Source organism: Trachypithecus francoisi, unplaced genomic scaffold (genome assembly GCF_009764315.1).
Source record: "Trachypithecus francoisi isolate TF-2019V2 unplaced genomic scaffold, Tfra_2.0 Lachesis_group9, whole genome shotgun sequence".
NCBI lineage: Eukaryota > Metazoa > Chordata > Mammalia > Primates > Cercopithecidae > Trachypithecus > Trachypithecus francoisi.
The window spans coordinates 21337107-22155197 of NW_022681474.1; the positions used below are offsets into that span (position 1 = coordinate 21337107).

The window sequence follows — 818091 nt, forward strand, 5'->3', positions numbered from 1 at the left end:
AGGCTGGAGTGCAGTGGTGTGATCTCAGCTCACTGCAAGCTCCGCCTCCCGGGTTTATGCCATTCTCCTGCCTCGGCCTCCCAAGGAGGTGGGACTACAGGCACCTGCCACCCTGCCCGGCTAGTTTTTTGTATTTTTTAGTAGAGACGGGGTTTCACCGTATTAGCCAGGATGGTTTCCATCTCCTGACCTTGTGATCCGCCCATCTCAGCCTCCCAAAGTGCTGGGATTACAGGCTTGAGCCACCGCACTCTGCTGCATTCAATCTTATGAGTATATGGCAATTTGTCATTCCATTCTTCCAATGATAGTTATTTGCGATTGTTTTATGGCCCAACACATTCTAGCTAGCATTCTAACTGAATGCTTCATGGGCAGTTGAAAGTAATGTTTTTGGCTGTTGATCAAAAGTTGTTAAATATATATATATACACACGCACATATATATATAATTGTGCAAGTCTCTTTTTTGAACATATGTTTTCATTTCTCGTAGATAGATAATTAGGAGTAGCATTGTTAGACCAAGGTGTTGATGTATGATTAACTGTACAACAAATGCCAAATATATCTACAGAGTAGTTGTAGCACTCTACTTTTTTATTAGTAATGTTTTATACTTTTAATTTGCATTTCCCCAATGGCAAATGATATTGAACATTTTTTCATGTGCCACTAGTTATTTATTTGATGTGTCTATTGTAAGAGGTTTTTGTATATTCTGGATATAAGACCTTAGTCAGCTATATGTTTTGTGATTATTTCCTCCTAGTCTGTGGTTTGCTATTAATTTTTTAAGTGATGTCTTGATAAGCAATTTTTAATTTTGAGAAAGTGCAATTTATCATTTATTTTTCTGTGAATTTTTTTCTGCTTTCTGTATAAGAAGTTTTGCCTACAGGGACATTTTTCTGTTTCCTTTTAAAAGTGTTATGATGGCCAGGTGCAGTGGCTCACGCCTGTAATCCCAGCACTTTGGGAGGCTGAGGTGGGCAGATCACAAGATCAGGAGATCAAGACCATCCTGGCTAACACAGTGAAACCCCGTCTCTACTAAAAATACAAAAAATTAGCCAGGCATGGTGGCGGGCGCCTGTAGTCCCAGCTACTGGGGAGGCTGAGGCAGGAGAATGGCGTGAACCCGGGAGGTGGAGCTTGCAGTGAACTGAGATAGTGCCGCTGCACTCCAGCCTGGGTGACAGAGCGAGACTTAGTCTCAAAAAAAAAAAAAAAAGAAAGTGTTATGATGATGTTGTCTTTAACATTTAGAACTCTGCTTCATTGCAGCATGATTTTTGTATATGGTGTGAAAGATGGAGGTTATTTATTGATTTTTTTATTTAGATGTCCAGTTGTCCCAACATCATTTGTTGAAAAGATTTTCCTTTCTGCTTTGAATTGCTTTGGAATCTGTAAAATGTCAATTAACTGTGGTAAGTGTGAGTCTATTTCTGGGCTCTGTACTGTATTCCAATAACCTATTTGTCTATTTGTATTCCAAGTCCAGATGGATTTGTATAGCTTTATAATAAATCTTGTAGTCAAATGGTATATGTTTTTTGACTTTGTTTTTCTTTTGAAAGATTGTTTTAGGTATTCTAGTTCCTTCGTATTTCCATATAAATTTTAGAAATACCTTATTAATTTCTATAAAAATTTCTCACTGGGATTCTGATTCATATTGTTTTATGGCTCAACATATGGTCTATTTAGCTGAATGTCAGCATGCACTTGAAAAGCAATGTATTCTACAGTTTGAGAATATAGTGCATATAATGTTAACAGTTTCAAGATGGTTGATAGTCTAGTAGTTTTGGCCATTATCAAGGAGTGGTACAAAAATTTCCCTTTGGTTCTGATGCTTGTTCTGTTGCTTCGACCTTTTTATTTATTTATTTATTTTTTACTTTTAGCAGGCGTTGAATTTTTGTTTGGAAAGGCAGACAATGCCATGGTATTGGCCTCTTTGTGCATTGGGCAGCAAGCCCATTGACTGTTATAACACTTGCTATTAATGTATTGGATGAAAGGAACTGCAGGAGTAAGCCTTTTGCAGTGTAGTTGTAAGGTGTTGGGTAAGATGTGTCCTGTGGTCCTATGGTTAGGTCTTAGTGTTTTTGTGTGCCTAAGCCCTCCAGCTGTGAGCTTCACAAGTGCTTCTCAATTCTTATTTTCTTCACCCCCTTTGGTGGAATAGGCTGGCTACAGGAGGCTGAAGTTGGGTATTTTCCTAAACCCAAGTCAGTTAGGTTTTAATCACACCCTCATCTTTCAGATTGTGGTAAAATAGTTTCTCTTGATGACAGGTCTTGAGATTCTCTATATCCACCTGTCTCTCCAAGCAGTTTGTCCTGTGACATCATTTCTCTGATAAATTGAAGAAGAACTGCTGATTTTTCAGCTCATTCAGTTTTTTACTCATTGTTAAGATGGACCGATGACTTCTAAAATCCTTACACATCAGACTGGAAATTGGAAGTCACCATTATTTTTCAAATACTTTTTTTCTGTCTCATTCTCTTTCCTGTCTTTTTGGGACTTCAGTTGCATATAGGTTGGATTACTTTGTATTGTGTACATGTCTCTTAGTTTTCTGTCCATCTTTTTTTTTTTCCTCAATCTTTTTTTTTCTATTCTGAAGATTAGATAATTATTATTGATATATTCTCAAGTTGATTGAATCTTCAGCTACCATGGATCTTATGGTTAGCCCACCCAGGGAATTTTTTATTGTATTAACAGTTATTACAATTCCTGGTTCTATAATTTTTTAAATTTGGTTGTGTATTAGAGTTTCAGTTTCTTTGCTGAGATAGCCCATGTGATTGTTCAAAATGATTGCTCACTCACCATAAGCAAATCTTTCTTGAATGTGTTTAAAATAGTTGCTTTAAAGTCTTTGCTAATTCCAGTATCTGATTCATCTTAGGGTGGTTTTTGTTGACTGGTTTTTACCTTGAGTATGGGCACCTTTCCTTATTTTTTTGTAAATGAAGTAATTTTTAATTGGATTTAACATAAATAATACAGTGTAGGTACTCTACATACTATTATTATTTTCTCCTGAGGCATGTTTTTGTTGTTGCCGTTGTTGTTGTTATTGAGTTAGTTAATTAGGCTGGATTGTACTCTCAATTCTGTCTCTTTTGTCTGGGGAACTAGCTCTGTTTTTTCAGCTCCAAGCTGCTGTTATTGTTTTTGTTGTTTTGTTTTATTTATTGCTAAGTTTCCTGGATCCTCCCTGCCATCTTCTTAAGCATATCTAGATTAAAAGTTAGCCCAGGATTAAGATGAATTTTATCTTTGGGGCTGAGCACCTGAGTGGCTCCTCTTCCTCCTTTTCTGGATTCAATTCCCGCCCCAAATTTATGGTTGTTTTGTCAGCCCCTAACTCTTCTTTGACACCTCAAGCCAGTACATCTGTGGTACAAATCTGTGGTACATCTGAGCAGTGGACAGTCTGAGAAGTTCATTCAAGAAAAATACCGGAAAATTACATATCTTACCCTTGCTCCTCAGCTTTTCAGGACAGACTCTTTTTCAGTTTCTACCTGGTTTCTCTAGTGCATTCATATATACATACACACACAGTAGTCCCTCCTTACCCAGGATTTTGCTTTCTGTGGTTTCAGTTACTTACAGTCAGCTACAGTCTGAAAATATTGAGTGAAAAATTCCAGAAATAAACCATTCATACATTTTGAATTGCATGCTGTTCTGAATAGCATGATGAAATCTCGTGCCATTCTATGTCCTCCCTGGGATGTAAATCATCCCTTTAGGCAGAGTGTCCACACTGTATACACTATTTACACGTTAGTCATTGACATGTCTGCTTCTGACATCCAGCCATTGACATCATCATGGCTTGCTGTTCCAGGACTCCCTGAAGTGGATGATCCTTCTGATGTATAGTCAGAAAATCAGCAGTAGCCTAATAATTACATCACAATATCTGTGTCATTTGCCTCACTTCATCTCATCACACAGACATTTTATCTCACATTGTCACACAAAGAAGAGGGACTACAATAATATATTTTGAGAAAGAGAGAGACCACACCACATAACTTTTGTTACTGTATATTATGATTGTTCTGTGTTATTGTTAATCTCTTACTGTACTGAATTTATAAATTAAACTTTATCATACGTATGTATGTATAGCAACAACATAGTATCCATAGGGTTTAGTACTGTTTGTGTTTTCAGGCATCCAGTAGAGGTCTTGGAATGTACCCCCCATGGTTGGGGGGACTACTGTATCTGGGAATGGGATCATTGCAGGTGTAATTAGTTCAGATGAGGTCATACTGGAGTAAGATGGAGTTGGACCTTAATCCAATATGAGGGAAATCCAATCCAAGAAGACAGAATTGTTACTCAAAGAAGAGGAAAATTTAGACACAGACACAGAGGGAAGGAGGCCATGTGAAGACAGAGGGAGAGATTAGAGTTACACAGCCACAATATAGGGAATGCCTGGGGCTATCAGCAGTGGGAAGAAGCAGAGAATCCTCCCTTTCTAGAGGCTTTAGAGGGAGCATAGCCCTGCCAACACCTTGATTTTGAACTTCCAGCCTCCAGAATGGTGAGACAATGTATTTCTGTTACTTAAGCCATGCAGTTTATGGCACATAGTTAAAGCATCCCTAGGACATTTATACACACACACACACACACACACACACAGGCAGACACACATGCACATACACACACAAACACGTACACACAAACACACATATACCAACACACACACATGCATATTTATACTGCATAAATATATGTAAGCTTTATTCCAGATTCTAAAATATATAGGAAGATTAATCTGACCAATTTATTCTCCACTACCCCATGGTTATTTGAAGTGAGCTTTCAGATACCATAATACTTTCTAATAGAATCCTAGTATTTATAATCTGTATTAGAAACATAGTTGTACTGCTGCTTGTATCAGAACCTTAGAAGTTTATTAATCTGTGGTGACCTTGGGAACAAGTACATGTCTCATCAAATTGTGACATTCCCAGTTGATTAAGAAAACTTGTAGCAAACTCACCCTGTCATTATTTAGTATTGCTTTCCAATTGGCAAAATATCTATTTGCCTTTTCCTAAGAATGAATTTTGTCTGATACATTGTGAATATACACCAAATAATAAAGTTGAGAGAAATGATATGAACCAACGCCATATTTCTTGATTCACCTGAGTAACATTAAATAACATGTATAACATAATGTCACAGTTTTGGGAAAAATAGTAGTACTATGAGATTATATCCAAGTAGGGGGAGTGTGCTATGATTTGAATGTTTTTGTCACCTCCAAAGATGCATGTTGAAACTTAATCCCTAGTGTAACTGAATTGAGAGGTGTGGCCTTTTGGAAGGTGTTTAGGTCATGAGGGCTCCAGTCTCGCAAATAGATTGATGCTATTATAAAAGGACATATGGAGGGAATTTGGCCCCCTTTTGACTCTTCTTTCCTTTCCACCATGTGAAGACACAGCCTTGCTGTCTTCTGCAGGACGTAGCATTTCAAAGTACCATCTCAGAAGCAGAGAGCCACCCACACTGGATGATGGTACCTTGCTCTCGAAATTCCCTGTGTCCAGAGCCCTGAGAAATAAATTTCTGTTCTTCATTAATGACCCAGTTTGTGGTACTCTGTTATACCAGCAAAAACAGACTGAGGCAGAGAGATAGACAATAACAAATAAAAAATAAAAACAAAAAATACCATGTTGTAGTAAGTGATGTAATTATAATAAAACAAGAGAATGTGCAAGAGAGTGATGGTGGGGATTTAATCTATGTCTGAATGGGTGTGTGTTGGAGAACCCCAGGATGTCATCCACATAGGCTTTGGTGTCAGAGGCACCCCAGAGTTGTGCAACGCAGCAGCCTTAGCTGGGTGGCCACTTTCTATTGTGTGGTCAGAGAAGATAGCTCTGAATGGTAACATTATTCTGTAACTTTAATGAGATGAAGGCGCTAGCTTTGCAAAGCTTAATGAGAATAGACTATACAGAATTAGGAAAAGCTGGTACACGTTCTCATTGTGGCTGAAATGGAATGAGGGAAGGAAGGGAATCTACACCAGGACTAGATTATGTAGGAGTTTAGATTTTATTCCAAGTATGATTAAAAGCCCTTTGAAGGCTTAATGCAAAAGTTATTGTATCTGATTTATAGTTTTAAAAGATTCTTCTTTTTGCCTAGGATTATCTTGACTATTCGGGCTCTTTTTTGGTTCCATATGAAATTTAAAGTAGTTTTTTTCTAACTCTGTGAAGAAAGTCAATGGTAGCTTGATGGGGATAGCATTGAATACACACTGTAGAATACTATGCAGCCATAAAAAAGGATGAGTTCATGTCCTTTGCAGGGACATGGATGAAGCTGGAAACCATCATTCTCAGTAAACTAATACAAGAACAGAAAACCAAACAGCACATATTCTCACTCATAAGTGAGAGTTGAACAATGAGGACACATGGACACAGGGAGGGGAACATCACACACTGGGGCCTGTTGGAGAATTGGGGGCTAGGGGAGGGATAGCATTAGGAGAAATACCTAATGTAGGTGAAGGATTGATGGGTGCAGCAAGCTATCATGGCATGCGTATACCTGTGTAACAAACTTGCATATTCTGCACATGTATCCCAGAACTTAAAGTATAATAAAAAAAATTTATAAAACAGATTATTCTTTTTAAGATTCCATATGTAAGTGAGATCATGCAGTATCTGTCTTTCTGTGATTGGCTTATTTCAATGAGCATAATGTCCTCCAGGTTCATCTAGAAAGCTGAACTCATAAAAGCAGAGAATTAGAATGGTGATTTCCAGAGGCTAGTGGTTACGTCGGGGGAATGAGGAAAGAGGAGATATTGGTCAAGGGGTACAAAGTTTTGGTTAGACAGGGGTAAGTTTTATGATCTGTTATTGCATAGCATAGTGACTAGAGTTAACAGCAATGTGCATTTCAAAATTGCTAAAAGAGTAGATTTTAAATCTCACCACAAAAATATGACAATTAAGGTGAGGAACATGTTAATTAGGTTGATTTAATTATCCTACTGTATATATATTGAAAAATTACATTATACCTAATAAATATATACAATCTTTTTTCAATTTAGGAAAAAGGATTCTTCTGACCAGTTTGTGGACAGGAATGCAGTGTAGCTGGCGGGACAAACATAGACATGGGGGTGGGGAGATGAGCTAGAAGGATATTGCCGTCATGCCAATGAGTGTTGATGTGATCTGAGAGCTGGTTTTGCAGCTAGTCTTTATCTTGAAAACAGCCTAAAAGATTTCCAAAAGCAAAAGGAACAAATTCTAGGTTATTCAGTGGTCTCTGAGGCAATAGATCATTGACTCCAATCTAAGTCCCCAGAATAAATATTGCATGCCAGAAAGCAGTGCCTTTATATTTAGCTTTATTTTCATCAATTCCATAGTCCAGCTAAAATAATTATTTGTCACTTCCTAAACTTGTATCATATTTCCCAGTTCTGTACTTCTGCACATGACGCTTCTTCCTGTTTGAAATGTATTTCCTTTATCACTGAAACATTTATTTTTTTTTTGAGATCTTAATCAAATGCTATCAAAGTCGTTTTTTCTTCCTCTCATTTCTGATGCAGTTTTATCTATTATATGTTTCAAGGTGTATATTGTATGTTAGTTTACACTGTAATTACTATTTATTTGTTGGCAAGTACTATGAATAGCCTGGGAGTTTATCCTAATTGCAAGGTATTAATAACAACAAGTTACAGTTTCGTGGACACTCTTCTGCAACTCCATGGACCCAGGAGACATGAGACTCCTGGGTCAGAGACAAATGACCTAAATACAGATGGCATTGCAGACAACATGGACTTCGTGTTTTGTTGATTCTTCTTGTTCCTCAAGTCCATTGTGATTAACAAAGAGAAGCCCAGTTGGATATTGTGCACTCTGGGGCTTTGTGTTACAGTTGAGAAGCCCCAAATTTAGGAGATCTGAATCTTATATAAGATGCTGTAAATAAGCCTTTCAGCTTGTTTTGCTCCAGAGGGAGACAGTATATTTATTATACTGAACAATCAGCACACTTGACTTCTGGGCTCTGCATCTTCCAATTGTTGTTCACTCTACAAACATCCTTGAAAAGATAGTCTGAGACGAAAAGGTGGTTAGTGCTTCTGCTAGCACAATATATAGAATCATGAACAAGCTGTGGAAAATTGTCTCCCAGTAGTTTTAATGAAAGGATCGAGACCTATATATGCTTATACCACCCGGGTCCCTAGTCCAATGCCTATATGATTAGAGGAGCAATACAATACATATGGAGTAAATGAAATGCCTGATAAATTACCTATTCCTATGTCTCCATCTTCTCAAATCCTGTTAATATAGATTAATACCAATTTAGTATATTATAAAAGCTTGTTTTTTAAAAAATTTAAATCCTGTACTGCTGTCAGTTAAACTACTTTTGGGACTCTAGATTGTGAAAAATTTGATTTTCAGATATTCACTAAAATATTGCAGACTTAAAGCACAAGATAGACAACTGAGAGATTTACCTTAATCGGAAGTGAGGAATTCTAGGACAAGACAGTTCAGAAATTGTTTCTGGGATAAGGGTAAATGTGGGAGCAGAGAGAAGAGTATTCGTTAGCTAGGGAGCAAGCAGGGACAGTTGTTCAAAAGAGAAACCCCACATTTTCGGGTTCCCAGCCTTGACAGCTGAGAAACTCTGAAGCTTAACTCTGCACTGTCTCTACTCTAAAGGGAATTTTGTTCAGGGCAATCATTCATTGTGAGAGATTGTCTAATGCATTGCAGGACACATGGCATTCCTCATTCTCAGGCCCTCTGTGCCAGCAGAACTCCCCGGGTAGTATTCGTTGCATGTATTTATCAAAAAAATACCTCCCAGTCAAAACAAAATAAAATGAGACAATATGCTGTAAGGGGGTAATATTGTCCCTGGTCAAGAACTATAGGTGAGATGAAAAGATGTCAAGTTGATGGACTGTGTGTCAAGATCAAGGTAAATTCTAATGTTATATGGGCACAGCTACTGAACTTGTGGGCACTGGTTTCCTGGACAGAATATTATTCTCCGTGAGGGGAGCCTCACAAATACTATCAAGATTTCACATAGATGCCAATTTCCCCATGAAACCATTGCATTCTGTATATCTGATTTATAATTTTTAATCTAATGGCATTTATTTATTTATTAAAAATGTTTGTTGAGTCACTACTGTGTACTAGATACTCATTCTAGGTGTTGGGATGGGGCATTAGATAAGAAAATGTAGGAGATCTGAATCTTATATAAGATGCTGTAAATAAGCCTTTCAGCTTGTTTTGCTCCAGAGGGAGACAGTATATTTTTTATACTGGACAATCAGCACACTTGACTTCTGGTCTCTGCATCTTCCAATTGTTGTTTACTCTACAAACATCCTTGAAAAGATAGTCTGAGAAACTCTAGTTTCATGGAATTTGCCTTGTTAGGCGCAGATAAATAACACAATTACACAATTAAAACAGGTAGTTGGATATAGTGACAAGTCTTTATACGGCTGAGATAGTACCATTAAGGAGAGGGTAGTACCATTAAAGACAGGAAGGGGTCTCATAGGAGGTGATAATAAAATAAAATCTGAAAGATGAGAAGAGGTTGGACCTGGGAAGAGATAGTGGGAGCCTGATCCAGAGAGAAGGAAGAACAAAGGTGCTGAAGACAAAAACAAGCATGTTATTAAAATACTAAGTAGTCATTAATTGGGATGGTGATGGTTATCATTTCTCAAGCCTTTACGGGGACTCCATTACCTCATTCAATCCTCACAGCAACTCTACGAGATATGTATACTTACTAATTTAGAGATGTGAAATGTGGAGAGGTTCAGTCACTTTACTGAGGGATTTGGATCCCAAAACAAGTCATTTTGATAGCAGACAGTACTCTTCACTGGATCCAGTTCAGCCCATTTTTGACTTACTAATGTGTTTTGCAGTTCTATCTTGCCTTCTAGGTATATTCTGAGTTTTATGGTATATTTATCAACCATAACAAAATACCATAAACTGGGAGACTTAGATGACAGAAATTTATTTCTCACAGTTCTGGCGCCTGAAAAGTCCAAGATCAAGGTGCAGGTCCATTTGGTTCCTGGTGATGATCCTCTTTCTGGCTTGTTGATGGCTGCCTTTTTGCTGTGTCTCACATGGTGGAGAAACAGGGAGAGCTCTGATCTCTTCCTCTTCTCATATGCTCACTAATACCACCACGAGGACACTACCCTCCTGTCCTCATCTAAACCTAATTACCTTCCAAATACTCTTCCTCCAAATATCATCACACTGGGATAAGGGCTTCAGCATAAGAATTTTGGAGAGACACAGTCAGTCCATAACAGATAGGAACCACACATTGTATACGTTGGATATTCCTTAAAATACTTATCAACCAATGCTGAAGCAATGCTACTTGAATGAACAAATGATGTCAATTTCATTCAAATACAGACCTACATCTTGAAGTCTATTAAATCCTGGCTTTAAATACATTCCATTTTTTTCTCTTCTGGAAGCTAACCCATTTTGTCTAGCTAATTCCCAGTTAGTTTTCAGGTTTCAGCTTAGCAGTCAGCTTTCGAAGAAGCCCTAGGTTCACTGCCCCTCTCAGGTGCTTCCATAGCCCACTGTATATTTACTTCTTATCCATTTTCTTATCTTTTTTTTTTTCCCCTGAGTTTGTAAGCTCCCTGAAAACCATCACTATCACATTACTAATGTGTGGTGGCACAGTATGTGGCACACAGTAATTGTTTAATAATTGTTCAATTAAATTGATAGATGATCTGTGGCAAGTTACCTGCTCTCTGAACTTTAGTTTCCTCATCTGTAACCTGTGAATAATTAACTTCACACAGTTAAGAGAGTTCAGTGAACTGATAGATACATGTGTACTGCTGTTTCCTTTTTCCCATTTGTTCATCATCCACCGTTTATTCTCTTCTGAAGTTCTTTACCTTACTTTCAACACATTTTACGATTTAGCTATCCAAAACGGGTAAGTAAACTGTGGCAGGTGATTTCAAAATGGATCTTTCTAGAACATAGCTGGAATTCTTTAAATACCAAGGTCAAAACAGGACAGTGACTTTTTTTTTTTTTGTCTGAAGATGACCTTTTATCACACTAAAGATAGAGGCAATAGATTTTTCCATATCTTGTGTAAAATTTACAACTGCACTAACATTAAATTATTTGATATGCCTAAGTTGAATTAGCAAAAGTTAAAGATATGGTTAGAGTAACAATAATTTTTAATCAGAAAACCAGATCACCTTGTCTGACAAGCATAAGCATATTTATTGGGATAGTTGTATATAATCTTTGAAAATATGACTATTGCAGAAAATCTTAAGTGATATGAATAGGTGAGCACGAATCTACAGGATTTCAAGGTTCATCATTATTTCCATTCCACGTTTATTTATTTATTTTACCAAGCTCCTTGAAGAAAATGCAATGTATCTATAGATACAAATGTATGTAAAATATGTTTTACTATTAAATAATAGAATATATATGGAGTACTTGATCATATTTTAATTTTTAAATTTTTAGTTTTATCAAGGTAATATAATACATAGTATTAAAACACCAAGCTTACTCGAAATAACATCTCCCTCCCCACAACCCTTGGTCTCTTTCTACAAAGGCAAAAACTTTCAACTTTCTTGCTGTTGCTTCTGATATTTACGTTCATGATAAACAACATGCAAATGTTATTATTTATTGATTATCGATTTTAGATTTCATTTGCTTCCTGTTATGGTGGCCAATGATATGCCTCTCGTATACCACCTCATTCCTTTACCGACTCCCTCCTTATTGTCTTGATGTAACTGTAATACAGTTTTCATTTACACCATTAGTCAATTTCATATGACCATTATTATGTGAATATCATTGATAGGTTTCTTCATGGCACAGCCTTTTGTTGTTTTCTGAAATTAATGGCTTTCTCTCTCTCTCCTCATTTGCTTAGTTTTCTGTTTATCTATCTATTTTCGCCGCCAAATACTTAACAGGCCAATAATTTTCCAAGTATTTAAACAAACCCATTAACCCACAATCTTTTGCTTTCCCTGGAAACCTCCTGCTGTGGCCCTATTCCCCGGCTCCTGCCTGGGATGCTTGCTCCTGATGTTGCTGCACAGCTGTTGTTCTGGGACTTCCCACTCTCTAGCCCCAGTGTTCGAAATCATTGGGCTTAAATCCTAGGTTGTCCTCTCTTGGTTTTCTACCTCCTTTTGCTATAGCACATCTTATTGTAGCTTCATAAGGAAGGGATCATCGATGATACATTTCTTTTCATCATTATATGTCTCAAAATGTCTTCATTTTACACTTGAAACTTGATTGACAGTGGAGTAGGTTCAAAATTCTAGGTCAAAAATAATTTTCTCTCAACATTTTGACATTATTGATCCATTGCTTCTGTTGAGAATTCTGTCTAGTGCCACTCTGATCTTTGCAGATAATGTTTGTTTTAACTAAAATACATATATCAAAATAAATTTGTATGTATAACATATGTATGCACATATATATCATATATGTAAACTTTTCATTTTGAAATAATGTAAACTTATGAAAAAGATGCCAAAATAGTAAAAATAATTTTTCCATATATGTCATCCAGATTCTCTGAATGTTACCAATTTAAAAAATACATTTGTAATTAGTGTATTTGTCAGTGTGTCTTTCTATCGATATGCATATTATTATTCATTTTGAACCATTTGAGAGTAAATTGCAGGTATGATGCCCCTTTTCTCTTAAATGCTTCAGTTTGTATTTTCTAAAAACAAGGGCATTCTTTCACCACAGTTGCATTTTCTAGATGAGGAAAAGAATTTTGAGATAATACTCTTATCTAATCTACAGATTCTTTATTTTGTAGAAAAAAAAAAAAAATTCCTGATCCAGGATGTGTCCAAGATGAGACACAGCCTTATTGCTTCATACCCAGAATTCAGCATCAGTTTTCTTTTCTCCTGTTTGTTTAGTCTGGAAAAGTTCCATGTGCTGAAATTTCACAATGATGTGCTGGACAGTCTGTGGGCCCTTTTGTTTTGAAGATTTGTGCTCTTCAGTTGGGTTTTTTTTTTTCTTAAATTAAATTTCAAAAATTATTTTCTTAATTTCTCTGCCTTTGTTTTCTCTGCTCTCTCTCTTTCTGGAACATCTAGTAGTGGGATGTTGGATGTTCTGATCTGATGCTCAAGTTTTCTTATTACTTCTCTCCCCATTTTTCGTTTTGGTCTTTTTCTTCTAGTTTCTGGTGGATTCTGTTTGCTCTATCTTCTGTCATCTCTATTTTTAAAAATTTCAGTTGATTGAATTTTTAATTTCCGAGAGTTTTATTCTTTTTCTGATTATTTCTTTTCTCCAGCAGTCTGTTCTTGCTAATGTTTGTTAGATGTAATATCTTAATATCTTTTCTTTTTTCTCTGATGTTATTTTTTATATCTCTTCTTCCAACCTATAGCTATTTGTTTTACAAAAAAGTCTCTTTTTCTGCTGGTTTGATTTGGTCTGTATCTTTCAAGTCAGAGGCTCTGTCAGGATCCTGGTAGGTAATAGTTGTCACTCTCAGGCAAGGTGATGGAAAGGCTTCTTTAAAGGGTTTGTTTGCAGAGTTTAGGGTAAACAACCCATAGATGGTGAAACAAAACAAACAAAACAAAACAAAAAAACAGAGGTTAGCAGTAGTGAGGCCCTCTTACTGCTGTAGGCCTAAATGGTAAAAGAAGGGAGAAATTAATGGGACTTAGAACACTATGGTTGCCACTGGAGAAGAAAGCTGCCTGAAAGTAGCTACAGTTATTTTTAAACAATATTAGTATATTGTTTAACAAAGTAATATGACTATAGCCAAAATGGCTCGGCAGGGAGAGAGACTTCACTCTTCTCTTGCAATCCCTGGCTGGGGCCTTTCCTTAACGCAATCTACCTGGGAGCCAGGACTCCAGGACTTGGCTCCTGCATTCTCTAGGGCTCAGCCTCCTGGGTCATGGTACAGGGTAGAGAAGGAAGTGGGGGTTCTGTAGAGAGACAAATAGAGAATATTCAGCACAAAGCCTTTTAAAAATAGTAGTCATCTTTGGCTGGCTACTCATTTGTGAATGATGCAATTAAAAGCTAATTGGAGAGTCTAGGATTTCTTGGAGGCCAATCTTTGGGAGAATAGAGGGAGAAAGGGTTAGAATCAAGTACATTGGCCTGGGTGTGCTGAGTTAGGAAGAGGTCTGAGAGAATCTGATATTTGTATATAGGCTTTTTATAAAGTCCTACTTCTTAAAGTCTTCTTTTATTTTAGAGACCAGGTCTCTCTCTGTTGCCCAGACTAGAGTGAAGTAGTACAATCAGAGCTCACTGCAGCCTTTAACTCCTGGTGTCAAGTGATCCTCTTGCCTCAGCCTCCTGAGTAGGTGGGATTACAAGCATGTGCTAACATACCTAACTAATTAAAATTTTTTTTTGTAGAGATGAGGTCGTGCTATGTTGCCCAGGCTGGCCTCAAACTCCTGGCCTCAAGCAATCCTCCCAACTTGATCTCCCAACATGGTGGGATTATAGGCATGAGCCACTGTGCCTAACCTGAAGTCCAAATTTTTGTTCCTGCAACTCAACTCTGCTTTCCAAGGTACTGTGGCCTCCAGTTATTGGAATGCTCAGGATTTCCATGAGACAAATATCTTTTTATCCTCCTCTTCTCTGCTAAACTATTTACAATTTTTTCCATCAACTTTCACAATTTCATTGGGACATATTTTATGCTATCTTATTTCCTAATCTCTGTACTTTTCATTTATATCTTTTTTTGTCTCTTATCCTCAGAGGCTTAAGAATCAAAGAAAATATCTTCAATTTAACTAAAATTCTTAGGAATTTTGTAAGTCAACCCAGGAGAATATAAATTTTATAAATTGACTTAGAATTGAATAAATTAAGAAACAGTGATTATTAACAATTTCATCACAAAATATGTCTTTAAGTAAAAAGTCACTAATCTGAAAACTATATGGTACAATGAAAAATACCGTTTTGTAGTTATCAGATAGAGGACTTATTATTATATACAATTTTGGTCATTTTCTTGTTATTTGAAAAGAAGCTCAAACAATGTGTAGTGTTACTGTTTCTAACACTGGAGTCAATCATTGGCAGGAATGGATGTAGGTTCCTTATCTCTCATTTTGCCCTTTCTCTGGCAAAAGTTGCTAATACACTAAAAGCACAAAGGTGCAGGAGAAAGAAGCAAAGGGTCCGAATTACCCATCCTTAAATGATTGAGAATTTGCTGCACCAGATGCTACAAAAAAAAAAAAAAAAAAATCTGCCCAAGGTCCATTTTAATGAAACATATTTATAACTCAGTCCTTACATTTGTAATTTAACAATTGAGTTAGTTTCATTTAACTGGCAGCAGATGGTGTGTGATTATTGCCTTCTTAATAAAAAAGTGCCTGTCAATACTTGTTAAATATAGATTCAGTCAAGGGTTCCTGCAACTGCTTGGGTTTTCATTAATATCGTTTATTTAAGTTGAATTTGGCAATTAAAATGTGTAGGAATTCCATAAATTACATATGCATTATGCATCTTGGCACCTCAGCTGCGAAATGAAGTTTGATAGTGAATTCTTCTGGAAATAAAACTTATTTTTGCTAGTTTAAATTCAAAAATAAAATGGTCCCTGTGTAAACACAGGCAGAAGCTTGCATATTTAAAAACTGATGATGTTTGTGAAATGCTGCCCTTAAGCATGGAGCCTAGACAGACTTTGCAGCCTGCACGTCGACTCTGGTGTGCTCTCCAATTAGATGGAACACAAATGTAGAGACACGGCAAGCACAGGCTTCCTTACCACTGAAGCAGCAGATGGAACTGCAATGCTATTTTCACTCTTCAGAAACTGTAACTACGTTTTTTTAAAAGGTAAAGTATCATCCATCAAGTACCTAAGGCTGTTCAGAGGAATTTAGGTTCATTTTTAATGGACTCCTTTGGTGGGAACTGGAGTAACTGCAGTATCATTTGGAAGGTTGCAGGATGGAGTGAATGTTTGGGTAGAATGCATTGCATTATGTATTGCAGGAAAAACAATGCAAGTCATTTTGTCTCAGTTTCTTCCTTTTTTTAAAATGAGCATTGAGTGTTTTAGAGGTTTTTGTTTATTTGTTCATTTTCAGGCCTTTGCCTCTCCCCTGGTTCATTGTTCATCTTCGTGATATTTTTCAGGGAAATCTCAGGCATGGGCCTGGGGTGGTCCCTGCTGAAGTTTCCTTTCCTCCCTCCAGGGCTCAATTGATTTTCTCTGTAGATCCATTACTTTCCTTTAGGCTTCCGAGAGCTCATCGCTCATTCTTCTCATAACTTAGATGCCTCTTTCTTCAATTTAGAAAAATAGTTTTCGCTGTGATTTGTTTTTAAAGAGAGTTTTTAGAAGATTTTTTTTTTTTTGGTGCTGTGTATAGATGTCATTAAGTTCTAGAATCAAATAGGAATAGACATAGAAAAATATATGGGAAAGTTGTAAAGACAGTTTTATCTTAGCTAAAACAACTTGCCAGTAAAGCACTGCGTAAATCTTGTAGTCTGCTAGAGCTTGGGTCCCTCCATAAGTGTTGGTCTGACACAAATTAGGACACTAAATAGGTCTACTTGTATATAGCTTTTGTAGAAAACTAACAATTGAATATCGGCAATTTTATATAATTTGATGTGACATTTGAGTTTTATTTTAATTAGAATTAACAGGACTTGATAACTTATTAGTGACAAAAGAAGAAAGAGCTAAGTGACTTTGATAAATGTTGATCTTTGGTGTTTCTCTTGAATTTGAGTTCATGGCCACTAATGTTAATATAGACAATAGTCGGCCGGGCGCGGTGGCTCAAGCCTGTAATCCCAGCACTTTGGGAGGCCGAGACGGGCGGATCACAAGGTCAGGAGATCGAGACCATCCTGGCTAACACGGTGAAACCCCGTCTCTACTAAAAAATACAAAAACTAGCCGGGCGAGGTAGCGGGCGCCTGTAGTCCCAGCTACTCCGGGAGGCTGAGGCAGGAGAATGGCGTGAACCCGGGAGGCGGAGCTTGCAGTGAGCTGAGATCCGGCCACTGCACTCCAGCCTGGGGGACAGAGCGAGACTCCGTCTCAAAAAAAAAAAAAAAAAAATATAGACAATAGTCATCACATATAATCTTTGTTTCAGGCACAATTCCATATATAATATATATGTATATAAGAACAATATATGCTTTATATGTGTATATATATAAACAATATATATTTTATATACTTATATATACCATTATGTAAGTATATAAATATGTATTATATATACTTATATATACCATTATGTAAGTATATAAATATGTATTATATATACTTATATATTATACATTATATATACACCTATAATATATTTATATATACCTATATATAATATACTTATATATAATATGTATAATATATTTACAATATATAAACACATATACAAACAATATTATATATACTTATAGATAAACAATAGATAACATATGCTCATATAATATATAAACAACATATATACTAAAATATGGATTGTATATATATTATAACAATATATGTATATTAATATATACTAACAATACATAGTATACATATATAAATATATAAACCACATATATGTATATAACATATATGAACCATATATATATTTTATATATTCTCCTAATACTCAATATGGAATGTATTATTATGGAGCAGGAAAGGGCAGATCAGAGAGGTTCATTCACTTTCCCAGTTCACTTAGCTAAAAGCTGGTGGAAATTTCATGATCAGGTTGTCTGTCTGCTCCAGAGTCAGTTCTGTCAGCCCTGCATCATTCCTCTGGGGGCTCTTAATGTTGTCTTACTATTATCCAGTTTTCTCTACTGAATTTACTCCCCCTCTTCTTCTGTAGACCCATTATATACATATCCTTTCTCCTCGAACCTCTAGTACCTCCTCTCCAATACTCACACTCAGCTTATGACTTTGCTTTCTGTATCTCTAAGAACAGAACAGAATCCTCAGAAATAATACCACACATCTACAGCCATCTTATCTTTGACAAACCTGACAAAAACAAGAAATGGGGAAAGGATTCCCTATTTAATGAATGGTGCTAGGAAAATTGGCTAGCCATAAGTAGAAAGCTGAAACTGGATCCTTTCCTTACTCGTAATATGAAAATTAATTCAAGATGGATTAGAGACTTAAATGTTAGACCTAAAACCATAAAAACCCTAGAAGAAAACCTAGGTAATACCATTCAGGACATAGGCGTGGGTAAGGACTTCATGACTAAAACACCAAAAGCAATGACAAGAAAAGCCCAAATTGACAAATGGGATCTAATTAAACTAAAGAGCTTCTGCACAGCAAAAGAAACTACCATCAGAGTGAACAGGCAACCTACAGAATGGGAGAAAATTTTTACAATCTACTCATCTGACAAAGGGCTAATACCCAGAACCTACAAAGAACTTGAACAAATTTACAAGAAAAAAACAACCCCATCAAAAAGTGGGCAAAGGATATGAACAGACACTTCTCAAAAGAAGACATTCACACAGCCAACAGACACATGAAAAAATGTTCGTCATCACTGGCCGTCAGAGAAATGCAAATCAAAACCACAATGAGATACCATCTCACACCAGTTAGAATGGCAATCATTAAAAAGTCAGGAAACAACAGGTATTGGAGAGGATGTGGAGAAATAGGAACACTTTTACACTGTTAGTGGGACTGTAAACTAGTTCAACCATTATGGAAAACAGTGTGGCGATCCCTCAAGGATCTAGAGCTAGAAATACCATTTCACCCAGCTATCCCATTACTGGGTATATACCCAAAGGATTATAAATCATGCTGCTATAAAGACACATGCACACATATGTTTATTGCAGCACTATTCATAATAGCAAAGACTTGGAATCAACCCAGATGTCCATCAGTGACAGACTGGATTAAGAAAATGTGGCACATATGCATCATGGAATACTATGCAGCCATAAAAAAGGATGAATTCGTGTCCTTTGTAGGGACATGGATGCAGCTGGAAACCATCATTCTCAGCAAACTATCGCAAGGACAGAAAACCAAACACCACATGTTCTCACTCATAGGTGGGAATTGAACAATGAGATCACTTGGACACAGGAAGGGGAACATCACACACTAGGACCTATTGTGGGGAGGGGGGAGGGGGGAGGGGGGAGCAGGGAGGGATAGCATTAGGAGATATACCTAATGTAATTGATGAGTTAATGGGTGCAGCACACCAACATGGCACAAGTATACATATGTAACAAACCTGCACGTTCTGCACATGTACCCTAGAACTTAAAGTATAATAAAAATAAAATAAAAATAAAAAATAAATAAAAGAGAAATTAAAGGAATGCAGGCCGGGCGCAGTGGCTCACGCCTGTAATCCTAGCACTTCGGGAGACTGAGGCAGGCAGATCACTTGAGGTCAGGAGTTCGAGACCATCGTGGCCAACATGATGAAACCTTGTCTCTACTAAAAATACAAAAATTAGCTGGGCATGGTAGTGCATGCTTATAATCCCAGCTACTTGGGAGGCTGAGGCAGGAGAATGACTTGAACCCGGGAGGCGGAAGTTGCAGCGAGAAAAGATTGTGCCAATGTACTCCAGCCTGGGCCACAGAGCGTGACTCCATCAGAAAAAAAGAAAAGAGAGAGAGAATGTCCTTAATCACCACCACCATTACCTACTCATCTGTCTAAATCTGTGTTCCTATGCTTTGCCTCATCTTCAGTGAATATGGATAAACTGCCCTGTACCTCCTCACTGTGGGCACTAGAGTACATCTCCTTTCACCCACTCAAGGATAATCCTTCAGCAGTTTTCTCCTGTTTTGCATTCTCAATTTTTACCATTCTTCTGGGTTATTCCCGTAGCCATCTTGTAATTACTTTACTCTTAAAAGAAGCAGCACCTTCAACCCACTTTCTTTTCAGCTACTCTTCCACTTTTTTCTCCTACTGTGATGAAACTCTTGAGTTGTTGAGTGAAATAAGCCAGGCACAGAAAGATACATTTCGCATGTTCTCACTCATATGTGGAAGCTAAAACAGTAGATTTCATAAAAGTAGACAATAGGGTAGTGATTACTAGAGGTGGGGATGGATTGGGGAAGGGGGAATAGCGAGAGGCTGGTGAAGGGATACAGAAGTACAGCTAGACAGGAGAAAGTTCTAGTGTTCCATAGCACTGCAGGGTGACTATAATTTACAACAATTTATTGTATATTTTCAAATAGCTAGAAGAGCGAATTTTGAATGTTTTCAACAAAAAAGTTGTTTGAGCTGATGGATATGCTAATTGCCCTGATTTGATCATTACACATTGTATACATGTATTGAAATATCACATCTTATTCCATAAATATGTACAATGATTATGTGTTGATTAAAAATATTATCAGAGCAATAAAAAAACTGTTTGGGAAGAGTTACCTATGATAATTTCCCCAAATTCCTCTCTTCCCATTTAATCTACTCCAAGTAGGCTCTTGCAGCTGCTCTTGACAAAGTCACTGATAACCTTCACATCATTGCTATATGCAATGGCTGGCTAGTTTCTTAGTTAATCTCTTGGTTGCATTTGCCATGACATAGTTGATCACTGTCTCCCTTCCTTCCCCTCCCCCCTGCTTCCCTTCCCGTCCCCCTTCCCCTTTCCCCTTCTACTTTCCCTTCCCTGCTCTTTCTGTCTCTCTCTGTCTTTATTTCTTTCCTTTTTTTGTACAGGGTCTCACCCTCTTATCCAGGCTGAAGTGCAGTGGTGTGATCATTGCTCACTGCAGCCTTGAACTCCTGAGCTCACATGATCCTCCCGCTTCAGCCTCCCTAGTAGCTATGACTATAGGCATGCGGCACCATATGTGGCTAATTAAAAACATTTTTTTTCTTTTTTTGTAGAGACAGGATCTCATTGTGTTGTCCAGACTGGTCTCAAATTCCTGGCCTCAAGTGGTCCTCCTGCCTTGGTCTCCCAAAGTGCTAGGGTTACAGGCGTGAGCCACCTTGCCCGCTGAATTCCTTTCTTAATTTAGTTTCTAGAACCCCACACTCTCCTGGCTTTCATCCTACTTCCCCAACCTCTCTACCACTTTTGCTTTTTGTCTTTCTGGCCTCTAAACACTGGATTAACCCATGAATGCAGTTTCTATCTCCTCTCACTGCATTGGTGCTCTTAATCCTGTATCATGGCTTTCAATTCTGTTGGTATCCACTGTCTTTGTGTACCTCTTGTGTATCCTCTTTTTCTGTGTACCATTTCAGATCCTCACTGTCTTTTGTTGCAGCTCTGTGCCTCTTGTTTGCCTGTTTTTGCCTCCTGTCTCTATTTATGTCACCTGGGAACCTTTCTGCTTATGCCACACGGCCACACTTGTGCAGCCTAGCAGGGAAGTTAACACTAATAGAAGGTGAGACCTGGTGGATAAATTTCTTCCTCTTTCTCACATTTTGTCTCTCCCATTACAGGCATTTTCACTTTTCCATGCCCTGGTGCTTCGTGTTTTTTACTCCTTCACAATTGTTCTGAGAATGGGAGTGAGCAAAGAAGGCCATTCCTATGTTCCTGTAAAATACTACAAATACAGCTTTAAGCAAAGTATTACATATCTTACCATTAGATTCCGGAATTGTCAACAACAATCTTATTTTTCTGGTTAGATGCTGTATCTAAATATCTTTTATGTTACGTTCCATGAGCTGTACACTTTTGTATTGTTTCATAAGCAACTTCTCTATATTTCTATAACAAGTCCACACATAATAAATGATGGCATTTTTTTCTTTTCTAAGTCCACTTTCTTCTTTCTAGTTAAACCCTTACAGATATAGTGTCTCTAATAGGTGGAATTCCAACTTCTTTTGGTGATTTATCTAATCTTTATTTATTGAATTATTCTGGTCTTTCTCCCATTTCTGCTTGTTTTTGTGAATTATCTGCCTTAAACTTACCTTTCAATGGCTTGTGAGTGTCTCTGACCCACGCTTTGTCATCTCAAGCTCATGGCATACACATCATATATTCTCTGACTTGAGGTTTTATTCAACTGTAACTCTAAGGACTCCAAACAGATCTGGGCCTTTAAATGATGGAAACAAAAGTAACTTAGGGGAAAATAGAATGGTGAATAGACTGAGAAAGACCAGACATGTCTTTGTTTATCACTAAAGGGCAAAATAAAAATAAAAATAAAATTTTATTTACTTGAACATCTTGCTGTTCTCTTTCAAGCTTTTGAAACTCAATTTTATGAAGTTTTGCAATAACAATAAGCAGCTTATCCTGTCCTCCCTTCCCCTCAATTCTGCCTCTTCACTTCAGCCAGAGGATGAGGGTGAAAGGCCAAGTACAAAAGCAAATGTCAAGGCATTGCACATCACCAAGATTTAATCACAACATTTGGCATATTCCATGTCTGATTTATTTGTCTAGCTTCTGTCTTTAAGCCTACCATGCCAGGTCCTCCATATGTCGTGTGGAGGGATAAGAGTTTTAGACATTTGTTAGATAACAGAAGACACATAATTCCACTTCTCTTTTTTTCTAAACACATACCTACGTGGACGCACAATTTATTTCATTTATTCATCCTCACGTATTTCTTGAATGAATCACCTTAACATTAGAGTGTCACTCTTGTGATGTTGCCAGGTTGTTCAGACCTTACAACTTTTATGTTTCCTTATATGTCAATTTTTTTTCTTTCTCTGTGTAATCATTGTTTTTTGGTGCCACTTTTCCCTCAATGCCTTTGTCAAAAATGGACTCTCCAAACATTACCAATGAAACCTAATGAGAAGACTAAGCTGATTGTGTGCTTATTATGGAAAGGGAGAATGCTAAGTCATGAAGCTTTGGCAGTGTGTCACAGGAGGAAGGATAAGGTCAGATATATCAAGAATTAGACATTTGAGTTAAGGCAGGTCTTTCAGTGCAAGGACTTGAGTAGAATTGGAACTGATATAACAGTTCAGAATTTATAGAAACAGCCAGATGAGGATTTTGAGGCAAAATTCAAAGTATTTTAGAATGCAAACCCAAGGACAGTCCTGGAAGAGTAAGGAAATGCTGATGAAGATGCAACATGTGGCTTTGGTTTCAATATCTAGGCCAAATGTTGAAGTTGACAATCTTGGTCTCATCTTCTATTTTATGCACATCCTTGAAGAACTAAAATGTCTAAAAATGTACATTTTTTGGCATCCTTATCATGAACAAGGAGATCATAATTTTCTATCCACTGATGGGTATTTCCTAGTATGGAGTTTCAAAACACTGGTCTCATTGATTGATTTTTTTGTGTTGTCAAGATACCCCTCGTATGTGGAACTATTTTACCTTTTAGCCTATTGCTATTTTTACAATGCCATTTATGGCTGCCATTTAAAAGTTAGCACACTCAATTCCCTTGAATTAGTGTTCTAGTCTTCAGTTTTTAATTTGTATTTTACTTTAATTTCTGGGATACATGTGCAGAATGTGCAGGTTTGTCACATAGGTATACATGTGCCATGGTGGTTTGCTGCACCTATCAACCCGTCATCTAGGTTTTAAGCCCCACATGCATTAGGTGTTTGTCCTAATGCTCTCCCTGCTCTTTCCCTCAACCCCCCAACAGGCCCCAGTGTGTGATGTTCCCCTCCCTGTGTCCATGTGTTCTCATTGTTCAGCTCACACTTATGAGTGAGAACATGTGGTGTTTGGTTTTCTGTTCCCAAAGGATTATAAATCATTCTTCTGTAAAGACACATGCCCACACATATGTTTACTGCAGCACTATCTACAATAGCAGAGACTTGGAACCAACCCGAATGCTCATCAATGATAGACTGGATAAAGAAAACATAGCACATATACACCACGGAATACTATGCAGCCATAAAAAAGACTGAGATCATGTCGTTTTCAGGGACATGGATGAAGCTAGAAGTCATCATTCTCAGCAATGTAATCCAGTCTTCATTTTTATGCTTTTGGGAAGTTTCATACCAGTTAAGTGAATAGTCCATTTCTTGTGCTATAGGCATTAAAAAATACCTTCTTACATGTGCAAGGGTGAGAGGGAATTCTATGTGACTTATACCTAATAGTCCTATTTCTGCTCTTTGGAACAACAGAGAACAAGGCTTCGCCTTCCTTTATAACTGTTTCCTTAATTCATCTCCTCTTCTGCTTAACTTTTAGTTTATCTTAGAACAAACATTTGGGTAACTGTGCCATCTTGATTGTCCCCTTGTTCTCTTTTTGAAATGCTTCACAATGTCAATGTTTCTCCCCAAGCAGAATCCTCAGAACTGAACACAATTCTCAAAGTATTCTTGGTCACTCTCCATGAGGAGCAAAACAGCAGCTTCCTTGGTCCTGGATACTATTTGTGAAACCAAAGATTGATTTACAGGCCGGCGCAGTGGCTCGTGCCTGCAATCCCAGCACTTTGGGAGGTTGAGGTGGGCAGATCAGGAGTTTGAGACCAGCCTGGCCAATATGGTAAAACCCTGTCTCTACTAAAAATACAAAAATTAGCCAGGCATGGTGGCGCACACCACCCAGCTACTCAGGAGGCTGAGGTAGGAGAATTGCTTGAACCCAAGAGGTGGAGGTTGCAATGAGTCGAGTTCATGCCACTGCACTCCAGCGTAGGTGGCAAAGTGAGACTTTCTCAAAAAAAACAAAAAATTGATTTGCTTTTTCCTAGATACCATATCACACATTAAATGATATAATGTTAATATCAAAAAAGACCCAGGAGTTTTGCCCAGGTGTTGCTGTGAAGCCGCATGTCTTTCATACGTGGTGATGTAGTCTAGGGGTTAAACACGTAGTCTTTGGATTGTTGAGATTTGGACCTTGGCTGTGTTCACTACCAGTTGTGCAAGTATAGACAACGAATGAAGTCTTTGATCCTTAGTTTTTGAAATTTTAAAATAAAATGAAAAATCTACCTATTTCTTTGGATATTGTGAGGATTCATGCATGATAAGTCCTGAGACTATTTGTGCCAGTGCCTGGCACAGAATAGAAGCCTGATAAAAGTATTAGCATTTATTATATTTTAGGTAGCTCTATTTTTCAAAATGAAAATAGCGTTTTATTATAAAGATGATAAATGTAAGTTACTTTAAACACCAATCTATAATGAAAAGAATAAAGTATTCCCCAGAGATTACCACTCTCAGAATTGTGCTCATGATGTTTCAGACGTTTCTACATGTCTACAGACATACATTTGCAAAATTGTATAAAAGTAAATACTACACATGATGTCTTGTGTACTATTTATTTTATGAATACTTTTCACGTCAATTTGTACTGATGTATCACAGAAGTCAGTAACTTTTTTCTAACAACATAGATAGCAAATACTTTATTTAGCCTTGTGAGCCGCATGCAGCCTATATTGTATATAGTCCTTTTGTTTTGTTGTTGTTCTTGTTTGTTTTACAGTACTTTAAATATATAAAAACTATTTCTTAGCTTGCATGCTATATAGAAACAGGCCACAGGCCAAATTTGGACTGCAGCCCATAGCATGGCAATCCCTGATCTATATTATGATTTTTCAATAACTAAATTGGATACATGTATCATATTCATAAACTTTTCAGCTATTTATATTTTCCCTATTTTAAGAAACTCTGGGGTAAAAATTTTATATGATTTTTTGAACAATTTTGCTTTGTCTTTAGAGAAAATTTTAGAAGTGGAATTACTGGATTAAATTTTGATACATATTGAAACTATCTTTGAAGCTAAGTATAATACATTAAAGTAATAGCCTGATTCTGTCATCGAAATTATTATTCGTTGTCCATAGCTTCTAGTTATTGGAGAATATCTTCAGAAGTTCTGTATCTAATCTTTTTGTGAGGGCAGCAGAATAGTGTCCACTTTTACTTTTACAGCATAATTTCAGAATTGTTTGAAACTTTTTAAACAAGCACTGGATTCTAAATAACTGTAGTTACACCAAACATACATTTAAAAAAATCTAAATCTTGGCTAGGTGCGGTGGCTCCCACCTGTAATCCCAGCACTTTGGGAGGCCAAGGTGGGCGGATCACGAGATCAAGAGATCGAGACCATCCTGGCTAACACGGTGAAACCCCGTCTCTACTAAAAATACAAAAAATTAGCCTGGCATGGTGGTGGTCACCTGTAGTCCCAGCTACTCGGGAGGCTGGGGCAGGAGAATGGCATGAACCCGGGAGGCGGAGCTTGCAGTGAGCTGAGATCGCGCCACCGTGCTCCAGCCTGGGCGACACAGTGAGACTCCATCTCAAAAAAAAAAAAAAAAAAAGTCTAAATCCTAATAATGTCAGAAATCATCAAAAGATGAGCTGCAAACAGTCTTAAATGTACTAATGTATTAAATTTTTTTCTTTTTTTAAATACCCACATTCTTTGAACTATTATGAAATATTTTCCTGGTCTGCAGTTTGTGAAGTCTCCTTGGTTTATTTGTTGGGAGTACTTCCTCTTTGGGTCCACCCTGTCATGCCATGGGGATACACTGATGTAGAAGATCTCACCCTTGTCCTCAATTCTAGTGGAGAGCAGCCAAGCAGGTCAATATAACTCATTATGATAATTAGCAGGAGATTCATACAAGCCAAGACTTTATTTGTATGGCAAACATATTCAAGCCCCTATCAGCTTCAAGATTCTGCATATATGCCTGACTGAAATCTTTTCCGTAGGTTATCTTAATGCCCAGGAAGGTCTGAACTGATTTGGAGGCACTAATTATGACACTGCCATCTACCCAATGGATACAGACAGAGCTAACTTTATAGATAAATTAAAGTCTTAAACTTGTACGGATTGAACAGAAAACAAAATGTAGACTGATCCATTTCAATTAAGTAAGCTCCCAGCAATAGTGGCTCTGAATTCTGAGACCAGACTACGAATTTTCTGTTTAACAATTAAAATGAACAGGAAGGATAAACAAAATTGGCCTATTTTGATATTGAGAGAAGTTTTCAAAAGTGATATTTCAAGAACATTGTGAAAGCATCGTTACCTTAAGAAACTCTATGATGGCCAGGTGCCATGGCTCCCGCCTGTAATCCCCGCACTTTGGGAGGCCAAGGCGGGTGGATCATGGGGTCATCGTGACCAACATAGTGAAACCCTGTCTTTACTAAAAATACAAAAATTAGCTGGGCATGGTGACACATAACTGTAATCCCAACTACTCAGGAGGCCAAGGCAGGAAAATCGCTTGAACCAGGGAGGAGGAGGTTGCAGTGAACCGAGATCTTGCCACTGTACTCCAGCCTGGCAACAGAGGGAGACTCTGTCTGAAAACAAAAAACAACAACAAAAAAACCTCTATAATTATTTTATTTTGGTTTGGTGAATTTCTGGTTTCAAGGGCTGGCTGCATTTTGTGTACAGAATAACATGTCACTCAGTGGAAATAAATCTTTCAGAAGTTTTTGAAAATACTGTTCTAGGTGTGTTGTTATCACTGAATATGTCAACTTCCATATCAAACAGACAAAATGAGTTCTGGTCTTAAACAGATGGGTATTGTAGGAGCTGTGATGGGGGGTTGAAATCAGACTTTCTTCCTGTGATCTATTTCAGCCTTTGAGACTGTATTTCATCACTTGAAAGTAAGTCTGGTGCCATCTAAGTGTCTCCCCTGAGCCAGAAGCCACATTCTTACTGTTAACTCTGACTTTCTTTGTTACTATGTGAAATTAGATTTCATACTGTGCTATCTTGTAATGTAAAATTTTAAACATTTTCTTTATATTTTAATTGAAATTATATTTGTTAATATTTGACAAAAATATGCATTATGTGAAAATTATCTGTAAGCCTACAATTTGGGGGACATTTTGGAAGATAGTAATGAGAGCATCTTCTGCTTCTGGAATTGCACCTGCAGAGGTGACAGATTTTTATAGTGTTGTTGATTTTTTCTAAATAAAGTATTCTCTGTATCTTCAACAGAGTTTCAGATAATTTTTTAGTATAGGTTGAACCTATTAAAGCACATATTTTATAGAACTAACTCATATGCAGCTCTTTAAAGTTTACTGTTATTTCCTTGAAGTAGGGGCAAGATTGTAATTAGGTCTATATGCCCAGCACCCCCTGAATGCCTGATAAATAATGTATATTTAATAACTCTTATTTGGAACAATGGAGCTATATTAGAGCTGCATATGTGATTTAACTATAAAAATGAAACAATTGCAAGAAGACCAGAGTGAGATTCTTTTCAATTATTTAGAACGCGTTTTCAACATTTCATGCACTTACATGAATTTCACTTTAAGTAGGATTCCTTTTCTAAACAGAGCGTCAGTCATTGCCAAGGTTAAAGATTTCCTAAACTGCCAGCTTTCTTTGGTATAGAGTTTTACCTGGGAATATCTGTCATACTAAATCAGAGAGTGTTCTTTCCCTGTGTGCCTTTCATAATTTGATACAGAATTAAATAAGTGAGGTAAACTCAGATAAAGTAATCTTGTAGGTGGCTGCTTTCTCCTGTTTCCCATCCTTGTTGCATCCCAGCAGTTATACAGGTGTGTAGTCTCACTTAGATTGTGGGAACTGTGGGATGTCTTTCATTTAAGCTTCCTTGCTGTTTTGGCATGAGATCCCAATGCTTACATTTGAATATCATGTATGCTAATTTCTCCTCTTCTGTGATCTGTGGGTTGATGAGCACTGGCTGGTTGCTCAGCCTCAATTGCGTGATCCCCACTCATCCTTGCCCCAACCCTGTTCACAATGAGAACAACTATTACACAGAATGCACACCCTAAATGGAGAAGAACCTATTTCTTCCTTCTTGCATTTGTTATATTTTTTAGGTTCTCTACCATCTTATTCTACTAAAGAGCCACTTTTAAATTCCAACACAGACGTTTTATTTCCAACAATGAGAGTAGGATTTCCTATGACTTTCCAACAATACCATAAGGCTGCTGTCAGCATTCTCATTATAACTTGCTGAAAATTTTTCTTACACAAAACATTCTTTTAAGTAGCTTTGTATTAAAAATCATGAGGTAGTTGGTGGTTTGATTATAATTTTTAGAAAATATGTCTTTAAATTTAATAATTATAGAATAAAGCTTTCTTAAAACAAGTTGAGTAGATGTTAGAAAAGATCTGTGTTAAAATATAGCTTTTCCCCCTTAAGTTCAAAATTAATATTTTATTTTTTAAATTCAAAATAAACATTAAATATAATAAAATGAAATAAACCATATGTATTAGTTCAGACATTTTTGGTTCACAGGAAGAGGCACTCAATCAGGTCACAAAATCAGCTTGTGTTATTGAAGAATCTCAGGTATAATTCAGCCTTAGGCATAGCTGTATATAGTGGCTTATGCAGGGTCAACAGGAATTTTTTCATCTTCATGTCTTGACTCAGCTAGCATCTGTGTTTGCCTCACTCTCAGAGACAGTCTTCCCAAATGGTGCTAAAGAGGGCCATTGGACGATGTGGCCACATTGTCTTAGTTTAGCCAGGTCAGCAGGGGAGAGCACCTCTTCCATGACAGTTTCTGACACCTGGGGACTGCTCCTCCTTCGCCTCCCTTCGTTATATCTGAACCAATCACCATAGCCAGGAAGATGCACAGACCTGACTGCTCTTGACTAAGACTCGTGCTAACACCTCCAACTCCTGTGAAACCACATAGGGGCTTAAAACGAGTTTGGGTGGTTTCTCAAAGAAGAACATCAGTGTGTTATTGCCGAAAGGAGAAATGTGCGCTGGAGAGGTACTCACATAAACAAATAAACAACCCCACTGAGAATTAGAGGCAATCATTTTTATAATATAACATTTATTCATTTGCATGTACCTTCAATGAATATTTATTGGGCACCAATATGTGGTGAATAATATATACTTAGTAGTGGAGATAAAAAGATAAAACATAATGTAAAATCCTTGTAGGTTCCTCACAGCACTATTGACAAGAGCAAAGACAGGGAATCACCCTATGTGCTCATCAACAGCAGACTGGTTAAAGAAAATGTACATATACACCATGGAATAGTATGCAGCCATTAAAAAGAAGGAATTCATGTCATTTGTAACAATATGGATGCAGCTGGAGGCCATTATCCCTAAGCAAATTAAGGCAGAAACAGAAAATCAAATACTGCATGTTCTCACTTATTAGTGGGAGCTAAACATTGGGTATTCATGGACATAAAGATGGTGGGGACTACCATAGGAGGGAGGGAGGGGGCAGGGCTGGAAAACTATTAGGTATTATGCCCATTACCTGGGTGATAAAATCATTCGCACCCCAAACCTCAGTGTCATGCAATACACCCATGTAACAAATCTGCACATGCACTCCCAAGCCTAAAATAAGATTGGAAATTATAAAAAATACAATAAATAAAGCTCTACAGAGGTCATGGTTTTGAGGTAGGGACTGGACGTTGAAGCCAACCATCAAGATGCAGTCTATAGCAGAAAGGTAAGTGGGCTGTTATGGAAACAGACAGACAACGTGGGAGGTAGCAGAAGTCAGGAATGGTTTTCTGAGGATGTTATGACGGTTGCGTCTTGAGGGATGAACGGGAGTTATTCAGGCAGATAACTTAGAAGAAGATATAGAAGGCAATACAAGTAGCATCCACAATATTAAAATGCTTCGATTAGTGACTCCTGGGCAGTTTCATAGTAATTATTGTGATATTGGCCCAATGCAACTTCCTTTTGCTTTATGCCAGTGGTAACTCAGTGCTAATTCAATATTCAAATTATTTATGGGTATTTCTGAAGATATTTGCCCTGTTTTTAAAGAAGGTGTTTAGCTTCATAAGCCCCTCAAATTTTTTTCTTTCCAGTGACCTAAATAATTAAATGGATAAAAAAGGGATAAATTGAAAAGTGAACTTGGAGCCAAAAATAAAGGGTATTCTGACCCCTTTTGTCTTGACGATAGCCTCTGCTCTCACAAAGGTCATGCTTTTGACTAGAGAAGGATTCGTCTCTTGAGACAGCTCAACAGAGGGCCACAGAGGAATCCTCACACCAGACCCACCCCTGTATGGGATAGCCAGTGACAGAGCACACGGGGCTGGCATGCCAAGCGAGGCACTGATTTATTCATATACTGGCCTGATTCGTCACATTTTAGTGCCCAGTGAAGAAGAACTAGGCCATTCCTGGGCCATTCCATTGTTAACATTTTGGTTAATCAATATAGGGATGGAGTGAATTAAAAAAAAATCTAGGGAGGCAGAGGTGGGCAGATCACAAGGTCAGGAATTTGAGACCAGCCTGGCCAATATGGTGAAAAGCTGTCTCTACAAAAAATACAAAAATTAGCCAGGGGTGGTGGCACGCACCTGTAGTCCCAGTCTCTTGGGAGGCTGAGGCAGTAGAATCACTTGAACCTGGGAGGCGGAGGTTGAAGTGAGCTGAGATTGTGCCACTCCACTCCAGCCAGGGCGACAGAGTGAGACTCCGTCTCAAAAAAAAAAAATATATATATATATATATATATATTTTTTTTTATTTTTATATATAAATATAAATAAATAACCCCCTAAAACTGAAAGCTCCTGACAACTAGAGAGGGGTCAGAGAAGGTTTGGGAAGGGTTAGCATCAAGCCACAGTTGAACAGTTGGGGAAGCAGAAGTCTGGCATATGCTGCTGATGTTCCCAGTAGTATGAGATGCAACAAATCATCTTACTTTGAGAGTTATCTTCATTCCCAGTAAATTCATGAAAGTATCAGAACCCTATATATCCACAGGTTTTCTATATTCCTCTTATGTATGGCTTCCACCAATTTAGAGAACCTGCTAATCCATGCTTAGGTATTTAGAGAACCTGCTAATCCATGCTTACTAGAGGCTGTTATAAAAATTCCATGTCTGTAGAGGAAGAGTAGATGCCCTCTCCCACAGGTGAGGCACTGCAAGAACTGCAAACTACATGTGACTCAGAGGAGGTGAGCTGCTAGCACTCTGAATTAAGATAGTGAAGATATATTGATGTCTTCTTGACTGAAAAAATATGTCTAGAGTTCTCTGCTTATTGGAATAAATGAGTCAATAGATCTTCCATATTGATAACTGTACGGGGGCTTTGCCAATATATTCAGTAAAGAAACTATGAATGGAAGAGCAGCTGTTTTCAGAGTCACAATCTGATTATGCTTTCAATAATCCTCCATTATTTTCCAAGACCCATTCAAGTTTTGGAGCAAGGCCAGCAAATAGTTGTTCTCTTGAGAAATAGCTATTGGATTCAGATAGAGACTAAACTCCTCACCATGAGGCACTAATGATCTTGCAACTTGAGCTGCTCAAAATAAATGGAATGTAATAAGATACACCAAGCTATAAATTTGAGTGTTCCAAGCAGCACTCCATCATCAATGGAGTGATACAAGGTTCAGTAAAACAGTATATACCAGACTTGAACAGGCCACGAAGTCTCAAATAAATTCCAAAAGCAGATAGCTCACACTCCCAGGACATCTGTACAAAATGCCTTATCACTTACATATTTTTTTGCTTTCTAAAATTTTCACTTTTACGTTTCTTAAAATTTCTATTTTATTTTCTGGTTTTGCGCTGAATGTCATGGCTATCAGAGACATGTCATCTGTGTAATATTAGGTCTTTGGGATATTTTGAAACTAGTTTTAGAAACTAGTATTTTATTCGCATGCATTCTTGTTTGATGCAGAATTTAAAATATATTCATTAGTTAGGGGCTATTGGGAATAAACACTCAGATTTTTAAAAAATTTAATTTATTTAATTTTATTTGTTTTAAGTTCTGAGGTACATGTGCAGGATATGCAGGTTTGTTACATAGGTAAACGTGTGCCATGGTGGTTTGCTGCACCTGTCAACCCATCAGCTAGGTATTAAGCCCCATTTGCATTATTTATGCTTATGCTTTCCCTCCCCCTAGGCCCCAGTGTATGTTGTTCCCTTCCCTGTGTCCATGTGTTTTCATTGTTCACCTCTCACTTATACGTGACAACATGCACTGTTTGATTTTGTGTTCCCGTGCTAGTTTGCTGAGGATAATGACTTCTAGATCCACTTAGGTCCTGCAAAGGACATGATCTCATTTCTTTTTATGGCTGCATAGGATTCCATGGTATATATGTACCACATTTCCTTTATCCAGTCTATCACTGATGGGCATTTCCGTTGATTCCATGTCTTTGGTATTGTGAATAACATTCTTAGTTTTCAATTGTCCCCAAATTTCTTTATTTTGTTCCCTATTCTGAGTAAACACTTAGTTTGCTACTACAAGTGTCCAAGTGTAATTTTTTTATCATCACTATGAAAACATGATTCCACCATCTGCTTGCTTGCATTGTTCTGATTGAGAAGTTAATTGCTGGTCTAAATAATATTTATTTGTAGGTAATACGTTTTGTCTCCCTAATTGATTTTAAGAATTTTTATTTTCTTGGTAATTTTCTATTTGACTACAAAGTATCCAGCTGAATATGTTTTAAATTTATTCTGCACTCTGATTCTTAGAGTGCATGTTTTCTTAATTTCTGGAAAATTTATATTTTCACTAATTCCATTAATGTATATTAATAAATATATAGTATTTATTAATAATGCATTCAAATTATATATTCACATATATATTGTTCATATAAGTCATATGTTATTAATATACATCAATCGATAATATATTAATGATTATATAATTTACGATTAATATAATAATATATATTTATATATAATTAATATATATTGCTTCTCCCTATTTTCTCATTTATCTCCCCTGCCAACTTTATGTAGTCATATGTTAGACCTGTCATTCTGTGTTCCAGTGTTCCAGGTTTCTTTCTTTCTTTCTTTCTTTTTTTTTGAGATGGAGCTTCACTCTTGTTGCCCGGGGTGGAGTGCAATGGTGAGATCTTGGCTCACTGCATCCTCCTGGGTTCAAGCGATTCTCCTACCTCAGCCCCCAAGTAGCTGGGATCTGCTCTGAGTCATAGAGGCTTCCTTCCTGTATGCCAGTTAATTTTTCACTTGAGCTCTTATTTAGATTATCATAAGGTATCTGCCACCATGCCCAGCTAATTTTTTGTACTTTTTAGTACAGATGGAGTTCACCATGTTGGCCAGGCTGATCTCAAACTCCTGACCTCAGGTGATCCACCTGCCGTGGCCTCCCAAAGTGTTGGGATTATTGGCATGAGGCACCATGACAGGCCTATGTCCCAGGTTTTTTAAACTATATATGTTCAATATTTTCTATACATCGGTGTTGCATTTCATATAATTTATTTTTACCTACCTTGCAATTCATTAAATGCTGTATTCACATCGATTTTTTTCTGTATTCACTTCTATTTTTCTTTGTTATTTTTCTTTTCTGTAGCTATATTTTAAATTATTCTTTAACAAAATCACTGTTGGTTATTTTGTTAGTTTATTGTTCATTGTGCATAATTTAAAAAAATTTAATCTTTTAGAATATTTGATAGTTATTTTATATTCTCTGTCTCACAATGCCAGTGGACAACTTTCAGTGTCTACTTCGGCCTCTGCTCGTCTGATTGTTTTGGCTCTGAGTCATAGAGGCTTCCTTCTTGTATGCTGGTTAATTTTTCACTTGAGCTCTTATTTAGATTATCATAATTTATAGGAGTCCTGAAGTACCTTGTTGAAGGTGCCAGGAATTTTTTCCTAGCAAATTCTTCCTCTGGCTTTATGCAAAGATATTCGTTCTGATTCTTCATTTATGCAGGTTCAAGTCCTTTTATCACAGTTCTCAGTTCATCTTTTATGATTTAGGGGTCTTTTATCTGCAAATGTGTCTTCAGACTTTCGTCATCATTTCTTCTTGCATCTCAAACCTTTATTCAATGCTTACTTTACATTAATCTTGGAATTTTCTTTAAAATATTCTTGAACATGATGTTTTAGTAATAAACTCTCTTTTGTGTCACCTCTATATCCTCCAATCTCCTTTTCCACTTTGGAAATTGGCTTCACATTTTGCAAGCTCAGCACTTGATTATACATTTAAGAGTGTTTTATATTCTATTCCATCCAACATATAGCTTTTTTTGTGGTTAGAGAGTCGGGTTTTTTAAAAATAGAAAATGTAATCAACCATTTTTGCCAAAACTAAAAGTAATGTGTGTACATATTTTGCAAGTGCCTTTATACATCCTTCCCTATGTTTGAAAATTTTTGATGTCAGGGACATGGCTTTATTATTCATTGTATCTCTTCTGTCTTCCTTTTACCTAGCTCCAATATCTAGCATAAAATGGATGCTCATTTTCTTTTCTTTTCTTTCTTGTTTTTTTTTGGGGGGTTTTGCTCTGTGTTCCAGGCTGGAGTGAAGTGTCGCAATCTTGGCTCACTGCAACTTCTGCCTCCCAGGTTCAAGCTATTCTGCTGCCACAGCCTCCCAAGTAGCTGGGATTATTACAGGTGTGCGCCACCTCACCTGGCTCATTTTTGTATTTGTAGTAGAGACGGAGTTTTGTCATGTTGACCAGACTGGTCTTGAACTCCTGAACTCAAGTGATCCACCTGCCTCAGCCTCCTAAAGTGCTGGAATTACAGGCATGAGCCACCACATCCAGCCTGAATATTAGTTTTTTTTTTTTTTTTTTTGAGACGGAGTCTTGCTCTGCCACCCAGGCTGGAGTGCAGTGGCCGGATCTCAGCTCACTGCAAGCTCCGCCTCCCGGGTTTATGCCATTCTCCTGCCTCAGCCTCCCGAGTAGCTGGGACTACAGGCGCCCGCCTCGTCGCCCGGCTAGTTTTTTGTATTTTTTAGTAGAGACGGGGTTTCACCGTATTAGCCAGGATGGTCTCGATCTCCTGACCTCGTGATCCGCCCGTCTCGGCCTCCCAAAGTGCTGGGATTACAGGCTTGAGCCACCGCGCCCGGCCTGAATATTAGTTTTTAAAGTAAAAGAAGGGAACAATAAAGGAGGAAACATCAGACATAATGGCAATGTTTATGAAGCAGCCAGCACAGTGTTAGGGCACTAGTATTGAATCAGACTTTTTTCCCGTTCCTCAATAAACTAGATCAAAGCAACCCTAGGTGCTATCAGTATTCCTTTATTCCTTGCCCCTTCTGGTACATTTAGAGAAAAAGTGATAAAGATTTATCAGTGGAAAATAATTTTATCCTTTGGAAACAAAATATAAATTTGTCTTATAAAATATTATACTACTGGATGATATTGAGTTACTTTGGGTGCCACATTCCAGTTCATTTCTTGTCTAAATGATGAATGACACTGGAAACACCATAGAGAAATGTTATTTTTAGTAGATAGTAACAGTTAATAAAGCAGTTTACTGGCTGATACTAGGCAATAAACAGCTATGACAGCAGCAAAATACGTGATTTTTTTTTCCAAATGAAAAATGTTACGAGACCTGAATTTAGAATAAGGATGTAAAATTGAAATGTTTCTATGTCTTCACATGCTTCCTTACATTCTTTTGTTTCTCTCTTTTTCCCTCTTTTTTATTTCTTTCCTTTTCTCTTTCTTCCTCCCTAACTTCCTTTCTTTCTTAAAGAGGAAAACTTGACATGACTTTTGTCTCGATATTAATGGCTGAGTTTAGTGTTGAGGGATGATGAAGTGTATTGCCACTGTAATACAAAATTACAGTTTCAAAACCTAAAGTGTCTTTAAAAAGACTTAGACATGGAAAAGCAACACTGAACCTAAGAATTGTGTATCTTTCACCTAGTGGCATTTAAAATGTTCATATCTTTATTGCATTATTTACATGTGCCTAGCAAAGTTGATATGATGGTAATCCTTCGTTAATTTCATTTAATTAACAATTGAATTGAATTGTTTGAGCAACTGCTATCTGCCAGGATACTGTGCTACTATGCTGGTGCCTGGGGATTCAATAGTGAAAACGTCAAAATCCTGCTCCACCTTTTTATTATTATTATTTTTTTAACACACTGAATCAGAAGAAATTTGATAGTTTAACAATCATATATTTAAGGGAAAAAAGCAAGCAAATATCTGATTTTTTTCAAAGTCAGATATATTTATTGTAATATTTTGCCATCTTGTAAAATTTTACTGCATGTAGTTAAGATGCACAATATGATGTTATGGAATACATATAGAACATAAGGTTACTATAGTGAGGCAAATAGACATATTCAGCATCTCACAGTTACCCATTTGTGTGTATGTGTATGGAAACGTCAGCTAAAATCTTCTCATTCAGCATGAACCCCATATACAGTATAATTGTATTGCCTATAGTACTCATGTTGTACATTAGATTTTTCTTTTCTTTTCTTTCTTTTTTTTTTTTTTGAGACAGAGTCTCACTGTGTCACAAGGCTGGAGTGCAGTGGCGCGATCTCTGCTCACTGTAACCTCCGCCTCCCAGGTTCAAGTGATTCTCCTGCCTTAGCCTCCTGAGTAGCTGGGATTACAGGTGCACACCACCATGTCCGGCTAATTTTGTATTTTTAGTAGAGACAGGGTTTCACCATGTTGGTCAGGCTGATCTTGAACTCCTGACCTCGTGATCCACCCGCCTCAGCCTTCCAAAGTGCTGGGATTACATGTACATTAGATCTTTACACTTGCTTGCAAGCCAAGATGTGGAAACAACCTAAGTGTCCATTGACAGATGAATGGATAAAGAAATTGTGGTAGATATATATAATGAAATATTATTTGGCCCTTGAAAAGAACAAGATCTTGGCATTTGCCACAATGTAAATGAGCCTGGCTGGAGGACACAATGCTAAGTGAAATAAGCCAGACACACAGAGAGAAAATACTGCATAATCTAATTTATATGTGGAGTCTAAAGAATTCAAATATACAGATGTAGAAAACAAATCAGTGTTTATCAGGATCGGAGGAAGAAAATGGGGAAATGTAGCTCGTAGGATGCAATGTAGCATGTATGTAGAATGAACAAGTCTAGAGATCTAATGCACAGTCTGCTGCATTCTCATAGGATAGGGAAGGAATCACATGAGGAGACAATGACTATATTGGACTTTCAGGTGCTAAGAATGAGTATTGAAGGCTGCGAGAGAACCTAGGAACGAAATGTAACTCAGCCTGGGTAAGTCAGCCAAGATACCTTAGAGAAAATCTCCTTAGATAAAAAATAAAGAATAATAATTAACCTGGTGATCGGGATGGGGAAGGGATCTCAGATCTGGAGTTGAGAGATGGCATGTTTAGAAAACTGCCAGCACAGTCTCTCAGTAAGGCTGTGGCTGAGAGGATAGGGAAGCATTGAGCCTTGCAAAGTATGCTCTGTTTGTAAGCTACATTCAGAGTATGACAGTTCTGCTGATTTCAGAGGGAAATACATAGGAGTGTATTTGTGCTTCAGAGTGGTCACCCTACCCAAAGACCAGGAAATGAGTTGTGAGTACCAGAAACATGCTGAGAGGAGAATTGGTAGAGTCTTCAACGGAAATACAGAAAATACCAGACGGATAGGATAGGTGAGAGTAGTCCAGGAACAATATAGACGTTCCTTACTTGGGTAATTGGACAGAGGAAGGTACCAGTCATTGAAATATGGAACATGGGAGTAAGAGCTGGTTGGCTGGTGGGGGAAAGGAAGATGAGTTTAGTTTTCTGTTAAAGTAGATGTGTGAATTAGTTGTGTATGAGTGTGTGTGTGCATGCACGTGTGTGTATGCGTGTACTCAGGAAGAAGTGCATATCAGGATTGCAGACAGAGACTGAGGAAACAAAAATAAAGACATCTTACTTGAAATTGTGAGAGTGAAGAGAGAGCCTAGAAAAAAAGTATTACTATAATCTTAGGAGAAAGGAGAACTTAAAATGGAACTATAAAGATAGTCAGTATTTAAGGGACAAGGAAAGAAAAAGAGGTAGATGAAGGATTTATGAATATTTATTTGCAAAACAGAGAGGTAAGAAGAACAAATATCTGAAACAGGGCCGAAGCACAGTGCAACAAAATGTTAGATTATGTGGAGTGCTCTGAGGTAAGGCAGAATTGTGAATTCCTGTCCTGTCCTCCTACCCCTCAGAATCCAGAATGTCCACACAACATATATGTGTGTATGTATATATATATATTCCCCCCTACAATATGGGTAATTTTTAGAACATTTTAAAAAATGCTCAGATGCCTTTTCTGTCCCTGGTCTATGGTCCTTTCCACTCTACATTCTCCAGTTATTTTTGCCTCTTGTGGTTACACTGCAGAAATTGAAATAAAATAGTTGAAAAAGAACTTTAACATTCCCTTAAGAAATCAAATATAAAGCAATATATAGAACATTCAACATCACATAATTTCTATAATATTCACGTTCATAAGATTATGTAATTAATATGTCTGTGTGATCTCAACTTCAATATATTGTTCATTCTGAATATGCATCCTGAAATCATGTGTTTCACTTGTAAAAGTAAATTGTGATTAATTGACAGGTGAATTCTTTTTTTTTTTTTTTTTTTTTAATTATACTTTAAGTTCTAGGGTACATGTGCATGACGTTTATATCATGTATAACTCCCCAATGCAATCCCTCCCTCCTCCCCCCTCCCCATGATAGGCCCCAGTGTGTGATGTTCCCCTCCCGAGTCCAAGTGATCTCATTGTTCAGTTCCCACCTATGAGTGAGAACATGCGGTGTTTGGTTTTCTCTTCTTGTGATAGTTTGCTAAGAATGATGGTTTCCAGCTGCATCCACGTCCCTACAAAGGATGCAAACTCATCCTTTTTTATGGCTGCATAGTATTCCATGGTGTATATGTGCCACATTTTCTTAATCCAGTCTGTCACAGATGGACATTTGGGTTGATTCCAAGTCTTTGCTATTGTGAATAGTGCCGCAGTAAACATACGTGTGCATGTGTCTTTGTAGTAGAGTAATTTATAATCCTTTGGGTATATACCCAGTAGTGGGATGGCTGGGTCATATGGTACATCTAGTTCTAGATCCTTGAGGAATCGCCATACTGTTTTCCATAATGGTTGAACTAGTTTACAATCCCACCAACAGTGTAAAAGTGTTCCTATTTCTCCACATCCTCTCCAACACCTGTTGTTTCCTGACTTCTTAATGATTGCCATTCTAACTGGTGTGAGATGGTATCTCATTGTGGTTTTGATTTGCATTTCTCTGATGGCGAGTGATGATGAGCATTTTTTCATGTGTCTGTTGGCTGTATGGATGTCTTCTTTTGAGAAATGTCTGTTCATATCCTTTCCCCACTTTTTGATGGGGTTGTTTGTTTTTTTCTTGTATATTTGTTTGAGTTCTTTGTAGATTCTGGATATTAGCCCTTTGTCAGATGAGTAGGTTGCAAAAATTTTTTCCCATTCTGTAGGTTGCCTGTTCACTCTGATGGTAGTTTCTTTAGCTGTGCAAAAGCTCTTTAGTTTAATTAGATCCCATGTGTCAATTTTTGCTTTTGCTGCCGTTGCTTTTGGTGTTTTAGACATGAAGTCCTTGCCCATGCCTATGTCCTGAATGGTATTCCCTAGGTTTTCTTCTAGGGTTTTTATGGTATTAGGTCTAACATTTAAGTCTCTGATCCATCTTGAATTAATTTTCGTATAAGGGGTAAGGAAAGGATCCAGTTTCAGCTTTCTACTTATGGCTAGCCAATTTTCCCAGCACCATTTATTAAATAGGGAATCCTTTCCCCATTTCTTGTTTTTGTCAGGTTTGTCAAAGATCAGATGGCTGTAGATGTGTGGTATTATTTCTGAGGACTCTGTTCTGTTCCATGGTCTATATCTCTGTTGTGGTACCAGTACCATGCTGTTTTGGTTACTGTAGCCTTGTAGTATAGTTTGAAGTCAGGTAGCGTGACGCCTCCAGCTTTGTCCTTTTGACTTAGGATTGTCTTGGCAATGCGGGCTCTTTTTTGGTTCCATATGAACTTTAAAGCAGTTTTTTCCAATTCTGTGAAGAAAGTCATGGTAGCTTGATGGGGATGGCATTGAATCTATAAATCACCTTGGGCAGTATGGCCATTTTCACGATATTGATTCTTCCTATCCATGAGCATGGTATGTTCTTCCATTTGTTTGTGTCCTCTTTGATTGACAGGTGAATTCTTATGCTATAGAAGAAGGAACACTGTTTTTAGCAGCAGAACATTTGAGCTCTCGTTTCTTACACCAACTTATTGTATTTTCTCACATATATCTTATAACTTTCTTGGGTTGAAGTTATATGATTTATAAAATAATAACATCCAATGTCCCCTCAACTTTTAAAAATCTATGGTTCTTAATTTATCTCAAGAAGCACTTACTAGCACCCGTGGGCTATAGACAAACAAACAAAACAAAACAAAAACAAGCAAGGTGAGTTTTCTATTTGATAATAATGGATAAGCATTTTATTTTCATAGAGCAATTCTAATAATTGGGCCTGAAATTTTGAATATGTCTTAGTGTCCACAATAATGTTCTAAATTACATGAATGTGATTAAGTGAGTATAGGAATTGAGACAGACCATTTTTATGTAATTTATAGCTTTATTGTGGTTCCCTCTCCCCTACTATTTATTTGCCTGGCCTTTATTTTTTACAAATGTCTTTCAGGAGATAGCATGACCATAAAGGCTTAAATTGTGTAAATATGGCATACAGGGGGCAATAATAATCTATGGTTAGCTAGATACAGAACCGGTGCAATTACTCAAGTTAAATATTTTCTAAAGTCACTCCTCTGAAAGAGTAAATTAACTGCCTGGGGAGTAATTTGTTAGAGTTGCAGATAGTTACCAATAGTACCCAGTTATAAGAAGCAAACCTAGGAAAGGAAGAATAGAGAAAAAAAAAGAATATTTCCAATGATGGGCTTGCTTATTACAACTGCCTGATCTCTAATAGACAATATCAAGTAATGCTGTTCTTCCTGGACAGAAGGGTGGCATTCCCAACGAGTGAAGCTTTTTGTTTCCTATGGATTGCCTGTGTTTTCAATTCTACACTGGGTCAGCAAGGAACAGAAAGCTTTCAGTGTGACAATGGAGTCTCCTTGCCTCCTGACAGCGTTTGTGACTTCACAGATCAGTGTGGGGACAACAGTGATGAACGGCACTGTAAGTGACATTCTCCTTTCTCCAATTTCAATTCCCTGTCCATCCTGAAACCAGGGCCTCTGAACAGTCTGGGAGATTTGACTAGATACCTGGCTCTGTATGGATTTTATTTTATATACCTTTAGTGTAGATCAAGAAACTAAGATGTATTGTTTACTAAAGAGATAAATCCGTATATAAAAACTATCAAATCATGAAGATTTTCATCTGATTAAATATATTTTTCAGTCAGTTTTTACTGATTATGAAGAAGGAATGCAAAACAAAAATGTAGCTTTTGATGTTATGTGAGTGAAACAAAATTTAAAAGAACTCATTAATGCAGCTGTAAAATGCTATGATGGAAATCAACAGCTTAAGTGTGAATTTAATGTGGAAATATTTGAAATGGATTTTAGATTGGATGGGTAGATTTTATTTTCATTTACAGAACACTGCTACCAAGTGAGTTTGTACCAATTGCATGTGGGGTACAACTCTGGCTTTTGTCCTTTGATTTCAGAGTAGTAGAAGGGCACAACCTTTGGAGAATACAAGACCTAGATTTATGTCCTGGACAAGTCATCCAGGACCCAAATCTCGTGTGATTTTGAACCTTTATTTTATTATAAGAGGTCATGAGATGAGATAAAGCAACTCTCACAGGTGGCAAAATGCCCCATGACATACTGGGAGAACGCTAATAAACAGGAAGAAGCTTACCAAGGGAAGACATGGATAATGACACATACGTTCCTGTCATTTCTATTGCAGTATACAATCTTGAGGGTACACCATCTTTCAGTAATGGAGACTAGTGTCATTCTTACACACATTCACCCTTCATAAACCACATTTTCATAAAATTACCAGGGGCTCATTGCTGGTTCATAGTAGCTGTTGGTGCAATTAATTATCCAGAGGCACGAATTCCATTATTATAGGTCACTTAATGCAAACATATATCTTCTTTTTTTAGTCAGATAAAATATCAATTTGTGTTTACAGAATTCATTCTCTTCTGCTAAAATAAAGTTCTACATATTTGATTTTGCCATTGTTTGCCTTCCATTTATATATTCAGTTGCTATTACGTTAAAACCAGAAGAGTGATTACTGAAAAACTTTTTTCTCTGTAGAATGAAACAGGCTGATAATATTTTTCTCTTAGTTTGGGGTAGCTGTCATACTGTTACTACTCAGTAACCATTCAATACCAAGTGCAGCCAAGGGCAAAGATTCATTTGTATTTGTCCAATTTCCCTAGAGACGCTAACTGTGGGCTTGTTGCCCCTTGCTCTGGACTGTCTGGAAGAACCCTTACTGTTCCTTGATGAGCAAGCAGCAAAGAGGAACAGCTTGGCTGGTTTGACAAGCAGTGCCAAGTCCCTTCCATTATTAATCTCTATGAAGCTTCCTTTAGTATCCTGGCTGTGATAACATGCATGGTCCTGCTTCAGAGAAAAGGTTAACAGGAAGAAATGGAAAGCCACTGAGTAGGAAAGGTCTTGGCTGCATGAAAGATTCTAAAATTCTAATAACTTTCAGCCTTGGAAGGAACTGAAGGCATGGATCTGTCAAATAAACAGATTTCATATTAAATGTTACATGGAGAGGTCACCTTTTGGCATTCTTGCTTTTCATTTTCATTTCTGGGAAGTTTTCTCTTTGGCATTTTATTTAAAATGTGAGTATCTGCAGATAAAAATTGAGAATTACTTTAAAGCATGAATTTCTTTTGTATATCGCACTAGACGAAAACTACTGTGAAGAAATAACAATGGCCAAGCAGTTTCACTCAAGGAAACTTGTGATGCTAAACTTATAGATCAGATTTTTTTTAAAACTAGCTTTATAAGGATTTGCAGTAGCCACATTTAAGAAAAAAACAATATCCCCTTTAACATCCAACTTGTGTGACCTTTAAAGAAATAGATTAATATGTCAGCGTTTCTGAATAAAATTGGCATAGCTGAAGTTAAATTTCTGTTGCCTCTGGTGCTATTAATACATTTTTGAAAATAAGTTCTTGGACAGCGACGCAAGATGGCAGTCACTACAGGATTAGGAGTAAAAGTCCCTCTCAATTTCCGACTGTTGGAAGAACTCGAAGGCCAGAAAGGAGTAGGAGATGGCACGGTTAGCTAGGGTCTAGAAGATGATGAAGAGATGACATTTACAAGATGGACAGGGATGATAATTGGGCCTCCAACAACAATTTATGAAAACCGAATATACAGCCTTAAAATAGAATGTGGACCTAAATACCCAGAAGCACCCCCCCTCCTTTGTAAGAGTTGTAACAAAAATTAATATGAATGGAGTTAATAGCTCTGATGGTATGGTGGATCCAAAAGCCATGTCAGTGCTAGCAAAATGGCAGAATTCATATAGCATCAAAGTTGTCCTGCAAGAGCTTCAGAGCCTAATGATGTCTAAAGAAAATATGAAACTCCCCGAGCCAGCTGAAGGACAGTGTTATAGCAATTAATCAAAAAGAAAAACCACAGGCTCTTCCCATTTCCCCCCCATTAGATTTAAATAGTCTTCATTTTCCACTCCTACCCTCCCTGCAACAATAGCCCTCTAGCCTGGAGGGCTTGTTAGAGTCTATGTGAAGGTTTCAGGTTACAGCCTGTGGGACTGAAGCTGGGTGTGTGGGGTGCTTCACCTGCACCCCTGGTTTCTTTAAGTCTTAAATGATGACATTCCAAGCCATCATCCTGTTCCCATGCTCCTCTACTCCTGCCCTTGGCCAAAGTGTAGGTTGTAACCCCTCCAGTCCCCTCTGAGATTGGCCTTCGGTAAGGAATTCAGGGCTTTCCCCCATATCTTCTTTCCCTCACCCTTATTGAGGGGTGATACTTTTTCTTCCCTCCTCCTCAAGTTCCTTTTTGCACTATCACCACCCAACACCTTCCATGACACTTCCTTGCTTTGGCCAGAAGCCATCAGGTAAGGCTGGAAAGAATCTCTGACCTCCCTTGATTAGTTTTGGAACCATACTTATTCACTGTCCACCAGCCTGGGAAATGAGTATTGGGTCCTCAGCCGTGCACCCGCTGCTGTCGTCGGCTGGTGCATTGCTTTTAGCTCCGGTGTTGATAAGGTGAGAAGAGTAGTCACCAGGGTGACTCAGACCTGCCAGCTCTCGGGGTCCTCGGTGGTTGGACTTGGAGAAAGGCCACACGAAGACACTTGGAAGCGCACATGATCCCTCTGAATTGCTTTACTTTCCTGTCATTGCTTTTGTTTTTAAAAATTGAAGAAGTTTTAAACAGGGCTTTTATTTGGTCATTCTTGCCATCCATTGGGGTCTAGTTTGGAATCTGACAACTGGAACAAAAAGAACCTTGAATCTGGTGCATGCCTTGGTTTTGGTGCTGCTGCTGCTTCTCCAGATCCTCAGCAGGGATTAAGAAAGAAGCCGGTGTGCACAGCAGATGCCTGAAATTGGCGGACTTGACCTCCTGACAAATTGCTTTGTCTTTCCACTTTCTGTTCAGGATCACTAAATGATGAAATGTGGATGTGTACAGAATTACAAGCAATTCATTGTGTACTAAAGTTTTTTTTGTTTGTTTGTTTTGAAGCAGCAGCTATCAAGTCTGAAAAGCAATTGATGTTTCCATTAATCTTCTTCTGGGGGAAAACCTTAGTTCTAAGGATTTAACATATTGTAAGTGAAGTTTAACATAACAGTATTCCACAGGTAGTCTTTCTATTGTCAGACCATTGCCTGACTTTAATATAATAATTAAAAAAAAAACTGTGTGTTAAAAAAGAAAATAAGTTCTTATTTTACATGAACTTCTTTTTTAGAATATGTAAACCTTTTATTTTTACTCAGTATTGTTTTAAGAAATTAGAAAAAAATCTGAGTCCTCTAGATTAAATAAATTCCATTTTCAGATGATATTAAGCACTTAATCTATAGTGAACTAAAAAAGTAATTTGTAGGTCTAATAACTGTTTGGGTCTAGTGTTGATGAGAATCCCTCTTTTAGGATCCATTAACATGCTTAGCAAGGGAAATATATGTTGTCGTACTGGTCTGTGTAATTTTAAAAAAATTTTTTAAATGATTTAAAAATAGCTTTTGAGTCATATTTAAAAAAATTATTAAGTGTTACATTCTCTGCTTCTGTGCTGATTCACATTGGCTAGTCTTCGTTCTCTTTTGGTATTTTTATTTTTACTTTTTATCAATATTACTTTTAATTGACAAGTTATAATTGTATGCAATTATGGGGTACACAGTGATGATGTAAGTGTATAATGTGAATGATTAAATCAAGCAAAGTAATCCATTGCTTGCAAAGCATTGCAAATCCATTGCCTCACTTATCATTTGTTTTTGTGATGAGACATTGAAATTTACTCTTAGTTATTTTGAAATATACAATACATTAATATTGACCGTAGTCACCCTGTTGTGCAATGGACCTCAAAACTTACTCTGTTTATCTATCCGAAACTTCGTGGCTTTTATTAACTTCCCATTATTGCCCCTATACCTCAGTGTCTGGTAATCATCATTGAATTTACTGCTTCTCTAAGTTCAGTGATTTTAGTTTCCACATGTAGTGAGATTGTGTGGTATTTGTCTTTTGGTGCCTGGCTTGTTTCGCTTAGCATAATGTCCTCCAGGTTCATTCATGTTGTCATGAATGACAGGATTTCCTTCTTTTTATGACTGATAGTGTTTCATTGTGTGTACATACCACATTTTCTTTATGCATCCATTGATGTACACTTAAATTGATTCTACATCCTGGCTATTGTCAATAGTACTGCAATAAGCATAGGAGGGCAGATATCCCGTCAATAAACTGATTTTCTCTCCTTCAGAAATATACCTAGAATTGGGATTGATGGATCATATGGTAGCTTAATTTTTAATATTTGAGAAAGCTCTGTATAGTTTTCCATAATGGCCATACTACATGACATTCCCACCAACAATGTACAGGAGCTCCCTTATTTCTGCATTCTGCCAGCATTTGTTGTCTTTCATCTATTTTTGATAAAAGCCATTCTAACAGTTATGAGATTATATCTCATTGTAGTTGTAATTTGCATTTTCCTAATGATTAGTAATACTGAACTTTTTTTAATGTACCTGTTGAATGTTTGTATGTCTTCTTTTGAGTAATATCTTCTCAGGTCCTTTGCCCACTTTTAAAATATGAAGTTGCTTGAGCTCCTTATATAGTCTGAATATCAACCATTATCAGATGTGTGGTTTACAAGTATTTTCTACCATTCTGTGGATTTTGTCTTTACTTTGTTAATTGTCATCTTTGCTGTGCAGAAATTATTTAGTTTGATGCAGTCCTATTTGTCTATTTTTGTTTTTGTTGCCTGGGCTTTTGGGGACGTAGCCAAAAAACTATTGCCCATACCAGTGTCATGGAGCTTTCCTCCATATTTACTTTTACAGGTAGAAGTTTTATAGTTTAAGGTCTTCTATTTAAGTCTTTAATCCATTTCAAATTGATTGTTTTACGTGGTGTGATTTAAGGGTCTGATTTCCTTCATCTGCATATGGATGTCCGATGTCCAGTTTTTCTAACACCGTTTACTGAGGAGACTGTCCTTTCTCCATTGTGTGTTACTGTCACTTTTGCCAAAGTCAATTGACCATGAATGTGTGGGTTGATAGACACTTAATACAGAAATAGAAAACCAAATGCTGCATGTTCTCACTTATAAGCAGGAGCTAAACATGGAGGACGTATGGACACAAATAGGGGAACAGCACACACTGGGGACTACTTGAGGAGGGGGAAAGGAGGGTGAGGACCGAAAACCACCTATTGAGTACTATTCTTATTGCATGGGCAGCAAAATAATCTATGCAAACCCTCATGACACACGATTTACTTATGTAAGAAACTTGCACATGTACCCTTGAACCTAAAATTAGAGTTAAAAAAAAAGTGTTGCTTCATTTCTGGGCTTTCTAGCTTGTTCTGTTGGTCTCTGTGTCTGTTTTTCTTGGTCTATTTTTATGTTTTGATTACAGTTGCTTTATAGTATATTTTGAAACTAGATAGTGTAATGCCTCCAGCTTTGTTCTTTTTGCTCAAGATTGTTTTGGCTACTTGGAATCTTTTGTGATTTCATATGAATTTAAGTTTTTTTTCCTATTTCTATTTCTGTGAAAATTACATTGGAATTTTGATAGGGATTGCATTAAATCTGTAGACTGCTTCATGTGCTTTGGGGATTTTGACAATATTAATTTTTTAAATCCGTGAATATGGAATACCTTTTCATGTACTTGTGTTTCCTTCACTTTAATTGTCGGTGTTTTACAGTTTTCAGTATGCAGATCCTTCACTTTGTTAATTAAATTTTTACCTAAGTATTATACTTGATATGCTGCTATTGTAAATGGGATTGTTTTCTCAATATTTTTTGGATAGTTTCTTATTAGTATATAGAAAACCGATTGAGTTTTTTATGTTGCTTTTGTATCCTTCAATGTTACTGAATTTTTTATTAGTTTCAACAGTTTTTTGTTAAGTCTTTTGGGTTTCTACGTGTAAGATTATGTCATCGGCAAACAGGTACACTTTTACTTCTTTCTTTCTGATCTGAATGTCTTTTATTTCTTTCTCTTGCCTAAATGTTCTGGCTAGGACTTCCAGGACTATGCTGAAAATTGGTGGTGAGAATAGGTATTTTTGTTTTGGCCCTGATCTTAGAAAGAAAAGTTTTCAACATTTCACTGTTAAGTATGATGTTTGCTACCTGTTGGTCATATGGCTTTTATTATATTCTCTCTATAAGTAATCTGTTGAAAGATTTTATTATAAAAGGATTTTGAATGTTTCAAATGCTTTCTTTGAATCTATTGAGATGGTTCTATGGTTTTTATCCTTCATTCTGTTAATGTGGTGTATCACATTAATTAATTTGCATATGTTGAACCATACTTACAGTCCTCAGCTAAATCCCACTTGATCATGCCGAGTGATTCTTTCAATGTGTTGTTGAACTCAGTTTGCAAATATTTTGTTGAAAACGTTTGCATCTGTGTTCATCAGGAATATTGGCTTGCAACTTTTATCCTTTAAGTGTCCCCATCTGGCTTTATTATCAAGGTAATGCTGGTCTCATAAAATGACTTTTTATCTATTCAGCCACTCTGTGTCTTGATGAATTCAGTACATTTACATTCAAGGAAATTATTGATAGGTAATTAAGTATATTTATTAGTTGCTGGCACCATCAAGGTGCCAGCAGACTCAGTGTCTGGTGCCCTCTTCTTGGTCTGCAGATGGCTGCCTTCTTATTGAGACCTCACATGGCATAGAGACAGATCACCTCTCCCATGGCTGTTCTTGAGAGGGCAGTCATCCAGTCATGAAGGCACCATCCTCATGATCTCATAACTTCCCAAAGGCCCACCTTCCAATACTATTACATTGGGAATTAGGGTTTTAAATATGAATTTGAGGGGACACACACATTCAGCTCATAGTACCACAGAATTAGGTATGCAAAAAATCTAAAAAGAAATATGTAGAGCCTATCTGAAGAAAATCAGAAAAAAACACAGATGTGCAGAAAAAAGACTCATGACAAGACTATGCTTCTTAATGGGATGTTGCAATGGTGTGAATCGGTCCATTTTCATGGAATCTATTTAATTACATTCTAGTACACAATCTAACAAGGATACACTTTGGCACCTGATAAAGTGTCTTCCAAGTTTATCTAGAAAAATAAGGGATAAATAGCTAGTAAGAGGGAGAAGAAAAAGAGAAATAATTTTCATTAATAGGTATGATAGTGTATCATGTAAACTACACTAATGTTATGAAAGTTTATAATTAGAAAAGAATGTGATTGTTAAAAGTATTAAGCATACATGTAATATATTTGACAAATAAACTTGGCCTTCCAAATTAGTTGGGAAAACAAAATAGCTAATAATAATTTCAGCAGATTTGTGTACAGTACTTACTGTATACCAAGCACTGTTAAATAATCTCCATCCAGTGTCTCATTTAATTTTTACCAAACACAAACATAGTAGGAATAGTAGTTTTATTATCGTTCCTATTTTACAGCTTGAGGAAATGAGGCTTAGACTAGGTAAAATAAAATGCCAGAGGACACAGAGCTGTTCCGTGGATCTGCTGGAATTCACAAACAATTCTATCGGATCCTGAAACTGTCAATACTAACCACCATACTATGCTGTCTTTATTACATAAAACAAATGAATATGAGGCAATTTCATGAAATACATTTCTTATCTGCTCCAGACAACAAAAATTTCTAACAATAAAATGTTAAATATTAACAATGAAGCCATAGTCTTTACTGCCCCTAATAATCAGAAAAGTCAAGGAAAGTTTCTCTTTTTCTTCGATGTGTAATAGATTTTCAAAATATGTTTGTTGAATATTGATGTTGAATAAGTATTGGGATGGGAAAGACATAAGTGTTACATGAAAGAAAAAACTTTAGAAGTCAGTAAATTAGAATATATAAATTAAAAGTTTCAGTATATCAAAACATTGCAAGTAAAATGAAAGAGGAAAAATGTCTGCAATATAGCACACCAGTAATTCTTTCCCAGGTCTATAAATCAAAGATGCATTTTTCTTTTGTGAAAATGTAGGTAAAATTCTTGAAAACAACTCACACACACACAAAGAGAAATGACCACGTATGATGAAGTTATCAACTTCACTATTAATTGTGAATCACAATTGAAAACAAAAAGCTGCCAATATTTTCAAAATAAAATAAACATGAAAAATAAAAAATTATGTTCATTGTTGGGAAGGGCATAAGAAGATGGATACTACTGCAGGCAAGAGAATTATAAACCCTACCTTTCTTTGTTTAGTATTTTCATAATATGAAAGAGGATTTTTAAAGTGTTCATGCCCTCTAACTGGTAATTTTGCTTTAGAATTTATTCTAAGAAGCAACATGAGTTCATGCAAAAAGTCTCCTCACAATACCATTTAACATGGTAGAAATGGGAAGTCATTTAATTTTATGATATTAAGTTAATGTTTAAATAAATTATGATGCATCGATAATATGGACATCTGTGCAGCCATCTGTCATAATTTTTGATGCTATTTAAAAATGAGAAAATGCTCATGATATATTATGAGAAAAACCATGATTACCCATCAATATATGTATTGTACTTAAAAAGATAGTATGGCACTGCACATAAAATATGAGATGGAATTATCTCTGTGTATTGGGCTTATACATCACTTTTCCTTTTTGTATATCTTTATGGTTTCAACTTTTCTAAAATTGCATCTATTATTTTTGGGATTTTGTTTTGTTTTTTTGAGACGGATTCTTGCTCTGTTGCCCAGGCAGGCTGGAGTGCCGTGACACGATCTTGGCTCACTGCAACCTCTGCCTCCCAGTTCAAGCGATTCTCCTGCCTCCTGAGTAGCTGGGACTACAGGTGCATGCCACTACACCCAGCTTTTTTTTTTTTTTTTTGTATTTTTCTTAGTAGAGACGGGGTTTCATTGTGTTGGCCAGGCTGATCTTGAACTCCTGCTGAAGTGATTCGCCCACTGTGGCCTCCCAAAGTACTGGGATTACAGGTGTGAGCCACCGTGCTGGCCTCTGCATCTACTGTTTTTTATAATGAAGATAAAATTATATTTTAAAACGATCTAATAAACAGCCTTCTCATTAGCAATTGTGCTTATTCTAGTAATGAGAACAAGCTAATATTAGGCACATATACCATGTAACAGGATTCCTTTTTTTTCTTTCTCATTTCTATGTTTTTTCTCAAACTAATGAAAAAGGTTTTATGTTTTGTTATTGTTGTTGCAGATGTTATTTTTTAATCAGAGTAAGGAAATTGAGAATTTGCTAGTAAAATAATATGTCAAAGTTATATTAGCAAAGACAGTCAATATCAGCAAGAAAAGTGTTTATGTAGCAGAGTTAAATCCGTGCATTGTCCAGTCCTATTCATGTTCAGAGCCTGGGACTTTTCCTTCCCCATCACAACTGCCCACTGCCCATCTGGATATCAATCTTTTTCTTTTGTTTTGGAACACAGTGTCTGGGCTCTCTTTTATGTGTTTGTGTGTGTGTGTGCATGTGTGTATCTACCAGTATCTACCGATGTTTCTCGTTTTGAGCCTTCTGCCCCATGCAGTTGTTTTATGTACATCACCTTACAGCAGTAAGAGGAGCTCATTGTGGTTCCTCTGTGCTGGTGTTTCTTTGAGGGCAATAACTTGTCTGCAGGTTTGAGCTCAGCTTCCCTGCTGCTCCCTGATGCCAGCCTAGAAGTTGCTTAACCATCACACAAGGTGAACACAGTTCCTTTTTGATGTAGTTTCTGGAAATCAGGTCCTTTTTTCTCTCCCTTGTCCCTTCCCCCAGTCTACCCCCTGCAAAGTCATGCCCATCTTTCCTGCCCTCGAACCCCTTACCCTTGCCTGGCCTGCCCAGGATGGGATCTTCTCACTCTTCTATTATGGTTTTCCAATTCTAATTCTATGGAGTTAAGCCTATGTCCTCTGTCATTCAGACATTTTAGCTATTCAAGGACCAGTTATTAGTCAAAATTGGACAGTCTCTTTTTCCTTGTATTTCATTTACAATGGTTCTAACTTTTCTAGAGGCAATGACGAGAGAGGTCACAGAGTAGAAGGTGAAGAAAAAAGAAAAACACCATTTTTAAGATTTCAAGGTTTGTCAGCAAAGTTATCTACCTTGAAGGTTCTAGAGTGTCATAGCAGCCTTGTGTCATGTGCAACAGCACTATTCGCAACAACGAAGACATGGAATCAGCCTAAATGCCCATCAATGATAGATTGGATAAGAAAATGTGGTGTATATATACACCATGGAATACTATGCAGCCATAAAAAGGAATGTGATCATGTCCTTTGCAGGGACATGGATGGAGCTGGAGCTGCCCTCAGCAAACTAACACAGTAACAGAAAACCAAATACCGCATGTTCTCACTTATAGGTGGGACCTGAACAATGAGATCACATGGACACAGGGAGGGGAACAACACACACTGGGGCCTGTCAGAGGTTGGGGGGGTCATCAGGAGGGAGAGCATCAGGAAGAATAGCTAATGGATGCTGGGCTTAATACCTAGGTGATAGGATGATCTGTGCAGCAAACCACCACGGAACACATTTACCTGTGTAACAAACTCACACATCCTGCACATGTAACCCTGAACTTAAAATAAAAGTTGAAAATAAAAAAAAAAGGAAAAGAAATATTGCATTATAGTACAATTGGATATGTAAACAATAGAATTAAGAAAACAGAAATAAATCCTTACATTTATGGTGAAACAGCACCACCACCACCACCACCACACTGAACTCTTTATTGAAACTTTTACTGATGTAGATTCTGAAAATTTTCCAGTGAACAAGGTAGAGCAAATGAAATTTACAAGTACTTACTTGTAACTAATATGTCAATGGTATGAATATTGGGAATTTTATCATTTGTTTTAGTTAAAATAAATATACCTACTAAAGCTTTTTATTTTTTCTATGCTATCTTTTCTCCTTCCTTCAATGCTATTTTATTATTATTTATTCAATGCTTTTTATTTCTATGCTATCTTTTCTCCTTCCTTCAATGCTGTTTTTCTTCCAAGAGAGTTGATTTTAATCTTGCTCCCATGGATGGACTTCAGAGAGACCTTGAACTGGGTATGTCTTTTTTTTTTTTCTTTTGGGATGTATGTCTATTAGATTCCTTCTGTTATTTTGAAAACAGTATTCATGAAACACTTTTTATGTCAAATAACACCATTAGGAACTTTTCACTCTTGTCAATTGTTTTATGACTTAGATGCTGGTGTATACAGTGGTGTAACATAAATCATTTTCTTTAATATATTTTGGTGTCTATAATTGCTTCCTAGTTGTAGACTGTTTTGTGTCATAACGGGCAATGGAAATATAAAAGAAAAGATGAACCATAAGTAATGTGGATTGTTCTTTCATCTCTGGGTATGACGTACAAAACTGGCAGTGCTTCCCAAAGCCTGTGAACACATGAAAGCATTGAACTGAGAAAGTGTTCTCAGCATATTCTGAAAATTGGCTCCACAGTGACTCTTTCTTCTAGGGAGAAAGTAAAACTTCACTGGAATTTTATTTTGACCCATCTTATAGAGTTTCTTATCACAATTCCAATAAAAGATGCCTTATAACAATTAGGGAAAATTTGGTGGGGTCATGTACCTTAGTGAGATTTTAATAAAAAAAAAAAAAAGTATTTCTGTATGAAATGATACCATTCTTCCAGAGCTGCAAACAGGTTTTCTGGTATTTTAAGGAGCTCATGAAAATGCAAAATAGTAACCCCATTCTATCAGGAAATTTACCTAATTCTCCCACTTCTAGAAGACTGATTGGCACTTACAGTCAATAAATATTTAATAGACTGGCTGATAGTACTGGTTTACTGACTGAGTGAATGGAGGAATATTCAGTTGCACTATTTTCTTTCACCATGGAATTGGATAAAACTACTCAGTCTTGCAATGTAGTCTGCTCATATTTTGTGGCTCAAGTGTGTAAACTGATGTCACACAAGAAGAATATTCAGTTTGTGAGCTCCCTTTGAAGATTTCAGACACCTGGCAACATCAAATGGTGAATCGTTTCTTCCAAGGCAATTGTCCTCTGAGCCCATATCTGTGCATAGACAGAACTCCTGCCATGCTTGTCATCCCATGTACATTTTTCTGCTTGTAAGCAAAAATGTTTGTAAATAAATATCATTTCTACATGTACATATTGACACTTTAAGCTTGGCTAGGAGTTCTGAGAGAAGCCTGACATTCTGTTGTGAAAGCTATCAAATTTATGATGGCAAAGACCTTGAATCACAGTTTTTAAATAAGTTTCCATCAGAGAAATATGAATAGAATATAATATTCTCTACTACCCAGAAATAATTGTGACTTTCCACTGGGTAAGTCTTGAAATGCTTGATTGAATTTGGAAAAGAAATTTTACTTATTTTGAGAGAAATTGAAAACCTATTTGGGGAAAAAATGACAGGAGTTCATTTGTTCATGAATTAGCTTAATGAAAAATTTGTCCATGCAAAAGATTAAACTTTCTGTTTAGGGCCCTATATTTATCCTTGCAGAAACTACTGAAAAGCCATAACATCTTCTGGCCAAATAGCTACTCTGGAATAGAGAATTATTTGTAAACAGCTATATGACACTTCTAATACTTTAGTGAATACTGCTGTAAGCTGGAGTGAATGCTATACCTTGTTAATATTTCTGCAAATATCATCAGACACCTGCAAACACTGAAGACCTCCTTTGAAGGTTATGAATCATCAGGCAATAATAAAGTTGAAACATGGTCTGGTAATCCTTTTTTCACTGATACAGATACCATTGACGACACAATCCTTGCCAAAGATGGTCTCAAGACTTAAGGATAAAGGCAACTATATATGACAAGAATCCTGCTGAAGGAATATTGGATAATTCTGGTGTGAACTTTAACAGTACTCACTTAATTCACTATAGTATACGTTTGTGACTTAGGGTTTTTCTTGTTTATGTGTCAATGAAAATATTAAAATTAATTCAATGTAAAAGATAACAAATATATCCTTGATAAATCTAATTAATACTTTTAAATCACCAAGCCAAATAGTAGGTCTTTCACTGACATTTGCTCTTGAGAATTATGACATTTTACTTTCACTTAATTGGAATATTTTGGATTCATTTCATTCTTTTCAGGAACTGGCCGCTAATTTTTACATTAATTGAGAGTAAGGGAAATTATTCTTTATGAAAATATTTTTGTATGTTATTTAAATGAAGGAAATGGTTTTCCAGAACAATACAATGAATTGTATGTACAATTTTGTGACAATGTAATACATAGTGTGTTAGTCCATTTTGTATTGCTATCCTAGAATCTTTCAGACTAGGTAATTTATTAAAAAACAAAAAGGTTGATCTGGCACATGACTCTGCAGGCTGTAGAAGCATGGCACCAGCACCTGCTTGACTTCTGGTAAGGAAGCTTCTATTCATGGCAGAAGGCAATGGGGGAGCACATGTGTCACATTGTGAGACAGGCAGCAAGGGAGAGGAGGAGGTGCAAAGCTCCTTTAAACAACCAGCTCGCTTGTGAACTAACAGTGAGAACTCACTCATTACCGTGGGGAGGGCACCAAGCCATTCATAGGGGATCCACCTCCATGACCCAAACACCTCCTGCCAGGCTCCACCTTTAAAACTGGGGATCACATTTCAACGTGAGATTTGGAGGGGTCACACATCCAAACTATATCACATAGCTTTCCTCAAAAAGGGATAAAACACACTCATAAACTTGGAAAAGAAGGAGACCACCTCAACATAATAAAAGTCATATATGAGAAACCCACAGCTAACATCACACTTGATGGTGAAAGACTGAAAGCTTTTCCTTTAAGATCAGGAACAAGACAGGAATGCCCATTTTTATCACTTCTATTCAGCACAGTTTTGAAAGTTTTAGACAGTGTAATCAGGCAAGAAAAATTTAAAGGCATTCAAATTGGAAAGGAAGAAGTAAAAGTATCTCTGTTCATAGACAACATGATCTTAAATGTAGATTCTATTAAAAAAAAGAGCTAGTTAAAAATCTCAGCAAAGCTGCAGGATACAAAACAAACACACAAAACTTAGTTGCATTTTAGTACACTAATGATGAACAGTCTGAAATGAATAAACCAATTTCATTTACAATAGCATCAAGAAGAATAAAATAGGAATAAACTAGACTAAAGAGACAAAAATTTTTTATATTGAAAACTATGTAATTGTTGAAAGACATTTACAAAGATATAAATGGAAAAGATGTTCTGTGTCCATAGATTGGAAGATTTAATATTATTAAGATTTCAGTATTACCCAAAGCAGTCTATAGATTCAGTGCAATCTCAGTCAAAATTTCAATAATTTTTCTTTTGTAAAAAGTAGTAATTTTTTTTTTTTTTAATTTGAGACAGAGTCTCGCTCTGTTGCCCAGGCTGGAGTGCAGTAGCTGGGACTACAGGCGCCCGCCACCTCACCTGCCTAGTTTTTTGTATTTTTTAGTAGAGACGGGGGTTTCACCGTGTTAGGCAGGATGGTCTCGATCTCCTGACCTCGTGATCCGCCTGTCTTGGCCTCCCAAAGTGCTGGGATTACAGGCTTGAGCCACCGCGCCTGGCCAAAAGTAGTAAAATTTATCCTAAAATTCATGTGGAATCTCAAGGGACCTCAAAAACAAAAACAAAAACAAAAAACCTGGGAAAAGAAGAAAGAGATCTAACACTTCCTGATTTCAAACCTTACTAAAAAGCTACAGTACCTGAGTGTGGTATTGACATAAAGACAGACATCTAGACCATGGAATAGAATAGAGAGCCCAGAAATAAACCTTCAAATATATGGTCAAGTGAGTTTTGAGAAGGGACCCAAGACCAATGGGGAAAGGACGGTCTTTTCAACAAAGGTGGTGGGAAAATTGGGTAGCCACAAGCAAAATAATTGGAGTTGGACCCTTACCTTATACCGTGTACAACAAAGTATCTCAAAATGGATTGAAGACCTAAATATAAGAGCTAAAACTGTAAAACTTAGTAACATAGGAGACAAGCTTCATAATATTAGGTGTGATAAAGATTTATTCAATATGACACCAACAGCACAGGCAACAAAAGAAAACAGATACACTGACTTCATCAAAATTAAAAGCTTGTATTCATCAAAGGACAGTATCAACAGAGTGAAAAGGCAATCCACGGAGTAGTAGAAAATATTTGCAAATCATACATCTGATAACAGATTAGTATCAGAATGTAAGAAGAACTACAACTCAACAACGACAAAAAACAAATAATTAAAAAATGAATAAAGACCTTGAATAGACATCCAAAAAGATATATAAATATCCAATAAGCACATGAAAAGATACTCAACATTGTTGATCATTAGGGAAATACAAATAAAAACCACAATGAGATACCACTTCACACCCATTGTGATGGCTATTATAACCATCCAAAAAATCTCCTAGAAAATAATGTATATATGAAGATTTCCAGAAATTGGAACACTTGTGCTTTTCTGGTGGGAATGTAAAATGTTTTAGCCACTTTGGAAAACAGATGACAATTCCTCAAAACATTAGAAATAGAATTTCCATATGATATAGCAATTTCAATTCTTGATATATACTCCAAAGAAACCAAAGCAGGGAATTGAATAGGTATTTGTACACCCATGTTCACAGTAGCGTTATTTACAATAGCCCAAAGCTGAAAACCACACGTGTCCATTGATAGATGAATGGATAAACAACATTTTATGTTCTACAACATAGATTAACCTTGAAGACATTATGCTAAGTGAAATAAGCAACACACACACACAAAAACATACACTGTATGATTCCTCTCATACGAGTTACCTACAATACTCTAATTCATAGAGACAGAAGGTAGAATTGTGGTTGCCAGGGGTTGAGTAGGGAGAAATGGAAAGGTGGTGTTTAATGGGTACGAAGTTTCAGTTTTGCAAGATGGAATGACTTCTGGGGATAGATGATGGTGATGGTTGCTTAACAATGTGAATATACTGAATACCACAGAACTCTACACTTAAAAATTGTTAAAATGGGCCAGGCATCGTGGCTCATGCCTGTAATTCCAACACTTTGGGAGGCCAGGACTGGTGGATTGCTTGAACCCAGGAGTTTGAGATCAGCCTGAGCAACATGGCAAAACTCCATCTCTACAAAATGCAAAAAATTAGCCAGGTGTGGTGGTGTGCACCTGTAGTCCCAGCTACTTGGGAGGCTGAGATGGGAGGATCATTTGAGCCTGGGGAGATCAAGGCTGCAATGAGCCACGATCGCACCATCACACTCCAGCCTAGGTGACAGAGCAGGACCCTGTCTAAAAAAGAAAAACAAAAAGGTTAAAATGGTAAATTTTATGTAATGTATATTTTACCATAATAATTAAAAAAAGAGGACTCTGATGGGAAGACTGCAACTGTGCCTCATAGAACCTGTAGGAGGAAGAGAAATGTAATTATTAATATTGACCCAGGGAAGATTTTGAAATAAGTGTGGTTTCTATCTCATCTCTTCCCTTGTTAGATTTTTCATAATTTTGCTAGATTTTTCATAATTCTTACATTGTGTTCTGTGTTCTAAGAACATTATGTTGTGATGCTTTACCCAGACCATACTTTCCAGAGTTAATCCTGAGTTCTGGATTATCTGAGTTTCTTCACCATTACTACAATGGAAACTTGATCCTATTCATTCCCATTTTTTCAAAAGCATGCCCCAAGCTGACTGTCGCTTTGGCATATTATTTAATATTTTTCTTTCCATTATCGTGTTAAAGATCAAAACTAGGAGGAATTCTTTAGTGGTTCTTTAATGAGAGAATCTGACAGCGTGGAACCCAACTCATGAGATAATTGTGGCTTCCAAGCAACCTTCCAGTCCTCCCTGTTTGACTGCAGTACATCTGACCTTTGGGATTATAAAATTGAAAAAAAAGTGATACATTGCACAAGTTCAAAAAGTCCAGGAACTTGGATTCTACTGATAAGTTCCTGTATAGCACTCCTAATTGTTCATTATATGGTCCGACTGTGGTGTTATTACTTCACACTATTTAGTGATGGTTGTCATCTACATGGTGACAGATTTTATTACAGCAGATAGTTTCAGACTTGAATGCGATTGTGTGGCATATGAAGTTAAAAGGTAAACCAACTACAAGGAAAATTATTCAAATTGTTTAAAATGTGCAGTTCTCTACTGGGGAAAATGAATATTTAGAAAATTTTCCTGATGTATTTTTGAGTCATCTGGCAGTTATTAGATGTTCAGGATTACATTTTTGGTAAAAATTAATTGAAAACCTGTGCCCATTGGATTCATTTTATAGCAAAAAGAACCCCTGTTGAGACTATTTCGATGAACAAATGTTTTATTTAGCTATTTTTTTTCTGGTTCTTACACTCAAAAATTATCATTATCTTGTGTGTTAAAAAAACAAAGAACATTGCAAACAGACATCAACTAAGTAATTGTGTTGCAGGAAAATTTCTTGGTATTTAAAAAATGTTTGACCACCTGTGTGAGTATGTGTGTACCTTTCATACACATAATTGTTGAAATATGGTGATAAAATAATTTAGAATATTTTATAATCAGATCATTGTAAAAATTGTTGAGAACTAAAAGAAACTTGAAAATAGATACATACTTATTTCCATACATGCATAGCTAATTGAATCTCACATACACACAAACACATACACAAGTGACTGTATAATTTAGTTCCTTTTTTTGTTAATTCAGATTCCCTGGATAATTAGGAGTCTATAAGGTAATAATCTGGATATTCCAGCTATCCTAAGTATGTCCAAGGCCTTATAGAAATTGTGTATTTAATCATAGTATGATTCATAGACTAATAGAATTTCTTTGCTTTTGAAGAGAATGACATCAACTCTATCTGGAAATACTGGTTTCCTTAGGCTGACTAGGAGCTCTGATAGAGCTTTAATTCTAGTTCAGTCATAAAAATGGGACAGTGGATTAATAATTATGCCTCAGAGGAGAGCTTTAAGAGCTATGGTTCTGGAGTACAAAAACTTGTGTTCCATTCTCGACATTAGCACCCACTAGCTGGTCTATCTTGAGCAAGTTACTTAATGTCTGTAAAACATCATCTGAGTTTTCTCATCTTTAAAATGGAAGAACAGGCTTGCTTCATGAGGCTTTCTTCTTCATAAGAAATAAGTTACTTCAAGTGGAATCCCAGCACAGAATAATTACCTCAATAAATTGTAGCAATGAGGATTCTTATTATTATTTTACAATATAGCTGGTGGCAGATTTTTTTAAAATAAGGGATCTAGGAGTAAAATTAATGAAATAGGCCACGGTGATGAAGCAGGCTTCATGGCATGTGATTGGCTGAATCCACAGATGCTGAACCCACAGACATACAAGCCTCATTACCAATGGCCTGTTTTGTTGATTTTACTCCTAGGTCCCTTATTTTGAAATATTTTGCCAACCAGTGGTATTCCGTAATAATAAGATTCCTCATTGTTGCACTTTATTGAAGTAATTGTTTTGTGATAGGATGAAATGAAAATTATGTTCTTTTGACTGGGTTGCCAAGCAGTGTTTAACTATTAACCAGCATGTTTGCTCCAGCTGCAGCTAGTGCAACTAGTCAGGAAGTGAAGGAACTTGTCAGAGTGATGCAGATATGCAGGTGAGCGCTGAAATTAGGGCTTAGCCTGGGAGGGTTCTTGGATTCACTCAGGAAAGAATTCACTTAAAGAAGTTTCAGAGTCATAGGGCAACGCTTTGGATATATAGTTAATTGTTCAACAATTATTAAAATCATGCTCAAGGCCTGCTTCTGTGCAGATGCAGAGTTCAAGTTCAAAGCAATTCAAAGCCATGTTCTGCAAGTTTTGTTCAAGTAATTAAAAAAAAAAAGACTGTTGAAATCTCAAAAGCCAAGTGGCTCTGGTGATGGAACAGGAAGTATAAAATCTCCACTGTTTTTTAAAGTTTGTTCTTTCTACTTTCTCTAAACTCACTGTAGTAATCTTATAACTTTACACAGCTGTTTTGTTAGGCAACTCTGAATCAAGCTGAAAAGAGGATTAAAGAAATTAGGAGAATATCCTTTGCTCCTTTTTACTACTGTGGAATATGTTATTCTACACTAAAGGTTAAAAGAAGGGGAAAGGAAAACAAATCATTATATAACATATTGACCACAACAAGAGTATTAAACATGAATTGTGGAAATTAAAAAAAAAATTTGGGCTGGGCATGGTGACTCATGCCTGTAATCCCAGCACTTTAGGAGGCCAAGATGGGTGGAACACTTGAAGTCAGGAGTTGGAGACCAGGTTGGCCAACATGGTGAAACCTCATCTCTACTAAAAATACAAAAACAAAAGAAAATTAGCTGGGCATTGCAGCACATACCTGTAATCCCAGCTACTCTAGAGGCTAAGGTAGGAGAATCACTTGAACCCAGGAGGTGGAGGTTACAGTGAGCTGAGATTGCACCACTGCACTCTAGCCTGGGTGACAGAATGAGACTTCATCTCAAAAAAGAAAAAAAAAATCACTGATGAGCTGATGGTGTTAAAACATAAGTCTTTTATTGAATTGTAGTTGCTTCATGTGGAGTAGGGCTAACTCATAGGTAGTGCACCTGGAGCCATGCTTGTGGGGTGTTGGCCACTGTAGTTATACCCATTGATACTTACATGCAAATCAAGGAGCAGGTTAATGCAAATTGAGGGACAGGCTACTTAGAAATCTCTAGAGGCTGGGCGCGGTGGCTCAAGACTGTAATCCCAGCACTTTGGGAGGCCGAGGCGGACGAATCACAAGTTCAGGAGATCGAGACCATCCTGGCTAACTCGGTGAAACCCCGTCTCTACTAAAAATACAAAAAATTAGCCGGGCGTGGTGGCAGGTGCCTGTAGTCCCAGCTACTCGGGAGGCTGAGGCAGGAGAATGGCGTGAACCCGGGAGGCGGAGCTTGCAGTGAGCCAAGATCGCACCACTGCACTGCAGCCTGGGTGACAGAGCGAGACTCTGCCTCAGAAAAATTAAATAAATAAATAAATAAATAAATAAATCTCTAGAAAGGGAGTGGTAACTTTTGGGTCATTGCCATGGCATTTGCAAACTGTCATGGCACTGGTCGGAGTGTCTTATGCTAGTGAGCAATGAGAGCAGCTAGGGATTGTTTCTGTAGCTATCTGCTGGTTTCTGCCAGCTTCTTCACTTTATCCTGACTGGACCAGATCCTGTTTTGGTCATCAGACCAAATTATTTTGGTTGAGACCATAAAACAAGTCCTGCTGTTCTCCTACCTCAAAAGGACTATCTTTACAGTTGCTGAGGACCACAACCTGGGGAGGGGCCATTTGTGGTTGAGATCATCTATTTTTAGAATGTGACATTCATAGATATTGGATAATAGAATAAAGCCCTACATGGGTGGGTATTGGGAATAACCACATGCTTGAATTCTTCTGTTTCTCCCTAGCCTCTTAAATCACCGAGAAAGAGTCAGAAATGTCTTTGTTATGATTTAAAACACTAAACTTTCCTCAAACACTGAGGTTGGATGATGAGGTCCTGTACTTAATTTAAGGAGTATGTCTCGGCCACTGATGGTTGAGTTTTCATCAGTGGGGTCTCTGTGATTTGATCTGCCAAAACCTGAAATTCTGATATGCCTGCATGGCATGAAGACGGAAGTTGAGTTTTAAGATGTAACCTTAATAATAATTCCTTATATGTTATGGTACCTAAGAGTTATAAAGTACAGTGGTCTCTTGCTATCCATGGATAGCAAGTCTGTGATATAAAATGATGTAGTATTTACATATACCCTATGCATATCTTCCTGTGTACTTTAAATCATCTCTAGACAATTTATAATACCTCAGACAATGTAAATATTAACACTATGTAAATAGTTGGTATACTGTATTCTTTAGGAAATAACAAGAAAAAATCTGTATGTGTTCAGTATAGATGCACTTTTTTCCTGAATATTTTTGGTCTGCCATTGATTGAATCCACAGATGAGGAATTCATAGACACGGAAGGCCAACTGTATTTTTGTATGTATTGTATTATAGATCTTCATAGCAATTGCTTGAGAGACACAGGACAGGATGTTATTGTTCTGATTTTGCAAGTAAAGGAACGGCTTGCTATGTTTGAATAGTTAAGCTAAGACACTCAGTTAATAAGAATCAAAATCAGGATTAGGTCCTCGGTCTTCCGACCCTGTGTTGTGTGGCATTCTTTCTATTTGAACACATTTTTTTTTGTTGTGGTAACTTACTAGAATATTGGATGCATGAAAAACTTTGCATGAATAAAGTAGACTTAGATTTGTAAGGAATAATCCTTATGTTAACTTACATTTGTCATTTGTTGCTAAACTTTATTTTTCTGCTATTGTCTTATTTTTTAAAAAGCCAAACACAGTTGTGAAAACCAATTTCTCTTCTCTCTCATTAGGCTCGAATTACGAAAGATGTGATTTTGAGGATGGTCTCTGTAACATGACTGAAGATCATAGTCTGCAACCTAGTTGGACAAAGAGAAATGGGATGACCAGTCTATCACCTCCATTTTATGATCACAATGGTGATGTGTCTGGTAAATGCTTTAAATTTATTTTCTCACCTCTCTCCCTTCCTCCTTTCCTTCCTTCCCTCCTTTCCTTCTTCATTCTTTTCCACCTCTGTTTCTTCCTTCCCCTCCCCAAATATTTAATTAGAGAAGTAGACTCTAACTACATATTAGTAGTTAAAATGCCTAATTTTATACATTCTTTAACCAGTTTCAAAATATTTATGATTTTAAAATATCACATCGGATTCTCATAATCAGGTTCCTGGGATTCCAATGGGCCTATTTAGATAACTGGAATTTTCCAGTTTTTCTTACTCTTTATGGAAATTGTAAAATGTAAATGGGAAAATATACCTAGATTAATTAGACAGTCAAATGTCTTTTATTTTCGGCTGTACTGGTTTTAGCTTTGGGACAATATACACAGCATAATTTGACAAATTTCTTTTATTTTGGCTGGACTGGTTTCAGCTCTGTCTAGTACCACTTGTTAAATCAAGTTGACTGGAAAGCTCTGCTGAACTGCTCTGTAGACTTTGAGGTAGCTCTGGAGTGAGCCAGAAATTTCTTCATTTATTAACTAATGAACTCCATTAATTCAACATCAGGTACTGCGTGTTTAAGATGTACTAGAGAGCAAAAATGGACTCCATGCCTGCCCTCATCTGATGGGTTTACACATGCTAGGAAAAGAAGTAACACATTTCCTGGCATAACTAAAAGCTAGTTATTTTTATAAGTGATACTTCCCTCAAATAAATTCAATTAATGTTAAAATATGGTTATTACCCTAGAGGTAATTTGAAACAAGCAAATATTCAGGCATTGAATGTGAGTTTGGCAAAGTTTTCATAAATATTACACATGCGGATTAGACTCCCTGGTCTGTCCCTCCCTAGCTGTAAAATCTTAAATTAATTTTTGAACCTTATTTTTCACAACTTTAAGAGAGGAAATAATGATGCTAAATTTTTAGGATGGTTAAGAACTACATGAGAAATTGTTGATAGAGCTTATTATAGAAAACTCAGCACTCAAAAAAGTAGATATTTAGTCCATTTCTGAATAATTTTGGTGTTGCTAATTTTACCTCTACATTGATAAGATGGAGTTTCTTAATTTATTTGGCTCTAATGTCAAAAATTATTTTTGTTTAGAATTCCTAACAATTTTTAGGAATCAACCAGTTTTATTACCGAAAAGGGACCAGCCTCACAAATAGTAACAAGCACTAACTGCAATATAGGAAACTTTTTTCTATTTCTTTCTTTTACTCAGAAGGTTTTTCACAGCACATATTTATTTACTCTAGGCTTTTGTTTGTTGATGGCTCTTACTGAATGCCTCTTGCTTGCCTCCTTACTGCAGAGTTAAATAACTTCAGAAGACACTGTGCTTCCCAATTTTCTTCTCTCTCTCTTTCCTATCTGCCATTTTCCCTCATTTTTTTCATGCATATTTTTGATTGCCTAGTCAAGAGATAAAATGGGGGCAATCCACATCAAAACTGAGATGTTGTATAGGCAGATACCATAGAACTATATTATCTGAGTTGACTTAAAATCTCTGGAATCATACTAGATGGGTTTGAATTCCAGCCTTGCCAATCCGCTAGTTTTGTAGCCTTAGTTTCCTCATCTGTAAAACAAAGAAAATAATAATGCAAGCTGCATAGGAAAAAGAGACAAAATATTGCCTGCATAACTAATTGAAGGCTGATAACTTTGGTAATAGTCATGCATCTCTTACAAATACAATTAAATGTTAACATGTAAGTATTCTCTAGCAATAATTTTAAGTAAGCAAGTGTTCTGGCTGTAGATATTAGCTGTTGGAAAATATTTATAGAAAAATGGTCTGAATCCTGTCTTTACTCAAAAATTCTTATTTCATAAGTATTAACCAAATTTTGATTAACTTACTCTTGAAATGATTTGCCAGTGCTCCAAAATTATATTTTTCATTATGTAATCAATGCCCTGAGTGGCAAGTTTGAGAATCAATTAGAACATTAAAAACATCACTGTTGTCAATATCTGAAATCCAGTAAAGCTCAGGGAAAGAATGGTTAAAATGTAGTACTAATTTTTAAAGCAATGTAACATTGCATTTAGATAAAATAGTAGTACTATAACAAAATCAAATACATCTTTGTAAGGGTGGTAAAACTACTTTTAAATATAGGAGTACAAATATAAAAGTTTTAAGTAATTCTAGAGCTCAGCTGATATTAAAGATGATAAAGGGGTTTTTAAATGTATAATTCACTTTAAGTCTATCAAAGATTAAAAAACTATTTATTTGAAAAAATATTTCCCATTAGGCCACAAATTATAATTTTCTAATTTGGGCATTTACAATCAGTTTTAAATGAGGATATTAGAGCTTTTGTTATTCTGATCCATTGTTAGATCTAAAATTCATATATTATGAAACATGTACACTACTAAATAGCATCTGATATTTTTATTTTGTTCTACAGTGTTCATATATATTGTGTCTATAATCTCTACATATTATAAACCCTGCAAATCAATGTTATAATATTGCTTTAGACAGCATTAAAATAAATGAAGAAGAAGATATTCTTTTATCATATTTATTATTTGCAGCAGTCTTTATTTCTTCTAACTATCTGATTTTGTTTCTGGTATCATTTCTCTTCAGCTTGAAGAAACTCCTTTAGTATTTCTTATAGTGCAGTTCTGTTAAGGATAAATTATGTTAGTTTTTCCTCCTCAAAATGTTTTTATTTTGCCTTCATTCTTGAAATGTATTCCTCCTGGATATATAATTTTTCATGGTCTTTTTTTTCTTTTAGTACTTGAAAGACATTATTTTGTTGTCTTCACCTAGTTTCTAATGTGATATCCACAATTTCATTTTTTTCTGTATGTAATATATCTGTTGTTTTGATGCTTTCAAAATTTGGTCTTTATTGTTGGATTTCAGCATCAGCATTTTAAATTTTATCATACTTATGTTAACTAAGCTTCTTGAATCTGAAATGTATGCTGTCTGCCAATTTAGAAAAGTATTTTGCTCTTGTTTATTCAAATAGTTCTTCTGTCCCATTCTCTCTTTCATTTCCTTTTTGTATTTCAATCATCAGTGTGTTAGTCTGTAAGTCTTACAGGCTGTTAGATGAGGCTTCACCATATATTTTGATTTTGTTTTCTGTTTTTCAGAGTGCATAATTGCAATTGATATATCCTCAAGTTCTGTGATTTTTTCCTTTGTTATCTTCATTCTACTGATAATCCTATGCAGAGATTAAAAAAGAAATCAACTACAGATACTCCTCAAATTATAATGGGGTTATATCTCAATAAATCCATCATAAGTTGAAAATGCATTTAATATACCTAACCTACTGAGAATCATAGCTTAGCCTAGCCTACCTTAAACTTGCCGAGAACATATATGTTAGCCTACAGTTGGGTCAAATCATCTAACACAAAGGCTATTTCATAGTAAATATTGGATACCTCATGTAATTTATTGCATATTGTACTGAAAGTGAAAAATAGTGTGGTTGTATCCCTCCGAATATATATCACTTTTGCACCATCATAAAGCAGAAAAATCATAAGTGGAACCATTGTAAGTCAGGGATTGCCTGCACTGTATTTTTCAGTTCTAAAGTTTTTAATTGGTTGTTTTAGTTAAAGTAAAAAGTTCTCTGTTACCTTTTCATTCATGATAAGAATAATTTCCCTTACTTCATTATGCATAATTATGTTGGGAGTTTTAAAATCCTTGCGTGCATCATCTCAGATTTACCTGCTGCTGATTACATTTTCCCATGTATGATTATGTCATCCTGGTTCTTTGTCATATAATTTTGAGTTTTATCCTGCATGTGTGAATGGAGGCTCTGGGATGTGTTGTATTTTTTTTTGAGGCATGGTGATAATTTGTTTAAGCAAGTGATTAAGTTGCATAGACTCAAATGACAAACTCTTTTTTTTTTTTCTTTTTTTTTGGAGACAGAGTCTTGCTCTGTTATCCAAGCTGGAGTTCAGTGGCGTGATCTCAGCTCACTACAGCCTCTGCCTCTCAGGTTTAAGCAATTCTCCTGCATCAGTCTCCCGAGTAGCTGAGATTACAGGCATGCGCCACCACTCCTGGCTAATTTTTATACTTTTAGTAGAGATGAGGTTCTCCATGTTGACCAGGCTGGTCTCGAACTCCTGACCTCAGGTGATCCCACCTCAACATCCCAAAATGCTGGGATTACAGGCGTGAGTCACCAGGTCTAGCGTCAAATGACAAACTTTTTTCTGCTCTGGGCAGCAGTCCAAATATCAATTCAATTCCTCTAGGTTTAGCTGCTAGAAGGGCTCCCTGCACATACAGGCTTCCATTTTCACCAGAGACTTGGACAGAGATTATTCATAGAACATTGGGGAACTCTTTTTATTATTTTTTTCTGGCTACCTATAAAATTTCTCTTTTTTTGGTCATACCTGGCTATTCCAGGTTTCCGTTCCTGGTTCCTCAGGCCAAGGAGAGAGCAGCCCTTCTCTCAGAGTTTTAGCCTTGCACTCTACCTGCATCTGTAGCCGGACCCCATGCCAAAGCCTGACAGAATGGAATTCGCTGTGATCCCTTAAAAATAATGCCTCCTCTCTTTATCTCGAAGCACTCTTGTGGTCCCAGCTTATAGATTTGTCTTGTTTTTCTACCGTAGTCATTATGTCAATCACTGAATTTCCCAGCCGAATGAACACCAGCATCCCCTAAGCTGCTCTGTGTTGCCCTTTCTGAAGGGAAACTGAGCCATAATCCACTCCTAAGTAATAGGTAGGCTCTGCCACATACAGGTTGAGTTGGGTTCTTTTATTAAGAAGAAACTGTAAATGACCAAACAGGGAGACAAGAATCCCACATTATTACTCTCTAGATTATGTTTCTGCAGCCTCTATAGTCTGAATATCTGTTTACTTTTAAATCAGTGAAAATTTAATGTCCTTTTATTCTTTTCTATATTTACTTTGAAAACTCTTTACTGAACATCTGCATTGCTCCACATGCTCTTCCAGGACCTGAAGATATAAAAGTGAACAGGAATTCAGCTTTTGTCCCTGGTGAACTTGCAATCTGGTGATAGAGACATAAACCATTTACACGTACTTATGATTATATATTAAGAGTTAGAAAAAAGCGCCGGGCGCGGTGGCTCAAGCCTGTAATCCCAGCACTTTGGGAGGCCGAGACGGGCGGATCACGAGGTCAGGAGATCGAGACCATCCTGGCTACTACGGTGAAACCCCGTCTCTACTAAAAAATACAAAAAACTAGCCGGGCGACGAGGCGGGCACCTGTAGTCCCAGCTGCTCGGGAGGCTGAGGCAGGAGAATGGCGTGAACCCAGGAGGCGGAGCTTGCAGTGAGCTGAGATCCGGCCACTGCACTCCAGCCTGGGCGGCAGAGCAAGACTCCGTCTCAAAAAAAAAAAAAAAAAATTAAAAATTATAAAAAAAAAAAAAAAAGAGTTAGAAAAAAGCAACCAGCAACCGTTTTCTTGTCTGCACGTATGCATTTAAAAGCTCACAGTGTGACAAGGATATGATGTTTGTGCTTTGCAGATGTTGTTTGGGAGCATCTATGTTGTTTGTAATCTGAGAAATTTCCATCGAACAACTCATCTATTCCAGGCATCTGCACGCTTTTCATTGAAAGGGCTGATAGTAAATATTTTTGACTTTTTGGGCCATATGGTCCATCTCCCAAAAACTCGACTCTGCCATCTACTCTGTAAAAATAGTCATACATACACAATACATAAAGATTAAGCATGGCTGTGTTATGTTAACCTTTTGTTTTTGAACATGGAAATGTATAATTAATATCATTTTTACATGTTTAAAAATATATATATATTTTTAATTTTTCAATGATTTAAACATGTGAAAATGCTTCTTAACTATAGGATATGCAAAATTAGGTGGCAGATGGATTTGTCCGTGGGTTATAGTTTGCTGCCCCTGGGTCTGTTCACAGTAAACATTAATTGAGCATTTTATGTCTGACACTATTCAATATTGGACATAGATGAATAAAGAATATAATTCTTCCTCTAAGAACACAGATACATTATAATCTTAATTTTAGTGCCCAGTGTTCACATTTATAACAAACATAAGTGAAGCAAACTTTGTTTCTGTATCAGAATCAGCTTTATTATGCTATTATTTAAACATGTATCTGAACTTTGAATTAAGGGGGAAATTTTGTTATAGTAGTCAGTCCTCTTTCTTTAAAATAAATGTTTCGTGCTTACTTGTACTGAGAGTACAAACAAGATATGTTAACGAAATGGAATTACAGTGTCTTTTCTTCATTTACCATTTTTTTTTTTTTTTTTAGACAGAGTCTCACTCTGTCACTCAGACTGGAGTGCAGTGGCATGCTCTCGTCTCACTGCAACCTCCCCCTCCCGGATTCAAGCTATTCTCCTGCCTCAGCCTCTTGAGTAGCTGGGATTATAGGCATGTGCCACCATGCCTGGCTAATCCTTGTATTTTTATTAGAGATGGGGTTTCACCATTTTGGCCAGACTGGTCTTGAACTCCAGACCTCAAGTGATCTGCCCACTTTGGCGTCCCGAAGTGCTGGAATTACAGGAGTGACCCACCACACCAGACCTCTTACCCCATTTTTAGTTTGGTAGTTGTGTTATTTTAAAGGTAAAATTATTAAAATAAAAATTATTACATACGTATATTTATGTTGTTAGATTTATATATGCTGATTATTATTGTTAATTTCAATGCAAAAGCTTTTATTAATTCCAGTGTAAGACATCATGATAATGTTGTTCAGATAATAAAGACTACAGGTTTATCATCTCTTATCCAAAAATCTGAAATCCAAAATGCTCCCAAATTGGAAACTTTTTGAGTGCCAATATGATGCCACAAGTGGAAAATTCCACACCTGACGCCTTTGGTTTCTGATGTTTTAATGTGCAGAGACTTTGTTTTATGCACAAAATTATTTTAAAACATTGTACAAAATTACCTTCAGGTTATGTGAATAAGGTATATATGAAACATAAATGAATTTTATGTTTAGACTTGTGTCCCATCTGTAATGTATGTGCAAATATTCCAAAATCTGAAAAAATCTGAAATCCAAAACACTTCTGGTCCCAAGCATTTTAGGTAAGAGATACTCAACCTGTATTAAGTTACAGGCTATATATCAAGGTGTTTGTGATGTCTTTGAGACACATGTTTGGGAATAAAACAGTTACTTATTGGGAGAAAGAATGAGGTACAAAATATGGGTTTGAATAAATTTCTCTGAGACTAGAGACAAATTCTGACTCCAGAAAGTGAATGAGCATTTAAGAAAATAGTTGAAACGTAATTGGTATTTCAATGGATGGAGAGATGAGAGAAATGGTATTTCAAATGGAAAGAACCACGTAAGGACGAGGTAGAGATAGTTGCTGTGCTCAGGCAATGACATAGAAGTCTACTATGACTAGAAATGACTGGAAATAAAGAAGATAGGCTAAAAGTGTATGTTGTGAATGTCAAGAATTATGTCATCCACAGGTTACTGATTTTGCTCACCTCAACTGTTTCCTTGCCTTCTTTTTCCTCCTATACCCAAACTGTTTCACAGTTGACAGTCGTATTTCTGCCACTGTCCAACCAGGCAGCAGAAATGAGAGACATTGATGGATATAATAGCAGTGGTTGAGGAATAGTGTAAGGAATTTTAAGGGCATGTGTATTTGGTGCTTAATGATTCCTTCTGCCTCAAGCAGTATTTTCCAGAGAGCTTTAGTTTCTTGCACAAATTCTTTCATTGTTAAGCTAATATTGCCAAAGTCCTTGATGTCTGTGTGTTTGTGTGAGTGCATGAATTTGAAATGGATGAACTATATGAGATTTTCATAGTCCCTCAACAATCATGACATCTTTTGTGTATTGGATAATATATTTGTTCTATTTTTCCACTTATTTCAAATTCAGAGTTATATGTCATACTTGACAACTTAGATACTTATTTGAATTATCTGATACCATATCAATGAAATTTTGCAATATAATATTAATAGTCAAGCTGTCAGATATCTTAGAGTACTGATGAGAGCTAAAAATGATATATTCTCTAATTTCTGTATTGAAAAATAGAAATATTTTTCTATGCATCATTTGCTTTTCATTTGGCAATTTTTATTTTTATAGGCAGGTGGTTTGATTATTTGTTGAATTTATAGATAGATATATTCTTCAAATTAATTTAGACACAATTGAAAAAAATTCATGCTCAACAGAAATACATAAAAATCCCATAATAGTATATTAAAATTAAAATATTACAAATTTCAGAAGATACAAATTTTGAACCATGATCTGAGGGTCATTTGAATGAGATTCTGTCAAATGAGTGTGACCATGATACTTTACTAATGAAATTGGTTGGAACGTACCCAATAGATGTCAATTACCTGCATATGAACTCTGGGAAGTATGATGAACAGTAATTTGTTTTTAAGTATCTTACAAGTGAATTAGTCCAGGAAGCTTACAGAGACTCAAACTACTTTAGGCTTTACAGATTTTGATCAATACCTTGGTATATTGCAAATGGAAAAAGAGAATCAAATTATTGTCTACCTAATTGTGGCAGGCGGATTATAAAATCTGCGCCGCCCCACCCCACCCCAATTTCCTATCCTCTAGTTGTTCAATCAAACATTAATCTGGGCACTTGGGTGAAGAGATTTTGTAAATGGGTTACTAATCAAAAATCACAAGATTATCTTGGACTGTTCAAGTGGGCTCAGTGTAATCACATGAGCCCTTAAAAGCAGAAATGGAAGGCAGGAGAGCTGAGGCAGAAGGGAAGATTAGAGAGATTTGAAGTTTGAGGACTTGACCTGCATTGCTGGCTTTGGAAATGAAGAAAGAGGATCACAAGAAAGTAATACAGGGGCCACTAAAAGTGGAGAACAATCACTGGTTAACAGCCAGCAAAGACACAGGGATCTCAGTCTTAAGGCTGCGTGAAATTGAATTCTTATGGCTGCATGGAATTGAATTCTGCCAACCACTTGAATGAACTTGAAAGCATATTCATCCTCAGGGCCTTCAGAAGGTAGCACAGCCAACCTACACTTCTGTTTCAGCCTTTTGTGCATCTAAGAAAAGAACCAGCTAAGTCACACCATGCCTGGACTTTTGACCTATAGAAGCTGTGATATAATACATTTGTGTTGTTTTAAGCCCCTGGATGTGTAGTAATTTGTTATGGAAGCAATATAAAATGAGTACACTAATTTTCAAAGTTTTTAGGGAAAGAAAGGTTTATACTTTCTTGATTGTCTATTCTTGCTAATAATGAACGTTTGCACTGAGTAAAATATCCCTTTTACTGGGTAAAGAGGAACAACTCTAAAAGTCATCTAGAGACCTGGATTCTCCTTAAACACTAATTAATGGTATGATATAGGGGAAAATCCCTGGGTTTTCTTTTTTCTCTTTTACATGGTTCCCGTTCCTCTAGTTTTTCATTTATATGTTTAATTTTTTTTATTCTTACCCCTATTTTCATTGTTTTCCTTTAGATCATGCTAAAAATTAAGGATCTATCTTCCATTAATGCCACTTGCCCCTACTGTCCTAGCCTGTGTAATTTTGATAAAGTCAAATTTAATTATCTGTCTATTCATCATCTATCTCTCTCTCTCTCTCTCTCTCTCTCAATCATCTATCTATGTACTTACTTCTTTATTTATTTACTTCTTTATATGGTTGCTCTTGTTTTAGGTGTTGTATCTAAGAAACCATTGTCTAATCCAAGGTCATAGACTTATACCTATAGTTCCTTCTAACAGTTTATATCTTTATATCTTATACTTAGGTCTTTAATCCATCTTTAGTTAATTTTTAATATGGTATGAGGTATCCACTTTTGAATGTATCTATCCAGTTGTCTGAGCACCATATATTGAAAACTCTATACTTTCCCCACTGAATTATCTTAACACAGTCAAAATTCATAGATGTACTGTTTTACTTTTGAGCTTTCAATGCGATTGCATTGATCTTTCTGCCTATACTTATGCCAGTACCACACTACCTTCTTGATTACTGCAGTTGTGTACTGTAGTTTGAAAGGAAGTTACTAGGGAAGAATAAGTACTATAATTGTGTTATTTTCTTTCAGGATTTTTTTTGTCTATTCTGTGTTTCTTCCATTTCCATATGTATTTTAGTATTTGTAAATTTCTGCAAAAATGGTCATTGGAATTTTGAGAGGAATTGCATTGAATTGGTAGATAAATTTGGTAACTATGGTCATCTTAACAATATTAAGTCTTCCAACCTATCATGCATCATGTCTTTCTGTTTACTTAGGTCTTCTTTGATTTCTTTCAACATTGTATTTTTAAAATTTTTGTTGTACAAATCTTGCTTTTTGTTTATTACAGTTATTCCTGTATTTTATTGTTTTTGAGGCAACATTAAATGAGATTTTTCTTAATTTTATTTTATATTGTTCCTTGCCAGTGTATAGAAATGAAACTGGTTTTTGTATATTGATTTTATATCCTATAAACTTACCAACTTATTAGCTCTAATAGTTTTTAATTCATTTATTTTTTGGTGGTTTATCAGGATCTTCTATATACAAGATCATGTCATCTGCAAATAGAGATAATTTTACTTTTTGTTTTCATTCTGGGTGCTTTTTGTTTTATTTCCTTGCCTAATTGTCTGAGAGAAACTCCAGTGCAATATTGACTAGAAGTGGTGACAGACAGCCTTGTCTTTTTCCTATTAGGGGAATCTTTTTCAGTCTTTTACCATTAGGTATGATATTAGCTGTAAGTTTTTTATATATGTCATTTATCAAGCAGAGCGTGTTTCCTTCTATTATTAGTATGCTGAGTGTTTCTTTTATTATAAGACAGTGTTAAGACCTTGTCATATCTTTTCTTGCATCTATTGTCATGGTCGTGTGGTTTTTCTTTACTTGATCAATATGGTGTCTGTATTGATTGATTTTTATATGTGGAACCAATTTTGCATTCCTAGGATAAATTCCACTTGACCATGGTGAAAAATTTTTAAAATGTATTGCTCAGTGTATATTCATCAGATATGTTGGTCTGTTGTTTGCTTTTTTTGTGATGTCTTTGTCTAGTTTTGGTTTATTAAGGTAATAGTGGCCTTATAGAATGAGTTGGGAAGTGTTTCCTCCTCTTTTGTTTTTTATAATAGTTTGTGAAGTATTAGTGTTAATCATTTAAATGTTTCATATAATTTACTAGTAAGCCTTTCGTGCTGGAGCATTTGTGGAAATATTTTTGATTACCAATTTATTCTCTTGTTACAGTCTATCTGGATTTTTTATTTCTTCTTGAATTGGTTTTGGTAGTTTGTGTCTTTCTAGAAATTTGTCCATCTCATCTAGGTTATCTAATTTGGTAGCATAAAATTTTTCATAGTATATCCTTGTAGTTGTTTTTATTTATGTAAGGTTAGAAATTCTGACCCTTGTTCACTCTTCATTTTAGTAAATTAAGTATTTAATTTTACTTTCTCTTGGTTCATCTAGTGAAAAGATTGTCAATTTTATTGATATTTCCAGGAACTTTTGTTTCTTAATTTTTTTGTTGTTTTTCTATTTCCTATTTTGTTTATTTCTTCTCTAATACTTATTATTTTCCTCCTCTGCTTACTTTGGGTTTAGTTTGCTCTTCTTTTAGCTTCTTATTATTAATGTTTAGCTCTTTCCTTGTTTAAATTTAGGTATTTATAGCTATACATTTCTTACTAAGCACTGAAATAACAGCATCTCATCCATTTGTATATGTTGTATTTTTATTTTCATGTATTTAAAGTATTTTCTAACATCTCTTGCAATTAATTCTTTAGCCTATTGGTTATTTAGGAAACTGTTATTTAATTCTACGTATTTGTGAATTTTTCTAATTTAATTCTATTATTAATTTAAATCATTCTATTATTTCTGGAGAACATACTTGTATGATTTGTCTGCTCTTCAATGTATTGAGATTTGTTTTATGACCTAAAATATTCTCTTTCTTGGAGAATGGTCTGTGTGCACTTTAGAAGCATATATATTCTTTTGTTGTTGGGTAGAGTAAGTGTTCCATATGTATCTGTTAGGTCTAGTTGGTTTATAGAATTGCTCAAGTTTTCTATTTTCTTGCTGATCTTCTATCAAATAGTTCTATATATTTATTTTTGAAGGTAGAGTATTAGAGTCTGCAACTATTATTGTAAAATGGTCTACTTTTCAATTATTTTAGCTTTTGCTTCACATATTTCAGGGCTCTGTTTTTACATGCAGAGATGTTTATAGTTTTTATATATTATTGATTGGTTGACCCATTTGTCATTATAAAATGCCCTGTTTTGTCTCTAATAACAATTCTGTCTTCTGTCCAGGGTAATCAGGCAAGAGAAAGAAAGAAAGCATATTCGGATAGGAAGAGAGGAACTCAAATTATCTTTGTTTACAGCAGACATGATTCTATATCTAGAAAACTCCATTTTCTCAGCACAAAAGCTCCTTAAGCTGATAAGCAATGTCAGCAATCTCAAGATACAAAATCCATGTGCAAAAATTGCTAGCAATCCTATATACCAACATCTGGCAAATAGAGAGCCAAGTTATGAATGAGCTTCCATTCACAATTGTCACAAAGAGAATAAAACACAGAAGAATACAGTTAACAAGGGAAGTGAAGGACCTCTTCAAGGAGAACTACAAACTACTGCTCAAATAAATCAGAGAGGACACAAAGAAATGGAAAAACATTCCATGCTCATGGATAGGAGGACTCAGTATTGTAAAAATGGCCATACTGACCAAAGTAATTTATAGATTTAATGCTATTCCCAATAAACTACCATTGGCATTCTTCATAAAATTAGAAGGAACTATTTTAAAATTAGTGTATAACCCAAAATAGGTCAAATAGCCAAGATAGTCCTAAACAAAGAAAACAAAACTGGAGGCATCATGTTTTTGCCTCTTCAAACTATACTGCAAGGCTACAGTAACCCAAAGAGCATGGTACTGATACAGAAACAGACACATAGACCAATGGCACATAATGGAGAACTCAGAATTAAGACCACACATCTACAACCATCTGATCTTTGACAAACCTGGCAAAAACAAGCTATGGAGAAAGGATTCCCTATTTAACAAATGGTGCTGGGAGAACTGGCTATCCATATGCAACAAATTGAAACTGGACCCCTTCCTTATACCTTATACAAAAATTAACTCAAGATGGACTAAAGACTTACATGTAAAACCCCAAACTATAAACATTATAGAAGAAAATCCAGGCAATAACTTTCATGGCATAGACACGAGCAGAGATTTCATGATGAAAGCACTGAAAGTAATAGCACCAAAAGCAAAAATTGACAAATAGGATCTAATTAAAGAGCTTCTGCACAGCAAAAGAAACTATCATCAGTGTGAACAGAAAACCTACAGAATGGGAGAAAATGTTTTCACTCTATCTATCCAGCAAAGGTCTAATATCCAGAGTCTACCAGAAACTTAAACAAATTTTCAGGAAAAAAAAAACTCACTAAAAAGTGGGCAAAGGACATGAACAGACACAAATATTCATGTGGCCCACAAACATATGAAAAAAAACTTCAACATCACTGATTAGTAGAGAAATGTGAATCAAAACCACAATGAGATTGCCATCACATACCAGTCAGAATGGTGATTATTAAAAAGTCAAGAAACAACAGATGCTAGCGAGGATGCAGAGAAAAAGGAATGCTTTACATAGTGGGTGAGAATGTAAATTAGTTCAACCACTGTGGAAGACAGTGTGGCAATTCCTCAAAGATCTAGAATCAGACATACCATTTGATTCACAGTCCCATTACTGGGTACCATTTGATTCAGCAATCCCATTACTGCACATACTGGGTATAAATAAATATAAATGATTCTATTATAAAGACACATACATGCATATGTTCATTGGAGCACTGTTCACAGTAGCAAAGACATGGAATCAACCCAAATGCCCATCAATGATAGAATGGATAAAGAAAATGTGGTACATACATACCATGGAATTTTATGCAGCCATTAAAAGGAATGAGATCATGTCCTTTGCAGGGACACGGATAGAGCTGGAAACTGTTAGCCTCAGCAAACTGATGCTGGAACAGAAAACCAAATACCACATGTTCTCACTTATAAGTGGGAACTGAATGATGAGAACACACGGACACATGGCAGGGAACAACAGACACTGGGACCTGTCAGGAGGGGAGAAGGGAGGTAGAGCATCAGGAAGAATAGCTAATGGATGCTGGGCTTAATATCTGGGTGAGGGATTGATCTGTGCAACACACCACCGTGGCACACGTTTACCTGAGTAACAAACCTGCACATCCTGCACACATACCCCAGAACTTAAAGTAAAAGTTGAAAAGAAAGAAAATCATTCTTCTGAATTTCATATAGCCATTTCAGCTTTCTTTTTGTTATTATTTATATAGTATGTCTTTTATATCCTTTTACTTCTAACCTTTTTCTGTAGTTGAATCTAAAATGTGTCTCTTGTAGACAGCATATGGTTAGATCATGTTTTTATACAATATGCCAACTTCTTACTTTCGATTTAATAATTTAATCGATTTGCATATTATATAATTATGATTTACACCTATCATCACAGTGATAGGTTGTTTGTTGCCATTTTGCTACTTGTTTTCTGTATTACTTATGTTTTTTTCTTATTACTCTGTTCCTCCATTACTACCTTATTTTGTTAAATAGATATTTTCTAGTGTATTATATTAATATCCTTTTCTTTTTCTACTACATATTTTTGAATTTTTTTTTAGTTGTTGTCTTAGGGATTACATTTAACATTTTAATTTACGAAAACTTAGGTTGGATTAATGCCAATGTAATTTTAATAATATACAAAAATTTTGATCTTATACACTTCTGCTCACTTCTTCTTTATGCTGTTATTGCCACAAATTATATCATTACATCTTGTGCCCATAACCTATTATTATTGATTTTTATCAGTTATATAATTGATTATAATAATTATTGATTATATAATACCTACCTCTTTATCAATATTCTCTATTTTATGACACATTATTCTTACGATTTCTGTAGTTCTTTATATATAGTTTTCTTAGCTCTTTGAAAATATTTGCCATACCTAATTTAAAGTCTTTGTCTAATAAATCTGATCTTTCTCAGAGATATTGTGTATTGATTGCTTTTCTTTTTTTCTCTCTGCATGGGAGATACCTTCTTGTTTCTTTGCATTTCTCACTTAAAGAAAAAAAAACCTAGACATTTAAAACAATATACTCTTGGACCTCTGGAAATCAGATGCTCAGTCTCCCAAAAACTCCCACACATTTGCTTCTGTTACTGTTTGTTGTAGTTATAGTTGTTTTGTTGTTAATTTAGTGACTTTACTGAGAGTCTCTTAGATGTCACTGTTTTAGTCCCTTTTGGCTGCTAGAACAAAATGCCATAAACTGCGTAGATTATAAACAATGGAAATTTATTTCTCACAGTTCTATAGGCTGGGAAGTCCAAGATCAAGGCACTGGCAGATTCAAGTGTCTGATGAGGGACCACTTCCTGGTTCATAGGACAGTACTATCCTGCTGAGTTCTCACATGGTGGAAGGGGCAAGGCAACTCTCTAGTACTTCTTGTATAAATGAATTAAATCCATCCTTGAGGACTCTACCTTCAGGATCTACTCACATCCCAAAAGTCTCATCTCCAAAGATTATGCTTCCACATATGAATGTGTGTGTGTGCAGGGGCACAAACATTCAGACCAAAGTATCCTGGGACCAATAAATCTCTATGTTTTTCTGAGGGACTCTGTGTATGTTGGGGTGCACTTTCCATACTCATCCAGGCAGCTGATAACTCTGCCTTAGTTTCCATTTCCTTCTTTCGTAGAGCCTCAATATCAGCCAGATGTTAGGGCTTAGGGTCTTTTCAGGTATTTCCAGAGCATGTGCACAGCCCTACACATGCACATGTCTGGCTAGATTTGCAGGAATATGTTGGAACTTTAAAAATTCTCTATCAATGTCTCATTCTATTAGTTTGTTATTTTCACCAACTGTTACTGCCTCAGGTGACTATGAAGTTATAACACTTGCTGGTAATTGTTTTCAACAGACCCCTTATGTAGAAAAAGCATTTTATACTGAGCAAGCTATTATTATGGTCAATTTCAGATGGCGTTTTAATTGTGGTCTTTCAGGGAACCAAAAGACAGATCAAATAATGACAATTATTTGAGAATGAAGCTTTGAAAAAGGTCTAGCACCATTTTACTCATTCTTGTGGCTGCCAGGCTGCACAGGAATGCAAACTGCTATTTTTCAAAGTTAAATGTGAAACTGGAGAGTGGGCAATGAGACTAGGGCAAGTTAAAGCCCATAAAAGTCACCATTTTTTAAAACTGAGATTTAGCCATTTGTTGAATAAAAGCCCTCCAAATTCCCAAAGGGCTTGGCTGATTTCCAGAGTTCCAGACAAGTTGATTCTGACATTTTTGCCAGTTTTAAAATTGATTTTGTGGGGCCAAAAGTTTCAGAGGTCTCTATTCTGGCATTTTCATTGACAGTACTCTTGTGGTTTACTATGTATTTTATGATCTCCTAAAGTGACTCACATAGCCCTTTGTTACTGAAGTCAGACATAAGTGGATATGGCAGCATCCATGTACAACTTGCTAGTAATGAGAAGGGATTACTATTTGAGGGTATTCTTTAAGTTATACCATTTTAGCAAGTATTACCTGGTTCTGTTGAGCTTGCTAGCTTAATAAATTGGTATGAGTCAAAACTTATGATTCAAAGGAAACAGAATTTAATAAATAGACAAATTATCAACTTGAAGAGGTTTGTATCTAATACTATTTGCTCTCTATTATCTGAATTAAACTATGCTTTTTGTCAGAAATTAGTGCATTTTCATATTTCCATAAGTTTTGACATTTTAACATTTGCTGCAAGCCTTGGATCTTGTTATGATGATCCATTCCTACAGCCTGATTTTTTTAAACGTTCTTGAGAACTGGTATTATCTCACTGTTAAAATTCTCCTTTTTTGAGTTCCTTTGAACCAATTGGTTATTCTGTAGCATGCAACAGGATTTATGTCTCTCCTGCTCACATTCAGGTCCATTAATCTCTCAGAACATGGGAAATGGAGGAAGTACAAGGCTGCCCATCAATGGCTGAGGAAAGTGAGACCGAAAATTCTACCTTATCTTTCCTGAAGATCAAGGTTGATGGAATTCACTTCCAAAGTTACTGGATTTAGCTCTCAAAACTTGATTCATGGTTCTTGTTGCTTTCATTTTTTATATACCTCCTTTTTTTTGTCATCAAACTTGGGATTTCATTCCAATACTTAACCAGTAACTGAGAAAAAGTATTTTTAGAAGTCCTCTAACATAAACATTTAAGACTATAAATGAAATTATGCTATTTATGTTATTTTGTCATTTTAATAATTAACCCTTTGTCACAAGATTATGTTACACATGTGATTCAAAGACATTATGCATTGACTTTTATAAATGCAGGCACAACATGGGAATTTAACTATCATGTCAACAAGCTATGATGACGATGGTATAGAGATTAATGGAGATACATGATGATAATGGTGATTATGTGTTTGCATGTGATATCTGTATTATTAGGCTGCTAAAGGAAGTACAAGAGGTTTATAGAGAAAATATTCAATATAAGCTTTGTTGTTCAAGAGCTTTATGGAGTCTTTTCTGGCTGATTAGAGCTGTAGTAGATGGGAGTGTTAAATGAGGGAATGGTCATGTGGAGAAAAGTTATGCTGTCAAAGATTTGCCTTTTTCTCTTAAACTCATAAACAGCCATGATAAAAAATGTTCTCTGGAAAGCCAGGGAACTTTCTATAAAGTGACATTTTTCTTTAGGGAACATCTCCATCTGTGAATTCAAGAAATTCTATACTCATACTAAAGGAGCAAGGTAAATGAAGTGCACACTAAAAAAAAATCGCGATTGTCACTAAGTTAAAATTAAACATAGAAAACAGATATTGCCACTGGGTACATTTTGAACAATTTTTTCCCCATACAAAGAAAAAAGTTTATTACTAGAACAAAGGTCAAAAGATATCAAGCTGTTTCTGAATTTAAACCTTTACTTTCTACTATAACCTGAAGATTGACCTTTATTGAATATTTGATACAATACAGAATAATTTATAGTGCCATAACACATACCAAATGACAAAGTTTTTATTTATGGAACATTCTGTTTAAATATTTAAATAATTTATTAATGTGTGAGTTGAAAAATATCACTGAAAAATGCTGCTTTTATTATTTAATAACTTAGTGTGTCAAATCTGATTTTTAATATCAAGCTTTTAAAAATATGAATAATTTAGGTAATATCATTGACAAATAAAAATAATTTTTCTGAGTATCTCAGGGATTCTTTTTAGTAGTTGAATGTTTATAAAGAACAATTTAGAACCGACTGAATGCTATTACCATTTGTATTGCTAATAATATTATTTAAACTTACAATAATATATGCATATGACTTATTATGTTTAGTTGATTATTCATTTGCTTAACATTTCTTTACCTGCTGCAAGAGCCAACTAATGATAGTCCACTTGCATCACCGTGATACCCGCTCTTCATCTAAATTGTGTTTACATAATAATTCCACTAAGTATATTCTTAGAATAATTGTGTGTTATTGCAGTTATTTCAGTTATGTCTCTGAACATAAGCAATCATTAATGCCACTGTTTGCTGCTTAATTAGGATGCAATTTTTGAATAGGAGTAGGGAAGAGAGGTTTCTTCCTTAGGTCTCATAATTTTACTATGGATTCTTTTAATGATGTGACAATTAGATTTGATTTCCAATCTGACTTTAAAATACCACTGAATAACTGAGGTAGCTATGTCATCATAGTCGTCATCATCATATTTCTCATTTCTTTTGACAAAGAGAAGCACATGAAATAAAGTGGCAGAAAACAATGGTATTCAGATTATATGCTAGAACCTGCATAAAGCATTACAGGAAATCTATGAGAGCCCAGGGAATGCTCAACGTTTGTTTTACAGACTTCTAAACCATAAGAGTCCACAGGTATTATCCATACTGCAGTGCATAGGAAAGCATCAGGGCTCAGAGTTGTTTTTCATAATCCTAGGAAAAGCTGGGACTATCTGATCCAACTTTTTCTGAACAAAAGCGCAGCGAGCAATGATCTCTTCTAAAGCTGTAAGAGTTGAAGAAGGACGAAGGAAACATGAAAAGTGACTCATCAGTCAGAAACAGGTTTATTTTAAAGAATAAACCTGAGAGGGGCCTCTGGCCGAGTTAGGTCAAGTGCCCTCTCTCTTACAGACTAAGAGTATTTTCGGACAGGAGAGCTTATCACAGGCTCAGAATGTTTCTGTGTCTCTTTGTCTTGCTTATCTGGGAGGGAGAGTTTTGTGTCTGTTCCCATACATCTTTCTGCAGCTGCAGGCATACCCCCCAAGTCTGCTTTGAGCTTCCCTGTCTTAGTGAACCTAAAGAGAAAGGAATGTGCTTATTAGGGCCCACTGTTTTACTTGGGCCCATTGTATGAGTGTAAAGTTTGGTCTTTACACCATGCAGCTGTCTTATCTGTATTGTGCTGTCTGCTCTTTCTAGCTGCTTATTGTTAGAAGTGATTTATTTGAAATGCATGAGGTTAGAAAGGGAGCTGGAGCTTAAAATAGTGGTGTTTGTCCAAGATAATGGTGCTCCTGCTCTGTCAAAAGTCTTCATCGAATTGCTTATTTTGGTAGGCAGTCCTGATAGTATGTTTTCCCTAGATAGCATCTTTGCCGGGATGTACCTTTCTATGTTAAATGTGATAAATTGGGTTGTGAACTATAGCCCATGATCATATTATAGGGAGTATAATTGCAATTAGCTGTATCACTGGGCAACAGAAAGAAGTAAAAATATCAGATGGTTTGCAAAAGTAAATGATGTGGTTAAATTATTTGTTCTTTAAACAAAAAAAATTATTAATCTAGTGAGGATGTGGGCCTGAATTATCACTTGGTGTCTTAAATTCGCCAGTGATCACTCTGAATCTAATACATTGTCTGTTGTTTCTTTTTTTTTTTTTTAAGTTTTGTAGGTACATAGTAAATGTGTATATTTATGGGGTACATGAGATGTTTTGATACAGGTATGCAATGCATAATAATCACATCATGGAGAATGGGGTACCCATCCCCTAAACATTGATCTTTTATGTTACAAACAATTCAGTCACAGTCTTTTAGTTATTTTTAAATGTACAATGAAATTATTATTGACTACAGTCACTCCGTTGTGCTATCAAATAGTAGGTCTTATTCATTCTTTTTTTTTTTTTTGGTACTCTGTCTCTTCTTCCTGATAGCTCACTTCCTTTTACTGGTGTCCAGAGTGGATTCTATTTCCTCAAGTTTAAGAACCAGAGTTTTCCTTCCGACAAATGATCAACATGACTGCCAGGTATTTGAAAGCACACAGCATTTTAAATATTTTGTCACATTTGGGGACTTCTTTATCATAACTGTTTGGGTACTAATTGTCTTTCACAGATTACGTTTTATTACTTCTCCAGCCGAGTGAGTGGCAAATTAATGGTTGGGCTTCAAACTGCATGTGGAGGTCCTATTCAGCATTTATGGCAAAACACAGCTGCACTCCCAAATCAGTGGGAGAGAAATGTCATCAAAATCCAGAGTTCACAGAGATTTCAGGTATGTGTGTTCTATTTTCTAACTATGGCCTTCAAGAAAAAATAAGATACAGATCTTTAACACCAGGTGAACTAAAAGTAAGGCAACCGTCCCAGTTTGCCAGCGACTGAGGGATTTCCCAAGACTTTCAAGTGCTGAAAGTGGACATCTCAGTCAATTTGGGATGGCTAGCCACCCTGAAAGACACTTTTACAATAAAGTTTTGAATTGTATGTATGAAAACTAAAGGTGATATATTTTAAGACATACCGATATATCAGTAAAATACAACCTTTTAATTTCCTCCTAATTTCTTGAACCCTCTCCATATTCCTCTCTACTTTTCTTACTGCTCCAACTTCTTCTTTCTTTTCATTACTTTTTCCTTCCAGACTTTTTTCATGCTTTTGAGAGAACGGAATGCTGGGTAATGAGGAAGGAGAATGTTTAAATACTTATTCCAAATGCTGTTGAAGTAGAATAATTGTCATATTCATTTCATAGATAAACTCAACACAGGCTTTATTTTCTAAAGTAATTTAGAGAATTAAAGTCAATGCAAGCCTATAAAACAAACAACTTATTTATGCAGCCTAATAAAACTTATGCATGGTCGAAATGATAATCTAATGATTATTACCAGTTCTTGAAGAAGTATTGCCTATTTTAACATTTGAGCCAATCAAACAAAATTTTCCTATTAAACATGAGATTTTAAAGAATTTTATTCCTTAAAACTTTCTAATCCTTCTCTGTGAGTCAATTTAACCCAAATCGGTTTTTTAAATCATCTATTATTAGAATGATATAATAATCAGTCTTATAAATTTGATATAAGTCAAATCATTTGTTATATGGTGGATTTAGCACTTGCTTAAATATAGGGATTAAATTGGATTGAATTTTACCTTTGATTCTTTTGAGTGGCTAAGAGAAAAAGAATGGCTAAATGAACAGGATCTTCATTGTAAAAGTTGAATTATAAGATATAAGAATGGCATAGTTTCTTAATTGATTGATCATAAATCACTGTAATTTGGAATTTTCAGGTTTTGATAAACTTAATGGGGATCAAAAGAAGGCTACAAAAAATCCCTAACAGGTGGTTAAATGACACCTATATGGCAGGACTTCAGAGAAACTCTCAGTGGAAACGCTAACCAGAGACTGAGACTGTACTCTATTGAAGTCAAATATCAGTGTTGGGGGTGTGGGTGGTTGGAAAGGCATCTTAAGCCATCAGGCACTTAAGTGTTTCTATCAACATTTCATTCATTCACTTAAGAAAGATTAATTTGGGGCTCTTGGATGTGGTAGGTACAATGAGGGGAAGGTTCCCTACAGCATGTTAAGGGAAGATGATTGATAGGTGTGGGCAGGGGATACTATGTGTCCCTCCACCCTGAAGACGTCTGTGGCTTTCAAGGGCTGTGGTATGCAGAATGAGTACCCCCCTGAGCACCAATAATGTGTTTAATTTGCTGTGGATGCTCAAGTGTTATTAACCGCTGGAGAAGTTATTTTATTTCTTACCCTTCTCTTCTTAATTCCCTGTGTCTGCTTGTTGTCTCAACAATGACAACAAAAGCAACAAAACTGGGCCAAGATTGTGTTTATGGGGATTGAGTCACATCGAGTAGACTCTGAAGGTTGATCTTGCTGAAGTTCTATCTCTCTCCGTTCTTGTAGACACTTAAGTGAGATGAGAATCTTACCTACGGGTCGATTCCATCGTTATTTACACATCCTTTTAACTTTGAAACAGAACTGATGGTATGGGAGTCTTAAACTACTTTTGCCAACCTTTGTACCTTCTTAGCTCTGTCTATGTCTTTCAGTCCAGATCTCTATTAGAAGCATAAGAGATCAGAGCGTTGAGTAGAACTGGAACTTGCTGTATCTTGCAGGTCAAACCTTTCAAAATAACGTCCTTGTTTTGCTCAACTTCCTATTCTCGAGTGATACATCCTGAGTTCTGATGATTAAATATGTGCAGTAGATCAATAAAAAAAAAGTAAAACTCCAGAATATGTAATATCCAGGGTGATTCGGCTGTAGCTGAGGCAGCAAGGTTATTCACTTGAGTGCTTTAAATGTACCAGTGGCTTCAACTAAAGCAGATGCATGTGCAATATATTAATTTTATATCCCAATATACGTTATTGCTGATGTGAAAACAGTGCATTTACCTTAAAGGCTTTGCAAAAATTAGGAGACCATATGACTCTCTCGGGATCCCTTGGCTACACCAGCCTTTTCCGATTGCAGGTATGCTTTAGTTCTGTCCTGTCAGCAAGTGAGCAGATGTTCATTTGCTTTTGTTTGGTGGGCCACAGAGAAGTGCTGTACTTGTAATACGGCCTGCCATCATCTAGTATCTCACTCCTGAAAAGATTTTCTGAGGGGCTTATTCGAGGGAATTCTGTAATCAGAGTCTCCAGACAGTATCTGCTGCCTTGACAACTTATAAGCCTCTGAGAATTATTTCATTTTCTGCCATTTCCTTTCCATGCTGACTTCTAATAGTTTAAAAGCCATGCATCCTTCCTTTAAAAATGTCCAAATAGGAGATTTCGGTCTCAGCTGGATCCCAGCTTAGCATGGGCTTAGAACAAAGCCACTGCAGCTGACGCTCACGTGGGGGCTTTATCACCTCCATCTGTGAATGACTAGGTCTCTTCTTTAATGAAATTGAAACAGGTTAATTTCTGAGGGAATGCTGCTGCATACAGAAGGATTGCTGTTTATCTACTTAGCGAAGACGGAAGCATTTCAGAGAGTTTCCGAAGATATGTAAGGAATAATAACAACTAAAATTTCTTTAGCACTTACTATATGTAAGGCACTGTGTTTACTTCTTTGGATACATAATTTTATTGACCCTTCACAAAAATCCTCTAAGGTAGAAAGATGATTTACTCCAAGAATTACAAGCTTTAGAGAGTTAAACAACCTACTAAATCCCATACCGGCTTAGACTCTAAGGTAGTTTGATTTCAGATCTCAATTACTGAATCACTGAGCCATAGTAACTTTTTTTATTATGTTAAGCATTACAGGGATTTAGAATACAAATGGGAAAAAAAGTCCAACCTCTAGTTTGGTCAAATCTGTTGTGTATGACTTATTATATATTCTTTTGTCTGCTGGCTGGGTGAAACAACAATTTTAGGCATTGCATGCTGCTGATTAATTGCAATCACATTTTTAAAAAATTGCAGACATAAGCGATTAATTTTACTGTTGTCCTAAAATGTTCAAGGAGACAAATAATAAGACAAACTTAACATGCAGTAGAAATGTAGCCCCTAATTCAGGTGAAACCTTTTGTCAGAGGCATTAGTACCAGAGTGACTCCATGTTGAGTGAGGGCTAAGAAAATGAGCTTGCTGGGTTGCATTTCCAGAAAGCTAGGTATTCCTAGCCTCTAGATGTTTACTGTTAAGGGAACAGATTGATAACATTTACTAAACAGACCTGGACTTGGGAGTGTCCTGGTATCCTGACACCTTGAGAACAAAATCATTCCTAATTTTACTTTAAAGATAATAATGTCGATTCTTGCAAAATATAGTAATTAAGAAAATTAATCCTTTATCGCAAAAGATTATAGCAGAGCACATCTCCCCGTGATCTTTTTTTATCCTGTATATAGACAAGTATTGTACCTAGGGTGGATGCGTTCCTCCTCTTACTTTCGGGAACGCCCTGCTCTGTCTATTGAGTGGCCATTCTTTTATTCTTCTACTTTCTTAATAAACTTGCTTTCACTTTACTGTATGGACATTCTCTCAATTCTTTCTTGTGTGAGCTCCAAGACACTCTCTTGGGGTCTGGATCGGGACTTCCTTTAGGTAACACTTTCACTCCTGTTTGTTGTTGTTGTTCTTGAAAGAAGCTCATGTAACAGTTTTATGGGTAAGAAGGAATGAATACTATCCCTTACTACTAAGTATGTCACTGACTATAATTTTCATGTTGAATGTCTAGATTGTTAAACTAAATGAACAGTCAGTGCCTTAAGTACAAAAAGATACTGAAGCATTTTTAACACGCTATTATTTACTTTTCATTTCTTTGGTATTTCATTGAGAAATGCTGGAGAGTTCTCAGCAGCCTCCTATTTAGAAAGAATAGAATTTATTAATAAAGACAAAAGATGAGCTTTGCATTTTAAAAAATGTAAATTTTAACCTTAACTTTTAAAATTTTACCGTCACTCTTCAAAATCATTATCTGAGGTATTTTCCCTTTTAATTCAATAATATTTATGATAACACATGATGAGGAAATAATTACTCTCATCATTTTGTGTCTCAAATGTTTGCTTGGGAAATGAATGCATACTACTAATTAAGAAAACTCTTACATAATACATATAACCATAAATGTTTCTAATGTTTATACTCATGCTGAAGCAGTCTCGTTGTCTGAGGCGATACCTGAGATTCATTGTTTCATGCCAAGGAAATCAAAGACATGAACACACAAGAAGTGAGGTTAAGAATGGAGGTTTAATAGGTGAAAGAAAGAGAAGAGCTCTCTCCTGCAGAGAGAGGGATCCTGAATGGGTTTCCAGTCCATGGCGAAATGCAGGGGGTTTTATAGATGAGCTTGAGGAAGCGGTGTCTGATTTACATAGCGCACTAAAGACTGGTCAGACTAGATGTGTTATTTGCATAAGGCACAAAAAACTGGTTAGGGGTAGGTGTGCTGTTTGCATAGGGCACAAAAAGATGGCCTTTCCCACCCTAATCTGTTATTATGCAGATGGGTTCTCTAACTGGCTGGTGCCATGTTGCCTGTTTCTTTACTGTGCATGTGGTAATAAAAGGGAAGACGGAGCTTCTATATTGGCTATGCCTGGCCCCCAGGTAGCCTTTTTTTATTGACGCAACTGCCGGCATTCACCCGTGCGAGCTTTCAGCTTGCTTATCTATGTTTACAGCTTGATTTTTCAGGCTGCTCTTTGTTGGAAAAAATAATTTATTGGGCTGCTTTTTGGTAGAAGGGAAGCCTTGCTGAGGACTCTTTTACCTTCACTATCTACCTAAATAATTTCTTTCTAGCTCCTGTATCAGTGCCATCCAGACAGTATTATCCATATGTCATCACCGTTTCCTCTAACATTTAAATCAATTGGCTTGAGTGCTGACCACTTACCTCTATTCAGAGGTCATCCATCTTCTCTTAAAATGTTTGGGGTGAAAGGAATTTGTTTTATGTTCACTGTCGGATTAGTGCAGGCCGTCCCTGACTTCTTTGGTGTCGGAACTCCATCATCTGTCCTATGATCCACTTTTATTTTGCTGCTTTGCTCCTTTAAAAGAAAAAACTCGAATATCTATCTATCTATCCTCCAACGTTATTAAAATGAGGTGGGTGTTTGGAAAATAATCTTGCTGATGTTTTGGAGAAAACAAAGAATGTGTGTTAGATACTACTTTTCCTAAAAATACAACTACCACACAGCAACACAGCTCTGACCAGGGCCCTCCGTAGAACCTACATATATATATATTTTCTTTTTCCGAGTTGGAGTCTCACTCTGTCACCCAGGTTGGCATGCAGTGGCACCATATCAGATTGCAACCTCTGCCTCCTGGGTTCAAGCAATTCTCCTGCCTCAGCCTCCTGAGTAGCTGAGATTACAGATGTGTACCACAACACCTGGCTAATTTTTGTACTTTTAATTGAGGTGGGGTTTTGCCATGTTGGCCAGGCTAGTCTTGAACTCCTAACCTCAGGTGATCAACCTGCCTTGGCCTCCCAAAGTGTTGGGATTATAGGCGTGAGCCACCATGTCCTGCCTTTATTTTTTCTTGTTTTTTAATCATCCTAGGGTTCCACTTTCTTTAGCTAATTTTCCAGATTCTAACCCAAATCCTTGTCAACTCTTTTCATTTAAATCTGTTTAGCTAGACTATTTAATTATGCCTGATGGGTCTTGTGTTTTATAGCCACATAGACCTATTAGTAAATTTCCCTCCACTTAGAGAAATAGTTATTTCCCTAAGAAAAATGTTCCTTCCTGCTAGGCTAGTGGACTCAAATGGCAGTGAATTTTCACAATGATGTTTCATCACTTATACCAAGTTAACATGTAATTTAACAGAATCAAATAAATATGTAATATCTATTGCAAACTCTAATGAGGAGAGGATTAAGGCAAGAAGGTAATTTAAAAGCTACTTCAGTAGTCAAGGGGGAGGAGATGGGAGAGGAAATAAGAATGAAAGGAAAATAGGGATTAATGGAGCTTGTCTCGTTGGAAATGAGAATGGAGGAGAAAGGGACTCTCAAGGTCAGTTTGGAGTTTTGAGCATTGGAGAGCACCAGTCTTCTGGTACCATTGTCAGGAAATGAGAGTGAGATGAGAGCTCCAATCCGAGGAGAAAGGACAAAGTGTTGTGAATTATAAATGACTTGTGTCATCTGAGTGAAAATGTCCAGCAGACTGTGGAAACTGGGGAGGAGAGTTCAGGAAAGAGATTAACATTTGTAATGTAAGTTTCTGATTTATCAACCCTGAAGATCAATGTTGTTTTTTTGGTGAGGAGTGTGGAGAAAAAAACAAGAGACATGTGATATAGTTAACACTTATTTCTACTTCTTTTTTAAAAAGTGACTGTCGGCATGTCCTTAACTCAGCAACAGCTAGGGACTATCTCTATGAAAAAGCTTTCAGAAAGAATAAAATGTTAATTTGTAAAGAATAGATATTTACTTACAAACACACAATTCATATAATAGCTTAAATATTTTAATAACTATGTTACAATAACAGTAGCTAACATTATTTAATGCTAACTATATACCAGGTGCTGTTTTACATGTTTGCAACTCTTTTTTCCTTATCATGTAGGCTATCATTTTATCATTACAGTTGTACAAAGAAGAAAACTGAGGAACAGAGATGTTAAATAAGTTCTCCAAGGTCTTGTTGCTTTTTTTTTTTTTTTTTGAGACGGAGTCTGGCTCTGCCACCCAGGCTGGAGTGCAATGGCCGGATCTCAGCTCACTGCAAGCTCCGCCTCCCGGATTCACGCCATTCTCCTGCCTCAGCCTCCCAAGTAGCTGGGACTACAGGCGCCCGCCACCTCGCCTGGCTAATTTTTTTGTATTTTTTAGTAGAGACGGGGTTTCACCGTGTTAGCCAGGATGGTCTCGATCTCCTGACCTCGTGATCCGCCCGTCTCGGCCTCCCAAAGTGCTGGGATTACAGGCTTGAGCCACCGCGCCCAGCCTCTTGTTGCTGTTAAGTGGTATAACAAGGAACTGAATCCAAATAGTTTCATTTGAAATACATATATATTTTTTCAAAATATATATAATATGTAATAAGTATATAATTTATCTATATTATAAATAGATATTTTGAATCAAACTACTTAGATGTATATAATATATGTAGTTATATATAACCAACTTGGGTATGTATATTATACATATATTAATAATATAGTATAATTACATATTATATAATTTATATAATTAATACTTGTATAATATTATATAAATATATATTATAATATATATAAATATATATTATAACATATAAAATATAATATGTATATTATATTATATATAATCTGTATATAATACATATTATGTATGTATACATACATACACATGCAAAATCAATACAATACATATATGTATCTTACACATGTATGTATATATAATATATTATTCTATAACATACATTATATCACATATATAATATGTATACATATATGTATATGGAAATATATAACATTTATATATTACAAATTTATTATATATTTATTAATATATAACAATTTATTAATATATACTATTAATATGCAATATTATGTCATATATTGTATATCTCCAAGTAGTTTGATTCAAAATATTTGTATCTATATAATATATATTAATCTATATGTTATAATTATAACATATATAACATAGCATATATTATATATGATATAAATTATATAATGTATATTATATAACTACATATGTGATATAAAATCTATTTTTTTGAAAAAATGTATTTTGAATCAAACTACTTGGTTTCAGATCCTAGCTATATGTTGGATTCAGATTCTAGCCATACTTTTAATCACTATGTTATACCACTTTTGTATAAAACTATCTCTACACAATAATCTTTGCCAGTCCTTTGCAACATGATTCTATTTTCTAAGTAGTTACACTTATTTTTGTATAAAGAGAATATGACTTTCTTAGGGCTATTGACAGATTTTTCTATAGGTCGTGGATGTTTCTCAGTGGATTTGTAATAGTGGTAGATAGCATATGGTTTGAAAGGAAATGTATTGGTACAGCATATTGTACAGGGATGAAATAATTTACCATAAAAAAAGATCTGTTATGTTTTGCTGCATCTAGATCAATTGTAAACCTAAAAATCTGGGCCGACTTCTTGAGAAATACAATGTTTATGTTGTAAACAAGACTGAATAATGCACATGTTTTTATCACATCCATGAACAAAGCCTCTAACATTAGTGATATTCATTAATAAGGATGGGATAATGTCTGCCATCAACATGCCAATTTTCTATGGATTTGGGTAATTAGAAAATCGGAGAGTGGCTTCTTTTTAAGTTTCTCAGATCAATCATACCAGGGTATCTTTTCTTAGTGGTGTCTTGGGTGGGCTCCACATCATAATGTCACGTTCAGTCATTTCTTTTCTCTTTTTTGAGACAGAGTCTTGCTCTGTCACCCAGGCTGCAGTGTAGTGGTGCGATCTCCACTCACTGCAACCTCTGCCTCCCGGGTTCAAGCGATTCAACCTCCGCCTCCCTGATTCGAGCAGTTCTCTGTCTTAGCCTCCTGAGTAGCTGGGATTACAGGCGCCCGCCACCACTCCCAGCTAATTTGTTGTTTTTTTGGTAGATACGGGGTTTCACCATGTTTGCCAGGTTGGTCTAGAATTCCTGACCTCTAGTGATTCACCCGCCTCATCCTCCCAAAGTGCCAGGATTACAGGCGTGAGGCACTGTGACAGGCCACGTTCAGTCATTTTAACAATAAGTCACAGAACAATCATTTCCAGTCAATGTTTAGATAATGGCAGAAAATGTGCAATAGGATAGCATGAGGATGACATCTAAGGCAAGAGTGGATAAGATTTAGAGAACCAAAGGGGAAGATGGGGCACAATTGCAAAATGCCAAGAACTGGATCTCAAGATGGAGCATGGATCCAAAAACTGGTAAATGTGAAACAGTATGAACACATAGGAACTGAACATAGGAGATGGTTGTAGGGAAAAATCCAGGTGAGTATTGCTGCATTTCACTAACATGTTACCTACCCTATGCCAGACATTTGAGATACAGTGATGACCCTACATTTCTTTGTTTTTCAGTGTTTGCTTTGATTTCTTTGCACCTGGAATTGGCATGGTCACCCAAGTGCTTCTAGAGAGTGACATGTTTCCTGTTGCAGGCTCTCTTTTATAACACTGTGAGACAGTGATGTTCCTTGCTTTATGTTTTTGTTTTGTTTTGTTTTTCTTGTGCAGGTTGTTTTTCAAGGTCAAATGACTTCAACGTATGAACAGGATGAAGTCATTGCTATTGATGATATATCTTGCAGTTCAGGCTGCTTGCCTGCCAATGGTAAGAACTTTTTCTCTCATTTTGACCTTTTTTGTGTATAAAGATTTCAGTGCAATTTAAGGATTGTAATGACTTTAATCTCCTGTTTATTTTTGTCTGTGTTTTCATGTGGGCTATTTTTCCTTGTTCTAGTACATTGTATAACAGTGACTGGATCTATACTAGGATTTCACTGACTGATGCTGTAAAGAACTGAATGGGATAATTTAGTCTTAGACTTGAAATCTTGTAGCAATGTTTACAGTGGCTAAAGTTAAATCTTAACAAGGTAACTCTGTTCCTTCTAGGAGACTGGGAGAAAACTAGCCTCCATAGACTTGAAATTGTCTTCTTGGACAATTGGTTTGATTATTCTGCTGAAAGATACAAAATAGAGATATTAGTTATAATCTATTTTCTATTTTGACACATCAATAAACCACATATATCAGATGTAAACTTTTATTTCTATTGTTCCTTTGATTATATTAACTGAATAATATTCTATTCTCCATTTGTATTATTCCAAAACAATTCAATATTAAAATTGTAATTAAAATAGCATAAAATATCAAGCTTAATCTAATTATCAAAAAGAATCAGTCATATATATTTCAGGGTTTTTTTCTTTTAAGAATTTTGTTGGCCGGGCGCGGTGGCTCAAGCCTGTAATCCCAGCCCTTTGGGAGGCCGAGACGGGCGGATCACGAGGTCAGGAGATCGAGACCATCCTGGCTAACACAGTGAAACCCCGTCTCTACTAAAAATACAAAAAACTAGCCGGGCGAGGTGGCGGGCGCCTATAGTCCCAGCTGCTCGGGAGGCTGAGGCAGGAGAATGGCATGAACCCGGGAGGCGGAGCTTGCAGTGAGCTGAGATCCGGCCACTGCACTCCAGTCCAGGCGACAGAGCGAGACACCGCCTCAAAAAAAAAAAAAAAAAAAAGAATTTTGTTATACTGTGGCATGTTGCTACAGAATAAAGGTAGCTATTTTGTAGATAAGGCTTCTGAGTTCAATTTAGTACAGAGATATAGTTGTTGTGGTAAATAATATTTCAAGACAAGAAGAGATGTCTTCATCTACTTAAGAAAGACCATAGGATCTTGATATTGGTTTTTAAAAAGTTTTATTTTATTTTCAATTGACACATAATTGTACATATTTATTGGATATTATGTGATGTTAAATACATGTATACATTGTGTGATGATTAAATCGGGGTAATTATTTGTTATCTCAAAAATTTATTTTTTCTTTGTAATAAGAACATTTGAAATTCTCTCTTCTAGTTATTTTGAAATAATATAATATTGTTAACTATACTGTGTAATAGAAAAACAGAATTTATTCCTCTGATCTATCTGTAATTTAATACCCATTGACCAGTTTCTACACACACACCATCCATGCTATTTTCCCCAGCCTCTGGTAACCACTATTCTACCCTGTACTTCTATAAGGTAGCTTTTTGAAAGTTTTGCAAACAAGTAAGATATAGTATTTGTTTTCCTGTGTCTGGTTATTTCATTTAATGTCTTCCAGATTCATCCATATTGTCACAAATGGTAGGCTTTTATTCTTTTTATAGTTAAATAAAAAAGAATTATATTGCTTGTATTTCTTTATCCATTCATCCATTGATGGACACTTAGGTTGATTCCCTATCTTGGCTATCGTGAATAGTTCTGCAGTAAACATGGGAATGCAAAAATCTCTTTGATAGAGGTTGAAATCATATCTCTTTGATTTCATTTTCTTTGGATAAATACTCAGAAGTGGGGTTGATGAATCATTTGGTAGTTCTATTTTCAACTTTTTGAGGAACCTCCATACTGTTCTATATGGTTGTACTAATTTACATTTCTACCGACAGTATATAAGTATTCCCATTTATCCACATCCGCACCAGCATTTGTTAACTTTGACTTTTTGATAATAGCCATTCTGAGAAGTAAGAGATGATATATCATTGTGATTTTAATTTGCATTTCCCTGATGATTAATGATGCTGAGATTTTTTTTCATATTATACTCATTGGTCATTTTTCTGTCTTTTTCTGAGAAATATCTATTGAGGTTTTCTGTCCATTTTCAAATTTGATTATTTGTTTTCTTGAAAATGAGTTGTTTTGAGTTTCTTGTGTATTCTGGGTATTGACCCCATATTAGATGCACAGTTTGCAAACATTGCCTCCGATCCTGTAGGTTGTCTCTTCACTCAGTTGTTTTCTTTGTTGTGCATAAACTTTTTAGTTTGATGTAATCTCGTTTTTTAAAATGATAGGTATTATTTATTTATTTATTTATTTTATGAATGAAATATTTTACATGTTTATGGGGTGCATGTGAGTTTGTTACATGCATAGAATGTATTCAGCCTCCATTTACATTCCCTTTCCACCCACTCACCCTTCACAGCCTCTAGTATCTATCATTCTGTTCTCTATTTCTGTGAGATCAACTCTTTTAGTTTTAACATATCAGTGAGATGTTATTAGTTATTTATTAAATGTTTGCTAGAATTGATTAGTGAAGCCATCAGGGTCTGGGTTGTTCTTTGGTGGGGGACATTTTATTACTAATTCAATCTGTTCAGATTTTCTATTTCTTCAATTTTAGTAGGTTTTGTGTGTCCAGAAATTTATGTATTTCTTCTAGGTTTTCCAGCATATGGTTGTTCATGATGGCTTTTTATGATCTTTTGCATTTCTGTGCAAGTAGTCATAATATCTCCTTGTTCATCTCTCATTTTATTTGAATCTTCTATCTTTTTATCCTTAGTCCAGCTATTGTTTGTCAATTTTGTTTATCTTTTCAAAAAACAACTTTTTGCTTTGTTGTCTTTGGTATTGTTTTGTTTAGTCTCTATTTCATTTAAGTCTGCTCTGATCTTTATTATTTATTTCCTTCTACTAATTTTGGGTTTGGTTTCTTCCTGTGTTTTCTAATTCCTTGAAGTATAACATCTAATATTTTGATGTAGGCATTTATTAAGATAAACTTCTCTCTTAGAATTGCTTTTGCTGTATCCCATAGTTTTGGTAGGTTGTGTGTCTATATTTGTCTCAAGGAATATTTAACTGTTCTTTTTAATTTTATCATTGGCTTATTTTGTTCTTCAAAGGTATGATTAATTTTCGTGTATTTGTATAACTTCCAAAGTTCATTTCGTTGTTGAATGCTAGTTTTATTCCATTGTGGCTGGAAAAGATAATTCATATGATTTTGATTTTTACAGAATTGTTGAGACTTGTTTTGTGGCCTAACATATGATATATCCCGGAGAAAATTCCATGTGCTAATGGAAAAATGTATATTTTGTAATTATTGAGTAGAATGTTCTGCAAATATATTTTAGGTTTATTTGATCTAGAGTTAAGTTTAAATATAATGTTTCTTTGTTCATTTTCTGTCTGAATGATCCATCCATTACTGAAAGTAAGGGATTAAAATCTTTTATTGTATTGCAGTCTATCTATTTCTGTACGTCTAATAATATTTGCTATATATATTGGGAGGTCTAGTTTTGGGTGAATGTATATTTCCAAGTGTTTTATCCTTTTTCTAAATAGATCCCTTTATCATTATATTATGACCATCATTGTCGAGTTTTTCAGTTTTCAAATTAAAGTCTATTTTATATGATATAGTTATAGCTACTGCTGGTCTCTTTTGATTTCTATTTGCATGGAATATTTTTCTTCCATTCCTTTACTTTCTCAGTCTATGGGTATTCTTACAGGTGATGTGAGTCTCTTGTAGGCAACATAGAATTTTGTCTTGTTTTTTAATCCACTTATCCACTCTACATATTTTGAGAATTTAATCCATTTACATTTAATGTTGTTATTGACAGATAAGGCCCTACTCCTTTCCTTTTATTCATTATTTTCTGGTTATTTTGTAGAAATTTGTTTCTTTCTTCTCTTGTTTATCTTTGTGGCTTGGTGCTTTTGTATAGTGATAAGCTTTGATTCTTTTCTATTTCTCATTTGTTTATCTGCTGTAATTTTTTCTCTCTGGTTACCATGGGGCTTACATTAAAAAAATCTTACAGAACACTATTTTAAACTGATAACAACTTAAGCTTGGTTGCATGCAAATATTCTAGAATTCTACTTTCCTCCCACAATTTGTAATTATGTTACCTTAATTTGCATCTTTTTATATTACATATTCTCTAACAACATATTGTAGCTGTGGTTATCATTGATGATTTTGACTTTTACTCATCATCCTAGAGATTTGAAAGATTATATAACACCATTACAATAATTAAGTATTCTGAATTCAATTATAAATTTACCTCTACAAGTAAGTTTTATATTTTCATAGGATTTCATAGTAATAATGAATATCCTTTTATTTCCAGTTAAAACACTCCCTTAAGCATTTTTTGTAAGACCAGTATAGTGGTGATTAATTCCCTCAGCTTTTGCTTGTCTGTAAAATACTTTTTTCTCCTTAATTTCCAAAGAATAGCTTTACAGATAGTATGTTCTTGGCTAACAGTTTCTTTTTCTTTTAGAACTTTGAATATATCGTTCCATTCTGTCCTGGCCTGCGTAGTTTCTGCTGAGAAATCTGTTCATAGTCTAATGAATTCCTATAGATATGATTTGATGCTCTTCTCTTGCTAACTTTTAGAATTACCTATTTGTCTTTGACTTTTGGTAATATGATTATAATGTGTCTTAAAGAGGACATCTCTATGTTGAATCTAATGGAGACTTTGGGCTTTCTGTATATGGAAGTTCATATTTCTCCCAAGGCTTGGGAGGTTTTTAAACTATTATTTTAATAAGATTACTGTGCCTTTCTTCATCTTTTTTCCATCTGGAAATTGTATAATGCAAAACTTTGTCTGCTTAATGATTTCCCATAGGTCACATTGACTTTGCTTGCTGTTTTTCATTCTCTCTTCTTTCTTTTTTTCCCTCCTAAGCTATTTCAAAAGACTTGTCTTCAAGTTCAAGGATTCAGAAAATCCTTGTTCTACTAGGCTGTTATTGACATCCTCAATTGTATTTTTTGTTTCATTAGTTGATATCCCCTGCTACAAGATTTCTGTCTTATAAATGATATCTCTTTGTTGAATTAATTATTGAACCCATGAATTATTTTTCTAATTTTGTTGAACTGTCTGTATTCTCTTTTATCGCACCGAGTTACCTTAAGATTATTATTTTGAATTCCTTTTTGGGCAATTTATAAATTTCCATTTTGGTCGGAGTCAAGTACTGGAGAGTTACTGTGTTTCTTTGGTGGTATCATGTTTCTTTGCTTTTCTGTATTTCTTATTTCCCTATGTTGATATCTGTGCAACTGGTGGAATAATTGCTCCTTCCAATTTTATAGAATGGCTTTCAGGGGGAAATATTTTCACCTGTGTTTTAGAATATTGGTTAGGTAGGGTACCTTGGTTGCACATGTGCTTTAGAGTATTGGTTAGGTAGGGTACACTGATTTTGGTTCCAGGTGGACACAGTAAGGTAGTCGCTGAGCAATTTCTTCAGCTGTAGTCAACATCAGTAATACCTGAAGGTGTCTCATTGGTTAGGTTGTGGGAGTTTGTGCAGCTCCTTGGACAAGCCTCCCCACTGGAGGTGGGGATGCTGGGCTGTTCTGAATGCCAAGTGTATGTGAGAGCTGCTCTGTTACTGGGTCAAGTGTTACCTCCCGGTCGGGGACAGAAATGCTGGGCTGTTTTGTGTATTGAGGGTTTTTCAGGGCTGCTCCACTTTGGATGTGGCTTCTTTGCTGATGTTGACTACAGCTTGGATGTGGCTTCTTTGCTGATGTTCATGGTGCCAGACTGTTTTACATACAAGGATACATTGGGACTGCTGTATCTCCGGTCAGTCATGACCTCCCTAGTTGGCAAGATTGCCTATAATTTGGAGGGGCAAGACATCTCATAAGCTTGGCCACTGGGGTTGTAGCAGTACCACTAGGTATAGGCTTCAAATAGCTGGGATGGTGTGCTGCATCCACTTGAACTGGAAGGTTGGAGTGTCTGCTGGCAGTTTATTCACAGAAGTAGAGAGCTATAGCTTCTTGGATGGAGAATGGTGCACTACCATGTGTGAGCACAGTGTAGTGCCATCAGATCCTCATAGATGGGGAGATGCAGTGGCTACTGGACCCCAGAGAAAGATGCACTCTAGCCATGGCTCCAGCCTCAAGATAGCACTTTATAGCAGCAGTATAGATCATGGAAAAGAAGGCACAGTGTGGGCTCCTTCTTTGGAGTAGCATAACCATGTCAACTTCTGGCAGTGATCTTAGACTGGGCTTAGGGCCTGTGATGACCACAGAGTTCTATAGCATCAAAAACTGTGGCAACTGATCTTTGATGGGGGATGCTGGGGGACTCCTGCTTTCCCTCCCTTCCTCCCTTCCTTCCTTTGACAGAGTCTCGCTCTGTCACCCAGGCTGGAGTGCAGTGGCACAATCTCGGCTCACAGCAAACTCTACCTCCCAGGTTCACGCCATTCTCCTGCCTCAGCCACCCGAGTAACTGGGACTACAGGGCCCCCCCACCACGCCTGGCTTTTTGTATTTTTAGTAGAGATGGGGTTTCACCCTGTTAGCCATGATGGTCTCGATCTGCTGACTTCGTGATCTGCTCGCCTCGGCCTCCCAAAGTGCTGGGATTACAGATGTGAGCCGAGCCACCGCCACTGGCCCCTGCTTACCTTTTATTTGCAAGGATAATTACTTCTGATTTCAAGCTACTCCCAACTGGGGAGACAGGGCAGTAAAAATAGGGTATTTTCTTCCATTTTCTAGGAATCGATTCTGAGTCTCCATGCTCTAGAGGGTCACTGCTATTCCCCTGCAACACTCTGGTGCCTTCCCTCAACTACTGTAGTCAAAATGTGCTTGTTTATTCATTGTTTTAGTCCTTTTTAGTGGAGGGAAAATACATTAGGCATCTCTAGTCAGTTGACTTGCTTACATTATTCCTGTCTGTGCTTGGGTTTTTAACATCTCTTCTGTTAGTATAAAAGCTTACAGATAGATGTTTCTTGCCATGTGGACCAAGCCTGGGTTTTATAGAAGCTGGTGACAGTCGCTTCTAACACTGAACATATAAAGTTCCTGTTTGCTTTCATATTTTTAGTGGTCAGCGTTTATCAGGTGAGAAATCACTATATGCTACATTTAAAAGTAGATAAATTGAAATAGAGAACTTTAAGGGAACAGATTATAACCCCCCTGCCTCATACCTAGAAGTAAATAATTAAAGTATTATCCTCAGTGTCTTTTTACTGTTAGAAAATAACATTTATTGGACTTATCAAAAGGGATACAATGTATCAATAGAGAATATATGGTTAACTGAAGGCATTGCAGCCTCTACTGCTGACAGATTTGTTATTTATAATCTTCTCTAAGTCTCCCTCTTCTGTCACTTTGCATGGCATTCCTGGGTCCAGAGCAAAGCCAGCTTAGTTTTAATGAGACATCTGGTTCTTGACCCTGATCCCTTCAGCAATGTCTTTATATATCTCAATTTTATAGTTTCTGCAGAGGTCAGGGTCTGTCAAACAAAACGATCCCTGACTAGCGTACTAGTGTTATTCATTGGCTAATTCATAGTCTGGCTAATCATGTTCAAAGGAGAAAAAGGCAAGGAAATCACCTATTGACTGGACTTTCCTACTGTAGGGAAGTTAGGAATAGGTTGCTGCCATTGAAACTGTATTTGCATTACAAATTTACAAACACACATGCTTGGGAGTTGAGATGGCCTGTAATAAGATTCTGCTATCATGTTAGATATAAATGTTTCTCTATCTTTGGCCCTGGGAACTAAAGCCATTTCCTTAATTACCCATTATCTATATACTGGGACAAAGACCAAGTAGATGGGCCATCATATATATTCAGAAGACAAATGTCAGATTTGTAGTAAGTATTTAAGTAAGTGCTAAAAATTAAGTAGCATTAAATTGCCAAGTACTGTAAAATCACTGCAGAAGTATAAAAGCTATCATAGTACAAGTGAGACTTCAGAAAGATGAATATTCAAAGGAAAATTGTGATTCAATAGAAAAACATGAGTATCAACAATTTCTAAGATATTTGTTCTAGACATTATTATAACCATAATGTATTTGAGGTGGTATGGAAATGAAATTTACTAAAGATGAGGCATCAATAAATTTTAAGGCTCATTTATTACCCGAGCCTTTCACATGAATATGAAATTTACATAACATGACAGGCTTTGGGACTGGAGAGGAGGACTTTGAAATCTAAGACTGAAGTCATCAATGAATATGGGAAGTAGACCTACATGTATGACAGAGGGCAATAAGCTGAATATCTTGAACCAAGATGTTTGCACACATTCAAAGATAAATACTTGTGTTGAAGCAACATCGGGGATTTAGATGAACTGCAACCCTATTTTTAGGCTTTGCCTTATGGGGCATTGCAAACGATGTCATCTCCTGGGAAAAAAAGCTGCAAACGAAGTGGTTTTCTTATGGAGAAAGCCAGGATTCAGATGAGGTCACCTGGTATGTTCTTTGAAGATGAGGACACAGAGACTTGTTTCTGTTTTTGTTTTTTGAATAAAATAAGGATTGAGGGCATATTTACATTTTTGGGAGGAAAACATAGCAGCATGAAGATTAATAATAGAGGAAAAACATAAAGCATTATGGGATGAGATTGGCACTTGACTGGGGCTGCACTTTGTAAATGGCAGAAATGTGAGAGATTGTAAAATTAAGTAGCATTAAATTGCCAAGTGGGACTCTCTAGCCAAGTTCAGGCACTGTCGTAACAGACTAAACCTAGTTAATCATCAGAATCACATCGGGGAGTGATTGATTCTGGGCTTCACTCCAGTGATAGATGGGAATCACTGTGAGTGGAGCCTGAATTTTAAATAAGATTCTCAGGATATATATAATTTTTATTTATGAAGCCACTGGAGCCCAGGACTAGCATTTGGGAACAGGTCTGGTATCATGCTGGTGATTGAACTTGGGGCAGAGTCCCAGCTAACTAGAATGAATAGTTTTAGTTTCGTGCAATCCTGGTGGTGGTGGTTGCGGCAGGGGTGGAGGGAGCATCGGACATGCAATCCAGCATCTTCTGGACATCGTCATCAGAAAATCCTATTCCTATGGAGGGTAGGTATAGAGCTTCTTGAATTTGGATGCAAGAAAACAGGCAAGTTTACTTAAATTACTTAAGGAAATGGAGGAGATAATTATGGCAAAGTTTCATCAGTCCCAATACTGTTAGAGTCAAGGATCAAGGAATTTATTTTTTTGTATTTGCCTTATTACCTTATGCTTGTCACTTTATGGCTATAAGGTGATGGTTAAAGGCCTGTACATCTCAAATTTTGGGCAGGAAGAAGGCATAAATAAGAAGGGGCAATGTTTTTGGCCACATCATTGGCTTGACTATTTTATCTGGATAACTTTAGTTGCTAGGCGGGCTAACAAAACTGAATATTTAGCTTTTAGCTTTTGGAACAGAGATAAGCAAGGAGAACAGATTTATGAGTGGAATAAGCAAACATATTTGCTACAGAAACTGAAAATCAACATGTTTAGAAGTAAATTCCATTTTTTTTTCAAAATCTGTTCCCTCTCATTCATTCCCTGTTTTAGTCATTAGTAGTTATTTTGTCTCACTCAAAAAGCTAAGAGTCATTTTTACATATTCTTCTCTTTTTTTCACCCTTATATCAATTTGGCTAAAAAATATTATTGAGAGAATGTCCTACCTTATTTCTTAAATTTTCTCCTCTTATTTATTACTATTATTTATCTAACCCTGACTTTGTCCCAGCCCACATTTTCTTTTTTCTGTGGGATACTTTTTAATGTATTTTAATGTATTCTACTCAACAGTCTACTTCCAACAGATTATACTTTATAACAGACACCTATGGCCAGGTCTCTACTTCTCATAAATCCATCAGTAAGTCTTATTGCCTCCAGGACAGAATTCAAATATTTTATCATGATATTAGCTTCTCATGATACTGCTCTTTTTCAGTAGTCCAATGTCCTCCTTCACAATTCCCCCAAGAATCCCATATTCTGGTCAAAACAAATTACTTGCGAGTTCAGCAACACAGGGTCCTCTAATTCTTGGGTGTTATGCAAACCTCTTTTCCTCTGCCTGAAAGCTTCATTTCATGACTTTTCTTTTTCTTCTTCTTCTCATTTTTCCTCTCCTTCACCTCTCCCTATCCTCAACCTTCTCTTCCCTCTTTTCTCCCCATTTTTCTCCCCTCTGTCGTCCTCCTACATTTCCCCTCCCTCCTTCCTTTACCTCCCTTTCCCTCTTCCTCTCCTTTCCTTTTTCTTCCTTCTTCTCCCTTCTGCCTTCTTTGTTCCTTCCTTTTCTTTTTTCCTTTTGTTCTTTTTTTTTTAATATGCTCAGGTTTCTGAGCATAAGTTTCTTGTGAGCTGAGTTTTCTTGTGCAGGTAATTTTCCCTTATAGACTATCCCTCCACACTGCCACTGCCCGACTCCCCCACCCGCCACACACACACACGTTTATTGATTTATCTCCTAGACTAAATTCTAAGTGCCTTGAGGCATAGTTCCTATCCTGTCTAATTCACTTGTGGAACCCTAGAACAGAACAAGCACTTCATGAATAGAGATTGACCAAATGATCGAACAGAGAACATGTGCAGTTATTCAAATGCCAAATATTTGAGATTTTGGATGATTTCTTCTTCCTTGTGAGATATGTGTGCTCCATTCCATAAAAAAACAGATTTAAATAAAATATCAGGGGAAAATGTTTTTAACAGTACTTACATTTGTGCTGAGAATATTATATTATTTCTAGGTTTTTGTTTTAGTATGAAAAATGAAGCTAGGTCCTCAAACTACATAAGGAGGCTTTATTGAAGGAGAATTAATCTGGGCCAACCATTTCCCATATTTTAATAAACATACAGATGCTTTTGCCACATTATAACAGAAATATTGTATTTAGAAATGAGTGGACTTAAAGAAAATAAGTGGAGTTAAGTTCTAGCATAGCCGTCTTTTGATAAATCTTTTTGGTTTATTGAAATGATTGTTTAGGAGGCTGAGGTGGGTGGATCACTTGAGGTCAGGAATTCGAGACCAGCCTGGCCAACATGGTGAAACCCCATCTCTACTAAAAATACAAAAATTAGCTGGACATGGTGGCGCACACATGTAATCCCAGCTACACTGGAGGCTGAGGCAGGAGAATCACTTGAACTGAGGAGGCGGAGGTTGTAGTGTGCTGAGATGGTACCACTGCACTCCAGCCTGGGTGACAAAACAAGACTCTGTCCTGGAAAGAAAAGAAAAACATATTTAGGTTTCCTAAAAATACTTCTTTTCTTCTTTCTTCAAACCAATATACCTTTCAAATTTTTTTCTATTTTTTTTAATGACACTAGGAAATGATTGTATTAACTGTGTTATTTTTGTTCCCTGTATTCTGATGCAGTGAAATCTGGGGTCTTGGTGAACCTGGAGGGGTCTCACAGGGTAAGCTTATTCCTAGAGATAGTAAACAGCTAACCCCTTTCACTTAACCAGTGTGCTTTTCAAATACAAATCAACAAATCCAGAGCCCCCATCCGCATCCACTTCCTCTATTGTTGGGCTTTCACATACCCGGGCCACTACGCACCTGCCTTACACACCCCAGGGCTAGTATATTAGTCTATTATGGCTGCCGTAACAAAGTACCTCAGACTGTGTTACTCAAACAACAGAAATTTATTTTCTCTTGATTCTTGAGGCCAGACATCTGAGTTCTAAATGTCAGCAGGATTGATTGAGTGTTGTGTCCTTTCTTCTTGGCTTATAGATGGCTGTCTTCTCCCTGTGTCTTCACATGGTCATTCTATACCTGACTATGACCTACATTCTAGTTATAAATACACCAGCCAAATTGGATCAGGGCCACCCTGTTACCTCATTTTACCTTAGTTAGCTCTATAAAGGACATATTTTCAAATACAGTCTCTTTCAGAAGTACTTTGGGTTAGCACTTCAACATCGGAATTTCGGGAGGCGTGATTTGGCCCATAATAACCAAGTTCCAGACAACTAGAAACAGCTTCTGTGTTCTAGGGCCTGCTGACATCATTTAAACTAGCCAGTCCTAGGCCTACTAACCTTGCCTCCCTTGCTTCTCCTAGAAACCAGAAGAAAGTTTCTGGCCCACATTTCATTCCTCTTCCTCTGCCTCCTGACTGACGCACGCTGGGACTTTCCCATGTGCTCCCTCTTCTTGGAGAGGGAGTGAGTGTCTAGAGACACCCAAGATGAGGTCTATATTCTGGGTGACCAAATAATCTGTATAACAGACCCCCATGACATGAATTTCCTATATAACAAACCTGCACATGTATCCCGAAGTTAAAATTAAAGCTGCTTTTTTTTTTTTTTTTTAAAGAAAAAACAACTCATAGAGCTGAATACTGGAAAATAGGAACTTTACCATATGTAAATTTATAAATAATTTGAAAATGAAATGACCAATTTCTAAAGTTGAAAAATTCTGATGATGAGGAAGTTTATAATATATAGCTTATTTATTATACTGTCATTTATGAAAATGAAACTATTATTTTACCATATATATTTCTCTTTACTATAAAAAAATATATCATAAGGTCAGGAGTTCGAGACCAGCCTGGCCAACATGGTGAAACCCTGTATCTACTAAAAATATAAAAATTAGCCAGGTGTGGTGGTGCATGCCTGTAATCCCAGCTACTGGGGAGGCTAAGACAGGAGAATCGCTTGAACCCAGGAGGCAGAAGTTGCAGTGAGCAGAGACCACAGCACTGCACTCCAGCCTGGGTGACAGGGTGAGACTCCGTCTCAAAAGAAAGAACAAAAAAGTACATATAAGCTATTTTATTTATAAAACTGCTTAGTATTAGGTATTTTTGCAGTGTCTGAACACTTTGCAAGTTAGACAATAAAACTAATTTTTCAATATGAAAGAAATTGTTGAGACTATTTTCAGATTTTCAAACAATACCATTCTAACCTCTGCCCCTTCCAAGATGTGAAAATTTATTGTACATTTATTGAAAAGAGGATCACTTTAGATTTTACCAAAGTAGCTAGTAAGAAAAAAAAAACAAGACTTGCTATTGTGATTAAATAAGAACGTGTTCAATCACTGATTCTTGAATAATACTGATTCCTAAAGAAACAGCTGATTATAATTTTGTATAATGATTTCATGCAGTGGCTCATAATCAGAATATTGTGAATATTCTGTGAATATTTTTAGATTGGTTTTTTAGGACTTTGCCTAAGTCTCATATGCAAATCCCTCAAATGTATCAATCATCCCTTTATTAGAATCTGAATGATGCATATGTATTATCCAGTTAAATAACTAAGGACTTTTTTAATTTTAGTTGCTTCCAGTTTTCTTTTAAGAGACAGTAACTGTTCCTTGAAATCCACTACTAATTAAGGAAAATTGACAAATTGTCTAAAACCTCTGGAATAAAAACTGGATGTCAGTTATAACTTTTACCTCAATGGCCTTGAGACTTGGACTTCATTTTCTACCCTCAGACAGTCTGGACAATTTCATTTAATCGGTTTGTACCAGATAATATTTGAAGGATGGCAGGCCCTAGACATGTGGCTTCAGTGGTATAGACACCTTGAAAGGGTTGGCAAAGCTTCATTCCACTAATCATGTATCATTGATGGAGGATTGGAAAACCCCTAAAATAATATTCTACAGCCAGATTGTGGTACAATGTAAGAATAAGAGAAAGAGAGTTGGGCGTGGTGGCTCACGCCTGTAATCCCAGCACTTTGGGAGGCCGAGGTGGGCAGATCACCTAAGGTCAGGAGTTCGAGACCAGCCTCAACCTGGCCAACATGATGAAACCTTTCTCTACTTAAAATACAAAAATTAGCCAGGTGTGGTGGCATGCACCTGTAATCCCAGCTACTTGGGAGGCTGAGGCAGGAGAATTGCTTGAACCTGGGAGATGGAGGTTGTAGTGAGCCAAGATTGTGCCACTGTACTCCAGCCAGCCTGGGCAACAGAGTGAGACTCTGTCTCAAAAACAAACAAACAAACAAAAAAAACGGGGAGAGGAGAGAGGGAAGGAGGGAAAATTAATGTGAATATAAATAACTGACATATTTAAATAGCTTTGAGCTCTGGGATTGAATGCACTAAAATAAAAAGAGCTGTCCAGTTTTATTGATCAACAATTTACGCATGCCAGGCCAAAATACAAACTCATATGCCACTGTTTTTATGGTTGTAAATTCCAGTTTTCAGGCCCAAGTTAGTACAAGTGGTAGACCCTGGCGAAAGAAATTTAATACATTTGACAAAAGCTATGTTTTAATTCCATGCAATTTGTACTCAACTGTTTTGCTTTTTTGTTTGTAGTACTTCTGAGTGTTTTTTTTTTTGTCTAGTATAAATAGTGACAAATTAGAGATAATATACAACATTTAATTCAACTATGACCAATATTTAGTTATGTAGCTCTAGGGATAGCAGATTTGTAGCTATTATATGAATCTACAAAAATTACAGTTTTAATTGTTTCATAGTAATCATTATTGTGCAATCTTAGCTTCATTTATCACCAACATTCCCTTAATTGCATATGCAGCTTTATTTTCAGTGGATCTTACATTCAAGAGGATTTGCATATTCATCATTTGTAAACTCCCATTATGAGAAACCAGATTGTGGATACATTCATAAATCATTTCCATAACCAATTGCTTCAGTTTTAACACAAATAAAAGTGAAAATGATGTATATTGAGTCTACAGTCTTTTAAAAATTTTCATCAGGTTGTTCTTAGGTCATTTATGCATTTATCAAACAAGTATACATTGAGCATCTATTATGCCAATAATTTTTTTAGGTAGTGGTGTGATAGCAGTGAAAAAACAAATAGTAATCTTTGCATTCTCCAAGCTTACAACTTAGGCAGAAAAATGATACTAAGCAAATAAATAATAGAGTTTATGTCAAGTGGTGATATTTGCTATGGAGAACAGTAAAGCAAAAAACTGTGAGAAGAAGTTCCAGAAATGAGGATGAGATGGAGGATGGAGGTCATAAAATGTAGTTAGATTCTGGATGCGTTTTATTGATAATGTGGAAATTTGCTGATGGATTGCATGTTTGGTGAGAGAGAGAGAAAGAGATGAGTCTTGGAAGACGCCCAATTTCTCACCTTCACTCACCTCATATTTAACTTTTTTAAGTTAAATATGAGATTTGGCAATATAGAGGTCAATCTTGATATATGCAGTTTCAGGGGAGTGGTAAAGGTGACAAAAAACAAACAAAGAAGGAATAAAATACTGATCTGTGCTACAACATGGATGAGCCTCAGAAACATTTTGCTGAGTGAAAGAAGCCAAGCACAAAGGCTACAGCCTCCATGATTCCATTTAAATTGTCAGTATGTTCACATTAAAATATATAATCTGAGAAAAATAGCCAAAGAATAGAGGAAACAAGCCATGTGAATATTAGATATGTTGACAAAAAGAGTCAAGCTCTGTAAAATATTAAAGGAGATTTATTCTGAGCCAAACATGAGTGACCAATGGGTCATGACACAGTCCTCAGGAGATCCTGAGAACAGATGCCCAAGGTGGCCGGGCTACAGGTTGGTTTTATACAATTTAGGGAGACATAAAATATCAATCAATGCATGCAAGATGTACATTGGTTGAGTTTAGAAAGGCAGAACAACTGAAAGAGGGGGCTTCCAGGTCATAGGTGGATTCAAAGATCTTCTGATTGACCATTGGTTGAGTTATTATCTAAAGACCTGTAATATAGGAAGTCATTCTAGGTTACAGTAAGAAGTGGTGGAGATCAAGGTTTTATCATGTAGATGAAGCCTCCAGGTAGCAAGCTTCAGAGAGAATAGACCGTAGATGTTTCTTATCAGACTTAGTTTGTTCTACCAGTAATTGCAAAAGGGAGGAGGGTATAATGAGGCATGTCTGGCTTCACTTTCCCATCATGGCCTGAACCAATTTTACAGGTTAACTTTGGAATGTCCATGGATGAGAGGAGGGTCCATTCAGATGGCTGGGTGCTTAGGGTTTAATTTTTTCATTTATAGATCCAGTGATAAATGCAAGACCTTGAGGAAAGAGGCCTTGGTTTATATGAGGAAGGTCATAGTAAAGCATTCATGTTTACTTCATGTAGGATGAAAACCCATGGAAGAGCAGAGGAGACATGATCTGACCCACATATCTAAGATTATAGTGGAGCAAGGACAACCACAGGAAGAAAAAGTAAGAAGTTACTAAGACGATCAAGAAAGAGATGGTGTTTCCTGAGCCAGAGTTGGTAGTAGTAGTGGAGGTCATAAAATGTAGTTAGATTCTGGATGTGCTTTATTGATAATGCAGAAATTTGCTGATGGATTGCATGTTTGGTGAGAGAGAGAGAGAAATAGATGAGTCATGGAAGACTCCCAATTTCTTGCCTTAACTAGAAGGATGGGATTTCATTAACTGGGATAAGAAAGGCTGTGGGAAGAGTAAGTTTAGGTTGAGAAAAATCAGAAGTTTATTTGAGATAGTAACTGCCCACGGGGTTCACCTTGCCCACTGCCTCGAAAGAGCCAATTGATCAAGACAGGGGAATTGCAATAGAGAAAGAGTAATTCACGCAGAGCCAGCTGTGTGGGAGACCGGAGTTATATTAACATTCAAATCAATCTCCCTGAGCATTCAGGGAGCAGAGTTTTTAAGGATAACTTGGTGGGCAGGGGGAAGCCACTGAGCCAGGAGTGCTGACTGGTCAGAGATGAAATCGCAGGGAGTCGGAGCTGTCTTCTTGTGCTCAGTCAGTTCCTAGGATGAGGCCGCAAGATCAGATGAGCCAGTTTATTGACCTGGGTGTTGCCAGTTGATCCATCAAGTGCAGGGTCTGCAAAATATGTCAATCATTGATCTTAGGAGCAGTTTAGGGAGGGTCAGAATCTTATGGCCTCCAGCTGCATGACTCCAAACCCATAATTTCTAATCTTGTGGCTAATGTTAGTCCTACAAAGGCCATCTAGTCCCCAGGCAAGAAGGAGTTCTGCTTTGGGAAAGGGCTGTTACCAACTTTATTTAAACTATAAACTAAGTTCCTCCCAAAGTGAGTCCAGCCTACACCCAGGAATGAGCAAGGACAGCTTGGAAGGTAGAAGTAAGATGGAGTCAATTAAGTTAGATCTCTTTCACTGTCTCAGTTATACTTTTGCAAAGGTGGTTTCAAGATTTAGAGCTATTTCTGTGACCTGAGGGAAGAGGCTTAAGTCAGTAACAGGATACTGCTGGAGTGTAGAGTTGGAGTCCAGCAAAAATTTTGGGCCTGAGGTATAATTTTATGAGTCCTCAGTGTTTAGGAAAGGATTTAATGGCATGTGACTAGGTGATATTAACAAGGTTGTGGGTTTGTAAAGAGGAGAAGAGATGGAAGGACTGAGCTTTGAGGCAGTCTCATGTTGAGCAGATGAGGGAAAACCACAAGAGAGACTGAGAAAAAAATAGCTGGCAACACGAGCAGAAAACCAGAAGAGAGTTTTATGCAAAAGCCTCATGAAGAAAATATTTCAAGAAAAAGGGAGAGAGCAGCTCTGTCCAATAATAATGATATGTCAAGTATGTTGATGAAAAAAAGTTAAATACGAGATTTAGCAATATAGAGGTCAATCTTGATATATGCAGTTTCAGGGGAGTGGTAAAGGTGACCAAAAACAAACAAAGAAGGAATAAAATACTGATCCGTGTTACAGCATGGATGAACCTCAAAAACATTTTGCTGAGTGAAAGAAGCCAAGCACAAAGGCTACAACCTCCATAATTCCATTTGTGTGAAATAGCCAGAGGTGGAAATCCATAGAGATAGAAATCAGATGTAGTGGCTGCCAGGGGAGGGGGGGAGAAGAGAGGACGGTGAAGTGACTGAGGGGTACAAGTGATGAAAATGTCTTGGAATTAGGTAGTTTGATAATTGCACAGCATTGCAGATTTAATAAAAGCCACTGACTTGTACGCTTTTTTTTTTGATCGAAGCAGAATTTTGCTCTTGTTGCCCAGGCTAGAGTGTGGTGGCGCGATCTCAGCTCACTGTGACCTCTGCCTCCCGGGTTCAAGTGATTCTCCTGTCTCAGCCTCCTGAGTAGCTGGGACTACAGGCATGCACCACCACCCCTGGCTAATTTTTGTATTTCTAGTAGAGACGGAGTTTTGCCATGTTGGTCAGGCTTATCTCAAACTCCTGACCTCAGGTGATCCATCTGCCTCAGCCTCCCCAAAGTGCTGGGATTACAGGCATGAGCCACTGTGCCTAGTTTTTTTTTTTTTTTTTAATGGAGCTTCGCTCTGTCACCCAGGTTGAAGTGCAGTCGTGTGATCTCGACTCACTGCAGCCTCTGTCTCCTGGGTTCAAGCAATTCTCCTGTCTCAGTTTTCCTAGCTGGGATTGCAGGCGTGTACCACCACACCTTGCTAATATTTGTATTTTTGGTAGAGATGGGATTTCACCATGTTGGCCAGGCTGGTCTCAAACTCCTGAACTCAAGTGATCCACCTGCCTCGGCCTCCCAAAGTGCTGGGATCACAGGCACGAGCCACTGTGCCTGGCCTACTTGTATGCTTTAAAATAGATAAAATGGAAATAGTAAGTTATATGTTTTGTGATGTTTATCTCAATTTTTAAAAAACTGTTATTGACATAGGTTCAAGAGAGAATAGGAGGGGAAAGAACGGTGTTGGAGTCAGTGTGAGAATAGGCAGAACTTTGAGAAGTTTGTTGGAGAAGGTTGTCGGGTCAGGAGAGTGTTTTTCTAAGATGGATGAAGTTTTGGCCATTTAGGTCCTGAAGGAGATGATCTTGTTGAGAAAGAGAACACACTGTTGTAAATGAGAGGAGAGGAAATTGGCAGCATGATTCCTTAAATAGCCAACAGAGATGAAATTTCTGTCTAAACGGAAGACGTCATCCAGAGAAGGGTATGGAGAGTTGACCCGTTCCTACAGAGGGCAAAGCATGTGGACAGCCGGCCAGTGAGATTGATGATGAGACTTGTAAAGTTTTCTTCTGATTTCTGTCATCTCCTCAATGAAATATGAAGCAAGATGGTAAGCTGAGAATGATGATAGGGAAGGAAGAGCTGGAAGTTAAAAGAGGGAATAGAAGGCTTTGAACAGTTGTCTAGGAATGTGGAAAAGGAAAGAATGAGGGTCACCGTGACACCATGCAGTGAGTAGTCATCAATACGAAGTCATTTCTGTTTGCATGACTGTGAACAAAGTGAAATCTGCATGATTTCTTCACTCCATTCAGCTGTACAGATACAGGCTAGAGTAGGCGAAGGGATGTATTTTCTAGTGTTTTTGCCATGAGAGTATGGAGAAATATGAGCATGGCCAAGGAGTGACTGCTTGTCTGACATCTGTAATAAAGGAAATGAAGACATGATATGTGAGGGAAATAATTGAAAACAATTTAGGACCCTGGGCTTGTAGAACTTGGCACAGTCGAAATATTGTTAGAGTAGAGATATGAAAAGAAGTGAGCTGGAAAGGTAGGGATGATGGTTGGGGAGTGGACCACTTGAAATTAAGACAAGGAAACGTTATCATCATTAGTAATGGTAATACTCCTTTTGAAAAGTGGTGGCAGAGGTTGTTTTTCATCAAAGTTCTCCTTCAAGGTCATCAATAAGAAGAGATCAAGAAACTGAGAAGCAAATAAAAGTGAATATTGAAATGACAAAGAATGAGAGCGAGCTCAGAGCTAGAATCTTCAGGGGTTGAGGGACAGGGCACCCTCAGGGATCACCTACAGTGTCTGTAGGTGATTGTAACAAGCTGGAACACTGAGGGGTGCCATTTGACATCATGAGAGTCAAAGCTTGGGTATCTAGGAAGGTCAGGGCATACCACTGTCTGCAAGTGGTATGGGCAGGAAAGACTACCTTCAAGTCTTATATTGGGAGGGCTTGGGGAAAAGAAAACAAAAAAACAGGCACAATTTTTTTTTTTTTTTTTTTAGATGGAGTCTTACTCTGTTGCCCAGGCTGGAGTGAAGTGGCGTGACCTTGGCTTACTGCAACCTCCACCTCCTGGGTTCAAGCAATTCTCCTGCCTCAGCCTCCCTAGTAGCTGGGATTGTGGATCCCCGCCCAGCTAATTTTTGCATTTTTAGTAGAGATGGGGTTTTGCCATGTTGGCCAGGCTGATCTCAAACTCCTGAACTCAGGTGATCCACCTGCCTTGGCCTCCCAAAGGCCGGTCCATGGCTGGGATTAAAGGTGTGAGCCACCATGGTCGGCCAACAGGCACAATTTGAGAAAGCTCCAGAGAAAGCAGTTCCAGGGAAGATCCACCTTCAGGTTTAACGGCACACCATATCTTGTATTGGACATATGTATAACTGTCCTTCAAATAATAGACTCTGAGTTCTAACATTAGACAGTTTTTTCACTCTTGTGAAGGATTGGCTTTGGGACTTGCCAGTCACTATGGAGATATGATTAAAATCCCGAAACACTGGCATGGTTGTTTTGTTCTGTTTTTCTCTGTCTCTATGTGAGTGGTGTGTGTGTGAGTGAGAGAGAGAGAGAGAGAGGGTTACCTAAAGGGTGGTAGAGAAATTGGTTACAGAGTGCTTTGTAGAATGAATATTAACATTTAAAAAAAAATACTTGAGTCTTTCCAGTTGCACCTGCATTTCACTTCTTGCCAATCTTTAAATTTAACAGATGGAATTTTACTGTGTCAGGAAGCACTGAATGCTGAGCAGGAGCTATGCCATCCAGATACAGATCTCTGCAGATTTGATACTACAGATGAAGAAATGAGATGTAAGTGTTAAATTGAGATATTCACTTTTCTGGTGTATATGCAATATATGAGACCCAGAGACCATTCACAAGCCAACCTATGTTGACATTAATGTCCTAGTTTTAGCTGGAGTGTTATTGGGAGGCTGTGGTGGTTTATACCAAATGCATCAATTTAAGGCCATGTCATTTTGTAAAACAAACTGAAACCATCTTGGAATTATATGCAATGTTTCTTCTATAATATTTCAGTGTGGTTATGAATAGTAAATAATTTAATCTAATCCCATAAAGTAGGTAAGGCAAAATAAAAAGCCATTTTAAAAATTATTGACTGGGTATGGTGGCTCATGCCTATAATCCCAGCACTTTGAGGGGCTGGGATGAGAGGATTGCTTGAGGCCAAGAGCTCAAAATCAGCCTGGGCAATATAGCAAGATATCATCTCTACCAAAAAAAAAAAAAAAAAAAAAAATACCGGGCATGGTGGCGTGCACCTGTGGTCCTAGCTGCTTGGGAGGCTGAGGCTGGAATATTGTTTGAGCCCAGGAGTTTGAGGCTACAGTGGGCTCTGATTGCACCACTGCATTTGGCCTGGGTGGCAGAGCGAGACCCTGTCTCTTAACAAAATTAAAACATTGTGACGGAAGTGGTGACGCATACAAGAAAAACTAGGAATCTCCTTTTTTTGTGGCAATGATTCTCATTTGAGAGGATATCATACATGTGGATCAACTGAAAAAGTTTTGCAAAATAGAGTTGCTGGTACACTCTAAGACTTATTGAATTCCAACTTCCAGATGTAAATTAGTGTGTGCTAATGTGTATGTGTGTATATAAGCCTTTTGGTTGATTACAATACGTAACCTGGTTAAGCAGCCACTCTAGCAGACTAATAGTCCACCAAGATCTTTTTCTCCCCTGTTTAGTGTGTCAGGCCTGTGGGTTTGAATTTGACATGTGTGAGTGGACATCAGAGGCATCTGTTGGCCAAATTTCCTGGATGCGCACAAAAGCGAGAGAGGTCCCTGCATTAGAATCTGCACCTCAGCAGGATCAAGGAGGTGATGATGAAGGTAGAAAAAAAAATATCTTTTGTGTATTACTTTTAGAATTCTGTTTTATGGTGACTAGTTATAAGACATTACATAGGGGGCGTTGGTGAATATACTGAGTATATTTTATTGAAAATACACCCTGCAATAGGAGCTGAAGGTGAAAATAACAATTATGTTTCCAACAGTGTAAAAGAAGAGTTGTACTAGGTTAACAATTTTTTTTTAAGTTTTATTGTTTCCTTCAGGAGTTATTATTGTGTGAACAAAAAGGAAAAGTATTAAAAGGCTTTTTTTGTTACGCCTGTTAGCTTTCTTTTCTTTTCTTTTTTTTTTTTAAAGAGTCTTACTCTGTCACCCAGTTTGGAATGCAGTGGTGAGATCTCGGCTCACTGCAACCCTCACCTCCTCGGTTCAAGCGATTCTCCTGCCTCTGCCTCCCGAGAAGCTGGGACTACAGGCACGTGCCACCATGCCCGGATAATTTTTGAATTTTTAGTAGAGACAGAATTTCAACATGTTGGCCAGGCTTGTCTCGAACTCCTGACCTCAAGTGTTCCACCAACCTTAGCCTCCCAAAGTGCTGGGATTACAGGTGTGAGCCATCGTGCCTGGCCAAGTCTGCTAGCTTTTTCTTTTCTTTTCTTTCTTTTTTTTTTTCTTCCTTCCTTCCTTCCTTCCTTCGTTCCTTCCTTCCTTCCTTCCTTCCTTCCTTCCTTCCTTCCTTCCTTTTTCTTTCTTTTTTTTTTTAACACTGCCATGTTGTCTGTGAGTTTCTTCCTCTTGCTAATATATTAATTTGTATTTTCTGTTTACTTTTATTCTTTTTGCTTTTTTTCTTTCCTCCTTTTCTTTGAGGGGTGAGTATTGTTACATTTTTATTTTTATTTTTTTCACTGATCTGGAAGCTTTAATTTATATATCTTATTGTTATGACTATTCTTGATTTTAGGATATATTCTTTATATGAAATTTCTTTAACAAAGCCTAAAGTGATTTAGTATTTCTACTTTTTTGAACATGAGAAAGACCAAAGTACCATTTAATTATTTTTTGGTCCTGAGTTACAGTTGAACATTTTAAAGAGTTTTAAAGTTAGTATCTTGTTATGATACTTATAACTATTAAGATTATATATTTCATTATTTTTCTTACCACTGTTTTTTAGATTTTATGCTTTCCTTCTTGGTTCCCTTATCCCCTTGCAAAGGTTGACTCTTTAATCAATTGTTCTTAATCAATTGTTCTCTTATTTAGAAAAGATCTGTGGTGATGAGCTCCCACAGTATCTATAAACTTAAAATGTTTTAAAATTGTTCTCACTTCTAAATACTAATTTATCTGGTCATACAATTTTAGAATTTTTTTTTTTTAATTTCTAAGTACAGGGTGATTTTCCCTCTTTAGCTCCTGATATGTACTGTAGTGACTGAGAAGTCTGAGTGCAAGTAATGTTTTTTTAGTTTAATGCAGATTTAAAAAATGTTTCTTTATCTTTGATATTTGAAAATTTCAGTATGATGAGTGCAGGAATGAGTATATGTTTAATTTTTAATGCTCAGAATGCACATATATCATCATTTGCAGAAATTGTGTTATTGTATTCAAGTAATTCTCTTATTCCCTCTAATCTTTTCATCTTGAGTTTCTATTAAACACAACTAATGTTCACACTCCATAACTTGACTACTACTTTTTATTTTCTATATAATTTACTCTATTTTTAGTTATATTTCAGGGCTTCTGGTACATGAATTTTCTCTCTGACACTATGGCCAGTCTAGGTTATATTCTACCTATTGGGCATTTAATTTAAAGTATTAATTTATTTTTGTTTTAAGTTTATACTTGCTAATATTTTCTTATTTATTTCCTAGTGTATCTTAATATGTTTTTAATAGAATGTATTAGAATTGAATGAAATTTAATTTTTTTGTATAATCTATAAATGTAATTAGTTTTTGCTGTCTTTAGCATTATATTTATATGTTTTATTGTGCAGATTATTTTTTTTTATTTTTTGGGGATAGTAGTAATATTGTTATTATTGTTATTTATTTTATTTAAGTTCAGGGCTACATGTGCAGGATGTGCAGGTTTGTTACATAAGTAAACATGTGCTGTGGTAGTTTGCTGCACCTGTCAGCCCATTACCTAGGTATTAAGACCAGCATGCATTAGCTATTTATCCCGATGCTCTCCCTCCCCTCACACCTCAACAGGCCCCAGTGTGTGTTGCTTCCTTTCATGTGTCTGTGTTCACGTTGTTCAACTGCCACATATAAGTGAGAACATGTGGTGCTTGGCTTTCTGTTCCAGCATTAGTTTGCTGAGGATAATGGCTTCCAGCTCCACCCATGCTCCTGCAAAGGACATGATCTCATTCCTTTTTATGGCTGCACAGTATTCCATGGTGTATATGTACCTCATTTCCTTTATCCAGTCTATCATTGATGGGCATTTGGGTTGATTCCCTGTCTTTGATATTGTGAATAGTGTACAGACTATTTTCAAAAAGATTAGTAGACTTTACTTTTTAGGATTATTCTTTTCAAACTGTGTTTTTTGCCTTGTAATTTTTTGTTGAAAGTCAGACATGATTTACTGTGTAAAAAGCATTAATGTAAATAGTGTGAGCTTTTACATTACGTTTATCCAGCTAAGGATTATGTTATGCTTAGTATTTGCTGTAGCTGTAAATATCTGAGGCTGAAATTTTGTCTAATGTTCTTATTTTTGTCTTTCTTATTGTATTTGGGTTTCCCTCGAGACTTCTTTTAAAATAGTGTCTGAGACATGCAGCTCTTTCAGTAGCATTAAGAAGCATTTCAGACTTTATTTCTGAAAATGAAGTAAAATTACAGAAATCCCTTTATAAATCTGTGTTGTCAGTGTTGTTAAGTTCAAGAATAGCTCAAACTGGTTTTAAATATCAACTGGGGAAAAACTTATCTACAATATCTTTATGTAAAACAAAATCCATAAGTGACGTTTAAAAGGACCGTAGATATCTCATACCTCTGTGTGGCTTGGTAAGAAAGAAGGCATTTTAAGTTGTATTTCCTAAAACTATAAACGATTTTCTACAAAAAGTAAATCAGAAAATCATCCAAAGGGGCAAGAATTCTGGGAAAGATGAAGAGAAATTCTTGATTAAAAAAAGGATTGAATTGTGATATTTGAAAGAAAATGACAATAATTTGGTGGTGTAGCAATTTGTATGTGTAGATTTCTTTTATAGGAATCTTGAATTTTTACAAAAGGGTATTATCAAATTTTGTTTATAGAAATTAGGAGGAGATTTCTCTACATATTGGAGCTAATATAAAAATTAAAACCTCTTATTTGTAGTTGATATAATCATTTGAAAACATTCTGTCCTCTTAAGTAAAATATTTACGTTTTAAGTCCGGTTTTGAAAACTTCAGAAATGTAATAGTTTTAGTCAGACAGAAAGAAGCTAATGTTTTCCTAAACTGCTTCTTTTTTCTTTTATATTTCAGGTTATTACGTATGGGTAGGGGCTAAGCATGCTTTTCCTCTTAACTATGTAGACAGCAGGGCTTACCTAAATAGCTCTGTGTGTCATTGCGTGGGCAAGAGCTGTCATCTTCAATTCTATTATACTATGGAAAGCAGTGTCCTGAGAGTAAGACTGTATGATAATAAGGTAAGAAGAAAGTTGCATTTATTTCAAATTCATTGAAGCAGTGAAGTTTCTAACTCTTGGCAACTTGTGTTTCGATTTCTCAGTTGCACATAAGCTTTTATTCTTGAACTTGACTTTATTTGGTATACTTTTAAAAAGAATTATTAAGAAACAAGCATAGGGGACACTCTCGTGTACAAAAGTTAATGTGATAAGCTGCCCAATATTATTTCATAAAGTTTTCAAAATTCATCAAAGTATATTAAAGAAACTGTAGCTCTAATAAAAATGAGATAGCTGAGATTCTGTATCGTGAGCTCTGTATTGAAGCTCTGATGTGATCTGTTTTGGGCATTACATCTGTATATCATTAGAACTATAATGGTTGAAACTTGTTTGGGTAGCCGTCGACATAATTTTCAAGACTGGTAATTATTGATTAAATATTGAAAAAATGGCACACTGGGTAGACTGAGTGCATTCTTCTTCTCTCTCTCCTTGTCCAACGTGCTCAGTGAGTTCTAAAGTGTAAAGTTGGGTGAGTACTCCAATTAGAAAAAGAGATAAAAACAAACTGACAGCTGATTCCATAGTATAGGAAAAAACCTGCTTTTTCTACTCGTATGCCCTCAGCACTCCCAATATCTTACTTCTGACACCAGATTCATGTTTTTTTTTTTTTTTTTTTTTTTTCCAACACAGCAATTCAGTTATCTAGCAGACACCAACTGAGTGTCCTATGATTTGCCTCAGTTCTGACACTAGCTACCTGGAGATAGTGCAGATTCCACGGGTTGAGGTCTCAGGCCCACAATACTCTACCCCTACTTCAGATGTCAATCACAAGCTTCCTATTGTGAGCTGTGCCTCTTACCTACCAGCTATAAATTGCAGTTCCCGTGGCCCCCTTCTTAGTTTTGATAATTTGCTAGGATGGCTCACAGAATTCACGAAAACATTTTACTCATGTTTACCCACTTATTATTAGAAATGTAGATGAACAATCATATGGAAGAGATGAATAGGGCAAGGTATGTGGGAAGAGGGGTGGTGCTTCGCTTCCATGCATCCCTGGGTGTGCACCCTCTAAGAATCAGCACATGTTCAGCAATCTAGAAGCTCTCTGAAACCTGTACTGCAGAAATTTTTATAGAAGATTTTCCATGTAGGTATGATCAATTATTAGCTTAATCTCCAGCCCCTCTCTTCTTCCTAGAAGAGGTGGGACTGAAAGTTCCAAGCTTCTAATCATAGCTTGATCTTTCTGGTGATGAGTCCCCTAAGATTCTATTAATATCCCTATTGATTAGGAAATTCACAGGTTTTTGGGAACTCTCTGCCAGAAACTGGAGATGAATAAATATATTCATAATAAACAATACATAATGTATAATTATATGTAATATAATATATGACAAGTAATGTATTATTTAATGTATCCAGATTTATATGGATTCACATAATTACATCTATGTGGATGTGAGATATCTATAGATATAGATATATATCTCTACACATCCACATAGATGTAAAAATATAGATAGATAAATATGGATGTGATATATATACATACATCACATATCTATAGATGTGGATGTGATATATATATATCTTCCCACACATTCATATACACACATATATATATGTAAAGTAATATACATATGCATATACATTCTTTTTTAATTAGATGCGATATAATTTTTCTGGCATTCTATAACTTGTTATGTTTTTGTGATTTTTTGCAGTAGTACTTTGTAGTCACTGCCCTGCAATCTATTTAATATATTTCATTCCATTTGGTAAGGTGTGGGGGGAGGAAGAAAAGGGTACAGCATCTCCTTATCTTCCTGCAGCACTACAAACTGTCCAGATACATGGCATCAATTTTACTGAAAAGGAAGAGAGAAAAAATTTAACTGTATGCATATATGTTCCACCATTCAAGCCTCAATATTTCATTTGCTGTCACCTGTGCTGTTTGAACCAATCCCAGTGAGCCTCCATGCAATCTGCAACATTCTATAATTTCCAGCTCCTTCTTCAATAAAGGCATAGTAGATAAATTCTAGAATAATTTCGTTGAGTTTAAATTATAGTTAAAAATGGTTGGCCGGGCGCGGTGGCTCAAGCCTGTAATCCCAGCACTTTGGGAGGCCGAGACGGGCGGATCACGAGGTCAGGAGATCGAGACCATCCTGGCTAACACGGTGAAACCCCGTCTCTACTAAAAATACAGAAAACTAGCCGGGCAAGGTGGCGGGCGCCTGTAGTCCCAGCTACTCGGGAGGCTGAGGCAGGAGAATGGCGTAAACCCGGGAGGCGGAGCTTGCAGTGAGCTGAGATCCGGCCACTGCACTCCAGTCCGGGTGACAGAGCGAGACTCCGCCTCAAAAAAAAAAAAAAAAAAAAAAAGGTTAAATTATATATGTGGGCCTATGGTAATGCTTTTCAGATGACAGATAATTATTTCATTAAAATTGAATGAGTTCGTAGCCTAAATTTAAGTAGAAATTTGTATTATAATATGATCTAATCCTGAGGATTATTTTAATCTGCTCTGAAAATGAGTGATGCATTTTAAAAGTTTCAATGCATGTAGAATGGAATTATGTTTTTAATTATGAATGTGTGTATGTATTGTGTATGTAATTATGAATGTGTGTATGTAGTATGTATGTAATTATGAATGTATATAGATGGGAATTACTGAAAATGAGCAGTGCTATTCTTCCGGTGGCTTTAGAACTATGCAAGAAAGGAGTAAAAACAAATTGGCTTCAAGTATTACATTGTATATAAATGATGTTAGTTACCACACATCGTTAACTCTATTAATCAGTAATACAGTTATCAAGATTCTGTCTGTCATATTATAAGAGAAGAAGTTAATCATAGGGAAATGATCTAGTGCATTAACCAGAACCAAATGGTTGTACATCTTAGAGATTGTTGATTGATGCTTGATTCGTTAGACAGTATTCTGTGAGGTGTCCTGTCTTTTCTGACACTATTTGCTATCCTCTATACGTATGTTACTCACTGATGCAAAATCTGCATCAAAGTACATTTAAGTCACAAGTCAGTGTTTTATCACACACTTAAAAGGACTCCAAAGTTATCATTTAAAAAAATAGCTCTTGATGAAAATGATGATTTACATCTTTCTATGAATAGAATGCTGTTTTCTGTTGTGAATATCTGTTACTCTATAAATGTGAGCAGGTAAGCTAAGAAATATCTAGCAAGAATGCTGAAAATTGTTTTCTTTATTTCCAGAGGACATTAGAACTTAAAAAGTGAAAAACTCAGGGGAAGGCAAGTTGTTTAATACAAAGTTCACTCTTTAAAATCAACTGAATTGTGTAGCAATTAAAGTTTGTACCATCTAACTATTCTTGGGTTAGATCTGTGTCCATGATCTATAAAATAATACTCATAGCAACAGCCTACTTTTTATTCTGTGTAAAGTTTCCATATAATTATTTACCAAAAAAATTGTGTGTAATTTTTCTTTACAACCAAATTTACTTATAATTCTTTACCAGATTACATGGTCTTATTCCTAGATGTGATCAAAAGTAGTGAAACTCAACAATGTTGATTTTGGTACCCTTGATTTATTTACTGGAAGAGGAAAGCATAGACTGGCATCTCTAAGCAATAGAGTGTTAATAAATATGTTAAATATTTTTCTTGAAAGTTAAATCAGCATTATTGATCCTGGACTGGGGGAGCAAAGATATGTTTTTTTAAAAATTATTTACTGATTTTAACATAAAAGAAAAGTAGAACATCACTTGAAAAGCTTTGCTGAGTTGGAGATTTCTTTTTTGCATTAACACCTGTGAAAAGTAACTAGAAAGAGGGAGAGTAAGAACAGAAATAAAATGAAACCTGATTTCACTTAGAATACATTCTTTTTACAAAACATTGCTAGTGCCGTCAGACTGGAAAACGTATAGAAAAATTTAGATCTCATTCATTGTGTGCTATGAACTTGGCTTATGAAAAACCATTTAAGTTTGGAAAGAACACTGCTCACTTTTCAAAAAAATGTAAGTGCACCCATCTTCAGGGGGAGCAGAGGGGAATCAATTAGTCACTGTGAAAAAAGAGCACAGTACCTCTAAATTATTTTCATAAAATGAAAGTGGGGGAAAGTGGTGAGTGCAGTTTGCCAAGAGGTGTCACTAAAAGCATCTGTGGAGGGTGTAAGTGTTTTGATGCTAAATTACTGAAGTTGTGTAAGAAATAAGTAGAAGAAAAATTAGTTGCTTGTCTCAACTTTTTATAACTCCAGTTCATCCTGATCCACCATGAAAGCTATCAGCCGACAGTAGGTCCACCCCATGCACTTCATTGTCTTGTGGAAATCTTCGCAGTTGATATGAATAAGTAATGAAGTACATTGTAATGGATTTAGACTATCTTCTGAAATATTTAGGACTTGGAAATTTGGAGTAGGCATCTGAGGGTGCAGGACTAAGTTGAAAGTAGATTCATTTTTAGAAAATCTTGGGCATGAATAAAATATGTGAGGCTGAGTGAGGAGACAAATACTGATATCACGTGTCGTTTGGATTACAACAAGATGTTGCCTTTCAGGGCTGCTTTCTATCTCATGCTAGAAAGTGGGACAGAGCCAGGCTCAGAGCTCAACCTGAGACATAATTATGTCATTCTTCACATTTTTATCATATTGTTACCTAAAAAATTAGTGCATTCTATATGTACACATTATGAACAATTTGGTCTATGTTTGGGGAGAAATGTCAAATTAATTTGAATGTCTGATAAAATATAAATAAAAATAAGATGATTTAAGAACATAAAAGCATTATCATAAATCATAAAGACCAATGCCATACATGCATTAGACAAAATTTTGGGTAACTTATAAACTTTTTTATTTTATTTTATTTTATTTAGGTTTTTTGAGATGGATTCATGCTCTGTTGCCCAGGCTGGAGTGCAGTGGTGCCTTCTTGGCTCACTGCAACCTCCACCTCCCGAGTTCAGGTGATTCTCCTGCCTCAACCTCCTGAGTAGCTGGGATTGCAGGCACCCACCACCATGCCTGGCTAATTTTTGTATTTTTAGTAGAGATGGAGTTTCACCATAGACTTTTATTGAGTGTCTTACACGCAATAAATATTTTGAATGCAGTAAAGGCTCGTTACTACACTCATAGCATGTAGTAACAATTTTATGTACATTTTGCAATCTGAAAAATGATCATTGTACAGGTGCATGACATAGATTTCTCTAAAAGATGTAAATAGGCCTTTGATAGAATGACTAAATTAAGAATGTAATTTTCAGAAAATAACTGTATGGTTTGGAACTTGGACCAAATGTTTCCATAGGAAAAAATATTTAGTGTAAATTGAAATTGTGCAGAAAATGCATCTGATAACATTTGTAACCTTTATATTGTTTGCCTGTAATTTTTTCTTTACCAGTATCATGGCAATATAACAAAATGTAAAAATGTTATTTAGATCAACATTTAAATTGCTGATTTTATTAGCTGTTACTTAGAATTTTATTTTTGAAACTCACTACTGTTTTTTTCCAAAGATTTCATCCAAATTTTTGTTCCATCCTAATACCATTTATCTACAAAAAGCAGCTTTACTGCATAAACATGCTTTATTTTCCTATTTTTTTAAATGATATTCAGCTTTTTCAATTTTACTACCAAGACTTTAGATTTCCTAGTACTTTATATCTTTCGGGTAAGGTAATACCTACTAAAATGTAATTAAGAGAGCATGTATGTAAATGTGAAGATTAGAATATGGGGAATGAGTGACGTCTTTCTCTTCAAATCAAAGGAAGAAGAAATATTTTGGACATACAACACATCAACTCACAGCCAATGGGTGAAAGCAGATGTGTTAATACCAGAAGGTCTGAAGACATTTAAGGTATGAAAGAAAAAACAAAACAAAACAAAACAAGTATTTTTTTTAAATCATGGTTTAAGTTTTAGCTTTGCAGTAATAAATTGATCATGCACTGCTAAAGTTAAATTAGCATTTAAGTTAGGGATGCGTACTTGTATATTTGGGGAGAGTGATTGCCTACTTTTTAAATTGTACCTTTTCCTTCTCAGACCAAATTTTCGATGGCAGAGGAAATTGAGTGTATCCACTCTTGTTCACAGCTTCCTCAGTCTCCACAGCCTTCCTTTCTTGCCCCCCAGCATCATGCTTTGCCCCAGGGAAACAAATTGCATTATGAAGTAGATAAATAGTAAACTGGTATTGAATTTAGTAGAGTATAGGCAAATGTTTTGAATGCAATAATTCATATCTTTATTTTATTTTATTTTTTTTTTTGAGACGGAGTCTTGCTCTGTCGCCCAGGCTGGAGTGCAGTGGCCGGATCTCAGCTCACTGCAAGCTCCGCCTCCCGGGTTCACGCCATTCTCCTGCCTCAGCCTCCCGAGTAGCTGGGACTACAGGCGCCAGCCACCTCGCCCGGCTAGCTTTTTGTATTTTTTTAGTAGAGACGGGGTTTCACCGTGTTAGCCAGGGTGGTCTCAAACTCCTGACCTCGTGATCCGCCCGTCTCGGCCTCCCAAAGTGCTGGGATTACAGGCTTGAGCCACCGCGCCCGGCCAATTCATATCTTTATAACACATGGATAGCTCTATCTACACCAAGAAACAAATGAAACATACATAGGCTCAATAGGAATGCTGTCTCTTAAAAAATTACATTGATATTTTGTTTTTGTATTAGGTTGGTGCAAATGTAATTGCAGCTTTTGCCATTGTGGCTTTTGCCATTACTTTTAATGACCAAAACCTCAATTACTTTTGCACCAACATGTTACATGGAATGTGTAAGTTTATTTATGCTGGAGTGTGAGTTTATACTTAGGCCTAAGTTTAAACCCATCAATTTTTGAACCCCAAATTGATATCATTTCTGCATATCTGATCTCTTGCTGCTATGAAAATACATAGCTATACACTAATAATTTTTACATGTATGATAATTCATTATGGGAAAAGTATGTAGTAGCATACAAAGTTTTCTCATTGTTGGATATGATTTAAATTTAATATTATTTTCTAAACCAAATTATTAGACATATTTGCAAACTGCAAATTTGACCTTAAGTAATTCTTAATGAACAAACAAATAGATATCCCTTGTGTTTTGTTTGTTTGTTTTAAATGGAGTCTTGCCCAGTTGCCCAGGCTGGAGTGCAGTGGTGGGATTTTGTCTCACTGCAGCCTCCACCTCCTGGGCTCAGGCAATTCGCTTGTTTTAGCCTCCCAAGCAACTGGGACTACAGGCATGTGCCACCACACCTGGCTAAATTTTTGTATTTTTGGTAGAGATGGGTTTCATCGTGTTGGCCAGGTTGGTCTCAAACTCCTGACCTCAAGTGATCCACCCTCCTTGGCCTCACAAACTGCTGGGATTACAGGTGTGAGTCACCACACCTGGCCTATCCCTCATGTTTTGAAAAGAAAATCTATTCAGAAACTTTAAGCTGGATGAAACTGAAGGAAGTCAATTTTAATTCTTAGTATCTGGCTGGAATTTTAACCACATTTAGGGCTGTTTAATACAACTTTCTGCATCATGGAAATGCTTTATATCTGATGTCCAATATGGTAGCCACTGATCACATGAGGGTATTGAACAATTGAAATTTGACTACTATGACTGAGGGAACTACATTTTATTTTATTTTCATTGATTTGAATTGAAATAGTCATCTCTGGCTCATGGCTAATGTTTTGGACAGCAAATAATTAGTTATTTGTGATACAGTCAGCTATTTATTCTTCTGCACTTTTGGTTTTAAGTAATCATTGCTCTTGGTAGAAACTCAAGGAATACTAATACTTGGACATTATCTTACACTTGACCAGCAATGTGTGGTTGTTTCATTTGCTAATATTGCTTATCTTCAGAAAAGCTAGCAATTCAATTGGTGACCCCATAAATTACTCTTTTATGTAAGTTTAATAGAGTTTTATGTTTATTCCCTTACATTTTTTTATTCCTATATTGTGTCTGTTTCCATTTGCCTGATATTTTTCTTCGTGTATTCCAATACTAATTTCAGTAGTTAAAAACTAAGTCAGATGCAGTTACAGCTCTTGTTCTATAAGTAATAACAATACTTCTTATTTTCCTTGAAAATTAAGGATGATGACCAAGTAACAAGTCTGCAGTCAGGGACTTCTTCGATAGTTAAGTGAGATGCTTGTGTTTCGCCTGATCCTGGGAAGTTTCTTTGAGTCTTTAGTGGAGCAGATGTTTCCATCAGTCTTACGAGCATGGGTTGAACTTATCAACAGGAACTTTGTTATATATTGCCTTGGTTACTTTAAACACTTTTTCTCAGTAACTACTTAGTCTTTATCAACCTTCTTTAGTTTTTTGTCTTATTAAGGAGATTGTAAACTCATAAATTGATCTTTTTCTTCCTGAAGATTATTTTTGAAGGGACTCTTTTGAGCCAGAGAAGTTTTATTGGGCTTGATCACCTCTGGGTCTATGCCTGTGGACAGGCCCAATCCAGAAAGCTTTGCTCTGCAGATGAGTTCCCTTGCTCTCGTGGCCATTGCATCGCCAAAGAATCCGTCTGTGACTCTCGGCAGGACTGCTCCGATGGGAGTGATGAAGACCCAGAAACTTGCGGTAAGTGAGTGAATGGCTTACTAGTTTACACACTCTAATTCACGACGGTTAGTTGGGTTTAAAATAGTCTTTGTTTCTATCAAGGCAAAGGTAAGTCATATGTATGAAATATGATAAATATGCATTGTCGCTCTGAAACTATTACTACTATTCCTTCAGGGATCTCTATTTTAACTTAATGTTTTGGTGCTTGTTGCAAAAACTGCAACATCTCTCTCAATTTGTTCTACAAATGAATAGTTGTGATTATTGTTGGCTGGGTGCGTGAATGTGTGTGCTTTGATTAAAGAGAAGATGGGTGGGAGGGGGAACCTTTGTGTACCTTCCCCTTGGAGGTATATAGTATGGGTTACCAACTTTTATTAAGTGTATGCTTTTTCCTTCTCTAGTCAATCATCTTGGAAGCTGTAGCAGAGGGGGTGAGTAGGAGGAGGGTGGCCCTTCCTCCAGGGCAGCCTTCAGCCATCATGGCTGCTCTGGAGGAAGAGCCACCCTCCTCCTACTTGCCTAGAAATCACTTCAGCTGGCCAGGCATCGTGGCTTATACCTGTAATCCCAGCACTTTGAGAGGCCGAGGCAGGCAGATCACGAGGTCAGGAGTTCAAGACCATCCTGGCCAACATAGTGAAACCCCGTCTCTACCAAAAATACAAAAAATTACTCAGGCGTGCTGGTGGGCACCTATAATTGCAGCTACTTCAGAGGCTGAGGTAGGAGAATCGCCTGAACCCGGGAGGTGGAGGTGCCGTGAGCTGAGATCGCGCCATTGCACTCCAGCCTGGGCTACAGTGTGAAACTCCATCTCAAAAAAAAAAAAAAAAAAAAAATAGAAAGAAATCATTTTAGCCATGACTGGCGTTTGGGAGGGCCAAAGTGCCCCAACACCTTTCAGGCCTTTTCTGAAGAATCTTTGATAGAAGTGATGATGAGAGATCCTATTACTATTCAAGCATAGTCATATTTCAACAAAAATATAATTTAATTTACAATCCACAGGATGGTTCTCATATGAGGTAACTTAGCAACTGAGATCCCTGTGTCTCTTTAGAAAACATGAATTCCAAGGATATGAATCCAGTTTCTGTATCACAAACAGGTGGTTTTTAAGAGATATTAAAAATTTGACATTTATTTTACTGCAGTGTTTTCTTTTAGTGAGATGTTTGGTTGAGCAGAGGTGAAAATATTATAATAAGATAAATGCCACCTTTTAAGTGAAAAGCTCTGCATAATCGGTTTCTCTTGGGAAGCTTGGATGTTATTAAGAGCAACGCAGAGGGACATGGGAGAGAGGAGATGAGAAAGTAAGTTTAAAATCCCCTTCTGCCATGTTCATCAACAGCAATCCAGTTAATACCTCAGACTTCTAGCTTTAGACCAAGTAATCGGCTAACCAATGTGAGCTCAACGGAGCTTTTGGGCGGCTCCCTTCTTTTGTTCAAAACAAACAATGTAAGAACAATTTATTTACTCCAGTGTATGTGATGTTTCTTTCTATGTTTTATTTAAATTTCTTACAGACAATTTGGTGCATTTCTATTGGGAAAATATTTCTAACAGTTTCTATAATTCTTAATGTCAATAACTGAAGGAAAATATATTTCCTTTCTTTCCACTTATATAATTTTTATTTATTTATTTATTTATTTATTTTTGAGACAGAGTCTTGCTCTGTCACGCAGGCTGAAGTGCCATGGCGTGATCTTGGCTCACTACAACCTCCACCTCCCGAGTTCAAGTGATTCTTCTGCCTCAGCCTCCAGAGTAACTGGGATTACAGGTGTGTGCCACCACACCCAGCTAATTTTTGTATTTTTATTAGTGACGGGGTTTCACCATGTTGACCAGTCTGGTCTTGAACTCCTGATCTCAGGTGATCCACCCACCTCGGCCTCCCAAAGTGCTGGGATTACAGTCATGCGCCACTGCACCTGGGCACTTGTGTATTTGAAAGCTTAGCTTATTTCCCCTCCATTGTTTTCCCCGTAGTAAATTATTCTTTCTGTTCACCTTTTAAAAATTGTTTAGCATTTGATTTTTGACATATTTTCTCATTTACTGAAGTTTCATTGACTATGTATATGACATTTTTCCAATTCAGTAGATCTTGATACCGTTCTGCTATTTTCTTTGGGTGAATGCAGGAACGGGTAATTGTGTTTCTCAACAAAAACAGTATTACTTAATAGTCTTTTAAGTTTTTAAATAGTATAACCTCATTTGTCCAAAGAAAACCTGTCATGTTTGCGTGACTGAGATTGACTTGATATAGGGAATATGTCATAAAAATGTAGCCATATTCCATACAGTGTATATGTGTATTCATGTATTTTGATACCAAAATGAGTGTTTCATGTAATTATTTATATAATTATTTCTGCTGTGAAATTATATAGATTTGAATTATTAGAACTGATATAAATTTACATTGTTTGCTACACTAAAGTATTTAATATATTTGTACGTATAGGTATGTGCATATGTATAGCCTTACAAAATAAGAGAGGCTTTCCTTTGAAATTTAAAACTGCTTTAAAATATTTTACATATACATATACATTTGTATTTTACAAATTTGAATTTTCAATATCAAGTTTTTTTTCATAAACGATTGATTCTTCCATGTTCATGAAGCACAAAAAAAATACCTTTTTATCTTATTATTGCACTTTGGAAGGAATCTCTAGGAGGGTATAGTCTGTGCAGGCAGTTTGAATAGTACTGGAAATACTTACCAAATTCTGGAGAATGAGTAAATATGAACTCGTGAGGATTGTCAGTTGGTATTCCACAGTGTGCTTTTCCCCAAAGGCAGACTCACTCAGGTCTTCTCTCATTATCAAGTTGCTCTTACTTTTAGGCATTATTTTAATATATGGCATAACGTAGCCTCCAGACCAGTGGCTTTTCAAAAGCAGTTTATAAAAAGGGCCTGTGGGTTTTGCTGCAATAGCAAACTCCACGGACCAGAGCATCAGCATTACCTGGGAACTTAGTGGAAATGCAGAACCTCAGGCCCCGGCCCAGCGTTACAGAACCAAAAGCCACATGGAACAAGGTCCCAGGTGACTTGTCTGCATATGAAACTTTGAGAACCACTGTACCAAAGAGGCTTCAGGAAGGAAGACAGCTAGGGGAAGAAACAGATGGCATCTAAAGAAAACTGATAAAAACTAAAGGCAAACAGGTCAGAGTTCTCTCAGGGTAGAAGCAAAAGCTCTCATTACTTTGCTAGTCCTTTAGAGCATGAATATTAACAAAATATTTATAATGTGTATTTATAATGTATATTAACAAAATATTTATAATATAATCCTGTTAGAATCTAGTATATTCTTATTAAATGAGATATTCCCCATTCATTTCCCATACATGGCTTTCTTTCTTATTTCACAGAGAGCTGATTAACTTCTAGAGGATTCATAAAATATTTTACTTTTCACGATCCAGAATTTTTCTCAGATGTACAATGAAATTATTTCTTGTCTACTCATATGCTGTAGTGTTTAAATATGCAAGAGAAAGCTTTGTCATAATCTTAAAATATTACTTTAACTGATGAACTCTGAGTAAAATTTCTCTAAAACCAAACAATAGGTTTTCTATGTTTATTAACATAATCCTGTATTCAATTAGGGCAGTTAAGATTAAAATACATCTGCACCCTCATGTTCATTGCAGCATTATTCAAAATATCCAACCAAAACAACTGAAGTCTCTGAGAATGGATCAAACAAGTGGTGTGTGTGTGTGTGTGTTTATAAATATATATGTACTCACAATGGAATATTATTCAGCAATAATGAGAAAAATCCTGCTATTTGCAACGGTGATGAGCCTGCAGGGGATGATGCAAAGTGAAATTACCCAGACAGAGAAAGACAAATACAGCACAATCTCACTTATACATGGAATCTAAAAAAGTTGAATTTGTAGAAACAGAGAGTAGAATGGCAGTTGTCCAGGGTTGAAGCCTGGCGGAAATGGGGAGGTGTTGGTCAAAAGATACAAATTTTCACTTACAAGATGAATAAGTTCTGGGGGTCTAGTACACAGCCTGGTGACTACAGTTAATAACACTATATTGTATACTTGAAATTTGCTGAGAGTAGATCTGGAATCTTCTCATCACACACACGAAAGGTAACTATATGATGAAATGATGCTAATTAGCTTTACTATGGTAATCCTTTCACTATGTATATGTATATCAAAACATTACATTGTGTACCTTAGTTACAATTTTGTTTGTCATTTAAACATCAGTAAAGCTTAAAAAAGTAATACATATATATGCAATATGTTTTACACATTTCTATCAAAATAATTAAAAAGCAACGTGCCAAACATATCCAAAGATACACATTGGATCCCTGAACAGTTTATACATGAAATAGATAAAATTTTCAGACACATGCTACAACATGGATGAACCTTGAAGACGTTAAGTCAAATAAGCCAGAGACAAAAGGACACATATTGTTTGATCCCACTTATATGAGGTACCTAAAGTAGGCAAATTCATAGAGACAGATAGTAAAATGGTTGCCAGGGTTTGAGGGGAGGGGATATGGAAGTTGTTATTTAATAGGGGTGGAGATTCAGTTTGGGAATGAACACGTTCTGGAGATGGATGGTGGTAATGGTTGTACAACAATGGGAATGTACCTAATACCATAGAACCTTACATTAAAAATTGTTAAAATATTACATTTATGTCATGTATATTTTACCACAATAAAATACACATTTGTATTTATATGTAAAATTTTCAATAACTCATATAGGAAAAAATATATATATATATAGAATCTACTTCACTGTGTTCTAGAAAAGTTGGCGTAATAGCTATATCTTCAAATCAAAATAGTTCAGGAAATTCCATGAAACAGGGTTTTTCTTATTATAGGACTTTTAAAACAATTTTAAATGCTAATATGAATTGTGTGCCTTCAAAGGGAACGTTGGCATGATAGTCAAATGAAAGAAATTGAAAGCAAGAATCTAGTACAATGCATTAATTTTTACTGTGATATTGTCTCTAGAAATCTTTCATGTTAAAAAAATGTTGAATGCTAAAACACTTCATCAAGGGAAAGGAAATACCAACATAAAAATATTTACTGTAGCAATGATCTGTGTGGGTTTGCAATACATATTAACAAAATATGTATGTAATCCTGTTAAAATCTAATATATTCTCATTAAGTGAAATATTCCCCATTCATTTCCCCTACATAGCTTTTTTTCCCCTTATTTCACAGAGAGTTGATTAACTTCTAGAGGATTCATAAAATATTTTACTTTTCATGATCCAGATTTTTTCTCAGCTGAACAATGAAATTCTTTCTTGTCTGCCCATATGCTGCAGTGGTTAAATATGCAAGAGAAAGCTTTGTCATAATCTTAAAATATTACTTTAACTGCCAAACTCTGAGTAAAATTTTTCTAAAATTGTGAACAGTGGCATATCTCATACTGCAGTTAGAGATGGTGAAGCGTAATCTATAATCTCAGAAAGTTAAAATAAAGCAACCAAGTAATCAAAATCATTATTTTAATGAAAGTACTTTATAACATGAATAGATATTTTTTAGATTTTGCAAATGTTTACATTTAACACATATAGTATGATAAGGCATTTAATAATTGCTATAATGCATTTGACTCTCCTAGCTTTCTTCAGATGTTTATAAGTTCACTTTAAAGTTTTTGAATTACACAGGGGAGATATTAACAGAAGAACTTCAATTTAGTTACTGGAACTTGACTTATATTTTACAGTACAGTGAAGTTCTTGAACTTTTAGCTTTAAAAAAATTCTTTTACGTGTACAGGAACACATTAGTAAAAACAGCCAAGCAATTCACCAAGGTTTTTACAGAGGTGGTTGTCACCATGTTGCTTTCACAAATCTTTACAGTGATGGATTTTGAAAGCTAATTTTCATTTTTCAAAGGATAGTGGTGTTTAGCGTTGTGTAAAAAGCACAGTGATTGACATTTTTTAACCGATAAAACATCTAGGTAATGAAAGAAATGGTTTGAACTTTTGTCCTAAAGCCAAATTTCAACATACATACAATCAAAAGTTGCTTTTGTCTTGAGAGCTTCTTTCTTTACGTCTTTGCGGTTGAGTGACCAGCTCAATTGTGAAGAGTCTGGGTAAGGGTGTGGGGTGCATCAGCCATATGGTACTTTCCATGTTCACACTCATCGATCTCATTGCCATTTCACACCACTGCCTTGTTGGGGAAATTAGGATGGTGACTTCAGCAGCTCTCTGCGATGAAGAAGATTGCTCTTTGCGTGGATTTGCTTCCTTTGTATAGCAATGCATAGTTTGCTGCCCTAACAGTGCAATATTGCGTTTATTACTCAAACAGGGACTGAGAGAGGGAAAAGATGCTAGGACAACAGGCATGCATTGAAGCAACCCTGGGCCAGGCCAGACATGTGGTCACTCTACCCATGGAAGATTTTGTATTCCAGGGAAGTATGTTCTAGGATTTGGGGGTACCCATGTAGTGAAGTGGAAGAATTTCTTGGTCAAATGCACAGCCAAGAATTTGGAACTTTGAAGCACATTTCGGAGGCCAAGTATGTAGTTTGAGTCTTAAATATTTCTTTTTTTTTTTATTATTATACTTTAAGTTCTAGGGTACATGTGCACAATGTGCAGGTTTGTTACATATGTATACATGAGCCATGTTGGTGTGCTGCGCCCATTAACTTGTCATTTACATTAGGTATATCTCCTAATGCTATCCCTCCCCCCTACCCCCTCCCCACAATAGGACCCGGTCTGTGATGTTCCCCTTCCTGTGTCCAAGTGATCTCATCGTTCAATTCCCACCTATGAGTGAGAACATGCCGTATTCCATACTCCACCAACTGACAAAATTTTGGAGGTGGCCTAGAAGGTGGCAGAGCTCACAGAGGACCAAAGAATTAGACCAGAGGGTTCTGTGAATGCCCAAGGAGAAAGTCACAGCTATGTTATAAGTTCTCAAGATTGTGTCAAAAAACAAAAGGCACTCTCCCCTGGGGAGTATTGTTTTATCAATAACCATATCCAATAAATTCTGTAGACACACCTGAGAAAAGAAAAGCATAGCCAAGAGCAATAGATTTCCAGCTAGGTATATGGGGAAATTGCACTTTCTTGTCATATCAGTGCACCATTAGGCAATCTGCAGCATGTTTTTATTACTATACTGTAGTTGATTTAGTTGTTTTTTTATTTGTAGATAAATCCATTTAGAGGAAAAAAATAATATTCATTTGTAATGAAAGAAATGTTATACCAAAATCTATGAATGCTTAAGTTCCTGGAAAACTTGAGCCCCGGGGAAAAGTCAGCCCTTGTATCTGCAGGTTACACATCCTGCTAATACTATATTTTTGAACCACGATTGGTTGAATCTGCAACAAGGAACCCACAGATATGGAAGACCCACTGTCTATTCTATGACTGTCTAACAAGCATGGCTTTCAGATCTAAAGGTTCAATTTGCATGTAGAGAAATCGGAAGTGGCATTATCATTTGCATACCACACTTCAATGTTTTAATAGTTGACATATCAGGGATAAAAATATGTGGTTATACAATCAGGTGTCCCTATATACGGAGATTTGAAGATGCTTTGATTATTAGGATATAGTGAGCTTATTCGATATGCTAGGTAAATTGGCCATATTATTTAACATTTACAAGTTGAATATAGTGGTCAGAAGCAAACCCATGGCAATGGAATCTTTTAAATTATGAAACAGAGTTCCTGGTTTAAGGAGGCTTCATAGTATGAGCTTTTGGTGTGAGGTTCAAAGTCTCAATGTCTCATTTACTAAAATGTACCCGGGCAAGTTGCTTCGTGTTCTGAGTTCCAATTTTCTCTTTTAGGAAATGGTATTTACTATGTCGAGTGTTAAGAATTAAGGGTAATATATGTAAAATACCTGCTACATACTTGGAACTCAGTGGTAGTACGGCTCTTTTTATTGTTATTAAAGACGATAGCATGAAGATCTTAGGAATCCTGTCAAAAATTTGGATGTTTTCTGACAATCACTTTAATTCTCCTTTTCTCCCCCACTGTTTGAAAAGTGCCTCAGCATAAGGAGGAATATTTAGGAATAAGCTTGTAAATTAATTGTATTAATTTTTCCCCAAAAGTACTATCTAAGATAGTCGGATACTATGATTCTTATTTTAGGAAAATGAAATTTAAGCACATAAAAATGAATTTCTTAAAAGCACAAATCAAGCTATTAGACTTTCTAGTTGAATGCCCAGTCTTATGAAACCGTCTATTTTTCTCTCATAAATCTGGTGTCAAAACTGTGAAAGGTGCCTATAAAGTATGCTCCAAACACTGACTTTCTCTAGAACCAGTTCTTTTATGATAAATGGAGGAAATTAAGTACTTGGCAACTTTTGAGTTATATATTAAATGAAGACAGGCTCAGGCTGGGCACAGTGGCTCATGCCTGTAATCCCAGCACTTTGGCAGGCCAAGATGAGCAGATCACTTGAGGTCAGGAGTTCAAGATCAGCTTGGCCAACATAGTGAAACACTGTCTCTCCTAAAAAATACAAAAAATATTCGGGCATCGTGGCATGTGCCTGTAATCCCAGCTATTTGGGAGGCTGAGGCAGGAGAATTGCTTGAACCCAGGAGGTGGAGATTGCATTGAGCCATTGAGCTGAGATTGTGTCACTGCACTCCAGCCTGGGCGACAGAACGAGACTCCGCCTAAAAAAAAAAAATAAAGAAAAGACAAAAGATAACACAAGCTCAGTTCAGAATATCTAATTTACCTGCAATTCCAAAATGGCTAGGCATTTTTTTTGAGAAAGTGTTAGGATAGAATAATAAAATGAATACTGAGATGCTGACCTCAAGTTGTTTGCGTGTCCAGAATTAATTTAAATTTCTCCCTTCCCAGTGGATTTTCTTCCTTTAAACTACCATCTCAGCAGGTTTATACTGGGCAAGCAAATTAGTTACTCCCTGAAAAGCTCTGGAGTTCCACCTTGCATCATTAAATACAATGGAAATGGCCAACTAGAATGAAATGTACCAGACTTACAGATAGAAGCATGTGGAAGGGTCATGCCTCACACAGTACCTGGGATATTGTGTGGGACTGGATAAAGGCAAGCTATTCTGAGAATCAGAGAACATTCACTACCAAGAAGAATAATTTTGCAGGCCTCCTAAGATGATTAGCTAATGCAGAGCAGCGTTTCCCTGCATTCTCTTCATTTCTCCTCACCTTTTTCTCTTCCACGTGTAACAGCAAAGCATCTCACCTGTGACTTTGAGTCGGGTTTCTGTGGCTGGGAGCGATTTCTCACAGAAGATTCACACTGGAAGCTGATGAAAGGATTGAATACTGGAGAGCACCACTTCCCTGCAGCTGAGCACACAGCAAACATGAATCATGGTAGGACATTTTCCTCTTTAAGAAAAAAAAATTAGTTTTCTTTAATGCATGTTGTGGAATGATGATACTATGTATTTTCATTTTTCTTCTGTAGGCTATATACATGGAACTCTGGTTTGTCTTGCTTTAAAACCTCCTGACCAAGTTAGTAATTGGTGGGTAATTGAGTTCCCTGAAAGGAGCATTGTTTTAATCACCAACATTTTTGTTGTTGCAATTTTTATAAGATTGGGTTAAAGGCATAAAGAGGTGGAAAAGTTTTCTGATCATTTTCTCAAGTTGCCCAGAATCGAGTACAGTAGACTTGCCTTCTTTTTAGAGCAATCCAGTTTTTTCAAAACAGGAAGAAAAATAGTCTAATCTTGTTTCTGGGAACTGAGAACAGAGATTTAGCACTATCTGTAAAATAAATCTACAAATACTTGAATGAAATTTAATCACTCTTCATGCTTCTTTATAACAAACAGTCTTATTCTTCCACATATATATTTTTAACCGTCATTCCAGTGTTTACATATCCTCTTAAAATAGGAACCATAACTACCTGTGGTATTCTAATAAGTGTCTGTGAAACACCAATAAAAGAGAAAGGGTTTGTTCTCTTTTTTGTTTTGTTTACATTTATCATCGGATGTCATTCCCCATATATGATGCCATATAAGTTAGCATCATATTAACTTTACTTCTTAAATGTATATGTTTTAAGTAAAGACGCTGTCTCTCCGTGTTGCCCAGGCTGATCTCGAACTCCTGGCCTCAAGCAATCCTCTCACCTCAGCCTCCCAAACTGCTGGGGTTATAAGAGTGAGCCACCACACCTGGCCAGCCTTATAATAGCACAACTGTACTTGTACTGTAGGTCATCTTTCAACCTCATTGAACATTATCTTATTTGTTTCTTCTTTCAGACTTCCAAAGAATTATACCAAAAATAAGTATTGATCATATTTTTAATTACAGCCATTGGAAATTAGGGTTGGTGGTAGTGGGTGAGGATACTAGGGGATGGGGTGGGAGAATTTAACCATCCATCTGTTGGCTACAGCCGTAAACCCAGTTTGTTGTTTAACAGTGTGGTAAGTTCTTAATTTTTGCTTTTGTGCCATGACTCATTTATTTAACATTTGTGGCAGACTATATTAAGTTTAAAGTTTAAAATAGATAGGGGACTATAAATCATTGGAACTATGTATTAAGAGCATATTTTCTCTAAACTCATATAATATTTTACTTTTCCTCTGTTCAAGTCAATTATTAAATACATAGCATATACGATACCTGAATGCACAAAGATGGACACTATGATCCCTGCCTTTGAGGTGGTCTGAGTCTGGTAACTGAAGTAGATAAGCAAGGAATTGCAGTCAGTTATGAGGATGCTTTAAGAGGGATGGAAGGTGATTCAGATGAATTCGAGATGCCTTACTGAAGGAAATGACTCCTGAACTGAGCACTGAAGGGAAATGAAAAGTAGTCAGGGAGCCAGAAGTAAGGAATTATGGAGAGAAGGCAGAACCAAAGAGAGGTGGGAGGGATCATGTCCTAATTGGAGGAAAGAATCCCAAAAGAGGGCAGAAAGATGGTAGTAGTTAGGGATGAAAGACATGTATGATTGGACAGGAGAACAGAAATGATGAAACAGGAGAGGAAGGAAGGGGACTCTAGAGAGTGCTGAGGAATTTGAAATGTGTCTGCAGGATGATGGTGACCCAGGTAGTCATATTAAAGCACATGACCAATCAAATTTGCTCTAAAGGACTGTTCTGGCTGAGATGAGGGGAATGGAGAGGGTGAAAGGCCGGAGTGGAAAAAAACATGGATGTGCTGAAGAAATATCAGTGAGACATGATGAAGGCCTAAGCCAAGGCAGTGATTCCCAAAGGGAAGCTGTGCAGACAGTGTGTCATGGTGGTCTGATGTGAGCACTACCGTAGTCAGTTAGGGAAGAGCACGGGCTGCCCAGGGTTCTGTCAGGATGTTGACACTGCACCCATGTCTAAATACTAAGGTGCTTCAGTTTTATTAGATAGAAAATAAAAGAAAAGTAGCTTCCCTGTGGACTTGTTATGAGGATTAGATGAAATAACACCTGTGAAGGTTTTTCATCTAGTAAGAGCTCCATAAATATTAATAGATATTTATTGTCCATTCTAATAAGACTAGGAATAGCACAGATAAGACAATTAGAAAATATGTTTATAATTCACCTTTAATCTCTTACTATCTTATAATTACTACATAACTATGATTTGCATGGAAAAGATTCTAGTAGAGCCCCTGTGTTCGATGTTCAAAGACTCATTCTTTTCCAGTGAGATGAAGAATAGTGGAAGATAACAATATGACTGATAAAACTAGGGGCAGCTGGTCTCACCCAGAGTGTGAGGGACAAAAACACAGTCTTTCTCATTTTAGAAAGGGCCTATATATATAAAGAGAATTAGAGAGAGAGAGAATCAGTAGTGGTTTTAAATTGCAAGTGAGGAGGAGAATTAAAAAAAAAAAGGACCAGGAAGAGAAAGGAAAGTGAAATGGAAGTTTCTGGTAGAGTCAGAGGCAGCCTAATAGTTCTGATATCTAAGAAAGTGAAGTTCGAGTTCATTTTGTTCTTAGAGCCTTAAACATAGATTGCAGCTTTTACAACTTTTTCTTTCTTTCCCTTTCCTTCCTTCTCTTTCTTTCTTTCTCTTTCTTTCTCTCTCTCTTTCTCTCTTTCTCTCTCGTTCTTTTTATCTATCTATCTATCTATCTATCTATCTATCTCAGAGTCTCACTCAGTTGCCCAGGCTGGAGTGCAGTAGTGTGATCTATGCTTACTGCAAACCCCACCTCCCAGGTTCAAGCAATTCTCCTGCCTTATCCTCCCAAGTAGCTGGGACTACTTAGTGCCCACCTGCCCACCACCACACCCGGCTGATTTTTTGTTTTTGTATTTTTAGTAGAGCCAGAGGTTTCACCATGTTGACCAGGTTGAATATGTTGATAATTATGTAGTTTTTGTGGGTATGTGTGTAATTAAGTCTTGAATTTCCTTCCTTCCTTTTTTGCTTGGTTTCTACCTTACTATTCCTACTCTGCTAAATTTCCATCAAAGTAGGCAACTCATGTTAATTATCTACCACTTTTATCTAAGTTCATGTAGTCCCACACAGATACATACATAGTAGATACACACATATTCAAAACTATATGTGTTTCTGTGATTGTTTATTTTATAAGAAATATATTATCTTGTAACTATTGTCCTATCTTGTTACTAAAGATAGCTTATGGCAGTTGCTCCAAGTCATCAAATACTGCCTTTTTTTTTCATTTTTTATGGTAAATTATTGGTTAAATGTAAAATTCAACCATTTTAGTGTACAGTTCACTGAGTTCTAACAAACATATACAATTGTGTAACCATCATAAAAATGAAGATATAAAACAATTCTATTCCTGCCCACATGTTGTTTAGTGCCATTTTATACTCAATGATTCTCCCACCTCCAACCCCCAACACCAGTGTTCTGATTTCTATCCCTACTGTATTGCCTATTCCAGAATGTCTTGAAAATGGAATCATTTTCAAGCATTTCGATTCTGCCTTCTTTCAATTAGCATAAAGGACTTGAGACTCATCCATGTCACTAGCTTCAGCCATAGTTCCTTCCTTTTTTACTGCTGAGTAGTTGGGTCCATTGTGTGGATGAACCATACTTTATCCACTAACCAGCTGAAGGACACTTGGATTGTTTCCAAATATTGTTGAATATGAGTAAAAACACTGTCAAATTTGCATATGTGTTTTTGTCTGGACACAAGTGTTTATTTGGTTTGGGTTCTCTATCCAATGCCTATGTCTGTTTATTTTTGGACTCTGGGTGGTGAGAGAACTCCACCATTCTTGACTTTCTGTGACCTTCAGGAAATGTTCCAGGTATCCATTTCAGGTGTTTTTTTACCCCCAGACTCAGGTAGTTTTCTCCAATCCATGCACACGATTGGTCCTTACATGGCGATTTAGCGGGGACTGTCTGCAGATCTCTGGAGCTTGCTGTCTTTACAAAGCTCCAGTACCTGAAAGGGGCAGCTGGCACTCTGTCTTACGAATTCTACCCATGTGGATCTCCCCAAAGCACCAACTGTATCTGTTTCAACTCGAGGAGACCACCACACTCCTGTGTTTCCCCTCTGCACAGACACCTGGAAACTCTATCTAGGCAGTAAGCTGTGGAAATTACAGGACCTAACTCGTTTGTTTCCTGTCTCTCAGAGATCACTGTCCTGTGATCTATCACTATCCTGCATTCCCATCGTCCTGTATTTGACAATCCATGCTAAATATACTTTTATCTAATTTTTTTTGCTAGTTTAAGACAGAAGATAAAATCTGGTCTGTGATACTCAGTCTTACCTGGAATCAGAAGAAATTTAATTCATGTTTGTTTATTTAGCTAAATTTATTTGATTTGGATATACTATAATGTATCTAGCCATTCCCCTATCCAGTGACATCAATATCATGACAGTGTTTCAAATTTATTATTGTACACATTTCCTCACGTAGGATACTTTCGATTTTATGCAATAGATAACTAGGAGTGAGATTCCTATATTTTTAAATCAAGATATGTATTTATACTTTCAATAAATATTTATAGATTCATTTCCCCTGAAACTTTAGTACTTCAATTTTCAGTGGCAAAATGGGAGTACTTTTTCCTGTTTTCCTACCAGCAAGAGGCATTATAATTCTCTTTAAAAATTTCCAATTAATGGGTATACAATGCTTTCTCATATGTAATATTTATTTGCATTTCACTGAAAAATATTTTTTCAAATGTTTCCAATGTCTCAATTTATTTGGGTTCTTTAATTTTACTAAATAATATTTTACAGCTTTCAGTGTAGAGATTTTGAAAATCTTTTGCCAATATTTTCCTAGGTTTTTGTGCTATTATAAATGTTACATTTAAAGAACTTCTTATTTTAATTATTACTGACATATAGAAATGCATTTTTTATAGAAAATATTGACCTTGTATCCAGTGGCCTTGGTAATTTTATTTATCATAGTTAAGAACTTATACATATATATTTTATTTTCTAGGATCACAATTATTTTGTCTGCAAATAATGACAATTTTATTTCCTTTTTTCTAAATATTAACATTTCTATTTTTCTTTTGTTGTTTTATGTACTGGATAGAATTTCTAGAATGTGTTGAATAGAACTGGTGATAGCTGCTGGACTTGTCTTATTTCTGTCTCAGAGGAAAAGCTGTCAATAGTTGAACCTTAAGTGCCATTCTTACTGAAAAATTGTGTTCTTTATCATATAAGAATGCTCCCTTATATTCAGAGTGTACTTTTTAAAAAAATAAAAAAATTGAATGTATGTTAAAAATTTTCAATATTTTTCAGCATCTATTATGATCATATGATTGTCAGATTATCTTTTTTGTCTATAAGGTAAATTGATTTTTTAAATATTAAACCCCCTTGCACTCTGGAACCAAACCTAATTGGAATAGTTTTATTTATTATTTATTTCTTCATTCTATATGGTAATGCTTGTTTATAGCTTTTGCATTTGTAAAAGTTATAGAGACTGGCCTGTAATGTTCTCAAAACGTGTGAGGTGTTACTTTTAGGCCCGTGCATTAACAAGGATGCATGTTTTGCAGAAGATGAGGTTGAGCCAGATGTGAACACTTTAACCCAGGGAGACTATTCACTCCCTCCTTTAATTTTTATATTGTGCAGATCACATAGCCCCTCTGGGATATGTGGGTGTGTAAGAGTTTTACAATAAACAATTCTGATTACCAGAAGTAAACTCCTTGCCATTACCAGGAATAAAATTGGTAAATTCCACATTTTTCCAACTTGGTTCATTGTTTAGAGCAGGCTTATAGGAAGATAAATCAAGGGACATATTCCTAGAAGTCCCTGGGCTTGTGGTCAGAGTTTAGGCTCTCTATACCCCTTACCTGCACATATTAATTTTAACACAGTATTATCAACTTTCTAAATATTTGGTTAAAATTATCGTAGGATAGCATTTAGCTTCCCAATCAATGGTCAATAACTTCATATTTTAATTCTATTATCTTTCCATCTAGAAACATGTTCTCTCTTTACATCTAACCAGGGAGTTTGTAGTCTTTCACAAAGTTTATAATGTTCTTCATATAAATCATGTCCCTTTTCTGTTAAATTTATTCCTACATTTAAAAAAGTTAATTTTGCTATCAGGAGTTGGACATTTCTTGCTGTTTCTATATCTAGAAACTTACTGCTAAGTTAAGAGAAGTAATTTTTATAATATATCTGTTTCCATTTAGCTTGCCAAATTGTTTAAATGATACTATAATTATAAAAAATAGAATACTTTGGCTTTCTATTTTTACAATTATAATATTAGTAAAACATGAGAACTTTGCCTCTCTCTTCCTATAATGTCTACTAGATGTTTTATTTCCTTGGCTTCTACATTCACCAGACCTTTACGATAATATTAGTCTAAGATAATATATATTATCTACTATTATCTCTAATTGATAATTATGACAGAAATATATTATGTCATTTCTCATTTTAATTATTGTTTTGTCATTTGCCATTTAGAATGCTATTTATTTTGGGGTTGTTCATTAGTCTTTATTTAATTATTTCCTTTTATTTTATTAAGGTTTGTGACTTGAAATTGTTCACTGGTTTTTCATAGTCTTTTCAACATTTAGATAGGATTCTATGATTTGATACTTTCATTTGTTGATGTAATTGAATGTGGTGAATGAGCTCCTAAATTAAACCAAACCTCCATTCTCAGAAGGCTCAGATTAATCAAGACACACTATTTTTGGATAACGATTTCAAATTTATTCGATATCATTTTAATTAGAATATTTGTTCCTATGCTCACAAGTGAGGTTGCTTTCTAGAGTTTTAAATTTTGTCCTGTTTTCATCAGTTTTATTAAAAATTGAAGATATTCTGGCAACCTAAAATGAATCAGGGAGCTCTCCATATTTTTCTAAGATCTGAGGTTCCTCGAATAATGTTGCAAATGTTTGTTTTTTAAAAATTAAATAGTGAGCCAGGTACAGTGGCTCATGCTTGAAATCCAAGTACTTTGAAGGACCAAGGCAAGAGGATTGCTTGAGGTTAGGAGTTTGAGACTCTGTCCCTACAAAAAAATGGAAAAATTTGCTGTATGTGGTAGTGTGCTCCTGCAGTCCCAGTGGGAGGCTAAAGCTGGAGGATTGTTTGAACCCAGGAGTTCCAGGCGGCAGTGAGTCATAATCATGCTACTGCACTCTAGCCTAGGTGACAGAACCAGACCTTGTCTCAGGAAAAAAAAAAAAAAGAAAAGAAAATTAAATTTAACTCAGATGTGGCACCATACATTTCTTGTTAGGTTTTCTTTTCATTACTTTTTCAGTTACTTTTGTTGTCTAAATGATTTTTCAGGCCTTTTGCTCCTTTCAGATTTTGGTGTCTTAATGTGTACATGTTCTCACCTTCATTAACTGCTTGTTTGAAATCGTGTATATTCTTTTAAATGACTGGAGGAGTAAGGTCTTTGAATACTGGTTCATTTGTTTTTAGAATTTTGATTGTCTTTTTAAAAATATTCATTTGAATTTTACCTAAACCTGAGCGTTTTTAGGTGGAAGAATTTTTCAAAGTGACCTTTTTCCACTCTTTTCCTTTCTAGGTGAAGCATAGAGAATTTAATGAACTTGCTTGCATTGCTGTTTCCATTACCCATAGTTTGGAATTTGGGAACAGTAATCTTTATCTTTCCAAGTTGGTTTTGAGATTTAAAAACAATATAAACTTGGGTTTATATTTTTCCTACTCAAAGATGGCACTGCTGACTCACACCCTTGGTTGTTTGGTTTAACACATGGTGGAGTCTATAAAATACATTCTAATTCTAAATCCTTTCCTTTCTGTGCAGTCAGCATTAACTTGTATCTAGGAAAATCACTCTCTGAATATGGTATTTTCCACTGAAAATAGTTGGTTTTCCAAATTGCCCATCATTGTGATTATCAAAGGGCAGGATCAGACCTTGACATTGTTGAGTATAGCCTTCCTTGTAAGTCTTCAATATTCAGTGAAACTACCCCAGACAGCAGCTCCGAACATGTGATCTTTTAAGCTGCTGAGAGATGTTATCCCCTGCACGTTTGCTATGAGCACATCCGTCGTAGTTAAAATCTAAAAGCGGTTATTTTGTTAATGTTCAGATTAGATCTTTAATTAAGCTTTCATCCCCTCTAGCACAGACAACAATGTCAAACCTGAGAAACTAAAATTCATTCCATAAGCTTATATCCTTCAGTACTTTGTGAGGAAACTAAAAAATAAAGCTCTTGTGGGTATTTCATGAAGGGCATGTTGAATATCTAATTGTCAGCTTAGAAGCTTCATTTAATTTGATGTCAAACTCTATGACATAAATGAAGCCAATAAAAATGTTTGTTCAGGTGATTTGGATCAAGAGCTTGTTTTAATTGATTAAATGTTAGTTTAGGTATTTAATGTTATACATATATAAATGCTAGTTGTTATCTACAAACCATAATAGTAAATATGTAAAAATGTAATTTTCCTTATTTAATTGATAGTTTAATATGTGCAAGGATAAGATTCTGGAGCAAAGAACAGCTAAGTGTGTAAGAGAACTTGTATCTGTATGACTTTCCCTTTGTTTTTGCAGGATCATTTATTTATTTGGAGGCACAGCACTCCCCCGGGGTGGCCAAGCTTGGAAGTCCTGTTCTTACAAAATTGCTCACTGCCTCTAACCCATGTCAGGTAATCAACTGTTCTGAATTTCCATTGGCCATTCTGTGGTTGTAAATCGCTGGGCTTGGGTTACTCTGCTAGTAAATGCCTGCCATGTTTTACTATCACTTTAATGATGAATTAAGAGATTTATATGCGCTATTTCAACACGAAATGCCATGTCCTTCTAAAAGACCATTTGTAACACGTAACTGGCACCATTCTTTGGTGGGGGGTGGCTATTAAAGAAGCTTTCTGTTATTTTATATTCTTTTCACACAGTCATTTCAATAATCTAAAACTGTGGATACATATTGCCAAAATGTTTGGCCAACAGTGTGCTTTGAAAAAAATGAAGTCAGTTAAATAAGTGTTTGTTGAAAGAAAGACGAATGAGTAAGTAAAGATAAATGTAAACAGAAAAAATGATTATATTTACTGAAATTTGAGTTTTTCAAATTATTCCTCTGGTGCCAGGTAAACACAAACCAAGCAGTGAAATACTCATTTTATTTCAGCAGCGTATTAGAGAGGACGGACGAGTCAGACTTGGCTCAAGTCTCTTTTGCCACTTTCTAACTGTGGCTCAGACAAATTGTATATTCCTTTTGAGACTTAGTGTCTACACCAGAAACATACATGATTCTGTGGATTAAATGTCAGCATTTACACTGGAAGCATACACGATTGTATGGAATAATGACAAAGATTAAAATGTGATTAAATAAAGCACCTGGCAAAATATTTGGTACATAATAGGTAAACAATGTTTGTACCAAACATTGGTATATGTGTACCAAATATAATCTTAATTCAGCCAACATAATTCCTTTGCTTTCCATAAAAGTAACACCTAAATCAGGGGTCTCTATTCAACTTGTCTTGTTTTCAGTCCTTTTGAGAGCTCCAACATGCCTCTCGCCCTTAGGATTTCAGCTCATTTTTTCATCTTTACTTGTCAGAAAATATTGAAGAGATCAATAGTGCCACACAGTACATTCACTACCTGTAAGTGTAGTGTTACAGCAATTTGCTTGGGCATCCCTGGTGATAAGTGACATATTATTCCCAGGTATAAACCTAGTTATACTTTCAGTTTGGAATAAGCCTAAGTGGGAGTGTCCTGAGTTCTTAATAGTGATGTCCCATAGATACTTTATTTTAAAGTCCTAAAGATACTTTCTTTTCCTTTCTTTTGTTTTTTGTTTCTTCCCATTTCTTTGTGAGAATAAGAATTAAAACAACTGCCTGGTCTCCATTTCCATTTTATCCAAATGCCTTTTACCCATTCCCACCTCTTTATTTTAATTAAATCCTATAAGGTAGACAGAAAAAGAGAAAGACAGATACAGAGTTTTTTTTTTTTTTTCTTTTTCTTTTTTTCTTTTTTTTGGAGGGGAAACTCCAGAAGTCCAGAAGCATTTGTTCTTTGAAAGTACAAGCTAACTTAGATTTAATTCAAGGTCATATATTAATGTGATGAGACCATGAATGTTAGTTATATAGAAGAAATTGAATGTAAAGGAATACGATATGTTAATTCTGCCTGCTTTACACAAATTTGAAGATATTAAGAGTGTATTAGAAATTCCTATGACTCACCTGGAGTCCTTGAGAAATCAACACATGTATATGATTTTAAAAGGTAATCTGTGTTTCCCATCATTGTATGCTTCCTGATAGCCATTGATTTGTGGTCGCCAGGATTGAGTTTCAGTTTATCATTGTTTCCACTTGAGGACACTTAATTTTTGCTGAAATTTGTGACTTAGTTGGGGTTGGGGTTGTTATTTAGGTGGGGTCTCAGTGAAAATGCTGTCATGGACACTTTGAGTGCTTGCTAGTTTATGTCGAAACCAAGGCTTCGATCTCTAAAGGCTGTGGATGCTGACTTCATGGTTTGCCTTGGTTTTTGAAAAACGGAGACTGTTTCAAGGAGTCACTACAGACTGCCAGAAGAGATATTTGTTTTTCATGCTTTTCTCTATGTGTTTGAATTTTAGGAGTCTTTGAGTGAGCAGGAAGGATATTTGAGTTGCTTTATAATGCTTTCCAGTTTAGGAAGTAGGACTAGACTGTAGGAGAATATTATTGATAGTCTGAGATACACATAGCTAAAGTTCTCAGGATTTTTCTAAGACTGTAATATGACTGTTCTTATAAGTTTGTGACAATATGTGATATTTTCTTACATAAAAGTTACAGAATAAGCAAACAAAACAAATTCTTACCTTCTTGGGTAATTGGAAAATCTAGCCAGTCCTCTGAATTGGAACGTATTCATAATAGTGCTTTCATGGAACCAGTGTTCTTCATTATAAGGTAGTTGAGTCAAGCAGTGAGATGACCAGTGTGGGGTACTTTGACATGATTAAAGCCTTCGTTTTCTGAAATTATATGTTTTTTTTTTTTTTTCCTACATAATCCTATCAGGCTAATACAGTTAAGAATTTTTTCTTTTTTTGAAAGGACTTTAAAGCAACTTGAGCTTTCTTGTGAGTTGCCATTTCTAGCAGCACAATTTTAGGGCCAGTTTGCATGGATTACGTTGTACTTTATATGTGGCCAACACATGGCATCAGCATGGACAATTGTTCCCGCAGCTAATCATTGTTCAAGATGCGGACTTCAAAAGTCCCTTCAACCACTAGTGGAAAATTGGCATTTTTCTTTGAAATATGAGATAGGACTAACAGAACACGAGGAAGCCCAAGGCTATTCTATCTTATGCTGTTGAAATGCTGTTACTGTTTACAATTAACTAGGAAACATAAAGTATAAAGGGAATTAATGTGCGTACTAATATTTTCTGAGTTCTCATATTTGGGTTACTGTGTAAGTAACATAATCTCTTACTTTTAGGACTTCACAATTAAATACAGGAAGATGGATAATATGAAGCTTTTGCTTTCAAGATTAGTTTGTATGTTCATCTATTGATCTTTCTTTTGTTTTTAATTCTCCAACTTGTTTTGCAATTACATTAATATTCCTTCAGTAAAAGATAATTCATAGATTGTTTTACAAATATGAATGAGGAAATCAGGACAAAGGTAGATGAAACCAGAGATGGGTTGGATCCCAAAGTAAAGTTTATTAGGGCCAGCCTACACATTTGAGTCTGCCAATACAGAGAGGGCCACATGTGGTTCAGATTCAAGGAAGTAAAAAGAAAAAAACAAAACTAAAAATAGTTATTCTGAGACTTCTCCTCTTGAGTGCTTGCTATGATACCAAAGTAAACATTATACCTACCATCCAACACATATATATTGCTTATCTACTGTGTGTTGATCACAGTCCTCGATGCAGGGAATATAATGGCAACAACCTAAACACATACTTGCTCTAACAAAATGTAGTTTAGTGGGGGATACTGACAGCAATTCAGTGTAAAATGCTCCAAGCTACAAGAGGGTGAGTCCAGTATAATAATAATACTCTACTTACAAATCTCAAAGAGTTTTGAAAGGCCATGTCTTACAATGTCCCCAAAGTAGGACAATGAACTCGAGTCAAAGAACAATTTAGAAAAAAAAATAATTTTGGGGCATGTTCTGGAATGGTACAGTTGTGCTGTAGTCCCTGGTCATTGTGTTTAATCCAGAAATCAATGTTACAAGAGCTAATGGATTCTAGAGGAAGCGACGGTCTACAGAGGAAAGGACGAGCAGGTGCTCTCTCTCCACTCTGTTCATCAAAGCACCTGAAGATTAATCATTTAAACTAGAAAAACAGATTCTGTTTTATTGAAGATTCTAAACCTGAATGTAAGCTTGTTCAGGAAAAGAATGCCCAGGAAAAAGTGTAATTGACTAAGAGCCATAAAAATCACTATGGTAATGGTGAGGGATGTGTTTGTGTGTCTGTGTGTTTATGTATGTGATGAATGATTCCCTCTTTCAATATATACATATTCCTAGCTGAATTTTGAGCAGCTGTAGATATCTTAGCTTGTTTTTTTTCATTTCGCTCATTTATTTATTTTGCTTTTTTGGCTATGCTTGTTCTTCTGTATCTTCGTATTCTAGATCTTATAAAGGTGCAATAAGTGTGGCAATAAGCAGACTGAGGAAGGCATAAAGGGTCTGATGTGAAGCAGAGAAGACAGAGTTTGCTGAGGGTTTGAAATAAAATAGAGAATGGCCATGAAGATCTGACCAAGGAGCTCTGAGATTGAGAAGGAATTAGAACAACGGCCATAGGCAAGTTGAAAAAATTGGCAGAAAATTTGAAGAGGAGAGTTTCAACAAGAGACGATCAAAATTAAAAAAAAAAAAAAAAAAGAAAACAGAAAAATAAGAAATCATTTTAAACTTCTGAATCATGACGTTGGGTGCCATTTTAAACTTCTGAATCATGACCTGGGACACCTTGGGTGTCCCAGACTAAAGTGTCAGAGAGTCCAAGGCCCCAGAGGCACTGTACAGAAACAAGAGCCAATGAAACTAAGACTGTCCTGCAGCTTAGGAACTTACCCATATGCAGTAACTGCTGTAAATCACCAGATACTCTTTCCTTTGGCAGTAAAATATATGATTTAATATGTACATATTTAGATACTTTAAAAATAGAAATAATTTAAAATCATAAGAATACAATTAAAAATAAAATAATTGGAGCTTCCATTTTTGTCTTCAATATTCAAAAAGAACTGCTTTGTTGGAAACTTTTTTGACCACATGAAATTCTCTTGAATGCAGTGGTTCAAAGTCTTGAATATAGTCATACTATCTATAAAATCTGCCTTAATGGAGACCCAAGAAAAATAAAAGCAAGCCCTTTTTATTAACATTTTACTTAACTGCTTTTGAATGATTCAGGCATGCGTCAATAAAATTTCCTTTAAAAATGATCAAGTAGTAAATAAAATTTGAATGTTTGGTTTCATTTTCACTTACATGCTTTGCAGACCTGTTCAATGCGACATTCTGGGAAGATGGATAATGTCCCCTATGTTAAGTATAGTAGCTACTAGCTACACAGAGCTAGGTATTGAGCATTAAAACATAACTGAGAGACCGGGCGCAGTGGCTCATGCCTGTAATCCCAGCACTTTGGGAGGCCAAGGAGGATGGATCACGAAGTCAGCAGATCAAGATCGTCCTGGCCGACATGGTGGAACCCCATCTCTACTAAAAATACAAAAATTAGCTGGGCATGGTGGCACGTGCCTATAGTGCCAGCTACTTGGGAGGCTGAAGCAGGAGAATTGCTTGAACTTGGGAGGCGGAGGCAACAGTGAGCCAAGATTGCGCCACTGCACTCCAGCCTGGGCAACAGAGCGAAGCTCTGTCTCAAAAACAACAACAACAACAACAACAACAAAAACATAACTGAGAAACTGAATTTTTCACTTTAATTTTAATTAATTTAAATTTAATAGCCACACTATTTTCACACTTTGGTAGTTATGCTCATTATAATTAAATGCTCATTTTCTTTTGCCACTCTTTCTCCAAAAGACTCAAAGGTCCCTAAGGACCCTTAATGCCTTATACATTTTTTGACATGGAACAGATTATCTTTCTTCCTCTCTTTTCTCTCTCTCTCTCTCTCTCTCTCTCTCTCTCTCTCTCTCTCTCTCTCTATTTTCTCTCTATATACATTTCTGAATGTTTACAGGCATTTACTTAAGCACCGATATTAACAGTCCACTCATTTCTTCTTTTTTTTCCAATACATATTAACGGAATATCTGGAAAACACAAATTACTATAATAAGTTCTGTGAGGAATTTATGACATATTTCATGATTTGGAGTTTAAGGTTTAGTGTTCTGCTACTGGCATATACCAGGCTGAGAGGCACAGAGTTTGCATACTTGAGTACTGCTTGTGTGAAATCACATCTTGTATCAATAACTTAAAATTGATCATTAGAGAAATTCAAATCAAAACCACAATGAGATACGATCTCACACCAGTCAGAATGGCCATTATTAAAATGTCAAAAAATAACATGCTGGCATGGTTGTGGAGAAAAAGCAATGCTTATACACTGTTGATAGGAGTCTAAATTAGTTCAACCATTGCAGAAAGCAGTATAGCAACTCCTCAAAGAGCTAAAAGCAGAACTACCATTCCACCCAGCAATTCTATTACTGGGTATATATACTCAGAATAATAGAAATTAGTCTACTGTAGGTCGGGGCAGTGGCTCACGCCTGTAATCCCTGCACTTTGGGCAGGTGAAGCGGGTGGATTGCTTGAGTCCAGGAGTTCAAGATCAGTCTGGGTAACATGGTGAAACCCTCATCTCTACTAAAAATTAAAAAAAAAAAATTAGCTGGGCGTGGTGGTGCATGCCTGTAGTCCCAATTACTGAGGAGGCTGAGGTGGGAGAATTACCTGAGCTTGGGAGGTTGAGGCTGCAGTGAGTCGTGAACATGCCACGGCACTCCAGCCCGAACAACTGGAGTGAAACCCTGTCTCAAAAAAAGAAAAAAGACATCATTCTATCATAAAGACACATACATGTGAATGGTCATTGCAGCACTATTTACAGTAGCAAGGACGTGGAATCAACCTAGATGCCCATCTATGACAAATTGTATACAGAAAGAGTGGTGCCTAGGTACTATGGAATATGCAGCCATATAAAAAGAACAAGATCATGTCTTTTGTGGGAACATGGGTGGAGCTGGAGGCCATTATCTCAGCAAACTAACACAGGAAGAGAAAACCAAATACCACATGTTCTCACTTACAAGTTGGGAGCTAAATAATGAGAACACATGAACACAAAGAAGGAAACAACAGACACTGGGGTCTACTTTAGTGGGGAGGGTGGAGGAGGGAGAAGAGCAGAAAAGATAACTGTTGGGTACAAGGCTTAGTATCTGGGTGACTGAATAATCTGTACAACAAGCCCCTGTGACACGTGCTTACCTATGTAACAAATCTTCACATGTACCCCTGAACCTAAAAGGAAATAGAAAAAACAATGAATTAAAAAAATTGTGAGCTGTATCAATAACCTTTGTTCAGTGATTTCACCCTCAAAAATTGAAAAGATAATGGAACATTTCTGGTATTTAATAACTTAAGAATTTAAGTCTCCATAATGCAAATTCTGTAAAAAAGTAAATTATATATAAGTTCTGAGCTCTTATCCCATTGAATATGGATCCCATTGGCATTTATACTTAATACACTATTAAAATAACTTCACACTGGTGATGTACTGAGTGACAGTTTGACAGCTCGAAATTCTGATGGGACATGCACATCTCTTGTACAACTAGGTTTCAAGCTATGTTTTGCATATTTACAAGCTTGGGACATAGTGAAACTTACAGCAGGGATCTAAAATTTAATTGTAGTTGAGAAACATGAATCATCTCTTTACATGGAATTTAATTAAACATTTCCATTATTTTTGTTTCTAACTTACCTGTCAAGGTGTGAATTAAGGTAAGTACAGTAATAAAATCTAAAATGAAATAAACAACAGAATTTTTAAATCAGGTAGTCACAATTAAGTAGACATTGATAAAAATTTGTACCAAATAGAATGCTTGATGTTATGAAATGAACAATTTTTTTTTTAAAAAAAAGCATTTAAAACATCTTTTTCGGGCAACATTCATCACTGGAATTGGGTCTCAACAGTGAAATGCATGGTTTGCCTATATATACACTAGTATCTGTCCATGTATCAATATAAAAGTACAATGATGAATGAGAAAACATTTTTTAAAAAGAATTTAAAATATAATGAACCTGAAAAAATATCGCTCAATCTAAAGAGAAGTGTTCCACTTTTGAGGGACCTCATCTTTAAATGTTGGGTTTTTCTTTAAAACATACAGCCTTAGGACCTGTTATATGATAAGAAGAAGAAGCAAAAAAATTTGACTGCAGCATATCTGAACTTGTTTTAATGGAGGTTTTGTGGGCATATTTTACAGAATGAATCATCCAAACAACATTGAGGGAGTTAATTTTTGCCTCATACAGCTCCAGGTACTTAGAAAGTGCTCAGTAAATATTGGTTGAATCAATAACAGTATGGAATTTCATTTTAGGGCTACTGCTATCAGCACCTGGAATAATCCTCTCTATTCTCTTTACTATGTAGTTAAGCCATCAAACCTTTAGATTGTGTTATTCTTGATGGTGAATAGGAAGTGAAATGATTAAGCTTCCCTGCCCTCAAAGAATGTTGTCTTACTTGGCTCAATTATTGATCAACAGTACCCTGTGAGCTTCCAAGTTATTTGGTAATGTTACCACAGAGACTAAATTAGTATAAAGTATTAATTACAGTTTTTAAAATTAAACTAAGAAAATAATTTTTAAGGAAACTTTTTCTTATTTGAAACATCAAGTATGTATAGTGATACTTGATTTTTAATGTTGAGTCTCAACGTGTACCTCCCAGATTTATAAGAAGCCAGAGAAGGATTCTAGAAACTTCTGTGGAAACAATAGTACTGCCATGACTGGGTTACACATCTGGGGGAAAGGAGAATTGAGAAGATTATATTTAACACAGAAGTTGTTTGGAATATATATACATAGTTTGTTAGTTTGTTTTTGTTGTTGTTGTTGTTGTTTTGTTTTTTTTTTTTTTTTTTTTTGAGGCGGAGTCTCGCTCTGTCGCCCGGACTGGAGTGCAGTGGCCGGATCTCAGCTCACTGCAAACTCCGCCTCCCGGGTTTACGCCATTCTCCTGCCTCAGCCTCCTGAGTAGCTGGGACTACAGGCGCCCGCCACCTCGCCCGGCTAGTTTTTTTGTATTTTTAGTAGAGACGGGGTTTCACCGTGTTAGCCAGGATGGTCTCGATCTCCTGACCTCGTGATCCGCCCGTCTCGGCCTCCCAAAGTGCTGGGATTACAGGCTTGAGCCACCGCGCCCGGCCTGTTGTTGTTGTTGTTGTTGGTTCTGAGATGGAGTCTCGCTCTCGTGCCTTGGCTGGAGTACAGTGGCATGATCTCAGCTCACTGCAACCTCCCCACCTTCTGGGTTCAAGCGATTCTCCTACCTCAGCCTCCCAAACAGCTGGGATTACATGCACATGCCACCACACCTGGCTAATTTTTGGATTATTAGTAGAGATGGGAGGCAGGCAGATCACCTGAGGTCATGAATATTTCAAATTATAGGAAAAACTACCAGAGACAGGTCAATGGAATATTTATATAATTGAAAATATGTTTTCAACAGGTGCAGTTTTGGTATCATTTGTCTCAACATTCACATCTCTCAGTTTTTACAAGAACATCTCTAGATGGAAACTTGCAAAAGCAAGGCAAAGTAATCGGATTCTCCGAAACTCAGTGGAGCCACGCAAAAATTGATCTCATTGCAAAAGCGGGAGAATCTACTCTACCTTTTCAGGTAAGCACATAAGAAATTAATACCACTCAACAGAAGACACTTATTGCTAATCCTTTCAGATAACAATATAACACATATAGCTCATACCTTTTCAGGTAAGCGCATAAGAAATTAATACAACGTGACAGAAGACACTTATTTAATGCTAATCCTTTCAGATAACAAAATAATACACATAGCTCATGAATTTATTCAACATTAATGAAGCAAACACATTCTGAGATCAAACACACGATCTAGGATGAGTAGAGAGGTTGTTTTGACTATGCACTCAAGAAGTATGTGTAGAATAGTAGCAAAAGTGGAGATAAGAAATGAGTAAGATGGCAGAGAGAAGAGTAACTTAAAATGATTTCTTTTTCGAAGTGACGACGTTGGATTATATGATGTAGTGAAAACAAAATCTGACTTGGGCAGTAATATATTAATCTTACTATCTCACTTTCTGCTGCCTGGTAACATTGAGAATGTTATCCACCTTTGGAAAGTGGAGGACATTATATTAAGTGAAATAAGCCAGGCACAGAAAGACAAATATGGCAGGTTCTCTCACGCGTGGGAGCTAAAAAGTTGATCTCATGGGGGTTGAGAGGAGAATGGTGGTTATTAGAGGCTGAGAAGGGTGGTGGGGAGGAGGAGGTTAGGAAGGGAGGTTTGTTAATGGTTAAAAATTGTAGTTAGATAGAAGGAATAAGCTCTAGTGTTTGATAGCACAGTAGGCAACTATAACAAGTTATTGTGTATTTCAAAATATTTCGGAGATAAGATTTGGAGCATTCTCAACACAAAGAAATGAGAAGTGTGTGAGGTGATGGATATCCTAATTACCTTTATCTGATCATAACACAATGTATGCATGTATCAAAATATCACATTTACCCCTTAAATATGTACAACTATGTATTAATAACATACAATAATAAAAGAAGGCAATTGTATCTTGTCAAATGGGCATTCTAATTTCTACACTCCTGTACGTAAGTCTTCTGGATGACATTTGAAAAGAGCAATTTTGGAGACTAGATTGGATGGAGTGGAATATGATGGAAAGTACACTGTTTTGGAGTCAGGTGGTCTGAGTTTTAGTCTCTGCTCTGCTCATTGGCTGCTAAGTGACTGTGTAAATATTGTCTTTGAGCAGCAAATTTCCTAATGTGTGAAAACCAGTGATGATAAAAGCAATACTCCAGGGGAGTCTGAATATTAAAGATGACATAGCTAAAATGGCAGCCATGAACATGGGCTCTGGAACCTTGGGTTCAAGTTAAAGTGTATGATCGGCTGGGTGCAGTGGCTTATGCCTGTAATCCCAGCACTTTGGGAGGCTAAGGCGGGAAGATCATGAGGTCAGGAGATCGAGACCATCCTGAGTAACATGGAGAAACCCCATCTCTACAAAAAATTAGCCAGGCGTGGTGGCACGCACCTGTAGTCCCAGCTACTCGGGAGGCTGAGGCAGGAGAAACACTTGAACCTGGGAGGTGGAAGTTGCAGTGAGGTGAGATGGCGCCACTGCACTCCAGCCTGGGCAACAGAGCGAGACTCCATCTTAAATAAAACAAAGACAAAAAAGTGTATGATCACAGACAAGTTACCCAAGTCCTCTATGCCTCTTTCACTAGTAGAGTGTGAGGATAATAGTTGGGGCTTTAAGGTCATCTCGTCCTCATTTCTGACCAAATTGAGATAAATATAGAAGTTAAACAGGTAGAGAATACATATTTTGGAGCAGATGGCTTTAGAATGTAGAGTCACTTATTTAAAATAATGCTTGATCTTAGAATAAATAGAATTACCCAGAGAACAACTGACTGTGCTGGAGAAATATAGAGCTCATACTCTAGGGGAAGTCTCTTATCATTAGCCAGAGATAATATCAGAATGCATGCCTCCTGAGGACAGACTGGCTCCCAACAGGGGGTGCTGAATGGGAGAAGAGGATAAGTCGAGTTCCCCCAGGTTACTCTTCTAAATTCACAGTCAGCTAAATCTTCCTCCTGCCACGGAGTGAGGGGTAAGTAACAGCAATGTTACTACAGGGAACTGCCTTCCCATGGAAGCAGAAAGAATAGGGAATAAGCATCAACTGTAATCAATTAGTGTTCTCTACTTTATAGAGTTATTGTGAGGATTATATGGCGTATACTTGTAAAGCACATGGAAGCAAATCTGGCATAAACGCAGAATTTAGCTATTTTTATTGCTATGGTTATTCCTTGGATATTGTCTGGAAATAGTAGACACTCAATAATTGTTAGTATTCTCTGTTTTAAAAAGGGAGTTTCTGCTTGATCAGAACTCTAGGCTCAATCATTAAAGGCCTCTTCACTCAGTGACGGTCTCCAACTTCCCTTCTCAAAGATCAATTCATTCTATTCTCATATTTAATGGAAAAAGACGTCATGAATACTAGCAGCTCTTAATTGGGAAGCATTTGACACAAAGGCTGGTCATGAAATCATTTTGGTGTCGATCTCCATTGCAAGGAGCAGGGCAACGAAATCAGAACAATTTGATCTTTTGCCTCCTGCATTTATATTCTATAGAAAATTGTTTTCATTCAGTTTGCTTTTAGTTAGAATGAAACTCACCAAGAAGAGCATTCAGAGTTTGTCATTTATTGACATATTGAGAAGAAAACAGAATGTCCTTTCTAGCAGTAGGTAATTTAGAAATATGAGTTGAAGTACATGCCATTTCTGTCTACAGCTGGAAGCTCTCATTGACCCATCACCATTACAAGAGTTTCAGTGAATGCAGTTTTTGTTTTCTCTTTAATGTTCTCCTTTTTGGATACAGTAATGGTTTTGCTTTGCAGTGCAAATGGAGAGTATCCCTTATTATCTGGGGGGCATATTAACTAGTTTGTAGATGGGCAGTGGTTTGGTTAGATTCTGTGATTTTGTTGCAATGGATGTATGAGGGTTTCTAACCCAGCCCTGCTGTTCCCTCTCCCTTCATCCCCCTGCTGGTGGCTCAGCACCTTGTGTTGCTTTTTCTCTCCAATCAGCCTCAATGCTGAGTTCTTTCGAGGCCTCAGTCACGTTTAATTCAACCCAGAGAAGCTAAGACTTTTCCTCTGTGCCTTCCCACTTAATCTAGTTATGAGCTGGCTATAGCACATGTTTATTTTGGAAACTACAGATGAGTAAAAGAAAAATAAGAAAAAAAAATCCCCTCAAATTTCACTCTCAAGAAGGCCATGACAGCCCTATAATATCTAATCAGCAATTTAGAAAATTAAATTTGGAAAGCAGTAAGCTTTTAAGAATGAATTTAGAAGCAAAACCCAAGCTGCCCTGAACCACTGTGAGGCCTTTAGGCAGCTCCTTTCATGATAGGTTTGATTAGACAGTGCTGCCCCCAATCTCCCAGAGGGTATCATGTAATAAACACTCTCAGTGTTATGTTACCATTCTCAGCTCTCAGCTATTCGCATTTCAAAACTCATCTGGCCCCAAAGACTTTAGATAAGGAACTGTGGACTTGTATTGACGTTCTGTTGTGAATTAGTCTGGATTTTATACACACACAATATAAATAAATAGATACACTGGCACAGATATATACATGGTACTATTCAATACACAATTATCGCATATATTTACTGTTAAATATTTCAAACTAGTAGTTAATACAGAGAGAAACAAATACTCTAATGCACCTCAGGATTAACTAATGTTAATATTTCGTTTGCTCATGAAGATGCAACTTTTGTCTTCCTTGTATCTCTCTCCATCCCATTTCTTATCCTCTGCAGAAAAAAAAAGATGCTAATATGTTGGCTTTAACCTGATTTCTCTTAGTGTATTTTTAAAGATGTGAAAATATACATGAGGATTCTAGCTAGGTACAGTTCTACTTTGTTCTTTTATCAAAAACAAATGAAAAAGATATTACACCTACAAATAGTTAATCTAGCTTTTTAAATATTCAAATATTTAAAGTTTATCTTCTTGGAAGTAGGCTAGGATTTAAGGTTAGTAGCCTGAATCATTTAAGGGTGACCTTAGTCATTGCCTAGTTATCAGTTCCATGTGACTAAGCTCTGAACATATTTATACAGTACAGTGTAACCCAGTCCAAATATTGGAAAGAAGAAAGACATCAAATCATGTGACCTCTGTGTTCCCTTTTAGCCGTGAAATTCTGATTCAGTGTGGTTCTTTTGATGTCAGTTGTAGACAGTATAACAGAATACATATTGATTTGGGTTTCATAGGAAATCAGCACCCCTAGTTAGGTAGGGCATTCGCTCTTCTTGCTGGCAAAGAATTAGGTTTACTGTTTATTCTGTAAGAACAGCAAATTAACGACATTTCAATATTCCCTCCATTTCTTGTGAGAGTTTTATTGGAAAAATTTAGGCCAAAGAGTTAATAGAAGTTTTCAAACCTGTTTTAACTTGGCCTGCTCACTTGCTATGTTCAGCTTTTCACATAAATATATTCTTTTAATATTTCTTTTCCCCCTAACTGCTGTGCTGTTTTCATATCTCAAGATGGCACTTTTTCTAAGTAGTCCATTGATTTCAAGTAGCTCTACTTGCTTCGAGCTTCCCATTAAAATGTAATTGTATCATATTTTAGATTTCGTTTTGAAATGACCCTTTTGTGAAATTTCCCACAATGATGGATACCATGTTCTGTCTTTATCGGAGTCAATGATATAAATCAATAACAATTTCCTGACATTATTTGATGATTCAATGAAGGGTAAGATTCATAACACAAAAGTGAAAGGTGATCGAGTCTCCATGAAGTTACTGTGTCCTTGGCCTGCTTAATCTAGAGCTGCATGCAATCTTGTTTCTCCAGGCAGCCCTATTCTGCAGCATCCACTAAAGCCCAGTTATCTTTTTATTTCTTTAGAGACACGCAGGATAGTAAATGGCTCAGCTTACATATTTTTCTTACTTGACAAGCAAGTGAATGTGACTGGCATATAGTAAGCGCTAAATAAATGATGGCTGCTGCTCTTATTATTGATACCATCATCATTCTTCAAAAATTAATATATTCCTGCTTCTCTCTACTCCTTCTTACTGTATCTCTATTTTCTCTTGGATTCATATTTGTTTTTTGCTCCTGTTATTTTTTTGAAAACAAGATTTCTGTGTTAATTGTGTATTTTTCTGGAAAAGCACCTGAGTTTTGTACTTATAAAAAGTAATCACTTGATTGTGAACATTTATGAATTTTTGTGGTTCCTGAAAGCAAGAAATTAGCTTGTTCTTAGAGGGAGTAACATAATTGAATAAAACAAAAATCAACAAGATCCCAAAAAATAGTTTTAGAAGAGAGAGTCATCTAATTTAATTTAAAATGTAAATTCTCCAATTACCTTGAGAATCTTATCAAATGAGGTTTTCACTCTTCCTCCATCCGTGGTTGAAACAGCTCTTCTGAGTGACCTCTTTCTCACTTACTGATTACCAGTTGATGCTGTAGTTCCAAAAGGGAATTGGTCACAGCATTTTATATATATACACACACGTGTGTGTGGTTTTGGTTAAAACCAGCAATAAAAAGAAAGTACCAACCATGATGATTTTGAAGCCATGAAATGGTCATTATTTACAGGTATAACATACATTTCTTGAAGGAAGTAATTGCTTGTATTTTAAAATTTGTATGATTTTAATTAATGGTAGAATTAGAATTTCTAATTGTATAATTATGAATTTCATTATGTAGAAGTAAGCAAAATGTAGACAAACTAATATTACTTTTATTTGGCTTTTGAAGTTGGATTTATTCTTCCTTTTTAATATGAATATCTAAAGGAACCTGGTGGTTCCCTTCAGGTAAAATAATGTAACTACATTTTAAAGAGTACCTCATGAATTTACTTCACCTCATCCCAGGGCCCACCCATTCCATTCAAATAATGTGAGCAGGTACCTCTTTAGGAGCGTAGAGAAGTGCCTCAAACAGTCTCTTTTTCCTCCAGTTTTCTTTGAGTAGCACAGACCTTCAAATATAATGGTCAACAAATGCTTGTCTAATGAGTCTGAAGAATTAAGCATCTATTTTAATGGACACCAATGCAAGATGTATTATAATAACAAATTTAGAAAAACTCTTTCAAACGTAAAACTGTCCAAAAAAATCACAGTCACTTAATGGTATTAAACACAATATGTCTCTAAAGTACAATACTTGTATATGTTTTACCAAGATCCTTCTTCAAAGCCTATGTTATTTTCTGCCTCTGGAATGAAGGCTCCATATCTTAGCTGGTTAAGATTCTACAGAAACCATCTCTAATCAGAATCTTAAAAATTATTATTATGTACATTACATTAAAATATCAAAAATTGCAAATAAAGCAATAGTTCTTACTGACCATCGTCATCACCCACCATAGATTTTATATTGAGTATTTATAGATACTAATTTATTTTTACTTCCAGTCCATTTTCTATTTACTTAACATGTATAAATGTACCACATATACTTGGAAATCTGAACGGTTGGATGTTTTCAGCCTAAGTAATACTATACTATAATATTTTTCTGTAACTTAGTGTTTTACTCCAAAACATATGTTAAATTTCTTTCCATAATGACACATGGAGATAGATATTATTTTTAACTTGTATAGTATTTCTCACTATTGATTGATTCACATGTAAGTTCTTTCCTGTCATTTGTCATCAAAACTAGCACTGAAATAGACATTCCTTCACAGGCCTTCGTGTGTATACCTTTGAGTGTCTCTCTAGGATAAATGCCAAGAAATTAACTCAATTTTTATAGTCTATGCAATTTTTTTTAATAGATGCTATCTAGTTGCTCTCCAATTGAGCTGTACCAACTCATGAAATTTTCCTCTCCATCAATTATCTGATTCATTTGTTGTTCTCTTAAAATCTTATATTCCTATAACACCCATCAACATTTTCTTTTATTATTATTATTGTACTTTAAGTTCTAGGGTGTATGTGCACAACATGCAGTTTGTTACATATGTATCCATGTGCCATGTTGGTGTGCTGCACCCTTTAACTCGTCATTTACATTAGGTGTATCTCCTATATACAACAGGCTCCAGTGTGTGTTGTTTCCCTTCCTGTGTCCAAGTGTTCTCATTGTTCAGTTCCCAGCTATGAGTGAGAACATGTGGTGTTTGGTTTTCTGTCCTTGCGATAGTTTGCTGAGAATGATAGTTTCCTTCCTCCGTGTCCCTACAAAGGACATGAACTCATCCTTTTTAATGGCTGCATAGTATTCCATGGTGTATGTATGCCAACTTTTCTTAATCCAGTCCATGATTGATGGACATCTGGCACCCATCAACGTTTTCTAAACACACCATGCACTTTCTCATCTCTGTGTTTTTGCTGAAATTGCTGCCTCAGTTTCTTGAGGTAAAATATTTTGCCCAACAAAATTTGGTATCATGGAGGCTATTACTTCTCCACCAAATCTTTTCCCAAACTGTCATTATTGGCAGAAAGAATGAATTGTCTTCTTTGAGTCTCCTAGTATCCTATACTTATTTCTTATACAGCATTTATGATGTAATGTAGTGAATGTATCATACCAAGTGTAAGAGAGAAAAAGTAATACCGTTTTCTCACTCATCACAAGGGGCATGACTCGAACCCCTATAACAAAAGACCGGTTAAAAGGAAAAAAAGTAACAAATTTATTAACATTTTATGTGACATAGGGGCCTTCAAAAACAAAGGCGAAAAGACCAGGTAAAACTCTCTATGTTTATGCTTAGGTTCAGTGATGAATGGACGCTCATGAAGAAATATAAATGGACAAAAGAGTATTATCTCATTGTAATAAATTGGAGAGAACTGAGCAGAGATCTTTATTGGCCTCTCTGTGTAGTGCTTGTTTCATCCAGGTATAGATAGGGTAGGACACCAGTTACATGAGGTTCTTATCACCTGTTTTGAGGAGAAGTAAGCCAGATAATTGCTTTATAGCTGACTCTCACAAAGAAAAGAGAGAGGAAATCAGAGAGTGACTCCAAGGTGCTATATTTTGGGATAGCATGTTCTGAGCCCTGGGACAAGTAAATTTAATGATCCTTGAGATTAGAGACCCTCCCTGATAAGAGAGAGATGTACCTTCTGTCTGTGTCCTGGACTGGTGGTCCACCATGTGGGTTCATAAGATTCCAGGCATAAATTACTTCTTCCTTTCCCTCCTCTCTCTCTCTCTTCTTGCAATAACAACATAATAATAGGAGCAATTAACAAGAAAGAAAACAAATTAAATCAGACATTATTCAGAGTGTTGGAATAAATTAAACTTAAATAGATGTCTCTGAGTGCTTGAGCATATGAATATTATCAACCACTGTATATGTGGTTATTGATGTGTGCTTTACTACGTTGAGTATGTTTCTGTGTATGTATATAATATATATTATATTTCTATGTATGTATATAATACTTAAATATTTTAATATGGAAATAAATCATTACCTCCAGCACACTCATTACAAATGAATTAATATCTCAATTAAATTGAGTTGTAAGCCACACAGTTGATTGCTTCAAAGAGCTCATTATAAATGCATATGACTCTTAATGGCTCCAATGGGAAGAGATCCCTTCATTAATGATGAATGTTACCACTTTTATTTGAAACAAGGTTACCTTTGGCATTAAGGTTACATAAGATGCTGTCAAAGCAGTTATGGCTTTATAAATTTAAATTAGGATGTTCTGGTCAGAACAGGTTTCTAAAATTAGATTGGAAAATGGGACAGATGTAAATAGAGTTCCTCTACACAAAGCAATATGATTGTAAGACATTACTTTTGTGATGTGTTTTTAACAGTTTTATCTTTCTGTGATTATAGTTAATTTTGGAAGCTACTGTTTTTTCGTCAAACGCTACTGTTGCTCTAGATGACATCAGTGTATCCCAGGAATGTGAGATTTCCTATAAATCACTACCAAGGACCAGTACACAAAGCAAATGTAAGTTTTTCCTTGTCACTGTTGCTATTTTAAACATTGAATTAACCTCTTCTCGATATCAAAATATAAAATATATTAGAGTCACGAATACCTAATACTGTGTGTGGATTATATCACCTGTTTTTGAAACCTAAGATATATATACATTTTTTTAAATGGTAAACATCTGGTCTATCATAGTCTAGTCCTTAGCCCTCTCTTCCAGTAATACGGAAAATGTTCTATGCTTGCAGCTGAAATTATTACATCCAAATATTTAAATTATAAATGTTATGAAAAAATTATAATTGTTTTGCATGTTTTAAATACACTTTTTAAATATTCATGTCTCCATTAATTTTATTCAGAACTTCAAATGAGCATGTAATAGTATTCATATTTAAGAGTTCAAAAAAACCAAAAACGTTGTATTTGGAAAAATGACATAAGGCCAACCAAAAATTTAAAACTGGACCTTAAAATTCTGTGTTTCTATTCAAAATTTAATATTTTCAAATCACAGATGGAGTTTGTCTAATTCTTTGACTAAATTTTTTGGAGAGAATATCAATTAAAGGCCAGAAATGTTGCCATAAAAATGGATCTCATACAGGCAACTATGTATTTTAAAACCTAATCATTATTTAGATTCTGGGATCAGTGTACACACTGAAAGAGTTTACAGTATATCTTCGGTTACTTTCTCTTCCCAGTACTAATTGATGTTTCTCTCTGACCACTCCTACCCTCAGATCTCAATGAATAAGTAGACAAGATTAAAAAATGTTTTCTGAAAAGTGTCACACTTTATTTTTCTTAATCTATATCTGTGGAAAATATTTGCATGTGAAAATCAGACATATTGTATATTCCTGAGTTATATTTACTTACACAACATACTTAGTGAGTGGAACAGTTGCATTCTTACAGGAGCTGAATGGACTATCCAGAAAAATTTGGGGCACATGATTCTGGATTGAGACGTAGATTCAAGAATTTTTAATTAAAGGTCCTTTATTAAAGACATCTTTCATTCGAGAGATTGTATATTTCTGGGTACTAACTTATATTAGGTTAACGTGCGTTTACTTTATTCAGAATGCGTGTTCTGCATGCATAATAGACCATTCTAAGCTCTGTGTGTGTGTGTGTTCATGCAAATATGTGTTCATGCAAGTGTGTGTTCATGCAAGTGTGTGTGTGCATGTGTGCACATGTGTGCCTGTTTGCATATGTGTGTGTCCATGCATGTGTGCATGTGTATGCACATGTGTGTGTGTATGATTCTGATAGACACTGAGGAGTACAGAGCAGCAGATGTAATGATTCATTTAAAGATTCACGAGTTCGGCCAGGCGCAGGGGCTCACACCTGTTATCCCAGCACTTTGGGAGGCCGACGTGGGCGGATCACGAGGTCAGGAGATCAAGACTGTCCTGGCTAACTCGGTGAAACACCGTCTCTACTAAAAATACAAAAAACTAGCAGGGTGTGGCGGCGGGCGCCTATAGTCCCAGCTGCTCGGGAGGCTGAGGCAGGAGAATGGCGTGAACCCGGGAGGCGGAGCTTGCGGTGAGCCGAGATCGCACCACTGCACTCCAGCCTGGGCGACAGAGGGAGGCTCCGTCTCAGGAAAAAAAAAACAAAAAAACTTTTACTAGTTTTTAAGGTTTAAACAGGATTACCTTATTTTTGTTGTTTAATGAAAGATTTTCTTTCTCCTAATTAAATACCACATCACCAGAATCGCAATAGCTGAACGGCATTAAAGTTGACATTGAAGAGCATTCCCTTGTAATGTAGTACTTGGAGATGTAGGGGCAGAAAGGTGTGACAAAAACCTTTCCTCACCCATCATAAGGGTCACAGCTGACACTCCCAGAATGAAAGACAGTTTAATAGGGGGAAAAGCATAACCAATTTGTTTATCAAAGTTTTACTTGACACAGGAGCCTTCAGAAATGAAGATGCAAAGACCCAGAGGAAACCATGTGTTTTCTTTTATTTTTTCATTTTTATTTGTTTTTCAGCTCCTTTTCCTAGTCAGAAAACTGTGTATTTTTCTGCTTAGTTTTGGTGAAGAACAAACAACCATTTTGAAATGTGACTGGACAAAAGGGTATGATCCAATGGTAACAGACTGAGCAGGGGGAACTTAGCAAAGCCTCTGTGTTCAGAGTCTCCTTGACTCCTTTGTGTGGAATTTCTCCCCCCTTCCCGGGAACAGGGAAGGACCCCTCTAGAATGAGGCTCTTGTGACCTAATTTCAGGCAAGATAAGCTAGATAATTTCTTTATGACCAGCGCTCACAAAGAAAGGTCAGGGAAGATCAGAGTGACCTTGCTCCTGGGGTACCTCCCGATCTCCTTCAGTTCAGTGTACTTTGGGGTAGCCTTTCCTGAGCCCTTACCGAGACAAAGGTGTGGTTAAAGGTTTGAAATCATTACTAAAGTTAACCTTAGCAAAAGTTATTGAGACTACTTGATCTTGCTTATGGAGAGTTCTTTTTCATAAATTCACTCAGGATTCATGGATGCGTGCTTCTATGTGAAGAGCAGATCAGTTGAATTGATTTATATATCTAATTAGGACAAATTACATGAACGATTCCTGAAAGATCAATGGATGTACACAAAGGAAAAAAAGGTTTCTTATTGTTTTTGCAAATATGTCCAGTAGACAATTATAGGATCTCATTTGCGGAATTCAGTGTTAGTAATGGGCAGAAGTTTATGGAGAGAAACTGAAAGGAATATTTAAAAACGTGCCATGCTCCATTGACAGTACATTGTTATATGTATGGAGCAGAATGGCCAAAGATTTACCCAGATTACCCAGACCCTGTACAGGACTTGAAGCTTTTGAAATCTTTAATTGGAATACAAATGGCCGCACCACTTCAAAGCAGTCTTTGAGCTGTAGTTTTCTGCTCACAGTTCACGTGATGAAAATCGCAATTACTACTTTGATTTCACCTTTAATCGAGCTGCTTCTCCTTCAGAATATTTAAAAGCTAGTGTTGATGAAACAATTATGTGTTCTGTTTATTTGTTAAAGGAAGAGAGCCTGTTTTACGCTCTTAATCTCAATTTTGAAGCCAGATTTGTGCCAGGTGAGGATGCGGGTTGTATTTCATCCAGGAAGATCCATGATTTTCCACCTGAGTGCCCAAAGGAAGCACATGAAACTAATAGCTGTGAGTGCATTACTGACTCCTTCGGCAAATATTTATATGTACATATTTACTCTCTGAATGTAAAGTGAGCATTGTTTGATGAAGACAGAACAGAGACCTCTTCCTGATGGAAACGACTTGCCAGTGAGAACAAACCAGATTCGCTTTAAACTAGAGGCAATGAATGAAAACGTCCTGCTAACTTTCAGTTTTGCCGTGTTGTAGTATAACATGTGAAGTAAATGCAGGATAGAGCTCAAAACACAGGAACAAGGATGTATCTAGCCAGTCATAGAAAAATAAGTACCACATGATACCACTTACATGTGGTATCTACGTCGTCAAGTTTCTAGAATCAAAGAGTAAAATTGTGGTAACCAGGTTCTGGGAGGAGAGGAAGTGAAAATTACTATTCAACAGGCATATATTTTCAGGCAAACAAGGATGAATACATGAATAAGATCTAGACATCTGCTGTATAACATGGTACCTACGGTCAATGACAATGTATTGTACACTTAAAAATGTGTTAAGGAGGTAGATCTGGCTGGGTATGGTGGCTCAAGCCAGTAATCCCCGCACTTTGGGAGGCTGAGGTAGGTGGATCACTTGAGGCCAGGAGTTCAAGACCAGCCTGACCAACATCACAAAACCCTCTCTCTACTAAAAATATAAAAATTAGCAGGGCATGGTGGCATATGTCTATAATCCCAACTACTCAGGAGGGGCAGGTTGCAGTGAGCTGAGATCACACCCACTGCATTCCAGCCTGGTTGACAGAGTGAGACCCTGTCTGCCACCCCCCCATAAAAAAGAAGGTAGATCTCATATTTTCTTATCACAATATATGTATTATGAACATTTCTTTATTAAATTATTTTTAACATCATAGTATTCTTATTAAGCACTTGCTATTTCAGTACAACTAGCAGTAGAAGGCTTTATGATGCTTACGAATGTTATTTCAAATGATAGTGTACAAATACATAGTTCTATGGTCATAAAACTGTAGACCCTGGCTAGTTCTATATATTTTTCCACCTTTGAGAGTCTCCTTTCAGTTTGTCCTTTTCCAGAGCAATGCCTCCATTCTTTCTGCATTCTACTTAAACAATACTAAAACTATCATAGCATCCCTGAAAAAGTAATACAGAAGAAAAAAAAAAAGAAGGGTGTGTGTTGGTGGATAAGCTTTTCCAGAAGCATTTAAATAGCTATGCTATTGAACACAATAAAAAAGGCAAGAGGAAAGGCAAGAGAAGCATTCCATCTTATTGATTACCCATACCCAAGGTGTAAACCAAGGTGGTTTTGAGTCAGGACAATGGAGGAACACAGACATTTTCTGGAAGTGTGGTGGGGCAAAGAGTTGGAGAGACTCTTTCCTCTGCATTCAAAACATACATGAGAATGATGAGAACAATCAGGGCCATTGCTGAGTGCTAATACATTGGCGAGCAGCCATGCTGTGTGACCCACAAAAACCTTACGAGCGTCTTTTCTATATCAAGAGATTTGGTAAAGAAGAAAGTGTGATCATTTCCCTCAAGAAATGTAATCTGTTACAGAGATCTCAGAAATAAATCTAAACATAAAAGACTAATTAAGTTTTGATAAAGGCACCAAGAGGACACAATAGGGAAAAAAACAGTCTCTTCAATAAATGGTGCCGGAAAATCTGGACGTTCCCATGCGAAAGAATGAAATTGGACCTTTGTCTTACACTATCCACTTAAATAAATTCAAAATGTAAGAAAGTCCTAAATTTAAGACCTGAAATCATTAAGCTCCTAGAAGAGAACATAGGGGAAAAACTCCTTGACATTGGGGTTGGCAGTGATTTTTTAATATCACACCAAATGCCCTTGCTACAAAAGCAGAAATATATAATGGGATTACCTCAAACTAAAAAACTTCCGCAAAGTAAAGAAAGCACTCAGCAAAATAAAATAGCAACCTGCATATCGGGAAAAATATTTGCAAACCATATATCTGATAAGGGGTTAATATTCAAAATTTATGAAGATTTTATACAACTCAGAAATAAATAGATTAAAAATGGGCAAAGGCTCTGAATAGACATTTCTCCACAGAAGACATAAAAATAATCAACTGGTATATGAACGGATATTCAACATTTCTTTGGCATTAATCATCAGGGAAATACAAATCCAAAACTCTTTTAGATACCTCTTCACATCAATTAGGATGGCTATAATAAAAAAAGGGTAACAAATTTTAGTAAGAGTGTGGAGAAAAGAGTACTCATATACTGTTGATATGAATATGAATTGTGCAGCCATTATGGAATATGGTATGGAGGTTTCTAAAGAAATTGAAAATAAAACTACCCTATGATTTAGCAATCCCTCTTTTGGGTATATACCCAGAAGAAATGAAATTCCCACCTCAGAAAGCTATCTGCACTCCCATGTTCGCTGCAGGATTATTCTTGATAGCCAAGATATGAAAACAAGCTAAGTGTCTGTTTTGGACAGATAGATAAACTGTGGTATTTACAAAAGTGGAATATTATTCAGCCTTAAAAAAAAGAGATTCTGCCATTTTTCGCATCCTGGGTGAATCTGGAAGAAATTATGCTAAGTGAAATAAGCCAAACACAGGAAGGAAAATATTGCATGATCTCAATTATGAGTGGCATCTAAAAATTGTATACAGTTATAGATAATGAAACAGTGGTTACCAGAGGCAGGGGCCAAGAGAAGGAAATGGAGATATGTAGATTGGAGGATATGATGTAGCAGATATGGAGGAAAAATGTGTCTAGAGATGTAATGTACAACATGAGGACTACGGTTAATAATACTTTCCTGGATTTGAGTTTTGAGATTTGATAAATGAGTAAGTTTTAGCTACTCTTGCCGCAAAATAAAAGAAAAAAAAAGGGTAATTTTGTGAGATCATGGATATTTAATTTGCCTCCCTGTAATAACCTCTATATGTATCCCATAACGTTATGCTATGTATGTTTAATATACATAATAAAATTTGTTTTAAAAATTAAGAAAAGAAGCTTAGTCTGTTAGGTAAGAAATGTATCGGTTTAATAGTGTTGTAATGATTACTGGATTAGAGATGTAAACAAGTAGCTATTTTAACTCTAGGAAGTTGAAGAATATATTCAATAGAAGGTAGGTAAGTCCTCAGCAGGAATTTCTTAAGATGTTTTCTAGTTTTCTTGCTGTTTAAGAAGAGTGTCTATTGCAAGTTCTGCCAGGGATTAACAGTTCTAGGCCTGTCTCTGATATACATTAAGACTGTTACCAAATGTACATGGTTTAAGAACCTTACCTATATAGTCTTTTAATCATCCAATATAAGAGATAGGTACTATTTTCCTCATTTTATGAACTTTCTTATCATTTAGTTTTCTTATCAGTTAGGATTCCATTTTAAACACAGTCTGCCTCCAAAACCTACATTTCTTTTTTTTTTTTTATTTTGAGACGGAGTCTCGCTGTGTCGCCCGGGCTGGAGTGCAGTGGCGCAATCTGGGCTCATGCCTCCCAGGTTCACACCATTCTCCTGCCTCAGCCTCCCGAGTAGCTGCGACTACAGGTGCCCGCTGCCACGGCCGGCTAATTTTTTTTGTATTTTCAGTAGAGACGGGAGTTTCACCGTGTTAGCCGGGATTGTCTCGATCTCCTGACCTCATGATCTGCCCGCCTTGGCCTTCCAAAGTCTGGAAGTTTAATGAATGAATGTCTTTAAAAAATTATACTTAATCCTTTATCCTTAGTAATTATTTCTTTAGTCACATTACATTTTATAAATCTGAAATGTATTAAATAGCTTTTAATTCTTATAGTGCTTTTCAGGGACTTAAAAGATAATTTTTCAGACATAAAAGGAAAATAGAAGATCACTATTTGGATAATGGACCCACCCTAATATGGAATTGAATTAGAAAATTAGCAAATGAGCTCCAGTTCTCTAAAATCTTATTTTGATTTCTTTTTTTTTTTGCCTACTTTTTTTGAAAAAGCTAATTTTATACTGTGAGTCTGTTTATTCATAGAAATGCTAATTCATCCCATTTTTGTGAATGCTTTCATTAAAGATGCTGGCAATGAGTGGAAGTGAGGTCTTAAAGACACAGTGAAGAATACGGAGAAATAGGAGTCTTTTTTTTTTCTTTTTTCCTTGTCTTCTTTGCAGCAAAAAGGTTTGAAGGAAGCATGCAAAATTTAGGCTGTGATTCTAGTGTTGAACAAACGAACATGTCACTTCTCTTATAAAGACCTTAATTGCTTGAAAAAACAGGGGTTTCTTATGAGGAGGAAAAGGCAATGCCACTCTCAGGATTTCTGTTTATGAACTTAAATCCTCCTAAAAAGGACCATTGCTGTTCTTGAATTTCAAACATTTAATATTTTAATACTATTTACTTGAATTTTTCTCACTTTCACAACCATGTTTAACACAATTTACTTTCTCTTTTACATAAGACTGATCATGGCCTCCCTTAAACGGGTTATTAAGTTTGCTAAAAATTTAGGTCTTCAGTGCCTTGAAATACCTCAGATTTTATAGACAAAAATAGCAAATATAAATTGTAACCAATTTTGGTAAATGAGAGAAAAACAGTTACTGGATTTGTTCAAGAACTGTTCGGGATACATAGAGGTTAGGAAGTTTTGCAGAATTTTGATAGCCTTGGATAATTTAATTGAATGTTTCCATATTTATTTATATTATGATATAAAAGCACAATTACTTAAATTGTAACCCAGGTGGCCAGGTTTTCAAGGAGTCTCTCTCTCTCTGCCAGTTAAAACACTACATACTGACTATGATGTTAAATTGTCTCTGATATTTTAATCATAATAACTGAAGGACTGAAATACCTACATAGCATGACACATACAACATATTTCAACAAAACTTCTCTGAACCTTCAGAAACTCTAAGGGACAGGCTGCAGGCTGAATCACTGTTTGATACAATTTTTGCCTGGGCATGGTGGAATTACAACGTATCAGAAAAGTTCAATGCCAAGAGTGGATTTTAGACCTGGACTGACGTTGCCATTTATGAGGAACTAGACAAATACTCTGTATGTTTTCATTTAAGGGAGTGTTTAATATGATCTGCACATCTTAACTCTCAAGCCAAACTTGGCATCAGGACAAACCCTAAAAGGAGGCAGATTGGGAGTGAGCTCCAGAGAGCAGAGCCAGTACCTAGGTGTCTTCCCATAATTCCAGTGTTCTGAAAAGTCCATTTCTCCTGTACAGGTTATTTGATGTAGAGGCGAATCAAAATGCCACCTCATCATTTTTGAAAACTTACCTTTATTTTTCTTATATCAAAATTGTTACTCTAAATTGTTTCTTTAGGATAGATTATCGAAATACTATTTATAAGTTCCTATTTTTGTGAGCAAATACTTAGTTTCCTCAAGACTGAAATAAATAATGTTACTTTATGTAGTGCTTTCTTTAGTTCCAGGAGATAATTTGTACACTGGAAAATGAAGATATTATGTGTCAAATAATATAAATGATACCTTTTCTCACACCTACATTGGATTAACAGGACATATATAAATTATTTTGTTCTAGCTGTGCTATGTAATGTAGGCAAGAAAGCCAAAATTTACTTAAGCAGGTCTGTAAGTTGTAAAGATATTTTAATATTTCCAGACAACATTTACTGAGAGCTATAATTTGTTTCTGTCTAAAACCTGTTTAGACTGAAGTGCATGCACTAATTTTACGAAAATATTCCAAACAATTTTCTGTATTCTACTTTTTTGTCTACTCTTGGGGAAAAAAAACATGTAAGTCTCTACTGAGTGGCTGAATTCAATGAAACCTTAGCCAAGGTTGAATAGTATGAGGAAAAGTGATTATTTATTTATTTATTCAATCTTAGATGCCGGTTATATATTTTCCTCAAACTAGTATATCTGCTAAATACAGAAGTATCTGCCTTAGACACTGGCATTTCCACAGCAGAGATGCATAATAGAGACAGTCATTTTATATGTGTTGATACTTTGCAAACCATGTATCTTATATAGTCATTATTGATCAAGAATAATTGCATTACTCTGCACTGAGACTTATGTTTTCTTTTATTACATAAATTCAGAGAGAAGGCTTGAATTGCCTATAGCAACTCTCTGCTCCACATTTTTTTGAGATGTGTTTGTGTATGTGTGTGTGTGTGTGTGTCTTAGTCTTTGAATTAGAACCATTTTTTTCAGTGTATTTTCTGAAAAATGTTTCTGAGTAGGCCTTTTTGGCTAGAATGGAGATTTTTAATATTAATTATAATACTAAAGGCTTTCTATGATGTGTCTCTCTTTATAATTACAAATTACTTTTAATTTAATAAGACCTGGGAAAATTAGCTGCTGTTTTCTATGTTCTATCTTATATTCTTTTTCCATAGCCCTGAACACAAGGAAAAAAAGTCTCAAAATATACATAAATTTGGTAATTATTGAGTATCTTCCTTTTTTATTAAATGCATATTAGTAAATAAGTCTCTGTAGGGAAAAAGGCTATCTGGTTGTTTTTCCTTAGTAAACTGGATTTCCATTCTCTTCTCATTGTCCTCAAGTTTAAAATCTAGACAACTATTTTCTAGTCAGACAAATCCCTCTAGACAGACGTCATTGTGAAAGACCCTAATGGGAGATTGTTTCTGGTGAATGCTTGTCATTTCTGTGGCATAAAACCAAGAAGTGGAGAAAACATTCATTCACCCTCATTTATGGAAGTCATTGATCACTGATAAAGAAAAGTGAAAAGTATTTCTATGGACAGGTAAAATCTGATAAATAACCGATGATATTTTGATAAATGTTTGCTGCAGATAATCATGTTGTTAAATTAGGAGAATTCAGGTAGTAGTGAAAATAAGTGATTCTTCTTCCTCAGTTGAAAATTCTATTGAGAATAAAAGTCAGGCATTTAATAAGAAAGGCTTTTTCTATGATTATTTAAGATTAGATTTCAACACATTAGATTATTAATGGTGACTATGGAGACAGTGGATTTTTTTTCTGTGTCATTACTTTGAGCTTGGATGGGATATTATTTTTTTGACAAGATCATTGTTCTTCTTCACTCTTAAAATTGTGTTAGAAGTATTACCAGCTTTCCTTTTCTTTTTGTTGCTTATATGCTGAAACTATTCAGTTCTTCTCTTTTCTCCCATGCCACTACTCTTGTTCATTTTGTTTCCATTTTCAGGTTAGCAATGTGTGTGATAGGTAAAAGGGGGGTGTAAAGAGCCTTCCCCATCTAACACCAAGTGTTCCAAGCATCCAAGCAGTTGATGTCTCCCTGCCTTGCAGAAACACACCACTGTAGGAAGTGAAATGTACATTGCTTCTGATGTGATAGAATTATCTCTTTGGGATATAGGTTTAAGGACACCTAAAATACCACAGAATAATTTACTTAATTTATATATTATAAATACGTGCTTACTTTTAAGCACTTACTTTATAGCTGACAGTGTTTGAAGTAAATTTGCATGCACAAGCTAATTTATAGCTCTGTAAAACAAGGCATAAAGAGGATTAATATTAGGGCCCTGCTTCCTAGCTGGGGAGAAACTGACACTTATAATGAGTGAATAAATTATGTACTATTTTTAGAAGAGATGTATGCTATAAAAAAAAGAATGAGGCAAGGAAAGGGCAATGGGGGAAGGCAAGGGAACTTTGCCATTTCCAAGAGAGTGGTCATAGTACATCTCAGTTACAAGGTGGCATTGAAACAAAGACTTGAGAAGGTGAGGAAACAAGCCTTGAGATATCTCTGGAAAGAGTGTTCTAAGAAGAAAGAAGGAACTAAGGGATTGGGACAGGAACACACCTGATGAGTTTGAACAATTGCAAAGGGACCAATGTGACTGGAAGAGGTTGATTAAAGAGAACAAGTATAGGATAACAAGGCTGAGGAAGAACAGCCCACCTAGAGCAATGGTTCCCAACGTTAGCTATATGTGAGAGGCACTCCGAGTTCTTTGCAGCAACATGGACTGAGTTGGAGGGCAGAATCCTAAGCAAATTAACACAGAAACGGAAACCAAATGCCACATGTTCTCAATCGTAAGTGGCAACTAAAACATTGAGTGCACATGAACATAAATATGGACACAATAGACAATGGACTACTGGAGGGTAGAGAGGTGGGTGGGTTTAAAAACTACCTATTGGGTACTGTGCTCACTACCTGGGTTATGGGATCTGTACTCCAAACCTTGGCATCGTGCAGTATTCCCATGGAACAAATCTGTACATGTACTCACTGTATCTAAAATGAAAGTCGAAATGAAAAGTCTTGAGGCAGGGCTAATTAAATCGCAATCTCTAGGGTAGAATCCTGGCATTCGTAATTTTTAAATTATGTGCAGCCAAGGTTGAGGACCATTTCAGCTGAGGCCTTATGGGTCATTGTAAGGACACTAGCTTTTAAATGAGACTGGGAGCCTTTTGAACAGAAGACTTGCAAGATCTGACTTGCCACAATCACTGTGTTTGCTATATTGAAAAGGGATAGAAGGGGGTTATTGATGCCCATCATCAGTGACAACCTGTAACAAAATTGGGTTTATTGATAGTTGCTAAGCAAGAAAAATGGCCTACTAGGAGAAACTGGGATGTGGCTTAGCAAGAGGAACTTGTTCTAGGATTTCAACTTGTGTTGGGTGGTTTACAGAAGGGCTCAAGGAAGCAAGAATTTTCTTTTGATTGGATGTTTTTTCAAGAAATAGAATAATTCTATACTTGTATATCTAAATAAATTTTATTTAGGAGGTGAGAGAAATTGAACTGAAGTTATCATTGGTTAAAATACAATACTCATGTCAGTCAGGAAAGGGGAATGAATATTTGAGCACTTTTGAGTTTACACTGTGATCTTTTTTTGTCTGAGTTCAGAAATGAATAGAGTGACCTTCTTTTTGTCTGGTTTTATTTCTCAGTCTACAGAGGGACCTTGTTTGATGTTGTTAATCTGTGCAAATCTTTATGTTCAACCGAAGATCACTACAGCTCAGCTGTTATTGTCAGTTCAGGTACTAGCAACACCAAAGTCTAGATGACATTACCAGCAAGCTCCCAACTGATGGCCAGTGGCAAAAATGGAAGCAGAAAGAGCAGTTGGGGAGTATTCCAAGGACTGAATAAGCAAATGATAGTGACTTCAACTAGGTAGGGTGAGAGCGGTAGAGATGGTCAGAAGTGGGCAGATTCTGGATCTATTTTGAAGGCAGGTAGAGGTGAAAAGCTTTGATAGAAGTGAATAAATAAAGATAATAAAGCAAATCAAAGAAATCAAACATTGGTTCTTCAAAAAGATCGATAAAATTGACAAACCTTTAGCTAAATGGACTGAGGGAGAGAGAGAGAGAGAGAGGGAGAGAGAGACAGAGAGAGGGAACAAAGAGAGAGAAGATTCAAATTACTATAATCAGAAATAAAAGTGGGAACATTACTATCAATTCTACATAAATAAAAAAGATTTTAAGAGAGTACCATATACAAGTGCATGCCACAAAATTGGATAACTTAAGTGTAATAAACAGATTTCTAGAAATGTAAAACCTACCAAGACTAAAGCTCAAAGAAATAGAAAATCTGAATGGACCTACAACTAGCAAAGAGATTTGATGAGTAATAAAAGATCTGCCAACAAAGTAAAGCCCTGGAACTGTCCCATTAGTGTCAGTGGTGAAGTTTGTCACATATATAAAAAAGAACTAACAACAGTCCTTCTCAAATTTTTCCAAAAAATTGAAGAGAAGGAATATTTTCTACATTATTCAGTGAGGCCAGAATTACCCTAAGACTCAAGCCAGACAAAGGGACTGCAAAAAAACCATAAATAAAACTATAAACCCATATCCTTTATGATCATTTATGCAAAATCCTCAACAAAATATTAGCAAATTTATTTCAGAAGCATATTAAAAAGATTATACAACATTACCAAGTGGGATTTTTTCCTGGAATGCAGGAATGGTTCAACCAAGGAATATCTATCTATGTAATGCACCACATTAACAGAATGAAGGAAAGAAAAAAACACGTGATCACCTCAATTGATGCAGAAAAAACATTTGATACAATTCAATATTCAATTCAGGATGAAAATACTCAACAAACCAAGAATAAAAGGAAACCACCTCAATGTAATAAAAGCTGTATATGAAAACCCACAGCTGCATTATACTAATTAGTGAAAGACTAAAAGGTTTTCTTTTAAGATCAGGAATAAGGCAAGGATGTCCATTCGTATCCACGTTTGCCACTTCTATTCATAGTACTAGCAAAAGCAGTTAGTTTAAAACATAACAAAAAAAAAATAGGAATAAAGAAAATGAAATAAAAGTCATGCAAATTGGAAAGAAAGAATTTTTATATGTAAATATCCCTATAAGTTCTACAAAAAATCCTATTAGAACTAAAAAATGAATTCAACAAAATATAAAGTGAAAATACAAAAATTGGTTGCATTTCTATACATTAGCAATGAACCATCCAAAAAGGAAATTAAAAAGCCAATTTGTTTGCAATAACATAAAAAAAGAGAAAAAGTATTTAGGAATTAATCAAGATGGTGAAAGACTTGTACAATAAAAAATTTTAAAAAATTTTCTGAAAGAAACTTTTAAAAATATAAATAATGAAAAGACATTCCATGTTCATAGATTAGAAGACTTAATATTCTTAAGATGTGAGTACCACTCAAAGTGATCTACAGATTCAATACAATCCCTGTTAAAATACCAATCACATTTTTTTAGCTGAAATAGAATATAAGTTCCTATTGAATCTCAACCCCAAATAAACAAAATCATTCTGAAAAAGAGGAACTAAGTTGGAGGACACACACCCCCTGATTTCAAAACTTATTACAAAACTACAGTAAACAAAACAGTATGGTACTGCCAAAAAGACCAATGTATATATAGATCAATGGTATAGATTACAGAGTCCAGAAATAAACTCTCACATATATGATCAAATGATTTTTTTTTTTTTTTTTTGGCAAAGGTACCAACACCATGCAATTGGTAAAAACCAGTATTTTCAATACATGCTCCTGGGAAAACTAGATATCAGCTTGTGAAACTATGAAGTTTGACGCTTACCTAACTTCATATTCAAAAATTAACTCAAAATCAATCCATAACCTAAATATAAGACCTAAAACTATAAAACTCTTTTTTTTTTTTTTTTTTTTGAGATGGAGTCTCGCTGTGTGTCCAGGCTGGAGTGCAGTGGCGCGGTCTCGGCTCACTGCAAGCTCCGCCTCCCGGGTTCCCGCCATTCTCCCGCCCCAGCCTCCGAGTAGCTGGGACTACAAGCGCCCGCCACCTCGCCCGGCTAGTTTTTTGTATTTTTAGTAGAGACGGGGTTTCACCGTGTTAGCCAGGTGGGTCTCGATCTCCTGACCTCGTGATCCACCCGCCTCGGCCTCCCAAAGTGCTGGGATTACAGGCTTGAGCCACCGCGCCCCGCCAAAACTATAAAACTCTTAAAAGAAAATATAGAGCAAAAACTTTATGATGCTGAGGTTGTCAATGATTTAATGGATGACACCAAAGGCACCGGCAACAAAATAAAAAATAGACAAATTGGACTTTATGAAAACTTAAAAATTTTTTGAATCCTGAAACACTATCAACAGAGTAAAAAGGCAACCCCAAGAAGGGGAGAAACTTTTGCAAATTATGTATCTGATAAGGGATTGATATCCACAATATAGAGAGAACTTCTAAAACTCAATAAGAGACCAACAGCTCAATTCAAAAGTAGACAAAATATTTTAATGGACATTTCTCCAAAGAAGATAAACACATGACCAATAAGCACGTGAAAGGGTATCCAACATCACCAACATTAGGGAAATGCAAATCAAAACAATGAGATACCACCATGCACCCATTAGATTACTACCAAAAAAATAATAAAAACCCAAAACAAAAAACAACCAAACAAAAAACCAATCCAGAAATGAACAAGTGTTGGTGAGGGTGTGGAAATTGGAACTTGTGTGCACTGTTGGGGAGGTAAAATGGCATAGCTGCTGTGGAAGAGGAAAGTAGTTCTTCAAAAAAATTAAAAATATGATCACCATATGATTTGGCAATTCCAGTTTTGGGTATATACTCAAAATAATTGAAAGCAGGATCTCAAAGAGATATTTGTACACTTATATTCATAGAAATATTATTCACAATAGCTAAAAGCTGAAAGTAACCCGTTCATTCATTGACAGATGAGGGGATAAGAAAAATGTGGTGAATACATACAGTGGAATGTTATTCAGTCATAACAAGGAAAGAAATTCTGACATATGCTATGAAGTGAATAAAACTTGAGAACATGGCCGTGTGCGGTTACTGACGCCTGTAATCCCAGCACTTTGGGAGGCTGAGGTGGGTGGGTGGATCACCTGAAGTCAGGAGTTTGAGACCAGCCTGGCCAACATGGTGAAATCCCATCTCTACTAAAATACAAAAATTAGCTGGGTGTAGTGATGTGCACCTGTAATCCCAGCTACTCAGGAGGCTGAAGCAGGAGAATTGTTTGCATCTGGGAAGTGGAGGTTGTAGTGAGCCGAGATTGCTCATGCCACTGCACTCCAGCCTGGGCAACAGAGCAAAACTCCATCTCAAAAATAAATAAGTAAAAAAGAAAAAAAAAAAAAAACTTGAAGACATAATGCTCAGTGAGATAAGCCAGTCACAAAAAGAAATAATGATATGGTTAGACTTATCTGATGTACAGAGAATAGCCTAAATCTTAGAGACAGAAAGTAGAATGGTAATTTCCTGGGCCTGAGGAAGAAGGAAGTGGAGAATTCTTGTGTAATGGGTACAGATGTCAGTTTTGCGAGATGAAAAGAGTTTTGGACATGGATGTTGGTGATTGTTGTGCAACAATATGAATGCACTTAATACTCCTAAGTTGTGCACTTAAACTGGTTTAGATGATAATAAATTTTATGTTATGTGTATTTTATCACAATAAAAAAAAAGTAGGGGAAAAAGCAAATAAGAAGAGGGCTTGATATGCCATTGCTGGTTTAAAGATGGAAGGAGCCACATGAAAAGATAGGACAGGCAGCCTTAAGGAGACAAAAGAAATCCTCAGCAGACGGCCAGCAATAAAACAAGGACCTCAGTCTTACAGCCACAAAAAAAACTGAATTCTGCCAACCACATAAATGAGAATAAGCCAGGAAGATTTCCCCACACAGCCTCCAGATAAGAGCCATCCTCACTTGCACTTTTATTGCTGCCTTGTGAGACCCTAAGCAGACAGCCGTGCTCTGCCATCCTAGACCTCTGACCTAAAGAAACTACGAAGTAATAAATGAGTGTGGCAAGTTCCTAGGTTGCGGTCGTTTGTTACACAGCAGTAGAAAACCAATAGAAACTAAAATAAAACCAATGCCCTGGGTGTCAATAGAAAACAAATGCACCGGCAGTTATTTTCTTCCAACACTCTAAAGATAACATTCCTTTTCCTTCTGGTTTCCATTGCATCTATTAAAGAGGTCTAATAATTATTCTTTGAAGGTGATTTATGCTTTTTTTTTTCCAGCTGCTTTTAACATTTTTCTCTCTGGCATAGATTTTCGGCAGTTTGGCTAGGGTGTGCCTTTGTGGGTTTTCTTTGTATTTGTTCTTTTGTGCTCACAGGGATACTTGAAATGTGGCTTTATATTCTTTTCAGTTTTGAAATTTATTAGACAGATTTTTCAAATACTTCTTCAGTTCCTGGAAATACTGTATGCCTCACAATGAGTTCTGAAAGAAGGCCAACATTATTTCAACAAACGATCAACAATAGAATTGTAAGAGGGAACGGGAAGTAGTGATAAAATAACTTACAACATCAGGCATACATAGTCATGAAATAAGATGGAATTATCAAGCCAGGCTCGGTGGCTCTCACCTGTAATCCCAGCACTTTGAGAGGCTGAGGCAGGGGGATCACTTGAGCCCAGGAGTTCCAGACCAGTCTGGGCAACATGACAAAACCTCATCTCTACAAAAAATACAAACATTAGCTGGGCGTGGTGGCATATGCTTGTAGTCACAGCTACTCAGAGGCTGAGAGGGGAGGATTGCTCAAGTCTGGGAGGTTGAGGCTACAGTGAACCATGATCATGCCTCTGCACTCCAGCCTAGGCAATACAGCAAGACCCCATCTCAAAAAAAAAAGAAAGATTGAATTATTAAATGGTGCTACAATATATGGGAATATTAATACAATTGCCCTTGACTTGGGTTGTAAACATGGGTATGGTTAATATAAATAATTACTTATATCCTGGAGAGCAGGTTATCTTGGGTAATAAGAGATCCCCGTGAGTTTTAACCAAGCAACCTGAGTTTTAACTTAAAATATTCATATTTTGGCTCTTTAGGTAATTGAGCTTTTACCAAGAAGTATAAAACATTTGAGATCATTAGCTTAGTCTGGGGAAAAAAATGTATATATACACACACACATATATATATGCATATGTATGTAATGCAAAGACAATATAAATAAACATTTAGCATGATAGAGAAAAGTTACATTATTTAAAAAATATATCACTAATTTCTGCCTACCCCCAGAGAAGAAATAGTAGGGTCTTTTACGAATCATACATTTACATTTTGTTCATCTATATTACTATAGTATACCCTTAATGTGATTATCTAAAAAAATATATTATTTGTCTAATAACAACCCACCTCATATCACTATAGCACTAACAATCTTCTCATAAATATAAGCATAGTAATGGGTACTGTTATTAACATGAGCTCATTAATACAATTTCACGTTTCAAACACAATTGTGGGTGCTCCTTAGAGACCCTGATGAGCCTAAGTTATATTTGCTTTTAAATATAAACATAAAGAAAATAAACATAGGTTACTTGTAAGCCTGTACAAATTTGGTATGAATTAATATAGAGTTATTGCTTGTATTTTTGTAATATTTTCCATAGCCTATTGAGTCCTCTTTAAGGACTCTGGAGTAACAAGAGTTCCTCATGAGAGTCATTTATCCAGTAACAACAAAACATTCTCTTCTTTTTCACCGTCAGTCTTTAGTGCTACTCAAGCAGCCTTGGTTTCTTTATTATTCCCAGTTTCTAAAATACAATTTCCATAATGACACTGTCACTCTATTACCATACATGAGCTGTCTGGACACTTTGATACTTTCTGCTTGTGAACTGGATCCCATTCTTTCTTTACTATTCAGTGGTGTCTCTCCAGCAAATCCCACCCACTTTGTCCCTGTCTACTGTGTCTTCCCCATGAGCCTAGATAAACATGCTGTTCAACTCTCTTGACCCCATTTTCTATGACAGCTTTCTACCTTATTTCTCAGTTTTCCCTGATAAAGTCTTAGAAAGATGTTGTCAAAAGTTATTCTCTTCTCCAATATTTTCTTAAATTCTCTCTATTCAGGCTTTTCCCCCTGTAATCAGGACCCACAAGGGCCTTATATTGTTACATCTAAAAGTCAATTCTTAGCCCTCATCCTGATTTATACAGTGGTCCACCCTTATCTGCAGTTTTGCTTTCCACAGTCAACCTCAGTCTGAAAATATAAAATGGAAAATTCCAGAAATAAATTCACAAGTTTTAAATTGCACTCCATTCTGAGTAGTGTGATGAAATCCCATGCTGTCCTTATCTGTCCTGCCCAGGATGTGAATCATCCTTTTGTCCAGTGTATTCAGGCTGTCTATGACCACCCTTCCTGTTAGCCAACTTGATTGTCAGATAGAAAAGCAGCATATGTTGTGTTCAGCATAATCCAGAGCTTCAGCCATCTACTAGGAGGTCTTGGAAAATATCCCTTGTAAATAAATGGGGATTACTAAATGCAATATTTGCAGGTAACCACATTTTCCGTTTCCTGAAAACATTTTCTTCACTTGGCTTTCAAGATGGCAAATTCCTTAGGTTTTCCTCAACTTCCTTGATTGTTCCTTCTCATCTTTGCTTGTTTTTCTTTCTGGCTCTGATGTCTAGACCTTAGATCTTTTATCTTCACTACTGTAGAAAACTCATCTAGTCTTCAGCTTTAAATGCCATTGATATGATCATGTCTCCCAAATTTGTGTCTTTAGTTTAAACCTCTTCCTTGAACTCCAGACTCAGATCTAACTCTCTATTAGACATCTTCCCCTGGATGTTTAATTGGGATCTTAAATTTTTCATACCCACCTGCAAGCTTCTGAGAGTTTCCTCCAAACATGGTCTTAGAGTATGCCCAGTGTTAGAAATGACAACACCATTCTTCAGTTGCTACAGGTAAAAACTTTGTAGTCATCTTTAACTCTACCCTTTTCCTTATACTCCACATCCAGTCAACAAGCATAGCTGAATGTGGCTAGAGATAGAAAAACAAAACAAGCAAACAAAAAACCCAGTGCCATCTGTTCTCACTTTACATTGGGGATTGCTGCCCTAAAGTGTGTTCTCAAGGTTACCCCGTAAGCATATGCAATTTCCCCAATCCATTGCCTCCCCTGCCTTCCTCAATGAATAACACATTTTTCATCTGTCTTCTTTAACGTCTTCCACTTTCCTATTCCTAGCCTCAACTGTGATCTTACATACTATTTCACTGAATAAATAGAAACAACCAGAAAAGAACTTTTAGAAGTTCCAGCACCACTTCTACCCACTTGTAAAGTCAGTCTTTTCTCCTGTACCTGAAGTAAACTGTCCGTGTTTCTTTTATGTAGAACCCCTTTCTGTTTGCCTGTTCACCAGCATTACTCCTGAAAGTTTTTCTACCAGTCTTTTCTATAAGCAAAAAAAAAAAAAAAAAAAAAGTTTTTACCTCTCACATCTTAAAAATGTCTTGATCTAATTTCTCCTTCCAGCTAACATACCATTTTTCTCTCATTTCCTTTACATTTTCCCCCTTTCCTTTATACTACTCCAAATAATTTACTGTATTCACTTTCTTTAACGTTTCTCTTCTGAATCTCCTTTTAACTCAGTCCAGTGAGGCTCTGGCTGTCACCATTCAATAGAAACTGTTCTTATCCAAGTTACCAGTGACCTAGATCCAGTGACCTATTCTCAATCTTCATTTCATGCAGATGGTATCACCCTCCTCCTTCAAATACTTAAACTTGACTTGGCTCCCCTGGCCATGAGGCACCACTCTTTGTTTTTTTGTTTTTTTTCCCCTATTTTTATGCCTTCTTTTTGTTGCTTTAATGATTTTCTAATTTATATCTCCCACCTAAACTCCTCATGCGAACTCCAGACTATACATACAGCTCTTGACCTGACAGGATCACTTGAATACCTAATAGGAACAGCAAGTGCAACATATCCAAAATTGAGATTCTGTTTCCCCCAATCGCCTTCAAACTTGCCTCCCCACAGTCTTCCCCATTTCATGAATGCTACCTCCATTATTCCAAATGCTTAGGTTAAAGACTTTGAAATCATATTAACTTCTCTTTTTCTCATACTACACCTTTGATACCAATTAATCCTGTCATGTCTGCTTTCAAAATATCTCCAAAAGAGCTCATTTTTGTCTTCATTGCTACCACCCTGTATTAGTCTGTTTTCACACTGCTCTAAAGAACAGCCTGGGACTGGGTAATTTATAAAGGAAAGAGGTTTAATTGACTCACAGTTCTGCATGGCTGGGGAGGCCTCAGGAAACTCACAATCATGGCAGAGGGTGAAGGGGAAGCAAGGCACATCTTACATGGTGGCAGGAGAGAGAGAGAATGAAGGGAGTACAACTTTTAAACCATCAGATATTATGAGAACTCACTCACTATAACGAGAACAGCATGGGGGGAAACTGCCCCCATGATCCAATCTCATCCCACCAGGTCCCTCCCTCAACACTTGGGAATTACAATTCAAGATGAGATTTGGGTGGGAACACAGAACCAAACCATATCACACCTTGACCTCAAATCTCATTTCTTATCTGGATTTTTGCAATATTCTTCCCCTTCCTTGTTTGTCCACCACTATCTTCAGTAAAGTCAGATGTTGTGACATCTCTGCTTAAAACATCCCAATTGTTTCCCATCTCATTCAAAATTATAGCCAAAAAAATTGAAGTGTCTGTCTAATTTAGTATCTTATTATTCTACTGTCACTCATTGTCCTTGTGATGCCCTCATCTCTGAATACATCTGAAATACATGAGAAGCATGTTTTGGCCTCAAGACTTTGTCCCTGTGGTTCCCTTGGTGGTGAGTGTCCTTTACTTGCATAGCTGCACAGCTTGCTTCCTCACCTACCCATTCAGCCATTTACCTAGTTGCCAAATTTTCTATAAAGTCTTCCTTGATCATTGATAAAATTACAGCCCTTTGCTCTAACATTTTCAATATTCTTCCTTATTTTATTTTTTTAGTAGCCCTTTTACCATTACTTATTTATCTTGTGTTTTTATTGTTATCTCCACTAATGTCCACCCCCCCCCGGCTTTCATATGTAAAAATCCGTGAGTACAGTGGTTTTCTTTCTTTTGCCTGCTGTGCTCTTAGACTTTATACTTGTGCAGACATATAGCGTATATTTGCTAAGTTTTTGTCAAATGAATGAATAATGAATGAATGAGCACATAGTGGTTTTTACTCTCTCATGATTGCCTACTTGCTTATGAATTTCCCACACTAGAGTCTAAGCTTTCCTTTTTTTCTTGTTGTGAGATAGAGTCTCACTGTCACCCAGGCTGGAGTGCAGTGGCGCGATCTCGACTCACTGCAAAGTGGTAGTATACATAGATATTGAATGTAGTGTCAAGTATTGTGAAGGGCCTACAATTTTACCTGACTGATAAGGAAACAAGTTAGCCTGCCATTGTTTCATGGATGCTGACAGAAGAGATGAGATTCCTGTGTCACAGACAGATGACTTTTTACTAATGGTATAGCACATGTTGTGAGCAACATATTTCCATTGGTTCTCCTTGCTCCCCATGTCCCCTGAATAAGGAACCAATAGAGAGGTGCTGAGGTAGATAGATGTACACATGAAGCAGGCTTGCATCACCACTAAAGAGGCCTATACTTATGGAACTCAAATCTTTTATAATGGGCTGCCAATAAACTTGTCTGACCTTTTCTTTAGAAAGGGACATTATCTTTATTCTACAGGATAATAACTTGCCTTCTGTTGTAGAGGGAGTCACTATCTGACTTTCATAGCTCTGCTATTTAAATATCCTTGAAAGGATAGCCTGGAACAAAGGGGCAGTTAATGGCCCTGCTCATAACCTGTGTAGAAGCATAAGAGACCCATGAGGCATTATCTGCCATTGTCTGGATCTCAGGAGATCCTTTATGCCATAAGTAGAATAGTGTAATTAATTATTCTTATTTCAAATACAATAATGATTTAATTATTTATGTATTGGCATTTTAAAAAGATTTAATTATTTCTATTCATTTATATAGACATCTTTAAAATAATTTTATGGTACTTTTGCAAATATTGTCTTACTATTGTATATTTTGTTTTGAATAATTAATAACTATTAACTATTGATGAAGTCTAGAATTTAATTGCTTCAACCTTATGATAACTTCAAACACATAACCATTAGAATGCATGGAAAAGCCTGAAACTCAAAAGAATTACAATGTTACAGAACCTGTTCCAAAATAGGTAATACAGTATTCATGTATTTGGAGTTTATAGCAAATGTTTAATCAAATAAAGGACAACCTCTATGAACCTAAGCCAACATACTAGAATACTCAGTTAACTTTTGTCTTCCTTCATGCAACTTTCAGTAGGGTCACAAAATCTAGAGGAAAAAAAAAAAGTCTTTAAGGGAGCAAGAAGAGTCAATGTGGTGGACTTAACAGCTATTATTATTGTATGGTGTAACATGTATTTCCAGAATGTGTCCTGTGGTCGTACATGTTTTGATTTTGTGTCATACATGTTTTGATTTTGTGTCATCGTCCATTAAAAACACATAGGATAATGCTTGCTATAGAATAGCTGTTTAAAAATTGTTATCATTATTAATGATTTAACTTAATAGAAGCTGTATAATTTTTAAGAGCATAGGCTTTGCCATTAGGTTTGGGTTAGAATCCTGACAATAATAATGAGCACTGAAAAATTACATGTCACTCCTCTTTCAACCTCATATTCCTCATATCTTCTAAAATAGGGACATGGGCCAGGCACAGTGACTCACACCTGTAATCTCAGCACTTAGGGAGGCCCAGGTAGGTGGATCGCTTGAGGTTAGGAGTTGAAGACCAGCCTGGCCAACATGGCAAAACCCCATCTCTACTAAAAATACAAACATTAACTGGGTGTGGCGGCAGGCACCTGTAATCCCAGCTACTCGGTAGGCTGAGGCATGAGAATCGCTTGAACCTGGGAGGTGGAGGTTGCAGTGAGCTGAGATCGCGGCCACTGCACTCCAGCATGGGGTATAGAGCAATACTCTGTCTCCAAATTAAAAAATAAATAAATAAAATAAAATAAAATAGGGACATGGCCAAGCATGGTGGCTTACCACTTATAATCCCTGCACTTTGGGAGGTCAAGGCAGGAGGACCCTTGAGCCCTCAGACCAGTGTGGGCAACATGAGGAGACCCCATCTCAACAAATTTTTTTTAATTGGCCAGGCATGGTGGCATGTACCTGTGTTTTCAGCTACTCAGAAGGCTGAGGCAGGAGAACTGCCTGAGCCTGGGAGGTTGAGGCTGCCGTGAGCCGAGGTCATGTCACTGCACTCCAGCCTGGGTTACTGAATGAGACTTTGTCTCAAAAAAAAGAAAAAAAAAAAAAGGGACAATAATATTTTTGATATTTCATGAGGATTAAATCAGATGACATATGTATTAACAGATGTTTTTCACTCTACATTTATGTTCTTTCTGGTTCAGATCTTTCTGTAAGTCACAATGGTAGCTCTAGGTTTTAACTTTTTACAATTACTACTCACATGTTCAGCCTTTGTTTTATTTTGTTTTTCTCACTCAACATGAGTATCTTGCCTCTGTGGCTAACACCCGGAGTTCAACTGTTCAAAGTTCAACCACATGATGAGTCAGGACATATTTCCTCCTATGAATGTTTAAATCCTTGTGTGAGGCCCAAATTACCAGCTCAGACTTCTCTTTTGTACACTTCGTGTTTATTCCTTACCAACAAACCTCAGTAGAACCATCCTAAACCATCAGAGAAGTTCTAAGACAGTGAATCTGAAATAAGAAAGAATCTGATTCTGGACTTTTTGTTTCCCTCCCTGCTTGAGGTTTTTTTTTTTTTTTTTTTTTTTTTTTTGGCTTCTATATAAATTCATCTTCTTTTATCTCAATGAAGAGCTCAAAAAATGACAGGGATGGACCTGTGAGCCAGCCCAGCAAGTATCCCCTAACGCCTTTTCTCCAGGGGCAACTGCTGTAATGATATTTACATAATTAATAGAGGCCATTCAGTTAATTTTTCTCACAGTAACTAAAAGCTGCTGTAGAATCATTAGCTTTTCAACCTATAGCCATAGTACAGACAGGCATAATTTTTATTAAATAGAAATTTTGTGTCAACGGGCATCCTGTTAGGCCTGTAGCAGCCCCTAGCACAAAGCTGGCTATACACTAAACCCTGAGTAAATGCTAATTGCAAGTATTATTGCAAAAATGAGGATTCTGATGATGATAACTGAGAAAGTCAATAATGCTTCAGAAACAGTGAAAAATCCTGGGATCTCAATTTTTAAAACATACCCAGGCTATTGTATTTCTCCTTTTCTAACTTAGAAATTTTATAATTGTAGACGTGTGTGCTTACATATACACATATATATTTATATATTATATACAATTTATATATAATTCTATGTATAAATTATATGTATAATTTTTCAAAACTGTTCTAGTGAAGCACATATTCAATTAATGGCTAACTAACTAGGAGACTAATTTAATTGACGATTACATTTATGATCAAGGGGAGTTTTTAAATCTAAGTAGGAATAAAGAATACTAGAAAAGCATATTTGAATTTTAACAGCATAATTATCTGTTGAAAAATCACTATCTTTGAAGAGTCTTATCTAAGAGAACTACAAAGTCACTGCAATGATTTCTTAAATTTTACTACCATTCGAATATTCACTTATTTCTATAGCAATATCTCCCTGGATAGCAGATAATAAGGTTCCCTTTCCAGGTAGCTATGTGAGATAGATATTATACATTAGCAATAACCTGCTTTCTCCCTATATTTACATAATAATAACTGCTAGATCCAGTTCCCTGGATTGTCTGAAATAAGAATCGAAAGCATTTGCTTCCCAGGTATTGAAATGACATCCACACACTTTGAAAACTCCGACTCTATGTATATTTATGTGTTGTTTGCATATTATTTACTTATAGAGATGGCTTTTAATAATATGAAGACAAATATCCTTTGTATTTTATTTCTAACTTGTGTTATTTACTATTATTATCTTTAATTTTTGAGCAGTATATAATTTTGCTTTGCCACAGATTTCTAAACTTTACTTGAGAAATCTTTTTTTTTGAGACGGAGCCTCGCTCTGTCACCCAGGCTGGAGTGCGGTAGAGGATCTCAGCTCACTGCACCCTCCGCCTCCCGATTCAAAGGATTCTCCTGCTTCAGCCTCCCTAGTAGCTGGGACTACAGATGCGTGCCACCGTACCCAGCTAATTTTTGTATTTTTAGTAGAGACGGGGTTTCACCATGTTGGCCAGGATGATCTCGATCTCTTGACCTCGTGATCACTCTGCCTCGGCCACCCAAAGTGTTGGGATTACAGATATGAGCCACTGCGCCTGACTAATAAATCTTTACTCTAAATACAGTAAAACTTCTTTCATTTCACTTGTTTCTAATTGTTTTCATATACTGAAGTATAGCTATCTCTTGCATATTAAGGTAGATGTGACACTTTTAAAGTATTTATTGTTAGATATATAGATGTATTTATACATTCCCTGTGATTCTGATAAGATTCAGAACTACTTTGTTGGCCAAATTTGGGCCAGGAAATTTGATAGAAAGCAAATATGGTTTTGAAATTAGACATTTCATAGAAAGCATAAAAAACTTAGACGGTGTTTGTAATATTATTCCCTCACATTCTTCTCCATGTAGAAGAGGCATTTTCAGGATTCAAAATGATAATTTTATCATTAGGTTAGAATGCTCTTACAATTAGGTTAAATTCTCTATAATTTTATTATTACATTAAAATGCCCTGGGGGGGCGGAGCAAGATGGCCGAATAGGAACAGCTCCAGTCTCCAACTCCCAGCGTGAGCGACACAGAAGACCGGTGATTTCAGCATTTTCAACTGAGGTACCGGGGTCATCTCTCTAGGGAGTGCCGGACAATCGGTGCTGGTCAGCTGCTGTAGCCTGAGCAGCGTGAGCTGAAGCAGGGCGAGGCATCGCCTCACCTGGAAGCGCAAGGGGGAAGGGAATCCCTTTTCCTAGCCAGGGGAACTGAGACACACAACACCTGGAAAATTGGGTATTTCCCACCCCAATACTGCGCTTTAAGGAAACAGGCACACCAGGAGAATATATCCCATACCTGGCCGGGAGGGTCCCACGCCCACGGAGCCTCCCTCACTGCTAACACAGCCGTCTGCGGCGATCTATACGCAAGGCAGCAGCGAGGCTAGGGGAGGGGCGCCCGCCATTGCTGAGGCTTAAGTAGGTAAACAAAGCCGCTGGGAAGCTCGAACTGGGTGGAGCTCACAGCAGCTCAAGGAAGCCTGCCTGTCTCTGTAGACTCTACCTCTGCGGACAGCGCACAGCTGCAGTCCATTAGGGGAAAGAGCGGGGCCGTTGCAGACGCGAACGACTCTGTCTGACAGCTTTGACAGCTTTGGGGAGAGCCGTGGATCTCCTAACGTGGAGGTTGAGATCTGAGAACGGACAGACTGCCTGCTCAGGTGGGTCCCTGACCCCTGAGTAGCCTAGCTGGGAGACATCCCCCACTAGGGGCAGTCTGACACCCCACACCTCACAGGGTGGAGTCACCCCTGAGAGGAAACTTCCAAAGAAAGAATCAGACAGGTACACTCGCTGTTCAGCAATATTCTATCTTCGGCAACCTCTGCTGCTGACACCCAGGAAAACAGGGTCTGGAGTGGACCTCAAGCAATCTCCAACAGACCAACAGACAGTCCTTCTGACTGTCAGATGGAAAACTATCAACAGGAAGGACACCTATACCAAAACCCCATCAGTACGTCACCATCATCAAAGACCAGAGACAGATAAAACCACAAAGATGGGGAAGAAGCAGGGCAGAAAAGCTGGAAATTCAAAAAATAAGAGTGCATCTCCCCCTGCAAAGGAGCGCAGCCCATCGCCAGAAACGGATCAAAGCTGGTCAGAGAATGACTTTGACGAGATGAGAGAAGAAGGCTTCAGTCCATCAAACCTCTCAGAGCTAAAGGAGGAATTACGTACCCAGCGCAAAGAAACTAAAAATCTTGAAAAAAGAGTGGAAGAATTGACAGCTAGACTAATTAATGCAGAGAAGATCATAAACGAAATGACAGAGATGAAAACCATGACACGAGAAATACGTGACAAATGCACAAGCTTCAGTAACCGACTCGATCAACTGGAAGAAAGAGTATCAGCGATTGAGGATCAAATGAATGAAATGAAGCGAGAAGAGAAACCAAAAGAAAAAAGAAGAAAAAGAAATGAACAAAGCCTGCAAGAAGTATGGGATTATGTAAAAAGACCAAATCTACGTCTGATTGGGGTGCCTGAAAGTGAGGGGGAAAATGGAACCAAGTTGGAAAACACTCTTCAGGATATCATCCAGGAGAACTTCCCCAACCTAATAGGGCAGGCCAACATTCAAATTCAGGAAATACAGAGAACACCACAAAGATACTCCTCCAGAAGAGCAACTCCAAGACACATAATTGCCAGATTCACCAAAGTTGAAATGAAGGAAAAAATCTTAAGGGCAGCCAGAGAGAAAGGTCGGGTTACCCACAAAGGGAAGCCCATCAGACTAACAGCAGACCTCTCGGCAGAAACTCTACAAGCCAGAAGAGAGTGGGGGCCAATATTCAACGTTCTTAAAGAAAAGAATTTTAAACCCAGAATTTCATATCCAGCCAAACTAAGCTTCATCAGTGAAGGAGAAAGAAAATCCTTTACAGATAAGCAAATGCTTAGAGATTTTGTCACCACCAGGCCTGCCTTACAAGAGACCCTGAAGGAAGCCCTAAACATGGAAAGGAACAACCGGTACCAGCCATTGCAAAAACATGCCAAAATGTAAAGACCATCGAGGCTAGGAAGAAATTGCATCAACTAACGAGCAAAATAACCAGTTAATATCATAATGACAGGATCAAGTTCACACATAACAATATTAACCTTAAATGTCAATGGACTAAATGCTCCAATTAAAAGACAGAGACTGGCAAACTGGATAAAGAGTCAAGACCCATCAGTCTGCTGTATTCAGGAGACCCATCTCACATGCAGAGACATACATAGGCTCAAAATAAAGGGATGGAGGAAGATCTACCAAGCAAATGGAGAATAAAAAAAAGCAGGGGTTGCAATCCTAGTCTCTGATAAAACAGACTTTAACCCATCAAAGATCAAAAGAGACAAAGAAGGCCATTACATAATGCTAAAGGGATCAATTCAACAGGAAGAGCTAACTCTCCTAAATATATATGCACCCAACACAGGAGCACCCAGATTCATAAAGCAAGTCCTTAGAGACCTACAAAGAGACTTAGACTCCCATACAATAATAATGGGAGACTTCAACACTCCACTGTCAACATTAGACAGATCAACGAGACAGAAAGTTAACAAGGATATCCAGGAATTGAACTCATCTCTGCACCAAGCGGACCTAATAGACATCTATAGAACTCTCCACCCCAAATCAACAGAATATACATTCTTCTCAGCACCACATCGCACTTACTCCAAAATTGACCACATAATTGGAAGTAAAGCACTCCTCAGCAAATGTACAAGCACAGAAATTATAACAAACTGTCTCTCAGACCACAGTGCAATCAAACTAGAACTCAGGACTAAGAAACTCAATCAAAACTGCTCAACTACATGGAAACTGAACAACCTGCTCCTGAATGACTACTGGGTACATAACGAAATGAAAGCAGAAATAAAGATGTTCTTTGAAACCAATGAGAACAAAGATACAACATACCAGAATCTCTGGGACACATTTAAAGCAGTGTGTAGAGGGAAATTTATAGCACTAAATGCCCACAAGAGAAAGCAGGAGAGATCTAAAATTGACACTCTAACATCACAATTAAAAGAACTAGAGAGGCAAGAGCAAACACATTCAAAAGCTAGCAGAAGGCAAGAAATAACTAAGATCAGAGCAGAACTGAAGGAGATAGAGACACAAAAACCCTCCAAAAAATCAATGAATCCAGGAGTTGGTTTTTTGAAAAGATCAACAAAATTGACAGACCGCTAGCAAGACTAATAAAGAAGAAAAGAGAGAGGAATCAAATAGTCGCAATAAAAAATGATAAAGGGGATATCACCACCGACCCCACAGAAATACAAACAACCATCAGAGAATACTATAAATGCCTCTACGCAAATCAGCTAGAAAATCTAGAAGAAATGGATAATTTCCTGGACACTTACACTCTCCCAAGACTAAACCAGGAAGAAGTTGAATCCCTGAATAGACCAATAGTAGGCTCTGAAATTGAGGCAACAATTAATAGCCTACCCACCAAAAAAAGTCCAGGACCAGATGGATTCACAGCTGAATTCTACCAGAGGTACGAGGAGGAGCTGGTACCATTCCTTCTGAAACTATTCCAATCAATAGAAAAAGAGGGAATCCTCCCTAACTCATTTTATGAGGCCAACATCATCCTGATACCAAAGCCTGGCAGAGACACAACAAAAAAGAGAATTTTAGACCAATATCCCTGATGAACATCGATGCAAAAATTCTCAATAAAATACTGGCAAACCGGATTCAGCAGCACATCAAAAAGCTTATCCACCATGATCAAGTGGGCTTCATCCCTGGGATGCAAGGCTGGTTCAACATTCACAAATCAATAAATGTAATCCAGCATATAAACAGAACCAAAGACAAGAACCACATGATTATCTCAATAGATGCAGAAAAGGCTTTTGACAAAATTCAACAGCCCTTTATGCTAAAAACGCTCAATAAATTCGGTATTGATGGAACGTACCTCAAAATAATAAGAGCTATTTATGACAAACCCACAGCTAATATCATACTGAATGGGCAAAAACTGGAAAAATTCCCTTTGAAAACTGGCACAAGACAGGGATGCCCTCTCTCACCACTCCTATTCAACATAGTGTTGGAAGTTCTGGCTAGGGCAATCAGGCAAGAGAAAGAAATCAAGGGTATCCAGTTAGGAAAAGAAGAAGTCAAATTGTCCCTGTTTGCAGATGCCATGATTGTATATTTAGAAAACCCCATTGTCTCAGCCCAAAATCTCCTTAAGCTGATAAGCAACTTCAGCAAAGTCTCAGGATACAAAATTAATGTGCAAAAATCACAAGCATTTTTATACACCAGTAACAGACAAGCAGAGAGCCAAATCAGGAATGAACTTCCATTCACAATTGCTTCAAAGAGAATAAAATACCTAGGAATCCAGCTTACAAGGGATGTAAAGGACCTCTTCAAGGAGAACTACAAACCACTGCTCAGTGAAATCAAAGAGGACACAAACAAATGGAAGAACATACCATGCTCATGGATAGGAAGAATCAATATCGTGAAAATGGCCATACTGCCCAAGGTGATTTATAGATTCAATGCCATCCCCATCAAGCTACCAATGACTTTCTTCACAGAATTGGAAAAAACGGCTTTAAAGTTCATATGGAACCAAAAAAGAGCCCGCATTGCCAAGACAATCCTAAGTCAAAAGGACAAAGCTGGAGGCGTCACGCTACCTGACTTCAAACTATACTACAAGGCTACAGTAACCAAAACAGCATGGTACTGGTACCAAAACAGAGATATAGACCAATGGAACAGAACAGAGTCCTCAGAAATAATACCACACATCTACAGCCATCTGATCTTTGACAAACCTGACAAAAACAGAAATGGGGAAAGGATTCCCTATTTAATAAATGGTGCTGGGAAAACTGGCTAGCCATAAGTAGAAAGCTGAAACTGGATCCTTTCCTTACCCCTTATACGAAAATTAATTCAAGATGGATCAGAGACTTAAATGTTAGACCTAATACCATAAAAACCCTAGAAGAAAATCTAGGTAGTACCATTCAGGACATAGGCATGGGCAAGGACTTCATGTCTAAAACACCAAAAGCAACGGCAGCAAAAGCAAAAATTGACACATGGGATCTAATTAAACTAAAGAGCTTTTGCACAGCAAAAGAAACTACCATCAGAGTGAACAGGCAACCTACAGAATGGGAGAAAATTTTTGCAACCTACTCATCTGACAAAGGGCTAATATCCAGAATCTACCAAGAACTCAAACAAATATACAAGAAAAAAGCAAACAACCCCATCAAAAAGTGGGGAAAGGATATGAACAGACATTTCTCAAAAGAAGACATCCATACAGCCAACAGACACATGAAAAAATGCTCATCATCACTGGCCATCAGAGAAATGCAAATCAAAACCACAATGAGATACCATCTCACACCAGTTAGAATGGCAATCATTAAGAAGTCAGGAAACAACAGGTGTTGGAGAGGATGTGGAGAAATAGGAACACTTTTACACTGTTGGTGGGATTGTAAACTAGTTCAACCATTATGGAAAACAGTATGGCGATTCCTCAAGGATCTAGAACTAGATGTACCATATGACCCAGCCATCCCACTACTGGGTATATACCCAAAGGATTATAATTACTCTACTACAAAGACACATGCACACGTATGTTTATTGCGGCACTATTCACAATAGCAAAGACTTGGAATCAACCCAAATGTCCATCTGTGACAGACTGGATTAAGAAAATGTGGCACATATACACCATGGAATACTATGCAGCCATAAAAAAGGATGAGTTTGCGTCCTTTGTAGGGACATGGATGCAGCTGGAATCCATCATTCTTAGCAAACTATCACAAGAAGAGAAAACCAAACACCGCATGTTCTCACTCATAGGTGGGAACTGAACAATGAGACCACTTGGACTCGGGAAGGGGAACATCACACACTGGGGCCTATCATGGGGAGGGGGGAGGAGGGAGGGATTGCATTGGGGAGTTATACATGATATAAACGTCATGCACATGTACCCTAGAACTTAAAGTATAATAAAAAAAAATAAATAAAATGCCCTTATAATTTTACATTTTGTAATCTTATTTAGTGATTTAGTTTATAATTTTTTTCCCTAAACTCATTGTTTACCTCCTAATTTATTTTACAAGGTTATGTCTATGCAGTTTATTAGTATATTCCTTGATAAAAATAGCCAATGGCTAAGAATTTCAGTGTAATCATCGTCAGTGAAAATGAAGTTCATTTTACATTGGTCTATGTAGTAATGGCTGAATGTTCATGCCAAGCAAATTCAGATTATACCTTTTTGCTTTACTTTGTTTTAAATCTAATGACAGTTAACACTTATTGTCAACAGTTGCAGAAAGAATATTAGCCTAATATTTGGATTATAGTCCCACTCTATAACTTCCTAAATATTTGACCTTGGTTACATTAATAACTTCTCTCAACCTCTCTTGTTCTGTAAAATAACAACAATAATACCTTCCTATATGGCTGTTTGTGAAAGTTAGATAGATATATATTCCACACAGAGTCTATGATACAAAGTGTTCAATAACTGTTAGCTATACTATTACATTACTAACATTATAATTTCCCTTTCTTTTTCTTTCTCTTCTTCCATTTTTCCTCTTCCTTTTCTAGAATATCTCTGTGGAATTTAACTGATTTCTCTGCATATTTATCTGAAAAATAGTTCAAATTATTCTTTTCTGCACCAATTAGGCAATGCATATAACACTTTGTGAAATATTAAGCTCTATAAAAATCTGGGGTACACATTGTATTAAATATAGTGTATCTGGGATTCTTCACATATTACATTGTTTAGAAGTAGCAGCTTTTCATGATTTAACATAAAATACTCTGCAGGAACAATGACGCCTCCCAGCTGATGTAATAGTAGCAGGGAAAGTAAGGTGAGTATCGGAATGAATTAGGCATACCTTGACAATTCTATAAGCAATCGAGCTAAATGATGCTGTTTCTCAGAACATTTGGAAAAAATTTGTATTTCTTAAATTGAGAATTCTGTCTTCTCAATCTCCAGTATGGAAAGGGTAACTCCATTTTTGCAAATGCAAAAATATCTTTTTTATTTTCTGAAATGTGTCCCTCATTGCCCTTCATGTCGTAGAGAAGCATAATAAGGTGATTTCCATTTGAGCTCTGCCTTTTCAAGGCGTGGGAGCAGTTTGGAGAGCCAACATAAGAGCCACATTTTTGTTTTTCAGTTTCCAAGTGTGATTTTGAAGCAAACAGCTGTGGTTGGTTTGAAGCAATTAGTGGTGACCATTTTGACTGGACGTGGAGCTCTCCGAGTGAACTTTCTGCTGATTTTGAGTACCAGGCTCCACCTCGGGATCATAGTCTCAACACATCTCAAGGTAAGAAGCTAACAGGGACTCTCTAACCACTGCTATTTACTATTTAGTTAGACCTCAGAAGAGAAAGGGAAGCTGGTACGGTTCTGTGACAACTATAGCGAACAGTTGGATAGTTGAATATTGTCAGTTACAGTTATGCTGTCTGCATGGACTGATTCCCTTATAGGTGGTACAGATGGCATATAGATATACTTTTGACTGAACTAGCTGAGATGACCAATTGTCTTTGGTTATCATTTAGCATGAGATGTAGATAGTGGTTCAACATTTATCAGAGCAAATTTGACCAAGAGTCACTGATTGATTTTTTTATTGTATAATTTTAATTTCAGTTGGACAATGATCTTGCTCAGTGTAGGGTTAAGAGACAGATGTCTCATTTTAGAATCCAATAGGTTAATGAAGGCTTTGTTTTTGTATCTCAACAGGGCATTTTATGTTCATTATGAAGAAAGGCAGTAGCTTGTGGCAAGTTGCTAAGCTTCAGAGCCCAACTTTTAGCCAGACAGGACCTGGATGCATACTTTCCTTCTGGTAAATATTAAACAAAATAGTCAGTTACCCTAGTGGTCAAGTGTTTGCAGGCATACCTCTGTACTTACTCATTTCTGTGGTTTACTGCTGGTTTTACTCTAAAAATGGCTGTTGCATTAAATTCATATGATTTTCATTTTACCTAGGAGTGTGTTCTCAGTATATGTTGTTTTCTTTCTTAAGATGAAAGGGGCTCTTTCCCTCCAACCGTGGATTATAGTTTAATTAAGATTGCTTCCTCTTGTTCTGTACTGAGCTCCTTGAGACAAGTTCCCAGGGTTGTGAGAACCACAGAGTGTGTGCCTCAGCAGATAAGCTCTTGCAAATGGACAGCCACAGTTATTTCATGAAAGTAAAATGTCTTAGGATAACTCATTAAAATTGACTCTTGACTGAGTGGAAAAGTCTAAAGGTTAAATATGTAGTCTATTCTATAAATCACTTCCATTTCTTACATTTACTCTTTTTTAGGTTCTATAACTATGGCCTGTCAGTGGGAGCAGCTGAGCTGCAGCTACATATGGAAGAATCTCATGACTCAACCGTGCTTTGGAGAGTATTATACAATCAGGGCGAACGGTGGTCAGAGGCAACCATTCAGCTAGGGCGCCTTTCTCAGCCCTTCCATCTGTCACTAGATAAAGTCAGTCTGGGCATTTATGATGGGGTTTCAGCTATTGATGACATCCTATTTGAAAATTGTACTCTCCCCCTTCCTGCTGAGAGCTGTGAAGGGCTGGATCATTTCTGGTGTCACCACACCAGGGCTTGCATAGAAAAGCTTCGGCTATGTGACCTGGTGGATGACTGTGGTGATCGTACTGATGAAGTCAACTGCGGTAAGTTCTTTTTGTTGGGGGATTCTCTTTCTCATTTTGAAAGTGTCGACCTTGATGAATTCACTTTTATCTTGCCAATCAAACCGATAACAGTAGGCATAGCTCCAAAACTGATGAATGGTATGTGTGGTTAATTAGTCAAGCCATCAGTATTTATTAAGTGAATTTATTAGATACTAGATACCAAATACTAGACATACAATGATAAACACAGCTACAGGGTCCCTGCCCTCGTGTAGCTTACAATCTTATTGAAAGACAAATATCTAAATATTTAATAAACAAAAATGAAATGGTAGCTTTGATAGGAACTATGAAGAAGAGTGCTGTGAATTTACATAATAATGGCACTGGACGTTCTAGACATTAGGACTTAGATCAGATCTAAAAAAAATCACAAGTCAAAGCATGTAACTAAAAGCCCTGAGATGTGGCTGCAAGGCAGATGGAAAATAGCCAGTGTGGCTGGAGCAAGGAGATGAAGGGGAAAGAGGGCCCAAAATATAGTAAGGATGAAGGTTTGGGGAAGGCCAGATTCACAGGCCTTTGTATTACATAGGAGTACAATTTGAACCTAGCTCCATTATTGCCCACTGCACTTAGTGGTGCAGTACAGAAAATAAGTTCGAAGTTAATAGGATTTTTTTTTTTTTTAATTACAAAACCTTGTCAAGAAAAGGAAAAGTTTCCATCTTTCCTTGGACTCAGATTCCTCATCTAGAAATAGCAATGATTTTAAAAATTGAAGATACTTGAATATTATATTTATTTTATAAATTGTATTTTATATATGAAAATTTTATAAATTATGCAATTTATTTTATTAAATTTATTTTATAAGTAAATTATTTATTTTATGTATTAAATTTATGTTCGTGAAATAGGGATGCTAATTGCAAACCAAAGTAGAAACATAAAATGCTTACTACATCATAGAAAACATTAAGAAATTTCCATATAAATCATTGTAGAGAGTTTTGCATATATGTAATCTTTGGCACACATATTATCAAAGGCATGTCAAAGTCAGGCCTATGAAACTCAGAATTACCATGCATCTCATGAAATTTACACACCAATATTTGAGTGGATATAATTAAAATTGGTGATTTTGACAGTGACTATCATATGAAGTGTAACTTTTCCTAAGGCCAATTTATTTTTGCAAATTTAGAAAGCCTTTTCATCTTTTCAAGCTCTCTAAATCCTACTCATTAAAAAATGTTGATGTGCTGCTAAAAATAAGCAAATTACCCCTCAAACTTCCCTATATTCACTTAGTAGGATGTGATAATGGGAATATAACTATAGTATAAAAATACTTCTTCTGATTATGGATTAGTGAAAGAATGTCAGTTTCTCACACGGCTTTCCATCAAGGCATTTTACTTCATTACACAGTGTACATTAGAGATCCGCAAATCCATGTTGGATTTCCTGAAATACATTGAGAGATGCGGTCTTTTACGGAAAGGTGGAGCTAGGCATATTCCCTTTGGAAATGAAGTTTGAGTGTGCAGTCAGCACCAAGACAGACAATAGAAAAATGTGTTTGCTTTAGCGTCAGTTTTATGTCAGAAACGCAGCAACTTGCCATTCACCTTCTGCCCTACAGCCGAAGACTGACATCTGGAGGGTACACTGTGTCTCCCCAGTTCACATCACAGCTGGGCTTGATTAGTCACAAGTGAGGAAATATCAAAAGAAAGCTCGTCTCCCACTTGACATTTACTCACTTGGTTCCCTTCATTAGGTCTAAGCTCCTCTTCTGTGATTTTCCAAGACAGATGATTTGTTCTCGCCTGGCTGCATTTATTCGCATACCCTTTTATTTATTGTTTCAGAGTATTTGTTCACTTTTGGCACCAAGTGCCATTACTAAGATGAATAGTTATAGGATGGTTGACATTTATTAAAACAAAAAACTAACATGTAAATGAAGCTAAAATGTAGAACTACTTGTTAATTCTGAAACCTGTCCCCTTCTACCAAAAACTGTCAAATGCCCATTTTATACCATTTATTCAACACAGTGAGTATCATTTGAAAAATGGACACATTCCTATATTACACTAGAAATTTAGATAGAGTTTTCAATTATTGACTACAGTAGACTTCCCCCTTACCTGTGGGCTTCCAAGATCACCAGTGGATTCCTGAAACAGAATAGTAACTAGTCCTATAGATACTATGTTTTTTTCCTGTACATACATACTTATGATAAAGTTTTTGTTTTTGTTTTGTTTTGTTTTTTTTTTTTTTAGACAAAGTCTCCCTCTGTTGCTCAGGTTGGAGTACAGTGGCAGAATCTCTGCTCACTGCAACCTCTGTGTCCCGGGTTCAAGTGATTCTCCTGCCTCAGCCTCCTGAGTAGCTGGGATTGCAGGTGCCTGTCACCACTCCCAGCTAATTCTTTTTGTATTTTTAGTAGAGATGGGATTTCACAATGTTGGCCAGGCTGATCTTGAACTCCTGACCTCAAGTGATCCACCTACCTTGGCCTCTCAAAGTGCTAGGATTACAGAAGTGAGCCACTGTGCCCAGCCTGATAATGTTTAATTTATAAATTAGGCATTAAGAGATTAACAGCAACTAGTAATAAAATAGAACAATTATAACAATATGCCTGTGCTATAACTCTTCCACTTTGGTGCCATTATGAAGTAAAATAAGGGTGACACTTAAACACAGGCACTGTGATCCTGTTACAGTCGATCTGATAACTGAGATAACTATTGTTTGTGATGGTACGAGATTTCATCAGGCTGCTCAGAATGACCTGCAACTCAAAATGTATGAATTGCTTATTTCAGGAATTCTCCATTTCACATTTTTTGACCACAGTTGGTTGTGGGTTACTGTAACTGCTAACAGCAAAACATCAGATAAGACAGGACTCCTGTAAGATTCTTCCTAAGTCTGAGTTGGTCTAGGGACTGAAGGAAGCTGAAGTTTAACAGCTGCAACTCAAAGGAGCTACAATCCAGTGAGAAGAAAAGACCCAAACTGATGAATCACAGCAAAAAAATGGCAAGGCACATACCTAACATTAGGGCAAACAGAGGTGGAGGAAGAGGTGGGGTGTTTAGAATACGTGGGGAAGATGGTACAGGGTATGGGGAAGAGTAGCAGGGACCAGGCAGTCATTTTAATTTGGGGAAAGTGGAGTTTGAAAGACAGAGGAGTTTTTATTTACAGTTTGGATTCTATGAGCATGGATGAAAGAATTTGGATTCGAGAAGGAAGTGGTAATACTGTCATTGAAGTTTGTTACCTTGGCACTGATGCGTAGGGACACTAGGATCTGGGATGGGATGGAACCAAAGATGAGAGATTTGGGAATGAGGTCAGGAAAACATCTATATCAGGGTGCTTGTTAAAAATGTAGATTTCTGGGCTTCACCCTATATCTAACAAGCTAGTATCTGTTTCAGTGTTTTACTATGAAGTAAGCAATTTTACCATGAGCCCCAGGTGATTCTTAACATATGATTGTTCTCAGCTCTGCCTGTTAGAATCACCAAGGGAGCTTAGAAAAAATCCTGATGCATGGCTTTACCACTAGGAGCCATTAAATCAACACCTCTGGAGATGAATTCTGGGCTTTAGTGTTTGTTTGTTTTTTAATGTTCCCTGGCAATTGGAACATTCATTTGAGGTTGAAATCTACTGAGCCAGAATTTTCTCACAGTGAGCCAGGCATGGGGTCTTGATCATTTCCCTGGAGTTATGGTCATAGAAATGGAGAAGAGATGTGCATAAAAAATATTTGGAAAAAAATGTCCAAAGCAATTCCATCTTTAGTTCATAAAATATTATTAATTGATATATCACTTAGAAACAGAAACTTTTTTTAAAAAAAAAGCTTCGGTGTTGGATTTTTAAAAATAAAGTGGCTTACCTTGGCGTGAGCAAAGTATCAACTAGCAGTCTTTAAATATTAATAAATAGAATGTGGTTGCATGTATTTTTGTCCCTAATTATCTTTTGCTTTTTTTAATGTGGATTTCAGCACCTGAGCTGCAGTGTAACTTTGAAAATGGAATCTGTAACTGGGAACAAGATACAAAAGATGACTTTGATTGGACCAGGAACCAGGGTCCAACTCCAACACTTAACACGGGGCCAATGAAAGATAACACTCTGGGCACAGCTAAAGGACACTATCTCTACATAGAATCTTCAGAGCCACAGGCTTTTCAAGACAGTGCTGCCTTACTCAGCCCAATCCTTAATGCCACTGATACAAAAGGCTGCACCTTCCGCTTCTATTACCACATGTTTGGAAAGCACATTTATAGGTTGGCAATCTACCAACAAATCTGGAGAGACTCAAGGGGACAGCTGCTGTGGCAGATATTTGGGAATCAAGGCAACAGATGGATTAGGAAACACCTCAACATTTCCAGCAGGCAGCCCTTTCAGGTATGGATAATAGGTTTTGTAATGTACATTTGAAATGCATCCGAATGTCTAAGGAATATGAAACATCACTGTATTCTTGAATTAAAAGTAAGTGGAATTTGATCAAAATTATGTTGACACACATTTATCATTTAATTGAGGGTGTATCAAAGCTCTTTACATTGTTTCCTCCTTGACTACCTCCAATAATGTAAGATTAGAATTTCTGAAGGTGAACATGTGGCCATTGGAAACAGCTGTAGGTCCTTCCAATTTCAAGTAGTTGTTCTACTGAAATGAACAACCTGGGAGTAGAGGGAAGAGTTTTGCATAATCTCTGATATTTTGCAGAAAGCACAGACTCTGAAATCTGTGATTTTCCTTATTTCATTTTATTTTTATCTTTTTATAGGTAAGTAACAGAAATCCAGGCTTTATTCAACAATCAGCTTCTCTGAGGAATAACTAGAATTTAAATATCGTTCTCCTTACTCCTGGGGGAATATTCTTTACTTCAGCTTTCACGTGTTGTTTTCTAAAAGTCAGACTTACTAAAGCAAGCTCCAATGCGTATGTGGCTGTTAACAGTTTTGTAAAGGAATTTTATATATTATCTATCTGATTATCTCAGCAATTTCCTGATTTTGGTAAGTTAGAAGTCCTTTCAGCCAATTTTGTAGATTCAAAGAAAAAATCTTAGAGTGCTGGTTGTTTATCCTTGGCCAACTAGCTTATGGGCAGCAGAACTGGGATTTGGACCAGAACTCACAGTTTCTGATTAATGAACATTTATTTACTTTCCAGCATATCATACAGCCTATAGCATGCAGGGGGCTTGAATATTTGTTCTTTCATCCTATAGTCAAATTGATCTACACATAACATACTGGAAAAAAAAGTTCTTACCTGTCGCTGGCTAAACTTTTTTTTTTTTTTTTTTGCATGTGCTAAACTTCTTTAGTTACCCAAATTTAAAGCACTATATCTATGTAAATGTCTAAATCTAGTTAGCAGTTTTGTAACCAAGAACTTAGCTCCAGGTCACCTTTTGAAATCTTCTAAAAGTCATAGATGTAGATTGTACAGTGAAGAACACATTGGAATGGGAGATTTGTCCAGATTATAAACCAAAAGCTTGAGAATGAATCCCCCATCTATAGTGTGGCATCATTCTAGTCAGCCACAGGATAAGGTACATGTAAGCATGAGAATGAATCCCCCATCTGTAGTGTGGCATCGTTCTAGTCAGCCACAGGTTAAGGTACATGTAAGCATGAGAATGAATCCCCCATCTGTAGTGTGGCATCGTTCATCTCTGCCACAGCGTAAGGTATATGTAATCATATGGAATGAAATGGAAAGGAGGTCCTTTGACTTTTATGTAATAATGGCTTATCCACTTCAGATTAATTCTTAAGGTCTTATTGGGTCAATTATAATTTGCATTGAGCTAGTATGTAGTGGATAAACCCTTCTTATGATATTTACTCAAGGATTGGTTTCCAGGAGAAAATCAACTTTGCAGGAAAGCAGCTTCATAGCCAGATCGATGTGGGACTAACCAAGGAACACTTTCGTCATGAACCATAAACATGAAACTTGAGGTTTGAGACCCACGTTGGGTTACAAATGGAGTGCTCTGATTGATTTTATGTAAGGCTCCTTTTAGTCTTAAATAATAATAATAATGATAATAATAAGATTCAGGCCCAAAAAGATGAAATCAGAGATTCTCCATGCTGTGTGGATTTGTCATTCCAGTGAGTAAAAAATGGGGCCTGAATCACACCTATAATCCCAAGACTGGAAGACCAAGGCGGGAGAATTACTTGAGGTCAGGAGATCAAGACCAGCCTGGGCAACATGGCAAAACCCTATCTCTACTAAAAATACGAAACAATTAGCCAGGCATGCACCTGTAATCCCAGCTACTTGGGAGGCTGAGGCAGGAGAATTGCTTGAACCCGGGAGGCAGAAGTTGCAGTGAGCCGAGATGTGCTACTGCACTCCAACCTGAGCAACAGAGCATGACTCCTCAAAAAAAAAAAAAAAAAAAAAGAAGAAGTTGGGCAGGGTGGGCCGCTGATTTAAGGAACAGGATATTTTTTATCCATTGAATAATGGATAGATATAGTTTCTGTTCTACTGAGAAACAGCAGCAATAACAACCAGTATTTTAATTAACTGTGATATGGTAGATGGAATTACCTAGCATAGGGCCCAGCAGATAGGAGGTACTCATGCTGTGTTTGTGTAAAGAAAAATGCAGACATGTTTCAAGATCACTCATGTAACATGAAAGAAATAGGATAGGAATAAATTGTACATGTAAGTGTACAGGAACCAGTTTGCTTGTTAATGTCAGTTGAAATAATCCGCCAATGCTTTCATGGGTACCATGGTCAGTAAAGGCTCAGGAAATCATTACACATGAAACTTCAGTTCAATCTTTTGATTTGTATTACAAATTTTATTTTGTATAACATATAATAAACTAAATATATTGAAAGTTTTGAAACTATCAGCACACAATCAAGGTAATGGAAATATGCTTCACCTCCAGTTTCCTGATGCCTCTATAATACGTTTCTCTGGCCCCTCATTCCTGGCGCTTACCAACCACCGAAGTGCTTTCTGTTACTAGACAGTAATTTATACAGTCAAAATTTTATATAAATAAAATTTTACACTATGTACTCTTTTGTTTGACATTTTGTTTTTTTCGCTGCATGTTTTGCCTCTAGAGTCAACCTTGTTTAATCTAGAACAATTATTTTGAGATTCATTCATGTCATAGCATGTATCCATAATTAATTTGGATAAAGCAAGTTCATTCATTAATGTATTGATTGATATCTAGACTGTTTCTAGTTTGAGCTATTATGAATACATGTGCTATGAACATTTGTGCTGACATCATTATATGAACACCGACTTTTATTTCTCTTGGGTAAATACCCAGGAGTGCAATGGCTGAGTCTTATGGCAGAAGTATGTTTAACTTTTCAAGGGACTCTTAAACTGTTTTTCAAAGTTTACACTTTTTAAAATTCCCATCAGCAGTGTATGAGAGTTTCAGCTTCTCCACATCCAAGCCACTGCTTGGCTGACTATTATCAGTCATGCTAATCTTAGCTATTTAAAAATAGATAGTGGCGGCTCATTGTGGTTTTAATTTGCATTGCCCTAAGCATTAATTATGTTGAGCATATGTGCTTATTTACCAAACAAATGTCTACTTTGCAATGTCTGTTCCAGTCTTTCACTCAAGTTTTAAATGGGGTTGTTTGTTTTTCATTATTAAATTTGGAGCTTTTAAAATATATTTTTGATGCAAGCCTTTTATCAAATATATGAATTGGAAATATTTTCTCCCAGCCTGCAGCTTGTCTTTTCAGTCTCTTTATGGATTCTTTTGAAGAGCAGATTTTTTTTTTTTAAATTTGGTGAGTTCTTCTTATCAATACATTATTTTGTAAATCATGCTGTGGGGTCATATCAAAGAAAGCTTTGCCTTACTCAAAGTCCCAAATGTTTTCACATCTTCCTTATCCTCTCCTTTGGGAACTTAGATTACACATAAATTCACTGACTTGAAATTTACTACTATTGCTCTGTTCATGTTTTTTTTTTTTTTTGAGACGGAGTCTCGCTCTGTTGCCCAGGCTGGAGTGCAATGACTGGATCTCAGCTCACTGCAAGCTCCGCCTCCCGGGTTCACGCCATTCTCCTGCCTCAGCCTCCTGGGTAGCTGGGACTACAGGCGCCCGCCACCTCGCCCGGCTAGATTTTTGTATTTTTTAGTAGAGACGGGGTTTCACTGTGTTAGCCAGGATGGTCTCGATCTCCTGACCTTGTGATCCACCCGTCTCGGCCTCCCAAAGTGCTGGGATTACAGGCTTGAGCCACCGCACCCGGCCCATGTTTTTTAAAAATTTATTTTCTCTCTGTATTTTATTTTGAGAGGTGTCTATCTTTTCTTCTTTAATGACTAATATGCTACCAGCCTACTGAGTAGCTGGGACTACAGCCGCATGCCACCATGCCCAGCTAATTTTTGTATTTTTAGTAGAGATGAGCTTTCACCGTATTGGTCAGGCTGGTCTTGAACTCCTGACTTCGTGATTCACCTGCCTTGGCCTGCCAAAATGCTGAGATTATAGGCGTGAACCACTGCGCCTGGCCCCCTTTAGTGTATCTTGCATATCTCTATTTTAGAACTTACAGAATACTGTTTTAATAAGCATTTTAATGTCCTTAAACTGATAATTCTGGCATCTGGATTTCCTCTGGATCAGTTCTGAGTGAGTGATTTTTCTCCTTATTATGAGCCATATTTTTCTGTCTTTTATTGTTACTGTTGCTTTCCTGCTAATTTGTGTCTGGATGTCAGATATGGTGAATTTTATCTTATTGAGTGCTGGAAGTATATATAAATATTCTTGATCTTTGTATTGGTATGTATTTAAGTTTAGTCGGAAAGAGTTTGACTCTTTTGGGTCTTGCTTTAAAAATTCATTAGGTGGGATCAGACCAGTTCTCATTTTAGAGCTAATTACACCCAACTAGTGAGGCAAGACCCTTCTAGGTATCCCTGTGAATCTTGAAGTGTTTCTGGTCTGGCTGGTAAAATAAGCATTATTACTGGACATTGGTGAGCACGTGTACTGTTACTTTTCATCCTATCTGGGTGTTCTTTCCCCAACCTCAGGTACCTTTCTCTAGGCCTGTCCCAAGAAGTACTTAGCTATGTACTTTAGGAGGACCCTTTGCAGAGCTCCAGAGTTCTCTTTCTGCGCAGCCCCTTTTTCTCTGAAACTTTGTCCTGAGAGCTCATGTCAACGTGGTTTCTGTGAACTCTCAGCTCTGTCCCCTCAGCTCAGGGAGAACAATGGGCTCCTCCTGGGCTCTTCTCCTGGAGTAGTGGGCTGGAAAACTTTTCCAGGCATAAATTAGAGCAGTTGTCGGGCTCACTTTGTTTGAGACTGACTTTACAGCGTCTTGCAAACTTTTGTGACATATATTTTGGCCATTTTTTTGGTTGTTTCAGGAGGGAGAGAAAGTCTAGTTCTTGTTTCTCCATCATGGTCATTGCAGAAGTCAACCTAACTGGTATTTGCCAGTACAGTCTGTTGCTACACATTGAACTTGCTTAAAATAATTTTTAGATGGCTCAGAACTTCCTGTTCATTGAATGAGACTCTCTGCTTATTTTGTAAGTGCTCATTTGTATGGAGGAACTTCAAAAAGTTTGTGGAAAAATGAAGTTAAAAGATAAACATTGAAAATGTGATGTTCGTTTTTTCATCCCTAAAGAACTGATGGTCCTGGGAACTTAACAATGTCAATGCAGTCTTTTATACATTATTAGCTTAAGAAAAATGGGTGTCCAGACAGATCAACGAGACAGAAAGTTAACAAGGATATCCAGGAATTGAACTCATCTCTGCACCAAGCGGACCTAATAGCCATCTATAGAACTCTCCACCCCAAATCAACAGAATATACATTCTTCTCAGCACCACATCGCACTTATTCCAAAATTGACCACATAATTGGAAGTAAAGCACTCCTCAGCAAATGTAAAAGAACAGAAATTATAACAAACTGTCTCTCAGACCACAGTGCAATCAAACTAGAACTCAGGACTAAGAACTCAATCAAAACTGCTCAACTACATGGAAACTGAACAACCTGCTCCTGAATGACTACTGGGTACATAACGAAATGAAGGCAGAAATAAAGATGTTCTTTGAAACCAATGAGAACAAAGATACCACATACCAGAATCTCTGGGACACATTTAAAGCAGTGTGTAGAGGGAAATTTATAGCACTAAATGCCCACAAGAGAAAGCAGGAAAGATCTAAAATTGACACTCTAACATCACAATTAAAAGAACTAGAGAGGCAAGAGCAAACACATTCAAAAGCTAGCAGAAGGCAAGAAATAACTAAGATCAGAGCAGAACTGAAGGAGATAGAGACAAAAAACCCTCCAAAAAATCGATGAATCCAGGACTTGTTTTTTTGAAAAGATCAACAAAATTGACAGACCGCTAGCAAGACTAATAAAGAAGAAAAGAGAGAGGAATCATATAGACGCAATAAAAAATGATAAAGGGGATATCACCACCAACCCCACAGAAATACAAACAACCATCAGAGAATACTATAAACGCCTCTATGCAAGTCAACTAGAAAACCTAGAAGAAATGGATAACTTCCTGGACACTTACACTCTCCCAAGACTAAACCAGGAAGAAGTTGAATCCCTGAATAGACCAGTAGCAGGCTCTGAAATCGAGGCAACAATAAATAGCCTACCCACCAAAAAAAGTCCAGGACCAGATGGATTCACAGCTGAATTCTACCAGAGGTACAAGGAGGAGCTGGTACCATTCCGTCTGAAACTATTCCAATCAATAGAAAAAGAGGGAATCCTCCCTAACTCATTTTATGAGGCCAACATCATCCTGATACCAAAGCCTGGCAGAGACATAACAAAAAAAGAGAATTTTAGACCAATATCCCTGATGAACATCGATGCAAAAATTCTCAATAAAATACTGGCAAACCGGATTCAGCAGCACATCAAAAAGCTTATCCACCATGATCAAGTGGGCTTCATCCCTGGGATGCAAGGCTGGTTCAACATTCGCAAATCAAAAAATGTAATCCAGCATATAAACAGAACCAAAGACAAGAACCACATGATTATCTCAATAGATGCAGAAAAGGCTTTTGACAAAATTCAACAGCCCTTCATGCTAAAAACGCTCAATAAATTCGGTATTGATGGAACGTACCTCAAAATAATAAGAGCTATTTATGACAAACCCACAGCTAATATCATACTGAATGGGCAAAAACTGGAAAAATTCCCTTTGAAAACTGGCACAAGACAGGGATGCCCTCTCTCACCACTGCTATTCAACATAGTGTTGGAAGTTCTGGCTAGGGCAATCAGGCAACAGAAAGAAATCAAGGGTATCCAGTTAGGAAAAGAAGAAGTCAAATTGTCCCTGTTTGCAGATGCCATGATTGTATATTTAGAAAACCCTATCGTCTCAGCCCAAAATCTCCTTAAGCTGATAAGCAACTTCAGCAAAGTCTCAGGATACAAAATTAATGTGCAAAAATCACAAGCATTCTTATACACCAGTAACAGACAAGCAGAGAGCCAAATAAGGAATGAACTTCCATTCACAATTGCCTCAAAGAGAATAAAATACCTAGGAATCCAACTTACAAGGGATGTCAAGGACCTCTTCAAGGAGAACTACAAACCACTGCTCAGTGAAATCAAAGAGGACACAAACAAATGGAAGAACATACCATGCTCATGGATAGGAAGAATCAATATCGTGAAAACGGCCATACTGCCCAAGATTATTTATAGATTCAATGCCATCCCCATTAAGCTACCAATGACTTTCTTCACAGAATTGGAAAAAACTGCTTTAAAGTTCATATGGAACCAAAAAAGAGCCCGCATTGCCAAGACAATCCTAAGTCAAAAGGACAAAGCTGGAGGCGTCACGCTACCTGACTTCAAACTATACTACAAGGCTACAGTAACCAAAACAGCATGGTACTGGTACCACAACAGAGATATAGACCAATGGAACAGAACAGAGTCCTCAGAAATAATACCACACATCTACAGCCGTCTGATCTTTGACAAACCTGAGAGAAACAAGAAATGGGGAAAGGATTCCCTATTCAATAAATAGTGCTGGGAAAATTGGCTAGCCATAAGTAGAAAGCTGAAACTGGATCCTTTCCTTACCCCTTATACGAAGATTAATTCAAGATGGATTAGAGACTTAAATGTTAGACCTAATACCATAAAAACCCTAGAAGAAAATCTAGGTGGTACCATTCAGGACATAGGCATGGGCAAGGACTTCATGTCTAAAACACCAAAAGCAATGGCAGCAAAAGCCAAAATTGACAAATGGGATCTAATTAAACTAAAGAGCTTCTGCACAGCAAAAGAAACTACCATCAGAGTGAACAGGCAACCTACAGAATGGGGAACATTTTTGCAATCTACTCATCTGACAAAGGGCTAATATCCAGAATCTACAAAGAACTCAAACAAATATACAAGAAAAAAACAAACAACCCCATCAAAAAGTGGGCAAAGGATATGAACAGACATTTCTCAAAAGAAGACATTCATACAGCCAACAGACACATGAAAAAATGCTCATCATCACTGGCCATCAGAGAAATGCAAATCAAAACCACAATGAGATACCATCTCACACCAGTTAGATTGGCGATCATTAAGAAGTCAGGAAACAACAGGTGCTGGAGAGGATGTGGAGAAATAGGAACACTTTTACACTGTTGGTGGGATTGTAAACTAGTTCAACCATTATGGAAAACAGTATGGCAATTCCTCAAGGATCTAGAACTAGATGTACCATATGACCCAGCCATCCCACTACTGGGTATATACCCAAAGGATTATAAATTATTCTACTACAAAGACACATGCACACATATGTTTATTGTGGCACGATTCACAATAGCAAAGACTTGGAATCAACCCAAATGTCCATCTGTGACAGACTGGATTAAGAAAATGTGGCACATATACACCATGGAATACTATGCAGCCATAAAAAAGGATGAGTTTGCATCCTTTGTAGGGACATGGATGCAGCTGGAAACCATCATTCTTAGCAAACTATCACAAGAAGAGAAAACCAAACACCGCATGTTCTCACTCATAGGTGGGACCTGAACAATGAGATCACTTGGACTCGGGAAGGGGAACATCACACACTGGGGCCTATCATGGGGAGGGGGGAGGAGGGAGGGATTGCATTGGGGAGTTATACATGATATAAATGATGACTTCATGGGTGCTGACGAGTTGATGGATGCAGCACACCAACATGGTATAAGTATACATATGTAACAAACCTGCACGTTATGCACATGTACCCTAGAACTTAAAGTATAATAAAAAAAAAACAAAAAAAAAAAAATGGGTGTCCTTTACACATTTGTTGAGATTGGGAAACAAAAGCAAGTCAGAAAGGGCCAAATCAGAGCTGTAAGGTGGATGCCTGACGATTTCCCATTGAGACTCTCACAAAATTGCCTTTGCTTGATGAGAGGAATAAGCAGAAACATTGTGGTGTTAGAAGGCTCTCTGCTAAAACTTCCCCAGGTATTTTCCACTAAAACTTTGGCTAACTTATTCAAAACCCTCTCATGATAAGCAGATATTATTGTTCTTTGACCTTCCACAAAATTAACAAACAAAATGCCTGGAATGTCCCCAAAAAGCTGTTGCCATGACCTTTGCTCTTGAGTGATCCCCCTTTGCTTTGACTGGATCACTTCCAACTCTTGGTAGCCATTACTTTGATTGTGTTTAGTCCTCAGGATCATACTGGGAAAGCCAGGTTTTATCTTCTGGTACAGTTCTTCAAAGAAATGCTTCAGGATCTTGACCCTAGTTCTTTAAAATTCCCATTGAGAGCTCTGCTCTTGTCTGCAGCTGATCTGGGCATAGCACTTCCGGCACCCATGCAGTGGAAAGTGTGTTCAACTTTAATTTTTTGGTCAGAACTGTGTAAGCTGAACCAGTGGAGATGTCTATGGTGTTGGCTATTGTTTGTGCTCTTGATTATCAGTCCTCTTTAATTAGGGCACAAACAAGATTAATTTTTTTCCTTGCAAATTCATGTGGATGGTCTGTAGCTGTGCACTTCATCTTCCACATCATCTCGTTTCTTCTTTAAAAAAGCTGTCCACTTGTGAAGTACTAATTTCTTTGGTGCATTGTCCCCCCAAGCTTCTTGTAAAACATCAATGATTTCACCGTTCTTTCACCCAAGCTTTATCATAATGTAATGTTTGTTCTTGCTTCAATTTTAGCAGAATTTACATTGTTCTGATAGGGGCTCTTTTCAAACTAATGTCTACTCCTTCTTAGTGTCTCAAACTAGATCCTGTTCAGACATGCTATAATAAAGTCATGTAAGTTTATTTTGCTGCCAAAATTGAAATCTTCGCATAGTTTTTTTCATAATATACGTTTTCCATGAACTTTTTAAGGCCTCTCCTATATTCACAGGTGGAGTGCCTTACCTATTCTGACTTCAGTCAATTATTCAAGGCCTCTTTCCTTGTCAGTGATAACATTAGAAAGGCAGAGTATTGAAAAATGAGAGTAGCTTCTGCTAAGTAAGAAATACTATATCTTTTTCTGCTTCTTTCTTTCTTTTTTCTTTTCTTTTTTTTGAGACAGAGTCCTGCTTTGTCACTCAGGCTGGAGTGTAGTGGCACGATCTCGGCTCACTGCAACCTCTGCCTCCCGGGGTCAAGTGATTCTCCTGCGTCAGCCTCCTGAGTAGCTGGGACTACAGGCACATGCCACCACACCCAGCTAATTCTTGTATTTTTAGTGGAGACGAGGTTTCACCATATTGGCCAGGCTGGTCTTGAACTCCTGACCTTGTGATCTGCCTGACTCAGCCGCCCAAAGTGCTGGGATTACAGGCGTGAGCAACGATACCTGGCTTTCTACTTCTTTCTTATTATTTTCCCCCTCTCTCCTTCCCATATTCTCTCCTTTCTCCTCCCTTCCTCCCCTCTCCCTGTTTCCTTCCTTTCTTCCTTCCTTTCATCTTTCCTGTTTTCAAGACTTAATGAATATTTCTTGAATATCAGATGTTGTCATAATATGTTATTTGTTTAATCTTCATGTAACAATAATAGTTTAAATACAAATAATATTTATTTTCATTCCCATGTTATCAGTGTAACAGTAAAGATGTGCAGAGGCCAAACCAATGGCTCTTATATCCATGCACTTTCTTCTAAATGATTTCACCTTAGTTTTAGTCTGCATCTCCAACCATAGCTAGTTGCAATAGTACCTTCTATCTGGCCTTGCTGCTCTCATTTTTGGACCTCCTTACTGAAATCAAATTGATCTTTCTAAAATGGAAACCTAGTCTTAGTATTTTATTACTTAAAACCCATTGGTGGCTTTCCATAATTTATGGAATAAAGTCAAAATTCCTGTTTTTGCCCATATTTCTGTGTGACTCTCATCCCTACATTTACTGATTCCTGTGTGCCTTAAGTTGCCAATAGTCCAGAGTTGATTCTCTTTTTGTACTTGGGAAGACTTCTGCATCCTGCAACTTCTCCCTTGAAACATGCTTGGAAAATACTCATTTTTTTCAGATTCAGGTTAGTTTTTTACTTCAGTTTCTGTTACCTTTTCCTGAAGCTTACACCAACTGCTCCATATGTCTTCAGGGAAGTAGCTACTCATTCCTTTGTGCCCTTTGTAGATATATGTTTATCATGCAGTCTTTTTTTTTTTTTTTTTTTTTTTTGAGACAGAGTCTCACTCTATCACCAGGCTGGAGTGCAGTAGCACGATCTCGGCTCACTGCAACCTTAACCTCCCAGGTTCAAGTGATTCTCTTGCCTCAGCCTCCTGAGTAACTACAGGTGCATGCCACCATGCACAGCTAATTTTTGTAGTTTTAATAGAGACGGGGTTTCACCATGTTGGCCAGAATGGTCTCAATCTCTTGACCTCGTGATCTGCTCACCTTGGCCTCGCAAAGTGCTGAGATTACAGGCATGAGCCACCGCTCCCGGCCAATCATGCAATCTTTATACTTACTTGTTTACTTGCCTGTGAGCTCACTGAATGCAGGGACTATGTCCTTGTTTTCTTTAGTGCCTACCCCAGTACCTGGTATCCAGAAGCTGTATGCTAAATGTTTGTTGAATGACTATTTGACTGAATGATTGTACTCCTAATTAGTAGATAGAAAGCGAGGACTACTTTCCAGTTCATCATTCTGTGTTTTATTCTGGTTTCTTCATTGAGTTCATAAGAATTACTTAGTGACTTGAAACTATGGAGCTAGTATATCAGCTCATTTAAGCAATGATTGGTTCATGTATATAAGAGGCTTTAATAATTATATATTTTTATTTCAGTTTCAATAAATGATCAATTTACTAATTATCTCTGTTTTGGCTTATTGTTCATATTTAATATCAAATAAAGGTGTTTTTTTTTTTTTTTTTTTTTTTTTTTTTTGAGACGGAGTCTCGCTCTGTCGCCCAGGCTGGAGTGCAGTGGCCGGATCTCAGCTCACTGCAAGCTCCGCCTCCCGGGTTCACGCCATTCTCCTGCCTCAGCCTCCCGAGCAGCTGGGACTACAGGCGCCCACCACCACGCCCGGCTAGTTTTTTGTATTTTTTAGTAGAGACGGGGTTTCACTGTGTTAGCCAGGATGGTCTCGATCTCCTGACCTCGTGATCTGCCCGTCTCGGCCTCCCAAAGTGCTGGGATTACAGGCTTGAGCCACCGCGCCCGGCCAAATAAAGGTGTTTTACTTAAAATTATTCATGCCAATTATGTCAGTTAGGTGACTATTACTTTGATTTACATTCAAGTAGTTTGGTTGAACCCTGTATATGCTAAGACGTCACCTTTCTTGTTTTTATGAACAGGCTACTGTGTTTATATAAATTATTAAAATCTTCTTTGAAAAATGAAGAGTGTTATATTCTTATTTTTAGTTCTCTGTGCTTCAGAATTCCTGTGACACTTGCACTTAAGTCCTTCTGAGCAGTTGATGTTAATGTTAATGTGGTTAATTCCATGAGACATGGTGGTTTTCATTTCCATCATTAATTTATACAGGAGATTGTTTTCTCGGTGTACGCTCAGTCATATAATTAGAAAATGTATAAGCAGAAAGGAGTTCTTTGGTCTAACCCATTTATTCTACAGATAGAGAAATTAGAGTCCAGAAACTCTGTCTTCTTTAAAGTCTAGTAGGTATTTAAGAACAAAGAATAGATTTGAGGTTTCCGGGTTCTGAACCCAGTGATCTTGACACTGTAATGATCTTCATCCATATTATTCACAGAAGTAAATATAATCCATATTAAATAAGAAACAAAAAATACTAGGGAGATATTATACTGAAAAAATGAAGTATTATCTTAATTATTTTTATCAGATTCAATATATAGCAACTTGAAGGCTAATAATTCCAATGATTTCCTGAGTAAACCATTTTTCTCATAAGATTACAAGTTTTAGTAATCTAATTATTTTGACTGATCCACATGCTACCCCACTAGTCTGAAAAATTTGTTTATTTATATAAACAAATTTTATATAAACAATTGTTTATTCCAAAAAGGCTAATTTTCAAAATACTGGAATCTTCTGAAACTCTATCTATTTTTTTCGTCATGTTTTCTAAATATTTTTTAGAGGGCATTTGTAGATTTTCATGGTGCTGAAAAATTATGGTATAATGCTCTTACGAAGGAGAATAATGGCATTTAGACATTGTAACCTTTGGAGGATCACAATACCTTTTGGAATGTGGTTGTTGCAGCACTGGTCACTTATACTAATTATATAATAACATCCTATACTAATGCAATAATATGTGATACTAAATTATTAAATGGTAAATTGGTCTTAAATTCTCTAGAATACTACAAAGAAATAGTTTATGTAAGGAAGAGTACCATAGCGTATGTCAACACAATAGTTCCAATTAGGCCGGGCGCCGTGGCTCAAGCCTGTAATCCCAGCACTTTGGGAGGCCGAGACGGGTGGATCACGAGGTCAGGAGATCGAGACCATCCTGGCTAACACGGTGAAACCTCGTCTCTACTAAAAATACAAAAAACTAGCCGGGCGAGGTGGCAGGCGCCTGTAGTCCCAGCTACTCGGGAGGCTGAGGCAGGAGAATGGCGTAAACCCGGGAGGCGGAGCTTGCAGTGAGCTGAGATCCGGTCACTGCACTCCAGCCCCGGGGACAGAGTGAGACTCCGTCTCAAAAAAAAAAAAAAAAAAAAGTTCCACTTTTTTTTCTTCTTTTTTTTATTTTTTTGAAGACAAGTTCTCACTGTGTTGCCCAAACTGCAGTTCAGTGCCATGTTCATGGTTCACTGCAGCCTCAAACTCCCAGCCTCAAGTGATCCTCTTGATTCAGCCTCCCAAGTAGCTGTGCCTATAGGCATGCACGACCACACCCGGCTAATTTTTAAAATTTTTTTTATAGATGTGAGGTGTCACTATGTTACCCAAGCTAGTCTCAAATTCTTGAGCTCAAGAGATCCTCTCACCTTGGCCTTTCAGAGTGTTGGGATTACAGGCATGAGCCACCATACCCAGCCAATATTTCTTTTCTAAAAGACATTTTCTAACATACTTCTCATTTTAACTAACATAATATTGAAAGTGTAGATCTGAGAAAGAGATAGTGTCTGCAGATCTGGGATCCTACATACTAATATTATGGGATGCATTCAGATTTGATCAGCAGATATTCCATTTATTCCAGAACACCACTAGCGGAAAGAATGTAGTTACATCTATCACTAAAACTTTGTGTCAATACAGACTACTGTTCTTGTTATCATAGATGGTCCTTGGATGGCAGCCTTAAACAATTTTAAACCTAGACAGTTGATATGCTTTTTCTTTTTGGATAAGTTTCATTGTTTTATCTAATTTGGTTGTAATTAATGTGTTTAGTATGGCTTGCTTGAGTTTTTAAAAGTTGTTTAGTATCCTTAGAACTCAGTGCTGATTTCTTTTTCTAGCAGGTCTTTTATATAAGACATCTTACTTTCTCCTGGCTCTCTACTACTAGCATGTCTCTGTGAAAAATCAAGACAGCAAAATAATTTGTTATAGAACAGCCTATGTAGAGGGACATGGGAGGAGTCGTATTCCAAGAGGGAAAGACCTTTGAACCAGGCTCAATTTGTAGAGGTTGTTGAATAAAAATGAGAGAGAATGGACACTTTATCATACTATTAAAGCAAAATTCTGACAATAACTTCTAAAAACATTTTAACTCTTATACAACAAACATATTACCGACCTTCCAAAAGTATAATTTCTTACATGAACGTCCAGGTACATAATGAAAAATAACTTTTTCATACCACTGTCTTCAGCTGCCTTTATTGCTGGTTCACCACAAATGTTTTTATCAGAATCACAGAACATTAATTTTTAAATTAGCTACCATTATAACTAACTTGAGAAGAACTTTCTTTTTAAGAATTTGACCCAGATGCATTCTAGATCTATGCTAGAATTTGCATTGTGAAGCGAGATTTAGCATGCTGTTCAGTAAGCAACAAATCTGAGTGTTGCTCACACAGGATTCATACCAACAGCCTCCTTCCAGCCTCTTTCAATGCAAATTCTAGCAAATTCACACTTGGAAGAAAGATGTTCCATGAAGCTGCATATGTAATTTATACTTTCTGCATTTCTGTATATAATTTCAGGGAAAGTGGGATCAACTTAACATTATTAAACGTGGTCCTATGTTATTTGCAACATAACTTCAGAAACATTTTATTACTAGAAGTATTAAAATATGATGTACCATTTAGGATTTAAAACACACCCTAAAATGAAAAAAACAAATTATATTATAAACAACATTTAAAAAAAATTATGCTATCTCCTTCACTACAAAATCCTCCTGGGGGAAAAATGTCTTTTTCTTCTTTATTGAAGGATGCTATCAGAGCACAGTGGAATTACTCGTTTCCTACAATGAGTAAGAAAAATACGAGTAAGAAAAAGTATGAACATAAATGCTTTAAATTCAATTTGTCTCTTAACCCTTCTCAGTCCGTGGCCAGTTTTGAAACTTGGTGTAACTTCCTTCCTTTATTCCTCCCTCCCTTGCTCCCTCCATCCCTTCTTCCCAGCCTCCTTCCCTTCCTCTCTCCTTGCATTTCCTTCTTCTTTCTTTTCTGCCTCCCTCCTTCTCTTTTTCCCTTAGTTCACCAGAAGCACAGATACCAGTCATTTGAATGCTTTCTGCTCATAGATACTGCTAAGCCACCTCACCCAGACTTCTGACTGGATTTAGTAGACTGGAATGAGAAAAATAGACTTTGTGTCTGGGGCGGCCATGTCTGATTTTGCAGATTTTTGCTGTGATGATGCTATCCAGCTGAGGGCCTCTAGATAGGGTTGAAATTTTGACTGTGGGATTTATTTGCCATTTTGGAATTTGCAGAAATATACTGCATATGCTAACAGTCTCCTGGCTAGCTTCCACTTCTCAAGAAAGTATTTAAATATGCATGTGTAAAGGTGTAATATGAAGAAAATTGCATTAGATCATAAGGGATTAATTATTTTGTAAATAACTATACCGTCGAATACCATACCTGGTATTAATCATCTTAATCAGATGGTATCTGTGTATATAGGTAGATAAACAAAAAAGCAGGAGTTTATTTCTCTCTAATGTATCCTTGACTCTCTAGCAATGATCTCTGAAATGTCTTTGCTGATCCAGACTTGTTTGAATCACATGCAACATTTCAGGTTTGTTTTTTCTCTGCAAGTTTTTTTTTTTTTTTTGTAAAGTACTATAACATATTGAACCAAATAGTTTTGCTTGCTTATATTGATGACACATGATTTTGGCTTTTATTCTTCAGTGGAAAATCAATGTGTCACATGGCGTTCACTAAGGAAAAGGTATGGGGCCTCTTTGTAATTCTTTGTCAGTTGATTGCTTTATCTTGACTTATGCCTTCAAACTTTTTCCCATTCAGCAGAAAATATTGTGTCGCTATCTGTGAGAGCAAAGCGATCTATACCAATTTATGCTCAGAGTGTAGCCTCCTTCCAGAACGGCTTATGGAACATATCAACTCACTATAGATTAGGGACGTCATGGATTCTTCTTTCTTAAAAGTGGCAGATTGACAATTTTAGTTCATACACAAGCTTTTATATTAACATTAAAAAATATTTGTATGTAAAATAAAAGATTATAGTTTATTATTATTCGAGGGACTCCCAGAATTTCAAGGTCTGAAAAGAAACTCATTGTTCCTGGTGGTAACAAAATTGCCTACACTTCCTTGTATCAGGACTGCCATTTGGAACTGCTGGGGAAGCTATTTTCAGAAATTATTTTCAAAACAGCGTTGTCGCCTCTTGCCAAACTGAAATCTGATTGTAAACTTTTGAAAACTAGTTCCTTGGAATGGAATTCAAGATGTCTCCTAAGCAATTTTTTTTAACTCAAACACACATTTTAGCTTGCTTTATTATGTCACTGTTTGTGTAGGAATCATATTTCTATTTTTACCGTTTTGAAGTTTTTAAATTAAACTTAAATATTATTAGGCCTGTTTTGTACTTGAATAGAAGATATATGTGTGTGTGTGTGTGTGTGTGTGTGTGTATGTATATTAAGTTCTGTGATATATGTGCAGAACTTGCAGGTTTGTGAAATAGGTATACACGTGCTGTGGTGGTTTACTGCACCCATCATCCCGTCATCTACATTAAGTATCTCTCCTAATACTGTCCTTCCCCTAGCCCCCTGACCCACTGACATACCCCGGTGTGTAATGTTACCCTCCCTGCGTCCATGTGTTCTCATTATTCAACTCCCATTTATGAGTGAGAACATGCGGTGTTTGGTTTTCTGTTCCTGTGTTAGTTTGCTGAGAATGATGGTTTCCAGCTTCATTCATGTCTCTGCAAAGGACGTGAACTCATCCTTCTTTGTGGCTGCATGGTATTCCATGATGTATATGTGCCATATATTCTTTCTCCAGTCTATCAGTGATGGGCATTTGGGTTGGTTCCTAGTCTTTGCTATTGTGAATAGTGCTGCAATAAACATATGTCAGTGTGTCTTTATAGTAGAATGATTTATAATCCTTTGGATATATACCTGGTAATGAGATTGCTGTGTCAAATGGTATTTCTAATTCTGGATCCTTGAGGAATCACCACACTGTCTTCCACAGTGGTTGAACTAATTTACACTCCCATCAACAGTGTAAAAGGGTTCCTGTTTCTCTGCATCCTCTCTAGCACCTGTTGTTTCCTGACTTTGTAATGATTGCCATTCTAACTGGCGCAAGATGGTATCTCATTGGGCCAGTGGGCCAGTGATGATGAGCTTTTTTTTTTTTTTTTTTTGAGACAAGAGTCTCACTCTGTCATCCAGGGTGGAGTGCAGTGGCATGATTTCGGTTCACTGCAACCTCCACCTCATGGGTTCAAGCAATTCTCCTGCCTTAGCCTCTTCAGTAGCTGGGATTACAAGTATGTGCCACCATGCCTGACTAAATTTTTTTTGTGTGTTTTTAGTAGAGACAGGGTTTCACCACATTGGCGAGGTTGGTCTTGAACCCCTGACCTTGTGATCCACCCTCCTTGGCCTCCCAAAGTGCTGGGAAACAAGGCGTGAGCCACCACACCCAGCCTATGATGAGCTTTTTTTTTCATATGTTTGTTGGCTGCATAAATGACTTATTTTGAGAAGTGTCTGTTCATATCCTTTGCCCTGAATTTCCTTCTTCTTTCTTTTCTCCCTCCCTCCTTCTCTTTTTCCCTTAGTTCCACGGAAGCACATATAGCAGCCACGTGAATGGTTTCTGCTCATAGATACTGCCAAGCCACCTCACCCAGACTTCTGACTAGATTTGGTAGAATGGAATGAGAAATGGTTGTTTGTTTTTTTCTTGTAAATTTGTTTAAGTTCCTTGTAGATTCTGGATATTAGCCCTTTGTTAGATGGATAGATTGCAAAAATTTTCTCCCACTCTGTAAGTTGCCTGTTCACTCAGATGATAGTTTCTTTTGCTGTGCAGAAGCTCTTTAGTTTAATTAAATCCCATTTGTCAATTTTGGCTTTTGTTGCCATTGCTTTTGGTGTTTTAGTCATGAAGTTTTTGCCTATGCCTATGTCCTGAATGATATTGGCTAGGTTTTCTTCTAGAGTTTTTATGGTTTTAGGTCTTATGGTTAAGTCTTTAATCCGTCTTGAGTTAATTTTTTTATAAAATGTAAGGAAGGGGTCCAGGTTCAGCTTTCTTCATATGGTTAGCCAGTTTTCCCATCACCATTTATTAAATAGCGAATCTTTCCCCATTGCTTGTTTTTGTCAGGTTTGTCAAAGATATGTTTTGTATTTTATGGCATAAAGCCTTCTGCCAATGGGGAAAAATAACAAACATATATGGGATGAATGAAATCTGCTATGGTTAAGGTTGAGAATATTTACTGATCCTTGAGCTCGGTCTCCAGGAATGTTGGAAGTAGAGAATGGAGATAATGGAGATAAAGAAAAGTTCTAAAAATGATAAAAATAGAAGTCACTTCCCATAATGTCAAAATTGTGATCTATTGGAGAATTCTGTGATACACCAAAACCTCTGTTTATACTGATGTTTTTTATTGTGTATAAGCATATCTTTATCAGGTGTAGGCTATTTCTGTACTTTCATATCTTTAAATCCATGTTTCTATTCACATATATATATATATGTGCAAATAGATGCATGTTAATATTACATATATATTTTTTCTGTCATTAGCGTGATTGCTATGATTATCATTAGCATGTATTATTAGTATGACCAAAGTATCATCAGTATCATTTTCTTTCTAACTGCAGTGCTCCTATAATTGCTTCATTTGTACAGAGCCAACCTACACCCACCATTTCCCTGACTATAACTTTACCTAAATTATACACCCTTCTAAAGCCATGAAAACCTACCAAGAATTGTCGAAGAAGCTAGGCAGCAGCCAGGCTCTGCTTTAGGAAAAGACTCCACTTTTTATCATCATGTGCAGTACTTAACTACTTGTTTTGACCTCTAAGACATTGCTCTCCTATGTTTCCATCACCTGGCTTTCTGACATTTCATGTGATTATATTTGAAAATTTAGCCTTGCTTTTCTTTTTGGCATCTCTGATATCTCTGCTGCCACAGGTAATGAGAGCTTCCTCTATAACTCTTGATGTTATCCCTGGTCAGATTATTACTGATGACAGAAGTAGATGTTTTGTGTGGATTATCTTGATACCAAAAACAAATACACATGTCACAACTCAAAAGTGACAGACTGATAACCATTATGAACTTAGATGCAACATTCTAATAGACATAATAATATACAATTCTAATATACATAATACTATACAGTATTAGCAAATTGAGTCTAGGAATATTTAAAAATGATAATGTGTTTTACCAAAATGGGATTTATCTCAAGTTGGTTTCAACAACTGAAAATCTACCATGTTGACAGAAAAAAAAGGAGAAAAATCACGTGATACTCTCAATAGATGCAAAAAAGGAATTTACAAAATGCAACATATTTTTTAAATTAAAAACTCCCAGCAAACTAAGGATAGAAGAGTACATTTTCAAACTGATTATGTGTTTACAAAAAATTTATAGCAAACATCTTACTTAAAATGGTGAAAGCCTTAATACTTTCTACATAAGATGGTGAAAAATACAATGATGTCATCTCTCCCCAGTTCTTTAAAGTATTGCATTAAATATTAAATAAGTGGAAACAGATACCAAGTTCATTGATAAATATTTAATACTTATGAGATGATAGTTCTCTGAAATTGATCTCCACATTTAGTGTAATTCCCATGAAACCTTATAGGTCCTTTTGGATAAATTACAAAACTGATTCTAAAACAGGGAGAAAGAAAGGAGGGAAGGAAGGAGGAATGGACAGAAGAAAGAAAGAAAAAGAAAAGAAAATAAGAAATAAGTGACATCCAAGTTGGGAAGAAAGAAAAAAAGTATTCTCATGTGATGTAAATATACACATAGAAAATTCTTAGGTATCTGCAGAAGCGTGCTAGAAGCGTGCTAGAGGTATGAAGTGAATTTAACAAAGCTGTAGGATGAAAGATCAATAAATAAAATCAATTGTATTTCTATACACAATCAACACCAACTAGAAAATAAAATTGTGTAAGCAATTCAACTTATAATAGCCTCCAAAATAATAAAATAGTTCAGAATAAATTTAATAAAAGGTATACCAATCCAAAATTTCTAAATCACTAATATGAGACATTGAATAGGTAGAAATATGTATCAAGTTCATTGATAAATATATATTTAATACTTATTAGAAGATAATTCTCCTGAAACTGATCTCCAGATTTGGCACAATCCCAATCAAACCTATAGGCATTTCTGGAGAAATTACTAAGCAGATTCTATTTTCTTTTAAATGCAAAAGTCCTAGAATAGCCAGAGAATGTTTTAGGAAGAGGAACAAAATTCGAGAACTTTCCAAATTTCAAGACATATTGTAAAGCTACACTAACCAATACAGTAAAGTTATTGGCATGAAGAAGACATAGTATGTTTCCAAATTTCAAGACATATTGTAAAGCTACACTAACCAATACAGTAAAGTTATTGGCATGAAGAAGACATAGTATGTATTAGTGAAACAGAATGAATGATTTAGAAAGATATCCAGACTTACGTGACCAAAGTTGCCAAAATAATTCAATAAGGAAATCAAAGTCTTTATAAAGATGATCCTATTAAAACTGGATATTAAATGGAGAATATGAACTTCAGAATTACATCACACCATATCCTCACATTAACTCAACATGTATCATATACATAATGTAAATATAAAAAGTATAAAGCTTACTAAATAGGAAAAGTTTTTAATACTCTTACTATAGCTAAAACATTTTTAGATAAGAAAAGGATAGATGAAAATAGAAAAAACTTTTGCAATTTAAAACATAGCATCAAAAAATGAAAAGGCAAGCCACAAATTGGGACAGAATAATTTTAAATATGTCTGACAAAGAACTTGTATCTAGAATGTACACATAAGTAAAAAACTAAAGAACAAAACAAAAATAACTCATTTAACATATTATTTTGACCTAAATGGGCCAAATATTTGTACAGGCATTTTAATTTAAAAAGAGATGATGCCCAATATGCAGATGAAAAGATACTTAACATTCCTTGTCATCAGGGAAATGCAAGTTAAAACCACATTATCACTGTACACCCACTGGAGTGGCTGACATTAGCATAACTGACCATACTACACGATGTGAAGAATTGCTGTTCACACCTGACTGGTGGGACTTCAAATTGGTACAGACATTTTGGAAAGCAGTTTGGTAGTTTCTTTTAACATTAAACTTAGTACTGATCGTATGGCTAAATAACTCCACTGCGACTCAAAATAGATAAAAACATATCTATGCCAAGCCTCATCCTTGAAGTTCATGGCAGATGTATCCATCAACTTGTAAATGGATAAACCAGTTGTGGCAAGTCCATAGTTGTAGTACCACTCAACAATAAAAAGGAGTAAACTGATACAAGAGCAATATAAATGCATCTCAAAAGCATTATGCTCAGTGAAAGAAGCTAGACATCAAAGACACCGATGTATCATTGCACTAATAAGATACTCTAGCAAACGCAAACGGTAGCAACAGAAGCAGATTAGCAGTTGCCTGTGTTCAGGAATGCAGAAAAGATCAAATGGAAAACAGCAAAAGAAAACATTTTGTGATGGTGCGGATTTTCTGTATCTTGATCATGATTGTGGTCAAATGATGATACTCATCTGCCATAACCCGTTAAATTGCACATTTAAAAGGGTGAATTTTACTGTGTGTACATTATACTTAAATGGGGCTGTAAATATGTTTGGAGCTTATCTGTGAAGATTAGTTGCAGAGCAGGAGTTATTTTTATAGAGTGGAAATCTGCTGAGTGCAAACTTGAGAAGGGTTGAAAGAAATTAGAAGCTTCTTCCAACACATTTCAATTAGAACATTCTTAGGCTGTCCTTACAGCTATGCTCTATATTGGAGTCTCTAATGAAATCGCATGTCTAACAATCTTAGCATGCTATTAATACACAGCATATGCACGTGATTTCTTTTTTTACTCTAAAGAATACACCAGGCCAGGCACAGTGGCTCACGCCTGTAATCCCAGCACTTTGGGAGGCCGAGGCGGGCGGATCACGAGGTCAGGAGATCGAGACCATCCTGGCTAGCATGGTGAAACCCCCGTCTCTACTAAAAAACAAACAAACAAACAAAAAAATTAGCCGGGCGTGGTGACAGGCGCCTGTAGTCCCAGCTACTTCTACTTGGGAAGCTGAGGCAGGGGAATGGCGTGAACCTGGGAGGTGGAGCTTGCAGTGAGCCTAGATTGTGCCACTGTAATCCAGCCTGGGCAACAGAGCAAGACTCCATCTCAAAAAAGACAAAAAAAAAAGAATACACTAAACAACTTTCTCAAGACTTTACTTCAAAAAGGCATGTATTTTTGCAACTTTTTTGGTAAGTCTTTATTTCAAAATGAAAAATTGAAAATAAAATGACAGTTATTTACTCAGACCTCACAAAAAAGGCCTATATGGGGAATACATGGGGGTGTGTGTGTGTGGTGTGTGTGTGTTGTGAGTGTGATTTGAAGAATTCAAAAAATTTTAGTGGGGTTTTGTATCATCACTTTGATAGCATCCTGTAATTTTGTATTGTGTTTGAAATAAAAATAAAGTGAAGATACTGATAAAAGAGTTTGGAAAGAATTTGCATTATTGCCTAAATTATGTGTGCTTTCCACAATGGCATGAATCGAACATCTTTAACCCATGTAACAATATATCAGAATGTATTAGGTAAAAAATAAGTAAACTGGTATAATGAAGTTAAACATTTCTAGAGGAAAACTATAGCTTTTTTTTTTTTTTTCCTAAAATGTTTTGAGGCGATATTTACACCAAAAGATATTTTCACTGATCAATGAAACTTTTTCAAAATTTGCTTGTGTCCCATGAATATTTAATTGCATAGTGCTTCTGTGAGTTCCATTTCATTAATTTAGCATTGACAGGAGAGAAGGCAATGGCTCTACAGCCTCTCTGGGTGTGGGATGCTTCTAGTTCCACTGGCTGATCTCTTAGAACCATGGCCTCAATCATGCCTTTAATGCTTCTAACTTGATTTGCATTTGTTGTGTAATCCAAATTTATTTTCTTGTTTAGTAACTTCCACCCATACAAAAGCAGGTCTTTTTCCTTTCCCCTTCACCATTGCCCCCGTTTTTCCCTTTTGTCCTCCCATGATGAAAAACAATACAGAAAACAAACTATAATAACAACGAACACCTTTTGTCTGTGTCACCAATGCATTGTAACACTAAACTTTGTTCAGAATCTCTAGATCTAACCTCTATATCTGCTGTTCCCAGAGTTTCTCGAAGTATTCTCTAGACTGCTATGGCCCACTGACAGAAAGCCTAGCTATATTCAGTTGAAAGTTATTACTGTCTGATATGGTTTGGCTGTGTCCCCACCCAAATCTCATCTTGAATTGTAGCTCTCATAATTCACATGTTGTGGGAGGGACCCGGTGGGGGATAATTGAATCATGCGGGCGGTTTTCCCCATACTCTTCTAGTGGTAGTGAATAAGTCTTATGAGATCTGATGGTTTTATAATGGGAAACCCCTTTCACTTGGTTCTTATTCGCTGTTTGCCTGCTGCCATGTAAGATGTGCCTTTCGCTTTCTGTCATAATTGTGAGGCCTGCTCAGCCATGTGGAACTGTGAGTTCATTAAACCTCTTTTTACTTTACAAATTACCCAGTCTTGGGTATGTCTTTATCAGTGGCATGAGAATGGACTAATACACTGTCTATGAATGATACTTTGTTAGCCCATTTGCATTGTTACAAAGGAATACCTGAGGCTCGGCACTTTATAAAGAAATGAGGTTTATTTGGCTTCTGGTTCTGCAGGCTGTACATGAAGCATAGTACTGGCACCTGCTTCCAGGGAGGGCCTCAGGAGGCTTCCAGTCGTAGTGGAAGGTGAAGGGAAACCAGCATGTTACATGGTAAGAGAGGAAGTAAGAGAGACAGGGAGGAGGTGTCAGTCTCTTTGAAACAACCAGATCTCGCATGAACTCATAGGGTGAGAACTCATTCATTACCAAGAGGGCAATACCAAGCCGTTCAGGAGGCATCTATCTCCAACATTGGGGATCACTTTTTAACATGAGATTTGAAGGGGACAAACATCCAAACTATATTAGATACCAAAGCTTACAATGCTTAGGATCTTTAGTTGTTCCAGGTTCTGGGAAGAGGGAGCGAGTTAGCTTCTCATCTCTGTGATGTGCTACTCTATATTAGTAATTATTGTTCTCTAAAGATTCTTAAAAGCAAATAAACAAATGCAAGGCAGAACATATGAAATGCAAGGCAAATGCATTAAAAACGTTGAGTGTCAATATATAGATTTTATCTTTTTTATTATTATACTTTAAGTTCTAGGGTACATGTGCACAACATGCAGGTTTGTTACATATGTATACATGTGCCATGTTGGTGTGCTGCACCCATTAACTTGTCATTTACATTAGGTATATCTCCTAATGCAATCCCTCCCTGCTCCCCCCACCCCACGACAGGCCCCGGTGTGTGATGTTCCCCAACCTGTGTCCAGCTGTTCTCATTGTTCAGTTCCCACCTATGAGTGAGAACAGGTGGTGTTTGCTTTTCTGTCCTTGTGATGGTTTGCTCAGAATGATGGTTTTTAGTTTCTGTTGCTTAACCAAATAGATTATGTAGTTTTGATTCACTGGCCATGAATTAGCTCTGCCTACATAAAATTTCTCATGAATAATTGGTTGTGGAGACTATTGTGTGTGACCCAAATGCTCCCTCAAAACTGAAGTTTGCCTAGCTATTGGGAGTTTTGGCAGATCATGCCTCTCAGCTGATTCTCTCTAGAATTTATTCTCAGGAGAATGAATTAATAACTTGTCAAGCTGATGTCCATCCTTGGGGACAACTCATATCTGAAGAATGGCCAATGAAAGGTATTAAAACTCCATATTCCTGCCTCAACTTAGGGCAACTCTGAAGGGTCACCCCAGCTTCTCAGCTCCCCCTTGAGATTAGCTGAGGTATTTGTTGTGACTGCCTCATATCTCAACTCCCTTTATCCAATTCAGCCTTTCCCCCACAGTCGTTGGTTCCTAGGAAGTTACCCAATAAATGTTCTCTACACAAATGTCTCTCTCAAATCTGCTTTACGGGGAACTTGGCCTCAGACAGGTTTTCATTAGGTTCTGGGCATAACCCTAATTAGTCATTGATATGATTCGGCTGTGTCTCCACCCAACTCTCACCCTGAGTTGTAATTATTCCCACATGTCAAGGATGGAGCCAGGTGGAGGGAATTGAATCATGGGGCTGGCTTCTCCCATCCCGTTCTCGTGGCAGTGAGTAAGTCTCAGGAGATCTGATGGTTTTAAAAGGGAGTTTCCCTACACAGGCTTTCTACTCTGCTACCATTTAAGATGTGCCTTTGCTTCTTTTTTGCCTTCTGCCATGATTGTGAGGCCTTCCCAGCCATGTGGAACTGTGAGTTCTTTCAACCTCTTTCCTTTATAAATTACCTAGTCTTGGGTATGACTTTATTAGCAGCATGAGAACAGACTAGTACAGTCTGTTCTATAAGCCCAAGTCGAATCACAGAGTCCTGCTTTCTGTTTTTTTTTTTTTCTAGCCTATATTTCTACCAAAACTTGAGTCATATGGACGTAAAATAATTAAGCATGGCTAATATTTATTTAATATTTTATACATGCCATGTACTGAATTTTCTAACGTTTAATAATATTTCCAAATCTCTAAAAGGAGAATTCTGCTCTTTTATAGAGAAAACAAGGATGGCTCTGAAACTTTAGCATTGGGGAAGTAGGGTGAGGGACATGGGGGGCACTTTGTGTTATTTGTGCATTTTACTATCAGTCTAAAATCAGGTCACAATAAAAATTAAAACAACAGTGAGTAGTAGAAGCAGGTTGTTAAGATTTTCAGTGCGACTCTTGAATTTTTTTGTTTGTTGTTTCTTTTGGAGTGCAGTGGTGGGATCTCTGCTCACTGCAACCTCCACTTCCCAGGCTCAAGCAATTATCCTGCCTCAGCCTCCCAAGTAGCTGGGATTATGGGCACTCGCCACCACACCCACCTAATTTTTGTATTTTTTTTTAGTAGAGATGGGGTTTCACCATGTTGGCCAGGCTGGTCTCCAACTCCTGACTTCAAGCCGTCCGCCAGACTCGGCCTCCCGAAGTGCTGGGATTACAGGCACGAGTCGCCACGCCTGGCCCAAACTTCCTATTTTAACTACTAACCTAAATTATTTTAAAAACAAAAGTCTCTTTGGACTCAAACCAGGGCAGAGTCACATTATCACGTGCATGTTTTGTGCAGGGTGAAGTGAGATTGTTATCCAGGAAATAGCTGAAATGTTTTGTTATGGATATAAATATTTCATATAAATTCTAAGCTTAATATTAGCACTTAGGTTACAATTACCTAAAGAAGAGAGAACAATTTCATATAATTTTCAGCGTATCAGGCAGAATCAAAAGTACACGTACAAGCATGCAGATGAATTTCAGCAGATACAGTAGTGACAATGCCCAACAGAATATGTGCCCCCCACCCTGACCCTGCTTCTTGCTCTTTCACTGTCCTAAAATTAGAACAAAATGGTTCAGGCATCCAGCTTGTCCCCTCCACACTTCACACTTTTACTTAATAGCATCTTATCTTTAACACTTTGTAATCTTTAAGATGTTTCTAATTCTTGTAGATCCCAGGACTGAGGAATGAGGAAGAATGATTTTATTTAAATAAGGTTGCTTAATTAAAAAAAAAATAGCTTTAAAATATTTTAATTATTTTATAAAATTTTTGTGGGTACATAGTAGGTGTATATATCTGTGGGGCACATGAGACGTTTGGATACAGGCATGCAATGTGAAATAATCCCGTCATGAGGAATGGGCTTTCCATCCCCTCAAGCATTTATCCTCTGAGTTAAAAACCATTCCGTTGTCTGGGTGCGGTGGCTCGTGCCTGTAGTCCCAACTCCTTGGGAGGCCGAGGTGGGCAGAGTGTCTGAGGTCAGGAGTTTGAGACCAGCCTGGCCAACATGATAAAACCGCGTCTCGACTAGAAATACAAAAATTAGCCAGGTGTGGTGGAGAGTGTCTGTCATCCCAGCTACTCAGGAGGCTGAGACAGGAGAATCATTTGAACCTGGGAGGTGGAGATTACAGTGAGCTGAGATCACGCTCATTGTACTCCAGCCTGTGACAAGAGAGAAACTCCATCTCAAAAACAGACAAAAATTTACATTCTTTAAGTTATTAAAATTTAAAATCGTAAAAGATTTTTTTTCCAAACCTTTTTCAAAGAAAACAAAATAGTTAGAAACAAATACACTTTCTACTGATTTCCAACATGTATTTCTAGCATGTGTTAAGATGAAAAATTGATTTTATGTTTAATACAAAGCATAGCATAATGTAATGCAAAACAAGATTGTAATGATCAAGGAAAACAACATTAGTGCCAGTTTGCTTCAATTTGAAGCATTGGATTAAAATGAATTGGGTTATATTCCAACATGTTTATATTGAATTTCTTTTTTCTCCAATTGGTTTCTTTTTTTTAAAGGGGAATGTTGCCTTTGTAAAAGGTTTCCCTATTACATTGAATTGTTTTGAGATGCGTTTAATAGGAAGTTTTTATGTTTTGTTTTTGATGTGTACATGTTATGCTTTTATGATGAGTTTGATATTTGGTGTTCTACATGCAAAGCAAATGTAATTTCTCAGCTTTTTTATTTTTTAAAGCCCTGGGAAGCAACATAATAAAGTAGAAATAGTATCAATAGACAGGAGTTAGAATACCTGGATTCTAAAATTTAATTTTTCCATCAAGGGATCTAGTGACCTTATAGGTGTTCCTTGGTCTTCTGATGACCTGATTCCTCAAAAGAATAATAAAATGATCTGTAAATTGTTGCTAATTCTAAAACTATAAATTTTGTTTTAAAAATTATAATTCATTGAACTCTATAATTCTTGCATGTTGTAAGGGTCACAAAAATCCCTATTAAGAAACTAAAATAAACTATTTTCATATCTTAAAAATACCCTCCTTATCTTTTTTTGTATACTGAATGAATTCTAACTATTTTCAAGCCCCTAAAAACATTTAAGATCACAGTTTATATTTTATTATTGACTTTCAGATAATTAACATTTTACTGATAGATATGAACAAATGTACTCTAATAGAGATAGCCATTAGTTTATTTCTCTTTTCAATATCAATGAAAAGTATCGATTTAACAATAACAATGAATTAATTGCCTGAAAGAAATGAAACGTAAGCAGCAACAGTGAACTTTTTAGTATAACTCCCCTTGTAAATGTTGACTTAGTTCAAAGGGAGCTTATCTTTAAAAAAAAAAAAAATACCATGTGTCTATTGGTATAGATACAACCTTTTGTTCCTTGAAAATAGTTCCTACTATACTCCAGACACTATGCCACTTGGTGGAGATATTAACACAAATAGTAGATGATCATTGCCCTCATGGAGTTCATTTTAAAGAAGTCAAAGTGAGACAGACACACAAGCAAATAACTACAATACAAAGGGGATGGCATCTGACTACGCATGGTGGTGTCACGGAAGGTGTTGTTTTGTTTAGGTTTGGAAGCGTGGATAGGAGATGGCCCATGTTGAGAGTGGGAGTTGGGAATTAAAAAGATGAGGAGGTCTCTGCAAATCTGCATGGATGGGAAGTAGCATGCTGACGTGGGAAACAACTAAAATGTTCCAGAATGCACGGTTTATAAAGCTTGAGTCAGAGAGGGCTAGACCAGTAGCCAGATGAAGGATGTCTCAGATGTTATAGTCATAGATTTAGTGCATTGACCTGTAGGCCATGGGAGCCATTGAAGGTTTCAATCAGGTAAGAGTTCTTTAGATAGGCTGCTGTCTTGGCTGTAAGAGAGAGACGTTTGAAGTAGGGCTGTAGCTAAAAATATACAGACATTTCTTCCTCTCCACAGCCCTGCTGGCATCTGTTGTATTTTGACTTTTTAATAATAGCCATTCCAACTGGTATGAGATGGTATCTCATTGTGTTTTGATTTGTACTTTTCTGATGATTAGTGATTCTAAGCATTTTTTCATGTATTTCGTGGCCATTGGTATATGTTATTTTGAGAAGTGTTTGTTCATGTCATTTGTCTATTTTTTAACCGGGTTTTTTTTTTTTTTTTTCTAATTGATTTAAGTTTCCTGTAGATTCTGAATATTCAACAATGAACAAAAACCAGAAGTAATAAATACTCAGGACACACACACACACACACACACACACCCCTAGGTTAGAGACCTAGGTAAGAGACCACCAACCACCAGGATCTAAACTGGGAACACAGTCTAGTACAGACAGAATGAAAAGGATTCATGAAATATCTAGAAAGTAACATTAATGAGATTTACATGTATGGAGTGAATAGGGAGAAATAGGGATCATTCAGGATTCTGGTGGGAATAACAGGAGGAGCCATTAGTTGAAATTTAGAAGTGGGAGAGGGAGTTTTAGGGAGAAAGATGTGTTGTTTTTTTAGCTATTTCAAACCCTTGAAGCTTCTGTGGGACATCAAAGTAGAAATAACAGTCTATGGGTTGGGACAATAAAGGAAAAAATTGGTTGAAGTCTAGGGGAAAAGTATAGAGCAAAGAGATTTAAGATAATAAATGTATGGGGTAGTTGAAAATGTGGGACTGGATTACAAAGGAAGAATGATTTCAGTTATGAAGCCCAAAGGCGGACAGTAGAAATGGGTGACTCCTCGAGGTGTTCATATGCATCTCTTATTGTATGAATAAAAAAAAATTATCTGTTCTTTCCTAAAGATATCTTCAACCTGTTTTTGGATACATATGGGCACTGCTTTTCACTTTCTCAGCCCCATTTCTTATTTTAGCCTCTGCTGCAGCAATCAGTTCTGCACAAGCTTTGACCCAGGCTTTGACTAATTGGTGCAGGTGTGATATAACACTTACCTGGAATGGCCCACAGTTTGTGGCTCCTCTCACTTAACCAGGTGGGATACGCATGCAGGTGTAACCTAGAAGCTTGGTAGAGTTTATGCTCATGGGGCAACCTGTGACCAGTCAAAAATAAAGCCCTTTCCTCCTCCCAGTTGACAAGTCTTGCATTATGTAATAAGACTCCTTAGAAAGCCTATTAGGTTCCAATACGGCATTAAGCAACTTGATAAGGTTCCCCATAATCAGCCTTCCTTTCTTCCCTTATTCCTCTGCCTCTCACTCTTTTTTCCTAAGTTAACTTCTTAGATAAAATACCAACTTTCTATATTTTGCTTCACATCAGGGAAAATAATTGTATATCACATTTCAAAAGCACATAAAAAGGAAGGTTACTGTATAGAAAATTTGTCTTTAATAGATTAAGCTGTAATTTTCCAAATACTTTAGAATTTTATTTCAGATATGTTTTTCATTTTTATAAGCTTCATCTAAAAGAGTTCATCTAAGAATATACCTAAGAGCATATTACATAAAATATTTTTTATATTTCAATAGTTTAGCTAGGATTCTTTCAAAATTGAGAGGATCTACAAATATTTCTAATACATTAGTTTTCAGTCTTAAGGCTGAGTCAAGAACAAAGCTCCTAAACTTTGCACTGGTGATTGAAAACATTTTAAAATTGCTATTTAATTTGTTACTTTATTTTTAAAAAATTTTCACATTGTAATTATGTAGAGTTATGGGATACAATTTGATGTTTCAATGAATATGTATGTTGTATAATGATCCAATAAGGATAGTTAGCATATACATTACCTCATGCATTTATCATTTCTTTGTAATGAGAAAATTCAAAATCCTTTCTTCTAGATACTTTGTAATATACAATACTTTACTTATAACTATAGTCACACCCTGCTGTGCAAAGAACACTACAACTTATTCTTCCTATATAATTGTGATTTCATACCTGTTAACCAATCTTCCTCCATTTTCCCCTTGCCACTTCTTCCTCACTGTTTGTTAACCACTATTCTACTCTACTTCTCTATTAACTTTTTTTTAAGATTCCACATATGAGGGAGATCATGCGGTGTTTGCTTTCTGTGTCTGGCTTATTTCACTTAACATTATATCCTACAGGGTCATCCATGTTGTTGCAACTGGCAGAATTTCATTCATTTTTATGCCTAAATAGTATTTCATTGTGTGTGTATCCATATATATATATATATATATATATATATATAATTATACATAATTATAAATATGTAATTATATATAATATATAATAGAACATATAATATACATGTAATTATAAATATATAATATATAAATATATATATACGTGGTCTTCACTTATTTGTTTTTAGACACATAGGTTGATTCCATATCTGATTATTAGAAATAGTGCTACAGTAAACATGAGAGTGCAGATATTTCTCAAACACAATGATTTCATTTCCTATGGATATATACCCAGTAGTGGGATTGCTGCGTTATGTGATCAAATGATTTTTTTTTATTTTTTATTTTTTAATGAACTTCTGTAAAGTTTTGCTTAATGGTTGTGTTAGTTTACAATCCCATCAACAATGGGTAAGGGTTCCCTTTTCTCCACTTCCTTGCCAACTCTTTTTATATTTTGCCTTCTTGATAATAGCCATTCTAATGGGTAAACTGGTATCTCATTGTGGTTTTGATTTGCATTTCCCTGATGGTTAGTGATGTTGAACATTATTTTTTTTTTTATTCCTCTTGGCCATTTCTATATTTTCTCTTGTGGCATGTCTATTAGTGTATTTTGCCCCCCCCCTCTTTTTTTTTACATGTAGTCCTGCTCTGTTGCCCAAGTTGGAGTGCAGTGGTGCAATCTGGGCTCACTGCAACCTCCACCTCCCTGGTTCAAGCAATTCTCCTGGGTCAGCCTCCTAATTAGCTGGGATTACAGGCACACACCACCACATTTGGCTAAATTTTTGTATTTTTAGTAGAGAAGGGATTTCACCATATTCGTCAGGCTGGTCTCAAACTCCTGGCCTCAGGGAATCTGCCTGCCTCAGCCTCCCAATTTGGCCCATTTTTAAATAAGTTACTTATATTTTTGCTGTTGAGTTGTTTCAGTTTCTTAAGTAATCTGGGCATTAACTCCTTAGCAGATGTATAGTTTGCAAATATTGTATCCCATTCTGTAAGTAAGCTGTCTCTTCACTCATATTAAGTTTCCTTTGCTGTGCAAAAGCTTTTTAGTTTGATGAAACCCCATTTATCTATTTTTGCTTCTGTTGCCTGTGCTTTTGACATCTCATTCAAAAAATTCTTGTCCAGCCCAGTCATGGAGAATTTCCCGTATGTTATCTTCCAGTAGTTTTTCATAGTTTTGAATTTTAAATTTAGGTCTTTAATTGAGTTTGAGTTGATTTTTGTGTAAGTTAAAAGATAGAGGTCTAATTTCATTCTCCCACATGTGGATATCCAGTCTTCCCAGTACCATTTAATGAAGAGACTGTCTTTACCCCTATGTGTGCTCTTGACTCCTTTTTTTGAAAATCAGTTGACTTTAGGTATGAGAATTTATTCCTGAGCTGTATATTCTGTTCCATTGGTCTATGTGTTTGCTTTATGCCAGTACCATGCTGTTTTGCTTACTATGGCTTTGTAGTATATTTTGAAGTCAGGTAGAGTGGTGCTTCCAGCTTTGTTATTTTTGCACAGGATTGCTTTGGTTATTTCGGGTCTTTTCTGGTTTCATACAAATTTTAGGGGTTTTTTTTTCTATTTCTGTGAAGAATTTCATTGGTATTTTGATGGGGATTGCATTGAATCTGTAGGACATTTTGTTAGTATGGTCATTTCAACAGTATCAGTTCTTCCAATCCATTAGTATATAATGTCTTTCCATTTTTTGTGTATTGTAATTTTTTTTCCATCAGTGTTTTATAGTTTTCATTGTAGAGATCTTTCATCACCTTGATTAAATTTATCTGCAGATTTCTTGGTAGCTATCATAAATGGAATTCCTTTCTTGATGAGTTTTTCAGGTAGTTCACTATTAGCAAATAGAAACACCACTGAATTTTCTGTGTTGATTTTGTATCCTACAACTTTACTGTTTGTTTATTATTTCTAGTAGCTTTTGGTAAAGTCTTTAGGGTTCTCACTCTATATATCTATAAGTATATATAGAAAGAACCCTAAAGAGAGAAAGAGAGATCATATATATCTATATGATCATATATATATCATATGTGTCACATATATATATATGGTCATATTTTCTACAAACAGAGACAATCTGACTTCCTTCTTTCCAGTTTGGATCCCTCTTATTTATTTCTCTTGTCTGGCTAGGACCTCCAGTACTATGCTAAATAGAAGTGGTGGAAGTTGACATCCTTGTCTTCTTCCATATCATAGAGGAAAAGCATTTAACTTTTCTCCATAAATATGATGTTATCTGTGGTTTTGTCACATATGGCCTTTACTGTGTTGAGGTACCCTCCTTCTATACTTACTTTGTTGACAGTTTTTATCATAAAGGAATGTTGACTTTTGTCGAGTGCTCTTTTTGCATCTATTGAAATGATCACATTGTTTTTGTTTTTCTTTCTATTATGGTGGTGTATCATATTTACTGATTTGTGCATGTTAAACCATCCTTCCATCCCTGGGATGAATCCCACTTGATCATAGTGAATAATCTTTTTAGTGTGCTGTTGAAGTCAGTTTACTATTATCTTGTTGAGAATTTTTGTATCTATGTTCTTCAGGAATATTGGCCTGTCATTTTCATTTTGTGTGTGTCTTTGGTTTTAGAATCAGGGTATTGTGAGCCTCATAAAATGAGCATGGTAGTATTCCTTCCTCATTACTTTTGTGGAAAAGTTTATGGAGAATTGGTATTCAACTGTTTGGTAGAATTCAGCAGTGAAGCCATCAGGTCCTGGGGGGTGGTGGTGGTGGTGGTGGTGGTGGTGGTTTTGATGGAAGATGTTTTATTACTGATTCAATTTCCAAGCTCATTATTGATGTGTTCAGATGTTCTATTTCTTCACAATTTAATCTTGGTAGTTGTATGTGTGTAGAAATTTATTCATTTTATTCTACATTATCAAATTTGTTGGCATATAGTTAAGAGTAATATCTTACAATCCCTTGTATTTCTGTGATGTATCAGTTGTAATGTCTCCTTTTTCATCTTTTATTTATTTGAATTTTCTCTCTTTTTGTCTTAGTTTAGCTAAAGGTTTTGTCAATTTACCTTCACACTTTTTTTTTTTGTCTTTTGAAATATTTTTTAGTGTCTGTTTCATTTATATCTGCTGTGAGCTTTATTATTTCCTTCCTTCTACCAATTTTGGGTTCAGTTTGTTCTTGATGTTCTTGTTACTTGAAGTGTATAATTTTGCCGTGTAATTTGAAAATCTTTCTTCTTTTTTGATGTACGCTTTTACTACTACACTTTTCTATTAGAACTGCTTTTGCCATGTTCCATAGGTTTGGGTATGATGGATTTTCATTCTTACTTGTCTCAGTGACTTTTGAAATTTTCCTATTAAAGTCTTAATTAGACCCATTGGTTTCTTGGGTGCATGCTATTTCATTTCCACGTTTTTATAAAATTTCCAAGGGCTTTCCTGTTGATTTCTGACTTTATATCATTGTAGTCAGAAAAGATACTTCATATAATATCTGTCGTCTTAAATTTGTTAAGATTTACTGTGTGCCCTAATATGATTGGTCCTGGAGAATGTTTGATGTACAGTTGAGAATAATGTGTATTCTGCAGCTGTTGGCTGATGTATTAGTCCGTTTTCATACTGCTGATAAAGACATACCCGAGACTGGGTAATTTACAGAGGAAAAGGTTTTTGTGGACTCATAGTTCCATGTGACTGGGGAGGTCTCACAATCATGGTGGAAGGCGAAAGACACGTCTTACGTGGTGGCAAACAAAATAGAAATGAGAACCGAGTGAAAAGGGTTCCGCCTTATAAAACCATCAGATCTTATGAGACATATTCACTACCACAAGAATAGTATGGGGGGAACTGCCCCCATGATTCAGTTATCTCCCACTGGTTCCCTCCCACAACATGTATGAATTCTGGGAGCTGTAATCAAGATGAGATTTGGGTGGGGATATAGAGCCAAACCATAACAGATGAGATCTTCTTTATCTGCTAAGTCCATTTGGTCTATGGTATAGTTTGAGTCTATCATTTCTTGGTTGATTTTCTCTTCAGATAATCTGTCCATTTTTAAAGTGGAATGTTGAAGTTTCCTACTAATATTGTATTGCAGTCTATCTCTACCTTTAAATCTAATATTTGCTTTATATATCTGGGTGCTCTGGTATTGGGTACCTATATAGTTGCACCTAAGATATGTTACGTCCTCTTGTTGAATTGGCCCCTTTATCATTATACAGTGACACTCTTTGTTTTTTTTTAAATAGTTTTTTACTTAAAGCCTTTTAAAATCTGCCATGACTGTGGCTACTCCTGCTTGCTTTTCATTTGTTTGCCTAAAATATATTTTACCATGTCTTCACTTTCCATCTATTTGTCTTTAGTGGTGAGGTAAGTATCATGTATGCAGCATATAGGGGGGTTTTGCTTTCTAAATCCATTTATCCAATTTATATCTTTTAATTAGAGTTTAATCCACTTATATTCAAGTTTATTATTGATAAATTAGGACTTCCTTCTACCATTTCATTAATTGTTTTTTAGATTACTTATTCAGGTCTTCCTTTCTTATTGTTTACCTCTGTAGTTTGGTGATTTTCTGTGGTGCTAAGCTTTGTTTCTTTTCCGGTTTTTGTTTGTGTATCTGCTGTAATTGGTTTCTTTCTTGTTAAAGAAACTAACATACAGAGTCCTATGTTTATAACAGACTATTTTTTTTTATTTTTTTATTTTTTTATTTTTTTATTTATTTTTTTAAGTAATTAATTATTTATTTTTATTATACTTTTAAGTTCTAGGGTACATGTGCATAACGTGCAGGTTTGTTACATATGTATATTTGTGCCATGTTGGTGTGCTGCACCATCAACTCGTCAGCACCCATCAATTCATCATTTATATCATGTATAACTCCCCAATGCAATCCCTCCCCCCTCCCCCCTCCCCATGATAGGCCCCAGTGTGTGATGTTCCCCTTCCCGAGTCCAAGTGATCTCATTGTTCAGTTCCCACCTATAGTGAGAACATGCGGTGTTTGGTTTTCTCTTCTTGTGATAGTTTGCTAAGAATGATGGGTTTCCAGCTGCATCCATGTCCCTACAAAGGACGCAAACTCATCCTTTTTGATGGCTGCATAGTATTCCATGGTGTATATGTGCCACATTTTCCTAATCCAGTCTGTCCCAGATGGACATTTGGGTTGATTCCAAGTCTTTGCTATTGTGAATAGTGCCGCAATAAACATACGTGTGCATGTGTCTTTGTAGTAGAATAATTTATAATCCTTTGGGTATATACCCAGTAGTGAGATGGCTGGGTCATATGGTACATCTAGTTCTAGATCCTTGAGGAATTGCCATACTGTTTTCCATAATGGTTGAACTAGTTTACAATCCCACCAACAGTGTAAAAGTGTTCCTATTTCTCCACATCCTCTCCAGCACCTGTTGTTTCCTGATTTTTTAATGATTGCCATTCTAACTGGTGTGAGATGGTATCTCATTGTGGTTTTGATTTGCATTTCTCTGATGGCGAGTGATGATGAGCATTTTTTCATGTGTCTGTTGGCTGTATGAATGTCTTCTTTTGAGAAATGTCTGTTCATATCCTTTGCCCACTTTTTGATGGGGTTGTTTGTTTTTTTCTTGTATATTTGTTTGAGTTCTTTGTAGATTCTGGATATTAGCCCTTTGTCAGAGGAATAGATTGCAAAAATGTTCCCCCATTCTGTAGGTTGCCTGTTCACTCTGATGGTAGTTTCTTTTGCTGTGCAGAATCTCTTTAGTTTAATTAGATCCCATTTGTCAATTTTGGCTTTTGTTGCCATTGCTTTTGGTGTTTTAGACATGAAGTCCTTGCCCATGCCTATGTCCTGAATGGTACTACCTAGATTTTCTTCTAGGGTTTTTATGGTATTAGGTCTAACATTTAAGACTCTAATCCATCTTGAATTAATCTTCGTATAAGGAGTAAGGAAAGGATCCAGTTTCAGCTTTCTACTTATGGCTAGCCAATTTTCCCAGCACCATTTATTGAATAGGGAATCCTTTCCCCATTTCTTGTTTTTGTCAGGTTTGTCAAAGATCAGATGGCTGTAGATGTGTGGTATTATTTCTGAGGACTCTGTTCTGTTCCATTGGTCTATAGCTCTGTTTTGGTACCAGTACCATGCATAACAGACTATTTTAAACTGATAACAACTTAACTTTTGTCACATAAAAATACTCTTGACTTCTCCCCTCCACACATGCAATTTATATTTTTGTTACCTTACATTACATCTTTATGAATGGTAGACTCCATGGAACATAGAATCTATGTCACAGCTAAATCAATTCTTTAATGGCAACATTAAAGCAGCCCAGAGAATATGAAAAATTGATGTGGCTGTATTTAGCTTTTAAAAACTATATTTCATAACGTTTTCATTAAAAAGCCTTTATAAGTTTGCTAATGCCTAATCTTTACAACCAGCCACTGTAGACTTCACAAGATTAATATATTATTTCAATAGTAATTGAAGCAGAATTTTTGTTGCTGTTCTTGCCCTTAGAGATTGTATGTTATCCTCAGATGTAATTCTTTGTTTTTTTTTTCTTCATGTTGTTACACATAGTTATCAACAATCAATGTGAGAATAACCTTTGAACATTTTCAAGCATTAAGATTTGTTTATCTAGCTGCACAATTAGACAACCAACACTCTTGGGTCTTTACCTCTTGCCCTGGGGATAGAATACACCTGTTTATTAACTTAAAGGTATGATTAGAATTGTATCAATTTTTCTTGGTCACCTAGTTTTAGAAATATGTCATAACAATAAGCTTGGTTCTGCTTCTTCAGAAGCCTAGGAGGTGGAGTGATGGTTCTCTGAAGAGGCTGAAAACAAAGTATGTGTTTTCACAAGGCTTAATAGAACATGTTAAGACACAGACCATTAACACAAAAGTGAAAGAAATGAAAAAAAAGTATGAAAGTAAGGATTTGAGAAGGGCAGTTTTATTTTTAACTCTAAGATTCATATGAATTATGTGAAAGTAAATGTCCTATCCTTAAAATTAGCCAAAGGAAGCACTTTAATCATCAATATGATACGACTTTTCATACTCCTATCTAAAGATATCCTAAACTAAGATCCAATTTTCTAAGAAAAGACCTTTTACTCATGCTTTAAGGCATGTAAAGTGATATTCCTACCACATCACATCATGCTGTTTACATGTATGATTTAAACTGCATTTATTCTTCAACTCACTAGTTGCTTCGGCTTCTTATCTTTCCTTGCACGCTTAGATAATTTTATGTAAAATTCATTTTTAGAAGTTTAGTTGCTGGGCACAGTGGCTGTCACCTGTAGTCCCAGTACTTTGGGAATTCAAGGCAGGTGGATTGCTAGAGTCTGGGAGTTTGAGACCAGCATGGGAAAGATGACAAACCCCAATTGTACAAAAATAAAAATATTAGCTGGATATGGTGGCACATGCCTGTGGTCCCAGCTACTCCAGAGGCTGAGGTGGGAGGATGGCTTGAATCCAGAAGGCAGAGGCGTAAGTCAGTCAAGATCATGCCCTGCACTCCAGCCTGGGCAACGGAGCCAGACCCTGTTTCAAAACAAAACAAAACAAAAAAAAGTCTGGTAAGATTTGATTTCTATGTGGTTCAGAACTAGGAGAGTTCTAGGGCTAATGACTTTAAAAATGGTCATTGCTACTTGCATTTTCTATGAAGCCAGCATACATGCAACGTGCAACTTAAAAACCAAGCTATTTAATATGTGGCTTAGATTTCAGGTTGCCTTTGAGGTTTGATTATTGCAGAGATCAACTCTCAGACCAAATATAGATTAATTCTGCATTTGGTCTCTTTATCATATGAAACATCCCAGCCTTGGGTATAAATTAAGAGCAAATACAGGCGTTCTTGTCAGGTGGTTGCTTCTCTGCACCTCCCATAGGTGGCCGTGAACTAAGACCATCAAGAGAGAAGTCGGAATAGTATCTTAGATGACATTAAATTATGTTACAGTAACTCATGAACTCTTGTCAGTGAGCTTGCAGCATTGCTGGAGCATACCTCTTAGAATCCAAGGGATGAAAAGCAGGTACAAATAAATTGTGTATTGAGTGACTTTCAGACTGCCCTAGTATTAATTTTGTTTCAATGTTGAAATGTTGTCATTGAAGAAGTCCTAGATTCCACATGAGCTTATACACTTAGAGTTCACAATGAGATGCAGCATTATTTTTAACTATAATCTAGGTAAATGTGAGGAGCTAGAGAAAGCAGAATAGATTCTTAGGAAGTAGAAATAAATAGAGAGCTCATCCAAATTACAAATGAATTTTTTGTGTAGGCTTTAACTGGTTTTACAGGAGGCTACAAGGTACAAACTATGAATCCTCAATAGACTAGGGAAAACATAGCAAAAATTTTATTGTGAGCAATAAAATAAATAAATGTATGCATACTGTATTCTCTCCACATTGCAAGGTTGAATAGATAGAAATTTGATTTAAGAGCAATTCATGATTCACTCTTATCTCAGTTATTAGGTCAAGTAATATATATTTCTAGGACTTTTATTTGCATGCGTGTGAAAAATTATAAAATATCTCAGTTATCAGGCAAAGGACTTTATATCCCTGGGAATCCACTTGTCCTTTTTAACACAGAACTTAGATTAGATTATTAGCTCTTAAATTTTCCTAATTATCAGAAAATCCTAAAGTCTTATACAAAAATGCAGGTTCCCTACAAGCAACAACATTGAAAGCTCCAGAGGAGAATCCTAAGAATCTGTATTTTTAGCAAAAGCTGGTAGTGGTTCTGATGGTAAGAAAGACAAATTGGGGAAACATTAGATTAAATGATGTGTAAAGTAAGTGCCATGTGATTGAATGTCACAATTTATTTTAAAAATTTCTTGAGATGAATTGTAAATGTGACAATTCATTCTAACTTATCTCCTAAATAGCATCAAGGACCCTATATTCTCTCTTCAAATTGCATTACAAAGATGCTAACTTAAATGCAGTCAGTGGAAGGTAGCTGAATTACAAAAAATGATGGTGTGTCTTACAGTTAATAAGAGCTTTTGTTAATGGTGAAGATTTTATCTGTGCTTTTAGTTTTGTAGAAAGGAGAGGGTGTCAATGCACTATCCCTTTCTAGTTGGTAGAAAACTGACTGTATTAGTTTGCTGTTACTCTCTCTATAGAATATTCCACACCTCCTTCCCTCTATTTTATCTGCTTAGCAAACAGTTCTATCCTTGATTTCCTTTCCTGATAACCATATTTTGATAACCAGCTAGCATAAATATTCAGACACATGTAGAGTTACATTTTCATTTTGTATTAATTAACTGGCATTTTGTTTTATGGTTACTTTCTGGGGATACTGTCCACTGAAGACCAGATGCAAGCTGAATATAGGGGGAGACACTATAAGAGGCTGGCATGAGGTGCTAGTGCTTATTTTCTTCTGCTGTAAAATGCCTGGGCATGAAGGGGAAAAGGCCTGGATGTAATTTGATCTGGAATTTCTGACCTAATGCTTTAAAGGGATTTCTGATTTGAGGCACTGCTTGAGACAAACTCATCCTCTTAAATGGGAGCCTGGGGCAGTGGCTGGACACCAGAGTACAAGAACAAAAAACAGAACTCAGGCTTATCTTGTGAGAAATGAAGCTGAGGTGACTGCTTGAATATTTACCCCAGGCATAACTGAGATAAAGGACCATCCTGCTGAGCTGCCAGATAATGCAATGAGAATGGTTTTGATAACTAATTCCCAGTTTTCAGGGAAAGTAGTATACTAATTTTTCAGAATTGAATACTTAATTTTTATTTTTGTATGTACAGAAATATACTTGATGAGTTTGGGAAAAGCATTAATGGACAATTTCATCAGTTTGATATATAGAGATGCTCTCTATCACGTAGCTTAATATGAATATGTGGCTCTATACAACAGTGTGTTTCTTTTTTAGTTGTGTGACTTACTGCCATCAAAAATCCCATTATACAAATGTGTATAATGAGAAAGGCTGCAATGTAGTTTAGTGAAATTATGAAAGATGTTTAGCAAAACTTTGACCGAATATATAATCAAAAATAGTTAATTTGCACAGCTAGTCTACATATTACCTAGGATCTCATGAACTGAAGATCCAGAAAGTTCTTGCAAATGGAATTTTTTAAATAGAAAAGCCAAAGGGCTTTCACATGCCACATCTTCACAAACTGAAAAATACAAAATCAAAAAGCCTTAAGAAATTTATGATCCTCAACATGCTGAAAAATTAAATTACTTCATTAGAAACATTATCTTAACATTTATCACATTAAGAAATCACATAAGTAATGAAATATCTCTTAAATATTCAAGGATAACTTGGGTTACAAGGTCTAAACCACCAAAAAGATTTTACTCTAGATTTCTAGAATTAAAATTATCTATTTTTTTCAAGTAGTTAAGGAGTGATGTTTAGTTTCTATGTTAAAGGGTTTGCAACATTTATGAATATTCCTGTGTTCCTATGATTCTTTGGTCTTGTAAGGTCTGTTATATATATTAGTCTTATTGTGAGGAGAAATGTATGTTATAGACTTTGATGAGCTAAATTCCCCTACCCCTGAACTACATTATAACATACACATTATGTCACAGTTAATGTTCAACATACCCTCAAATACCATTTTGGGAATCAGTGGCTTAGGTGACACCGAAGCATTTCCATGTGTAAGTAATAAAAAAGATAGCATTAACATTGTATTTTTATTTTCAAGGAAGTCAAATTTGAAGAGCAATTACAAAGTGGACAAGAACTTGACAATAAAAAACTTTAAAGTTACATTTCAAATAAAATACTATAATTTTAAAGAAGAAAATGTTATTAACAGCATTAGTTTTTGCTAAAATAAAAACTTTACCCACATTAAATTTAACATAATTTAATTGAGCAAGGAAAGATTCATGAATTGGGCAGCACTCAGAACCAGGAGCGGTTCAGAGAGCTCCACCCTGTAACATGGGCAGGCAGTATTTGGAGACAGAAAAAAGAAGTGACGTGCACAAACAGCTTGATTGCTTAGAGCTCAGCATTTGCCTTATTTGAGCATGGTGTGATAAGGCATTTGCTTTATATGGACATGGTCTAATCATTTGTGCTGAAGTTTGGCTGCTGTGATTGATTGACACTCGGCTATGAGAGTATACTCTTAAGTTAATTGCAGGTTGTTTACATACTAAGTTAGGTTGCTGTTTGTTATGTAGGGATTCAAAGTACTAAGGTACTAAGTATGGAGGAAGCTTTAGGCCAAATTTAATTTAATCTGATAGTTTCAAAAGCATTTATTGTTTTCACTAAAATGAGATTTTAAAATCTAAATTGAAAAATGTGTTTATTTTGGAAAAACATTTATTATACAGAACTTGTTCCTCTTGTAAGGGTCCAAGGTCAGTTACGTAATGAATATTAAGGTGCCATGAAAAAAAAATAATTAAGTGTGACACATGTGGAAAATATTATATTATTATTATAATGCTAACCACTTGGTAGATGTTACGATTTTATGGTAACAATAGTTATTTAAATATAAATAACTGTCTAAATTGGTTTTGTATTATTTGTATAGCTTCCTCTGTCATTTAACACCTATTAGTGACTATGTGATCAGTAAAAAAAAGCCAAGAAGCCTAGTAAAAGAGAAAGTGAAAGTAAAAATTTGAATCATTTGGACCTTTTAAACCAGTCAAGAATTAGACTCTTTGACTGTTTGGACATCATTTAACCAATGGTCTTTCTATGGGCCTATGGATGAGTTATTTAAATTTTTTGGGTCTCATTTATTCAAATGTAAAATAAGAATTTTAGATTCTAAATGTTCTCTATGGACCCATTTGGTATTAAAATGATAGATTTAAAAAAATATGTTGTATGACTGGCCACAACTAATAGCTATTATACAGATATGTAACATATATGATATAAATGTATATCAGATATATAACATATACATGTATATCTTATATGTGTATATGTTTTAATTTATATTATGTATTTTATAATATAATTATATATTAGGTATTATTTATGTTGAATATAATTATATGTAATATAAATTAAAACATACACATGTGTATGTATGTCTGCACACATACACATATGTGCACACACATGTGTATACCTGTGTATATATATTTTAATTCATCTAACAAATGACATTGATATTACTCCAGATAGAAAGTGATGCTTGATAAATAACTGAAGATTGAAGGAAAGGACTTAGAAATACAGGCATAAGTTGGGGAATGGAAAAAGGACGGTCATGGCAAAACTATATAAATGTAGGTAGAAGTCGAATTGGAATTCAGGAACTAGGCCGTGTAAGGAAGAGAGAGACATGGTTTCAAAGCAAAAGGATGCAGGATTTGTCGGCAGTTTAGATAGTAGTGTGAAATATTAATGTAATCAGTATCTTTGGCACATACTTGTTTTTTCGATAGTTTTTTTTTTTTTTTTTTTTTTTTTTTTTTTTTTTTTTGAGGCGGAGTCTCGCTCTGTCGCCCAGGCTGGAGTGCAGTGGCCGGATCTCAGCTCACTGCAAGCTCCGCCTCCCGGGTTTACGCCATTCTCCTGCCTCAGCCTCCCGAGTAGCTGGGACTACAGGCGCCCGCCACCTCGCCCGGCTAGTTTTTGTATTTTTAGTAGAGACGGGGTTTCACTGTATTAGCCAGGAGGGATAGTTTTATGTCATGTAAAACAGGTGGGATATGCATGGCACCAAGTGTAACACCAACAGTTTTAGTTGAAAGGAGAAGTTTCATTTTTCCTTAAAATACATTGAGAGCTTATAATGTGCTAGTTACTGTGCTGGATGCTGTGTTTGCAGCCCTTGTGTCCTTCAGTGTCCCTCCTGAAGGTTGTCCTTAAAGTCTCATAGGGAAGACGAACACTAAACGCACAAATACTTACGTGATTATAAACTATGAGAAGTTTGTAAAAATAAAAAGAAAATAAACCTCACCTTGAGTGGTCAAGGAAGGCTTCTCTGAGGAAGTAACATCTAACCTGGAACTTCAGATAGAACTTCTATTTCACAGTAACTAATGGGTGGGTATATGGGACACTGAGCTAGAACAAAAGACAAATGTGGGTTAGTTAAGGTTTAAGTAGGGTTTAAATCTATCATTTTTTTTTTTTATTTCTGCTTTAGGTCTGCATCAGTGTTAAGCTGCTACATGGAAACATAAAAATAGCGGTAAAAGTGGGATTTGGTGTCTCATTTTACAAAGAGAATGAAAGGCTTATGATGATTTTTGTAAAAATACTTGTATATTAAAAAATAATAAATTAGAGTTCAACTCTTCTCTTTAAAAATACCTTTAATGGTATGGAAGATAAAAAATTTAGTCTGTTGATGGGAAAAAATAACATTTAATAATTTTAAAACTATGCTTCCTAAATAAGAATTTAATTTTGGCATATGTGAGCCTATTGATTGGACAGTATTACATTGTATTCTGTTAAAATCTTATTATACCCTTATTAGGTCATTTTTAAATAATAATAACATAATTTACTGAAAATTTTAATCAATAGCTCTGAACCGTCTTCACCTTTTTCTTGAGTATCAACTGGACGTTTTTAAATTAAATCCTTCTTTATAACCTTTAGTCAAATAGGTTCCATATAATTTTTAAGATTGGAAAAACTGAAACTGATTTGTCCTCATTCACATAATATATGAGATGCGAAGTGGGTTACAGGGTATATGGATTCTCTGAGGGTATTTTAAAATAGCATGTGAGTGTGCAGAATTTCAAGTAGCAAACTAATTTCAAGATGATCAACATTTATTCTTTTTAAAATTTACTTAGACAGGTTTCAGGAAGGCATTGTTATATATTGGAGGCAAAAACAAAAATGTGCCCCAGTTTTGGTCTTTTTTTTTGTGTGCGCGTCTAAAAACACACAGAGGAAAATGGAACTGAAATGAGCTTTGTGGTTTGTGAATCCTTTAAAAACCACAAAAAGCAAATTATTCTCATATGACTTGAATACTTAGAGATGATCTGTGTGATGATATGTGTAATGTAAGACATTTGTTTACATTCCAAAGTAAAGATCAGCTCCCTATATCCTCCCTCCCTCTCTCTCTCAATGTGTGTATTCTTTCACTCAGTAAGATTAGCAGAAAGAATTCTATGTAAGTAAAAAAACATGTCTTGAGGTTTTGAATGACCTAATTTCTTAAACTTTTTTTGATTTCTGTTTTAATATTGTTATTATTTACTCTCTGCCCTCAACACAGCAGAGGCCTTGATGGGAAAAGATTTTGTGGGCAAGCAACAGGTGGGTAGTCGAATCTGGAAGACTCTAACAAATGAGACTCCTTCTTCAGAAGAGTATAAAATGAGACATTTTATTAGGGGAAGGGAGGCTGAGTTGATTTAACCATTCCAATGTGCAGATATATTAGAAGACAATTAAGGGATCATAATGCTTCCACAAATGAAATATTTCAACCATGCAGCACCATCCAACTGCGCTGTTTGGAGATAATTCTCCATGGATTTCTTCTGTTTGGCACAGTTCAGCCTTTGAGCAAAGGGCATATTTAAATGGTATTTACCTTGAGACATTTGCTTACATTCCAGAGTAAAAATAAGCTCTCCTTGCCACCTCTCTTTCTCTGGAGGGGAGAATGGGCAGACTTGCCAGCAGCCTATTCCAGCTAGGGTCTCCTCATTTTGGATTCCTCTCCTATGGGTGTGACTGTCTCACATGCAGGTGAACATCCAGGCCTCCTCATGTTGCCCTGTGGAAATGGAAGGTACTTCTCTGGCTGTTGCTTTTTCCTGTCTTTCCTGTAATATATATATAAATAAAATAGTGGCAGATTAACTCATTAGCTTCCAAGTAGGGTAACATCTCAGGCCCTTCATTCTGTCTGCCTTAAACTGCACAAGGACTGGCAAACCCAGTGGGAACCAGGCATGGGACATTAATTGAAAAAAGTAGGTGATATGGTTTGGCTCTGTGTCCCCACCTAAATCTCATGTTGATTTTTAATCCCCAGTGTTGGGGGTGGGACTGGTGGGAGGTGATTGGATCATGAGGGTGGGATTTCCCCTTACTGTTCTCATGATAATGAGGGAATTCTCATGAGATCTCGTTATTTAAAAGTGTGTCACACTTTCCCCCTTTCCCCTTCATTCTCTTCCTCCTACTCCAGCCATGTAGGAAATTCTGGTTTCCCTTTGCCTTCTGCCATGATTGTAAGTTTCCTGAGGCCTCCCAAGGCATGCTTCCTGTACAGCCTGTGGAACTGTGAGTTGATGAAACCTCTTTTCTTTATAGATTACCCAGTCTCAGTTCTTTACAGCAATGTGAAAATGAACTAATACAGTAGGTGAGGTTTAAAATAATGAATGGCAACTGACAACCTTGGTGTGGGTGCATAATAGGGTGGACTAGTGTCTGCAGCAGCTGAGGAGCAATGTCTTCTTGTGAGATACCCTACTTTTAAAATATTGGCAACCAGTCTGACTCAAGAACACTGCTGGAATTAAGCTAAACTGTTATGGACTGGGTTCAGCCCAAGGGCCATCATTTAGTCTTCTCTGTCGTAAATGGTGAGATGTCAGGATGGGGGTGAATTTATTTCTTCCTGGTAACTATGGAATCACTTGGCACAATGCCTAGGTAGGCACTCCTTTTTCTTTTTTGAATCAAAAATTCTCAGCAAGCTCTAAGCCAGACGTTAGCTAAGAAGAAATACAATGTAATGCCAAAAGATCAACATAAACTTTGTCATGATTTTGTTTCCCAAAATAAGAACACAGATTTGGTGGACATCATATTTTTCGGTCAGTAATCCTTTTATAGTTCTTGACTACTTATCTATCCCAGCATTTTATTTTGTCTCTACTAATACCACAATGTTATTATTATTATCCATTCCTGCGCCCAGTTTCTCACACAGTTTTAATATGGCACTTATGGCTCTTGTTTTATGATAAATGGTTTTCATATGTCTACTATAGTAATTGAAAAACTCCAATTATTCTGCAGTCTTGTGTATGTGATAGAGTCAGCCACAGAGTTAGAGTCATAAAATTTGTCAGGCCAAATCTGAGTTTTATTTCATAGAGATTGGTTTCAGGGTTATGTAAACAATTGCAAAGATGATTTAAAAACCAATATAAATTGTATCCAGCAAATATTTCCCTCAGTATTGACCTAAAAAGTTTGCAGTTCTAAGGTGACTTGCTAAAAGTTCCCAAGCATTGTAGGTTACGTGGTTAAATATTAGATAGTTGTCTGGATGTGTTTATAAGAGTTTACTTAACACCTTAGTCAGGTGTTAAAATGGGCTAAAAGAGAGCTTCATGTAATGCCTTTCATTCTGTTTGTGCATTTTTAATTATTGGAAAATCCAATGAAAAATAAGTGGGTGTCATTAAGAAGTATAAAAAAAGAGTGTAAATATTTGTCCTCTAGGAAATTGGATAGCCAGAGAAGATTGTTCATAGCCAAATTGAAGAACAGATTGAGATTCTTGAGATTACTATATGCTTGTTATAAAATGCCACACATTAAATTAGCAATTGAGAAAAAAGTGAAAGTAATAGACACATTGATGACTTATGGCAATAGGTATAGAATAAATGCTTTGTATTTGTTTATTGAGATATGATTTAAAGGTCAATTTTATCCTGTTTAGGTGAGCAGTTCTGTGAATTTCAACAAATGTACAGTTGTCTTTTGGGATTCAGAGGATCAGCTCCAGGACTGCCCCCATATAACTAAATCAGCACATACTCAAGTCCTGCACTGGGAACAAAGTGTTGGCCCTCTGTATACACATCTTGCACAGCCACAAATATTTTTTATTGTGTGTGGTTTAAAATAAGCCACACATAAGTGGACCAAGGCAGTTCAAACTCATGTTGTTTAAGAGTCAACTGTATACAGTTGTGTAAGCAACCACCACAACCATAATAGAGTATATCTCTACCATTCCCCCAAATCTTCCATTTCCTGATATAGTCAATCTCCTCCTTTTACACCCGCAGCTTCTGTCAACACAAATCTGATTTCTTTCCTAATTGATAGGGTTTGGCTCTGTGTCTCCATCCAAATCTCACCTTGAATTCTAATAATCACCATGGGTCAGGGGTGGGACCCAGTGGAGATAGGAGGGTGGTTTCCTCCATACTATTCTCACAAGATCTGATGGTTTTATAAGGGGTTTCACCGTTTGCTCGGGTCTCATTCTCTCTCCTGTCACCATGTGATCTTCCCATTCTGTCACGATTATAAGTTTCTTGAGGCCTCCCCAACCCTACAGAACTGTGAGTCAGTTAAACCTCTTTTCTTTGCAAATTACCCAGTCTTAGACAGTTCTTTATAGCAGCATGAGAGTAATCTAATACACCAATAATTCTAACTTTTCTAAAACGGCATAAAAGCAGTTGATAAATAATACAGGCTTTTGAGTGTGGCTTCTTTCACTTACTATAATGCTTTTGAGGTTCACAGCTGTTGTTGCATATATCATTGTTCCTTTTTGTTGCTGAGTGGTATTCTGTTGTATGAATGTACTGCAGTTTGCTTGTCTGCTTACCAGCTGGGAGATATTTGGGTTGATTTGAGCTTTTGGAGATTATTGATAAAGCCTTATAAACCTTATTAATGGGTTCTTGTTTAGACATGTTTTCATTTATCTTGAATAAAGAAATACCTACATGTGCGTTGCCATGTCTTATGAAAGTGTATGTTTAATTTTATAAGAACCTGCCCAATTAGTTGTATGATTATGGCTGTGTCGTTTAGGATTCTCATCAGAAATGCACTGGAGTCCCAGTTGCTCCACAGAGAATATGTGCTTTTTATAAATTTTAAACTGGAATTTCTGCCTCAAATATAATGTATCTTTATATAAAATATATTTGAGACAGAAATTCTTGTTTAAAATTTATAAATTTATAATGTATCTGAAAAAACATTATAGTTATAAAACATACCAAAAAACTGATATGTTATATTGGAATTGTGTAATATTTTACCAATGCATGATGGCTAAAGGGACAGTAAGCAGTAGGTTGAATTAATTCCATTTCTCTTATGAGTTAATGGAGCCTAGAACATGTGTTTGTGTGTGAGGACAATCGTTTCCATATCATTTAAAATTTTTGGTCAGTCATTCAGAGTTTCCTAAATACATAGAAGGATGAGTTCAGGAAAGTTGCTAGAGCCTTGTTAATGTTTAAACCTCAAAGTTCCTACATGGTTGACAAGGCCAGTCTGTCTTTACTTGGAGCCGGTGGCAGCCCATGCAAAGAACAACTTGGATGAGCTGGTTCACTTCATAACATTTCCAAGACGATGATAGTTCCAATATAAGTAGAATTGACCTGTACAGATAAGGCAGGTCATTTAAACTAAACTGGATTTTCAGTTGTTCTTTGAGGCACTCCATAAGGTACTGATGGGACGTAGGAGTAAAATTTGGCTTCCCTAATTTCCAGAATAGCAATACTATCTTACATACAATGTATAATGCTTGTGTTTTGATAATCTATTTGTTCTGGGGAAAAAACATCATAAATGAAAGTGACATTTTCATAATAGAGGCATTTGGGTTTATACTTCTTGTGGTCATTTTCTTAGGATTAGTATTTTAGAATAATTTACCAAGCTTTTTTGCAAGACTAAATTAAATATAGGGTTAAAGTAGGGTTAAATTTTAACAGTCATAACTTTGTTCCTGAGGTGTGATTATTATCAAAAAGTCTTTTAAAAATGCTTTTCTTAAATATTCAAAAGAGATTGAGACTATCATACAAATGGACAAGTTTAGTATCTCAAATTATAACTATTGTTCATTAATTCTCAAGAATGCTAACATTTAGGGGTTAGCAAATTGAAGATATTTTGGTAAAAATTATGATTAAGTTGTGTATTAGAGCAAAACCAAACTGTCTTCTGTCTTGGATTGTTTCTGTGTCTTCCCATTGGCTTTGAATGCAGACAGGAACAATATTAAAATACTTCTCATGCAACATCAAGTAAATTCCAAAAGAAAAATGCCTTGTGCAAATCACATTCTCCAGCATGTTACGGCCCTCTCTGGGTTACAGAATTTTGTCTGAAATTTTCATAGATAGCCAATTATTTAATTTGTGACTATACAAAGACAACAAAAACGTCTTGGAACAATTGACTCCAAACACCAGAATGGAGCTATGAATGTGTATATATCCCTAAAGTTGGTTTACAGCTACTTATATTTACAACAACCTCACTCTCTGTGAAGTGGGATGTTAATACCAATTTTCTATTCCTTCTTATTAGTAAGGTAATGATAATCATGAGGAGTGAGACCAAGTCAATAATATTTCTTTTTATTTACCCTGGTTTCTTCTTTATCTTGCTGTTTCTTCTAAGCCATTTGTTATTATATTCTGTGTTGTATTGCAGTGGGATTTGCATGTATCGGTACAGGACATTTATTAGTGATTAATTTGTATTTGTGCCTTTTCACCAATTGTTCAGCCAACTCTATTTTTAAAAATAAAACAGAAAATGTTTTTCTGTAGTATGTTCTTTCAAAATCTGTCTGCTAGTTTAGGTTTATGGAAATTCATTGTATGATTTTGTACTAAATATTCTTTACACATTTTTGTTTTCTCTTCCTATAATGCCTTTTATTCATGATGATGGTGGGAAAAAGGATGCATTTTTATGTTTGGAGAGACTCATTGTAAAACAGCAGGACATTTCCTGTATAACACCATTAAATGTTGTTCAAACAATGTCCGGTGGACTATCTTTGCCCACTAGTTCTATGCAGAAACATTTCCCAAATTAATTAATTTCCTTGGTTGACAAATCAGGGAGAAAATCCTGGTAGACCTCAAGAAAGAGTAGAAAGTTGGGGAAAGTGTTATGAGGTTTGAGGTCAGCAATTTTACCTTTTAAAACTTTCTTTCTCAAGGAGGATGTCAACAAATAATGTATGTGGTAACTTTGAATGAAGGATAGAGCTTGAAAAGTAAAACTTCAACTCCCACATATAACATTTGTGAGGAAAATGAAATGAAAACATATGTTCGTATAATCATGGGAAAACATAATGTATTTGTCTAAGTCTGAGTTTGCTAGAAGTTCTTTATTATTAAATTATGCTGGGATTCGTAGTAAGCATGCAATGCATTTGCATAAATATTAAAATAATTCATCATGATTAATTCTATTACAGTAAATCTCAACCCTAATCACAATCTAGCATATACTACAGTGGTTTGTCTATATGTGATATTTCATATTTTACTAAGTTTTGGTGGAACTGCAGCTCCTGTAGCAGCACAGATGTCATCTGACTTCACTGTGATTAATGTGGTCCTGAAGGAGATCTAATCACGATTAGCCAATTTCATAAAGTGTTACAGAATCAGTGTCATGTGAGAAATATTTTAAAGCCCTTAAAAATGTATATCCTAGCAAGTAACTCTGGTCGAAAATTGGGTTTCTAGGAAGATGAAGAGGTTTAACTTGGGAAATAGATGACCTAGGGGGATGAGGGGACAATTATTTGGCTTCAAATCCTTAAAGGACCAGAAGAAAACTACACAAATCTAGAACTAATGGCTGAAAGTTGTAGGGCAGTGGATATCAATCTAATATGCTGAAATTTCAAAAATGGAAACTCATCAGAAAGGCAGTGAGCTCCATGAGTCTGACAGGCTCAATGAAGTATGGAGGTTTCTGTTACTAGAAGTATTCAAGGCAAGATGAGCACTTAGGGAGACTACTTCAAAGTCACTTTTTTAATGGCACGGAAGGTTATATTTGGGTAAATTCTAAATTCTTCTTCATCCATTCCATAAATTTCCCTTACCACAGAAACACATTTCTTCTTTCTTTTTTTAGATTTATTTTTATTATTTATTTATTTATTTATTTAAGATATTGGTGGAGGCTTCAGTGGGAGATGGCTTCACTGGAGATATTGCGATTGATGATCTGTCATTCCTGGACTGCACCCTCTACCCTGGTAAGAGAACATTTCAATTTGGGGTTATTTCCAAATCTGTTTACTTGGAAAACTTTCAAGGAAATCAGTATTTCATTTCTACAAAATTTCCAACATGACCTTGCTTTTATTCTTTTTCTCAAATCTATTAACTCTGGAAAAGATTTTTTTAGATCCTTGCTAGTAATTAGTTTTAAAGTGTCAAACATAGTGAAGATGTTTGAATCACGTATATCTGTGTCTTAGCACATGCAAAATACTAGAAAGTCATGTCTGAGTTTAAAATGTAATTCCATTATATTTAAGGAGTTATAATAACCAAACCATTTACCTTACATTTACATCGTATTGGATACTTCATTAACCTCTCGGTTTACTCTCTGGAAACACTTTAAATATTTCTAAGGATTGTTGCCAACCATGTCCTCACTATATTATAGATTTATGTCTATTCAAATGACATAAATGACATATTTTCCAGATTTATGTATCCATTTTCAAACTTTCCCCTGAACTCCAGACTCATATACTAACTACCTACTCAACAGCTTAACTTGGATGTCTAGTAGGCATCTTAAAGATAATAATAGAAAATAACCTAAAATAAACACAACCCAGGCCTCGAATAGTGTTATGAGGAGAAACCCATTCTGGGAAGTACATAGTGATCTAAGAAGACTGGATATTAAACTAATGGAGTTTGGCACTCAGACTGAGAACGCTTAAAGTGCACGACAAGAGGGAACATGATCTCCTCCCTGGAGTGATCAGAGGCTGGAACCCAACAACATTCTCAATTGCTGAAAACTTAACTTCCATCCCTGCTCTGTCATCTTAGCCTCATTGGTCAGTGGAGCGCCAGCTCCATCCCAGGCAGAGTCAGTCAGGGGATGGGGCCGATTCCAATATTTTCAGTTGTAGCTATGTGACACAGCTCTGATCCTACCCACCACTCAGCGTCCTAACAGGATGTATTGGTGTCACCACTCTGTGTCATGGTTTTCATAGAACTCTGGAGACAGCCAAATCCCTCTCTTGAAGGCCAGTAAAACAAGAGGCAGAATTGAACAAATTTACCCTTACCTCTCAAGGCCTAAAAGTGAATTCCTGATTACCAGTTGCCTCTCAATCCTGCCACTCCTGCATACCTCCCTATCTCAGCAAATGACAGTTTATGTCTAGCTGCTTATTCCATATTAACAAATCTGATTTATATTAACAAACTCAGTTTAGAACCCACTCCTCATTGCCTTCACCACTTCCCCCTTGGTCCAAGCAACCAGTGTCTATGCATGGATTATTGCAATTGCTTTTTAAATGATCTCTCTGCTCCTACCCTTGTGCGCTATATTCTTTTTTTTTTTTTTTTTTTTTTTTTTTTTTGAGACGGAGTCTCGCTCTGTCGCCCGGACTGGAGTGCAGTGGCCAGATCTCAGCTCACTGCAAGCTCTGCCTCCTGGGTTTACGCCATTCTCCTGCCTCAGCCTCCCGAGTAGCTGGGACTACAGGCGCCAGCCACCTCGCCCGGCTAGTTTTTGTATTTTTAGTAGAGACGGGGTTTCAGCGTATTAGCCAGGATGGTCTCGATCTCCTGACCTCGTGATCCGCCCGTCTCGGCCTCCCAAAGTGCTGGGATTACAGGCTTGAGCCACCGCGCCCGGCCTAGTGCACTATATTCTGAAAACAGTAGCCCACATGTTCCTTTTCAAACTTAGATGAGATTAGGTCATTCTATTGTCAGAATTCCTATGACTCTATCTCATTCAGAGCAAATCTCAAACTAATGATAGCTTCCAAGAAATAAATGAATAACCCCTTATACCTCTTGAATTCACCTTTCACAGTGTATATCTCATTCACTTTTCCCTACTACAAAGGCTTCTTAGCTAATTCTTAAGCGCTTCAGCCAATTTATGGTGTATTAGTCCATTCTCACACTGCTAATAAAGATATACCCGAGACTGGGTAATTTATAAAGAAAGGTGGTTTAATTGACTCAGTTCTACATGGCTAGGAAGGCCTCACAATCATGGCAGAAGGTGAAGGAGGAGCAAAGTCACATCTTACATGGTGCAGGCAAAGAGAGTGTGTGCAGGGGAACTCCCCTTTATAAAACCATCAAATCTTGTAAGACTTATTCACTTTCACAAAAACAGTGTAGGGTGATTCAGTTACCTCTCAATGGGTCCTCCCGTGATATGTGGGAATTATGGGAGCTATAATTCAAGATGAGATTTGGGTAGGGACACAGCCAAACCGTATCATATGGTTAGGACTTTTCTATCTGCTTTTCCCTGTTCCTGGAACAGGTTTCCTACAGATGTCTCTCTGACTCCCTCCCTTACTTCCTTCTGGTCTCTGCCAGAGTTTCTTCAGGGAAGCCTCCTCTGAACACACACACACACACACACACACACAGTTTCTTATCTGGCATTTTCTATTATTCTATTTCTATTCCTGGCGTTATTTTTCTCCATAACATGTATCACCCTTATAGTTAAATTTATATTTTCCCCCATATTGATGTTAGTTGCATGAGAGAAGATGTATTACCTCTTCACTATTTCATCTCCAACACCTACAACAGTATCTGACACATATTAGTACTCAACAAATATTTGTTGGATGGATAAGTAGATAGAGGAATGTCAGTAATTTTAGGTGTTTTATGTACTCTTGTTATGTATTTTAGTTTAGTTTTAATATTATTGCTAAAACGTTAAATATTTCTATGTGCCAGATACTATATTATATATCAGTCAGCTTTTGTTGAAAGCCAGGTCTCAGTAGCTTATGACTGCATTTATTTCTTGCTCTCAAGCATGTGGGTTAGCATAGAGAATAAGAGTAAAGACACAGATAGACAGACAGACAGATCCTAATCATAGCTCTATGTAATTTTATGTAGCTCTTAGCTATGTATCTCTGTTTCACGTGGTCCTATCTCTCTGAGACCCTGGCTAAAAGACCAATTCCCTATTTGACACATTTCGTGGAGGATGGGAAAAAAAGTGTATTTGAAATTTCAATTGGGACATGGTATACATCTCATTGTGTCTGTTCATGTTCATTATCCATTGATCAGATCCCAACAATGGGGCAGAGAAATATTTTCCACCTCCAGGGAGCTCAGCAAGGGTAGGAGAGATAGAAAATCTTTACAAGAAAGGGAGGTGGTATGTAGGGACAATATAACAACTGGTCACTCATGCGTATTTTATCTTACGTAATCTTACAATGTTTAAAGAGTCTAGAAGAGTGCCTGGTCCAACCTGGTGAATAGATGTTGTATATGGAGTAGGATTAATGCCTTTATTATACGAATTTTATGGAGGAAATTGAAAAGGAGATAACCTGCTCAAGGGTACCTAGCTGTAAAGTGGCAGAACACAGTGACTGCCTCTTAGGACCATAGTGTTTACCACTAGTATTACACTGCTCATCAAACCTGCAAGGAAGAGGCTACAATCTCCAATTTACAGATATGAAACATTAAACTTAAAGAGCGTAAGTAGCCTGGATGAGAATATAAAATTAGGGATTGGATTGTGATTTTACCTAAGCTGGTCTGATTTCAATGGCCAGGGCTTTCCCCACATTGCCCCCAAATCTGAGATTAGAGAGAATCACTGTGACCTCAGAGGCAGAAGAGACCAAAAAAAGAACACAGAAAAGAAACATGAGTCACCATTGAAATTGTTGTTGCCCTGATTATCCTGCTAAATCTATTCTGTGGCTCACAGTTCCAAGGAGAGGTAAAACAGCTACTAGAGGCACAGACACAGATGTGAAATATCAGTTACAGAGTGTTAGTCCCAATTTGCTGTTTCATGTTTCGGAATAAAAATAAAAAACTTTAAAAACTGTATGAGCTGTGTGTTTTTTGCGTTGGCTTTATAACAAAATAAACTATGGGTCTAAACCACAAGCCTTGTTGAATCCTTAGGTTTGATAAAGGAATTTGATGTAATCTTGCCATAAGATGAAACAAAAATAAAAATTGGGCTCTTCACAAAAAATGTTACTCTTGATGCTTTCCAGTCTTTTTTTTTTTTTTCTTTCATGGCATCATGTTATATGAAGTAAGAATCATGCTTGTAACTTCACTTAGGGCATTGATTTCCTTTCAATATTAACTGATTATTTGTTTATAGCATGGTTCTTCCTTGGCCAATAAAACAAAGCAAAATAAATAAAAACTCAAAGTCACATACACACAAACCAAAATGTTGACCTACTCCCCAAAATGTGGGTTTCTGTCTTACCTACAACTTTTATTTTATAGAAAATAACTGAGCAGTAGATTATTTTACTTTTCTTTGTTACTTCAAAATCAACCTTTTCCCCTCATGCCTTCCTTGTAATTTTAATTAAAGCAGTGTTCTCCAGCAAGCTGGGCTTGAATTTCCAGTCATCTTTGACATTCTTCTTAAACTTGTTCGGTTGCAATTTCCACTGACTACAACTGCAAGATATTTCTCAGACCTGCTTTTTTCCATTACTCTGATTCAAGACAGTGTTGACTTGAATGAAAAGCAAATATTAGACTAAATGTTATTAATTTTCCCCAATAGTTTTTATGCCCTTAACTGAGTTTATTTTCACTTTGTCTTAAAACATCATTTGCTCTTCCAAGTCTTCTCTCTCATATTCTAAGCTATAGATGTTTCTAATTTAATTTTCAACTCTTTCTCAATCATGAATTATACCTGCTTTGTTTCAATACTTTTATAATATTGTTAATTTATTTTTCCTACTTTATTAAGATATAATTGGCAAAATGGTATGTTTTGACATGTCTGTATATTATGAAATAGTTACCATAATCAAACTATTAATAATTAACACATCTCTAACCTCATATAGTTACTCATCCTCTGTGTGTGTGGTAAGTGAACTTGACCAGGTGTGGTGGCTCACGCATGTAAACATAGAACTTTGGGAGACTGAGGCGGGTGGATCACCTAAGGTCGGGAGTTCAACACCAGCCCGGTCGATGTGGTGAAACACGGTCTCTACTAAAAATACAAAAGTTAGCCAGGCATGGTGGCAGACACCTATAATTCCAGCTACTTAGGAGGCTGAAGCAGGAGTATTGCTTGAACCTGGGATGCGGAGATTGTAGTGGGCCAAGATTGCGCTACTACACTCCAGCCTGGGTGACAGAGCAAGACTCTGAAAAAAAAAAAAAAAGAAAAAAGAAAAAAATAAAAGCACTTAAAATCTACTCTCAGCAAATTTCAAGTGTACGATATCTTACCAGAAGTTACTCTTCTGATAACTGAAAGTTTGTACCATTTTACCAACGTATCTCCGTTTCCTTCATCTCTCAACCTCTGCTAACTACCTCTCTACTCTCTTCTGAGTTCATCTTTTAGATTCCTTTTACATGTGCAGTGATGCAGTATTTGTCTTCTGTGTCTGTCTTATTTCACTTAGTGTAATGGACATGGCATTATTCTAATTTCATAATGACAGGATTTCTTTTTTTTTTAAAGCTGCATAATGTTCCAATGTACATATATATCACATTTTCTTTATCCATTCATCTATCTCCATACATGTAAATTGTTTCCCTATTGTGGCTCTTGTGAATCATGCTGCAGTGAACATGGGAGTTCATTGAAGTCCAGATATCTCTTTGAAATAGTGATTTTTATTGCCCCGGATATACACGCAGAATTGGAATTGCTGGATCATGTGGATAGTTACATTTTTAATTTTTGGAGCAACCTCCATACTGTTTTTCATAATGGCTGTATCAGTTTACATTCCTACCAACATGTATGAGTGTTCCCTTTTCTCCACATCTTCACCAACACTGGCTATCTTTTAACTTTTGATAATAGACATCCTAACAGATGAGAATTAGTATCTTATCGTAATTTTGATTTGCATTTTTCTGATCATTACTGATAGTGAGTGCCTTTTCATATACCTGTTGTCTATGTCTTCTTTGGATAAAAAGTCTATTCAGGTGTTTTGCCCCTCTTAAAATTTGATTATTTGTTGTTGTTTTTTGTTTTGTTTGTTTTTGCTGTTGTATAAGTTTCTTACGTAGTTTGATATTAGCTCCTTATCTGTTACATGGTTTGGCAATACTTTCTCACATTGTGATTTTGTACATGATGTAAGATAAGAGCCCAATTTCATTTTGCTTTGCATGTGGATATCCATTTCTTTAACACTGCTTATTGAAGGATTATTTTTCCCATTGTGTATTCTTGTCATTTTTCTTATAGATTACTTGACTGTATATGTGTAGGCTTATTTCTGTGCTTTCTGTTTTGCTCCATTGGTCCATGTTTCTGCTTTTATGAAAGTACCATGCTGTTTTGATTACTATAACATTGTAATATAATTTGAAAGCAGGAAGTATGCTGCCATCAGTTTTTTTCTTCTTGTTCAAAATTGCTTTATCTAGTTGAAATCTTTTGTTTTCTTTTGTATTCTGTATGAATTTTTGTCTTAGAGACAAAGATTTGAGGATCTTAGAGGAAAAGCTTTTAGCTTAGAGGAAAAGCCTTTAGCTTTTTACCATTGAGTGTGATGTTAACTTTGGGCTTGTATAGAGGTTCACTTTTACCCACATCCTCCCAATACTTGTTAAAAGCTTTAAGACTGTTACTGTATTGAGGAGCATTTCTTCTATTCCTAATTTGTTTGGAGTTTTTATCATGAAAGGATGTTAAATATTGTCAAATGCCTTTTCTACATTTTTTTACCTGATCATAAGATTTTAAGCCTTCATTCTGTTAATGTTATGTATCACATTTATTAATTTTCATGTGTTGATCCATCTTTATGTCCCAGGGATAAATTTCACTTGGTCATGATATATGATTCTTTTACACTGTTGTTGAAATCAGCTTGCTAGTATTTTGCTGAGGATTTTTGCATCTATATTCATCAGTCATATTGGCCTGTGATTTTCTGTCCTTGTAGTCTCCTTTTCTAGCTTGGAATCAGGCTAATCATAAAAAATGAGTTTGAAAGTGTTTCTGCCTCTTCAGTTTTTGGAAGAGTTCGATGAGGATTGGTATGAATTCTTTAAATATTTGGTGAAATTTACCTGTGAATCCATCAGGCCCTGAACTTTTCTTTGGTGGGAGATTTTTGGTTACTTATTCAGTCTCATTACTCATAATTCCATCTGTTTAGATTTTTTATTTCTCCTTGATTCCATCTTGGTAGGTTGTATGTTTCTAGGAATTTATCCATTTCTTTAATGCTATTCAATTTCTTGGAGCATAATTGTTCATAGCAGTCTTGTATGATCCTTAGTATTTCTGTGGCATCAGTTGTAATGTCTCATTCTGATTTTATTTATTTGGGTCTTCTGTTTTTCTTATACCTAAAGGGTTGTTAATATTATCTTTTCAAAAAATTAATTTTTAGTTTCATTGATCATTTTTTAAATTTTTATCTTCATTGTAATTATTTTTGCTCTGATCTTTATTAGTTCCTTCTTTCTGTTAACTTGGAGCTTAGTTTATTCTTTTTCAAGTTCCTTGAGGTATAAAGATAAATGTTTTATTTGAGATTTTTAAATTTCTGTATTTTTTTTTATTTCTTAGGTATTTTATACTACAAACTTTCCTCTTAGAATTGCTATTGTTGTATCCCATAAGTTTTAGTATGTTGTGTTTCCATTTTCATTTATCTCAGATTTTTTATTTCACTTTGATTTCTTCTTTGATCTATTGGTTTTTAAGGAGTGTGTTGTTTTAATTACCATGTTTGTGAATTTTCCAACTTTCCCCTGTCTTTAATTTCTAGTTTCATACCATTGTGGCTAGAAAAGGTGCTGGATATGATTTCAAACTTCCTTATTTGTTAATGCTTGTTTTGTGACCTAACATATTATCTATCCTGGAGAATGTTCTGTGTGCTCTTGAGAAGGTGTATTCTGCTGCTGTTAAATGAAATTTTTTGTACATTATTATTAGGTCAATTTGCTCTAAAGTATCATTTAAGTTCAATGTTTCTTAATTGATTTTCTGTCTGTATGATCTATCCATTGTTGGAAGTGGGACATTGAAGTCTTTTACTATTACTGTTTTGCTGTCTCTTTCTCCCTTCAGATTTATTAATATTTGCTATATATTTGGGTTCTCTCATGTTGAGTACATATGTATTTACAATTATATCCTCTTGATTAGTTGACTGCTATATATTTATGTAATGACTTTTTTGTCTCCTTTTACCATTTTTGACTTAAAGTATATTTTGTCTTATGTAAGTCTAGCTTCCTGTGCTCTTTTTGGGTTTGCATTTGCATAGGATGTGTTTTTCGTTCTTTGACTTTCTGTATATCTGTCTTTAAAGTCGAAGTGAGACTCTTGTAGGCAGCACATTGTTAGATCTTGCTTTTTTTTTCTCTTAATACATTAAGACATTCTATGTCTTTTGATTATACAGTGTAATTTACTTACACATAAAGTAATTCTTAATAGGTAAGGACTTACTATAGCCATTTAAAAAATTCCTTTCTAGCTGTTTCATAGATCTTTTGTTTCCTTCTTTCTCTCTTGCTATCTTCCATTGTGATGTGATAATTTTCTGTAGTGGTATGCTTTGATTGCTTTCTCTTTACCTTTTGGGTATTTACTATAGGTTTTTGCTATGTGTTTAACGTAAGACTTACAAAAGCCAGCTTATAGTTACAGCAATTCATTTTAAGCTGATAAAAACTTAATTTTAATTCCATACAAAAACCCTATGTTTTCCCACCCCAACATTTATGTTTTTGATTTCACAGTTTACATCTTTTTACATTTATAATATTTAATAACTCTAAATTCAGAATACAGAATACACACTAGTACTGTAATGATAATATGTAAATCACTTATAACTCTAAATGCTAAAAGATAAATGTTGAAAATAACTGTAACTTCAGTAATTTGTTAATGGATATGCAATATATAAAGAAATTCTTATTTTTAATCCATTAGACAACATTAACATTTCCAGGGATGGTAGGAACTTAGCCATGTAATACATTTCTGTGGTTCTTTGTGTAACTGTACAATGATGCTATTACCTGAGGAGACAATCGTGAGGAATGATGACAGAGTTAAAGAGATTTCCTTATATCTTGAATCAGATCTTTAGATTAGGAATTATTCTGAGACATTTATATTAAAAAGTGTGTATCTCAAAAGAAGTATTTGCTTTTCATTATTCTTTCTGTCCTTCATTAGAAAGGCCAGAAGTATATTTTCTTTAGCTGAACACACATGACAAGAATTTTCTTTCTTGCACTAAGGATTAATGGTGAGATAATTGGTTTATTTAGAAAAATAAAACATTGACTACATCACAAAATACTGTCTGCAAATTAAAAAATAATTTATATGCTTTTTATTCTCTTCTAAAATTTCAGATTTCAGCATCCGAATTAGAATTGCTAGTTACTAAAATGATTAGTTATTAGAATGTAACTATTATATGAATATCCATGTTTAAGGTATTTTTTATTTTTATTTTTATTTTTATTTTATTTTATTTTTTATTATACTTTAAGTTCTAGGGTACATGTGCATAACGTGCAGGTTTGTTACATATGTATACTTGTGCCATGTTGGTGTGCTGCACCCGTCAACTCGTCAGCACCCATCCATTCATCATTTATATCATGTATAACACCCCATTGCAATCCCTCCCCCCTCCCCCCTCCCCATGATAGGCCCCAGTATGTGATGTTCCCCTTCCCGAGTCCAAGTGATCTCATTGTTCAGTTCCCACCTATGAGTGAGAACATGCGGTGTTTGGTTTTCTCTTCTTGTGTTAGTTTGCTAAGAATGATGGATTCCAGCTGCATCCATGTCCCTACAAAGGACGCAAACTCATCCTTTTTGATGGCTGCATAGTATTCCATGGTGTATATGTGCCACATTTTCTTAATCCAGTCTGTCACGGACATTTGGGTTGATTCCAAGTCTTTGCTATTGTGAATAGTGCCGCAATAAACATACATGTGCATGTGTCTTTGTAGTAGAATAATTTATAATCCTTTGGGTATATACCCAGTAGTGGGATGGCTGGGTCATATGGTACATCTAGTTCTAGATCCTTGAGGAATCGCCATACTGTTTTCCATAATGGTTGAACTAGTTTACAATCCCACCAACAGTGTAAAAGTGTTCCTATTTCTCCACATCCTCTCCAGCACCTGTTGTTTCCTGATTTTTTAATGATTGCTGTTCTAACTGGTGTGAGATGGTATCTCATTGTGGTTTTGATTTGCATTTCTCTGATGGCGAGTGATGATGAGCATTTTTTCATGTGTCTGTTGGCTGTATGAATGTCTTCTTTTGAGAAATGTCTGTTCATATCCTTTGCCCACTTTTTGATGGGGTTGTTTGTTTTTTCTTGTATATTTGTTTGAGTTCTTTGTAGATTCTGGATATTAGCCCTTTGTCTGATGAGTAGATTGCAAAAATTATCTCCCATTCTGTAGGTTGCCTGTTCACTCTGATGGTAGTTTCTTTTGCTGTGCAAAAGCTCTTTAGTTTAATTAGATCCCATTTGTCAATTTTGGCTTTTGCTGCCGTTGCTTTTGGTGTTTTAGACATGAAGTCCTTGCCCATGCCTATGTCCTGAATGGTACTACCTAGATTTTCTTCTAGGGTTTTTATGGTATTAGGTCTAACATTTAAGTCTCTAATCCATCTTGAATTAATCTTCATATAAGGGGTAAGGAAAGGATCCAGTTTCAGCTTTCTACTTATGGCTAGCCAATTTTCCCAGCACCATTTATTGAATAGGGAATCCTTTCCCCATTTCTTGTTTCTCTCAGGTTTGTCAAAGATCAGATGGCTGTAGATGTGTGGTATTATTTCTGAGGACTCTGTTCTGTTCCATTGGTCTATATCTCTGTTTTGGTACCACTACCATGTTGTTTTGGTTGCTGTAGCCTTGTAGTATAGTTTGAAGTCAGGTAGCGTGATGCCTCCAGCTTTGTCCTTTTGACTTAGGATTGTCTTGGCAATGCGGGCTCTTTTTTGGTTCCATATGAACTTTAAAGCTGTTTTTTCCAATTCTGTGAAGAAAGTCATTGGTAGCTTAATGGGGATGGCATTGAATCTATAAATCACCTTGGGCAGTATGGCCATTTTCACGATATTGATTCTTCCTATCCATGAGCATGGTATGTTCTTCCATTTGTTTGTGTCCTCTTTGATTTCACTGAGCAGTGGTTTGTAGTTCTCCTTGAAGAGGTCCTTTACATCCCTTGTAAGTTGGATTCCTAGGTATTTTATTCTCTTTGAGGCAATTGTGAATGGAAGTTCATTCCTGATTTGGCTCTCTGCTTGTCTGTTACTGGTGTATAAGAATGCTTGTGATTTTTGCACATTAATTTTGTATCCTGAGACTTTGCTGAAGTTGCTTATCAGCTTAAGGAGATTTTGGGCTAAGACGATGGGGTTTTCTAAATATACAATCTGCAAACAGGGACAATTTGACTTCTTCTTTTCCTAACTGGATACCCTTGATTTCTTTCTGTTGCCTGATTGCCCTAGCCAGAACTTCCAACACTATGTTGAATAGGAGTGGTGAGAGAGGGCATCCCTGTCTTGTGCCAGTTTTCAAAGGGAATTTTTCCAGTTTTTGCCCATTCAGTATGATATTAGCTGTGGGTTTGTCATAAATAGCTCTTATTATTTTGAGGTACGTTCCATCAATACCGAATTTATTGAGCGTTTTTAGCATGAAGGGCTGTTGAATTTTGTCAAAAGCCTTTTCTGCATCTATTGAGATAATCATGTGGTTCTTGTCTTTGGTTCTGTTTATATGCTGGATTACATTTATTGATTTGCGAATGTTGAGCCAACCTTGCATCCCAGGGATGAAGCCCACTTGATCATGGTGGATAAGCTGTTTGATGTGCTGCTGAATCCGGTTTGCCAGTATTTTATTGAGAATTTTTGCATCGATGTTCATCAGGGATATTGGTCTAAAATTCTCTTTTTTGTGTGTCCCTGCCAGGCTTTGTTATGAGGATGATGTTGGCCTCATAAAATGAGTTAGGGAGGATTCCCTCTTTTTCTATTGATTGGAATAGTTTCAGAAGGAATGGTACCAGCTCCTCCTTGTACGTCTGGTAGAATTCAGCTGTGAATCCATCTGGTCCTGGACTTTTTTTGGTGGGTAGGCTATTGTTGCCTCAATTTCAGAGCCTGCTATTGGTCTATTCAGGGATTCAACTTCTTCCTGGTTTAGTCTTGGGAGAGTGTAAGTGTCCAGGAAATTATCCATTTCTTCTAGATTTTCTAGTTGATTTGCGTAGAGGCATTTATAGTATTCTCTGATGGTAGTTTGTATTTCTGTGGGGTCGGTGGTGATATCCCCTTTATCATTTTTTATTGCGTCTATTTGATTCCTCTCTCTTTTCTTCTTTATTAGTCTTGCTAGCGGTCTGTCAATTTTGTTGATCTTTTCAAAAAACCAACTCCTGGATTCATTGATTTTTTCGAGGGTTTTTTCTGTCTCTGTCTCCTTCAGTTCTGCTCTGATCTTCGTCATTTCTTGCCTTCTGCTAGCTTTTGAATGTGTTTGCTCTTGCCTCTCTAGTTCTTTTAATTGTGATGTTAGAGTGTCAATTTTAGATCTTTCCTGCTTTCTCTTGTGGGCATTTAGTGCTATAAATTTCCCTCTATACACTGCTTTAAATGTGTCCCAGAGATTCTGGTATGTTGTATCTTTGTTCTCATTGGTTTCAAAGAACATCTTTATTTCTGCCTTCATTTCGTTATGTTCCCAGTAGTCATTCAGGAGCAGGTTGTTCAGTTTCTATGTAGTTGAGCGGTTTTGATTGAGTTTCTTAGTCCTGAGTTCTAGTTTGATTGCACTGTGGTCTGAGAGACAGTTTGTTATAATTTCTGTTCTTTTACATTTGCTGAGGAATGCTTTCCTTCCAATTATGTGGTCAATTTTGGAATAAGTGCGATGTGGTGCTGAGAAGAATGTATATTCTGTTGATTTGGGGTGGAGAGTTGTATAGATGTCTATTAGGTCCGCTTTGTGCAGAGATGAGTTCAATTCCTGGATATCCTTGTTAACTTCCTGTCTCGTTGATCTGTCTAATGTTGACAGTGGAGTGTTGAAGTCTCCCATTATTATTGTATGGGAGTCTAAGTCTCTTTGTAAGTCTCTAAGGACTTGCTTTATGAATGTGGGTGCTCCTGTATTGGGTGCATATATATTTAGGAGAGTTAGCTCTTCCTGTTGAATTGATCCCTTTACCATTATGTAATGGCCTTCTTTGTCTCTTTTGATCTTTGATGGTTTAAAGTCTGTTTTATCAGAGACTAGGATTGCAACCCCTGCTTTTTTTTGTTCTCCATTTGCTTGGTAGATCTTCCTCCATCCCTTTATTTTGAGCCTATGTATGTCTCTGCATGTGAGATGGGTCTCCTGAATACAGCAGACTGATGGGTCTTGACTCTTTATCCAGTTTGCCAGTCTCTGTCTTTTAATTGGAGCAGTTAGTCCATTAACATTTAAGGTTAATATTGTTATGTGTGAACTTGATCCTGCCATTATGATATTAACTGGTTATTTTGCTCATTAGTTGATGCAGTTTCTTCCTAGCCTCGATGGTCTGTACATTTTGGCATGTTTTTGCAATGGCTGGTACCGGTTGTTCCTTTTCATGTTTAGGGCTTCCTTCAGGGTCTCTTGTAAGGCAGGCCTGGTGGTGACAAAATCTCTAAGCATTTGCTTATCTGTAAAGGATTTTATTTCTCCTTCACTTATGAAACTTAGTTTGGCTGGATATGAAATTCTGGGTTTAAAATTCTTTTCTTCAAGAACGTTGAATATTGGCCCCCACTTTCTTCTGGATTGTAGAGTTTCTGCTGAGAGATCTGCTGTTAGTCTGATGGGCTTCCCTTTGTTGGTAACCCGACCTTTCTCTCTGGCTGCCCTTAAGATTTTTTCCTTCATTTCAACTTTGGTGAATCCGGCAATTATGTGTCTTGGAGTTGCTCTTCTGGAGGAGTATCTTTGTGGCGTTTTCTGTATTTCCTGAATTTGAATGTTGGCCTGCCCTACTAGGTTGGGGAAGTTCTCCTGGATGATATCCTGAAGAGTGTTTTCCAAGTTGGTTCCATTTTCCCCCTCACTTTCAAGCACCCCAATCAGACGTAGATTTGGTCTTTTTCCATAATCCCATACTTCTTGCAGGCTTTGTTCATTTCTTTTTCTTCTTTTTTCTTTAGGTTTCTCTTCTCGCTTCATTTCATTCATTTAATCCTCAATCGCTGATACTCTTTCTTCCAGTTGATCGAGTCGGTTACTGAAGCTTGTGCATTTGTCACGTATTTCTCGTGTCATGGTTTTCATCTCTGTCATTTCGTTTATGACCTTCTCTGCATTAATTAGTCTAGCTGTCAATTCTTCCACTCTTTTTTCAAGATTTTTAGTTTCTTTGTGCTGGGTACGTAATTCCTCCTTTAGCTCTGAGAAGTTTGATGGACTGAAGCCTTCTTCTCTCATCTCATCAAAGTCATTCTCTGACCAGCTTTGATCCGTTGCTGGCGATGGGCTGCGCTCCTTTGCAGGGGGAGATGCGCTTTTATTTTTTGAATTTCCAGCTTTTCTGCCCTGCTTTTTCCCCATCTTTGTGGTTTTATCTGTCTCTGGTCTTTGATGATGGTGACGTACTGATGGAGTTTTGGTATAGGTGTCCTTCCTGTTTGATAGTTTTCCTTCTGACAGTCAGGACCCTCAGCTGTAGGTCTGTTGGAGATTGCTTGAGGTCCACTCCAGACCCTGTTTGCCTGGGTATCAGCAGCAGAGGTTGCAGAAGATAGAATATTGCTGAACAGCGAGTGTACCTGTCTGATTCTTCCTTTGGAAGCTTTCTCTCAGGGGTGTACTCCACCCTGTGAGGTGTGGGGTGTCAGACTGCCCCTAGTGGGGGATGCCTCCCAGCTAGGCTACTCAGGGGTCAGGGACCCACCTGAGCAGGCAATCTGTCCGTTCTCAGATCTCAACCTCCTCTTTGGGAGATCCACTGCTCTCCCCAGAGCTGTCAGACAGTCGTTTGCCTCTGCTTAGGCCCCCGCTGCTTCCCCTGTTGATCTTCAGCTGTGCCCTGTCCCCAGAGGTGGAGTCTACAGTGACAGGCAGGCTTCCTTGAGCTGCTGTGAGCTCCACCCAGTTCGAGCTTCCCAGCGGCTTTGTTTACCTACTTAAGCCTCAGCAATCGCGGACGCCCCTCCCCCAGCCTCGCTGCTGCCTTGTGGAGAGATCGCCGCAGACTGCTGTGTTAGCAATGAGGGAGCCTCCGTGGGTGTGGAACCCTCCCGGCCAGGTGTGGGATATATTCTGCTGGTGTGCCCATTTGTTTAAAGCCCAGTATTGGGGTGGGAGTTACCCGATTTTCCAGGTGTTGTGTGTCTCAGTTCCCCTGGCTAGGAAAAGGGATTCCCTTTCCCCTTGCGCTTCCCAGGTGAGGCGATGCCTCGCCCTGCTTCAGCTCTCGCTGGTCCGGCTGCAGCAGCTGACCAGCACCGATTGTCCGGCACTCCGTAGTGAGATGTCCCCAGTACCTCAGTTGAAAATGCAGAAATCACCGGTCTGTGTCGCTTGCGCTGGAAGTCGGAGACTGGAGCTGTTCCTATTTGGCCATCTTGCTCCGCCCCTTAAGGTATTATTAGTATTTTATTTTCTCCAGGTTAACTGTTACTAAAGCAGTGGCACATTGTACAACTGATGATACCTTAAAATTGATAAAATATGATGACTATTTTAAGGACGCGTAACATAATTTTTATGTCCTCCCCCACCCCTCACACATTGAATGTGTTGTGTTGTTGTTGTTGTTGAACTGAGTTGATTACATTTTTGGCATTCCTCTCATAAGCCTCACTGTCTCACCAGCTTTATTTACAAATGGTGTTCAAGTCTTTATTCTGCAGAGATGAATGTTTGTTTCAGTGTGAATCAAAAAGCAAGGGGAACAGTGTAAATACTATTGGCTTTACTTTTAAGATATCACCTGCAGCTTTTCATCTTCTAATATGCTTCTAATATTTGTCTCAGAATAATAAATTACATGAAAGCACTGTGTTTTGAAATATGCCTTTCTTTTGTACTTTCTCAAGGAGGTATAGACTCAGAAGAAAATACCAAGTTATTGGAAAGTTTTGCAGTTTAAGATTTCAGGACAAAAATAAAGAAATTTGAACCTTGGTGATTGCAATCTTAAATTTTTTGGTTTTAGCTTCTTTGGTGTCATCTGTAAAGTGATTTCGCATATACATAGGAAAGAAAAATTTGGCCAAGGACTGTGATATGTTCAATTAGCAGTTTTATTGTGTTCCTAGAAAATAAAATTGGACAAATTATTCTCTTAAGCTATTATAAGTTAAAACTTTTACATTGTTTTACATTCTCTCTTAATTGAGAGAAATGCTAAATATTAAACGTGGAGAAAGTTGTCTAAATGGTTAGTTTTCAGCTTAGAAATTTTCCATCTGATACTTCAGTCATTTGTAGTCACATTCAAATATAGTAGAATACCTGTAAAGATGGAAAATGTCATTTAATCTTTGTTATAAAGCAAAAGTATTCCAAAAATTGTTGATTGGCTACCAGAGACAGAAAAAAAAATTTGCAAGTTTGTGGCAAACAGCTATAGCACAGTTGTTATAATCATATCCAAAGAATAGCTATGCTTTCATAAAACCTTTTCTCCTAGAAAGTAGATCTAACACAGACACTTCAATACAATCATACTACACATAATTCTTTCAGCTTATGGATATAACTCTAAGTTATTATACTAAGTGAAATAGAAGAAAGGTATGATATTTCCCAAAAGCTATAGATATTTAAAAATTTTAAATTTTCTAAAGAGACTGTTTAAGCTTCAAGTGTGCTTTTATATTTTTACATTAAATATATTTCTTCACTCCAAAAGTCACAGGGAAAACATACATTGTTACCTACAGATAGACATAAAGTACAGTGATTCATATTGGTTAAGCAATTCAGTGATAGTATGGCTAAAGTTGGTAACAATTTATCAAGGACTAGGGATGTTAAAATGTTGGTTTTATTTGCTTAATTATCAATGTGGGAATGACTGTTGGGGAGTGGGGGAGTCTAGTATAAAACAAGTTGGAAAATCTATTTTATCAGAGAGGTTATATTATTAGTGTAGCCTGAAATTTATCATATTTGTTACGGTGAATTCACAGAGTGAGGACTTAGAACATTGAGTCCCTCTGGAGCCTGAGACATCTACTTATGAAATCTTCCACATGACAGATGTGCAGGTAGTTTGGTTCCCCTGTGGCTCAGGGATGTGGAAGATCAGATCAAACCACACTAATCTCTGCTTCTTAGTGAGTGCAAACTTCAGTCATATGCATTTCATCTTTTCAATTTTTGTTTCATCTGCAAAGCTTTTAGTGTTCTTTGTTTACAGAGACTTAAATCTATCATTGCTACCAACTTTAGCCTTATTCTAAGCAATTATAGGTCAACAAAACCCTAAAAGCTTTGCAACAAGTTGACCACAATTCGTATATTGAAACCTTAATCCCCAATGAGATGGTATTTGGAAGTGGGGCCTTTGAGAGGTAATTTGGAGTAGATTAGGTCATGAGGATGGGGTTCTCATGATGGGATTAGTACTCCTATAAAAAGAGGATGAGACAGGAGCTCTTGCTCGCTCGCTCTCTCTCTCTCTCTCTCTTTTTTTCCATAGCATAGTCATTTCTAGCATCACCTGAGTTAAGAGTGTGATACTTTAGAAAATACTCTTCTAATTACTTGCAAAGTTAAATGACTTGACCTCATGTACCTAAACAATGTGGGAGGACCAGAGAGTCTGTCAGAAATCTTAGAGTCCTTGTCATGCCTTGGTCACAGATGAAGAATTGGCCTAACCATGTTTCTGGATTCTGTTTTACTTCCACGTCACAGAATCTATGAAATCAGCTGCAACTCCATCTTCCCAGTTACAACCACCACCAATTGCAAAGTTCAGCTCCAGAAGGAGAAACACTTTTCTCAGTTAGTCCTTTTAGTGCTCTTCTCTTCGATGCAAGACATTGGAGTTACTTGGTTTGTAAAATTTCCTCTCTCTCTCTCTCTCTCTCTCTCTCTCTCTCTCTCTCTCTCTCTCTCTCTCTCTCTCTCTCTCTCCTCTCTCCCTCTCTCCCTCTCCCTCTCCCCCTCTCCCTCTCCCCCTCTCCCTCTCCCCCTCTCCCTCTCTCCCTCTCCCTCTCTCTCCCTCTCCCTCTCCTCTCTCCCTCTCCCTCTCTCTCTCTCTCTCTCCCCTCTCTCTCCCTCTCTCTCCCTCTCTCCCCATCTCTCCCCTCTCTCCCTCTCCCCCAACAGACTGCTGGTTTTAGTAGCATGGAAGACCAGATAACCTAAAAACTGTAACACTATTTATTCCTAGAAATGTCAAATATAACATGCATTGATTTAAATGTCAAGCTGAGCTTAAAAGCGATAAATCTCCAGATGAGAGAAAAAAAAGAGGGTACTGAGAAATAGAATGGAAAGATAAAGCCAATGCCAGAGTTAGGGAGTAAGAGCATATGGGATGGACAAGGTGGAGAAAAATGGGAGAGGAGAGCCAGAAGTGAGTCAATTGCAAAACAACCACAATTAGGCTGATGACTCACTTCTCAACAGCAAGAACAGAAGTCAGAGGACAGATATAATTTTCAGAGTTCTGAAAGCTATTAATTGTTAGGCTAAAGCAAAGCAAAACTTTCAGGAAAGAGGTTTAAGATGGCATTCAAAGGATAACACACACACACACACACAAATATTATTTCACTCCAGCAGATTCTGCAGTTCAGACAAATGAACTATGTAAATGTGAATCTCAGAAACACACAAAATGAGCTAAACCAGGGATGTGATGAAAAATGGCAAACACGTGGATAAACCTAAATACACAAACAGATGGCAAGTACATAATGCAACTTGAATGTTTATATACTGCTGGGAAGTATGGAATTACTTCGGAAACCAGTTTGGCATTATCTCCTAAAGCTGAAATTGTACAGACCCTGTGACCAAGCAATTCTATTTCTAGATACATAAGGAGAAATGTACAAAATGAGAAAACAATCCCTTAGAAGAATCAACCCCAAAATCATTAATGGTAGAATGGCTAACTACAATATATTTTCATATAATAAAATATTAGACAGCATTCAGAATTACTGAATTATAATATACACATTAACATTAATGAATTAAAGTACTATCTTGAGGAAAATACCACATTGGATGTTAATAACACAGAAAACTTCCATTCATCTAAAGTTCAAAACCCAAATACCATTTCATTTAAAAAGGCCTGATGTTTATTATGTCACTATTATTAGAATTTAAAAATGTTTGACTGGGTACGTTGACTCATGCAAAATACCAAAGTGGCCCTTTAAAAATATGTATTTAAAATTATTTCTTTTTAAATTTTATCTTTTATTATATTTTAAGTTCTGGGATACATGTGCAGAACGTGCATGTTTGTTACATAGGTATACATGTGCCATGGTGGTTTGCTGCACCCACCAACCTGTAATCTAGGTTTGAAGCCCTGCATGCATTAGATATTTGTCCTAATGCTATCCCTCCCCTTGCCCTCCACCCACCACAGGCTCCGGTGTCCATGTGTTCTTATTGTTCAACCCCCACTGTGAGTGAGAACATGCGGTGTTTGGTTTTCTGTTCCTGTGTTAGTTTGCTGAGAATGATGGTTTCCAGCTTCATCCATGTCCCTGCAAAGGACATGAACTCATTCTTTTTTATGGCTGCATAGTATTCCATGGTGTATATGTGCCTCATTTTCTTTATCCAGTCTGTCATTTGTGGACATTTCGGTTAGTTCCAAGTCTTTGCTATTGTAAATAGTGCTGCAATAAACATATGTGTGCATGTATCTTTATAGTAGAATTATCTATAATCCTTTGGGTATATACCCAGTAATGAGATTACTGGGTCAAATGATATTTCTGGTTCCAGATCCTTGAGTAATCACCACACTGTCTTCCACAATGGTTGAACTAATTTACACTCCCACTAAAAATATTTCTTAATGTAAAAATTATATAACTTTTACAATCTCAATTTTCATAATTTCAATAATTAGGAAAATACAAATTAAAATGTCAAATGTCAAATGCAAGGATGTGGAGCAACAGGAATTCACATTAATTGCTGATAGAAATACCAAATTATATAGCCACTTTGAAAAAGATTTGATATTTTCTTCTAGATTTAAACATAGCCTTACCATATCATCCAGCAATCGGGTGCTTTAGTATTTACCCAAATGAGTATATTCACAGAAAAACCTCGATATAGATAGGTGTTTATAGCAGCTTTATTCAGAATTGCTAAAACTTGGAAGCAGCCAAGATATCCTTCAGTAGATAAATAACTAATAAACTGGATCACATCCAGAGAATGGAATATTACTCAGTGCTAAATGAGCTATCAAGCTGAGGTATGAAGGAAATTTACCTGCCTATTACTAAGCAAAATAAGCCAATATGAAAAGGCTACATACCGTATGATTCTGACAATATGACATTCTGGAAAAAGGCAAAACTATGGAGATAGTAAAAACATTAGTGTTTGCCATTGTTTAGGGGAGAGGGTAGAATGAATAGATGGAGGATTTTTAGAGCAGTTAAACTAGTCTACATGATACTATAATTGCTGATTAAGTGCTGACGGGAATAGAGTGTCAGATTTGGGGTTGCTGAGAACAAAAAGATACACCAATGTCCAACAAGCATGAGAAAAGATGTTCAACATGACCAATTAAGGAAAATGGAAATCAAAACCACAATGAGACTTCACCTCATAGCCGTTAGGATGGCTACTATCCAAATAATAAAAAATGGCATTCATGAGAATATAGATAAATCAAAATTCTTGTGCATTCTCAGTGGGACTGTAAAGTGGTTTAGCCATTATGGAAAGCAGTATGACCATTCCTCAACAAATTAAAAATAGAATTATCCTGTGATGTAGCAATCCTACTTTCAGATATATATCCAAAATAATTTAAAGCAGAATCTTGGGATTTTTGCCTCGCCTTGTTTGTTGCTACATTATTCACAATAGCTAAGAAGTAGAAGAACCCAAATGTCTATTAACAGATGATTGGATAAAGAAAATGTGGTCTGGCCGGGCGCGGTGGCTCAAGCCTGTAATCCCAGCACTTTGGGAGGCCGAGACGGGCGGATCACGAGGTCAGGAGATCGAGACCATCCTGGCTAACATGGTGAAACCCCGTCTCTACTAAAAAATATAAAAAATTAGCCGGGCGAGGTGGCGGGCGCCTGTAGTCCCAGCTACTCGGGAGGCTGAGGCAGGAGAATGGCGTGAACCCGGGAGGCGGAGCTTGCAGTGAGCTGAGATCCGGCCACAGCACTCCAGCCTGGGCGACAGAGCAAGACTCCGTCTCAAAAAAAAAAATAAAAAAGAAAATGTGGTCTATACATACAATGGAATATTATGCAGTCTTAAGGGGGAAGGAAATCCCATCACATGCTATCACATAGATGCTGTGGACTGAATGTATTTTCCCAAAATTTATATGTTGAAATTCCAGCCCCCAACGTGATGGTGTTTGTATGTAGGATAATTAGGTCAGGAGAGTAAAGCTTTCATGGGTGGAATCAATGCCTTTACAAAAAGACAGGAGAGAGCTTGCTCTTTCTCTCCCTATTCTCCACCATGTGAGGATACAAGGAGAAAATGGCCAGCTGCAAACCAGGAAGTGGGCCCTAAGCAGACATCACATCTGCTGACACCTTGAGCTTGCACTTCCCAGCCTTCAGAACTGGGAAAGATAAATAAATGGCTGTTTAAGGCACTTACTGTGTGATAATGTGTTATGGCAGCCTGAACTGACTAGGACAATGGATTAACCTCAAGGACATCATGCTAAGCTAAATAAGCCAGTCACAAAAGTACAACCATTGTAAGACTCAACTCATATGAAGTATCTAAGGTAGTCAATATCATAGAAACAAATGTAGAAAGGTGCTTACGGAGAGCTGGCAGGAGGAAGGAAGGAGAACAAGTGTTTAATGGATATAGAGTTTCCGTTTTTTGAGATAAAAAAAGCTCTAAAGATCTGTTGTACAACAATGTGAATAGCCTTAACTCTATTTACCACAATAAAAACAATTAGAATGCAAACATGAGAAAATACAAATTGATACAAACTAGTATTTGGATAAGAGTCCCTCTGAAGGCATTAGTGAAGGGGCGGAAAGAGGAAGAATGAGGTCTGAGCTTTATAGAAACGTTTTCTTTCTTTCTATTCTTTCTTCCTCTTTTTGTTAGTATAAAGATCTGAAGCAATGCTGCAAGAACAATATATTTAGTGGAGTCATCTATCATATAATTTTTTTAATTTTATGAATGCTTAAAATTATTCATAATTAAAGGTATTTTTTAATGAAAAGAAGATGTAATTGAATCTGAAGCAGTTCAGTCGATGTCTTCTTTGTCTCAAATGCAAAGTTATTGACACTCAATTCACTGGGCTTGTGTCCTGCCCTGAAATGCTATTCGCTTGAAAGAAGAATAATAAAATCAGAAATCGGCCGGGAGCGATGGCTCAAGCCTGTAATTGCAGTACTTTGGGAGGCCGAGGCAGGCGGATCACGAGGTCAGGAGATCAGACCATCCTGGCTAACATGGTGAAACCCAGTCTCTACTAAAAGTACAAAAAAATTAGCCAGGCGTTGTGGTGGGCACCTGTAGTCCCAGCTGCTTGGGAGACGGGGGCAGGAGAATCGCTTGAACGCAGGAGGCAGTGGTTGCAGTGAGCTGAGATCTGCCACTGCACTCCAGCCTGGGTGACAGAGCCAGACTCTGTCTCAAAAATAAATAAATAAATAAAATAAAAAATCAGTAAATCCTAGATATTTGTGACTAGAAGTGCATTATCGAGCAAGTTTAAAGTAGTACAGTCAGTGAAGAACATCATATATGTGTTTCCCATTTAGCTGTTTATTGAAGTTTCTGTGTATTAAGTAAGGTAGGATGATTAATTGTAAATCTCTATTTTGAAGAATAGGAAAACATGTGTGATCCACGTTTTTTAAGACTTTTATTGTTCTAGTAATGTGTATTTACCCTGAGCTTGGAACACAAATTTACCCATTCTCTCCTGAAATTAACACATGTCAAAATGGCTGCCTAAATTAGAGCATAGAATGCATTTCTCAGTGCAAATGACAGTCATCTCTGTGGAATTAAAATCTTTGTCTTCAACTAAAACCTTATTATCTAAATATGGAACAAACCAGCTTGAATGAGCATGTGCTAAAGTGAAAGAACATGACATCCTGCTTTAGTTAAAGGCAAATGCTTATTGAAACTTTGACAAAATACGTCACTTTCTAGATATTTTTGATATAGGACATACAAATAAAATGTTTACATGCATTTTCTAATGCATTTTAGTTATGTATATTTTCAGTAAAATTATGTAAGTGAATTATGCTCTGAAGTGTCACAACAAATTTAGCGATCAAATTAGAAGATTATTTTTAAGACCTTGTATTTGAACATTTTGAAAGGATGATTTTCAAAGAAATTTGTTCCATATATTCCACTGAGACATATAAAATATCCATCAGCCTGGCCATTGAATGTTTTGCAGTTCTCAGCAAATTCCCTCAGAAGTAATTTTTATAATCTATTTTAGATTTATTTGAAAATAATTTTTCAACAAGGTTAGTGAATTTTTCTTTCTCTGTTTCAAACTCTGTCCTTCAACATCTTCAAAATCATCAGCATAGGAGATATACCTAATGTAAACGATGAGTTAATGGGTGCAGCACACCAACATGGCACATGTATCCATATGTAACAAACCTGCACGTTGTGCGCATGTACCCTAGAACTTAAAGTATAATAATAATAAATAAAAAAACCATCAGCATTCAAAAATGATAAAACGATTCTCTTTTAAATTTTTTTTTCAATTTTATAGCATTGGATGCATCAGATTTCTGTGGAAGGTAATAACTTTCACCTCTAATTGGGTTCTTATTTTCGTTCAATGACTTAGACGTGAGTATATCAAACTGGATGTGGGATAAACTTTCCAACCTGTTAGGATCTGCTTTTTTTGTGTTGATGTCATAGGCTTTCTGTTCTAGATCGAAAATATTTCTTTTTACATTATTTTACTTTGTTTTTTTTAATTTTTAATTTTTAGTTTGGCATGGGGGTGGGGAGGTGGGGTCTTACTCTGTCACCCAGACCAGAGTGCAGTTGTGTGATCTCGGCTCACTGCCGCCTCAACCTCCCCACCTCAAGTGATTTTCCCACCTCAGCCTCCCACATAGTTGGAACTACAGGTGTGGGCCACCATGTCCAGCTGATTTTTGTAGTTTTCTTTTTTGTAGAGATGAGGTTTCACCACGTTGCCTATGCTAGTCTCAAAATCCTGAGCTCAAGTGATCCACCTGCCATGGCATCCCAAAGTACTGGGATTACAGATGTAAGCCACCACACGTGGTGAGAAAATATTTCTTATCCCTAAAAACTGACTCCTTCTCTTCTGTATTTTATATATCTGATCTGGGGAATAGAATGTTGATTTACTTAACAATCCATTAATCATTTCAAACTCACCCCTATGGGATCAGAATACTATTTCCTTGGTCTTAGTCTCTCATGTACACTGAGCTCTATCTGGTAGCCTAACATTCCTGGTCTCTCTTCATCCTCTTATTCATTCCTTCCCAGAGGAAGGAAGAGCAACAATGGATTGGTGGGTTTTCAAGAAGAACCTGAGTATGCATGCCTGGTCCCTCACCTCCTCTTTTCTTTTTAGTGTCTACTAGCTAAGGAAATATGAAATCTGGTCACTTCTTCCTTGCTATAGTTTCACCCAGGGTAGCCTGTAAGGCATAGTTCTGGGTCTTATTTCTGGGTTTTGCATTTTAGAGGACCACTTGTCTACAGAAATAGGCAATTTTCTTCAGGATTAGCTATATCAATAAAAAGTTGATATTTTGATCTATCTTCAGTCTTAGTTGTTAATTGCCTCCACACTTGAGCTAAGAAATAAAGTACTAGTTATTGGATTTTCCCTGAATTCCCAACAGCATGTAAATCCCCAGTCCTCCAGATACTGAACGTTTAATATTGCTCAGATTTTTGCTCTTTCCTTTAAACCATCTCTGCTTTAGTTTATTAGTTGCCTGGATTAAAGAAAGAGGTTAACTATTATAACTATTTTTTTCCCCAATGTTAGAGCAACCTACAATTCATGCTCCACACTGATGACAAAAGGTGTATCTTGAAGTAGACATTTTATATCTTGTTATTTCTCCACATTTTTGTGTGTTTATTTCAGACTCCTAAGTTGATTTCACCTGGCTCTTTGTGGTAACTGTCTACTCTCCCATTCCAGATCTAATGAGTCAATCAGATGCATGCTTATCATATCACAAGATATTATCATATTAAACTCTCACAGTATTTAAAATAAAAAAACAGTTTAATATATTTCCATGCATTCACACAAGTTTTTTCTCATTGCCCATAAAAACCTTGTGTTATTTTTCACCTAGCAAGATGAGCTCATCAACCTTTGAAAGTCAGTTTAAGCATCAGCTTGCCAAGGCATCTTATTTGACTCCCATTTGAGATATGGTTTTCCTCTGTTTTCTTTCAATATACTGTGAAATCTTCCATTTGTTATTTTGTTCATTCACTCTGGTTTTCATTGGTCCGTCCATCCATCCATCCATCCATCCATCCATCCATCCATCTGTCCATGTTAGCATACCTACCATGTGCCATAGTCTGTGAATTTTACTATGGATGCAGGGGTGAAAGATGCCATTCTTGCTTCCCTGGAGTTATATCTCTACCATAAATTTATCCCAAATGCCTGTAATGAAAGATATATCTGACTGCCTTGTCCACTAGACTATTAACTATTTAATGGCAAAGATTTCATATTTGACTTGTGTTCTGTGCAGGAAATGTGTGAGGGGAGAAGAAAAGGCACACACAGAGTACCTTTAAGGGTAAACAAACTTTATCCCACATAAATGGTAATGCAGATATAATAAGCAAATGATATAATAAGCAAATTAGTATAAGCAAATGATATAATAAGCAAATTGCAATGAGAAGGGGAGAAGGGAAAAAATATATGTGTCAATTTAAAATATCAATTAAAAATCAATGAATACTCTCGTGAATCTCAGGGAAACCAGAGAAGAGCATGAATAAGTGAACAAAATTATACACACACACACACACATATACATACGTACCTATACACTCACCAGACTATGGAGGATTAACCACCAAACTGGGAAGCAGCAGCCTGGGCTCCAGAGTTGGACACCGCACTCACCAGACAATGGAGGATTCACCACGAGGCCGGGAAGCAGCAGCCTGGGCTCCAGAGTGGGCCGCTCATCCATGCACAGACAAGGAGAGGTCTCATGAAGCTTCAGCGCAGTCTGGGACCCTAGCTCTTTTCGTAATGAGTTGTTTGGCATGAGGTCCAGTCACAAAGGTCCTTCCTGATGGGGCCTAAGGAACACAAAAAGGTCGACTTGTTTTTGCTATTGTCTGTTGTTTTTCAATAACTAACATATAGGAATAGATTGACATAGAGATTTCTTCGAAACGACGCTTGATGAAAGCCTCAAGGGGCTCACACAACCCGTTCTGGGACTTGGTAATCATTCTTTGTGTCCATGTTCAATTGAGTTCAGATTTAATATTTAACTTTTTCTCCACAGCTTGGATTCCCTGCATCTACCATGTGTATGGCACAGACATGTTATCAATACACGTTTATTGAATAACTAGTAGTCAACATCTATAAATGTCTTCTATCCTCAGTAATTTCAGAAATTGTAATCTTGTACAAAACTTCTAGGTGAGGATTTCTGATTTGACTCTTTCCTGAAGCCTTGCATTTTGAATATGTGAAAATACATTAAACAAAGATGAGGAGACGTTAGATTTATTGTAGCAGTGGAAGAACAAAGGTTATTTACCTAGTAGATTAGAAAGTTATTTAGATCTTTACTCTGGTTCTTAATTCCAGAATCTGAAACTCCCTTGGTTCCTGCTGATTCTCTAAGCCCTGGCCTTGGGCCTCCCATGTATTTGGTGAGCTCTGAATAACTTTTCAGTAATTTCCATCTGTACCTTAAACATTTTTCATGATCAAAGTTATTTAGTTATTTACTGTTACTAAAACAAGAACCTCAATTTTATTTTAGCAGAGTAGTCAATACTACCCACTGTTCTCTATGATATTAATTGTAAGGCATATTTAGAAAGCTTCACTGTGTAAAATCTTTAAAGAAGTAGAAAACCTGCTAAATGATGCCTGTATATTTTTTCTTATCAAGGTAATTTGCCAGCAGACTTCCCAACTCCACCTGAAACCTCAGTTCCTGTAACATTACCTCCACACAACTGCACAGACAATGAATTTGTCTGCAGATCTGATGGTCACTGCATCGAAAAAATGCAGAAATGTGATTTTAAATATGACTGCCCTGACAAATCAGATGAAGCATCCTGTGGTAGGTGGATTCTTAAAATTTGTTTATTGCTACAAAATAGGTAAGAAAATACAAGTGTAATCTCTAAATAGCACAGCCTAGTATCATAGTTAGATATTTTCAACATGAGTTAGTGCAACTTCTAAATGTAACAGTTATTCATACAGAAAATTGTAATGGAAGAATCAGAATGCATTTTCTGCCAGGCCCAGTAAGAGGTAAGTGTCTTTAGATTAATGTTTTGGATTGAAAACTATGATTTTCACAAACTTTACTTGACTCTGGGAGTAGCATTTAGTAGCTCTTTCCATCCATTCCCTTTGATCTGTACTCCTCACACTATAAAATAGGGAATGTTTAGGGAGGTAGCTTTATGGTACTGTCAGATTAATTCATTCAAATTTTGCCATTGCCAAAATGCACATATAACATTAGTACTATCAAAATATGCAGAATTAATGAGAAAACCTATCTTAATGCAAATGGGACCTTTGTCCCCTGTGTCCTGGTTTTTACCTGCCAATTCAGTGGTACCTGACAATTCAATGGCTTTTCCTAAATGGATCAAAGACAAACTATTTAATTTAAAAGTGGATTTGTAAGCCAAAGATACAGTCTTAGAGGAGAAAGATTAATCTTTGTCTGAATAAGCAAAGCATAGGATCAGAAGGAGTAAACACTTTGTAATATCTTTCCCTTTGCTATTCTTCATGGAGTAGCCTGCGAATTGACTGTACCATCATATTTCTCAAGTGTCTTGATAATATTAAGGGCTCAGAACAGACAGATAACACAGAGAGTAGTGAAACCCTTATTTTATGTCAATCTTGTGAAGAAATTCTAGGACTTAAGAAATCCAATGAGGTTCATATTTATTCTTCTAACCCAGAAAAAAATGTTCCTTAATGTACAAATACACCACCAATTAACTATCTAATCTAGACCAAAAAATCATAAAAGTAAAGCCGACTCACTTTGTGCAGAAGATGAGACAGTAATTAACTCAAGCTAGCCAGGGATTTATATCATGCACCACAGATGGAAAATAATACAATGGAAAGTGTGATGGTGTTCAGACTTCCTCATGGGAAGGCATTCGAATCCCCTTATGATCTTATATAAGTTGTAGTGTTTGTAAGAGTTTATACAAAACCTAATAAATTACACATAATGAGTATCTTTAGGGAATACTGAATTTCCTCTAAGTTCAACTTTGCCATTTTAATAATGTCATTTATGATTAGAGGGGAAGTTTTGATAAATCCTTTAAATGTTCTAAATGAATGTCTACTATTAAGTTATTTTTAATCAAAGAGTTTTTGTAATTTTGAACAACTATAAATGAATTATTACAATTTTATTTATGGATAAACTGAGATCTTGTCTCTTCCACCCTTTTGTAAGATAAAATATTATGACAAATCTGCTTGTAAACTATACAAGGATTCAAATTGATTTTGAAAATTATGATAAAAACACATAACATGGCCAGGTGCAGTGGCTCAGGCCTGTAATCACAGCTCTTTGGGAGACCAAGGTGGGCAGATCAGTTGAGCCCAGGAGTTCGAGACCAGCCTGGCCAACATGGCAAAACCCCATCTCTACAAAAAGAATACACAAATTAGCTGGGTGTGGTGGTGTGTGCCTGTAATCCTAGCTACTTAGGAAGATAAGGTAGGAGAATTGCTTGAGCCTAGGAGGGGGAGCTGAGATGGTGCCACTGCACTCTCTGGCCTGGGTGACAGAGTGAGACTATGCCTCCAAAAAAAAAAAAAAAAAAAAATGAGATCTGCCCTCTTAACAAAATGTTAAGGGTACAATGCATTATGGTTGACTCTACTACAATGTTGTACAGCAGATCCCTAGAACCTATTCATCTTGCTTGACACGTTATATTTTCTAACGGTTCTTTTAAAAGCCTACCAATTATATCTTTTAAATGATATGAAGAAAAGAGATATATTGGATCCTAAATCCCTTCACAAGATAAACAATTAATGTCAGAGATTAACTAATACACTTGAATGTCATGACTAAAAACACTTTTATAAATGTTTCCTTTTCAGATTTTACATTAACTCATATACCCACATTTCTAAATGGTCATAGTGGTATGCTGGCACTGTTAATGTCATTTAAAAGTTAGAGTGCACACAGGTTTTCTGTAGTATACACAAGAACTTCATTGAATTGAATCTTTCTTTTTTATTCAGCAGCAGCAGATTTTAGACACATGAACACAGAGAATTCAGATAACAGTTTTATGCATAACCTGTACATTTTTAAAAAAATCAGTGGACCTGTAATTTCCTGTGATATTGGAATAAAATTATTACAATAATCTGTAAAACTTTCTAGGAAACAGGTCCAATATGAAAGTTATTGGAAATCTCGTTGCTTAAACTGTAGTTGGGAATTTGCGATAACCCCTTCAGAGGCTGAGAAAAGGAGAACAGACTTGTCAGAAGTTGGAGATCAGGCAAGGAATGAAATTGGTTAATGGAACTGCTTAAATTGCTGCTGTAGAAGCTAATAAAAATCTCACCTCCTCATGAAACCGGATCATTAGTATATGTATTTTTCCTGTATTTTATTCCCATAAATATTTGACTAGAAAAAAACCTAGATTTCTTTGAAACTCTTCCAGTGATTTTACAAACCATTTGCCTAGTTATTTTAATAATGTTTAAAAGTTACATTATAATTAAAAACAAGAGTAAGAAAGTGCTGATTAAGATTGTACGGATAGAAATTGCCACTTACTAGCTCACCTTTTCTTTGTTCTACCCTGTCCAAGTTATGGAAGTTTGCAGCTTTGAGGAAAGAAGCCTGTGTAAATGGTATCAGCCTATCCCAGTACATTTACTTCAAGATTCAAACACATTCAGGTGGGGGCTTGGGAACGGGATTAGCATTCATCATGGGGAAGAAAACCACAGGCCATCAGTGGATCATACACAGTAAGTGACCGTGTACTTTGAACATGTCTCTTGGGAAACATTTATTAAGTGTCTCCCAAATTTCTGCCCCCACCACCTTATCCTAGGCCAATGTGATTGTAAAGACAAATGTTAAGTTGAAAAGAAGGCTGTGTGTTTTCTTTCATATAAAATGGAAAAAAATATCAATTATAAAAGCAACGAATACTCTCGTGAATCTCATAGAAACCAGAGAAGAGCATGAATAAGTGAACAAAATAATTTAATATTATCACTCTTTGAAAAGCCCTGTTAATATGTTGTTTTATAAATGATCTATGAATTTCTTCCCTCCCCAAATCTCTTTTCTCCTTCTCCCCTTTTCCATCTCCTCCACCACCTCCTCCTCCCATTTCCTCTTCTTCAGCCTCCTTTCCCCCCCTCACCTTCCCCTTTCTCTCTTTCTAGTTTTTCTCTGATACGTATTTGTTATACATGTATGAACACAGATAAATGTGCGGATTTTCAACATAGATGAAAATATTTTTCTACTTTTCAGTAAGTCATGCCATTAAATATTCATCATTATTTGTATTTCACTGTAGTGACTTTCAACAGTTTACTAATCTGTTCTCAACTAGTGGATTTCCTGGTTATTTTCATATTATCTCAATATTATAAAGTTGCTTCAAAGAAGAAATAGAACTCCTAGTGTGTGAGAACGCTGCTGTAGGCACTAGAAATAAAGGAGTGACTGAAACGGATGGTCTTTGGCTCTCATTAGGGAGACAGGCAGTAAGTCAATAAATAGAAAGCGTTGCAGATGCTGTTAACTGCTACACAGCAGAATGGAAACAAGGAAAGGGTTTGTTAGTGATGGAGCATTTCTTTCTGAATGGAACCCAGAGGGAAAGGCCCATGCAGGAAGACCAACGTGGCTGGGGTGGGAAAAGAAGAGCAAACTACACAACAAGTGTATATTTTTTCTTTATTGTATTGACTATTAAGGCTTTTGTCCATTTTGAACTTTTTTTGCTTTTGTGAAATGTGCGAATATTTTCTAGTGTTGTAAGCACGTTTGTATTTTACATACCAACTTTTTCTGTTTACCACTTTCATCTTTATGTATCACATGTAACAAATTTTTATCACAGTGACTCTATGCATCTAGTCTAAAAGTGTCAAAGATAATTGACAGTCTTATAATGACAAACAGCTGACATTCCTTCAGTAATGTCAATCCAATTCCCTGGAGATATCCTATTATGTTCAAGATCATTCCTCTATACTTTCTCACTTTTATTAGGGACTGGTTATAGGTGCTAGTCCGTATTTATAAAAGAATATATAGTCATTTCTTGATTCAAAAATTTTGACTTCCTCTATTGACATCCTATTATGAGGAATGGAACCTCTATTCCTTTCCCCAAATCCTATTTCTCTCCCTCCCATCATTCCGACTGTGTATATTTATACACAATTCTGTTTAAGTTTTTAGCTTAGCAATATTGTGATTCTTTTGAAATTTCTGAGCTAAATATTGCATGATGATTATTTCTTTTGTTTGTATTTTATGTGAAAATTAATAGTTTCCTTACCTTTTATTTTCCATAGATGTTTTATGAACTTAATGTGCTTTTCCTCAATATCAGTTGCAATATCAATTTCCATTCTCCCGAACCAAGTAGAGAAAATGATTGATACTTAGTAATTGTGCTGGGATATTTGATTTTTCATATAAAAAATACATATATAAATTTAAAAACTATATCATGTGGTTTTGTGTAACTATACTGTATGATGTTGAGGTGAAGACAAATCGCCTAGCAATGCATTTCTCAGAACTTATTCCTGTCATTAATTGACATGTGACTATATGCAGTTATATAGTTGTTCAGCCTGTTTTTTATTAAGACTTGTTTATAGGGAGCAGAATCTAACACGTAGGTGGAAGTATTAATTTTACCTTGGAAGAAGGATGTTCCTTGCTGTATAACAAGCAGGGAGAAAGAATGTATTGCTACTGACTCAGATGAATTTATGAATTAAAAAAAATAAGCAACATGACATACAAAGTAATTTAATGGATTTTTTCAAGTATCCATTTTTCACATACTCGTCTTCTGCTTTTTAGTTTTAATTATTAATTTTTTTTTGGAGGAGTCTCACTCTGCCACACAGGCTGGAGTGCAGTGGCTCAATCTCAGCTCACTGAAACATCTAGTTTTAATTTTTGTGGGTACATGATAGGTGTATATATTTATGGACTACATAAGGTGTTTTGACACAGGCATGCAATGTATAATAATCACATCATGAATGGGGTACCCGTACCCTCAAGCATTTATCCTTTGAGTTACAAACAATCCAGTTACTCTCTTTATTTTAAAGTGTACCATTATGATTGATGATAATAACCCTGTTGTGCTATCAGATAGGTCCTGTTCATTCTTTCTGTTTTTTGTACCCATTCATCATACCCACCTTCCTCTACCAGCCCCCGCTACCCTTCCCAGCACAAGTATTCATCCTTCTCTGGCTTCTTTTTCATGTGTCATTTTCTTTACCTTTTCTTTACATTTTTCCTTGTTCATTTGCTCCTCACATTTACATGGTAATAATTATTTTAAGTAGGGATTTTGTGACCTCATTTTGTTCCTTGTTATCATTTATTTTGGTATCTTCTCTTTTTCTGAGGTTCAGTAACTAGTGTATTTCCCCTGTTTTGTAGTCCACAATTCTATTGTGTGTCCAAGTCCTGCAAGATCCCCTCCTTCTTGGTCTCATTCTGATAATTCCAGGGAAATGTTATTGCAGATGCTCTTATATAAATAATCTTTTCAAAATCTTTATGCCCTTTATATCCCTCTCCACAGTTAAAACTTCACAACCCCCAAACTCTGTAGCTGCTGCTTCAAAGAAAACCAATGGTATCTCTGCTGCTCTGTCTGGACCTCCTTCTGCAGGTGGGCCTTATACCCAAGAGATTCACAACATCTTCAGCATCTAATTATTTTCTTTAGGCTGATTTCCCCTCTCCCTGCTTTTGAAGCTCTCTCTTGTCATTGCTTTTGTTCTATTAAGATGGCTCTGGGTTTTTTTTACTTAATATTTTTTAATTTTAATTTTTTTATTAAAAAATGTTTTTCTTTAATTTTTTTTCCTTGGGCTGCTTCTGACTCAAAAAACAAGCAAAGGGCACTTACAGAAAGTTTTTGTGGCTTATATCAATAAATGATATGAATAATCTGTAAGTACATTAAGAAAAGATGGACTAGAATTTCATGTGTAAGTGGTAAAGGTAGAAGTAGCAATGTGTCAAAGTATTATAAGGCAGTAATTTGTATTTCCTCTCACACTACCACTTTCAATAGACTGAAAATTTCCTGAAGAATCCCAGGAACTCTGATTTCGCAATTTGTTGCATTATTTTCAGGTGTCTGGTGCATAATAGGTCTCAATAATTATTTGTTGAATGAATTAGTTTCTACTTAGCATCAATATATTTGTGTTTTATAATTATAGGCTACAGAACACAAAATTAAATTTTAAATAGGAATGCTTAATAGTCCTATAATATTTAACATAGGTGCTCTACATGACAATCAATTGTGGAGAAGGGAACGGCACCTAACCTTATATCCCCTCTCCTTTTCTTCTTTTCTCTCTAGGCTCACTGCTCAGCCAAGGAAGGCTTGATATTTTTTCTTTTCTTAAAAAATAGTTCTTATGCATCAGATAGACTACTCTATAGCTTATAGTAAGATTCTAAGCTCAGTTTTCCAAATTTTGTTGTGTTTGAAGGAAAACTTTTCTAATTTTAAAATGGCTTATCTCAGGCATCTTGCTATAGAAATTTAAAGCCAGGTTTTTAAGGATGTTGTTTTGGAAATAGTTCTCAAGATTAGTTTTAAAAATTGAAAGGCTTTCTGTCAATTCTTTCTTGTCTCTTTCTCTGATCCCAGCTCTCTTGGAGAAAAAGATTGCTGCTGGCTCAGTAAAGTAAGGATTATTTATAAGTAAGTATAAGAGAAAAAAAAACCCACAATAATATATTTCAAAATATTCTCTCACTTTATACACTTAATGAAACAATAAAAAAGTCTAGAAAAGCCACAGTAGGGTAGGAATATGTAGGAAGTTTTCATTGTGTAGTTGAGTCTTAGGCAAGGTCTTTTTTTTTTTTCTTTTTTTTCTTTTTTTTTTTTTTTTTTTTTTTTGAGACGGAGTCTCGCTCTGTGGCCCAGGCTGGAGTGCAGTGGCCGGATCTCAGCTCACTGCAAGCTCCGCCTCCCGGATTTATGCCATTCTCCTGCCTCAGCCTCCCGAGTAGCTGGGACTACAGGTGCCTGCCACCACACCCGGCTAGATTTTTGTATTTTTTTAGTAGAGAGGGGTTTCACTGTGTCAGCCAGGATGGTCTTGATCTCCTGACCTCGTGATCCGCCCGTCTCGGCCTCCCAAAGTGCTGGGATTACAGGCTTGAGCAACCGGGCCCGGCCTAGGCAAGGTCTTAAAATGCACATTTTTGTCATGAAATGACACAACTACCTGATATTCTACTTTTTTTTTTTTTTTGCATCCACAATTTAATGGACTATCCTTGGCACATCTGAAGTGAACTCTGTGATATGAAGTTAAGACTGAAGTAAAATCTTTCTTTTTTATGTTTGTGGGAGAGTAACAAATTCCATGCAGCGAATTTATTAATTTTTACATGAGTTAGAAAAAGGCATCTCTTCTTGTAGACGGAGGCATTTTTAGCACAGAGTTCCGGGGGTGGATTCTCCCTTTGTCCCGATCAGCAGGGCTCAACTGAGGTTACCTGGTGTGATTTTTCTAGGGTTATAATCAACGTATATGGAAATACTGCTCTCAACTATAATGCAATGGAAAGATAAAGTAAAAATCATTCAATGTCAATATCATCAGTTGCAATTTATGTGTTTTTTTTTTTTTGAGATTGGGGTTGAATAAGATTTCCATTTCCTTTAAATTATGTAGGGAAGGAGAATAGTAGAAAAGTATTTTTCGTAGTATTTTGAGAAAAGAACTATAATCTAGTATTAAATAAAATGAGTTTGTACCCATTCATGCTCCAACAACTACTAAGGCAGTTGGCAAAATCATGAGTTCTCCTCAGCTGAGAAATTTTTAAAAAAATTATTATTTGCTTATCATTGAATCAAGATACTTGGACCATCTAGAATCTGAGCCTTATAGTTCACATTTAAATATGCTTAAATTGCTGTATGTTTGCAGGTCTCATGTAATGGTTCCTCTCAGTTTGTGATTTTTATATGATCTCAGAATCCTGTACTCTGACCTACACAATTAGTTTATTTGGTCAAGTCTCTTAGCCCAGGCAGTGTTTCTGTAGTATGTAAACTGGCTCATAACCAAGCGCCGTAAATTTTATGATCATTTTTATCTCATAAGAAAAGCCTTTATTTGATCCAATTTATTCATTTTTATTGCTGGAAGCTAGAGAGCAAAATTTTAAGTTCTTGGTCCTCAAATACATTTTATTTTACTAAATGCCAATCTATTGGTTAAATAATGTTTAATATTAAGACTTTTTTGGAATATAAAATTATCCCCTCAAGCAAAATAAAGTTCCTGACACTTCATTCATGTGATATGATGTCTAGTAGAATTTCTACGTGTATTCTAGGTCATTGGTTTCTAACTATGCTAATAGAACCCTTGGCGAAAATTCTCAAAATGGAGATTAAGGACCAATGAAAATTTACATATAAATTTGCTTACACATTTTTAAATGCAGATTGTAAAATCTTAGATTAAAATCTCTGGGAATGAGGCCAGGTGCAGTCACTGGCACCTGTAATCCCATTGAATGGGAAAAAGTGGTTGGATCACTTGAGCCCAGGAAATTGAGGTTGTAGTACCCTACGATCATTGCCATTGCACTCCAGCCTGGGTGACAGAATGACACTTTTATCTCTAAAAAGAAAAATAAATCATGAAATACAGTTGGGAATTTGTATTTCTGGTATAATTCCTGGATGATTCTAGAATCTCATTGTTAGGGGCTTTCAAGGCAAGAAGTGGGGAAGGTATTGCTAAAAGAGAGGATGGCTTTCTCACCTAATTCCAATTTTGATCAGAGAAGATTCATTTTTCTCTAAATCTAATAACTAATTTTAAAAAGTTTCAGAAGAAAGAAAAATTGCTGTAAGGTCCTTCCATTAAAGAACATAAAATAAAATTTGTGGGCCAGTTGCAGTGATTCATACCTGTAATCCCAGCACTTTGGGAGACTGAGGTGGGTGGATGACTTGACGTCAGGAGTTCAAGACCAGTCTGGTCAACTTAGTGAAACCCCATCTCTATTAAAAATGCAAAAAATTATAGTCAGACGTGGTGGTGCATGCCTGTAATTCCAGTTACTCAGGAGGCTGAGTCAGGAGAATAGCTACAACCCGAAAAGCAGGGTTTGCATAAGCCAAGATGGTGCCACTGCACTCCAGCCTGGGTGACAGAGCGAGACTCTGTCTCAAAAAAAAAAAAAAAAAAAAAAAAAAAAAATCAAATTTATGTGTCCTAAAGGAACTATTATAATTGTAAAATAGTTTTGAGGGAAAACTCTACCCTGAGTCAGTCTAAAAAACATCCTTTCAAGGCACCCTTTGGCTTGTTTCATTTATTGTGCAATACATGATTTCTTTTCTCAATCAGTTTTGCATAAGTGATTTCTTCTCTGTCTAATCAAAATTACCTTTGTCTTTCTGTTGGATCAAAACAAAAACACACGTACCAATCTCATGATTAACCAATCTCATGATTATCTGGAGGTGATGAATATTTTAAAATGTTGTGGATTTGCTTAAAATATTAGGACTTGGCTTACAGGTGGTTGAGAAACTATTTGTTTGAATATGCACTATCTTGAAAAGTAGAAGTACCTACATTTTAATAAAAATAAACTGATCATTATCTTTCAGTTGGAAATGAGTTATGGTCCCCACTGCTGCTCATGGACCTACATTCCTATCTGTATTATACATTTGTGCAGATTTGACATCATGATAAACTAAAAGCCACATAAATAATGCAAACTATGTCCATGTGACATTACCTCTGTGTGTCCTTCTATATCTAGTGCTGGATATGGATGTGGATAAAAGCACCAGTAAAGAGAAAAATATTACAATTTTTTTCTGTGACGATTATAATTTTCAAAGCTTTAGTCCCTTAGACAGTAAATACCAGAATTATTGTCTTCTCTCATAAGAAGATAAGCCAATATTTCATAGGCCAGTTTAGAAGCCATAACATTCTCCCATCATAATTTCTAACAGATCAAGATTTTAAAATCTGAAATAATGGTTAAATACCAGTCCTTAGAAACAGTTTTACTGCAATAAAAAGCAAGTGGTACAAACAGCTGAAATTTAACTGTAGTCATTTTTTTTTTTTTTTTTTTTTTTTTGCCAAGACACCAAGTGCAAGTATGTAGTTATTTTCTTTTAACTGTTTTGATACTTGTTGTCAAGAAGTATTCTGGTAGTATTGCTGTAGGACTGAATATAAAGCGTAATTATCCCTCTAAACACAAAAAGCAATGCCCTTATTTTAGATTGTCCTTGAGTTAAGACCTATTTGCATTTTCATATATATCAGTAATTTCTGGTGTGTAAGTAAATTAAATCACTTTAATTTTGATTTTATTCAAAGGTATTTTAGCTGGATGATTTTTAAAAATTAACTAGAAAAGAAAGAGATCATATCTTTTGTGGGAACATGGATGGAGCTGAAGGCCATCATATTTAGCAAACTATAATGCAGAAACAAAATCAAATACCACATGCTCTCACTTATAAGTGGGAGCTAAATGAAAAGAACTCTTAGACACAAAGAGGGGAACAACAGACACTGTGACCTATTTGAGTGTGGAGAGTAGGAGGAGGAAGAGAACCAGAAAAAACAACTTGGGTACCAGGGTTATTACCTGGGTGATGAAATAATCTGTATAACAAATCCCTGTGAAATGAGTTTTACCTATATGACAAACCCACGCATGTACCCCTGAACCTAAATGTTTACATTTTAAAAAATTAAATGCAGTCACTTGAAATACATGGGCTTTAAGAAAAATTTGTGCTGAAAATGCACAAACCATATCTAAAATGAGAGAGAGAGTGGTTAGGTAGCATACTTACTATACAAGGTAAAGTTTTAGGAAGATAGTCGTAAAAAGGTCTATAAAATTATGTTACCAATGATCACAAAATTTTTGACTAATAAGAACTTTTATATCACAGTTACAATTGCATTCAAAAATTAAAAATTCATTTTCATTGTATAATCTTTAAATATGCTTTTCCTTTAGCCACATTAAAATAATTATACTTGCATTCCAACTCCTGTGAAGAATTGTTATAATTGCCTAAAAAATTGTAGGAAAAACATGTTTCCTATACTAAGTAAAGGCAAATTAGACTCGATTCCCTATAGTGAGACAAGAACTTGAACAACTGAATATGCCATATGAAATATGAATCATTTTTAGGACATTAGTATGATCTTTTGACATGATTTATGCAGATACATCAATTACTCAAATCAAACATCTTTATTGCCTAAAAGATTCATAGATTGTATCGAGTAGGCACACCATTTATCCTTAACATTAGGCATGTATTTCCTGAGCCCCTACTCTGTGAGAACAGAAAACTTTAGGCATGGAACCAGATATATATAAGTAGATGTGTAAAACCCAGTAGAAAGTGTTGCTTGCTGAAAGGGTGATCCACTTAGATAACGACCTGTCAGGTTGATGTTCTTGGTTGTATGTCTGTCTTTAAAGATACCCAAGGCATTCTCTATCTTTGGATTTTGTTGGATAATACTAGTTAACTAAAATAATACTATGGGTAAAGACCATATACTGTTAAGAGTTTCTTAGCTTTTTTATTGCTACAAAATTTTTCTTTTTACCACGAAAAGAAAAATACATTTTTATTTTAGAGAAGTGTTTAGATATAGGTACGAAAGACAATGACATTAACCATAACCCTACTACCATGATAAGAACATTATGCATATATGCATATATATTTTTAATAAATATGCATTTATATTGACCACACTGCTGTTTTTGACTATGCTTTTAATTTTGTTTGCAATCTGTAATCAACTGTTTATTAATATTTTATGGGCCAAGAGTATCCCATTAAGTGAAGGTACCAAAATTCGCTAATCCAAGTCATCGCTGTTATTAGTTGCTTTTGGTGATAAACAATTTTAATCAATCTTCATTGAACAATGTATAGCTTTGACACATCTCACATCATGTACTGAAAGGAAAATGAAACCATACACAGTACAATTTTCTATTAATTATTATTCGTAATTTAGACATTTGGTAAGTCTAAATTACTCCTCAAAAATGTACCACTTTTGCAAGCAGTTTATGAGATGCCTGTTTTTCTGTATGCTTGCTAATGCTGAATATATAAGTATATTTTCATATTTTCTAATTTGACAAGTTAAAATAGTATCCAATCATATATATATATATATATATTTTTTTTTTTTATGCCTTTGGTACTAATGAAGCTCACCATTTTTTATGCCTTGCCCAAGTATATTTTGCATGTGTGTGTGTGTTTTTCCTGTTTGTGCCCTGGGCTTGGTTTGAAGTGTGCAGTGTTTGTTTTTTCATCATTGATTCGTAAGACTTTTTATTTTTTTTATTTTTATTTTTTATTTATTTATTTTTATTATACTTAAAGTTCTAGGGTACATGTGCATAACGTGCAGGTTTGTTACATATGTATACTTGTGCCATGTTGGTGTGCTGCACCCATCAATTCATCATTTATATCATGTATAACTCCCAATGCAATCCCTCCCCCCCTGCCCATGATAGGCCCCAGTGTGTGATGTTCCCCTTCCCGAGTCCGAGTGATCTCATTGTTCAGTTCCCACCTATGAGTGAGAACATGCGGTGTTTGGTTTTCTCTTCTTGTGATAGTTTGCTGAGAATGATGGTTTCCAGCTGCATCCATGTCCCTACAAAGGACGCAAACTCATCCTTTTTTATGGCTGCATAGTATTCCATGGTGCATATGTGCCACATTTTCTTAATCCAGTCTGTCACAGATGGACATTTGGGTTGATTCCAAGTCTTTGCTATTGTGAATAGTGCCGCAATAAACATACGTGTGCATGTGTCTTTGTAGTAGATTAATTTATAATCCTTTGGGTATATACCCAGTAGTGGGATGGCTGGGTCATATGGTACATCTAGTTCTAGATCCTTGAGGAATCGCCATACTGTTTTCCATAATGGTTGAACTAGTTTACAATCCCACCAACAGTGTAAAAGTGTTTCTATTTCTCCACATCCTCTCCAACACCTGTTGTTTCCTGACTTCTTTTTTTTTTGAGACGGAGTCTCGCTCTGTCGCCCAGGCTGGAGTGCAGTGGCCGGATCTCAGCTCACTGCAAGCTCCGCCTCCCGGGTTTATGCTGTTCTCCTGCCTCAGCCTCCCGAGTAGCTGGGACTACAGGCGCCCACCACCTCGCCCGGCTAGTTTTTTGTATTTTTTAGTAGAGACGGGGTTTCACCGGGTTAGCCAGGATGGTCTCGATCTCCTGACCTCGTGATCCGCCCGTCTCGGCCTCCCAAAGTGCTGGGATTACAGGCTGATTGCCAATCTAACTGGTGTGAGATGGTATCTCATTGTGGTTTTGATTTGCATTTCTCTGATGGCCAGTGATGATGAGCATTTTTTCATGTGTCTGTTGGCTGTATGAATGTCTTCTTTTGAGAAATGTCTATTCATATCCTTTGCCCACTTTTTGATGGGGTTGTTTGTTTTTTTCTTGTATATTTGTTTGAGTTCTTTGTAGATTCTGGATATTAGCCCTTTGTCAGATGAGTAGATTGCAAAAATTTTCTCCCATTCTGTAGGTTGCCTGTTCACTCTGATGGTAGTTTCTTTTGCTGTGCAGAATCTCTTTAGTTTAATTAGATCCCATTTGTCAATTTTGGCTTTTGTTGCCGTTGCTTTTGGTGTTTTAGACATGAAGTCCTTGCCCATGCCTATGTCCTGAATGGTACTACCTAGGTTTTCTTCTAGGGTTTTATGGTATTAGGTCTAACATTTAAGTCTCTAATTCATCTTGAATTAATCTTCATATAAGGAGTAAGGAAAGGATCCAGTTTCAGCTTTCTACTTATGGCTAGCCAATTTTCCCAGCACCATTTATTGAATAGGGAATCCTTTCCCCATTTCTTGTTTCTCTCAGGTTTGTCAAAGATCAGATGGCTGTAGATGTGTGTTATTATTTCTGAGGACTGTTCCTGTGTTCTGTTCCTGGTCTATATCTCTGTTTTGGTACCACTACCATGTTGTTTTGGTTGCTGTAGCCTTGTAGTATAGTTTGAAGTCAGGTAGCGTGATGCCTCCAGCTTTGTCCTTTTGACTTAGGATTGTCTTGGCAATGCGGGCTCTTTTTTGGTTCCATATGAACTTTAAAGCCGTTTTTTCCAATTCTGTGAAGAAAGTCATTGGTAGCTTAATGGGGATGGCATTGAATCTATAAATAACCTTGGGCACTATGGCCATTTTCACGATATTGATTCTTCCTATCCATGAGCATGGTATGTTCTTCCATTTGTTTGTGTCCTCTTTGATTTCACTGAGCAGTGGTTTGTAGTTCTCCTTGAAGAGGTCCTTTACATCCCTTGTAAGTTGGATTCCTAGGTATTTTATTCTCTTTGAAGCAATTGTGAATGGAAGTTCATTCCTGATTTGGCTCTCTGCTTGTCTGTTACTGGTGTATAAGAATGCTTGTGATTTTGCACATTAATTTTGTATCCTGAGACTTTGCTGAAGTTGCTTATCAGCTTAAGGAGATTTTGGGCTGAGACAATGGGGTTTTCTAAATATACAATCATGTCATCTGCAAACAGGGACAATTTGACTTCTTCTTTTCCTAACTGGATACCCTTGATTTCTTCTGTTGCCTGATTGCCCTAGCCAGAACTTCCAACACTATGTTGAATAGGAGTGGTGAGAGAGGGCATCCCTGTCTTGTGCCAGTTTTCAAAGGGAATTTTTCCAGTTTTTGCCCATTCAGTATGATATTAGCTGTGGGTTTGTCATAAATAGCTCTTATTATTTTGAGGTACGTTCCATCAATACCAAATTTATTGAGTGTTTTTAGCATGAAGGGCTGTTGAATTTTGTCAAAAGCCTTTTCTGCATCTATTGAGATAATCATGTGGTTCTTGTCTTTAGTTCTGTTTATATGCTGGATTACGTTTATTGATTTACAAATGTTGAACCAGCCTTGCATCCCAGGGATGAAGCCCACTTGATCATGGTGGATAAGCTTTTTGATGTGCTGCTGAATCCGGTTTGCCAGTATTTTATTGAGGATTTTTGCATCGATGTTCATCAGGGATATTGGTCTAAAATTCTCTTTTTTTGTTGTGTCTCTGCCAGGCTTTGTTATGAGGATGATGTTGGCCTCATAAAATGAGTTAGGGAGGATTCCCTCTTTTTCTATTGATTGGAATCGTTTCAGAAGGAATGGTACCAGCTCCTCCTTGTACGTCTGGTAGAATTCAGCTGTGAATCCATCTGGTCCTGGACTTTTTTTGGTGGGTAGGCTATTGATTATTTTCTCAATTTCAGAGCCTGCTATTGGTCTATTCAGGGATTCAACTTCTTCCTGGTTTAGTCTTGGGAGAGTGTAAGTGTCCAGGAAATTATCCATTTCTTCTAGATTTTCTAGTTGATTTGCGTAGAGGTGTTTATAGTATTCTCTGATGGTTGTTTGTATTTCTGTGGGGTCGGTGGTGATATCCCCTTTATCATTTTTTATTGCGACTATTTGATTCCTCTCTCTTTTCTTCTTTATTAGTCTTGCTAGCGGTCTTTCAATTTTGTTGATCTTTTCAAAAAACCAACTCCTGGATTCATTGATTTTTTGGAGGGTTTTTTGTGTCTCTATCTCCTTCAGTTCTGCTCTGATCTTAGTCATTTCTTGCCTTCTGCTAGCTTTTGAATGTGTTTGCTCTTGCCTCTCTAGTTCTTTTAATTGTGATCTTAGGGTGTCAATTTTAGATCTTTCCTGCTTTCTCTTGTGGGCATTTAGTGCTATAAATTTCCCTCTACACACTGCTTTAAATGTGTCCCAGAGATTCTGGTATGTTGTATCTTTGTTCTCATTGATTTCAAAGAACATCTTTATTTCTGCCTTCATTTCGTTATGTTCCCAGTAGTCATTCAGGAGCAGGTTGTTCAGTTTCCATGTAGTTGAGTGGTTTTGATTGAGTTTCTTAGTCCTGAGTTCTAGTTTGATTGCACTGTGGTCTGAGAGACAGTTTGTTATAATTTCTGTTCTTGTACATTTGCTGAGGAGTGCTTTACTTCCAATATGTGGTCAATTTTGGAATAAGTGCGATGTGGTGCTGAGAAGAATGTATATTCTGTTGATTTGGGGTGGAGAGTTCTATAGATGTCTATTAGGTCCGCTTTGTGCAGAGATGAGTTCAATTCCTGGATATCCTTGTTAACTTTCTGTCTCGTTGATCTGTCTAATGTTGACAGTGGAGTGTTGAAGTCTCCCATTATTATTGTATGGGAGTCTAAGTCTCTTGTAAGTCTCTAAGGACTTGCTTTATGAATGTGGGTGCTCCTGTATTGGGTGCATATATATTTAGGAGAGTTAGCTCTTCCTGTTGAATTGATCCCTTTACCATTATGTAATGGCCTTCTTTGTCTCTTTTGATCTTTGATGGTTTAAAGTCTGTTTTATCAGAGACTAGGATTGCAACCCCTGCTTTTTTTTGTTCTCCATTTGCTTGGTAGATCTTCCTCCATCCCTTTATTTTGAGCCTATGTATGTCTCTGCATGTGAGATGGGTCTCCTGAATACAGCAGACTGATGGGTCTTGACTCTTGATCCAGTTTGCCAGTCTGTGTCTTTTAATTGGAGCATTTAGTCCATTAACATTTAAGGTTAATATTGTTATGTGTGAAGTTGATCCTTCCGTTATGATATTAACTGGTTATTTTGCTCGTTAGTTGATGCAGTTTCTTCCTAGCCTCGATGGTCTTTACATTTTGGCATGTTTTTGCAATTGCTGGTACCGATTGTTCCTTTCCATGTTTAGGGCTTCCTTCAGGGTCTCTTGTAAGGCAGGCCTGGTGGTGACAAAATCTCTAAGCATTTGCTTATCTGTAAAGGATTTTATTTCTCCTTCACTTATGAAACGTAGTTTGGCTAGATATGAAATTCTGGGTTTAAAATTCTTTCCTTTAAGAATGCTGAATATTGGCCCGCACTCTCTTCTGGCTTGTAGAGTTTCTGCCGAGAGATCTGCTGTTAGTCTGATGGGCTTCCCTTTGTTGGTAACCCGACCTTTCTTTCTGGCTGCCCTTAAGACTTTTTCCTTCATTTCAACTTTGGTGAATCTGGCAATTATGTGTCTTGGAGTTGCTTTTCTGGAGGAGTATCTTTGTGGCGTTCTCTGTATTTCCTGAATTTGAATGTTGGCCTGCCCTACTAGGTTGGGGAAGTTCTCCTGGATGATATCCTGAAGAGTGTTTTCCAAGTTGGTTCCATTTTCCCCCTCACTTTCAGGCACCCCAATCAGACGTAGATTTGGTCTTTTTCCATAATCCCATACTTCTTGCAGGCTTTGTTCATTTCTTTTTCTTCTTTTTTCTTTAGGTTTCTCTTCTCGCTTCATTTCATTCATTTGATCCTCAATCGCTGATACTCTTTCTTCCAGTTGATCGAGTCGGTTACTGAAGCTTGTGCATTTGTCACGTATTTCTCGTGTCATGGTTTTCATCTCTGTCATTTCGTTTATGACCTTCTCTGCATTAATTATTCTGGTTATCAATTCTTCCACTCTTTTTTCAAGATTTTTAGTTTCTTTGTGCTGGGTACGTAATTCCTCCTTTAGCTCTGAGAAGTTTGATGGACTGAAGCCTTCTTCTCTCATCTCATCAAAGTCATTCTCTGACCAGCTTTGATCCATTGCTGGCGATGGGCTGCGCTCCTTTGCAGGGGGAGATGCGCTCTTATTTTTTGAATTTCCAGCTTTTCTACCCTGCTTTTTCCCCATCTTTGTGGTTTTATCTGCCTCTGGTCTTTGATGATGGTGACGTACTGATGGGGTTTTGGTATAGGTGTCCTTCCTGTTTGATAGTTTTCCTTCTGACAGTCAGGACCCTCAGCTATAGGTCTGTTGGAGATTGCTTGAGGTCCACTCCAGACCCTGTTTGCCTGGGTATCAGCAGCAGAGGTTGCAGAAGATAGAATATTGCTGAACAGCGAGTGTACCTGTCTGATTCTTACTTTGGGAGCTTCCTCTCAGGGGTGTACTCCACCCTGTGAGGTGTGGGGTGTCAGACTGCCCCTAGTGTGGGATGTCTCCCAGTTAGGCTACTCAGGGGTCAGGGACCCACTTGAGCAGGCAGACTGTCCGTTCTCAGATCTCAACCTCCGTGTTGGGAGATCCACTGCTCTCTTCAAAGCTGTCAGACAGAGTCGTTCGCATCTGCACAGGCCTCTGCTGCTTCCCCTGTTGATTTTTAGCTGTGCCCTGTCCCCAGAGGTGGAGTCTACAGAGACAGGCAGGTTTCCTTGAGCTGCTGTGAGCTCCACCCAGTTCAAGCTTCCCAGTGGCTTTGTTTACCTACTTAAACCTCGGCAATGGCGGGCGCCCCTCCCCCAGCCTCACTGCTGCCTTGCGTATAGATCGCCGCAGGCTGCTGTGTTAGCAATGAGGGAGGCTCCGTGGGCATGGGACCCTCCCGGCCAGGTGTGGGATATATTCTCCTGGTGTGCCAGTTTGCTTAAAGCGCAGTATTGGGGTGGGAGTTACCCGATTTTCCAGGTGTTGTGTGTCTCAGTTCCCCTGGCTAGGAAAAGGGATTCCCTTCCCCCTTGCGCTTCCCAGGTGAGGCGATGCCTCGCCCTGCTTCAGCTCTCGCTGGTCCGGCTGCAGCAGCTGACCAGCACCGATTGTCCGGCACTCCCCAGTGAAATGACCCCAGTACCTCAGTTGAAAATGCAGAAATCACCGGTCTTCTGTGTCGCTTGCACTGGGAGTTGGAGACTGGAGCTGTTCCTATTCGGCCATCTTGCTCTGCCCCCTCGTAAGACTTTTTAAAGCATGGATGTGTTCATCTGTTATGTATGTTGTAAAGATTTTTTCTATTTTTTGTTGGCCTTTGTTTTACTGTTTATCATATTTTCATGTTTTAAAATTCTTAGTTTTTATATGTCTTCCAATCTTCTTCTTTATGGTTTATATTTTATTGTGCCTAGAAAGACATTTTACACTGAAGTTTATATACAATTCATCTGTATTTTCTACTTTTACTTCAGTAGTTTTGGTGTTTTTACAATTATATCTTGAATTCTTCTGGCAATTTATTTTGCTGACTTATGTGAAAAGAATCTCTTTTGTCTTAATGATTAACTAGTTGCTTTGACTTTTTTTATTATTATACTTTAAGTTCTGGGGTACATGTGCAGAACGTGCAGATTTGTTACATGTGTATACACGTGCCATGGTGGCTTGCTGCACCCATCAACCCGTCATCTACATTAAGAATTTCTCCTAATGCTACCCCTCCCCTACCCCCTCACTCCCTCGACAGGTCCCGGTGTGTGATGTTTCCCCCCGTGTCCATGCGGTCTCGTTGTTTAACTCCCACTTATGAATGAGAACATATGGTGTTTGGTTTTCTGTTATTGTGTTAGTTTGCTGAGAATAATGATTTCCAGCTTCATCCATGACCCTGCAAAGGATATGAACTCATTCTTTTTTATGACTGCATGGTATTCCATGGTGTATACATGCCACATTTTCTTTATCCAGTCTATCACTGATGCACATTTGGGTTGGTTCCAAGTCTTTGCTATTGTGAATAGTGCTGCAGTAAACAACCCCATCATGCTTTGGCATTTTTAATAGGTGCAGTCTTGTTTCACTAAGTATCCTTTGCCACTGAGAGACCTCTAGTTCCAGGTGATGGAATCTCCATCTTGATCCTGGAGTTTTTCTATGACTAGCATGTCTTGCTGAGCATATTGAGTAGCATCAGTCCAAGGTAAAGTCCTACCATGTGGAGCCAGACATCCACATGATGCTTTTATGTTGCTTGTCCCCTTAAACCACACATGTGCTTGTGGTTGCTGACCCAGCTGGGAATCCCACAACTGCAGTAATCTAACCTGTCTCACTAGGCTGCTGCTACATGGGCACCACTCCCTTCTAGGTCAAACAGTGATGTTCATCTTGCAGGATTCTTCTTGCCACAAGTTCAAGAATGAACTCCTTTCAGTATGTGGTAACTGAAGGAACCTGACGTAAGTATTTAGGATTACTTTCAGCCTAAGTCTTCTTTGATACTTCTCCTACTCTGACTTGGTGCCTTATTTTGGAAAAATATTCCCAGCCTCTGGGCATCCCATTTCTTTTAAGTTTATGTTGTTTGATACCGTCTCCAGGCTGCTGGATAGACATGGGAGTAATGCCATTGAACATAATCCTGTGGCCACCAACGTCAAATTCTACTCAAGTGGATTCTGATTTGGGAACAAGTGGTTTTGCCTGTAGGTGGCAGTGGAGAGCAGGGTTTCAGTGCCTGCACTAGTTTCCTGTGGCTGCTATTACAAATTTTCACAGACTTGATGCTGTTAAACAAGGTAAATGTTTTTTTTCTCCTGGTTCTAGAGGCAGAAAGTCTGAAATCAGTTATCACTGGGACAAAATCAAAGTATTAGCAGGGCTGTGACCTCCACAGGCTCTAGGGGAGACTGTTCCGTGCCTCTTTCAGCTTTTGGTGGCTGCCGGCATTCCTGGATTACTGGCCTTGTCATTCTCCTCCCTCCTTGTTCATGTTGCCTCCTCTTCTCCTTGCATCAAATGTCCCTCTGCTTCTCTCATTATCACACTTGTGATTGCCTTTAGAGTCTATCCAGATAATCCAGGGTAATGGCCTATCTCAAGTCTGTTAATTTAATCACAGTGGAATAGGCTTAGCCATGTAAGGTAAAATTTATGGTTTGCAAGGATTAGGACTGATAGTTTTGGAGTCTGTGATTTAGCCTATTATAGTGCCTAAGTTCTGGAATCAGATAACACAAGGTCTAAATCCCAGATCCAGCGTTTACTAGTTGTATGGACTTAGGTGATGATACAAACTCTGTGCTTTAGTTTATTCATCTGAAAAATTGGCATAAAAGTACATATTTCATATGGCCGTTGTCAGCCATAAGTAAGAAAATGCAGACAAAATAAGGATCAAAAGTATGTGTCTCGTAATACAATGTGAAATGTTACTTATTATGTTGTGATATAAGATTGAAAAAATATATTAGATCAAATTGCAGAGAGTCTTAAGCACTATGCTAAGAAGATTAACTGGAGCTTTGTGGGGTGTGGCCCTTTCAGGAGCCATTGCCGAATTTTTAATACAAATGAATCAGAAGATAATCGATGTTTATTAAATATTTATTGTGATATTTATGTGTAGACAGGTTTTAGAAAGAAAAAAGTTGGAAGTTAGAAAATTAGTTGAAGTAATTGAACAGGTTTTATTGGCATAAACTAGACAGAAAGAATAATTTTGCAAAGGGAGGATCTTCCGTGTGTCTCTTAGACCACAAGCTCCAGGAAGGTGGAAATGAGGCTATTTTGTTCACCATTGTAGCCCTAGTACCTAGAAAAGCACATTCCACCTGTACTGTATTCTCAAGCACATCAGAATTGCCTGGAGATTTGTTAAAACACAGGAATCTTGAGTTCACTCTAGAGTTTCTGATTTAGTAGGTCTGGAGTAGACCCTAATAATTTACATTTTAAACAAATTCCAAGGTGATGCTGATGCTACTGGTGTGGGAACCTTACTTTTAGAGCCACTTAATTAAGATCTGGTTCTTGAAATTGGCAGCACATTGGAATTACTTGGAGGCAGAATTGAAAGATACTGATACCCAGGCCCTGTTTCATTCAGTGAAATAAGAATCTTGATGGTAGATGTGGTTGTATTTTACAAAGCATTGCAAGAGTGGGCAGCCAACTCTTTGGAAATGGCCATCTATACTAGGCAGATAACTTCAAACACAGTTCCAGGGAATATATTTCATGCTCCAAAAAATGGTTTCTTTTTAACTTTTTCACCTTTATCACCTTTTTGGGTATGCGCTCACATGACTGTACTTTGTTACACTTTTTCCTCAAATGTAACTATTTCTTCTCCTAGAGTTACAGTCCTTTTACATTTCCAGTTTTTTGTTTGTTTGTTTGTTTGTTTCTGTTTCTTATTTGGCAAGTTGATAGTCTGACTTTCCTAGCTATGTGTTTTATAAGACGAGCAAGCTGGCTCTGGCATGAAATTTCCAATTTAGAAAAACATTGCTGTCTTCATCATTTTGTGGGGAAAATTTCAGGAATGATAAATTATTCTTAAATAATTGTTAAATCTCAAAATATTTTCTGGAGGTTTTACCACCTTTTCCTCAGCACTTAAGTTTTAAAAGGAAATGGATTTAAGGCATATGCTTACTCTAAAGAACTGCGCTATCATTTCAAGATAAGTTGGTACTGGTTTACGAAGGACACATTTAAATATCTTTTTTTTTTTTTTTTTTGAGATGGAGTCTTGCTCTGTCGCCCAGGCTGGAGTGCAGTGGCTGGATCTCAGCTCACTGCAAGCTCCGCCTCCCAGGTTTACGCCATTCTCCTGCCTCAGGCTCCGGAGTAGCTGGGACTACAGGTGCCCGCCACCTCGCCCGACTAGTTTTTTGTATTTTTTTAGTAGAGACGGGGTTTCACCGTGTTAGCCAGGATGGTCTCGATCTCCTGACCTCATGATCCGCCCGTCTCGGCCTCCCAAAGTGCTGGGATTACAGGCTTGAGCCACCGCGCCCGGCCTTAAATATCTTATTGGCTATTCATGTATTGATTTATTGAATTGATGAGTATTTGTTATATGAAATAGTCTGTTGGAAGCCCTTCATTATTCATTGTAAAAATGTGATTGAAGTAATTGTTTATCATGTTATACGTGTTCTCTTTGAGAAGACATTTGTGAGAAATTAGTTTACAGACTTTTATGAGCACGTGATGTAATTTTACTGAAGAATCGCTTTGGTTTTTTGTTTTCATAAGGCTCTCATGATTATTACTAATTATGTTTTCTTCCTTACATTGGCTCATAGAAAGCTTTGAACCGAATTTTTCATATATTGTTAGTAAGTCTGTGAAATTTCTATAATGCCTTTTGTGATCTACTTTTATCCTTGACTCCATTTAGTGCCCCAACTCTCTTCTCTTGGTATTATCTTTATTTATATGTAAATATATGTGTGTGTGTGTGTGTGTGTGTGTGTGAGAGTGTATCTTTTAGTTTGTTATATTGTACTGTATTGCATGTATTTTTGAGAATAAGGTGAGTTTTAAGTAAACTATAAAATTACATTTAAAAAATATAAGCATTATGAATGATCTCATTAGAAATACACAAGTTCTGTGAACTTTGTTTTAATTGAAATAATTATTTACCTATAAGTGTTCTCATTTTATGAACTAGTTTATTTTCTCATTCACTATAAAATAATTTACAAGAGTTAGTTCTATAATCATAAGATTAAAAGAGGGAGTATATATAGATTGGGTTTTCTTTAGGTAACTAAAACATATTTAGACATTTTATTAGTGGCATGACAGTAAAAGTAATGCAGTTTCTGGAATAATAAAGTTTGGGGTAAGCGTATAGATCATCATGGCTATTTTTAGACTTTATATGTATAGTTACACTTTTAAAAGAGTGTAGTGACTGCATACCCTGTCTCACAAATGTATAAACTATATTTATAGCATTATTTGTATACCCTATATTACTTTCAAGGGCATGTTAAAATGCAATTTTATAGCTGTTTTGCATACAAGTTATGAGAAATATTTTATGCAAGTAACAGGAGATGCAAAGATCTTTAAATTTAGTTTTAAAAAACTATCATTTAAAACAATGTAAGGACCAGAAAGAAGATACAAAGTATTCTATGGGAAGTGAGGAGAGAGGCTTCATGTCCATAAAGGAAAAAAACAAAACATTATGGGAAAGATAATTTTTGAGTTGGCTGTAAAGCGTTGCATAGAATTTCATCAAGCAAAGTGATGGCTACATCCAGCATGGGGAAATAATAAATGATTCTTTTATTATATTAAAAATTTAGTATCTAAGAGCGACAGCTTGGAAGGTGTCTTCATCCATTTTGTGTTTTTTTGTAAAGGAATACCTGAGGCTGAGTAATATATAAATGAAACAGGTTTATTTAGCTCATAGTCTGCAGGCTATACAAGAAGCATGGTGCCCACATCTGCTCAGTTTCTGGTGAGGACTTTTGTGCTGCATCAAAACATGACAGAAAAGGTCAAAGGGAAATGGGCACATGGGAAGAAGGACCAAGCCTAAGAGGCTTCCTTGCTTTATAACAACCCACTAAGCCCTTCCCCACAAGAATCAATCCAGTCTCCTGAGAGTGGGAGCTCACTCACTACTACTAGAAAAGCACCAAGCTATTCATAGATAATCAGTGCCCATGACCCAAATATCTCCTACTAGGCTTCATCTCCCAACACTACCACACTGGAGATCAAAGTTCAACATACTTGGTTGGAATGGGACAAAGGACGTGATTTATAAGGGAACTGATAGGAAAGACAAGAAGGAAAGAAAAGGAAACAAAGGGAAAGAGAGGAAAGGGAAGGGAAGCAAGGGAAAAGGAAAGGGAGAAAGGGAAAAAAAGAAAGGGAACTCTAAGGGGAACGTGTGTGAGAGAGACTATAGGAAATTATTAATGTCAAATGGGTAATGTCATGACTAAACTGTAAGAGAAGATAATGGCTGTGGAACCTTGGAGAGTGCCTTTTTTAAAAGCATAGGCAGGACTAGAAAAGAGACACAAGAGTGTGCCTTGGCAGAGAGGTACTCAGCACCTTAAGATGCTCAGCAGCATGAGTGAGTGAGAAGTTAAGAAGAATGCAGAGTTTTGGGTCACAGGGGCAGAAACCTCAAAGTCTACCTTCAATCAGTTCACTCCGTATTTAAGATGATTTGCTGGGATGCATTTTGCTGGCCAGAAGTGAACATTTATCTTCTTAGAGAGGAGATAACATCGTTCAGACCCTCAAATCCTTTGCGTAGTTCCAGGCACAATGTATTGGAGAAAAAAAATCAAAACTAGAATTCTATACCTGGTAAAAATATTCCTCAAAACTGAAGACAAATTAAAGACTTTTTCAGACAAATGAAACCAAGAAAATTTGTCATCAGCAGGCTTACACAAAAGAAATGTCTACAACCAGAAGGAAAATAATCCTAGATAGAAATAAGGAATGCATTATTGAATGAAAAGCTGAGAGATAAATGTACAAATGAATTTAAATTAATATAGGCTATATGAAATAATAGTTATGGATTTATAATATGTAAATCATATATTGATTAAGATACACAAAATAGTATAAAAAGCAGTATAAGGGGCACTTCACGTGACAAGTGCCTTGGGAATTCTGCTTCTCCATAAAACCAGGCAAAAGTTAGCAAATACAAAGTAAAGGGATGGAGAAAGATCTATCAAATAGAAAACAATAGGGAGCAGGGGTTGCTATTCTAATTTCAGACAAAACAGACTTTGAGCCAGCAATTATCAAAAAGGGCAAAGAAGTGCATTAGATAATAAAGGGTACAACTCAAAAAGAATATATAACTATCCTAATTATATATGCATCCAATGCTAGAGCACCTGGATTCATAAATTCTTAGAGATCTACAAAGAGACTTACACACAACGTACACAAATCAATAAATGCGATGTGATTCAGCACATAAGCAGAACTAAAACCAAAACCCACATGATTATCTCAATAGATGCAGAAAAGACTTTCCATAAAATTCAACATCTTTTCATGTTAAACCGTCAACAAGCTAGGCATTGAAGGAACATACCTCAAAATAACAAGAGCCATCTATGACAGACCCACAGAAAACATACGGAGAGGACAAAAGCTGTAAGCTTTTCCTCTGAGAACCAGAACAAGACAAGGATGCCCACTCTCGTCACTCCTATTCAGCATAACTCTGGAGTCTTAGCCAGGGCAATCAGTCAAGAGAAATCAAAGGCATCTGAATAAGAAGAGAAGAAGCCATACCATCTCTCTTTACAAACAATATGATTCTATAACTAGAAAACCCCATAGGTTCTGCCCAAGGGCTCCTGGATTCAAGAAACAACTTCACCAAAGTTTCAGGATACAAAATCAAAAAATCAGTAACATTTCTATATGCCAACAACATCCGAGCTGAGAGTCAAATCAAGGATGCACTTCGGTTCACAATGGCCACAAAAAGAACAAGATACCTAAGGATGCAACTAACCAGGGAGGTGAAAGATCTTTATAACAAGAATTATGAAACACTTCTGAAAGAAATCAGAGATGACACAAGCAAATAGAGAAAAAAATTCCTGCTGATGGATAGGAAGAATCAATGTTGTTAAAATGGCTATACTGCCCAGTTTATAGATTTAATGCTATTCCTATCAAATTGCCAATGACATTTTTCACAGAATTCAAAAAACTACTCTAAAATTAATATGGAACCAAAACATAGCCTGAGCAGCAAAAGCAATCCTAAGCAAAAATAAAGCAGGAGAAATCATACTACCCAAAAAACTGTATTACAAAGCTACAGTAACCAAAACAGAATAGTGCTGTTACAAAAATAGACACGTAGACCAAGAGAAGAGGTTAGAGAACCCAGAAATAAAGCTGCACACCTCCAACCATCCGATCTTTGACAAAATTGGTAATAACAAGCAATGGGGAAAGGACTCCCCTAGTCAATAAATGATGCTGGGATAACTGGCTAGATATACACAGAGGATTGAAACTGAACCCCTTCCTTACTCCATATTCAAAAATCAACTTAATGTGGATGAAAAATACCTAAATGTAAAAGCTAAAACTGTAAAATCCTTACAGGAAATCCTAGGAAATACTATTCTGGACATAGAACCTAGCAAAGATTTCGTAAGCAAATACCAAAAGCAATGGTAACAAAAACAAAAATTGACAGGTGAGACCTAGTTAAACTAAAGACCTTATGCACAGCACAAGAAGCTATCAACAGAGTAAACAGACAATCTATAGAAGGGGAGAAAATGTTTGCAAACTCTGCATTGACAAAGGCCTAACTTCCAGAATCTATAAGGAACTTAAACAAAGCAAGCAAACAAAAAACCCAAATAGTCCCATTAGAAAATGTGCAAAGGACATGAGCAGACACTTTTCAAAGTTACACATATGGGTGCCCAACAAGCAGATGAAGGAATGTTCATCACTGATCATTAGAGAATTGCAAATCAAAACCACAGTGTATCTCAAACCAGTCAAAATGACTATTACTAAAAAGTCAAAAATTAACACAGGCAGATGAGGTTATGGAGAAAAGTAAATGCTTATACCCTGCTGGTGGCAATGTAAATCTGTTCAGCTGTTGTTTAAAGCAGTGTGGTGATTTCTCAAAGAACTCAAAGCAGAATTACCATTCGATCCAGCAATCCCATTATTGAGTATATATCCAAAGGAATATAAATCATTCTACCATAAAGATACATGCACTGCATGTATGTTCAAGGCAGCACTATTCACAATAACAAAGACATGGAATCAACTTAAATTCCCATCAACAGCAGACTGGATAAAGAAAATGTGGTACATATATACAGCATAGAACACTGCAGCCATAGAAAAGAATGAGATCATGCCCTTTGCAGTGACATGGATGAAGCTGGAGGTCATCATCCTAAGAAAATTAACACAGGAACAGAAAACCAAATACCACATATCCTTTAGAAGTGGGAGCTAAACATTGAGTACACATGGGCATAAAGAAGGGAACAACATGCACCAGGGCCTTCTTGAGGGTGGAGGTGGGAGGAGGGCAAGGATTGAAATGCTACCTATTGGGTACTATGCTCATTATCTGATGACAAAATACTTTGTACATCAAACCTCAGTGACACAGAATTTACCCATGTAACCTGCACATGTACCCATTGAACCTAAAATAAAAGTTAAAAGAAAAAAAATATAAATAACTCATAACTAAGCCATACAAGACAGATAACCTACTTTAAAATAGCGAAAGCATTTGAGTAGGTGTTTTTCCAAAGAAGTTATACAAACAGCTAAAAGTCAAATAAAAGAAGCTAAACATCAGTAGTCAATAGAAAATTCAAATCAAAACCAGAGTGAGATACCACTTCACACCCATGAGGATGGCAATAAGAATGAGGAGAATTAGACAGTAACAGGTGTTGATGAGAACATGGAGAAATTCAAGTCCTCATACTTGGTAGTGATAATGTAAAATTATATAGGCAATTGTGAACATTGCCTGGCAGTTTCTTAAAAAGTCAAACAGAATTATATGACTCAGCGGTTCCTCAACCAATTTAATGAGTCACCATATGATTCATAGGTGTATACCTAAAGAAGTGAAAACACATGCCCACACACAACCTTGCACATGAGTTCTCATAAAAGCATTATAATAAAGTGTGGCCACCCCTCAATGGCAATCATCCTATGAATGGACAAACAAAAATGTTATATCCATATAAGGAAATGCTATTCAGCTGTAAAATGGAATGAAGGACCATTATGTGCTACAACATGGATGAACCTTGAAAACATTTTACTAAGTGAAAGAAGCCACATGCAAGGCCACATGTATTTTTATTGCATTGATATGAAATTTCCAGATTGGGCAAATCTACAGAAAGAGAAAGTCTTCCAAAGGATAGAGAAAGGTAGAATGGATAAGGGGTTACTTTTTGGGGTGATCAAAATGTTCTGGAATTAGAGATTGACAATTCTGAATATACAGAATTCTCTACATTGTATACTTCAAAAATTACGTGAAGTGTGAACTTTTTGGTATGTGAATTACAACTCAAGGCTAATTTTTTAAAAAAATAAAAAGGAGGTAAACATTCAGTAGGTGAGGGGTGAATTTTTTAAAACTATTAAATCAAAGATACATGTTTAATTTGTCAGATGTGAAAATTATAAGATTTTATAACTAACAACTAATAAAGTAGAAAAGTAAAGCAAAAACATCTTTAACTTAGATTAGTTAGGGAAGAAAATGAAAGAAATGCAAAAAAGTTGGAATAAAGAGTAGAAAATGGTAATCTGGTAAAATTGAACCCTAAAGTACAACATTTAGATTAAATATGTGAGGGCTAATTACTCAATTGAAAGACAAAGACTGGATGAAAAGTTATACATACACACCCCAAAATCCAGCTACATGGTACTTAAAAAATAAACATATTAAATAAAAAGATTCAACAAGTTTGAAAATAGTATGGTAAAAATATATATACTATCCCAAGACCAAAACAAGCAAGCTGGCATAACAATATAAATATCTGAGAAAATAGACATTAGGTCAGAATTACTACTGAGACAACGATTCATTTTATAATGATAAAATAGTCATTACACCAAGTATGTGTTATAACCCCAAGTTAGGGTATCTCTTATAATTTATCATTTAATATATAAATAAATATTTGGCAGTGATCAGAAGTCACAGATATAAATAGAAAAACTCAGAATTAAAATGGGAATGTTAAGACATTTTGAAAGGGAGAAAATGAATAGACAAAAATCAGTAAATACATAGAATAATTAATGAACTTAGCAAACTTGGACTAATGCTATCTCTTGTACTCTATACTGTTGCTATCCAATGGAAGCATAATGCAAGCCTTGTGTGTAATTTTAAATTTTCTAGTAGCCACAACATACAAAAACAAAAATAAATAGGTGAGATGATTTCTATAATACATTAACTTACTTTTATTAATACATACAAATCTTTTCATTTCAACATGTAATCAATATAAAGTTGAGATATTTATGTCCTTTTTAAAATAATCTTCAAAATCCAGTGTGAATATTACATACTATATTGTAATTTAAAAACTAAAGTCCCATTGGAATTAGTTGTTCTCTGGACTTCATAAAATTTACATTTGAAAAAGTAGATTCATATACTCAGGTTATTTCAAATATACTTAAAAGTCCATTACCAAAAGTGAAAAACTGGGTCATCTTAGAACAATCATTTTTACCTTAAAACAAAAGCATATGTAATCCTTAAAGTTTCAACTTGACTGGGTTAAGGGATGCTGGGGTAGCTGGTAAAGTGTTATGTCTGGGTGTGCCTACAAGGGTTTCTGGAAGATAATGATATTTGAATCAGTGGTCTAAGAAAGGAAGATCTGCCCTCACCAAGTGAGCAGGCACCATTCAATTCATTGAGGAACAAAAATACAGCGGGAAGGTGAATTTGACTTAAACGAGCAGCCACTCAGATTCCCTGACCTTTGGACTTGGACTAAATTATGCCATCAGCTTCTCATGTTCTCCAGGTTACACGTGGCATATCATGGAACTTCTCAGCCTCCATAATTGTGTGAGCCAATTCCCACAATGTCTGTCTGTCTGTCTATCCATCCATCATCTCTCTCTGTCTCTCTCTCTCTCTATCATCTATCTATTGGTCATCATCATTATCTATCTATATCCTATTGATTCTGTTTCTCTGGAGATTCTTGACTAATATAGCATATCAGTTTAGAAATCACGTTTGTACAAGTCAAATATATTCCCTAGCCCTTGCATTAAATTGGTATTATTGACATCAACTTCAAAGGGATACATCATAAATTGAAAAGCAACTCTAAATTTATCAATGTCAACAAAACATTCTTCACATTTTTCTTGTAGATCTGTAGCCAATTACATAATCCTATCGATTGGATTTAAATTAACTGGCATGTTGATTTATGTTTGAAAAACATGTTTCATCATTATTATTGATTTGTATTATGAAAAGTTTCCATTTCAACATAGATTTTAGTACTTGTCTCCTTTGTGACCAAGGTCATAAATAAGCTTTTCTTTATTTCTTGAAGCTTCACATTTAGCTTGTTCATCACATTGTGATATCCGTGAGAAACTGCAAATCACAACGTCAGTTTTATTTTCATTGATTATTGTCTGTTTGGCAAGCATTCCTTTTTGTCAAGAAAAGCTTGAATTGGAGTTAATAGTACAGTGGATGTTTATAGAACCCTTACCTCATCAACTAAAAAGTATTGGCAAAGCATCCACAATAATTGAAGTCATTGTCTTCTGCTTCTTTCAGTGGTTCCTTGAGCTAGAGATGATTCATAGCATTACTATGCAAATCCTGAATGACTTTAACAGCTGAATCCATGAAACTTTTTATTAGGTTGGTGCAAAAGTAGTTGTGGTTTTTATGATTATATGGGATGTTGTTCAGAAAGCAAATCATATCTATTTTAACGTGTATCACGCAGTGGAATCAGGCAATAAGAAAAACATCGATCTCTTGTTTAAAAATTCCAAGAAATCTAATCTCAGTCTAAAATTGATGTGAAGTACTACCCTTGGTGTAATAGAAAATACTTTTTGAAAATCTAGATGAAATTCTTCTTTGGAAATTATACGACTAAGAAATATTTATTCCCCAAGTAAGGTTTTCAGGTTATGACTTGACAACATTTTGTTTGTTTGTTTGTTTTTGTACATTTTGGTGTAATTTGAGACCTAATATGCTCTAAGATGAGACACTGGGGAGTTATTCATAGAGCATAAATCAATATAAAGTTAAATAAAAGTATTGCAAGTTTTCAATTTTGAACCAATTTATTGTTGTGAGAAAGATCTTGTATTCTATGGGCAATTATTGGGCAGCTTAACTGATGATCTTTCATTTCTTTTCTAGCCTGTATCTTCATTTCATTGTTTCTGTATTTACCCTGTTAGAGGATAATACCTACTTCTTAAAGTAACTTGATCCTGATATTGTCTGTCCTCAGCATTCTGCTGGGTGAATTATCATTCATTCAAATACACACACACACACACACACACACACACTTAAAAATAAATGAAGATGTATTAGTCCGTTCTCATGCTGCTGATAAAGACATACCCAAGACTGAATAATTTATAGATGAAAGAGGTTTAATTGACTCACAGTTCAGCATGGCTTGGGAGGCCTCAGGAAACTTACAGTCATGGCAGAAGGGGAAGCAAACGCATCCTTTTCACATGGCAGCAAGGAGAAGTGCCAAGTAAAAGGAGGAAAAGCCCCTTATAAAGCCACTGGATCTCATGAGATCTCATTCACTATCAAGAGAACAGCAGCATGGGGGTAACTGCCCCCATGATTCAGTCACCTCCCACAGGTCCCTCCCAAGGCACTACAATTCAAGATGAGATTTTGGTGGGGACACAGCCAAACCATATCAGAAGGAAGACCATCAAATTGTGCTGAACAGAGGGTATATGAAAGAGACATTGGAATTGTAAGGGAACAACATTTAAAAAATGCTGCATAGGGTCTGCAGTTATGACATAAACAATATTATTGTTTCTTGAATTGGGATGCATTGCACATTCATTGTGCAAAAGTGGGTACCCATTATATACTTTGGTAGGACATAACTATTCTCAGCTACAGAAACGTCACACTCACCTGAACCACAGTTTTCACCTGTATTCCATTAATTTGTCTAAGGCAGATATGTGATGAATTAGTTCTGCCTGACACTACTGCCTTGTCTGTACCATATGCCGTGATTCTGCTGGGACACAATTTCTATGAGCCCTCAACTGTCAGGAGGGTGTCTGTCCATCAGATTTGGAAGAGCTAAGCTGAACACAGCTAGTAATTCTAACTTTTTAGCTTGGGAGATGTGAAAAATTGAGAATTTGACACATTCAGTCATAAAATACAGTTTCAGTGACATATAGCTCACTAGCGGTGTGGATATTATTAATTCAGAGTATGATAATTTCTTAAACAGGCTGAGGCACATTTCTACTTGCAAACTGCATGGCATGGTTCTTTGAGGCAAATTGGTAATGAAAACAATATGCTGAAGCTAATGCCAGAGACATAGTTATCCTCCATTGTTTTACTGTGGGGAGGAAAAATATTGGATAGAGAATCGAGTTTAGAATGAAAAAAAATTGAATTAGAATGTTGCCACCTACCAACCTACTGTTAAACTTACTCTAAAGTTGTTTCTTTTTTGAAGATTTAATTTAATTTTTAATTGACAATAATTGCACGTATTTATGGGGTACATAGTAATGATTTTATATTTTTTAAAAATTGTGTGGGTCCATAGTAGGTGTATATGTTTGTAAGGTACATGGGATGTTTTGATACAGGCCTGCAATGAGAAATAATCATGTCATGGAGAATGGGGTATCCATTCCCTCAAGAATTTATCCTTTGTGTTACCAACAGTCCAATTACATTCTTTTCGTTATTTTAAAATGCACTATTAAGTTATTGGCTATAGTCACCCCATTGTGCTGTCAAGTAGTAGGTATTATTCTATTTTTTTTTGTACTTATTAACTATCCCTACCTTTCCCCTAGACTCCCACTATCTTTCCCAGCCTCTAGGAGCACCATCCTTCTATTATCTATGTCTATGTGTTCAATTGTTTTGATTTTATATGATGTGTAATGATGAGAACAGGGTAATTAGCATATTCATCATCTCAAGCATTTATCACAACTTTGTGTTGGGAACATTCAATATCCTCATCCTATGTAAACTATATAGTATATTATTGTTATCTATACTCATTCTACAGTGATGTAAAATACTAGGACTTTCTTCATATCCAGAAATAGGAAAAGAAGTAATAGACTAGGGAATGATTAGCAGAAGTGGACAGAGTGGGGAGGATAAACTTGGCCTAGTAGGAGTCTTAAGCTTAGTCCAGTCCAGATAATAATTTCTGCAAGCTGTTTTGTTCTTTTTCTAAGAAGATATTATGATTCTCTATTTTATACTGATTTGAGATGCTACCATATTTTATCCCCAGGTAGACTTTAGCATACGTCACAGAGTCAGACAGTATACCTGGCCGTACGTGTCCTACTGTAATTGCTGACTTAAGAACACATTTCTCCTATTACGTTGTGAGCCCATTAGAGAAAAAGTGTGTCTTTTCTATTTCAGGCCCTTTGGGCTTTAGTCCAATGTTTAGAACAAAAGAGCTTACCTAATGTAAATTTCCAAATTCAGAGAAAGAAATACAATTTAATCTTAAAAACAATTATTTTGTACTAAGAATGTAACAAATCAAAGACAGCTGAACTGAGAAGGTAGTATCAGAGACTAATATATTGAGTATGTTTCTGTTTTAGATTTTTAAAAAATGAAGCTGTATTTTATAATCTAGGTTTTGGGCTTGTGTTGCAAATCAGGATTAGGAAAGACAAATGCATTGGAAATTACAGGATTTAAGATTTGTTCTATTACCATTAATCTAAATTTAAGATTCTTCTATCGTTGTTAAGTGAACCCGAATTTCTTTTGTTTTTATGCTTGCCTGTTGAATTCAATGGAGATGGATTCTCACAGAAGTATTCATGGAGCATACATTTTTTTAGTGAAGAGATGGCAACCAGAGTAGAAACTTGGCCTCCTTCAATGTGATGCCTTTACCTTTTGTTTAGGGTCTTTAAAGAGCAACACTCACCAATATTTAAGAATTTATGATATCTTTTATTTTCTCTGCTTCATTTTTATAAAAGATGGGAGGGAATTTTTACCAAAATATATCTATTTACCAGGCCATATTTATACCTCTGTAACTGAAATATATTATATAGGGTTCTCTACAGTATATCTGTAGTAGTGTTATGGGCCACTATTGTTAAAAGGTACTGTATTGAACAGGCACCATTCCAGGCGCCGGGGGAAATGATAAAAAATTTGCTTAGGTGAGATAGACAAAGACAGATTGAAAGTAAGTAGAGACTGTGTGAACAAGTGATGTTGGTGTTTAATACTGAGAAATGTATGGCATGAACTAGCAGGTTAAAAGTATTCTAAAAAGAGTTGACAGATTATGCAAAAACAGGGATCAATGAGAGTCCTAGGTTATCTGTACAGTGGTGCTAAGTAACCTGTGACAGAATGGTAGGCTCCATGGGGAAAAATAAGGTAGGTAAAGGGTAGGATGGGACTATATTAGTTCGGGCCCAGGCAGGAAACAGTTGGCACAAAGAATTTAATCAAAGAGACTTGACTGCAAAGACTACAAAGGATTGAATGATGCACTGAAAGACCAGCAACACCTAAATCCGAAGGGACAAGGGAAGGAGACCAGATTGCCCCATCCCCCCCAAAAAAGGCTTTAAAAGAGACAAGCTCCCACAGTGAGGCAAGAAGGAAAGGGATTGGAGTTGTGGAAATAGATACTCTGACTCTTTCCTCTCATTTTCCAATCTCTTGCCAGTGTCTCACGCAGGCCAAATGTAATTCAAGGTCAGAAGGCTAATGGACCTGGGTGATGCACTACGTAAAGGTCCTCACAGTTGGGACTGTTTTGCAAACAGTAGAGCCATAAAAGAGACAGGAAATGAAGGGAACTATGTGCTTAGATGTGCTTTTTTTCTGACGTTATTGGTAACACTGATTTGAGTAGGGCATGATTTTATGCATGGGAGCCGCTTCATTGTTGAAATCATCTGAGTAAGTGATGAATAAGGAGCAGTGTTAGAAAGGACAGTTGAAGGGATGACTACATTTAAACCCTGAATTGTGATACATTTATGATGTGAAGGCAATACAGTATGATTGTTAATCGGAAATGCATGTTGAAAAACAAAAAAACAGCTAGATAAAAGAGGACCATTAGCTTTAAACTTGCAAACCTGGATTGTCAGAAGTCCAATTAGGAATGTTCTGTGAACACAGAAGATAATCCATCTTATTTCTGAATTCCTTAGTTTAAGAAAACTAGAAGACCTCCAAATAGCTGCTCTTCGTCTCTGAAATTTGGTCTTAAGATCTTTCATTGTGTGGCCCAGTCTTCTTATTTTGGACTCAGTCAGCAGCCTACTCTCCTATCTGTGCAATTAATCCATTTGTTCTTCCCATGTGACTCTGTTTTGTGCCACAGTGCCTTCATTAAACGATCTCCTAATCATCTTTCCAAACTGAGTTCAAGATCAACTCTTCTGGGAAACTTTCCTTGATGGTGCTCTCTAGTCTGATCCCACAGTCCCTTCTCTGGGTATCATCTATATTACAGTGCATGTCCCAGAATACCATCAGTATTAATTCACTTAACTCCCACATGAATCTGTAAGCATCTCAAGGGAAATGACACTAATTGACTTTTTATTCAACATCTGTCTTAGTGCTGGGTCAAACTAAGCCATGAGAAGAGAAGGATACTTTGAATGATAAAAAGAAAAAGTTGAAACACATAATATTTGGACAAACGAGAGTAGTTCTTTTATGTTAATGAGAAGCTGCAGACAAGGGCAAAAGAGATGTAGTAACAATAATAACATCTTTCAGATAAAACTAGTTCTCTTTTCTAAGCTGCTTGTAGATATGGTTTTAATGCTTCTGTGGATTATTCCCTTATAAGTTATATTCTTAATTCATGCACAGATATGTTACTTTTATTAACCTTGGTTATATTTTTCATGAGTATGTGGGAAGTTTCTTATAAAAAAGAAGAAAGACACAGAAAAATGTTTTGAGCTAGAATTTGGGGAAATTCCTAGGTTTAAAATTGCATTTTCTCATATATACTTTAAAGTAAATATCTAAATTTCCTGCTGGTGATTACCTTTTATTCCCTTTTAAATTAAATACAATTAAATAAAATTAAATTTTCTAACTAAACATTTGCTAGGGTGTCATGAACTGAAAGTATTCTAGTGAGTTAATGAGAAAATACAGATTTTTAAAAGTAAATAATTTTTGCTTTATTAATATATTGTTAAATTAAGTCATTAAGTTCAAGAATTTAATATTTTTATCAATGAAATTCTAAAACATGTAAATTATGAACAATCTATATTTCTGTCAATATAATCAACATTGTTTCAAAGCTCAGGGTAAAAATGAAATGCAATGATATATTTTTATGAAATGGAAAAATATGCTCTTAAATTATCCTAAATTAGACTCATTTGGATTAGACCCATTCACTGTCATGTTCAAATCAAAGAAAAGTTTCCTTTCAACAGTACTTACACTGTTAAAGCTTGTAAAATTTTTATCTCACTGCTAGCATTGCCTTAGAATAAATTCCAGTTGTGACATTTTGTACTCATGTTATTATAAAAACAAGGATAGGCCACAAAACACTGTGGTGGTATTTGTTTGCCTTCTGAAATACTTCCCACATGATCTGCATCTTTTATATATTCAGAATTTAGATTGGCCTTTCCATCACGGGCCATGATGCTATAAATAACCGATAAAGGCAGATGCTGATGAGCAAAGCTGTAGGGTAATGTAAAGGTCAAGGAATGATAATTTATGATCATCTTAACAAAGTACATATACCATGCATTAAAATACTGAAACTCAACTCTGGTGGCAAAACACAGGGAAGAAATGACACCACGTGAATTCCCTCACCTAAATGTGACTGTGAGAAGGTTAAGAACTAGAACAAACTTATCTGTTCTTCCTTTGAATGTTTATATCCAAGGGTCAGCTTTCTGTGTATAACACATTGGAGTGGATACTTTTAGACCTTATAGCTATTACTTATGCTCTATTAATTAACTTAAAGTCTAAAACATTTGCACATCAATCTGTCTCAAATCCTGGCTTCAGCACTCACCATGCAAATTAACACTGGCAGATTATTTAATTTTAGTTATCTCATCTAGGAAATAGTCGTGATTATAATCCTAACTTCTCATGTTTATTGAAAATATTAAACAATAAAATATTGATACTAATTTAAAAGCCTCCTAACTTAAAGACTGATCTAAAATCTGTAATTTAAAATATTCATACATCTCAGATGTGAATGTTTTTGGCCTAAAATCTAACTTACAAAGATTATATTTACTTTAGTGAGACTTTTTTTTCCCGAAAATAGCTAGAATAGAATAATTTGAATGTTTCTAGCATGAAGGAAAGACAAAGATGTAAGGTGATTGATATCCCAGGTACTCCAATTTGATCTTGACAAATTATATGAAGGTATTAAATGATCACACATACCTCAAACTATGTACATCTATTATGAATCAATTAAAATGTTTTATAAAGGTCTAATATTTCTTTAGTGAGACTCTTAAAGTCGTATTTGAAATAAGATCATAAATAAAAACACATTACATCATGTAATTTCTTATACTTTTTTATTTATGTGTTTATACTTGCCCCATAAAGTGTTTTTCTCCAGTGAATATCATACAATATTGAAACAGAAACTGTGGCTGCTCCTAACTAGAATAGTTGGCTCTGATAGCTTTGTTATTGAAGTTTTTAGTTGGTGAAGCCCTAGGTGGTTATGTAACATTTCAACAAATGTTGTTGCTACATCATTTTTATTTCATGAGACCGGGAAAGAGAATTCCAAAAGCACGCTGCTAAAATTGTAAGTTTATTTTCAAAATCAAGATGCCTTACATTCATCAAGGATAATTTTGTATAGAAAAGCAAGAATCCTCTGTCACTTTTATTTAGCAACAGATTCAGTGAATATTTATTGAGTGCCACTTGAGCTCAAGCTACTTTTCAAGATGTTCTAGATATTATAATAAAGAAGTTAAAATGTGCACGTCGGTATGTTTATAACTTGGCATACAGCTATGTAGTCAATGAATTGATATCTCTAATGTTGAATGCATTGAAAAAGTTACTTAGAAGGTGCTGTAGAATTCTTTGATGGATCAAGAAATCTTGAGTTTAGAAACTTGAGACTAGGATTCTAAAAAGGGTTGAAAATGAGAGTACATTTGAAATATATTGTGGAAGATTAGTAAGTATTATGGAGGGAGGACCAATAGCAGAAGTTGTAAGTGTGCCCAGAAGAAAGACCAATATAAAGGAGGCACAGAGAAATGAAAAGGCATGACATATTTAAGTAATTGCATGAGTCCATGAAATGGGCATATCTGGGTATCTGAATAAATTCATATGTAAAAATTGAAGGTAGAAATTGGAGTAGAAAGTTATTCCTCAGAGCCTAACAAGTTGAGTCTTTATCCGTAGAACAGCAGTGAGCAAACTATAGCCTGTAAGCAAAATCCAACCTGATGCCTGCTTTTGTAAATATGGTTTTATTGAATCATGGCCATACCACTCTTTTAAGTAGTATCCATGGCTGCTTTCGTACTACAAAGGCAGAGTTGAATAGTTGTAATAGAGACCATATGGCCTCAAAATCTAAAATATTTTGTATCTTGATCTTTACCAAAAAAAATTTCTGACCCCAGTTGTAGACCAGTGCAACATGAAGTGCCAGTCTGTTGATTGTTAGTTATAAGTATTGTATATGACCAGATAAACAGCTTTCATAGAATGCAAATTAATTCACTTTACCAAGAAAATCTTGCTATGAAAAAAATAATTCCAGCTGATCTGGACTGTGTGTTTAGTAAATTTATATAATTTATATGATTATGGTTATATATAATATTTAATTATATATAATACATATTTAATTATATATTGCATATTATAATGTTTTATATAATATATATCTAATATATAATATGTATGTATATAATATGTATGTATCATATATAATTTATATAATTTACTAGGCACACAGTCCATATTAGCTGAAACTTTTTCATTATCTTATTATTTAAAATGTTTACTTATACATAGGTATATTATTTTACTAAAATAGTACAATTTTACTAGAATGGTATAGTAATATACTATTATACTAAATTCATATACCTGTGAATTTACTCAGACATCCAGATATACCCATTTCGTGGGTTCATGCCTTTATTTAAATAAATTATGCACTTTTATTTCTCTGTGCCTCCTTTATATTGGCACTATTAAAGTCATTAGTAAATTTATGTAATTTACCAAGCACACTTGCTCTGCACGTAAATATATATGTTCTAGTAACTGTGTATTTACTTGCAGAGCAGTGCCATACAGTTTAGTTCAAGGACCTCACCTTGAGTCAGTCAAGATGTAGTGAACATTTTTGTGCAGGATATTAGGACCAGATGTGTATTTTGGAAAGGACCAATACAGTCAAAAACAAGACTGTCTTGGTTTCTTCTGGAATACCACAGCAGAGTAGAAAGGTCATGTATGGGGCTATGGAGTTGGCCACAGCTGTTTCCAAACTCTGGGGAGTCAGCCAGTAAGAAGACTGGGCAAACAATACGGAATGTTCTTTTTTCATTAATTTACATGCTAAAATCCCACACAAGAACTCTGATTGGTCTGGCAAGTTTACGAAGCCCACTTACTCCAGCAGTTGGTGGGTCAGGGACTTTTTCATCACACAATGGGGTTGGTAGTGGGAATGGGATGCAGTTCCGCACAATGAGGAATGATCTGTAGATACCAGGGTAATGCTGTGGAAACTATGAGAAGTCTAGTGTTCTCACCTATTTGTGGGATTTAAACATCAGACAATTGAACTCATGGAGGTACAGAATAGAAGAGTGGTGGTTATCAAAGGCTGGGAAGGGTAGTACGGGGAGCATGGGGGAGGTAGGGATGGTTAATGGGTACAAAAAATAGAATGATTAAGACTTACTATTTGATAGCACAACAGGGGGACTATAGTCAATAATTTATTTGTGCACCTTAAAATAACTAAAGGAATATGATTGGATTGCAACCGAAAGGATAAATGCTTGAGGAAATAGATGCCAATTTTTCCATGATGTAATTATTATGCATTGCATTCCCATACCAAAATATCTCATGTGCCCGTTAAGCACATGAGTACCTACTATGTACCTCATGTACCTACTGTGTACACACAAAAACTAAAACTAAAAAAAAATTTTTTTAAAGAAAATTGCACTATTGACCACTGGCTTGGCTCATTTGGGCTCCTGTTTCTAAATGCTATAAACTGGGTTGCTTATAAACAGCAAACATATATTTCTCACAGTTCTGAAGGCTAATAAGGCTACGATCAAGGCACTGACATATTTGCTGAGAGCTTTCTTGTTGGTAGATAGAGCCTTCTAGCTGTGTTTTCTCATGGTGGAAAAGCTGAGATAGTTCTAGGGTCTCTTTTCTAAGGACAGTAATCCCAATCATGGAAGTTTTATCCTGAAGACCCAATCACCTCCCAGTGGCCCCACTCCTTAATAACATTACCTTGGAGAGTAGGATTTCAACATGTAAATGTTGGGGTATGGACTCTAAAAAAAAGACCATTGCAAGTTCTTTGTATTTTCTGCTGCTTGAAGTATTGTTCACAACGGCTCTTTTAGTGGATTATGTCATGTCAGATATGCTAAAACAGCCTAAGCTGGCACCGTGAATCAAAGGACAGATTCCATGTGATCCTGGAGAATGTCTCTCATACTGTGTGTGCCCAGGCCCAAAGACTGATGGGCCTTACTGAAAAATATCTTGATTTATTCACTAATGGGTATTTTTTTTCCTACTCATTGAATTAGAGTAACTACTCAGGAGAATCTCAACAAAGGAAAAAACAGTCAGTGTTTTAATTCCTTAATCCGTGTGATAGTAAGAGTTTAGAAACTGTTTATCCTATAAGACCTAGGCAACTTTTGTGAAAATAGCATGGACTATAAATCAGATCTCTTTTTATACAACGACTTTTAAAAGGACTTGTACATTATCACCTTGGAGCTTTACTTTTGCGACACCTGAAAGTAAAGCACGATTTTCTTAAACCTTTACTACTGTGTGGTTTATGATATGTTTTATTAGAAAAAGATATGCTTCTATAAAACATCCTACTTCCCGCTCTGTATGAGAAAAGATAATTTGAAGGTTGGTAGAGGGACGCTGATATTTTATGAGTGACAATACTGTTAGCTGTGGTCATTACTGCTGTACTCATTCCAGGAGAGGAGCTGATTTCCTCTGCAGGTGCATGCTTGAATAATCTCGTTGCAGACACAGGCAAGTGTTTATGCAATTCTTCATTTTTCCATTAGGGATCATACATACATCATGTGCCCCCAATTAATGCCTATAAGACTGGCGACCAAATGATACATTGCTACATTGTACTGTGTTCACAGTTTGATAAAAACACAAATGAAGTTTTGTTGTTTGCGTTTTTCAAATTGATCTCCTGATGTATCTCCTTTTTTTTTTCTTTTCCCTGCAGGCGAAAGGGATATTTCAGAGATATATAATATTAGACAATTGTTTCCATAATTTATTTTATATTTGACCTTATGATTGAATTTTCTACAATTCTGTTGGATTGGGGAAATTATACCTTGATTACTTTAAGGTTTTTTTTTTTTCATTATTTGTGTAGTTTCTGGGTAATTAATACAGGGACTTCCATTTGAAGAACCAATGACAAATGCTTTTATCGTTTCTAAAATTGTGACTACTAGTCATGTACTTTCTCCATGGTCTCCAGATCTATTAGCCTTATTCTGTCTCTTCTTACCTTTTATGTTTGCCACAGTCTGGAACAATGATCAACTTTTTATGTATAATTTCATCTGAGTCTATAATTTTTGTCACACCCTTATTTTTTATTATACATGTGCTTTATTAATTTTAAATTCACTTAGTTATTTTACCTATTTTGAAGGTCTACTAGACCCTGTGTAGAAAACAAAATGGATGTGGTCCCTACGTAAAGCAATACATATATCAACATTTTGGGATATTTTATCCAGTTCTAGCTGGTAGGCATATAGTTAAATAAATATGTACATATAATAACATACACAGACACACATGCACACAGTTGAACACCTGGTGTACCGCATGCTACAAAGAAGGCAATAAATGTTATATTCATTTAATGTGATACAAATGTTTTCTCCCATTGACTGGTTGGCTTTGTCATCATCATATTGATTTTTATGATAAACAGAAATCCTTATTTTGAATGCAGTCTCATTTTTTCAATATTTTCCTTGATGGTTAGTGATTTTTATATACTGTTGAAAACAAACTTTCTTATTCCCACATCATGAAGGTATCGTTATATAAGCTTTCATTCCAAGTATAATCTACCTGGAATTTGTTATTTTTGAATGCTGTGAAATACTGGTTAAGGTTCATTTTTACCTCTCATGGCTAACTAACTTATTCAGTTCATTTACAAAAAACGTTATTCTTTCCAAAACTACTTCCCAAGAGCCACAGTTTTCATAAATCAGGTGTCCAAATACATGTGGATCTGTTTCAGGACTATTTCTTACAGTTCTCTGCATTGTTTGTTCTTGTTCTAATTCCACTCTGTCTTAATGTTTTAGCCCATTCAGGCTGCTATAACAAAAAAACCCATAAACAGACTTATAAATGAAGCACATTTATTTATCACAGTTTTGGAGGCCTGGAAGTCCAAGATCATGGTGCTGGCAGATTTGTTATCTGATGAGGACCTATTTCCTCCTTCATAGATGGTGCCTGCTTGCTGTTTCCTCTTGTGGTGGAAGGGACTAGCTAGCTCTCTGTGGTCTCCTTTATAAGACCATTAATCTCATTAAGGTCACTTAATTGACTCCCTAAAGGCCCTACATACTAAGATGATCACCTTTGTATTTAGGAGTTCAACATGTGAATTTGGGGGAACACAAATGTTTAGACCATAGCACCTAATAACTCTATAATGAGTCTTTTTTTTGGTTTTCTTTTTTTTTTTTTTTTTTTTTTTTTTGGAGACAGAGTCTTGCTCTGTCGCCCAGGATGGAGCACAGTGGCTGGATCTCAGCTCACTGCAAGCTCCGCCTCCCGGGCTTACGCCATTCTCCTGCCTCAGCCTCCGGAGTAGCTGGGACTACAGGCGCCCGCCACCTCACCCGGCTAGTTTTTTGTATTTTTCTTTTAGTAGAGACGGGGTTTCACTGTGTTAGCCAAGATGGTCTCGATCTCCTGACCTCGTGATCCGCCCGTCTCGGCCTCCCAAAGTGCTGGGATTACAGGCTTGAGCCACCGCGCCCGGCCTGGTTTTTTAACTTAAAGCATTTATTGATTTAAAACATTTAATGCATTTGTAGACAAAAAATCTTAATTTTAAAGTTATTTTCTTTTGTAGTCACATATGAAATGGAATTTGTGAACTGCTAACCTGAGTTTTATAAAACTGCTTTTTTTGTTTTTTGTTTTCAAATTTTACTTTAGGTTCTGGGATATATGTGCTGAACGTGCAGGTTTGTTACATAGGTATACATGTGCCATGGTGGTTAGTTGCACCTATCAACCCATCATCTAGGTTTAAGCCCTGCATGCATTAGATATTTATCCTAATGCTCTCCCTCCCCTTGCCCCCTACCTTGACAGGCCCCGGTGTGTGATGTTCCCCTCCTTGTGTCAGTGTGTTCTCATTGTTCAGTTACCACTTATGAGTGAGAACATGCAGTGTTTGGTTTTCTGTTCCTGTGTTAATTAATTTACTGAGGATAATGGTTTCCAGCTTCATCCATGTCCCTCCAAAGGACATGAACATATTCTTTTTCATGGCCGCCTAGTATTCCATGGTGTATATGTGCCACATTTTTATCCAGTCTATCATTGATAGGCATTTGGGTTGGTTCCAAGTCTTTACTATTGTAAATAGGGCTAAAATAAACGTATGTGTTCATGTGTCTTTATTGTAGAATGATTTATATTCCTTTGGGTAAAAACCCCAAAATGAGATTGCTTGATCAAATGGTATTCCTGGTTCTAGATCCTTGAGGAATCACCACACTGTCTTCTACAATGGTTAAACTAATTTACACTCCCACCAACAGTGTAAAAGCGTTCCTATTTTGCCACATCCTCACCAGCATCTGTTGTTTCCTGTCTTTTTAATGGTTGCCATTCTAACTGGCTTGAGATGGTATCTCATTGTGGTCTTGATTTGCATTTCTTCAATTACCAGTGATAATGAGATTTTTTTCATATGTTTGTTGGCTGCATAAATGTTTTCTTTTGAGAAGTTTCTGTTCATATCCTTTGCCCACTTTTGATGGGGTTGTTTTTTTCTTGTAAATTTGTTTAAGTTCCTTGTAGATTTTGGATATTAGAACTTTGTCAGATGGATAGATTGCAAAAATTTTCTCCCATTCGCTAGGTTGTCTGTTCACGGTGATAATAGTTTCTTTTGCTGTACAGAAGCTGTTTAGTTCAATTAGATCCCATTTGTCTATTTTGGCTTTAGTTGCCATTACTTTTGATGTTTTAGTCATGAAGTCTTTGCCCATGCCTGTGTCCTGAATGAGTCTTGATATCTGATTAAATCCTCCAACTCTGTTCTTCTCATGATAAAATTAGCTATTCCCGTCTCCTTACATTTCTAAATGAAGCTTAAGATTAGTTTTCCAATTTCTGAAAAATAAAGTCTATCAGGAGTGTGTTGGGATTTTGTTGAATCTTTAAACAAATTTGTGAGGAATTGATATTTTTAAAACACTAAGTTTGATAATTCACACGTGTGGTGTTGCTCTAGAGTAAAATTGCGTTGTCTCAGGCGGGGCGATGGGAATCATCTCTTCCCAACTCCCATTCCCACTGGGAGACAGAGATCCAAGTTATGTAGAGATTTGTAAGGCATATTAAATGTATATTTCAATTATTTCAAAACTATGTTTTAATTGATGCATGATAGATGTACGTAGCTCCAGAGTACATGTGATAATTTCATACATTCAACTAAATCATAAAGATCAAATCGGCGTACCTGGGATATTCATCACCTTAAATATTTGTCTTTTCTTTATGTTAGAAACATCGAAATGATTCCCTTCTAGCTACTTTGAAGTGTACAGTAGATTATTATAAACTATAGTCACCCTACTGATTTATCAAACACTAGGTCTTTTTCTTCCATTAAACAGTAATTTTGCACCCATTAATCAACTCCTCTTTATTCCTTCTTGCTCCCCCTACCTGGTATCCTATGTCAATTAAAAAGACTTTAGCAGGTTTTAAGAAGTGCATTGGGGGACATGATTTAATCCAATATCCATTAAAAAATTATTCTAAGTGATGTGTGAAGAAGGAATAGGGTGAATCAACAGTATATGTGAAAGAACAATGAGATTTATTATTCTAAGCAAGAGGTAGTAAAAATGTGATGAAGTGATAGCATTAAAATTGGAGAGGAATGGACAATTCAAGCTACATCTCATAAGCAGAACTCAATTTCCTGTTGGACATTTAGAAGTAGCACATTGAAATAATTTTCAATGAGGTATAATAAAATTATAATAATCCTGACATTTGCTTAAAGAAAGATTTGCAGGTTAAATAAATCATATGCATATAGGTATGTGCATGCAATTTTTTCTTGACTATTGCTTCTATATATCTGAATGTATAGGTATATCCATCTTTGTTCTGGGTATCCCTGTTATACTGGGATATTTAGCGTATTACATATAAGAAAGAAAGCTGGAAATGCTTTTTCTCTGAGACATAATTCAGACAAATATAAATGATAATTCTGCCTCTTAAAAATTAACTTATAACTCTGTGGTTTGCAGCACACTGAAGTTCTTATTTCATTAGGAAGAATGAATGATATAAACCTAACCACAAAGTACAACTACCTTTTTTTAAATATATAAAATATGCCAGGTACTGTGTTAGATATTCCACATATTTTATTTATGATTCTTATTAACACCATACATGGAACTATCTCATTTTCTGAAATGAAGAAACTAAGATGTTTAGAGAATTTAAATAATCTGACCTAAATTGACCATCTAGTAAATGAGGAGGCCTGAGGCCAAACCCTGCTGTATCTTTTGCAGACAATTCTATTCCTAGAAACTTGAACAGCCACTGGCAAGACTTGCAAGACTGAGCACTCTCTAAATACATGGTGACTGAATGACTACTTCCACCTCTCTTTCCATCTGTTTGCTCTTCATAATTCCCCCAAAATGATAAAAATTTTCAAAATAAAATAGCTTTAATAAGAAGCAAATTTAAACTCTAGTTTCTAGCATCTATATTTAAATTAGAAAGTGGCAAGAAATCAAGTTAATCCAAAACAGAGTGCCAGAATACCCAAACTGTGTGGATCACTTCTTTATGCTTCAAAAAGCTGTATATAACCTAGAATGACTTTAATGTTTTATTCTCTTTTGAATTAATTTTCCAAGTAGGGTTATAAATTGTTTCTTTTATAGCAGAAAATATATTGATATTTAATCGTTTCCATCATTATTTTTCCTTTTTAATTTAGGCCTAGGAAAGAAAGGATATTCTTTAAAATTATGCACAAGGTTACTAAAATGTGTTGAAGTGAAACTGAGCTAAATCAATATAGAGAGAGTAAACTTGAATGGAAACCCTTTGAGACAGACCAGTTTCCTGTTTTTCATCCCCTACTTATTCACGTTTTTTCCTTCCTTTAATGTTTCTTCTAAAGGCAATCAGTGTTTTGAGACTTCATTTTACTCACATTAAAATTAGCTCTAGGCCGGGCGCGGTGGCTCAAGCCTGTAATCCCAGCACTTTGGGAGGCCGAGACGGGCGGATCACGAGGTCAGGAGATCGAGACCATCCTGGCTAATACAGTGAAACCCCGTCTCTACTAAAAAAATGCAAAAAACTGGCCGGGCGAGGTGGCGGGCGCCTGTAGTCCCAGCTGCTCCGGAGGCTGAGGCAGGAGAATGGCGTGAACCCGGGAGGCGGAGCTTGCAGTGAGCTGAGATCTGGCCACTGCACTCCAGCCTGGGTGGCAGAGCGAGACTCCGTCTCAGGAAAAAAAATAAAAATAAAAAAAAAAAATAAAAATAAAATAAAATTAGCTCTAAAATGCTGATTAGAGTGTTAGTGGTATTATGTAAAAATATCAACCAAGTTATTACAGATTTGGTAGTTTCAGCCTTTGTCATAATTGTATACACATTGTGCCAATTGATATCATTGCAAGGACTATGGGTTCAAAATCAAAGTGGCAGAAGTATTATTTCTGATGAAGGTAATGGGCGATAATTATGCTATATAACACATTATACTTTTAGAAAAAAATATAAAGCAATAAAATATAGTTAGTGACAAACTATACTGTGTTTTGCAATATTCTTCCTCTTCTTCTTCTTCTTCTTCTTCTTTTTTTGAGATGGAGTTTCACCTTGTTGCCCAGACGGGAGTACAATGACACAATCTCAGCTCATTGCAACCTGCACCTCCTGGGTTCAAGCTATTCTCCTGCCTCAGCCTCCTGAGTAGCTGGGATTACAGGCACACGCCACCACGCCCAGCTTGTTTTTTCATATTTTTAGTAGAGACGGGGTTTCATCATGTTGGCTAGGTTGGTCGTGAACTCCTGACCACAGGTGATCCACCTGCCTCAACCTCCCAAATTGCTGGGATTGCAGGCATGAGCCATCGCACCTGGCCTCTTCTTCTTTTTGTAATATGATAAATTCCTTTTCCAGAAATACCACAGATGGCTGGTACCTGTATGCTGACAGTTCTAATGGGAAATTTGGTGACACAGCTGACATTCTTACTCCTGTCATTTCATTCACGGGACCAAAATGTACCTTGGTGTTCTGGACACATATGAATGGGGCCACCGTTGGTTCTCTTCAGGTACTACTTAGGCAATCACATTTTCTGAATTTTCTCTGTAAAAGTTCATAGTGCATAATTTGGTATCATTAAAATATATTCTGTTAATAAGTGAAAATGGACAATTACCAACACTTCACTAGATTTATAATGATATGATGGAGTAAAAACTTTAGCAGAATTGGACATGAATAGCTAATAAGTAATTTTTATTCTATTTAATTATGAATGTTGTCTCTATGCTGAGGTTACAGCTTCTGGGTAATACTATTTTACACTTGAAACATATGCATGTTTCAATATCAGTGTTCTAAGTATAACACAATCAAATAAATATATATACTTGGGTAATATCTGGATGTGTCTTCTTGTTGCCTTTGATGATAGTAGTACTACATTCTGCAATAGTGTTTTTCAAAATGTTTCTGTTAAAAAAAATTAAACTGTTTTAAACACATAAAATGTTTCAAGAATAGCACAGACAACTCCAATATATCCTTCACTCAGAGATCTTATTTTTTTTAAATGAGTTGTCCTCATAATGTCCCCTATAGAAAAAAAAAATCCAGTATAGGATAATAGATTATACCAAGTTATTTCTTTCTACAGTCTTTCAAACAGGAATAATTCCTTATCTTCCCTAGGTTTTTATAAACTTGCTATTTTAAAAGCCAATAGCCACGTCATTTTGTAAAATGTCTCTTAGTTTAATTTTATTGTGTTAAGCTCCTTTTTCCCTATTATGTAACTAACATAGTGTTATTTTTATTGCATCCCATTAGTTAGTGATCCTTATCAGCCCCATTACTTATGTGGTATTTTTGTTATCAATAAATATTTTGCAAAGAGAAATCAATATGAATATTGAGTTCATCTCCATTTTACCCACAGATTTTTGCCTTCAGTGGTGGCTTTTTTTTTTTTTTTTTTTGCCTGAATTAATTTTACAATGCTAATTGCCTAACTGTGATTTGCTAACTCCATTATTCTGTCCACATTTGTAGATTGGATTCATATTGAAAAAAATTCTCATGTCTCTATTTGTATGTTCATTTACTGTTCTATATCAATGTGGACTCTTAAGTTTCTATTTTAGTCAACATAATAGTATTATTATTTATTTGGTCCTCAAATTGTCTCAGATTTGGAAATAAGAGTCCCTCTTAACCAACCTCCATGTCTCTCTAAAAAGGCCCATTGTTCTTTGAGTATATTCTTTCTTTTTGGCCAAGATGTTACAAGCTTCACCTTCTTTTTATCCTGTCCAGTCTCTGGAATTAACTATTGTTTCAAGAAGTCCTGTATGTTTTTGTTCTAGGGGATCCAACATGTACAGGCCAGAGAACAGTTCTGGAATATTAATTCAGAGCCCCAAGTCCTTTCTTCCCGTACTGTATATTCCCTGGTAGAGAATAATGCATAAGGTTCATGAGTAATATGCGTAGACACATCAGTTATACTGAAGAAGCCAACTAAAATTTGGAGCATCTCCATTTATTCTGTTTCATAGCTTATGTGTTACTTTCCAGGAAACCTTGTCTGAAAATAAATCCACAAATTCCAGAGTTGTATATACTATGAGCAGTTTTAGAGTAGGGCTAGCTTGCTAGAAGCAATCTATTGATAAGGACTCTCCCCCTCTTAAATACTATTAGCTTGCCAAGAAATCTTGAGCATATTTGCAACAAGATTAGACATGAGTTTCCTGCTTTTTCCCCAGTAGAGATACAGACTGTGACCAACTGCTGGGTCATTTATTTTCCAAAACGTTGATTGCAATATTAGTAGTAGGTGCTACCCCAACTCCTATTTTTTTTAATTCTATGGTTTTCCTGGCTATTGTTATTCATTTTTCTAAAGAAACTTTAGACAAACGTAGTTTCTTTCAAAAATGTTTTTTTTTTTTATTGGAAACATTTATTGTTTTCATTCTGAAAACAGTTTAAAAGTATATTTGTGTGTATACATGCATGGTTATGTTTAATAATCTAAAGGCATCCAAATGGTCTTCTGGATTGATGTTATAACTTATTGTTGTAAAGTGACTTTTTAAAAATGGTTTTAAGCAAAGCAATTACTACAACTTACTGTAAGATTTTTGTCAATAAAATGAGAATTATTTGTCTGGAATATTATGGGGTTAGGATTGATGATTTGAAATATACTTTCATTTTTTCAGTATAAAATTTGATATTGGTAGATTAACTTTTTAAAAAGGATTAAAATTTTGTAAGTATGGAATTATAAAATGAATAAAATGATATCTATGCCTGACTTTTTTGTGCATGGATAAATAAAATAACATTAAATGTTGCATTAATAAGTTTCTTGAACATGTTTTTTCTCAGTGATTTGTATATAGTGTATATATATAAAGAAGACTCGTTTACTATACATTTTTTCAATGCCTTTCAAAATTGATTTTTAGTTATTGGTTAGAAACGATATTTTCTTGACCTTGATAGTGTTCCAAATTATTTTGAATTTTATAGACTGATAATTTAATGATAGTTTTGCTGGTAACACATTTTTTCTGTGACTCTGGAGACTCCAATTACATTTTTAAAATGTGAATTTCATTAAAAAAACAGATAAATCATTAAAATTCATCTTCACTTTTAAAAGTCAGGACTTTCGCAAATCTTTTATCTGAATAATTCTTTGGTTGTATAAGTTCTATTTTTAAAAAGTAGTGTTGTGAAATCATTTAATACACTATCTAAGTCAGTTATTTTACAATCCAAAATTGTTCCACTCTCCTATGAGCCTTAGTTACTCACTTCATGGCTCGTTTTGTATCATTCTAAAAGAAGAGCCATAATAGTTTGCTGAGAGTAATCTGGATTCTGCTTTATGGTGAGGATACCGTACTGATGAGAATATGTTGGTTTCACGGCTGTTGGGCAGTAAGCTCTTACTAGTGCAGCATAAATAGATGCTCACTCATCTCACCCATCTGTGCGCTTACAATGAAATGAGCTGACATTGTAACATTACTGCCCCTCTGGAATCATCTAATGAGAAAGATAATTCTCAAAAGAGTGTTTTAGTAAGCAATTCCATACTTTCTCATTTGGCCACAAGAATATTATATAATATATAAAACAGCAATTGTTACTGCCGCCAGATTTTTAAAAAGTTAATGTAGTTGAGTTCTTAATTAAATGGTGCCCAGATACCTTAGGACTTGACTGACAGATATTCATGCTCATCTTTATTGTACAAAGCTTGTAAGGTACCCTAGGGGCACAATGCTGTAGAAAACAAAGATATCTAATAAAAAAAATGTCTTAGTTCTTCTCTCTGGGACTTCATGTTGATATTGCAACTAAAAAGGAATCACTGGAAGAATTCTACATGTTTGCAATTTCTCAAAATAAAATACTTCAATGCCGTTTACCTGATTTATCTCTGCAGGTACTCATCAAGAAAGATAATGTTACTTCTAAATTGTGGGCTCAAACTGGATGGCAAGGTGCACAGTGGAAGAGAGCAGAAGTGTTTTTAGGCATTCATTCACATACACAGGTGTGTAATCCAGGTAGTTACGGCATGAGTGAGTTCTGCTGATTTTTTTTCATCCTCATTTATTTCCTTCCATACTCACAGTCTTCTTGCTCCCCATTCCCTTTTTGATGTGTTCTATGGATACGTAGACACGACACTTAACACTCCATGGGGCATTTTACATAAGGAATTGACAACTTCAGAATACTCTAATTTCCAAGTAGATATTCGTACTTCTAGGAACATTTAATTTGAATAACAACCTTCCTTCACTCCCCAACCAGCCCCACACATATAAAGAACGTTTCACTCTGTTTTGCAAATATATTCTCAGAGCTTGTACAGCAATTAATTCTTTCAAACCAATTTAAAAGATAGTCTTTGGAAAACATATTATATTGTTAAGCCTTATTATAGGCAATAGATTCACCTAATTTAAAAATATTTTTGGGAGGCACAATATTGTGTAATGCTCTACTTGTCTTCATGGAATTTGTGATAATAGTAAGAGGATCAGACCTATACATATTAATAACTAAAGAAAAGTACTAGTACGCAGGTGAAAATGTTTAAATTGAAAATAAGCATATGCTGAAATGTTTGGCACAAAGCATATTTCTTATGGATTACCAAGAAAGCAAGGCCTCCATTGGCTGTTGTTTTATTGGGAATTTTCTTAGAAGATGAGGCTTAGCTCTGAAGATTTGTTAAAATTTGAATAGGCAGAGTGAGAACACAGAGCCATTTATGTACAGCATTTTCTTCTTAGTCTTAACTGCCTGGGTCTTAATTCCATGAATTTAGAGCCGTTTATCTCCAGATAGGATAAAATTCTTGTTGAATATTGCATTTTCACTCTTCCCTGTGCAGCTGGGGTAGTCAAGTTGGCTGTGAATGTTCAGATAAATACATCTACAACCATGTGCTTTCTCTGATAGATCAGCTCCTCCCAACTCCAATGGGAGTATACAGGCTTCCATTGTATAAAAGCATTGGTAAGTATTACAGCCAGTTTCTTGGAATGATAGGTGTAGTAAATCCTATGTATCTTTTGCCTCTCTCTGAAATCCAGTTTTCTTATGAATCACTTGTAGATAATTTAGGATATGTATAAAAAGGAAGTTCAACTTGAAGCAGTGAAGACTGAATAGCAATTTCATAGCCTTGCACACTATGAAAGTTTTATTAGAGGGATCCCAACTGTTCCGCCTCTCAGGTCTTTAAACTGAGACGAGAAGAAATCTCATCAAGAACATGTAGAAGGTTCTACTCTGCCACACTTGGGCTTCCACCCCAGGTGATGAAGTCTTAACTAGTTCTGTGCATGTAAAATATTTGTATAGTAAAACCATGTTTGAAGTAATATTAAGGGGAATTTCAGCACATACAATCAATTATTAATTTAGCCATTCTGAATTTCTAATTTTTCACATATTGAGATTAAAGAGAAATATAGCCCTGATTTTTTGACTCTTAAAACTAAATACTAATGACTTGTGAATATTTGCTGTTTTATGTGTGATTTCTTCCATAAAATATTATTGAGCACTTACTACATGCAAAGCACATTGCTATGCACCATACACGAGAGAGACAGTGATGAGTTAGGCACACTCTTCACAATTCTGCCATTTCTTACAAGATTGTTCTCTTTAGTCTCACAAAGATGAGTGCCTCTAGCCCTTGAGGAAACATATAAAATATTTTTAGATATGGTATGCTGAACATCTCTGGGAAGTTTGTATAATTTTATTTGGGAACCCCCCCCAAATTAAAACAAAATATTTAATTATAATTTTTACTATTAGAGCAATCACGTATGTAGCACTTACCGAGTGCTACATACTGTTATATGAATTTTTAAAATAGTTGCTCATCTTGCTTTCACAATAACCTTGCAAGTTACATAGTATTATTATCGCCATATTATAAATTAGAATACAGAAATACCCAGATGTTAGGTCTTCTGTTCTAGTTATGTAACTACAAGTGGCAGCGGCTGACTGTAGACACAGTCAGGCCTTCCACCAGTCCACAGTGCAACTGCCATGCTACGTTGTCTACCAAATTTTACAAAAATAATTAACCCTGACTTTATTCTGTCTGGAAAAAAAAAGATACATTGTAGTTTCTCTCTTTTTTAAGAACAGTTAATCACATTCAGTGTTAAAGTCTAGGGAATCCCAGCCAACACTGTGTGAAAAGTTGAGATATAAGTGATGATTTGATTATTTCAACAAGGCAAGCAACTGAGATTGGACCTATATGACAGAAGATAAGCAAATTAATAGTGCAACACTCATTGCATTATCTGATTTCTTATTCACAGAGCATTACAGCATGTATTGAAATTTTAGATTATCCAGATAATAGAGTGTCTTTTTTATTTTGCATATCAATATTTTTCCATGGCTCGATTTCCCTTTTAAGAAAATCATAGTCCTTATTATACTTTTTGGTTTCATCTCTTTTTAATCACTTTCAAGCTCTTCATCTATTTTACTAATTGATTTTTTTTCTTTCCAAGCTCACCTACTATGAAGAGCTGTCTATTCCTTTTATGTAAATTCACTATACGAACACAGTTATGTTTTTCTTTTGATAATGTGAGAGGCATGATTTCAATTATTCCATCTTCTCATGTTAAGAGGATAACACCTAGGTTCACACAACAGTATAAAGACCTATCACATATGAAGGGAAAAAAACTATAATTATTTATTTTATGAAAAATAATCATCCAGAATTGGTCAAAAGACATTTCTAAATATGGTAACAGTATTTTGTACAACATCACTAAAGTAAAACCTTGTTAACTCACCTCTAATTGTTCTAAATTTATTTTGAAATATCTGAATATTTCTTATGTTAACATATACATACTTAGCTTGCAGAAAAACTTAATAAAAAGACTGAATTCATTTCACTGAAATATCCTAAACTACAGAATATGTGATGTTTTATGTAGTTATGAAACAGCGTTCATTTTTATTTCAAGCAATGGTATTGTTAACAAATTGATGATGGAATTTGTAAAACCATTAATGATTCCTGTTGCTGTTCTTCATTCTTTCTGATTCTACTGAAGTACACATATGTGGGAGATCGTTGTCAAACAATAGGACATGTGAAGATTCTGTTCATCACATATATGAATCAAAAGCAAATCAAAGTCATTTCAATTCCAAAGATGTGTTCAATTAAAAAAAAAAAAAACTCATGGTATTGAAGACTTATCTTTTAGCTTTCAAATAGTAGGAATGGAGAGATCTGAGGAATGACAAGAATTGAGCAAAATAAGGAATCTACTTGTATCTTTTCACTCTTGGTACTTTATGTCATCCAATCGACCTACTGCTTTCCTGTGCAGCAATACTCTGAAACAGGAGTAGGTCTTGTTTGACATCTGAGAGCTGGCAAAGGTAGTAGAGAGCTGGCAAAGGATCGGTGTCTCCTGCCAATTTTCTAGACCTATCTCCTAAAAATCTAGACATGAGCCAGTGGTGTTGCCACTCCCACATTCTTAGGTGTTGAGGATGACCTAGGTCTTAAATGGTCCTTAAATTTCCTGGGTCATTTTCAACATAGGGACATTAAAAAAACAAGGCAAAACAGTTTCAAGCTTGATGTGCTTGATAAATAGTGTTTGCCCAGGTTTTGAACTTCTCGATTGACAGTGTAACTGTAACTGGCTTTTTTTTTTTTTTTTTAGATTGTCTTCAGAGCCAAACGTGGTATCAGTTACATAGGAGATGTAGCAGTGGATGATATTTCCTTCCAAGATTGCTCCCCTTTGCTTAACCCAGAGAGAAAGTGTACTGCTCATGAATTCATGTGTGCTAATAAGCACTGCATTGCAAAGGACAAGCTTTGTGATTTTGTGAATGATTGTGCTGATAATTCAGATGAGACTACTTTCATTTGTCGTAAGTAAAAGGGTTCTGTTTTCTTACTTTTACCTTCAACTCCCACAGCCTTACTCAATATGCTGCGTTTATTGTTGAAACATGCAGAGTGTGTGTATCTCAACACCAGGGGAAGGTAAGGTGATTTAACTTGATACTTTCCTTCCTTTCTCTGAATAATTCATTTATAATCATAATTCATTTAAAACCAATTGATGGCTGTGTGTGTGTATGTGTGTATTAATTGGAGATAAATTGCAAAACAGGTGTCTTCAAAGAAAAACAGAATGGAAACAAGTAGTTTTCATATGAAAGTGTTTTTTTTTTTTTTTCTTTTTGTGAGACGGAGTCTCACTCTGTTGCCAGGATGGAGTGCAGTGGCACGATATCAGTTCACTGCAACCTCTGCCTCCTGAGTTCAAGTGATTCTCCTGCCTTAGCCTCCCGATTAGTTGGGACTACAGGCATGCACCACCATGCCCAGCTATTTTTTGTATTTTTAGTAGAGATTGGATTTCACCATGTTGGCCAGGATGGTCTTGATCTCTTGACCTCACGGTCTGCCTGCCTTGGCTTCCCAAAGTGCTGGGATTGCAGGCATGAGTCACTGAGCCCGGCCTGAAATAAAGTTTTTTTTTTTTTGAAAAATTACAGGCAAAATTTTCATTAAAGACAATTCATACAGGGCTGGTGAGCCTACAGACTCTGATGCATTTCAGAGGATTGTCATTTCTCTGTGTATATTGTCAGATGTGATAGGTTGTTAAAAAAAAAAAAAAAAACAACACCCTGATAAATACCTGTATGTAAAATAGACATAGTGATCTCTCAAGGAGATACATATCAGCTGGGTGATATGGTTGAAAGAGATCAACTCATAATGGACATCATATATTAAAATATCCTTAGCTAAATGGGCCGTATGTACTCATTCTGCTAGGCCTGTAAAATTGTGCAACATAGTCCAATTGTGGCTTCGTTTAACTGCAAATGAGGTGAATATAAATTGTCAAAATGAAGGTTGACAAATTATGTCACCATTACCTTTAATAATTTCTGAACTAGAACATTGCAGTTTGATATTATTTGCTTCTTGGAACCAAAACTGAAATATCATGAACAACTTCAGCTCACATATACATAGAACTTTTAATGTTCAAAGGCTTTTTTATTTATTAATCTTCATTTGAACTTCAGAAGCCTTGAGAACTAGGTGGGAAAGATATTATTAGTACAGTCAGCAGATGAAGCTGTCAACAAGAGTGGCTTAGGTTTTGTCAAAATTGATAAAACTTGTACTGATAGAGTTGGTCCTAGAACAGAAGTATTTTTTAATTATTATTATACTTTAAGTTCTGAGACACACGTGCAGAACGTGCAGGTTTGTTACATAGGTTTACACATGCCATGGTTGTTTGCTGCACCCATCAACATTAGGTATGTCTCCTAATGCTATCCCTCCCCTAGCCCCCTAGCTGGTGACATCCCTGGTGTGTGATGTTCCCCTCCCTGTGTCCATGTGTTCTCATTAGAACTCAAGTATTTTGATTTATGATCCAATGTTTTGCCCAAGCTACCATACCACTTCTTTTCAGAAAAATTATTTCAAGTTTTATTTCAGAATCAGTGATACATGTGCAGGTTTCTTGTATAGTGTGATGGTGAAATTTGGGGTATGATTAGTCTTGTCAGCCAGATAGTGAGTATAGGATACAATAGATTTTTAGCCCTTTCCTCCTCTCTCCCTCCCCACTCTAGTAGTCCCCAGTGCTTATTGCTCCCATGTGTATGTCCACATTTACCCAGTGTCGAGCATCCACGTATAAGTGAGAATAAGCAGTGTTTGGTTTTCTGTTCCTGCGTTAATTCACTTAGAATTATGGCCTCCACCTGCATCCATGTTAGTGCGAAGGACTTGATTTCATTCTTTTTTTTATGACTGTGTAGTATTCCATGGTGTATACGTAACAGATTTTCTTTATTCAATCCACCACTGATGGGCACCTGGATTGATTCCATGTTTTTGGTATTGTGATTCGTCCTGCGATGAACATAGGAATGCGTGTATCTTTTTGGGAGACAGATTTATTTTCCTTTTGTTATATACCCAATAATGAAATTGCTGGGTCAAATGATAATTCTGCTTTGAGTTCTTTCACAGTCTTCAAACTCCCTTCCACAGTGGCTGAACTAATTTACATTCCCACCAGCAGTGTGTAAGCTTTACCTTTTCTCGGTAACCTCACCAACATCTGTTATTTTTTGACTTTTTAATAATGGCCATTTTGACTAATGTAAGATGGTATCTCACTGTGGTTTTGATTTGCATTTCTCTGATGATTGGTGATACAGAGCATTTCTTTCATATGTTTGTTGGCTGCTTGTTTGTCTTCTTTTAGAAAAGTGTTCATGTCCTTTGCCCACTTTTTAATGGGGTTGTTTTTGCTTGTTGAATTGACTAAATTCTTTATGGATTCATGAAGTGTGACCTTTGTTGTATGCATAGTCTGTGACTATTTTCTCCTGTTTTGTAGGTTTTCTGTTTACTCTGTTCTGTTTTTGTTGTTGTTGTTTGTTTTTTCTGTGCAGAACTCGTTAGTTTAATTAGATCCCACTTGTCAATTTTTGGTTTCATTTCAATTGCTTTTGATGATTTAGTCATAAATTCCTTGCCAAGGCTGTTGTGAAAAATTCAGTTTCCTTGGTTTTCTTCTAGAATTTCTATAGTTTTAGGTCTTGCCTTTTAAGTCTTTAATCCGTCCTGAGTTTATATTTATGTATGATAAAAGGTAGAGTTCCAGCTTCATTCTCCTGCATATACCCTACCACTTTTGTGTATAACTGAATCTTAAAAAAAAAACTTAATGTTTTTACCACAAAGAGATGAGAAGTGTTTGAGATATGATAAGTGTTAACTTTGATTTGATCAGTACTATAATATATACATATATTAAAACATTACACTGTACCCCATAAATATGACAATGACTGTATCGGTTGAAAACAAAACGTATTCTCTATAGACATAGATGGCCTTTTAAAATCACATGACTATATATTCCTTCAATTTTGGATTATTTATTATATACATTATTATATGAATAAGGAAAAATGCTACTCTGGAATTCTGTATTTGTTTATCTTTACCTTATGTATATTTTCTGCTATTGTTTTAGTTATTTCTATATCAAATGCTTGTACATTTTCTTCATTGTCATTTTCACTTAAATATCACACAAACATATAAGGTTAACAATTAGAGCACATATAATGCTTTTGAATTTTATTTGTAATGTCACCAGTGTATCTCTTTCCTAGAGATATAGTTTAGCGTAATTTTTCAGAATTCAAAGTATCATTTTATTTCTGGCTAAATATTTCGTGAGCTCTTTGTATTTAAGCTCTAAAGTTGTGCATATTTCTAGGAATTTCTCTCTGTATTAGGGAAAGTATGCTGATTTACCAAGGGAATCAGAAACATATTAAAAATGTACTGTCTTGGTAGTTCTTCTGTTTCAAACCTAAAGGCCAAAGTAATCATGAGCCTTTGGAGGATAAGCTGTACCAGAAGGTGCTTTTTGGTGAATGATTGCAAAATCTCTTGTTCTTTTTTTTTTAGATTTGAGTGGGCATATTCATACCAGTAATATTAGAGCAGGAAAGCTGAATTAGTTCCAAATAATGCACAGGAATAAAACTTTTTCAGCTGCTGGTACAAACAAAGAAATTAGAATAAACCTGATTTTGGCATTGGTTGCCATTACATGAGAATTATCTCTTTTAACATAGCATTGCTAATTTTTTTTTGAAGTTCAACTGTGTTTCCAGTCTACTGGTCTTAAATGTTTTGTTTTAGTTATAAAGTGGCTGGAATCTGCCATATGAATTATGAGTGGTATTATTATATTTATATGCTATAAACTTTGATGCCCTAATTAGACCCAGAAGAAGAGAAAGACAAAATTAAAAGAATCTCCATAGCAACTGATTTCAAAAGTTTGGCTGGCAACCAACCATGTATTTGGGTTTAAATTCCACAGTCTCCTTTCTTTGTTTTGTTTTGTTTTGAGAATTCTAAGTAAAGCTTGAACACATATCACAATTCTAAGAAGGCTTTGAAAATCTGATTAGGTAGAAATATACCATCTAGGAAGAGCAGAAAGAATGAAAGAAATCAACTCTTTTTAAAGATATAAGGTGTTTCATGGAGAAAAAAATATTTTTTATTACTATACTTAAAGTTCTGGGGTACATGTGTAGAACATGCAGGTTTTGTTCCATAGATATACACATGCCATGGTGATTTGCTGCACCCATCAACCTGTCATCTACATTTGGTATTTCTCCTAATGCTATCCCTCCCCTAGCCCCCCACCCCCCAACAGCCAATAATAGACAAACAGAGAGCCAAATCATGAGTGAACTCCCATTCACAATTGCTACAAAGAGAATAAAATACCTAGAAATCCTTTGTAATATAAACGTGTACATCCTGCTTTAATTATCTGTAGATCAATGTAGACTTTGAAAGCACAATCTATAAAAAAGTAATTTAAAAAAATAATCTGAGTAACACTTCTGTAATACAGGATGTAGTCAAAGTGACTTGCGTATCTAGGACTCTAAAATCTTATTTGAATATAATCATGCCATTGATACAGAGACTTCTTTCAGAAACAACCATTTTATTAGTTTCCAAATACATTCTAATTAGCTTATTTACTGATGAGTCACAATTCAGAGTATTTCAGGCATTCTCAGAATGTTTTAATTTTGTGCTATGGTAAGGATGCAATGGAGTTGACCAGCATAGTCAGTGATCTATACCTAATAGGCATATGTAACGCAATTTACCAGGTTCAGATATATATGATTTGCAAGCACACACAGAACATTTAGCAAGGAACAAAAAAGGGTTATAATTGTAAATGATATATTTTTAATTATATAATTTTAAATGATAAGGCAATGTCTAGGAAACTCCCATTGTTTAGGAGAAAGACACTTTAAATAGCCCATGTCCCCCTCCTAAATCACATTAAATTAAAACATGTTTTGAAACAGAAATAACAACAATATTGCATGACATAAACTAGGGGCATTTGCTAAGCCAGTAGATAGAGAAAAATATATATAATATAAAAAAAAATTATATTAGAAACCAATTCGGTAATAGCACAAATTAATGAAACAGAACACAAATCTAAGATGGAGGACTTCAGAAGACCAATAACATTTTCAAAACCCTGCTAAGAATAAAGAAAAATAAAGACAAAACTGTTTAATTAATATATATTTATTGGGCAGTTGCTATATGGCAAGCAATGTTTGAGACACCTAGTATACATCATTAAATGAAACAAAAAAAATCATGTTCTTCTTGAGCATGTACTTTTGCGTTAAACAGAAAATATATATTTTGTGTGTATATATATAATACAAAATATATTGTATGTGTTTATTTGTATATATATTATACACAAACTTACACTTATGTATATGTAAGTAAACTTTCATACTTACATATGTGTATATAAACGTGTATTTGTACATGCTTACATATGTGTATATGTATATATGTACATGCTTACATATGTGTATATAAGTAAGTTACACAGCTTGTTAAGTAATAGGTACATACTTACATATGTGTATGTAAAATTACACAGCTCATTAAGAGGTGATCAGTACTGTGATAAAAAGATAAAACATAAGAAATCATAAGATGGAAGGATGGCAAATTAAAATATTAAGTATCATGGTAAGGACAGGCCTAGATGAGAAGGTATTCAAGCAAATTTTTGAAGGAGGTCTGGGACCTGCTGCTTTCCTTTTTAAGCTTTTTAATTATAGCCATCCTAGGGAGTATGAAGTGTAATCTCATGGTGGTTTTGATTTGCGTTTCCCTAATGATGAATGATGTTGAACATATTAAATGATCTTATTGGCCATTTATGTATCTTTTTTGGAGAAATATCTATTTTGCCCATTTTTTTCACAGAATTATCTTTTGTTGAGTTATAGGAGTTCTTTAGAATTCTGAATCTTAAATCATTATCAAATATGCAATTTGCAAATATTCATTATCATTTTGTAGGTTGTCTTTTTTCATGTTTATTTTTAATACCTTTAGGTTTATAGCAATTTTAGGTTTACAACAAACTGAGTAGAAAGTACAGTTATCATTTGGGCGCAGTGGCTCACGCCTGTAATCCCAGCACTGTGGGAGGCCGAGGCGGGCGGATCACGAGGTCAGGAGATCAAGACCATCCTGGCTAACATAGTGAAACCCCGTCTCTTCTAAAAATACAGAAAATTAGCTAGGCATGGTGGCATGCACTTGTAGTCCCAGCTACTCAGGAGGCTGAGGCAGGGGAATTGTTTGAACCCAGGAGGTGGAGGTCGCAGTGAGCTGAGATCGTGCCACCGCACTCCAGTCTGGTGACAGAGCAAGATTCTGTCAAAAAAAAAAAAAAAAAAGATGGAAAGGAAGGGAGGGAGGGAGGGAGGGAAAGGAAGAAAATATACCCCTTATTTCCATATACCCACAGCCTTCCCCATACAAGAGTGATACATTTTCTACAATCGATAAACCTACAATGACACATCATTAACACTCAAACTCCATAGTTTACATTAGGTCTCACTCTTGGTGCTGTACATTCTGTGGGTTATAACAAATGTATGATAACACGTATTGACTATCATAGTATCCTACAGAGTCGTTTCATTGCCCTAAAAATCGGCTCTGCTCCGCCTGTTCATTCCTCTCCACCCTTAAACAGCTGGCAACTGATTTTGATCTTGTCTGCATAGTTTTGTCTTTTCCAGAATGTCATGTAGTTGGAATCATACAGCATGTAGCCTTTTCAAATTTCCTTTTTTCACTTGATAATAGACATGAAAACTCATTGCTTTTTACAGCTGGATAATAGTCTGTTGTCTGAATATGCCCCAGTTTATTTGTCCATTCGCTCACTGAGGGGCATCTTGGTTGCTTCCAATTTTGGCAATTATGAATAAAGCTGCTGCAAGCATGCATGTGCAGGTTCTTGTGTGGACATAAGTTTTTAACTCCTTTGGGAAAAGAGCAGGGACCAAGTTTGCGGGGTTATATGGTAAAGTATGTTTAGTTTTGCAAGGAACTGCCAAACTGTTTTCCAAAGTGACTGTACCATTTTGCATTCACAGCATCAATGAATGGCAATTTCTGTCACTCCATATCTTTGCCAGCACTTGATGTTTTTAGCTTTTTTAAATTTTTGCCATCTTAGTAGGTATTTAGTGGTATGTCACTTTTTAAAATTTGCAATTTCCTGATGACATATGATGTTGAGCTTCGATTCATTTGCTTACTTGCCATTGTATGTCTTCTTTGATGAGGTATCTGTTTAGATCTTCTGTCTGTTAACTAATTAGGTTGTTTGTTTTTGAGTTTTGAGTGTTCTTTGTATGTTTTGGATAATAATTTTTTCTCATATGTGTCTTTCACATATTTTCTTCCAGTTTGTGACTAGTCTTCTACTGGTAATTTGCTTAACGGTGTCTTTCAGAAAGCATCACTTTTAAATTTTAAGAAAGTCCAGCTTACCAATTATTTGTTTCATGAATTGTGCCATTGGTGTTGTATTTAAAAAACTATCACTATAGCAAAAGATCATCTAGATCTTCTCAGATGTTATTTGCTAGCATTTTTATAGTTTCGCATTTTATATTCATGTCTATTATCCATTTTGAGTTGATTTTTGTGGAGAATATAAACTTATAAACTCTGTGTCTAGATTCATTGTTTTACATGTAGATGTTCAGTTTTTCCAGTGCCATTTACTAAAAAGACTTCTTTCTCCATTGACTTGCCTTTGTTTTGTTTTTCAAATATCAATTAACCATATTTTTGTTCATCTATTTCTGGGCTCTGTATTCTGTTTGATTCATCTATTTGTATATTCTTTTGCCAATACCTCATTGTCTTGATTACTGTAACTTTATTGTAAGGCCTGGGGTCAGGTAGTATTAGCTGTCTTCTTTTGTTTTGTTTTTACTATTGTCTTGATTATTCTGAATCTTTTGCCTCTCTATGCAAGTCTTAGGATCGTTTGTCAATATCCACAAAATGACTTGCTGGGATTTTATTGGGATCGTATTGTATCTAAAGGTCAAATTGGGAAGAATTGATATCTTGACAACCTTGGGCATTTCTGTTGATGAACATGAATTAACTCTCCATTTATTTAGTTATTCTTTGATATATTTTATCATAGTTTAATAGTTTTCCTCATATACATCTTACATCTGGCAGAGTGCAGTGCCTCACCCCTGTAATGCCAGCATTTTGAGAGGCTGAGGCAGATGGATACACTGAGGTCTGGAGTTTGAGACTAGCCTGGCCAGCATGGTGAAACCTCATCTCTATTAGAATTACAAAAAAAAATAGCTGGGTGTGGTGGCAGGTGCCTGTAATCCCAGCTACTCAGGAGGCTGAGACAGGAGAATCACTTAAACCCAGGAGGCAGAGGTTGTAGTGAGCCAAGATCGTGCCACTGCACTCCATCCTGGGTGACAGAGCGAGACTCCACCTCAGAAAAAAACAAATAAAATAAAAATAAATCTTAAATCTACTTTGTTAGACATATACCTAACTATTTATTTCTGTGGAGAGAGAGTGCTAATGTAAATGTTATCATGTTTTTAATTTCAAATTCCACTTGTTCACTGTTGATATATAGGAAAGCAATTGAGTTTTGTGTATTAATCATGTATCGCACAACCCCTTGTAATTGCTTATTAGTTCCAGAATATTTTTGTCTTTTAGAATTTTATATAGGTAATTATGCCATATGTGACCAAAGACAGTTTTATATCTTCCTTCCTAATTTGTATAACTTTTACTTCCTTTTCTTGTTTTATTGCATGAGTTAGGACTCTCAGTGTGATGTTGAAAAGGAGTTGTGAGAGGGAACATCTTTGTCGTGCTCCTGATATTAGCAAAAATGCGTCTAGCTTTTCACCATTAAATGTAGTTTTAGCTGTAGGTTTTTTTGTAGTTGTTCTTTAAGAAGTTGAGAAAGTTTTCCTCTATTTCTAGTTTGCTGAGAGTTTTTATCATGAATGGGTGTCGGATTTTGTCACGTGCTTTTTCTTCATGTATTGATATGATTATATGATTTTTCGTCTTTAGCTTGTTGATGTGATGGATTACATTATTTGGTTTTCGAATGTTGAGCCAGCCTTACAAACCTGGAACAAATCCCATTTGGCTACGACATGTAGTTACTTTTAGACATCGTTGGATTTGATTTGCTAATATTTTATTGAAGATTTTCAGATTTACGTTCATGAGAGATATTGCTCTTTAGTTCTTGTTTCTTATAAGTTTTTGTCTGGTTTTGGTATTAGAAGTAATACTGGCTTCATGCAATGAGTGAGAAAATATTCCCACTGCTTCTACTATAAGAAATTGTGGAGAATCTTCCTACCATTTTTAGGTTGCTGTCTTCTTGATTCAGCATTTGCTTGCTTGTTATAATCTTTTGACTGCTTTCCAGAGTTCTGACAACATTGATTCTGACATTTTCTGCTTGCATTTTGATGTGTCTGTGGCTGAATGGAGCTTAGAGCTGCCTCTTCACCAGTTTGCTGATGTGACTTCTGCTTTTGCAAGAGACTCCCTACTTGCAAAGTCTGCAGTTCCTGTTGCTTCTCACCTACTGTAAGATTATTTGTGAGATATGCCTTTTTCTCTAAATTTAATCACAGTTTTTTTGGATGTCTCAGATTTTTGTAAAACCATAACAAAATAAACCATAAAAAATATCACCTCCCACCATGTCTCTCCCTGACATGTGGGGATTCCAATTTGAGATGAGATTTGGGTGGGGACAAAGAGCCAAACCATTTCATAGTAGGTGTATATATTTATGGGGTACATGAGATGTTTGAATACAGGCATGCAATGTGAAATAAACACATCGTGGAGAATGGGGTGTCCATCTCCTCAAGCATTTATCCTTTGAATTACAAGCAATTTACTTGCACTCTTTATGTTATTTTAAAATGTAAAACTAAGATATTACTGATTATGCTCATCCTGATGTGCTATTAAATAGTAGGTCTTATTAATTCTTTCTAACTATATATATATATATATATATGTATAGACACACACACACATAAGTACATATATATATACACACAGTTACACAATATATATATATCTACATATATACTATATGCTAGTATATACATATACTAGTTATATACTATATATATAACTATGTGTATATATAGTTAGAATGAATTAATAAGACCTACTATTTAATAGCACATCAGGGTGACTCTCTCTCTCTCTCTCTATATATATATGTATACACACACACACATATATAGTGTACTTGTGTGTGTATATATACACATATACATACACACACACACACACACACATACCTAGGAGGATAGTTTTCCTGTCAAAAGTCTGAAAAACAGTCTCCAGCTCTACACTTGGTTTGGAATTTATCCCAAGGCCTTGCCTTCATGGTGGAGCCCTGGGTTTGGTCTTTCCTGGAAAATATGTTTTAGCATTCCACTATTTAAATGATCAATTAAAGTTTCTACTTCCGAGGTTTAAAATCTCCGAATTTCTGACCTCTCTGCTTGCCTTCTTAAATGTGTTTACTAGCTTATCAGTTCTTTCCTGAGCTTATATTTTTCTTGTGGCATCTTATCAAATACATCAAGTAGTAACCAATTCATGTTTTCAACATTTTGTCCAGAAAGCTCCTCACACAAATTTGTAATATAATTATATATATATTCAGCTTTCCACAATATCTTGGGCACTAGGTTTATCAAATGTTTTGATGTTACATAACATAAATCTCAATTTTTTCAGTGTCCTGTAACAATTCCTTTATTGCCTGCCATCCTGGCCATTGCTACAAATTTTAGGTAATTTTTATGTCAGCACTCCATTAAAGTACTGATTTCTGTATAAGTTATCTGTATCATAATAATGCTGTGTAACAATCTACAGCAAAATTCATTGTCAATTTAAAAACCATTTCTTAGTTTCACCCTGTATGTGGTGAGGTTCTGTGATTTGTTTTCTTAATTTTTAAATTTCTAAATTTTGTAGGTACATAGTATGTGTTATATTAGTTCATTCTCACACTGCTATAAAGACATATTTGAGACTGGGTAATATATAAATAAAAGAGGTTTAACTGACAGTTCCACATGGCTGGGGAGGCCTCAGGAAACTTACAATCACAGTGGAAAGTGTAGGGGAAGCAAGGAATGCCTTCTGTGGAAGCAGAAGAGAGAGTGAGGGAGTGAGTGCCATACTTTTAAACCATCAGATCTCCTTAGAACTTGCTCACTATCGTAAGAACAGCTTGGGGGAAACTGTCCTCATGATCTAATTACCTCCCTCCAGGTCTCTCTCTGACACATGGAGATTACAATTTGAGATGACATTTTGGTGGGGACAAAGATCCAAACCATTTCATAGTAGGTGTCTATATCTATGGGTTACATAAGATGTTTTGATTCAGGCATGCCATGAAAAATAATCACATCCCAGAGAATGGGGTATCCACCCTCTCAAACATTTATCCTATGTGTTACAATCTATTTACACTCTTTTGCTTATTTTAAAATGTAAAATTCACTTTGGGAGGCCAAGACGGGCAGATCACGAGGTCAGGAGATCGAGACCATCCTGGCTAACGTGGTGAAACCCCGTCTCTACTAAAAAATACAAAAAAACTAGCCAGGCGAGGTGGCGGCGCCTGTAGTCCCAGCTACTCGGGAGGCTGAGGCAGGAGAATGGCGTGAACCCGGGAGGCGGAGCTTGAAGTGAGCTGAGATCCGGCCACAGCACTCCAGCCTGGGTGACAGAGCGAGACTCCGTCTCAAAAAAAAAAAATGTAAAATTAATTTATCATTGACTATCGTCAATTTGGTGTGCTATGAAATATTAGGTCTTATTCATTCTTTCTAACTTTTTTTTTTGTTGTACCCATTAACATCCCCAAAATGTTCTGTTATTTGGGTTGAGCTTAGGAGGGCTTAGTTGTAAGATATGGGTGGAGTCCATGCCTGAGCAAGCAGCTACCTAAGTCATGTTCTTTGAGCAGAAAATAGAGGAAAAGAGCACAAATCCAGACGTGAAAGTAAATGTTTATTCTCTGCCTGTGTCATGACCAATATTTCATTGGTCATAGAAAGTCACAAATCCATTTCCAAAATCAATGGTATAGAAAAGTGTACTCTGCCTAGATTGGGAGGATGAGGGGAAAGAACATTTAATAAAAAATCAACCAAACTCTTATACTCTATCACTTAATAGCAGTCTTTCAAAATTATTACAGATATGTTTAAACACAGGTTCTTTCCCACTGGATGAAATGTGCCTCAAAATATTACTACTTTTTACGTCATAGCAGAGCAAAATTAAACATTGCTAAAGAATTAAACTTACTTCTAATCGGATTTTGGTCTAGAGAGCATCAGCGTCTTTGCCAGCATTGAGGCCCCATCTGAGACTCACTAAGTCATAAACTTCTTGTTAGCAAGTTCCTCAGGTGATTCATATGTGTATTAAAATTTGAAAAGTGTTGCTCTCGATAATACAACAATTTCACAAAGCTTTCTGGTGGAAGAGGGAGCTGTTATTGTACTCTTTGGTTCCTTGTCAACATAAGCAAATATCTGTTGGTTTTAATATTCAATATTAATTTTTTAACCGTTAGCAATAATTTGTGTTTTGTACATCTTTCTTTCTATATTTTTTACCACTTTCTCTCTGGTTTTATTAATTGAATAGACTGAAATATATTCAAGTCAAGACATAGTTCATATACATGTGTTTGCCTGCTAATATAACTTATTGAAGATTTTGAGAAACTTGTAAAAATGAGCATTCATTCAGCAAGTGTTTATTATGATATTTCTGGCATTTTTTCTAGTTTCTTGGAATAATGAAATGAACAATACATATATATATCCTGCTGTCATGGAGTTTCCATTCTGACTGTTGGTGGTGGGTGGGACACAAAGATCAAAGAAAATAAGTAAAATAACACTATAAATATATACACACACACATATATACACATACATGTATCTGTGTTTATACACACACACACACACATATTACAGTGATTAGTGGTCCAGCAAAAAGTAAGGAAAAGTAAAGTAAAATGCTTAGGGTGGTGGCTTACAATTTTAAATAGGCACTCATGGAAATTCTCATTGAGAAATTAATATTTGACCAAAGAATGAAAAATGATGAATCAAGCCAAAGGATATGCGATGTAATTGAAGGAATTAAAAAAATCAATGAAATATTTTAAAAGCCAAGAATAATTAAAACACAGCCCCTTTTATGTCATCACGATGTCAATAGCAATGTCCTTTGGGTTCTATAAATGCTTGAGGAGAATTTCACTACCCACTTTATCCCTCAGGATGCTTTTATTTACTTAGTTTTTTGAGTTGACGTGTTTACATCTTGACTGTCCTCTTTTAATTGTTATGGCATATGACTATATAGCATTCTGTAATTTCCAAGAAAACAGATGAATTCTGGGGGAGAAGGTACTATGATTTTAAGGTGTAATTGTTAGTTTTGCAGTGAGGTTATATTACATGTATTATTTATTTATTATAGTAAGGTCGACGTTCCATCTGAAACTTTTTATGTTTTCATAATTAGTGTTCAGTTGTGGCAAAAATGAATTTCACAGTGTACACTGCCTCTGGGCTAGGGAGTACACCAGTGTGCATTATCCTGGATACTGAAAGCCACTGACCTGGGTAATTACTTCGTTCTTAGTCAATAACCATTTAAAATCTAAGAAAGCATTTTATAATTAACACTCACATTATCTGACATATTACTACCAGATTTCCTTTTCATTTATTTATTTGGTAAACATTAGGCACCCCCAATAGAAGTGGTCCTAGGGCAAAAACAAAGAAAGAAAAACAAGATATGGCCTGAATAATTGTGGAGCTTCTTGTATAGTAAAAGAGATACATAAATAAGCATTTGCATTTCTTGAGAGTTAGAGAAAGTGCCAAGTATTTTTGGAGGGGCGAAATGAAGTTAATTTGGTCATATATAAATACTAATCCCAACGTGGGTTTTCATAAAAGTAACACACTGCTTTGAAAACATCCAGTGTGTTTTCAGAGTTGTTATTAAGCATGGACTGAGAATAGCTTTTGTTTTCTTTGAGAAATTATGTTGGAAAGTAGGCCAGATATCATGATGTTACTGAGGCAGGCTTTCTGGGAAGGATCCGCTGTCCTGACCTTGAGGAATTCATTAGATCCGGCTGCAGCTGAGTGACGGGAGCTAAGACCACATTCATTGTCTTTCCAAAATTACCAACAGTGGTCCCTCCTCTTACTATCACAGTGTCTTAAGTGGCAAGTGTTAGGATAATATTTTCCAGATTATAAAACCAGGTCGTCGACGGAGAAGAAAAAATTATATGTGAAGGACCTCTCTGAATCACTCATGAGATAATCCATATTTTCCCAATGTTTGATATATAATGTGCCTTATGATTTTCGAAAGGTTGATGCACATAGGGCTTTTCTAAATTATTTATCCTCAGAACTGCCTTTTTCTTTGTAGGAACACAAATATGCCTTGTAGTACAGTCATTCTGTATATCACAATGTGAAAATATTTGTTTAATGTATTTATGATTATTACTTCACAGAATAACAAAATACACTGGAAACCACGCTATCATAAATTCCTAATGATAATCAGCAATTGATATTAATATTTTAGCCTTTAATTTTGAAATATTTATGAATTCATAGAAAGTTCAAAGAGAGGCCGGGCATGGTGGCTCAAGCCTGTAATCCCAGCACTTTGGGAGGGCGAGGCGGGCAGATCACGAGGTCAGGAGATCGAGACCATCCTGGCTAACACAGTGAAACCCCGTCTCTACTAAAAATACAAAAAAAATTAGCTGGGTGTGGTGGCGGGCACCTGTAGTCCCAGCTACTCGGGAGGCTGAGGCAGGAGAATGGCATGAACCCAGGAGGCAAAGCTTGCAGTGAGCCGAGATGTGCCACTGTACTCCAGCCAGGGCGACAGAGCGAGACTCCGTCCAAAAAAAAAAAGACAGTTCAAAAGCTCAAAGATACCCTTCATGCGTTTTTCTCTCAGTGGTTATATAACTATGGTCCAATATTAAAACCCGGAAACTAATATTGGCTCAATGTTTGAAAGTCTGCAGCATTTCATTACATGCATAAATTTATGTAAAGCATCATTGCCACAATCAAGATACTCCTTCTTTACAAAGATCTTCCTTGAGCTACTTCTTTACAGTCAAACTCATTCCCATCATCTCTAACCTCAGGAAGCCACTACTTTGTTTTATATCTCTTTGCTGTATCATTTTGAGAAAGTTGTATAAATGGAACTATACAGGATGTGACCTTTGAGAATAGGTCTCAAAGATGTTCTTTCTCTCAGTGTCATCCTCTTGAGATCCATCAAAGTTGTTGTAAATCAGGGTTTCCTTTGTGTTGCTTAGTCATGTTTCATGCTATGGAGGTAACATACCGTGGTGCTATTTTCCAGAGCGATTGCCTCGTGTCACACTACCACCAATAATGTACACAAGAACAAGTTTTGCCATGACCTTGTGAGCATTTAATGGTGTTACTATTTTGTTTTTACATTACCCTTCTTGTAAGTGAGGAGTGATACCTCATCATGGTCTTAATTTGCACTTCCTTATTAGCTGGTGATGTTGAATATTATTTCCTGTGCTTGTTTATAATCCATATATCCTCTTGGCTGAAATATCTCTTTTGCCCATTCTCAAATCAGACTTTTTTTTTACTGTTGGGTTTTCAGAATTCTTTATACATTATTGGTATAAGTCTTTTAACAGATACATGAATGGCAAATATTTTCTCCCCAGCTTTAGGTTGTCTTTTTTGTTCTCTTAACAGGATCATTTGCAGAGCAAACATTTTTAACGTTGATGAAGTTCAGTGTATTGATCTTTCCTCTTTGAGATCATGCTTTTGATATCACATCTAAGAATATTTCACCAAGTCCTAGGTCCCTGATTTTCTCCTTTGTGTTCTTTAAAAAGTTGTATGATATTACATTTTACATTTAAGGGTATGAATCATTTCGTTAATTTTTGTATAAAGTGTCAAAGTTTGGTCACAGTTTCTTTATTTGTATGTTTGCCTATAACCAACTACTCCAGCATCATTAATGAGACTGTTCTACTTTTATTTAATTGTTTCTGTATCTTTGTCAAAAATTAGTTTTACTTACATGGAGCTATTTCTGGGTTCTTTTCTGTTCTATTGATCCAGGTATCTAATTCCTCCACTAGTACAAGACACTCTGGATAGCTCTGATGGAGATATAAAGGGAGTTTGATGTTGCTTTCATGCCTACTAACACAATATTCATTTTGTTGTCCATGAATCAAGGAGTAATTTTGACTTTCAGGTTTTACTATTTAAGAAATACATTTTATAAGGCAACAACTGCCATAGGGGGTGATTTCTTTGATGGATCTGGATGAAGTAAATCAAAAAAGCTGTATCATAAATCTTGAAATCAGTTAGATTAATTCCTTCTAATGCATTCTTCTTGTATAAAATTGTTTTAGTTATTCTAGTTCCATTGATGTTCTATATAAATCTTATAAAAATATATAGCTATAAATTATTTTGATGGAACTTTGATAAAAATCGCATTTAATAACTTGTCAATTTGGGGAGAAGTCATGTTTTTAATGTATTGAGTTTTCCAATCATCAGCACAGTAGGTTTCTCCCCATTATTTAGATCTTTGATTTCTCTCATCAGTGTTTTGTGGTTTTCAGCATACAAATTCTATGTATGTCTTACAACATTTACACCTATTTGATTTTTTGAAGGATTATAAATGGTATTATATTTTAATTTTTATTTCTGTCTTCATTTCTAGGATTCAGAAATAAAATTTAATTATTTAATTTTCCTTAAGTAATATGGTATGTCAATCTTGTGTCCTGTGACCTTGCTGACTCATTTATTAGCTATCTGAGGTTTGTAGATTTTCTTTGTGGACCGTCATGCTTTCGGAAAATAGAAACGGCTTTTAAGTCTTTCCCTTCCTCTCTCCCTCCCTTCCTCCCTCCCTCTCTCTCTCCCTTCCTCCCTCCCTCTCTCTCTCCCTTCCTCCCTCCCTTCCTCCCTCCTTGCTTCCCAGTACACTCCTTAGATTTTCTTTGTGGACAGTTGTGCCTTCAGAAAATAAAGATGGTTTTTGTTTTTTGTTTTTTTTAAATTATACTTTAAGTTCTAGGGTACATGTGCATAACGTGCAGGTTTGTTACATATGTATACTTGTGCCATGTTGGTATGCTGCACCCATCAACTCGTCAGCACCCATCAATTCGTCATTTATATCAGATATAACTCCCAATGCAATCCCTCCCCCCTCCCTCCTCCCCATGATAGGCCCCGGTGTGTGATGTTCTGCTTCCCGAGTCCAAGTGATCTCATTGTTCAGTTCCCACCTATGAGTGAGAACATGCGGTGTTTGGTTTTCTGTTCTTGTGGTAGTTTGCTAAGAATGATGGTTTCCAGCTGCATCCATGTCCCTACAAAGGATGCAAACTCATCCTTTTTTATGGCTGCATGATATTCCATGGTGTATATGTGCCACATTTTCTTAATCCAGTCTGTCACAGATGGACATTTGGGTTGATTCCAAGTCTTTACAATAAAGATGGTTTTTAACCAACCAACCTCCCTCCATCCCTCCCTCCCTCCCTCCCTCCTCCTCCCTCCCTCCCTCCCTCCCTCCCTCCCTTCCTTCCTTCCTCCCTTCCTCCCTCCCTCCCTTCCTCCCTTCCTCCCTTCCTCCCTTCCTCCCTTCTTTCTTTTTCTTGAGATAGGAACTCACTCTGTTGCCCAAGCTAGAGTACACTGGCAAGATCTTGGCTCACTGCAACCTCTGCCTCCTGGGTTGCAATGATTCTGGTGCCTCAGCCTCCTGAGTAGCTGAGACAACAGGTGTGTGCCACCATACCTGACTAATTTTTGTATTTTTAGTAGAGATGGAGTTTCAACATGTTGCCTAGGCTGGTCGCAAACTCCTGGCATCAAGCGATCCACCCACCTCGGCTTCCCAAAATGCTGGGATTACAGACAAGAGCCACCATGCCCAGCAGGTTTTAAGTCTTTCTTAGTTTAAGCTCGTTGAAACGGGGATTCAACATTTAGACTTTTGTATAGTTTTTATTGTACTCAATTACAATTAATCATAAATTTTCCATCTCCATCCTAGCACTTACCCCATTCTATTAAAATGCGAGAGAACTCCATTAGGACATGCTTATTGATGAACCAGCCCCAACATCTGTTACATTGTTAAATTAATTGATCAAATGCAACACCAACCAATAAAGGAATCATTTCTGTAACTTCCATGACCTGGCTGACAATGGAGGTGGAAGGAAGTCACCTAATTCCTGCTTCAACATTTTCATGAGGGAGAGTATATTGACTCATACCAAAGGCCTTTTCAACTGTCAGGTTCCCCCGTTGTAATAATGGTTTTCCTAATATGAATCCACGTTTCCATATTTTCCCAGTATGGATTTTGAGTATGCTCTCTAAATGAAACAGCAAAGCCTGGATGACGGCACATCTGTTTATAGCATGGTTTACTGAAGCCCACTGTTCAATTTTACAGCTCAGAAAAAAAAAATTCCTGTCAAAATATTACCACTTATTGACAATACACCTGATCTCCCAAGAGCTCTGATGGAGATATAAAGGGAGTTTGATGGTGCTTTCATGCCTACTAACACAATATCCATTTTGTTGTCCATGAATCAAGGAGTAATTTTGACTTTCAGGTTTTTACTATTTAAGAAATACATTTTATAAGGCAACAGCTGCCATAGGGGGTGATTCCTTTGATGGATCTGGACAAAGTAAATCAGAAAGCTTGTGGAAAGGATTCACCATTCTAGATGCCATTAAGAACATTTGTGATTCATGGCAGAAGGTCAAAATGCTAACATTAACAGGAGTATGGAAGAAGTTGATTTTAACCTTCATGGATGACTTTGAGGGCTTCAAGATTTCAGTGCAGGAAGTAACACAGATGTGGTGGAAACAGCAAAAGAACTAGAATTAGAAGTGGAGCCTGAAGATGTGTCTAAACAAACAAAACAAAGGGCTTTACCTGCTACAGAGAATCTTTAGTGAAGAGTCAACCAATGTAGCAAACTTATTTCAACAAACTTGTTTTCTTATTTTAAGAAATTGCTACAGTAGCCAACTTAGCAGCCACCTTCAGCAACCACCATCTTGACCATTTGGCAACCATCAACATTGAGGCAATACCCTCCATCAGCAAAAGCGTTGTGATTCACTAAATGTTCAGATGATAGCATTTTTTAGGGATAAATTATTTTTAACTAAGGCATTTACACTTTTTAGACATAATGTTACTTTTAGTACACTGTAGTATAGTGTAAGCATAAGTTGTATATGCACTTAGAAACCCAAAATTTCATGTGATTTGCTTTACTGTGGTATTCACTTTTTTGCAATGGCCTGGAATTGACAGAGCAATACATTAAAGATGTGCCTGTGTATCCACATACACATGAATTTAGATAGAATGGGGAAAATATAAACATTTGTGAACTTGGTTAAAGGGTAGATGAAAGATATTTTTATTATTATTGCAACTTTAGTGCAAGTTTGAAACTATTTCAGAGTAAAAGTTTGCAGGCCGGGCGCGGTGGCTCAAGCCTGTAATCCCAGCACTTTGGGAGGCCGAGACGGGCGGATCACGAGGTCAGGAGATCGAGACCATCCTGGCTAACACGGTGAAACCCCGTCTCTACTAAAAATACAAAAACTAGCCGGGCGAGGTGGCGGGCGCCTGTAGTCCCAGCTACTCGGGAGGCTGAGGCAGGAGAATGGCGTAAACCCGGAGGCGGAGCTTGCAGTGAGCTGAGATCGGCCACGGCACTCCAGTCTGGGCGACAGAGCGAGACTCCGCCTCAAAAAAAAAAAAAAAAAAAAAAAAAGTTTGCAAAAATATTGTTAACAAAATGAGAAATGCTAACTTCAAAAAAAAATTGAATGATAAGTCCAAGACTGTTATTTTTAAAAGTAGAGGTAGTAGATAAACTTTTACTAATTTTTAATTTAAAAAAGGAAGAAAGATACAAATAAATGTAGTTTTGCTAAAGGAGACATAAAAAGGATATAGAGACCAATAACTCTGTGCTAATTTGCAAATGTCAATTAAATAGTTAATTTTCTAGGGGAAAAATAACCAAAATTAACTAATAAAGCAAAAAACTTGAAAAGACCATTAACTATCAAATAAGTTAACAAATGTCCTCCAGTTCTTTCTCCTGGGGTAGATACTGCGGAGTTCTACCAAATTATAATGAACTAATAATGTCCAAAGAAACTATTTCAACCATATGAAAAGGTAGAGTTTATTTTATTAAGCTAATATATCAGTGATAATGAAGCTTCCAAAAATCAGACAAGTGATATTCAAACACCTGTGAATATACATGCAGAAAAGCTTAAAATGCTAGCAAACTAAATTCATCATAATACATGTAGTATATACATAGTAATATATCATGCAATTTGAGATGAAGATCTTATAACATTTTAAGTGTATTTTGATGTCATAATATGTCAATGTACCCATATTACTGAAGAAAATAATAGCAAGCTGATAGGTGCTGAAAATTCTTGTTTAAATTAAGCAGCCATTTCTTATGCTATGCAGAGCATACATATGATTATTTTTAACACATTAAATCTATCAAATTAATGTAGGAACAGTGAAAATACTTACATTAAAATCAAGAACATGTCAAAATATATACTATTAGTATTACTATTTAATATTATCTTTGTGGTCCTGGTCAATATTAAGACATGAAATGAAACAAAGGATAGCCAAATTATAATTATTTTTGAATGATATGATTACATAGCACAAAAGCCCAAGAGATTTACCTTTGAAAAAGTAAACATTTAAGTAACTGGGTTGTATAATGTCCACTGAAAATTTAGTTACACCTGGTAACCTGGAATTTTAAACTCATGGTCACCTGGAATCTCAGACTGCAACCTTATCTGGAAATAGGGCTTTTGCGGATGTCATCTAGTTAAAATACAGTCCTGCTGGATAAAGGTGGGTCCTAATTCAATGACTGTGTCCTTATAAGAAGAGGGAAAATTGGACACAGAGAGAAGATGACGTGAAAACAGATAGGGAGAATGACAGGTGATTGATGTGATACATCTACGAGCCAAGGAACACTAAGATGGCCCATAGCTACTAGCAACTATGAACAGACAAGGAAAGGTTCTCCTCTGTAGCCATAAGAGAGAGCATGATGCTGCCAACACCTTCATTTCAGACTTCCAGCCTGAAAACGGAGCAGACAAAAAATCTCTGTTGATTTAAGCCACCCAGTTTTTGATATTTTCGTATGCAGCCCTAGGAAACTAATACCTAGCTTCTCTAGTTATGCCTTTTGCTTGTTTGTCTTAATATCAGGATTTGAAAATCTTGTCCCGTATCATAAGCACACTATTCTATAATATGTTGATAGCTCTGCCAAAGAAAAAAGTTTCCTTAGTCAAATACATTGGGAATATCCTCTATTGCATAAAGAAATAGTCTGCATATTGTGGGAATTCTCAGAGCCTTTAATATACTAGCATCTTTTAAAATCTTTCAAAGACAAATTTTATAGAATTGATCCCATTCATTTGAATGCAGAGTCTTCTTCCTTTGAATGACAAATTGACACCTGTAGGACATTTATATTCAGAAGAACAGTTAAAGAAGTGATGAACTACATCATGCCACAATACCTCAAGAATAATCACACTAAATTGAATGACTGCTCTCTTCATGTTGCTACCGGCTCACAGAGGCAGGAGTCTCTTAGAGAAGTTTTTCTATAGATACATGTACTTTCTTATCCCATTGTATTTATAAATTTGTTCTATTTTAACTGTCACTCCTAACTGCTACATTCCACATTATCAAAGGGAGTAGTACTAAAGGAGCTGTGTGTTGTGTCCTCCTTCAGCTCATAGCTCTGCTACTTACACTGGAATACAAAGCAAAGTTTAATTCTGAACTTCAACTTTCTCATCAACCAAAATAAGAATAATAACTATTATATAGAGACAAAGCGAGGATTAAATGAAATGACAGATATAAAGAGAATGTTTTAGGACCTGGAACACATTATATTTCATACCCAGTACCCCTCTTTTCCTATTTTCCTAAATGTGCTTTATTTATAGAATATGCTCAGTAATTTTATATTGAATGAATACATGAATATAATGGTAAGATTTTAATTTTTTGAGTTTGATGGTAGGACCTTAAAAAGAATTATGTTATGATCCTTCAAAATATGCCTTTTCAAATGAGACATATTTTATACCTATAGTGATACTGATCAATGGACAAATTATAGGATTTAGAAAGGTAGAAACTAGTTTGATTGATGACACAGCTGTATACAAAGGTGATCATTGTCTTCCTGATGGCACAGCTGTCTGATATTGGCATTAACTGCACCAGAAATGCCAGGAATTGGCATCAGTTCTCAAGACTATGTTATATTTTTTACCTGGTACCTATGGGAAATAATAGGATATGAAATTATAAGTTGTTCCCCCTCACCACAGTGATGTGAAATGCAAACAACTTTTTTTGCTTATTTTATTTTCCCCACTGGTATATTAGAAATAAACTTTCCAAGAAAACATAACTTCAACATGAGGGAAAAGATCAAAAGAAAAATATTATTTATATCATAAAGATCCATGTAACAGTGTTTACATGAATAAAAATATCAAATCTGTTTTTCGGCAGCACACATTATTTTCTTATATGAATGGCCTCTCCAGATGCTGCTCTATATGCTAATGTGTTTCTCAGAGGCTGCTAAATTTTCCAACACAAGGCAACTGAATTATTTCCTTCATTTTATAGTTCTTAACCAAGACAGCGGTTCATATTCTTAAACTAGATGCTGAGTTGGAGTTCATTATTATTTTCCTGACATCTACTTCCTGGTCCTTTGAAAGGATACTTAGAACTTCAGTATTCTACACTACAGTAGGTTATAAGTATTACAGTCTATTCTAGGAAAAAAATAAATTACAAAATATATTTCAAATGCCATTTGAAAATTGAATTAGCAATTAGATTTTAAAAAGGCATTCTGTTGATTTGATGACATAAATTATAACAGAGAATTTGTCTCTATCCTTGAAGACATTACAAATGTCTTGACTGGTAAATTAGAAAAACAAATTATCAGTCTTGATGTTTTCTTAAAGTAATGTCTTTAGTTCTTTCAAAAGCTAAAAATGCTTATTTTAAGCCCTTTTTCTTTATTGTATGTTTCTTGCTCAGAGGTGTAATAAAGTTAGCTTATATTTTATTTTAGTATTTTCTTATATATCCCCAAATGACATAGAAACAATGGCAAAACTCATATGTTTTCTTTTTTAATTTTTAATTCTTAAAATTTAATTTAACTATTTGTAGAGACAGAGTCTCACTTTGTTGGCCAGGATGATCTTGAACTGGCCTCATGTGATCCTCCCACCTTGGCCTCCTAAAATGTGATTACAGGGGTGAACCACTCCACCCAGCCTCATATGTTTTCATATTCTCCACCTTATAAACTACAAAGAGTTTAGGGTTTGTTTTGCACATTGAGACAATATTATCTGACTTGGGATAACTATAAGAATGTATCCATACAGAAACAAACAAACAAAAACCTCACTGTTTTGATGCCACGTGCAACAGAACTTGGACATTCTTAAAGAGTCATGTATAATAAAATAGAGTGGATGATTTGTCCAGGAATTACCATAGCTTCTGTGGGGTTATCTGCCTTTCTTTGGCTTGTGCATTGGAGAGCAAGTCCCTGAATGTTTTGATGACAGAGTCATTCTTACCCTCATTTGCCTTAAAAATTTTGAGCGATTGTTTAAATGAGGTTTATTTAAGAGAGAAACATTTATCTGAAGATATATCAACATGCTACCATAGGTTCTTTTCAAGTATTTTTAATATTTGGACACTTATCTCACTTATGATTTTACAGATTTTTATTGCAGTTGTAATCTTCAAAAAGAACTTTATAAAGAATTATTGTCATTAAAGAAAAAGAATTCTAAACAGTACATTTTGTTACTTATGATCAAATTACTCACTGATTTTTGTTTTGTTTTGCTTTTTTGAGATGGAGTCTTGCTCTGTCACTCAGGCTGGAGTTCAGTGGCACGATCTCGGCTCACTGCAACCTCTACCTCCCAGATTCAAGTGATTCTTCTGCCTCAGCCTCCTGAGCAGCTGGGACCACAAGCACACGCCACCACACCCAGCTAATTTTGTATGTTTAGTAGAGATGGGATTTCACCATGTTGGCCAGGCTGGTCTCGAACTCCTGACCTCAGGTGATCTACCTGCCTCAGCCTCAACGTGCTAGGATTACAGGTGTGGGCCACCATGCCCAGCCTCCCTCATTGGTTTTATGCAGAATCATGAATATTGACTTAAAAATGAAAAGTATCAAAAGTCCTAAATATATAAATGTATAAGGTATGACACCTTCATACCACAATGCTCAGTTTTATAACATCTTCACTACCATTTTCAGCTTTATAATTTACTTGCAGCATGATAAAAAGATGCCTGTATAATTACTACTATCTTGGAAATGGGAAAATAAAGCAACTTAAGCAATGACAGTAATAAAATACTTCAAAAAACACCTGGGAGATAGTTTGGTATTTGATGCAATAGTTTGGTATTTGATGCAACTTAACATATTTAATTTCTGCAACTTATTACAATAAGCTCATTCAAATTATCACACCTTTTTACGTCACTTTTCTGTTTCACAGTTTTCTCTAAAATAAAGAACTGTTCTAAACCAAAATAACTACTATGATTAATGATAACTTTTGCTCGGGGCAGCATTACCCAAGCTAAAATGTATTGCAGAATAATAAACTTCATAAATTTCTTACCAAGACCTGAGAAGCATAGATGAGAAGACAGAATAAATAAATTACATTGACCAAGTGGATACTTAGAGAAGGAAATGTGTGTAATACTAAAATAGTTTATCAACTTTGAAACTGGGACCAGATTTGTAGAGAAATGAACTTACAGAAGCCAGGGAAGTAGCTGTGTGTATAGCAAACCAAATTAGTCTCTTTATATCTTGCTATCGGGATAGCATTATAAGGTTTCAAATATTACATGATAAGCAAGATCACTGCAATTTTGAATTGCATGTTTTAAAGTCAGTACGTTTCCATTTTCCGTAACATATATTTGGAAATACTTTCCAGGTACCTCCAGTGGGCGCTGTGATTTCGAATTTGATCTTTGTTCCTGGGAGCAGGAGAAAGACGAGGACTTTGACTGGAATCTGAAAGCTAGCAGCATCCCTGCAGCAGGCACAGAGCCAGTGGCAGATCACACTTTGGGAAATTCATCTGGTCATTACATCTTTATAAAGAGTTTGTTCCCTCAGCAGCCCATGAGAGCTGCCAGAATTTCAAGTCCAGTTATAAGTAAGAGAAGCAAAAACTGCAAGGTATGGGGAAAATCAAACCAACCAAACAAACAAACACAGAATTATTGTGAGAAACTGTTGATAAATTGACATACAGAAAATAGAGTGGCTGGGGCCAGAAAAAAGATGAGTTTGAATTTATTTAACTTTGGATATGTGAGGGAGGGAAAAAACGAAGTTCAGAATGAAAGGGAAGGATTGCTATAACTGTTGGAACAATTTCTCCTATGGATAAATTCCGTGGATATTGAAGTTTGGGAAACCATTGGAAAATTCCATGGTTGTTATTCACAGCCATGTATAATACAGAAGAAGTAAGATACCAGTTGCTTTCTGTTAAGAAGTTTAGTGCTTATTAAAACTATGGAAATTTTACAAACAGAAACAGAATTAAACAACAGTCAGTATATAATTAAATATCTACAAGAATGAATACTAGAGATAGTGAGAACCACAAAAATTGTTGAGTAAGTCTTCATGAAAAACAAAACAAAAAGGACCCTGAACTTACTCCTAAAACAAGGAGAATAATTTCTATAGGCAGGAAGAAAACATGATTTGGTTATTAGCCTGTGGAAATTTCACAAAAACATCTGTGGACAATTAAAAGTATAAATAAGATTGTATGGCTCTTTGGGAAAAGCAGCAGCCTCATACGATAACTACGTATTTACAGGGCTTTCCATTTTCCTTTGTTTATTGTTTGCTTGTTTGTTTATATTCCATAAAAGACTTGAGTCAGCTAGGCTAAGAACTGCATTTAGCTTTACATGTAGTACAAATTAAGTGTTTAGAGATCACAAGTGCTCAGAGATCTCTTGCTTACAAGAAATGGATACAGAAATAAATATATTTACAATAAGAAATGCAGTCTCTAATTTCTGAGCACATGTATTTTGACGAGAGTGTTCCCCAGTGTTTGAACTCTGAAAAGCGAACGAATTACACCCAGAAACTTTCTTCCCTTCGCTTCCTCTTCCCCTTCCCTTCGACAGAGTCTCACTCTGTCGCGCAGGCTGGAGGGCAGTGGCGTGATCTCAGCTCACTGCAACATCTATCTCCCAGGTTCAAGTGGTTCTCCTGCCTCAGTCGCCTGAGGAGCTGGGATTACAGGCTTGCGCCATCATCCCAGCTAATTTTTGTATTTTTAGTAGAGACAGGGTTTTCACCATGTTGCTGGTCTCGAACTCTTGACCTCAGGTGATCTGCCCACCTCGACTTCCCAAAGTATTGGGATTATAGGCGTGAGCCACTCTGCCTGGTCCAACTTACACTTCTCCGTGCCTGTGTCCACAACTGACAGAGCCCTAACCGTGGGAGAGAGACATATCAAACAGCCTTCAACACCTTAGCACTGCCATAGTATGAATACATGTTAAACTTTTACTTTGTCTTAAAAGTTTTTCTGTCTCATCCTGAGTTGATTTTATAGTTTAACTCTCATAGAACAATTTCATCTATCACATAGACAGTGAAGATTTTCTGCAAGCGAAGTGACATGATCAGATGAGAGTTTTAGTGATAGAACTTGGTCAGCAGTCTAGAATGAAAGTAAATCATACAAAACTATTTTGGCAAAAATTGAGTTTTTATCAAGTATAGTTTTTATCAGTTTTGGCTATCTTCCAGATTACTTGGTACTTTCTCAGGAATAAAACCCAAGCATACCAGATTTTCTGTATGTTGGCTATACATCTATAAATTTAGATACATCTATATACATCTATACATTTATAAATTATAATCTATACATCTATAGATATTTTGAAAATCACAAATTAGTTTTAGTCTTATAAACCTAACTAAATATTAAATACAAAATATGAAAATTACAGGTTGACATCTAAACTTTTCTATTGAGACACTTCTGAAAATGTCTGGTGAATATTTTTTCATACTGTAGTAACTAAGATTTCATCCATTGCTGTATTCCCCTGGTCCCGGAACTAGAGTCCCCAATGTTTTAAACATCTGTGTGAGAATAATGAAGTATGCCTGGAAGAAATGTCAAAAAATTAATGATGAATGGTTCATTTTATGAATATTTATGATATAGATTGAATAAGAATATGTAAGGAAAGATTGTGCTGGGAAATATTGGGTCTCCCATATTAAAAATGTATTCATCAGGTAAGCAGATTGATCTCCCAGATTTTTATGAGAATCACCTCTGCCCCTTCACCTTGTGGAATACCTTTCAAGCAGAGATAATCAGTTTTTTTTTCTTTGTGGGAGTTAGTGTGTAGGAAGGATGCATATAGAGGGTGATGAGAGAAGAGATCAGACCTTAATGGTTTTTTTTTTTTTTTCTTTTTGAGATGGAGCCTCACTTTATTGCCTGTACTGGAGTGCAGTGGTGTGATCTCTGCTCACTGCAACCTCTGCCTCCCAGGTTCAGGCAATTCTCCTGCCTCAGCCTCCTGAGTAGCTGGGACTGCAGGCACAGTCCACCAAGCCTAGCTATTTTTTGTTGTTGTTGTTGTTGTTGTTGTTGTATTTTTAGTAGAGACAGGGTTTCACCAAATTGGCCAGGCTGGTCTTGAACCCCTGACCTCAGGTGATCCGCCTGCCTTGGCCTCCCAAAGTGCAGGGATTACAGGTGTCAGCCACTGGGCCTACCAATGCTTAGAAGATTTTTATTCACTCTCACTACCCTGTGTTAGGCTTTGTTGTCACCAGGTGTTCCCCCTGGAAATAGGGGTATTGGTGCATCTGTTTGCATGTTAACCTGATGGCATCATTCAGCAAATGACCTGAAGAAGATACAGACGTATTTACTGAGACATAAAACATAGGCCTCATATTTGTTGCACAAATAAGACAAACACAAAAGGAGAAGACCCTCTAGCCACAAGGGGTCCTTGCAGAAGAGTGCCGGACAGGTGGCCCTGGGATGCTGTCTGAGAGGTTGGCCCCTGGCCACTTTGTTTCTCACTCAAATGAATCGTAGTACCCAAGTTTCACCAGTACCAGGACAATCCATAATGATCATAGAGCTCATGTGGGGAAAGTTAGTCCATAGAACAAGTATTTTGGGGTCATAGTATAATATTTAAAGATTTCATCAGTTGGGAGATGGGTAGAGTCACTTTATGGCTCACCCATTCTTGGTTGATCCTTTCTGGATCAATACACTGCATATGTGATTTAATGGTGCTCATTTTTCTTCTTGTAGAGTGTGATATATGTGACTGCTAGTGTTTCAAACATGTCTTTTTCCTGTGTGCAGGGCACTTTTGTCACAGTTTTCCCTCATTCACACAAATGACAAGACAAAAGCTTTAAAGGCTTTGAATTCCTACTGCTCCTAACCTGTCCTGTTCTATTCCCAGAATTTTTCCTGACTTTTTTCACTGTGTAACAATCACTCAAAATCTAGTAAATTTCATCTTTGCAACATTGAAATATTAATCCCTGAAAATACTTTCTATTAATTTTTACTCAGAGAAGAGCTCCCCAGGCTGCTCTGCAAAAGTCCATTGGTAGCATTTCAAGTAAAATTTGGATAATTACTATTCTGGGGTTTTGCTGTATTTAAATGAAGCCCAGAGAATCTTACAGAACTGAGAAAGTGTTTCAAGTACAAAAATGGCAGTGGAATAAGCAAAAGAAGAAAAAAATAAGTTTCATGAGATTAAAAATAACCTTCTTTTGTTCCTGTTATTTCTTAATCATGAAAAGTCTTTTTATATAATGCATTGCAGTTTAATGATCTTGTATTCCTTTGACAATGGGCTCTAAGAGTTTATGAAGGAATCTTGCTTTTAGAAGTCACAGAAAGAATGTAAACTCAGCCCTTTTATTCCTACTAAATTTATATTTGATTCTTCCTCTGCTGTTTCCCATACATTGCAACATATGATTCAAGGCTGTTCTGACTTCGCTCAGTGTTAAAGTGTAGACAGAGCAAGAGAATAAACAGGTGTAATTTTCCTCCAGCAATGTGTTAATAAAGAAGAGGGCAATGGGATAGAATTGAAAATAATATATTAATTATACTAATCGTATCATATGTATATTCCTATTCTTGATTACAGATTATTTTTCATTATCACATGTATGGAAATGGCATTGGGGCACTCACCTTAATGCAGGTGTCAGTCACAAACCAAACGAAGGTTCTACTGAACCTCACTGTAGAACAAGGCAATTTCTGGCGGAGGGAAGAACTGTCACTGTTTGGTGATGAAGACTTCCAACTCAAATTTGAAGGTAGAGTTGGGAAAGGTCAGCGTGGCGACATTGCACTTGATGACATTGTGCTTACAGAAGATTGTCTATCACTCTGTGAATCCATGCAGAAGAACTGGCAGTGCCTCTTCCAACAGGTACATTCTAATCTGTGTGTGTTTGGTATTTTTGCATGGTGAAGGGTGAAAAGGAAGAAAGAAGATGCAAAAGACATAGCGTAAACACCTAGTAATTTATCACTTTCATAAAGAAAATGTAAGATCTTTTTAAACTTAAAAAATATTTCTCAAGCCTTTACTCATAAAAATGTCTTCCACATTTTCTCCAAGCTTTGGTCTGTTTATCAGTTTCCGCCTTCTCTGTTTAGTCAGCTTCCTCTTAGATCAATAAAATAAGAGAAGACTCCTTTGTTTGCAGTCTGCTTCAGAATTTAATCCTAAGCAAACATCAATTCGCTTCCAACAAAACATAAGTAAATTGAGGACAGGGTTGTTCAATTTTAATTAGACGTTTTTGTGGTTATGATATTTGCCACCTTCTTCATGGACCCATGAGCAAGCCAATTTGATATTGAAACAGAGTAGATAATTGAATGTGTCCATATGTCCTTTTAACCTAAAATAACTTTTGATAATTTGTTGAAAGAATTTTACTCGAATGTTGAGTTGGCAGATGTTCAATGTAATTCCTACAGAGACAATGCTATAAGCAGTATTTAGCAAGCACCATTAACCCATATAATATTAAACGTTTGAGATGAAAATAAATGCAATATATATTATTAACATGACAAAGGAGTAAATTTTGTTAGCCAATGATATAATAGATACTACTTTTTTTCTTTTTTTGAGACAGAGTCTAGCTCAGTCACACAGACTGGAGTGCAGTGGTACAATCTCAGCTCACTGCAACCTCTTCCTCCTGGGCTCAATTGATCCTCCCACCTCAGCCTCCTGAATAGCTGGGTCTACAGGCATGCTCCACCTCACCTGGCAAATTTTTGCGTTTTTTGCAGAGATGGGGTCTTGCTGTATTGCCTAGGTTGGTCTCAGACTCCTGGGCTCAAGAGATCCACCTGCCTTGGCCTCCCAAAGTACTGGGATTATAGGCATGAGCCACCATGCCCAGCAGATATTAATTTTTTTAACCATGAGTTTAGTGTAGAAAACAGAAGTACAGTTTCATTGATATTTAAATTATATTTATTATAATTGATGAATATAAAAATGGTTTATTAAAAGCAAACTAAGTCGTTTGCTCTGGCTTGTAACATAGTAGGCGGAATGGACAGTGTTGCCATTTCTGCCTTCCCCATTTATTTCAAAGGGAGGCTTTTCATTTGGTTACATGGAAGTTTCTAGATAAATGTTTCCCAGTGGACAATTAAACAGGCTCTTTGCCTGACAAGCTTCTAACACTATACGGAATAGTATAGAGGAAAGCAAATAAACATTTTAAGACTGTAATGAAAAGGAAATATACATAGGTGGATTTAATGCAAAGGTGATTCACATGCCCAAGACTACTCTACTTCTCCAAGAAAAGCTTTGCCTTTCATTCTGTGTGGGATGTTTGATGGCCGATATAGGTCTTAGATAAGTCTGGTCATTTGAAGAGTAATTATTTGATCACAATAAAAAATAATCTTGTAGCATCCCATTGGTGAGGGAGCAAAAATTTTCTGTTTTTTTTTTTTTTTTCGGTAGAGATGGGTTTTTGTTATGTTGGCCAGGCTGGTCTCAAACTTGAGCTCAAAGCGATCCACCTGCCTCAGCCTCCCAAAGTTCTGGGATTACAGGCTTGTGCCACATGCCTGACTCAAAGAAGCAACATTAAAAGAAAAAGTTAAACCGCTTTAAAATTTAATTAAAAACTATTGAGTGGGATACAAAAGGAACAAACCAATCTTGTTGGGGATTTTAAGACCATTAACTAGTAAAATCTTGAATGAGGTCATATTTTAGGAAACATCCAACAGGAAAATTTTAAAGTATGTGCAAAATAGTATTGATTGTACATTAATTACAAATTAAGGGCACAGATGAATCACACCAGAGCTCTTTGAATATCATAATATTTGAGAGGGTGTATTAAAATTTTTAATGAATTTATTTTTTTAAAAAAATTGCTCTTAAAAATAATACTAGATGGCAAGTGGGTAGAAAAAAAATCCCTGAATAACTTTAATATTGAGTAGGATGTAACTAAATGCCAGGAGAAATATTTAAACATCATACATTACTGAACACTAGATTGTATTCCTTCTACCTAACTGTATTTTTGTACCTATTAACCAACCTCTCTTTATCCCCCCATCCCCACTACCCTTTCCAGCCTCTGGTAACTACCATTCTACTCTCTACCTTTGTGGGGTCAGTTTTTTTAGTTCTCGAATATGAGTGAGAGCACGTGATATTTGTCTCTGTGCCTGGCTTATTTCACTTAACGTAATATCCTCCAGTTCCATTCATGTTGTATATAGGATGAATGTAATTACCAGTAAGTTACTGTATATTTCCAAATAACTAGAGGAATGGATGTGGAATGGTCCCAACATTTAACAAAATGATAAATGTTTGAGGTGATGGTTACCCCAGTCACCCTGATTTGATCTTTACACACTGCATGCTTGCATCAAAGTATCATGTCCCCCGTAAGTATGTACAGCTATTGTGTATCTGTAAATAGTAAAAATAATAAATTTGGAGAAAAGTAAGCAAACATATTTTATGAGGTTGTAGAGAAAAATAAAACATTCAGCTGAGGATATCTAATTTGAAATGTATTTCTAGGGTGCTCAAGAATTTGGAACCACACTTAGAGCTCATAGGAGGGAAAGATTCCTTCGGTTTGTAGGACAGGGGTGGTGGAATTTGAGCCCTGGAGGACCAGATAAAGGATATGATGGTGAGAGTGCTGTAGGCAGGCTAAATGGCATAAGGAAGAACAGGGATGGTGTCATGCACACTGCAGGGTGGGCTGTGGGTGATGATTTGGCTGAGGTGGGCACCTCATGTAGCTATCTGAGATATTACAAGGGAAATAGAGTCAAATTGTGGACCACCTTGGTTATCAGTTTAATTTTTTCTCAAAATGAACCTACATCAAAAGGATATTAAATGGTCTTAGAAAACAAAGAATAAACAAGAATTTAATATAAGAATATGAAAAGTTAATATAAAAGGTTAATTATATTAAACATTAATATAATTTATTACATTAAAATAAAAAAGAGTATTCATTCATATAAAGTATGATAACTTGTGGGAATGTCTGCAGTAGAAAGACTCCAAGAAAAACAACTGGATGCCTTTATTTCTATGATTAGAGCATTCTGAAAATTAAGGTGAGATACTGCAATATTTATATAGCTATCTCAGCTGTAACACTTACATTCAAGTGAAGCAGATGCATGTGGAGTTCACTTTGCTGTAAACTACTTGATGTACCTTTAATTGTGCCTTCAGAAACTAAAAGTATACACCCATTTCTTGGTAAAAGTGAAATGCTAAACTTGGTTTAGAGACTCAAGCTGTGAAATAATTCTGAAACACCTTAACTTCATTGTGAGTTTAGAAGACTCTGTAGGAGTCTCTGATATTTTTAGAGAAGTATGTGTGTATATACATACTCACATATAAGTATACATGTATGTATATATACATATATACACATACATGTGTATATATACATATATACATATCTATGCATATATACACATAAACGTATTATACATATATACATATACATATATATGTATATACACATATATGTAGACATAAAAACATGTATACGTATTTATGTATATATATGTATATATACGTATATGTGTATATATATGTATATATATGCTGGGGTTAGGGTTGGAATGCAGACAATATAAGTCCCTCTAAATATGTAATTCGATGGAGACAATTTTATATGTGTAAATTGTTGAAATGGTTGGATGAATGAGCTCTAATGAGGTCTTCCAGAAATGGCTCCCAGAATTGGCTCTCCTGAGACCAACTACCACTAGAGAAGTTACAGGACATCTTTCTTGGTGAGATATATTTATATCTATATATATATCTATATCTATCATGTATATCTATATGAAGTTACAGAACATCTTTCTTGGTGAGGTATATCTATATCTATGTGTAGCTATATCTACATCTAACATCTATCTATATCTATATGGAGGGGAGGATAAAGCCAGAGGTGGGAATAGTGGTATCTTGAACAAATAAAAAGCTAGAATGTTTCTTTTGCTATTTATGGAAGTTGGTGCAAGCGAGTTAAGGAATAGCATAAATTTCCAATAGAGCCACAAATGTAAGCCACATATTTACTTTTACATTTTCTAATAGTGACATTTTAAAAAATGAAATTAATTTTAATAATATATTTTAATTCAATCTACCCAAATTTTACCAGCTTAACACAAAATCAATATAAAGTATTAATGAGATATTTTGCATTATTGTTTACATACTAAGTTTTTAAATCCAGTGTGTATTGTACACTCACTGCACATCTAAATTTGAATTAGTTACATTTCAATTACCCAGTAGCTACTCATGTCTATTGGTTACCCCAGTGGACAACAAAGGAGATAAAATCAACACTCTAGGGCACTTTTGGGCCTGTCTCTGACAAAAGAGTTCCATTAGTTGATGTGATATTTATAAATTTCCAAGAATTTCAGCTATTTTCCTGTTTAATAGAAGTACAAAAATTCACCTTGCCAAGTACAGTGGCTCACACCTGTAATCCCAGCACTTTGGGATGCTGAGGTGGTGAATCACCTGAGGTCAGGAGTTCGAGAGCAGCCTGACCAACATGGCAAAACCCCATCTCTACTAAAAATACAAAAATTAGCCAGGCATGGTGGCAGGTGCCTGTAATTCCAGCTACTTGGGAGGCTGAGGCAGGGAGAATTGCTTGAATCTGGGAGGTGGAGGTTGCAGTGAACTGAAATCTTGCCCCCGCACTCCAGCCTGGGCAACAGAGTGAGACTCCATCTGAAAAAACAAAGAGAGAAATGCACCTCAAGATCAAATGTGAAAGCACAGGCACCATGTTCTAGTGGAATAGGTATTAATATCAGACTCTCCTCTTACTAGCTATTTTTACCCAATTTATCTGAGACACAGTTTCCTCATCTATAAAGCAGAGATAATTTCCACATGTTTCTTAGGTTCTAAGACTCTTAAGAATCAAAAGAGGTAACTGCCCACATAATTTTCTTAATGTCTGGCATATGTAGGTATTTTTCAATAAAAAAAATCTCATTTTACATTATCCTATATTTTTTATGTCTTTACCCATATTCTTTAGGTGGCATAAACATTTGACAGTAAACCTTGTTTATTTGCATTTTATTAAGAACATGTTTCTTTCATTTGTTTTGGCAAAATTATATTTCTTGCAGATATCACAAGCATATCCTTATTTTATATTACATTATAACTATAAAATCTTATTATTTATTGAAAACATCTCTAATTTATTTTTGATGTCTCGTGAGTAGTGTATGTGTATGTATCTTTAGAATGTTTAATGATTCTTAATTTCTCATTACTGCAAAAACACTTAACTTGGAATTTGCACAGAGTGAACTGGGATAAATGGCGTTATGTTCCATCAACAGTAACAAGATCCATTAAACTTTTGGAAATGACTTTAGCTCACACACACTTTTCATCTGAATTCATGTGTTTAGGCTAACAACTCCATCAAGGATAGCTTAAAATAGAAAAGACAAGAGGGAAAAAAATGTATATATTTAGGAAGATGCAATTGAGCAGAATCTGGAATCAGTAATTCTGATTAATCAAAATAGACCCAGGGCTTTATTAGCAAAAGTAATATTAAATTATTATTAAGTCCCTAGGAGTCATATTTAAGAGCTTACTTTGATGGCAATTTTGTTAATTGCTAAATGATGAAAGATAAAAATAATTGTTTTATGAATTTTAATAAGAAAAAGACAACCAACTTTCCTCTTCTAAATGTCCATATGCAAATTAAATCATGGTCATATTCTCTACTTATTGACAGGTGTTTAAGAAAACCTATATATATGCAATCGGCAGGAGTCAAGTGTGTGTGTGTGTGTGTGTGTGTGTGTGTGTGAGTGAGAGAGAGAGAGAGAGAGAGAGAGAGAGAGAGCGAGTTTAATCACCACAGCTACTTCCAAATAGGAGTTATTCAATGTATTTGTTTTGGGATATAATATGGTAATCAATTTCTTTTAAAAATGTATGGAAAACAGTGAGGACCGAATAGCTCATCTTTCAAGTCACTCATTTCTGTGCAATATTTAGCAGTGCTTTAAAACTAATGCCTGGTGATGAGAAAGGTGGTGTAGCAACTCAGAGTCCTGAGTTAGGAATATCTGGCTGGTCGTATATGGCTAAATAATTTAGTGAAACCTACATATGCTGTTTCGCGCAAAGTACATGTGTTGCATTCTGAGATTTAAAGACATAAACTTCGATCTTGACACTGCTTACTAACTGTGTGATGTCAGCTAATCTACTTAAACCTCTCTAATTCCTATCTTTATGTTCTGTACAATTGGGACTGTTGGAATCTACTTCTGAGTGATTTGAAAAATAAATCACATAGTAACATATAGTACTTCTTGAACAATGTGTGGCATATAGTCAGTGTTAGCTGTTACTTTCTTTGCCTCTCTTTATTCCCGCTAAGGAGACTATGAAATTAAACTGTACACATGTTGACATTTCTTAAAAGCATATTTTATACTTGCTGTTCTTTCTTCCTCGTGTTCTATTCGCTACTCAAAGGAAGGGTTCAAATCTCCTTTGCCTTCATTTTCTCTTCAGAAAAAAAAATTGCTTTCAAAAAGCCTCTAAAATTTCTAAATTGCTAAATGTGGTGGTTTAACTGACTATTCATAATAAGAAGTGGAGAAGAAAGAATAGTCACAATAAAGATCCAGGGACAGAATTGACATGACGGCCACTGATGGACGAAAGAGATGAAGAAAAGATTACAGTTTTGAACCTGGAAAACCTTACAAAATAGAACTGAGATTCAGAGAAGTTGATGAGTTGGCTGGATATGATGTATTTGGGGGGAGAGAAAAGTTCATTTTTAAAAATATTGGCATGCTCCACAGAATATTTTCCAAATTAATGTTTTCCCAATAAAACACTTACTGGTTTTTAATATCCAAATTTCACAGAATGCCTCTTTTTGCTTTTGGTTTGTGGTTTTTGACTAATACCTGTATTGGAAATACACATTGACATCACCCCAAACTCACTAGACTACTGTTCATACAGTATGTTGTGCAAGAAAAATCACAAGTTCCATTCCAAATACAAGTTCCATTCCAAACTGGTAGACAAAGACATTTTGCAGATTTTGTGGAGTGGCAATGGAGGCTGTTCATCATGGATGTTGCTGGAACTGGGAGAAACAGCACAGCATTAGATGCACTGTGGGCCAATACTCCATTGCACAGTTCTTCCAAATAAATTCACTATTGTCTTTCCTGAGTAGTCATGTTTTTGTCTAATTTGAGCTATAAATGGCCCTAGAAGTTGAGAAAGTGTTGGAAAAGGTTGTGGAGAGGAAAGCAAAGCAAGTGAAAAAAATACATCACAATGTAGGAGAAGATAAAAGAATATAGGATTTTGACCCAGGAGAGCTGGCTTTGATGAAGTAGATGAAAAAGAATAATTAAAGAACACTTGGAAAATCTAACTGAGGGATTCACTACCAAGTTTATTCATATAAACATGTAATGTTAGTCTAAAGAAGACAGCAGTGAAGACCCAATAAATCAGCTCATCTCACTGATGAACATCACTGATTTAAAAGAATTTATGGCCCTTGCAAATGCCGTGATAAGCATTACACCTTTATTAGTTTCACTGGATGTCATCTGCATTTTAAGAACTTAGAATGATGGTAGATACGGAATACATTATAATTATCCCCATTTACATAATGGGAAATTTTAAAAGAGAGAAATTAAAATAATTATTCTAATTATAAAGGGAAATTGCCTCTAGGATATAGCATTTCATTTATAGAAGCAGGACATCTGACTTTCAGGAACACATTAGTAAAAGTATATGAGTGGGGGCTGTACTTTGTTTAAATTCTCCGTGGGGCATGCTGGTGTATGTATTTGGTCAGCACTTGGACTTGTGAGGCTTCAGATGTCTGAATGGCCAGGGACGAACTGGGCCTTTTAAGGTCTGAAAGCTCTGTTTCTTTTCTGCTACCTAGGTCTATTTAAAAATACTTATCTTCTGTTCGTGGATCTAATAACAAGTAGCCTAAATAGCTCCACAGCCTCTCTCCTTTAAATATAAGATACTTTCCTGGAAGCCTGCTTTTTTTGTGTATTTGTCTTAAGAACTAAAATTTCTTCATTATGGCAACTGGATTGTCTACCCATCGCTCCTCACTCTCATTCCCAAATTCCAGTCTTGCTGGTGATAACTATATTTTACCTATCCTCATTCTTCCAATTTCAGACGTTATAGAACAGAAATTGTATAAAATTCTGCATGGCCTACATGGAAAACACTCCTGGAAATACTAGCTAATATTTTTAATATATTTAAACTTCGTTTTGAATGTAACAACACATAGTAAACAGCCTTATAAATATTGAAACAGCAGCTTCTCCCACATTATATACCCAGTGGATCAATTTAAAAATGCATGACATCATTATATATTAAAATTATGGAATGATTTAGTAGAAAATAGTAATCATGTTACATGTTATCAATTATATTGCATATTATTACACTGCAGTATTAACTCATAGTAGCATAGTATTACTTTAAAATCTCTAGTTAAGGTAACCAGTGAAGTTTTTATTTGAAATTCATTCCTTCATATAGCTTTGCTGTGGTCTCATTATTACATAAATTAACTATATAAAAGTAAGCATTGCTGCCTAAACAAGGTGTCATTGTTTTATCAAATCACCCAAGACTGGAGGTGTGGTAGTCCGCTATTTGCTCCTCAACAGCCATTCTCTTCTGCTTCTTGTAGTGATAAAACTCCCAATACTGATGTAGATACATAGTCAAAGAGAGTAAAGACTATATTTCCCAGTCTCTGTTATCACCAGTGTGGAACATGTGAATGTATTTTGCCAATGGAATGTAAACAGATACTATACACAATCTAGAGGTTGTGCAATTAAAGAGAAGAGGCATTCCCTCCATTTCCCTTCTCTCCTTCCCACTGGCCAGCATGTGAATGTGAGGGTAGGCGCTCAAGCTTTGATCTCAGTTCCTGAATGGTAGGAGGGGTCTGGGTCCTATCCCCCAAACACTAAAGAGCTGCCACATCAGCCTACGATTTCCTAGCTCATATTTTCTGTGAAAAAGAGAATAATCTCTCACCTTTTCACTGCTATCTTGTGGTTTGGCATAACAGCTAAGCCTACATCTTAATAAAGAATTTACTATTTTTCATTATCATGTGCTGTGTAACTAGGATGTTTACTTGAATGTTGACTTATCCCTAGTTACACTCAGAAGATGTCTAATTTCCCCGAAGTCATCAAGAAAGATGTTCTGTGACTTCTGTATTGTTAGTCGGTTTCATGGAGAGCCAATTCTGGGAGCCATTTCTGGAAGACCTCAATAGAGCTCACTCCTCCAACCATTTCAACACTTTATCTCTGTAAAATTCTCTCCATAAAATTACATTCTGCTCAAAATATTTACAGTGATTTAGATCATCTGCATTTAAAGCCTGACTAATGCAAGCATTACTTATCAAAAGTTGGGTTTTATTGTTTGAATCACTTGTGGTTGTATACATTTTCTAGATGTGTCATTCTGATTCTAAAGATTCAAATTTTTTTCCCCCAGAAAGTGCCCCAATATTACTTATAGGACCTTTCCAGGCTTGGTTTTAATATTTATTCTAATTCTGCAATCTGGTGAGTCAAATCCTGTGTCTTATTTTTGCCTACATCACCTTTGTGCCTACAAGCAAGAAGAAATTCTTTTAGGGCTATCATAGCAATACTCTGAATTTCTGACCAGCCCGTGAGTCAATAATTTAAATTTAAGAGCCAATTATTTCTTTTTATAAACTCTCTGGTTATCAATTTCAGTGTATCCAATTCACTCCTATAGTGCTTGAATTTATTTATTTATTTATTCATTTTTTATTATACTTCAAGTTCTAGGGTACATGTGCATAACGTGCAGGTTTGTTACATATGTATACTTGTGCCATGGTGTGCTGCACACATCAACTCGTCAGCACCCATCAACTCGTCATTTACATCAGGTATAACTCCCAATGCAATCCCTCCCCCCTCCCCCCTCCCCATGATAGGCCCCGGTGTGTGATGTTCCCCTTCCCGAGTCCAAGTGATCTCATTGTTCAGTTCCCACCTACGAGTGAGAACATGCGGTGTTTGGTTTTCTGTTCTTGCCATAGTTTGCTGAGAATGATGGTTTCCAGCTGCATCCATGTCCCTACAAAGGACTAAAATTCATCCTTTTTGATGGCTGCATAGTATTCCATGGTGTATATGTGCCACATTTTCTTAATCCAGTCTGTCACAGATGGACATTTGGGTTGATTCCAAGTCTTTGAATTGTGAATAGTGCTGCAATAAACATACGTGTGCATGTGTCTTTATAGCAGCATGATTTGTAATCCTTTGGGTATATACCCAGTAATGGGATGGCTGGGTCGTATGGTACTTCTAGTTCTAGATCCTTGAGGAATCGCCATACTGTTTTCCATAATGGTTGAACTAGTTTACAATCCCACCAACAGTGTAAAAGTGTTCCTATTTCTCCACATCCTGTCCAGCACCTGTTGTTTCCTGAGTTTTTAATGATTACCATTCTAACTGGTGTGAGATGGTATCTCATTGTGGTTTTGATTTGCATTTCTCTGATGACCAGTGATGCTGAGCATTTTTTCATGTGTCTGTCGGCTGTATGAATGTCTTCTTTTGAGAAATGTCTATTCATATCCTTTGCCCACTTTTTGATGGGGTTGTTTTTTTCTGGTAAATTTGTTTGAGTTCTTTGTAGGTTCTGGATATTAGCCCTTTGTCAGATGAGTAGATTGCAAAAACGTTCTCCCATTCTGTAGGTTGCCTGTTCACTCTGATGGTAGTTTCTTTTGCTGTGCAGAAGCTCTTTAGTTTAATTAGATCCCATTTGTCAATTTGGGCTTTTGTTGCCGTTGCTTTTGGTGTTTTAGACATGAAGTCCTTGCCCATGCCTATGTCCTGAATGGTACTACCTAGATTTTCTTCTAGGGTTTTATGGTATTAGGTCTAACATTTAAGTCTCTAATCCATCTTGAATTAATTTTCGTATAAGGAGTAAGGAAAGGATCCAGTTTCAGCTTTCTACTTATGGCTAGCCAATTTTCCCAGCACCATTTATTAAATAGGGAATCCTTTCCCTATTTCTTGTTTCTCTCAGGTTTGTCAAATATCAGATGGCTGCATATATGTGATATTATTTCTGAGGACTCTTTTCTGTTCCATTGGTCTATATCTCTGTTTTGTTACCAGTACCATGCTGTTTTGGTTACTGTAGCCTTGTAGTATAGTTTGAAGTCAGGTATGGTGATGCCTCCAGCTTTGTTCTTTTGACTTAGGATTGTCTTGGAAATGTGGGCTCTTTTTTGGTTCCCTATGAACTCTAAAGCAGTTTTTTCTAATTCTGTGAAGAAACTCATTGGTAGCTTGATGGGGATGGCATTGAATCTATAAATAACCTTGGGCAGTATGGCCATTTTCACGATATTGATTCTTCCTATCCATGAGCATGGTATGTTCTTCCATTTGTTTGTGTCCTCTTTGATTTCACTGAGCAGTGGTCTGTAGTTCTCCTTGAAGAGGTCCTTGACATCCCTTGTAAGTTGGATTCCTAGGTATTTTATTCTCTTTGAGGCAATTGTGAATGGAAGTTCATTCCTGATTTGGCTCTCTGTTTGTCTGTTACTGGTGTATAAGAATGCTTGTGATTTTTGCACATTAATTTTGTATCCTGAGACTTTGCTGATGTTTCTTACCAGCTTAAGGAGATTTGGGGCTGAGACGATGGGTTTTTCTAAATATACAATCATGTCATCTGCAAACGGGGACAATTTGACTTCCTCTTTTCCTAACTGAATACCCTTGATTTCTTTCTCTTGCTGATTGCTCTAGCCAGAACTTCCAACACTATGTTGAATAGGAGTGGTGAAAGAGGGCATCCCTGTCTTGTGCCAGTTTTCAAAGGGAATTTTTCCAGTTTTTGCCCATTCAGTATGATATTAGCTGTGGGTTTGTCATAAATCGCTCTTATTATTTTGAGATACGTTCCATCAATACCGAATTTATTGAGCGTTTTTAGCATGAAGGGCTGTTGAATTTTGTCAAAGGCCTTTTCTGCATCTATGAGATAATCATGTGGTTTTTGTCTTTGGTTCTGTTATATGCTGGATTACGTTTATTGATTTGCGTATGTTGAACCAGCCTTGCATCCCAGCGATGAAGCCCACTTGATCATGGCGGATAAGCTTTTTGATGTGCTGCTGGATCCGGTTTGCCAGTATTTTATTGAGGATTTTTGCATCGATGTTCATCAGAGATATTGGTCTAAAACTCTCTTTTTTTGTTGTGTCTCTGCCAGGCTTTGGTATCAGGATGATGTTGACTTCATAAAATGAGTTAGGGAGGATTCCCTCTTTTTCTATTGATTGGGATAGTTTCAGAAGGAATGGTACCAGCTCCTCCTTGTACGTCTGGTAGAATTCAGCTGTGAATCCATCTGGTCCTGGACTTTTTTTGGTGGTAGGCTATTAATTATTGCCTCAATTTCAGAGCCTGCTGTTGGTCTATTCAGGGATTCAGCTTCTTCCTGGTTTAGTCTTGGGAGAGTGTAAGTGTCCAGGAAATTATCCATTTCTTCTAGATTTTCTAGCGTATTTGCGTAGAGGTGTTTATAGTATTCTCTGATGGTAGTTTGTATTTCTGTGGGGTCGGTGGTGATATCCCCTTTATCATTTTTTGTTACGTCTATTTGATTCTTCTCTCTTTTCTTCTTTATTAGTCTTGCTAGTGGTCTGTCAATTTTGTTGATCTGTTCAGAAAACCAGCTCCTGGATTCATTGATTTTTTGGAGGGTTTTTTGTGTCTCTATCTCCTTCAGTTCTGCTCTGATCCTAGTTATTTCTTGCCTTCTGCTAGCTTTTGAATGTGTTTGCTCTTGCTTCTCTAGTTCTTTTAATTGTGATGTTAGAGTATCATTTTAGATCTTTCCTGCTTTCTCTTGTGGGCATTTAGTGCTATAAATTTCCCTCTACACACTGCTTTAAATGTGTCCCAGAGATTCTGGTATGTTGTATCTTTGTCTCATTGGTTTCAAAGAACATCTTTATTTCTGCCTTCATTTCGTTATGTACCCAGTAGTCATTCAGGAGCAGGTTATTCAGTTTCCATGTAGTTGAGCGGTTTTGATTGAGTTTCATAGTCCTGAGATCTAGTTTGATCGCACTGTCGTCGAGAGACAGTTTTCTATAATTTCTGTTTTTGTACATTTGCTGAGGAGTGCTTTACTTCTAATTATGTGGTCAGTTTTGGAGTAAGTGTGATGTGGTGCTGAGAAGAATGTATATTCTGTTGATTTGGGGTGAAGAGTCCTGTAGATGTCTATTAGGTCTGCTTGCTGCAGTGATGAGTTCAATTCCTGGATATCCTTGTTAACTTTCTGTCTCGTTGATCTGTCTAATGTTGACAGTGGGGTGTTGAAGTCTCCCATTATTATTGTATGGGAGTCTAAGTCCCTTTGTAAGTCTCTAAGGACTTGCTTTATGAATGTGGGTGCTCCTGTATTGGTTGCATATATATTTAGCATAGTTAGCTCTTCCTGTTGAATTGATCCCTTTACCATTATGTAATGGCTTTCTTTGTCTCTTTTGATCTTTGATGGTTTAAAGTCTGTTTTATCAGAGACTGGTATTGCTTTTTTTTGAGACCTATGCAGAGACCCTGCTTTTTTTTGTTCTCCATTTGCTTGGTACATCTTCCTCCATCCCTTTATTTTAAGCCTATGTATATCTCTGCATATGAGATGGGTCTCCTGAATACAGCAGACTGATGGGTCTTGACTCTTTATCCAATTTTCCAGTCTGTGTCTTTTAATTGGAGCATTTAGTCCATTAACATTTAAGGTTAATATTGTTATGTGTGAAGTTGATCCTGCCATTGTCATATTAACTGGTTATTTTGCTCGTTAGTAGATGCAGTTTCTTCCTAGCCTCGATGGTCTTTACAAATGGGCGTTTTTGCCATGGCTGGTACCGGTTGTTCCTTTCCATGTTTAGGGCTTCCCTCAGGGTGTCTTGTAAGGCAAGCCTGGTGGTGACAAAATCTCTAAGCATTTGCTTATCTGTAAAGGATTTTATTTCTCCTTCACTTATGAAACTTAGTTTGGCTAGATATGAAATTCTGGGTTTAAAATTCTTTTCTTTAAGAATGTTGAATATTGGCCCCCACTCTCTTCTAGCTTTTAGAGTTTCTGCTGAGAGATCTGCTGTTAGTCTGATGGGCTTCCCTTTGTGGGTAACCCGACCTTTCTCTCTGGCTGCCCTTAAGATTTTTTCCTTCATTACAACTTTGGCAATCTGGCAATGATGTGTCTTTGGAGTTGCTCTTCTGGAGGAGTATCTTTGTGGCGTTCTCTGTATTTCCTGAATTTGAATGTTGGCCTGCCCTGCTAGGTTGGGGAAGTTCTCCTCGAGGATATCCTGAAGAGTGTTTTCCAACTTTGTTCCATTTTCTCCCTCACTTTCAGGCACCCCAATCAGACGTAGATTTGGTCTTTTTCCATAATCCCATACTTCTTGCAGGCTTTGTTCATTTCTTTTCCTTCTTTTTTCTTTAGGTTTCTCTTCTCGCTTCATTTCATTCATTTGATCCTCAATCGCTGATACTCTTTCTTCCAGTTGATCGAGTCGGTTACTGAAGCTTGTGCATTTGTCACATATTTCTTGTGTCATGGTTTACATCTCTGTCAGTTCGTTTATGACCTTCTCTGCATTAATTATTCTGGTTATCAATTCTTCCACTCTTTTTTCAAGATTTTTAGTTTCTTTGTGCTGGGTACGTAATTCCTCCTTTAGCTCTGAGAAGTTTGATGGACTGAAGCCTTCTCTCATCTCGTCGAAGTCATTCTCCATCCAGCTTTCATCCATTGCTGGCGATGAGCTGCGTTCCTTTGCAGTGGGAGATGCGCTCTTATTCTTTGAATTTCCAGCTTTTCTGCCCTGCTTTTTCCCCATCTTTGTGGTTTTATCTGCCTCTGGTCGTTGATGATGGTGACGTACTGATGGGATTTTGGTGTGGGTGTCCTTCCTATTTGTTAGTTTTCCTTCTAACAGTCAGGACCCTCAGCTGTAGGTCTGTTGGGGATTGCTTGAGGTCCACTCCAGACCCTGTTTGCCTGGGTGTCAGCAGCAGAGGCTGCAGAAGATAGAATACTGCTGAACAGCGAGTGTACCTGTCTGATTCTTGCTTTGGAAGCTTCCTCTCAGGGGTGTACTCCACCATGTGAGGTGTGGGGTGTCGGTCTGCCTCTAGTGGAGGATGTCTCCCAGTTAGGCTACTCAGGGGTCAGGGACCCAGTTGAGCAAGCAGTCTGTCCGTTCTCAGATCTCAGCCTCCATGTTGGGAGATCCACTGCTCTCTTCAAAGCTGTCAGACAGAGTCGTTTGCGTCTGCAGAGGTTTCTGCTGCTTTTGTTGTTGTTGTTGTTATTGTTTAGATGTACCCTGTCCCCAGAGGTAGAGTCTACAGAGACTGGCAGGCCTCCTTGAGCTGCTGTGAGCTCCACCCAGTTCAAACAAGCTGAAGCTTTGTTTACCTACTTAAGCCTCAGCAATGGTGGGCACCCCTCCCCCAGCCTTGCTGCTGCCTGGCAGTTAGATGGCAGACTGCTGTGCTAGCAATGAGGAAGGCTCCATGGGCGTGGGACCCTCCCAGCCAGGTATGGGATATAATCTCCTGGTGTGCCCGTTTGCTTAAAGTGCAGTATTGGGGTGGGAGTTACCCAATTTTCCAGGTGTTGTGTGTTCCCCTGGCTAGGAAAAGGGATTCCCTTCCCCCTTGCGCTTCCCAGGTGAGGCGATGCCTCGCCCTGCTTCAGCTCTCACTGGTTGGGCTGCAACAGCTGACCAGCACCGATAGTCTGGCACTCCCTAGTGAGATAAACCCAGTACCTCAGTTGAAAATGCAGAAATCACCTGTCTTCTGTGTTGCTCACGCTGGGAGCTGGAGACTGGAGCTGTTCCTATTCGGCCATCTTGCTCCGCCCCCAATGCTTGAATTTCTTATACCGCTCACTCTGCTATGGAAACCACCATTTGATATTCTAATACTTTGCCTTCAATGGATACTTCTTTCCCGGTAACTGTAGATAATATTGAAAGTATTATTTTGTGAGGTGTATTACTAGTAACGTTCCTCTAATGGTAACATACCCTCACTGCCTCCAAATCTAATCGGGTCATATAAATAGCACACATAAGCAAAGACAATGAAAAAGTAATTTCATATGAGGTTGTTTGAACAGACTCGAAGGAGATGTGGAAATTAGCTAAGCAGACATCAGACAAAAGAGTATCCCAGGCATAGGAAGCATCCCAGGTGAAGGTACCAAGACAGGGCATGCCTGACAAATTTAAAGAAGAGGCCAGTGTAGCTGAGAAACTAAAGCTGGAAGAAGGTAATGGGATAGGAGGTCAGAGAGGAGATGGAGAGGCAGGTTTTGTAGGTTACTACAAGGGCTTTGGTTTTTATTTTGAGCAAAATGGAAAAAAAAAAAAAAAAGAAAACCCTGCAAGTGATGTGATCTGCCTCACATTTAGAAAGAATCTTTTTGGCAATAATGTAGAGAGATTTCAGAATAATCAGGTAAGAGCAGCAGGACTAGTTAGGAGGATGTTGAAGTAATGCAAACAAGAAATGGTAATGCCATAGACCAGTGTGGTGGCAAAGAAGATAGCAAGAGGTGGTTAAGTGAAAGACAAGATGTGAGGTGAGAGGTAAAAAGAGGAATTAAGAGAGATTCTTGATCTGAGGGCCTTGAGGGATGAATTTGCCATCAGAGGAAATGAGGAAGACTTTGGGAGGAGCAGATTTCATAGGGGAGAGTTCAGGCATTCAGTTTGGACATGTTCAGTTTAAATGTCCATCATCTAGGCATGTACAGATGTCAACCTGGCATCTGAATACAAATCTAAGCTTTGAGGGAGGCCTGAGAGGCAGACATTAATCTAGGCATTGTCAGAATTAAAGTCATATGCATATAAAATCATCAAAGAATGAATAGACATTTATTCCTTGAAGAATGAATAATAGAGGGTAAGAGAAGATCCAGAGAAGAATGAAAAACCAGGAACTAAGCCCTGGGAAATTCAACGTTATGAGATCAAGAGATAAAGAAAAAGCAACAAAGGAAACAGACATAGAGAGACCAGAGTGAAAGGAAGACGATCAGGTGAACAGTGTTCTGGAAGCCAGAGGAAAATGAGTATTACCCAGGAGTGACTATGTCAAGTGTTGCTGCTGGGTTAAACAAAATGAGGTCTGAAACTGGCCATTAGATTTAGCAGTGTGCTAGGCAGTGGTGAATTTTATGAGAGCAGTTTTGCACTGTGTGTGTCTTATTCCTTAACCTTGAAATTCCTTGTATAATGACAGAACTTGTAGTGAAATGAGACTGTAGGAAATGGCCCAAATTCTTAGAGAATGCCAGAAGTTGACCAGGAGATTGAGAGAAGACAGTAAATAAGAAGCAACTGGAAGTTTCACAAGTGGGAGAGGTAGGTCTTAAAGGATGAATGAGTCTTGATGAGACTAGGAGTTACAGAAGGAGGGTATGTCCTGTGAAAAGAGCCAGGATATAGTACCCTGGCTTCCAAATAATCATCAGGAATTTCTTCAAAAATTCTAACTCCCAAGACATCCCACTTCCAATGTCCAATAAATCACTATTTCTGTGGTTAAGGACTGATCATCAGGTGATTCTAATATCCAACCAGGATGGAAAATATTGCGTTGCGGTAAAAAAGAGAGTAGTGTTTTGTGAAGGCCCTGAGAATATGAAGGAGTTTGTTTACAAACACAGAATCCTAGGGCATGATGGAAAGGATTGTGAAGGGGCCAAAAAGTTAAAAAAGTATAAACATGGGAGTAGAAAGGGGAAAACAGTTTTTGCATTAGACAACAAGAAAGAACTGGAAATCACTTTTTTGGGATAAAAACGTAAGGATCACAGTGATCAGTGTCAAAGATGAAATTAACTGAGGGTGATGCTCTGTGGATCTTGCAAAGGTAGCACCTTGCACTATAATTGTTTAATAACAACTGACATGATTTAAATTTATTACTTGATATGCTAACTTAAAATGTCTACCTTATTTCCTGTTAAATGATTGGTAGGAATGAAATCATTGCATAATTCCCCAAAATATGCTTCTGTGTCACAAATATGTTTCTTAGCACTCACAATTTGGTTCCTTCTTAGGAGCTCTGAAAACCAAAAGACTACATTTTTAATGTCCTAAATATTATATGTGTTTGGGTTTCTGATAAAGTTAATCTTTACTGAAATATAAGGCAAGTTTGAAATTACAGAATTATTGGCATTATCTTGGTTATCAAGCTAAAACTAAACTATTTTTTACTGTATGAGTTCCTAAACTATGTTCTAGTTAAATAAAAACCAAAAATGGTCATATAATAATCTATTTTGAATGGTTGAGTGTAAGTGAAACAACATATTACATTTCTCTTGGAAGAAAAATATTATTGTATGAAACTGAGTATGTTTCGCATCCCAAAGAACTTAATTTGTTAGAAAACTTCAGCTTCACTTGAAATGCCAATTGGCTGTGCTCTACTTACATAACAGGGGTGAGATGTGCAGTTTAAAATACTTTAATTTTTAACTCTATCATTGTTCCAAGAAAATGTCCTTAATTCAATTTAGGATTCTTTCCACGTAAGCTGTTTATTTCATTTCTGTGGAAAGACTATTGGGGATTAGCATATTTGAGTGCTATTATTTTAACTGATATTTGGTCTTCCCAACCTACCACCACATCATCTGCTTTCACAGATATATGAATAGATTACAAAAATAACATTTCTTAGAATGTCATTTAAAATTTTTAAGTTGTTTATATAAAATTTTGTGTCAAACCATAAAAACGAAAACACATACATGTTTTTTCTTTGAAATATATTTTATTTAAAATGAAATAAAATGGAAAGGAAAGATGCTTAAAAATTTTAGATCCAGTTTTCCTACTCATTTGTCTGTAGTTACATCTCTGTTCTGCCTTCTGAGATTATTTTCTTCATTCTTTAAATACGCTAACTCTAAGAAATGCCTTTAATGATGATTTTTTTGGGGTTACCTGTAATTAACTTAAATACTTTTACTTCAGCAGAGTGTTTGAAAATAGTTGAATTGGACATACTACAGGTTTAGGTTGGAAGTTATTTTCTGTTAGATATTTTCGACAGACATTTTATCACTCTCGGTTTCTAATTTTGCGATCAAGAAATCAGCTCTGGGTCTAATTGTCACACCTTTTAAGCAAGGTGTTTTTTGTTTTTTGTTTTTCCTTTTAAGCTTTTGTGATTTTCTCTTTGTCTCTGGTATTCCACTCAATATTATGATGTGTATTAGGATGGGTTTCTTATTCGTCCTGTTTGAGATTCAAGGCTGGGCGCGGTGGCTCAAGCCTGAAATCCCAGCACTTTGGGAGGCCGAGACGGGCGGATCACGAGGTCAGGAGATCGAGACCATCCTGGCTAACACGGTGAAACCCCGTCTCTACTAAAAAAAAAATACAAAAAACTAGCTGGGCGAGGTGGCGGGCGCCTGTAGTCCCAGCTACTCTGGAGGCTGAGGCGGGTGAATGGCGTAAACCCGGGAGGCGGAGCTTGCAGGGAGCTGAGATCCGGCTACTGCACTCCAGCCTGGGCAACAGAGCAAGACTCCATCTCAAAAGGAAAAAAAAAAAAAAAGATTTCTCAATCTGAGAATTTACATGTTTTATAAATTCTAAAAATAATCCAAGCTACTATGTTTTTTGAATATTGCTTTCTCTCATTTGCTCTTTTCTCTCCTTTGGATCTCTGATGAGACTTACCTTGGGTCTTCTCCCCTTATCCTTTCATTTTGGTATACAATACGATGAATTCTGACAAATGCAGACCAGCATAAATTCAACTACGCCAAAATAGAGAACATCTACATCAACCCAGAAACTTTCCTATTCTTCTTCTGAGTAATGCTGCTCTCCACGCCAGCACTCAGAGGCAACCAGTATTTTGATGTCTGTTACCATACATTAGATTTGTTTGTCATGAGCTTCCTATCAATTATGTGAATTTTAGAGCAGCGATCCACAATTTTTTGGCACCAGGGACCAGTTTCATGGAATACAATTTTTCCACATTACTGAGGAATAGGGGGAAGGCGTGATTTAGGGATGATTCAAGTATATTACATTTATTGTATACTTTATTTCTATTATTATTACTACACTGTAATATCTAATGAAATAATTATACAACTTACCATAATGTAGCATCACTGGGAGCCCTGAGTTTATTTTCCTGCAACTAGATGGTCCCATCTGGGGATGCTGGGAGACAGTGACAGATCATCAGGCATTAGGTTCTCATAAGGAGCAAACACCCTAGATCCCTCACATGTGCAGCAAATAATAGGGTTTGCGCTCCTGCAGGAATCTAGTGCTGCCGCTGATCTGACAGGAGGTGGAGTTCGGGTGGTCATGTGAGTGATGGGGAGTAGCTATAAATACAGATAAAGCTTAGCTCACTCACCCGTGCTCACCTCTTGCTATGTGGCCCAGTTCCTAACAGGCCATGGACTGGTACCAGTCCATGGCTCAGGGTTTGGGGACCCCTTTTCTAGGGTGTCTGACTCCTTTATCTCAACATAATACTTTTGTAATGTATTCATATTGTTCTATCATTAACTTGTTTATTTTAAATTAATGAATAGCATTTTATTGTATGACTATTTCACAATGTGCTTATGTGTCCTGGTGATGAACATATGGTTTGGTTCAAACCATTAGGCATTGTGCATTAGGCTGCTGTGAAAATGTTTGTACACATCTCCTTGTAAGTACCTGGAACTTTGGTTGCTGGGTCCAGAAGTATGACTTACTTTATAATAAATAACTAAACAATTTTCCAGTATGTATATCACTTTATTATCTCACTGGCAAATTTCAGTGTATGAAATTTGTCATTACCCCACATCTTCACCGGTATTTGGTTTGTCAGTGTCTTTAAGTTTAGCAATTCTAGAGGGCATAAAGTCTTACATTGTGCTTTCAATTTGCTTTTAAAAAAATTTTAAATTGTCACATCGTAATTGTATTTATTTATGGGGTACATAGTGATACTACAATACATGCAATGTGTAGTGATCAGATGAGGGTAATTAGCATATCCATTTCAAATATTTATTATTTATTTGTATTGGAAACATTCAGTATCTTCCTTCTAGCTGTTTGAAACTTAATATATTATTGTTAGCTATAGTCATCCTAGTGTGTATAGCACACTAGATCTTACTCCTTCTCTCTAGCTGTGATTTTATACCTTTAGCAAATCTCTCCCTATCCTTCTCTTCCTCCTACCCTTCCAAGCCTCTAGTATTCTCTGTTCTACTGTTTACTTCTAGGAGATCAACTTTATTTTAGCTTCTACCTATGAGTGAGAACATGTGTTGTTTAACTTTATTCCTGGCTTATTTCACTTAACATAATGTCTCCAGTTCCATCCATGTTGCTGCTCACAACGGGATTTCATTCCTTTTTATGACTGAATAAGATTGCATTGTGTATTTATACCACATTTTCTTTATCCATTCACCTGTTATTGGACACGGAGGCTTATTTATTATCTTGACTATTGTGAATAGTGCTGCAGTAGATGTAAGAGTGCAGATATCTCTTTGATGTACTAATTATTGTTCCCTCTTTGGATAAATGTCCATAGGGGGATTGTATGGCAGTTCTATTTGAAGTTTTCTGAGGAACCTCCATACTGTTCTTCATAGTGGCAGCACTAGTTTTCATTCTCAAGAACAGTGTATAAAAGTTCTCTTTTCTCTGCATTCTCACCAGTATTTGTTATTTTTTGTCTTATTGTACAATAGCCATCCTAACAAGGGTGATGTGATACTTCATTGTGATTTTGATTTTCATTTCCCTGGTGATTAGTGATATTGATCATTTTTTTCATATAATTGTTGGCCATTTCTGTGTGTTTTGAGAAATGTTTGTTCAGATCATTTGCATATTTTTAAATTGGAGGAGTATTATTATTATTTTTGCTGTTGAGATGTGTGGTTTCCTCATACATTGTGGATATTAGTCCTCTGTTGGATGGATAGTTTGCAGTATTTTCAATGCAACAGGCTGTCTTTTTACTCTGTTGATTGTTTTCTTTGCTGTGCAAAAATTTTTTATTTTTATATAATCCCATGTATTTACTTTGTTTTATCTTTGTTTGTTTGTTTTGTTTGTTTTTTGCCTGTGCTTTTTTGGTCTTATTCATGAATTGATTTCCCAGCCAAAACTCCTGAAGCATTTCCCTTATATTTTCTTCTAGTAGGCTTAGTTTTGTGTCTTAAATTAGGTCTTTGATCAATTTTAATTTTGTATAGACTGAGAGGTGGGGGTCTAGTTTCATTCTTCTGCATGTGGATATCTAGGTTTCCCTAGCACCATTTATTGAAGACACTGTCCTTTCTCCAATGTCTGTTCTTGGTGCCTTTGTCAAAAATCAATTGACTGTAGAATTGTGGATTCATTTTGGGGTTCTGTATTCTGTTCCATTGGTCTATGTTTCTGTTTTTATGCCAATACCATGCTGTTTTGGTTACTATGCTTTGTCATGTATTTTGAAGTTCAGTAGTGTGATGCCTGCAGCTTTGTTCTTTTGGTTGAGGATTGCTTTGACTATTTGGGGTCTTTTGTAATTCCATATCAATTTTAAGATTTTTTTTATATCTGTGAAGAATGTCATTGATATTTTGATAGCAATTGTATTGAGTCTGTAGATTTCTTATATAGTATGGTTATTTTAACAATATTGATTCTTCTACTCAGTGATCATGGGATGTTTTTCCATTTGTTTGTATACTCTTCAATTTCTTTCCTCAGTGTTTTGGAGTTTGCCTTGTAGACTTGAATTTGCTTTTTCCTGATAGTGTTTTGCTTGTGCTTGTTGGTGATTTGTATATGTGTGTGTATATATATATATATAATTTAAATATATTTCTTTAAATAATATATCAGTAATATATATAATGATACTTACATCCAGTATATATAACAAATATCTATAACTCAATGTTAAATAGACAAATACTTTAGCAGATACTCCAGAGGAATATATGTGTGTGTATGTATTAATATTTTTAGATATATATAACATATTTAAATATTCTTGTATATAAATATATTTAAATATACATGTTTATGTTGCATATAATGTATATTAATGTTATATACATATAATATAAATATATAAATATAAAATATATATTATATATCTGTGTATATTAAATATACAACATATTTAAATATATTTATATAAATGCACACACACACTCCTCTATGGAGTATCTGCTAAAGTATCTATTTGCTTAACATTGAGATATAGATATTTTTTATATACTGTGGATGCAAGTATCATTGTGTGTGTTTGTATATATAATTTAAATATATGTAAATACACAAATATTTAAATATATTACATATAATATATAAAATATGTGAATATATCCATATAAATATATTCACATGAATATATTTAAATATAAGTATACAAATATGCATAAGCACACAAATGTATACATATATTTAAATATATGTAAGTACACACACACATATATTCCTCTATGGAGTATCTGTTAAAGTATCTATTTGTCTGCTTAACATTGAGTTATAGGTATTTTTTATATACTCTGGATGCCAATATCATTATATATATTACTGATAAATTATTTTCTTCAGTAAGTGTCCTATTTTATTTTTGAAATGGTGTCTCTTGATGATTAGAAATGTTTGGTTTTGATGACATACAATTTATTAACCTTTTTCTATAATGGTTGCTGCTTTCTATGCTTCTGCAAATAATTTTTCTCCACCCTGATCACAGAGATATTCCACTATATTTTCTTGGAAGTTTTTGAGGTTCAGCTTTTACATATAGGCCTCTGATTCATCATGAATTAATGTCATTGTGGTGTTTGAGCTTCATTTGTTGAAATGACTCTCATTTACCTATTGATTGCCTGGAAGATTTTGTTGAAAATTAATTATATACTTATAGATCTACAACTGGTACTTTGTTCTCTTTCATCAGTCTGTTTGTCTTATTTCACCACCGATTTTGTGACTTATATATTTTTATATAAATGTGAGACCCTACTGGGATATTGATTATCATATTATTAAATCTGTTAATCTGGGAGGATTGGTATATGAATTATATTGACTTTTCCTATCCATGGGCATGATGTATCTCTTAATTAATCAAATATTTTTTCATTTGTCTCAGTGCTGCTTTTTAGTTTGATCGTATAGATCTTGTCTATATAAATTATCTCCAACTATTTTATTTTTTAATGCTATTGTTAAGTCATACCTTTTTAAATTTTACTGATATTCCTTGCTCTGTTAAAACTATAATTATTTTTATATGATAATTTTGTATTTTACAGCTTTGCTGAATTCACATATTGTTTTGTTTTTGAGTCAGAGTCTCACTGGCTCTGTCCCCCAGGCTTTAGTGCAGTGGTGTGATCTCTGCTCACTACAACCTCCACCTCCTGGGTTCAAGTGGTTCTTGTGCCTCAGCCTCCTGGGTACCTGGAACTATAGGGGCACACCACCAAACCTGGCTAACTTTAATATATTTTGTACAGACTCGATTTTGTCATGTTGGTCAGGCTGGTCTCAAACTCCTGACCTCAAGTAATCTGCCTGCCTTGGCCTCCCAAAGTGCTGGGATTACAGGCATGAGCCACCACACCAGGCCCACATGTTAGTTTTAATAGTCACCTTTTCACAAATTCTTTATAATTTAAAATTACGAAAGCTGTGATTTTTTAAAAAAGTGTTTGTCTTCCTTTTCAAACTTTAGGCCTTTATTTTTGTTGTCGTTGTTGGCTAGGATATCCAAGACTATATTTTTAAGAGGTAGTAGAAGTTTTAGACCAGGCTGGGCAGCATAGTGAGGCCTTCTCTCTACAAAAATTAAAACAAACAAACAAAAAATAGCCAGGTGTGGTGGCATGCACCTGTCGTCCCAGCTCTCAGGAGGATCACTTGAGCCCAGGAGTTGGAGGACTACAGTGAGCTATGATGACACTACTGCATTCCAGCCTGGGCAACCCAGCAAGACCCTGTCTCTTAGAAAAGAAAAGAAGAAAAACATAATTGACATTGCTTCTGATTTTAGAGAAAAGCCATCTTTTTCCATGGAGTATATTAGCTTTACATTTTTTATGTAGTGTCCTTTATCACTATGAGGAAGTTTCCTTCCTTTCTCAATATCCTAAGAGATTTTATCATCATTGAACATTACATTTTGTCAAATTCTCTTTTGAATCTATGCATAAAATTATGTTTTTTTTTTCTTTTATATCTAGCTGTGGGTATTACACTAACCAATTTTCAAATCTTGGCCCAGGCTTGCAGTCTTAGAATTAACCCTACTTGGTCAGAATCTATTATCCCTTCTATATACTGCTAGATTTTAGCTAATCATAGTTTGTTGAAATTTTTGCACATATATTTCTGAAAGGCATTGTTCTATAATTGTCTTTTCAAAGCTTTTTCCTTACAATTATATTCACTCATAATATGTATTATGTGCATATATAAGGTATATATGAAATATATATTTATATAATTACTTTGTATTTTCTCTCACTACAATTGCCGCTTCATAGTGCTAGGGATAATTTGTTAATTGCTTTGCTTACAGCCTGGATCATAGTTGGAGGTCAGTAAATACTCTTTAAATAAATGAATGAGAAGGGCAAAGGGAATTCCTACAGATATGAGTATACAGAAGGTCTAAACTGTAGCTCATCCAGATGGGGTCTGGAGCTATAAACCGAATCAGTATGTTCCAGAACACATATAAGCGAACAATTATATCATTGAATTGATTATATTTAGAGGAGTTCTGTAACTCATTATACAATTAAGTTAAATAAAAATAGGAAATAATTCAAGACAAATAATAGTTGTATGAGAACTTAAATATAATAACATACTATGTGACTAAGTTAATTGCAATATTTATATAGTTATATGAGCACTGAATATACAATTAAACAAAAATTATTACAACTCTTGGATTGTTGAGGGGAGAAAAGTATACATCTTGGGGAAAGAAATAGCATAAGACCTATATCCTTATCCCTCATAGGACAAAGGTAAAATTGAAAAGTCAAAAATTAGCATGATAAATATTTAGACACATATGCAGAAAATATTAGAAAAATAGAAAGGTATTAAAAGTGATTTTATCCAAAGTGTACCATAGAGTTAGTGTAGGATGAGACATAGGCCTCTTGAAATAATATTTAATTTTTTTTTTTTTTTTTTTTTGGAGATGGAGTTTCGCTCTGTCACCCAGGCTGGAGTGTAGTGGTGTGATCCTGGCTCACTGCAAACCTCCACCTCCCAGGGTCAAGTGATTCTCCTACCTCAGCCTCCCAAGTAACTGGGATTACAGGTGCCCATCATCTTGCCTGGCTAATTTCTGTATTTTTAGTAGAGACAGGGTCTAACCATGTTTGCCAGGATGGTCTCAAACTCCTGACCTCAAGTGATCCACCTGCCTTGGCCTCTCTAAGTGCTGGGATTACAGGTGTGAGCCACAGTGCCCAGCCAGTATTCAATTTTTAAACTCCATTTATGTATTACTTTAATAAAAATGTAAATTAAATTAAAGATAAATTTAACTGGATAAGAGAGCTTATGTATAACAAATACATAAGACTGGTATAGTTTTTAAAAGCTCAGCAGGTTTCTCAAGACTACAAGATTACTAATCAGCTCATATATTTTTCACTATCATTATATTACTCGTAAATAATCTCTGTGAAGATAATTACATAAATATGGATGGTCATGTGAATGAAAGTTCCCTGGCCATGCTTATTCTCAAGTGAATTTTAAAGATGAAAGGTCTTTGAAAATGTGAATTTACACTTTTGGAGAAAAAATAATTCAGTAGACAAAACAGAAAAATAAAAGTTGCTGTCATTTTATTCCAGGATGTTTCATCCTTGCATTTCAACAAATGCTAAATACAAAAAATAAATAAATAAAAGGGGCGAGGCGCAGTGGCTCACGCCTGTAATCCCAGCACTTTGGGAGGCCAAGATGGGCAGATCACAAGGTCAGGAGTTTGAGACCAGCCTGACCAACATGGTGAAACCCCATCTCTAATAAAAATACCAAAAAAAAAAAAAAATTAGCCAGATGTAGTGGTGGCGGGCACCTGTAATTCTAGCTACTCTGGAGGCTGAGGCAGGAGAATCGCTTGAAATCAGAAGGCGGAGGTTGCAGTGAGCCGAGATCATGCCACTGCACTCCAGCCTGGGTGACTGACAAAAGCAAAACTCTGTCAAAAAACAAAATAAAATAAAAGAAGAAAGAAAGAAAAGGAAGGAAGGAAGAGGAAAGGAAAGAAGGGAGAGAGGGAGGGATGGAAGAAGAAAAAAACGACAACATAAAACACAAGGGAAAACATTTCTATACAACCTTCTTAGGTCATGCCTTGTCACTGTTAAGTTTCTCACACATGTGTACTTGTATGTGTGCTATTCTTCACTTTGCATTGCCCTTGAATCCATAGGCTGGACATTGCTATTCCTAAAAATTATAAAGGTCAATTAAACAAGAAGCTTTGACAGTTTTCACACTGTTTCGTGGGTATAACTCAGACTTCAGCTTGCAAACTGAAAAACTGAAATTTTCTCTTGGTTAGATTTGCACTAGATATACAAGAACATACATTTATCAATTCAAAACAATTCGTGACTGGTCTGTTTCTCTTTCACCCTGAATAGTGCAAAACCAATAGAACTAAATGAAATACAGTTCTTTACTGCTCTCTTAGCTTAAATTATTCTTTGCACTGGGAAATTGTTTAAGCGGCTATTTGTGAGGGGACTTTAAATTTGGCATCTTTATTGCCTTTCCAAAGAAAGTTCATTTAAATATGTGCATACACTAGCTGCTTTTTAAATGTTTTCAATGACTTAGTCTGCATATATAAATACACACTACTGTTTTTTAAATGCCTCAGTAATTTAGACTGCACACGCAGTACAATAAAGTACTAATGTAGAAATCCATTTTCTTGTGATACATAGAACATTTTAATATTCCGGAAATTATACTGTATAATCTTGCTAGAGTATACAGCTCAGATTTCAATTCATATTAATGCTATAGCCTGTTTCAGATAAATTAAAATTTTCAGTGTAATAGTTTACATGATAAATGTTCACATTAAAAATCTGATGGTTGGTACAAAGCCCAGTGGCACAATTACTATAGGCTGCTTTCTGCAAGCTGTAACAAATCTACTTAGTTTATTTCCTGACGTTCTATGCAAATTTTTGAAACAGTTATGTCATTTCATTTAGTATCACATCTTATTTCATAAGTGATTTGAAGTAGCACGTAAATGACATGCATATAGTTTAGCCAATGTGTACACATACATATACATACACATGTATATATACTGAAGGTTTATGGAATCAAGATTCAACCAACTCAGGGTCCTGGGCAGCCCTTTACAGTCTTCACTCTTCAGGATCCACAATGGTGGCATGCTCCTTCCAGGTAGCAAGGTGGATGAAGAGATAAAGAAACTGGCCAACAGGTGCATGCCAGCTGTCCTTTAAGGAAAGTATCTGGAGATCATCACAGGACCCGCAGGGTTATATGATATTAGCCAGAACCTAGTAGTGTGATCATACTACATTTTTCTGGAAAATGGATTTCATTCTGGGCAGCCGTGTAACCAGCTAAGAATTGTAAATCAGAAACAAAGGACAGATATAGGGGTCAAACATTAGTCTCTACCACGTGCAGTGATAACATATTGTGAAGGAATGGTCACAAAGTGAAATTGGCCATGGGATGCTGTGGCCCTGCACATTTTCTAGACATAGACTGAAAATATAAGCTTCTTATTGACCAGAGAGAAAAGAAAAAATGTGATGAGGTTGAACACTCATTGCTATAACCAATAACCAGGTCAGTAGAAACACAACTTATATTAGTTGAGAATCTGATAAAATTTTCTATTTATATACTTTCAATATTCCCCCAAGTAGGTACAATAGGTAATTTTAATATTTCATGTTTTAAGATAATGTTTCTCAATACATGCCAAGGTGAAATTCACTCATTGCAACAATGGAGGAATGCAAAGTTAGACAGCTAATGTATACCCAGATATAAGATGGTATAGCTTGATCTAGTGTTGTGTTTATTATAGAGAAAGGGTTTTTCTCTGGTGAGAGAGAGAGAGTTGGGAGAAAAATTTAATTACAGAACAATATATTGGGCGGCTTTAAGGTAATAGATGTTAATCTTGTTGCTATATCAAAATCACCTGCAAGGCCCTGGATAAGGACTTACCATACTGCCACCCGCTATGCTCTCCTACTAAGTTGGAAGGTCTCAGGCATGACCCTGCTATCTGTATTTTTCTAAAGATACACTGATTATTTTGATACATAACTGGTTGAGAACCATTGTTACAAGATGTGAGAATTATTGGCTCCTTGTTATAAGGAGAGAGACCAACTCCTTCCTTGAAAGCTACACACTAACAAAACTCAACCACGATGAAATTAAAACAACAACAACAACAATAACAAAAACAGACTAGTCAATCCTATAAACCAGAAGGAACTTGAATTTACAATTAAAAAGTTCCCAAAATGAAAAATCTCCAGGCGGCAAGGCACAGTGGCCCATGCCTGTAATCCAAGCACTTTGGGAGGCCAAAGCAGACGGATCATGAGGTCAAGAGATCGAGACCATCCTGGCCAATGTGGTGAAACCCTGTCTCTATTAAAAGTACAAAAATTAACTGGACATGGTGATGCATACCTGTAGTCCCAGCTACTCGGGAGGCTGAGGCAGGAGAGTCACTTTAACTAGGGAGGTGGAGGTTGCAGTGAGCCAAGATTGCACCACTGTACTCTAGCCTGGGCAGCAGAGCAAGACTTTGTCTCAAAAAAAAAAAAAAAAAAAAAAAAAAAAAAAAAAATCTGGAAAATTCTACCAAACATTTAAAGAAGATCTTTCTTCCTTTCCTTGCCCTCAGCTTCTTCAAATTATAACTCTCTCATATTTCATTTCCTCAGATTTCTACCTTTATTTAATCTGGGCTTATGAATCTGTGGTTAATAAGATGGTTAAGTTGTGTTGCACTGAGTTCCTGCTTCTCTGAGGAGCCTCTTAAGAACCAATTACATGTGCAGGGGCAAAATATTGTTAACATGGGACAGAGAGGAGGGGGAGGTCTCCAGACATCACAAAGTGCTTCCCTCACAGCAACTGGGTAGGTGTTCTTTGATATTGTGTGCTATTTGAACAAACAATGGAGGATAAAAATGTTTGAAAGCCAAGGAGTTGATAGATTCTTTTTAGATTTTTTTTTTTTTTTTTGTGAGCGGGAGCCTTGCTCCTGTTGCCCAGGCTGGAGTGCAGTGGTGAGATCTTGGCTCACTGCAACCTCTGCCTCCTGGGTTCAAGTGATTCTCCTGCCTCAGCCTCCCGAGTAGCTAAGATTACAGGTGCCCACCGCCACACCCGGCTAATTTGTGTATTTTAGTAGAGACGGGGTTTCACCATGTTGATCAGGCTGGTCTCAAACTCCTGACAGTAACTGATTGACCACCTCGACCTCCCAGAGTGCTGATACATTATTCTAGTTCACCTTAATATCCAAGCAAAGAACTCCCTCTTTTGTGAAAAGACTGTTTCTTTTCAATAAGTTGATTTATTGGGAAAAACTGAACAGGAATAGCAAGGAGGACTCTTTTATTTTTCAAACTATATTAAGTAAAAGGAGAATGATTATGGTAAAATAAATGAAACACTATGTGGTACGATTCTTAGAACAGGATTCTATTCCATTCAAAATGGTCAATCCAAAGTATAACATATTATTACCACATACCATGCTGAGGTATAAATAAAACTATACACAACTGCTGGGCTCAAAACTGATGTTCAAGCCCCTTAATTCCATTGCTAGATAATTTATTGGTTACGTTTTGCAAAATGAAGAGAAATAGTAAGATCATTTCAAAAATGAAAAGATGGCTTGTTATTTTGTGGTGTTTTTTAAAAAAGGAAAGGAATAATGCGTGCATGATTTTTATATATTAAGTAAAAAAGAATACAACCTTTTCTTACTAAAGAAACTAACATTTTCTTACTGAAATATATTTCATGCCCTTAAGCAACTGGTAATACACAAAGTTATTCAGAATGGTTTCTAGAGCCAAACTACCTAGATTCAGATCTCAGGTCTGGTCCCTACTCAATTGTGTAGTATTGAGGAAAATGCTTTATTCTCTGCTCATTAGTTTTTTCATCTGTAAAATGAGTATTAAGCAGAACTACTTCATAAGATTATTATGAAGATTGAATAAGATACATAAAATTCTTATAAGCATGACTAACAACTGAAAATTATATGTCTCAGTCATAAATTATTGGTGTTTTTTCATTTTTATGATACAAGTACCTTAACCATTAATGAATTAAGAACAAATTTGTTACAGTGAACATATATGTTAAAGGAAAATATCAGGTGTGAAAAGAGGTGATTTCAGGAATTAATAGATTATTATTTCTGAGTATTTTGTTTGCATTGCCAGTATTCTATAAACAAATTAACCCTGAACTTTATAAATAATGAAATATAATTTCCTTACAGTGGATGTTAAAATACTCTATGCACAAAGTTTTGCCCAGTTCTATGAAATACCATTGATAATCGCCAGCAATAAAATCCCAATCCCTTTCATTCACAATTTTCACCATTTTTGTCAATTTAAGAATCAAGAATTCTGTGATAAAGTAAGCTGGACACACAGATTTTAAAACATAATTGGATTAATTGACATTTTTCTCTCCCTATTTTATTAGAAACATTATGTATTTAGCTTTTCAAATATATACAGTTTTTGCACTCTAAACTTCATATTTCCAGAGGGCCAGTATTAGATTTTATACTGTTTGGAAGCTGCCTCTCTATCTTGAACTAGAACCATACCAAAGCTTAAACAATATGTATTCATTTAACGAAGAAGGGAATTAGTTTTGCATTTCCAAAAGCATTATTGAAAATAAATTCTCCACTGTAATTTATCACATGCACTTGTGATGATGATGATGAAATGAAATCCACTGATAGAAGTGGATTTGGTTGAATGAATCTGCTGTCAAAACTCCTTCTGTACCACTGTATCAAAAAATATTTTCCAGATTCAGACAGTATGTTTTTGGTGGCCATGAACAGAAGTATTAATCTGCACTAGCAAAGTCTTAAGACACGAGTAGTTGAAAGAACATGGGGCCTGTGATCAATCAGTGTGTAGTCTACCTCTTGCTCTGATGTGTGCCAGATATTTCAGAAGACAAATATTTTTTATGTCTTTTTCTGAATCTATTAAAAATATCTTGTGTTTTTCCCTTTATTTTGTTTATGGTTATTTATATTACTTGATATTCAAGTGAATTCCTTGCACTCTGACATGAACATGATCATGACATACTGTCTTCTGTGCAGAACTTTATTGGCTAATTTAGTACAGAATTTTGTGCCTCTGTTCATGAGAAATATTGGTCTATCATTTTCTTGTGTGTTTTTCTGCTTTTGGTATTAGAGTAATATTGACATCATAAAATACACGTAGGAGTGTTCCCTCTTCCTCTGTTTTATGGAAGAGTACATGTTGGATTACTATTATTTCTTCTTTATATGTGTCATAGAATTCATCAGCTAAATTTTGCCCTAGCGTCTTCTTTGTGACAAGACTGTTAATTATGGTTTCTATGCATGTAATAGTTGTAGGGCTATTCACCTTTATTTTTTTCCTCAAGTTGGATTTGGTAATTTGTTTTTGGAGGAATTGATATATTTCACCAAAGTTGTCAAGTTTAGTGTTATAAACTTGCTCATAATAATCCTTTATTATCTTCTTAAAGTCTATACAACATGTAGTGATACCTTGTCTTTCCTTTTTCGTATTGGGAATCTTTGTCTTATTTTTATTTATTCATCAGTACAGATGACGTTTTATCAGTTTTATTGATATGTTCAACTAAACAGCTTTTGGTTGAACTGCTGTTTTTCACAATTGTTCATTTTGTCTTTAATAGATATCTCCTCTTATCTCTATTATTTTCCTCCTCTACTTTGTGATAAATTTGCTTTTATTTTTCTAGCTTCTTATGATAGAAACTTAATTAATTTTAGATCTTGTTTTGTTAAATGTAAGCACTTATAGCCTGTATGTTACCTAAACTGCTTTACTTGGAGCCCATAAATTTTGATGTGCTGAGTTTTCATTTTCACAGAGGTCAAACTATATTCTAATTACTGTTGTTATTTCTTCTTTGACTCAATGGTTGCTTACAAATATGTTGTTTGATTTCAAATATTTGGGTGATTTTTCAGATACATAATTTGATACTGATTTCTATTTTAATTCTGTTGTGCTTAGAAAGCATGCTCTGTATGATTTTAATTCTTTTAAATTTATTGAAACCTGTTTTATGGCCTTTTATATGGTCTATCTAGTGACTATTTCACATGTCCTTAAAAACAATGCATATTCTGCTCTTGTTTGGCGTATTGTTATATAAATGTTAACTAGACCGGTCTGCTTGATCATGGGTTCATGTATTCCATACATTTACTCTGTGTTTTATCAGTAACTGAAAGAAGGGTGGTATACTTCCAACTAACCTTGCAGATTTGCTTATTTCTCCTTTTGATTCTGTCAGTGTTTGTTTGTTGTAATTACATGGATAAACACTGAAGTTTTTTTTTGTTGTTGTTTGTTTGTTTTTGTTTTGTTTTGTTTTTTTTTGGAGACAGTGTCACTCTGTCACCCAGGCTGGAGTGAAGTGGCACAGTCTTGGCTCACTGCAGCCTCTGCCTCCCAGGTTCCAGTGATTCTCCTGCCTCAGCCTCCCAAGTAGCTGGGATGACAGGCATGTACCGCCACGCCTGGGTAATTTTTGTATTTTTAGTAGAGATGGTGTTTCACCATGTTGGCCAGGCTGGTCTTGATCTCCTAACCTCAGGTCATCCACCTGCCTTGGCCTCCCAAAGTGCTAGGATTACAGGTGAGAGCCACTGTGCCCAGCTTTTTTTTTTTTTTTTTTTAATTGAATGACCCTTTATTACTTCTGAATGGTCCTCTTTGTTCTTGGAAGTATTCCATACCGTGAGTTCTACTTATTCTGTCTGTTCTGGTGGAATTCCAGCACCTACTGACCCGAAGTGATTTGTATGAATTATTCCCCTCAGCTGTTCAGTAGCTCTTTTGTTTCATTTTTGCTTATTTTTTATTTATTTTAAAAGTGTTTGGAATTTTACTTTACACACTATTTCTCTCTCAGATAAAATCCCAATTTACTCTTTCTCTTAAATCCCAATTTTCTCTTCCTCTTACACTTTTATGTAGTCTTTACCATAGAAGTGTAATGTCCATACATATTATAAAGTTTAAAGTAATTTAATATATTTATCATTCTTTTGAATATTATATGGAATTTAAAACTGTTTTAATCATTTCCTCTCTATTCATTTACATGTAGTTAGTTGTTTTGTCACATTTTGATACATTACATCAAAATGTGGCATTGTTGTTATCATTGTTTTTAATATTTACCATCAAGTGTACTGCTTTCTTTACTGGAAATTTTTTGTAATATCTTCGGTTTTTCTTCTAGGATCATTTGACTTCTTTCTAAAGAGCATTCCTTAGCAATTTCTTAATAGAGTCTTTTGGTGGCAAAATCTTTCACAAGATCTGCTGAAGGCACATTAGCCAAATGCCTTACCTCTAAATAGCTCTCCTTACAGATACATCGTATGTTTCATTCTCTGTTATTTTCATTATAACCTCATTGAAAAATGGGTTATGGCCAGGTGCGGTGGCTCACACCTGTAATCCCAACATAACAGGAGGCCAGGGTGAGTGGATCACTTGAGGTCAGGAGTTCGAGACCAGCCTGGCCTCCATGGTGAAACTCTATCTTTACTAAAAATACAAAAAAAAATCGCCAGGCCTGTTGCCAGGCACCTGTAATCCCAGCTGTTTGGGAGGCTGAGGCAGGAGAATCACTTGAACCTGGGAGGTGGAGGTTGTAGCGAGCCGAGATTACACCACTGCACTCCAGCCTGGGTGACAGAGTGAGACTCTGTCTCAAAAATATAAAATAAAAAAAAAATGGTTATCATTAATATTATGGAACAAAAAGCAACACAAGAGTTCAGGGAAGAAATGATATTTCCAACTGAGTAAAATTTTAACAGATTTTGTGGTATGTATTAAAACATTATTTTGGACCTCTGCTACTATGAAATTTGTATGTGTATATATTCAGGTGTGTATATTTGAGAAATAGCTTATAGATAATTGAACTTCGAAACACTACTCCAGTCTCTGTCCTTAATGTCAAAAATAGTCTGTTCTCTTAAATACTGCCTGGCTTTAACAATTAAAGATTGTTTTAATAATTTAAGAGTCTCAGATTTCATTGTGCTAAGAAATTCCAAAACTCTAGATCATCCTCACAGTATATTGTTTTGATGTCTTTTCCTGAATACCTGTAAAAATAAATGGAAGTTTGACATTCACAACAAGCCTGATCTACTTGTAGTGCGATGCATGCGATGACATCTGATATTATTTGATAGATTGAAGCATGTGTGTGTGTGTGTGTGTGTGTGTGTGTGTGTCTTAGAGAAATGGAGAGAAATGGATATAGTAAAAGGAACATTGGCATAAAAGTTAGAGTATCTGAATGGTTTTATTCTTTGCTTATCTGCTATTATGTGATCACAAAATCGAAGGCATAGTTTTGTCTCTTAATTTTAGTAACTCTGATTTTTATAATAGAAGTTTTTTTTTTTGTCATGTTTGAGTTTATGTAACATACAACTGCAGAAGTAAATACTTGGGATTTACACCTGCTGTTTAATTCAGATAAAGGTCTTGATTTGGACTTTCTTCTTTTTGTCCTTTGTAATTTCCATTAATTTTTCTGGTCTGCTCTGGGAGTCATTATAAATATAGGGAACCCTCAACCTCCACTGACCAGAAGACTCACTGAGTAGGAGCTGTTAGTACACTAGAATATTTAGCAACATAGATAGTTGTGTGATCCAATTATTTCAGGTAGAAGATTTTCATCCCATATCACTCCTGCTACTCAATGTTTCTGTAAATGTTAAAAGGATGTATACTCTTTTTTAACTAATTAGATTCTTACACCAAACTTCTTTGTATGACCTACTACAAGTTATTAAATGTTTTATGCAAATTATTAATATCAGGAATGAAGCAGGGAACACCACTACAGATACCATGGACATTAAAAGGATACTAAAAGAATTATATGAACAACTGTACGTTCACAATTTGCTAATCTAGATGGAATGTTTGTTATATAGGTAACTTGCATGTCATGGGAGTTTGGTGTACTGATTATTTTGTCACCCAGATAATCAACATAGTAGCTGATAGGTGGCTTTTTGATTTGCAGTCTCCTCCCATCCTCCACTCTCAAGTCCAGGTGTCTGTTGTTTCTTTCTTAGTGTCGCTATGTCCTCAAAGTTTAGCTCCCATTGATAAATGAGAACACACAATGTTGGCTTTCTGTTCCTGTGCTATTTTACTTAGGATAATGGCCTCCAGCTCCATTCATGTTACAGCAAAGGATATAATCTCATTCTATTTTGTGGCTTCATAGTATTCCATGGTGAATATATATCACATTTTCCTTATCCAGTCTAATGTTGATGGGCATTTAGGTCATTCCATGTCTTAGCTATTCTGGATAGTGCTGTGATGATCATGCATGTGCATATTTCTTTATGGTAGAATGATTTTTATTCCTTTGATAAATTTTTGATAATATGAACTGAGAGTTACTAAGCATATACTTCACGTGGTTCAGGCTGCTTAGTCTATTACATGTTACCTAATTTTAATCCTTATAACTCTGAAAGGTAGACAAGCGTTATTCTTATTTCCATTACTTAGATAAATCGTATTTGCATGTGATGATCAAAATATCTCTTCCAAAAACAAAAACTTTATGGGCTGACTATTTTAAGTCTATTTCTTATTTAGGATTAAATAGATACTAGATGCTAAGCCCTGGGTGTGCAGCAATATGGAAACAGTATACATTCTCCAGGACTTTGAGAGAGGCAAACAATTTAAGCCAGGAATTAAAGTATGATAAGTGCTGTGATATGGGAAGTGTGAGGTGTTGTGGAAATGTGTAGCATTTCGGTTAGTAGAACCTAACTTAGATCAAATGATGAAGAAAGGGAACCCTAAGAAAAAAGACTTAAAGTTCGAATGATAATTCCAGTATTGGAAGATAAGTATTCCAGGCAAGAGAGAGCATGGTGTGAGATGATATTGTGGTTTGCATTTGCATTCCCCTGATGATTCGTGATGTTGAGCATCTTTTCATATATACATTGTCCACTTGTATGTCTTCTTTGGAGAAATGTCTTTTGCCAGTTTTTAAATCAGGTTATCTGGGTTTTTGTGCTATAAAGTTGTAAGAGTTTATATATATGTATTAAAAATATATAATATATGTATTATATATAAAATATATACTATATAATATAAATATGTATTATATATTATATGATAGATATATTCACTATATGTTATCTATGTAGTATATATAAAATTGTATGTACTATATTTTGTATGAATTACTCCCTCAGCTTTTCAGTATTATATATAATATTCATATATATAGTATATAATATGTAAATATTATATAGGATATATACCATATAACATATAATATAGTGTGTATATAGTATATAGTATATATAGTATACTAGGTAAATCGTATTTGCATGTGATGATCAAAATATCTCTTCCAAAAACACAAACTTTATAGGCTATTTTAAGTCTATTTCTTATTTAGGATTAAATAGATACTAGATGCTAAGTATATATAGTATATATATACTAATACATAGTGTATATATATGTATTAGCATATATAGTATATATAAAATATATATGTATAATATATATTATATGCTATATATAATATATAACACATAGTATATATACTATATAGTATATGTGATATATATAAATATTTTGATATTTTAAATATAATTATATAATATATAATATACAACATGTAACACTAATATATAATTATGTATTATATATTGCTTTATATATTATACAGTATATACATAAAATACTATATATACCATATATACACAAACTCAGTATACTATATATACTATATAGTATCTAATATACATAATTATATGTTAATAATGTTACATGTTGTATATTATCTATTATATAATTATATATTTTACATTTAAATATATTATATATATTTATAAATATATATTATAAATAAAAATATAAATAAAACATTTATAAATATATACTATATACTATATTATATATAATTATATGTTAATAATGTTACATATTATATATATCATATAATAATTATATATAATTATATATTATATATTTTACATTTAAATATATTTATATATAAATTACATATATCTATATAGTATATATACTATAAAATATATAATACATAATTATATATAATAATGCTGCATATTATATATTGTATTATATATTATATATTACATAATATATTATATAATAGTTATATAATTATATATTATATATTTTACATTTAAATATATTTTGTAAGTTATATATAACATATTATATATTTTATATTATTTATCATTTTATAATATATTATATTATATAGTACATATAGTATATTATATATTATATGCAGTATATATTATATATAGCATATATAATTTTATTCTTTTTATATTTTAATGCTTCCTTTTTTTCTTTTCTTGCCTAATTGCTCAGACTAGTATTACTGGTACTATTTTGAATAGAAGTGCCAAGACTGGGCATTAATTCTTTACTCTTTATGCTGAAGAAAGAACTGAAAAATTTTCACTGTTGAGTGTAATGTTGTGTTTGAGCTTTTTACATATGACCTTTATTATGTTGATGTAAATTCCTTCTATATATAATTTAAGAGATTTTATTATGAAATGGTGTTGAATTTTGTCAAATAGTTTTTCTGCATCTATTTAAATGATCATAAGATTTTTATTCTTCATTCTGTTAATGTGGGGTATCACATTATTAATTTCCTGATGTTAAACTATTCTTGCGTATCAGATGTAATCTTACATGGTAATGATGAATGATCCTCTTAAAGTGCTGTTGAATTTGGTTTGCTAATATTTGGTTGAGGATTTTTGCATCCATATTTATTAGGGACATTGGCTGTAGTTTTCTTCTTTTGTAGTGTTTTTGCATGACTTTGGTATTGAGGTAAAGCTGGATTAATAAAATGAATTAGGAAATGTTCACTTCTCTTCAATTTTTTAGAAGAGTTTGAGAAGGATTAATGGCAATTCTTCTCTAAATATTTAGTAGAATTCACCCTTGAAACCATCTGGTTCTAGACTTTATTGGGAGGGTTGTTACCATTTCAATCTCATTACTCATTATTAGTCTGTTCAGATTTTCTTTTTCTTATGATTCAGTCTTAGTAGGCTGTAGGAATCTCTAGGAATGTATCCATTTATCCAAGTTATTCGATTTTTGGTGTGTAATTGTTCATAGTAGTCTCAGTGATCCTGTATGTTTATATGACATCAGTTGTAATAACTCCTCCTTTAATTCCTAAGTTTATTTATCTGAGGCTTCTCCTTTTTTCTTTGTTTGTCTAGCTAAGTGTTTGTCAGTTTTGTTTATCTTTTCAAAAACTGAAGTATGTATTTTATTGACATTTTCAATGGTTTATTCTCTATATTGTTTATTTATGTTCTAATCTTTATAATTATTTTTATTCTAACTTTGGGCTTAGTTCTTTTTTTTCTAGTTTTCTGGCAAATATAGTTAGGATGTTTATTTAAGGTATTTCTTTTCTTAATGTAGGTATTTATCACTGTATACTTCTCTCTTAGTACTGCTTTTGCTGCATCTCACAAGTTTTGCAATGTTGTGTTTTCATTTCATAAAATGTTAACAATTAACCTAACCAAAAAAATTTTGTCAGAGATAGAGTCCATGGTTGAAACTTATTTTCAATGGCTTCGTAATGGAAAGTTCACCTAATCAGGCAGGCCCAAACAATTCAGGAACAGCATAGTACACAAAATTGCCAGAAGCCTTCATAACACCAGTTTCCTGTCCAGTGGCTTCAATGTGTCATTCCATTCATCTTCATTTTCTACTCGCTTCCCTCTTGACCATCTATTGTCTAAAATGTGAAACTTATCCATGAGGTACATGCTTCTGTATGAGGTTTTATCACCAGCCATTTCCAGATGCCAGAAAACCTTATAATAAATACCTGAACTTCATTCCCTACCTCTTGACCCACATCAACCCTCATCCACCAGGTAACTTGCCTCCAGAGGTTCATGCGGGGGAATTACCACCATTGAAGTAAAGCAAGGAGTGATGTTATCAGCTCCCCTACCTGGAAGAAGGTGAAGACAAGAAGAAAGAAAATGTCAGATCCTGTAGTGTCAGAGAAAAAAATGTGAAGCTGATATCCCAAGTTGGATTTCTAAACAACTTTTTCTATTGAAATATTGTTACCCATGACAGTTAAATTCTATTGTAATATTGGAGTAGTATAATAATAATACCTTCAATATACATTCTAAACAACCTTATTCCAAAGCACTTTATTTCACTCATTCATTTATTTGACTAATATTTACTAATCACATACTAAGAGCCATGCACTGTTCTAGGCACCAGTGAGATACACACACACACACACACCACACACACACACACACACACACACACATACACACCGAATACTCCCTTAAATTAGCTTAACTTCTCTAGGATTTTGCTCTTTTTATCTCTTTTGAGTGAAGGAAACTAAAATTTATCAAATGTTGGTATGATCCAAGTCATATTACTGATAAATATCAGCACTAGAGGTCAAACTCAGGTCTTCAAAGGCATTGCTTTTTCTCATGTTTTATGAGCAAATCTCTATGATTGACATTGCATTGTACAAAAATTGCTTCTAAAAATTCCAAATTATAGACAAATAAATATGCATTTTAGAGAAAAATCTGTTGTAGAGTCAGTTATTAGTTATATATTTGCAGTCGTGCTTCTAAGGAGGTGTCTTATATATCGTGGCTTCTGAAAAAGATTGGAGTGAATGGATGCTAATGGAATGTATTTCCAAATGCCACATAATACATGACCTCTTAGTTCCTTAAATATTTTATTTCAGGATGAAAAAATAGAAGGCTTCACATTGGCTCTGATATAATTTACATCCTTGAACACAGTTTACAAGGAATGCTGCATTTGGGGAGATGGAGGGGTACTTTCCTAGATCAATAAAGTGATGCGCTTTTTTTTTTTAGCATTTGTAAATGATCATAGTCATGAATAAGCTTCTATAGTTAGAGTTCTGGAGCAGAGTGGGAGAGAGAGATGGGGTTCAGGTACCTGAAATTCCTGAGAACAATATGTTCCTTTATAGATTAAAATGAATCCACTCTTACTGCTTTTTGACCTCACTGAATGTGTTAGGAGTGTTCGCTCATTCTTGTTTTGTTTTGTTTTTTGTTTTAGGTTTCTGCCCACTTGGCTATTGGGAATGTCAGAATGGAAAATGCTATAGGCTGGAACAAAGCTGTAACTTCGTAGATGACTGTGGAGATAATACTGATGAAAATGAGTGTGGTAGCTCCTGCACTTTTGAAAAAGGCTGGTGTGGCTGGCACAACTCCCTGGCTGACAACTTTGATTGGGTTTTAGGGGTTGGTTCTCATCAAAGCTTAAGACCTCCCAAAGACCACACACTTGGAAATGAAAACGGTAGGTTATTAGATTGTCATAATTGCTTTCACATGATATTCACAATGTACATCAAAATGTCTTTTCCGACAGCAACTGGGGAGCTCTGGAGAGACCACCACGATGATATTGCAAGGCGATCAAACATGTAGTGAGTGTATGTTTTTTCTTAGGACTGCCATAAGAAAGGGCCACAGAGTGGATGGCTTAGACAACAGACATTTATTGTCTCAAATTCTGCAGGCTGGAAGTCCAAGATCAAGATATTGGCAACGGTGGTTCCTTGTGATGATTGTGAGGGAGTATTATCTCTTCCATGTCCCCTCCTAGATTCTGGTAGTTTCATTAGTTCCTTGGCTTGTGGATGGTGGTTTCCCCTAAGTCTTCACATCCTCTTCTCTGTGAGCATGTCTGATTCTTGGTCCAAATTCCCTGTTTTATTAGGACCCAGTCATATTGGATAAGTGTCCATCCTAATAGCCTCATTGTAACCTAATCATCAGCAAAAACCCTATTTCCAAATAAGGTCACATTCATAAGAACTGGGGGTTAGAACTTTGGCATATTTTTGGGAAGGGGGGAACACAATTCAAACCATAACGATGTTTAGCCAGAATCCAGTATTAATCATTAATTCAGTCATTTAAGTTAGATGAGAATGTGTGCTGCCATCAAACATCTTTCCTAAATGGCATCCACTTGTAATCAATAACCCTGAATTCTGCCACTCATATGATCATCAGCAAGTCATGTAACTTTTTGGATTCTCAGATTCCTCATCTGTCATTTTGAGATAATAAAATTCGACCTTTGTGCCTCACAGAGATGGTGGAGATGATGTATATGAAGGGATAAGAGTTTGAAACCTATAGAGATGGCATGAAAATTTAACTGTAAAACCACATATGTTAAGGGTATTGGGCATGGCTTATTTTTATAGTGAGTAGCTGAGATCAAGTCTCAGCCTCCTTGGTGAAGGAATAAAGGACAGTAGCAGAATGAAGAAGGGACCCTAAATCCCTGGATGCTACGTAATAGGCAAAGAAGTCTAAATACTGAAATTCCATAGGCCTATTGGGGAAAAAAAAAAAAAAAACAAGCCACAGAAAGCAAGACCAAAGTCTCATTCAAACACTCAGCTCTCCATACATGAAATGTTTTGGATATGTCAATGTGCAAGAACAAAACTCAATACCTTTCTTCCCATGTTACTTACTAAAATTCTCAGTATTTACACACTCAACAGATGACTGAATTTTTAAAAGCACATTTTATCACTCTTTTCTTTTAGATTTCATAGGTAGTCTTTACATTATTTTACAATCACTTGATAGTTGGGAAATAAATAAAATAATTTTTGTAACTATCTTGTTGATTCAACGGCGTACATATCCCATCAGATCAGTTAATCTGTGAAGCATGTGCTAAAAGCACAGACAGTTGGAAATTGTTCTGTCAGGAAGCTAGAGGCAAGGCTATTCGGTTTTCCTTCTGTTCCAGATGAAAATACTTTTGGCAGCTCAGATCATATGAATTGTAATTAAAGACCCTAACTATGATGGAAACGCAAAAATAATCCCATCATTGTTATTTTGGTCTTCTCTGAATTCTGTCCTTGTTCCTAGGGCACTTCATGTATCTGGAGGCCACTCCAGTGGGCCTTCGGGGTGACAAAGCACACATCAGGAGTACCATGTGGCGAGAATCCAGTGCAGCCTGCACCATGAGCTTCTGGTATTTCATATCTGCAAAGGCCACAGGATCCATTCAGATTCTCATCAAGGTAGGAACATGGCCTGTGATGCCTCTGAACTTATTGTGTTCTGTTTTAGAGACAGGGTCTTGCTCTGTCACCCAGGCTGCAGTGCAGTGGTGCAGTCATGGCTCACTGCAGCCTCCAACTCCTGGACTCAAGCGATCCTCCTGCCTCCGACTCCCTAATAGCTGGGACTACAGGCACGCACCGCCATGCCTGGCTAATTTTGTATTCTTTGTAGAGATCAGGTCTCACTATGTTGCCCAGGCTTGTCTCAATTCCTGGGCTCAAGCAATTCTCCCACTTCAACCTCTCGAAGTGCTGGGACTACATGCATGAGCCACCACACCTGGCCCCCTCTCTCTAGGTGTCATGTGGCCTGAGGGAGTTGACTTGCTAGAGAAGTCCCCCTGTTTTTCAAAGGTGCCATTTCCTGTGGCTGAAATGATCTATGGGGTTTGGTAAGCTGGGGCATGAGAACCAGCTTTGAGTTCAACATCATATCCCGTGATGATGACTGAATCCTAGAGACTCCTTATATAATAATAATTAAGAACGTACATTTCTTCTTCCTATTTCGTTGTTTCCTTCCCTATCCTTTCCAATAAAAGAAAATAGATTATTTGTATATCTGAAAGAAGAGCGGCTATCCATTTTTGCTCACATATGAGCGATCATTAAGGGAACTAATAATAGACATTCTGGTTCAAAGCACACTGTGCAAAGGACTGAACTACTCAGGAGAATGATCAAGGTATGATTACACGGAACTGCTTATTAACTGTGACACGGTAATGCATTTTCTTCCTGAGGATTAATTGGATGTTTCTGTCAGAGCTTTAATTTAGTATAACAAAGTGACAGTGTTCAGGGAACAAAATAACATAGTAAATACTAATATTAATGAGACTTGGTCAAACACCTTTACTCTTTACTGAGTTAAAACAGCAGCTGAAAGGAGAGACATGTGTGCGTGCGCAGGTATGTGTGTATTTATTTGAAGAATCTAGGTGGAATTCCTTCCTAGAAAGCTTACTTTAAAGCATGCCGTGAAGACCATTGCTGTTTTTTTTTTCCTCACACATGAGCTTTGGTTAAGTGCCCTGGCACTGAGAGAAAATGCCTGAGCTGAATACCAAAGAGCTTTTACCTCTGAACAGTTTATGTCTGCAGAGTCTATGTTTCATCGGAAACCAGAATTGACTTTATAACTTAGGACTCTTCTATAATGATGCAGAAAAGTCTGCCTAATAAAATACATGTTGCAAGAACCACAGCAAGTCATTCTTACATTTAAAGATGGAAACTTACCAAAATATAGCACTTAAAGTTCTCGTAAGAGGACTTCACTGGCACTCTTGGAATGTGATACTTGATTCTTTGGTGTGCACCATGTAAGAGATTTGGTACTGCTCTGTGGGCTTTGCTTTTATCATTTGCCTCAGTTGTATTTGCATTTCAATTATGTTATACTGACAAGCTTTATATTTCTAGAAAGTGCAATATTAAACCATTTTGTGGTATCAGTCTTCCTACCAAGGAATAGAATTCCTGTGGTTCCTGTAATTGATTCTTAGGGAAATTTAACAGCATTTTAAAAAGCCTATCTTCTTACTATACACACACACACACACACACACACACACGCTTAAAAAGTATATGCCTATATTTAATTAGTCACGTTGATTGTGAGGAAATTTCTCATAATATATTTGGATTTTATATTCATGAATATTAGGGCAATCATTTCATCTTGGTGATTAATAAGATATGTGTTTCCAACCAGCATTACAAAGTAGTTATTTGGCTCTCTCTGTGTGGAATTAGACGCTGGATTTTACCTTGCTTATTCTTTTGAAAGCATCCTAGCTAGATGGTAAACCCAATAAAGGCAAGGATTCTGCCTCCGAATTCTTTCTTTCTTTACTCTTCATCTTTTAAAATGTTCCAGTATATACATGCGTTCCCTCTGGCTTGGCCCTCCCTCTCTTTTCTTAGGTAGGCCCACTTCTGTGTTTTCTGTCTTTTCCCTCCACACGGAGTCACACCCAATCAGGAAAACTCAGCCTTTTGCCGAACTTTCCTTGACCACATTTGCCTAGCCTCCCACAGTGGCTCCTTTTCTGAGTGTCTTGCAGCTCCAGAAAGATTCCTACTAACTGGCTGTTCATTAGAAATTATTCTAGTTCAACAAACTGATTGTAAAGTCTTGAGAGCAAGGCACTGAAGTTGTAGGCGCCAAGTGTCCCTCTCAGATCTTCAGAAAAGGGTCTGCTGGATGAAGCAAAAAAGTTAGTGGCCTCCCAGAGGTTGTGGCTGAGCTGGAGCCAATCCTTATTTAGGACGACCCTTGCGAAGGGATGGCCATTGTGCCTTACATGCATGACATTCAAGTCTAGCCTGAAGAAGAGTCTGTCATCTAAATCAGAAGCATACATGGAATCAGATAAAAAAGCATGTGCCATTGAACAATAATTTACCAGTAGCATCATTTATATGGGGTAATACTGATTATAGATCATTACAACAATGCATACATAAATACGTCTTTTATAGAACACCATTACTTATGTTATTTCATGGAATTCTTAGCACACCCCTCTGAGTTAAATAATGGGAGCCTTATTTTACTAAAGGGGTAGCGGGGTCACAGAAATAACTTTACCACCCTATAGCTAAATACCCAGTCAGGGACAGAGTGGGAATGTGAATCCAAGTATGTCTATGTCCAGAACTCATTTGTTTACTCCCAACCCCGAGCCCCAAGTGTTCCACACTGACTTTAATATTGAAATGAAGATCCCCTTTTACCTAGATCTATACACATTGCATAGAATATTTTTTAGGGAAAAAAAAAAACCAAACAAAATGAATCATGGTTCTTAGAATGGCCATATATGATTCTTAAATTACTCCTGTAATAAAAAAGTAAATCCAGAGAAACTTCAACAAAGCAAAGCTATTGCTTTTGAGAACATTTGGTAAAAAGCAGTATCATATTACCTATTACCTATTTCTGCATTTTTTGCCTTTGGTTACATGAGAGTTACTTTTCATTAGAGAGATGCAACTGAAACAAATGTAATTTTTGTGTCTTTAATCAAGCAAAGGGTGAATAATAAGAGGATCAAAAAATTGAGAAATTGATGTTAATTTTCTCTTCTTCTTGAAGTTTACTTTAGTTATGAATGCGAAAAAAAAAAAATAATAACCCTTAAAAGGATGTGGTTAACTTTTTGGAAGGAATAACAATTTTTTAAATACAGTTTGTTTTGTATGAGATCAGAGAGTTTACCAGGTAGGATGACTGGCTCTCACTCTCTGCTTGAGCCAAGCCAAACACTGTGTGATGAGATTCAGCCTGGGGAAAGCAATGACAATCTCTGTTACTCCACTCCTTCATTTTATGAGTGAGTCAAGAGAGGCTCATATGGGCCAAGTTATAAACTCAAGGTCACTAGTAAGTGGATCGACTATGACTTGAACTCAGGTATTCTGAAATTAAGTTTAGAAAGTCTGCGTAATTGGTTTGGTTTATGTCTTTCTAAGGAGGAGATTTGGATGTTAATCTAAGTAAAAATAACTGGGCCTTATCTTTTTCTGAATTTTGTAATAGTTCATTTTTAAAATGGCATCCTGGCCGGGCGCGGTGGCTCAAGCCTGTAACCCCAGCACTTTGGGAGGCCGAGACGGGCGGATCACGAGGTCAGGAGATCGAGACCATCCTGGCTAACACGGTGAAACCCCGTCTCTACTAAAAAATACAAAAAAACTACCTGGGCGAGGTGGCGAGCACCTGTAGTCCCAGCTACTCGGGAGGCTGAGGCAGGAGAATGGCGTGAACCCGGGGGGGCGGAGCTTGCAGTGAGCTGAGATCCGGCCACTGCACTCCAGCCTGGGCGACAGAGCAAGACTCCGTCTCAAAAAAATAAATAAATAAATAAAATAAAATAAAATAAAATGGCATCCTTATTTTTGTTAACATTTCTCATTTTTCCTTTTTAACTCATTTATATTCAGTATTAAATTTCTTATTAAATTTAAATGCATTACCTTCCAGACCACGTAAGATTTAAAACAAAAAATAAAACAAGTACTCAGGAGTAGAAAAGGGATTTTACAAGATGAAAGTTAACTCATTTTGCAAATATATTTAATTTTACTGCCACTGTTTTACTTGTTGTCACTCGTTTCCTGATGGGGTTAAAGTTGTTTTGTTTGTTTGTTTGTTTGTTTTGAGACGGAATCTCGCTCTGTCACCCAGGCTGGAGTGCAGTGCCGGCGCAATCTTGGCTCACTGCAAGCTCTGCCTCCCGGGTTCATGCCATTCTCCTGCCTCAGCCTCCCGAGTAGCTGGGACTACAGGCACCCGCCACCACTCCTGGATAATTTTTTTTTTTTTTTTTTGTATTTTTAGTAGAGACGGAATTTCACCATGTAAGCTAGGATGGTCTCAGTTTCCTGACCTTGTGATTCACCCTCCTTGGCCTCCCAAAGTGCTGGGATTACAGGTGTGAGCCACCGCGCCTGGCCCTGGTAGGGTTAATTAATGATGAGTAATATGTATACATGAATACCCTAAAAGTAATTTGAGGGAAATTTTGAAATGGACTTTGTTTTTGACAATTTGTTTTCATTGGGTAAAATCTGTCTAGCCTCTACAAGAAACAAAAGACCTTTCGTCTTTTCAATCAGTCTTTTGAATAAAATGCAGGAACACCTGCTACCTGAAGAGCATTATCTTCCTTTGGAACTATTCCATCTGTAATAAACTGTTGATATTTTAATCAAGATTACTGCATGCTTTAGGGAATTTGAATATATTTAATTGAAGGCATTTAGGACTATCCATTATGCAGTCATGATAGAAAACATAATATATTCAAGCCAGAAGTGGAAAAAAATAATGTGTTTCAGGAGAGCCCTCCTGATATAGCAACCTAGTTATGCTGAAAGACCATAATTAAATTAGTTCATTGCTTTATCTTGCTTAGTGGTTCAGATAATTTTATAGTTGGTGGGGTCTTACTCTCAGCTATTCATTTTACAGATGAAGGAAGCAAGAGTAAGAGGTTCTATTTCTTGCCTCAGCTCACATGGTATTTTAAGAAAAAAGTCAGGATGTGAATTCAGTTTTTCTGAATTCTAACTTAAGGCTGTTCTACTTGTCTTCCTAGAAATTTTATCTAACGATTTTGATATGTAATAGGGAAATAAATATTTTGTTCAAGAGGCTGTGAAAAATATCAGATAAAGAGAAGCTAGCTTTCTTTACCTAAAATACTGTGGCCATTCTGGGTCCACTTTTAACCTTAGTCTAGGGAGCAATGAGCCTTGGTTGTAGACAAGGGTCAACTGAATTCATGGTAAGCTCTCTGCATCCATCCAAACCCATCTCCACTGCATCCTCTGCGTGCATACTCACCACTGCCCTAATCTGAAAAGATTTACAACACAGATTGAGTATTCCTTATCCAAAAATCCAAAATTTGAAATGCTCCTGTGAACCTTTGCTTTGAGCATCATGTTGATCCTCTAAAAGTTTTGGATTTTAGAGCATTTCAGATTTTGGATTGCAGGGTTAGGGATACTCATCCTGTAACTGCTTTACTAGAGTAGTAATTAGACAGGTTTTCAGAATTAGGTTTATTTTGATATTGACAAGCTGCTGACTATTTTGTGTTATTTTGAGTATACTATTTGCATTTTATTCATTATTTCAGAAAAAGGGTATAGATAATATAGAAGATACATAGAATCTGGATAGGGAATTTGACTTCTCCAAGACTGTCATGTGGATTTTGGACTGTAAATCAATTAAACTACATTTTTAGTGCTTTTTCAGAATTGTTTCAGCATCTTAGCAGTGTAATCTGCATAGTTTTGTTATATTGTACTAATGTACTTGGCCAAATAATTGGAGAAAAGTTGATCTTTGCATTTTAAGGTGAGAACCACTGAGTATCTGAGACAGATCTCAGTCAATTTAGGAAGTTTATTTTACCAAAGTTAAGGACATGTGCCCATGACACAGCCTCCATAGGTCCTGACTACATGTGCCCAAGGTGGTCCAAGCACACCTTGGTTTTATACATTTTTAGGTAGACAAGAGACATCAATCAACATATGTAAGATGAACATTGATTTGGTCCAGAAAGGTGGGACAACTCAAAGCAAAGGGGAACTACTCGAAGTTGGGAGGGGGCTTCCATGTCATAAGTAGATAAGAGACAAATGGTTGCATTCCTTTGAGTTTCTGATTAGCCTTTCCAAGGGAGGCAATCAGATATGCATGTATCTCAGTGAGCAGAGAGATGACTGGATAGAATTGCCCTAAGCAGTTCCCAGCTCTACTTTTAAGTGATTCTAGGGCCCCAAGATTTATTTTCTTTTCACTAAGGTATAACCACGCAAGATATCAACACACCCAGAGTTTAATTTAGTTAATTGCCACATCACAATGCTTTAGTTATAGAAAATAAATATTTTTTTATATCATCTTAGAGAACATGGCAATAATTATTCCAGGCATATTTTTGAATATGTGAGATTTCCTTTTAAACTTCTTCTGTTCCCATGTTCTTTACCTTTCAGTGTCTCTACTTTCCAGGTAGGACTCCTACGAAGCTAGTTCCACTGGAATCTCTTCTGTCATGAAGAAAAGATGTCCATTAGGGTGCTAACACCTTAGTTTAATTTATCCCAGGAGCCCAGGAGTTTTTGCTTTACAGAGAAGCATATAATCAGCTCTAAAGAATGACATCATCACTACAATCGTTGCCTTTATGTTTCTATTTCTACTCCCACTAGCGCTGCCACTCTTGTGTGCAGTCCAAATATTGACTAATTCCTCTTCCCTTCCTTTCCCTCCCTCCTGCCCTCTCTCTCTCTCTCCCTTCCATCCTTCCATCCTTCGCTTCCCTTTCTTTCCCTTTCTTTCTCCTCTCCTCCCCTCCTCTCCCCTCCTCTCCTCTTGTTTTCACAGTCTAGCTCTGTCACCCCAGCTGGGGTGCAGTGATGCAATCTCAGCTCACTGCAACCTCCACCTCCCTGGTTCAAGCGATTCTCCCACCTCAGCCTTCTGAGTAGCTGAGAATACAGGTACACGCCACCACGCCTGGCTAATTTTTGTGTTTTTAGTAGAGACGGGGTTCACCATGTTGCTCAGGCTACTCTCGAACTCCTGACCTCGTGATTCTCCCGCCTCGGCCTTCTAAAGTGCCAGATTACATTCGTGAACCAACAGGCCTGGCCTCATTTTTTTCTATATCATGTGATGTCTTCCAACTGTATGAATCCATTTAATCTTCAAAATAAGATGGCAAGGAAGATATTTTGTTTGCTAATTTTACAGACCACAAAATTAAGACCCAGGTCACAAACAGTACGTTGAATAATCAGGATTAAAAAACAGTTCTAACTTCAATATTCATGCTCTTAACTGCAATACTCAACTTCTACTATTAGAATTTAAAATATTCTAATACTGAGAAGTCAGAAAGGTTACTGTCCCTCAAAGTTTTCCAGTGGCTCTGAAGTCATACAAATCAGAAATTTCTGTCTCTACATATTAATAAATCTATAGATGTATTCTACACATGTTAGAGAGGAGAGGTGACTGCATTGTGTTCATCAACTTCAGCAGTTTTATTTTTTTAACTTAGCTTGCCAGCTTCTAGTAACAGTTATTGCACTTATCTAAATTATTCCTTATCATATTTAATATAACTCAGACATTTTAAAATCAGATTTAATACAGCTGCATTTTATTTTTTAAATTATTTTTAATTGACACATAATAATTGCACATATTTATGGGGTACAGTGTGATGTTTTGATACATGTATTCATTGTATAATGATCAAATCAGGGTAATTAACACATCTATAACCTCAGGTATCTGTCATTTCTTTGTGGTAAGATCAGTGAAAATCCTCTCTGCTAGCTATTTTGAAATATACATTATTTTTAATTATATTCACCTTACTGTGCCAAGAAACACCAGAACTTATTCCTACTAACTGTAACTTCATACTCCACCAATCTCTCCCCATGTTCACCTCTCCGTCCCCTCCACATTCTCTGGTAACTACTATTCTGCTCCTTGTTCCTGTAAGATACATGTTTTTAGGTCCTGCATATGAATGAGATCATGAGGTGTCTGTCTTTCTGTACCTGGTGTATTTCACTTAACATAATTTCCTCCAGCTTTATCAATGTTACTACAAATAACAGGATTTCATTTTTTTAATGGGTGAGTAATATTCCATTGTGTATGTACTCTATTTTCTTTATCCATTTATTCATTTTTGGACACTTAAGTTGATTCCATATCTTGGCTATTGTGAATAGTGCTGCAATAAACATGAGAGGACAGATATCTCAACCTATTGATTTAATTTCCTTTGGATATATACCCAGTAGTGGGTTTGGTAGATTATATGGTAGCTCCGTTTGAATTTTTTTTTTCTTTTTTTTTTTTTTGAGGAACCAACGTATTGTTTTCCATAATGGCTGTACTAATTTATAATTCCACTAGCAGTGTGCAAGGGGACAGTGTCACTGGGTGTATAACACTTGTTATACTATTTTTGCTTTTGTTGTATGTGAATTTGAGGTCTTATCCAAGTTCCATAACCTTGCTAACACTTCTTTATCTCTCGTCTTTTTGATAATAGCCATTCTAACAGGCATAAGGTGATATCCATCATGGTTTTTATTTGTATTTCCCTGAAGATTAGTGATGCTGAGCATTTTTTCTCATATATCTCTTGGCCATGTATGTGTCCTCGTTTAAGACATGTATATTAAGGTCTTTTGCCCATTGTTTAATCAGATTATTTGCTTTTTTGACTATTGAATTTTTTTAGCTCCTTATTTATTCTGGATATTATCCCTTTGTCGGATGAATAGTTTGCAATATTTTATACCATTCTGTAGATTGTCTCTTCATTCTGTTGATTGTTTCATTTGCTGTGCAGAAGCTTTGTAGTTTGATGCAATCTCATTTGTCTATTTTTTCTTTTGTTGCCTGTGAATTTGAGGTCTTATCCAAAAAAATCCATGTCCATTCTGATGTCATGAAGCATTTCTTCAATATTTTCTTCTAGTAGTTTTGTAGGAATAGCTGCATTTTAATGTTGGTTGGGAAAGAATGAATTAGAAACAAAGTAATACCAATTATTAAAATATTTTAAAAAATCTGTAGTAGTGACTTTGTGAATGTATGTTAAACAAGATTTATGGAGGATGAAGTAACTACCATTATTTTAAAGGAGTGATAAACATAAATGATACTTTTGAGATAGCCAAAGTATTATAATGGGATATTAAAATATCTACTATTACTATTGGTGAGAAAGTCACAGGTACTACTAGTACCTGTGATCTGTTGCCTGTATTCACAATGTGAAGAAAATACCAAAACTTTAGTTGAAGTTTGTGAAAATAAAGATGTATTTCCTCCATCCATGTTACAACTCTCCTGAAAATTAATATTCTATTTCTAAGAAGCCTGAAGAATTTTCAATTTTATGAGGATATCTATCTTATGTGTTCAGTGTTTACATTTATTTATTAAGAAATATTAGTGTGCTTGTCTGTGGAGGAATTTCTTATATGAAAAAGCAATTCCAGCTTCTAACATTTGAGATCCATTAAGTCACTGAAGATAGCATTCTATCTGAGCCAAGTTTAGAGCAGACTAAGTATAAATGGGTTTAAATGCTGCCACAGCAAAGAGCTATTTCAGCCAACTAGGCATCAGGCCTGCAGCCAGGTCGAGTCAGCAACTTCCAAACTGACTGCTCATGGATTAATATAATGAGAGATTTGTCACCCGGACTCAAGAGTGCCTCTCCAAATGTCATAGTAGTCATAGACATTGTCATCTTAGCTATTATAAGATCTGAGAGAAGGAAGAGAAGAAAAGCAATATTGTGGCTTGTCTGGTTTAAAATATAATAGGCCAGTGGCTTCACATGGTACTGTCCATTTGCCCACAGAAACTTCGTAGGTACAATTGCTGTACACACAACTGGTCTGTGTAGGAATCCTGAGAGCCAGTTAATTTCAATTTAACTTTTGCTTATTTACTGATAGTATTTGAATTTGGATTATTTCAAACAAATTTTTCATGGTGAAACATTTCTTTTTTTCTCTTCTCATTTTTCTAGGGCATTGCTTGAAAAATTGTAACAGTTTTCAGCGCATGATAGTAACTCTGTTCTTAATTCATTGTTAATGCCTACTCTTCATTTTCTACAGTTTTCAATACGTGCTGCAACCAAAGTAGGGTAGAATTGCTTATCAGTGGTCTGATTGTTCTAACTGAATCACATTTCTGACTCAGATGCTGCTATAAGTTTGGCAGTCCATTTTTACCAATTACAAATCACAGAGTTGGAGTACAGAGAAAACCCTTGTGATTCACTTTTGTATGCATCGATAAAATAAGCAATTAAAATGGCAATAATCTTAGATATCTCTGTAAGAAATGAATATACAAAACAATAGCATTTGTAATCTTTGAGGGAATTTTTATTAAAATAAATGTTTTAAACATTTTTTAACAAATGAAGTATTTAGACAAACAACATTTTCTAGATTAGTGCATTTCTTTACATCTTCTGAAGAAGTCAAGAATATTTTCTGATAATCTGTTGTGACAATAAAGCTCATTGGTAAATTCTGCTATGGTTCTCCCGCTGTGGATAGTATTATGTGAAAGATATAAAGAAAACAAAAAAAAAGCTGAGCAGTTTGGGATATACTATGCCCAACTTAGACTATTTGTAACTAACAATTCCTTTAATTTAGGATTACAACTTTCTTCTGCAAGTACTGAGTTTCCAGCTCCATCCCGGTTTTTTTCACCCTTGCTTTCATTCATTGCAATTTAAACAGATAGTTAGTTAGCTTTTCCTAAATACACTTTGGTCTCATGGAGCTTGTGAGTTTAAAGTGGGCTTAACTACTGGCAAAAGGCAATGGTATGGCACGGATTCTTTCTATCAGAAGTTGTAAGAGCTTCTCATTGGACCCTGAATGTCCTTCAGTATTTAATTCTCCTCCTTCTGAAGTCATCCTTTTCCTGAAAAGGTAGTTTATGACTTCACGTGCTACATTCTTGGCGCTGGAACCTCTCTGAGGTTCATGGAATGAGTTTGAATTAAGTGGCACTGTGTTCCCATGTGATTAAGTCTTTGTCTCCTGGCACTGCTACACTGCTTGATGACTGAGTATGGAAAAGTTCTTTTCTCCAGTAACTAGGGAAGTTTCATGATGCGGACCTCATCTACCTTGTTTACTATCCTGTCTGTAGCAAGTAGCATAGTGCCTCGCACATAGTAGGTATTAAACACATATTTTTTAATTGAACGAAAGATTGAATGTACAAGCAGTACATAAATGCCAACTCTACGGAATAATTCAATATTCTAAGAATTAAAAAACTACTGAAATATTTATAGGCTGAAAGTGTTTAGAAGAAATAAAAAAATTAAATTGGATTTTGAAAGACAAGTAGAATTTGGATAAATAGAAGCAAGAGGCCAGGTGTGGTATGGTAGCTCACACCTATAATCCCAGCACTTTTGTAGGCCAAGGCAGGCAGATCACTTGAAGTCAGAAGTTTGAGACCAGCCTGGCGAACATGGTGAAACCCCATCTCTATTAAAAATTCAAAAATTAGCCAGGCATGGTGACATGTTCCTATAATCCTAGTTAGGAGGCTGACGCAAGAGAATCGCTTGAACCCAAAAGGTGGAGGTTGCAGTGAGCCAAGATTGTGCCACTGCACTCCAGCCTGGGTGACAGAGGGAGACCCTGTCTCAAAAATAAAAATAAATAAATAAATAAAAATAAATAGAAAAGAAGAAAGAAAGGAGAACATTATTTCAAATGAGAGAATACACAGAGGAAGAGAAGCCTGGCATGTATTGAGTGGACCCTGAATTCACTAATTATTGGATAGTAATTAAGGATATGATGTTAATGACAATAAAAAATAAGCATTCTACGCTCTACAGTCTACATCATACATTTGAATATCTGATACTGTGATTCTATTTGTGTCATTTAACATAGCACTGCTTCCATTGTTTCTGTAATTTTCAATTATTTCTGACTTATTAACTTATATTTAGCTTTAACTTTGTAATCATTTCTTTTGGGTAACTTCTAATGTAATATTCTAATGTAAATAAGTTATGATGTACCAAATTATATATGCAAATTAGCAGTTTGTATAAACACAAATAATAGGAAGTAATCAAATTGAAAACTAATCCAAAACTGCTTTTGGAACAGCAGAAGAAAAACAATTGAAAAATGAAATCCTTGAATATTATTTGAATGACCTTAACTTTTAATTTTTTCTTGATATGAGAAAACAAATTTCAACTTAGTTGCTAGATATTCATTCAGACATTGACATTATTTTCTTTGCAGCAATGGATATGATGACAGATAAAATAACTTTTGTAGAATTAAGAAAATATAAATGTTTAATTTAATTCTTATAACTCAAGTTCGCACAAGATCATCGAGAATCAAACATAAACAGCATTAACACAACAGTCAGTGGCAGCCAACAGGCACACGCTGGCCACCTCTAGTGATACGACTTTAAGATTGATCAAACAATCAAAAGAAAGTTATTTAATCAAAACAATCTATTTGCCAACACTGTAGCATTTGTCTTGTGTACTTTTCATGTAATTTTGGAGAACTCCAGTACCACTCATGTTGATACTTAAGAAAACATGATACTTACATAAACCCAACAAGAATAATTAAATTTTGAAGAATGAGACTTGCATGTATAGTACTGAGCTTTGGAAAGCCACAAACTGTGTCATATCTAAAATTCTGCTCCCCCTAGAACCAATTTTTGTCCCTTTGGGGCAATATTGGCCCCTCTTAAGAATGCGTGTTATACCCTCTACTTTTTCTCCAAATCCCATCTTTCAGTCTCTAAGAACCCTCTTTCTTCTGGGAAGGCCATCATTCTTCATCTTTTCAGAGAGCAAGTTGTCAAACTTAACACAATCACTAAACTTGAGTCCCAGAGATTGAGACCATCATGGACAACATAGCGAGACCCCATGATGTGGTTTGGCGGTTTCCCCGCCCAAATCTCACCGTGAATTGTAATCATACCCATGTGTCAAAAACGAGGCCAGCTGGAGATAATTGAATCATGGGGACGATTTCCCCTATACTGTTCTCCTGGTAGTAAATAAGTCTCAGGAGATCCAATGGTTTTATAAGTGGGAGCACAAGCTCTCCTGCCTCCCACCATGTAAAACATGATTTTGCTCCTCACTTGTCTTCAGCCATGACTCTGAGGTCTCCCCAGGCATGTGGAACTGTGAGTCAATTAAACTTCTTTCCTTTATAAATTACCCACTCATCGGTATGTTTTTATTAGCAGCATGAGAACAGACTAATATACCCCATCTCAAAAAAAATGAATAAAATAAAATAGCTATTCCCTTACAATCTTTCTTGATAAGCCAGGGTAACCACATATTATTAATACACATGTGTCTTCCATGCTCTTATTTATGCCTTTTTCTTATCTGTGCCTTTGTTAAATCCACGTCTTTTTCTACATTTGGAATGTTTGCCTCCTCTCCATCCTTCCCCCGCCAACACACACATGTAGATTTTGACATAACCAAATCCTGAACATCTTTCTAGACCCAGATTGAATATTTTCCCTTCTGCGTCTTGTCACTTACTACCACTACCTTGAAAGTCAGATGTAGGTACAATTTAGTTTTGTGTCCTCCATAATAAATGGCTCATTGTAGACTCGTATAGTGTTAGAAAAAATAAGACATTTATAGTGCTTAAAGAAGCTTAACTATGAATAGGGAGAAAAATATGTGAACCTATAATAATAATTTACAAAGTGGAAGATTTGGGGGAAATTGAGAGCTGATGATGGAATTATCTATGCAGTCTAAAAAGAAATTATGTTTTCCAAAAAAAAGACTAGTTTTGTAGTCCTGATTTAAAACCCTTATATTATGTTGTGGTGAGTATTATGCCTCCATGAATAAAAAATAGAAGCTATTAAAAATGGACTTGGATGAGTTACTATTCTTTTAATAAATTAGACCATATGGTTATGAATTTACTTTATAAATTAGACCATATGTATTAGGGTTTTGCCACTAAAAATTCCATGAATGACTCATTGAGGACTTTGTTACGGGTTACAAATGCTGATACATTTTATTTTCCATTCACAATGTGCCATTTAATATATCCACATATAATCATTGATCATTGCTTTGTCTTCTTTTATGCTCACCTGTTGGTGGCAAGAAAGCATACTTAGTTCTTCAGACTTATGAGCTGAGGGATCATTATTCTGAGTGCTAGCAATTGAAGTGACATAGAGACTTAAGGTTAAAAAGAAGGGTAAAATAATATTTTTATGTGAATTCATGGATTTCTTTTCATCAGCATTCGTGAGCCCTAAGGATTTTACAGGTCGTATTTTTAATGAGTTATCTTGACTCTTTTTGACTTCACTGGGGGGTCATTCAGCAAATAAAATTTTACCAAAGTTAGAGGTACATATGGCTCCTGAATGATGAAAGAATGGTGAGAATATTCTTTAGTCTTTTTAGGGTTTTCTTTTAAGTTATTTTTCAGAAAATCCCCAAATTATAAGGCAGAACATTGAAATTAATTACTTTGTTGGCTTCATTATAATCAGAGCTGAATTTTCTTGGTAGTCAAAAGAATATAAAACATAACAAAACATGTATTGTGAAAAGTATAAAATAATACTTCAAATGGTGTTAAGCTTTTTACTAAGCAATTTTGTTTCTCGTGAGGTTTTCAAAAAATGTCTAAGCAGAAGATAAATTAAAAATATAGTCAAGCTTAGAGAAAAAATACTTTTTATTTTGTTTTTCCATTTGAACACAAAATATAATGGGAGCATATAAGTAAAACTTTTACAATTTACTATGTTTCTTTAGATGTAGGGAGATTGTGAACAGTTTTATTTTTATAGATAGATGGTTTGCAGTGATTTCAGAATGCACTTATGTTTTTTTTATTATTACTTTATCCATGTAGTAATAAACATCATTAGGAAAAAAAACTCATACAATAATTTCAAGCAGATATTTCAGTACTTAATTTTTTGTATGCCTTGTAGAATGATTAAGGGCAGAGTGTTGACCTGGAACTACAGATAATTTATCTTTGGCTAAGACGTAGTATATTCTATTTCATATTAGAAGTTTCTGATATATGTTGCTCCCTTGAAAATCTTCTACTTATTTTTCTCTACACTTCCAAGCCACAGATATATGTTTTTTTTCTAAGTAGCTTAAGCACTGTTAAATATTTTAGAAAATTTTATTAATGTAAATATAGCCAGATCATTGAGTAGGCAAACAATCAACGGTAGCAAATAACTGACATATCCATAATAGAGTCACTTTGTTTTCCTAGACCTCTGGGGAAGTGATCGTTATGTATCGCTTCACTTATTTTGCACACACACACTGCAAATTACTTAAAATTCTGTTTCTGAAATAATTTGTTTAAAAACTACCACTTCAGAAAATTTCTGTTAAATTTATTAACTTCAATGTGAACGCCCTGAATCAGAATCATTATACATAACAGAGCACTCAATATATCCATTGTATCTTCTCATATGTGGTGAGCTCTGAAAATATATGAAATGCTATGCACAGAGAAGAGAAAGCAAATGTACTAGTTGCTTTTCCTTATAACTTCTTAGGAATGAGTCCATGAAAATGCATGTCCTATGTATATTCATGAAGAGAACTAGCATTTTATTTAGTAGGTTTTTCATGACAACAAAAAAATCAATCCTTTGAAAGGCAGAATTTGTGAAAAAAATCAAAATTTGAAATGAGGCATTGGTGGTCTTTTGTATATATACGCATTACCCCAACTTTCTAAATATTTCTTAATTTGGTAAGAATGCTTCAACATCTTCTTTGTTATTTTGCACCAAGGAAGTTAAAACTACTGGTAGAATATAGAAGGAGAAGTATGAACATAATTATTACCTTTTCTGGAAATTTACATTCAACAAGAAGGGTCACCTCCTCTCCCTCTTTGAAGTCCCAACCATTCTCTTATATTTTTGAGATTATTTTTATATCTCCCACGGAGTTGTTTACTGTGCGCTGCTTCTCAGCATTGTGTACTTTTCCTTGCAACTCCCAACAATAGTTTTGGCCATGGATTATTCTGTTCTAGTTGCTGCCTAAGAGTCTAAGACCCCTGACTTGATCATCTGCTATAATCAACGTGCTGTTTTCAACAAAGATTCTATTGGAGGAAAACCACATCTCTTTTTGGTCCCATCCGTCAATTCAAAACAAAAACACCAACACATGGCTTATTTGCATGTTATAGATTTTACAAAAGCATTGATCCTAATTAGAATCTTAGAACCCAGAATGTGGCTGCACTGAGAGTACAAAAGGAAAATCAGATATCAAAACTTTCACACAGAGATTCTCTCCATACAAATACCCTAGTTCCTAGACTCATTCCTTTGCATCAATGTTGACCCTCCTTTGAATCTATTAAAGGAACCACATGTTCTATTCTTCCAATGCATACACAGACTCCATTTTCAGGTAACACCACTCACTAAACACAGGGATTACTTTTGCCTTAGGATGCATTTTTTTTTCTTTTTGTTGGGGCGATGAAGACCCTGTGACCTATTGAGTTTATTTCCTGAAGTATGAGGTATTTAGCCAACAAAGTTTCACAGTGGGCTCCTAGACGTGACAAAAGATCACTGGCCATGTAGCTGGAGACAGACCTGGATTTGAATGTCAACTCTGCCACTTACTACTCATGATCTTGGGCAAACTACTTAGAATCCATAAGCCACTTTCTTTACATGTAAGAAATAATGATTATAATATGAGTTGCAAATTGTTTTCAGGGCCACCAAATGCTATAACAATGGATGAAAGGGTGCTTTGGAAACTATAAACCATTTAACACACTTTAGGTAAAGTTTTCAATTAATCCTTCATGAAATGTAAGCATAGGAAAGGGAGAAAAAGTAAAATTCAGAATATTTGTTTAGTTGTGTTGTTAAAATAGACTGCATTAATATCTGTATCATCTAAAACTGTGCCATCTATTACTTTTCTAAGCAGGAGTTTTCATTGTATTTCCATTTAAATGCCCTTTCACTTGAGGCCAGAATTCATTCTATGTGTTTGGTCTCACACGTTGTCTGGTTGGATGGGTATTCGTTAAACTTCGTGCCTGTGTTCACTGATAGCTGGGCCTTGATGGATCCCATCAGGTGGTAAGCTTAGAGCACAAGCTGTTATTGTTTGCCTCCCATAACCTGGCTAAGGGTGTCTGTCATTTAGGAGGTAATGTTAGAAAGGGAGAATGTTGTCAGCGGGTGAGTTATTCATGATGAATAAGTATCCAAGGAAAACTGAAATGTTTGTTTTTAAAGCAAAGGAAGGGCATTGAGATCTGTTGACATATTCTATTTAAAAAAATTATGCCGTTCTTGTAACATGATGAATGTTCAAATAATATCTCACAGACAGAAGAGCGTTAACATGACATAGTGACATGCACAACTCACTTAGTAGGTCTATAGTGAGAAAAAATACAATACCCTCACTTGTTATTAGAGTGCCAACTTCTCCATGAAAGCACAAAATAGGAGGATAATCTGATGATTAATATGATATCAATTTTTTTTTTTTAGTTTTTCATATAGAACCCTTGTGTATACCTTCTACTACCAAACACATGTGCTGCTTCCTGTCTTAAATGAGGCGGGGTCTGTCTTCCTGATGAATTCGCCTTTTGTCTTGACTCTACTCCCCACTCCCCAGTTCTGGAATCTGGCTTTTATGAGCATGGATCAGATTCCAAGATTTAAGCTTCAGTACCTGTGCTTGTAACCACCATATACTACTGCCTCTATAAATAACCCCTGGCCAGGCCTGGTGGCTCACAGCTGTAATCTCAGCACTTTGGGAAGCTGAGGCAGAAGGATGCCTTTAAGCCAGGAGTTCAAGACCACTTTGGGAAACATAGTGAGACTCTATCTCTACAAAAAATAAAAATCAATAGTCAGATGTGGTGGTGTGCACCTGTAGTCCCAACAACTCAGGACGATGAGGTAGGAGGCTCACTGCAGCCCAGGAGTTCAAGGCTACAATGAGCTGTGATTGTGTCACTGCACTCCAGTCTGGGCAACAGAGTAAGCCCTGTTTCTTAAAAAATAATAATAATAAAAATAAAAATTAAAGAACTTCTAATTGCTTTAGCATAGACAAATTGACAAAAGACATACATAGGTATCACACCTAAGAGGAAATAGAAAAGGCAACTAATAAACCTGTAAAAAGATGCCCTCCCACTATAGTGATCAGGAAAATGCAAATAAAGCCTAAATACCCAAATGTTGAGCAAAAGTTAAAAAGCTGGTACCAAGGACTCCTATGGATGTGGAACAAACAATTAAAAATTTAGTATACTCTTGGCAGGAGTATAAGTTGGTAAAACAAGACAATTTGGCAGTAGTAAGTAAAATTGAAGCTGCACATACTATCCTATTACATAGCCATATTCTTCCTTTGTATGTTCACTAGGAAAAATACTGATCTGTGTGTCCAAGAGGTATAAGCAAAAATGTTCAAAGCAGAGAGTTTTGAAAAACTCTGAAAATGGGTGTCTCCATAACACTGTAACCAAACACCATGGATTCAGTCTATCACTGAGACAAGGAGTATTGCCAGGGAAGAAGGCTTTATTATATTGCAGATAATGTCAGCCAGAGAGGTGATAGCCAAATCTCAACTCCATTCCTTCTCCCCAACTAAAGGATTTATATAGATGGGAAGGAAAAGAGGAAGGGAAAGGAAGAGAAGTTGGTCAACAGGCAGCAAGTGCTTGAATGAAGGGTCTAGTGTCTCATGGTAACCACGTGAAGGAAAACAGGAATTGAGGAAGGGTAAGGAATAGGAATTGGTCAGAGGCAGCAGGTGCATCTGTAGGTGAAACTGTAGGCTTCTCAATCTTCAGTTCTATGGGCATCTGGCTTGTTGGAAAATTGGGCCAGTTTCAACATGAAAGGAAAGACAAATATCAAACTTCACACATGGTTTCTCTTCATAAGCACATTCTAGTTCCCAGCCTTGATCCTTGACTTCATGCTTAACTCTCCTTTGAGTATTTTAAAGGAATAATATATTCTCTCCTTCCAATGAATAGATAATGGATGATATGGTCTAACAATGAAAATCATATATCAGTGAAATGCATTAACAAAAAAATTAAACAATTCAATTAGAAAATGGGCAGAAAACATAAACATTTCACTGAAGAGAATATACAGATGCAAAACAAAAGCACGAAGAGGTTTTCAACATCAGTAACCATTAGGGAAATACAAGGTAAATCCACAGTGCGATATCACTACACGCTGACCGGAATAGTGAAAAAAAAATTGATAATAACGTCAATACCAAATGCTTGGGACGTTATAGAGATACTGAATCATTATACATTGCTGCTGAGAATATAAAATGGTATAGAAACTCTGTAACAAAGGGTTTGGCAGTTTCTTAAAAACAAACCAAAAACTAAACATGCAGCTACCATATAATCCAGCAGTTGCACTCATAGTTGTTTATCCCAGAGAAATGAAGAGTTATGTTCACGCGAAAACCTGTACACAGATGTTTATAACAGCATTCTGTTAACTGTACTAGCCATTATCTAGAAACAACATTCTTTGCAATAGCCAATTTCTAGAAACAACCGAGATGGCCTTCAGTTGAGTGAATGGTTGAATAAACTGTAGCACATCCATACCCTAGAATACCACTCAGCAATGAAAAGAAGCAAACTATTGATGCATGCAACAACCTGGATGAATCACCAAAGAATCAGATTGAGTGAAAGATGGGGATTCCAGAAAGTGACTAATTTTTTTATTCCATTCATATGACATTTTTGAAATGACTGAATTCCTTTAGAAATGGATAACAGGCTAGGTGAGTTCAGTGGCTTACACCTGTACTCTCAGTGCTTTGGAAAGCTGGAGCAGGAAGACCACTTGGGCTCAGGAGATCAAAGCCGCAGTGAGCTATGATCATACCAATACACTCTAGTTTGGGCAACAGAGTGAGACCTGTCTTTAAAATAAATAAATAAAATAAAAATAAATGGATAACATATTAGGGATTGCAAAAAGTTAAGGAGGGAAATGGGATAGGAGAAAAGTGGGTACAGCTATTAGAGAGCAACGTGAAGAAGATTATCAGTCCTTGTGGTAATGGAGATGTTTTGTATCTTCACTGTATTTGTGTCAATATCCTAGTTATGATATTGTACTCTAGTTTTGAAAGATATTACCAATGGGGGAACTGGATAAAGGGTATTTTGAGATTGCTCCATATTATTTCTTAAAACTTCATGTGAATTCATAGTTATCTCACAATAAGAACTTTAATTAAAAATAATTGTGTTAAATTTAAATTCTAGTGGTGGTTTAGTTTCATTTAGTTTACATACAGCTAAAATTTACTTCCAATTTGTACAATGTGAAAGCATCTCCATCTTTTTAAATTTTTAATTTAACTTAATTTTAGTTGAAAAATAATGCATATGCATGCGGTGCATAGTGATATTTTGATGCATATAATATATGGTGATCACGACATATTTAGATCTGTAAACTCTGTAGTCCACAATATCATCACAAAATGGACAACAAAATAATCTTAGCCATTGACATTTCAGGTTTTGGTTAATTAGTAGCTTGTTCTGTGTCTGTTCCAAGCCATGTCACATAATTAATACATGGATAACATCCATGACTGCTTATAGTTTTTTGTCAGTTTTACTCTCATTTAAGCAATTCTTAAACATTTTCCAAATGTGTTATTTTTGTACTTTCTGTTTTTCATATTGCCTGTATTATCCAATGTCAAGTTGTAGATTTAAGCTAGATTTAGTATGATAAATAGTTTTTGATATCCTACACCCAAGTTTAGTATAGATTTTTTTTTTCACCTCATTACAAACCACTCTAAATGAACCTTAAGGCAGTTTTCATGAACCTCAAGTCTAGAAAACAGTCATTTTTCTCACTACTTAAAAAGTATAGGTGAAATAATTTGCACTCTGGAATGAAGCTGTAGTCAGGCATTTCAAACCAAAAAACTTGCATAGTACAAGCCTAGGTCTTGACCTCTGAAAATCTAAATTAAATCTCTCAGTTAAGTGTGAACATTGTATACTTCAGGGAATAACCTTGATAATGGACGCTAGGAAAGTAGAACTAGACAGAAGCTAGTGAACAACTTTGCTCCTTATTCCCTCCCCTCCTTCTTTTTTCTTCCTTCTTCCCTCCCTCCTCTTTCCCTCCCCATCCATTCTTCCTTCCTTTTTTTTTTTTTTCTTTAACAAGTGTTTATTGAGGACCTACTTTAATCTAGGAAGAGTCAAGAATAGATGTTGCATGGTAGCAGAAAACAGATGATTAATTAATGTTCTAGAAATTCCATTTAGCTTATGGGATAATGCAGAATATACAGATGTAGACATCTACTATGTGAAAAGCTGAATTTGTGTACAAGAACATAAATGAATCTTTTTGACACAAATGTTGCCTAGTAATATAGTCCATCTTGATAAGATATATGACCATGTGGATTTTTCCATTTTATTCACTCTTAATTGAGCATTTTTGATAAATGTGCTATAATTTCTTTTTCAGAAAAACATTTTCAACAAACACAGGATTAATATAATATCAAATCTGAGACTTTTTGAATGAGAAGATTTTAAATATCAGGCCATTCTCTTAGGCAGCAGTAAGTGGAAGAATGGTTTTAAAACATTGTGTAGCAATTGTCCACAATAATGTGTGACCCAATCCAGAAAATATAAAATTCAGACTTTTGAGAAGATATTGTTTAGACTCCATGAGGTTGCCTTTTTTAGGTCAGCTAGGTAAAGAGATGAAGAACACAAACTAAAATAGTTGGGTTTGTGAATACATATGCTTAGTTCCAAAAACCACCACCACCAGCAGCAGCAGCTAGCATTTCCCTGGAGCTACCACCAATATTATCCAAACACAACCTAGCTCATAATAGGCAATTAATAAATGTTTGCTTAATAGAACAATTAGTGGTACCTAAGTCTTATTCATCTCTTCCTATGAACTAAGCACTCTTTTAACTACATGATCTCATTTAATGTGCATAATAAGTGCAAAAAAGCTACCGTGATCATACTTTATGCAGATCAGATAACTAAGTTACAGAGAACTCATTAACTTTTTAACGTTAGTAAGTGGTTGAGCTGGAGTACAACTCTAGACAGTCCAGTTCCAAGATCCAAGCACTTAACCATCACCCCAGACTAGCTGTCGATGTATAGGACTCAAAGGTTTACTAATTCCACACACAGCCATTACTCAACATTTAGCAGGCAAACAACCAAGGGACACTAGTATTTTCCTAGAATTATTTAAGCATAGCAGTGATTTGGAGCTTGGTAAGAGAAAATTTTAATTATAGAGCTAAATTAAGTTCACGGATGTAAAAACAATGTTGCAGCTGCCAAAACTTTCTGATTAAATGTGTAAACTTAAAAAATTAAAGTATAAGCCTTGCGGGACAACTGACTGCATACTTACGGTTTTTTATATCTTTACATTGATCGTTGCTTAAGTAAATTGTATAACATGCAATGATATTAAGAAGTTTGTGGCCAGGCACAGTGGCTCACACCTACAATCCCAGCACTTTGGGAGGCTGAGGTGAGTGGATCACTTGAGGTCAGGAGTTCGAGACCAGCCTGGCCAACATGGTGAAACCCCGTCTCTACTAAAAATACAAAAATGAGCCGGGTGTGGTGGCGGGTGCCTGTAGTCCCAGCTACTCGGCAGACTGAGGTGGGAGAATCACTTGAACTCGTGAGGCAGAGGTTGCAGTGAGCCGAAATTGCGCCATTGCACTCCAGTCTGGGTGAAAGAGTGAAACTCCATCTCAAATAAATAAGTAAAAGTTTATAATATTACTCTCTTAAATGACAGCAATGAGCTTTTAGCCTGCATCAATTAAACTACTTTTTTTTTTTTTTTTTTTTTGAGGCGGAGTCTCGCTCTGTCTCCCGGACTGGAGTGCAGTGGCCGGATCTCAGCTCACTGCAAGCTCCGCCTCCCGGGTTTACGCCATTCTCCTGCCTCAGCCTCCCGAGTAGCTGGGACTACAGGCGCCCGCCACCTCGCCCAGCTAGTTTTTGTATTTTTAGTAGAGACGGGGTTTCACCGTGTTAGCCAGGATGGTCTCGATCTCCTGACCTCGTGATCCACCCGTCTCGGCCTCCCAAAGTGCTGGGATTACAGGCTTGAGCCACCGCGCCCGGCCTCAATTAAACTACTTAATCAATTGAAGGGATACTAGAAAAACCCCATCAACCAGCAAGGAAAAAAGTAAAGAAGTTTGTCACCTGACAGGAGTCTTGTATGGGGGCTGAAACGTCTCTGACATAACTAGAAAACCCAAATGTGTACAGTGATTCAGTGGGGAATCCAAATGTCTGTCTATGTGTGTGTGTGTGTGTGTGTGTATTTTTTGTTTGAGATGGAGTTTCACTCTTGTTGCCCAGGCTGGAGTGCAGTGGCACAATCTAGTCTCACTGCAACCTCTGCCTCCCAGATTCCAGCAATTCTCCTGCCTCAGCCTCCCGAGTAGCTGGGATCACAGACATGCACCATCACACCCAGCTAATGTTGTATTTTTAATAGAGATAGGGTTTCTCCATGTTGGTCAGGCTGGTCTCGAATTCCTGACCTCAGGTGATCTGCCTGCCTCAGCCTCCCAAAGTGCTGGGATTATAGGCATGAGTCACCGAGCCCGGTCCCAAATGTATATTATTGCATAATAAAGACATGATGAGCTAAGAAATTAGTATTAAAACAAATGTGGGACTCTGGGATCTTTCGGGTGGAACCTGAAGCCCTATAGTGACAAATGGATAACTTAAACACACAACCTCCTGCTCATGATGAACTCATGGTGAAAAATGACAAACCAATGTAAGAAATAAGCCACTAGGAGGCAGAGTCTGCCAACCATAAAACAGAAGAATCATCATTCCACTACTGCTCCTGAGCTGATGTCTTGCCCGTCTTTCTCCATGAAAATCCTACTCATCTGTGAAGGGGATGAATTCTGTGATTTACCTATCACCGTTTCCTCTCATAGTAATGTTAAGTGTAGACATTTCATGTGTTGAGTAAATTAAAAGCTATTACTATGTAGACCAAACATTTTATTTTACAAAGAAAGAAAATAAATTATTCATATATGATGTATTTTAGAACGTAACTTTATTCTTAAAAATTGAATCTCTTTGTGTAAAGATACTGAAATCTTAGGAAAAAAAGTAATAGTTAACATCAATTGTGGAATCCCTCCTACGTGTAAGGTCACCATCATATACAGGATGTAACCCAGTTCTCTTAACAATATTATGAAGCAGTTATCCTTGCATTTTACAAATAAAACACTGAGACTCAAAGATTTCAGTCTCTGACTTCACAACCCTTGATAACAAAAAACTACTAAATAGTTTTGAAATTGAGGCCCTATTAATGATTTGACCATGATTCCATTGTGTAAAATGTCTTTAACTTCTTATCATCTTGCAACATTATTTCAAATTTAGGTCTGAGATATTGGTAGATTTATGTTCTCAGAAAAAGCACCTTCACCCTTCAACAGTAATATTCAGTTTACTATACTTTTCCTGTGCTTCTTTCACCAATTTTCTGCTTTCTGCTAGACTGATTTTGAGATTTCCTTTATTTACAATTTTTGATTTATGCTTTGAAAACTAAGTATCCAATTTTAATAATTTTATTTTGTTTTATTTTATTTATTTATTTTTATTATACTTTAAGTTCTAGGGTACATGTGCATAACGTGCAGGTTTGTTACATATGTATACTTGTGCCATGTTGGTGTGCTGCACCCATCAACTCGTCAGCACCCATCAATTCGTCATTTATATCAGGTATAACTCCCAATGCAATCTCTCCCCCCTCCCCCCTCCCCATGATAGGCCCCGGTGTGTGATGTTCCCCTTCCCAAGTCCAAGTGATCTCATTGTTCAGTTCCCACCTATGAGTGAGAACATGCGGTGTTTGGTTTTCTGTTCTTGTGATAGTTTGCTAAGAATGATGGTTTCCAGCTGCATCCATGTCCCTACAAAGGACGCAAACTCATCCTTTTTTATGGCTGCATAATATTCCATAGTGTATATGTGCCATTTTAATAGAAATAATTTAGGTTACTTCTCTTTTAATCATGAAAAAAAAAAAGAATTTTAGGGCAATTTAATTTATTACCTCCCAATCTTTTCCACCCATCTACCAGATTATTATTCTCTAGTTTCTCCTTGTTTTTCTGCACTACCACATAGCCAGTTGGTTTTTTTTTTTTTTTTTAATGATTTTAGGCTGTGTGTGGTCACTCATGCCTGTAATCCCAGCACTTTGGGAGGCCGAGGTGAGCGGATCACAAGGTTGGGAGTTTGAGACCAGCCTGACCAATATTGTGAAATGCCATCTCTGGCGGATACCTGTAGTCCCAGCTACTTGTGGGGCTGAGGCTGGAGAATCACTTGAACCTGGGAAGCAGAGGTTGCAGTGAGCCGAGATCACACCACTGCACTCCAGCCTGGGTGACAGAGCGAGACTCCATCTCAAACGAAACAAAACAAAACAAAACAAAAACAATGATTTTACCAATTGTTTATTGTTTTCCTCATAATTGATTCTCCTTCCTTTTTTTTTTTTTTTTTTTTGAGGCGGAGTCTCGCTCTGTCGCCCGGACTGGAGTGCAGTGGCCGGATCTCAGCTCACTGCAAGCTCCGCCTCCCGGGTTTACGCCATTCTCCTGCCTCAGCCTCCCGAGTAGCTGGGACTACAGGCGCCCGCCACCTCGCCCGGCTAGTTTTTGTATTTTTAGTAGAGACGGGGTTTCCCAGTGTTAGCCAGGATGGTCTCCATCTCCTGACCTTGTGATCCGCCCGTCTCGGCCTCCCAAAGTGCTCGGATTACAGGCTTGAGCCACCGCGCCCGGCCGATTCTCCTTCCTTCTAAGTACAATTTCCTCTTAAATGTAATAGATCATTTAGTAGTTTTATCAGTAAAGTTCTCTTACAGACTCTACAGAACTTTATATAATAATGTACTCTGTTCAACAATTAAAATTATGGATAAATAATTCCTACATATTGTCCAGAAGGTTGTTGTAGTGGTAGCACATGGGACACACTAGAGGGGGGATAAGAAGTAAAATTCATTCAGGTGCAACTTAAAATTATTACAAAGCAATAACTGATAAGCCATTTTGTCACAAATAAGATAACAACCTATGTGATAAATTTTAAAAAATATATTGTCAAGTAAGTGGTTTGTGACTCAGAATTGGGAAACCAAGAAAAGAGAGGCATACAGATCCTACGTTTTTTATTTGAGTTATTGGGGTAAAACTTAGAATAGGAAACTCAGGAAGACGATCAACCTAGTTTTGGAGAAGAAAATGATGAATTGGTTTTAGATTGTCATATAATTTTAGTGCTTGTATGACATCTAGCATGTAATATGAATTGTACAACTGTGTCCAGAAAGATATTAAAGTTGGAGGTGAAAGTTTGGTAGTTATTCTCAGAAATGTGTTAGTGAAAGGATGTCATAGTCAAGTTACAGAGTGTAGGGGAAGGGGAAGGAGGGCTTCGTGAAAGCTGTTGATAATCAGTACTGTAGTCAGCATCTTCTGAGGCAACCGATTCCCCCAAGAACTCTACAAGCTAGCAATTTCCTGGACAGCAGGCTAGCAATTTCATAGAGTTTCTTGCAAAATTTATAAATGGCATAACTTTCTATATAAATGTAAAAGAAAGTCATATATAGTGTAACTCTTTACTACGGGTCAAACACCTCAGGTTTCATATTGATTATAGACAGCCCCAAATGATCTTATTTTCCATAAAATCATCTTCATACCTTCTAGTTGAACTCATAACACTTTTTTTCTGTAGAAATAATATAATAAGCCATGATTTGTTTCACCTATTAGTCTATGAAGCCCTGTTTAAACCATAATGTAGCTCTACATTTGAAATTAAAACAATAAGTATAGAAAACATCTTTTTTGTTGTTGTTTAAACACCAAAATTATAATTCAGTACATGGGACAGAAAAAATAATCTTTAGTAGATACAGTAATTTTTAAATGTGCTAAATTAGAGATAACTGAAGCATGCTAGTAAGACACATCCATACCAAGGATTTATTTATTTGGGCATTTACCATATCTTATCAAGATTAGTATAAAATTTGTATTCATTTCAATAAAAGTGGTTATATAAACTTTTCCTAAAATAGTTAATGAACTGTGTTTCTCCCTTGTGAATTATTAGACAAAATCAATACTTTAAAGATATAATCCCTCTAATTTTTTATTTGTTGTTAAGATGACTTATCTTCATGAATAATGTGTTATTGTACTAGCTTAAGGCTAATTAAGTTAATTCACATATTTAAACATGGTAAATGGAAATCAATGTACTATTTCTGCATGTAGACCAAGCAGGAAAGCAAGATTTTTAAAAAAGGCATACTCAAATTATCAGATTATTTTAAAATTGGCTAATTTTTAAAAAATTCATAAGTATGCTGTTTTAAGAAATGGGCCTAGAGAATAGATGATTTCTATAGAATTCTACAAGATTGTTATTTTTGAAAAGACCCTAGGATAGCTTTCATATCAAAGAGAGACAATACCAAAATTGCATTAAGTGAAAAACCCTGCTTTGTAATACTGCCAATAGAAAGGGGTGTTCTCATGGTCTTTATAATCTCTAGACAATAAATCTTTGTGAACAGTGGTCATCAGTTTTCTGTGTTGTTCACACATGAAATCCAAATATTTAGAATAGGGCTTGATAAATTTGGTAAAACTCAACCTTTTATTTAATGAAGTGGGCTTTTAAAGTAAAAGTACAAACTGAGTGAAGAAAGTTTTCTGATTTTTCTCTGGCTATAAACAGTTTAAATGTTAGTTAGAAAGTGCAGGTTGCTTGTTAACTAATTTGCCTAACTTCCAGGAGAAACTGAAGTTCCTATTACCATTGATGTAGTTTGTGTTAGGTTTTTAGAATCTGGAATTCTACTTAATTGTGTCTGAAGTAGGTTAGATTTAAAAGACAAAGCAAGATAATGGTTGTGCCAATTAAACTAAATGAGAGTTACAAGGAAGCGATTTGTTCCCCAAATTATCTGAAAGTAACCCAAATTGAGAGAATCTGAAAAGCCACAAATCTGCATTTCCACAATATGCGATTTGTGGTATCAGCCAGTCCTTTTCAATGTGGGAAGGGACTACCTAAGAGCACCACAGGCTGGAATAAATGAATATTGAGAGGCAGAGATTAAGGTCCATCTTGGAGGCTGCTTGCCCGAGGGACATCCTGATAACCACTAGCAGCTTAATCTTCATTGATGTGAGTTCTAACCCTTCTCATCTGCTCAAATATATTCAGCAGCTCCTCACTGCCAGATGGAAAAAAATGTCTAAACCTGTAATTCCTATGTATAACTCAACAATTTGGCAACAAAAGTCAACTTTTACAGCTATATCTCATACAATACCTCTCTATTTACCATCCAGCTATGTTCTAGATTTTAATCCTGCTCTTCTGCTCAAGGACCTTGTTTTCTTGATACTCTTTCTTCTATTTCAAGTCTCACCCTCTCACTGCATCAGCAAATGAACCTACAAACATCTTTAAAAGGTTTTAATCTATCATATTCCTGGATTGAGTTATCACTTCTCTACTCTGCTTCCCTGGACAGGAAAACTTTTCAAAAACTTGCCATTCTTGCTCTTGCTTCTTTAATTTGTATTCACTGATCAATCCCTAAAACTCCACAGAATCTGCTCTTGGAAAGGCCATCAGTTTCATCTCACCAACAGGTGATGAACACTTTGCTACCGGTCACCAAATTGCTTGACTGTTCAGTCACATTCAACAACTGTGGCCAGCCCTTCTTGGAAGCCCTTTCTCTTCTTATGAGATACCATACCTCCTTGGTTTTCCTCCCACTTTCCCAGCTTTTTATTCTTATCCCTTTTTCCAACTGTGTCTCTTCCAATTTCTAGATACTGGATTACCTGAGAACTGGGTCTGTGCCTCCTTAATTTTTCTCTTCAAATGGTCTCTCTGGGTCATTGTATCTTTTCATATAACTATAAATGTCCACTGTTTTGTCCTTTAACTCATATCAAACTGCCTAATCAATTGGATTTACAGTAAATTTAACATACCAAATTGAACTTTGATTTTGGTGGACATTTTTAAGTTTCCCTATTTTATAATAGTTTCATGTGTATATGACTTATCTTCCCCAAATTAGGTGTAAATACTTAAGAGTTTTTGAAATAGCATTTTGTATTTTTCAACTTGTTATGACATATACCAGGAGAGGGGACTATTTGGTACTTAATACTCATTGAATTCCATTAACATATCAATATGGCAAGACAAACCCTGTGAAATAAATTTGTTCCACAGCTTTAGGCAGTGGAACAAATTTACTCTTAAGTTTTGATTAGCTTTACTAATTTACATAAGGAGAGATCTCTAAAATTATATCTTAAGTCAGCATATGTAATATTTTTAAGTGAATATGATATTGAGTGTCACATCAGCATTCTAGAATGCTTTTCTTAGACTGAGATCATTCATTTTTAGGTACACCTTGAGCAGCAGTTAATTGAGTGCTGTTTTTACTCACTAATTCAATACAATGTAAAGATCTCAATTCTGAGTGGGCTGAATGCATGTAACATTGTATGGATTACACTATGTATCACATCATATAAATGTATGATATAGTGAAAACATCATTTCCTTATTGTTCAACAAAGCTTTACTGAGTTCATGAGTGCCTACAGTGCACTGGGGTTACAACAGGAAACCTCACACACACACACCCCTTCACACACACCTGCCCTCTGGATTAATTTCTCTTAAGGAAAACAAATTTATTTAAGAAAACTCTTGACAAATTTTTTTAATATTGATGAGCCTATATGAATATTTTCATCATAAAATAAAGCCTTAGGATGAAAGTAGATCAATTGATCTGTCTCTATCTATAGATATAGATATGCTGATAAACTATCATTATAGATTATCTGTGCCTAGGAAAGACATACATTCAGTAAACTAGCTAGATAATAGATCAAATATGCACCATTCCCTCCGGCCCCCAACAAATACACATTGCTTTCAAACATAAACGCCATGATTTAGAAGATTTTAAACTAAAAATAATTTAAAAAGAAAGATTATGTTTTTCAAGCTAATCTCTTTTTAGGTATGTTTTATATTTTTCTTGGCATTTCAGCATACGTTTTTTGGAGATTGGGATTAAGGTTTTATTCATCTTTAAATGAACTCCAACAGTCACTGCTATGCCTGACATGTAGAAACATTGTAATGAATGTTTTTAGTGCCTTCCATGATGTCTAAATTGTTTACTATAACAGTGAATAATTTCAGTGGATTTCAGTGGATGCTACACTGTTATGATCATATGATTTTCCTTAGATACATTTCTGATTACTAAAATAATTGCAAAATTAAGATGTCATATTTTAATCATGAAATGTGATATAAAAGCTTCTTTTCAAAGCCACGTAGAAGAGATATCTCTTTATCTGCCAATGGAAAAAATATATATTTCAAATCTTAAGGTCAATAAATTGTGATTTTCTATCCATTAAACCCTTAAGGCTTTCATAATTTTTTTCTGTCCTTATAACCAACATCTTAGCCCAGGTTATCACATAGCAGCTTTGGAATTGCCCTCCTTTCATTCTAACTTCACATTTCTCCTAGTGCCTGGGACAGTGCTCTATATCCACTTTGCCTCCTTGAAAGCTATTCTATCTATCCTGCCACAAAAATGTAGTATGGTGGAACACGTAAATGATCATTTCATTATTCAGAATCATTTGGTGGTTCCCCATAACCACAGAGGATGAACTCAAACCATTTCAATATGCACAACTTTCTCCAGCTAACCGCCTTTCTTTCCACATCTCCAACCTCTGCCACTTGACTGCCACATGATCTATATATGCTTGTCTTTTAATACCTTCATTTCCCTTAACTCATGATCCCTTACACTTTCCTGGTTTTAAACATGGTCCTTTTAAAATGATTTTCCTCCTCCTCCTCCTCCTCCTCCTTCTTCTTCTTCTTCTTTTTTTTTTTTTTTTTTTGTATTTTTAGTAGAGACGGGGTTGCACCATCTCTACTAAAAAGAGTAGTTGGCCAGGCTGGTCTCAAACTCCTAGTCTCAGGTGATCCACCAGCCTCTGCCTCCCAAAGTGCTGAGATTACAGGTGTGAGCCACCACGCCCCGCAGATTTTCCTTCTTTCAAATGGAAAAATCCTTTTACTCTTCAAATCCCATTCAGTATTACCACTTCTCTGAAACATTCCAGCCCAAAACAGTGATCACTGTAATATATTCATACTTTAATTGTAGTGGTATTGTATTTTACAACTATCTTTTCCAATAGACTCTGAACTCCTGAAGGGCCGTCAACTTTTCTTATTCGTAAAGCTTAGAGCCAGGCGTGATAATGTTTATTGAATGGATCAATAAACTAAATACTATCCTACTGTTAGGAAAGGAAAAAAAATAAAAAGAAGACATAAAGTGTCACTCACTGTCCCCTATTAAATAGAAAGATAAAAGTGTTATATATAAAGTTTCGGTGCTGCAAAATAAATAGCACCGAAATATAAAATTTTCTTTTTAATTCTCAGCAAAGCAAGATACTTCTATAGAAGGGTTCACTCTTACAGATGGAGCAATGGTGAGCGCACACTTGGACAAGGGAGGGGAAGGGGTTCTTATCCCTGATGCACACGGCCCCTGCTGCTGTGTCCTTCCCCTATTGGCTAGGGTTAGACCGCCCAGGCTAAACTAATTCCAATTGGCTAATTTGAAGGGAGTGACAGGATGAGTGTTTTGGCGGGAAAAAATGGTTATGACAGAGCAGGTAATCAGGAATGAGTCAGGGTGGAGTAGGTAATCGGAAAGAGTCAGGGTGGAGTAGGTAATCGGAAAGAGTCAGGGTGGAGTAGGTGACCGAAATGAGTCAGGGTGGAGCAGGTAATCGAAAAAGGTTGCTTTACGAAGAAGTTAAGTTTAAAGTAGAAGGCAAAGAATTGAACACACTGACATATTTACTGATTCTTTGAAAAGAAATTTGGAACTTATATCTAACAAAAGTTATCTTCATAAGGAAAAGCAATCATATATTTGCTTCCATGGAATCCCTATTCCCTACATCTAATATGAAAAACAGAGGAATAAGTTTTTTCTTAAAGTCATGTCTATATTTAACTAACGCTCATCAGTGATTCATGCTCTGGGTAACAAGCCATTTAATCAAGTTGCAACTAGATAAGGAGGATGTTATTTTTAAATCCTTGTTATTGTGTCTTTTAGAGTCTTTTGTGCACACACACTCTGCCTGGATCAGAGCTTTGTCTCCTATGCTGCATAGCAATGTTATAAAATTTAAAAAATGCATTTGACTTACAGAAACTTCCAGGGGTGGAGAGTTACACAATAAATGTCATGCACAGGGGTGGCAAAGTCATCAGAGGCTCGCAGCATCCCTCAAATGGGCAACTCCAAAGTGGGCAAGGCTGTGAAACCATCTTCACCACTGGAATCAGGAGGGTGCATTTCATTTTCGAAGGAAACAGGGCTACTTGTCTCTTTTTAGTTGCCATTCATTTTGATTTTGTTCACATAGACTTACCTGAGTACCCTCTCTTACACTTGCAAAATGACTCTACCCATTGGTCTGTTATGGGATTTGAATGATAAAGATGAATATTCCCAAGGATATGTGGGACACAGAGTCTGGGCTAATGGGAGAGATCTTGCTCTTTGATCAGCCACCTCAGAGGGTTAGTGTTCCCTTCAAATCAGCCAAAACAACAATACCTGTTGTCTTTTCCTGTCTCTGAAGATGCTTTTGATGTATCTGTGTGTGTGTGTGTGTGTGTATGTGTGCATGTCTGTGCACACTTTAATCCTAGAATTTGTTAAATGCTATGTTTTAGAAACTGCCAGTGACACCAGGATTTGAACTGTGGCTCTCCAATGCACTCTGATTCTAAGCGCTGACATTCTAACGCTAGCTTAGGAGATGAATGGAGAAAGTCACTAACTTAACTAGGGAATAACAGGTAATTGTTGGAAAAGATGGGCAATCTTAAAAGGAAGTATTTTTAATTTCTGGTTAGAGGCTGCAGTAAAATAAGTATGAGACATTACAAATACTAAGTCCTGTAATTACTGTGTCCCTAGATAATTATGCCCCAGTTAGCAAACGTTTAAAAGCTTTGTACACTAAAGAGTATGAGAAAAACATTTCATTATTGCAAATTTTGCTAAATGCATCAATGATTAATTGCTGCACTAGTCAACATATCCCATATCTTCTAGTCATGTTAATAAGGTTAAAAACATCATTTGTGTTTTTCCCACTATCATAGTATTGGATTGTCAGCAGCTCATAAAGGTGATTTTTACAATTAATCATCTTTCTTTCCACTTTTCAGAGGCAGGTTGCTATTGCCTTTTTCCCCCTGGCCAGTAAAGGGTTAAATCCTCTACTTGAAAGACATGTTGAGAGTTTGGCGTAGATGCAGGGATTTTGAAGATCAGAGCCAAAGTGAGCGTGTTTGTGCCAAGAAGGATGGAAGGAGCATATGACTGGACCCATCTGTAGCAAATTGCCTTTGATGATGCAACAAAAAATAATTAAAACACAACAAAGAATAGCGAATGATCCCAGTAATGAGCAGAATCCTCTGGAAGACAGATAAAGATGCTGGTGCAGAAAAACAGCATTTCTTCCAGGAAGACATTTTCAAAAGGAAACCACACTGATTTAACCTTTAGAAAGTCTTACTGCTTCTATTAGGTTCCATTTAAATCATATTCTTTTCTAACCTCAAGTTGGCATTACTAATAGTAAAATTTTCTATGAAGCCCTGAGATGGAATGCCACTTTGCAGTATCTTTGCAATTTTATGATCTATAAAATACCTTCCTGTCAGAACAGAGTAATCAATGTATGAGAAATAAATTTCAAACAAAACAATAACAAGATATTGGTGAGAAAATATATTTTAGATGTTAAAAATGTTACATATAGAAAGTAAACACAACAAAACATAGAGCAAAACCAGAAGACTTACAACAGTTGCATCAGTCATGATATAGAACCTGAAGGCGTGTTAGACAAAATGTTAGAGAGGATTTAAGGATAGTAAAGAGAATTATTACTCTGTATTATTTGTGCATAGAGTAGTAATTGCTTTCTGGCCCCAGAGATACAGATCTAGAGTGAAACTGAACAAATGAGAATTGCATTTTTATACTTCATGATTAGATGTAGAATACCCTGGATCTATGGTTTACTAGAACCCTGTAAAATAATTACTATATTATTTCATTTTCTAAGCCAGATTTCACCTTCTGTCTATAATTTTTTCCTGAAGTTTATTTTGTCTGAGTTTTCATTTCCCCCTCAATGGGGGAAGTTTATGAAGCCTCACTAATTAGGCTGGAAATTTCAATGACAAAAAGTGCAGAATAATGATAGCATTTTCATTTTTGGCTCTTGTGTTTCAAGTATGCCTCCAAGAGGGCCTGCACTCTGTTTCTATCCCACTTTAGGGCAATCCCATCAGTAAGTAGGCTCTGGTATCTCTTGTACTGCTCATATCTACTGTTCTCCTAAGAAGTGAGATTCTTAAACCTTTGCAGTCCTCACCACAAACTCATGGCTTCCTGTCCTATGCTGTCAGGTTGGAGAATGCCTTTAGAATTGAAAGACTGATATCAACCAAAAATGTGCTAATTCCAATTTAGCAAGTTTTGGGAAGCCCAGCGATGGCTATTTGAGGATCACCTAAATCTTGTGTAGAAGACTTTGTCAGGTTGCAATTTATATTGTTCCAACAAACAGATCTAGGCTATTGTACACACCTACCACTCACTTCATGGTAAAATGCAATCCTATTTGCTCAATTTGACTCTAAATTTGTCTCTCTGTGGACCTGAAGTTATTACCAATCTAGGAACAAATATTATAATGATGATTTGTACTATTTTTAAGGTAGACTATTCCTCCCAATAATTAAGAGCTTATTATTAAATAAATATTAAATAATAGATTAAATGATAGGTAGATTAATCTGATACAAAAATGCCCTCCCACCCCCCCAAAAAACATAAACCTACAATGCAGTGCTCTAAGTGAATGGTGGTGGCAAAGTTGAAATGAAATACATTAAGCCATGAGTCACTGTCTGCAAGCTATGCAGTACAGGTGGTGCTCTGGGTGTCTATGGAAGAATATAGGTGCATGGAGAGGTTACTGTGGTAGGTTATTGTGTGTGTCAAATGATGAGAGCACCCATCCAGCTGCCAGGAATGAGAGAGGAGAAATCAAGGGATTGAGGCCCTAGGAGGGAGGTCATGTGTTCCATCCCCAAAACTGAAAAGAGACATGCAAAATTGGCAGATTCATGTCACCCTGAAGCCCTTCCTTCTGCTGTTCATGAAGGGCCAGGATGCAGCAGGGAGGCTGATTTCAATCTGCATACGGGCGGTCATCCTAACAATGAACACAGTTTGACATAGGAAGAGCTGATTCAAATGTCACCAGAGTAAATGGAGATGATTATTTCGTACAGATCATTTATGCTGGATGTTAATCTTACAGAGATGACATGTACAAATATCAATGCAACCGATTAAGAGATGGACATAACATCTGTAGTTGAAAATAAAAAAATATCCAATTTGTTTTGAATATCAGTTTAATGAAATAAATTGAGCCAAGAGTTTGGAAATCTAGCTCATGTATGTTTCTGGAATTATGCCGCTTGTTCTTTGTTTTTCTTTCTTTCTTTTTTTCTTTTTGTTTTTCTTTAAAGAGTCTTGGTCTGTTGCCCAGCCAGGGTGGAGTTCAGTGGCGCAATCTCAGCTCACTGCAACCTCTGCCTCCCAGGTTGAAGCGATTCTCCTGCCTCCACCTCTCAAGTAGCTGGGATTACAGGCACCCACAACCACGCTTAGCTCGTTTTTGTATTTTTAATAGAGACAGGATCTTGCTATGTTGGCCAGTCTGGTCTCAATCTCCTGACTTCAAGTGATCTACCCGCCTTAGCCTCCCAAAGTTCTGGGATCACAGGTGTGAGCCACCATGCCCGGCTGCCAATTATTCTTTAATGTAACCTTAACTAATTTGAGTTCTAAAACAATATTTAAAAATAATACTTTTCTTCACAAAATGTACACTAATATGAGATCTGCTTTTTTCACAGATATTTCAAAAATCAGAGCTAAAGTAATTTTCAGTGTTACAATTAAAATATTATGGCAATGTGTCCATTGCCTTTGTGAAATAGACAATTCAGCATTGCCTGCTTTGGTTTTCAGAAATTCCTCCAATTGTGTTTGGTGGTGAGAATTCATATTTGCTTTAAGAATCACATTTGTTTTTTTTCTGTAAACCTTGATATGGCTTTTATCCAAAAGACATAGAATTCTGACCTGAGTTTGCTTGGGAGCAGATACCAGCAACTGGATTAATATCAAGCATTAGAAAATTCTAGGTCTCTAGCTGACAAAAGGGTGGCTCTTTAAAACTGAATGTCAAAAGAACCAAAAAGTGAAATGGGAAAAAAAAAAAAAAAAAAAAAAAAGAAGAAGCAACAAAGGAGAAAAGGATAGGATTACAACAGGGAGAACACTTTGCAAATATCATATTCATGGTTGACATGAATTATATTGGATTTGCCTTTTAAAATATGATAGTTTTATATTTAATCATTTCATTAAAAAGTGTTTGGGGGCCATTTCTTCTCTTTTTATCTGCTAGAGTGGCTTTCCAAGAGAGTGACGATCTGCCCTTTAGCAACTATTAAATGACAATGTGAAGTAAACCCAAGCCCTTTTTATTAGCCTTTAAAAATTCGTCTTTTCCTTATTAGCCTTAATAATAGAGTTTTGGCTATTGCTGTTGACATTTTACCTCAGTTTGATCTTAATGTATTATTTGTGATTTCCACCTCTTCCCTTTATTCACCATCAGTGAGTCAGTCCTGTGGAAAATTGGTCTCCAGTGACTATTAAGAAATAGTAGCATTGAATATGTTCTGGTAGAAGGGTGTACATGTGTGTGGAAGTATATAGGTGTATGTGTATGTGTATATGGATCCATACCCACACTTCTATCTGTGACTGTCTGTCTGTCTGTCTGTCTGTCTATCTATCTATCTATCTATCTATCTATCTATCTATTAAACTGAAGGCTGACAAGTGTGCATTAGAGGAAAGATGCAGCTGTTCTCCATGGGTTGCAGAGAACTGCAAGGGCAGAGCGAAGTGAGGGACAATGTACCTATTCTCTGTTGCATTAAGGGAGCTCAGTGCATTCTCCTGAGATGTTTAAAACTGGAGAGGGGAGTAAGAGGGAAAAGATCTCCAGCCCACGTTTGACTCTGTTTCTTGATAGAGCAAGTAGTTTTAACATGGAAACGTATAGTTTTAACATGGAAATGTCTGTGGTCCTGGGAGTTGTGGAGGAGGATGATTGAATTGTTAAAAATCAAAATAAGGGTGATAATTTGTCCTTAGAGTCTCCTTCGAACCATAGGCTACCAACTCATTCATTAGTCTTGCCTCCTGCCCAAATCCCAGAGCACTAATCTAATCCATGAAAAATTTAGACATACATGTTTATTTTTCCTTAGTTTTCTTTTTCTTCATCTCTCTGCCAAAACATTTCACTGGAAAGAAAATAAGATGAGGGATGCTATTGTTTAAACAATTATTATTTCTAGAAAAATATTTTTAACAGTCTTATTAATGAGTGTTGACATATGTATATATATCAGCAAAATGTTAATGTCTTCCATATGCCAAGCATCATGTTAGAAGCTTTAAATTCTTGATTTCCAATCCTCACAATAGCCTGCATGGTAAATGTGACAGTTTTCATGTTTCAGAATGAGGAAAATGGGGTACTTAGTGGTTAAAACATGTCAAATAAATAGAGAGCTGGATTATTTCTGTTATACTCCATTGACTTCAAAATAAAGTAAATACAGATGAGTGGAGTTTGAGAATAGTGAAAGAGTTCAGTTCATTTGCCACTTACCATGAAGTTTAAGGGATGGAAAATACCTGCAGAGAGCATGATTTTTTTCCCATTCAGTACTTATGAAAGACATCACTAATCAGTCCTGACAATTTTTTTTTCCTACTAGCCACATGCAGTTTTAAAATCTTCATTCTTTGGTTGAGCATGGTAGCTCACACTTGTAATCCCAGCACTTTGGGAGGGTGAGGTGGGTGGATCATTTGAGGTCAGGAGTTTGAGACCATCCTGGCCAACATGGTGAAACCCTGTCTCTACTAAAAGTACAAAAAATTAGCTGGGCGTGGTGGGGCATGCCTGTAGTCCCAGCTTCTCAGGAGGCTGAGGCAAGAGAATCGCTTGAACCCGGGAGGTAGAGGTTGCAGTGAGCAGAGATCATGCCACTGCATTCCAGCCTGGGCAACAGAGTAAAAGTCCATCTCAAAAAAAAAAAAAAAAAAAAAAATTTCAGGCTGTGATAAATGAAAATAAATTCTGGCATCTCAAGTCTATGGGTAGGATTTTATATATGTATATTTTTTCCTTTTAAATGTGGTCTCATAATACTTTTCTAATTAGCTTCCTCTTTTCAATTATATAAATGTGTGTTGTATGTGCATATCTATATTTGCAGTTTCTTTTCCATAATGACTGTTGCTATGAGGAATGTTGATGCTGACACCTAGGTCAGTGCACTAGGATTTGCTTAATTTTTACATGAATTTTCTCTTAACCAGTTTTATCACTTAGTTTGATATTGTTATATTCTAGTATCTCCATTTGTAATGCTTAGAACAAGGATATGAATTCATAAAAACAATAATTATTCTTTCTGTATGGCATCCTTGTTCTTAGTAAATGTCTTCCCATTTATTGCTGAGTAATTAATTCACTATTCATGGGCATTTGGGTCTCAGTGCTATTGCCCAAGGCTTTAAGGGACAGACACAGCTCTTTCATAATATTAAACCTTAATGAGCATGGCTATCATATTTTTATATACATAATAAATTGAAAGCCTAAACCAAATCAAAATTTTATTTTTAATTCTCCCCCTGGTGTTTCAGCAGTTAAAATGTCCAGATAATAGATTATAGAGAGAATGTTGTTATAGCCATTTTAAAAAGAAATATGGGCCGGGCGCGGTGGCTCAAGCCTGTAATACCAGCACTTTGGGAGGCCGAGACGGGTGGATCACGAGGTCAGGAGATCAAGACCATCCTGGCTAACACGGTGAAACCCTGTCTCTACTAAAAAATACAAAAAAAAAAAACTAGCCGGCGAGGTGGCAGGCGCCTGTAGTCCCAGCTACTCGGGAGGCTGAGGCAGGAGAATGGCGTAAACCCGGGAGGCGGAGCTTGCAGTGAGCCGAGATAGCGCCACTGCACTCCAGCCTGGGCCACAGAGCGAGACTCCATCTCAAAAAAAAAAAAAAAAATATATATATATATATATGTATATGTATATATATATATATGTATATATATATATATATATATATATATGTACGTATATATATATGACAATTGCCTAGCAGGGGTTTAAACCATGTCTTACAGATGGCCTCTTGTTAATTTAGCTCTCTAGTTCCCAGTAGTGGATGGTGGCACAGACATCAAATTCAGACAAATCTGGGTTCAATCTCTTAAATTTCCTGCAATGTGTTTTTGGCCTCATCCCCTAAGTAGTCTGAGCCTCAATTTCCTTATTTGTAAAATGGTTAAATAATAGGTCTTCTCAGGGTTATTATTGCCATTATACAGGCTGTGTGTAAGATTCTAGTATAGTTACGTCTATTTTGGGGTTAATATTATTATAACTTATTTATAGAACATACATACATGAGAGCTAAAAGAGTCCCAATCATTTTGTGATTTACTGAGCATCTTCTATGTAGGATATATTGTACTAGGCATCTTTGATAGAGGAACACAGAGAATTAAGACATGGAATTTGCCTTGAACGCAATCCCAGTGTGAAGCTTATGTACGCTGCATATCACTGTATACACTTATGAATGCAGCCTAAATCTCAAATTGCATACACTAATTTCCTGAACTAGAAGCATCAAGAGCTGTAAATACTTGGCCTCTCTCACCTGACCAGAATCTCTGACCAGCATCAACATCCTCACTTTGTGGACAGAATAAAGAACAGTTTGACCCAGCGTCACTTTCCCCTACTGCCTTAGTTTCTCCTTGGGTTGGGCAGGGAGATTTGGGGAGATGAGGTGTTGGCAATTAGGAGGTGAGTGGATGATCTCCAAGAGTTTCACCGAGATTTCACAGCAAGCTCCATGTTTAATTAATTTCATCAAAAGTTTTCCTTCTTTATGAGGATCATGCATAGGTTTATCTGACTTCCTCTTTTTTCTTCTCTTAGACCTGAACCTAGGAAACTGCTTCAGAAAAGTCTTCTTCACCTGAAATTGTTCTGATCTGATTCTGAAATCTTTACCTCTGAAATTCTAATCCCTGAATAAGATCTTCTGCCATTTTATTTCTCAAATGACTTTTCTATGTCATGGTAACCCCAAGTTCCCCTTATTCTCCTAATCTCTGCCTGTTCTTTTCCTTCATAAACACCCCCGTCATCACCACCACAGGAGCTACTGAGTGCTTCAGGTCCAGATGCTCCCCAAATCCTTCACATGAATTATCTCTTTTAATTATCACAACCTTATGATTTAGGTGCTAAAGTTCACATACCCCTATCCATAATCTCTTTCAAACATTTGAAATGTCAAAAATTTGAAAAAAAATCAGGTAATAGAAAAATTACGTTATTTAAACTGCAAGCATACTGAAATGTTTAAAGTTTATGTATAAGGTAATCCCATTTTGAATTTTCAGAAATAAGATGAAATTAACCGTAGACTATTTTAGATTTGTATAAAGTGTATTCTACAGGAATAACCATAAATTCAAAGTCTAAAAAGCTCTGAAGTTTTTTAAAAAAATTATAACTCACTTGCCATCAAATTTGACAAAAACTGACATGAGCCTATTCGTAGTCTGAATTTGTTCCATTGAACATAAATAGCCATGTATTTTACTTTGGAAGTATTCCTGTATCTTATTATGGAACTGCTATTACAAACTTACTGGGCTATTATACCTAATATATGGTATGTGTACTATAAAAACTTTCTAAAATTTAAGCAATTCTGAATTTAAAAACACGCTTGACCACAAAGACTTGAATTAAGGGACTGTAAATACGTATTATTATTACTTTCATTTTACAACTGAGGAAAACAAAGCCAGAATAAATTGAGTGACTTGCCCAAAGTCACATACTAGTGTGATGTGACTGGGAGTCAAATAGAGTCACTTAGGCTGGGTGCAGTGACTCGTGCCTGTAATCCCAGCACTTCGGGAGGCCGAGACAGGTGGATCGTCTGAGGTCAGGAGTTTAAGACCAGCCTGGCCAACATGGTGAAACCCCATCTCTACTAAAAATACAAAAATTAGGTGGTGGCACACACCTGTAATCCCGGCTACTCAGAAGGCTGAGGCCGGAGAATCACTTGAACCTGGGAGGTAGAGGTTGCAGTGAGCCGGGATCGTGCCATTGTACCCCAGCCTGGGCAACAGAGTGAGATTCCATCTCAAAACAAAACAAATAGAGTCACTTGGTACCCAGAGCCTGTGTCCAGTTGCTACTAAGCCTGTGGATTTTTTGATACCTGCTGTAGTCCCCAGTTTTCTCAGCCCTACCTAGATATTTTACCTCCATATGTTCAATTATCTTCATCTGATTTCTAGTTCTTGATACTGCGCTTGTATCGATCAGTTCCATTAATGAATTTATGATATCTAATGTCAACTATATCTTCAGTGTGACCTGTCAGTTCTCCCACTTATTCCAAGGCTATGCCTACTCTCAGGCCCCTCAGCTTCACTTCCACAAATTCCCTACCGTCTTTAAGATTCCTGCCCTGACCCATCCCACAAATCTTTGTAATAGAATTAAAGACACTTTCAGAATATGGCCTATGTACCTAGTCATGACTTCTTAAGGTCTTTAACTCACTATTGATGTTCTCACCATCTCAGACTATTCAAGGTTCCTAAAATATTTAAACACTTCCATACTTCAGTATCTTCAATCATGCGGTTTCTTTGCTTGGAATTTCCTCATTTTCTTTATGCTCTTGCTGGTATCCTGTTCGCTTTCCAAAGCCCATTTCAAGTGCTATATACTTTATTACAACTTGCTAATTTCATACAGGTCCTTCATTTCATTGAGAGCCCACTACAACTTTTTGTTATAATAAAATTTGCTCACACACAAGTATAATCGTTACATGTTTTCATTGCCTTTTATCTGTGAGCTCCTTAAATCATGTATTCTTATTTTCCCATGTGACACCCAGCTCTATTGACACATAAAAGACACTTAATATTAATTGGATTTGAATGAAAATGATGACCTTAATGTGGATTGTATCTGTGCAGGTTTCATTATGTGTCTTACCTGCGCTAAGGAGTATTAAAATGTATTGAGCAAGTTAAACATGCCTCGTTCGAGTTTGTGTAAAACAAGCGTAGATTTAAGTTGTGTTTCTATAATTGTAACATTTTATCAGCAAATAGAAGGGTGCCTAATATATAGTTGATGCTCCATATATGGGTTAAGTAAGAAAAAAATAAAGTTATCGTATTGGGATTCTAATCGTTAGTTAATAAACACTTTTTTAATTTTAATTTTTATTTCAAGTTCTGGTGTACATGTGCAGGATGTGACAGTTTGTGACATAGGTAAACGTGTTCCACGGTGGTTTGCTGCACCTATCAACCCATCACCTACGTATTAAGCCCAGAATATATTAGCTATTTTTCCTAACTCTCTCCCTCCCCTGACCCCATGAACAGTAAACCAATTTTTATCCTACTTAATTCCCATCCTGCATAAATTAATGGCTAGACTTCTCTCTTTTGTTATAGACTTAATTCTTCCTTTGATACTTTGTTGTTTTAGCATAAAGTCCATTTTTTAGGTTTGTACTTCTTTTTTTTTCAGTATGTCTATCTAATTCATTAATATATTTTCAAAGTAAAACTTTGGATATTTTGACTCGTCTATTGTTAAGGAAATACACAATGGCATTTTTGTTTTGGAGAATCCAGCGATTTATTCAAGCCAGGAAATTTTCCCATTCCCTTATACGTATACAGTATATACTTTTCTGAGTAGTAACATATGTCTATATTTTATTTTTATGTCCTGTTAGATAGTATTGGTTTTCAGAAAATTTCACATTGAACATTTTACTTTTAGCACTCCTCAAACAATTTTTATCCATTTATACCCAATGTATGCAGGTGTTCCTCTGGGAAGAGAAATTGGAACAAGAATCTTGGCTTGAAATTTGTTGTTCCTTTGTACACAGTTGCCGTTTCACATGCATACATTTGTTTTATTTTCTCTCTCGTCATTCCCCACCCCTCAAAGAAAACAAATGAGCTGAGTTATGTCCAATAATTTAGCCATAAAATACTGTTCTTCAGTTTGCATTGAATGGTTATCAACCTTCATGAACGACAGTGTGCCACAGGACAGATACAATCATTCATAACTGACACCTTGCTTTTGACCTTGCTGCCTTTACTTATTACTCTTCCTGTCAGGTGCTTCCTAAGGACTTTTCATTCTTATTTTTTTCTCATTGTTCTTGTATGTTCCACCATACAATTTTTTTTTTTTTTTTTCTCCTTCAGGAACCAAATGTAGTGTGAAAGACAGTGAAAAATCAGCCATCAGCCACTAAGTGGGAAATCATCTTGAGTGTCATGGATTGGGGTTTTAATTAGGTTAGTGAGCCTTTTCTATACAGAGAGTATAGTAAGGACCTGGCGTGAGTCATTCTGAATATAACTTTGTCAGAACAATGAGCAACATTGGCTATTGTCTGCTATAGACAAGGCTTACTCTTTTTTGTGTTACCTAAGAATGAGAACAATGATAGTATGCCTCAGGAAAATCACCTATATAAATGCAACAATTCACTGTTTAGGGAAAACACCCTTTAGTGAATTTTGAAATGTTTATTTTACATTTGTGCAATTTAGGCATGCAATTTAAACTAATTAAGATTAATTTTTACCTATATCAGACAAAGAATCTGAAATCTAATAGTTGGATAGGGAAGTTTTGGGTCAACTTTTAGCCAGTGGTTGCAGTTCCATGAAATGCCTTAATTCATTCATTCGAAATTAATTGATTAAATAAATACTTATTTAGTGCCTTCACAATGCTCTGTTTTAGGCATGGGAGATCCAGAAATGAATGAAGTGGAGAAAGGGCTTGTCCTTATGAATCTTAAATTGTGATGGGGAAGACAGACAATTAACAAATAAGATTTTGAAAAGAGAAGTGAAAGGTGCTATAAAAAAGCAGGTTGATTCAATATGAATAAGAATGGAGCCCATTTTGAAAGTTCTGAAAAGGCTTCTCCAAAGTGACATTTGAAGAGAAAAAGCCAATCACTAAATATTGCTTTTTCTGCAGTTCCGATAATTGCGTTCCTGATATGTTTTCTCTTTCTTCCCCAAACTTGCAATATCCGAAGACTCTTGTGAACATTTTGAAAAGAAAACTGAATAATTTTGGATGCTTTATAATAAACACATTTTAAAATTACATTCTTTACATACACACTCAGTATCTGTTATGTAATGCACTTGTAGTGCCTCTGCACACATATATGTATATATAGATACAGTTATTCCACTTGCAGTTATTTATTGAACACTTATGTGCAAGGCACTGTATTAGGTACTCCTTATCAGATTTTACCTATCGTTATGTTATTTTTATCTAATGAAAGAGACAGGTATTTATCAGGTTTTCATGCCATGGAAAACTGTATATAAGTATAGTAAGTGCTAAGAAGGAGAAGTATATCCTGCTCTCAGAGTGTATGACAGGGAGGCATGCCTTTGTCGAGGGGGTCAATGAATGCTCCCATGAGGACGTGATTCTGCTGAAATGTGTAGAAATTAAGGAGGTTGAAATGGGGAAAGATAAAGAGTATTTCCTATAAATGTCCTGAGATGGGAGGGATCTTGGGTCATTGGAAGACTCTTTGAAAGGGAGTGTGTGACTGGAGCAGGAGTGAGGAGAAGCATGATAGAAAATGAAGTTCGGCAGAGAGCCTCTGAGCCCTTTAAACATGACAGCCTCTTAGTGTCTTATTATGGTATCAATTTCATAGGATCACTTGATAAGTCAAATTTTGGTCAACAGTCATGTCAGATGGCTTATTAGACATGCTTTAGGACTTTGTGAAAATTTTTTAACTCCATTAACTATATCGAAGATCTAGAGGCAGCTGTCAGATGTTGCTTTATTAACTTCCAATCATGAGCATGGCAGAAAATGACCATTTGAACATGGAGGAATAAAAAAATAAACATCTGTGTGGAGAATGGAAAGGCTCAGTGAGAGTCATTCATGGGAACTGTGACCACTCTGTAGACAGACAGGGGACAAATAATGGCCAGGGTGAGATTGTGGTTTCTATTTCCATGGGAAGACCCTTGAAGGACCAAACACACACACACACACGCACACACACACACACACACCACACACACACACACACACACACAGGTATATTTATATCATATTTATGTGTTTGTGTGAATGAAAGAGAAACTAAACTTTCTATCATATATGATATAAATGAGTTTCCGATTCTGTAATTGGAAACCCTGGGAAACAGAGAAAGACTGGTGTGGTAAAAAGGAAAATGATTACTAAATATGGTTTCTACCTCTTCAGCTCCTCTACTGTGATCTCTATAATTTGCATTAAAATGCCTCCTTCGCCTTTGAGTCACATATTGGCCCAAATCTTTAAAGAAAAGTGTCAGTAAATAAGTATTTCAGGTTTAAAGAACACTATTCTAGTAAAGAATGGGAGGATGTCCTGTCTAAAATGATTTTATAAAATGTATGTCTAAATCACACATCTACCCAATGTGTATTGATCTAACCTTCATAATTATTTTCTCAGAGAAGAAAATTTCCTGTAAATGCAAGAGCCACTGATACAGGTATTTCTCCTACAATAAGAGCTGTTTGCAAGATATTTCTGTAGACGAGATTTTATGTGAATTTAAAATAGTCTACATTGATTGCATTTCATTTTTAAAAATTCAAAATACAATGAACATATATAAACTTTAAACATTACAAAATGCAGTTTAAAGAATATAACTTTTCTATTACTCAATGTTTTTCAAATTTTTAATATTTTAAATGATTTAAAGAATTATATTTATTAATCTACTAGATTCAGATATTATTCTACATTCAAGTCACTCCTTTCCATTTCTTTAAAGATATTTAAAAATATTTTATTGTAACTATGGAGGATTTTAATGTCAGAAAACCATCTATGTAGCTTGAAATATTTTTATGTTCTAGTCTTTTTCTGAGGCAAAAGATAAAACTAGACTTTCATGGCAGTGATTAGGGCCACACATGTATAAAATGATTTTTCTCTTGTTGTTGATTAGATTGAAAATGATTCCTGAATCTTTTTCAATGGTCCTGAATCTTTTTATTTATTATTTCCATGGTCCGCCTTAAACATAACTTAAGGTTTGATTGATAAAATATGAAAAAAATTAACAACAAAAGAATTATTGGACATACCAGACACAAAAAGAAAGTTTTATTTAATGAAAATATTGAAAGCTATGCTCTATTATATTAAAAATGAATAAAGGTCAGACAGTAGTTATAGTTATTAATTTTTCTGACTTGGTCACATTCATTTGGATAAATTCTCATTACATGTGGGAATTATAGAAAAATATACGTAATGTAATTTATAATATATATTTATTTTATAATAATACACTATATTATATAGAGAGCAGCTTTTAAAAATTTATACCTGCCTTATTTTAGAAAAGTTTTAGATTCAAGTAATTCTTGCAAAGATAGTACAGGGAGTTCCTGTATACTTCACATTCATTTTCCCCTGGTATTAACATGTTACATTAGAATGGTACATTTGTCACAATTAATGAACCAATAGTGTCCACTATTAGTAACTGCGTCCATACCTTATGCAGATTACCTTGGTTTTTGACTAATGTCATTTTCTGTTGTAGTACTCAGGCCTTCCTAGCCTCCTCTTGGTTATGACAGTTTCCCAATTTTTTCTTGTTTTTGGTGGTCATGACAGTTTTAAGGCATACTGATCAGGTATTTTTTAGAATGTCCATTAACTGGTATTTAATCTGATGCTTTTTAAAAAATGAATGGAGTGGGGTAATATGTTGGAGAATAAGACCACAGAGGTCCCATTGTTATCACATTGTGTCAAGAGTCCGTAGTATCAAAATGCAAGGTCATGGTTGATAGTAACTTTGATCACCAGACTTGATAAAGTTGTAAAGTTCCTTCCCATATCCCTGGAAAGTTGCTGTCCCTTATGCCCTTTTTGTGCATTTCAGAAGAAATCCACTGTGCGCAGCCCACAGTGATGGAGTGAGAAATCATGGTGCACCTCCGTAAGGGTGGAGGATCTATGTGAATCATTTAGAATTCTTTAGCATGGGATGTTTATCTCTTCTCCCATTTATTTCTTTATTCAACCTTTTTTTAATATTAGTATGGGCTCATTGATATTTATCTTGTAATGTGGGTTATAATTCAATAGCACTCTTTTTGTTTTGTTGCTCAACATGTTTCAGTTTGGGCACTGGGAACTCTCAGCACCTGTGTCACCTGTTGTATCCCCATTATTGTGGGAATTTATTTATTTAAGCACTTTCTGACTTTTCAGCCCTACAAGATATCCTAGGCTCTTGTAGATTGCAAGACCAAGTCCTAGAATCAGTTCTTTCTCCAAAGATCACTGGTTCTTTTATTGAAGAATAATATTAGAAATGACAACTGAGCACTGTGTTGCTTGCAGAGCCTCTCAGCTGACAGAACTAAGAGACCTGAGTCTATGTACAGATCCGTGAATATACACGTATCTATAAATATTTGTATATGCAATCATCTGTATCTAAATTAATCTAAATACAAGTTTACATTATTTCCAACTACGGTCTGTTACCACATGGATCATTCTAGTCTTCTCCATTAGCTTAAATGTAATCTTTCACTCCAACAGCGAGAAACCTGGTTTCTATATAACATTTCATTAAAATGGTTCCATCCCCTAACCATTTAATTAATCATTTAATTTTTGTAGATGTGGATAGTGCTTTCAGAATTGTAGACCTATACCCCTGTAGGAAACAGCTTTAGTAACCAGAGTACAGTGCTTACGTGCAGTTCCTTTTCGCTTTAGTTTTATAGACTCCAACTCATTTTCACATTTTCCTAGGTCAATAACTTATTTCCATTCATCCTTCTATGAGGTTGTTTCATACATTTGTAATACATTTGCATTGATTGGTCAGATTCTGCATTTCTTCCTGGCATATTTCAGACTCCTAAATGACCTTTTTAAGTGGCTTACTTTTAATGGCATAACATGCTGTTAAGTTGTATGAGTTTTGAAAAACGCTTAGTATCTTGAGCTTACCATTACAGTATTATACAGAAGAGTATCACTGCTCTAAAGAAATCCCCTGTTCCTCACCTATTCAGTTATCTTTCCATACTCCTGGACCACTGACAGTCACTGATAGCTTTATCATCTCTATACTTTTGGGTTTTCTAGAATATTACGACAATTACATTTAGAGGAGTATTTGAGGGGGGATATAATGACTCTTGAAACACTGAAAGTGCAATGAATATTAACAAGTGTGACTTTTTTTGTAGACAGGATTCTGTAGCAGAAGAAAATAACAAACACCTCAAAAGGACAAGGCCACAATATGGAGCTTAAATCTTTTTAGTTAACAGATAAATGATATGATGACTTGGGTATTGGTCCTAAGATCACCTGTTTTGTTTTTTTGATCTTTGTTTTATTTTGTTTCTTCTTTTTATTTATTTATATTTTCTTTGTTTTTGTTTGTTTGTTCCACTACTTTGTATACTTAATGTTTCAGTTGAGAGGGCCCTGATACCAATATGATTTTCTTTCCTTGTAAGTAAATTACTTCCAATTTCTGGAAGCTCGTGACATTTTCTCTTAAACTTGGAGTTTAGAAATGTCACCAGGACGTGTTTCAATCTTAACATTTTGAACTGTTCTTCAGCCCAGAAATTATCTTTTATTATTATTTTTTTGTTATTGTTTCTCCTCAATCTATTTCTCTCTTTCTGGAACTCCCATTTGGATCTAGATTTCCTGAATCCATTCACATTGCTTGTCTTTTCACTCACAATATTCACTTTTGTGCATTTTGCTTATTAATAGTGTTAATAATAAATATGGTTTGAATATAATATCAACAACTAATGTAATATGCTAATGCTAGCTACTGATAAGTGCTGAGCTTAATTTTAGACCTGGCAGTCTACCTTCAGAGCCTAGAGGCCTGTCAATACAGTGATACATGCTGCATTTTGAGATTACTTCACTTATTTCAGATCACATATATGGCTTCTAGAAATTTCAGTTCTATTATTGATTTAAGATTTTTTTCCTGAAATAATTTTGTCTTAATAGACCCAATTCTTTACATCCTCAAATTGCCCCATTCCAAGTCCTTCCTTACAATTTCTGGTAGTTTCTTTTTGAGAACATGTCTTTCTCTGCTATTAAATATGCCTTGATAGAAGTCCCTGATGTGACTTTTAGATTTTTTTAATTTTAAATTGTGGTAAAATATATAGAACATGAAATTTACTGTCTTATCCATCATTTAAGTGGTACATTTTAGTAGCTTGCAGTGCACTCACATTGTTGTGCAACCCTCACCACCATCTATTCAAGAGCTCCTTTCATCTTGCAAAACTGAAATTCTGTACCCATTACACTCTTAACTTTTCTTTCTTCCCTCCCCAACCCTTGGAAACCACCATTTCACTTTCTGTCTCTGTGTTTCTTTTTTTACTCTAGGTGTCTTATATAAGTGAAATCATGGAGTATTTGTCCTTTCATCACTACTCTACACTGCATAATAGAAATATAAATATGTCCTCAAATATAAAAATGTCCTCAAAGTACACACATGTTGTAGCATGTGTCAGAATTGGTTTTCTTTTTAAGGCTGAATAATATTCCATTTTATGTATATACCACATTACATAATGGATTATATATACCATAATCAATTCATTCATGGATGCACATGTAGATTGCTTCCACATTTTGCTATTGCAAATAATGTTGTTATTAACATGGGTTTACAATATATCTCTTCAAGTCTCTGCTTTCAATTACTTGCCCAGAAGCATAATTGATGGATCACATAGTAATTCCATTTTTAGTTTTCTATAGAACCTCCATACTGTTTTCTACAGTGACTGTACCATTCTATATTCTTACCAACGTGCACAAGAGTTCCAATTTTTTCGCCTCTTCACCGACACTTGTTAATTTGTTTTATAGTAGTCATCTCTGTGGGTGTGAAATAGACTTGATGTGCTTTTGATGGTTTACTTTAGTGTTCATACAAGCTATTGGGTTCTCTTGGGTGGTGAGTGACTTTTTTTCTTGTGCCCAGAAGACCCCACAGCTCAGACAGACAAGCCTTCTTTGTTGATTGCAGCATGAATAATGTTCAGTAAAAATGCTTTCCACAGGACCTATCCCAGGCTCTTCTGAACTCAATGCCTACAGCATGGTTACCATTCATCCAAGATTCACAGGCAACCGATGCTTTTTCTTGAATCCACTGGCTGTTTACTGTCATGGTTATGTGTCTCCATCAAGGAACTAGGAGCATGATAAGATCATGGATATGTTTACAAAATGCTAATTTCCTCAAAATTCTCACAGATTATACTTGAAAACTACCCATCTGTTGAATTTAAGTTTGTAATTGTTTTTAAAAATTAGAATTTTAATTAATTAAAATTTAATTTAAAAGTTACATAAAACAGCCACTATTATGTTCACTGGTAAACATTGTTCTGAAAGATTAAGGCAATGTACAAATAAAGTTAAAAGAGAGAAGAAGCTGGGCATGGTGGCTCATTCCTGCAATCCCAGCACTTTGGGAGGCCAAGGTAGGAGAAGGGCTTGAGCCCAGGAGTTTAAGACCAGGCTGGGCAACATAGTAAGACCTGGTCTCCTCAAAAAATAAATTTAAAAAATATTCACCGATTGTGGTGGTGCATCCCTACAGTCCTGAGGGTGGGAGGCTGAGGCTGGAGGATCACTTGTGCCTGCGAGGTCAGAGGCTGTAGTGCGCCAGAGTCACACCACTGCATTCCAGGCTGGGAAACAAAACAAGACCCTGTCTCAAAAAATAAAAGTGGGGGGAGATAAATATTAACAAGGAATAAATAAAAGTCATGCACAAGACAGTATAATTAAAAGTCAAAGTATTTAGTGTGCAGTACATTAGCTATACAACTATACTAATTAGCTAAATATATAAAAGTTTTCTTTATTTTAATGTATTTAGTGTGTATATATATAGATATAAGTAATAAATATATGTGTACTGTTGTTTTGAATGTTTCATATTTTTCATTTTGTATTATATGTATTTTATTTTACCTTTTTTCCCCCTTCCCTACTCCATTTCCCTTTTACTCCATAGGCAACCTTTCTAATGTATATTCTTTGGTTGTATACATTTTATAAGATGTGTGCTATTACTTCGAGTGTGTCAAAACTTACATTTTGTGTATTACATTTTCCCTTTCATTCTGTGTCTTAAAGATCCATCTTGGCTTTGATGTATACATCCAGTCAATTGCTTCTCACTGATGCAAAACAATTCCTGGGGCGTACTCATCACACTTTAGGTGTCCATCCTACCACTGCCTGATTGCCAACAAGTCTGAGCATCTCCTTTTATGCTTGTTGAGCTGTTGTTTCCTGTAAATTGTTTAAAAAGGTCTCTTTCACATTTTTCTATTTTTCTGTCATTTTTGCATTGACTTTGGGGAGAGTTCTTTCTTATACTAGTTTTTAGTCCGTATTTATATTTCTATTTTTATTATGGTAAGGCTTATTGCTATTCTGTTTCATATTTTTTCAAGTTTTACATTTTATTTTTGTTCTTATGAGGGTTTTAATCTAAAGCTTAAAACTCATTCTTTTTTTAATTATTATACTTTAAGTTCTAGGGTACCTGTGCACAACGTGCAAGTTTGTTACATATGTATACATGTGTCATGTTGGTGTGCTGCACCCATTAACTTGTCATTTATATTGGTGTTTCTCCTAATACTATCCCTCCCCCTGCCACCCCACAACAGGCCCCATTGTGTGATGTTCCCCACCCTGCGTCCAAGTGTTCTCATTGTTCAGTTCCCACCTATGAGTGAGAACATGCAGTGTTTGGTTTTCTGTCCCTGTGATGGTTTGCTCAGAATGATAGTTTCCAGCTGCATCCATGTCAATACAAAGGACATGAAATCATCCTTTTTTATGGCTGCATAGTATTCCATGGTGTATATGTGCCACATTTTCTTAATCCAGTCTATCACTGATGGACATTTGGGTTGGTTCCAAGTCATTGCTATTGTGAATAGTGCCACAATAAATATATATGTGCGTGTGTCTTTATAGCAGCATGATTTATAATCCTTTGGGTATATACCCAGTAATGGGATGGCTGGGTGAAATGCTATTTCTAGTTCTAGATCCTTGAGGAATCACCACACTGTCTTCCACAATGGTTGAACTAGTTTACAGTCCCACTAACAGTGTAAAAGTGTTCCTTTTTCTCCACATCCTCTCTAACACCTATTGTTTCCCGACTTTTTAATGATCGCCATTCTAACTGATGTGAGATGGTATCTCATTGTGGTTTTGATTTGCATTTCTCTGATGGCTAGTGATGATGAGCATTTTTTCATGTGTCTGTTGGCTGCATAAATGTCATCTTTTGAGAAGTGTCTGTTCACATCCTTCGCCTACTTTTTGATGGGGTTGTTTGATTTTTTTTCTTATAAATTTGTTTAAGTTCTTTGTAGATTCTAGGTATTAGCCCTTTGTCAGATGGGAAGATCATAAAAATTTTCTCCCATTCTGTAGGTTGCCTGTTTACTCTGATGGTAGTTTCTTTTGCTGTGCAGAAGCTCTTTAGTTTAATTAGGTCCCATTTGTCAATTTTGGTTTTTGTTGCCATTGGTTTTGGTGTTTTAGTCATGAAGTTCTTGCCCATGCCTGTGTCCTGAATTGTATCACCTAGGTTTTCTTCTAGGGTTTTTATGGTTTTAGTTCTAACATTTAACTCTTTAATCCTCCTTGAATTAATTTCTGTATAAGGTGTAAGGAAGGGATCCAGTTTTGGGTCTCTACATATGGTTAGCCAGTTTTCCCAGCACCATTTATTAAATAGGGAATCCTTTACCCATTTCTTGTTTTTGTCAGGTTTGTCAAAGATCAGATGGTTGTAGATGGGTGGTATTATTTCTGAGGACTCTGTTCTGTTCCATTGGTCTGTATCTCTGTTTTAGTACCAGTACCATGCTGTTTTAGTTACTGTAGCCTTGTAGTATAGTTTAAAGTCAGGTAGTGTGATGCCTGCAGCTTTGATCTTTTGGCTTAGGATTGTCTTGGCAATCCAGGCTATTTTTTTCATTCCATATGAACTTTAAAGTAGTTTTTTCCAATTCTGTGAAGAAAGTCATTGATAGCTTGATGGAAATGGCATTGAATCTATAAATTACCTTGCACAGTATGGCCATATTCACAATATTGATTCTTCCTATCCATGAGCATGGAATGTTCTTCCATTTGTTTGTGTCCTCTTTTATTTCACTGAGCAGTGGTTTGTAGTTCTCCTTGAAGAGGTTCTTCACATCCCTTATGAGTAGGATTCCTAGATATTTTATTCTCTTAGAAGCAAATTGTGAATGGGAGTTCACTCATGATTTGGCTCTCTGTCTGTTATTGGTGTATAAGAATGCTTGTGATTTCTGCACATTGATTTGTATCCTGAGACTTTGCTGAAGTTGCTTTATCAATCAGCTTTAGGAGATTTGGGGCTGAGATAATGGGGTTTTCTGAATATACAATCATGTCATCTGCAAACACGGACAATTTGACTTCTTCTTTTCCTAATAGAATACCATTTATTTCTTTCTTCTCCCTGATTGCCCTGGCCAGAACTTCCAACACTGTGTTGAATCTGAGTGGTGAGACAGGGCATCCCTGTCTTGTGCCAGTTTTCAAAGGGAATGTTTCTAGTTTTTGCCCATTCTGTATGATGTTGGCTGTGGGTTTGTCATAAATAGCTCTTATTATTTTGAGATACACCCCATCCGTACCTAGTTTATTGAGAGTTTTTAGCATGTAGGGCTGTTGAATTTTGTTGAAGGCGTTTTCTGCATCTATTGAGATAATCATGTGATTTTCTTCTTTGGTTCTGTTTATATGATGGATTACATTTGTTGATTTGCATATGTTGAACCAGCCTTGCATCCCAGGGATGAAACCAACTTGATTGTGGTGGATAAGCTTTTTGATGTGCTGCTGGATTTGGTTGGCCAGTATTTTATTGAGGATTTTTGCATCGATGTTCATGAGGGATATGGGTCTAAAATTCTCTTTTTGTTGTGTCTCCACCGTGCTTTGTTATCAGGATGATGCTGGCCTCATAAAATGAGGTAGGGAGGATTCCCTCTTTTTCTGTTGATTGGAATAGTTTCAGATGGAATGTTACCAGCTCCTGTTTGTATCTCTGGTAAAATTCGGCTGTGAATCTGTGTGGTCCTGGACTTTTTTTGGTTGGTAGGCTATTAATTATTGCCTCAATTTCAGAGCCTGTTATTGGTCTATTCAGGGATTCACCTTCTTCCTGGTTGAGTCTTGGGAGAGTGTATGTGTCCAGGAATTTATCCATTTCTTCTAGGTTTTCTAGTTTATTTGTGTAGAGGTGTTCATAGTATCACCTGATGGTAGTTTATATTTTGTGGAATCATTGGTGATATCCCTTTTATCATTTTTTATTGCATCTATTTGATTCTTCTCTCTTTTCTTCTTTATTAGTCTTGCTAGTGGTCTATCAATTTTGTTGATCTTTTCAGAAAACCAGCATCTGGATTCAGTGATTTTTTGGAGGCTTTTTTATGTCTCTATCTCCTTCAGTTCTGCTCTGATCTTAGTTATTTCTTGCCTTCTGCCAGCTTTTGAATGTGTTTGCTCTTGCTTCTCTAGTTCTTTTAATTGTGATGTCAGGGTGTCAATTTTAGATCTTTCCAGCTTTCTCTTGTGGGCATTTAGTGCTATAAATTTCCCTTTACACACTGCTTTAAATGTGTCCCAGATATTCTGGTATGTTGTGTTCTTGTTCTCATTGGTTTCAAAGAACATCTTTATTTCTGCCTTCATGTTATGTACCCAGTAGTCATTCAGGAGCAGGTTTTTCAGTTTCCATGTAGTTTAACAGTTTTGAGTGAGTTTCTTAATCCTGGGTTCTAATTTGATTGCAATGTGGTTTGAGAGACAATTGTCATAATTTCTGTTCTTTTACATTTGCTGAAGAGTGCTTTACTTCCAACTATGTGGTCAATTTTGGAATACGTGTGACGTGGTGCTGAGAAGAATGTGTATTCTGTTGATTTGAGGTGGAGAGTTCTGTAGATGTCTATTAGGTCTGCTTGGTGCAGAGCTGAGTTCAGTTCTTGGATATCCTTGTTAACTTTCTGTCTTGTTGATCTGTCTAATGTTGAACAGTGGGGTGTTAAAGTCTCCCATTATTACTTTGTGTTAGTCTAAGTTTCTTTGTAGGTCTCTAAGGACTTGCTTTATGAATCTGGGTGCTCCTGTATTGGGTGCATATATACTTAGGATAGTTAGCTCTTCTTGTTGTATTGATCCCTTTACCATTATGTAATAGCCTTCTTTGTCTCTTTTGATCTTTGTTGGTTTAACGTCTGTTTTATCAGAGACTAGGATTGCAACCCCTGCTTTTTTTGTTTTCCATTTGCTTGGTAGATCTTCCTTCATCCCTTTATTTTGAGCCTATGTGTGTCTCTGCACATGAGATGGGTCTCCCGAATGGGTCATCTGATGGGAAAGCACACTGATGGGTCTTGACTCTTTATCCAACTTGTCAGTCTGTGTCTTTTAATTGGACCATTTAGCCCATTTACACTTAAGGTTAATATTGTTATGTGTGAATTTGATCCTGTCATTATGATGTTAGCTGGTTATTTTGCTCGTTAGTTGATGGAGTTTCTTCCTAGCATCAACGGTCTTTACAATTTGGCATGTTTTTGCAGTGGCTGGTACCGGTTGTTCCTTTCCATGTTTAGTGCTTCCTTCAGGAGCTCTTGTAAGGCAGGTCTGGTGCTTGCAAATTCTCTCAGTATTTGCTTGTTTGTAAAGGATTTTACTTCTCCCTCACTTATGCAGCTTAGTTTGGCTGGATATGAAATTCTGGGTTTAAAATTCTTTTCTTTAAGAATGTTGAATATTGACCCCCACTCTCTTCTGGCTTGTAGAGTTTCTGCCGAGAGATCCGCTATTAGTCTGGTGGGCTTCCCTTTGTGGATAACCTGAATTTTCTCTCTGACTGTCCTTAACATTTTTTTCCTTCATTTCAACTTTGGTGAATCTGACAATTATGCGTCTTGGAGTTGCTCTTCTTGAGAAGTATCTTTGTGGCGTTCTCTGTATTTCTTGAATTTGAATTTTGGCCTGCCTTGCTAGATTGGGGAAGTTCTCCTGGATAATATCCTGAAGTTTTTTCCAACTTGATTCCATTCTCCCTGTCACTTTCAGGTACACCAATCAAAGTTGATTTGGTCTTTTCACATAGTCCCATGTTTCTTGGAGGCTTTGTTCATTTATTTTACTCTTTTTTCTCTAAACTTCTCTTCTCACTTCATTTTATTCATTTGATCTTTAATCACCAATACCCTTTCTTCCACTTGATCGAATGAGCTACTGAAGCTTTTCCATGTGTCATGTAGCTCTTGTGTCATGGTTTTCTGTTCCATCAGGTCATTTAAGGTCTTCTCTAGGCTGTTTATTGTAGTTAGCCATTTGTCTCATCTTTTTTTCAAGGTTTTTAGCTTCTTTCAGATGTGTTTGAACATACTCTTTTAGCTCAGAGAGGTTTGTTATTACCAATCATCTGAAGCCTACTTCTGTCAACTGATCAAAGTCATTCTCCATCTAGCTGTGTTCCATTGCTGGCAGGGAGTTGCATTCCTTTGGAGGAGAAGAGGTGTTCTGATTTTTAGAATTTCCAGCTTTTCTGCTCTGGTTTCTCCCCATCTTTGTGCTTTTATCTACCTTTGGTATTTGGTGATGGTGACGTACAGATGGGGTTTTGGTGTGGATATCCTTTCTGTTTGTTAGTTTTCCTTCTCACAGTCAGCACCTTTAGCTACAGATCTGTTGGAGTTTGCTGGAAGTCCACTCCAGACCCTGTTTGCCTGGGTTTCACCAGCAGAGGCTGCAGAACAGCAAATATTGCTGAACAGCAAATGTTGCTGCCTGATCCTTCCTCTGGAAGCTTCGTCTCAGAAGGGCATCCAGCTGTATGAGGTGTCAGTCAGCCCCTACTGGGAGGTATCTCCCTGTTAGGCCACTTGGGGGTCAGGGCCCCACTTGAGGAGGCAGTCTGTCTGTTCTCAGATCTCAAATTCTGTGCTAGGAGAAGCGCTACTCTTGTCAAGGCTGTCAGACAGGGACGTTTAAGTCTCCAGAAGTTTCTCCTGCCTTTTGTTCAGCTATGCCCTGCCCCAAGAGGTGGAGTCTACAGAAGCAGGCAGGCCTCCTTGAGCTGCAGTGGGCTGCACCCAGTTCCAGCTTCCCAGCCACTTTGTTTACCTACTCAAGCTTCAGCAGGGGCAGGCGCCCCTCCCCCAGCCTCGCTGCTGCCTTGTAGTTGATCTCAGACTGCTGTGGTAGCAGTGAGCGAGGTTCCATGGGCATAGGATCCTCCGAGCCAGGCGCGGGATATAATTTCCTGGTGTGCCGTTTGCTGAAACTGTTGGAAAGCACAGTATTAGGGTGGGAGTGTCCCAATTTGGCTAGGAAAGGGAATTCCCCGACCCTTTGCACTTCCTGGGTGAGGCGATGCCCCACCCTGCTTTGACTCACACTCGGTGGGCTGCACTCACTGTCCAACAAACCCCAGTGAGATCAACCTAGTACCTCAGTTGGAAATGCAGGAAAAAAATTCTTGTATTTATTTACCCTTATTAAATACTGAAAACTCTAGAAACAGATTCAAAGTATGATAAAGATGTCAGTTGAAAAAAAAAAGAGGCATTATTTAAATGGTTTAGAAAAAATGGCTAGTTATTTGGGAAAAATTTGTATATTCCCTTCAAACATATGAAATGGAACTTCCAGGTAGATCTGTCTATTAATATGTTTGTACAATTTGAAGTGGTTCGATCTTTTTAGTGTTTATTATTGCCTTTCTTTGCACAGCCCAAGAAGGAATGACTGGCGTAAAGTATGAAGACAAACACACTGTAAAATAAATATGCAATATGTAAGATAAATGTCCATGTGCATACTATATGTGAGGAATCAGTTCAAAATTTGGAAAAAGGTTAAATTAGAAGAAGAAAGTAATTCTTCAATATCTCTAACCATTTTTGTATTAATGTCTATTTTTTATTATTATTAATGTGGTTAATCACTTTTCATAGGCTTATTTCCTCTGGGTATTGAGATTAAAATCTATCTAAATGCAAGAGAGAAGTCCTTCAGCAGAGGCAAAGTTATGAGTTGGGAGTGAGAGATTTTTCACTTTCACAGTTTAAAACGAATTTAAATCAGGATATTAGGTAATTAGGTGAAGTAACGACATACGTGGAATAAAAATTTGGGAACTGACTACACAATCACTTTTTAAAAAGTTTATTAGTAATACACACACACACACAGAGAGAGAGAGAGAGAGTGTGCGTGCGAGCGAGAGCGCTTTTATAGTAGTTTTTTTTTTTTTTATGACTCTTTTTCCTGTGTTAAATTATTACATCTCCAAGATAGGCTCCCTGTCTTTTCACCTTTTTGTCCCTGGCATCTAACATAGTACCTGGCACTGTGTGAGCATAGAAAGTTTGCTGAATAAAGGAGTGAATGAATGAATGGATAAGGAAATAAATCTCTGTTGCACATTAGGATGAATATTTTTGTTAATTGTAGGGATGACATTTGATGTTATGAAACAACAGCTAATATATTAGAATGATGTCTTGTAATACATCATCATTAGGTTGATCCATGGTTGGTTTGCAAAATAATTTACCCTCATTTTTTTTTCTAACACATAAAATGACAGTGAATACATTATTTTTCTCTTTGTTTTTACTAGAAGACGAGTTGTAAGATTTAAGGAATGATTCACATTTTTTGATTAGCGTGATCATATGCTCTTCTTTGATGGTATTTGTTGAAAATTCTTTGGGGATTCAGCATAGCTAATGAGTGGCTTTATAAACTGCACAGGGAGATAAAAAAGAAAAGTTAGTAAAGTGAATTAAGTCCGTAAATCAAGACAGGCTTTTATCAATATCCAACCTCTAATATTGCTAGAAGTCAGACAGACCACCCTTTCCTTTAATGTTTAATTTAACTAACCATCCCTTTGATTTCAATTCACTAAGACATCACTGAGAGTCAAAGACTAACCTTGAGAAGGATTTATCTTCTTTAGTCATCAAAAAGATATGAAATTCCATTAATTAGGTGTGAATTTTCCACCCTTTTCAATACAGAAGTTACATGAATCTGTAGGTGTCAGATTTGTAGTTGTTAAGGATGTTAATGATCTATCTATAAACTGTTAGTTGTTTTGCAAAGTTAATTTTAGATTAACTGATGCATAGTTGTGCTTTCTGTAACCATGCAGAGGAAGAACCACTTGATCAAACATCTTCATCTACCTCAGCAGAACAAGGCATCTGACATATTTATTAGCATTAGTTCCCTGAAAACATGAAGTTATGAATGTCTAGCTCCTTGGTATACCCTCTTCAGACATTCCTTTTCGTTTTTTCCTCTTTAGCTTTTATTTTTTAGATTATCTGTAAATTACACATTTCATACCTGTATGCTATAAATCTATTGGAACATTTTGCTTTACTTCTGTATGTCATTTCCCTAAATCTTCTCCGCTAGTCTACTGTTTTGATTACAAGCTTCAGAGACAAAGTTTTTCTTGTGAATCATCATGAAAATACTATGACCCAGGACCAAGGAATATTAATTGGGAACTAACCATAAACGTAATACTGTGTATATATGTATATTTTTTTCTTTGCCAAATATCCATCATTATGATTTGTTAAATCATCTAGTTCCCAGAAAGGGCTAGACCTAGAATACCAAAGAACAGTGTATACAATCTAAGCCTTGTCCTGTGCTCAACTGGTTAATATGCTATTTTAATGAAGTTATCATTTTTATTTGGTCATTGGGCTTATATGTCATTTTATGTCATGTTACATTACACTGGGTCAGTTCACATATTAGAATATTGTATTACTAGTTAACCAACCTCCGATATTGATGTTTATGTAAGATTTTTAGAAAATTAATTTGTTCTTTTCAATTAAAAAAATTTTTGTGAAAACAATTATAGTTGTTACTTATATCATTACATTATAACAGTTTATGAAAATCAAAATAATATGTAATATAATTTTTGAAATCTTATTGCTGTTAAAATTATCACTTTTCCTCCGCACTCAATTCACTTCATAAATCCTTTATTACATCCATCAGTGATAAGTGATTTCTCCAACATATTTCTCCTTTTCTCTTTTCCTATGTCAGTGATTTAAGCTTTTTGAAGAAGGTACAACTTGAATAATTAAACAATATGAATAGAAGTTTGGATAGCTAGTGACATCTGAAACTGTAAACCCAGGGCCTCGGTAAACTGTTCAGATTTCATCAAATATCCATAATTTCATGTAAACACAAGGAAAGGTAGATTTTACTGAGTAGGGCAATGTTATGTTATGTTATGTTATGTTATTTATTTTTTGAGACAGAGTCTCACTCTCTTGCCAGGCTGGAGTGCAGTGGCGCGATCTCAGCTCACTGCAACCTCTGCCTCCCGGGTTCAAGCGATTCTCCTGCTTCAACCTCCTAAGTAGCTGGGACTACTGGCGCATGCCACTACACACTGCTAATGTTGTATTTTTAGTCGAGATGGGGTTCCACCATGTTGGTCAGGATGGTCTCAATTTCTTGACCTCGTGATCCAAGTAGAGCAATTTATAATAATGGTGTCTCTGAAAGTTCCAAAATAAATGTATTGCTAATTCTGCTAGTTTTTCTTTTGGGACATACTTTAGTAGATTAATATGCCTCTGTTTGGATGAGATAAACTATGTCTTAGTTATTATCAGAGATATGTTGAAGTCAAATAAAATATAGATAAAAATATGTAAAAAAATTTTTTGAGGGAAGCAAGAATTGCAATTTGGGGCATATACACAGGCAAGGTGGTCTTCAGTATATCTGAAGAACAAAGAGAAGATTGGAGGTTTTGTAAAAGAGAAATGTAAAAATAACTATTTGGTAGTATGCTTAGTACTTGGTCAACAAAATAATCTGTACGTCCAACCTCCATGACACGAGTTGGCCGGTATAACAAACATGCACACGTACCCCTGAACCTAAAATAAAAGTTTTTTAGGAAAAAAAAAAAGAGAAATGTTCCATATTGTTGTGAAAGAAAGTTCATTGGCACTGGTAAAGTTATGCAGAGCTGGCAAGCTCTAACTGGTGCATGATGGGTAAAACTAGTTTTAGAGTCTCAGCAGATTCTTTCAGTATCTGTCAGATACAACTAGTTTCAGGTTACAACTGTCAGTTTCAGGAGCTAGGTTTGCAGAGAATTTTGTTTTTGGAGCAGTGTTACATGCCCTGAGTGCTTTCCACAACCCCTGACCTCTTGACTCTGTTTGACTTGGGTTTGACAAGAATGACTCAATTCGTAAGATCAGTTTTCACAGATTCAGTGCTTCTTTGTTGTTTCAGTTTTTATTGGTCAGATGCTTGTGAGCTAAATAACTGGGTTTTGCACCACACTGCGTGATCTTCTTTCATGTTTGATTATTTCCCTCATACAAACTTCTTTACTTTCAGACAGAGAAAGGACTATCAAAAGTATGGCAAGAAAGTAAGCAGAACCCTGGTAATCATTGGCAAAAGGCTGACATCCTGCTAGGAAAGTTAAGGAATTTTGAAGTCATATTTCAAGGTATCAGAACAAGAGATCTGGGAGGAGGAGCTGCAATTGATGATATTGAATTTAAAAACTGCACAACTGGTAAGTTTTCAGAAAGCACTTCCATTTTGAAGCACATTTATAATCTAGCCATTTTATCTTTGTTGCACATGTTTAAAATGCTTTACTGTTTTGTATTTTGTACACATACACAAATCAATTGAAAGGTATAATTTTATAATTGTGAACTTAAAACTCTGTTAAGAGATAATACCTATCTTAGTCTGTTTGGGCTGCTATTACAAAATGCCATAAGCTGGGTAGCACATAAACAACAGAATTTTTTTCCTTGTGGTTCTGGAGGCTGGGAAGACCAGATCAAGACAGGCAGATGTGGTATGTGGTGAAGGCTCATTTCCTGGTTAATAGATGGCACCTTCTTGCTGTGTCTTCACTTGGTGGAGTCCAAGTGGAGCCCTTATAAAATGAGCTCCCTTGGGCCTTTGTTATAAAGGCACTAATCCCATTCATGAGGACTCTGCCCCCATGACATAGTCATCTTCCTGAAGACCCCATCTCTAGACACTGTCACCTTTGGGTTTAGGGTTTCCACATATGAATGAGGGGAGGAGAATAAACAGACCATAGCAATATCTTCTTCATCATTCAATTGCATGAGTGACTCCCCACTTCCTTCCATACTATCCACTTTCTAACAAAAATAATTTTTCCCTTCTGCATTTATTTTTAACACAATTTTAAATGTGAGCCTAATATTTACATGTATTTACCTAATTTAAACTAATTATAAATGAACCAGTAAAAACGGGTTAGAAATCCGGTAGTTAGTGCTTCTATAAGAAATAAATTCAATTAGGCAAAATTCAAGCAGAAATTGAGCTGAGAGCTGTGCTTGGGAGATTTCAAGATGCTACTCCAGCCTGTGAAGAGTAATCTGAAAAAAAATACTTCCATTTATCATGTTTCTAAATGAAAAGTATAACTACACTTAGATTCTCTTTACAAAACTACCCAGAAAATGTCAAAAATAATTATAAATACATTTGTACAATTTCACAGTTTGCAAAGTTCTTTCAGAGGAATTATTCTGTTTGGTTTCCAAAATAATCCTGTGTGAGATATACTGCCAAGGAAATATATGCCTTCTGTGATTTTCTATACTGATTCACTTGGCAGCAAGCCTCTGCGACTAAAAGAGCTAAACCTGAATGCTATTTAATTTTATTGTTGCTCTCATATTAAAATACCATTTCACTGAGGCAGTTCAAAAAATGTGACTTTGGTTTTTTCATAGTATTACAGCATCTGCTCTTTTTATGAGCAGTTCTGTTTCAAAAGATTCTGCTTAGAAATACATTCTTTTAACTTTTATATCCCTCTCCTCCAACCTATGTTTCTAGAAAAGGTGGTTGTTACTCAGTTACCTTATGTTACATAAAATCAGAAATTATGTGTTTCAGACCATTTAAGGAGCATATAGCTCCAGGTATCTATGTCATGTAGGAGACAGGATTTGGGCTTGAAGATGCTGGGGAGAGGGTGTCTTGATGAAAGAAGTTGAGGTTTTGCACATATATTCGTGTAAAGGGAATCTTAGACGTGAGAATATGCTTCTTGAACTCTCTCCTAGTAACTTTCCAAGTAATATGTTGAAATTCTATTATGGTTAGTAACTCAATCTAGAAATGATTTTGGCCACTCGAAAAGGAAAAATTCTTCAAAACTTTCTCTGAGATTTTAGAAAGGAAGAAGCTTTATTCAATAAGAGAAATTCCTTTCCTCTCAAGGGAAGCAGAATGATTCTTAGATGGGTTGATTCAGGACAGGAGGAAACAGAGTTATTATTCTGGCTTTACCAGTTTCATGTAGAAGTTTGCACTCTTTCTTCCCCTTTTTGTTATAGAGTTCTGTGAGAAAATACATGATTACAATTAATTTTGTTCAATTGAAGCCAACACTTGGCTAAGTTATACTTTAATATTGTAATATTTAGTGATCAACTGCTTTTAGGCCTATAGTTCTTTCTTTGTCATCAAGTAAAGAGGCATCATGTTGTCAGTTATAGTTGAATATGGTCAATTGCACATTTAATACATTTTCAGAAAAAGTAGCCACTGGTTTTTAACAGCCCAGCCAGCTACAGTTAACAAGGATTTTCAAATTGTTTTTCAGTAAAAATAGAAAACATGAAAAAAATTATGAGAAAGTTTGAAAGACTGTGAATGGAACTCAATGACATTCTTTTTAATCATCTTAGTTTTTAGCTTTATGCCAGCGAAATATCAGGGCTGTGTAATGTGGATGATCAGAAGGAGCTTAGAGTGTAAATTACACTAAGTTGCTTTCTGCAGTTGCCACTTTAGAAGATGAGAATGGTATTTAGCAAAACACCTCAAAGTCAGAAAGGCACTTTATCATGGGGTTAAGAACGAGGAGCCTCGAGTCAAACTATGTGGGCATGGCATTTGGCTGTGTCATCTGGCTCAGGTAAGTTTCTTCATTTTGCTTTGTGTCGATTTCCTCACCAATAAAATTGAGAAGATGAAAACAGTATTTTCATCAATGGTTTACATAAATATTAAATATGTTAATATATGTGAAGTTCTTTGAATAGTCTTGGTACATAGCAAAATTAATGTTACATTTTATTATTACAATGATCATCATTACTATTAACATGCCATATTCTAAAATGGTGCTTTATTGTCCTGTGTTAGGAAACCAACTTCAAATCATAAACTACCAGGTCACCACACAATTGATCATGAAGTTGTCGATGTTATGCATTTGAAATAAATAACTTAAAAAATGAGTGAATGTTTATTTCTGTCACATTCTAATCACAAAAAAATCCACACATATTGTATGCTACCATTTATATGAAATGTACAGAATAGACAAATGTATACAGACAGAGAGGAGGTGAGTGGTTACTTAGGTATGAGGGAATGAGGACAGGGGAATGGCTGCTAATTAATACTGGATTTCTTCATGGAGTGATAAAAATATTCTAATGTTGTTTATAATGATCAATGCACAACTTCATAAACATATTAGAACCATTAAATGTCATATGGCTAAACTTAATGGCATGTAAATTATAAATCAGTAAAACTTTTTAAATGAGAGGAATGACCCACCTGGGCAACATAGCAAAACTGCCATCTCTATAAAAATTTTAGGCCAGGCACTGTGGCTCATTCCTGCAATCCAGCAATTTGGGAGGCTGAGGCAGCTGGATTATTTAAGACCAGGAGTTCGAGACCAGCCTGGCCAACATGGTGAAACTCCAACTCTACTACAAATAGAAAAATGAACTGGGCGTGGTGGCACATGCTTGTAATCCCAGCTACTCAACAGGCTGAGGTATGAGAATTGCTGGAACCAGGGAGGCAGAGGTTTGCAGTGAGCCGAGATCTTGCCACTGCATTCCAACTAGGGTGATGGGGCAAGACTCTGTCAGAAAACAAAAAACAAAACAAAACAAAAACACAAAAAAGCAATAGAAAATTGAAACATAAGCCAGACATGGTGGCTTGCACCTGTAGTCCTAGCTACTCAGGAGGGTGAGGCAGGAGAGTTGCAACAGGCTGAGTCCAGGAGTTGGAGGTTTCAGTGAGCCATGATCATGCCACTGCACTCCAGCCTAGGTAACAGAGTCAGACCCTGTCTCAAAGAAAAAAGATCAAGAATTCTGGAAATATGGTGATAGTAGTGCTGTAACAGTTTTTGGATTTTCCCAAGTCCTCACACAAAACCATCAGAGAACCTAATTGGTAAAGTCAGCAAGTCATGAAAAACATATACAACAAAATTAAATGAAAATACAGCTCTACAAAATCTAAAATACAAACTAATAGGACAAACCACAAACAGTGACAAGACTTGTGTATTATTTATTTCTATAAGGGGGAAGGCAGGAAAATCACAAAAGAGTCAACAGATACTGGAAAACACAGCCAGGTTTGAGAATGGCAACTAACAGTGGACAGGTTTTCTGACTTGGAGAACCGAATGGATCCAAGGTATCTGTGATGAGGTCTGTGGGGCTGGAACAATTTGAACTCTCAAAATTGATCCAACAGGATTCCCTTCTATAAAAACAGCCCACATTGAAAAACCAAACAATTAAAAAACAAAGATGCCAATAAAAACACTCCCGGGAGTGGAATCAAATTGAACAGTGTAGGGACAGTTGAAGATGAGAAAAGATTTGCTTCAAAGTGTGGGAGAACATTAGCCAGGAAATGTAAACATAAAGGAACATTAAAGAACTTTAGTCAGGAAATGTCAAAAAGCAATCACCATATTTTTATAGATATATATAGATTTTATAGACTTATATACTCTTTTCAGATTTTGAGCCTACTCATATGAATTTAATCATATTCTTTTAGAGCCTCAGGTTCCTTATCCACAAAACCACAGGATCGTAATAGGTAATCTCTGCGATTTCCCTGCAATTACCTGATATAAGTCTGGAATTTATGCATATGTTTTTAAATTTCAGTATCATTGAGAGCAAATTTAAATTGGTTGTGAGTAGAAATGAGGATAGATTATATATACTGTATATATAATTATATGATACATATAAATCATATATATATAAAAAACGGCATATACAAATATTTTTAGACTTATGATGGTGTTATATCTGGATAAACCCATATAAGTTGAAAATGCATTCCATACCCAATAAACCCGTTATGAAGTCAAAAAATTTTAAGTCAAACCATTATAAATGCAGATGGATTTATGATGAAGTTACATCCTGATAAACCCATTGTAAAGTTGAAGAATTATAAATCAAACCATTGTAAATTGACTGTGCACACGTACACACAGACCCACATACACATTATACATACCATAATATGTATGGTACATATTTGGTAGTTATCTACTTTACGTGCAAATAGGAAAGCTGTTTAAGTTTCATATTTCTTTCTTTCTATTCAAAAACTTACAACTCAATTTATTAGATAATATTTAGAAAATAGCCAACATAAAGCTAGATATATTCTTTTTTATTTCTTTGCATTCTGAATACATTATGGTGCTATCTTCAAGTTACTATCAAATGTATTTTTCTAAAAAGAAAAATAAAGCAAAATAATGGGCATATTCTGTAGTCTGTCCAGGAACACAATAAGAAGGCTCTCTCCTTTTTGGACAAGTTAATAAGGAAGCAAATAGCTTATTCATATAAAAATAAGTGACAGATTATAAATTTGATGTCCCTCCTTTTTATTCAAGTTGGTTTAAAAATGATTTGTACAGAAATCTTATAAAATGCAGCAACCATTCCACAGAACAGAGAAGTAGGAAGGCAATTCTTATTGAAAAGAGAGGAATATCCTATCATTGTAATTCTAAAGTTCTAAATTTAAATGACTTCTGAAATTTCAGAATGTTACTTAAAGTACAATCATTTCTTAAGCACAGTCATTCACCTGATACTCAGGGAGCTTACTATAAATACTAAGTAGCATTTATGTCAGCTGTAAAGATCCCAGATCAGCAATAAGACCACTAGGTGTGAGTCCTAGCTTACGCATTTGCTGTCTGCTCTATGGTTTTAGGCAAATGACATGATCTTCTTTTGCCTTATGTTTTTCATCTATAAAATTGTAATAATAATGCTTCTATCTCGTAAAGTTCCTATGAAGATTAAATTATTAACTCTATACAATGTACTTTGAAAAATGCATGAGATATAGCAAGCATCTGAATATACATTGGCCAATAAGTGTAAATGAACTACACTGCAAGACTTGTTAATTGTTTTAGGGACAGCACTTTTTATAGCACATTTAGAATCTTGTTCTGTTTTGTTCCTTCATTTTCCCACATGTTCAGCAAACATTATCGATTTTCTAGTCTGCAGAAAGCTTTGTGCAATGCACTGCACACATCTATGGCGAGCTGGGCTGAAATGTGCGCATTCCAGAGTGTTCAGTTTTGTGGATTTTTCTGTTTCCCTTTTCAGTGCCCCTTTCTTAATTCCTGGCATTTGTCTCCCTCCCCAGTGTGTTCCCCCCATGTTTTCTATTTCCAGGACCCCTCTGTGAACTGTTCAAAGACACTGGTAAACCCAGTACCTCAGGGTAGAATCCAATAATGGTATAAGATGTTGCCTTTTCAACTGAATATCTAGAAAATCCAATTTAATGATGACCAGTTTTCAGTTCAAGGAAAAGGAAGAGATAATTTAGGGAACAGAATATTTCCAGAATCTTCTGACAGTAGTTACTCAATCTTTCCCTACATTCATACATAGCAAAACACTCACACCCCCTAAATAATCTTAATTGTGAAAAGAAAAAAATACCTTGAGGGTAAATAAAATAAGCTGGCATTGTTATAATTTCAGATGTCTTAGGTGTTGTCTTCATATATAATATAAAAAGGCATTCTTTTTTATCATAGCCACTTTCCCATCTTTCATTTTTTCCTGTTAAAAACTGTATGTATGACTCCTGAGTCCTTTAAACAGTGATTGATCTGGAGTGAAAAATAGTGGCATGATGATAATGATCTCAGTGCAGCATCATTCTGGATTCAAATTGAACTTGGGAGATCACAAAACGTTGATTGCTCTATATAAAGTTCACACACAAATAAATCTATAAAGAGAACTCCATAGATTTAACTTCAGAACTTACCTTCTTCACTTAGTTTACATGAAAAGCTGTATTTCTGCTCACAGGTGAGTGCTCTGAGTGTTGCATTCAGATCACTTGCAGGCTTCTTTTAAAGTAAATGTCAGAAAAGAAAAAGAAGAAAAAGAAGGTGGCAATGAGTAGAAAAGTAATGCGTATCTCACCCTAATGAAACAATTAAAAGTGATAGGTATGTATGTATATATGTATGTATGTATTTAGAGACAGAGTCTTGCTCTGTCACCAGGCCAGAGTGCAATGGCACGATCTCGGCTCACTGCAACCTCCATCTCCTGGGTTCGAGCGATTCTCCTGCCTCAGCCTCCTGAGTAGCTTGAATTACAGGCATGCACCACCATGCCCAGCTAATTTTTGTATTTTTAGTACAGACGGGATTTCACCATGTTTCCCAGGATGGTTTGATTTCCTGACCTCGTGATCTGCCCGCCTCAGCCTCCTAAAGTGCTGGAATTACAGGCATGGGCCACTGCTCCCATTGCTTTAAGTAAATATTGTCAGAAAAGGAAAAGAAGAAAAAGATGATAATCAGTGGAAAACTAATGCACATCCCACCCTAACAAAATAATTAAAAATGACTTTTATTTTTAAAAGTGGATGGCTAGATAATATATAGTACTGTGTAATGTAAGGGTGGATACATGATAGAGGAATGGGTGTAAGGATGGATGGATGGATGCATGGGTGGATGGCCAGACAGATGGTTTAATAGAGACCATGCATTCAAATCTTGTTATATGTGTAAAATTCAGAATAGAGCAAGTTCTTGTCTTTATTGAGTTACATTCTGGTGGCACATGCAGATAATAAGCAAAGTAATATATGATATATTATGTAGTAGTGATAAGTGCTATGAATGGTAAAGGGAAAAAGTAATACAGAAGTATTTCCCTGATTAGAGTGGGCAGAAACAGCCTATTTGAAGGTTGTAGTTGTACAAAGGCTTAAGTGAAATGAGGAGGCAACCATGCAAACATGTCAGGGAAGAGAAATCCAGGCTTAGCAACCAGTGAGGCAGAATTGCTAGAAGAGCAAATTGCTGGAGTGAAAGGGAAGAAGGGTAGACAGACAGTGATGGTCCTCATCATGCAGAGCTTTGGTATCAGAAATGCCTGCTCACAGCATAGGGATTAAGCAAGCCAAACCTGGAGTCAGACTTTCCAGGTTCAAATCCTGGCTTTGCCACTTACTTGCTGTGTGATCTTGAATAAGTGCTTAGCAACTCAGTGCCTCAGTTTCTTTATGGCAATAAAAATAGGACCTCCCAGCCAGGCATGGTGACTCATGCCTGTAATCCTAGCAGTTGGGAGGCCAAGGCAGGCAGATAACTTGAGGTCAGGAGTTCGAGACCAGCCTGGCCAACATAATGAAGCCCCGTCTCTACTAAAAATAAAAAAAATTAGCTGGGAGTTTTGGCACACATCTGTAATCCAGCCAGCCAGGAGGCTGAGGCAGGATAATTGTTTGAACCTGGGAGGCAAAGGTTGCAGTGAGCCAAGATTGTGCCATTATACTCCAGCCTGGGTGACAGGGAGAGACTCCACCTCAAAAAATAAATAAATAAATAAAATAAAATAAAGAACCTGCCTTCTATTATTAGAATGATAGTGTGGATTTAAAAGTTACTATATGCCAAGTGCTTTATACAATAACTCTTCATGGTAGCTACTGAAGCAATGTTTGATATGATTGCCATCATTCATCAACACCATCATATTTAATTGAATCCTTAAGACTCTGAAAAATTGAAATAGCTAGACGTTACACCAAATAACAGCTGAGCTGATTTCCTTACTGATGCTTAATGGCATGGAAACATAGCCTTATTAACCATAACATTGTAGAATACTACTAAAATAATGATAAAGAACTTGGAGGTAAAAGCAGTCACATAGCACCTGACATATCTGTCAAACAGGTTCACTGTCCACTGGTTACCAACTTGCCTGAGTCTGGTGAGACAGAATCCTCATACACTAGTTACATAAAGCAGCTTTATTACCTACAGATAGACAGCAAGGGACAACAGAAAATTAGGGTTCATCATTAAGCTGGTCCCTGCCCAGGGTGGATGGAATCTCATCTGTGCAAGACCCTGTTGCACCACAGCTGATGATCTGGCAAAGCCTGCCTGGGTCCTATACCTTAGGTGAAAGCATGAGAGAATGTTCTGTTTCTAAAAGGAATTGGAACCAAGACCGGGCTGTTCTAGAGCGTCCCTCTTATCTCAGAATGTTGCATTCCCAGCACATTCTGCATTTCTTCATGAGAACTGCAGGCAAGAAACTAGGGAGACCTGGGTTGGTCCAAGGCCACAGGGAGAAATGTTCAGCAATATCTAGTTTGCCAATGATTTCAAATGGTCTTGAAAGAAAACAAGTGATATCAGACATATCATTAGTGTTTCTAATAGTAGAATGTTTTAGTAATACTAGTTTAAGTATTTTAAAACATTGTAAGTGATGTTTTAAAAATTTTTTAATATTCAAATAATTCTTATTGTTACAGGTTTGTTTTATTTTGGATTCAAAAGTTTTTCAGTAAGGAAAGGGAGGGATAGGAATATGATCCTTAACTACAAATGTTATTTAACTTGAACCAGACCCAGGTCATAGCAGTTTCTTTCTTTACCTGATTATGTATGACTGTTTTTATACTAGGTTTCTTTATACATTGCAATGCACCTTTTGCACCTAGAGCTAAAATTTTCTGCCAACAATTGATATAATTTGTTAAATATGATCTTTGTATAAGAATCAATTCATACATTTAAACCTGCACTTTAAATGAAACCTGCACTTTACTTATTGGCAGGATGAAGTACGCAATGCTTCTCAAATGACAGAATAGTCTTATTTGAAGTAACTACATCCCTGCAAATATTGATTAACAAAAAGTGTCAAAGTTGTGTTTAAAAATAGCTTTATATAGTTTATCTCCTGATTATATGTTCTCTTCCAACTTATCAATATTAATAACGTCCATATATGAGTGCATATTTTACTAAATATATATTACATATGGATGCAAAGATTAATTTTGTCTTTTCAATGAAAGGTAACTGATTTTTATTGATTGAAGAATTTTCATTATCAAGAGGTAAGAATGGTGATATCTTTGTCATTGATTTATAGACAGATGCTATGTTTTTAAAAATGTATCACCACATGTGGTAGAGACACTCTGAATAATGTCAGTTTCTTTCCCACATGTCTCTCTTTTAGTTAAATGGGACAATGTGAATGAGAACTGGCCAGTGTGCTGTGAGGAAGTAGCATGTGTCATTTCCATTTGAAATATTTAAAATGTAGTGTACAATTTTCATCATTACAGATTTATTTTGGATTCAAAAGTAAATCTCATCAGGTCTCCCTTGCATGTTAAAAGGGGCCTTATATCCCAAATAGTGTATCTACATCTGCCTCATCTTTCTGAATCTGTAGAGGAGAATCTCTTAGCAAACTTGTTTTTTGCATATGTATTTTATATATATGTGTGTGTGTGTGTATGTATACGTATGTGTATATATATGAATACATATGTGTGTGTATATATATATGAATACATGTGTGTGTGTATATATAGTATTTTTAAAGATTTAAGTGGTATTTTTAAAGTATACCATCAAGCCCATCCTAACACACATGCAATTTACTACCTAACACACAATGCAATATTACATAAAGAGACATTATTTAACATTGAGTTTTCCAACTTCTCTACCTTGGAAGCAAATATATTTACTGTATTTAAGGTCACAGTCTGAGGATTGTGGTTGCTTAGTTAATAAACAAAAAGAAATCACAACCAAGCTATCAATCCTTTGCAGGTTTATTCAACCTGAAGATGTAAGAGAGAAGTATACTTACCTTCAGATTCTAATAGTCTAAAGGTGTTAACCAAAAGCTCCCAGCATTCCTGGGTTCAGCCTTTTGAGGAAGTACCCTCAGTGAATAAAGTTGACACTAAACAAAATTCTGAACAAAGAGGTGATGTCTCTGTGACATCAACTCTCTACCTTCAATCATTGCCAGTTATAAATCTAACTTTCTTTTATTGCTTGAATTGATTTGAGATAGGCTTCAGAAGAGAGGCTTCATTGCCATGGTCAACTAACTGCATTGTTCTTCATTAAGCCTTAGAGTCAAATAATTTGTTTCTTATAAAATCAGGGACTAGTCCTTTTTTTCTGGTCCAAGGCCATTCATTAAACAAAAGAACTATGTGATTCAGTGTATTATACTTTTAGTCAGTGTTTTCAAATTAAAAAAATCAAAGCCATGGATGAATCTAATTACTTTAACATTGTATTCAAGTAAACCATTTGTTACATACCTTGAAAGCATCAAATACTGCTTTATCTCTCAATAAAATTAAGAAAATTAGCATCTGAATGTTAAAATGGTCTGTATTTAAAGATGTAATTAAATCATAATCATAAATATTACTATTAATATAAATATATTATAATCCAAACACAATGATATTCCTTGGTTCATTTACATTATGCACATGTACCCTAGAACTTAAGTATAATAAAAAATAAAAAAAGAAAAAAAAAAAAAAAAAAAAAAAAAAAAAGCTTTTCCACATTCTTATGTAAATAGATTCTATATGAAGACATTTATTTATGTGTAGTATATATAGAGATTTGTCTATGCATTAATCATTTTTGCCATGTTATCTATGCAGGGGAAAATAAAACATTATGCCAGCAAAAAAAAAAAAAAAAAAAAAAAAAGAAAAAATAATTATTTGAGCAGACATTTTAGTAGGCTTAAATAGCCCTTGAAATATTCCTAGGTTCAGATAGAGGCAACTGTATTTCTGAACGTTAACATTATCCTCAGTTCATGTAATTTCTAATTAGAATTTGTTTCAATTACAATGAGCATTTTCATATTTAGGATCTAGGTCAGTAGGACCATTGCATAGAGTTTTTGTAATGATATGGTGTTTCAATTTTTACTGAACTATATTTATTTTCACATGAAATGAATATTGATGTTTATCAAGAAGACTTCTACTTTATACTCACATGTATTTTTTCCACTACATAATTGAAGTATATGCTATTTAGTCCTGAAATATCAGTACAGATATATACTAGTATATAAGATGTATAAGCTACAGTTGAACTTGGGTAGATGTGGAACACATGAAAATTACATTTAGTTGAGCCAAACATAAAGAAACAGTTAACAATAAAATCTACAGATATTTTTACATGCACAGATATTAAGCCAGGACTACAAACCAATCTTCTTGTCTATTACACTTGATGGAATGCATACACAATGTACATACTCACACACAGATTTGTTTTTTTACTATAACATAATCTATAAGTTTCTGAAAAATCTCATGTTTTGAATAATATGAAAAGAAGAAAGCCTTTGGAAAAATAGGGTTGGAGCAAGCCACTATAATCATAGGTAACCTAGTTACCCAGCACTAATATAAACACTAGCAATTACATTCAAACTACTAGTACAGTTTAAATTATCTTGAATTCCTAATAAATGGAGGAACTTTTGAGTAAATGTATGACTCTGCCTAAAACAGTGGGAATGGATGGGAGGCAAGGACCTTGATGTAAATGTAGTATAAAATGTTTAAGGCTGTTGAATTTTGAAGGCAAGAGCAAATTACCCAAAGACCAGGAGAACTAGGCAATAAAGAAGCACTTTCAAAAGAGAGCACGTGGATAACTCATCTAAAAAAGCTGGTTGAAGCATACTCTGTACAGTCCTGGAATTCCTTGACTTGCTGAGTTAGCTGTGCAAGTACACTTTGGTTTCATCTGCTGTATGTCGGTGCTACAAGAATTATTGTAGTGGTCAATTTCATGGACCAATCAATACAACTTCTGTGTTATAGGAACCTAATTCCTCCACTGATCAGTTGCACACATGCCTACTTGTTTAATTGTTTTACAGAAGCGTGCATTGAATAAGTGACAGTCAAGACAATGGAAGGAAATGAATAGATATTGAAAAACCAATGGGCGACATGTCATACTAGACCCAACATATGCACAATCTCATTTAAGTGGGGAATAAGGATGTTTAATATAGAATGGATTCTTGAAGGATTTGAGTCAAATGACTCACACAAATTGTCTGGAAAGTTGTCTGGGAGGAATTGGGAAATGAAGAGTTTAAGATTCTTGATTAAAAGGTCAGGAAGGAGTTCAGAAAAAGAAATCAAGTGTGTTTGGAGTTCTTGCCAGTAGCTTACTTTTTGGTCTTTTAGTCTTTGTACATTCTCATGATAATTTCTTGGAAATCTCTATGTTGATTTACTCTACCTGCCAACAATGTCAAACATAAAAGGAGTTTATATAAAGGTACAAGGAATCACATAGATCAAGAATACAGTACAACGTCAGGAAGATATGAAAAAAGACTAAAAAGTGAGAGGGGGTAGGGGCAGTGGCTCACACCTGTAATCCTTCACTGTGGGAGGCTGAGGCAGGAAGATCACTTGAGACCAGAAGCTCAGGATCAACCTGGGCAACATAGTGAGACCCCATCTCTACAGAAAAATTTTAAAAATTGGCTGGTGTGGTGGTGTACACCTGTGGTCCCAGCTACTTAGAAGGCCAAGGCAAGAAGATCACTTGAACCTGGGAGGTTGAGGCTGCAGTGAGTCGTGATCTCGCCACTGCAGTCTAACCTGGGTGACAGAAACTGTGTCTTTCAGCTCATCTTTTTAATTTTCCTTTCTGTGGAACGTCCATCTCTGCTTTACCATACACACAGAAAACATGACTCCGGGGAGTCCACGAGCCTGGACACGTTGTTGCAGGCACCTTTTAGTTTTGTTTCTAAATTCTCTGATTGACCTATCTTGGGTCAAATGGTCACCCTCAGACTAGTTATTGTAGACGGATGGCAGGATACATGAGACAAACGTGCCTACCGGAACTCCACCTTGGTGACTGTATTGAGGAAGGAGTGTCACCAGAATAGGGGAGTTGGGTATACAAATTATATTAACAATGTCTTATTTTCTGTATTCTGATGCTTCCTAGCAATAGTAAAGCACTTCTTGAGTGCATTTTTCAAGTGCAAACCAACCAATCTAGAGCCCACATCTCCACCTATTTCCTTTATGAAGCCCTCACACTCAGAGCCACTATCCACCTGCCTTAATCATCCTAGGGTTAAGTACCAGAGACTAGGAAGAGCCACCATGCCCCAGAGCTTACTGAGATTATTCAAACTAGCCAATTGCAAATCTGCTTCTCATAGAAACTACAATAAAGGCTCTTGCCCACAATTTTGCATCTCTTTCTGCCTCCAGATCAATCCAAGTGTTTCCCTTTGCAGCCTCCCTGCAGTGAAGTGTTCTTCCTTCACTCAGGATCTGTGAGTATAAAAACCTGTCTTTTCCATGGCAGTCATTTCCTGATCTGTTGGCCTCACCATGCTTAAATATTACTAAAACCTAAGTGAAAGCACAAATCCACTATAAGCTCATTTAAAATCTATTCTTAGAACATGATATTATGCATTCAATAAATATTAATACAGTACCTCCTACTAGCAAGTATAGAAGGTTATTACACAGATAAGTTGATTATTCTAATAGATGGCTAGTCCAATAGTGAGGATAAAAGTAATGAACTGCACTAGAGCAGTACAGTGAGAGTGGAGATGGGGAGAGGGGTGCCTGAAATATTGTGAGAGGAATGATAATTCGAGAGGCTGCTTTAGCTCTGGTAGCTTCCATCTGGCTGGCAAGAAAAAAAAAGGCAGAGAAAGAGGCAATGGAAGGACATACTTGATGTCTTTTAAAATTGATTTCTTGAAGCTTTTGTGTATTCTACTTACAATGAATTAACCAAAATTTAGTTGCGTGGTTAATTCATAAGGAAATCTACGAAATGTGTTTATTCAAAACTAAGTTGTATTACTAGGAAAGAGGAAGGGAATGTATATTTGAATAGAGAACCAATAGCCTACCACAAGTTCTTATAAGGTAATTTCTTTTTTTATTTCTTTTAAATTTAATTTTAATTATATATATATTTTTATTTCCATAGGTTTTGGGGAAATAGGTGATATTTGGTTACATGAGTATGTTTTTTAGTAGTGATTTGAGAGATTTTGGTGCACCCATCACGTGAGCAGTACACAGTGAACCCAATTTGTAGTTTTTTTAATCCCTTACCTCTCTTCCACCTCCCACCCTTTCCCAAGTCCTCAAAGTCCATTGTATCATTCTTATGCCTTTGCATCCTCATAGCTTAGCTCCCACTTACGAGTAAGAACATAGGATTTTTGGTTTTCCATTCCCAAGTTAGTTTGCTTAGAATAACAATCTTTAGTTCCACCCAGGTTGCTGCAAATGCCAAATGCCACTAATTCGTTCCCTTTTGTGGCTGAGTAGTATTCCATCATATATATATATGTATATATGTGTGTGTGTGTGTATTTGTGGTGTGTGTGTATATATATATGATGATACCACATGATGATACCACTATTGGTGGTGTGTGTATATAAATACACATACCACTATTTGTGGTATATATATATATACACACACATACCACTATTTGTGGTATGTGTATACATACACACACACACCATTATTTGTGGTGTATATATGTGTGTATATATGTATATATTTATATATGTATATGTATATATGTATAGACATACCACTATTTTTTTACTCATTGACTGGTGGGCATTTGGTTACGTATTTTTGAAATTGTGAACTGTGCTGCTATAAACATGTGTGTGCAAGTATCTTTTTTCGTATAATTACTTCTTTTCCTCTGGGTAGATACCCAGTAGTGGGATTGCTGGATCAAATGATATTTCTACTATTGGTTCTTTAAGGTCCATTCGCACGGTTTTCCATAGTGGTTGTACTAGTTTACATTCCCACCAGCAGTGTAAAAGTGTTCTCTTTGCACCACATCCACACCAACATCTATTATTTTTTGATTTTTTGATTATGGCCATTCTTGCAGTAGTAAGGTGGTATCACAATGTGGTTTTGATTTGCATTTCCCTGATCATTAGTGATGCTGAACATTTTTTCATATGTTTCTTGACCGTGTGTTTATCTTCTTTAGACAATTGTCTATTCATGTCCTTAGCCTACTTTTTGGTGGGGTTGCTTTTTTCTTGCTAATTTGTTTGAGTTCATTGCAGACTCTGGATATTAGCCCTTTGTCAGAGGCATATATTGTGAAGAGTTTTCTCCCACTCTGTAGTGTCTCTTTACTCTGTTCACTGTTCCTTTTGCTATGCAGCAGCTCTTTAATTAAGTCCCAACTGTTTATCTTTGTTTTTGTTGCATTTGCTTTTGGGTTCTTTGTCATGAAGTCTTTGCCTAAGCCAATGCCTAGAAGGGTTTTTCCGATGTTATCTTCTAGAATTTTTATAGTTTCAGGTCTTAGATTTAAGTCCTTGATCCATCTTGAGTTGATTTTTGTATAAGGTGAGTGATGAAGATCCAGTTGCATTCTTCTACGTGTGACTTGCCAATTATCCCAGCACCATTTTTTGAATAGGGTGTCCTTTCCCTACTTTATGTTTTTGCTTGCTTTGTCGAAGATCAGTTGGCTGTGAGAATTTGGGGTTTATTTCTTGGTTCTCTATTCTGCTCTATTGGTCTATATTCCTGTTTTCATACCAGTACCATGCTGTTTTAGGGACTTATAGTTTGGCCATAGTTTGAAGTCAAGTAATGTGATGCCTCCAGATTTGTTCTTTTTGGTTAGTCTTGCTTTGGCTATGTGGGCTTTTTTCTGTTCCATATGAATTTTAGGATTTTTTTTCTAGTTCTCTGAGAATGATGGTGGTATTTTCATGGGAATTACATTGAATTTGTAGATTGCTTTTGGCAGGATGGTCATTTTCACAATATTGATTCTACCCATCCCCGAACATGGGACGTGTTTCCATTAGTTTGTGTTGCCTGTAGTTTCTTTCAGCAGTGTTTTATAGTTTTCCTTGTAGAGGTCTTTCACCTCCTTGGTTAGGTATGATTCCAATTTTTTGTTTTTCTGCAGCTCTTGTAAAAGTGGTTGAGTTCTTGATTTGATTCTCAGCTTTATCACTGTTGTTATATAGCAGAGCTACTGAATTGTGTATATTAATTTTGTATCCTGAAACTTTGCTGAATTCATTTATCAGTTTTAGGAGCTTTTTGGAGGAGTCTTTAGGGTTTTCTACGTATATGATCATATCATCAGCAAACAGTGACAGTTTGACTTCCTCCTGACCGATTTAAAGCCCTTTACTTCTTTCTCTTGTCTGATTGCTCTAGCTAGGGCTTCCAGTACTCTGTTGAATAGAAGTGGTGAGAGTGGGCATCCTTGTCTTGTTCCGGTTCTCAGAGGGAATGCTTTCAACTTTTCCCCTTTCAGTATTCTATTGGCTGTGAGTTTGTCATAAACAGCTTTTTATAAGGTAATTTCTGAGCTTAAAAATATGTAAAAGTATGACTTTAATATATATTGTCAATTAAGAATTGGTATCAAATGTAAAGTTTCACCTAACCCCGTGTTCTTAGGGCTGTTTCTTCACATACTCTCTGTTGAGGTTGCTTGTTGTTTGATTCTCTGGAGTCTTTAAAAAAATTTTTTTTGAGACGTAGTCTCACTCTGTCACCCAGGCTGAAGTATAATAGCACAATCACAGCTCACTGCAGCCTAAATTCCACAGGCTTCAGCAATCCTCCCACCTCAGCCTCCCAAGTAGCCGTGACCACAGGTGCATGTGCCAGCACGTCCAGCTAATTTTTTGTATTTTTAATAGAGACAGGATTTTGCCATTTTGCCCGGGCTAGTCTCAAACTCCTGAGCTCAAGCAATCTACCTGCTTTGGCCTCCCAAAGTGCTGTGATTCCTGAGCCACCGTGCTTGGCCTCTCCGGAGTCTGTGGATATCGTTCCCTGTCTCTGTAATTCAAAAACTTAAACCTTTCTTACAATCCCACCACTCCCATCAGGTTCCTTTCCTTTTTTAATTTAGGTGCAATAATTTGTCAATTGCTTGAATTTCTCACCAAACTTTTTAAAAATAAATTTCAATTTTTAAATAGAAAAATTTCCTAATCAAGCAGATGAAATTGTAGATTGTTTTAATTTACATCTGTGATTAATAATGAGGTTGAATCTTTTTTAAAATTCATGTGCGAATTATTAAACATTTATTTTTCTTCTTTTGAGAATTACCCATTTATTTTCTTGCCAAGAATTTCCACTGAGCTGCTTGCTTTCTTGTATTCATTCAGAAGTGGTCTGTCTTCGTTAACTATTAACCTTTCTTATAAGATACAATGTAAATATGTTTTTCTTGATTTTCATTGTCTTTGCATGTTGCTTCTAGTAATTTTGATGAAAACTTTTTTCCCAATTTGTTTAATTTAGTCAAGATTTTCTTCTATTGCTTTTGCCTTTGTCATTAAGCTTAAGAAGTCCCCTAAAATTAAATAAATATTATCCATATGTTTCTATATTTTCTATCTTTACATTTTAGGGCCTATATTAGTTTGCTTGGGCTGTCATAATAAAATACCACAGACTAGGAATCTTAAACAGGGGAAGTTAATTTTCTCTCAGTTCTGGAGGCTGGAAGTCCAGGATCAAAGTGTTAGCAGGATTGGTTTCTTCTGAGGCCTCTCTCCACGGCTTGAAGATGCTTTTCTTCTATTTGTGTTATTACAAGTTCTTTCCTCTGTGCATGTACCCATTGAGTATTCCTCATTGGAAATCCTTGGGACCAGAAGTGTTTTGAATTTTTTATTTTTTCAGAGTTTGGAGTATTTGCATATACATGAGATATCTTAGGAATGGGGCCCAGATCCAAACACAAAATTCACTTATGTTTTATATACACCTATGCACATAGCCTGAAGGTAATTTTATACAATATTTTAAGTAATATATATGACCCATCATATGAGTCCAGGTGTGGAATTTTTCACTGACATCATACTCCGTGCTGAAAACATTTTGATTTTTGAAGCATTACCAATTTTGGATTTTCAGATTAGGGATATTTAACATTTTCATGCCTGGCATCTGTCTCCTGCTTTCTAAGGACAGAAGTCACACTGGATTACTGCTCCACCCTTAGGGCTTCAGTTCAATTTAAGGACCTTTCTTGATTGGGCCCGGTGTCTCATGCCTGTAATCCCACCACTTTGGGAGGCCGAGGTGGGTGGATCATGAGGTCAGGAGATCAAGACCATCCTGGCTAACACAGTGAAACCCCGTCTCTACTAAAAATACAAAAAAATTAGCAGGGTGTGGCGGTGGGCACCTGTGGTCCCAGCTACTCGGGAATCTGAGGCAGGAGAATGGTGTGAACCTGGGAGGTGGAGCTTGCCGTGAGCCAAGCCTGGGCAACAGAGCGAGACTCTGCCTCAAAAAAAAAAAAAAAATACCTTTCTTTCAGCGCTATCTCCAAATATAGTAACATAGATTATAGCTTACCCATATTATCTCATTTAACCTTTATTATCTCTTTAAAGGGCTTATTTCCAAATATAACTTCATTTGAGATACCAGGGGTTGGGACTTCAACTTAGGAATTTTGGGGGAGAAGATGTAATTCACCCCACAATAGTGCTATAGCCCTCATATGTAAATGTCCTTGAACCATACATTATTCCCAAGTTCCCTACCAAAATAATGTACCATAAGGCTTTTTTGACTTTTTTTGTCTAACAAGGTTTTTTCCCTTTACAAAATGCTAGTATATATTATTTCCCTTGTTGCATAATCTACATAGTTAAAACAAGTTTAATTAAAAAATTTTTATTTTAATTAAAAAAATTTTTTTTCAGATGGAGTTTCACTCTGTTGCACAGGCTGGAGTGCAGTGGCACGATCTTGGCTCACGGCAACCTCTGCCTCTTGAGTTCACTAATTCTCCTGCTTCAGCCTCCTGAGCAGCTGAGATTACAGGCATGTACTACCATGCCCAGCCAATTTTTGTATGGGTTTCTCCATGTTGGCCAGACTGGTCTTGAAGTCCTGACCTCAAGTGATTCACCTGCCTCAGCCTCCCAAAGTGCTAGGATTACATATGTGAGCCACCATGCCTGGCCTAGATAACTGAAAACAACAACCAAAAAGTCTATTGTGCTTTGCACGAAGAGAACATCCTGTATTCATTTTAGTTGTTTATTTCTTAATGGTTAATTAGAATTCCCTTAATTGTCCCACTCTGGTGGAAATTAAACTGTGGAATTAGGTGATTATCCTGATTATCACGAGATCACAGGAATTCTTTTGACTGGGTGATGCTTTTATTTTATTAATTGCTTTAAATGTAAGCATAGTCCAAAATATTAAAATGTTCTTTTAATCTATACTAAGACTAAATGTGTTAGTTGAATTAATTTTAAAAGAAAACAAGAAATAAACGTATTTTGAAATTAATAATTTATTAATCACTCACTAATGTTTTACTCTTGTTAATGTATTTCTAGATCTTCTTCAGTATAAGATATTTTTTCCTAGATATATTTTCATAAGTTGAGTCACTGAAAGTTACCTTGGTATGCATTAATTATTATAAGCACATTGAAATGAAGCTGAGTAGAATACAGCTTTCTTTGGGAATTAGATACAATTTTCTAGTATCTGAATATCTGATACAGACTGCTAGGGAATATCTGAAACAGACTCTGTAAGAACACAGCCTCTGTGAGGTTAGTTGGGGGCCCTACACCACCAAAACCTCAGTGTTTATATAATCTGAAAGATTCTGTATTCCCAGTCTTCACAAGATCCCAGAAAACTCATTTCCAGAAATACACTCATTTTTAAATTTTTTTCCCCTTGTTCTCATTGGTTCTGATACTAATGTTACCCACAGCCCTCCATGACAAATGTATTTCTATGAAAAGGTAAAACTTTGTTTTCCCTTCAGTTTTCTTTATTTCTCTCTGACTCTTCTCTCCCTCCTCTTTATTTTTTTAATAAATAATATTTATTTCGTATTGTGAAATGCATCAGTGACTGTGGTTCTCAAACTTGGCTACATATAAAAATCTTTTAAGGAACATAAAATACTATTTCTGCCTGGGCAGACCAATTAAATCTTTCTCTCTAGGTAAGAGGTCCTGGAATCCATACTTTTTAAAGCTTCAAATTATTATAAGGTGTATACAGTAATGTGAGCCCTTATTATACACATAAAAGAATATTTTTAGTGTACAGTTGCAGCTTAATAATAAAATAAGATGTTCCCCTTAGTTACTCCACACAAATTAAGTATATTATCTGTCTTTGGGAAATCTTTTATGTGTTCTTGTCGAATTACGTACTTTTCTCTTCTGGTAGAGGAAGTCATTGCCATGTCTTTTATGATAATGATCTTCTTGACTTTATTTTTAGTTTTAGCACAGCTGATTGTATTCCTAAATAATGCTATTTAATTTTGCCACTTTTTGTCCTTCATATAGATAGTTACACTACAAAATTTTATGCAATTTAGTGACTTGCTTCTTTCTGATATGTGTTTGAGATTCTTCGCTAAGCACAGAGCTGTGACTCATTCATTTCATCAATTACTTTATGTAATCATGGATGAATATTCCTATAATAAGAAAGAATTTCATTTTGTTTCTAATTTTTGCTTTTATGGAAGTAAGTAATAAGAAATCTAATCCACATAGAATTGGGATGTTTGCTGAGATTGGAGTTTTGCTATTGCATTGTCCTGCAGGTGTTTGAACTGGGTTACATGCCAAAAGTAAGTTACATGCCAAAAATCAGTGTTGCATAATCAAAAATTGTCATTCTCTTTCTTTCCAAAAAACTTTATTCAAGTGTGATTGCCATATAGAAAGCTGTATTTAGTGTATACAACTCAGTGTGTTTGGGGATGAGTATACACTCATGAAAAAAGTCACCATTGTCAAGGCCATAGACATATATCTCACATCAATAAGTTCCCTCCCATGCCCTTTATTCAAATTTTTGTGGTAAAAACAGTAAGCATACGGTCTACTTTCTTAGCAAATTTTAAATACTTAATATAGTGTTATTATCTAGAGGCACTATACAATATAGGGCATTCTCAGAACTTATTTATCTTGCATAACTGAAACTTTGTACCCCTTGAACATTACCTCCACATTTCCCCCTTCCACCAGACTCTGGCAATCACCACTCTATGCTTCTGTGAATCTAAAAGAAGAATCCACATATAACTAAAGTCATGTCATATTTATCTTTCCGTGTCTGGCATATTTCACTTAGGTAATACCTTCCAGAGTCACCCATGTTGTCCCAAATGGCGGGATTCCCTTCATTTTTCAAGGTTGAATAATATTCCACTGTGTGTGTATACCACATTTTCTTTATGCATTCATCCATCCATGGACATTTAGGTTGTTTCCATATCTTGGTTATAATGCTGCAATTATGATACCAGGTATAAATCTCTTTGAGATACTAATTTCAGTTCCTTTGGGATATATACCCAGAAGTAGAATTGTCGGTTTATTATGATAGTTTTATTTTTAATTTTTTAAGGAAATTCTCTACTGTTTTCTGTATGGTTGTACCAACTTATGTTTTCACCAACAGTGTGCAATGGTTTCCTTTTCTCCACATTCCCCCCTTTTATTTTTCAAAATAATAGCCATCCCAAGAGGTGTGCAGAGATAGCTCATGGAGGTTTTGATTTGTATTTCTCTAATGATTAGTGATATTGTCCATGTTTTCATATACCTGTTGTCCATTTGTTATGTCTTTTTTGGGAAAATGTCCATTCAGGGCCTTTGGCAATTTTTGCAAGTTAATTATTATTTTTTCTGTTGTGTGAGCTACTTATATATTTCTGATATTAATCCTTTATCAGATATATGATTCACAAATATTTTCTCCTAGTATTTTCTTGGGTCATGTAGGTTGCCTTTTCATTTTGTTGATTTCTTCCTTTACTATGCAGAACCTTTTCAGTTTGATGTGTCTTACTTGTTTATTTTTGTTTTTGTTGCCTCACATTAGGGGTTGACATCCAAAAATTTATTGCCAAGATCAATGTCAAGGAACTTTTCCCCTAACTTTTTTTTAGGAGTTTTACCATTTGGGTCTTATGTTTAGGTTTAATCCATTTGAGTTGATTTTTTTGTTTGTAAGATAAATGTTCAATTGCATTCTTGTGCATGTTGGTATTCAGTTTTCCCAGTACCATTTGCTGAAGAGATTATTCTTTTTTCATTGTGTATTCTTGGCACCCTTGTCCAAAATTAGTTAGTCCTACATGTATGGGCTTATTTCTGGGCTCTTCATTATGTTCCATTGGTCTGTGGATCTGGTTTTAATGCCAGTATCCACACTGTTTTCATTACTGTGGTTTTGTAATATGTTTTGAAATCAGGAAACATGATGCCTTTGGCTTTATTTTTCTTACTTGAGGGTGCTTTGTCTAATCAGGGTATTTTGTAATTCGGTATGAATTTTAGGACTGTTTTTTCTTCTGTGGAAAACGACATTGGAATTTGGGTGAGGATTGCATCAAATGTGTGGATCACTTTGGGTAGTATAGACATTTTAACAATATCAATGTTTCAATTCATGAAAATGGGATTTCTTCCCAGTTATTTGCACCTTTTCCTATTTCTCTCAGGATTTTTTTTTTTTAACTTTTCAGTAAGCATATATTTCACCTCTGCTTAAATTTCTGTTTTTGATTCTTTAATAGATGGGTTTGTTTTCCTAATTTCTTTTTCATATAGTTTATTTTTATCATGAAGAAACACTACTGATTTTTGCAAGTTGATTTTTGTATATCCTGCAACTTTACAAAATTTGTTTAATAATTCTAACAGGTTTTTTTGTGGATTCTTTAGGGTTTTATATATATAAGATCATGTCATCTACAGAGACAGCTTTCGTTTTTCTTTCAAATTTGAATGCCTTTTATTTCCTTTTCTTATCTATTTTCCCTGGCAAGGACTTGCAGTACTGTTTTAAATAAAAGTGGTAAGAGTGGACATTCTTGCTTTGTTCCTGATCTTAGAGGAAAAATATTTTTCTTTTTCACTATTGAACTTCACATATGGCTTTTATTATGTTGAGTTACATTCCTTCTATACCTAAATTTGTTGACAGGTTTCATCATAAGATGTTGAAATTTGTCAAATGCTCTTTCTCCATCTATTGAAATGATTGTATGATTTTTATCCTTTGTCAGTTAATGCGGTATACCACATTTCTTGATTTACCTACGTTGAATCAACTTTGAATCTCATGAATAAATCACACTTGATCATGGTATATGATCCTTTCAATGTGCTGACAAGTTCTGTTTGCTACAGCTTTGCTGAGGATTTTGCATGGATATTTATCAGGAATATTTGTCTGTATTTTTTTTCTTGTGTTCTTATCTGACTTTGATATCAGAGTGATGTAGGTCTCATAAATGAACTTGGAAGTATTTCCTCCTCTTCAGTTATTTGTGAAAGTTTGGGAAGAATTGTCATAAATCTTTTTTAAAAGAAGAATTTGACAAAATTCACCAGTCAAGCAATCCAGTCCTGGGCTTTTCTTTGTTGAGAGTTTTTGATGACTGATTAAATCTCTTTACTCATTATTGGTCTGTTCAGATTTTCTCTTTCTTCATGACTCAGTCTTGGTAGAATGTATGTTACTAGGAATTTATCTATTTCTTTTAGGTTACCAAAGTTGTTAGAATACATTTGTTAATAGTAGAACCATATGATCCTTTGTATCTCTGTGGTAACAGTGGTAATATCATTTATAATTTTATTTATGTTGTTATGTGGCCTTTCTAAGTCTAGCTAAAGGTTTATCAATTTTGTATATCTTTTCAAAGAACAAACTTGTAGTTTTTTTGATCTTTTTAATTTTTTTATCATTCCCTATTGCATTTGTTTCTGTTCTCATCATGATTTTCTGACTTCTAAATTTAATCATTGATAAATATGAATTTATCTCATACCCTTCACATATATTTTTAAATATGCAATTTTAATATCCTAGACAATAATATTTGCCATTCCAGTGACAACATTCCACATTCAATGGAAATTGAAGCTAGACATTTTTGACATCCAAAGCTTGTTCATATATAAGAAATATGAAAGCTTACTCATAACCTCACTTTATCCTCAAAATTTAAGTTGAGGATAAAGTGAGGTTATGACGTATATCCTGCCTCTATAACAGTGCCTGACATACTACAGACAACAAGCAAATAACTACGTAATTTTTTTAAAAGTATTTAAAAATTGTGGTAAAATATATAGAACATAAAATTACCTTCTTAATCATTGTTAGGAATACAGTTCAGTAGCCTTAAGTACGTTCACATTGTTCAACCATCACCATCATCCATCTCCAGAATTTCCATCTTGCAAAACTGAAATTCTGTACCTGTTGATAATAACTGATTGTTTTTTCCTTCCCCAGCCCCTGATGTCCACCATTCTACTTTCTGTCTCTGTGAATTTTTCTACTGTGGGTGCCACACATGACTGGAATCATACAGTATTTGCCCATTTGTGACTTCTTTATTTCATTTAGCATAATGTACTCAAAGCTTACCCTGTTGTAGCCTGTGTCAAAACTTCCGTGAAAACTTGTTTTTTTTCAGGCAGAATAATATTCTATTGTATGCATATACCACATTTTGTTTATCTGTCAGTGGACACTTGAGTTGCTTTTGCCTTTTGACTATTGTGAATAACGCTGCTATGACGTTAGTGCACAAATATCTGTTCAAATCCCTGCTTTCAGTTCTTTTGAATATAAACCAGAAGTGGAACAGTTTGATTATATGGTAATTCTGTTTGTAATTTTTGTAAGAACCACCACATTCTTTTCTATAGCAGCTCAATCATTTTACAATCCCACCAAAAGTGCATGAGGGTTCCATTTTCTCCACATCTTCACCAACACACGTATTTTCTGTTTTGTTTTGTTTTGTTTTTCATAGTAGTCATTCCCATAGGTGTAAGATGGTATCTAATTTTGGTTTTCATTTGTATTTCCCTAATGATTAGTGAGGTTGAACATCGTTTCATGTGCTTATTGGACATTTGTGTATATTCTTTGGAGAAATATCTACTTAAGTCCTTTGCCTATTGATTAGTCAGGTTATTTTTTTGTTACTGCTTTTGTCAAGTTTTAAGCAATCATTTTTTTTTAAATGAGTAAAGAGATGAATGTGAACAGTAGGATCACTCTTTTGCTTTGTCATTGAACAGCTAATAAGAAAATATAAATGCATATGCAGTTATAAATATAGAAACATTTATAAATTTATCCTATTCCCAATGTACATCCAAAGAGATTTGAATAGAAGTGTCCAAGTTTTAAAAATCTCTTCATCAAGTAGTCAAGTCTTTGTTTGCTATAATCTCATTAGTAACAAAATACTCTTTGCTCTAAGGCATAGCTTTTCTTTTTAATCTACCATACATTTCAACACAGTCTTTTGAACAATGTCTTCTGCCATCCTTTTCATTCACCAACTGATGTTGTTCCCTGGTGTCATTACAGGGAATAAGCCCATTGTAAGTTATTGATTTTAATATCATCTAATATTATTTTATAACTTTAGAAAGTAAATGATAATATAAAATATTATTTATGTTTTCTCAAAGAAGCATTTTGTTCTTAAAAGACTGCTGGCCAAGGATGAAAACAAACAAACAAAAAAATTAGAACTTTCAACATTTCCTATAAATCAAGAACTGTTTTGTCAACTTTGTATATTTTATTTTATCTTGGCAAAATCGTAGTAGAACCCATTTTATAGAACTAAGGGTGTAACAGGGCAGGAAATTAAGAATCAAGGAGGAAAAAAAAACCTAGAAAAATGAATGTTATACAACGTTTATTAAATGCCAAACATGTACTGAAAATTTTGCATTCATTAGCTCATTAAATGTTTACGTACCACTTCATATAGGAAGTTCAATATCCCTGTTTATCACACGAGAAATATGAGGCTCAGAAAGATTTGTTAAATTTAACCCAGTCACACAGTTGTGGCAGATTTTGCTGAGGGATTTTAAGATTTCATTTAAAAACATTTTAAACTTTCTTTAAATTTTCTTTTTTGTAGCTTTGTTAACAATTACAAAATAAAGAATATAAGGTAAAAATATTAATCTTGAGTCCCAGTGTCAATAATAATCCTCAGTTCACAGCAAACCTATTGAATTCTGAAGGCATGATTAAAATACTATGTCAAAAGTATAGTAAAGATTAAATTGTTATATAGCCCCTAAATATAAGCAAGTTCAATGGAAAGGGTAAAAGACAATATTATGCTGTGATTAGACTTATTTGTATTCATTTTATGCAGAAAAACATAACCTGTTCATTGTTTGACCCTGAAATTTGCACATAAATTGAAAATTATGTAACTGTGTTCTGCAGTGACCTGTCTACATCAATAATAGACAAGAAAGGCTAATTAAAAGGTCTCAATCTGATTGCTCAGCTTCTCAAAATCTCTTCTTCTTCATTAAAGCCCATTAATGTTATCAAAATCAGATTCTAAAACCTCATGTTTGGGAAAGTTATGTTTCCTTTAACGTGGGATTGTTTTTCTTTTATTACACACATCAGTGATGATTATTGATGCCGCTCCTCTCCTCACTTTGAGAATGGGACCTAAAAAGATCAATAATAGATGCAATTAATAGTTAATATTCATTTTAGTGCACATACCTTCAATAAATCAAGGGCATTTTTGCCAAAGATCGGAGAATGATGCGTCAGAAAAGTGAAGAAACAATTGTGGAAGCCATCCTTGGGGAGGGTAAGGTCCAAGGATCTCAACAGTAGGTGTGTATGGAAATCTGTTCCAATGAGCTGCCCACTAGATGCCTGTCCCTGCCAAACCTGGCATCTCTACATGTCTTAGTATAGCATTCAATCCCAAATGGAATAGTCCTGTCATTCTGTCTTTGATCAGTTGTCTATCCTTAGGTCAATTAGCCATGTAATATCATCTTGAGATACAGGATAATGAGTATTTGAGGGCTCTTTTCTGTCCCTCTCTGATCTACACCCTTCATCACTTGGCAAGGGGTATGTCCAGCTAAGAGGACACACCCACGCAGAGACATGCTCCCTGTTCCAGATCCAGGATCTCAGGTTTCTGTGGTTCACGTCTACTTCAGAGGTCTTTGCAGGCCTCTTCCCCAGCTCTGTACTCTGTGAGATGAATTGCCCTGCTGGTGTGCTTACCCCAGGCTGGTGGAGTGGCTAAGCAATGACTGTGGATTTGAGGCATTTGTATGTGAACAGGTTAGAGGTGGATTTACAACCATAGCCTGAGTGGTCATCTTGAACCAGGATACACATTCATTTTGTGTTTACTTTGGACACCATTCCAGGCTGCACATAATAGCACTTATTTTACAAGACTCTAGTTATGTTTTTTATTCATATGACATGTTCTTATACAATGAACATAGAACATTCGTGAGTCTTTCTTGGAGGTATGTACCCTTCAGAAATATATCTCTACATTTCAACATATGCTTCCAAACTCTCCATCTCATTAACCTAACTTCTTTGTCAAATTAAAAAAAAAATGTTTTCTACTGAAAAACAATCATGTTTTGATTTTTTCCAGGTATTCCAACATCTCATTTTATAGGATCTATGGTACTAAACTCTTAGCTCTATATAATTCTTGATTTTTCCATTCCAGTGGAAACATACATTCAGAGATGGGAATGCCTGGGCCTTGAAATGCACTACAAGAATATGTTTTAACCTCTTAGTGCTCAATAATATTAATAGAATTTTAATCTTACTTTTTACCTCATAAGAGGAATATATTATTGCATAGCTGAAAATGATACTCTTATATTACTTGTTATAGAAATTTTTATACTTGCATTTATATATTTTAAAGGCTACAAGAGAATAGTCAATGAATTAACTAAGTATCTTCAAGGTAATATTCAAAACTGTGTAAAATTTTAAAGATCCAAAGTAATTGAATGATATCATTCAAAGTTACTCAGGGGATTTTACAAACGAGAAAATAGAAATAAGGCCTGCTGGCTCTTAGTTGAGTGACTATTCTGCTACTCTATAGTAGTTGGAAATAAATAAATAAACACAATAATTGTTGACTTGCTTGGTCATGAAGCGGCATCATTGGGGCAAATACCTGGGGTTCTTTGTCTCACACCAGAGAAATTGTGGATGCAGACACACAAGAAGTGAGTTTAAGGGTGGAGGTTTAACAGGCAAAAGAAAGAGAAAAAAGAATAGCGCTCTCTCTTGCAGAGAGAGAGGGGCTCCCAAGTGGGACTTCTAGTTTTGTGCTGAAATGCATCAGATTTCATAGATAAGCTTGAGGAGTCAGTGTCTGATTTACACGGGGCCCAAGAGATTGGTCGGACCAGGTGTGACATTTGCATAGCACATGAAGAAGCTGGACATCCCACCCTAATCTTTTTATTATGCAGACGGAGTCTCTACCTGGCCATCACCATGTTGTCTGTCTGTTACTGTACACGTGGTTGACAAAAGGAAAGTTGGAGCTGCCGTGTTGAACATGCCTGGCTCCCAAGTAACCCTTTTGTATTGGCACAGTTGCCAGCATTCACCTGTGCAAGCTTCTAGTTTGCCTTTCTATGTCTGCAGCTGAATTTTACAGGCTGTTCTTTGTTGGAAAGGAAATGGTTTGGGGGCTGCTTTTATTAAAAGGGAAATCTTACCAAGGACTCTCTGGCCCTAACATTTTCAAACTCCATCAGAGTAAATCAACTTTATCACCAATATAGCCAATTAAACACATATCCTTACTGCACATTATTGTTTTGAATTATTGCTTCAATGTAAATCCTAAGCAAAAGCTATCTGAACAAAGGAAATAATCATCTCCCAAGACAAAAGTAAGATGCTCAGTTGAACCTGCCTCCTTTTGCCATTCCCTATCAGATATATATGACATTGATGCTTTGTTGTACAAATTTCATTTTACACCTCACCTTCAGTAGAGTGGAGATAAGCCAGGAGCAATGTGTGCACCCTCCTCTCAATATAGCAATTAGAAAATATTAATTAGGACTAAACACATAACATATCTCATTAATCATGCTTTTCTTCAAAGTTAGAGTTAAATTCAGCATGTGAAAAGGTACCCTTAACGAAGGACCTCTTTTTAATGAGGATTACAGTTTCCTGGTCTGATTTCTTTTCTTTCCTTGCAATTTTATATCTCATACTAAATTCACCTTTCTCAACAAGAGCATTTATTATTTCAATACTCCTTATTTCTATGACCCGATTCTGATTTGTTTACCTTTGCTTTCTGCCTCATTTCATCATGTACCATGGGCCTCCCTGTCTATGTAACAACCAGTAAATTGCTTCATTACCTGTGTTTATATAGAGTATCAAAGTCACCAAATATATCACATTTCAGAAATTATCTTGGGCAATGACAGTAATTATCAGACAGGCTCTTTATCCTCTGAATGGTTTTCAATGGTTGAGAGCTTTTTTAGCAACCATTTTTAACTGTAAAATAATCTAAGAATCATTTTAACCAAAGTATTTCAAATTCATTGAATGTAGGAATTAGCCTAGTACTAATAGCATGTTTAGAATGTATTTAGTGTTTCAGATAGCCACCTATTCTCACTGCAGTGGTGAAGCCAGACCAAGCAGTTTTTACCAAATTTAAACACAGTTCCATAAAATATGATTTGATCACTCAAAAGATATCTGGGTTTTGTGCTAGTATTGAGTATATAGTGATGATTATAATACAGTTTCTTCCTTTAAGGGATCCTTCATTTTCTTTCAGAATGGGCATGTTTAGTTTATCTGTTACAGAGTAAAGAAATCAAATAGAAAATGCACCATTGTATAGCATTTCAATATCATGTGCTATAACTAGGATATCTGGAGCCCCAGAAGAGCCAGATGGATAGATGGGTCTGAGGCAGGTCAGATAATTCTTCATGGAAGGAACGGCACCTAAGATGTGAGTTATAGGAGTCCATATTTGAGTAGGATGAGAGAACATGTGGATTTTGTTGGCTAAGGGTGAAGACTGTGGTGCCAAAGCATGAATTCTGGCTTGGCTATTAAGTAACTACCTGAAATTAGGTAAGCGAAATAATAAGAATTCTAGTACCTGTTTCACAAAGCTGTTTGGAGAATTATATGAGTTAATATGTTAATATGTAACATGCTTAAATTGAATAAGGCATGTAATAAATTCTCCATAAGTGCTAGTGCCACCATCATCATCATCACATCCTTATCATATCAGGCTACTGCTATAACAAAATAGATCCAAAAAAAAAAAAATCATAATCCAGGAAGTTTATCTCCTGTTCCCTTTACAGTAGTTGTCATGTAAACAGATTGGTGAGGCGGCTTTTCTGTTGTATTTACTCAGGGACCCAGGCCTTCAATCTGTGGCCTTCAAAGTCCATCCCACTGATCATGACTTTTCCATCCACGTGGAGAGGTACAGAACGTGGGGAACAGTGTGCAGAAGTCTGTATGGCCTCACCTGGATGTATGCACATTACTTCTACTCACATCCCATGGGTTAGAAGTCAGCCTTATGAGCTCACCTAGTAGCAAAACGAGCTGATAAATTGCCTGTGTGAGCAGCCACAGCCCAGAAACAAGCATGTGCTATAGAAGCGTGACCACAGGACCTGAAATAACCATCCTTCTCTACCATGTGGCTGAGGAGGGACAAATGCATGAAAGAAGATGGTGTGCATCTCCGGACCATACATGGATGGTCATCCTGAGATTGCTCGTGAGTCAAGGAGTAGAGAATGATAAATAAATTAGGAGGTAAAGAAAGAAGATAGTGTGTGAATTTTTAATCCTGTTTAGTGTATCTGATATGTTGTAGAGAAATCTCACAGAAAATGTACAATAAGTGTTTAGATCTCAGCAAAAGGAACAGGTTGCAATTGTAGACATCAGGCCATCAGCCTCCAGATAGCAGTTAAAATCAAGTGGGACTACAAAGGAAAATAAGTTGGGAGTCACAGTTTGTTTTCATAGAATTTAAAAGTCTGGACTGGAAAAGGAACCAAGAGAGGAGAAGGAAGGTTGAGACTTTGACAGAGTACCAGGAATATCACACCAAAGACCTTAAGAAATTGACGTTTCAAACCGGAAGGCGTTTTCAGCATATCAGCAGCGGCAATAAATCCAGAATGGAAAGGGGTTGACATTTATTTTAAAATGGTAATTAGGACATCATTAGATATCTAAGCAAGGATTCTTTTAGTGCAATAGTAGAAACTGCTAAGAGGCAAGGAGTGAATGATGACTTCTGAATCACTAAAGCACTGAAAATGTTTCTTTTTGCGTAACATCATAGTGGTCCTTGTCAGGTACACCAGTCCTGAGTTTTGTTCTTGTGTTGCTTTAATTTCTTGTTATCTATTCTTCCTTCTTTCTAGACCTTCTAAACAGGCTTTTTTTTGGGGGGAGGGGGGAGCAGTCTGAAACTGTAAACCAGTGTTTTGAAGTATGCATAGCCTAGGGTTCAGCAATCAGTTGTTCTAAAGTTATATGAAGAATTCATTTTAAAAACTGGACATTTAAAATATGTCCATACACAAAATATTAAAGATAAAATGAATTTCATGTCAGAAAAGATAGTTTGGTGTATATACTTTTCTTTCAAACAAGTATACATACAGTTTATGAAGTCATCTTTTTATTTAAAATATGAAAAGTCAAACTTTAGGAAATACTCCTTTCAGCATGCACCTTGCCTCTGTGTATTGCCAGTGAAATCACATTTTAAAATATTTTTCTAAACTTTTTCTGTACACTAATACATGGTCCAGTAACTCTGATAACACCTCTGATAATTTGGATGCAAACTGAAGTGTGCTGTCACTGAGATCACTAAGGTTACAGTTTCAGACATGTTGCTATTAATTGCCTGATATGTGCATTGACCTTTAAACCTAATTCTTTTGAACTTAAGATAGACTTTTTTTTTTTTTTTTTTTTTTGAGATGGAGTCTCGCTCTGTCGCCCAAGCTGGAGTGCAGTGGCCGGATCTCAGCTCACTGCAAGCTCCGCCTCCTGGGTTCACGCCATTCTCCTGCCTCAGCCTCCCGAGTAGCTGGGACTACAGGTGCCCACCACCTCGCCCGGCTAGTTTTTTGTACTTTTTAGTAGAGATGGGGTTTCACCGTGTTAGCCAGGATGGTCTCGATCTCCTGACCTCGTGATCCGCCCGTCTCGGCCTCCCAAAGTGCTGGGATTACAGGCTTGAGCCACCACGCCCGGCCAAGATAGACTTAAATTATCATGGTGAATCAAAAATATTCTATTATGTATATGTTCTAGATATTTGAAAATAGTGGTCATGTGATATCAAATCATTGGCAGTACTGAGATGTCCTTTTATTTGCAAACTTGCCTCTGATAGTTCCTTCTAGAATAAGAGAACAACTAAGTGAAATAAGTAGTTCATCTGTGAAGAGACATTTGGGTGCATGATCTTCCCAAAATATATGTCCCCTTTATTTTCTCAAATGTTGTTCTTCCTTCACGTAAGTATGAATTTTCTAGTCATATTTATTTGCGATGGGTTGCCAAACTTGCTTGATAAGGAAACTGAGAAGAATGGAATTTTATAAACAAGGAAACTCAAAAAGGAATTGATCCCTTTCTATTGAGTGTCTGGCCTATTATTCTACTTGGTTAAATGACCAGCTAGGATGGTAGGTAATTCGAAATGTCATCAACAATTTATATTAACACACCAGTACAAGCTAGGGCTACTTTTATTGTCTTCTGACAGCAACTCATAAATATATTCAATTATAGCACTAAATATACTGTTTTACTAATAACTTTTCATCACTGGATCATAAATTCCTCAAAAGTGAGAGCTATCTCCATATTTTCCATAGTGTCTGATAGTTGCTCAGTACATGTTTCTGGCATGAATAAATGGAAGGTTCTAAATTGTTGGCATCACTAGATATAAACACACTGTACTTTGTATGAGAGAGTGATTATTCTTATTATTCTCATTTAGAAATCACATTAAATGACTTATTAAAGATTACAGCTTTTATAAGAACTGGGGTTCATATCATTATCTTGGTCAACATATTTGCACTGCTCAATAAAAATCAGTGTTTACTCTCCAGAATTACCAGGTCTAACTAGAGGTTAACTTTTGCTTGTAATTCAAAACTTTTGAGAGATGCCTACCATAAAAACTCTCCAAAGATAATTTATCAACAAGTCAAAACAGATAAATCACGAGGAAAATTCATGTACTAAAAAGCTAAAAAAAACCAATCAAACAAAAAAACAATTTTATAGAAAAGTTTCTGGAAGTCCTAGCCAGAGCAATGAGGTAAGAGAAAGGACGAAAAGGCATCCAAATAGGGTAGGAAGTCAAATTATCTCTTTGCTGATGATAGGATTCTATACCTAGAAAGTCTGAAAGACTCTTCCAGAAGGACCCTGTAACTGATCCATAACAATGTTCAAAAAATAGTAGCATTTATATATACTAATAAGGTTCAAGTTGAGAGTTAAAGAGCACAATCCCATTTATAACAGCCACAGACTAAAAAAAATAAATAAAATAACAAAAAACAAAACAAACTTAGGAATACATCTAACCAAGGAGGTGAAAGATATCTACAAGAAGAACTATAAATAACACAAAAAAAATGGAAAAACATTCCATGTTCATGGATTGGAAAAGTCAGTATCATTAAAATGGCCATACTGCCCAAATAATTCAGGAGATTCAATGCTATTCCTATCAAACAACAAATATCATTTTTCACAGAATTAGAAAACACTATCCTAAAATCCATATGGAACCATAAAAGAGCCCAAATAGCCAGAATAATTCTAAGCACAAAGAACAAAGCTAGAGTCATCACATTACCTGACTTCAAACTGTATTATAAGGCTATGTTAACCAAAACAGCATGGTACTGGTACAAAAAATAGACACATAGACCAACGGAACAGAACCCAAAAATAAGGTCACACACCTTTTACCATATACAGAAAGTAACTCGAAATGGATTAAAGATTTAATGGAAGACCTCAAGCTATAAGAATCTTAGAAAAAAAAATAAAAAGCAAAAACGTAGGAAACACCATTTTTGACATTGACCGTGGGAAAGAATTTATGTCTAAGTCCTCAAAAGCAATTGCAACAAAAATAAAAATTGACAAATGGGACCTAATTAAAGAGCTTCTGCACAGCAAAGGAAACTGTCAACAGAGTCAACAGACAACTTACAGAATGAGAGAAAACATTCACAGACTATGCATGCAACAAAGGTCTACTATTCAGAATCTATAAGCAACTGAAGTTGATAACAACAACAAAAAAAAAACATTAAAAAGTGGGCAAAGGACATGAACAGACACTTCTCAAAAGAAGACATACATATGGCCAATGAACATGAAAAATGTTACACTTCACCAGTCATCAGAGACATACAAATTAAAACCACAATGAGATACCATTTCACATCAGTCAGAATGGCTACTATTAGAAAGCCAAAAAATAACAGATGCTGGTGAGGTTGCAGAGAAAAAGTAATGCTTATATACTGTTGGTGGAAATGTAAATTTGTTTAGCCACTGTGGAAAGCAATTTGAAGATTTCTTAAAGAATTTAGAACTACCATTCAACTCAGTAATCCCATTACTTGATGTATATTCAAAAGAAAATAAATCTACTAAAAAATAGATGCATGCGTGCATATATGCTCTTCATAGCACCATTCTCAACAGCAAAGACATGGAATCAACCTACGTGCCCATCAACAGTGAACTGGATAAAGAAAATGTACATATTATACACCATGGAATACTATACAGCCATAAAGAGGAATGATATGTCCTTTGCAGCAACATGGATGTACCTGGAGGCCATTATCCTAAGTTAATTAACATAGGAACAGAAAGCCAAATATCACGTCTTCTCACTTGACACGAGAGCTAAACCTTGGGTGCTCATGGACATAAAGATGGCAACAATAAACACTGGGAACTACTGATGAGAGGAGGGAGGGAGGAGGGCAAGGACTGACATGCTAACTTTTGGTGACAAGGTCACTACCTAGGTGACAGGATTATTTGTATCTCAAACCTCAGCATCACACAATATACCCATCTAAGGTAAACTTGTGCCATGTACCCTGTGAATCTAAAATAAAATTGTGTAGGTTTATCAACAGCACAGTTCACAATTGTAAAGATACAGAATCAGCCTAAGAGCTCAGCAACCCATGAGTGGGTAAGGAAAATGTGATATATATACACCATGAAATACTACTCAGGCATACAAAATAATGAAACAATGTCTGTTGCAGCAACTTGGATGGAACTGGAAGCCACTGTCTTAAGCGAAGTAACTCAGGAATGGAAAACCAAATACTGCATGTTTTCACTTATAAGTGGAACTAAGCTATGGATATAAGGAGTGGCATACAGAGTGGTATGAAAAACACTGGAAACTCAGGAAGAGGGAGGCTGAGAGAGTAGGTCGAGGGATGAAAAACTGCCTGATGCGTATAATGTACTCTATTTGTATTGCAGTTGCACTGAAAGCCCAGACTTTATCACGATACAATTCATCATGTAACCAAAACCATTTCCACCCCTAAGGCTATTGAAACTAATTTTTTAAAAATAATAAATCAGTGTAGCTTTTTTGAAAAGCAATTAATTTTTTGATATCAGAAGCCCTAAAAGACACAAATTCATCAATACATTTTTATACCCAATAATGGCATTTTAGGAGTCTGTCTTACATAAATACTTCCAATTATGAAGAAGCTAAATGTGGTTTTGATTAAATGTAAAATAATGTGAAAACTCTATAATAACGTCATAATGGAATTGTTAACTAAAGTAAGGGTATATTCAGTTTTCGTTATATTGTATAGAAGTGATTACTTTGAAAATCAGACAAAATATGATATAAATATAAAGAAGTAGAGAAAATATTGTGTATATGTTATGATTACAAGTGTAAAACCAAGTTACAAAACATTTTAAAAAGAAAAATGCAACAAAATGTTAAAGACATCGTGTAAAGAGGAGAGTTGTTTTTTACATTATCTATTTAAATTCTTACTTTAATAAAATATATTTTAAAAACTCAGGTTTCCATTTACTTATCACATGAAATCAAATGTCAATCTGCATTTTCAGAACCAAAAGACTTAGTTTCTCAATACTTCACAGAACAACATACCTTTGTCAGTCTGATCAGTGTTTTTAACTCCTGCTCACTCATGGACATCTTTGAGTCTTTGATAGTTAAAATTCTCTGTTGTGGTCTAAACTCCTTTCATGCCTTCAATGCATCTAGATGTTTACTTGCTTAAGACTTTTCTTAGATATATTTCCTGATTCACCGTATTCCCTGGGAAAGTTCTCTTGCACTTGGAATTTCACTAGGTCTTCCATAGATACATAGTAGCCTTAAAAACTCCAATTGTTTCTTTCCAGTTGATTCTAAAGCTGAATATGTGGATTTGTCAACTAAATAACATGGTCTTCAAAAGCAAAGATTATGCCCATTTTATGTTTAATATTCTTCGTGTGGTTATATGAAAAACAAAGGTGCTTAGAAACACATGCCCATGTGAAACTTGCCGTCTGGAATCTCAGAGCATATTGAATGCCGTCAGCTTAAGAAAGTAATAAAACAACAAGTGTTTCTTCATAAATATTATCTATAGAATGATTGTATCTAGTTCAGTGTAATGAGCTCTGTGTACAAAATTATTTTAATCCAAATTGAAATTTGTAGAGTCAAGGATTTGTAAGTCTTGTTTCAAAGTAAAATGAAACTAGTTTCCAATTGATGTCACTTTCAGGTTGGTGAGAGTTTGTTTAAATCTATAGTAGATTAGTGCTATATATATCATGTTCTTACTGGATTAAATTTTGTTTTCTTATGGCTGCATTATTTTCCAGGGCCTTCATAGGATCTTTCAGTTTCTCATGTTTTAGTTACATCTTTAGATCTCTATTTGTCAGTCTTTTTATAGCAAAGTAAATATTCTAGTTTTTCATATGCCATAACTTGCTAGCCAGGTTATTTTCAACTTTTATTATGAGCACCAATGTTCTATCCATTCTTGTATCATCAAATATAGAATATGTGAGATATCTTTCATTTCATGTATTTGACAACCAGGTGAATAGTTATTGCCTTTATCATTACCATTTTGGCTGAATAAAAAATATAAAATGGCTAAACACATGCAAAAGAGTCTTTCATTAAAAAAATCGATCTTTTCATGGGTGCAGCACACCAACATGGCACAAGTATACATATGTAACAAACCTGCATGTTATGCACATGTACCCTAGAACTTAAAGTATAATAATAATAATTTTAAAATTTGATCTTTTCAGTTTACTGTATTCTTGTCTTAAAAAAGATATGTGAGGCTGTTTTTATTTTTTTTTTCTTTGGACACTTAATATTTCATAGATATTCTAGTCATTGTTCAGTTGACTGCAATTCAAAGCATCACTTTATTTCTCTTCATGGCTCTGCTATTCTATACTATCAAAGAAAAGAAGCCTTATTTAGAGATGTAGCCTATTTTAGCCATTTTTTAAAATAAAAACCAAAGAACCAATTATTTAGAGTGAGTCAAAGCACATTTCCTCTGTGGAGTAATTATATGGCTTTACATCCTATGGCATGGAAAAATAAAATAATTTCAAATGCATAGACTTGCATATGGAAAAAATGTCCACATACTGCCCTAGGGTTAACTGTAAATTCTCACTAGTGTTAATTAAAATTATGTGGCAAAATTCCTAAACTATTCAGTAAACATGACCTTTAAGTCGTCGTCTTGTTAATGCCCATAATTGGACCATTTGCTGTTGTCTTAGGTGTTCTCTCCTCAGTCTTCATATTTGTATACACTAAATTTTACTGGTAAATTGGTTTTGGATGTCATATAGGTTTTAGCTATTGTATTATGGGCATAATCCAAAGGCTCTGGATATGCACTTTTAGTCAAGTCTGTAGGGTTGTGTTTTTTTTATTTGTGGAAGTACTGCCTGTCAGAAAATTACCTCCACTTCAGGTACATCACCTCTGAACCTATAATCACTATGTAACAAAGGAACTGCTGAATTTAATTTGTTGAAGTTGATAAAAAAAATTGTAAACCTTTAATATAAGTCACTATGAATCTGTGAAGTATTATCATTTGACTACATATCTGATGAAATAATATTTAAACATATGAATTGCTCTAAAAATTCTATGTCAATTCACTTTTCTAAGCCCCCTTTAGATGAAACCATTGTTTCTGAAATTATGATAACCAAGATTTGTAAAGAGCCATGTATCAGGTTCTGTGTGAGGCCAAAGAGAACACAATCAAATCTTTTGCTTCTAAGGAGCTTGGAGTCTGGGGGGACAGCCAGCCATGTGTAAATAGCTCTTATATGTGATGATACTCATTGTAATATAGGAATAAATGGGTACTTAGGTGGCATGAAACAGTAGTGTCTCACCTGGGGCAAAGACGGCAATGAGAAAGGCAAGACAAAAGTAGAGAAAGAGAAGTCATTTCATTGAATGGTAAGTTTGGAGAGCGGGCACCTGGGGCTCTGGAGGGAATAGTCAGGGCAGACAGAGGAAGTAGCTCCTGTGAATGCATGAAAACACGAAGAGCAAGGGACAGATTTGTGAAACCTTCAGTCATAGGATATAGAGCAATTGCAGGTACTTAAGAGGCACAGAAAATGAGACTGGAAAACTGAGCTGGAACCAAGAACAAAGGATTTTTAATGTCTTTATTAGGGGTTTGGATTTATGTGGTAGGTAATGATGAGCCTCAGTCCCCACCTGTACAACTATGGAAAGGCGTGTGGCCATGCAAAGAAGTTAAATCCTGTAGAGTTAGGATTTTTGTTAAGAATACTTTGCATTTACTAAGAAGTAGTTTGGATTATTACATGGGTTATTAAGATTCCGTGTACTGAAAAAAGTTGGGGGTCAGAGGAAAAGACAGGCTCCCAATCCGGTTCCATCCGGTTCTCCCACTATCCCCCACCAGGGGTCTCAGCAGCTCAGAGGGCAGGAGGAGCGGCAGTGCCAGGCACCGCGCACACGCCCTTCCAGAGCCAGGATGCCCAAGAGGAAGGTGAGCTCCGCTAAAGGGGCCGCCAAAGGAAGAGCCCAACAGGAGATCAGCGCGGTTGTCAGGTAAACCTGCTCCTGCAAAAGTGGAAGCGAAGCCGAAAAAGGCAGCAGCGAAGGATATATCTTCAGACGAAAAAGCACAAACAAAAGGGAAAAGGGCAGCAAAGGGAAAACAGGCCTAAGTGGTTAACCAAGAAAGTAAAGAAAAGTTACCTGCAGAAAACTGGGAAATGAAAACTGCGGAGTCCAGCCTCTGACGAAGCAGGAGAGAAAGAAGCCAAGTCTGATTAATACTAAGTACCATGTCTTATCAGCGGTCCCTGTCTCCCTTCTGGTATAATCCAGGGAAATATTTTTATCAGCTATTTTGTAAATGTAAGTTGTTTAGTAGCTCCAGAAACATTTTTGAGAAGGAGGGAATCCCATCTCATCCGATTTTTAAAGTGTAAATGCTTTCTTTTAAGAGGTGAAATCATTCGCTGGTTGTTTATTTTTTGTTACAACCAGAGAATAGTGTGGGATATTGAATTATGGAAGGCTTTCACTGTCTTGAGTGTCAGCTTAACATTCCATAGATGGGGAATTAGTTTTCATATCCTATAATACAAAGCATATTAAATGGCAATATGGAGTCACAATCCTGTATCTAATGTCGTTAACATTTTAAAGTACTTCTATTCCCATGTTGTTTTGTAGTAGAATTGTTTCCTGAAGAAAACTACTCCTTGATCCTGGCTCTCCCTGTCAGAATTGTAGGCACTCTGTAGTCTCTTTGGTTGTGATAGTTCTATTTTCCTAATAACTTTGTTACTGTGCTGTGAAAGATCAAAAATTTGAGTATGTAGTGTACATGCTATTCCGTCGGAATAACTTTAAAAGAGAATTACAATATATAGCTTTTTAGATTTTTGGTACATGTGTTAAGAATTGTGTACAAATTGAAATGTCTGTACTCAACCAATACAATCTCAATTATGAAAGAAAAAAATATCTTTTTATCTTTTTTTTCTTCGTCCATTTAAAATGTTTGATTTTTCTTTCTAAATGAGGCTGTGATGGGCCAGTGAAATAGGCAATGTTGGCAAAACAATGTTTGTTACAATAAAATACATTAGACATTTAAATAACCTTAAAAACCAGGTGAAGGGACATAAACCCAGTCAACTGAATCTGGAACGGTGTTTTCTGCACAAGCAAGTACAGGCAGACCTCTCGTTACAACTAATGTCAACAGAATGAAACATCACATCCTACAGAGGGAGCCAAGTGGGGCAGGGGGTGGGGGTTAGGAGGGTGAGGGTAGGGTGGGGGTGAGGTGAAGGGAGGCCAAGGTGGAACAGGGAAATGGCAAACCAAAACAACACAAACTGAAGTAGCAGGACTTTGCTCAGTGCAGAAAAATTGGCTTATGAATAAAAATTAGACTGATATCAAATTAAATTCAGATCATCATGGCAAAAGACACAATACATGCTATTTAGTTTTAGGAAAAACACACACACATTCATTTCCTAAAATCTGCTGCTAATTAATTTGCTGACGGTGTCTGCTGGCTTGACTATTTTTTATACAAGGATGTGTATTAAATACTCTGTGCTTTTGCCTAAGATAGTGTTAGTTCTCTGTACTTGCCAATGGACACTTTAATTGTGTGTATGAAAAGGAAAATCTTGCCCCATGGGAGTCAGAGAAAGCAAAATAAAATCTAGAGTATGAAACCTCCACGAGCCAGTATGTTCATGTGAAAATTCAGCAGAAATAGACAGTTGCTTTGAACAACAAAAAAATTAGTTAAGTTGAACATCTTCTTTATGTAAAATAGTCAAGATGGGAACATACCGCTAAAGTTAGTGTCTGTGCTATAGACCCAGATCACCAAAGGCATTATGAGCAACACAAATGACCAGGAAATCCCATCGGTGCATGCTGGCAGTGAGTAGGATTTGGTGGCAGGCTGCACACACCCTTTACCAGGTTCCAGGTAGTTACGGGCCACAAACTTGAGCATCTCATCCGTGAGAATCACGGGCAAGGAGATTTTCAGCACCATCAAAGTGCATAAAAGGTATTTCAGAAGTAGAATAAGTATAATTTGCTGAACCATTGAAGGTGGGACTGAGAAAGAGGAAGTTGGGGAAGTCCACCTTAGGCTGCCGTTGAAATCCTTAACCGGCTTACTAGTTGAAATCTATAAAATACCTAACAGGAGTCTTCAAGTCTAATGAAAATATTGACTAAATACTGCTTTTGTTTTTTGTTTATTTGTTTGTTTTTCTCTAGTGGGAGAAATCTCTGAGATTTGTCCGGTAACCACTGATTTTTTGTGTCGGGACAAGAAGTGCATTGCATCCCACCTTGTTTGTGATTATAAGCCAGACTGCTCTGATAGGTCTGATGAAGCTCACTGTGGTAAGTTTATCTGTCTGCTGTATGGCAGCCAGTTCAGCAGAGATTTTCCTTTATAAGTAGAGTTAGATATTGGCATTGATGATGGAGAAGAAGTATTATTTTCATGCACTAGAGTAGATTTAGAATAGCCCAAATATTTCCCCAAATTTGTATACAAGTATCAAATACAAATACAAATGGCAGCCCTTTCATATTCTTTACCCCTATACTGAGAACTGCAACAAGTCTATAGAAAATCATTTTACCAAAAAATAATCCCATTCTGTAATTAGGCACACTGTGTGTAGGGTTAAAATTAAAGTTTCTAGGAACTGCAGTAGCAATCTGCCTTTCTTTATTGGTCTTCATTTGTTTTTTCTATTATTTTTTTCCAAAAAATTGTTGATTTTGTATATGTGGCTGAAAATCAGCACTTTTAGTAAATACCAGTTTAGCAATTAATTTTATCAATTACATTGCACTGGAGAAAGAGGACTGGATGGGCCCCATTGGATTTTTATTCAAGCTTTAATTCAAGCAATGTTTTAAAACTTATATAAAAAACTAAGTATATAATTTTAAAATATGAGCAGATATTTAAATTCAAAGGATCTTTTTTCCATATATCTTTTTTTTTTTTTTTTTTTTTTTTGGACGGAGTCTCGCTCTGTCGCCCAGGCTGAAGTGCAGTGGTGCGATCTCGACTCACTGCAAGCTCCACCTCCCAGGTTCATGCCATTCTCCTGCCTCAGCCTCACGAGTAGCTGGGACTACAGGTGCCCACCACCATGCCTGGATAATTTTTTGTATTTTTAGTAGAGATGGGGTTGCACCATGTTAGCCAGGATGGTCTCGATCTCCTGACCTCATGATCCACCTGCCTCAGCCTCCCAAAGTTTTTTCCATATATCTTATTGGGGAAAAAAAGGATCTTTTTTCCATATATCTTATCTTTGCTAGAGAATATTGATACCATACGAGCTATCTGTTGCAGTTACCATTTGCTGCCTGACAAGCTACCCCAGAAGTTAGTGGTCTAGGCCACTGTTATATTTTGCTCACAATTTTTTGGGTAAGTAATTTAGGAAGGGCTCTTCTGGGCAGTTTGTCTCTGATGGCCTGAGTCGAACTGATAGGGTGGAGCTGGATAATCACATCCAGGATGACTTCTTCTCTTGATACTGTTTGGTCTTTCTGTCTTACTAGAGATGGTGTCTCTTCCTCCAGAGTACTCCATGTGGCTTGGGCTTTACATAACATGGCAGCCACAGGGTGGTAAGCCATTGTACACAGGACTGGCTACTACTAGAAAGTGTCCCCTGACCCTCAGGAAAAATAGCAACCGTTACTTTGATTTAGCCTCAGATGTTCCATAATACCATACCTGATTCCTGCTAATGGCTAAGCAAATAACAAAGTCTAGACTAGACTTGCAATGGGAAAACATCACACGTTAAATGTAGAGAAGGTTGTAGGGTGACCTTTTTGGAGACAAACTAGCACACAAGCGTATTTACATTCTTATTTTATAGCTCAATTTAATTTTTATTTCTTAGGATCTTACACTGATGCTTCCAGTGGGCTCATTTTCTATTTAAAATTTTTAATATATTTTTAAAGTTTAAAAAGCTGTGGTAAAAAATACGTAATAAAAGATTTACAATTTAAATGTATAATTTAATGGCATTAGGTACATTTGTATTATTGTGCAACCACTGCCACCATCCATCTCTAGAACTATTTTTATCCAAAAAAAACTAAAACTGTACTAATTAAAGAATAACACTCCATTTACCCCTTCCCCTAGACCATGGTAACTATCTTTCTCCTTTCTATCTCTATAAAAGATCTTTCATTTCTCTTCTAGGTACCTCATATAAGTGGAATCACATAGTATTTTTCTTTTCTGTGACTGGCTTATGTCACTTACCATAATGTCTTCAATGTTCATTTTGTATTTTAATTTTAAATGAAAGTATTTTTAAAAAGTAAAAACAGTCAACACATCTTAAGACTTTATTATTCATACCATAGAATTATAGTATTAATTTTATAAAATATCATGTATTTCTTTCATAGTATGTACATTCTCAAATAAAACTTATAGTGCACTGAGTAACATTTTCTAGTGTTATTTCTAGCTTATTTTAAATTCACCGGCCAGGTGCGGTGGCTCACACCTGTAGTCCCAGCACTTTGGGAGGCCGATGTGGGTGAATCACAAGGTCAGGAGTTCAAGACCAACCTGGCCAATATGGTGAAACCCCCATCTCTACTAAAAATAAAAACTAAAAAAATAGCTGGACCTGGTGGTGGATGCCTGTAATCCCAGCCACTCGGGAGGCTGAGGCAGAGAATTGCTTGAACCTGGGAGGCAGAGGTTGCAGTGAGCCGAGATAGTGCCACTGCACTCCAGCCTGGGTGACAGAGTGAGACTCATCTCAAAAAAAAAAACAATTCACGAAAAAAGTGTATTTTTAAAAATAGTGTAAGGAATTAATTTCAATGGAAGTCTCTAAAATGTGTGAAATCACCATTTTCCCCACAAGATGTACTAAGTAGGGCATTTAATAGTCACCCACAAAACAGTAAAGACTTGGACAAATTCAAGCCCGTAAACTGCACTCAGCACTCAGGTGAAAGAGGAGCCCACACATTTAGAGCATTAAGAGGGAGCACAGCTGCATCTGTGAGGAAATACAGAGGAGCCACATGATTAAGAGCCTGCCTACTGACCCCTGCACTTAGCAGCACATGCTGGCTGGATTACACCCCAAATCTTCAACGCCAAAGTGCTGTGCTAACATACCCTCCATCAAACCAAAGGCAAGAAGTCAGCTACAAATGAGGACTCTGAACAAAGCCTCAGTCCTCTGGAAACATCCAGAAAGGAATTCTAATGACTGTACTCAATCTGCACTGAAGTTAAAGGAACATTTGCACACAGAAATAAAAAAGAATCAGTGAAAGAACTCTGGCAACTCAAATGACCAGAGTGTCTTCTGTTCTCCAAAGGACCGCACTGGTTCTCCAGCAAGCATTCTTAATCAGGTGAGATGGCTGAAATGGCACACATAGAATTGAGAATATGGGTAGAAACAAATATTATTGAGATTCAGAGGACATTGAAACCCAATCCAAAGAAGCTAAGAATAACAATTAAGTTATGCAGGAGCTGACAGATGGAATATGCAGTATAAAAAAATAACCTAACTCACCTAATGGAGCTGAAAAGCACACTACAAGAATTTTATGATGTAATCACAAGTATTAGCACCAGAATAGAACAAGTTCAGGAAAAAAATCACAGAGCTTGAAGACTGGCTTACTGAAATAACATAGACAAAAATAAAGAAAACAGAATAAAAAGGAATGAAGAAATTCTCTGAGAAATATGTGATTATGTTAAGAGGCCAAATCAATGAATCACTGGTATCCCTGAAAGAGACAGGGAGAAAGCAAGCAACTTGAAAAATTGCTTTCAGGATATTGTTAGTAAAAACTTCGCCAACCTCACTAAAGAGGCCAACATTCAAATTCAGGAAATGAAGAGAACTCCTGCAAGATATTACACATGAAGATCATCCACAAGACACAAAATCATCACTTTTTTTTTTTTTTTTTTTTTTTTTGGTGAGATAGAATCTTGCTCTGTCGCCCAGGCTGGAGAGCAGTGACACAGTCTCAGCTCACTGCATCCTCCACCTCCCAGGTTCAAGCAATTCTCCTGCCTCAGCCTCCTTAGTAGCTGGGATTACAGGTGTCTACCACCACACCCAGCTAATTTTTCTATTTTTAGTAGAGATGGGGGTTTGCCATGTTGGCTAGGCTGGTCTCGAACTCCTGATCTCAAATGATCTGCCTGCCTTGGCCTCCCAAAGTGCTGGGATTACAGGTATGAGTCACCACACCTGGCCATAATAATCACATTTCCCAAGGTCAAAATGAAAGAAAAAATGTTAAACGTAGCTAAAAAGAAAGAGCAGGTCACCTACAAAGGGAACCTCATCAGACTAAGAGTGAATCTTTCAGCAGTGAATCTTTTGCCCTCCACGCCAGAAGAAATTGGGGGCCTATATTCAACATTCTAAACACACACACACACACACACACACACACACACAAACAAAACAAAACAAAACAAAACAAAACAAAACAAATGCTACAACCAAGAATTTCACATACAGGCAAACTAAACTTCACACATGAAGGAGAAATAACATCCCTTTCAGACAAGAAAATGCTGAGATGATTCATTATCAGCAAACCTGCCTTACAAGAGCTTCTGAAGACCATCACCAGCCACTACAGAAACACACCTTAGTACACAGACCAGTGACACTATAAGCAGCCAGACAAACAAGTCTGCATAACAACCAGCTAATGACGTGATGACAGGATTAAATCCATGCATATCATGTTAACCTTGAATGTAAATGGGCAAAATGCCCCAGTTAGAAGGCGCAGAGTGGCAAGCTAAATAAAGAAGCAAAACCAAGTGGTTGGCTGTCTTCAAGAGACCCATCTCACACTCAGTGGCACCCATAGCCTTAAAATAAAGGAAAGGAGAAAAATCTACCAAGCAAATGGAAATCAGAAAAAAGCAGAGATTGCAAACCTCATTTCAGACAAAATAGACTTTAAATCAATAAAGATCAAAAAAGACAATGATAGTAGATATGGTAAAGGATTCAATTCAACAAGAAGACCTAACTATCCTAAATATATATGCACCCAGCACAGGAGTACCCATATTCATAAAGCCAGTTTCTAGAGACCTATGAAGAGACTTAGACTCCCAAACAGTAATGGTGGAAGACTTCAACACCCCATTGACAGTATTGGACAGATAATTGAGGCAGAAAATTAACAAAGATATTCAGGACCTGAACTCAACACTTGACCAATGAACCTAATAGACATCTACAGAACACCCCACCCCAAAACCACAGAATATACATTCTTACTGCCAGATGGCACATGCTTTAAAATTGACCACAGTTGTACATAAAAATAATCCTCAGCAAATTCCAAAAAAATGAAATTATACCAACCATCACAGCACAATAAAAATGGAAATCAGTGCCAAGAAGATCTCTCAATACAATGTATTTACACAGAAATTAAACAATCTGCTTCTGAATGACTTTTGGGTAATTAATGAAATTAAGGTAGAAATCAGGAAGTTCTTTGAAACTAATGAGAACATGCATGCAACATATCAGAATCTCTGGGACACAGCTAAGACAGTGTTAAGAGGGAAATTTATAGCACCAAATGCCCACATCAGAAATTTGGAAAGGTCTCTAATTAGTAACCTCAAATAATTTCAAATTAACCATCACGGTTGTTGATTGGTGGGACATCTGCGTAAAAGTGTGAAAGTCCATGGAAAGGGATGACTAAGGCCAATACAGAGTGAGAAATGTAAACAAGTAAATGTGTGTGATTATTTTTAAATTAATAGGGGCAGCCTGGCTGTATGACTGCAAAATAGAAGAAAGGAATTAGAAGAGAATGTGAAATTGAAGGACATGGAAAAATGTGTAACTTTGAAAAAAATGAAGCTGTGGAATGTCAATAGCAGTGTTTGGATGAGGAGTTGAGATCATAAACAGAGATTAGCCTTAGGAAAGAGAAAAGTGGCATAGTTTGAGATTGAGAGAATGAAATGTAAGAGAATTTATCCTGATTGGATAAGTATCTTTAGCGTCAAAGATAAAGTCATATATTAAGCAAGGCGGGACAGAGGGTGCAAGGATGATCACAGAGAATAAAAAAGGATGTAGAATAAATATTGTAGGGCTGTATATCAGGGAGTCACTTACACAGAACACTAGTAAAGAATGTGCAGGTGACATCGTTCTAAAGAACACATAATGGCTGTCTTTTATATCCATTGCAAGATTCTGAATTTTTACAGATGTGTTGGCTAAACACCAGCAGAACGGAATGTCTCATTTTTTATCCATATCATATCATAAAAACCTATTCTATATTATGTAACACTGGCATGACAAACACAAAGAAGACACACATAGCCCATAAATAAGCATAGAAGAAGCAATAGATAATATAGTCATATAGAATGAATGAAAGGAATGTACATGAATACAAGTGGTTGTAATTTGTAGGTGTAAGATGCAATAATGCTTGAGAAGTAAAATGCTAATATTTTATTTAAATAATCTCAGGGATCCAGAAAGTTTTGTATGGAAATATTAAAGCTTTGCTTGCTGTATATTTAGTATCTATTTTTACAGCAAGGCTTCTTTCTGGTTACATTTCTATATGCCAACATTGGTTGTATGTTAAGGAAAAGTTGTGAACGAGAAGAAATTTTAAAAATTACACAAACTTTCTTTCTAAAAAGAAAGGAAAAGTAAATGATGACCTCAATTGATTCATACCGATTAAATCACCCTATCATTCTTTCTGTCTGTACAACACAGTCTGGTTTTACAGTGGGTACTCAAAAGTAATAACTGATGTACAAAAAAGAGAAAGAAAAATGAAAGCCTAGATCAGGGTATTATGATGGCACTTTTCACAGGTGACTAGAAATAGATACAGTTATTATCTATTAATTTTCCTCATTGTGAATAATTTAATTTTAAAGGAGTTATCAATCAACACTTTTAGAAGAGAATTTCTTTCTTTTTTAGTGACTAGCTCTGATATGTGATGCTGCAGTGACTGGTATGGTGTCCAAGATAATTTGTGTCCTATACAGTTTACTACTTCTCCCAAAGTGCCTTTTCTTTAGTAAATGACTTTGTGTCACTGATAGGCTATGCTATTCAAACATCAGAATAAAGGAAGGAAGTGAATTAAACATCCAGACAACTGAAGCTGTTTATTTATTTGACCCGAATAATCTTGTATTAGCATAATGTTATGTTCATTGTTCATGTGTAGACACAGTTTTAACTATCATCTATAAATATTATTCATCAATGCATAGAACTCCTTAATGGATAAGTGACAACATTCATACACTGCTTCTAGATCCTTCAATTAAAATATTATCAATGAGTACAAATGTCTTGATGCTGTAAATATATTTATAAAGAATTAGAATATGCAGATGCTAATTTTAAATGATCCCAAATATAGGGTAACAGCAAAGGTGATAGACATTTCCAGAAACTTCCATTAATATTTTTGCTTCCCCAGCACAGTATACAAGCACAACAGGAAGCTGCAATTTTGAAACAAGTTCAGGAAATTGGACCACAGCCTGCAGTCTTACTCAAGACTCTGAGGATGACTTGGACTGGGCCATCGGCAGCAGAATTCCTGCCGAAGCATTAATTCCAGACTCTGATCACACGCCAGGTATGTCTAGTAGCCATCCCTAGACCAAGAAATCCACTCATCTGGAAACCTGCTTTAACAATTTGTGTGAATTTCAGTGCGCATTTCTTATGTGTATGTGGGGACAGAGCTCAGTAGGTTTTACGGAAAGAGGGCTACTCCCTTCTGTTGCAAACTCTGAATTACTAAATAGACCCAGAACTGACACTGCTACAACAAAGAAGCTCACCACTCATATTTTAAGAGACTCACAGATTTTACTCTACCCTAAGGGTGCCATTAAATTCCCCAATTGGGGGAGGGTAGGTGGGTGGCATTCAGATTAATGATTGCAATGTGCAAAGATACACAACTGGCAATGCTAAAAGTTATCCTGTTGTGACAATGGCCAGTCATAACAATGAAATGGCTGACCACCAATTTCCTTTCCATCATTTGGAAGTACAGGAGCCAAAGTGTAAAATGCTAAGTGGTGGTGGAATGAGTGAGTATCAGCACAATCTTCACAAGTTTTGCTTTGTGCCCTGTGATTTCAGATTATGCAATCTTTAATGGCTTTACAGTTAATAGACTCAAAGTAGGAGTAAGCTTGTAATCTTATTTACTCTTACAAAGAAGTCCTACTGACTCAGAATTTATCTTAGAAATCTAGCTTTTATTAGGGATTTAAAAAAAAACTAAGATATTTGTGATGGCTAATTTTATTTGTCAGTTTGGAGGTGTTTTTGATAAGATCAACATTTAAATTGATGAGCTTTGAGTCGAGTGGATTGCCCTTCATAATGTGGCCTCCTCCAATCAACTGAAGGCCTGAATAGAAAAACAAAACAAAACAAAACACCAGCCTATGCAGCAAGAAGGATCCCCAAGAGAATGTCTTCAGATTTCATCTGCACCATGGGCTTTCATGGTTTTCCAGCCTGACAGTCCACCCTGCAAATACTGGACTTGGCAGCCTTCATAACTTCATGAGCCAATTCCTTATAATAAATCTCTATATGTACACACATCCTATTGATTCTGTTTATTAGGAGAACCCTAATCAATACCATATTCTTCAAAACAGTTGAAACATATGCACAGTAGAAAAGAATAAGATTATGTGAAATTGAAGTAACTTTCAAAAGATTGCCCTAGCCATTATATGACTAGTGAAAAGAGCATATTAATTTTATTATTTATATGTTTCAGACTGATTGAATGTATCATGCTATTTAATTACAATATGGCCATTCACTCTTGTTTTAAAGATTTTTCTCTAATTCGTTTTATATGGTGAATCACATGTATTGATTTGCATATGTCGAACCAACCTTGCATCTTAGGAATGAACCCTACTGGATTGTGGTGAATTAACTTTTTGATATGATGCTGGATTTGGTTTGCTAGTATTTTGTTGAGGATTTTTTATGTCTGTGTTGATCAGGGATATTAGCCTGTAGTTTTCTTTTTTCACTGTGGCTTTGCCAGATTTTAGTATCAGGGTAATGCTGGCTTCATAGAATGAGTTAGTCTCTCCTCCTCGAATTTTTAGAATAGTGGAATTGTCACCAGCTCTTCTTTATATGTCTGGTAGAATTAATCTTTAAATTGAATATACTCCCTTTGACTTGTCACATTGTATCTCCCTTTTCTTTCACAAGTTTTTGTTTCCCTTAAAAACATGAAGTTAATGTATACTAGATTATAAGTTGAACAGGATAGAGAATCAAGAAACTAAGGTCAGTAATTATAAGGATTTGGTTTATAACAAAGGTAGATATTTAAAATAGTAGGAAAAAGGTGCATGATACAGGATGGTGCTGGCATATCTGGTTATCCACCTGGAAAGACTTAAATTAAATCCAAGTTTTATATCATATGCAGCAATACAATCTAGATAAAGACTTAAATGTAACAAAAAAAAACAAGAAAATCCTTGCAAGAAAACAGAGAGTAAACTGTGTGTAATTTAGAGCAGAATATTTTATAACCTTCCAAACCCAATTTAGAAAGGATTTTGGCCTCTTTGACATAGAAGTCAACTTTTAAAACCTGGAAGTCAGCTTCTAAACCCAATTTAGAAAGCATTTTGGCCTCTTGCACATAGAAAGGCCGACACATAATGACTTATATGAGGATATTTACATCAGCATTGCTTTTAGCAGAAATAATGGGGAATAAATGAATGCCTATTATATGATCATTTATGTGTTCCTTCCTTCATTCACTTAGCTATTTGTCAAATGCCAGGCACTTGGCCAGGTCCTGTGGATGCATCAGTGAATAAAACAGGCATAAATCCCTGTCACAGTAGAGCTTACATTACAGAAGGAGGAAAAAGATAATGGGTAAACATAATAAATAAATAAATTAGATGGCTTATTAGAAGTTAAGGGGAGAAAAGGGAAGGAATAGAGTACATAGGAGTGTGAAAGACAGTAAGTAGGTGTGTGCCTTGGAGTTGGGAGGATGGCCATGTAAATAGGCTGATCAAATTAGACCCTGCATAGAAATGCCATTCAACAAGAGACCTGAAGGAGCTGTGAGGAAGTGACCTGTGGTTACCTAAGGAAAGAATGTTCCAGAGCTAGATCAACCTGTGTTTAGAAGGTGTCTTAACCCAGTTGCTAATGACATTTGGGGCAGTCTAATTAATTAGGGGTTTGACCTGTGCAATTGTAAGATGTTTAGCAGCACTTGAGGCCTCTACCAACTAGTTGTCAGAAGCACTCCTCTTTCTAATCATAATAAAGCCAAATGTCTTTAGAAATTGCCCCTGTTGAGAACCCAGAGAAACAGCCTGGAAGCCAAGGTAACTTGTAAAATCTACAACATGCAATATTACGCAGACACTAAAAAGAATGTAGTCATGTATAGTCGATTTGAAAGGATTTCCAAATAATAGTATTGAAGGAGTAAAGCAATATGCAAAATGTTAAGATAGTGTGATCTAGTTTTTCTAAAGCAGACAACTAGTACCCCCTTATTGTGCATATGTATAAATCTGTGCGTAGATATTACTATGAATGGCTGTAGCCATGGAGGAGAGTATAAAAGGATACATACTTGTTTATTAACATAGATTACTTGAATGGGTGACAGGGTTAAAGTAGAGAAGAGGAAGAAATAAACTCAATATAAAAAGAAACAAGGCCGGGCACAGTGGCTCGTGCCTGTAATCCCAGCCCTTTGGGAGGCCAAGGCAGGAGGATTGCTTGAGCCCAGCAGTTTGAGACCAGCCTGGGCAACACGGTGAAACCCCATCTCTACAAAAAATAAAAAATTAGCCAGGTGTGATGGCATGCCTATTGTCCCCACTACTCGGGAGGCTGAGGCAGGAGGATGGCTTGAGCCCATGAGGTTGAGGCTGCAGTGTCGTGTTTACTCCATTGCACTCTGGCAAGACTCTGTCTCAAAAAAAAAAAAAAAAAAAAAAAAGAAGAAGCAAATAACAGGAATTGTACCTGAAAAGAAAATCCAATATACATGGTGGTAGCACATTTGTGCGCTTATGAAAAATGTGGTGAATATGTTAAGGTTTGCCACTGGAAAGGTCTGAACTGTTGCTTGTCCTTTTAATATTTACTTTTTCTTCAATGTTTCTATTTATCAATTTTACATTACTAAAATACTTTTTCTAAAATTTTTAGAATATAAATAAGCAGAAAAAACTTTTCTAGTAACCTCAGAGTAATGATAAAGCCATCAATAAGCTTCATGTTTGTTCATACTCCCATTCTTTCTTAATGTATGCATTTTCAAAGAGAAATATTTTCTTGTTGATTTTGTAATTCTAAAAATATAGTGTAAACAAGGTTATATGTAGTGAAATATCTTGCACAGCATAGTTTTATAGTATTTTACTTTTTGAATATATCAAAATTTACAAAATCTAATTATAAACATTATTTTCTCCATTATGATAAATATCACAACAACGAATTGACATGTAGATGGAACTTTTTTTACTTCTGTAATTCCTGAAGATGAATATATGGGATTTTTTGAGAAAATATGAGAAACAAGCCAATTTTCATTTATTCTGCTTAGATCTAGACAATAACACGTGGACACAAATGCCTGTGAGTTCATTAGATATTGTCTGCCACAGTCTTCCCTTATGCTAAGACAGTATTTGAAAACTACAGAGCATGTCTTCTGCTACAATAATACTAAAGATAAAAAAACTGCAGGCTCAGTTGAGGACAAGATTAAAGTATAGTCAATAGATATGAGAAAGTTTACATCTGTTGTTCAAAAAGAAAAACACGAGTGATCAATGGATACCTTTTAATGGAAACATTAAAGACTATTAATAAGAGTATTAATTTTTCTTTTTTGAACTTTTAGAGCTTGTGTATGTTCATTAAAGACCACAGGCAAGTTTTGAATCTGGTTGTTTATGTAATGTTATATACAAGCAATGTTGTCCGCAGATTTAAAAAAAAGCAATAATTCTGACAGAACACTTTATTATCCTCCTTATTAATCACTACTTGAGACAGTATTTTTACAGAGTGCTGTCTTCAAAGCAGCCTGATTATATCATTCTTGATACACTAATACGGCTGAATGAGACTGTTTAGGCATCTCTGAGATAATGGGATGCTGAATAAATTGTAAGGACATTAATTAATTTTGACCCTCTGGGAAAAACAAAATTCTTTATGGGAAGGCCAACAAATTCAATGAGCCTATGGTCTGTTTCTACGCATCACAACATTGTTGTTAATTAAAATCGTATTTATGGAGTTTTGCACTTATTGTTGTCAAGACAAAGAATTAGATACATAAGGGGGCCGTTTTCAATGCCCGTCACAGGGCTATTTATGAGCCTTTTTGGAGACATTGGCGAAGCTGGAGAGAGAAACTACAAACATCAATCCACTCTCTGGTCTACACATGAATACTGTTTAGACTTAATGTATACAAGATTGAATGGCAACAGTGACATTTATGTAGCATGAATTCATGAAGGCGTAAGGCACAAAGCTGCTGCTGTCTCTTTTTTTCCCTTCATAACTTTATGCTCTCTTTAATGATATAATTGGCCATCTCCACAATTAGACTATCAACTCCAGTAAGACAAGTGTCACATGTTTTGCTGTTGTGACGTCTCCTCTAGCATTTAAATAAGTCTGAATTGCACCTGATAAATACTTTTGTAGGTTACTTGGAACTATCCCCTACTATATTTATTGACAGTGAAGTATTTTGGATTACCTAATGCATTAAGCATTTCCTGAGTGCCTGCTAAATACCATTCATTGTGTTGGGAACTGAGAATATGAATTAACTAAATGTTTGGTAAGTAACTAAGAAATCAAATATGCTGACTGATATAGCATACATGCTTACTATCGTGCATTTCTATACTAACCACTCAAGGCAGCCATAGCATTTGTAGTATAGTCAGCTCTATCAGTTAATATTTGAGATTGATTTCTAACCATAACTTTATTATATTTATGCCCAGCCAGGAAAGGAGTGTTCTACCCAAAGATGCTCATTTACAGCTATTAACACCTGCTAGAAAAATCTTACTTATTTTACAGTGAAAATTGAAATGCATAGATCAATGATCAGTTTCCAATTGATTGTGGAGTGAGTGGTGCCATTAAAATCCCTAACCCAGATTGGCCATGTCAAAAAAAATTCTATTTTTGGGACATGGAATTGCCATGCATATGGCTGATTTTTAAATTCTCTACAAATAAAAATATATCTTCAAGGGCCACAACAGACAGTTCCCTTTAAGATGTCTTGTGATTTAAGGGTCACTAGTAGGAAAGCACTAGTAAAATTTATCCAAGACTTTATTATCAAATCATTGCATGGTTAGAGACCATCAACAATTAGGGTACATATTTGTCTACAAAATGTCAAACTATCTTTTGTTGCTCTTACTTAATTTCTGGCAGAATTAACTGCAAAACCCTCACTATATGTTTTGCCTACTGTTAGCTTTAAACAAGGAATATGAATATGTGAATCTAAAAGTCTAACCCTATAGAAGAACCAAATCTACAATATGAGAAAATGGTCACATTTGGAATATCAGTAAAGTTTGTTTTAGTGTGAAATGGAGGATCTCTAAGATCATGTAGGGATATTGGTTTAACATGACATAGTCAACATTCAGTTAGGTTTTCTACAGAAGTTATCAACTGTGAAATCTGGATTTTGGCATTTTCTTACCATTTGTAAACAGAAAAGAAACACAGAGAAAAAATAAAAAAGACAAAGTTTTCATAATGAGAGCGGGGAGAAGTTTTGATCCTTGTTTTGGGAAAGTTGGCCACATCTAGGATGTCATCTTCTTCTGAAGAGAAATCTCTTTGGTCAGTTTTGCCTTGAGGTCTCCAAAAGATGTGCAGTCTTGGAGGAGTCATCTTGAGAGATGTGAAGCCAAGACTGAAGATTATAAAGTTTTGCTGCAGTATGACTGCTTAAAAGAACTTGGTATCATTCCTTCCAGTGGGGCTCAGGGGCAGTCTTTCCCTAGTGTTATTTCCAATCGACCCATTCTCTGTGGCCTAGATCATGAAAAATTTGGTTATCATCAGTTGGTGGGTCACAAAGGGCTTTCTTTTTTTTTTTTTTTTACATGGTAAACATATACTCTGGCGTGATACATTAAAACTTGGCAATATTTGGTCATTTATAAGAACGGGAGGTACAGGTAGCTCTATTATTATGGGTAAAGGCCTTCCAGTGACTATTTTATAAGATTTCATAATTGGTGTTTTCCAGGGGCAGTGGATCTTATTTCCATCAAGGACAGCAGTAATACATTTGCCCAAGGCAATCCAGTCTATTCAGTTAGTTTTGCATAATGCCATTGTGTTTGTAATATCTTATTTAACTCTTTGATGATTTGCCCATTGAAATGAGTGCCTCCACATATACACCATGGAATACTATGCAGCCATCAAAAAGGATGAGTTTGCGTCCTTTGTAGGGACATGGATGCAGCTGGAAACCATCATTCTTAGCAAACTATCACAAGAAGAGAAAACCAAACACCGCATGTTCTCACTCATAGGTGGGAACTGAACAATGAGATCACTTGGACTCGGGAAGGGGAACATCACACACTGGGGCCTATCATGGGGAGGGGGGAGGAGGGAGGGATTGCACTGGGGAGTTATACATGATATAAACGTTATGCACATGTACCCTAGAACTTAAGTATAATAAAAAATAAAAAATAAAAAAAAGAAAATAAAAAAAAAAAAAAAAAGAAAATAAAATTGCTTTTTCTAAAAAAAAAAAAAAAAAAAAAAAAAAAAAAAAAAAAAAGAATGAGTGCCTCCATCACTGGAAATACAGGAATACCCCGTAAAAGAAAAACATTTATAATGATCTCTTAGTTGACTTTCCCATACAGGAAAGCTTCTGTCTAACCAGGAAACATACAAACTACAAGAACACATTGATATCCCTTCAATGGGATAGGTGGCAATTGAGTGAAATCCATTTGTAAAAGTTTAAATGATTTATTGGTAGAAATGTAACACCTAAAGAGTTGATTGTGTTCACAGAATTATGGGTTTGACAAACCAAAAAATGCTTACAAATCATTTTAGCAATTTTAGGCTAGTCACTCCGATTTTTTTTCATAATTTAAGTCATCTTGAAATTTCCATAATGATTGGTGGAGTCCATAGTTTTAAATAATGGAAGATTTAAGGACTCAGGAAGGACCAAGTAGTCATCTGGGTCCTCCTTGGGTGTACAATTAACACTGAGTTTACTTACTTTTAAATAACACATTTGTTTCTTCATTTCAGGTGTATAGCACTGTTTATTAAATAGGTTGTCATAGATAATTTGACTTGGGTCAGTCTTACTGTGTTCACTTAAATTGCATATATGATATGGTTTGTATGTTTGTCCCCTCCAAATCTCATGTTAAAATGTAATCCCCAGTGTTGGAGACGGAACCTAGTGAGAGCTGTTTGGGTCATGAGGATGGATTCCTCATGAACGGCATGGTGCTCCACCTCTGGTAATGGTCCATATGAGAGCTCATTGGTAAAATGTATCTGGGACCTCCCCCTTCACTCTCTTGCTTCCTTTCTCACTATGTGATACAGCAGGTCCCCTTTTCCTTCTGTCATGACTATAAGCTTCCTGAGTTCTCACCAGAAGCCAAGCAGATACTGGTGCCATGCTTATACAGCTTGCAGAACCATGAGTCAAATAATTTTTTTTTTTAATAAATTGTCCAACCTAAGGTACTCATTTATAGCACTGCAAAATTAACACAGTATCTTAACAATTTCAGTATTGGCTGACTTACCACGAAAATCTACAACAGTATTTCCTTGGCATTCAAATTAATTCTTCTACTTGATGTTGGGTTAGCAATTTAAGTGCCAATCAGTTTCTACATTAAAATTCTGGGAATTCTTATCTAGTCAAATAGTGGGATCTTACAGTTATCAGAAACCTGTTATATTATATGCTATGTTATTAATATGTGTTTAGTATCACATTAATAAGGTTTAGTATCACTTATTATTTGACAGTGTTTCCCATGCCATTTAACATGTTAGATAAGCCTAATTAGTTTTACACCTCTCTTTAAATAAAGAGAAAGAAAGAAAAAAATTCTTTTGAGATATTTCTATGGCCTGTAGGAAAACTCCCTAAGTTAGTTCAAAGTCAAAAGATCCTAATTTAGATTTTGATTTTGGGAAGTCATGAAAAATAAGAGGTTTTAAATACTTGATTAAAATAGGATTACAGGGCACTGTGAAACAATGCTTACTCGTTTAGCTAGAGTGATACTTAAAATACTTAAAGACAAATACAGAAAGGTACATAGTTATAGGAAAGAAAAACCTTAGTTCATTTAGTAAAGAGAACTCACTTTTCTTAAGAAATGAAAGATCCTTTACAGACTGCATGAAGCGTAGGAAATTATCTTGGTAAAACACAGAATATTTGTTTCCTAGGTGAATTATCTAAAAGGAAAGCCTTTCACAATTTTCTACTAAAAGCAGACCAAGACTCCAAGTAAACCTTGTCGTTTTAACACAGAGGATCAAATTCTTGTTTTGTATCAGCATACTTTTGATATAAAACCTTAATTTTTTGAAGACTTAAAAATGATTCCCTATTAATTGCGGACAGTTTGATCACACATAAAATATCTGTTCATTCCTTCTACAACACCCTTTCATCCATTCAGTTTTTGTTTTATGCTTTTTCTTTTTCCCATTTTGAAACAGCCATTTCTTATGCTTTAGGACAAAGAAATATATATAATTTTATTTAACAACAAAAACACAACTTTATACTTTATAGCTTTTCTTACCAAAAACATAGCTTGTCATCTTTATATATTTGAATTTAGAATGGTTTTTCTCATTATTTCTAGTAATTTTAGTTATATGTATGAATTCAAATAATGAACTCTTAGTGACTTTAATTTACAGGGAACACTAGGAAGTAAGCAAGCAACTGAGGTATATCACACCAGCTTTCTGTAGATTGGCAAATCTATGAATCATTTCTAGAAACGTGCTTTTTCGTAGTACACTTTTTTTGGTATGACACAGAGCATGTGTACTAACAGTTTAAACTACCTTTAGTCTCTGTAATGAGAAACTATAGAAGAGGCAACATTTTATGTCTGTCCTTACAGAGTTTTTTTTAGTAGGTCACTTTAAGTGGTTGTTTGTACAGATTTAGCCTCAACTTACTCTTTTTTTTGTTTTTTTCCCGGGGTGCGGTGGGAGCCGGGGCGGGAACGGAGTCTTGCTCTGTTGCCCAGGCTGGAGTGCAGTGGTGTGATCTCGGCTTACGGCAAGCTCTGCCTCCCGGGTTCATGCCATTCTCCTGCCTCAGCCTCCCGAGTAGCTGGCACTACAGGCGTCCGCCACCATGCCTGGCTAATTTATTTATTTATTCTTTTAGTAGAGACAGAGTTTAACCGTGTTAGCCAGGATGGTCTCGATCTCCTGACCTCGTGATCTGCCTGCCTCGGCCTCCCAAAGTGCTGGGATTACAGGCGTGAGCCACCGCGCCCGGCCAACTTTCTCTTCTTGATGATAAAAGAACGTTAAAACCAGCTGGTATAGGAAGGACACCATTCTCCTGGGAATTTTAGATTACTTACATCTATTTAATTCACTTGTTTTTATGATTATGCTTGGATTGCTTATGAAGATGAGATATTAAACAACTAGCCATCATAGTAAGTTATTTTCCTTGCTGACAAATTTTGTAATGTAGAGACAACATAAGCTTGTTTTACTAATAAACCTAGGCAGAAAAAGTTGTGCATCTGAATTATATATAGTGTTGAGAAATCTGGAGATGTACCTGCTTTAATCAAACTCACACACTTTAATTAACTTTTATTTACCAAAGAGTATCCCAGATCATGTAAATTTGAAAATAATTTGTGTTAGTTTCTAAGAGTTTTTTTTTTTTTTTTTTTTGAGGCAGAGTCTCCCTCTGTGGCCCGGACTGGAGTGCAGTGGCCGGATCTCAGCTCACTGCAAGCTCCGCCTCCCGGGTTCACGCCATTCTCCTGCCTCAGCCTCCGGAGGAGCTGGGACTACAGGCGCCCGCCACCTCGCCCGGCTAGTTTTTGTATTTTTTTTAGTAGAGACGGGGTTTCACCATGTTAGCCAAGATGGTCTCGATCTCCTGACCTCGTGATCCGCCCGTCTCGGCCTCCCAAAGTGCTGGGATTACAGGCTTGAGCCACCGCTCCCGGCCAACAGAGCTCTTTTACAATTTGATTTTGGCGATCTTGTAAGGTGGTAGAAAAATATCACACATACATAACATACAGACAATTAGACAAAAATATATAGACAGACAGAAACCTTTCTTATAGCTTTTATTTGAAAATTTAAACGATATTTCAGGTGCAATAATATGAAACTCATTAATTTATTAAAGATCTGGAGTCAAATTTTTTATACATGGAACAAGATTGCTTTCCTAGATGACTAAATATTCTACTAATATTTGTGGGAAAACTTTTAAGATTTTTTCATTTGTTCAATTTTCAAATATCTTCTCCTCCTCCTCCTCTTCCTCTTCTTCTTCTTCCTCTTTCTCTTCTTCCTCCTACCACTCTTCTTCCTCCTCATCTCCTCCCTCCCTCCCTTCTTCTTCCTTCTTCTTTGTTCTTCCTCTTCTCCTTCCCCTTCTTCTCCTCCCTCTTCTCCTCCTTCTCCTTCATTATTATCATTTTCTCTATTCTTGCATTTTAAAATGATACCTATGAGGTCCTACAGAAGTCAACGTTAAATGTTTATATCTTAAAGTCACAGAACTTAAATTTCAGGCTTAAATACTGTAGTCTGCCTAAATCAAGAAAGAATGGCTTAAATACTGTAGTCTGCCTGAACCAAGAAAGAATGGCATAGTTAAAAGCCTAGTTAAGACAAGATGGCCACGGCAAGTACTTAAAACAAAAGTAAGGCTTTTTAGTTGACTGAGTAATTCCACTGGGTGAAGCAGGATTGAATAGAAAAAACAATTCTGACAAATGTTTTTCTGAAAAGATACAAATATCAATTGGATAGATTAAGACTATAGACTTTCGGGGGCTTGACTTGAAACTCGCACCACAGAAATATGTTTTTTTTTTTTTTTTTTTTTGTCTAAGGGATTGGTTGGTTATTGTCCTGGGAGTCAGCCCTTAAGTACTTTTTCTAGTAGGGAAACATTCCAGACCAATGTGAGTGCATTCATCAGATGGCTGGTGAAAATATGGGCAGCTTCTTTTCCAATAGCCTGGCTGTTTACAGTAAAGGCAGAAATCTCAGGGCACAGGGTTCTAGTTTGAAATCTCTCAGTTTGGGTTTTAAAATACACACAAGGAGGACCTCTTAGTCCCATAGATACAAAGACGTGCATCATGCCTTTTCTAAAGAGTTTTCTCACTGTAGCCAATGTAACTCTAAGTTACCTTTGGTAAAGTTCACCCAATTCTGTAGAGAACACAAATTCTAGGTCCATAGTTCTTATATATGAAATCAGCTGGTGTTCTAGATGGGGGAGTTCTAGATACCTGGATACAGATGAACCTACAATTTTATGTAGTAACCTTACCTATTGGATCCAGTCTAGTTTTGTTGTGAGGTTCACTATGAGCCTGGGCACAGTCATATCAAATAATTGTTCAAATAAAATCAGGGAGCTCAAAACACAAATTTGAGGAGCTCAAATCTAAGAGAGAAATCACCCACAACCTTCACTTGTTGCAAGAGGGCAATGGACATAATGGACTCAGCAAGTACCTTTACTTGGTCACTTGGCGCTTCTGAGGGTCATGGGAGGTGTCCTCCACATCCCACTTCTGACACCAAACTGTTAATTTAGACAAATTGAATTTAGCAGAGTTATTTTTGCAGATATGATTTATAAATCAGGTAGCACTCAGAACCAGAAAAGGTTCAGAGAGCTCTGCCTGAGTTTGAGCAAGTTTTTATGAGCGAAACACAAAGTGCTTTAGGGAATCCCCTGATTGGCTATACTGCTAGGTACCTGCCTTGTTTCGGAATGTTGTGATTAGTTGCCTGCCTATGACTGGCTGAAGCTCTGTTGTTTGTTATACTCCTAAGTTTTATTCTAGTTTGTGTACATACTAAGTTAGGTTGTAGCTTGTTTTGCAGAAACTCAAAGAGACAACCTCAGGCTAATGGCCTCCTGCTAATTTAATTTAACAACATTAACATGGCAATCTGAATGTATCAGCAATTTCAATGTCCATAAATAACTGTCTTCTGAATTATTGTGCAGATATTATCGTTTCTGTTTTATAATTTCCATAGAGGAAAACCAATGACTTTCTTAATTTTATATTTTCTTTATCTCTTATATGGTTTTCTTTTTCTTATATAATGTCAAAGTTGATATTTTATTATTTTTTGAAATTACAGAGTCTCTACTGACCTGTGAGATAGTATTTATGATAGTGCAATAACATCTCTATAAATGACATATGTTTCCTTCGTAATTAATTATACAAAATCATCCAGATCTCTATTTCCAAATTTTGTATTAATTGTTACAGGCTCTGCATTTTCAGGTAATGGTGTGAACATTTTTTTCATAAATACTAAAATGCAATTATCTTTGTCAGCAGAAAGATACTTTTCTTAATAAAATGTTTAGTTGTTTTACCAACAGTCATGTTCTGAAACTTCCTAAATGGAACAAACTTTGACTTACTACATAATTAGTTTCAATTTTAGTGGCAATTGCCATGCATGAATCACTCACAACCACTGTGACAATTATGACCATCAGCACTGCCAATGCAACACTAGTCATAAGGTTGATTTGCTTTAGATGTTTTGCTTTTACAATGAATTAGACAGCATTATCCCTATAATGTTGTTTGGTGTATGTAATGCAGGATCTCACTTTTTAATGATGTATGAATGTATCTCGGGTTATTTTAAAAGCTTTCTCTCTTTTTGTCTCTTTTCTTTGGCTGCCATAGAAATATCCCCTTCATGTTTACCATTACTTAAAAAATGTATATACATATTCTAATTTTTTGCATTGTCAACATTTTTCTTCAGCATAGTAAAGTTTTGCATAATAGCATTTATCTACACTATGAATATTAGTTTTTTTTTCTCATTTTCTTCTATTGTTGCCTCCTATTTTTCCTTTTCCTTTGACTTTTCTTCTGTTATGCCACCAGAACATATAAACATGAGGTAAAAGGAGATTTTATCAAGGAAAATGACAAACTATTATTATAAAATGAATAGTTATTAATATTACTAATATTTCCTACACTCATTATATACTTTGAAAAATCTTTAGTATCATCTTTTAAAAATAATTTGGTTCTAGGTGGGCACAGAGGCTTACACTTGTAATCCTAACACTTTGGGAGGCCATCGCAGGAGGCAGGAGGACTACTTGAGCCCAGGAGTTTGCAACTAACCTGGGAGACATCGTGAGACCTTGTTGCTATAATTTTTTTACTAAGGTAGCCAGGTGTATATCTGTAGTCCCAGCTACTGGGGAAGCTGAAGTGAGAAGATTACTTGAGCAGAGGAGGTTGAAGCTGCAATGAGCTGTTATCACGCCAGTGCACTCTAGCCAGGGCAACAGAGCAAGGTGCCTTCTCAAACAAACAACAACAAAAAACTGGTTCTGATATTTTCTAAATATTATATTTGTTCAATGATTAAGTAAATACTTTTATTTAGTTTGGAACAAAAGACTATTAAAAGGTCTATTTCCACACAAAACAAATGAAGAGGGGTTCTTACAGTTGCTATTGTTTACCTCTTTTTAAAGGAATAACATATAACTAAAGGTAGATCATTGTTATGTCCACCTAAATAGAACATGTCTTGTTGTCAAAACTGATGTGACTCTTTGTAGCTACTATTCACTGAGTGTCAATCACCGTGCACTTGGCTCTGAACAGGCTTTTTCATTTAATCCTCACAACAACCTTGAGTCTTTCACAGAAGAGGAAATTGATGCGCTGAAAGGGTTACTAACTTTGCCCCAGCTACACAGAAGGCACTTATTGAACTTAGCACTGAAACTCGTGTATATCTAAAGCAAAAGCCTGTATTTGTAACCACGGTCCTTTTCAAAAAATTTTTTTATTATACTTTAAGTTCTAGGATACATGTGTACAATGTGCAGGTTTGTTACATATGTATACATGTGCCATGTTGGTGTGCTGCACCCATTAACTCATCATTTACATTAGGTATATCTCTTAATGCTATCCCTCACCCCTCCCTCCACCGCACAACAGGCCCCAGTGTGTGATGTTCCCCACCCTGCGTCCAAGTGTTCTCATTGTTCAAGTCCCACCTATGAGTGAGAACATGCATTGTATGGTTTTCTGTTCTTGTGATAGTTTGCTGAGAATGATGGTTTGCAGCTGCATCCACTTCCCTACAAAGGATGTGAACTCATCCTTTTTTATGGCTGCATAGTATTCCATGGTGTACATGTGCTACATTTTCTTAATCTAGTCTGTCATTGATGGATATTTGGGTTGGTTTCAAGTCTTTGTTATTGTGAATAGCGTCCGCAATAAACATACGTGTGCATGTGTCTTTATAGCAGCATGATTTATAATCCTTTGGGTATATACCCAGTAATGGGATGGCTGGGTCTTATGGTGTTTCCAGTTCTAGATCCTTGAGGAATCGCCACACTGTCTTCCACAATGATTGAACTAGTTTACAGTCCCGCCAGCAATGTAAAAGTATTCCTATTTCTCCACATCCTCTCCAGCACCTGTTGTTTCCTGACTTTTTAATGATTGCCATTCTAACTGGTGTGAGATAGTATCTCATTGTGGTTTTGATTTGCATTTCTGTGACGGCGAATGATGATGAACATTTTTTCATGTGTCTGTTGGCTGTGTAAATGTCATCTTTTGAGAAGTGTCTGTTCATATCCTTTGCCCACTTTTTGATGAGGTTGTTTGTTTTTTTCTTGTAAATTTGTTTAAGTTCTTTGTAGATTCTGGATATTAGCCCTTTGTCAGATGAGTAGATTGCAAAAACTTTCTCCCATTCTGTAGGTTGCCTGTTCACTCTGATGGTAGTTTCTTTTGCTGTGCAGAAGCTCTTTAGTTTAATTAGATCCCATTTGTCAATTTTGGCTTTTTTGCCATAGCTTTTGGTGTTTTAGACATGAAGTCCTTGCCCATGCCTATGTCTTGAATGGTATTACCTAGGTTTTCTTCTAGGGTTTTTATAGTATTAGGTCTAACATTTAAGTCTCTAATCCATCTTGAATTAATTTTCATATAAGGAGTAAGGAAGGGATCCGATTTCAGCTTTCTACTTATGGCTAGCCAATTTTCCCAGCACCATTTATTAAATAGGGAACCCTTTCCCCATTTCTTGTTTTTGTCAGGTTTGTCAAAGATCAAAATGGTTGTAGATGTGTGGTATTATTTCTGAGGACTCTGTTCTGTTCCATTGCTCTATATCTCTGTTTTGGCACCAGTATCATGCTGTTTTGGTTACTGTAGCCGTGTAGTATAATTTAAAGTCAGGTAGTGTGATACCTCCAGCTTTGTTCTTTTGGCTTAGGATTGTCTTGGCAATGCGGGTTCTTTTTTGGTTCCATATGAACTTTGAAGTAGTTTTTTCCAATTCTGTGAAGAAAGTCATTGGTAGCTTAAGGGGGATGGCATTGAATCTATAAATAACCTTGGGCAGTATGGCCATTTTCACAATATTGATTCTTCCTATCCATGAGCATGGAATGTTCTTCCATTTGTTTATGTCCTCTTTTATTTCACTGAGCAGTGGTTTGTAGTTCTCCTTGAAGAGGTTCTTCACATCTCTTGTAAGTTGGATTCCTAGGTATTTTATTCTCTTAGAAGCAATTGTGAATGGGAGTTCACTCGTGATTTGGCTGTTTGTCTGTTATTGGTGTATAAGAATGCTTGTGATTTTTACACATTGTTTTTGTATACTGAGACTTTGCTGAAGTTGCTTATCAGCTGAAGGATATTTTGGGCTGAGACAATGGGGTTTTCTAAATATACAATCATGTCATCTGCAAACAGGGACAACTTGGCATCCTCTTTTCCTAATTGAATACCCTTTATTTCTTTCTCCTGTCTGATTGCCCTGGTCAGAACTTCCAACACTATGTTGAATAGGAGTGGTGAGAGAGGGCATCCCTGTCTTGTGCCAGTTTTCAAAGGGAATGCTTCCAGTTTTTGCCTATTCAGTGTGATATTGGCTGTGGGTTTGTCATAAATAGCTCTTATTATTTTGAGATATATTCCATCAATACCGAATTTATTGAGCGTTTTTAGCATGAAGGGCTGTTGAATTTTGTCAAAGGCCTTTTCTGCATCTATTGAGATAATCATGTGGTTTTTGTCTTTGGTTCTGTTTATATGCTGGATTCCGTTTATTGATTTGCATATGTTGAACCAGCCTTGCATCCCAGGGATGAAGCCCAGTTGATCATGGTGGGTAAGCTTTTTGATGTGCTGCTGGATTCGGTTTGCCAGTATTTTATTGAGGATTTTTGCATCGATGTTTATCAGGAATATTGGTCTAAAAGCACTCCTCAGCAAATGTAAAAAACAGAAATTATAAAAAACTGTCTCTCAGAGCACAGTGCAATCAAACTAGAACTCAGGATTAAGAAACTCAATCAAAACCACTAACTACATGGAAACTGAACAACCTGCTCCTGAATGACTACTGGGTACATAACGAAATGAAGGCAGAAATAAAGATGTTCTTTGAAACCAATGAGAACAAAGATACAACATACCAGAATCTGTGGGGCACATTTAAAGCAGTGTGTAGAGGGAAATTTATAACACTAAATGCCCACGAGAGAAAGCAGGAAAGATCTAAAATTGACACATCACAATTAAAAGAACTGGAGAAGCAAGAGCAAACACATTCAAAAGCTAGCAGAAGGCAAGAAGTAACTAAGATCAGAGCAGAACTGAAAGGGATAGAGACACAAAAATCCCTTCAAAAAATCAATGAATCCAGGAGCTGGTTCTTTGAAAAGAACAGCAAAACTGATAGACTGCTAGCAGGACTGATAAAGAAGAAAAGAGAGAAGAATCAAATAGAAACAACAAAAAATGATAAAGGGGATATCACCACCAATCCCACAGAAATAAAACTACCATCAGAGAATACTATAAACACCCCTACACAAATAAGCTAGAAAACTTAGAAGAAATGGATAAATTCCTGGACACATTACACTCTCCCAAGACTAAACCAGAAAGAAGTTGAATCCCTGAATAGACCAATAACAGGCTCTGAAATTGAGGCAATAATTAATAGCCTACCAACCAAAAAAGGTCCAGGACAAGACGGATTCACAGCCAAATTCTACCAGAGGTACAAGGAGGAGCTGGTACCATTCTTTCTGAAATTACTCCAATCAATAGAAAAGGAGGAAATCCTGCCTAACTCATTTTATGAGGCCAGCATCATCCCGATACCAAAGCCTCATGGAGACACAACAGCAAAAGAGAATTTTAGACCACTGTCCTTTAATGTGGATTTCTCAAAACATCCCAAAATGTGTATAACTGATGACATAAAAATGGTTAGTAATTGATGGTTTGTTTTCCAAAAAAAAAAAAAAATGCTGCAATTGATATCATCTTTGTCATTGCATTTTGTCTATACCAAATGGCTCAAAACAAGTAAGTGTGTTTTTTCTATTCTTCTTACTCTAGTTGCTGTTTTCTTCCTACATATCAGTATCATTTCTACTTTCCCCTTGTCTTGTTTCACTTTTTAGAAATACAAGTATTCCGCTTCATACATACAATACCATCAAAAAATAAATCCAGGTGACTTTGTTGGCTGATGAGCCTCAGAATGCCTCTTGCAGATTTAGTTTTCTTAAAAGTTTTCTGTGGAAAGGAATAAATGATAGCCATTGTTTGCTTGTTAACTATAATTAGAATATAAGTGTTTCTCTATGAAACCGTAGTGAGTGTTTAGGTTAGGGTCCTTCCTGTTTATTTTTCTCTGAGACAGGTTTTTTACCTTAGTGATATTAGACAACAAGAACAAACCCTGATTATCTATAGCTGCTCAATATTTCTTCAAATATTCACCCCATCAAATAAACAGTAACTTTCATTTTGCTGCCAAAAAGCAATGCTGGTCTGAAAATATGAACCCCTTCTATTCATCCACATGTACCATCTGAATCAGATACCCAATCAAATATCCTTTGGTATATTTGTCTACATTTATTTAAAATATTTCCAAGAATATTTAACAACTGTTTCAAGCAGGACCCAAATGATGCTTGCTTGCTTGCATTTTTTGTTTATGCCAAAATGCCGTGAGATGATACTGAGTGAAAAATATGTGAATGAATCAATTCATTTGGAATCTTGGAGGGCATGATTAAACTGTGAATATGTAATCTGAAAACTTTTCAGATAAATTACTTCATCATTTTATAAGCATCTAGAAACTGTAATTTCTCCAAAAACAATCTCCTAAATATATATTTATTTACAGACTCTATTTCTCAGTAAAATAATAAACCACTAAACTTAACCATTTCTATCTTCCCCAAATCTTACTTCCTTGAATTTATTTCATTGAGTGTCCTTAAACTGTTACTCTATCACCATATCATTACATTTTGTCTTCAAGCATTACAGTTCTCTTTGACCTTAACCAAAAAAGAAAAAATGAAGTAAACTTAGTCTAGATTCTCTTCTAATGATTGTTTTGATATATGTATTAAATAATGTATATATACTAATATATATATATAATAACCATTGTTCATGTACTTTGTATCCTCCCCCTCACTATCCACACCTTCCCTGGTGCCCTTCAATCTGTCTTCTGCAAAATATTATTTCTGCAACTAATAATCATTGGTCACTCATTCTTGGTCATTGATCTAAATAGTGTAAAGATATTTTACAAAATGCAGTCTCTGTCCTCTTGAATATATTCTAGTTCTCTTCAAGGACTTTTACAATTTTTTAAATTGTAACAACCTGATTCTTGCTATTATATGTATTTAATACCACTAATCAATCACTTATTTCCACATTTGAGTTCCATACTATCATTTGCACACTAGGTAATTGTTCCTATCTCCAAGTCACATATTCAAATGTAAACTTGCCTTCCTTGCAGAAAGCATCTTCTTCTCATGACCCTACTATTTCTGTTATTGCCATCATCATTGTTAACACTATTAATTCTCTCTCAATTACAAATTCTGTCAGCTCTCTTTCTCAGCTGATTATATGTTTTCATATCTTTGCATTTTCACATCTGTCATCCATACTCACTTCTGGGCTATTGTAGATGTCAAGACCGCTCATTTACAATGCAAGTATTCTTCTGTACAAGGCCGCTCTTCACATTGATGCAAGATTAATATTTATAATTGGTGACTCCTGGTCCTCCAAATGATCAGAGGCTCTTCATTGCCTTTCAGTTTAGCATCAAGGACTCTCTGCATTCTCCTCCGAATTGTATTTTTCATTCTAAATCTTATGTTCCTCTTTTACAAACTGAGTTCTTGTACCTCAAAAGTACTCTGGATTTTATTAATATCAACACTTCATAGTATCATTGTTTTGGTATGATTTGTAATTTTTGGCTGATAGTAGACACTATATACTGGCTAAAAGAAACAGATTTAAAGGCCATTAGTGTGAGATTTTTATGTTTATCTGCCTTAGGACTAAGATTGTATTTACTGTTTGTTATAGCAGTAGGTGTCAGAAGGTAACATTTCCTCTGGTATCCTTGTCTTTGTCTTCCTTACGATAGTTGAGTTTCCTTGGAAGCTTCTTCTTAAGTAAGGACTGCAAGATGGCCTGTCTTTCAGTGGTCGTCCCCCATTAGTACACACCTTTTATGAAGTTTTCCCTCCTCCACCAAATGTAAGCCATCTTTTATTTGTTGAACTATGTAGCGTTTATGATCTACATCAATATTTGATATTATATGATCCCAGTAATCCGAATGAGCTGTAAATTATTATTATTATCCTCTTTTGATAGATGATAAGTATGAGACATAGTAGGGATTGAGAAATTTTCCCAAAGTCACAAAGCTTATAAGTATCAGCATTTGCCTTTTAACTCTGGCAATTTGACTCAGAGCTTGCCTTTAAAACAATACATATTATTATCTTGTGTTGTAAGATTCTTTTGGATTTGTTTCATATTTTACCAGTCTTATATTGTACATCATTCTACATCCAAATGAAAGACATGCTACCTTCTCTATAGTAGTTATTCAATCAATAACTTGCAATTAGTTGTCTTATTTCCACTGATAGAATCATCTTTATAGCTATTCTCTAAATTTCCTAGGAGAGTAGCACTAATTTGCAACTATGTTCTAAGTACTTTACATATAGTAGATCATTTAATTTTTACCACAACCCCATGAGGCTGAAGTATGTACTATAATTATCTCTTATTGCTTCAGAGTCCTAGAGAATTTAAGTAGGTTACCCAAGGTCACATACCTAATAAGTGGTAGAGGCAGGATGCAAATCAAAGTCTAGAGCTCCGGTGCCTTCAGACTTAACCAGTGGACAATCCTGCCTACAGTTCTGCCCATTACATATTCATTAAAATAATGTGATAATATATTTCCCAGTTTCAATGAAAATAACTATTCTTCTGTTCTTACTTGCTTTCCACACTCCTCCAAGTAAAATAGATCTGAAATTTAAATGAAGTCAAAGCTCTTTTATAATAGTGACCACATCATTTTACCTAAATAAAAGCATCTATCATTTATTTTATTAGTTTTCCCTTCCTGCATGACCATGAAACAAGTTTTACTTGTAATCTCAGTTTGGAAAATAAAGTTACAGAAATGTTATTAAGCTAATTCATGTTTCCAAAGGCATCTTGAGAAATAAATGTCTCATAAAGAGGTTTTTCAGGGTTCTTTGACTATGAGGATGTGGAGATTCAGAATCCCTTGTCTCTAGCTGTAACTTACAGGAAATGGCAGCCAATCTCACTTCTATTTCATCTTCCTGTGACTGAGGTATTCTTGCTGCTAAGTATATTAGGAGCTTTCAGAATAAGCTGACTCTACCTTGTGTTTCCATGCCACAACCAGAAGCTTCATGTTTGTATCAGATGAATGCATACTGTGGGGGGCAGGGTGGAGGGGGGAGTTTATAATATTGATTTTGATGACAGTTAATAGCATTAAAATAAGACATTCTGGTAAAAAGTGTTTTTATTTAAAGAGGCAATAATTAGTCTCAAAAGAGATTAATGCCTAAAGCATAACTTATTGGAACAAAATACAATGTATGATATTTAAAGGAAATAGTCATTGTAACACTCTTTAAAAAGCAAATCAAAATAATGTAATGGCAGACATTTTTATCAAATGCTATGAGAAAAATTCATTCGCCTCCAGAAACACTGCATCTATATTTTCCATTCTGACAACTTTGAGGAAACTTCGTTCTCTCGCTGGCCATATTTACATTCACAGCCTTAAAAAATTGCAGATATTAGTCGGGTGCAGTGACTCACGCCTGTAATTCCAGCACTTTGTGAGGCCAAGGTGGGTGGATCACCTGAGGTCAGGAGTTCGAGACCAGCCTGGCCAACATGGTGAAACCCTGTCTCTACTAAAAATACAAAAAATTAGCTGGGTGTGGTGGCAGGCACCTGTAGTCCCAGCTACTTGGGAGGCTGAGGCATGAGAATCACTTGAACCCGGGAGGCAGAGATTGCAGTGAGCTGAGATTGTGCCACTGCACTGCAGCCTGGGAGACAGAGTGAGAAAAAAAATTGCAGATGCACGTTGAAAATCTGGGGGAAGAAAATAAAAGCACAAAAGGGATTGAGAGCATTTCACCTGATAGTCATTAGACACCCTTCTATTGAGAGTGAGAGACAGTCAGAAATTATAGAGGATGCAGAGGCAGACTGAATAAATCTGACTCTGAAGAATGGAGCTTTTGCTATTTTGAAAGAGGCATCATGCACAGCATTTTTAAAAACTATTAGCCAGTTTTATTTTATGAACAGGAAAATAGGGAAAAAAAAGTCTAAAATTGACTCTTAATTTAAAGCAGGGAGAGAATTCAGATCACTAGAAGTGAGAAATTATCTTTTATTATTTTTCCTTAGTGCAATAAGTATGATTCTTCTTAGGGCACTGAAGCTGTCAAAGCATACCTTTCCTTTATTTTTTAAATTTTATTATTATTATTATATTGAGATGGAGTTTTGCTCTTGTCATCCAGGCTGAAGTGCAATGGCACAATCTCGGCTCACTGCAACCTCCTGCCTCCCAGGTTCAAGCGATTCTCCTGCCTCAGCCTCCCAAGTAGCTGGGATTACAGGCATGCACCACCATGCCCGGCTAATTTTTTTTTTTTTTGTATTTCCAGTAGAGATGGGGTTTCCCTATGTTGGTCAGGCTGGTTTCGGACTCCTGACCCTAGGCTGTCTGCCCTCCTGGGCCTCCCAAAGTGCTGGGATTGTAGGCGTGAGCCACCGAGCCCGGCTAGCTTTCCTTTAAAAGTACCAACTTTTTTTTTTTTTAACAGAAAAATGTAAAACTCATTACCTTATAGTAGAATGACTCAACAAAACAGTTTTAAAATCTCAAGATTGTAGCTAATCACATCTAAAAAACAAATTAGAATTTTTTACTCTCTGCTGATGTCAATGTGAAGAAATGTCCGTGAAGCATAGTATTTGATTCTGAATTTGGCTAATATATATTTGACACTCTGATACTAAGTATTGTGATTTGAGGATAGTACACTTTGATGCTGAATTTGAGGTTATAAGGTAAAAGTTGAATATTAATTGGAAATCTCTATCCATTGACTAATTGTAGCCAATTAAGATGCAAAATATAAAATCTGTGCCCCAGGAATCTTGAGAATTTATAATCATAAACTTACACAAGCAAAAGTGAAGTACTAAATGAAAAGTGTCCAGAAAATATTTGGTGTCAGTTTGGGAGAGGTAAAATTCAGATATATTTAATGAATACAATATTCCAGAATACAACACCTGGTAGTATTTAATTAAAGTGTAATCGATTTTACAAAATTAATTGAATGCATTCTGATCTGACTATATGAGAGTTAAGGAGCTTTTGAAAACGCAAGTAGTAAGCTGTAAAATAGTCCAAAATCAAACAAATAAACAAAAATTAAGCTTCTAAAAATACCTGTCCTGTGAATGTTGTTGATCTTTTCATAGAGTCATAAATAAAGCGAGTTGGTTTAATGATTTACTATTAAATTCTAAATATGTTGTGGCAGTTCAGACATTTAAACTTTATTATCTGCTTTAATAAATTCTGAACTTTGTGCGAGAGGCTACATTGACCTTCCCCAAGGATTTTGCTAGATATAAATAGGTAGGTCTCAATGAAGCAACTGAAAGTTTATAAATGTTTGAAAGTGGGTCTGGTCTGAGCTCACTAGATAAAGAATGAGTCTATTTCTGAAAGTATAATTCAATGTAAGGTATTATAACATTGAGATACAGTACATAGTTTCTGGATAATTCATGTATTTCTATTAATAATTTGAAGAAGCTAAGCAACTTTTCACCTTTATGATTCTCCAAAATATATATATATATGCATGTATATATATGGAATCACAAAAGTTTTTCCCACTTATAAAGTCAAACTTAGATATGCTAGAGTTTCAGAATTAAAAATTGCCAAAGATTAAATTTGCAATGATGTCTTCTAAATTTCCAGGTACATTTTTACATTCTTAAATTTTAAAATGAATACCTTGGCATGCATTAATATTTCGGACAAGAATCAGTTTTCTGACTTTTGTGTTAAACTGCGGAATTTTATAAGAGCAAGATTGAGTATGCAAATTTGAAGATGTTAAATGGGGATATACTTTGATAACTCAGCCCAGAGTCCGTTAATTAATAATTGGAATGGTTAGCTTTGATATTGGGCCTTACATGACATTGATTATTCTGTGCCAAAATAAATATCCTGCAGTGAAATAGTGGATGATCATTCCCAGTGAATTAATTTTCTTCACATTGTGTTTCATGATATAACCCTAAAATGCAAACATTAGATTGTATAACATTTCTTTGTATGACGTCATACTTTTGCTAAACTGGTTTTAGTAGTTGCTGTCACAAAAGTGACATTTACTGGGGAAAATTTGGAATAACAAAAGAAGGTAATGTTCAGTCCAATTTCAAGGTTTGGAAATTTGTGTAGTGCCCAAAAGACACACCCCCCATTCGAAAATAACTGTGGCTATTTAAGAAAGAAATAATGCATATGTTATTGTTTTCCCCTGTGTGCAATAATTTTCCAAGTACCTATAATATTGTTAGAATATTTTTCAAGTACTTGAAATATTGTTAGGTACCAGGCTGGAAGAAATATCTTAATTTTGTTTTTTAAGTACTTTTGTTTATTAGTAAATTACTGAAACTCTAAAGATGTTGTGACTTAAGTTACTTTAGGAGCCTGTAACTTATTACAAAGAATGGAGCATTTGGTTGGACTTAATTCAGGTTGCTGTAGAAACTTAAAATTGTCCTTTTATAATTAAGTATTGGACTAAAAGTATTGAAAAGAAATATCTGAATTAGTGAAATTTCAATGTATTTATGCAATTGGAGGAATAAATTTACATAAATCCAAGATTTTAAATCAGAATTCAATTCCTAACTTTGCAAAATTGGTTGAATTTGTGTCAATGAACCTAATTACTACTTTTCCTACTGCTCTAAATATTTGACTTTCAACATTGGGTTGACACTACAAAATGGAAAAAGAAATATTTAAAGTCTGAATTAAATAGGATCTGCTTCTGAGATGGAAGTACATTAGTTATCATTATATATGTTATAGTATTTGAGAACTGAACTATAAAAATAATTTATACAAACATGTTAGTTATTAACTGTTTGGGACAAAGCCAAGGCTATTTATTCACGTCCAGTATAGGATGAATATATTTGATACTTTCAATTAAGCCCTACTGTACATAAAGAGTTACTATAGCTCATTGGATTATACCATATTTTTCTTACTGAAGACAGTGTTTTAAAGTTGGTCTGATAAAGTGCGGTCTAAATGCGTTAGAAATTCTCAAGTGTATAAAAAGCAACAGAATGGAGAGAAATCCAGATGTTCTTATTTAATTAAAAATACCATGGATTTAAAGAAAGCATGTTTTTAGTGACTAAGCCACTGTTCGCAGTAGGTTTGACAGGTGCTGTGTAGGTATTCTGGCTTTGCATGCCACCTGTGTTGTGATTTTCCAAATAAGAAAACAAACAAGCAGTATTTTGGGAACAAAATGTGAAACTTAGAAAACTTTTTTTTTTTTTTTCCTGTGGCTAAATTAAATACTGTGTTCAGTTTTCCTAACCCAATATTTGGTGGTACATACAATATATTTCAAAGGACAATGCGGATAGAAAACAGTTTACTGATGCTACAGGAATCGTTCAAGTTCTTTTCATGTGTACTCTTTTGTCTTGAAAATTTTGCTGCAATAATTCTCAGGCAACGTTCCCTCTTATCTTACTGAAATAAAATTAGGCCGGGCGTGGTGGCTCACGCCTGTGATTCCAGCACTTTGGGAAGCCGAGGCGGGGGATCACAAGGTCAGGAGATCAAGACCATCCTGGCCAACATGGTGAAACCCCATCTCTACTAAAAATACAAAAATTAGCTGGGCTTGGTGGCACACACCTGTAGTCCCATCTACTTGGGAGTCTGAGGCAGGAGAATCGCTTGAACCCGGGAGGCAGAGGTTGCAGTGAACAAAGATCGTGCCACTGTACTCCAGCCTGGCAACAGAGCAAGACTCTGTCTCAATAAGTAATTAATTAATTAGAAAAATAAATTTTATGGAAATTTTCTTATTTTGGCAGCCTGTTAGTGAAAAGAGATATTTTCAGTCAAATAGGGTTTAAAAAAAAAAAAAAAAAAATAGATGCAAGTTATTTGCATCTTCCAGTCCAGCATGTAAGGAGCTTGGAAGGCATCATTCCTATCATTATAGAAGGAAAGGTGAACCAACTGAAAATCAATTCTTTTTAGATTAATTAGAGAACTGAGGTCACAGGCAAACCACTACCCCCAACACTGGACAGCCAGACAGCCAGACACAGAGTATCGCACGTTACCTGGGCAAGTAGCCCATGAACGGGAACTCTTCAGGGAACAGGTACTGGTGTAGGAATCCTAAATGTAACCGACAGATTGCTGCAGCCTCAATGTGGACAAGTTTGAGAGAAAACAATGTGATGGGGACCCAGTCCTTGGCAGCCCACACACTTTGGTCAATGTTCACTTCAGGGGCCCTCCCACATTCTCACAGCAAAGATGAAAGAAAAATCTCAGTTTTCAGCAGGAAAAAGGGGAAAAGTAGCCATTTTGAAATATTGCTAGAGCGTTCTGTTCTTAACAAGGCCTGCCTTCAAGAAAAACATTTTCCCGGAACCTAACCAACCTAGGGGAATAGAAATACCCAACTATGTTATAAGAAGTGAGAGGGAATAATTGAAAATACTATCTTACAGTACTTGTACTACCCATGAAATGGGTTATGTTGTTATATAAGTTGCTTATAAAATGGTATGATGATATTTGACAGAGGATTTGGTTTGGTAGTTATAATGTATATTGCAAATTCAAAGTCAATCCCTAGAAAAATAATGGAAAAACAGAAGATGTAAAATTGATATGTTAAGAGAGGATGAAAACAGAATCGTGAAATATTCAATTAAAGCCAGAGAAGACAGAAAAAACAGAAGGGGGGAAAAAAAAGAAACAAAGATTAAGAATATAAGAGTATTGAATACAAAATGGAGAAAAATATGGTAGATGTATAAATATTACTCCAACTATATGAATAATTAAAGTGCCAATCATCTAAATTCACCTGCTTGTCAAAATAGATACAAACACAAGACCCAACTATATACTGTCAGTAAGAAACCTACATTTAATATACACACACATTAAAAGTAAAGGCATGGAGAAACATATACCATGCTAATATTAATCAAAAGAATGTAGAAATTTAGATAAAGATGACTTTGGAGCAAGGAAGACTACAGGGATAAAAAGAAGCATTATGTAACATTATGTAGTAATAATGAGATCATTCTTCCAAGAAGCCAAAACATAGATGTTCTATGTACATGTAGTAAGACAATATTGTGTAGATGTCAGTTCTTCCCAACATGATGTATAAATTCAATGCAATTCCAATCCCAAGTTATTTTGTAGATAATTAATAAACTTATTCTGAAGATTGCATGGAAAGGCAAAAGACTCAGAATAGCCAAAAAAAAATTTAATAAGAATGTGTCAATATTGGCTCATTAATTGTAACTAATGTGCCATACTAATGCAAGAGGTTAATAATACACAAATAGTCTGTGGGAGAGGTATGAAGACACAGGAAACTCTACTTTCCTCTCAACATTAAACCTAAAGTTGCTCTAAAAAATTGTGTATTCATTTTTGTCATCTGTATTTTGAAGGACATTGTTGAAATATCCTTCAAAAAAATGAAAAGGCAAAAATCCAGGCCATTAAGTGGTGTGACATGGTCATCTAATTCTCCTTTGCAATATATTCTAGCCACTTCAATTTTCAATTGTATTCCGTTTCAATTGTATTCAAGCGTACAGCACATGAGTATTCCTTGCACTGAAGAATTAAATGCTGGGAGATAAAGGTAAACTAATACATATGCTGATTATTCTAATACATATTCAAAGATATAGCAGATGAGTATTCCTTGCACTGAAGAATTAAATGCTGAGAGATAAAAGTAAACTAATACATATGCTGATTATATGAAGAGTACTCAATTGACCTGACAACAAGTTTTTTAAAAGAAAAGCTTCAAAAGAGAAGCCTGTTTGACCACTAACTCAGAAATAATGCTTTAAAAACATGTATCTGAATAACAATACTAAAATACCACAGGAAATCAAGAATACTTTTAATTATAAATTATTTTAATAGCCTCAATTTTGAAATAAAATTAAATAGTTAACTGAAGGAAAAAATACACATACACATAGGTAACATATAAATATATGTAGAAAATATTTTAATATATATTAATATATGGTAGGTAAATATATGTAATAGATAAATATATTTAATTATATATTTTATATATTATAAATATAAAAATAGATGTGTAAATATATAATATATTATAAATACAAAAAAAGTGTATTTTTTCCTTAAATATCTATTTGTAGTCTCATTCATATAAATATACATTAATATATTTATATTTATATATTATATAATAAATATATATTTATATTATTTATTATATATAATTAAATATATAATACATTATATAATTAAATATTATATATAATACATTATATATAATGTTATATATATTTCTATTTACATATTTATACAGAAATATATTTATATTTACATATTATATATAATTAAATATATATTAATATGTAATATATATATAGAAAACATTAATAGTCTTGAATGAGACTACAAATAAATATATAACTTAAGGAAAAAATATACACACACATATATATATTTTACCTATCCACAAAGGGGAATGGTATGTATGATGAATTTCTGACAATGGCAACAGAAAAAAATGCAATTGTGTTTAAATGCAGAAATCTTTCACATACTAATGCATTTGAGAAGAAAAGAAGTTGTGTATTACTCAGAAAAAACTAATGTAATGACCCTAAGAATCACATTTCACTTTGCAGTCATAGCCATTCACTACTACCCTGGCCAGTGTGGGAATCAGAGCAACTGAAAATAAGATCCGATACTAGTCAGTCCCCAGTACCTACTCTGTACTTGCTGTGTGCACAGCATACGAAGTATTTTATTGCTGGAATCTGACAGGTTTGAGCAAATTAGGAGAACAGTAATACACCTTCATATTCAAAACCAGTATTTGATTACTGTATGAGTCACTGGCTCAAGGGAATTTTGTGAATCATATGATCATAGTGACACTTTTTTGGCTCAGAAGAATGAAATGTTATTGATATATGACTCCCAAAATGAAAATGAGTCTGTTTGATTGTGTGTATGTATGAGGATAAAAAGATATCTGTTAATGATTGCAATACTTTCCGACTCATGCGATATTATCATTGCACTGAAAAAAATTGTGTTAATCTATTTCAAGGTAGTGGTAAGCACTTCCTGTACGTCAACTCATCTGGCTCCAAGGAAGGATCCATTGCCAGAATTACTACCTCCAAATCCTTCCCAGCAAGCCTCGGAATGTGTACTGTTCGGTTCTGGTTCTACACGATCGATCCCAGGAGTATGGGAATATTAAAGGTAAAAAAGGAAGCCAGAGATTTATGATCACTGAAATATGCATGGCATGTTTAAACATTGTCTTCCCTTGTCTTATTTGTATTTTCGTTGGTCATACCACCAATGCTGATGCCATTAATTTCTCATTTCTTTCTGGGGCAATGGGATGTTGGCAAGCTGTGCTGTCATTCATCTTAATCTCATTCAAGATTTATCTCGCTGACAGCTGCCACCTGAACTCAATTATGTCGAATGCTATTTAAAAGATCATCTGGAGGTAAAAGAATTTGGGCAGATTCCACATGTATCTTCTTTAGCAGCTTAGCTAGAGACAGTAAAGAAATGTGATGTAAGACATAATGGTGAAGAAGATAATTTTCTACCCAAAATTCAGTAAAGGAAAAGCAAATTTGAGATTTTAAGTGTATATCAGCTTACAGTAAAATCAACATGCATGCTCTATTTTTAACTAATTTAAAGCAATAATCTGTACCAAATGCAGATACCTTTAATTAAACAAGTTGCTGCACTTATACTTTTCATTGTATCAATGAGTTTTTCAATCATTATGAACCAATTTTAAGATCCTGATTTCTAATTAAATGATTACATATCAGCACACCACACCTAGTGTTATTAACTTACAGTTTATCCAATCCTGTTTTTTAAATAAATGCAATTGGGATTTTGGTCCTTATATTAAATGGTCCTCTGTAAATAACAGCTCTTACTAAGTTCTGCCTTATATTTACATTTATTAAAAACATTCTATGGTATCAATTTTAATTCTCACCTTCACCTGATGAGGAAAGTATATTTTTCCCAATTTTACAACAAAGAAACTGAGATTCAAAGAGCCTTAGTAACTTTTTCAAGATTTCACAGTCAAAATTCTGATTTCAAAAATCTGATACCCTTTTTTTGGTGGGGGCCAGGGAGGGACAGAGTCTTCCTCTGTCGCCCTGGCTGAAGTGCAATGGTTGACCTCAGTTCATTGGAACCTCCGCCTCCCAGGTTCAAGTGGTTCTCTTGCCTCAGCCTCCTTAGTAGCTGGGATTTCAGGCATGCATCACCCTGCCCAGCTAATTTTTTGTATTTTTAGTAGAGATGGGGTTTCACCATGTTGGCCAGGCTGGTCTCAAACTCCTAACCTCATGATCCACCCACCTCATAATCCCGAGTGCCGGGATTACAGGCATGAGCCGCCATGCCCCCACCTCAAAAATATGATATCTGTTGCCCAGTTTCGTTTCTCAGATTCTCTGTGGTCAACCAGAGAAGTCAGAAGAGAAACATGGGAAAATGAGAGAAAGTAAAAAGGCCTTATCAATTCTAGGCATCGACAGAAATTGAAACTCTTAAGTAAAAATCCAAACATGCAAAGAAAGTTGAGAATTTATCCTGACTCTACGAGGATGTCTGTTTTTTCAAAGGAAGCCAGTAAAACAACAGAGAAAGAGGTTCATTTTTAACAGTCTGGGAGCACATGAGTAAATGCAAAGTATGTAAAAATTGTATTTTTCATAGTTTTTACTTCTAATCGATGAATATTCAGTAGATTAGCCTATTGCTTATGCTAAATATTATCCATTGTAATTTATAACCATTGAGCTTCAAGAAACTCCAATACATCTTATTTCTACTGACATTATGAAACACAGATTGCTACAACTGAAGAGGACACTAGTCTACAGTTCCTCACCAAAGCAAGTATCGATGGAAAGGCCACTAGACCTTTCCGTATAATATAGGCAGATTTCCGTCACTTTCTAAGAAATTGTTCCTTCCTCAATTCAAAAAGATCACTTGTGTGTTCTTGAGCTACTCACCAGCTGGACCTTCAGTTCCTTAGTTACCCAGTTAATTGGCCCTCTGTGTTTAGCCATGTTTCTGTAAATAGCCTTTGAAATAGAAATGTTGGCCTCATGTCTTGATTTCTGATACTTGGCTTTGGTGCCTACTGGTTTTTCTCACCAGAAGGTAGCAGTTAAGTATAACGACGCTTTTCTACCCTGAACAGTTTTCAGAGAGGTCTGCTAGAAAGAATAGTGGCAGGAAATTGATAACCAGCATGATACTAATTTTTCTGTAGCAATGGTCTTGGTAGGTACATTAGGTCATTCTTGCATTGCTATAAAGAAATACCTGAGACTAGTAATTTATAAAAGAAATAGGTTTAATTGGCTCACAGTTCTGCAGGCTGTACAGGAAGCATGGCACCAGGCATCTGCTCAGCTTCTGATGAGGCCTCAAGAAGCATTTAAGTATGGTGGAATGCAAAGTGGGAGCTGTCACATGATGAAAGCAGAGGCAAGAGGGGGAGGTGCCAACATTTTTAAATGACCAGGTATCATGATAACTGACTCACTATCATGAAGACAGCATCCAGCCATGACAGATCTGCCCCCATGACCCAAACAGCTCCTACCAGTCCCCACCTCCAGCATTGGGGATTACAATTCAACATGAGATGTGGACAGGGTCAAATATCTAAACTATATCAGTGGGGTTGACTGCCACAGTGACTTTCTTTTACCACGTCCATGGGTGACCTCAATAGGGCCAGTAATAAGCTCCTTTAAACATTTGATGCAGAGGAAGAGAGATATTTCTCTTTCTTTTCGATTACAAGTTGTAGAAACATAGACTAGGCTTGGGGCTGTTGGAGGCCACCTTTCCCTACAAAGGGAGAGAGATTGTTTGACAAAAAAGCTAACACACAGGGGGACACAGAGCTAAAGAAAGGGGAAGAAACAGAAACGTACCTGCTCTGTTTAAACTCTGAATCCCACTTTTTCTGCACCATTAGAATTCTCCTTTTGTTATTTGCTACTGAAAAAGCCCTAACCATTACAGAAACTCAGCAAAAACTGTTTTCCTAATGTGTCCTTATATCACTGATGGATCATAGCAGCTGGGCAAATCTTATTTTCTCAACTATTGCTGTGGAAAATCTTGAGTTATTCACAGACTGAAAACCTTCCTAAGCATGCAGTAATTTTACATGTGGAGGAACCAATGAAGTGGAAACCCATTCTCCCTGCTCTTAGGATTGAAGCATTCCATTAGCATGCTTTTCTTTTACCTGCAAGTTTGTGCTATCTTACAATCTCTAATTTGGGTATTATAGTGCTGCAGGACCACTCCTTATAAATAAAATGTGGACTCATGTTTGTGGCTCTATTTTCACAAATAATTGACACTAAAATTCCAATTAATATAATCTGGACTTGTGGTGGGAAAAAAACTTCTTTTTCCAAGTAAAAAAGAAGTCCTTTATTCCCCTTCTCTAATAATGTTGACACCATAAAAAAATCTTAAAAGAATAAAATGAATGATCATATCTACTGTTGGTGTGGATGTAAAGAAATAGATATTTATTGCTAGTTGGACTGTCAATTTGCAATTATGAAGAATATTTTGACAATTAAAAAAATTATAATTTTTATATTTACTAAAACATTTTACATCTAGAAATTTATTGTAGTGAAATAAAGGTAGATATATATGCTATTTTATTTATAAAATTTTTGTTGTTATTGTTGTTGTTTGAGATGGAGTCTTGCTCTGTTACCAGACTGGAGTGCAGTGGCGTGATCTCAGCTCACTGCAACCTCCTCCTCCCTGGTTCAAGTGATTCTCCTACCTCAGACTCCTGAGCAGCTGGGATTATAGACAGGCGCCACCATGCCCAGCTAACTTTTGTATTTTTAGTAGAGATGGCATTTCATCATGTTGGTCAGACTGGTCTCAATCTTCTGATCTAGTGATCCACCAGCCTTGGCCTCCCAAAGTGCTGGGATTACAGGCGTGAGCCACTGCATCCGACCAAAGTTCTTTTTTTTTTCTTTTTTTTTTTTTAAATCTCAATGTTTACCCTGGTAAATATTGGAAACCACTTGAGCATCAAATAGTAGGAATTACTAAAATATAATACATTCAGTCATATGGAAACACTGCAGAACAATTCTGTGAATGAATAATTAGTGATAAAAAGAAATGTTTATTATTCTTTAATGATCTAAGCAGATTGTTAAGGAATATGTATACAAGTATGCAATTAAAAAAAATCAAATTCTGGGCCAGGCGCGGTGGCTCAAGCCTGTAATCCCAGCACTTTGGGAGGCCGAGACAGGTGGATCACGAGATCAGGAGATCGAGACCATCCTGGCTAACACGGTGAAACCCCGTCTCTACTAAAAAATACAAAAAACTAGCCGGGCGAGGTGGCTGGCGCCTGTAGTCCCAGCTACTCGGGAGGCTGAGGCAGGAGAATGGCGTGAACCCGGGAGGCGGAGCTTGCAGTGAGTGGAGATCCGGCCACTGCACTCCAGCCTGGGTGACAGAGCCAGACTCCGTCTCAAAAAAAAAAAAAAAAAAAAAAAAAATCAAATTCTGTGTGAAAATGTGTATATGGCTATAGATATTTACCTGTATAAATATATGTATGTATATATAAGAGAGGGAAAAGGAATGAATGGAGAAATACACACTACAATGGTTAAAAGAATTATTTGAACTTTTGAGATGAAAAAGTTTAGTTTTTTGAGAGATGGAGCAAGACGGCCGAATAGGAACAGCTCCAGTCTCCAGCTCCCAGTGCAAGCGACACAGAAGACAGGTGACTTCTGCATTTTCAACTGAGATAGTGGGTTCATCTCACTAGGGAGTGCCGGACAATCGGTGCTGGTCAGCTGCTGCAGTCCGACCAGCCAGAGCTGAAGCAGGGCAAGGCATCACCTCACCTGGGAAGTGCAAGGGGGAAGGGAATCCCTTTTCCTAGCTAGGGGAACTGAGACACACAACACCTGGAAAATCGGGTAACTCCCACCCCAATACTGTGCTTTACCAAGGGTCTTAGCAAACGGGCACACCAGGAGATTATATCCCACACCTGGCTGGAAGGGTCCCACGCCAGCCCACAGAGCCTCCCTCATAGCTAGCACAGCAGTCTGAGATCTAACGGGAAGGCAGCAACAAGGATGGGGGAGGGGCGCCCGCCATTGCTGAGACTTAAGTAGGTAAACAAAACCGCTGGAAAGCTCGAACTGGGTAGAGCCCACAGCAGCTCAAGGAAGGCTGCCTGTCTCTGCAGACTACACCTCTGGGGACAGGGCACAGCTAAACAACAACAACAGCAACAACAAAAAGCAGCAGAAACCTCTGCAGACGCATACGACTCTGTCTGACAGCTTTGAAGAGAGCAGTGGATCTCCCAACATGGAGGTTGAGATCTGAGAACGGACAGACTGCCTGCTCAAGTGGGTCCCTGATCCCTGAGTAGCCTAACTGGGAGACATCCCCCACTAGGGGCAGACCGACACCCCACACCTCACACGGTGGAGTACACCCCTGAGAGGAAGCTTCCAAAGCAAGAATCAGACAGGTACACTCGCTGTTCAGCAATATTCTATCTTCTGCAGCCTCTGCTGCTGACACCCAGGCAAACAGGGTATGGAGTGGACCTCAAGCAATCTCCAACAGATCTGCAGCTGAGGGTCCTGACTGTTAGAAGGAAAACTAACAAACAGGAAGGACACCTACACCAAAACCCCATCAGTACATCACTATCATCAAAGACCAAACGCAGATAAAACCACAAACATGGGGAAAAAGCAGGCAGAAAAGCTGGAAATTCAAAAAATAAGAGCACGTCTCCCCCTCCAAAGGAATGCAGCTCATTGCCAGCAACAGATCAAAGCTGGACAGAGAATGACTTTGACGGGATGAGAGAAGAAGGCTTCAGTCCATCAAACTTCCCAGAGCTAAAGGAGGAATTTTGTACCCAGCGCAAAGAAACTAAAAATCTTGAAAAAAGAGTGGAAGAATTGATAACTAGAATAATTAATGCAGAGAAGGCCGTAAACGAACTGACAGAGATGAAAACCATGACATGAGAAATACGTGACTAAAAACTGCACAAGCTTCAGTAACCGATTCGATCAATTGGAAGAAAGAGTATCAGCAATTGAGGATCAAATGAATGAAATGAAGCAAGAAGAGAAATCTAAAGAAAAAAGAAGAAAAAGAAATGAACAAAGCCTGCAAGAAGTATGGGATTATGTAAAAAGACCAAATCTACGTCTGATTGGGGTGCCTGAAAGTGAGGGGGAAAATGAAACCAAGTTGGAAGACACTCTTCAGAATATCATCCAGGAGAACTTCTCCAACCTAGTAGGGCAGGCCAACATTCAAATTCAGGAAATACAAAGAACGCCACAAAGATACTCCTCGAGAAGAGCAACTCCAAGACACATAATTGTCAGATTCACCAAAGTTGAAATGAAGGAAAAAATCTTAAGGGCAGCCAGAGAGAAAGGTCAGGTTACCCACAAAGGGAAGCCCATCAGACTAACAGCAGATCTCTCAGCAGGAACTCTACAAGCCAGAAGAGAGTGCAGGCCAATATTCAACATTCTTAAAGAAAAGAATTTTAAACCCAGAATTTCATATCCAGCCAAACTATGTTTCATAAGTGAAGGAGAAATAAAATCCTTTACAGATAAGAAAATGTTTAGAGGTTTTGTCACCACCAGACCTGCCTTACAAGAGACCCTGAAGGAAGCACTAAACATGGAAAGGAACAACCAGTACCAGCCATGGCAAAAACATGCCAAAATGTAAAGACCATCGAGGCTAGGAAGAAACTGCATCAACTAACGAGCAAAATAACCAGTTAATATCATAATGGAAGGATCAACTTCACACATAACAATATTAACCTTAAATGTAAATGGACTAAATGCTCCAATTAAAAGACACAGACTGGCAGATTGGATAAAGAGCCAAGACCCATCTGTTTGCTGTATTCAGGAGACCCATCTCACATGCAGAGACATACATAGGCTCAAAATAAAGGGATGGAGGAAGATCTACCAAGCAAATGGAGAACAAAAAAAAGCAGGGGTTGCAATCCTAGTCTCTGATAAAACAGACTTTAAACCATCAAAGATCAAAAGAGACAAAGAAGGCCATTACATAATGGTAAAGGGATCAATTCAACAGGAAGAGCTAACTATCCTAAATATATATGCACCCAATACAGGAGCACCCACATTCATAAAGCAAGTCCTTAGAGACTTACAAAGAGACTTAGACTCCCATACAATAATAATGGGAGACTTCAACACTCCACTGTCAACATTAGACAGATCAACGAGACAGAAAGTTAACAAGGATATCCAGGAATTGAACTCATCTCTGCAGCAAGCAGACCTAATAGACATCTACAGAACTCTCCACCCCAAAGCAACAGAATATACATTCTTCTGAGCACCACGTCACACTTATTCCAAAATTGACCACATAATTGGAAGTAAAACACTCCTCAGCAAATGTACAAGAACAGAAATTATAACAAACTGTCTCTCGACCACAGTGCGATCAAACTAGAACTCAGGACTATGAAACTCAATCAAAACTGCTCAACTACATGGAAACTGAATAACTTACTCCTGAATGACTACTGGGTACATAACGAAATGAAGGCATAAATAAAGATGTTCTTTGAAACCAATGAGAACAAAGATACAACATACCAGAATCTCTGGGACACATTTAAAGCAGTGTGTAGAGGGAAATTTATAGCACTAAATGCCCACAAGAGAAAGCAGGAAAGATCTAAAATTGATACTCTAACATCACAATTAAAAGAACTAGAGAGGCAAGAGCAAACACATTCAAAAGCTAGCAGAAGGCAAGAAATAACTAAGATCAGAGCAGAACTGAAGGAGACAGAGACACAAAAAACCGTCCAAAAAATCAATGAATCCAGGAGTTGGTTTTTTGAAAGGATCAACAAAATTGATCGACCGCTAGCAAGATTAATAAAGAAGAAAAGAGAGAAGAATCAAATAGACACAATAAAAATGATAAAGGGGATATCACCACCGACCCCCACAGAACTACAAACTACCATCAGAGAATATTATAAACACCTCTATGCAAATAAACTAGAAAATCTAGAAGAAATGGATAATTTCCTGGACACTTACACTCTCCCAATACTAAACCAGGAAGAAGCTGAATCCCTGAATAGACCAATAGCAGGCTCTGAAATTGAGGCAATAATTAATAGCCCACCAACCAAAAAAAGTCCAGGACCAGATGGATTCACTGCTGAATTCTACCAGAGGTACAAGGAGGAGCTGGTACCATTCCTTCTGAAACTATTCCAATCAATAGAAAAAGAGGGAATCCTCCCTAAATCATTTTTTGAGGCCAACATCATCCTGATACCAAAGCCTGGCAGAGACACAACAAAAAAAGAGAATTTTAGACCAATATCTCTGATGAACATCAATGCAAAAATCCTCAATAAAATACTGGATCCAAACCGGATTCAGCAGCACATCAAAAAGCTTATTCACCATGATCAAGTGGGCTTCATCCCTGGGATGCAAGGCTGGTTCAACATACGCAAATCAATAAACGTAATCCAGCATATAAACAGAACCAAAGACAAAAACTACATGATTATCTCAATAGATGCAGAAAAGGCCTTTGACAAAATTCAACAGCCCTTCATGCTAAAAACACTCAAGAAATTCGGTATTGATGGAACGTATCTCAAAATAATAAGAGTGATTTATGACAAACCCACAGCCAGTATCATACTGAATGGGCAAAAACTGGAAAAATTCCATTTAAAAACTGGCACAAGACAGGGATGCCCTCTCTTACCACTCCTATTCAACATAGTGTTGGAAGTTCTGGCTAGGGCAATCAGGCAAGAGAAAGAAATCAATGGTATTCAGTTAGGAAAAGAGGAAGTCAAATTGTCCCTGTTTGCAGATGACATGATTATATATTTAGAAAACCCCATTGTCTCAGCCCAAAATCTCCTTAAGCTGATAAGCAACCTCAGCAAAGTCTCAGGATACAAAATTAATGTGCAAAAATCACAAGCATTCTTATTCACCAGTAACAGACAGACAGACAGCCAAATCAGGAATGAACTTCCATTCACAATTGCTTCAAAGAGAATAAAATACCTAGGAATCCAACTTACAAGGGATGTCAAGGACCTCTTCAAGGAGAACTACAAACCACTACTCAGTGAAATCAAAGAGGACATAAACAAATGGAAGAACATACCATGCTCATGGATAGGAAGAATCAATATTGTGAAAATGGCCATACTGCCCAAGGTAATTTATAGATTCAGTGCCATCCCCATCAAGCTACCAATGAGTTCTTCACAGAATTGGAAAAAGCTGCTTTAAAGTTCATATGGAACCAAAAAGACCCCGCATTGCCAAGACAATCCTATGTCAAAAGAACAGAGCTGGAGGCATCACGCTACCTGACTTCAAACTATGCTACAAGGCTACAGTAACCAAAACAGCATCGTACTGGTACCAAAACAGAGATATAGAGCAATGGAACAGAACAGAGTCCTCAGAAATAATACCACACATCTACAGCCATCTGATCTTTGACAAACCTGAGAAAAACAAGAAATGGGGAAAGGATTCCCTATTTAATAAATGGTGCTGGGAAAATTGGCTAGCCATAAGTAGAAAGCTGAAACTGGATCCCTTCCTTACTCCTTATACGAAAATTAATTCAAGATGGATTAGAGACTTAAATGTTAGACCTAATACCATGAAAACCCTAGAAGAAAACCTAGGGAATACCATTCAGGACATAGGCATGGGCAAGGACTTCATGTCTAAAACACCAAAAGCAACGGCAACAAAAGCCCAAATTGACAAATGGGATCCAATTAAACTAAAGAGCTTCTGCACAGCTAAAGAAACTACCATCAGAGTGAACAGGCAACCTACAGAATGGGAGAAAATTTTTGCAATCTACTCATCTGACAAAGGGCTAATATCCAGAACCTACAAAGAACTCAAACAAATTTACAAGAAAAAAAACAACCCTATCAAAAAGTGGGCAAAGGATATGAACAGACATTTCTCAAAAGAAGACATTCATACAGCCAACAGACACATGAAAAAATGCTCATCATCACTGGCCATCAGAGAAATGTAAATCAAAACCACAATGAGATACCATCTCACACCAGTTAGAATGGCAATCATTAAAAAGTCAGGAAACAACAGGTGTTGGAGAGGATGTGGAGAAACAGGAACACTTTTACACTGTTGGTGGGATTGTAAACTAGTTCAACCATTATGGAAAACAGTATGGCGATTCCTCAAGGATATAGAACTAGAAGTACCATATGACCCAGCCATCCCATTACTGGGTATATACCCAAAGGATTATAAATCATGCTGCTATAAAGACACATGCACACGTATGTTTACTGCAGCACTATTCACAATAGCAAAGACTTGGAACCAACCCAAATGTCCATCTGTGACAGACTGGATTAAGAAAATGTGGCACATATACACCATGGAATACTATGCAGCCGTAAAAATGGATGAGTTTGTGTCCTTTGTAGGAACATGGATGCAGCTGGAAACCATCATTCTCAGCAAACTATCACAAGAACAGAAAACCAAACACTGCATGTTCTCACTTATAGGTGGGAACTGAACAATGAGATCACTTGGACTCGGGAAGGGGAACATCACACACCCGGGCCTATTATGGTAGGCGATGGGAGGGGGGAGGGATTGCATTGGGAGTTATACCTAATGTAAATGACAAGTTGATGGGTGCTGACGAGTTGATGGGTGCAGCACACCAACATGGCACAAGTATACTTATGTAACAAACCTGCACGTTATGCACATGTACCCTAGAACTTAAAGTATAATAATAAAAAAAAAAGTTTCTTATTTTGCAGTCTTATGTATTTTATAATTTTTCTACCTGAAACTTGTATTAGCTTTCCAATAAAAATTACATATTTCTGAAGGGTCCTCATATTTGGAAGGGTTGAGAGACACTGCCCTAGTATGTGCCATAAACACATGACCACTTGTGTTAATAATAGCAAATGTGGTTCCAGAGTACATGGTAGCTTACAGTTGTCTTAAACTATTTCTTACGTTGATTATAGAAACCCTTCAGAAGGGATGTGGCAAAGAAAATACCTAAGATGAATTTTCAGAGGCAAGGGTTTATGAGGCAATAAAAATAGGAAGGCCTTCTCAAAAGAGATTCTGAATTGTAGATTGTGGGAGTATATCTCCTTGTCACCATGAATTTTCTGAAATCCCACTAAAGGTTATGCATTCCCTGCCCTTCCAGGATCTGCTCTGTATTCCAGAGAACTACACTTCCCTGGCTCCTTTGCTTTCTGCCTTCCTAGGTATGTTTGGTCAATGGAAGGTACCCACCAAAGACCTGAGGACAGGAAGAGAAAACGAGCCTTCCTCCTCTCTCTTCCTATTTTGGATTGAATCTCTAACTGTACCTTATCTGTGACTCAGCTTCCCCCAATTAGGCCTTGCTTCCTTAGTTCCAGCTCCCATAGAACATGCCCGAAAATTTTTCTATTCTTCCAGCAGCTTGACTTTGGCGACTTTCTTCCTTTGTCCCTCTCGTTTTAGGGATGGAAACATTCTACATATGGTAGGTTGCATCGTAATTTCCTTGCTGACTTCTCATCTGTTCCATAACCTTTGTAATCAGTCCCCTATATCTCTATATTAAACTTCCTTTATTTGAAATATGTTAGTTTAGCTACTCTAAACTTGATTTTGTCTGATATAAGTGTGCACTGTAAAAACACAAATCTTTTGATGCTATGACCTTACAAAATAATAATTAAAATATTGAGTGACAGTCAGCTTCAATTTGTCCTCGTAACATTAACTTATTTCTTAATAAGGTTCTAGTAAGTGGTAACAGAAAATATGTAAACAGACAAAACAGGTAACTATGAGACCTTCTGTTTGCTTGCTGAGAGAGGCATTTTATTTTGAATGGTAAGGAAGCACTTCTCAGAAAGATGATATTTGGATTTAGTGTTGAAAAAACAAGAAGGAGCCAGCTTTGTGAATATCTGAAGAAAGACTGCTCTAAGCAGAGGTTACAAGCTAGTGAAAAAGCTCCCATGTAGAAATTTCTAGGGCTAGCATAGCGGGAACAACATAGACCAGAAATATAAATAAGATTGAAGATGTAGGAAGAGACCAGGTCATTTATGACCTTGTACATGATCATTAGATTCAATTTTATTCTAAAAACCATGGAAAGCCATCAGAGAGTATTAACATGAAAAGTAATCTAATTAAAAAAATGTAAAAGGGCTGTTGGGCTGCTGTATGGAAAAGGGCTGGAATCTGGTGGGTAGGAGGAAATCGAAGTGAAAGTGAAACTTGATGTCTTAGTTCTTTCAGGTCGCTATTACCAAATACCGTTGACTGGGTGACTTATAAACAACATAAATTTATTTCTTCTAGTTCTGGAGGCTGGGAAGTCCAAGATCAAGGGACTGGCAAGTTTGATATCTCACCAGACCTTTTCTGTGACTTCACATAATGGAAAAGGCAGGAGAGTTCTCTTCTCTCTCTCCTTTTTCTCCTCCCTCCTCTTTCTCCAGATATTCACAAGGCTGGCTTCTTGTATTCAAACATCATTTTTCTCAGAGGGGCTTCCTTATCAGTTGATATAAAATACGTCTCTCAGCAGAAGATGAGTAATTACTTATCAAGGGAAACTGTTTTTTTTTTTTTTTCCGGAGAACTATATCACACATGGAAAGTTTCATAGCTACCTGTGTTGTTTGTCATTTCTCTTACTTGACTTCAGTCTCTTTATAATGTCACTAATCCCATTCATGAGGTCTCCCCCTTCATGATCTTGTCCCTCCTCTAGGCCCTACCTTCTGATACCATCACCTTCGGGGTTAGGATTTCAACATATGAATCTTGGGGAGTAATATTCAGTCCATTGCACGGGAGAAAAGTGAAGATGATTTCAGAAATCCAGGGTCACAAAAATGTGGCTTGATTTAAAATGCAATATAAAGATAAACTGAAAACCAGTGTCTATAAATAATGCATAGGACTTAGATCTTCACTGACATTTAAGATAATTTTCTAAATAAAGCATATCTAAATTTTATTAGCATATTAATGAAGTGTATCATGTAAAGCGAAAGCAATAAACTACTTGTATAGTTGATGAGATCAAGGTGAAATTCAATTATGATTTTCCTATTATGTTTTAAGATAAAAAGCCAAACTATGCTGATTTATCTCAGCCTTCAAAGTAGAGGGCTGCATAAAGAAAATATTTTAGTGAAATTAGGAAGACTTCAATATCTTTTCATCGTAAATGACTGATAATCAGAATAAAAAAATGTTCACATAGGCATCAATACCCTCCAATTGAAGGCTGAAGGAATTAGGGAACAATGCTAATTTGTACTTACTTAATAATTGCTTTATTTTCTAGTAATGCCAAACCAGAAGAACTTACAAAGATCAGTTTCTTTCTGTCTTTCAATTACCTACTTACATGTCAAATTAAAAGCACTCTTTAAAATGATGGTGGTCACTTTTTGATCCTCCTTGCCAAAAGAGCCCTGAATGAAACCAAATTAATTTCCCATTATATTATTTAATTACAGTTATTCAGCTTCCTACCTTCTGTTTTGTTTTGATGTTTAATGCTATCTCAATTGAGTTGGTCTATAAAAAGCAGTTAATTTGGCACTGGACAAGATGATTTCTCTAAAAATATCTAATATATTTTATTACTTCAGACTTATTTTTAAAGAAATAAAAGGAAAATGAATAGGTAACTCACAATTTATATTTTTGTAATATTTTTGTAATTTATATAAATTTCTAATTGCTCATGGAAAAAAAAAGCTACTTTCTAAAACTTCCATGATAACAGCTAAGTATATATATATATACTTATATATATATACACACACATATACATATACACACATATATATATATATATATGAATGGGATTCCAGAAACCGATTGTTCGTATTTTGGTTGAAATAGTCTCTATCTTAGATTTCAGGTGTTCTTAGGCCTCAATGAATTTCAGTAAAACCCATAGGATAAGACATTGAGCATGTAAATGTTCCAGTTCAGAAAACCATTATTGTTGTGAGCTGGTGCTATTGAGTTTTGTTTTGTTTTATTTCAATGTAATATTTAGGAAGATAGTAAAAGCAAAGAAAAAAAAACAGAATAACATCAGAGTCGGACTTAATATCAGATGGTTACGATATGCCATACACCAAAGTCCTTTATCATAAATTGATTAATCTGATTCTCACACCCTCCAATGAGGCAAGTACTGACATTATCGATATTTTAACAGATAAGGCAAATGAGATAGACAAAGCTTCAGGAATTTCTCCAAGGTCATAGAGCTGGGCAGATTTTCCCACATGGCCTATCTCTACTCTATGCTTATAACTGCTGCGCTTTTCTGCCTTTCAGAATTAGAGGGCTATTTTATGATATATTTAGGGTTTGCATTTTCATTATTCAAAATTGTCTTATATTTTCTACCAGTAGTTGATAAAATTTAATTCTTTAAAAGATATTTTGCATATTTCGTGTTCTGCATATTATACTTTTCAGTATACATTTGGTTGGAATTATAAATTTTACAAAATGGCATCATGGTAACTTAGTTAGATGTGTCCCCAAATGCTTAGTGTGTGTGAGTTTAGTGTGGAGGATGCTGTTAAGTATTTGTTTTACCAATAGTTGCCTATAAGACATACCATGCAATCCTTTTGTTCTGTTGCTTTGTTTTTTAATTTTTTATATTTTTGAGACGGGGTTTCACTCTATCACCCAGGCTGGAGTGTAGTGGTGCAGTCTTCACTCACTGCAGTCTCGACCTCCTGGGCTCGAGTTATCCTCCCACATCAGCCTTCCTAGTAGCTGGGACTACCAGCATGCACCACCACATCTAGTTAATTTGCTTTTTGTTTTGTTTTGTTTTTGGGTTTTTGTGTGTGTGTGCAGTGATGGGGTTTTGCCATGTTGACCAGGCTGGCCTTGAACTCTTGAACCCAAGTGATTTTCCCACCTTGGCCTGTCATAGTGCTCGGATGATAGGTGTGAGCCACGCACCCAGCGTGTTCTGCTGCTTGAGATGATTAACTTTTGAATGAGCTGCTCAAGGTCAAGGGCCACCAAGACTATATCTTCTTTGTCAAACTCACTGAAGGCCCTTCTGGTCAATTTTGTAATCATCTAGAATTTGTCATTAGATCTACAGTTGTCCTGTTAGAATTGGCAGACATTTCCGGAACCCATTCTTTAGGCTAGTGCAAGAGGAAATTCTATTCCCTGTGATGATAGCAGACATCTCATCATCATAATAGGCAGTTTAGCAGAGAAGAAAAAGAGTCTTACCCCAACTCAGCCTGTCTTAAATGCAGAATGACTGTGGGCCCTCTGGGGTGTGGTGCAGAGACACATGGCACCCACAGTGGAAGGTCTTTTGAGGTAGTAAGGCTTTTGATATATCATTCAACAATGATTCTCACAACCCATAGTGGATAACACAGCAAAAAATATAAATAATGAACCAATGAAATATGGCACATAGTGAGTTTCTAATAATAGAGGAAACGCATTGATACTTACGTTCCCTTAATCAGGTACTAGGTTGTCATTTATTGCAGTGAAGTAATAATTTAGAAAATGATAACCCTTGTTACTTAGCTGCTGAAAAGGCTCTGGTTATTCCCATGAGATGTGACCATACAGATTAGGACCCAGCCCATCTCACAGTTATCACTTGTGCCGCAGAAATTTCTCCAGGCACATGTCGAGTGAAAAGAGAAGTAAGAAAAGAACTTGAAGTTTCAATAGCAAAAAATATGTGAAGTTGAATATTCACTTGTATTTACGAAAAACATTATTTTCAGAAATTAAAATTGGAAGGCCAGGCACAGTGGCTCATGCCTGTATTCCCAGCACTTTGGGAGGCTGAAGCAGGAGGATTTCTTGATGCCAGGAATTTGAGACCAGCCTGGGCAACATGGCAAGACCTTGTCTCTTTAAAAATAAAAATATATTCAGGATAAAAAAATGAAAGGAATTAAGTGGGTGCTAGTTTGTATAACATATGCTTAAGGCAATATAACCTCAGGACTTTGTGTTGTGTTTCTTTTATTATTGACACTGTAAAAATGCATTCTTATTGTGAAAGTTATTGAGTGGCATTATCAGTATTCTGTCTCTAATTTTATTCATTTTCAAAGTACATTTTAACTAATTTTCTAGACTAACCAGTTCTCTTTCAATGCTGAACTTCATGGCCAGTATTTCTACAAGTGGTGTTAAATTGCTTATCAATGGTAGCTTTGGAGAATCATATTAGATAGTATTTAAGAGACGTATGCAATTATCCACATGCATAAAAGGTAGGGAGATGTGTGTAGAAGTTTTTAAGCATACTTAACAAATTTATAAATAGACTTGCAGAAAACCTAGATTATACCTTAAATCTGAGCATGCCTTACTATTTTCAGCAGAAACATGAAAAGTAATGTTCTAGGGCAGTAGCTCTTAAGGTATCACTCATCCTGGCACATTGAAATCATTTGTACAATATGACATGAGTAATGTGTTATAGCAATAGTTTAAATGAAGCAAGGTATTTTTTAATGATTTCTTTTTCTCTTTGTAAAGAATAGATTCAAGTTTCTCCCTCTATAATATCTATGTTTTCTATTTTAATCTAATATGTTTTATTGGATAGCAGAAAAAGGCAAGGTTTGGTCTGGTGTGCTAGAGACACTTAGGATCCTGTGGCAGGGTACACTTAGGAGTGTGTCAAGCATACAAACATGATCTATCACATAGTAAGAATCACCAGCTCTTATTAACACCTTAACAAAGATGGTTGAATAGATCTTGATAGCAAAGAGATACTTTGACAGCTGTGCCAGAGTAAACCTTGCTAAAATGTACTATGTATCTTCCATTGTTAATAATAGAAAATATAAACCATAGGATGGCAAAAAAACAACAACAACAACAACAACAACAACAAAACACTGCTATTAAGTTTGCTATTGAATTATAAATTAGGCAGGATGGGAAAGCACCACGCAAAATGCAAAGGTCGACACTCGAGAGAAAGAGCTAATCTAATTTGACCTTCAAAGCAGACTTTCCTTTCACAATATAATAAAAGTAGAAAAATAAAAGTGAACTCAACTTGAAGAATTATGCAACTAAAAATTAAAATCAAGTCACAGTTTTAAGACAGAGGCATGGGAATTTGCAAAAGAAGGTCTTTCTTACACCTGACTACAAATGGACTAGGTGCAAAGTCACCTTGAGAAAGAACCTAAATCAGCTTCGCTTGGAAGTCTGGGTCTGGAGCTGAATATTATTTCTTTATAAAGACCATTTAATATATTTGAAGCTCAAGTAACTTCTCTTTTACATTTTTATTTCATGAAAGCTACCCACCTTTATTTTACTTACAGATTCTGGGTTTAATGCCTTGTTTAGGAAACCATTTTCTGTCATAAAATAACAAAATATTTTCATTTGTTTTAATAATTATATAATTTATGATTTTAATAATTATATAATTCTGATTTCTAGTTTTAACTACTTAATCTAGTTATAATTCATTTTTGTTTACGAGTGGTGAGAGGTTAGAATCTTCTGATGGCTTTTTTCCAAATTGCAGTATAGTTGTTCCAATATCATTGATGTAATTCTTTGTCCTCTCCTGTGGATTGGACATGCCTCCACTATCATATGGTAAATTTATATACACAGATGTAAATTTTCTTTAAATGTGTGAAAGAATGATAGCTTCTCAGTTGGATACGAAGATAGGTAGATAAATAGATATTAGAAATACAGAGACAAACCATAATCCTCTCTATCCTTACTGTTATTGGCTTAATTTGTCAATGTAGGAAAAAGGTATTTTAGAAGCCTCCAGTACAATTATAAAAGTGTCTATTTGTCTTTTTATCTGTCTTAGAATTTTTTGTGTCAAAGTTATGATGTTGAATGCCTAAAGATTCAGACAGTTATGTCTGTTTGGAGAATTACAACTTTTATCAACAGTAAATGGCCCTCTTTATTCTTTCCCTGGAAATCCTGTATTATTTGTTAATAATATGGATGTTCTACTGTCTTCATTTTTTGTTGGATTCATATAAGAAAATAAAAACTTTTATCTGAGCAATGCAAGAGTCCTATTAATTATTACATCCGGGGAGACATTAAACTGAGATAGCAATCACACCCTACTCCCCTGGGTTTTTCTTTTTCCTTTTTTTTTTTTTTTTTTGAGACAGGATCTTGTACTGTCAGGCTGGAGTACAGTGGTGCAATCACAGCTCACTGCAGCCTTGGCTTCCTAGGCTCAAGGCTCAAGCAATTCTCTGGCCTCAGCCTTTCAAGTAGCTGGGACTACAGATGTAAAAATCATGCCCAGCTGATTTTTTTTTTTTTTTTTTTTTTTTTTTTTTGAGAGAGAGAGAGAGAGAGAGAGATGGGGTCTCACTATGTTGCCTAGGCTGGTCTCCGACTGCTGAACTCAAGCTATCCTCCTGCCTCAGAATCCCAAAGTGCTGAGATTACAAGCCTGAGCCACCATACTAGGCTTACGCCCCTTTTTGAGTTATGTAGTTATCTCTTCAAACTGCTTGTGATTGCCCCAAGCATCTATAAATTAACCTAATAATGCTATATCAGACACTGTAACCTACACCCTGTAGCTTCACAATGCATAGCCAATCACTTATCAATGTTATTTTTGCAAACCAATGGAGAATTCCTGGCAAACAACTTTGTGTCAACTCACTCCCTATCCCTATTTTTGCCTTTACAAATCCACTTGTAACTGCTGCTAAATGAAGTGTATATTCAGGGCAACTGGAATCTATGCTCCTGGGTTTCCATCCTCAAGCCTGGTCCAAATAAACTCTCTTGTTCACATTAATTTCACCTCACCTTCTTCTTTTTAAATCAATATATATATTATCTTGATTTTAATTATTCCATGCTTCTTGTCTTTAGTTATGCCTTTTATAAACAGTATATGGCTGGATTGTGTTTTTTTTTTCACACAATCTGAGCTTCTGGTTTTTTAAATGTATCAATTCAGTCTTTTTATATGTTGTAGTTACTGTTTCATTGTCATATAGATCTTTTGGTTATATGTTTTCTACCCCCCCCCCCCACCCCCACTTGTGTCTTTTTGGCTTTATTTTGGGTGTTTTTTTTTTTTTTTTTTAGATGGAGTCTCTTGTCACCCAGGCTGGAGTGCAATGGTGTGATCTTGGCTCACTGCAACCTCTGCCTCCTGGGCTCTGGTGATTCTCCTGCCTCAGCCTCCCAAGTAGCTGGGACTACAGGTGCCTGCCACCACACCTGGCTATTTTTTTGTATTTTTAGTAGAGATGGGGTTTCACCATGTTGGCCAGGCTGGTCTCGAACTCCTGACCTCAAGTGATTCACCCACCTAGGCCTCCCAAAGTGCTAGGATTACAGACGTGAGTCATCACACCATGCCTACTTGAGTCTTTAGATGGGTTGGCTAGATTTCTTTTGTTCTTCCTTATTTCCAGTGTTTATAAGTTTTACTTGCTGTGCCTTTTTTTTTCTAAAGTGGACTCATTTTTTATTGTCTATTATGAATGAAAATTAATAACCTATCTACCACCCACTAAAAGTAGATCTTTGGCAAAATTTGATTGGCCTGAATCATCTTCCCTAAAAGCTCTATGACTTATTAAAATTGTCTGGAACTAAAGTGTAAAAAATTTCTCTACCTTCTTGGCAATCATATTCATAAAAATGACCAAGATCTCTCTTCAGTTTTTCAATTCACAGTGTATTATCATCAAGTAAAACTATGCATTTTGCTGGATGATAATATCAAGCAGTGGGCAAGTTATCTTTGCTTACCACTCTTTATTAATGCCTATGCAATCTACTATATAGGATTCTTTTTGTTTGATATGCGTATTAGCTTGCTAGAGTTACCATAACAAAATACCTAGACTGGGTGGCTTCAACAATAGAAATGTATTTCCTTATAGTCATGGAGGCTGGAGGTCCAAGATCAAGGTGTCAGCAGGTATGGGTTCTTCTGAGGCTTCTTCCTTGACTGGTCACTGGTCACCTTTCCACTGTCCTCAGCAAGGTTTTCCCTCTGTGTAGGCATATCTATCCCTTATGTTTCTTCTTATGTCTTAATTTTTTCTTTTATAAGGGCATCATTCACATTGGATTAGGGCCTATCCTAACAGCCTCATTATAACTTAATGAGGCCCTGTCTCAAAATACAGTCACATTCTGAGGTTCTGTGGTTTAGGGTTGCAACATACAAACTTTAGGGGAACACATTCATCCTGTAACAGTATATTTTGCTCATATGCATTTCAGATAAGTGCAAAATGCTAACCTTTTGAGTTCCTGATTGAAAAAAACAATCATGTGTCTATATTGGAAAGATTGGTTGGATATAGATTTCTAGGTTGAAAATTATTTTTCCTTACGTAATTGAAGATGTGGCTGCACTGCATGCTAATATCCAGTACCTGGCTACTTTTTAGAAGACTGATGTCTGTCTGATTATTTCTCCTTCAGGATTTCTACACTACCTACTTTTCCTCATAAGTGAATAAAATGTTCTTTTTGTTCCCCAGAATCCATAAATTTTCCTGGAAATTTAATGAGCCCTCATCATTTGTCACCTTAGGGAGATTTTCATCTATAATTTACTTGGTTATCTCCTTCAAGGAAAACTATTAGACAGATCTGCAAACTTCTGGACCTTTCCCCACCAACCCCTCACATAAATTCACAACGTTTTCAGCTTTTAGTCCTCTGGCACTGTGGTCTTGGACGATCACGTCTTTCAGTTTTCCAATTCACTTTTTGGTATTTAATCTGGGTCAGTTCTGCTGTTCAGTCTATCTCTGAGGGTTTTATTTTTACAATCATACTGTTAATTTCCAAGAACTCTGAATGCTTCCCCCCTTTCGTATTTGCCTGTTAGATATGACTGACACCCAGATCTCTCAAGGAAGTTAATTTTATTTCTTTCTTCATTTTACCATTGGTTCTATTAACTGTCTTCCCCATGGTGTTCAGTATTCTGTTTAATGTAGAGTTTCTGTTTTACAGTCTTTCACAACTGTCTGGTTACTTAGTATTAGTGTTCTATTTCTATAGATAGATGAGTCTACATTGAATATTATTACTATGTGTGTTTTATCTTCTCACACCAAATAAGAAATTTCCTTTCCCTAACAGTGAATATGCATTCTGATTCAGGATCTCTGGTTTCATATTGCTCTGATGTAAAGGGCTAGCTGTTTTCTAGTGTGTTTATGTTTATGATGTATTGTTAGCTTGTTTATGTGTTGAAGGAGGTACACGTATTTTTATGGCAGTCATAAGGGATATTGCATCATTTCTCTGGTCTCAGTTCAAACTCTTGGAAACTCCTATGTCGGAGCTCCATTTCAGCAATGTTTACCCATCTTGTCTGTTCTGGGTATGAATGCTAGAATCAGCAACTCCTAACCCAAGGAATCAGCCTGGCTCTTCTGGAGTCCTTGGATTAATTACCAGATGGTGACGTATACACAGCTCCTTCTCTTTGGTCTTCATCTCTTTGAGTTATTCCAGAATTTGGCTGGAACAGTTCACATTTTTGTCATTGGTACTGATCTTTTCTTTTACTTGTAGGTGTTCACAAATGCCTCAGTTCTGTTTATGTATTTTCATCAAACAGTTTCCATTTGATTTAAAACTTCCAGAAAGTCCTAACTATGTTTGTAAGCTGGTACCTGTGATCCTGATTTTCCAGTGCTTCTGTGGATTTATGTCAGTGTTTTCCTGTCTTTCCAGTGGGACATTTTTGGAGAGTATAGATAAGTGTGTGTTTCAGTTAGCCATCAGAACCAGAAATGATTTTTCTAAGTATTTACAACTTTTGAAGAACCTACTGAAAGAACAGTAATTCGGCTCGGAAATTCATTTTTTTCCCCATTTGCTGCCTTGCAGTGTAAATTTTCCTTCAATTTGAGGGAAGGTGTTTTGAAGGCATTCTGAAGGTGGTCTGTGTAGTGATATTGTTCATTGAGAGAAAAGCCTATAAGTATCAGGCTAACTAACATTAAATGCTACATGGGTCATTTTGCTAGGAAGAGGTATTTTCTTGGTGCTTTATTTCTGATTAGTCCTATTTCTAGTTACTTGATCTCTTTCAAATAATGTGATGTTAAAGTTGAAGAGCTAAATACAAATCAGCTATTTCAATTTCCACATGCCTAGTAGCTATAAGTTTTTTCAGTTCTTCCTCCTGTGAGACATTCAGTGATGTTTATTACAAACCAGGTGAGGTGCAAGAAAGACTACTCGACTGGAACACAGGAAACCTGTGTCCAACACCCAGCTTAGAAAGTCACTAAGGATTAGAAATCCAGAAATTTCTAAAGCTCTCTGCTTCTCATCCTTCTTATTTGCAAGGACCTTAGCAATGCTTTTTAAAAAATCTGAAAAACCTAAAACTACATATGAAATTATTGTTTTAATCCCACAAAAGAATGCCAACTTCTCATAATGAAATTCCGCAGTTACCACTCTCATGAACATGACATGACTTATCCTTCTATATTAGCTCCTTTTTTCCACTGTAAGATATAAATGATAGGTACTAGCAATAGTAATAAAATGTGCTTAGTGTTGGTACTGAATTGACATACTTCACTTAAATTTAAACCTAATAACAGATCTGTCAGGGAGCTATAGCACACTTTGTTTTATTGTACTATAGCACACTTTGTTGTATTGTACTCCATTTTACTGAACTTCACAGATATATATATCTGTTATATACATATATATAACATATATGTAATACATATATATTACATAAATATATATGCATATTACAAATTGAAGGTTTGTAACAACATTGCATTCAGCAAGTCTATGTATGGCTGCTATTTTCCCAACAGCTTGTGCTCCCTTTGTGTTTCTGTGTCACATTTTGAAAATGCTCCCAGTGTCACATTTTGGAAATTCTCCCAACATTTCGAGCTTTTCTCTTATCACTATACTTTTTTTTTTTTGGAACAAAGTTTCCCTCTTGTTGCCCAGGCTGGAGTGCAATGGCACAATCTCAGCTCACTGCAACCTCCACCTCCCAGTTCACGCAATTCTACTGCCTCAGCCTCCCAACTAGCTGGGATTACAGGCATGCGCCACCACCCCTGGCTAATTTTGTATTTTTAGTGGAGATGGGGTTTCACCCTGTTGGTCAGACTGATCTCGAACTCCTGACCTCAGGTGATCTGCCCCCTCTGCCTCCCAAAGTGCTGGGATTACAGGCGTGAACTACCACGTCTGGCCTACTTGAGTCTTTAGATGGGTTGGTTAGATTTTCTTTGTTCTTCCTTATTCCCAGTGTTTATAAGTTTTAATTGCTGTGTCTTTTTTTTCTAAAGTGGACATCATTTTTATTGTCTATTAAATTATTTACATACTATGAATGAAAATTAATTGCACACTTGTAACTTACCACCCAAGTAAAAGTAGATCTTTGGCAAGATTTGATTGTCCTGAATCATCCTCCCTAACAGCTCTATGACTTACTAAAATTGTCACCATGCCTGGCCTCATTATATTTCTTATGGTGATCTGTGGTCACTGCTCTTTGATGCTACTATTGTATTTTTTTCTGGGGTGTTATGAACTGTAATATGAAATGGTGAATAAAATTGATAAATACTGTGTGTGTTCTGACTGCTAGATTGACTTGTGGATCCCTTGTCTCTCTCCCTCTCTTCGGGCCTTCCTATTTCCTGAGACAAGATCCCATCAAAATTAGGCCAACCCTTAAAGGCCAATGGTCTTTAAGTGTTCAAGTGAAAGGAAGAACAGCACTTCTCTCACGTAAAATCAAAAGCTAGAAATGATTAAATTTAGTGAGGAAAGCATGTTGAAAGGTGAGATAGGCTGAAAGCTAGACCTCTTGCTCCAAACAGCTAGTCAAGTTGGGGATGCAAGGGAAAAGTTCATGAAGGAAGTTAAAAGTGCTACTCCAATGAACACACACATGATCACGAAGCAAAACAGCCTTAGTGCTAATATGGAGAAAGTTTAAGTGGTCTGGATAGAAGATCAAACCAGCTGCAATATTCCCTTAAGCCAAAGCCTAATCCAGAGCAAGACCCAACTCTCTTCAGTTTTATGAAGGCTGAGAGAAGTGAGGAAGCTGTGGAAGAAAAGTTGGAAGCTAGTAGAGAATGGTTAGTTATGAGATTTAAGGAAAGGAGCCACCTGCCTAACATAAAAGTACAAAGTGAAGCAGAAAGTGCTGACAAAGTGCTTGATAAAGCAGCAGCAGGGTTTGAGAGGATTGATTCCGATTTTGAAAGAAGTTCTCCTGTGAGTAAAATACTATCAATAGCATCATTTGCTACAGAGAAATCTTTTGAACAAGGAAGAGTGTATCATGCACCAAACTTATTGTCTTACTTTAAGAAATTGCCGCAGCCACTCCAGCCTTCAGCAATCACCACCCTAATCAGTGAGTAGCCCAAAAAGGCAAGACCCTTCACCAGCAAGAAGGTTATGACCTGGAGGCTGAGATGATCATTAGCATATTTTAGCAATAATGTATTTTTAAATTAAGATATATACATGGCTTTTTGTAGACATACTGCTGTTGAACACTTAACCAACTACAGTGTAGTGTAAACATTATATGTGCTGAGAAACCAAAAGATTTGTATGACTCATGTTATTGCAATATTCTGTTTATTGCAGTAATCTGGAACTGAACCCGCAATATCTTTGAGCTCTGCTTATTAACGTGTCTTTCATTTAATAGCCATTAAAACTGAAATTTAAAGAGATTAAGTAACTTGGCCTAAAACGTTCAATTAATCTGGGAAAAGACAGGATTGGAATCTGGGTCCTAATTCCTATTACATTGCTCAGCTTTCTGGCTAACAGATAGGTTAAACATTGGGGGAAAGTTCTATGCTTTTGAAATATAATAGAGATTAACAGAAATGCCTCCCTATATCACAAATAATCACCAACCAATTTTGGACAGTCCTTTAGAGTTTGAAAAAGTATTTCATATATATAAACCCATTTAATTTGCTTTGAGGTGTTAGAAAGGAAACTGTGGGATTCTTGGTCTTCGTCTTAAATAAGAAAGGTGAAGAAAAAGATAAGAGTGATCTATTTCCTCAATCTTTAATGACTCAGCTGAATTGTAGATTGTTATTTCATCCTAATTCTGATTGTTCTAAGATTTGTTTATTATTATTACCCACTCCCCTACTTGCCTATGGCGCATTCTTTATAACATGCCCTAGATTATTTATAATTCAGTGACATCCAAACCCAGAAATTGTGGTGAAGTTTTAGTGCAACAAAGTAATTAAGTTTTTTAAACTTTTTAATTTTAAGTTCAGGGGTGCATGTGCAGGTTTGTTACATAGGTAAATGTGTGCCATGGGTTTTTATTATTATTATTTCATCACCTAGGTATTAAGCCAAATAACTAGTACCCATTAATTATTTTTCCTGACCCCCTACCTCCTTCCACCCTCCACTCTCCAATAGGCCCCAGTGTGTGTGGGTTCCCTTCTGTGTGTCCACATGTTCACATCATTTAGCTCCGACTTAAGTGTGAGAACATGCGGTATTTGGTTTTCTGTTCCTGCATTAGTTTCCTGAGGATAATGGCTTCTAGCTCCATCCATGTCCCTGCAAAGGACATGATCTCATTCTTTTTAATGGCCACATAGTATTCCATGGTGTGTATGTGCCACATTTTCCTTATCCAGTCTATCATTAATAGGGATTTAGGTTGATTCCATGTCTTTGCTACCATTAATAGTGCTGCAATGACCATACATGCCTGTATGTATGTCTTTATAGTGGAAGGATTTATATTTTGTGGGGTATATACCCTATAATAGGATTGCAGGGTAAAATGCTAGTTCTGTTTCTAGGTTTTTGAGGAATCACCACACTGTCTTCCACAATATAAGTGTTCCTTTTTCTCTACAACCTTGCCAGCATCTGTTATTTTTTGCCTTTTTACTGGTAGCCATTCTGACTGGTGTGAGATGATATCTCATTGTGGTTTTGATTTGCATTTCTGTAAAGATCAGTGATTGAGCTTTTTTTTTTTTCATATGATTGTTGGCTGCATGTAGGTCTTCTTTTGAAAAGTGTCTGTTCATGTCCTTTACCCATTTTTAATAATGTTGTTTTTGTTCCTGTAAACTTAAGTTCTTTAGAGATGCTGGATATTAGTTCTTTATAAGATGGAAAGTATGCAAATATTTCCTCACATTCTGTAGGTTGTTTTTTTACTCTGTTTGTTTTGCTTAGGATTGCCTTGGCTATTTGGGCTCTTTTTTTGCTTTGTTCGTTTTGTTTGGGATTGTCTTGGCTATTCAGGCTCTTTTTTGGTTCCATATAAATTTTAAAATAGTCTTTTCTAGTTCTGTGAAGAGTGTCGATGGTAGTTTAATGGGACTAGCATTAAATCTATAAATTGCTTTGGGCAGTATGGCTATTTTAATGATATTGCTTCTTCCTATCCATGAGCATGAAATGTTTTTCCATTGGTTTGTGTCATCTCTGATATTTTTCAGCACTGTCTTATAATTTTCATTGTAGAGATCTTTCACCTCCCTGGTTCACTGTATTCCTAAATATTTTATTCATTTCTTGCCATTGTGAATGGGATTTTATTCCTGGCTCAGCTCTCGGCTTGACTGTTGCTGGTGTATAGGAATGCTACTGATTTTTATATGTTGATTTTGTATATTGAGACTTTACCGAAGTTGCTTATCAGCTTAAGAAGCTTTTGCGCTGAGACAATTGGATTTTCTAGATATAGGATCATGTCACCTGCAAACAGGGTTAATTTAACTTTCTCTCTTCCTTTTTGGAAGCCTTTATTTCTTTATCTTTCCCGATTGCCCTGGCCTGGACTTTCAGTACTGTGTTGAATAGGAGTGGTGAGAGAGTGCATCCTTGTCTTGAAAGGGGAACACTTCTAGCTTTTGCCCATTGAGTATAATATTGGCTGTGGGTTTGTTCTATGTGGCTCTTATTATTTTGAGGTATAGTCCTTCAATATACAGTTTATTGAAAGTTTTTAACCTGAACGGATGCTGAATTTCATTGAAAGCCTTTCTGCATCTATTGAGATAATCATGTGGTTTTGTCTTTAGTTTTGTTTATGCAATGAATCATATTTATTGATTTCTGTATGTTAAACGAACCCTGCATCCTAGGGATGAAGGCTACATGATTGTGGTAAATAAGCTTTTTGATGTGCTGCTAGATTAGTTTGCCAGTATTTTTTTTTTTTTTGAGGATTTTTGTATTTATGTTGATTGAAGATATTGGCCTGAAGTTTTCTTTTTTTTGCTGTATCTCTGCCAGGTTTTGGTATCAGGATGATGCTGCCCTAATAGAATGAGATAGGGAGGAGTCCCTCCTTTTCAGTTTTTTTGCTATAGTTTCTGTAGGAATGGTACCAGCTATTCTTTGTACATCTGGTAGAATTCAGCTGTGAATTCATCTGGTCCTAGGATTTTTTGGTTGGTAGGCTATTTATTACAGCTTCAATTTCAGAACTCGTTATTGGCCTGTTCAGAGATTCAATTTCAGGGTGTATATGTCTAGAAATTTATGGATTTCTTCTAGATTTCCTAGTTCATGTGCATAGAGGTATTTATAACATTCTCTGATGGTGGTTTGTATTTTTGTGGCGTCAGTGGTAATATCACCCTTATCATTTCTGATTGTTTATTTGAATTTTCTGTCTTTTCTTCTTTATTAGTCTAGCTAGCAGCTACCTACTTTATTAGTTTTTTTCAAAGTGCCAGCTCCTGGATTTGTTGATGTTTCGCATGTTGTGTGTGTGTGTGTGTGTGTGTCTCTGTCTCCTTATCTGTGAACATGGTAAGAACACTACTAACTCTCAGAGCAGTACCTGAATAATCCTGGTTTTTGTAAGTAGATGGATTTGTCTTTTAAATAAGTCGATGAATTGATTATGGTAGAAACATCTTTTAATTTCAAAAGAAAAAAATTATTTTTCTTTTGTTCAGTGTTTGCTTTTGTAAAGAATTAATAGTTACACTATAATAACACACTTATACTGTGTATAATTATACACAGTAAAAATCAAGTTCTGCTCTCCTGCCCTCCTTCCCCATGTTGCCTCCAGTATACATGTTCAAGCTATGGTCCACAACATTATTTTCTGATAAATATGTTATAACAGTTTGATCTAAGTGTAGATACATTATATTGTACTTGTCCCTGGAAGAAGACAAATTTTAATATGCAAAAGTTTATTTATATAATACATAAATAGAAAAAACTATAGTAGGCATACAACCTAATTATGACTTGTAGATGATGATTTCTAGATACTCTCCTACTAGAAATGAATGTTTGAAAGTCCTAACAAGACTATTTTATTTATATATGTACTCGTGTAGTCCTAAGAAGACTATTTTATTTATATATGTACTCGTGTTCACCTTATTCCATATACTGTACATGGCTATTGACAATCTGGGAATTTAAAGGTGAAGCCCTCAAGAAGCTGTTAAATAACTAAAAACAGAAACATTTGGGCTTTATGGTTGGACAAGGAAAACACTCAGAAAATTTCCAATGTAAAATTTCCTCTCAGTAGGAAAATATTAAAAAATAATTTTCTGGGTTGGACACGGTGGCTCACGCCTGTAATCCCAGCCCTTTGGGAGGCCAAGGTGGGTGGATCACGAGGTCAGATCAAGACCATCCTGGCTAATGCGGTGATACCCCGTCTCTACTAAAAATACAAAAAAAAAGTAGCCGGGCGTGGTAGCCGGCCTCTGTAGTCCCAGCTATTCGGGAGGCTGAGGCAGGAGAATGGCGTGAACCTGGGAGGTGGAGTTTGCAGTGAGCCGAGATCGTGCCACTGAACTCCAGCCTGGGTGACAGAAAATCCGTCTCAAAAAAATAATAATAATAATAATTTTCTGTATATATGTATGAATATGTTTATATATTGAATTTTTCATATATCTCGTGTTATCAATACAATTTAAGTCAAGACATTTAGTTGTGTTATTTTTCTGGTTAATCAGTATGTCAAAATATAAAAATATTTTGTTACATCATTTAAAAAAATCCATTTATCATTTCAACAGCTTATACCGTTTTTTAAAAAATTTTATATTCTTCATAACTAAATTCCCTGATTTCTTGTGTTAAATCTCCTACTTAAATTAAAACCTTTTTTGTTATTCAGAAACTGAATAATGTTTAAATTTAGCAAGTTCTCTTTAAGTTTTTGATGTTCTACATTATAAGCAGTAGCTTGAACATAATATCTTTACATATAACCTTGATAACATAAACTCTACTGTAATTTAATATTTTTATGTATTCTTGGAATCTATATTTTTATGACAAAGATTATGCTAAAATTATTACTTTACATCATAAAATGTTGACAGTTAATATATTACTGCATCTGTGTTCGACTAAAATTTAAAAAACATTAAAATAGAAATAGCCAAATTCATCCAGCAGTTAATTTTTAGAAAGCTATTTCAAATAATTATTACTGTGGTATGTGTGGCTGTTTTAGTAGAGTATGTTTGATATATGTAAAATTAGAAACAAATGACATTGGAATTAATTATTTTTCAAGGAAGTTAGCATGGTGGTTTTTCAAAATTATTGACATTTAAAAGTTATTAAAAATAAACATTTTGTTGAGAGTTATCACACAGAAACCCTCAGAATACAATAATATCAATTCCATTGAAGTACAAAAATATATGCTGTGATTTTAGTTGTTAATGGGCTTCCCATTAGACATAATGAATAAACAACATTATGACTTCTTAAATAATACTCCCAGTTTTCCTCATTGATCACAGTGGCTATGGAAACACTTGCCATAACATGTAATTATTCAATTTAATACACTGGAGGTATACATGTTGCTAATGAAATTACCTACAAACTGGCCGAAATTTCATTGAAATAAATAGTGAGTTAGTAAAGTTGACCAGAATTAATTGGGGCTAGTGGTAGGGTCAAATAATGGGGTAAGATATGTTGACATGTATTGGAGAGTTTCATGCTCATGACATGGGGGAGAAAAAGTCATGGTATGGTTTTGAGAAGTATAGTAGGAAGAGAATGGAAGGAAAATGAATTTGACAAGAGCATGTAGGATTGAAGATTTAAAAGACTGAATACAGAGAGAAAAATAAACTGTAAAATCAATATAAATATATACATTAATAAATATGTGCAGAGGTTGGGGAAAAAAACAAAGTGTTGCAGTTACATTTTCATGTAATTTGGCTTTCTAAAGTAATTTTGCCAGAAAAAAATTTACAAAATAAATATAATAAAGCCATTTATTTTTAAGTTACTGTGATATAAACCAGGATTTTTGTAAAACTCAGAGTTCACTTTAATTAGGTTCTGTATAGTATGCTCTGTTATCAACAAATTGAATTAGACATTTCACATCTTTTAATTTTTAAGAAATGTAAAAATAATTGGATAAGCTTGTAAACCAAGTATCCACCAGATGCTGGGGCTGAAGATTCTTTGGGATGAGTGCTTATGTGTCAGACTGGAAGTAGTCAACAGATCCAAATTCCCTTCAGACTGAATATCTTAGCTTCTTTTGTTAATTAAAGGATCAACATTAAAAGTTGTTTTGTTTTTTTTTTGTTCTTTTTTTTTTTTTTTTTGCTTAAGAAATGTCTCGAGAATCATCTTTTCCAAAATTTCCAATTTGACTTTAGGGTTTAAGTCTCACATTTCAGGTTTCCAAACTTTGGGCAAGTTTTAAATTTTTCTTTAGTTTATAGTCATCTTGATTTATTTTTGTTCTGTTTAATTTCCATTAACAGCTAGATTTCTGAAATTGATCTTGGATTTCTTTTGTACTTGGGGACACTAGCAACATGCTTAACTTCTGGCTCTGGAATATTTGGTGATTCTTGGTAGTATTTCTGGAATGTCAATTTAATATCATAAAATGTAATAAGATGACTGGTATTCTTTCCTTACAGTATACATTTTGGATATATTTTTATTTATTTATTATTATTTTATTTTATTTTATTTCTTTTGAGTTGGAGTCTTACTCTGTCGTCCAGGCTGGAGTGCAGTGGCGCAATCTCAGCTCACTGCAAGCTCCACCTCCTGGGTTCACGCCATTCTCCTGCCTCAGCCTCCCAAGTAGCTGGGACTACAGGCGCCCGCCACCATGCCTGGCTAATTTTTTGTTTTCTTTTTGTATTTTTAGTAGAGACGGGGTTTCACCGTGTTAGCCAGGATGGTCTCGATCTCCTGACCTCTGCCTGCCTTGGCCTCCCAAAGTGCTGGGATTACAGGCATGAGCCATTGCACCAGGCCATATTTTATAGAATAAGTTAACTGTAGATAAATTTTGACACTAAGAAAACAGTGACACAGTAAGATTTTTTAGTAAGAGGGAGGTCATTGGAAAAATGTACTATTGCAATAGAAAAAAATTAATATCCATGTATTTTCTTTGCTCTGGGTCTTATTTTCCCATGTGAAAAAGAGCATTGTGTAACTGCTGAAGTATACTATAAGCCAAATATAAGTATATAGAGATATATAGATAGTATTATATATAAGTATCTAATTATATATGGTATGATATATAAATATTACTATATTACCAAATTATATATAACTTTGGTATCTAACTTTAAAATTTAGGTGCAAAAAGAGAATATAGAAATATTTCTTTAATCTTACCTTTTTCCTCATTAATTATAGGATGTTTTAAACAGCACTAGAAAATGCCATATTTTTAAAAAATTATTTCTACTGATAAACAAAAATACTAAATCTAGCATGTTTGTCGGTTTCAAAGCTAACTATTTCTCTTTCATTTCTTGTTTGTTGCATTTGTTAGTCACTGAACTATAAAAAAAGTGCTGAATATCAATGTTAGTTAATCCAGGAAGATTTCCATCTTCAAAATGTTAAAATATTTTCTGCATATTACTGTGGTTTTTAAAATGACTTTTATAATCTCATATTCATTTATCATATTCATGTATCGTGAGGGTCCTCTTTTCCTGCAGTTACAGAACCTTAGTCTAACATACACAAAGTTCTTTACAATAAAAAAATTGTGTTTATATCTCCTCCAGCTTTTTAAATGCTTAAGACACTTAGTTTTTTTTTTATTATGTCCAGTTTGACATACAGAAGTTGATGACAGAAGCAAACAAAGGTCCTACTAACCAAGGAAAATATAACATCCATTGACTCACTTTATAACTCACAATTTCTACAGATAGAAAATACAATAGTCAATATACTGAGCTGTTACATAGCCAGAGATTTCATTCTTTCATCAATCATCTGGATGTCCTGATACTTCTAATATCCAATCATAAAAAGTTATTTTTTAATGATTTTTAAAGGTGTATACCATTGAAGAATCGGGGCTAAACATCCTGGTGTGGTCAGTGATTGGAAATAAAAGAACGGGATGGACATACGGCTATGTGCCTCTCTCCAGTAACAGTCCATTTAAGGTGGCATTTGAAGCTGATTTGGATGGCAATGAGGACATCTTTATTGCTCTTGATGACATCTCTTTTACCCCAGAGTGTGTGACTGGAGGTAAGTGATTCTTTCAGAAAATGAGAATAAGTATTTATTTTTAGTATCTAAGTATACTAAATATTTGGGAATTTCTGAGGAATTACATTTATTTCCAGGTCCAGTTCTAGTTACACATGGGAAAGAGTCATATATAGTAAGAAGTAAAGTTTATCTGCCTGTGAACTTTGCCATGAAATTTTCATGTCTTGTAGGCAACAAAATAACTTTGCACTAAAGTTGTTTAAGAAACCCTGAGGAAATTTTGTTCAGTGAATGTAGCTTTATTTTCTGCTTTCCTTATTCCCAAAGGTTCACAAGAACTGCACAAGGCAAAGGCCCCTGTGGCTACCTGTTATCTTCCAGACTGTCTTCTCCATCTGTATTAACCCTTCCCTTTCCCCAGGCCACGTTCCTTCTCCTAACCATTTCTACTGTACAAGCTAGAAGGCTCATTCTATTTCAAAAAGAAAAAAAAAAAAGTTATATTCTAAACACCTTTTCTAAAAAAGTCACCCCTTTAAATGAAATCTGAATTTCTGCTATTTAAGACGTTCCCCCGTAAGTGGGGCTGTTTGTTCCCTTACTGAGTCTTCCGTTTAAAATATTAAATAGTAGGGTCATTGTCTTTCTAGCCACTCAATGCCTCTTTTAAAGTTGTTTTTTTTTTTTTTCTTTTTCTTTTTCTTCCCCTAACACTCCTACTCAAAGGTTTCTTTTCTTTTAAGGCCACACATCTGAATTTTTATTCTTCTCATAGTTTATCTCTGGATTCTAAATCCTGGGCAATTTCAACTTCAGGTGACACACCCTATCTAAAACATCAACTTCTTTGAGTCTAATAGATAGTGCAAACCTGCTTCTGCAATAAGTCACTCCCACAGTTACATTCGGGGCCTGAGCATCCTCTTTGAAATCTTAAGGTTAAAAATCTCATATAATCACCACTTTCTCATCTTCATTACTCCTCTGAAGGCTGTTTTCTAGTAACATTAATAATAAGAAAAATATATTCTAGATCATCAAGGCCTCCTGGTTTCGGGGATTCCATAAACAGCCTCTTACTTTTTCACCCAATAATTATAGATTTAATGATTAACACCTTATCCAAATCCATTCACATTCTGAATTTTGAATTCTATTTTGTCCTATGTCTTAAATTTTTCACACAAATTTCAATACTATGTGCCAGGCAATTTGCTAAGCATTTTGCACATATTAATACATTTATTTATCAACACACTCCTGTAAATAGATTCTAGATATACATTCATATAATAATATGAATAGATCATTCAGCTGATATTCTGCCATAATGGCTTTATGGTAAATAAACTTATTTGCAATAAATTATAATTTATTTACAATAAGTAAATCTATTATTGTAAATAGATTCTAGATCTATATTCATATAATAATATGAATAGATTATTCACCCCATATTCTGCCATAAAGGCTTTAATTGTCTTTGCAATTGAGGTCATATAACCATCTGAATTTTCCAAAACTGCTGCTGGTCATGCTGATTGGAACCACTAAATATGCTGATATCTTACCTTAGCTAGGCCTTGTAGGGCCCCAGACACATGAGTTTCTCATTTCCTGGCGCCCATTTTCGCCAGCAGTCCTCAAATCCTCCCATTTCTCCCAGGCACATTCTTCACTCTGCTGGTATTCTTGTGTCCTTTGAATAGAAGTAAAGCCATTTTGTGATAAATTCCTTTAATTTCCCATTTTCACCCCCTAAATGGGCCTGCATCTGCCTCCAAACTCTTTTTTTCACCATTTATCTCAGGAAAAAAAAAAATTCTCCATCTTCCCAAGCATGAGTATATATTTTTAGAACATTTGCTTTCTCAACTTCTCTCGGCCATTGCTCCATAAAAGTCTTCTGTAGCTCATGTCTTCAGTACCTCTTCTTCCACTTATTCTTGGCTCTGTCTTATATATACATATATATATATATATTCCATAATATGTATATATACATATATTCCGTAATATGTATATATACACACATATATTCCATATGTATATATATTATAAAATGTATTATTATATATTATATATTGCTAATTACATTATTATTCATTAGTAACATATATATTAACATGCAGTTCATTTATATAATTCTACATACATCATTATATATAATATATACTGGAATATATATTTACATATATTTATTATATTATTCCATATGTATATAATGGAATAATACATATTTATATATATTTTATGAATTTTGAGCTCCTCAAGAGCAAGAGAAGCTTGAGAGCTTATATTTCATCTACAAAGTCTAACATAGGGCCTAGGAAATGTAGCCTAAGAAATTACTGTTTTTCAAAATAAGATAATAACAGTGAAAACTGATTGTGTGAACAGCAACCTAACATTCACCAAAGTATAAAGGTTCAACTTCCCCAGTATGTTATAGAACAGACTTTAGTGTCAAGGACTATTTAAAAAAACAAAACGCTGTGACCTTTGGCATTAAACCTTGAACTTTGTCATTTTGTGTAATAAAAGTACCTCTCCCCAGCCCCATTCTCTCCTCCAAAATCCAGAGTCTTAAGGCATAGCTTCTACAGCACGACTTCATTATTGATTCAGGCAGATGCTTTTAGAAAATCATAAATTAAATCAGCACTCCTAAAACTGGGGTGTACAGATGCCCACAGCAATGTCCTAGGGAATATGCAATACCACGAAATAAATCTGATGTAATTCATTGGGTTTATTTGAAGATTTTGGAAGAAAAGTTAAGTAATTTATTATGTGGCATTTGAAGTAAACACAAATCTACTATATAGTGGAATGTCAAAGAGAAAACAGAAAGCTTTAAAGGAATGTGATCCTTTAGCGCTATTACTAATGTCCTCTTCCCTGTGGTTTTTGGCACTATTGTGGAAAATTTTGAAAGGTGCCTAATAGATAATTTAGACACTGAACACCTGTGTCATATAATAGAAAATATGCATAATATATTGGTGAATATGAAAGTTACAACCAATGTAAGATCTAAATAATACAAGAGTCTTTTGTTAAGTGTAGAAAAATGGTAAAGAAAAGTGTAAAACCAATTTTAATAAGGTATCCATCAAAAAAGACATCTATCTATAAATCCTGAAAGATATACAAAATATAATATCTGTCTCTGAAAAATAGAAATATGAATTATTTTTCTTTTCTTCGTGGTATTTTTCTTCCATGTTTTTAAATGTCTGCTTAAAACTGTGTTTTTTGTAATTGAGAAAAAATAATGATGTTGCTTTATCAAGTAAAAATATAAGGTCATGATACATATAATTAAGAACCACATATTTTGGGTTAATTATTGTTTTAATCTTGCCCTAAATGAAGTTATTTATTAAAACTATTATAGGGCACTTTTGCATTGATGGATTCATTTCTATTACTCTTGAGTCCTGTGTTTTTCCAATAGTTATTCCTGTTAATAATAACTCCTATCTGTGAAACTCTTTGAGAAATGTGAGAACAGATTATAATTAGCTCTTCTTACTTGCCAAGGTTAGGGAACGTCAGGCAGAATAAACGTTATGGGTGAGCTGTTCTGCTAGTAGTTCAGGCATCTGATGTTTCACCGTTCAGGAGCAAATCTTTATCCTGTGCAAGAATGACTAATCTAGAATTAGTTTATCCTGTGTAAGAATGACTAATCTAGAATTAGTTTTGCCTTAGCGGTTTTTCTTCCAGTTGCCTTAACTTTCCAAATAACAGCCAACAAAGTCAGACAGAAGTTTTAGATGTTCAAGAAGGAAACAAAAATAGCAATTATATATATGCCTCAGAGACATTTGGTAAAAATTATCTTTTAAGTGTTAGTACTTAGCAAGGCAAACTTCATTTCCCAGAAATGCTGGACAAAGGAAGCATTCTTTTTCATATAACATTTAAAATAGGTCAAATTTTGAAACATTCCTCTTTAAAGTTTCTATTTTATAGGCTAAAAATCTCCAGAATAGGATGCAGTTTACCAGTGAAATATAGTTGTTAAAAAATGCAAGAATTCTGATAGTACAAGACCTACCACAATGAATGTTTACTGAATAAAGCAAAAAACAGAAATTAAGTGTTTTTTTTCAGTATCCATTTATGTGTTCATACTTCAGCCCTTAGGAAATGTGAAAAAGTCTATACCATTAAAACTACTAGCTTTGTTTGTCTTTCCTTAGTAAACACAGACAAGACACAAATGAACCAAGGCACCTGAATTAACAGATAACTTTCTTCGGATCTTATAACAAGACATCCAGATTTGTATGTTGAACATGCCAATTTTCTGCTCAGGTCCAGATTAACATCCTACGATTAAAAACAGCAAACTCTCAACTTCATTTCAACGTCATATTAAGTGTTTTGTTGTTGTTTTTATCACCCCCACAAACTCCCATAATCGGAAGGAATATAGAACAACATTTGTCACCCCAAGTTGCCTGAAGTTTTCTTTCCATGTAGAAGATTCCACTAAAAACAGCAGTCCTATCCCCCACCAACCTTTACCTTCCGCATTATTACTTGTCTGTCCTGCCTTAATTCCTTTACGTTTCCCAGGGCAACATTTTGTAAACGAGACAAACTTGACGAAATAGGAAATCTCCAGAAATTCTGAGTCAGCAGAAGAGTGGGTTTATTTTTATTGCATCTGTTTTCCTTAGCCATGTGAGTTTCCAAGAGAGAAATGTGTTTTCTGTTTTACTTCTATCATTTGAAACAAGGAGGATCTCATCTGTCTCTGTGATGAAGAAACATTTTACAGCACTGTTAGGACATGGATACCTTTAAAACTAAATGTGAGGTTGTAAAATATTTGAAACAACAATGGCTCGAAAATACTGTGCATATCTGCGCAGTTTTGTCAGGAGTTTGATAAGGTGGCAAATACCAATAGACACAACCCTATGGAGATTGCGCCATAGCTAGGAAGTGGATTATTTCCATATAGAAGTTGGCTGGTACACTGGGTAGAATATATCTTCTCAAAAATCCATGTTCTTTGCAAGACCTCAGAATATGACCTCATTTAGAAATATGGCCTTTGTGGATGTAATTAAGATGTGAATTAAGGGCATTTTGGAGTAGGATGGACCCTAATCCAATATGACCGATGTCTTTAGAAGAAGAAGAGGAGAAAACACACAGAGAATACCATGTGATGAAGGAGGCAGAGATTGGAGTAACTCATCTACAAGCCAGGGAATGCCCAGCATGGTCAGCCAAAAAGATGCTAAGAGAAAGGAGTGGAGCAGCTTCTACCCAGAGTCTGCAGAGAGAGCAGGGCCCTAGCAACACCTTGAATTCAGATTTCTGGTCTCCACAACTATCTAGTGTTTTCAGCCATCTACCTTGTGTTACTTTGTTACTGTGACCTTAGGAAACTAATACAACTGGGAGCATTGAAGCCTACTTTATAGTCAAGAAAGAACTGGGTGCATATCTTCATTATAAACTGCTTCCTGTTTGCTTTCTGTCTCTCTTGTTTGCTATCTGGGATGGGACCCCACTGAGCCATGAGCTCTAGATTCTGTACAGCGGGCAGACAACCTTGACCACAGGACATTTTCCTTCTGGATCCTGCCCCAGGTCAAGGTGATTGGAAACCCTCTCTGGACCTGGAAGCCATTAAGGCTTGGCCTCGCATCACCATGGCCCTCTCCTAGGAGGGCCTCAAGGCTGGCATGGCTCTGCATGGCAGGCATGGTGGATCAGGGCACCTGCCCAGCTCAGCCACTTCCAGGTGCCCCTTCCTCTGAACCAGGTGGCGGCAGCAGCCCTGGGCAGAAGAGAGAGCTAGGAAGTGGTCTCATGGAAGCCCAGTGGAGCAGAGAAATGAGAAACAAAGCACATTTCATTCAACTTTAGGCAGAAAAAGCAGAGATTCGCCCCCTGCCTCCTTTTCTTTCTCTTCCCAGAATAATCATTAAACTTTTCCCATGCTCAGCCACCCCTTCCCCAACAAAAAGAAAAAAAAACTTCATTATGCTAACTTACTACTCATTGGACCTGACTTTTCTCATCCATGAAATGATTATTGTCAGAATTTAGTAATATGCCTTTCCTAAGAGTTGCATTAACCACTTCATGCAAATGAGGAATCGTTTTGAAAAACCTAAGAATTATTCTTAAGTGACCTAATATATCACTTAATATTCCCCATCGAAACATGCTGCATCTGAAACTCCCTTAGATAAAGGCAGTAAATAACGAGAGGTGCTATGATATGTTCAAAAGCTGAGAAAACTCCAGTTTGGGAGATTAACATTATGGGCACTTTCTCCCCCTCCCCCCGCGACTAGGTTTTGTTGTTATTGAATTGAAAGAAAATAGACCTTCAGAGAGTGAATGGAGATTCTAAAGAAAAGAAATGTCATCATAGGGCATCCTTTTTGTCTTGACTTGATAAATATAAGTTAATGGCAAATAACAAGGTGCCAAACAAAATAAAGAATAAAATTCATAAGAAAGTCAAGGGGAGTAGTTCAAATTCTGTTTCACTGCTGAAAAATAATAGCTCTCACTTCATTAATGAATAGAGACTCCCATTCTTCTTTCATATCTCTAGGCTGGACTAGCAAGTCCAAGTTAGAATTTTCAGGTGTAATCTCTTAAGCACAAATTATTTAAAGGCAGGGATCTTTGTCAGTTGTGTTCACTGGTGTATTCTATATGCCTGGATGAGTTCCTGTTATGTAGTAAGCACTCAATGAGTATGTTGTATGACTAAAGAAATATGTTGAATGAAGAGACAATTAAGTAAAAGTCACCATTAGTTGAATTTATATGGCACCTCTCTCTTCATACTCACCAATGACCTCAGCCTGCAAAGTTGTCTCAATTTTGTGTTTGGGGAAAAGAGAGATCAAGAACAAGAGACAGAGAGAGAGACAGAGAGAGAGAGAGAGAGAATGAATTTTGTGAATAGTCCAGCAGGCTCTGTGTGGTTGTATTGAGTGATGGAAAGAAGATTGCTGGAATAAAATTATGGAGAGCTTGGTCTAAACCATAGTTGAGCCACTAGATACTTGTACAATTTTGAAGAAATCATTTAAACTCTCTAGACCATGTTATGTCATCGTAACATGGAAATGAACTAGATGATTGCTTAAATTCTTTCCAACTCTGCCATTTTGTGATTATATGAGACTAGATTTGGAGGAGAGGATTAGGGAAACAGAAAGAAGGCACAGAGCATGACATGGGAGAGTAGAGAATTCAGAGAGAATGAGGAGGGAGTTAAAGGAGATCTGGGAGTTAGAGGAGCGAGGTAAAAGTAGAAATGTCATTGCAGTTAGATGCAGAAGACTTCTCACTACTGGATGTGTCTTTGAATTTAAGTTTGCCGTTCATTCAGTCAATGCTAGTTGAAAATCTATGTGCTGCCCTCAAGTTGGATTGGAAAGACAGGTAGGAATGTAGCAATGTCTACAGCTCTCGAGGAGTTTACAATCTAAGAAAATACTGTTATAATGATGCATACCTGAAAGTTTAAAGTACAGTTTGAACTACATGGATTCAAATTGCCCAGATTCACTTATTTGTGGAGTTTTTTCAACCAAATGCAGATGGAAAATGCAATATTCGTGGGATTCAAAACCCACATGTACAGAGGGCAACTATTGGTATAAGCAAGACCCAGCAGGACTAACCAAAGCCCCAATTTGTAGCATTTGCCTATTTGGTGTAAATACTCCCAGCATGGTTGATTTCAGGCTTCTCATGTGACATTCCTGAAGGTGATATTAAGAATAGATACTCAGCATCATCCGGTGAACCAGTACCAGCAGGATGCCACACATAGTGTCAGAGGAGTGAGCCCCAGGTTCAACAGCGCCACCTCCCTCCCAGCTAGACAGTGGGATGAAAGCAAAGGCCATGGTTCATGGCAAAAAAATAAAGTAAATAAATAAATTAGCACATTTACTCAGCATTACTAATAGATATTATTGCCAATGAGCAATAATGTTTTCACAGTGAGGATATTTGTACCTTTTGTTTCAGTTGATAAAGAAGGCCTCAGAAGTCTCTTGGTTGTGAATAATGATAAGGAAATGCCATTAGTGTCTTCAGTGCCTGTGCATACCTTTGTAAATATCCACTTTGAAACCAGTTATTATCCACTGCTCCATATCCTTACTCTCAATACAGCTCAGTCAGTAAGTTCTATAAATGTTGCCATCTTTTCTTCTCCCAGTTTCTTTTTACTACCCAAGTTCTCATTTGAGACCTTCTGATTGTTGGTCAGAACAATCAGAACAATGGTCAGACTCTCTGTAACGACCACATAACTGATGTATCTAATTTATTCACACATATACAACTCCCAAATTAGTCCTCTAGTACCAATTATGTTGTCAGTTCCAGAAAGGTAGACCACTCCCCTATCTTACCAAAATAGAGAAAATAATATGTTATTGCAAGCAACAGAATTGTGCTTGGGCTAACTTAAGCAGAAAGTAAGTTTACTGAAAGGATATTGGATTGCTCCAAAATTCAGAAGTAAGGTTAAAAACCCAAACCAGGGACATGAGCAGGAAGTAAGTGAGGTTGACAGCATTTGAGGGTAAGACTGGCTAATGCCACTGCCTTCAAGTAATTGCTTGAAGAATTGTACCCCTCTGCCATCACTATGAATAATCTCAAATACTCCCTATGTCATTCCTCCAAAATAGAAAGTGCTGGTTGGAGCATACCATTTCCAATCCCAAGTCATACTTCCACACTTCAAAGTCACATTAAGTTACTCTATCATCTTTAATTTACACAACATGCCTCTCTGGATGATAGCCATTCTTATTCTCATTTTATCAGAGTTAAGCTTGAAAATTCTGCAACATTTGTGCCAAATTATAACATTAACCAGCAACAATAAACCCTCTATGTATACTTTCATGTTGTATAATAGAGAGAAAACAAATAGAATGGAAATTAATCAAAATACGTAAATTCATGCAAGTTATAAAGAGGAGAAGAATGCTTAGTGGTTAATTGCCTACTAAATAAGTTTCTTATTCTTTAGTACACCTACTGACTTGTCTGTCTCTGTCTATAAAATGATCACTTCAGACAGGATCCTTTGTCTTTCTCAAGTCATTCCCCATATCCCCTCATCTCCATGATTTTAGTCCTACCACTTCTCTGGCTGAGACAGCACAACCCTTTATCTCCTCTTGTGTAAATCCTCCTCCAATTTCAGGGACAGAGCAAAAGCTGCTTTCTTCATGAACTTCTCCTTAATCCTCCCCACAGGAACCCATGCTCTGAGATTGTCTTAGCCTTAACTTTGCAGTTCTTCTATAGTATATCTTACAAGATACTGTTGATATCTGTAGCTTGCTCTCTGTCATTTTTAGTTCCTCCACATTGAAAAATCCACATTGTCTTTTTTTTTTTATAGATATATGGTGATAGGGTTATGGATAACTTTCTCCTCATCTTTAGATTTTTTTTTCTCTTTTATGTATTTATTTTTAATTATTCTTTAAGTTCTAGGTTATATGTGCACAACGTGCAAGTTTGTTACATATGTATACATGTGCCATGTTGGTGGGCTGCACCCATTTAACTCATCATTTACATTAGGTATATCTCCTAATGCTATCCCTCCCCACTAACCTGTCCCCACAATAGGACCCGGTGTGTGAGTTTGATTTGGCAAGAATGAGTGATCTTTAACTTCAGAATGGATTGAGAAAATGTAAAATAAATTTCAAGTCAGTATATAACATAGAGTAGGTATCTATTGTATATAATATAACAATTGTAGATGAATTATTTAAAACTTTGTTTTAATATGATTGTCATTTTTATGATTTTGGTTCAGTTAGTGGTTCATAAGGCCTTGTTTTAAAATGAATAGTGATAAATGTATAAAAGCCGAAAGGAAATGATTATCAGGCAATCTTGATTCACTTATTGGATTATAGAGTATTATTAGATTTTAAATCCATTATTGTGGGTCATGAAGTCAAGTCTGTACTGTTTGTCAGAAGATGGGTTAATTCCTTTTTGCTCCTGGAAGGGATATTAGATTTGAAGGCAAAAACACTAGAGCCAGAAAATGGCATTAAATGCTAATACCAGGCAGGCTTAAGGGAGTAAAACCTGGGTTCCCTGCTTGACAGCCTTTGGAGGAGTCTGCCTGTTGTACTAGGAGGTGGTTCTTATTTGGTTGCCTGCTGATCATCAGGCTAGAAGGAATTTTGTTGAATTAGGGAGAAGAACTCGAAATGACAACCATGGAAAAATCACTCTCAGTGTGAATCATATTCCATTAGCTTGAATTTCACAAGTGTCTCATCCAGAGCTCAAAGATGAAACACAAACCACTGTCCCAACACTCTGTCTTAAAGACGAAGGCTTTTATGTGAATGATGACATTGGTCACATAAATACATATGCATTAATGAATATGCAGCATAAGATATATATAAAATAAAACATAACATGATAACTTAGTCATTTCACAACCATATGGAAACAATAATCAATTCCTAAATTCCCGGTCACTTTTGGAAATTATAACCTTTGCTGACTCTTCTTTTCACTCAGAAAAGCTCAGCATCCAAATGTTTTACCAGGCCAAGCATGTCAGAGAGATTCTGTGGGCTTTTCACAGCCAGGGTCAATCTGGCCCTGTTTTGTTCTCTTGGGCTAAGAGAGTCTACTTTTATTACGATTTTTCTGATTCCTTGGAACACATATGTTGTTTGCTGGAAAGCATCCAGACTTTATAAAAACAAGTTCATTTGTTGTCTAAGAAATAGGAGAATGCAACGTTGTTTTACTTAACAGTCTAAGTTTTAAGAAAAGATTTTTTTTCAGATAGAAAAAGAGACTTTCCCAGAATGAGACTTTTTTTTTTTTTTTTGCAGTAGCATTTTATTGATGTGTAAGACTATTTTACCCAGAAAGAACCAGTTGCTATTTTTAGAAATAGCTGAAAATGGGGACCTGGGTGGGATTGATGGTTCAACAAAGAGTGATTGTGCATATATATATGAGTCTTCATTTTTCACCATTGTAAAGTTGCTCAAAATAGAAAACATGGGATTAGAGAAATAACCCGGTTCCGGGTACAGTGGCTCATGCCTGTCATCCCATCACTTAGGAAGCCTGAGGCAGGTGGAACACCTGCGGTCAGGTGTTCGATCCCACCCTGGCCAACATGGTGAAGCCCTGTCTCTATTAAAAATATAAAAATTAACTAAATGTGGAGGCACATGCCTGTAATCTCAGCTACTTGGGAAGCGGAGGCAGAAGTATCGCTTGAACCCGAGAGATGGAGGTTACAGTGAGCTGAGATCATGTCACTGCACTCCAGCCGGGGGGACAGAAAAAGAAAACAAAAAAGAGGTGACAAACTCATGGCTGGGTTTTTTGTTTTGTTTTGTTTTGTTTTCACAAAATACATGATTGACCGATTTAAAGATCAGTCCAAGAACCAAAATATCTAAACTTGTGTTTTGTCCTTCCTTCTTCTGATGGTGTTGTAACTCATGTTATGCTGGTGAGATGTGCGCCCTGGGGGTTTCCATATACATCTTTTAGCTTACATCTTCATACTTGAGTCAGCCTGTTCTGACCAACAATCTCAGGGAACGTGTGTTATATAATGGGACAAGATAACCCAACAGAATTTAATCTAATAACATTTAGTTGTTTCTATTAGGAAGGCAGAAATTAGTCTAAACCTCTGTGTTTTATAAAATAATGATGTAGTCATATGCAGTGCTTTAAATGTTAGGTTAAGGGGCTTATTCACATTCCTCAAAAGTTACTCTTCAGTTAAATATAGCTATATTTGTCTTTGTCTTTAGTGCTGATCCCTGTTAACTGGAAGGTATGGTATCACAGTTGCTTGTTCTATTTGGTTGCATCATAGAGTGGTTGAGATATTGCACCTGGAAGGTATCTATTAGAGACAACTGTAGAATAATAGACAACTGTAGAATAATACCTGACTCTTGAGTGGTCTTCTCTAATGTCCATCTCACCAAATGATTTGTCTCTCATTTGACCTTTCTAAGACAGGTAAAACAGATGTTCCCAAAGTGCATATGAAATTTAACATTCTTCCTTCACTGATTGTCTAAAACTCCTAGAATTTTTTTTATTGTATATATTTATGGTGTGTGATGAGAGACGGCTTCTCACTCTCCATTCTCAGCCTTTTATACTAAGAGAAAGATCTGATTATTGATTGGTGCCAAAGCACCTGCTCATAATTTCTGTAAATAACAACTTTCCACTCATAGGACCAATGATGACTTTCTCTTTCTCAGTCTGCGCCAGCTAGCCAAGAATATAATGCATGTCCTATAGTCTGAAATATTCATTATTTCCTCTGTAATTTTAGGGTTTTATGGAGAACGTGAGCATAAGTGAGTCTGAATCAGATGTCAGTGTGTTGAATACTGACTAAAAATGGTAGACTTAACCCTGTAAGGCATTGAAGAACCATTTTTGTGCAGAGTTCTTCCTTTGGGAAATGTGTGCTGGAAGAAATGTAAATGTTGAATTAAAAAAGGAAAGTATTTAATAATACTGGGCCTAAAGTTAGAAGTCAAGAGTTGAGGATTTGGGGAATGCTTTAGCTATTAAATAAACTTGCAGTAAATATGGACTAGAGCTATCAGTGAGCAACAGCGTTAAATTAGGCCAAGTACACAACCTCGTCCAACATTGCATGTAATTGTGGCCACGCTAACACAGATATGTCAGACTGGGAACTATAGCACCATCTGGAAATGATTAAACAGGACTGAATCTGTAATGCACAGGGGTCCCTCTGGGTTCCAGGGCTCATGGCAGGAAAAAAAATGGCCAGCAACCACCCTTCCTTTTTATATTTTTAATATATTTTATCACTTTTACATACGTTTTAGATTATTGGGGATTACGTGAAGCCAGTAAATTCATCATGTATGCAATTTCATTCATTTGCAGTGGTATCACTATTTATGGATATGGAGGAATTATTTAAAATCCCGGCAAATATTGATGTTGGGTAAAAGTGATAACTCTTTTGGGGCCTCTTAAGACATTCTGTTTCTTCAGATCCTGTTTTCTTTCAAGTCTGCAGCCTCTTTATGTGCTGGGGGAAAGGAAGGACTCTGATAATAGGGTTTTCACTTCTCCACCTCAATCTCGTGTTTCCTCTGAATGACGCTGCCCATCATCCACTGCCTGGCTATCTTCTCCCAAACTCCTCTATTATTAGTGAGTAGCTTCCTGCTTTCAGGTAACCTACCTCTGGATGCATGCACACATATTTGTAAAAATAATGTATACAAACATAAGTGCATTTATGTTTGTGTTAAGTTTGGATTTTTTCCAGCTCCCTCCTATGTTGATTTTATTTAGCTTTGGCCTTAACTAGCTGCAGTTATTCACTTTGAAAATAATTATCACTTTGTACTTGGCATCTCTTCTCAGATACTTGTTAGCTTCCACATTGGACATAAGTTCTGGAAAGTTCTCCGTTTTCTTCACTCTTGTCTCTCTGTCTGGCTTTTGACTTTTTGGTCATGGCCAAATGAGCCTTCTTGATTTCTTATACTACACACACTCTGTGTACTTTACCTCAAATGTCAGGACTTTCTGAGTCTTTAGACAAATAGAGGTCATGTTCCATCTTTCTAGGAATATTTAAGCTGTTAAATATATGAAAATGAAATAAGATCAAATTATTCTTTTCTCTGTCCCCATTACAGAGGATGATTTTTTAAACTAAAGAAGAAATTAATATTTGTATACTTTATGAGGGGCTCTTATGGAGACATAACCACAGAGTTATAATTCACAATAACCTGAAAACACGGGTACTTATAATTGCAGCTACTAAATTATAATAGTTTCCCCCTCGTAGATTTTTTGTAATCTTTTTGAATGCTGTTAATTAAATGCCTCCCAGAGACAATTACCCATTTGTAACAGGTGTATTATATTTTACAGTGAGCATTTTTACTGTCTGTATCACTCAGTATGACAATATTTGGCAACAACATAATTTCTCTCCTTTAAAACTGAAGTTCTACGTGCATATCATTTTTCTTTCAAGACAATTTTCCTTTTCTCTAAACATATTAATCATAAAGATAAAAATCCATCAGATTATCCTTGGGCACTTTAAGCTTTTATGGAACTTGCATGAAATTCATGAGAACATTTCATTGAATTTCACTGCAAATTATCAGTGTGAAATAATTTTTATTGCTATAAGAAATGTGTTTCTACTGCTATGCAAATGTTGAATGAACAATGAAACTTAACATCTTGTGGGAGGACAAAGAAACACCCACAGTGTCAGGGATTGGAACTGTCTGCATAGCACAAAGTGAAGTGATGGTAATCAGAGACATGTCTTGGTTACTACGAAAGTCGAAGTTCCTAAATGCCAGTTCCTAAATCCCTTATCCTAGGTGTTTTTCTTTTCTTAAATATTTTCTTTTGCTCTTATAAGATCTATAGAAAATAAAATGGCAGGTTTATTCTTTTATATATATATATGCATGCATATACAACATCATTTGCAAAAGTCCTTTATGTAAAATCACATAAAACTTCTGAAGCAATTGGTAAAGACCTGTAGGATGCATATGAAATAAATGACAGAATTCTTTACTTAAATATGTTTATATTCAAATATATTAGAAAATTTATTTTTTAAAGAGCTTTCCAGTTTCTATATTGTTGATCTATCCTTTTACTACTTATGATTTAGTCCATGGAAAGAGTCAATGAAATCAATGAAAGAATTCTTCAGTTCATCCATTTTGATTATCTAACTTCATATTAATTATCAAGAAAAGTACAATTTCTATTTAAACCATTGATGTATTATTCATCAATGTAAGAAATATTGATTGAACCGATACCTCATGCCATTTACTCTGTTGGGCACTAGGATGTCAGTGTATTCTCAAAGAGAGGTTAAAACTTGTCCAATATGATTTGGAGTGTCCAAGCTCTATTTGAGCCACAATTTCGAGCAAAACGTGAGTAAAGACCTGGTGAAGATGCTATAATAGTGATGTAATTACAATTTCCTGACAAAGCACAAGTATAGCTTTGATTGTGGGATTTTCTGTTGCTTCAGAATCCTTTTTCTCAAAACTAATTTGTACACTAATTCTCTAAATTCTAAAGCAAGATTTCTTATTTATTCATTTATTTAGAGACAGAGTCTCGCTCTGTCACCCAGGCTGGAGTGCAGTGGCGCGATCTCTGCTCACTGCAATCTCCACCTCCTGGGTTCCAGTGATTCTCTCACCTCAGCCTCCGGAGTAGCTGGGATTACAGGTGCACGGCACCATGCCTGGCTAATTTTTGTATTTTTAGTAGAGATAGGGTTTCACCACGTTGGCCAGGCTGATCTTGAACTACTGACCTCAAGTCATCCGCCCACCTCAGCCTCCCAAAGTGCTGGGATTATAGGCGTGAGCCACCACGCCTGGCCTAAAGCAACGTTTCTTAACCTGTTTTCTGCTGAAACCCATGCTAGCTGATGTTTATGTGCTTGTCACATTACTTGCACAATGCAAAGACAAGAGAGTGAAATTGTATATATTGAATAATGTACGATTTCAGGGTAAACGTTTTATTGTACATTTTAAGCATTGGATTACTGCATATTAAAAGGGATTTAGAGAAATTAAAAAATTAAAATTTTAAGAGAAAAGTATCAAATATGATGTACAGACTGAAATATATGTTGTAAAGGATATTGGTACAAGATAGATAGATAGATAGATAGATAGATTGATAGAAGATAGATAGAAGATAGATAGATAGATAGATAGATAGATAGATAGATAGAAGATAGATAGCTCAATACCAATATTGGTATTTATGTGTACCAATATTAGTATATATAAATAAGTATGTCTAAATATGTGTAGCTGTATATATAGCTGTGAATGCACACCCTTATTCCTTACTGAAGGAAGCATGTTTGGTGGCATACAAGTGAGTGAGAGTAACTTTATTGCTGGTACAGCCTTGAATCGACTCCAATATACAAAGAATAAATCAGTTGCAAACAATGGCATGAGATACATTTTATTGCTGATTCCAACACACTTGAAACTTGGGCTCCTCCTTTTCAGAAACACTCCCTAAAGCATATAAACTAAGCTTTCATATGAATCTCTTTGTTCTTCTCACCCCAGCGTTAGGTCTGTATAATACCCCTAATCAGATGTAGCTTGAAAACTGTTGACTTAACAAAAACAAACAAAGAAACAAACACCCTTAAGATATATAATGAGTCATCTTGTCAAGATGAATCAACATTTTTTTGGAATGTCTTTATTTTCTCATCTCTTTCCCTCCATCACAGTCACGAACATTTCTGAGTGCCCCTCTACATTTCTTTTGTACATCCCTTCATCCTTTCTGGTGGTACTCTTTGGGGTATACGCAAACGACACTATCAACACAGAATGTACTATTTTCATTTGCTTTCCTGATCTAAGTTTTATTTTTGCACTGAGCATGTTAGGCTCTTCCACACAGTAACTGTCTCACGTAATGAACGACAACATGAATTTCCAAGGAGGCTAACTACTGTCGGGACCGACCTGAAAGCATTTCCCTTGCACAGTCACCAGCCTTGCACCTCAATGCCATTGGTTTTTAGCAACCTGACCAAGCAGCTCACTGGGCATAGTAAGAAATGGATCAATGTGCTTGATCAAGGCACAGTACATTTATTAAAGTGTTATGCGTTTACTTGCTGGATTGCTACATTCTCAAATAAATTTGGAGAAATTAGAACATAGAAATTTTAAGAGAATCACCAAACATGAGGTGTTGGTTACAATGTAGGTTCTAAGGAATATTGGTGGTGATAATATATAATATATATAGACATATTTTATATATGTCTATATATTTTATATGTGTATATATTCATATATAATACATATATAGGTGGTGAGCTATCTATCTATAGATCTGTCTTATGCCTTTGCAGGGATGTTCCTGAGAGAATTTCTATGAAATCTCTGATTTGGAGTATGCCTTAAAGTCAGCTTCCCTGGGAACCTGACTTATAACACTCTAAATGAATCTAGTTTAAATTAAATCTCCTCTGAATTGCTCCTCAAATTTTCAGAAGACAGATCTATAGATAGATATCTCATCACCAATATTGTTATTTTTTTTTTTTTTTTTTTTTTTTTTTTTTTTTTTTTTGAAGCAGAGTCTCGCTCTGTCGCCCGGACTGGAGTGCAGTGGCCGGATCTCAGCTCACTGCAAGCTCTGCCTCCCGGGTTTACGCCATTCTCCTGCCTCAGCCTCCCGAGTAGCTGGGACTACAGGCGCCCGCCACCTCGCCCGGCTAGTTTTTGTATTTTTAGTAGAGACGGGGTTTCACTGTGTTAGCCAGGATGGTCTCGATCTCCTGACCTCGTGATCCGCCCGTCTCGGCCTCCCAAAGTGCTGGGATTACAGGCTTGAGCCACCGCGCCCGGCCTGTTATTTTTATATATCAAAGCTAATACATGTATATATACAGTGTGTGTATGTCTCTATGTGCGTGTATGTATATACTTTATATTCTATAGCAGTTTTAGGTTCACAGCAGAATTGAGAAGAAAATTTCACATATACTCCCTGCCCCCACCCTCATAGTCTTCCCCGCTATTAACATGCTGCACCAGAGTGGTACATTTGTTACAGTCAATGAGATGAACCTACTTTGGCACATTGTTGTCACCCCAAGTCCATAGTATACATTAAGTTTCACTCTTTGTGTTGAAAGTTCTATGGATTTTGACAAACATACAATGATATGTATCCACCATTATAATACAATACATATAGTTAGTTTGACCGCCCTGAAAATCTCCTGTGCTCTACCTTTTCATTCCTCCTTGCCCTACTTCCCACCGCGTAATTCCTGGCAGATCTTTTTCCTGTCTCCATAATTTTGCCTTTTCTAGAATGTCATATCTTCGAAATCAGACAGCGTGTAGCCTTTTCAGATTGGCTTCTTTCACTAGTAACATGCATTTAAGGTAGTGCTGAGGCTTTTCAGAGTATTAAAAAGAGAACAATGAATGTTGTTCTTATTTTACAGAGTTAAAGGAATTGTATATTATTATCAGCTCCAAAATGTAAAGAATAAATCAACTGCAAACTGCCACATGAGATACACTTTATGGTTAATTCCTCCCTCCCTCCCTCCCTCCCTCCCTCCCTCCCTGCCTGCCTCCCTTCCTTCCTTCCTTCCTTCCTCTCTCTTTCTCTCTCTTTCTTTCTTTCTTTCTTTCTTCCTTCCTTCCTTCCTTCCTTTCTTTCTTTCTTTCTTTCTTTCTTTCTTTCTTTCTTTCTTTCTTTCTGTCTCCCTTTCTCTCTCTCTGTCTCTCTCTCTCTTTTTCTTTCTTTCTTTTTTTCTTTTGACAAAGTTTTGCTCTTGTTGTCCAGGCTGGAGTGCAGTTGCACTATCTAAGCTCACTGCAACCTTTGCCTCCTGGGTTCAAACGAATCGATTGCCTGACCCTCCTGAGTTGCTGGGATTACAGGCGTGTGCCACCATGCCAGGCTAATTTTTGTATTTTTAGAAGAGACGGGGTTTCACCATGTTGGCCAGGCTGGTCTCGAACTCCTGACCTCAGATGATCTGCCCAGCTCAGCCTCCAAACTGTTAGGATTACAGGCGTGAGCCACCATGACCATCCAGCCACACTTTTTTTTTTTTTTTTTTTTTTGAGACGGAGTCTCGCTCTGTCGCCCAGGCTGGAGTGCAGTGGCCGGATCTCAGCTCACTGCAAGCTCCGCCTCCCGGGTTCACGCCATTCTCCTGCCTCAGCCTCCCGAGTAGCTGGGACTACAGGCGCCCGCCACCGCGCCCGGCTAGTTTTTTTGTATTTTTTAGTAGAGACGGGGTTTCACTGTGTTAGTCAGGATGGTCTCGATCTCCTGACCTCGTGATCCGCCCGTCTCGGCCTCCCAAAGTGCTGGGATTACAGGCTTGAGCCACCGCGCCCGGCCCCAGCCACACTTCTTAAAGTACGTATGTGGCAGAGTGCATCCAAGTCAAAGGATAAACATAGTACATCTTCCAGGAGTATTAGTTTATTTGATTACCTAAAGGAAACCACTTATGTCAAAAAGTATGGATTTACAGTAGAATACAGAGTTTTCACTAGGTTGAAACAAGAGACAAAATAAATATGGAGTGAATGAAAGACTGCTCTTGGCTAAGAGACTACCTAGACTCTCCGTAGGAAGCAAAGTCATATTCTTCCTACATCAGAAATATTTCTTTAGAAAACTTGAGGAGCAATTCAGAGCAGATTTAATTTAAACTGGATTCATTTTTATGTTTGGAGAGTATTACAAGTGAGGTTCCCTGGGAAGCTGACTTTAAGGCACACTCTAAATCAGAGATTTCTTAGAAATTGTCTCAGGAACATCCCTGCAAAGGAGGGGAGGAAACAGAACTGGGCATCTGCCTGGTGGCAGGTGGGGTTTAGCTGTGATGCAGGTGCAGTAAGAGGCTCCGCCGATACCATGGGCAGCTCTGGAGCTGCACTGGCTCTTTGTAGATGTCTTACATTGAGGCATAGGCCCTGGGCCATCTTATCTCCAACTCACCGGTCAGTGAATGGAGCTGTTCCCAGGAGGAGATGTAACTCTGGAGGGCAATTCCTGGAGCCTGACTCAAACATGAGCTGTCATCTGGCCACCTCCCAGCAGCTGGGGGAATGGACACCTTGATGTGGATGGAGGAAGCTGGGCAACAAGCCAGTATGCACTATAGGCAGGACAAGCCCAACAGAGTCTTTGAAAAGAAGGGTCTAGAACAAGTGAGTTCTGAGTATCATTCAATAAAAAAAAAAAATTGGCATTTAATGCAATGGCTATCTCCAAAAGGAGAAATTTTTATTTTTGCATATCCACTGTAAGAAAAAAATATAGAGGCCGGGCGCGGTGGCTCAAGCCTGTAATCCCAGCACTTTGGGAGGCCGAGACGGGCGGATCACGAGGTCAGGAGATCGAGACCATCCTGGCTAACACGGTGAAACCCCGTCTCTACTAAAAAAATACAAAAAACTAGCCGGGTGAGGTGGCGGCGCCTGTAGTCCCAGCTACCCGGGAGGCTGAGGCAGGAGAATGGCGTGAACCCGGGAGCCAGAGCTTGCAGTGAGCTGAGATCCGGCCACAGCACTCCAGCCTGGGTGACAGAGCAAGACTCCGTCTCAAAAAAAAAAAAAGAAAAAAATATAGAGAAACACACATACACACACACATCATTCTGAATAGGAACTGGGAAACATAAGAAGTCTGTGTTTGTTTTCAAATACAGAACATTGCTTTCCTCATTTTTTTAAGACTTAGCTAAGTCATAGATATATTACTAAAGTTGGTTCTAGATTCTTATTACACGCAAAGAATTGTTAAACCTTTTCGACCTTTGGTGAGCTCATAAAGATGAAAGTTTCATGCGTAAAATACTTTAGAAAAAAATAATTTCTGTCCTTCTTAAGTGTGAGATTAATCTAATGAAAAGTTTGCAGAGAAACTATTTATTTGACCATGGTCCAGTACCAGAAGAGCTATGTATAAAAGTTTAAATATTTAAATCCAATTTACTTTCAAAGTTTGAATTTATAATTTGTACATTGGAACTTTGTAGTTTTGTATACTGCTGTGATCTCAGGCAGTTAGATTAAAACATGATAGCGATGTCTCCAAGTCATACATTTATCTATCTCCTACTTAAATATACTGATTTCTACGAACATAGGCTTCCTAAGCACAGCCACATGTATCCCAGATACATGACTTTAGTCATAGGGTCAGAGTCTAAATTCCTCCTAAATATATCTTCACTATTGGTTTAGTGAGGAGGGAGAGGGACTTTCAAATCTCATTTTTTAAATGAATTCACTATATCATCTTTACATATAATACAAATTATTCTCATACAACCCATAAATAAAAATAGTTTAAAATGTCAAGAAAACAAAATAAACCATTCCTGAACTGGCCTCCATTGTTACCTGGCTCTATATTTTCCCCTTAATATATTGTTGAGTCCCTCACTAACTAGCACAGAGACAATACAGTGTAAGAAGCATCCCACTAATCACCAATTAGTGAAGTCCTATATATTTACATACCTTCTCTGACCTTTAGAAACATCAGATAGTCAACACTCAGCAGTCAGCCTCTGCTTTAAGTTTGGCTTAATGTGGACTCAAACATTTGCTGCAGAAAAGTTTCATGTAACCAAAGTTTATTACACTAGCATTGAGTCTTTGGATATTTAAAATTTGTGGGCTTCAGGGTCTTCATTTGTAAAATGAGTTGGTTGGATTTGAAGCAGGCTACCTTCAGGATTCCTAGTGTAACATCTTAGATTACACTATGATTTTATCTGGCTTTAGATATGGCAGCACATGGCCTTTGACCTGTGATGAAGATTCAAGGACGGAGTGCAGTGTGACAAAACCATAGCAGATCTCTACGTCTGTGGCTCAAACCTGGCCAGGGTCTCAAGAGCCAGATTCCCTGGGTGGGGACCACTAAGAGACAGTAAATAAATGATACTCTGATATTATAACAATTTCCTTAAATTCTAAAATTGTGAGTGCATCTTTCCAAAGTTGCTAATTTACTGCATGAAAGTATCTTTACTCTCGAGCACAATCTGATTTAATAGTCCAATAGAAGGCATAGAAATCAAAATGTCTTTTTTAATTTGAAGGTGTCAGTTTCCATGTCAATGATGCCTTTTTAAAAAATATTGTACCTGTAAGAATGGCCATGATTAAAAAGTCAAAAAGCAATAGATGTTGGTGCGGATGTGGTGAAAAGGAAACACTTTTACACTGCTGGTGGGAATGTACATCAGTACCACCACTATGGAAAATAGTATGGAGATGCCTTAAAGAACTAAAAATTGAACTGCCATTTGATCCAGCGATCTCACTACTGGGTATCTACCCCCCAAAAAAGTCGTTATTTGAAAAAGACACATCCATATGCATGTTTATAGCAGCACAATTCACAGTTGCAAAGATATGGAACCAACCTAAATGCCCATCAGTCAACAAGTTGATAAAGAAAATGCAGTATATATACATCATGGAACACTGCTCAGCCATAAAAAAGGAATGAAATAATGTCTTTTGCAGCAACTAGGATGGAGCTAGAGGCCATTATTCTAAATGAAGTAAACCAGGAATGAAAAACTAAATATTGTATGTTCTCATGTATAAGTGGGAGCTAAGCTATGAGGATGCAAAGGCATAATAATGATATAGTGGACTTTGGGGACTCAAGGAGGAAGATTCGGCCTGTGGTGAGAGATTAAAAGACTATATATCGGGAACAGTGTACACTGCTTGGGTGGCGGGTGCACCAGAATTTCAGAAATCACCACTAAAGGACTTATCAGTGTAACCAAAATCTACCTGTTGTCCCCAAATTATTGAAATTAAAATAATTTTTTATGTTCCTGACATTATGATAAGGCATATTATTGAATCACATTTGCCTGTTTTGTGGGGTTCCTATTAATCCTAATTGGAAATTAATTTACTTCGATTAACTAAATTCATTTTATACAGTAATAAATGCAACCTGTAATGTCCCAACACTGGATGGAGGGAAATTCCCTAATGCCAACATGACTTGACTTGCTCTCTTTTTTAGGTCCTGTCCCAGCACAGCCATCACCCTGTGAAGCTGATCAGTTTTCTTGTATCTACACACTCCAATGTGTCCCTCTCTCAGGGAAATGTGATGGACATGAAGACTGCACAGACGGATCTGATGAAATGGATTGTCCTCTCAGCCCCACCCCTCCACTCTGTAGTAACATGGAGTTCCCGTGCTCTACAGATGAGTGTATCCCTTCCCTCCTGCTATGCGATGGAGTGCCTGACTGCCACTTCAGTGAAGATGAACTCATCTGCTGTGAGTTATTTTCACTAACTCAGTGTGTCAGGGAAGGAATGCTGCTTGAGAATGAGAGAGAAGGCTCCACAGATAAAATGAAGTTCTCTAGAGTCTTACTGGGATTGTATCGTTAATAACACAGCTTTCTGTGTTATGTTGCAAAACAAGGCATCTGTCCTCTGCTTAGTGTTTCTAGAAACACCCTGTTTGTGGTCATGCTAATTTTTGTTAAACCTCTCTATTTCCTTTTCCATTTACATCGGAGTCATTCATATGGAAGATGCCATTACATGTTTTTATCTCATTAACGTGTTTATAGAAGTGGTTTGAAGAAATTCAATTAGAATTTCTTCCTACCACAAAGGTTCATGAAGATGGCTCAAGTAAAGGGCATATTGATAGATATTTCCTTTTTGATCAAATGACAAATGTTGATTTTAATAGATCTATATAATTAAGAGTTGGATCTGGATAATTACCTGAGTAAATGTCATGTCATTAGGAGTTCACGGGATAATGCATCCTAGAGACATGGGTTTGAATTTCATCCCTGTTACTTACTATGTGTGCAGTCTTGGGGGAAGTTGAGCCCTGCCAATTTTGTTTTGTCATCCAGGTAATGAATTCAGTAATACCTAACTTACAAGACTGTGACGATTTGAGCAAATGCATGTAAAATCCCAAGCTTTGTATTCAGTACCTTTGATTTTTAGTATAATAAGCCAATGTCAGGTAGGGAAGGAAGAATGTTAGGTAAGAAGTAATTACACACATCTTAAAGTGAGTACATAATCATGGTGGTGTCCAAACGCCTAACATTTTATTTAGTTATTTGCTTGCTTCCTTGCTTATTTTATATTTTATTATACCGTATTGTATTTTTGGGTAAGTGCTGCAGTGATAGTGGTCCATAAACTATATGTTAATGATCATACTTTTTGGAATAGTAAAAGGCAGTTTGAAATGTAACTACAAGAGGGGAACATTGAATAAGTCTGGGTGCAGTGGCTCAGGCCTGTTATCCCAGCACTTTGAAAGGCCGAGGTAGGAGGATCCCTTGGGCTCAGGAGTTTAAGCCAGCCTGGGCAACATAGTGAGACCCCATCTATACAAAAATAACAATAATAATAATAATAACCAGGTGTGGTGGTGCATGCCTGTAGTCCAAGCTACTCTGGATGCTGAGGTGGAAGGATTTCTTGGGCACAGGAGTTTGAGGCTGCAGTGAACTATGATTGTTGTGCCACTGTACCACTGCACTCCAGCCTGGGAGACAAAGTGAGAATCTGTCTCAAAAAAAAAAAAAAAGAAAAGAAAAGAAAAGAATGAAAGAGAGACAAAGAAGGAAGGAAGAGGGGAAGGGAGGAAAAGAGGAAGTGGGGAAGGGAAGGAGGGAGAGGGGGACAGAGAAGGAAGGAAGGAAGGAAAGGGAATGGAAGGGAGAAGGAAGGAAGGAAGCAAAAGAGGGAAGGAAGGAAGGAAAGATGGAAGGAAGAAAGCAAGGGCTAGTTCAGGGACCTGTGTAGTATGGGACCTCTAGAAATCTGAAACAATTGGAAGAGGAGTAAAGATCAATGAAAGAAAGAGAGATGACCTTGGGATGTTTAAAGGCTTTAGCCTTAAATCAGTGAAACTATTTTCCTGGTTCAGACTAACAAATTGGTTTTCTAACTCCCTGTTATTTCTTACCTATATATTCTCTCTGAGATAAAGTCAACCTGTCAGGTCTTATAATCTTTTCTTAGAAGCAAGGTAAGCAAATGGAGGTGAATAGAAAAGAGAAAGCCTGCCAAATTACTTATCCCTGTTCCCATCAGAGCTCTAATGTAATTTGACTGATAGAAATCATATTAAGTTCAATATAGCCATATGATATTTGGCTTCAAATAAGACTGCTATTTAAAGAGAAGCTTAGGGAAGTACTGTGTCCTTATAATGCTAGGCATTCATTGGAAAAATGGAGTTTGCCTAGTCCTATGAAGTTCTGTTCCAAAAGGGAAATAAGCCCATGTTACGAAGAGATGGGGGACAAAATTCTAGAACAAAATTATAGAATAAGAGAACTTAGTGGTCAAAATTCACCAAACATTTGAAGATATAACAGTCTTTGGGGGCTTTCCTATTGGTTTAGAATAGGAAACCAATCATTTTGTAAACTCACATTCATTCATTCATTTATTCACAAACCTCATTAAAAGCCTGATGCCACATACTATGTTCATATTGACGAGACAGATAGATATGACACTGTCAGAGCTCAGGCAGAAGATGTGCTATACATTAGTGAAGGAGGCTAGTCAGTGAAAGTGAGGAACACTATATGATCAATCCTATGACAGAGACAAGCACCTTGTGTTAGAAGGCACATATGGAACTCTCTATGGTGCTAGGGAGTCTTTACATTTTCACGAAAGGAGCGATTACACAGCCAAACTTGGAAAGACAAATAGTGATTGGATGAATAAAGCAGAGATCTGGATTCAAGTGAAGTGAAGATTGTTCCAGGAGCAGAGAACAAGTCGTTAGAGTGAAGCATATTTTGTGTTGCTAGAGCAGAGCCTGTGGTTGGAAATGTAGAAAGAATCCTGGAGAGTGAAGCGGGACCCACATCTTGCAGAATCCTCACCCCCATGCCACCATGCCAGTGCTACATAACGGCACTTAAGTTGGATATGAGATGGATTGGAGTGAGGAAGAAGGACTGGTTAGGAGGTGTCACAGTTCAAATACAAAGCAATTAATTAGACTTTAAGGTAAAGATTATTAATAGACTTAAGGGATGGTCAGGTGATGAGGAAGAGAAAGGAATCAGCTGTGACTTCCAAGACTGTGCTTTCAGGGATCACGTCTATAGTTTGCTACTAGAGAAGTTTTTCTGAACACATAGGGCACCAGACGCACAAGGAGGAGGTACAGCCTTCTCTCCTGAATGTGAAGCTGGCTCTTGATCTTGCTTTGTTCCAACTACCATTTGCCATTGATTATGTCCTTCTCTTCCTTCCAGAAAGTAAAAGGGAGAGAATGTAGTCTGAGTGGTTTTTGTTAATCAAGAAAAGAAAAAAAAAAAAAAAAGAAAGAAAGACTTCCAGCTTTCTAATTTGGACATCAGGTCAGCTCATGTGCCATTGCTTAAGCTAGGGAAAATAGGAGAAGAACATGTTGGGGGAAGATGTGGCTTTAGTTTTAGACGTGTTGTATATGATAGCTGTGACCCATGCACATGAAAATGTTCAGAATGTGTTTGGAAGTGTATATATAAAGCTCCGGAGAGAGCTAAAATAAGATGATATAAGGATGCATGGCCATCAGCGTATGATTATGGAAGCTGTGGGTGTAGATGAGATCAAAGAGAGAGGAAAGAGATAAAGTGGCAGGCAGAACCTGAAGGAACAGCTAAAAGACCATTTAGAAAAAAGCAGACATTGAAGACACTGAGAAGATGTGGTCCTAGACACAGCGGGGTCACAAGAGACTGAGGATCTTAAAGGCAAAAATCCTTTAGTTTCAAAATATTCACAGGTTGAAATGTTTCTGAGAGATCAAATAAGAGAGGGCCTAAAAAATATAAATTGGAAAAAGCCAAAAAAGTGGTTTTTGATGATTTTGGAGAGAGAACTTTTTATGGAGTGGTAGGGCAGAATTCTGAAGCCACACTTTTTTAAGAGCAAATGGGAAATGTCAAAGAGGGAAATCAATTGTAGATAACTCTTTCAAGAAGTTGTAATTGGAGTGGAATGCAGGAAAAAAGAATTGGTTTCTTTGTTTTCCGTGACTTTCTCATGTTTAAATGTTGTAGAACTAAGGATTTGGAGATGTTTACAATTTTAGATGGGGAAGTTAATAATAATTGATGTTTACAGACCTTTATTTTTGCAGAAATAAATTTTCTAGTATTAGAAATGTTTAGATAAACCTGTGAGTTCAACATTTAAAAGCACTTCATATTTGAATATTGTCTTTCCATTGGAAACATTAATTTTTCATGGACTGAAGCAATATAGTTTTTATCAAACACATCCCCTTTCCCTAAAAAAAGAAGAGAAAAAAGAAACATGGTTAATTATATGGAAGAACAGCACAAAACTAGAAACACTCTTTCACTGATGTTCCTCTGATAGCCATCTTCTATTCACCAGGAGAGTTTCAAGATTTCATCAGCCGTTGTGTCAGTCAATATCCTGGCAAGAAATAGTTATTGATACTGCATAAGTTGAAAAAATATTAATAAGGGGATTGTTTATTAGAGAAACAGTATGCATAGCAAAACCATAAGGGATAGTAAGAGTGAGGGCTTTTATCACCTACAGACCAAAGAGTGTGAGAGGAGGTTCAGTTACCTGAGCCTAGAGTGAGAAGGGAGTGCATGGTAAGACGTTTAGTTAAGGGAAGCAGTTAGTCCATGCTGATCTCAAAGGGTCTTTTCGCTCTGTATTAATCTGCTGGTGGTGTTACCCATTGGCCAAATCCAATCATACACCAGAAGTTTAAAAGGCTTATTGACGTATCCTTATCGTCCAGCCTTCCAGGGCCCAGATGGGGAGAGAAGGTAGAGAATAGATCAGGAGAAGTACATGGAAACTATGCATCAGTGACAGAACAACTGTGAAAAACAAAGGGCATAAGTGGGTGTTTTACCTCCTTTCCAATGGTAATGGATATGTCCTGTGAAGTGCATGCCACTTCTGGTGATTTGGAATGGGTCATGTTTCTAAGACTTGTGGATCACACCTTATCATCAATATTTTTGCTATTGGCTTTTAAATATGTTAGCTATGATCTCAATATCTGATAGTGCTTTTGAACAACAGTGTAAAGATTATTCCTCTGCATTTACCAGCTTCATTTCTTACAACAGTGTTCCTCAGTTTTTTTCAACATTAAAAATCATGGTAATTAATCTGTTTTAGGGAGGTATTGGAGGAGTAAATGAAATTAATGTGGTAGAGTGCATAATACACACAATAAATTATCTCTCAGCTTTTTGCAATGAAAAATAATGATGAAAATATGTATACACACACAAAATATGTGTCTATATACACACACATATATATCAGATACATATATACACACATATTTTTGTGTGCATGCAAAATAAAATAAACAAGCATACCTTGTTTTATTGTGTATTGCTTTATTGCGCTTCCCAGATGTTGCATTTTTTACAAATTGAAGCTCTTCATCCTTGCATCCTGCAAGTCTGTCAGTGCCAGTTTTCTGACAGTATATGCTCATATCATGTCTGTATCCCATTTTAGTGATTCTCACAATATTTCAAACTTCTTCATGACTATTATATCTGTTTTGGTGATCTGCGATCAGTAATCTTTGATGTTACTATTGTAATTATTCTGCGATACCATGAACCATGCCCATATAAGATGGTAAATTTAATTGATAAATGTCATGTATGTTCTGACTCCTCCACCAATCAGCCATTCCCCCATTTGTCTCTTCCTCTCCTTGGGTCTCCCCGTTCCCTGAGGCTGAACAATATTGCAGTTAGGCCAACTACAATAGCTTCTAAGTGTTCAAGTGAAAGGAGAAAATGTGGGTCTCTCACTTTAAATCAAAAGCTAGAAATGATTATTAGTGAGTACCGCATGTTGAACACCAAGATAGGCTGGAAGCTGGCCCTCTTTCTCCAAACAGCCAAGTTGTGAATGTGAAGGAAAAATTCTTGAAGGCTACTCCAGTGAACACTGGAGTAGTCTTGAACACTAGTCCAGTGAATACGCAAATGATAGGAAAGCAAAACAGATATGGATTATTATGGATATAGAGAAAGTTTTGACATATTCCTGCTGAACCGTGGAACTCAGAGGAGGAGGGTTAGAAGAAAAGAATAGATTGATACCACTATTATTTAGTGCTTTTGAAATCTATCCAGACTTTCTGACAAAATGGTGCAGTGGGTTCATTCTTTGACACATTCCCTCTGCTCCAGCCTAATCAAGAGCAAAGTTCTAGCTATCTTTAATTCTATGAAGTCTGAGAGAGGTGAGGAAGCTTTGGAAGAAAAGCTGGAAGATAGCGGAGGTTGGTTTATGAAGTTGAAGGAAAGAAGCCATCACCATCACATGAAAGTACAAGATGAGTCACCAAATGCTGAGATGGAGAAGCTGTTCCAAGTTATCTAGATCTAGCTAAAATCACTGATGAAGGTGGCTACGCTGTGCAACAGATCTTCAGTGTCAGTGAAACAGCCTTCTATTGGAAAAAGACGCCATGTAGGGCTTCCACAGCTAGAGAGAAGTCAGTGCCTGGCTTAACTAAAAACTAAATATTTTCTAGTTATTATTTTGTTAGACATTAGGCTGTTGCACATTTAATTGGCTAAGGTGTAGTGCAGACATAACATTTATATGTGCTGGAAAGAAAACAACTTTATGTGACTTGTATTAATGCAACATTAGCTTTATTATGGTCATCTGGAACTGAGCCTGCCATATTGCTGAGAAATGCCTACGTACTTCTTCGTTTTTAACAAACATTATCTTATAAGATTTTGCTTTAAGAGTTTATCTTATAAGAGTTTGAAGATTATTATTTCCTAGTTTACTTGGTTTGCAATGTAATTTATCTTGTCTGTGTATATCCTAAAATGATTTAAACATTTGGGAAAGCTGAAGATCAGTCTTCTCCTGAAACCCTAGACAATTTCTGCCATTTGATTACAGCTTTTTGTTTGTTTCTTTTGTTCTGTTTTGTTTTACAGAATCTTGCTGCATTCCCAGGGTGGAGTGCAGTGGCACAATCTTGGCTCACTGCAACTTCCACCTCCCGGGTTCAAGCAATTCTCCTTCCTCAGCCTCCCAAGTACCTGGGACTACAGTCACAAGCCACCAATCCTGGCTATTTTTATTTTATTTTATTTTTATTTTTAGTAGAGACAGGGTTTCACAATGTTGGCCAGGCTGGTCTCGAACTCCTGACCTCATGTGATTTGCCCACGTCGGCCTCCCAAAGTGCTGGGATTGCAGGCGTGAGCCACTGTGCCTGGACCAGCTTTTTTTTTCTTTTTTTGGTTTATCTGTACTACTTCCTTATCCAACCTCTCTAGTCAAAAGCGACCTGCTGTACTCACTGAACCAGTAGAAAGCTTATTGATTTTCCATCTGTGGACTTTATTCCTACTTTACTAAATGGCTTTTCTCTAGCAATATTAAAATTTAAAATATGTTTAAAGATTCTGATCTTAACCTTCAGCTTTTATAGATCTCTGTATGCTAAAGGAATTTTCATTTTTATAAATTCTTCTCTACAGCGATGCTTTGCCTACTAAGTTTGACCTTACGGAATTTCTTTTGTTATTGTTTTGAGCTGTTTATCACTCCTGTATTATTGTTCTCTTGTAATCAGCATGTATGATTCTGGTCATTCATTTTTAAATTTCTCCCCTGAATTCTACATTCTAAGTTCTAAGACACTGTGTTACATATGGTGGAAGCTCAATATGTTTTGGTGTGAATTCATAGTCTAGCACCTTAGGAAGAATTGCTCAATAAAGAGTATAGCCTAAATTTTCTGAGTCAGCATTTTCAGTCAATGGAGATACATATTCTTAAAAACACTATTTATGTCCAACTTTAAAATATATTTTAATGGGCCATTTTCAAAATCAATTGTGTCAATTATCTATGAGACATAAAATAAATTATTTGTTCCAACCCATAATTATACTTGAAGAAAAAAATAATTTAGGAAAGAACTGGCAATATCTGTATAAGAAACATACATGGGGACATTTATTCTTGGGTCCTTTAAATAATTTACTTTGAAAAGGTTGTAACTTCATTGCATGTGCAAGGAATTTTTGAGACTAATCATCTTGAAACTTTTAGTAGCAGGTTTGGAGTAAAATGTTCAAATGAGAAGTTGTATATGATACCATCAAGTAAATCAGAGGAAAACAAAGCTGTTCTTGTTGAACCTGGGTTAAGTGCGAGACAGTTCTGACTATCTACTGCTGCCTTTGACATATTTCTGCTGAACCCTGGTACTCAGAGGAGCAGGGTTAGAAAACAAGAATAGATCAATACCATTATTATTTAGAGCTTTTGAAATCTATCCAGACTTTCTGACAAAATAGTGCAGTAGGTTCATGCTTTGACACATTCCCTCTGCTCCAGACACATCACAATGCTAGATAGTAGAGTTATTCCATTAAATACTCTGAGAAACAAGATGAACATCAACACTGGTACAGACCAGAACCAGAGTAGAACCACAAAAGGGATCAGGCCTGCAACCCGGAATTCTTAGCTTCCAGGTCCTGAAGCAAGCAGGAAAACAGAGGAACCATATTTCACATTCAATGGCAGCCTGAAATGAGAAGTTCTCATTTAGCTCTAACTCAATGCCAACCACAGCCTCTTCTTTCTAGGAAGTTGTAATCCTAAAGAAAGGAAGAACATAGTACAATTTTAGAACTGAAAACTGAGCTTCCTAATAGACAAATCAGATACAATTAAATTAATCAAGTTGCATACAAGAAAGGTAAAGTGCTTTGCAAGACTAGATAGCCATTGAATAGGCATCAATGCTCTTGATGGGCATCAATAAGGACACTTTTCTGAAACAACCACAGTCTTATGAGCAATAGCATCTCTAAGCAATTAAAATGTTTACCTATTAAAGTCAGATCAGTGTCTGCTTGCATTTCATGCAATACATTTGATGACATGTGTAGCATTACATAATGCATGTATTAGTCAGCACAGGCTGCCATGAGAAAATAACACATACTGAATAGTTAAAACAACAGGAATTTATTTTCTCAAACTTCTGAAGGCTAAAAGTCCAAGATCAACATTGTAGGCAGGTTTGATGTCTCCTAAGGCCTCTCTCATTGGCTTGCAGATGGCCGCCTTCTTGCTGTGTCTTCACATAGCCTTTCCTCTACATAAGTGCATCCCTGATGTCTCTCTCTTCTTAAAACCTCCATTACCTTCTTAAAGCTCCTATCTGTAAATACAGTCCTATTGCGGTTTAGGGTTTCAAGATATGAATGTTGAGGTGAGGACACAATTCAGTCCCTAAGAATGCACAACTGGGAAGTGATTCTACAAGCAAATGTGGTTTTCCTTCCAGAAATTTTTAAGTTAATGTATTTGAAATATTCCTCAAAAAGAACTGTGTTCCAGAATATCAGACTAGAAAAACATCAAGAGTAACATAATATTTGCATTTCTCTGATGGCCAGTGACGATGAGCATTTTTTCATGTGTCTGTTGGCTGCATAAATGTCTTCTTTTGAGAAGTGTCAGTTCATATCCTTTGCCCACTTTTTGATGGGGTTGTTTTTTTCTTGTAAATTTGTTTGAGTTCTTTGTAGATTCTGGATATTAGCTCTTTGTCAGATGAGTAGACTGCAAAAATTTTCTCCCATTCTGTAGGTTGCCTGTTCACTCTGACGGTAGTTTCTTTTGCTGTACAGAAGCTCTTTAGTTTAATTAGATCTCATTTGTCAATTTTGGCTTTTGTTGCCATTGCTTTTGGTATTTTAGACATGAAGTCCTTGCCCATGCCTATGTCCTGAATGGTATTGCCTAGGTTTTCTTCTAGGGTTTTTATGGTTTTAGGTCTAACATTTAAGTCTTTAATCCATCTTGAATTAATTTTTGTATAAGGTGTAAGGAAGGGATCCAGTTTTGGCTTTCTACATACGGCTAGCCAGTTTTCCCAGCACCATTTATTAAATAGGGAATCTTTTCCCTATTTCTTGTTTTTTGTCAGGTTTGTCAAAGACCAGATGGCTGTAGACGTGTGGTAGTATTTCTGAGGGTTCTGTTCTGTTCTGTTGGTCTATATCTCTGTTTTGGTACCAGTCCCAATGCTGTTTTGGTTGCTGTAGCCGTGTAGTATAGTTTGAAGTCAGGTAGTGTGATGCCTCCAGCTTTATTCTTTTGGCTTAGGACTGTCTTGGCAATGCAGGTTCTTTTTTGGTTCCATATGAGCTTTAAAGTAGTTCTTTCCAATTCTGTGAAGAAAGTCATTGGTAGCTTGATGGGGATGGCATTGAATCTATAAATTACCTTGAGCAGTATGGCTATTTTCACAATATTGATTCTTCCTATCCATGAGCATGGGATGTTCTTCCATTTGTTTGTGTCCTCTTTTATTTCACTGAGCAGTGGTTTGTAGTTCTCCTTGAAGAGGTCCTTCACATCCCTTGTAATTTGGATTCCTAGATACCATCTCACACCAGTTAGAATGGTGATCATTAAAAAGTCAGGCAACAACAGGTGCTGGAGAGGATGTGGAGAAATAGGAACACTTTGACACTGTTGGTGGGACTGTAAACTAGTTCAACCATTGTGGAAGACAGTGTGGCAATTCCTCAAGGATATAGAACTAGAAATACCATTTGACCCAGCCATCCCATTACTGGGTATATACCTAAACGATTATAAATCATGCTGCTATAAAGACACATGCACACGTATGTTTACTGCGGCACTATTCACAATAGTAAAGGCTTGGAACCAACACAAATCTCCATCAATGATAGACTGGATTAAGAATATGTGGCACATATGTACCATGGAATACTAGGCAGCCATAAAAAGGATGAGTTTGTGTCCTTTGTGGGAACATGGATGAAGCTGGAAACCATCATTCTCAGCAAACTATCGCAAGGACAAAAAACCGAACACCGCATGTTCTCACTCATGGGTGGGAGTTGAATAATGAGAACACTTAGACACAAGAAGGGAAGCATCACACACCGGGGCCTGTTGTGGGATGGGGGAAGGGGGGAAGGATACCATTAGGAGATATACCTAATGTAAATGACAAGTTAATGGGTGCAGCACACCAACATGGCATATGTATACATATGTAATAAACCTGTACGTTGTGCACATGTACCCTAGAACTTAAAGTATAATAAAAAGAGTAATATAATAAACTGTTACTTATTATTTTATTGTGATAATTCACTGGGACAAAAAAAATGCTTGCATCCCTGATCATTATTCTTTTTGTTTGCAGCCAACAAGAGCTGTTCTAATGGAGCTCTGGTATGTGCCTCCTCTAATAGCTGTATCCCAGCCCACCAGCGCTGTGATGCTTTTGCCGACTGCATGGATTTCCAGCTTGATGAGTCCAGCTGCTCAGGTACCCCATTTCCATTAAAATATTCTTGTGATATGAACCAACAACTTAACCTGCACACAATGAAAATATTAAAACTTGAGGTTCTAAATAATGGCAAGCATGGAATAATTGGATTTCTATTCTTGGTTTGGGGGCAGAAAGTATGTTGACATTAATTGCTACATTTCTAAAAATTATAAACATATAATGAGCTCATGCTAGATCTACATAATGTTTGATAAGAAAAATCAAAGATGTCATTTTAACACAATGTAATTTAAGATTATTAGCATTTAATAATCTCTCCTCTGAAAATTGCTTGGTTTCGCCGGGCACGGTGGCTCAAGCCTGTAATCCCAGCACTTTGGGAGGCCGAGACGGGCGGATCACGAGGTCAGGAGATCGAGACCATCCTGGCTAACACGATGAAACCCCGTCTCTACTAAAAAAATACAGAAAAATTAGCCGGGCGAGGTGGCGGGCGCCTGTAGTCCCAGCTACTCGGGAGGCTGAGGCAGGAGAATGGCGTGAACCCGGGAGGCGGAGCTTGCAGTGAGCTGAGATCTGGCCACAGCACTCCAGCCTGGGCGGCAGAGCGAGACTCCGTCTCAAAAAAAAAAAAAAAAAAAAAAGAAAATTGCTTGGTTTCTATAATAAAGAACCCTATTCAACCTAGTGCTATTGTTTTATTTTTAAATTGTGGTCTTCTTTTGTCCACTTCTTTATAAGAGTTTTCTATTTGCATAATCTAGTTACATATTTAAAACTAAATTTATTAAACCTTAGTTTGACTTCTAAACATTGTTCTTTCTTCTGATCTTGGAACATTTATACAGCATAAGAACTGATGGTATATATATGTCATTATACTTTTATCAAAGCTGCTTTAGAATTTTCTAATTTATTGTAGCCCCTTGTTAACATCTCTCCTGAGTAAATGATTTTTTTATTTCACATAGGTGACATATAAAATTACAGACCATTAAAGGCAATATGATTTTGTCCTAACTAAAGGATAATATAAATTAATGATAGAGATATATTCAGTGAAATTTCCTAAATAAATTGGAAATATTTTATATCAAAACTAGTTAAGAAAATACTCTGTATCTTTCAAGAGAGGAGAACATTATGAGATCTGTGGTAGAAGCATGATAATTGTCATCAAATCACATTGTGAAAAAGTCTTATTTTTGTATAATGCTGGAAGTGAGTACTCACACAGCACTGCATTTTATGAGTGCAAAAGCAAATGAAAAAGTGACCAAATCTGGCCCCATAAAATGTGCAAAGATGGATATTCTTTGTCACTTTTTCTGCACTCAGAATGCATGTACTTCAGATAAGATACCAGTATTATTTTCTTTACAGAAAGTAAGAAAGCCATTACTGAATAGCTCCATTCTTTGACACTAGTAAGAGACAGTATTTATGCCAGACCCACACTTATTTACATAAAGATGAGATTATCTTCAGCATGGTCCTATATGAGCACAAATATAATATGTTATAATTTGTTAGCTTCTTTGATATAGTCTGCTTTTAAAAGTGGGATCAGAAAAACAGAATACTTGTCATTCATACCCAGCAACAGACAATCTGCAGGTAGTACTGTAGAACACATTTTTGTTGTCCGTCTCTTTTCATCAGTCACCAGTCATGTTTACAGTTCGCTTCCAAAGTGTAGGTCATGTTGACACAGCTATTGAGTTAGAGTAAAATAAAGAACTAGTGAAATACAGTTTTCAGAAATAAAATCCCTGTTATATTATGTTTTATCTATTTACATGTTGTATGCTTTTTGGACTGTCAATTAAGTATAATAAAGCCAAGCTTCTTTTTTTTTTTTTTTTTTTTTTTTTTGAGACAGAGTCTCGCTCTGTCACCCAGGCTGGAGTGCAGTGGCGCGATCTCGGCTCACTGCAAGCTCCGCCTCCCGGGTTTTACGCCATTCTCCTGCCTCAGCCTCCCGAGTAGCTGGGACTACAGGCGCCCGCCATCTCGCCCGGCTAGTTTTTTGTATTTTTTTTTTTTTAGTAGAGACGGGGTTTCACCGTGTTAGCCAGGATGGTCTCGATCTCCTGACCTCGTGATCCACCCGTCTCGGCCTCCCAAAGTGCTGGGATTACAGGCTTGAGCCACCGCGCCCGGCCATAAAGCCAAGCTTCTGTTTTAAAGATGTCTTTAAGCCTGATCCACACTAAAGATTTGTCAATGTATATCACACAGTATTCTTTCTTTCCAACATTATATTCTTTTAAGGTCAGGATTTATTAGGCTTTTGTGAACCCAATCTTTACAGTATCCAATAATTCCCATAGTGGTCTCACCATGATCAGAATCTGGCCTCACCCACCCTGAGGTTTAAGTCATAAACAAGAATATTAAGGTTGGGCACTGTATAAATGTTACAGGCTACACATATTTCAATGAATCCTGTTCATGCCTAACTTATATTATAAAAGTATATTATTTTCCAGTTTTGGTTGCTTTGCAACCAGAAGTTATTGGCCAGAATTTGTCTGGCTAAATCTAAACTGAAAGGGTTTTTCTAGTCATTTGCAGTAGTAGAGGTTAATAAAGCTTATGCTAAGGTGAAACTATAATTATGATAATCATTCATTTAAAGAAGAATTAGGAAAGGACACTAAAAATGTAAAATTGTAGGACGGGACATTATAAATATAATAAATACATAAAAACACTGACAATGCTGGTGGTGATGATGATGATGATGATGATATAGCTTAATAAAGTTTCAGAAGTATTTAAAAACCAAACAGAACAAACGCAAATACTTCTCAGGCAAGTACTGTGGAGCTACTTCAAGTTTGTTTGTTATTATTTATTTTTTAATTGACACATCATAATTGTACATATTTATGGGGTACAATTTGACGTTTCAGTGCATATGTTTTGTATAATGATCAAATCAGGGTGGTTAGCTTATCCATCACCTCATGCATTAATTATTTCTTTGTGGTAAGAACGTTGAAGAGCCTCTCTCCTAGCCATTTTGTAATATACAATATCTTAATATTTACCCATTACCCTACTGTGCAATAGAACACCAAAACTTGTTCCTTCTATCTAATAGTAACTTTATACCCATTGGCCAACCTCTGCCTGTCCTTTTCCTCCCCTCTCTAATCACTGGTAAGCACTGTTCTATTCTCTGCTTCTATGATATCAACTTTTGAGGCTTGATAGATTTTCCTGTAGTCCCTGTGCCAGGATTTCAAGATAAAGAGAATAATCTCTTCCCTCTGGGACTTGGTTTGTTGCACAAAATATTTGGGTAGACTCCTAGGGTGTATATATCTCTTCAAACTATGTGCAAATAATCGTGTATATGCATACTTATCTGGGATAGTACATAAATGCCATGTGATTCAAAGGGGTTCATATGCCCACAGCATCAAAAACTGCAAGTAGTTGTAGAAATTCTGAGCTAAATAGCTAATAATTTGACATTTTTACTCTAACAGGCTTTGGAGTCAGAAGACAGGGTTTAGTTCTAGTTCAGATGCTTCTTTGCTATTAACTCAAGTAAGTTATGTGAACCACTTGAGGCCACATTTTCCTCCTCTGCAAAATGAGGATAATTATGGTATATAAGACACAATGTTATGAGGACTAAGTGAGATAACACATGTAAAACTCTTAGGCCAGTCCCTGACACATAGTAGGCCTTATATAAATGGTAGTGGTAATGGTGATTATAACCACAAAGGAAGAAAAGGAAGAGAAGAAGGAGAAGATGGAGAGAGCAATGTCAAGGAAACTAGGTTTCATAGGCAATGCAGATACTCCCCCCAATATGGAAAGATGATTGAGAACAATTATTTAATACCTTATACACACCATTCACTAGTATAAAAATGATAACAAATTTAATTTAACCTTCCTAGCAGTCCTATAAGGAAGTGATATCATACATATTTCTACTTGAAGAATCTTTTTTTTTTTGAGGCGGAGTCTCGCTCTGTCGCCTAGGCTGGAGTGCAGTGGCACGATCTTGGCTCACTGCAAGCTCTGCCTCCTGGGTTCACGCCATTCTCCTGCCTCAGCCTCCTGAGTAGCTGGGACTACAGGCACCCATGACCATGCCCGGCTAATTTTTTTTGTATTTTTAATAGAGACAGGGTTTCACTGTGTTAGTCAGGATGGTCTCGATCTCCTGACCTCATGATCCACCCGCCTCGGCCTCCCAAAATGCTGGGATTACAGGCATGAGCCACCACGCCCGGCCTCTACATGAGGAATCTTATACTTAGAGTACCTAGCTCAAAGTCCCATAACTCTTAAATGACTGAGCCAGGTATCATCAGGGAGCACCAGGATTCATGTGGTATCAATCTTCCCAGAAAACTAGTATATAGCACCTGTCACTTCCCTAGTCTCTATGTACATTAAGGGGGAAAAATGGAGGCTTACTTGCAAATTATTTCTATTTAAGCTTAAAACTTACTATTGTTTTTATATGTGTGTTGCTCTTTGGGAGTCAATGTGAGATACCCAGAATGATATTTCTGTGTAACCAGTTGTCAGTTGTATTGGCCTCCAGACACATATTCGTAATAACCAACACAAAGGGCTACAAGCCAGAGAGACATTGCTGTGGCTAAAGATTGGAAACCTCTGCTAATGGTAATATTGCCCCATAGATTCCCAGTTCCCATATTGGGAATTCTATCTACTTATCTCCTGGAAATACTCAGCCTCTTCATGGCTAATTAGCCATATCCATCTCCTTCCCCGTTTCATTTGCTCTCTGCTGAAAATTGTTTTGAGTAAATCAAAGCTGAAAATACTTTGTGCTGTGTCTTTCTGTATTATGGATAAAGAACCTGGGTCTAAAGCAGACAGTGATAAAATCTTATCACAGAGACAAACTGGGAGTTTTCTGCCCTGCAAAACAACAGGACTCACCTCTGTTTCCAGTGAACATCTGTGTTCTTTGCATTGTGCTCCACTATACAGCACAAAAATGCATGTTTAGATTCACACAGAAGCATTCTGATGTAAAGCAAGCTATGTTTCATTTTCTGTAATCAATTTAAATATGAATGACCCACCCCAAAATGAGCAGCTGTGCTGTACTGTTTGTTTTCTGATACTCTGCAGTCTCCGACACTGTTCTCATTTTTCAATAAAACAAAATCCATATTTGAGGAAGACTGAAATTACACCTAAGATCAAAAATAACCATAAAACAGCTTATCTAACAAGGTTTATACCAATTTGTGCTTTATCATATTGGTGGCTATTGTTCAGTCAAATCAGCAAATTTCTTCTTTGTAAAGGAGACCTCAAGTCTGTTCTGTTCAGTGGAGCATGCCACCCAGTCCTGAGGGAGGGAGCTCCTTACGCTCATCTTCGGCACCTTACTCCCTTGTTTTATGTAATTAGTTAAGGAGGACTAAGGGAGGGCAAGACGGGAAATACATTCCTGGGAAAACAAACTGCTGATTTTTTTTTGAAACCAAAAATGATGCCAGACTCAAGATATATTTCAGTTTTGATCCTAAACTGCAACTTCCCTCCTTCCTTGCTTTCCTCTTTCTTAATGCCTGCTATCCCTTCTCTAGTGTGCAATGACTGCCTTTATTAACCCATTTTCACACTGCTATAAAGGCATACCTGAGAATGGGTAGTTTATTTGAAAAAAAAAAAAAAGAAGAAGAGGTTTAATTGGCTCATGGTTCTGCAGGTTAGACAGGATTCTGCTTCTAAGCTGGCTTCAGGAAACTTATAATCATGATGGAAGGCAAAGGCAAAGCAAGCACATACACATGGCTGGCAGGGGAGGGAGAGAGAAGGGGAAAGTGCTAAATGCTTTCAAACAACCAGATCTCATGAGAACTCCACCATGAGACAGCACTAGGGGGATGGTGCCCAACTATTGGAAACCACTCCCATGATCCAGTCACCTCCCACTAGGTCCCACGTCCAACACTGGGGATCACAGTTTGACATAAGATTTGGATGAGGACACAAAACCAAACGTTATCACTGCTTAACAGTCTACTCTCTCATGCCAGCCTTTCCTTGTTTTACTTCAATACGTATTGCTTACATAAAATTTCTAGTTCTCTATTTTCTCACTTCCTTCATGATTATCATTTCTCTGTTCTAGTAAGTGTTTTCTTTGTCTCTGCTAAGACTGGGCTTATCAAAGACAAGGAACATTATCTATGTGACCCTATAGTACCAGAAACAGTGATTTCAAAATGACTTGAAAAACTCCGAACAGTGATGCTATCTAAAAGGCAGAGAAAAATATCTGAAGAAAAGCCTCAAATCTATATCTCTACTTCGTATTAAATATTTCATCTGAGGTTGAGACCTGCAAATTCCAATGCCCACAGGTCAGGTCACTTCCACTTGGATGCCCCTTATGCACTTAAAGCATAACATTATCTTTTCCTTTAAAAATCTTAATTCCCCATAAATTCCCCTCAGTGAATGAAACCACCAACTAGCCAGTGACCCAGCCAGAAAGGTGGACATTATCCTTGACTCTTCCAAATAGTCACCGAGATGTTTCAATCCTAATATTTAAATATCTCTTGAAAGGTCAACAACTTTCTACCCCCAAACCCATCCTAACCCTTTAATTCAGGCAACCATTATATTTTTGCTAGTTTATTACAAAAAAACTCTTAACGGGGCTCTCAGATTTTAGGCTTGGTCTTTCTGTTGACTTGACGCACTGCAGCCAGAATTCTAACACATGAAACATGGCACTTCCCTTCTTAAAATCTTGGCTGGGCTGATGTGACCCAAAAACTGTGTGTCTCTGACTTTTTTCTACACTATCTTTGTATTATGAGCAGTTCAACCAGACTGGGCTGTCTTCAGTTCCTCAAACATGCTACACCCTCTTCTGCGGCCTCTGGGTCTTTATGCTCACCTTGACACACACACACTACCACTACTGCCCAAATAAATGGCTACCGATTCTCTCCAGAAAGCTTTTTCTTACTCCCCAAATGTGACCAAAGTGCTCTTCTTGGTGTTCCCATCACTCTTAGAACATCCATCCCAATAGAGTAATTTCGTTCTGCATTTTAATGCCACACTCACGTTTATTATTATTATTATTATTATTATTATTATTTTTTGCATCTGGAAGGACAGTAGGAGCAGGGACCATGGTTGTATATCTTTTTAAAGTCAATATTTATTAAACTCATACTATGAACTGGTTGTTCTTCTAACAGTCTCACAAACCTATGTGATAGTTATTATTTGTTAACCTTGTTTACAGAAAGCAAATAGAGGCACAGAGATATTAACTACCTTACCCCATACTACTCAGCTAATAAATTGAGCTGAGATAAGCAGTTGGGCTCCTGTGCCCTCAGTCTTAACAACTATACTAAGATGTCTATATTATTTATTAGTATATTTCCAGTGCCCAGCCCAGTGCCAGACATTTTATGGGTGCTCAGAATATATTTATTCAATTAAAATTAAAGACAGGAAATTTTAATCAAGTGTTGGAGTTAAAGTAACCCACCGAGGGAGGACTGGTATCCTGCAAGAGAGATGTTGAATTATACCCCATAAATATGTACAATTGCAATGTGTCAAGTAAAAACAAAAAGCCTAGGAACAACTTGAGTCTTCACTGAATAGGGGAATTGACAGGCCTTGGTGGATCTAGATGTCTCGTGAGGGTATAAGGAGGAAGTTCATATGAACACAGCATCAGGAACTAAATGTGCTAACCACTCTCCCAGTAGTTACTCTCTGAAGATATTTAGCTTCTTTTTAGCCTGTTAAGTAAACCACCTTTGAAAATAAATGTTCCTGTTAAACTAGAACTAGGGAGTGACACAAGCAGTGAAATAAGAAGACCAGGGACAAACCTGAGTTATACTGACATCGATCACGGATGCAGAGGTAGGACATCTGCATACTCGTAAGTGAGTGACGTATCACAAAAGGCTTTTGCCTGCCGTGACATGAGGACTGTTGTGTAGAACTAGAGAAATGTTTCAGTAAACAAAACACTTTATTGTCATCACAAATATGTCTTGCAGACACATTCTAAATAAACTTCTCCCCAATCCGGGGGAGAAGTTCTAGTGTTCTAAAGCACTGTGAGATGACTATAGTTAACAATAATATATCATACAGTTTCAAATAGTTCCAAGGAGTATACTGAATGTTCTCAACACAAAGAAACAGTAAATTTATAAGATGATGGATATGCCAACTTCCCTGATCCCCTGATCTGGTCACTATACTGTGTGTGTGTGTGTGTGTGTGGTGTGTGTGTGTGTGTGTGTGTGTGTGTGTGTGTGTGTGTATACACACACACAGACTATATATATACACTATAGATATACACACACTATATATATACATATACATACATATACATATATATGTATGTATATGTATATATAGTGTATAGTGACCAGATTTTTTGCTAAAAAATTTTTTTTTTAAATTAAACAAGTAAATAATTTTTTTAAGTCTTCTCTTTTTGTGGATCATTCAGGCATGTGAAGGGCATGAACACATTCAGGGCAGCAGGGGCCAGTGGTCAAGTGTGAAGGGAGTACAGGAAAGTCACCTGCGGGAATTCTTTTGCTTTTTGCAACTGAAAAGGAATTTACTCTCAGAGATTATTAGATTTAATGTCATGACAAATAGTGATATCTTCTCCTCTCTCCTAACACTATTTATAATTAACTGGCATCTTTGTGATGCTTCTTTTTAGAATGTCCATTAAATTACTGCAGAAATGGTGGGACTTGTGTAGTGGAGAAAAATGGTCCTATGTGTCGGTAAGAAGCATTGTTTAATTTTTTTTATGATTTTTTGAAGCTGGCTTACTTATTTTTCTATAGGCTGATATAATAGAGCATCAATCAGTATGTGGTTAGTAAGGTAAAAGTAGTGGATAATGGCACTATTTACATTTATCTGTTTGAATAAGGTAAAGGAATATGTGAGTACATTTCAGAGAAATATGTGTTATTATGATTGTGTATGTTTTTCATAATTTTATATGTGGAACATATAATTTTAATAATACTATTCCTTGCATTTAATATTTCTATCAGGTTTTTAAAAGATTTTTTTCTGATATGAATATCTTTCTATTTCAGATGAACTTTGTGTATTTTCTGTCTTCATTTCAAAGTTCATATTTCTCTTTAACAACAAAGGATGAAATTAATTTATAAATAAAATCATTTGCTTGTGTATGCAGTGGGTATTTATAAGTAAAATTAAGGTATAGATAAGAAATACATTTGCAGACTCAAAGCAAGAGTAAACAAAAATAGGCCTTGTGATTTCTTTGGGGAAATATTTATATTGCATATCAAAGATGGCTTGATTTCTTCTCTCACCCTTTGGGGAATTGTGCAAAATAGTTTCATGAACTCCAAAGGAAATGATGCATGTTTCATTATATTTGTGTTTATGCCTGTATAAGCTAACAGACCAATGGATATATCACTTTCCTTATTAGAAAACTCATTGAAGGTTGCTACTCAAATCATTACAAAACACACAAAGGTATCTGAAAAACAATGATTAATAGTTGTTTGAGTCCTTATTTCTTTCTGAATCAACACACATAATTTAGAAAAAGTAGTTTATTCCTAAAAAAATTTTTAAAATCTACCAATTAAAACAATAGCAAAAATTTTATGATGGACTATATTTAGACACTGCTTTAGTTTAACATTGTTGAAATGTAACTACTACTGAGTTTCTTGAAACTGTTTTCTCTTTCAAATGTTTTAGATAATTTATTTCTCAGCATGTCAACAGAATTATACTTTTCCCCATGTCAGTTTCCATGGAAATTAATTTATCAGAAACTATTACTTGATGGAAAACAGGATACATAATATTAATTTCTAAAATCTTCTGAAAGAAGTTTGAATTATACCATAAATAATGTTTACTAAGTATCAACTGAGTAAATAATATTAATGTCAACTGCTTACAGTAAAGAGGTTTGATTTTTGTCCTCTTCAATCCTGACAGTTAGGCCAGAAGACTCCCAGAAAGAGCAAGAAAAGAGCTTTATATTCTTGTTGTGGTCTTAAATAAACTTAAAAAATTAAAATCCAGATGGTGAAGTCCTAAACTTCTCTCAAATGGGAGAACTCGAAGGTGAGGGAAATGAGACAGAGAATTGCGAGAAGAAAGGAAGTCAATGGAGAAAAATGTAGAAAGGAATTTACTGCTAAGAAAGTCAATCAAATGTCCTAAAGTATTATTTTTGATAGCAAATCATACTTTACAAATAGTGAAATAACCATAATGAACATCAGTGCAAACAAATGTTGGAATTAATGCTGTCTAGAATGTAGGTATGAAAAAATGACTTTTGAAACTTTTTCCGTATTGTAATAGCTTGGCCATTTCATTCAAATTTTTCTTTCTTTAAAATTATGAACTAAAAAGGTAATATATGAACTAAAAAGGGTTGTCATAAGTCTTTTTAAAACATGCAGTAGTGTATCAGGCAAAAAGTAGAACTCTTGACAGTCAAATCCTAGTCTGTAGTAGTAAGGTTTGTATCCATTTAGATATGTTTTTCTTTACACAAACACACATAGACACACAAAATTTTAAATTCTTAAATCCCTTGTATATTATTTTAATCTTTATTTTAGGTTCAGGGTTTATTTTAGGTTCAAAATCCTCCATGATGAGTTTACTTATGTAACAAACCAACACGTGTAGTTTTATTTATTAAAAATGTATTGAGTCAAATATTTATTAAGTAAACTTGTCATGGGGAATTTTGTACAGATTATTCCATCACCCAAGTACTAAGCCTAATACTTATTTTTTATTTTGCCTGATCCTCTCTTTCCTCTCACCCTCCGTGCTTCAGTAGGCCCCAGTATCTGTTGTTCCCCTTTGTGCATCCATGTGTTCTCATCGTTTAGCTCACACTTACAAGTGAGAACATGTGGTATTTGGTTTTATGTTCCTGCGTTAGTTTGCTAAAGATTATGGCCTCTGGCTCCATCCATGTTCCTGCAAAGGACATGATCTAATTCTTTTTTTAAGGCTGCATAGTATTCCATGGTGTATACGTACCACATTTCCTTTATCCAGTCTACCATCGATGGACATTTAGATTGATTCTTCATCGTTGCTATTGTGAATAGTGCTACAATGAACATATACGTGGAGGTGCCTTTATGATAGAAAAACTTATATTCCTTTGAGTATATGCCCAGTAATGGGATTGCTGGGTCCAGTGGTAGTTCTGTTTTTAGCTCTTTGAGGAATCACCACACCGCTTTGACAATGGTTGAACTAATTTACACTTTCACCAGCAGTATATAAGTGTTCCTTTTCCCCCCACAACCTTGCTAGCGTCTGATATTTTTTGACTGTTTAGTAATAGCCATTCTGACTGGTGTGAGATGATAGGTCACTATGGTTTTGACTTCTATTCCTGTAATGATCAGTAATGTCGGGCTTTTTTTATATGCTTATTGGCTGTGTGTGTGTCTTCTTTCAAAACGTGTCTGTTCATGTCCTTTGCTCACTATTTAATGGGGTTGTTTATTTTCTTCTTGTAAATTTGAAACCCCTCATATTAAAAAGGCACTTTAACCTGGAATTTATAATAAAGTGATAATCTTTACTTTTCACCTTTTCATCTTGGCAGTGTTTAGCGTGGATTGCTCTTTCTCATTACCCGGTTTCTGGGATATCACTGACTATGCCTGTCACTCTCCTTCACCCATTCCTTTTCTTTCCTGTTGTCTAAATATTGGGATGTTAGACAATGCTTGCGGTTTCTGTCCTGTCTGTCTGCACTCACTCACTATCTAATCTTGTTTAGCTTTGGACCTGGGTATAAAATTTGTAGACTTTGAATACAGCTTACCAGCAGACCAGACTCTACATTTAACCAGCGACACGACGCCAGATCTCATTCAGATTTTATTTGGATATCTCCTAGGCATCGCAAATGTCATGTGTTCTAAAAGACCAGTTTTCTGGACAGGCCATGTTCTTCTATTTCTCTAAGCTTTGGATAAACTGATCCTTCTGTCTAGAACCTTCTCTTTTTTAACCTATTTGCCCAGAGGATGCCTTTTCATCCTTTAGATCCAACATAGGTGATGTTTTTTCTGGGAAGCCGATTCCAGCCCAACCAGGGACGGTCGCTTTTTCCTCCTTCTGGCTCCTCTCCTCTCTCTTGCTTCCCTTTCCACAATATTTTATGAGTATTAGTTTTACAAAACTGCCTGTTGAAAATCAGCCCCATCTATCTAAAAAATGCATTTCCAGTAAAATTCTGTTCTTTATGATGATCAGAATTTGTTTTGCTAGTTTTCATTTTTAAGGATACCTCCAACAATTATGGTCATCGAAAAATTGTTAAATATGCTGACTTCTTACAAATTACACATTATGTAAATTAATAAAATGGGAGTGAAAAATGTTTAAAACTAACACAAAAAAGGAACGAAAGGAATAAATAACAATAGCACAACAGATCAGTTGCTTTTCTGGAAGAAACATTTATTGTAAAGTGTAACATTATATATTGACATCATTGCATTGCAAGTTTTTCTAGCTATTAATTCTTATTTATCTTTTGCAAGAATTTATATTTCTGACCTGATAATTTGTTCAAAATATCAAAACTAAATTACTATCTGACAAACGTGACAACGTGAAAACGTCTTGGTTAATAAAAAGCATTTCATCCAAATAAAGGCCATGCGCAGTGGCTCACCTTCATGGTCTCAGTACTTTGGGAGACTGAGGCAGGAGTATTGCTTGAGCCTGGGAGGTAGAGGCTGCAATGAGTTGTGATCGCGACAGCCTGAGTGACAGAGTGAGTTCCTGTCTCAATAATAATAATAATAATAATATTCATATTTTGTGACAGAAAAAAATTAATAATATAATCAAAGACCTTAAAGTATAAAATAGATTAGGATAAAAATATGTCGAGAAGAGAAATCAAAAGATTAGTTTAAGGAGGAAAGGTACAGTTAATTTTTTTTTTTTTTTTTTACTTATTTACTAACTTTTATTGTAGGTTCACGGGTACATGTGTAGGTTTGTTATATAAACAAATTACATGTCTCAGAGGTTTGGTGGACAGATTATTTCATCACCCAGGTAATAAGCATAGTACCTAATAGGTAGTAGTTCTGTCCTCACCCTCCGCCCACCCTCCACTCTCAAGCAGGCCCCAGTGTCTGTTGTTCCCTTCTTTGTGTCTATGTGTATTTGATGTTTAGCTCCCAATTAAAATGTCTAACTATTAAAAACTTTTAGGTATTTTGTATTGAAAGATGACACATATTCCATCACCATTGTAATTACATTTTCAACATTTACATTTAAGAGAGTGATGTCGGTTTCATTTACAGTAACCTGGAAATTGTATCTTTTGCAATTTATTAATATTAACCTGAAAAACATTAATTTTGACTTATTAAAGGGACTGTGAAATTTTTCAAAAACTCCTTTGGAGAGTTCTTGGGCAAAAATTTTGAAGACCATGAGCCAAGAAAACAAAGGTCATGTCTTCAATACCTTTTCATGACCAGTCCCTAATGTATACCTGACATTGCAAGAGTTATTTTAGTAGGTGGCTCACAAAATAAATGATGAATGAATGTAAAGTCCGGAAATTTCAAAGGAAAGCATCAATACATTGAAATATATTCTTGAAATGTATTGAAATGTGAGAAAATGACCTCACCATAACCCAAACTATCATTCAAAAAAGAATTAGTGGGGGATTTCCTATGTATGCAGCAGGAAGTACTGAGTAAGCGTATGATGTGTCCATCATGCTAAAAAGAAATTACTCTCCAATTTATAGGATAGAGCAACTACCCAAAAAAAAAAAATTGTCATCTATTAAAGAAATTCCATTTTACTGCAATGACAGAAGAGGGTGCTCTTAAATTAGAAATCTTGTAAACTATCTCAAATTTCATAATATGAAGAGACAAATGAAATTTCATTCATGCAAGGCCTTTGTTAAAAATAAAATTCAGTTAGAACACTTCCTTTCCCCACCCAAAAAACAGCAAAGAAACATGGTGTAAAAAATAAAATACATTAAGACCCTTAAGTCCAATTCCAAGCTAAATTGAATATTATTTTAAAAAACATATGATTGGGGTTATTTGAAAACAAATACGCGCAACACTTTAATTTAAAATTTTAAAGTCTAAGTATAAAAATGCGTTAAAAAAAAAAAAAAAAAACAGCAAGAATCAATTGAACCCAAGGAAATAAATTGGCTGAATTAACTTAATTGCTTGAAACCAGGAAAAAATGAAATTGAAAAAGTAAAGATTAAATTATCATTTTCAAAGGATGATATATTCAAATATAAATGTATTACGAAATTTTTAACAAAAGTGGAAAAATAAGGAAATGAAAATTAGATAAAGTAAGGAGAATCAAAGAGAAAGTAATTAAAGTGGAAGAAAAAGAACATTCATATGATTGGAGTCCCTAAAGAGGAAAATAAAATAGTAGAACAGAACTCACATTTGAACTATAATTCAAGTACACTTTTTTCAAAAAATGAAAAGAGACCTGAATTTACCTATTGAAAAAGTCAGCAAGTACCTGAAAATTTTAACACAAAACCAAAAACTCTAATGCATATCCTGGTAAAAATATTAAACTTTAAGATACAGAAAAAAAATTTCATGGCCTCTAGGAAAAGAACCAAATAACACAAGAGGACAAGGGATTTGGCTGGCATTAGACTTCTGAAAGCGAAGGAACAAAGAAAACTCTTGTGATTGTCTCCAGAGTTGTGAAAAAGTCTTTGAAAAACTTTAACATCCATTCTTTATATTTTAAGAAGAGGCACGACAGAAAATGTAAATTGATGGATATTTTTTAAGTATGGTAAACTCTGTATTCCCTATTCCTAAAGGTGGCACCTTCCTTAAGAGAAAACCATAAAAAGCACTTCCATTAAAATTAGAAACAAAGCAAATATAACCACTAGTTAAACTGATATTTCATATTGCACTGGAGGTAGTCACCAATAAGAAAAAAATTATTAAGAATTAGAAAAGAAGTTATCATGATGGTATACCTGGAAAACCCTAGAAAATTGATAAAAGTTAATTCAAACAATAAAAACAATTTAGTAAGCAGGTTTGGAGGATATAAAATTAGTATTCTTAGATTAATAGTCTACATACATAGACAAAACTATTAAAAGGAAAAAATGAAAAACAAAACTATTCACATTAACAACAAAAAGATAAAATATTAGAAATACATTTAATAAAATAAAAGCAAAGCTATATAATAAAAACAATCCGGAAGAACTTAAACAAGTGGAAAAACATTTCCTTTCCTGGATAGTTGACTCAACATCATAAAGGTGTTACTTCTCCCTAGATAATTCTATAAGTTTAACACAATCTCAACAAAAAGACCTACAAGCTTTTTGTAGGGGTAAACAATTAGATATTGCATTCATATGGAAAAATAAGTGGAACAATAGCTAGTAAAACACTGAAAAAAATAAAAAAAAACCCAACCTATGAGAATCTGAGTAGCCATGAGAAGCTATGAGAATACCAGTATCAATAGAATAAAACTTTTATTATTAAACAGCATTATGCAGGCATTTGAATAGACAATTCGACATTTCAGACTAGCAGAGTAGAAAGTTAAAAAATGAATCCAAGTACATATGAAAACTTAGTAAATGATAAAAATGGCATCTCAAATTTCTGGACAAAGATGAACTTTTTAAAAGGGAGTATTGGAGCAACTAGTTAAGTATTTGGAAAAAGATAAAATTAGAACCATACCTCACACTATATATACACAAAGATAATCTTCACTTAAATCAGAGTTCAAAGTGAACCCATACACACTAAAGAAATACACAGTAAATTTCTTTATACTATGAATGCAGGAAAAAGCTTTTTTTCAATGACTCAAATGCAATTGTATTTGAAGACAGATAAAATTAATTACATAAAAATTTATTTTTAAAAACCTTTTTTAATGACAAAAATTACCACCATAAGCAATATCGAAAGATAAGTGGCAATCTGAGAGAAAATACTTATGTTGCATGTATCAGAAAAAGGACAAATATTCCTAATACATAAAGAACTATTTTAATACACAGAGAAAGCCCAAATATCACAGAGAAGAGATAAAAAATTAATTTTAAAATATAGAGAATGATGCTTGTATTTATCAATGTTCTCCAGAGAACCAGAACTAATAGGATATGTATAGATATATAAGCAAAGATTTATGAGAATTGGCTCCTGTAGTTATGGAGGCTGAGAAATCCCACAACATGCCGTCTGCAAGCTGAAGAACCAGGAAATACAGTGATGTCATTCAGTCCCAGTTTAAAGGACTAAGAACCAGAGAAGCCAGTGCTGTAACTCCCAGTCCAAGGCTGTAGGCCTGAGAACTGGGGATGGATGTTGTACATCCCAAATCCCAAGGCTGACAACCAAGACCTCTGATGTCTAAGAGCAGCAAGATGGTTGTCCCATCTCAAGAAGGAACCAGTTCCCCCTCCCTTCATCTTTTTATTCTATATGGGCTCTCAATAGGTTGCATGAAACCTCCCCTCACTGGTGAAGGTGAATCCTTTTTACCCAGTCTACTGATTCAAATGCTAATCTCTTCTGGTAACATCCTCACAGACACACTCAGAAATAATATTTTACCAGCTATCTGGGCATCCCTTAGCTCAGTTAAAACATAGAATTAACCATCACAATGCATAAACATATGAGAAAAGATTCATTTATTTAAAAAAGCAAATTAAAACAATGCTAAGATGTCATTTCTCACTTCTTGAGTAAGCAACATATTCTGATAGCAAAGATATGAAGAAACACTTTGCTAATTGCTAATGCAAATTGGTATAATTCTCATGGAGGTGAATTTGGTAATCTCTAACAAAACTACATATTCCTTTACTTTGGGACCTAACAATTCCATTTATAGAATTTATTCTGTAGGCGGCACAGTTCTAACACTATGAAAATCCATGTCCATAAGGCCTCTGTCACTTTTATAATTTCAAAATATTTGAAACATCCTAAATGCCCACAGATGAATAATCTATTATATGATACACCCATACCATGGAATGCAAGGGGAACATAGAACAGTTAAGAAACTTTCCTTGGGCCAGGTATAGAAAAGTTATTTTCTGGGCCAAGCTACAGAAAAATGAAAAAAATATAGTTATCATCACTGAAACTGTTCTATAGCTTTCTTTCATTTGACTCAAATTTTAAAATAACCTAAAAAGTGTGTTATTGTTGATAATTACATGTCAAGCACCATCTATGTGTTTGACATGCCTGTGCTCATGACATAAACCTGTAGACCAGGTAATAGTATGTGTAATTCAGCAGTTAAGATGAGGGACATTTTGGCCGGGCACGGGGACTCACACCTATATCCCACCACTTTGGGAGGCCAAGGCAGGTGGATCACTTGAGGTCATGAGTTTGGGACCAGCCTGGCCAACACAGTGAAATTCCATCTCTACTAAAAATACAAAAATTAGTCGTGGTTGATGGCACATGCCTATAATTTTAGCTGCTTTGGAGGCTAAGGCAGGAGAATCACCTGAACCCAGGAGGTGGAGGTTGCAGTGAGCTGAGATCGCACCACTGCACTTCATACTCCAGCCTGGGTGACGGAGTGAGACTGTCTCAAAAAAAGAAGAAGAAGAAAAAAAAAAAGATGGGGAACGTTTAGATGAGGCTGAGCACAGTGGCTCACACCTGTAATCCTAGCACTTTGGAGGCAGAAGTGGAAGGATTGCTTGAGCCCAGGCTTTAGTGAGTTATAATCTCATATTGCACTTTAGCTTGTGTGACTGAACGAGATTCTATTTTAAAAAGAGAGAGAGAGAGAGAGAGAGAGAGAGATGAGACATGGTGAAATTAAGTACTTTTCCCAGAGACAAAAAGCAAAACAGTTGCTTGAGCCCAGATTCAAACCTAGTTCTTTGGCCACGATCTATGCTCAACCCTTGTGGATGCTAACTCTTTGGAGATCTGACTAGATGGCTTATGATTCTAGGGTTGCATGATACTATGAGTACAAATTGGAATAAAATACCTTAAGGAAAATCTAAAACTCAGCTTTATTTGCATTTGACTCTTTCCTTTTCTTTAACACACTGTGCAGTTTCGTTCCTATGAGAATCCATATTGCCTATTTTATGCTTTCCCACCTTGACTAACTGAAAAACTCCAGATTCATCCTTTACTTCCCATGTAATGTAGAATCTCCTCTCTAGAACATTCCCTGAACCCACACGCATATAGATTATATCCTGTGTGCAGTGCAGTGTACAATAAAGGAAAGAGATATGATTCTAAAAACTGACAGACCCAGGTTTGGGTATGAGCTCCACTGCTAACTAACTCCATGACTTTAAAAAATTACCTAACCTCTCACTAAGGCAGAGGATGAAAATGGACATTTGCTTACAACTAACCTTCTCTGCCATGATGAAGCTGTGAATTAAAAGAGGATACTGCAATTGCTGAAATGTATCATTAATAATTGTTTTATTTACTGAAGAATGTTTTTTAAAAAATTGTGTATCTAAAGACACTAGTAATCTGTTTGCCAATTGCATATTTAACATCAGCTAAATTATCTCCATAGCAACCAACAATCATTCTTTACTAGGTGGAATATAAAACAAATCATCAAAATTTAAGACCATGGCCTCTGCTGTTATTTTTTCAAGCATAATGTAGTACTCAAATGTTGAGGACTAACAAAAATCCTCATAATAACATTGGGATGCTTTGCAAAGGAAAATCATTCCAAAGTTTCAAAAAAGTCCATTTAAAGTAGAGAATATTTAGATATATTTTAGGTAATAAGCTTGAGAGGCCATGCAGGGTGGTGCATTATTTTCAAATCTACCTTATGGAAAAGACAGTTTTATAGAAAAGCATAAATTGCTAAAATTGGCCCAAGAATAGGCATAAAAGTTGAATACATTGGTGGACATAGGAGAAATTTAAAAGTCAAAACTGTAGTCTCTCCCTCCAAAAAGTGTCAATGTGTTTTCTGTCAAAAAACTGAAGGCATTTTCCCTTAAAACCAAGATTTTTTTTTTTTTTTTTTTTTTTTTTTTAAGTCAGGGAGGTCTGCCCGGCCTTGGATTATTCTGTTTGCTCACGGGGTTTTAGCCAAAGGTACAAGCCAAAATAAGTAGAAGCTAAACATATTGAAAAAGAAGAAACAAATATTTTTACAGATATTGACAGCCTAGGAAATCCACGTAAATTTACTGCAATACTATTAGATTGAAAACAGGGTTCAGCGAGATAGATGGAAATAAGATAAATATAAAAGACTAGATGAATTTCCTTTTCACTAGTAGTAATAATAATTAAACTAGATAATTGGAAAAGGGCTCCATTCTGAAATAGTAGTAATTATTATAATATATAGAGGCCTATACTGAACAGTACACATGCATCACCCACATAAAGAACCCTAAAAAGCACAAATGAAGGACCCTCACAGAAGACCTAAATAAATGGATAGAAAAAAAAATGAACAATCCACTTTCTAGAGTTAGTGATTTTCAATATTGCACAAATGACCATTAGCCAATTAATTACATTGACTAATTAAATCTAGTTAATAATTTAGATTTCTGTTTGATTTTAAAATAGGCAAATGGATTTTAATGTTCACTTGGAAAAATAAAACTTAAAGTCAAAATTATGAAATGGTATTTACAATACTTGACAATATAGCTTGCTATAAAGTCATTGTAAAATAAATATTATGAAGCTGGAACAGAAATAGACAAACAGACCCTTGGGAAAGAATAAAAAGTCTACCAATAGCTTAATGTGGTTACATAAAATTAGTATAAAATAGGTGGCATTTCAAGTTAATGAGAATGGATGAGTTAGAATATGTAATAATTGATATTAAGATAATTGGTTAGCCATTAATTTAAAATGTAAATTATTATTGACATAATACACAGGAATTAATTTCAGAATTATTAAAAGTATATATAGGGAAAAAGTATAAAATTTCTTAGGGAAAATAGCATGCAAGAGTATTTTAATATCTGGAAGTATGAAGGTCTTTTCTAAGCTTACTCAGCAGCCATAAAATAAAAGATAAACAGATTTGAAAACTTGATCAAATGGATGATTCTTAAACAAAAGTATTTAGTGTGGTAAAAGACACCATAAACAAAATTAAAAAAAAATAATAATAACCAGGGCCAGGTGCGATGGCTCACACCTGTAATCCCAGCACTTTGGGAGGCCAGGTAGGGTAGATCACCTGAGGTCAGGAGTGCAAGACTAGCCTGCCAACATGAAGAAACCCCATCTCTTCTAAAAATACAAAAATCAGCCAGGTGTGGTGGCAGGTTCCTATAATCCCACCTACACGGGAAGCTGGGGTAGGAGAATGGCTTGAACACGGGTTGGGGCAGAGATTTCGCAGTAAGCCAGGATTCCACCACTCCCTCCAGCCTGGGTGACAGAGTGTGACTGTCTCAAAAAAAAAAAAAAAAAAAGGAAAAAGGAAAGAAAAAACAATAACAGGCCAGGAGGAAGATATACAGGATACACTACAACTAGGGATTACTCATGATATATACCATTTTCCCTCAAAACAATAAAAATTATGTAACAGATAAACTAGACCAACATTATTTACAGAAAAAGGAAAATAAATGGTCAACACACATCTGAAAAAAAATTCAACCTAATTATAAATACATGCAAAGTAAGTCATGGATATCCTGTTTATACCTATTAAAGTTGCAAAACATTTTCTGGTAATATATATTATTTGTGAAACTATAGAAACACTGTCCCTTTTATATACAGCTTGTGGGACTATAACTTTTCTAAATATACCCTTGGAGAAAAATACAACTTTTGGGAAAAATTAAGTGGCAATATTCATTCAATGTTTTAATATACACATTCCTTAATTCAACAATCTCAATCCTAGGAATGTAGCCTACTAACAAGAAGTACAAACACAAATGTATTGCTCTTGGCATTTTGCAATAGCACCATATTGAAAACACAGTTAAGTGTTCCAATAGTGTCATGGAATACTATGTAATTTTTTTTATAATAGAAGATACAAATCCTGACATAGAAAAGTATCCATATTGTTAGGTGAAAAGACAAATGCCAGAATAATATGTATATTAAGATCCTGTTTGGAGAGGGAGAAAATGTGTAACTGTGTATAAAAAAAAGAAAAAGGAGACTGGTGAGTTAGACATCAAACTGTTAAGAATGGTTAGTGAGCTCTGTGGAAGACTGGCTTGGGGGAAAGAGAGATTTCATACTTGAATTTTTGCATTTTTATTTTACCAGGTACTGCTTTTTATAACTTAAAAAAGCATTAAAAAGATTTTTTAAAACATGTTGCTAATTTTTCTGGTAAGAAACAAAAGAAAAAAATAGTTTTTATATTTAAAAAAATACTAACATCTCTTACAGTAAAAGGCAGGCAGTTGGCTGCTTCTAACAAAGTGTCCTGTGGATGAATGTGCCCGTCCCTCAGTTTTTCTTTCCGTGTTGTCAGAAAGCATTACACACTTTCTGCCTCCTGCAGAGCCAAGCAAGCAAGACAGACCAGGAATGTGATTGAAGGTGAAGCAACAAACCGCTCTCGCCAAGCTCACCGAGCCTTCTTCCCTGCCTAATTTGCAGAGCTGGATTGTACTCCAATCACATATGCCAACAGAGTCGCAAAAACAAACAGCACAGTAATACCTAATTTCCCCCTCTCTGCTCTCTTTTCCCAGAGAGAAAGCCTCGTGATATGTTTGTACACTTAGCTATTAGATGGTTTTTAGGCTCCCGGTGATAGCCGTAAGCTTTCGCAGTTGGCACCTCCCGAATGAATGACCTGTTGACTCAAGCAGGGAGGGCATCGTCTAAGGAAAGGCATGGCCCAGATTCCGTTCACTGGTCATTGCTGACAGGGATTTGTGATCCAGATATTTTCCAAGATCTCTGGTATGACCTGACTGCTAAGTAGATATTTCTGTCCTCCGAGAAGAGTAGTGGGTTATTTGTGGAGCAGTATCTAATGCCAGAGGACTTGCTTTAAAAGAGAGAACAAGAAATAGCTGTCTAGAGTGTAAGAATCAGGAGATTCAAAAAACTCACTCCATCCCCCATCCTAAAGTAGCTGCATAGGAAAATGTTTCTACACAGTTTTCACTTTATCCGTTTTCCTAGTATGTGCATGACCAAGCTTCATGGGGTAGCCGTTGGTTGAAAATGACACCTCTTGTTTCTTTGCTGTCTGTGATGTGTGTGCATGTGGCCAAAGCACTCTACTGAACAGAAGCAAGAGACACAGCTCAGTGGTGGCGCTCAAGAGACTGGAGCTTCTAAGAATGCTGACAAAAAGTCATTCCTCAGACTGAATTTCACAATTTCCCCAACCAGGCCTCCCCAGTGGCCCTGGAACGGCAGGCCATCCAGCTCTGCTCTGATCCTACACAGCTTTTCTTCCTGCTCAGCCAGCATGAGTTTAACTATGTCAGAGTAGAAGCTTTTGTGCTGTTGCTAGGTGGCTGATCTCTGCCTTACAGAAGCAAAATCTAGCAAATGAGGTAGAACTTTTTGAACTTATCCCTCTTAGTAGAGAAATGTTGACAGATCTAAGTAGTTCAATGCATTTTAATTTTGAAACCTCCGTGGGACTTTTCTTATCCTCTGAAAGCACTAGTTAATGTTTGCCATTGCCCTAATCTGCTGTCTGTAATTCTGCCATGTGAGAAATCCCTTTGTATTTTTCAGAGAAAGACTTACTTTCCTTATTTCCACCAGGCAAAAGAAGGAGATAATGAAACTGGTTTATGTTCCCAAGTTTAAGGTTAAATTATGAGTATTCATGATCAGTGGTTAGAGTTTTTATATATGGTTATATAAACATACACTTCGGTATTGAATTAAAAAATTCATCTCTTTCAAATTTATTGCTTGGGCATCCAGAATGAAAACATATAATATCACTTCATAGTAAGTCTTTTCATTTTAGTGCTACTACCATCTAACAATTTTGAGGACTAATGTAGCATGCTTTCGGAATATATAGGGGGAATTCTAACTTTGAAATAAGAACATTTTCTAAGAATTACATTTTTCTTTCTGTAGATAAAAACCAAAAAGCAATATTTTCCTGTTACAGTGTTAGAATAAGAGTGTGTTTAATTTGAATAAAGACTTCAGTAATGAGAATAAGGCTTTACATATATTATTTTTTTCCATTTATTGAATTAAAAATGATATTGTAAGAATTTTCTCAATAGCAATGTAAATTATGATGTATTGTCTTTTGCTGTTGTTTATGGATTTTATGGTGTCAAGGGAACACAAGTTATATACATAAAAAGAATATTTGAAAGGTATTTTATACATAAATATATATATTTATAGTATATATTTAATTAGGATAAATTGCCCTAGAAAACATATATTTATATCGACAAGAATTTGCCTATATTTTTTGGTTTGTTTTTATGGCAAAACATCATAATATATAAAATTAAATTAGTCATTCATTGGCTATACAGTATATGAAACATCGTGATATACAAGAGAAGGAAGACTGGCCTTGGAATTAAAAGACCTGCCTTGACTGCACTTTGAAAAACTTTTATTTTAGATTCAGGGGTACATGTGGAGGTTTGCAATATAGGCAAACTCATGTCATGGAGGTTTGTTTGACAGATTATTTGATCACCCAGTACTAAGCCTGATAACCGCTAGTTTTTTTTTTTTTATCCTTTTCCTCCTCCCAACCTGCACCTTCAAGTAGGCCCCAGTGTTTGTTGTTCCCCTCTCTGTGTCCATGTGTTCTCATCATTTAGCTCCCACTTATAAGTGAGAACAGGTGGCATGTGGTTTTTTGTTCCTGCATTGGTTTACTAAGGATGATGGCCTCCAGCTCCATCCATGTTCTTGTAAAGGACATAATCTGTTTGTTTTTTATGGCTGCATAGTATTTCATGATGTATATGTATCATATTTCCTTTATCCAGTCTACCATTGATTGGCATTTAAGTTGATCTCATATCTTTGATATTGTGAATAGTGCTATAATGAACATATAAATGCATGTGTCTTATGGTAGGACAATTTATATTCCTTTGGGTACATATCCAGTAATGGGATTGCTGGATCCAATGGTAGCTCTCTTTTTAGTTCTTTGAGGAATCATCACACTGCTTTCCACAATGGTTGAACTAATTTACACTTTCACCAACAGTGTATGAGAGTTCCTTTTTCTCCACAACCTCACCAGCATCTGTTATTTTTTGACTTTTTAATAGTAGCTATTCTGATTGGTGTGAGATGGTTTGTCATTGTGGTTTTGATTTACATTTATCTAATGAACAGTGATTGAGCTTTTCTTCATCTGCATGTTGGCCGCATGTATGTCTTCTTTTGGAAAGTGTGTTCATGTCCTTTGCCCACTTCTTAATGGGGTTGTTTTTTCTTGTAAATTTGTTCAAGTTCCTTATAGATGCTGGATATTAGACCTTTGTCAGATGCCTAGTTTACAAAGATTTTCTCCCATTCTATAGGATGTTTGTTTACTCTGTTGATAGTTTCTTTTGCTGCTGCACTTAATAATTGTATAGTAGTATCAGCCAGGAACCTGGTAGAAAGAGAATTCAACTCAGACGGCCCAAATAAAAAAACTTTCATGAAGTGGCCTCTTACTTTAATGAAAGTATGAGCAAGGTTGAAAGAACAACATATTGAGGCTCCAGGAAACTAGCGACAGTAGAGAACCTAAATCTAAAGAGACAAAGAGTAGACCTTTGTTAACTAGCTTCTAATGAGAACTGGCACTGTGGTACAGCTTCAAAGAAAAATCTTTAGTTGGAGGACAACCTGGTAACTGCCATCGTGAAGAAGTTGGAGGAAGCAGGCAAAATGTATTCCACATTCCCTGTCCTTCCACCTTCCTGTCTCCAGCTGCTGTCTTCCATTGGCCAAGAGAAGCAGGAAGCCAGCCAACCAGGCAACATGGATAGGAAAGCAGTCCATAGATTCCTTTCTCCCAGGGCTCTGAGCCAGCACCATGATGCTGGTGAATCTTTTTATCTCTATCTTAGTATATGTAAAAGTTATAAAGAGCATTCAGTTTCTAGGAATAAAAATCTGGCTTAAAAACCTAAGGAATGATGATTTTTTTGATAACAAAAATTGTAGTGGTAAATGATTACCGATATTGTTTCACTTATTCAAGGACAGCAGAAACAAATCTGTGATTCTCCCAACCTTACATGCTGGGCCCAGAACTCCATCCTCACCCCTTTCTAGAGAAACCCCAAAAAAGGCAGGGCAGAAAAACCAAAAGAGCTTAACCAGAGGCCTCACCCAACAATTTTTGCATATGTCTCATTTTCCTAAGAAATATGCTGAAAAAAAATGTTAAGTGGCTGTTTAGATTAAGGTACAGTGACCAATAAATAAGAGATTATCCAGATTATAAGAGTGTGATTTTTAGACCTTTTGTGCTACATTGAGCCTATGAAAAGTGTTGAGAGAGAAATGTTAAGAGAGTGGACTTCTGGGCCAGGCATGGTGTCTCATGCCTGTAATAACAGCACTTTGGGAGGCTGAGGCAGGTGGATCACTTGAGGTCAGGAGTTCAAGATAAGCCTGGCCAATATGGTGAAACCCTGTCTCTACTAAATATACAACAATTATCTGAGTGTGGTGATGTGCACCTGTAATCACAGCTACTCTGGAGGTTGAGGCTGGAGATCACTTGAATCTGGGAGGCGGCAGTTACAGTGAGCCAAGATCGTGCCACCGCACTGCAGCCGGGGCAACAGAGCAAGATTCTGTCTCAAAGAAAAAAAAAAAAAACAGAGAGAGAGAGGGGGGACTTCTGAAGGTTTCTTGGCCATGTTGTGAGTTTCACACCACCCCACCCCCGAAGGAGAAGTACAGTGTAATTCATTTTGAAGGGACTTCCCAGAGAGTGTTGATATGTTTCTTATAGTAGTAAAAGCTCATAGGAATGTTTGTCAAGCACATGAGATATTTAAAAATATTTGCTGTGGCTATCAACCCATCATATCAAAGCAGAGCAAGAGTAGCTAAAACATTGGAAACTCCACGTCTTCCCTTAGAAGTGAGTCAAAAATATACAAATCCTAGAGACAGAATATTCTACCCATATTAATAATGCCAGCCTGGTGGCTTCAAAAAGATTTCCCCAAATAGTTTTGTCAGAAGTTGAGGAGACCCCAAAGTAAAGAAACTCCAAAAAGCCTTGCGAAAAAAAAACTTACAGGTTTTTTTTTTAAGCCTACAGGACACAGTATTCCCAGGAAGCTTCCCATTCAGGTAATAACCAGTCTCAACCCCTCAACACCTGGCTTAGCTTTGACAAGACCAGATGAGATCAGACACGCAAACACATTCAGGATAGTATGGATATATGGTTATAGGCCACAGTTTCTTTTTCTTTTCTTTCTTTCTTTTCTTTTCTTTCTTTCTTTCCCTTTTTTTTTTTTTTTTTTTTTTTTTTTTTTTTTTTTTTTGACAGAGTCTTGCTCTGTCACCCAGGCTGTAGTGCAGTGGGGTGATCTCAGCTCACTGCAACCTCCATCTCTGGGATTCAAGCAATTCTTCTGCCTCAGCCTCCCGAGTAGCTGGGACTACAGGGGGGCGCCACCAGACCAAGCTAGTTTTGTTGTATTTTTAGTAGAGATGGTGATTTGTCATGTTGGCCAGGCTGGTCTTGAACTCCTGACCTCAGCTGGTCTTGAACTCCTGACCTCAACTGATCCTCCCACTTCAGCCTCCCAAAGGGATTACAGACATGAACCACCGCACTCGGCCACACAGTTTCTTCTTAAAACACCTGCCAGGCCCAGAGAACTGGAAGCACACTCAAATCAAAAAGTTATTCCTCTCCTTTCCTGCTGCCTTCCCAGACTCCAATGCCAGATGAGCAGAAGACACTGGGACTGGAGTAGCTGAAGAAGAAGGAAAATGTCAACTCACCTACTCAGATGGTGGTCAACCTTCTGGAGGGGAAGAAATGCTGCTAAATGTGAGGTTTTGGTTGTTACACAAGACTGAGCATTTAAATCACCAAAATTAGGTCCATTTTTGTGACTTAGAGTGCCCATCACATTATTGATTTACCCAAGACTAATCAAGGAAGTCATGAGATCTAGTAGAAATATTATTCACATGTAGCAGGTTTAAAGATCATGGAAGAAACAATGGATTTCTATTTTAAATTATATTCCATAAGTCATGCTTGTGGAATATGGAGACTTAGACTTTCAGTTTGGCATTGTTCTGGATTCTGTTGGTAAGAAAGGAAAAAATGGACATGGGAAAGACAGCAGTCTTTCCCATAATACTCATTTGCAAAGCAAGCAGAGTGAACTAGACCAGGGACCTCAACATGGTTGCACAGCTATACAATAATCATATGCTATAAAAAGTAAGAATGCCATAAAAATTTAGCAAGAAGAGTTGGATTCCAGAGACCTATCTGAAAAACAACAACAACAAAAAGCTAAATTGTCTGGACATCTGACTCCACTAAAGGAATCAACAAAAAGTGCTTCGAGGTTGGTGAAATAGAGGTTCACTGTATGAAACCGGGTGTGCAAGCAACGTTCTGTACCCATGAAATTAGGATGAAGAAATGGTGCAGTTTTGCCTTGATCTGTAGCTTTTCCAGAACTGAATATTTGTCGTAGCAAGGATCACAGACTGCCTTGCAACTAGTACTTGGATCAAACCTTCTATAGGAATAATCCCTAAGATGATGGCAGCACAGGGGCCTTGAAACAACAAAAGACTTAACTGGAGAATGGAAGAAAACCTAAGGAAAGTAACCCTAAAATCACTGCACAGAAAAACATCAGAAGGGAGAAAACTTCAATTCAAGAGAAGCTCAAAAATAGAACTCCAAGACAGTGAGAAAATCTTGTGGTAAAAGAGACAGAAAGTGAAATCAGCAATTGGAAAATATGCTCCTGATAAAATAAAAAGAGTAAGTCAGCTGAAAATGTGTTTAAATAAGTGTGTTTATGATTCTCAAAAACTTGAAGAAAAATAGTTCATAAGAAACAAAAAGAGTTAAAAAGTTCAAAAGCAGCTGATTAAAGAAAAATTAGGCATAAAAACTAGTCCCTGGAAATTTAAAATCAAATCCAATTATGAGTTAAATACAATCAAAGAGAGAAGTAATAAAGTGAAGGATATCATTAAGGAATTCACTCAGAATACAACACAGAAAGAAAAAAAGATTAAAAAAAAAAGAAGAGTAATGATATATGTGATATATGGATGAATAGATGGAAAGCTACAATGTACAGCTGTTAGGATTTCTAGAAGTCTTGGCTAAAATATTTTTTAAACATAGTGAAAGAATAAAATATCTCAGAATATTTCTTATTTGCATAAAATTTGCATAAAATAACCTCAAAAATTCTCTCACATACATGCATGCAAAACTTACACTGAAATAAACTAAAAATGCACACCTTGACATATTATTGTAAAATTGCAGGAAAACGAGGAAAATAAAATATTTAATTTTTTTAATTGTATTTAGTCTTAATTTTTCTTTCTTTTCTTTTTTTTTTTTTGAAATAGAATGTCACTCTGTCACCCAGGCTGGAGTCCAATGCACAATCTTGGCTCACTGCAACCTCCTCTTCCTGGGTTCAAGCAGTTCTCCTGCCTCAGCCTTCTCAGTAGCTAGGATTACAGACACGACCACCACACCCAGCTAATTTTTTGGAAAATAAAATATTTTAAAAGCCTCCACAGAAGTAATACAAATTACCTATATAGTTTTAACAACTACATTGACCATGGAATTCTCTTAGGACAATAGATATCAGAAGACAACAGAAAGAAAATACTAAGGCAAAGTAATTGTCAAGCTAGAATCTCATGCCCTAGTAAACTAGTTCTACGAAGACAGGAGGGTGAAATAAAGACATCGTCAGCCAGAGTTAGGAATATTTACTACCCATTGACTTTCCAATAAAGCAAATAATTCCTTGGTATGTATTTAAGCAAAAAGAGAAGTTTATCCCCAAAGGGAACATGAAGATAAACAAAACAATTGGAATAATGTTGGTATCAACAATGCTTAAGGACAGAGCAAAAGAAGTATAGACCAATCTTTCTTATGAATAAAGGTGGATTAAAAAAATTCATCATGAGTTTAAATACACAAAACAATACAGCCTCAAAATAAATATATATAGTAAAAATTGACCAAATTACAAGAAATATACATTTCTAGGATTGAATAAAGAATAAAACTTAGGCCCGGTGCAGTGGCTCACATCTGTAATCCCAACACTTTAGGGATTACAGTGGGAGGCTGTGGTGGGTGGATCACCTGAGGTCAGGAGTTCAAGACCAGTCAGAGCAACATGGTGAAACCCTGTCTCTACTAAAAATACAAAACTTAGCCAGGCATGGTGGCATGTGCCTGTAATCCCAGCTACTCAGGAGGCTGAGGCAGGAGAATCGCTTGAGCCCAGGAGGCAGAAGTTGCAGTGAGTCAAGATTGTGCCATTGCACTCCAGCCTAGGCGACAGAGTGAGACTCCTTCTCATTAAAAAAAAAAAAAAAAAGAATAAAACTAATTCAGAGTAGATTTTTTTAAATGTGAGATTACTATATTATTTTGTCAATAAATTTTAAAACTATACAAAATTGGTAATTATTTGGAAATTTTAAATTACCAGAAATGGATTAGGATGAAATAAAAGTAAACCTGTCACCCTAAATAAATTGATAACCAAAATGTCATCCTATTAAATGGCCAATAAGACTTGATAAGTTTATTTTTTCCTTCACCTTTTAATGTGAAATATACATTTAGAAAAGTGAAGAAAATACATATGTCAACCTAACACATAATTGCAAAACAAACTCCCATATCTGATGGTTTTAAAACTTAACTTTACCAAATTTTAATGGAACAATAATGGCAGTTTCATGCCACCTATCTCAGAAACAAACAAACAAAAAAAGAGGTAGAAAACTATCCTACTTATTTGATGACTTGAGATAATGTTGGTATCAACAATGATTAAGGACACCACAAAGGAAGTATAGATTAATCTTAAAAGTAAAGTATTAGAAAATCAAATTTATTAATTGTCACCAGGTAAGGTGACTTAGTCATAGAGAGGTTCAGAAGCTTGCCCTTGTGCTCATGATAAAACTGGATACCATGTGACCCGGCTCCAGAATTCCAGTTGAGAGGGGAGTTGCTGATGATGTGTAACTATCTAAGCCACATGATTAAAATTATTTTTGGAGAGGTTATTGTCCTACTCACTTTGTAGAAAAAAGAAATGCATTAGCCAACATCCAGCTACATGATGTAGTGGGTACCTGGGGCTAAGTCAGGGCACTGGCATGCAGTAGTGAAAGTAGATGCAGTTCCCAAAACCGCTTTGAGATCACTTCCTTGAAAAGCAGCCAGGTGATCCTAGAGAGACAGCATTATGTGGCACATTTAAGAATTTCGTAGGCCAGATGCGGTGGTTCATATCTGTAATCCCAGCACTTTGGGAGGCCAAGGCAGGCAGATGACCTGAGGTCAGCAGTTCAAGACCAACCTGGCCAATATGGTGAAACTCCATCACTACTAAAAATGCAAGAATTAGCCAGGTGTGGTGGCAGGCGCCTGTAATCCCAGTTACTCAGGAGGCTGAGGCACGAGAATTGCTTGAACCCAGGAGGCAGGGGTTGCAGTGAGCAGAGATTGTGCCACTGCACTCTAGCCTGGGTAACAAGAGAGAAACTCAGTCTCAAAAAAAAAAAAAAAAAGAGTTCAGTCGCCATGGCAAAACTGTCCATGCTAATTTGTCAACAAAAGGAATGCCAAGGTTTTATAAGGTAAGTATCTAAGCAAAGGCTGTGAATAAGGTCACATGCCAGAGGCTACTTTTTTCCCCCTTTTTGTTACTTTCCATGAATTATATAAACATGTTAAGTATGTTACAGACACAGGGAAAACAAATGGAGGTGGGGATGAAAGTAGAGAGATTGTTTACAGAGATTGAAAATAATAATAAAAGTGACAGACACTCTATTAGTCATCTAAAAGTACAGTGATCCTGCATTAAGGGAGTAGCAGAAGGTTTATTTTAGAAAAGAGATTTTAAAATGTAATAATTAATTGGGTATGAGTGAGGGATGATTAAGAAGAATGAAAAAGCAAAGGATTCTGAGCCTTCTTAATCACTTGGAAAATGGTAGTACTGTAAGCAGGAAGTGGAATGTCTAGAAGAACTGTTGTTTTTAAGAGAAGAGACCTACTGTTCTATTAAACTGTCCAAAAAGCCTATTTCCAGCTACTTCAGGAATGTGAGTCAAGCAATCCTGCACCAGAGCTGGGATTTGTTTGTGATGATTATGGTATATATTTTAGCCTTTGCCCTCAGATTCCAGTGAGGTCACCACCCACAGAAGATTGTCTGTGGAAGCTGGGTATTTGCCAAGACTCCTAAGAAGGGAGCTCAGATTCAAACCATAAGAGACACGTCAGCAAACAGTTTAACTTCCTTTTTGTCATGTGGGTGACCATCATAACAGAGAGCCTGGCTTTATTTTATTTTATGTTTAATTTTTGTAATTGAAGCCTCATGAATACTAAGTTCTCAAAATTTGCTTTATCTAGGGGTTGTTTGGGGGTGGGACGGGGGTGAAGGTTGGGGAAGAAATCAACCAGAGCTCCCTAAGAAAGAAAACCAAACTGAAAGTAAACATTAGGAAATGGAAGTACGGCATGGTCCCAAAGTTCAGATGTAGAGACACATATAGGGTTAAAAGTGAGCAACATTTTTCTTCTTCAAAAAGTGATTGTATAGCAAAGAAAAATAAAATAGTCTTGATCCTGGACTTTTATTTCGGAAAAAGTATCCATTATATCATCAAGGAGGACTCAGCTGTACACAGATGGGTGAAACTTATGAATTTATTATTTGTCTCTAGAACACTGCAGGATATAGTCATCTCTAAGGGATCTTGATTAGGCAAGTGGCTGAGATGGAGTTAAAATGAAATAGACACATCTCTTTGATCTCCACAAGAATCCTGTAAAATAATTCTCTAACTACCACACATGGAGATACCATACCCTTTAAGGTAACATTTCCTCAGTTCACACCATACATTTTGAGAAATCAGCAACAAAAATAACACTTCAAAATTGGAGTTTCACTCTGCATAGTGTCCCTGAAGGAGTCACTTAAATCTCAGTGGTCCATTCCTGTAGTGCACGGGAACCATTAGTGTTCATCTCAAGCCTTCTACCTTATTAGTGTGAGAAATGACAGACACAAATGATTTTATTGAGAGAGGAAATTAAAAGAGTATAAATGTATAGCAATTGAATGTTAGTGTGCGCTCTGATCCTATTTCCAACATAAATGCCTCTGGTGGGAAGCTAAGCACAGTATCATTTTCAAAATACAGATAATGTGAATGTTTTTAACGCAACAGGGCAAGGTGTAGTTTCAGTCACCATTAACTAAATCTAGAGTTACCATTGCCCTAAAGAGTCAATGTGTGGCTTTGTGTCTATATTTCACATATATTAGAAAATACGGGATTTTGGGGGTAGTGGTGAGAGCAGAGATGGTGGTTAAGTGCACAGGAAAGCTGTGCAGATTCCATTGAAATGGGTCAAGTCACTTTCTTTCCCCGCAATGCACAGGGAGTAAATGCAGTTACTCCCCATTGACTGTAAGGCCCACCGTGGGGGAAAGGGATGCTTCGTTGTCATCTTTTTTATTTTATTTTTTTCTTGAGAAAGAGTTTCGCTCTTGTTACCCAGGCCAGAGTGCAGTGGCGTGAGCTCAGCTCACTGCAACCTCCACCTCCCGGGTTCAAGCTATTCTCCTCCTGCCTCAGCCTCCAGATTACAGGTGTGCGCCACTACACCCAGCTAATGTTTGTATTTTTAGTAGAGACGGGGTTCACCATGTTGGCCAGGCTGGTCTCAAACTCCTGACCTCAGGTAGTCTACCCACCTCGGCCTCCCAAAGTGCTCCGATTACAGGTGTGAGCCACCACACCCGGCCTTTGTTGTCTTCTACTCACTGGCTGCCATTCCTTACAGTCCCATTGCAACATCCAAAAGCACTTTCATTCCTGGAAAAGAAGAACCAGGATAAGAAAGTAAGTTTTAATTTTTTTTTTCAAATAAATAAATGTCTGTGGGGAATTTCAAAAAAGTTGCTAATTGAAATAACTTTTATTTGTGTTCCTTTCTACCCTAACCCTGTCCTATATAAGGTATTTTATGGAGTCCCCTAGCCCTAGACTATTTTGTAAAATGTGGTATCTAACAGCATCTAATTCTAATTTGTATCTTTCTAGGTCACTATTACCCTGTGGTTAAAAACGTTTTTTTTGTTTTTTGGGTTCTTTTTTTATTTCGTTTTTTTAACTTATCTAACTTCCTCCTTTCCTCTTTCTACCCAATCCAGAAATAACTGTGTTTGTGGTGTTACACAGCAAAACAGCTGAAATGTGGAAGTGATATATTAAGTTCTTGTTCAATGAAAATTTTTTAAAAGGCAAATAAAATAATTTGTTAGAATAATGGAGTTCTGTATTTGAAAAAAAAATAGTTTTCATATCCAATAGGAAATCATCTAAGAATTGCTTTCTACCCATATTGTCATTTTAATACCATGTACATTTATTTATCTTGGACATTCACTTCTACTAATGGGCCCTTGGCAGAAAAAAGATAGGCTTAAATAAGAGAAAAAGACAATTGCATGCATTTAACAGGTTAAAACATCCCTAAAGGTATATTTAATGTAATATACTCTCTATGATGATGGGTAATTTTTTTTTGGACAGCAAATATGGTAGGATGAATGTGACAAACAGCTAGATACATAGTGACATTCTAGAGTTAGCATTCAAAACCTTATTCTTGGATAAAATAATTTAATAATGCAACACTGAAGATACTATAGATAAACTGTACATGTCAGAGTATAAAGCAATAGTTATGTATATACCAGTCATTGCCCTTTGATCACTAAACAGAGGCTTTACATGCAACCAAAAAGGATGCACTCTGAAATACAAAAAGGAAACAAGGTAGTGGGTAATACTTTATTTTAAAAATATGGTTCATACAAGCAAAAGACACCTGCCCTAAGAAAGATGTATAATTTTGTTTTACTTATTGAACAAATGTCTTCTCCCCAGTACCATATTGGACATCATTTAGAACCCTTTGTTAGACTCTAGTTCTTCTTTACATATCATAGGAGGCAACATGTAAATTATAGAAAAAACAGGACCTTCAGAAACCTTTTGTTATATTCTTGGAGTCAAGAGCCTTTGTTAGGAAGGAATTAGCATTGTGGCTATGTTTCTCAATTTATAATCTAATGTGAGTTTGCCTCTCCCTTATGCAAGCTCATTAGTTGATTTGTAATGGCTGGTACAAGCAGCATAAATTTAATTACAAGTGCATTTTACAAAATATTTCCCAATGACTAGACATAGCTTCCCCAGAGTGAAATTGTAAATTTAACATTCATGTATGTTAAATGACCCAAGTGGTGTTACAACCCACAGATCTAAACTCTGTCCCTTTATTATTGGCAATAACAAGTAGTTCAGAATAGTAGGAGTCAAAGATTGTCTTTGAGTGAAAAAAAAAGATTAATGCATAATTTGCCTCAAAATTAAAACTAATCTTGATCATGTGGAGGATATTTCTAAAAAATGTCTTCAAATGATACATTACAAACTCAACCCCAAACTAAATTTATTAAAAGTTCATAACATGCTTAGTTTCAAAGAGTTATCTCAGCAAAACATATATTTTGCTTGTTAGCTTATGCATCTCCACATATTGGCTTGAATTGTAGAAATCAGATGACAGACTATTCCAGAAAACCTAATGAATCTTGGTAGTTAATTATATCACTCTTCTGTGAAGGTGTATTGAACTCTATGATCTCGAGAATTAGCAAATGGGTAATTTAAAAAATTTTCTTTTTTTAATGAGACTGTACTCCTGCTTTTGAAATCCATTCAGAGGTACAGAAAGTACTTATGTAAAGCTAACCAAAGCAAACAAGAATGTCAAATTGCTTTACTTGAAACAGTCTGCCTGCCTAGTTGACCCTCTTACATTGCTACTTCCCGTTCCTCAGTAAAAATGGAGGATAAAGAAAAAGCAAAATAATACAAAACAAAATAGAATATATTGAATAGAATCATAGGGGAAAAATATCAAAATTAGCAGTACGGTAACTATACCTACCATCTGTCTGGATTCATCCTACTTCTAAAGCTAGGAACAAATTAGAAAGATCTAAAAACAACAACAAGAAACACATTCTGCATAGAAATCCTCAAGTTCAACGTAGGTAACATTCCTACGAGAAGATCTGAGGCTTCTGAAATTTGAAATCCTTGATTAAATGCCTCAAGTTTGAGAGCCTGGAGGGAAAGAGTCAAAGATTATTACATCTATGTATTACTAGTAGTGGGTATAAGGTTGTTAGGTAAGAGGGAGGACATGAGAGAGAATATTTCTAATAGGTTTCAGGGAGTAGATGTTGATAGGCATGAGCAAACAAAGGGATTATTACCATTGGCTCCAGAAATTCCTCCTTCTTCAGGTTCTCACTGAACTTTATTCACACTATGACTTAATAATTGTAGTAATTTTGTAGTTAGTTTGAACGTTACTATCTTATCACATCCTTGTGGCTAGTGATCAAGTCCCGTTTGTCTTCATATCTCTTTTTTATATTCTCTCCGTTGTAGAAAAAAATATTGTATATCAACCAGCATGGTAATTAATAAGTAGTAATGTGGGTAAAATAAAAATTGTTTAAGCCAGGCGCGGTGGCTCACGCCTGTAATCCCAGCACTTTGGGAGGCGGAGGTGGGTGTATCACCTCAGGTCAGGAGTTCGCGACCAGCCTGGCCAACATGGTGAAACCCCGTCTCTACTAAAAATACCAAAAAAAGAAAAAAAAAAAAAAGCCGGGCATGGTGGCAGGTGCCTGTAATCCCAACTACTCAGGAGGCTGAGGAAGGAGAATTGCTTGAACCTGGGAGGCTGAGGTTGCAGTGAGCCGAGACTGCGCCAGTGCACTTCAGCATGGGCAACAAGAAAGAAACTCCGTCTCAAAAAAAAAAAAAAAAAAAAATTGTTTAAGCATTCATGAATAAGATTGTGTTTATTATTTATTCAGTTAACCAAAGTTAATTGATTATTTGACTAAAATGTTCAATAGTTTCGACAAAATTTTATAATAGGAGCTCATATTAATTAAGACATTAGAGTAGAAAAATCAGCACTAATTCTGATTTGAGCTCCCACACTACTCCAATAACAGATGAAATTAAAGTGTAGACACCAGAATGTTTTAAATAGAATTGTATTTATTAGTACACAGTGTCAAGTCTAGAAACACTGCCTATCCTGTTCCTTTCCTTGAAGCATGCATTGCGTTTCCCCTTTCCTATCTATTCCCTCCCTTTCTTCTCCCATACTCTGTGCCTGGGATGCTGGCCATCCTGGACTGCATCAAGAGGCTCCCTTATCCTCTGGCTTCTAACTGAATTCAGCCGATGGGATGCATTGGCAAAGGTCAGAGGGTGGAGGGAGAATGAGAGTATCTTCCCCAGCTCCCTTCCTTCTGCACCACTGTAGACTATGCTTTAATAAGAGCTAGCTTCTGGCAAGCAGCTCTCTGCTAGAGATCTATTTCTTCAAAGAGCTCTCTCCTCTTGCCTCTTTGGCTTTTTACTGCTGCTTGACCTAACATACTGCTCCATCTTTTGTTGCATTGCCTAAACCTTTCCAGTGTTTTGTAAAATTCCCTTCAATAGACTCTCCTTAAAAACCCAACTTGACTATGTCCTCTGTGTTCTGCTGGAACCCTGATAAACTCCTCATCTTCAAACTCTTGATGTTAACAAGGGATAAGATTCAAAGGCAATGCTTTATTGGTGTGTAGGTTCCCTAACTACAGGAACCAGAAATTCTGTGGGATACTATCTTCCTGAACTCATTTAAGATACCTGATCTGCTGAAGAAATCCCATCATCCTTCATTTGAAAGAGACATTAACATTGTCTGGAGGCTTAGAAGGTTCTTACTGCAACTGCCTTATCAATCTACTTTGCTAGAAGAAACTTATGCTCCCAAATGCTTTGCTTACGGTCATTAGACATGAATGAAAGGAAGCAGTTACTTCATTTAGATCATGCATAGTGATGGGGGCCAGTTTGTGCTTATGTAAGTAAAGGTTATATGACTTTATCCTTCCATACAAGACAGCATCTGATTCTAAACCATGAAATGGACTTAAGTCAGGACCATCTTAAAAATGAGGACTTTCCAAGAAGATCTTATCCCATGACAAGACCTGGAAAAAAATGTGTTAGTAGATAATATATCATCTAATAATATAAATGATTACCATTTTTTAATATTATGAATCAGGCACCATTGTCTCATTTAACTCTAAGGAAAATAATGAGAGTGTTGCTTTCAGATGATGAATTTGAGGATTAGACATACATTTCTAAAGTCGTGTGGCTAACAAGCAGCGAAATTGGAATGTAAACCAAATTTTTCTACCTGTAGGTAATATTACTGTAACTCTTAACCCTCATAACTAGCCTCTTAGTGCAGATAAGAAAGCAATAGTTCACATATCTATTGTCCATGTGAAGTAAGTAACAGATCCTGTAAAAATTAATTTTGTTTTGATAATAGAATGAAGCAATTATCTAGCACTGATTAAAACTTGGAATAAATCACATTAATTCAAATTCAAAGACATTATCAGATCATTTTTCTTATTTTCTCATTTTAATAGTGTCATTATATCTCGTAAAATCTTAGACGAGACCTCTGAATTCAGTATATAAGAAATGGATAGGAGTTGAATTATTATTTTTTTAATTTTTAAATAGGAAATTAACAACTTGTCTGTTTTCCTGTGAAAACAAATTCTGGTTTGCCTTTATTTTTGCTTTTGTTCTTGTGGACTAAATGTAAGTTTTGTAGCTTGTAGAAATAGAAAAAGCAATTTATTTTTATAACAAACATGGATAAAGCTTTTTCAAAAATGTTTCTTTTCTTTTTAAAACATGAGACTGTTACTTCTTTTGTTTATTTTCTCTGAGACTATCCAAAGGTTAGCATTTCCTTTACAGCAGTTCATTAGCAAGAGTGCTGGCATGTAGGGGCTGCTGGCTGGGGTTACTAATAGGAAAACTCACTGCACTGTCTGATCTACTACATCATTTCCAGCTTTTGGTTAACCAATGACCAAAATATTTGTAGAACATAAAATATTTTAGGGCTCGGCCCAGTGGCTCATGCCTATAATGGCAGCACTTCAAGAGGCCGATAGGGACAGATCACTTGAGGCCAGGAATTCAAGACCAGCCTGGCCAACATGGCAAAACCCCATCTCTACTAAAAATACCAAAAATTAGCTGGGTGTCATGGCACACACCTGTAATGCCAGCTACTTGGGAGGCTGAGGGAGGTGAAAGTTGCAGTGAGCCGAGGTCACGCCATTGCACTACAGTCTGGGCGACAGAGTGAAACTGTGTCTCAAAAAAAAAAAAAAAAAAATAGGTTTAAAGTAGGTCTTGAAGTTTCTTCTGTTAGACTCTATTAGTTTCTCAACAATAGGATGTAAGTACCTGGGCAACAAGAAAGAAACTCCATCTCAAAAAAAAAAAAAAAATTGTTTAAACATTCATGAACAAGACTGTGTCTATTATTTATTCAATTAACCAAAGTTAATTGATTATTTGACTTAAATGAAAAATCTGTATCCCTGACACTCAGAACAGTGTCTGGCAAATTTGTGCTTTAAAAAAAAATATATAATGCTAATGATAATCATTTTTATAAAGTTGTTTTGTGTGTCGAATGAGAGATAACCTATATAATCTTTCACTCTTGTTTGTGACAGAAGAGAGGGACAGAAGGCGTTGCACTGTAGTTTAAGACATGGAATGTGCTGGAGGTGTCATCCTCAACTGAAAGCTCCTAACTGAGCTTTGCTCAGCACTGAGTAATCAAAGACCTATGAGAGGTAATTGAGCAGACAGGAGAAAGGAACAGAGATCACTTTAAAAAGCTGGATGAAACTTGAAAAATGTCTTCAGGTGACCTAGAAGTGTTTCTTAAATATGTGTCAACAACAGAGCCCTAGCATCAAGAAGAAACGAATGCACTTCCCTGGAGAAATCTGAGGATACAGCTTGAAGCAGTTCCTTGCAAACATGACATTTCATCAGAGTGCCCTGTTTTATCTTGAAGAATTCACACAAATTTGCAATGTACGCTCTATTTTATCTTCATATATCTTTAGATAGCAATGATTTTCCAAACTCATCGAATCTAATTGATGTCTCTCAATTAAGTATGCCATTTCTGCTGTGTTTTGAATATTCCTAGCACACCACTATTAGGCCAGCCTGTTAGAGGAAAACCAAGCTAGAGGAGCTTACCATGCCCAGTCTCCTTGGGAGTACATGGCAAGTAGGCTTTCCACAGGAAAGTGACTGTTATAAATGGGCTGCACCTGAATAGGAATAGGAATAGGAATAGACGAGTAAGGTGACCAGTGATTTATTTTCTAAAGTGGAAAGTGGAACACATTTGAATGCGAAAGGGTCACAATTTAGCCAGGACAAATTAAGCAACACTCTCCCAAGTAAACCAGCACATACAGTAATCTAAGTTGTAGAGGGAGATCCTAAGTAAATTGTGCAACGGATAGAGCAAGAACTGTCCAACTGGTTTAACCAGGGATATTGACATTTTATGTATCAAAAAGATTGGCAGGAGATAGACTAAATGAAGTCATTAAATCAATAATATGAAATATTAGAACTTTTGCTTCCAGCTATTGTGGAATAACTGACATAAGACTTAACCATCTTGTTTTCGACAACCATAAAACTAGGCAAAATATATGACACACTCTTTTCCAACATTGGACAAGAGTGCTGCACCACACAGCAATCCCTGTGAGAAGGGAAAGCCGGGAGGTAAGTCCCATGATTTTACAGACTCTCTGCCTGGGGATAATTTCCCAATTGTGGCACAGAATGTGAGTGTCCAAGCAGAGCATGATGACTAGGGAAGCTGGAGCTACCGGAATTTGCAAAGCAGGACTCAGGGAGAGGAACCTGTGCAAAGGAGAGGCCTAGAAGAATGTGAAGGCCATGTTCCACATGCACAGTGCAAAACTCCTCAAGGGTTACCAGAGAGAAACTGCTGTGGGACCAGAAATGAAAGAGAAATATTAGAGATCAAGCAGTCCTGACAGGTGTTGGAAGTCCAACATGACCAAGTAGAAAGATCCTATTAACACATTTTTTAGCATCGCTGGTATTCATTCAAGACACATCAAATCTGTTAGAAGATAAAGCCTTACTTTAGATTAAGAATCACACCTCAGAATAAGGCCTATTCCATAGATCATCACAACAAAGTCTAAAATCAAACCTTGACAAATGCACCAGGGAGAGAAAGTTTGGAGTTTGAGTCCACCAAGTTAGAGGAGCTTGGAAAACCCCTTAGGCTTTCACAGATCAGCCCTATCATAGCTTAAAACTATGCTTTCACGGGCTTCAAGAGAATCAACCAATAAATGAACTGAGGTCTGCTAGAGAAAAACATCAACACTCTTCAGAGGAGGATGACCAAAATATCTCCAGTATATAACCTACAGATCTAGTGAATACAAACTTACAGAGATCCAGAAAAAGAAAACCCTTAGTCAAAGAAAAAAGCAGCCAATACAAACCAACTCCAAAATATCTGATTATTACAGTTGGTATCTATTTTATATATATCCTAAAATTATTTTTTATCATTATAACATGTTTTAAACCTTTAGTTTTGGGAGTAAATGTGAAAGTTTGTTATATAGGTAAATGCATGTCATGGGGATTTGTTGTACATACTATTTCATCACCCAGGTATTAAGACCAGTGCCCAATAGTTATCTTTCCTGCTCCTCTCCCTCCTCTCACCCACCTCAAGTAGACCCCAGTATCTGTTGTTTCCTTCTTTGGGTTCATAAGTTCTTATCATTTAGCCCTCACTTATAAGTGAGAACATGTAGTATTTGGTTTTCTGTTCCTGAGTTAGTTTGCTGAGGATGATAGCCTCCAGCGCCATCCACAGTCCCGCAAAAGGTATGATCTTGTTATTTTCTATAGCTGCATAATATTCCATGGTGGGTATGTTCCACATTTTCTTTATCCAGTCTGTCATTGATGGACATTTAGGTGGATTCCATGTCTCTGCTATTGTGAACAGTGCTGCAATGAACATTCATGTTTATGTGTCTTTATGGTAGAATGCTTTATATTCCTCTGGGTATACACCCAGTAATGGGATTGCTGGGTTGAATGGTAGTTTTGCTTTTAGCTCTTTGAGGAATCACCATAGTGCTTTCCAGAATAATTGAACTAATTTATACTCCCACCAGTAGTGTGTAAGTGTTCCCTTTTCTCTGCAACCTTGCTAGCATCTGTTATTTTTTGACTTTTTAATAATAACCATTTGGACAGGTGTGAGATGGTATCTCATGTGGTTTTGATTGCCTTTCTCTAATGATCAGTGATATTGAGCTTCTTTTCATATGCTTCTTGGCCACACATATGTCTTCTTTTCAGAAGTGTCTATTCATGTCCTTTGCCCACTTTTTAATGGAGTTGTTTTTGTCTTGTAACTTTAAGTTCCTTATAGATTCTGAATATTAGACCTTTGTCAGATGCATAATTTGCAGATATTTTCTCCCATTTTGTGGGTTGTCTGTTTAGTCTGTGGATAGTTTATTTTGCTGTGCAGAAGCTCTTTAGTTTAGATACCATTGGTCAATGTTTGCTTTTTTTGTAATTGCTTTTGCTGTCTTTGTCATGAAATCTTTGCCCGTTCCTATGTCCAGGATGGTATTGCTTAGGTTGTCTTCCAGGGTTTTTATAGTTTTCTGTTTTACTTTTAAGCCTTTAATCCGTCTTGAGTTGATTTTTATATATGGTGTAAATAAGGTTTCCAGCTTCAATATTCTGCATATGACTAGCCAGTTATCCTAGCATCATTTATTGAATAGGGAGTCTTTTCCCCATTCTTTGTTTTTGTCATATGCTCAAAGAATTAATGGAAAGTATGATCTTGATTTTTAAACAGATACGGAATCTTAGCAAAGAAATGGAAATTATAAAAAAGAACAAAATGGAAACTCTAGAACTGAAAAGTCAATAAATAGTTGGACTGAAAATTTTCCTGAGTAGGATTAGTAGGTTACAGATGTCAGAATAAAGATGCAGTGGCTTTGAAGACAGAAATTATCCTATCTGGAAAAGTCTACAGTGATGAAAGAAAAAGGAATTGTCCAATAAAAATACCACTGGAAGCAAACATGAAATACAGCACAACTTCAAATGGAAAAAGCTGAAAATGTGTCATCAGCAGCTGTCTACTATAAGAAATGCATAAAAATAGCATTCAGGCTGAAGAGAAATAATACAAAATGGAAACATGCATCTATAGAAAAAAAGGCATCAAGAATGGCAATTAAGAAATAAATCTAGAAGACTATATTGTTTTTCCTTATTTTTCCTTAAAAGACAACTAACAGCTTATAGCAAATCTGTAATAAGTGTTCTGTGACATCGTAAGTTAGGAAATAGGAAACATGTAGAGTAAGAGACATAATAATAGCAAAATAATGATGAGGTGGGGAAATGGAATTATATTGTTGTGAGTTTATGACATTTGTAAAGTAGAAGATAGGGAGTTTCTCAATAATAGGGAGGTGTAAAGTCAATAAAAGTAGATTGCAGCCTCAACTAATGTCTCCGTAATAGCATTTTAATACATCTTAACATTCCAGATTTCCAACCAATTCTCAAGCACCTTTCAATTCAGCTCAGGCTCCCTGAGCTGCCTCCTTTGTCTCCCATTACAGCAGTTTAGCAGCAGTTTCTACTAAGAGTGAGAATAGATGTCCTTTTGGCCTGACAGTGAATGCTGACAGCAGGAGAGTGTACTGCAAATTAGAGAATGCATCAGGAGTAGTTTGCAAACCCACTGAGTGGATAATAGCCAGTTTCCCCACTATCTCTAGAATCCCTTGTCCATATCAAAAGATGGTCTCTGCTCTTGACCCAAATGGAATACTTTAAGTCAGGAATGGAATCTTTTACACAGTACCATTTCTCTTCTTTTTCTCTGTTTAAAAATGTTAAATGGCCACGAGTCCAAATAATTTAGTTACTGTCTTACAGTAAAATTTTAATTAACTATCATGGTTAGGAAATTGATATTTCTGATTAACTAAAGATTAGTTAGTAAAATTGATTGGGATTGGAGCATCCTTGAATATGTTGGGGTGTGCTATGGTGATCTAGTTCTTACCTAACTTCGAAAAAGTTAATGTTTCTTTCTAAATTAAAAGCAAGAGGATTGTTTCATCCCTCAACAATGTGTCTTTAGAAAACACTTTAAATAATGATTTAAGGTAGGCCAATGCATCCTACTTACATATTATTCTTATTTTTAAAAGAAGGCCATTATTTGAAGGAGAAAAAGCATAATGTGAAAAAGCAGACTACTTCAAAACCACAATTATTCAGTTATTCATTAAATAGTTCCCTCACACAAAACAAACAAACAAACAACACTTAATGATCATTGTTATGTACAAGGACCTGGGATCAGATGTGGATAAAAACATAAAGAAGGCAACTATCCAAGCTCCCAGATGGTTAATATAGTGGGAGAGACAGATGAGCAACAGAGCCACAATATAATGAGATGTTGCACAACATCTCACTGTAAAAGACATGTAAGCACTGTAGAAAGAATGCCATGAGATCAGAGAGTGGGGCTTGATTCATTCTGTCTCGGCATGATGTCAGGGCTCTCAGTTACAAGCAAAAGAAATAAATCTGACAAATTTAAATATAGCGGATGAGTTTTTGTTTTTTGTTTTTAAATGTTGCATGACCCACAGAAACACTTGGAGGTCTGGAGAACAAGGCTTGGGGTTTATGAAGCCAGGCACAAGGGCCAAATTGATGCAACAGAGCTGATGGAGAAGGGGCACCAGCGTGGCTGCCACTTGAACCTAGGGCTAGCCTTGTGGCGATACTGTCTCAGAAACGACAACTGATGAAACTGCCAATAGGGCCAGCAAGGGTGACCATGATGCATCACTAGATCCAAATTCAAAGCCCAGGATGAGAGCCTGTCCTTGGCAGAGCCTATGTCATGTGCTGACACCCTGGCTGACGTGGAAACCAAACAAGCAAGTGTCAGGTGCATTCGACTTTATCATACAAGGTTGGTTTGTCCTCCCACTTCATTTTTAAAGCACTCTTGAGGTGAATCTTGAACAATAAATTCATTCTTACTAAGTAGGCAAGGAATTTCATGTTCTAAGAAGAAAGAGCCAAATGTGCCAAAGCATAATTTTCAAACTGCGAGTAGTTTAGTAGTGCTCGAGTATGTGGCCCATATGAGAGGCATGGAAGGTGAAATTCCAAAGGTAGATAGTACCCAGATCATGAAAGTTTGTGTATGATACTGTAAAGAGTATGAGCTTTATCCTCGGAGAAATAGGAAGAGAGATTCTCGGATTTGAGTGTTATGAAATTCACTGTGTGCTGTGGGAGATACTCTGTGACCCAAGTGTGGGTCAATGTCGCACCGAAGCAAGGAGGATTTGTCCAGAGGTGATTAAACTGGCTAGCGCAGTGACTCACACCTGTAACCCCAACACCTAAGAACTACCAGCTTAGCAGGAAATTGTATACCCTGTGATTGGCATGCATTATCTAACTCTTTATATAAACCTTAGGGGTGAGATTGTTCCCATTTTATAGTTGAAGAAATTGAGGTTTACAGATTTAAATAACTTATCAAGATCATATAGCTTATACGTCGTAGAGCAGAGACTCAAACCAAAGACAGTCTGACCAAAAGCTTTGGCCCCTTCCACCATGCAATGTTGCTTCTTTCTCAACAATCGTGTCTAAGTGCCAGACATTCATTTAGAACTCTCCAGGGGAAATCACCATGGGCATAATTTATATATCAGTATGTCTAAGATTGAATTAAACATCATCTTGGAAAACCTTCTAATGTATCCGCCTCTCTTATTCAGAGACCATTATTCCTAGCAATCTATTGTACAAATCAGCAATCTTGAGTGTTTGGGGAAAGCATTCATTTTCTCTCATCCCTGAGCAGCTGGAAACATCTGATCAGTTTCCATCTCTTGCTGATTTCTCTTTTACACTTTATTAATTTTTTTTTTTCTTTTTTCAAGACAGGGTTTCACTCTGTCACCCAGGCTGGAGTGCAGTGGCACGATCATAGCTCACTACAGCCTCAAAATCCTGGGCTCAGGTGATGGTCGCACCTTAGCCTCCTGAATAGCTGGGAGTACAGACATGCACCACCACGCTCAGCTAATTTTTGAATTTCTTTAGAAAGAGGGAGGTCTCACTATGTTGCCCAGGCTGATCTCAAACTCCTGGCCTCAAGCAGTCCACCCACTTCGGCCTTCCAAAGCAAGATTTTTTGTTTCCTTAGATCTAAATTGTTGTTCCATAGGTTTTAAAGTGACACAAAAATAGCAGCAGAAAGAAATTCTTGGGAAAGAGGTTAACGTTCCTATGTCCTCTTGTACTGAAGTTTTCATTTGTTCATTTTTAATTTTTTCTTCTTGCCTCTGGCAGACTTTGTTTCTTACCTCTAAGCAGGTAACTCAGAGGCAATGTCCGAATAGTCTATGTAAATTTCAGAGTAATATCAAAGTTATTCTTTGGCGGTCCATGGTGATTCATTTCCATGAATTTTTCCACTATCGGGTCTTGTCTTCCTCCTCTATTTTTTTGAGACTTTGTTGGAGAGTTAATTTGGGCACTCCTTTGCTGCTAAGAAATGATTCTAGATCTCAACCCAGAGTCACCCAGATGGGTGAAATCCAAGTGCAACTGTAATCACAAGTGTTAACTTTTAAATTAATCTGTTTGTTAACAATGAGCAGAGTTATTAATACAGCGAGTAGCTTCCTGACATGTGCCACATTAAAAATAGGCAGTCATAGCTATTTTACAGCATAATATTGTCTCCTTTGGGAGCAGATGGAATTGTGATTTTTTTTGAAATGACAAAATGATTTATCACCTCCCATAAGCACTGCCGTCTACCTGGCAGGAATGATGCATCCCCTGGCATCCTCCATCCAGTGGGAACAAACAAGTTTGATGGATAAAAGACTAAACCAAGATTAAGAAAAGGGAAAGAAAAAAATGTTATCAAAAAAGTGGGGTTTTTTTTAGCATGTCTTATTAACAAGATGTGTAGCAGAACACATTTAACCAAACACAGTCATCATTCAAGCCTGTATGTGAATGTCTGTTTAATTTTATCAGTGCTTTAATGATTTATAGTGTAAGCATCAATGGAAACAAATATAAAGGCTGACTTCAGCTGGGACAAATGACCATTATCAATATCTCTACGTAGATGAACCCGAAAGGAGAGTCATATTAAATAGTGCAGTTGCTTGTTCTGACTATATCTGAGAAAGGAAACCTTTGCTGGTAATAAATGATTGTCTTTGCTTTGCTTTCACTTACTCTCAATTGCGAACAAATAACTTTCAGTTGAATCTGAAATCCAATGTTCTTAAAGTAAAAAGAGCTTAGGAAACAAAGTTCCGGAAAGAAACTACCTTTGTTGTTGAGTAAAATACAAATGAGACAGAATGATAATTGAATCTGAAAATACCCAGGCACAGAAGGCAAATCAGAAAGTGGCTACCAAGAGAATTAGACACAAGAAAGGAATGTAAAAGAGAAACACATCTGTGTGTGCTGGGGCTGGATGCTTACATATTTATGGACTGTTTCAGCTTCCTACCCCACCTGCTGCATAAAAGTCTTATGAAAATTTGAGCTATTTGAGTTCAGTAGGGATTAAAGAAGTGCCACATTATTTCCTATTAATAATAACTTTAAATCAGAATTATGTGAGACTGAAGATGCATTTTAGAAACAAACACGATGCAGTTTGTCAATACTTTGCCCTGTTCTATGGAATAAGAATCATGAAGAATAGGAATCTGTAGACAGAATAAAGCTGCAAAGGTATAGAAACTGCATTTGAGATCAAAAAGAAACATGCATACGTTTTGTTGTTGTCGTTGTTGCTGTTGTTCTCCCACAGTCTTTTGGTTAAATTGATTTTGAAAATGAAATGCAAATTGGAGACTTTGAATTTCTGCAGTAAGACTTGAGAAAAATGATCTGTTTCTAGAAGTTTGTACTTAGTATGCCTGAATGGCAGGAAGAGACAAGTAATTTTATAAACGATTTCTGGCCCCAGTTTATCCATATTATTTGGCCCTCCAGATCTTACTTTCTTCAATGTAATTATTGTTGATCTGAAGATATTCTTGACATCAAAGAGCCTAGAGATCCCAGGAAGTTATATATATGTGTATGTGTACATATGTGTGTGTGTGTGTATGTGTATATATTTATTTATGGAGATAAGATAATTTTATTCACAATTATTCTAATTCTAATAATACATGAGATATAACATAATTACTTTGTGAGATATATCTAGACATATGACATACTCATTGTTAAAAAAAAAAATACCACTAGAATAAAGATTTTGTTTTAAGGCAGGTAGTGACTCAAATAGACCCATTATTACCACATCTCTAATTTACCTTCTGCCAATTTCCACATATTTCTATTCCACTAAAGGGCCGCACACTTACCTTCATTGATTTCAGGCAGTAGAGTGTGTGGAATTTGGGGACAGAGTGTCTGAGTAAGAATCTGGGTCTGATGCCATCTAGCTGATTAAGTGTATGGAATTTGGGGACAGAGTGTCTGAACTGGTAGCTGGCTCTGATGCTGTCTAGCTGCAGGAGCTTGGACATGTTAATCACATTCTCTTCGATATTCTCATATATAAATTGTAGATAGTAATGGAACCCATCTCAGAGTATAAGTGTAAGGATTAGCTGAGTGAAACTGGTAAAACAATGCCAGGTATATAGCAAGTGCTCAATTCTGGAAACTATATAATTATTTCAGTTTATTTGTACTAAGAAAAACTCTACCATTTTACAGAACTTATCAAAAAGCGGAGTATCTTATATCTTGACCCAAATATATAAGTCCCAATACTGCTTGAGGTGTTTAGAGATTCTAAGCCATTCTTCAATTTATTTATGCTAACCACTTATAAACTCATATTTGAAAAATAGCTATGAAAGTTCAATTATTGGCCGGGCGCGGTGGCTCAAGCCTGTAATCCCAGCACTTTGGGAGGCCGAGATGGGCGGATCACGAGGTCAGGAGATCGAGACCATCCTGGCTAACACGGTGAAACCCTGTCTCTACTAAAAAATACAAAAAACTAGCCGGGCGAGGTGGCCGGCGCCTGTAGTTCCAGCTACTCGGGAGGCTGAGACAGGAGAATGGCGTGAACCCGGGAGGCGGAGCTTGCAGTGAGCTGAGATCCGGCCACTGCACTCCAGCCTGGGCGACAGAGTGAGACTCTGTCTCAAAAAAAAAAAAAAAAAAAAAAAAAAAAAAAGAACAATTATTTTAGAGTGCTTTATTTGGTGTTATTTACAATAGACTGTATATTGCTCTTATAATTAATGTTTTGTGAGAACAATAATCAGATACATTCACCTAAACTTTCCAATTTACTAATTCTATAAATGTTTTCCTTTATTAAATATAATTTAAAATAATAATAAGGGCCAATTACTTCTTGCTGAAGGGCCACCAATTATTCTCAGTATTCCTTTTGCTACTGTGGTCCAAGAAACCCTGGCAATATTTCACACAGCAAACATTTATGGTTTTCTGTCTGACTCAAATTAACCTCTGCCCTGTGTATTTATCTGCAGCCTCCATGTAATCTTATAAAAACTTTCCCAGTAGATACAAATTTGACATTCTGGGAACGTTTCTCAGCTGTATACCTGCTTTATGAATGGTATGATGACTTTAGAGCAGACAACCTTTTATTCATTAGGGTGTCTATCAACTTGTCCAGTAGTGATCTTGACCTTGTATTCATGAAGCATTTTACTTTGGGGCTTTTTTCATTATGACACACTCAATCTCATTTGCTGTAATACCTTTCTTCACTCTGCTTACAAGCACTTGCAGTTTTATTGTGAGCTATCTATTGATCTGGTGTGTTTTTATTTTTAATTTAGAGGATCTAAGGGCATAGTTACTACTAAATCAATGCATTGCACCAATGTAGATATGAATGAAATAATATTTTGCCAAAATGGTGATGGTTTTGTATCCTTCCTTCCATCCACCAAATCTTTCCAATCTATAGATCACAGCTGCTATCCTCATCCTCTCACAGTCTTTTCATTCCTTTACCCTTGATACTATGGTGCACTGGCAAAGGTGTTCAGACCCCTCGCCCACTCCCTAATTAGCTAATTCAGTCTTTTCTCTCTCTGACCTGTCTTCAGCTTTTGCTTTGCGAACCAATCTGGCCTTTACCCATAACTGAATTTTTATTCTTTGTTGAATTAACTCCTCTTTCCCACATCCTAACAATGTACATTCTTCCATACTCAATCTTCGGGTCTTTGCTTTCTGTTTCTTAAAAATTCAGAGCTCAGAGTGACTTTCCAGAAGAACCCAGGAAGAACACACTCCAGCCCAGGGGTCCACATCAGGGGCCTCTGTATCTGGGGTCAGGAAACCCAGTCAAGAGGGAGCCCTCCCTACACACTGAGAAATGACTGCAAACACAGTAAATTACAGAGTTGGGATTTTTTCTTAATGTTTAATTTTTTTATTTTAATTTCTGTTGGTACATATTATGCATATATATAATGGGACACATGAAATATTTTGGTACAAGCATGAATGAGTAATAATCATATCACAGAGAATTGGGTATGCATCACCTCAAGCATTTATGTTTTGAGATAAACAACCAATTATACTCTGTTAGCTATTTTAAAATAAACAGTTAATTATTATTGACTGTAGTCTCATAGGGTTTTTTTGTTGCTTATTTCAAAAATAAAGGAATGAAAAAAGAATCAAACAATATAGATTATATACACATGCATCTAATAATTAGTTAAAAACACCACTAATTTATGGCCAGGTGCAACAGCTCATGCCTGTAATCCCAGCACTTTGGGAGGCTGAGGCGAGTGGATCACCTGAGGTTGGGAATTTGAGACCAGCCTAACCAACATGGAGAAACACTGTCTCTACTAAAAATACAAAAATTAGCCAGGCATAATGGCAGGTGCCTGTAATCCCAGCTACTTGGGAGGTTGAAGCAGGAGAATCACTTGAACCCAGGAGGCAGAGGTTGCTGTGAGCTGAGATCGTGCCATTGTACTCCAGCCTGGGCAACCAGAGTGAAACTCCATCTCAAAACAAACAAAAAAAAACCCCACTAATTTCAAAATGTACAAGTCCTAAAACATTAAGAATCTCCATTATACATTCATTCAGTCTACACATCTTGCCTTCTGCTATTTTTGCTTTTGAGACCTCTTTAAACATTGACATGTTCATCTGTAAAATGTAGTAACAATGTTTGCCTTGGGTGGTTCATGGGGCTATTCTGAGATCTGAATAAAATAATGTGTATAGAAGTTATTTGAAACTTCTATTCTGTAGATATCAAGCATCAAAGATATTTTAGCTTTTGAAAGAGAGCTAAACAGTTTATCCCTGGTAGTCTAGTGGTTAGGAAAACACACCACATGCGTGCACACACACACACACACGCACAAACACACACCCCAGTTTGGAATATTAGAGCTTTATATTAAGTAAGGGTCAAGAGTTATCGGCCTAATAACTGCTCTGTCAAAAGCTGGGCTATTTCTGTCCAGTTAATTCACTTCTCTGACCTCCAGTTTTCTTATGTGTAAATCAGAGTAGAGGCAGGGACTTGGACAAGAAGAACAATTAAGGTCCCTGCCAGCTTGAATTTCTATTACTGTCTCCTATTTACCTACCGTGGTAGTTGGCATGACCTCCAATTTCATACGGTTTCTTTTCCACTGTACCATTGGCCACAGTTGACAACCACGCTCGATTTCTCTGGATGGTTTACCTCGGATAGTAGTTATTGCTGCATGGATGTTCCTAGAAGAATGCCATTAAAAATAATCTTGATATTTTTTTAAGAAAGAAATGAAAAATCAATTGAGCCAAACATTTACTTTGGAAAACAAATGGTTTGTTATCTGTAAGTGTTTTAATTGGCAAAGCAGAAAGCTGCCTGTTTACCACATGACCAAAAAATGACTAGTCTGTGTATTTTCCTACTTTTTGCTCTTCAGCCATCAGGGTTATTTTAGGACAGAGAGCTCTTCCTGTCTATTTCAGTCTTCAGCTAGTTATCTGAACAACTTTTATCAATATATCAGTTGCTTTAGCCTTTATACTTCTAATAATTAGCACTATACACTGCATATATTAGGAGCTTAATAAAATGATTATTTATGGTAATAATAGCAAATATTCATAGAGTGTGTAATATGTACAGTTCTAGGCACTTACATGTGTTAAATGAGTTACGACTTACAATAGCCCTAGGAGATGGGTGCTATTATGTTTGTGTATTTTACAAATAAGGAAACAGAGGCACAAAGGAAGTCAATCATTATCTTTATCTTCTTACTTACACGATGAGATTCTTAAGTTACCCCTCATCAATCAACTATTTTTTGAAATACCTATTTCTATATTCATTACCACTGATACATAGATAACCTTACATTTTTAAACCATTCTTTTAAATTTTAATATGGGATTCCATATATTTTTCCTGTTCATATCAATTTCATTCGCTTCACCAGTTGTCTGCCTCATAAAAGCCATTTCTTCTTGTAATAACGCATTGTTTGGACCTTCAGGATAATGTTCCTTTCAGCTTTTCCTAACATAACTGTAAGATTACACATTTAATTTTCTCATGTTTTTGTATCAAGTCAATAAATAAAATATATAAGGTGCTCACGTCCCTGTTGCATTTCTTCCTGGGCAATTTGAAGCCCCGTCTCAAATGGAATGATGAGTGTTCCATTTTCAGCTCCATACTCTACTGAGGTAGAAAATTCCCTGTCCGTGCTATTTTGTCCTCTGATTTGCTGAACTGGTAAATAACAGGTACTGAATTTTCTAAGATACAGAGAACAGCTTGAGCTATTAGGAGAATTTCTCCCTAACTCCATCCCCACTTACAGTGACTTTAGCTGTAAGAACTAAATCACACAGTCGTCATGTGCCCCAGTCGATACCTTCGGGCTGTGTTTCTCTCTGGGGGTTGATTCCGCTGAAAGGACATAGAGATAAAAGCACACCCTTGTAGTAACAAAATGACTTTTTTTGTTCTCTGCTAGGCACTGACTCTGAACTTGTGATTAATGTCTGGTTACACAGATAATATGTCAGAGCTTGGGTATGTTTGTGTTAATCTGTCGGGTTTATGATTTGGAGACATTTCTCCCAGACAATATTGGTCTCAAGTTTTCTTCTTTTTCTCTGTGATATTCTGGGTTATACAGTCACATCAACACAATTTAATTAAAAATGTGTAAATTGAATGACCAAAAACCAAATCTATCCAAACCCGTAGACAAAGCAGTGACCAAGGCAGATGGTACTACTGCCTTCCTGGACCTTAGAGCCTGAGAGGAGAAATACACTTTTAATGAGTCACTCTGTATGCATGATGAGTTTAATGGGAGTGGAAGAACAGCGTCCTAGGCATGTTTACAGTCATCAGGCACCATGTTAAAATGCCCAAAGTTCCTTATGCACTACCTTCACCTTTCTCCATGTGAAAAGTAGTTTTGTTTTATTTTGACTTGACTTGCTTTTGAGAGTGAAGAGTAACTGTCATCACTTGAAAGCATGGAATATTTTCTCCTGTAAGTATCTAATCTAATAAAATAGCATGCGTCAAAATACCAGTGGCATTAATTCTAGCAGGTTTTTCCACTTCCTTACATTTTCATAAAAGAGAAAGCTAGTTAGCCACAGTTCTCATCGTTCCTCAAAGAACTTATTTTACAATTGAATTTCCTTGTTTAACTATGTTTCCCCTAAGTTCAGTCTGTTATCTTTCCATGCAGAAAGAAGTAGTAGATACTTCAGTTACTTTAACATCATTCTTCCTAACAGACTTAAGAATTTTTGTTTGGTGAAAAGGAAAACAAATGACAGATGAAAATTAACAAGAATATAATTACAGAGAACAAACCAAGGAAAACAGCCTTAACTGCTATTGTCAGAAATGATGCATCTATTAAACACCGTGGCTAACACCAAGATGAACAAAATAAGTACTTCAGGTTCAAAAACTGAGATTCTAAATTCATTTTCCAATATATAAATGGATTCAATATGACACATATTCCTTCATTTTTTAAATATCCAAAGAAGTAGCATCTGTTAATATAATCACAGACTATTTTAATATGAAAGAGTATAATTATTATGTACTATTCTAAGTCCTAGGAAGAAAAAAAATAATTGAATAAGACTTTTTAAATGTATTCTTGATATTGACTAGGTACTGTTCAATACCAACATATTTTGTATTTATAATTGAATACACATAAATTAACTTGTTATTTGAAGCAAAATGCATACAGCAAAATCAAAGCGTGAATGGAAGTTAAAGGACCTTTAAGTTGAAAGTCTCCATTGAGGCTCTCCTTCACCTGATCTTTAAAAGAGATTAACAAGCACACTAATTTCATCACAGAGCAGCAGGTTGCAGAAACAAAAAGCAAAGAGATAACTAATTCTTTTATTCACCATTTGTTATTTAACAAAATTAAATACTATTGTTGAGTTTAATATATATCATTCTTTTTGAAGAATCCAAAAGACTCTCCCACTCTTAAAACATTATATATTTGTAGCATTTCTAAGATGTAAAGAATATACAGTGGTGTGTGCAGACCAAGGTATTAAGAGTTTTAATGATTTACTCAAGGTCATCCAATTATTCAAGGAAAGAGAAAAGTCAGGTTTTTAAATTTTCAACTGCTCATGTTTTTGCACCATTTTGTGCATTTCTGTATGTAACTTTGGAAAACATGATCCTGATAATGATTCATCAGGGCGTGACTTGCTCTATCACCCACGCCAATTCCATAACAAAAGCAATAAGAGTAAGAAAAGTGAATCAAAAATCTGAAAACTCTCAGAGATCAACCAGGAGAGTGTGACAAGGAAGCCAATAATTTGTTCTAGAATAAGCCAAGGTAAAAAGCTTCAAGAGAAGAGTTCATTTTTTGTTAATCATGGAATGTTGACCCTCAGAAGAGGAGTATACCATATCCATGGATGGCTTGAGTGGCCCTGTAGTGGGATTTTTTGTAATTGCTGGATTTCTGTATTTTATTTTATTTATCTTTATAGATTTAGGGAGTACAAGTGCACTTTTGTTACATGGATATACTGCATAGTGGCAAAGTCTAGGCTTTTAGTTTAGCCATCACCCATATAATGGACTTTGTACCCAACTGGTAATTTTCCATCCCTCACACCTTTTCCATCCTTCCATATTTTTGTGTCTCCAGTGCCTATTTTCCACTCTCTATGCCCATGTGTACAAATTATTTAGCTTCCACTTATAAGTGAGACCATGTGATATTTGACTGTCTTTCTCTCAGTTATTTCACTGAGGATAATGGCCTCCAGGTTCATCCATGTTGCTGCAAAAGACATGATTTCATTTTTTCTTATGGCTGAGTAGTGTATCATGGTAAATATCTATGATATTTTCTTTATCCAGTCCTCCACTGAAAGACACTTAAGTTGAATCCATGACTTTGCTATTCTGAATAGTGCTGCAATGAACATACAAATGCAGGTGTGTTTTTTAATGTAATGGCTTCTTTTCCTTTGGGTAGATAGCCAATAGAGTGAGTGCTGAATCAAATCATGGTTCTAGTTTTAGTTCTTTGAGAAATTGGAGCACAATTTTTAATGGGTTGTCAGAAGATAGAGCAGAACCCAGGTTGCATGACAGGGGCTGCACTCAGCTTCCACAGAGCTACCACAACCCTCAGACAGACAGCATCCGGCTTTCAAACCCTTCATCTGGGAAACAGATGAACTGCTTTCAGACAATTTCAGAATAATTCGCTTGTTAGGATAGAGAAATGGGAGTTTTCTTCCCTGATGTTGGTCTGGACAACAGGTAGATATGGTTAAAATGTTCTGTCCTGCTGGGCTAGCTTTGACCAGTGTTTTCTTGGCTAGACAGAACAGGCCTTTTGGGGAACTTTTATTGGCCGCACCCACACATGTTTCTGGGTTGTGGCCTTTTCTACTGGCCAGGCAGGGACATATAAGAAACAAGGAAAAGGCAAACAAACAAGCAAAAACAAGAGGGAATTCATCCCCAAGTGGTTCATTGATTCCTGAAGTCCCTGAACAATTTGCCTTCTCTTCTCTGCTTTCAGAGTCTTCCATAGGTGACTTTCATATTTTCTCCAGGGTTTTCTTGTGATCATCTGCTAGAATAAAATGAAATGCCTTTGCACCATCTAAGACTCTAGTGTCGTAGTATAAAATAAAATAAAATAAAGAAACATGGTGACTAGTTCCATCTACCTACTAATTTAGATTGTTAATTTAATGATTAATTAGATCTAATGTAATTTCTTTCGCTTTGTACCTTTCTTGTGACAGTGGTTTCAGAATTTTATATATTATCTAGTCATCAGAATAATCATGCACTCCAGGGATTTTTGATTCAGTAATTCTCAGGCAGGCTCAGGAGATCTCTTTTTTTTTTTTTCCTCCTTCTTTTTTTAATTGCTTTCCTAGTAATTCTGGTGATGAGTCTAGTTGTAAATTGCTGGCTTCAAGTGTTAATTCAATTTAATGGCCTTTGTATATGTCAAAAGCAAGCTTGTTTATTAAGTTAAAGGCTTCACAGAATAAAAACATGTTTCTTTAAATATATGGAGGCCCACAGCTAAGGAAGAAAAAAGATGTAATTCCTGTATTTCTGATATATTTTTAAAATTTATGTTGTTCTGTATTGAAAAGAGCTCTTTTAATATATTTATTATAAATTTAAAAATTCAGAAGCTTATCCAGTTTAAACCCAAAACCTCAGAAATAACCAAAATTAATATGTTTATATGTCTTTACCTTTAAAAGTGGGATCATACAGTTTGTTAACCATTGGAATGCTTCTTTTTGTACTCTTTATCATGACCATTATTTTTGCATTTCATTAGAAATATCGTAAAATAATATTAATTATTCACCTATCATCAAAAATTTAGATTTAAGCCAAAGGCTATTACCTTGAATCTTAGCAGATCAAGAGGTACTTATTAAGATTGATTGTATTTATGCCTTTTGTAAGAGAAGAAAATAACTTTGTCCTCTACCCATCTTAGGTTCATTGACTAGGGCTCTGCAAATTAGACTGACAAAACATAGATTAACAAGACAAAAAAACAAGTTTATTAACACATATATACACATGGAGAACTTCATGATGAGTAACTCAGAGGTGGTTAGAATTTAGGCTTACATAGCATCCTAACAAAAGAACAATACATTTACAGAGAAGTGACAAGACAGAACAAACAAACAAAATAATGGATTTTGAGCTTCTGGGGTGGAAAGTTGTGGGACAAAAATAGAGGGAAACTAATGGCAGATGAGGGCTAGCTAATAAAGTTCCTTTGTGTAGCACCTCAGTGCCATCTTTCCTCCAGTGATAAGGTCATTCTCCCATTCTTCGTACCGGAAGCTGATTGGGGGCAGGACCTTCATCTACCTACTTAGGGTAGGACCCCTAAGGGGAATTTATGTTCTGTTTTCAGGCAGATAAAGGGAATGGTAGAGTTCATTCTCTGTGGTTTCTTTATCAGTTGCCCCAAAGTGATCCTTTTTCCAAAGTGGCACATTTTAGGGTGATAAAACTCAGATCCCCTTCACCTTCCTCCCACAAGACATTGCACCGTTTCACACTACTGATACAGCAGCTTCCCTGAAATTCTACTAAAACATGGGCATTCAAGGCTTTAACTTAAACATTTACTTCTCTATGCTTTTCCTCTCAGAGCCATCAATTACCATTCAGGATTTCTGATCCCGTTTTACAGAGTACATTTGCTCATCTAAATGAATCCTGTCCTCCCTCCATTTTCCCAAACTCTTCCTTTGTGTCCCCTGGATCTCTGGCTCTGTGGTTAACTAACTGTCCTGTAGCCTTAAGACCTACTCTAATGATTTATTTATTTATTTATTTTAATTCTTTGCCCTAACAGAAAACAGGCTATCCCTGGAGGACAGTGCTTTTGCTGTGGCCCTCTCAGTACAAGCTGGTTATGTGTTCACAAGTCAAACGGTTAGAATTCAAACCCAGGAGGGAAACAGGTGTCCTCCTCATCCCTCCTTGCTTCCCCCAAAACTCTTGTCCTCCGTCTTCTTTCAAAGCCGCTAGCTTCTTTGAGGTGCGTGCCATCTGGCTACCCTGTTGCTATTCCTCATAGTTCCTGGCATCAGCCTCCTCACAATTTATTGATTTGTATTTTTTACCTGTATTTATTTCCATTCCTGTAATCGTTCTTAGTCACCTAACCATCCATGAGTTTATCTTCCAAATGCTCTTGGTCCTTTCAGTTGTCTGACCTCTCCCTAATTAGCTTTTCTTCAATACTTTCAGATGTTTTCATTCTTTTTGTCCTATTCTGGATGTTGTCACCACTTACAGCTATAGTATTTCCATTTCAGATATCACTGTTTCTTACTATAGTGCTGTATGCTATTAGACTATGGAATCAGTCTAGTACTTTCACTGCAGTATTCCCTGTTGTTATTCAGATTCTCAAACTATTGACTTCAAACCCTTTTTTACATATTTTGTTATTTTCCTCCTCTTCCTTTACTTCCATTCTTACCAAACTTAAATTCCATGCTCCATTATTGAGAGTATTCTCTTGGAAATATTGTCAATTTCTTTTTACCTTTCTCCCTGAATCATGTTTATTGGGAAAAACTTTACTTCCAAATGAACCCAACTACCTGTCTTTTCTATGACTGTATTAGAGCAGCTAAAGTAGATGGAGAACATTTTAAATGCTGGTAGGTAGCTGGTAGCATAAGCCTTTATCATTTCTCCCTTTCCAGACTAACCAAAACAACAACAAAAAAGAATAAAGCCATATAAATCCACAAGGGCAGGGCAGTGAAGAATGAACAAGTAAAGTTAATAACATTTTAGAAGATAAGCTGTAGATGGCGGAGTGACTTATTGGAGTGGAAGAGCTGGAACCTGTGTATCTGTAGAAGCAGCTATCAGTGAGGAGCAAATGCGTTCACTTTACAGACACCCTAGGAGGCCGAGGAATTAGCAGTAACCTGCATCTCACACTGCAGAATGGAGCATTAAATTGGACATAAAATTGCTTGCTACCCTGTAAGGAGTTCTTTGACATCCAAACTCCAGGTGTACCCCATGAGGCCCCACCCCCATCACTGCCTCTCAATAAAGGAGATTTATTCTCTAGAAAAATTGTGCCAAAAACTTTGGACTAAGGCCAGGTTCTGTGGCTCACACCTGTAATCCTAGTGCTTTGGGAGGCTGAGGCAGAAGGATCGCTTGAAGCCAGGAGTTTGAGACCAGCCTGAGCAACACAGGCAGATCTCATCTCTATTTTAAAAAGAAAAGAAAAAAGCCTTTGGACTCAGTAACAGCCTACTTAGCAGAGGGCAGCTATGAGGTACTGTTCCAGTGTTTTAGTCCTTTGGTGCTGCTGTAACAAAATACCACATGATATAGTTTGGATCTGTGTCCCTGCCCAAATCTCACGTTGAATTGTAATCCCCAATGCTAGAGCTGGGGCCTGGTGGAAGGTGTTTGGGTCATGGGGACAGAACCTTTGTGGCTTGGTGCAGTCTTCACAATAGTGAGTGAGTTCTCACGAGAGCTGGTCATTTAAAAGTATGTGGCACCTCCCTGCCACTGTCTCCTTCTCTCTTGCTTACCCTTGCTTGCTTACCCCTGCTTTCACTGTGTAATGTGCTGGCTTCCCCTTTGCTTTCTGCCATGACTGAAAGCTTCCTGAGGTTTCACCAAAAGCTAAGCAGATGCAGCACCATGTTTTCTGTACAGTCTGTGGAACTGTGAGCCAAACAAACCTCCTCTCTTTATAAACTACCCAGTCTCAGGTATTTCTTTACAGTAATGCCATGATGACCTGATACATCATAGAAGGATTTATTTTTCCTAGTTCTGGAGGCTGGGAATTCCAAGATCAAGGTGCTGGCAGATTCAGTGTCTGTTGTGAGCATTCTCTGGTTCATAGATGGTGCCTTTTTCTGTGTCCTCACATGATGGAAGGGGCAAGGCAGTCCTCTGGGGCCTCTTTTATAAGGACATTAATCCCATTAATGAGGGCTCCACCCTCATGATCTCAACACCTCCCAAAGACCCCACCTCTGAATATACTCCAATTGGTAATTAGGTTTTCAAGAAATAAATTTAGGGAGATACAAACATTCAGGCCATAGCACCCAAGAATTGCCTATTTGCATGTTTACTGGAGAGAAACCTATTCTCATTTCCTCCCTGGTTCCTGGGAGACCAGCAGCCACTCTTAGATCTTCCCCATGCCAAACTCCCACTGCCAAGTATCTCTCAATGGGGAGGCGAAATGACACCAGAATGAAGCCTTGAAAAATCTATAATAAGGCATGCACCAAGAAAGGGAGGCTGGTGACCTAAAACACAGCCCTTCAATCACCCAGTCCAGTCCATGCTAGACACCGTGTGACCATTTTTTCAGGGCTTTACTCATCAATGCACCCAGAAAGCTGAGAATAACCAAATATGGGAGGACGCCACTAATAAGAAAGCCAGATAAAACTAATACATCAACAGATTCTGGTAGAAAAATATAACCCCAATGAAAAAGAAATGATATAGAGATCTGAAGAGAAACATTTAATTCTATTTAATATGTGCAGAGAGTTAGAAAATATACGTGATATCTGTGAAAAAGTAATGACTAGAGGAAAAAAGGGATTTAGGAAATTAAAATACAACACTCAAAAATTTTAGACATTGACAAAAATACTGGAATATAAATTCAACCCTTTCTCCTCCAGAAAAAAAGAGTATAAAGAAAAGGAAAATGTGGAAAAAAATAAGAAAATTTAAGGGTCAATTCAGAAAGTTCAATATCCAAATAGTAGCAATTCCAGGAAGAGAGAATAGAGAAAATAGATCAGGGAGAAAATGGTAAAATAAATAATGCAAAAATTTCCCCAGATTAATGAAGGCCTCTAACTTCCAGGTACAATAAATTGGGAAAGATTTATACCAAGGCCCTCCATAGGGAAATTTCAGGGAAACTGAGATGGCAGCACTGTCCATAAAGATTATCTGTGAATATAACTGTCTACATAAAAAGATTCATGAATACTGAAAGAATCACTGGAAGCTGGGAGATACTGGAGCAATCTTCTTAGAAACTACAAGGTAACAGAGTTATCTAGAAGCTAGAAGATAATGGAGAAGCTGTCTAGCTATCTAGAAGCTAGAGGATAATGGAGAAACTGTCTAGCTATGTAGAAGCTAGAAGATTTGCATTCATTAAATAATTTTTGAACCTGAGTTCCAAAGCCAACCAAACTAAAAATTGACTATGAGCATAGTATTTGAAACAAACAAACAAAAATTATTTAGAAATTAACCTTCTATGCACCCTGTACTCTAGCAAAATGAGGGAGGAAACTGAGGAAGAGGAAGACATGTGATCTGGGACCCAGGGCTGAAGTTTGAGAGAAGGTCTACAGGTTGTTAAGTGGAGGACCCCAAGAGCAAGCCATTCAGGCTGGAGCAAAGGGACAGGGGATTTTGGAAGTCTTCTTCTAAAACTTATAAGTTTCCCTTTCCTAAAGGAAACGGGTAATCATAGTTTATCTAGTACTTTAATCTAGTACAAAATTATGTTGAGAAGTTGTTGGAGAGTTTAGGAATTAGCCATAAAGCATAAAGAGCTGAGCAAATGAAGCTAAATTAGGTAATTAACTCCAGAAAAAAATTAAAAAATAAATGATCATTAATCCTCATACACTATTGACTCAGCAGTAAACCATACTGTTTATGTAGTAATAATGTTATAAACTCTGAATATGAATTTAATTATATCAGGTGGTAGAGAGAGGCTGCTAGGATGGCAGTGAGTAAGAAACTGCTGGTTTTATAGTATAGGAAAATTTTTAGTTATAACAATGAAATAGATAAAGAACCTCACATATGTGTATGATTTATCAAAATAGAGGTGCCCACTAGAAGAAACAAATCAAAATTCTTTGTCTTCAGAACTCAAGACTTCCAGTGCAACTTGAATTTTTGAACAATATACATAAAATAATTAAATGAAAATAAAGTATAATGCCTTCTCTCTCTTTCACACACACACTCTCTCTCTCTCTCTCTCTCTCTCTCTCTCTCTCTCTCTCTCTCTCTCTCTCTCTCTTAGTTATAACCTTAAATAGGCATTCAGCACTGCCTTAAGTTTCACTACATGTTTCTGGTTTGAATGCTTTCTGGAAGTTAAAAATTACTCCAAATGTATGCTTTCTTCTCTTCCCCTCAATCCTCCCACTCCACATTTCTGCAAATTATTTACCCATAAATTTTATTAAGGGATTCATTATCAAAGAATTCCCAAGTTGTTCCATTAGCCAGCCTTCACCTGTCGTCGTGATCCATGTCTTCCCTCAGGAAAGACCTTTTGCCTCCAACACTCAGAAACCCATTCCTCCTCCTCTTCCCAAGAATTTTCATTATGCTCTTGCTCTCTTTCTCAGACACTAGCCTCTCTACTGAATTGTCTGCTGAATTATCAACAAGCAGGCTCACGTGGCTACCCTAAAACAAGAAAAACACAAACCAACCCTCAATTGTCCTCACTTCTATTCCAGCTTCCAACAGATTCTTCTCGTTCATTTCATGATAAAACTTCTCGAAAGCGTTGACCACATTCCTGTTTCCAACTTGGTCCTCACACTGGCAGTGCAACCTCCGTGACTCCGTCATGAACCTAGTTACTTATACCTTTGCATATTTTCTTTCTCGACACACATACACTCCCTCCAATAAAATGTAAGCTTCATGAAGTCAAAGAGTTTATCTTTTGTGCTGCTATCCTGATTCTTAGTACGTAGCACCTAACCTTCAATAAATATTTTGACCACTATAATATCTTTATTTCACAACAAGGCAATGATTTTCTAAAAGATATTTTAGCATAAAATGTATAGTACACACTGTGGAATGTACAGTATGATGACTACTTGAATAGATTTTTAAGATCTAAACTTTAAAACCCCTTCTATTTAGTGTAAATATGGAATGTGAATCCCATGCTGATATACATTTATTATTTTGCATCAATCTGTGTGTATGTTACATATGTAAATATAACATGCTACAAAAATAGCTAAATATTGGCAGGCATGGTGGCTCACACCTGTAATCCCAACACTTTGAGAGGCTGAGGTAGGTGGATCACCTGAGGTTAGGAGTTCGAGACCAGTCTAGCCAACATGGCAAAACCTCGCCTCTATTAAAAATACAAAAATTAGCTAGGTGTGGGGGCACGCACCTGTAGTCCCAGCAACTGAGTAGGATGAGGCAAGAGAACCATTTGAACCCAGGGGGCAGAGGATAGAGTGAGCTGAGATGGTAACACTGCACTTCAGCACTCCAGTCTGGATGACAGAGCGAGACTCCGTCTCAAAAAAAAAAAAAAAAAAAAAAAGGTAAATATTTATCACTACAAACACCACCAATACATTCTATGTATCCATTGCCTAAAAATTAGAATTTTAGTGTCCATTTGTTTCCTGGAAAGTGTAGTGGAAAACTAAGGAAATAATGAAAACTCTATACATTTTTAATTTAACAGAAAATTCCTGCAGCTCTGTAGATGGGATGGGGCAAAATCACTTGGTACCAGGATTTATTGTGACAGAAACTGCTGAACCCTAAGTAGAAGATAAGTCAACCTTTCTTTGGTAGCGATCATCTCTTGCTCTGCCTGTTTTTTTTTTTTCATTCATTCTTTCTTTTTTCCAATTTTTCTCTTGCCCTAACCAACTAGAGTGTCCACAGGCCAGGTGGTAAATGTCCTATTGTCCTTAAAACTTATGAGATTATTACAACATGGAATAGTTCCTAGGAAACTCATTTTTCTTCCACTGTTAGCCATGCCACCTTATTCTTATTCCAGAGAGTCCACATCTCTGTCAACTCCAGCCCCATCTTCACAGGTGTTACACATTAAAGACCATCATTCTTCATTTTTTCCAATGATGTGAAGATTTCAAAGATCATTAAGTCATCTAACAACAAAGATACATAAACAGTGGAATTGCTCTTAGACCTCTCTCTATATATATAATATTATATTACTGCCAGCTCTTTAGACTCCTTTATAGGAGATCATCTACTGCATAGATCAACTTTGAGGTTGAGCTATTATTTTGTAGATGTGTTATATTTGATTGATTCAATAGAGATATATAGCTTTTTGGTTTTTTTGTATTTTTTTTTCTTTTGAGACAGTCTCTCTCTGTCACCCAGGTTGGAGTGTAGTGGCGCAATCTCGGCTCACTGCAACCTCCGCCTCCTGGGTTCAAGCGATTCTCCTGCCTCAGCTTCCCAAGTAGCTGGGATTACAGGTGCACACCACTTTGCCTGGCTAATTTTTGTATTTTTAGTGGAGAAAGCGTTTTGCCATGTTGGCCAGGCTGAACTTGAACTCCTGGCCTCAGGTGATCTGTCTGCCTCGACCTCCCAAAGTGCTGGGATTACAGGTGTGAGTCACTGCACCTGACTGATATATATCTTTTTGAAACCTATCAGTTAACCTTCATCTTTTTAAAAGAATACATATAACCTGAGAATTACCTTTTGTTGAACATTTTTGAGATAATTCACCAGTAAATTGATAGAGGCCAGAGAATATCTTAGGAGATTCTTCATTAATAGGAAAATAATTTTGATTTTACTCATTTTATGTGTTTAGAAGAGCTTATATAATATGAGGATTATTTATTCATTAAGAGTTTGAAGAAATTCATAAGTAGAGTGCTTTTTGGTGGAAATTTTATTGGAGGTAGTCGGTTGACAACTTAGGACAATAGATTTTCTGCTATATTTTTACTTCTCTCCCACAAGGCCCTCTGCTTTTTATACAAATTTATTTGCCTTTGGTCGAGTGTGGTGGCTCATGCTTGTAATCCCAGCACTTTGGGAGGCCAAGGAGGGCGGATCATGAGGTCAGGAGACTAAGACCATCCTGGCTAACATGGTGAAACCCTGTCTCTACTAAAAAAAAAAAAAACAAGTACAAAGAATTAGCCAGATGTGGTGGCGGGCAACTATAGTCCCAGCTACTAGGGAGGCTGAGGCAGGAGAATGGCGTGAACCCGGGAGGCGGAGCTTGCAGTGAGCCGAGATCGCACCACTGCACTTCAGTCTGGGCGACAGAGCGAGACTCCATCTCAAAAAAAAAAAAAAAATTATTTGCCTTTTCCTTATGGATTAGAACTGTATACTGAGGGAAGAGGCAGTTTTCACTAAATGCTGCAGCACTATATACTCTTATATTCAGATTGTGGTAATTTAATTAAGATGTTGACACCTATAAATGACACTGTTCTCAGATTTTCTTCTGTGCATAAGATTTTTTGAGCTCTATTATCAGGCAAATATTGGCTTATTTTCCAAATGTATAGCATGAAGATTACCTTTTCCTGAAACTTTGAAAGAACAAACAGTAACATAGCTTAGATTGAAGCATGTGGTAAGACTTTTTCAGTATCATAAATATTATTGAACTATCATGGATTTCTACAGTTTCTGTTACTTTTTTATTATTTACAGTATCTCTTTAAAATCATTGATTTTATTCAGGTTTTCAGATTTCTATTGCTAGATCTGTTTTTAATATATGTACATAATATTTAAATACTTTTATTACACTTACAAATGTATTTTAAATATATATACATAATTTATATGCATGTGCATGTATGTGTCTGGGTGCATGTGTGTGTGCATAATGTTTGGGTAGTAAAAAATGCAATAAAGAAAATTAGGGTAAGCAGATGTCAGAAAGAGATGGGGAGGAGCTGATGGCAGTGGCATATCTTAGACTTGTTAACTAAGACATCTCTGAGAGGGTATAATTTGAGTTAAGATCACAATTCCATGAAAGTGCAAGATATTCTAAGATTTGGGCAGAGTGTATCTGTCACTGGAAAGAGCAAACATGAAGTCACTAAGAAAAGGATAAGCTTAGTATATTTAGGGAATGGCGTAACCTTATCTCCACTGAGTAAGTTCAGAGGCCAGAAAGCTCATGGTTTGATAGGATATGATGTCTATGACCTAGTGCAAAGCCTAGCAAATAGAAGGTACTCAATGATTACTTGCTGGCCAACATGTTCAGAGTTTACACTTTTCATCTCCATTTGATGGAAAGCCATTGAAAAATTTTCTGTTTTATGTTCACCAAGTAGAGAACCTCCTTGTTTTCCCAAAAGGTCAAAGAGAGTCTTAGAGCATCATAGATTCTCAAGTCTGGCCCCTCACAGATTCTGCAGTTGGTGGAAATTCCTTCCTTCCAGAGCCCAGCAATTCCTTGCTTGTTCTTTCTAATTTCAACATTCCCATTTTTGTTTATTTGTGTGCTTTTATGGATATTTCAAGTGATAGAAAACATGAATAAGATCTTACTGGAAATAAGAGGCCAGAATATACATTTTAAAGGAAAAAATCTTTCAGACTTCCTATGAAAAGAGAAGAAAATTTTCAAAAACCTGTTTCTTGGAAGGACTACACTCCACAGCAAAAATTTAATGCCTTCACCTTCTTCATCTTAAAACAAGACTGGTTTCTATTGACTTGTATCCATTTTCAATTGCCCAGTTTGTGAATTATTTAGTTTTCTCTCTATTTCTTCTTCCTTTTTTTTCTTTCCAACTCCAGGGAAATATTACTTCATAACAGCTTGAAAAAAACGAAAGGCAGAAGAAATAGAAAGCTCAAAACACCAACTTCAGGACATTTTTTTTAACTAAAACTTATTTTTTAGTATCATCTCAGCCATAGCATCACATCATCAACCTGTTTGAACAAAGAGGGAAAAGAAGAATGCTTTTTATCTGCTGCATTTCTACTCAAGTAATTCAAGTTATTTCAAATGTACTGTAATAATTTTGAAATAATGTTGAAGTGTGCTTCCTTCCTACATTTGCAATTCTGTGCAACTTGACTACCAATTCAAATGAAAATTGCAATAAAAACCACACAAGAGCACACGATTTGCATTTTCAAGTTATAATCTAAGGACAGAATTTGATAATATATAAACTGCCTTTTTATGAAGAACTGAAATAAATTTACTATTTCACTAATATGGTACAATGGCAAGCAGACAAGCAGTTCACTAATATTCACATGGTACAATGACAAGCAGACAAGCAGTTCAGAGGCCCTGAATTTACTACTTACAAAGCCATTGCTCTCTGAACTTCAATTTCCTCTATAAATTGGGAATAACACTTAATCTTTCACAGGGCTGTTCTAAGGCAGTGGTTCTCAAAGTGTGCACCCCAGACCAAAGTGTATACCCAGTAATGGGATTGCTGGATGAAATGGTATTTCTGGTTCTAGGTCTTTGAGGAATCATCACAATGTCTTCCATAATGGTTGAACTAATTTACATTCCCACTAGCAGTGTAAAAGCATTCCCATTTCTCCACAGCCTCACAGCATCTGTTGTTTCTTGACTTTTTAATAATCTCCATTCTGACTGCCATGAGATGGTATCTCACTGTGGTTTTGATTTGCATTTCTCTAATGATCAGTGATGTTGATCTTTTTTTTTTTATATGTTTGTTGGGTGCATTAATGTCTTCTTTTGAGAAGTGTTTGTTCATGTCCTTTGCCCACTTTTTAATGGGGTTGTTTGGGGTTTATTTTTGTAAATTTGTTTAAGTTCCTTGTAGATTCTGGATATTAGACATTTATCAGATGAATAGATTGCAAAAATTTTCTCCCATTCTGTAGGTTGTCTGTCCACTCTGATGATAGTTTCTTTTGCTGTACAGAAGCTCTATTAGTTTAATTAGATCCCATTTGTCAATGTTTGCTTTTGTTGCAATTGCTTTTGACATTTTCATCATGAAATCTTTGCCCATGCTTATATGCTGAATGGTACTGCCTAAATTTTCTTCTAGGGTTTTTATAGTTTTGGGTTTTACATTTAAGTCTTTAATCCATCTTGAATTAGTTTTTGTATAACGTGTAAGAAAGGGGTCCAGTTTCAATTTTGTGCATATGCTAGCCAGTTATCCCAGCACTATTTATTAAATAGGGAATCCTTTCCCCGTTGCTAGTTTTTGTCAGGTCTGTCAACAATTAGATGGTTGTAGATGTGTGATCTTACTTCTGAGTTCTAGATTCTGTCCCATTGGTCTATGTTTCCGTTTTTGTACTAGTACCATGCTGTTTTGGTTACTGTAGACTTGTAGTATAGTTTGAAGCCAGGTAGCATGATGCCTCCAGCTTTGTTCTTTTAGCTTAGGATTGTCTTGGCTATATTGGCTCTTTTTTGTTTCCATATGAATTTTAAGGTATTTTTTTCTAATTCTGTGAAGAATGTCAGTAGTAGTTTAATGGGAATAGCATTGATTTATAAATTACTGTGGGTGGTATGGCCATTTTCACAATATTGATTCTTCCTATCCATGAGCTTGGGATGTCTTACCATTTGTTTGTGTCTTCTCTGCTTTCCTTGAGGAGAGGTTTGTAGTTCTCCTTGAAGAGGTCCTTCATTTCCCTTGTTAGCTGTATTCCTAGGTATTTTATTCTCTTTGTAGTAATTGTGAATGGGAGTCCATTCATGATTTGGCTCTCTGCTTGTCTATTGTTGGTATATAGGAATGCTTTTGATTTTTGTACAGTGATTTTGTATCCTGAGACTTTGCTGAAGTTGCTTTTCAGCTTAAGAAGCTTTTGGGCCGAGATGATAAGGTTTTCTAGATACAGGATTAAGTAATCTGTAAACAGAGACAGTTTAACTTCTTATCTTCCTATTTGAATACTCTTTATTTCTTTCTCTCCTCTGATTGCCCTGGCCAGAACTTCCAATTCTATGTTGAATAGGAGTGATGAAAGAGGACATCCTTGTCTTATGCTGGTTTTCAAAGGGAATGCTTCCAGCTTTTGCCCATTCAGTATGATATTGGCTATGAGTTTGTCATAAATGGCTCTTATTATTTTGAGATACATTCCATCAATACCTAGTTTATTGAGAGTTTTTAACATGAAGAGATGTGGAATTTTATTGAAAGCCTTTTCTGCGTCTATTGAGACAATCCATGATTATGTGATTTTTGTCTTTGCTTCTGTTTATGTGATGAACTATGCTTATTGATTTGCATATGTTGAACCAGCCTTGCATCCTGGGGTTGAAGCCTCCTTGATCATGGTAGATAAACTTTTTGATGTGCTGCCGGATTCAGTTTGCCATTATTTTGTTGAGAATTTTTGCACTAATGTTCATCAGAGATATTTGCCTGCTCTTTTCTTTTTTTGTTGTATCTCTACCAGGTTTTGATATCAGGATGATGCTGGCCCCATAAAATGAGTTAAGGAAGAGTCCTTCCTTTTTTAATTGTATGGAATAATTTCAGAAGGAATGGTACCAGCTTCTCTTTGTACCTCTGGTAGAATTCAGTGGCAAATTCACCTGGTTCTGGGCTTTTATTTGTTGGTATGCTATTTATTCCTTACTCCATTTCAGAACTTTTTATTGGTCTTTTCAGGGATTCAGCTTCTTTCTGGTTCAGTCTTGGAAGGGTGTATGTGTCCAGGAATTTATCCATTTCTTCTAGATTTTCTAGTTTATTTGCATAGAGGTATTTACACTATTCTCTGATGGTTGTTTGTATTTCTGTGGGTTCAGTTCTGATATCCCATTTATTGTTTTTATTGTGTCTATTTAATTCTTCTCTCTTTTCTTCTTTATTAGTCTAGCTAGTGGTCTATTTTATTTTATTTTTTTCCAAAATACGCCTCCTGGATTCGTTGATTTTTTGAAGGGTTTTTCATGTCTGCCTCCTTCAGTTCCACCCTGATCTTGATTATTTCTTGTCTTCTGCTAGCTTTGGAGTTTGTTTCCTCTTGGTTCTCTAGTTCTTGTAGTTTGGTGTTAGGATGTCGATTTGAGATCTTTTGAGCTCTTTGGTGTGGGGATTTAGTGCTACAAATTTCTCTCTTAACACTGCTTTAACTGTGTCCCAGAGATTCTGGTACATTGTCCCTTTGTTCTTACTGGTTTCAAATAACTTCTTGATATCTACCTTAATTTCATTATTTACCCAGGAATCATTCAGAAGCAGGTTGTTCAATTTCCATGTGGTTGTGTGGTTTTGAGTAAGTTTCTTAATCTTGAGTTCTAGTTTGATTGTGCTGTGGTCTGAAAGATTCTTTGTTATGATTTCAGTTCTTTAGCATTTGCTGAGGAGTGTTTTACTTCCAATTATGTGACCAATTTTAGAGTAAGTACCATGTGGTGCCAAGAAGAATGTATATTCTGTTGTTTTGCAGTGGACAGTTCTACAGATATCTATCAGGTCCACTTGATCCAGAGCTGAGTTCAAGTCCTGAATATCCTTGTTTATTTTCTGTCTCAATGATCTGTGTAATATTGACAATTGGGTGTTGAAGTCTTCCACTATTATTGTGTGGGAGTCAAAGTCTCTTTGTAGGTCTCTAAGAACTTGTTTTATGAATCTGGGTGCTCCTGTATTGGGTGCATATATATTTAGGAGAGTTAACTCTTCTTCCTGAATTGGCCCCTTTACCATTATGTAATGCCCTTCTTTGTCTTTTTTGATCTTTGTTGGTTTAAAGTGTTTTTTCAGAAACTAGGATTGCAACCCCTGCTTTTTTCTGCTTTCCATTTGCTTGGTAAATTTGCCTCCATACTTTATTTTGAGCCTATGTGTATCTTCGATATGAGATGGATCTCTTGAATACAGTACACTGATGGGTCTTGACTCTATCCAGCTTGCCATTCTGTGTCTTTTAATTGGGTCATTGATTCTATTTACATTTAAGGTTAATATTGTTATGTGTAAATGTGATCCTGTCATCATGATGCTGGCTGGTTATTTTGCAGACTTGTTGATGTAGTTGCTTCGTAGTGTCATTGGTCTTTGTACTTCAGTGTGTTTCTGTAGTGGCTTGTAACAGTTTTTCCTTTCTATATTTAGCGTTTCCTTCAGGAGCTCTTGCAAGGCAGGCCTGGTGGTAATGAATTCCCTTAGCATTTGCTTATCTGAAAAGGATCTTATTAATATTTCTCTTTTGCTTATGAAGCTTAGTTTGGCCAGGTATGAAATTCTGGGTTGGAAATTCTTTTCTTTTAGAATGTTGACTATTGGCCCCCCACTATCTTCTGGCTTGTAGGGTTTCTGCTGAGAGGTCTGCTGTTGGTCTGATGGACTTCTCTTTGTAGATGACCTGGCCTTTCTCTCTGGCTGCCCATAACATTTTTTCCTTCATTTTGACCTTGGAGAATCTGATTGTGTGTCTTGGGGTTGATCTTCTGGAGTATCTTACTAGGGTTCTCTTGATTTCCTGAATTTGAATGTTGGTCTGTCTTACTAGTTTTGGGAAGTTCTCCTGGATGATATCCTCAAGTATGTTTTCCAACCTGGTTCCATTTTCCTCATCTCTTTCAGGTACACCAATCAGCTATGAGTTCCGTCTTTTTGCGTAATCCCATAGTTCTCTGAGGTTTTGTTCATTCCTTTTCGTTCTTTTTTTCTCTAATCTTGTCTACCTGCCTTATTTCAGCAAGATAGTCTTTACGCTCTGAAATTCTTTACTCTGCCTGGTCAGTTTGGCTACTGACACTTGCGGCTGCATTGCGACGTTCTTGTGTTGTGTTTTTCTGCTCCATCAGGTCATCTATGCTTGTCTTTAACCTGGTTATTCTGGTTAACACCTCCTGTAATGTTTCATCATGGTTCTTAACCTATTTGCATCGGGTTAGAACATGCTCCTTTAGCTCAACAAAGTTCGTTATTACCCACCTTATGAAGCCGACTTCTGTCAGTTCGTCTATCTCAGCCCCAGCCCAGTTCTGTGCCCTTGCCCGAGAGGTGTTGCGATCATTTGGAGGAGAAGAGGCACTCTGGGTTTTTGAGTTTTCTGCATTTTTTCGTTGATTCATTCTCGTTTTCATGACTTTCTCTATCTTTGATCTTTAAGGCTACTGACCTTTGGATGAGGTTTTTGTGGGGAAATGTCACTCTTTTTTTTTTTTTGAAACAGTGTCTTGCTCTATCTCCAGGCTGGAGTGCAGTGGCACAGTCTCAGCTCACTGCTACCTCTGTGTCTCAGGATGGCCTCCCCACATTAGCTGTAGCTGGGACTACAGGTATGCACCACCATGCCCAGCTAATTTCTGAAATAACTGTATCTCTGTGTTAGCAGTTTATTTTACTTTAGACTTAGTAGAACAATTATAAATAAAACTTTTTTTTTAACTTTAGACTTATTAGAACAATTCAAGTCAATTAAATGACTGGAGTAAACCCTCTGCCAGTTCCAGTCACATTAATTGTGAACCCATGCTTAGAAAACTTGAGGTTCCTCATTTGTTTTCTCTGACAATGAGACAAATGAGCTGAGATGGGCACACAATGACAATAAAGGTGGGAGGAGTTTTTGTTCCAGGCGTTAGTATAATGAATGGGTGTTACCGAGCACACTCAGGAATAAGTTATTTCCAAAACTCCTTCGTTATAACCTACTAATAGCAAAAGACCTATTAGAATTTAGGAAAGATTTGATTAGGTTGGCTGTGGCTGAAAGCGTCCAATTATATTTTATTTTTTCCTTTCTCCTCTTCATGTTAAGAAAGCAGGCTCTTATGCATGAATGGAGCGGGATGTTTATCTCTCTCTTTCAGGTGGGCTCTGCCTAATACTTATAAATATTATGAAACATGCCAGAGCTAATTAGATGTGCAAGAAATTAGTCCAAGCAAATTAATCACTGCTACTCAAAGTGGAATTTTAGTGCCTTGTGGCTCAGAGATTATTTAGTGACTTCTCTTGCTTTCTCATTTTGTTACGATATAATTCACCCATGACAATGAGAATGGCTTGCTGAGGATTACCTCAATTTTCCCTTCTGCTGACAGAGGCTCAGCATATGGCCCAGAGAACACTCGGTCTGAGCTGCAGCTTTCAGGTTAAGTTGGTAGAGCAGTACTTTCTCCCACCTGGAGCCCTTCTGATGGAATAGAAACTTCACCTGGGCATGGGGAATAGTCATGCACATGGCAGGTACTAAGCATCTTCAGCATCTGCTGTGTAACAGGAGCAAAAGCCTCCAGGCTACTGAGACATCAAAATGGGTTTGAGGCCGGGCACAGTGGCTCACTCCTGTAATCTCAGCACTTTGGGAGGCCGAGGCAGGCAGATCACTTGAGGCCAGGTGTTCAAGACCAGCCTGGCCAACATGGGGAAACCCCATCTTAAGAAAGAGAGAAAGGAAAGGAAAGGAGAGGAGAGGAGAGGAGAGGAGAGGAGAGGGGAGGGGAGAGGAGAGGGGAGGGGAGGGGAGAGGAGAGGAGAGGGGAGGGGAGGGGAGAGGAGAGGAGGGGAGGGGAGGAAGGGAGAGGAGGGGAGGGGAGGGAAGAGGAGGTTAGGGAGGAAGGGAGGGAGGTAGGAAGGGTTTCTAAATAACAGAATTGGTAAGCCACGAAAACGGAAACTGGCAGTGATTTTTTAACTCTTTCTAAGTCTTAACCGAGTGCTCACAATGGGATCAGAGACTGCGCTTGCTAGATCCAGCTCCTTGGCAGACCAGGCTGTTAGGGAATGTGGTCCTAAGGTCAGCTGGGAAAAGCCACGACCAGAATTTATAGCAGAAAGCTAAAAATTGTGTAGCAAACAGCTTGGCATAGCACTTTACAGTCTACAATGTATCTTCATGTGCATGGTAATATTTAATTCTCACACACATTCTGAGAGTGATACTTATTGCCGTTTGTAAATAGGAAACTGAATCTGCCTGACTATCCCAAAGCCACATAGCTAGAAAGCAGCAGCGTCTAGCTTGAACTCCAGGTGCCCTGAGTCCTGCATTCCTTTCTCTTTCCAGCCTCACAGCTGCCTCTCTATATCTTGAGATGTTTGCAGGCTGAGGCTTAATGTGATAAACGGACATTTTCAGACCTATACAGCCAGAAATTTATTATGTTATGAGAGTGTTGCTCTCATAACAGATAAAAATTGTGAAGTTAATTAGCTTTACAAATGGTTTTTATGCATCCTTTTATTTATTTAAGTTCTGGGATCCATGTGCAGAACACGCAGGATTATTACATAGGTGTACATGTGCTGCGGTGGTTTGCTGCACCTATCAACCCGTCATCTAGGTTTCAAGCCCAGCAGGCATTAGGTATTTGTCCTAATGCTCTCCCTCCCCTTGTCCCCCACCCACCGACAGGCCCCGGTGTGTGACGTTCCCCTCCTTGTGTCAATGTGTTCTCATTATTCAACTCCCACTTATGAGAGAACGTGCAATGTTTGGTTTTCTGTTCCTGTGTCAGTTTGCTGAGGATGATGGTTTCTGGCTTCATCCACGTTCCTGCAAAGGACATGAACTCATTCTTTTCTATGTCTGCATATATTAACTTTAGAAAGAAGACCAGAAGCAAAACCATGTAGTCAACAGAGCCAAAGTTGAAAATCTCCATCAGATTGTACCCTTTGGTGATTTACAGCTCAATCTCTCTGTGACTTCGTCTTCTCCTCTATGAAATGGGCAAATAATTCGGACTTTGTAACATTATCATATCATTAAAAATCTAGAAAGCATTTAGAACCTTGTTTAGCACATAATGAGTACTCAATAAATATTTCTTACTGGGTGGGCTTTATATAATTTCTAAAGCATATAATGTAAATGAAGAATGACACCATCACCTTTCAACATGATAGACATGAGTTTCATAGTTATGTTGCTATAAAATATGCCTGCTAATGGCTGGGCATGGTGGCTCATGCCTGTAATTCCAGCACTTTGGGAGGCTGAGGCAGATGGATCACTTGAGGCCAGGATTTTGAGGCCAGCCTGGTCAACATGGCGAAACCCCGTCTCTACTAAAAATACAAAAATTAGGCATGATGGCACATGCCTGTAGTCTCAGCTACTCAGATGGCTGAGGCAGAAGAATCCCTTGAACCTGGGAGATGGAGGTTGCAGTGAGCCAAGATTGTGCCATTACAATCCAGCCTGGGCGACAGAGCAAGATTCTGACTTAAAAACAAACAAACAAACAAACATAAATAAACATAGCCTGCTAAAAAGAAAAACAAGGCTATATACTATAAATACATAAATTATAAATTGAATCTGGAATATATTCCAAACATACTGCTTCTGAAGGAATTTTTCTCCACATCCTTCAAAACTACAAAATTAGAGACTAAGCACGGTATGGAATCAGTATTCTATGATATAGAATTAGTAAATCTGCAGGTTAGTCTAGGATCCTATTAACAACTCATATTTGGACATATCTCTCCAGAAAAAAATCAGTTATAGGATTTCTATATACTTGGATAACCAATATTTTCAAAGCACAGATACAGTATACATATATAAACACTTCCTTCTTTAGAATACATATAATTTAATTTATCATATGGTCCATAAATGCCCAGGTGAGACTGCACATTTTTCACTTTCTAGGTCTGGAAAAATAAAAATTCATGAAGCAATTCTTTGATGCTCTCTTTTTTTTTTTTTTTTTTTTTTTTTTTTTTTTTTTTTTTTGAGACGGAGTCTCGCTCTGTCACCCAAGCTGGAGTGCACTGGCCAGATCTCAGCTCACTGCAAGCTCCGCCTCTCGGGTTCACGCCATTCTCCTGCCTCAGCCTCCCGAGTAGCTGGGACTACAGGCGCCCGCCACCTCGCCCGGCTAGTTTTTTTGTATTTTTTAGTAGAGACGGGGTTTCACTATGTTAGCCAGGATGGTCTCGATCTCCTGACCTCGTGATCCGCCCGCCTCGGCCTCCCAAAGTGCTGGGATTACAGGCTTGAGCCACCGCGCCCGGCCAATGCTCTCTTTAAGAACTTTTCTTTATTTTATTTTCTATTTTGCATCTTAGTTATTTTTACATGTATTTTTCATTTTCTCGCTAATTTCATGCTTCTACAAATTCTCAGCCATGGCTTGTCCATCTTCATATCCTCAACATATCTGGTCGAGTACCTTGTACATAGTAGACATTCAGTAAATATTTTATGAACACAGGATTATTGATTTAATGAGAAGAGCTGTAGGGAGTAAAATGGAGAAGTAGAAGAATGAAAGTTTGTGTGTAGATGTGTGTGTGTGCTAGTAATCAAAGACCCGATTCAAACTGGCTCATATGATACAGGAATTTATTGACTTATACAACTAAAATGTCTACATGCAGAGCAGGCTTGGAACATGAACTGATGGAAAAGTTCGCAATGCCATCAAAGTTATTCTGCTATTTCTTCATGATTTTGAAGGCCCTGTCTTCCTATTAGTTGATTTTATCCCTTGGCTGTTTATTGTAGCACAATGGTAGCAGATGAGTACCTGAGATTAAGAGGGCTGCATGCTTCCTCTTTTACATCAGAGTTGGGAAGAAGAGGTCTCTTGCCACAATTATCCATCGAAATGTACCCTTTTGTGACAGAATTCTTACTGGATAAACTTACATCCATGTCTATCTATGAACCAATCCCGTGGATTGGCAGTGCCGTGCGGTGATAGGTGTGGTTCTGAACCCACATTAGAGCAAGAAAAATGGCATGACCCTAGGAACTGGGTTGAGGGTTCAGTTCTGTTAGCAGTGGAGAGTATCTGAGTCATGCAACACTTAAGTATGTTACTGTAGGCAGTAAATTCTTACAGGTCTGCAGCAACCTCCATTCTTGCCTTCTCAGAAGAAAGAGTTCCACGGAGGGGCATAAGACAGAGGAGAGACACAGGCAAGTTTTAAAGCAGGAGTGAAAATTTATTTAAAAACTTTAGAACAGGAATGAAAGGGAGTAAAGTATACTTGGAAGAGGGCCGAGCGGGAAACTTGAGAGATCAAGAGCACAGTTTGACGTTTGACGTGGAGTTTTACATCTTGGCATACTTCCAGGGTCTTGCATCCCTTCTCCCCTGATTCTTCCCTTGGGGTGGGCTGTCTCCATGTGTGGGGGCCTACCGATGCTTGGGAGGGGCCGTGCGTGGTCTGTTTGCTGGAGTTGTGTGCATGCTCTCTTGAGGCGTTCTTCCCTTACCAGTCCAACATCCCTAGAGGAAGGTCATATACCAGTTAAACTCTGCCGTTTTGCCTCTTAGTGTGCATGTGTGAGCCCATTTGCTCAACTCCAGAGATCTTATTAGGAAGCTGCTGATCTCCAGTTTCAGGTATTTCTATCTACTGGGAAACTGCCTTTGCTTCAGCTGTGGCCAATTATTATTTTAGCGAGGCAGCTTAATAACTGCCTAACCATCACCTGATGGTCACCTGGCATTTCTGGTGGAGGGGTGCCTTCTTCTGCCCCGTTAATATCTGACTAGTGACCTGCTGTAACAATCCCAACCAAATCATGGAAATGCCAAACAATTTGTGGCGGGAAGGGAGTGAGAATGGAAGGCTAAATGAATTTGAAGGAGGCGACCACAGCATGTGCAACATACATTGGGTAATAGTTTAAACTTCCAGAGTTCAAAACATAAGGCTGAAATGCTGCAGTGTTACACTCACACATATTAGACATGCAAAAGAAGTGGTAAAATGTAGAGCCCCATAAAAGCTCAAAATATATCAGGTCCCCTTGGGATGCTTTTTACTTTTAAGTGCTCTTTGAAAAAAAAAAATAGCAAGTGTTTTTTTTTTCCCCCCCCGTTAAGATTAACTGTTAATTTTATGAGTAAAACTGATTCTAATAATTCCCTATAAAAATATGACTGCCAAAGTAATTACATCACATCTAACATTTTTTTTCTTCTTGACATTAAAACAAACAAGCATTCTAATTTAGATTGATGTGTCTTAGTACAAGTATTATTTAATGTTTATGGTCTTTATGGATCTTTTTGGATTACACAAAGGGCAGAATCATATTTGCATTCAGCCTTGTGTAGTCATAAAATAGCAAAGAGATTACCTGCAAAGGGCTATTCTAGTCCTTAATTGTCAAGCTCCTAAAGTGAACCTCATTGTGCTATTCCTTTAGGATCCTTCTTTCTGGCCTCAGACAATGGTTCAGCATTTCCCATACCCACCCACCAAGCCACTCAGCCACTCAGCTCCCCACAGCTATGCCAAAAATATCCCTACTTGTACTGGTTTTCTCTGGTTGGCATCAGCCTAGCCTAAACCCATTGAATTACCTCCACCTAGCTTATCCACTCTCCCTGTCCTATTTCTTTCTACAGGAGCCTTCACCCTTTACCCCAACCAACTATAAAAATACCCAAAACACCACTTAAAAACAAATACTTGCTTTATCCCTTCAGGATTAGACATTTTCTCATTTTTCATTTGTTATACAAATCTTACTGATTTACTATTGAGAAATATTAGGTAGGTGCAAAAGTAATTGCACTTTTGACCATTCCTTTTAGAAACAACGACTGCAATTAATTTCACACCAATCTAATAAATAGATGAGGGAGATAGCTAAGCTTCCCTACCCAGATTCCATGTGAAAAATAATGGAGAAAATCACTGTAGTATTTTCTTTGTAAAACACCTTAATTATTATTATTACTTATTTTTATTTTTATTTTTGGAGATGGAATCTCACTCTGTCCCCCAGGCTGGAGTGCAGTGGTGCGATCTGGGTCACTGCAACCTCTGCCTCCCAGGTTCAAACAATTCTCCTGCCTCAGCCTCCCAAGTCGCTGGGATTACAGGTGCCCACTGCCATACCCGGCTGATTTTTGTATTTTTAGTAGAGGCAGGGTTTCGCCATGTTGGCCAGACTGGTCTTGGAACTCCTGACCTCAGATGATCTGCTCGCCTTGGCCTCCCAAAGTGCTGGGATTACCAGCGTGAACCACTGTGCCCGGCCTATTAATATCATTATTTTTTGAGACAGGGTTTGCTCTGTTGCCCATGCTGGAATGCGGTGCATAGCTCCCTGCAGCCTCCAACTCTTGGGCTTATGCAATTCTCTCACTTTAACCTCCTTAGTAATTAGGACTACAGGGGCACACTACCTTGCACGGCTAATTTTTAAAATTTTTGTAGAGAAGAGGTCTCTCCCTGTTGCCCAGACTAATCTCAAACTCCTGGCCTCAAGTAATCCTCCTACCTTGGCCTCCAAAAGTGCTGGAATTACAGGCCTGAGCCACCATGTCCGACCCTAATGATTCTTATTAGTTAGTTATGGTTAGCTTGGAAGATAAGGGAGTCCACCAAGCTCTAGTTAGTGCAGACAGGATTTTCTATTTTTGCTTCCAGCCCACAGTACACAGGGGGATGGCAGGAGAGAAATTTCTTTCACTGCTGTTGTTCAAAGAATAGGTGGAACTTCAACACACCATTCTCGCATGTGATTAATGCTGTTCTCTGCGTGCCATTAGACAGGTTGGAAACTCACCCCTTTCAGAGAGATTTTAAAGAAATCCAGGGATCAGACTGCCACAATTACTTTGAACACTGGATATTCCATGGAGGAGGTTTAGTTTAACAAAGATGAAAATGCGTGTTTAATATTCTCACTTGCTTCTTTCTGCAACCCAGCAAATGTCTCTCCCTTCTCCTCCTCTTCCACCTTTATATACTGGGGTGAAGAGGAAAGAAGAAGAGGAAAGAAAAGCAACAACAATAAAAAGTTTGAACGAAAAATACACATTTATGTATACATGTACAATATGATAATTTCTAAAAATAAATGTCTGTGACAGTTATTTGCACAGATATCTGATCTTAAGGAAATGCGTGATATATCGTTGAGAGAAAAAGCTAGGTGCAGAGAGAAGTATATGCTTCTATTATAGGAAACACACATACAAAACCAATATATAGATAGCTCTATGTGTTTGTATATCTGTATGTGTGTGTGTTCTATGAGAAGGTAAAAGTAGTAGAAGGAGACATACCCTTAGTTACCTTGGGAGGATGGAATTGCATATGGGAATGGCGGTTTATGTTTTAACATACATTCGTGGATAATTTCCTTGTCACTTCAAGTACATATTATTTTTGTTGTTGTTGTTGTTGTTTTTTGTTTTTTGTTTTTTTTTGTTTTTTTTTTTTTTTTTTTTTATTTTTTTATTTTTATTATACTTTAAGTTCTAGGGTACATGTGCATAACGTTTATATCATGTATAACTCCCCAATGCAACGCGCGATGGCGGACGACACCGCAGCGTCCCGCGGGTCACGTACATATTATTTTTAATGTAATAAACATCAAGTGACAATTTTACAAGGGAAATTTTCTTCACTATAGAAAATTTTTCTTTACTGTAGAAAAATGCACTCCCTTTTGGATTTGAGGCAAATGATGGATAAAGTAAAGTAATATTGGACACTGGTGCCAAATGAGTCAATTTGTAAAAACAAAGAACCATATGGAAACCATGTTTCTATCTTATAAAGTCAACAAGGTGACTATTGAAAAAAATTATCTTACACAACGATATGAAAATAATACTATTTAATTTTGGTTTTGCTTTGGCTTAACGTTTTTGGTTTCTTGTCAAAGTTATCCGTGTTCCTGGTATCTCATTATTTATTGACATTCATCATTTTATCCCATGACAGTTCTGTGATTTTATAAGGAAACTTGTTACACAGGAGGGGATAATTTGGGAATTTTAGCATGGAGATTGCAATTTTTGCTTCAGGTAGCAACATATCCATTTATATTCAGACTTACTGACTAAAATTTTTGGAATCATAGATTTCACCATGTAAGTTTAAAATCTCAGTAGTTTCTACTCCCATTTAAAAATTTACTGACATCTATTAAAATCTGTAGAAGGTAAATTCTCTCGAAAACATGTATAGAAATCATTTTATTTCAAGATGGCAGGCTGATACACACAAAAAAACTGAAGTGGAAAGTTTTGGGGGGTAGTGTATTCATTTTTCTCTAAAATCATTTTTTGTAACTTTGTTATGTAAATATCACAACAAATAAAGATATAAATGAATCATACTTATTAAATTCAAGTTTTCCTATGCCAAAAATGACTACAATTCAACATATTTTGAAACTACTTTTGACCCTTACTGTAGTTTATTTCCTATTATTTTCTCATGTTAGCTGATAGGATGATATTAGTTTGATTTGTTCTATAACATAACTGCTCTGTGGTAAAATCAATCAATCAATTAGTAGTATATATTTCCATAGCTATTGGAAGGAAGACCCCTTCGAAGATTCTAATACCTTTGTTTTATTTAGAAACATACATAATAAAACTTCTAACACTAGAATGGGAAGGTCTTTACAAAGTGCAGAATTGGAGAATATCCTGCGCCTCTAAATGGGTGATAAGGTTTATTTCTCACTAAATCTTTCTGTTATTTTTATTTTTATAGGCAAATTTTTATCAGTATAAGAATGAATTTTCTGTCTTTATTTTTTGTTTTATCCCTCGTTCTATGCATATTTTCTGTAAAATTAACATAAGAATTATTTCAGTCTAGTTGAACTCCCCATAGAACTATCAAAAGGCCACTCAGTATTCTATTTGTTCATCACCAGGTTTTATATATAAATATAAATATACATTTAGATAAATAGGCAATATAGATTACAGATAGGTGGATAGAAGATAGAACGAAAGAAAGGTAGGTAGGTAGGTAGGTAGAGAGGGGGAGAGAGAGAGACAGCATCCATATTCTTTCTCCATGTGTCTTGGGTTTCCCCATTATTTTTTTTTTTTTTTGAGACGGAGTCTTGCTCTTTCGCCCGGGCTGGAGTGCAGTGGCCGGATCTCAGCTCACTGCAAGCTCCGCCTCCCGGGTTTTACGCCATTCTCCTGCCTCAGCCTCCGGAGTAGCTGGGACTACAGGCGCCCGCCACCTCGCCCGGCTAGTTTTTTGTATTTTTAGTAGAGACGGGGTTTCACCGTGTTAGCCAGGATGGTCTCGATCTCCTGACCTCGTGATCCGCCCGTCTCGGCCTCCCAAAGTGCTGGGATTACAGGCTTGAGCCACCGCGCCCGGCCCATTATTTTTTTTTAACTGATGCTCCAAGACAGTTTCCACTAAAATTTATCAATAGGCACATTCAAACATGTACTGTTTGTCTAAGATGATTACCGTAGCCCTGATGCCAGGAAAGTAGCACTTTCAACATTTAAAGGAATTGAATTAACTCAGAGTGAAAATGTGTCCCCATCTCTCGATCATACCAGTGTGTGCACGTGTGAAAGACTGACAGGTCGGATTCACAAGGTCAAGTGAGGACTGACAAGGAATGCATCTTAAGGACTGTGAGGGGAAAAATCAAATACCCCAGTCTCCCACAGTTATAATTTATTTTAATCTGAATTGCAGAAACATTAAAACAATGACATTGTCTTCCACTTCTACTTTTAAAATAATATTTGCTAAAGAAAGAAAGGCATTCTGATAGGCCTCCATGAACATCTAAGCTTTTTATATTTAAAGAAGCTGATTGCTTTTGTGAAGGAATTACTTCTGAGCATACAAATTTTCAAACTTAAAAGAGATTAAGTGAAAATGTGATACGTTGTGCTGAAGAAGCATTGCTTCTAACACTCAGTTTTCATACATATGTATTCAAAAGCTAAGTCTTCATCCTATTTTGTAGCATGTACTGTGAAGTTGGCAGGAAATTTGACCAAACCCATCATAATTTGTTTCCTGTTGCTGCTGGTAAACAAGTGTGTGTACATAAACTTTCAGATACTACCAGAAAAATTTCAATACCTTTACTGCTTAGCAATAAACCTTATCATCTCCCTTAGAGGCAGAAGGTACTCTTTCATTCTTAACTTTCTCAAGACCATCCGCACCAGTGTTAAAAGTTTCATCATGTACATCCCTAAATAAAACAAAGGTGATGGAACCATAGTAAGTATCTGAGATTTTATTAGTGCGTCAAATGAGATTATTAACCTGTTTCCAAGTCTAAACACTTGAAGGATTATGCCTTTGTAATGAGAAATAAATGTGTTCTCTGGTTTGTGTTTATGGTAATGTAAAATTTGAATCTGCTCCATCAGTGTTCTGAAATAACTTAAATCTCTTCACTATAGAAAAATGCATCCCCTTTTGGATTTGAGGCAAATGATGGATAAAGTAAAGTACTATTGGACACTGGAGAAGAATGAGTCAATTTTAAAAAACAAAGAACCATGGGGAAACCATGTTTCTACCTTATAAAGTCAAGAAGATGAATATTGAAGAAAATTATCTTACACAACAATATGAAAATAATACAATTTAATTTTGGTTTTGCTTTGGCTTAATGTTTGTCGTTTTTTACCAAAGTTATCCATGTTCCCAGTATCTCGCTATTTATTAACATTCATCATTTTATCCCATGCCAGTTCTGTTCAAGTATGTTTTCACTTTTCTTTTTTCCAACTATTTCATTTTACCTCATTTCCAGATGTGGACAAGGATGGAACGGAAATCGATGCCATATCAAGTTGAATCCTCCTACTACGGACTCCACGCATGCTCAGAATAGTAGGTGACATTGTGACTAAACCAATGGCTTGGTTTGGGTGGTCTCTAATATATTTATTTCACTGCATATTTATCTTTTTCATTGGTTTAAAATTCCAGATATATGGACTCTCCTGGGTATTGGATTAGCATTCCTGATGACTCATATCACAGTTGCGGTCTTGTGTTTTCTTGCAAACAGAAAAGCACCGATAAGGTAAGTGATGCCTTTAGTTGCTAAATGAAATATACCATAGCAGAAAAATTTTCTGCAACATTTCCTTTGCTATTTTTTTCTGTCACTCCATATTACATGCAGGAAACTTTAGTGTTTTCATGCTTTATGGATTTATTTTTCTGGGCAGAAAGGAGGAGCTACCTAACAAGAATTGCTCTTCTTTTTTTAGTATAAAGCCTGAAATTTACTTTTCAGATTATGTTAGGAGCCTTTTTGAGGGCATCTATATATATATAACATTGTCATATATATATACACGACATTATCATATATATATATACGACATTATCGTGTGTGTGTGTGTGTGTGTGTGTGTGTGTGTGTGTGTGTGTGTATGACATTATCCACAGACTAAAAAGACTTGAGGGGCTAGACTTGCCACTTCTGGTGGTGCCTGGGGAAGATAGCAGAACAGCAAAGGAAATTCTTTCTTTGCTTACACAGTGTATGAGCCTGTTCTCACACTGCTAATAAAGACATACCGAGACTTCTGCATAATTTATAAAGGAAAGAAGTTTAATGGACTCACAGTTTCATATGGCTGGGGAGGCCTCACAATCATGGTGGAAGGCAAAAGAGAAGCAAAGGCATGTTTTTCTTTCTTTCTTTCTTTTTTTTTTTTTTTGAGATGGAGTCTCACTCTGATGCCCAGGCTGGAGTGCAGTGGCACAATCTCGGCTCACTGCAACCTCCGCCTCCCAGGTTCAAGTGATTCTCCTGCCTCAGCCTCCCAGGTAGCTGGGATTACAGGCACCTGCTACCATGCCCGGCTAATTTTATTTTTAGTAGAGACGGAGTTTCACCATCTTGGCCAGGCTGGTCTCAAAATCCTGACCTCATAATCCACCCGCCTCAGCCTCCCAAAGTGCTGGGATTACAGGCGTGAGCCACCGTGCCTGGCCGCCAAAGGCATATCTTTCGTGGCAGCAGGCAAGACAGCTTTGTGTAGGGAACTCCCCTTTATAAAACCATTAGATGTTGCGAGACGTATTCACATCATGGGAACAGCATGGGAAAGACTCACCCCCATGATTCAATTACTTTCCACCAAGTCACTCCAATGACACATGAGAATTATTACAATTCAAGGTGAGATACGGGTGGAGACAGCCAAACCATATCACATAGGGAGGCAGGACTCTTAGCACTAATGTTTTAGCCCTAGCACCCCATGTACTGAGCATGTGCAAAACAGGGCCAAGAGCTGCTGCATCGGTGTGAAGGAACTCTGCAGGCTGGGCTCATGCATGACTCAGAGACCCTCACAGTCAACAGTGCCACCAAGGGTCCTGGATCTTTTCTACCCATTACCCATTTTCTCATTCCTAGCATGGGTTCCAAGTAAACCAAGTAATGAATGTGATTGGCTTTTATGAACTCAGCAAGATAAGGGCTCACTAAAAGATTTAATAACATTTTTAGAAGTTAAAGAAATGCATCATATCTTGAACACCTGAGTTTGTGGTCAGAAATTTAGATCTGCTGTAACACCAAATATGTCACAGAGCAAAGGATACTTCACTTTTTTCCTTGATGTCAATTTGTACATCCCTCCTCATGAATTATCTTCAGATCTCCAGCCTGCAATCGTGTGAATAAATAGACAACTATCTTGATAACAGGAATTATAGCTAGGTTATTATGGAACTATGGTGTTCATAAGAAAAAAATGATATTTGTAATCTATTAAGACTGTCTTGGTCCAGACACAGTGGCTCATGACTGTAATCCCAGCACTTTGGGAGGCCAAGACGGACAGATCACTTGAGGTCAGGAGTTCAAGACCAGCCTGGCCAACATGAGGAAACCCTATCTCTACCCAAAATACAACAACAACAACAACAACAAATATTCCGGTGTGGTGGCACATGCCTGTAATCCCAACTACTTGGGAGACTGAGACAGGAGAATCATTTGCACCTGGGAGGAAGAGGTTGCAGTGAGCTGAGGTCACGCCACCACACTTCAACCTGGGTGACAAAGTGAGACTCCAAAAAAAAAGAAAAAAAAGACTATCTTATTCAATATTAATTATGTAATTATTTTTTGTGAGCCTACAATATACTAGACAACATGAACACAAACATGAATGAGAAGCAGTCTAGACTTTAAGAAGTTTCTAAGCTAGAGAAAGAAGCACTCTAGGTGAAATACTAGTTGTGTGCTAGAATACACACATGTATTTGTCTGGCTTCTCCAGAGAAACATTAAAAAAAAAAATAGGATATAGAGATAGAGACAGAGAGAGAAAGAGAAAGAGAGAGAGAGAGATTTAAGGAGTTGTCTCATGCCATTATGGGGACTGGCAAGCTTGAAAACTATAAGGCAGACCAGCAGAGTAGAAATCCAAGTAAGAGTTGATGGTCCAGTCTTGAGTCTAAAATCTGCAGGGCAAAACACCAGGCAGGAAACTCTGACAGTTTTTGCTTCTCAGTCTTAAGACAGAACCCTTTCTTTATAAGGAAATCCCAGTCTGCGCTTGAGCCCCCCGCCCCTACTCCCGTTATGGAGGGCCATCTGCCTTACTTAAAGTCAACTGATTATAATGGTTGATCACGTCTGAAAACTACCTCCACAGCAACCTCTAGACTAGTGTTTGACCAAACAATCGGGCATCATAGCCTAGCCAAGTTGACACAAAAAGTTAACTTTCATGATATATAAGCAAGCTGTCATTTTCATACCACCAGCAAGAGCGTTCGAAAATAATTCTAAATTTCACGATTTCTCCAGATTCATGTTGAACAGCCTATCATTGGAAATTATTGAGAGGACCCTCGCGCAAATATTGGTGTCACTATGCCAAAGCCCGACAGAGCCGCCTCTCTTGCTCTCTTCTATTTCTCTTATTTTCTTTAATTTTACATGTTCCTTTCTCTTTGCTTCTTACCTTCTTTCTCTGCCAGACTCTACTTCTATTTACCCTTTTCCTATTTCTTTGTCCTTCTTCTCTTAACCTCAAATTTTCTTCTGTCTCACTGTTTTTTTAAGTATTTTCTTCCAGTAACTTCTTTAGATTCCCTAGGGTTTGCCTCTCCATCCACTTTTCTTCCTCCTCTACACATTCTCCATAGATGTCATTCATTTCCAAGATGTTAAGTGACATCTAGATGTAAATGCCTTCAAGTCAGGTCTGTTTCTTACTGAAATATTTTTCCAAGCTCCAGATCCATACCATGCTTTCAACCATTTGTTAGACTTTCCAGCTGAATATTTCTCTAACTACTTTGACCTTAACATATGAGATATTAGTGCTTATAATTTCCATATCCTGGAATCTACCTTTGAAGCCTGAGGAATAAAGGGGAGCATCATTATTTGAGGTGTAAAGCTCAGATATAGCTATTTTTATTGTCTTACCAAACACACCAGAACTCTAATAGTATCCATCCCTCATACACAAGTATCACAAGGAATTGAGTGAAATTGGCTACACCCCTCAAATAAGAGGTTCAAGTAACACATGTTCTATAAACTGCCAAAGGCTACCAATAATTGGGGTCAGACACAAATCCCTGAGGCTCGCAAAAGGAAGCAGAACCATCTCTGTTGAACCATCTCTTTCCTCTTCCCAGTCTATATAAAGAGATGACTGGAAAGAAAGAAGGATGAGAGTTTTTGAAGTTCCTGTCTTTGGAATAGTGCAGTATATTTGGTGAGAAGTTTTTCCTCTTTCCTGGGAGAAAACATGGGGAAGGTGAGGAAGATACCATCACCAGCACTATCCAAAATTAATGATGGAAAGGCTGCAAAAGAATCAATAGTTTAGATTGATGACGGCTAGAAAACAGATGCAAAATCGACAAAAATCTATTCCCTGGAGCTGCGTCAGAGTAGAGTGTAAAGAAAACGTTTCTAGGAGTGTACAGACAATTTTGGCTTAATGTTTTGAAAGTAGATGGCCACTTGAGTATTCTGCCCCAGCAAGTCTTAAAAAGACTGTGGTATGGAATACTATGTAGCCATAAAAAAAGAATGAGTTCATGCCCTTTGCAGGGACATGGGTGAAGCTGGAAAACATCATTCTTGGCAAACTAACACAGGAACAGAAAACCAAACACCGCATGTTCTCACCATAAGTGGGAGTTGAGCAATAAGAACACATGGACACAGGGACACATCACACACTGGGGCCTGTTGGGGGATGGGGGGGAAGGGGAGGGAGAGCATTAGGACAAATATCTAATGCATGCAGGGCTTAAAACCTAGATGGTTGATGGGTGCAGCAGACCACCATGGCACATATATACCTGTGTAAAAAACCTGCACATTCTACAAATGTATCACAGAACTTAAAGTATAAAAATAATAATAATAAAGACCATGATGTAATATGTACCTGGGAAGGAAGCAAATTGTACTGTGGTGAAAGCAGGGAAAAGAGGGAGGGAGGAAATTGTACTATGTCTCAGTTATGTAGATCCACAGAAGATGTGGAAGCTGGAGTTTACTTTCAGTCCATTCGAGGAAACACGGAAAATAGAGATAAATTGGAATTGTAGGGTTGTTCAGGCAGTGCTCATTCAGGTGAGGTGATGCCCTTCCTGGACAGGGCAATGCGGCAGGGTTGAGCTGAAGGTAGACGCAGCTACCTTTCCTTTAAAAGGTGTATTGGGCCGTTGTTGCATTGCTGCAAAGACATACCTGACACTGGGTCATTTATTTTAAAAGAGGTTTAATTGGCTAACAGTTCTGCAGGCTATACAGGAAGCATAGCACCAGGATCTGCTTCTGGGGAAGCTTCAGGAGGCTTTTACACATGGCAGAAGGCAAGGCAGGAGCTTGCACGTCACATGGTGAAAACAGGAGCAGGAGAGAGAGAGTAGGGGGAATTGACACACACTTTTAAATGACCAGACCTGGTGAGACCTCACTCACTACAGTAAGAACAGCATCAAGTCGTGCGGGATCTGCTCCCATGACACAAACATCTCCCACCATGCCCCACCTCCAACACTGGGGATTACAATTTAACATGAGATTTGGGTGGCAGCAAATAACCAAACGATCAATATATCATAGTACATCAAAAGACATCCAATGATAGAAGGGTCCCAAGTGAAATTGATTTAGAAACACACACACACACACACACACACAGCCCATACACTGTCACCATGAAGGCCACAATAACAGAAAAGTCAAGCCAAAAAGTCAGAACTACATTAACCCACTGCAATGGAAGACACCTCCCTACTATTGACAAGTAACAAGTTACCAAAGAAGATTCCAGCCTGTTTCCATGTCTTCTCTGTGTCTATACTGTACAGCTAAGCCTTGACAAAGGAGTGGGGCATGCTTCAGAGCCAAAACATAACCTTCCCCTCTTTCCTTGCTCCAGGCAGCAGCCTTGTACAAATCTGCCATCTGCCATGAGGAAAGGGTAGGAGGCAAATAGAGGTTGGAATTTGGTTTTATTTGACAGCCTTAAAGTGGATTAAACTAAGTTTTCATCATTAAAAGTGACCATAAATTTATGAAATTTACCCAAGGTAGATGAACTGGACCAGGAAGAAAGGAGGTTGATAAAATATGAAAGAAATGAATAATTGCAAAAAAATAGAAGCACTTTCATGTTTCTAAACTACCTTGTTGTGATACTTGATCTATGAGTGACTCAAGTCTTAGTCTCTACTACCTAATAGAAGCGGGTTAGGTACAAGATAATATCTATCTCTAACCCTCTGATTACCTTCCTGGACACCTTCTCTTCTGATTTCCCTCATCTCCAAACAAAAGGCTTTTTTCCCTATGACTGCCAAAAAAAATTATCACCCAAGACTGTAGTCAGTTTTAGTGACCTTTCGAGTCATTTGATCCGCACCTGCTCTTAAGACTAAGATAATGAAGTTCTTACAAGTTGTACTCAAGAGGGAAGGATTCCCTCAGGCCGGGTACAGTGGCTCATGCCTGTAATCCCAACACTTTGGGAGGCCAAGGTGAGAGAATCTCTAGCTGAAGACTACCCTGGGCAGCATAGCAAAACCACACCTCTACAAACAAATACAAAAATTCACCAGGTGTGGTGGTGCGCGCCTGTAGTCCCAGCTATTCAGGAGGCAGAAGTGAGAGGATTGCTTGAGCCTGGGAGGTCAAGGCTGCAGTGAGCTGTGATTGTACCACTGCACTCCAGCCTGGGTGACAAAGCAAGACCCCATCTCTCTAAAAATAAAATTTTAAAAAATTAAAAAGAGAGAAAGAGAGAGAGAAGGAATCCTTCAAAGGAAGCAGACCAGCCTCAGCAGATGGCTGGGCAGACCCAAAGGTTCACTCTACTCAAGGGCTTCAGACCCTCAGATCCTTACTCTCAAGCCTCAGTGACCTCATAAGGGGATGTGGCCCAGATAGTTCTAGGGAATCATTTTGCAGATGCTCAAATGTCATATATTCTCTTCTGAAAGGGATCTAATTGAGGAAGGTGTGCCAGCTTGCTGTGCCTTCTTTGTCATTTCCTCTTTCTCAAATGTCCTTTTCCTTATCTCAAAACTATATTGGGGAGATGGAGGAATATGCCCTGGAAGAAGGGAGCAGAGGGACACTCAGGGACTGAAGCACCCAAAAAAGAAACTTAAGTAGCAAAAGATGAGATTCAAGACAAGCAATATGGGAAAAGGAGCAGGAGATAAACCTTTGCCAAGTTTCTGTATTTCCCTCCCCTTCCCCTCCCCTTCCCCTCCCCTCCCCTCCCCTTCCCCCCTCCCCTCCCCTCCCCTCCCCTTCCCCTCCCCTCCCCTCCCCTCCCCTCCCCTCCCCTTCCCTTTCCCTCCCCTCCCCTCCCCTCCCCTTCCCCTCCCCTCCCCTCCCCTCCCCTCCCCTTCCCCTCCCCTTCCCCTTCCCCTCCTCTTCCCTCCCCTTCCCTCCCCTCCCCTCCCCTTCCCCTCCCCTTCCCCTCCCCTTCCCCTCCCCTCCCCTCCCCTTCCCCTCCTCTTCCCTCCCCTTCCCTCCCCTCCCCTCCCCTTCCCCTCCTCTTCCCTTTCACCTTCCCCTCCCCTCCCCTCCCCTTCCCCTCCTCTTCCCTTTCACCTTTCCCTCCCCTCCCTTCCTCTCCCCTCCCCTTCTCTTCTTCTCCCTCCCCCTTTTCCTCCTTGTTTTCTCTTTCTCTTCTCCCTCCCTCACCTTCTCCCTTCTCCTTTCCCCGGTTCCCTTTTCCCTCCTCCCTCCTCCCTCCTCCCTCCTCTTCTCTCCTTTCGCTTCTCACCCCTTAGAATTACAAATCACAATCAATAGAGATGATTGTGCTAGGACATATTTTAACATTTCTATTTGAGTTGGACAATAAAGTTAAACTTCTCAAAATTCTGATTTCATTGACTGGACAGACAGCCCGACTGGCTTTGTCCTTTAGATTAAGTGAAAAACAATTTCTCTAGTTTTAAGGAGCTCAATTTACATCTTCAAAATTTCATGCTATTATATTTAAAGCACATCTACAACATAAAACATGTTAGAAATGTAAACATATAGTAAAAGTCTGAAATAATATGAACCTAGAGATGCAAAAGGAGATGCATAGCTTTTCAAAATTATTTCATGAAATATTCAAGTGATAATACAGCAAGTTTAATTTTTCACTGTTCCCATTCTTCCACACCCTACTCCTGGGAAAAGTCTCACTATTCCCCAAAAGCATATGACTATTCATGACCTCTGCCTGGCAGAGCTAGTCAACCGCATATATATTTGATACCAGGCACGTATTTCCTGCCATCCTGTCGGGGTGAGTCAGTCAGAACGCTGTCCTCAGCAACAATGTTATAGCAATGATGACATTATGTTGTAACAGCTATTTCCACATTAATCCCTATTTTTATGTTTCCAGTGTCTGGGATTGTGTGCATAATTTATATCTAATATATGATTGCCGAAGACTATCTAGACTTTATTTAAGATTATCTACTTGAAAGCATCACCAAAAACATTGCTTATCCAATGATTACATCCACATAATGATATTACAAGTTAAGCCTCAAAATCAGTCTTTTTGCATGAAATCGTTTAAGCCCTAAAGTAAGTTAAAATGTTTGGCCAAGGGATGGGTAAGTGAAATAACGTGGCTCACCTTGAAAATAATGTCCAAACCTTGAGATACACAGAACTTCATGTAAGCAGGAAACCGTCACCCTCTCAACATTAACCTTAACCTTAAGATTTTTCCATTAGATTTTGTACAAAGAATCTGTGGCATAAGAGGCCTTCAGTAACTTGAAAGAAAAAATTTTTCATTGCTTTTTAAAAACAGGGAATGGAGCATGGTGTGCTCAGACAAAGCTAAGCACAGGAACTAGCTCTTAAAGTTGTTGTTAGAGATTTGATTTCCTGGATTTTATTATACATTCTGTGACTCTTCTGTTAGCTACTTGCCACCTAATGTGTTTGTGAGGACACTTTGATTACAGGGGAAAAAAAGCAACTCAAGCTGATTTGATCAAAATAAAGAATTTAGGGTGAAGACACAGGATGTCTCACAGAGCTCAAGGGTGGGAATGAATGAGTAGGGCCTCAGAAAGGCCTAAGCCAGAGGAATTCTTCATCTGCCTCTCATCTCTGTTTCTTTCTGCTTGTCTATTTTGATTCTCTCTCTGCAGGTGTATTTCCTCTGCTTCCTGTCCCCGTAACAAACCAGTGTTGCCTAGAGGATGACTGTCTATGGGGCAAGGGCCATAGCACACCATAGCTTCAAGGAAACATACCAAGGCATTCTCGTGGGGGGGACGGGCCAAAAGAGAGATCATTGTGAAAGATCTCTGAAAGCCGTCTTCTACATCTATCCTCATGGTTCAAAATACTCCAGATTTTCATTAGTGACACCTTCAAGGAAGCAGGAAATACAGCAGCCTTCAAGAGTTCATAGTAAAAGAAGAGAGATATAATCATCAGATCTATATATGTAAATCAAGATTAAAGGGTACAAATAGGCCTGGTGCAGTGGCTCACACTGGTAATCCCAGCACTTTGGGAGGCCAAGACAGGTGGATCACTTGAGGTCAGGAGTTCAAGACCAGCCTGGCCAACGTGGCGAAACCCTGTCTCTACTAAAAATACAGTAATTAGCCAGGGTCCCTGTAATCCCAGCTACTCAGAAGACTGAGGCAGGAAAACCACTTGAACCTAGGAAGCAGAGGTTGCAGTGAGCTGAGATTGTGCCACTGCCCTCCAGCCTAGGTGACAGAGCAAGACTCTGACTCAAAAATAAATAAATAAATAAATATTAAAAAATAAAGGGTAAAAATAAACAGTAAGCCATTTATTCTTACCTTACCAGCCGCCTGACTATGCCCATTGCTTTCCTTTTTCAGACTATATCATCTTTGCCTGGGGAACCATTTGCAATAAATAACTGTTTACTATTCAGCATTGGGCCACATCCTCTTGAAGCACTGTACTAATGTAGTAAATAAACTAACAAAAGTTAAAAATCAGAATTATTTTTAGCTGTGCTGAGAGATAACATATATTCATGTGAAAAGTTGTTTGAAAAGTTTAGATCTGAAAATATCCTAAGTAATTTCATAGAATCACAAGTCAGTTTGGGCTATTAAAACAAAATATCATAAACTGGGTGGTATAAACAAGCATTTATTTCTTACAGTTCTGGAGGCTAAAAAGTCCAAGATCCAGGAACTGGCAGATTCAGTTTCTGGTGAGGACCCTCTCTCTGGCTGCAGACAGCCACCTTCTTATTGTATTATTACATGGCAAAGACAGAAAGATCTGGAGTCTCTTTGCCTTCTTATAAGGGCATGAGGGCTCTACCTTCGTGGCCTCATGTAAGCCAAATTACTTCCAAGGGCCCCACCTCGTAATGCCATCACTTTAATAGGGCTTCAGCATATAAATTTGGGGGGACACAAACGTTCAGTTCATCACAGTAAGTACGCAACAGTAGAAAGAGTGTTGAGTAGGAAATTATAAGATGTGAATGTGATCTGGAGCAAGTCTCATAATTCCCTTCCACAAACATTTCTTAAGACTTCCTTTGCGTCAGCAAATAATACCCCCACTTTCTGGTTTGTCTGAATATGTTCAGTTATAATATATGTTTGACTCTGATGAATGTTATGATAGAAATGTAACCCAAAATACTTTGGGGGTAAAATGGAAGGAAAGAATGATCAAGAGAATGATGCTTGTTTATATTTCTGATAAGGAAAGAAAGCAGCCAGGAGTGGGGCCCATGCCTGTAATCCCAGCACTTGGGGAGGCTGAGGAAGGCAGATGGCTTGAGCCCAGGAGTTCAAGGCTAGCCATGGCAATATGAGAAAACCCTGTCTCTACAAAAAAAGAAAGAAAGAGAGGTGATTAGGATCCCAAATCTTGGAGTAGCTAACCGATGGGAGGTACAGAACATTGTTTGAGATTCTTGAATGGTTGGCCCTGGCCCCAAATGAAATATATATTCCTGTATTATTATATTCTCTCTATCAGACTCTTTCTCACTGCAAACATTGTATGATAATGTGAATCCTTTAAGGTAGAAATTTAGCTGCTATCCAAGCCTGACATCCCTAGATAGGCCTAGCCTGCACCCACTGATGAATGTTTATCCTTAGCAAAAATCAAAATCTTGCTTACTCTGTGCCTCAAGGCATACAGCTGCTTTTGCAGCTACAGTGTCACAAGCAAGCCTGTCCTGGTCCCAGAAATACTTAGCCTTAGCAAACTGGAATTTTACTAGCACAGTGACCGAGGTCATCTCATAATGCTTGCAAAAAACTGTTACTCTGTCCACGTGTCCACATGTGCCTTCGCCTACAAGAAGTAAAGCTGTTCTCACAGTTTGAGATCCACAAACCTCACTCCCAAGTCCCAGTCCCTTGTGCATATATTGGCCATGCTCTGACAATCCTGCTAAATGTTAACTTTGAGCCAGAGAAGGGAAATTGAGAACAGGATTTTGAGATCTTACCCTTAAAAACAGGGTTAAGCCACCAATGTGATTCCTCCTCCTCTTCCTCCTCCTCCTCCTTCTCCTCTTCCTATTCCTCCTGTACCACCTATTCCTCCTCCTCCTTTTTTCTTCTTTTCTATTTTAAAAGAGAAGCCTAAACAGCCTGATCTCTGATTTTTTTCCCTTAATCCCTAGACCTAGACCTTGTTCTCATGTCCTGCAATAGTTTAAAAAAAAAAAAAAAGAAAAGCCCACAAGAGACACTTCAAAGGAAAGAAAGCATTTCTTTCAAGCCAGTCATTATTTATTCCACCCATAAAACGTTCTACCCCTTACCCTTTTTGCAGAGATTTCATAAAGTTAGACCTCCTTGTTCAGAGTAAAATTAGAGGTGTACCTTGATATATGGCTTGAAGGCAATGGATACTGGAGAGCCAGCAATTTGGATGGATGAATTCACAGGGCTATAAAAGGAGATAGCATTTGGATTGAGATCTGAAGGATGGAGAAATCTGGTAGAGGTGTGGAAAGGGAGTTCAAGAAAATAAAAGAAAAAGGAGAAACTTTTGGTTTCAAAAACGATGGACACAGCCAGAGAGTATGGGAAGGGAAACAGATTACCCTTAGAAGAGTGTGCTGTAGAGACGTGGTTAAGGTGTTTGAAAGCTACCGAAAGAGGTTTTTATTTATTTCATTTTATTTAGATGGACTTTCGCTCTTTCGCCCAGGCTAGAGGCTGGAGTGAAGTGAAGTGGCATGATCTCAGTTCACTGCAACCTCTGCCCCACCCCCCCGGACCCAGGTTCAAACGATTCTCCTGCCTCAGTCTCCCCAGCTTCCCTTGTAGGTGGGATTACAGGTGCCTACCACCACGCTTGGCTAACTTTTGTATTTTTAGTAGAGACGGGGTTTTTGTCATGTGGGCCAGGCTAGTCTCGAACTCCTGACCTCAGGTGATTTGCCCACCTCGGCCTCCCAAAGTGCTAGGATTACAGGCATGAGCCACTGCCTGTAATTTATTGTTAAAAAGGAAAAAAAAAAAAAAAAAAGGCCGAGTATTGTCTCCTGTCTCCCTCTCAGATCCACCCTCCACTCATTGTCCACTGAACAAGACAGAGAAGGATAGCAGTTGGATCTAGGAGCTGGCTTTTACAGATTTCATTAATGGGCCCCTGTCTTCTGAATTTGCCTTATATTTGACCAAACTGGAGCAACTTGAGACAGGAAAAAGAGGGAGAACTGGATATTCATAACCCTGGATTCCTTCCTGCAACCTAATTCTAGCTGGCTGCTTGGAGCGACAGGTTTGTCAGCATACCCTTACACTGACAACTTCCAATAACCCTTTCTCCTCCTCTTCCTCCTCATCCTCCTCATCCACCTCCTTCTCCTCCTCCTCTTTTCTTCTTCCTCCTCCTCCTCTTTTCTTCTTCTCCTCCTCCTCTTTTCTTCTTCTCCTCCTCCTCTTTTCTTCTTCCTCCTCCTCCTCCTTTCTTCTTCCTCCTCCTCCTCTTCCTTTCTTCTTCCTCCTCCTCCTCCTCTTCCTTCTTCTCCTTCTCTTTCTTCTTCCTCCAGCTTAAGGTGGTAACAGGCCTGATATTACTAGCCCAGCACAATGCACATCACTTATGATTTCTCTTAATTCTGGCCACACCTTCATAAATTGCCACTTTATAAAAATGTCAAATTTTCCAGTTTAAGTATGTCAGCTGGTTCCTGCTAGGGCCCTAACTGATATGAACAAGGCAAGTGTTCTAAGCAGAAGAAGACAAGAGCATGTCTGTCTGTGTTTAAGAGAAGAATACAGAGTGTGAGAATAGATTTTAAAAGATTGAGAAAGAGGTTTTCAGTCTAGAGGGCATAAGCCTGTTCAAAAGACTTAGATGAGAGATGATAAGGACTTGAACCTGAGCAGCAGTGATTGACTTAATACAGGAAGTGAGAAAAAAAATTAAAAAGCAAGCATCAAAGATGATCCTGGAGTATGATACTTAGATGACTGTATAGTTGATAATGCTGAGATCTGAAAACTGAAGAGGAAAACTTATTTGGGCAGTAGGAAGGAAATTATTTTATAATGTGTATTTTCTTATGCATAGAATGAGGAAGTTGGCATGAATCAGTTTTATCTAAACTTCTGTCATTTATAGGCTACCCTCACAATTTAGACCATGACTACATATGATGTTATGATGTGTTTTTTTTTTTAACTTACCTTCTTTTTCTTTCTTTTCCTTTCCTTTTTTTTTTTTTTTTTTTTTTTTTTTTGAGACAGGGTCTTGTTCTGCTTCCATGCTGAAGTGCAAGGGCACAATCATGGCACACCGCAGCCTTAACTCCCAGGCTCAAGCAATCTCCCACCTTAGCCTCCTTCATAGCTGGGACCACAGGCCTGTAGCAACACTCCCAGCTTTTTTTTTTTTTTTTTTTTTTTTTTGTACAGACATGGTCTTGCTATATTGTCCAGATTGGTTTCAAACTCCTGGTCTCAAGCAATTCTCCCACCTTAGCCTCCTTCATAGCTGGGACCACAGGCATGTACCAACACTCCCAGCTGTGTGTGTGTGTGTGTGTGTGTGTGTGTGTGTGTGTAGACATGGTCTTGCTATATTGTCCAGATTGGTTTCAAACTCCTGGGCTCGAGTGATTCTCCTGCCGGGGCCTCCCAAAGTACTGGGATCATCACATACCTGAGCCACCATGCCTGGTCACATTGATTTTTTATTTTTGTTTATTTTGAGACGGAGCCTCGCTCTGTCGCCCAGGCTGGAGTGCAGTGGCGCGATCTTGGCTCACTGCCAGCTCCGCCTCCCAGGTTCATGCCATTCTCCTGCCTCAGCCTCCTGAGTCTGAGGGGTCTACAGGCGCCCGCCACCATGCCCGACTAATTTTTGTATTTTTAGTAGAGATGGGGTTTCACCATGTTGGCCAAGATGGTCTTGGAACTCCTGAATTCAGGTGATCCGCCCGGCTCAGCCTCCCAAAGTGCTGGGATTACAGGCATGAGCCACCACAGCCAGCTAGCCACATTTATTTTTAAATGGAAACAGTGTATCCCAGAAACATGGATCCACCTTTTTTTTTTCTCTCATTTTTTTAATTGACTTCTTACTTTGCTCTTTCCTAAGCAAAAATATTCATGAAGTCATGGGTTTGATGTGCCATTTATAAATATTTCCATTATGACTGGGCGCTGTGGCTCATGCCTGTAATCCCTGCACTTTGGGAGGCCAAGGTGGGAAGACCACTTGAGGCCAGGAGTTCAAGACCAACCTGGATAACATGGTGAAACCCCATCTGTACTAAAAAAAAAAAAAAAAAAAAAATACAAAAATGAGCCAGGCATGGTGGCGCGCACCTGTAGTATCAGCTACTTGGAGGCCTGAGGCAGGAGAATCACTTGAACCCAGGAGGTGAAGGTTGTAGTGAGCTAAGATTGGAGGTTGGACACTGCACCCTAGCCTGGATGACAGAGCAAGATTCTGTCTAAATATGTATTTTTTTCATTATGCTTTTAATATGAAATTTAACTATAAAATTATAATCTTTGTGTTGCCTAAAGTTAATATCTTTTATGAGCCATTCACTCCAACAACATAATGGGAAATAATAAATTATTTTACGGTTCTTTCCCAGCTCTGAAATTCTATGATTTAAATAGAATATTGAGCTTAGTTCTTTTGGGTCCTAAGTATTCCCTAGTTGCAGTGTAACTCGGCGTTAAATCATTCAGCTATAAGGGTGTCTTTAATTTGACTGAGTAGTGCTCTACACTTATCTTTGCATTACAACTCCCTGAAAGAGTTAATGCTCATTTTAAAAATTAAAAAGATGCCTAATTTATAATTCACGATTAGATGAGACACTCGGCAACTTTATCTGTATGCTGGTCTTAACTACACAACAGACTGATGGTTAAAACAACAAAGTCTGGGGCTCATTTGTTGTAATTCCATTTGCTGAAAAATCTCTGGAAAGTAGGGACACCATTGGCATGTCTTGCATCTTCCCTAACACATTGTGGGAATTTTATAAATAACATGTTGGGCAGGTACAAAATCAGAAGCTGAGAGAGAAGATTGCTTGAGCCCAGGAGTTGGAGGCTGTAGTGAGCCATGATCATACCACTGCACTCCAGGCTGGGCAACAAAGCAAGACCCTATCTGAAAAACAAAACAAAACAAGCAGAGGGACTGTGCTCAGTTATTCCAATATTGCCCTCACTTGAGACTATTTAATTTGGATGTCTATGTGTGTGACAGATTCTGCCCCTAAGTTCCTAAAAAGCAGTGCCTGGCAGCTGACAACCTATTTACCAATTTTACTAATAAGGATATCACTCTTGCATTATTTTTCTTAGAGAAATGAGTGCATGATGAACCCTTTTTAAAAAGTAATAATTGTATTTACTGATGGAACATGATTTAAAATTTCACATGTATTCTAACTAATACCTCATATTTATTTAATGAATTCCTTCATCATTTAAGATATTATTTGACCATACAAAATCAGTTTACATGCAATGTATCAGGAACACTTTTATTGAATAATGCAAGCTTCATTGGTGTGTATACACATGTTTGTGTGTTGTTATTGCTGAGTATCCCAGGTTGTTCTTAATCCATTTTCATTGGACACAAAGTCCAAACAATCTATAGAACAATACAAACTGTATAAAATATATGAAGGCTACTTTACTGTATTACAGCTCCATATTCTAATTATTTGGTCTGACAGCTATTTCACCATTATCATTTCGTCAGTATATCTCTGTTTGGCAGAGACTGTCCCTGAAGCGACGGTTGTAGCATTTTTCAGCATCCTCCCTCTGTTCACAGTAAATCTTACACAGCAAGAAGACAACCTTTCAGTCTCTGACATTTCTGGGTTGCACTGTTTCCTTGTACAAGCAATCAGTGTAGATGAATGTGCTATAACCAAATCAGAGATGGCTCTTAAAAGAGGTGACTTCGGTAAATGAAGAAAGACAGTAAAGAGAAGTGAGGTGCTTTATTGGTTTTAAGTTATGTAGTTTTCCAATGGCATGCAGCAAATATATTTGGCACCTTTGACTAGTGTGAATCAATCATGTTACCGAAGGTTAGAAACTTGAGAGGGAGATCGGCTTCTTAATTTTTGTTTAATAATTGCTTTCTTATCTTATCCTGATAGACTCTTTTTTTACTTTCAAATCTTCTGTCACATCATTTCTTCTTAAATGCATCCTTAGGGACCCTCTTCCAACTTCCACAATCTGTTTATTGTGTTTGGTTTTCAAGCTCACTAATGAATCAAAGTTCTTCAAAGACCAGTTTATTTTCATCTTTTCAAAGAAAGAAACACATAAATCAGAAACTCTTAGCAATTCATTCTTATTTTTTTTTTTTGGCAAACATCTGTTAAGCACTTATTATTTGCTAGTCACTGTGTTAGGGGCTAGGAATATAAGAATAAATAGTAGTTTATACTCTAATCGAGGAGGTATATATAAAAGCAAATAATCTCAGCACTGCAGTAAGCATATATCAAACATATACAGTCACTTCATAGAAAGCACTGGGAGAGGAGAGACAGTCTTTGGTTTGAAGGTAATGGTACTATGGAAGGTTGAGAAAGCGTTGCTGCAGAGGTGCTGTATCACTCCAACCTGGACTCATGGATTGAAATCTACCAAGTGTCAAAGAAGACCATCCCCAAAATAGAGCAGCCTGTGTACATGTGTATGGCACAGACTGTGATAGGGAATTGTTTCTGAAACACCAGGGGTTTGGTCTAGGCCCTGCTGCTCACTGCACAGAAAGCCAATCACTTAGACAACAAGTATTGCCAGGGAAGAAGGTTTTAATGGGGTACTGTAGCCAAGGAGATGGGAGATCAACCTCAAATCCATCTCCCTGACCAATTAAAATCAGGGATTAGTGGAGAAGAAATATAACCATCTATGAGAAAACAGGAATTAGAGAGGGGTAAGGAAGAGGAGCTGGTCAACAGGGAACAGGTGGTCAGTTGGAAAATTGTAATGGGTGAGGGGTCTGACATCTCACTGTCCAGATCCAGTGGTCTGATGAGTTTCAGGTCCTCTATACTATCTGGGAGGCCTGATGGTTGGTTTCCTGAGAAAGGAACTCAAATAAGACAAATATCAATTTCTATGTTTAGTCAAAGAAACCATAAACATCAGCTCTATGAAACACTTGAGTCAGCTTCAGAATTGCATGGTTAGTGTGAACAGAACACAGGTCGTGGATGAAAAAATGGTGGGCAATTGACTAGGAGTTTAATAGAGAAAGATCACTTTTAAGAAACCAAACAAAATCCTAATTGTATCTTTGTATGCCTATAATTTGTTTTTAAATAGGGTATTTAAAAATAACTACAAGAAAATGCAGTTTTATTGCCTTTTTCAATGTTTCCATTGTCCTGAAAGCTGAAATTGTTCATAGATTCAGAACAGTTTAAATGTATTAATAAACCCAAAGTGAGATATATGTGAAGGAATTTGTGGATATTCAGGAGTCATAATGAAATAAGATCATTTTTCTAGACAGATTCTTACATAAGGCTATTAAGTTTAAATCGTCTAAAAATATTTAGGAAAAAGGAAGCTGCTAGGTGATTGCTAAGGGAAATCATGAAAGCTGATAATTAACTTCAACATTGAATTAGTTTTCAATTAAACAGATTATGGGTCTAAAATAATCCAATAAGAAAATTATAGTGAGTTTTCATATAGAGTAATTTGCAAGGAAAAAAATGTTTCCTTCTGGTCAGAGAAGGTTAGACAGTACCTGGACCTTTCCAACCGTGGAAATTTGGAGATATCACATTCTTAAGGGGAAAGGAAGATAAAAGAATATTTTTCGAAGAGATAGCTAGCAAAATCATGTTGAATGAAAAACAGAAGTCAACCAGGTAGGTCAATATTTACTCATGTCTGTGCCAATAGAACAGAGCCACTCAAATGATGTGTGTTGAAGGAACAGCTCTGTTTTTGTTTTTGTTTCCAATCCATTATATACCAATGTTTTGTAAAATATAATAAAAAAGAATTCTTAGAAAAAAGAAATAAAGAGGGGGTCTCCTCTTTTGGCTTTAGAGGAGCCCCCTCCCTCTGTCTCTGTCTTCTTCCTTCTGCCTTCTTCCTTCTTTCTTGCCTATTAAACTATTCAGTCCTTAAAACCACACACAAAAAAAGAGACAAGAAATAAAAAGACAAAAAATACTAGTCCGACTTTCTTATTCTTATCATCAACAGACATAAAATTACTCTGTCAAATTGCTATGAATGTTTCTAAACATATATTCTCCGTTCTTATACTTTTCTGATCCTGGAACCATATGCAGATAAGACCAAAACCATACATAAACCACACTCTGAGTAGCTCTGTGGTAGGGGATAAGGCATATAGTTGGAGCTCAAATAATGTTTCCTAAGCAAGCTGGGAAAATAAAGAGTTTGGCTCCACCCATGGGAAGTTAATCTTCAAGAGACATGAATGTAAATAAGTTGATGCCACTAAGTCCGTTTTTCTGGACAGATTCTTACATAGGTTGTCAACTTTTAATTGTCTGAAAAATATTTAAGAAGCAAGTCGTTAGGTGGCTGCTAAGGGCAATCACAAAGACAGCGGTATTGCCATTCATTTGCAACCCAAGAGATTATATGTCTAAGAGAATATAATAAGGAAAGTAGAGTGAGTTTGCATATGGAGCAATCTAGTTGGAAAAATATTTTATTGCAAGGAGAGAAAGTACTACTCATCCTCATGGTAAAATGCACAATGCACAGTGGCGCTCAGAGAAGTGGTCAGTCTGACTCCGGAGTTGGCAAAGGTTCTGGCCAATGAGAAAGGCATTCAAAAGCAAATGCAAGAGTTAAGAAAAATGTTGAAGTGGGAAAAGTCCCCTTATCCCTCTTGCAGAGCATGCAATGGGTGTGTGGGTCTCGCTCCGTCAGTGCCCCGCTGCTCGAACCTCTAGGGGGAGCATGCAGACAGGCAAGTTGTGGGGATCCGACCCCACAGCAGTGTCTAGGGTTAAGTTTTTACAGCGCCCCAGTGGGCGTGTGTTACAGTATGCTCTTTCAGTTTAGCTGTCTGTAGGCGGCTTGTGTTATCCAGCTCAATTAGACCCTCTGCCTTATGGCAAAGACAGAGGGCTTTCTGTTTTCCGGATTCTTGCTTTGGTGTACTGGAAAAATCGGGTCACACTTGGGCTTGGAGGATGGGTGCAAGGGTTTTTATTGAGTGGTGGTAGCTCTCAGATAATGGAACCGGAAGGGAATGGATTGGGAAGGTGGTTTTCCCCTGGAGTAGGACTGCCCAGTGGCCGGGCTCCCCTCCAACCACCCCGGCCAAACTCCGCCTCGTTCTGCTGGTCGGCCTGCCAGCGTCTACTGGCTTCTGCTGACGTCTGTTTGGGTATTCTTCCACCAGTGTGTTCCTCTCGACATCCAGCTGCTTGTGTGTCTGCCCGCTAGGGTCTCGGGGTTTTTATAGGCACAGGATGGGGGCTTGGCAGGCCAGGATGGTCTAGGAAATGCAACATTTGGGCAAGAAAACAGAAATGTCTGTCCTCACCTAGGTCCGTTGGCACAGTCCTGGGGGTGGAGCCCTGGCCAGGGACCTGCCCTTCTCTACCCAGCTCTTCCCTGTCCCCTGCCGTATCAATGTGACACATCCAAAAAGCGGTGAGTAGTACTGCAGGGCTAGGAGGTAGCTTGAGAAGAGATGATAAAAGAGGGGAATCAGCAAAACAGGGAACATGAAAATCATGAGGCATGCAGATCTCATCTTTTATTTAGGCAAATGTCCTACAAGGTGTGTGGGCAAGGTGGAGGTGGGGAGCTCAAGTTGGGGACACATCTTGCGATCTTTCCAAATTGTGAAACTATCACCCCTACCCTGAGATTCCAATGCACAACTGACACATAAATAGAACTTGGGAAATCCAACTACATGGGTTTAAAAGAATTTAAAATGTTAATTAATCTCATCACCTAGAGTTACATAGTGTTAACATTTTGATGTATCTTCTTTTGAACTTTTATCAGTGTATAAATATGTACATGCAGTCTTTCCTCTTAAAATTGAAATTGCTATGAAATTTATTTCTCCTTATTTCCCTATACTGACCATTCTCAAACATTTTGGTCTAAACATACTATCACACCTTTAAAACTTATTGAAGACCCCAACGAGTTTTCTTAGGGTGGTTTATACCTATCAAGACTTACCATATATGAAATTAAACTAAGAAATATATACAATTATATTTATTAATAGCTTTTTAAGTGACAAGATATCCATTATAACCTATTATGAAAACATATTTGTATATTTAAAGTATATGGTGTATGTATACATATATATGAAATGTAACATTCATATATATATATATATATATGAAATATAACATTCTATTTAAAAGTGAACTTTACCAACTGTGGAGCTTTGAGGTATCACATTTGTTGAAGAAAGAGAGAGAAAAAAATATTTCCAGAACAGGTAACTAGCAAAAATTTATCAAAGGAAAAGTATATGTTAGCCAAATAAATAAATATTTATTGATATTTGAACCCCTAGTGCTTAGTAGAACAAAGCTACTTGTATTAGTCCATTTGCATTGCTATAAAGAAATACCTGAGGGTGGGTAATTATAAAGAAAAGAGGTTTGTTTGGCTGACGGTTCCGCAAGCTGTACAAACAGCATGATGCCAGCATCTGCTTATGGTGAGGCCTCAGGAAACTTACAATCATGGCAGAAGGCGAAGGGGAAACTGGCGCATCACATGACAAGGGTGATCGAGAGAGAGGGAGGAGGTGCTGTGCTCTTGTAAACAACTAGATCTCTCATGAATTCATAGAGTGAGAACTCATTGCTGCAAGGGTAGCACTAAGCCCTTCACAGGGGATCTGCCCCCATGGCCCAAACCTCCCAGTAGGCCCACTTTCCAACACTGGAGCTCACATTTCAACATGAGATTTGAAGGGGACAAGACATCCAAATCATATCACTACTCCAACTAAAACAAACCTTTCGTGAGAGCTAGTGTGGGATTCTTATATCCATGTCTGCATTAAAGCCATTATCTTGATTTGTTGAAATATATGAACCACATTCAACCTCACACAGATACGTATTTTTACAAAGGAGGTGAGATGGTTTGGATCTGTGTCCCCACCAAACTTCAGCTCAAATTGTAATCCCCATTGTTGGAGGTGGGGCCTGGTGGGAGGTGATTGAATCATGGGGGCAGAGTTTTCATTAATGGGTTAGCACCATCCCCCCAGTGCTGTTCTACTGATAGTGAGTGAGTTGTTGTGAGATCTGTTTGTTTAAAGCTGTATGGCACCTGCCCCCACTCTCTCTTGCTCCTGCCCCAGCCATGTGAGACGTGCTTGCTTCCACTTGACTGTTTATTTCCTTAGGCATCCCCAGAAACAGAAGCCACTATGCTTCCTGTACAGCCTGCAGAACTGTGAGCCAATTAAACCTCATCTCTTTATAAATTACCCAGTCTCAGGTATTTCATCATAGCAATGCAAGAATGGAAAAATACAGAAGGTGTATTTTACTAGCTTTTGAGATAATTATTGATACTTTTTATTACACCAAAACTTTACATGGGGTGGTTTCTTAAAATACAATTGTAATGCAGAATCTGAAACCATATCCATAGAATTTTTGAACCGTTACATTAAAAATTCACTGGTCTATTTTTCACTTTGAATGAATCACTTACCTATGTGTGATTCTGTAGGATCGTGCATGTTACATTTAGAAAATATTGGTTCACTGATTTATGCAGTATGTCAGTTGCTGACCCATTTCATTCTGCAATATAGCAAAAAAAAAAAAAAATCAATCAATTATTTAAGAAAGAAGGAGAAATAGAAATACTTGAAGCTGAGGCTGGATAATTTATAGAGAAAAGGGTTTTAATTGGCTCACAATTCTGCAAGCTGTAGAAGAAGCTTGATGCCAGCATCTACTCAGCTCCTGGGGAGGAATCGGGGAGCTTTTTTACTAATGGCAGAAGGCGAAGCAGAAGCAAGCACATCATGTGGCAAGAGCAAGAGTGAAAGAGACTGAAAGGAGGTCCCACACACTTTTAAACAACCAAATTGCATGAACTCAGAGCAAGAACTCACTCATCACCAAGGGGATATGGCGCTAAGCCTTTCCTGAGGGATCTGCCCCCATGACGCAGTCAGGTCCCAGCAGGCTCTACCTCCAACATTAGGGATCGCAATTCATCATGAGATTTGAAGGGGACAAATATCCAAACCATATCATAGCCCTATACCACTAAATATTCTTTAAAGTATGACTTGAAAAGGTTGATGTGTCAAGTACATGGATCATCATTTCACCATTCTCCTATTAGACATTGAGCTTGCATCTAATTTTTCATTATTATTGATAATTTATGATGAACGTTTTTCTATATGCATTTTTGTCTTTCTCTGTAATTATTACCTAAAGACTGACTCCAATAATTTTACTAGGTCAAGACAGATTTTTCAAATGTGCTGTTAGGGCAGGCATTGTGTCTAAGGCCTGTAATCCCTGCGCTTTGTGAGGCCGAGGCAGGAGGATTGCTTGAGTCCAGGAGCTCAAGGCAACACAGCAAGAGCTCATCTCGGCAAAACAAAACAAAAAAAAAATTAGCTGGTCATGGTGGTACATGGCTGTAGTGCTAGCTACCCAAGAGGCGGCGGAGGGAGGATTGCGTGAGTCCAGGAGGTCAAACTATGATCCCATGACTGCACTCCAACCTGGGCAGCAGAGCAAGACACTGTCCAAAAATATATATATATATATTATATATATATTATATATATTATATATATTATATATTATATATATATATATATATTATATATATATATACACACACTATCAAATATATTTCCAAAGGAACTTTCTGCTAAGCATATGGTTTCTATTAGATGGTTGTGAATTTGCTAACACTGCACTTGAGAAGTGGAGTGAAGACGGAGCTCCCATTGGCAGCCTGGGTTTTCTTTAAGGTTAAGTTACAGAAACCTGGGTCAGCTTTATTCCTACTAATTGCCTCCATATTCCTGGGCATGTTCCCATTAAAATGCTCTGCCACAGCAAGACTGCTTAAACAGTGACGGTTTTGTGGTCAGCATATTTATTTCCTGCCCGAAAAGAGTGGAAGAAAAATAAAGCAGCTGCTGTATCATGTGAATGAGTTTAGCAAAATTTGGTGTTCCAATTGTTTGGTTTTGTGACCCTGGGTGATGAATCTTTTCCTCTGCCTTTTGTGGCATTTCTGGTTGTGTTTGCAAACCCAGTTCTTTGTGAACTTTTTCACCCAAACATTTGGTTCAGTTTGTTCCTGAAATGAACGAGGAGTTGGAATGAAAATGTGAGCTCATAGACATTTCCCCTTAGTGTATCCTTGCTTTTTCAAATTGGCTTCTTTTCTTTCTTTCTTTTCCTCCAGATTGTTTATTAGAAAAAAAAAATCATCATTTGACAGGAATAGAGACCATTAGATAGTTTGCGATTTACATTCTCTTATAATTCCTCTCTCTCTCTCTCTCTCTCTCTCTCTCTCTCTCTCTCTCTCTCTCTCTCTCTCTCCTCTCTCTCTCTCTCTCTCTCTCTCTCTCTCTGCAGTGGTCAGATAACATGGTATTTTATGGGAGTGTACACTCAGTAAGAATAGGTTGACTTCATAGACTCAACCCATTTCTTCTATTACCTTCTACTACCTTGTGCACAAAGTCATTTTTCTACCTGTAGACTTCTATAACAGATCTAATGTGTTACACTGCAATGATGCACTATAAATTATAAGCTTGGTGTTGACTTTTTTATGATAAACATGAACATATGAAAATGCCCCCAAAATCAAACTCTCTAAGGCATTGTTGCGCTTCAAGATCTCCGTAAAATCTCCCCTCCCTCCTTGCCAACACTTTTACTGAAGTACATCTTGGCATCGTTTCAGCTTGATGTTTGAAAAGTATTTGTTGAAACAACCTAGTGTAACCCTTTGCTGATTTTCCTAAAATACCGTGGTTAGGAACTTGTTACTTTGTAACATTAGATTGCAGTAACAGGATCCATACAATAAATGCTTTATCTCTTGAGTTAGAGAAAAAGTGCTTCTAAGCATCTGGTTTGTTTGTTTCTTTTTGAAATTATAGCCTGTGTAATTGATTGTCCTGCTTAAATTTGATTTCTAGAATCTTAAAGTCTAAGTTGCATCCTGCCTCTAATAAATATACATACTCCTATGATAGCCATTTCATGAACTGTCCATCTTGTTACCTTTGCCTCAATTCTATTTTCCTGTTCTCAGATTCACTTTCTCCAACTTCCTACCTACTTCTTATCTGTTTTAGGTTGTTTTACTGTGCTATTGTTTTTATAACATGCTATAAATCAGTCTTTATTACAAAAAGGACAAAATAGTGCCTAAAATTAAAATTTATGATTACTTTCCTTGAAAAAACAAGTTTATTCGAACAGGCTAAAAAATGGACTGTAAATGATCAGAGAGCAGGTGTAAAATAACACTTTAAGGTTTTGAGAAAAGAAAGATGATACATTGAATCATTTGAGACTGAGAGTTACATAGGAAACACAGGGCACCAATCTCTTATGATTACTGCAAGTTGAAAATGAACAAGTAAACAAACCACAAAACCTATTTCCTTAGGTTATAAAGCCAGGGAAGAAAAAAAAATTAAAGAACATTGCCCATTGATTTTTAGGATGAGACAAAGTTAAAAAAAAAAAAAAGAAGAAGAAGAAGAAGAAAACAGTACCCTGGTTAAGAAACAAACATTTCTAAAAAGATCTCTTCTTGGCAGAGGGAAATACATTTAATGAACATTAAAAATAGGTATAATTAAAATCAAACCCAGGAATATTTTATTTTTATTGGAATGCTGTATTGTATTTTCCTTTTATCTGGAAGATTAGTTCATTGGGAAAGGCTTCAAATTCCTTAAATCTTTTAAGACTGGAAACATTTGGGGAAAACTAATTGAAGACTTTAAAATGAGAGAGGTGGAAGTAGGAAGAGGAAAATTAAGATTTACTTCCCTGGGACAACTCAGATTCACCATTAATTACGCTAAACAAAATAAAATGTAATAGGCATGACTCCAGAATAAATGAATTCTATTTCCACCAGTGAAATTATTGTCTTTCATAATTTAGATGCATCCTTTAAAAAAAAAGTCACATGCATTTTTATGGTTGGGAAACATCTCTCCCTAGTAGTAACAAATCAAACTCTTCACAGCCTGAAAATTCACTTGAAGACCTTGATGTTTATGCATAGATATTCCATACCCCTCATTGTTTAAAAGAAATACATAGGAGGAACACAGGTCTTTATTTTTCAAATATTGTAAAATAACAAATTAGTACTCAGGTGATTTTTCTTTTCCAGCCATATAGCTTTTTCATTTTCTCCATAGTAGAAATAAATAGAAAGGCCATGCCTAATCTAGTGTACTCTGCTCATCTTCAGGGAAGCCTCCAAGCTACTCTGGGCTGCCACTTAAACAGGTGAAAAAGGAATGGAAAAAGAAAAACAAAACAAAACAAAATAAAAAACAGAGGGCAGAAGTTACTCCTGACCCACTTAATGTCTTGGGCTAAGCAGAACAGGAAGCTACATACAAACATGGCTCTATTGAACAATAGTAACAAATGAATTGTCTTTCCTCCGTGGGGGTTGAGGAAATATATCATTGAGGGTGGAAATAAGCAGAGAGAAGTTAATGGACTTCATTTCATCACTAAACCTTTAGACCATAGACAATTATCATTATTCTTTCTACAAACACTCAGTTGATTCCTACTGTCTTCCAGGCATTCACAAGGTGCTGTAACAGAGAGATGAGGAAACCAGACATGTTCCTTATCCCTCATAGGACTTGGAGTCTAGTTGGGGAAGAATCTCAGTTGCTCCATCTGTAATAGAAGACAGAGACAAGATGATTGCAAAGGTTCTTGCTAGGCTCTAAATTAATAAATCTATTTTATTTAAATTAAAAGTAATGCTAGCCATGGTGGCTCACACCTGTAATCCCAGCACGTTCAGAGGCTGAGGTGGGAGGATTGCTTGAGGCTAGAAGTTCAAGACCAGCCTGGGCAACATAGTGAGCTGTCATCTCTACAAAAAATTAAAAAATTAGCTGGGTGTGATAGCACATTCCTGTAGTCCCAGCTAGTCAGGAGGCTGAGGCAGGAGGATCTCTTGAGCCCAGGAGTTGCAGGAGTTGGAGGCTGCTGTGGGCTAGGATCATGCCACTGTATTATGGCCTAAGTGACAGAGCAAGACCATATCTCTAAAAAAAAAAAAAAAAAAGTGGAAAAAGTTCAAAGTAATACCGTGATTATTAATTTTGACACCTCCTTATTATTGTTCTTTATACCAATGTCCTTTCATTTCACAAATTTGGGGGTCAGGAGAAAGAAGCAGGAAGTTTAAAAGAAGATATAAATGACAAAAGGAGGAAAGCATAAGGAAAGAAGGTGAAGAGAATGGCACTCAACTATCGGTAGGCACCTACTTGTGATAAGCACTTTATAAACACGGCATTTCATCTAAGGGCAGAAACCAGCAGTTGCCACCCTCTGAAAAGCTCTAGAGGGAGGAGCCGTATACTAATCAACTTTGTAAATCTAGGACCCAGTGCAACGTTTGGTACGTAGTATGTGTCCTAGACATGTTGGGTGAATGTCAATAAGTAAATAAGAAAAATGATAAGTAACATTAAGAAATTCTCTTTCCACCATCTGAAGGAGTGAGTTACCACATTGGAGAGCATCAATTCCTTTCAGGCACTTAACTCATGACAATTGTGTCTCAGATTTTAGGATATTGTCTGACATCTTACAATGTCTAGAAATCATTTCCCTCATGGAAGCACGAGGACCAACGCCTCTACACAAGAAATACAGAGAAAATACCTTTTGATAGATAAATTATTTTGTTTATCCATTAAGATCATTTGACACCTACATTGTAATTATCCTAATTTCAGACAGTATGATTCTTCATACTTTCACGTGGACAGGTTTCGACACTGAGGTTTTATAACACAATCCACCAAGATACGATGAAAATAATCATCCATGACCCTCACAAATGGTATTCCCTTTCACTTAAAAAAATCTGTGCTAACATTTTGAGCTCATGTCAGGCACAGTGACTCACACCCATAATCCCTGTGCATTAGGAGACCAAGACAAGAGCATTGCTTGAAGTCAGGAATTTTGAGTTCAAGACCAGACTGGACAATATAGCAAGACCCCATCTCTACAAAAAAATTTAAAAATTAGCCAGGTGTGTTGGCATGCACCTATAGTCCCAGCAACTCAGGAGGCTGAGGCCAGAGCATCACTTGGGCCCAGGAGTTCAAGGCTGCAGTGAGCTGTGATCACACCACTGTATACAAGCCTGGGCAACAAAGTGAGACTCTGTCACTAAAAATAAAAAATAAAAAAAGTTAAACTTTTGAGCTCATTTTTCTTTGAATATTTTCTAAACCTAATTTTAAATATGAACATATTGTAACAGTGTTACTCCCATGAGATGGTAGTGGAAACTTGGTGTTTGGTGAATTTCACTACGCAGCAGGAGCAGTTTTACAGACACACCAAGTGACTTACTCGTAAATTGGGGGGGAAAATCAAAAACAAAAACAAACACATGTCTGTAGTTAACATAAAGAAATTAAATCACTCATTTATCACCAAAAATGGCAATCAATTTAGTAAATAAAGTGAAAACACTCAGTAAAACAAATTATAAAAGTGTATGTTAAAAATTAACAAACTTGCAACGTGTGTAAAAGGATGTTCATTTTGAAGAACAGGCCTCTCAGCAGGAACATTGTGCTGTCACTGTCGTAGACACGTCAGCATTTGGCGTGACAGCTAGTCTCACTGTCACCTTTGTTTCCTTTCAACCCAGATAAAGGTTTATTCACTTAGCTAGTCTAAAGATGTTCACTTTAAGTGGCAATCAGACTCTACCCTGAAACTGTCCAAACATTGCCATAATAATTTTCCTATACACTAGCTTTAAAATTGTTTATATTAAGGAAGTTTTATAGCCCCACTTAGCTAGGGATAAATGCGGTTATCAAAAATAAACTTTTGCCAGAGGAACTGGCAAAAAAAGGAAGTAAAAGGCATTCAAATTGGAAAAGAAGACGTAAAATTCAGTATTCACAAATGGCATGATTCTCTATATAAGAAATCCCAAAGAATCCACAAGAAAGCTACTAGAGCAAATAAACAAATTCAGAGAAGTTACAAGGTATAAAAACAACACTCAAAAATCAGTTGTATTGCTACATACCAGCAATGAACAATCAGAAAAGGAAATCTTGAAGGCAGTTCTATTGATAATAGCATCGAAAAGAATAAAATACCTGGGAATAAATTTAACCAGTGAGGTAAAAGATTTATACACTTAAAATCACAAAGCATTATTGAAAGAAATTAAATAAGACCTAACTAAATGGAAAGACACACTAAGTTCACAGAAAGGAAGACAATATTGTCAAGATGTTAATACTAACTAAAGCAACTGATATGGTTTGGCTCCGTGTCCCCACCCAAATCTCATCTTGAATTCTAGTTTCCATAATCCCCACAAGTCATGGGAGGGACCTAGTGGGAGGTAATTTAATCATGGGGGTGCTTACCCTCATGCTGCTGTTCTCATGATAGTGAGTAAGTTCTCACAAAGTCTGATGGCTTTATAAGGGGCTTTTCCCCCTTTTGCTCTGCACTTCTTGCTGCCACTGTGTGAAGAAGGGCATGTTTGCTTCCCCTTGTGCCATGATTGTGAGTTACCTGAGGCCTCGCCAGCCCTGTGGAACTGTGAGTCAATTAAACCTCTTTCCTTTTTAAATTACCCAGGCTCAGGTATTTCTTCACAGCAGCATGAGAACAGACTAATACAGCAAACTACAGATTCAAGACAATCTCTATAGAAAATTCTAACAGCCATTTTTGCAAAAATGAAAAACCTCTTCTCAAATTTATAAATTGCAAGGGTACCAGATAGCCAAAACAATGTTGGAGAACTCAAACTTCCCCATTTTAAAATTTACTACAAAAACACAGTAAACAAAACTGTGTGGTATTGGCATGAGGCATGAGAACATACGTATAGATCAACTGAAATGAATTGAATTGAATTGTAAATTCAAATATAAACCCATACATGTATCATGATTGATGTTTGACAAAGATGTTAAGTCCATCCAATGGGGAACAAATAGTCTCTTCAATAGATGACATTGGGACAACTGGATTTTGACATGCAAAAGAATGCAGATGGAACCCCTACTTCACACCACATACAGAAATTAGCTCAAAATGGATCAAAGAGCTACATGTAAGAGCTAAAGCCATAATGCATTTAAAAGAAAATAGAGTGGTAAATCTTAATGGTCTTGGATTTGGAAATTGATTCTTTCTTAAATATGACACCAAAAGCACAAGCAACAACAAAAAATAAATAAGTAAATTGGACTTTATCAAAATCAAAACCTTTTGTGCAACAAAAGACATTATCAAGAAAGTGAAAAGACAATCTGCAAAATGGTAGAAAATATTCAAAATTATGTAACTGATAAAAGTTTAATATCAAGAATATATAAAAATCCATACAACTTAAGAACAAAAAGACAACCCAATTTCAAAATGGGCAAAGGACTAGAATAGTCATTTCTTCAAAGAAGATTACATATAGTCAATAAGCACATAAAAAGATGTTCAACATCACTAGTCATTAGGGAAATGAAAATCAGTACCACAATTAGATACCATTCACTTCCACTGAGATAGCAATAATAATAATAATTTAAAAACTGAAAATAACTAGTGTTGATGAGGATGAGGAGAAATAGAAACCCTCACATTGTTGGTGGGAATGTAAAATGGTGCAGCACTATCAACAGTTGGTAGTTCCTTGAAAGTTAAAAAAGAATTACCAAGTGTTCCATGAATTCAACTCCTAGTTACACACCTTGAAGAATCAAAATTGAGACTTAAGCAGATATTCATACAGCAATGTTCACCATAGCACTAGTCACGATAGCCAAAAGATGGAAACTACCCAAATTTCCATCAACAGATGAATGAATAAACAAAATGTGGCATATACATCCAATGGAATATTATTCAGCAATAAAAATGATTAAAGTTCTGATACATGCTACAATATGGATGAATCTTGAAAACATTATGCTAAGTGAAATAAGTCAAACACAAAAGGACAAATACTGTATGATTCCACTTAGATGAGGTACCTAGAGCCTAGAGACAGAAGGTAGATCAGAGTTTACCTGGGACTGGTTGGACGGGAATGGGGTGTTAATGCTTACCGGCCATGGAGTTTCAGTTCAGAGTGATAAAAACATTTTGGAAATAGTAGTAATGGTAGCACAACGCTGTGAATGGAATTAATGGCATTGAGTTGTATACTCGAAATGGTTAAAATGGCAAATTTTATGTGATATATAGGTTACCACTCTTAATTACAAATTAATAAAAGTAACATGACTGAAAACCATTGAATTGTATCTAAGTTTGTGAATTGTATGGCATGTGATTTATAGCTCCATAAAGCTGTTAAAAATAAAAATGTAAAACATTCCCCTCAAAGTCATGTTTATTGGATGTAACATAGATTGGTCTTTGTTTTATTCTTTTTTTCTTCCTTCCCATTTGTCATAATTTCAGACTATTATAAACACTTCCATGCTTTTATCAACACTAAAACAATGTTGTCAGTTAATAAGTGAATTGCATTAGAACTATAAATATGCTCACTAAATTAGAATTGGAAATTGCCATCAGAATTATCTTAGTTTTGCACTGACATATGTCTCTTGTCGCACATTCAGAATTCCACTTCGCACGGTATCTGCACATAATGGATCTAAGATAAACTTAATTTATGTGAATGCATAAGTCAAGGGAAAAAAACTTGTATGATCCGTGCAACTTCCTTTCCTCTACTCAAAAATTCTAAGTCAGTTCCTTTATCATCATTATTCCTAGAGGTGGTTATATTCTTTAGAACCTCAATTCTTACAACTCATTTATTCATTGGTAGGGGGGAAAAAAATCAACTCCTCCTTAAGAGCTACCAGCATATTGACAAATACAGTAAGTCAAACATTGCATTTTTTTTTTTTTTTTTGGCCTGATGAAGACTCTTCATTACACCATTGAGTTTCAGAACTGGCCAAAAACTTTACAATGAAACAAACATTTGATTTCCCTCATGTAAGGATCCATCATTCTAACTAAAATTGCCTGTATTTGAATATCAAATTGACATAGATGATGAAGATGGAAAATCATAGTATTGAACTTGAAATAGTAAATGTGTAGAGTGACATTAGCAATTTCCTTCGTGGAAGAATCTGTGGACGGTGTGTATAATAGTTTACCTTATAAATAAATAGGAAAGACATTAAAATGTAAGTCTAATAATCTAGGGATTTTCAAGAATGGGAGATGTATCTTTGATCTGGGAAAAATAAAAGCAATTTGAGACTACGAAAAAACAAAAGTTGCAGTAGGAAGGATTTGCCATTGCTTACCTCCCAATACTCACACTGAAACTCTTTCTTCTTTTATTACAACTCCACACCCTTACTCTTAAATATCTTCCTTCTTTGTAGTTACCCAAATCTTGAAGGCCAGGCACCTTCAAATGTTGTTTTTTCATTTTAATAGAAAATTATTTTAGACTTAAAAGCCTTTCTGAAGACAAGCAGCTTCAATAATTGAATTAACAGGGCTGAGAATTATATAAATTTACCTGGCTTCTGCCTGCCAACCATGGTCTGGGTCATCTGGAGTCCCAGCAGTTTAAGACCAAAAATAATTGCTTCATATCAAGATCTTTTGTGTTGCTTCTGCCTCACATCCTTGTGACTGACGGCCAAGCTGGTCCCTTCAGCTCCTGGTTGCATGCTCGGCCTTTGACCATCTGTCCTGTCTAGCCCTGTGGTTTGGGTTTCCTCTTGCTTCCTGATTTCATGCCTGATTTCAGCCTCTATTAATTTTTCTGAGCTCTCGGTGTCAGCGGCTGTCTTATCTTTACTTGGTTCCTAATTTCTATTTTGTTTTGATCATCCCTACTTCCATGTCCAATTTTTCCTGCTTTGGTATTTTGATACATTTCAAAACGATACTTCACTCCCTACCGAGTCTCAACTCCAAGATTATCCGTGGCTCAGCTCATGTACTAACCCTGCTGTGTACTGAGATTACTACTCCAAGAATTTAACGTAGACTAGTCTTGAACAAAGTAAAGGCAAAGAGTCAAACACAACTTATTCAAATTAATCAGAGCAACTAATAAGCATTCAATTAGTGCTTAAGGAATTAACAGATATTTGTTGCCTCAGTTCAGACTTTTTTCAAGAATAACCCACAAAATAGATGCAAATGGCCCGATTCATCAATAAGCAAAATGTACCCGCAGTGAGGGTGAAACATTTAATCTATTGTATATTTAAGCCAGTGGAGATCAGGAAGCTTAAAAGACACTGAATCCACGGGGAAAAGATATTGCCAGCCAAACATAAGTAGCCAGATTAGACTGTTAGGCTCACTGATGCTGCAGTTTCTTTGAAAAGGACCATGTGGTTTGGTAGATGACAATAGGCAGTTATGCCTATGGCAATTTGTTTTTAGAAATCCAATCAGTAAGAGCTTCCTTTTTAGTACATTTTATTTTGGGACTTAGAATTATATTACTGACAAACATTAATTTTCACTGTATCCTGATCAGGCTAAAAATATATATTATACATACATTATACACTGTATTATAGAATTATCATACATTATATATTTGTTACTCTTGTCATTAAGCCCTTAAAACAATCATCCTGGAATTGGTCTTCCATTCTCCATTGTGTGTGTGTGTGCATGTATACACAGGCAGGTATAGGATCCTTTCGTGTGTGTGTGTGTGTGTATTTAGTTTTTGGTTATTTTTTGTTGTTCCTATGATGGACATTTTTTCTTCATCAGTTGTCACCAAGTAGTCCAGGGCTGTGTGTCTTCTAATAAGTCTATTAATTCTTAAGTATAAAAGGAAAATAATCATATGAAGGCCAGTTAATTATAGTGAATTATGCACATCTAGTCTGATATGTGATATTACCAAGGGCTTGCTGTTTTTGATTTTCATGAAACACTACCCTAAAGAACTTTTCAGAACACTTGTACTTAACTTTGCTGATGAAAATGTTAAAGACTATGACTCATGGGCTACAGATCTTTATGACAGATACTGTCATGGAAAACAGTCTTCAGGATGTAGTGGTTTGGCACTTTGCAGTGTCAAGGACTTCAAGATGGCCTTTATCACTAGTACAGCTTCATATTACATTGTTCTTTCTAATGTTGGACGCTTTGCACTGAGTAATAGTTTAAGAAATCAACATTCAGACTACTAACTTTTGCCATTTCTTTTATTTGCCTGGGTTTATTTGGATCTAAATACAAATTACATTTGCTTTCATGAATGTGATTGCCTTGGTGTCCTGCAAAAAAAAAATAAAAAACAAACAAACTTTACTTATGGTAATACATTCACGGAAATAAGTGTGCTGGCTAGACAACGTGTCTCAAAAGTTTCTAACAAACAATAACCTGAAAATGTACTATGGTAAATGTCAATACTTTTTATTTTTTAATTTTTTTGATGGCCTGTGTGCTTTAAGGAAAACCGAGGGAAGTAGTAACTGTGCCTTTGTCAATCCAGTTTACGGGAACTGGAGCAACCCAGAGAAAACAGAGGTAAGTGGCAAAGTGTGAACTGTATCATTTCACACAAATGCAGACACACACACACACATTGAACAAGTGTTGCTTGAACATGTTTCTACGTCATAACTAAAAGAAACGTTTTAGTGGAGTTATTTCAATTGGGGGTAGAAAGGAGTTTCCGTCTCTACAAATATGCCATGAGAATTGTCCATTTCAGGACAGTTTCAATCTGCTTGTAAGATCAGTTCACTGTTAAACGGCATTGTGGTCACTGTTTATACTCAAAAAGAGCTGACAAATCTGGAAAATATCAGTTTAACCCACAGAGTATTAGTCAGTTACTTATAGTAACTATTAATTGAATGTCTTTCATATTTTATTTTCAAAAACAAAAGAGAGGATAGCATTCTATTTTCTGTTTAAATTTAGGGTGACTAGTGAGGGCCATTACCTGATAACTTAGAAGAGAAAAAAGAAGTGAGAATGTATTACATCTTCCTTGGACCTTTTTGGGGCTATCCCTTATTTGTATAAGCAGGGAGAAAATGGCAAGGAAAACCTTTCTTGTTCCTTTTTTAGATTTTTTTAATTTTTAAGTCATTTTTAGGTATAGTTGACAAATACAACTTTTATATGTTTAAAGTATACATTATATTTTACTATAGTATACATTGTGAAGTGATTACTACAACAAAAGTATTTAAAATATCTATCACCTCACATAGTTAACTGTGTGTATGTGTGTGTGTGTGCACGCTGCAAACACTGAGGATCTCTCAGCAAATTCTGAGTATATCACACAGTATTATAGTGAGATGTCATACATTAGATCCCCAGAATTTATTCATCTTGCACAAAAACTTTGCACTCTTTGATCAACATCTCATTCCTTTCTTTTTATTTTTCTCATTCCTTTCTTAAGTAAGTGTTATGAGACTTCATCTGGATATAAAGTAGATTTAGTTATGACACACCACTTCTGAACTATAAAAGTTTTATTACGTCTGATTTTAGAGCTATATAAAATTCACTCCTTATAAAGTGAGTATTATATAAAGCTAAAATTTTAATTATTCTTTTTCTTTATGAAAATAGGTCATAGTTTTTTATCTTGCTCTTGGTTATGAAAATGAGGTATCAGGTCAGGTAGTTTCTAGTAGTTTAAGAGCCTTGAGTGCTGTGGTCGAAGCCTAACAAAACACTTGACTTTTTCATTTTTGCGTTTTAATCAATAATGATATGATACACACTTTTATTATTGTTTTGGTAGGAATGAAAACAGGAAGTAAACGATTTCCTAAAGCACAGAGAAAATGAATTTAGATGATTCAACAAGTAAGACAGAGTAAAAATGAAAAGGTAGACCTACTTCATGGATAAAAAACACACACATATTTAAGAAAACAAATGTAATATATCTTTTTGACAAACTAGGATGGTATAATATAAATATGTTTTCATTTTTACTAGAGAAAGAAAATTTGTTATTTTTTTGAGACAGAGTTTCACTCTTGTCTCCCAGGCTGGAGTGCAATGACATGATCTTGACACACTGCAACCTCCACCTCCTGGGTTCAAGTGATTCTCCTGCCTCAGCCTCCTGAGTACCTGGGATTACAGGTGCCTGCCACCATGACTGGCTAATTTTTGTATTTTTAGTGAGACAGGGTTTCAACATGTTGGCCAGGCTGATGTCGAACTCCTGACCTTAGGTTATCCGCCCTCCTTGGCCTCCCAAAGTGCTGGGATTACAGGCGTGAGCCACTGTACCTGGTCAGAACATTTAATATTTTTATCCTCAACTTAGTTTAACTTTTACTGCCTGAAAGATACACCTGAGATAAGGAATTAAAGTGAGATATTTTAAATTTTATATCTTTTATATTAGTGTCTCATAAACTTGTAGTAAGTAAAAAGTGGCTCGGTAGGTGTTATGGATTCTTTACTTTCTACTGAGATGGGTTCTGTTGCATTCAGATCTGTACTTCTCAGCAAGCACAGGAAGGGGTCTCCATCAAAGACCCACCTTTCAATCTGCTTTCAAGATGGTTTCCACTGTGTGTGAGTGTGGTGGCGTAATGGATGACTTGAGAGCACCTCGGAAGTGATTTATGTTTATTTTCTATTTTGATAAAAGAAAAATTCCTTTTTCGTTTTCTGTTTTCCTTTCATTATGAATGGCTAAAGAAGAAATCCTGGCACATCTCCTGGCCTGTGTGGCTATTTTGATTTCGATTGTTTCAGAAGCAAATGACTTTGTATTAATCAAACTAGGTCTACTTTCCCTATCATCAGAAAGATAGACTTCTCTAAATCTATCCTTCAAACTATTTTTTTTTTTAATTCTTGGAGAAAACGCTCACATTCTGATACAGAAATGGAGAGAATATTCATGGCAACATTCGTTGGCAATTCATGCCAATATTCATGGCAATATTCATTGTAAGCAACTGCCACGTACCCATCAGCCAGCTTCAAGGACTATCAACCCATGGTCATTGCTGTTTCACCTCTACTGCCCTCCATTTCCTCACCCTCCAGAAGGTTTTCAAACAAATCTCATATCATTTAATTTCAACCGTAAAGACTTCAGTTGTGTTTTTAAAGGACAAGGACTTTTAAAAATATAACGGCAGGATCATACCTAAACATTTAACAAGAATGTCTTGAGGCCATCAAACACTCACTGTTCAACCTACCCCAATTGCCTCATTAAAATGTAAAAGGTTTTCTATGGGGATTTTGTTGTTATTGCTATATTTTAAAAATCGGAAATTTTAGAAGGTAGATGCATCCAAATGGGTAGATATGTCTCTTAAATCTCTTTTCATCTCTAGGTTCTATTTTCTCTCTCTTATTTTTTTTTTTTCCTTGCACATTATTTGTTGAAGAAGCCAGACTGCTTGTCCTATAGAATTTCACAAATTTTAGGTTTTCCTGTAAACTATATAATTATAGTTTACAGGAAACTTAAATGAAATGGCATTTAAACTTACATAAAATGGCTTTGTATACTTAAAGTCATTGGTTTTGTTTTGTTTTGTCTAACCTAACTATATTCAATACAGAAGGCTTAGTGAAACTAGCATCAGAGAAAGAAGTAGTCAAAATACTGGTCATTGCATTTCCCCACCCCACCAGAGGTGAGGCAGTGGTGCCTAAGTCCAGAGGACCCCAGGATACATGGAATCTAGGCTTGTGTCAGAAACTCAAGCAGTGCGGGCTGTAAGTGCTGGAGGAAGAGTCAAGGATGTTCTAGTTATTACTCCAGTGAAAATCCATTAGGACCTTTGCTGCATTCTGCGTGATCTTTAAAGAGGTTTCTTATTTTAATGCCTGAAATCCTACCCTTTCAAATGTGTTTTTCGTCTTCAGAGTTCTGTCTGTTCCTTCTCAAATCCATTCTATGGCACAACATCAGGAAGCCTGGACAGCCTGTCACATCATCTCAAACAGCAGCATCGAGACCAAGTCTGATCCAAAATGTGTAGTTTCTAGAAAATTGAAGTCTCCACAATCTAATAGAAACTCATCTTCTACAATGGTAAAAAGAGAAAGGCTTTAAATGCCAGTGTAATTATAACATTTATGAATGAATCTTCTTACAGAATATAGGGAATGTTTATATGGAATCAGAATCAGTACCTTATCTTCACTGAACATCTGAATATTTTAATAAAATTACTACTTAATCAAGTTTCTTGTTTTGCTTTGATTTCATCTTTTTTTAAATGATGAATCAATTTGTTTCAGATTCTGAATACAAGGAAGTTTTAAAATGCTCTTTCTTTGCTGTATAGCTTGGAAACGCAGGTGAACTGACTTGGTATACACACGGGTAGAAATGGACAAATCACAGCAATCCAAGGCAACATAATCATAAGTTGTTTCAGCATGTTGTAAAAAAAGTGTGATAAATTATCCGCCTATTCTTGCCTTTTTCAAATGATTAATACTTTTCTACAGACATAAAAATAATGGTAAACCTAGGCGTTAAGAAGCTTGTAGCTGCAAGAAACTGAAAACTCCCCAAGCTAACGTCTTGAATTGTGTAGCAATCATTACCCCACAAACCAGGAAATTAGGAGATGGAGCCCCTGTTAGGATGGTCATTGGAACACTTCCATGACCCCAGTAAGAACCTCATCGGTTGATGAGTTTCACTTCCCAGCCTGTGCTCTCAGGCTAGGTCCCCTACAGCTTAGGTGAGCGCTCCAGCACAATGAGCTGCAGCATCGTTGTGTTCGCAGTAAAGTTCGGAGGCAGAGAGGCCCATTTCTTTCTGCTTTTCACTTTTGACCAGCAGGAAAATCCCTTCCCCCACGCACTGCCCGCCACAGCACTCTTCGCATTGGCCAGCATAGACATGGAGCTCAGGCTGAGCCAGTTGCTTGGAAGGCAATGCGGCCACCGTGATTGGCTGGAACCCTTCCCTTATACCCCCTGGGGCTGAGAGTATCTGTGAAGCACCTTGTGAAGCAGATGACTGTAGGTGCTTAAATGAAATTGAAGTTAGGAAAGGTGAAGGGGATTATATCTATTAGGCGGCAATAAGCATCTAAAGGAAAGGAATGTTCCTCTCTCTAGTAATGTGCCCTGCAATCACTTCAGTGGATTTAGATAGAATGGATTAGCAATCTGCCCAGCCCTTGCCCTCAAGGGGTTGAAGAGGAGAAAAAGCTGGGAGTCACTACCACTCGATTATCTGGGACATTTCTAAGCAGAATAGAAAGTCAGTTGTATGCCATGTAAGTTTCATTATTCTGTTAGTGCCTTTTGTAAAAGTACAGACTGGCGGGGAAATATTATTTCTCATCAATCTTGCAGTAAATCTCAAATTTTATCTAAATTAATTTTTTGAATGCATTATTGTTTTGCTCTGTATTATCTTTTTCTAATTGCTGCTTTCATATTGACACTAACGTTTTTGATTTCGGAAATATTCACACGAGGAAAGGTCAGTAGTAGTAGCAGGTGTTGTTCTTGTCCTTGACTCAGTCTGAATCCTGGAATTGTGGGACATAGATGCTTTTGAAAGTTGCATTTGTTTTAGCTTAAAACTGCTAATATTATCCACATAGATTTAGCATATTTGCTTAAGCATACAGTATTCTTTTTAAAAGAATAGAATTAAAATTCAGCTATGGTCACAGTAAAGAACTCTTGAGGCTACTATGTGAAAAATGTAGGAAAATGCAATTCCTTACACAAAAGATAATAAAGATTATTCTACAACTTCAACTGACCTGCTTCACAGGGATATGGAGAGAATTCGTGACATATAAGGAGCCCCAAATACAGGTTAATGACAGAAAACCAACAAAGAACAGAGATGAGAGTACTCTTTTTTTTTTTTTTTTTTTTTTAATTCTACTTTAAGTTCTGGGATACATGTGCAGAACATGCAGGTTTGTTACATGGGTATACATGTGCCATGGTGAGTTGCTGCACCCATCAACCCCTCTTCCCCTCATCTGCATTAGGTATCTGTCCTAACACTCTCCTTCCCCTAGCCCCTCATCCCCCAACAGGCCCCAGTGTGTGATGTTCCCTCCCTGTGTTCATGTGTTCTCATTGTTCAACACCCACTTGTGCGTGTGAACGTGTGGTGTTTGGTTTTCTGTTCCTGTGTTAGTTTGCTGAGAATGATGGTTTCCAGCTTCATCCACGTCCCTGCAAAAGACAGGAACTCATTCTTTTTATGGCTGCATAGTATTCCATGGTGTATATGTACCACATTTTCTTTATCCAGTCAATCAATTACTGGCATTTGGGTTGGTCCCAAGTCTTTGCTTTTGTGAATAGTGCCACAGTAAATATATGTGGGCATGTGTCTTTATAGTGGAATGATTACTGCCCAACGTAATTTATAGATTAAATGCTATCCCCATCCAGCTACCATTGACTTTCTTCACAGAAGTAGAAAAAAAACCACTTTAAATTTCATGTGGAACCAAAACAGAGCCTGTATAGCCAAGACAATCCTAAGCAAAAAGAATAAAGCTGGAGACATCACACTACCTGACTTCAAAATATACTACAAGGCTACAGTGACCAAAACAGCATGGTACTTGTACCAAAACAGGCATATATGCCAATGGAACAGAACAAAGGCCTCAGAAATAATGCCACACATCTACAACCGTCTGATCTTTGACAAACCTGACAAAAACAAGCAATATGGAACGGATTCCCTATTTAATAAATGGTGTTGGGAAAATGGGCTAGCCATAGGCAGAAAACTGAAAGTGGACCCCTTCCTTAAATACCTTATACAAAAATTAACTCAAGATGGATTAAAGACTTCAATGTTAGACCTACAACCATAAAATCCCTAGAAGAAAACCTAGGCAATACCATTCAGGATGTAGGCATGGGCAAAGACTTCATGACTAAAACACCAAAAGCATTGGCAACAAAAGCTGTAATTGACAAATGGAATCTAATTAAACTAAAGACCTTTTGCACAGCAAAAGAAACTATCATCAGAGTGAACAGACAACCTACAGAATGGGAGAACATTTTTGCAATCTATCCATTTGACAAGGGGCTAATATCCAGAATCTACAAGGAACTTAAACAAGTTTTACAAGAAAAAAACAACCCCATCAAAAAGTGGATGAAGGATATGAATAGACACTTCTCAAAAGAAGACATTTATGTGGCCAACAAACATATGAAGAAAAGTTCATCACCACTGGTCATTAGAGAAATACAAATTAAAACCACAATGAGATACCATCTCAGGTCAGTTGGAATGGTGATCATTAAAAAGCCAGGAAGCAACAGATGCTGGAGAGGATGTGGAGAAATGGGAACGCTTTTACCCTGTTGGTGGGAGTGTAAATTAGTTCAACCATTGTGGAAGACAGTGTGACAATTCCTCAAAGATCTAGAACCAGAAATACCATTTGACCCAGCAATCCCATTACTGGGTATACACCCAAAGGAGAGTACTCTTAAGGGTATTTAAATTTTTCTTCAGGTGCAAGTTATATGCACCCTAAATTGCTTAAAGCAAGTAGTTAATAAGGTGTTATAAATACAGATTGCAATTCTTTGAAACCAAAAAATAAAACTGATTTTTCTTATCCAATATGTAAAATAGGTTCAGTGCCCATGTTCAGTTTTCTTTATTTGACAGGAGATTCAGAAATGAAGAATTTAGTTTTCTTTGCATCATGTTTCTTTGGAAAAATTTTTGGCATAAGTCCAAATTTGCACCATTGTGATTGTAAAAATAGGCAAAGGTGGAAGAAGGGAAAACCAGCAGTGCACAGCGTCCACAATTATATAACCTATTTTCCAAAACATACTTTAAGCATAAAATCATGTAACAATAACAACAAGAAACACAAGTATGAATTATCTGTCAAATACTGTTCTAAGTATTTTATGTATTTTAACTCATGTAAATATAAATAATATACTGTATACTATTGTAGTTACTAGCCACATGTGGCTATTTAATTTGAAATTTAAATTAATAAAATATATATATATTTAAACTTTTATGTTTGGGGGTACATGTGCAGGGTTATTATGTAGTAAACTTGTGTCATGGGAGTTTGTCGTACAGATTATTTTGTCACCCAGGTATTAAGCCTAGTACCCATTAGTTATTTTTCTTGATCCTCTCCCTCCCCCTACCCTCTACCCTTTGTTAGGCCCCAGTGTCTGTTGTTCCCCTCTATGTGTTCTCATCATTTAACCCCCACTTATAAGTGATAATATGCATACCCTTAAGCATATTCTGTTTTCTGTTCCCATGTTAGTTTGCTAAGGTTGATGGCTTCTAGCTCCACCCATGTTCCTGCAAAGGACATGATCTCATTCTTTTTTAGGGCTGCATACTATTCCATGGTGTATATGTACCACATTTTCTTTATCCAGTCTACCATTAGTAGGCCTTTAGGTTGGTTCTGTGTCTCTGCTATTGTGAAAAGTGCTGCAGTGAACATATGTGTGCGTGTGCCTTCATGATATAACAATTTATATTCCTTTGGGTATATCCCTCATAATGGTATTTCTGGATCAGATTGTTGTTCTGTTTTTAGTTCTTTGAGGAATCACCACACTGCTTTCCACAATGGTTGAAATAATTTACACTCCGTGAAGAGTGTATAAGCATTCCTTTTTTGCTGCAACCTCATCATCTTGCCAGTTATTTTTTTACTTTTTGATAATAGCCATTCTGATTGTTGTGAGGTGGTATCTTACTGTGGTTTTGATTTGCATCTCTCTAATGATCAGTAATGTTAAGCTTTTTTTTTCATATTTTTCATATGCTTGTTGGCTGCATGTATATCTTCTTTTGAGAAGAGTCTGTTCTTGTCCTTCGCCTACATTTTAATGGGACTGTTTGTTTTTCTCTTGTAAATTTGTTTAAGTTCCTTATAGATTCTGGATATTAGACCTTTGTCAGATGCATAATTTATAAAAATTTTTTCCATTTGCAGGTTGTTTACTCTGTTGATAGCTTCTTTTGCTGTGCAGAAGTTCTTTAGTTTAATTAGAGTCCATATGTCAATAAAATTAAACCTAAAATGTAGTTCCTCAGATGCACTAGCTACATTCCAAGTGCTCAGTAGCTAAATGTGCCATTAGCTACTATATTTGACAACCAGAGAACACTGCCATCATCCCAATAAGTTATTTTGGTGAGCATTGGCTTCGAACAAGGTTGAAATAATGTACTATAAATAGTACAGTAATCTTTATTAATCTAATTGGTGCTCAGATTATTTCCCAGTATGTGTATTTTAACCAGATACAGCCCATTTTCACATGATAATAAATTAAAATAATACAAAGGATATTGAGCTGAAAGCAAACTAGCAAACCTATGTGATGAAGTTGATTTTAATAATGTTTTCTCACAATATAAATGTGTTATGTCATTCTGTTATACCCGCATCATCTTTGAATATTCCTTTTTATATTTAGATGGAACATTGAAAAAACTACGTAAGAATTTGCTTTTCCCTTTTTAGCTTCTTGATTTTCAATCATTTTTCATATTTATCACACTAAGAACTGAAGATTCACATTCTCCTTGAAATACTAACTGCATTGTGTTTGGCTTTTAAGGGTATGCATTTAGATAAACCAATTACTATATCCAGGGGAATGTTTTTTGCAATAAGTAGTCTTAAATTTCATTCTTATAAATAAAAACCAGGGAAAATTCATCATGAAATATAAAAAGACTGGACTTTTTTTTTTCCCTAATGGCCTTTTAAAAAAAATCAAACGTCAAGTGTATATTTTCAATGTCAAACCAATGACAGCTTTGCGATTCTTAATGTTATTCTGCTTTTCTTTGTGTCAACTTGCAAAATACTTTGCATTTCATTGCTAATATGTCTAGAAAACCAATGCAAGGGTTAGTACCTAAAGAAAATAATCATCAAACTCAAGAACCTACTCTTTAAATAATTAATTACAAGTGGAAAGGCACCACTTTCTACAAGCATCCACTTATGAAATTTTAATGAAACTAAGTACAAGCTATATCTTGAATTAAAGAACTCTGTATCTGTGAATCAATTTGAGTATGTATGAACAAAAAATAAATGATTATAATATTTTAGGACCTACTTAAAAATCCACAGTGATACATGTCATTAAACATTCTGAGAAAGTAAAGTGCTCTAAAAAGCATGTTTTCTTCTCTAGAATGGAGAAGCAATAATAAAGAGCCTTTTGTTTTCCTAATTTTAAAAATTTTTGCTTATTTATTTAGGCCTGATCTGGCTTTTTTAAAGGTAACTTCCTTGGAACTTCATAATATCTGTCCAGAGTTTTGTTACTGAGAAATATGCTCAGTAAATTAGGATAATATAATTTAGGGCCAATAAAAGAAATGCCATCCTAATAGATCAGTAATGACAAATCTAGTTTTCTAATCCAGATTCTTACTGAAAATATTAAGTAAATATTTAATATATTAATAACCATAAACTAATGGTTAAATATTTAGTCACTGTGACAAAACTTGCCTTGCTGTTAATTTGTTCAACAAATCTTTGTGAAGAATTTTTATAGTGAAAGAAGTAAGAGAAGGCAGTGAGGAAGTGAGATGACAGCTGAATAACAAACAATGTATATAATGTGGCCATTACCCATCTATCCTCCTAGGACATCTACCTTCTAGATGCCAGCCTCATAATTATTCTCTCATCAGTACTGGAGTTTTTTCAAGTATACAAATTAAGAAATTAATAAACTAGAAACACATATAAAATGAAGTCGGTAAACAAAATTAAAAGTTGGTTTTATGAAAAGAGTGATAAATCCTTGATGAAACAAAAATTTATAAACCTTTGGTAAAAACAAATTATAAAATTAATAATAAACACTTAAAAATCAGAGAAAAAACACAATGTACAAATAGCCAATGTCAGAAATAAAAATGATATAATCACCCCAGATCTTACAAACACTAAAAGGATAATTAAAATGTTGTTTATTAAAAAGCTTTATGATAAAAATAATCAAAATTCAGTGGAACTAAATTTCTGAAAATGCAAGTTTTCTAAAACAAGCATAAGAATAGAAGAGCTAAGTAGTCCTATAGCAAAGTAATTGATTCATGTTAAATAATCTTCCTTCAACAAACTCTAAGTTCATAAGTTTCACTAGCACCTTTTAAGAATTAATCACATTTAATTAATTTAATTTAATTACATTTAAATTAATTACATTTAAGAACTGACCAACTTATACAAGTACTTTCAAAGAATAGGAAAAGATGTAATACTTCCCAATACATGTCATGAGCACAGCATAGTTTTGATACAAACCCTGACAAAGACATTGTAAGAAAGAAAAATTTTAGGCCAATGTTACATATAAACACGAATGTGAAACATTAAGTGTGTGCATATATTATATATTATGTAATATATGAAGTTCTAAATATATGTTATATATAATATAAATATACGATATATGTGAATAACCAAATATATATATTACTGTTTTTGTATTTACTCCATGAATGCAAATTTGGTTTAACTTAAAACCTCAGTGTAACTCAACACATCAGCAGAATGAGAAAAAAGTATATGATAATTATAATAAGTGCGGAGAAAAGATTTGGTAAAATACATCTGTTCATAATAAAAATTTTTAGAAAACTAGGAAATTAAGGGAAGTTAACATTATTAATATGATAAAAGGCATCTGCAAAAAAACTCACAGCTACATTTAATGGTAAAATGTTGAAAACTTTCACTTTAACGTGAGGAATAAGCCAAGTATACCCGCTATTGACACTTCTTTCAAAATATTTTAACTGTTTACTGGGTGTCTTAGTGAGAAAATAAGACATGAAAAAGAAATATAAGGTATAAGAACTGAGAAGGAAAAAAATACTGTAATTATTTACAGATAGTATGATTGGTTACATAGAAAATTTAGAACAATCTCAAGGTTAATTAATTATTGACTTTAGTAGGTTTGTTATACAATTAATATATAATGTTTAATTGAATTTCTATAGATCCTGAAACAAATGTAAAATAAGTAAAATCATAAGTTAAAAATAAATACATTAGAATAAATTTTACAAAAGACACATATAACTTAAAAATTTTAATGAGAGATATTAAAGAGGACATGTAAATAGAGACATACACCATGTATTTTTTTCAAATTGATCTGTAAAGATTCAATTAAATTCTTACCAAATTTCTGCCAGATATTAAAGACCTGAGGAACTGATTCTAAAATCTATATGGAAATGCAGTGACCTAAAATTAGCCAAAAAATGTTGAAGAATGTAGTGTGAGGAATTCTTTATTGAAGATCATATATAAAGTTAGAATAATTTTCACATTGTGATATTTTCTATCTATAAAGATAGAGATCCCAGAAACAGACACCCACATAGAGGGGTACCTGATTTCCAACAAATGGGGAACTGCAAAATAGTGCAGAAAGGGCATTTTCAGTGACAGACTAAAGCTTTGTTTCCATGCAGAAAAATTAGTGAAACCTGACGTCCCCCACCTACTTTAGGTGAACATCAATTCCAGGTGGGTTTTATTGAACAAATGTTCCCCAATTTATGATGGTTCCATTTAGGATTTTTGACTTTAAAATACTGTGAAAGGAATGTTCAGTAGAAACTGTACTTTGAGTACCCACACAACCATTGTTTTTTACTTTCTGTATGGTAATCAATAAATTACAGGAAATATTCAATAATTTATTATAAAATGAGCTTTGTGTTACATGATTTTGTCCATCTGTAGGCTAATGTAAGTGTTCTGAGCATGTCTAGGGTAGACTAGGCCAAGCTAGGAAGTTCGGTAAGTTAGATGTGTTGAATGCATTTTTGGCTTATGATATTTTCAATTTGCAATGTGTTTATCAGGATATAACCCCATCATAAGTGGAGGAGCATCTGTCCATCTAAATGTGAAAAACATAACAGTAAACCTCCTAGAATGATCCAGAATATAATATATACAAAAGTATGATTATCATCTCCATAAGAGGAAGACTTCTTAAATGAGCACAAAATTAACCATAATAGAAAAGATTAATAAATTGGATATATTACATTTAGACACTTCTGTTCAACGAAAGATGCCATTAAGAGATGAAAAACAGTGAATTACATAAAACTAGTAAAATACATATACAAAGAATATATTTTTATTACTTTGTCACCCAGGCTTGAGTGCAGTGGTGCAGTCATGGCTTACTGCAGCCTCAATCTCCTGGACTTAAGCAATCCTCCTGCCTCAGCCTCCGGAGTAGCTGGGACTACCGTGTGTGCTTTTAATTTTTTTTATTTTATTTTTTTGAAGAGATAGTACTTCAGCATGTAGTTCAGGCTGGTCTCAAACTCATGGTCTCAAGTGATTCTCCCGCCTTGGCCTCTCAAAGTGCCGGGATTACAGGCATGACCCACCATACCTGACCAGAACATATATATATATTTTTTTAACTCTAAATCCATAAGAAAAAAGCAACAGAAAAAATAGCAAGATACTTGAACATGAAATTCACAAAACAAAATGAGCAAATAATCATATGAATACATCCCAACCTTGTAAATTATCTGGCAAATCCAAATTAAATGTACAACTAGATAGCACTAGATACTAGGTTCATACATGCTACTACTTGCCAATCTGAATGGCTAAAATTTAAGAAGACTGACAATACTAAATGTTAGTGTTATAGACTATGTCTCCCCAGATTCATATGTTAAGTCCTAACCCTCAGTGTGATAACATTTGGAAATAGGATGTTTGTGAGGTAACTAATGTTAGCTGAGGTCATGAGAGTTGGACCACCATGATGGGATTAGTGACCTCATGAGAGACACCCAGAGAAACCTCTCTCTGTGTCCCTCTCTGTCTCTTTCTCTCTTTCTCTTTCTGCCTGCCTCTGTCTTTCTCTCTCTTTCTCTGTCTCTCTCTGTTTCTCTGTCTTGCTCTCCATTATGCCATGCATGTGAAAAAAAAAAAAAAATAGATCATGTAAACACACAATGAGATGGCAGCTGCCTAAAGCCAAGAGGAGTTTTCAAAATGAAACCTACCCTGTCAGCACGTTGATCTCAGACATTCCAGCTTCCATAACTGTGAGAAATATGTTTCTGTTGTCTAAGCCACCAGACTATGGTGTTTTGTTACAGTAACTCAAGTTGACTAAGACAACTGTCAAATACCAAGGATACTGCCAACAAACTGTTGACAATACCTAGGAAATGAAGCAACTAGACTTTCATACCTGCTGCTAAGCGTGTAAATGTGTCATTATCTTCTAAAGCTGAGCATATGGCTACCTCATAACCCACCGTTCACCCGCTTCAGGAATTCCATACATATGTGAATCCAGGAATTTTATATATATGTATCTCCAATGAAATGTGCAACCAGTACACAAAATTGCATACATATATGGATTGAGATACATATATAAGAATAATGATTACCACATTATATAAACAGGAAAAAATCCAAGTATCTGTCAATTGTGTGTGTGTGTATGTGTATAATACATTAAGTAAAGTGTCGCATAGTAATAGAACAATAGAATGAACAAACTACAGTACTTGCAACAGTGTCGAATCTCACAAACACAATGTTCAGGAAAGAGGGTAGATGCAAAAACATATGTATTAGGAATATAGTGTTTAGGTGTGCAAGTCTAGGTGGTGAAGTTATGAAAGAACATATGAAAAGGAGATCTTGACAATGACCTACTTTTTGACCTACTTTTTAACTTTTTGACCTACTTTTTAATAGAGGCTATTACATAAGCATGATTTATGTGATAATTCATGAAACTATGTATTTTGATTTTTTTAAGTTGAGATAATTCATATACTGTAACATTTACCATTTAGCCTATTATACAAGTAACATGAAGATATTCTCCATTGCATAAGCTTACATCAGACAGGAATAACTCACTGATAGTTAACAGCCTAATATTAATAAATGATATAATAAGCACCCTATTATTTACACTGTTAACCCAACACAGCCATACTCTAAGGAAAGATTACAAAAAGTAAAAGGAATTCAGCAAATCTTACACCGCCTGTTTACCAAAAACCACCTCTAGCATTACCAATATTAAAGGCACTGCCTGCCCAGTGACATATGTTCAATGGCCGCGGTATCCTGACTGTGCAAAGGTAGCACAATCACTTGTTCCCTAAATAAGGACTTATATGAATGACCACACAAGGATTCAGCTGTCTCTTACTTTTAATCGGTGAAATTGACCTATCTGTGAAGAGGCAGATATGAATAAATAAGAAGACCGCATGGAGGTTTAATTCATTAAGGCAAATAAAAACTCGAACAAGCCTAGAGGCCCTAGCCTACTATCCCTGCATTAAAAAATTTTGTTGGGGTAACCTCGGAGCATAATTCAACCTCCATAGGGAGGGGACTTCGTAAGAGGAGAGCGATAGAAAGGGCTAGGGTTGGAGCAATAATATAAAGGGTAATACGGGAGGCGGAGCTTGCAGTGAGCTGAGATCTGGCCACTGCACTCCATCCTGGGCGACAGAGTGAGACTCCGTCTCAAAAAAAATAAAAAATAAAAAAAATAAAATAAAGGGTAATAGTAGATATTGAGGGCCATAAAGGTTCTTTGGTGAAAAGTTTTATTGTGTCAATGAATGGTTGAAGCAGCCCATAGGGACCTACAATGTTGGGTGCTTTGTGTAGTTGTATATAGCCTAAGATTTTTCGTTTGATGAGTGTAAGGAACGCTATAACAATAAGAGTGGGGATAAGGAGAAGGTTAATTATAGGCATATTGTTAAGAAGAGGAGTTGAACTTCTGATTATTAAGTTTTAGGTTTTATGCAATTGCTGGGCTCTGCCGTCTTAACGAACTTACCACTTACACTAGCATTTTTGCATATGATATATCTTAGTGCCTATCTTCGTTTCCAGCATCCCACCCCAAACATAGGAAATATGTCTGATAAAGAATTACTTTGATAGAGTAAACCATAGAGGTTAAAATCCTCTTATTCTAGGATTTGAAATACTTTGAAAGAATTCCTACATTCTATAGGAATTGAACCTACCCCTGAGAATCCAAAATTCTCCATGCTACCTATTACACCACGTCCTAGAGCAAGGTCAGCTAAATAAGCTATGGGGCCCATACCCTGCAAATGGTTACACCCTTCCCACACTAATTAATCCCTTAGCTCAACTTAGTATTTCCCTTACTATTTTCACAGGAACTCTTATCACAATGCTAGGCTCACACTGATTTCTCACCTGAACAGGCCTAGAAATAAACAAACTAGCCTTACTCCAATCTTAATTAAAAAAATAAATCCCTGCTCTACAGAGGCAGCCACTAAATATTTCCTTACACAAGCAAGCACATCTACAATTCTCATGATAGGCATCCCTCCCAATAACCTGGCTTCCAAACAATGAACAATTCTAACCACTATCAATCAATTCTCATCCTTAATAATAGTGGCCCTAGTAATAAAACTAGGAATAGCCCCTTTTCACTTCTGAGTCCCAGAGGTAACCCAAGGAATCTCTCTAATGTCTGGTATACTTCTCCTGACATGACAAAAACTAGCCCCTATCTCGAGTATGTTTCAAATTTTCCCATCAACAAACATGAACATTCTTCTATCTATCAGAATCCTGTTATAGTGGGCAGTTGAGCGGGACTTAACAAAACACAACTGTATAAAATCCTGGCCTACTCCTCAATCACTCACATAGGTTGAAAAATAGCAGTAGTAATTTATAACACAAATATTACCACCCTAAACCTGATTATTTACTTTAACAACAACCACATTTCTAGCGTTCAACCTGAGTATAAGCACCACAACCCTGTCACTATCTCATGCCTGAAACAAATTAGCATGGTTGACACCTATAATTCCACTAAATCTACTATCCCTAGGAGGTTTACCCCCATTAACAGGGTTCTGCCTAAATGAATCATCATCCAAGAACCCACAAAAAGCAGTAGCCTTATTGCCCCATATAAATTATAAAATTCAGTGATTTTTATATATATTCTCATCTCATGCTTCTATTACCACAGTCTAATCCCAGAAACTGTTTCTATTACCTCAGAAACAAATTCCATATCTGTGAGCCCTTATTCCCAATTCTCCCTTTCCCACATTACCTGACAATTGCTAATCCACTTTCTGTCTTTGTAGATATCTCTATTCTAAATACTTAATATAGATGAAATTATCTACCTCTCTGCAGAATTCACAGGAAAAAAAGGGAATTTATATGGAAATTTTTATGTCTGGCTTCTTTCACTTAGCTAATGTTTTCAAGATTATCAGTGTTACAGGATGTTCTAGTACTTTAATGCTATTTATTGTTGAATAATATATAGATATATGTATATATTTATATGGTATAGATATGTCACATTTTATTTGTACATTCATCAGTTTTTGATAAACTGGATTATTTCCACTTTTCAGCTATTATGAATAGGTCTGCTGTGTGCATTCATGTATAAGTTTTTGTGTGAGCAAATAGTTTCAGTTTCAATTATCTTGTATATATATCAAGGAGTAAAATTACTGGGTTATATTTTTTAACTTCTTCAGATATCACCATACTATTTTCCACACTGATTGCATCATTTACATCCTTACCAGCAATGCATGAGGGTTCCAGTTTCTCCATATTCTCACAAAGATTTGTTAATATCTGTATTTTTTTTTAATCATAGCCACCCTAGTGGTGATAAAGTTGTATTTTGTGGTTTTAAGTTGGATTTCTCTAATGATTAATAATGTTGGGAATCTCTTCATGTGCTTGTTAGCCATTTGTATATCTTCTTTGGAGAACTGTGTAATGAATTCTTAAATTTTTATGTTGCACCTGTATCCATTTTCAATACAAGTTTAACTTTCTCACACCAGAAGCAGCACTCATTTACCCTTGACACAGTGTCCAGTCTAGACCACACCCAAATTACTCAAGCTGGTGGCCAGAGAGGAGAACTTAGGGATGCCTTTTCTGTCTAGGAAACTGGGATTCCCTGCCACTTCCTTTGAATGCACTATTCAAGCATTTGTCCACAAACTTAAAATGACCCACGCCCGATTTCATTATATATACTCTCATGAGCTCACTCTCTGCCTGACTCTTCATTCCTGCCTACATGATACAGGGATTAAGGACCACCCTTCTGACTCATTGCGCCCTCCTTGACCTGGATCTGTAAGTAAAAACCTTTGAACTTGTTCCCTATTGTGGTGGTGTATTAAATTTGTGCCTTCCACCTAAAGGACCAAGCGTTGCTCCAGGTTGAGCTTTCCCTGGAACACCAGAAGAGAACACAAGGTCAGGTTCCTAGCACCAGAGCCTTCGTCAGAGAAGCATAAACTGTACACATTGCAGAAGAGCCACAAGAGCATCTGCCAGTATAAACAGGTTTCCCATGTGAGAGACAACCAACCTCCTAGTTACAGGTTGGACAACAAGGCTTCAGGTCACCTGCCAGCTAAAAGAAGTATCCCATGAATAGCACAAAGTAAACACCCACATCTAGCTTCTTTGTATTCTGTTAGGGTTCAGTTGCTGGCTTCTCTAGTACTAGAACCTCAGTTTAGCTGGGAGCTCAAAAAACAAACTGTCTACTCAAATACTTTGGCCATTTTTCATGGACTTATTTTTAAATGGTTGAGTTATAAGTGTTCTTTATATATTGTGGATACTAGACCCTTATCAGATAGATGATTTGCAAACACTTTCTACCATTCTGTGGGTTGCCTTTTCGCTTCCTTAATCGTGTCCTTTGATGTACAATTTGTTTTTATTTTTATGATGTATGATTTCTTTATGTTTTGCCCTTGGTTGTGTGTTAGATGTTATATCTAAGAAACTCTTGCCAATTGCAAGGTCAAGAAGATTATACTGTTTTCTTCTAAGAGGTTTTCTTGAGATTCTTGGATGTGTATAGTTTTTTAAAATCAAATTTGAGAAATTTTGGCCTTTTTACTTTCTGGCCTTTTTACTTTTCCTCTTTCTTCTGGGCCTCACATAAGTGGTTGTTGGTGTACTTCATAGTTCCCACAGATCTCTGAAGTCTATTCATTTTCCTTCATTTATTTCTCTTTCTGTTTCTCATACTAGAGAATTGTATGATCTTTAAATATACTGCTTCTTTCTTCTGCATGTTGGAATCTGATTTTGAAACCCTCTAGTAATCTTTTTAAAATTTCAGTTACTGTATTTTTCATCTGCATAATTGCAGTTTAGTTCTTTTTTATAATTTCAATATCTTTCTTGATATTCTGTATTTGGTGAGACCTAATTTTTATACTTTCATTTAGATCTTTACACATGATTTAGTTCAACTCTTAAAAATGACAGTAAAGAAAATAATAAAATTTATAAATACCATAGATATTTTAGTAAAAGCAAAAAGAATATTTATTGGTTAAAAACACAAAAAACACTTACTGTATACAAAACATACACCTAATGTAAAGTGAAGTTGAAAGTAGAGTGGTCAACTAAGTCATTTTTTTTAATGTCAGCCAAATCAAATTCTGATTAGGAAAATTAATATTTGAAAAAACTGAGGCCAAGGAAATATCATTAAGTGTTCCTGTGAGCTTTTATTATGCTTATAAAGAATATGATCAGTAATGATAGCATAACTACCACGAACCTTCTTTACCAAATCACATAATATTTAAATATATAAAGAAAAAAATCCTCTGAGTAGAAAACAATACTAGGGAGAGGTTTAAACATAATTATCCCTGTCATTAGCAAATCAAATACATCATAAACTTAAGTGTATAAGGTATAAATAATAAGGGTAGTCCAGAAATACATGAAAATCTACACCCTATCAAAAACATATCTTTCCAAGCTCCATGAAATATTCATAAAAATTGATCATTAAAAGAATCTTTTAAAAAATCAATAAATTAACATAACCTGAATTGATTATGTTCTCTTTTCAAAAAGCAATGGAAATCATTATGGCCTAAGTAAAAACCAAACCGAAACTTAATTTACCTGACGGAAAATTAAAATACGTCTCAGAGACAACTGTTAATAAGAAGAGATAAAATAACGGTTTGATTGTGTAATGTATTTGGGGATTGGTGACAAAGAGTTATCTTTTTATGAGCTGTCACCAAAGATGCATGCACATGAAGATTTGTCACTTTGCTTATTTTGCCAGTAAATATAAGGATAATTTAATTATGTATTTAATTCAATTAAAAATGGCAAAAGAAAAAAGCCTATGGACTACATTAAAAACTGACTAAAAAAGATCAAATGGGAAATTTGACAAATTATAACACACAGGCATATATTAAAACTGATTATGAGACCCATGCACTTCAACAGTAATAAAAGAGAGAAGCTACCAACCAGTCCAATAAAATAAAGAAAATATGAAAATCAAGAAGAGGAGTGAGATAAGGAAAAGCTTTACAAATATTGGCCAGATTTTGAAACTATAAAAAGTACTTCGTACTAGTGAAGGCTAATCAATTTGAAAACCTAGATAAAATTAATGATTTTCTAGGGAAATGTCAATAAAAAATTGAGGCAACAGATAACAGAAAACATGGAGCAACAACTGTAGCAGACATTCAGAAATCACAAAGCAAAGATTATTTCAAAGGAAATTATTTCAGATTGTCTAGAAAAATGTACATGTGATTTGGCCAGGCACGGTGGCTCATGCCTATTATCCCAGCACTTTGGGAGGCCGAGGTGGGTGGATCACTTGAGGCCAGTAGTTCAAGACCAGCCTGGCCAACATGGTGAAACCCAGTCTCTACTAAAAATACAAAAATTAGCTGGGCATGTTGGTACTCACCTGTAGTCCCAGCTATTTGGGAGGCTGAAGCATGAGAATCACTTGAACCCAGGAGGTGGAGGTTGTAGTGAACCCAGATTGTGCCATTACACTCCAGCCTGGGGAACAGGGTGAGACTCTGTCTCCAAAAAAAAAAAAAAAAAAGAAGAAGAAGAAGGATATTTACATGCAATTTAAACAATTCTGTACCATTGTTCTCCTTTTTCAATTGTGATACCTGCATTATTATGTCAAAAAACTGTAATACAGCAAAGAAAATATAATTTTGACAGATGTTACTTATAGAAATTGATATAAAAATTATGAAATAAATGTCACCAATCCCAGGTAGGTCAATGAAGTTCTCTCTAATGGGAATTTGCATCTTAAACAAAGACATAGAATGGAACATGGTTATGAAGTGAACAGGGCTGAAGCACTTGAGAGAAATGCCTGGAAATATGATGACCTTACTTCTGATACAGCGATACACAAAGCAAACCTACATCATATTCTTCATGGATTCTGGTTGTTTTGCTTTTTTCTTTAATTCTGAGAGCTCCCTGGTATCCTTCCAGTGTGTCTTTTTTGCTTGCTTAAGATATTAAGGTTAGTTTCTGTTACTAAACAACCAAAGAATACCAACTTAAGCAACATAAGTTGGTGCTTTTCTTAGTTCTGGCTGCTATAACAATGTATCCTCAACTGGGTTGCTTAAAAAGCAGACATTTATTTCTCAAACTTCTCGAGGCTGGGAAGTCCAAAATCAAGGGGCCAACAAGGCAAGTTTCTTTCTGAGGCCTCCTGTCTTGGAGGTGGCTACAATCTCCATTTGTCCTTATATGACCTCTTTTTTGTGTACACTCAAGCAACCTTGCTGGTGTCTCTTCTTTTTCTTTTTCTTTCTTTCTTTCTTTCTTTCTTTCTTTCTTTCTTTCTTTCTTTCTTTCTTTCTTTCTTTCTTTTTTTCTTTCTTTCTTTTTTTCTTTCTTTCCTTCCTTCCTTCCTTCTTCCTTGCTTTCTTCCTTCCTTTCTTCCTTCCTTTCTTTCCTCCTTTCTTTCCTCCTTTCTTTCCTTCTTCCTTCCTTCCTTCCTTCCTTCCTTCCTTTCTTTCTTTCTTTTCTTCTCTTTCTTTCTTTTCTTTCCTCCTTTCTTTCCTTCTTCCTTCCTTCTTTCTTTCTTTCTTTCTTTCTTTCTTCTTTCTTCTTTCTCTCTTTCTCTCTCTCTCTCCCTCTTTCTCTCTTTCTTTCTTTCTTTCTTTCTTTCTTTTCTTCCTGATGGAGTCTTGCTCTGTTGCCCAGGCTGGAGTGCAGTGGCACAATCTCAGCTCACTGCAACCTCTGCCCCCCAGGTTCCAGAGATTCTCCTACCCCAGCCTCCCAAGTAGCTAGGATCACAGACATGCACTACCACACCCAGCTAATTTTTGTATTTTTAGTAGAGATAGGGTTTCATCATATTGACAAGGCTGGTCTCAAACTCCCGACCTCAGATGATCCACCCACCTTGGCCTCCCAAAGTGCTGGGATTACAGATGAGCCACTGTGCCCGGCCTGATTTCTCTTCTTATAAGTGCACTAATCCTATCATGAGGATTCGGCCTTCGTGACCTCATTTAATCTTAATCTCCGAAAGGCCTCATATCAAATAACATCACATTGAGGTTAGGGCCTCAACATTTGAATTTTGTGTGTACACAAACATTCAGTACATAATAGTACTGTTATAAGAACCTGCCATTTTTGCCATTATTAGTGCATAGATAATATGTGTGGGAAATATATTATGAATTGGCTAAGAATATAACAGAATAAGAATGCAGACAAGGAATGTGTTAGGAAATGTATCCCTTCAGGTTTCCAATAATTCTTCCATGTCTTCTTTATAGATACTTCTGCATATTGCCTGTTATTCAGGATTAATCATAATCATTCAAAAGATAAGTTTTTCAGAAAAAAAATTATTAAAGTAACAAAAAAAGTATTTTGATTTTTTTTTTCTTTTTTTTTTGAGATGATTTCACTCTTTCACCCAGGCTGAACTGCAGTGGCACGATCACTCCTAGTGCAGCCTTAACCTCCTAGGCTCAAGTGATCCTCCCATCTCAGTTTCCCAAGAGGCTGGGACTTCTGGCATATGCCACCACACCCAGCTATTTTTAACACTGTTTTGTAGAGACAACATCTCACTACATTGTCCAGACTGGTCTCAAACTCCTGAGCTCAAGTGATTCTCCAGCCTCAGCTTCCCAAAGTGCTGGGATTATAGGCATGAGCTACCATGCCCAGCCAGAAATATTATATTGATAGATTTTCAGAAGGCGTGATGGTTAATATTGAGTGTCGATTGGATTGAAGGATGCAAGGTATTGTTCCTGGATATGTCTGTGAGGGTGTTGCCAAAGGAGATTATCTTTTGAGTCATTGGACTGGGAGAGGCAGAGCCACCCTCAATCTGGGTGGGCACCATCTTATCAGCTGCCAGCATGGCTAGAATAAAGCAGGCAGAGGAAAGTGGAATGAGGGAGACTTGTTGAGTCTTCGTCTTTCTCCTGTGCTAGGTACTTCCTGCCCTCAAACATTAGACCCAAGTTCTTCAGCTTTTGGACTCTTGAACCAGTGGTTTGCCAGGGGCCCTCAGGCCTTTGGCCACAGACTGAAGCCTGCACTGTTGGCTTTCCTACTTTTGAAGTTTTGGAACTTGTACTGACCCACAACTTCCCTGCTCCTCAACTTGCAGACGGCCTATTGTGAGACTTTACCTTGTGATCATGTGAGCTAATTCTCCTTAATAAATACCCTTTCATATATACATATATACTACTAGTTCTGTCCCTCTAGAATACCCCTGACTAATACAGAAGGCATTACATGCTTTGAGAACAGACTGTAAGAGCAGAATGATAAAAATACCTTAAAAATAAAACTCATGAAAGGTTATCACTGAATTAGCAAAGTTATTAAAATTGCTTTTAAAATAAATCATGAAAGATCACAATAAATATTTACTTGGTAAATTTTGCATTAATTTGGTCTGGTAGACTCCAATAAGCACAATTCCACTTTACTTTGACTTTCCTTATAAACATTCTATGGTGAGACATTCTGAGGAGGTGATATGTTATTCCTCACAAATCAATTTATAGGACCTTACTTTTGCTGCCGATGCAAATGGGTAAAGTACTGAACTGTACAAATCTTGAAACACATTAAAATACATGTCACAATACTATTCATTATTAATCTGCTCATGGAAACAAATTTCAAGAAGTAGAGGATATTTAATGTCAAATTAAAGCAGGCTTGTGATAGAACTCGACACTATAATCACATTAATATCAAAAATGATAATAATTTATGTCAGTGTGCCTGAAAATTAGTAATGATTTCTCAGCTAAAGAAAGAAGGAAATGTATTCATTTAAATGACATTAATTCTGTCCAGGTATATAAGTAACACATTCAAACCCATATATAATTCTATCCCATGTCTGTACACATTACAGGCTGCAAAAGGAAAACTCCTTTAGTCCAGAAAATGTGCAGTTTAACAGAGAACTTTGTAGTGATGGTAGAACAAAGTGCTGATAAAAGTGTAGCCTTTTCAAGGACAATATAGATAGAAATAGAAATAGAGATATATGTCTATGTGTGTGTATATATGGGTAGCACGCATGCGAGAGACAGAGACAGAGAGAGATTGGTTCTGGTCTGTGTCAAATCATGAAATTGAGGCTTAAGTCCTTTCTTTTGCTACCCTCTTTAGTCTACTCCAGTCTAATTGTGGCCATAATGGAAAGACATCACTTCTCCGCACCTGCCCAGACAAGCCAAGTGTCTCAGCGTCCCTGGTAGGAAATTCTTAGGTCGCCCTCTCTGTGCCTGCACAGTTCTTGGGTCCTGGGAGCTCTGTTTCTTGGGAAGAATCCCACGTGAGAGTCTGAGGGCAGATCTTTCCCTTACATGTAAAAAATAGTAAGGAACTTACAGATTCCTTAATCTGTAAGTTAAGATCAACTTCTCGTATGAGACATTTTTTTCTTTTTAGTCACCTTTCAAGTCGCTAAAATCGGTCAGTTTTCATTCTAATAATGTGCCTATTAGAAAAAGTATTTTTTGGTAGCTTCAGAAAACTACAAAAATCCACCAGTTTTTCTTAAATTTGTACATTTTTCTACAAAATAAATTCCTCTAGAAAATTTTGATTAGAAAAGGACCTTGGAATTTCACTTCTTGAAGAACATTTGATGGAGTATATCAGATTCAGAGATATTGTATCATATAATTAAATGGAATAAAGTAGGGAACACTTTTATTTAAAATTGTAAATGGTAACAGAGGAAAACAATGCAGAGTCGCCTGTGCCCTACATATAAGAGACAAGACAAATTATGTATGTGCCAAACAGGATTTCTGTGATCTAGAAATTTCTGAAAGCAAATTTTAAAATTTTTGAGAGCACTAGAATTTTTTTCTCCTGATACCTATTTGGCAGATGCCCATTTGTAGTTTGCCGAAACATTTGCATTTTTCCACACTGAAGATGCTTGCAAGACACAAATATGAAAATAGACTCTTTCTGATTCAAAAGACTGCCAACCAGTGCTTGGTATTATACATTTCAATGCTTGGTCATTTAGTGTTGCCAAAGTAATTAAAACCAATTCTTTGAAATTGAATTGCTCATTTGATGTGTCTTACATTAATTGCAGAACCACCTACCACACTGAAAATGCTCGTCCAACAGAGGCTGTCTTCTCCCCAGAAATCCTAGTTCCAAATGATTTTTTCTTTCTGACGTTACAGAAAAAGCTTCTACAATAGGCACATATCAATTCTTCACAGTTCAGCTCGTCCTTCTATGATTGATGCATAATAGATACTATTGTAGCTGTTCCAAATACTCTTGTTCTTCTTCGTCACTCTCTATCATACCATGACTCAAAAGACAATGAGCACATTGCTGTTTTTAAGCTGCTTTGATCTACTGCAGCATCTAGAGGCAGAACTGAAAGGAAAGAAAGAATGATGGAAAAAGATCTCTGAAAACCAGTCTGGCCAGTGTTTATTTCCATGCAGAGCATAAAACCACTACCAAGCCAAAGATCAGAATGAATCTAGATCAATTAGTGCAAGAAAGGAGCCAGTGTTTGATGGGTGTCTATGAATCATATCACAGCAATAACTATAATTTGGAAGTTGAAAAATTATCAAAGCTGATATTACAATTAAAAGCTCAACTTTTATGTTTTATTGGAACTAAATGTGTTTGATGGGAACTAAAAAGATAAATATTATATTGTCTTGATGTCTTTTGGATCTAAAATATCAGTATGAATTAAAGTGGAGTAAAAACGCATTAGGACCAAATAAACAGTGTCCTTTCTTCCCATTAAAAGCTCCACAAATAAAATTCCTCTTTTGCTGAAGGTTTGTACACTGTCTACATATTTGCAGTGGCATATTTAGAAATAGAATGCCTTGGAAAGTGATTTTATAATGCAAGTTCATTATTTTTTCTACCATGATGAGAGGAAAGGAGAAGAATTCATCTTATTACTTGCTAACAAAATATTGTTGACTTGTTCCACAAGATCCTTTACTATGTAAATCTTAGGGGATTTTTATTCGTGTGAGTGTTTTTGTTTGTTTGTTTGTTTTGAGACAGCCTCTTGCTATGTTTCCCAGGCTGGACTTACTCCTGTGCTGGGCTCCAGTGATCCTCCTGCATCAGTCTACTAAGTAGCTGAGACTACAGGCATGACCACCATGCCCAGCTAATCTTATTTTGTGTTTGAATTTGCAGAAAGACTATAGCATGTAAAAAGATTTTAGAATTAAAGACTTACACTGAAACATATTTACATTTTTAACTGATAGCGAAGATTTTATGAGAGCAGCAGATCACTCATTATTATCAAGATTGATTTAAACAACTGTTATACTTTTATTTTAAGGATTTCTTGTACTCCACTATAGGTAAAATGTTATATTATTTTTAAGGGATTGATGTAGATGTTTATGCTATACATCAGTAACTTATCACAGTAAACTTTCAAATGTCATTTTATGTAGAGCGTAAGGGCCTTACAACAGTATTTTTCTATCTTCTCCCTCTTTTCTTATGTGCTGTTTTTTGTATACTTTTGCATCTGTATATGTCAAAACTCCACAATGCATTGTTACTATTTCTACATTATTATCTTTTAAAGCAATTCAAAACATGGAAAAACATCTTTTATATTTTACCATTATTTTTACCCTTCCAGGCACACTATTTCTTTGAATAGTTTCTAATTTTCAATCTGATGTCATATTCCTCTGTCTAAAGAATAAAGAACTTCCCTAATAAGCAAAGGGCTAATGCCAACAAATCCTCTAAACCTTTATTTGCTAATCAACTTTTAATTTCATATTAACTTTTTAAAGATTTTTTTTGCTTAGTGTAAAAGTCATGCTGAAAGATTTCTTGCATTACTTTAAAGATATCACTAATTTTTGGAGGAGTTATAGAGTTTCTAAGAAGTCTAATGAAATTATTATCTTTGTTTCTCTCTGTAATATTTATATTTTTTTCTGGTTGCTTTCTATATTGTTCTGTTTTTAATTCGTTTTTAGCTGATTGATCATGATGTGTATAGGTGTGTTTTCAGAAATTTAGCCTGCTTAGGGCTCTTTTGAGCTTCATAGATCTGTGGCTTATATTTTTTCCATTAATTTTGAAAAATTTCAAAAAACAATTCTTGCCTTTTCTAGTGTCTAGAAAAAAAAAAAAAAACAAAGAAAAAATGTCTGGCTGTTTTCTCTGCATATGTTTATTCTGTTCCATTCTCTGTCTTCTTCTTCTTTTGGGACTCCAATTTCATATATGTTAGACCATTTGATACTGGGCTGAAGCTCCTGGGAGCTCAGTCTGTTTTGGGTTTGTTTTTACAGTTTTTATCTTTGTGCTTCAGTCTGGATCATTTTTACTGACCCATGTTCAAGTGTATTTATTATTGTCTCAGCTACATTTAGCCAGCTGATGAGCCCAGTGCAGGACTTTTTCACCTCTGATATCCTACATTTTATTTTTAATGTCTTCATTGTACTTTTTAGAAATGATTTCTTCTTGTCTGCTGAAATTCCCCTTCTTCTCATATGTGTTTACTTTTCCACAAGCTTCTTGTGAATTATACTTATGTAAAATTCTCTATCAGACAATGTCAACATCTCGATCACTTCAAAACTGGACCTTTTGATTACTTTCTCCTCATGATGTATTATTTTCCTTGTTTTTTTTTTTTTTTTTTTTTTTTACTGTCTGATAAATAGCTTTATTTATTTATTTATTCTAAGAGACTAGGTCTCATTCTGTCATCCAGACAGGAGTACAGTGGCACAATGATGGTTTGCTGCAGCCTCCAACTCCTGGGCTCAAGCGATCCTCCCACCTCAGCCTCCCAAAGTGCTGTGCTTGGATTACAGGTGCATGCCACCATACCACCTGGCCCTGGTTGATTTTTATTGAATGCTAGATATCATACACAGAACAGCAGAGACTGAAGTAAATAGTATTTATGTGTACAAACGAGCATATACCTCTTCTTTAGTCATGATTTTAGTGCATGGGTTTGAGATATTTTAATCAGAAGCTTACATCTTTGTTTCTGTTCTCATACTCTTTAGTTTACCACAGACTTCAAACCTTCTAGCAGTTGGATATTGTTATTTTGAACTTTGAGTACAGACTAAGGCACTAGAGGTTTTATTCTGTGCTCACGCTCCACCCTTATGTTCAGCAACACCTGCATGTCTAAGCTAAAAAACTGAGTCTCACTTCACTTTCTATCCCCACAAGGTGCTAGATTTAGGGTGGGAGCAGCAATGGAGGGAGTTCTGTGGTCTCCTTCTTGGCCCTCGGGGGTGGGTCTCCTTCTGGCCTGTGTGCGTGACTGGCCCTCAGGGATGGTACTTCAGCACTCCCGGGTGTCCTCACTGTGGCATTGGTCTTAAGGAGGAGAGAGTTCTCTGTCTCTAACCCAGCATTAATAGATCTCTTCTGGGTATTGATTTAGGATCCCAGGCAAGACAATTTTCTGGTCTTTCTAAGGATTGGGAGTTACAGTTTCTGTCCTGTTAAGAACTGAATTTTGTCTTACTCAAAATTAGTATGTCAAAGCCCTAACCCTCAGTACTTCAGAATGCTGCTGTATTTGGAGACAGAGCCTTTAAAGAGTCCATTAACTTAAAATGAGGTTGTTAGGATGGGCCTTAATGCAATCTGACAGGTACCCTTATAAGGAAATGAAATTTGGACTCATAGAGACCCCAGGGATGTGCACCTGGGCAGATGTGGCCATGTGAGAACACACAAGGTGGCTGTTTTCAGGCTAAGGAGACAGACCTCAGAGAAAATCAAAGCTGCCGATTGATCTTGGACTTCCTCTAGAACTCTGAAAACATAAATTTCTGTTATTTAAGCCACCCAGTCTGCAGTAGTTTGTTATGACAACCTTCGCAAACCAGTACATTCCCTTTGACCCCACTTCCCAAGCAGCAATAAACCTTTGTCTGTGTCCTGAGATACAAGAGGTTTACCTACCCTTCTACAGGCAGATGGATTTCATTTCTACTCTTTCCCAGAGGACATGGATGTTCAGCTGAGCTCCTGGTGTGTGGACAAAGAGCTGAATTGCCGCCCCTGTTCCAGTGAGTTAAGCCTTCTACATTGCGGCAGAGACCATCGAAGTGGTAGTACTCCAAGCTTGTCCCCCACCAGCAGCCAATTACCCTGGTTGCTGTCAAAGGGAAATCTCCAGTTTCTTGCTCTGCCTCCAGACGTTTTTGTGAGCACCTGACAGAAGCCTATGGAAAAGTAATTGTGAATGCAACTTTTGCCTGAGGCTTCCACCTTCTACCAGCTCACATGTTAACTCATGCTTGGCCTTTTAAAAGTTGTTCAAGTTTTGCCTGATTTCTTCTTTTTTAAAGCAAATTTATTGGCTTTATGGGCCGGGTGGCTTATGCCTGTAATCTCACCATTTTGGGAGGCCGAGGTGGGCAGATCACCTGAGGTCAGGAGTTCCAGACCAGCCTAGCAACATAGTGAAACCCCGTCTCTACTAAAAATACAAAAATTAGCGGGGCGCAGTGGCAGGCGCCTATAATCCCTGCTACTCTGGAGGCTGAGGCAGGAGAATCGCTTGAACCCAGGAGGTGGAGGTTGCAGTGAGCGAAACTCTGTCTCCAAACAAAACAAAACAAAAAAACCCAAAACTTTATTGAGATACAATTCACATACCATACCAATTCACCTATTTAAAGTGTATAATTATTCAATGGTTTTTAACATATTCACAGATTTCTGTACAACCATCACTATAGTCAATGTTAGAACATTTTTTCATCTCAAAAACCTCATAGTTTTCAAGCTCTCATCCTCACCCAAGCTGTCACCCCAGCCCAAGGCAACTACCAATCTACTTTGTCTCTACAAATATCCTTGTTTTGGAGTTTCATATAAATACAATTGTATAATAGGTGGTATGTTGTGACTGGCTTCTAGCACTTAGCATGCTATTTTTGTGGTTCATTTGTGTTGTGGAACATATCAGTACTATGTTCCTTTTTTATGGCTGAGTAGTATTTCATTGTATTGCTATACAACCTTTTGGTTTATCTGTTCATCACTTGATGCACATTTAGTTTGTTCCCACCTTTTGGCTGTTCCAAGTAGTGTTTCTATAAATATCCGTATACAAGTTTCTATGTAGACATATGTTTTTATTTATCTGGGGTGAAATCTAGCAGTGGAATTGCTGAGTTATTTTTTAACACCATATTTAATTATTTGAGCAACTGCTACACTGTTTTCCAAAGCAGTTGCATGATCATACATTCTTACCAGTAGTGTATGAAGGCTCTCATTTATCTGCATTTTCACCAACACTTGATAGTATCAGACTTAGGATTCTAGACATCCTAGTGGTTAGGAAGTGGTAACTTGTGATATTTATTTGCATTTTCCTGATGACTAATTATATCAAGAATCTTTTCATGTGTTTATTAGGCATTTGTATGCCTTCCTTACAAAAGTGTCTATTCAGATCCTTTGTCCATTAAAAAAATTTTTTTTTTAATTTTTGAATTGGAAGAGTTTTTATATAGTCTGGATGGAAGTCCTTTATCAGATATGTGATTTGCAAATATTTTCTGCCATTCTGAGGGTTGTCTTTTCACTTTTTAGATGGTGTCCTTGGAAGCGCAAAAGTTTTTTTGTTTTTCTTAACTTTGTTGGAGTCTAATTTATCTATTTTTTGTTTTGTTGTTCATGTTTTTGGTATCATGCCTAAGAATCCATTGCCAAATGCAAGATCATAAAGATTTATTTTATTCTTATGTTTTCTTGGTTAAGGAAATTTGTGCCTGTATTTATAAGATATATGAAGCTGTACTTTTCTTATGATATCTTTGTCTAATTTTGGTATCAAGGTAATAGAAGTCTCATAAGAAGAATTGGGAAGTATTCCCTTCTCTTCCATTTTTTTGGAAAGGGTTTATAAATAATTGGTTTCAGTTATTCTTTAAATGTAATATTTGGTAAGATTTAGTGGTGAAGCCTCTAGCCCTGGCCTTTTCTTTGTGGGTAGTTTATTATTATTATTTCTCCTTCAGTCTAGCCGCTTATCATAGGTCTAGTCAGATGGTCTGTTTTTGTCTGGAGTCAGTTTTAGTCATTTATACGTTTCCAGAAATTAGTCCATTTTTTCTAAGCTGCCTGATTTGCTGGCATACAATTGTATATGGCGTTCATTTAAAATCTTGTTTATTCCTATAGGGTCCATAGTAATGTTCCTTTTTAAATTTCTGATTCAAGTGACTTGAGTCCTCTCTCTTTTCTGTGGTAAATCTAGCTAAAGACTTGCCAATTTTGTTATTCTTTTTAAAGAATCAGCTTTTGGTTTCACTGAGTTTGCTCTTACTATTTTCCTATCCACTAATTCGTTAATTTATTTTCTAATATTCATTATATTCTCCATTCTGCTTGCTTTATGTTTAGTTTGCACTTCCTTTTCCAGCATCAAAAGGTAGAAGATTAGGTCATTGATTTAAGATATTTTCTTACTTTATGTGATTGGCATTTACTGCAATAAATTGGCCTCTAGGCAGTGCTTCAATTGCATCTAGTAAGTTTTGATATGGTGTGTGTTCATTTTCTTTTATCTCAAAGTATTTTCTGATTTGTCTTTTGATTTCTTCTTTGACCCACTGATGATTCAGGAGTGCGTTTAATTTTCACATATTTATGAGTTACCAATTTTTTGAATGCTATTGATTTCTTTTTTTTTTTTTTTTTGAGACAGAGTCTCGCTCTGTCACCCAGGCTGGAGTGCAGTGGCGCGATCTCGGCTCACTGCAAGCTCCGCCTCCCGGGTTTACGCCATTCTCCTGCCTCAGCCTCCCGAGTAGCTGGGACTACAGGCGCCCGCCATCTCGCCCGGCTAATTTTTTGTATTTTTTAGTAGAGACGGGGTTTCACCGTGTTAGCCAGGATGGTCTCGATCTCCTGACCTCGTGATCCACCCGTCTCGGCCTCCCAAAGTGCTGGGATTACAGGCTTGAGCCACCGCGCCCGGCCTGAATGCTATTGATTTCTAATTTCATTTCATTGTAGTCAGAGAACGTATTTTGCATTATTTCGATCCTTTTAAAGTTATTGAGGCTTGTTTTGGGGCTTAGCAATGTTATTGGGGCTCCCTTTTAAATACTGAGTAATTTTTTTCTTACTGCCCATAAGATGTTTTCCTTGTCTTCACCTTTCAACATTTTTACTATGATTTGTACATTTGTGGTTCTCTTTGAGTTTATTCTATGTAAAATGCATTGAGCTTTCTGGATGGGTACGATACTGTTTTTCAATACATTTGGGAAGCTTCAGCTATTGAATTTTGCCTATTTTTTTTCCGTTCCTTTCTCTCCTCTCCTTTGGTACTCCCATTACACATATGTTGATATGCTTAATGATGTCCCTCATTTCTCTGAAGCATTTGTCACTTTTCTTCAGTCTTTATATTCATTCTTTTTATTTCTGTTTTTCAGCTTACATAACTTTTATTGATCTGTCTTCTACTTCCTTATTGTTTCTTCTGTGAGATCCAAATCTAATGTTGAGCTCTTCTGGTGAATTTTTTAAATTTAGTAATTACTTAAAATTTTCATTTGTTTTCTAAAATTTCTATCTCTACTGATATTTTATATTTGACATAATGTTATTATTCTTTCTTTACTCCTTTATTTTTTGTTGCTTTAGCTCTGTGAACATACTTATAATGGCTACTTCAAAGTCTTTTTCTGAAAAATCTAACATCTGGTCTCTCTCACATGCAGTTTCTATTGCCTAATTTTTTTTTTTTTGTATGCCTCACAATTTCTTTGTTGAAGATTTTCCATAGTATATATAATTACATATATATAGATATTTAATGTATATATTAATTAATTTAAAAGACTACTCAGAAATTCTGAGTACTACCCAATCCCAGGGAGGACTTGTTATTATTTGCTTGAGTGAATTATTTCAGCAAAATCTATGTCTCTTCATCTCTGGTGTTAGCTTTTGATGTTTTTCCTCTGCAAGGTATAGCTTCAAGTGTGCCCGTAGTTGCCCTAGAATGACAGTGGTACTAGTAAGACTATTTTCATCTCTTTCACTGACCACTCTTAGCTATTAAACTCCACCAATTACTGGCAGATTGTTCTATTGTCTTTAACAATGCCCTATGACATAAATTGTTCCATGAACTAATCCAATCAAATTGTGGCTTCTCTGACAGAATAGTTACTGAAGTGACTGATTTTTGCTCAGACCTCAGGCAGACTCCAGGGAGACTCTTTGCAGATTCCCTGGTTCTCTCCTTCAAACTTGTTGTCCTACAGTGTAGACTGCATCTTTTTTTTTTTTTTAGAGCAAAGATTTCACTCTGTCACCCAATCTGGAGGGCAAGGGCAGAATCACAACTCACTGCAACCTCAAAATCCTGAGCTCAAGCAATCCTCCTGCCTCAGCATCCTGAGTAGCTCAGCCTATGGGTGTGCACCATCACACCTGGCTAATTTTCTAAAATTTTTTTGTAGGGATGGGGGTCTCACTATGTTTTCCCGGCTGACCTTGAACTTCTGGACTCAAGCAATCCACCTGGCCACAACTGCCATTATTCTTGACAGCGCGTCTAGGATTGAATTTCTTCTCTCTGTTGCAAATGAAGTCAGTTCCTTAAAAATAAATGAGGTGGGCCGGGCACAGTGGCTCATGCCTGTAATCCCAGCACTTTGGGAGGCTGAGGCAAGCAGATCACCTGAGGTCAGGAGTTCGAGACCAGCCTGGCCAACATGGTGAAACCCCGTCTCTCCTAAAAATACAAAAATTAGCCCAGCATCGTGGTGCATGCCTGTAATCCCAGTTAGTCTACTCCAGAGGCTGAGTCAGGACAATTGCTGGAGTCTGGGAGGCAGAGGCAGCAGTGAGCTGAGATTGCACCACTGTACTCCAGCCTGGTTGACAGAACAAGACTCCATCTCAGTAAATAACATCTGATTTATTTACTAGGATCCCAGTACTCAGTGAGTGAGAGGAAGAGTGAGCAGGGCCCCAGTATTTATCTAAATAAATAAATAAATAAATCAGATGTTATCTGTTTTTTGGCTTGTTTTCACTCAGGCAAAATCTCTGAACTAAGGTTCTGGAATTATAGGCGGAGAGGATGGTAGTCTCTGTGAGTGACATCCCTGCTCTAGGACCCCAGTACTCAGTGAGTGAGAGGAAGAGTGAGCAGGGCCCCAGTATTTCAGCAGAACACACCCATGGTAGAGTCTCTGACCCAGGAGTGATGGCTAGGCAGAAGGGTATCCCCACTCCTCCACTGCACTCACACAGAACTTTGCCTCAGCAGCTGGTGTTTGGGATCAGGAATGGAAAGCAAGGATGCCCTGCTCCTCCTGGGAGGAAAGCCCTCCAGTTGCGAACTGGGAGGAGAGGCAGCCCAGCGTTCTTGGAGGCAGCAGTGTGGAGTCGGCCTCACTGAGATGACAGGGAGTCGAAAGGAACTGGTCTCGGCTCAAGTACTATAAATACTTGCCTTTATTGCAGAATTTTCAGGGATGTTCTTGAATAGATGTTCATTTGCTCTTTGTCCTTGGGATCATTTCTAGAGGTTTTACACAGTTGTTATTTCTTGTAGTTTTCACCCGTTTCAGTAAGGAACAGGGGAGCATGGCTCCTCATGCCGCCATGCTGGAAGTCCATCACCTAATTTCTTACCTGCTTTTGTTACAGACAACAGGCCCTTGGGTCCTTGTGTAATGGAAATGTACATGGGCCAACCTGATTTCCCAGATAAGGCTTTATTTCAGGGCTTGTACTCCAGTACAAGGGAAACAGCAGAGGTGCAAGGATCCTCTGGCAGGCTCCTTAAAAAGCCAGTAGGGGCCGGGCGTGGTGGCTCATGCCTGTAATCCCAGCACTTTGGGAGGCCGAGGTGGGCGGATCACGAGGTCGGGAGATTGAGACCAGCCTGGCCAACATGGTGAAACCCCGTCTCTACTAAAAATACAAAACTTAGCAGTGCGTGGTGGCATGTGCCTGTAATCCCATCTGCTTGGGAGGCTGAGGCAGGAGAATCGCTTGAACCTGGCAGGCAGAGGTTGCAGTGAGCTGAGATCACACCACTGTACTACAGCCTGGGGACAGAGCGAGACTGTCAAAAAAAAAAAAAAAGCCTGTAGGGATTTTTTTTAATTAGGCAAAGTGCAGGAATTGATTTTACTAGGAAATCGAGAGCATAGGAAAGCCAGAGTGACAAGTTTTATTATTATTATTATTATTATTATTATTATTTCATTTATTTATTTTTGAAACAGAGTCTGGCTCTGTCGCCCAGACTGGAGTGCGGAGTGCTGTGGCGCCATCTCAGCTCACTGCAACCTCCACTTCCCAGGTTCAAGCGTTTCTCCTGCCTCAGCAGCCGAGTAGCGGGAACTATAGGCATGCGCCGCCACGCCCAGCTAATTTTTCGTATTTTTAGTAAAGACGGGGTTTCGTCGTGTTAGCCAGGATGGTCTCTATCTCCGGGTATCGTGATCCACCCGCCTTGGCCTCCCAAAGTGCTGGGATTACAGGCGTGAGCCACTGCGACCAGCCGAGTGACACCTTTTTAAAAATCAACTCCATCTTAAAACTAGCAAGGCACATTCCTTGCCAGCCATGACCCACTGTCATATGATGTTTAAGGCTGAGGATGCAGCTTAATAATGCCTGCAAGGATAAACACCTGGGACAACAAAACACCCAGATGTCCCGATATTATATAACAATATGCACTTTTTAAGTGATAATACTTATGCTTTGTGCTTATGCACTAAAATGCCAAGGATAACTTTCTTTAAATCAACAAAGTAATAAATTCTGTCATTCTGCCAGCCCACCCACATGCAGACACAATTTAGCTTAGCTTTTATATAGATAAGACCCCTATATAAGAAAAACTTAAAACACAGATGTTGCATTCCTCCTCTTGCTTTCTGAGAACACCCTACTGAGTAGTAAAGTAACTGAGTAGCTTTCAATAAGCTCTCTCACTGCACTCTGTAGCTCGCCTTGCATTCCTTCCTGCACACCATCCAAGCATCCTATCTTGGAGTCTGGATTAGGACCTCTTTTTCCCGCGGCAACAACGGGGATAGGGTATGCAGGCTCTGCTAGGCAAAGCGGGTGAGGGGTAGGGGCTGCAGGTCCCTTACCTGGTTGTGATGGTTATCTTGAGTAATGGGTCACCTGGTAGTCTGGCCAATGGCAATAAGCCTTTCAATCAGCGTTACTTTCCTGGGTGGGGCATTACTCATGGTTTCAGTCACGTTCCACTCCACATCTACCACACTAATGCCAGGGCAATTGTTAAAGGGCATTTTGTTCCTGACTAGCTGCCTCCTCCATTACCTTCATGTTCCTGGAAATTGTGACGCCAAAAACAATCTACAGTCAATCAAGAGCTTGTGTTATTTTAAGGTAAATTCTTGGAAGACAACTTAGGATTGGCTTCTTTTTTCTTTAAAAATCTGATTGGAACTGCTGCTAATCGGAGTCTATATTCAGGGAAACAAATCTGTGTTACCAGGTGGCTATCCTCAAGCTTTGAGCTGGAATATACTCTACTTAATCGTACTTTCTGAATCTCATTATTTAAAGTTAACATTTTTTATGTCTATACAATATTACTGAGTATAAATATGTCCAGACCTTATTAAAATAAATTATGGTTTTGATAACCTTTTGAATTTCCTGTGTATTCAGATGTAGACTATTAATTCAACCATTTATTTCACAAAAAAATTATTAAGCACTTCTATATATGATAATACCGTAGTTTTCAGGGATGGGTGACTAAATCCTGGGTCTTACCTTCCAGGAGATGTCAGTTTACCAGGAGACACGTGCGTGTAGAAAGATAACTACAGAAAGACTTAGTAAAGGAGCTAGGAAAAGCTAAGTCTGAGAAATATTGGGGAAGCCCATGGAAGTAGAAGCTAGAACAAACGCTTTCTAGAAAGACTTAGTAAAGGAGCTAGGAAAAGCTAAGTCTAAGAAATATTGGGGAAGCCCATGGAAGTAGAAGCTAGAACAAACGCTTTCTAGACAAGTTTCATGTGTCTGAGGATTGGATACAAAGTATGGCGAAAATGAAACCAGGAACATAGGTCAAGGCACGTTAATAAAGGATGCTGTGTCTTGATAAGGAGTTACAGCGTGACAGGTGCTTTTGGATAGAGAATAACTGGTAGCAAGGAGACTAATGTAAAGGCTATCATATCAACCAACAGTTATTTGAATTTGGACTAAAAATGTGGCTGTGTGGGTAGAAGATGTTGAAACCTACTTTTATGGTAGAATTGGCTTTTTTTTTTTTTTTTTTTGACTATTTGGCCACGGTGGTTTAGAGAAAGAGAACGTAAAACTACTGTAGGTTTCTGGCTTTCAAGTCTAAGTAGATATTGTTATAATAATTAACTAAATTATTAATGCAAGGCAGAGAATCTCATCTCGGAAGGAAAATAATGAATTTGGAATTAAACATGTTAAATTTGAGTAACCTAGATATTCCAGTGATGATTGTAATACACTGTAGGTAACATGGATCTGCGATTCTAGACCAATGTGCAAGTGTGAAAGTGAGAACAGGCAGACCTAGATTTACATTCTGGTTTCCTTTCTTTCTTTCTTCTTTCTTTTTTTTCTTTCTTTCGATCTCTCTCTGTCTCTCTCTTCCTTTCTTTCTTTCTTTCCTTCTTTCTTTCTCTTTCCTCTTTCTTTCTTTCTTCTTTTTCTTTTTCTTTCTTTCTTTCATTTTTTTTCAGAGTCTTACTCTGTCACCCAGGCTGGAATGCAGTGGCATGATCCCAGCTCACTGCAACCTCTGCCTCCTGAGTTCAAGCAATTCTCCTGCCTCAGCTTCCCAAGCACCTGGAATTACAGGCATGTGCCATCACACCAGGCTAATTTTTGTATTTTCAGTAAAGACAGAGTTTCACCATGTTGGCCAGGCTGGTCTTAAACTCCTGACCTCAGGTGACCTGCCTGCCTTGGCCTCCCAACATGCTGGGATTACAGGTGTGAGCCACTGCACCCGGCCTACATTCTGGTTTTCTTAAACAAGTTATTTTACTTTCGGTTTTAAAGTACAAGTAATATGAGCTACTTCACAGAGCTTTTAGTGGGTGATTAAATTACAAGTGGATAGTGCTTCAATAAATGACAGCTATGATGCGATTTATTTTGTTTGTAATTGATATATGATAATTGTTCATGTTTATAGGGTATAGGGTGATGTTTCAAAACATGTGTACAATGTATAGTGATCAAATCAGGGTAGTTAGGATGTCCACCACTTCAAACCTTTATGATTTCTTTGTGATGATGCTTTCAAGATCGTCTTTTCTACCTATCTTGAAACATAACAATACATTGTTCTTAGTCACCATACTACATAACAGAACACTGGAAGGTAATCTCCCCATCTAAGTATTGATGCTATTTGTTAATGAAGTCTGATTTGTATTAACAGAGATGAATTAAATTAACCAAACAGAGTACATACAGGTTGAGTATCACTTATTTGAAATGCTAGGTACCAGAAATGTTTCAGATTTCAGGTTATTTTCTGATTTGGGAATATTTGATTTATACTTACAAGTTGAGCATCTGTAATTTGGATATCAAATTAGGGTTGAGCATCATGTCAACACTAAAAATGTTTCAGATTTGGGAGCATTTCCAATTTTGGATTTTCAAATCAGGAACACTCAACCTGTAATGTGTTTAAAGTTAAATCCAAAGAAGTGCTTCTTGGTACAGTTTTGTGGTTTAACAGAATACATCAACCTTAGGTCAAGCTTGATCCTTTAAGGTAGCAGAGCAGGAGAAAATCTAAATAGAGTTTGAGATTTGTTTTGTCTTTTGCACTTTTCAAGTGCTTTCTTATGTATTATCTCATCACATTCTCAAAGCCATTCTTTGAATGAGGTATGTTCACCCCAATTTTATAAAATTTATGACTTGCCTGCCTAAAGTCAATCACAAAGTGTAGTTATGGGACTGAACGCTCAAGTCTGGCTTCTGGCTTGCAGCCTACAACTCTATCATATGAAACCTACCACTCAACAGGCTCCACATTCATCCTCCTATTCTGAAACTTACCTTAGACCTCAATAAAATAGCTCTATGAAAAAGGACCTTTGCAAGGCAGCTCTGACATGTAACTTTTTTGGCTCGAAAGCACATTAGCAGTTTGTTATTACCATTCAAAAACTGCCTTCAAGAAGGAGACAAGAGATCAAAACCAACAAGTAAATTAAGGTGTTAGGTGCACGATTCAATTAAATAATTTGGAAATATAGGTGATATTGTTTTTTTCAAAAGTCTGTGTTGGAATTCTAATGCTGTTATGACATAAAACCAATCAAATTGTAAAAAGGTTACTGCTGTCGCCAAAAAGTCAGCCCCCACACACTCAGTGCTGTCGTAAATAATAGTTATCCTTATGGAAAAACTAACACATCTTGTTAGCTATATGTCAATATGAAAAATAAAATTCAAAATGAAGCAAAAATATATGCTATAGACTTTTCTTCCTTCGACTCTTTCATCTCTTCAACACTCTAAATTTTTTCTTAGGTTTTTCTTGTTAATCGAAGAAAGTTTAAGCATATGAACAATATTTTGTTACCAAGTCCATGATGCATTTCTTGAAAACTTACTACTCTAGTGACAATATTACTATCATGTGAACCATCAGTTTCTGCAAAATAAAATTTGTGTTTTATTTTAAGTTAATAAAATAAACTTAATGAGTTAATGGTGATATCTGCAGTTTTCCTCCTTTCAGGAACCTCAAAACACTCATAAAAGTACCACTTCGGCTGTGATAAGAACACTTTCTCCTCCAGTTAGTTTCTATTTCTTTCTTATATTCCATGAGACAATGTCCCATGACATGAGAAGATGGGAACTTAATTCCGTTCAGGCACATAATTGCTGCAGTCCATGGAAAATAACAGCAATAGGTCTTGAGTTCATCTAAGAAGAGCAATTATGCATTAAATGATCCAGTTTATGCTGGACATCTGTAGCATATAGCTGTAATTAATCAAGAATTGGTAAACATAAAAATATTAAATATGAGGATAAGCATTCCCTGTTGCTTGTTTTTTTTCCTATTCACTAAAAGAGAACATGAATATATTAGAATTAACAGTAAATTATGAAAAGGTTTATTTGAAAGAAAATCTTGAATCTTCAAAGTTTTGAGATAAATAACCCTCCAGAAAACTGATTCTTGGTAAAAACCTTTATGATAGGTCCAAATTGGAAGGAATGAGGAGAAAACATTTTATTATAATCAAGAGAAGAAATAGAAAAAGTAAATGGGGGAGAGAGGAAGTTTCAGTTTATCCATCATCCTTTGAGTAAAAGTTAAACGATCAAAAATGATTCTAATATTCTGTGTCTGTGCACTCCTAGGTAAAATAGTAAGGTATGCAAAAGATCCAGGAAAAACCCTCCAATATAATACTCAAGATTATGTGCATTTTGTGAAAAGGATAGGTAAACTCCAAAAAAGTATAATTATATAGGTATAATTTTAGGTGCTCTGGCATCTGAACAGAAATGGAATTTAATCCAGTAAATGACTGTGGGTCACCTACTATCTTACCTGTACTGTTTTTACTGCTGGGAATAAAGAGATGAGTAATACCTGGTCCCTGTTCTGGATAAACTGAAAATCCAGGCAGTATTTTAGAGCACACCCCAAAACAAGCAAACAACAAAAACCACAATAAATGACTGAAGTCATAATATGAATAAATTATCATCACAACACAGAGAAATACATGCTTAACTTTTAGCCTAGAGGAAACAGAAATGCAGATTAGTAAACAGCCTCTCAGAGGAAGTGAACTTGAGCTGGCATTTGACCAATGTAGAGTTGTCTCCAGGCAGGCCAGGGTAAGGGGTGGCGTTCGTTTAAGTCCCTCAGAGCCTCTGACACTCTTTGAAGTACTTAATGACATGAAACATATTTAAAATGTGCCCATTTATGCATGATCATATGAGTTGAATTACATTTGACAAGATACTATAATGTGCACTTTGTAGACATTAAATGTTTATCAACTCAATTTTGTGATTTTTAAAATATATGTAATACAATAGAGTTTCCCCATTTTCCAACACTTTCTTGCACTCTTGGAGAACTCATATTCTTTATGCAGTATTCCCATGGTGCCTAATGAAAAACAATGACTGAGGAGAAGGCATTCCAGCCACAAGGTTCAGTGGAATCCAAGCTCTGGGAAGATACATATTTAAGTAGAAAAGTTTTTTGGCCCATTAAGACTGCTATAATACAATATCTTAGAATGAGTAGCTTATAAACAACAGACATGTATTTCTCACAGTTCTGGAGGCTGTGAAGTCCAAGATCAAGGCTCTGGCATATTTGGTAGATATTGAGGTCCTGTTTCTAGTTTGCAGATGACCTTCTTCTTGCTATGTCCTCATATGGTGGAAGGGGTAAGGCAGCTCTATGAGGTTGCTTTCATAAAGGCACTAATCCCATTCATGAGGGCTTCACCCTCATTACCTAATCATCTCCCCAAAGCCCCATGTCCAAATACCATTGCATTCAGGGTTAGGTTTAGACATATAAATCTGGGGGGGACCCAAGCATACAGTCTGTAGCATAAAGCCTCTCAAATCATAATATCACCGATTAGCCCTGTGGAGGCATATCCATTTCCATGTTGTCATAGTTCATTCTTTCCACCCTGTAGTCAGATGTCATCAGCAAAGTGCCTGATTGAGGATTTCTCAGAGAACATACTTCCCCACTAACTCTGTAATTGTGGATAACTCCCTTAGCCTCTTCAGCCTTTGTTGACTTGTGTGTAAAATAAGGATAGTACTATAGTACTCTAAATACAATGTATTTGAAGTTGCCTATGGAAGACTTTCTGGAGATGTAAGGCATTAGAGCAGCCACAATCATTCAGTGTTTTTTATTTACCACTCTTCTTAGAACCCAGGAATGGCAAAAGTACTTAAAATGTTTTCTTTACTAGAAAAGCAGCATGTAATAAGAAAATGAGTAAAACTCCTCTCTTCTTTACTTTTAGAAAGAATTGAAAGAGAGCTTTTCTTTTAATAGAAAATACTTGAGAAATGTTGGCTTTCTTTGTGAATTATCATATGTAAAATCGTACTTGACTAATAGCATGCAATATTTAACCTTAGCTCAAGCTGTGAGGAATTAGACTGATATCCTTCCCACACATGTAGAGTGACAGTAATATGATCTGAGGCATTTGGGGCTTGGGAAGATAGCTAATGGTGTAAGCATGTCAATTAATCAATATTTTAAACGTAAGCACATTTTTCTTTTTCTTTCTTTCTTTCTTTTTTTTTCTTTTTTTTTTGGCAAGGTCTGGCTCTGTTGCCCAGTCTGGAGTGTAGTAGCATGATCTTTGCTTACTACAACCTTTGCCTTCTGGGTTCAAGCAATTCTCGTGCCTCAGTCTCTTGAGAAGCTGGGATTACAGGTGTGCACCACCATACCCAGCAAACTTTGATATTTCAGTAGAGACGTGGTTTTGCCATGTTGCCCAGGCTGGTCTTGAACTCCTAAACTCAAGTGATCCACCTGCCTCGGCCTCCCAAAGTGCTGGAATTACAGGCATGAGCTGCTGCACCCAGCCATTAGAAATATTTAAAATGTTGTGTAGATTGTATATTTTACAGGAAAAGTTCACAGTTGAAATATCTTACCTAATTTACCTATATATCACTAGCAACTTCTGGTTATTATAACTTAACACTAACAATCCCCATACATATTGAAGAGTAAATTTTGTTCTTTCCAGGTGTGTTATTGTTGCCAGGGGTAGGTATTTGGTGTTTTGTTGTTGTTATTGTTAGACACTTACTTGTGTTTTTGTCAAGGGGCTACAATTATGTGCTTCAGATACCAGAAAGCATTAAAATATATACAGTGAGATATCTCCTGTCTCTGTCCCCAACTTCCAAGTCTTCATTCCTCTCTTCCATCTTCTTAATCCCATTTTAGCCACACCCCACAAATAACCACCATTGTTAATGCTAACATTAAACGCTTTGCTTAAAAAATTAAAATATGACCATTTAGTCATTTGTAGGAGGAAACTGATGGGTATTTTATAGACTCAGAGAAATTACAGAAGCAAAATCTCGGAGAATTGAATAAGGAAAGGGACTTATATAACAAGTGAAAAGCTTGTGTCATAGTTCGTGTCACTGTCTGAGTCTATCTGCTTTAACAAATTATTCCCTGAAAAGCAACTGTGCAGTTGACCTTGTGTGTGCCTGCTGCTGTAGCTTGTTTCTTCAAGGAAAATTCAAAACACTCTGTTAGTCTGTTTTTTCATTGCTATCAAGGAATACTTGAGGCTGGGTCATTTATAAAGAAAAGAGGTTTTACTTTGGCTCATGGTTCTGCAGACTGTACACAAAGTATAGAGCCAGCATCTGCTTCTGATGAGGTACTCTGGAAGCTTACAGTCATCACAGGAGGCGAAGGAGACCCTGCACATCACATGGCAAGAGAGAGAAGCAGGAGGTCCCATACACTTATTTATTTATTTATTTACTTTTTGAGACCGAGTTTCACTCTTGTTGCCCAGGCTGGGGTGCAATGGCACGATCTCGGCTCACCATAACCTGTGCCTCCAGGGTTCAAGTGATTCTTCTGCCTCAGCCTCCCGAGTAGCTGGGATAGCAGGCATGCACCACCACGTCCAGCTACTTTTTGTATTTTTAGTAGAGATGGGGTTTCTCCATGTTGGTCAAGCTGGTCTGGAACTCCCGACGTCATGTGATCCAACTGCCTCGGCCTTCCAAAGTGCTGGGATTACAGGCATGAGCCACTGCACCCGGCCACACTTTTAAACATTCAGAATCCTGCATGAACTCAGAGAATGAGCTCACTCATTAACAGGGGGATGGCACCAAGCCATTCATAAGGGATCTGCTCCCGTGTTCCAGTGCCTCCCACGAGGCCCCACCTCCAACACTAGGGATCATATTTCAGCATGAGATTTGGAGTAGACACACAACCAAACCATATTAAGTCTGAAAATGGATAGATCAGGATATGCCCTGCCAAATTCATGGCATTGTAAAATTTTCTCCCAGGGAATAATGTCATCATTCTGTCACTAACTTTTTATTTTGTAGTTAAGGAAACAGAGCTCATAGGCATTTTGGGCACTTCCAGAGTTTTTACTTCCTTCTTTCAAAATAAATTGATATTTTGAAATAATTATATGATAAATTTGGTCACCTCTACAAGCTAAGAATAATCAATCTAATTTAAATATTCTCTATTGATATTGTAAAAATATATTTGTTGAATGAAATTAATAGTTATGTATCAGTCGATCAATGTTAATAAATCAAGGCAAAAAATATTTGTCAGGTTTCTTTGGAATAAAGTACATATAAATCGAATCACTCTTCATTTATCAGAAAGACCTACTTGCATTATATTATTGACTGAGTTTTGTTGGTTTCAAAACTTCTTCCTTATTCCATTCACTCTTGGTTTGAAAAATTATTTCTTACTCCATTCAGAGAGCATTTTGATATGTATCTGTCCCAGCACCTGCCACACAGCCTGACATATAGCAGATTCCAAATAAATATTTGCTGACATCTAGACCAATTATATATATTACAAAATTAATATTTGTTATTTTTTCATGTGATATTTAACATTATTCTTGACGATAAAGGATTTTTTATACAAATTTATTGTTTATTTGCTTTAAGAAAATAATTAAAAACTAGAAAATGTTATAAAAGATAATTGTTCTCAGTTTCATAATTTATTAAACATGTAACACAATTAGAAAATTTTAAAAATAAGCAACTAAGAACATTGCCAGAATGAGTTCATCTCACAAGGCATCATACATTTCTTTGTTTGAGATTTTTCACAGAAAAGTGGGAAATGAGTGAATCGTAGCCACGTTGCAGCCTATTTTCCCAAACTTACCTTGTGTTTTTTAATTTTAAACAAAACTTTCTTCTCATGTCATTACCCTCCATCTTTATCACCACAATCCTACTGCCACGTCAACCGAATGAAACTCCCTATCCTGTCTTCACTGTGTATCCATCTCTTACTCTATCTTGAAGCTTCCAGTGAAGTCCTCCCTTCTCCAGGAAGCCTCTCCTCCACCTCTCAGCCTTCAATACATTCTTTGCCCTGAACTCTTACGGTAGCGACAATACTCATTGCATACTTAACCTCCCTTATATTTAGACATTATTGGCTAAGTTTCTTGTGCATCCGTTCTAGTCAGATTGATTTCAAGAATTTCAAGAGTAAAAACAGCCTCCACGTTGTCTCAGTTCAATCCTGGGAATTGAGAATGTGTGAGAAACTAGGGCTCACCGAGAGGGGGTAAACGAATGCCTCACATTCACAGGTTTGCATGGCAGGAATGAATACCTCTCTCATTCCCCAGTGTTTCTGCTTTCTTACTGTGGACCCAGAGAGTAGGGCCTTTGCATGTCTTTCTATCCACAACAAGGCTAAGCATACTGCCTTACAGAGAATGCATTTGGGGTTCTTCATTATTGTTGTTTTGTTATAAACTTGATGTAAAACATATAGTCTACTATAGGTTTTAGGAAATATTGGCTCAGTGCTTTGATAGAGGAGCATTTGTGCTGGCATGCATTCATATTGTAAAGCAGCACTTGCTTTTTGGAGGCTATTTGGCAACAGTCTATTCCTGTGTTTGACAGGCCCGTCACAACTGACTCATTGGGCAAAACAAATTCTATGTTTAGACAAATAAAAAAGAGGGGAGAAGCTTAGAAAGTTGGATTAATTTACCATTATCAAAAACATAAGAACACATTATGTTTACTTATGCCTCCCTCACTACCCTACCTAGCAAAAGAAACCAGATATACACACACACATATATATATACACACACACACACACACATACATACATGGAATGGACTAAATGTTTGTTTTGCTTCAAAATTCATATGTTGAAAACCTACTTCCCAATGTGATAATATTTGGAGGTTGTCTTTGGAAGGTAATCCTAACTACTCAGGAAGCTAAGGCAGGAGAATCACTTGAACCCAAGAGGAGGAGATGGCAGTGAGCTGAGATGGTGCCATTGCACTCCAGCCTGGGTGACAGAGTGAGATTCTGTATCAAAAACAAACAAAGAAAAAAAAAAAAAGAGCTCCTTAAAGTTGTTAGAGGTATGGCAGACTCAGCAGGAGTCCCATTTTCCCCTCGCTGTCCTCACCTGGGTCCTCCGCCCATTGCTCAGCCATCATCACGCCTCTCACATCACCTAGCTTCAGGGTCTTATCTCTCAGCCTCACGGTGATTGGTTCAGCAGATAGTGGGGCTTCCCATGTCTTTTCCCACCGTCCATAGGAAGAGCTGCAACTACCCCAGTGGTGGTGGACGACTCCCGCTTAGACCAGGAAGCGATAGAGAAAGCCATTTTGGCGACTGATTCTTTCTTCCACACTCTGCTTTCCCGGAAGCCCTAGGGGATGCTGTGATTACTTGGATCAATTCAGTTATGACTCGTGCATCCCTCTTTCTTAGGGCAAAGTTCGTAAGTCTCTGACCTTTCCTATTCTCTGAGTTACACAATAATAGCAAGAAAAGTGACAATGATGATAATTAACATTTATTAGAACTTACTAGGTGCTAGATAATAAGTACATTTTTTACATGTAACTCATTAATCATCATAGTTCCATGAGGTAAATAGACAGTCATGTGCTCCGCAACAATGTTTTGGTCAAAGACAGACTGCATAAATGGAAGTGGTCTCATAATATTATAATGAAGCTGAAAACTTCCTGTGGTTTAGTGACACTGTAGCTGTCCTAATGTCATTGTGAAACACATTACTCACATGTTTGTGGTGATGCTGGTGTAAACAAGCCTATTGTGCTGACAGTAATATAAAAGTATAGCACATATAGCATAACTGTGTATAATACATAATACTTGCTAGTGATAACAAACAATATTATTACTGGTTTATGCATTTACTATACTATACTTTTTATTATTATTATAGAGTGTACTCTTTCTACTTACTTAAAAAAAGTTAACTATAAAACAGTCTCAGGCATATATTTCAGGGAGCATTCCAGGAGAAGGCATTGTTTATATAGGAAATGACAGTTCTATACATATTATTACCCCCAAGAACCTTCTAAGTGGGACAGGATGTGGAGGTGGAAGACAGTGAAATTGGCGATTCCAACCCTGTATTGACCTAGACTAATATGTGTGTTTGTGTCTTAATTTTCAACAAAAGTGTTTCAAAAATAAAAAAATTAAAAATGAGAAATTTTAAAAAGACAAAAAGAAAAGCTTGTAGAATAAGGATATCATAAAAGAAAACATTTTTGGACAGTCATACAATGTATTTGTGTTTTAAAGCTAAGTGTTTTTACAAAGGAGCCAAAAAGTTAGAAATCAAATGTTTATACAGTAAAACATTACAGTAAGCTAAGGTTAATTTATTAATGAGGAAAGAAAAATATTTTTGAATAATGTAGTCTGGGTATACAGTGTTTATAAGGTCTAGGTAGTGTACAGTAATGTCCTAGGCCATCACTCACCACCCACTCACGACTCACCCAGTGCAACTTCCAATTCTGCAAGCTCCTTTCACGGTCACTGCCCTATATAGGTATACTATTTCTTATATACTATGCTTTTACTGTACCCTTTCTATGTTTAGATACATGAATCCTTACCAGTGTGTTACAATTGTTACAACTGCCTATAGCATTCAGTCCAATAACATGCTGTGCAATATCGTAGCCTAGAAGCAACAGACTATTCATTCCATATGGCCTGGGATGTGTAGGAGGCTCTACCATCTAGGTTTGTGTAAGTTCACCCAAGGATGTTTGTCAACAACGAAATCACCTATCCACACATATCTCAGAATATATCCCCATCAAGAAGTGACATATGACTCTGTTATTCCCATTTCTCAGTTAATGACTTTGAGGCCCTCAGTAGTTGAGCAATTTACCCAAATTCACAGCTTAAAAGTGAAGGCAGCATTCAAACTCTGTCTGCCTCTAGAATTTGTATTGTGAACTATAAGTTCCAGCTGCCTCTCATAATGTACATCCCATAGTAATAATAACAGTATCGATGACACTATAGATACCCATTGATAAGGCCCATGCTTTGAGTAGTTTTTCAATGAGTTGAATGGGTTACACTGAATTAAATTATTTGCTGTCTCCCCTGGTTCCTCCAAATAGGAGAACCCTTGTGGGGCTGGCTAAATGGAGCTGGAAATGTAATCTGTAGTTAGGAAACATTAGGGGCTTTTTGTTTGTTGTTAAATCTAAGATAACTATTTATTAATAGCCTTTTGGGGATGTTTGAATGTTTATAAAGTATTATTACAATCAGAGTCCACTTCAAAGTATAATCGAGAGTTCAAATGGTTTCCTTCTTCCTTAACCTTATAATACAAAAGGGAATTCACTCCTTTTCTGCAAGTAGAAAATCTGAAATTTAGTTATAGGAAAGAAGAACATGAAAGTGCAAACTTGTTTTTTTCCTTTGCCTTTGAAATCCATCATCTTCCTTTACCATAGAGACAAAAGATCATTATAATTTTTTTCTAAGATTATTAGAATTTATTTCATGTGCAATACTTCCTGGCTTTAATATCTCATAAATTTGAAATGTTCTGAATTTCTATGGCTTAGTTATTCTTCAGGAAGTATTTATCTTTCTGTTTGTTTGTTTTTCTTAGCACATTTAGAAAAAGAAAATATTTGTACTCTCATTTGTCATGTAACAGTTCCTAAGCATTCCAATTTATTCTTCAGAATCTATTACTGTGGAGTCGAAAGCCTTATCATTTTAGGGACATTTTTAAGCTTTCCTATTTTTCTCTCCTGGCACTTTCAAAAACTTCTAGCGTTAACTTTAACATTGCATTTCTGAAATTTAATGAAAATCATTTTGTCTTGGATATTACCACAAGAAATGAATTTAGTGACCAATATACATGTTTTCACCCCCACTACCTAGTTAATCTACAATTATCAGGGAAGAAATAATCTGAATGAGAAAATTTCCAGAAATTAGGAATTTGCTAATTTAAATATTCAAAATGTGGAAAATATATATGGTTGACAAATATTTTCTTGCTTTAAAAAGAATATGTGAAGCACAACCTAACCACATTTGTTATTCAGGTTTCTGTAGAGGTATAAATTATTATGGAGTACTGCAATAATACAACAGCTATTTTCTCACTGATAAAACTCCTTCTCACCTTAAATTCAACAAGTTTATTCAACACACATGTTTAATGAATGCCTATTATATTTGACACTCTGCCAAGTGAATGATAACTTATGAAAACAGCGCTCATATAAAAACATGGACCATCACCAACACCCCCTAAAACCTCCCCCAGTGGCTTCTCCCAATCATCAACCCCACCTCCTTCCCATTGCTATCTACTCTTTGACTTCCTACATCATATTAATTAGTATCCTTTGTAAATGAAATAATATATATTCTTTTGTATCTTGTTTTTTGTTTAACATTATATTTGTGAAATTCATTCGTTTCATGGCATTTTGCAGCAGTTTTCATTGTGAATGAATATACCAAAAATTGCTTATCCATTCTGCTTTTTCATGGACATTTTGGCCTGTTTCTAATTTGAACTTATAGAAATAGTGCTATTTTAAATATTCTTGGACATGCCTCATGGTAAACATATGTATGCATTTTTGCTAGGTATTTATCTAAGTAAAGAAGTGCTATGTTTTCAGATAAACGTATGCTTAGCTTTAATACAAAAGGGTCACATCACATAGTCTCCACCACCGTTCTAGAAATCTCACATAATACTTCTGAGTATGTGTATCTCATTGGCCATAACCCAGCCGAAGGCCACATACCTAGCTTCAAGAAAGGGAAAGCAGCAATGGATTTTGGCTGGATCCATTCCTATCCTTAATAAAATCTGAATTCTGACACCAAGAAAGAAAGGGAGTATTGGTAATGCGTGACAAGCACAGGTCTCTGCCACACTAACTCTCCCTCAGCCCTTGCCATCTCGGGAAATAAACTATTGTCCACCTAGTTCCAGTAAAAAATCCCAGGGTCATTCTTCACTCCTCCTACCCTCTTCCAGTCTATCAGCAAGTCGTCTTGTATTTCCCAAATACATCTCGACTCTATCATCTTCTCTCCTCCTCTGCTATCCCCTTAATATAAGCCTGCATCATCTCTTAGAGAGATGCACTATTGCAGCCGCTTCCTGTTGGAGCTCTTTTGATCCAGTTTTGCTCCCCCGCCATCCTTATAGCAATCAGTATGGTTTGGTTAGGTTTGGTTTTGCCTTCCTGTATGGGGGGTTTATTTCCTTCTAATAATGCCACATTATTTCCCTATCTAAAAGATTTCAATGGCTTCCTTTTGTACTTAGAGTAAAAACTCAACTGCCTAACACTGGCCCTCGTGAACATCTACACGTTCATTCCATTCTCATCCTCTGCTCCAGCTACAAAAGCTTCACATACATCAAATTCTTTCCCACTTCATGATCTTTGCCCCAGAACATGCTCCTTCCAAGTTTTATGGTTTTGTTTGCAGTTTGTCTCCCACCATGGGAACGTAGGCATTGTGAATGTAGGGCTTGTCTGAGCTCTGTACCCAATGGGAAGGGGACCAGCCTAAACCCTGGTGGTGGTGAACAATGTTGAATTAACAAATGCATCTCTTATTTGTGAGCCTATGAACAATTTCGATTTCTTATTATGGCTTATACTCTGTTCTAAATATTCTCAATATTCTTTAGCAAACATGGATTGCTCTTGAATGTTAAAAAGGTTTAATTTAGTGACTACATTAAATAATTTGCCATGTATAATTATTAACTCTGAAGTTAATCAATTAGTAATGTCAACTAATATTTTGCAGCAGCACCTAGAATACTTAATATATAGTGTAGGAACATCAGGTAACAGACAAATCAACATACATTATAACTTCGAGGAACTTATGATTCTGAAATGAGAACTAAGAAATAAACATAGCTATCTATATTCTAATCCAGACTTTTTAAGTTCTAGAAAAGGTACATGAGTTAAGTGTGAGTAATTACTACATAATTTTTTTCTCATTAAATGTTGTTATAATGGGTCTCAAAATTCTGTGGCAGAGTTTTGATCAAGTTGTTTCCATTAAAAATTACTCATTTTAAAAACTAATAACTTAAAACTGCCCCATGCAGAAAATGCCAAAATAGTCCACAAAACATTCTTCTTTTCTTCTAAAGATTTTGTGACGTGTTGTTATCATTACCCAGTTTTTTACTATTAAACTTAAATGGCCAATTGAAACAAAGAGTTCTGAGACTGTTCTTGTACCACTGATTAAGACTGTGATGGCAGGTATTACAGATAATTCCATTTAGCCATATAATATGGTTTGGTTTTGTGTCCCTGCCTAAATCTCATGTCGAATTGGAGGAGAGACCTGGTGGGAGGTGATTGGATCATCGGGGTGGATTTCCTCCTTGCTGTTCTTGTGATAGTGAGTCCCTTGTGCAGCTGTTATGTAAATAATAACAATACTATTCAGGTATTGGAATGATAATACCATTCAGGTATTCAAGGCAATACCATTCAGGACATAGGAATGAGCAAAGATTTCCTGATGAAGATACCAAAAATGATTGCAACAAAAGCAAACATTCAAGTTCTTGCTTGATCTTACAGCAAATATTTCTCCATCTTATTTCATGTTTTATTATTTACCCTAAAGCAAATCTAACATAAAAATAAGAAAAGAATAAAAACAAATAACAAAGAAAACCACCAGTCTCTGAAGCAAGTTCCCAAGTATGCCAGCAATCGCTGTCTAGATACTAGGAAAGCATTTTCCAGCAATTGGTCTAACTCAGCAGTGCTGTTCAGCTTACTTCAGGGAAAATGAGCAGCTTATTTGATATATGCTGGATTAATCTGCCTTTTCTACAGGATAACAGCCTCAGGGAAAGGCACCATTTGGAAATCAAAGCTGAAAATCTTTAAGACCTCCAAAGAACACTAGAGATAAGGTACAACTGAAGTTAAAAAGAAACATTTAATAGCCTTAATTTATCTTAAAGAATAAATGCCTCATGACATTGAAAGATGTTTAGTAAGCTATTTATTGAAAAGGACCAAGACAAATATTATGTAAAGGGTGGCAAATTCTAGCAATGTTATGGTGCTATTTAAAATTACTTTGATAGGCATCCAAATGGGAAGAGAGGAAGACAAACTATCCCTGTTTGCAGAGGACATAATTCTATATCTGGAAGACCCCATGGTCTCGGCCCAAAAGCTCCTTTAGCTGATAAACAACTTCAGCAAAGTTTCAGAATACAAAATCAATGTACAAAAATCAATAAAATTCCAATACATCAACATCCAAGTCCAGAGGCAAATCAGTAATGAAATCTCATTCACAGTTGCTACAAAAAGAATAAAATACCTAGGAATACAGCTAACCAGGGAAGTGAAAATCCCTTAAATGAAAAATATACAACACTGCTCAAAAAAAAAACAGAGATGTCACAAACAAATGCTCATGGATAGGAAGAATCAGTAATGTTATAAAAGGCCATATTGTCCAAGGGAATGAACAGATTCAATGATATTCCCATCAAACTACCAATGGCATTCTTCACAAAACTAGAAAAAACTATTTAAAAATTCATATGAAACCAACAAAAGAGCCTGAATAGCCAAGACAATTCTAAGCAAAATGAACAAAACTGGAGGCATTACGTTACCCGACTTCAAACTGTACTATAGGGCTACAGTAACCAAAACATCATGGTACTGGGAGAAAAGCAGACATATTGAGCAATGGAACAGACGAGAGGGCCCAGAAATAAAACTGCACACCTACGACCATCTCATCTTTGACAAAACTGACAAAAACAAGCAATGGGAAAATGAATCCCTATTTGATAAATGGTGCCAGGGTAATTGGCTAGCCACATGCAGAAAATTGAAACTGAACCCCTTTTTTATACTGTATACAAAAATCAACTCAAGATGGATTAAAGACTTAAGTGTGAAACCTAAAACTATAAAAACCCCTTGTAGATAGCCTAGGAAATACCATTCAGAACATAGGAATGAGCAAAGATTTCCTGATGAAGATGCCAAAAACGATTGCAACAAAAGCAAAAAAACGACAAATGGAATCTAATTAAACTAAAGAGCTTCCACACAGCAAAAGAAACTACCAACAGAGTAAACAGCCTACAGAAAGGGAAACAAATTTTTGCAAACTATGCTTCTGACAAAGGTCTAATATCCTGAATATATAAGGAACTTACACAAATTTACAAGCAAAAACAACCCCATTAAAATGTGGGCAAAGAACATGAACAGACACTTCTCAAAAGAAGACATACAAATGGCCAATAAGCACATTAAAAGAAAGCTCAATGTCACTGATCATTAGAGAAATGCAAGTCAAACCACAATGAGATATTATCTCACATCACTCAGAGTGGCTATTATTAAAAAGTCAAAGATGCTGCTGAGGTTGTGGAGGAAAGGAAACCCTTATACATTGTTTGTGGAAGTATAAATTCATTCAGCCATTGTGTACAGCAGTGTGGAGATTCCTCAAAGAGCTAGAAACAGAATTACCATATTACCCAGCAATTCCATTACTGGATATATAACCAAAGGAATATAAATTGTTCTACCATAAAGACACATGCACTTGTATGTTCAATGCAGCACTATTCACAATAGCAAAGACCTGAAAGAAATATAAGTTTCCATCAATGGTAGACTGGAAAAAGAAAACATAGAACATATACACCATGGAATGCTATGCAGCGATAAAAAGGAATGAGATCATGTCCTTTGCAGGAACATGGATGGAGCTGGAGGCCATCATCCTTAGCAAAGTAATGCAAGAATAGAAAAGCAAATACTGCATGTCCTCACTTATAAGTGGGACCTAAATAATGAGAACACACGGACACATACAGGAGAACACCACACACTGGGTCCTACTTGAGGGAAGAGGGTGAGAGGAAGGAAAGGACCTGAAAAAAGTAACTATCCAGTACTATGCTTAATATCTAGGTGACAAAATAATCTGTATACCAAACCCGCATGACACCAGTTTACCTATGTTACAAACCTGCACATGTACCTCTGAACCTAAAAGTTAAATAAATACATAAAATAAAGAAAATAAAATTATGTCGACTCTTTTTGCTCTTATTTTCCTATTTACTTCTTGAGAAGTATTTGTAGCTATAGTTTTATTAATAAAAAGCATCCTCAGAATTCTAGACATGAACTACTTAATAAATGATAGTTACCATTTATTGTGCAATCACAGTAATATGCAAAGAAACCTAGTCACATTTTTCCTATATCCTTTATAAAGCCTGATCCTGCCTCAGTTCACCTTGGTTATTTAATACATATTCATTTATTTTACTACATCGTTGCGAAAACAGTGTATTGAAATGAAAAAATAATTCTCAATTCAATCACTTATTAGCATTTATTAATAATCTATGGTTTTGCATAGATTTTCATAGATTTTCTATGGTTTTTCATTGATTACATAACTGCTAAAGTTCCTCCTGGCTGTAAGCTGTAAATCCTTTAGTTTTAGTATTCTCTCTCCTTCTTCCTTCCTTCCTTTTTCTTTTTTTCTCTCTCTTTCCTTCCTTTCTGCGTCTGTATAGCATACATTCCCCTTCACTCACTCAACCAATATTTGTTGAAGACCTACCACGCACTCTTCCAGTGTAATTCAGTAATATCAAATAAGTCTTTGCCTGCTTATGGATTCCTTGAGAGAAGACTCAGTCTGATCCATTCTTACATTTTTCCATGGTGTCTGGAAGAGGGTATTTGCCTTGTAGATACAAAAAAAAAAAAAATTAATGAAGTGAACTTTTCACTACTTCAGATTTTGAAATGCAGTACTGTTTTTGATAAATTACAGTTAAAGGAACACCAGATGGCCTCAGAGACATTGAACCAAGGAGACAAAATGTAGATAAGTATAGGCAGTTACCTTTTTCTAAATGTGTTCATCTTCCATAGAAGTTTAATTTTCAAAACTTATACATCTGTGTCCTTTAAACGACCTTCAGAATTCTGATTTCAGACTTTCATAAGCAGCGGACACACATTTTAAGCTATCACGAAAAAGAACGCTTCTTAGGCTATTCAATTTTGATGACATCACCATTTATGTGCACCAGAGGTTTTATAATTATTTTAATCTTATTTCATTTTGTCCTTAACGCTTGACAAAAAAATATGAAAACTGAAAAATAAAACATGCTGACTTGGCTGACAAGAACTATGGCTCTCATAAACCTAATACATTTTAAATAGCAGTAGAAAACTTTTAAGATTTTAAAAATATATCTTAACCAGATTCTGATTAGATTTAAGCAGATCTACCCTGTATTTGGTTGTTAAATTAAAACAAACAAACAAAAACAACTTTAATATGTATAAAATGTTGGAATTTTATCATGGAAGATTAAGTGTAACAAAAAGAGGTTGCTTTTTTATTTTTTCTTTAAACTCTCTGGGAAGAGACACTCTTCCGATATTTGACTATTATCTGATTAACGTGCATGAGACTTTCACACACATTTTCAAAAATGCATTTGATATGAAAGTAGATCTATCCAACAGGGGTCTCTGATAGCCAATTGGTGGTGGTATCCTCTCTTTTATTTCTCTCTTTGTTTTTCTTTTCTTCTGTCTCCTTGTTTTTCTGTATTTTCTCTACTTATGCGTTAGGCTTGCTAGTGACACCTAGAGGTTTCTGCAGGCACGGCATACCACAGGATAGAAGAGTTGGTTGATCGCTACTATGAATTTTAAATAATTAGAGGTTTTGGAACCTATATGTTTTCTTTTGTCTCATTTTTACAAAAGCTACAGAGAGTTTGAAGACATTTGATAATTTTTAAAATGCTTGGCTAGTTCAGTATGGCACAGTCAAAAATGTGTATGTGTGTTCGCACTGGATTAAAAACGTGACTTTGTCATTGATCAGCTGAGCAACATATTCACTTAAAAAGTTGGGTTCCACATTTATAAAATGTCTATTAAGATACTGATGACTTCAGATTTTTGTGAGAATCAGATATATGTATATAGAGCACCTGACATATAGTAGGTACTAAATAAATGGTAGTTATTATCATGATGTGACTTATAATGTTCATATTTTCTATTACACTGGATTAAATTATTTTTACATCTAAAACATGGGTACAATTAAATGAAATTGAAGATTGTCCCCTCAAGAAAACCTTGAAAATTAAAAGCAAAATTGACTATCACTTCCTATTTTTATCTGATTTTTAGGAAAGTGTTAATAAATTCATCAATGTTTAACAGAAGAGCCTTGGGTATCAGTGACAAAAGCTCAAATAATTAAGACAGTGAATAAATTAATTGTGAAAGCAGATCTCTTCCTTAAAAATAAGACATTGAACAAAATGTTTCTACATTTTCTCATAACTCAGAGATACCAAAATGGTACTGAATCATGACCACTCTCCTTATCCTTACTAACTGAAAGGAGAAAATGTTCAGAAACAGTGAAATTCAAAGGATTTACATCTCAAAATCGAGCAGCAAAAAATGCTGAATGTCTCCTTTTTCCACACTGATCCAACTTTAAAAAGGTCTTTAAATCCTTAGAGGAAAACACAAGGGAACCATTAAAACAAACAAGAATCAACAACCAAGGGAAGAATTTGAATTGTTTCATTTCTTTGTTTATTTTATTGTATATATATATATATATATATATATATATATATATATATTCTTCTCCTCCAAATATTTTTTACTCCTCTGTCCTGGATAGTGATTTCTTTTCCCAACACCTCAAAACTTTGCCTCCACTCTTTTTTTTTTTTTTTTTCCGTCCTCTTTCATGATTATTTTTATTTGTGGTTCATCTGTTGATTCTACACTGTAAGATATAAGGGCAATTTGAAAACATCTTGAGCTTAGTACCAACTTTATTAAATAGATAAAAATATGAGCTCCAGAAAGCAAGCTATGGGCCTGGAAACTGTTGGTATTTTAAAAGCAGTGAGCATATATAGAGGAAGGAGCACATTCTGTACTAGGGTTTCTCTCAGAGGCGATAGGGTTACATATTCAGTACTGGATAGGACAAGAAGTGAAGACACCATAAGAGGTTGACTATGTATTTCCATTAAAGTGAATTACATGAGCAAGTTAACAGAGGCAGAAAGAATACAGGTTTAAAACTTGATGACTTGGGTGAAGAGCACGTCATCAAGTTTCAGGGCTGCTGGAGAAGATCCAAGAAATGTGGGCAATATCAAAGACAGCTTTGAAAGACAGAGTCTAAGGAGGCTGACTCTAGTGAAGAGCATAACATCTCTGAGAAAATAATTTTGGTGACAAAATGGAGAAAGGGTATAACTTACTCATTGTAACATTCCAAGCCTAAGGTTTCAAGTGCCTGAAATAATAAATTTGGGATGCTTATCTAACTACGTAATATTTCCGATAGAAAATAATACTGCATTTCTAGTTGCAGTAGAGTTTACCATGTGGTTTTATATTATTTTATTTTTTACAACCACCTTCTGAACTAAGGAAGGGATTGTTATTTTTGCTTTACAGAGGAGAAATGTGATACTCAGAGGGTGTGTGTGACAAGCTCCAAGACACAGGTAGTAAGTAAAATCTCGATCTTGTCTTTTAATTGAAACTAGAAACATAGGAAAAAACAACAGAAATTACAACAGTTCAACAGTTATTTAGAGTTATCAATGATTTGAGATTTAAAAATATGGAATTTAACATTTCTGGTTTCAAAGCAATACACGGTTTCCATATGACACTATAGAATATTTTAAGTAAAAAAGAAAAGATAATTTATCTGATGTATAGTTAATTGTGCATTAATAGCTCTCATGTTATTGGCTTGGGATTATAATTGGAAATTATATCTGAAAGTAATAAAATCATAGTTGAGGATAGAATGAGACAGGCTTTACCAACCTTTCCAAAATTCAGATGACTTTCCAAATTTTATTTTTAAAAAGTCCACCAAATAATTTTTTGAAAGATTAATAGATTCTCACAGAGCACAAATACATAAAATAATGGCTGCCTTTTGAAAGATTACATTGTTTTCACATATCTCATTCGTATTTGAGGAGAAATTAGGACTCATATTTTCTCACAAAATGTGAAGGGAAAGGCTCTAATAGCATTTTAAACCACCAAAAGGGCATGGTTGATTATTATACTCATGTGGTTGAATTTCTTTAAATTTTGCTTTTTAATGAATCTTTAAATTATAGTGTTAATAGTTACACTTGTTAATTTCAATAGAATATTTTCTGTAATAGAAAAAAACAAAACCTGTAGCATAACTAAAGAAAAAAAGAAAATCAAGTGAAATGGAAGAGTAAATGCTAGATTCTCCAGTCTCTGTTAATCTCTTCCAGGCTTTGTTAATCTCGTGGTTGAAACCAGAAACTTGCATGCCAGTCATTTGGTGTGTACTATATACACTCTGATTTAAAAGATATCTGGAATGACACAGCATCAGATTGTTCCTTCTAACACTTAAGTGTCCTTGATACATAGAAAAGAGAAGAAAGTGCCAGTCAGGCAGATTAAGACCTTTACTTACAAATGATTCATTTCCCTGCTTGCTTAATTTCTAAAAGTAGATATCTGGGTATTATCCAACAAAATGAATGGAAAACTGCCAGCCTGCATGATATACACATGTAAGACTGAAGTCACCTGATATCTGGGGCAAGAATTCATGTTACACACTGAAGGATGCACTTCAAACAGAGGTTTATACTTTACACAACTTAAAAATAATAGTTAATAAGAAAACAACTTTTGAGAGGAACTAATTTGCTTTGTAGTGAATTGCATCCAAGTATGTACATAATAGTTGATATATGTGTATATAAATGATATAAAAGTTGAAGAGATATCCTAATTTCCCACTGGTTTGTTGACCACGTCTTTATTCCCAGAACCTATGAATATCTTACTTTACATGGTGGAAGGGACTTTGAAGACATTAATTTAAGTACCTTGAGATGGATGATTCTGGATTATTTGGATGGGCATGATATAATCACAAGAGAGAGGGAGAAGAATCAGAGTCAGTAGAGGAAAGTGTAACAATAAAAGCAAAAGGCTGGAGCTATGCAAGGTTCGGGCCATGAGCCAATAGATGCAGGAAGCCTCCAGAAGCTGAGAAAAGTCAGGGAAAGTATTCCCCCGAGAAGAAACGCAGCCCTGCCAATCTCTTTCTTTTTCCCTGGAGACACATTTTAGACTTCTGCCCTCTCACCAGACTGGTAGGGTAACAAATTCGTGTTGTTTTAAGACACAAAGTTTGTGTTTATTTTAGAGACAGTGTCTCGCTCTGTCCTGTAGTTTGGAGTGCGGTAGCACACTCATAGCTCACTGCAGTCTCGAACTCCTGGGCTCAAGCGATCTTCCTACCTTAGGCTTTCAAGTAGCTAGGACTACAGGCTCATGCCACCATGCCCAGCTAGCTGTGTGTGTGTGTGTGTGTGTGTGTGTGTGTTTTGTTTTTTTTGTTGTTGTTGTTTGGGTTTTTTTTTTTTTTTTTTTTTGTAGAGATAGGCTTTTGCTATGTTACTCAGGCTGGACTCCAATTCCCCAGCTTCAATCAATCCTTCTGCCTCGGCCTCCCAAAGGACTGGGATTACAGGTGTGAGTCACCATGCCAGACCTGTGGTAATATATTACAGCAGCAATAAGAAACATAATGAAAGTAAGATTTCCAAATAAATGCATAATAATCACATAACTTTGCTATAATTAACCATTTCTGTATTGTTCAACTTTTAGCTTGTTTCCATTTTTTTCTATTATAAATAGTGCTGAAGTGAATATTCTTATGCATACATCTTAGCATACACTTCTGATTTATTTTCTTTAGATTAAAAAACTGAAAATGGCTTGGAGCAGTGGCTCATATCTGTCATCCCAGCAGTTTGGGAGGATGAGGCAGGCAGACTTGCTTGAGCCCAGGAGTTTGAGACCAGCCTAGGCAACCCTGTCTCTACAAAAAATACAAAAATTAGCTGTGTGTGGTGGCACACATCTGTGGTCCCAGCTTCTCAGGAGGCTGAGGTAGGATGATCACTTGAGCCTGGGAGGCTAAGGCTGCAGTGAGTTGTAATCAGGCCACCACACTCCAGGCTGGGCAACAGACTGAGATTCTGTCTCTAAATAGGTAAATAGATAGATAGATAAATAAATAAATAAATATAAATAAATAAATAAATAAAATTAGAAGAAATAAAAACCTGGAAATGAAATGACTGCTGTAATATTTTTTAAATATTTAAAGACAGTAAAGAGCAACATAAAACTAACACTTCGATTCATACGTGAAGATGAACTTTTATTAATATAAGTAAAATATTTGTGATAGAGATCAAGTACCCTTGAATCCCCTTTTCCATCCTCTCTCCATACTCTCATCTCCTCCAATACAAAGACTGAAAAATATGGAATGATTCACAAATGTGTGAACCACCCTTGCACAGGGACTGTGCTGATCTCTGCACTGTTCCAATTTTAGTATCTATATTAATGAAGCAAGCACCAAGGTTTTATTTTATTCTTAAAAACACCCTTGAAGAAAGTAGCCAAGGTTATACATTATAGCTTGTTTATGACAACAATCCTTTTAGACTCCAAAATATCTTCATAGACAAGAAAAGGCAAATACGGGCCTTTTGAATGAGAAAGAGAACGGCAGAATTGAATAATGAGCCAATTGGAGCTATTTTTGCTGGATAGGCATTTCATTTTCACTGTTGATTTTACTTCACATTTAAAGTATGAAATGTTAAAATTTTTTAAATCTTCTAATTATGCATTTACAAACCATTACTGTCACCATTTCCAAATTAGCCAGACTGGTCTGTGTTCTGAACTGTGAAGAAAAGGCAATAAAGAGGATATTGTTCCCTTTACTGTAACTCTACCGTTTTATTCGAGTGTCATAGTGCCTACTTCACAATCTGATTTGAGAAGAGGTTCATCTGTCAAGCTTGATCATAATTTGGATGAACTCTCTACTTAGGCAGAACACCGCTCTCTTATGATGAGGATTCATTCCAATTGTAGAACATTACAAAACTAGAAGTTGACCTAGCAGAATCCCCAAATTAAAAAAAAAAAAAAAATCAAATATAAGATTTTCTCAAGGTCTGTAACTTTTTGATAAGTTTTACATTCCAAACTGTATTTATGACAGTATCAGTTTCTATTGAACAACTATGTTAATTCATTTGGAAGAACAAGTCACGGACCCTCGTCAATCTAAATATTCTCCAGCCTTGGCAACATGGTGAAACCATGTCTCTACTGAAAAAAAAAAACTAACCAAGTGTGGTGGTGTGCACCTGTAGTCCAAGCTACTAGGGAAGCTGAGGTGGGAGGATTACTGGAGGCCAAGAGGTGGAAGTTGCAGTGAGTCAAGATCATGGCACTGCATTCCAGCCTGGGTGACAGAGTGAGACTCTGTCTTAAAAAGTAAATAAATAGGCCGGATGTGGTGGCTCACTCCAGCACTTTGGGAGGCCAAGGTGGGTGGATCACGAGGTCAGGAGTTCGAGACCAGCCTAGCCAGCATGGTGAACCCCTGTCTTTACTAAAAAAAAAAAAAAAAAAAAAAAAAAAAGGTAGCTGGGCATGGTGGCACGCGGCTATAATCCCAGCTACTCAGGAGGCTGAGGGAGAATTGCTTGAACCTGGGAGGTGAGGCTGCAGTGAGCCGAGATTGCGCCACTGCACTTCAGCCTGGGCAACAGAGCAAGACTCCATCTCAAAAAATAAAAAATAAAAACAAAATAAATAAATATTCTAACACAAGATTTAGATAATACAACTTACACAAAAATAACAAGATATAAATTTACTGCCATTTAAATGATACATATTTGGAATTAATTCCTATAAAGTATTTTACATAACCAAAAACATACATTACAAAGCTAAAAATTAGTATTTGGGTAACAGTGAACTCTTGAAACACAAAGTATTTATTTCTTACAGTCGGTACTATTTTCTCAGATAAAGCCATGAATAATGTGTTTTTTCATTGCTTTCAATAATTTAAAAAGTTATTTAAAGCTAAAATAAATAATCAAATAATAGATGTCATTATATGTATGTATAAGCAATGAGAGATTTTATGTGTAATTAAAGGGCTAGTTTGCCAAGACATCAATTATTTCCCTGTTTAAAATAATGACCATATGAATAATGCACCTCCCTCTATAGGTATGTGTACTTATTCTGATAAATGAAGCAAGGAAGAAGAAAGTTTCCATAAATACCTCTAAAAAGCCCTATAGGAGAAACTATTGTTTTAGAATCAAAAGGATTTAAGCTTTGACTGGTAACATATAAACATAACCAAGGAGGAGCCATTAAATAAGATGGGCTGGTCTTCAACTTACCTGTTACTGTCCTTCCTAAATGCTGAGTAACAATTCATTATATAAACGAATTTCATCTTAGAGGAATGTGCTTTATATTTAATTTTTAGTGTATGCTTCTTACTTTCTAATCCAAATAAAACCCACTTCAGAAATACAGACACTTATGCCGGGCGCAGTGGCTCACGCCTGTAATCCCAGCACTTTGGGAGGCCGAGGCCAGCAGATCACCTGAGGTCAGGAGTTCGAGACCAGCCTGGCCAACATGGTGAAACCCTGTTACTACTAAAAATACAAAAAATTAGCCCAGTGTGGTAGCACATGCCTGTGGTCCCAGCTATTCGGGAGACTGAGGCAGGAAAATGGCTTGAACCCAGGAAGCAGAGGTTGCAGTGAGCTGAGATCACACCACTGTACTCCAGCGTAGGCAACAGAGTGAGACTCCATCTCAAACCAAAACAAAACAAAAAATGTAGACACTAGAGAAGTGTTAAAACAAAAAAAAAAATCATGCATTAGCTAGGCACAGTGGTTTGCTCCTATAATCCCAGCTACTGGAGAGTTTGAGGTAGAAAGAAAACTTGAGGCCAGGACTTCAGGACTTCAAGACCAGCCTGGGCAAGCCCATCTCTACGAAAAATAAAAATAATAAATATTATTCATTGTTATTTTATAGAAGTACATTTTCTTTTAAGGTTATCCTCATTCGTCATTAACATCAGAGAGAGAGTATAAAAAATGCATGCATATACACATGTATAATGGAAATTTATTGTTATGTCTTTAACCTAGGGTTGTTTTGGATGTGTGGTGTTGGGATGACTTGCATAATTTAATCACCTAAAAAGCTTGTTAAAAAATTACTTTCCCACGTTCCGCCCAGAGTCAGACTCACTGAATCAGAATCACCAGGCCGGGTGTGGTTCAGAAGTCTGCATCTGAAACAAGACTATCTGGTGATACTGGTAGAGGCAGTGGAAGGAGGGACCTCCAAGCAGCATTGCTTTAGGGGCTAATGTCAGATTTATCTAAGGTTTACTCTATAAAGCTTCCTTATAGTACATTTCGATGTAATACCTGAGGATCTCTATTGTATATTATGTGAGGTTTTTTTGTGTTGTTTTGACGGAGTTTCGGTCTTATTGCCCAGGCTGGAGTGCAATGGCACAATCTCAGCTCATCACAACCTCCATCGCAATTGTTCAAGCAATTCTACTGTCTCAGCCTCCTGGTAGCTGGGATTACAGCTCCCCCCACACACCCCCCACCCCCCCGGCCATGCCTAGCTAATTTTTTGTATTTTTAGTAGAGACAGAGTTTCACTATGTTGGCCAAGCTGGTTTTGAACTCCTGACCTCAGGTGATTCACCCACCTCGGCCTCCCAAAGTGCTGGGATTACAGGGGTGAGCCACTGCACCCAGTCCATGAGGCTTCTTTTTAAACTAATGATTGACAACGAATGGAACTGCCCATAATGGCAGTCCTTACGGAGTCACTAAATTAGTCCCATCCCCAGTTTGATACTAAGTCATTCAAAGCTACTTAAACGCTGACTCCTGCAAGCAGTTGTGTAACGGCACTGATTAGCCATTATACATGATTGATATTTTGTGTGCTATTTAATGTTCTCTTTTAATAAGCATAAAAATCTAATTCCTTTCTCATACACCCCACTTCCAGGGTATGGCAGCTACACCACAGCCCCATTCAGAATAACTATCTTTCTTGGCAGGGCATTGTGGCCTGTAATCCTAGCACTTTGGGAGGCCAGGGAAGGAGGATCACTTGAGTCCAGGAGTTCGAGACCAACCTGGGCAACACAGTGAAATCTTGTCTCTACAAAAAATAAAGATAAATAAAAATTAGCCAGGCATGGTGGCACACACTTGTGGTCCCAACTACTTGGGAGGCTAAGGTGGGAAGATCGCTTGAGCCTGGGAGGTCAAGGTTGCAGTGAGCCATGACAGTTGGGTGACACTACCAACTTTACCAAAAAATATACATATATGTGTGTGTGTGTGTGTGTATGTGTGTGTGTGTGTGTGTGTGTGTGTATTAGCCAGCTGTGTTGGTCCACAACCATAGTCCAGCTACTTGGGAGACTGAGGAGGGAGAATCGCTTAAGCCCAAAAGTCAAAGCTTCAGTGAGCTATGATTGTGCCACCGCACTCCAGCCTGGTCTGCAGAGTAAGACACGGCCTCAAAGCAAAACAAACAAAAAGGAATAACTATCTTTTTAATATTCCCATTAACTGAGATTTTATATTGTAGTTTGTATTTTTAAAAATAGACTTCCTTTCTTTCTCAAAAGCAAAACTATAACATCATTTCTTTTTCTATCTACATATCCTTGAAACTACCTTTGCAAAATGATGACAGTAAGAGAAATCTGACATAGTTGACTCCATCTTGCTTCTGACCTCCAAGCTGTCCTTGATCATTCCTGGAGATGGGCCAAGCTAACTTTGGGAGGTTTTACTAGTTTTCTAGTTTATGGTTTTACTTGAAAGCAAAGACTATAATGGTCCCTCCCTAAAACTAATCCCCTCCTTGTTCAGGGGCCTAAAACCACCTTTGGAAGACTAATAAAAGGCCACAAGAATAGGATTATGAGAGGTACCTGAATTATGATAAGCTAGGCATAGTTTCTATAATCTTTTATTGCTCAGGGCTTCTGTGGCCAGAGGTCACAAGATTTGTGAGTTTCCCAGTTGCTCATATAGAGAAAGTCACTATTGTAGAACCTAAGATTGGTTTTCAGAGATATCTTTCAGACTGACCCCACCAGGACTCCTGACTCATGACTCGACTGATCCTGTAGCCCCATCCAGAGGCAGACTCAGTGCACAAGGATGGTTTTCCACACCCCTATGAATCCGTCCCAACGAATCAGCAGCACCTATTCCCTAGCCCCTACCCACCAGATTATCCATAAACACTCTAACCTCTGAGCCTTTGGGGAGACTGATTTGAGTAATAACTTCAATTCCCCTCAGGGGCCACTGAGGGAAGAGGGTCACTTGAGCCTAGGAGTTCAAGACTAGCCTGGGCAACATAGTGAAATCCTGTCTCTACAAAAAATAAAGATAAATAAAAATTAGACAGGCATGGTGGCACACACGTGTGGTCCCAAGTACTTGGGAGGCTAAGGTGGGAAGATCGCTTAAGCCTGGGAGGTCAAGGTTGCAGTAAGCCATGATAGTACTACTGTAATCCAGCCTGGGTGACAGAGTGAGACCCCATCTCAAAAATAAATAAATCAAATTCAGATACCAATGAACATCAAATAAAAATGCAGATACCGAGTCAAGTGGCCATTATTCATCTTGAATCTAATTTTAGAGTTTATAAAATTGGCTACACAAGGCTTGAGATTAGTTAGTGATATGAGGACTCTCGGGTATCACTTGGAACCAAGAGAGGGATCATTATGTGGTTGTAACTCTGTGTCTAACCTCTGATCATATTATCTCTGTATTTCTCCCTATCCTGTATCAGGAATCATTCTTTGGTGCTGTCTCCAGAACTACATGTCAGTTATCTCTGATCATCATTTGCTAATATATATATATCTATCCAGAGTATGCTCAGTTGTTATAGCTTCTCACAGATCTTCAGAGTCTTTTAAATGTTACCTCTTGATTTTTATCTTTTAATGAACTTCCTCCCACTCAAGCATGGAGTTCTTTACTCCTACTCCTCTTACACATCCTCTGTCTTCATGTTCAGATACGACCAAGGCTAGTATACGCACTCTGTACTGTAGTGCAAGCATTTCTTGCCTAGACTTTGATCTTGGTTGGCCTTCATCAAGTAAGTTTAAAAGTGAATTCTCAGGTCCCTAAGCAATATATCTTTTTGCTTTCCCTACTACACAAAATAGAAAGTTTAAATGGTCTTTGGGGACGAATACAAAACACTCTTGTAGTAGCCCATTTTCACACTGCTGTTAAAGAACAACCTGAGACTGGTTGGTTTAGAAAGAAAAGGGGTTTAATTGATTCACAGTTCTGCATGGCTAGAAAGATTTTAGGAAACTTACAATCATGGCAGAAGACAAAAAGGAAGCATGTTTTACATGGCGTCAGGAAAGAGAGAGCGCAGGGGGAAGTGCCACACTTTTAAACCATCAGATCTCATGAGAACTCACTCACTATCACAAGAACAGCAAGGAGGAAATCTGACTCCATGAACCAATCACCTCCCACCAGGGCCCTCCTCTGACACGTGGGGGTTACAGTTAGAGATGAGATTTGAGTGGAGACACAGAGCCAAACCATATCAACTCTCCAGTCCCTAACATAAAGTAAGTAACTGACATGATCATCTTAATCCAATATATTAGAAAGCTTTTCCCTCTCATTGCCACAGGATTTAGAGGTTATGGAATATTTACAAGTTGTATAATGAAAATACAGAGATGATGTTTTTTATTTGGGGGATCTGTTTATTTTTTTGAAGGCCCCAAATCGAGATAGAAATTCAAAATTTCAAAACCTAAGTCATATTGACTACTGAAAAGACAGGAAAAGCATAAAGAATAATAAATAGAAAAATGAACTGAAACTAAAATGCTATTAGAAAAATTTTAAATAAGAAAGTCACTGAACTATTTTCAAAGTGACATATCAGAAAGAGAAACTTGCAAACAGCTAAAGCTAGTGAGGCAGTCCCAAAAACCAATAAGGAGAAAAATCATCCTAAAAATGATGGATGATTTAATCAGGACAACTAAAATTAAACCAGAAGGAGAGAATGCACACAGATAGTAAAATATGTCAGACCACATTCTGTAGAGCTAGAAAAAAATGGGAGTATTGAATTATTTAATAATAAATGGAATCCTCTAAGTATTAAAAGAAACTAATAGACTTTTCCAGTTATGTACAAAAGGCATTCATTAACAATAGCACATTAGCATTCATTAAAATGTTTTGGATGCTCTTAAGAGATTCTAAAGCTTTCATTTGCCTTTTAATACACAAATTACACTGTGATTTGTCTGTCATTTTAAGTAGGTCAGAGAATACCTGAGTTTCACTGTTCCTTCATCTTTTGCAGGATTTCAATAAATAGTGCATACATATTTCAGTGAATTAGTCATGATTAAATAATACTTATGTTCTACTGGAAAAAACATTGGTGGCCAAATTCTGTAACTTCTAAAGTACTTGGCCCTGACAAACTCAATACGAAGCTATAGGAAAGTTCAAAGTGTACAATAACATATTACTTGAAAGTTACATATTTTTTTTTTTGCTCACATGGCTTTTCATATTATTATTAGATCAATGTAATATTATCAGATGTATTCCTCTGAAATATCTCCCATCCTTTTTTGTTTGTAGTTAACTTGTAGGATATTATTATGTATGTATGTTAAATGGTATATGGTTATATGTTTTACTTTGGTCATTTTTTTCTGCTATAAGTACAATTTCAGTACTATTATGAACCAAAAACATATTTTTGACTGTCCTGGCAACTTACTTTGGTGTTGACATACTTCATAACATTTATCACAACATATTTGCTAATGGGAATATGGTTGCAGTTTAAAAATTAAAAATGACAGATGTGGACTTTTGGAGCATAATGCCTTCTGAGCCAAGATTTTGTATATTTCTCTTTTGAAAGATGCTAGTTAGTTCTATCTGGTTTAATACACTGTGGAAAGAAGTCTTCTGCCTGACTTGCCTGTGCCATCAGCATCAACTCAATCTGAAAGATATTTTCAACTTGTTCCATTAAAATGAGGGGTTGTTTATTAGCTTATTCTAAACAGATCTCCCAAATATTTGTCTACGAATTCTCTTCTAGTATAACACTGTTTATCTAATTATTTAATAAATTGAATTATTCATTTATCAGAACAAGAGGGAACATTATATTGTTTTTAAATTTAGAAATATACATTCAGATCTGCTAAGCATCACTTGTGAAGTAAATATGATTTCCTATAAAATTCTGGGTTTACCAGCCTGGGCAGCATAGTGAAGCACTGTCTCTACAAAAATACAAAAATTAGCTGGGTGTAGTGGTGTGTGCCTGTGGTCCCAGCTACTTAGGGGGCTGAGGTGGGAGGATTGCTTGAGCCCAGAAGGTCAAGGCTGCAGTGAACCAAGATCGTGCCACTATTTTCCAGGCTGGGTGACAGAGCGAGATCCTACCTCAAAAAAAAAAAAAAAAAAAAAAAAAAAAAAAATCAGGTTTATCTTTTCATCCAGGCCAAAAAATAGGCACAGTGAAGAATCCCTGAGATGACTGCGTTGATATTAACCTGTTGATGTGAGTGTGCAGGAACTTGCTGAAGCCATCAAGTTTCAAGTGACTGTATACACAGCAGAAAGAGTTTTCACCACACCCTTTTCTTGCCTTCTGAAGCTTTCACATCACATTACATGAGCAATCTTGACTCTTGTATATGTTGATTTTAATTATCCACATCCCATGTGAGATTTAGCCTTTATTCCTTAATAAAAGTGGATAAGTTGTGATAATCCAGTAACACTTCTCACATTTAAATGGTTCATATCTGCAATCATGTTGATATTCAGTTTCCTTCATTGCAGTAATATGTTTATAGCAAATTAATTCTATGGTATTGTCTTAGTTGAGGATAAAAAAATAAAATAGAAATGGAAGTGCAATATCTTAAGAAACAAAGTAGTAATATTTGAGGATGCAAAGGAGAGTTTTAGGGGGAAAAACCAGATTGCCAGGAAAATTCTGAAGCAAGTGATGATAGAAGGGTAGGTTAGAATAAGAATGAAACCAGAGTGACAAGACTACAAAGCAAACAAACAGGACTAATTTGTCTTTTAAAAAATTAAAATTGGTATATTGCAAAACCATTGCTATAAAGAATGTATTATTAAGTAGTATTTAAGACTTTTAGAGTATATGTTTTACAAATCTTAATGTTGAGAATAGAGATTGTTACACCAAGTTTATTAACATGAAATAAAAGAGCAAGTAAAAGTTAATTTTCAGCCAGCAGTCAGTGTTGAATGGTTCATATACAGGTAAACAGATAAATAACTCAAATGTATCTGCATTCTAGTCATGTAGCTATGGTACCTTGAAATATGAGTATGGCCTAAGGGATTTATATGGAATGTGTTTTCTTCTTCACTTGCTAGCATAATTTTCTTTTCCAACTTAGTTTTGGCTTGAACATATGAACTAATTATATGCCGTCGTTTTTGTTAAAATCATCTCAAGAAAGGAGGTCAGACAAATGTCTGTCAATGGATGAATGGATAAACAAAATGTATTATGTACATACAATGGAATATTATTCAGTCTTAAAAAGGAATGAAATTGGATACATGGCACAACATGGATGAACGTTGAGGACACTATACTAAGTGAAATAAGCCAGACCCCAAAGAACAAACATTATATGATTCCATTTATATGAGGTACCTAGACTAGTCAAATTCATAAAGATGAAAAGTAAAATAGTGGTTATGAAGGGATGGGGGAATGTGGAATGGGGAATTATTGTGTAATGAACACAGAGTTTCATTTTGGGATAATGAAAATGTTTTGAAGGTAGAGAATGATGTTGGTTTCTGAGATGGAGTCTTGCCCTTTCACCCAGGCAGCAGTGCAGTGGTGTGATCTTGGCTCACTGCAATCTCCACCTCCCGGGCTCAAGCGATTCTCTTGCCTCAACCTCCTGAGTACAGGTGCACACCAGCACACCTGGCCAATTTTTGTATTTTTAGTAGGGACAGGGTCTTACTGTGTTGGCCAGGCTGGTCTCAGACTCCTGACCTCAAGTGATCTGCCCTCCTTGGCCTCCCAAATTGCTGGGATTACAAGTGTGAGCCACCACACCTGGCCCAGTGCGAAAGTTCTTAATACCATGAAATTATACACTTAAAAATGGTTAGGATGCTAAATTTTTTGTTATGCATATTTTACCACAATAAAAGGAAGTTAGAGAACTTGAAACATCTTTAGCCCATTTAAGATCTTAGGATCACTTTGGAAACATGCTAAAATCCAACCAGAAAGAGTATGGAGAAGTACAAAATAATGGGCTGAGGTCAACATCCATTAGTGTTAAAAGAGCTATTACAACAAATCACTTTAATGAGTCATTTTAGTAAACATCTGTGTATGAAGAAATGTCTTTAAGGTCAATCTACCTCTTTTAAGAAATATTCAAAATATAATAACATGCTCTTCATCTGTTTATTTGTTGAGACTGGACTGATTAATAAAATATTTTAATTTTTTACAAGAATACATTGATAAGAAGACAAATGAGGAAATAAATCAATATATTTATTTGAACTATTTGCTAAGATTTCTAATAACTCAGCAGTCAACTTTCACCTATGCTACTCATGCTACTCTTTTTGAGACAGGATTTCACTCTGCCACTCAGGCTGGAATGGAATGCAGTGGCACAATCTTGGCTCACTGCAGCCTCAGCCTCCACTGGCTCGAGCTGGACTTAAAGTATGTGCCACCACACAAAAAATTAAGCTAGCTAATTTTTTTTACTTTTGTAGAGACAAAGTAATGCCATGTTGTCCAGGCTGGTCTAGACCTCTTGGACTCAGTGATCCTCCCACCTGTCTCCCAAAGTGATGGGATCACAGGCATGAGCTACTGTGCCTGGCCTGATGTAACTCATTTTTATCTTACAGATTAAAAGTTAATTCTTATTTAGTTAAAAATTATGCAAAGGGATGCTGAGCAGTAGTTTGCAGTCCTGCATTGTGGAGGAGCAGGCAGTATAAGGTTAATGAGTTTAAAGATATAAATATTTTCTATTATGACATATATTAACATTTTCAAACCAAAATGCATAAAAAGGTAGGGGGGAATTAGTGTATTTTTTAAATCTCTTAACAAATATTCTTAAATCAAAAGAATATACAAATGTGATGCTATTCTATCCCCACCTATTTTGAAAGACTTAACTTACTTTAATGTTAAAGTTAAACCAGATATTATAACTTCATGTACTATATCTTCTTATTATACTTTAATTATTTCACATTTATTTTTTATAAACATCCTTAATCTCCAAAGTTTTCAGACTATTTAAAAAGGTGCAGGAGTGACATCAGTAAAAATGTTAGAATAAGGATCTCAAAAATTTTCTCCTCTAGAAAAGCAACTGGCAACAGAATCATCTTTTTCAGGATTCTAGAAATTAACCAGATGCTTGAAGGAACCCAGAAAATGTTTATTCAATTAAAAATAGATACTCGACAAAAACCTGGGAGTTTTGTGGAATTTTATCATGCTCTAGTTCTATGTCTTGCTCTTCAACTCAATGGCAACCATAAAAAATAACAGTCTGCATTCCTGGTGCACCTTGGTAGCTATTGGAATTAGAAAACAGAGCTGGAACCATTTCAAAGAGTCATTTCCGAATATCTGTCCTTACTTATTTATTTATTTTTTTTTGAGATGGAGTCTCGCTTTGTCGCCCAGGCTGGAGTGTGGTGGCCAGATCTCGGCTCACTGCAAGCTCCGCCTCCCAGGTTCATGCCATTCTCCTACCTCAGCCTCCCAAGTAGCTGGGACTACAGGCACCGCCACCTCGCCCGGCTAGTTTTTTTGTATTTTTTTTAGTAGCGACGGGGTTTCACCGTGTTAGCCAGGATGGTCTCAATCTCCTGACCTCGTGATCCACCCGCCTCGGCCTCCCAAAGTGCTGGGATTACAGGCTTGAGCCACCGCGCCCAGCCAAATATCTGTCCTTACTAGACCTGCCTGAAGAATTCCAGATAGACCCACTTAGAAGGTAACTTGGCACTTTCCCAGTACTAAAAACCATATGGCAGGTGAGTGTGGGGGCATTTGTCAGAAACAATTATAAGCAAGAGTTTTACCTTTGTGGTTGCCTATGGAGATTGATAATTGATGGGGCAAATAATAGACTAACCAAAAAGTTTAAAAGGAGAAACTGAAGAATGAGATATCTAGATGAGTTTTGAGAACTTACAATGTATTTCTGGACTGCAGAAGACCACGTGCATGCATAAGGCTACAGAAAGACCTTATAAGGCTGTAAGGACTCACTTCTGGCTGACCGTCAGCAGAAAGTGAAGGCTTAAAGCATATTTGCGGATTGCCAGGCTGAGTGTTGAAGGCTAACCCCAACAAGCACATAGAGCCCCTTGGCATAGACTGAAATAATTTTTCAATCCTTTTTTTTTGTGTGTGTGGAAACTTCTGTCTAACCATTAACTGACCCCTTGGCTAACCAAATAGAGACTTAAGAGGCCACTTTTAACAAAGAATACAGACTTTATGAAGTTAGTTCAGAAAATTTACTAGATAAACAATGGCTATATCAAGCAGCAATAACAACAAACCCTGGTGAGGGAAGAGAATCTGATTTATAAAGTTGTCACATGGTATGATTTAAAATGTCCAGTTTCCAACAAAAAATTATGAGACATGCACAAAAGTAAGAATATTTAGCCTATGCACAGGGAAAATTCAGACACTATCTCTGAAGAAGCTCATATGTTGGTTTCACTAGACAAAAATTTAAACAAACTAGTTCAAATATGTTCAAAAACCTGCAATAAACCATGTGTAAATAAGTTTTTCTTAAGCATGAGAATTCATGCTCATAAATGACATTATAAAAAGGAATTCTGGGTTGAAAAATATAATAACTGAAATGAAAAATTTACCAGAGGGGTTCACCAGAATATCTAAACAGTCAGACGAAAGAGTCAGTAAACTTCAATACAGTCAACTGAGATTATTTTGTCTGAGAGACAAAAAGAAGAAAAAAGGAAAACTGAACAGATATCAGAGAATGGTGGGACAACATCGAGTGCACTGATGGATGCAAAACAGAATTCCAGAATGAGAGGACAAAGAGAAGAGACAGAAAAATATCTGAGGAAGTGGTTGGAAAAATTTATTATATTTGATGAAAATGATTAAGTTACACATCCAAGAAACTCAACAAACTCCAACTAGGAAAAAAATCAAAGAAATCCACACCTAGATATATCATAATAAGCTGTTGAAGGAAAAGAAAGAATCTTGAAAGTACTGAGAGAAATGATTCATCACATAAACAGAATTCTCAATAAGACTGATATTGAATTTCTCATCAGAAATATTGGAGACCAGAAGGCATTGAAATGATATATTCAGGCTGGGCGCGGTGGCTCAAGCCTGTAATCCCAGCACTTTGGGAGGCCAAGACGGGTGGATCACGAGATCAGGAGATCGAGACCATCCTGGCTAACACGGTGAAACCCCGTCTCTACTAAAAAAATACAAAAAAACTAGCCGGGCGATGTGGCGGGCGCCTGTAGTCCCAGTTACTCGCGAGGCTGAGGCAGGAGAATGGCATGAACCCGGGAGGCGGAGCTTGCAGTGAGCTGAGATCCGGCCACTGCACTCCAGCCTGGGCGACAGAGTGAGACTCCGTCTCAAAAAAAAAAAAAAAAAAAAAGAAAATGATATATTCAAAGTGCTAGAAGACATAACAAAACAAAACTTCATCAACCAAGAATTCTATAGCAGGCAAAACTATTTTTCAAAAATAAAGGTGAAGATAAAACATTCCCAGATAAACAAAAACCAAAGGAGTTCATTGCTGGAAAACCTGCCTGACAAGAAATACTAAAAGGAGTTCTCAGGCTAAAATGAAAGAATACTAGATAGTAACTCTAATTCACATGAATTTTCTTTTTTTTTTCTAAAAAGCACCAGTAAAAACAACTACATACGTAAACATAAAAGACAGTATAAGTTTTTTTTTTTTTGTAATTTTTTCTCCTGACTTTAAAAGACAACTGCATAAAGGAATATTATAAATCTACGTTGATGGGTGCACAATGTATAAACATGTAATTTATGCCAAAAACAGCATGCGGGGGATAACAAAGCTATATAGGAGCAAAACTTTTGTATGCTATTAAAATTAATTTTGTATTAAAATTAGATCATTATAAATTAAGATATTAATTATAATTCACAGGACAACTGCTAGGACAATAAAATATAAAAGAAAAGAAATAACACAAGAATTAAAATGGTCCTCTAGAAGATATATCTATTAAACACTAAATAAGTCAGAAATAAGGGGGAAAAATACATACAGAAAACTGGCCAGGCGTGATGGCTCACACCTGTAATCCCAGCACTTTGGGAGGCTGAGGCAGGTGGATCACCTGAGGTCAAGAGTTCAAGACCAGCCTCGCCAACATGGTGAAACCCTGCCTCTACTAAAAACACAAAAATAATCTGGGTGTGGTGGCGTACATCTGTAATCACCGTTACTCAGGAGGCAGAGGCAGGAGAATCGCTTGAACATGGAAGATGGAGGTTGCAGTGAGCCAAAATGGTGCCACTGCACTCTAGCCTGGGTGATAGAGTGAGACACCATCAAAAAACAACAACAAAAAAGAAAATGATAAGAAAATTGCAAATATGAACCTTACCTTATCAGTAATTCTATTACATTTAAGTGGATTAAATTTTCCAATTAAAAGATATTGCATAATAGATTTTTTAAAACAAAGTTTATCTGTATGCTAACTCTAAGAGACAAAATTTAGATTCAATGACACCCACAAAAAATTAAAAGAATAGGAAAACATACACCATCTAAAGAGTAACCAAGAAAGCTGGAGAGTCCATACTGATATTTGACAATAAAAGATTTTAAAACAAAAATTGTTACCAGAGATTAACAGAACTTTTTATAATTATGAGTCTACCTGCTGAGAAGATATAACAATTATAAACATATATGCAGTTAACAATGGAGCATAAAAGACATAAAAACTGAAATAATTGAAAAGATAAAAAGACAAAAAATAATAGTTGAAGACATTAAATAGCAGTTAGAACAAGTAAACACAAAATTAAACCTACTACTAAAGACTTGAACAAACCTATAAACCATCTAGACCAGAGACCTCTGCAGAACATTCTCTATATTTGTGGACTTCTGGGGAACGTCTGTGAAACAGCAGAATATATTATTCTCAAGTGCTCACTGAATGTTCTCCAAAATAGACTATGTATTAGTCAATACAACAAGTCTCAGTAAATGTAAAAGGTTTGACATCATACAAAATATGTTCTCAGACCAAAAGGAACTAAAGTTAGAAATCAATAATAGAGAAAATTTGTGATATTCATTAATATGTAGATATTAAACAACACATTCCTAAATGACTGATGGGTAAAAGAAGACATCAGAAGGGAAATTAGAAAACATTTTGAGATTAATGAAATGAAAACACAATATACCAAAACTTGGGATGCAGCAAAAACAGTATTCTGAAAGAAAATTATAGCTACAAATGCCTACATTTAAAAAGAATAGATCTAAAATCAATGACCTAACTTTCCACCTTAAGAAACTAGAAAAAAATGTAAGCTAACCTAAAATAAATAGGAGGTAAACGAGAGAGATTAATGTGGAAATAAAAGAAATAGCGAATGAGAATAGAAAAACAATCAAGAATGTTAACAAAACTGTCAGTTTTTGATTAACAAAATTGACAAAGCTTTACTTCAGTTTAGCAAGAAAAAAGAATACCCAAGTTATCAGAAATGAAAAAGTGGACATTACTACCAACCGTTCAGAAATAAAAACTATTATATGGGAATATGATAAACAAGTGTATACTAATAAATTAGATAACAAATGGAAAATTCCTGACAAAATATCAAAACAGGCTCAAACAGTAATAGAAAATCTGACTAGACTGATAAAAAAGAGAAATAGTAAATTAATAATGAAAAAAGTTTCCACACACACAAAAAAATCATACCCAGATGGCTTCACTGGTGAATTCTACTAAAAGATTAAAGATAAATTAACACATATTTTCCAATTGTTTCCAAAAAGTAAAGAGGAAGGAACACTTCCTAACTCATTCTATGAGGGTAGTATTACCCTGATACCAAAACCATGCAAAAACTTCCCAAGAAAAGACAAATAAAAACTAATGCCCCTTATATATATGGATGCAGAATTTTGTTAAAATGCTAGAAAGCTGAATTTAGTATCTGAGAAAAAGGACCATATCCATGACCAAGTAGAATTTCTCTTGAGTTATAAAGTTGGTTCAACACATTAAAATCGATCCATGTAATACGCCATACCAATAGAATAAAAGAAACAAATGCACAATCTTATTAGTTGATGCAGAAAAAAAAAAATTGGCAGAATCCAACACCCACTCATGATAAATATACTCATAAACTAGAAATGGAAGGAATCTCGCTCAACCTGATACAGGGCATCAGTAAAAACTCCACAGCTAATGGCATGTTTAATGGTGAAAGAGTTAAACTTTCCCTGTAGGATCAAGAACAAGACAACTACTGTCAAC

At 36.4% G+C, this 818091-nt stretch overlaps 1 protein-coding gene, 2 long non-coding RNA genes, 2 other non-coding genes and 2 pseudogenes across 11 annotated transcripts; 4 read left to right on the top strand and 3 right to left on the bottom strand.

The window, feature by feature from the left end:
• The first annotated feature begins 42008 nt into the window (after positions 1 to 42008).
• Positions 42009 to 744918, top strand: MALRD1 (MAM and LDL receptor class A domain containing 1). Its single transcript, XM_033209380.1, is given in 41 exon segments — positions 42009 to 42259; positions 64364 to 64504; positions 84983 to 85077; positions 85167 to 85328; positions 94831 to 94927; positions 115686 to 115787; positions 116696 to 116842; positions 120325 to 120491; positions 126308 to 126400; positions 128935 to 129142; positions 138446 to 138592; positions 147309 to 147406; positions 156548 to 156721; positions 165551 to 165671; positions 199381 to 199533; positions 199962 to 200067; positions 200539 to 200906; positions 204919 to 205331; positions 258288 to 258375; positions 285768 to 285944; positions 288721 to 288883; positions 334353 to 334509; positions 337906 to 338016; positions 341708 to 341921; positions 367344 to 367591; positions 371608 to 371866; positions 371869 to 371898; positions 413812 to 414057; positions 415662 to 415819; positions 478267 to 478450; positions 520499 to 520627; positions 527783 to 527944; positions 557591 to 557748; positions 590117 to 590318; positions 612987 to 613250; positions 624228 to 624353; positions 633070 to 633136; positions 707217 to 707296; positions 707396 to 707492; positions 741177 to 741252; positions 744598 to 744918. Coding segments are annotated over 41 exon segments (6489 nt in total). The 5' UTR covers positions 42009 to 42060; the 3' UTR covers positions 744700 to 744918.
• Positions 44285 to 44729, top strand: LOC117082587 (annotated as a pseudogene).
• On the top strand, positions 518205 to 518509 carry LOC117082588 (annotated as a pseudogene).
• On the top strand, positions 616056 to 616269 carry LOC117082939. The gene has a single exon (XR_004436854.1). It is a non-coding gene; the product is annotated as a small nucleolar RNA U3 (small nucleolar RNA).
• On the bottom strand, positions 700613 to 703347 carry LOC117082593. Its single transcript, XR_004436698.1, has 2 exons — positions 703221 to 703347; positions 700613 to 700920 (listed from the first exon to the last, which is right to left on the bottom strand). It is a non-coding gene; the product is annotated as an uncharacterized LOC117082593 (long non-coding RNA).
• Positions 722899 to 770560, bottom strand: LOC117082590. 7 transcript variants are annotated; one of them, XR_004436693.1, is made up of 6 exons: positions 770133 to 770560; positions 766271 to 766556; positions 733246 to 733374; positions 729149 to 729240; positions 726984 to 727122; positions 722899 to 723727 (listed from the first exon to the last, which is right to left on the bottom strand). It is a non-coding gene; the product is annotated as an uncharacterized LOC117082590 (long non-coding RNA). The 7 variants fall into 7 exon arrangements; XR_004436690.1 differs by having other exon boundaries at positions 733263 to 733374; positions 770133 to 770511; XR_004436696.1 differs by lacking the exon at positions 733246 to 733374 and having other exon boundaries at positions 770133 to 770510.
• A 31229-nt stretch (positions 770561 to 801789) lies between these two features.
• LOC117082890 lies at positions 801790 to 801893 on the bottom strand. The gene has a single exon (XR_004436817.1). It is a non-coding gene; the product is annotated as a U6 spliceosomal RNA (small nuclear RNA).
• Between the last annotated feature and the right edge of the window lie 16198 nt (positions 801894 to 818091).